General features: G+C 42.0%; 4 protein-coding genes and 1 pseudogene across 32 annotated transcripts; 3 read left to right on the top strand and 2 right to left on the bottom strand.

Annotated features, from left to right (window-relative positions):
• Positions 1 to 313782: 313782 nt before the first annotated feature.
• On the top strand, positions 313783 to 490158 carry LNX1 (ligand of numb-protein X 1). Of its 4 annotated transcripts, XM_004764957.3 has the most exons (14): positions 313783 to 314144; positions 372013 to 372078; positions 372853 to 373038; positions 373172 to 373299; positions 388937 to 389422; positions 452989 to 453230; positions 453740 to 453892; positions 459042 to 459244; positions 461561 to 461932; positions 473720 to 473854; positions 479820 to 479997; positions 481557 to 481785; positions 488997 to 489155; positions 489536 to 490158. In XM_004764957.3, the coding sequence occupies exons 5-14, from the start codon at positions 389031 to 389033 to the stop codon at positions 489669 to 489671; spliced, it is 2199 nt and encodes a 732-aa protein (XP_004765014.1). In that variant the 5' UTR covers positions 313783 to 314144; positions 372013 to 372078; positions 372853 to 373038; positions 373172 to 373299; positions 388937 to 389030; the 3' UTR covers positions 489672 to 490158. The 4 variants fall into 4 exon arrangements, with proteins under 4 accessions (XP_004765014.1, XP_004765016.1, XP_044935683.1 ...); XM_004764959.3 differs by lacking the exons at positions 372013 to 372078; positions 372853 to 373038; XM_045079748.1 differs by lacking the exons at positions 313783 to 314144; positions 372013 to 372078 and having other exon boundaries at positions 372639 to 373038.
• A 777-nt stretch (positions 490159 to 490935) lies between these two features.
• FIP1L1 (factor interacting with PAPOLA and CPSF1) lies at positions 490936 to 566304 on the bottom strand. Of its 26 annotated transcripts, none has more exons than XM_013062685.2 (19): positions 565985 to 566303; positions 564779 to 564823; positions 564636 to 564675; positions 558860 to 558917; positions 557644 to 557747; positions 551377 to 551441; positions 550549 to 550656; positions 549908 to 550038; positions 549546 to 549614; positions 540103 to 540212; positions 533630 to 533737; positions 524220 to 524313; positions 522411 to 522567; positions 509381 to 509407; positions 507317 to 507371; positions 505838 to 505893; positions 498603 to 498816; positions 491838 to 491975; positions 490936 to 491241 (listed from the first exon to the last, which is right to left on the bottom strand). In XM_013062685.2, exons 1-19 carry the CDS (start codon positions 566067 to 566069, stop codon positions 491094 to 491096), a joined length of 1812 nt encoding a protein of 603 aa, XP_012918139.1. In that variant the 5' UTR covers positions 566070 to 566303; the 3' UTR covers positions 490936 to 491093. The 26 variants fall into 26 exon arrangements, with proteins under 26 accessions (XP_012918139.1, XP_044935684.1, XP_044935689.1 ...); XM_045079749.1 differs by having other exon boundaries at positions 540103 to 540206; XM_045079754.1 differs by lacking the exon at positions 533630 to 533737 and having other exon boundaries at positions 540103 to 540206; positions 565985 to 566304.
• LOC106007086 lies at positions 555513 to 555800 on the top strand (annotated as a pseudogene).
• A 5925-nt stretch (positions 566305 to 572229) lies between the features above and the next one.
• On the top strand, positions 572230 to 1007492 carry SCFD2 (sec1 family domain containing 2). The gene is made up of 9 exons (XM_004764956.3): positions 572230 to 573204; positions 591462 to 591630; positions 648604 to 648731; positions 674207 to 674382; positions 765416 to 765665; positions 972451 to 972596; positions 983591 to 983725; positions 995451 to 995570; positions 1005989 to 1007492. Exons 1-9 carry the CDS (start codon positions 572370 to 572372, stop codon positions 1006079 to 1006081), a joined length of 2052 nt encoding a protein of 683 aa, XP_004765013.1. The 5' UTR covers positions 572230 to 572369; the 3' UTR covers positions 1006082 to 1007492.
• A 6874-nt stretch (positions 1007493 to 1014366) lies between these two features.
• RASL11B (RAS like family 11 member B) lies at positions 1014367 to 1019049 on the bottom strand. Its single transcript, XM_004764955.2, has 4 exons — positions 1018683 to 1019049; positions 1017973 to 1018029; positions 1016673 to 1016749; positions 1014367 to 1015877 (listed from the first exon to the last, which is right to left on the bottom strand). Exons 1-4 carry the CDS (start codon positions 1018825 to 1018827, stop codon positions 1015407 to 1015409), a joined length of 750 nt encoding a protein of 249 aa, XP_004765012.1. The 5' UTR covers positions 1018828 to 1019049; the 3' UTR covers positions 1014367 to 1015406.
• Between the last annotated feature and the right edge of the window lie 61482 nt (positions 1019050 to 1080531).

Here is a 1080531-nt window from a genome sequence, read left to right as displayed (position 1 = left end):
TGTGTTTGTGAATGAATTTTTTCCTTGAATCATCTCAATATTGTAGTTTTAAAAGAATTGATTCCTTATTTTCTGAATTCCTGTTCTTTCATTCACTTCTTTTTTTCATTCTGACGAGAAAAATATGAGAGTTCTCAGAAGTGTATTCAGTTTCCTTTTTCACAAATGGAGACCTAAGCAAAAATACCATTACCGCTGTCAGGCATTACTATCTTAGAACCCAGCACAGAAAGCCTTAAAAAGATAGCCCAACCTTTTGTACCTACAGTCTCAGATATTGTTAGGTAGCCATTCAATTTTCTTTGCATTGTGTGTGAGATGAATATTTCTTGAGACTTTTTTGTTTGCTTTACTAAAGAAATCAAGGAAGAAAAAAAAAAAACCTCAAAAAACAAAACAAACAAAAAACACCCTGTAACTCATGTGAAGCATGCAGGGTGTTGTAATTTCAGTTTGCAAAGTGGTGTGATACAATGTTGCTGAGCCAAAAGCACACGATAGATTTAATGTAGCCAATTGTGTACTTTTGAAAAAAAGAGTAACTGTTCCCTGTGAGTTAATTTTGGATTTTTTCAAAATCTCTCTTTTAGGCTTTGTGCTGGATTCTTCCAGACAAATGCGTATTCCATGTGGGCCACTGTTCTGCTAAATGCTCTCAGTTCTCCTTTTGCAATCAAGATTATGTTGCTAAGGAGATTTTGCTTTTATTGGTGCCATTGATTTGTGTTAATACGTTTTGAATACCTCTCCGTATTCTTCCGTAGACAAGGCCAAAAGAAAAACTTCCCCGAGTTTCCCAATTTACATTACAAATGGAGCGGTGGTGTAATGAAGCCGATATAAAGTGGGCAGTTGAAAGGGAACTAAAGAAGGGCACTCAAGTGAGAAATGAAGAAATGTGCCGAGTGTAGTCTGTGGGCTGCCTTCGGTCCAGCTGCAGGAACTGGCTCTGGCCAGAGGTAGAGTGAGTGAGCACCTCCCTCTGCAAAGACCACCCACTTTTTGGAGCTCAGGCTGCATACCATAGATTACCTCATTGACTAATACAGGGCCCTTAAAAAAGTGAAAAACTCTTTCTCAGCTGGCAAAGACATGGTTCTCTCTTACCGCCCCCCCCATCCTCTTTTTGAATTCTTCTAGCACTGTACTTTTTATACCTTACGACCTTGCGTTGTCCCTTAAAGGAGGCCCTGTGGATGAACCAGTTCTTTGGTGGTGAGGATTAGTGCACTCAAATTTCCTTGCTGGTGTGTCACTGGGTGCTAAGGATGTTAACTGGAGTGTCAAGTTGAAGGTTTTAGTTCTATGCTCCTTACTTGGTATCCCATTCTAGACTTTGAAGACTCCCTTTACTATAAAGTTCAAATATCCTGTCTGAGCAGAAGGAATTTGACATGTCTTGAACCAGTGAAGGGATTTGCTTAGTGGCAGTACCTCGAAGGTACTAAGGAGTACCTTTGTGGCCCAACCATACAAACGCTTTGAGCAGTCTGCAGTATTCTGACAGTCTGCGATTAATGTGTATGGCTTCACTCTGTTTTGTTTTTTAATCAGCACGAATACTGCACTGATATAACTGGAAGAAATTTTAGACATTCTAAATAAGAAATGTCAAAAATAATATGGAACCTCTGAAGAAAAATTGCTATCCAAGTCTGAACAGATTTAAAATTGATCACTAGAGAGGTATCTCAAGTGTTAAAAGGACAAGCCTGCATTATTTGGAGACAAGGAATGACTGTTTCTCTCAAAACAGTTAATTAATTACATCAGTAAAAACTCTAATAGTTCTTTAATGTTGAATGATCTAGACAAGAAGCATAAATTCCAAAGGCATTCTGCTACCAGTGGGAAATATGAAATTTATAAAGAACATCAGAAAAGGAAATCCTTAATTTCTGTATTTATGGTACCTTTTCATTAGATGGTTTTCCCAAAAGATGCTTGTCAACTACTGTGCTCCATAGATAAAATCTCAATTTCCAGACCACATCTGGTAAGAATTTTTGTCTTACATTCCAAAGTCTTGGTAAACCCATATTTCTGGGTGGTTTTTTTTTCCCCTGTAATATTTTTAAAGCTTTTAAAATTAATTATCTATAGCTTAAAGGCTAAAGTCAAAAAGTATAGGAATGAATTTGTATCTTTTTTTTTTAAGATTTTATTTATTTATTTGACAGAGAGAGATCACAAGTAGGCAGAGAGGCAGGCAGACCCAGGGTGGGGGGGGGGTGGGGGGGAGAGATGCAGGCCCCCTGCTGAGCAGAGAACCCGATGCGGGACTCGATCCTAGGACCCTGGGATCATGACCTGAGCTGAGGGCAGGGGCTTAACCCGCTGAGCCACCCAGGCGCCCCAGAATGAATTTGTATCTTCAGCCTGGCATATCTGTTTTTTGCAATGGTTTCTTTATAAATGCTATGATTTTTTCATGCCATAATACTAAAATTGAGAATTTGTAAGAATGAGGAAAATAGATAAGAATTAATTATAGGTAAAAGTTAGTGAGAAGTGAGAAACACAATTATTTTTGTATTATATACTGAGAGCTTTTCTTTTTCCCCCCAAAGTGGTATTAATCCATTGAAAGTGACTTTTACATTACTTTAAACTTTAGGATTCCTACACTTGGACACCCTGACCTGAAGAGGTAGGCAAACCTGCTCTGTTCATGTAAGCAAAAAATAAGTAGTGTAGTTTTACTTTGAGCATCCAGAATGGACTAAAAACTTTTGTGAAATTATTATATAACTAAAATTTAACAAAAGTATTCTAAGTTTTATAAACTGATAAGCCAGCTCTCATTCAAAGTTCATCTTCTGTGTAAAATACATTACTACCTGCTGGAAGGTAGTTTTGTAACAGAATGTAAGTGTAAGAGATCAACCCCTCTGCCTTGATTGACTAGTATTTGTTCTGTATACTGCTTAGGGCAAAGATGAGATAGCTTATTTATAAATGCTTCGCATGCTTGTAAATACTATCAAAATCGTCAGCATTGAGGCTAGAAAGAGCTTTAAGAAAGGCTGTATATAGAAAAGCACTATCTTCTTTTCCAGTTCTGTCAGTAATGGGTCTTGCTCTTTAGCCATACCGCACATCCATTGTTTAAAAATGTGGGATTTCAGAGCTGGAAGAAACCCTAAAGGTGTCCTATGGGAATATGCATTAGAATCAACTGGGGAGTGTTTCTGTTTTTTCAAATATACATGACTATACGCCCACCCCCCCACCCATTGGAACTGGGAGGAGAGGAAAGAACATGTGTTTTGAAAAACGTTCTCAATTATGATAAGATACCTTCCCTTCCCATTCTAACCTCTTATACACGCCTAGATGGTTAGTGACAGTAGCAGGACTAAAACCCCAGTCATGCAATCTCTCGATCTCTCGTTCACAAATGTGGGTGGGGTCTTTCCTGCAAAAAATGTTATAAATAGAGTTTTTTTGCAAACTTAGCGATTAAAAAAAAAAAGTCCTAAAAGTAATTATTTGAAATCCAGAAAGCATTATCAAGATTGGTTTTGTGTAACTGAAAGACTATCACCCAAAGCGAATTTTTGGGCCAAAAAAAAATCCCCCAAATTTCTTATCTCCAGGAGTGAGGAAATCTTAGCTCTGTCTACTGCCTAACCTGAGAACTGTGACTTAAACGTTTAATTATTTATTGCTGGTCCGTGTGAAAACATTCAGAATGGCTGGCAGCCTACCAGGCCCTGAGTTAAACATTCTACAGCCTGACTAGACTGCTGGGTAGCCAACTTCACATCAAATTAAACACATTCTCTTCATGATAAATAGCTTGGAACCCAAAAACTTGATTTTGTTACAAAAAATGCTAGGGGTGTGTTGTTTTCTAAATTAAAATTATTTTATGTTTTACTGTCACCACTCTGATTGTGATTGTCAAGTGTATTTTCTTTGGTGGTGGTGAGATGGAAGAGAAATGGACAATGAGGGACTTTCGGTACTAATAAAATAAAAAAAGGACTCCAACAAGGTTGGACACAATGTAGCTTAGAGATGAACATTCATGAATTTTGTATTGAAAAAATTTACATTTCATTAACATTTTAAATTACAAAGGCAGGTCTACAAATACCGATTTGTATGTGTGTGTTCTCATTGCATTTTCCAAGCAAACAGTGAATAATGTAAGGCTAACTTAACTATATCCTGTTTCCTTACCATTAATTTCCCTTTTTATTTAAAAGCGTGAGCTAACTGTAATGTGTAGCAACATTAATTTCAGCGAACCCGACTTTACATTTTCTATAGATCTGTGCGCATAAACTGCACGTAATGTTCCCTTACATAACAAATGCTTGGGGATAATGAAGTGTAGTCTGCGCACCATTGCTCAGCTATGTGGCAAACCAATTCTCCATAGACTTGCCACTCTAGTTCTGCCTCCGCATGGATAGCAAGTCTTGATAATGAATGACAATATAAAAATGGAATGTTTGACAGTTAATATTCACTAGAGATCAGAATTATTCAACTTCAGTTTGTCATTCTTTTAAACATGTTATACTTTGGGAAGTTCTGTGAAGTTACAAGGAATTTGAAAGGGTCGTGGAGGAAATAGTGGCTGGCTGATGTAATGAATGGAAATGTTGGAACTAAAAACTCTACGCTCAAGGAGCTGGCCGCCCAGCAGGCTGCCAGTTGAGGGTAATTGACAGGCAGGTGCCTGAGAAATGACAGGAAAGACCCGAAGTTTAGTTATTGGCATCAGTAATAATGGCATTATGGCTCTAGACTGTGATTGCAGAAGAAAATTGTGTATCATATGAATTTCAAGTGTGTTCACCATTCAATTGCAGGAAGTTAGAGGGTCTAAAATGGTTTTTACTGATTGAAAGCCCTTTAACCAGAATCTCTCATTTAAGAACTTGTTCTTGCATAGTTTGAAAATTTAACACTTTAAAGTATCAGTTTTAGATATATCTTTGATAAGACTATAAACTTTAAAAATCACAGAATTTTAAATACTTTTATGAATGTGCTTTTCCTTCGAATGCCTGGAGCACTGTCAGAAACTTAAATTAGTTTGGAGTTCTCTTCTTGAAGAAGCGGCCATCAGTGAAGATACAGCATTTTGATGTTGTAGGATTACTAACTCTGACAGTTGTCTTAACTCTGTTCTCCCAGCAGTGTGTAGCCCCTATCCGTGTGCTTCGAATGTGTTATAATTGAATGCCATATTTCCAGACATAAATGGGTGAACACGAAGAATTTCTTGGTTATCTCTGTGGTTCCTCCATTAAACTACTCTGATTTACGTATCACAGTTGCATTCTTGGGATGAATTTGTATTAACACCACAAATGAAATTCATTAAATCAATCAAAATCCTCTGGAGAATGTTTTTCATTAAGAAGATGAAATACAGGAGCTGCCAATGTTGAAATCTAGAAGTTTAAATAGTATGTTAGAATGTATTCCAAGTATGCCTTTGGGTGAAGTCTAAAATTGATTGGGGGAATATTGAAATAGTTTAAAATAGAAGGAATAAAAAATGATTCTTGCTTTTAAATAATTCAGAGTGTTGACCAGAGATGGTAGTAGTTTTGCCTTGGAATAACAATTTAGATTTCAGAATTTTATTTTAGATTTCAGAGTTTTATTTTCATGTTTGTTTTGACAAAATGCTTATTTTGTTTTCTTCAACATGAAAAGGCTTAAGCCTTTGAACTTTTTGAAACTGCCAGATCTAATTGTTGAAGTCTTGAAAGCAAATCCAAGGGAATGTCAAAAATAATTCAAGTAAGGTAGAATTTACTATCACAGCAAATCCATCTACTCACAAAATTGCCTTTCAAAGGTATCTTTTTCTCAAAAACAAAAGAGGGAAACATTTTACAAGTTTATTATTGCCATTCTAATGCCAGGTCAACTGTGTTTTCTTTGATTCCAATTTTAACAGTTTAAAATAGATGATAACTGAATCTGTTTTCTTAAAGCAAAGGAGTCCAGCTCAGTATGTTAAATCTACTATTAAATGCAGCCCTGGTAGTAGACTTTTCTTCATAGGATTGTCTATTACACTTACGCAGGTGAAATAAGTTGTTTCAGTTATCTCATACTATCTATATGACTTTGTTACTTCCAACAACTATAAATTCAGCTTTAAGAGATACCTCCTCCTCCTTTTTTTTGGCATCAGTTCAAAGTTCAGAAGGCACGAAAGAAGTTGCTATTTTTCATTCTCTTCAGTTTGCTTCCATAGAGTAATCCTTGTATTGTGAAACTTCTTTTGTTTTTGTTATTAGTATTTCCTTTCCTGCTAGTTACTGAAGAGATTTGTTATTACAGTGTCCCCAAATCATGTAAACTGTGGCCTGGAATAGCAGATGAAGGCTTCCTTAAAAAAAAAAAAAAAAAGTATTGAGGGGCACCTGAGTGGCTCAGTTGGTTAAGCATCTGGCTTCATTTCAGATCATGATCCCAGGGTCCTGGGATTGAGCCCTGAGTCCTACTCCCTTCCCAGCTGGGAGTCTGCTGCTCCCTCTCCCCAGTCCCTTCCTTCCACTTGTGCGCTCACTCACTCTCTCAAATAAAATCTTGGGTTTTTTTTTTTTTTAATGCATTAAAAAAGTGTATTAAAGGGTACTTCTAAGAGATGACACTGATGTAACCTAAAGACCTGTTAAGCTTCCCTTTCTGAGTGAGATAAAAAAATCCAGTTGAGTTATCTTCCAATCCACCAGTAGATCTTAGGAGAGTAGTCTGAAAACCAGTTGCCCCTCATTGGGCTAATGCACAGTTTACTAAATGATTAATGTAGATTTGCAGGTAAGAGAGCTAGAAATATGTTACTAATGAAATTGAGTTATTCTTCTTAATACACCTGGGTGGCTCAGAGGGTTAAGCCTCTGCCTTTGGCTCAGGTCATGATCTCAGGGTCCTGGGATTGAGTCCGCATCATCAGGCTTTCTGCTCTGCTTCCCCCTCCTCTCTCTGCCTGCTGCTCTGTCTGCTTGTGATCTCTCTCTCTCAAATAAAATCTTTAAAAAAAAAAAATTGGTTTGGTGAAGAAAGGGTTCAAACAATGTATGAAGCTGGCCCATTCCCAGATATTGTGCCAAGGGCAAAGGTTATTAAAGGAAATACCATCTCTGCTTCTGAAGAGTTGAGTCCAGCGAAGAAAGCCGTGTCACGTGATGCGGTAACAGCCAGGGGAATTACACGGCCTGGCCGGGCTGCAAAAGAGCAATACATCTCGTATTGAGTGGGAAGTTAAGTGAGGTCCGCAGCAGAGAGAGTAAAGGTGATTTTGAAGGATCAGTTGAAACTTAACAGACATGCGCAGAGACGGTTATGAATACGGTGCATTAAAAAACCAAGAGGTTCTGAGAAATAAGGGAACAAATAGTTGACATAGAGGTCAGAGGTGGGGGGATGGGCACAATCCGTGAAGGGAAGTGGGAGGTCCAGGCTTCCAGTCAAGAAACAAGTCACTGGGATGGGAGGTCCAGCACAGAAAATAAAGTCAGTGGTATTGTAGTAGCACTGTAGGGTGACAGACGGGAGCTGCGCTTGCTCCTTGCTGCTATGTTCATAGCATCACAGAGTTGTGAGATCACTAAGCTGTACAGTTGGAACTAATGCAACATTGTGTCAACTACAGACATACAAACACACGCACACACTGCCAACCACAAAAATGGGTTCTCCATGATGGAAAATAGGGGGAAATGGTCTGGTATATAGTAATTAGATGTGAAATTAATAGATTATGAGGAAGCATCAAGAGAAGGCTAGGAAAGGAAGAAGAGACGTGTATCGTGCTGAAATTTAAACTACAATCAGAAGCTACTGAAGGGTTTTTGGAAAAGGAATGGACCTGAGCAATCTGTCATTGATAATGCTCCTTCTGACCCTGAAATCATCCCAAATAAGCTCCGTTGTTATTCCTTAGTTTAGTAACTCATTATTCTAGCAGTAAGACCAAATAATAGGTAAGAGAGAAGGAATGGAGGTGTAGAGAAATGGTTTTGCCCTTTAACGGAAAGACTAGCATTCTAACAATTTTGGATCAAAGAATTTCTGGAATCAAACCTGGAATCTAACTCTGACATCACCTTCTAGCTGTGTGACCTTGAGGATGTTACCTAACAGCTCTGTGTCTCGTGTAAAATGAATTTTTGAGACCACCTGTTTCAAGAAAGAGCTCTGAGGATTAAAGAACATAATACATGTGTTCCCCTGGCAATGCCACCCAACCCAAAACCACCAGGATGAGTAGGAGTTGAACAAAATGGGGGTTGTTGCTTGTTGAAACCAGAGCACACACAATGGGGAATCAGTGAGGGTATTTCAATCAGACAGCACTGAAAGGACTTGAATAGGATTTGGACTCAGGTAATTTGGAAGAGGTCAAGGAAGCAACAGTTTGCTCTGGATTTAGATTCCCTCAGGAAGTGGGGTGATATTATGATTGGATCTTGTTTAGAAGGAGGGAAGAATGAAGCAAAGTTAAAGCGGGAACAGGTTAAAAAGCAGCAGTGACCAGTAGTAGGGGAGAGAGGGGAGTGTTTGGAATTTGTGCTTTGCACTGTGGCTTTTTGTCCATCCTTAGACAAAATTATGAAGAGTGCTTATCTGTTGTCTCATTTCATCAGGGTCACGGATGCCTAATAGTGGTGTTCTGTGAGATTCAGTTTATGTTCAGCAGGAGAACATCAAGGTCTCGCCGATAGTAACAAGCCAGCCCCCACATGCCAGGGGCTGTTTTTGCCTTTTTCATCACTTAGCACGATGCCTGGCCTAAAGTTTAAGCTTAAAAAATATTTCTTAAGGAACTGTAACATTGAGCCCAACTCTCAAAAAAATGCATTCTGAATCTAGCAGAGTAGACAGTGTGGTCTATTTTTGGAATCCATATAACAGTGTTTTCCAACTCTGTTGACCTCTTTTATGTGAATAGACTTTTCTTGTGTTTTAGATTTTTATTTTGAGTTAGTATTTTTTCATACTCAGGAAGAATAAATCAGAATGTTAAACTTCTGATTCTTTGAACATTTTCACAAAAGTTTAACTGAAAGTTTAAGAAATCGAATTCCAACATCTCTATTTTGTATAACACTTTATAGTGTTTATTATGACTGAACTTAAATATGAAGTGTAGTTATTTGTATGATTTCTGTGTTCCCAGATATGCCTTCAGAGCATCCCCCTGTTTGCCTTGTTATTTTTTCTCTAGCACTTGGTACAGTGCCTGGCACAGACTGAGTGTCGAAGAAATGGTCGTTGAGTCACTGGAGGAGGAAAAGAAACTGTGCTTGGAAAGTGGAACTGAAACTAACATGCATTGAGTGGTTATTCATCGCCAGGTGCGATTTTACACACTTGACAAAAGTTATAATGAAAACCTGGACATAAAGGATCATTTCTCTATTTCTGCCAAGGACACTGAAGAAACTTGCTCTTCTAGGAAATGATTAAGCTCGATTTCAGATCTGTGTTATTCATCAAACATTTAATAAACACCCGTATTGCATAGGGGATTCAACTTATCAGAGCCCGTCATTAGCATCTGCTGCTTTGTAATTACAGCAGCTCCTTCATCTGCTCTCCCTCTGTCTTAGTCACCCTGGAGTCTCAGTGTGTTTTAAACATAGCTGTCCCCGACTGCCGACACCTAGCAGCTGAATGCGGCTGGAGAAGAACCTACAACCCGTGCTAATTTCATTTTTAGCTCATTCCCACAAATGTCAAATCGTCAGCCACCGGGAGTTGTGACTCTGCTTCAAACGTAACCTGTGTTCTCTTGCTGTCCAAAATTTCTTTGCCATACCTTCACGTCCCTCTGAAGTGTCCGGCACTGGCCGCCTCTCACGACCAGATCTTTTCATCAGTGTACACGCATTCACATCCTCCTCCCATGTTTAAACAAAACGAAATCCTCCCCGGACCTCATACCCCTTTCTGGCGCGTCTCTCATCTGTCACAAAATGCCTCTCAGAAGCTTGCTCCCATCGCAGCTGACGTCCGCAGACCCTAATAAGGTTTTGGAGCTCTCCCCTCTCCTAGGTTACCCACCCCACTGTGCCCAGTCAGCGGTTGGTTCTGTCACTCTGGGGCAGGGACTCAGCCGAGCATTCCATCCTCTCTGCGCTGTCCTTTCCTGCCTCCTGACCTCGCGCTCTTCCAGTTACTGGATCTAAAGTTGATCCTTCAGCTCCGGCTCCTGCCCTTACTCCCCAGACGCTGGAAGGCTTGGAGGAGGCTTCAGGTCCAGGACTTGGCTCGTGCCCTTCTTTTTTCACGCCCGCTCTCCTCTAATCCGTGGTTTCGGTGCAAGTTCATATGGCCAGCTCTGACCTGGCCACTGAGCTGGAAGTGGAGACAGCCACATGCCAGTTTCACACGTCTCTGCTTGAATAACAAAACAGGCATTTCACATGTGAAATGACCAACGCAGGACTCTTGGTCTTCTCCCTGTGAAACTATCCTTTCTCAGTCTTCTTCCACAGTCAGTGTGTGGCTTCTCCTTTCACTCCTATATCTGAGACAAGAATGCAGGAGTGGTTTTCCCCCTCAGTTCCCCTACTCCCCTTACACCCCCTTGGAAATACATCCTCCCTACTTGAATCTCTCTCCATATCGTTGTTTTCACTTTTATCCAATTACCTTCTGTCCATTACCTTCTGTCAGTTCTTAGGGGAATCACTGCCCTTAACCTGTTTCCCCAATTCCTCTGTAAGCTGTTCCTTGCCTACATTTCACCTTCACTTCCTCCTTCCCAGCGCCTGGTCTCACCTACTCCAGTTTGAATACCTGGTCTTGTCTTTTCTTTCTTAAGATTTTATTTATTTTTATTTGATAGAGATCACAAGTAGTCAGAGAGGCAGGCAGGGAGAGAGGAGGAAGCAGGCTCCCTGCTGAGCAGAGAGCCCGATGCGGGACTCAATCCCAGGACCTTGAGATCATGACCGATGCGGGACTCAATCCCAGGACCTTGAGATCATGACCAGAGCCCAAGGCAGGGGCTTTAACCCACTGAGCTACCCAGGTACCTGGTCTTTTCTGGTTATTCAAAACGGCAAATTTTAGTTCTCCTCAGGGGTCCTTTATTCCTGTTGCCTTTGCCTGGAATGACTTTTTTCTTCTTATTCTCATCAATCTTATTTATATTTTTGTCATTTGGTATGTCTCCCATTAGATTTTCAGCCCCATGAAATTGAGGACGTTGGCCAATTTAAATCCCAGCACTACATTCCCAGCACCAAGAATATTGCCTGACCCATGATAAGTCCTCGAGAAATATTTGTCAAGTGAATAAGTAAATTTTGTAGCCATATTTGTTTTAATATATGGCTGGCATTACCTGGCAACTTTGACCCTAGGAAATGTCCTTCGTTTCTCCCACGGTTCTGTGTGTCCACTGAGAAGCTTGGCCACTCCTAACCAGCCACTGTTAAGAAATTACAGTCTCCGAGGGTGCTTGGGTGGCTCAGTGGGTTAAAGCCTCTGCCTTCAGCTCAGGTCATGATCTCAGGGTCCTGGGATCGAGCCCCACATCGGGCTCTCTGCTCAGCGGGGAGCCTGCCTCCCCGCCTCTCTCTGCCTGTCGCTCTGCGTACTTGTGATCTCCGTCTGTCAAATAAATAAACAAAATCTTAAAAAAAAGAAAAAGAAAAAGAAAAAGAAATTACAGTCTCCAGACCCCTTCAGAATGAAAAGAAGGGCAGTGGGACCTTTGAACAGACATCTGTGAGGGAACTCATCAGTAGATTATAAATGTAGGCCAAAACGAAAAATAGAGACACTGTCATAAAAATCTCTCACACATTCAAGTATTGAGCTTGACCCTTGATTTCAATAAAGTAGTGTACTTCCCGGATGGGGCTGATAAAAGGTAATAGTATTATGGGATGGGAAGAGAGATAGACAAAGGCCAGAGTCTACTTTGAAAAAAATATGTAAATCTCTGGCAGGTCATGACTTTAGACCACACACAGTTCGTCCTAAGAGAAAAAAACACAGGAAAGAAAAAAACAGCATCAACATTTCTATCCTTTTTGTGTTCGCTGGAAATAGAGTTTTGAAGGTAGTCCGGAGAGTGCAATGCTCTTTTCCAACCACAGACTATTCTTTCCTGGAATTATCGAAGGGTTTTTGTTTGGTTGTTTTTTTTTGTTTTGTTTTTGTTTGTTTGTTTGTTTTTTTCATTTTTCAAGTGAGTGTAACAATGAAACTTCGTCTTCATTAATCCAAATTTATGTCGTAATGTGAGAATGTGTGTGTGCTGAGTAACTTGACTAGGCGTTTACAAGTGGAAAGCGGAGTCTGATGACCAGTATTACATATTTACCTCATCTCTTTTCTCTTCTGCAGAACTTGTTTTCAAATGTGGAAACTCATCTGTATCCTAAGATAGTTAATGTTAGAAAATAGGGAGCATGCGGGCTCCATTAAAGTTTCGCAGCTCAGAATTAAGGTTTGTCTCAGGGTAATCTGTGACCATCCTCACTTTGACATTTGAGTTTTACTAGATTTCTGCTTCCTTACCTGTAGAAGGGGATGGTGTTCTAGTCATTCTTGTTAGGGTATGAAGCAAATGGTACCAAGGCAGGTTAGAAAAACTTTAAACACTGGCCATTTGCAATTGGTCTACTCCCTTGATTGTTACCTGCATGCAAATGATGTTGAAAAGGAATTTTACTGTGCGTTCAAAGAACGTTTTTGCCAAATAGTTTAGAAGTCAGGGTCATGCCAGAATAAAAAAAAAAAAAAAAGAGGGACAGATATTAACAATTAGTCATGAGATTTTAATTGAAACGGAACTTTTTTTCTTTAAATAACTACCTAAGATAAAATCTGTTTTTCTTCTTTTCTCTGTTGCCCATTAGTAATGATTAGAATATACCAAAGGGAGATTTAAAATAATCCTGAGTGTCATTATTACCTATCACTGTAGTTCATGAGTGGAGTTAGCACAATTTACCAAGTCCTACTCTCTAAATGATGCCTCCAGTCCGAGTTGTGTGGGACCTGTTCTACCTGGTGCCCGAGCTGTGGCCAGCTGAGCTGTTGCACATCATCTTTATTGGAAGCTAATTGGGCAAGTTCTGGTCCTTATTTTGTACTCAGTCTGGCAAACACAGCCCCTAGGACACTTAATAGCGTCATTGTCCATCAGTCTGTCAGAGTGACTGCCTTCAGGGCTGTCTGCTACGTGCTATGTCCACTGGGCACTGCAAGAGCCACCAAAGAACAGAGGCCATTTATGGCTCTGTTGAGGGTAAATTGAATTCAGAGGAATGGCTCAGGGAGGAGGGCATAGCATAGCATGGAAAAGCTTGAAACATTCTCCCTTTCAGTAATGGGGGGAAAAAAAAAGAGCCCATGGTATCAAAGCTTTCCCCCAAAGGAATGATGCACAATGAATGATAATACACCAGTCTGAAGAGTGGATTTTGAGGGGTAAGGGAACCCCCAGCCCCGTACTTCTTTTTCAAGTAACAAGTTGCACGGCCTTGCTGGATGTGAGGAACGCGGGAAAGAGTCGGGGCTTGAAGGAGATGTTGACCTACTTCACTTCTTTCGCTGCAATTTTAAATGGAACAGATAGGATGGAACAAATGAGCCAAATCAAACTTTTTTTTCCTGTTTTTGCAATGAGGCAGGTATACATTAAAAACAACAACAACAACAAAACCTGGAGTTCTTGAAAACAAGGAAACATTAGGAGGAAATGAGGCAGGGAGAATGTAAGAGAAAGGGGGCGACATCTTTTTCTTTAGGGTAATTCCCCTTTTTCCTGGAAATGCAGACTATGCAGGCAAGGCTGTGTGACTCGGGGTCCACGGCTCATGACGGACATGCAAGACGCAGAGGAGCCTGGAAAGTCAGGAAAGCCACGGAGGTCAATCCTGTAGATTCTGAACACTTCCATCTTGCCGGCAGTCCGCGGCGACCCTCCTCTCTGAAAGCCTCCACTAAGGGCACAGAGAGAGCAAAGGGGAAGGGGGGGGCTTCCTTGAATATCTGCTTGTGGCATTGTCTTCAGCTCACCAAAAGAACTCTGAACCAGGCATCCTATTAGAAGCGAGAACAAGTATCTATTGTTTGGGCTTAAATAGCTCTAAGTGTTTCTTCTAGAGATAATTAATTTAATTAACATAGTCCCTGAAGCCAAACTGAGCCTCATCTTGAGCTCTACACAGATTCCTTCCGAATTCCAGCACAAGGCTATTCAGAATGAGCAACTGATGGACCCTGTAACTTTGTAGACCCATCGGGCCCCGCCCCCGCCCCCCTGCCCCGGCAGACTTGCCTCCTTGACTCTGCTGCGGATGGAGGCCTTAGGACAGGGGTGAGACCAGGGGGCTCTTCCTGGGCTGAGGAGAGCGCCATTAGCTCTGATAGATTTAAAGGAAACATCATCTTTCATCTGTGGATTGAGTTCCAAAAAAGGACAATGGCATTTCTTCCTTCCTGGTGGGTTAGAGAGAAATTTGGTCTACTGATTGCCTCCCCATCGCCAGTGCTCAGCAGGACAGCCTCAATAAATCCACGCTGAATGAGTGAATACATACATGAGTGAAAACCAGTCTCTTTGGTTGGCTTTTTGGCCTGTTGTCTTCCGGAGTATGGAAGGAAATTGAGTAGCATTTGATCTTAGATTGAAAACTACCAACTGTCATTTGTCCCAAGGGGACATAAGATGGTGGCTCTGGATGGTGGTTTATCTATGGTAGAAGTAAATTCAACACGTATTGCAAGCTCCGAGGCAGGCACAATGGAGGAAGGCCACATGGTAGGGCCATTTGGGAGTCAGACTATGGAGTCAGAAAGACTGGGTTCTTCGCTGTCTCCCCTTTCTTGTGGTGTGACCGTGGGCACCTTTCTAAAACCTCTCTCAGCCTGTATCTCTAAAATAAGGATAATATAAAACCTCGCTCCTAAGGTTATTGTGAAGTTTAAGTACAATGCCATTTTCATTCAACATGTTCTGAACACCTACTGTGTGCCAGACATTGTTGTAGGTGTTTGGGATACATCGGGGAATGGAATGATGCCGCTTGGCTTTGTGATGCTTATAGTCTAGCAAGGGTAGAGGGGAGGGGAGCGAACAACACACCAGCCACACAATCAAATCAATATATGCTCTGTTGGCGTTCTATGTGCCAACAGGAGGGCAGGGTAAGAGTCCCAAAGGGGATCTGTGAGGTGAGAATAAGTTGCAGTTCTATGTAGTGTAGACAGAGGCAGACAGGGTAAGCCTCATTGAAAAGGTGATGCTTGGGCAAAGTTTTGAAGTTAGTGAGGGAGTGAACCGTGCAGATATCAGGAGACAAAATGTTCCAGGCAGACGCAAAGGCCAGTACAAAGGCCAGAGGGCAGGAGTATGCCAGGCATGTTGGAGAGCCAAGAGCAAAGGAGCTAGCGTGGCTGGGAGGGGGAGAAGTGACTGCAGAGCAGGCAGGACCTTTGGGCTAGCGCCCAGCACCCACAGCGAAATGGGGAGCCTGTCTCACCCTTATTTTGAAGGCTCGCCCATGGCGGGTGGAGGAGGGGAAACAGGCTTGTGCGCGGACGCCCAGCTGTGTAATGATCTGGTGAGTGAACATTGCTGATGCGCGAAGGAGGAGAGATCGTTGCCAGAAGGATGTGCTTGAGGAGCGCGAGGGATCCGCTCTGGGTGGGTGCACAGGGATCTGGGCCAACAGGTGAAGGGCAGAGAGGTGGGTGCGGATGCCGGCAGTGGGTCGATATGGGGGCGGGAGTCCGTGGACATCTGGGGCTGGCTCGCTCGAATTTCTTAGAGAACGAGGAAGCCCAGTGAGCGGCCGAGAGGTGGTGGGGCGAAGAGAGTATGAACTCGCCGAGGAGAGCAGGAGAGTGAGTGGACTTCGGGAACATACTGTGACACGGCAGGCAACCTGAAGGGCCCACGTAAGGGTTAATGATCACGAACTCAAAATGAGGCCAGTCAGCACAGTTGGAGGTTTTCGCTAGACACAGTCAACCGTTCTGATATAGGCAGAGGCTTGTGGTTTTGCTAAGCAAGAGTGACAAGGCGAGAGGGGCAAGGGGTTTCAGGGGTTCTGAAGTGAGTCATTACAGCATGGTAGTTGAAGAATTTAAGCTGGCTGAGGAGAGAAGACAGGGCCGCCAGTAAAAAGGGGAGAAGGATCCACTCCATTGATTGGAGGAATTGGGGTACTAGAAAGTGAGCTGAAAAGACAGGAGGTGGGGTCAAGCTTGGACAATCTGTCAAATTAAAATGATGAAAATGCATCTAAAATCTTAGGACTCTATCTGCTGCAAAGCAGATGCCCAAAACTTGATAGCTGTTGTTAAGAGTTTATAATAACTTATCCAAAACCTTTGAGACCAGATATGTTTAATCATCCAGAATTCTCCAGATTGTAGAAAGGCTGTGCATTTTTTTTTTAAAGATTCCATTTATTTATTTGACAGAGATCACAAGTAGGCAGAGAAGCAGGCAGAGAGAGAGGAGGAAGCAGACTCCCCCCCGAGCAGAGAGCCCGACACGGGGCTCCATCCCAGAACCTTGGGATCACAACCTGAGCCGAAGACAGAGGCCTTAACCCACTGAGCCACCCAGGTGCCCCAAGGCTGTGCATTTTACATCTCCACTGAAGTGTTAGAAAGCTTTCTGTAATCAAACACATTGGTATTCCTTCAGTGAAATATATGAGTATTTGTATTCAGTGGGATAAATAGCCTCATGTTAGCTTAGGCCAGGTTTTGCTACTTAATAAGTTTTGGCATTAAGGGGCGCCTGGGTGGCTGGGTCTGTTCAGCAACCCGTTCTCGGTTTCAATTTATGTCATTAACTCAGGGTGGTGAGATTGAGCCTGACATTGTGCTCTGCACTCAGCACGGAGTCTGCATGGTTCTCCCCTTCTCCCTCTGCCCCCACTTCTTAACTAAATAAAGAAAATCTTTTTTTAAAAAAGCTTTTGTTAGTGAAAATAAACTTTTGGGACTTCACCAAAATCAAAGGCTTCTGCACAGCAAAGGAAACAGTCAAAAAAACAAAGAGGCAACCCACGGAATGGGAGAAGATATTTGCAAATGACAGTAGAGACAAAAGGTTGATATCCAGGACCTATAATGAACTCCTCAAACTCAACACACACGAAACAGGCAAACATATCAAAAAATGGGCAGAAGATATGAACAGACACTTCTCCAATCAAGACATACAAATGGCTATCAGACACATGAAAAAATGTTCATCAATATTAGCCCTCAGGGAGATTCAAATTAAAACCACATTGAGATATCACCTTACACCAGTTAGAATGGCCAAAATTAACAAAACAGGAAACAACATGTGTTGGAGAGGATGTGGAGAAAGGGGAACTCTCTTACACTGTTGGTGGGAATGCAAGTTGGTGCAGCCTCTTTGGAGAACAGTGTGGAGATTCCTCAAGAAATTAAAAATAGAACTTCCCTCAAGCTTAAAAAAAAAATAAAAATAAAAATAGAACTTCCCTATGACCCTACAATTGCACTCCTGGGTATTTACCCCAAAGATACAGATGTCATGAAAAGAAGGGCCATCTGTACCCCAATGTTTATAGCAGCAATGGCCACGGTCGCCAAACTATGGAAAGAACCAAGATGCCCTTCAACGGACGAATGGATAAGGAAGATGTGGTCCATATACACTATGGAGTATGATGCCTCCATCAGAAAGGATGAATACCCAACTTTTGTAGCAACATGGACGGGACTGGAAGAGATTATGCTGAGTGAAATAAATCAAGCAGAGAGAGTCAATTATCATATGGTTTCACTTATTTGTGGAGCATAACAAATATCATGGAGGACAAGGGGTGTTAGAGAAGAGAAGGGAGTTGGGGTAAATTGGAAGGGAAGGTGAATCATGAGAGCCTATGGACTCTGAAAAACAATCTGAGGGGTTTGAAGTGGCGTGGGGGTGGGAGGTTGGGGTACCAGGTGGTGGGTATTATAGAGGGCATGGATTGCATGGAGCACTGGGTGTGGTGAAAAAATAATGAATACTGATTTTCTGAAAATAAATTTAAAAATTAAAAAAAAAAAGCTTTTGTTTTTAAGGGCCTTTGAGATTTCAGACAAGAGAAAGTGAACCTGTAGTGCTGTTTTACTAAGAGTTGTTACTAAAAGTTGTGAATTTAGGGGAAACCATTTCATTTCTCTAGACATTAGTTCTTTCAGTGGGAAAAGAGGACTTTGAGTCTGAAAAATTTCTAAGCAACTCTCTAGCTCGATATTTTATGATGTTTTGATACCCTTTGCCGGATATTTAAAAAAATTGTCTTACTAATAAATTGTCCATAAGACAATTAGATAAAGAGGCTGGGCACAAGTTTTATGTTAATAAATAAATATATATCAGTTGGTTACTATAGTCCTGCTTATACGGTTCCTATCAGAAGAATTCGGAAACTCTCCTTTCCATAATGCAAGGCTATGAAAAATGTAAGTCAGGAACAGGCAATCCAGCATCTATCAAGTTTGGTGAAACCTCATTAGTCAGATAAACTAGAGAAGGTCAGGCTGAATTCATACAAAGTTTTAATAAGAGTACTTATGAAATGCTGCACTGTATAATTAAATTCAAGTTCATTTTATAAGAGCTAAGCATTTCCCCATAGATGTTAAGCCACGGCTTGCTTTGATGACTAGATGAGGCTGATTTTTAATTGAATGCATAGCATCATTTGCATATAGTGTACTTCACAAAATGCTGAAAGAAAAAAAAAATGTGCCCTTGAAGTAGATGAAGTACATTCTCTGCTTGCAGGGCCTCTACTCATTAGCTTAGCAAATTCTTCCTTTGTAGGTGCAGCCAAGGTAAATGTCAGAGCCGCATTGTCCAATTATCAGGCGCTCCCTGGGGAAGCATTCCAAGATGGAATTCGCTTTCTAGAAGTAAGCACGCACCGCAAAGAATGGAGCAACACTCCAAATGCCAAGAAATAGAATGTTCTGCATTTCTTTCCTTTCTGTAAATAGTTCTTTTCTATAAATAACGATAATGTATACCTGTTTTAAACTGAAGAGTCCCCAGGGACCGGCTCAAGTGTGTTTGCAGCCCAGATGCTGCTTCGAGTCTCTCCGTGTATCCAACTGCATTGGACTTGGACTTGAGTTTGAGTCAACGGTGTCTGTGACCTTCTCCTACACAATGGCTTTCCTCCTTCAGGATGCTCGTACCACCCTCTCCTTACTTTTTGTTTAGCTCAGTTGCTGCTCGTTCTCTAATACTTGGCTTGGGGTGATAACTGCTTTGGGCCATCCTTCCTGCCCCCCCCCACCAGCCCCATCCCCGAGAAATAGGGTGGGTGTCCTTCTTACATGCTCCTGTGGGTACAGGAGAGGTTCCTTCTCCTAGTGTGGATCTACTTTATGCCCAAGTGCCTGTGTCTGTCTCTCTCCAGGCTCGACTCTCTTGGTTTCAGCTCAGGTCGTGAGATCGAGCCCGACATCCGGCTCTGTACTCAAGTGTGGAGTCTGCTTAACACTCTTTCTCCCTCTCCCTCTGTCCCTAGCACTTCCACCCAGATGCTCTCTCTCTCCAAATAAATACATAAATCTTGAAGAAAAAAAAAAAAAAAGCTTTAATCCTATTCTGCTTTTCTAGAGGAAAAGAAAAGAACTAGATCCCTGGCTGGAGAAAGAAGTTAAGAATTATGTTTCCTGTGGTGCCTGGGGGTGGCTCAGTGGGTTAAAGCCTCTGCCTTCGGCTCAGGTCATGATTCCAGGGTCCTGGGATCAAGCCCCGTATTGGGCTCTTTGCTCTGCAGGGAGCCTGCTTCCTCCCCTCTCTCTCTCTGCTGCCTCTCTGCCTACTTGTGATCTCTCTCTCTCTCTCTCTCTCTCTGTCAAATAAATAAAATCTTTAAAAAAAAAAAAAAAAGAATTACATACTGTGCCCGGCAGGGGCATGAATGTTGATATCGGAGGAAGATGGCGATGTTCTTGCAACTGATCAGTCCCGAGGGAGACGAGGTCCTTCGTCTGGTCAGAGAGATAGCATTTGTCCTAGGAGGCCTCAGCAGGTAAAAGAGGAAAAGATAAAGATTCAAATTCTAAGGCATTCATTCAATAATATAACAAATATTTTCCAAATATTTTCGATGCCAAACATCGCGTAGTAGTACTAAGGGGACCCAAGATATCCCCTTCCGGGGGGCCTTTACTTCCAAAGCAAAGACTTCAGGGACTCAACAACTACCTGGCCTTATTTATGGGGTCACCGGTGTACATCCTTGATTTTTATTAAGAAAGGGGTTGATCTGCCCATGAACACATTGTTTTGTTTTTAAGAGTTTTTCTTTATTCATCTGGGAGACAGAGCACCAAGGGGGCAGGGGCGGAGGGAGAGGGAGAAGCAGACTCCCCGCTGAGCAGGGAGACCCACTCTGGGCTCGATCTTGGACCCTGTGTGCGTGATCATGTCCTGAGCTGAAGGCAGATGCTTAAGCAACTGAGCCCTCAGGTATCCCTGATGCACACACTTTGAAAGACACATCACTGCTCTACATACAGTAGCTAAACACCATCTCCACTCTGACATTGCCAACGCCCCGTTTACTCCTAGACTCCCGCCACTGGATCACAATGAAATTGCATCAGACAGCATTCTTTGTAAAGCCCGTGGCTTCAGCTAGTTCCAAGGACTGTCTGGTGACTAGAGAAAAGCAGTGTCCTTGTAAAATGTTGTTTGCATAGGGGGTCTGGGTCCCCGGAAGAGGATGTTCTGGGGTACCCCACCTAGAGCCTTTCACATCCTGTGTGCAACAGGTGCTCGCTAAATACTTGTACTACTGAACGAAGGCTGTGCAAACGGAATCTCTTTTTTCCATTCTCTCTTTTACATTATTCCCTGGGTCGGGCAGGATGAGTTCATAGCAGCACCTAACTCCACATTCCTCTGTGTGAGGACTGCAGGCGGTGGGCAAGTGCCCAGCCGAGGCTCTCCCTTTGGCTGGAGAGTCTACCCGCTCCCCCTGCCCCGCAGCTGTGGCCTTTATTCCTGGGAATGGTGGAGCTGGGCCCCAGTAGCCGGGATCTTTGCTACTCAAGCATCCCCAGGCCACAGTGTCAGCAATCGCCCAGAGAGCAGAATCTCAGCTCCTATCCCAGGGCACCAGACCAGAGCCTGCATTTTTAAAAATCCTCATGCTTTTTCTTTTTTTGCTTTGAGGAGAGTTGACACAGTGTTACCTGAGTTTCATACATTGTCCTCTGCTTGCCACTCCCGGGACTCCTAGCCAGGGTCTTGTCCTGTTGCATCCCTGGGACAGTATCTCTGCTGTGTTCTGTGTGCTGGGCCTAATCCTCAGAGGATTTTTAAGCTGACACAGATTTAAGAAACACTGGCCTAGGGGCACCTGGGTGGCTCAGTGGGTTAAAGCCTCTGCCTCCGGCTCAGGTCATGATCCCAGGGTCCAGGGATCGAGCCCCACATTGGCTCTCTGCTCAGCAGGGAGCCTGCTTCCCTTCCTCTCTCTGCCTGCCTCTCTGCCTACTTGTGATCTCTGTCTGTCAAATAAATAAATAAAATCTTTAAAAAAAAAAAAAAAAACAGAAAGAAACACTGGCCTAGAACGTCAAAGGATGACCCGACCTCAAACCTCACGTGAAGATTACCAGGAAGAGAGCTCAAAGAAGAGCGGAAGGCACAGTGTTGAAGGGGACTGGAAACCAGAGAGAAGGTAAGGAAGGCAGTCCGTCCACGACACGAAAACCGGTAGTGACATGTGGATTATACTAGGCCCGAGGGGGGACTCAGAATAAGCAGGACCAAGACCTGCCGTGGCGCACCAAGTTAAGGTTTGGTGGGTCCTGACTTTGGGCCCAGAAGGGGTTTAGACTCCAACATCCTTGGAACTCAAATCTTGACTCACTTTCCTACTGTCATGTAACAAACGACCGCGTGTGTTTTCGTGGCTTAAAAGAGCAGCTCTGTATTTCCTCATTGAGGCTGGGCTCAGTCGGGGTGGCTCATCTTGGGCCCACGAGGTGCTGGCTGGGCTCACTCACAGCCGGCAGATCCAGGGGGGTGTCCCAGTTGGCCTTGCTGGCCTCCTGGGTCTATTCACTGGAACAACCAGGACAACTGGCCTCCCTCTCCGTGAAGTCTCTCATCCTCAAGGAGGGGAGGTGGATTTTGTTCACCAGGAAGCTGTGGTCTAAAATGGCTGGAGCAGAAGCTTCAAGAATCCTGAGGTCAATGCTTGGAAGTCACTTCTTCTTCTTCTTCTTCTTCTTCTTCTTCTTCTTCTTCTCCTTCTCCTTCTCCTTCTTCTTCTTAGATTTTATTTATTTATTTGAGAGATAGAGAGAAAATGAGAGCAAGAGTATGAGAAGAGGGATAGTCAGAGGGAGAAACAGACTCTCCACCGAGCAGGGAACCTGAGCCAAAGGCAGTCGCTTAACCAATGGAGCCACCCAGGTGCCCTTGGAAGTCACTTCTGCTACATTCTATCAGTAGGTAGAATGATACATCCTGCTATTATTCTATCTTGTTAGTCACAAGGCCGCCTGGTAGAATGAACTTCAAAGAGTGTCCCGATGAGCTACCAGATGGTCCTGCACCAGCTCTCTGACCCAGGGCAAGTTACTATAACTTCTGAGCCTCAGAGTCCTCATCCCTTAAAATGTACGTAATGACACCTTTTTCATAGGATGATATTGTGTGAGAGAAAGAGCTCTTGTGACTGGATGTAATTAGCACACAGTAAACGATGACTTGTTATTAATACATAGCTGAAGTCTGTGTCCTCCCTCTATGAAGCCTTCTTTCCAACTCCACATAGTGAGTACTTTTAAGGTGACTAAAGTATGAGATTTTTACTGGCAGGTTTGAAAAGGGGTAAAGACATAGGGTATGTGTGTGTTGTCTATGTGTGTCTGTGTGTGTCTATGTGTGTGTGAAAGGAAACAGAGAATAAACTGAGGACTGCTGACTGACAAGAGAGAAGGATTTAGTGAGGGGAAACTGGACGTTTCCGTGCATAATTTCTAGAAATTGGGGGCCAGATGGACTATTCTGTGGAAATGCCATCAATTATCAAACTCCGTGGGCAAGGTGTAGTCTGAAGACCAAACAGCACTAGGACGACCAGTGGTTGTTAGACATGAAGGGTCGTGGACCTCAGCCCAGATCTCCTGCCTCAGAATCTGCAGGTGAACAGGGTTCTAGGTCATCATCACCCACACGCTCAGGTTTAAGAGGCAGTGCTTTAACAAGAGCCACTTTTCACCTGTCTTGGTTTGCTGTGGCTGACCTTGGGTGGAGCCCTGGGGGAACAAAGGGACAATTTCTGCTTGAGCTGGGCCTAATGAAGAGAGGAAGAGCCCACGTTGACCTTCCTGCGTCTCGCGAGATGAGGTGGCTCACGTGAGGGGAAACACTCCCGTGTGGGGCCACCACTTTGGTCAAGTTGTCAGGAGAGCCAGTTGAAGGCAAGGGAGATGGGGAGAATTTTATAGAAATGTCATTTAGATATTTATAAGAGTCACGGCCTGGTCAGACTGGAAGAATAAGAGAAACATTCAGAATAGAATCAGGCATAAATCAGTTACTCTAGGCAATAAAGTGATACACAAATGGACAGGATCTGGAGTGCAGGTATACCAGGGAATATCTCTTTTTACTTTATTTATTTTGAAAAAAAATATTTATTTCATTTTATTTTTTAGAGAGAGAGAGTGCACGAGCAGTGGCGTGGGGAGGCAGAGGTAGACAGAGTGAGAGACTCATAGGCAGGCTCCATGCCCAGCATAGGGTCCAATGTGGGGCTTGATCTCACGACCCTGAGGTCATGACCTGAGTCGAAATCAAAAGTCGGACGCTTAACCAACCCAGCTACCCAGGAACCTCAGGTCATGGATGTTACATCTTGAAATTGGGAGAGACCAACACCCTCTAAAGGGCATGGACTTGGGAGTTGCTTTTGCTTCGGTAATCATAACAAGAGTGCGCTATGTTGTTGGCCATTGCACTGGGAGAATAAAATCACAGGCCTTGACCAGAGAGCAGAGGGAGAGGGAAAGAGAGAGATCTCAAGCACACTCCCTGCTGAGCTCGGCGCTGACAGGGCAAAGTCTCCTGAGCTGACATCATGACCTGAGCCAAAACCCACAGTCAGATGCCCAACTGACTGAGCCAACCAGCGCCCCCCTTTGGTGGAATTTTTAATGCTGTTGAGGTTTAGAGTTAACTAGACACATGGTGAACTTGATCAGGTCTATAGAGTTATGATTTTTGTGGAAGTTCAGAAAGAGGGTTTTTTTTTGTTGTTTGTTTGTTTTTGCAGAGAGTTTAATAATCTTAAGTGTGATGTGCGTTGTTTGGTATTTCAAGTATTTGCAAAGGAGGATTTGGCCTGTTAGAGAATTGCAATCCCAACTGAAAGAGTGTAATTTCTAACTGTTAGTTGAAATGTGTAAAGAGACCTTTAGAAACCATTCTGGAATGCTTAAGAGAACTCGAGATTCACTTTGATTGTATTTTGCTAGAGTCATATAAGCCCTTGAGAACATTTTGCTTGTTAGAAGCATTTGGAGTGCTAAAAATCATTCACTATATTAAATAGAGAGTAGAGCTTGAATTTCTGATAGAATTTAATTAATCGAGTTTATAAATGAGACTCCTCAGTTTCTGTAACTTTAGTTAACAGAGTTTAAATCCCCTTGAAACTGACGGTTAAATTTTTCTCCATTTATAAATAGAATCATTAGGTTTTTACACTGAACTTTATGGTCTAAGGAAAACTAGGTTTCAGAATTAGTTAAAATTTGTTCCTCTAATAAATTTCATATTATTTGCAAACTCAAGGTATCTGTAAATAGTCTTCATTATGCTCTAAAGCTATTAAGAACAACAAAAGCTCATGTTGACATAATTCAAAACTGTCACCAGGACATGGTGAATTTAGACATTTTTAAAGCCAAGGGCATTTTTTTGTGGGAGTGTTTTGTTTTTTGTTTGTTAGTGTGTTTGTTTTTTGGACAGTGTGGAACACTCCTCTTGCACCAAGACTTTCAAAGGTAGAACCTTCTGGTTCCCTGGGGAAATACTTCCACATGCCATCTGTAGGTAACTGGCTAACTGACCACACAAATGGCCTCAAGGGCAGTTCCTTCACAGTCCCTGGCACCACCAAGCATTTCCCCAAATCCCCCTCTGCTTCACGCCCAGAAACCCATGACAGGCAGAAGAGGAAAGCCACCCAATGAGCCAAAGTCTTCCATGGCTTCTGCTGGTTTGCACGTTAATTAGAGTCACACAATTTGCTTACTTGCCCTCTCAAAACACCCAGAGCTCAAGGATATATTCCAAATTGCAAATGGTTTAGAAAACTGTTTTCCTCTGTTGGCTCTTCTGAGGACTTGGGGGGGGGGGAAGGAAATTAAAAATAGCATCAACCTTTCCTATAGAAATGACTTTACCCCTGAGGGTTCCATGAATCAAGCTGCCCTAACAATGGGGTTCCCTTGAAACGGGTCTCCCCAAGCCCCATTGGGTGCTTCTGTGGACAAGCCTGCACCTTTCCCCACCTTTGTGAAGAATTCAAGCAAAGGAGAGGAGGCAGCTCGGAGGAACAAGGTATTTTTCCTCAACACAGAAAGGTCAAAGGTAAGCTTCTCCAGCTTCAGCGGCTTCAGCTTCAGGTTCTAAATGGGTGGTGCAGAATCTTTGTTACTTAGTTATGTAACTTTATGTAACAATAGGTCTTTATCTAATGTTATCGCTATATCCCCTCTGCCCTCCTTCCTGACCCTGTCCTAGTGCCTCCTCCAGGACCTTTTCAAGCGGCAGAATACTGTATTTGCTGTGTTCTTATTTCTTTTCCCCCCACCCCAGAACACCTCAGAGCCAAGTTTATGTTTTATTTCCCTTTGTGGCTCCTTCCAGAGCAATCTGCACATTCAGAGTGCTCGCAAACTGTGTAAGCGAACAAATGAATAAGCTATAATATGGCCCTAATTACATTTGAAGTGTTTACCGAGAGAAATATGGAAGAGTTGTTTTCTCAGTTTGTTTCAAAGTTCTGGCTTTTTTTTTTTTCCTACTTTAAATTTTAAGTATAGGATTAACCCTAACTTCATGGTGATAGAGCATTATTAAATGTGGGCATGTTTTATAGGTATGGTTTACTTTTGATTATCTGCACGGGGGGAGAAAGAATCATAGAATGTAGCCACAATAGGCCTCAGATTATGTAGTTGGCTAATAATAATAATAATAATATCTATTATTAAGCAGTTACTGTATGCGATGGTGTATGAAGTATTTATATGCATTGTCTCATTTAATGATTGAAACAGCACTAAAAGGAGGTTTTACTGTTCTCACTTCACTGACCGAAGAACCATTTCCTAGAGGTTGCATAACTTGCCCTGGGTGGCAAAGATCATTCAGATACTTTGATCACAGCACATTTATTTTTCCAATACATTTTATTTAGGAGTTCAAGCTAAAATGGAAATCATCTTCTATTTTTAGAAAAGAGAAATTGATGATGACCAGAAGTGAATCAGAAGTCGTTGAAGCCGGCAGGAGAGTAAATAGAGCTTCAGGTTAGGCATCCGATCTTTTAAAGAGTATCACTGGGGGCAGCACACTGTTCTGGCTACGTGAACAGAGGAGGGAAGCTCGAATGTGACTCAGCGTATGACTCTGCCTTTCAAAGAGCCAGGAAGCCAATAGTGGGGACATCCTGATTCCCAACAGCAGCAATACAGGGTGAGCGGGTTGAGCCACGAGAAAAGAACAGATGAAATGCCAAGGTTGCCGTGAATGGAGACATTACTGGCGGCCGGAGGCATCCGGGGACCTCGGAGAAAGGAGCACATAAGGGAGCCTTGAAGGATGTGGATTCTGGTTTGGAGGTGATGGGGGCGGAGGGACACAGGGGCGCCCTCCAGTGGACAGAAGAGCGCAAGCAGTGGCAAGCATGAAACCAGGCCTCGAGCCCTTCAGAGGCCCTTCCCAGAGCCCAGGGTGGGGGATGGTGGTGGTGGTGGTGGTGGTCGTACCAGTGCCCAGCCGGCAGCCGCCCCTGTGTTCCCCATTACCACCCTCTTTTTCCTCTCGCCCTTCGCTGCCGCCCTGCCTCTCGCTCATACGCAGGTTCAGGGTGAGACAAAAGTCCTCCCGTCATCCTGCATCACCGCGTGGGTCTCTCTTTCCTACCCCAGTCTCTACCAAGGCTCTCTGTAGTCCGCAGGCTCTCGGGCTCCGCTCCTCTCCAGGCTGGATGCAGCCTTGACGTTGTCCACTCCAGGAACGTGAGGCCTGTCTGGCAGGTGGCACTGTTGTTAATGTCCTTCCTGAAAAATGGACTCTCCACCGGCTTCTGGAGTATCGGTCTTCTTTGCTGTCTCTTCTTTCTGGCTTTAAAGACTGGCGGCTTAATCCATTAGAGCTGCCGTAGAAGAAACACCAGAGACCGGGCGGTTTTAACGACAGACGTTTCTTTCTTGCAGTTCTGGAGGCTGGGAAGTCTCCAGACTGAGTCTCCACCAGATTCTGGTGGACTCAGAGTCTGGTGAAGGTTTTCTTCTTGGTGCATGGATGGCTGTCGCCCCGTCCTTGTATGGCAAAATTGGGGAGGGAGCGCTTGGCCTTGGGGTTGGGGAGTGTTTTCTTCCCTAAGGTTCTCCTGACCTGATCACCTCCCAAAGGCCCCTCCTCCCGCCTCATAAAACCATCACACTGGGGGCCCCTGGGTGGCTCAGTGGGTTAAAGCCTCTGCTTTCGGCTCAGGTCATGATTCCAGGGTCCTGGGATGGAGCCCTGCATTGGGCTGTCTGCTAGGCAGGGAGCCTGCTTCCCCCTTTCTCTCTGCCTGCCTCTCTGCCTACTTGTGATCTCTCTCTGTCAAATAAATAAATAAAATCTTAAAAAAACCCACACACATCACATTGGAGATAAGCATTTCAGCATATGAATTTGGGGGCAAGGTTAGGGGTAGACCAAACATTCAGTCCATAATGAGTGGTATTCTTTTACCTTGGTTTTGTTTATTTTTTATTTATTTATTTTTAAGACTTTATTTACTTATCTGCCAGGGAGAGAGAGATGGTGAGAGAGGGAACACAAGCGGGGGGAGCAGAAGAAGCAGGCTTCCCGCTGAGGAGGGATGTGAGACTCGATCCCAGAGCCAAAGCCAGACACTTAACCGACTGAGCCACCCAGGCACCCACCTCTTGTATGTTTTTTTTTTTTTTTAAGATTTTTATTTATTTATTTGACAGATCACAAGTAGGCAGAGAGGTAGGCAGAGAGAGAAAGCAGGCTCCTCGCTGAGCAGAGAGCCCAATGCAGGACTGGATTTCAGGACTCTGAGATCACGACTGGAGTTGAAGGTAGAGGCTCAACCCACTGAGCCACCCAGGCACCCCTTGTGTGTTCTTTTGATGGTTGTCTCCATCTACCTCCTTGTCCCTCAGGAGGACCTAAACATGCCTGAGGCCTCCAGGCAGAGTGGGTGCTCTCAGACTGCGAGGAGCAGGGTCTGTGTTGGGCACACTCTTGTTTATATCAAGGGTTGGCACAGAGAGCCCCTAGGAAATGCCAGCAGAGGCACCAAGAGTTAACACCCTCAGGTCTCTTCCCTAATCCTCCAAGCCACAAGCCTCCAGGACGCATTTGCTTTTCTATTCATTCCAAGATTCCCCCACAAGGATAGGTTTCATGGGATCTAAGACTCACTTTTTCCTCCTGCTAGATTCCTCCCCGGGGCTTGGCATGAGGGAAGTGAGAGTTCACTCCTGGTGGGAACAAGGAGGCTATTTAGGGCCTCCCGCCCTCCTTCGGCAGCCTCTTCAGACTCGGGATCTCTCCTGTGCCAGGGCTCAAGGAGCTGGCTCCTCTACCGCTCCCCGCCCCCCACCCACGCCCAGGCATTAGAAAGGGAAGCTGGGAAGCCAGTTACTGACTTTCTTTGAAATGTCATGCCTGTAGCCTGTAGATGATCTGCCACCTTGCAAAGAGATCGCTCTTGTTACACAACATCATTCATGATCCGTGGCCTTCGGGGGGGACTAAACCATAATCGATCTTCCATTTTTCAGAACGCTTTTGACTTGCAGCGTAAAATAGCAAATTTACAACACGACGGAAGCCAAATCAAAGATGAGTATGATTAAATGAAAACTGCCACCGATTAATTTAATCTAGGCTAAAAACTGCTAAATGGTGACTAATGCTTATCATAATTACGATGACATTAAGGCGCCTTTTCGGGTTGTTTTTGTTTCTTGGTAAGTGGGATTTAAAGAACCTACCCCACGAAGAGGAGAAATCTAGCTGCGTGACGGCCAGGTGCAAGAATTCTGTTTGTGTGGCAGGACCGGCACTGCTAATCCCTCACTCGTTTTCTGTTTGGCAGCTAAACATTTCCTGGTGTGCCCCTGTAATAACAGGCAGCTGTCCTGTCAGCTCCGCTGAAAAATGAGATAATAAGGCAGGCAAATGATGTTCGTTATATCCCGGATCCACCACTTCCTGCAGTTTGCTTCTCAGATGCTTTAAGGAACAAGGATCTCTGCAGTTTTTGCACTGTTTCTTCTTCTAAAAAAAGTTTGTGCAAATTCTTGGTGAATGTCATTTTCCTCTGGGACACTGGGTGGAAAAAGAGGCAGCCTGCTTCATTGCTCCGGGACAGAAGGCTTCCAGAAAGCCTGTGAATGGGGGTCTGTGGATGGAAATCCCGCCTCAGAAGCCAGCATAGGTGATCGGAGCTGTAACAGTGTCTGGAGGCGGGGGCTTGGGTCCTCAAGAAGATGACCACTGGGGACCTTTCTGTCACACCGCTGAGATAACCGGTCCTTTCAGAAGTGGCAGTGAGAGGCAGAGCTGTCCTACTGCTCTCGAAAAAGGCTCCCCAGGGGCCTTCAGGCACAGAAAATTGCAACTGGATGGGTAGGATCGGCTCACCGTGGGGAGCCCAGGCGGTGTCCCATGTGTGAGCTTTGAGGTGTCCTGGAGGTGTCTCCCCGACCACGTCTGACAGAATAAGGAAGTTGAGACTCTAGCCCAGAGGGCAGAGCTGGAACTCAAACCCGGGCTTTCTGATAGCCCGTCTGGCAGGGGTGCCTTTTCCTGAGATGAGGGAGTGTTTCTTGACGTTCTTGACAATCCGTGCTGACCAGAGATAGAGTGAAAATTCTATTAATAATGCAGAAAGTTGGGGCGCCTGGGTGGCTCAGTGGGTTAAGCCGTTGTCTTCGGCTCGGGTTATGATCTCAGAGTCCGGGGATTCAGCCCCTCATTGGACTCTCTGCTCAGCGGGGAGCCTGCTTCCTCCTCTCTCTCTGCCTACCTCTGTTGCCTGCTTGTGATCTCTGTCTGTCAAATAAATAAATAAAATCTTTAAAAGAAAAAAAAAACAATGCAGAAAGTTGATGTTCAGAGAATGTATATTTTAGGACATGGGTTTTCTGGGTCTTGCTCCGTCATCATTCATTCATTCATTTTTTAAAAAAGATTTTATCTAAAATCTTTTTTATTTAAAGACAGACAGACAGACAGAGATCACAGTAGGCAGAGAGGCAGGCAGAGAGAGAGGGGGAAGCAGGCTCCCCGCGGAGAAGAGAGCCCGATGCGGGGCTCGATCCCAGGACCCCAAGATCATGACCTGAGCCGAAGGCAGAGGCTTTAACCCACTGAGCCACCCAGGTGCCCCCATTCATTCATTTTTGCATTCATTCACGGCTCACTCACAGGGTAGGGATGAGAGAGGCAGACCGGCCTTGCTGATCTGCCACCCACGGTGGTGTGTTTCAGGGGGTGGTGATAGCCAGAGAGACACATTCCAGACATCCTGGACGCGGGTTGTGTGTTCACGTCGGAGGGAGGGCCAACGGCTGAATCAATCAGTAGTGAGCACCTGGGACACAGCCCGGGAGAACAATACGTGTCAATTTATTCCACGTGTACAGACTCTGTCCCAGGGGAGAAGGATCCTACTTCTTGGACAAAATTAGATTCTACTTGTGCTGCCCTTTACTGGAATTTGCCTTGTGGGGACTGCCCGGCGGCTGGGAACAGAGGGTGGCTGCTGGGCAGGCTTTGTCTTGTGGGGCTTGGGGGAATGGGAATGGGGGAATGGGGCAGGACGGGCCCTGGTTGTGAACCGCTTCCACTGGGCCCTGGTTGTGAACCGCTTCCACTGGGAGGCGCCCTCTGGGGAAGGGAGGAATTCCTCAGGTGGCCGAAGGAGTTCTGCTGGTTCCCAGATGGTACTTTGTGTTCCCTGCCCTGTGTCTGAGAGTCTGTGGTCAAGGTAGGGTCTCTGCGATGGAGAACCTGTTGAAATTTGCTGCACGGCTGACCCACCGTTCCTGACAGAGAAAAGCACCCTTTTATTCATTTGAAAGTACTTCTCTCGAGCCTCCTTTCCTCCCCCAGTGTTTTCCTTTTCCATTCCTATTCTTAGGAAGGAATTATATATCCGATAGTTATTGCACGCGCATGTGTTCGACGGCTTTACAAGTATTAACTCACAGAATCCTCTTAACAGCACAAGGAAGTGTTTCTACTGTTGTCCTTGTTATACAGATGAGCAGACTGAGGCCGAGAGGGCTTGAATGACTTTCCAAGGTCACACCAGTGGTGACTGGAAGGAATCGTGGTTCAAATCGAGGAAGTCTGGCTTCAAAGTTTCTTTCTATAACTCTTCTAGGAGTAGATGATGGAATCATCCAAAAACTTCTAGAAATGTGCTGTCCGATACAGGAACCACTAGCCGCAAGTCGCTATTTAAATTAGCATCTAAATTGATTAAAATTAAATACACTTTTATTTCCTCAGTAGCACTAGCCACATGTCAGGAGCTCACCAGCCACTGGAGTGGACGCCATATTGGACAGCACAGATGGAGAACATTTCCATCATGGCCGAAAGTGCTGATAGAAGGCGCTGCTCTAGAAAATTCCCTGACTTTCTGTAATTTTGTTCTGCTTAACAAAGACCAAGGGCAATAGCAAAAGCAAAGGTCATCTGTTAAATGTGTAGTAAGTGAAATGTAACTTTTGAAGATTTTTCATGTAATACTCATAGGCTGAAAAAAATGTCTTCTTGGAAAGCGATTCTAATTCAAGTGAAAAAGAAATTGAAAAAACTGGAATATGTTATTGTTAAAATGTGTGTGTGTGTGTGTGTGTGTGCGCGCGCGCACGTGCGCACACACACACACACACACACACACACAAAGAAACACCTGGGAAGGACGCACCACACTTTGTGGAGGGTGGTTATATTTCTTGCAAGGTAGGGAGGGGATGATGTGTGGGTAGGTTGGGGTAGATTCCCTTTTATAGTTTTATTTAAAAAAAAATTTTTTTTACAACGTGTATTACTTGCTTTGATGATGGAAAAGATTTCTAGAAAAAAATTCACTGAATGAAGAAAAAAGAGAAGGAAAGGGCTTTGTAAAATATTCTGATTTGATGTTGGGACAATGGGGTCTCCATGGTCAGAATTTTGAAAGTGCCATCGCACCCTGAGGACATTCGCCTTTTGAGAGAAGAGAAATTCTACAGCCAAACATGGAGACTATGAGTGGAGAACGTTAGGTTTGGGGACTGAGCAGAACCCAGGAGAGAACAGGAGTTCCTTCCTCACGCCTGGGACCCCAGTGCATGGCCCCCTGCCCTGTTCTCTAGAACCCAGCTGCAGCTTTGGAGCCCTGTGACCATCCAGAGCACCCTCGGTCACAGGACCCTCCAGCTTGTCCTCGGAAGTGCGGAGCAGAGAGGATGAACGCCATGTTGGGAGCAGAGCACGCAGAGAGGAGGTGTGGGGGGAAGGCCCCAGTGCTGCTTCAGACGTAGCCAGCAGACCCCGCGACGTGCAGTCAGGACCTGCACTGCCCCTTGGCCACCCCACCCTTGTCATCCCTTCAAGACACTGAGCAGCCCCCCGCAGGACAGGAACCGCTCTCACCTGCTCAACCGAGCACCACCTCCCTCACCCTCCCCTGCACTTAGCCCCTTATCCTTTCTGTGGGCTTTTCTCTCTTTCCACAATGAAGAAAGCCCAACCCTTCTCCTCCCCACACAGATTTTGAACATCTGCTAAACATAGCTGCAAATCAATTTAAAAAAGAAAAGAAAGAAGGACTGAAATGTGCCTGGCGGTCACTTCTCTTCAGCCTGCGCCTGCTGGCTTTGGGAGGGAGCCCGGGCGTGGCCTCGCTCCTGGTGGACCAGGCCCTTCGTGGCTGCGCGGGCGCTGCTGCCTCCCCGAGGAGCGGCTGCTGGGCTCTTTGTGTCACAGCAACGGCCACATGACACTCCTCAGAAAGGCCCCTGGGAGGTCGAGGCTGCGTCACACAAGCAGGCCGTCCCCGAACAGAGAGTGGGGCGCCGTCGTGTGGGCAGAGGTCTGAGAACAGGAGCCTGAGCTACTAGGTCCTGAGGGCTCCCTGGTGGCCGAGGAAGCTGTCCCCTCTCCTCCCCCACCCGTGCGGGCAGGCTGCCCAAGTGGTCAGGGAGGGGAAGGCCGGGGGGCCCGGTCAGTGGCGCGTTCTTTCAACGAGCAGCGCACTTGTGGTTTATGGCTTCTGTCGAGGGATTGAAAGGTCTGAGGTTCAAACCCTCAGGGCCTCCAGGGAAAAGAAAAGGACTCTTGTTAAGAAAACATTCCTAGCAGCTCATCTCGAAGGATGCTTTGCTGAGGCCCCAACTCTTGACCTTTGTGTGAGAAAGCGTGTCACTAAGTAGAAAACTGGAAGGCGTCTGACCCCCGGGGCCCCCAGTTACAAATTCCTCCCTGGACTCAGCCACACAGGCTGCTCAGCCGGGAGCGGCTGAGGCTCGGGAGGAGGAGGCCCTCGAGGGAGGCCTGAGGGAAGCCAGGCCCAGAGGGCGTCTGCCTCGGGGGAGGCTGCACTGAGAGGCCTTCCAGTGCTTTTCTCTGAGAAATTGTGTGTCCAGGATGTGGCGTTGAGAATATGGGGCATTTAAGAGCAGTGAACGATGATAAGAAGTCTCCTTTTTTATTCCACGAATTTAAATGCAAAGACAAGACATTCACCACAACTTTACAGAGAAATACAGTGAGAAGAGACTCCGTGTCACCTTGAAATGCCTTTCCCTCCAGGAAAGCAAACCTTTTGCCAACATTGGAGCTCCTCCAATCCTCACAATACACTTAAACGATCTTGGAAAGTGAATTACCTACTATCACTGCTTAAAATTAAACACAGGATCCCCGCCTTAGGCTGTAAGCACTAAGGATGGAGAACCTTCGCCAGACGTCTGGGTTAACAGCAGTCTGCATGTATTCTCGCCGGTATTATCAGGTTCCAGTTCTAGTCAGGAAGATTCTGGAAGGGTAGAGACAGCACAGACTAAGGAAGGGCCAAAGCAACATTTCCCTCTGTTGGCGGCTGAACCAAACCCTTTCCAATCTGCTAGAGTCAGAGGAAGGACTCCCCTGTGAACCCTCAGTTCACCCAGCTCTGCCCCAGACCAAACTTGCTGCTTAGGACTCCATGGAGAAGCTCAGCATGAATGCTTTTTAGTGAAATAATTCATTATTTAGGAGACCCATTTCAGAGTTTTATATTCATCAGGTATCTGTGCAGGGGGAAGAAATCCCCTTAAGCTTTAGGACAGTTGAAGAAAATTTCAGGTAGAATTACTACAGATCTGCTTTTTTTTCTCTTAGTTTCTGGAACATCATATCCCTAAAGGGGCTATCAAATTCAAGGCCATGTCCATACAAAGGTTAGGAAGTGTAAAGATCTAGAAAAATGTTTGTGCACACTTTCATTGTAAGTCTTTGCAAGAATCATGCAGGAGGCCTCTGTGGGCAGTTCCCAGACATAGTGTTAAGGTGAGGAAGTGTTTGGAGGGAGACCCGGTACTAAGGGCAGCCCATTCTAATTCCGGGTAGTTATGCCTTATAAAATCACCGCAAGCGATGCTTAGCGATTACTGTGGCTCCTGGGGAAATGCAGGGTTAGCTTCCTCCAAGCTTCTGGTCCCAACTTCTTCATCCGTCCATCAATACACAACCTTGCAGCAGGTGTGTTTCCATTTAAGGACACCTTACTCGGCACAGTGTTGATTCCCTCACCTTGGACCCATGGCCAACAGCGCCAAACTCATGCCTGAAGGAAGCTTCTCTAACACACGTGTTTTCTCTCTAAAGCACATGGCAGCCCACTTGCACGTAGGGCCACGAGGCAGCACGTCATTGACACCACGTTTGGGGCCATTCAACAGTGAAATCACCAACAGGAAGCCCACGAAACAGGGAACTACGGAGACCAGGACGAGGACAGGTGTTTTCAGTCTGAGAGCTGAAACAGGAAGGCAGAGAGGGTCATTCAGCCTCTGCTGAAAGGAACGTGTTTGCTGAGTGGTTCAAGATTTTCTCCACCCGGTGCATCCGGGAGTGACCACAAAATTCCTGGTTTGGGGGTCACCAGTGAATTTTAGCAGGTGGACAAACTCATGAGTACAGAACCGGTGAAAAACGCAGGTTGGCTGTTTGTCCTTCAGGCTGAGATTTCATCAACCTGGTTCTCACCCCACCGTCTTCCCCTCATGTTCTAAATTCATCGTCGGCTACTTTGCCTAGAAAAAGGCGACAGCCTCCGGGAAGGGAAACAGATTGTTATTTTAGTCATTTGTATCTTATGAATTTGTTTGTCAGCTTCCTTGCCGGGAAGGACCTGAGAGCAAATTGAAAGGGCGGTGTTCAGGGAGTTGATGGGGTTAGAGGGGCTGGGTCAGAACCCTGAGCATGCGCAGAGCAACTGTGAAGGAGCGTGGCCTGATGTGAGAGAGGGGTTCACCCTCCCCGAAGGACGGGAGACCCCAGAAGCCCATCCTTCCACGGCCAGAGGACGCCCCACACTGTTGACAATTTGCCAGAATTCAACTGCACCTAGTTTTGTCTCCTGTCAGCCAGAAGCATTCTCCCCAAATGCAGCTGGTTTGCTCGTTTATGAAAACATTTCCTGCTTATCACTGGGCCTGGAAACGTCTGTTCGGAGACAGCATGTGCTCCCCCTGACCCCTGAGGGCTTCCCGAATTCAGGTCAGTCAGAGCTTCCCCACCGCGCAGGGCGCTGGCTCAGTTGGGTCTGTGCAAGCAAGTGAAAGCGGGGCTGAGCCTCCCCGCTGCTCCCCACCCCGGCTCACAACATGGACCCTGAGTCCTTTGTCCTCACTGGTGAGGCCGGACTGCCTTCTTCAGCCTGGCTTGGACCGCAGCTTTCCGGAACAGTCGACTCCTCCGCCTCGGGGCTAGACTTCTTGGCTTCCATCCCTGACTTGTGATTGACCTCTGCCCTCAGAATTCTCCGTGGTCCTGTCCTGATTTTCCAGTTTCCTGACCTTTTGCTTGGCTTTGCAACCCTCAGCTTGTCGTCTTGGCAGCTTCCTCACGAAGCTAAGTCCTGCTGGTGTTACACCCTCCCCGTCTTCAGTGTGGGGCTCTGAAGATTCAAGTCCCTCTCTGGGGAGGGGGGGGTCTGGTTTCCAGGCCCACCACCGAGCATTCTGCCACCTGGGTTAGACCCAGGAAGAGCCAAGACGTGGGCACTAGAAATCACCTTGCCGGAGGCCGGTGTGGAATTGCCTGCCGGTGACCTGCTCGAGGAGGCAGTCTGAGTCTCAGGTGTTTCACCTTCTTCTGGGCTGATGAGTGTCAGAGGCAGGCCCCTGGCCAGGGCGGCCTCCGCCATTAAAATATGGCGCCTGGCGAGTTGCCAAGAAAAGTTGCCTCGTGAGACTAAGCGGAATGCCCAAAGAGGAGGTCAACAGCATTGGTTGCTAGCAAAAGTCGTTCGTTTAGGTGTGCAGCCTGATTCGCTCCCTCCTGTACCCTGCTCGCTCACTGGTCATGTAAGCGTATATAAGTGTGTAGACTTGCGGAAATAAAGAGAGAGAAGATGCATCTGAACTGGGGCTTCTTGTCATCCTTGCGCGTCGAGGGCGATAAATGGCGCCGAAACCCGGGAACTAAATAAAGAAAACTTGCAGGTAATCCACAGGAAAGCGGGGAGTAAAGTTCCGCAGGTAAGCGGGGTCATTAGCCACGTTCAAAAGTGGGAATTCTGCGGTAAAGCGGGGAGTAAAGGTCGACTGAAGTATATGCGTGTAAAAGGTTAATGTGCTAGTTAGTGTCTTTAACGTCCGCATCTGTTGTCTGTGTGTTCATAATGGGATCTGAAGTATCTAAAGTGCGGTTGGAAGGGTCTTTAAAAGACCTGCTGAAAGCCAATGGAACTCCACTAAAAGCAAAAACTGCTCGGGCCTTTTTGAATACAGTGGAAAAGGCGGCTCCATGGTTCCTAGATGAAGGCTTGCTAAACATACCTCAATGGGACCACTTAGGGGAGGATTTGAAGAAACAAGATAATAAAAGGCCTTTGCCACCCGGGACCCTGGCAATATGGACCTTAGTCCGAGGATGCCTGGTGGGGCCAAAACCCAAATGTGAATCAGCTCTACAAGAGGGAGCAGAGGCATTGGAGGAAGTGAAAGAGGAGCGGTCTTCTCGTGCCTCAGAGGGGGGTAGTTCTAGTGAAGAGGAAGAAGAAATGTCAGGGGAGGAGTTAGACCGTAAAATGCACTCCAAGTTTGAACAGTTGAAATTGTTGACTCCAGTGACGCCTAGTGCCCCTCCGCCGTATAATCCTATGGCGTGCCAAGGAGCTTGTAGCTGCTGCACCACATGTGGTAGTGGCAGGGTTTCGAGCTGGAGAGATCATGACCTGGCCTCTGCCTTTCCGGTTTTAGAGGACCAAAACAACCAGCGGTATCATCAGCCTCTTGATTTTAAACTAGTTAAGCAATTAAAGGAAGCAGTCATGCAGTATGGCCCTCAGGCAGCCTTTACGGTATCTTTGTTGGAGACCATAGCGGGAATGAACTTAGTCCCTGAAGACTGGGGTAACCTAGCCCGCGCAACCTTGTCGGGAGGGCAATATCTAGTATGGAAAACAGCCTGGCAAGAATACTCACAGGACACTGCCCTCCGTAATGCAGCAGCTGGAAATCCTCAGTGGGACCTAGAAATGTTAATGGGAATAGGACCGTACATGGGAAAGCAGGCCCAAATACAATACAACCCTGCGGTGTATCTGCAAATAGCCGCGGCGGCCACTAAAGCATGGAAGACAATTCAAGGCAGTGGGAATTTACAGGGTCAGCTGTCTAAGGTAATACAAGAACCAAATGAAGCATATGCTGATTTTGTACCGAGGCTGATGCAAACAGCTGGTCGAATATTTGGGGAGGTAGAGGCAGCCATGCCATTGATAAAACAGCTGGCTTATGAGCAAGCTAATAAATGGTGTAAAGAAGCCATCAGACCCTGGAAAAGCAAAGACTTGAGTACATATATTAAAGTTTGCAGGGATATCAACGACAGCATTATTCAAGGGCAGGTTATGGCTGCAGCTATCACTCAAGGTTTACAAGGATTTCAGGGAGCTCAACAATATAAACATAGGGGTGCTCCTGGAGTTTGCTATTACTGCAAGGAGCCAGGGCACCTTAAGCGTGAGTGCCCCGAGAGAAAGGTGTCTTATCAAGAGCCTAGAAAACCAGGTATCTGCCCAAGATGTGGGAAGGGTGCCCACTGGGCATATGAATGTCGCTCAATAAGGGATCTACAAGGAAACTCTCTGCCTCCAAGAGAGTCAAAAAAACGGGAAGGGGGGCCCCACACCCCAGGGCCCTCAAATGTATGGGGTGCTCCAACAGGTGGCTTGCTCGCATTATCTGCCGACGAGCCAAGGCGAGCCACAACAGGAAGTGCAGGATTGGACATCCGTGCCACCACCAGACTCATATTGACTCCAGAGATGGGGACCCAGGTAGTCGAATCAGATTTTAAGGGCCCATTACCTGAGGACACCGTGGGCCTCTTGCTAGGACGGAGCTCCACGGCGTTATCAGGACTCACTGTTCACCCCGGAGTTATAGATGCTGATTATAAAGGAACGGTGAAAATCCTGGTATCCTCCCCACATGGAATTACAGCTATTAGTCCAGGTGATAAGATAGCTCAAATCCTGGTATTGCCTAGTTGTCACAAGCTTTTTGGGAGCCATGAGGTTACGCGGGGACAGAAGGGGGTTCGGTTCATCTGGGGCTCCTCTAGCATGCATTACGCTAAGCATGGAAAATAGACCCCTTTACTCTCTTTGGATAAGAGACAAGAAATTCACGGGCTTATTGGACACTGGAGCAGATGGCAGTATCATCAATGAAGCTGATTGGCCTAAGGATTGGCCTGTGCAGAAGGCTGATCAAACACTTCGAGGATTAGGGATTGCTCAGAGCCCCATGTGCAGTGCAGCTACACTGCCATGGGAGGATGATGAAGGCCACCATGGACTTGTGCAGCCATATGTCCTTAAGATTCCCATTTCATTGTGGGGACGGGATGTCTTGGCCCAAATGAACCTGAAGTTGACTACAGAATTATTCTATATTGAGGAAGCTCAAGCCTTAATGACTAAGTCTGGTTATCCTGGAACGGGGAGCCTAGGAAAACACCTGCAGGGCACCCCTGAACCTATTCCCTTGACTAATTACTTCTCTCAAAGAATAGGTGGGCCGGGGCTGGGTTTTTCTTAGGGGACACTGAACCTCTAAAAATTCAATGGAAAAACAGTAAACCCGTGTGGGTTCCTCAGTGGCCCCTGCCTAAAGAAAAATGCGAAGCTGCCCACACGTTAGTAAAAGAGCAACTTGCCGCCGGGCATATTCGGCCCTCCACATCACCATGGAATACGCCTATTTTTGTGATTAAGAAGAAGTCGGGGAAATGGCGATTGTTACATGACTTATGAGCGGTTAATGAAAAGATGGTGGCCATGGGAGCAGTACAGCTGGGGCTGCCTTTAGTCTCAGCCCTGCCCTCTGGTTGGCCCTCTGTGGTAATCGATATTAAAGACTGTTTCTTTTCCATCCCATGGCACCCCGAGGACACCCAATGTTTCGCTTTCACAGGACCTACCATTAATCATTCTAGTCCGGATATGAGTGGGTGGTATTGCCTCAGGGCATGGCCAACAGCCCTACAATGTGCCAATTATATGTGGACCAAGCCCTGAAGGAGGTTAGAATACAATTTCCCCCGCTCATTGTGTATCATTATATGGATGATATTCTGCTGTGCTTCCTTTTCAAACATTTTGAGAAATTCGGATTACACATAGCACCAGAAGAGGTCCAAATGACGCCCATTAAAGAGTATTTGGGAACTAGGTTAGAGAATACTAAAGTCAGACCTTTAAAGATAACCCTGCGGAGGGATCACCTAAACACGTTAAATGATTTTCAAAAATTGTTAGGAGGTATCAATTGGATCAGGCCCTATCTAAAACTCACTGATCAGGAATTGTCACCCTTATTTGAGACACTTGAAGGAGACCCTAACCTCCCCTCTCCTCGTCAGTTGACTGAGGGGGCAAAATCAGCCATCAATCTGACCCAGAAAAGGCTAGAAGCTGCTCAGATAGACAGAATTGACTATTCCAAACCTTTGCTATTTTGTGTCCTTGCCGAAAAACGAGCTCCCACTGCAGTTTTTTGGCAATCTGGCCCCATACCATGGGTTAGTTTGGCCCACTCTCCAGGGAAGGTTTTGCCTTGGTACCCAAGTGCCGTTGCACAAATTATACTTAAAAGGAATTAAACTTAGTATAGCAGCGTTTGGTAAACAACCAGATACTATAGTAACACCATATACACAGGAACAAATAAAGTGCCTAGCAGCCTGTGATGATGACTGGGCCATTTTGATAACTATAACGTGCGCTCAATTTGATAACCACTACCCATCACATCCATGGCTACAGTTCAGTCTATCCAATCCAATCATATTCCCTAGGATCACTCACCATAAACCCCCAGTAATGTAAGGCTTATATTCACTGATGGATCTAAGCAAGGAGTAGGAGCTATAGTTACCAAAGAAGAGAGTTGGACCTTCCTGTTTCAAAGCTGCTCTCCCCAAGAAACCGAGCTGCTCACAGTGATAAAAGCATTTCAGATGTTTCATCAAGAACCCTTCAACCTTTTATCAGATAGTAGATATGTGGTGCAAGCTGTTTCTATCATTGAAAATGTGGGTTCTATTAATGCCAGGTCTACTATCTCTAAGGCATTACAAGAAATCCAAACATTAGTTTGGGACAGGAAGGCTCCATTTCATATTGGCCACATAAGAGCTCATACAACCTTACCAGGCCCCCTGACAAAAGGTAATCGGTTAGCAGACTCCTTAATCAGAGGAGAATTTGTCTTTGCCATTGAGGACCCGGTGCAATAGGCGAGACATTATCATAAACTGTTCCATGTGAATGCTTTAACTCTTCGCCTCATATTTAACATAACAAAAGCACAGGCAAGGGACATAGTTGTCTCCTGCAGAAATTGCGTGACCTTATACCTGCACCGTCCTTGGGGGTTAATCCTAAGGGTTTATTACCTAATCATATATGGCAAATGGATGTCCCTCATGTTTCAGAATTTGGAAAGTTAAGATATGTTCATGTCTCTGTAGATACCTGCTATGGAATAATTTTCACCTCAGTGCATACGGGGGCGGGGGGGGGGGGAATCCAGAGATGTTATCACCCATTGCCTACAGGCTTTCGCGGCATGGGGAAAGCCACGCCAGTTAAAGACAGATAATGGTCCAGCCTACACCTCACAACCCTTTAGGGCCTTCCTACAACAACTTGACATTCACTTGATACATGGAATACCCTATAACCCACAAGGACAGAGTGTTGTGGAGCGTGCACATCTTACAATAAAAAATGCGCTTTATAAACAAAAAGGGGGAATAGGGGACACCTTCAGGTCCCCTAAAGATAAGCTCAACACCATTCTCTTTATTTTGAATTTTTTAACGTTGGACAAAACGGGTAAATCAGCTGCAGACAGGCATGCAAGTGATGCTGCTGCTCCCCCTAAGCCTTTAGTACTTTGGAAGGACATCCTCACAGGAAAGTGGAATGGACCAGATCCAGTGTTAGTATGGAGTAGGGGGTCTGTATGTGTTTTTCCACAGGAAAAGGAGACTCCAATTTGGATCCCAGAGTGGCTGGTGCGTGCAGCCTTGCCTCCGAACACCAGTCATGATGCTGAAGATGCTCATGATAACTCTGGGGATGCTACACCTCCTGCGGCATACTCAAGCCAGAGAGCTGTGGGCAGTGGTTAAAGCATGGTTATATCCTTTACCAGTGACTAACTCTTCTCTCATATTCCCTCCTCTCCCTTTGATGCATGCCAGGTCTGTAACTTGCTAGGAGCATGTACTGATATCTCAGCAGTGTCCATATGTTGAATTGCACTAAGAATTGCTGTCTTCCCCAGTGCTGGAATGTCATGGCCTTCAAGCTGGCTGTGATTATGCGTATCCCTACCCATGTTCCTGTCCCAGTTTCCATTCCAGAGGACAAGTTACCGGTGGTGCTACCCAGAAAGAAGAGAGATTTTGGTATCACAGCCGCCGTTGTGACAGCACTGGCTATATCTACAGCAGTTGCCACGGCAGCAGCAGTCTCGCTTGCTGCAACGATACCCACTGCAGAAGCTGTGAACTCCCTTGCAGAAGGAACGGCGGCTGCCCGTCAAACACAGATCAATGCACATCTGCAAGCAGGAATCCTGATAGTCAACCAGAGAGTGGATTTGGTTCAAGAACAAGTGGACATATTGGGGGCCCTATTGGGACTGGGATGTATAGCACCCTTCCTGGCAATTTGTGTAACTCCCATAGCCTATACTAATATGAGAGACTTACAGAATGTCTCCCGACAGCTCTCCCAATACTTGCGGGGGAATTAGTCCACAGAATTCCAAAACTACACTCAGCACCTGCTACTAGGCATAACAAGAATAAATAACACCAGAGTTGAGCTTGCAACCCTCCCAGAGATAATCAAAACATTGCAAGATGCGTTAACCTTTATGAACAATGGGCTAGCGTAATTGGTCTGATGATAATCCTCGTAGTGGGCTTGATTCTGCTAGTAAGGAAACTGCAAATTTGGAGGGAACAGCAACATAGGCAACAGCAAGCCATGGTGCAGGCCTTGTTAGCCATCAAGGCTGGAACATCCCCCCAAGTGTGGCTAAGTATGCTGGATCGGTAGTCAACGACGGGTAAGATTGGTGGGGGAAATATACCAACCTAAGACAGGACGCAGATCATTGATATCTGCCGTCTGATGACGGGTAAGGATATTCCCCGCCACTGACAACCTAAGACAGGCACGATCCCTGCCATAAAAGAAAAAAGGGGGAGATGTCGGGGGCAGGCCCCTGGCCAGGGCGGCCTCCGCCATTAAAAGATGGCACCTGGCAAGTTGCCAAGAAAAGTTGCCTCATGAGACTAAGCGGAATGCCCAAGGAGGAGGTAAACAGCATTGGTTGCTAGCAAAAGTTGTTCGTTTAGGTGCGCAGCCTGATTCGCTCCCTCCTGTACCCTGCTCGCTGACTGGTCATGTAAACGTATATAAGTGTGTAGACGTGCGGAAATAAAGAGAAGATGCATCTGAAGTGGGGCTTCTTGTCGTTCTTGCGGGTGGAGGGCGATAGATGAGAATCGTGGAATGGGAGAGCCAGAAGTGATGCTGTACTCCTTCGTGTCAAAGATACAACAACAACACAAAAACAACAGAACCTGCGCCACGAACCCACTCAGAGTGTGCAGCCTTTAAAGGGCACGGATGGGACTAGAAGGCACATCATGGATCCAAATTCATCAGATGATGTGGCTTCTCTGATTTAGCAAAAGGGGGCACAGGAGAAAGGGAAGGTTAATTATAAGTCTTATAATGATCCCAGTTCAAGTGCAGATAATAGAAATTACTTTAGGTGGTTTAAGAAGGGATTTTGGTGCACCTGGGTGGCTCAGTCGTTGAGCATCTGCCTTTGGCTCAGGTCATGATCTCAGGATCCTGGGATCGAGCACCGCATCAGGCTTCCTGCTTTGGGGGAAACCTGCTTCTCCCTCTCCCTCTGCCACTCCCCCTCACACATGCTCGCTCTCTCTCAAATGAATAAGTGAGCAGGAGAGCACTGTAGAAGTGGCCCACGGAAGGAAATGACATCTCTACCTCAATCTGGAGATTCAGGAAGTTGCTGTCCCAACCCAACATGGGGGGCGGGACCCCCTGTCCTGACTGCGATCTGGGGATTAGGAAGCCCTGCCTACAGGCAAAAGAGCTGCAAGGATCTGCAAAATACAGCCTCGCATCCTGCTTCTCTCCCTGCCTGACTCCATTTCAAAATCCAGCCTCTGGGCAGCACAACTGTTGGATGAAAGCAAAGTCAAATCCAGAATCTTGGGAGCGAGACTGGGACCTGGGGACTTGAGTCTCACTGGCTCTGTGAACAGGAGAGAGGGTACTGGGTGAGCTAATCCTCAGAGCTCCCACCCCACCACACCTCCCTTTCCTCAGCTGTAAGATGGGAATCATGATTTTCCCGAATTCGTAGGGCTGTTATAAGTGATGACTAGGCTACAGTGTAAGCAAAACACGTATTCCTGCTCAATAAGTAGTAGTTATTATTTTACAGCTTTAGCCACGGGGCACCTGGCGGGCTCGGTCAGTAGAGCACAGACCTCTTGCTCTCCGGGTTGTGAGTTCAAGCTCCAGGATGGAGATTACTTGAAATAAATAGAGATTACTTTAAATAAATAAATAAAAGTACCTTAAAAAATATAAAATTTTAGCCAGGAACCTCATGTAGGTTTAACAGTCTGCTTATCTGGAACTATTTTCAGTTCCGTTTCCTGTATACTCAACCTAGACATTTAATCTTCAGCCTTGTCAAATTCTGGGGTGTGGTTAACTCTGTAAAATTGTTTCACTAAAAAAACCAGAGCTTTCTAAAGTAGGGCTTCAATTATTTTTTTTTCTTTTTTCTTTCTTTCTTCCTTTCTTTCTTGTAGGCTCCATACCCAGCATGGAGCCAGACGAGGGGCTTGAACTCATGGCCCTGAGATCAAGACCCTGGCTGAGATTAGGAGTTGGACACTCAACTGACTGAGGTACCCAGGCACCCCAGTAGGGTTTCAATCATTAAAAATTGAAATACATTTTAGAAATAGTCTTATCCTCCATTTTACAGTGGGGAAGCGGTCAGAGAAGAGGACTTGCCCCAAATGAAACCATCAACTAGACTCAAAGTCTGACCTAGAACTAGTCTCATGCTTTCCCCCATACAAATAACTTAAAAGAGAGCTGATGAGGGTTGAATCTTCAATTTTGCCAAATTTTACCAAAAAATGAAGGGAGTTCCAATTTCTTTTTAATCCAGTCTGCTTTGTAAATACTTACAGATTGGGGAGGAAAGCCTCTCATTACTGTAAAGGAAAAAACAATGAGATGATAAAGGCTGTCTCAAACAGCTGTTGACGTTCTATAAAAAAGTGCAGTATCGGAGGCACTCTTCTTAAGAAAAGGGACAAGGACTAGAGGGATTATGCTAAGTGAAATAAGTCAATCAGAGAAAGACAATTATCGCAGGATCTCACTGATAGGAGGAATTTGAGAAACAAGACAGAGGATCCTAGGGGCAGGGAGGGAAAAATGAAACAAGATGAAACCAGAGAGGGAGATAAACCGTAAGAGACTCTCAGTCTCAGGAAACAAACTGAGGGTCGCTAGAATGGAAGGGCGGTGGGAGGGATGGGGTGGCTGAGTAATGGACACTGGGGAGGGCATGTGCTATGGTGAGTGCTGTGAATTGTGTAAGACTGATGATTCACAGACCTGTACCCCTGAAACAAATAATACATTATAGGTTAATAAGAAAAAAAAAAGGGAAAAGATGGAGATAACTCGTTGAAATATGATGTAATAGACATCGCCAAAATAATTTAACATTGTTCTGGAAATCCTAGCTAACTCATTGAGTAAGAAAACAAAACAAAACCAAAAAGTGGAGTGCGACCGTCAGTAGGAAACAAACTGTCATTATTTGCAAATTTCTAGTACTATGTATACCCCATAACTGTCTGCCAAGAACACACAAAGGAATCCATTGAAAAACTATGGTATGAAATATGATAAGAATAGTGAAACGGCCAGTTACCAAACATGTATTTAAAAAATTAGCTTCTTCCTTTTATATCGGTAAGAATGAATTAGCAATTATAGTACAAAAATAAAGTCCTATTCTTAAGATCAACACAAATCATAAATTACCCAGACATAAGAAGCAGTGTGCCATACCGACAAGAAGGAAAATAGATATTTTATGAAGGGCCTTGTTGGAGGTTTGAATAAATGAAAAACAGACTTCGTCCCTAGAGGGAAAAACTCATAATGCAAAGATGTCAATTCTCTCCAAAGTAATAAATTCCTTTAATGCATCTCCAATAAAAGTCCAAAAAAGGAGTCTGCAGGGATTTAGACAAGATGATTCTAAAATTCACCTGGAAGAACGAATAAGTGAAAACCCACAAAACAATATGGCATTTTTCTTGTGGGTAGATACAAATTAAGTTAAAGTTTTAAAATATGGACTGAAGGCTTCATGTCAAGTTCATGTTAGTGGTTCCCTCTAGGTGGGAGGAAGGGGAGTGGGCCAGGGACCTTGAAACAATCTGCTACATTTTATACCTTTTCTTAAGACACATGTCTGAAGCAACTATGCTAAAATATGTGTATATATATATACATATTTTATATAAAATAAAAATATTTTAAAAAATCTTAAAAAATTTTAAAAAATCTTAAAATATATATGTGTATATACATATTTTAAGATTTTATTTTTATAATATATATTATATATATATATTTTAAGATTTTATTTATTTATTTGACAGAGATCTTAAGTAGGCAGAGAGGCAGGCAGAGAGAGAGAGAGGGAAGCAGGCTCCCTGCTGAGCCGAGAGCCCGATGCGGGGCTCGATTCCAGGACCCTGAGATCATGACCTTAGCTGAATACAGAGGCTTAACCCACTGAGCCACCCAGGCGCCCCAGCTATGCTAAAATATTAATCTTCATTGGTAGTATGTGTTAGGTGCTGTTGTATTACTTCCTGCAATTTTCTGTTTTCATTTTATTTTTTTTCTAAAAAAACACAAAAAACAAAACAAAACAAAAAACCCCAAAAAACAAAGAATGAAGGAGATATAGAGTGTGCACTGTAAGATATTTTAAATTCTCAATAATTAAAAAGTATAGTTTTGGGGGGTCTGGATATCTCAGTGGGTTAAGCCTCTGCGTTTGGCTCAGGTCATGATCCCAGGGCACTGAAATCCAGTCCTGTTTTGGGCTTCCTCCTCAGTGGGGAGCCTGCTTCTCCCTCTCCCTCTGCTGCTCCCCCTGCTTGTGCTCACTGTCTCCTTCTCTCTCTGTGTCAAACAAATAAACAAATACATGAATAAATCTTAAAAAAAAAAGAAAGGGTATTTATCCACAGGAAAGTCAATGACACTGAAAAGAAACAGATTTAAGGGAGAAGGTGTCCCAAATCAGTGAGGGGACCAACAGACATTCTTGGTGATGTTCAAACCGTTGTTCATCAGATTTGTTGTTCAGAGAGTTTGGGAAAAAGTAAAAAACTGAGGAGGGCCTGGCTGTCTAAGTCAGTAGAGTATGTGACTCTTGACCTCGGGGTTGTGAGTTTGAGCCCCATTTGGGGTAGAAAGATTACTCAAAAATGAAATCTTAAAGAAAAAAAGTAAAAGTAAAAAATGAAACTATAACAGAGCAAGAAGAAAATGCCATTGTCTATTTATCTGATTTCAGGATACAGAAGGTCAAAATCTCCTCCTTGTGACTTTTTCCCTCCCCTGGGCCTTTGCACAAGCTGTTTCCTATGCATGGAAACCTCTTTTCCTCTTCACTCTTTTTTTTTTTTTTTTTAAGATTTTATTTATTTATTTGACAGAGAAAAAGAGAGAGAGCACAAGCAGGGGGAGTGGGAGAGGGAGAAGCAGGCTTCCTGCTGAGCAAGGAGCCTTGTGTGGGGCTTGATCCCAGGACCCTGGGATTGTGACCTGAGACAAAGGCAGACACAACCAATTGCACCACCCAGGCGCCCCTCTTCTCTTCACTCTTGCACCTGTTGCCCAGAGAGCCTGCCCTGTCCTCCCTCATGGGCTGACACCCTGCATTACGGCTCTCTTGGCACCATGAACTTCACCTTTATGTCATTGCTGCTTTTGCAATTTTGCCTTTGTTTGTGTGACTGACAAATGGTTTGTCTCCCAGTAGAAAGCCAGCTTCATGAAGATACGCTGTGCCTGTTTTGCTGGTTCAAAAGTGGAATGCTTGGGCGCTGGGTGGCTCAGTGGGTTAAAGTCTCTGCCTTCAGCTCAGGTCATGATCCCAGGGTTCTGGGATCGAGTCCCGATGTGGGTTAAAGCCTCTGCCTTCAGCTCAGGTCATGATCCCAGGGTTCTGGGATCGAGTCCCACATCGGGCTCTCCACTCAGTGGGGAGCCTGCTTCCTCCTCTCTCTCTCTGCCTGCCTCTCTGCCTACTTGTGATCTCTGTCTGTCAAATAAATAAATAAAGTCTTTTTAAAAAAAAAGTGGAATGCTTAGCCTGCTGTGTGTGACACTGTAGGGGTGTGATAATATTTGCTAAATGAGTGAATGAATGAGTTGGAGCCCAGAAAAACTCTTTTCTTCCTGCTGGTGTTCCTGCATGCCATACACATGAAGATCTTTGTAATCTGTCATTTTGGGCCCCACACCTTTCACATGTTGAGAGTGTTGGCGGTCTTGCTGACTCGTGGGGCTGCATGTTGGGGACAAGGAGTAGACAACTTTTTGGATTTACCTTTATAGCCATCAGATTCTAGACCCCACAACCTCCAGAGCCACTGAAAAGCCAATTTTGCACTAACACATAGAAGAGGGAATCAGCTCCTCGGTGGTACTGGGAACTTGCTACTGGGTTTGTCTTTCTTCCCCAGTGAGTCCTTCCTACTGGTGGGGGTGTCGTCTCTGGAGATGGCAAAATTAAAGTCTCACAAGCTGAGAGGACGACAGTGTCTCTCCAGATGGACCTCCCTGGGCTTTGGGACCGCAGCCAGAATCCCAGATCTGGCCATTCAGTCTCATAACTGTCTTTCCTGTGGAAGTGACCAGAAGTCCTGCTCTCCAGCTTCCGCCTGTGTGTGGTCTCCCTAGGTTTTTAATCTTTTTGGCAAACACATGCAGAAATACAGTTTTGAGACGAGCTGATGACTCACAATCACATGTTCACACTGGAGTCTATACGGGAGCCGAGCACATGATTGATGTTCACGGAGGGGCAGCCACTTGAGAAGAGCTGCGGAGGGAAGTCTCAGGTCAGTGCGCGTCTGCCTGGGCGGGGCTGCATTGTCAGGGCTCCAGAAGGAAGTACAAGTCCTTCATGAGGTGGTTCTCTCTGACTTGCACAGTCACTTGACCAACTCCGTGTCTTTCATCCCACCGTGCCTCAGCCCGTGTTAAGGCTGTGGGTCTTGAACTATGGTCTCTAGATTGAGTCACACAGTCACACAACTGCCCTACTCTTCTTCTTCTTCTTCTTCTTTTTTAAATAGATAGCACTTCAGCATTAAAGATTTTTTTTTTAAAAGAGTTTATTTATTTATTTGACAGAGAGAAATCACAAGTAGGCAGAGAAGCAGGCAGAGAGAGATGGGGGAAACAGGCTCCCCACCAAGCAGAAAGTCTGATGTGGGGCTCGATCCCAGGACCCTGAAATCATGACCTGAGCTGAAGGCAGAGGCTTAACGCACTGAGCCACCCAGGCTCCCCTGCTCTACTCTTTTTAAGACCCATGGTTGTCCCCCCAATCCATGATTTCACTCTCTGTGGTCTCAGGTCTCAGTTACCTGTAGTCAACCGTGGTCCAAAGCAGACGCTCCTCCTTCTGACTTGTCAGCAGAAGGTAAGTAGTAGCCGAATGCTACATCATCACAGCTTTCTTCAACTCGTCACATAAGCATTGTATCATTTAATGTCATCACTAGAAGAAAAATCGAGAGAGGGGGAGAGATGGACCACATTTACATAACTTTTATGACACTTCATTGTTATAATTGTCTATTTGATTAGTAGGTATTGTTAATCTTTTACTGTGGCTAATCAATTATTATTATTATTATTTTTAAATATTTTATTTATTTATTTGACAGAGATCACTAGCAGGCAGAGAGGCAGGCAGAGAGAGAGGGGGAAGCAGGCTCCCTGCTGAGCAGAGAGCCCGATTCGGGGCTGGATCCCAGGACCCTGAGATCATGACCTGAGCTGAAGGCAGAGGCTTAACCCACTGAGCCACCCAGGCGCCCCTACTGTGACTAATTTATAAATTAAGCTTTATTCATGGTATGTGTGCATAGGGAAAAACAGTCCACATAGGGTTAAGGGACTGTCTGTGGGTTCAGGCATCCACTAGGGTCTTGGAAGGAATCTCCTGCACATAAGAGGAGGCTACTGTATGTGGCCGCTTTTGAGGCCCAAATGTATCGAAGCTTTGAGGCTTCATAGGTTTTCTTCATGTTTTATTTTTTTAAAAGATTTTATTTATTTATTTGACAGACGAAGATCACAAGTAGGCAGAGAGGCAGACAGAGAGAGAGGAAGGGAGGCAGGTTCCCTGCTGAGCAGAGAGCCCGATGCAGGGCTGGATCCTGGGATCCTGAAATCATGACCTGAGCTGAAGGCAGAAGCTTTAACCCATTGAACTACCCAGGTGCCCCGGTTTTCTTTTAAATCAAGGATTTAAAAATACATAATTATTTTCATTTTTTAAAGGGGGTCTCACAATTTTTTGAGGTACATAAAGGCTGTTTGCTAACAGCAAAAAGTACCAGGAGTCAGTGATCTAGATGCCATGACTTAAGTGACTGAACCTTCTTTCCCACCACCTGTCATCATTAATGAATCAGAGGCAATTCCTGCAGGAAGAGACCACCCACCAGCCTTGAGGTGGGGTAACCAACAAGAACCACCATTACTGAATGCTTACCATGCATCAGGCGCGGGGCTGTGCGCAAACTATCCTGGTTAATCTTCATGACAATGCTGTGAGGGGTTAGTGTTCCTTCTACAGAGGGAAATGTGAGGATGGAGTTACTTGCCCAAGGTCAAGCTGTTAGTAGTTGATGGGTCTGAGATACTATACCTCTATCACATTTCTTTTTCTTTTAATTAACGTATATTATTTGTTTCAGAGATACAGGTCTGTGGTTCATCAGTCTTACACAAGTCATAGCACTCACCATAGCACATACCCTCCCTAATGTCCATCACGCAGCCACCCTCTCCCTCCCACCTCCTTCCCCTCCAGGAACCCTCAGTTTATTTCCTGAGATTGAGAGTCTTTTATGGTTTGTCTCCCTCTCTGGTTTCATCTTGTTTCATTGTCCTCTCCCTTCCTCTAGCATCCTCTGTCTTGTTTCTCAAATTCCTCAGATCAGTGAGATCACATGATAATTGTCTTTCTCTGATTGAGTTATTTCACTTAGCATAATACACTCTAGTTCCATCCACGTCTTTGCAAATGGCAAGACTGCTTTTCTTTTGAGGGATGCATAGTATTCCATTGTGTATATATACTACATCTTCTTTATCCATTCATGTGTTGATGGACATCTAGGTTCTTTCCATAGCTTGGCTATTGTGGACATTGCTGGTATCAACATTGGGGTGAACGTGACCCTTCAGATCACTACATTTGTATCTTTGGGGTAAATATCCAGTAGTGCAATTGCTGGGTTGTAGGGTAGCTTTATTTTCAACTTTTTTCAGGAACCTCCGTACTGTTTTCTAACTGTCCCATTTCATTGGGACTGCAGGCACTGTGCTTGCCACTAGGGACTTGCAAGCTTGGAAGTGGACTTGGTAAACCAAACAATATGCCCATTTTCATCTTGAATAAGAATGGCTCAGGACCCAGGAGGAGCAGACATTTCAGTTGGAGTCTGAAGGTAGAGAAAAAGCCAATGTCTGGTTCAAAGACCATCAGGCGGAAGGTCTTGTGTGAGAGTCAGCCTTTCTCTTCTATTCAGGCCTTGAACTGATACAAGAAAATCTGCATTTTGATCTCACATGTGTGCTTATTAGGGCTGATCACCAGATATATTGTTTCTGCTTTTGGGACACATAGTAAGACCATAATTCTTGGTTCTCCCCTCCCCCTCAGGGTTGGTTGGGGCCATGTGACCAGCTCAAGGTCAAGCTTTAAATGCTGTTTTGAGTCCCTCCAGAGCTCTCTCCCCCTCTCCCACCATTCCAGATAGAAGGTGCTTCATCATCTGTCTTCCAAGAGAACTCATGGCAGATATGTAGCCCTGTCATGAACATAAAGTATAAGCAAGAGACAGATCGGTGCCATTTAAACCCCTGGAATCTTGGGGGTTTATTTGTTATTGCAAAATAACATTGACTGTCCTGCCTGTCTATGCATACTCTTTGGGGAGGGTGCCTGGGAGTTTGCTTTTCAGAAAGCCTCCTAGTCCCCCTGGGGAGAGCCACTGTGTGTGCATGGAAACTCTCTGCCCATTCCATGTCATTTTCTGAGAGTTCTTATGGAGACAGTCTATCTGACTCTGGTTTTCAAATGGCCAATTCAAAGTCAGGATCTTGCAAAAAAAGCTTTGGACCACCAGTTTTAAGGAACAAGTTCCGTGAAACATTTGAGATTGTTCTAGAAAATCCAACCTCACCTAATCCAGAGTGACATGTACTCACATGGCTGCTGCAACTAGATACCAAAAAGAAAAAAAAAAAATCGAATCTGGAAACATCTCTGAACAGTTATTAAATAGCATCTAATCCCTAATGGAGAATTCATTTTCATTTAATAACAAGTTATTGTGAAGTATAATGAAAAATAGAGTGGCATGCAAAATAAGCTGGCCTCTGTTGTCATTGACATGGTGCCAGTTTCTTGGGTGCAGTGTTACACTACTATCCATCTTCATAAAGCACTCCTTGGAAAGCATTATTGAACAGCAGGAAGGATCAGTGGATGACAGCTTCATTAGTCATGACTAGGTAATTCTGGCCAATTTCTCCTGGGAATTATTAACACATTCCTAAACACCCCTTGGTTAATGGCATCCAAAGAAGAAAAGGAGGAGATTGGTTGTAAGATCTTGGATTTTGTCCAAATCCAGCTACAAGTGACCCTACGAAGGTCACAGAGCAGTCTCTCTTCCCTCAGAGCTCTCTGGAATGCTTCTGGGAAATGGGACCTTCCTAGCCCGTAGGGAGGAGACCTGAAAACTCTTGCCCATTGCTAAAGACCTAGTGGAGAGAAAATACTGGAATGCCATCTGCTTGGTAGGCAAATTTAAGCAGTCTCATTTGGTAAATGGATAGATTAACCCCAAGTTTATTCTTGTCTCTGGCTAAAAAAGTAGGAGCTCCAAGGGGGTGTCTTTGTGACCCCGGTAACTACACAATAAAGACCAGAATCCAACAGGTTCCTGTGATTCCTGGCAGCCAGGTATCCCACATTTGCCAAAGATTACCTAATCTCCCCAGAGCTTGATCACTTAGCCTGGAGGCTTGAGAGACAATGTGGTCTGCCAGTCTAGATTTCCCATGTTTTCCTGACTTCTCTAGTGACACTGCCTTTTCAGTTGCCTGGTGAGTCAGCTGGGTGGGGTTCTGAGCAGTCTTAGCAGAAGAGTGGTTTACTCTGCTGGTGGACAGTTTTACCTCTGGGTGAAAACTTTGGGATGATGGCGTTTCTCAAGCTCTCTGGCTGCTTCATGGTGTAGCACAAGGGCTTACAGATTGGGAGGAGATCAGAGCTCACACTTTTGCCTTGCCCTTTACTCCCTGTGAGAGCTTGGGCAACTTAATTACCCCCCCCCTCCCGCCTTAGGCTTAGTTTCCTCATCTGCCAAATAGGGGTGATGATATCTATCTCATAGGATTTGTGAGGATTAATCAATGCAATTAGGTAAAGCATTTGCCGGAATGCCTTGGTAAATATGTCTTCCATTACTTGTGTAGCGGTCAGCTATGTCCTGCTTAAAAACAAAACCAGAAATAATCAGAAAATGAAAACCAGTATGAGTTATTCATATTATCCTGCCTACTACCCCCAAGTAAATCTTAAGTTCTTATTTTCATTTACTTTGGGAAAAGAAAAGCAGTGGTGGCCAAAAGATCATGACTAATATCTGTCAGTCATCAGACCCTTGTTGAATTTTTACAACATCTCCATTGTTGTCCTCTTTACCAGATGAGAAAACTGAGGTGTAGAAAAGTAAGTTGCCCAGGCAGTAAGTTTTGGAGCTGGGTTTGGAAACAGGATCATCTGCCTGCAGACACCGCATCCTACACCATCACCACTGTGGTCATGAGTCTTCGTTGAGGAGGATTGAATCTAGTACAGAACTCCTATTTCAACAGCAAACTTCCTAAGATCACGCACGTGTTTATAAATTGCTCTCCTGCGAGGTACCCCCTGCGACTCTCTGCAGAGCTGAAGCCAATCCATACTCAAGCTCTGGATCCTTCGGGAGCTTTCCCTGGATCCCTTCTCTTTGCTCTCTCAGCAGTGCTGGCCTGGGCCTTTCCACCACCCACTCAGAGCCCCATTCATTCATTAATGGCTCCTGAGAAGATTAGTGCAAGAGACAAGCAGAGAGAACAGCAAGTCAAAGAAGAGAAAGAACTGAAGTGTGGTCACAGTCTCAAGGTGGATTTTATTTTTAAGTATTCGGTATCATAAAGCCTAACCGTTTATTATCTGAACTTCCCCCCAACACCCCTGCTGCCTCTGGCTTTTCTGGAAGAGAGGGATTTTTCACCAGCTGGTTTTGTAGCAATGACAGTTGTTGACATTCAATGGATAAGTTTAAATATCTTCTTGTGTTTTCTTTAAAATCGAGTTAAGAGGGGCGCCTGGGTGGCTCAGTGGTTTGGGCTGCTGCCTTCGGCTCGGGTCATGATCTCAGGGTCCTGGGATCGAACCCTGCATTGGGGTCTCTGCTCCGCAGGAAGCCTGCTTCCCTCTCTCTCTCTCTCTCTCTGCCTGCCTCTCTGCCTACTTGTGATCTCTGTCTGTCAAATAAATAGATAAAATCTTTAAAAAAAATAATAAAAAAAATAAAATCGAGTTAAGAGTATCTTTTGGTTTTGGTTTGGCAACATTCGGAGGCTGTTCCAATGAACTATTTTCTGTAAAAAAAAAAAAAAGTTAAAAATTTTAAATCCAACTAGAATTTAGTACCAATTATGATCAGTTTGGTAAATACTTATCAAGTGCTTCCTACTTGCCTGGTACTGTGCCTGGCCATGGGTATAGGAATGAATAAAAGATCTCCTCTGCCTTGTAGAGCCTCTGATCTGGGGGTGCTCCTGGGACTTTGTGGGGAACCTGTTGGAGAATCTGCTGGAGAGTCTGTTGGAAGTCACCTGCCTGGGCGCCACTCTGGGACAGCCTGACTCAGCAGGTGATCCTAACCCATCCCAATGTCCAAGACACACTGGTTGAGAGCAGGTATCATTTGTACTAATCACAAATCCCAGCTTTAGAGAATTAAGGTCTTGAGGGATCCAGAGACCCCTCAGCTACCCTCTGTCCACATTTGTCTCCTCAAAGTCCAGGCAGGATGAGCCTGGCTAGAGACAGATCTGTTTCCTATCACGGCTGGCAGAAGTGCTGAGGATTTCTGTCAAAAATTCTGGAAGCCCAGGATTAGCCCCAGGTCACTAGGGGCTAGGAAACATCTTAATTTTAGAGTTTTTAAAATCAGAAAAATATGATTGCAAAAAGAACCTTTTCATTTTTTTTCCTCTCTTGCCTCCTGATTTGCATAAGAATGAGACAGGACTTGTCTTCTTAAATTAGCCTTTTACATTTCTTGGGAAATGCCAAATCTAAGTTTATAAGGGATCTGATAACTCAGAATACATTCTTGTGATTCTAAAGCAGCAAAGTGCCAATGGAGAAATAGTGCCTAAATTCCAGCTGTTTCCCGGTCCATGGCTTCAGATTTCTAGAAACTGTTTATCTGATAATATTCTTGTTCCAACTTATTTTTTTCTTTCCCTTTCTGAAAGAAGACAAAAGCCACGATTCAAATAACCGGCTGGCTCTTCATTTCTAAGGGACTTGGGTGAAGTCACCGTGCTGAATTTCACTTTATACAATTAAATTGGGCCAATCTGAAAAACAAGAGCAAGGTTGTGCAACAGCAGAGGTTCGCGGGTGTCGGGATGACGGGAACCGTTTTTACAGAGTCCTGAGTCATGTATGGAGAAGCTGCTGGGTGATGCCTTCACGCCGTGCTTGGACTTACCTGTTTCAACCAGCCATGCTGAGCGCGGACGGTGAGCCCTTCCCTTAGCGCAGCGGCATAAATGTTGTTTTCCTCCACAGAACACCAGCTTCTCGAGGGAGGATACAGATTATGTACTTTTCTTTTCTCCCCAGAAGAGAGGGGCAAGGGTGGGTGGGAAGCGACTAGAGGAGAGGGTGTGAGGTGTTAGAGACATGGACTGAGCCCTCCAGGTTAATGCCGTGTGCTTTTATTTAGCTCGATGCAGACATAGCTCTGTGCAGCTGTCTGGAGAGCTGGGCGTGGACCTAGAGGTACAGAAGAATGTAATACAGAAGGGTGGGAGTGAGCATCACAAAGGGAAGGCAAGAATTATTCAATAAATGGTTTTGTAGACAAAGATTAAAATGAGGGAAAAAGCACTTTGGATTCATACTTTGAACCACATCTTGAGATGAATTTAACCTGACCCTCATTAATTGTTCGTTCCTTAAGCTTCTCTCTTTCCATGGGTGCCAGTGTTCAGAATCACACACAGCCCCACGATGAACTAATGGGTCGGGGGCATGGCTCCCTTATTACCAGGGGACAAGCCCCAGGGCCACGGCACTGAGGCTGACCCGGGAACGAACCCAGCTGACTTCTCCAGTTGATGTGATATTTGGGTAAAGGACACATTGCAAATCTGCTAGACATCAATTTATGGGAGACCAAAAGAGGGTCATCACATTTGTGATCTGAAAGGAAAGGGGGAATTTGGGGACACTAAGCTACTGTGTTTCTGTAACTTCTAAGAGAGTACCAGGCATAGAGTGGATGCTGAGTAAATGTCTGTAGATTACACGACCCTTGTGTCTTGGTGCTTTACTGGGCAGACTGAAGTACTGATCTTTGTGGCAGTGATTGCCTGAGCTCAGACCTCCTTTAAGAATAAAGAATCTTCACACCCTAGGTCTTCCTGGGAGCATTTCTTCCGTATTCTAGAGTAGAAGAGCACAATGGAGGCTTCAGGGCAGCATATGACCATGGTTAAACATCAACTCTCAGGGGAGGGTTGGGGGTGGACCTTCCTTCCTCACCCTGGTTGATCAGGCTTTTGCCAGGGTTTGCTTTCCGTGTCCACCCAGAGAACTTTGTTTCCAGCCAGGTCCCCACTTGCCCCTGGAGCGTAAGCCCAGCGTCCCTGGATCCCTGTGTTGGAGCGAGGTGAATGGTGGACACATGTGTGTCAAATGCCTGAAGCTTTGGTCCTTCCTGGCTTGCGAGTCTTTATTTGTGGGTTGGAACAGGGAGAGGGAGCTGAAGAGAAAGCTCATTCTCATTCTTTAGCGATGTGTAAATATATTGCCATTGGCTCTTAGGGCGTAGCTCTAAGCCAGTAATGAAAAAATGTTTTAGCTGGTGTGGGAGCACATTTGCATCCACATATATGCATACATGTCTACTTTTGGCAGACGGCAGAAGCTGCTGGATGAGGTGCTTCCTATCCCTCTGGCTAGGGAATCCGACCTCCTACATGACGTTTTCTTGACAACTCTGGTCTACGCTGATTTATCCATGATCTCAGCCCTTGTCGCAATTATTGTCTTCACCATAGTCAGGGCAGACTTTCTGTAAAGCAAAAGAAGCTTCAGGACTTGTTGGTTGTAAGGGCAACTGCCGATGGTGTGGTCCTTGCCATGGTCACATGCTTGGCTGAAGTTGCAAAAATAAGATATTTTAACTGCAGGAGGCTAAGGATATGGTCTCCTCCTCTGGGCTTCCCCCTCCATCAGTATTTCCCTGAGGAGTCTGGGTCAGTGTAAATGTCTGTGGACGAACCCTGAGCATCTGGGGGACTCTAGCTAAGGAGAAGTTGAGTTGGAGATTCATTCGTTTTGGGTTCAATGGATCTATTCGGATGGTTTGCCCTTACTTCTGTGTTAGCCATACCAGGGTAAGAATGACTTCTGGGAATATTCCTGATGGCTTCGGAGCATACCCGACGGGCGTCATGGGATCATCACATTATACTGCAATATAAATGGGTCCCACTCCGCCCGACACTGGAAGTGTGTGGGTAGTGAGACGAAAAAAAGTCAAAATGTGCAGAAACAGAAGCTAGTCTATAAAATATTCTTTTAATCCCCAGATGCACAAAATTAGAAGTGGCATATTTGGGTCTCATTGATGACTAGTCAAGACAGAAGCTACCTTCTGGAAAACCACAATACCTATGCAATCAGCATGCCCTGTACCACCATGCTTTTAAGATGAGAAATTGATGCAAAATAGAATTGACCAGAGTTCTTATGTCAGTAGGTCACAAAATCATAGCAAGATGTTGAACTGCGAGGTAGCAATTTTATGCATGGTAAATTGCATTTTGATGCCTCCCAACGTATTGGCGTAGTCTCAGCAGCTGAGACAGCTTGGCCTGCTGACGCCTGGCAATTACAGAAAAAATAACATTCAGAAAGTAATGTAAAAATCACAGCAGTAAAATCACAGCAAAGCAACCTAAGTGCTCCTGTGATAAAACTCCCACACACATTCACCCATAAGTTACTGTACATAGTTTAAGGGTAATTTGATTAAACAATTATGGGACTCCATCCGAAAGAATGACATTTTAAGAGGGATTTAAATTACCTTCTCGTCTCTCCATGAAAATGATATTTATAAAATTGTTGTCGTGTGACGAGATGATTATACAAAGGGTATGCAACCAAAAAAGAAGAAAACCAGGAGAAGGAGTCCAATAGAGGTATAGGATGGAATTTTTTCATAGTTTTGTTATGTTTGTGCTGTTTGTTGGCTTCTAAAGATTTTTGTAATTTGTTGTGGCTTCTTTTTTTCATTTGAAATACCTGAATCTGCCCTTAAGCCACAGTTGAACAACTATGCCTGGCTCTTTGGGAGCCTGGGGGAAGAGTTTAGGGCTTACAATAGCATCCGACATGCTGTACTCATGCTATGTATACTTATTAAATTATTGATTTTAAATATTATTTATTCATTTAAGAGAGAGAGAGTAAGTGAGAGCATGAGGGGGGTGGTCAGAGGGAGAGGGAGAACTAGGCTTCCTACTGAGCAGGGAGCCCCACTGTGATGCAGGACAGGATCCCAGGACCCCAGGATCAATACCTTGAGCCAAAGGCAGGCGCTTAACTGACTGAACCACCCAGGATACCCCCCACCCCAAATTATAGAATTTTAAAAGTAACCATAATAGCTTATGCATGAGAAAATAACTTTGACAATACAGAGCTCCGTGTCAAAAGTAAATAACTTGGGGGGGGGGGTCCTGGGTGGCTTAGTGGGTTAAGCCTCTGCCTTCAGCTCAGGTCATGATTCCAGGGTCCTGGGATCCAGCCCCACATCAGGCTCTCTGCTCAGCGGGGAGCCTGTTTCCCTTTCTCTCTCTGCCTGCTTCTCTGCCTACTTGTGATCTCTGTCAAATAAATAAATAAAATCTTAAAAAAAAAAAAAAGTAAATAACAGGCTCCCCCAAGACCTCTGTTGCCCAGGGCTAACTGATACTAATTTGACATCCCTCTTCAAATGCCTTTTTCTTGAGCCAGTTCCCGGTGATGAAGTATGAGCTTTGGAGCAAGCTGCCTAGGTCTGACTCCCACCTCTGCCCCTGTGACTTTGGGAAAATTGCAAATCTCTCAGTGTCTCATCTGTAAAGGGAGGGTCTCACTGTATTGTACCTGAATCTCAGTGGAGCTGGCGGGGGCGGGTGGGGGGCAGTTTAGAACTTAGAACTGCATCTGATGTCCTGTACTCATTATATGGAGAACGAATATATACCATTTTATTTCAGTTATTTCATGTGCCCTAGTGTGTTACTCTCCCTTCCCAGTAAGACTGTAAGCTTGCTGAGTTTGGGTGCTAAGAGAAAACAGCTTTCACAGTTTCTCCCGTCAGAAATGTGAGGACGTGAGCGCCCTCTAGCTGCCGTATGTGTGTTTCCACCCACCCCGCCGGCGCAGTTGAGCTGATGTGGCTATTCTGGTTCAATCAACGTTTATTAGGCAAGTCAGAAGTGGAGGGCAGCTGAGGTGTATCAGAAATTCAGATTCAACACATCAGAAGACACCCCTGAGAAGCTACAGATGTCAGAAATAGAGATACCTTCTGAAAGGGGATGGGATGGTGTCCATGGGAAAATAGGATAGTGTTGGGTTGATAGAAAGCCTCCAAGAGCCGAGTCAATGCTGTCCCTGCATTCCTTTGAAACAACAGCCAGAAGTGCTGCTAAAATGGTCTTGGACGAAGGGCTGCTGATAGTGGAGAAAAGGGAGCTGATCGCCCCAAGATAGCACAGCACCATAATTACCTACAAGAGGAGCTGGAAAAAAAAAAAAAAAGAAAAAAAAAAAGAAAAAGACAAGATAATAAAAGATCAAAGAAGGAAGAGATTTTTTTCAAGGGAGATTATTTGGGTGTACACCTTATTATCTTAAAAGATTCTCCTTAAGAAACAAATACAGATAGAGTAATCAGTCCCAGGCTGTGGAATGAAATACACAATAGTTACCCAAAACGCCCCCTGAACTCACAGTCTGATATTGAGTGAAAAAAGCTCATTTCAGAAGATTATGAACCCAATTTTGTTAAAAAAAATTTCTAAGTGCCCAAGACAAGAAAAAGAATGAAAAATAGTAAAATATAAACTATTTACTTGGGAGAATGGAATTATGAGAAAAGCTTTTGTTCCTTTGTGCTTTTATGGAATCCTTCCCCCTCCCCATTATAACAAATATGTATCATTTCTATAATTAAAAAAATACCTGTTTATGGGGCGCCTGGTAGCTCAGTCAGTTAAGCCTCTGCCTTTGGTGCAGGTCATGGGCTCAGGCTCCTACTCTCTGCTCAGCAGGGAGCCTGCTTTCCTTCCTCTCTCTCTGCCTGCCTCTCTGCCTACTTGTGATCTCTGTCTGTCAAATAAATAAAAATCTTTAAAAAAAATAAAATGAACAAATTTTAAATCCGATTTAAGTTTTTATCTAGCAGATTGGCAAAGAACAAAAAGAGTGATACCTATTATTGGGTAAGATGTGGGTAAATATATATTTCGTACATTGCTGGTGAAAACATAAATTATCATGAATTTTTTTTGAGAACAATTTGGCAAAAAACTTTCAAATTTATAATAAGCATTTGATTCATCGATTTCCTACAGAATTTCCTATACAAATTCTTGAACAAATACCCAAAGGTATTTGTAAAAAGATGTGTATCATTTGGTTTGTTAGAGGAAAAAAAAAAAAAAAAAAACCAAAACTAAAAGTTTAGCTTTATCTCCAGTGTCTAGCCTGTTATTCAGTACATAACTGGTGCATAATAAATATTTGCTGGCTGGCTCATAGGGTTAAGCCTCTGCCTTCAACTCAGGTCATGATCTCAGGTCATGGGATAGAGCCCCACATCGGGCTCTCTGCTCAGCTGGGAGCCTGCTTCCTCCTCTCTCTCTGCCTGCCTCTGATCTATCAAATAAATAAATAAATAACATCTTAAAAAAAATATTTGCTGAATAGTTTCACCAGTTTTTTATATGTTGAACAGAAAGAGATACTAACTGGAGAAATATCTGAAAGAGGAAAAAAGACCAGGGGTAAAGTGGCAGATTTGTCTGTATTTTATCCATCTGTCCATCTGACGTGACTATTAGAAGAATATTCAAGCTCTTCATCGTAGTTGTTACTGAGGATGGGAGGGAATACTGGGCACTAGTTATATCTGTTTCATGCACTACTGTTTTCTTTGAATTTTTTTTACAAATATGTGCTACTTTTGTAATAAAAAAAATTCTTTCATAAAGAGAAAAGAGGTACTACATCAGGTCTTGTAAAGCTTTCCTACCAACAACCCCTTTCCCCACCAGAATATTTACCTAATTACATCAACTGTCTTTAATCTCCTCACCTGGAGTCTATTTTCCTTTTCCTTCTGTTTAGCTCAGACTCTTGGTCTGGACACAGCTTCATCAGTCCCCGAAGCTTCGAAGCTTCGTTGCCACGGAATAAAGAGCTGTGCCCAGCCCCCACTCTTAAGAGAAAGTGTGGTAATGTGCCCCACCTCACTGGGGTCAAAGGGCAGGTGTTTGTGGCTTTCCTTCCCTCCTCCCCCCTGGTGCAGCAGCGCCCCCATGGGTCCAGGCAGAGATCCACAGCCAAGACCTTGTGGGTTAGAGTGACCCCGAGGGCTGACTTTGATAACCACCCTGGGGCCATCAAGTGGAGAGGGTTTGCAGCTGGGGTGGGTGCTGGGGAGGGCCCAGTGGGGAGGGTCATCTGGCCCTGGCGGAACACGGTCTTGGTCTGGCTTCCCCCTTTCCGCCCATGTGCTGTGCTGGCCTGAGGGCCCCCTGTTGGCCTGTACCCCTCGGGGTTCTCATCCCAGGACATCAGGTCTCAGCAGAGGCTGGCCCGCCTTCCCTCAACGTCCCCGAAGGCTGGGACTTTCCACACCTAACTCAGGTACCGCAGGCTTTTTGTTGTTTCTCTAGCCCATTCATTCATCCGGTTGTTGTTAGAAATAATTCCTTGGAGGCTCAGAAACCCGCATGCCTGTAAAATAACAAACCACCTCCGATTAATTTATCAGGGGGACTTGCCAGCTGGTTCTGTTCCTAGCCCTGCGACTTAGATAAATCAAGCAGCCCCTCTGGGTCTGTACCTACCCCCTCTGTTGGTAATGGTGGTAACCATGGCGGTGTAGGTCAGGCTCCCAAGAAGGGAAGCCTGAGGCGTGGATCCTTGTGTAAGTGAATTTGGGGGGTGGCCTCCGGAGAAGGGGGTGTGGAAGCAGGACAGGGAGACAGAATATGCTTCGTTGGATTCCTACTCGGTCCGCTCCTATGGGGAGCTCTGGAGTGGAGATGGCCCCTTGAAGCCTCTCCTGCCTTAAGGTAGGGCACAGGTCTTCGGGCGCCGTGTCAGGTGTTGCTGAAGAGTCCTGGAAGGGCAGCTCAGACACGGGGTACCCACAGGGGGACCGTCTAGGTCAGGCTGCTCCCTTTGGTATAGGCACGCATTCAAAGAAAGGAGACAGGGTGGGCCATTCATAGCTGGCTTTAGTGGCAGTGAGGTAGGGGTGGGGTGGGTGGAGCACGTGCAGGGCTGGACGTTCATGCGGGGCACTGCAAGATAGCGGTAAACTCTGATGTGGCTGGAGCACTCACTGTGTGCCCGGCATTATCCGGAGCCCCTTATAGACATGACATTTGATGCTCACGGCTGCCCTGTGAAATCCGTATTTCATTCTATTATCTGCATTTTGTGGATCAAGACACTGAGTCACAGAGAGGTTAAGTAACTTACCCAAGGCCACACAGTAAGAAGGAGAACTGGGTTGGGAAAAACGGTCTCTAGTCTTTCTGTGACCCTGTAGAAGAGTAACTTTAGTTACAGTTTGAGACCAGTGTCATGTATTTGCTTAGTTAGTTATCCATTTGACATTTACCAGGTGCCCCCCACATACCAGGAATTACAAAAATTAGCTCAGCCCCTCTCCAGCCCTTCAGGAACTTACCCTATTGGGAGAAATGCTGAGTGCACGTCCATCAGAGGGGACTGAACAGCGAGTGCCCCAGGAAAGGGAGGTACAGAAGGCCAAGGGCAGCAAGCACCTTGCTCTGCTCTAGGGCAGTAGGAAAGGCAGCAAGGAATAGGGGCGCCCCCAGCATGGTCTGGAAGGATCGGCAGACATTAAATCTGGAAGGAAGGGGATGGGCGTTCTTGGCAGTGGGAACACCACAGACAAAGGCCAGGGGCGACGAAGGTGTGGGGTGGCAGGTAGAGGGTGACAAGTGTCCGGAGACAGGGGGCCTGCAGGGTTAGCGGAGGCAGAGGAGGGAGGCCCCACAGCGTCCATCAGACTGCACCGGCCCCCAGGCCAGCCTGTGGTCTCTCTTCTACTCGAACCGGCAGCCGGTTCAGTGGCGGTGGCAATGGGTGGCTGCCTCATCCTCAACGTCTCAGGACCTGGAGACGGGATGAGCAGACGCTGCACCTGCCCTCAGTTCAGCCCGGGGCGGGCAAGCTCTCTGAGTCACGTGCAGCCTGGAAAATCACCGTGAGCAAGGTCCACAGGTTACATTCCAGAGAGGGTGGTTCCGGGGACCTCTCTGCGCCTGGCTCGATATGAAAACCGAAGTGTATAATCACAAAAGGCATTATGGTACAGATCCACTGTCACATGCCTCTGTCTAGCAACCCATCGTGGATACTCCTTTAAAAACACACACAAAACAAACCAAGGAGCACAATGCATTGCTTTTATCTCTGCTCATCCCGTAGAAAGTGTAATGGTGATCTCGGCAGGTCTAGCGCCCTCCCGCCTTTATCAAAGCGTTCCCCGGCTGCTAGATAACCACCTCTGGGGAAGCTGGGAGTGGAGGCCAAGCCAGGGACGTTCACGGTTCTCTCCCTGTGAACCGGGTCATGTCCTGGTGATCCAACTCTGGGCCAAGGGAAAACATTTCCAAGAACTAGGACACCTCCTTTCTTTCATCATGAAAGGGTTGACACAATGTGTTAAATTTTCAGAGGGGTGTCTGTCCCTATAGTTACTAAGAACCACTGAGAAAGCAGGAGATTTTATTAGCTTACTATCATGTCTTCAGTGCCTTATACACTTCCTGGCAAACAGTGGGTGCCTAATAAATGTTTATTTCTCCTTTTGAAAATAGGAGCTTTTGTTTTTCCCAATGTCTCTTTCTGATGATTATACGTAACCGCTGGATGAATCCCAGCATCTCAGGGTTTTACAAGATCACCTAAGATTTTCAGTTTTTTTTTTTTTTTTATTTTTAGGCACAAGTTTTTTTTTTTAATTTTTAAAAATTGTGTTATGTTAGTCACCATAACCGTAGGTGTAAATTGTAATAGTTAGCATTTCCTGAGCATCTATGATGTGTCAAGCTCTTGCTAAAGCTATACTAATAGCAATTATTAGCGATTAATAGCAACTAATTAGCAATTAGCAATTATGAAGTTATACCTAATCCTTATATAAACTACTCTTCCAAGTACCTGACATATAACATATAACAGCTCATTTAACCCTTACACCCTTACAAGAACTCTCTGTAGTATTTACCCAGGAGAACAATGAGGCTGTAAGGGTTGTATCACTTTCCCAAGGTAACTTAACCTGGGACTCTAACCTTTGATTCCACATCTGTAGTGTGGAAGGGAACTGCTAGGCTTGTCTTGGGTCCAGCTCACTCCCTGGGGGCAGGTTCCTAGAGTATGGTGTGCTGTGGAGAGGGGTCTTCAAGTGTGGGGGCACATATGGAAATGCACACCCCTTAGCCATCCTGGTACCACTGGAGTCATTATTCTGGTTCCAGAAGGCAGAATAGCACCTTGGATCATTTCCTGGGATGGCCTGTCTTACGGCCTCAAGCCTCTTTGTGTTTCCTTTTTGGGGTGACTACGTAACAAAGCTTCTCCGTAGATTACTGGGAGCAGATAAACACGGTGGACAAGATGCGGGCTGAAACTGCCTCGTGCCTTTCTCAGAGAAGAAAAACCGTGTCTAGAGCACTTGCCTTCCCTTCAGTGGGATCGCCTTTGTGCTCCTGAGGGAGCTTCTCTCTAGATTTGAACAATGGTGTCGGCTGCAGGGGTGGGGTAGGTCTTTTGAGAGGTCAGTGGCAGGAAGTCCTCAGTGAGACTTACGGTTTCTAGGAGTTGGTTGAAATAATCTCTCCTGTCCTCCCGACACGTCATGCTATGTACAGACTCTAGGCAACCCACAGGCAAGGGCTGAGGCAGGCTCCAGCTGCTCCCCTCTCTCCACTCCCCTGCCCTATCCCTGCAGCCTAGGTATCCAGAACTTGTTTATAAAGGACCTGGGTGTTGAGCCCTGCCTGGAATTTCCTTCTTGGTTAGCTTTCTTTTCACCTCACACCATTAAATGTTTATCTTTGAACTTTACTTCTTCAGCATTTTTGCAAAATCATGTAAACCCTTTTAGGTGAGTTGCCCATTGATGCTTAGCTGTGTTTGTGTGAAAGTTTGCAAAATTTGAGAGGCTGGGAGAATTTACAAAGTTCCAGTGAAAGCTAATACGGCTTTGAGCGCTTGGTGGTTTCCCCATAATCATTCAGTGATTGATTGAATGAAGGAATGGATAGCGTAATGAATTGATTGAGCCATTGCAAGGGTTGAAGTATGAGTCGAATATCGCAGAATCAATGCTTTTCCTAATAGCGAGGGTTAAAATGGTTGTGTAAAAAGGGGTGAGGCAAAGGGACTAATCAGGGCAAACTCTTAGGTTTGGGGCCTGAGCTCCTTGGGAGTGACGTCATCTTTTCCAGAGAACAGGGCAGACTGCGGGAGGAATGGATTTGGGGCACAGAAATCAAGAGTTGTGTTTTCAGAGTTTTGTAACCTCGGTACTACTAACCTTTGGGTCCAGATAATTCTTGGTCATGGGGGCCCTCCTGTGCATAGTAGGCTGTCTAGCAGTCTGTCTGGCTTCCACCCACTAGCTGCCTATTAACACATCCCCTCCCCCAGAAATATCTTGGGCCAAGGCTCAATGTCCCCAGGGGTGCAAAACGTTCCTGGCTGGGAAGCAGTGGATTAAAGTGAATGAATGACTTGTGAGGTCACCATGGCTGGGAGGGGTGTCTGGGACACAGGGAGAAGCCCAAGAGAGGCATAAATTGTAGCAGATGAGATTTATAGTAGATGCTGAGAAGAACTCTCTGTCAGATGATAAGATCCTGAAATGTATGGCTTTTGGTCTCAGAAATAATAGGGGAAAGGACCAAGAGCTGACTGGACACCCTGTGGATTGGAAGGAATGCGGACTCTGGAGCCGGATGGGTCTGGCTCAAACCAGCTTCAGGCACTTAGGGCCACTTAGCAACTCTGGGTGTATCCTTACCCGTCAAAGGGGGCTAACAGCGCCTGCCTCCTGTAGTGGAAAAGAAGATTCGAGGTCTATTTAGAGTTGTGTGTAGGAGATCCCTAGCCCAGTGCCTGGCATACGGTAGGGCACTTGGAAATAGTAGTGATTGCTGTGACTTCTTTCTGCTGGGTTGTACGTTGGTGTCTTCTCCCCGGGCTTGCCAGCTGATGGTAGGCCACTGAGAGCCTTTTGGAACCTGTCATCCTGACCAGAATCTGTGCATACCTTCCTGTGGCAGTGCTTGGAACACAAAATGCAATTATCTAGAAAACAATTCCCAGTTACACAGTCACAGAAGAGGTTAGAACGACACTGTGGATATTTTTATATTTCAGCCCACCCCGTTCCTGGCAGAGAATGCTCCATGTGTGTATTTAACAGCTACTTAGGTAGGCTTCTAGAAGGTTCTAGAAACAAACCTTCTGTATGGAAATGATTCCTTTATTATCTTTTATATTTTTAACACAAGGGACACGTGATGTAGCAAGCCCTCTGGCGGCTGTCTCCTAGAGCAGCCACTGTTCACGGGCAAATTTTGCATTTGCATTCAGGGCAGCTGGTTAAGTAACAAGTTGTAGGGTCGCTTTGCACCAAGGAGAAAATCAGGACACAGAGAGACAGATGCATGCCCAAAGTCACACAGCTGATGCGTAGCTGAGTGGGGATTTAAACCTAGATATTCTGCTCTCATAGCCTGAAACTTTAACCACTATGCCATGTGGCTAACTCAAAGTTTGAAGGGGACCTGTCTGGAGACCTTAATGATACCTTGAGGACCATTTTGTCATTTATTATACGCTGGTCCACATTCCCAATTATGTTTTTTTCCACATATATCTGTTGGCATTCCATTTCATTTTGATCCCATTTTGCTTTTTTTCCCCCAAGGACTATTTTATACTCATATTTAATATTATATTTAAAACATCAGGCACAAGAGAACCCTTCAAAAGAAAAAGCCCTGTGAGTTTCTGAAGAAAATGCTTATGCAGTGCTCTTTATCTCATGCAGCTGAATATAATTTCCCCCCCAGATGTGACTTCAGTAACTTGGTAAACTAATCCTTAGCGAATGGAAACCAGTAGGAACACCACCAAGATCTGAGCTAACCAAGAGGACCCACAAACCTGGACAGTTGATAAATTTGTAGACAGTCTCTTTGGCCTCTTTGATCTCCACCAACCACCTCCTTAATAAACCTGACTGAGGATAATGCAGTTGGGTCATTTGCATATTCAAATTTTCTAGCCTTCTCTTCCTGGGTGTGAATGAGTGAGACAGCTGAGGGACCAGAAGGACTCAGTGGGGTTGATCCATTTCTGGAGCAAACATGGAGGACTGAGTCAATCTTGTTGGCTCTTGAGTGGAGGCTCTTGGCTGAGTGTCCCTCCTGGCTGCAGCCCAAGCCCAGAAGGAAGTCTGTACCAATTGGGTCCATGGCTGATTTGGGATGTTTGGAGCCTAAATGGAGACACATTGAGCTGGCTTCCCCTAAGGCCTTTTAACAACTTTGTGGACTAGAGCTTCTTGATTTTTCAAAAGGAAATGCCACTCCCCAGGCACGGTTCCAAGAGAAGAATCTGCTAGCCTTGTGATTTTAGGGCTCATCTCCCTGAAATTCTGTTCTGGTTGGGAGGAGGTGTGGATGGAGTCCCTGCTCATCTCTAGGCATACCTCAGCCCTTCTGCATTCCCCAAAGTCACCAGTACTTGCTTCTTTCTACACATTGGTCTTTCCCTTTCTTCAGGGGTCTCAGAGAAAATGGTGGCTGAGGACTTGGGTTATGGCACCAAGAAAGGGTCTCCAGGGATCTTCTGTCTTTTCTGTCCTCCCCACCCCCACTGCTATAAACAAACTGGCATTGAATTGTCAACAGCCCTGACCCTGGCTGGGGGCTGGGCCCCCTGGAACCAGGCCTCCTTACTCTCCTAAGGTGGCCAAAGTCTCCCCACGGGAGGTGCTAACAAGCTTTGAAGAGGAAACAAACAGGAGAAATTCAAAAAGTGCAGAAACTGTCAAAGTGAATTTTTTTTTTTTTTAAAGCCTCCCACTGGAGCTTATCTCTGGTGTTCACTAAGAGCTGTTAGACTTTTTAAATGCTGAAATCATTAGTCCTATTATTGTGTCATTCTGCCACACTCGCGTTCATTCTTGCTTCTCTACCCGCCCACCAGTCACTTCATGCCTCCCCACAAGCTGAGTTCCACCACCTTCAGGTCTTCTGAACCGGAAGGTGGTGGAACGGAACCCCCTAAAATGCGCTCTTCTTTTAAAATATGTTTACATTCAAGTCACTCAGGTGCTCTGTAACTTAGTCAAAGATGTCAGACATTTTAAGGAAGAAGGATAGAGATGTTGATAATCGGGCCTTTGGTCTAGTGTTCTGAGGTATTTTTCTAATGCTTCACTCAGCCCCTGCCCGTTCCCCCATCTTAACCTTTTGCCACGGTTCTCAGATGTTCCCCGAGCCAAGGAGCTCAGTCGTACCACAGGACAAAAGTAGCAGGAGCCGAGAGGTTCGAGACTTTGAGTTTTTCTGGTATTAAGTTGGGATCTTAGAGATCCCAGAGCCTTTCTGCTCTGACCTTTTCTTTGCCCCAGTGGTTCTCCCCTTTGGCACTCCCCTGTCTGGCCATCTGTTCTCTCCCGTCCACACCTGACTTTAGGGAGTGGAGGGCCCAGTGGTTCAGGAGAACCAAGGCTTGCGAGTCAATCAGACTCTGGCTTCAAATCTAATGTCCGTGTGACCTTGACCAGGTGTCCTTACCCTCTCTAGACTCAGTTTTCTCATGGGAATAATAGTACCAGTATCTAATTTATAGGGTTTTTGTAAGGGCTACATGAACAAATTTATGCACGTGCTTTTTGTTTTTTCAAAAAGAATTGAGATGGGGGTGCGTGGGTGGCTCAGTTGGTTAAGCGTCAGACTCAATTTCTGCTTGGTTCATGATCTCAAGGTTGTGAGATCAAGTCCCATGTCGGGCTTCCCATGTAAGATTTCTCTCCCTCTCCTCCTTCCCCTCCCCGCCTCCCTATCCTTCTCTGAAAAAAAAAAAAAAAATTTAGATGAAATTTACATAGTATAAAATTAGCCATTTAAAGTGAATAATTCAGTGATATTTAGTGCATTCACAGTGTTGTGCAACCACTAACTTTATCTATATTTGAAAACATTTTCCTCACTCCAAAATAAAATTCCACACTCACTGAGCAGTCACTTGTCCTAGTCCCTGGCAACCACCAATATGCTTTCTATCTCTGTGGATTTACAGAGCTTTCCTATAAGTGGAATGGTACAACGTCTGGCCTCTTCCGTTCAGCATGCTGTTTTTTGAGGTTCATTCATGCTGAGGCATGGATCCTGACTCCATCTGTTTTATGGCTGAATGATATTCCACTGTATATATCCAGCAGAATTTGTTTATTCCTTTGTTCACAGACATTTGGGTTGTTTCTACATTTGGCTCTTTAAAATAGTGCTATTGTGGGGGCACCTGGGTGGCTCAGTAGGTTAAAGCCTCTGCCTTTGACTCAGGTCATGATTTCTGGGTCCTGGGATAGAGCCCTATGTCCGGCTCTCTGCTCAGCAGTGAGTCTGCTTCCCTTCCTCTCTCTCTGCCTGCCTCTCTGCCTACTTGTGATCTCTGTCAAATAAATAAATAAGATCCTAAAAAAAAATAGTGCTATTAGGAATATTTGTGTGTATGTGCCTTCTTTAGAATGTAGTAAGTATTTAATAAATACCAAAGAAACAAAATGTTGATGACCAGAAGATTTCTGGCCTTCCCAGGATCCCACACAGAGGTGACTCACAGCTTTATCTTTCATGAATGACAGGGCTTTTTGAATCTGTGCTCATCTAAGACCTAATCTGTCTTCACTGACACAGTACAAGTGAGGAGGAGTTTGAGAGAAACATGCTGGGTCTTGTTCAGGTTCGGCTGAATGACTTGTTGGGCTGGATGACCTAAACAGGCCAGTGCAAGGCTCATGTTTCTAAGGCGCTAGAACAATCAGAATCCCACTAAACCTCACTAACCCTTAGAATCTCATCAAGCCTCAGTTTTCTTTACTGTAAAATGGGGTGACAGAGGAAATGCCCGATTGTCCTGGTTTACCTGGGAAGCTAGTCATCAGTCCCGGATAGGACCTTGGACATGGACTGCCTCTTTCTTCCTTCCTACTGAAAACGAGTAAATATCAAAACACTAATTTCCTGATGAAAGAAAGATAATGTCATGCCCTTTAATTTACATAGCATATCATTTCTGAGCTTCTAATAATGTGCCAGGGACTGTTCTAGGCTCTGGGGACACAACAGAGAACAAAACAGACAAAACACTTGTCCTAATTAAGTTTATATTCACGTGGGAGGGAACAGATAATATGTAAATAAAATAAATTAAAAAGATGTTAGTCTGTTAGAATGTAGTAAGATCTCTGGGAGAAAATAATGCTGGCGAGAGGGGAAGGGTCTCTTGGCAAGAGAGGGAAGAGTGGTTTTGTGGTTTTTTCGAAGAGTGGTGTGGCTGGGACTGATTTCCTCGAGAAGGTGATATTTGGCCAAAGAGTTGAAGGAGGCGAAGGGAGAGGCAAGTGAATGTCTGGGGATGAGCAGGCCATACTGAGAGAATGGCAAGGACACAGATCCTGAGGCAGAAGGAAGACTGGAGGTATTGAGACATGGCAAGATGGCCGCCAGTGAGCAAGCAGGAGCCCTTTTGGGGGAAGTCAGAGAGGGAGTGGGAGCCAGGTGGTGTAGGGTCAGGCAGTAGGGACTTTGGCCATTGGATGGAGAGAGCTGGCAGGGCTTGTAGAAGGGGTGGCAAAGACTAGCTGAGGCTCTCCAGCTCATCTGCAGGAAAGCCAAGTCTTTACAATGGCTGCCAATAGCTACCATTACATAGAAATGGGAACTTGTGTTCCAACCCCAGCCCACCCAAACATGTCCCTCCCTTCCCATGTCCCATCTTTTTCATCCCAGTGGGTGATGTCACCACCTGCCTAGCTGCTCGAGGCACACATTTCGGACTTCTATCATGATTATGCTCATTCTCATACATCTTTGTCCATCTGTCAGGAAGTTTCGTCAATCCTACCTCCCAAAGAGATCCCAAACGTGACCAGTTCTCTGTCTCACTGCTGCCAGCCTTGTCCACGTCACCAGCCCTCTGACTTGGTGTCCTCCACTGAAATCCCCTCAGTCCCCCGGCCACAGAGCAGCCAGAGGGGTCATTTCAAAATGCGAATCTGACCCTCCCTGCTTACAGACCTCTAGCAGCTCCCAAACACACTCAGAGAAATGGAAACTCCTACTGTAGCCTACAAGGACATCTGTCCAGCCACGCTACCCTTCTGACATCATCTGCATATGCAGTTGCGCTAGCCACTGACCTTCATCCCTTATCAGGGCCCCTGCATCAGCACTTGCCTTTGCCCTCTATATAACGTGCTTTTCTCCCAGTTTCTGTGTCATTCTGGTTCCAGCTTCAGTGTCACTAGGGTTTCCAAGGTCACATTGTCTAAAGTAGGCTTCCTTCCTCAACCAACCTATTACCCTTTATTAAATATCCCCTTTTATGGTCTTTATAGCACTCAATTCTCTTAGAATTCATCTTATTTATTAGACATAGTGATTTATTTGTTTATAAGGCATGTAAGCTCCTTGAAAGTTAGGACCCTATCTGTCTGGTCCATTATGGCTCCTGTTATGGGCCAGACCCTGGGGATACGGCCGTGAGCAACAGTAAAAATGTTCTGTCATGTAACTTGTATTCCAGTGAAGGGAAGCAGAGCATAAAATAAATAAAATGATAAAAGACAGAGTATGCTGGATGGTGGTAGGTGCTTTGGAGGTTATATAACAGGGATGGGGAGTGAGGGGGTGCTCGTGGGAGGAGTATCCCGATTTTAGATGTGGAAGTAGATAAAGAGCCCACTGAAAGATGTTATGAGAGCAGAGACCAGAATGAAGTGAGGGAGCAAGACAGAGAATATAGAGGGAATGAGACTCCCAGACTGTGGGGACAGAAAGTACTGAAGGTCTGAGACAGAAGCCTGCTTGGGGGTGTTCAGAGAACATCAAGTGCAGTTGGCTCAGAGAGGGTGAGGAGATGGGTGATACATGAAGTGAGCAGTGATGTGACCACTTAGGGGAGACTGTAAGTAACACCGCAGGGTACAATTGTGCAGGTTGTTTACTGCGCAAGGATGCCGGACCTCACTAAGCCTTGTGCCCTGATGCAAAGCTACTATCTCTGCCTGGAGGAAGGAGAATGTTTAGGGCCAGCAACCAGCTTTCTTTTTAATAACTATGGCTTATTCCATAAGACTTAGACACTCATTGTAGGATTTGGTGCAGAGGAATGACATAATCTGACTTAGGCCTTGGAGACTGTGCTAAAAATAGACTCAATAGCAAAACACACACACACACACACACACACACACACACACACACACACCAGTTCAATTACAAAATGGGCAGAAGATCAGAATAGACATTTTTCTAAAGAAAACATCCAGATGGCCAACAGGCACATGAACAGATGTTCAACATCATTAATCATCAGGGAAATGCAAATCAGAACCACAATGATATGTACCTCAAACCTGGTAGAATGAATGGCTAGTATCAAAAAGACAAGAAATTACAAGTGTTGGTGAAGATGTGGAGAAAAGGAAGCCCTCATACCCTGTTGGTGGGAATGCAAACTGGTGTGGCCACTATGAAAAACAGTATGGAGGCTCCTTGAAAACTTAAAAATAGAACTATCCTATGACCCAGGAATTCTATTTCTGGCGATTTATGCAGAGAAAACAAAAGCACGAACTTGCAAAGATATATTCACTCCCATGTGTACTGCAGCACTATTTACAATAGCCAAGATATGGAAACAGATGAAGTTACCATTGATGGATAAAGAAGGAGTGTGTGTGTGTGTATGTGTGTGTGTGTATGTTGTGTGTGTGTGCATACGTCCGCACACACGCACACGCATGTGCTTGCAATGGAGTATTACTCAGTTAGGAAAAAGAAGGAAATCCTGTCTTTTGCAACAACATGGATAAACTTGGAGGGTATAAATGCTAAGTCAAATAAGTCAGAGAAAGACAAATACTGTATGAGCTCTCTTATGTGTGGCATCTTAGAAAAACAAAAACCAAAAAACAAATAAACCAAAAATGAGCTCGTACAGAGAACAAACAAATAAACAAAAAAAATGAGCTCTGATACAGAGAACAGATTGGGGTTGCCAGAAGTGGGGATGAGGATGGGAGAGATGGGTAACGGGGATCAAAACATATACAAAAAGTTGGCCTAATTCTCCATTTTGCCTGTGTAGACACAGCCTTGATATTCTATCCCCACGAGTGTGTTTCCATCTGGAAATAGGTTGGTCAAAGGTCCCTGGCAAGGTGGGGACTGGAAAAAGAAGATAAAGGGAGAAACAGAAAAATTTCCCTCAGTGAGAGGGAAAATGAACAAACAAACAGAATGAAATCCATTGAAGACAGCAGCATTCAACTTAAGCGATGTGATTTTTGGGGCACACAAACCGTGGAGCTCAAGATCTGGGTGGACGTGATCTAGTCCAGTGCATGCTTGGGTGCTGAAGAGCGTGTGAAATGTAGATTCTCAAGGAATGAGAAAGCTGAGGGATAGGACAGAAAGCTTAATACAGAGAAGAATCAGTCCTACAGACTGAAAATTTGCATGTATGCAGCTGAGTTGGAAGTCTAAAAAAATAAAAAGATACCTAACCTCATTATTAATCCTCGATAAGCAAATTAAGGCCATAATGAACTATTGGTTCATATCCACCAGATTAGCAGAAATTTTAAAGTCGAATAATAAAACCATGTGGAAGGGTTGCCTGGGTGGCTCAGTGGGCTAGTGTCTGCCTTCGGCTTAGGTCATGATCCCAGGATCCTGGGAGGGAGCCCCACATCGGGCTCCCTGCTCAATGGGGAGCCTGCTTCCCCCTCTCCTGCTCACCCTGCTGTGCTCTCTACTTGTCAAATAAATAAATAAAATCTTAAAAAAAACAACACGTGGCGCCACCTACACAGCTGAATATGCTCATACATCCCAATAATTTAGCTCCGGTCAGTCTACACCTCAGATAAAAATACACCGCGGAAGTGGAAGTGAATAAACTACGAGTTCCCACCATAATGTGGTTGCATCATAAAAGAAGAAGGGGAAAAAAAGAAAAGACAGAAGAGGGCTTCCGAGCAGGGAGACCGAATAGAAGCTTTAGCAAAGGAGGGTGACTTGCCCCCTTTGACAGAGTTAACATCCGGGTACCCATCTAGAGGAGGGCAGCCTGGTCCAGCACTTGGCTCTCACGAGGCTGGCTCAGACTTTTCTGGAACCCTGTGGTAGCACCTTGCAGCCCCCTTGTGAAAGACCATCTATGAAACTTGGCCTGTTGTGTAACACTCCAAGTCACTGTTCGTGGAGCACCTGCCATGTGCCGCATGAACACTGTGCACATTCCCATCCCTTATGCCTCATGTGATGAGTCTTACAAGGAACCTGTGATGCAGAGCCCAGGAACTTGCCCCAGGTTGCACCATGGGTGATGGACGCCTCGGGGATGGAAAACACTGATCCTACCCAGGCCTGGACCTTCACTGCCTCGTGATTCACTGCCCTCACTGGAAGGCACCCTAGGGGAGGAGGAAGAAACTTTTCAGCTCTGCTCTGAGCTGTTGTTAGTCAAGCTGCAAAGAACAAGTCTCCCCCCAACACTTGATATGAATCTCTCCCAGGCCTTTGCTCTCTTGGGCTCCAGAGAAGCTGGCCAGACAGGCGGCTGATGAAGAGACGAGGCTATTTTTAAGAAGAACGTACCATCATTTCCTTCGGTAAGTCAGTTGCTTCTGGTAAACAGTGACCCTACTGTCACCTAACAGGGCAGGACTGTGTCTTTTCATCTAAAGCCTCATAGGATGCTGACTCAATTACTATTTGCTAAACAGATGAATGGAAATCACAAAGCTAGCAGAGAATTGGATTGAAGCCTGGGGAGGGGAGAGAGCCAGAGCCTCACCCTTGGGGCTGATCCCAATACACAAAGTTTCTGTAGAACCTGACCTTTCATCTTCTGGGGGCTGGGGAGATTGGGGAGAAGGCGAGAAAGGAGCAGGACACAGGTAGCTCTCAGGGAAAATTCTTAATACAAGAGAGGGGACTAATGAGGCCTTTTGCTTTCTTTTCATCAAATTATCTGCTGTTGGGGTTTTTTGAGAATTCTGAGTGGGAGCTCCTTTAAGGCCTATAGTGCTGAGGGGGGTGGGGGAGGAGACAGATCTTTTAGGGCCTCAGTTTTCTCCCTGGGAAAGTGTAAGGGTACGGCCCTCCTGGTCTAGGAGTGCTCCCAGCTCTGTCATCTTCCTCAAGCTCCATGATAACCGATGTGCAGTGTTCTCCATTGCCCCTATTCTGCAGAGGTGGTGCTGAGGCACAGAGAGGGTAACGCCTGTCCAGGGTCACACAGCTATTGAGTAGTAGAACAGAGACTTGACTCCACTCGGTCTGTTATCTTAACATTGATTTCTACCAGCCTTGTTGTGGGGTTCCAGGGGGCTGCCCACCACAAAATTGCATTCCCATCCGTTTTTGCAGTAATAGTGCCTTCACTGGTCTTCCCACTTTCTGTCTCACCCCCCTCTCTATACCCCACCACCCCGAATCTGCCTGGCTTCTCCATGTCAGAATTTTTAGATTTCCTGGGGCACCTGGGTGGTTCAGTCGTTAAGCGCCTGCCTTTGGCTCAGGTCATGATCCCAGGGTCCTGAGATCCAGCCCCACAATGGGCTCCCTGCTCATCGGAGAGCCTGCTTCTCCCTTTCCCTCTGCCTGCCTTTCTGCCTACGTGTGCTCTCTCCATATCCCCGGGGGTCAAGTTAAAAAAAATTTTTTTTTTTTCCTAAAAGTAGCTCCAGTCATGGTCTTGCTTGCTTCAAAAATGGTTTCCTCTTACTGCTTTTGGAATCCACTCCCCTGGCTGATGAGCTGAAGCTCTCCACAATGTGGCTTTAACCAACTTTTCCAGCCTTTTCTTCTATCTCCTCCCTTGGCATGTGTAAGCCACGGGCCAGTGGCTCCTCTTGAACTGGGCCCACACTCTTCTCCATCTTGGCCTTGACTCAGGCCTGAGCTTCTCTTCCTGGGCTGTCTTGCCAGCTGTCGAAACTTAGCTGTTTTTCCATGCGAGTCTCTCCCTTATGAAGCTTCACTTCCGCTCCCCACTCTAGATGAATACAATCTGTCCTTCTGCTCTTTGTTGGTATTCTTCTCAGTGGACTCCATTCTGCCTTATATCAAGGTTATTTGTCACCTTGTATGATTTTTCTTGATGCTCAGTCCCTTAAAGCCTCGAACCCAGGTCCTCCTCACCTTTAAGGGTTTCACAAGAGCCTTATATGGAGCAGGAGGTTAGAAACGTGTAGAAAGAAAGAGGGAATTAACTTGGAATTAAAGACTCCTTCCCTTGCAAGAGAAGCCTGTAGGTTTCCCTCATTAAGAATAGGTAGAGGGCGCCTGGGTGGCTCAGTGTGGTTAAAGCCCCTGCCTTTAGCTCAGGTCATGATCCCAGGGTCAGAGCCCTTATCTGGCTCTCTGCTTGGCAGGGAGCCTGCTCCCTCCCCACCTCTCTCTGCCTACTCTCTGCCTACGTGTGATCTCTGTCTGTGAAATAAATAAATAAAATCTTAAAAAAAAAAGAATAGGTAGATTCCATTGGCTTGCGTCTCAGGTTGTATGGAATCCTTTATTGGCTAAAGTGACACGTGTGTAGAAACCCTTCCCAAAGAATGCGCATCAAGTCTGGCTCAATGTGCCAATGTCCTGGGCAGTCCCCAAGAGTCCTTTGCTGGGGCCTCGATGTTTTGCGCAGAAGGCGTCCCTGGATCTTATTTTGAAATGACTGAAAATTCTCTTAGTACCTCCAAGAGGAAAATCTGACTCCCCTTTCCCCCAGGCTGATAGATAATAAAATCTGAGCACAAAGAGAAGTGAAAGATAAGTGTACAAACCTGCTCTTTGTCTGCAAAATGAAGGGTTTGAACCCAGCGAGCTCTCTGATACGTTATATATAGTTTGAAAAAAAAAAAAGTGTATCTTTCTTTATATTCTTTGAGAAGTTTGGTCAATCTGGCTAAACACTGGAACGCCCAAATCGCCATTGGCCAGGCTTTCGTAGAGGGGGGAAGAAAAGCGACTTTTACACACACACATTGCTTATTTTGTGGTGACCGCCGAGAGCTCAGTATCTCATCTCTTCCCCCATTTCCTGTGTTATGAAATGCTGGGCATAGTTTTCCCTTGGCTCAGTGGCGTTTTGATAAAGACCTCGGAGCTGGGATGAAAGGCGCAGTGAACACTGCCCTCTTTTGTCCGCACTGGGTTCCTGCCGGTTCTCCCCGCCGGGCCTGCGTCCGGCAGACAGTTTCAAAATCCTGCTAAGGAAACCTTAGTTTGGAATTTCGGTGCATTTGTTCTCCACGTGCCTCCAAACAATTTCAGCAGCGTGGAGCATCCTTACTTTGGGTCACAAACAATTTACCTGAGGCTGCCACTTTGCAGCAGCAACCATTTAATGATGGTGGTTCCAGGCTGACCCCCCAAAAGTAGGTGAAAAGCAGAAAAGAGGCCCTATTGTCTGAGCTTTCCCTGCTCCTTTGCATTACCAGGAAGCTAAAGATAACCACCGGCAGAAAGCAACTGTCAGCAGGAATGGGGCAAGATTCCCTTTCCTGGCTGAGTAAGCCCTCACTGGAAAGAGAAGCCTTTTGTCCCAGCAGCTTGAGAACGTCTCAAATCAATTGGTTATGACGTTCTTGTGTGTTGTGTGATATACGAAGGAAAGGACTTGGGGAAGCGAATATAGTCTCACAGCGTTTGAATAGACTCAAAGCAGTACTGGCTAGGGGAGGGCATTTCTGTTTTTGGGACAACTTACATTTTTTTTATAGGCATAACTAGAAATTAAAAATGAGTATGACCTCCTTTCCTGGTAGACCCGAATGACACTTGGCATGACTTTCCTTCCTGTGAAAGTATGTTTGTGTTTGGAGGGGCTGCAGGGAGCATGGGAAGGGGTGAAGAGGCAGTTCGGGGGCAGGTGGAGGGTACATTACCTAGGAAGGCAGTGTCTTCCAGCCTCTGGGCCCCAGTGCAAATTATTTAATTTGGAAGGAAAGCTGTAAAAATCGTAGTGATGAGGCTTCCGTGCATCAATAAATCATCGTGCGTTTTTGCCTCTGCCGTGCACTCAAGCAAGCATCTCAGCCCATGACACCGGTAAAGCTGTGTTATGATTGGAAAGGGGGACGTGTAATAGTTGATTCTAATTCAAGGAAATAGAATTTGGAGTCCTTATCACATCGTTTTGTTCCTGAACTTTCGCTCGAGTTACAGCAACTTTGTGTCCTTTATATCCAAGGATGGTTCTGGGGGTTGATATTCAGCTCCTTTCGGCTCCTAAAGGAACTTGTACATTTTAGACTGTGTGCTTTGATGGGTAGCTTGGAAAACACAGTCTGATAAAGTCATAATCAGCACAAATGGAGCTGTCAGGGAATGGGGCCCAGAGAACTTTTTCCATCCCGACTACTCTTTGCAAAGCTCTGCAAAGAGGCTATTGCAAATTTCTCTCTCATCCAGCCAGGAATACTGCCTTTGTAAAATGAATGTCAAGACTCTTCTGATCCATGACATCCTCGCCCCCATGCTAGTTCTCCAAGTTATCAGGGGTAAAGTAAATTTAAGAGTTAGAAAATATCCATCAAAGAACAAAGTCAGGAAGCTGATCTGTTTCTGTTTTTTCTTTCTGCTAAGTGCCTTGATGGCACATTTGCATTGGCTTATGCTTCTGGGTCCAGAAGAGCCAGAAGAAAGTGGAGAATTTTCAGCCAGGTGCTGGTCCAAGAGCTCCATCTCTGTGATGGCTTCCATTCAGATACACGGAGGGGAAATCTGACACTCAGGGCTCTGTCTGTCGTTAGTACCTTTCTTGTATAGAGCTGCACAGTAGCCTGGTTAGGAATAGTTACTGTGTTGAAATATTTTGCAAGTACTGATACCAAAAGGTTTTATTCTGAAACAATTGTTCTCTAATACAGAAAACAAAAAGAAACCTATTATAGAAAATTCTACAGTCCCTAGGGATTGATGGTAGCACACATCATTTCAATGACTTACTTCAGAGAAAAGCAACTTTATAGGCTTTCCGGAAAAAATTATGAAGTCTCAGTCCTCGCCTCCAACACAGGCAGGCCAGCGGGAAGGAGATGTCTGTTTATTAACAAGAAAGTGTGCATTTGCTTGGAAAGCTAAGGGACTCTTCTTTTTATAATAGCCTCCTAAGTTCATTTGCAACGTGAAACAAATATGAAGACTCCTTTTTTGCATTGATCTAGTACTCTACTTGTCAAAGATCTTTCTCACGGTCCGTTCATTTGGCAGTAGAGATGAGCCTGGGGACTCAGGTTAGGAGAGGAGCCAGCCTAGGGTGTTAGTTTAGGAAGCAAACTGGAAACAGAAAGGAAAGAATGTTATTTTCCCTCACTGGAGTAACAGGCTGGTGTTTGGCAAACTGTCCAGGGAGGGATTCAAGCAAAGAGCAAGCAGGGTGACGGGCTTCTCTCTCTTCTTTTCATCCCCACACTTCTCTGACCACAGTTTGCACACATTTGCATCACCAGCAGCTTCAGCAGGGCCAGCCGGCCACAGGCTTGCTAAGAGTGTCCCCAGGGCTGCGTCTCCCCACTGCTTCTCGGAAGTGCGGCTATAGACCAGGGAGTTACCGCATTTCCCCTATTAAAGCCGCCCTAAAAAAAAAATGGAATCAGTGGGGTTGGCTGCAAGCCACTACTATGTGTTGGCACTGAATGTACCACACTTCCAGGTCTTGCTCAGTAGTCCAAAATAATACAGGGCAAGCAAGTTGGTGTCTGTTAAGTGCCACGACTGTTTAGTTGGCTTTTACCATGGGAACATGGAATCAGTTTCTTTAGAGCTATTCTAGGAATCCCTCCTAGCCCTGAGGTCCCAGTGTTCAAGGGCATTTTTCACAGACTGGCTTAAGCTTTTGCAGCATTAAATAAATAAATGAAAGCACAAAGCTGCTAATGTCTGGAAGACAGCAGGTCCTTCTCTGCAGCAGGGGAAGGGGGTACACAGTGCACAGAGCCTCTCTGAACCCTTAGAGATGAGCTTCCCATCTGACAAAACAGATTGGCTGGTTTGACTTTGAACTTAAGGGAGACAGAAACAAAAGGGAGGGCCAGGGACTCTTTTGCTAACTAAGGAGGCCTCTTTATAAGGGTATTAGTCCTTGATTTTTCAGAGCCTTTCCATGAGACAGTGTGTCTGAGAGTATTTTATAAACCACAGAGTCCTTCATAAAGCAACCATGAAGGCAATTACTACGTTGATGCATTTCTAACCTCATCAGGGCATGAGTACTGAGAGCATCAGGTGAGAGTGGACAGAAGCATGAAAGAGACAAGGAGTCCCTTCTAGGTACACAAGATGGCACGTTCATTTTCAGGGATCTCATTCTATAGCATGAAGATATTGCAGTAGCTTAGAATACAGAGACAGGGACCCATGCAAAATGATAGCAGATAAAAGAGGGGACCTTAATGTGTTAGATGCTCTCCCATCCAGTTCTTGTTACTCTATACATCCTCCCTTCTTGACCCTGCTTTGGAGTGGGAAAACGTAGCCCTGCTCCGCCAGGGGGTACCTGGCAGCTCCCCTGCCATGTGAATGTGCAGGCTTACCCTATATTCTCAGGGTTAAGAAGTTGGGCCAAGGAAGGGTGGCCCATTGCAGCTCACAGGAGGAGGCAGCTATGGTGTCCGAGGCTGCCTGTCCCTCATCGGTCATTAAGCCTGTCACCAGCTGCTAAGATCTAAAGCCGAGAGGAGGGATGTTATGACACAATAAAACGTACAAGCCAATAAAGGCATCCTTGCTGATTGGTCATGCTCTTGGGTATCCTGCCTGGCCGTAGCTCGTTTTTATCACCCAGGCTCATGGCGGGCCTCCGCTCACGGAGCTTGTCTACAACAAAGGCTCATTAGTTCCAGACAGAAGCATTGCCCCTGGGACAGCCTCTAACCTCTCTTGAGCAAGAAGCCGGAGGGAGAAACAGCCCTAACAGTGACCAGAACAACAAGACAATTTAAGATGGGACACTCCTAGCAACACTTTCCTCTGGGGAGAGCTGGTCTGGGGTGAGTTGGATGCTGGTTCCTGGGAAGGAGTATTTTACGTTGGCATTGGTGGTTGCTGGAGAGACGATGCTGAACATTCTCTGGGGGCCCCTGTATTGATGAAAAACTCAAGCCCCATTTGGAGGGACTGTAGGGCTTGGAAGGTGTGGGTCTCCCATGCCCCAGCCTCTCTGTGGAAATGACCTGCATACCTGGAAGAGAGAGGTGCTGCTCCTGTCAGGGTCTTCATTACTACGTGAAGAAAACCTGTGGTATTGTGGTGCGTTATAATTTAAGGAAAACTTCCATGTACCCCTCAGAAGAGGATTCCACACCTCCTCTCAAGGTAGGTATTCCCCCTTATCAGCCACAAACGTGACCTTAAAGCACAAAGCCCCATTTCTTGTCCAACCATGACCCTCTACACAGATGCGCAATCTTGAGTCAAACATGGCAGAGAATACCATGGCTCGAGAAAGTTAAGTGACTTGCTTCTTCTGGGCGGAAGGGACAGCTAATGTAAAGATTCTCAGGGCAGGGACACCTGGGTGGCTCAGTCAGTTGAGGGTCTGACTCCTGGCTTGGGCTCAGGTCGTGGTCTTCGGGTCTGGAGATAGACCCCCAGGTGGAGCCCTACCTCGAGCCCTGAGCCTGGTGTCGGGCTCACTCTCAGCACTGAGTCTGCTTGTCCCTCTTCCTCTCCCTCTGCTCCTCCCCCTGCTCTGTCTCTCTCTCTCTCCATAGGTAAATGAATAAAATCTTTAAAAAAAAAGAAAAAAAAGATCCTGAGGTTGGACCAGGCACAGTCTGGGGGCCCTATTCTAAGGATGACTCAGTCAAGGTGCCTGACATTGGCCCTTCTCATGGCTGCTGCTTCTCTCCATGGCGATCGCTCTGACGCGCCATCATAACTCTGTCCCATTCTTCTGAATTAGTTTCTCCAGAACACTTATCACCCTCAAATTCTACATTGGCTTCCTTGTCATTTCCTGGCAGCTGAAGAGTCAGTTCCATGAAAGTGAGGACCTTGGCTGTGTTACCTCCACCATGGTATGGTATTTGCCGCACCTGAGACAAGGCTGGGAGACGCCTTTATTCAGGTGCACATTCCAGACTCCTCATCTGAAGCCCACGGGGTCCAAGTGTTTTGGAAATCCAGAATTTTTGGACTTGAGGAGGGTCACGGGACGCATATCATTAAGTTATGCAATACCCCCCAAGAGTCTGGGGGAGCATCGTATAATCAGACACATTTGCATATCTGCAGTGAAACATGCAGAATCTATAAATATTCATGCTAAGGGAGATGAATAAAGGTTTTTAAAGAGCCTCAGATCTGTTCAGGTCAGAAGTCCATGTCAAATGAGGTTGCTGTCCACATAGAGAAAATCTTTTGGTTTTCAGAGGTTTTTGGAGCTTGGAATTGCAGATAAAGGATTGTCGATGTGCATTCCATTAGTATATTTTGGATGCATAAATTAGCAAATAGGATCATGCAGGCATGGTGGCAGGGCCGGCTCTAGAGCAATGGGGTGAAACAGATAGGATCTCGTCCTTCTCAGACCTGCTAGGAAAACAGGCAGTTAAGCCATGCACCATACCACTCGGGAGAGCAAACCTCTGGTTTTTACAGTCATCAAAGGAAGAAGCTAATTAACCCTTCCCTTTCTCCCGCACATGGATCACATCTCAGATCCTAGCAAAATCAGTCATGGACTTTGGGAATCTGATCTTCAAGTGTAGTCCTTAGGGCAATAATGGAACCAGAGGTAGGAGAGGGAGTTTTACCCCCAGATGCCATTGTTTCTCTGTCCCATCTCCCCAGTAGGTCACAGTGTCAACCCTTCTGACGGCTAGACCTCCTCTAGAGACCACGAATGCCAGGTAGAAATGCCAACCTAGCTAGGGGTGTGGTCGAACACTTTCTGGTCAGGGAAAGGCATGTGGAACTCCTGGGATGTCAGTAGCATTTGTCCCAGAGGCGGGAAGCTGATTTCCCGATTCCACGGTGCTAAAGTCATCCGTCTCATAAGCAAAGGACTGTTGGTCTCTCTCTCTTTGATGGTCTTCAGAGAAGCCCTCCTCCCCTCCCTCATTCTTTTCCCTCCTCCCAACAAGTGCTTGCTGAACACCTGCTCTGTGCTTGGCCCGTCCTAGATACAATGGTAATCTGGCTAAACTTCAAGCATGTAGAATACAGGAAAAGACCATCACTGATGCAACCGCCCCTTCCAAAAAAGAAAACGTTTGCCAAGTGACTTTGTATTGCAGTGATCTGAGAGACTAGGAGGCACAGCAGCTAGGAGACTTCAGCCCTGACCCGAAGCCAGTTCTGCCTCTTTCCAGCAAGTTTCCAAACTTGAATTGACAAAGCCTGCTTCTTCATCTGAAAATATAGGTTACAACCCGGCTTCATAGGACTGTGTGAGGATGAGACTGGAAAGATCACACATAGGAAAATGACCAGCACTGTGTCAGACACCTAATCAGTTTGTATCTGATTCTCTGGGTGTCGGCTCTGTCAGGTTGTGCCCTGAGGGCTGTGGATACCTAAATGAGCCAGACACACTCCCTGTCTTCCAGAATCTGTTAAGAACCTGTGCTGATTAGATATCCTACATATTTAAAATGGAGTTGGAATTCAGGTAGACCGATGTTTTCTCTTAAAAAAAAATTAATGTTGTCGTGATTATCATAAACGAAATCCATGCTCATTAGAAAGAAGAGGAAGAACATAGGAGTAGAAAAGCACAGTGGTTTTGCATTCACGTTGAATTCACTCAGCAAATATTTGCCGAGGACCTCCTGTGAACCGGGGCTGTTCCAGGTGCAGGGGACACGAGAGTGGAAAACCAGACAAGACCTCTGCTCTCATGATGCTTTCATTCTGGTGGGAAGAGAGACATAAACAAATAAGATAATTCCTGGCAGTGATAAGTGCCCTAAAGAAAGAGGGTGATACGTGTAACAGGAGGGGGTGGGGTTGAGTATCAGAGAAAGAGACCACAGGGAGGTGATAATGGCGTGGAGAGGAGAATAACAAGGAACCAGCATGTGAAGGTTGGGAGAAGCGTCCTTAGCCGTTAGCCAACGTGAGCTTTTCCAGTGGTTTCTCAGTCCAAACACCCAGCTGTTTCTCATCTAGCCCCCGAGGAAAATGACGTAGAGAACACTGTTTGGCCCAAGATTTATAATTTAACCTTTCTAGTTCCAGAGCCAGTCCTTCCACTAGCAAGGAAACCCCTTTAACTCTTTAGTGCTTGTGCTCTTTAGAACGTAAAGATTCCTTTCAGAGAGGATCAGAAGGGTTTGGGCTCTCTACCGTAACGGAGATAACGATTTATACCAATCGGAACAGGACACGAAAGCCCCAGGAAACGATCTGTCTCCAGACTTGGCATCTGCCAGGATCTTTTCCAAATGTTATGCTCACGGCTGGTCTCTGGAGAGATTGGGCCACGTCCAGCAGAACGCGGTCCGCTCTGTGTAAAGATAAAGTTGAAGGGTGTCCTCGAATATATTGAGATTTATGAAAAGTCTGATCCCGAATGCCTCCCCTGAGACAAGAGGGTGTCCACTCCAAGGGAGTTTTTGCCTAGACAGATGGTCATTCTTTATTTTGGCTGTCCGGGCAGTTCTCAGTCCGTGTAAGTTAATTTCTTTCAGCAAAAGTCATTTGTTTATTCCATGTATGAAGAAGTGTGATTAAACTTTCATACCTTTTTGCAGGAGTTTTCAAAAAATCCTTTGCTTATAAAGTGTCTCCATCTTAGAATCTAAATGGATGGCCACGATAGCTGAAAGCACTCGAAGGTGGATTGAACTTCGGAATATAATATTTAAGGTGGTTATTCTACTGATAAGTAGAAATGGTTATTAAAAATAGGTAGAAAACATATCTCTTCATCTTAATGGGGGCAGATATAGCTCTACCTTCAAGGAAGGAGATGTAGTTAGAGAGGAAATCGCACACCCCACCACTTATATTAATTTATGGCAAAAGCAATATTAAAGGGGCACCTGGGTGACCTAGTCGGTTAAGCATCTGCTTTCAGGGGGCACCTGGTGACTCAGCTGTTAAGCCTCTGCCATCGGCTCAGGTCATGATCCCAGGGTCCTGGGATTGAACCCTACATCAGGCTCCCTGCTCAGTGGGGAGTCTGCTTCTCCCTTTCCCACTCCCCCTGCTTGAGTTCCGTCTCTCTCTCTGTCTCTCTCTCTCTCTTTCTCTGTCAAATAAATAAATAAAATCTTAAACAAACCAAAAAGCATCTGCCTTTGGCTCAGGCCATGGTCTCAGGGTCCAGGGATTGAGTCCCACACGGGGCTCCCTCCTCAGTGTAGAGACTCTTCTCCCTCTCCCTCTGCTCCTCCCCCAACTCGTGCTCACTCTCTCTTTCTCAAATGAATAAATAAAGTCTTTAAAAAGGGGGGCCTGGGTGGCTCAGTTGGTTAAACAGCTGCCTTCAGCTCAGGTCATAATCCCGAAGTCCCAGGATCGAGTCCCACATAGGGTTCCCAGCTCCACGGGGAGTCTGCTTCTCCCTCTGACCTTTTCCTCTCTCATTCTCTCTCTCACTGTCTCTCTCCCAAATAAGTAAATAAAGTCTTAAAAAAAAAAGTCTTAAGCTACCCTATGACCCAGGAATTGCACTACTGGGTATACCCTAAAGATACAAACGTGCTCCGAAGGGGCACGTGCACCCGAATGTTTATAGCAGCAATGTCCACAATAGCCAAATTTTGGAAAGAACCTAGATGTCCATTAATAAATGAATGGATAAAGAAGATGTGGTATATATACACGATGGAATACTATGCAGCCATCAAAAGAAAAGAAATCTTGCCATTTGCAACGACACGGATGGAACTAGAGCGTATCATGCTTAGTGAAATAAGTCAATCGGAGAAAGACAACTATCATATGATCTCCCTGATATGAGGAAGTGGTGATGCAATGTGGGGGGCTTGGGGGGTAAGAAAAGAATAAATGAAAGAAGGTGGGATTGGGAGGGAGACAAACCATAAAAGACTCAATCTCAAAAAACAGACTGAGGGTTGCTGGGGGGAGGGGGGACGAGAGGGGGGGTGGGGGTATGGACATTGGGGAGGGTATGTGCTATGATGAGTGCTGTGAAGTGTGTAAACCTGGTGATTCACAGACCTGATATAAAGACCTGGGGATAAAAATACATTATATGTTTATTAAAAAAATAAATTTAATTTAAAAAAATCTTAAAAAAAGCAATTTTAAAACAAAATCCCACACAAGGATTGCTGACAATATGATCATGTCATCAAAATGGTTTCATGTAACTGTATTATCTCTATCATGTCATCTTGATACACACTTAATAGGCCCATCTTTGCAGAAATATTATAGACAGAATTTTAAAATAACAAACACATTCATTTAGTACTACTATGTGCCAGGCCTTGTCCTAAGCCCTATAAAAACACTAATTCATTTCATTCTTGCCGTAGCAGCCCTCTGAGATGATATGATTCCCATATCAACTTAACGTGAGGAAACTGGAGTATTTTCCATTGTCTAGTTTATATTTCGGCTTTGGGCTATAATATTTTTCTCAAACTTTCATTTCACTTAATCTTTTCCCCCTTTAACCTCTTCTTCTTTTCTCCTCATATTATGTCCATTTTTCCTCAGCTTGTTTTTCTCCTCTAATAAATACACTGTGGACATTTTTCTACATCAATAGACGTGGACCTATCTCATTCTTTTTGAAATGCTGTCTAATATTCCATAGCATAGGTATTGTGCATGTATCCTACCTACTAGGTAAGTTTATTTCTAGAGGCTGGATTTCTGGAGTAGAAATGCTATCTGAGAGAAAATATATGTTTAAATGATGAGTTGCCACCAGATTAATTTTCTAAGTGGTGCAACCCTTCAAGTTCCTGCCAATACCATGTGCCTCCTCATACCGTTGTGAGCAGTGGGTAGAGCCTCCCTTCAGGTGTTTTTTTTTTTTTTTTAATAATTTTTAATTTTGTAATCAACATATAATGTATTATTAGCCCCAGGGGTACAGGTCTCTGAATCACCAGGTTTACGCACTTTGATATTCAAATAGCTTAGGTCTCTGAATCACCAGGTTTACGCACTTTGATATTCAAATAGCTTAGGTGATGTTGAAAAGAAAATGGAAACTGCTTGTTCACTGTTAAAGACTATAGTTTTCTAATTTGCTGTTGGTTTTATCACGGGTGTCAATGGAAGGCTTGACCCAGACACCCCAAGTGAAGTTTTTTAAAAGAAAATTTAGGGGCTCCTGGGTGGCACAGTCGGTTAAGTGTCCCACTCTTGGCTTTGGCTCAGGTGGTGACCTCAGGGTCTTGAGATTGCGACCGCACCCCCACCCACCAACAGCCACTAGCTCAGCAGAAAGTCTGCTTAGAGATTCTCTTTCTCTCCCTCTGCCCCTGCCTACTCTCTCTCTTTCTCTAAATACATAAATAAAATATTTAAAAGAAAATTCAGTAAGGAAGAAACAGGATTTCGAGAGAGCATAAGAGTGTATTGCTTATGCCTTCAATCTGACAAGTTGTTGAAATACACGCAGACATCAATATCTTGTGTATTGGACTTCCTATACCAGGTTTTGGAAAGAGAGGTGGATATATATATATATACACACATATTTTTTTTAAGATTTTATTTATTTATTTGACAGAGACAGAAAGAGAGAGTGTAAAGTAGGCAGAGTGGCAGGCAGAGGGAGGGGGGAAGCAGGCTCCCCACTGAGCAAGGAGCCTGATGCAGGGCTCGATCCCAGGACCCAGGGACCATGACCTGATCTGAAGGCAGACACCCAACAACTAGCCCCAGGTGCAACCAGGTGCTTCCAAACAGAGGAATATTAGTGAGCCAATCACTTTAATCTGTAAAGCACTCAGTTTGATGATAGGATGGGAAACTATTTTCACCACTCCCTCAGTGGGTCTTATCTTTGCTTACATCCCTGTTCATGGGCATTTTTGCTAAATTCTCGCTGCCAAGTATGTGTTAAGAGTGTGGCCTCTAGAGTTAGACAGAGAGAACTGGGTTCAAATCCCAGCTCTGCCTTTTCCTGTGTGATTTTTATGTTATTTAACTTCTGTGTGCTTCTGTTTTCCCAAATGTAAATGGGATAACAGTAGGATTTTACAAGGTTGTTTTGATGATTTAAATGAGGTAGTTTTTATAAAGTGCTTAGAATGTGCCTTAAAAATTAGTGTACACTAATGGTACAATAGGAAACTTTTCTGATATTGAGTTAGAATCTTTTTTTCAATGATAAAAATTAAATGATGTAGTAAATCCAGATAGAAATCATCTTAAAACTAAATTCTATAAGGAGTTATAGTTTACAAAATTCTTTATAGCATAGTTTGGTGATTAAAATAGAGGGTCCTAGAGATTTGGACCCAAGTTTCAATTTTTTTCAGTTATAAGTTAAGTAAATTGAGCAACTTATTTCATTAAAAAAAAAAAAAAGATTTTATTTGTGGGCGCCTAGGTGGCTCAGTTGGTTAAGCCACTGCCTTCTGCTCAGGTTGTGATCCCAGAGTCCTGGGATCCAATCCTGCCTTGGGCTCCCAGCTCTGCTTCCCCCTCTGACCTTCTCTCCTCTCATCCTCTCTCTCACTCTATCTCTCAAATAAATAAATAAAATAAAATAAAATAAAATAAAGATTTGTTTGAGAGAGAGAGAGCACAATTAGGGGGAGCAGCAGATGGGGAGGGAAAAGCAGACTCCCTCCTGAGCAGAAAGCCCCAGGCGGGACTCAATCCCAGGACCCTGGGATCATGACCAGAGAGGAAGGCAGACGTTTAACCGACTGAGCCACCCAGGCGCCTCTACTTCATTGTTTATAATGTTAAGAGTTGATTTGAACAAAAATTGATTCGAATAAGGCAGTGCCAAACCAGAAGCCCAAATTACTTGATCTTTTAAAGCCTCCATTTGTCTGTAAAATAGGGTTTGCATTGTTACCTACTTCATCGAGTTGTTTTGGGAATAAAATGAGATAATGTAGAAAAAGGGTTTGGCACAAAATAAAAACTTAATAGATGGTAGCTCTTACCATTATTTGGTTTATGTGCTTTGGCGTTAGAATTCTGACTGTAGTTGTTCAGCACCGTGCATTGAAGCATGGCGATTACATCCTACTCCTCCTGAAGGGGCTCTTCCATTCAAGAACCTGATAAAGCTGGCAAAGTTGCGCTAAAAATCTGAAATTTAGAAGATGCACCCTTCTCCATTTACCCCTCACAAGGGAAAAAAATGACCCTCCAAAAATCCAGTTCTGGGCCAGCCTGGATTCATCTGTCCACTTTGGGGACACACGGGTAGACCCCAGATGGTAACATTAGGACGGCTCCATCTAGAGTACCTGGTGGTTGGTCGGTTAAGCCTCTGCCTTCTGCTCGGGTCATGATGTCAGGGTCCTGGGATCGAGTCCCACATCGGGCTCTCTGCTCAGCGGGGAGCCTGCTTCTCCCTCTCCTTCTGCTATTCTCCTGCTCACTGTCTCTCTCAAATCAAAGAAATAAAACCTTGGGACACCTGGGTGGCTCAGTTGGTTAAGCTCCTGCCTTTGGTTCAGGTCATGATCCCAGGGTCCTGGGATCGAGTCCCATATTGGGCTCCTTGCTCAGCGGGGAGCCTGCTTCTCTCTCTGCCTCTGCCTGCCACTCTGCGTGCTTGTGCTCACTCTCTCGCTCTCTCTGACAAATGAAATCTTAAAAAGAAAGAAAGAAAGAAAGAAGACCTTAAAAAAAAAAAAAAGGATGGCTCTCTCTTAATATCAGGGCTTCCAGTACTCAGGATAGAAAGTTCTTAGGCTTTGATTTTACATTTGTTGAGAAGACAGACTTTAAGAACTAAGTTTTAATCAATGTTTCATTTGGAAGGCTTGGTTTCCCTGGCTCTGCTCTACTCGGGGCTGTCTTATGGCCACGGCAGCTGAAAGGAAATGGCTGCTGTTACCACAGCTGTCGCTCTGCCCTCGCTGACTTGTTTTGTGTCTTCGCATTCTTAAGCCACTCACCTCTGCCGAGATAATTTTAGAATTGCATTTTTGGTGGGCTCTGGTATGGGAAAGGGCATTTCAATCTCTCCTGAGTGGAAAAATCCATTTTCTGTGGGAGTCGAAATACTGTCCCTCTTGGGTGGCCTCTGACACTTCCAAGAAGCACAAGCATCCATCCTAACCTTGTCCTCACTCCTGTACCACCGTTGTTTCTGCCTCATCACTGACTGTTTAATCTCCAGTGCGTGGAAGCTTTTCATGCCGATTGTGGGAAACTCGAAACAATGCAAGGAAAACAGAGGTAAAGAAATCATTCTCCAAAGACAACATCGATCACATTTCAGTGTATTGTCTTCCAGTCCCCCAAGGTGCTTTTTTCCCCCTTTATTATTATTTTTTAATATGGAGTAGAGAGCAAACTGTTTACATACTTTCCTTATTGATTCTTTTTTGCTGGTTATTATAATAAGCATTCCCCCATGATTTGTGGCATTCTTTGTAGTTATAGCCAAAATGACCTTTACTGGGTTTTTACATATTACAAGAAAAAACATGTTACTTATTAATCGGAAAGCGCAGATAAACTTAAATAAAAACCCATTAAGAGCATGCATAATCCCACTGCTCAGAGACAATCTCTGCTAATATTTTGGTACCTTTCCCTCTATATTTAGATGACCCATGTTATAGATCTGCATAGAGAACCTATTCTATGGATCATTTTTAACCTGGGTTATTCACTCAAAAAGACTTTGGGTCATCTTTTTTTTTTTTTTTTTTGTGGGGGAGTCATCTTTTTAAAGAATTTTATTTATTTATTTGACAGACAGAGATCCCAAGTAGGCAGAGAGGCAGGCAGAGAGGGAGGAGGAAGCAGGCTCCCTGCTTGAGCAGAGAGTCCGATGCGGGACTTGATCCCAGGACCCTGAGATCATGACCTGAGCTGAAGGCAAAGGCTTTAACCCACGGAGCCACCCAGGCACCCCTTAAATTAAGACTTAAAGTTGTGGGTTTGGGTGAAATGGGTAAAGGTGGTCAAAAGGCATAAACTTCAAATTACAAAGTAAATAAGTTCTGGGGTTATAACGTACAGGGTGGGACTATAGTTAATAATATTCTATTCAAGTTCTCAAGACAAGAAAAAAATCTGTAACTCTGTCTGGTCATGGATGGAAACTAGACTTACTGCAGTGATCATTTGTCAGTACACACAAATATCAGATCATTATGTCATAAACCTGAAACAATGTATCAGTTATATCTCAGTAGAGAAAAGAGATGTACGATTCTATGAATGTTTGCACGGAATTCCAACTTACGTATGATTCTTTCATTCAAACATTTTCTTCTCATTGAACATTTACTCTTATTGTTGGACTTAGTTTTAAATTATTGCCCAATGGGCCAATGTTTCATGCTGCTAGCCACTGTGTCTTCCTGTCTCTTCCACAAGCCTTGAGTGCCTAGATGGCAGAGAGAATCCCCAAGCCAGCTTATCATCCAGCTTGCTGCCTTGCGCCCGTCATATGGTCAGTGCTATAAATATCGGGACGGGATGAGTGAATTCTTACTGAGCTCAGATGACCTGTACCCAACATACAGAGCTGATGAAATACAGAACAGAAAGGTTGCTGGCCTTGGGGGAGCTGTAGTCCTGGGGTTGGGATGAAAGTTTGTTGGTCTCTTCTACCTCCGTTAGAGTTTTCTCCAGGACCTGCAGTTTAGCTCATATTTATTTTTGAATTGCGGACCTCTAGGTGTTACTTGCATTTCTCATTATTTGGGGAAAGTAAGCACTTTGGAAGAGGTGATGTAAGACGTCGTAGGAGAAAGAACTCTGGATTTGCAATACATAGACCTGGTTTTGGTCCCTTGTTCAGCCTCTCAGCTTTGCAATCATGGGAAATTCACACAACCTTCCAAGCTTTGGTATCCTTCATCGTCAAGTGGGAAAATGGAAATAATACACAGTCTTCCTCTGTATACAGGGTTATTGTGATAGACGTGAGAAGGGCTGGGTGGGTACGGGAAAGGGGTGAGGTAAGAAGGTAGGCCCTTTGGCTTCACAGTCACAAAGATACACCCATGTATCTGTACACATATCAACGAAATACAATTGCATTGCATTGATGGCTTTTGTGTATGTGTGTTAAAAGTCGTAGTTTGCTGAGTATACATGTTTTCACTGACCCGTGATTTTTAGAACTTTCTTTGGGTCTGACTTTTCTCCACTCTGAGTGTGCTGGCAACCTTGGTCGAAGGAAGTGGCCGAGGTCTCCTGACTTGTGGGAAACCCTCCTTGCTCGCCAAGTCACCTCATAAACTACACACAACTCTGAGAATGTTGGAAACAGGATTGGAAGGGGAAAGAGCAGGGCTGTTCTTTGGTGGAGAGGGTGATGAAGGAGAGAAAGTTGGAGAGCAGACAGGAGTTTCTGGGGAATTGGTCCTTCCCCCACATTCCCGCTGCCCCTGGCAGCACCTGCCCCAAGAATCCTCCAGCTGGAAACAGAGTCAGTGAAGTGAGAGCAATGAAGAAAAACTCATTTTAAATGTTGCCTTTCTTTCCTCAGAGAAACAGACACTTCTCAGTTTTTAGGAGAAACGGAGACATTCAGAGTCAGGGTTTTGAGCAGAAAGCCCAAAGGCACTTACATGCTACTCCAGGGAGCCCATCAAGGTGCTCATTGTAAGGGTAACCCTGTTACTGGGTTCCAGGGGGCCCACTGCAATGGGCTCAAGGTCTGTGGTTTCCCTTGTGACTTTCTTTCTAAAACCTGTATAGGTCATCATTTATTACAGAGGGCAGTTTGAATCACAAAGCCCATCAAGTCCTTCCCATTCCAGGTTTAATTGTGCAATCGGAAAGGAAGTTACCTCCCGATTGAATAAGGCAAAACCGAGCATTTTAGCATTATCTGGTGTTTTATAACCGGCTCGAGTTAATTATTCTTCCCTTTCACTTATGGAAAGGGAGTCCAAGCTGCCTCACCTTTGGAATTTTCCAGGGTAGTCTTGATTTGGAATCCTCTACCAGAGGCTCTCTCACGGACACTCCTGGTTCTGATGACTGTTTCTGGAGATTTGCTGGTGACTGCTGGGTCTCATTTGTGTGGGAAGTGAGACCAGTCCACCTGAGTCTCTATCCTGAGGGGACAGTCTGTCTCATCATCTAGATCACTGTTCACGATTCTCAAACCTGCTACAAAGGAGGAGAGCCCAGAACTCACGATTCTCTTTGCAGAAATTCACCTGAACTGCTGCTCCATTTTATGGCACAGTTTGAACTAGAAGTGCTTTTAATGTGATGATTGCTTCTATGAACACTGGGGTACAGATGGCCCTTCTTTTCACTGCATCCATATCTTTGGGGTAAATACCCAGTAGTGCAATTGTCGGGTCATAGGGAAGCTCTGTTTTTAATTTTTTGAGGATAGCCAAACTGTAGAAAGAGCCAAGATTCTCTTCAACAGAAAAATGGATAAAGAAGATATGGTCCATATACACAATGGAATATTACGCAGCCATCAGAAAGGACGAATACCCAACTTTATATCGACATCGATGGGACTGGAGGAGATTATGCTGAGTGAAATAAGCCAAGCAGAGAAAGTCAGTTGTCATATGGTTTCACTTACTTGTGGAGCATAAGGAATAACACCGAGGACATTAGGAGAAGGAAGGGAAAAGTGAAGGGGGGAAAACTGGGTGGGAGGGAGACATACCATGAGAGGCTGTGGACTCTGAAAAACAATCTGAGGGCTTTAGAAGGGAGGAAGGAGGGGTATGGGTGATCCTGGTGATGGGTATTAAGGAGGGCATGTATTACATGGGGCACTGATGTTATATGCAAACAATGAGTCATAGAACACTATATCGGAAACAAATGATGTACTGTATGGTGACTAATATAACATAATAAAAAAAGTGCTTTTAATGATGATAACTGTGGCTTTCATAGAGAATGTTTTATCTAAAAATAAAGCACATGTATGGACTTCACGATACATTAATACAAATAGTTTGAGCCGCTTGGCCCGCTCTTTTCACTCTTCCCAGGGTCATCCAGGGCCTCCTCACTGGCCGGTTCTCTGGGCTAAGCTTCCTGAAATCATGTAATAAGCAGCAGTGGACATAGATGCTAACTTACTCCCTAAGTACCTTCTTTTCGTAACTCCCAGTCCACCAGCTCTCCCCCTACTTCACCAGCTGCCCTTGCTGGGGATCCCCAGTCTGCTCTCCCAGGGGAGTGTGGGAAGGCTGTGGCCCAGGGAAATGTGCCTCCTTCCCAGAAAACAGCCATGTTTGCTCTCCCCGCCCTCTGTGCTTCCCTCCCCCACCCCTCCTCTTTCCTCCACTTCCCAGGGCTCTGAGACTAGAGAGTGTCTGAGCAACTCTTCTCCAGCCCCGAGGGCCCGCTGTAGGCAGAGTGGTTACAGGTGGGTCTGGCTTCCACCTCCATGAATCCATTCCCTTACTGGCTTCCTCAGCCACCTCACCTGTAGGGCGGCCATGACACTTGTGCCAGCCTCACTGGCCTGTGGGGTATACTAAACCCTCCAAGGCCATGGTTCTCTAAGAGGAATGATTCTGTGTCCCAGGGGACATATGGCAACCTCTAGAGACATTTTTGGGGGGACAGCATGAGTGGGGTGGAGAGGTTGCCCCTGGTGTGTCGTGGGCAGAGGCCAGAGAGTGATCTTGCCGGGCAGTTCAGTAGAGCTGAGGCTGAGGAATCCTGGTGGAAGGCACGAATGCGCTCAGCTTGAGGTGTGAGGAAGGTCATTGTTGTTGTGGTTGCCGTTACTCTTGGTGCAGCTGCTCCCCTGTCAGAGCTAGGAACGTTCTTTCCATTGCTCTCAGAAAGAGCATTTATTTTAGCCTTTCCATCTGTATTGCAAGAACACGACTCAGTAGCACAAACATGGGTGGAAAAATGGCATGTTGAACAACACGGCTGGATGAAATGAGAAAAGAGAGAAAATTGGCTACATGTCTCAATCAAACACTAACGGGGGAAAACGGTATGTTATCAAAATAACAATACTTTTTACATATGACCAGTAATCATCCCTGCCAGTGAGGCGTGTTATGCTCCCTTTGGAGATGAGGAAGCCGACATTCTCAGCAGTTGGATGACTTGGCCCAGTGGAATGTTCTGGTGAGTGATGGATCTGGGCTATGAACCCAGGTATTTTGACTCCACGAACTTTCCAGCAGACGGCTGCCTATCCCCTGCCTGCACCCCTCTCACACCCCCCTTGCCCCCCGGGTTAACCAGGCTTGACGATGTTCTGGAATCAGACCAGATAAAGCATATTTAGGTAATAAGTTTGACAATATGGAAAGGGCACGAGGACATCAAAAGACAGTCGTTACCTTGAGATGATCTGTGTTTATTTGGAAATTTTTATTTTTGAAAAAGTTGTAATAGACTTAAAAAAAAAAAAGAGGTCTATGCAGAGACCCATGTCACAGTAACTTCCAATCCTGGTGCCCATCTAAGACTCTTAAAGTCAAGAATAAATGAAAACCAAATGTGATTTTGATCTAATTAAGGAGCTGGACTGGTGGTTCTTTGCTTTGTGAAAACACTGTCGTAAACTGGGAGTGATCTTCCGACCTCCGCTCTGTCCACCACCCCCAACACACGCGTGTGCGCACACATGCGCGTGCGCACACACACACACACACACACACAGATATCTTCATAATGTTTTGTTCTTTCTGAGTCCATTTCTCAGATATCTCTTTTTTCCCTCCGCGTCTGAAACAGGTTAGCATCTGACTGGAGATAAGTGGTTCCAGCACTTCCATTAGGGGAGAGACTACTGGGTGGGTGGAGGAAGCAAAGAGAAAGTTTAGCAAGACAAAAAGCCACAATTCTGAAGTGCACTAGTATTTCTCATCAGAAACAGTCTTCTTTCTTTCTTTCTTTTTCTTTTCTTTAATTTCTTTTAGAGGGAGAACAGCCAAGTGGTGAGTTACAGAGAAGTGCCTCAGACGCTGGGCCCTCTGTACCGTTTCCCCAAACGAAGACAGTCGTGTGAGCAGTAACATCTGGATGGGGTCAAGCCCGCTTTGAAACCCGAACATACAATAACAGCGCTTATTTAAACATTGTTTGTGTTTGAATAATGGCAAGAGTTAGAGCCCGCGAGGGACTTTATTTTTCAGGCGTTTGGACGTGGGCATAGAGAATGTCTGACAGGGTGAAGGCATCTGGAGTCGAGTGTGGGGGCTTTGCAGGGGGACATGAGACACAGTGGGTTCGAGCAACTCATTTATAGTCATGTTGGATTTTGGTGAAGTTTCTCTTTTCTTCTGTATTCAGCAGCTTTAAAGCATAAAATCCCTTAAAAAAAAAAAAAGAGGCAGAGGAACCCATGGAGAAGTATGTGTAGGTGAGGATTTGTGGCTTTGGTGGCCGAGGGGCTGAGAAGGCTGGAGATGGGCTCTGTGGCCGGCACTGACCATGGGCGTTGATGAGGTGAGGCCTTCCAGAGCCTGGGAGTCTGTGGGGCCCACACAGAATCCTTTAGCTTGCTTCGTGTTCTAGTCATTCTCCCCATCTTTTTTTTTTTTTTTTTTAAGATTTTATTTATTTATCAGAGAGAGAGGGCGAGAGAGCAAGCACAGGCAGACAGAATGGCAGGCAGAGGCAGAGGGAGAAGCAGGCTCCCTGCGGAGCAAGGAGCCCGATGCGGGACTTGATCCCAGGACGCCGGGACCATGACCTGAGCCGAAGGCAGCTGCTCAACCAACTGAGCCACCCAGGCGTCCCTCATTCTCCCCATCTTTTGCCAGGGTTACAGGCTTTGAAAGCCGCTGTGTGACCATAACAGACCTTCTTCTCTCCCTCCCCCAGAGCACCAACCCCTCACTAGGTTGGGCTGCACCCATGTCCCCCTTTCAGTCACTAGCGGCCTTGGTCCAAAGGGCCACCCCAAATACTCATACTGGGAATCCCCAGACTTTCTTCCCACCCATACCTGCACCCAACTGGCCACTTGTTTTTGTGTTGCTCCTACTTGTTTGTATCGTTTTGAAGGTAGGCCACAGAAGGTGGTTGACCAGAGCCAGATTTGGGAGTCAGATTGCGGTTCTCCGCTCATTAGCTCTGGGACTACGGGCAGGTCATCTAACTTCCTTGGTGCCGTGGACTGAATGGTTGTGTCCCCTACCATTCTTATGTTGAAACCCAATCTTCAATGTGATAGTATCGGGAGGTGGGGCCTTTGGGAGGTGATGAGGTCATGGGGGGAGAGTCCTCGTGATGAGATTAGTGCCCTTATTAAAGACACCCAATGGGGCCCTCTCCATCTCTTCCACCCTATGAGGACACAGCGAGAAGATGGCTTTCTATGCAGCAGGAAGTGGCCCTCACTAGACACCAAACCTGCTGGCAACTTGATCTCAGACTTCCCTGCCTCCAGAACTGGGAGAAATACATTTCTGTTGATTATGAGCCACCCAGTCTATGATAGTCTGTTAATTGCAGCTGGAACGAAGATACCTGGACTTCAATTTCTCATCTGGGTCAGGCACATCATTGACAAATGCTTAATAAATATTTGTCAGGCGAATTGCTGTCTCTTAGAATCGCTGGCAGAACTGTATTAAAGAATGTAACACAGCACAATACCAGGCATATGGTCCCAGTCCAATAGTTGCTACTGTCACATAATATACAATGTATGATAACCATGTAATACAGGTTATAAAAGAATAATATTTGCTTATATAATAATAGTAAGATTTAATACATGTATATACGGTCTTACTGCATAACAGATCCTATTCCAAGTGCTTTATTAGGTAATTTATTCCTTTCAACAACATGAAGTAGGTGCTATTATCATCCCTATTTTACGAATAAGAAAACTGAGGCACGAGAGGTTCAGTGAGTTGTCCGAGGTCTCACAGTTGGTCAGTGGCACAGGTGTGATTTGAACGAGGCCGTCTGGGCCAGAGGCTCCACTCTTCTGTCAGGCAGGCTGTGTTTTTCAGAAGCGAGGGGTGGCTGGCACGAAGATCTAACTGTCGAGGGGCAAGAGGTCCATCCCAGACATCCCAGGGGCTCATAGGTGAGTTGGGCAGACAAGACACAGAAAGACAACTTGATTTAGGGAGCAGTTTCAGATGCTCCCCCACGGATTCCAAGTTCAGCCACATATGTGATTGTATAAGAATGAGCGTTTTATTAATGGTTCTCAAATCTTCATGTGCATTCATGATAACCGAGGGTCTTGTTAAAATGCAGATGTGAGATAGTGAGTCTGGATTGAAACCTAAGTTTTTTTTTTAATTGTGATATAATTAACCTACCATAAAATTCACCATTTTAAAGTGTACAATTCAGTGATTTTTAATAAATTCATAAGGTTGTGCAACCGTCATCATCATCTAATTTCAGGACATCTTCATCACCCCAAAAAGAAACACCGTGACCAGTGGCAGTCATTCCTTGATTTCCCTCCCCCTGATCGAACAAACTCTAGTGTACTTTCTGTCTCTATGGATTTGTCTATGTTGGGCATTTCATATAAACTGGATAGTCCAATACATGACCTTTTGTGACAGCTTTCTTTCACTAGGCATGATGTTCTCCAGGCTCATGAATATTCTGGCATTTATCAATACACCATTTCCCTTTTCCCTCCCTTTTTGAATTTTTAAAATTTTAATTCCAGTGTCATTAGCATAGTGCTATATTACTTTCAAGTGTACAATATAGTATCTCAGCACTTCCATACATCACCCTGTGCTCGTCATGACAAGCCTTCCTTAGTCCCCATCACGTGTTTCACCCATCCCCTCACCCACCTCTCCTCTGGTAACCATCAGCTTGTTCTCTATAGTTAAGAGTCTGTTTCTTGGTTTGTTGTTTTTTTTTTTCTTTGTTCATTTATTTTTTTCCTTAAATTCCACACATGAAATCCTGTGGTATTTGCCTTTCTTTGAATGACTTATTTTGCTTAGATTTTACTCTCAAGCTCCATCCATGTTGTTGCAAATGACAAGATTTCATTCCTTTTTATGACTGAATAATATTCCACTCTCCATACATCACACCTTTATTATCCATTCATCTATTGATGGGCACTTGGGCTGCTTCCATAATTTGGCTGTTGTAAATAATGCTGCTATAAACATAGGGGACATATATCCTTTCAAATTAGTGTTTTGGTATTTTGGGGGTCAATACCCAGTAATGTGATCATTGGTTTGTAGGTAGTTCTATTTCTTTTTAAAGATTCATTTATTTATTTGAGAGAGAGCAAGAGAGAGAGCAGAAGAGCTTAGGGTGAGGAGCCGAGGGAGAGGGAGAAGCAGACACCCTGCTGAGCCCAGTGTCGTGTCCGGTGCAGGGCTGGATTCCACAAATCTGAGATCATGACCTGAGCTGAAACCAAGAGTCAGATGCTTAACTGACTGAGACACCCAGGCACACCAGTAGTTCTATTTTTAAATTTTTGAGGAATCTCCGTGATGTTTTCCATCATGTCTATACCAGTCTGCATTCCCACCAGCAGTGCACAAGGGTTCCTTGTTCACATCATCACGGATATCTGTTGTTTCTTGCATTGTGGAGGTTAGCCATTCTGATCAGTATAAGGTGACATCTCGTAGTTTTGATTTGTATTTTCCTGAAGCACGGCATTTCTTTTGATATCTGATTCCACTGTATGAATATGCCACGTTGGTGAACAAATGGGTTACTTCCACTTTTTGACTGTTATAAATAATGTTGATATGAACCATTGTGTATGAGTTTTTGTGTGGACATGTGTTTCTGATTCTGGTGGATACATACCTAGGAGTAGAATTGCTGAACCATATGGTAATTCTATGTTAGACTTTTTTGAGGAATTACCAAACTGGTTTTCAAAATTGCTGCACTATTTTACATTCCCACCAAATGTATGAGAGTTCCAGTTTCTCTGCATTCTTGTCAACTCTTGTTATTGTCTGATTTTTTTATTATAACCATCCTAGTGGGTGTGAGATGGTATTTCATTGTGTTTTTTACTTGCATTTCCCTAATGACTAATGATGTTGAGAATCTTTTCATGTATTAATTTGGTCATTAATATATGTTCTTTAGGGAATTGTCTATTCAAATCCTTGGCACATTTTATTTTATTTTTAAAGATTTTATTTATTTATTTGAGAGAGAGAGCGAGAGCATGAGTGTGGGGAGAGGTAAGGGGGGAGAAGCAGTCTCCCCACTGAGCAGGGAGCCTGATGTAGGGATAGATCCCAGGACTCTGAGATCATGACCTGAGCAGAAGGCAGACACTTAACTGACTGAGCCCCCAGGCGCCCTAATCCTTGACACGTTTTAAATGCATTTTTAAAAAGTAATTTCTGTACTCAATTGGAGTTCAAACTCATGACCCCTAGATCAAGGGTTGCATGTTCTCCCAACTGAGCCAGCCAGGCACCCCTCCTTTTAAAATGGGTGCTCTTTTTATTGTTGAGCTCTGTTTATATATTCTGGATACTAGATTTTTTTTTATCAGGTATATGATTTACAAATATTTCCTCTCATTTTAGAGGCTGTCTTTTCACCTTTTTTGATCATACTCTTTGATGTCTAAACTTGATGATGACCAATTTATCTGTTTTTCGTTTTGTATTTCATGCTTGTGGTGTAATATCTAAAAAACCATTGCCTAGGTCACAAAAATTTTTCATTTTTAAAAATCCTCAGACTGGAAGCACCTGACTGGCTCAGCTGGTTAAGTGACTACCTTCAGCTCAGATTCCAGGGTCCTGGGATTGAGTACTGCATTGGGCTCCTTGCTCAGTGGGGTTTCTGCTTCTGTTCCACACCTCCCTGTTCATGCTCTCTCTCTCTCTCTCTCTCATAAAAATAAATAAATAAATAAAGAAATAAAAATAAAGAAATAAAATCTTAAAAAAATCACAGTAATTCCAATGCTGCTTGTTCAAAATAGTTTGGGTAACAAGAAGCTAAAGCATTTCTTTTTCTTTCCAAAGACCTGATGGAATTGAAGCCACTGCTCTCTTTTGGATGGCTTAGGGGATCAAACTGGAGTTCCAGCCTGAATCAAACTGGCGTTTTTCTTAATCTATCAGGGCTCTCCCACAGGGCTCCAGGTGGGGCTGGAATCATGGCAGTGGGCTGCCTTCTCTTTTAGTTGAAAGTTCTGAACTCAAGAATATGGATCAGTTAAAATCCAGTTCTGTAAACTCTAGGTAAACAATGCTTTTGCTGTGCTGGAATTTAGTTGTTGAAAGTGTAGCTTAAATGAGTTAGCCTTTGTTTGTAGCGCTGAGCAAAGAGAAACTTCTGTCCTAGAAGCTTTGGCTGTAATGAGATTTGAGACCTAAATGGTAGGCAGCACTTCCAAACAAATCACAGAGCATATGAACAATATAGTTGTGTGATTCTCCCCGCAAGCTCGGTTTCAGAATAAAATACTCCCTCTAATGATAGGTTTATTAGCAGAAAGTTTAGTCTGGTCTCCTCTCCTTTGTTTTTTTGTGTGTGTTTGTTCTTTACATTTGGTTGATGGTTTAACCAAACCACCACTTTCAGATCCAGAGCTTCAAAAATTATCCTGGGTTATCGATGTCTTTTTTTTTTTCCTGAACAATGATCTTTCTTCCTCTCGACCATTTCCTTTCATAGATTAAGTGAAGGTGATCCCCACTGCTTGCACATACTCTGGAAAGCCATCCTCAAGGAGGTCATTGGCTAAGGGCTCAGCCAGCCTGGCCACTGGACAGGAAATGTTGGCTGTGGACACTCTGGGTGAGCAGAGGAGTTAGTGGGTAATATTTTCCTGGCAAAGTCAGAATGAGTCCAGCCCTAGGGGGTGGAAAATATCACAAGGTCTCTTCCCCTGCCCCACCAACCTGGCCTTCTGTCCATTGTCCTGAGCCATTTCTCAACAACCCTCTCCATTTATCCTTCTCTGAACTACTTCTTCTTGGAATGTGTGTGATGTTCACTGTTTAGTAAAGAAGTGTGAATGGGATTCATGTATTCATCAGTCATGCATTTGCTCCTTCTTACATATTTATTGAACCCCTACTATGTACAGGTCTCTGTGCTTGTCACTGGAGGGATTACAAATACTGTCTTTGCCCTCACAACATTTGTAGTCTGATGGAGAGAGCTATTCTAATTCATTAGTCCAGCAAAGGTTTACTGAGCATCAGGCACTGTTCTAGGTGTTGTGGCTAAAGCAGCGACAAGAACAGGCCAGGCTTCTGCCCTCATCGTGCTTACATGTACCGCCAAGAGCTAGCTTTAACATAGGGTGGTTCAGTTAAAGAAGGATCTGCTGTCCTCATTCTCCATTCACTCACTCATTCACTTAACCATTTCGCAAGTAGTTACCAAACTCCTACTGTACACCAGTCCCCCTGTGGACTTCTGTGGAGTCAAGAAAGACCAGGTCCTTTCTCACTTGGTACTTACAGTCTAGTGGGGGAATTCACCATGAATCAAGTAATTATCATAACAAGCCTGTACTTACAAACTGAGAAAATTATTTGAAGAACACCTAAAACAGAACTGTCCTTGCCTGATGCTCTTCCAGGAACTTACTGGCTCAGCACACTCAGCTGAATTCCAACCACCAGCATCGGCACCCCTTCCCTTCACATCCCCAGCAAACTTTATCCAAAGACTTTCTGGGTTTGTTGGACACAGAAAAATTACTATTACTTAACTTGTAGGGTTAAGGAATTAGTGACTTTCCCAGTTACCTAGTCCCAACTCCTCCATGCCAAAGGTTCATAGCTTTCCCTCTTTTGTTGACTATTTTGATAGAAAATTCCTGAAGTAATATATACTTTTCTGCTTTTAAGAACAGTATATGTTGAGTGTAATTTAATCATAGCTCAAAGAGTAGGCTAATATTAATGGAAAGGCTTCCATCCAATATTTTAGTACCAATTGTCTTTACCTGAGTTGATTATTGATTTGGGAGTTGCTAAAAAGTGATTTTCTAATTTTATTATTCTTTCTATATTTGCTGGCTGCCATTCTTTTATAAAGAAGAGTCCCATCATGTATGCTCCTCTCTCCTTATATTCTCTTTCTTTACCTCTCTTTTTTAGTGTTACTGTGGATTCATGGATTATTTTCCTTATTCTATCCATTGCCATTATTATTTCTTTTCTTTTTTTTTTTTAAAGATTTTATTTATTTATCAGAGAGAGAGGGGGAGAGAGCGAGCACAGGCAGACAGAATGGCAGGCAGAGGCAGAGGGAGAAGCAGGCTCCCCGCCGAGCAAGGAGCCTGATGTGGGACTCGATCCCAGGACGCTGGGATCATGACCTGAGCCGAAGGCAGCCGCTTAACCAACTGAGCCACCCAGGCGTCCCATTGCCATTATTATTTCTTTTCATGCACAACTTGTCCTGAATTTGGCCAGGGAGAACCTATTTTAAATCAATTCTTGTATTCTTTCTTAAAAAGAAATAGTTTTATTATGGTATAACTGAAATTCAGTAAATTGCACATATTCAAAGTGTACAATTTGATAAGTTTTGACGTATGTATATACCTATAAAATTATCATCACAATCAAGATGATAAACATATCCATCCCTCCCTAAAGTTCCCTTGTGTTCCTTTGCAATTCCTCCCCACTCTTGCAGATTTCCTTCTTTCCCCAGGCCCTCAGGGAAATATAGATCTGTTTTCTTTTACAATAAAGTAGGTTGCATATTTTTGAACGTGATCTAAATGGAATCATATAGTATGCACTCTTATTTTGTCTGTTTTTTTTTCCACTCAGCATAATTATTTTCAAGTCTTCTTAAATTGTAGAGTATGTTTATAGCTTATTCCTTTTTATTGTTGGACAGTATTTCAGCAATAGTTTTTCAATGGCTCACCACAAGTTATTCACCTATGGATGGACATTTGTTTTCAATTTTGGACTTTTAAAAATGAAACTGCTATGAATGGTCATGTTTGTCTTTGTGGGACATATGCAATCCTTCCTTTCTCTTGGTAATTATGTAGGCGTGGAATGGCTGTAGCTTATGCTAAGTATATGGGTAACATTTTAAGAAACTGCCAACTATTTTGCAAAGTGGTTATACCATTTCACATCTTCCAATGGCATATGAGAATTCCTTTTCCTCCACATCCTTATGAACACTTGATACAGCCAGTTTTTAAAATTTTAGTCATTCTAATAGATTTGCCGTTGCATCTCATAATGATTTTAATTTGCACTTCCCTTATACACACACACACACACACACACACACACACATCTATATATATATAGAGATAGAGAGAAGTATCTGATCAAATGTTTTTCTCTTTTTAAAGTTGGATTGTGCATAGCTCGATTTTAGAATTGCTAAGAATTCTGTGTGCCTCTTGTTCCCCCAGCCCCATTTTGAATATGAAGGTATACAGCACATATCCTTGCCTGTTTTGATGTTATATGTTGGGAGATGGCGGCAACTAACTTGTCTCTTTAGTTCACAGTACAGATAGAAAAGAATGGTACCCAAGGAGTCACACCAAAGAAGCCTTGGCTCCACCAACCTGAATGTGATTTAAATGATAAGATCCTAGATTTTAAGCTAATTTCATAATGGGATAAAACATGGTGGTCTTGAGAAGAGGGAATGAGTATATTTGGCTAGTTGAAGGGATATAAACTGTTGTGTTCCAAAATGGCCACACAACAAGATCTGTTGTCCTTCTTACTGTGTAATGCTGACATTCCTCCTTCCATCAACAGTGTCTACGTTCCATTCCCCTGGGTCTAGGCAGGTCTGTGACCATAGGGAAAATGACACTATAGGTTTAAAGGCAATATAGCTTTCACCTAATATTTTTGGACACTCTTGGAAACCAGCCTTCAACGTATGAGGAAGTTAAAGTACATGGAGATGCTACAGTTGGTGTTCTGGGCAACACCCCATATCACCCAGCCTTTGAGATAACACCAGACAACATTTGACTGAAACTATGTAAGAAAACTGCTCTTGTCCTTTTTTTCTTTCTGTTTAGTCATATATTCATTAGCTTTTTAGTCAAGTTTCCCTTGATAAAGTCCTACTTATCTTAGTTGAACTAAGAATAGTTTTCATATATCAGCATATAGAGAAAAGAGAGATCAGTGGCTTTATTGGTGGTAGACAGATAGGTAGCGGCAGCAGGAACCAATCACCATAGAGCCCAGATAAAACACGGACCTGAGACAGAGTGTAGCCATCTATAAGGACTAGGTATATAAACAATGGTCCCGATCCACAAGTCATTTCATCACAGAAGTATCTAAGTTCAAGAACAGGCAATACAGAGGCACTTGGGTGGTTCAATTGACAATACATTTCTGAACATGGAATTCTGTTTGAAGTGACTTTGACTTTTGGGGTGCCTGGGTGGCTCAGTCAGTTAAGCCTTCGACTCTTGGTTTTGGGTCAGGTTATGATCTTGGAGTTGTGAGACTGAGCCCTGCATCTGGCTCAACATGGAGTCTGCTTAAGATTCTCTTTCTTCCTCCCCCCTCCCCTGCTCACACAATCTCACTCTCTAAAATAAAATAGATAAAATCTTTAAAGTGATTTTCAATAGAAAGTTGAAAATGCATGGGTATGAAAAGTATGTTGGGGGTGCCTGGGTGGCTCAGTGGATTAAGCCGCTGCCTTCGGCTCAGGTCATGATCTTAGTGTCCTGGGATCAAGACCCGCATCGGGCTCTCTGCTCAGCAGGGAGCATGCTTCCTCCTCTCTCTCTACCTACTTGTGATTTCTCTCTCTCTCTCTGTCAAATAAATAAATAAATAAAATCTTTAAAAAAAAAAAGAAAAGTATGTTGGCTCAATTATAATACAATTATCTCTCTGCAACTTCTCTGGAAATCTATACATTTATGAAAAGAACTAATTCCTGATTAAGGTATCGAAAGTTGTATTTTCTTTGTTTTGCTTTGAGGACAAATGACTTCCCTAAGCTTAAAAATGTAAAGCAAAAATAGCAATTAAAGCTTCATTGAATGCAAAAAAAAAAAGTTGAATTGTTTCTTATTATTGATTTTTGTATGGTTTTTCGTATAAGAAAAGTCTTGCCTTCACAATAGGAAATAATTAGTCCTAGAATGAGTACTTTCTGCCACCAATTAACTAATCTAAAAAGCAAGAGCCCCAAAGATCGAACTCTTTCGAAGTGATGTAACTGTGCTCCAGAACAAAGCTTAAGATATACATAGGAATATAAGAGAATTCAGCAACCAACAAGGTAAAATTTGCAATGTCTGGAGTCATTCCATAAAATTACTAGCATGCAAAGAAGGAGAAAAATATCACCCATAATGGAGAGAAACAAGTTAGTCAATTGCAATTGATCCAGAACTAACACAGATGTTAGAATGAACAGATCACAATACTAAAATAGTAATTATAACCTTAAAAATATGTTCAAAAGTTAAGAAGAGACGTGAATAGGAAAAATCCCTATAGAATATTTAGAAATGAAAGCTACAATGTATGATAAAATTCACTGGGGTAAACAGCAGATTTGATATTGCCGAAAAAAATATTTGTGAACTTGAAGACACAGTAATAGAAACTACTGACAGTGAAATACTAAAAGATAAAAAAAATTAAAAAAATAAAAGAAACATCAGTGAGCTGTGGGAAAGATTTAAGTGGCTTAATATATATGTAATTGGAGTCCCCAGATGATACAGGGAGGGGAAAAAAAAGGTATTTGAAGAAATAATGGCTGAAGGATTTCCAGATTTGATGACAGCAATGAACCCACAGAGCCAAGAAACTCAATAAACCTCAAACACATGAAACATGATGAAAACTACATCAAAGGACATCAGAATCTAATTAGTTAAAAACAGCCATAAAAAATGTATTAAAAATAGCCAGAGGGAAAAAAAAAAGAAATGTACTAAGGAGCAAAGGTAAAAATGACAGCAAATATCTTATTGGAAACAATACTACAGAGAAAACAATGAAACAATATCTTTAAATTACTGAAAAGAAGAAAAGAAAACCCTGTCAAATAAAAATAGTACTACCCTACAATCCAGCAATTACACTACTAGGTATTGATCCTTAGGATACAAAAATACTGATTTGAAGTGGCACATGCACCCTAATGTTTATAGCAGCATTATCAACATAACCAAATTATGAAAAGAGCCCAAACGTCCATTGACAGATGAATAGATAAAGAAGAGTTGGTATATATAAACAATGGACTATTACTCAGTTATCAAAAAGAATGAAATATTGCCATTTGCAACAAACATGGATGGAGCTAGAATGTATTATGCTAAGTTAAATAAGGCAGAGAGAGACAAATATTGTATGATTTCACTCATATGTGGAATTTAAGAAACAAAACAGATGAACATAGGGGAAAGGAAAAAACAACTGTAAACATCTCTTAACTATAGAGAACAAATTGAGGGTTGATGGAGGGAGGTGAGTGGGGAATGGGCTAAATGAGTGATGGGTGTTAAAGAGGGAACTAGTTGTGATCAGCACTGGATGTTATATGTAAGTGACGAATCACTGAATGCTATACCTGAAACCAATTTCACCATATGTGTTAACTAACTAGAATTTAAATAAGAATGTAGAAAAATGAAGCAAACAACAGAGATATTTATTTTTTAAACATTTTAACTAATTTACCTTATAGAACACATATATAGAACACAAAATACAACTTCAAAATTCTTTGTTTTCTCAACAAGATCCTAGCCAACAGGATCCAACAGCACATTAAAAAGATTATCCACCATGATCAGGTGGGATTCATCCCTGGGCTATAAGGATGGTTCTTTGTTTTCAAATATACAATGAACCTTTACCAAAATTGACCATATCTAGACCAGTAAGACAGGTCTCAATTTCAAAGAATAGAAATCCTATAGAGTACATTCTCTTTGTGCAGTGCAATTAAACTATAAGTTCAATATCAGAAAAAAACAGATATATTTAAATCCAGCCATATCAGTAATCACATTAAATGTAAATGATTTAAATATTCTAATTAGAAGGCAAGAGGAAAAATAAACAGGACCCAACTATATGCTGACTACAAAAAAGGCCTTTTAAATATGAAGAAAAAATAGATTAAAAGTAAAAAAAAAAGAAAAAGACATACCTTATTAACACTAATTAAAAGAAAGCTAGGATAGTTTTATTAATAGATAACAGATTTCAGAACAAAGAATATTTCCAGTGATAAGTCTATTGATAAACTGATAAAGGATTCAATTCGTCAATAGGACATAACGATTCTAAATGTTTATTCACCTAATAACATAGCTTTGAAATACATGATGCAGGAAGCCAGAGTGGAATTTTGAAATAATTAATCTTGTCCAACTGCTTTCTCTCTCTATAATCCTCCCCTCCCTCCCTTCTTGCCTTCTTCTTTATTTCTCATCTTCCTTCTTCTTCTCCTCCTCCTCCTTATTTCACAAATGAAGAAACCATGTCCAGAGGTAAAGTAATTGCAGAGGTACACATCCAGTGAGAAGCAGAGCTGGGTCTAAGACTCAAATCGTCACACTTCTTATCTAGGACCTTTCCTTCTTCACTGCACTTTACTGAGGTTGAACAAACATTGTTCTTGAAAGAGAAGTATACAGAAGAGTATACAACCCTTAAACTGAAGGTATTAATGGTTCATAAATAATCAGACCACTAGATACAAAACAGAATTGTGACCCAGCCACTGTTCCTCATTTTTTGCTGGTTGACTGGCATCAGCCAGCAGAGAAGCCAAACAAAAGGTTGAAAAGAAAATTGGAGAAACTCCTGTCTTGTGGATTGAGAATTGTTCATTGAATTCCTGCTTTTAGGAGAAGACTGGGAACCCTGGGATAGGAATCCTTTTTAGCAGTCATCATATCTTTCTGGCACAAGGTGGGTAAGACCACTTAAGTACAGGACTTTTTTAACATGAATATGCTAGTGGTTGCCATAGGCTGCCTCCTGCCTGTGCTGTCAACATGTCCAATGGCCCTGTTCTGCCAACAGGCCCAGGAATTCACATGGAAATCAATTACTAGCTGAGCAAGAGCTATGGGAGATGTTGAGTGCTGACCCATGCACTGGGATGAAGGCAATCAAATACAGGGTCATCTGAGGTCAAGCCCATGGCTTTGGATAGCCATTTGTCATGTAGAATTGGGCAGAGAACCATAAACACAAGAGACAGTGAGTGAAGCTAACTAATTATACACAACTGTGACCATAGCTTGGGTTGCTCAGACAGGGCAAGGCAGAGGCAGTTAGAATGCAAAAGTATATTTGAAAACATAACCTCTCCCAGCCAGAAATGGTGGAGTCAGCACTGTAAAGGCATGAGTAGGAGTTAGAGCAGACGTCTCCAATTTGAAGACCATGGAACATGGGTTTGGAGAGGAGTAGAGGGTAATTTCAAGGTTCCCGGGCAATTAAACCAATGAGAGCTGCATTATGTCAGCTTAGGGTAACTACCAAGACAGGCAGAATAAAAAACAGAAGTTTCTAAAAATGCTTCTCCACTGAACAGTAACTCTGGGGCACTATAATCCAGAGCTTCATGGAAAAGAGGTTGTCAGCCAGACAGTCCATCAGATTGGCTTATCTACCTCATTTATTATTATAAAGGGGGGATAAAAAGAAAAAAAAAATCTAACAACAGTACACCAGAAAGAAGGCATATAGACTTTGGAGTTAAACAGATCTGAGTTCAAATCCCTTTTCAACCACTAGAAACTATGTGACTAGATCAAATTAACCAATTTTTCTGAGCCTCAATTTCCTCAACTGTCAGAGGAGGATGATTATATATACCTCATAGGATTGTTGTAAGGCCTAGGAATACTATGTGCATGTATATAAGGTCCTTCATATGTAGCAGGAGTTGGTAAAATGGTCTTCCCCCTTCTCATTACCACACAGATGATTTTGGGCAAGCTGTCTTCTTTTTCCTTTGCCTTTAGTTTAGTTTAGTTTTGTCTCAGAGTGGAAAAACTAGGATCATAATCCTGGTTACTAGACCAGAATCCTCTTTCCACTATGGAGTATATAATGTTGCCTTTCCCTCCACTGAGATGGTAAAAGTGGCTTCAGTTCTTGCTGTTTATGAGATTAAGTGTGAAGTTGCCAAGGCCAGGTTTCTGCATTATACACATGCCTAGCTAGTTCCTCCCTAAACTATGTACCTATCCTCTGTTTGATTAGAAGAAACTTAAGTGGCCACAACTAAATACATTTAATTTAATATCTATAAAAAGCAATAATAAGTCAATGAGGCAATTGCAACTCAACTGATTGATTTCACAATCAATGCACATACATTATATTTGATTTTGGTAGTTGGTGTAGGAGCAGTTAAAGATGTTTACAAAGGAATTCTGTGGAACCATGGTAATTACCCTGCTTATAATCCCATAGGACCCCATTGAATATTATTTCCCAAACAACAAACATAAAAACAACTCTCAAGGCAAACCCATACTCCAGAGTAAGAGATAAAATCATCCCCTTCTCCACCCTTTACTACCCCTCCATGGCTGAGCCCTGCTGTTCCTATGGTTGAACACCTCTAATCCCTGCCCTATGACTTCCGATATATGTTTGTTTCTGATTTCACCATGTTTACCTCATCCCAATTCCTCTCTGTCACCTACCTTGATGGTTTGCGGTTGGCACTCCTGTCCCCCCGACTGCTCAAGAAGAGCTAAACTTCTGGTACGAGCATGAAGGCAGAAGAAAACCCAAGGTGTCAGCTCAAAGTCTGTCAGGCAAGAGGAATTCCCTCTTATTCAGGAGATGGTCAGTCTTTTTTAAAACCTTCAACTGATTAGATGAAACCCAGCCATATTAGCATGTAGCTGCACACCAGCAGACTCTAAGCCAAGGGTGGATAATGGTCCAGCAAGACTAGAGAAAAAAACAGAGATATCAGTCAAGATATAGTTTGATTGGGAGAACTTACAAAAAGGGAATCCAGGAACAGCCAACTGGACAAAGCATCTGCTCCTGGGATCTACATGCAGCAAACTCTTATAGTGTAGCAACTTAGCCTGGCAACTATCTGTAGCACTTCTCTTCCTTACGCAGCCAGCATTTCAAGGAATCAAGGCCTGCCCTTTGGACATTCTTCATTACCAGGGAAACATTCCAAGTTGGCTGCTCCTAGAGTACCCAACCTTGAACACTGAACAACACAGTCTTCTACATATTCTATTTAGTAGGAATTTGGGGGGGGGGGATGGTGTCTCTACATTCTCAAGATAGCAATTAACAGTACATTCAGGGTGTGCTTGCACAAACTAGCTACCTCGCATGTACCGTACAGTTAGGGAGGGCAGTCTGCTTTTTTCAGATTCTGGATTTAAATGTTAAACTCCTCCAAAAACACCCTCATTGGAGTCTAGTTTAAGATGGCAACACAGGAAGATCCTTTCCCCACATATATGCTGAGTCCATGGTTACCTGTGGAACAATTTTCTCTTTAAAAAAACAAAAAACAAAACCCTAAAGACCGGCTGAGTGACGACTATACATTAGGTGAACAAGAAGAAAACCATACTGAGGTGGGTAGGAAAGGCTGGGACATACTTTCACTGTAAACTCTACACCTGGGGTAGTATCTCATAACTGAGAAGGAATTTGGTCCTGTAGCCTCTCTGAGAAGTGAGGGGTTCAGACCCCACATCGAGCATCCCAACTTTTAGAATGTACACTTAGATAAGCTTCTGAAACATCTGGCTTTTAGAAAACCTTTAGGACTCATATCCTGAAGCCCACAGGACTCTAGAAATCCGAGAAGTTGATCTTGAAGGGCTTATGAAATCAGAGTTGCCCACCCCAGACCAAGCTTAGAGGCAGCAATCATGCCCAGACTTAAAGAGAAGGAGACTAACCTTCTTAAAGCATCAGTTTGAGGGATAGGCATTTAACTTAACACATACATCTAGGAATCTGCCTGATCACTCTCCAGGGATAGAGACTTAGGGGTGGGGTTCTATCTTTTCACTTTCTTTGCCATGCTCCAGAGCACTGGTGTTTCTTGGCAGGGAGAGTTTGTATGTATCTGGTGTCCTAATTCTTGTAGCTGCTGGTGAGGAGACACCTCTTGATCATCTGGTCCTAGGGAGCAGAAGAGCTTGTGCTCCTGGTTACATGGGATTGTAATAATCAGTGTTACCCAGAAAGGAGCTTATGGGATTTTTTGCACCCGGTGTCAAGGGACATCACTATATCACCTGGCTCTGTTGGCAAGTGGGGTTTATGCTTGTGGGTCCAAGGATTGTAACGAATGAAGAAAGAGTTCTTTTTTTTTTTAATAAAAATTTTTTAAAAAATTTAAATTCAATTAATTAACATATAGTGTATTAGTAGTTTCAGAGGTAGTGTTCAGTGATTCATCAGTCTTATATAACATTGTGTTCATTACATCACATGCCCTCCTTAATGCCCATCACCCAGTTACTCCATCCCTCCACCCTCCTCCTCTCCAGAAACCCTAGTTTGTTTCCTATGATTAAGAGTCTCTTATGGTTTGTCTCCCTCTCTGCTTTGGTCTTGTTTTATTTTTCCCTCCTTTCACCTATGATCCTGTTTTGTTTCTTAAATTCCACATATGAGTGAGATCATATGATAATTGTCTTTCTCTGATTGACTTATTTTGCTTAGCCTGATATATTTAAGTTCCATCCACATCATTGCAAATGGCAAGATTTAAAAAAAAAAATTATGTATTTTTTTGACACAGAGAGAGAGTGACAGTGAGAGACGGAACATAGCAGGGGAAGTGGGAGAGCAAGAAGCAGGCTTCCTGCTGATCAGGGAGCCTGATGCGGAGTTCGATCCCAGGGCCCTGGGATCATGACCTGAGCTGAAGGCAGACACTTAACGACTGAGCCACCCAGGTGCCCCACAAGATTTTTTCTTGATGGCTGAGTAGTATTCCATTGTATATGCATGCCACATCTTCTTTGTCCATTCATCTGTTGATAGAAAGCTGGTCTCTTTCCATAGATTGGCTATTATGGACATTGCTGCCATAAACATGGGGTGCAGGTGCCCCTTTCGTTCACTACATTTGTATCTTTGGGGTAGATACCTAGTAGTGCAATTACTGGGTTGTAGGGTAGCTCTATTTTCAACTTTTTGAGGAACCTCCATACTGTTTTCCAGAGTGGCTGCACCAGTAGCATTACCACCACCAACAGTATAAGAGGGTTCCCTGGAAGAGTTCTTAAATAGCTATAACACTTAGGGCACAGCAAGAAACAACAGGCTCAGGCACTCAGCCTTTCTATGAAGGGAACTTATTAGGTAATCATTTGCCCAGGGGATGCCCCTGATCACCTGCCTCTAGTGTTCGGGGGGTGGGGTGGAGCGTGCATTTCTGGGCCCTACAGGCCTGTGGCAATCAAAGAGATGGTTCTTGGCAGGTAACTAGCGTCGGGACCCTTTGCAGTCAGTCTTTCTGTGAAGAAGCCCTCTTTGTTTCTTCTGGAGCATCAGCCTGAGGAGCAGGCTTTGGGTTTGGCATACATTTAGTGGCCTGTGAAGCTTCTCTCAAGGAGGCTGTGGATGCCATCTTGGCACACTCCCTCTGTTTTGTTGTAACTTGCTGGTATCATCCAGAAGAGAGCTTATACACTATCTGGAGCCCCAATTTCTGCAGCTGCCACTCAGAAGACATGTCCAGATGGTTAGCTCTGGTAGCCGGTAGGCTTATTCCTACAGTCCTATAGGACTGTATTTATTTGCATACTTTAAAAAGCTGATGCCTGAGGGTCTGGCTTTCAGTCAGTCTGAATCTAAATGCCGAGATCCTCCCTTTTGGGACACTGACAGGTCTTGGCACATCCTCAACCACTGGGAGCCATTTAAAATATAATAGGCTGCTGGATAAGCACAGAGGTTTGAGAGACAGCCAAGAACTGAGGCAGAGTTGAATAAGGGTCATCTCCTACATGAGGCCACACCTTCCACACTGGGAGAATTCATTGTTTCATCTACTGTATAGAAGCCAACACAGAGGCAAGCAAAATGAAGAACAAAGATGTTCCAAATGAAAGAATATGATAAAACCTCAGGAAAAAAAAAAAACTTGATGAAACAGAGATAGATAATTTACCAGATAAAGAGTTCAAAGTAATTGTTGTAAAGATGCTCATTGATCTCAGAAGAAGAGTGGATGATTATAGAGAGGATTTCAAAAAAGAAATAGAAAATACAAGAAAGTACCAAGTAGAAGTCACAAAGCTGAAGAATACAGTAGTTGAACTAAAAATACACACTACAGAATTTCAGCAGCAGACTAGATGAGCAGAAGAAAGGATCAGTCAACTTGAAGACAAGGCAGTGGAATTCAATCAATTAGATAGGCAAAAAGAAAAAAAAGATGAAGAAAAGTGAAGAGCACTATAGGACAACATGAAATGGACTAACATTTACATCATGGGGCTCCCAAAAGGAGAGGAGAGAGAAAAGAAGAAGAAATCTTACTTGAAGAAGTAATGGCTAAAAACATTCCTTAGCCTAAGGAAGGAAGCAGACATCCAGATCCAGGAATCCCAGAGAGTTCCAAATAAGAGGAATGCAAAGAGACTCACACCAAGACACAGTATAATTAAAACATCAAAAGTTAAAGATAAGGAAAGAATATAAAAATCAGCAAAAACAATTTGCTACATACAAGGGAACTCCCATAAGACTACCAGTGGACTTTTCAGCAGGAACTTTGCAGACCAGAAGAGAGTAGCATGATATCTTCAAAGTGCTGAAAAAAAAAAAAAAAAAAAAACCCTTTCAACCAAGAATATTCCACCTGGCAAAGTTACTACTCAGAAGTGAAGACAAGGTAAAAAGTTTTCCAGACAAGTGAAAGCTAAAGGAGTTCATCACCACTAAACCAGCCTTATAATAAATGTGAAAGGGACTTCTTTAAGCTATAAAGAAAAGGTGCTAATTAGTAATAAGAACACATATGAAAGAATAAATCTCATAGAAAAAATAAATAAATGGTAAAGGCAGTGAATTAATCACTTATAAAGCTAGAATGAAGTTTAAAAGATAAAAATAGTAAAAATAATTGATTTGAATAATTAGTTAAGGGATACACAAGATAAAAAAGATATAGAATATAACATCAAAAACATGAAACATGCTGGGGTGCCTGGGTGGCTCAGTCAGTTAAGCGTAGGAATCTTGGTTTCAGCTCAGGTCATGATCTCAGGGTTGTGAGATTGAGCCCCATGTTGGCTCCATGCTCAGTGGGGAGTCTGCTTGACATTCTCTCTCCCTTTCCTTCCCCCTGCTCATGTGAGCCAGCTATCTCTCTCAAATAAATAAATAAAATCTTGAAAGAAAAACGACCTTGACATTTATTTTATTTGTTGTATTTTTTTAAAAGATTTATTTATTTATTTGACAGAGACATCACAAGTAGGTAGCGAGGCAGGCGGGGAGAGAGAGAGAGAAGAGGAAGCAGGCTCCCTGCTGAGCAGAGAGCCCAATGCGGGACTCGATCCCAGGACCCCAGATCATGACCTGAGCCAAAGGCAGAGGCTTAACCCACTGAGCCACCCAGGTGTCCCCTACCTTGACATTAAAAAAAAAAAACAAACAAACAACATACAGTGGGAAGATAAGAATAATAATGCTGAGTTATATAATAGGATTAAACTTAAGTTGTTACCAAGTTAAAATAGATTATCACAGATACAAGTTGTTATATTCAAGCCTCATGGTAACTACGAAACAAAAAACTTATAGTAAATACATAAAAGATAAAGAGAAAGGAATCTAAGCAGATCACTAAAGAAAGTCATCAAACCACAAAGGAAGAGAGCCAGAGAAGAAAGGACCAGAGAGGAACTACAAAACTCTCAGAAAACAATTTAAAAAGGGCAATAAGCACATACCTCTCAATAATTATTTACATGTAATTTAAACACATAGAGTGGCTGATTGGATTAAAAACCAACCAAACAAATAAAAACAAAGCCCATCTATTTGCTACCTACAAGAGACTCACTTTGAATGTAAAGACACATTCAGACTTCAGTGAAGGGATGGAGGAAGCTATTTCAAGCAAATGAAAACAACAACAACAACAACAAGCTGCAATAATTCTGCTTATGCCAGACAAAACAGACTTTAAACAAAGACCATAATAAGAGACAAAGTAGGGTGTTACATAATGATAAAAGGATAATCAAATTATGTAACATTTGTAAATATTTATGCACTCAACATAGGAGTACCTAAATATGTAAAGCAAATATTAACAGATCTAAGGGGAGAAATACAGTAATAAAGGACTTTAGTAGAAGTATATATAGAAATATAGTAATAGAAGACCTCACTTACATCCATGGGTAGATTTACAGAAAGTAAATAAGGAAAACATTGGACTTAAATGATATGTTAACACAGATGGACTTAACAGATATTTATAGTCATTTCATCCAAAAGCAACAGAATACATTTTCTTCTCAAGTGCATATGGAACATTCTCCAGGACAGATCATATGTTAAACCACAAAACAAGTCTTGATACTTGAAATAATCTCAAGCATCTTTTTGGACCACAGTGGTATGAAACTAGAAATAATTACACAAAGAAAATTGGAAAACTCACAAATATGTGGAGACTAAACAACATGTTACTAAATAACCAAGTGTCTAAAGAAGAGATCAAAAGAGAAATTTAAAAAATACCTTGAGACAAATAAAAATAGAAATGCAACATTCCAACATTTATGGGATGCAACAAAAGCAGTTCTAAGAGGAAAGTTTATAGTGATAAATGCCTATATTAAGAAATAAGAAAAGTCTTAAGCAACCTAACTTTATATCTCAAGGAACTAGAAAAAGAACAAAGTTAGAAAGAAGGAAGGAAATAACAAAGATTAGAATATAAAGTAAAGAAAAAACACACAAAAGAAATAGATACCAAAAGGACAGAAGAATGAAAACAATGAAACTAAGACCTAATTATTTGAAAAGATAAACATAATTGATAAGCTTTTACCAGACTCAGCAAGAAAAAAAGAGAGGACTCAAAATCAGAAATGAAAGAGGAAATGTTACAGCTGATACCACGGAACTACAAAGGATCAAAAGAGACCATTTTAAACAATTATATGCTAAAAACTGAAAAACCTAGAAGAAATGGAATTCCTAGAAACATACAGTCTACCAAGACTGAATTGTGATGCAATAGGAAAACCAAAGACTGATTACTGGTAAGGAGATTGAATCAGTGATCATAAATCTCCTCCAAAATAAGTCTGGGCCTAGACGGCTTCACTGGTGAATTCTACCAAACATTCAAAGAAGAATTAAACCCATCCTTCTTGGGGTCTGGGTGGCTTAACTGGCTTAGTCTGACTCTTGATTTCAGCTCAGATCATGATCTCAGGGTCATGAGACTGAGCTCTGCTCAATATTCTCTCTCTCTCCCCCTCTCCTGTCCCTTCCTCACCTCTTTAAAAATTTTTTGAAAAATTTTAAAAAAAAGTCCTTCTCAAACACTTACAAAAAATAGAAGAGGAAGAAACTCTTCCAAACTTGTTTTATGAAGTCAGCATAACTCTGATGACAAAACCAGACAGAGACACCACAAAAAAGAAAATTACTGGCCAATATCCCTGATGAACATAGATGCAAAAATACAAAATATAGCAAATTGAAATCAAAATGCATTGAAAAGATTATAAACCATGACCAAGTGGGATTTATTCCAGAGATGCAAGAATGATTCAACATTCACAAGTCAGTCAATGTGATACTCCACATTTACAAAATGAAAGATAAACATCATATGGTCATTTCAGTAGATGCAGAAAAAGCATCTGACAAAATTCAACATCCGTTTATGATAAAAACTAAAAACATATATAAGGGCACATATCTCAATATAATAAAAGTCATGTATGATAAGCCCACAGCTAGCCTCATACTGAATGGTGAAAAGCTGAAAGCTTTCTCTCTAAGATCAGAAAAAGAGAAGGATGTCCAGTCTCACACTTTTATTCAATGTAATATTGATAGCTACAGCAATTAGGCAAATAACAAAACAAAAAACAAAAACAAAACAAAACCTCCAGACATCCCAATTGGAAAGGAAGAAGTAAAATTGTCACTACTTATAATGACATAATATAAATAGAAAACCATAAAGACTACAAAAAAAAACCAAACAAACCCTGTTAGAACTAATAAATGAAATCAGTTAAGTTACAGGATACAAAATCAATACACAAAAGTTTATGCCTTTATACAAATTATCAGAAGGATAAATTAAGAAAACAATTCTATTTACAATTAAATAAAAAAGACTAAACTACCTAAGAATAAATTTAACCAAGGAGGTAAAAAAACCCTGTATATTAAACTCTATAAAACATATGAAAGAAATTGAAGAAGACACAAATAAATGCAGAGATATTTCATGCTCATGGATTGGAAGAATATTCTACCCAAAGCAATCTACAGATTCAATGTAATCCCCATCAAAATTTCTATGGCATTTTTCATGGAAATAAAAATAAAACATCCTAAAATTTATACAGAACCATAAAAGACCTTGAATAGTCAAAGAACAAAGCTAGAGACATCATGCACCCTGATTTCAAGCTAGATTATAAAGCTTTAGGGATTTAAACAGTATGATATTGGCATAAAAACAGATACATAGATCAGTGGAACAGAAAGGAGAACCTAGAAATGAACCCGCATATATAATTAATTTAGGGGAATAGAGCCAGGGGTATACAATGAAGAAAAGATAGTCTCCTCAATAAATGGTGTTGGAAAAATTGGACCGCTACATGCAAAATAATGAAACCGGCTCATTGTCTTACGCCATGCCCCGAGATTAACTCAAAATGCATTAAAGAGGGAGGAGTCAAGATGGCGGAGAAGTAGCAAGCTGAGACTGCTCCAGCTAGCCGGAGATCAGCTAGATAGCTTATCTAAAGATTGCAAACACCTGAGAATCCATCGGCAGATCGAAGAGAAGAAGAACAGCAATTCTGGAAACAGAAAAACAACCACTTTCTGAAAGGTAGGACCGGCGGAGAAGTGAATCCAAAGCGACGGGAAGATAGACCCCAGGGGGAGGGGCCGGCTCCCGGCAAGCGGCAGAGCAACCGCGCACAAAATCAGGACTTTTAAAAGTCTGTTCCGCTGAGGGACATCGCTCCAGAGGCTCAACCGGGGCGAAGCCCACGCGGGGTCAGCGTGGCCTCAGGTCCCGCAGGGTCACAGAAGGATCGGGGGTGTCTGAGTGTCGCAGAGCTTGCGGGTATTGGAACGGGAAAGCCGGCTACAGAGACAGAGCCGACAGTAAGCTCGCAGCTCCGTGTTACCTTGAACCGGTCGCAGGCTCGGTGAGCTCGGAGCGCGGCCGGAGGTCAGGCAGACGGGAGTAACTGGGCGCTGTTCTCTGAGGGCGCACTGAGGAGTGGGGCCCTGGGCTCTCGGCTCCTCCGGGCCGGAGACCAGGAGGCCGCCATTTGTATTCCCGTCCTCTGGAACTCTACGGAAAGCGCTCAGGGAACAAAAGCTCCTGAAAGCAAACCCGAGCGGATTACTCACCACGGCCCCGGGTAAGGGCGGTGCAATTCCGCCTGGGGCAAAGACACTTGAGAATCACTACAACAGGCCCCTCCCCCAGAAGATCAACAAGAAATCCAGCCGAGACCAAGTTCACCTACCAAGGAGTGCGGTTTCAATACCAAGGAGAGCAGCAGAATTCCAGAGGAGGAGAAAGCCAAGCACGGAACTCATGGCTTTTTTCCTGTGATTTTTTTTAGTCTTGCAGTTAATTTAATTTTTTCTTTTTCATTTTTTTTTTTTCTCGCCTTCGGGTAAAATTTTTTTTTTAACTGTTACCTTTTTCTTTTTTAACGATTTTTTACTAGTTTATCTAATATATATATATATATATTTTTTACATTTTTCTTAGGTGTTTTCTTTTTTAAAAAATATTCTTTTCTTTTCTTTTTTCTTTTTTCTTTCTTCCTTTTTGAACCTCTTTTTATCCCCTTTCTCCCCACTCACGATTTTGGATCTCTTCTAATTTGGTTAAAGCATATTTTCCTGGGGTTGTTGCCACCCTTTTAGTATTTTACTTGCCCCTTCATTTACTCTTATCTGGACAAAATGACAAGACGTAAAAATTCAACACAAAAAAAAGAACAAGAGGCAGTACCGAAGGCTAGGGACCTAATCAATACAGACATCGGTAATATGTCAGATCTAGAGTTCAGAATGACAATTCTCAAGGTTCTAGCCGGGCTCGAAAAAGGCATGGAAGATATTAGAGAAACCCTCTCGAGAGATATAAAAGCCCTTTCTGGAGAAATAAAAGAACTAAAATCTAACCAAGGTGAAATCAAAAAAGCTATTAATGAGGTGCAATCAAAAATGGAGGCTCTAACTGCTAGGATAAATGAGGCAGAAGAAAGAATTAGTGATATAGAAGACCAAATGACAGAGAATAAAGAAGCTGAGCAAAAGAGGGACAAACAGCTACTGGACCACGAGGGGAGAATTCGAGAGATAAGTGACACCCTAAGACGAAACAACATTAGAATAATTGGGATTCCAGAAGAAGAAGAAAGTGAGAGGGGAGCAGAAGGTATACTGGAGAGAATTATTGGGGAGAATTTCCCCAATATGGCAAAGGGAACGAGCATCAAAATTCAGGAGGTTCAGAGAATGCCCCTCAAAATCAATAAGAATAGGCCCACACCCCGTCACCTAATAGTAAAATTTACAAGTCTCAATGACAAAGAGAAAATCCTGAAAGCAGCCCGGGAAAAGAAGTCTGTAACATACAATGGTAAAAATATTAGATTGGCAGCTGACTTATCCACAGAGACCTGGCAGGCCAGAAAGAGCTGGCATGATATTTTCAGAGCACTAAACGAGAAAAACATGCAGCCAAGAATACTATATCCAGCTAGGCTATCATTGAAAATAGAAGGAGAGATTAAAAGCTTCCAGGACAAACAACAACTGAAAGAATTTGCAAATACCAAACCAGCTCTACAGGAAATATTGAAAGGGGTCCTCTAAGCAAAGAGAGAGCCTACAAGTGGTAGATCAGAAAGGAACAGAGACCATATACAGTAACAGTCACCTTACAGGCAATACAATGGCACTAAATTCATATCTCTCAATAGTTACCCTGAATGTGAATGGGCTAAATGCCCCTGTCAAAAGACACAGGGTATCAGAATGGATAAAAAAACAAAACCCATCTATATGTTGCCTCCAAGAAACACATTTTAAGCCCGAAGACACCTCCAGATTTAAAGTGAGGGGGTGGAAAAGAATTTACCATGCTAATGGACATCAGAAGAAAGCAGGAGTGGCAATCCTTATATCAGATCAATTAGATTTTAAGCCAAAGACTATAATAAGAGATGAGGAAGGACACTATATCATACTCAAAGGGTCTGTCCAACAAGAAGATTTAACAATTTTAAATATCTATGCCCCCAACATGGGAGCAGCCAACTATATAAACCAATTAATAACAAAATCAAAGAAACACATCAACAATCATACAATAATAGTAGGGGACTTTAACACTCCCCTCACTGAAATGGACAGGTCATCCAAGCAAAAGATCAGCAAGGAAATAAAGGCCTTAAATGACACACTGGACCAGATGGACATCACAGATATATTCAGAATATTTCATCCCAAAGCAACAGAATACACATTCTTCCCTAGTGCACATGGAACATTCTCCAGAATAGATCACATCCTCGGTCCTAAATCAGGACTCAACCGGTATCAAAAGACTGGGATCATTCCCTGCATATTTTCAGACCACAATGCTCTAAAGCTAGAACTCAACCACAAAAGGAAGTTTGGAAAGAACCCAAATACATGGAGACTAAACAGTATCCTTCTAAAGAATGAATGGGTCAACCGGGAAAATTAAAGAAGAATTGAAAAAAATCATGGAAACAAATGATAATGAAAATACAACGGTTCAAAAAATCTGTGGGACACAACAAAGGCAGTCCTGAGAGGAAAATATATAGCGGTACAAGCCTTTCTCAAGAAACAAGAAAGGTCTCAGGTACACAACCTAACCCTACACCTAAAGGAGCTGGAGAAAGAACAAGAAAGAAAAACCCTAAGCCCAGCAGGAGAAGAGAAATCATAAAGATCAGAGCAGAAATCAATGAAATAGAAACCAAAAAAACAAATAGAACAAATCAACGAAACTAGGAGCTGGTTCTTTGAAAGAATTAATAAAATTGATAAACCCCTGGCCCGACTTATCAAAAAGAAAAGAGAAAGGACCCAAATAAATAAAATCATGAATGAAAGAGGAGAGATCACAACTAACACCAAAGAAATACAAACTATTATAAGAACATACTATGAGCAACTCTACGGCAATAAATTTGACAATCTGGAAGAAATGGATGCATTCCTAGAAACATATAAACTACCACAACTGAGCCAGGAAGAAATAGAAAGCCTGAACAGACCCATAACCAGTAAGGAGATTGAAACAGTCATTAAAAATCTCCAAACAAACAAAAGCCCAGGGCCAGACGGCTTCCCGGGGGAATTCTACCAAACATTTAAAGAAGAACTAATTCCTATTCTCCTGAAACTGTTCCAAAAAATAGAAATGGAAGGAAGGAAAACTTCCAAACTCATTTTATGAGGCCAGCATCACCTTGATCCCCAAACCAGACAAGGATCCCACCAAAAAAGAGAGCTATAGACCGATATCCTTGATGAACACAGATGCGAAAAATACTCAACAAAATACTAGCCAATAGGATTCAACAGTACATTAAAAGGATTATTCACCACGACCAAGTGGGATTTATTCCAGGGCTGCAAGGTTGGTTCAACATCCGCAAATCAGTCAATGTGATACAACACATCAATAAAAGAAAGAACAAGAACCATATGATACTCTCAATAGATGCTGAAAAAGCATTTGACAAAGTACAACATCCCTTCCTGATCAAAACTCTTCAAAGTGTAGGGATAGAGGGCACATACCTCAATATCATCAAAGCCATCTATGAAAAACCCACCGCAAATATCATTCTCAATGGAGAAAAACTGAAAGCTTTTCCGCTAAGGTCAGGAACACGGCAGGGATGTCCATTATCACCACTGCTATTCAACATAGTACTAGAGGTCCTAGCCTCAGCAATCAGACAACAAAAGGAAATTAAAGGCATCCAAATCGGCAAAGAAGAAGTCAAATTATCACTCTTCGCAGATGATATGATACTATATGTGGAAAACCCAAAAGACTCCACTCCAAAACTGCTAGAACTTATACAGGAATTCAGTAAAGTGTCAGGATATAAAATCAATGCACAGAAATCAGTTGCATTTCTCTACACCAACAGCAAGACAGAAGAAAGAGATATTAAGGAGTCAATCCCATTTACAATTGCATCCAAAACCATAAGATACCTAGGAATAAACCTAACCAAAGAGACACAGAATCTATACTCAGAAAACTATATAAGTACTCATGAAAGAAATTGAGGAAGACACAAAAGAAATGGAAAAATGTTCCATGCTCCTGGATTGGAAGAATAAATATTGTGAAAATGTCTATGCTACCTAAAGCAATCTACACATTTAATGCAATTCCTATCAAAGTACCATCCATCTTTTTCAAAGAAATGGAACAAATAATGCTAAAATTTATATGGAACCAGAAAAGACCTCGAATAGCCAAAGGGATATTGAAAAAGAAAGCCAACGTTGGTGGCATCACAATTCCGGACTTCAGGCTCTATTACAAAGCTGTCATCATCAAGACAGCATGGTACTGGCACAAAAACAGACACATAGATCAATGGAACAGAATAGAGAGCCCAGAAATAGACCCTCAAATCTATGGTCAACTAATCTTCGACAAAGCAGGAAAGAATGTCCAATGGAAAAAAGACAGCCTTTTCAATAAATGGTGCTGGGAAAATTGGACAGCCACATGCAGAAAAATGAAATTGGACCATTCCCTTACACCACACACAAAAATAGACTCAAAATGGATGAAGGACCTCAATGTACGAAAGGAATCCATCAAAATCCTTGAGGAGAACACGGGCAGCAACCTCTTCGACCTCTGCCGCAGCAACATCTTCCTAGGAACAACACAAAAGGCAAGGGAAGCAAGGGAAAAAATGAACTACTGGGATTTCATCAAGATCAAAAGCTTTTGCACAGCAAAGGAAACAATTAACAAAATCAAAAGACAACTGACAGAATGGGAGAAGATATTTGCAAACGACATATCAGATAAAGGACTAGTGTCCAGAATCTATAAAGAACTTAGCAAACTCAACACCCAAAGAACAAATAATCCAATCAAGAAATGGGCAGAGGACATGAACAGACATTTCTGCAAAGAAGACATCCAGATGGCCAACAGACACATGAAAAAGTGCTCCATATCACTCGGCATCAGGGAAATACAAATCAAAACCACAATGAGGGACGCCTGGGTGGCTCAGTTGGTTAAGCAGCTGCCTTCGGCTCAGGCCATGATCCCAGCGTCCTGGGATCGAGTCCCACATCGGGCTCCTTGCTCCGCAGGGAGCCTGCTTCTCCCTCTGACTCTTCCTTCCACTCTGTCTACCTGTGCTCACTCTCACTCACTCTCTCTCTGACAAATAAATAAATAAAATCTTAAAAAAAAAAAAAAAAACCACAATGAGATATCACCTCACACCAGTCAGAATGGCTAAAATCAACAAGTCAGGAAATGACAGATGCTGGCGAGGATGCGGAGAAAGGGGAACCCTCCTACACTGTTGGTGGGAATGCAAGCTGGTGCAGCCACTCTGGAAAACAGCATGGAGGTTCCTCAAAATGTTGAAAATAGAACTGCCCTATGACCCAGCAATTGCACTATTGGGTATTTACCCTAAAGATACAAACGTAGTGATCCAAAGGGGCACATGCACCCGAATGTTTATAGCAGCAATGTCCACAATAGCCAAACTATGGAAAGAACCTAGATGTCCATCAACAGATGAATGGATCAAGAAGATGTGGTATATATACACAATGGAATACTATGCAGCCATCAAAAGAAATGAAATCTTGCCATTTGCAACAACGTGGATGGAACTAGAGCGTATCATGCTTAGCGAAATAAGTCAAGCAGAGAAAGACAACTATCATATGATCTCCCTGATATGAGGAAGTGGTGATGCAACATGAGGGCTTAAGTGGGTAGGAGAAGAATCAATGAAACAAGATGGGATTGGGAGGGAGACAAACCATAAGTGACTCTTAATCTCACAAAACAAACTGAGGGTTGCCGGGGGGAGGGGGTTTGGGAGAAGGGGGTGGGATTATGGACATTGGGGAGGGTATGTGCTTTGGTGAGTGCTGTGAAGTGTGTAAACCTGGTGATTCACAGACCTGTACCCCTGGGGATAAAAATATATGTTTATAAAAAATAAAAAATTAAAAAAAAATGCATTAAAGACTTGAACATAAGACCTGAAACCATAAAACTCCTAGAGAAAAACATAGGCTATAAGCTCTTTGACAATGGTCTTGGCATGGCATTTTGAACCTGACTCCAGAGGCAAGGGCAGTGGAAGCAAAAATAAGCGAGTGGGACTACATGAAACTAAAAATCTGCACAGCAAAGGAAATCATCAGCAAAATGAAAAGGCAATCTACTGAATGGAAGAATATAATTGCAAATCATATATCTGATAAAGGAAAAATATCCAAAATATTGAAAGAATTCATACAAATCTATGGCAAACAACAAACAAACAAAAACCAATCGGATTAAAAAATAGGCAGAAGGTCAGAATAGACATTTTTGGAAGAAGATATACAGATGGCTAACTGCAACATGAAAAGATTCTCAATACCATTAACTATCTGAGAGTTCTAATCGAAACTACAATGAAGTATCATTTCATACATGTGAAAATGGCTTCTATCAAGAAAAGTAGTAATAATAAGTGTTGGCACAGATGTGGAGAAAAGTGAAGCCTTGCTCATTATTGATGGGAATGTGAATTGGTGAAGCCACCGTGGAAAACAGTATGGAGGTTCTTCAAAATTAAAAATAGAACTACCATATGATCCCGCAGTTCCACTTTTAGCGATTTATCTGAAGAAAATGAAAACGCTTATTTGAAAAGATACGCACACTCTTACTATCATAGCAGCATTATTTACAGAGGCAAGACATGGAAACAACCTAAGTGTCCCTGGGTGAACGAATGGATAAAGAAGATTTGGTATATGTACACGCACACACACATTCAGTGTAATATTATTCAGCCTTACAAAATCTCAGCCTTGCTATTTGTTGACAACATGGATGGGTCTTGAGGGCATTATGCTAAGTGAAATAAGTCAGAGAAAAACAAATACCATATAATTTCACACACACACAAACTGAGCTCATAGATACAGGGAATAGATGGGTGGTCATTAGAGGGGGGCGGGGGAGGGAAAATGGGTGGATTGTTTTTGTTTAAATAAATTGAATTTAAAAACCAGAAACAACATCAGAAAAAACACCTTCACAGAAACACCCATAACAATGTTTAACCAAATACCTGGGCATCTCATGACCAAGGCGAATTGGGACTTAAAATTAACCGTCACAGATATGTATGGTACTACCTGGTCTGGTAATTTTAGTTAATACAAGAAAGTGCCAGGCAAATGGTGAGCAGAAAATACATCCTTTGAAGTCAGTTGGATTTCCAGTCAAATTCAGCTGTGCCTCTCGTTACCCCATCAGTCTTTGATGTCTCACTAATAAAATGCGGATCATATGCAGTTCTAAGTTTAGCTGAGATGATATATGTAAAGCCTCCAGTAAATAAACAGGAAATGCTTAACAAGGGGTGGCTATTATGATTAATAATAATTAATTAATAATAATTAATAATAATAATGTGTGATGATAGTAATAACGTCAGATATGTGATCTTTAGCTTATCAGTTGTGCTTTCTCCCTTATGCAGTTTTCTTTGGCTTTCGATCAGCACAATCTCATAGCAAGCCCAACTTTCCATTTCCAAATACACTGCTTAGTTTCTCAAAGTGCAGGAGATTGGATCTCTTTCTAGCTACTGTCCTTGGTTGAAAGACAGGGACATTTAATCCACTACAGGCACAATATGTAGGGCTTATGAGATTTTCAAAGGCCAGTAAAAATTTTGTTTTGAGAATTCCCTTTCCAAAATATAAAAAGAAAGCTACAAAATTTTAATTAAAATGTTTAATTAAGTATCTGTTAAAAGTAATTGTGGGGCGCCTGGGTGGTGCAGTCCATTAAGCGTCTGATTTGTGGTTTCAGCTCAGGTCAAGATCTCAAGGTCATGAGATCAAACCCTGACTTGAGCTCCATGCTCAGTGTGGAGTCTGCTTAGGACTTTTTCTCCTTCTCCCTTGGCCCTTCCCTGCTGAACTCATTCACTTGCTCTCTCTCTGTCTCTCTTTAAAATAAATACATAAGTCTTAAAAAAAAAAATAATCGCATGTCAACTTGTCAACAGCAACTCAATCCATCTATTATTATGTGGAAATTCTCTTTGATTGTGGATGTGGAGACAGTTTAGGATGTCGTTTTGTTTATGGGGTGGGACCTTCAAGAGTAAGAATGCTTAGGGTCTGTGAAGGTCTTAAAATAATCCTACAAAAGACTGGGGGATGTGGGTTGGAATGTGAAGGGGAGAGCAAATGGAAGAGGCTTTAGGAGAGGAATATGGGAAGAACTGGACGCTGATCAGGTGTGTGTGGCATAGCCTGTGAAGCTGCGGAGAGCCTGGAAATTGAATGGTCCAATGGACCATTGGATAAAGGGGGAGTCAGGGAGGCCCTCTGGTGGTCCTATCACTGTCAGAGCCCCCGCTTCAGCATTGAAGTTATTGGAGAGAAAGATTCTCTGCCTGAGAAGAATTTAGCAAGTGGGGCAGGGAAAACCATCCGATGGAGAAGCAAAAAGTAACTGCTGGCAGCTCAAACCCCAATGTGTTTAACTAGGAAGGAGCAATTCCATTGGAGCTGAATTGCCACGAGCAATTCTAGTGTTAGTCATCACTTGTCCTCTCAGACCACCACTGATGGTTCCTTTTTGTGTTCCCTTTCTCTAGGCTCTTATGCTACAATCCATCTTCTTTGAGCAGTGGGCTCAATGGGTGAGCCTTATCCTCCTCTTTTCAGACAAAATAAATAAGGGTCAATTGATATAACTGACCCCAAACAACCATGACACAAGGGCCCTGTTTGCTGATTTCCTTTGATCCTTTCTTCAGTGTCAAATGGTGTGTGGTGAGCCCATACTTGTTATTGAGAGTTTGGGTTTTTTTTGGAGGATTTCCTCTCCAGGCTAGACCACCTCAGGCTCCCAGCATTTTCTTAAGGGAAACATTTATGATTTTATTTAATAAACCCTTGTATATAGGGTTATATATAGCTTATATATAAGCTTAAAAGATGCCAAACATGGTTCTAGGTACAAGTATCAAACTATTTTATCCTACTCTGTGAGACAGGCACCTATACTGTTATGGTCTTCATTTTACAGAGAGGTAAAAGCAGGACAGAGAGGTTAGGTAAATTTTCCAAGGTCACCCTGCTTACAAGAGGCAGAGCAAAGCTCTGAGCCCAGCAGTCCCTTAGCCATGTGCTCTCGCTGGCCCATTTCTATCACTGTGGCTTTCCTCAATTCTCCTAACATTGTGGAATTTAAAATTACTCATGACACTCCAACGATGATTTTGCCTATACTAGATATGGGGGAGAGTCATCACTGACCCCAGTTTGTTCTCATATTCTAGTAGCAGCTTTGATTTAAATCTTGGATTTGACTTAAACTCCTTTCTTTCCCATATTTCCCTGTCCAGAGGCCCCACAGTTTCCTCAGGCTGTGTCAGAAAACCTGGAGGAGCAAAGAGGGTGGGGCGGCATGAGGAGAAGGTTGACACCACCAAGAATAGCAAGATGTGGGAGAAACCCATCCCTGTCTATGAGCCCAGAACTTAGGGAGATGCGTTGGTATTTGCATTTGTTTTTTGTTTATTTATAAGCAGTGAAAATGGACTCTGGTTAAGACAAAAGAAAAAGAAAAAAGGAAAAGAAAAAGGAAAGATATCAGAAGGATTCTAGGTGGTTCAAAGAATCAAGAAAGGTTGACTGATTTGGCGAATTAGGTCTCAGGAAGGACTGGAATGAGGGTAGCTTGGAAGATTTCAGTAGCAGGATTCATGAATTTTTTTTAAAGGTCCTTCTAAGAAATATAGTCTCTTTAGACTTTTCCTATCCATGTGCCACTCCAGTAAAGATTTCATTCCTAGCAAAGAGAAGCTGAATGGAATAGGGCCATTCCCACGGAAGGCTGTTGTTCGGGCTGTGGGTACAGTACACGAGTGAAGGAATGGAGAGCTCCCCAGAGGGCAGTCAGGAAGGAGGAACAAATACTGGGCAGGCAAAACCAGCAGCAGTCCACTGAGTGCCCCATATCCTCCATGGTTGAGCCCCGCTGTCCCTATGGTTGGACACCTCTAATCCCTATCCTACGATCTCCCACATATGTCTGTTTCTGATTTCACCGTGTTTATCTCATCCCAATTCCTCTCTGTCAACCTACCTTGATGGTTTGTGGTTGGTGCTCCTGTCCCTCCCACTGCTCACTGCGTACCATCACCTCAGCCATAGTGCCATGGTAGGAGTGCTGTGCCCAGATTTCATTTCTCTTCTTGTGTTTGTGCCTAGGGATCATTTCCAATTTTTTCCCCAAAGATTTTATGTATTTATTTGACAGAGAGAGATCACAAGTAGGCAGAGGGGTGGGCAGAGAGAGAGGGGGAAGCAGGCTCCACTCTGAGCAGAGATCCCGATGTGGGGCTCAATCCCAGGACCCTGAGATCATGACCCGAGCTGAAGGCAGAGGCTTAACCCACTGAGCCACCCAGGCGCCCTGATCATTACCATTTTTATTCTATTATCATTAACACTGGTTGACAATTTCACCCATGTTTTCTCATCTCATCTCAAAACCCCAATGAAGTTGGCCCAGTAGATACTATTCTCACCATCTCATAGATGAACAAACTAGGGCCTAGACAGACTGGCTGGCTCTGTCACAAAGCAATTAAGGAGCAGGCTACTCTACTAATATCTAGGATTTCCAATTCTGTGATTCTGAATGGCTTCCCACTTCTTCAACTGTTATGGTTTCCATGTTGCTATTCATCTCCCCAGAAGGGTGTCTGTGATTAATTTAATGAACATCCTCTTATTTTTGAGTAAGGAAAGAGAATGAGCAAGAAAAAGAAATGGCAAAGAGCAGGAGACTGTTTCCCCTGCTGAACATTTCTGCTGATGAAACAAGAATGTTACACATTCACATTTATGTGATCAGGGTAACCAGGTTTTTCTTCCACATGCCACATTCATTTTTTTTTTTAATCCCTTGAAAAATCAGTCACAATTCCCTCAGAAGGTGAATAAGATCCAGCTCTCATTTTGGCTTTCCCTCAGCTGACATCCCTGGCTACATCATATTTCCTTCAACCTTGGTAGGAAAGTCCCCTCGCCATTTAGATCCCTGTCAACGCTCATGGAAAACTAACATGCATGACAAATAGGTTGCTACTATCAGTCTTGTCAAACCTCAGTCCCCGTTGAGTAGACTCACATGTGCTGGTTTTCCAAGACTCGCTTAGCAGATGCAGCAGGGTGTCTGGGAGGCTGGTGGTCTGGCTGAAATGGGTGTTCAGCCATCCTTCATGCTACCAGAGATTATCCCAGAGAGTCCTCTGGTGCCGAAGTCCTGGGGGTGGTGACCGCCTCCAGCCTCCCTCTGAATTAAATTACTTTGGGACACATCTGTGAATTCACTTATTCATTCACAAGATATTTATTAAGGGCCAACTGTGTGCCAGGTGCTGTTCTGGGGGACAGAGCGGACAATTCAAATGTCCAGATCTCATTTAATATCAAGTGTCTCCTGATGGATATGCATGTGTGGGATGTGCGTGCCTGTGCCTAAGGATATGCAGAGGGGCTGCTGGGTCTCCAGGTAGAAGTTACAGGCCCACCTGCTTTCATCATCCAGAAGCCAAGATAGATGAGTAATGTCAAGGGTTAGCTATCAGCAGAACAAGATACCTCAAAACTGAGTGGCTTCAAGCAAGTGCTTAATAGTAGAATCTGGGTTGGACTTGGTGGGTCACTTTCTCCTCTGGCCTCACCTGGGCTCATTCATGTGGCTAGCCTCAGTTCCTGGTTCAGCTGGGTTTGCCCAGTCTGGAAGGCCCTCCCTGTCTGGGGAGATTGTGGGTTGCTTCGGTTGTCCTCCTCTGGGCCTTTCCAGTGGCCCCGACTGGTTTGTTCTCAGGACAGCCTTGTGGTTCTCAGCAGCCAGAGACAATAGTCTTCCCTGTGCAAGCACTTTTCAAGCTTCAGCTGGTGTTTCCATTTGCCACTGTCCCATTGACTGAAGTGAGTCACCCATGCAAGACTAGAGTCCTGGGAGTGCAGAAGAAAATGGTGACAGGGCATGGATATCCTGGGGCCATTACTGCAGAGACCTACGAGGTATCACAGGGTAGGAAGGGCCTGCTGTGCCTTCACCTAGACACCTGCCTCTCCCACAGGGAGCAACCACTGCCCGCTCCGCTCTCCCACAGGGAATGTAGGTCTGGGATAGCCAGGTCTCTGGAAATCCATTCTTATTATCTTAGCTTGACTGGGAGATGATTGACAGTGTGTAAGTTTAAGGTGTACAGTGTGATCATTTAATATACATATATATTACAAAATGATTCCCCAAATAAGGTTTGTTAACACATTAATTTCCTCACATACTTATTATTATTATTATTTTTTGTGGTAAGAATATTGAGGATCTTTAAAAAAAAAAAAAGAATATTGAGGATCTATTCTCCTAGCACTTTTCAAGTACATAATACAATATTGTTAATTATAGTCATTATGCTGAATGTTAGAACCCCAGAATATAACTCATAACTGGGCATTTATATATCCTTTGACAAACATTTTCCCATTTCCCCCTACCCCCAGCTACCACCATTCCATCTGTTTCTTTGTTTGGCTTTTTGTTGTTGTTGTTAGATTCCACATAAAAGTGAAATCATGCAATATTTGTCCTTCTCCGACTATTTCACTTAGCATCATGTCCTCAAGTGCCATCCATGTTGTCTCAAAGGACAGGATTTCATTTTTAGATCATCTGAACTTTAAGGAGAAGCCAGAAATCCAGAGTTGTATCTACATTCTTCTATTTAAAATATTGTCAGTTAATTTTCAGTTAGAATTTTACCATCCTTTGTGGCCAAACCACAATCCTCTACAATCTTTTACAATCCTCTGTGGGCTGAATTTGACTCATTAAGCCTCCAGTCTCTGACCTCTGTCAGTAAGAATGGGAAACCATGTTGGAAGGTGCATTGGTTCTCAAACATTTGGAGTTTTCAAAGAGTAAAAGGGAAAAAACTACAAAGAGTTCAGAGAAGACAATCAGTTTTTATTTCTGCCAACTAAGGATTTTTTTTTAAAGCTACTATCATCTGTCATTCTCTAAAAGATTTAAACATCCAGAAGTAGTTAACATGAACTCAGAATAAATGCACAGCTTTTCAGTTATGAAAGAATTCTACACCAACACATTCTCTTTATTTCTTCAATTCTAACCACATCTTTATCATCTATGAACAAACTTGAAATCAAGTTTGCCAGGACTCGCTGACTTTCAGAGTCTTTCTCAAGATCATTTTCCATGGAGTTCTGGTGGTGTTGAGTCTTATTTGCTATTCCTCTTTCAAATATGTCAGGCTAGGCCAGTGCAGTCTGCCTTGTTTTACATGGCTATTAATCATATACAATTGAAATTTTCTTTCTCTAACTTTGAGACAAGGCTTCATGCCCACGGTGATCCAAACTTTGTGTTAAGCATACCTGTCCCCTACTCTGCACTTACTCCTTATTTTGTCGGACCTCTATGGGAGTAAGCAGCATTAGAGTGGCACCAAACCCAGATATAGTCAGAGGCATATTTAAATGTATAGCTCTTGGTGCAGCTAGGTAATAAAAGGGCTACCACTCTTCTTTCTGTTGGTGACCTCCTTATACAGTCTTGCCCTGTTCCAGCAGGTGACTGGATGCTTTCCTTACCTGTGCTCACCTTGAACACTGATGTTCCTGGTCCTCACTTAACAATTGGATTGACTTCCCTTGATTCCTAAACTGTGGCACGAGAACCTTAATCTGATTTGGATCCTTCATGCTCCTGATTTTGCTTCCTCTGTTCCCCATAGAAAGAAGGGAGAAAAGTAGTACAAAGACTTTAGGGTTAGATAAACCTTTTATTTTTATGTTAGGTTAGTCACCATACAGACATCATTAGTTTTTTTTTTTTAATTAATTTACTTATTTTCAGCATAACAGTATTCATTATTTTTTCACCACACCCAGTGCTCCATGCAATCTGTGCCCTCTATAATACCCACCACCTGGTACCCCAACCTCCCACCCCCCCGCCACTTCAAACCCCTCAGATTGTTTTTCAGAGTCCACAGTCTCTCATGATTCACCTCCCCTTCCAGTTTACCCCAACTCCCTTCTCCTCTCTGACTCCCCATGTCTTCCATGCTATTTGTTATGCTCCACAAATAAATGAAACCATATGATAACTGACTCTCTCTGCTTGACTTATTTCACTCAGCATAATCTCTTCCAGTCCCGTCCATGTTGCTACAAGTTGGGTATTCATCCTTTCTGATGGAGGCATAATACTCCATAGTGTACATGGACCACATTTTCCTTATCCATTCATCTGTTGAAGGGCATCTTGGTTCTTTCCATAGTTTGGTGACCATGGCCATTGCTGCTATAAACATTGGGGTACAGGTGGCCCTTCTTTTCACAACATCTGTATCTTTGGGGTAAATACCCAGGAGTGCAATGGCAGGGTCATAGGGAAGTTCTATTTTTAATTTCTTGAGGAATCTCCACACTGTTCTCCAAAGAGGCTGCACCAACTTGCATTCCCACCAACAGTGTAAGAGGGTTCCCCTTTCTCCACATCCCCTCCAACACATGTTGTTTCCTGTCTTGCTAATTTTGGCCATTCTAACTGGTGTAAGGTGATATCTCACTGTGGTTTTAATTTGAATCTCCCTGATGGCTAGTGATGATGAACATTTCTTCATGTGTCTGATAGCCATTTGTATGTTTTCATTGGAGAAGTGTCTGTTCATATCTTCTGCCCATTTTTTGATATGATTGCCTGTTTTGTGTGTGTTGAGTTTGAGGAGTTCATTATAGATCCTGGATATCAACCTTTTGTATGTACTGTCATTTGCAAGTATCTTCTTGGGTTGCCTCTTTGTTTTGTTGACTGTTTCCTTTGCTGTGCAGAAGCTTTTGATTTTGATGAAGAGGACATCATTAGTTTTTGATGTAGTGTTCAAAGATTTATTGTTTGCATGTAACACCCATTGCTTCATGCAATACATGCCTTCCTTAATACCATCACCAGGCTCATCCATTCCCCCACCCACCTTCCTTCTTAAACCCCATTTGTTTCCTGGAGTCCATAGTCTCTCATAGTTCATCTCCCATTCCTATGTCCCCCCGTTCATTTTTCCCTTCCTTCTCCTAATGTCCTCCATGCTATTTCCTATGTTCCACCAATAAATGAAGCCATATGATAATTAACTTTCTCTGCTTGACTTATTTCACTCAGCATAATCTCCTCCAGTCCCATCCATGTTGATGTAAAAGTTGCATATTCATCCTTTCTGATGGCTACGTAATATTCTATTGTGTATATCTTTATCCATTGATCTGTTGAAGGGCATCTTGGTTCCTTCCACTGTTTGACTATTGTGGACATTGCTTCTATGACCACTGGGGTGCATATGGCGCTTCTTTTCACTACATCTGTATCTTTCGGGTCAATACCCAGTAGTGCAATTGCTGGGTCATAGGGTAGCTCTATTTTTGATTTTTTTGAGGAACCTCCATACTCTTTTCCAAAGTGGCTGCACCAACAGCCACTTTGTTGCATTTCCACCAACAGTGTAAGAGGGTTCCCCTTTCTCCACAACTTCTCAAACGTTTGTTGTTTCTTGTCTTGTCCATTTTTGCCATTCTAACTAGTATAAGGTGGTATCTTATTGTGGTTTTGATTTGAATTTCTCTGGTGGCTAATGATAATGAACATTTTTTTCAGGTGTCTGCTAGCCATTTGTATGTCTTCTTTGGAGAAGTGTCTATTCATGTCTTCTGCCCATTTTTTAACTTGATTATTTATTTATTGGGTGTTGAGTTTGAGAAGTTCTTTATAGATCGTGGATATCAGCCCTTTGTCTGTAGTGTCATTTGCAAATATCTTTTCCCATTCTGTGGGTTGCCTCTTTGTTTTGGTGATTGTTTCCTTTGCTGTGCAGGAGCTTTTTATCCTGATGAAGTCCCAAAAGCTTGTTTTCACTTTTTGTTTCCCTTGCCTTTGGATATGTGTCTTGAAAGAAATTGCTGTGGCTAATGTTGAACACTCATGAAAGAAATGGAAGACACAAAAAGGTGGAAAGACATTCCAAGTTCATGGATTGGAAGGAAAACATTGTTAAAATGTCTATCCTGCCGAGAGCAATCTATACTTTCAATGCCATCCCGATCAAAATATCGATGGCATTTTTAAAAGTGCTGGAACAAACAATCCAAAAATTTGTATGGAACCAGAAAAGACTCTGAGTCATCAAGGAAATGTTGAAAAAGAAAAACAAAATTGGGGACATCATGATGCCTGATTTCAATCTTTATTACAAAACTGTGATCACCAAGATAGCATGGTACTGGCACAGAAACAGACACATAGATCAATGAAACAGAATGGAGAACCCAGATATGGACCCACAGCTCTATGGTCAAGTAATCTTCAACAAAGCAGGAAAAAATATCGACTGGAAAAAAGAAAGTCTCTTCAATAAATGGTGCTGGGAAAACTGAACAGCTATATGCTAAGAATAAAAGTTGACAATTCTCTTACACCATACACAAAGAGAAACTCTAAATGGATGAAAGACCTCAATGTGAGACAGGGTTAGATAAACTTGGGCTCAGTTGCTGCTTACTAGCTCTGTGCCATTGACAGAATTGATTAGTTTTTCTGGACTTTGGTTTCCTCATTTGTACAATGGGTGTGACAATGCCTGTCACATAGCATTGTCATGAAGATTAAATGTGATGTCATTTTTTTCCTGTTATAAAGTGATTTTGTTAAATTGATTTACACATACTGTAGGTCAAACAATACTTTCTGAAGATAACATTCATGGATTTTCAAGCTTGACATAAAGTTAATAGCTCTAAAACGTGAACTTTAGTGTGGTAGAATAATTAAAGTATGTAGAAGTATAAAACTCTAGAACTAACTGAATTATGTTATTATGGAAAGAGCCTGGCACAGTGCTTGATTTGGAGTAGGCACTTAATGAGTCCAACAAGTATCTATTCACTATTCAACTTTTGCTACCCTCTAGGTAGCATTCTAGCAATAGGGATGAGGCAGGGAATAAAACACATCTTCCTATTTACATCAAAGTTATTTTCTATAGCAAGTATTTATAACTAAGTGGTGCTCACTGTCTAGACAGCAGGCAGGTAAATGAACAAAAGATGTCAGATTTGAAGTACTCTAAAGCGAATATATCAGGGGAGATGAGAGAAAGAGATTGAGATGATGGGGGGGTGCCCTCCAGGAAGGATACTCAGCAAAGTTCTCACAGAGGAGGAGATCATTGGCCAAGACCTAGTTAACAAGAAGGAGCCAGACATGTGGGGATGTGAAAGAGGAACTTTCTGAGCAGAGGAGTCAGCAAATACAAAGTCCCTATGGACACATGTGAGCCCAGCTGGGTGTGGGTAAGAGGCCAGTGTGACTGCTGTGAAGGGGAGACAAGGGAGATGAGGTAGGGAAGCAGACAGTGTGTTTTGCAGGCCAGAGTAAGGTGTTCAGAATTTATTTGAAGCATGGTATTATTTTTTCTTTCTGCCCTTCCTTCTGAATGCAACATCAGCTGGGGGTGTCAGCCCCAGACAAAATCCTGATTCTAGTTTCCTCTGTCTCAGTGGGAAGGGCCTAAGGATCTTTCCCTGATATAGCCCAGATGCATTTTATTCCTAACTGTTGAGACTCATTTTCTCTGAGAAACCCATCTGCCTCACTTGAACTTGTCCTGATCACTACCTTATTTCCTGTACCTTGTCTTTGGACTTCCAGATTTTCATGTAGGTTTTGCATATTTATGATGTTCTCTGAGCCCTTACATACTGACTTCATCTCTCCAGCTAAATGTAAGGCCTTTCAAACAGAAATATTACTCCTTTTATTTCTTTGATAACCCTCCATTGCCTACTATCATGTTTAGTTGCTGAGCAGATGAAAGCTCTCATCTTTCCACTCAAGCTAAAATAACCACTCCTACCTCAATGTTAATACCACCTTCCTGTTTTATGTTCTTTAGAGCTTTATCACTACCTATATTTGTCTGGTTTATTTATTGACTGTCTGCCCCAACAAGAATGTAAGTGTCAAGAGAACAAGGACCTCACCCATCTTTTCACTGAGACTAGAGCAGTTGCCTGCCCAGAGGAACAGCTCAATGAATGAATGAATCTGCACCCAAGACTTGGTCTCCAGTGGATAACATTAGCTAAGTTAGAACCATTGGTCAGGTGAGCCTAACTTCATCATGCAGGGAAGAAACTCTGCTCTGGAAAGTTATTTTATGCTTTTCCCTGGGCTCTAATTCTTGGAACTCAAGACTATGGTGGCGGGGTGGGTGGGGATGTTCTGTCAAAGGCATGTTGCATTGGGTCAATGGCAAAATCATTAGTGTCCTGTTGTGTCCCTGTAGTCTTTCTCTTGATACTCAATCTAGAGGTGGGAAGTTTTAGAGGAGTAGAAGCAGCTGCCCTATGTTATACATGTTCCCTGAAGCCGTGACTTCGTTTGTTTAATTCATTTCAACCAACTCCCCTTTAATTGACCATTTACAAACTCCTGGGACAATAGCAATGACCTGGGGGTTTAAGAGGAAAATAATGGTGTGTCGATGAGGGAGTCTGTTCCCTGAGCTCTGACACCCCACTCTGCCTCCCCCATTGGCTCAGGGAAGATGTGGTTTATATTAGTGACCTGGAGAAAGTTCATGCCCTCTGGGAAAAGTATGTCCATGAAATGGCAGGGTGATTAATGGTTTATTTACAGCACTGACATCCAGCCTGTCAGGACCCTTCAGTGGTCTTTGATGTAAAACATACCGAGAGGCCTTGGGTCGTCCTTATCTCCTCAGAGGAGAGAAATCAGAAATGAAGAATGGTGGGCCAAGGCTCTGAATGCTGGGCTTCAGGGGTCTGAATGGTGAAAACAGACAGGGGCCAGGAATGGGGGTGGGCAGCACTCAGCAGGATGCTCCGGTGTCTTTCTCCAGGCGCTCATTTTTCCTTTTCTTTCTTGTATCTTCTTCTTCCTTGGGCATCCCCATGTCAACTCAGATCCCTCAAGTCACACAAGATAATGATTTCACAAATTACGCATGAATGTTCCCAGGAGTCATGTCATGGATGTTTGTATTTCTAAGGGTGGGTGGGTGGGCAATGGCTATGCCTCAGTATGAAACCATTAATGATCATTTAAAGCTCTTTGGCCTCTGGTTGAAGAAGCCATGTTTCTTTAAGAGAACAAAAGATCCCAAGATGATTCCCAGTTGCCCAGGGTAGAGGACAGAGTTTGCAAAGCCTACAAGCTGAATCCAGCCCACAGCTGTATTTTGTTTGGCTGCAGAGAGCTGAAAAACTTTTTAAATAGCTGCCAACATTTAACAATAAGATTTCAATTTCACATGAAAATTTGGATTTTTGCATTCTCCTGAAAGACTGGAGGTCTGGAAACACTGGGTTTGTATTCCCTCACAGCAAAAGGGGCTAAAGGTGAAGAGAGGTAGCTCCCCTGAATTAAGGCAAGCTCTCCTTTCATTGTCTTCTCAAATGTACTGTGTGTCCATTGTCATTTATCATTATGCTTGAAGTTCTGTTTCATTTATTCCTAGCCCACTTTATGCATGTTTTGAGTGAGTTATTTAGTCCAAATTTTTTTATTTCCATTGTTTTCATCAGTAGGTATAGACACCAGAAATACCCTAATAAGGTATTGCAATATTTACAAGAGAGAGTGCAAATAAAGAGTTTAGCATAGTGTCTGGCATATAAAACATGTTCAGCATTGTTCAGACATAAAAAAAGAATGAGATCTTGTCATTCACGACAACAGGAATGGACCCAGAAGGTATTATGCTAAGTGAAATAAGTCAGACAGAGAAAGAAAAATATTGTATGATTTAATTTATATGTGGACTCTGAACAAACAGAGAGACATAGATTCATAAATGTGGAGAACAAATTGGTAGTTGCTAGAGGGAAGGGAGATGGGGGGATGGGCAAAATAGGTGAAAGAGGTACCGTTTCTAGTTATAAAAAAATAAGTCATGGGGATGAAAAGTACAGTGTAGGGAATACAGTCAATATGTTAAGCTTTATATGATGACAGATAATAACTACATTTACAGTGGTAAGCATTTCACAATGTATATAATTGCCAAATCACTATGTTGTTGACTTAAAACTAGTAGAATATTGTATGTCAACTATACCTCAATTAAAAATAAATAACTGGGGCTGGTAATAAGCCCAGCCATTTATAATTTGAATAAATTTGGCCTCAAATAAAATAAAACAGTTCAGCAAGTGGTGCTGATTATCTTACTGTAGACATGACTTTAGGTTTTCCACTCAATAAAATCCCTCTGGTGGTCCTTTATTGGTTTTGAAGCTAAATTATTCAAATCAATGCTTTAAAAAATGTTTTGTCTTACTTTATCTATGAAGACCTCTCTGAGGTCAAAAGTATTTTAAAGCAGTCTAGATTTGGAGTTTTAAAGAATTATTTGAGAACACTGCCTGCAAACAATCCACTTTCTGAGGAGAGAATTATCACTTCAAGGTAAACTGGTATTAAGTTAACCAGAAATTCATCTGGCCAGCAATGAAAAGATACAAGAGAAGAAAGAAATATCCCACAAAAAAAGGATATGAGGATATTCTACAGCAGCTCTCTGCCTGCCATTTCTATATTCTCCTGTGGAAAAAGTGAGGCAAAGGAGAGCAGCAGTTGGTCTAGTGAGTCATGTGACACATGAGTCATATGTGTCACCCATAACACGACACATGTGGCTTCAAATACTTGACTTCTAGTGACTTTCTGTTCGCCTTCCTTATTTTGTAATTCTTCCTATGATTCTTCTCAGGCTATTACCTACAGCATGGGAATCTGGAGCAATGGTGCTTGGTTTGATGTACAGTTACAAGTAATCCTGTTTATGGCCATGAAACCATCATACTTAGATGTAGGGGACAGGTTTGTTCATTTGAAATTAGGTACACTAAGGAGATTACCAACTCTTTTTTTTTAATTTAAAGAAATTTATTAAAATGTGTACACTTTTATTTGCATATTAATAGCATTTAACTACTCTATGATGGTGCCAAATAATGCTTTTATTTTATTTTAATTTAATTTATTTATTTTCAGCATAACAGTATTCATTATTTTTTCACCACACCCAGTGCTCCATGCAATCCGTGCCCTCTATAATACCCACCACCTGGTACCTCAACCTCCCACCCCTCCGCCACTTCAAACCCCTCAGATTGTTTTTCAGAGTCCATAGTCTCTCATGATTACCAACTCTTAGTTATTGTTCCTACATTATTTTATGAATAGAAAGATCTATATTTCTGGATAAGTTTGTCCAAGTTGTTTTCCATCATGGCTAATTTGCATGCTTTTGGCTACAAGTAACAGAGAGATGGAGGTATTTTGTTATCTCCCTCATCAATATGTCTGGTATGGGTTTCGTTCTTTCCTATCAACAGGGGCTCAAGTTTTTGCTGATGGTCAAGCTACATTTCCCAGTGGCACTCATAGGAGAAACCTAGAATAAGACTTCAGAAATAGAAAAAGAATACTCTAACACTAAAACTCTATTTTATGTTATAGATAAAGTCCCATGTTGAGAAGTAGCTGGTGTTCTATGGATGAACTCCACTGGGGTCTTATTTAAGTGTTGTTTGTTGGTGATTTTTGTTTGTTTGTTTGTTTTTGTTTTTTCTTGCCACAGGTGGGAGAAGAAAAAACATGTTGAGAATTTATTGATATCCATCAGTCTAAGGAAGGGACTATCCATGAGCTTGCATGTTATGGCGGACATCATCTGAGATTTTTGGCTGCAATGGCAGTGGGATGGCGACTGGATAAGCAAGGAATGCAATAACATGTTTCTGTTGGGTGATTTCAGGCTGTTTTAGCTGGAGCAGTAGCTGGCACATGGTGCCAGACACCTTCCTGGGAAGGGCTCCTGGGGGTGTGTCAGAAGCTCCTTAGCAGCTAGTATAGCACTTGCATTCCGAGCAGCAATTGGAGAAGATACGAAGCAAATTCCCAGATAGAGATGGTACTATGGGGGAATAGTAGGTAAGGATATAGGCCGGAATTTCTCACTCTGTATAGCTGTATCAAGTCCCCTGGGCAAATTTCTGAATGCTGGTCATCAGCCTTACATTTTAAGGTGCATGGTCTGAGAATATGCATTTTAATCAAGATCTTCTAGGGAATTTGAAGGCCTAGAACTGAAAAGGCAATATGAACTGTACAGCTAAGACTCCAGAGGTTGGTAAATTCAGAGAAGTGAACTGATTATTCATTAGATTTAACCCTAGGAGGATGTGGCATGTCTGGGCTCAGGCTGAAGGTGAAGATTTCAGGTTTGTACCTTCAGAGGGCTGCATCCTTTAGAAGAGAACTGAAGGGATGCCTGGGTGGCTCAGTTGGAAAAGCTGCTGCCTTTGGCTCAGGTCATGATCCCAGTGTCTTGGGATTGAGTCTCACATCTGGCTCCATGTTCCGTGGGGAGCCTGCTTCTCCCTCTGCCTCTGTCTGCCACTCTGCCTGCCTGTTCTCTCTCTGTCTTTCTGACAAATAAATAAATAAAATCTTTTTTAAAAATTAAAAAAAAAGATTTAGAAGAGAATTGAAGGCCTCAAGCACATGACCAACTTTTCCCTTGGGACTTTTGTATCATTTGAGGATTGAACTGGAGAGACCATAGATATAGACAGTAAGCCTTTGAAAATCAGAGAATTTGTCTATCATGCAAGGCAAAAGTTAGTGTTGAGGACCTATCAGGGAGAGGGCCTATGTATAATACATCTGGTCTGCAATCTTTAAGATCAGGGGAAAACAAATAGCATATTAAGATCATGAGGGCTGAAACAGAACTGTGCTATAACATCACATCTATTGGCTCAAGTAGATATAGTAGGGAATACCCTCTCTAAATGAAGTCCAGTCATCATCTGGAGCCTCTGCAGTTTTTTATATGCAATGTCCTTCATTAAAAAAAATCACTAGTCATGCTAAAGACAGGATAACAAGAATAAAAACCAAGTGATAAGACAGATCATAGAAATGGGCCAACATTGGAGTTAGCTAACAAGAACTTTAACATAACTATGACTAACATAACATAATAAAAAATGTATTACTTCTAAAAAACTATAACTACTATATTTAAGAAAATAAAGGAAAAGGTAGAGAAACTATATGATGAAAGAAAATTTCACTAACTAATAGGAATTACAGGAAAGAATCAAATCCAAGTCTAGTACCAAATCAGAATACCTGAAATTAAGAGCTCATTAGCTAAATGCAACAGCAGATTAGGTACTGTAGGATATAGGATTAATGAACTAGAAAACATATTGACTGAAATTAACCAAACTGAGGCACAGAGAGGAAAAAAGAACGAGACTGACATAAAGATCATTGAGATATATGGGGCATATTGTGATTGGAGTCCTAGTAGAAGAGGAGAGAGAAATAATAGGACAAAAGAATATTTGAAGAGATAATGGCTTAGAATATTTCCAAAATTGAGAAAAGATACTTACCTACAGATTCAAGAAGTTTTTGCAAACCCTAAGCAAAATTAATACAAAGAAAACCCATCTAGATTGATCATAGTAAGACTGTTGAAAATTAAAAACAAAAAGAAAAATATCAAAAGGAGCTTGGAAAAAACCACATACTATCTGCAAAGGAGCAAATATTAGCCCGATAACTGACTTTAAGTTGATGAAAAAACATCTTTAAAGCGCTGGAAGAAAATACTGTCAACCTGGAATTCTATACTTGGTGAAAATATTCTTCAAAAATCACAGGAAAAAAAGATACTTTAGATTAAAACAGAAAAGAAAGGATTTATTGCCAGAAAACCCTCAGTAAGATTCTGAAAAGAATTTTTGAGACAGTTGGAAAGTGATTGCAGAGGAAAACCCAGAACTGTAAAAATAAAGAACAACCAAAATGTTGCTATACAAATGTGGATAAATATAAATGAATATTGACTGAATATTAATCATGTAATATATGTATAGAATTAAAATGCAGGACAATGTTAATGTAAAATTTGGGAAGGATGTAAATGGAGTTAAAAGTTTTCTAAAGTTTTAGTGATATATGGGAAATGATAAAAACAGTAATTTGTTATAATAAGTTAATAAAGCACTATTTTTAAAAAAAAGATTTTATTTATTTATTTGACAGACAGAGATAACAAGGAGGCAGAGAGGCAGGCAGAGAGAGAGGAGGAAGCAGGCTCCCTGCGGAGCAGAAAGCCCGATGTGGGGCTTGATCCCAGGACCCTGGGATTGTGACCCAAGCCGAAGGCAAAGGCTCTAATCCACTGAGCCACCCAGATGCCCTTTAGGAAGCACTTTTAACCTGTAGGTAAACACTAAATTAGTAGTAAAACATGTGTAAAAGAAAAATGAAATAATAAATAATTGATTAATCAAAAGAAGGCAGAAAAAGAGAGAAAAAGGGACTGTGGGTTGCATATGAACTAAATGGTAAGATGGTAGTAAAACCCTCACTATAGCATTAACTACACTAAATATAAATGGACTCAATTAAATGATAGCATTTTGTTTTATTATTTATTATTATTATTATGTTCAGTTGACCAGCATAGAGCACATCATTAGTTGTTGAGGTAGCTTTCAATGATTCTTCAGTTGTGTTTAACACGCAGTACTCATCACCACAGGTACCCTCCTTAATACCCATCTCTCAGTTACCCCATACCCAAATCCTCCTCCCTTCTGTAACACTCAGTTTTTTTTTTTTTTTTTTTTTTTTTTTGTAACACTCAGTTTTGTTCCCAGAGTCAAGAGTCTCTCATGGTTTGAAATGATATCATTTTAGTAGTCAGATGGCAGACAGTGATATTGCAGGTTGGAAGATAGTGATCCATGTATTGCAGTGGGAAACACATTTGTTACTACTGTGTCTGAGCTCATGCAGCAAGAAGACCAAAAAGCTGTCAGCCCTGTAAATTTAGAAAAAAGTTTGGAAGATAGAATGTTAATAGTGTGTGTTGGTTTTGACTGGCTGCGTTTATCAAATTACCAGAAGGAAGAGATGAGTTCAGATAAGGATTTCTTGATTTGAAAGCATAAGTAAAAAGTAATCTAAGGAGTCCAGTGTTTGTGTATTGAAAGATTGAAAAAGCCATCTGTTTTTAGATGCCAAACAGTAGGAAGTAAGATGGAGAAAGCCTTTCCAGAAGCAATGGTTCATTAAGATTCAGATTTATAGCAAGGATCAAATTAGGTGTATGGCTTTTCTATACAATCTGGATGGCCCAATGTTGATTGCCATTGAATTAGGAGAAAGTTATGAGGACAAGAGAGCAAAGAAATATATCAGGCTTGAGAATTATATCTAAAAACTCACATGCAACTGACTGGAAGCGGATAGGTGGGAAACATACTATAGTTTAGAGGAAATTTTATTATCAAAGAAATATGGAGAAAAAAATCATGAAACTATCTTGTAAAAGCCTTTTCTTGTTTGAAGCTTGAAACAATATTTATGACTGCCAACTTGAAACTTCAGGAACAAATTTGATAGCTGGGAACCTCCTAGAAGGGCATACTTTCCAATACCTACTTCAGATATAGCCCAGGAGGTCACGATGGACAAGGAAGTATGTCCCAGAAGGTAGATCCATGAGTCATGGAGAATAATAGACCTCTAATGTTCATCTAAAACAGCAAAATCAGAATCTAATCAAGAAAACTTTCCTATTTCTAGACTAGAGATTTTCATAGTACTTGTCCAGCAAAATTCTATCATTGCTAGGTTATAATTATGCTGAGTATCCTCCATGCTTCTTACTTGAGAATGGGAGTTTTTATTGTGGTTTTTCTTTCCTCCTCACTGCATAGGGTGTGTGTGTGTGTGTGTCCAGGTGATTGGATCACAAGAAGTCACATGTGGGTATGACCAATAGGAAAGAATCTGCATCTCTTGGAGGTCCTAGACTCTGAAGTGATTGGATGGGACTCCAGGTTTTCTCCCTTGGGAAGCCAAAATGTGGTTGATGTGGAAAGACAAGAAAAACGGATATTTGGTCACTAAAGTGTTAGACAGTGGCCAAGAATAGTATGTGATCACCAAAACCTGAGCCCACACCCAGACCCTTTGCTCAGTTTCCCTTGCAGTAACTTGAGGTCAAATGTCTGAGTTCTGTGGGTAAAGGGCCTTGTGCCACTTCTAGTCCTGGAAACCTCCTATATGATCTTCCATGTTTTTTCTTCATCCAACTGGATGTCAATGTCCAAGGTGACTTTGGAAAACATTGGTTAAAGGTAGGGCCTCCAACAACCAAGGTCTCTGAATGACTTCATGGAGCCCCCTCATAGCCTCATTCTCAGATGATTGGCCTTTATAAACTTCCACTGTATTAAGTCACAAGATTTTCAAGTTTTATCAGTTTCAGTAGCATTATATATACATATATACATATAATCATCTCTAAATCAGTTTTCTCTACAACTCATCTACTGTTTGTTTTTTTTTTTTTTTTAACATCCTTTAACTTGTAATACACACCAGTGGTACAAAGAACAGAGTGAGCTTTGACAGGTGGGCAACTGATAGTAGAGAACAAAGTACATTACCTTGCTGGAATTTGACCAACCCAGAGAACTGAAAAGGGTAAAGCATATGGTCATGGATTACTCTAGAGCCATTGGGTGGAGAGTCATTTTATAACCCCCTACTGCCTTAATACTTTTCATAATCCCAGTTATTGAAGTGGTGGCAAGTGTTGTGGAGAGAGTATCCCCTTAATATTCAAAAGCTTTATTCTGCAATGGATATGCTTACAACATGTCCCTCTTAGGGCAGTTTTCTGAAATAGGGTCAACATATTTTTCCAAAAGCACAAATCCTGGAAATGTCTGACTAACTCTAGCATCATGTCTTTAAGGGGGTAAAATAGTTGTACTATCTGGCCCCAGGAATGCGGGCCTTCTAATTTCAAGTAATTTATCTCCTAGGGGTGTTTTTGTGTGTCTTTGTGTTTTTCTTGGTCAACTATACAGTCATCTCATTCTGCAGCCAGAAGCAATTTGTATCTCTGAAACCATCCAGCTTACAAGGTTTGCTTTCCAACCAGGAAGGGCGTTGCGGTGAACGGTCCTGTGTGACACAGACTGATTCATGATTGCATTAGGGAAACAGCTTCTTGTCATCCTAGTAGAATATGAATTTGGCAGCCGGGGAAGACTGCAGTTTACAAAAAGAACACTGGAGAATAAGGATGTTGTTGGGGCTGCGTGTGACCATGTGTGTCTGTCTTTTATTATGCAATGAGACTCAAAAATCTCAGTGAGATTCTCAGAGCCGTAGAACATGCATGCTTTGTCATGAAAACAGGAAGCCGGTTTTCTGGCAAGGCTGAGTATAGGCCCAATTAAACTGTGATGAGGAGGAATCATAAGCTAACTAGTTGTCTTTTTCAAACATAGAAGAGCAGGCCACAGGAGGTTGTACTTTACTTTTGTCAATTAGAGGGAACCCCCTACCCCCTGGGGCCCCATGTTTGGGGAAGATAACTTCAAACAACTGTGTAGTTGGATTTGTAGTGTGCCATTCACCCAAATGATCCAGAATCAAGAACTTGAGATTTGGGGATCTAGTGCTAGAATCTTACTGTTCTGTTTTGCAATGAGGCTGAGACTGAGCCACTGGCTGACTAATTCATTCACTCAACATGTACTTATTGAACAGCTGCCATGGTAGAGTTTCTGAGCTAGGCCCTGGGAATGAGAACTATAGAGAGTTTCTGTCTCTGTGGAGGTTACTGTCCAGTGGGGGATACAGATCAATAGACAGACTTGGTTATAGTGGAGTATAGGGAATGTTCTGAAGTGGGTAATAGCATGGCTCAGAGAGGCCAGAGCAGGGTCAGCCAACCCAGCTTTGTGAAAGGGTCAGGGAAGTGTTCTTGGAAGAAATGATGTCTAGACTGTGACATGAGCAATGAGAGAGAATCAGCTGGGCGTGGGGCAGTGGTCAGGGTCAGGGAGAATTTGGTGAGGGAAGGGGGAGTCTAGAGAGTTTTAGGCAGAGGGGCTCACAGGAAGTATATAGAGTGGGTAGTGGGAGACAGTGACAAGTGACTGGACTCTAACATGTGAGGAAGGAAAATTAAAATCTGAGTGAAGACGAAAGTCAGGTCTCACTGAGTCTCCTGGAACATTCTAGAAGAGGTTGGACTTTATTTCAAGAGAGAGATGGGAGCTGTTGAACAAGGCTACATTAGTTTGCATTCTTAATTAGTCCTGTTTTTGCTGAGTAAAGAGAAAGAGGGAGGTAAGGATAAACCAGGGAGCCTCACGAAATCCACACAGTAGTGAGATTGGTGGTAGCACTTCCAATGGAAGAGCCTCTGGGCTTACAGATTCTCAGGACCTGTTTGTTGGCATGGCTTTCTTCTCACCTCTGCCACGTGCCAGTTTTGTCCCACTTCTGACAGTCTCCAGAAATCTCACTTCTCTCAAGGGTCTGCGCTAACAAGGTGGAGATGAGAAGTAGGTACCACAGAGTGATAGACAATCCTAGATCCTTCACTTGGTTTGGGAACGTGAACAGGCACACATGTGAGTCTGCACACACGCACACTCCTCCACATCGACATGTGCACTTTTTTAAGAACAGCTCTCTGAGCCCAATCGCTATCTGAGGAACTGCACATAGTCCACATAACCATCTGATGAGTTTGGACATATGCATATCCATGTGAAATTGTTACCAGTCAGGTAATAGACATCTATCACCTCTGCACGTTTTCTTGGTGCTTCTTTGGTTTTGTTTGTTTACCTGCTTTGTTGTGGTGGTAAAACACTTAACACGAGATCTACTCTCTTAACCTATGTTGAGGTGCACAATGCAATATTGGTAAATGCAGGCACGGTGCTGGACAGCACACACCTAGAACGCTATCGCCTCATGTAACGGAAACTTTACATGCTTTGAACAGCAGCCCTTCATCTCCCCTCCCGGGCCCTGGCGACCACCATTCTCCTCTCTGTCTCTGGGAGTCCTATTGTTCTAGATACATAGAAGTGGAATCATGCTGTATCTTTCCTCCTGTGTCTGGCTTAGTTCTATTAGCACATTGGCCTTGAGGTTCATCTGTGTTCTCACAAGAAGACTATTTCCTTATGTTTAAGCCTGCATTTACTTTTCTATTATTGTGTAATCACTCCAAAGCCATCATGGGACAAGGCTTAGGAGTAGGGTTTTCCATGCCAGCACCAGGGAAAGGGAGAGGGGTTGTGACGAAATGGGAAAATGGGTGTTGCCAACTATTTCCTGGCACATTCACTTGGTACCCATGAACTTCGGGAGTCATAGCATTCTTTAATGTCAAACGGTGTTTCCCGGACTACCTTACGTGGAACCCTAAGTTCTCAGGCTTTCAGGAGACAATGTCGAAAAAGGGGATCCCATGTTAAGCCATGCTAGGTAGCATAAGGTGAAGTTATTTCTTTTTAATAAATAGTTAAGTCCTTTCTTTACAAAGAAATTTAAGGCACATTGAATACACTAACGTGCATTATGACTCAAAGAAAAGACCACAATTTGCAACATGTTTGAAACTGTTCTCTGGAGGTTCTCCCAGCCTACTTGTCCACCGAAATCTTTTTATTTCTTTGTGGAGTTTCCTGCAGCATGGGGCTAATTGCAAGTGGTTAAGGGAGGGGACTTTGTATCTCCAAGGCCAGAAGTGACTTGGGGACAGGGTGGTCCCAGGGGCCCAGGAGCTTGTGATTTGCCCATGCATCTGTGACAGAAACATAATGTGGCCAACACACTAGCAGCCATTGGTTTCTTCTTTCCAGGAGAGACAGTTTGTCGGTTTGCTGAATTCTCCAGGGGAACATTCACAGAGTGAAGTAACAGGACCCGAGGAACAGCCATTCCTTTGTAAAAACAAACACAGGCGCCCCTGCGTCAGCAAACCCCACGGAGAGCAACTTGCTCAATATTTTAAATAGATTTTAAAGGAGGATTTGGGGTCTTAAACTTGACATTGGGAAGAAAAAAAATAATCTGTGTTAAGAAAGAACATATGTGAGACAAATGTTGAGCAGCTGAAAATCACAGATAATTTTGACACATTTAAATTTTAATTTCAATTGAAAAATGATTTAGAAAACTGTCTTTTCAAAAGCTCCCCTCCCCTGCCACCAAAAAAAACCCAACCAACCAAACAAACAAAAAAACCTGTTGAAAAAGACAAGCAGCTCTCTGTGACATCTGCCTAATGGCGTGAAGTTTTCAAAACAAGAAAAGTGTGAGAGAATTCCCGAGACACATTTGTTGATAGATCCTAAATAGAAATAAACCAGATCTGTAGGATTTTCCTGAACGGTACGTTCGTTCTCAGACTATTCTTGCCCATCCACGTAATTTTCGCCAGTTCTTTGTATCATTGGAAAGGTGACTCAGAGTGAACAGGTAAACATGACTTAAGAATCATATTAATAGCAGCAACACCCACCAACAGAAAAGTTTCAACTGTTTACATCCGAAGATCACCCCCAAATCTACTTTGAACCATTGATCCAGCCTTTCAAAAATTGTAAGAGAACAAGTTGAATGCAGGGAGGGTAAAGCAAAAAGATAAAGCCTGGATCTTAACCAGAAGAGGACTTTTATTTTTTTCCCCAGTAGGCTATACGCCAAGTGATTTCCACAATAACTTTTATTAATCTCACAACAGCTCTGAAAGGTTCACATTATTGCCAATTCACTAACAACTAAATTGAGTTCAGAGAAGTTAAGAAACTTTCCCAAGTCTTATTATGTAGTTACTGTAGTATTGAATTCATATATTTTTAAAAGATTTTATTTATTCATTTGACAGAGACAGAGATCACAAGTAGGCAGAGAAGCAGGCAAAGAGAGAGGAGGAAGCAGTTTCTCTGCTCAGCAGGGAGCCCGCTGTGGGGCTCAATCCCAGGACTCTGGGATCATGACCTGAGCCGAAGGCAGAGGCTTTAATCCACTGAGCCACCCAAATGCCCCTTGAATTCATATTTTATCCCCGATACATCAGGCAATGAATGCCTGGCCTTTACCCAGGGTTCCCACTTCCAATGGCAAAGTTATTCCTACCTAAAAAATTTTAATTTGAAAGTTAATGGTCTTGGACAATCAAGGAACGTTCTGCTTTTATTTTTTTAATTTTAATTTCTTTCATTTTTAAAATATTTAAATTCAATTAACTAACATATAAAGTATTACTGGTTTCAGAGGTAGAGGTCAGTGATTCGTTGGTCTTATATAACAGCCCGTGCTCATTATATCATGTGCGCTCCTTAATGCCCATCTCCCAGTCACCCCAACCCACCAACCCGTTCTGTTATTTTTAAACTATGCTGAATCCCAGGGTGAAAGCAGTGAAACTAGGAATGAAATAATTTCTGTATATCTATTCATTTTATTTGGCACACACTTAACCCAGCTTTTACCTGGCTCGGGTTTAAGCACTTTCCAAATGTGTACCTTCTAATAACCCTACAAAATAGGTACAATCTCCTTTTTACAGAAAAATGAACAAGGTAAGTAACTTGCTCAGGGTTACTGGGTGGACAAATGGCAGTGCAGAGTCCAAATCCAGGCTGTCAGGCTCCAGAGTCCATGTTTTGAATTTCACTGGTAGATTGTTTCTTTGGAGTACTTGAGGTGTAAGGAAATGCCACCTTGGATGCTGGGGCAGATGTGCAGGTTTACAATGCCTTTACTTGCCTACTGTGAGATGCACTTGAGGCCAAAGCAAAATTTCAAAGCTTTCTTGAATACTCCCAGGTCACAGAATATGAGGCCTGGGTGTCTGAATCTTATGTGGATCTCTTGACCCCGCAAAACCTGCATGTCCTCTTCTCAGGGGTGGTCTAATTTCACTGGCCATGGTGAATCAAATCTCTCCCACTTCCCATTTTGGTAGACAGTAGATGGAGGGTCTGTGTCGCCTCCAGCATCAGGACCGTCTTATTGGCTGAGTAACAATGACCACACTTTGCGCTACTCCATCATTTATAGTGCTTAGCCATATTATGCACTAAGATGTGCCCCCCAACCCAGATTAAGAGTAAGCCTCATCACTAACACACACACACACACACACACACACGTGCACATGCACACAGCTGAGTCAGGATCCATATGAATAAACATCCGTGCAGAGGCCCTGATGAGGTGCTGTGCTGGGGATAAGGACTGAGAACCCTCCCAGAAATGGTTTTAGCAGAGTCAAGGCTGCAACTGGCCCTACAAATAATTATGGCCTTGGGAAATAAGGAGGGTGATGGTAGAATACAGCACAGTGCTTTTGACTAGCAGTCTACCGATGGACAAAGTACTTCATGTTAGTGTATTCCCACTGAATTCCTTTTCCTCTGTCTAGGCCAAAGCATAAAGAATTTTTTCCCCTTTACTTTGAAAGATAAGTTATACAAACTATGAAGGAAAAGATAGGGAAAAATATAGATGCAGTTCTCTTTAAATCATGAAGTAGATGCTTCTGTTTTCTTTGGCTGACCATTTTCTTTTATGTAAAAAAACATGATAAAAACTTCCTTTCATTTGCTTCTATTTTCAATTGGTCTACCAACTTTATAAAAATTTCCATTTGTGGGGCGCCTGAGTGGCTCAGTGGGTTAAAGCCTCTGCCTTCAGCTCAGGTCATGATCCCAGGGTCTTGGGATCAAGCCCCGCATCGGGCTCTCTGCTTGGCAGGGGGCCTGCTTCTCTTCCTCTCTCTCTGCCTGCCTCTCTGCCTACTTGTGATCTCTCTGTCGAATAAATAAATAAAATATTTTAAAAAAATTTCCATTTGTTTCTTTTAATCATTTTCCCCTCAGAAAGGTCTAAGGCACGGGATCTAAATTGCTCAGTTCAATTGGTTCTTAAAAGACACGTGAAGTCTTTGGGGAAAAAATATTTTCAAATGGAATATTTAATCTAGGGAGTATCATTTAAAATATGCCTCCTTATGGTCCAAACCTAACAGGTATTATTAGATCGACATAGGTCCGGATTTTTCCAACCGAAACACTAGAAAGCTTAATCCTGTGGTCTGAGCATTGAAACCCATTCTGTTTTTGGAAAGTCAGTTTCTGGAATGTCCTGGGCATCTGCAAACAAGAGTGCTTGCCTGCGAGGTATGTTGAAGTTTTGCTCAAGAAGAGAATGACCACAATGCTAAGAATCATAACTGACCCTCAGCATTTCCAGATGTGGAACCAAGTGTCAGCATAAATTTCCCCAGATGTGTTTCGAGTCTGGGCTTGGCTAGCTGTGTTGCCCGGAACACACATGGAGAGGGCGCAGAGGTAGTGATTGACCTTTCGTGGGAAAGGGCTTTATCTGAGTGCCACCCAGCATATATCTTCTGTGAAAGCCAGCTCTGAAGAGGCAAAACCAACCCATGGTGTTGATTGCTTTGAAAGATCATAACCACTCCCAGTCCCAGAATGAGAAATACCAAGAAACTGAGAAGGGACACCCAAGAGAGAGGGATCCATCCCTCACTCATGAAGCCTAATCTTTGTTTCAAGACACTTTGTTTCTTTGATTTGCTTTCTTCACTAGTGCGTTACTCTACACATTTTCGTGTGTATACGTGGTCATATAATCCTTATAATCACAATTTAAATTGTTGATAATATTCCCTCTCAGAGGTATCTTATTACTTAATTCATCATTCCTCTGCTATTGGAAATAGAGCACCTTCTAATTGTTTAACACAATTAATGACCTGTAATTTGCATTTCCGTGGATATGGTTGACTTCAGGCCATTTTATGGTGTTTTCTTTTTTCCGGAGTGTCTCTTTTACTGGGATCTACATGCATCATTGGTATGCAAACCCTGTAAACTCTTTAGTCACACCATCACTTGGAAATCCATTAACAAGCAAGCCAAAAAAAAAAAAAAACCCAAAAAACAAAACCCAAAAAACCCAACTAAGAAAATGTCCATTCAATGAAATCTGAATACAAATCTGTAGTGAGATCTATGCAAACCTTTAAAAATCAAAGTAACTTTTTAAAATGCAAAAGTGGAAAAACCATACTAATATAATCATTCCACAGCCACATATACCAGAACAATACTCTTGTGTTATTTTTGCCTAACCCTTCTGCATTTGTAGGGGTAAAACAGCAGAGCAAAACTTAAAAGTGCTTACTTAGTACCAAGTTATTTTAATAAGAGTGACATAATAACTCACTGAACCCTTGAAAGAAAGCTATGAGAAAGCCACTATTATTTTCCTACTTTGCAAGTGAGGGAATTGAGCATCTGAGAGGTTAAATAAGCTTCCCAGGATCACAGCTCCAGGTGATGGTATTGGAATATGAGTCCAGGCCATTGGGCTCTGGAATTTATGCTCTTAACCACTCTGCTTCCTCCTGTTCTAGAAAGCACACACAAGTTGTCTGTATTTGGCTTTTTTCAGTAACATTATATCACATACAAACTTCCCATTTATATGTGGTTATAGACTTTATAACAACCATTTGAATTATTGCATAATATTTCCTAATTATTTTCCATAATAATTCAACTAACCATTCCTCCACTCTTAGAAATCGAAATCCTCTAATTGTTTAAAATTATTTATAATCTGTAATAAGTTATTTTATGAACATCACTGTTTTTATAATTTCCTTGGTATAGAGTCCCATAAATGGCATTTCCAAGTCAAAGGGTAAACATTTTTGTGACTCTTTTTAAAAAATTTAAATTCAATTAATTAACATGTAGTGTATTTTAGTTTCAGTGATTTACCCGTTGTATATAAGATCTGGTACTCATGACATCATGTGTCCTCAACACCCCTCACCCAGTTGCCCCCCCCGCCCCCCCGAAACCCATTTTTGTGATTCCCAATACATATTTCAAGAATGATTTCCAGGGGCACCTGGCTGGCTCAGTCGGTAGAGCGTGTGACTTTTGATCTCGAAGTTATAAATTTGAGCCCTGTGTTGGGTGTAGAAATTACTTAAAAAGAAAATCTTATTTTTGCTTTTGTTTCCTTTGCCTTTGGAGACATATCTTGAAAGAAGTTGCTGTGGCTGATATCGAAGAGTTTACTGTCTATGTTCTCCTCTAAGATTCTGATGGATTCCTGTTGAGGTCTTTTATCCATTTTGAGTTTATCTTTGTTTACGGTGTAAGAGAATGGTCTTTCATTCTTCTACATATAGCTGTCCAGTTTTCCCAGCACCATTTATTGAAGAGACTGTCTTTTTTCCACTGTATATTTTTTCCTGTTTTGTCGAAGATTAATTGACCATAGAGTTGAGGGTCCATATTTGGGCTCTCTACTCTGTTCCATTGATCTATGTGTCCGTTTTTATGCCAGTACCATGCTGTCTTGGCGATCACAGCTTTGTAATAAAGCTTGAAATCAGATAACGTGATGCCCCCAGTTTTATTTTTGTTTTTCAACATTTCCTTAGCAATTCGGGGTCTCTTCTGATTCCATACAAATTTTTGGATAATTTGCTCCAGCTCTTTGAAGAATACCGGTGGAATTTTGATCGGAATGGCATTAAAAGTATAGATTGCTCTAGGCAGTATAGACATTTTAACAATGTTTATTCTTCCGATCCAAGAGCATGGAATGGTCTTCCATCTTTTTGTGTCTTCTTCAATTTCTTTCATGAGTGTTCTGTAGTTCCTCAAGTACAGATCCTTTACCTCTTTGGTTAGGTTTATTCCTAGGTATCTTATGGTTCTTGGTGCTATAGTAAATGGAATTGATTCTCTAACTTCCCTTTCTGTATTTTCATTGTTAGTGTATAAGAAAGCCACTGATTTCTGCACTTTGACTTTGTATCCTGCCACGTTGCTGAATTGCTATATGAGTTCTAGTAGTTTGGGGGTGGAGTCTTTTGGGTTTTCCATATAAAGAATCATGTAATCTGCGAATAGAGAGAGTTTGACTTCTTCATTGCCAATTTGGATACCTTCTATTTCTCTTTGTTGTCTGATTGCTGTTGCTAGGACTTCTAATACTATGTTGAACAAGAGTGGTGAAAGTGGGCATCCTTGTCTTGTTCCTGATCTCAACGGGAAGGCTGCAAGCTTTTTCCCATTGAGGATGATATTTTCTGTGGGTCTTCCATAGATAAATTTGATGAAGTTCAGGAATGTTCCCTCTGTTCCTAAAGTTTGAAGCGTTTTAATCAGGAATGGATGCTGGATTTTGTCGAATGCTTTTTTCTGCATCAATTGAGAGGACCATGTGGTTCTTCTCTCTTCTCTTATTAATTTGTTGTATCACATTGATTGATTTGTGAATGTTGAACCATCCTTGTAGCCCAGGGATGAATCCCACCTGGTCATGGTGGATAAACTTTTTAATGTGCTGTTGGATCCTGTTTGCAAGATATGTCTCCAAAGGCAAAGGAAACAAAAGCGAAAATAAACTTTTGGGACTTCATCAAAATCAAAAGCTTCTGCACAGCAAAGGAAACAGTCAAAAAAACAAAGAGGCAACCCACGGAATGGGAGAAGATATTTGCAAATGACAGTACAGACAAAAGGTTGATATCCAGCATCTATAATGAACTCCTCAAACTCAACACGCACAAAACAGGCAATCATATCAAAAAAATGGGCAGAAGATATGAACAGACACTTCTCCAATGAAGACATACAAATGGCTATCAGACACATGAAAAAATGTTCATCATCACTAGCCATCAGGGAGATTCAAATTAAAACCACAGTGAGATATCACCTTACACCAGTTAGAATGGCCAAAATTAGCAAGACAGGAAACAACATGTGTTGGAGAGGATGTGGAGAAAGGGGAACCCTCTTCCACTGTTGTTGGGAATGCAAGTTGGTGCAGCCTCTTTGGAGAACAGTGTGGAGATTCCTCAAGAAATTAAAAATAGAACTTCCCTATGACTCTGCCATTGCACTCCTGGGTATTTACCCCAAAGATACAGATGTTGTGAAAAGAAGGGCCATCTGTACCCCAATGTTTATAGCAGCAATGGCCACGGTTGCCAAACTATGGAAAGAACCAAGATGCCCTTCAACGGACGAATGGATAAGGAAAATGTGGTCCATATATACTATGGAGTATTATGCCTCCATCAGAAAGGATGAATACCCAACTTTTGTAGCAACATGGACGGGACTCGAAGAGATTATGCTGAGTGAAATAAGTCAAGCAGAGAGAGTCAATTATCATATGGTTTCACTTATTTGTGGAGCATAACAAATAGCATGGAGGACATGGGGAGTTAGAGAGGAGAAGGGAGTTGGGGTAAATTGGAAGGGGAGGTGAATCATGAGAGACTATGGACTCTGAAAAACAATCTGAGGGTTTTGAAGGGGTGGGGGGGTGAGAGGTTGGGGTACCAGGTGGTGGGTATTATAGAGGGCACAGATTGCATGGAGCACTGGGTGTGGTGAAAAAATAATGAATACTGTTATGCTGAAAATAAATAAATTAATTAAAAAAAAGAAAAAAAAAGAAAATCTTAAAAAAAATGATTTCCAAAAGAGTCTTTCCAATTTACACCACCAACATGACTATATGAGAATACCAAATTCTTTGAAACTCAATTGCATTTATAAATTGTATTTATAAATTAATTAGGTTAAAAATGATCCCTTTTAATGTTAACTTTCATTTATTTGATTACCAGTAGTATGAAAGGTGGTCTATTTGGTTTTTTAAAACCAAGTTTATTGAGGTATAATTTATATACAGTAACATTCATCATTTTTAAGTATATGGTTTTGGCAAATGCTTATGGTCCTGTAACCATCACCTTAGTCAAGATATAAAATATTTGCTTTACCCTACAAAGTTCTCTTTGTAGTCAATCTCCTCCCAATTTCCCCAACCCCTGCATTCTCAAATATGTTTTCTGTTCCTACATTTTTTCTTTTTCCAGAATGTCATATAAATGGAGTCACATAATATGTATGATTCACTTGTGTCTGACTTATATCACTTAGCATCATTATCTTGAGATTTAGCTGTGTTGTTGCTTGTGTCAGTGTCAGTGTCAGTTCCTTCTTGCAGAGTGCTACTCTATTGTACAAATGTGCTATAATTTGTTTATCCATTTGCCAGTTTGACATTTGAGTTTTGACATTTGACGTTTAATATTTGAGTTGTTTCCTTTTTGGACAATTATGAATAAGGTGGTTATAAATATTTGCAAAAAGGTTTTTATGTGAACTCTCACCTTCTTTTCAGCAATTTTGTCCATCTAATTGTCTTTACTGGTATTTTAGGCATTTGGTATCTTTTTTTTTTATCAGCTCCACATTGAAAAAAATGTTTTAACTCTTTCTCAAACATGCTTTCCACACTTGTCTATCCTAGTCTTTAGAATTGTTTTTTTAAACTATAGATGTAAATTCTAAAATGCAAAGAAACCTGTCAACCTCTTCCCTTGTTATTTATTCTATTATCCTTCTATGCTTAGAAAATGACACTTATGTCAGAATTGTGATATTACATTTTCTTCATTGATAGATGGTTTGAGTTTTTTAAAGATTTTATTTATTTATTTGACAGAGATCACAAGTAGGCAGAGAGAGAGAGAGAGAGAGAGAGGAAGAATGTTCCCCACTGAGCAGAGAGCCTGATGCCGGGCTCGATCCCAGGACCCCGAGATCATGACCTGAGCCAAAGGCAGAGGCTTTAACCCACTAAGCCACCCAGGCACCCCTCGATGGTTTGAATTTTTACACTGAATTTCTAAGCCACTTGGAGTTGATTTTGATTCACAAGGTAAAATCTTTCATGTTTAGCTACTGTGTGATACTATTTGTAAATATGGTCCTTTCACAGAATCCTATAAAGGGCAGTAAGTAAGGTTGGTCTGTGCAGAAGACATTAGTCAACACCCATGTGTTCTTTGAAGCTTTGAGATAGAATTAGAATAGGATGCAGTTTCAGAGGAGTTAAGATGATGTATTAGGGTTCTCCAGAGAAAGAGAACCAATGGGACATATCAATATATACTGGGTATATATGATTTATTATAAAGAATTGGCTCACATGATTATGAAGGCTGGGAAGATCTACCTTCTGCTTTCAGGAAGCTGAAACGCAGGAAAGCTGGTGGTGTAGCTCCAATCTGAGTTTGAAGATCTGAAAACCAGGTGTAGGTCCCAGTCTAGAAGAGTAGGAGACCAGATCCCCAGCTCAAGGAGTCAGGCAGAGAGCATATCCTCCCTCCTCCACTTTTTCCTTCTATTCAGGCCCTCCAAAAATAGATGATGCCCACCCACACTGGGGAGGGCAATCCACTTTACTCAGTCTGCTGATTCAAATATTAGTCTCAAAAGGGAACACCCTCACAGAATCACCCAGAAATGATGTTTAACCAAATCACTGGGCCCCTGTGACCCCAGGGTGGTTAGCACAAAATGAACCATCACAGACAGGTACTTAAGGTAGAAGGATAATTCAGAGTAAGTATTTGTTTGTTATCAGTAGTTATAGTTTCTGTGGTCCCAGAATTAATGGCAGCACCAGGAGGGCTGGAATGTTGATTTGGAATTTTAGGACTTATCAAAATCATGTACTAACTGGGCTGATGCCCATCAGCCCATATCAGAAATAACCAGGCCAAATCTGCCATGGATAGCCTTTGCCCAATCTTCTGAACATGATCACAGTCAACCAAAAAGTCAATTTAGAAAAATTCACTGTCTCAGCTTACATCTTCAGCCACTGGCATTCTTTCTGCCCTTTGTCCAGACTCCCAGAGAAAGGAAGTTGAGGAGGCAGAGTAGGCTGTAGCTTGACTTGCCCACTTAGCTGCTTGAGGGGGGAAAAAGCGGGAGCAAGAGAAGGAGTGAAAAATGGTGAACCAGCAGTGTCTGCTAGTTAGCATGTCCTATTCAGTGTCTTGGTCTGTCTCCAATCCTGTTAGCAAAAAGCCCTTGTTTGGAGGGAGGATGGGAAAGAAGTGAACAGAGAGATGGGGAGAAGGGAATGAAGATCTCTCCTTTTGCGTGGTTGGCACTTGGGTATTCTCAACATAAGATCCCCGTGGTCTGGTACTCTCTTCTAAGACACTTCTTCGTTAGGGCTCAGGAGTCAGACAGGTTCAATTCCTAGATCTACCACTTATTATTAAGATTGTTAAGTTTGCAAATATATTTCTGTGTATATATATTGTTGACTGATAAAAAGAAACACTATGAATCACTGAAAGAGGGAGAATTGCTGCTCTCCTTAGAATTAATGTGGAAGTGACCTCATCAATAGTGATCAAACCCTGAGGAGAAGAAGATCCCATCCTCATAATGCCAGCTGACATCCAGTGGCTCGCTATTGTATGCTGATACTGCGAGAACGTGTCACGACCTCTTCACTACAGCTCTGTAAGGGACACAATTACTAATTTTACTAATAACTAAGTTGAGGTTCAAGGAACATAGATAATTTCCCTAATAACCCTACATAGGTCTGTAATAAAGGAGTTGGGATTTGAATCTAATCCCTCAGATTCTAGAACATAAATTCTAACCTTGACACTTGCACTTCATAACACTAGTGGGGGCTACTAGGTGATTTTACCTCTCTTTCCTGGTACTTTTGCTTCCAATGCTAACCCTTGGAGGGTCTGTGTTTTGTTTTAGCAGGGTGGTCATTTCCCTAACAGCCCCCAAATCTCCATGAATATGCATGTTCTCTGTACAGGTCCTGAAACACTTATTTCCCTCCCATTTTCTCAATCATGTGATGTATTATTTGCACTTACTCTTTATAAAGGAAACCAGTCCAGGGGCAGAGAGGAAAGGGCTTTTGCAGGACTAACCCTTACATGGTTTTGCAAGGCAGGTCCCAGAGGTGCTTCCAAGGTACCACTATCATAGGTTGGTGTCTCCCCTGCGACCTTGAATCCCACGCTAAGAAACTTTCTTGACCCCATTTAGTGTTTGCACAAAGTGAAGGGCATATTCCTTTCTCTAGGAAATCTAACAACTTTCTCTTGCCCAGGCTGGCTTGACATGGGAGGGGTATTTAAGTGGGATGCTCCAAAAGTAGCCTGGAGTGAAAGAGATGGTATTTGACACCTTTGATCTCTTGTCAGATTAGGGCAGTGGGATGACCACCATCAGAGGGTAGAAACTTAAATGTGGGTGGATGGAGGAGATTAGGGAGTTTGCATGGAGGTTGGTGGGGTTACTTGAGGGGAAGGAGGAGACTGGACCCCTCAGGTGTCATTTGGTAATTTACTGTTGGTTGTGGAATCCACTGGCCATCAATCTTAATGAGCTGCCCTGGTCACAGAGGTCATGTGTAAGCTCCTTGACCAGAGCTCTTCATTTGTTCTCTGTGTGTGAAGGCTGGCAGTCTGTTGGTTTTCTCTTATTTCTGCTCTTGCTTGACCAACGACTCCCTTCTACTTGGGGTAGAAAGATTCCAAGGCAGGCAGAGGTCTGGGGCTACTGGTTTATATCAGCATCTGATGTCTGCATTGAGTAATCCATGGTTACCACCTCTCATGAGAAGTATAATAGATTTAGAAATCCGTGGGACTATGCCTATATTTCCATCTTTGCTGTGGTTGCCTCCCTTAAAGGTAGAGATAACTTAAGCCAAAAGAAATCTAGACTCAAAGTGTAGAAAGTAGGGGAGTTCACCATGTCAGTGAATCTTCTAGTACTTCTCCAGTTCATCCAGTGGATTTTCTTTTGGTTAGATATATAAATTCTTATATACAAAACTATTATGTAGAGTTATATATCTAAATTCATATGTACACACTTGTGTATGTGTACATCTATATGTGTATATATGAATTTTAAGCCAGTGGTCTTATTTAAATTGAAAAACTTGGTCATCTAGGCAGTTTTCTTCTCCCCTGAGTATTCTCTAGTGATGCACAGTTGGACATGAACGTCCCCCAGTGGTAGTAACTCATTTACCACCTTTGGGGTAACTTCCTTGGCCACCTCCTGGGAAAACAAAAAAAGGTACCTCCAAAAACCAGGGTTGAGGTTAGCATCCATTCTTTTTTTTTGTTTTGTTTTAAAGATTTTATTTATTTACTTGGCAGATAGAGATCACAAGTAGGCAGAGAGAGAGGAGGAAGCAGGCTCCCTGCTGAGCAAAGAGCCCGACGTGGGGCTCAATCCCAGGACCCTGGGATCATGACCCGAGCCGAAGGCAGAGGCTTTAATGCATGGAGCCACCCAGGCGCCCCAGCATCCATTCTTTATGTATAGCTCCCTTTGGAGCTATTGTCATGACAATCAGCATGGCTTAACATGTGTAGACCATCTAACCCAGTGTGAGAGAGATGTAGACTAGACCCACAGCCTCCATGTTCAGTACTTAGTAAGGATACTAAGTACTTACTGAACAGGATGAGCCTCCAGAAAACCTGGGCAAGAGAGTGAGGATATTGGAAAGAGAGAACATGGCAGCCTTGGTGTGTTGTCTGCAGTTGTGAGATTTGTGAGCCTGTGTGAAAAACTACTTTGGAGACTCGCACAGTGGGTGGAGAGGATAAGGACTCTTGTTCTGAAAAGAAGCAAATGGGAATTCTTACTTTGGCATTAATATCTGTGTGACCACATGTGAGTTCACAAGTTGCTGAAGCCCCAGATAGTCCAGGCTCTTCTCAATTTCCTCCCAACTAGCAAGCTCCAGGTCTGACCCTGCAGCCAGGGTGTTTTTCGTCCTTATGCTTCATCACTCTACTTGCACCGTTTGGCCCATAGTCAGCTTTTTCTCTCAGCAGCTAAGCTCCCTTGAGAAAAATGTTTTCCTCAGCCTGGGCTCCCAGCCAGTACCTGATCAAAACTTGCCCTCCTCACAGCATTTTATTCCAAAATCTAGTCAGTGTCCTCTGATACCTGTCCCTGGAGGCATTTACATTTTAAATGCAGTTTTGAAAATCAAAATTATACTGCCCATCTTTTAAAATTGCATGCATCTATAAGGCATTCAGAATATATAGCAGACTCTCCCCACCTGTTTATCCCTCCTCTAAATCTCCCACTTTCAATGCCCTTTGTCTTTCTGATGAACTTTACCTTCGTGTCCTTAACATGGTCCTGCTACTTCTGGAATTTTCAGTGTTAAGCATGATCTATTGACTTTCTTTCTTTTTTCTTAAGATTTTATTTATTTATTTGACACACACAGAGAAATCACAAGTATGTAGAGAGGCAGGCAGAGAGAGAGAGCTGAGCAGAGAACCCAATGCGGGACTTGATCCCAGGACCCTGAGATCATGACCTGAGCCGAAGGCAGAGGCTTAACCCACTGAGCCACCCAGGCACCCGATCTATTGACTTTCACTGTGGAAGATGACCAGAGCGCTTCATTTGCTCATTTGTCCCTCTTTCCAATCCCCCTGTACTGTGGCACACATATGCTTTTTTTGTCCCCTGCCTTCCCAGTATATAATTTTGATAAGATTGATTGTAGCACATTTGATGACTGTGTAAATCCTATTTACATGCATGTTGTGAATGGTTATTTTCCTAGCACAAATTTTTGTGGTCCTTAAAGTTAATAATGGTTTTGTGTTTACATTTGCCTGGTTTCCTGTGCCATCATTACCACTATATTCCTCAACTCTCCCCACATTGTGTAACTCAGTATCTTCATACCCCTTAGATAGTCTATCAATTTTGTATGCTGTGAAGGGATTTCTCTTGGAGCCTGACTGGTAGGCCTGTTCATGACTGTCATTTTAGATCTGCCTTCATCATTTCCCTGCATATTCTCTTTAACTCTCCTTTTTTTTGGGCCTCGTATGTCCTGCATTCTATGTCTGCCTCTTCCTTGACTGCCTTCTTTATTTTGGTGAAACATTTCTAAGAAAGATGTGAACGATATAGCATTTTTAAGACCTTGAATTCTGAAAATGTCTTGGATTTCTTTCCTTCCATTTATCTTGGATACTCAACATCAAGTCCTATGTTGGAAAATATTTTCCTTCAGCATCTTTAAGGAACTGCTCTACTGTCTTCTTGCTTTCAGTGTTGAGAAAACGGATGCCATTCTGGTTCTTGATCCTTTATATGAAGACTGCTTTCTGTCTCTGCTTTTGGGATCCTTTCTTTGTCTCCTATCATTTAAGATTGGGTTTCCTAGAAAGAGAGATTGAGGCAGGGTTTTGAGTACATGTGATTAATTGGGGGATTAATCTCATGAGAAGGTAAATGAGGGAAGGAAATGGGGAAAGAGCTAAGGACATGGTCTCTCCTGGAGTCTAGCTTTGGCCTGATACGTGGAGCACAAGTTATACCACAGACTCAGTCTTCCTTTTGAGACAAGGTTATTGACCTTTCAAACCTTCTAGTCAATCACTGGTTGTGAGCTCTTCTATGCAGAAGCTGGAGAGGTTGGTGAAGGTCCCAGGAGATAGAGCTGCCATTTGGCTGAGGGCAGTTCCTCAGAGGAGGAGGCTAGGAGCCCTGAGGAACCAATACTCAAAGCTCTTAGATGTGCTAGCCTGGTACAGGTATTGAACAAGGGATGAACAATGTATTCTAGACATATGTCCTGAAGGTCTCAATGACTGTCTTTCACTCTAGAAACACATACTTCAGTTCTGGGGAATTTTCTTCAGTTATTTTGCCCATAACATCATCTTTTCTGGAACTCTTTTTATTAAGATGTTGGAGTTTCTGAAATTGTTCTTTGATATCTTCTTACCTGTCCTCTCCTATTTCCTTTGTTTTCTTCAATTTGTTCTTCATTTATCTTCTTTTCTTTTCTTTCTTCTTTTTTTCTTTCCATTATCTTACTAATTTCTGAGATCTCATCTTAATTTTTTTTAAGATTTCATTTATTTGGCAGAGAGAGAGATAGACAGCAAGAGAGGGAACACAAGCAGAGGGAATGGGAGTAGGAGAAGCAGGCTTCCTGCTGAACAGAGAGCCTGATGTGGGATTCAATCCCAAGACCCCAGGATTATGACCTGAGCCCAAAGCAGATGCTTAACTACTGAGACCCCCAGGTGCCCCTGAGAGCTCATCTTTAAATCATCTCTTGATTCTGTTTCATATTCTTGTTTTGTTGTAATATTTTCTTTTTCCAAAGATATTAATAATCATTTTTTTCCTCAGTTTTTTTTTCTTTGCATTTGTAGTCTCTGTCTCCAAGTTGTTTTCCTTATCATTCCTCCCCACTGCCAATCTTTTATAATTGAGGTGTTCCAATACTATATCTGTTTAGCTGTATGTTCATACTTAAAAGTAGGACACTCAAAAGCTGGCTGGAAATTCTGGGTCATTGAGGTTACCAGTTGTCAACTGGATTAGCCATTTTCTGAGGAACCGAAAGATCTTTAGGGGAGTTGATCAGATTCCATACAGAAGGCTCTGCTAATCTGCATGAAGAATGTAAACCTGATTTCCAGTGTTCTATGAGCCAAGTAGGGGGAGACAAATTATTGAGTTTCAACATTCAGGACATGTTCATGTGATATATATATATATAAATATAAATATATATATATATTTATATTTATATATATATATATTTTTTTCTTTCACATCCTCTCCACCCTCAACTGTGGTTGGTATCTTTCTGTCCAGAGACTATGACTTACCTTTTCCAAATACCAACTCTCAATCTTCTTTCAGGGTTGGGGATAGCTGGTCATCTGGCTGCATGGGATAGGGGAAAGTATACAGAGGGTCTAATTGCCTCTTAAACAGCCTTTCCTTCAATACCACTTGTTTTAGCCTCAACTATCCTCCAACTTCTAGAAGTGACTGATGCCTTTAATTCCTAAGACTTTTGTGGATTCTTCATTATAAATTGTGTCTCCGCTTCTTTCTTTTTTTTTAAATTTATTTTTAATTTATTTTCAGCATAATAGTATTCATTATTTTTGCACCACACCCAGTGCTCCATGCAATCTGTGCCCTCTATAATACCCACCACCTGGTACCTCAACCTCCCACCCCCCGCCACTTCAAAACCCTCAGATTGTTTTTCAGAGTCCATAGTCTCTCATGGTTCACCCCCCTTTCCAATTTCCCCAAACTCCCTTCTCCTCTCTAACTCCCCATGTCCTCCATGCTATTTGTTATGCTCCACAAATAAGTGAAACCATATGATAATTGACTCTCTCTGCTTGACTTATTTCACTCAGCATCATCTCTTCCAGTCCCGTCCATGTTGCTACAAAAGTTGCGTATTCATCCTTTCTGATGGAGGCATAATACTCCATAGTGTATATGGACCACATCTTCCTTATCTATTCGTCTGTTGAAGGGCATCTTGGTTCTTTCCACAGTTTGATGATTGTGGCCATTGCCGCTATGAACATTGGGGTACAGGTGGCCCTTCTTTTCACTGCATCTGTATCTTTGGGGCAAATACCCAGTAGTGCAATGGCAGGGTCATAGGGAAGTTCTATTTTTAATTTCTTGAGGAATCTCCACACTGTTCTCCAAAGAGGCTGCACCAACTTGCATTCCCACCAACAGTGGAAGAGGGTTCCCCTTTCTCCACATCCCCTCCAACACATGTTGTTTCCTGTCTTGTTAATTTTGGCCATTCTAGCTGGTGTAAGGTGATATCTCAATGTGGTTTTAATTTGAATCTCCCTGATGGCGAGTGATGATGAACATTTTTTCATGTGTCTGATAGCCATTTGTATGTCTTCATTGGAGAAGTGTCTGTTCATATCTTCTGCCCATTTTTGGATATGATTGTTTGTTTTGTATGTGTTGAGTTTGAGGAGTTCTTTATAGATCCTGGATATCGATCTTTTGTCTATACTATCATTTGTAAATATCTTCTCCCATTCCGTGGGTTGCCTCTTTGTTTTCTTGACTGTTTCCTTTGCTGTACAGAAGCTTTTGATTTTGATGAAGTCCCAAAAGTTTATTTTGGCTTTTGTTTCCTTTGCTTTTGGAGACATATCTTGAAAGAAGTTGCTGTGGCCGATATCGAAGAGTTTACTGCCTATGTTCTCCTCTAGGATTCTGATGGATTCCTGTCTCACATTGAGGTCTTTATTCCATTTTGAGTTTATCTTTGTGTACGGTGTAAAAGAATGGTCGAGTTTCATTCTTCTACATATAGCTGTCCAGTTTTCCCAGAACCATTTATTGAAGAGACTGTCTTTTTTTCACTGTATATTTTTTCCCGTTTTGTCAAAGATTATTTGACCATAGAGTTCTTTCTTTCAGGATTTATCATTCTTGAGTGTACTAATCAGAAACTACTCATGCATCTGCTTTTTAACTTCCAAAATTTCGTTTCTACTGTATCCTCTCTGGAATTCTTTGTCTTTATGTACTTATACTTTTTTCATCCTTTTACTGTTATTTAAGTGGAATGTCAGGAGGGAGTAGACATTAAGGGATACTTTATATTCAACATCACTAATTGAAATCCCCAACAGGATTTTATAATCTTTCTGTCAAGGGAAAGAAATTTCCCAGGGAATTTCTCTTCACTCCATATTATTTATCTTAATCACATTGAGCTTGTCTTCTTCATCAGGAGTGATTGTCCTCATAACACAAACCCTCTTTCTAGTATGTACTTCATGTCAGGGGCATAATAATAATTTACTTTTTGCTAAATATTTATGCCACATTGTATGTCCAACATTATGCTAGATACTCAATGGGGAAAAAACACATTCATAGTACAACAGAGGGTTGTTCTAACATGTTAAGGAAGCAATAATCCATTCTGACGTTCTGCAACAAAATATTTTTGAAAGGGCATATTCAGAACTCCAAATTAACATTTCACTAATTCACATGCTTAATTTAAGTTCCCTCAAGCTACAAACACTTTGTGAGAGATGGTGTTTTGACCATATGCTCCTAAGGTCAGCATCAGAAACAGTCGTGGTGAAATGCAAAGCTACTTCCCCTTCTTCATCTCCTCATTCCCCACTCCTGAAGATCATGAAAAGGCCAGTGCTTATAATTAGGAGAAAGAAACTTCTAAATTTGAGAACCACAGAGAAATAATCTCTTAGCATACACTGTTGGTGCTCTACTCACACTGCCTTGGCACTCACTTCTATTCACCCAAAGATGTTTGCTGTGAACATCTGGAACTCTATTCCTATAGAGTTTTTACCTGATTGTAGGATCAAGCTCAGCTTGTGCACAGGCCAGAAATACCAGAGTTAATACCCTTGAGAATCACCCTTGAATCAGTGGCAGACTGTGGAGAGGCAGATTTCCCAGCTTTCTAGTCCCTCCTAGTTAGTTGGGGTAATGCTGAGGCATATTCTACATTATCTTGCAGAACGCCCCAGCAGGATTCAATTCTAGTTGTCCACCCTGGTAACTGGCTCAGATATGCATCCTTCATTTCTTCCTTCCCTGTCTTGTTCTACTTCTCCACTTCCCTACAAGTGCTTCCTATGGTCACCCCATAAATCAAATATTTGCACTCGAGTTTTTGCCCCTGTTGAAACCCAGACCAGATATTCCCTAAAGAATAATATATCTCAGAGAGAGGTCATACTCTTACTCTGAACTTTATGCAAGCAGAATTAACTCAAGAGATATACAAGGAGAATGTAACCCCAGGCACACAGAACATTAGAATAATTCAAGAGCCAACGGCTTACACAGTTCCATATATCGAAGCTGGAAAGGGTTCATATGGTAATTTAGTTCAACTTCCCACTTATAACTGGAACCTCTCATTCTAAAGGTCTCTGGCCAGTGACTATTCAAATACTGCAAAACACAACAGACCATATAAAGAAACCCAACCCTTCATGTTTAAGTACCTTCCTTGGGTTGACTGTGGTAGACTCTAGAAAAGAAGGAAGGTAACAAGAGATATCCAAAAAGCATGGGTAGTTATTGGGAGAGAGCAATTTAGACTATCATCCACAAGAATACCAGTAAAACCCACCTTGGATCAACATGCTCAAGCCAATAAGCCAAACATTAAACCGCACTGTTTCTTTGGCTCTGAATTTCCAAAGATTTTCTTTTTCAGTGTCTAAGCCGTCCTGCTTTTCCCTAAATAGAAATTTTCCTTCTCTCTCCCTCCCTCCCATTCTCTGTTTGAATGAACATATCTTGACAGCCACACCGTGGACCCTCTTGACACTCAGTAGATGGTAAACAGTTTTCACAGCACATGTCCTCTCCTGGTCACATAAACCTCATTAGAGACTCCTTATCACAGAGTCACACCCCCTGGATCAACAAAGAAAGGCTAAGAAGTAGTGTGGATACACAACTTAGTGCCAAAAACAGGAGCTGCTTATGCCAAGTGCAGCAGCAAACCCCGTCTTCCAGGGAGGATGCGTTCTAGCTGGGCCGTTTGCCAGTCTTCTCCTCCTCTCCTCCCCCAACACAGCAACACTTTCAGAACTGAAGGAATACTGACATGCAAGTTACTAGACAGAAAGGAATCAACCAATCTAGGAAGTCCTTGAGGCCAGTGACAAGATTTCAGAAGCTGGGGACACACTGCAGTGGCGGTGTGAGTGTGAATGTCGGTAGCGTGAAGGGAAGAACATGTATTTGGGGATTTGTTAAGATGTAGACTTCAATCCCAAGTTATGTGAGCCTAGGACAATTACCCAATCTCTCTTAACCTTTGTTGCTTCAGTAAAATGGAAATAATACAGACATTTAAAAGATTCTTTTTGAGAGCAAACAAACACTTGAGTATGTTTAGTAAAATGTCAGGTTAGAAGGCAGCGTACCAATGTTAGTTATTATTGCCTCTTCTTGTGGCCAGACTGTATTAAGTAACAACAAAACTGTGCCCTACTGTTATGAGCAACCCAGCCTGAATTGGGTAACCTTAGTCAATACAAAACAGTGATTAGTTGTTGTTGTTGTTGTTTTTTAAAGTAGACTCCATGCTCAGTGGGGAGCCCACTATAGGGCTCAAACTTATGACCCAAGATCAAGACCTGAGCAGAGATCAAGAGACAGATGCTTAGCCAACTTGAACCACCTAGACGCTCCAACAGAGATCAGTTTTAATTAAAAAATATTAATAATTACTACTGTTAAGACCATGACTTATGGAAACTTACTGCATGTCAGGTACTATTGTGTGCTTTTCCTTATCATCTCATTGAATTCTTAAAATAGATGCATCACATGGGATATTATTCCTATTCTACAGGTAAGGAAACTAGGACTCAGAGAACTTAAAATTGCCTGTATGAAGAACACAATGACCATTTGGGGAAGCCAGGACTAACACTCAGTTCTGTCTGATCTAAAACCTGTCTTGGGAACTGTCAATTAATACTTAGTAAACCATAGTGATTGGGGTCAGTGGAGTGGGGGAGCTGGGGCACCCCCAAGGAGGATGGAGTTGAGTAGCTGGAGAAAGGCATCAACCAGGGGCAGCCTGGGAGACCAAACTTTGTCCTCTGATGGGGATAAATGAAGAGTTTGGCCTAGGAGTTGGTGGGAGTGTAATGAGTGCTTTCACCAGGGGTGTTCTGTTGAGGGGAAGAACATCATGAGATGTCTAGTGCAATTAACTGAAGACTCAACTCAAAGTAGCCTAGACAGAATGTACTTTATTGTCTCACTGAATACACAGTCCAGAGAGAAAATGTTTCCGATGTTAATTCAGCCATATGATGACATCATGCTGCTCTTCCATTGGCAGAACGTCATAGCCCCTCCCCCTCACTCCTGCCAGGTTTTGTGTGCTGGTTGCAAAAGTCCCTGACATGTCTTAGAGAAACTCTGTATCCATCAAAGAAGAGGGGTGTTTCCTTCTATAAGCCTGTCTTTTCTTATTATGAAGAAAAACCTTCCCAGAAGTCATGAGAAGAATGCTTCTCAGATTCCGTTTGTCAGACGGGTTATCTGATCATGTCCAAACCAGTCCTTGGAAAAGGAAAGAAATAACCATGCTTTGTTTAAATTAACCAATATTCAATACATTGTGGGACCAGAACCAGGATGAGGGTTTTCTTTCCCTGACCACATGGGGGGTGAGGGCACCTACACAAAATCAAGTCTCTACCAGCAAGGAAGAGTACGTGTGTGTGTGTGTGTGTGTGTGTGTGTGTGTAGGGGGGGCTGTGCATGTGCACATGCATACACGTGCAAGTGTGAGCTTTTGGAGAGCAAATGACAGGGTCAGCCACAAGCAGGCAGCTTGCAATGTTTCTCTGGAAAGCAATGAGAAGGGAGAGAACTTTTCTGGAATTACACCCATAAAAATTAGTTTGCACCCAAACCTCTAAGCCAGAGATCTCTCTTTTCTCCCTAAGCATTCTTATTTTTTTGTTGATCCCTTTTACCTGGAACACGGCCCGTGACCACCTGGCCTAAATCAGGCCTGGCTCAGTTGACCATCTTCCAGACCACTGAACTGTCTCTCACTACTTCCTATGGTTGATTCTAGAGCTCTTATTCTGAAGCTCTTTATTTTCTGATTTTTTTTTTTTTTTTGATACCAGAACTTTCCACCTACATTTTTAAAACAAGTATCTCCTGACACCATAGAATTCGGTTTAGGAAATGCTAATGTCAGCCCTTCAAAATATAATCTGAAGGAGAAACAAAACAACAAAGACCATCTCGGGGAAAGAGCAGCCCGTCCTAAGTATTTCCACATTTTTCATTCCTACCAGAAAAGCTCCTCTCTATCTCCCCTTAGATACCAGAGAAACAAAACCCTCCTTTGCTGCTTCTCCAGGGCACATCCCTGTGACCGTCCCCAGGCGACTTGGCTTCCTCGGTAGGCATGAAACACGACGGAGCCCATCTTCTCTCATCAGAACGGTGGTGAGGGTGGGAGGGTGGGCCTAATATTAAACAGAGCTGCATCTCGTCCTGAAATAAACAGTGGCAAGGAGCCCAGCAGTAAAGACATTAATAAGCTGCAGGTTTTCAGAAACTTGCCAGCGACCCTCAGCAACAGGAAGAGGATACTTAGAGCTGTCCTGCTAATTCTCAACCATGAGCCTTCTGCTCAGGTCTGAGGCTCAGGTCTGCTGAAACCACCAGCCTTGGAGCTGCCTCCGAGGGCACCCGGCTGAGAAGCTGCCGGAGATACCCAGGCATGCCGATGGGGGAAATCTCAAGATAACCTCTCCACTTGCAGGCACAGAGGGGGGTTATAAATGTCATTCCTTTTCTGGGAGATGTGGTATCTGACGCCATTAGACTTCTAGGAGGGCTAAAAACAAACAAACAGAAAATGAAAGGGCTTAGGATAATGGAGCGGGATCAGGGTTGCCACTTTAGCTGGGACCCATGCACCCTGCATTCCCGGCCCCAAGCGTGGCTGGGATTCAGGACTATGCTGCTGCATCGTGGAAGGGGCTGCAATAAGTCTGTGTGGCACAGCTGCGATCAGACCAGGCTTTGGGCTTCTCAAAGCTGAGAGCCTTTAGTTTTATGTGATAAGCTATTAGGAAGAATACAACCAGGAGAGTTAAAACAGATTGCTCACATGAAACCGAATGATAGTCAAGGCCTGGCAGATAGCCTAGTTAGTCCATCAGTATTTGATAACATAACATTCCCATCCAGTGGAAGCCTGAGGATCATGCCTTAGAATTCATGGCAATGAGAATCAGGCCTGGCAGTTAGAACTCTGAACGTTATCATTCAACAAGAATGGTCTGTGCTCAAAGACACAAAAGTTGTGTCTTCTTCAAAACCTACTTTATATTATTTAAAACCTTAACATCACCACAGACATGTATCAAGTCAAATAGTGATTTATTTTTTAAGGCTTTTATTTATTTATTTGACAGAGAGAGAGAGAGAGGGAACACAAGCAGGGGGAGTGGGAGAGGAAGAAGCAAGCTTCACGCAGAGCAGGGAACCTGATGCGGGGGTCAATCCCAGGACCCCGGGATCATGACCCGAGCCGAAGGCAGATGCTTAACAATTGAGCCACCCAGGTGCCGCAAGAGCACATGAGAGGTCACGGGCACTATCTGAGCAGATAGTGTGTCTGGGGTATGGCAGCCCACCTGTGGGTGGCAGGGTGGGAAGTAGCCTATGGAGGCTTCACAGAGAAGGAAGGATCTGGCTGGAGGAAGGGGGGAGAGACGGAGGAGCACGGCACAGTCACGTGTGCAAAGTCTGGTTTCACATTGGAGTTATTTACGCCCATACCTATCCACTTGTAATCACCTACCTGCAAATGGTTCTTCCTATGATCTTCTTTGTGTGCCTGCTTTAAAAGTTAATTATTTTTATTTTTAAGACAGCTTTGTTGAGTTACAATCGAAATGCAATAAATTGTACATGTTGAAAGTATATAATTTGATGTTTTGACAGACAAACACAACTCCAGAGTCAGCAGAGTGAGCGTATTCATCACCCCTAAAAAGGAGTAATCTTCTCTTCAAATAGGGAGCCAGAAATGTGGCTTCAAGACCTTCATTATACTTGGATTCTAAAAGCCAATTCTTCTCCTTCTCTGACATGAGGGCCCCTTCCTCTCCACCACAGAACATGGATTCCACATTTTAATAAGAATCAAAAGAGCCACTCTTCATGGAGGACATTTGGTAGCCTGGGGTTGTACTTATTTCTCTATTACCCAAGGACAATCCCAATGAGGTAGGTGTGAACCCTATTCCCATTTCGGAGACTGAGGCAGCAAACCTTAGGATATCAGTCATTTGCCCAGGGCTGACGGGTGGCAGGGCCACTACTGGATCTCAAGGGAGTCTACCTTTCAGGCATATACACGTGTACACATACTCTGTGACATTTGCAAACCATTTCTGGGGGTATAAAGATCCTTCCGTCTTGCACACAGGGAAGGAGGATATTGAGGATTGAGTTTATAATCATTGAATCCCGACCATGGGTAATACAGTGACCGCAGTATGGCTGATTCAGCTTTTGAAAGTTGGACAGTATCAAGTTACAGTCTCTGCACAGGACTTCCTGTGCTCCTCATTGCCACCAATCCTTGTTACCTTTTGTCTTTCTGGTAACAGCCATCCTGGGAGAGGAGAGATGATACCTCATTGTGGCTTTGATTTGCATTTCCCTGATGATGAATCTGCACTCCCATGGTCATTTCAGCATTATTCACAATGGCCAAGATGTTGAAATATGGAAACAACATAAATGTCTTTCAGTGGATGAATAAATAAATTAAAATGTGATAAGTGTATACACACATACACAATGGAATATTTTTCAGCTTTAAAAAAGAAGGAAATCCTTCCATTTGTGACGACATGGATGAACCTGGAGGGCATTATGCTAAGTGACATAAACCAGACTCAGAAAGACAAATACTGTATGATCTCACTTACATGTGGAATCTGAAAGTCAAATTCATAGACGCAGAGAGTACAGCGGTGGTTACTAGGGACTGGGGACTGTCAATTATACCTCCATAAAACTGGGGGAAGAAAGAGCGTAACTCCTTCCCTTCTGCTTCCTAAGAAAGAGCTTTGTGGTTCCGAGGGGCAGCATTGCTGTCCCTGCAATGCTACTATTCTGAAACTCGGGGAGGATCTTTCATAACCAACAGAAGAAGCCAGAAAGAAGAAAAGCTGGGCATCTTCCTTTCCCAGTCTCCCCTCCTGGCCTCCACCACACCCAGGAAGGAGGGCTCTGCTCCAATCGCTGCTGTATAAATGTCCTGTCAAGCTGTTTATACTCACAGTGCATTTTCTTGGCTTCCCCAGCTCTGTTAATTGCCCTCAGTTCAGGAACCTTTGAAGGGATGAAAGCCAGATTGCAGAAACACACCAGTGTTTATCGTGAGGGACTTTCCAGGGGATCCCTATAACAGAAAGGGGCAGGTCCTTTTCTTCAGAAGCCAAAGCTTTACTGCTTCAAGTCCAGGCCTGAGTCGTGCTCCTTCACCAGCTCCCTTTGAACTGGGGGCCTCTGATTTGTAGGAGATGGCTGATTCCTCCTCATAAGTTCTAGCCTCCAAACTTGTATGAAGCTACAGCTCATGATGCGAAATGCCTGTGCTGGGTGAATGGTTTTTTGATTGTGTGTTTCTGCATCACAATAACACATCCTCAAGCCCTTCCAGACAATGCTTCATGCATCCTCTGAATTCTAATCTCACCCCACTCCTCCTTCCCAGCAAAGCTCACTCCTGTGCACCTCTATTTCTTTGTTAACAAGAAATGCAGAGATCTGCAAATGTAAGTACTCAAAGAGGGTGTTGAAGAGTATGTATTTGCAAGGTACCATGTCAGAAGCACCCTTCTGTCAAGGAACATACCCCATGTGCAAGAATAACTAGAATATAAGAGAAAACAGGGAGAGTTCTCAAAAGAGACTCAACAAAATATGGGAGCTCAAGGGAGGATGAGAAGGCACCCTGTTATGGAGCAGCGGCGGGGATGTGTGAATTCACCGTGTCTCAGCTGTTTATCCTCAGGTAAGGTAAGGAAATCAGGGCTTGGAGAGAGGGAGTAACTTAATCAGGCTTCCACAGAATGTAAGCATTAGAGTAGGGATTTGGACTCTGGAAGCTTGGCCCTTAACTACAATGTCACACTGTTGAAGTGGTACTGAAGCTGGCCCCCTGGAAGATGAATGGGATCATGACTGGTGGAGCTGGGAACAAGCGTCCTAGTTGGGAGAACAGGAGGAAAGCAGTAAAAGAAATGTAGTAAGAAAATCATCAAAAACATCCCTAGGGAAATTCCTTCCTTCTTTTCTTCCTCCCTTCTTCCTTCCTTCCTTCCTTCCACAACTATTTGTTGCACACTGTGTACCAGGCATCGGGCAGCCTCTTAGGATTCATCAGGGTGCAAACAAAGATCCCTACATCCATGGAGCTCCTAGTCTAGCATGGGGAGACAGATGATAAAAGTGTAGTATGTTCTAAGTTACAGCAACAGAGAAACACAGCCTGGTAAGGAAGGCCTGGGAGTGAGGAGTAGGACGGAGACGGGTGGCAGGTAGCATAAGGTGCTGAGGGGTAGGCTCATCACTCACTGCTCCAACTCTCCCTTCTCCTTTCATCCATTTGTTTATCCATCTCTCACACCAGACTCAGAAACCATGAAATTCTTGAGGTAGTGTCTTAGGACAAATTCTTCCTGCTGCACTGACAATCTCAAGCTGCTGGAAGTATCTTTGAACCAGCCTGGGAAGTGCTGCAGCCTCAGAAGGTTGTGATCTGGGCACAGGGCTGAGCACAGTCGCTGATGTTTCCTGCTCTCCAAGCCAAGCAGGGCTTGCTGTCTTCCTGTTTACCACATCCCACTTTGCTCCCATCCACACAAGAGGGTCAACTACTAGGGCAAGGTTGGGTACAAGCCCTCTACGGGCTGTGCAGCCAATAGCTTTGTTCCAAAATGACCCTCCAGCTCAGAGAAGGCATCAAAGGAATGCAGAGTGTGACTCAGGAAGGGGAGTGTGGAATTCCACTGAAGAACTACAACCCATCCCCAGCACCCTGGCCTGGATTCTGCAGTAAACAACTCAGGCAGAGAGTAGCACATTGAGGGATATGCGGAGACAGACGCCGTCTCAGAGCGGAGACACTGCCTTAGAGCAGAGTGCCATTAGGGAACTGAAAATGAACCAATGCTCTTCCTAACAACTCAATAACAAGGATGCAGAGGAACTTGTTTCTGTTCTAGTCAAGCAGCATGTGAGTGCCTGGGGGGTAAGGCGAGACAGAAGAACCTCTTTAACCCTTTGTCACTTAGAGAGCATGCCACCACATTGGTGTATCACTCCACACACTAAAATATCTTCTCTTGACCTCCAACTAAGGAATGAATCAAATCACAGATGTATATCAATATGGTGGGGTCCTTGCATGGTTCTCTCTTGGGGAGTCCTGTTGACCCCACCCCAGGGATCGCCAACAAGCATTCATTATTTTTTCGGGGATTAGGACAGTACGCAATGATGTCATGAGCTGGTTGAGACCAGGTTAAGGTTAGGTATTGTAAACACAAAAAGCTGAGGGCCTTTCCCAGTCAGATATTTAATTTCAAAGACCTGAAGACCATTCCAACTGGTTTCAATGAAGAAATTAATAAGGGTAGAGAGGAAGGTGAGGACTTATTGCTGGAAGGCTACAGAAGCATCGCATACACTCAGGTGTGGGGGAGCCAGTCTTCAGGAGGGCCTGGAACAGGAAGCCACAAGCTGAGCCCATTCTGAAGACCTCTCTTTGCACACATGTGTCTCCCTTCTTTCTCTGCCCACTGGCTTTCTTGCTTCCTGGGTACCTGCGGGCGTACTCCTAATATCACATGGCATCCAGTTCTTGTGAAGCGCTGACCAGAGTCTCTGGATCCCAATTCTAAATGCTTATGGGGCAGGTTTGGCCCACCTTGGGTCAACTGTTTATACTTCCCTTAATTAGACAGAGCCAGGGAGGACCAGGATTATTTATTACAAAAATGGCACAGAAGTTCTTAGAAAGGAGAGGTGAAAATAGAAGTAGAAGAAGGACAATTTCCTGAGAAAGGGGTTTAGTTAGGCAGTTATTTCAGAATATGTGTACCGCAGGGTCCTCTCTAATTGGAGAAATGTCTCATAGGATGAAAAAAATTAGATGTTATTGATTAAATTACAAGTGTGGCTACTCTAAGGAGGACCCTACTTTAAAGAAGATGGTGTTTATTCCACTTGCCCATAGTGGTTGTAGCATAAATAGACCGACCATGAGAGGCAACTCCATGGTGTCAGGATCTAGAGAAGGCAGCCTCTCAAATGGTTCCTACTGATCCTTTCCTCCTGGTTGGTATGCCCTTGTGTAATCACATCCCCTTGAGTGTGGGCTGGATCCAGTGACTCCCAGTGCAGTCCAGTGACAAACAATACATGGCAGAAGGAGTGGGCTCTCAGTTTTGAGACTGGGATAAAAAGAACCACTTTCCATTTTGCTGGCTCTCCCTCTTTTGCTGACTCTGGGAGAGGCCAGCTTCCATGTTGTGAGCTGCCCTATGGAGAGGCCCAGACTAAGTGATGTCTTAGATCAATCCAGTTGAGGCCTGATGGCTGCCAATAAGCACATGAATAAACCTGGACGTGGGCTCCACCACAGTCGAGCTCAGATTCAGCAGCCCTGCCCAATACCTTGACTGCAGCCTTGTGAGAGCCCCTGAGACCAGAGGATGCTGTAAAGCCATGCCCAGATTTCTGACCCAGAGAAACTGGGAGCTCACAAATGTGTGTCATTTAAGTCACTATATTTTGGGATGAATTATTATAGACAAGCAGCTAACAGAGGTTTCTTCCGTCTTGTTTCTCTGTCATTTGGGGGTGTCACCCTCATTCATACTGTCCAAGGTGACTCAACAGCATGCTCATATCTCAGCTGGTAGGAAGGGGAAAGAGAATGGAAGGCATGCTTCTAATTTTTCAGGACCTAATTCAGAAGTGACCCCAATTGCTTGCACTCACATCTCATTGGCCAGAACTTAGCTGCATGGCTTAGCTACCAAGTAGGATGGAAGGGAAAATCAGGGATTCTATTACACTGGAAGAACAGGAGAATGGACTGGGGGATAATTAGCAGTCTACCACAGACACCAATGCCACGAGTCTTTATTGGCTTTGAGTATATGATGGGGTTATAGCTACATCTCTATGGTCCGTAGAGGCTGGGATATATATCATGATGAACCCAAAAAAGGTGAGAGATGGAAGCTAACCCCCATAGACCTGGCACGTTGCCTGCATGGAGGGTGACAGGTGCACGGGAGAGTTTGCTGAAGGGATTTACAAACTAGAAACCTAGGCCTTGTCTGTTATTTCTTCAGGGTCTCACCGCAATTGAGCAGCAGATCCATTATCAACCCAAGGGCTTCTGCCTCTCCATTCAGAGCTCCTTCTGCTTCTAAATGGCAACCTTAAAGTACTTATTTTGGGTAGGATTAAATGTGTGGTATGAAAATGAGGAGAGAATGACACACAGCAAAAGGCTCATGATCATCACTTGCAGACCTGGCATTTTTTTACTCCTCTGTCAAACCCAAATAGTTTAATTTCTAGTACCTAGTGAATATGATGCCAGCTCTTTCTATCACCATGATCTCATTGGTACCCTATCATCCATGGATGTGCAAAACATTTTCAGTTAATTGAATCCAGGTGAGAGGAGAAAAGGTTCATCTCTGCTATGATTTCCCACAAAGAAGTGACTATATAAGGGATGGTCTTGTGACTTTAATTTAAAAATGGTAGGATTTTCCTTTTAAAAGTATCATGCTAATGAAACCCTTTTTTTCTTGGAAGATTATCTCCACAGTAAAATAGAATATGGCACACAGAAAGCATCCAATAAAGGTTTGTTCCATGAAATCATAGGCTCAATTTCTTTCTAGTAATTACTGATGCATAGAAGACTTCTGTTACCTCCTGCCTCTCCCCGTATTTGTTTCCTCATTTTTCGTTTATAAACAGAACCCCTGGGTCTCACTGGGCACATTGGTGCCCGTCAGCAGACTGTATTATCTAGCATCACTTGTGGCTTGGTGACCACATTTGGGTCAATGACATGGAAGGAAGGGAGGTGCAAGATATCTGAGATGTGCTGACCATGGGGAATGGTGGCAGTGGCCTTTGCAGCAGCATGTTTAGATCTGGAAATGCAAGCCACGTATTGAGAAGGGAAGAGACTCCAAGTGCATGCATGAGCTCATGGACTAGAACCCTCTCTACCCAAGACCACCTGCTTCACTTGGGACATTTATATTAGAGAGAAATAAATTTCCATCTTATTTAAAACTTCTTACTTGGAGTCTCTTAGTTTTTAGCTTAAATAATACATAAGGAAGTGTATCATTATTAAGACTGAGACATTGTTTAACCAATGGCTTTTCCTTTCTTCTAAAACTGCATGTACACTTTAAAAATGTTTAGCCTCAAGTGTATAAAGCATTTTAAGACTTGGTGGTTAAAATCTCTCCAAGGTGGTCCCAAATTAGAGTAAAGGACCACTGACCACTCAGTACAGATCTGCTATTCTGCTTCTCCTTCCGTAGATAATGACATTGATTTTCCTCTATTAAGATACATTTCCACTTTGCCACATAGAGACTTTATCAGAAAATTAAGCTTACTTGTGGAGCATAAGGAATAACGTGGAGGACATTAGGAGAAGAAAAGGAAAAGTGAATTGGGGGAAATTGGAGGGGGGTGACGAAGTATGAGAGACTATGGACTCTGAGAAACAAACTGAAGGTTTTGGAGGGGAGGAGTGTAGGGGGATGGGTGAGCCTGGTGGTGGGTATGAAGGAGGGCACACACTGCATGGAGCACTGGGTGTGGTGCATAAACAACAAAAGTGAATCTCAAAACACTGAAAAAAATAAAATTAAGATGTTAAAAAAAATTAGGGTTCTATGACTACTCAATGTGTTCTGTGAAGAGTAGGTCTTTTAAAAAAGAAGGCACGATGATTATATTTTATGGAGTTTAGAGTGTAAGAAATTCCACTGAGGTGATGGAAATACTTATTATTTGAAAAGAACAAAATGTACATCCCTGAGGACATCGTGAACCCTCATGAAATGTCCACTAAAAGTAATGAAATAATGTAAAAATGGACACTTGCCCCAACTGACTATCCTGAGTTTTCAGTCTGGCATCTATTCCCAAATACAATGCTCTCCCCACCATTTTCTGTGTATTTGTCATGTGTTGACTTTTTATTTTATTTTATTTTATTTTTTTAATAAAAAATAAAAAATTATGTCATGTGTTGACTTTTTAAAAAGCTTTTTTTTTTTAATTTAAGTGTAGTTGAGGCACAATGTTACATTAGTTTCAGGTGTACAACATAGTGATTCCACTTCTCTACATTTTCCTGTGCTCACCACAAGTGCCTGCTACCCTCTGTCAGCATACATTGCTATTACAATATCACTGTGTTGACTTTTAATGACAAATTCTTGACATACAGTCTTGCTTTCTCTCTGAGGATCCAAGAAAGATCCTTGGCATTTGCTTCATCCTTTGCAGACCTGACTGGTGCCTACAACCATTGTAATGCGCCATCTTGGAATGGTGTAGCACCTCTCTGCCTTATGCTTATGAACAATATGCAAACAGAGTTGTGTGTGTGTTGCATAGAAGTATGCATAATTGAATGAACTGAACATCAAAAATTCTAACTATGTCAACCCTTTCTTCCTATTCTCTATCAGATTCTCTGAGGCTTGAATTGTTCTTCCTTTCCCATTGGGTGAAATCTCAGGTGGATCCAGTAGCCATTTTGGTTCATTTCAGATCTTAAAGTCCAGTCCCACCCAGCGTGGAAACTCTAAGGTCGTACCCAATGAGAACTTTTCCCCTCTTCCATCTCCAACCTGCCTTGGGCCAGGGACCTGCAGTGGAAAAGACGTGGTCATTTTTTTCTCCCTTCCTCACTGCACTTCTTCCTCCTTCTCTTCTACGTGTTGCTTTGTGCTCAGATTCAGGACAGATGGGATATGTGTGTTGGGTGAATTATGGGGTGACAGCAAAGTTGTCATTGTGGGTGAGCATTAAAGCCCTCTGTGGGCTGCATGCCCCATAGTCTCATCTTCCTCTGGGTTCCTTGGGGCCCTTGGCAGTGAAGATCTCATATCTGAGGTTCCTTTGGGGCAGTATCTCCTTTGGCTGCAATCGCTCTCTACCCCATTCTCTGGCTTCTGGTTGGTTCTCTGATGGGTTCATCCCATCAGAGAGGGGAGGACTTCTTGTGCAAATCCCTTCAGAGATGACCTATCCCCCAGCTTCTTTCTTAAGGGGGTCCACATTTGCCTTGGAAAACATGTATGCAAAGTTGCCCTCCCCAACCCAAACTCAGTGAGCTCTAGCCTTTCTCAGGCAAGGCTCTATTCCATGCTGCACTCACTTGCACACATCTTAGGTGGAACTATCAGCCTCTCCCAATTCCAGGGGACACACGTCATTTTCTCTAGTGGGTTGCTTTAAGTACCCCACAGTGGAGTCCTCATATGCCTTTTCTCTTCATGTTGAACAAGAGAAAGATCTGGCTTAGATCCACTAACCACAAAGTCTGGCTGAGGCTGGTCCCTTGGTTCACTTTTGACCTAGCCCAGACATGTCCATTAGAGTCATTTCCCTAAAGCCCTTCTTTCTGGTGATGGGCTGTCAGACGGGCAGTTGACAGCAGTCTTGTACCTAGCTGCATGGGGCCAGGGGTGGGGGCTGGACTCAGGGCACATTTGTCTCTTTAGCCAAAGTCCAATTCAGGTTGCATTTGAGAGGGGAGGGACTCGTGGTTAAGGGCCCAGTCTCTGGAGCCAGAGTCTGAGTTCTGGCTCCATCAGTCACTCATTGTATAACCTGGAACAAACACGATATGCATTAACCAATACACATTCCCATTGCCTTTCTGCTCAGTTAGGAGAATAATCCACAAAATGTTCAGAACAGGGCCTGGCACTTGTCCGCTGTGCTAATTAAGCAGGGGAGGGTTGAGTATCTCAGTTACGCCATGGTGCTGTGGTCCTGTGTTGGCAAAGATGCTAAGAGCCCAGCACAGCTGTGTGTGTGTTACGTGTTAAACTGGCTATAGACACTGACTGTGAACATACTACATCCCAATTGTGTCCTACAAAGACCCAGAAGCATTATTTTAGGCATCTTCAGCTGTCTCGGCTCAGGCTGCTACAACAAGATACCCAAACCTGGGTGGCTTATAAAGGTAATCATGCATGTAAAGGCACTTAGCACAGTACCCACCAAACAGAAACCTGAATTTGTGTTGGATATTAGCATGGTGAAAGTCACTAAGATGCCTACCATTGAAATTAGTGGTATAATGGTTTCAGGTAACGAGTCCATGATTTAGACCAGCAGTGCGTTAGAATCACCTGAAGGGCTGGTTAAGAGTACTGCTTCTTGTCTTGGGAGTTTCTGATTGAGTAGATCTAGTGTGGGGCCCTGAAATTTGCATTGTTAATGGATTTCCAGGTTAAGGGTGCTGCCGGGGACCTCAATTTGAGAACCATTTATTAGATGATATCCACCCTAGCCAGATCAACCTCTTTCTTATTTCTTGCAAGTGAAGTCAGGAGCACACAGAGTGGGCACCATAACCTTGACCTTAGGCATTGCTCTGAGTTTTTCAAAGACAAGGAATATATCCACCTGTAGACGTCTGCATGAAGAGCAGAAGCTCTAACATTGGAGAAAAAGAAATGCCAACTCCTAAACTTTGGAGAAGAGCAGGGGCCTCCACTCTACCCTTCCTCCCACTGACAGCCATATGTTCCCAAACAGGAAAGCTTGCACAGTTGTGCCGGAACTTCAAAGGAAGGTCTGTTTGCCAAATGTCTGCACGTGCTGAGCAGTCACAGAGCATCAGGGGCCACTGGAGTTGCTGTGTCCTGGGGACAATTGTCTTACCTTGGCAGTGTGGGGCACTAGTGTTCCTCTGCTCTCCTGAGTCCCTGGCGGGGCACTGCACTAAACAGAGCAAGTGCTGTGCTCCTCTTGTGCAACTTTGCAGTACAGCTGCGATGACTCAGGGGCACAGCAAGGCTGAATTGCATTTGAAGCACTTTGGGGGGCTCACAGACACATATTTTTGGAATGATTGTGGGGAAAAGCCCAGCTGGAGTGGTGCTGGGATTGCAGAGTAGTTCCTAGTCATTGTTGTGCCCACTGTCATTGTTCAGCCCCGGGGGTGGGGGCTGGGCAGGAGGAGGTAGCCGAGTTTTATGTGGGGCTGGCCTTCACTCGATTTAACCACTTTGCCCAATGGGCGGTCCGAAGGTGGTTGGCACCATGAGCGTCGGTGGAATGGAAATCTATGGGGTCCGCTTCTGATTGCATCTGGGACTGAACCCTTTGCTGGTGCTTCCTTTAACACACATGTAGACACTGGCTCTCTGAGCTCCCCTTCAGGGGACAGCAGGACTAGCTTCCTCGCTCACAGGTGTGAGACCTGTGCCGTCACCATGGGCTGCACGCTCAGAAATGTCCGTACCTGATTGTATGTTCTCTGATCACCATCTTGAAATTCTGAGCAATTTTTGAATGGGTCCTCAATTTTCATTTTGCATACAACCCTGCAAATTATGAAGCTGATTTTGGGGAGCCGTCTCAACCAGAAAGCAAGAAAAGAGGCATGGGGGAGGGGGTGGGACGAATTTCGATGACAGCAGCTACATCAAGTGAGCCTTCAGTTTTGTTCTCCTGAAACCCTGGGAACTGCTGGCAGGAAGTACTGCTCAGGTTCACTACTGATAAGTCAATCCACTCAACTCCCGTCTTCCTGGAAACTTCTTTGATGAAGTCTTACTGACTGTAAAGATTAGGATGGTGGGTAGAAGAAGGGAAAATTTTTTCTCCTATAGGGAACTCATTTCTCAACCAGCATGTGATGAAAGAAATCCGGCCACTCATTACATTCAGATGGAATTTCTCATGAGGTATCATCCTGTGGCGAGATCATTGCTTTTCTTTCTTTCTTTTTTTTTTTTAATAATTTTTTATTTTTTATAAACATATATTTTTATCCCCAGGGGTACAGGTCTGTGAATCACCAGGTTTACACACTTCACAGCACTCACCAAAGCACATACCCTCCCCAATGTCCATAATCCCACCCCCTTCTCCCAAACCCCCTCTCCTCAGCAACCCTCAGTTTGTTTTGTGAGATTGAGTCACTTATGGTTTGTCTCCCTCCCAATCCCATCTTGTTTCATTGATTCTTCTCCTACCCACTTAAGCCCTCATGTTGCATCACCACTTCCTCATATCAGGGAGATCATATGATAGTTGTCTTTCTCTGCTTGACTTATTTCGCTAAGCATGATATGCTCTAGTTCCATCCATGTTGTCGCAAATGGCAAGATTTCATTTCTTTTGATGGCTGCATAGTATTCCATTGTGTATATATACCACATCTTCTTGATCCATTCATCTGTTGATGGACATATAGGTTCTTTCCATAGTTTGGCTATTGTGGACATTGCTGCTATAAACATTCGGGTGCACGTGCCCCTTTGGATCACTACGTTTGTATCTTTAGGGTAAATACCCAATAGTACAATTGCTGGGTCATAGGGCAGTTCTATTTTCAACATTTTGAGGAACCTCCATGCTGTTTTCCAGAGTGGGATGCAGAGAAAGGGGAACCCTCCTACACTGTTGGTGGGAGATCATTGCTTTTCTAGAGCACTGGCCCTCCCTCATACCTCATCCCCACCCAGCACTTGGCCTATGGTAGGCACCCTCATAATTATTATTGATGGCGATAGTACTGATGGTGAATGCAAGTTTCATCTTTGCCTCCTCTGGATTCCCACAAAGCTAGGGCCACCTATCACCTGGAAGGATCCCTCCTAGTGAAACTGCAACTGCTTACTCTCCAAATTGCTTTCTTCAATACAGACAGGAAGTCAACCCTAAGTAAAACAAACCAGTCCCCCAAAGATATCAATAAGGGATCAAATATTTTTACTCATTCAGCAGTCATTCTTTTCTCTTTTGCTACTTCACTCTGATTATTTTGCAGTAAATCACACCTTCCCCTAGTTCATCAATGGAGTTACATCTGGCTACCTCTGGTTCCAAAGGAAGACACATGATGTCATAATGATTCTTGTGAAGAGCCACATATCCCAGTATGTACCAAGTCTCTGTCGGTTGTTTGCTGGGTTGGCAGTAAAAAGTCTGGAGCTGCTGGTTCTTATCTTGTCCGCCACAATGGATAAGCCCGCTAGAGAGTGAAGTCAGTACAAAGGAAAGCAAGCAAAGGATTTTAGGAACAACTCTGAGCACCTGAAGGTGCCTGAAGATGTATCTTCTGGACCTTTCCACCGCACAAACCAACACATGGCTGGTGTTGTTTCAACTAGTTTGAGCTTGGTGTCTTTCACTTGCAACTGATAGAGTCCTGAGGGATAGAATACAGTCTTGGAAGTGTGACCCACAGCATCACAAGCAAGTGAGATTGATCAGAGTTGAGCAAAGCTCAGGATTCACCCAGCTAGGCGCGTGCGCGCGCACACACACAGTATTCTAGACCTGGGGACCAGACTTCATTAGTAGTTATTGAGGCACTTCTAAAGCAAAGAAGTTTGACAAATGAATACAGCTATTCAGTATACCTGTGTATGCCAAGAGAGTCCTAATCGCATTATTTAAAATTGCTCGTATCGAGGACTGCCACAATGGCTACGGTTTTCTCTCTCCCTATTCCCACTAGTAACATTTTCAGTAGCTTCTTCCCAGGGATTGGGTAGAGGCATCTCCCTGAAGTCACTTCTTTTTGTCCGTTTGGCTGTGATGAGAAGGCAGAAGCCTAACTCTGGACAGCAGGAAATAATGCATCACTTTGAACATGTTGTCTTTTTATTATAAATATGGTGATATGGTTAGGTGGGACAGTTTCAAAGAGACAGGATATTACCTTAAACATTTACAAAGCTGTGGTGAAAAAGGTCTCCTTAAACTACCTTTTCAACCCATGGAGCTTACATAAATATTTGGTTGCTGGTGACAGGCCTAATAAATCTGTTTAGAATGTTGCAGCAATATTTACTTACAAAGTAAAAGCATAAGCCCACATTGGCCAATAATTTTAAGAAGGAGAGATGCTACTTTTGAGCACCTTGCATAAATATTTGCAAGACCTGTAAATCCAAGATAACCCTGCCTCTTCCCTGATGCTATTTACTGTTTCCTACCATGTTCCACCTCAGTGCCCCTTTTAAGTGTCTCTCAGTTCCGTTGGAAAGCTTGACGTTTACTGGAGATGTATTGGAAGACATCAGTTATTCTGGGCTATCATGGGGGAGTTCTTCAATTTCCCCATGGTCTAACATTCTGCATGATACATTCGGGCTAGGGGAAGAGGAGAATCTTGTGCCTCTAAACTCTGTGAACCAGAACATGAATATTTGGGGGAATAAATCTCATCATGTCTGACCAGGAACTAAAGAAGGCAATCTTTGTTTGTCCTTCTATGTTATAGGGATTCTAGAAAGTGCCTGAGACCAAATTATGAAGAATGGTGGCTCAGCAGAGCACCGTCTGCCCTGGAGAAATCAAGATGGTAACCTAAATTTTTTTTTTTATTAACATAATGTGTTATTTGCTTCAGGTGTACAGATCTGTGAATCATCAGTCTTACACATTTTACAGCACTCACCATAGCACATACGCTCCCCAATGTCCATCACCCAGCCACCCTATCCTTCCCCCCCAAACCCCCCAAAACCCTCAGTTTGTTCATGAGATTAAGAGTCTCTTATGGTTTGTCTCCTTCCCTGGTCCCATTGTGTTTCATTTCTTCCCCCTCCTTGCTCATATGACCCCAGACCCTGACTCTCAAATTCCTCATATAAGAGATTATATGATAATTGTCTTTCTCTGATTGACTTATTTTGCTTAGCATAATACCCTCTAGTTCCATCCATGTCGTTGCAAATGGCAAGATTTCATTTCTTTTGATGGCTGTATAGTATTCCACTGTATATATGTACCACCTCTTCTTTATCCACTCATCTGTCAATGGACATCTGGGCTTTTTCCATAATTTGGCTATTGTGGACATTGCTGCTATAAACATTCAGGTGCACGTGCCCCTTTGGATCACCACATCTGTATCTTTGGGGTAAATAGCCAGTAGTGCAATTGCTGGGTCATAGGGTAGCTCTATTTTAAACTTTTTGAGGAACCTCCATACTGTTCTCCAGAGTGGCTGCACCAGCTTGCATCCCTACCAAAAGGGCAGGAGGTTTTCCCTTTCTCTACATCCTCGCTGACATCTGTTGTTGTGTTTTGAGCAAGGCTGTTGTATAAAATGCAGTCTACCATTCAGGAAAGAGAATGAGGGGCCATTTGACTTCTCTCTGGCTCTCTTCAGGAGCTGAGTTTTCCCCTGAATTTCAAGAGATGATTCCCCAAGGGGAAAGACACCAACAGTGGCTGACATCTTCTTATGAAGATCAAACAACACAATAACCTCTTGATTGCCCAATGTATCCCTGTACTGTTTCTTCATGGTTGAGTTTTTCAGAAACTTTAAGTGGTATTTCCTGTTTACTGAGTGGCAGAGAAACAAGCTGTAGAAAACTCATCCTAAGCACAAACACCAAAGAATCCTTAAGTATTTGATACTTGTATATTGCACTTATGTTATCACGTTTAATTTCCAGTGACTGCCAATAAGCACATGGTCACACTTTACAAGAAAAAAGAGGAATTAATTTATAAAAATAACATTTAAAAGTATCGTGTGAAATTGGCTTTTTTTTCTAGACTTCTAATGAGTCCTCCTGGTCTGAACATTCTAGAGGAAGGAGAACAAAAGAACTTTGCTTTGGTGTTTTTACATTATCTAGGGCTAGAAGGAAAGACTACAGGACGACTTTGATGTTCTGAGGAGGACGGGAGATTATTTGGTATTTATTCCTTTTTAGTATGTGAATTTATACCAGATGGTCCATTTAAAATAGACCCCATTTTAAACCATTTTGCATGAAGTGAAGTGGGTCCTTCCAGAAAGCCGTCATTTCCTCTCTGGCAGTGGCTAATGTGAGATCAGCCTCCTGGGAGTGACGAGGCTGCTGGTCTTGCTTCTGCTGCCAGCCTGCAGGAACTCATCTACTTCTGCCCTGCCACCAGTTAATGCCAGCCTGCCACAAGGAACTCTAGTAAGAAAAGTGCTGGCCAGTGACTGCCATGCAGGTCACAACATTTTCTCTCATCTTTGGGAATGGTAGATGTTAATTGAACTTTCTTAGTGGGTTTCCTTTATTGCTGGGAGAATTGGAAAAGGCTTCACAGAAGATTCAATGATTATGTTAGTCAGAAGGGCTACGTGCAGTGAGAAGCATCCACTGACAGGGCAGTAGACTCTTGGGGTCACAAAGTGAGCAGATTTATATGTTGGGAATTATTGAGTTTTCCAGTTGGACTCGAGTTGAAATCTGAAAGAACATAGTGCCTTTGAAGCATGCAAGATTTGAGGTGGCTGTGGTATAGGGGGAGTCTGGTCAGAGATGCGGGTTGAGAATGGAAAGTTGACAAGACAGGTGAGCCTAAAAGGAAATTTGAAACCAGATTGTGAAGTCCTTCTATGTTTTGTCTCTTCCAAGTGGTTTTCAACTCTGGCCTTTATACACTGGATAACTCATGAACATATTTAAGAATCATTATAGTTACATATTAGAAAGGTTAGTCTGTCTACAGTGTGGAGTAGAGTTATGAGAGGGAGAAGCTAGAAAAAAGATTTGTTAGGAATTTGTATTTATTTATGTATTTATTTATTTATTTTTCTCTCTCCCTCTCTTTCCCTTTTCTTTCTTTCTCTCTCTCTCTCTCATTCATGGAGCCCAACATGGGGCTTGAACTCATGACCCTGAGTTCAAGACCCGAGGTGAGATCAAGAATTGGGCAGTTAGCTGGCTAAACCACCCAGTCACCCAAGGACTTTATATTCTTAAATATCATTGGTCTCCTTAATTCATGAAGGCCATTCAGACTTTCTTTTTTATGATCAAACAATCCTAAATGCACACCTAATATCTTTGTGCTCTTAAACATTATGGGGAATGAGTTTAAGGAGTTTTCTTCATGGGAGGACATAGTGCAAGTGACTTCCAGAGCTCACTAAGGTCTTTATCCAAAGGTGAAAGACTAGGTCTTGACAGACTGAATAATTGTATCTTGATGAAACCATGTCATACGTGACCTGTCTGATACATTCCTAAACATAGGGAAGACAGTTAGATGCTGGATGGCCCAAAAGACTCCCTGTGTCCAATACAATTATTATCAATCACCGTGTTATAGTTCTTAAAGTAAAAAGATCTTTCAGAGGATTCGTTTCCTGTGGCTGCTATAACAAATACCTCAAAGTGCATGGCCTAAAATAGCAGAAATGTATTCTCTCTCAGTTTTGGAGAGAAACACAGAACCCAAGTCAAGGTGCCCACAGGGCCTCACTCTCTCTGAGACTCTAGGGAGCAGTCTGGTCTTTGCCTCCTCCAGCTTCTGGTGGCTGTGGGCTTACCTTGACTCATGTCTGCATCGCTGTGTCTCTGCCTTTGTGGTCACATGGCCTCTTCCTCTCTTTGCTGTCTTCTCCTCTGTGTGTCTCTTATAGGGACATTTGTCACTGGACTTAAAACCCATCATTCAAGATGTTCTCCTCTTAAAAGCCTTAATTATATCTTTAAGATCCTTTTCCAAATAGCAATATTCACAGCTTCTAGCAATTAGGATGTATATACATCTTTTGGGGGCCATGATTTAACCCAGTGCAGAAGACATCGGTTCATTCCCTCCTCCACGTGAGTTGGGACAGCAGCCCATTTCCACTCTTTGTTGGTGTTGTTTGGGGACTGACGGTGTGTCCCCACTGGACTGAGAAGGCTGATGCAGAGGGAAAGACACCTTTAGGGGTGGGAGGATGCAAGGGCACTGACCTCTCTTAAAGTATAAATCGCAATACTATGGAAACAATTTGGTACCACTTCTTTCTTTCTCTATTAAGGATGTGCTCAGTTACAGCCTGTTAACTCTAACTTGTTCATTTTAGAGTTTCCCTTTTAGCCCATATTACATGCTATCATGTTTCTCAGTGAGTTTGCATGTTGACCTTCACTTCCATATCATGAAATAAGGGCAAAAACAACTTATTCTTTTCTGTCTCCTCCCCTATAGCACCTGGAACAGTCCTGTACATGGTACAGAATTCCTCAAATTGGGGTGAAGCTTTGTTTATGGGTGGGACTCAGAGATGGTATCTGCCAGGTTGTTTCCAACAACTTTGTTTACCCAATTCAGTTGAAAACAAATCCACAAAAACCCTACACACAGATATTTACATCAGTTTTTTTTTATAATTGCCAATTCAGGTTTCCCTCACTCTCCGAAGGCAGTGCTCTTATGAAAGCTTTCAGAAGCTCAAATGGCATAAAGTGAAAATCAAGTATCATTAATTTTCATGGAAAATTTTTCATCATTCCCAGACACACAAAAATAACCTCTCTTGGTCTCTTCTGATACCTTAGGGCACATCTTGCTAATGGATGCACAGAATAAATGGAGATAAAGCCCAGGTGCTCACAGACAGAGTTCAAGGCTCTTGCGGCTTGACACTGAGATGCTGAGTATGGTCCCAGTACTAGGATGCAGAGTGTGGTCTTGGGGATCTTGGTGGAACCCCATTCATGGCTCAGGGTGCAGTTATCCCTAGATGGTCTCTCGCTGTAAAACAAATGCTGAACACTATTTTTACTTTTGGTCTTTTTTTTTTTTTTGGAAAAGTAAAAATTCTCCCCAGATTTCTTTCAGTTAGTGAAAACAGATACTAATGTAGGTCTTTGGGAAAGCAGAGGATACCTGCATTTGGTTATTTGACAGGCAGAGATCACAAGTAGGCAGAGAGGCAGGTAGAGAGAGGAGAGGAAGCAGGCTCCCCGCGGAGCAGAGAGCCCAATGTGGGGCTCGATCCTGGAACACTGAGATCATGACCTGAGCTGAAGGCAGAGGCTTTAACCCACTGAGCCACCCAGGCGCCCAATACCTGCATTTGGAAGGAGTCAAGATGTCTGTCCCTCCTGCATCAGGTAAATGGATACACAAACAGTCCTACAACCAGATGATGGAATATTATTATCCAGTCCTGAAAGAAATGAGCTATCAACCCACAAAAAGACATGGAGGAATCGTAAATGCATATTAGTAGGAAAGAAGCTAGTTTGAAAAGGCTAAATACTGTGTGATTCCAACTATATGACATTCTGGAAAAGATAAAACTATGGAGAGAGCAAAAAGATCAGGGGTTGCCAGATGGTGGGGAGGGAGGGGTGACTAGGTAGATGCATGGAATTTTTAGGGCAGTACAGCTATTATTATAGTGAATATGTCATTATACATGTGTTCAAATCCATGGAACGTTTAACTCCAACAATGAGCTCTAATGTACAATATGGATTTTGGTGACCAACACATATGTCATGTTGGCTCGAGGGATATTGATAATGGGGATGTATGAGGAGTAAATGGGGTAAATGGGAACTTTATACTTCCCCCTCAACTTTGCCATGAGACTTAAACTGCTCCAAAAAATGAAGCTCATACATTTTTTTTTAAATCAGCCATCTTGTTTTTCCATTCTAGAAAGGTTGGTGATTCATAAGTACAAGTCTCATTTTGGAAACTTTCTCTCAAGCAGATTTCTGCTATCTTATCTTTCCCCCCCTTGAGGATAAAACCCAAGTTTGATATTCAGACCATTAGATAAATAATATTTTTGGATACAAATTTAAGACTAATAAGCCATGGAACCAGCATTTCTTCTGAAATGGTAGTTCTGGACAACTGAGAATGCTGCTCATTTGGGAGTGTTTGTTGGATGGGAGAGGGTAATTTCATGGCCATCTCTCAAGGAGACCCCACAGAGGGAGGGAAATGCTTAGCCACGGGGTTTACAAAGAAGGCCGTGTTCTCCACCAGGGCTTCATTCCCCGGGCTGTAGAGCAAAGTCCTACAGCTTATTCTATGGTGACAAAACTTGAGTGTTTTGTATCCAAAAATGATGTCATACCCACCTAACCTTCGGTAAATCATGGGTTTGGTTACATTGGTTGAATTTCAAGACTAAGAGGAAAATTAGAGAATAAGTTGGTTCCTTTTGATCACACCCTGGCACACACAGACAGAAATCAAATAGAAAAGCCAGCTATCATCAAGTAGTGAAAATATTGGGACAAGCAATAGACAGTAAACAGTGAGGCATCACAAGGAAATTCTGCAAGGCTGAGTTAGCTACAGTCAGCCACCAAGTCTGCTGAATGATTACTGAGCACCTCCTTTCTCTGTTCTCTGCTAAGTATTCCAGTCCTCAGTGAGGTAGACTCAGGACTAAAGAGTCTTTGAGAACATCTGGGTGCTTGATGATAGCCTGACCTCTCATAGCCTGAGTGGCCTCAAATGGCCTCTGTGCTGTCAGGGACTGACGTGCCTGCCAATTCAAGGCCGCCCTAACCTAACAATTCTGATGAACACACACACACGCGTGCTTGCGCATACACACACACACGCAAAATAGACTTCCTCATCTTGTTCTTTAATGCTTAAAACTTTTCAGATGTGTTTCAGAGATAGAATCATAGAATCTTCACAATATAGGTAGAGTTAGAAAATGATTTAATAATAAATCACTTAATAGTTTATTCATCGTAAGTAGTAAGTGGATAATATTGTTCATTTACTTATAAGCCTTATCAGTACCAGCCACAGTGCTGGGGGCAGGGGCGGTGGGGACAAATCCGAGATGATCCTACACCCAGACACTCCCAGGCACCTGATGGGATGAAGTTCTAAGAACAATAACGTGAGGAGGCAGACAGTGTTTAATGCCCGAGAACAGCGCCAATGACAAGCAGCAGGGGCCCAGAGGGAGGAGTGGGGGATTCCTTCCAGCTGAGGCAGTGGAGGAAGTAATATCAGTGCTATAAGCAGTCCATTGGGGAGGCAAGGTTGGGTATGCAGACAGACAGATGGGAGGGCAGAGCATCCTAGGGGCCACTTGAACACCAGTTATGGTGGAGGAGACATGCCTGCCTTGTGAGTGTGAGGGAAGAGGGCCTGGGGAGGGTCTGAGGGAGAGAAGGCAGTCAGGACCGCCCCAGCCAGGTCAGGCCTAGAGAAGGGGTTGCCGGGAGTGGAGATGCCAACAATTCTTGCTTCCTGGAGACCTGAGGAGCAGAGAAAGTAGAGGAAAGTGGTGAAGAGGCAGACTTGGTGGGAAGGTTTCTTAAAACGATCTGTTTCTTTTCATTTCTGTCAGGAGAGTTTTGGCCCTGTGTGGAGGCCAAGGGAGAGAAGCGAGGGCAGAGGGAGGAGGAAGCCCTGAGTAGAGAACCGGGGGAGGGGGTAGGTGGCAGGAAGAGCCCTGGAAGACGCCGCCAGGAGCATCTAGAGCAGCTTTATTGAGCTGTCCAGCCCCGGGAGTGCTTCCACACACTGTGGCAGATGCGTTCTCACAACCGAATGCTACCCAGCAAGGCAAAAGTGGGAAGCTCGTATTTTAGGAACAGCATGGATGAGTCTCCCAGACACAACGCTGAGGGAAACTGCACCAGTGCAGACCCCAAAGAGCTCCTAGCGTATGACAGCATTTATGGGAAGTTCAGCATTAGGCATCGCTCCTCTGTGGTGAAAGCGGTCGGAAGAGCGGTTACCGGTGAGGAGGGCACCGGCGGGCAAGGACCACAAAGCAGCCCGTTGGGGGGTGGGGGGTGGCTGGAAATGTTCCACATCCTGACTGAGGCGGGGAGTGATAGCGCAGGTGTATGCCTATGTAAAAACTTACTGCACCCTACATGTAAGAGCTGGGCGTTTTATGTAATTTATTCCTTTAGAGAGACAGAGAGAGAGAGAGGAGAAGTTGGACGGAGCAAAGAGATAGATGAGAAGAAGACGGGAGCGGAGCAGGGGGAGGTGTCAGGAGGCGAGGCCTTTAGGGTAGAGTGAAGACGAACATCAGTATTGCTCTGACCCTCCCCCGTCCGGTCATGAGCAGAAGAAAGCTTCGCCTGGAACGGTGGGCAAGATGCGGATGGGAAGACAGGGATGGATTCTGCCAAGGAACAATCTACAGGAGCTGGTAACGGAGTGTGGAGCAGAGGGGCCATCCACATGTGAAGGGGTAAGCTAAGACGCTTCTGGGGCCCAGAACCTAGATGCGTGCCCGAGACACCGTTGTGTCCAGGAGACGGTCATTGACTAGCCTACCAGGGGCTCATCCCATTTCCAGAACGTGAGTACACGTCTAATTTGTGGCACTCGGTCTTGTGGCAGTATTTTTTAGCTGCTGGTTCTAGCTGACTTGCCAAGAACATCTGGCATATAAGCAAATAACAGATATCCTGGGGACTATTTCAGTTCCCATCAGCTCTCCATCTTATCCATGGTAAGACTGAATGAAACAAGGTTTGGGGTTTACAGTCTGTTCAATGCAGTCGCTCATGAGGGAGCTAGCGATATTGTGAATTACGGGTGCCAATCCTAGGAGTTCACAAAGTCCACACAACGAAGGCCTGTACCTCCCCGTACTGGTTGCAGCGGCCCAGGGCAGAAAGCAAAGGGAGGGAGATGCAGGAAGCCCATCATGGGCATCAAGCTTCGCCTCTCCCAGGCAGCATCAGAAGAGCTAGGGGAGCACAATGTACATGGCTGTGCTCTCCCACTGGCCTCATGTCCTTCCTGAGGCACTCTGAGCCCCAGTGGGAGTTCTTTTCCTACGTGATAGATAATGAGCTGCGGAAGTCTTGACCATCTAGGCAAGTTCAGGAAACGGGCTCTCAGGAATGCTGGGGGGCTGGAGGCAGAGACATTGCCCAGGGTCCACTGGGCACTGATCCTGTCTTGTCCCTGCAGATGAGGATGTGATCTCACTGCTGCTGAGTACAGGTCAGATCCTGGAGAGCCTGATGCTTGTAAACAGTTCCATAAATGCAAGTACACAGATTGTTAGCGTAAGTTCTTCCTGGGGTGGGATGAGCCTGAGGCTAAAGGGACAGTGCTTGAATGAGGCCTGGGATGCTTTCTCAGCTCTGGCAGAGTCCCCTCTGCAGAGCGCAGCCCGCAGCTGTGCATTGTAATGGAACCCAGGAGCAAAGGAGGAACCCCATCAAGATACATTGCACCTGCTTCTGCTCGGTGTGACCACTTCCCTTCCCTTATGCTCTGTCTCTTGGCTAAATAAACAGGACGGTAGCATGAACATACCCACGCAGCCTGTAGATGAGAGCCCTTCACTGAGACCTAACTCACTGAGCCAGTGCTGTAAGGCACTGGGACTGCATTATGGACTAAGGGGATGGGTGAGGCATGAGGGGATTGGGGTGCCGGGGTGGGGTGTCTCAGGGAACACCGCAAAGATGAGATGCACCACTGGGCTTCAAAATATGTATAGCCTAAAATACAGACAGCTTAAGGTGGGCCCAAAAGACACAAACATGAGATAACTCAAGGCCTAGTGGGTGATACAGAAAAGAGGTACCGAGAACTGAGGGGCAGGGAGAGAAAGGGACAGGAAAAGGGAGGGGAGAGAGTGGCCAGCAGGGGCAGCCTGAGAGGGAAGGCATCATGATGAGAGCTTAATCTGGGTCTTAGGGACACAGCTTAAATTTAGGATCAGCTGAGAGAAGGGAGAACGTTCCAGAAGAAAGAACTGGTGGGCACAAAGGCATGGAGTTGGGGAAGTAGACACAATGTTCAGGCACAGGGAAGGAACAGAGAAGAGCCATTGGGTGGCAACCGTGCCTGAGTGAGTCTACCTGCCACATATATGAAGCTGTAAGCTAAGTAGAAGGTGGGAAGATTAAGAAAATGTTCTGGAAGGAGTAGTAGACTATAACAGATTTGCTAACTTAGTACTGGATGGTTGGTGAACATAGCAGAAAGAAAGACAAGGCAGCCTGCTGCCATGCTCTCGTAGTCACTGTGTGACGCTCCACTTGAGCGTCTTCAACGCCTCCCAGCAGCCTGGCCATGCGAGCTAGCCGTCCTGGAGCCTGGCCTACAGACAGGCACATCTGGTTCAAATCCTGGCTCTGCCACTTTCCAGCCACAGGACGCTTAGCAAATTACTTGACCTCCCTGGGCCTTCGTTTTCTCATCCATAAATAAGAATCCCACAATAGTATGAACCTCAGAAGATTGTTGTAAGGTGTAATGAACCTGGAAAGAACCAAGTTCAGAGTCTGGCACATGGTGGGCACTCAGCAAATGTTAGTTTCTTTTCCTATTACTATAGTTCCTTTTCCTATTAGAGGAGCTGACAAGGTTCTCTGCACTTGCCACACGAGTGCTAAGACTTGCGTGATTCACAAAGACCCCATGGCAGAGAGCTCTGGTTGCCCGCCCAATAGCTCTTCTCTCCCTCCTCCTTACCGACTAACCTTTCATTTTATTCAGTGTAGCAGTGTGCCCAGATTAAACACACACACACCTGCATTTCCTACTTTCCCTTGAAGCTACGAGTTACCAGCTTCCGGCCAATGAGATGTCAGCATCGAGTGTACCTTCTATGAAGCTCTCTACGGGAGCTGACTCAACAAGCTCACACCACTCTGTCCTTCATATTTTTCCTCCTTCCTGCCTGAGATACAGATGTGATGGCCGAAGCTTCAGCAGCCTGGTTGAACCACGTGTCACTCTTAAGTATGGAAACTTTGGACTAAAGCTGGATGGAGAGATAAGGAACAGAAGGCTAGGTGGTGCTTGGGGCCCAGAAGATGATGTAACAGCACAATAGTCTTAAACTATCTCTTAGCTTTTCATTACATGATAAACATAAACCCCTACACTGTTTAAGTCACTGTGTCTGTGATACTCACCACTGATTGCAAATTGGAAATGGTGCATTTCCCTTGGACCAAAAAATGTGATTGGGCTAGAGCCAGCTGGGCTGATGCCAGAATTCTTAGGTAGGCAACCGGTTCCTTCCATGCCCTGGCTTCTTCCTTTTTCTCTCTCTCATGCCAGTTCCTGCAATGGGCTGAATAATGTGCTCAAAGAAAAAAAAAATATGTTCATGCCCTCCTCTCTAGAATCTGAGAAGGTCACCTTAGTGATGTAATTAAGTTAAGGATCTTGAGAGGAGATCATCCTGGATTCTCTGGGTGAGTTCTAAATCTAGTGCCAGGTGTCCCTCTGAGAGACACACAGAGGAGAAGACAGACAAGAGAGGAAGAGGGGATGTGACCACAGAGTCCGAGACACAGCGATGCGGCCATGAGTCAAGCTAAGCCCACAGCCAGCAGAAGCTGGAGGAGCAAAGACCAGTTGTTCCCTAGAGCCTCCAGAGAGAGTGTGGCCCTGCTGCCACCTGGACTTTGGGCTTCAAGGCTGTGAGAGAAGACATGTTTGCGGTTGTGAGCCTCCCAGCTTGTGGTGAATTGTCATAGAAGCCACAGGAAACTCATACAGACCCACCGGCACACGGCATCCCAGGATTGTTTGTGCGGTGTGGGGTGGGGGCCATGAATCCTTTGCAACCCTTCAATTCTCCTTGACCCAAATACTATGTTGTCAACAGACACTCGCAGGCCAGGCTATTCGCCCGTCCTAAGGGAGAAAAAAGCAGGCCTACCCCATTGACATTCCCTGCATATTCCCTTTCACGGACTCTATAAACAGCTGTATTCCAGTGGCAGCAGCAATCCGACCATACACAGAAGACTAAAGCCACTTGGAGCCATCTGGAGGACATAGCCAGACCCTCTTTGCTCTGAAATGTCTCTGAGTTTAGAAATCTAAACACATATTCTAGCTTGTCAAACTTCCTGAAGGACTGGGATGTATTACATGGTTGCAAAACGCAGCTCAATGACTATACTGCCTGTGTCTATTTCCACCTCCACCCCCGGACCCGTGTTAGGAGAGGAAGGAAGCAGGCTGGAGAAGACTGGGCTGGAGGATGGGAAACAGAAGGGCAGAGAAACACGGGGAAGCGCGCCCAAGACTGAAGAACCTTTCAAGGGGCTCTGGAAAGAAAAGCGGTCGCGCTAGCTTTCTCAGAACTGGAAAGCAACGCACGGTGGTGGTTGCATGTTGCGGTCAGTCATGAATCTGAGTCCAGGTTCTTCCCCTAGCCAGCTGTGTATCCTGGACCAGTTCAATCTGTTCAAGATTTGTTTTACTTATCCACAAAAGTGGCAGGTAACTACGCCTACTTCTTTGAGTTTCTAGGGGGATTACGTAGAATAAATGCAAGAAAAATATTTTGGAAGTATCTGGTGCATGGGAAGAGCATGGTGTTCATAGAAACAAGGCTTACTTTTCTACAGAATCCTTGACTATATAAGCACGAGGCCTTTCAGTCTTAGAAACCCATCAGTAGGGACGCCTGAGTGGCTCAGTCAGTTAAGTGTCTACCTTCGGCTCAGGTCATGATCTCAGGATCGTGGGATCGAGCCCCACATCAGGCTCTCTGCTCAGCGGGGAGCCTGCTTCTACCTTTCCCTCTTCCCTTCTTGGCTGCTCATGCTCTCTCTCTTTCATGAGTAAATACAAATTCTTAAAAAACAAACAAACCCATCAACAATACATCCGTTTCCTTTGGAAAAGTTGTTCAATCCCAAACTTTCAAGACTTCTGTTTGTATCTTTTTTGTTTGTTTGTTTGCTTTTAGACAGAGCTGGCCCAAGCCTCATACCATAAAATTCCTCCCTTCCCTTCCTCTGGCCTACAGTTCCACTGTAAGAGCTTTACTCCTCCAGAATCCAGAGGGGTCAGAAATCTACCTGGTGAGAACCAGAGAGTAAATATCATAGGTGACACGTGGTCTCTGTCATGTATCCGTCTTTTAAAAATTTTTTAACTTGAGAGGACTCTGGAGGCTGGATTTGGCCCAGGACCAGGGTTTGCCAACTGCTGCCAGATGATGGCATAAAGAAACCTGGAGTTCATCTGGTTAGATTGCCGATCTGCATAAATGGGGCTTTGGGAGGTATCAAACAGGGAAGGGGGCCCATTGCCCTCTCTCTCTCTCTCTGTGTCAGGAGAAAAGGAGAGGACAATGGTGGCCACAGAGGGAAGGGACCCATCCCAGAGACTAGCTGGCTGATGGATGTAATGTAGACAGGAGGATGGGGTCACGTCTACACTGCCTGATCCTGCCCAGGGCCAGACTGTTTCTGACTATTCGGCCATCAGTGACGAACAGGTGAGAACCTGTTCGTGAGAACCAGACTAACATCTGTGCTTCAATATGGCTTTCATCCCATTCCTCAGAAATGCTGTCATTTTTCAGAAGTCCAACCCAGGAAGACACTCAGAAGTTAAAATGCTTAAAGCCCAATTTCATTAATAATTCACTCCTGTTGATATGTTCTCCTCATCTCGTAAGTTTTCATTCCAAGCAGCAGAAGACAGGCCTATACTTTGGACTCTGACAGCAACAAAGAAACTGTCTGGATGATAAAATGAGCTCATAAACGTGAACCCCAGGGACAGCAGACTTCCATCTGCATTTGGTAGAAAACGGGCTGGTGAAGGTACTGGCTACTGAGACAGGTTTGAACAGATACAGGTTCACAGAAAAGAAAAGAAGAATGCTAGACATTGATGAAATTGAGCCTGGAAGGAGTGTAAGCTATTCTCTGATCAAGAGAAATGGTGCTAGATCAAATTTTCTTTATCCAAAATTTTGAAAAGAAAAAAAATTATAAACACGGTCCACAGAATTTGGAATGATAGTTTTTAAAAAGATTTTATGTATTTATTTGACAGGCAGAGATCACAAGCAGGCAAAGAGGCAGGCAGAGAGTGTGTGTGTGTGTGGTGCGGGGGAAGCAGACTCCTCACTGAGCAGAGAGCCTGACTCGGGGCTCAATCCCAGGACCCTGAGGTCATGATCTGAGCTAAAGGCAGAGGCTTAACCCAATGGGCCACTCAGGCACCCCTGGAATGATAATTCTTAATGGTTCCCACTCAGGTGTATATTTCAAAGGAGTCTTTGTTTCCCAATCAGAATTCCCTCGTTCCCTGGGTTTCTTTATTCCCAATGTATTCCCAATGTATTTGTCACGTTTCTCCAGAGCAAGAGAGCCAAGAGAATATGGGGTGTGTGTGTGTGTGTGTGTGAGAGAGAGAGAGGGAGAGAGAGAAATAGATTTATTTTAAGGAATTGGCACACAGAATTGTAGGGGCTGGCAAATCCAAAATCTGTAAGGTAGCACGCAGGCTAGAAACCCAGGGAAGTGTTCAATTTGTAGTTCAAGTCCACAGACAGTCTGCAGGCAGAATTCCCCCTTCCTTGGGAAACTTCAGTCTTTCTTTTTCTTTTTCTTTTTTTTAACTAATTTATTTATTTTCAGAAAAACAGTATTCATTATTTTTTCACCACACCCAGTGCTCCATGTTAGCCATCGGGATGAGGCCTACAGGCACGATGGAGGGCGATCCGTTTTACTTTACTTTTCACTGATTTAAATGTTAATCTCTTCTAAAAATATCTTCACAGCAGCATATATATAGACTGGCGTTTGACCAAAGGGCTGAGTACAGTAGCTTAGCCACACTGACACGTAAAATTAGCCGTCCTACTTTTCTCTTTGGACTCCCCAAATTAGCCACAGGTACGGGATAATCCAATTGGGACCGTGTCGTCTGTTGTTATGTGGGCTGAGAAAAGGGACAAGAATAGATATTATCCCCAAGTGGTAGATTCTATCCATTGGATGCCTTTGGCTGTAAGCGATGCAAAATTGGACAGATAATAGCTCAGATGAAGAGTTTATTTTTCTGTCATATCCAGAAACCCAGCGGTGCCATAAGGAACACATATTCTTTCTGACCTTTGTTTTGCTACCTTAAATGTGTTGGAATCTTCCCCCTCATGCGCATTGTTTCATGTTAGCTCAGATAGCACACAAGCATTCAGGGCACAGGAAAAGTGGGGCAGAGGGGAGGAGGGGTGGTATGGGCTGTGGCTTTCCCCTTTGTTACAAAAGCAGAACTTTTCCAGAAACTTCCTCAGCAGCCTTCCACTTGTTTCAACAGACCGACCCCTCGAGGGGCAAGAGAGGCTGGAAAAGCAAGTCCTTCCTAGGGCTGGACACATTGCCATTCCAAATAGAACTAGGATTCTGTTAGCAAGAAAAAAAGAGAAGACCTGACAATCTCCAGTGATTTTTATCTGGATTTGAGAAGTGTTTCTTTAGTTATGCATTTAGTCATTCATTCAATAAACACATCTTCTTTATGGTAGATTTGAGACGCCCTGTTGAATACAACAGTGTACTTGCTTTTAAGAAAAGTCTGTGCCAGTTTCCAGAAATAAACCACTTTTTATGAGAGAGATGTGTGGGAGAGGGATACCTAATTCACTATTCAGGAAGAAGTGGGAGGAAGCATTGGGACAGCTTCAAAGAGAGGGTGATGGTAGGGCAAAGGCTTAAAGGATGATGAAGAGTTGACCTTGGGGACGGGCAGGGAGAGGGACGGCAGAAGCCAAGGCCTGCGGCGGGCGAGCAGGTGCTGTGAATCAGTCTGTGTCTTCCCCAGAAAACAGACACGTCTTTGGATTTATACGACAGAAGGAATCGAAAGCAGGGGATGGCTCTATGACAGAGAGAGATGCTGAGAGTCGAACATGGGCTGATGAGGCAATGCAGAAAGTGCCGTCAACAGAAAGCCAGTGTCGCCACTGCTAGAGGGATAAAGAAGGGTTGGAACCCTGAGAGCTAGAACTTCTGCAGAAGACACATGCTTCCTGCTTTAGAAGCCACCAAGGCAGCAAGGAAGGAAACACCCGGCCTTCTCCCCTCTTCCTAGCCTCCATGATTTTACCAGTGCCTCTCAGGGACTCAACCCAATGAGCGGGGCCTCTGAAACAAGGCCGCAGCCTGCAAGGGTCACTCAGGATGGGTAAAAACAGAGCAGGGAAGGGATGAGGCTGGATTCCGGACCAGTAATGCCTTTCGGGTAACTGCGAGTATCACTCATGGGCAGTAATGACCGCCAACATTTATAAGCATTTGTGAGATGCTGGACAGTGTGCTGATGTTCTACATGCATTGCCCTGTTGCAGTAGATCAGGGATGGAAAGAGGAATGGCAGGACATGGGGCTGCAAGATGGAATTTCAAGCAAGGCTTACCTCCCAAAAAGTATTTATGCCACTCCCAGAGTTTTCGACTTACTTCTGAAAGCACTGGGGAAACAATGAGAGACTGGAAGCAGAGAAATTATATAACTTGCCTTGTATTTCTCAAAGATCATTCTATGACTCTGTCTGAAGTTCTGAGCATTGCTAATTCACCAACGTAAATAATGGAGATACGACCCAGGCTGCTTGGGAGTGTGACCAGCTTCTTGTCCCGTCTTCTCTGTGCCTCTGCTTGGAGCAGACAGCATCACTTCTGAACACTTGTGTCATCTGTTGACATACTAGGATTTTCGTTTACTTTAGCTCAGCAACACTGGAGCAGTAAAACCTTTTTAAAGCAAAATATTTATTGCTAATCTATACAATAGTTACAATAGTTAATGTATTAACATATTACTCACCTCATTAACACACTTCCAGAGGAATCTAGATCCTAGCAATGGTTTAGAGATAGTCTTGCTCTACTTCCTAGTCCCTTAGGGAATACGTGGTCCTTCTGATTTGGTTTTCAACTTCTAAATAAATCAGTGTCCTCTGTCATTGGGTGTGGAGGTGGCATTTAGAGACAGAAACTCAGAGTAACTTGAAGTGTTGACATAATGTTACCACAGAGCTAAGCCTTACAGCCTCAGAAGATACATTCAGAGCTTCTCTCTTCCAACAACCTCTTTCACAGATGAGAAAAGCGAGCCCACACAAACAAAAGAACTAGCCCAAGGATGTGAAAGTCTTTAGAGGAGGTAGGGCTACAACCCAGACTCCCAGACCAATAATCCTTTCACACTCGACTTCATTGCCACGGGGTGTAGAGCTAATTAAGAAGATGCCGTGGTTTTTGGTTTTTGGTTTTGTTTTGTTTTTGATTATTGAGAAAAGTGCTCAGGTGACAAAAATATCATTTCACACAGACGTAAGCAGAAAAGGGGGGTTCGTTGGTTCAGGAAACAATTTAGGGGGGATTCCAACTTCAGGCCTTCAGGGTCCGTCTAGGGACTCACTGCAGTAGTTAGGACTCAGTCCCCTTCTGTTTCTTGGGTCTGCTTTCCTCTGAGCAGGCAAGGTTTCATTCAGACAGGCTTCTCCCGTGATAGGACAAGGTGGCGACCAAGGTTCAGGCTCACGTCTGCTCAGCATCACGAGTAGAAAGAACGCAGCTCTTTCTCATTAATATCAAAGCAGTCTAGGCATTGAATTTTACTGGTCAGCTTGAGTCATGTGCCTGTCCTTGAACCAAACATCGCAACCGAAGGAAATGGGACACTCTGATTGGCTAGGTCTGACTCCGATGCCCACATATCATCAGGGAATGGACTCAGCTCTCCCACTGTCCAATTACATATTTGGAGAGTGAAAGCAGTGAGATTCCTCAAAGGAAAAACAAAGTTCCATCAACCGAAAAGGAGAGAACGGGTAAGGCTGGGTAGGCACAAAACTGGGCTATACTCTAGACACTGGGACTAGGTCAAACAACAGAGTGGATTTCTAGATAATATGGGTTAGATTTTCCTGCCGGCCTGTTGGATATTACCCCTCACCGTAAAATGAATTTCTCCTGTGCAAAAGTACATGTGACCACCATGAAATTCAGAGAAGCCAATTACTTCGCCGGCTTTGAGTCTGTGGTTTTATAAGAGTTTTGAAGAATATTTAAGGTCACTCTGAGTACAGGACCATGCCACCCCATCGTGTCCCACCCCAAGGGACTGATAACTTTTCTTTCTGGGCCATTCTCTGGGAAACACTCTCTTAACAAGGAGGATCTCTTCTTGGCTCTGCATAAGAGGCAATTGTTCCAACTAGTTGAGCAAACTGAGTATTTAACAAGTAAGATGCTCAGGGGTGAGGAAGGAGCTTGAGGTAAGGTGAATGTATCTGCTCAGAACTCTCCCCAAAGAAACAGGATTCCAAATGAACCTGAGAACTCAAACAAAGAAGCAGCATGCCTTTGGGTATCCTTGTGTATTGAGGGCTTCAATGGACTTTTCATCCTCTATGATAAATGAGCAAAACCAAGCCAATGCCAGTAAACAAAAATATATAAGATTTTATTCCACTAATATATAAATCTTATCAATCTATTCACTGCCTCTGTTCTTTTTCATAAAAAATGCATAAAGCATAGCCTTGGGGTTTGATGAAACTCATCTAAAAGGCACCATCTTTCCTGAGAGAGCAGAGATCAATGGAGAACTTTGTCAGCATGATCCCCAGGCAGAAATCTTTTTTCTTCTTTTTAAATCTGAACAAAACCTTCTTTGGGTATATGGAAAACACTATTAAAAAGTTAAAGTGCAAATGACAAACTTCGAGGAAATATATAACTTGTATTAAAATGTGATAAAGAATATCTTTTACAGGGGTACCTGGGTGGCTCAGTGGGTTAAAGCCTCTGCCTTCAGCTCAGGTCATGATCCCAGGGTCCTGGGATTGAGCCCCGCATTGGGCTCTCTACTCAGTGGGGAGTCTGCCTCCTCCTCTCTCTCTGCCTACCTCTCTGCCTACTTGTGATCTCTCTCTGTCAAATAAATAAATAAAATCTTTAAAAAAAGAATATTTTTTACATATAAAAGGTTCTTATGATAACAAGATGAATATCACAATAGAAAAATGAGCTAAGGGGTGAATAGCAAGTTAGTAAAAGAAAAACAAATGGAAAATACCTAAATGAAAAATAATTCATCTTACTATTAATGAAAGAGACGAAACAGCTGGACACAGTTGCCCTGGTCCTAGAGGTTAGTGTCTCTCTGAACCTGAGACCGGCCAAGCCCAGAAGCTCATAGGAGGCAACAGAGGGTAGATGCCTTCAATAAACCATCATTTCAAGTCTACTGAAAACATAAAACAAGAGTACCATCTTTTTTACATTACCAGATTAGCTGAATATTGACACTACCCAGAGGTAGCCACAGGTGTAACAGATGGGCAAGAAGATTGATAAAACGTGGCACAGGGTAGGTGCTGGGAAGGTTGCAATTTGACAACAACCATTCTAAGAAGGCACAGAACAGACACAGCATTGAATTGACATGTCTAGGAATTTATCCTAAGGAAATAAATCAGGAATCTGCACAAAGATTTAGCTTCAGGTCATTTATAATAACAAAATACTGGAAACAACCAAGCTGTGGAATACTGGGGAATTCAGTAAACGTATGAGGACACAATAATTGTAGGTATTGCTAAGTGGGAGGAGTGAGCAAGTTATAAAAAGCGAGGTAGTGTAATCTTTCCCTTGGTTCCATCAAGGTTCTGAAGAATACTTGAGAAAATGTTAACAGCAGTTTTCTTTTTTGCTCATCTGTACTTTAGTCTTAAATGAACACAAATGAAAATTCTAATTTCAAATTATATTACATTTCAAATTATTATTTCTTTCTCTAAACTGCTTGTTTAATAGGGACCATGGGGCGCCTGGGTGGCTCAGTGGGTTAAGCCGCTGCCTTCGGCTCAGGTCATGATCTCAGGGTCCTGGGATCGAGTCCCACATCGGGTTCTCTGCTCAGCAGGGAGCCTGCTTCCTCCTCTCTCTCTCTGTCCGCCTCTCTGCCTATTTGTGATCTCTGTCTGTCAAATAAATAAATAAAATCTTTTTTAAAAAAATAGGGACCTTTCCTTAGGCACCCTCCTCGCTGCTGAGAGAGGCACAGAAACTTCTGCTTCCTTCCTGGGGTGGCCCTACAAATCCCTTAGGAAGATAGAAGAAAATGCCTATTTACTCTGCCCAGAGAGGCTTCTGATTTGGGTGTTCATGGTGGGATATTCATGCCTGGGTCCCCCTGGATTTGAGGGAGCCCCTAGATCAGTAATAAACAAGTCTGGCCAACACAGAAGGCTTTTGAACTTTACGCCTAGACAAGCAAGTCCAAGGCTTAGCTAAGACTTGTGCACCATGCCAATGTGAAGGAGAGGGGCCTTTTCACATATACTCGGGTGACTTTTTCTTTTATTTTGGAAATATAATGTCTCTTGAATTCCCCACTGCCTTTGCACACACATATCTATCAGCTTTTCCCAAAGAAGAAAAATGGAAGGAGAGACAAAGGGAATTCAGTTGGTTCAACTTGTCTCCAGATCCTATCTTGTGTATATTTTAAGTCTGCTGCTTCCTATCTCCTTCTGGATTCTAAAACCCCTTGATAAGATTCCCCTTTGGTATCTCTATGCTTTTCAGGGAAAGAGGCTCAGAGCTGGTCAGACCCTTTCATCTCTGGCTGATAAAGCTCTGTGTTTATTTAGATCCAGCCATATTGAATCCATTTCAACAATTACATATTACCACCCCCTGACCCTGAACAATGGATGCTCTCTTTCCCCCTCCCCTTAGGCCCACTCCTGGACTTCCAAGGAATGTAAGAGAAGAGAATCAGAGCTCTGGGATGGAATGGTAGGAAAAGAATTTCTAAGGTCCAGGAGTGAAATGAATCGGCGTGCAGTATTTTCAAATGTTGATGCTCTTCCCGGCTCCTCCCCCACGCCATCTCATCTCATTTGGTTTTGTTTCATTTTTCAGCGTAGACCCCTCATTGTTCTGATCCCGTCTCATCTGGATGGAATTGCAATGTTCTCCTCTCCCACCTGATGGATAATTTCCTGCGTGCACTTTGCAGGACAATCTGGTGAACACTCCTTCCTCCTGCTGAGCCAAAATGTTTCATAATTCTTCAGTCTTTCCCAAGAGGATCTAGCTCCAAAGCTGCAGTGACTCAGAGAGGATGAATGTTTCCTCTGGTCTTATCTTTTTTTTTTTTTTTTTTTAAGTTTCTTAGTACATGTCTTGAGTTCTACCTGGGACTGTTGGGTCTTGTGGGTTGAGTCCTGCTTCAGAACTCGGGGGACGACATCTTCATGGCCATCCACCTCACTGGTGACTTTTTCAGTGACTCCAAAAAGGCCAGGGGGAGGCAATGTACTTTCTTTCCCATCTGTTTATAATAAGACCTCAGAAAGCCCCATCAGGCTGGATAAGCCTAGTTCATGGAGTGCTTAGAAATCCCCCAAGGATAACCCATTCTCCCCCAAAGTCTTTTCATAGTTAGCAGACCTGTAGCTAGGAAGCAGATACTCCACATAATGGGGTAACCTGTTCCTTTCCTGGCTCTAAAAGTCAGTTTGTAATGGAGTTGTCCCAACTCCAGCTTCTAAGTTCCCATATGCATTAAAATCTTTGCTTCTAATGGTAAGTAAATAATGTTTTTCTTTACCTTGGGAAAAACAGGGACACACTTTAGAAGTAAGGAAGAGACATCCAAACTCCATAGGGAATCTCTGGGGGTGATCTCTGATGGTATTTCTCTTGATTGTGGTGATGGCTTCCCAAACATATGTATATGTATATGTATATGTATATGTATATGTATATGTATTTATCAAAGCTGACCCTTTTCTTTTTAATTTTTATTTTTAGAGAAAGAGAGAAAGGGTGTGTGCAAGGGGTGGAGGACAGAGGGAGAGAATTTTTTTTTTTTTTTTTTGAGAGAGACTCTTAAGCAGGCTCCCTGCTCGGCATGGAGCTTGACGTGGGGCTCGATCTTAAACCCTGAGGTCATGATCTGAACTGAAATCTAGAGTCCAATGCTTCACGAACTGAGTCACCAAACACCCCATCAAAGTTCACAGTTCAAATGTGTGTAGTTCATCATGTGTCAATTATGCATCCAACATTCTCCATTTCTGGGGCCGAGTCTGCTACATTGCCTTGCACAGTTACTGGTAAAGAGGTGTCTGTTAAGAACAAACTCCACGAGGAAATAAGGTGAGCACAGGCAAAACCCTTTAAAGTGGCCCAGTGCCTCACTTCATCCAACTATCTTGCCTGCTTTCAGAACCTAGGAGAAAAAAAAAAAAAAAACCAAAACCAAAACCAAGATTCTATTTCTGGAAAGAGTTTGAAGGGTAAGATGCCATTGGAAGGAAGAAAAAGCGGTGAAGTTCTACCAGAAATTATTTAGGACAAAGCTGGATACAGGAGACAGCTGGGAATCCACTCTTAAACAACCTTTAACATTTCTAGCCATAGCTAAGGTGATCTTAATTGTTATCATATGGCTAACTTCTCACCCTTCTCGTCGACTGTGATTTCGGCAGTATTTATTGGTCATTTTTAAGGCTAATGTTTCAAACAAGGCTCTGTGGATCAGAACAGGAAGCATGAGGCAGGAAAAGAAAAGAATCAACTGTCATCTAAATGGTGAGAAATTGCCTTTTCTCTTTCACTGTCGAAAGTACATTGATTTTGCTCATTTACTTGGATCAAATGTTAAAACTGTTCTTCAGCAGAGGAAAAACAAACAAACAACCTTGTTTGTAGACAGGGAGCAGACCAAGGGGGCACAGACCAGCAAGGCACTCAGAGTGACTTTTCAAGAGTGACACTGGCTAATACTCACTGGGAGGGTGATCAACAGCAGTGCTTGGCTCTACCACCCCGTGATGGTTTTCTCTTTCCATGGTGAGGGTGCACGAGAGGGGTCATGGGTTGTAAAGCAAGTCCATTTTCCATCTGATGATGGCCAGGTTTGTTTGTTTGCAATGGTTTATACATTGCAAACAATGTATTTGTTTGCAATACATTGTTGCAAACAATGTGTCGATTGCAATACATTGCTTTATATGTATATATATATATATATATATACACACGTATATATATATACACGTATATATATATATATATACATATATACGTAAATGAGCAAAAATCAATGCCTTATACATGACATTTTTACCTAAACCTCACACTTTGAAATAGGTGTATCGTTTCCACTTGATAGAAGGGTATCCTAAAGCACAGATATGTGAAGCAAGCTGCGTCACATAATTCTAATAGCAATGTGAATGTTATTACTAAACCCAACAAGTGCCTGTATAGCATTTATTATGAGCCAGGGACGACTGGTTGTTTTACATATATTATCATATTTATCCTCCCAATGACCTTAGGAGCTATTGAATATTGCTATGTCCACTAAAGATAAGGAAACTGAAGTAAGTGTCCAAAGTTACACATTTGATAAGGGGCACTGTGTTTTATTGAATACAACATTGTGCATCTTTCTAGTGTGTTATAGGCACTCAATGAAGTGTGTGTGTGTGTGTGTGTGTGTGTCCGTGAGTTTTTGTAGATGTCATTGGGACAGTAGGTTCTGGCAATATAATAAAGTTATTCTATTTCTAACCTGACTCCCCTTTTTTAGCTCAAATGATTAAGGCTGGATTGGTTTTAACTCTGCTCTAGGTTTATGTCCTGCTGGAGACAGAGAATGACACATAGGACACTGTAGCCAGTTTCCACTGATAGTTTCCAACTCCCTTTGGGGAACATGCCTACTCCCACTCCTGGTGGTTCTAGGAGGGTTGCTAATCACAGCGCTCACGCTTTGACCACAGAAGTGAGCATATGTTCTATGCCTGGTCAGTCTGAAACCTCTCCAGGGGCTACAGTGACAGTGGGTCCAGCATTAAACATCTCACTGAACAAGAACTACTGAGGGTCCTTCCTGGGGATTGTATGTTTATATGCTTAGAGAACAAATCTCTGCTTTCCTCTGGAAATTTTCACGAGAAGTGGTTATGCTTGAAGCTGTGCAAGGCCATGTTTCTCTTCACACCGTCCCTGCCCAAGGTGGAGGTTCAACCATAATGAGAGGAACTGAGGCCCAAATACAGCAAAAGCAGAGATTGGCCATGGGGACAGAAAAGGACAGAGGAAGAAAGCGGGGGCAAATGACATCATCTGAGTCTTAGGTTTTCAGGCCCTCTTGACTTCTGCCTTTCCTAGTTATGTGAACAAATAAATTTCCTCTATTATGTAGGGTGGTTTTATTCAAGTTTTTTGCATTTGTCAGCTTACAAATACTGACATATACAGGAATCTTCTTCACCTTCTGCCCCTCCCCCCAACTCACGAGCACGGGAGAATGCGGGATCCCTCTTCCGCAAAAATAAATACGTAAAATAAAAAAAAAATACTGGCACATACATGAAATAGTCCTTTTCCTTTTTCTTAAAATGATAAAATTATATCCACTAAAATTTACTTTTAATAATAGTATGCATCATACTTATGAGTGAAAATAATTGTGATTATATACTCATAGTGAGAATATTATTCTATGTATTTTTTAAAGATTTTATTTATTTATTTATTTGTCAGAGAGAGAGAGAGAGAGAGATAAAAAGTACAAGCAGAGGGAGTAGTAGGCAGAGGGAGAGGGAGAAGCAGGTTCCCTGCTGAGCAAGTAGCCTGATAGGAGACTCCATCCCAGAACCCTGAGATCATGACCATGAGCTATAGACAGATGTTTAACTGACCGAGCCACCCAGCTATCTCTGTTCTATGTATTTTTAAATAAGCCGTACTGTGGAATATGGTGTCAGTAGAGAGGAAAGTAGGAATTAAAAAAATCAGCATTATAGTCCCTATTGTAATCAAAACAGAACCAGAAGAACAGAGAGGTAACTTGCACATGACTAGTGAAATCCACTAGGTCTGAGGATAAAAATACACCCCTTATTAAAGATGGCTCCCTTGGGCAACCCAAAACATTAAGCAGGATTGGTAAAAACGTGGTCAGCATTCTAGAATTTCCCTTTAAATCAGAATGCATTTGAGTGTTTTCTTATAAAGTCTATCCTATCAAATAGATTTTAAAGACTAAGGGCTCTGGGGCAGGGAAGTTCCCATAGAGTTCTGTTCACCCCCATATGTTTTCTTTGGCTCCCTAATACCTGACAGTACACCTCTGGAGAGTCAAACTTTTGGATTAAGCATTCTGTCTTTCTCTGATTTGGCTTCACCATTCAGAAGCTGTGTGCCTTTATCTCTGTTTACTGGACTTCTCTCTTTCTGTACTTCATTACCCCATGCACCCCATGTAAATGGGGATAATGGTAATACCAACCCGGGAGGTTTGTCGTGGGATTAAAGAAGATAACACTCAGAGGGCTCTTCACATGGTGCCTGGCACATAGGATGTGCGCAGTAAATGTCAGCTGTTATCCCGAGAGGGCGGAATCCTGGTTTTGTGCGAAGAGCACTGAGAAACCAGCCCGGAGTCCTGACACTGAGGCTGCTTCTCCGAACGCCATCTGAGGGGCATTGACTAAGAGTGATTTGATTTCCTCACCTGACAAAGGGCAGCACTCGTGCCCACCATGCCAAGTTCCCAGTGGTGCCAAGCCCGAGATGAGTGTGGTGAGGATCAGATGAGCTGATAGTGACGAAAAAGAGGCTTGGAACGAGTCCGTGGACTTGACAAATAATCAGCACTAGTATGGGAAGGGAGTTCCTTCATTCAACTGCTTTTTACCAAACATTTACTGCATGCAAGGACCAAACTTCAGTTCTATGTTCAAGGAGGTAGGGAATCCTACTTTGTGAGGGAAGGAATTCAGAAGAGGGCACGGAAGCCAGATAAAATTAGGGGAAAAATTAGAAATGGCAGATGAGGGTAAGACCAACCTCACCTTCCTGGCGTTTTTGCAACAGGCTAATTCCACACATTATTTTCTGGACCTTTTCTCAGGGTGGCCAACCCAGAGTCTGCCAGGAAGCACTGTAGTCTTCAAGGCAGTCCCCACGGAAGGTAAGTTGGGCACGAGTTTCTAAACAGGTGGGGAGAGAGGCCATTCCCACACGTCGTGCCCATGGCTTGGAATTAATGCAAGTCACTCCCCGAGGGGCAGGACGTACATATATTTAATTACGGCAAAATACATGTGACATAAATGTACCATCTTAATCACTTTTAAATGTACAGTTCGGTGGTGTTAAGCACATTCATTACGCTGTACTAGCATCACCACCTTCTAGCTCCAGAACTCTTTCCATCGTAGAACTGAGACTCTGTGCCCACCAAAAACACTCACTCCCTGTTCCCCTCTCCCAACCCTGGCCACAGGCATTCTCCTCATGAGCTCTATGATTTTGACTACTCTAAGTTCTTCACACAGAGATAATCACATAGTTGTCTTTTTGTGACTGGCTTATTCCTCACACAGCTTTTTTTTTTTTTTTTTTTTTTTTTTTTTTTTTTAAAGATCTAAAATCATTGTCCCTAGAAATTTGGGATTTGCCTCCCCCCCCCCCTTTTTAAACATGTCCCATGCCCCTAATTTGTGCCGGGTTCTCTTCTTCTAGATTTTAATGCACCCAGGCCTCAGTAAAATGCCAGAAGGTGCCACTCTGTTTCTTATGGCTTCTAATCAAAGCAGCGGTGTCTGGTTCCTTGAATTTCACCTTTTTGGGGGATGCTCTCCATTTCCCTCTACTCTTCACATAAACAAGGCCTTCAGGGGGATGGGGGTGGGCGGTGTGTGAGCCGTGTGGTCCCTTGGACACTTGAGTCCAAGGGGTTTAATGGAAGCTTCTGAAGTCTGCAAAGAAGTATGGGAAACAACGGCTGCTCATCCCCTCCGAGCCTCCATTAATAATGAGATGTGCGTTTGTTGTAAAATAAACAAACTCTGAAACGGAAACATTACAAGGAGGGCCCTGAGAGAGGCGTACCGGTGCAGGGAGGTACAGAATCTCGGGGCCAACTGACAGAGGTGTGTTGCCCGTTGCCTTAGGAACAGACCTCCGCTCCCCAAACCTAGGAAGAACATGGGGTCTGTGTGACCTCATCAGCTACATCTGGATTCCCTACTTGTACTCTCAGCTAAGCAAAGCCCACCTCCTTTGTACAGCTGACTCTTTTTTTTTTTTTTTAAGATTTTATTTATTTATTTGACAGACAGAGATCACAAGTAGGCAAAGAGGAAGGCGGGGTGGGGGGGAAGCGGGCTCCCTGTTGAACAGAGAGCTCGATGTGGGGCTCGATCCCAGGACCCTGAGATCATGACCTGAGCTGAAGGCAGAGGATTTAACCCACTGAGCCACCCAGGTGCCCCTACCATACCTTATTTATTTATTTATTTTTTTATTTGACAGACAGAAGTCACAAGCAGGCAGAGAGGCAGGCAGAGAGAGAGGAGGAAGCAGGCTCCCGGCTGAGCAGAGAGCCCGATGCGGGGCTCGATCCCAGGACCCTGGGATCACGACCTGAGCTGAAGGCAGAGGCTTTAACCCACTGAGCCACCCAGGCGCCCCCCATACCTTATTTAATTGTCACAATAAACTCATGGTTTGGAGAGTTCATCTCAGTTTTATAGAGCAGGAAACTGAGGTACGCAGATGCAAAGTAATGTGGCCAATATTACAGAGCTGCTGAGGGGAGAGTTGGAGTCCAGCTCCGTGAAGTCTGATTCCAGAAGCGTTGCTCTGAACCATTCACTACTCTGGCTCCCTGATGGACTTGGGTGGCCTAGAAACTGCTGAACTGAGAGGTGCCATAGGGACTTACAGTCTCCATCTCTTATTTTCTCCTACGTCCACGAGGCCTGTTGTCTGACCATTACAGTTGTTTCTTAGGCATTTTGTTTTCCCAAAGGTTCCTGTTAAAATGCATGTGTGTTGCTATGCAGAACATTCAGTTGTGTTTAATAAGTTAAAAAGACTCAGCAGAGAGAGGGAAGGCAGGACAGCACATTTTGACAAAGCGAGAAGTAGTAAGAGATCCTAATCCTAGAATTCTATGGAATAAGAGTAGTCTGGGGGTCCTATCCAAACTCCCATCCATTTTTCTTTAACATCCATCTTTAACAGATATTTATTGAAGGACTGTGATAGTCTACACATCACGCCAGAAGCTGGAATACAATGTTGAGCTGGAGCAGAAATAGACCAAGCTGTTCTGAGAGTGGAGTCTAGAAGGGGCAAAGCAAAATTTGAACTGTGATGAGATCTGGGAGAGAGGACAAAATACTATGAGAACAGATAACATAAGGCTGGACTAGAATGATCTGAGGGCACTGTGTGTTTGGAGGGGAGGGGGGAAGAGACGCCAAAAGAGGCAGGGAAGGGGCTCAGCGTGGCAATATTCAGCGTGATCTCCAAGTTAATGCCCCCTTGACATTTGGTGATGGACAAGTACATACGTGTGCAAACAGCTCTAGCTCTGTGAGGAAGTTATTATCGTCATACAGTGTGCTGTCATTCAGAGGAAAAGAAATAATGACCAAGCATGCAATCAGCCTTGACTCTCTTCTCTCTAACTTGATGGCTGAGGCACTTTAATAACTTTAACTTTAGTTGCATCATAGAGAAAATGATAAGGCCAAACACTGTCTCTAATCTCTCTGGAGAGTCTGTGTGGCGATGGCAGGAGCCCAGAGGGGTGCCTCCTCTGTCTGTCTTCCACTTTCTTGGAGTCTCTGTGGAACATGAGTGATATGGGAGGCATCTGAGGGGCAACATGGCAGCAAAGGCAGTTAGGCCCCGGGAGTCCACGATGAGGGAAAGGGAGAGCAGAGAGGATTTCCTTCACTCTGTTCTTGGAGGGAGGAGAATCAGACAGAAAAGTCTCAACACTTTGTATATTACAGTCTGAAAGCTGGGCTCATTTCATGGGGATCGAATCAACTCATTTTGGAAACATCCCGCTAGACAGGATTTGCTTGGCAAATTCATAAAATAAAGAGTGCCATTCAAGCTATTTCTAAGAGCACATGTTTCAAGCAGTCATTTATCTGCTACTACTGTTACTAATAATAACAACAGGTAACATTCATAGAGCATTTACTATGTGCTAATTGCTTCACGTTTATTTTCTCATTTACTTCTCACATTAATTCTGAGAAAGAGATACTGCACTATTATCCCCATTTTACAGATGAGGAAACAGAGGTCTGGAGATGTTATGGGACTTGCTCCAGGTCTCACCACTGTCAGTGGTACAGCCAAGGTTGAAATTGAGGTCTGCTCATCACAAAGTCCGTGCTCTTAAACACTTCTCTCTATTCCCTCCTGATATCCAAATATTTACGAACCTCTTACTTCTTCATTAAGAAAGGCAGGTCTCTAAAGACTATAAGCCCAGTGTTGCTAGATTTTACAATTGAATAACATTTTCAAAATATTTGGGCATTTGACAAAGGGATGTCAAATATTTGCTTTGCTAAATAAGTGATTTCTTTTTTTAAAGCCTCTTTCATTGTTTCATTAGAGAAAGAATAATATAAAAATCAAAAAAATTAAGAATTAACTAATCTCAGAATTTAGAGGCTAAGTAAATTTAACCCCACGAACAAATCACTGCATGGTTCTCGCTTATTCCATTTTGTTCCAAATCAGTGAGAACAGGGACCCCCACCCAGCTGACTGGCACCAGTGTGAGAACAGATACTGTGAGTAGCTATCTAGATACTAGCACTTTATTAACAACACATTAAATTTGAATCTAGCTTGGATAAAAAATAGGATGGTGTTTCTTACAATCTTTTGGAACTCAGACTTCCCACTAACTTTATCTGGCTTCTATCCTTTTCCACCACACAATTAGTCTGAATATTTGAGGTTTCCTTATTGTCTCCAGTAAGGTTCTTAGAGACAAGGTCAAATTAAGGGTAAGACTCACAGGTCAAAGTATCCTGTTTGGAGCCATATAAATGTGTCTTTAAATAATTCTTTGAAATCACTGTGTTACTGAAGTTATTTGGTTTTCAAACCAAATAGGTGACTGAGCCATGGGTTCCAACCAAAGACCATTATTTGAAAGATGACGAATGATTTTAAAATGATAATCCATCATTGTACAAATGGACAAAGAATTCACTGCAACTTAAGGAAGGCAAGGCTCTAATCAGTGTTTGGGTGGGTCTGATTTGTTTGGGGCCAGTGACCTTGTCCTGCTCTGGCATTTTTTCAGACTTTTTTTTGACCATTCAACAATCACAGTTCTTAGTTTATGAGTCCCAGGTCATCTTGAGGGCAACGTCTCCTTTTCCTGGGGGTCTGTATGAAAATCCAACCATGTAAGCTGAGCGCCATCATCTTTCTATTCCCTTCTTTGACACTTCAGGGACAATCTGTCAAAAGTGTGTGAAACATCTTAACATCTTCTTTTTTAAATAAAGTAAAGCTCACTGTGAGGAAAGACTACTCAGTGAGTTAATTAATGTTAAAAATAAAATACTGTACCCAATACTCATAAGATCAGTGAGAATATCATCAGTCTTAAACCAAGACTCCACACCCTCAAGTCACTCATATAGTTCAAATGGTATAGACAGTTATTCAAATATTTCTGGATTTTGACCTTTCATTTCCCTCTCAGTTTTCACAGTGATTGAGAAGACAAATAAAAAGAAAGATAGGGCTTTGAGATTTTTAGTAAAAAATATTCCATTAGTATAGCCTAGTGGCTATGGACTTCTGGTGATAGACATTCCTGAATCCCCATGTGGGTTCTGCCACACTTGGACAACTTAACCTCTATAAGTCTCAGTTTCCACTTGGATAAAAAAGGAATGCAGCAAAACACTATATGTAGAGCTCCTAGCACTATGGCTCATGCATGATAAAAGTTCAGAAAAATGTGATAGAGACCATCTGAGCTCACCAAATACTCTATCTGCTCCCCTATATCTCCCAACTTTCCTCACTTATTAGTTGGAACAAATGGACCTTGAACATTTGTGTCCTATTGGGTTGAGGTCGTGAAAAGCTGATGTGCATCCTCTCTGTGTTTCCCCCCATCATAGTGATCGTGAACATTCTATGTTGAGATGGTAGTGTCACAGGACAGAGGGATCCTGGATCCTGTGTCTCCTGGAGGAGAACTTCTGCTGAGCCACATCAAATTTTCTTGTAAAGACACATCAAACTTTTTCCTACAAATGCCCTGAGGTTTTAAGGATTGTCTGTGTGGTAGCTTATGTTAATTAGCAGAACACAGCTAGTTACTGAGATACAAATGCACTTTCATTCAAATCATCAAACCTCCTTACTTCTACTGTGAGACCATGTTCATGGAGCTACCTCATTCCTTTTTGTAGGAAATTCAGGGACACCTTTCTAGCTCATGAATAATTTTTCTCCTGACTCCTAGGAGGAGAAGCTCATTCGGAGATATGACTTCCAACCATCCAGTTTCAAGTCACTGGGAGAATCTGCTTACCTGAAGGCTGTGAGTTTGCTCTGTGGCCTGCCGGGATTTCCAACTTCTTTGCTCAGAATATTTCTACTCACTATAAGCATATATAATTTTCCATGGTCACATGTATTATTATTATTTTTTTTAGCTTAAATAATAAGTTTAAAACCTGAATGAAAACTGGGATATGAATTTCCTATACCTGTTATAACAAAGTACCACAGACTGGGTGACTTAACAAAAATTTGTTTTCTCACAGTTGTGGAGGCTGGAAGTCCAAGATCAAGGTGTCGTAGGGTTGGTTTCTCCTGAGGCCTCTATCCGCGGCTTCAAAAGGAAGGTCTCTAAAGACCATGAGCCCAGTGTTGCTAGATTTTACAGATGAATAACATTTTTAAAATATTTGGGCAATGGCGCAAATTTGGCCACTTTCTCCTTGGGTCTTTACATGGCCGTCCCTCTGTATGTGTCTGTGTCCGAAATTCCTCTTCTTTTAACACTAATCATGTTGGATTAGGGATCATTCTAATGACTTTATTTTAATTAATTACCTCTTTAGAGACCCTCTCTTGAAATACAGTCACATTTTGGGGTACTAGGGGTTAGGACTGCAACATATTAATTCGGGGGGAACATAATTCAGCCCATCACACTGGGCAACCAAGATATCAATAAGAGAAGAAGCCAGTACACTGGAGTCCCTTGACTTCTGGCCTCACTGCATGCCTCTGAGACAAAGGGCTTTGAAGAGCATGTGGTGGGCCACAGTGTGGCAAGATTACTGGGACCAACCTCAAGGCAGTAGCGGTCAATCTACATGCTTCTTCATGTAGCCACTTTGAATGATCTCAGCATTGATCATTGATCTATCTAGAGCCAGCTCAAAGAATATATTGGGTAAAATATTACGTAAGATAGAAACATGAGTGTGCCTGGGTGGCTCAGTTGGTTGAGCAACTGTCTTCACCTTGGGTCATGATCCTGGAGTCGGGGGATTGAGTCCACATCAGGCTCCCTGCTCAGCAGGGGATCTGCTTCTCCCTTTGACCTTCTCCCTCTCATGCTGTCTCTCTCTCTTATTCTCTCTCTCTCGGATAAATAAATATTTATATCTATGCAGATATATATACATAAATATAAATAAATATCTCTCTCAGATAAATAAATAAAATCTTTAAAAAAAAAGATAGAAACATGAGGGGAGCTTTTCAATGGTTTCTCTTCCCCAAGTTAACCAACAATACTGGAAGATACAAAAGCAAGAGGATATTCAGTTTCCAATTTGTTATTTAGCTTTTGTGACTTTGTTTAGTTTGTGTTTATCAGTCGGCTGGAACTGGAAAGCTGGATCCGCCGATTTACTGAGTTAGTGTGAGTGGAGAGGCAGGTTAGCATGCCTTACTCTGGGGCCCACGGCCAGTCCTGCAAATAAATAAGGCTTGGGCCATCATCTTTTCTAATTAATTTAATTTTCTAATTAATTTTCCTCTTAAATTGGTTTTGCTGTAATTTTTGAACATGTAAAAGACTGATTTGGGGTTTCATATGTACTTTAGGGTCGTTCCACTGTTTCAAACTCATACATAAGTGTAAAAACATAAAAGGAAGTTCAATCGAGACTATTTGAGCAGGGAGACGTGATTAATTACTGGCCTTTTTAAGGCAAGCCACTACACCAAGTCGAGTAATAAATTAATAATGCCTCAGATCATGAGTTAATGAAGATGGCTTGCCTAAAAGGCAGATGAGAGTTTGTAAAGTCCTGTGCAGGCAAAATGTTTCAGACAGCCCTTAGGAGATAAAACAATTGCGAATAACATTCACCATGACAGCCCCCGCGTATTACTGTAAGAAATTTAACAAATCAATCTCAGATCCCAGAGCTAATTTCAGTTTGGTTGATAAAGAAGACTATTTCTTTTGACCTGCAGAGACTTTGGGCAGGGATGCCGGGGGTGGAGGGGCTAGTTCGTGGTGATGTTGGGGAGATGGTGGGGAAGAGTTCCAACAAAAACCTTCACGATCTGGCCTAACATACCAAATGTTCACTGATGTCCCAGAAGTCTGCAAATGAGCATCATGGGAAATAAAGCAGGTAGGAGTCTGTCAGGCTAGGAAGTCGGTCATGGCAAAGAGGTCAGTGGCTGTCCTTCCAGTGGGAGAGGGGGGCCATCTCCAGGCTCCATCTCGCTGACTCCTCCCCAACCCCCCATCCCCCCTGCCCCAGAGCATCCATTCTGTGCATCCCGCCCCCCTCCCAGGCATCCAGCCCTGGTCCAAGAGGCCCCTCTCTGAGACAGGTGGCTGGGTCAGCAAGGCTGCGGAGAGCCTGCGGCCAACCCAGAGGAGACCAGTTTCAATCATTAAATCTGCCCCTTTCCCTGAATGCACCTGCATTTGGCACCAAAGGAAAAAAAAATCCTGTTCTGATGGGGGAGGGGGAGCCCAGATGCCATCCCTTTCTTACTGCCGCTCACTGCCTGAGGTTGATTTGTGCTCCTCACAAACTCTTAACCTTTCTGCGCCCTGTCACTCATCTGCTTGTTATGAGGTTTAATGAGGTAATATTTATAAAATGCATAGCACATGCCTGGCACATGGTAAGGGCTATAGAGGATTTTCTTAAAGAAGTCAGAGACTGATAAAATCTGCCGGTAGGGCGCCTGGGTGGCTCAGTGGGTTAAGACTCTGCCTTCGGCTCAGGTCATGATCTCAGGGTCCTGGGATCGAGTCCCGCATCGGGCTCTCTGCTCAGCGGGGAGCCTGCTTCCCTCTCTCTGTCTACTTGTGATCTCTCTCTGTCAAATAAATAAATAAAATCTTAAAAAAAAAAATCTACTTCACTTAAAAAAAAAAAATCTGCCGGTAGTGCTATGGAGTGAGCTCACTCAAGGCCCTCACAAGTCCTGGATGAAGGCCATTCAAGATCTGTTCTTTCTGTTCTGGACAGCATTAGCCCTGGGACACATCTCTCTTGAATCCCCATAGTCAGGCCTTTCTTTGGGGAGGGGCATGCACGGAAGCTTGGGGAGTTGGGGGAGTGGCTGGAACAGAGCTTCTGGGAGGACCCAGACCACACCTGACCTACTTCTTCCAGGCCCATTTGGAGGACCCTGTAAGGAGCGACCACAGGGCCTTTGAAAGCCAGACAGAGGGTGTGGCAGAAATGTCAGGATGGGGGACAAATGGGACACACCCATCAGGAGGCTGAGTCAGAGCCTCCCTGCCCCTGTTCTTATCACTCCTCCACTCCCGCCCTCCACCCGCCTCCACCTGCATCTTCATAATGGTATGCAAAGAGCCTTGTAACCTGGTGAATTAGGGAAGGTGAGCCAGGGAGAGGACCAGAAGGAAGGTGGGGACCAGAGATGCTCGGCACCCACTCTTCCTCCGCTGCTCAACAAGACTGAGGTCCTGTGTTCTAACCCCATTCTCCAGCTGAGGAGATGGAAGCTTTACACTGGTGAAGTGACTTAGTCAATAAGCCCAGCCAGTAAATTGGGGGTGGGGGAGGGGGCTGTGTTAGTACTGGCTAAGCACCTCAGTGCTGAAGTCACTGTCTCAATATCATTGCTCACATCCTGCCCTGGGGGGAGAAAACTGGGCTGTTGGCAAAAAGGGACCAAGTCCTTATTACTGGGAGAAATAGAAAAAAGTCAATCTCTGATCTCAGAGCTGACTCCAGATTAGATTAGAGAGACTGTTCCCTTTGACCCACACGGTGTTTGGGCTGCGGGGACAGTGTCATGCTTCCGACAAAATCCAACAAAATCCGTAGTGGTCAAGGCCAACGTACCAGGCACGCACAGGTGGCCAGAGTCCGTGACGAGCACTGCAGAAAGCAAAGTAGGTTTGGCTGGGGGTAGGTTCAGCAGCAGGGGTCTGCTGCCTGGCTCCCAGCGGGGACCGGGGGCTGGCTGGGGTCTGTCGGTGCTCGGGGACAGCGGCAACCAGCTCATCCAGTCTCAGACTGGTCGCTGAGGAAAACAGGCTCGAAGTGCCTGGCGGGGAGCACTGTGCTCAGGGTCGGGTGTGTGGATTTGAGTTCTGACCGCCTTCCACATATCCTGCGTGTGTGGCAAGTCACGTCACCTACAGGACCTCTGTTTCTTCCCTGGGAGACTGAGAACCGGAGAGGGCTTCCCAGCTGTTTGTAGCTGTCTACCTCTTTGTTCAGCCCCAAGCTTAAGTGGAAGCTCCAGGAGCTGAACCCTCAGGTTGACGTGGCTTTCTCTCCATGGCCTGTCCGACCTGAGGGACCTCTTCAGAGAGCACAGCTTAAATGCCACAGTTTAAAGCAGTGCTTCTTGGGGCACCTGGGTGGCTCAATGGGTTAAGCCTCTGCCTTTTGGCTCAGGTCATGATCTCTGGGTCCTGGGATCGAGCCCCGCATCGGGCTATCTGCTCAGCAGGGAGCCTGCTTCCTCCCCACGCCTGCCTTCTCTCTGCCTACTTGTGATCTCTCTGTCAAATAAATAAATAAAATCTTAAAAAAATAATAATAAGGCAGTGCTTCTCACATTTTCATGTGCATTAGCATCACCTGGATCTTGTTAAAATGGATTCTGATTCACAAGTTCCGGAGGGGGGAGGGTGGGGCGTGGAGAGTGTGGAGGGTTGGGTGGGTGGGAGCTGATTATCAGTATTTGGGTCAGTCCCCCAGGGTGAGCTGCTATGTTTGGTCAATGAACCATACTTCGAGAAGTGAGATGCTCTGTTTAGCTCTAAAAGCCGACACACATGCTTTCGACCCCTGACTCGGTGCACATCACTACCTGGGGTCCCCTCCAGTGATGGTTCTCGATGGAGTGGGGGAGATACCAAACACAACTTGCTGTGTCTGTCTGTCTGTCTGTCTGTCTCTATAGAAATTGTATGGGCCCTTTTGGACCTCCCAGTGAGTAAGCACAGAATTGGTAGAAGCTCAGAAAGTGCTAGATGTTCTGGGAAGTATGGGGCTGCCCCACATGGTGATGAATTGGCCAGTATTCTGCATAGCTTTTTCTTATGTAAGCTCTGCAGCTAACAAAACCCTTGTTCCCTCTTCTTGAACTTGTTATTTTGGAAAATATTTGCCCGTACAGAAAAGATGCAAGAATAGTCCAAGGAGCACAGAGTCCCTTTCACCTGTATTCTCCAAGTGGCAATATTTTGGCACATTTGCCATATTATTTTCTCTGTCTTCCATACTTCTGTGCTCTTAGGACATCCTCTTAAGGCTTTTTTTTTTTTTTAATTATTTTTGTTTCTTACTGCATGTAATTATCTGTTTATAATTCTTCTTTTGTGTTAGACTAGGAATTTCTCAGGACAAGATGGTGTTTTATCTCTACTTTAGCAGAACCCAAAGAAAAATTGACACCTATTAGGTATGTAATAAATACCAGATCAGCTGAACTGAAACATTCTAGCAAATGGGTCTCACTGCCTTCCATTGTTCCCAGCCTCCGTATTTCTGAAATAAGAATCCTTTTGGGGTTGCTTTTTCCCACTTGTCTTTAGGAACTAGAAGTTATCCTTGAGGTCCCCCTGCGCCTTTAAAAGGTCATCTTCTGGGTGTGTCTCTGTCGACTGCAAGGCCAGAAGCGAAGAGAGCTTGTCTCCTATTTCTGCCTACTGTGACCCTAGCTCATTGGGGGAACCTGGGCTTTTCTGTCCATACTGTGACTGGGAACTGAAAGGACCCTGTATTTTCACTTGCCTTTCCTCTGCCCTTGTCTGAAGTCCACTTGGGATGACTTTTCTATGGATGTCTGGTCCAAGTTTGCCAGAATGTCTAATTTCTCTATTAGATCCCACTGTATGTCCCACTGGGGACTTCCCCACCAGCACCAACTCCAATGACACTGACAGGTGATGTTTTTCTGTTTCTCAGGTCATTACCAGTGAAACAGTTGTAAACACTGGCTAACCACCACCACCCCACCCCCCTCCCCGCCCCGGGGGCTTCTGCTGAACATTTTCCTTCCCTTCCTTGGAGCCTTAGGCTGGAGGCAACACTATTTATCACTTCTTTGGCTGAAAATTGTGCAGGAAGATGGATTTCATTTCCAGAAAATGGAATACAAATGAAAGGGCATCTTCTCTCTCCCTTTCTCTCCTTCTGTCTCCCTTCTTCTTCCCCCTCCCCCTCCATTTTCCTTTCTCTCTCTCCCTCCCCTTCTCTCAACATTTCTTCTGTGTCTCCCCAGATTAGTGCTTAAGTGCCCGAACTCTGGAGCTAGGTGCCCTGGGTTTGGATCCTTGTTCCTTCACCGAAGGGCTATATGATCTTGGGGGAGAAATGTCACCCTTTTATACTCAATTCCCTCATCTCACAAGTGCTGATAATTATGCTACACCTAACCTGGTGGGATTGTTTGGAGTAGTAAAGGTAGCATGGAAGGGGTTTAAGTATATGCAGTACTTAAACCAGCAAGTACACCAAGGTTTAAGTGCCAGGGGGTTAAGGGTTCTCTTACTGCCATTTCTACTCCCATCACCATGGACACCACCACCACCATGGACACTACCCTGGCTTACCATCACTGAGCATATACCATTTTGTTTTTTTTTAAGATTTAATTTATTCATTTGTCAGAGAGAGAGAGAGAGAGAGAGAGCACACAAGCAAGGGGGAGCAACAGGCAGACTGAGAAGCAGGCTCCCTGCTGAGCAGGGAGCTGAGTGCGGGGCTCAGTTGTAGGACCCTGGGATCATGATCTGAGATGAAGGCAGACGCTTAACCCACTGAGCCACCCAGGCTCATACTGTTGTTGTTGTTGTTGTTGTTTTTAAAGTACATACTGTTTTTTGTGTGTTTTTTTTTTAAGATTTAATTTATTTAAATTTATTTATTTATTTATTTATTTATTTATTATTTATTATTTATTATTAAATTTATTTAAATTTAAGGATTGGGGGGAGGGGCAGAGAGAGAGGAAGAGAGAGTCGCAAGCACACCCCTCACTGAGAGAGGAGCCAAACATGGGGCTCCATCTCACAACCCTGAGATCATGATCTAAGCAGAAATCAAGAGTCAAGGGCTTCACTGAGTGAACCACCCAGGAGCCCTGAGCATAGACTGTTTATTACTTGCCTGCTGTTTGCTGTACTAAACTCCAAAAACCTTAGTCCTTTTCATCCCCATTACAGCCTTAAGAGATAGTTGAAAAGCTAAGTTTTTAAGCGCTCTGTGTCAGGCTCTTTCACGCATTCTGTATACCTATTTTATTACTTTATTTTCACAACAAGCCTGTATGGTAGCTTCCACCGAAGTCCCACTGACACAGAGTAGAAGACTAAGTGTCTTTCCCAAGTCACCCCAGTTATATGTGGAGGAATTGAGATTGGAATTCAGGTTTGTCTAAACCTGTGATTCTCAAACACTAGTAGGCATCACATCACCTGGGGGGGCTTATTAAAACAGATTCCTGGGCCCCACACGACCTACACCCAGCAAGTCTCTGATTCTGGGTGAGTCTGGGTGGGGTCTAAGAATTAGCATTTCTAGTAAATTTCCAGGTGATGACAACACTGCCAGTCTGCGGTCATATTTTGAAGTCCCCTATTAGTGGTGGCACTGGTTTATCCTTAGAAGGCTTAATTCTTTAGCTGATGTCTTGAATTTTGCCAAAAACTCTTAAGTAAAGTCATATTTTTTAATCAGCAGAATAGAGGGAACATTTTGCATTCATCACTCCACTGATAATGTTCCAGGGGACTTCAGCTCAAAATCTTACTTAAGAGCTAGTGGTTTCAAGCTAGTGCTCAAGGAAACAGACTCTCACCTACATCCCATGCTCTGGGTAGGCTCCTCTCCCTCTTTAGGTGTGTGTTATTTTATTAGTTGCTGTCTTTTCCCACAAAGATTTTTTTTTTTTTTTCAGAGATTTCCCTGCAAACAAATCATGAGTCTGAGCACTAGAGATGTTGATGTTGTAGATTTCAAGTGGTGATACGTGGAGAGGCAGAGGAGACAATCAGGCATCAGACTGGTAAAGGGGATGTGACAGGTAATTTTATGAGTTGATTTGATGGGGTCCTGGGACACTCAGATTTAATGTTATTTTTGGGTGTATTTGTGAGTGTTTCTGGATGAGATTAACATTTGAATTGGTGGACTCTTGGCCTCCCCAGTGTGAGTGAGTGTCATCCAATCCATTGAGGACCCAAATAAATAAGAGGTATAGAAAGAAAAAAACCTCACCCCTCTTCTCCTTGCCAAGCTGCTTGAATGGGACATATCTCACCTTCTTTAGCCATTAGACACAGATTTATAGTTTTTGAGTCATACCACCAGCTTTCCAGGATCTCCAGCTTGCAGATAATCATAGGATATCTCAGCCTCTCTGCTCACACGAGCCAATGCCTCATAGTCACTCTCTTTTTCTACACCCACCCCCCATACATCCACGCACACATGCTTGAGTGCAGTGAGGAGCTCCTTGCCAGTGGGAAAGAGATGTCAATCATGGCATCCAGTGGCTAAGATGACTGGTGAAGAATGATCTGTAGCGAGGCACGTTGGATGGGTCCTCCTAGGAGCAGTAGAGCATTTAGAGAAAGCAAATGACGAGCTAAGGTCTCTCAAGCCATGCTCTGAGAACCAGAAGGTTGCTACGGCAGACCTGAGAAAATGGTTTGTTCATTGTAGTCACAGACTCACCTTGCTGAACATCAAACACAAAACGTGATTGGGAGGGTTGCAAAATTACAAGGTCATTTGAATTCACAGCCTTCCCAAGTTTCTCATGTAAAAGAGAGTTGATTGAGAAGGAAAGAGATGCTGAACCATGAAGGGAGGTGTGACACTCTCAATGTGGCCAAGTCACTCTGGGCCTACCCTGCCACTGGGCATGTGTTCCTCCTGTGTCTAAGCAGACTAGACTTTCTTTGATTGAAAACCCCGTGGTGACTTCACCCAAAACAGAAGCCTTGCAAGGGGCACTCCTTCTCTTCCAGACACACCGCAGCTTCCCTTTTTTGCTACTAGACCAATAACTAAGGTCAAATCTCAACATGCGCCAGGGCCAGAAACACCTGAGGAGGATGTAGCTAATACACTTACATTGTAAGATTTTACTTAGATATAATGGCTGAAGCATAAAGAATGTGTGTGGGAGTGGATTTTGTAAAATATAATACTACGTCTTTTCTTTGGAGCATAATCAAGAGTACTTTTTTAAAAAAACAAACATTTTATGAAAGATTTATGGGGAGATTAGCCTCCATAGAAACTGAAAACATGTCATAAAGCCACAGTATTTGAAGCAGAATGATGTTAATACATGAATGAACAGAACAATCAGTTGAATGGAGTCCAGAGAAATACCTACGTATGAATAGTAATTTGATTTATGGAAACAGTGTTATTTCATAGAAATTGTCAAAGAACAAATCAACCAACCAATCAGTCAATTAGTGTTCAGACAAGAGACTAGTGATGGGGGGGTGGGGGGAATGAGAGGAGAAAGGGAGAGAAAGAGGAACTGAGTCCCTACACCATTCCTTGACTAAAGGAAATTCCATTTTGGTCTATTATTTGTAACATATAAGAAAATCCATAAAAATTTTAGAGTAAAGGTAGAATAATATCCCCTTGGAGTAGCGAGGATCCTTTCAAGCATGACATAAGACCCAGGAGGTATAAAGAATAGGTTTATAAATGTGGCCACACACAGATTTTAAACAGCAATACACACAAAGCCAAGAGACAAACAACAAACTGGAAAATATAACAGCTCCCCATTTTGCAGACTGAGATTCACTTGTTGGATTTACAAAGAACTTCTGTAATTCAATAAGAAAAAAAGGTGAAAGCCAAACAGGAAAAGAAAAATGAAAAAAAAAAATAAAAAACCTGAGCATTTCACACTCAAATAAATACAAAAAACTATCCACAAGGCAAATGGGTATCTAACTGTACTCAGAATTCAAGAATATAGGTGAACACGATGCAAAAAAACAGCTCAAAGACCGATGAGACCCAGTGTTGATGAAGGTATAGATGAAGGGGAACTCGTCAACGCTCTTGGTGGAAATACAAATTGATTCAGTTTCTGAAAGTGTAACTAGTGAAAGCTATCAAAATTTAATATGTATATGCCCTTTGACCCAACTCTAAAATATTTAGGAGAGAGACACTCACACAGGTGCACAAGATTCTTAACACAGGCTTGTATTAGTGAGGAGAATGCTGGAAACAGTCCAAATGCCCATTAGAGAGCTGGTCAAATAAATCATGATCCATCAAATGATAAAACACTGCAGGGCCATTTAAAACAATGAGGTAGACCTATAAGCATTGACGCAGAAAGACCTGCATAATATATTATTAAGCAAAAAAAAAAAAAAAAAAAAAGCTAATTACCAAACCAGGTGCCAAACCATTGTATAATCTCACTTATTTAAAAAAAAAAAAGTACATATATGCATAGAAAAAATCTGGAAGACACGCTGAAAATTGTGAACAGTTTTGACCTGTGGAGAATGAGACGGGGAGGCTGCGCCTGACAAGGAGCAAGAGATTTTCCCATTTTATTTCATACAGTTGTCATTTTAGTGAACATATACCAATTTTGTATTTGAAAAACACATTCCTTTCTCTTCTCCCTCTCTCCTTTTTTATTTTATTTATTCATTTATTAGATCTTATTTATTTGACAGAGAGAGAGAAAGAGAGATCAGAAGTACACAGAGCAGCAGGCAGAGAGAGAGAGGGGAAAGCAGGCTCCCCGCTGAGCAAAGAGCCCAATGCGAGACTCCATCCCAGGACCCTGAGATCATGACCTGAGCCTAAGGCAGAACCTTAACCCACTGAGCTACCCAGGCACCCCTCCCCCTTTTTTAAAAAAGCATCTTCCTCTCCCTTTCTTCCTTGGTGCTCTCCTGCTTCATGGAAGCTTTTTCTCCAACATTTCGGCTGACACCTGGAACAATCACACCCAAGCTCCATGTGGGTAGAAACCTCTGGGAAGGCACCAACTGGGCTGGGCGGTGGGAGACCTGGGTCCTTCTCCTGGGTTCTGCCTGAGCCTGATAGTGTGACCTCAGGTAACTCCTGTAAGCTCTTAGAGCATCTTAGAGTTTCTTTTGGAGATGAGGCTGGAGGGAAGACTTCTTCTAAGGTCTATGTCATATCAAGGGCCTGAGCAATGACCTTCTCCAGCCCGGCAGGTTGCCAACCCCTCCCTTGTCTCTGGCGGACCCCTCTCCTGCCTTATATGGGAAGCTCGCAGCCCTCTGATTCCCCAGCGACCACCTTTCACACGTAGGTGCTGCTGACACTGACGGGCAACAGAGGGCTTTTATTCCTGCTCACATCAGCTCTATTTTGGGGTTGCTATCAGCCATTTCACATCTCAGACTTGCCTTTGTTATCTAAATGGCCTATTTGGGCAGAAGGCGGGTAGGGGGGTAGGGACAGACGCCTGAGCCATCAAGGAGCAACTGTCTTTGTCTGGGTTTGAAGAGAGTTTCTCTGAACAATGCTGCCACTCCAGCACCCGGTTGGCTCCTCCATTGAGCCTGGAGATCCTGGAGGTTGGATCACCCGTATGTGGAAGGACATAACATGCCAAGCCTAACATGCCAGGGACAACTCCGTAAACATGACCTTGGGCTTGTGCGTGCATGACTGTCTCTCATGGGGCACTCCCTCTGTGCCTGTGGGTGCTTTCCATAGGATCTCCCACGGACTCCCAACTGCCCTAGGAGTCCGTGTGGGTAACCCCATTTCACAGATGAGGAAGACTGAGACTCAGAGAGACAAAGTAATTGGTAGACACATTTGTAAGAGACCAGTGTTTTAAGAACTTGAGTCAAAGGATAGACCCCAAAACTGTCTCCATCTAGATCCAGACCATCTTTTGGTTTGCTTTTGGCAAGAACATAGCAGGTTACCCAAAACACTCTCGTGAACAGGGGAGGAAAAGGAAATTCCTTACTGGTCTTTTCTCAATTCTTCCCCCACCCTCGCCGCCCCCAATCACCACCAAAATATGATTATTTCCATTCTCTTTCGTCACCAGATATTTGTTTAAATAAATAAAAACCTTATGGCCAGCAGTATCTGCCAAGTCGTGGTGGCTGGGTGGCAGTGGGGGGAAGCTACACTGAGGAGAAGGGGTGCAGAGCAAATTGTTTCTGTGTCACTTAAAATATAGTCTGTGCCTCTGTCAGCGGCTTGCACAGAGCTCTGAATCAGTGCCTTGACTCGGGCACATTTTGGAGGAGAATCAACGTTTCCTGAAATGTGGGCAAGGAAGCAACTTTATTGGAGTTCGTTTCTTGGTGGCAAATTCCACCTTATCTCAAGTAGCTCCATTCCTAAAACTATAAGCATATGTCCTATGATGATTGAAAATAAATTTGTTGGGATAACACACTGCCATGGTGGGGGACAGCGGGCAAAACAGGAAACCACTGACGTGTTTTCATGCTTCTTCCGGAGACAAATTACTTCGCCATTTTCACTAGCAGCAACCACAGAAGTTAGTGTTTTATTTTCTGGATCTATAAAACCTAATTGGTGCCCATATGTCAGATTAATATTTCTTCCAGCTCTTTTTATACTCTGCTGCAAGTTTAGCATGGGAGGGCGGGAGCAAGAATACTTGCGTTCTCTGGAGAACCAGATGACTTCTCCCCAAGATGCCCAGACTCCACCTATGAACTGTTTGGATATTACCTTTAATTTTCTTGGCTCCTCTCTTAGTCCCTTTCTCACAAGGAAAACCCCACCCAGCTCTTTGCATTTTCCCCATAACGGGAAAGTCCTAAACTGCTTTTTTTTTTTTTTTTTTTTTTTTTTTTTTTTTTATGAACCTAGAGATTATTCTAGAGCCCCCGTAGCGAGTTTGGTAATATTCCAGAAGAAGATATGCATAAGCTTTTCAAGGGGACACAAGAACCTGCTTCATCATTATTGAATGTGAAGGACCTTTTGGGAGGACACAGTATTTGTCTGTTTTTCTCACTTCACATCCCCATCGTCTGTGACAAGTCCAGGAACATTCTTGGTGTTTCGATAAACATTTGTGAATCAAGAAATAAATTATAGAGGACATCAGCACTTGTCACCTCTTCGCATTCATTCCTTACGTTCTGCTAAGAGCGCACGGACGCTTCTCGGGAGAGCCTTCTATTTCCCACTGCCCATGCACCTGGCTCAGGTAGAGCTGAACTATCTCCAGCTCCATGGGTGGGTCCAGGTCCCTGGCCTGAACCATAGTTCACAGTGATTGGTTCAGATGGGCACATGATCCAATGAGGGTCCAATGAGAGTCCGTCTGAGGCTTTTATGGGAAGTCTGGGGATAAGGAGTCCCCCCCCCCACCCCCACCCCCAGCTGTAACTGCTATCTCTAAGGATAACGTGAGTCAGGAGCTTTCAGCCTTCATTTCACAGAGAGGTCCTGCCTGAGAGTTAACCCAATAGAGAGAAAAGCAGAGCCAATAGATAGAGAAAGATTAACTTCTATGAACATTGTTTAACCTGGATCTAACTATACCTGGGGCCCAATCTCCTCGAGGTATAAACCACACGACCCAGTAAATTCCCTTAAGTCAACTGAGTTTCTAGAAATCTAATATTAAGATAAAATAAAAGAACTGAATTAAGGAAAAGTCAATGATTTAACCATCCTGGCAACTATGGTTTCTACTAGAATGGGTTTGTACTTGACTAACACCAGTCAAGGATCAGTCTGCTATTTTTAAGAGACCCCCACCCCAAACACAGCGACTTAAACAACATACGTTTTTTTTTCTCCCATGCAGGAGGCTGGAGGGCAGTACAGGGCTGTAACTGTGGCTTAACTAGGGTTCTGTCTTGTTACTTTGTCACCCTCAAACTGTGGCCTCATGCTCTTATGGTCCCAGACAGCCTTTGAGCTCCTGTCATCATGCGTCTTCTTGCAAATAGGTAGAGGAAAGGAGGAAGAGATAAAAATGTATGTCTCTCTAAAGGCATCATCAGCTGGGAGAAAGGCGCAGGTGGGTGGATCAGAATTAGAGTTGAAAATAATCCCTCTCTCCCTTTCTCTGTTCCTCCCTCCCTCCTTCCTTCTCCCCTCCCTCGTTCTTTCCATCTTTCCTTCTTTCCCTCACTGAGCACTGTGTACCAGTACTGTGTTGAGTGCTGGGGAATACAACGTCGAATGAGACAGACTCAGTTTTCAACTTCCTGGAGCTTGTGCTTCTGAGTCATTTATTAAAAATGATAGAAGTTCAATTTTAGGTGGTGGTAGCTCTCAGAGTGATCTAGGGTTTCATTTTTATAAGGTCAAGAAAGCCCAGTCAGCCCCAACTTCCCAAAACCCCAAGACTTGCAGTCTTATCCCAAGTCCACTAACCCAAGATGAGATCTGCTACCTTTATGTTCATTTTGAGTAAGATCAGTCACATGGGCATATTATTTTTCTCCACCATGTGTGGCATGTATAAACGGTTGATCTTTAATATGCTCTTACAGACTTTGTCTCTTTTCAAGGGAATTTCAGGCGATTGCAGAAAGATGAAAAAGATACTTCTTTATCTATAAGATGGAGATGTTAATGTTCCCTGCTTCTTAGATGGATTGCGAAAATTAAATGAGTTAATACATGTAAAGTGCTTAGTAAGTAAAGATGCTATTTCTAAAATCATGTTAATTACATTTTCTGATCAAAGAACTTCTTTCTCTTTCTAATCCTGTTTGGGTCCGCTGGTAGAGAAACTGGACTTTTAAAAAATTTTTATTATTTTTTTTTACAATGAATGTATATTGCTTTTATGTTTGACAATTTAATATTCAAGAAGGATGACTTCTTACATTTGCAAAATAAGACATGCTTATTACAAAGTAGTTAATTAGACAGGGGAAAATGTATATTTTTAATACCTCCAAATGATTGTCATTGGGTAAATGATATTTCACAATTTTCTAAATAGATGATTCAGAGATCATTTCTGTAGTTTGTTTCAATGTTTTTGGCTTCAGTTTCAAAATATGTAAAATCCGTTCTTTAACACTCATGGAATGTGCTGATTTCTGTAATTGACATTCATAGAGACAAGGTGGGCTGACCGGGCTTCATTTCTCTGTGATTCTGCCCTCTGTGGGTGGGGGTGTAAGTCTCAGGCTGGCTTTACTGGTGATAAAACCATCTGTCACCGCAGCAGGCTGCGCACCTTACCCCCACCAAGTCCAAAGGGAGAGAGGGAGCCTCCTGTGGTCAGCATTCTCTTCAAGCTAGGAAGCCTCTTTCTGCAGAAATCCCTGGTAAAACTTTCTTCCCTCTAGTGGCAGGAATATCCCAGAGTGTGCTTGTCTTTGCCCCAAGTTACGCGGGATGAGGAGAACTGGGATTATCCCACGACCAATCCACACCCCCCTGCACGCGCTCTGGGGCTGGGTACTGAGTTCCTCGGAGCCCACAGCTGGCCTGCCAGAGAGATGGGTTGTCTGAATGAAAATCCAAGTCCTGTGTGGAAGGAAAAAGAGGAGGAAGGGGAACGTAGCCTAAAGACAAACTGAAAGAGAAGCAAACAAAGGCAGATCTATTTTTTACAAAAATATGAGTATATTACACACGCTGTCTTAAAATAAAATAATAGATGTAATATCGCTCGAATTTAGCCTTAGAAAAGTAAAGCTAAAGTGAAACAATGAATTGCTGCCCTTTAACGAAAGGGCAAGAGATATTATTTCCTTCTCAGTTCCTCTTGGGGAAAGAAGGTTAAGAAAAGCAATGAAAAATGTTAAGAGGTTGGAGTCATTATTTTTTTAGCCATAGGTTTCCATTTCAGGCAGTATTGAATGACTCACAGATATGAAAGATGAGTAAGTCTTCAGACACGTGCTTCCCCCCATCCCCCTGCCCCTCACCTCCCAATGTTGGCTCTGTTACCATGTGTACAATATCCCAGTTGGTATTATGCACATTCTGTTGTAGAAATTCCACTGCCACGAGCGCTTAGTATCACTGGTTCTATGTTCAAATGAATTGTATTTTCATGACAAATCCTTTCCACCCCAGCCTGTCCTTCCTCAAACACTTTATTTTGACTCATCTCTAAATTGACGGCTACATCACTAAATAATTTCTTCAAAGAAGACCCATGGGTGCGTATTCTCCGAGTTCCTTCATGTGTCGCGAGGTATATGGTTGTGGACTTCTGCTGGAACTTATCTCAGACGGATGAGATTGTCTTGAGTTACAATTTTCCTTGGAAATTCCAGATGGCACTTCATTATATTCTGGCATTGAAGATAGATTATCAAAGACAGAGGCCAATCTAATTGACTTCCCTTACTTTTTATGTCTGTATGCCAAAAGAATTTTCTTTTTCTTTTAAATAAAGATTTTATTTATTTATTTGACAGAGAGAGATCACAAGTAGGCAGAGAGGCAGGCAGAGAGAGAGAGAGAAGCAGGCTCCCTGCTGAGCAGAGAGCCCGATGCGGGGCTTGATCCCAAGACCCTGGGATCATGACTTAAGCTGGAAGGCAGTGGCTTAACCCACTAAGCCACCCAGGAGCCCCTGAATTTTCTTTTTCTTAAGTCCTTGAAGTTCAGCAAGTTAAGAAAGCTATGTCATTCATATCTATTTTCTTCATTTGTGCTTTCAATTTTTTTTTTCATTCATCAGAGCAATTTTCTCATTTCATCTCTTTGTATATTTAGTCTGTCCTATTTGTGGATTCTCTGCTTGAGGGACAATGAGGCTTGAATGGTTTATGCTTTTATGTGTTCATTATGTTTATCTCAAGTGTTTTTGTCTGAATCTGTAATTTTATTTTGAGCTGTGTCTATTTAGTTTTTTTGTTGTTGTTATTTTTATTTATTTACAAGTTCCATGGTAATGTTTTTGTTTTTTAATTGTTTAATTGTTTCACTGGAGCTAAAATCTCCTCCCCACCCCCCACCTCGATCATTCTCTTGTTGTATCATTTTCTCTCTGGGCCCCCCTATGTTTAATTCAAAGTCTTATTCACCTGTTCTCTAACTCAGAATACTCAGGGGGAAATGATACACTCTGCTAGTTTGCTTCTTAGATTTGGAGCTTATGATGAAAATTCTTAAGATTTTTAATAATGCAAGTTTCTAGGGTGAACACAGAGTTAGAAGCTACACTGAAAATCTCCCCTTTCTTTCTTGTCCTTCAGTTTTTGCAGGGCAAGACATTAGGTTGGCCACATGACCTTGTTTTGCGTGCTGCTGCTGGTTTTCTTTTTTTTTGCTGTTTTTCATTATTTCTGTTCATATTTTAGATGTGGAGGGAGGAGGATCTCTATTTTGTTTTCATTCTCTTCATCTTCCTTCAAAAGTCTCCATTGTTGATATTTATGCTCACTCTAAAGTCAGAAAAAGTCATTCCCATTTAAAAAAAAATCAATGAGATTGTGAGGTTTGTTAAAAACTTTGAAGTAGTATGCAAATGTTATCTTTAACAGGTGAGATCACAGAATCTTAATGTTGGCATAGACCTAGGGTCTTGTGTTTTAATCCCACACCCCATGCAGATGCCCGCCAGCAGCCTTCCTGGTGATGGCTTCCCTTGCGTTCTGTGAGGGGACTTACTTTTGGCTTTCGCTGAGGATGGGAAGTTCTCAGAATTAGTAATTATCTCCATGTCTTCAAGTGAGGTGTGCTTTCCTGAACTTCAGCCTCTAGCTTCTAGCTCTGTTATATTTAGCAGGGGAGCACCCTGGACGGGATTTGAAGTTGTGACAATGTAGAGATACCAGCATATGGAAAAGAAAAAGTAGCAATGAAAAGATTTATGTGCTTACAGGGGAACAACACGGACAGAAAATGCGTGTGCATTATTTTCTGTTTGTACCCCAAAATACAGCAGAAAAATGCCAGATGAACTTTGTAGCAAATTTTTATCTGGATTTAACTGAAACCTGCAAAATGTTGGGCCAAGTTCATGGAGAGTTGCTCCTACCACCTTAAAAGAAAAGAAAAAAGCAAAGAAAAGGAGAGTTGCTGTCTCTGGCCTCTCTTGGTTTTCTCTGCCCCTCAGGCTGCTGACTGAGCCCGTGCTGAGTGAGAAGCACGCTTCCCAGCGCTCAGTCCGCTTCTCAGGAGGAAACAATGGAGGACCGCTTCCTAATTGACACACTTCTACGTGGCCGTGCCAAACTACCCGTTTGAAAAGTTGTTTGGGTGAGTGACTGTTCCTGTAGCCAACTGTTGTAAAAATACCTAAAGAAAAACCTTCCGACGATGCCGATTCTAGTCTAGGGCAGAAATGCATTTCTATTTTACACCCTTGCTTGCATTTTCAACAGCTTCAGTTTCCCTGGAGAAAGCTTAGGAGTTTATGGTGGTCTGTTGTTCTCCTTTTGAGAGTAACTGTTCCTCAGGAATTTGCATGGCACTTCCCTCCTGATGACTTAGGGGTTAGATGAGAAGCAGATGGAGGTGCGGGGCCGGGGCTGGGGGCATGTAGAGACCCAAGTGGCAAAGGTCAGGAGACCTCTGGCTCTCTCCGGCCTCATCCCTGCCTGCATGAAGGCAGACAGGCTTTGCTCTTTCTTCCCACAGCCTCTGTAATGACGGGTGACATCTCTGGGACTGGAGAAGCCCCAGAGACCCTTCTGTGGAGTTTCATTTTTAGATCAGTGTACGCAAACTGGGGAATCCTCATCCAATTTCACATTTTCAAAGAGCATTTCTTTCTTACTTTTTTTTTTTTAAGATTTTATTTATTTATTTGGTAGCGATCCAAGTAGGCAGAGAGGCAGGCAGAGAGAGAGGGGAGGGGCAGGCTCCCCGCTGAGCAGAGAGTCCGACGTGGGGCTCGATCCCAGGACCCTGGGATCATGACCAGAGCCGAAGGCAGAGGCTTTAACCCACTGAGCCACCGAGGTCCCCCTCAAAAAGCATTTCTTACCATCTTCTTTTCTTTTCTTTTTTTTCCCCGAGCACTGGGTCAGATTCTCTTTAGTTACAAAAGTGATGACCTTGGGCTTTTTCCACATCCTTCTTCCCCTCCTTATTTCTGGGAAGGGGCAGGTCTCTCCGATGAGCTCTTGTCCCTCCATCACTGACCTCATGGGTGAGAGCTCAGAGAAGACGGATGTCTCTCCCAGCACAGGAGCTCTCCCTTAACCTAACAGAGGCTCACCTTCCCTTGCTGGAGAGGATGCTATGTGCCAGGCCCTTGGCTCCCAGTAGGTCACTGAATGCTCTTAGCAACCTCTCGAAGAAGGTTCTATCTTATTCCTCCTTCACGTGCTGGGACATGAAGGTGCAGAAAGGTTAAACGACATGCTCAAGGTTACTCATCTTAGAAGGAGAACTCAGATTTAAATCTAGACTGTCTGATTCTAGAGCTCGTCCTCTTCAGCCCAACACAAGGCTTCTGCTCTACTCCTGAGTAGAAGAGGTCTACGCATGAAGCCCGTTGCCAGCGGCTTTGCTCTTCTCTCTGGTAACTCACTCAGGAGATCCCCTCCAGGAAACCTCTGGTGAGCACCTCCCCAGGTGCTATTCGAGGTGATCAAAGTGGCAGAGGAGGGTATTTGCTGGTGGCCTACGCCACTGGCATGGTCTCACACAGGCTCACAGGCCTAGTGGGATTTCATTTCCTGCAAGGTGTTGGATTGCGTTACATAAAACCCTCCTGCTATGAAACACCTGGAAAGGCAGTATAAAATAGAGCTAGCATCCCTTTAAATGTCCAACTGGGCTCAAAAGAAAGGAAAGGAAATCCCAGGAACCAAAAATGAAATGGAAACTAAAAACCAGAGTAGAGTCTGCATGCTAAACCTGGGGCTGCCTGGGGGGTATTTGATGATCTCAGAAACCAGGGAGCTCAGGATTTAATGGTTACTCCAGGACAGAGGGAAAAATTGATAGCCCACATAAAGCTGCTACCCTTAGTAGAAGGGTAAAGAGAAAAAAGACCCCCAAAAGACCAAAGGAAATGACAGGCATGCTTGCATTTCTTGGAGCGAGTTTTGGCAAGGTGGAGGGAGGTGAGGATTTGAAACCCTGGGCCTGCCCTCACTAGCTTTGGGGCTCAAAGGTGTTCTTGCTGTATGGTGCTGGGGACCTCTGCATGTTAGGTTGCCATAGAAACAGTTCTTAGATGCTCCCAAAGTTCTGGGCAAAAGCCGAGGTGCTCACTGGAGAGACACCCCCAAACCTGGAGCTCCAGGATTCCCGAGGATCAGACATCACTTAAGATGAATTCGCAATCCAAGATTTTAAAAACCTCAAACACATGAACCCAAGCCAGCAGGCATATGAATAGAAGATGTAAATCTTTCCAAAACTCAGATCTCAGATACAGACTATAAAATAAGAAACTCTGAAGTGATTAAAGGTAAGAAGGGAGGAACGAGAGCAAAAAGAAACCATCAAAAAGACCAGCAAGCAGATTGTGTTACATAAAAATTTGAGAAATGGACAGAGTTACAAACTCAAGGGCTCCAGAGAAAAATCAGTGGAGCCCTCCATCCAGCTCTGTCTGACATCGGAGACAGGCATGAGAAAACTGCCCGCAAGGCCGTGCAGGAAAATGAGCTGGTCCCAGCAAGGCTGTCTGGGGTCTTTTACCAGAAGTGATGGACAGAAATGGTTCTTTTTGTAGTGGAGCTGCTATGCTGGCAAATGCTTTCTGTAAAGAGCCAGGTAATAATTATTTTGGTTTTGTCAGCTCTGCCATATGCGTCTGTCATATAGATTTCTTTGCATTTTTTACAGCCCTTTAAGAATGTAAAAGCTTTCCTTAGCTCACAGGCCATACAAAAGCCGGCATCGGGCGGGACTTGGCCGAGGGACTAGAGTCGTGGACCCCCGTCCTCAGCCATAAATCTGGAGCTGCTTGTGGGCATTTTCCATTGCACAGGGAAAGGCTGCCTGAGCGTGAAATTGCTCAGAAGAAGTCCTCGCCAGGAGGAGAGACAGAACCCAGATACCCAGATTCTCGATGACATGTTTTAGTATCTGGACCCACCATGCACAAAGATCCAGCCCAGAAATTTTTAGTTACGTGAACCAATAAACGTTCCTTTTTAAAAAGTCTGTTTGCCTTGGTGTGGGGCCACTTAGAAACAAAAGAACAACATGAAAGGAAAATCACATTTAGCAATGCCCTTGAAGCTCACTTTAAAACCATCCCTAACTCCTTTTGTGTGTGATAATCTCCCTGCCCTCCTATTATCTACATTGCAAGCACTTTTGTTCAGGAATGACTTAAAACCAAATGAGTGCAATAGTGTTTTATAATCAGTTGCTGTGTGGAGGGAGAAGGCAATTAGCGTTTTTGTGTGTGTGTGTTGAGCACTGTACTGAGTATTTTAGGAATTGGTTTGCTGAAGAGACACAACAGCTCATTTTATAAGTGAGAAAACTAGCCTCAGAGGGGAAGTCACTAGCCCAACGCCACACTTCGAAAGCGACAGGCTTATTGCTTGGACCTAAGACTATTCGGCTCCAAAGTCTGTGCTCTGTTACAATCCCACATTGCAAATGTCCTAGATCAGGGGTCAGCAAACTTTTTCTGTAGAGAGCCAGATAGTAAATATTTTCAGCTTTGTGGGCTGTAGTCTGTCAAAACAACATTGAATGCAGAGGGAGAGCAGCTGGAGATGCTACGGAAATGAAGGGGCGTGGCTGTCCCTTAAATATTATTTACAAAAACAGGTGATTGGGCAGGATTTGGCCTTGGGGGCTATAGATTATTGACCCCTGTGTTAAATGAAGCTTTTCTCCCAGCAAATCAGCCTGTCTGCAAGGAGCTCTTCCTCTCCAACACGACCCAGAAGTTCCCCAGGCTTCATGCACTATTGCCTTCAGAAATTTCATTAAAATGTCCACTTGGATGACCTCAGTTATTGCTCTGGAATTTATCATTTACTATCTCTTAAAAATATAAGTGATCTTTTCACGTTTCTGCCCTGAATCCCAGACTTGATTGGGTGCTCTGTGAGAGTGGGGGTGGTTCATTCATTCTCCAGACACAGAGTCAGGGACTATCGTCTCTGAGTCAGATCCTGCCCATTGGCAAACTAGGGCCTGGGGGCCTCTCCTGCCCCCTCCCCAGTTCTTATAAATAAAGTTTTATTGAAACATAGCCCAACTCATTCATTTATGTATCAGCTGCTTTTGTGCCACAGTGGCTGAAGTGAGTAATTATGGCAGAAATCCTATGGCCTAGAAAGCCAAAATTATTTGCCATACAGACCTTTCCAGAAAAGGTTTGCCAGCACTTTCTCTAGACCGAAGTTATTATTTCCTTAACTGTTGTCGGAGGTTTTTCTTAAGAGGGTACTGCCTTTGCTGGGGAAAATACATTGTTAAGACTTTGGGGTTGGAAAATGGCCAATATATAGGTATTTGAAGGAGCCCAAGCAGAAGGAAAAAGAGGTACCATTCTATGTGAGAAAATGAGAGGGTTTGGGGGTTTTGGTTCCTTAAAAAAATAAATAAATAAAATTGGAGGGTGAAGCAGAGTGGGTGGCAGGAAAAGACTGGAGAGAGGGGCTGGGAAATGTTTGAGAAGTGGGAATGTACTGGTCCTGGGGTTGGGGTGAGGGTAAACAGCAGGGTCGCTGGAAGATCTAATACATGGTTTTGAGGTTTTTGCCCTGTTGTATGCCACGTCACCCCTCTCTGTGATCATTTGGTCTTCAGTAAGATGCCTTATTTACATGGTTATGGGGTTGCTTTGTGGGTGGGGCAAGGAGAAGAGAGAAGCTGTATGTTGTATGGAGGCTGATGTCAGAGCAGAATTGAAGACATAACTATGAGACATACAGCAGAGTGATTCTGACAAAGTCAGGACATAAAAAGAGAATTAACCATAAGACTGTAAGAATCATCTTCCCAGATGGGGAGAATCCTGAGGAAGTGCTTTAGGTTTCCCTAATCTATAGGATCAGGACTTGAATCAATCTGACCTAGAATTTAGGGACCAGAAGACCCAAGCAGATAGCTTAGTTAGACACTTACTCAACAAGTGTCTTCTTGCTTCCAGGAGCTCACCCTCTGGGAAAAGCCTCAGAAACAAATGTGTAGTACGTGCTCAGATAGAAAGATGCTGTGAACCTATGAAGGACAAAGTGATTTACATTGCCAGCAGTATCAGGGAGGACTTCCTATAAGAAGTGACATTCTAGCCAGATCTTGAGGGATGAGAAGGAATTAATCACTCAGACTGGAGAAGGGAGAATCTTCCACCTAAGTAAAGAGGAGATGCACAAATGAGAGTCAGGAAAAAGCATGTCAAGAAATAGGAAATTTATGGGCACCTGGATGGCTCAGTGGGTTAAGCCTCAGCCTTCGACTCAGGTCACGATCTCGGGGTCCAGGGATCGAGTCCTGCATCAGGCTCTCTGCTCAGCGGGGAGCCTGCTTCCCCCTCTCTCTCTGCCTGCCTCTCTGCCTACTTGTGATCTCTGTTTGTCAAATAAATAAAATCTTAAAAAAAAAAAAAAAGAAATAGGAAATTTCCTGTGAGAGAAAGTGAGGAGGGCAGAGGGCATGGGGGGTGGGTCAGAGCCAGCTAATTCCGTCTACTTCTTTTTTTCCCGCATAGTGTCTGTTACACAGGAAAGTGTTCAGGGGGCTCGGCTAGCTCCATGGCAAGAGCATGTGACTCTTGATCTCAGGGTTGTAAATTTCAGCCCTGCATTGGGTGTACAGATTACTTAAAGATAAAATCTTTGAAACAAAAAACAAAATCAAGGAAGGTACTCTATAAAATTTGTTCTCAGATGCATTCACATCTATTACTGAATAAGAATTGGGATTCGATGGGGTGCCCCTTTCCTATCTTGTTGCTCTCCTGAGTGATTAATATTCAGCGGTTTTAGAACTGGGCTGCTTACTGGGAACGTGTGTCTTGGGTGAACATCATGGTTTCCCCTCCCGGATTGCACAGTTTGTTTTCTCTTTGTCAGTGACAGCACCTTCACTTTGGAAACTCCTCCTCCTTACAAACCACACAGAGATGTTCTAGACTATAGAAGAGAGTCTTTTGAACTCTAAATCAGCAGTAGACCTTGGGTTTGATATTAAAATCATTTAAACACACATACAAATGAGGAAACCCGATATAGGATGTATGGCCTCTGTCAAAAAAAAAAAAAAAAAAAAAACCCCAATGCACTACCTATCTTTGGGATTCAGGAAAGGGCTGAGGCATTTATCTGTCCATTGTATCCATTGCTACCATCTGTGGTTCCATCTTCTGGGGGAGGCAGAGTTGTAAATGAGGTTTTTGGTGAGCACTTAGGCAGGTAGAGACAGAGAGACAAAGAGGGCAAAACCAGTTTTCATTATGAGGGCTCATCATTTTAATAGTCTCCATTTCCTTCTCTTCCAATCCCTAACCCTGTCTCCCAACCCTAATACTCCCCTACCATGGCTATCTCTCTCTAAGGACACCCATGCTAGCTCCATATTGCTAGATCCATTGGATATTTTAATCCCACATCACATAATCCAGCATTGGCCCAGGGTGCCACAACTCTGCTCACTATCTCTCTTGACTCATCTCCCATCCAATGCTCTTCAGCAGACTTCCTCCCACCAGGTCCTGCAGTCTTCCAAAGGCTCCTTCAGAGGTTACCTGTGACATAAACAGTGCTACATTAATGAGTGTTTTTCGGTTCTCATCTTTCTTCATCTTTCACCAATGTATCACTCCTTCCATTTTGAGACTCTCTTCCTTGGCTTTCCAATGCAATCCCTACCTGATTGGATCCTAGGTCTTTGGACAAGCTCCTCTATCTCTTTGGTAGGCTCAGCTTTTTCGGTCTGAGTATTAAGTGTCAGCTTCCTAAGACTTGGCCATGAGCTCTATACTCTTCTTGTATCCTACCTCCCTCAGCATTTAGCAACCATAACCACACCCAGAGTTTCAACAGCTGATATTTCTGATAATTTTCAAATTTATTTCCTCATCCCAGAGTACTTTTCTGACCTCCGAACCCATATATCTAACCTCTTAGTTGACATCTTAAGTCAAATGTCTCAAATATCTTCAAAATCAACAATGTCAAACTAGACGCCAAGGCCTGGTTCTAAGTATTTTATTTTTCAGGGAATGATAGTACTATTCATTTCTTACATGAACCAGCAATCAAAGAGTCACATTTGAAACCTTCTCCTTTCTTTGCCTTTACTATCTTTTCATTATACTGTCAAATCCTGACATTCTCATGTGCTGAGAATCTCTCAGATCTATTCAGTTCTTTTTACATTTCTGCCAATTCCCAAGCCCAAGCTTCCATCATGCCTTGCTTAGACTACTGAAGTAGCCTCCTATCTTTTTTTCTCTCTCACTGTTCCAAACCTAGCCACCAGAGACATATAATGTCTCATTTAATCAGACATATAACTTCTCAGTCCTGTTGAGTTCTCTCCAACCTGGTTTCCTTCCAGAGTATGGAAGCTTTGGGCACTTTGGGATATGTCCAGAGCTCCATGATTCCTAAAGCACTAGGACTTTGTAGGCGTTCAGAGAAGTTACTGCCAACAAATGTGTAGGAGTCTTCACAAGGAATGGTGTTTGACTTTGAAAGATGTTTGAGCTCCTTTCATGTGGATATGAGAGAAGGTCATTTGAAGGAGTCAAACCATGACTATAAACAGGGAGGTGACAAAATACAAGTATTGATTCATCGAACAATTAACTATTGAACATTCCTTATGAGCTAGGCACTATAGTGGGTGCTGGGAATCAACTGATAAGCAAAACATGGAGTTTACAGAACAAGGAGCAGACAGAACAAGAAGAGAACAGTTTTAATAGTGAGTTAGAGCTAGACCATGGAAGGGTCTCGAAGAGAAGACAAGGCATTTCTGTTTTCACTCTTTCAGCCAAGATTCATAAACTCAAATGCTTTCAGGAGATAGTCAGAAAGTGTAAATCGGGGAAGTGGTCTGGGTATGGTCTGGGAAGAAGCAAGAGGAAGAGCCAGGATTGGGGCAAACTGGAAATCTCAAACGCTGTCCAAAGCAAGGAATGATTACTCAACCACAGCTAATCATTGCTATTCAGGGGATGTGGGCCCAGAACCTCTGCTATCAAAGGAAGGAAATGCGGGATTTTAGAAAGAATTTTGGTTTGTTAAACTTTGGTTGTCTGGTGTCCATCTCCCAGCCACCCTCTCCCACCCAACAACCTTCAGTTTGTTTCCTGAGATTAAGAGTCTCTTATGGTTTGTCTCCCCCCCCATCCCATCTTGTTTCCTTTTATCTTTCCCTAACCCCCACGACCCTTCATCCTGACTCTCAAATTCCTCGTATCAGAGAGATCATATGATAATTGTCTTTCTCTGATTGACTTATTTGGCTTGGCATAATACCCTCTAGTTCCATATGTCATTGCAAATGGTAAGATATCGTTTCTTTGATGGCTGCATAGTATTCCATTGTATATACATACTACCTCTTCTTTATCCATTCATCTGTTGATGGACATCTAGATTCTTTCCATAGTTTGGCTATTGTGGACATTGCTGCTATAAACCTTCGGGTGCACACACCCCTTCAGATCACTACATTTGTATCTTTAGCGTAAATACCCAGTAGTCTTATTGCTGGATCATAGGGTAGCTCTATTTTCAGCTTTTTGAGGAACCTCCATACTGCAGGAATAGTTTTTTGTTTTTTTTTTAGGAGTAGTTTTTTTAAAAGGAGTATGCCTTTTTGTCCTTTCTTCCTTCCACCTTTAAAAAAAAAAAAAGATTTTTATTTATTTATTTGAGAGAGGAAGAGAGAGCACAGATGGTGGGTGGGTGGGGCAAAGCGAGAGGGGAGTTGCAGACTCCTGCTCAGCACAGGCCTGGATGTGGGGGGTCGGTGCTGAACGTGGGGCTCGATTGAGATCATGACCCAAAAGCCAAAGTCAGATGCTTGGCTGACAGAGTGACCCAGCGCCCCTTCCTTTCACCTTTTATCTTTCTGGCACATGGTCATGATGATGGTTGACACCCCAGCAGCCATCCAAAGCCAGGGTCAAGGATGATGATAGAGAATAAAGATGCAACAACTAGGGCGCCAAATAGCCACAGAGCCACCATCTCAGCCTGGGCTTGTCTACCTCAGGATTTCTGCTTGAAGGAAAAAGAAGTTTCCTGTGACTACTCTGCTTTGTATTGTAGTCATTCCTAATTCCGACTGAGAAAGCAGCTAATTGAACTAGAGAGCAGGAGGGTAGTAGGGGCGTGGGTTTGGGTATAAAGTGTCGGAAAGACGGGAGTGGCAGGAAGCTAGCCACACCCTGGAAAGAGCAGGTGTGTAGGTGTGTAGGACCTGTTGGGTGCTCCCGGTGATTTAGAACTGTGAGAAATAAATTTCTGTTGTTTAAAACACTTTAACAAGCCCTCTATAAAGATTCTGTTCTATGACTGTTTTAAAGATGGGAAAACTTCGGCACAGACAGACTGAATCGATTATCAAGGTCTTGCAGCTAGTAAGTGGCAGAACCTTGGGCTGTCCAAACGGCCTGCTCCAGGGCCCATACCGGTCACCTCCATGGTGTGCCACCTCACCCGCAGGGGGTCTGTTCCTGCCTTTGCTGCCCGGGCAGCTCTTCCCACTCTCCCTCTATATGTTGCCTTCTAGCCACACTGCTTCCTCTTGCTCTTGAAAATTCCAAATCCCTTCTTGCCTCAACTCGAGGCTTCTGTCCTAACTAAACTCTGCCTAGAAGATTCTTCCCTCTGACTGTTGTACAACTAGCTTCTTCTCCTAATTCTGCTCTCAGTTCAAATATCATCTCTCCCAAGAGGCCTTTGTGTCAGTCATTGTGTTGCAAAGCATGTTCCCTGTAGGAGATTAGGCCTATGTCTACATTCTCAGACATTTATGGCTGGTTCTTTTTTTTTTTTTTCTTTTTTAAGATTTTATTTATTTATTTGACAGACAGAGATCACAAGTAGGCAGAGAGGCAGGCAGAGAGAGAGGGGGAAGCAGGCTCCCTGCTGAGCAGAGAGCCTGATTCGGGGCTCAAATCCAGGACCCTGGGATCATGACCAGAGCCAAAGGCAGAGGCTTAACCCACTGAGCCACCCAGGCACCCCTATGGCTGTGTTTCTACATTTAAGCTAAATCAAATGGTCTATTGAAAGAAAAAACAAATCCAAAAACCTGGAACTTGAGTTTCAGTCACACATGTCCTCAAGGAACTCTCAACTAATGGAGAGACACACAAGAAAATCCATGTATAAAGTCCATTATGCAAATAGTTGAGAGTGAAAATATACAAGTCTTTTTTTTTTTTGCTGGACATATGACCACCCAAAACAATGACCCCATTTCCCAATCTCTTTTGCAGCTAATGTGGCCATGTGACAGATTTATGTGAGACCTAACTGGCAGTTCCTAAGTGGAACTTCTTGGAAGGGGCTGTCAAGAGAAGGGCACAACTGTCTTTGGTCCTTCTTCCTTTTCGTGGGCTAAAATGTGGAGCTGAGAGCTGGATTCCAAGCCGCCATCTTGGCCAGTGCCATGGAAGCTACATGATCAAGAAAGCAGAATAGTATCGTTGGAAGACCTTGGGTTTGGAATAATTGGAAAAACACACCTGCTTTGGATAGTTTATACCACGGTTATTTTTAGTTTTCTGTCACTCGCAACCAAATATAGTCCTGGTCCAGGGAGTTTTGTATGCTAAACGAGGCTGGAATGATACAGCCAAAACAGTGAAGTCATTATAAGGAATATTAGGAAATTTGAACTTCTTCCTGAAGCAATGGAAATTGAGTGTTTCTAATAGTAGATGGATAAGATTGGATTCATAATTTTTGAAGAATTACTCTTTGGAGTAATCCATCCAAAGGATGTTACTTTGGAGTAACATCCTCGGAAAGCATGGACCAGAGGGGAGAAGACAAGAGTCAGGGATGCCAAGTATAGGAGGCTGTTGTAAGTTTCACAATGAAATGATAAATTTCTGAACCACAGTAACATATATAGCATTAGAGAAGATAGATCGCCAGCAAAAAGAAGGCATAGAACCTTCAGAACTCAATGTATGGATGGGCTGAGGGAGGGGAAGGAAGCACCTTCCTCACTTTCAGGTTTCTGCCTTAGGTAACATCATCACTCAGCATTGGAAGGCAACAGAAGGAGCTGTTTACAGGGCTGCAAAAGAGAGACCAGCCCCAAAGGAATGGAAAGTAGGCAGTTGCAGATTCTGGAAACGGAGTGTAAACCCAGTTTTAAGATTGCCAGCTCATCTGTCAAGATTTTTGGCAGTCAAAAACCTACACCAAACAGATTTGATTCAAATTTTGAATTTAGACCACACCCATGCTGCTTATCCACAGGCCGTTTATTTAACCTCCGGGACCTCCAGTTCCCTTGTTTATAAAATGGACACGATCACAAAGACCTCACTGGATTTTGTGAAGAACAAGTGAAATCCCCAGTAGAGTCCCCAGTCTATATGTGGTCACTGTTTTTACTTCCTGCCTGTTAAATATTCGGGTCATTCATGTGGGAGCATTTTTCCTTCCCCCATGTTATCATGTTCCTCCCACATTCATGGGTCCATGAGACGGTATTTGGAGGTACAGGTTTTTTGTTTTTTGTTTTTTTTAAAGATTGTATTTATTTGACAGAGAGAGAGAGAGCACAAGTAGGCAGAGCAGCATGCAGAGGGAGAGGGAGAGGCGGGCTTTCCACTGAGCAGGGAGCCCGATGTGGACCTCAATCCTAGGACCCTGGGACCATGACCTGAGGCAAAGGCAGCCGCTTAACAGACTGAGCCACCCTGGCACCCCAGAGGTGGAGTTTTGAAGGTAGTTAGGTTCTGATGGAATTGTGAGGGTCAAGTCTCCACGATGGGATTAATGCCCTTATGAGAAGGGAAGCAGACTTGAGCACAGTGCACGCTCTCTCTCTCTCCACCCCTCTCCATCTTGTGGCAATACAATGAGAACATGGCCATCTGCAAACCAGGAAGAGGGCTCCCACCAGGAACCCAGTTGGCTGGCACCTTGGACTTGGACTTCCCAGTCTCCAGAACTGTGAAAATTTTCTGTTGTTTAAACCACGCTTAAAATGTTATTTAAGTTTATCATGTTTTGTTACAGTAGCCTGAGATGACTACCATACCATATTTAGAGTCTTTTTCTTTTTTAAAGATTTTATTTATTTATTTGACAGATAGATCACAAGTAGGCAGAGAGGCAGGCAGAGAGAGAGAGAGAGGGCGAAGCAGGCTCCCCTCTGAGCAAAGAGCCCAATGTGGGGCTCGATCCCAGGACCCTGGGATCATGACCTGAACTGAAGGCAGAGGCTTAACCCACTGAGCCACCCAGAAGCCCCTGTATTTAGAGTCTTAAAGTTTGTTAGTATATAGCACAGAGTGGGGGACTTTCATTTCAACAAAGTCTCAATACACAGTACAAAGGGAATAAAAGAGCCCACTGTGTCCATGCTAGTCCAAGAAGAACCTATTTAAGTTTATCCTCACTCGATTCTCTTCCTGCCCTGAGATCTCTCTCTGCTTCTCCCACTGGCTGTATAAACTTCCCTCTAGAAGTTTTGGAAAAAGATTTAAAACATTAAATGTCCCTGATAGATTTTGGTAGATTTCTTAATGCCTTACTGTAGTATAAAAAATAATTCCTGGGGCACCTGGGTGGCTCAGTCTTTAAGCATCTGCCTTTGGCTCAGGTCATGATCCCAGGGTCCTAGGATCGAGGCCCACATCGGGCTCTCTGCTCAGCAGGAAGCCTGCTTCTCCATCTCCCTCTCCCCCTGCTTGTGTTCCCTCTCTTGTTATGTCTCTCTCTATCAAATAAATATATAAGTAATCTTTAAAATAAATTTAAAAAAATAAAAAATAATTCCTTTTCCTTTGGAAACTTTTTTTCTTTTTGAAGGAATCTCACTTGACATTAAGGAAACAAAAAATAAAAAAATAAAAAATAAAAAGCAGCAGGACATATATAATATTAACCAGCTATAAATCTGGAAGAAATTCAAAAACTAGACAGAAGTCTTTGATTTTTAAAGCATATTTAATCATCTTTTAAAGCAAAATGAAAGACCACAAATTTATTCAGACATTCCAAACAGTAAAGAAATAATTTTTTATCAAAATCTTGTAACCTTACTTATGCCAAAAGAAAATTGTCCCTAAGCAGCGCTGACAGCCCTGTCTGAGGCATAAATCTGAAAACACTGCGTATTTTTAAAATTATACTTTGGAAGCATTGAATGTACTCAATGAAATTCCAGAATTAATCCACTCCAGTTTTGCAATTGGCACTGACTCATCCAAAACTCCTCCCCTCTTTCCTTTTAGCAAAGTCTGTCCTTCCCCCCACCCATCCAGCACACAACCACACACACACACACGCACACACACACACATTTACAGTAAGAACCAATGACTATAATACATCAAAATATTTACAGTTAACCCAATAGACTTTCATTTCTGCTTCCTGCCTCTGTTTTTCCATCCCAGATGGATGGAAAAAAAAATCTAATTTATCACCTGGACTATCTCCCAGATGAACTGAGCCGCAGAGATTCTCCCAACCTAAGGTGCTAGGTTGGCTCTTTGTGCCCATAAATCCAGACAGCTCAGCAGTCTCTCACGGAAGGCTAAGACAACGGTGTGTTCCTGATTACCCCAAATGCCCAAATTGCAGTGGGTTGGCATTTATTGTGCAGTCATCAGAGGACAATGATTTTCCTGGAAAGAGACTCGGTCTTCCGGTGAGATGACCTGTTCATTTTACTTCCGGCGCTAAAGAGGTAGGGAGAGTTCCTGAAACAAATCGGCTTCAAAGTCCATGGTTTCAGCCCGTAACAGTTCTTTTTAAAAAGTTTTGCTATTTTTGAGATCCAATTTACATCCTTAAAATTCACCCCTTTAAAGTGTACAGTCCAGTGGACGTTAGTATAGTCACACATTTCCACAACCATCACTACTATTTCCAGAACATTTTGTTACCCCAAAGAGACCCCTTACCCACCAACAGTTAATCCCGATTCCTCCAACCCCTCAGCTTTACTTTCTGTTTCTGTAGATTTACCTGTGCTTGACTTTGCGAGTACACGGCATCGTGCAACATGTGGCCTATTGTGTCTGGTTTCTTTCACTTAATACTCTTTTAAGATTCCGGATGAGAGTTTTTGAGGGTAATTTGAATTTCTCTTCTGATATTTGGTGTGTTTCTGTGTTGAAGTGCTTTACATTCATGATCTCACTTCATCTTTGCAACAGTGGAATGAGGCATGTGCAATTATATCCACTCACAGATGAGGAATGGGGGCTTGTTGAGAAGCCAAGTAACTTGTCCAAGGTCAGACAGCTAATAAGCCATACATCAGGGTTTCAATCCACAGCCATTTGATTCCAAAGCCAGTGATCTTAACCTCCAGGCTCCGCTGCCAGAGTCCTTATGGATGAGTTCTGATATTGCTGCCCCATCCAGTCTCTTAAATAGGAAAAAGTACATCGTGAAGACGTTTTAACAGTAAGATACTTCTCTAAGGGCTGGACTTGGGCGAGATAGGTCCGTGAAATGCAGGATAGCTCATCCGTGAGCTGAGTCGCAGTGAGTGCTGGCTGGACATGTCGGGCTCCAGGAATCCCTGGGTCTTCGAGGAGGGTGACCCCAGAAGTTCCAACATACCAGATGGGCAAATAGGTTGGGGTGTCTGGCTGAAGCTTGGAATGCCACTAACGTCCCTTTTAGGGTCTCTAATTGGTGGGCTAATAAATCAGAATATTCACCAATGGAAACTGGTCTTCTTGCTGAATCTGGGAGAAACATAAAAGAAGAATCATCTTGCCTATCGCTGTGTCTCCCTAGCAAGTTTCAACCCTAAGAATCTAGGGATGAGATTCACTTATTTCTGAAGACTCCAAAAAGTGCCAAAACATCCAAACTGCAATCTGTCTAAGGCTATAGATTTCCCCGTTTTCCCCCAGAAGAAATGACATAGATTGTGGCTGAAATCCATGGTCCAACCTTCAACTTCATTTCAAATGTTTCACCTCTGAACCCGATATTTCAAGAAGCCAAATGGTCAGGAGTTCGCAGGCTCATTTCCCCTGGTTTCGAGAGACCTCGCTATCCACAGACTGTGATGCAGTTTAGAGGTGGCTGGATGGGCTAGGAAGCCAAAGAGAGGTTCTGAGTAATTCCTCCCTGAAATACCGGAGCCTGGATCCATCCTGGATGCAGGTGCAGAGGAAATGGTCTTTGGATGATGAGGAATGATTAGGCACATGGTTAAAATGAAGCCAGCCAAGCTTAAATGCTCAGATCTTCATCCTGCTTCCATTTCAGGCTTGAGTTGAATTTTTTCAAGGTAAGAAGAGAACATTGTTCTCCCCCTCATTGCAGAAGGGATGGGCTGTCCTTCTGCCTGGCTTCTACTCTGTTTCTGCCGTTTCTGTCAGCAGGAGCCTTCACCTCAGACCAAGCCGAGTCCTCTCTGATGTTACACCGGAGAGAGTTTCTGTAGCTCTGCATGCAGACAAAAGCACATCTGAAACCTTGTGCTGCCAATTCCCAGGTGCAAGACAAATGAACCTCCCCCAGCCTTGTTAAATGGGAATATTAATGCCAAGCTCTCAGGGCTGTTAGAAAGATGCAATGAGATAAAATACAGGAAGCACTCAGCAGAGCGTTGGACACCTAGCGAGTCCCAATAAACGCAGGCTATTGTTTTCATAAACGTCTCTGCAATATTTGGATGCACATCCCAGGGAGCTATTACTCGTTTTTTTTTTTGTTTTTGTTTTTGTTTTTTTTTCAGCCTGCTGAGCCCGTGTGTCGCTGAGAGAGGCTGGAAGGGAATGTGAGCTAGCTCTCCTAGCATTGAGCCCTGTGTCTCAAAGGAAAAGCTTGGAGGCTTAGAAATTGACATGTTTTTGTCTTTGGCTCATTGGGGGATCTCCTCCTCTTGGCGGAGCACTGGATTAGAGATTGGGTCCAAGGCAGAAGTCCAAAGAATGGCCCATAAGCTGGCCAGAGGGGAAGGCCTCATTTTAGAGAGGGGGAGTGGGGTAAGGGTGGATCTAGGCCAGGGAGTAAGATGGGGGTGGGGGACTGCCTTGGCCACAGCTAGCCAAAGGCCTCCTGGGAGTCAGTTAGGAAGAGGGTCCTCTTCTCCCAAACAAGCCAGCCCTCAGCAGGACCCATGGCTTGGTGGAAGTATTGGGGGAAGTGGAGGGGTGCTGGGGGTGGAACCCAAGCTGCATTTCAATCCCCCAACCTCCCCACTCGTGGCCTCTAATGCATGCCCAAGCAGGACTCAGACTTCATGGACCTAAGCACTGGCCCCGGGCTGGGGGTGGGTGCCGGTGTCTGGGTACGGACCAAGCATCTAGAACAGGCAAGGGAAGAGCAGGCAGGCGGGTATCTGTGGAGGCGGGGAGAGGAAGAAGGCGGGATCTCAGCAGAGCATTTCTCTCCTTTGCCTTCTTCGGGAAGTGGCACAGCAGGTTGGGGGAGTCCTCGGAAACAAGCAGGATGAAGGCTGGGCTGGGAAGGGGGCAGAAACAGGTTCCCAGGGAGGGAGAGGCCGGGCGCACTGAGAACTTGACAAAGCCTTGGCCGGCGTTGGGGGTGGGGATGGAATTCAGGGTCTGGAGCAGGTGTTGCCCATCAGAGGGTCTTTACGCCCACCAAACCTGGGTGGATGGGGAAAAGGCATGACCTTGGGCGGTGGGCCGCTCCCTCCAGGCGCCGCGGGTCCTGGAGCTGCCCGCTGCAGGCCGTCTGCGGACCACACTCCCCACAGCGGAGGGGCAAGCAGTCCCATCGCAGTAGGACGCCGTCTTACGTGTGTGTCTTTTAAAGACATTTTTCAGAGTAGGTGCTGTCGATTCACTAACGCCGAGCTCGTGGAGCACGGAGCTATCGCGTGCACCTGAAGGAAGCTGACCTAAAGCAGGGCTTTTCCATGTAAGGCCCCGGGGGTCGTCTTCCAGCGCCATGCCCGGGACCGTTTTTAACAGCAAGTAAGCAAAAAGCACAAAAATGCCAAAAATGTGGCACTAAGCAGAGCACGGAAAAGACGCTTGTTGTTAAGTTTGGAAGCTGAAGAAAGACGGCGGAGCCGCCACCGTGTTCAACCTCCGACCCGAACGAACGAGTGCTGCCGGGTGACCCCAATTTGTTTTCGCTCCCCACGTCCTCACATGACCCCGACTCACTGCAAAAGCCCTGTGAGTATCGGCTTGGGGGTGGCAGGTGCATTTTAGCAAGGAGGCAAGTTCCCAAATTCAGAACCCGTGAATACTGAGGAAATCATGGTTTCATGGGGCAGGATGTATTTTTTTCTAGCAGAGGTTAATTTTAATACATGACTGTTAAATTGCGATGGTTGGTCTTTATGGCTCCCCAGATCACCTCAGCACCCCCAGGGGTGCACAGACCTCAGGGGTGGGTGATCATTGGAGGCTGGCTTTTGTGGACGTCAGGGGTGTGCTATGTGGATGGTTGGGCCTAACCAGATTGTAGGACACCCCCCCCCCCCCCCCCCCCCCCCCCCCCCCACCCACCACCGCTCTCCTTGGGTTTCTGCTGGAATCATTCATTTGTTCCAGGATCACTGGGCTCCGAGAGACTTCTCTTCCCTATTCCACTCAGCATAGGCTATGTTTATCCTTCACTTACTAATAAAGAAACAGCTCGTGTTTAATGTGGATTGATCCAAAAAAGAGAATTCAGCAACTTTCCAAATCCGCCAACTTCTTCCTGTGTGGTTAAATGTTCCCATATTGGATGAACATGGAGACAGGAAATGACAAATGATTTGGATATTACCCTGAAAGCGAGTTGTTCGCTTAAAAAAAAATCTTAATAAAAGTTTTCTCCAATTTATTTTTCATGACTTTGTGGAAAGCAAGAATAATTTCCATGAAAAAGCTGGTTTTTAGGCAAAAGCACCGTGTAATCTTAAAGCACACTGTAAATCAGTTTTAAGTGCTACCTGACATTTGTATTTTGAGATGTCCAGGGTTGAAAACATGGCAAAGATTTTTTGAGGGAACAATAATCACAAGGACGCAAATTGATTTCCTTCAGTGGAGGGTCCCTGAAAAGCCCATGAGCTTTTAAATTCGCCTCCAACCTCTCTGTTAGGATGTGATCTGACTATATTTTCCTGTAATTTGTAGACATTAGCAGAATTTTTTAATAGATAAAGCTAGATATCTGTTCGTTGAAAGTGGAGATGATTTAAATCAAACCAAAGACCATATGCATAAACTTTATTCACATTTAAATTATGTTCAGTGTTCAGGAATCTGTGTTCTGTTTTCTTCTCCTTTGTTGTGTCCCCTTTATCCCCCACAAACACATTTAAAAAAAAATTCCAGCTTTATTGAGGTATAATTGACAAAATTCTGAGATATTTATTTATTTTTAAAAGATTTTATTTATTTGACAGACCGAGATCATGAGCAGGCAGAGTCAGGCAGAGAGAGAGGGGAGGAAGCAGGCTCCCTGGTGAGCAGAGAGCCCGACTCGGGGCTCGATCCCAGGACCCTGAGATCATGACCTGAGCCGAAGGCAGAGGCTTTAACTCACTGAGCCACGCAGGTGCCCCAATTCTGAGATTTTTAAAGCATAATATTTAAAGTGTATTTCAAGGTAATGAAATTATCTAGTCAACCTAGTCAACACATCCATCACCTCACAGATTTATGTTTTGGTGTGTGCGTGAGAACATTTAAATTCTACTCTAATAGCCAGTTTCAATTATACCATACAGTGCTGTCAACTAGAGTCACCGTGTTTTACACCAGATCCTCAAACCTTATTCATTTTAAAGCTGAAAATTTGTACCCTTCTTCCAATCTCTTACTATTTCCCCCACCAGCCCCTGGCAACCTCTTTTTTGTTCTGTTTCTATGAGTTTGACTTTTCTTTCTTTCTTTCTTTTTAAAGATTTCATTTATTTATTTGATACACAGAGAGAGAGACAGATAACAAGTAAGCAGAGAGGCAGAGAGAGAGAGGAGGAAGCAGGCTCCCAGCTGAGCAGAGAGGCCAATTCGAGGCTCGATTCCAGAACTCCGAGATCATGACCTAAGCGAAAGGCAGAGGTTTAACCCACTGAGCCACCCAGGCACCCGACTTTTCTTTTTAGATTCTGCATGTACATGATAACATGTAGCAATACCGTATCTGTCTTTCTCTGTCTGGCTTATTTCACTTAGCATAGTGCTGTCAAAGTCCATCCATATTATTTAAGTAGCAGAATTTTCTCCATTCTCATAGCTGATTATATTCCTGTGTGTGTGTGTGTGTGTGTGTGTGTGTGTAAACCATCTCATCTTTATTCTTTCAGACATTGATGGACACAGTTGTTTCCATATCTTGGCTATTGTGCCTAAGGCTGCAATGAACATGGTGGGGGTAGATAGGTCTTCGATGTCCCGTTTTCACTTCCTTTGGATATATACCCAGAACTAGAATTCCAGGATCCTATGATAATCCTATTTTAAAATTTTTGAGGAACCTCTACATTGTTTCCACAGTGGCTGCGCCATTTTATCTTCCCACCAATGATGCATGAACATTGCCTTTTCCCCACATCTTCCCCAACACTTGTTATCTCTTTCTTTTTGATGATGGCCATTCCGGCAGGTGTGAAGTGGCGTCTCATTGTGGATTTGATTTAAATTTCCCTGATGATTCCTAAAGTTGAGCGCTGTTTCATGTGTCTGTTGGCCTTCTGTACGTCTTCCTTGGAAAAATGTCTGATTGGTTCCTCCTTCAATGTTTTATGGGATTTGTTGTTGTCGCTTTTGAATTGTATGAGTTCTATATATTTGGGGTATTAATCCAGTATCAGATAAATGATGTGCAAATATTTTTTTTTCTCATTTGACAGGTTGCCTTTTCATTTCACTGTGCAGAAACATTTTAGTTTGATGTGGTCCCACTTGTTTAGTTTTGCTGTTGTTGTCTTTGTTTTGGGTTTTAAATTAAAAAAAAAATCATCAGTTAAGACCAACATCAAGGATATTAGCCTCTATGTTTTCTTTTAGGAGTTTCATGGTTTCAGATTTTACACTGAATTCTTTAATCCACTCTGAACTGATTTTTGTGTATGGTGTAAGATAGGGGTCCAGTTGTATACTTCCACATATTGCTCTCAGGTTTTCTAACACCATTAATTGAAGAGACTGTCTTTTCCCCACTGTTTATTACTGGTTTATTGTAAATTAATTGACCCCATATGGCTGGGTTTGTTTCTGAGCTCTCTACCTTGTTCTGTTGTCCTTCGGATGGGGATTAATGTCCATGTTTGGGTTTCATTTGTAATGTTCCCCCACTTAATTACTTTGGGAGAGGGAAAGAGAAGTTGCTATAAATATAACATAATTGATAGTCCAACTCACCAGCTCTCCTCACCAGAAGGGACCCTCCTGCTCTGACTGTGGATTCCAGATGAAGGGACAGTCTCAGGTCCCAGCACTTGATCATCCCCAGAGTCTTCCAGGATAATTCTGCTTCCCCTGGCTTTGACAGCACCTGGCTTCACTCTCTGGTTTTATCTTGTGACGGTGATGGTCATTTCAGGCTTCACAGAATACACATTCTGATGTACATTTCACCTGCTTTGTTCTCTAAACCATGACAACCACCAACGCCCCCGTGCCCCCACCTGGCTATGGAACAGAACACTGCTGTGTTGCAGACAGGTGACCAGTGTGTGACCCTCAGACATCATGATGGTCACATGGCCTCCTGGAGTGGTTGGAGCCTCCTGAAGGTCTGGCTTGAATAGCCTCACCCATAGTCTAATACAGAGTGTAAGAATCCTCTCTCTGTGCATCATGACGTGAAAACTCTGGGGAGACCTATTCTGGACCAAGGGTCATCATATCCTCGGGGACCTTGAGGGGTCCGTTAGTACTTATATCCTCAGGCACGTTTGCTTGGCTCTCTGGTACCTGGTGACCGGTCCCCAGCACAACTGGCCCATCTCTAGACTTCAGACTTGTTTTTTCCTGAGGCAGTGACTGACTAAGTGCTCACCCAGTTCACTCTCGGGACAGCTTGGATGAAGACCACATTTCTCAGGCCTCTTTCACCTGGGTGGGGTGTAAGACCAGTCCTTGGTGGTGGAATGTCAGTGGAAATGGTGTGTCACTTCTGGGTCAAGTCCACTAAGAGCCATGTGTCTTCTTCCCACTTTGCTCCTGTCTTGTCTCCCGAAGTGTCCTTGGACACTGTATGCACTGGAGACGGCAGCTAGATCCCAAATGACCACATGCTGTCCAGTCATCCCACAGCCTCTGAAATGAACTCTGATATGACTGAGAAATAAAGGTTTTGTGTCAAACCTTCAGACTTCATTCAGATTTATCGATTATAACAATTAGCATTATTTATGGTAATCAGTACAATTTCTTTGTCATAGACGTTCATGATGTTATGAGCTATGTACCCCCCCCACCTCCCAAATTTATGTGTTGAAGTCCCAAACCCCAGTACCTCAGACTATAACCATGTTTGAAGGTTAAGGTCTTTAAAAAGGTGACTCAGGTTAAAATGGGCCCTAATCTAACAGGACATGTGTTCTTTTACGAGGAGCAATACACGAGGGGTATTGTCCACAAAAGGATGACTGTGTAGAGATGGCCACAGGGTGGTCCTCTGCCAACCAAGGCAAGAGGTCTCTGAGGAGGCCAACCCTGCCAACACCTTGATCTTGGACTTGCAATTTCCAGAATTATGACACAATACATTTTTTAATTGTGTTTTTTATTTTTTTAAAGATTTTATTTATTTGACAGAGAAAGAGAGTGAGCATAAGCAGGGGGAGTGGCAGGCAGAGGGGGAGGGAGAAGCAGGCTCCCCGCTGAGTGGGGAGCCCAATGCGGGGCTCAATCCCAGGACCCTGGTATCATGACCTGAGCCCAAGGCAGACACCTAATGACGGAGCCACCCAGGTGCCCCTATTTTTTAAAAAATTATTTTTATTTTAAGTAAATTTCTGTTTGTTGTAAACCACCCAGTCTGTAGTATTTTGTTATGACAGCCCTAGCAAACCAACACACATGGTCACATCTTCTCATCTAGAGCCCTCCTGTATTACCCAGCTTCCTTCTTAGTTCCCCAAAGATTTGTTTGTACTTTGACCCTGTGAGCAACCGTGAGTCCTCAAAGATGCCAGGTTCCCCAGCTTTGTCTCTGCCACAAGTGTCCTTCATGACCTGCAGTCAATTTTGGTAATTCTCATGTGAATCCAAATCCACACGTATCCAAATATCACTTTTGCGCGATAATTCCCACACTTCCCAGTCATCTTGGTCGCAGAGGTTTCTCTAAAAGTCTTCACCAAGCACTGCCACGGATTTGAATTTAGCCTCCTCCCAGGCCCCGCAGGGAGTGAGGTGGGTCGGGTGAACACAAGCTCCAAACATTTTTGCAAGATTCTCCCACTACCACATCGCTCGCTTCTCAGCCTCTGCCCTCAAAGCCTGTCAGTAATAAAACTGCTACATTATAGGTTCTCTGACAAATATGTCTCTGGAGACTGTGGGCATGAGTAGCTCTGCCTGGTGTCTGAGCCCAGGATGAGCAGAACTGTGCCTCTCCCTTACCACGCTGGAACCAGGCCGGGTCTGCCCATGCGATCTACAAGCCTGTCTGATTGTGGCAACTGTCATGTTGAGCCAGAGCCACGTTCTGCTGATGGAAGCAAGATGCTAGCCCCCAGGTAGCCCAGAAAATGCAAGATACCACCTTGCAAAAGTTTTGTTCTGATTCCAAGCTTCCGAATAGGTGACCACTCCACGGATAGATGGAGTTTCCAAAGGATACCGGAGGCCACCTGCTTGGCTAATGGCAAATATTTTACTCTTGAGCTTGGAGAATTTGTTTAACACAGCTCCCTCTACTGGGCTGTTAGCAGCTCTGGAGTTTTCAGTGTCCTAAAACAAGGAGAAAAGAATCCACCCAGCCACCAGCTGAAAAACCGGCTGATAGAATCCAGAAGGAACCCGCACTGTCTGAAGTGAGAATACTGAGGGAGCATCCGTGGGACCCTCTGGGATTCTGCCCGTCCTTTCGCAGTGGTCAGCCACTTGGATCCTTCTCTGCATTTTAGTACCTTGTCATCTGAGAAAGAAGGGGCCGTGATTCTGACTGGCCTTCTAAGGAGCAAGGGATAATATGGTTACAGCATTTTCTTCTAGGGACAAGTAGGATCCCAAGTTCAGTTCCACAGGAAGGAGACAAGCAGGAGGAATGACAGGGCAAAGGTGTTCCAGAAAGGCAGGCCAGAACACATTCACAAAAGCAGCCCTTCCAGAACAAAGACAGACCAAAGGGAAAGCAGGCAGCTAGGCTGAGAGTCTCATCTGGGACCTCAGCAGGAGCTAAGGGCTTGGACAGAAGGCTGTGTATGACCGCTGCAGAACTACCACATACTCGTAACGAAGGACAGTCCGGATTTCATCCTGTGTGCGCTGCTTCTTCGTCTCTGGCTGCAGATATAGCTCGACAGGAAGCTGTAAAGCAGGGGGTGAGGTGGTGAAAATCCCGGAAAAAAGCCTCCCCTTTCTGCAGAGCTCAGGGTCATCCTGGCCCCGGGTTGGCACATGGAGGGACGAGTACCCTCTACTGGGCCACCGTGACGAGCCCACCCGGTCGCACACCTCTTTCTGTCTACATCTGAGTATCAGTTGTCCATTTTAGAGTTTGAGGGAATTTAATAAATAGCCCCTTTCTTTCCTGTCCCAGGAGTCAGGCAGACGGAGGTCAACATGATATTAGTAATAGAAGCTGGGCTGGAGCGTGTGGCTTTACGTATGTAAGCCAAGCAGACTTTCCAATTTCTCCTCCCGTGCCGAACTTACTCACCCGACTACAAACAGCACCTTCCCGGCAAAGGCCTGCTTCTCTAAAGTTTATGGCACGGAGGAGCAGAACGGAAGGGTCCTTACCAGGAAATGACTGAGTCACGCTGTCACTGAACTCAGTGATCTGAACTCAGTGATCAGATAAGTCATCCTGTCTCCCCTGGGGAGACGATTATAGGGCGGCCAGAGCCCAGGGCTGGTATTCCAGTGAGGGTCTCCCCAGGGAGAGAGCCATTGAGAGAAAGAAAGAAGTGTCCCCCACCACTCGGCTCTGGAAGCCTTTATTAATCCTTACCCACCTTCCCTCTGGGCAGGCCCCCCGGCACACTTGGGCACGCTCACGCACACTGCCAGGACCTCCCACAAGGGAGTCAGGAGGTCCTACCCCCCTGGGGGCGTGTCTTTGAAGCTTGTGGTTCCCTCTATGAATTCCCTTATCATGCTGTACCACAATTATTTTTCTTTTCATCTCCTGCTTTCAAGCTTGAACTCCCAAAAGGCCGGACCATGTTGCATTATTTCTCAGTGCATCTCTGTGTCCCTAGTGCTTCGTACATAATAGATACTCAAGAAAATGCTTCTGGGGTGGATGGATGGATTTAAAAAAATGAACAATGAATAAAATTGTGGGAGTGCGGAGATGGAGAGGTTTTTTTTTCTAGAAATAAATTAAGGCTCTGACTTGGTCCATGCACGAGGCTGCCTTAGGCCTGGGGGTTATCTTAAGCAACCCAGTAACCGACCAGCCTCACAGAGGCCACCGGAGTGAAGGGAATTGGGTCGGAACCAAATTCCGCAGGGTTGTAGGTTCACTCCCACAGGACTTCCACAGCCTGGCTCAGGGCGCCTCAGCCCGAGTGCAGACCTCTCCGGTCCGGTTTCCCTCAACTCTCCATTCGGCCTCCTACCCTAACTTCCCACCGTCACTCCTCTAGACTGTAGGCCTTCTAGATTCTGGCTGGAGACCTGGTTTGGGGATCTCCAACCTGGGAAAGTATAACACTCTCTCGAGACTGCAGACTTAATAAACGAAGAGCTAAATATTCACCTATTACATAGCATACTTTTTGGGGGGTGGGTCAGGTCTAGACTTAAATAGCATCTGGTCTGGAAAATACTGGTTGGAGAAGAATTGATCCATATCTTCTGTTTAATTACATCAATAACAGGCGTAACACCTTAGACTTTGAAGGGAGGAAGACAGTGGAAAAGAGGTTTTATAAGACAGACTTTTTTTCCTGGGATGTGTGATGTAGACGGCAAGATAAGACAGGGGCCAGTGTTCGCCTCTGCCACGTCTTTGACTGGTCCTCTGACTTCTCTAGGCTGTAGTTTACTGTTGTGTAATCTGGAGATATTACTTGTATCCCGCCCATAGGACTGTTCAAGGGGAATTAGATAAAATAGAACATAAAATGCTTAGCATGCTATCAGGCACATAGTAAATTTTTAACATAAATATTTTTCTAAATTGTACATGTTGTTTGTTATTTTTAGGAGTCAAGATTCTGGGGTAGTGCAGGCCGCCGGAGGTGGGGAGGGCATGGGGGTAGATTATAATAGGTTTTTCCGGGGCCTGTGGCTTGGGGGGGGGGGGGGACAAACCAGGCAGGGTGGCTCCGTCAGTGTCACAGATCTGTGAACCTCCAGATGTTCGTAAGTGGAATGGATTTCTGCAAAAGGAAGACGAGGTATAAATGGGGGTCAAGGAAACTCACAGGGCCTCACAGAAAGAGCTAGAAGAGGGTTGTTCCATCACCAAATCCAGCTCAAAAAGAAACCCTGACAGAGGAAACTTGTGCTCCCTCCAGGGAAGCTGGCTCTCGGGATCTCACTCAAACTCCATCTTACACAGAGTAAGAGAGAAAGAGACAGCCAGCCGGACCCTCTCATGCCTCCTTCTGGGGCGCCTTGCTGCCCTCAAAACCTGCTTCCTGCCTGGCTGGTGAGAGAAGACGTGTCCTTTGGCCCCTGAGCCATCAAGAGGTCCTAGAGGGAGCCCTTGTGCGTGGCCTGTCAGGGAAAGTGAGGCCTAGGGGGAGAGTCCCGGGGACACAGCCACGTGGGGTTCACAGGTATGGTCAAGAGGGACGCAGCTCCCGACCCCCAGGAGGGTCGGTGGGGTGGCAGAGAATCTGGAGTAGGGGCATGAACGGAGTGGGGGTTGGGGGCGGGGAAAGCCTGTGGGCTAGTTTAGGCCAGGCCCAGAACTGGAGTCAATGGAGGTTTTGTTTATGTAACATGTGCACAAGGCCCTTTGGAGAAAATAACCCCGGGTCTGCAAGCCAGGCTGCAGCGAGCAGGGGTGCGGCTGCGAGCTTCCTGTTGTTCTTGGCCAGGCTGTCCAGCTGTTTGCTCGGCTCCTCTCTCCCAGCCCTTGGCTTCCGTGCTGCCTGCGCCTTCCAGTGTCTTGGGCTCCCTCCCTACAGGGCAGCGCAGTGGGATTGCTCTCCAGAGGCCAGAGGCGGTGGTGATGCAGGCTCTGAGCCCAGAGGATCGCCCCCCCCCCCGCTCCCCCACCCCTCAGGGCATCCTTTGTGCACACTCCCCTAGCTGAGTGGGTTTGCTTACAGACCTCCAGGTTAGGGAAAGGCACAGGACCTGACGTGCACTGGGCATGGGTCTGAATCCAGGGTGACCATTTGATCGTCGCTTGGCCTAGGGCAACTTGCAAAATTCCTGGAGTTGTTGATGATGTGCAAACACGGATACAAATACACGAGAGATGAAGAATGCGTGTCCATTCCCCTCACACCAGGCTTGCTCCAAGGTGTGAAGACTATATGGTTACCTTTTTGAAACACAGATTCCCTTGATGCTATGGTGTTAATGTTTGTGTCCCTTCAAAATTCCTGTGTTGAAATCCTCCCCCCTAAAGGTGAGGGTACGGGAAGATGGGGCCTTTGGGAGGGGCGTCAGTCAGAGGGAGGGGGCAGCGCTTATGAGTGAAATTAGTGCCCTTGCACAGGAGGCTCCTGGGAGATCCTGGCCTCTTTGCTATGTGAGGACGTGGCTGAAGAGGGCCCTGGCGGGACCAGGTCTTAGGCTTCCAGTCCCCAGAACTGTGAGAATTGCTCTTGTTGTCTCTTCTCATGGGAGCTCTAGTTCTACCAAGTCAGGGCTCCACCCTTATGAACTCATTTAACCTTAATGACTTCAGTAAAGGCTCTATCTCCAAATGTAGCCACATTGGAGGTTAGGGCTTTAAACCTAGGAATTTGGGGGAATGCTGTTCAGTCCATGGCACGACTACCACACCCTGGCTTGTAACTACTATTTCACTTATCATACCTCAGAACCAGAAGCAACCCAAACATCCACTGGCAAAAAAAATGGGTAAGCAATCTTTAGTATGTTACTATAATGGAATACTATACTGCACTGAAAAGATTGGGCTCCTTATACATAAGACCCCTTCCTAGCATTCCTCTGAGCAAGTCATGCATGAAGCAAAACAACAAAGCATCTTGGAACTTGGGGCTCCCGATCTCTGCCTGGTCTTTTCCAAAAAGTTGGTTCATTCAGACCAAGTTTAGTGATCCCCTCATGTTTGAAAGCAAAATTGCAAGTCTTTCAGGACTTTGCTTAAACACAGACAATCCTCCCACTTTGGGGTAGTGATGGAGACCCCAGCTCACAGCCTGAGTGGTTTCCAGCAGAGTCTTATTAATATGAAACATAGTTTTCTTGGGGGAAAAATTGACTTTGAATTTGGATTTTCTGTTGTTTTCATTGAAGAACACTAAGTTAGCCAGTTGGCTAAGGGAAAAACAGTTGTTTCAAATTAGTTGTAATTTTGCATTAATCCAATGTTGGCTTAACAGGTTTTGCCCAAGATGTTTTTCTATACATAGGATGTCTCCCTAAGTCCTAGAAAGATTGTGGTAGATTTCCACATCCATTATTATTTGGCCTTGTGTTTCATAAAATAGCAGAGTAAGTTTATTTTTAACAGTTGTGCTGCCAGTTTGGGTTAAACTAATAGGTAAAAGGGTTTTTACAAAAATTATCTCTTTTTAGGCAAGGAGTCTTAATTCACTCAAATAATAGATTTTCATTCAGGCAGTTAGGACCTGAGGTCTGAGATAACAAACCACACAGCTCATAATTCTGTAAAAAGCAGGGGCTCCCAGAGGTTTTTTGGTTTTGTTTTGTTTTGCCTTAAAAAAAAAAAAAGATTTATTTATTTGAGAGAGAGTGAGAGCAAGCAGTGGGGAAGAGCAGAAAGAGAGTGAGAGAGAGTATTTTTTTTAAAGATTTTATTTATTTATTTGACACAGAGAGAGAGAGAGATCACAAGTAGGCAGAGAGGCGGGGGGGGGGGAGCAGGCTCTCTGCTGAGCAGAGAGCCCGATGTGAGGCTCTATCCCAGGACCCTGAGATCATGACCTGAGCCAAAGGCAGAGGCTTTAACCTGCTAAGCCACCCAGGCACCCCGAGAGAAAGTCTTTTTAAAAAAAGATTTTATTTATCTATTTGAGAGAGAGAAAAAATAAACAAACAAACAAACCAGCACAAGCAGGAGGAGTAGCAGAGGGTGAGGAGAAGCAGACTGCCTCCCTCCCAGAGCAGGAAGCAGGATGTTGGGCTCGATCCTGGGACTCTGGGATCATGACCCAAGCCAAAGAGGTGCACACTTAACCGACTGAGCCACGCAGTCTCTCCTGAGAGAGAGGGAGGGAGAGAGAGAGAATCTTAAGCAGCCTCCACGCTGAGCACAGAGGCCAACATGGGGCTCAATCCCATGACCCCGAGATCATGAGCTGAGCCAAAACCAAGAGTCAGATGCTCAACCGTCTGTACCACCCAGGTGCCCTGTTCCTGGAGGTTTCATTCTGGTTTCTGTGAATCTAGTTTTTACCCAAAGGTCTTGCTTGCCTGATGTCCCAATTTGCCTCTGCCTTTTTTGTACTAGAAGGACATTAAAATGGACAAAAGCAGAAAGGCCAATGAAGAGAAGAGTAAGAGTCACATGTTAACATCAGAGAGACCCAGATTTGAGTTCCTGTATCCGCCCTGCCAGGCAGCTTACTTAACCTTTCCAAGTCTAAGTTTCATCATTCATAAAGCGGGGATGATAATGCCTTCCTCTGAACACTGATAAGACTTGGGAAATAATATCTATGGGGCGCCTGAAACATCGTAGTTTATTCATTCAAAAAAATTTTTTTTGCATGAACTATTTATTGACCATGGATCAGAAACTTTAACAGTGGGAACAGAACGGTGAACACAATGATCTCTGCCCTCCCAGAGCTCAAAGTCGTTCGGTAAATCACCATTATTCCAACTGGCACATGAAAAGACGCTCAATATCATGAATCGTCAAGGAAATGCACATCAAAGCCATAATGAGATATCAACGCACGCCTGTTGGTAAGAATGTGCAGAAACTGGGACTCCTGTACACCGTTGGTAGGAAGGTAAACTGATGCAGCCACTACAGAAGATAGTGTGGCAGGTGCTCCGAAAATTAACAGTAGAACGACCTCATGAACGAGCAAACTCATTTTTGGGCATTCATTCAGAAGTGTTGGAATCAGGGTCTTGGAGATTTATTTGTACTCCCATATCCACTGCAGCATTAGTGACAATAGCCAAAATGTGGAAAAATCCAAATATTCATTGATGGAGGAGTAGGTAAAGAAAATGTGCTTTATACATGCGATAGAATATTATTGAGGCTTAAAAAAGAAGTTAGTCCTACAGTATGCGACAACGTGGATGAACCTTGAGGACACGACACTAAGTGAAATAAGCCAGCCACAGAAGGACAGATACCATATGATATCGTGAACATGAAGAATCGGAGATCAGAGTAGTCACACTCATAAAGAGAGGAGAATGATTGCCAGGGATTGAGGAGAGGTAGAAACAGGGAGTTGCTATTTAATAAATATAAAATTTCACTTACTCCAAGATAAATAAGTTGTGGAGATTTACTACACAACAAGGTACCCACAGTTAACAATACTGTACGGTACATTTGAAAATTGTTAATGGGGTAAATCTCCTCCTGAGGGTTCCTACCACAATGAAAAAAGAAAAAAAAAGAGAGAAATGTGGATTGTAGTAATGTGTGCATAACTTTGTAAATTTAAATCTATTAAAATTCATTGCATTTTATGGTATGGAATGGATAGCTCGATAAAGCTGTTCTCAAGAATACGGCTTGTGGAATATTATTCAGTGTTAAAAAGAAATGGAGCTGTCAAGCCATGCAAACATAGGGAGGAAACGTAAGCATATGTGGCTAAGTGAAAAAAAGCCAATCTGAAAGGCTACATACACCTATCTGATTTCAATGATACGACATTCTAGAAAAGGCAAAAGATGGTGGTTGCCAGCGGTGCGACAGAGAGTAGGGATAAATAAAGAAGCCTCGGGGATTCCTAGGGCAGTGAAACTACTCTGTATGAGAATGGTGGGCATGTGCCATTCTACATCTGTCAAAACCCCCAGAATTACAACACCGAGAGTGAGCTCTACAGTAAACGATAAACTTTGGGCAATTATGACCTATCCGTGTAGGCTCATCCTTGGGACACATGTACCGGTCTGGTGAGTGACATTGGTAACTGGGGAGTTCTGCCTGTGCGGAGGCAGGACGTACAGGGGAAATCTCTGTACCTTCCTCTCAATTCTAGTCAACCTGGAATTACTATGAAAAATGAGATCTTAAAAAAAACTCAAGGACCTCATCTCTTTCAAGTCTGTTACGTGTCGCTGTTCCCCTCGTAAACTTCCTTTGCCTGTTCCCATTTTTCCCCTTATGATCACCTTGTGATACACTATATAATTTATTTTCCATATCTAATCTACGTTGTGCGATTTTTTCCCCACACTTTAACATACAGGAAATGGGGAAGCATTTTGTGATGGATCGCAATTAATAGGATTCTTTCTACCTCTAAGGGTGCGGGGAATCATGGGGCATCTTCTCTGGTAGCTATCTTAGGGATGATAAGCTACAGTGTTATGTTATTGTCTCTTGTCTGTTTCCCCCTCTAAACGCCGGCTCCGGGAGGGTAGGAGTCTTTATTTTGTTTGTCGCCATATTTTAAGTGCCTAGAATGGTACCTGGTATGGAGCCGGTCCTCCGTGAACATTTGTTGAATGAGTGAATGAATGTGTTGGGCCTGCTAGTAATAAACTGATAAAACAAAGAAGCTGAAATTAAAAGACAAGATAAGTTATTAGAACAACCTAGTTTCATTATTTCTTCACTGTTCCATCCCCAGACACTGGGAAAAGAGCTTAGTTAAGAAGAATTTTAGCGGGCCACCGGGGCTCATTCTCCAGGGTAATAAGAGAGGCCCACAGAGACTTTGGGGAGGGTTGCTATGATTGGCTCAGTCCCAGAACCTTCTGTGCAAACTGTCTCTTCACCAAAGCACTAATTGATGACATTCTCTGGAGATGTTAAGAGAAGCTCAGACTTACAGAAAAAGTGGGTAGAAGATCCCCTACTTCTCGTCCCTGCTTGGTCCATTAATCCCTTTTCCACACTCCCCAGTGGGCCAGGAATCACCTGTCCCCAAAGCAGCCTGGGTCTTTTTGTTCTCTTTGCCAATCTTTGCATTGGCCCTCATGAGCAGTGACCTAGAGCCCCCTGAATTGGGCCTGGGGGTGGGTGGTTTCCTGACCACTTGGAGAGGCTGCTGGGCATTCATTATTGCTGGCCTGGGGGCATGACTTACACCGGGCCTGGGCATGTGTGCCTGGGAATAGTTAATTTCCTTGTTAGACTGAGCCCGTGCTCTGGTTCACATTAGCTGACGTTTACCGATGCTGTCACAGGCTGCCTCTTTGTTTCCCATCAGTTTCAAGGGACAGATCTTATATTGTCCCTTCTCTTGCCAGCCCTTGGGAAGGGATTGAAGGGTCAGGGAGCTGAGGAAACCCATTTGGGGGACGAGTAAACTTCCCATAGAATGGGAAGCAGCTTTTTCTCTCTGGACAACTCATTCATTAGGCACAGGACCTGGGGCCCATAATCCTTTTCAGGGCCCACAAAATGTTTTCATTATTTTTAAAACCAGAAAGAAGAAAATGGATTAAAAGTGCTTTTATTTTTAATAATAAAAAAATTATGAATGGATATTGAAAAAAAAAGCGCTTTTATTTTTATCTTACAGCATAAAATAAACCCCCAGGAAATTCTAAGGTCTAGGAATATCAATTGTATTTTGCCTAAACTAACAAATGAAGAAAATGTTATAGTATTTACGGCGATACCAAAAATAGTGTTTAATTGGGTTATTCTACAAGAAAGAGGCCCACAAAAATCATATTGCCACCCTGCCTATTACCAGACTAGAAAAATAATCTTGTCATTCACGAGCATTCTGGCAGATGAGGAATATTCGAGCTGTGGCACATGAGCCAGGGGAATTTTGAAGGAAACAGGCAGGCTAGGAAAAACATTGCTTGAGTGCCATTCTAGGGTAGGCTTGGCACTGGACGTTTTTGGTACATTTTCTCTCAGAGTGGGAGGCCTTCCCACTCTGGAAAGTCAAATAATCACCCAATTTTGCAGTGAGCTTAAGTCACTACTCACGACTGGCCCCCAATGTCTCACTGTGTCTTTCCCTTTCTTAAAGAAATTAATTCACATATTCATAAATCCTTCTCAATTAGCATGTCTAAATATTGTTCTGGTATCTTTTTTTAAAAGCCTTTTCCCTTTCTGATCTTTTAATTAGAACCGGGAAGAGGGGCTTTGACAGCCAGAGGCGTAACTGAGATTCCGAACAAGCATTGGCTATATTCTGAGATGCAGCTAGGTTCTGGGGGTTCTTGATGACCTGGGGAAGTCTGCCTTGAGACCGTATAGTTTTTATGTTTTTTTTTTTTAATGAAACATGTTTAAAATGCCAAAACATAATTTAAAAAACAATTTCACAATCAGATTTCGGTTGTGTTGGCTCCCATGCAAACACCCACGCTGTCTTCAAAATGTGGCTTTTTGGGCATTTCATTAGGAAAAACAGAAAACAAAACTTGCCCACTGGAAACAAAATCCTCAAATTCTGGCCCTGGAGAACAAACAGTGGTGACTTCAGAAGCTCTCTTTTCTTGATTGGACAACTTGGTTCATTCGTTTATTCCATACCTTTGAGGGCCTGCTGTGTTGTGTGTTGGGCACTGTTCTAGCAGCTGGGGATTAAAGCAAACGTGGGAGCCAGTCCCAGCTCTCAAGTCACTCCCAGTCTAGTGGAGATAACTTTTCTGGGCCAAGATACCACAGCCTCTCGTTCAGACAGTTCCAGAGGCCTCCTAACTGGTCTCCAGGCATCCAGCCTTGTCCTCTGTTCTGCACGTACCAGACAGAGGAATCCCTTCAGACACATGTCAGATGATGCTCTGTGGGGAGCACTCTGTTGCTTCTCTCTGACCTATCTTCTCCTTCTCTTCTCGTTGGGGATAGTGTTGTGAACATACTGGATTTCTTGCTTTTTCTAAAGCAGGTCAAGCTCACTGCCATGTTCATGGCTCTTCACTTGCTATTCTGTGGGCTGGGAACACTCATCCACCAGAGGTCCACATGGCTCACTCCCCCATCAAGCCTTTATTCAGATGTCATTTCAGTGATGATCCCCTACCCCCAGTTGTCCCATTTGAGATTGCAACCTCCATTCACCTCTTCCCAGAATTATTTTATTCCATTGCACTTCCCATAATCTAACCATACTGTGTGTTTTACTTACTTTGTCTGTCTTCCCTTTGCTCCTTAACAGCAAGTATTTTGTCTGACTTATGCCCAACTACATCCCTAGTCCTTGGAATAATGCCTAGCATGTAGTAGTTGCTCATTACGAATTAGTTTATTTTTTGACAAAATGAGACATTCATGGAAAGCAAAAAAAAACAAATGCTACATAGGAATGTTGTTTTGAAAGCACTAAGGAAAATCCTATCTGTACATAGAAATCAGAAGACTCATTCAAAGAGTAAGCTTCATCTCAAAGGATAACTAGCACGTCCCCAGGTGAAGAAAAAGGGATGGTACTCAAGCAGATGGGATAATGTAACAAAAAGAATGTGCCTATTTGGCAACTGCAAGTAGATTTGATACAACAGGAGCCTAAGATGCATAAGGTAACGGTGCTGGCATGAAATAAAGTTGAGAATATGAACCAACTCCAGCTCATGTCCAGCTAAGGACTGTTGACTTCCCTGTTAGGATGATGGGAGCTATTGAAGGCTATTAAACAGAAGAGAGATAGGATTAGATTTATTTATGTATTTATGTATTTATTATTTTATTTATATTTGAGAGAAAACACAAGTTGGGGGGGATGGGCAGAAGGATAAACAACCTCCCTGTTCTGCAGAGAGCCCAGACATGGAGATCGACCCCAGGACCCTGGGATCATGACCTGAGCCAAAGGCAGCTGCTTAACCGACTGAGCCACCTGGGATTTATATTTTCAAAAGACGTCTCAGGGAGTCCTATGGGGAAAGAACTGGGGGAAAGCTGGGAAAAAGGGCTTCAGAGGTTGCTTCAGCATAACTGCTGAAGATGCCTGGGCCGTGCGCAGTGACTGGGTGCGGCAAAAAGAGGGATTTAAGAGATATATCAAGTAGATATTTACAAATATCTTCTCCCATTCTGCCGGTTGCCTTTTAGTTTTGTCGGTTGTTTCCTTTGCTGTGCAGAAGCTTTTTCTCTTGATGAAGTCCCCAGTAGCTCATTTTTGTTTTTGTTTCCATTCCTCTGGAGACGTGTCTAGCGAGAAGTTGCTGCAGCCTAGGTCAAAGAGGTTGCTGCCTGTGTTCTCCTCTACGATTTTGATGGATTCCTGTCTCACTTTTACGTCTTTCTTCTGTTTTGAGTTTATTTTTGTGTATGGTATAAAAAAGTGGTCCAGTTTCATTCTTCTGCATGTGGCTGTCCAATTTTTCCAACACCTTTTGTTAAAGAAATTTTTTTTCCACTGGACATTCTTTTTTTTTTTTAAAGATTTTATTTATTTATTTGACAGAGAGAGAGAGATCACAAGTGGTCAGAGAGGCAGGCAGAGAGAGAGGGGGAAGCAGACTCCCCGCTGAGCAGAGAGCCTGATGTGGGGCTCGATCCCAGGACCCTGAGATCACGACCTGAGCCGAAGGCAGAGGCTTAACCCACTGAGCTGCCCAGGTGCCCTCAATTGGTCATTCTTTCCTGCTTTGTGGAATCAGTTGACCATAGAGTTGAGGGTTCATTTTGGGGTTCTCTATTCTGTTCCATTGATCTGTGTGTCTGTTTTTATGCCAGTACCATAGTGTCTTGATGACGACAGCTTTGTAATGGAGCCTGAAGTCTGGAATTGTGATCCCTCTAGTTTGTTTTCTTTTTCAACATTCCTTTGGCTATTCAAGGTCTTTTCTGGTTCCATACAAATTTTAGGATTTTTTTATTCCAGCTCTGAAAAATGCTGTTGGTATTTTGATAGGAACTGCATTGAATGTGTAGTTTGCTTTGAGTAGCATAGACAGTTTAACAATATTTGATCTTTCCATCCATGAGCATGGAATGTTTTTCCATTTCTTTGTGTCATCTTTAATTTCTTTTTTTAAGTGTTCTATAGTTTTCAGAGTACAGATCCTTTAGCTTTTTGGTTAGGTTTATTCCTAGGGATCTTATGGGTTTTGGTGCAATTGTAAATGGGATCAATTCCTTGATTTCACTTTCTTCTGCTTCATTGTTGGTATGTAGAAATGCAACTGACTTCTGTGTATTGATTTTATATCTTGTGACTTTGCTGAATTTCTATTTTAGTTCTAGCAATTTTAAGGGCTAGTATCCAAAATTTATAAAAAATTTATCAAACTCAATACCCAAAAAACCAAATAACTCAGTCAAGAAGTAGGCAGAAGACACGAACGGACATTTCCCCAAAGAAGACATATAAATGGCCAACAGACATATGAGAAAATGCTCAGTGTTATTCAGCATCAGGAAAATACAAATCAAAACCGCAATGAGATACCACCTCACACTGGTCAGAATGGCTAAGATTAAGCAACTCAGGAAACAAAAGATATTGACTAGGATGCAGAAAAAGGAGAGCCCTCTTATGCTGTTGGTGGGAATGCAAACTGGTGCAGTTGCTCTAGAAAACTGTATAGAGCTTCCTTAAAAAAGTTAGAACTACCCTATAACCCAGAAATTGTACTGCTATTTATTCAAAGGTTATAAACATAGTGATTCAAAGGGATACATGCACCCCAGTGTTTATAGCAGCAATGTCCACAATAGCCAAAATACGGGAAGAGCACAGATGTCCACTGACAGATGAATGGATAATGAAGATGTCACACACACACACACACACACACACACAAATACGTGTGTGTGTGTGTGTGTGTGTGTGTGAATAATGGAATATTGCTCAGCCATCAAAAAGAACGAAGTCTTGCCATTTGCAACAATATGGATGGAACTAGAGGGTATTATGCTAAACAAATTAAGTCAATCAGGAAAAGACAAATACCATATGATCTCGCTTATATGTGGAATTTAAGAAACAAAACAGATGAACACATGGGAAGGGAGAAAAAATAAAATAAGATAAAACCAGAGAGGGAGGCAAACCATAAGAGATGCTGAACTCTAGGAGTCTGAAAGTTGCTGGAGGGGAAGTGGGGGGGCAATTCAGAAAATTGGGTGATGGGCATTAAGGGGAGCACTTGATGTAATGAGCACTGGGTGTTATATGAACTGATGAATCACTAAATTCTACCCCTGAAACTAATACTGCAGTATATGTTAACTACATTGAATTAAATAAAGAATTAAAAGAAGAGAGATAACAAGTAGCAGATTCTAGAGGACTTAGCAACCTGCAGTCAAGAATGAGAGGGGGCCTGGCTTGAGCAGAGAGGGACTAGAATGACTCCCCCAAGTGCCTTTTGGGCAACTGAGGTAAATACGTAAGTTCATTCAACAAATATTTATTAAGAACCTGTTATGTCCCGGGCATGAATCTAGGCACTGGGAACAGGGCTTTGAGCAAAACAGAGAAAGTCCAAGTGGAAGAGACTGCAAGTAAACAAAGAGTATAATTTCAGATTGTAATAAGCCTTATGACAAAACATAAAGCGTGGTGAAAAGGTGGGGCACGATGTTAATTTTTTGCAGGAGTGAGTCAGGGGACAACTCCCTGAACAGGTGATGTTAGAACCCAGCAAAGCTATGTAAAGACTCAGAGGGAAAGATACCCTCTGGCAGAGGGAATAATGAGCATAAAGAAGCTGTGACTGAAACAAGGGATGCTTGTTTGGCAAACAAGGAGAAGGTCACTGTGGCTGAAGGTCAGGAAGTTAATTAATGGAACAAGGGGAAGGGGAGGCAGGGACTAGATTCTTATAGCTTCTCCCATGATGGTGAGTGTGGATTTCATCCAAAGTGTGGTAGAAAGCCATGGGATGGCTTTGAGCAATGGGGGAGACAGTTTGGCCATTGCTGATGTTGTCATTGAAATCATTGTGGTTGCAGAGTATAGAATGAATTTCAGAGATGCAAGAATGAGAGCAGTAGTTTGAGCAACAAACAAAAACAAACAATGGTGGGAAGCCGGGTTGCGGCAGTGAAAGTGTTGAGAAGTAGAAGTAGATAGCCTCTTGTTCTGTTTGAGGGTAGAAAAAAATCGGGATTTCCTGATGGAAATCAAGAATCACTCCTAGGTTGTTGTTGTTGTTGTTGTTCTTCTTCTTCTTCTTCTTCTTTTAAGATTTTATCAATTTATTTGACAGGCAGAGATCACAAGTAGGCAGAGAGGCAGGCAGAGAGAGAGAGGAGGGGAAGCAGGCTCCCTGCTGAGCAGAGAGCCTGATGTGGGGCTCGATCCCAGGACCCTGAGATCATGACCTGAGCTGAAGGCAGAGGCTTTAACCTACTAAGCCACCCAGGCGTCCCACTTCCAGGTTCTTAACCTGAGGAAATATGTGAATATAGCGCCTTTACTGAGGTTGAGAAACGTCGGGCAGGATTAGGTTTTAAGGCAATTGAGGAGGGAATCAAAGGTTTTGTTTCAGGCATATTTCACTTAGAAAGCCTATTCAATATCTAAGGGGACATATGGGAAGACAGCTAGATATATAGGTCTAGAGCTCATAGGGAAGTTTTAGATTGAGATAAATGGATAAAAATTTCAAGGTGTTTGATGTCATGACTTTGAATGAGATCAGCACCCCAGGGAGCTGAATGTCGCTAGGAAAGAGAAGGTGGTCCGGGGTTGATCCTTGTTCACTCAAGATAATAGTGGCTGAGTGGAGGAGGAGGAGTAGCCAATGAAAGAGAAAGAAATATTGGTGAGATATATTTGAGAGGATGGCATTCCAAATGCCAACTGAAGAAATTGTTTTAAGAAGGAGTGATCTGTCCAGTGCTGCTGAGAATTCTCCTAAGTTGAGACCTGAGAACTGACTGTATTGGACACAGCAAGATGGAGATCATTGGCAACCTTGACAAGGGTTGTTTTGGCAAAAGTCACACAAGGAGACTGGGAAGTGAGAAGGGGCGCATAAGGACTATAGATGACTCTTACAAGAATCTTTGCTTTACAAGGATATGGAGAGATGAAATAAGAGCTGGACAGGAGACCAAGGGGATTTATTTTGTTTTGTTTCTGTGGCATATTTATGTACAGATGAAAAATATTCAACAGAGAAAGGAAAGCTAACAATATAGGAGAGACAGAGAGAGGTGAATTGTAGGAGTGGAGCCCTTGTCTAGGCAGGAGGGATGAAATACAGTGTGCAAGTGGAGGGGGTGGTCTTACGAACAGGTTCATCCCACCTGCTAGAAGAGGAGGAATGGAAGAACATAAGGGCACAGGGGTTTGGTCTTCCCAGGAGTCCTCTCTAGCCATTTTTATGTTCTCAGGAAAATACTCATCTGAGAGTGAGGAAGTGGGAGGAATGTTGGAATTTTGAGAAGCCACAAGGTTAGGAGAGTAAGTTGGATGGCAGATGTAATAGAACTGCCAGACCATGCTGAGTGCTCACCTAAGATATTTTTATCTTTTTCTTTAAATTTTATCCACCTTTATTGAGTTATAACTGGCCTTTAATATTGTAAACGTTCAAGGTGTACAATGGGTTGATTTGATATACTCATCTACTGTGAAGTGATTATCCAGTAGTGTTAGTTAACACCACCATCATATCATATAATTACCATTTCTTTATTGTGTTGAGAGCATCTATGAGCTACTCTCTTAGCAACTTGCAAGTATATGACAGAATTGTTAACTATAGTTACCAAGCTATGCAATGGATTGCCAGAACTTACTCATCTTGTGGATGGAAGTTTGTACTCTTTGATGGACATTTCCCTATGTCCCCCACCCCCAGCACTGGCAACCACCATCCTACTCTCTGTTTCTTTTCTTTCCTTTTTTTAAGGAAACATTTTATGATGTGACTTGTAAACTCATGGTTCCAAATTACCTCCAAAACCTTTATTGTCAACATCAACAATAAATTAAGTGGATGATGTAACAAGACAACTATGGGGAAGGGCGACTTAAACTAGATACATTTCAGTTTCCTTAAAAAAAAAAAGATTGTTATTCCATACTCACATGGCCCTATATACCTTCCTACTCTTTTTCCATTTCAGACCATCTTCTACAAATTGCAGAGTATGCAAAATTAAGAGCCAAAAGATACTGACAAGTGTTTTTTTTTTTAATTTTTTAATTTAAATTCAATTAGCCAACATATAGTACATAATTCATTTCAGATGTAGAGTTCAGTAATTCATCAGTCACATCTAACACCCAATGCTCATCATACTCTCACCGCCAAGAGCTCTCCAGAGGTTTGCACTCTTTTTATGAGTTTAGCTCTTTTCGGTAAGTGAGACCATCCAGCATTTGTCTTTCTCTGACTTATCTCACTTAGCACAGTGCCCTCGAGATCCATCCATGTTGTTGCAAATGGCGGCATTTCCTTCTTTCTCATGGCTGAATAGCATGGTGCTTAATTTATAAGTGTGATCAGACAGCCTGGTTTTGTGTTTAACTTCAGCCAGTTTAGCCACAGGAGGGCAAGTGTGAAGTAGGCAAAGATGAGCAAATGGAGTTGCTTTGGGAGGCGGGGAAACGTGTTGCAGGGTAGGAAAACAGAGAGCTCAGCTTGGCATGTGCTCAGTTTCAAATATCTAAGAAGAGACAGGTAGAGGGTAGATGGAGATGAGGAGTCATGCTGTAAATAAAGGTTTGGGAATCACTCACTGATATTTGCACATAGTGTGTCCTGTGCGACAGACAAACTTACGGTGTGTAGCTCATAGTTTTCCTCAGAGGGGGATACACAGCTCAGAGATGTGCAAGACGATCCTTGAGTATGTGGGCGAGAAATACTTCAACTGCCACTTACATCTTTCTTATGCTCTTTAATATCCGTCTTATTACAGGTGTCTTATTAATTTTATAATATGTTAATATAGTAGCACATATATTATTACATACCAAGTGTGTATATGTTTATTATTTATTTACTGATGGAGATGCTTGATGGAAAACATTTGGAAACGACTAGCCCCGTGTGAGATAGCAGAGAAAGAGAGATGGTATTTAAGAACCCATAATGCTGACTCTATTGAGGATGTGTATTTGGAGTTAGGAGAGTTTTCTGAAGGGCACAGCCCCTGAGTTATCCCATCCTGTGTTGGGAGTGAAAATTCCTACGTGATGAGCCTTCTATAAATGGGACAGGATGAGAACGTCAAGGAGAGCTTTCTCATGATTGTGCTGTTGAGAAACAGAACAAGCTTCCATTTGGCAGAGGCAAGGCTAGGCTGCTAGGCAGGCTGTGGACAAGCGTGGTCCTTGTAGGACCCCTCTGATTTGACAGAGAAGCTCGAACCGCACAACCCTCAAGTGAGTTGGAACTGCCAGCATTAATGGGTGTACAAAGAATGAGCTGTGAAGCTGGAATTATAATAATCTCTTTATGCAAGGAGCTGGAGAGAGGAAGGGTGAATCATAGCCTTGCAGCTACAAAGAGAGGGGTGACGGTCTGCCCGGATTGTAACACAGGGAGAGCTGGAGAATGTGTCAGCATTTCCAGCTCACATAGTGGGAGAGAGTGCCTGAGGAGCAGATGTGAGCATTTTGGTTTCTGTGGTTGGTATTTTCCTATAGTGGAGACGAGTGACTCACAGGGTCCCCACAGGCTGATGAAAATCATGCTAGAGAGGCAGCTCAGGGTAGTGGAAAGCTACTCCCTGTATCATTAGCACCAGTGTTTTCAGGTGAGGACTCCAAAGCTCAGAGAGGCTAAGTCAGTAGCTCAGAGTCACCCAGCTGATAAGTGGAGGAGCTGTGATTCAAAGACAGCTTGATCTCACTGAAAATCCCATGTTTTCTATATGATTTCACTCATGTGGAATTTAAGAAAGAAAACAAATGAGCAAAGGGAACAAAAAGAGAGAGAGAGAAAAGCCAAGAGACAGACCCTTAACTCTAGAGAACAAACTGTTGGTTACCAGAGGGCAGGTGGGTGGGGGATGGGTGAAATAGGCATAGCGGATTAAGGTGTGCGCTTGTCGTGACGAGCACTGGGTGATGTATGGAAGTGTTGAATCATTGTGTTGTATACCTGCAACTACTATAACACTGTATTTAACTAATTGGCATTAAAATGGAAACTTAATTTAAAAATCCAATATTTAGTCCTTTATGTAGTAAATTGAAGAAATGATTTAGGGAAAATGCAAAGGGCCACAGGTGGTCAAAGAACAAGAATGCATTTCCGAGGATACAGGTAGGCTGCCGTAACAAAGAGAATCAAGAATTACCAAAACCAATCATTGGTTTAAACGAGGTGGACATATTTCTGTCTCTCACATAGTGGTCTGTGCGTAGGCCATGGATGTGACAGCTCCATTCTGTTGGGGACCAGAATCCTTCCAGCTCTTGGCTCTGCCGTCACTGATAATGTTGCCTTTATCGCCACCATTGGAGATGGCATCACTTCTCACACCCGCCCTGGGTCTGTGTTTCCTGCAGTAGGAAGCGGGGGAGGGAGAAGGGAGCCCCCAGACCCTCTAGGTGTGACCCATCATTGCACTCTGTTCACAGACCCTTACCCGGCACGGATCACATGGCCACACTGAGTCATGAGGGGAGCTGGGGAATGTCTTCCTTCCAGGGAGCCATGTGGCTAGCTAAAACTTATTTCTAAAAGAAGAAAAGTGGGAATGGATATTGAGAGGCAACCCACAGCCTCTGGCATTGAAAATTACAACCATTAGAACAAGAAAAAAATGCACAGAGAGGCAAGATTTAGGCTGTACTAAAGCAAAGTTGGGGAGGGCAGTCAAGGCACAGAAAACAGTCTGGGCAAGGGCAGAACAGACGGGCCTCTTCTAGAGAAGAGCTTGGAGCCATTCGGCTGAAGTGTCTAGGAATGCACACGAAGGAAGTCTAAAAGACAAGATCAAAAATTTTTGTAGTGTGAATAGAGTAAGACAAGGTAGAAAGTGGGCTGGGGCAGTGGAAAACTACTGGATTGGGTTCAGGGGGCCCAGCCACAAGCCCCAGTTCTGCCATTAAGCAGAAACTGCGTAGTGGTTAAGAGTTTGGCTCTGGAGTCATGGTCCCTGCTTTCCTGTCTCAGCTCCAACACTTCCTAGCCATGCAGGAAAGCCAGATAATATTCCCTGTGCACGTGCCTGGCACGTGATGAGTATTAACTTAGCCAGTCCCTCAAGGAAAACTTCTCTTAGCTAAATGTAAAGCTTCCGTAGTTAAATGGGTTGGTTTCCAAAGATGTGTTTAGCCTTAAAATTCTCTGACTCTCTGAGTATGATACAAATGTTTCAAGCTGGCTGAAGAAATCTGAAAGTATTTTAGAACGGCTTTCTTTCCATTAGCTAACGTATTGCTCTATGATTTTGTTAAATTCACCTCTATTCCCCCAGACCAAATTATAATGATTTGTCTATTAAAGAAAAAGGGAAGGGTGCCTGGGTGGTTCAGCCGGTTAAGCATCCAACACTTGATTTTGGTTCAGGTCACGGTCTCCTGGTTGTAAGATAGAGCCCCATGTGGGGCTCTGCACTGGGCCATGGAGCCAGCTTAAGATTCATTCTCTCTCTCTCTCACTCTGTCTCAACCCCCTCCCTCTCTCTCTAAAACAAAAAAAATAAAAGAAGGAAAGAAAAGGAGAATTATATTCAAACTCTATGTTACTTAGTGCAAAAAAAAAAAAAAAGATGCTGGCTTAGGGCACTGAGGTAATACAGCTACATGCTTCTGTCTTCTTAGAAAAGGGGTGGAGACTCTATGCAACCCATGTGCTTTCTGGGTCAAATGGGGAATCAGGTTCTTTCTCATGTCTTTTTTTTTTTTTTAAGATTTTTATTTATTTGTCAGAGAGAGAGAGAGGGAGCCAGCCCAAGCAGGAGGAGTGGCAAGCATAGGGAGAAGCAGGCTCCCTGCTGAGCAAGGAGCCCCCTGCAGGACCCAGTGCCAGGCCCCAGGGATCATGACCTGGGCCGAAGGTAGACACCTAACCAACTGAGCCACCCTGGCATTTCATTTCTCATATTCTTTTAAGGAGGCTACTACAGAGAGCTCTAGGTCCAAATGCAGCTCCTAGACAGATTTTCTGCTTCCTGAAACATTACTGGGGATGCTTGGATCCTAGGTTTGAGAGAACAGGGCTCCGGTAGCTACAGGGATGGATACAAGGGGCCTGAGCCACAGATCTGAGAGGGTTCAGTCCATGCAATGGGTTAAATTTTGTCTCCGATCCCAAATCCATGTCTTTAAGTACCTCAGAATGTGACTTTGGTTGGAGACAGGGTCTTTACAGAGGTGATCAAGTTAAAATGCAGCCATCAACACAGCCTTTCATCCAATTCACCTAGGTCCTTCTAGAAAGGGGAAATTTGGAGGCAGACACACATGCAGGGAGGGGCCAGGGTAATGAACCAGAAGATCTCCAGAAACAGCTAGAGAAACTAAGAGATGCATGGAACACAGCCGGCAGGACCCAGACCTGCCAGTGCCTGGATCTCAGCCTTCCAGCATCCCGGTTCTGGACGCTGGGAGGCAACTCATCTCGGTGACTGAGGCCGCCCAGTCGCTGGTATATTTGTTACTTCCGCCCCAGCAGACTGATGCCCTCCGCATCACACAGATGAAACGACCAGCGCTTAGAAACAATGAACGTTTGCTGGATAAGAACATCCATGCACGGAGATGCCATTTTGAATGAATGAACGACCTATCGCCTGCTCTCTCCAGGAATTCTCCCTCCGATATCAGCTGCACAGGTCACACCCTACTGGAGAACAAAAGAGGGGAGAGAGGGGCCCAAGAACAGGAGGAGGAATCCGCCAGCAACAACCTGCAGATCCAGAAATTCTCCCCAGGCTGCAGTGTCCAGGTCTTGGCCAGACCTGCTACGTTAGGGGCACTTTACCTGGGAGGGGTGAAACATGACCATTTATTGTTATTATTTGTTATTAGAGTTAAGAACTTATTCATGTCTAGAGATTGACTTGGTTTTTAAAAATCAGCAAAATCGTTTAGAAGGTTCGAGAACCTGGGGTAACCTCTGGTGTGTATTTTCTGAGCAGTTTTCCACTTCATTGTGGAAGACATCCGAGTTTCTGGGGAAATAGAATCCATATGTCTCTGGTCCATTTATCCTGAAAACTCCAGGAAAACTTGCTTTGTAAGCAGCACGTGAGGGAGAAGAAATGCTGGAGAGCTGTCAACCCATGCTCCTCCAACCAGTTGATTTCCTTTTGCCAGCTTCACTCGCGATGTCCTTGGATTCTGTCCTAACCTGTTTCTCAACCGACCAGAGCAGTTCACCAGTGACTTTTCTGGTGGTTTCTGTTTCAGAGCACAGACATCTGCCAGTCCCCAGACACTCCTGGAATGAGGCTTCCATGGGTTGCACAGCCCCAGACACTGGCCATGCTGCCATTGCCTTACTCCCCCTCAACCCCTCTCTGGACTCATCTCTTCATGGAAGAGGGTAGGTTGTTTCTTTTAGAGTTTGGGGTATATAAAAAAAATCATGTAAAACCTGTGCTTACACCTGAGAGCTAAACAAGGTAAGAACTTGCTCAGTTTTATTAGGAACAAAATGTTGGTCTCACGCAGGTCAGAATAGGAGAGTTTCATAATAAATGTGTATGTGTCTCTGGTTCAGAGAAGCGTGATGCTTCTCTGTTCTAGAAAAATTCCAGAATGTATGAGCCATATGGGACTGAGCCCCTTCTGCTCAATGCTGCTTACAACTGGCCTCTTTAAGATTTGTTTAAGTCCATTGTTTATTGCTGTACATAGATAGGTAACTTCATAAACTCAAAAAATACATTATTATTAAGCAGCAAGAAAAAAAATAAAGGAGAACTTGTCCTCGAAAACATTCTGGTAGAAGATATAAAAGGGAGAGAACAGTTAATGCTAGGGACAGGAAATCTATCAGTTTTGGGAAAAGAAGTTGAAGACATAAATTATGGAGCTGGCTGACAGCTACATCTCTGGGCTGTCAGTCACAGACGAGTGACCTCACACCACTTAAAGAGGCACTGATCACTACAGTCTTAGATCTCAGTCTTTTTTTATTTTTATTTTCTTTAAAGATTTTATTTATTTATTTGACAGAGAGAAATCACAAGTAGATGGAGAGGCAGGCAGAGAGAGAGAGAGAGAGAGAGAGGGAAGCAGGCTCTCCGCTGAGCAGAGAGCCCGATGCGGGACTCGATCCCAGGACTCTGAGATCATGACCTGAGCTGAAGGCAGTGGCTTAACCCACTGAGCCACCCAGGCGCCCTCAGTCTTTTTTTAAAAAAAATTAACGTATAATGTATTATTTGCCCCAGGGGTACAGATCTGTGAATCATCAGGCTTACACATTTCACAGTACTCACCATAGCACATACTCTCCCCAGTGTCCGTAACTCAGCCACCTATCCCTCTCCTCCCCACCCCACAACAACCCTCAGTTTTTTTTGTGAGATTAAGAGTTTCTTATGGTTTGTCTTCCTCTGGATCCCATCTTGTTTCATCCTCTGCCCAATGACCACCACCACCCCCCGCCCTGCCTCTCAAATTCCTCATATCAAAGAGATCTTATGAGAATTTTCTTTCTCTGATTGACTTATTTTGCTCAGCATAATACCCTCTAGTTCTATCCATGTTGTTGCCAATGGCAAGATTTTGTTTCTTTTGATGGCTGCATAGTATTCCATTATATATATATACCACATCTTCTTTATCCATTCATCTGTTGATGGGCTTCTAGGTTCTTTCCATTGTTTGCCTATTGCGGACACTGTGGCTATAAACATTCCAGCACATATGCCCCTTTGGATCATTACATTTGTAATTAGATCTTCTCAGTCTTAACTTCTCCATCATTTACTCACCTGAACCACAGGTTCCCCAACCGAGAAGTGAAATCACAGTAAATAAGCACTCTCTGTTCTGATTCATGGAGGGGAAGAACAGTTTCAGTTAGTAGAAGTGGTAAAGTCCATGTTTTTTCATTGTGTTAAATGCCCTCCTTAATCCCCATCATCTGTTTCCCCCATCCTCTCACACACCTCCTTTCTGGCAACCATTAGTGTATTCTCTATAGTTAAAAGTCTGTTTCTTGATTTCTCTCTCTCTCTCTCTCTCTCTTTTTTCCTTTGTTATTTGTTTTGTTTTTTAGGTGCCATATATGAGTTAAAGCCTATAGCATTTGTCTTTCTCTGACGGATTTATTTCACTTAGCATTATACCCTGTAGATCCATCCATATTGTTGTAAATGGCAAGATTTTCTTCTTCTTTTTTTTTTTTTTTACGGCTGAATTACATTCTATTGTGTATATATACACCACATCTTCTTTATCCATTCATCTGTCGATGGGCATTTAGATGCCTTCCATACTTTGGCTATTATAAATAATGCTACAATAAATATATGGGGGCATATATCTATTTGAATTAGTGTTTTTGCGGGGTTTTTTTTGTTAAATACCCAGTATTGCAACTACTGGATTGTAGGATAATTACATTTTCAACTTTTTGAGGAATCTCTATATTGTTTTCCACAGTGGCTGCACCAGTTTGCATTCCCACTAATAATGCAAGGGGGTTCCTTTTTCTCTAGACTCCTGCCAATACCTGTTGTTTCTTGTGTTTTTCATTTAACCATTCTGACAGGTGTGAGGTGGTACTTCACTGTGGTTTTGAATTGCATTTCCCTGACGATGAGTGATGATGATCATCTTTTCATCTATCTGTTGGCCATCTGTACATCTTCTTCAGTGAAATGTCTGTTCAGATTCCCTGCCCATTTTTAAATTGCATTATTTGTTTTTTGGATATTAAGTTGTATCAGTTCTTTATATATTTTGGATACTAACCCTTTATCAGATATGTCAGTTGCAAATATCTTCTCCTGTTCTGTAGGTTGTCTTTTAGTTTTGTTGATTGTTTCCTTTGCTGTACAGAAGCTTTTTATGTTGATGTAGTCCCAACAGTTTATTTTTGCTTTTGTTTCCCTTGCTTCAGGAGACATAACTTAAAAACTGTTGCTATAGCCAGAGTCAGAGAGATTACTCCCTGCGCTCTCTTCTAGGATTTTTACGGTTTCAGGACTCACATTTAAGTCTTTAATCCATTTTGAGTTTACTTTTGTGTATGGAAAAAGAAAGTGGTCCATTTTCTTTTGCATGTGGCGGTCCCGTTTTCCCAATACCATTTGTTGAAGAGACTGTCCTTTTCCCATTGTATATTCATTCCTCCTTTGTTAAAGATTAATTGACCATTAAATTGTGGATTTATTTCTGGGTTTTCTATTCTATTCCGTTGATATGTCTATTTTTAACTGGACACCATACTGTTTTAATTACTACCACTTTGTAATATAACTTGAAATCTGGAATTGTGATGCTTTCAGATTTGTTTTTCTTTTTCAAGGTTGCTTTGGCTATTCAAGGTCTTTTGTGGTTCCATGCAAGTTTTAAGATTTTTTGTTCTAGTTCTGTGAAAAATATTGTTGGTATTTTGATAGAGATTGCATTAAATGTGTAGATTGCTTTGGGTAGTATAGACATTTAATAGTATTTGTTCTTCCAATCCAGGAACATAGAATGTCTTTCTATTTCTTTGCATCATCTTGAATTTCTCTAATCAGTATTTCATAGTTCACAGCATAGGTCTTTTACCTCTTGGGTTAAGTTTATGCCTAGATATTTTATTGTTTTGGTGCAATTGTAAATGGGATTTTTTTCTTTTCTTTTTTTTTTTAAATTTGATTTTAACTTTTATTAATGGCAATTATAGTATTGGAAATCCATGCTTGACTGTAATTGCAGATTTTTCAATGGGGCCAAACATCACAAGAATCCTGAACCGTTTTTTACTTTTTATTTTTATTTTATTTTTAAAAATTTTTATTTAAATTCAAATGTAGTTAACATATTGTGTATTATTAATTTCAGAGCTAGACTTTAGTGATTCATCAGTTGCATATAACACCCAGTGTTCATTACATCACGTGCCTTCCTTAATGCCCATCCCCCAGTTACCCCATCCCCCACCCACCTCCCCTCCAGCAACCCTCAGTTTGTTTCCTAGAGTTAAGAGTCCCTTTTGGATTGCCTCCCTCTCTGTTTTTATCTAATTTATTTCAAAAGTGTTCTATAGTTTTACAGATTATATAATTGTATATAGTTTGTAATTATTATCAATTAATTCGTTCATGTCTGTTATTAACTATTTTATGTATTTGGGTACTCCATGTTAGGTACATAAATGTTTACAGTCAATAAACCCTCTCCGTTCTGATTCATGCAAGGGAAGACCAATTTGAGTTAGTAAAAGTACTGAAATGCATTTTTTAACCTCACGTACTAGTGTTGAATTAATTCACATTGCTCATTGCACAATGCGTTTTTATAATTGGTCCTTGGGAGATTCTTTCAATTCTTTTCTTTCCTTCTTTCCATTTTTCCTTCTTTCTTCTTATCTCCCTTCAACACCAGCATCCATTCTAATATGTTTAATATGTATTTTGTGTGTATGAGTGCTTACAAATGAGTCATGTGGTCTTAGGAAACTACACTCTACTTTTTGCGTACTGTGCTGTGTTCTAGACCTTACGATTCATAACTGCAGCATGGAGTCATCAACTGTGGCAGTGGTGGATGTGCAGAGCTCCCTCAACATTCCTATCCATAATATGCTGCTGCCATGAATTCACTTATTCAGCAAATATTTATATAAGCAACTACTACCTTCTAGGTATGGCCTTGGGTACCTAGAATGTGTCAGAAGACAACAAGGTAAAAATTCTGCCTACTTTGGTGTTAGTAATCTGGCAGAGAAAGACAGAAAATAAACAATAAGATAATAAATAAGTAAGTTACGTAGCATATTAGAAGATGAGATATGGATTAAGAAGGAAGCCAGGGTTAGCAAGATTAGCCTTGTGGGGAGAGGAGCAGAGGCAATTTACATAGGTTGTTGAGGTAGTGATTTGAGCAAAGACTTGAAGGAGTCAAGGGGATGATCATGCAGATAACTTGGGTTGGGGGAGAGATTCAAGGAGAGGGAACTGCCACTGCAAAGACTTAAGGCTAATACATGCCTGGCATGTTCAAAGCACAGCAAGCAGTCCAAAGTGACTGGAGCAGAAGGGAGAAGGCAGTAGGAAATGAAGACATATCATGCAAGGCCTTGGAGGGCATTTTAAGGACTTTGATTTTTATTTTAGGTATAGAGCCTTTGGAGACATTTGGGCAAACAAGTGCCATGATCTGATTTAAGGCTTCAAAAGATCACCTTGGATGGCACATTGAGAAAAGACTGTATGCCAAGCAAGAGCAAAAGCAGGGATTCTGGTTAGCTTTTGTAGTAATATGAGTGAGAACTTATGATAGACAAAACCAAAGTGGAAACAGTAAAGATGGTGAGAGGTGGTCAGATTTGGGACAAATTTTAAACCTAAAACTGATGCAGTTCCTCAAAATTCTGCTTTTACTTAGAATGTAGAAAACCACAAGAGTACATCGTTCCCATGCTAACAATGAGAAAAATCTGGATAATCTATAAGGTTATAAGTTTTCATAAGTTCATCAGAGAGCTGAGGTCTCAAGGCAACCAAAGAAATGGAGCTCAAAAAAAGCGACAAGATTCTCCCAGGAGAAAGGAGATACACAGGTTGTTTTGCTTTTGGCAAGGCCCAGAGAGAAGAGGTTGATGACAAAGAAGTAAGAAGAAGCAAGCTAAAATTTTAGCAAATTTGTAAAGACCTAGTATGTGCTGATGGAGCAGTATAGTTTGACAGCAAGCTACAGACACAAGGGGAGTTCTTACTCTCAATCTCTTCTCCTTGGGCCTCTCACAGGTCTTCACAAAGATTAGGGGCAGAGTGAAAGACCAGAAAGAGCACCCCTCAGTGGCTCAGATTTGTAAGAGATATTAAGACGTTATTGTAGAACAGGCAAAAATCACTGCCAACCTTTCTGTTATATGATGCAAAGTCTTAAACTGCTGGGGAAATGCAGTACAAATATCTTACCCCCTGAGCTCCTGGGAGAGAGATAAAAAGAAAACCCCTGTGACTTTGGATGGGTTTATAAGCCTTCTGCTTGCCTGCCCTGCAGTCCCACGTTGAAGGAACCAGGCCAAAATCCATTTCTTCTGGAGGAAGGATAGAGGCAAAAGCCACCTCTCCTGGAGGAGGAGCAAGAAAACGTTTAGGGTGCCCAGCTCTTGTACCAGGATAGAGCAGAGGTCTGCTCCTCCTGCAGCAGGGACAGAAACATGTCTCTTGCTGGACCAGTCACACCATTTGTAGCCGTGAGAGGTGGGAGGAGGTGGAAAAGCAAGAATCTGAAAGGCCCAACTCTTAAGGTTAAGTGCATCATCCCTGCCTAAAACTGAAGCTGGGCCAGGAGAACTGAAAAGCCCCTTCTGCTCCCCAATCAGGACCAAGCAACAAGCACCAATAATCTACTGTAGGAGGAGGAACAGGGACAGGGAAGGAGAGCCCTTGGTGGTGTCAGCATGCAGGGACAGCTGAAATCAGAAGGTGGAGCAGAAACACAGACACAATTATTCTAGAATTCGAGGCCCTCCACTAAGCAAAATGTAGACAGCGTTCTGTCAGAGGAGTTTGAAGTCTGCAGTGCACTGAAGGTAATGAAAGTGATAATGGAACTCAACCTAGCTTGGCTACCAGGTAGATTGACTTAGTTCCCCCACACTACTGGCTGGACAGAGGAAGAGCCATGCCCATTTCTGGGAGAGAATATCACTTACCTCAGTTACTACTGTTCTTCAAGCACAATGCCCGGCAACCCCTGAAAAATAACAAGACACGAAAAAGGAAGGGGGAAAAAAAGACCCACGGTTTTTTAAAATTTTGCTTTCCCCAGTTTTATTGGGATACAATTGACATATAACCTTGTATAAAGTACACAACATAATGATTTAAAAATGTATAGATTATGAAATAACTACATAGCTCTTAACATCTGTCTTGTCACAGATTTTTTTTCTTATGAGAACTTTTAAGATTTACTCTCTTAGCAACTTTCAAATATAAAAGACAGTATTGTTAACTATAATCAGCCTTCTGTACATCACATCCTCAGCCCTTATTAATCTTATAACTGGAAGTTTGTACCTTTTAGCCACCTTCATCTACTTCTCCCATCCCTTCATCCTCTGCCTCTGGCAACCAATCGGTTCTCTAGTTCTATGAGACCCATTGTTGAAAGATAAAGGAATCCACAGAAGCAGCTCAGAGATGCTGAAATACCACAAAGTTAAAGACACTAGTGGAAAACTTGGACCATGCATGAACAGATGGGAATTGACCATTCACAGGCAAGGGGGAATGGAATTAGGATGACTCTTTGAACAGTTTCAGGTCGTGAGGAGGGTTTCTATATTCTGTAAGTGTGAATAGCCCTTCCTGTAAACTGAAAATATCAAGGTTATGCTATCAAGGAAGAGTGAGGAAATGATCAGGATGTAGGCAATCAGCAGCAACAATGCAAAGGCACTTACAGGGCAAAGAAATCACTACTTTTTACAGGACACCTAAGACCTAAGGCAAACTATATGCTTTCACAGCCTTCAAGGAGTCTGTGTGTTTGCATGTGTGTGTTTGTGTATGTGTTTGTGTGCATGTGTAGGTTAGGGTTTTGTAAGTAGGGATGGTCGCAGTGATACCAAAGCCAAGAATTACTTTTTTTCCTGGACTGAATCACACTTCATTATATAGCAGATATCTCTTCCCACTCCAGGAAGAAATAGCAGTGGAAGAAAAAAACAAAAAGGGAATAAAGTCAAGCAGAAATGCTGGATGGGGAAAGGATCAGGATAAATAGCTAGAAGAAAAACACATGGACTGAAAATACAGTAAAAATGAAGAAAAGGGAAAAAGACAACAGAATTGAAAACAACTTCAGTATCATCATAAGCTGTGTCAGTTAAGATTACATTACTGCAAACAACTGAAGACTTGAGTGTAGTGGCTTAGACAATGAATTGTTTGTTTTTTTCTCATGTAACAGTTGCTAACATAGGTTCAGCAGCTCAGTAATGTTAGGTCTGACATCTTTACCACTGCAAGATAGTTGCCAAAGCTCCAGCCATCACATCTGAGTTTCAGGCAGAAAGAAGATGGAAGATGGTGGGGTAATGCCAGCTGTCTCTGTACTGCAGTTCTAGAACCATCTCTCCTCCTCAGCCTACTTACGTCATTGGTCAGCTAGTCACATGGTCACCACTAGTGGCCGGGGAATGTGGGAAAGCAAGTTTTGTCTTGGTCCATTTCCTCTGCAAACAAAATCCGGGTTCTGTTAGCAAGGAAGAAAAGAATATGCGATATTATACAGACGATACCGACAGTCTCTCTATGAGTATTCATTGTGACCGTGTATGCAGAAGAAGCTAATATGACATCTGGCACATACTACATGCTCAATAATTGTATGGTAGGTTTTTTTTTTTTTTTTTTAAGCTGGAGAAAGGGAACTTTTTTGAGATGGAAGGATGGAAGCTGGCCTGTATTTCAGAGGTCAGGTTCCCACACTACAAGACGGACAAATTGAAAGTTTATACTTGATTTCATGAATCCTTAATATACTCAGCAAAGACACTGCCCTCCATTTTAAGAGTAGTATTAACATTTTAAGAGTACTGTATCAACAGTGAGGGGGGGGAGGCTGTCCTTCTAGCCTTAGCGGGTGGGATGGTTATTGTAAACTGAGAAGAAAGAAATCGGGCCAGATACAGAGAAATAGCAAATGTAGCAGGAAATAAGCCATCGCAGAGGTAGCCACAATTCTGAAGAGGACTTTTGAGAGGTAGAAGACAAAGAGCATACGGAGTCTGTAAGTGTGTTGTATATACAGACATGTGCACTGTGTAAATAGCTCACAGGCTGTCAGCCAGTCTTCAGAATCATGATATAGGAGAAGTTTCCATACGCCAAAACAAATGATCTCAACATATCCCTTCTATCTGCTTTGCAAAGTTATTTCAAGAACATTAACTTTGCTGCTTTTAAGAAATTCTAGGGATAAGTTTTAAGGACTGTGAATGCACAGTCTAACCAAAGAGAGGAACTGATTTAAGCTCTGAGCTCTTTAAAATAATAACCCACCAGTGTACCAAATTTATGTTCCCCATAAAACCATTTTTATAATAATAAATTCTTGTTCTGACATTTCTGATGGCAACTGTTGCAGAATATCATTTTCATCTCTCTGCCTTCATCTCTCTGTACCTTCTTTGAGGGTGCCGGAGACAATCAGTCAGAAGTCTCACAGGTACAATGAGTACCTGTCCTTTTTTGCTTAATCCCCACTGCCACCTCCTTTTGTATCTAATGGAAAGTGGCAGAGCAGGGCGGCTACTAAGAAGTACCGGAGTATCCCAGTAGGAATAGCAGTTTGCAGAACAACCATTTAGTGGAGATCGTCTTGGTTCAAATAATTGTCTTCAATCAATATTCAGTTAAGGGGCCCCCGGGAGGTTCAGTTGGTTAAGCGTCCAACTCTTGAATTCCAGTCATGATCTCAGGGTCGTGAGATCAAGTCCTGCGTCAGGCTCCAAGCTCACAGGGGGAGTCTGCTTGAGAGTCTCCCCCGTCCCTCTGCCCCTGCCCATTCTCCTTCTTAAAAAATAAATAAATAACTAAATAAATACATACCTTTAGGGATTATAATCAGGTTGTGAGACAAAAGAATACATTTTTTTCACCATGAATGACATTTTTTTTAAAGATTTTATTTATTTATTTATTTATTTGACAAACAGAGATCACAAGTAGGCAGAGAGGCAAGCAGAGAGAGAGAGGAAGCAGGCTCCACGCCAAGCAGAGAGCCCAATGCAGGACTCGATCCCAGGACTCTGAGATCATGACCTGAGCCGAACATAGAGGCTTAACCCACTGAGCCACCCAGGTGCCCTATGAATGACTTTTCAACTGACACAACCATACAGCTATGTTAAACATTATAACTAATTACAATCATGCAATATAGGAATGTTTCTCTTGGACTATCAATCCCTCTTTATTTTCTCACAGTTTTGGAAGCTGGAAGTCCAAGATTAAGGTGCCAGGATGTTGATTTCTCTTGAGGACTTTCCTCCTGAGTTGCAGATAACTGCCTTCTCACTGTGACCTCACATAAACGTAGTTCTGTGTATAACTGCCCTTGGCATCTCCTCTTCTTTTAAGGACACCAGTCCTCTTGGATTAAGGCCCCATCCTATGACCTCACTTTACCTTAATTACCTCCTTGAAGGCCTTATCTTCAAATATGGGCACACTGGGACTTAAGGCTTCAACATATGAACTTGAGGAGGACAGAATTCAGGCTGCAACATGGCCCAAGATAGCTGCTCTAGCTCCCACCTTAATACCCATATTCCAGCCAAAGGGTGGAGGGAAATAAAAGGGAGGACACAATTCGTCCCTTGAAGACATGGCGAGAAAGCTATCCACATCACTTCCACTCAGACTCCACCAGCCAGATCCTAGTCACATGGCCACACCCAACTGCGAAGCAGGCTGGAAAATCGATTCTTTAATGGAACTCCCATGTGCCTGGTTTTAATTTCTATTCTGAAGGGGGAGAAGAGAGGTTAGGAGACAACGAGCAGTGTCAGCCCTTGTTAGAAATGTCTTGTTGCCTCATATAATCATATAAGTTTCTCCATTTTGTGGTGCCCTCTCTCTCTGAACACTTCTCTTTTGTATCTCAGTTTCCCCTCAGGACTGTTGATGCCCCCCAGTGAAACCTGAGAGGAGCACAGTGCACCCTTAGAGCAGAAGGCTTCTTTACGGCATCCATTGGAAACTTGGATGCATTGTTATATCAAAGGATTCCTTTTCCCTCAGGGATAAGGAGATAAAAATGGGAGTGGGAAGAGGGGAGGCAACTAGTCATGTGAGGACAGTTAAGGGAAAATGAAGGGTCAAGGGAGAGAACTGAAGTGGGAACATTAGAACACTTTGTCTGCTTGTGGGAGTGATAATGCTTTAACTTATTTTTAAATATCTCTAATAAGAGCAGACCTTTTGTGGGGGAGAGGACCTTAAGAGCCATTTGACTTCCCACATTATTTTGCTCTGACCAACAAATGGATCTTGCCTCCTGCTTCATGTCTTTTGAAAGTGGAATGCCTCCTTCCGTTAGCATTTTTAATCTGGTTCCTCCAAAATTGTGCAATTTCCTGCAATTTCTCCTAGGGTAATCCAGCCAAGTTATGTTTGGGGGACTCTCCCCTGTTGCTTGAAGGTTTCCCAAAAACCTTCCATTAGTCTCCTACTCTTCCACACCCTTGCGGGAACACTTTGTTCTGGCACTCACGGGAGAACAGCTTTTAAAAAGTGCATCTTGTTACCTTGGCCCCATTTCAATCAGAAAGTATTTACTGAGTGCCGTCTTTGCTCCAGTGCCATTCTAGATCCTATAGAATATAGACAGAACTGACTCTGATGTCTGGAAAGTTCGTCATAGATAACCGCTCATTTTCCACATGAGGACACAGAGGGCCAGATAATGAACAACTTTCCCCCAGGGTCATGAGGCTGTTTGGAAAAATAACCTACCAAATCTTGCCATTTCCTGTTCTCATTAGAATTTACACTTTGATTGGGAAGATGAAGGGAAAACATATGGACTAATATGGCGCCTCCTCTGACCCTTGCATCGTGTGTTCAGAATGTTATGCAAATTGTATTATACCTCAGAGGACTTAATAAGATTACTCTGTGAGAATTCCACCAAAAATATTTTAGACATATGAATTAAATTATGCAGAACAGCTCCTCCCCTCCTGGTCCCTATATGGGTGAGCTAATCATCCAAATTCTAGACCTATAAAGTGAAGGGCCAGATCCTGGAAATGAGGGCACTGCTACTTTGCAGGGACTCTTGGAGAACCATCCACCAGATATCTAGGGCTCTCTCTTCCTGTTGGCCTTATTTAAACTTCTCTGTGTAGCTCATTTTATCTTCATAAGAATCCCGTGAGGTACATATCACTGTCGGCACTGGACGGTTGAAAACATCCAAGCTTCAAGAGGACAACCCAGGGCAGGAATCTGGCCTGATTGCAGAAAGACCATGATGGAATTATGTTTTATTGGTCCTTCTTCCTATCCTCAGAGTACTAGACTACATCACGCTCCCTTCTTTGTAGAGCTTCCCAAAGCAGAATGGTATAAGTGTAGGAGGCAGGGGCATTTAGGTGGACAAGATGAACTTGGTGGAGAGTGTTGGCCCTCACAGCTGATGGCTCTGTGCAGCTTGGAGGCCTGTGCTCCTTCCTATACAAGAAGAAAAGCTCTTTAGGGATGAGCAGGACAGAATGGACCTGGGTCCTCTGGGAGGAAGCACGGGCTAGGAGAGACTGTGGGGATTATATGGGGATGGAGAGAAGGGAGAGGCAGATTAGAGAAAGTGCTCAGAACAGGTGCCCACCTTGTTCGCTGTTCGGCCTGAAATGGGATTTCAGGGGAAACACAACATTTTGTTCCCTTGTCTAATTGCTTTCTTGATGGAAATGGGTTTTGCCATCACAGCCTCCCTGATGCTGCTAGACTTAGAATGGAGTAATATATTTGTGTATACTTGCAGGAAAAAAATGTCTGAAATAATACTCACCAAAAAAGTTACCAGTTGTGATCTTTGGGTGGAAGGGTTAGGTGATTTTTATTTCTCCTTTCTCCTTTCTGTCTTCTAAAAAATAACTAAAATTAGTTTTTAATCAGAAAAAAATGAGATTTCCCCCTGCCCCACATTTCACTGTCATTTGGGAAACAAAGAAACTAGCACATGTAGCCACTAACTCCAAATATGAATGCAGCCTCAAGCATGCTTGGAAATTTCAAAGGGACCCTATTTGCAAAATAATATCCTCTGGCTACACAAACAAGTTGAGAAGACATAGAATAAAATAAGATTCACACCCAGTTTTGAATTGGAGAGTGCATCTGTGTTATACCAGTCACAGATCATACCCTTCCTGGTTCCAAGAACAGGCTGTGTGATATCACATGTTTCCATGAAGTAGCACCTTCAAACTTCACAGCTATTTGCTCACTGCCCTTAAGGCAAAGGTTGCTGTTTACAACTTATTACGATTACCCAGGATCTAGTAGGAGAAGCTTACAAAACAAATGGGGAAACTGAGTGAGGTTTTTCTACATTGGAATCTAAGAAGAAAGATGATGTCCCCTCCACAGTGACTATCAGGAAGCAGACAAGAATCAAAGTAGACAAGAATCAAAATACCCTCCCTGAGTATTCTAGAGTGAGGCCAACTAAATGTTGGCCTGGGGTACTGATGCAGGCTGGGGATTTCCTTCTTTGGAGGCTTCTTAGCAATTAATATATGAACATCTAACAAGATTTGTGTACATGATCATCCTCATAAAGGCACAGAAATTGACTCCATGGATCCTAACCTATGATTATGAAGAGTTCATATTTTCCTTTGTTCCAAAAGGCAAACAACTGGTGAACAAACCAATTCTTCCTCTCCATTCTCACTTCCAGTGAGTATGGCAGTTCCAAAATTTATCACCTGTATCTAAAGGTTCTAGTTTTCAGGGCCCGAGTTATAAATGGGTCAGGGTTGGATCACTGAAAAGGAGCTCAGGAAGAGGGAGCAGGGGGACATGGGTCAGATACCTTCCATTTGGGGGAATTGGATCTTCTTTCAGGAAGGCTTACTTTCTGTAGACCTGCGCTGTCTGATATGGTAGCCACCAACCATGTGTGGCTGTGTAAATCTCAGTAAGTTAAATTAGGTATGGAAGTCTCCAGAGAATTCATGGACACAAACGGAGTCCTGAGTCCAGGACCATCTGCTACCTTTCATTTTTTTGAGATGTTCGAGAATGGGAACAGACGTATTAGTCACCTCAAGAACATGTGGCAGTGGATTTCCTTTTAAAATAGTTTATTTTCTGTTCATGCATGGAAAAAAGCTCAGAAGAATACATAGCAAATGACTAACAGTGAGCCTAAGTCAGTGGGAGGGAGAACTCTCCCTCTACAACCGAGACAGAAGGGCCACAGGCAGAAGGGGCAGGCAGAGGGGTGGGGAAGGAAAGGCCAAGAGGTTTTCAATTGTTCCTTTATCCACTTCTGGGTTGTTGAGATTTTTTTTCTTTGCTGAGGATGCTTTCATTTTTAATGTGAGGAAAGTTAATAAAGAGACTTAAAAATCAGGGGGTGGGATTATGGACATTGGGGAGGGTATGTGATTTGGTGAGTGCTGTGAAGTGTGTAAACCTGGTGATTCACGGACCTGGGGATAAAAATATATGTATATAAAAAATATATGTTTATAAAAAATAAAAAAATAAAAAAAAAAAAAAAAAAAAAATCAATAAGCAAGCAAAAAAACACATGGATCCAAAATTGTAGCCAATCTCATTTTTCTTCTCTAAGAACAAAGATTATAAAGAATAACAAACAAATGTTTGGGAGGAAATGTTATCCGCTTCCACCTGCCATATGTTTGGCCTGGTCCAGAGTGGCTGGCGTGGCACTTGTTTACCCATAATGTTTGCGTGACTTTGGTTGGCTTTTGTCCTGAGCTCTATGATTCTAAAATTAGCACAGGGCTAGCTGGGAACTTTCCCTTTCCTCATCCTCAAATGCTGGAGGACAGAGATTTGAGTTCTTTGCTTTGTCTGGTGACTTCCCCTGCATTCAAAGACTAATGCTTAGTTTTATTTAGAAGTCAAAATCACTGAGATGATGATTTTTTTTAAATCACTAAGGTCAATAGACATTGCAATGGTCTACCCTGTGAGTTTTTGCTTGTACATTTTGCTGCATAGAAGTACTTAACACTACCTTCTAGCAATATGACAAAAGGTTTTATCATTCTTTTGGTCAGCTGGTCTATTTTCTTTTTTCTTTTTTTTTTTTTTAATTTTTTTTTATTTAAAGGAAATCCATGGTGTCTTTAAGCTCAGAAAGATGTTTTGAAATGTTTTCTCAACTAGGTGTCAACTCCCATTTGCATTTAGCTTTGGATGAATTATAATGTTCCATACACATTAGCTGGGAAATTTAGATTTATTTATTAGTAAAAAGACTTTGATGGTGAAGGATGGATAAATAGATAGAGAGAGTATGCCTATATTATATGTATAAAACATGTCATATGCATCAAAAGGGAAGAAAGGGAGAGGTTATGGGGAAAGGTGGAAAGAGCCTCAGATATCAGGATTATAGTGGAAAACCTGTGAAGGGAATGCTGCAGGGAAGGAACATTGGGTAGGAAGAGCTTTATCCTATGGTGCAGCTTTGAGAACATCTCTGCCATGTCAATGGGGAGTCTTTGAGCAAAGACAACCCCTCAGGAAGTCCCAGCTCTAGTACTCTGCCCCCCCCCCACTCAGTCATCAGAAGGGAGCAGCCCAGTGGAGCATGGCCCAGATGTGAATGTCTCACAGATTTTCTTTTTCTTCTTTTTAATTTTTTAAAAGACTTTATTTATTTATTTGACAGAGATCACAAGTAGGCAGAGAGGCAGGCAGAGAGAGAGGAGGAAGCAGGCTCCCTACTGAGCAGAGAGCCCGATGCAGGGCTCGATCCCAGGACCCTGGGATCATGACCTGAATTGAAGGCAAAGGCTTTAACCCACTGAGCCACCCAGGCACCCCCAGGGAAGATTTTCTTGAGGGAGATCTGAGTGGTGCGAGGTATTAGTCTGCTAGGGCCATTGTAACAAATACTACAATCTGGTTGGCTTGCACAACAGAAATTTATTTCCTACTGGTTCTGGAGGCTGGAAGTTCAAGATCAAGGTGTCAGCAGGATTGGTTTCCTCTGAGAGTTATGAGGGAAGGATCCATTGCTGGCCTTTTCCCTTGGCTTATAATGGCATTCTTCTCCAATTTCTCACATCATCTTCCTTTTGTATGTGTCTGTGTCCATGCTTCCTTTTTTAATAAGGACACTAGCTTTATTGGATTAGAGCCCATATTGGATAGTGACATCATTTTAACTTGGTGGCCTCTGTAAAGATCCCATTTCCAAATACACAGGCACTGAAGGTCAGCATGTGAATTTGGGGGAGGAAGCAATGCAGTCTGTAACAGGCACCCGTATGGCCTCCCCAGTCCATCCCTCACCCACGGAGGTCGACTTTTCCGACTGGTTCAGGCAGCATTTCCTCCACAGTTCTCATTGGCCTCTCTTCATGAGGAGAAACTTAGAAGAGGGAAAGAGGGAAGTTAGCAGGACTAAATAAAGCTCATTGGTCTGCAGTGAGTTTCAGGGCTGCCAGAGATACACTGCCTCTCCCTCCATCACCTTCCTTTCCAAACTTCCCCTCTCCCACTGCCAACAACAATCCCCTCAGCACGTCTTGGTGGCTTACCTGGAAGGGTGAAATTGGACAGTTCAGTATAACCTGAAGTATAATCTGAAGCAAAAACTTTTTTTGTTCTCCACCAAAACTGCTTTCAAGATTTCATTTCCTTGAATTACATCCTTTTGTGCAACATCAAGAACAAGGATCTGGTTTTCCACTGAGGACACACAGAAATTGGAGCCTTTTGAATTTTGCAACTTTCAAACTATAGCTAGGTGACCATTTCTTTCTTTCTTTCTTTCTTTCTTTCTTTCTTTCTTTTTTTTTTTTTAGCATAACAGTATTCCTTGTTTTTGCACCACACCCAGTGCTCCATGCAATCCGTGCCCTCTATAATACCCACCACCTGGTTCCCCCAACCTCCAACCCCTCGCCCCTTCAAAACCCTCAGATTGTTTTTCAGAGTCCATAGTCTCTCGTGGTTCACCTCCCCCTTCCAATTTCCCCCAACTCCCTTCTCCTCTCCAACTCCCCTTGTCCTCCATACTATTTGTTATGCTCCACAAATAAGTGAAACCATGTGATAATTGACTCTCTCTGCTTGACTTATTTCACTCAGCATAATCTCTTCCAGTCCCGTCCATGTTGCTACAAAAGTTGGGTATTCATCTTTTCCGATGGAGGTATAATACTACATAGTATATATGGACCATATCTTCCTTATCCATTCATCTGTTGAAGGGCATCTTGGTTCTTTCCACACTTTGGTGACCGTGGCCATTGTTGCTATAAACATTGGGGTACAGATAGTCCTTCTTTTCACTCCATCTGTATCTTTGGGGTAAATACCCAGTAGTGCAATTGCAGGGTCATAGGGAAGTTCTATTTTTAATTTCTTGAGGAATCTCCACACTGTTCTCCAAAGTAGTTGCACCAACTTGCATTCCCACCAACAGTGTAAGAGGGTTCCCCTTTCTCCACATCCCCTCCAACACATGTTGTTTCCTGTCTTGCTAATTTTGGCCATTCTAACTGGTGTAAGGTGATATATCAATGTAGTTTTACTTGATGGCTAGTGATGATGAACATTTCTTCATGTGTCTGATAGCCATTTGTATGTCTTCATTAGAAAAGTATCTGTTCATATCTTCTGCCCATTTTTTGATATGATTATCTGTTTTGTATGTGTTGAGTTTGAGGAGTTCTTTATAGATCCTGGATATCAACCTTTTGTCTGTACTGTCATTTGCAAATATCTTCTCCCATTCCGTGGGTTGCCTCTTTGTTTTCTTGACTGTTTCCTTTGCTGTACAGAAGCTTTTGATTTTGATGAAGTCCCAAAAGTTTATTTTCGCTTTTGTTTCCTTTGCCTTTGGAGACATATCTTGAAAGAAGTTTCTGTGGCTGATATCGAAGAGATTACTGCCTATGTTCTCCTCTGGGATTCTGATGGATTCCTGTCTCACGTTGAGGTTTTTATTCCATTTTGAGTTTATCTTTGTGTCCGGTGTAAGAGAATGGTTGAGTTTCATTCTTCTACATATAGCTGTCCAGTTTTCCCAGGACCATTTATTAAATAAACTGTCTTTTTTCCCATTTCTTGGTGAATGATGATATACATTTTGAAAACTAGTCATGGCAAAAGGTCAGGGTAGACTATAAGTTTTCTAATCCACAGGGGCATCCAAGTGGGAGCCCTTCCAGTTCATATTTCTAATTCCCCCTTATTTCAACAATTAGTACTAGGGCCTTTGCACACAACCAGTGAAGTTGGAGAGCACTTTTTAAAACCAGGGTCCCCATTACTTAAAAAGGTAAATTAGCTTTTGTGTTTTTCTTTTAATATGAGTCATTTAAAAAGGATGAAACGTGTTATTAATATTGAATGTTATTAAAAACCATGTTTGCTGTAAGAGTAGAATCAAGCAGGAGTTTGATTATTATATATGGAACTGGTGCTCTGGATTCTTCTTTTAGGATTTCTCAGTCCTGTTTAAAATACAATTCCAACGTACTCAGGTTACAAATAATTAAATTCTCTGAGAGGGGTTGTAGCACAGTAATTTTTTAGTTGCATTGCTTTCAGCTACAAGTAACAGAATACCTCCATTAAAAGTGGTTTGAAGCAGAAAAGAATTTAGTAATCTCACAAAATGAGAATTTGAGAGGTAAGCAGACAAGGCCAGGGTTGGATCAGCCAACCAACAGCATCATCAAGGGTATAGGTTCTCTCTACTTTTCAACTCTCTACTTCACCATCTTCAGTGTTGGCTGCATCAGTACAAAAAGGCAGCTCATTTATCCCCTACATTTAGGCAACACATTTATAGGAAACACATTTACACCCCAAAATATCTAGGACAGAGGCGGGGGGAGAGAGTTTACTTTCCACAATCTTCTTTTAAAAGCAGGAAAAGCCTTCCCCAAAGGTCTCCCAGTTGACTTTTTCTAAGGTCCCATCGGCCCACAATGGGTAATGTGTTCTACCTGCAAGGGAAGCTGGGAAGGGAATATGTCTTCAGCATCTTCCAGGAAGGATAAATGAGGCAGAAGAAGGAATTAGCGATGTAGAAGACCAAATGACAGAGAATAAAGAAGCTGAGCAAAAGAGGGACAAACAGCTACTGGACCACGAGGGGAGAATTCAAGAGATAAGTGACACCATAAGACGAAACAACATTAGAATAATTGGGATTCCAGAAGAAGAAGAAAGAGAGAAGGGCCTAGAAGGTATATTTGAGAGAATTATGGGAGAGAATTTCCCTAATGTGGCAAAGGGAACAAGCATCAAAATCCAGGAGGCGCAGAGAACCCCCCTCAAAATCAACAAGAATAGGTCCACAACTCATCACCTAATAGTAAAATTTACAAGCCTTAGTGACAAAGAGATAATCCTGAAAGCAGCCTGGGAAAAGAAGTCTGTAACATACAATGATAAAAATATTAGATTGGCAGCAGACTTATCCACAGAGACCTGGCAGGCCAGAAAGATCTGGCATGATATATTCACAGCACTAAATGAGAAAAACATGCAGCCAAGAATACTATATCCAGGTAGGCTATCATTGAAAATAAAAGGAGAGATAAAAACCTTCCAGGACAAACAAAAACTGAAATAATTTGCAAACACCAAACCAGCTCTACAGGAAATATTGAAAGGGGTCCTCTAAGCAAAGAGAGAGCCTAAAAGTAGTAAATCAGAAAGGAACAGAGACAATATACAGTAGCAGCCACCTTACAAGCAATACAATGGCACTAAATTCATATCTCTCAATACTTACCCTGAATGTTAATGGGCTGAATGCCCCAATAAAAAGACACAGGGTATCAGAATGGATAAAAAAACAAAACCCATCTATATGTTGCCTACAAGAAACTCATTTCAGACCCGAAGGCACCTCCAGATTTAAAGTGAGGGGGTGGAAAACAATTTACCATGCTAATGGACATCAGAAGAAAGCAGAGGTGGCAATCCTTATATCAGATCAATTAGATTTTAAGCCAAAGACTATAATAAGAGATGAGGAAGAACACTATATCATACTCAAAGGATCTGTCCAATAAGAAGATCTAACAATTTTAAATATCTATGCCCCCAACGTGGGAGCAGCCAACTATATAAACCAATTAATAACAAAGAAACACATCAACAATAATACAATCATAGTAGGGGACTTTAACCCTCCCCTCACTGAAATGGACAGATCATCCAAGCAAAAGATCAACAAGGAAATAAAGGCCTTAAATGACACACTGGACCAGATGGACATCACAGATATATTCAGAACATTTCATCCCGAAGCAACAGAATACACATTCTTCTCTGGTGCAAATGGAACATTCTCCAGAATAGATCACATCCTTGGTCCTAAGTCAGGTCTCAACTGGTATCAAAAGATTGGGATCATTCCCTGCATATTTTCAGACCACAATGCTCTGAAGCTAGAACTTAATCACAAGAGGAAATTTGGAAAGAACCCAAATACATGGAGACTAAACAGCATACTACTAAAGAATGAATGGGTCAACCAGGAAATTAAAGAAGAATTGAAAAAATTCATGGAAACAAATGATAATGAAAACACAATGGTTCAAAATCTGTGGGATACAGCAAAGGCAGTCCTGAGAGGAAAATATATACCAGTACAAGCCTTTCTCAAGAAACAAGAAAGGTCTCAACTACACAACCTAACCCTATACCTAAAGGAGCTGGAGAAAGAACAAGAAATAAACTCTGTACCCAGCAGGAGAAGAGAAATCATAAAAATCAGAGCAGAAATCAATGAAATAGAAACAAACAAACAAAAAGCAATAGAACAAATCAATGAAACTAGGAGCTGATTCTTTGAAAGAATTAATAAGATTGATAAACCCCTGGCCAGACTTATCAAAAAGAAAGGAGAAACGACCCAAATAAATAAAATCATGAATGAAAGAGGAGAGATCACAACTAACACCAAAAAAATACAAAAAATTATAAGAATGTACTATGAGCAACTCTACACAAACAAATTTGACAATCTGGAAGAAATGGATGCATTCCTAGAGACATATAAACTACCGTAACTGAACCAGGAAGAAATAGAAAGCCTGAACAGACCCATAACCAGTAAGGAGATTGAAACAGTCATCAAAAATCTCCAAACAAACAAAAGCCCAGGGCCAGATGGCTTCCTGGGGGAATTCTACCAAACGTTTAAAGAAGAACTAATTCCTATTCTCCTGAAACTGTTCCAAAAAATAGAAATGGAAGGAAAACTTCCACACTCATTTTATGACGCCAGCATCACCTTGATCCCAAAACCAGACAAGGATCCCTTCAAAAAAGAGAACTCCAGACCAATATCTTTGATGAACACAGCTGCGAAAATTCTCACCAAAATACTAGCCAATAGGATTCAATAGTACATTAAAAGGATTATTCACCACGACCAAGAGGGATTTATTCCAGGGCTGCAAGGTTGGTTCAACATCCTCAAATCAATCAACGTGATACAACACATTAATAAAAGAAAGAACAAGAACCATATGATACTCTCAATAGATGCTGAAAAAGCATTTGACAAAGTGCAGCTCCCTTCCTGATCAAAACTCTTCAAAGTGTAGGGATAGAGGGCACATACCTCAATATCATCAAAGCCATCTATGAAAAACCCACTGCAAGTATCATTCTCAACGGAGAAAAACTGAAAGCTTTTCTGCTAAGGTCAGGAATGCAGCAGGGATGTCCATTATCACCACTGCTATTCAACATAGTACTAGAAGTCCTAGCCTCAGCAATCAGACAACAAAAGGAAATTAAAGGCATCCAAATCGGCAGAGAAGAAGTCAAACTATCACTCTTTGCAGATGATATGATACTATATATGGAAAACCCAAAAGACTCCACTCCAAAACTGCTAGAACTTATACAGGAATTCAGTAAAGTGTCAGGATATAAAACCAATGCACAGAAATCAGTTGCATTTCTCTACACCAACAATAAGGCAGAAGAAAGAGAAATTAAAGAGTCCATTTCATTTACAACTGCACCCAAAACTATAAGATACCTAGGAATAAACCTAACCAAGGAGGCTAAGAATCTATACTCAGAAAACTATAAAGTACTCATGAAAGAAATTGAGGTAGACACAAAGAAATGGAAAAATTTTCCATGCTCCTGGATTGGAAGAACAAATATTGTGAAAATGTCTATGCTACCTAAAGCAAGCTACACATTTAATGCAATCCCTATCAAAATACCATCCATTTTTTTTCAAAGAAATAGAACAAATAACCCTAATATTTATATGGAACCAGAAAAGACCTCGAATAGCCAAAGGAATATTGAAAAAGAAAGCCAACGTTGGTGGCATCACAATTCTGGAATTCAAGCTCTATTGCAAAGCTGCCATCATCAAGAAAGCATGGTACTGGCACAAAAAAAAGACACATGGATCAATGGAACAGAATAGAGAGCCCCAAAATAGACCCTCAACTCTATAGTTAACTAATCTTCAACAAAGCAGGAAAGAGTGTCCAGTGGAAAAAAGACAGCCTCTTCAACAAATGGTGTTGGGAAAACTGGACAGCCACATGCATAAAAATGAAACTGGACCATTTCCTTACACCACACACAAAAATAGACTCAAAATGGATGAAGGACCTCAATGTGAGAAAGGAATCCATCAAAATCCTTGAGGAGAACACAGGCAGCAACCTCTTTGACCTCAGCTGCAGCAACATCTTCCTAGGAACATCGCCAAAGGCAAGGGAAGCAAGGACAAAAATGAACTTTTGGGATTTCATCAAGATCAAAAGCTTTTGCACAGCAAAGGAAACAGTTAACAAAACCAAAAGACAACTGACAGAATGAAGAAGATATTTGCAAACGACATATCAGATAAAGGGGAGTGTCCAAAATCTATAAAGAACTTAGCAAACTCAACACCCAAAGAACAAATAATCCAATCAAGAAATGGGCAGAGGTCATGAACAAACATTTCTGCAAAGAAGACATCCAGATGGCCAACAGACACATGAAAAAGTGCTCCACATCACTCGGCATCAGGGAAATACACATCAAAATCACAATGAGATATCACCTTATACCAGTCAGAATGGCTAAAATTAACAAGTCAGGAAATGACAGATGCTGGCCAGGATGCGGAGAAAGGGGAACCCTCCTACACTATTTGTGGGAATGCAAGCCGGTGCAACCACTCTGGAAAACAGCTTGGAGGTTCCTCAAAATGTTGAAAATAGAGATACCCTATGACCCAGCAATTGCACTACTGGATATTTACCCTAAAGATACAAATGTAGTGATCCGAAGGGGCACGTGCACCCGAATGTTTATAGCAGCAATGTCTACAATAGTCAAACTATGGAAAGAACCTAGATGTCCATCAACAGATGAATGGATAAAGAAGATGTGGTATATATACACAACGGAATACGATGCAGCCATCAAAAGAAATGAAATCTTGCCATTTGTGACGACGTGAATGGAACTAGAGCGTATCATGCTTAGCGAAATAAGTCAAGCAGAGAAAGACAACTATCATATGATCTTTCTGATATGAGGAAGTGGAGATGCAACATGGGGGGTTAAGGGGGTAGGAGAAGAATCAATGAAACAAGATGAGATTGGGAGGGAGACAAACCATAAGTGACTCTTAATCTCACAAAACAAACTGAGGGTTGCTGGGGAGAGGGGGTTTGGGAGAGAGGGGTGGAGTTATGGACATTGGGGAGGGTATGTGCTATGGTGAGTGCTGTGAAGTGTGTAAACCTGGCGATTCACAGACCTGTACCCCTGGGTACAAAAATACATTATATGTTTATAAAAAAAACAAAAGAAATGTCATATTATATTCCTTTGTCTGTTCTCAGTACAGCTTGAGAGAAAGTACTGGTTCCACATGGTTCTGTATCTTAGCTCTGTGTCCTAATCCCTTGGCTTTGAATTTAAACAACTTTAGAATAGGGCATGAATTAGCTATTAGGCCTGTCCTTTAAAATTTGTTACACTGTTAGTGGCATGGAAATTGGCACAACCATTCTAAAGTACCGTTTGGCCCATCAAAAATTTAAGCACATAATTTCCTTGACCCAGCCATTCCCCTTCTATGAAGGTAAGCAGTAAATAAAGTTCATAAAGTATTGTATGCATTAGCAAAAATGTTTTCAACAACCCGAATGTCCACTAATAGTATGTTAAATCATGATGGCATTTCTATGTTATGAAATTTCCCTATTGGAACAGTTTAAAACAGGAGGCAGTTGGGGCACCTGGGTGTCTCAGCAGGTTAGAGCCTCTGCCTTCAGCTCAGGTGGTGATCCCAGGGTCCTGGGATCAAGCCCCGAATCAGGCTCTCTGCTCAGCAGGGAGCCTGCTTCCCTTCCTCTCTCTCTGCCTGCCTCTCTGCCTACTTGTGATCTCTGTCTGTCAAATAAATAAAATCTTTTAAAAAATAATAAAATAAAATAAAACAGGAGGCAGGTCTGTGCCTACTTAGATGAACGGATGTCTATAATATATTCTTGAATTCACAAATGAGAAAATATAGACCTGCTTATCATCTTGTATCAGTTTCCTATTGCTGCATAACAAACCATCCCAAAAGCTTTAGTGCCTTCAAACAGCAACCATTTATTTGTTCATGATTTGGTTTGGCAGTTTGTGCTGGGCTCCATGGGGACAACTCATCTTTGCTGTATGTCAAGTGCTGGCTGGACTCACTTGTACATCTGAAGCAGAAACAAGGGTGCCGGGGCCAGCCAGGTGCTGTCCCCTCACCCTCAAGGAAGTCTAGTGCAGGCTGTTCACACAGCAGTGACATTCCAACAGGGTGACACCCAAAAAGGCAAATCTTGTGGCTGTGGCTCGGCATCCCAACGAACTCATTTCTCTCACTTTCTATTTGTCAAAACAAATTGTGACGCTAGGTCAGAATCAAGGAGTGCGGGGATCGACTCCTCCTCTTAATGGCATTTCCTGGTTCATAAACATCCTCCAGAATGCCCCCCCCAACCATCGTTCTCACTTCCTGGGGTTCATGCCTGTGTGGAGTCCATTTTGAGCCTTGGTTGCTCTCCAGTGTGCGGTGGTGTGTGACTTCTGAGGCCAGATTGTGGGTGTGTCATCTTCTGCTCTCTCTCAGACCTCTCCCTGTGGGGCAAGTGTGCCATTCTCTGAGGAAACCCAAGCAGCATATGGAGAGTCCACATGAAGAGGAACAGAGGCCTCCTGCCGAAAGCCGGCATCAATATGCTATTTTGGGAGTGAGCAACCTTGAGAGTGGGCCCTCCAGCCCCAGGCAAATCTTCAAATGACTGCAGCCCCAGCAAGTCTCCGGCTGCAACCTCGTGACAGCCCCCAACATCCCCAGAACCACTCAGTCAATCTGGTCCCTCTTTCCTGATGTTTAGAAAGTGAGAACGAAGAAATTATTCATGTTATTTTAAGCCACTAAGTTTTAGTGATTTGTTATGTAACATTAGATAATGAATAAGAGAAGCAAATAACTTACGGCCTATGTGTACACACATACACAGACAACACCCTCACACACCCATACAGATCTCTCTCGAAGTTTGTGTATATAGATATATTGATTATCCCTTGAGATCAGGAATGTGTGTGTGTGTGTGTCTGTGTGTGTGTGTGTGTGTGTGTGTGTGTGCTGTTGATGATGAGGGCCAAAGGACAGGCAAACTTAACACTTATTACTCAAGGCCCTTTTCTTTTTGTAGTTGTTTGAGTTTTTTTCACACAGAATGTTGGCTTCAGTAATTTTTTCTTTAATTTCAAAGCATTTTTATGCACACATGTGTATGAGCAACTAGGGTGAAGGAGGGCACCGATCCGTTTGAGAGCATTCAGAGGCCATCTGGCATGACTGCTCTCTCTGGATGTTTAAGGTCTGGTAGCTGCACAACATGACCCCAGACACGAGTTCAGACCTGGGGTACCGAGACGAATGCACTCCAACAAAGTGGAGCATAGAGACTCCAGTAATAAAGAGACTACAGGGGCACCTGGGTGGCTCAGTGGGTTAAACCTCCACCTTTGGCTCAGGTCATGATCTCAGGGTCCTGGGATTGAGCCCCACATCGGCTTTCTGCTCAGCAAGTAGCCTGCTTCTCATTCTCTCTCTGCCTGCTTCTCTGTCTACTTGTGATCTCTCTCTCTGTGTCAAATAAATAAGTAAAATCTTAAAAAAAAAAAAAAAACTACATTGAGATTTAAGCATCCGTGTTCCTTCTAAATGAGATTTTCCCAAAAAGACAACATCCAACCTAGTCAGTGGAATGCAATTAGTATGTACAGATGGATCTAGTTTAGAACACAGAGAATCTGTTTGAAAAAACAAACATGAAATAAAGTCCAGCTGTCTGGACCAGTTTAGAGAAATCCGCATTTCAAAACAAATGCTCCTATATGTTTTCCGATCGCTTTTTCATTTGCAGTGTGGTTTGAAAAATCAAACACCCCAATCAGTTAGTGCACCTAACCAGCCCTTTTCAAAGTCAGGAATCTAAAGGCTTTTGTCCCCTGAAAATAGACGTGAAATGTTATAGAATCTTGGGATTTTCCCCAATGTCGAAGATAAGTCCTTAAATTTCCTCCTGGATTGTAAGAAATCGAGCACACCTCACATTGTTATTTCCACTCCTAATATTTATTATTGCTATTTTCATTTATTTATTAAGTGTTGACAGTATCCGCAGGGCTGGAAACAAAATCCTTGAGGAGACTGGAGTCCTTGCCTAGTCAAGACAATTTGGTTTTCTTCTTCCGGACAGTTCTAGAATATACAATATTTAGTCTTGTGGCATTTCAGAGTCCTTGAAAGAGATAGTTTCACCTCAAAGGGAAATATCCCTGATTTCAAAAACACCATCAAATAAAGAAATAGATATAAGATGATATCTTCCTAATCCCTGGGGATCATAAACAGATTGCTCAGAATTTCTAATATGTGTGATTTAGTGGAAGAGTCAGAAGTTACGTGTTTTCCCAACTCTGATTGAAAACTCACAGACACTGCAAATGGAATTTTATTTTTCTTGATGTAACAACTCTTTTTGTTTATCCTGACAGCTTCTAGTCCAACCTCTGTCCCCAAGTCCCCCTCAAGACAGTAATCTGGGGCACCTCATGTGTATAAATGTGAAAAGACAGCATTTCCCAGAGATTGCAAACTAATTTTTCGTAGGAAGCAGTTAAGAAGGACCACAGCCTCTGCCAAGTAATTTGGAATTTATAGTGCGCAGGTTTGGGAGCTGGACATCTGATCTGTCTGCCCAGCTCCAAGACTCACTCTGCGTCCTTCCATGAGGCCTATCCCCTTCCATGATGTGATGGCTATTGTTGAGCAAAGCCTTGCAAAACTATTTATGAATGTCATAAGTGTAGAAGAGAGATCCTAGATAGGGAGATAGGGAGGCGTGGTTGTGTATTCGATTGGGTTGACTCAAGGGCAAAGCCACTTAATGTAAAATTCCTAAGGGAGTTGGCCTAGGTTTTGCTGAAAACTCTAGGATGTAGAAAGACTGGTTTTGTAGACAAAGGAGAATGCTTGACTTACACACTTTCCCATTCCAGTGCAAGTTTTGTTTCCACATGCATTTTATGCCCAGGTCTAGAAAAGTTGTTTATAAAAGGAGCAGACTTAAGTAAGGCACAAATTGCTGATGCTGGGGGGGAAATGGCTGTCCCCTTCTCCTTGAGGACAGAAATAAAGAGCCAAAAGGAGATCTTATTACCCTATCTACCTTCCGAGAAGCTAGACCGAGAAGAGGGCAGAACTTCATGCTGCCTCCCCTGAACGGTGAGGGCCGAGACAGTCCCACTCCTCCAACCCGAGCCAGGGAGAGGGAAGAAAGTGAGGCAGGAAAGCAGAGACCTGAGTCAGCTGGCCCCGCACACCCATATGGCCTGCCTAAAGCAGGGTAACTAGATGCTACATGGGCAGCCCCTCCATTTATCCAGATCTCACCAAACAAAACCCAAGAGGCAAAGGGAAAGAGGCCCTTGTTTTCAAAGCAACAGCTGGACCCCTTGAATAAGGAGGCCCTGGGAAAGACATACTCTCCTGTCTCACCGATCAGATTGGTCATTGCTCCTCCCTCTGGGGAGGGGGAAGACAGGAGCTGGGGAGCCACCTGGAGGCGCCATATTGCTCCTTTCTGGGAATGAATGGGAAATTCCTTCCAAAATATGGACAGGAGCATAAATGTTTCCTGGCTCTGCCTCAACACAAATAAATATAACCCCTGGCTGAATAAATTCTCTCATAGGCATTCCCACTGTTGTCCAACGGATGCTCACCAGGACCTAAGAGGAGAAGTCAGGGAAGCTGTGGCTGGTGATGAGTCACCATACATTTGAATTCATATAAAACACAAAACGGGCAACTCTCACTTAGAAAGTTTTTGTTCCGAGAAAGATTTTCTGTTGTTTCCTTTGTTTGGTTTGTTGGTTGTTAGAATTCAGAGCACGTTTCCCCCCATAAACTGATGTTCTAAATCTTTTTTTTTTTAAGATTTTATTTCTTTATTAGGGAGAAAGAGGGAGAGAGAACAGAGGCAGAGGGAGAGGGAGAAGCAGACTCCCCGCTGAGCAGGGAGCCGGATGCCGGGCTCCATCCCAGGCCCCTGGGATCACGACCTGAGTCGAAGGCTGACGCTTAACTGATTGAGCCATCCAGGTGTCCCAAAATATGAGCATTTTTAAAGGTATCTCTACAGTACCGCTTCATCGAAAACAAAAGAAAATTTGTGGCCAATTTCAGAAGTTATTTCCATCCAGGAGCTCCCTGATGTTCTAAATCTGAACAGCATTTGGTTTCCCAAAGCTGGCCCCCAAACGTTTTTGTAACAGAACAGTTTCCACTCTGTCCTCTGTTTCCATGGGAAATGAATTACAAAATCTAACACAGGAAGCGAGATACACATTAGTCCTGGGTCCACCACCATCTGCCACCCCACGTCCCCTGCCCGCTTCCCAGGGCTGTGGACCCACTGTCCCAGAAGCACTAGGAAGGGCGTCCATGAAAGGGAGGATCCTGTTAGAGGCTCTAGAACCACAGTTATTTGCTCGTTATCTGTACACAGGAAAGCTGTATCTGCTTCTGAAAAGAACAAGCAAGGGTTGCTCAGTAGCTATTTAAGAAACTCTTCCTTAGGTGATCTGAATTGAGAAAAAAACCTTTTTTTGAGAAAAAAAATTTTTTAATGTATTTTGCATTAGGTTTTTATCTTAATTCTAGTATAGCTAACATACAGTGTTCTATTCCTTTCAGGTGCACAATCTAGTGACATTTCTAGACATTAGTCAGTGCCCGCCAATAAGTGTCCTCGTAATCCCCAGCCCCCTATTTCACCCTTCCCCTCCCACCCCCTCTGGTGACTGTCTGTCTGTTCTCTAGAATTAAGGGAGAAAATATTTTCTTAGTCAATCACTCGTTGCTTCATTCAGCTGGACGTGTAGCTGCAAACAACACAGACACATTTGCTGCTTTCATGGAAGGAAACGGAGTTGTAGGTGAATGGGTGGGTATAAGAAGGTAAGTAATACACCGCCAAGAAAATGGTGTGTGTACATGTGTGTGCACACGCGCGTGCATGTATTGGAGGTTTCACTTAAGAACGGACACTTGAGGGGCGCCTGGGTGGCTCAGTGGGTTAAAGCCTCTGCCTTCAACTCAGGTCGTGATCCCAGGGTCCTGGCCTGGTCCTTGGGCTCTCTGCCCGGCAGGGAGCCTGCTTCCTCCTCTCTCTCTCTCTCTCTGCTGCCTCTCTGCCTACTTGTGATCTCTGTCTGTCAAATTGATAAATAAAATCTTTAAAGAGGGGCGCCTGGGTGGCTCAGGCCTTTGGCTCAGGTCATGATCTCAGGGTCCTGGGATCGAGCCCCACATCAGGCTCTTTGCTCAGCAGGGAGCCTGTTTCTCCCTCTCTCTCTGCTGCCTCTCTGCCTACTTATGATCTCTGTCTGTAATAAAAAAAAAAAAAAAAAATCAGGTACTCCACGGACAGGCATCCTGCGAATGAACGATGGGTGACCAGGCATGCGCATGTGTGTGCAGACCCCTCTTCCTATAACATGTGCTGTGATATATGTCCTTTCCTCTAAAAAAAAAAAAAATCTTTAAAGAAAAAAAAAAAAAAACAGACCCTTGAGCTGAGCTATGAAGGATTGAGAAAGAGGCTGGAAGAGAGAGGGAGTTGGCATGGATATTATTTTGGAGGGAAGGGGTGGCAGGGGAAGTCTGTAGGTCAGTCTGAGCCAGTCCAGAAACAACATAGCTGTGAGGTGGAGAAAATCTTGGAATGTTCAAGAAACTGACAGCATGCTAGTGTGACTGGAGTGTGCCAAAGAAGGGGTATCTTGGGGTCACACTAGAGAGGTGAACAGAGACGAGATGTGCCAAATCCAGCTGGCCAGGGCAAAGATTCTGTATTTCCCCCCTCAGTACACGGAAAAGCCTTGAGGCCTTTAGGTAGGCTAATGGCATAATCTGAATTAGATTTTTCAAAGTCACTGCCAGTTGTTTGCTGAGAGGAGGGAAAGGAAAATGGCCAATTCCCTAATTGTTCAGAGAAGCCATTTTCTCCCTCCAGTTAACGATAACTCCACATTCAGCCTGACCATCTTGTAAAAGCGAAATAGGCCTGAGGGAAAGGTAGCTCGCATTCTGACTTCTTTGCCACAGGATACTGAAAAAGTTCCTCTCCAATTTACATTTCTCAGATGTTCTATCTCTCCCTCCAAACGCACTAAAAAGGAAGACATTTTGTCTGTGAATAACTGGATGGGTCACTTCTTGGGGACACTCTAAAAATGGGCCATTTTCCTCACGTGGTGCAGTTATGTTTGCCTTCTGATGACGATCAGGATTCTAACCGCATCTGGACATTTCTGCTGAGTTGGATCCTGTCACTCTGCTGGAATGTCCCACACCAAATGGAAAGGCCACTAAAGCCATGGGGTTTGAGCAGACCCAGGGCTCCGTACTGTGAGCTGCCAGAGAGTGAGTCATTCTGGCTTTGGAAAGGGCACATTTGTAAAGCTAAGTTAATATGTCCTGTTTTTCATCCATGACTTCTCTCCATCTCCAGTTTGAAACAGTGAGCTCTCTTGGTTACATGACCATGCAAAAAAAAAAAAAAAAAATGGTTTGGCGTAATGTGTGTTTATTGTTAATCCCAAAACAGACTTAACTATTGGAAGTCATTCAGTCAGCGCTGACCCAGATGCTCACAGGAGAGGAAGGTGAAATAAAAATCTGTCCACTTCACCTCTCAGAATGGAAAGCCCCAAAGCTTCTCATAGTCCCCAAATCGCTTGTCTTTATTCCCTGGTGGGAAAAAGCTGGCAAGCAGATGGGGAACATGAAAACCTCTCTTACATCAGCTCCTTTCCAACATTCTGATTTGTTTGTTTGTTTGTTTGTTTCATATGATAAGGTTAAAAAGGCCCATTGGACTGGTATAAATTGCCTTTCCTCATCAAAGAACTCCAAGATCAGAGTTTATAAACATATCTGGCACATGTTTAGTTGTAAACCACTGGGAAAGATGCAGGAAACAGTATCTAAAATCAAGGCCCAGTCCCTTTCCAGTTTTCTTTATTACCATAACTCTAATAAATAAATCTTTCGTCTTTGCTGAGAACGAAAAGCTGACCAACCTCGAGTGCCAAGGCCTACGTGGCCCCAGGGCAAAACAGCCCAAAGCTCCACCCAACCAAATCCAAGGGTAAAAAGGTTGAACAATGGCCCTGATGTCGCAACTCCTATATTTACAAGAACGGACAACTTGGACCCCGCTGGGAGGCATCTCCTTGTCTCCTAATTAACGGTTTTAATTTCCTCTGACCTGTGGCCAGCTGCCCCGGTTAACTGCCATGGCACAGGACAGCTAAATGCTAACAACTGGAAGTAAAGAGGAGGCCAAGAAAACCAAACCATGTTGTGGTGTGACCTGAGGACCGGGAACAGGTGTGCTGGTTTTTTTCTCACCAAGCAGAAGGTTCCAGGCTGTGAACTTTTTGTCATTCATCCCTTGGAGTATGGATTAAAAGAAGTTCGTAACTGTTAGGCCCCTCAAATCAAAAGGACAAGCTCACAGTCAGACCATGATCAAAGCATGCAAAGGGACCAAGAGATTTGTAGGACACTTCCTTGTTGGTGAATCGGAATCCCAGTGAAGAGCCAAGGCTATATCAGCCGGCAGACTGTGGATGAGAGAAGAGAGGGTGCCCAGCCCATGTGTGTTCTACATACGGATTATATAAAGATGGCACCAAACTCTCAGCCCCGGGGAGAGACCACTTATCTAACCAATGCTATGCTCCATGTTTCTGTTTAGAATTCCATCCCCAGGGCTAAGGGTTTAATCAAACAAGCTCATCACCAGAGATGTCAGTCCACAGAAGGGCTCAAGTGGATGGGTAGGAAAAATGAGACCCAGAAAAACATGCTTCTGGAAAGGCAATTTTTATATTTATAACTATTTGGAGCACTTTGCTCTCTAATCCTCAGTTTCTTCATCTCTAAAATGGGAATGATAACTGTAGGATTATGTTGATAATTAAATAGTGCAGGTCAGCTCATTAGCACAGGACCCAGCTCACGGTAAGGCCTCTATAGATGTTAACAAAGATGCTGCGGCCATCACCGTTGACCATGATGTTCAAGAATAAGTAGAGGAAATCTTTATTTAAACAATTTTCCTGAACCTTTAGAGTTAGAGATTTGAACTGGTATCAGCCATAAACTTGCTCATTTTTTTCTTCTTTGTCTACAAACATTAGTCAGTGTTCAGTTATAAGAGACACTGCCTATAGAAATCTTTGAAAGTTTTGGCAAGGCACTGAAACAGGTCAGGAGTTCTTGATTTGTCTGATAGCAATTTCAGCACCTGATTCTCTGCATAAGTAAAAATAAAAAGATGCCCAGGGTTCTGCAGCCTGTCTGGGCAGTAGCCCCTGCCTATTTAGGAACTGGTCCCAGCATGATGATGTCCCAGGCCTAGTGATGACCCAAAGGCGCCGTGACCCCGTGTTTACTTCCTTGTTGATTTCCCTTCTCTGGCTCCGAGCTCATTTTCCCATTGCCTGCAGGAAAACAACATCCAGGGGTGCGGAAGGACTGACTTGGCAGGCTTAAAGGTGAACAAAAGGATCCTGGCTTTAGTGAGAGCAGAAGGAAGTTCAAGGGGGCCTGGGTCGCATCCAGACCAGAACAGATTTGTCACTGATGCTAATGAGTGCCGCTCCGTGGGGCGCTGCTCTCCTTGGAAGTTCCTCAGAGGCTGATCTCAGGTTTATGGATCAGCATGATGCAAAGCCTTGAAAAGGGGGCAGGAGGTGAGCTGATCAACTCCAAGGCTGAATGGTTTGCATGCATGTCTAGAAGAGGAGACACAGGAAAGAGTGAGAGAATTTCCCTGGGCTACTACTGAGTCAGAAAAGCTCAGCTCCCAAAGGGACTGTTTCCTGAGGCCTCACACTACTGGGAACGGATTCACAATGCAGCAAAGGTAAGAGGCCTGGTTCTTCGGACCAGGTAGCATCTTGTGCAATTTGAGAAACCTTGCTTCTGACTATCCCAGCCCAGTCTCACACCCCTAGCCCTACCCCACCCATCCACCCACCTACACACACAAGCACATACACACACACACCCCCAAATTGTTGAAGAGAAGCTAGAAGACAGAAATGCCTAGTTTTGTCTTTTTCAAGACACTCCAGAAGGACCCTCAGGATGCTTACACTTTTAATGTCTGATCTCTTTTTCTTTTTCTTTTCTTTCTTCTTCTTCTTCTTCTTCTTTTTTTTTTTTTTTCTGTACTAGTCCTCATGAGAAACTTCTTCCTTCACTTGCAGAAATAATACTGCTTTTTTATTTTATTTTTTTCCTGGCCAAACAGGACAGTAAAAACATAAACAACCCCACTACTGGTGACTGGATATATATAACATTATTCTTCATCAGTATTCAGAATGCATTCACATATTTTGTTTCATTTCTACAGTAGAAATAGGCATTGCCATTGCAATTGGACTCATGAAGAGACTTAGGTCCAGAGAAATTTGATTTGCCTGATAGCATGTGGGTAGGTAAGTAATAGAGAGAACATCTTATCTCTATTCCTGCCTCTTTACAGTAGAATGGTGACTCTACCTTTAAAAAAAATTGATTGACTGATTGATCGACTGATTTAGAGTGCATGAGCAGGGGGCAGAGGGAGAAGGAGAGAATCCTCCCTGCTGAGTGCAGAGCCAGACTCGGGGTTCAATCTCAGGAGTCCGAGATCACAACCCGAGCTGGAATCAAGAGTTGGACGCCCAACTGACTGAGCCACCCAGGTGCCCTGGTGAGTCTACTTTTTAAACCAAATACCAGACTGTATTCTCTGCCACATATTCTGGCAAATGATCTGATGAAACGATAGGATTTTAAAAATTGGAGCTCTCTGAGAAAATCCAGGGATAGATAGCATACCCAGTATCATATACCGCCTTGTTATTTATCACTTTTTACATCCATTCCTGGGCAGTAAATCCAGTTCAGCAAATGTTGGTAAACTACATCCTTGCTGCCAGCTCAAGGTCACAGGGGAGGGCATGGTGCAAACTACGTGCCCAAGGAATACAGTGTGGGGGCCAAGGGTGGAGTTTGTATGTGAGAAGACTCCACAGGACATGAGTTTCACACTTGGACTTGGCATAAAGGTGGGGGCTTTGACTGAGGGAGAGCCTTTCAGATTGGTATAATCCCTCACAGTAGGGATTTGCTCAGGGAACATTTACAGCAAGATGGCACCAACAGAGCAGGAGGTGAAGGGCACATTCTGGGAATTAGACTTGAATCCTTGTTTTGCTATCTACTCACTCTGTGCCATGGGATAATTCAGTTAACCCATGTGACCTCAGTTTTGTGATAGGTGAAATGGGAATAATGGTAATACCTAGTTCATGGAGTTGTCTTAAGGTTTAAATGAGATAATACATATAAAGCCTTTGCTGGCACATAGTAAGGGCTCAATAAATAATATTGTAATTATCCTATGCCTGATTCCATGGGAGATGCCAGGAATGTGGATAAGAGGAGCTCTACTCTCAATTTGATCAAACATTGTGAGTTAGTTGTGTGCAACCAACTATCTTCAGGGCAGTAAGTGTTCTGGGACCGTGGATGGAAGGATCTGTGAGGTTTTGGGGTGGTGTTCTGGGAAGCTTGTTGGGGGAGGCAGGAAGAGGTTTCATAGTAGAGGCCCTGTGCATACAGAGGTAGCCAAAGATAGTGAAAAGAGCTACATGGATGTGATTTTGAATCCCAGCTTCGTCTTTCAACTACATACAAAGCATTGTCTTCATGTGCTAGGGATGCTGTAACAAAACACCATAGCCTAGGTCACTCACACACAGCAAATTTATTTCCTCACAGTTCAGGAGGCTGGGGGTCTGAGATCAAGGTGTTGGTAGGCGTGGTTCCTTTTAGACCACTCCCCTTGGCTTGCAGATGGCCATCTTCTTGCTGGGTCTTCATGTGGTCACCCTCCTGGTCTCTCCCTGTGTGTGTGCAAATTTCCTCTGCCTGTAAGGACACCTGTCAGACTGGATTAGGCCCCACCCTAACAGCCTTATTTTAGCTTAAAAACTTCTAAAGGCTCTATCGGCAAATGCAGTCAGGGTCTGAGATGCTGGGGATTGGGATTTCAACATGTGAATTTTGGAGGACACAATTCAACCCATAGCAATGATCAAGTTACTAAACCTCTCTGATTCTGTCTTACCTCATCTATCAAATAGGGGCAGTACTTATCAAGGACAACCATTGTGAAGGTTATAAACAGGACACATAAAAGGATACATATCCTAGTCTCAGGCCCACAGGAAGTGCCCGACAGGCTATGGTTGTCATTATTAGCACTTTGTGCCAAACCTCAAATGACTGTGGAGTCCCGTGCACAATCCAAGTTCCAGATAAACACTGAAGAACTGATCGTTAGTTATCCCATGGACATTTTAAGAGGACAAAGGAGCCCTCAGTGTTTCTACTTCTTGATTCTGGCAGATGAGCCTACCATAAAATAGGTCAAATGCTGGTGTGACCAACTCTACAGATGTCTCTGTTTATTCAGGAATCTCTCTGTTCTTCACTAAGTAAGCAGAATGAGAACACTTCTTTCTGCACCTCGCCAGAGAACCAACATGTCAGACAGACCCCGATCCTGCTTCTGGAGCAGCTACTCTAATCTCTATCCACCCAAAGCAGCCTCTGGGTGCCCATGCTCTGGAAAGTTTGGAAAGCACTGTAATTCCAATCTAACACGTTCATTACAGTAGGTATGGATACAGATACAGATGTTGAATAGATGTATGTATGTATCTAGGAAAACCTCAGACTTCTAGAAAAGTCTCAGATACAGTACAGTATGAAGAATTTTGCCCTGTATTTTTTCTAAATCCTTTGAGAGTAAGCTGTAAAAACAATGTCTTTTCTTCCCCCATGTACTTTAGTGTGTGCTTTCTCCTTTTTTTTTTTTAATATTTATTTATTTGACAGAGATCACAAGTAGGCAGAGAGGCAGGCAGAGAGATACGGGGAAGCAGGCTCCCCGCTGAGCAGAAAGCCCAATGTGGGGCTCCATCCCAGGACCCTGAGACATGACCTGAGCCAAAGGCAGAGGCTTAACCCACTGAGCCACCCAGGCGCCCCAGTGTGTGCTTTCTATACACAAGGACCTTCTCCCACATAACCACAAAGTTAGGAAATCAATGTTGAGACATTCCTATCATCTAATCCTCAGACCCCAGTAAGTTTTCGTCAGTTGTCATTTTCCTTAATAATTTTTTGAAAAGATTATTTATTTGGGAGAGAGAGAGCATGCACACCAGCATGAGCAGGGGAAGGGGCAGAGGGAGAGGAAGAGAATCTTGAGAAGACTCCATGTGGAGCATAGAGCCCAGTGTAGGGCTTCATCCCATGACCCATGAGATCAAAACCTGAGCTGAAACCAAGAGCTGGACGCCCAACCGACTGAGCCACCCGGGTGCTCCCATCAGTTGCCACTTAATCCTCAGACCAACTGTTTTCAGAATCAAGCATTGTATTTAGCTATCACCATCTTCTTTGTTCTAAGAGCAAGCCTTCTTCAAGATTTCCTTCACTTTCATGACCTTGGCACTTTATAAAAATGCAGGCCAGTTATTCTGCAGAATGTTCCTCAATCTGGGTTTGTCAGAGTCTCCTTATGCTTTGATACATTTTACAATCTTGGCAAACAACATCACAGAAATGATGCTATGTTCCTCTCGTCACATCCTATCAGGAGGCAGGTGATTTTAAACTTCACTGAGATTACTTTATGAGAGTCAGGTCTGTTGGGGCTCTCCACCGTAAAGTTACTCTTCTTTCCTTTTTAATTCTTATGTGTTCTGCAGAGTACTTGAAGTTACATAAGTGTCTCGTTCTTTTTTTTTTTTTTTTTTAAGATTTTATTTATTTATTTATTTATTTATTTGACAGACAGAGATCACAGGTAGGCAGAGAAGCAGGCAGAGAGAGAGGAGGAAGCAGTCTCCCCATGGAGTAGAGAGCCCGATGTGGGGCTCGATCCCAGGACTCTGGGATTGTGACCTGAGCCGAAGGCAGAGGCCTCAACCCACTGAGCCACCCAGGCACCCCACGTGTCCCGTTCTTAATCCAACGTTCCCTGTGCCCTTCTGACATGTTCCCATCATTCTCCCTGGTACAATGAGATGTTCCAGCCTTAAAATCAGCAATTGCTCCTAGGAGCTCTAGTTCCTTTTAGAAGAGATTTAGAATCCGAAGTTCGACTGCTAGATGTGTTTGTTGTGAATTAGAATATTGCTGTTCTCAGACTCTCTCAGTGGACAGAGCTAGGACCCATGTGTGTGTTTCTGTATTGGTCTATATATACTGAAATTTGTAAATTCACGTGGCTGCTTCCAATTCTAATCCAGCACCACTGGATTTATGCTGGTTTTCTCCCTTTCACGATGTGTAAGTCTCTTCTATAAAACTGGCCTGAGCTGGCTCCCATCACCCTTATACATTGATTGATCAGTCCGCTTGCTATCAGTCCAACTGCTATCTTGACCTCTGCCCCTCCCGCTCCCCCTTCCCCATGTAGCTGCCCTCTTGCTTGGATTCTGATGTTCTGTGCTAGGCTGGCCTCCGCAAGGATACTTCCTCTTCTCACCCAGACTCTGGCACCTGTAATAGGCAGCCCTTCTAGGTGCTACACCTCACCCTGTTTAGGCTCTGACACCCTGTCCGAGCTGCCATATCTCCTCCACCCCCTGCATGAGTGACTACCTTACTTGGCCCCATAGCATAGTTTGAAAGACTAAATTATTTAGGAGCACAAAGGAAGGGAAAGAAGACATTTATTCACTTAGACATTTTTGAGAAACTCAGAAGTCACTCTGTGACCTGTGACACACATTAGCGCACATATATTTGTTTTTCCTCTTTGACTTGTGGGGAGCAGAGCAGCCTCCATTATGCAGATTGGGCCCATGTCTCCATTATCAGGCCCAAGAGACTAAGGTTCACACCACTCATTCTATTCCATTTCTGTTTGGGCAATCACGGCTCCTTTTCCTAGTGTGTATTGTAGTATTGTACTACTTACTACTACTTACTACTCTAAGCCCAGTCTAGACTCTTCCTCATTTATTTCCTCAAAACCAAATCTTTAAACACTTTCTAGGTACCAGGGGCTTGACTATGGAGCTTTGAACCCTGTGTCCACCTTCAAGAAACACTCAGTCCACTGTGGAAGAAGACAAGAGTCAGACAGTTACATTCCCATGTGACTAAGTGCAGGGTTAGCTGTCTCAACAGCCTGCCGGGGGAGGGCAACCAACAGGGCAGCAGAGAGCAGATCCCAAGGGGAATCCTGATGGGCAGAGTCAGCAAGGTGAGGAGGGCTAGTGGGAGGCACAGGGAGTCCTGCATAAAGGGCCAGAGGCAAGGGCAGGACTGGAAACGCAGGTGCAGGCTGGCGGAGGGAGCTCCCTCAGCATGACCTGTATAGCTGGATTTTAGACTAGAGGACAGGAGGCTCTGGAGCCAGGTTTTCTGGGTTCACACTCTGGCTCTGCCACTTATTAGCTGTGTGATCTTAGGCAAGTTACTTCTTTAGTTGTCTTGACTGTAAAACTAGAGATTAGAGTAGTACTTACCTCATGAAGCTGGGGTAATTGTTGAATTAGTTCTTTTATATAGTACATAGGAAAATGCATAGTGTATATGAAGCATCTAACAGATATTAGATGTTATTTTTATTTCTCGATGGGTAGGTTAAAAGGAGGTTAAGGCACTGGCAAAGCAGAGGTGCTAAAAAACATTGTTAATTGAAACAGATAAATTTAAAAGAATGGGTTTGAGCATTTCAACAGGAACTCTGAAGTCCAGATAAAAACCCAAATTTTGGTGCACTTCTATAAGCTTATTTTATGGCTTACTGTTGTTTTCTTTTGACATATTTTGGGGGATGGTAGTCCACTGGAATCTTTTCATTGTTTTGGTCTCTGAAGTTCCTAGAATGACAAAAGAGACACTCTGTGGAGACCTCTGTTCTATCTCTTTCCCAGTCACAGAGATCCATGAGGAATGGCCATTATACATACTCGTTGAGTCCTGGGACAATAGGATTGGTTATGATTGTTCTGACACAGATCATCTTAAAATTCAATTATTGCCAAAGCACTTCTCTACCCTGATTTCTCACAGTCTGAGAGTGGGGGCATTCTTGAAAACCATCCTACAGTCTTTTTGAAATAGGACTTGGCAGTCTTTCAGCAGTGGCCTTCTAGCCCCTTGCCATTGGAGCTGTGGGGCAGTCCTCCTTTCCCACAGCCACATCCCCCGGAAGGCAGGGGAACCAGAAACCGAAGCTCAAATGTGCACATGGTGCATCAAAATTAAAAACTTTGATGCATTAGACATAATCTAGTTGCAACCATATATCTGATAAGGGACTTATATCTAAAATATATAAAGAACTCCTACAACTCAACAGTCAAAGACAAACAACCCAATTTTAAAATGAGCAAAATAGACATTTCTCCAAGGAAGATACACAAATGGCAAGTAAGCATGTGAAATAAGCTCAGTGTCACTAATCATTAGGGAAATGCAGATCAAAACCACAATGAAATACTACCTCATACCCATTAGGGTGGCTGCTATCAAAATATATTTAAAAAGCCAAACCCACAAAATAACTTTTCTTTTTTTTTCTTTTATTTATTTTTAGCATAACAGTATTCATTATTCTTGTACCACACCCAGTGCTCCATGCAATCCGTGCCCTCTCTAATACCCACCATCTGGTTCCCCCAATCTCCCACCCCCCCGCTGCTTCAAACCCCTCAGATTGTTTTTCGGAGTCCATAGTCTCTCATGGTTCACCTCCCCTTCCAATTTCCCCCAGCTCTCTTCTCTCTAACTCCCCTTGTCCTCCATGCTATTTGTTATGCTCCGCAAATAAGTGAAACCATATGATAATTGACTCTCTCTGCTTGGCTTATTTCACTCAGCATAATCTCTTCCAGTCCCATCCATGTTGCTACAAAAGTTGGGTATTCATCCTTTCTGATGGAGGCATAACACTCCATAGTGTATATGGACCACATCTTCCTTATCCATTCGTCCGTTGAAAGGCAGCTTGATTCTTTCCACAGTTTGGTGACCATGGCCATTGCTGCTATAAACATTGGGGTACAGATGGCCCTTCTTTTCACAACATCTGTATCTTTGGGGTAAATACCCAGTAGTGCAATGACAGGATCATAGGGAAGCTCTAGTTTTAATTTCTTGAGGAATCTCCACACTGTTCTCCAAAGTGGCTGCACCAACTTGCATTCCCACCAACAGTGTAAGAGGGTTCCCCTTTCTCCACATGCCCTCCAACACATGCTGTTTCCTGTCTTGCTAATTTTGGCCATTCTAACTGGTGTAAGGTGGTATCTCAATGTGGTTTTACTTTGAATCTCCCTGATGGCTAGTGATGATGAACATTTTTTTCATGTGTCTGATAGCATATTCTCACATCACAATGCTTTGAAACTGGAGCTCAATCACAAGGAAAAGTTCAGAAGGAACTCAAACACCTGGAAGCTAAAAACCACCTTGCTTAAGAATGCTTCGACCAACCAGGAGATCAAAGAAGAACTGAAACAATTCATGGAAACCAATGAGAATGAAGACACTTGGGTCCAAAACCTATGGGATACAGCAAAAGCGGTCCTAAGGGGGAAATACATAGCCATCTAAGCCTCCCTCAAAAAAACTGAAAAATACAGAACACACCAGTTGTCTCTACACCTTAAAGAACTGGAGAATCAACAACAAATCAAACCAACTCCACACATAAGAAGGGAAATCATCAAGATTAGAACTGAGATCAATGAGGTAGAAACCAGAGATACAGTAGAACGTATCAATGAAACTAGAAGCTGGTTTTTTGAAAGAATCAATAAGATTGATAAACCATTGGCCACACTAATCCAAATGAAAAGAGAGAAAGCCCAAATTAATAAAATTATGAATGAAAAGGGAGAGATCACAACTAACACCAAGGAAGTAGAAACAATCATCCAAAGTTATTATCAACAGTTATATGCCAATAAGCTAAGCAACCTAGATGAAATGGATGCATTCCTGGAAAACTATAAACTCCCAAAATTGAACCAGGAAGAAATTGACAACCTGAATAGACCGATATCTAGTAATGAGATGGAAGTAGTGATCAAAAACCTCTCAAAAAACAAGAGTCCAGGACCTGATGGATTCCCTGGGGAATTCTACCATACTTTCAAAGAAGAAATAATACCTATTCTCCTGAAGCTCTTTCAAAAATTGAAGCAGAAGGAAAAATTCCAGACTCTTTCTATGAAGCCAGCATTACCCTGATCCCCAAACCAGGCAAAGACCCTACCAAAAAGGAGAATTTCAGAACAATATATCACTGATGAATATGGATGCTAAGATTCTCAACTAGATCCTAGCAAACAGGATCCAACAGCACATTAACAAGATTATCCACCATGACCAGGTGGGATTCATCCCTGGGCTACAAGGATGGTTCAACATTAGCAAATCAATCAATGTGATAGAACAAATTAATATGAGAAGAGAGAAGAACCACATGGTCCTCTCAATTGATGCAGAAAAATCATTTGACAAAATTCAGCATCCATTCAAAGTATAGGGATAGAGGGAACATTCCTGAACTTCATCAAATCTATCTAGATTTGATCCACAGCAAATACCATCCTCAATGGGAAAAAGCTTTCAGCCTTCCCGTTGAGATCAGGAACACGACAAGGATGCCCACTCTCACCACTCTTGTTCAACATAGTATTAGAAGTCCTAGCAACAGCAATCAGACAACAAAAAGAAATAAAAGGTGTCCAAATTGGCTATGAAGAAGTCAAACTCTCTCTCTTCACAGATGACATGATTCTTTATATGGAAAACCCAAAAGACTCCACCCCCAAACTACTAGAACTCATATAGCAATTCAGCAACGTGGCAGGATACAAAGTCAATGTGCAGAAATCAGTGGCTTTCTTATACACTAACAATGAAAATACAGAAAGGGAAACTAGAGAATCGATTCCATTTACTATAGCACCAAGAACCATAAGATACCTGGGAATAAACCTAACCAAAGAGGTAAAGGATCTGTACTCAAGGAACTACAGAACACTCATGAAAGAAATTGAAGAAGACACAAAAAGATGGAAGACCATTCCATGCTCTTGGATTGGAAGAATAAACATTGTTAAGATGTCTATACTGCCCAGAGCAATCTATACTTTTAATGCCATTCCGATCAAAATTCCACCAGTATTCTTCAAAATAACTTATCTTGCTAAGAACCCCTATGCACCATTGGCAGACATGCAGAATGGTGCAGCTGCTAGGGAAAACAATATGGAAGTTCCTCAAAAAATTAAAAATAGAACTACCCTATGATCCAGCAATTCCACTCCTGGGCGCTTACCCCAAAGAATTAAAAGTGGGGATTCAAATAGATATATATACACCCACAGTCATAGCAGCTTTATTCACAACAGCAACAGGATGGAAGAAACTCAAAAGTGCATGGACAGATAAACATAGGGGAAGGGAAGGAAAAAGAAAATAAGATAAAAACAGAGAGGGAGACAAACCAAAAGAGACTCTTAACTCTAGGAAACAAGGTAGGTGGGGAGAATCAGGTAACTGGGTAACAGGCATTAAGGAGGCCATGTGATGAAATGAGCACTGGGTGTTATATGTGACTGGTGAATCACTGAGCTCTATTCTCAAAACTAACAATACACTAAAATAGTAAATTTTCTGTTGTGGGTACTGACCACAGTTAGAAATAATAATAATAACTAAGAAATGCCAACCAAACTGGGCTTTATTGCTTTAGCAAGGCGATTCTAGAAAAAAAAAAAATGGTTAGGAGAACCATAGAAAGAAAATAATTCTATAATTTATAAAGAAATTTTCCACCTCTTAGGGTTCCCTAAGACATGTCAGAGACCTAAACTTCAATACTCAAATTTTATTTTAAAGAACTTCTCTGGGAAAAGAGGTAAGAAAATAAATCTTAGTCAGAACTTGGTTAAATTCAAAGACCTGCTGAGATAGTCTCTGCATTATCACAACCTACTGGTCTTCCTGTGACATAAAGTGATCACCTCCTAAAACAAATAAGAACAGCATCATTTTGAAGATACAGATGTGAAATAGGCACTATTCAATATGTTGACTGTTCAATCATGTGTGCACGGCTTAAACATTTAAAGCTGTAGTTCTCGGCTGGGGGCAGGTGAGCCACAGGTGCTACTTGAGAGAGTTTTGAAAGACGTCCATCCTGATGTGTCTTGTGCTGGTTCCTACTGTACCAAAAGGTACAGAAACAGACCCAGCGTGAGGCTGAATCTGAATTTGAGGTCATAGCTTGTGTCGGGTGAAACATCTGCCTAACCTCTGGGTCTGGGTCACCAAGAAGAGAGGAAGTAGAGCAAACAGGGCATTTCCTCCCTCTTTCCTGAATACCTGACCAGGAGGCCAGCTCTGCCTCCCTGGGTCCTGTCTTTTATTGCTTCCTCCACTTCTAATCTTACAGGCTCACTTCCCCTCTGTGGGGACTTAATTTCCTCACACGTAAAATTGGAACAATAATGAGATACTGACAGGCAACAGGGCTTTGTAAGCCATAAAAAGGATGTGTGTTTTGTTTATTTGTATACTACTTCATCCTATAAAGAAACTATGGGGCTGATAAGCAGATAATCAGAAGTAGAACAGTATCCCATGCTAGCCTGTTTCTGGCCAGCATGGTGTTTTTAGTTTTTCACATTAGCCACCAGAATCAAAAAATCAGATGATTTCATACAAAAATCTAAATTTCAAATTCCGTTAAAATATAGGAGCATCTGGCCACATGGGTCCCATGTTTATCTACTAATTCACTCACTTAGCCAATGCGGGCAGACTGGGTGAGAATTTTGTGTCAGGCAATCTTCTGGGTGCTGGGACATAGAGGTGAGGCAGGCTATAATTAAGTAAACAGATAAATAATTACAGAAAGTGATAAATGCTACCAATAAAGTAGGCCAGAGGATAGAGATTGAGAGCAGGCTAAAGGAACAGTGCTATTTTAGTAGAGTGGCCAGAGAACTTTTCCAGTTTGCCGCAGTCCACACCATGTCCTATAGCCCTACTCACTTCAGTTATTTACTGCTGCCTGCTTGACAACTGGAGGCATCAGAGGTTGTAAGCTCTGCAGTAAAATGATGGAAAATATAATCAAGAATTCAAATTAGGAACAGGGAAAATATAAATAAAACAAGAATGACAAGAGCAGAAGAAATAGGAACCAAGTATGGATGTCACGAGAGCTTACATGAGTGGTAGAGTAGAGCATTTAACTCCAGGCTTCCTGGGACTCAGAGCCAAGGCAGATATGTCCAATGGCAGCATTCTCAGTTTTTGGAAAGACAGAAATAAAGCCTTTCGTTTATGAGTACAGACCTTTCATCACCTGAACTTGGAGTAGAAATTGATCACATTTGGCTTTCTAAAGGGAACTCGTGGTGATAAAGTAATCAATGGTCTCACCAACACAGGCACAGATGCATTTTCCACTATGTCAGTCTTTCATTCAAAAGACCATGACGAGACACCAACATAAGTACTAGAGATGAAAAAGTCCTGCTGTTTTCTTTTCTTTTCCCCTAGTGTCCATAGATTATGGATGAGGACATAGCTCATCTAAACTAAACTCAGTGAAGGTCAAGATAATGCCACGCAGACCCCTTGTTCCTGCTAATCTCAACGTAGAGTAGTCAACAGAATAGACAGAAGGCCTATCACTCAAACTATCTTCCTTCCATAAATCTGTCTTCTCTCAGCTGGTTATTAAAACAGAGTAGAATTAACTGCTGTTTGTGACATTGCCCAGTGACAGCCATCCTTATTGCTAAAAGGCAATTTCTGTGGCCTTTGGATCTTTTGATGTAACTGGGTAAATGTCCTACCCTTTTCTGCAATAGTCCAGTGCAGGAAATGTGGATGGTTATACACACTGACTCCTTAATGAGGAGAACAGCCCACCTGAGGGAAGGAAATTCCTACATCCTTCATCCTTGGCACAAGAAGATTCTGCCACATTCCTGGGCTAGCGGGAGATCGGGCCTGTCTTCTAGAATTTTCCTAGGGAGGTTTTTCTTGGCTTTAGTGTCCAGAGTGTTGTAGAGTTCCCTTGCCCAAGAAGCCCAAAGGCTTCTTAATTTGGGTTAGCTCCACTGTGAATTCCCAAACACAGAGCGTATCTATACTTCTAAATGTGCCTCTGGCCCCAAGAGGAAGCACACTGGCAAAAATGCAGCCAAGCCAAATTTTCTGTCCTTATATTTTGGCCCATATGCTGCCCAGCTGAGTCCTTATCACCTGAATTCTCTCTTGGCTGACTGGTGATTTTGTGGGCTCACTCTCCTGTACTTGGCAAGAATCGAGGCATTGTCTGAGGGCCAGAACCAAAACATTGCTTCTCTCTCACTCTTTTTGAAAACCGAGAAGAGCATTTTGACTGCCGGTTGTAATCCTTACCCAGACTTCCTCCCCTCCGTTACCACACCTCTCTGTAACTCGGACTAAATATCCCCTTTCAGCCAACCTTACAGAACTGGTTCTCTGGGTTTGCAACAATGACCTTCCAGAAACACCCTGAGTCCAGTCTGGCACCAGCCTCATAGTCTCTGCTTGGCCATCTGGCAATGACGCCCTTCTGGTGCTAAAGTAACCAACTCTATCTGAGATGTTATCCAAGTCACTTGAGGTGGAGTCCTGCTCCGTCTTGGAATGGGACAGCCCTCGAGTTCCCCAGGACTTGCCATGAGAGTCCCAACTAGTGCTGTGTTTTCCGACAAAGCACATAATGTATGTTTCTTTCCATGGGCTGTAAACAAATACGTAGGTATATATCGACACACATTCACCAATACCTTCATATATAACACACTGTTTTAACGTAAATCCCTTTTTATTCATTTCTTTCATCACTAAACCAAAATAAAAAACACAGTGAGTTCAACATATCCATCCAGCTTTGTTTCTGAGGGGCAAGGACTGTTGTTAAGGCTTTTCAAGTAAAGGTCTTTCCATAGACTAACAAAACTTGGTCACCAACTGGCACTGAGTGGCTAGGAAACACACCAGGCAAGGTGCTTTGTGTTCAGCAGGGGCTCCGTTCATGAAATAATAATCACAGCCACTCACTGGGGTCTTCTCCTGTGCCAAACCCTATGTGGCTTGGCTTATCTTGTTTCATAATTCGAAAAAGTACTCTATGGTGACTAACATAACATAATAAATAATAATAATAATTTAAACAAAAAAAAAACAAACAAAAATACTAAGGTTATTTGGTTTTTTAGAGGCTTAGAGAGATTAAGTAACTTGCCCAGCGTCACTGAGCAGCAGGACTGGGTTGGAAAGCATGTCTGCGATCCTCCAGAGCTCTGGGAGGGAGAAGGGATGAGGAGGAAGACTGGGAGGGCAGGAGGGCCTTGGGCAGCCAGCTCTTCACATCCCCTCAAGCTTCTGGACTCCTTTACATCATTACTGCAGTGCTCATCTGCTTAATGAACAAAGAACCTCTCTTTCAAAGCCTGTGACAATCCTATCCCCTGTTTCTTCTGGTCAACACCTGGTTAAATCATCAAGACCAGGGGTTCTCAGCCTCACCAACACTGGCATTTGGGGCTGGATATTTCTTGGCTGTGGGGAGCCATCTTGTGTCTTGTCTTGTGAAGCATCCCTGCCTTTAACCCACCAGATGCCAGTTTTCATACTCAAAGTATCAAAGTTTTGAGTATCAAAACTCAAAGTTTTGATACTCAAAGATGTCTCTAGATGATGTCGGGCGTCCACCAGAGGGCAAAATGGCCCCATATGGAGAGCCACTGCACTGGATATGACCAGAGGTGAAAGGAGACTGAAGTCACACAGAAGTGATGGTGAACAAGCCCAGGGAGGCGAGAGCTTCTGTGTGCATGTCTGGAGGACTCTGGGATCCTTCGAGTGAAGCTAACCCTTTTCATAGTTACAGCACCAATAGGACTCGAACAAAGTGGAAAAGGCCAAGGCTCCACCCACCCCAAAGGAAGCCTCAGGCCCCACAGGCTCTCAGGTGGGTGGAGCAAGGGGTCCTTCCAAAGGGCCCTAAAGGACCATAATCAACCTTCCCCATGCCACCACTGTGGCAAAAAAATTTGTGTATATCTGGGAAATGGTCCTTTTTTATACAGTCATCTCAATAGCACACATTTGACCCCAAGCATAAATAGTTAGAGGAACCAGGCTACGTGTGACTTCAAGGGTATACGGAATACATCAGAAACGTCCCAAGCTGGTGCGGGTCTCTCGTGGTCTATCACAAGATGGCCAATGGCCAGGAAAGCCCTTTGTCTCGGGCCCCATATTGGGCCTCAAATTAAAAATCTTGACATCATTTCCAATGTTATATACATGTTGAATTTTTTGCATTTGGTTAAAAGCACCAATGTGTTCAACATATACATTTAAAATATATCATGCTTTTCATATGTCTCTTTTGAAATTTCTTTCATGTTTAACATCCCAAGAGCCTCCAGAAGTGGATGTGGTCTCAGCCTGTCTGGACTTCTGGCAAGGCCTGCTTTCATCATTATAATGGCACATATGGAGTGTTATCTCCAGGGGCTAGAAGGCCCTGGGTGCCCAAATCATTCCCCACATGCTCTGATTAGTGCTGAAAATCTCATTGAACTTTTTTTCTTTTTTCAGTGTCTTACATTCCAGGATAATTCTTGAAATAAAAAATATCCCTGGGAGAAATAGTTCACTGATTTCCCCAAACTCAATCATGAGAAAATAGACGAGCCAATTTATGAAAGGCTCAAAAGATATGAACAGTCACTTCGCCAAAAGAAGACACACAGATAACAAGTAAACACATGGAAATGATGCTCAACCTCATTAGTCATTAGGAAAAAGCAAATTGAAACCAGAATGAGATATCATCACATATCCATTAGAATGGCTAAACTGAGAAAGACTGACCGTACCAAATGTGAGTAAGGATATGGAGGAATTGGAACTGCTGGTGAGAAGGCCAAATGGTACAACCAGTTTGGAGAACACTTTGGCAGCTTCATAAAAAATGTGCACCTACTATATGATCCAGCATTGTACCCTTGAACATTTACCCAAGAGACAAGAAAGACTATATCCATACAAAGACTTGCACACAGATATTACTAGTTTTATTTGTAATCATCCAGAACTAGCAACAACCCAATGCCCTCAACAGGTGAATGAAAGTAGGACATTCATTCAGTGGAACACTATTGAGCAGTAACAAGAAATGAACTGTTGATACATGTTGAATATTCACTCAACACAAATGAATCTCAAAATTCTTTATGCTGAGTGGACAAAGCCGAACAAAACAGAATACATCCTATCTGATTCCACTTACACAGAATTCTAGAAAATGCAAATAACCGATGGTTACAGAAAGCAGATCAAGGTTTGCCTGGGGGTGGTAGTGGAGGGGAAAGGGGAAGGAGAGATGACTGATGTGCATTAGGAACCCGCTGGGCGTGACAGACATGTTCATTATCTCCCTGGTGGTGGTGATTGGATGGCCTCATCCAGATGCCAAAGTCGATCAGATTGTCCACATGGAACATGTGGCATAGGAAGGAACTCTGGAGCTAGGATGCCATGAGGAGGAGAGAGGCAGGGTCCTTCAGGAGACCCACTGGGGTGACTTCCCCATTGTCCTCTCACCAGACTGAGCACAGAGGTTGTAGACATTGCCTGGGTCGTGTTACTGGAGTCAAGTGTGAGAAACTCATAAAAAAAATGCAGCAACTCATGGGTGGGGGAGAGCCCTGCCTCGGCACCCCTCAAACAACCTGAAGGCCCCCTTCATTTGGATGAGGCCTCTTAGGGCCAGAAAAGATTAGGTCAAAGCACACTGGACAGATTTTCATGGCAAAATCCCTTCTTAGAGAGGAGAGAAAAGAGAACGCCTCCCCACCCAGAGCAGAGAAAGTGACTGAGTGGCTTGGATCCCCTCCAGCATATTCAGGCCAAAAAACTGAGCAGTATCCCAGCGTTCACTGAGGAAATCAAATGCGCGCACACACACACACACACACACACACACAGCACTAGAGCGAACTGCTCCGAGGCTGGGGTCCGCAGGTGCAGGCTCCAGTGAGAGCAGCCGGCTTTCCAATACCTTTTCATCCCAAACAACGGCTGGCCCTCAGCCCCCGCCAGGGACTGAGGAAGGCCCCCGGAAGGACGGCCGCCCAGAACCGGGAAAACAAAGACTGTCCGAATAAAGGCAGCTCATGGGAGTCGAACCTGAAACCCCAGCTTCAATTTTAAAACCTCCTGTGAGAATTAGCCACTGCACAATTTTGTGGAAAATCGGCCGCTGGCCACAAGGCAACAAACTGCCTTCCAAGACCCTCCACTCGACTTCCTGCTTAAGTGAGCTCTGGGAGTTCTCCCTTGGTGACCAGGGAAGCTCAGTATTTCCATAATGGCACAGTCTTGTTGGCTGTTTGCGCTGTTGACAGCAGTTCCCCCTACGCGGATACGTTTTTCAAGATTACAGATGTAGGGTGGTCCTTCCATAACGGGTGACTCTTTATCATTTATAGCCCATCAAGGCATTCAGCAATAGACTTGGGCCCTCATTTTTAGCAAAGAGGTGTGTGTCTGATGTGCTTGTCAGTGCTCTGTCCTCCGCAGAAAAACGCTAAGATCACAGCCTCATTTTCTCCAACCCCCACCATCCTGCTCCTCCTCTTCCTCGCCCTCCTCATGTTTTTTTACTGAATTATTTTTAAAGAGAAATCTAGAAAGTTCAGGAAGCCTATACAGAGTTCTGTGCTTCCTCTATAATCAAGCCTTCTTATTCCACAGCCAAGGAAGCACTCCAAAGAAGGAAGTCTCGGCAGGCATCGCCTCCCCGTGCTGCCTTCTGGGCTGCTACGACCACCAGGCTCTGTTTGGGGCTGCTTCTTCCCCTTCCTGAGAGTCTGTATTGTTTTTAATACAAATCTCCAAAGAAGATTTGTCAACCATTAGAAAAGAAGTGTCAACCATTAGAAAAGTTAACAAAAGAATGTTTAAAAACCTATAATCCTACCATGTCATACTACCATTCTGGGTTTCCCTCCAGATCTTGCCATTGGGCATACTTTTTTGTTTACTTCCTGTGTGTGTGTGTGTATTTATATATATGTGTGTATTGTGTGTGTGTATGTATTTATACAGTCTATACACGAGTAGATGTATTTGCAAATTCAAGAATCCAAGAATAGTGAGAGTGACTGTACCGCCACTATATGAATGCCAGATACTGTGAAGACAGAAGGTGGTTGGTCACTCATCGTTCCCTTGGGAAAATAATTGTCACTCCTTGTTAAAAATGCTACCACAATGGCTGCCAGCTAGCGTGACAGATCCTTTCCTTCTAAAGTGGCACGTTCAGGAGTACCCCGTAGGAACCTTCTGTCTTGCTTCCAAGATCATCTTCGGAACCATAGGTGTGTTTGTGTGGAGCCCATTCAGGCTGAAGTCAGGAGGTCTGAGTTTGAGTGGGGCTTCAGGCTTCGAGGTCAGCAGCCTGACCTCGAGCAAGGCATGCGTTCCCTCATCTATGCAAGGGAAAGTCCATAGTTCATCAGGTCCAAGACACTCATTCTTCCGCGTCTTAACATATCTCAGATGGTCTCTTTGTTTTATCAGTGATGACGTGTTATGGTTTAATTGGCAGCTTTCTGTTTTCTTTCTGGGTGGTACATCAAAGAAAGGTGCACATGCCACCCTTTGGTTGCCGTCTGAGAAATGATGAAATACAGCAATAACAGTACCTTCTTCCTGGTTTTATGGGGATTGAGCAATGCTTAGTCAAGTTGAGCATTGACTGAACTCAATCAATGCTCGAGTGTGGCAGGCTTGTTGTGAAAAAGCTTGTGTGACAGGACATGCATGGGGCCATCAATTCCAAATTCAGGAATGATTATCACGCCTTACTCCTGGAATCGATTAGTCTTCTTACTTCTACAGTTCCTCAGGAAATTTCATAAAAGGTGTACCATGACTCCTACGACTCAGATTATATTTTTCATGCACTGATGGTACAGACATCTTGGTTTAGGGTGTCATTAATTTTTTTTTTTTTGCTGTTGGAAAGAGCTTCCAAAAAGAGTTTGAGAATTACTGCTTTGAGGACAGCAAAACCCAAGTTTCATGGGGGCTAGAGCAGTCCTTGTTCTATATTTACAAGGTTGCAGCTGTGAGGGTTCAGAGATCCAATTATTGGGATTCTCTTATTTGCAGCATGAGGTTCCTTGACAATACGAGTGGGGCTTCCTCTCACTTAACTGCTTTTGCATATGTTGTGTCCTCGCAGTAGTGAAAGTGAAAACATCGAGGCAATCATTCAATCCTAAATTATTAATATAACCCAAGCTTCTTCTGTCTGAGTCATCCACATTATCATTCCAATTGCTCTTTTTTGGTGGTGGTGGGGGGAAGGTTATGAAAGATTTTGTGTACAAGAGAAAACTTAGGGACACCTACGTGGCTCAGTTGGTTAAGCAGCTGCCTTCGGCTCAGGTCATGATCCCAGCGTCCTGAGATCGAGTCCCACATCGGGCTCCTTGCTTGGCGGGGAGCCTGCTTCTCCCTCTGCCTCTGCCTGCCATTCTGTCTGCCTGTGCTCGCTCTCTCCCCCCTCTCTCTCTGATAAATGAATAAAATCTTTAAAAAAAAAAGAGAGAAAACTTATAATACCTTCACTTCAAACAGAGGCTTTAAATACTGATTTTGACCACGTTTCTTCGTATATATTTATTTGTTCCTTAATGCAAAGGGCCAATATTAAATCCAAGAAATAGCTCTGGAGTCTGAATAAGGACATGAGATGGGAATAGCTAGCTAATCAGCCATATAAGGCCACCTATATGCCCACCTTGCTGAGAGCAAAATATGGAGGTTGCTTTACCTGCTGTCTTGCTGTCAAATTAGTAGCAGAGTAAGTGAATAAATGGGAGAGGGGAGAAAGCTGGGATTCATTAGTCTGCTTCTAGGTGCCATTTTGGTAGGTGCTTGTGTCTAAGTGTTTCAACACACCTACATATAGGCATTATCCTTTCTGTTTTCCTGTTATCCAGCACGAGGTGAAATAATTCATTTAAGGGCCCAAGAGTAAGGAACAGAATCACCTTCACACCCAAGTCCTACCTTCAAGCCCTGCTCATTATAAATCTCAGAGGCAAGGGGGAACCAGTCAGTGTCTCCGAGATGCTGTTACAATCGCTCTGCCATCCGCTTTTCCTGTGATCTTTGAGAGGAATTTCAAACTGGTCTGCTTTATTCACACCCTTCCTTGTCTTCTTACCATGGTGACAGGTATTAAACAGGTACTTGCTAATATTTTTTTTTTTTGGACAATAAAGTTTTGTTTTCTCCCAAACCAGGCAAGGATACCTCCCTTCTGCTCCAACATGCCTCCTCCCTTACAGAAATAAAAAGAGAGAAAAGAGAAGAGGTCATAGATGTGTAGTCTCAATGAGATTAGTCTTTGATTTCCATTCTGAATAGCAGGTATTGTCCTCAGTAATTATTGCTTTTGGGGTGCTGGCCAATAACGATTAACATCTCCTTTTCTTAAATGTCACACTGGAACACAGAGATTTTAATGGACCTGCCCAAACTCATCCAGAAATTAGCACTGGAGCCAGAAGTGGGGCCGAATACTCAAGTTCCAATGCTGGCCCACACTGCTGTCTTATGCACACTTAGTAAATATTGACAGCGTTTAAATGTCTTCCCAGTCACAGTTAGGACAAGAAGTACATACATATGCATGTAAAACAGAAGTGAGGAAATGTGAACTTGAATGAAATGGACACAACTCCCCTGAGAGTTAAAGTGCTAGACTAAAACTGGGAGACCCAAGACTTAAGACTTGTACTTTGTTTTTTCAGTCTCTTGGTTGTTCTCTAATGTTCCGCGTAGAGAGTATAACCCAGACTAAAGGACCTACAGTCTGTGCCACTTAGAAATGCACTGGTGAGAGAGTACGGGGACGACACTCACCGTGATGATTTTCCCAAGGTTGTGATGCTCTGAAACACTGTGTAGGAAAAGCCTGTTACAAGAAGGCTTGTTTTTAATGCATTGGACAGAATACTGGTCAAATCATGCCCTTACTTCCCAATAGATATGTTTTATATTAAATCATCTATAACATCTGTTGAGATATTGTTTCTTTTTCTCTTTATGATAATATTGTAATAATTACAATATATGTACACTGAATGGACTCAATCTATTCTAATCACACATATTCTTTACTATAAGATATTGAGGAAGGAAAGCACTTGCACTTATTTAAGTGAAAATTTGTATTTCTTAATCAAGTAAATTCTCTTAAACGCGGTAGTGAGTTCCGTAAAATAACCCCAACTCAAACTTACTAGAGAAAAAGAGGGATCTCGTTGACTCACAAAAAGGAGACATCCAGAGTGGGCATCCAGCTCAAACAATGTCAGCACCCTGTTGCTCTCCCCACAGCTGCCTCTGCACTCCCCGTCTACATAGCGTAGTGCCAGCATTCTCTCCTCCCCAACCCCAAGTGACAAGAAGAGATGGATGGCAGGTCTCGAACTAAATACTTGTTTTCAGAACAGGGGAGGGGGCTACCTTTCTGCCCCAACTCCAATCCCAAAATTGCTGGAGAAAGAGTCTGATTGACCTGATGAATCAGCCACCCTCTTGGACCAATCCCTGTGACCAAAGAAGAGTGGACTACAGCCAACGAGGCTGGGTCCTGTGTCCACCCTTCCTGAAGTGTGTAATAGTGAATCGATTAAGCAATGAAAGGCTAGGACCAGGAGTGAAGAAGGAGCCCCCCAGAGGGAAGGACATACCAATGCCAGAAGAAGGATGGAAAAATGAACTGGGCAGACAAAAAAGTATTAATTAGTTCAGCCTGTTCCATGAGGCTTATGGTAATAATTATTATTATAAAAATCCAGTTGACCAGCTAATAGTGGGTGCACAAGACTAATAAATGACTTTCAGATTTCCCACCATCTTCAGTGTAGACTGTTATCGTGACACACATGATTTACAATATACTCCATGCCTTACTGAGTTGATTTGCAATTGTATCAGTGTTATTAGCAAGAATATTAACAACAAAATACATTGTTCTCAATCAGTTTCTGCATAGGGTTCTAGTGTTTCCCAAATAATATATTATGAATTGTAGGAGGTCCCGTGTGAAGGAGCTGACACATATTTTGCTGTATAACCTTTCTGGTGATGGAGAAACTGGGCCCTAAGGAGGTTATGCAATCTCCCCAAAGTCCCACCACCAGTTTGTGGCTGAGCCAGCAAACTCTCGTCTTATGTCCCAACTGCAAGGATCAGCTCCCTTCTGGTCCACCATTTGGCCCAGAGGAGGAAGATTGATGGTGATGAGGGCTCTTATGTCAAGCACTAGTGTGATTGGTTTTTAATGGTCTTTATTTTCATCTTAGAAGGAAAAGAACATATCCTTCTCTGGTTAAATACTATTTCAGGAAAAACCACAAAGCAGCCCCCTGGGTCCTGTTTACAAAACTAAGCCCAGCCTAACTCTGCTGAGCTGGCAAAAACTGATAAACTCACTTCAGCTTCCCTGGCTATGGTCCATAGAACAAGGATCCATATTTCTCGATATTGCCATGTATCTTTCTTCATTTGTCGTGGCTGGGGAAAGAGAAAAGTGCTGCAAAAAATAAGAGGTGCAGACCCTGGGAAAAGGAGATTGTAAAAGAAAGATATAAAAAGGGAGAAAGAGAAAAAGGAAAGACTAAGAAAACCATATGCATGGGTGACCAAAGAGGATAGTACAGAACCAAGTTTGGAGGAAGGTGGTGCCAAAGTTCCAGGAGGGAAGGGAAGCTGACATTACCAAATCCCTACTATGTGCCAGGGACATTCACATCCACTCTCCTGTACTTAATGCTGTAATTGTGACCTCCTTGCAAGCAACGTATGGCCATCCTGTGGTCTATAGAGAAGGAAACAGGATCATAGTGTCTAGGTAACTTGTTGGATTCATGCAACTAAGAAGTGATGAAGTTGGGGCTGAAACCAGACATATCTGACCCCCAAGGTGAGATTCTTTCCACCCCTTTCTCCCCATCATCCATATACTATCTAATCACTAATAGGACAGGTTAATTAATTTATTTATTTATTTTAATTAATTTTCTTGGGACAGGTTAATCTGGATGCAGAGCCTGAGATAAGGATTCTTGTATAAAGAGTTTCCTGAGGAAGTGTTCTCAGGAGGAGAGGAGTGAGGGAAGTGGGAAAGGACAGGGAAAAACTCTAAGTAAAGATATAATTCAATTAGTCTAGCTTTAGCTGATCCACCAGGGAACATAAATTGCCTTTCAGAATTCATCCTACCCTGAGACAAAGGAGTCAGACTTTCGCACCTGTGCCAATTAGTCATTATCTGTGGCCATCCCTCTTGGTCAGGGGGGATGTGAGAGAGGTAACATCTCAGGGAAATGACTGTTTACAAGAAGATGGGTCTCTGGAGAAGGAGGTGGCTGTATCTTAGCAGCTTTGTTTGTAGCAGTTGGAGGATGGGTAGATGAGCACAGGGAAGGTGATCTGCACTAGGTAAGAGCATCTTTTCTGCATTCTAGCAGTCTCTTGACTGTGCAAGGGAAGGGAGAAGGGGAGTCCAGAAAAGAAGTAGCTACTGCCCCCTTGGTCACTGAAGAGCCCATTCTGAGTGCCATGTCAGCTCTGAAGGCCTGGCCACTGTGTTAGCTGATCTCTCAGCCAATCTGCAGGCAGCAGACCTCACCCTAGGGTAGTTTCTGTGATATGTGGCCCCATCTGCCCCTAAACCATACTGCTCCTTTCGATGGGTCCCTTACTCCCTTCTAAACCAAAATTCAATGGTTTCAAAGAATCAGAGGACCTGGGGTCTTTGACTTGCCCTTACCACATTCATATATTTATCATTAATTCTCTCTCCACTCTCCTGTTCGCTCTTCTTTCTCAAGCAGATTTTATTTTAAAATTTCTAACATGTAACTGCAGAATCTCACTAAGCCAAGGATTCCCAAGGACTTTTAAAATTACATATACCAATGCCTAGTCTCCCTCTGCCTCCACAGAGATTCTAAATCTATTAACCTGGGATTTCTTTTAAGTCCCTGAGTGATTCTAATTGCAGGATTGAGAATCACTATAGCAGTCATTTGTCAGTCACTTTGGGCCTATATATTAGAATCACCTAGAACATTAAAAAAAAATACCCATGCTCAAATCCTATCCCCCAGAAATTCTGATTTGATGGGTCATAAGTGGGGGTCTGACATTGGGTTTTTTTACTCCCCAGATGTTTTCATGTGCAGCCAAGGAGGCTTGGGGATTTTTAAAAATTGATCCCTGGAGACACGTCAGAATAGGGAAATTTGGAACTGTGTTAGGATCAGAGTACTAACAAGAGGACAAGGAGCTTCCATGGACAAGTAGCAGCAGAGGTGGAAAAAGAGATTCTCTCTATTACTTTGACATGGAAGAGCCAGGGTGATCATATTTCCCATTAAATATAAATGGATCAAGATTTTTCAGGAATGTTTTTGTTTCTTCAGGTGTTCCTCAGCAGCTCTCTGTTGGAGATTTACTAAGAGGCTCCTCCCAAAACTGGAGGGTGGAAAGAAGATAACTGTACCAGGGATTAAACCCAGAATTAATTTTCCCAGTTAAGACAGCTCAGGCATCATCCCACTACACTCCTGATCCTTCCCTTCACCAGGTACATAGGTCCCACGAGTACCAGTGAATGAGTATCACTGAAATTAATTACATGAGTACATGAGTACCACTGAAATTAATTATTTCCCCATAGTTGCACTCCTTGCATTCTTGGCCTGCTGCCTTTCTCCCCTCACATCTCTCTCTCACATACATACACACATACATGCGTGTGCACACACAAACACAATTCCCTACCCCTGTGGTTGGGAACCTCAACCCTTTGGGCTGCACCTCTAGCCCAATATTAAGTAATAAGTGTAATAAGTAGACCTTATTACAAAGTTCTCATATTTCCCCTTGATGGCTCACCTGGACTGGTTTGCCCAAAGTCTGTGGCTAGGAGGGCCCTGACCCATCCTAGTGGTTGGTTCCCATACCTTGTCCTTATGCCCCCTTCTAAAATCTAAAAGCTGATCCAGTTGATTCTTGGTATTACTGGCAATTATGTCCTATAAAGTCACTGCAACACTAAATTAGCAAACACTGAACCACTGCTCCTCTGGAAAATATAGGGTTAGTTTCCTGTTAGCTTCTGGTCACATTTTCAGCCAACAATCAATAAAAAGCCTTGTTTCATGTTTCAGACATGTTATTTAATATATATTATTGATTAATTAACATTGGGCTCACAGCAAATGCACTATCACTCATGCCAGAACAAAGCTTATCTGAGAAACCTATGTTCTTTATAAGACACACAACAGCTTCCTGTACTAAGGGACACTAGACAGCACTTCACAATGCTTAGGGACCTGTTTAGACAGCAGAATTACCAACAGAAAGCACAAAAACTATGGCACTTAAATAGACCATGAAAAGTCTGCTTGTCGAGCTGAAACAGGAAGGAAGACATAGCTGAGCATGTGCATGAAAGAGTATGCAGGTACCACAAATATGGAGTTTGGGTCACAAGTAAATACTAGCGGGTAGGGAAATTCACAATGGTGAAATCCACAAATAACGAGGATTGATCGTATAAGCATCCAGTTCTGAGTGACAAGATGTTTTGATGTCTTGCTATTAATTCAAAAGCCTCTATTTTAAGCTGGTGCTCCCAAAATACTATATTGTTGAAGTACAGTGTTGTTAGCTCCTCTTTTTTAAACCAAATAACTATTTTCATAGGAAAATATTCATGTTTCCAAAGATATTTGAAGATTTTTTGGTTTGTTTTATTTCCTGGACCAGTGGAACCTAACAGACAACATGAGACAAGGTGCACTGTGTAGATTCTGGCTTTTCAGTTGAACAGTATTTTGGAAGAACGAGAAAAACAGATGTATTTGTGGTCTTAGTGTGGGATATATAAAGAGGATTTTTGTCCTTTTTTTTCAAAAATGGCATCATGCATTTAAAAAGTAAGGTGTGCCCATAATGTAAAACTAAACAAAAAGCTCTATCCAAGCCAGGGGTGTAGCCTCAGGGTTGTCTAGCTGAGATCATTGGGAAGAGGCAAAGACTAAGTACTACCACTCAGATCACCCCACAGATTGAGCAAACATGGAGAATGGGTGTCTTTTTTCCCAGCTCCCAGGTATGATCCTGTCTTTTACCTACTGTCTAGCTTTATTGTGACATCCCTAAGGCAAATCACTTTGTCGCTGGTTCAGAGTAGCTGTGGGTAGGGCTACAGCCCATGTGCTTACAACCAGACTTTATCTTTGACAGCACACTTTCTTTCCAGGTCTTAGAGGGAGCCCATGCTTTGGCACTTCCTGAGACATTTTTGAAAGGATGGGCCAAAGCAAGGGCAGAAGGAGCCAGAGTGAGCTCTCAGCACCGAAACTGCTAGAGTTAGCATGAATTTCATCTTTTTCTTGGTGGGGAAAACCTTGTAGTCATTATTCTGGCTTCTGCTAGGATAGTTTCTTGTCCTATTTCTGTTTGTGGATGTACCAAGGGAAGGTTAGAGGCAAGAAGAATGGACCTTGGCCCAGTCTCCCATTTCAGGTACTCCCCATAGTCAGCCCAAACAAATGTACTCTACCTGAGTGCTTGCCATATGGACACAACTTCCAGAAAAGTCTTCTTATTGCCCCATTCTTCCTGTTATGTGGCTGCCTTCAAGATTTGCCTAACAAGAAGTCCTGGAGATGATCCTATTTCCAGTGAGTTTAATTTTTCCTTCCACTTGGAAACTTGAAGAGGTGCTGAAGAACACCTTCAAGTTGGAGAGCTGTCAACTAATCGCTGCGATCTGTCTTCACTGCTTCCTAAATGCAGTTTTCCTCAGAGACTTGTAGAGTCAGGATCATGTAAACCACAGAGCCGTTGACCAGAGCAGTCCCACTGAACACCCATCCTGGCATCATCAAACGGAAAGTGGAGGAAGGGGACTGGCTCATGAAGAGGGTACAGGACTTCTCAACGAAGCACCTTCAGATCATTGAGAGAAGCAGCTGTGGCAACAGAGCCGTAACAGGTTCTGGTTCATTTCAGAGCATGAAATTTGAACAGATTGTGGCAGCCATCTTCAGAGATGCGTGAACTCAAGACTGACCTCACCATAAGCACATATAAAGAAGAGAAAAAAATTACTTCACTTCCATGAATTCCTTCAACAATTATTTGACTTTTTTAATTTGAATTTTATTTTCTTCAGCATGGGGGGGATTTAGTTTGGGATTATTTCATTCATTAGAGTCAAGGGGCATCAATTCAAAGCAGGAAATCTTGTTTTATGTGATTGTTACTTTCAACAGAAGTGTTCACTATTTGAAGGAATTCCCATGGAAAGGCTAATGTGAGAGTCAACCCAAGTTATCTAGGAGAGAATTAAACTTTTTTTTTTCTGGTAACATCAAGGACCACAGTAAGAGAATCAAGAAGATGGGAAACTCCTAGGTAATCAAAAACTCCAATCTGTCTTCACAGCATTCAGGGTATCCTTATTACCCTAGCAAAGTTTTCCTCCTCCCTGAAGACATCCCTGGCCTGTGATACAAAGGCCGGGTGCAAAGCTTAAACTGTCCAAGGCCAAAGTCCTCTTAAAACCCAGTGTGTGCCTGTGGGGCAAATGTAGCTGATTTGAAGGGCTCCTGTTGGAGTTTGTGGTGCTCCTACCCACCACTCCTGTTCAACCAAACTGGCCTTGTATCCTTGGCTGATCTTTTTATAGTGTTTCTTTGTCGAAGACGTCTGAAGAATGAAGATTCAGTCTGCCAGACTACTTGCTGCACTTCTAGCTTCACTTTCCATTTCAGACTCTTGGCAAAGAAGGGCATATGATATGTTTTTCATTAGATTTCAAAAGTAGAATTAATACTCAAGTCTTTGGCTTTTATGATTGTAAAGCTCTTTTCTGAAGCCCTTAAGAAACCTCAGAGCTTTCTTTGGATCACAAATGAGCTGAAGAAGAGCTTGTCTCCATTCTTTGGTTTGCCTATTTTTGAGGAGAAGAATGTAAAGAAAAGACTTTTAACTGAGAAGAGATATAGTTCTCTCTATTGGCTAGCTCCCAGTTTTGTTCACATGGCTTCTGGTGCCTTTCCGATCTGGTTTCTACAGCAAAGTTGGGGGATCTTTTCAAAATGTTGCTGTGCCCAGCACCTAATACTGTCCCTAGCTTGAAGCATGTTCCACAAAGGGTGAATAAATGAATAAGGAAGTGAATACTAGCTTTCAGGTAGCTAATTTCTACTTATTTTTTATACGCTTTATTGAGAGCACCTGGGTGGCTCAGTTGGTTAAGCGACTGCCTTCAGCTCAGGTCATGATCCTGGAGTCTGGGAATAGAGTCCCATATCAGGCTCCCTGCTTGGCAGGGAGTCTGCTTCTCCCTTTGACCCTCCCCCTTCTCATGCTCTCTCTTTCACACTCTCTCTCAAATAAATAAAATGTTTTTTTTTTAAAGCTTTATTGAGTTATAATTCACATGCCATAACACTCACCTTCTAAAATGTGTAATTCAATGGGTTTTAACATATTTACAAGGTTGTGCAACCATCACCACCACCAAATTGCAGAACATCTTCACCACCCCAATGAGCCAGTTGAAGTCCCTCTATACTGCCTTCTCTGCTCAGCCCCTGAAAACTACTAAACTGTTCTTCTATCTCTAAGGATGTGCCTATTCTGGACATATCTTTTAAATGGATCATATGATATGTGGCCTTTTGTGTCACACATCTTTCACTTAGCATTGTGTTTTCAAGGTTCATCCATTTTGTAGCATGGATCAGTACTTCATCCTTTTTTATTGGCAAATAATATTCCGTTTTGTGGATATACACTGCACTGTTTATCCATTCATCAATTCATGAAAATTTGAGCTATTTCCATTTTTTGGCTATTAATTAGAATGCTGCTATGAACATCTGTGCAAAGTTTTATGTAGACATATATTTTCAGTTCTCTTGGGGATACATATACCCAGAAGCAGAATTGCTAAGTCATATGGTAACTCTATTTCACATTTTGAGGAACTGCCAAACTAAAAAATGGCTGCACTATTTTATAAACTCGGTAATCTATAAGGGTTCCAATTTCTCTATATCCTCACCAACATTTTGCTTGTTAGTTTGCTTGATTGTTTTTTGTATTTATTTGTTTGTTTATTTTTAAGATCTTTATTTATTTGAGAGAGAGAGAGAGTGTGTGTGAGTATGCACATGCACATGCATGAATTGGGGGAGGGACAGAGAGAGAAGCAGACTCCCCACTGAGCAGGGAGCCTGATGCAGGGCTCCATCCAAGGACCCCGAGCCAAAGGCAGATGCCTAACTGACTGAGCCACCCAAGCACCCCTATTTATTTTTTCTTACCATATATAAGTGTACAGTTCAGTTGCATTAAGTACATCAACTAGCCATGCAACCAAGACATCAACTAGTTGCGCAACCATCACCACTATCCCTGTCTGGAATATTTTCATCTCCCCAAACAGAAATTCTTTACTCATTAAATGATACTTCCCATTCCTCCCTCCCTCAGCCCCTGGAAACCACTATTCTACATTCTACCTCTATGATTTTGACTCCTCTAGAGACCTCACAGTCTCATAAGTAGAACCACACAGGATTTGTTTTTTTGTGACTGGCTTATTTCACTTATGTTTTCATGGTTTATCCATGTTATAGTATGTGTCAGCCTGTCCTTCCTTTTCAGGGGTGAGTAATATTCCATTACACAGCTATACAACATTTTGTTTATCCATTCATCCACTGATGGACACTTGGGTTGTTCCTACCTTTTGGTGATTGTGAATAATGCTGCTATGAACATGGGTGTACAAATAACTGTTTGAGTCCCTGATTTCAATTCTTTTAAAAATACACGCAGAAGTGGATTTCCTGGATTCTATGGTAATTTGATGTTTAATCTTTTGGAGACACTGCTGTGTTCCATCAGCTGCTGTGCCCATCAGCAATGCACAAAGGTTCTTGCCACATCTTAGGCAGTACTAGTTACTTTCTGGTTTTATTTTTTTTTAAATAATAACCATCTTAATTGATGTGAAGTGATATCTCATTATGGACCAACATTTGTATTGTATTTTTTATTTTAGCTACCCTAGTGGGTGTGAAGTGGTTTATCATAGTTTTGATTTGAATTTCTCTAACAATAATGTTGAACCTCTTTTCATGTGCTGGTGACCATTTATATATTTTCTTTAAAGAAATTTCTATTCAAATAATTTGCCCAGTTTTTAGTTGGTTTGCTAGTCTTTTTGTTGTCAAGTTATAAGAATTCCTTATATATTCTGAATACAAGTCCCCCATCTAATATGTGATTTACCAACATTTGTCTCACATGGGTGTCTTTTCATTTTCCTGATGGTGTCCTGCAAAGCACAAAAGTTTTTTTTTTTTAAAGATTTTATTTATTTTATTTGACAGACAGAGATCACAAGTAGGCAGAGAGGCAGGCAGAAAGAGAGAGGAGGAAGCAGGCTCCCTGCTGAGCAGAGACCCTCCCCGCCCCGATGCGGGGCTCGATTACAGGAGCCTGGGATCACGACCCGAGCCGAAGGCAGAGGCTTCAACCCACTGAGCCACCCAGGCGCCCCAAGCACAAAAGTTTTTAATTTTGATGAAGACCAATTAATTTTTTTTCTTTTGTTGCTTTTACTTTTGATGTCATTTCTAAGGAACTATTGCTCGATTCAAGGTCTTGAGAATTGACTGTTACATTTTCTTTAAGAGTTTTTATAGTTTCTTTTTCTTGCATTTAGGCCAATGATCCTTTTTAATTGAATTATAATTAATATAGAACAGTACTTTAATTTTAGGTATATAACATATGATTTGATATGTGTATATATTGCATAATGATTACCAGAATAAGTTTCATTAACATTTATCACCACTCATAGTTACAACTTTTTTTCTTGTGATGAGTGCTTTTAAGACCTACTCTTAGCAACTTCCAAGTATACAATAAAGTATTATTAATTATAGTCATACCAATGATCCATTTTCAGTTTTTATATATGCTATGCCTATAATTTTTTAAAAATTAGCCTAAAAATACATTGCTCTTTCTAAAAACAATTGAATATATTCATTATTCTGCAAAAGAAGGCTGTTGCTGCCGTGTTGGGCAGTTTCCTTAACTAAAGTTATTTTCTTATGATTTCTTTAAAAATATACAAGAATTTTATATGTAAAAAATGTTCTGGTCTTTAGCCATATATACATTGCATTTAGTATTTAACCAACCATGGAATAAATTGTGTCTAATGTGCACATGCATCTCTCAAAGAAGTGGATGGTCTGCAGGGTCAAATGCTGCAGAAATGTCAAGGTGAAGGACAACTAAGAAAACCCTTTGGGCTTGGTGGTTAGCAATTTTAAGCACCCAGAGCAGACTTGGAGGGTGGCAGGAGGAGTGTAGTCACAGCTCAGAGGCTATTTGTTATGGAAAAAAGAGAAATAGGTTAATCATTAAAAGGTACAAAAGAGGAACAAATTACCCAATATAAGGGAAGCTGAGCATGTGTGCATTGAGAAGAGAGAACATAGGGAGAGCCTGGAGGAGCCAAGAAAAGGAGAAACTGAACCAGTTCTCCAAGGTGAGCAGAAAGGATGACATTAAGAGCCCAGGTTACCCAAGGAACTTGGAAATCAGAAAAACCCATATTCCTTTGAGGAATGATTACCTATATAGAGATCTTTCAATGCAAGATTGTAGTTGAAACTAAAAGAAGTTCAAAACCTAGAACTTGAGCCCCAGGTGCAGGTAGACTGGGATTTAAATCCCCGCCTTGCTTCTCGAGAGCTGTGCGACCTTCGGCAAGCTATTTGACTCATCTGTCCTTCACCATCCTTTTCTATAAAGTGGCAACAGTAACAGACCCGCCTCATCAGTTGTCTGAGTGAGGATTATATGAGAACTACCTATAAATGTCTTGGTAGTTATAAATTCTCAGTAGCTCTAACAAAAATAAAACACATCCAGAGTCCTACAACCGAGAACTCAGTTAAAACTACATTGTGTTCCACCATAACCCTTTTCGTACCACTTTTCCACAATGCTCTTGACAAATACCTGAGAAACAAGATACGGTTTGTGTAAGAATGGTTTGGGACTCCTCTTCTTCATGTTACGTGGGGTTAAATCTCTTTCCCCTCCCATCCTCTGGTGTAACTGAGATGAAGTTACCATGGATTTTGGTCCAGTCACTCACACTGGTTGACTTGGACGTACATATGAGGTACACAGTCCTATGTCCTCTATCTAGGATAACAGATCCCTGAGGATGACATCAGCACACTATTTTGAAATCTCCAGCTCTGAGCTAGGATAAGTGATTAAAGCTCCTGATGACTGAATATCTCCATAAAATATTGTCCTAATCTGCAGGTCATAAAAAGGCAAGCTCTTACGCAACAGATATTAGGCAAAACTCATTAACACTCCCCTCCCAAAGAATAACATTTTACATCGAAGAGGGACAAAATTGTGAAAGAACATGCTACTGACTTCGGTTTCAAGCTCTGTGACACAGACAACGATGAGCCATCTTCCTGGCGACAGATGTGTCAGCCTCACTGCCTTACTCTAGTCTCCCCAGCAATGCTGGATTTTCCCCAGTAAATACAAGAAACTACGACTATGGTATCTCGTTTTCCTCAGAATATTTTTTCATTTACACTTAAACCTTTTCCCTCTCATGAGCTTCCTTTTTTGTTTTCTTTACTGTATCCTGTTGTAATAAGAGGATTTTGTTTTTACATCGATTTGGAAAACTTCCTTCCTGGCATTCAGATTCTCGCCTCAGATGTCAGACAGAGAGATAATGGTCCATTGCTGGCCCTGGGGAAGGGGATGACGGAGAAACAAGGAGAGCTGTAGTCTCCACAGGCTGGTCAGGTTGACATACTTCATGCATGAGAGGGGCCCAGTGTGCACCAACAGTGCTTTACTGTTCACTCTCACGACACCGGGGCATTAACATGCAAGGCTAGTGTTTTGAAAATTGTCAGTATTTTCTAATCGATGCACTCTTTGAAATGTCAATGGGTTTTCTAAGGAACTTAACCACTCAGAACAAGGTTAGATTTATTACAGATGCCAATTTTTGTGATCAAAATCCGCTCTTCCTGGGTTACGACATACCTACCTCTTTCTGAAGCAGATTACATTCAGTAGCTGCCTTCTCGTGGAAAACTAAATAGGCCATAAACAACATTTTAAAAAATATCTAGGGAAAGAGGAGAAACATGTAACTGAGTGGAACTTGCCTGTAAAAGAGATTTTGAAAACATTATTACCCTCTAGAGCCCTGTTTGACTGAAATCCCAATTTATAAAACTTGCCTACATACCCACAAATAGTAGAATTCTAGTGCTTAAAAAGATCTATGGCAGGGTTGGGGGGAGACCTATGGGATGGCTTTGTCCAACTCCCTCATTTATTAATGAGGAGGCAGAGCCCAGGGAGGTGAAACATGAGATCCAAAGCAAGGTAGCAAGAAATGGATTCAGCACCCAGCTCCTAACCCAGTGCCCATCATTTCAGTTCATGTCCCTGCCTCAGTCTTCTGAGGTGGGATCTGGGAAAGAAAAAGATAATGAGAAATCACAATGGAAACCTTTTAAATGTAGAAACTAGGTTTCCTTTTTAAGCACTGGCCACTTCCCCACCTCCTCTTCCCTAGCTTTGTCTGATTCTCTCCAACCCCAGCGAGCCTCCCAACTGATGAGAATTGTGTGATGTGGTATCTACCCTGAGTAATTGGCCCGTCTCCTTCCGCGTGATGTTGTCTCAGATGAACATCGACTGAACATCCGTGATATGCAAGGCAGCAAGTAGGTCCTGAATCCCTGAAAATTATATAGAAAAATAAAACAGTCTCGCTGTCCTTGAGACGTTAACAAAGTAGTCCTTAAAACCAATAGGGCACTAAACAACCCATAGCCAGCGTGCTGGCTTGAAAGGGTCCCAACTTCTCTAGGGGGCAGTGAAGGCAAGGAGGGAAGGGCATTCTGGGCAGAGAGAATACAATTTGACAGTCTGGGAGAACTGCTAGGTCCTTCACAGTAGCTGAAGCTCATGGTTCTGAAATTTTAATATGCATACAAGCCACTAGAGCTCCTGTTAAGATACAAATTCTGATTCTGCAGGTCAGGAGTGAGCTCTGAAATTCTGCATTGCTAGGGAGCTCCCCAGTGATGTCCATGTATTCGGTGGCCCCCCGTTGAGTAGCAAGGAGCTAGAGAGAAGAGGAAGGTAAGGTCATAAGCAGGAGCTGGTTAATAAAATGTTTTGAAGGTCATGCTATCAAATTTGGATTCTTTCCAAAAAATAACAGGAGTAACAAATATACTTGGATAACTTGAAGAGGACGTTGGCTTTCTAAGTTTGCTGGAAGCTTGGAAGTCATTTCCACCAGACAGCTTTCTCCCCATCTCTGGGTGGAGCATCACATGCATGTCTTAACTGAGAGCCTTGTCGCACTGTAAGGTAATGCTGATTCCCCCAAATGTCAAATTCACTTGAAGCACTGGAAGGACAGTTACTTTTTACGTCTTTGTCAGCATTGAATCCGCAAACTGCATGCACCCAACACCTACCCTGTATCTGACCTATGGCAGTTTTTCCATGAATTTCGGTCCCATGATGTGTTTGCTCTAGATTAGTGATTTTCAAATAAAGGCATGTGTCAGAATTGCCTGGACAGATTTTGAGGCAGATTTCTGGATCCCACTCCCAGAGTTTGTGATTCACTAAGTCTGGGATGGAGACGGAGAGAGTTGATAATTCTAATGTGCTCACAGGTGACACAGATGCTGCCAACCTGGGGACCACACCTTGAGAACCACTGGTTTAGGGTAGATCATTGACTACTTCCTACCAAATGGTGTTAACAAATAAGATAAAGTAAGGTAATGACTAAAAACCTGCCACCAAAGTTGTAGAATCATGGGCAAATGAGTTAACTTCTCCAGGCCTCAGAGTGCACATTTGTGATGGAGGTGATGATGGTGCCTGCCTACTAGGGCCAACGTGAGGGTTCACACTGAGCAAATATGTAGAAAACACTCAGTGGATGTAATGAGCACTGGGTGTTACATACAATGGATGAATCACTGAAACTAATAATACACTATGTTATATTAATTAATTGAATTTAAATAAAATGTAAAAAAAGAAAGAAAACACTCAGGAATTGCAAATATGTATTAAATGTTCCTGCTAAAGGAACTCCTCTCACTTGCTGATGGCACAGAGAGAAGAAAACAGCTTCTTAACCAAGCCACAATGTGTTAATCTTTACAGGGAAACATGGCAAATGTAAACTTAATCCCTAATCTTTTAAGTCTGTAGGAACATTCCAGCCCCTGTTGCATTTTTGTTACCACAGTTTTTATATTTTCTTTATTGGTAAAAACATTAGCTGACTCCTGGGTTTGTTAAAAAGTTTTGCACTGCACACCCCTTGGGAAGGCTATAACCAAAAAGACAACGATAGCAAATGCTGGAGAGATTGGAAACTTCGTGTATTGCTGGTGGGAATGTAAAATGCTGCAGCCACTTGAGAAAGCAGTTGGGCAGTTCCTTAAAAAAGGTTAAACATGGAGTTACCAGCTGACCTGGCAATCCCACTTCCAGGTGGGATCCCCAAAAGAACCAAAAACGTGTGTTCTTACAAAAACTTTTGCATGAATGTTCACAGCAGCCCTGCTCATAGTAGCCAAAATGTGGAAAGAACCCAAAGCCACATCGGTTGGTGAATAGCTAAACCAACTTGGTATCTATCCGCACAATGGAATAACACACATGCTATGACATGGCTGAAACTTGAAAACATTTTGCTGAGTGGAAGTTGTCTGATACAAAGGCCACATATTATATGATTCCATTTATATGAAATGTCCAAAATAGGCAAATCCATAGGGACAGTGCTTAAAAAGATCTGTGGTGGGGTTTGGGCAGGTTAGATGTTGCCAGGGCTGGGGAAAGGAGATACTAGAGAGTGACTGATGGAGATACAGGATTTCTCTGGGGATGATGACATGGTCCAGAATTAGATAGTAGTGACAATTATATAGTCTTGTGAATACACTAAACATTACTAAACTGTATGTACACTTTAAAAGTTTCATACTATGAATTTCATAGTATGTAAATGATCTCAATGTTAAACAAAATTTAAGGGCACTTGGGTGGCTGAGTGGGTTGAGCCTCTGCCTTCGGCTCAGGTCATGGTTTCAGGGTCCTGGGATCGAGGCCTGTATCAGACTCAGCAGGGAGCCTGCTTCCCCATCTCTCTCTGCCTGCCTCTCTGTTTACTTGTGATCTCTCTGCATCAAATAAATAAATCTTTAAAAAAAAATTTAAGACACTAGAATCCTACTTGGTTAGAATATCATTTTCATTTTAGAGTTGCACAATGTAATGGCAGCCAATAGGCACATGTGGCTCTTGAGCTCTTGAAATGCGGTTAGTCCAAAGTGAGCTATGCTGTAAGTAAAAATACAGACTAGAATTTGAAGACTTAGTTGAAAAAAAAAAAGAAGAATATATATTACCTAGATACATTCTTGATATTGAGGTGATACTATTTGGGAAATATATATAGTTAAATAAAATATAATGTTAAAATGAACTTACCTATTTATCATTACTTTTTAAAATGTGGCCACTAGAAAACTGTAAATTCTGCTGAGGCTCATGTTGTCTATCTAACAGTCAGCTCTGCCTTCGAGGTCACCCACAGCAGGTTGGTGTCTTTGCAGAGGCCCATATAAGTGTTTGCATCTGGAAGTTAGTGAATCTGAGGCTGGTCCTTTCCTTCGTGAACATAAAGGGCTTTGTACCCAGGGCTTGATTAGCTCTGTTTCATTAGAATGACTCAACACATGTAAACAGGGCAATTCAATGGGTGCTTCCAGTTTTTGTTCTTTGAGTAGAAGGCCACCTGCAAAAACAGAGCCTTGTTATCTCAAATAGCAAGGTTCTGGGTCATTATTATTTTAGAAAGTACTTTTTGTGTCTCTTGCTAATGAACTACACAGCAAGTCATCTGAAAAAGGAATTTTTAAGATATTTCTTTCCTGCTCAGGGTGACTTTTTTCCGAGACTCAAGTTCTGTCTCAAAATATTCTTAGCCTTGACATGCATTTCTGGATTTAACTGAAAATGGGTCATAGGAATTCTCCTGGAAGGGAAATTGTTTCTAAATGCACTGAATGCAAGGGTTTATTTTGTAGATGCAATAGTTAAGGGCAAATTATGTAAATAGGGTAGGAATGTCCACCAGTGAGGAAGTTAACTAGGTTGATTGCTTTTTTTAAAAAAAATCACAATATCTTTTTATTATGAAAACAATGTATGTTATTTTGAAAAATCTCAGAAATACCAAAAAAACAGAAATAAATAACCACACTCTTAATCTCACAGCTGGAGATAATCATTGTTAATATACAAAATCTATCCTTCCATTGGAAGAAAGGTCTTGATAAGTCAAAATCATTCTACATAGAGAAGACTAGAGCAAATACTGTTGTTGACTGTTGGATGACAAAGAGTAGGACACTTATTTTTCAACCAATTAAAAATAATTCCATTGGCACTCTAAATTTTCAGAAGAAAAATCCAGTCTGCATAAGTTTAGTATACAATATCCCTGTGTTATTATTTAGTGGCTGGGCTGGATATAATCCTTCAGCCCTTACTTCCATAAAACAAGAAAGATATTTACATTACACACATAGAAGATGTGGGTGGGCATATCTCTATACATTTTTTTTTCTATTCGCCAGCAAGGTTGTATAAAAATATTTACTGCTTTCCTATAGGTTCACTTGCGTGCTGTAGTATCCACGTCATGAGGCAGAAGGATGGATTATTCACTGGAGTTTTTATGGACCCACATTCAAGTGTTTCCCCAGCTGTGTTTACAGCTTTGGGTTTCTAAGCCTCTTGAGAAGTAATCAGTTTTGATTATCTTAAATCCCAAAGTAAATTTTCTTTTTTGGAGATTATTCTAGTTGTTAACACAGGTTAGTCTGGCCCTATTCAACCATCTTTTAGTGCTATGACATCCAAAAAGAAAGCTGTGGTTTTGCTTCGAGGAGAGAGGACGATTTGAAATATGAATCAGATCCTTCCTGGTAAGAGGCAAAGTCTCAGAACTCCTTTGCGCTCTCTTTCTCTTTCTTTCTCTTTTTTTAAATCTTGTCCTACTCTTTGGTCATTTCATTGAATAAGTCTGGTCTCTTTAGCACAAGTCCCTTTAGAGCCAAGATTCTTATATGATGTTTTTTATTAGTTCATAGTTTTATAACTTTCCATGTACAAACACAGACATATATTACGCTCTCAGTAATATTTGTTTCTTGACTAATGAGAAGAACATGAGATATTTAAAAGCTTGGGAGATTATAACTTATAGGTGATTTCTTGTTAGGTAACTTTTATAAGTGACTGTGTTTAATACTCCTTCATTTAAACCTTAAGTATTCCTTAGCTGTAACTATACATTTAGCCACATTTAGAGCCAGAGTGTTTGTTAAGAGTGAAGGCTCTGCGTTTTAGCTGTTAGCTTGGGCAGATCAATGAACACATTTGTGCCTCAGTTTCCTTATGGAGAAGATAACTAACCAATTGACTAAATTAGTTAATTCATGGAAAGTGAATGGCATAATGACTGGCGTATTGATAAGGTCAGTAGATGTTAGCTGCTGCTCCAGCCCACCCCCCACTTCCTGTGATTAATATATCTACAACCACTACCTTCTTGACCAATTTACCCAGTCTTCCACCCACTGGTCAGATACTCTCTACTTTCATGCTGGGATCTTTGAGAACTATTATTTGGAAAAGTAAGGCAACAGAGGGACATCTGCAGAGCTGGCCAGGTAAGACAAACCAACCAGCCATTTGTTTTGTGACAAATGAAATGAAAGCAGCAACAGGTGTCCCATGAGACCCTTAATTTGGTCAGCATATGCTGACCTCCCACTGGCCATACCGTGCTGTCCTGACTGCAGGGTCCTGAAGAGGAGACGTAAGATCCAGTGCCTGTCTTTTCCGTCTTGTCTCTTGAGAAGTTTCTTGAGTGTGTAGTACTTAGGAATTACTTGTGTCCATATAGGGAATGCGTTTTCCTAGATTTCTAGGAGGGAAGAAAAAAAAAAGAAAAGAAAAGAAAAGGGCCCTCACTATACATCGAATGCTAGAAAAGAGAAAGGATAGATACTGAATTAAAGTGCCCAAGCTTCTATATTCATCAACTATTGCTAGATGATGAACCACTTCAAAACCCAGTGACTGAAACAACCACCATTTATTACTTCTCATATTCCTGGGGGTTGACTGATCCATTCCTCTGCAGGCTTTGTCTGGGATCACTAATGAGACTGTCCTTAGCTGGAAGGGCCAAGATAGCCTCACTCACGTGTGTGGGAGTTGGTGCTGGATATTGGCAAGAGCCTCTTTTCTTCCCCAAAACTCTCCTTCTCCAGTAGGCTGGCCTGAGCTCCTTTGCAGCATGGCCATCTCAATGTTCCAAGAGAGCAAGAGGGAAAGCTGCAAAGCCTCTCAATGCCTAGGCTCTGGGACTCCCACAGAGTCTGGGGCCAGCACAGGCAAGTTCACAGGGGGTGGAGAAATGGCCCCAACTTCAAGCTGGGAGAAGTATATCACATTGCACAGCATCAGTTAACTACTGCTGAATTTTAAAGAAGAATAATAATAATATAGATTATAACAATGATTTTTAAATTTCTCCATAATTCATCGGAGGCCATCATCATAGTAATCTTACCACAACCCATTTACCACTCTTTAAGTTGTGGCCATTTCTGTGTAGTTGCATGTTGACCTCCTGTTTCTCCCTGCAGTTAATCAGTTTGAAGTATCATGACAAAATTGGTCAGTGATTTGAGGAAACAGGAGAACTTCATTTCTGTCTCACTCTCAGAGTCCAAAACAGATGAATGAATTTAGGAATGGCTCCCAAAGTCAACTTGGGATAAGATGAAGAGAGTACATGTTTTAGTAGAGAAAAGGAGCCAGATTCTGAGGCGGGGACACACCCCTAGAGTCCTCCCTGCACCTGGGGCATCCTTTGAAGTGAAGGAAATTGCTCTACCACAAGGAGGCTCAAAGAGGCTGACAGATGTGAGGGTGGAATGTAAAACTAGTAAACATTTTATAAACACAAGGAGACAAGGGACTCATGAACAGTAAACAGCATGGGCTGACGGAAGCTATCTCAAGTTAGTTGTTGGCTTCTTGTGTGTGTCTTACTTCATATTGGATCCTGAGGAAGTTCACAATTTAGACAAGTCTATAATTCTAAGATGTATGACCTGAAGGATTGGCCATTTTCCCAGGTACCCGTGGTGGAACCCTTCGCCTTCTGCCCAGAATTGTGTGATCCCCTTTACCTAGAAAGGTTAACCCAGCAGTCAAGAGAGGAAATATGGACAAGAAAGAATAGAGGTAGAAACTCCAAAGGATATCCATTTCTAGAAGATTGTTGGAGACTTTCTGAGTGCTACTTCTGAGACAAAATAGTACATGATAGTAGGGGAAGTCTTAGAATTAAATATGGAAATCCCAGAATCAGAAACTCTTGCCTGGAGAATGTGTTGGTGCAGGAATATTAGTGGAATCGCAGATTTTCCTGGACAGGAAGAAGTTATCTGCGAGGCAGAGTCCCTCAAATGGGCCAGGTATCTGCACAGCACACATGTAACATTTTCACAAATACACGTGTGTGATTCAGTTCACGCATTGGTACAGGTGTGTGGTCATGTTTGGGTGGTCTTTTAGTTTTCTGCTTATTGGCTTGACACCTCCTTTTCTATTCCACACATACCAATTCCCAACCCACCCGCCTACCCAGATAACCCATAGTAATAGTCTAATATGTATCTTTCCTATTTTTACCAATGGCTATATAATAATATACCCGTGGACACACACACATACAAGTGCTATCTGATCATTGTTTATTTTACAAATCTAGAGCCACAGTACACATAGTACACATTTTTCCCCTGCATTGTGCTTTACTCGGTCAACAACACCTTCTAAAGTTCTTCCTGTCAACCAGTTCTTCCTGTCAACAGCTCTGAATTATTCTGCTTAATGTCTGCATGGTTCCATCATATGGCTACTCCACAGTTAGTTTTATCATTCCCCTATTCCTAGAAACACATTGTAGCTTTTACAAATAATTTGAAGAAAGAAAAAAAAAAAACCCTCACCCTCCAAAAGATACCTTTATATGAACCTTTCTGGCCCAGTGACTTCATTTCTCCTTGAGAGGTTCTTAGGAAAAGGACGGCTGGCCTGAAGAGTATATGTATTGTAAATTTTAATACAGATCACCATACTGCTTCCCCAAGAGGTTATATCATCTCTTTAATTAATTTTTTTAAAGGGAGTAGGCAGAGGGGCAGAGGGAGAGGGAGAGAGAGAATCTCAAGCAGGCTCCATGGCCAACACAGAGCCCAATGCAGGCCTTGATCCCACAACCCCAAGATCACAACCTAAGCTGAAATCAGGAGTAGGGCGCTGAACTGACTGAGCCACCCAGGTGCCCTGGCTATATGATTTCTCACTCTATTCACACTGCATGAAAGACTCCCTTTCCTATACCCCTGCCAGTAATAAGTGTTACAGATCTTTTAAATTTTAGACAATCTGACTTCTCATTTTAGTTTACTTTGCAGTCCCTTCCCTTGTGATGAATTAGAGGCTATTTGCATGTTTCTTGGCATTTGGATTTGCTTTTCTGAGTATTACTCATTCATATGCTTTACCTGTTTTCCTATTGGTTTGTTCTTGTTTCACTTGTCAAATTCTAATCTTTGTGTATTATAAAAATTAAATATATTATCTGCATTATATATATATTTCTTCAAAACTGTTACAGTCAATGATATTTTATACTTTTGACTTAATAATTATAATTATTATAATTAAATACATCTGTCTTTTCTCTTATAGCTTTTGACTTCTCAGTTTTCATCAGAAAATTTTTCCTGCTCAATATAGTATGCATAATCTACTAGATTTTCTTGCAAGAGTTTTGATTTATCTTTATATTTTTCATTTGTATTTTTGTACCATATCGTTGGATCTGCCCTAAAATTAGGACCCAATAAATTTCTGGTTTGAGCATACTGGCTTCATAGAGGGTTTAATTAACTGAAGTCCCCTGTCCCATCTCTATTTTTCCAAAATTACTTATTTTGTCTTTGGTATTTATTTTTCTCTAGAAACTTTATAATCACTTTACCCAATTACCAAAAACAAACACAAAAAATATCCCATTGTTGAAATCTGGGGGAATTTTTACGGCATTGAGTCTTCTCATCCAAGAATTTGGTACATCTTTCCATTTCTTCATTTCTCCTCTTACATATTTTAGTATGATTTTGTTGTTTATTTCTCTCTTTTTTGGGTATATCTATTACTAAATATTTCACAAGGGTTTCTTTTTCTTTTGTTTTAAATGGATTTCTTCCATTCCTATTCTTATTGCCAGAATAAAGAAAAGTTACTGATGTTTTGTTTCGTTTGTAGTTTTGGTCCCATCTACTTTACCAAATTCTCTTCTTAATTCTGGGAGATTTTTTACTAGATTCCTTTGGGTTTTCTAGGTTTACAGTCATGTCATCTGTAAAAAAAATAGATACTTTTTCCTTTTCTTTTCCAATGTTTATTCCAGTTTTAAAATTTGCTGCCATAAAATTTCATATTATATGCTCTTTTAATACTTGTAATAATTTTAATCTGTTCTTTCTATTTCCCAAACTTTTATAATTTTGCTTTTTAAAAAACCAAGCTTATTTAGTAAATGTATACATTTTTAATATAACAAGATTTCGAATTTATTTACATATTTACTTTTTTCTTTCTACTTCATTAATTTAAGATTTTAACTTTATTAATTACTTGGTTTTTGTTATAATTTCTTAGAATGTGGCTTTACTTTCTTTATCTCTTATCTTCATTCTTTCACAGGGACAACATTTTGACTAAAAAATTTTTATACAATCTTCTAGAGCTGTAGAGTGTACAATAAAGTTCCCTTTTTTGTGGCTTTCAAGATTGTCAGTGATTTCTCTTTGATTTCTTTAAGCCAATTGTCATATAAGTGTTTCTTAATTTCTAAGCAGTCAAGTTTTCGGTCATTTTTAAATATTTCTTTTCTTAGTAAATTAGGATCAGACCACACAACCTATAACATTTTTACTCTTTGAATTTGCTGAAGTTTTCTTTGTAGCCAGGTTTAAGTGTTTATAAATGTTTCACAGACATACAAAAGTTTTCTGTTTCAGGAATGTAGGGTTTTGCCCTAAGATAGTGTTGGGAGGCAGCATGGCATAGAGTTTAGAGAAAGCAAAGACTTTAGAGAATATTTTTCTACTTTCTAATCTTCACTTTACCATATGACTGTGAGCATATCTGTAAGATATGAATGATAATGGTGTCTACTTCATAGAGTTCTTTTGAGGATTACATTATTTAATATTTGTAAAGTATTTAGAATAGAAATTAGCACATAGGAAATGCTATGTTACTTGTTATAGAAATAAAAATAATCAATTCATCTATGTCCTTACTGCTTTCTTTCTGCAGAATTGTCCAATACAGTCCAAAGAGATATCAAGTTAATATAAACTTTTTGGTGCTTTTGAGGATGGCTTGTGAGTTAAAACAGTATTCTGGTGCTATTTTCTTTTTAATTAAATTTTAAATTATTAAAGTGATAAATTTTTAAATATTTCCTTAACTTTTTAAAACTATATTTTAAAATATTTTTTTAATTTTTATTTTTTAAATTTCTTTTCACTGTTCCAGAATTCATTGTTTATGCACCACACCCAGTGCTCCATGCAATACATGCTGTATATATTCTCTAAAAAAATTTTTTTTGAACTTTTAAAGATTTCATTTATTTATTTATTTATTTGAGAGAGAGCAAGAGAGCTGGGGGTGGTGTGTTGGCAGAGGGAGAGAGAATCTGAAGTAGACTCAGCATTGAGCCTAGAGCCCAAGCAGGGCTTGATCCCAGGACCTTATGATCATGACGTGAGCCAAAACCAAAGTATGAACATTTAACCAACTGTGCCACCCAGGTGCCCCTAACTATATACTTTCAAATTGCATGTTTTTGGATTTTTCTTATCCTCACTGATTTTTTGTTTTACACTTGAACACACTTAAATAAAAAATTTTGCCCTTTTATAAACTTGGACCCAATCTCATTCTTCCTTAACTAAGTTTCCTTTTCTCCCACATAGCACATAAATAACCATTCTGATTAAACTTTAGAATGCTAAATTTTCTTCAGGGTAATTTGGGCAAGGAAAAATAGCCTGTGAAATCAGATTGGATTTGACATGTGTACTCCCAAAATTGTGTTAAATTTGTTCTTCCACAGTCCATTTATTTTTACCATTTCCAGTGCCTTTTTAAAACAAACAAACAAAAAGTGTAAATCCAAGTTTCTGTCTCATATTCCTTCTCCCTAAAGAAATTCCTTTAAGAGTTCTTGTGGTTCCTGTCTATTGGTAATGAATTATTTCAATCATTGATTATCTGAAAAAGTCTAATTTCCCTTCATTTGAAAGGATTTTCATTGAGTATAGAAATTTGGTTTTACAGAATTTCCTTTTCAGTATTTGAAAGGTGTTCCTCCATACCCTTTGGCTTTCATAGTTTCTGTTGAGAAGTCTGCTGACTTTCTCATCCTCCCTCCACAGATCTGAACCATTAGGAAGGCTTTCTCTCATCTTCCACCCTGCCCCAATCTTTCTCATGAGCGCCTGCTGTGATTCTGTGATTGAATGTGAATTCTCCTTTTATCTGCTACTCCCAGGATTTCTATGCTTTCATGATAGTCCAAGCTTGACTTTAGAAATTCTTTACAAATTTTAGCAGGAGGTTTCTTACCTGATTTTATGGAAAAATCTGCCTTACTTTCATACTCTGCTTCATATTAACTAGTATTCATATTTCTCCTTGGAGGTATCTATTTTTTCTTGGATTTCAGGCTAGTTGGTTGCCCTACAACCTCAGCCCTTTAATGGACCCCAGAAAAGTTGTAACTGTGAGATTATTCTGCTTTTGCTTTTTCTTAGGTTGTGAGTGATGCTCTTCCCAGATTTTAACATTTTAAGAGAAATCCATTTACTGAAATTTTAAGATTAATTGACAAATATTACTTAATGCATAAATCTAGTAAAAATGCAGTTCCTTCTTATGGCACTTTTATAACTTAATTTATTAAATTTCCTTAAAACCTGCACCATAAGTTATGTGCTATAAAGGTAATATATTAAATATATCGTATATATTGGGGCACCTGGGTGGCTCAATGGGTTAAGCCTTTGCCTTTGGTTCAGGTCATGATCCAGGGTCCTGGGATCAAATCTCACATCTGGGCTCTCTGTGGAACAGATATCATAAGAGAGGGAAGCTGGGGGTGTGGGGAAGCAGGCTCCCTGCTGAGCAGAGAGCCTGACATGCAGCTCGATCCCAAGACCCCGGGATCATGACCTGAGCTGAAGGCAGATGCTTCCCTTTTTTATGATCTCTGTCAAATAAATAAATAAAATATTAAAAATAAATAAATCACATATATTATATGTAGTATAAAGGTGATATATTAAAATTTCTTCTTAGTTATGCAAAATATCTGTTGAAGATAGCTACCATACCACAATTCCCATCCCATATGATTTCAGTGTAAGCTCACTACTTTCCATCAAGAGTTAGAAACTATTTTTCCATCCCTTTAAATTTGGGTGGGCCTTGTGACTCCTTCTAGCACTAGAATATTTAATATATATATTTAATATGTAATTGTGTTATATTTGTTGACTTCCACAGTCCATTTATTTTTGCCATTTCCAGTGCCTTTTTTTTTTTTAAACATGTAAATCCAAGTTTCTGTCTCATATTCCTTCTCCCTAAAGAAATTCCTTTAAGAGTTCTTGTGGTTCCTGTCTATTGGTAATAAATGCTTTCAATCATTGATTATCTGAATATGAGAGGAGTTATGCTAATCAATTTTTGGGCATAGCCCTTAACTCTTTTCAGTTTCCACTTCACTAGGTTAATGGAACTCCCAAGTCTTGCAGTGCTTTTACAGTCCAGGTTTCCTGGATTCTCCCTTAACACTCTGATGAGTCATGCAAACCATCCAAGGGTTGAGAGGAGGGAGAAGTTGTTTTAACACTTGTTTAAAGTCAACTCATCTTTTTTGTTATTTGGTTCTATTCTCAATTATTTTAATATTCTGTCAACAAATCTTACTAGATCATTAAATTACCTCTCATTAATTTTGCATATCCTTTTTGGTCTGATTTTGTGGCCACAATTCCAAAGTCATTCTGGTGATGACATCCCGAAGATACCCACCAGAATTATATATTTTTCAAAATCAAGTTGTTGTTCTATTTCTAACAGTGTTTGTTTTATATAGTTAGATGTCTGATATTTGATGCATACTTTGGTATTTAGTGCAAACTAGCTTAGGACTGTGATATCCTCCTTATAAAATGTCTTTTTTTTTTTTTTGCCTTGCTTAATGATTTTAGATTTCAATACCATTTTTGCTGATGTTAATATACTATTTCCGACCTTTTCATCTCTGCAGTTGCCTCTTTTCCTGCCCTTATTTCATCACATTGATAGAATTTAGTTGAATTTTGTGTTTGAAAGCCTTTGCTATTTACTTATTCAGCAAATATTTACTGAGCACCTTACTATGGCCTAGACTCTTTTAGACATTGGTGTATAAAACAAAGATCCCTGCCCTCAAGGAAGTCTATGGGAGTAGAAAGAAAATAAACCATATGCACAATAAATAAACAATTTACAAAGCACTTTGGAAGTCCTAAATGCCATGGAATAAAATAAAAGAGCACAGTATAAAGGATTGGGAATGCAGCAGAGAGGTTTGTAACTATAAATAGAGTCATCCTTCTAGGTCTTGTTGAGAAGGAGATATTTGAGTAAAAATTAAAGGAGGGAAGGGTCTGGCCATGTGGACATCTGGAGGAAGAGTATTCTAGGCAGAAAGAATAGCCAATACCAAGTTGTAAGATAGAGGTATGCTTGGTCTGTACAAGGGAAAGCAAGGAAGCCAGTGTGGCTGGAGTAGGGTAAAAGGGGAAAGTAGTAGATTAGGACTGAGAATCATCATGGATCAGACAATAGGGACATCATTGGTAACTTGGCTGAGTCTGCACAGCTCTGAAAAAATGGGAAGGAAATGCCATGTTCTTCATTCAGAATGTTGGTGGACATACTTCATCCTATTTTTTCTCTCCAATTTGCTTATTATGGATTTGATTTTTTTTTTACTTTTCCTTTTTCCTGATTTTCAAAAGTTTGAACATTCTTAAAGGCAGGATATCTCCAGTCTGAATTTCTTGTGTTTTCTGGTCTCTAGCCTAACCTCATTTCTGTCTTTGCCTGCCACAAGAAGAGGGAGGGAATTTTAGCCTTTCTTTCCTGCAGGCCCTGGGTACAGAAGAAGGAAGAGGGCTGTGTGTAACTTTGGATCGCTGTGACAGTCTGGGAAGGAAACAGATCTCATGGTTGTATCAGGTCATCAAAAACAGCTTCCTGGGGTCCCTGGGTGGCTCAGTGGGTTAAGCCTCTGCCTTCTGCTCAGGTCATGATCTCAGGGTCCTGGTATCAAGCCCTGCATCGGGCTCTCTGCTCAGCGGGGAGCCTGCTTCTCCCCAACCCCGCCACTGCCTGCCTCTCTGCCTGCTTGTGATCTCTGTCTCTCAAATAAATAAATAAAAATCTTAAAAAAATAAATAAAAAAACCCGCTTCCTAAAGGAGCCATTCCAAAGGTGACATAGAGATAGTGCTTCCAGTGCTAGTAAGAGTATGTGTTTTAGTGGGAGGATGGTGTCATTACCACAAAGGAGAATAGAAGCAATGACTAGAACACTGAGAAAGAGTTTGTACCCTCTGTTGGAAAACTAGTCACTTTATTAATCTAGAAGGGGAGTTAATTTTTATTTTTACTTTAAAGATTTATTTATTTCTTTCTTAGAGAGAGAGAGAGAGACAGAGAGACAAAGAAAGACCAGGGGGAAGGGCAAACGGAGATAGAGAGAGTAAATCTCAAACAGAGACCCTGCTGACCATAGAGCCCCCTCCCTACCCAAGAAGTTCAACCCCACCCAAGACACGAACACATATCCTTAGTCTAGGGGAATTTACTTTCTATTTCATTATATGAAAAACAAGTCACTCTATCTCAGTCTTTGGACTGATAGTCATAATTCACTTTTGGTTACAAAAAAAAAAACAAACAAATCTAGCTAGTCTAAGTGTATTCCAGATATCAGATGTTTTTCGGAGATCTAGTTAAACTTGGCCTGAACCCCAATACCACTGCCTGTGAGAATTCAGTCCTCACCAATCTCTGTGAACTCTTGGGTCACTTTCTCTTGCTTCTTCCTGCCTCCACACTCCCATATTGGCATGGGCTCTGCTAGTTCTGCCTCTTGTCTACCAGGCTTGTAAGTCTAGAAATTTCACCAGTTTTCCCTCATTAGTTCAGCATTTTGTGAGTGTAAAAACTTAAATGACCAGTCACTTTTCATGGCCTCAGTTCATTTTTTTGTCAAATATTTTCCTATTTAAGGAAGGGATACTGTGCTTATGATAAAAGAATAAATAAAGAGTGCACCAGCTGTAGTTGCTAGTAGATTTTTAGTGAGCCAATAGAAAAGAGTAATATACATTCCTTCCCAGGAAGAACAGAATAAAAACTAGCAGCCCATGGACAACTCTGAATGGACATACCATAAATCTGATAAACCACTCTCCAACAAATTCAGAGAACAACAAATGAGTTTTCGCAGTTCCCTTTGTTTCTCAACCACCACCATCTATATGAATTGTTAATATGTATGACAGTCCTATGTTGCAGTGAAAAGGCCATCAGAAAACAATTTTCCATTTGTGAAACCATTGCCAAATATTCCAGGCAGTATGATAGCCCATGTAACTAGAGTTCATTTTCAAAATATTAAAAATCAGTACACCACAGGCATCAACCAATAATAGACCAGACCAGTCAGACAAGGTGTCAGGAGTAAATACCTGGTACAGCCACATGATGGACACCAGCTGAGTATCTCCCTTACCTATAACCTAATAGCAACTTTGGAAATTCACATCATTTTGTGACCAAATGTTTCTTTTCTCTTTCCCTTTCCGAACTGAACCTTGTTTATCATGCATTCATTCAACAAAGACATCATTATACTTCTTCATGTGCTCTCCCAACCTTTCTCCAGCTCCCATTTCATTATCACCCACATAGGTATTATACCTAATAAAGTCTTGCATGTTTCATCATATCTTGGCATCTGTTTCTCTCAGTGTCCAGACAAACTCCCTCATGGCTGTATCAGAATCACAGACAGCAGAACTCACTTGTTACATTTGGATTTACCCCTGGATCACTTCCGAAGTTAATTTCATTTCCATAACTTTTGGCATGTGCTTTGGCAGAACCTGATTTTTATTTCTCATTCTGTCCCTCTTTCCATCGACTACTAGAATCTTAAGACTTCCTGATGAGGATCCACTTTTGCTTTTCTATGAAATCTCATGTGATCATTTCCAGGGGAGGAAGATGGTACTAACAGAAGCTAGCCATTTAAGCAAGGGTAAAGAGGGTAGGTGGTGTACAGATTCTATAGAATGGGGAGATTTGTGGGAGAGGAGATAGGGTACGGGGAGAAAGAATGGCAATCTGTTTAAAGAGTTTGGCTTTGAGATGACTGACTTTTGGGTCTGACTCGTCAGTGACTCCTGGTGTGTGGTTCATGGTTCCTTTATCCTGGAGAAGATAACTTGCTACATTGAAATGAGTTAAGGTAGACCAGAAACATCACAGAGCTTCTTTCAACTTCAAGTTCAAATCAGTTGGTGCATGCAGCAGGCCCTAGGGGCAGGGATGAGGAAGGTACACCCTAGCACCACAGTTATCCCTCTGCCAAAATTTCGCAGCTACATGACATTGAAGAATGAGCCTCTCACGGTACACCTGGCTTGCTGCCACACTCACACTGTAGTCAGAGCTGCAAGTTCAATGGGCAGATGGAACATGAACAGTGTTGATCCAGGTGCAGCCAAGTCACCTAGAAGGACTGGCCACCCTGGAGAGATACCTTAGTGAGAGTCATCTAACCTGGGGGTGTGAGTATGCCTGTGACAGGACATGTCAAAGCTGCACTTCTAGTCCACCTCCTGGGGCAACTCAGAGAAAGTGGGATTGGGCAGGAAGGGTGGCCTCTCTTCTTGCCAAACGGACCGCACCACTTCAGGGGGACAACCTGAACCAGAAGAACCAGCCTGGCCACCCTGAGGTGATGGCCAGCACTGATACTGACAAAGCCTCAAATTAAGACAGTACAAACAAGGAACTTGGACATCTAGGGCCTCTATTAACCCAGATTTGTTAATAACACAGCTCCTGGCTCTTAACTCTCCATAAATTCTCAGTGAACTGGGCTGAATGGATTTGAATGTGAAATGCAGACCTCTTCTCAGACATTCTCACATCCAAGGGGGAATGATTTCCTGCTCTCTACCTATACTCTGGCCCCTCGGCTGCAGCTGAAGTCAACAGTTCCAACTCAGGATTAGTTGAGCTACTCAGTAATGGGGGACTCCACAAAAGGTCCATGACCATAACAACCCCACGTTCCCATAATTGTCAAAGGACAGTAGGTTAAAGTATTCATTACTCTGTGATTATCTGAACTTCAGACTGGAAGTGCGGCTTTCAAGCTGACTTTGGGAGGAGATGGCAGCTCCCGCTGCAGAGTTCCCAGAACTGGACATGGGGAAGACTTCCCTCCTCATCAACCAAGCCCAGGTCCACTGCTCCACCTCATTATGGCTTCATGACCACCAAGAAGTCTACCCTTTTTTACTGCAGTCACCTTGTCATGGGGGTGTGACAGGGAGCCATGGAAATCAGCTCTAAGAAAGGCCTGAAAAGGCACCCAGCCAGGTTCATCATCCAAGTTGAAAAGGAGCATCTTCAAGCTGCTCATGATTCGAGAAAAGTCAAATGAACTTTCCTTTGCTGAGACTCTGTTAGTCAGAATCTGACCAAGAGGCCATCTCCTCATGAATGGTGAGTGGTGTTCATGATATTCTCTTTCTTATATTCTTTGACTTAAGAGAACTAAAGGACAGGCTTCTTGGCAATGATCTCCATTTTTGAGGACCTGCTCTTTCTTGGACAGAAGTGGAAGTTCGTTAGGAAGGAAAATATTTCCCCACCCCAAAAGTTGGTTTCCTCTGTGTTTATCACACCTGACAAGGCCAGCAAGATGACTCCCCTCTTGATTTCGCTTTTCCACTCCATCTCACTGGGGCATTTTGTGTGTGTGTGTGTGTGTGTGTATATGTAAGTCTTTATGTTACTAGTTATTATGAATTTTCAACTCCCTCAGGAAAAAGTTTGAAGAGGTCAGTCTCTTGGGCCTGGACTCTATAAGGCAGCAGAAAAGACAGCAAATATATTGGAGGGTTGTGGTGAGGAGATGGTAATTTTTTCTCCACTTAGGACTGATGGCACAAAAAACAGAATAAGATTACACCAGAGGCTTAAAAACTTTATGAAGTTTGAGGTGGGGATCTTTAAGAATGGCTTACAGAAGTAGACTGACTCCACCTTAAAGGAATTTCAATCCTACAGATACAAATATCTACAGATATTTCTGTCACCTGCAGAGAATAGGTCTTTTTCAGATTCTTCCCAAGGTGCCAGCAGTTCTGACTGTGGTCATGAAACTCTGAGACCATATATGAGAAGTAATTAGTCTTTCTACCTTCTCAGAGAACCCACCCCTACCATATGAAGACTGTAAAGCTGTAAAAGGCCAGATTCTCTGGGGTGACACATTTAGATTCTAGAAGCAGGTTAAGATCCTGTTCTTGGGGGCCCTCTACATAGCTAAGGGCCCGGATAAGGCTGTGTGGGCACCTGGGAAGATGATGAGCCCTAAAATCAAGAAGAACTACACTCCAATATTGGCTCTGCCATTTACTAGCTGGGCAAAGTCGGGCAAGTGCTTTTTAACAACTTGGAGCCTTCAAACAAGAAGAAACAAGCCCATTCCCTCCTTCATGCAATTGCACCTGTGGCCACTCCTCTATTATGACAATTTCCACCTTTGATTGTTTAATCATTGGTCTTAAACTCCACTTGTCCTTTGACTATGAGTTCCTGAAAATAGTTTCTTCTTATCCTTGTCATCGACTCGTATGTTAGTGGTATTTAATAAATTTGTTGAATAAGCGAGTGAAAGAATGAATGAGTGAATAATGAATCTAGACTGTGGTAGGACTACTATAACACTTCAGTGGGTTAAAATCTGTTCCCTTTCCGAAGTCAACAGGCCTAGACTGCTGCGAGAAGGAAGGGCATCCTCAAGATTTAACTTGATGTGAGTTTCTCCATCTACCCCCCAACCCACTCCACCGCCTCCCTTTGTTTTATATTCATCTTTAGTTCTTTTAACTAATCTTTATCACAGGGATTGGGCTAAGTTCCCTCCCAGCCCTGGCTGAGTCCTGAGGGTCTATGAAAAGCCGTGTTCCTTACCTGGCTGTCTAGAGAGGAGACGATCTTTTAAAAGTGGCAATCCGTGAAACACTTGCTGAAGTAGTGTGGCCAGCATGGGACAGGCACAGACCTTGGGTAGGTCACAGAAGGTTCTGTAAAGAAGATGGCATTTGAGCTGAGCCCTGTGGGTGGAGAAGGAGTTTCCCAGACTGAGGGAGGAGTTTACCTGAGTCTCAGGTCTGGCTGTAATCAGCTGGGCATGTCAGACAAGTTACATCACCTCTCAGAGACAGTTTCTTCATCTGTTAAGTAGAGTTAGTTCCTAGGATTTCTGCCAGGATCTGGTAAGAGAACACAGATAAAGTGCATATCGTCAATCCAGGCAATGGTAAATGCACAATAAATATTGGGGTATCACCTGGGTAAAAGCCTGGAAGTGAGAGATGCAGATTACTAGGGGAACCACAAACAGGATTTGGGATAGCTAAGGAGAACCGTGGTAAACAGTACCTCTCCCCCATCTGGGTTTGGGATAATTTGAGAAAATTCAAAAGAGTAATTATGGAGGCAAAAATACCACCTTCTAGAGGTGCCTGGCTCAGTGGGTTAAAGCCTTTGCCTTCGGCTCAGGTCATGATCCCAGGGTCCTGAGATTGAGCCCCGCATCGGGCTCTCTGCTCAACAGGGAGCCTGCTTCCTCCTCTCTCTCTCTCTCTCTGTCTCTCTGCCTACTTGTGATCTCTGTCAAATAAATAAATAAATAAAATCTTTAGAAAAAAACCCACCTTTTAAATGGTGATTCTAACCTGGAGACCAGCACCTGGAACAAGGGAAAACAGAACTTGAAGATCCCAGGACAGAGCAGACCTGGCAGTGGCAGTTTCTCAAAAGGAAGCATGCCCAGAGAGGACTCAGAGCATGGCATGGCACAGGGAAAGTCCGGCTCACTCCCAAGACAGGAAAGGGAGGCGCAAAAGTGAGCTTACCTGGCTTTTCTTTCCCATTTCCCCAGTCAGGGACTCCCAGAGTTGGAGTGTGGAGCTGGCCGGGGTTTGCTTTGGAAACCACTTTCCTGTGGAAATGGGGGTGGGAGGCATTACTCCTCTCTGACACAGGGTGACTTGGGCAAGGTGGAAGGTGGATGGTGTTCTGTGGATGAGAAAGATAAGATGTTGATGAGTTTTGATGGGCAAGCAGAGACCAGATCCTGAAACGCCTGGGGCGTCAGTCAAGGAGAATGAACTGAAGGCGGGGGTGACCACCGAGAGGGAAGGAAGAGACCCTAACCAGGAGTACCAAGGAGAGCGACGAGTACAGCAGGCACCGTAGGACATCCCTAAATAGTGGTGCCAGGCTTCAGGCTTATGGGAAGAAAGAAGGCTAGCCCCATGGTCCCACCAGGTCAGTAGGAAATTGAAGATGCTGGTACAGAAATGGAATCTGGGCTAGATAAGCTGGAAGTGAAAAACGGTACAGAGCAGATATCCGTGGGCCCCCTCCAGGCACCAGGGACCACCATCAGTGCAGAGAAGAAGGCAAAGATTGAGGAAGGGAGTGAAAACCTGAATGATTGAGAATACAGCAGAGAACAACATTCTCAGATTTTCTGAAATGGAAAATTTGGAGGTGATAAGAAGATCCAAGGGGTGGCCCTAAGAACCGGCAGTGTACGAGCACCTGGGTGATTCAAATGGTTAAGCTTCTGCCTTCAGCTCAGGTCATGATCTCCAGGTCCTGGGATCAAGCCCCAGATCTGGCTCCCTGCTCAGGGAGCAGTCTGCTTCTCCCTCTCTCTCTCCTCCCCCCTGCTTATACTCTCTCTCTCAAATGAATCAATAAAATCTTTAAAAAGAAGAAGAAGAAGAGGAAGAAGAAGAAGAAGAAGAAGAACTGGCAGCTTAAGAGGAGCAAATGTAAATGTCCTCATAGTTGAGGAGGTCAAGGATGCTTGAGGGGTCATCTACAAGGACATGGAAGCCCTTAGAACGAGGCCAAAGTTAACAAGGAGAAGAGATATTTTATATCTTTGATATATGGCATTGGGTCAATCAATATAACTGTAAAAGAAGGAACCAATAAAGAAACAAAGACATGACAACCATCACCAAAACATAGTGACAACCATCACCAAAACATAGACTAACCCATTTGGTTTACACAGGAATGGAGTCATAGAAACATAAAGATACTTACAGGTATGGAATATAGGCCTTGTGATAATTACAGAGACCGCAACAACGAAGTCCTTCTGTGTATGTGTGCTAGAGCAGAGAGGGTACTGGCCACAAATGTAGACCAAGTTCACAAACTAGGTGCCAAGTCCAATAGCTGAGGTACTCTCTCCTCCCCAAAAAGCACACAAAGTAGAAACTGTCTGCTCCTAAACTGTAGATCCATAAAATGTTCTAGAAGCTCATCTGCACAGCAGGCAATACCCAGGCCATGAGTTTCTTGAGAGAACCACATTCTCCTCCACATACACAGAACCAGACAACATCTATCACAGCTGCTGATCGCTGTGATTATTACTATTATTTTCTATAATTGCCTTTGTAGGATCTGCTTATTTGCTTCATGCTAAGCACTTGTAATTAGCCAATGAAAGATTTGGGGTTAAGCTAGTTAAAAAAAAAAAAAAAAACCTGAGGCCAAGATGATGGAATGTATACAGCCAATTCCATCTCATAACACCAGGTACTTGCAGCCAAAGTGGCTTTTTCTTGAGATGTGTATATTAAAATCACATGGACTGTGTTTTGTTGTGGCATTTAGTCATCTGAGACAACTCTACAAATATGCCATAAAAAAAAAAAAAGAAGCAAACAGGGGCAAAGTAATTCTGAGGAATCACGAGGCATGCTCTTAGCAATAGGTTCATTGCCAGGAGGAATCCTTGAGAATGCCAACCTTCATTGTGTTGATCGAGAAGGAAAGAGCTTTGAAACCAGACCTTCTTTCCCCACTTAGATTTCCCTGTCAGGATACATAAAAGAATTCAAGCTAATCAAAAAGCCCAAGTGAGCTGGCTGGTTAACTAGGACAGGCCCAACCTTGAGTTCAGAGAGATTTCTAATGCATTCCACCTGTCCCTCCAGACGACCGTATTTATAGGATATAAGGACTGCAGAGGAGGCGTGTCTCTGAAGATCATAAGGTAGCCAAAATGGCATCTCCTAGAGATTTACCTCCGCACTGAAGACATGGTCATTCTTTATTTTTCCTGGAGAAGTGTACTCTTGATCCCCTTTTTCGGTTCCACACCCATCTCCCTCCCACACCTCTCCTCTGGCAACCACCTGTTTGTTCCCTGTACTTAAGGGTGGATTTTTCAGTTGGTTTCTTAAAACGTTGTCACTCTTAATAAATTACTCCATGCTCAAGATGTTGAATTTCTTTCTTCCTTTTTTCCTCCAATTAAAAAAGCTGCTTATTCATCTTGAGAGTAGTAGCCAGTAACACAGTAAAGACCCGAAGCAGTCAGTCCTTGAGGGTCTTCAGAATTTGGTCCCACCTTACCTGTCCAAACTGAGCATGCCATGGATCTTCTTCCCTGGCCTCCCTCTGCTCGCCCACCACCACTTCCTCCTCAACACACACAGGCTGCAATAATCCCTGCCCCCATCTACACTGCCACCACGTCTGGAACTGTGTGCCCTTCCCACCATCTTGCCAATCCATCAGACTTCTCCATGAAGTCTTCCCCGATGGCACCAGCCAACACCACTCTGTTCCTTTCCCGATTATCCCTCCACCTTCTGTGAAACAAGACCTAGAAGTTACACCGTCTTTGGACTTTCATCTTGACGATTCTGAGGTTACCTCTCAGCTAAAGGGTGCCATGGTGGTTCAGCAAGGACTAGTGGGTCCCCTGTCTGGTGTGTAGGGGGAAGAATGGAACATTGTGCGTGTAGGTATTTGCCAAGCCAGGCTCAACCACCCATCATGGTTGTGGTTCGTACTGGAACTTAACTTTACATGGTCTCATATTATCCAGTTGTAGGTAGTTCTGTGTTCTTAAGGCTGTCCTGATGAGATGTTCCGATTTTAAAGGTATAGACTGTTGGATTTTTACAGAGAAATCACCCTAGAAGATACTATTGAGATTTACAATTGATCATTCTGATGAGGCCCCTCAAGTTGATCTTCCATTCCTGGGGTGGGTTTGACAGGTTTCCAAACGGTGATGTCAAGTAATGCATTCAGAGTGTGTTTCCTCATAACTATATGCATAAATACGTGCATCTGTTATATATGCCTATATTTGCATATGTATATATGTTCTGTACACATATAGTCTACGTAGAAACCAGATTAATAACTCATTTGCAGCTGAAGACACTTCTTCCCAGAAACTTACACACACCCCCAGGGCTACTTCCACAAGATACTTCCTTCTGAATAGAGGAGGGGTTAGAAATTTAGTTAGTGTCCAAGAGGTTGCCTGGTGAGCATAAAATCAGAAACTCTCCTCCCTTTCTTTCCACTGGCTAAAACTGCTCTGGGCCAGCTACTTGCTGGCTGGGCTGCCCTTAAGTTCTCAGCCTTCCTATGCCTTGGATTTCCCAGCTTTAAATGCAAATAGTACCTAACATCTAGGACTGTTGTAAAATGTGCTTAGAACTGTAAGTAGCCCCCAGTAAGCACTTATTCGATGTCAGCTTTTTATGCTTATTACTTAAATCTCTTCACCAATCGTTTAGAAATATCATTTCCTTCATAATGTCACAGCCCTAATGGAATAAAGAAGCCCATATTGATTTTTTTTTAACCTTTAGAGATTGTTCTAAATCTAGGTATAGCAAGATGCACCTCACTGAGGATGGCTGATTGTGTAAAATGTATCTACTTTTTTCTCTTTCTCTTCATTTAATACAACCACACCAGGGAGCAAATTCCCCTCCTGCCTCAACTCTTGTTCTTAATTTTTATTCATCAGGCCATCCTTACAGAAGGCCAAGTGTTTGTGAATCCAGCAAGTAAAGCCCATAGCCAGGAGGCCTTTGGATAAAGCATCATGCACTGTCACTTCCTACAAGCTCTCCCCTGGCCCCCCAAAACACATAGCTCCCCCATCAAAAAAACAAAAACAAACTCAAAAACACACAGAAAAAATCTGTCTGTGATTCCATTCTCTCTGGGGACAGACTTGGAGGCCCTAGAAAAACGTAAGGCATGATTGACACACAGGGAAGGCAGGTAGACCCAAGAGTGTCAGAGGTTGAGCCTTCTAGATGATTCATCAGGTTGGTGGCTCGCCCTGCCCTTCTCAGGGCGCAGGGGACACCCTATCCAAGTGAAGAAGAAGCCTGTGTTTTGCTTTTGTTTCTCAGTTGAGAATAAGCTGAGGGACTGGTACTTTTCCTGAATGACCCGCATGGAAAAGGGTTTGCCTCTTCTTGTTAACACTGAAGGAGAGGCCACACCAACCTTAGTTTCTGTTGGAGAAAAATATGCATGGGAGTTTTTTGTTTTGTTTTGTTTTGTTTTTAAAGATTTTCATTCTCTTCACAGTGCACCCGGGTCCCAGGTGGGGAAGGTGGTGTGCCATCTGGGATAGCTGGGGGAGAGGAGCCCGCTCTCCTCCTGGTGAAGTATGCAGAGTCCGCCCTGCTCCTTCTTCCCTCCCTGGTGGTTTCACAAGGTCTTGGATGATTGGCTGAGCCCAAAGTTGAGGCCAAGAGAACAGAATCAAGACTTCCTTCCTTTCCTCTTCTGCCCCTCCCCCTCTCACTGATTCCTCTTCCTCCACCCCTCCCCCAGCCAAGCCACTAACCTACTCACCCAACGACCGACCATAACCCACCGAAGCAGTACAATGTTCGAACCCATGGAACCAAAGGGTTTCTGGTATCAGGAGAAGAGGGACACAGAATAAGGCAGTGGGGAATAGGAATTTCTACTTTTTTTTTTTCCTTCAAGGGGAATAAAAAGTCTCTCTGGACCAGCAGACCATCTCCTGGGAGGGAGAAGCCACAATTTCCCCAGGTAGCACATTCCAGAGAATGAATGAATGGTCGGGAGATGCTGGGGGTGGGGGGGGGGGTAGAGGTGGGGGCAGAAATACAATTTCATTTAATACAATGCAGGCAGTTGTTTACAATAGTCTGAAAGATGCCAAAGGGCTTAACAGTCAGTCATTATAGCTCCCAGCTGGTGCAGTGCGCGGGCAGAGCTGAGCTTGGCGTTCCTGTCAGCCTGCTGGCAGAGCTGAAGCAACACCGTGACTTGCCCAGGGTCACACAGCACGCTTGGGACAGAAATAATTCTGACTCCTTCTTCCTGGCTGTAATTCAGCAGACAAAGCCACCTTATTACTGTACCATCATTCAAATCTGAATCATTTAAATGGCTGCTAATTGCAGGCTTAGAGGGAACTGTCAGCTCCATGTGACTAACAGCCCAGGAAGCCGCCGTAGGAAAGACCCAAGTTTTACAAACTCCTGAATATGGAATTAAAACGCTGTCCTCCCGCCGGTGTGGGAGGAGGAGAAAAAGCATTTGAAAACCCCCGACCTTGAAACTGCCAACCAGTAGCCTGTTTAGATTTTTTTTTTTTTTTAATGAATTTGAAGTGTCACCTCCAGTTTTTAATATCGGAACAGAGAAGCACTGGATTCAAAGGGATGCTATTCAGAACAGCTTTTGAGGGCAATTCTCAAATGTTTTCCAAGCGGTCGAGGGATCTTCACACTCTTCTTTCTTACGCCCATCAACACACTGTCTCTGTGTTTAAATTTCCTTTTGAACTCTTTTTTATAGGTAGCTATTTGGGAAGGGGGAGAGAGGAAGGGGCCGCGGAAGCCACCATGCTTGTAAATTCAGATCTGTCCACGGGGTTGGGCACGTGCTGTGCTCAGGAAAGAAAGTAAATTCCAGTGGGCCAATTGCTCTAACTGATTCATCTGTCTGCACAGAGACGCCACCTACCTGCTCCCAGGTATTCAGGTAAATGACAGGTGGGCGGGACCTATACTGACTGTTTCAATAGCTAAAGGCCCAGCAATGTTTTATCTGTGAGGCTCCCGTGATGTCACACGTTTCCTGCTCTCGACCAACCAATGCCCTCCTCCTTCCTTAGGCACCTGTGCACCAAGGTTGAGCCTGGTCACTGCTCCGGGAGCCCCAGGAACTGCCAGATTCACCCACAAGGCATGGGAACTTCGGGGCTGCGGCTGCCTTGAGTGCCCGGGACACGCACTGGAAAAGGTGAGTTGAAACCCTTCATTTTTCTCTTTTGGCATTTAGACCCCTGGCCCCTGAGGGATCTCTCTGAATGAGGAAATTGAACGAAAAAATAAAAGCTGAATGACTTAGCCCGGGTGTTTGTCCCACAGGGAGAAGCTCTTTTGAGAGGGAAGAGCAGAGAGATGCCTTTGACATTTGGGTTGTACAGGAAAATTCTCCCAGGCCAGATATTTAATCCTTTTTGTTTCTCTTAATCATTAAGCCAGGCTCTGCTTGTCTGGAAGTTGATCTGATTTTTTTTTTTTTTTTTTTTTTTTTTTTAACCCTGGAGTGGAGTGCAGTGGAGGCTTTTTTGAAACTGAACTCAAAGACTCAGACCTGTTCAGCCCGTTTTAAGGGAGGGTTGGGAGGCCAGGGCCGAATGAATTCAGAGTTGCCTTATTTTTGCCTCATTTGCCTTATTTGGCCTTACTTCTCTGCGTTTGTCGCACCAGAGGCAATTTCCATCTGAACCTGTGAGATGACCTTACATGTGGCCACCCCCCCCCCCGCCCCCGCCACCCCTGCCAGAAGTCCGGTGCTCAGACGACTACCTTCTGCTGCCCTTCTCAGAGGCCAACACTCATTTTCCTCCCTCTTTCTTCTCTAAAAAAGTCTACTGGGTTTTATTTTTTCTTTGTTGACGTTCTTAAAAAACCACTTTGCAGTCCGGATTAGAGCTGTTTACATCCAGACCTGGACTGGCTGCCTGCTGACCTTTGGTTAAAGTAAAGATTATTTCCTCCATGCTTAACAAGAATGAATGTAACTTCAGGTCGGATTTTTAACATTTTTTTTTTTTTTCAATTCTTCCACCTTTCTTTTTCTCTTTTAATAGCAAATCTACCGAAAAGACTGTTCTGCCAGGACTTTTTTTTTTTTTTTTTTTTTTTTTTTTAGTAATTTTACCTCTAGGATCCATTTTTGTTTTCTTAATCCTGATCTGCCAGCCTGTCTTACTTCTGTTCTTGACAGCCCAAGAGCCACACTCTGCAGCCAGCACTGTCCTTAGAGAAAGGAAAATAAACCCAGTCCCCTGCCGGGATGAGCTGGAAACTGTAGAGGGAGAAATGAACCAGCCAGGGAACATTTCATTCTGGATTCATCAGTGACTTTTCTGAGATCTGTTTGCAAAGATCTTTGCAAAGGAATAAGCTGTTGGGAGTTACACTCATTTTCATTCCCCTGGAAATTCAAGGCGCTTGTCAACTCTCCAGAAGGAAAAATGGAAATAAGCTGAGCAAAGTTTGGTCTCAGACCCTTGCTTCTCACCACTGAGAATCTGCCTGGGGCCTTGTTGCCAATTTCTCTCTCCCTCCTTGGAAGCTCATAATGTTCTCGCACTGACTTTTGTCTGTTCTACTCCCCCCACTCCTCCACCCCAGTGCTGTATTTGGATGGTGGCTGCAAGGTTGTCGCTTAGCAGTATTCTCACTTGATTCAGAGCTTTGTCAGCAGAAGAAAAGAAAGGGTCTCCTCCATCCTGACTGTTTCTGGAGAGGACCGTGTCTTTAAAGTCACAGACCTCTCCACGAGACGCATTCCTCTGGATTACCATGGACTGTTAGCTCTTTGCACAGCAGTGATGTTACGATTAAATACCTTTCATCACTGTATGTCAAGGTCCTTCCCCACTAAAGGAACACAGCTCAGGATGCTATGCCTCCAGATAGAAGAAAGGAAAGAAAATATGGAGGCTGGAATCCAGAGTCAGGTTATCTAGAAGGCACTTGGTCTCTTGGATAATTTACACACAAGTATTGTCCAGAGGGGTGAAGGACCCACAGCGGCTTCCTGCCTGTAGTAATCCCATCTCTTGGTTCAAGTGGCGATAGGTCTGACTGGAAAACACACTGTGTCTTCCATGCATACTCATGAGCAGGTTACTGGACTTCTCAGAACGTCCGTTTCTTCGTCAGTAAAACAGGAGACGAGCCTTATGATTGAAGTGCTCATGAGAAGCACATGGGGTAACACGCGGAGGGTGTCGAGTGACCAGTGACTGGCGCTACAGGGGACCAAATAGAGGTGCGGGCCATTCTTGAAGGAATTTTCCTGGGTGCCCGACAGAGGTAGTCTGACCTTACCAAGATAAAAGATCTGCGGTTGCCATCATTAGGAACCCTGATAGCTCTTGTTATGGTATTAATTGTACATAATTAACTCCGATGTTAACAGTTCAGAGAAAGAAAATAGGCAGGAGGCAGGAGAACGCTTAAACTGCGTCACACGAGCCAGGCCAGTCGGTCTCTGCCAGCTCCCGAACGTGCTTAGGAGCTGCTGTCCTCCTGCCTTTCCCACGGCAAAGCTCTCACACCCCAACAGACACACCGAATGTGGTCCTCCGCAGGCCTGCCGGGAAAATGTTCCTGTTGTCGTCGGCTGTAATCTGACTTGGCAGGCGACCTTTTCTGCTTTCAACCATGCTCTCTCTCCTGGGCAGGGTGGGTGCTGGGTTTCCTCCAATCTTGCAGGTAAACACCCTTAGCCACAACCTGGTGATCTGCCATGCCAAGTCACCAGGACGAGAGGGAGGTGGCTAGTTGGGAGCCTGCCCTGCACTGGGGAAGGGGGCTTGTAGCTCCCTTGGAGATGATCGCCTCAGTTCTGGAATATCCCATGCCATTGAAGGACCTTGAGGCATGGCAGGAGAGCAGAGATGTTCCCAGGCTCCTCTAAGTCTCACCCTATCCTGAAAAGCTAAGGCAAGTTTTCATCATTCACCAGCTGATTGAGGACAAGGGTTCATAACCTCAACCCTACTCCTGGTATGCTTAGAGGGTCCTGGAGAGGAACCTCAGCCTCCCTGCCCAGCAGTGTCCATGTTTATTTACCTTCTGTTAGCATCAGATTGCCGGGGTTCCAAAGCCAGCGCTCTCTTATGTTAACAGTGTGACCTGTGATGGTGATTGGACCCCCTTACCCCAGCTATAAAACAGGCTCGTTATGAGGAAGAAATGAGCGCGGTGTCCAAAGTGCTTAGACTACTACCTGACACAATGTGAGCTCTTGCTACTATTATTTTTCTAAAGGAAGTTGGAATGTGACAGATCTGGGTTCGAGACCCGATTCCACAACATAATGGACATAAGCCGCTTCATGCCTCTCGGTCGCACATAGCCTCATCTGGAAAATGGAATACTTTCCAAAGCCAGTGCTGTGGTAAGGATCAAACAGGAGATGGTTTCGTGCGAAGTGCCTGGTCCATGATAGAGTAGGGGCTCAATCAGTTAACCCTCGTTGGATTAGTACAGGCATAGCTTTTGGTACACGCAGTACATACGTGACTGGATTGCAGTTTGCAAATACTGCATTTTTTTTTTTTACAAGTGGAAGAGTTGTGGCAAGCCTCCCTCTAGCACGTCCATCAGTGCCATTTTCCCAACAGCATTTGTTCCTTTGTGTCGCCATGTCACATTTTGGTAATTCTCACCGTATTTCAAACTTTTCATTACCATTACACGTGTTATGGTGACGTGTGCCCAGTGATTGCGACTCACTAGAAGCTCAGATGATGGTTAACATTTTTTAGCAAGAAAGGATTTTTAAATTAAAGTCCACACATCGCTTTTTTAGATGTAATGCGATGCCATGTGTAATAGACTATGATAGAGTTTAAACTTATATACGCACTGGGAAACCAAAACATTCCCTTGACTGGCTTTATTATGCTATCTGTTTTGTTGTGAACTCGCCTTATTGTGGTGGCCTGGAACTGAACCCCATCTGTCTCTGAGGTGAGCCTGTAGAGGAAACAATGATTATTTCGGTTAAAGTCCGCCTTCTCAGGTCATGCTACAGTTTGGACATAGCAATGTTGGAAAGAGTAGTCAGCAGAGGGCCAAAGACTCTTTGAGAATAACAGATTTCCCAAAAGGCCCCCAAAGGTTTAGACAGAAAGCCCGTTAACATGGATGATCTTGTTTATCTTGGAGCTCCAGGGTAGGGTAGCTGCCCATCGAAAGGCCTGGTCTTCTGCAGACCTGTGGTGGGAGGATTCCATGAGGTCCATAAACAGTGGGTTCTCCCAGAGCAGCGATTCCCAGCTCCCTGGCTTCCAGAGTCTCCCTTTTGGATGTGAATTCCACAGTTGAGTGGTGAAAAGAGGTTCTGCTGCTGGGATTCTGACCACTTGAAAGGCCATTCTTATAAGACGCTGCCAAGAGAGGACTCACGAGGGTGGCTCTGATATGTGTCCTCCTCATCACTTCAGCATTCATGGACCTCCTGCAGGTGACACATAACTATTCCTGATATTTATGGGTTGGCACCACGCAGACTCGCTTTTATGTGGGTGGCATATTTCTGGTCCTCTGACAATGCCTCCAAGCTATCAAGGGCTTTTCAAAACTATTTTCAAGGAAGACTACATCTCTCTTTTTGGGTTCATGGGATTTGGCCATCTGTGATCCCCAAAGAATAAGGGTTAACATGAAAACCAGACATGTTGTTAAGTACAGAAACTGCTCTTAACTGAAATGAGAAACCAAGAATGTCAATTGCCTCCTGTAAACCCCTTACCCTCACCATGTCCTCTTACCTCCTTTTGTTCTAAGTGAACAAAGACACCACAGTGACCTATTGCTTAGTTACATGGAGACGCCTCTCAGATCAATATAAGAAAGAACTTTCTAAGAATGAGAGCGGTCCAAAAATCCAGTAGGTTGCCTTTTTTGGGGTACTGACTCCCCTGACACTGAAGGTTATTTTTTCTTGGTATGTTTGGAATATTTGTTTATTTGCTGTGTTTACATGTGCCTAGTATGTATTGAAAAATGAATGAGTGAATGCCAGAGAGAATTTGTGTTTCCTTAATGACACATGTATTCATCTATAAAATGGGGGTTATATTGATCTCATAGCAATAGTCTCGAGATTAAACGAGAAAATACACGTAGAGTACCCAGCACTGTGTCTTGCTTACTTAAATAGTAATTATTATTATGTTTTATTTTCTACCATATTCTAAAAAGGAGAAGGAAAGGGGCACCTGGGTGGCTCAGTGGGTTAAAGCTTCTGTCTTCCGCTCAGGTCATGGTCCCAGGGACCTGGGATTAAGCCCCACATTAGGCTCTCTACTCGTTAGGGAGCCTGCTTCCCCCTCTCTCTCTGCCTGCCTCTCTGCCTGCTTGTGATCTCTGTCAAATAAAATAAAATCTTAAAAAAAAAAAAAAAGGAGGAAGAAGAGATTCCTGCCTCAGGTAGGGAGTAGACAAAATGACTTCTGAATTTGAGATTTACAGTTTTTACGAGAATCTCTTCATTTCTATTCTTTTCATCCCTGCCCTTCTTCCTCTGCCTTTCTGAAGGAACCTCTTCCCCTTGCTGTTGGGAACCATGCTCTTTGACGGGGTAAATTGACTCTACCCTAGTATAACCCTTGCAGTAGGTTCTGGCCCAATTCACAGGGCACGTTGTTGTTATTGGTGGTGGTGTTTTTTACATCACTCGTTTGTGCCTTGGAATGTGTGGATTTAAATTCCACCATTATTTTCCAGTGACTCTTATTTGCTTCTTGTGTTTGATGCATTTGTCACAGGCACACAAAAGGCTTCACCAACAGCAGAGTGGAAAACTCTCCAAGAATTTTCTTTAATAGCCTCTTGGCACAGAGCATGGCAACAGCACATGTATGATGGTGAGGTGTAAATATGTCATTGCCATCTGGGAGATGATTTGCATAACTTGCCTATGACTGCTTTTGGCAGTCACGTGGCCGTCTTTGAATAGAACGCTGCGCGGTTAGGTTCCTACGTACTCACATTAATACATGAGTCACCTAGTGTTTTCAAACTTCTCGTTCAGTATCCTTGTTAGATGTGCCTTGTGCTCTACAATACACACACACACACTCAGCTGGTGTCTCTGTAGTCTTTTTCCCCTGGGGGCGCTAGCAAACTTGGCTTACCAGTCATCGTGGAAACATCTGCGTTCTAACTTTGTAATGGATTAAAAAAAAATTATTACATTTTTTTTTTTACAAGGGGAGCACTGCCTCCATAAGAATGGAGCAGTCTAAGTGGCTGTCATTCCCAACCTACTTTCCATATCCCTAAACCATGGAGGGAAGTGTTGGTGTGGATTCCTGGGGATGTTTTCCCCCATTCTAGGGGGGGAACACCCCAGGAAATACAGAGCTTTCTCTGTTAGTTTCCTCAGGCCGCCATAACAGATCACCATAAGCCTGGTGGCTTAAACCAACAAAAGTTATTCTCTCACACTTCTGAGGCCAGAAGTTTGAAATCAAGGTGTTAGCATGACCTCGCTTTCTCAAAAGGCTCCAGGAGAATCCTTCCTTGCCTCTTCCCACTTCTGATGCCTCCTGGAATTTGTTACCTTGTGGGGTTCCTATCACCTTCTCCTACGTGGGTGTGTTCTCTTCTTCTGTGTCTAATGAAGACACTTGTCATAGTATTTGAGGTAAATTAGATAATCCAAGATGATCTCAAGATCCGTAACTCAATTCATCTTCAAGGGCCTTTTTTTTTTTTTTTCTGATAAGGTTCTGGGGATTAGGACAGGGCAAGATGTTTTAGGAAGCCAACATTCCACCTGCTACACACCCACACACCCCACCTGACATTCATAGACATAGGCTCTCCCACTACTTATATAGAATGATTCTTTGTCCTTGCAGAGGCTGAAATATTGGTCAAAAAATAGGTAAAGAGAGTTTATAATAGGTAGCCTTCACCTCTACCATGTATTTCTTTTTTTTTTTCCATCATGTATTTCTGTGTTCAAGGCAAAATAGTGTTTTATGATCAAAAGATCTGCTGAGTTTTTTCAGTCAATAGTGTAATGTATCTGCGAAATCAAATCAGTAAAGGCCATCTTATGTTGCTTTAAATACAAGTAGTACCTTGGTTAAGGAAGCAACCCCTCCACTGAACCATCTGACCACAACTAGGTAGATGTCCACTTCTGGGTGCCATGTTTTCAAAGGGACCTCATCAAACTAGAGAACATCCTGGGTGGACCCTTTACTACCACCTCAACTATCAAGGAAGACAACTGGAAGAACCAGAGACAAAAAGAAAGACAAGAGAGAAACCACCAATTCCCTCATTAATGGGGGGTGGGGCTTGCCATGTTTTGAGGGAGTGAATGTGATCTATGTCACATTGAAACGTCCAAGTAACAAAAAGAAAGCATTTAGCTGTAGGAAAACAGCTCCCCATCATTGTAGGTGTTCCAAGCAGAGGCTGGTAGACCATCCTATAGGGCTTTTTTAAGGAGGATTCTTGTTCTTGGGGAGAATCTAAGATTCTTACCCAACTCAAAGTCCTATGATTTCTTAAATAATTTTAAAATCCTCATGTACAGGTCATCAAACACCAATATGTCTATTTCTCTTCCTTGACTAGGGGATTTGCTCAGGCTCTTCCCCTATCTTAATTTCTTCCCACTTGTCCAAACACCCTTAATCTTTGATGATCTGCCCTGAAACCCTACTATTCCACGAGCTGTCCTAACCATTCTGGGTCACATTATACTGTTTTCTTACCTCTTTTCCTCCACAACTTGTCTCTGTCTCCTGTGGGGGGGCAGGGGGTGGTACACAGATCATACTCCTTGCCATACTCATTGTGTATTTTTTTTTTTTTTGCAGTGCTTTAACATTTTTTTCTGTAAGTAAGCTCCTTTTTCTAATTAGACTTAAACTTACTGAAGATAAAATTGAATTCCTTATGGGAGGTCCCACAGAATTCAAGACCAAGGCCAGGCATGGCATAGGTGATCAATGAATATATATAGAATTAAAATATAGCAGAAACAATATTGAGAATTCAAATATCTTCCTTCACCTTGTCTTTCCCTCTATAAAATTTGGTTATCTGTTTAAAAAAAAAAAAAGCATTTCGTGAATATGTTTTTCAGCCTTGGGTAGAAGAACGTCAGCCTGCTTTTCCATGCCTCTCCTCTGACTTTAGCTCTTCCCAAGATCCTAGGCCAAGTATTTGCATGAACAGAGTCCTTGGTCAAGCCAAAATAGTCTGTCTTCATTCTTGTTGTTGGCAGGGGGTCAGCTCCATTCCATCATGTTGATGGACCAGGAGATGGAAAGACTTTTTTTTTTCTGGGACAGAGTTCTTACAAACAAACCCAGGTAGGAAAAGGGGCTCCATGATACCGAGGTGAGAGGCAGTAAATCTTCAGTCAAGAGAGGCAAAGCTCCTCTCCAAGCAGCTTGTAAAAGATCTTCCCGGGGCTACTAAAGCTTGTATCTGATCCACTTGCCCCCTGGGACTCTTTACACATGAACACTTCTCTTGGGGTTCTGGACCCCAGACATTGTCTCCTCTCAGTTTGAGTCTCCTTTAATTTCTTGAAGATATTTTGACGTCTTTAAAGACCATTTAGATTTATTTTTTCTGTCCCTTCTAATGTAGACAACACTATGCAGGCTGGTGTCACTCGAAGATGCAAGGAGTGAATTGCTTGCTCTCTCTTGGAGATCATGGATTTTGATAAGAAGTAGGATCAGACCTAACCCTGACCTTTGCAACAGTCCACCTGCCTTCTTTGTGTTCTCGCTCCTTTTTCTGGAAATGTATATGGTGCCCCTGCTCCCTCAGCCCCCACTTCAACCCCTCTTGGTTCAAAGACAGTTTTTAGCCCAGGTGTGACCATTTCTATTCAGGCCCCTAAAGCATTTAATTCCTCCCTATTACTGATGTGTCTAGAAGCTAAGGAAGAGCCCCCAGAGCATTTGTTCACCCTCTTATGTCCCTTAGTTCACAGTTGGTATTTCTTAAAAATTGATGGTACCTTATTGATACCTCCAAGTTTCACACAGTCTTTCTATAATTTAAAATGTAATTATAAATCTACTTTGTTTGCTAGACAGAGATAGAGCTTGCGCTAACTTTGGCAATCACTCCCCCTCACCCCCACCAATAATCTAATTTAGGAGTTCCAGGCAGGGTCATGGCAGGCCGTGGTTCGACAAACATGCCAGCTGATAATTATTTTGGAAAGAGAAATGAGGCCACCGATGTGATGAATTTCCCAGCACTCTTCCCATTCGATTCCTGCATGAGCGTATTTCTGGTCTTCACGGTCCGGGATGGTGTTCCGGACTGACTAGGATCTCTGCACTAAGGTGTGGCCTCCATGACCAGTTTGAACCCTGTCCTGCAATCCTTCTGCCCTGCATAGCTTCATCCAAAGTTCAAAGCATCCCCAATGATTAAAAACAAAGCAAAACAAAACAAAAAAAAACAAAAAACAAAAACAAAAAACCCTCCAGCTCTGTTCTTGAAGCTGAAAGTTTCCTCGGAAATCCTCTAGCATAGGGGTTCTTAGTCATTATGGGTTTGTGTAAAACACTGGGGTTGGTGGAAGGGATTAGGAGATTTTGAACAACATTAAGCACATCAGCAGAACCCAGGAAGCAGCCCCATCACAGGAGGGCAGAACCTCACACTGTTTACAGGGTCACAGAGTCCCTGCTGGAGAGGATGCTTGTCACTTAACACACACTCTCAAAACAAGGCTCTTTTGGGATTCAATCATCTGGTGATCATTTCGGGGCCTGGCTTAGATGTCACTTCTTCCCTCTCATGGGAAGCAAATTCTTCCTCCAACTACAAGCCCTTTGGTGAAAGGCTCACCTGGGGGGGGGGGGCAGGTGTCTAGGACACCTCCTTAGACACTTTTTTCCCAGTCCTTGTGCAGCTTTTTTCTTGGTCTTTTTCCTTTCCTTTTCCTTTCCCTGTCTTTTCTCTTCTTTCCTTTCCTTTTCTCTTCTTTTCTTTCCTTTTCTCTTCTTTTTCTTTTTTTCTTTTTTTTGAGGCATGTCCAGAGCTGTGGGACTTCCAGTTCCTGTCACTGGCCTTCCATCCACTGCCATGGCCTCACTTCTTTAACTTTTTCATTTTCATTTATTGGGGGTGTCAGTGAGTGTTCATGGAGGTTTGCCCTCTGGATGAAACCGTGATCTCTGACTTGCCATGCTTTTAAATGGTTTGCATTTCTCTTAGCTCCTGTTCAGGTTGTCAGTACATTTGAGAACAAGATGTATCAAAATATAAGCACGCTCGCAGACAAATGGGAAAGTCCAGAGCCCCAAATACCACTCATTCTTGGGATCGGGATATGCTGCGGATTCCGATACTCAAGTGTTTAGCCAGTGAGGAATTTCTGTTTAAATAAATCCACCTAATTCCGCTAAGTATCTTTGCATTTTCTAAACTGTGTTCCCAGCCGCTGCTTTTCCACTTTATTGCCCTGGATTTTGTTTTCCCCTCTGGGCTCAGGAATTGCTGATAGCTTTCTCCAGGCCTCAGGGCAGTGTCTGGCTCAGAGCAGGCCAGGACTACAGTGACCGCAGTGGCCCGAGAAAGCAGACGCCGTCCTAGGCTCTGTGCACAGTTAGTCTGTTTCATGCTGTCCTGGAGTTTTGGGGTTCATTTTACCCGTACACTGTAGGAGGGACCCTGAACCATGAGGGAGTTTCTGGAAGAGAGTGGTCAGCCTCACAGAGTCTAGGGAAACTAGAAGGAATGCCAGAAAGGCTAAGGCTGCTGGACCTGGAGGGGTGGGTGTGGGAAATGGGGTGTCGTCCAGTAATTAAGGGACTTCAGAAATTTGACATATTCTTTTGTTTTGTTGTGTGTTGAGTGTTACATGTTCTAAACAGCTCCTAGGAGAAATACTGGCACCCATGGAGGAAATAGATGAGTTCTAGAGAAGCAAATTTTTGTTTCATCTGCAGACTGTTCCTCCTAGAAGTTCGAGCTCTCCAATGCAGGACGATCTATTTTAGAAGGTAGGAAAGGGCTGTTTCATGTAGGAACCTTCTCTCAAGGTCCCTTTCAACACAAAGAGCCTATGACTATCAATGTTTCATCTTTGTCAAGGTCAAAGTCCAATGCAGTACACTGCCTTTGACTGAGAGGATGAATTCTTTTTAATAATATGACATCCCATCACTGTTGTTGTAAAGCTGTGACTCATACAGCCATTCAGGAGGAGCCGTGGAGTCAAGTCTTGTCCTTTCAGGACGAGGAAAATGTGAAATTGTCAGTGCAGCCTGCCACATGACGTATTTCTCCATTGTCTCTCCAGCACAGTGTATTATTTTCTCTCGGGTTACCATTTTCTGCAAAGCCAGGGTGCATTTAAAGGAGAATTAGCAGGACGCCATCACACCAGGGACCCCATTGTTCTGGTAGGTTCTGTCATGCAGACATTTTCCCCTCTCCCAAACAGTTTATATCCCCAAAGCTGTTCTTAAGACTATTTTTTTTAACATGCGGGTGACAAGATACAAATGACCTCTCATGAGCTCACAGACAGTGCTGGCTCACGTTGGCTCTGGAATGTGGCTTTGTTGTCTGCCAGAGATGTTCAGAATTTGTAAGTTAGGTGGAAGAAGCTTCTGTACAAATTCTAGGTGTGACCATACCCCAGCGAGAAAAGAAGCAGGGATGGGGAGTTTTACTTTTCCGGGCACTTCTCACCACTATGCTGGTGGACTCCACGTACCTCTCAAAGTCTCCCTGGGCTTCTGCTGCACCTCTAATCACTGGAGAGATGGAAAAGATCATTCCTAAACCACATGAGGGTTCTACGAAGGAAGGGCACGATTTTCACCCCCCTGCCCCATACACACACCCAAGGAGAGGGTTGACTTCCTTTCTCTTTCTCCAAACTGCGGGAAAGCCAGATTGCAGCTCTGTCCCCTCACCTCAGCCAGGGCCAGAAGTGCTGAGGACCTGTGCACTCAGGGACGTGAATGACTCCAAGGTGACAGGCCATCTCACTTACTTTTAGAAGAAAAAATAGCTTACCTTTAAGCCATAATGATTTTAGATAATTTCTTATCAGTTCAGCAAGGCACATACATGTCTTAAAAACACGATACGTCATATGTGTTTAGGAGATGCAAACTGGAAAGAAGACACCTCAAATTATATTAATCATATATATTTTTAAAAGATTTTATTTATTTAATTGACAGAGAGATAGAGAGCACAAGTAAGCAGAGTGGCAGGCAGAGGGAGAGAGAGGAGCAGGCTCTCTGCAGCAGGGAGCCTGAAGTGGGGCTCGATCCCAGGACCCTGGGATCATGACCTGAGCCGAAGGCAGAGGCTTTAATCCACTGAGCCACCCAGGCGCCCCTATTAATCATATTTTTTAAAGTCTACCTACTTCTTTCTTTAGAGCCCGTGCGGCTTTTTTTTTTTTTTTTTCCCAATTCTCTCATAATTTGTGTCTATTCATTTAGGCTTTATTTAGTCTAAAACAATGTTGGAAAATATATACAGGAGTATTTACGTTAATATTATGTCAGGAATCTGGTTCAGAATCACATGCACAAGCACCGGGGAAGTCCAATTTCCCTTCACAAAACAAAAAAGGAAAGAAAAAAGAATTGGGATTGGAGCTAGAACCCGCTGTCTTTGCTTGTCCGTTCCATCCATTTGGTCTCGGGCATTCCAGAGGTCAGTAAAGGCGAAGGATACTTTTAATCAGAGCCTTGGAAAAAAATCTGTTAGCAGTGAGCCTGAAAAGATTTTATTTTATTTTTTTTTAAAGATTTTATTTATTTATTTGACAGAGAGAGATCACAAGTAGGCAGAGAGGCAGGCAGAGAGAGAGAGGGAAGCAGGCTCCCTGCTGAGCAGAGAGCCCGACGTGGGGCTCGATCCCAGGACCCTGAGATCATGACCCGAGCCGAAGGCAGCGGCCTAACCCACTGAGCCACCCAGGCGCCCCCCTGCAAAGATTTTAAACCTCATTTCCTGGGGCTCTTATAGTCGACCAGTTACATTCCGACCAGTCGTGATGCAGAAAGGTGCTGGGACACAGCACAGCGAAACGGTTAGGAACAGAAGCTGAAGTCATCATCACTTCTTGGTTTGTTTCTTTTCTGGTGAAACTGGCAAGTTAATTCCAAGTCACACTTCAACTTCTTCATCAGTTAAATGAAAACAAACAAAACCCAGCAACCCCCCGGGGGATCTGCATGGATTAAAGAACAGGGTCTAGACAAGGCCCCCAGGACAGCGCCAGGCACATGGTAAATGCTCAGAAACTGTTAGAAAGCAAAGAAAAAAAGATTTTCCCAAAAGCTGGCCACCCAGAACAAAGGAAAACCCTCTGCATAATTAGCATAGAATCCTAGAACTCTGTTGCTGAAAGGGACTTTATGGAATCGGTCTGGTGGCTTGCCTTTTTTTCTTTTTTTAAACTAGAGTTCTTCCAACAGGAAAGTATAAGGAAACTGATGTGTCAGAGACATAAAAATGGAGTTGCAACTGGGTGGGGTGGGCACAGCTCTGCCCAAAATGCCTTCCCATCTTCCTTCCCCTGGAAGATCCTGAGGCATCTGGCATGTTCCAGAACACCATCCGCAAAACCAAAAATCTGGTCCAGCTCCATCATTTCACCCATAAGACCCAGAAATGTGAAGTTGACTTTTTGGGGGCACAACCAGAGTTGCAACTGCGTTCCTGTCGCTTCCCAGTACAGCACAACGAGAAAGAATGGACAGGACCCAGACACGTGGGAGCGTTGGACCGAACTCTTGTCAGAGTTCCAAATGTGTGCACTTTTTTCCCCTGTAGTGGACGATCATCTTTTGGGTGGCCCATTTCCGTTTTCTTGTTGACTTTTGGACTGTTTTTCATGCCACTTAAAGCATTTCCTTTGTGGTTCCAGGACCTTCTATCAGCCTTGAGGACACATAGCAGCTGTGTATGTTTCCATGAAATTTGACTAGAGAACAACTTCACCCCGTTCTGCACTCTCTACCTTAGCCTTCTGTGGTCTCTTTCGATGCCAAATAAAATGCTGTGATTTCTGAATGTTTTCGCATTCGGGACATTTTTCTTCAACCCCTTGAACCAGAGTGTTCTTTCAGGCGTACTTTAAGTCCAGAAGCGTAAACACGAAGTTGACCCAGCGAGAGCCTGAAATCAATGTCTTTTCTTTTTAAGATAAGGCTGCACTCCTACAAACAACCTTGGACTTCATCTGATAGAGAAAAAAGATGGAATTTGGTTTAGGGATGCCCTGGCATCTCCAAATGCAGCGGGTTTCCTGTTAGGTTCTTCATGTGTCTTTATGTTCTGGAGGAATGTCTAATGTCTTTTTGTTTACTTTCCAAAATGAAGAAAGCCAAGGGGGCAGTGGATGAGAGAGGGTGCAGGATTTTTAATCCTCATGACAGTCCACCTAGAGTCACATAGTGCACGCTTCTGTCCGCACTGGTCACGCGGGCTGCCAGGTACCTGTGCTCATGCCTGCCTCCCCTGCACTGGGGACTCCATGAGAGCAAGGGCATGTTCTTGAAAGCTTCCCTGAAGGTCTCCTCCACACCCAGTTTACTGCCTAGCTCAGAGCTGGTGCTCAAAACATATTTATTGAATGATTCCAAGACGCTTCTAGTTATTAATCAGGAATGTTAAAATCTCTGTTATTTGGACTCCTATCCCAAAGGAAAATGCATAGTGTGATAGTATTACACTAGTTTTAAATATGTGTGTGTGTGTGTGCGCGCGCGCACGTATTATTAAAAGAAAGCAAAAAAGGCCAGTTATAGAAACTATAGCTTTCAGTTTCTAGCTCAATGGAGCTAGATGGGAGAACAGATAAATTCGGTAACAAATGCATGTAAAAATGGTAGCTGATAACTGCCTGAGCACTTACTGTACTCCAGAAACGACTGTAAGAGCTCTATGTCTCATATCTCATTTCATCCTCACAGCAACCCTAGGAGGTAGGCTGTTACCATGTTTCTCCCACAGATATGGATTAAATCACTGGCCCACAGCAGTGGTGGGATTTGAACCTGGGCAGTGAGGGCCCAGAGCCCACGTAACCACTAAGTGACTGACTGAGTGGATGAAGTGCATACGGAAGCGATCATTCCCTCAGCACATCGAAAATACAACGGACCCGGCAGCTCTCATTTCTTCTCAGATGATTTGGTTGAAGGCTCTTATGTCCTACATTTTCTGAGTTTTAGAGAAAGTTGGGAAGAAAGATAAGAAAAAGTTACTAGCTTATTAACTGTTTTTCTTCTTGTCCCAATCTGACAGAGCATTTTATTTTTTTAAAAGATTTTATTTATTTGAGAGAGAGAGAGAGAGAGCACGTGCAGGGGGAGTGGTAGACAGTGGGAGAGGGAGAAGCAGGCTTCCCAGTGAGCAGGGAGCCTGATGCAGGTCTCGATCCCAGGACCCTGGGATCATGACCTGAGCTGAGGGCAGTGGCTTAACCAACTGAGCCACCCAGGTGTCCCCTGACAGAGCATTTTCTGAATCACTGGTCTAACTGAATTTTATTAACCATTTATATTTCTTAGGGCACACTTCTTTTGAGTTTCTCTGAGCATTTCCCACATAGTACCCAATGGGTTTTCCCACCCTAAAGTGAGGGTGGTAAAGGTAAACATTATCACCACTAGGATGGATAGTAAACTGAGGCATAAGGAGGCAAGGTCCCTTGCCCAAGGTCATGTCAGTCACCAGGGTGGGCAGTGAGCCCTGGCCTTCTGAATCACAGCTTGGTTCCCTGCCCGCTGGTGGCAGAATTTCACGTCCATCGCAAGGCAAGTCTTCAGGTGGCCATGAAAACGAAGATGAGCTGTCTTGTTCTCTTTCAGGTCTGTGGATGGCTCCTGGAAGATCTTGACTTTCTCCTGAGGACACCCTGTTTTCCTGGGTCAGTTCCCTGTCGGAGCATCTCCCCAGCAGACCATGAGCCAGCCAGACCCCTCCTGTCACCCAGATCCCAGCCCTGTACCCCTGTGTGCGGTCTGTGGCCAAGCCCACTCCCCTGAGGAAAACCACTTCTACACCTACACCGAAGATGTGGACGATGACCTCATATGCCACATCTGCCTGCAAGCTTTGCTGGACCCTCTGGACACACCCTGTGGTCACACGTATTGCACCGCGTGCCTCACCAACTTCCTGGTGGAGAAGGACTTCTGCCCCGTGGACCGCAAGCCGCTGGTGCTGCAGCATTGCAAGCGCTCCAGCATCCTTGTCAACAAGCTCGTCAATAAGCTACTGGTGACCTGCCCATTCTCAGACCACTGCACCGAGGTCCTGCAGCGCTGCGACCTGGAGCAGCACTTTCAGACAAGGTAGGGTCTCCTCGTGGGCCTGCCCCGCACAGCTCCATCCTCTCTAGGTGGGACAGCTGGGCTCGTCTGCCCCCTGGAGCAGTGCTATCCTTGGGGATGAGGGCTCTGCGACATGCCTTCTTCTCTGCAGCTGGTAAACGCAAAGGGAACTTTCTAGGTGTGGATTCCTAGGGTTCAGTGTGAGAACACAGCATGAGATAGAGCTGTGGTGTGTGTAGGGATGAGGCGGAGTGGGTTATTTTATGGCGGTAACATACACATAACATAAAATTTGCCACTCGAACCATTTTAAGAGTACAGTTGAGCCCCCTTAAGTCCATTCCCATTGTCATGCAGCCGTTACCACCATCCTTTCTCCAGAACTTTCTTCACCTTCTGGAATTGAAACCATACCTATCAAGCCAAAACTCGTCATTCCCTCCTGTCTGGCCCCTGGTAACCACCATGCTACTTTCTGCTTCTATGAACTTGACTGCTCTAGGAACCTAACAGAAGAGGAATCGTACCATATCTGTCCTTGTATGACTGGCTTATTTCATATGTGTGCATTCTGAAATGTCAGCAATCCTGGAAAGATCTGATGAGGGTCTTTCCCTGGGGCTCATGGTCCCCAGAAGATTTCCTGTCAGGCATTGCTTATCTTTTCTTCAGAAAAAAGAAGTCTCCCGATTTGATTCATGATTATTAAAATGTCCTCTGTATGGGAATTGACAAAGCCCAACTCTTCTTTGAGGAGATGCGAGGTATTGTCAACCAAGTTTTCAATGGAGAAATGTAGACAAGTGTTGTCTTCCAGGGACTTTTCTGCTAGGTTTTTGGGCAAGGTACACAGAGGGGGCAGAGGGATGGTGTGACCACCCCTGCTGGTGGCCAGCACCATGCCCTGCACCTGTCTGCCCCTTATGTTGTCCACTTACATCATCATGTTCCTGGGCATCCTCAGTGGATGATCTCTGGACAGCCCTGATCTCATTGCCCATGAGACATTCTCTTAGAACATTCAAGGTGCGTAAGAGAGGGTGAACAGTAATACCATAATTATTCATAAGAGGAAATGTGGAAACTAGTGTTTACCTTGGTTCCTGTCATGACAAGGGCAAGAGGTAGGTGCAGGTATTTTTTTCTAAAGGTCACATACCTTACGTTGTGAATCTGAGTCTTTGTTTGTTAGGACAGGCAGATTCTCTGACATGGGAGTTTGCATCCAGGCCAGTGGCCAGCTGTAAGGCGTAGCACTTATTATCCATGCTAATTATGTCCGTGAACTTACTTTTCGCCCCCAGGATATTGAATGAAAGGCATCTAACTCAAGTTTGTGGGTTGCCTCTGACTCTCTGTTGTTGGCATCTAAACTAGGGTACCTCTCTTCTCATTGCCCAGAAGGAGGTCTGGCCAGAGGATAAGGGGGTGAGGGAGTCCCTTTGTGACCTTTGCTGGAAGTTTGGCCCAGCATGGGGAGGCACTCTCTACAGGAAAGTAGGTCTGGGGCAGGTCAAAGGACTAAGGCAGGGGCCTCACTGGCTAGGGAGGTGAGGAGCGGTGGAGGACAAAGGCCCTGGTAGAGCTCCCTGTACCCAACACAGTCCCTGCTCCCAACATTTGAATCCTCTACCTTTGTTATGGGAGCTGTATGAGTTTCCCATTGTTGCTGTAGCAAGTGATCACAACTCAGGGATTGCAAACCACATACATGGGTTATTTTATAGTTGAGAGGGTTAGAAGTCCCATCAAGGCTTTGGGAGGGCTGATTCCCTCTGGCTCTAGGATAGAATTCCCTTCTTTTCCTTACTGCGCTCCTGGAGGCTGCCTGCCTTCCCTGGCTTGTGGCCTCATTCCCCATCTTCAAAGCCAGCAGCATACAATCTTCCAGTCTCTGCCTGTCTGTCTGTCTGTCTCTGTCTCTAGGTCTCTCTCTTTCTGTTTGTCAATCTCTTTGCTTCTCTCTATCTCTTGCTCTCTCTCTCTCTCTCTCTCTTTTTTTTTTAAAGATTTTATTTATTTATTTGACAGAGAGAGATCACAAGTAGGCAGAGAGGCAGGCAGAGAGAGGAAGGGAAGCAGGCCCCCTGCTGAACAGAGAGCCCGATGTGGGACTTGATCCCAGGACCCTGAGATCATGACCTGAGCCGAAGGCAGCGGCTTAACCCACTGAGCCAACCAGGCACCCCTCTTTTTTTTTTTTTTTTTTTTGGAAAAGATTTTATTTATTATTTGAGAGAGAGAGCACGAGTTGGGTAAGAGGGAGATGCAGACTCCATACCTAGCAGGGAGCCCAACATGGGGCTGGATCCCGAGACTCTGGGATCATGACCTGAGCTGAAGGAAGATGCCCAACCAACTTTTTGTTTGTCTCTGTCTCTCTCTCATTCTCTCATCTCTGTTTCCATCATCATATCTCTCTCTGTGATTCTGGCCTTCCTGCCGCACACTTGGTAATTACATTGGACCCAGATGGATAATCTATATCATTTCCTCATCTGAAGATCCTTGATTTAGTCATATCTGCAAAGTCCCTTTTGCCCAGTAAGGTGACATGTCCACAGGCTCTTGGGATTAGGAGGTGGCCATCTGTTGGGGCAGGCATTGTTCTGCCTGCTACAGGAGCTCCACAGGGGAGGGATGAGAGAAGGGAGAGCAAAGGAAAGAAATGGGAGTGGTCTCTGGAGACAATGTGAACACAGCGGCTCCTCCTCATCTCCTCATCAAGAACTGATTGAAGCCCAGATTACCAAAAACTAGGGATAAGATGGCATATGGATCGGAGGGCAAGTTCGCAACAGAAGTGGTGCAGAAAAAGGGCCAGGAAGAAGCAGTTGGGGTCCTCGGGGGTCTCCAAGAGAGAGAGGACACTGGCTCCCTCAGCTGCCCAGAGTGGGAAGGTCATTCACCCACCCACACAGGCGCTATGGCCCACACACCTCAAGGAAGCCCAGGGAAAAGTCTGGATGAATCCTCAGCTGATAATGATATGCACAATTGAAAAACAGCAGTGAGGAAAGAACCCAAAACTAATTGAAATCACCTCTTCACACCGAGGCCTCAGAGTTTTTCACAGGCACCCAGCAGCAGCTCCCTGTGGAGGGGAAAACTCCCACGTAAGGGAGCTGTGGGCCTCAACACCCGCTCTTGGTCTGCCCCACACATCAGCTTCCTAAGTAGGTTGAAACCAACATTTCCAAAAATATGTTGTATATATTAGTCATCAAATGCTTAATATACCCTCTCCTCCCTTCTGCCCTGTGGGCATTTGATTGGCAACAATTCGAAACTTGGAGCTCATCCAGGACCTGACTCTGGAGCCCTGTTAGGTGTTTGGGCCAACAACTGGGCCAGTGGACCATCTCTTTCCCTATCCCTCAGAATGGGTATGAATATTAAATTCTTGGGACTCTGGAGTCCCTTTAACTGGGAACCACCAAGAGGTAAGCAGGAAGCAAGTATTTTCCTTACGTTTCTATAAGAGACCTTCAGGTTGGTAGCCACAAGTACCAGAGCATGGTCATGCATTTGTACTAGAAGATAGCTTTCTCTGTAAATTTTGCATCTCAGTTTCAGAATTTAAAATGGAATGGATTTTTAAAAATATTATTGGCTTGTGGCATTGGAATGAATAGAAACTGGGCAGGCTCAGGGTTGATCTAGCAAAGAGACTTAAATACCATTCCGGTTGAAGATGACCGTGTGACCTATGTGCATCCACACGCTCTTCCAGTGGGTCCCAGCACCCGAACAGTCCTAGACTTCCTGGGGAACTGCAGACATAGCTTTCTCCACCTGTAGAATGGGAACTTATTTCAGTTGAGTTCTTTGAATACAAAGCTCTTCAGAAGTGAATCACATTCAGAATGTTGTCATTGTCCCTCTAGGTAAGATGTGGTAGAGAACCAACTTTCGCCTCCGCTGAGTTCTCTGTTTATGACTCGTCCATAGGTCCATGCTCAGCCTAACCTTTCACTTGACCCCAAGAGGCAGGCAGCATCACATCTTTAAACAAATGGTGCCTGTTTTCTCCAGAATTCATGTCGTTTGTAAACATTGTTGTAAACATTGTTATCTGGCCACTTGAGACCCTGAGTTGAATGTAAATCCTTAGGACAACTATTCCTGACTTCAGATGAGAGGGTTCTTCCAGGAGAGTAAGCCTGAGCACATGAGCTAATGTTTAGAATCTTCTGGCTACTTCCATTGATCTCTGTCCTCTTAGATGCCTGTGGACTCCCATCGCATGGGTCTCCTGCAAAGAACTCCCATGCGGGTGATAGGCTTGTTGAGTCCAGAGACAGACAGCCTTCTTATCCAAAGGTCATTGCCAGGAGACATGGCAGAGCTTCTCTAGGGGCCAGTCCCATGCATCTCTCTTGGCCCAGAGCAGGGAGAGGATGTGTGGGAGGAAAGCCTTCACTTCCTTGCTCCTCAGTGGGAGCTGCCTGAAGCTCAAGGCTACATGAGTCTTGTGTAATAGCATCATGACATATGTAATATTTAATAAGGATCTACAATAGGCCCGGCCCAGAACGAAAGAAGCATCTATACATGCCATGATTTCTACCCCTGAGGAAATGACATTTGAAGTGGAGAAGTTGACATCTTACGCACATTGAATTGTTTCATAAGATAAGTCCCTTTGCCCTTCAGTTTCTATTTTATGGAAGATAATAACTAGGGGAGATAATAAAGCTGACACTTAAGCTACACTTGAGCAGGAATAAAGAGTTCATGGTTTGGTGTTCTGAAAACAGCCCTGAATGAAAATGTGTATAATTGGCCCAAGATACACCTGACTGAAGGCTCCTTGGGTTTGGTTTGGTTTGGTTTGGTTTGGTTTGGTTTGGTTTCATTTAATTAACTTCACTCCCCAAGTCCTGGGAGTTTCTTCTCCAAAAACCTGCCCCAGACCTTTCTTGACCTGAACTCCCAGGAGGTTGCCCCTTTCGTTAGTGTGTTCTGTACAACACAGACTCAGTAACCACCTGTAGTGTAGGGAGAATTCTGCTGCCAGAGGAAAGGTCTAGGGGAGCATTGCCCTCTAGAAAGAAGGGGAGGTTACAAGTCTTGTTGGTCACATTAGCCAGGCTCCACATTTCCCCATAACTGTGTTTTGACATACATTCTTCAAGTGACATTCCAATCCTGAACCCAACTCTTTCCTGGTTCCTAGCTGGCTGAGAGCTTCTCTTGGCACTCTCCTGGGCACAGAAGAAATGAGGCAGTTGTCCTGCCTTGCCTTCTCGGAGAACCTTTGAATTTCTATCATGCTCCAAGGAATTTGTTAAAGAAACAACATTCTTTGGGGCACTCATGCCCTGAAATCTTCCATACCCTTTTCCTTTCTTCATGGACATTTGTTATCCATCTGTATGAATGCTTGACCCCTGCCCTGGCTCTTGGCCCATTTGAAGTCCTGAAGTCCTTTTGTTTTGTTTTGTTTTGTTTTGCTAATTTGCTTCTGATCAAGAAAGATTTGTCCAAAGTTGACTCGTGAACCAAGTTGAATTCTAGTTCCTTCAACAAATACTTATTGAGCATCTACTGTGTTCTAGGCACTGTGGGGAGGATACAGTGCAGAACAAGATCAGTAGAACTCCTGCCTTCAAGGAGTTCCCTGTTTAGTGAAAAGAGACAAGAAAACAGGAGGTTATGGATGATATCTGAGATGACATTTAAGGTTAGATAGAAGTTAGGCAAAGTGTACAAGGTTTAGGGTTAGGGCAATTTACTGGCAATGTTGCTACAGAATACTGCCATTTGAAGGTGGGATTCTATCCCCAGGGAATTGTATTAGGATTACTTCTAATGGAAGATATTAGAAAATTCAAATTATATTGGTTTAATTTTGCGAAAGTTTCGTTTTTCTTATATAACAGAATGTATAGGGGTAGGAAGTCCATGACTAGTATGATGTTATCATGATGCCATCAGGAGGAACCCAGGCTCTTTCTGCTTTGCAGATTAGCTTTCATCCTCAATTTTGTCACCTATTGGTCCCAAAATGGCTGGTCAAACTCCAGCATCATATCTAAGTTCCAGGCAGAAATAAGTTCCGGGTAGGAAGAACTGGCAGGAAGAGCAAATCAACACTGTGCAAATTGAGACTTTTGCTTTAAAAACTTTCTGGGAGGCCTTACCCACTAATTCCTGCTTCTACCTCATTGTCCAGTATTGTGTTATATGACCTCCCATCTGTGAGAGAGGCTAAGGCGCATTACCACCGTGAACTAAACCTAGTTTCTGTTCAAAAGAAGAAGAGAAGATCAGATCTTGGGTGGGTAACCCACAGTTTTTGCAGGAGTGACATAAGCAGCAACAACAAAACAATTCCTTCATTTTCATGTTGCACTCATATCCCTTAACGAATTTAATGCAAGGAGGTAAAAGGACAAGCATCCTTCTTTTGTCATCGAGACATGGAGAGGCACTCTGACATACCCAACATTATCAGAAATACAATCTAGCACACTGTGAAACTCACAGCCTTTTTTTAGACACCATGCTCTTCCTGAGCCATGATCTATCCAGCAGATCCTGGACTCTGGAGAAGAGCATGTCCCAGGACTCCATGAAACTCCATACTCAGGAAAAGGCTGTAACATTTCACGTCCCGAACAGCACAGGAGGAAAGAAGAGAAAAACAAAGCCTCCTGGAGATTGGCGCTGAGCTCCCGGCTGGGCTCATTCACTGTTGCGAGTGGTTATTATTCATTATTATCATTAATAATAACAATTTTTATAACTAGAGCTGACACTCATTGAGCCTTATGCTTTTAATAGGCATCATCTCTTTCCACCTTCCTAACAATGCTGTAAGCGCTATTAGTATATTCTTTTTCTCACAGAGGAAGAGACAGCGGTTCAGAGAGGTTAAACAACATGCCCAGCATCACACAGCTAGTACGCGGGAGACCTAGGCTAGGGGTCAAAGTCATCTGACTCCAGCAGCTAAATACCCAACCTCACTTCCTTCGTACTGTTCCTTCGCTGTACTTCCTGTTCACCCGCCCTGACTCACTCTTACATACCAGGCTTACAGGGAATGGAATTTAAATGAGAGCCTCAACGAGACTGTAAATGAATACATGTCATGCTTTATCAGGATGGCTTATCTCTGACCAAAATAGAGGCAGTTAAACCCGGACGTTCTGAGGTTCTACTGTGCTTACGCTCTTTCAGCCCTGCTTCAGGTAAACGCACGGCTCTGAGGCCAAATTCCTGTCTGCTGCTGCTCACCACAGCGGGTCTCACCTCACTGACTTCTCCCTGGTCTTCGACCCGGCCAGTCGAGTTTGCTGGAATTGCTTGGGTGTGTTAGCCGAACTATCCCTTTAAGCCATTTCTGTTAAGATTGAGGCCTTGAGCCACAAAGACCCAAATGGATCCTAGCCCTCTTTTTGTTTAAAAAAAAAAAAAAAGATGTTACTTATTTGTCTGTCAGATGGAGAGAGAGTGCACAAGCAGGGGGAGCAGGGCACAGAAGGAGAAGCAGGCTCCCCGCTGAGTAAGGAGCCAATGTGGGACCCAATCCCAGGACCCTGGGATCATGACCTGAGCCAGAGGCAGATGCTTAACTGACTGAGCCACCCAGGTGTCCCAGATTCTAGTGCTCTTGAAGATGGGGGAGAAGGCGGGGAGTCCCGGGAGCTTCTGGGGTATCACAGAGCTTAGGCATGCAAAGAAATCCTAATGGGACAAAGACTGAGTGTCTCCATAAAGGGAGTTGTCTTTTCTCAATTAGAAATGCATAACAGAGGCTGCAGATCTGTGTCTAACGGGTCAGGCATGAAGGGAGCTCCACTTCAGAGAGGAGGCACCTACCTTCGGGGGATTACATGGACTACCCAGCCTCCTACAGCTGGTACCAGAGCTTAGTTCAGCCTCTCAGGGGAGGAAGAGGAACAGAGAGACTTCTCTTCATGTAGAACCGGAACCGGAACCTGAACCTGGTTCCGGCAGAAGTCCAGGTGTGTCTATCACGGCTCTCCGCTATTCTCAAAGAGAGCGACTCAGCCATAACCTTGTAAAGGGCCAGTTGTCCAAGTGAAAAGAGAAGCTGTCACTTCTCTTAAGGGCTGCCAGTGTCGTCAGGACAGGGACAGGTAAAACATCCTAAAGGCATGTTCTAAATATACACTCGGGGACAGAGTCGGTTCGTGTTTAACCCTCCTCTGTCTCAAAATCTGGAGACTCACTTCAAGCTCTGATCTCCAGGCTGTGTGCCAGGATGCTAATTTCTTACAGTGTCTTCCTCTAGCAAAGCAGGGGACAGCTTTTGATGCTTTGCCTAGCCACACTGTGGGGTGTGAACGTGTCATGCCCGTGCCCTCTCCCCACGCAGCTCAGCTTCCAGTCCATCTGCTCCCGGCCGGTGATGTCAATGTACCAGCTGCTTCCCAAGAACCAGTCGGCATCCTGCAGGAGGGGCAGGTCCCTTTCCCGGGCATCAGCCTGCTTGCTCTCAGCCGAGCCCTCTTGCCAACCATGGTGGGTCCCTCGGGGCTCCTGTCTCCCCATCTGAGAAGCAGAGGGCACAACCCTCTTCCAGGCCTGTGATTTTTCAGCGTGGCTCCATCCCAGGGTTCCACATACCATGCCTACTCTCTGCTGACTGTGGGGAGATGGCCAGGCTTGTATCAGGGAACTGAGCTGGGCTGGGCCCCTACAGCTGACAGAGTGAAGGTGGCCGGGAAGAAAGCAGCCTCCTGGTCGGAAAAATGAAGGCGCTTCTGCTGCTGGTCCTGCCCTGGCTCAGCCCTGCCAACTACATTGACAATGTGGGCAACCTGCATTTCCTGTGCTCAGAACTGTGAGTCCCGCGATCACGCTGCCTGCCTGTGTGTGTGTGTCGGGTGTGTTGGGGGTAGAACTGGACTCCGTTCCCTGGCTGGTATGTCTGTTTATAGGAATCAGTCCCACATGAGCTAGATGCACTTAACAAAGCACCCAGCCAGCCAGCAGTCTCAAGCGGCATGCTTAGGTCTGTAACTTACCAAAGGAAAAAAAACCAAAAAAACAAAAAAAAACAAACCACCATCTTATGGATGCCTTGCTTTCCCAGCGAGGCATTTTCTTCCTGCTTCTGTGCCAATGCTGCATTTTGTTTGGTTTGTTGTTTTTTTTGTTTTGTTTTTTGGTACCCGACTTTTTCTCAATAAATGTGTCTTCTCTCCCTTCCATAAATAGAACCGAAGAGCAATTAAGAACCAGGCTTGCAGACACAGATCTGCAGCCTCTGTCGTGCATTTCTAGTTGAGAGAAGACAACTCCCTTTATGGAGACATTCAGTCTTCGTACCTGAAAACACGGACAGCATCAGCACAGCAGAGCGATCGCCCTGTGTGTAAAAAATAAATAAATAAGTAATAGACGTCCACTGGAGTTTGGGGTTTGACCATTTGCAAACGTATGGGCGAGCCGAAAAAACTGCACAGCGAGCCCCCACATCCTATCACGTCGGTCGTGCGATGACTGCTTTGCCACGTTTGCTTCGGAGAGTCTTTTATTCAGGTGGTTGGAGTAAATGGCAGTCACAACCTTTTGCCCCCAAATACTTCACTGTGCCTCTTGAAGAAATACAGACATTTTCCTACATGACCGATGTCCATTTTATAAGAGGAAATTACTCACACACCCAAACTCGACCGTGATGTTTTTCTGACTCCTTTTGTTAGTGAGCCTGACAAGAGGATTGCCGGTGAATGTGAACCATTTCTGGCCAAGGGCTGAGATGTGAAACCATTTCTGACCAAGGGCTGAGATTTCCTAGGGGCTGCTGTAGTGGTGACTGCATGTTTGGTAGGTTAAAGCAGAGCTGTGAAAAGCTCAGGATGAGGTTGACCTGCTCAGATAGAGGTAACCCACCCCCGCCCCCGCCCCTGAGTGTGTGGTGATAACCAGGACCTCTTTTGTAATTAGCCAGACTAGCCAATGTGTATAGCATAGTAGATGCTCAATAAATTCTTGATAAACAGAGGAGAGAATAAAGGAGTTAGGTCCTTGGAGACACACGATTCCTTCTGAAGACCCTGCACTTCAGGATTAGCTGGTTCCATCTTTTTGGACTGTAACCCCAGTCCTCAGATAAGAAGGCTCAAAGGCGAAGTATGTAGGTTGAGCCCGAACAGTGAACATCTTTGGGGTAATAATGGCATATGGAAGCTTTTCTAGAGAAATATACAAGGGCAAGCTCCTTGGGATTGTGGCAAGTCTCCTTCTTCTCCTTTGATGGTGTCTCTGAAGTCAGGTGCCACAGCGCCCCTCCTCAGTACCCTCGTCCCCACCTGTTGTCCTTCTTGGCCACTGCATTCCTTTCCTATGGACTGCTGTAGTGGTGACTGCATGTTTGGTAGGTTAAAGCAGCAGAAATCTTTTCTCTCTCAGTTCTGGAAGCCAGGGCCTTGAAATCAAGATGCGGGCAGGGCCCCACTCCCCAAGAAATCTGTCAGGGAGAATCTTCCCATTTCTGGTGGCTGCAGGCACATCTTGGCTCCTGGCCGCATTGCTCTAATCTCTGCTTTCGTCACCATATGACCTCCCACTTATGTCCTTTCCAATTCTGTCTTTTCCTCTGCTTATAAGGACACTTGGCATTGGATTTAGGGTCTACCTGCATCATCCAGGATGATTTCCTCTTAAGATGTTTAACTGAATTACATCTTTTTCTAAGTAAGGTCATGTTTACAAGCTCCAGGTGGACATCTTTTGGGGACCCACCACTCAACTCACTGTAGGCGCTCCTGAGCCTCTCCATTAAGTTACTTACAGTTTTACAGCCTCATTAAAGGAAGGCTCTTCACACTGGCCTATCAGGTTTCTTTGCTACAAGTACGTGAATGGAGGCAACTTTTATGTTGAGTGACTGGACCCAAGCAGGCCATTCTTTCCAAGATGTGATGCAATCCAAGAAGCCTAATGCCAGGAAATTGCCAGAATGGTGTTCCCAGACTAATTTGCCAGAACTTTCTGGAAGCTTCCAGTCACTGGGCATGACTGATGAAAGAATTCTGTGTAACTATTACCTGAAGCTACTAGTGTGATAATGAACTACTCGGTAAATTAATGACACGTTTCAGGTACTATGGTGGTGTTTGAGAAATGCAGACGGTAAAAAAATTGGTATGGTACCAATCCTCAAGAAGCTGACAATCCAACTGAGAAGATGAAATTTATATAGTTCAGAAATATTAGCAGTGAGCCAAGGCATAAGGGGAAATAATACATTATATGTTAATTAAAAGTAATTTAAAAAGAAAAGTAGGGTAGGCAAGAGGTTGAGAGGAAGTGGAGTTTGCCCATTTCCATGAAATTGGTCAGGGAAAGCTTCTAGGGAAGTTGGAAGTTTGAGCTGGATTTTGAAGTCATTAGGGAAAAAGTAGGCAGAATCACAGACGGGAAGAGAAAGCACTTCAGGCAGGGTAAAGGCCAATCACAGAGGTTGCCAAGTGGCTGTGGTTGTCACCAAAGCTTTGAGAAACGACTGCTGGATCCCTTCACTGTTCTTGGAAGCTAGGGCCATGGGATGATGGCTGCATGTTCCTGAGTTGAAGAGATACTTCTCTCACTACCCTAGACCACTGGGATCTTGAAAGCATGCAGAGCTGTGTCACTGGAAAGGGCTAGGAAGCCACACTTCCTCCTGCCCACCCTCCCTTCGTCTGAGCTTTGGCACCTTGGCCTTGGGTGAGGTTGTCCTGTGTCCGCCATGCTCCCAGCTACAGAGACCTTCCTGGATTTTCCTTCCTCTTTAAGGCAAAGGTTCTCTCAGTCTGGGTCCTGTTCCTCAGAGCCCAGCTGGAAAATTGGAACTAACCCCATAAAAAGTGTCAGTTATATGGGTTAGCCTGGGGCCACAAACCCAAATGCATATAGGAACCAGGAAGGAGTTCTTTAAGTATGTGAATCATTCAGGTGTAAGACAAAAGGAACTGGTGAGGCCTCTGAACAACAGCAGTGTGTGTGTGCGTGTGTGTAATTCAAATGTTTTTAGATATTACATATAGTTGAATATATATTATTATATATGTATATGATCTGCATGATACATATTATAGAAGATATGTATAGTGTCTAAAAGCATTCAAATTCAATTTAAAACAGCTGCAACACTCCAGCAGATCACTTCTGTCTGCCCAGCTGGGCCTCAGAGTCAACCGTTTATGACCATGGGCATCTCGAACTTTAAACACATCCATGACCACCTGGTGCCTTGACACAGATAGTGAATTCCACAGAAGCTGAAAACCAGAGCATTTGATGTGGAATCCCAGCCCCTAGGTTAGAGGCAGGGCATCTAGGATTGCTCTCAGGGCCCACAGAACCCCATGACCATGAAGTGCCATGCTCTCTTCCCCCATGTACCCTCACCCCCTCCCTTCTACAAACTCTCTGAATTTCCTAGACCCCAAAGTGAATGTAGAAAATGGACCCTAGTCTCATAAGCATGAGCATGGGTAGGGCCTTTTCATCCTGGGCTGCGCTACACCTGGGGAGACTTACAGGTGAAGTCTTGAGAGCAGTGTGGGTTCTGAGGACTCCTCAGGTGAGAACTGAGGGCTGGGTTTGTTTTTCTCAATGCAGATATTTGGGCTCTAAAAGCTGCTAAATCAAAAGCATTTGGCAGGGGGCATCTGTTTCCCTTCTGAAGCTCCCAGATGATCCTTATGGGCCCACCATCTTCATGCTCACCAAGCTCCCCAGGTGATTCTTTTGGGCCCTGCCACAAGAGAACTCTTAGCTCTAGCTTACATATTCGCTCGCCCTGACTTCCCCCACAGAGAACAAGCCCTCCACTCTCAGGTCTGCTCTGTCTCCTCAGTGGTCCCTGTCCTCTACCTGGTGAGTCCTGAGGGAGAGCCTGGGGGATGTTCCCTTCTGCACACCCAACTTCTACACCCTTTGTGCTTCCATGAAACTGGGAGACAGGAATTTGGCTCCTGGCTATTTGCTACATATACTGCAAGGTCTTCTGAAGAAGACCCTGGTTTGGTTTCTGTGGAAGGGAGCTTGTTGATCCTGCTCATAAGGATTCGAGCCAGCCTGGTCTCTGGCATTGCAGAAAGCAATGGCTTTGATCTCCTGTGTCTTGGGTAATGTCTCTCTGTGTACTTTGTTGAGTAAAAACCTGGGGAAAACCTGGTCTGGTCGCTAGTGAGATGCGTTCTATGGTACACACCCAACTCTCAAGAGCCATTTACAGAAAACTGAAAAGTTTTGTCCTCTCTCCCCGCCCCCATTACCATTTTTAGCTCCTGTCATGCTCCCAGCACTTCTCACTTCCACTTCCTGTGTGGCTGGGTGCTGCGTTCACGCCCGTGGTGGAAGTCTGAATGCGTCCTGGGTCCCGCTTTGCAAAGCACAAAACTGCCCTTTGCTTTAGAGCTACAGGTGGCCAGAAGACAGGGAGGCACAGTCACTGCAGGATGGCCAGTCTGCGAAGCCAATGCCACTGCCATTGTGACTCCTCGGGAAGTCAGCAAATGGATGTCATTATAGTCTGTAGCCAAATATTTTCGGTTTGTAAGTGGCCTATCTGTGAACAGTGTTTGTGGCAGTATCTGGAGGGAGAAACTCCACTCTGACCCCTGTAGAGACAGCAGTTCCAAGCAGGGAAGGTTTATTCCCCCTGGAATTCTGTGTGCGGGGAAATTAAGATGAGTGACTCCAATTTCATAATTGGAACCATTGAGGGCTACGGACAGATGAGGTCTCCTGGAGGAGCTGCCAAGAGCAGCAGGAGCTCTGTGACAGCCTTGTGTGTGTCCTCCCTGGGAGGTGGGGTAGGGCCCAGGCTTCAGAGATGCAGAACACCCACTGAGTGTCTTAGGTCCAAGGACTCCCAACCACCCACCGTCTCCATAGTGGAACTTTCTCCAACCAACCTGCAAAAAAACACTTTCTGACAAACTGTACCACCTTCCTGCAGCAAAAACCTTCACTTTGGGGCTTGCAGGCCAAAGAGCATCTTAAATCACTCCTAGCTCGACATTCCAGGCACTCCAGTGAGGATCACTGGCCTTTGTGTTGCGTGGCACTCATTTGGCCCTAGTCCAGCTTCTCGGGTTCCCATTCTCTAGGTCAAGGCTCTGCAGCAGCATAGGCCCTAGTAACTTCTCTACTCCCTGCTGACTTCAGCTAGCCGTGGGCTGGGTATTGGGTCCTGAGCCACATAGCCTGGGAGAACACCATCTTCAAAAGCTTTGTACCACGTGGATCTCTACATGAGGTTGGTCCAGATGGTTGCATTTGGGCTCTGTCTGGCATGACAGAGGAGGGGAGGGAGCATAGTGGTATTACCTCAGCCCCCATTTCCTCTGCCCTTCACTGTGTTAACTACTCCCAACACTTCCCAAGTGTAAACCAACAGGTTGAGCTTTATGGATTTGCCAGTAAACACTTTCCAATTTGGGTCTCCAAGAATTTGCTTCTTTCTCATCAAAACAGAGGAGGAAAAAAAAAGTTGCTGATCTCTGGATTTTTCTTGTCCTATGTTTTGAGAATCTGAAGTCAAGTTTGGATTAGACCTGGAAGGAAGGAGGTAGAGTTTACAGAGGAAATGGGGTGAGGTGGAGAAATCCTTCTCCAAAGGAGAGGAACACGCTCCAATTTGGGGGACCAGAGCCAGGGCCCATTTGGGTTCAGTGACTCTCTTAATGTCTTTCGAGCATTGCAGTTTAGCACATGTTTCATAGAGCATTTGTCCTTAAATCTACAAACGTGTATATTTGGAAGGAAATTGAAGCCGCATGTTCCCGGTTCATCTGTACTTAACTCATCAAAATGTTGCTTCACAATCATTCTTTGATGTCCAAATTTCACAGGGATCTAACTTAATGGTTTTATTTATTTATTTATCTATTTATCTATTTATTCATTCCATTAGGAATCAGCAAGTTCTCCTTTGCAATCAGAAAAGCAACTCCAGTGCCAAATCATTCCCTTTCTGGTCTAAAATGCAAACTCTGGGAGTTTCAAGATCCCACCCAAATGCTTAACCAATCACATTTGCCTTTCTTTGGGTCACATGACTCAGGTGCATGACTGACACAGTGAAGGTTTCTTTCACGGCAGGACTCCCTCACTGATTGCTTCATGTTTGGTTGATTTTATTTTCTTTTTAACTTCTTAAAATGAAAATCTCAATGCACACGTAGAAAAGTATAATAAATCCCCATGTACCCTGTCTCCCATCTTAAATAACAATTCATGGATGTCTTGTTTCATCTAGATCCTTGAGTTGTTTTCAAGGAAATCTCAAACCTCGTATTTGATTGGTAGACTTTTCAGTTTTTATCTCTAAAGGGTAAAGATTCTTAACCATACCACTACTATCACACCATAAACAATTAATTATAATTCCTTAATATCAAATATCCAGTCAGTTCAAATGTTCCCCATTTGTCTATCTTTTCTTCTTACAGATTGTTTGATTCATGAGCTAAATAAGGTCTACACTTTGCAGTTGGTTGCCATATTTCTTAATTATACCTTCTCTCTACCCCCCCCCCCCCCCCGCCACCATCAATGCAAAATAAAAAGGAATTCTTGAGGTAAATTTTGAGGAATATAGCTTTGGCAAACTCCAACTACTAGGCTAGTAGCTGGAAAAAGAGAAAAAATAATTATATTAATTTACTACCAAGTTGAGGGAAATGTAAAGGCAAGATCCAAAACAATCTTATGAATATACCCAGAATGAGTGGGGTTTGTTTGATCTTGTCATCCAAAGCTTTGACGGGAACTTAAAGAGAATGGGGTGATAGTCTTCTCCTGAAGGTGATAGTCTCCCAACAGACCCATATCAATAAGGAAATTGGTCCATATGCCTATCCAATGTATAACTATCTGCTTACACCTGTATTACTATATTCTACCCATTAGAAAACCTAGCACAAATACCGGAAAAGGACAAAGTCTACATTAAGAGTTCTGTTGCCTCCTCCCCATATTCCTCACGGGTGCCTGCACTTTGGAGACTACCACAGAGTTAACGGACTCTCAGGACTCCTCTTGCACTGGAACACTGCCCCTTCAAAGTAAACAGTAGATTTCCCACTGCCTGTCTGTGGGATTGGCCTTGGAAGGCATAGGGCAGGAAATGGCCCATTTTTGTGGGCCAAAGAACCAGACATCTTTCCTTAGTCATTCGCCCCCACCTTCTTTGGACCATCACTTCTTCATGTGACCCAAGTGGACCCTACTCTCCCAGTTTCCTCTACTCAACCGTTCCTATTTTCATAAACCTCCCTCACTGGAAGGAACCCAGGTTGTGAAACCTGAAGGATTTAGAGTTTGAGGAGTCCTCTTTTTAAGACACAAACATGAATTCATACTTGCCAGGTCCCCAGGCAAATCCTTGGAAGGCTCCTGCATGCCTCGAGGCATAATCATCAGTCTTACAGTAACCCCCTCTGTGTGAGCAATGACCTACAGTCTGTGTGTCCCCCACCTTCCCCTCACTACCTCTCTATTTCTGTGTAGAGACAGCCCTGGGAATCCTGCTGCCTACTTCTTTTGTGTTTTAACTCTTGCATATCCAAAGCTAAGAAGAGTTTTCCAATTCCCCATGGGCACCTGTGGTGCCTTCTCCATCCTCTTCATTAGCATTCCTACCTAGAGTAAGAGAAGGGAAAGCCAGGGCCCCAAGACAATGACTAAGTCCCTTTGTCATCCCAAGGACCATAATGGCCCACCACTGTGAAAGCTGGTGATGAAAGAAGTTGATGGCTAAAGCACATGCTCTAGAGTCAGACTGACTCAGGTTCCTATTTGGTCTCCACCAGCTGGGCAACCTTGGGCAAATTACTTAGCCTCTCTGAGCTTTTCTCCTCTATAAATGGGGATAACAACACCTACCTCACAGGTTGTGGCAAGTGCTGAATGAGATTATGTAAAGCACATAATACAGTTCCTGGTACACGGCAAACCCTTTAAGTATAGGTTTTAATAATAGCAATAAATACAAGAATATATTTCATCAATTCTAAAATGTTAATATCTCTGAAAGTCAGTTGTGTCTTATCAGTGACACTATACAACGATAAGGGGCAGTATTTTTCTTTCTTGATAATCTGTAAAATAATGGCACATCCTACAATAGTTGGGAGTCTTTGCTGTCATGAAATTTGACCATAAAGCTCCATCCACAATGAGCACAGGTGGGCTGAAATCAAGAAAAAGGAATTGCTGAAACCATACAGTCCCTTTTTTCTTCCCTCCCTCACTGAAGAGGCAGGTAAGTGGCTGAGATGAGAGAGTGTGCCCAGTATCTCAGAGTGAAGCCCAGAGAGGACAGAGCCATTTGTCAGTGGGCAAGGACCACTCCTCCCATGTGGCTCCACTCCCATGGGTGACTCCTTTCCCACACCCCCTTCTCTCCCCAGAGTCTCCCTCAGCCACTTAGCTCTCTTCCTTGTTACCATCACACTGAAACTCCTACTTCCTTGCTCTTTCCTATCCATCTTTCCCCTTCCCCAATTTGTAGAGGAAGTCCTGATCCAGCATGTTACTTGGCTGGTGGAATCTGTAGCCCATAACCATCCTTTTTTAGAGCCAAAGGAGGCCATGGAGTTGATCTGGTCCAATCTTCCCATTTATATAGAAGAAATTGAGGCACCATAATTTACCCAAAAGATTCAGCCCTGTCAGCACCAAACTATGTGACCTCAAACACATCATGACACTTTTGGGGGGAAAACGCATTCATTATTTTAATGTAGCCTCAGGAAACCATAAAGCTGGAGCTGGTTATTAAAATTTTTAACAGCTTCGGGCAAAGCAAGGACATAGATGTGCAACTGACCCATCTCCTGTTAGGAACTGAGTGTCCTCTGAGGGGATCTGAGCAGATGTGCATGCTCAGAATGTTCTCTCAGGAATTCCTTAACCCATTTGCAAAAACTGGGGCCCTTTGACAGCAATAAGGCTTCCCATTTGATCATGACATTCCAAGGGTTTCATGTACAACGGATAGCAGCAGAGCAGCAGGGCTGAACCCAATCATGAGACACTTATAAGCTTCAGCTTCTAGTAATTAAAAATATAGCCTCTGAAGCCACTCAGATCTGAGTCCAAATGCTGGTGCATCACTCACCAGCTATATAACCCTGGAGGGATTAATTCACCCCAGTGGGGCCAGAAGTTCCCCATCCTTCAGTCAGAGCTCTTAATGGTAGCACCTACTTCATGGGGTAAGAATGAGATACATGCATGAGACACTTAGTGGACACCTGGAATATCGTAAGTGTGCTGCAAACGTCAGCTGTGGTAATGGTGTATAAATGACCTTCCTTGAACCTTACAGCAAACGCAGTGAATCCCCATCTTCCTGATGAGAGAGCTAAGAGTCCTAGAGGTTGGGAAAGCTCCCCTAGATGAGCCAGGCAGCCTGGAATACAGGCATCCTGATTCTAGGATGTGGACTTCCCCGCACTCTCCCCCGCCTCGCCCCGCCCACCACATCTCCCTTTGTTGCTGTGAAGATGGCATTACTGGGTTGGGTGTCAAGTTGCTGTAGGTCTTTATAATTGACTAGGGCCAGGTTGGGGGACCGCAATGGATTCTGAACTAGAAAAGCAAATTCCTTTATAGATGAAATTTTTCTAGGCAAAATATTTCTGTAGGTTCTCTGGCCAGTTAAAATTGTGCTGAAGATGGATTCTTCCAGCAGGTATCCTTGTTTTTTTTTTCCACTGAAATAAACATAAGAGGGCTCAGCCAAAATAACCCTCTTTGGTCTCATGAGCTTCTTGATTAATGAGGAGACTATCAGAGGGATTCTGTTGTGAATGCATCTGCAATAGCCCTTTTCTCCAAAATGCTGCAGTTTTTGTAGAAAAACATCTGGGGGACCATCAGAAGCCCAAGCCCCTTCCCCCATGACACAAATCCTGTGAGGATCTGAGGGGTCATCAGGCGGGTGCAGGTCATGTAGCTTGGCGATCGTGAGTGTGGACTCCAGAGCCATCTAGTAAGCTCTGTACTTACTAGATGCAGGCCTTCGGGCAGCCGCCTTAACATCTCCAAGCTCAGCCTTGTGCTGTTTGTAAGGGCTACATGAGCTCCGGCATATACAGCCTACATACCACGCCTGCGCATGAGTATTAGAGACCTATGGTAGCTACTTTTGCTTCCCCCTTTGCTGCTCTACAAGCCAACTCCTTTTCTCTGTTCCCCTCATACTTTTTCTCTGTATAAAAGAGACCAGTGTGGTATCAGGCAGTGGTGGTAGTGGTGTCTGATTACTCACTGAAGGCTCTTTCCAGAGGTTATCCTCCCTTTTGGCCGCCTCTGGTTCTACTCGGGACAGCAGCCCAGCCTCATCAGAGAATTCTAGTTCCTTTAACATCACAAAAGAATGATTAAACACCTGAGAGATGCTGACTTTTCATAAAAAGCCCCCAAACACTTCTGACCTGCTTCAGAGAATTTAAAACTCTAAATGGCAGCTAGACAAGAATGGTGTGTCTAGCGCTCAAAAGTAGAACAGAGGAGGGTCAATGGGAAAAAGAAAAGAGTGTTTGAACTTCAGCTTTGTTTCTCCAATGACAAAATAACCAGACTACTTAGGTTATTCTGTGAGCAATGTGGTCAATTTGGTTTTTCTTTTCAATTCCTCATCAGTTCCTTAGTATCGTTAAGAAAGCAGCAGGGTGACAAGTAACTTTTCAGTTGGTTTCTTTGTATGGATATCCATACCCTATTACTTTCTTGGTGTGGTGGATGGGGTTGGATTGAGACACAAAGGAGTCCAGTGGCTTGGTTCTCCTTCAGATTCCTTGTCTACTATTTAACAAAGACAGGGCATTTCTATTCATAAAATCAGTACCTTACAGAAGCATATTGACCGCTTTGTTCAGTAGAGGTAAATCAATGTTCTGAAAAAAATCTAGATCTAGCAAGATCTCTCACACTTCTTAAAATTCTTCTCCTCTAAGTGCTTTGTTTTTCCAAACTAGGCAACCTGCCGGTAGATGAATTAGTAAAAACAAAGCACTCATTCCTGGGAGGTAATAATTTAATATCATGTATTTATCAAGCACCTGTAAAACCTCAGACATGTTCTAGGGCTCTGAAAACCCTGCACTAAACATATGTTCCAACAAGAGGGCAGTAAACAAACATCTGTCACATCAGATGGAAATAAGAGGTATGAAGTTGGACAGTGTCTCCCGACCCTGGCTTAATTATATAAGAAGGCCTCTGAGAAAGTGAGGTCTGCCCAGAAACCTGAAGGGAGGGAAGGCTGTGAGTGCATCTGGTATGGAAGTCTGACGTTGGAGTTGGGCTGACCTGTTTGCACACCCTAGGTCTGACACTGTCTTGGTCCACGTCTTCTGATGTGGCCTCTCTCCTCCATTGTCTCATCTGTAGAGTGTGAATGAGGATTCCTACACCCCAGGATTCCCATGGGAAAGGAGCCAGTTTCTGGGCAGGCTTGGTGAAGGGAAGCTCCTGCTACTTGGCTGGATTATTATTGAAAGAGGTTGGGTAGAACTTTCACCTGGTTAAACATCCCTCTGGGTCACATGCTCCCAATGTAGTTCTAAATGAGTCTCTGGCCAATGGCCTCCCTCTCCACACAATGCCTCCTGCCCTTGTTCTACTGTGAGTTCATGTTTACTTTCCTCATCTCTAATTTGTGTCTCCTTCTGGCTTTCTCCAGCCTGTTCATACCTGGTTTTGGTGGATTCTGTTTGTAGGTGTACCTGTCTGACCTGGTTTTCTCCTTTCCTCCCATCTCCAGTCTTCCGTGGTACTCCCCCACCTGCATGTCCTCTATAAGTTTCATGGCACCCTGTCCTGGGTCTTCCATCAGGTCAGTGAGTCAGGGTATAACATGTAGGCAGAGTAAGAGCCCCTTCTGAAACACCTTTCCATGACTGGGCTTAATACCTCATTTACTTGGGATTTCCATCCATTTTCAAGCCTCCATTTTGAATCTTTGGACCAGTAGAAACTCTTTCCTAAGACTCAGCACACATTCGGCTCAACGCTCTCCTCCCCATTCCTTTACATTCTTAACTACCACAAGAGCAGACTTAAAGTCTTCAAGATATCCATGAACTTGCCCATGGTACTTTAAATGCAGATTGTTCTTGGTATTCTGACCCTTTTACATTTCGCTCCCCTAATATTTATTCCACAACTAACATCTGCATGTGTCCTATGCTAATTTCTCACTACCCTTTGTTTTCCTTCTATATCACTATCACATGCTGTTGGTCTTTTTCCAATCTTCTGACATCTCCCTGTGTGCAAGGTAATTTTTCAGAAATAATTATTCATCTTTACTGCACCATTGTTCAGTAAGCACGTTAGTCAAATTCCCTTATCCCCCGAGGATGCGTGTCCTCTGGAGCAGCTGATTTATGTACATGTGTGCTTGCCAAATAGTCCTGTTTCTAGTTTTTTTTGTCCGAACTGATCCATGTGAGTTTATAACTCTCAATTTCACTTATTTATGCTTACATTTTTAAAGGAGTTTAGCATTTCATGCCTTAACATTTTTATTTCGCTGTTGGCCTCTTTTAAAAACCTAGCAGATCTGTGTTCTTTTAAGCTTCTTGGCCTGATCTTTAGGACTCAGGATGAGCTTACAGATTCTAAAGCTATTGCTAAGTGCTAAGTTCTTCTCTTTCAACTTGTATATTTTTTTCTCTGAGCTGAATTGATGCAGTCTATTGTCTGGGCATCTTACTCTTAAGTATTCAGGACGGTTTGGTGCCCTTAAGTCTTGGACATGACTAAATAGGTGTTCACTTTTTCCATTTGATCTAGAGACTGGAATTAAAGAATTATGAACTATAAATTTCAGGGGAAAAAGAACAATGGAATATGCTGATCTGTTTTTTAGAAACCACCAAGTCGCTCAACCTCCCAAAGTGTAGAACTTTCCATTCTGTGAATAGCTTGGCACTAATTATTCACGTTTTTCCCCCAGGAAATAATTTTATTCAACCCAACCTATCTTTGTAAGATAACCTTGCCAAATCAACATGATTTTAGAGAGCATTTTTCTGAATTCGTTCTGTTGTTATCTGTATCCTGACTTGGGTTGATCCCTCCACCCACCCGCTAGAGAATCCTGAAGTCCCAGCACACATTCCTGCCATTTATTTTTAGAATAAAACCCAACGCCCTTACTTCACTAAAGACAAATGTTTGACCCCAAAAAGCAAGGACACGTAAATCTGCAACCACTCTCTGCCCATGACTACTCCAACAGAAATCTCTGTTTATAATGCAATAACCCTTACTCTTAACAAGCTTTACAAGCAATAACCCTCATTCTTAACAAACTTTACAAGCTGGTGTGCCCCTTGGCTTTGAAGTTGGTATCAAAATACATTCACGTGAAGCCCCATTGTCATTTAGAGCTCTTAACAAGAACCATGTAGTTGCGGTGCCAATTTTATTTTAGTCAAATGACATTAGACTTGTATTGGTTAGTGACCTGAGCAAAAATAGCGGGGGCATCTTAAAACTAAATTTCCAGTCTTAACCACGTGGCCAGGTGAACCTTTGTCATGGATGCCCCACGCAAGAATGGCAGAAGTTAAATACTATTGGCACTCATTACAAAGAGGGAGCAGCTTGCAGTGTGGCCTACCCCCACAGCTTACAAGACTCTGTTGTTGCTGTTTTCTGAAAGCCTACTTTTAATCTTAAAACCTGTCGTGAGCAGTGTTTTTGATAGCATCATTTTAAGTAACAGGAGACCGGGTATTTGGTGACTTATGTTTACTCTGAAGAGCTCAGAGCAGAAGTTAAACCAGCTGGAAAGGAATCACTTTCTACAAGTGAAAGAATGTTTGTGTGACTCCTGTACAACAAGAAGAGAAATTCTAAAGTTCTCAAATCTTAGGACCCATTGGAAGAGGAGGGACTAGGAAACATTGGAGTATTTTGTCAGCCCAGACTACTCAGTAGGTAAATACCCATATACTCTACCCCTATCTCCAGAGGAGAAAACGACTTCCCTACTTGTTGAGATTCTGCAGGATTAGAGGACCAGAAGGGTGGAAATATGGCTGGGGACTTTCTGGGAAGGGAACAATGGACATGTCTCTAGTCTAGACCTGGCCTCAGGCATCTGGCAGCTCCCCTTGGTGGAGGGCTCTTGCGGTCCTGTTGGTGCCAGAGGGAGCCCTTGGTTTTTGTAAAGCACCAAGAGCTCCTTTGATTGAGTAGGATGGTGATAGGGCTGGTCAGATACTAGTTAGGAAATCTACCTTATTTAAAGTGTGGTATAAAAAAAAGAACCTTCAAGGCCGATTCAGTCCTTGGCCTGACCCCACTTTCCGTGGGACCGAGTTGATTTAGTCCCCTTTCTGGAACCCCCTCAACCACTTGGCTGTCCTGGACTTGGCCAGGTAGAACTGTCTGTGCACAATTGTTAATGGGCTGTTTGGCTTTGCTCTCCCTGATTACTTCCAGAAGTTGCAGAACATCTTGTCCCTGTTGAGGGTCTTCAGTTACCTTTCTTCCCCCTCCTTCCCACTCTACCCCAAAAGGGCCCCTGTGTCCGTGCATTCATGTTCCGCCTCTCCTGGCTATGAAAGTAACGAGACTGGACACTAATGGCTGCTGCATTTTAAATTTGTGTGTAGCGTCCCCAGTGAGCTGCACACCTGCGAGTTTGAAGGCTCTTTCAATCACAGCCTTTGAATCCCAGATGCACCACGTAAGACACGGGTGATGTGGGGGAGAGCTTTTAACCAAACACATGCCGGTATACTAGGCTTAAGCCATCTGGCATAGCAAGCAGATTGATGGACTTTTCTAAAATGGAAGACTTACTCAGATGGATTGGACCTGAGCTGCAATTTAGTGGTATTCCCGAGATGAATTCTAATTGGTTCAGAAAAGAAGCGTAGGGGGTTCTGATCTCTTACTCCCAGCTCCAGGTATATGTGTGCTTCCTCGCTGCATTTCCCTGGAGTTGGTAGGAGCCCCCCCAAACAGCAGAACTATAAGGAAAAGCCGTTGTAGGTAACAAGAGACAGGGCTAGCAGAAGTGTTTTCCTGTCGGTGCTGATCTTCTTGGTCCTTAGGCTTAAAGACAAGGTCGCACTCATCCCAGTGGTTTTGTGGGCAGTCTAGTAGAAAGGGATACAGATACAACACAGGCACAGTGGTGTCCCACCCACGGGCGATCCAGACACTCACCCTTCAGGCTTGTGTGTTAAGTACGGCCTCTTACTATGTGTTCTTTGTGTCAGGTTTGGAAATGTGTTCTTGATGGGATTTTTGCGGTAGTGGGGAGGGGGGTTGGTGTTTTGGGAGATATTTATATTTAGCCAATAGCTGATTGAAACCAATTGCTATGCAAATTTCTTTACGTACTTCACATTCCAAGTGAGAGTCACGGAGAGAAGCAGTTCCTAACAGCAGCCAAGACCCACCCAGCCTTAGGAGACTCCATCTCAGCAGGTCATGGACTTCCCCACACCATCATCCAGAAAGAAGGAACTGGATGGACCAGATTGTACCTTTAAAGAGGAAGAAAGAGTGCTGCTCATAGGAAGCTTTCTCCCCACCAACACTGCCAAAAGACCTCTTCCTTGGCCCTGTGAGAGAGTGGGGTTCTAGCCCCTGTTGGATGGGGGAGTAACCCAGGGTTGTCCACCGGTACGGGCTCAGGCAGTACTGAGAGGCTCCTGAGTCTGACGGCAGAGCCAGTGTTTGGCACAACGTGTGAGGTTAGAGTAAATAGAGGGAGAGGTTGGGAGAACCTTAAAGGAACCTAAAAAGGGGCCACATTCCCATGCTTTGTAACTGTTCACCGTGTGCATGTCTTTGCACATGCGTATGTGCAGCTACTGCTACCTGTTGAGGGAGACCCTGCAGCCTGCCTCCCTTCTCCACCCAGGAAAAAGGCTGGACAGAAGGAGGACTAGAACTCCACCCTCGGACGAAAGATTCAGTGCATTAAGAAAGGGTGGACCTCAGGCTATTGTACACATAGGACTTCAAGAGTGGTGGTTACCATTTTAAAGCCTTTACAAGCATATTCCCAATTCCTGCATGGTTTGCACAGTGTTGAGCTCCAATCCAAAGCACTGGGGTATTCATGCAAGTTGGCTGCCTTTAAGAAAATCATACACCTTTTTTCACCTGTTTGTGTTTTTTTAAAGATTTTATTTATTTATTTGACAGGCAGAGATCACAAGTAGGTGGAGAGGCAGGCAGAGAGAGAGGAGGAAGCAGGCTCCCTGCTGAGTGGAGAGCCCGATGCGGGGCTCAATCCCAGGACCCTGGGATCATGACCTGAGCTGAAGGCAGAGGCTTTAACCCACTGAGCCACCCAGGCGTCCCCTTTTTTCACCTGTTTTAAGGCCAGTCTCCTTTGACAGGAAAGTCTCTATACTTTCCCCATCACCGTCTTAAAATGCAAAGAAAATAAGCCTGGAGGTGAGTTTCTTCATCTAATGGCTTGCCAGGATAATGACTGGCTTGGCTATGAATAAAGCAGTAAAAAGAAAGGCGGAGTTTCCTAGGAAATGGTCACCACTAAAACCACGTCGGAGATAGTGTATTTGGCTACCATCAGTGAAAGGAACCATGCTGGCATGGGAGCCATCATTGTGTCAATGCTATTCCTATCCTAGTGTAATAAATGCAATTTACCACACTGTTGGTGATGGTGGTTTTTAACCAAGTCAAAATAACGTCCGGCGTAGAAGCAAGAAGGGGAAGAGAACCAGCTACTTTATATATGAACAAAGGAGTGATTTCTCATGAGCACCTTGTGCTCCATATAATCAAAGGCTCTTGAGGGTCATTTCAAGCATTCATTCAAGGAATCTGTCCCATCAGTGTCTGCAGAACTCTTCATAAATAATGTGGTGAGACTGGGAATGGAGTGGCTGAGAGTAACCCAGAGTTGGTAGATCAGTACTGCTGAACAAGTTTTTATAAGGCACGTTTGTAGGATATGCCGTACCACCAAAGGCATAGGAGAACAGGGAAACCTGAGGTCAGGAGTTGCTTGTGGTCAGGGCACCATGCCACTCAGTAGCATTTCTAGACACTTTACTATGACCGTTTTTGGGCTTGTCTTCCACAGAAGGAGTTCCTCAGGGGACACATTTTGTGGCTATTTTCTCTGTGTGGTCTCTGGGGCCCTCTCTTCCCCTTCAAGACCCCATGCCCTTCAGCCCCTGACTTCCATGGCCACTGAGAGGAGGAAAAGGTAAAGTTCGGGTCTTCCTTTGCCAGGCCGACTGTGCTACCCAGAAGGCCATGCGCTAAATAAACAAAATCCTGCTCTCTCCTCTTGACTGGCCCTCTTCGTATCTAGGGAGCATATGTGCTTAATAACAGAGTCTTTGGGCGAGAATGTCCCTGCTGTTCTTCTGTCACCCCAGAAGGCAATCCTTGAGCTCCCCTGATGGGATCTTCCAACCCAAAAAGAAGAGAACATCCGTGTAGCAGGTTCCCAGAGGGGGAAAGCTTTGGAGCAGAGGATGCCTGGCAGCAACTTCCAGGGCAGCCTGGAGCCTTCCCTGAGGGGAGGCTAGACCGGCACCCCCAAGGTTGACTCCAGTGCCTTTGCATGAACGATATGAGTGCTTTCAAGAATTCTGTTTATTCTGTCTCCTGTGGTTGGAACTTCCTCCCTAAATGGTCTTATTGGGGATGTTAGTCCCCCAACTGGCATGAAGAGAATTTTCTATGGGGACCATCAGAGAGCTGTGCTCTGGAAAGAGCAGGCCCTTCTGCAGAGATCTTTATGGAAAGCAAAGGTTTTGTTTAAAAAGAAGGCTGGTGGCCATCTGGCTGTTCCAAGGGCCTCTCGTCTGTGAGTTTCCTGGGACTTTCAGAGATTGGAGCTGATGGCCTGGTGTTAGCAGATGCTTTCTTGAAGGGGACAGTGATAGTGTTCAAGGGATTCCTATTCTTTATCCCTTTCATAAGCCATTTGTTGCACAGTTACTTCTAGCAATAACCTTGCCTTTGTTTCGCTCCGGAAGCCCTTTCTCGCAGGTGGGGGCGTCCGCTCCTGCCTTGTCTCTGTCCTCCGAGAGCAGCAGCGCTCTTTATCTCCTGTTTAGCAAAAAAGAACAACTGAGACAGAGAGTGGTATCCAGTCTCCCCCAGCGAAGGCTGCACTGGGTCCCCCTAAACATTCCTGGAGAGAGAGAGACAGAGAGAGATCCAGCACCAGGATGTTGCTAGGACAGGACAAAGAGCAGGAACACCCGGAGGCTGGGACAACTGACCTTAAGATCTCTCTTAAAACTCCAGGCCTTCATTCTGGTCCAACCCCAAGAAAAATGAAGTGCAGAAATGCTGGCTTGCCCGCGGTTTGGTTCAAACGTATGACAAATGTGGGGCATTTCAGCCTCACGTTTAACCCTTGCTCTCAGTTTACATGACAATTAGGAGTTCATTCACCTCGCTTTACACTCTCGCCCGGCTTATATGTTTACGGGGGCGGCGAAACATCAGAGCAGCCGAAACTAAACAACGAGCTTCGAGCTAAAATAATTTATACTAAAAAAAAAAAAAAAAATTGAAAACTAAATATTATCCCAACCCCTGTCTGTTTCTGTGTGCGTTATCCAGAGAGTTGCGGGTGTAGAATGTGGGATGGAGCCCGTGTCTGAGCTCAAGCTCGAGTCACAGAATTTTAAGACGATTAGGGGCCTTCAAGATGGGCCCGTTGAAACCTCTGGCTGTGTAGAGGAGAAGTCCCCCTGCAGAATTAAGAGGTTTATGTCGGAGAACTCAGTGAGCTGGGACAGGAAAAGGACAGGTGGCATATTTTAATTTCTGACCCAGTTTTCTGCAAATGACAGAATGCTGTTGCCCATAAAGCATTCCCTACCTCGTGCCCACAGCACTTCCTTGCTTGGACAGAGTAGAGAAATTCTTGACTAGTGCCTGTGGAGTTTAACTTACTGGAAGAATGTGGGAGAAGGCTGAAAGCTCTGTGAGCTTGGGGCATGGGCAGCGAGTTGGCGGTAACCTAGTACCACAGACTAAGGGGAGTAAATAACAGAAATGTATTTCCTCACAGTTGGGGGCTAGAAGTCCATGATCAAGGTGTAGGCAAGCTTGGTTTCTGCTCAGGGTTAGGAGGGAAGGATTTATTCCAGGTTTCTCTTCTTGGCTTTCAGATGGCCGTCTCCTTTCTGGAGCTTCACCCAGTCTTCTCTTTGTCCCCTCCTGTGTCCTAAGTTTCCCTTCTTATGAAGACACCAGTCAAATTGGATTAGAGACACCTGACTGACCTCCTGTAACTTGCTCTCTTTAAAGGCCCTATCTCCACAGAGTCATACTCTGAGGTGCTGAGGGTTAGGAGTTTTATATGAATTTGGGGGCTGGGGGGGACACAATTTAGCCCCCCCATAAGGTATGTGTGCTTGCACATTTTTGTGCAAAATAGAAAATGAGAGCAACAGATGGGGAGACAGAGAACATGAACGCTGACAAGAGTCCCTCAGAGGCGAGCTGAGGAGGCTCTAATCCTTTCATGCCAAGATGTTGGCAGGAGGTTGGAGAAAGAAGAAGAAATGAGAATGGAGAAGAAGCTGCAGCTTCCCGCTGGCCAGGCCACTGGACCCTCAGAACTTCCTGTCATCGTCTGACAGGGCCTGCTGTTTTGAGCTCGGTGCTGTCTGTCTTCCAAGAGAGCAGGCTTTGTGTGAGCCAGTGTGTTTGGTCTGAAACTAGACTGCCCAGGAGTCCACTCCAGAAGCAGAGGGGTCTCAAAGGGCTAACTGCGCCGTCTGTCCGTCATGGTAGCCACTAGCCTCATGAGGCTGCTAAGCCCTTGAGACATGCCACTTCTAGATCACCATGTGCCACACACAAGAGACGCACAGTAGATTTCAAGGACAGGATTAAAAAAAAGAACGTAAACCATCTCAACTTTTGCTTAGGGGTGGAATTGGTAATATTTTTATCTACTGGGTTAAATAAAGCATATTAAAATATACTTGCTTTTAAAATTTTGCCTTATATAGTATGCTTGGTTAGTAGAAAGCTGTACTTAGGTGGCTTTCCAGTTCCGATGGGGCAGCTGTATGCTCAAAACCATGCATGGAAAAACTGGGGTGGAATTAGGATTGCACTAGTTTGAAAGGTTAGAGGGGCACTTGGATGGCTCAATCATTAAGCATCTGCCTTTGGCTCAGGTCCTGGGATGGAGCCCCACATCAGGCTCGCTGATCAGCGGGAGGCCGTCTTCTCCCTCTCTCACTCCTCCACTTGTGTTCCCTCCTCACTGTCTCTATCAAATAAATAATGTCTAAAAAAAAGAAAGAAAGAAACTATACGAATATGTGTATATATAGGTGTATACATGGTTTTCTATCTTGCATTTATATAATATTCATAATCCTGTTTCTCTTTTATTCTTCTTTACAAATATGATCTTCGACATATAGGGTAGCATTTTTTAACGTACACAGAGAGAATAGTAGAATAACCCTCCTGGATGCATCTCCCAATTTTAACAATTACATTTTATAGTTTTACTCCCATCTCCAACCTCTCCTCCCCCTCCCTTTTTTTGCTGGAATATTTTAAAATAAATTATAGACATTATGTAATTTTACCCCAGTACCTCCACAGTATCACGTAATACTGTGTATAGTATCACATAATACAGTATCACATAATACTGTGCAGCTCATGAAAAATATTTTGTGGAGCTATTGGAGTACCTCTGTATTTCTGGCCTATCGTAATTGATGAAAATATTCTCTAAACATAGGGACATTTTTCTTCAATGTAAATTTTCAAATTTTCTCTATCCTAGGTAATCTGTAATGAATATTTTTTAACATAAATCTTTTTGAGGCGGAATTTTTAGATTTGGAATTTCTTATTCAAAGTAGATTCTTTAAAAATATTGGACACAAGAGCCAAATTGCTTTCTAAAACATGCACACCCTTGTCTTTTATCTCCATGTTTCACTGTAAACACATCTACCAGCACTGGGTGCAATCTCTTATTTGCCAACATCAAATACTATCTCATGTTCTTTTTTTTTTTCTTCAAAGATTTTACTCATTTACTTGACAGAGAGAGAGGTAGAGAGCAAGAGCACAAGCAGGGGGAGTGGCAGGCAGGGGAAGAAGCAGGTTTCCTGCTGAGCAGAGAGCCCAATATAGGGCTCGATCCAAGGACCCCAGAATCTTGACCAAGCCAAAGGCAGGTGCTTAACCAACTGAGATACCCAGGCATCCCTCAATGTGGTTTCTTTTCTTTTCTTTTAAGATTTTATTTATTTCTTTGACAGACAGAGATCACAAGCAGGCAGAGAGGCAGGCAGAAAGGGGGAGAGAGGGAAGCAGGCTAACTGCCGAGCAGAGAGCCTGATGTGGGACTCGATCCCAGGACCCTGGGATCATGACCTGAGCCGAAGGCAGAGGCTTTAACCCACTGAGCCACGCAGGTGCCCCTCGATGTTGTTTCTTTAATTGTAATGTTTTTCTTCTTTTACTACAGCAGAGGCTTAACAAATTTTTCTTATGTTTCATTTGCCATGTACATTTCAATATTTCTTAGCCCTTTTTGGTGGAATTTTTGGTGATTTTACTATACTCTCTCTATATTAAAGATATCCTTTGATTATATATGTTGCAATTAATCTATTAGTTTTTGTATTTATCCTTTGAGTCATGTTTACAAATACAAAGAAAGACAATAGTAAAAAAAACAGATGGAAAATAGAACACAAATATTTATAGCTTGTTCTAACACAACCATTGTTAATTGTTTTGCATGAGAAAACAGACGTTTTGGCGTGATTCTAATAAGCTTCAAATATTTGTTGACAGAGTGTTTAATTTTTACTTGTTTAAACACATCTGTCTTTACCTTTCCCATTTCTTTGTGGTGGAGAAAGTTCTTCGTATCGAGATCTGAGAAGCATTTGCATCGTCTTCTGGGCTTTGTGGTGTTTCTCACAGCCCTGTGTTAACATCTTTCCCTCTACCCGGCCTTGAATGAGGGTCTGGATGGCATCTGTCCATTACTCTTGGCTCTGGTGGCCGTCCACTTGGCAGCAAGGCGGAGGCTCCCTGAGAGGCACCGATCCCGAGGCAGTTCCACCGAGGGCCATCCCGCCAGATAGTAAGGTATGTCTGCAAGGATGCTCAGTTTGTGCTCTGGTGGGAACCTGTGCAACGGCCACCCCAGACCTCTAGCACCCTGGCAGCCCACCACGTACTCAGGCCTGTCAAATACCAGCTTGCTCTGTCCCCCAGCTCGCCCTGCAACCATCTCTGCCTGGAGCTTCGTGCTCTACTGAGTGGACAGTCCCTCCCAGGATGCAAAGTGCCATTGTCCCTTCTCCCTTGTGTCCTGGAAATCACAATCTCCATGAAGATGTAGAAATACATGAATATGATAACAGCAGCTCGTTTGCCTGAAAATTTAGCAGCCGCGGTACTCTACCCTCTGCGTGGGATAATCTCTCTAGGCGTCTGTAGCAGAGTGGCTGGCCCTTCCCTCCTCCAAGCAGGAGGTTATGCGGGTAACCATAAGCAGGCGGTCCAGTTAGCCTGGGTTTAGTTTATGTTGGCCAGTTACCTCGTCTCACTGGTTGCTGTGGAAGCTGTACTTGCTTTCTCAATATTCTGGATCTCCTCCCTGGGTGAGTTCAGGTCACTGATCGATGGGCCCTGCCATTGTCAAAGGGAAAATGTGCTGAACAGACACTACCAGTTAGGCAACAACATTTGCATTCTAAGGAATTTTAGGAGTCAGAATGGAAAGACAGTTGAACATGGTACCAAGTTTTGATAAACTTAGAAAATGTAAGACTTTATTCCCAGGACCTGGTGCATCGTGGGCTCAAAATGAGTATTTCCTGGGGAAATAAGTGAATGAAAGGAAAAGTCAACTATATTCGAGCATAAGCCTCAGTTAACTGCTGGTGGAATCTTGCGGGCTGGCTCTCGTAATGGGATTAGAATCCCTCTGCTTCCTCTCTTTGTCATTGGGGAAGATACTAACGCCATCAGTAAGGCGGGAGCTTTTGCAAGGATTCTGTTTTCAGAGTCTGGTAGCTGACAGCGCTGGGGCGCCCCCTTCCCCTGCTGGGGCTCCCTGTAGCACCATATATGGTCCATGTACCCTGGGGCTGTACCCACTGATCCAGTGAGGAACCAGAACTTGTGCTTCCTGAGAGAAGGGAACGATGCTGATGGACACAAAAACACAGGATATGTACAGAAGAGTCCAAGCACTTCCTATGTATAATGAAGTGGTGAAAAGGGAGTGTGCTTATAAGACGGAGCCAAGAAATGCTCTGCAGCTAAGAAACTTTCTAACAATCGAGCCAGCACCAAACTTGTGGAAATGGATTCCGGGCATGGGGAATTCACGCAGAACCATCAAAAAGATGGTGAAGCCATCAGACAGTGAGTCCCACAGCAAAGTAGGAAAACACATTTAAGTAGAAAATTATTCCCAGGAATTATTATTCTCCTGAAAGAGAAGACAATGACAGGATAAGTAAATAAGCCATCTTTCTAAGTCCGATTATTTGTACCACGAACCTGGGAATTAGCTAGTGTGTTGAACATACAGAACTAAAACTATATCCATGCACCAAAATTCGAGCTCAGTTTATAAAGATGGGATCAAGTTGACCTTGGTGCTGAGAATATAGAACTGGATTTTTTAAAATTCCCAGTGATATATTTCAGTTAAAGCTAATGTCTAAAAACACAACCTTGGATTTTTGTGGGGGGAGGGGCAGGAAGGGGCAGGAAGGGGCGTCAGGTCAGGGAAAGAAGAGTCTGAAACCTCATTTGACCCAGCATGTATTTGGCTCTAATTCTTGCATTCCCTACCCCTATTTAGATTTTTTTTCTTTTCTTTTCTTTCTTTTTTTTTTTAGTTGACCTACAATATTAGTTTCAGGTGTACTACATAGTTTCAACATACATATACATTATGAATTGATTACCATGATAAATTTAGCTTACACTTGACAGCATACAGAGTAGTTACAATATTACTTCTCTATGTTGCACATTATATCTGCATGAATTATTTACTTCATAATTGGAATTATATACCTTTTAATCCCCTTCCCCTAGTATGCCCATCCCCCCACTCTCCTCCCCACTATCAACCACCACATTGTTCTCTGGATCTATAAGTCTATTTTTGGTTTTGTTCATTTTTTTTTAGATTTCATGTATAAATAAAATCGTAGGTTATTTGTCTTCTTTTCGCTTCACTTAACATAGTATTCTCTAGGTCCGTTCATGTTGATGAAATGGCAGGGTTTCCCCCATTTTTATGGCTGAGTAATATTCCCTTGTATACATACATAGATATACCACATCTTCTTTATCCATTCACGGACTCTTAGAGTGCTTTTGTATCTTGACTGTTGTAAATAACGTTGCATGAACATAGGGTGCATACAAATTTTTTGAACTAGTCTTTTTGTTTTGTTCAGATAAATACCTAGAAATGGAATTGCTGGATCACATGGTAGTTCTAGTTTTAATTTTTGGAAGAAGGTCCATGTTTTTCATTGCGACTGCACCATTTTGCATTCCTACCAACAGTACATGTGGGTTCCCTTTTCTCTGTATCCTCAGTAACACTTGTTTCTTCTGTTTTTTATAATAGCCATTCTGACAGGTATGAGGTGATATTTTGTCGTGGTTTTGACTTGTGTTTTCCTGATGATGAGTGAATTGACCATCTTCTCATGTGTCAGTTGGCCATCTGTATGTCTTCTTCGGAGAAATGTGCATTCGGGTCCTCTGCCCCCTCGTTGTTTTATTAAAGACTGCTTTTATTCATTGGAGGGGAAGAGACGCATGAGAGCACATGGCGGGGAGTGGGGAGAGAATATTCCAATCCAGAATTCTTCTAATCCATGAGCACAGATGATCTTTATATTTATTTGCGTCTTCTTCTATTTCTTTCATCAATGTCTTAGAGTTTTCACAGTACAGTTCTCTTACCTCTTTGGTTAAATTTATTCCCAGGTATTTTATTCTTTTTAATGCAATTATAAATGGTATTGTTTTCTTAATTTATCTGATAGTTCATTATCAGTGTATAAAAATGCAATGGAATTATGTATATTAATTTTGATTCCTGGAACTTTACTGAATTCTTTGATTAGTTCTAATAGTTTCTGGGTGGAATCTTTAGAGTTTTTTATATATAGTATCATATCATCTACACATAGTGACAGCTTCCCTTCTGCCCAATTCAGATGCCTTTGTTTGTTGTCTGATTGCTTTGCCTAGGATTTTCAATACTATTTTGAATAAAAGTGGTGAGAGGAGGTATACTTTTCTTATTCCTGATCTTTGAGGAAAAATATTCAGCTTTTCACCATTGAGTATGATGTTGACTATGGGCTGGTCCTATATGACCTTTGTTATATTGAGGTATCTTACTTCTATATCCACTTTGTTGAGAGTTGTTTTCATAAATGGATTTTGAACTTTATCAGATGCTTTTTCTATATCTAATGAGATTATGTAATTGTCATCCTTTTTTCTTATTTTTAATGTGTATCATATTGACTTTTTTGTGGATATTGAACTATCCTTACATCCCTGGAATAATCACTCTTGATCATAATGTATGATCCTTCTAATATATTCTTGAATTTGGTTTGCTTATGTTTTGTAAAAGATTTTTGCATCTCTATTCATCAGGGATACTGACTTTTAATTTTCTGGTTTTTTTTCATGTCTTTGTCTGGTTTTGGTATCAAGGTAATGCTGGCTTTGTAGAGTAAGTTTGGAAGCATCCCTTCCTCTTTGATTTTTGGAATAGTTTGAGAAGAATTGGGTATTAACTCTTTTTTAAATATTTGGTAAATTTCACCTACGAAGCTCTATGATCCTGGACTTTTGTTTGGGAGTTTGATTACTGATGTAATTTCATTAATTGTAATCTGTCCAGATTTTCTATTTCTTCCTGATTTATTCTGGGAAAACTGTTATTTCTTACAATCCTTTGCATGTCTGTGGTATCAATTCTAATTTCTTCCCTCTTATATTTAATTTTACTTATTTAAGCCTTTTTTTTTTTTTTCCTTCCATGAGTCTGCCTAAAGGTTTATCAAAATTATCTTTTCAAAGAAGCAGCTCTTAGGCTCATTGATCTTTTCTGTTTTCCTTTGAATCTCTATTTTTTTTAAAAGATTTTATTTATTTATTTGACAGAAAAAGATCACAAGTAGGCAGAGGCAGGCAGAGAGAGAGAGAGAGAAGGGAGCAGGCTCCCTGTTGAGCAGGGAGCCCGATGTGAGGCTCAATCCCATGATGCTGGGATCATGACCCAAGCCGAAGGCAGATGCCTTAACCCACTGAGCCACCCAGGCACCTCTGAATCTCTATTTCTGCTCTGATCTTTATCCTCTTCTAACTTTTGTCTTTGCTCCTTTTCTAGCTCCTCTAGGTGTAAGATTAGACTGTTTGAGGTCTTTCTAGTTTCCTTTAGCAGGAGTATCACTATAAACTTCTCTCTTAGAATATTTTTGCTGTGTCCCATAGATTTTGGAACACTTTCATCTATCTCCATTTTTTTTTTTTAATTTCTTCTTTGATTTCTTCATTTACCCAATGGTTGTTTAGTAGCATGTTTAGCCTCCATGTGTTGGGGGATTTTTTTCCAGTTTTATATGCATAAGCGATTTCTAGTTTTATACTGTTGAGTTGGGCAAAGATGTTTGATATAATTTCAGTCTTCTTAAATTTATTGAGACTTGTTTTGTGGCCGAACATGTGATCTATCCTAGAGGATGTTCTAATGTGCACCTGAGAAGAATGTGTATTCTGCTGTTTTTAGATAGAATGCTCCGTGTAACTATTAAGTCCATCTGGTCTAATGTGTTAAAGGCCAGTGTTTCCTTATTTATTTGCTATCTAGGTGATCCCTCCATTGATATAGGGGAGTGTTATTTTTAGTATTATTATTAATTATTAAACTATTATATTACTCTCAATTCTCCTTTTATATCTGTTAATATTTGCTTTATGTATTTAGGTGCCCCTATGCTGGGTATTACAATTATAAAGTCCTTTGGTTGGATTGATCCCTTTATCGTCATGCAATGCCTTTGTCTCTTATTGCAGTCTTTGTTTTAAAGTCTATTTCTTCTGGGGGGCACCTGACTATCTCAGTAGGCAGAACATGTAATCCTTGGTCCAAAGGTTATGAGTTCAAGCCCCATGTTTGGTAAAGAGCCTACTAAAATAAATAAATAGTCTATTTTGTCTGATACAAGTGTTGCTAACCTCATTCTTTGGAGTTTTGGTTTTGGGGTTTTTTGTCTTTTTTTTTTCTTTTTTCTTTTTTTTTTTTTTTTTTTGCTTTGCTTCCATTTGCATGGAATATCTTTCTCCATCCCTTTACTTTCAGTCTGTATGTGAATCTCTTGTAAGAAGCATATAGGTGGATCTTGGTTTTTTATCCATTCAGTTACCCTATGTCTGTGGATTGGAACATTTAGTCCATTTATATTTAAAGTGATTATTGCTAGGTAAGTATTTATTGCCATTTTGTTTACTGCTTTCTGGTGTGTTTGTAGTTCTTTGCTGTTCCTTTTTTCTTCTCTTTTTCTCTTCCCTTGTGACTTAGTGACTTTCCTCAGTGTTATGTTTGTATTCTTTTCTCTTTATTTTTCTCTGTATCTGTTCTAAGTATTTGTTTTGGTTACCATAAAATTCGTATATAATGTCCCTTGTATTTAACTGTTTATTTTAAGTTGATGGGTGTTTAAGTTCAAATGCATTCTAAAAGCATTATATTTTTACTACACCCCCCACAAACTGTTTCTGATGCCATATTTTACATCTTATTTTGTGTATACCTTGACTAATTATTGTAGGCCTAGACGATTTACCACTTTTGTCTCTAAACTTCATACTAGTTATGTAAATGATTGATCTACTACCTTTACCATATGTTTACTTTTGCCAGTAAATTTTTTTCATAATTTTCTTATTTCTACTTGTGTCCTGTTCTTTTCCACTTATAAAAGTCCCATTAGCATTTCTTATAGGCCAATATAGTGATGAACTCCTTTGTCTTTTACCTGTCTGGGTAACTTGCTGTGTCCTTCAGTTTTGAGTAATAAACTTGCTGGATAGAATATTCATCATTGTAAGTTTTTTTTCCTTTTCGCACTTTAAATACATTGTACCACTCTCTTCTGGTCTGTAAAGTTTCTGCTAAAAGTCAGCCAAGTCTTTTGGGGGTTCCCTTGTATATAACTGGTTTTTCTGTTGCTTCAAGATTCTCTGTAACTGGTAACACTTGGATTATAGTGTATTTGGTGTGAGTCTTTTGGGGTTTCTCTTATTTGGTAGACTCTGTGCTCCCAGATGTAGATGTCTGTTTCCTTCACCAGGTTAGGGAAGTTTTCAGTCATTTCTTCAAATGGGTTTTCTGTTCCTTTCCTTCCCTCTCTCTCTCTTCTCTTTCTGAGACCTAATGTCTCAGAAATATTAGTATGCTTGATGTTGTCCCAGTGGTCCTTTAGACTATTTTTAAATTTTTTTTCTTTTTTGGTTTTGACTATATGAATTATATTCATTACTACTGTCTTCCAGACCACCAATCCATTCTTCATCCATTCTTCGTCATCTAATCTGTTGTTGATTTCCTCTAGCATATTTTTTATTTCAGTGATTGCATTCTTCAGCTCTGATTTTTTTTTTTTTTTACATTTTCTATCTTCCTGTTGAAGTTCTGGCTATATTTATCTATTACAGTCCTGAGTTCAGAGAACATTTTATATGACCATTACTTTGAACTCTTTATCTAGTAGATTGCTTATCTCTGTTGTTTTGTTCTGTTAGGAGGTGTTATCTTGTTCTTTCATTTGGAACATATGCTTCTGTCTCCTCATTTTACTGAACTGTGTTTCCAGTATTAGCTAGATCAGTTACATCTCCCAGTCTTGAAGAGGTGGCTTTCTGTAGGAAGTGTCCTGTGGGGCCCAGTAGTGCAAACCCTCCTAGCCATCCAAGCCAGGTGTTCCCAGGGTATCCCCTGCGCCTGCTGTGTGCACTCTTCTGATGTGCTCTGGCCACAACTGTTACATGTGCACTAGTGAGCTGGGCTGGCCCCCAGCCCATCTGGCTGAGAGTCCCAGCTATGATTGCTGCAGGCATGCTGGTAGGCAGGGCAACAGCTGGCTCTGAGTCTGGCTGTGACCATTGTAGGTGCTCAAGTGATGGGGAGCTGTCCCCCATCCTCTCTACCCCTGGAAAGGGCTACTTGGAGGGGGCTCCAGTGATGGCTGAGGCTGCATGCAGTTAGGGTGGGGTGAGGATCACTCAGGAGGGGCTCTGGCTGGGGCAGGTGTGTTGGGCAGGATGGGTTCTCAGAGAGACACTAGGGTAGGGCAGGTGGTGCTACCACAGTAGACAAAGGGCATCAGAAATGGCCCTGCCAGTGCCAGGCCAGCTAGGTAGAAGGGAAGTAAATTTAAAAAAAAAAAAAAAGTGATGTCCACCAGCCCTTCACTCCCCAGAGAATGTTCCAATATTCCCTAATATTGGTCAGTGAATTTCCATCACAGGAGCTTTTCAAACTGCTGCCTCTGTGCTGGGACTGGAGCCAGTGAGATTGTACATGTGCCCTTCAAAATCAGAGTCTCTGTTTCCTACTGACTACTGGCTCTTTCAGACTGAAGCACCACCAGTTTCTGAAGCCAAACATTATGGGGTCTCATCTTCTCAGGGTGGGGATTCCAGCATGGGGCCCAGACTCTTCACTCCTCAGGGAAAGCCTGTATGGTTTGGCATTACCACCCCCCATCTCTGCTATGTGGGTCACTGGGTTGGGGCATGGTCCTCACTAGACTGTCTCTCTCCGCCTACAAGTCTCAGGGTGGTGTTTTCTTTATATCCTTAGTTGTGTACGATCTTTTCTGTTAGTCCTTGGGCCATTCTCAAAGAGAGTTGCTTCCAATGTTGTTATAGTTGTGGTTTGTCAGAGGAGGTGAGCCCACCATCTTTCTTCTCTCCCAGCTGGATCCTGCCTGTGGCTAGGTTTCATTTTCTATTACTTTAGAATGGTGAGTGTCTAGCTTATGAAAAGGAATTTACTCTGGATTTTAATTCATTCTACAAATATTGTGAGCTTTCTATGGGGCCAGCTGCCGGGGAGGTAAAGATTTTAATCCACACACTCTACCATTAAGATGCTCATAACTTAACTGGGGCAACTGAGGAATTTCCAGCTGGAAAGTGCCAGAGGTTACAAAGGCTTATAAGAAAAGAATAATTTTATCCTGGGGTTTAAGAAAGCCTTTTAAGAAATGACCCTTAAGCCAGGTCTTAAACTCAGAGTAGGGTTTTGTTGGGCAGAGAAAGAGGGGAAAAGAGAATTTCAAGCAGACACTAGAGCAGACAGAAAGGCAGTGGGTTGGTTGCAACTCCCGTCCAGAGCAGACAGTGTTTGTCAAAGTCTGGGGGTCAGTTTATATTGTATCTTTACCTGCTGCTTTACTTTTAGGATTTAAAAGTAGTCATTGTAGTATGAAGTTGCAACTTTTGGTTTCCCCACTTAGTGCCAGGAATTGGTGGGTTGATTGGTTGGTAATTCCGACACAAGAATTCAGGCAAATGGAAGTCATTCACAAGTAGCCATTGTGTGTTTTTTACATAGTAACCAGTACTCCTCATTTTACATCAACATTTATAAATTCCCCAAACTGCATTTCTGATGTAAACATGAGGATGAACACTTAAGAATGTGTCCAGTAATTAGGTTTTTTGTTTGTTCATATTACCATTGATTAGAAGAGGTTTCTTGTCCAACAGGACTTAAATTATACAGGAATCTTTTAAATTTTTTGCTTCCTAAAAAGTCCCCAAACATACTATAATGCTTTTCCTTGAGGCAACTTCCAAACAAATGATCTGTATTTTTTTAAATCAAATGTCAATAGCCAAGCAATTATTTTGATTAAACAATAATTAGATGCTGGCAGTTTACAACGTCCAATTTGCAAATTACCCCTTTACCCATTTTCTTAAATGACAGGGTACACGCTAACCCTGATCAGGTGGTATTTCCTAAAAATGTGACTGAGTGAACAAAGAACTTCATTATTTTAACCATCAGCTCAAATTACCATTGTCTTCCCCAGACACACCCCTTTCAGGGCATGCTGAGTACTTTCCCTGAGAGGGAGGAGCTCTCAGCCACAGGATGATAGCATTGCCTACCACGTTTCTATTTATTTATTTATTTATTTATTTATTTATTTTCAGCATGACAGAATTCACTGTTTATGCACCACACCCAGTGCTCCATGCAATGCGTGCCCTCCCCAATACCCACCACCTGGTTCCCCCAACCTCCCACCCCCGCCCCTTCAAAACCCTCAGGTGGTTTTTCAGCATCCACAGTCTCTCATGGTTCATCTACCCCTTCCAATTTCCCTCAATTCCCCTCTCCTTTCCATCTCCCCATTCCTCCATGTTATTTGTTATGCTCCACAAATAAGTGAAATTATATGATAATTGACTCTCTTTGCTTGACTTATTTCACTCAGCATAATCTCTTCCAGTCCCACCCATATTGATACAAAAGTTGGGTATTCATCCTTTCTGATGGAGGCATAATACTCCATAGTGTATATGGACCACATCTTCCTTATCCATTCGTCCGTTGAAGGGCATCTTGGTTCTTTCCACAGTTTGGCGACCATGGCCATTGCTGCTATGAACATTGGGGTACAGATGGCCTTTCTTTTCACTCCATCTGTATCTTTGGGGTAAATACCCAGTAGTGCAATTGCAGGGTCATAGGGAAGCTCTATTTTTAATTTCTTGAGGAATCTCCACACTGTTCTCCAAAGAGGCTGCACCAACTTGCATTCCCACCAACAGTATAAGAGGGTTCCCCTTTCTCCACATCCTCTCCAACACACATTGTTTCCTGTCTTGCTAATTTTGGCCATTCTAACTGGTGTAAGGTGATATCTCAATGTGGTTTTACTTTGAATCTCCCTGATGGCTAGTGATGATGAACATTTTTTCATATGTCTGATAGCCATTTGTATGCCTTCATTGGGCCTACCTTGTTTGTGATTCAGGAACCTTCCTCATTCTGTCTACCATTAAGAAGTTTCAAATGCTTAAGCTGTCTCTATTTGCTAGCCTAACTGGATCTTTCCCTCCCCATAGTGGTGATGGCTAGTGAACTTTGACTGAGGATCAGAAATAATTCTGTGATATTTCTGAGGTCAGATTAGAGCTGAAGGTGCAAGAAACCAGCATCTTTTTGGCGGGCTGCATAAGCTAGTTTAGGCTGAACGCATGGAACTGCAAAAACAAGAGATTCAAAAGTTCAGTTTGAATCTTCTTGGTTTACCAGCTTTATGGTTTTGGGCAAGAGACAGAGTCTTTTATTTGTTTTCTTAAATGTGTGACAAAGGGACTGTAGCCCGCACTGAGTGGCTTTGGGAGTTCTAAACGAGAGTTAAAGAAGAGTGAGGGCATGTGAAGGCCTTGTGACTGCAGACAGCTATAAAATGTAGATTACTATTTGTGCAACACATGCATGCTTTCTGGAAGCTCCCAAATCCAGCACAAATTCCCACCTGTACACTCTGAGTTCCTCCACATGAGACCTTCAGATCATGTGTAAATTAGAAGAAAGCACCCCCTTGACAAGTGGACAGGTTTCTTTTTCTTTTTTTCTTTCCTTTCTCCTTCCTTCCTTCCTTTCTCTCTCTCTCTCTCTCTCTCTCTTCCTCCCTCTGTCCCCCTCCCTCCCTTTCTTCCCCAAAGAAAGGTCCCCTTCCTATTGGCAGATGCATCCTCTCTTAGCATTTGGCTGGAAAAGCAGAGCACTAGCTGAATGTCAGCCCCCTGAAACCATCAGTTGGCCCCCTTTGTGCAGGAGCTAAACTGTCGGACTATGTTTATTTCCCCCTAAACCTTATAATCTCAGACATGCAATTAGCTTTATGGGAATTGGATGGGTTCTAGAAGTAAGATTTCCTACTAGAAAGACATGGGCTTAAAGTCAGACACGTTTTAAGTCATCTGCCATTTACTAATTGTGTTAGAATGAAGGACTTCAAGGAAAAGCATCTTGGTGGTCTTGTTATGTGAGTGACTTACCATCTCTAGATCTGTTTATGTATCTGTACAATGAAGAGCAGCAACTCTATCATCCCAAGTTGGTGGTATTTAATTGTGGGATACCACATCTGAAAGGGTAGTACAGAACTCAGTAAGTTCATTTCCTCGAGTGCCACTTCTGCCACCTCCAAACCTGGCTCTTTGGTTTTCCCTGGTACAGGAAACCTCACTCTTCATAACTAGTTCTTCAAATTACAATTTCAACAAGATAATGACTTTAGCACTAACAAGGTCCAAGGAAAGCCTTGTTGACTATAACTTCAAAATGGGGGGAGGGGCGGGAAACAGTTTAAAAAACCATAAGACTTTCCTATCAAACCATGTCATCTAAAAACAAATCAACACTACTAACATTAAGAGAGTAGACATCAGCTAAATCTTCTGGTTTTTGGTGGAAAAAAGGCCCTTATCCAAAAACATCAGTTTTATATAATCCAACTGATGGTCAATTTAAGAATAGGCTGGCCAGCCGGATTATAATTAAGTTAATAGATAAAGCTGTCCTCTGAAAATCAGTTCTCAGTATCCTACTTTTCAAAACCCTCTATAATAATTAACCAAATCCTCTATCATTGACAGGCAGATAGGAGAATGGGGGAAACTGTGAACGGAGCCGTCATAGGGTATTTCGGGACAGTTGGCAGAATAAAGAGAGCTACTGATTGTTTTAAGGGTCTGAGGATATACCTGAATCCATAGTGATTTTTATAATGTATTTGGGTCTATCTTTACTCGAAGAGGCCAAAAATAAACTTCCAATTTCACTTATAAAACGGAAAATTGATGGTCTCCTTCTAGTAATCCACTGACTGATTTTATGAGACGTATAATTTATATTTGAAAACTCACTATACACAGCTTGAGATAATTTTCAAAGTTCAAAACATAATGGTCTTTTTTCAATTTAATTTATTTTATTTTTTAATTTAAAAAAATGTTTTATTGTGTTGTTAGTTACCATACAATACATCATTAATTTTTGATTCATTGTTTCTGCACCACACCCAGTGCTCCAAGCAATACGTGCCCTCCTTAATACCCACCACCAGGCTCACCCAACCCCCCATCTCCCTCCCCTCCAAAACCCTCAGCTTGTATCTCAGAGTCCATAGTCTCTCATAGTCATCTTTCTCTGTACCAATACTGAAACATAAACCAATGCTCAGCTAGGTATTTCCTTGGAAGTTTTCTAGAGGGTCCTGTTGTTCAATCCAGATGGAGGCTTACTTGATTATTTATCTGTATTTATATTATGGTAAACAATTCACAAATGAAATACTTAGCATCTTAATACAAATGTAATATTTTAGAACCGCGTAGATCTAAAGGATGTTAGCCCCAGAGTCCATCATATGAAGATGTGGGTCTTTGCCCTTTGTGATAATGCTCTGGAGCTTTACTTCCCGGTCTCTTGTTTCTATTTTTGGCAGGATAAGAGCTTGATTTGAACAACCTGAAGTCTACATTGCTCTAATAATTGTAGGGACTATGTTCATTCCCTTGGGAATAATTGGACAGATTAAAATGTTTGACCCCAGTGATTTCAGTGTGGTTCTCTGGTGATAGATTTTAGTCATGAATAGTTTGAGTGATAAATTGGATGGTTGGCAAGTGGCCAAAGTTTAAGTTTCACTTTTTTTTTTTCCTATTCCCTTTCTTGGTTTTCTCTTCCCTAGGGACTGTTGAATTTCTAGAGAAGTAAAATGAATAAGAATCAAATGGAATGAAACCTAAAAGGCAACCTTAGAGCCTGCAAGTGATAGAGAGTAGGAGCCAGAGCCAGGCTCCGGATTCAGCCAGGGTAATAGGAGTCAAAACTAAACAGTGACGTTTGGAAGGGTCAATAGTAAAGACAGAGCCTTTAACATTCAGTCAAACCCTAAACTGAGTTGAAAATCATTAAGAGCACGTGGTGGGCAAGTAGTAATTTAAGACATTGACCCACATCAAGGATCTTGGGGGGGCTGAGGGAGAAGCAGGTGTGGAAATGGATGTTGATTTTAATAACGCCCCTTTACTTTATTCCAATTTTTTGTATAAGCCAAAATTTATTCATCTAGCTTTATTGAAGATACTTTTCATAAACATTCATGGTATTTCAGGCAAGACATAATCAGAGAATCATGAACAGTATACAGATTTCAAACCTCCTTCTTCAATGAACCAACAAAATCAGAAAGTATAAAACCCAGGGAATAGGGTGTTTGTTTCTATTTTTGGCAGGATAAGAGCTTGATTTGAACAACCTGAAGTCTACATTGCTCTAATAATTGTAGGGACTATGTTCATTCCCTTGGGAATAATTGGACAGATTAAAATGTTTGACCCCAGTGATTTCAGTGTGGTGGTAATTGGAATCAAGAATTTAATTATTGAGGGGCTCCTGGGTGGCTCAGTTGTTAAGTGTCTGCCTTCATCTCAGGTCATGGTCTTAGGGTCCTGGGATCGAGCCCCCCCTTCAGGCTTCCTGCTCTGTGGGGAGCCTGCTTCTCCCTCTCCCACATCCCTGCTTGTGTTCTCTCTCACTCACTCTCGCTCTGTCAAATAAATGGATAGAATCATTTTCAAAAGAAGAATTTAATCATTGAAATATTCCTGCAGCATCATTGACATGTTCATTAAGAGCCTCCTATATACCAAACGCTCAGCGTGCGCCCAGTAGGAATTTATCATTTTAAGCACAGACTTAGAGCTAAAAGAGAATCCAGTAGGTTCTATTTAAAGATTTTAACCAGTTAAGGTAATAGGGAAAAAAAAAAAAACAACCTTTAATATGGTTTATTATTGGCCATAGGAAACCATCACTGTGTTTACTGAGGCAGTATTTCGATTTACCCCTTGACCTATATATGAGTTTTGGGACTATTTTGTGATCATGTTGGCTGCCCTTTGATGGGTTGTTTGCCTGGTTATATCTTCATTATAGCATGCCGGTAAACAAATCTAAGAATTCAGTTGCTAACATTTTAGATGAAATGGATTCATGCAGCACATTAAAGCCTCCCACACGCATGCTGTGGAAGATCTGGATAAGTGGATACTGTCTAGTGGAAGAAATGACAATGAGTCTTAATTTCTCCCCTTATGCAAGTCCAAATGATTTCCACAGAGAAAGAAACCTTATTCCACCTCTTTCCCTTGGGGATTGGGATAACCAGGTTCTACTACCCCAGACTTTATTCCTGACCGTTCTCTGCGCAGCATTTAAGGAAGGATGGGGAAGATGACTAGCTACCCTGAAAGCAAAGACACCTGGCCACCCAGACATCAACAATGAAATGATTTCAAGAACTTACAAGGCAATGATTGGTCTGTGGGCAGATTGTGCAAAGCAGATTGTGTAATTTGTCCAATTAAAATTTGTGAGATGGAAAGGATTAGGATAGTTCTCATCCATGACCTCAATTTGGGATTGCCTTGGGGAGCTTTATGAAAACTCCAGTGTTTAATAGACTGACCCCAGAGATTCTGATTTAATTGGTCTGGAGTACCTACTAGGCTGGATCTTAAAAACCTTCCCAGGGACGCCTGGGTGGCTCAGTTGGTTAAGCGGCTGCCTTCGGCTCAGGTCATGATCCCAGTGTCCTGGAATCGAGTCCCACATCGGGCTCCTTGCTTGGCAGGGAGCCTGCTTCTCCCTCTGCCTCTGCCTGCCACTCTGTCTGCCTGTGCTTGCTCTCGCTTCTCTCTCTATGACAAATAAATAAAAAATAAAAAATCTTTAAAAAAAAAAAAAAAACCTTCCCAGGTCATTCTATTTTTCAACAAGACAAGTGAGAACCACTGGATAGTGTAACAAGCATGTTGATACACTGATAGCAGTGTTATTTAACAATATATCTCAAAAAACTTAAAAATATATATTTACTTGGTCTAATTATAGAAAAACAACACAAAACTGAAATATATGTGTCTACATGCCTCTGCATTGAAAAGAAGTTGGACGGGTAAATAGATTTGTATGGCTTTTCTTTGGGGATAGAGGTTTTATAGGTTATTTTCATTTTTCTCTATTTTCAAAAATTTCTTTCCTGAACCTATTGTTTTTCAAATTTAAGAAGATCATTTATACTGGACTCTAATAAAACACAGAAACATTTCCCTGAATACATCACGTCCTCACCCCTATATGCAAGACATGGTCTTGGGGAGTTTTGATCTAGTCCAAAACACACGCCAATGCCCATCAGCACTCCAGGTCCGTATGTGGCAAACACCAAGCTCTTAGGGTAAATAAGCGCAGCTCATACTGTCCTTGTTTGTCTGTCAATCTTTCTTCTGTGCTAGATGCTAAGAGGGAAGAGTCTTGGGGCACCTAGCCTTGTGCCTTACATTTGGTGGACTGAAGCCATCACTCAAATATTTGTGGAATGAATGAGAGAAGAAAGATTCTTCTGACACTTCCAGGGAGAAAATGGGGTTGGGGCAGGACGTGAGTGAATGAGCTGAATTTGTCTGGATGGCGACCACTCCACGTGAGGAGCCAACTTGGACAAAAACCTGGGGTGGAGGCGGGCATGGCGTGAACAGGGACAGTTGGTAGACCTGCTCAACAGCAGAGAGCCCTGTCTGAAGCAGCAGCTGTGCCAAACCACAGGACTGAGGCAGAGGGACAGGCAGAAGGTGGCCTAGTGAGAGAGACGGAGAAAGAAGAGGCTTCCAGGGATCCAAGAAATAAATAACAGGGTCCCTCACTTTTCCTGTGCATAGAAGCATCCGCTCCATTTGCATAACACGATTTGGGGGAAAGGAAATACGATTCACAGAAGAGGAAAGTGGTTTCCTTTTAATATAGGGAAAGGGAAGAGGAGGCTCCTTTAGCAAATAGAAATGGGCTGGCAAAATAGGATTTTTGTTTGTTTCGCAGAAAGATTTGACATAGGAGAGTCCAATATCTTTGCATGATACGCGCTCGCACAGAGTGAGGAAGGGCGCGCGTTCTCACCATCTGGCAAGTATTTTGTCCAGGAGGGCTACTGACACCCAGCTCAGAAAGGGCCTGGAGAAAGTCCAGCTTTTCATAGTTATCCTAAGAGCTGGAATGGAATGCACGTTGAGGAATGAAGGAAATGCTTTAAAATGTTTTCGGGGAATGATTTCTACTCAAATGCCGCACCGCTGTCCTCCACGCCCACCTCCGTGCCGAGGTGTCCCCTCTGGACGTGCCCTGGGGCTGTGTAGACATTCGAGAAAAGACTCCTCCTGAGTGGATGGAGAGCTTGGCTGCTTTCAAAGCCAGCAGCCAACCTCCCTGGGCAGCCCTCGGAGATTTAAAAACCCTCACCACCACGAAATCCGCCCTTTCCCAGTTCCCCTAAAAACATTTCCTAGTCATTCCTGAAATAGAAAATACAGTTGATCCATAGCCTGGTTTCCCGAAAATGAGAAGCTAAACGTGGGTTATTTCCCAGTGTTTTAAAGGTAAAGATGACCATTCTGAATGGAACCAAGAATTGCAGAGACCAAATGCTCACCAGAAAGACCACCTCTCCCTCTCCCACCCCCGCCGCCGCCACCACCACCCCACACACACACCCTAAATCCATGGACAGTGGACGGAAAACTCAAATCATCTGTGGCATGAGAATTGTCTGCACTCCCTCCCCCGGAGTGTCCGGGCAAAACACTCCGTGACCCCGAAGATGCTGGAGCCTCAGGGAATGGATAAACTATTCTGACGTCTCTGTGAAGAATGGACCTGGCATCTGGACCGTGCCCGAGCCCTCAGCCATCCCTCATGAACCACTGTCAACTCCACATCTGGTTGCGGCTTTAGTCTCCTCAGCTGTCACCCCAGGGAGCAGCACTGGTATTTATCAGGCCCTCCTGGCTATCAGCTAGGCTCTTCCTAACTAAACAGTGGAGTCGATTCCTCTAGTCACTGGAAGCTTTGGAATTCCAAGCGGTTTGGACCTGCAAGACGCAGTGCCAAGTTTGAGGGCGGCCCCTCTGGACACCCTCCTGGGAGCGTGTGGTGTGAGCACATGCTCGGAGGCACCTGAAACCACCGCAGCCCCACCCAGCTTGTTTCTGTCATTGTTCCACTGTGGCAGAAGTCTATGAAAGGGACAAAGCCTGAGTAGGAGGAGTACCGTGGTGAAGGGCAACTTATTTGGAGTCAGAACTGTGTTCTGACTTTCTACATTTTACAGTCTATCTTTGCTGCTTCCATGGCGGCCAGCACATTCTGGTCTACCTGCAAACTGACCTGGAAATCCCTTTGGTCACCTGGGTGGCTCAGTTGGTTAAGCGTCTGACTCTTGATTTCAGCTCAGGTCATGATCTCAGGGTCGTGGGACCGAGCCCTGCAGTGGGCTCTGTATTCAGCAAGAAGTCTGCTTGTGCCTCTCCCTCAGCAACTCCCCTTGCTCTCCTGATCCTCATTCTCTCACTCTCAGATAAATCTTTAAAAAAAAACCTGGAAATCCTTCCTTCCAGGACCCCAGTCAGTCCTAGGCAAACTGGGATGTTTGGTTACCTTGGATGTCAACTGTGTAACCCTGGGCGTATGACCTTTTGTATTAAGTTTCCCCATCTGCACAACAGCGATAATATTATCTACCTCATTATGTTGGTGGGAGGATTCAATGAAAGAGGGTAAAGTGCTTAGACATGCCTGACCCATGTTAAGGACCATGTGTGTGTGTATTATAAGATAACTTGCCAGTGATGTGGTTTTAATTGACAATGACATCCCAGATTGAGGAAGTATGTTTGACTCTCAGCTCCTTTGCTTACGGCTCTGTCATCTTAGATACATTACTTAACTTCTCTCAACCTCGTGTGTCCCCATTTGTAAAGTGGGAATACTGGAATGTGCTGGGGCAATATTTGGTCCGACACACTGTAACACCATGGCTGGTAACAAAGGCTGAGCACAGAACAAAGGACAGCTCAGGTGGTTACTGTTATGACTTGCTGTCAACAGGACAGACCATGTATCCCCAGCCAGTGTGGGACCGCTGGGTCTGAGTCTTTTCTCACCCTGATCGAATAGAATCCCCTTATCCATCCCAAGGATCCATCCCAAGACCTGGAGGAGATGCCTGAAACTTCAGATAGTACCAAACCCTCTATTATTGGTACATACATACCCATGATACAGTTTAATTTATAAATTAGGCACAATAAGATATTAACAACTAATAATACGCTAGAATAATTATGATGATATACGGCAGTTTGCGTGAATGATCTCTCTCAAAATGTTATTATATGGTACTCAGCCTTGTTCCTCTTGTGACCAGGACGACAGAATGCCATGTGACAAGTGGGGTGAAGGACACAGCATGATGTAGCATGAGGCTACTACTGGCCTTCTAACTGTACATCAGAAGGAGAATCATCTGCTTCCCAGTGGTTGTTGAGCAACTAACAAACTGAGACAGTAGTTAAGAGGAGGAAACTGAAAATCCCGGTTTCCACCCAAATGCTATATATTTATACTATATATATGAATATGAATGCCTCGACTAAGGGGCCCCCTCTAGAAGATGATGCCCATATACCCTGAAAGGATCATTTTAAGCCTCTGCCTCTTAGGATGCTTGGGGGCACACCTATTCTTGGAGATAACTAGGGTATGGCAGAAAGGAAGAACGGCAGGGAGACAGTAAGTTTAAAGGCATTTGGGGTACATTGTATCTGCCTCTCCCCACCACCGACCCAACAACATGCTCTACAGACACGGCCCTAATGATGTGGCAAAAGTGAAGGTATGGACAACAGAAAGATCACTGCTCATGTCTGTCAGCTGCAAGCCTAACTATGCCAACGGCCCCACTAGGCAGATCCTGCTATTGGCATTCCTAAGTGCTACTGGCACTGCTCAGTAGCGGATAGTGGACCATATCTGTAGAAAAGTATTTGAGGCTTTATGGGTTTCCTGGGTGGCTCAGTTGGTTAAGCATCTAGCTCTTGATTTTAGCTCAGGTCATGAGCTCAGGGTCATAGGATCGAGTCCTTCGTCAGGCTCCATGGTCAGCGGAGAGTCCGCTTGAGATTCTCTCTCTCCCTCTGCCTCTGTCTTCTCCCCAATGCCCACACTCTCTCCTCTCTCTAAAATAAACAAATCTTAAAAATATATAAGGTTATAAATAACCTGCTTCTAAGGTTCTTTGCTTCCCCCTCCCCTGCCTCCTACATTGCAATCAGCTCCAAATCCTCAGTGACCAGGGTGTATGGTATCTTATGGTGCAAAGGTGCATCCCTCCGTTAAAAGTCATGAGTTCAAATCTCCATGCCTCTACTTATCAGCTGTGTGACTTTTGGAAAGTTAACCTCTCTGTGCCTTAATTTCTCACTAACCAGTGGTGATAGGGATCTTCCTCACTGAATGGCCATGAAGACTGAATGGGTTAAGCTGTGTAAAGCATGCAGAATAGCACCTGGTGTGTAGTTAAGTATACTATCCGTGTTGGTTGTAATTATGTTATTAACTCACAAGTTGAGGTTTGAACGATAAAAAGATGTAGCCACAGATTATTTTAAGACCTAACTCTGTACACAAATAGAAAAACATAGAAAAGGACAGCCATTCACATGAGGTTAAAGAATATCTACTTCTACCTTGCCTCCCACAAAATAGTGACGTCCCGCAGAGTCTGGCCAAGTCTTTCTGTTTGTGTGCACAGCAGTGGGTGATCTGTCCCATAGATCACCATAGGAAGAGATCAGCGTCTTGGGTAAACCGAGTCAAGTGTGCTTGCTTAGGTTGTCCATCAGACCCATCTTTTTCCTGAGCCGATTCTACCTTAAGATCACCCTGCATGTCTCCCCACTTCACCGTGCCTGAGTCAAGAGGCTGGCGTTCCAGCTGCCCAAAGCTTGGCCTGGGTTCCCCTGTTGCTTTCCAGTGTGTTTTTAATTTGCCCTTTCTGGTACTCATTAACAAGTGAGGCAGGGGTGGTTGGAATTGCTGGGGACATTTTCCCTGGTGGTTTGGAGGCAGAAGAAAGGGACTAATGAGAGGAAGGAGTATGTGGTCGGTGGTGATGTAAGAAGTCCATCGGCTCCCCAGGGGGAGAGCCTTTCAGGCTCAAGTACATAGTCCGGGTCTAAACGAATTCCCAGAGGGTGGGCTTGACCAACTGATGACCTCTCTTACTTATTAACTGATGTTTACTTCACTTGTGACTACACAAAAGTGCTAATGACTGTTTTCACGTATGGTTTCGAGTAGCTTCGTGAGCGACCATGTAATTCGATCCCAGGGAACAGGGGTTTTAACTTAGAGGAGGAGAAAAAGCAATCCAGACAAGGAGAAATGACTTTACCTAACATTCTTCCACCGGAGAGATTACTGGAGAAAAGGCAGGTATAGTGAGTGAATTCTAGAAACTACCCGATCTGAACTCAGGAAGTTCCCTAAGGAGATCCTGTGCTGCGACCAGGCTGCCTGAGAGGCAGACGAATGAATCCTCTTAATAGGAGTGGTATTGCTGTCACTTGAGTCTTATCCAAGTAACATGATCAGGATTAATTTGCAAGGGTGGGTCCTGCTCGAGGGTGGGCTCAGGGAGCTCAAATGGGACTATTTGGGGAAGATGATGATTGATGCATTTATTTTTATCTTAAACACAAGAATTTCTAGTGCTGTGCATTAAAAGGATCATGAAATACTAGTCATCATGTATTTAAAATATATAGCCTGCCTTCTTCGAAAAAAAGAATCCAGGCAGCCTGCAACAAATAAAACACATCTGGGCCAGCACAATTAAAAGTATAAACATAAAGCATCTAATAAAAGGAGCAAGGAAAAACACAGCACAGGGCATTATGCTAAGTGAAGTCAGTTAAAGACAAATACCATATGATCTCATTTAAATGTGGAGTATTTAAAAAAAAAAGGAAAAAAAGAGTTCCTTAGGGTGCTTGGGTGGCTCCGTGGGTTAAAGCCTCTGCCTTCAGCTCAGGTCATGATCCCAGGGTCCTGGGATGGAGCCCCACATCAGGATCTCTGCTCAGCAGAAAGCCTGCTTTCTCTTCTCTCTCTGCCTGCCTCTCTGCCTATTTGTGATCTCTGTCTGTCAAATAAATAAATAAATCTTAAAAAAAAAAGAGAGAGAGAGAGAGTTCCTAGATACAGAAAACGGACTGATGGTTGTCAGGAGGGGGATGAGTGTGTGAAATGGGTGAAGGGCATAAAAAGGTACACATGTCCAGTTATATAATAAACCATGGAGATGAACGCACAGCATGGTACTACAGTTAATAACACTGTATGTCATATTTGCAAGTTGCTCAGAGTAACTCTTAAAAGTTCTCATACAAGGAAAACATCACTGTGTGTAGGTGACGGGCGTTAAGTAGACTTACTTTGATCATTTTGTAATATATACAAATATCAGATCACACTGTCTACCTGAAACTAACAATGTCATATATCAATTATACCTCAATAAAATCCATCAGAAGAAGACAGCACGATTAAAAGTATAAACAGAAAGCATTTAGTAAAAGGAATAAGAGAAAGAAGTGTTTCCCAAATCTCTCAGGCTGCCGATGTACTCACGTGCATGAGTGCTGTCAGCACAGCGTTAAGAATGTCACCGTGAGGGCGCCTGGGTGGCTCAGTGGGTTAAGCCGCTGCCTTCGGCTCGGGTCATGATCTCAGGGTCCTGGGATCGAGTCCCGCATCCGGCTCTCTGCTCAGCAGGGAGCCTGCTTCCTCCTCTCTCTCTCTGCCTTCCTCTCTGCCTACTTGTGATCTTTCTCTTTCAAATAAATAAAAATAAAAAATCTTAAAAAAAAAAAAAAGAATGTCACCGTGAGCAAGACAAGCTGGACTTTTAATCACATGGAAGCTATGTTCTTTTTGGGGGGAGACACGTATTTGCAAGGGAAGCAAGTAAACATACAAATTAATTTCCAAAGACGTGAAGGGCCAGGAAGGGAAATCAGGAGCCCGTGAGAGAGGAGGTCCATTTTAGATGGACAATCAGAGTCTCTGAGGGGAACTTGAACCTTCCACTCTCCACTGCATCCCTCCGGCTCCCTCCTGTTCTCTCCAGTGTCAGCATCTGATTTCTCAGTGCCCAATTATCTCCTGCCCCCACGGGCATGGCTCAATCCTGCTGAACCTCAGAAGTGGATTAGCCACTGGTAGTCAGGTGTCTTGGGTTTATCCCAGCATCTGTCCTCTTTGGTCTTACTTCAGGGCTTTTTCTTTTTTTTTTCCCCCACCGCATCAATGTCACTTGGGACAAGTCCATCCCAATTCCATTATCAGGACTGAGCCCAATAATGCTGGTACCTGCCATGGACTTGAATCCCTGGGATCATCGAATCTAACATTCATATCTAGACTGCCAGACCAACGTCCTTCATTTTTCTAGACTCAGCTCCAGTGTCCTGTCCTCTGGGAGGCCTCCTCTGGTTACCTCCAAGCAGAGCGAGCAGCCCCTTCCTCTGATCTCTCAACACTTGGCTCGTGTCTCCTCTTTCAGATAATGTGGCCTGGTGGTTCTTTGTTTTCATGTTCATCTCCTTGAGTGCATTCACTGCTTAGGGTGGTTTCTTTCTTTGCCTCCATAGTGTCTAACATCATGCCTGTTATACAACCACTACACTAATTACTGCTCATCACTCCTATATTCCAGGTGCTGTTAAGCACTTTGCATGAATTTTTAAACCTTTGGGTAAACATTCTTGTGCCCATTTTATATCGGGAAATGAGGCTCATTTCCCGATATAAATTCCGATATAATTCCTCAGGGATTAAGGAATTTGTTCAAAGTCACAGAGCGGGGAAGGTGGCAGACTTAGGATTCCTACCCAGATGTTTTAGACTTGAAAGCCTGTGCTTTTCCCACTTTACTGTGTAAAAGTCTTTCTCAGGAAGCATTCCATAAGTCTGTATTAAATGAAAAACCAAGTATTTTAAGGTTACTTGCCCTGCTCTACCAACATAATCCATCAAAAGAAGATGTATGGTAACTATTACTTAGTTTTACCATGTGTATACTAGTTTTGGAACCCAGATCAAATAAAATCCTGTTGGATATCGAGGAGGGATTTAAAAAATGAGTTACTAGGGAAGTATGTGCAAAGAGGAGAAGGAATCAAAAAAGGTCTTCCCTCTTCTATCTCATTTTTCTCCTCTAGAGTTGGAGTGAGGGAAATTAGAAGAAACATCATGAGCTTGATGAGGGTAAGAAAGGAGACTGGCATCCTATCACAATCATAATTACGTTGCCGGAACCATGGGGTTGAATCTGTCCATTCCGTGTTTGGTAATTTCAATAAAGTGAACACCAGAAGGGTGACTGTCTTAGTTCAACTCAACAAATGTTGACTGAATGCCTCCCCTAGCAAAGGTACATGCTGTTCACACCCTCTCAGAGGCACGGGGTAAGTAAGACATTGTCCCTTTATAGACCCTGGAGCAAGACTTGCCCAGGGCTAACGGATTGGCTGGGGCAGAACTAATGTGCCTTGAAGGTAGGCAGGGAGTGATATGGGAATCTGCAAGCTGACTTCCCGCAGCACCAATATGAGCCCCAACGAGGAAGTCATCATGCTCCTAGAATGATCACATTTCCCAGTTTGGTCTATTGACTAAAGTATGAAACCAGACTCTTCCCAGCCTCCCTTTGGAGCTTGCGTGCTGTAGAGAAAAAATAAGCAGAACAGAGGGAGTGGGGATAAGATATGCCAGGGGGACAAAAAGTTGCTTTGAGTAAGGTGGTCAGGGAAGGTGGATTTTAATCACAGACCTGAAGATGAGGGAGCAGACCCCATGGAAACCCGGAATGAGTGTTCTAGACGGGGCAACAGCAGACTGCAAAGCCCCCCAAAGCAGGGATATGCTGGCCCCTGTGAGAACCAGCAGGAGGTACATGAGTGAGGGGTGGGGATGAAGGCAGAAGTAATGGGACCAAGGACACAGGACCTAGTGAGCCACTGTGAGTACCGTAAGCTCTATGGAGAATGGATGGGGAAGGGAGACAAGTGTAAAAGCAGGGAAGCCTCTTTGGAAGCTATTGTGATAATCCAGGCATTGATGATGGTCGCCCGGACCAGGATGGTGGCCGTGGAAGTGATGAGAAGTAGTTGGAGTCTGGATATATCTTCTTGGTTGTATTTGGAGTGGTGAGAGAAAGAAAGGAATTGGGGATGACTCTGAGGTTTCTGGCCTGAACAACAGGAAGGATGTAAGGGGCTGTTCAATAAAGCTGGGAAGATGTGGGAAGAGCTGGTTTGGCAGGGAAGCTTAGGGTGTTTGCATATGTTAAGTTCAAGGTGCCTATGAAATGTGGAAGTGACGATATGAAGGAAGCAGGTTGATCTATGAGCCTGCAGTGCAGGAAAGTTCCGGGCGGGAGGCCAGGCCATGGGAGGGAAGAAAGCACGGACCCCCACAGCCTGGATTCCAATCCCAGCTCTCCTCTGTGAATACAGACAAGGCTTTCTTTCCCCACATCCTCATCCGTGAAGTGAAGGTGACGTTGTGACTATTTCAGGACAATTGGGATGGTTCAAGAAGACCACATATGCAGAGCATAACACAGTACATGGTAGGTCAATAGGTAATAGAGGTGTTCTTTCCAACCCCCTTCTGGGTTGCCAGACCCTGTGTGGAGCCCACGATCCATACAGATAGGGCAAAGTCTGGAATGTCAGTTCGAGGAATTGGGAGTATCTGGTAAACAGATACTTATATTTCCCAATATTTCTACAGGAAATTTTTGAGTAAATTGTGTTGGGAGGTTAGGATGGATGGGATGGGGACACACATGTCTGAGAACCAGTCTCAGTCTGTGGGGTCCCCAGCTCCTTGATAAAGCTCTCTCGGAGCCTGAAGCACTATAGGTTCCTGAGAATCTCAATGGCCTGTCCCCCTGTTGCCTCATCCAAGGACACAAATGAGAGCCTGTTGCTATCTCATGGTGACCTTGTCTCTTGCAGCAGTCCCCTGGCCTGGCCCCAAGGTCCCTGAGCGAAGTTTGAGTGATTCTTTCTGTTCAGTGGAGTAGCTGAAGCCTAACAGCCAGCCATTGGCAAAGAAACTCACCCCCCTCCAGAACCCCCGATCTTGATTCTCTTTGCCTGAAAGAGCAAATACATCCATTAGGGTTGAATGGCTCCCTTTCTCATTATGTAATAGCTTAGGGCAAGTAATTAGCTCTCTTAGCAGTGAAAGACAAACAGCTGAGAATTCAGGCTCCTGCTCTGACTTCTTTGATCAGAAATAGGGCTGGGTAGAAAATCCCAAATAAAATATTAAAATGCGAGTAGAACTTATGAGTACATTTAACAAGGTTGCAGGACACAAGGTTAACTTAAAAAAAAAAATCGATTGCATGTCTGACTACTTGCAAAGAACAAATGGAAATTGACATTCAAATAGGTCATAGACAGTCATGTTTTCTGTGAATAGAAAGAGTTAGTTCTCCCTTTCCAGTCATATTCTGTTTACTACTTTTTCTTGCCAAAGTGCCCTGGTAAGAACCTCTAGTGCAATACTGAAAAGGAACAGTGAGAAAGGATATCTTTGTCTTGTTCCTGACTTCAGTGAAAAAGCATGCACCTTTCAACATTAAAGATGTGGTTAGCTGTGGATGTTTTATAGATATTCTCAAGTTGAAAATTTAGGATTTAGGATTTAGGATTCCTACCCAGATGTTTTAGACTTGAAAGCCTGTCCTTTTCCCACTTTACTGTGTAGTCTTTCTCAGGAAGCATTCCTTAAGTCTGTATTAAATGAAAAACCAAGTATTTTAATGAATATTGAACTTTATTACATTATATTTGTACTTATAAAAAGACAGGGCTGGGGTAGATCATAAAAGAGAACCCCCTTTTGGAGCCATCTCCCCATGCATGAATGCACACACCCTCACTCAAATGGGGACAGAAGGAGATTGGGGAAAGAGTAAAAGAAGGGTACCATTGCCTCAAAGGGGACTGAGAAGAGAGAAATGGATCAGACCTACTCACATTGGCAGGGTTGGTTGGTTTGTTTCAATTCCCACAGGTAGAAATTGTTATCCCTTGAGATAGATCGGGCTCACAGATGTGTTTTTTTGGCCCATGCCATGGGTTTTAAAATGTTGAATCTGTTGTTAACTTTTAAAAATCAAGAGGCTGCATATTAGAAACTAGATTTCAGCTTATAAAGTTTTCATTCCAGTGACACTAGTGTTTTTTTTTTTTTCTTGAGGTTTATCTGACATATAACTATATCAACGATTAGTTTCAGGTACACAACATAATGATTTGATATTGTAAAATGATCAGCACAGGAAGTCTAGTTAACATCATCGATTGCATAGTTACAAATTTTTATATTGGGGAGAAATTTTAAGGTTTACTTTCCTACCAACTTTTTTTTTTCTTTTTTTGAAGTCTTGGGTTTTTCCCCCCTTTATTTTTAAAAAAATTTTTAAAATATATAATGTATTGTTTGCTTCAGGAGTACAGGCCTGTGATTCATCAGTCTTACGCAATTCACAGCACTCACCATAGCACATACCCTCCCCAGTGTCCATCACCCAGCCACCCCATCCCTCCCACGTTCCTCCTCTCCAGCAACCCTCAGTTTGTTTCCTGAAATTAAGAATCCCTTATGGTTTGTCTTCCTCCCCCATCCTACCAATGTTCAACTATGCAATACAGTATTATTAGCTATAGTCACCATGCTATACATTATTATATCCCTATGACTTTTTAATTTTATAACTGATGTTTGTAACTTTTTGATTTCCTTTACCCATTGTATCTACCCCCATATTCTCTCTGGCAACCCCCAATGTGTTCCTATCAGCCTGGGACTTTTTGTCTTGTTTTTGCTACTAGGATTTTGGATTCCACACATAATGAGATCAGATGGAATTCGTCTTTTTCTGACTTAGCCCAATGCTCTCAAGGTCCACCCACGTTGTCACAAATGGCAAGATTTACTTCTTTTTTATGGCTCAATAATATTTTATCTTGTAGATAGCACATTTTCTTTATCCATTCCTTTATTGATGGACACTTAAATTGCTTCCATTTCTTGGCTTGTGTAAATAATGGGCCAGTAAACATGGGGAGCAGATGTTTTTTGGAATTGGTGTTTTTGTTTTGTTCAGATAAAGACCTAGACATGAACTGCGGGGTCACATGGTATTTCTGTTTTTAGGTTTTTTTTTGAGGAACCTCCATACTGTTTCCCAGAGTGGCTGCATCAATTTATGTTCCCACGAGCAGCACACAGGGGTTCCGTTTTTCCCATATCTTCACCAATACTGTCTTCAGTAACAGCCATTCTAACTGGTGATATCTCAAGGATATCTCACTGTGGTTTTCATTTGCACTTCCCTGACAGTTAGAGATGTTGAGCATAGTTTCATGGACCTCTTGGTCATCCATATATGCCTATTTTCAATCTGATTGTTTCTGCTATTATATGAATTCTTTGTGTATTTTGGATATGAACCCTTTATCAGATATATGATTTGTAAATATTTTCTTCCGCTTTGTAGTCTGCCTTTTCATTTCAGTGATGGTGCTGGACAGAAGCTTGTTAGTTTCATGTGACCCCCACGTGTTGATTTTTGCCTTTCTTGTCTTTGCTTTCAGTGTCAGGTCCAAAAAGTGATCACCAACATTGATGGCAAGGAGCTTACTGCTTGTATTTTCTTCTAGGAGTTGTAGGGTTGCAGGTCTTTAATCCATTTTCAGCTAATTTTTGGATATGGTGGGAAACAGTGCTCAAAGTTCATTCTTTTGCATGTGGATGTCCGGTTTATTGCACCATTTATTGAAGACTGCCCTTGTCCTATTGCATATTCTTGCCACTTTTGTCATAAATTGATTGATCATATATGAAAAAAAATGGGTTTATTTCTGGACTCTATTCTGTTCCATAAACCCATATGCCTGTTTTTATGCCAAGACTATAATGTTTTGATTTCTATGGCTTTGTAAAATAGTTTGAAATGAGACAATGCCTATAGCTTGGTTCTTTCTCAAGATAACTTTGGCTATTGGAAGTCTCTTATGGTTTCATACAAATTTTAGGTTATTCTATTTCTGTGAAAAATAACATTGGAAGTTTGATAGGGATTGCCTTGAATCTGAATTGCTGTAGGCACTATGGACTCTTCAATAATACCAGTTCTTCTAATCCATGAGCACAGGATATCTTTCCGTTTATTTGTACCATCTCTAATTTCTTTTGTCAATGTCTTCCAGTTTTCAGTGTACAGATCTTTCACCTCTTTGGTTAAATTTATTCTAAGGTATTTTATTTCTTTTGATGCAATTATAAGTGGAATTGCTTTCTTAATTATCAGAGATTGTTAGTATATAGAAACACAACAGATCTTTGTATATTGATTTTATATCCTGCAACCTTACTGAATTCATTGATTGGTTCTAACAGTCTTTTGGTGGGATCTTTAGGGCTTTCTGTAATATCGTGTCATTTGCAAATAGTGACAAGTGTACTTCTTCCTGTCCAGTCTGGATGCATTTGATTTCTTTTTCTTACCTAATTGCTCTTGGGCTGGTCTTCTGGAGACAATGACCAGTGAAGGCCTGTAGCAGCTGCTGGGCCTTGAAATGGAGCAGCTCACCTCACCATGGTCCCCACCTGGCCTCCTCATCCTCGCTTCCTCACTTCACTAGCATATGAGCTTCTAAAACTTGGTTTAAAGTAGGATCAGACGAGGCAAATAATGAACTCAGTATGAAGGACAGACTTGATGTTTACCTAGTTCAGAAGTGAACAAAGAGAGAAAGAATGTGAGGGAAGTTAGATCAAAGGGAGGTTGTGTGGTTAGCCAGACTATTATGATGAGGTATTGAGGCTCTTTCTTACAGACAATGTATACTCTTCTATCCGAAGTGGTTAAGGTCACTGTCAAAAGGGAGCCCTCCACTGCAATACAGCTCATGCTTCCTGGTTGGCTGAATTCAGCCGGACACCTCATCAGAGCCTCTGTGAATTATGTTGGGGTCTATCATGCTTCAGCTCAACTCTGTTAGTAGCAAACTCATCGACTCAGGAATTTTTGCAAGAAAGGGGTTCATTTTCTCTTCTTGCTCCCCATTCCCTTACAAAAAAAAAAAGAGAGGACAAAAATGCCATGGCACATCCGTTGTCCACTTCTATATTAAGACTGATTTGTTTCTGCTAACCTTGATAGAGGAGCTCAGGATCCCAACACTATTATTACAAAAAAAAAATTCATTTTCAGAGTTGCTTTGTTGAACAGATGGTATACCAAAGTGCATAGTTTGGTTGAAAAATGGGTTTTTTATGTTCCTTGTGTTCGTCATTCAAGTTCGTGGCCATCACCACCTGAGAGTACTTAGTGCTAGGGATAACTAAAAGGGAGAATAAATCCTGCTTGCTTTGAACACAGCCCAGGGTTCACTGTATGTTCCTGTACTGGCCAATGCTAATCAGCTCTTCCCCACTCCTCCCCTCTTTTGTGCTTATAAATCAAGAGGCCTCAGTATTAGTCACCACAAAAGAGATAATTAGTGAGTACAAGCTGCTACCTTCATAGATCATTCCGTGCCTTGGATTCAAGCTAAGCCAAGAAACTGGAGCAGGCAACATCACACAATTATGAGTTGCTTTAGCAGAACATTGTTTTATATAAGGCGTACGATTCTGAATGTTTAAATCTAGCTTCTGTACCCCCTGGCCGTTGTAAGGATAGATATGATAAAAGGCCAAAGGGAAGGTTACTTAACCACTTTATAAGGTTTTTCCTTTCCTAGACAAAAAACAAAAAAAAACCACAAAAAACAAACAACAACAAAAAAAGTGACTCTGGAACCCCAAGAACTTGGATCAACAATGGTTTCTTAATGGCATGGTCTTCAGAGTCTGGTATTTTAAATACCTTAATCCTCCACATAGATACGGCAGCAAATAAGATGTCCCTTTGTTCCACCGAGATATGCTATATCCTCCCAGGAAGCTATGGCTTGTGCCCTTACCAGCCATTTGTCCAACTGGAAAATTCATTTCCTGCTCTGGCAGGGCACATGGTCAAGGGCATTGCTTCCCCAAGAAAAGAAAGCCTGTTTCCAGTCCAACTAAATAGTCCAGGAACTTCCTTCCCATGCGTTGCTAACCAAATATTGCTGGCTTGTGTGGAAGTGTTCCACTCATGTATTTATGACTTTGGAGCTGTTCAAACGCATGCTGGCTTTTATTTTTTCCATCACACAGCGGTTCTTCCAATTTTTTAGTTTCCCGTATCAACCACTTCGCTATTTTTAAGCAGAACAATTTCAAGCCAAAGTAGCTAATCAGAACAGTAAACCCTTACCAATTCAAGCCAGCAGCTTGAATTCTTTCAGTGAGGGAAAGACTAGCATTAACAACGGGAGGCCAGTTTTCATCTTCTATAAGCTAAGGGTATAGGGTTGTATAATCAAAGTCCTTTTCTACTAATATTAAAACCACATCTCATCAAATCTAAGATGCCATTGATCATACAACACATATTTTATGTGCCAACCATTTTAAATATTGCCACTGGTTACATTATTCCAAAACACCTTTAAAGATTTCCCTGAAATGTGTGGACTGGTCGCATCAGACTCCTACGGATTTGAAATCCATTTAGACAAATTTGGTGACCTCTCCTGCCCTCTAGTTGTATTGTTTGGCATGAAATAGTCCAGTCCAGTCCAATGATCTCAGTAATGAAATATAACACTGCTTTTTATCTCCTTGGGGGCATCTTCCTTTCTAAGCAAATAAAGCATTTGCTCGTCTCTTTGCAAGAAAATATGGAATTGCTGTCCTCCTCCTAACAATGAATATTCGCTTCATCAACCTCAAACTTACATCCCCCTCCTCTGTTTTTGAGGCTTTTAATATATACAGTAACTTTTCACTCCAGTGCTGAATCATAATGTAAACCTTTTTCTAAGACATTGAACGGCAATGAAATTCCATGGCATAGTATCAAGAATGGACACAACTCAATGGAAGTTACAAGATGGCCCCAGTGACTGTGTTTGTCCTGCCCAGATAATGCCATCTGCATCATGATGGCAGCTTGACAGTAGAAGCTGCCTGACTCCCTCCACCACCCGTGCATTCTCATCTCAGAGATGTTAAGAGTGTGAACAAACCAGCATCCCAGAAATAGAAGTATCTACAGTCTCCTGTTGACTTACTGTATCTCTGGCAGGGTACTAAAAATCCTGACTTAATATCCACCTGAACTCACAGCAGGCCCAATTGTATGTGTAGGTTAGAAAGTTTAACCAGGTTAACAAAATTAGTCCCAGACTACACAGGCCAATCAGAGTGAGGAATCTGATCCAGACAATAAACCATCCTGCCCACCAGCTCTGGGTTTCTACAGACCATGTAAATTGGGTGCATATCAACTGTGGATGGCTGTTGGATTCCTTTTACTTTCAAGAATGTGAAGCATCTCTCTAAATAGACGTTCAGAGGGTTATTTAAAATAGCTGAACCACATAAGATTTTCTATAATGAATTGATAAAAATAATTATTATCCATTATAAGCAAATGGCCATTTGTTAAAGGGGCTCACCCCCATGATTTCTGCCTTCACAACAACTGTGGGTGCTGCTGGGGCCATCCGCAGCTGCTTGCTGCAGTACGAGATCATCAACTCTTCACCACCTTCTGACCAAAACCCTACCTAAGAGCTGAAATGACTCTCTCAGTGACACATAGACAGTCACAGCAAAATATGGACCTAGATCAGCTTATACCTTGGCCTCTTGGCCCTTGGATCTGCTCCTGAACATGGAGAGTGAATGGTTATTTAAAAATTATGGTTTTCTTTTTATAGACCATGAATGTAGTTTTACTTTCCCAATGTTAGAAGACATGACAATGAATGGGACTTCAGTGCACAGGAGTCCCGGGCCCCTGGTTCCAGCCGGCAGCCCAGAGGTGAAGCATGGAAGCCAGCAAGCTTGCCTCTAGAGAATGCCGACACTAGGTAGCCCGTGTGCCTTTGTGGTCATGGCGGTTCTGTCTCCACAGACAGTTAAATATGGAATCTGAGAGGAGCTTTGTATCTATGTTCAGTGCTTTGGGAACCAAACCCAAAAGAAAGGACTGAGTGTTACTAAGGGCTCTTGTGGTCAAAATAAACACCAACAAGAGGGAGTTACCAAGTCCAAACAGTTGAGAACTGCCTGTCTCAAGCTCTAATCTTATAGACACCACGAGGACTGTATAAATTTGCATGCCAGAGGCCAGTGGAGAGAGCGCTTTAAGAGAATGCAGAAAGCATTGTTTTTTAATTGTTTCCCCGAATCACTAAATCATTTAGTTAGTGAGTGTATGTTGAGCACCTACATGGAATAGGGGGAGGGCGGGACTTGGAGCAAACAATCCCGTTCCCAGTGCAGCAAGCATGAGTACTTGAAGAAGCTGGGCTGAACAATGAGCAAAGCCAAAGCCTTTTCTGACCTCCCACTGTTGTTTTTTGTTTGTTTGTTTGTTTGTTTGTTTTAACAGCTGTAAAGGTGCTTCCCACTATGGCCTGACCAAAGATAAGAAGAGGCGCTCTCAAGATGGCTGCCCAGACGGCTGTGTGAGCCTCACATCAACAGCGCTCTCCCCAGAAGTCTCTGAAGCTGCCACCGTCTCCTTGGTGACCAATGAGCCTGGCTTAGACAACCCTGCCTATGTGTCCACAACGGAGGATGGTCAGCCAGCAGACATCCCACTGGACTCTGGCCGGAGCAACCGAATGAGGGGTGAGTCAAGTAGGTGGTTGTCTGGGAATGGGCTTCTTGCCTTGAGATTGCCCTCTGTGGAATATTTACTGTAGAAAGTTCTAGAAAATTTTTTTTTAAAGGGGAAATCATTCTGGTAGTTTCGGCAGCCATCCAATATCCAATTGTACAAAGTGAAATGAAACCACAAGTACCTCAGATCATTAAAAATGTGTAATCGAACTTGGTGGATGGGGCCAAGTTGGGTCTGATGATTCACCACCCCATAGTGTCAGCACCTTCCCATCCATGCTGCTCAAGAAAAGTGCTGCTACCTTCAGTCCAGCCCAGCAAGAAAGAAAAGCAAGTTTTTAAACCATATATATTTCATTGTAGAAAATGGAGACAGAACAGAGAAGCAAATCTCATCATCCTATCTCCAAGAAGTAATCACTACTCCTGTGTTATTGTATTTATCTGACCAGACATGCACATACAGAGGATTTCTGTGAATGTGCATCTACTATTTCTTCCTTCTCTCTTGTCCTCAGCACGGCCCTTTGAGCGATCAACTATCAGAAGCAGGTCTTTTAAAAAAATAAACCGAGCCTTGAGTGTTCTTCGAAGGACTAAGAGTGGGAGTGCTGTTGCCAACCAAGCTGACCAGGGCAGAGAAGATTCTGAAGACACCACTGCCCCTGAAGGTAGGCGACCTCCCCATGAGTATGGACATGAGCTGGGCTTCCAGGATGACCTCAGGAGCGATGACAACCAGACCACCATCCACTTTCTGAGACACCTCTCTTCACAAGGGCATAAAATATTTTTTACCTTGATCAGCCTACTCGTTACACAAGTAACTAAAGGCAGAAATTATTGTTCTCTTTCCACAGAGGTTGAGCAAATAGGTTTTGGAGCCCTTACTTTCAGGTGTTAGCTTAACACAGTAAGAGATAATAATAATTAAGTGAAAAGTGTTTAGAACATGGCTGGCATGCAGTAAATGCTATGTAAGTATTTCTTTCTTCGTACGACTATGCATAATGTATGGTTCTGAGTGTGCTTCTCATGCATTAACTTATTTAATGCTCACAATGAACGTATGGCTACTATTATTATCCCTCTTTTACAGATAAGAACATCGAGGCCCAGGGAGATTACTTAGCTTTGCCCCAAATTACCTTGCCTGACTTTGAATTCCAGTAATGTGGCTCTAAAACCTGGGCTCTGTTGGATCTTAGATCTTATGTGTTTATAAATGCAGCTGGGAAATACCGTTTTTAAAAATTCTGTTATGTTAGTCACCATACAGTACATTGTTAGTTTTTCATGTAGTGTTCCATGATTCATTGTTTATGTATAACATCAGTGCTCCATGCAATCCATGCCCTCCTTAATACCCACCACCAGGATCATCCATCCCCCCATCCCCCTCCCCTCCAAAACCCTCAGAGTCCACAGACTCTCATGCTTCATCTCTTGCTCCAGTCCCCCCCCACTTCCACTTTCCTTCTCCTAATGTCCTCCATGTTGTTCCTTATGCTCCACAAGCAAGTGAAACCATATGATAATTGACTCTCTCTGCTTGACTTATTTCACTCAGCATAATCTCTTCCAGTCCCATCCATGTTGATGCAAAAGTTGGATATTCATCCTTTCTGATGGCTGTGTAATATTCCATTGTGTATATATTCCATTCATCTGTTGAAGGGCATCTCAGCTCTTTCCACAATTGGCAACTGTGGACATTGCCGCTATGAACATTGGGGTACACAGACCCCTTCTTTTCACTACATCTGCATCTTCTTATCTTATGTTAGAACTTCAGAGCAGTAACAATAGCTTTTAAAAAAATGGAGCTTTCTTGTGTTCCAGGTAGTTTTTGTCCTAAGCCATTTAGATGTCACAATGCTAAGGGATAGGGATGACGATGATTCTCATTTTATAGCTGAAGAAAGGGGACCCAGAGAGTAACTTGGCCAAAGTCATCTAGCTAGAAAATGACAGACCTAGGACTTTAGCTCAGGTTTTCCAGCTCCAGAGCCCACTCTGGTAACCACTGGGTTAAGCGCCCTCCCCCCCTAGGGGTTTGAGAGGTAGATCCCAAACCACTGTCTTTATCATGCCTTCAGAGACTCCATGAGCAGTCCTTGAAAATCCCCCTTGCTTACTTGTCACTGCTCTTCCCTGCTCACGCATACACACACTACATGCCCTCACCACTCTGAGCTCATTACAGTCCTGTGAATACTGTCTCTCTGTCTCTCTCCCTTCCAGGCTGTTGTTCAGCTTTCACTCCCACACCCCTTCAGCCACCATTCTCATTCCTCCTTCCAGGAGCCACATAGGTTTGGCCTCCTCCTAGAAGCCCTCCCTGACTCCCTCAGTCCTCTTACCTTTGTGCTCTCGAAGCCCCTGCATCTTTAGTATAGCAGGTGTCACTTTTCACTGTCACTGCCTCTGTAAGAGCAGAGGTTCTTTTGTGAGTCTGTATCCTCAAGGTGAAGCATCATATCTGGTAGATACAGTTGTTCCCTAAATGTGCCGTGAACATGGGATTACAACTTCCTTTCTGCCAGTCCTTCCTCTCATGAAAGGGTCCTGAATTCTCCATGTAAAGCTTGCTTTTGCCCGCATAAGATTTATTTGCCTGTTTCTTCCAGAAACCTTTTTAGTAAGAGATGACTGTGTGGAAATTACTGGCCTAGGCTTTATAATTTTATATAAAGATGATCAAATCCAGTTCCTGGCTTCAAGAGGCTCATTCATGACTAAAGGAAAATAAAATACCATGAAGACTGAGCTATAAATAAATGGCAGTGGCAGCCCCAGGGAAAGGAGCATCACTTCCCAGCAGGAAGTGTAACCCGTGTCTGTGGGGCGGCTTAGGACCTGGGGGGGCACTGGGATCTTGACTCTGTTAGAAAGTAATGGGAGATGAGGCTAAAGCTAGATTAGAAGGGTCCTGGACGGCATCTGGGAGTCTTCACTCAGGGTTTTGCAGAGTGTTACTGCAGGATCCATGCTATGTTCCAGAAAGATGGCCGCTGTGTTAGGTGTGCAGGTGGCTTAGAGTGGGAGGGAATGGATTTCTCCAGATGCTCCAGGAAGCTGTGACTCCAGAATGGGATGAGGTGTTAAGACCTGGCAAGGCTGGTCATGATGGTCTTTTCAGGATTTGTGAGGCAACGAAGCTTTCAAAAATGGCCAAGTCTCATTACTTCAGCGGCCTCTGGTTGGTCCCATGAACTCCCATGGCATAGTTTATCCATCCTTTTTACAAGGATGGATATCCTCTTTACAAGGATAAAGAGGCTCCACTGTTGATTGGCTGTGTGACCCTGGCCAGGTTACTTAACTTCTCTGAGCTCCAACATTCTGTCCTCTAAGAAGCAGGGATAATAAGAATCTACTTCATAGGGTTGTTTTAAGAACTAAACCCCAAAAATACACATGCAAGTGGCTAGCTCAATGCCTGGCACATAACAAACACTCAGTAAATAAGATCTTATCCTTAGTCCTTTGGTGAGGACACAATATTGAACAACTCTGTTTTATTCCAGACCAGTGCAAGTTTGGCAGCTGAAAAAAAAAAGTTTTTTAGATTTATTTATTTATCTGAGAGAGAGAGAGATTGTGTGTGTGTGTGTGTGTGTGTGTGTGTGTGTTGCACTGGAGGAAGAGGGAGAGGAGGAAAGAGAATCCCAAGGAGACTCCCTGCTGAGCACAGAGCCTGCCTCAGGGCTCCATCCCACAACCGCGAGATCACAACTACAACCCAAACCAAAAGTGGGCTGCCCAACTGACAGAGCCCCCAAAGCACCCCCAAAATTTAACTCTTCAAGGTCACTACGGTCTCTTTGGTGTGGTTCTAGTTAACATTGCATACCAGTGCAACTGGGTGTGGCCTTTCAGACTGTCAAATCAAATGCCCTGAGTAGCTTTGGTTTGGGAGGATGGTTATTGTCAATCTGTTGGTGGGGGAGGGGGTAGACAGGCAGAGGGAGGGGAGCAAGAACCAGCAGCTTTGATTATATCTAAATCTTTCTTTGTTCAAAGTGATTTTTTTTTTAAAGTCACCATTCCCAGTCATGGGACCTGTTCCAACAAATGCTTATGGTAAGGCCTACTTAATGCAATCAAAGTAGTTTAAACATTAATTGAACTCAATCACCCAACTGCTGTTCGCACCAGGAACTGACAGATTAAGGCAGCTGCCCACAGCCTCACAGCAAAGCCAATCGCTTACGTTAAATTACATCCCAGTGGAGGTTAAGGACCCACATTTGCAAGGGCTCGGGCTTCCTCTGGCTGCTAAATTGCTTTGTTTATCATGTTCTGCAATACTTTGAAGTAATTTTAATTCTTTCTGTATTGTTCCTGGAGAGTTGAGCCGTTCTTAATGAACTCATAGTTCATTAGGGAAAATGGACTAAGGTCATGGGTTTTGAAAACAGAGCGCGTTAGGCAGAGCCAGACCTGCAGTTTTCCTCTTCCCAGATGACTTAATGAAGAGAGAATCTTAGGGCAAAGGCAGCTGTCAGCAGCTACAGGAGACGAAAGCATCTCCGCCCTCCACATCCACACTCAAGCAAGCGAGAGGGCGGGAGCTGCTGTTCCCACCCAACTAGGTGTAGCTTGCCTGGCCTGTCCTGGCGTCCCTTCTGCACACTTCTACTCAGACGGAGGCAGAGGATGGCTCCAGCCGGCATTGCTGGCTTATAGGTGACTAGGGCAAGTCCCCTGTGGGACTTTTGTGAATCCCTGGTTTCAGAGAAACCCAGCGAAGGTGACAGGATGGCAGGTCACCTGGAGTCCCAGGCTGTGAGTGGCCCTGAGAGCAGTCTTACTTTGCAACCCAGCCAATCCTGTCCCTTCCCCACTCTAAGCTCAAAGCACCTCGCATGTAACAGAAAGCCACTCAACAGTCCCTGTCGCTATCAAACTGCACAACTGAGAAAGCTCTTCTGCATGTGGGCACAGGGGTAGGGTGGGGGCTGGTGGGGAAGGGACCCGTGAAAGAGTTCATGTGCAAAGAAGAGTCTCCAGTTAAAAGGTAAAGTCTGAGACACCCACCTAGACCCCCGGATCTCCTGTGAGCTCTGAAGTTAGCAATGCGGCCAGATCCGGGAGAAGCTTCTGGAAGCCACCACCTCTCCTTGGTCACCAAGCAGGCTGTGTGACTTCCCTTTATTGACAACAGTGTCTGGGAGAGAGGCCTGGGAATTCCCTAAGCCTGAAAAAGCAGGGACTTCCAGGGAGAAATCTTCAAAATGGCCTGAGAAGGTAGAAGGGCAGGTTTGTTCGGTTTTGTTCTCGATAAGTAGGTGCTGGAACTGTAGTCTCTTCCATAACGACCCTTCGTTCTCCTTCACTGCTCTACCCTCAGGAGGCTTGGGCTGACCTGACACTTGTGGTCTGTGCGCACAGCCACAGGACAGTCAGAAATGATGTCTTCAAAGATCTCAGAGTCCAGAAGTGAATGTGGATGATAACAGAAGGCTCAGTGCTGGGAGCAATGGAAGCTTTGGCAGTGGGGGGGGGGGGGGGGGGGGGGGGGGGGGGGGATTGAGATGTTTAGACAGAGCAGGGAGAGAGAGGAATCAGGGTAGAGTTTAATTGAAAGGGATCATTTCATGCAAGTCTTGAAGGAAAAATTGGGTCTAGGCCTAGAATGAAAAACATTCCAGGCAGAGAAACTGATGCTGGCACAGAGGCAGGAAAATGGAAAACATGTACGCGGAACGATGAATAGTTTAGTTTGGCTGAAGTCAAAGCTTGGCAAGGAGAAGAATGGCTGGAAATGTCCATTGGGCGGGTGTCTTAAATAAACACTGTCTTTGTCCATTTTAGTCTTTCCAAGGTTGTATCACCTGATTCCAGATGGTGAAATTACTAGCGTCAAGATCAATCGAGTGGATCCTAACGAAAGCCTCTCCATTAGACTTGTGGGAGGCAGCGAAACCCCGCTGGTCCACATCATTATCCAGCACATTTACCGTGACGGAGTGATTGCCAGGGATGGACGGCTACTGCCAGGGGACATCATCCTGAAGGTAGACGCCGTCGCTGTGGGGTCACGAAAACGGGCTTAATAAAATCCTCTTCAGAGCCAGTCAGTGGATGGATGGAGGAAATGCTAAATAAATGTGAAGCGGTCCCTTTCCATAGTTACTACGGCGGGAGGACTCTTCGTCAGAGACTTGTGATTTAATTGAGATAGGTCTTTGCCCCCTTTCTGTCTGTCTTGGTCTTCCGGTCTCTCCCTCTTTGTGTAGAAGAGTATCTCTGTCTTGGTATCATTTTCTCTGCCCTCCCGTCCAGCTCCCGCCCGCCCTCCTCTCTCCTCCTCCTGCTTCTCTCTCTCTCCCCTTCTTTCTACCCCCTCCTCCTACTTTAAGTAACAATAACGTAAAATAATAGAAAACCGGAGCATAGATCTTCTTATGCTGTTTTTAGAACAGATTAATGGAACATTCTGTATTTTACCTAGTCAGCCCAATTCATACACCCCTCCAGAGTAAACGTCCAGTGGCTTAAGGGCCCTCTGTGAGAGAAACCAAAAAGTCATCCCAAGTTCTTCCCACCAAGCCACGGACGTAACGGGGCAGGCGGGTTGGTGGAACAGCACGCCTTGGGCATTTCTGTCCTCTGAGGCTTGGGTGCCAAGAAGGCCATTGGGGCAGAATTTTGAGGAGCAGAGAAAAGAAGAATGGAGAATTGTTGATCAGACAGAAGTCAGACATGTGACGAGTGTGGCAAGAAATCCCTCCCTGGCCCTACGTTCTCTGTCTAATGCCCAGAGGAGAGCTTCATCCCGTTCCTTCTGAGTGGTTGAGGGGCCGGCTCCTGACGCATCATGTGCTCTTTCTCTGACAAAGAAATTCTTCTTCTTTTTTTTTTTTTTTTGGAATAAGAGGAGAAAGAATTTAAAGCAGTTGTCCTAACCATCCTGAAACTCCCACTGGCCTCCGAGGTGGAGTATAAGGCAGGGCCTGTTGAGCTCCAGAGAGCATCCACGGCGGCCCCAGTGACACTCTGCGTGGCTTCCCCTCCAGAGGGAAGGAGCTGTCCTGCTCGGGAGGGTTGCATAATAAGCCATTTTGATTGTTTGGGCCTTCTAGTGGCCCTTGCAGACAAAGGGCTACTAGGACAGTCTAGCAAACACCCCTGGCCTTCTCCGGGCCTGGGTGCAATGGGAGAAACCAGACACAAGGATCAGTGACAGAGCAGAACGGGGCTGTGAGCTCCCCTGGGTGTGGACAAGGGCGGTCAGCTGCTCTGTGCACGAGAGCCTCCACCCTTCCTTGGCAGGTGGCAGAAGCCCAGGATGGTGGGCTGCAGGAAGACCTCTTTAAATTTCACCCTGAGCCGCATTTAGCAATTGGCTGCAAGTACAGGTACAAGAAATCCTACCCAACCATAGAAATCCAAGCAGATTGTCTCTCCTCTATGGAGCCCCTGTCCTTCGACCCTGCGCAGAGTATGGTGTTGCTGTGAAATCGCTTTCTTGCAAAGCAGTGACTGTCACTAGGGTCTGTAAGCCTCCCGGCTGGGTAATGAAAACCAGAAAGCCCCCTGCGGCATCAGCTCCGCCGATAATTAATGAGGCACAAATGAGCGGGCTGAGCTTGAGGACCTTTAAGTAGGCTAAAGGGATCCAGCCTTGCAGTCAGAGAGCCTAGAAACTCATTCACACCAGTTTGTTTGAAAATATGCAAAAAATTTTTTTTCCCTTTGTTGAGACCATGGGCAAAAGACGTCAGAGGCAGCAATTGCCTTGAAAAAACCACATACGTGCACGCGTGCGCACATGCACGTGTGCGCACGCTGTACTGGGCCCTGGAAATTGCGGGATGGATGACCCGGGGAGTAAAACTCATCTGGGGACTATTGGAAGGATGCTGTCAGCTCATCTTAATCTCAACAGCAGTTTAATGCAATCATGTGAACTTAAATGGGACATTTTCTTCTTTTGCCTTTTCCTACCTTTTCTTCCTTTTTTCTACTCCCCGCCCACCCCCACCCCCACCCCCCTTCTGCTGAACACTGATTTTGGCAAGCACCAGGAGTGGGGGCTAGGACTGTGGAAATAAATCTGGGAGCCTATGCAGGGACAGGTTGAAGAGAGACGCCATCTGCGGGGAGAGCTGCGCGGGCAGTGCGGGTAACCAAAGGAAAGCGGGGCTAGAAGGCCTGTCGGGAGGTGGGGTTACCTGGAGATGGGGACAGAGGAGGTGACAGACCAGAGCAGTGTTTAAGGAAGAGTGCTGCTGATGCTGTGGGCTTGGACCTTCTGGGAAGGGTTGTGGCGGGCGGAGCTGGCTGATTGGCTCTAGCTTCCGGCGCCCCCCAACCCCCGCCCCACCCAGGTCAACGGGATGGACATCAGCAACGTACCTCACAACTACGCGCTGCGCCTCCTGCGGCAGCCGTGCCAGGTGCTGCGCCTCACTGTGCTGCGGGAGCAGAAGTTCCAGAGCAGGAGCGGCGGACAGGCGCTGGACGCCTACGGGGCCCGCAATGACAGTTTCCAGGTGATTCTCAACAAAAGCAGCCCCGAGGAGCAGCTTGGAATAAAACTGGTGCGCAGGGTGGATGAGCCTGGGGTGTTCATCTTCAACGTGTTGAACGGTGGTGTGGCAGACCGACACGGTCAGCTGGAGGAGAACGATCGCGTGTTAGCCATCAACGGACACGACCTTCGGTACGGCAGCCCAGAAAGCGCAGCTCAGCTGATCCAGGTGAGTTCCGGGTCATTGCCAAGATGTTGGCTAGAAACTGCGGGTGTGAGTGGGATGCTCGTTACCCTGACCTACCGGCCCTGTTACTACCATGTATGACATGCGGTGGCTCCCCTTCCGGGAGCCAAAATTGAAGGAGCAGGTAAGAGCATTACTCGAGCAAATGATGTATCTCAAGGTCGTGGACATTCCCTAAATGTTGCCATGCAATCTGACGGCCTCTAGACCCTCAGGGTTATATGATGCAACCTGACCACGTTAAAATCACTTAAGATCTGCAGAGCTGTGTCATGCCTATACCCAGTGTGTTATTTGCAGACCCAGGGGTCATTCAGATGCATTCTGGACATATCCTAGACATCCAGATATACTAACTCCCATAAGAAGCTGTGCCCTCTACCTTCCAGGAATCCTGTGGACAGAGACCACTATGGGATTGGCTAAGGCTAAGCGGCGTCTCCATGGCTGAGTTCAGCCTCCTCAGAAAGCCCATGGGAACTCAAATATGAATCTAGAACAAGGCCCCTAAAAAGAGAGGGATACAAATTATGTTCCCAATAGCCTGACATTGGTTCATATTAATTCACGTTCCTGACTGGCATAGAATCATCAAGCCTTAGCATGTATCTTGTTGCCTTTGGCTGGGTCACCATGTTTTTCTGGGGCTCAGTGAGCTGCCATCTTTATTCTTAGAAGGACAGTCTTTGTTATTCACTTCATTTAGCCAAGATGTATTAAGTTTCTGCTGCTCACCTCACCATGTGTCGGGTATAGAGAACACAGAGATGATGGCCTCTTGGCTCTTCTCTCAAAGGAGCCCACAATCTAGTACAGGGGATGTACTTTCTGTAAGTAATTGCCATATGGTGTGCTAGCATTCTAATGGAGAAATTAAGTACAGTGTTGTTTCAAATGAAGGAGAAATTTTTGCTTGCATGGGCTTAGGAAGTCTTTACAGAGAAGATCTTGACTGGGACTTTGAGGAATCAGTAGAAGTTCCCTAGGTAGACAAGGCAGGGAGGGCCATTTTAAGGGGACACACCATAAAAGAACATTTCCCTGAAAGCTGGTTAGGGAAAGCATTAACACCTGGAGCCTGGTGTATATTAAGAAAAAGCAGCCATAGACAAAGCCAGATTGGGAGGGACCAGATCCTATGGAGTTTTATGAGCCATGCTAAGTTCAGACTTTATCCTCAAGGCCGTGCGGTGTCCTCAAGACCAAGGGAGTCACATATTTCTAGATCTCTCCCAAAGTGGCAGAGAGCTGATAGGAGAGGGGCCAGATTTGAGGCCTAATCTCACAAAGCATTTGCGAATTACCTGGCAAGTTGCATCAGCTTGCTCTCAGTGACTCAAGTGTTCATGCTTCAAGAGGAGACAGCAAGTCAGCGGTGGTTGACTGAAATTGTACCAAGTTCCACAGAGGACGATAATCAGAACACAGAGCCTGCTTTCTAGAACCTGATCACCTAAGCGCAGGCAAGTCTCCCTGCCCTGGGTTCCAGCCATGGGGTTCTTCCAGGTGTGGGCAACTCTTCACTGTCACGTGTGCGGTATCTTCTCCCTCTTCTTCAGGGAGAACCTAGTAGTGTGTGATCCTGTCCTTTTACGGGTGGACAGCCTGACGTAAAGAGTACAAGGGGACTTACCCTACTTCCTCTGTCTCCCAGGATAGGAAGCACCTGTGGTATCTTGCCCCTGAGCTGTGGCCGTTGGTGGTGTCCTGCTTTCAAGGAGTTCTGAATGTGGTGGATGTTTAACTGAGTAACGGGCCCTGAGGCCATAGTCTGTAGAGCAGGTGGAAAAAAGGGTCAGAGTTACAGTAGGCACTTCCCCTCCGGAGTTCGTGCAGTTTATTTCCAAGTCCTTATGCCCAGCTTCAACTTCTTCTCTGAGCTACACACCGACATGACCAACTGCTGACTTGGTATCTCCACGTGGATATTTAAAAGGCATCTCAGGGCGCCTGGGTGGCTCAGTGGGTTACGGCTCAGGTCATGATCTCAGGGTCCTGGGATCGAGTCCCACGTGGGGTGCTCTGCTCAGCCGGGAGCCTGCTTCCTCCTCTCTCTCTGCCTGCCTCTTGGCCTACTTGTGATCTCTGTCTGTCAAATAAATAAATAATCTTTAAAAGGCATCTCAAATTTAATGTCTAAAACCAAATCCTTGACTTCTGCTTCCTCCTTGTCAAACCTGTTCTTTCCTCAGCCTTTTCCAGTCTCTTGAAATGGCACCATTTGCCCAGTGATTTGGGCCAAATTTCTTACTCTCTTCAATATACTCTCATTGTAATCCATTTCTCACTACCTCCATGGCCTCCCTCAGCCATGCTACAGACGGCCCTGGGGCTCTGTGGGCGACCTCCCAGCTGGCCTCCTGGCCTCTACCCTGATTCTCTACCTCTGCGCTCTGCACGGCAGTTAGACGGCCATTTGCCAAGTCAGTCCCATTGTGTCGCTCTTCTGTTCAGCTCCCTGATGCTTCCTAAGACACTCAGAGTAAAATTTCCAAATCTTAATAGTAGCCTTCAGAGCCATATGTAATTTGGACTTTAGTTACCTTTCAAGCTTGATTTCTTTTTTGTTTGTTTGTTTGTTTGTTTGTTTTTTAAATTTTTAAAATTTATTTTCAGCGTAACCGAATTCATTGTTTTTGCACCACACCCAGTGCTCCATGCAATCCGTGTCTAGCTTGATTTCTTAAGCAAAGTAGAGGATTTCTAGTATTCCTACCCTTGCCTTCCCATGCTCAGTCACGTCGCCTTCTTGCTACTGCTTCTCAAGAATTACAAGACCTTTTTCACCTCAAGGCTGATGTTCTCACATCCTTCTGACTGGAAGAGTGTTCCAAATGTCTTTCTCACTGCCACGCTTCCTTCCGGTCTCCTCAGTTCTCACCTCAGAGAGGCTTTCACTGACAATGCCACTTAAAATAGCTTCTCTCACCACCCCAGCTCTCTATCTTTTATTTAATCTGCTTTATTTTTTCCTCCCAACTAATTACTTTATTTCCAGTTGGCCTAGTATGGAATAATACAGTAGAGTATTGTGTCTCAAGCACTTAGAGAAATGCCTGGCAAGAATGGACACTCGATAAATATTTGCTGAACGAATACATTGAGTCAAGTTATAAAAATGTCAATATACAAAAGATAGCATTTATACATGAATTCCATCTCTTAGGGATTTTTCATCACGCCATTTACCAAAGAACAAACACCAGTTCTACTTTCACACGCCATTTGTCCCCAAGATGGAATTTCTACATCTTTTCCTCTCAAATTTGTTCAGTTCTTACTGGTTGAGCACCTTCTAGGTGCCGACAGGCGTGCAGTACACAGGTAAACGAGACTGACACGGTTCTTAGCCTTGTGGAGCTTGGAATATATTCCTGTCCCTGATCTCAGATGCCGTGAAGTTGGCATTTAGCAGATGATTTTAGCCTGTGTGTGTCAACGGTGAGAAAAGAAAATAGACAACGTTTATGGAAACATGAAGCTGCGGAACAAAATCCTTTTTCTCATCATGAGCAAACTTAACTGTAAGCATGATTGTCCTCCCTACCCCCTACACCCCCACTTTGGAACTAGACTTTTAGGCCATCATCAGTTTTCTTTCTCATGTTGTGTTTGTCAACTCCCTCTGTAGGTCAGTCCGAGCAGCTCACGTTCTAGAGCTTATCTGCCAACTACTTCGCAATAGGCACAAGAAAAACTCCCTTACTCATGCCATTTGGAAAAATTTTGATTACATGTGGCATTCTTCTTTTGTAGATTAATAACAGAAGAGGGAAAATTTCATCCCTGGGAAAGTAAATTTATGAAGTAAAATCTTGCCTAGCAGCAAGACTTCCTAAGAGTCTTCTGCTTATTAAACAAAGCCAACGTGCTTTAGAAGCAGGGGAAAAGAGAAAAAAAAAATTCTTTTAAAGGCTTGGGCAAAGCTTGTTGGAAAAGGAGTGGAAAAAGTAGAGTTCTGGGAAAATCCAGTTAAGCAATCTCAAGAGCGGATTTTATTTATGTGATACTTGAAACATACACCAGGCTGGGGGAATTAAACTTAATACCCTTCAAACGTGGAGACTCAAGTTACCAACCAATCCTTGGCTGCCTGGCCTTCGTGTATCTCCTCCATGAATCATACTTGCCTTAGAAAGAAATTCCCAGACAACATGTCCTTCTGGGCATGTTTTCTCCCACAGTACCACACTTTTGCCTTTTTCTCCATTATTTCAGGGAAAAGTTATTACAGAGAAGCCGCAACTGTTTTAAATTTGACCAATTTACATATGTAGAGTCCTAACCCCCACTTACTCAGCAGTCCCGGGTGTCATAGCCCAGGAGTGAGTCGGACTCCTCTAGGAGGAGAAGCCCAAGGAGACAGAAGCTTCAAATATAGAGTAACTGACTCCAATAAACTTGGCACAACTTTATTTTTCTCCATTGTCAATTTCTTAATTTTTTAAAAAAGATTTTATTTATTTATTTGACAAAGAGAGATCACAAGTAGGCAGAAAGGCAGGCAGGGGAGGGGGGCAGGATGCAGGCTCCCTGCTGAGCAGAGAGCCTGACTCGGGACTAGATCCTAGGACGCTGGGATCATGACCTGAGCTGAAGGCACAGGCTCAACCCACTGAGCCACCCAGGCTCAGCCCCTAATTTCTTAATTTTTTGACCACCATGTCTAGAATCCTTGTTGGAGGGACACCTGGATGGCTCAGGGGTTAATCATCTGCCTTTGGCTCAGATCATGATCTCAGGGTCCTAGGATAAGTCCTGTGTTGGGCTCCTTTCTCACTGGGAAGCCTGCTTCTCCCTCTGCCTGCCTCTCTCTCTCTCTCTCACACAATTAAAAAAAAAAAAAAAAGATTGCATCTCTGCCCACTTACCAGTGTGGGAATGATTTATGCTGACAAAACTATGCCTATTCTGAGATGCTCTCCTCTGTCTGCAATTCTGGGGCAGTGAGTTCAAATGTATTTGGGAGTTCAAATACAGACAATTAAGAAATGAAGAAAGTAATTTTGGATTTCAAATTTGAGTCTCCTTCCTGTGGGTTTTTTTTTTTTTTTTCCCTAGGCAACTCCCAGACTTGAGGCAGAAGCTTAAAAAAAAAAAAAAAAATTCAAAGTCGTTTGTAGAGGGAATGATAACTTGTAGGTTTTCATTAATACTTACATAGGTGTGAATTTTTGTTTCCTTTGCATAAATTAATATTTAAGTGAGAAGTTATTTTATCAAAGAACAACCGACAACCAGGCTCTTCAAACTTTTCAAAAGGACATGAGCAGCCTCTAGACAGAGCCAGAAAGTAAATAATGAAGGACTTGTATTACCTACATGTGTTCTGAGTACGTGATTCTAGCTTTTGAGTTCTGCACAACTGAAAAAAAGACAGAACTTTTGTCCCTTAGAGCCAGTAAGAACGGCCAGCGAAACAAGACCTGATAGATCAATGTGCTTTTTCCATATCAGTGCTGCTAATACAGAGTCAAATTCCCATGTAAACCCATTTTCTTAACATGGCATCGTAATAAATTTAATACAAAGGCTAAAGAATACATGAAAGTAAAAACTGTCTCCTTGAGCTGAATTCTTAAAGTCCAGGTGATTTTTATACAGGGCTCTACATTTCACACACTCATGATAAAGCTGGCTTGGTAAATTGTACAGCTTTTTGGCTTCAAAATTTGTGAGTGAATCCCATGCACAGTTCCACACGGCAAATATTCGGAAATCTACTTTTTTTTTTAATATTAAGGAATCTTGAGGCTTTGCTGCCTTTCCTCCAACTCAAAATATCCCTGCATATGCATTTTTTTTTAACACCACGGACCAGAATCAACCCCAAGAGTAGCTTCTAGATACCCTAAAAGAAACGATGTTTGAGGCAAAGGACTTGGGTCATTCTGATAACTTGGCAATCAACAGCCAAGAGAATTCCAGAACTAAATTCTTATTTTGACCTTGTCATTGACCTCTATGTGACCCTGTGTACATCAGACTGTCATCATTAACATCGTAGCCCTTAAAAGATGTGCTTCTGGGGCGCCTGGGTGGCTCAGTGGGTTAAAGCCTCTGCCTTCGGCTCAGGTCATGATCTCAGGGTCCTGGGATCAAGCCCCACATCGGGCTCTCTGTTTAGCAGGGAGCCTGCATCCCCTCCCTCTCTCTGCCTGCCTCTCTGCCTACTTGTGATCTCTCTCTGTCAAATAAATAAATAAAATTAAAAAATAAAAATAAAAGATGTGCTTCTGGGAGCAGAAGGAGGAGTATGAAGCTACAGGCAAGAGGGAAAGTAACCCAGATTTCGGTCTCTGATCTTTTCCTACCCTGATCAAATCCTAAGGTCCAATTCATCACTTTTCCTCAAAGTTTCCTTTTCCCTTGGCCGGTCTCTGGCTGCTCTTCACTGCCTTTCCGGCAGGCGATTTTCTTGCATTCTTTTAAGAATGCGCCAGGTGCTATGCTGAGAACTAATGTTTCAACGGTGACCAGATCAGTGTGCCCCAGGTTTACCTGCTCCAAGCTCATTTTCTAGAAACTCTCTGCTTACAGTGCACCGTTAGCTTGTTCTGGGGTTCTGTTTCCCCCAAGTTTTGGCTCAGTGAGAGGTATTTTTCTCAATTTCTCTTGCTCGCTGGAAGAGAGGGGTAGGGCAAGGACTTGGTCTCTGAACCTCATTGTGTGGTATGTTGCCAGGTCAACAAATGACTGCTGACTTGGGTATTTTTCTAGTCTATCACCCGGGGATGGTTCTGATGCCTCCTGTGGTCCATATGGGCGTGTAGGGTCTATGCATCATGCATGATCCCAGAGCTAGGCTGTGCTGATGTAAAGGTGTTCCCTAGGTGAGGTCCTGGGAGCCTCCCTGTCATCTTTTAATTAGACATTAATAATGAAGACTGACATCTATGGAGCTCTTGGCTTCACAGAGCTTATCCCCTATGAACGTATGACATGGCAAAATGGGAACCCCATCACTGAGGTCTTGGGTACAGCTGGTCCATTAACTCCGTATTGGGTCCAACCCTACACACACATACCCTGCTCAACTTGATTAGAGGGAGTCCAGAGTTTATCAAGCTTTTGAGATGACTTGAAAACATATGAAATATTAAAGAAAGTAGAAATAGTTGACCTGGAAAGAAGAAGAGTTAATGGAGAACAGTGAGTCTTATCTTCAAATAAGATTGTCCCATGGAAATTGATTTGGGGCTTCCCAAGAGGGTATGACTGGAGCCAATGGGCAAGCAAGATAACGGCACATTGAGCTCAGCCTAAGGACAAACTTTCTAATTAGTGCAAAGAATGGCCCACAATGCCTTGGGACACAGTGAGTTCACGGTCATCAGAGGCACAGAAGCATGAGCCATGTGACAACATGGCAAGGATTTTGCAGGGAAACTGAAGCATGGGTACCAGAGAGAATGTTGGATTAGATGATGTCTGACATCTCTTCCATATATGTGGCTTTTTAATGATGTGGAACCAGTGGTCCCCAATTTCCCAGGGCATTGTGAGCTCAAGATAGATGAACTGACAAAGATACTTGAGTGGTTGATGGAAGAGAAGCTAAGATGGGGCAACCCCGAACAGTATAGGGGAAAAAAAGTCCCTACGACTGTACATTGAAAATCAAAGCTAGACTATCTGACTCTGGGACCCTGGGAAAATAAATGAGTAGGGAATGTAGATGCAGGGTGAATTATTTTTAAAGAAATGCTCACTAAAACCTCTGTTGGCAGAACGCTAAGGAAAGACAAGCTGATGTCACTGTAAATGCAATTGTAGCTCTCCGATGTCTCAGTAATGAGGCCTCCCAGTCAAACGTGGGTTGCCTGTGGACCCACACTGGTGTTATAATGGTTGTGTATTTATGGTCTCCCTGCTCTGAGCAATAGTCTGGATGCCTACCAGCTTGGAATTTCCCTGTTTCAGGTTTAGAATGTTAAAAACTGTTTTATTTAAGCACATGCACATGTATGTATTTTTTTGTTTTGGTTTTTTTGGTTTGTTTGGTTTTTTTTTTTAAGACTTTTTTAAAAATTTATTTGATAGTCAGAGATCACAAGTAGGCAGAGAGGCAGGCAGAGAGAGAGAGGAAGGGAAGCAGGCTCCCTGCCAGGCAGAGAGCCCGATGTGGGGCTTGATCCCAGAACACTGGGATCATGACCTGAGCTGAAGGCAGAGGCTTTAGCCCACTGAGCCACCCAGGTGCCCCCATATGTATGTTTTTAAAGCAGCAAATGCTATAATGCATGTGGTTTGACTCAGTCCTCCTTCACGGTGGAGAGGTGGAGCCCTGGGCTTGGTGGAAGGGTCACGTCTTCAAGTACAGGCACACTGTCACCTCTTAGTCTTCACCTCTTAGTACAGGCACACTGTTCACCATTGCATGTCCCCACACAGTGCTAGGATAGTAGAAAGAGGCCCTCTGTTCCAGTGTACAACTCTGCAAAATGCCTCTCCTGCCTTATGTGGTGGCATCTTTGTTTTCCATTTCTCTGCTCTGTGAAGTTTCTGATCTGTGTGGTATCCTGACCTGCTATCAGCCACAGTGGCTTTCATAGGGAGAAGAGCCATTCCCAGGCTGAACATGACCGTGACTGCCCCAGGACACTTGCTTTGCAAGGCGTCAGCATAGCGCTTTCAGACTCCTCCTTCCAGTTAGAGAGGTGGATTTTGTTCTTTGTAAATGGGCTACATCTAGATGAGGCCTCTGCTTATTCCCATCATATAAACATTATTGGCTGTCTTGAGTCACCTCTCAAAAGAACAGAGAAAAATAGTCCCGACATCATCCCCCCAAAAGACAAGCCTTATTATGGTCAATGCTACTCAGTTTTCACCCTTTGGTTTTGTCTGAATAATTAGATTTTTTCCTATTTCCGTGGCTGGAAGTACGTGGTTCCACCCTGGAGACCCTTACCATGAATAGCGTATATCTCTTCCACAGCTCCTGACAGTCCCTGAAGTAGGACAAATGGAGGACAGGAGCTGTGTCTGTAGGGCTCCTTGTGAAGTGCCTGGCCCAGAGCAGCCCATGTCAGCTGGGGGTACAGAACCACTCCCAACAATCTAAGGTCCCCAGAGGAGAACACGGAGGCCAGCAGAAGCGCATCCCTTAACCTACAGAAGGGAGAGAGGGAATTTAACACTTGAGCTCTTGGAAGAAGAAGGCAAAGCAGGTGTAGCAGTTGGCCTGTGAATCTGGTAACGACCACGTCCAGAGTTTGCCTCAAAAATTGAGGATGTTTAAGGAAGAGAGAAGAGAGGAAATTTTACCCAAAAAAGATTGTCCTCTAGCCTTTGTCTGCTACTCAAGATAGCCACAGTTGTTTAACACTCCTTTGGCCCAAATCCAGTGTTCCAAGAGATGCAAGGGAGAGGCTATCCTACCCCTTGTCTTGTAGCGGGCTCTTCCTCCAAGTGTGGTGTTGAAGCTGATGGCTCCACTGCGCCCATCTTTCTGGCACATAACGATGGGGCACGCCATAGAAAAGTTTGTCTCCCCCTCACCTCCCTTCTCACGCCAGATTCACAGCCAAGAAAGGACAAGCTTGCTGATGCGAAGGGCTGTTGCCCAACACTGACTCGAGCTGCTCCGGAGGGCTAAAGCCAGTACAAACACATTAGCCTGTTTTCCATCTGACAACTTCAAACACCAGGAAAGAAAGTGAATCCCACAGAGTCTCCCTCGGAGCAGTTCCCTCAGAGTAAGGTGGCTGGTTACAAGCCACAGACCCAGCCTTGAGGAGAACTCATTTCCAAGGAAACTGATCCAGGGTTATTTACTGGAGCATTGATCCTGCCAACAACTTACTACCAAAGTCGGCATCTGAAAATCCGGTGAGAAATTTGTGTTTAAAAATGTGAATTAAACAACTCTCGCAAGCTGCTCTGTGGCATTCTGAATTTTGTCTGGCAAGCCGATTCGATGTGTAAGTCTCAGATTTTCCTCAGTTCTTATGAGGGGCCTAGGTCACATGATGGCCCCTGAGCCAAATGAATGGGGTACCTACTCAGGCCAGAGATAAACCCCCCTGCTGAGATCCTTCAAAACATTGGAGTTTCCCTGAAGATAAGGAGCACATTTGGGCTCAGGAGTTGGGAGTTTTGACTGGGGTGTTTGCCACTTATCTCTTACTCATTTTTTTTTTTTTCAAGAAAGTTCCTAGCGATAACCTCATTAGGATAAGTAAGGCTTACAGTATAAAGAAAATAACATTATTATGAAATACTGCTCTAAGAATTGAGTTTCGTTGGCTCCTACCATAGTTCTTCATGTCCACTTGCTTCATTATTGTTTCCTGAGCCTGTCATTTTTGTTCTTTGCAAGCTCTGTGGGTGATAAGAGGCACTAAGGAATTCAAGATAGGGGAACAGCCAAGGGAAGGTATGTAAATGACGAATGGGTAGACCAACAAGAGGGCTGACTGGGCTTTACATGAAGGAACATGAGTAAAGGACTAGAACTTGCTTTTTGGGCCCTGTTCAGTAGGAGTTTTGTGAATACGGAGTGACAGAGACGAGTCCACTCGACTAGCCCACTGCCCACCAACAGACACTCTTAATGCTCCTTAGAGGTTGTTTTTAAAATGTCATCTGATTTATGGCTACCCAGTTCATGAACCCTAAGTTTCAAGAAAGCTCTGAAAAGAAATGTTTGCTAATATTAGCATGCAAATTCTTGAAGGTTTGGGCTGGCTATTGTTGGACAGCCGTGGGGATCTGATTTCATTGGTGCGGCTATGATTGCTTAAGACTTTAAAAACAAAATCATCCTTCATGACCTGATTTTTCCGTGGTCTGATAGCCAGACCTGTAAAGGAAGAAAGGCAGGCAGGTCAGTGACCGTCTCTGCTGCTGGGATGAGAGGTCAGGGCGTGGGATGAAGAGAGGAACCCTAGAAACTTACTCCTTTCTTCTCCACCTTGTCCCCAAATCAAGTCTTTCTTGGGGAACTTTCGAATCAACTCTGGGCCCTTAGGGAGCTTGGTTGATGTACATTTCACAGGGCTAAGGTCTCCTCTGTCTGCTTCAGTAGTCAGCAGTTCTGGAAAAATGAGAAATGCTCTCGAACAGACATGACATTCGTCTGTGGCGGAAAGCCAATTTGTAAATTTATGGTGTGGAGTGGACCTCCCCAGTAAGCAATATATTTGCTGTTTGGAATGTTCTGTGCAAGCGTCAATGAATATAGCAGAGAAGAAGAGAAGTCAGAATTGGTGATGGTCACAAAAATATAAAGGATCAAGGCAAAGGCCTTGAATCAGGCTGTATTGGAACCTATGACGTCATCCCTGTATCTCTCAAGCGTTCATCCTTCCCCATGCCTCCGTGTCTAGCACTGTAGATGCAGGATTTCTCTTCTGGTGGTGGTAGAGTGGCTGCCACAACTCTGGTCCTTTTCCTATACTATTTGCCTTTGGTCTGGGTTTTAGGCTTCACACTGTATGCTCTGTACTATCTGAAAAGTCCTTCAGATGTGGCTTGCGCACCATGAACCATGACTTAAAAATAACAACGTTTGATGAGGTCTGTTGCCTGTCAAACCTTTCCTAGTTTTTCCCCTTGAAACGGGTTTTACTCCCTGATGTAAAGATACAGGAAATAATTCTCATGTTCTTGCCAAATTACGAAACGGGGACTGCTGTGAGAAATACTAGACACCATTTTTTTCCCGTAAAAGTGGACTCCGACTTGCATCTTGCTGAGCCCCTGGTGCCGAACGTGTTGGCTGGAAGCTCTGAGAGTGGCTAATGTCTGTGTCTCCTCTCCCAGGCCAGTGAAAGGCGTGTCCACCTCGTCGTGTCCCGCCAGGTTCGGCTGCAGAGTCCTGACATCATTCAGGATAATGGCTGGAACAGCAACCACAGCCGGTCCCCAGGGCCAGGGGACAGGAGCAGCATTCCCAAGGTGAGCCCCAGCTGGCGTGTGTCTGTTCCTCCTGCAGGAAGCGATTTCTTGGGAAGGCTGAACACTTTACCATTTCTAAGTGTAACCTCTGGACTTCATCACTTGAACACTGTTTGACTTGTCCTGTAAAACAGAAAGCCTAAAGTCCCATCCTCGGGACCTGGTGAGATAACAGGTGTCTCCCATCCAAGCAAGAGGGAAGAAGGTACAGGAGAGTTTTGAAACCTGATCTTGCAGACTTCACAGGGAGACATAGTTTCAAGTCAAAGCCAAATAGATGTCATGTTTTTCCCACAGTCATTTTACTTAAGGGCCGTTTTCATTCATTTTGAAATGAAACAGGATTTGCTTGGCTTTTGACTTTTGAAGTGCCCAGTCTGCATGAAGATGAAAGTATTTTATTAAAAGTCAAATTATTTACTATAATTACATATTATATTTCATATAAATTGAATTATTTTAATTAAAAATTAAAATAAATTCTGCTAACTTTAGTATGTTTGTTTTTGCAGAAGAACCCAGGAAGATAATATAAACACTTCAAGTTCATGTAACATTAGGGTGTGGTGGGGAATGGGGCAATCAGAAAACAGATGCCCTATCTTAACAGCACTTAAATTCAGAAATAACATCAAATAATGTGGATTAAGAAGAATGTATCTATAGATTGAATGCATCTTCAGGCTGGCAATTTGTAGCCTCTCTTTCAATGAGGTGACTTAGCCCAGTTTGTACTTCTGTCTTTGTCTTCTATTAGAGGCAATGCCATAATCTCACCATTGGATGGCTATGTAAAGCAACACAGACCTTGCTTAGCCCAAAATCAGAGTCCCAAAGCCTTGGTTGGCATCCTACTGTGATGGCAATGAGTTTCTAGCCAGTTCTCCTAAGATCTGATTCCATTAAATCACTTATAACTAAAAAAAAAAAAAAAAAAACCAAAAACAAAAAACCTATAGGTAGCCCATTCATCTTGCAAGAGGGATTAAGGAATGCCTATCATAACAATCAGAACACATCAGGCTGAGTTTCAGTTTGGAATAACTCGCAAGTTTGGGTTTTTGAGTAATGGATGCAGAAACAAGACTCAAAATCTTGATTTTGAAACATGCCATTAATGACACAGCCTAGAAGCCCACACCCCCACCCCTTTCCCCAGCCAGCTAGCCAGCCATGTCCCATGAATCCATAAATTTCAGTCTTATTTACAGTAAGCAATCTAGACAGAGCAGGCAACTCCTGCTAAAACATTTTTAGGATAAGGACGCCCAGGTGTCTTTGACTAGTAAATACCATTAGTGTGTTTAAATTAAACTAATGGTATTTATTAATGGAAAACTAGTTTATTAGCTTAATCTAATTAACTAATTATAGTTGGATTAACTAGACCATACTGTATTCTAGCTCATTAAACCACTAAGCATGAGGCTTCTGTCAGCACTGTGGGTCTACAATCCCTTCCACCCAACCACCAAGAATCATGGAAAACAGCCGGAATGAGCTGTTCAAGTTTTTGCTGCAGGCTCTGTCATGTATTGAATTCCTGGAAAACATACAGAACAAACTGGCCTGGTGGGAAATTGTAACATTTTCTTTTTAACTTATGGTTCTGTCTGCCTTCTGAGATGCCCTCAAACACACACACACACACACACACACACACACACACACACAGGGCCTATTTAAAATAAAACGAAGACATGTGGCTCTTTGATGATTTAGATTTTTATGATCCTACTAAGCTTTGTTTTATCTAGGAAACAACATGGCTTTTTGAAAGTAGGACTAGCTTAAATGAGTCAGAGAAATACCAAAGAAGGCAAACCAAGACTTACACAGAAAAGTTTGTAGCCAACTGAAAAGTTAAAAGACAAACAGGCATCAAATGTAGGTATGTGGCTACCTCTGTGGGCAAGGAAAGGGAAAGTGACCAGAGAGAAATCCCAGGAAGACGTCAACTAGAATGGAAACTGTATTTCTGATGCTGGGTTATAAGGTACAAGGGTAGGTCATTATGTTCATCTTTATACTTTTTAAAAAAATGAATCTAAAAGGTTTTATTTTAAAAATCCCAATATTCTATGAAGTATATATTTTTATAGCTAAGTGATAAGAAGACTGGTGTTCTTATGAAGACATGATGTTTTTGAATCCACTTGAATTAGTTCATACTAAATTGTGTTTTTGAACATTAGGGAACATCCTGAGCTCTCTGAAGGAGGGAAGGGGGCTTGGGAGAAAACCCAGATGGAAAAGAAAATCTCTTTCATATTTAACTCTCTTTCTGACCAGAGTCAGGCCACTCAGCGTGGGGGGAAGGGTTCATGGTGGTACTTGGGCTTTCCATTGCTAACATGGGTCTCTCTGGTGGGGAAGGCAGACAGCTGTCAGAAACACAAGACAATGATGGATATGTTTCCTTTTTGGGGTATGTTTCCAGTCTTTTGTGTGGATCCCTCAGGTGCTTGAAACCTCTCCTTGCTCAGCACAGCAAGGCTGCTGGGTAAAGCCCTGAACAAGTGTGCAAGAAGACTCCACTCTCCAGGAACTCACATATACAAGCAGAACTATTCAATCTGTGCAGCCAGGAGCATGTAGGTTTCAGCCTCCGAGTCTTATTTGTCATGTATTTTATTTGGCAGAATTGGGTTGAGTTCTGTGGTCAAGGAGATAAACTGTTCCTGGAAAATTGAGGAACCAGTCCTTTCATGTATTTTTCTGACAGTTGTCTGAAAATTGATAGGTTAATTTTTATCACGTGTTTAAACATGACCTCCCAAAGCAGTGTGGTGGGAGATCACAGATTTAGTCAGATATCTGGGGTTTCAGTTGCCAATCCCACCTCCTGCCCACTGCCCTCCCCGCCACCCCCTCCACTGCTGTCCCGGCCAGCTGGGGTTCACTGATCAGTTTCATTTTAATGTTGAGTCTCAGTTTTTCTGTCTGGGCACATTTAAGTAGATAATGAATATTTCTTTCCCTTTCCTCAAGGAATATGTGGCCAAATTGTGCATTATTCAAGGAATATTTACTCACAACAAAATAATTAGAGACCCACTTATTTTTATTAACTGGTGTAGTGGGTGAGAAGCTATTTCTGGAATATTTCATAAGATATGTGATTTTGCTACTTTCAGATGAATTCACTGACACATTTTTTTAAAACAGATTTTTGGGGGGGGTTTTGGTCTTTTTTTTTTTTTAAGATTTTATTTATTTATTTGACAGAGATCACAAATAGAGAAGCCAGCAGAGAGAGAGGGGAAAACAGGCTCCCTGCTAAGCAGAGAGCCTGATGTGGGGCTCGATCCCAGGACCCTGAGATCATGACCTGAGCCAAAGGCAGAGGCTTAACCCACTGAGCCACCCAGGCGCCCCACTGACACATTTTTTTAAACAAAGTATTCTCAGATCAAAGGTCTTTCTTTGGTCACAGGAGTGCCCTACGTGGGCATTCTTCCCCAGTTTGTAAATGAAGCTGGGGGAGCATTGAGTGATGATGGTATTATACCATCTCCAATGATATTACTGTTAGAGATCTGAATAACAATAACGTGTGTTTAAATAGCCAGTTGAATTATTGGAATCTTCCTCTGGACAAATATTGTAAATATTGATAAAAACCAATATTGGCAGATGTGGAAATCAGCATGTTCACAATGTATTGGTGAGATTATACGTGATCAAACTATTTCATATGTATCGAAATGTAAAATGCCCAGGCCCTTTGATTTAGCAATTGTACTTTTAGGACATTAGCCCAAGGAAATATTTACACAAGTGCATGAGATATGTGTCTAAGGATGTTCACAGTGACACTGTTTAATTTTGTAGGAGACTTATAAACAACCAAAATGGTCATCAGCGGGGGGATAGGACAGAGCCACGTGAAGAAGTACTAGGCAGCTGCTCAAGAATGCAAAAGACCATGTGTGCATGCGCGCATGCACATGTGTGCGTGCATGTGTGTGTGTGCATATATATATTTTTTAATGGGAAAAGGTGTCTGTGTTTTCCAGAGGATTCCATACTGTGTTTTAGACATCACCGTGGGAGCTATCCCTCCAATATCCCTGGCTTCCATGTGGAAATAATGGAAGAAAACAAAACTCTTCTTTGTGAGGATCAGGAGTAAATGCTTTATGAACATCCTCAGGAACGAGTCGGAGGAACAGAGCAGCCAGTAGGAGTCCCTAGTTTAGAACTTTGCCCGGCATTGGGGGCATTTCAGACCTGCCTGCATCTTCAAGTAGGGCTCTTCTGAGAGATGTCTGTGATTATAGGTGGAGACCTGCCGGATCTAATTGCTCTGTGGAAGAAAAAAATCACATACTGAGAACAGACCTGGAGAGCACCTCCAGAACGACTCTGGAGTGCTAGGACCACTGTGTTCATACTGTTAGTTATTTGTCTTATTTGGAAACTTTGCCCCGAAGAAGATCTCATTTCAGTTTATAATTCACTTCTGATAAAGAGTCTCTTCGAGGTTCTGGGGTTTACAGAGACATACAATGGAGACCTTACAAATACTAATTGTAACATTTGCCTTGGCCATAATAATTTGCAATTCCTGATTCAGTATTCCGTTACTACCAAAAACAATTTGTGGCAACTTGTAATTTAACCATCCATTTATTTGACAAACAGAGTTACCATCCTTAATGTGCTAAATGCTGTGTCTGGTGCTAGGGATATAATAGTAACAGGCTATTACTGGATACAATAAGGCCATTAAAACAGGCATGGGTACTTTGATACCATAGAAAATCACGAGATATAAATGAACAAAAAGCCTAGGCTTATCTTCATAACGAAGTATTAAAAATGGACTCTTGTGCATGCAGACAATAGTTCTCTATGATGTTAACCATCAACTTTACAAAAGTTTAATTATCATGCTTGATCTGTCTGGCCCCCACCTCCATGCCCATAAAGACACTTGCTTGTTTCCAGAGTGTCTTCATGAAAATGCAAATATTAATACAAATTCCCCTCCCCCTTTTAAAACAAAAGGTAGTATACTTACACTTTGTTTTGTACTCTGCTTTTGATTTAATCTTCTTTCTTTCGATACAACTGTAAGCTGTGTTTTGAGCTATGGACTTTTCTGAGGTCTGATCAAGTATTACAAATATTTATTTGCAGTGCATGTTCCCACTTATACCCCGAGGTCACACAATCAGGGAGAATACATTTTTAGAAAATTATATGTTGATCTGTATTCATTGATAAACAGTGCCTTTGACTGTCTTATTGCTTCAAGATAATACTGTGGGTAGCTTTGAATGTTTTTTGTTTAAAGCTGTTGAACCAAAATCAGAGTTCTCTTACTTGCTTTTCAAAAGTTGGTCCTCAGTATATGCTATACAATGTGTATAGTATATTTTTATGTAATAAAATCAAATGGTAGAACTGCATATTACTTAAAAATGCTGAAGTAAGAGGGAAGATGCTAATTGGAGGGAACCCAGTTAGTAGAGTGTTTTTTAGAGTGGAACATCTACAAAATCCATTATTTTTCTTTAGGGAGTTCTATTATAGAACTCCCCACCTAAATTAAACTGAAACTATTTATTTAAAATATGGTTACTTTTTTTTTAACTTAGAAAAAAAAATCCTGATACTCATGAATGACAAGACTTTTATGATACTACTATCAGGAATAAATGAGTCACCTGAAAAATTTAGGGTGCAGTTCACTTTGCGTGTTTACTGTTTCTCCAGTGATCTCCAACCTGTTCCTCTTCCATTTTTTCCATTCCCGTTTGGAATGTAAACTTTCTCGGAATCAGCCTATAGAATTTGAGATAATGCCACTCTGCTGAGGGTAGGAGGCAAAGCGAGGGTTTTCTCTGCAAGGACTATTGTCATATATTTATCCGACTTGGGTAGTTTTTGTATGTAGGAAACGCAAGCCCTCTTGTGAGCCGACGTGCTATGTTTGTTTTTCTGTCTGTGCCTTTAGCCCCTCCATCCTGTGGTCACTTGCCACGAGAAGGTGGTAAGTGTCCGAAAAGACCCCAGCGAATCTCTCGGCATGACCGTGGCAGGCGGGGCGTCACATAGGGAATGGGATTTGCCTATCTACGTCATCAGTGTTGAGCCCGGGGGAGTCATAAGCAGAGATGGAAGAATAAAAACAGGTAAAAGGACACCTCAGGTACTGGGGCAGAGGGGGGTTAAAATGAGTTAGTGGCTTGCTGGGTCAGGTCACTGCTTCCAGAATTAAGGAGAGGATGAGAGGCTGAGCTGCCCAGAACCTCTGTTACCCACTGACCGTGACTGGTTTGAGTCTAGCGGCTGGACTGGGTTTTACCCCTTAGTTTGTGTGGGTTGGTGTGGGCCGCTTGGCTTGCTAATAAGGCAAGTACCTGCAAATATGCCAAGTAATGGGGAAACTCTACAGTTCAACTAAATAGCATAATTTGGCTTCCTTCTTTCTAAGTGGTTCTTGGCGGGATTGGTCCTGTGAGGAACCTATTCATGAATTGTTCCAGTGTATGGATTGGATGAGAGAAATGCTTTCATAGAGTTTGAGTCAATGACTGTTCAGTGAAAGTACCCTGGTAAGAAGATTCCATTAATCTTATGTGTCCCGGGCTACTCTGAATGAAGGAAGGGGATGTCACATATGTGTCCTTAATGATATTGTCAATTTCCATGAAGGGTGAGTTCAGATGGTTGAGCAGCTCTGGCATGTAAGGGCTCAGATACAAGAGAGGAATGTGACGTTTCCAAAGTACAGTTGCTCAGCATGAAGAGCCATGGGGAGGGGAGGGGTAGCACGGGGAAGGATTTCTTTGGCCAACCTAACAGTGCATCTTCTGGGGTCAGGCAGGACTGCAAGCCTTTCCCGCATGTCTCTTCCTATCTTTTTACTCTTGCTATGGCTATTTTGTGTGAAAAAGAGGATATTCAGTGGAGGCAGAAAATCAGGAGAGAGATAAGAGAATAGAAATTGGAGGTAGGAGAGGTATGTTTGCGACTGTCTTGTTCTTCCTTTTCATCCCAGCCCCTGGGTGGGGAAGGATGAGGGCCACCAAGAAGTGACGTGTTTGTGAGAGAATGCAAGCAGAGGATTGGGTAGTAGGGTGTGTGTAGATGGCCTTGCACAAACTATGTGCTTGCCCAATGGTAGGAGTACCATCTTTGCAGTGAACCACAATGGTAACTCCTTTTTCCTTCTTCAAGGGTGTAGTTCTAGCTCATTTTTCTTAACTGCTACAGACTCCTCTGCCAGCCACTTTCAGGGGTAGTCTCTTACTCGCTCATGCAATCCTTATTTCTTGGTTAACTACCATATGCCAGGATCCATGCAGGCACTGGGAGTTTTTGCCAAATGCCCTCCCTTTGTGCTGAAAACAAGAAACAAGACATGAAGAAAGAGGTTTTCTTTGATTAAATAGTAAACAAGGCTAATTTATCTTTCTTCTTTCCTTTTTTTTTTTTTTTTTTTAAGGCAAGAGCCAAACACTAATGGGTATGCTTTAGAAACCTCCAAACAAAACTTACCTTGAAACATGCACCTGCTCATCATTTGCTATCCAAGAACTTGGCCTCATGTCAGTGCGGGAGGCTAACGACAAGCCCCCTTGCCCTGCTCACTTTCCCACATCCCACTCCATCTCTGCCCCTTGGCGCTTTTATGGAAGTTTCTGTTTGCACTCTCACTAAGGACGGCTTCTGCTTGTTTGGCCGCTAGGTGACATTTTGTTAAATGTGAACGGGATCGAGCTAACAGAAGTCAGCCGGAGCGAGGCGGTTGCATTACTGAAAAGCACATCCTCCTCGGTGGTTCTTAAAGCTTTGGAAGTCAAAGAACGTGAGCCCCAGGAAGCCTGCAGCAGCCCAGCAGCTCTGGACTCCAACCACAACATGGCGCCCGCCAGAGACTGGTCCCCATCCTGGGTCATGTGGCTGGAATTACCACGGTGAGTCCCAACGTGACCTGCTTGGAGATGTGTGGGAGGAAACACCCTCTTAGAGCACTCTTTTATTCTCTTGGGCTGATTCCTGGCACTAGCATCTTCGTGAACCCCAGGTTGGATTGTAAGACTATTTGAAATAATTCCGTCTTCTCTTCTGTAACTGAAAATTCATGCAGAAAGCCCAGGGCAGAGTGAAAGCCTAGACATGGAAGCTTTGTGATGCACTCAGGTTGAGGACCTTGGAGCTGGCCTGCATGGTTGTGTCATGCAGTAGAGAGAGCTCAGTGGACAGGGAGAGAAAGCTAGAATCCAGCCTTCTGGAACCCACTGTGCAACCAGGGGAAGGATTACCTTTCCCTAATTCGCTAGTGGCGAGCCTCAGAACTTGCATGGAGGTAACCCTTCATTGGTTGGTAAAACCAACCCTTCATTGGTTTTACCTCTTAAGCATTTGTGGGACCCTGACTGAACAAATTGCAGAAGCACATTTTGCCTATACCTAGATGTTTGAGCATGACTGAGGTATGTCTCAGACTCTCTCTCCCTAGTTCCAACTCTTTTAAAGTTCTTTTTTCTTTTTTTTAAGATTTTTAAAATTTATTTATTTGACAAGTAGGCAGAGAGGCAGGCAGAGAGAGAAGTGGAAGCAAGCTCCCTGCTGAGCAGAGACTGATGCAGGGTCGATCCCAGGACCCTGAGATCATGACCTGAGCTGAAGGCAGAGGCTTAACCCACTGAGCCACCCAGGCACCCCTCTTGTAAAGTTCTTATGTAAAACTTGAGTGAGATGTTAACTAGAGCTTTATGGTGAAGGCATTAAATTGTGTCAGACATTTCAGGAAAATGTTTAAGAGAAGACTTACTAAATGGCTAAAGACAGAAGTTAAATATTCAGAGGACAGATAAGTCAGGGTTTGCATACCTGCATCAGAGCATAAATTCTTGGCCTTCAAAGGATTGCCTTACAAATTCCAAAAGCATGATTTAAATGTAAGGTATTAGAGTCACTGAAGATGAAGCACCGTAGGATTAAATGAATGAAGGTAGGATGTTTGGTTTTCGTGCATTTTTCCTGAGGGTGGAGATAGGATGATCTCTCTGTATTCCTTTTTCTTTTTTTTTTAATTTTAAAGGAGGTTTTAAAAAACATCCCTGTCTCAAATACACTGACCTAGATTCCTTTCTGAGCCTTTCCTAGTTGATAACTTATTTTTTAAAAAAGTATTTTTTAAATAGTTGAAAATTGAACACTGGGGCTATTTGAAAACCTTCAAGCTTTTGAGAATGGAGTCTGAGAGGAAGAAGAGGCTGTTACTTTAACATTAAAAAAAAAATCTTTCTGAAACCAGCATCTATGAAAGTAGATCATTTTTTTGAAAAAATTTTTTGTGCTTGAAAGCTGTTCTTCATGAGTTCAGAGTTCCTCACCGTGCATTCATGTGAGACAGGACAAATACGAGATGCTTTTTACTCCAAGTACAGCCACGTGAATGGCTTCCTCTCCCTCTACTCTTTGTCACTTGGCCTGAGGCAGCAGTTCTCCGCTCTTGCCAGAAGGATAGTCTGGATTGGGTTCCCTTCCTCTGAAAGAAGTAGACAGGAAGTGTGAAATGATGCCAACACAGACAACACTGGCGTTCAGTCACCCTGGCGGCCCCTGGTCTGCTCGTGGTGATATCATCACAGTAGAATCTAAAGGCACCAAAGCGGAGATCTACCCTCCCAGACCCACTCAACAGAGGTAATCACAGTTACCAATTCCTTGTGCGTGTTTGCAGGGAAAGCCTATGTCAGGGGTTGGCAGACTTTTTCTGGAAAGGGCCGGAGTTGAGGGTTTGAGGGTCACGCTCTGTGTTGCCAGTACTCAGTTCTGCGTAGTGTGAAAGTAGCCGTCAGTATGCACATGAACGGGCTTGGCTGTTGGGTCCCAAAGACAGGAGGTGGGTTGGGCTGTAGTTTGCTGGCTCCTGGTCTAGGTGTCTGTGTACACAAGCACACACAGTTGTAGTGCACACACTCTGTGTACCATGTTTTGTTTTTTTTTTAAGAAAGATTTTATTACTCATTTGCCAGAGAGAGAGAGCACAAGCAGGGGGAGCGTCAGGCAGCTGGAGAAGCAGGCTCCCAACTGAGCAAGGAGATCCATGTGGGACTTGATCCCAAATGAGCCACCCAAGCGTCCCAGAGATTTTTGTTTTTTTTGTTTCAACTCTTAAGAATATACTCTGGGTATCCTTTCACATGAGTACATATCCATGTTGTTCTCTATATATCTATGTTCTCTTCTGTGGCTGATAGTGTTCTGTTGCACAGCTGTACTGTGATTATTGAACAGGTTCCTTTGGGCAGTGAACATTTCAGTTGTTTTCCATTTCTGCTTTCACAAACAATGCTGCAGTAAGAATTCATCAGGAACATACCAGGTAGCCATTGTGCTAGTGTGGGGTCCACTTGCTATAGAGCTGGTTACAGAAACCACAGGGCATCTGCCTGGCCATGGGACAGGCTGCCTGGGTATAAAAGTATTGGATCACACTCTTGGGTACAGGGTAGGTTTCACATCACTGTGAGCGAGCATTGAGTGGCGGAGTGGACAGATGGGAGACCCATCTCTTCCTCTGTATGCATGGCTTGTCCTTTTCACGTGATTATCAGATGACTGATATTTTGGGTTCTCCTAGGGAGGGTTCTCCTAGGGAGCCTAGATATGTATTTATCTTTTAGGTTTCACGTCTTATGTTTTCTGTTAAGTCCTTTTCAACTGTGTATTTCCTGTGCTTCCTTCGGTTACTGTGGCCTGCCCTGCATATTCCTTACTGTAGCTTATCCTTTCTGGTTTCTATGTTCATTTTGGTGGTGCTTTTATCCTTTCCTTCCCTCTCTTTCCTCTGTCAGCTCATTTCCTCTCGTGTCTCACGTCTTCCTGGAAATCTTACATCTCTTCATGGATCTCAGATTTACAGAGGAATTGCTTCAGCAGTATTTTAAATTCACAGTAATGTGGTTGGTTATAAATTTCATTTTCTATGGTAGCGTTTTGTTTCTGTGGCAGCATTTTTCTGGGGAGTGGTTTTTGTGTTACTGCTTTTGCTCTTACTTTTCCTCTTTTCTGTTTTCCTGTGTGTCTGCCTGCTAGTTCTTTTTAAATCACCAACTTAGGTAAGTTTTTCCTGGACGGGCTGTTGGCTGAAGGTTCATAAGGGGAAGGAACCAGGGCCACCTTCCAAGTGGTAGCAGTGTCTCTTTAGGACACGGGGTTGTGCTGCCTCACTGCTCTCAGCCCAAGTTCAGCAGTCCACGTCTCTCCCTTCCACCCGGGCTGCTCCTTGGGCGTACAGGTTATCTGTTTTTCTCGTGGCCTCACACGTGCCCTTCTTCTCTGTCAGAGTGGGCCCAGGGAAGCTCTGCCAATAGCCAGCCTGCGTGTTTCCTGGTGTTTGGCTGTGGAGTGGGTGTTTTGGCCGTCTGAGTGGGCTGCTCCCTGCAGACCCCCAGCGGGGGACAGACTGGCTTCCGCCTTCCCCCTCATCCTCTCCCTTCTGCAGTCAGTTCTCCCTCGTCTGTAGTGACCCAGTTTTGTTTCAGCTGGCGTTTGCATTTCTGTTTCCGTGTCTCCTAGTTGCCGTTAGAGTAATATTTAAAAGCAGAAGAGGAAACATAATTTTCACTCTGACATTTTGAAACCAGAAGTATGTTCACCCTGGCATCTTTCAGACATCCTTCATACTCCATTATACTCCTTTATCAGGCTCTTAGCTAGTTCCAGGATGTGAGCACCTAGTCATAACACTGCTACAATTTTTATGGATGGGGATATCTACTCACATCTCTAATCTTGACTATAGAGAGCTTCAAAGACCCCAGTTTCTCCCCAGTTGACGCAGTACCATTGGCTTAAATGTCTCAAGTCATTTGGCATGACTGATATCCCAAGAATTTCAGGCCATTTGTCATACCGAGCAAGTTATTTGTCTGAACTGCTATAGACTGAGGCTAAAAATAGACATTTTTTTTAAATTCACAAGGGCATTTCCAAGTTATCTGTTTACTCCAAAACATCTTCCCCTTACAATTTAACAGATTTTGAGGAAACCTATTTGCCATAAAGTATGATTCAGTCTGTTACCCAAGACTGTCTACCAATGAAGGAAAATGGCATGTCAGCAGGTCTAGAAATAGGAAATCCTTTTCTAGGACATTGTAATCATGCCCTCAGGTACAGTCCAACACACAGAATGAAGAATCGTGAAGAAGATAATCATACACTGAACCAGCAGCTGCCTGTTCTGAAACAGTGGGTGTCAGGTAGCAGGAGTAGCAGAGAGAGTAAAAGTGGGCTATACAGGACAGTGCAAATATCCCTCACCCTTCTCAGTGGTGTTTGTGTGCCAGGAGTGACCCCTGGGCAGCAGCTCCAGATGGGGGCTCTAAGCTATCCCAGTGGTCGATGCCATTCAACTGAAGGGAGATGCAGAAATCACTGAAGACCTTCTGCTTATCTTCTATTGGCTTTCAGGCCCAAACTCCACATCTGGAAGTCTTTCAGAACATGCTCTCATCAGATAGAGGAGAAATGAGCTAATATGTATTACTCTTATGCAGGCAGAGGGTGCTCTGGGAACCCAGACAAGACTTTGGAGTGAATTAGTGAAAAGAGTGGCAATTTTTTTTTTTTTTTTTTTTACAAACCTCTTTAATGTTTGGCTTGAACAAAAGATACCAGGACTCTCACATCTACTTCTACATTCAGTCTGTTGCCAGATCACCTATCATGTGTCCTCTGAGCTGAAATCCTTATAAGAAAATGAGATTTTTTTTAACAAAGGCAAATGTCTCACTATTCTGATAAAAGTATTTTTGACCTCTAGACTCCCTGAAAGGCATGTACATGGGAACCACACTTTGGTGTGGTGTAGGGGCTCAGTGAAATTTTGAGGTCTCTGAGATCAGGGGAATCCTTAAAGGAGACTGAGCAGGAATAGCCAGTGAAACAGAAAAATATACAACTTCTTGAGCAACCCAAGACTTCACCGTAGTCCCTAACGTGGAGTTGATTTTTGAAGTAACCGTAGTTTTCTCATTGGGAGAAATTACTAAACTCCTTGCTATTCTTTAAACTATGCCAACTCTTCTTCAATGAGGCCTAAATTTAGAGAATGAGTTCAGAAAAGGAAAAAAAGCTCACATTGAGAATTTAAAGTCACTTAATATTTCAACAGTAAACCCTGAACATCATTGATCAAAGCCAGGCTCCACATTTCCCAATGGGGAATGAAGTAATTCAACTTGAGAAACAAATGCCAGTACCCATATGTTCCAGCTAACCAAGGTCTGACTGTGAAAAAATTTAACAAACTGAGTTCTTGCTGCTACAGTGAAGTTGAAATACGCCTCACAAAGGAAGGAAAGTACTTAATGAAAAAAATACTAGTAATACTGCCAGCCACTTGAATGCACGGTACAGACGGCATGGTTTTTGTCTGCTCTGTTTACTAATCTCCCAGGTGCCTACAGTATGGTACACTCAATAAACGTCTACTGAAAGATGATCCAAGCAGACAGATACTTTCTCTCCAGCATCAAAACAAGAATCTAGGAAAATAGACAATAATTCCTGATTTAATGTTAGGTTGAAAATTTTATACTGGACATAAATTTTAGATGCAGTGGTTTATTTATAGCTTATCCACATGAAATAAAATAATAAGAATCAATGTAAGGTCTAAAGTGATACTTAATGGAAAAGAGAAAAAACACCCAGTGGTCAAAGGAATAAGAAATACTTGTTTCAAGTATTGTCCTATGTACCCATTTATGTTTTAAGGAATCATGGCTAGGAAGTGTTAAGATAGCGATTTGCTCATGACGTTGGGTAAGAATCACCCAACTCTTCATGTCCTTGCCCTCAAATATTGAGCACAGGACTGAATGTAATGCTCTGTAATTTGGAGAACTGCCAATCACCTGCTTTGTATCTGAGCAGTGGGTGAACCATTACATAAATGTGCTATTTGACATACCACAGCTCCTACAGGAGAAACTTAACTATTGATTGACATCAAGTCTGTGAAATACAGCTGATGAATATTTTACAATCAAAATATAGTTTTTATTTAATGAAAATCATTCTTCAACTATCAGTGAAAGAAATGGATTATTGTAAATTATATGTGACAAGAGATACAAAACAAAATTGAGTTTTACCCCTACATTCTAATTTCAAGTTGAAACCAGCAACACTAGAAAAAGTCACATTATACGAATCAACAAGTCTGGTTAACAAATGTTAATGACCAACTTCATCACTTAACAAAACCTTTCACAAGAGACGTTTTATTGGTTTTTCAAAAAGCAGTTAGTATTTTAAAGTACAGATTATAAACAGAACAATCATATTTTGATTTTTACCAATACGAAAATGCTAATTTTCTTTCAAACCAGTTATTGTACTGGGAGATTTTAGTCAAATCCAGTTCCCGAAAACACTAGCTGTCACAATCGTAACACAGTTTACACTTGGCCTGCACCTATCTTAACTGTTCCAGCTGCCACCGGATATTAACAGTTTCTTCCATCTAGTCTATTTTAGGTGAGGATTCTACTCCAAGAATACCTGTGGCCTCTCCTCCTCCCAGTCTTTCTATAACTTCCTATTCAGTTTACTATTTTTTTCCTCCATTATGACTTATTCTTACAATCTTTATTCAATTTCCATTCACTTTATGCCTGCATGCTTCTCTATAACCTATAAAACATGTAGGACTACATTTAAAGCATTATTTTTCAAAAGTCAGAACTTTGGCAAATGCATTCATTATTAGGGTTAGGTTTAAGTGTTTTTTCACTGAGATTAATCATTTAGAGGATTTTTGCCTTCATTAAAATTATATTCACAACTAAATAAAAATAGAATATTGCTAAGTATGCTTGAATTTGGTTCATCAGTAAGGACTTAGGCCTATCCAATTTGTTTCATAGAAACAGAACACAATAGTATTTTTTTAAAAGGGCGTATAGCAATGGAAAACAATTCAACTAGAAAAAGGCCGCCAACAGCACACAGGTCACTGGGCTTTGACAATTTTGAGTGAAACCCATCCAGTGCTATTTAGCCTGAAAAAAATGTCAATAAAGAGAATTGGAGATGAATCATAATTATTCCCTAAGAGTTCAACTTAAGTGTGAAGATCTATTGCTTACACATTCTATTTCAGGTACCTGTATAACTGTAAAGATGTTATATTACGAAGAAACACAGCTGGAAGTCTGGGCTTCTGCATTGTAGGAGGTTATGAAGAATATAATGGGAACAAACCGTTTTTTATTAAGTCTATTGTTGAAGGAACACCAGCATACAAAGATGGAAGAATTAGGTAATAATAACTAGTTATTACCAATATTTTGTTTCATATATGCAAAAGGTTGGGCCCTTAGAAATAATGCATGTACTATAAACCTTGTTTTATTGGTTAAAAAGAAAATGTACATAGCATTCAATTTCTAAAAATTCCTTGGTCCCGTACAGCAACTTCCTGTGCTTTTAGCATCCCTTCTAACAGAAGCTGACTGGAGAGTTTGCAAAATTTGAGGGGGTGGGGGGTGGGGAGGAGAAAGCCTTAATTAGATATTCCTAATTAGAATTTTTTGTAATTAAAATTGACAGTCGGAGCAAAAACTAGGACCACCAAATACACTTGCACTGATTTCGGCTATGAATCAAAATGTTAATCATGTGTTGTTTTATGTTTTTTAGATGTGGTGACATTCTTCTGGCTGTCAATGGTAGAAGTACATCAGGAATGATACATGCTTGCTTGGCAAGGATGCTGAAAGAGCTTAAGGGAAAGATCACTCTTACTATTGTTTCTTGGCCGGGCACTTTTTTATAGAATCAATGATGGGTCATAGGAAAACAGAAAACTACAGATAAGCTATGTTGAAACAATGTATTTATCTTGTCAATTTTTTTATTTAAAGGATACACTGTAAAAATGTAAACTAATGTCAGGAAAAATATGATCTAATGAAAGCCAATTACACCTCAGAAAATGTAATTCTCAAAACATAATTCTTATCAAGTTTTTATTCAGTGTGGAGGATTTCTCACTACTCCACAACTTTATTTTTCTATTCATTAAAAAGCTCTTAAACAGCTGAGATCATTTGTTATTCCCCCACTGAATTCGAATCCTACAATTAAAAATTTGGTACATGCTGAGGTCTGTAAAGGGTATATTATGGGCATTAAAAAAAAAAATTTACAGCCAGAAGATTTTAAAAGTACACTGCTGAAAAATGTTCATCAAATGAGAAATATTTTTCAAATTATAGCTGTCTTTTAGTATGTGATATTAAATTCATTTTTATTTATCACTATTTAAAGGATCCTAGTAATTCTTTCAAAACCATGTTATTACGATCACCGACAAATACATCCCAAGGCTTATCCCTAAAAATGCTCACAGAATTATGAACTTGTATTCTTCGATCTAATGGGAAATGACTAATCTAAAGCTCTTGTCTTTTCATTCACAATTAGCTAGTAACTATATCAAACTCCACATGCTGCTCAACCAATGAGCTTTGGAAAAAGCATCAAGAAAGGCCAAACCAGCTTGACCCCATCTCACAGACAGCCATGAGGCAATTCAAATCTGTGTCACAGTGACAAGGCTTTGTCTTGTGCCTGCTACAAGAAACTACCCTCAGGGCAAGTTACTTCACAGACACCAGCCAAATGCCTTTATATTTTATTTATTTTTAGAATACAAAAGTTGCCTGTTTAGTTATACCATGAAACCAAATTGAGGACGCTGAAAACCTATCAAAAAGTTGTGATATCAAAACTGTATACGTGTTCTTTAATATGCTAAGTAAGCAAGAATGCCAGAGCAGTACTGGCAAAATACTTCAAATCTCAACTCAGAGGTGCTTTTTGCAGCACAACCTCTTGAGACTGGTATTTGATTAACTCCAGAAAACTATGGCCAAGGTGCAACCTTGACCTTTATCAGCTCCCATGTATGTACATAGCTCTTTAAAATTCCCTGCTGAGTGACTCATTCACATTACTTTCTTGGATATAAAGTCATTGCTGTCTTTTTTATTTTTTTAATTTATTTTTTTAAATATTACAAGACAAAGATTCTTAACTTAACATGAAAAATTCACTCTTTTATTTTGAGAAAAAAGTTAACTTTTCATACTAACAGAACAAGATTAAAGGTAAATTTCTTAAACATTATCCAGAAAAATAACAAGATCTATGGTACATTTCTGGCCATAATATACACACAAGGCCAGAGCCGTGCCTATTCGGCCGGTGCGGCTTCGGTGCTCTCTTGTTCAGGGGCGGGCTCACTGCCAGCTTCTTTTCCTTCTTTGCTTCTCTTAGATTTTTTGTGCTTGTGTCTCCTGTGACTGTCTCCTTCTTCACTTTCATGGCGACGTCTACTGTTACTGAAGAAAAAAAAAAGGTTTGTTCTTACTGTTTAAGTATACACATAGTGACAAAAATCAACCCACTGTGTGGGTATGAAGTAATCCATTCTTTTTCTCAAACACATTTAGAGGAGTAACCAGCTTTTTATGTGACTTTTATATGGAGATGGTATTTACATTACAGGCTCACCTTCACTGATAGTATCCTAGCTTCTCAGAGCCCATAGACTTTATTCTGAAAAACTACTATAAATTAGAAACTGAAGCACTAAATCAGAACAGAAAGTACTTTCTAGGGTTGATTTTAGGCAAACAATAGGCATATAATCTGACTATGAGGTCCTGAATTTTGTTTGATTAAGTATTAGTATTACTGGTTCATATGCTAAATAAAGCCCTCTCCCAGTAAGATAAGCAGTCCGAGTACTAACTGTGGTCTTGTTAGATTTAAAACTCTTTGTTGAGCCTCTAAGGAACCAATTATTTCAGCACATTATTCTTAATCTTCCAATTAGGAACACATATGCACTACTAATTATTTGGAAATGTTTTTACTTTCTGAGGTCCAATCAATTTCTCCCAGCTTCAAAGGGATTCACTATAAAAGAGCAAACCTTCGAGAGGACTTGTGTCTGGTTTCCTCTTTCTCTCTGTGTCGTCTTTCTCTGTGTCGTTCTTCTTTCTCTCGACTTGCTCTGTGGCGCTCGTAGCCTCTTTCCGCATATTCTCTGTATCTGTATCGTTCTTCGTCACTGAAATTGGAATAAAACCTCTTTATGACAATCGGACTGTTAATTCTAATGACTTCAAACTACAAGTGATGTAATCTGAGTCCAAACCAGAAGCCTAAGCCTCCGTATTATCAGCATCTTATACAGAATAGGCGCAAGTAAGTATTTGTTGAATTGAGAGGAAAACAATGCCATTCCCAAATTAGTACACATCTAATATAACACATAATTACATGTTAAAGGTACAGCTTTGTTTTGTGCTTTCACAGTTACTGAGTAGAAATTTTACATAACAAATTTTTTTTCCCTTCAAGAACTGGGAGCTGTAACAGATTTAAATGTTAGCTTCATTTTCTTTCATTCCTTTTAAAATTAAAAGCATGTTTATATATCTCAGACTTCTAACCAAAATTCTTTTAGAATCTTTGTGTGCCCAAGATTTTATAAATAATAAAAATATCTGGTTCACAACGGCTATGTAGTAGAGAGCAGATGAAGATGCTTAAGTTTTTCAATCACATGAAGAGTATATTGTGCATCCAAGAAGAGGTAGAGACATTAACAGAGGGACAGCAAAGCAACTTCTACAATATCCACACGAAACACAGGCAGAACACTACCCGCGGACTTACAGTCTGACGTCCCAATTACTTATTACTACAGCTATGTGTGTGTGTGTCTGTGATGGGGGGATTCACATGGCTGAGAGCAGCAAGTACACACACCCAGGTTGTACCTCCAATTTCCTGATTTTGGGTAGAATGAATTGGTTAAACTGGGACTGATGACTAGAGTTAGAATTTTTTTTTAACCTCCCTAGACTTGTCCTCATTTTGTGTCTCCTCACTTATATTCTGCTCCCCATCTTTCTCTCAATCTTTCAATTTTTTTTTGGGGGGGGTGGTTCAGCACAGAAGTCAACACTTTCTACAACCTATTATCAGTAACTCCCTTAGAATAAAAATATTTTAGAGCACTCTGTACTAAAGAGCTTTGGTTTCTAGAAATGTTTAATATAAATTAAGTCCGTAATCTGCAAGACACATCAAGCTGTTAAGGCATATGAGTAAAAGTACTGGACAAAGAATGCGGTGAAAGTACAAGCCATATAAAAGAAAAAGCTTAATTATGGTCTCCTAGCAAAAGTAATAATTCAGTAGTGCTACACCTAACAACTACTGCTGACCAAGTTCTTGCCTGAAATACATTCTACATTCAACAAATTTTAAAGTATACCCATGTATATATACGTGTGTGTGTGTATCTGTGTAAATACACGGTTTTCTAACCACAAATGCATACTTTTGCATTTGGACACTGGAAGCATGTCCCCTGAAATGCAGTATGTTAGGACAGGCAGCAGAGTAGACCAGGCATCACATCCTGATTCTGTTAGTGACCTGGGGTAAACTACTTAACCTTTCTGAACCTCAGCTTTCTCATCTGTAAAACTGGCAGCCATCATTTTCAAGGTTGTCGGGGAACTGGCAGTAACATTTCTAAAGTGCTTAGTACCATAGGAGGCCCTCATAAGTGGCAGCTAATACACAGGCTCCCCAGCTTCAGTCAAGTGAATGCTAAACTTTTTTTGGAAGCAGAACCTTTTTGTAAAGGTGACTAACTCTATAATAATGTTTCTGAAGTAGAATTACCATGACAAATGAATATTATCGTGAATAGTATCCTTTTAAAAAAAAGAACACGAGGCCCTCTTTGTAACAGATTTACAAATTGGATTTACCTAAAGATAACTAAGGCTATTTTATTATCTCAACTGGTCATTTGTATCTCTCTTTTCCCTCTCAACTTAACACCAATTCTTCTTAAATGTGAGGCCTTTAAGATTCCGAAGACAGCCCTATGATGACGGCCATGCGTGAAGGGTGATAAAACATTCGGCCTTGTACACAGAACACGAAGGCCCGTCCTTCCACCGCCTTCTGATCGCAGCTGCGGCACAAAGGCTTCTCTGGGCCTGGCAATCATTACAGCTCATCTCAAACACCCTACAGTGACCGCCCTTCTTTCTGGCCCACACTTAACAGCCTAAAAACCAGATGTTGAAACAGGTCTATGATTTTAAAAACAATGACCCTATAATTTGTAACACAACACATATGATATGCCATATTGCAAAATGTCAGTCTTTAGGAAAAATGGCCCTCACTTACAGTTCACTGGGATTTCCCAGAGAACACTATTCCTGGGATAATTCCTAACAACACAAAATTCCTCTACCTTTTGCCTCCTAGGCCTTGAACTTTTAGTCAGACTTACGTAAACACGGATTCTTGATGCCCTACAGCTTAGCAATCTGGAAATCAAATATTTTTAATCATTAACACTTGTAGTTTCCATAAAAATTAAGTAGCACTTGTGTATGTGTGTGTTTGAAGCTGAAGAATTAGAGAACTTAGCTTCAAATATTCCACAAATATTATATTATTTATGAACACTAGCAAAGCATTTCATTTTAGTCTTCTTTCCTATCAAGTTTACATTCAGCACTTTGTGAACATGTATATTCTAGAAATAGCCATGCTATCTCAAGTACTTCATTTGAACTACATTAGAAACGATTCAACTTTCTGAAAGTAATGCTCCTGAACAGAATCATGCACTATGTGGCTAAAGTTACCAGCACACACCCCACCACACAAACATAACACTATATGCATACACACACACTTATGTATATATCCTATCTTTACTTATTTATAATCAATAAAATTTTATCAGGTGCCTTTAATGTATGTCACTATTAGCAGCTATAGGAAGGAAAAACATTAATAAATCCTATTGTTTCTTATGGCACTTTTTTTTTTTTTAGGTAAAGTTTCAAACTACTAACCAGTCCTAGTCACCTTGATAATAATATATGCTTATATCGGTAATAACAGTGTATGATCATTTCTGTATCCTCAGCACACAGCTCTGCACCTGGTACATAACAAGGATCAGAAAATGTCAGTTACATGAATGAATGAACTGCCTCCCCCAACCCATAAGAAATAAACCACATAGAGAGTAGTAAAGATAATGAAAAGTAACAGAATTTTTAAGCTACCTAATTTCAAGACTGGAAAGAAAATATTTTAAGTAGTATCTCAACCACCTTTTCAGTTGACAGAATGGCTCTCTACCACTGTCTTCATTTCTCTATGTGTCCATTTCCTCATGTGGTAAGTTAAAATTTAGATAATCCCTACAGACCTTTTTGGATTAAGAAGTCTGTAATTGCATGATCACATCTAACAAAACAAATGCTGCCTGAATCACGTACATGCTCACATCCGGAACTGATATATTATTCATCTCATCTAGCAAAATCAGAACAGTCTAAGTACATTTCTTTATCTCATCCATTAAAAAAGCTGCTATAAAAACGTTCTGATGCATTTCACTGTACACTGTGATGGTACGAAGACTGATATGTTAGCGAGATGCCAAAATTATTGCTTTGATAGTCATACAGGTTGATTTTCAGTGATTTCACAACCTGTCTTTCTAAGCCAAGTTTTAGTCAACAACTTTCAAAACTGTTTCTTCTCTACTATATTCATCTTCCTCCCCTGTGATGTGTTAAGTCATTTTATTCACTGCATGCCAGGAGTTAACGTACAAAGTGCTAAGACTACAGAATGGGAGATGGTGATCAATGCCCTTCACAGGTTTGCTAAAAAACACAGGCTTTAAAGAAGATACATTACTGGGCGCCTGGGTGGCTCAGTGGGTTAAGCCGCTGCCTTCGGCTCAGGTCATGATCTCAGGGTCCTGGGATCGAGTCCCGCATCGGGCTCTCTGCTCAGCAGGGAGCCTGCTTCCTCCTCTCTCTGCCTACTTGTGATCTCTCTCTGTCAAATAAATAAATAAAATCTTAAAAAAAAAAGATACATTACTTAGGGAGCATGTGAAGGAAATAATTCAACCTTCTTTTGGGTTCAGAAGAGCTCACAAAAGACAGACATGAGCTGGACCCTGAAGAATGACATTTGTGAAGCAGAGAGGAGAGGAACAACATGAACAAGGAAGTATGAAATGACAAGGAATTTTCAAAAGAGCAACCATCTGAGCACAGCTAAAACATGGGGTATACTGGCTTGAGAGAGAACTGGGGTTAACGTGCAGAAAGATGTAGGCTCGGCGGGGAGCCTGCTTGGGATTTTCTCCCTCTGCCCCTCCCACTCTCTCACTTTAAAATAAATAAATAAATGTTTTTTAAAATGTAGGAGGATGTAGTGACCTGAACTTGTGGATCATAAGAAGAATTCTGAATCATTCTCTAGGCCAGCAGTACATGCCAGTACCACAGAAGTATATGAATTCTTTCCAGTAGCACAAGAAATTTTAGGGAATTAACTTCCAGATCCACAACTTCTATATTCTTTCTTAAATCTAAACTGCTTAATGATACACCAGTACCTTCACCAATTTTACTATGATACATTGACTTGGGGTGTGAAAAACATCCTGGCATTAAAAATACCTAATTTAAAATATTAATGTCAGATCTATTTCATTGAAGTAACAATAAAGCTTTATAAGGCTTTAGGTCTTCCTATCTTACATGCTTTTCTGTCAAGGATAAACTACAGAGTAAGAAACGGGAGTATTCGGTATTCTAGGATGTTCTAACTTCAGATATTAAAAGTAGTGTAACAATTCTCCTTGACCTAGTTCAAACAAACAAACAAAAAAAACCTACACAAGTCCCTTTGAAGGAAAGCAAATCGAAGTGGTAAGGGGCAGCACCTCATATTCATATACATGAACAGAAAGACAAAGTCAGACTTCTCTGATAAAAATGGATAGCTGTCAGGCTCAACAAGAGCTGTCTCTTACCAGCTAAGTTATATGGTAGCTATTTTCCATAAATGGAATGGGGAAAAACTGCAATTCATGACAATACTTAATACATAAAAAGATGTTTCATTTTTTAAGGACTTTTTGCAAAGATGTATTAAAATGAACAATCCTTTCTGAGCATATTCAGTTAAATAAAATGCATCTAAAAGAACAGTAACAAGTTAGAAGTCTTTAGACAAGTCTTGGTAAAGCCCTTCTGGTGTTCTTCCATGGAACTGAGAAAACTAGATTTTAAGACCTGAAGGTAGTGGGTTGAACTGTATGCCCCTAAGGAAGATCTGCTCAAGCCCTAACCCCCACATCTGTGAATGTGACTTCGTTGTGGACACAGGGTCTCCGCAGCTATAGCTACAAGGAGGTCAGACTGGATTTGGCTGCACCCTAGTCTAATGACCGGAGTCCCTCTAAACTGAGGGAAATTTGGACACGGACACAGAGGGAGGATGCAGTATGAAGACACACACAGACAGGGGTGATGCATCTATGAATCAAGCAACACCAAGGGTTGCTAACCGCCATGAGAAGCTATGAGAAGGGCATGGAAAAGACTACCTGCCAGAGCCGAGGAGACGGAACCGCGGAGAGGAAATGCCTGCGGCTCCAGGCTGCCGGTGTGTGGTGCTTGCTTATGGCGGCCCTAGGAAGCAGTCACGCCGAGTAATAAATACTTATATAAAGCAGGTTTCCAATTCTCTGCTTTCAAAAAACTTGAGTCATGGCTGACAGGGCTGTTAACTATGTAATTCTGGCATATCCCTGAATCTAAAGGTATTCAAATAATTAAATGACAGAGGCACAACAAAATTCCATCAAACTTCATTGAAGTATTGTATGTGAACAAGGTTTCTCAGTGTTTACATACTATATACTTTTTTAGAAGAAATGTAATTAATGGCAAAGTCTGTTTTTTCCTAACAATAGTAATATTCACTAATGGACACAAAAATTAATTGGGGAAGGTGGAAGGTCCTTCATAACATTAAGGGATATAGTTCCACTAAATCATTTTCAGAAGTTGCATTATCTTCATATGTAAAAATAAGTGATAATTAAAATCAGCGGAAAAAATTTAAAATACTTAATCTTACATTCATAAGTTTTTTTAGACATTTAAACTTACCACAGGTATGCTGCAGGAAAGATGGATAGAATGAGCAACTAAAAAAAATACTGTTCTTATTTAAGAACAAAAATACTTACGGTAGAAAAAATGTAAGGGAAATGGCTCAGAAATAATTCAAGCACAGAGAAATGTAAAATTTCTGACTGTTAAAAGAGAGCCTATTATATGCATTTTTAAAAGAATGGATGATGATGTTTAGCAAGTCACTATAATGTTCTTAATCTACTGGATATGTTTAAAAGAGTGATGATTTTATTTTAAAACTGTAATGTTTATAATAAATGGGAAATTATATCTCCATTGCCAACTTATTGAACTTAAGATCAAAAATTTCAGATGGAAAGATAAAAATATTTTCAAATTCTTTTAAGGAAGAAATAAACAAATTGAAGACTGTTGCTTTACATGATGGAAAGCCTCTATCAGTTAAATAAATAAGCCTTGACACTTTTAAAATGGTTATCTCCTGAGATTTTATTCAGGACGGTATTATCTCAGTAAAATTTTTTGAAGAAAAATAAAAAATTAAATGGTTATCTCCTAGGAACTACTCTTAGAGCAATCCTTCCCTACCTGAACTGGATAGTCCAACCTTGCACCAAATATAAACTCTCTGCACATGAAACACAGGTGTACAAATTCCCGCACACTCAACAAACCTGTTAAAAACACTTGGTGTAGGACTGTGATCACGCTCCCGCTCTCTCTCTCTGGTGCGTTCTCTTTCTCTGTCTCGATCACGGTCTCGTTCCCGATCTCTGTCTCGGTCTCTATCTCGATCTTTCTCTCTTCTTGAATAATAGTCCCACTGCTTGCTGGTATCCACAAGACTAGGCCATGAAGGAGCAGAACCAGGAAGGTGGGGAAAGGCAACTAAAGAAAACAACAATTAAAAACAAAAGTTATGGCACTTAAAAAAAAAAGACAAAAAAAAAAAAACCCCTACTTTTCAGGACAAAACTCTCATCATAATTGCTTCATTAGATTATAACATAAACCAGTTTTATAAATAGAAAAGATAAGTAACATATGGTGAATACCCACAGTCTGGGGTAATATCCAGAAACAAACCTTAAAGACCTAATATATACTCTTCATTTGTCAAGATGAGCAGGAACCAGAATTAGATACACCACACATTTTCCAACCAAAAACATAAACCAGACATCTTCAAAGTGTTGAGAGTAAGTAGTGGCCAACCTAGAAATGTGTCCTCAACAAAATTAAATCTCAAGAGCAAGACTAAAGAGCATTTTTAATAGACTTGACTGAAAGAACTTCTATGAGATATGCCTAATACATTCCAAGAGTAATCATTAAAATAACAGACACAGAATGTACCATTTCAAAACAATATAAGGAAAAACAGAATTTTAAAAATCACCTAAAAAAATTCAGTTCAAAAAGACTTGGAAAAGGTAAGGGTTAGAGGGGACAAGTTTGATTAGTTCAATAAGCACAGTAATTCAAGAGACTCAATTCACCAGTTAAATAATAGTTTACTGATTCGTACTTTTAAAAAATGTAAACAACAAAATAACCCTCTAACTATATTCTAAGTATGAGACATATAAACACACAAAATGGCTGAAAGTAAAAGGAAGTTCGGAGGAACAGAAAACACCAATTCCCTCCATCTCCATAGAAGCAGCTTGACTGATGACAAAACAGACCCACACTGAAAGGACAGAAGGACTGAGGACAGGGAATGGAAGATGCAACTCACCAAGCAGATAGAACAAACGAAACTTCCAGGCTTTAATTTTTAGAGAGTAAAAACTAACATGAATACAGAAAAAAACAGAAAAATCTACCATAATCATGGAAGATTAATATACTCTCAATTATTGCCACTTGAAGCAAACAAAAAAAAATTCACTACAGATATAGAAGATTTGAGCAAAACACTTTCAACAGGGTTGATTTAATGGACATAACATAGAATACTGCCCATAACAGTTAAATAATAATCACTCTTCTCAAGCACATATGAAACACAAAAATATATTACATACTTTTATACAATAAGTATAACAGGCACCAAATCTCCATACGTGTCAAATTAAAGACACATTTCTAAAAACCCGGGGGCCAAAAAATAATAAGTTTTAAATCATTTAGGAATAAACATAAAAATATAACATATCAAAAGGGTAGAGATGCAATCTGTTCTGGAGAGAAATTTAATCTTAAAAATACTACATTAGAAAAGATGGAAAATTAATGAGCTAAAGCTTTCAAAACTTAAGAACCTGGGCACAAACAGAATAATCCAACAGAAAGGAGATAATGAAGATAAAAGTAGAAGTAAACAGAAAAGAACCATACAATAAGAAAAAGTTGAAAGATTAGACAAATAAAGCATAACAATATTCTGACAAGATTAAGAAAAAAAAGAGGCCACATAAACAATCAGAACCAAAAGGAAACCCTAACTACAGATGTTGCGGAGATGAAAGAATACAGATAATATACTTTATACCAATGCTTTTAAAAACTTGGCTGAAACCGACTAATTTCAAATAATCAATCAGTAACTTACCAAGAAGTGATTCAAGAATGAAAAGAAATCTTGACTACTCCCCTATGAAAGACACTCATCAGTAATTTAAAACCTTCCCAAAGACTAGATGCTTTTTACAGGTGAGTTTTGCTAATTTATAAGGTACACACCATTCTAATATTATATGAACTTCAAAGAATAGAAAAAAAAATTATTCTCTAACTTATCCCACGTGGCTTATATAACATTAATACCAAAACCAGTAAATGTGCCACATTCACAGATTAGAGAAGAAAAACAGTATGATTATCTCAGAAAGCATTTGATAAAACTCAATATCCATTCACAGTTTAAAAGCTCTTGGAAATTTTCCTTGATCTAGAACTTTCCCTGATCTAGAACTCGACCAATCACCAAACAGTAAAAGCCTAGTAATAAAATGTAAAAGAATTTTCTTTAAAAAGAAAAAAAGAAAAAAGAAAAAAAAGGAGTTTTTTGATTAGCATATATACTCTATGTATAAATAAAACAAAAACTAATCCTAATTCTAAATACAAGTAAATACAAACAGAACAGGAAGTTCAAATGAATATATCACCTAACACAGCAACAAAAACATTAGGTATGAATGACTAAATCTAAGCAAAGATATGCAAGAAATGCTTGGAGATAATTACAGTACTTAACTGAAATATATTAAAGAACATTTCCATAACTGAAGAGAGTCCCTGTTCATAGATGGACTCAATGCTCTAAGATATGGTTTCCATATGAACTGATCTAAGCTTCAAAGCCATTCCAATATGATTTAGTTAGAGCAAGGACTCTGGAGCCAGGCTGAATGGTTTCAACCCCTCATTCTGCCACTTAGTGTGTGATATTGGGAAAACTACTGAATTTGGCCATTCTTCAGCTACTCACGGAATAATAACAGTATACCTACTTTATAAGGCTATCAGGACTATATGAGTTAATAGTGTTTTGTCTAAAGTAAGCAAATATAAATGTAAGTTATTAATCAAAATTCCAATACAGTTTTTCATGGAACTTCCAAAGTTGATTTTAGAATGGGTATATAAGAGCAATGGCCCAAGAATACTTCTGAAGCTAAATAGATAGATTTTGCTGAACCAGATAAGATTTATTATAAAATTCATAATTAAAATCGTGTGGCATTATTTCGTACAGTTAAACTTCAACAAATAATAGTAATAGTAATAATAATAATAATAATAGTCTAGGAAACCATGAGTCAGACTCGGGCATACTCAGAACCCTGTTCATGAATGGCTAGGACATTGTAGATCCCTCAGAAAGGACAGACTATTCAACAGATGATACTGCGATGATTATATCTTTACTTCATAACACAGGCAAAGATGAATTCCAGATGGCTTAACACATGAAAAACAATATTTGAAAACACTTTGGGGGGAAAAAACTTGAGATGGATAAAGTCATAGTCAAATACGAACCCAATTAAAATGTAGTATGACTTTACGTGGCTGATGAAGTACAAGAAAAAAAATGGTATTTTAAATTTATTTGTTCTAGGGATCTTCTCCTTTCCAGGGCTCAAGTGTTAGAATTGTCTCTATAGTATACAGTAGTTACATAGTCACAATAACATAAATATGGCTATTGTTTAGCTTTTAGAATAAAAAAGTTATCAGGGCACAGATAGTTTTGGTTACAAGACAGATAAAAACTTTTTTTTCTTTAGAGATTTTATTTATTTATGGGGGGTGAAGGAGGGAGCAAGGGGAGGAGCAGAGTGAGAGGGACAAGCAGACTCGGTGCTAAGAGCAAAGACTGACATGGGGATCGTTCTCAGGGCCCTGAGATCAAGACCTACGTAGAAACCAAGAGTCAGATCTTAACAAACTGAGTCATCCAGGTGTCCCAAATATAAATGTTTCTAAGCAGAAGTATGGCTGACCAAAGCTGGTCAGCTTAGAGGCGAAGGCTTAGAAATTTGTACCATAATAATAATAGATACTGACAGTGAAGGCTTAGAAATTTGCACAGTAATAGATACTGACAGTACATGAAACCAAGGGCATGTATATTAAAAAAAAGGGGGGGGGGAGGAAAAAAGGGAGGAACAAAAATAGTGATATAAAATCATTGCTAGGGAAAAGAGAGGGGTAGTGATGGTAAGCATGCCAAATACACATCTATCAGAAGAGGGGGATAAAAGATGGCAACCATAGTTACATAAATCAAGAAACAGGGTGACAAGCTTATGGAAGAATGCCAATGCAGACCATAAGAAGAACTAAAAGCCATCAAACATGCTTTTCTCTTCAGTTCTTCGATAATTCTACAAAGATTACTTTTTAACTAGGTCTCATTTTATAAGCACCATCTTAATATGCACATCAAGAAAAATCAGTATTTCCATCTACAATTATGTCATAGTGTTTGAGGGTACATTTCAAAATTCTTAAATAAATTAACAAAGATAAAACAGAATTACTAACAAAGAGGAAGCTGTATCTATAACCTTTTTTTCTTCAAAAAATTTTTTTTAAAGATTTTATTTATTTATTTGACAGAGAGAGCAAGAGCTCATGCATACATAAGCAGGAGGAATGGCAGAGGGAGAAGCAGATGCTTAACTGACTTAGCTACCCAGGCATCCCCAAAATTTTTAAAAATTGAATTCAATTTTTTTAACTGAAATATATTTGACACATAATATTGTGAAAGTTTAAGGTGTGCAACATGTTTACTTGTTCATTTGTAAACAATTAATAATTATAATTATATTATTATAATACAATTGCCATTGTAATGATAGTTAGCACCTCTATCAAGTCATATAATTATTACTTCTTTTTTGTGGTGGGAATAATTAAGTTCAATTATTCAAGATACTTTAAAAAAATCATATAAGCAGGTGTCATGGTACTTAAATATTCCTTATATATGATAGAAATTGTATTGACCTCATTTTTTTTCAGTGCAGAAGAATTATTTTTATTTAAATTCAATTAATTAACTATAATGCATTATCAGTTTCAGAGGCAGAGGTGATTCCTCAGTCTTCTATAGTAGGCAGTGCTCATTATATCACATGCCCTCCTTAATGTCCATCATTCCACAGTTTTGTTTGATTAGGATGAAGAAAATTCCTAACTTTCTTCTCATTAATTCTTGCAATATGTTTTATAATTGTTATTACTAAAGAATTCCTTCATTTAAAAAAAATGTTTCTCTCTGAGAGAGTTGGGGTTGGTAAAGAGTGAGCAGAAAACTTACTGATCAAAATTTACTTTGAGAAAAGAATGCTTAATTAATATTTAGAAAAAATGAAATCTTCCACAAGGAAGCTGTAGGTAATCTGAAAAACGAAGTCTTATTCTTTCTGATAGGGGATATTTGTTCATGTGTATTCAAACAAATACAGAAGGAATCTCATGACAAAGCAGAAAATAACAAGTGACATAAAAAAGGTAAAAATAAAATTTTAAATAATTTAACAATGCTTACTTACATATTATATTTTACTGTACTGAGCACTTTAGGCTCAAACTTTATTTTACAGAGAGGGAAAATGATTTAGGTTAACTTATCCCAAGTTGCTAGGATAATATAGACCAAGGACACACCCCCAGGTAATGGCAGGGCCTATGCTACACTGCCTCAGAGTGCAGAAAAGAAAGAGAACTTGGGGGCGCCTGGGTGGCTCAGTGGGTTAAAGCCTCTGCCTTCGGCTCAGGTCATGATCCCAGGGTCCTGGGATCGAGCCCCACATCGGGTTCTCTGCTCAGCGGAGAGCCTGCTTCCTCCTCTCTCTCTGCCTATTTGTGATCTCTGTCAAATAAATAAATTAAAAAAAAAAAAAAAAGAAAGAAAGAGAACTTGGGAGCTTGTTGGAGATGGGGAGGTATAATCACAAAAATAACAGCTAATATTTGGGTGTTTATTAAATGGCAGGTCTAAGGTGTTTTAATGTAGTCTCACTGAACCTCAACTTTATGAGGAAGAATTATGCTACTAAAGACCTATGAAAGTGACATAAATAATGAGAGGGAAAAGCAAGTTTCTAACCCAAGGAGCAAGACTTTCTGGAAGCCCAGCAATAATGAATAAACAAACAACCAATCAAATAATAAAAGATTGCTATAATCATTGAAATGAGTCAACCGACCACCTTTTGATGTAAATGAATGGCATATATGTAGTTGGAATAAGGCAGGTCTGAGGGACAGTACCACACCCCAAGAGAGAAGCCTCGAAGGAAAATGGAAGGATACAACTGGCACTTGAGCTGCCACCAAGATCTAGAACTCCTGGTGTGTAAATGCCATTGGAGTCATTCAGTGTTCTCCATCCCCAGTGGTACTACCTGAATATAAGACACCATCGTTTCTTCCTCTGGATTATTCCAACAGCTTCTTGCTCTCCAACTAAATCAAGCATTTATGCCAGTCCTATCTTGCTACCCACCCTACAAATCCATAATTTCCTCACAGTAAGCAGCCAGAATGGACTTTTTTCAACTGTAAGTCTAGCAATTTCATAGCTCAGCATTGAACTAAATGGCTCCTCACAGCCCTCTGAATAAGGTTGAAAATCTAAATAGCATGGCTCCAACACCCTGCATAATCTCCTGTGTCATCTCTAAGCATTCATCATGCAACTCTACACTCCAGTCACACCACATTTCCTTCAGTTCATAAAACCTACCAGGTTCTCTCTTACCCCTGTGTCTCGGGAGATGATCTGAACCTTAAATCACATCATCTACCTCTTCACTCCTTCTGGAGTGGGAGACCCCTCCACTATGCTCCCATGACACCTTCTCCTGCCACCTCACTGGCTATTCCTCACTGGTCTATAAATTTGATAAGGGCAAACTTAGGTTTAGTTTACAGTACTCCTAAAACCTAGTACAATGCATAGCATTTTTTTAAATGAATAAATGATCAAGAGATCTAACCAGAAAGTGGTAACAGAAGCCCTTAGAATGGATTATGTTGTAAAGAGTGAACAGGAAAGAGGACCTGGCCAAATGATCTACAAACAAAACAAAAGAGAGAGGGCAAAGAGGAGGACAATGTTAGCTGGATGCCATGACTCAAGAAACAAAAAAGATTCTGAACAAAGACTAAGTTTGTTGACAAATCTTAAATCCTTTTAGGAAAAGGCAAGGTAAAACTATCCTTGCTGTACAATCATTTCTTAATTTTTAGAAGTACAGTTAATAAAAAATAAAAAATTATTCTGTTAAGTAACCTTGAATGTAAGACCTAGTTATTCAATTAGTATTTTTAATTGCTCCGTGAGATAGTATTTTAAAAGATGGAAGTATGTTTTGATTGCTTTTAAAAATACTGAAGTACTGGTTCAAATTGAATCTGGGCAACTAAAAATAATACTTACCATTGCCATATGGAAAAGCACGTGCAGAACGACTATCATAACCAGAGGAATGTCCACTGTTGAAGAAAAATATATTTTTATGTGTTGTGAATAAGTTCTAAATTTTAACAGTTTGGTACAAATGCAAAACATCAAGGCAGAATTATGACTTTTACTTAACCATCATATAATGATAAAACTTAATTGTGTAATTTTATTTTTTAATAAAAAACAGGCTTTTAACCTCAAAACATATTAAACCTAATACTCACTTAAAAGAAAAACATAGCTTGCTAGTACTATTTAATGTGAATAATCCAATCAATTCAGCTTGACTCCCAAGATAACAGAAACTTTGAGGCTAATATAGTACTTGAGATTTCACCAAAAGTTAGTCTTAAAAAATGATTTTAATAATTCAGAAATTCAGCCCCACTGACAGGATAAACAAATAATACTTTTTAACATTCTGATTGAGAAAAAAATATTAAATTTAACAAAGACCTAATAAAATGAAATCCTTATACTCTCACAATTAAAACTGTTGTGAGTTGTATCATTTCCTTTTTGAAAATTCTGCATGGTTTGATCCCATTGATATAATGTTCTCACAACTTTTCTATTAATATAATTTGGATCACTTTCTCAGAAATACATTATTTTCATAAAAGTTCACTTGTTACTTAAAAGGAAACAGTACTGGTCCCATTTTTTTTTTTTCTTTTAGTGAATTCCATTTGCCAAGAATTGTGCTGATGTGTTATATTCACCAGCTGTTTTAATCTTCACAACTTTATTAATCCCATCTGGTAAAAGGAAACTGAGTCTCAAAGAGTAGTTATGAACCTTCCCTAGCAATACAAAGCTAGGGAATTATGAAGCCAAAATTCGAGCCAAATCTGAGCCAAAGCTCTATGTTGTTAAACACTATACTGCCATCTGTGAGGTAAATACTCCTTAGTACATACAGCATTACAACTAATATAAACCAAAAATGCGGGGTATAAAAAAGAAGGTTACTGCCATGCAGAATGGATCCAAGCTTCCTTTGTGGAAGTTAAGTTACATAGAGCCGGGCCATAGGAGTAAGGCACCTTTATTATGGTTCCTGATTATAACTGTCCCTCCTTAATCCTAAAACAGACATTATTATTCATGATTACCAGTCATCCTTTTGGGTATCCCTCAAAAATTACTATAGCCAAGTTTTTACCAATCTTTTTTACCAATCTAGAGGCTTCTTTAATCAGGGTGTCAAATCAAAGCAAGATATTTCAAAATACCATCATTTGTTTTCTCTATCCTGTTTTGTTACCGAACTTTTAAGTTCAACATCTTATAGAAAAGTAACTACCATAGATCTAGACTCATGACTGAAAAGACAGGTACTACTTAATGTTTACAAAATTAAATCTTTGAAAATACTACCAAGATATGGATTTGGCTTTTCTGGCAAAAGTCTACCAATGATAAAGTTTTACCCTATTCATACTGATTTACCTTTCTATTGTTGGTATAAGAGATGGAGGTGGAGCGCCTGGTGGAGGAGGAAAACCTGAAACATTAATCATAAGATAAAAAAAAAGTTAACAGAATGTACTTTTAATGTCAAGTGTAAAACAAAGTTGCTGCATATCACTAAATTTCTCTGGGGACATAATGTGCTTCTCTATGTTATAATGGACAGAAAAAAATGGAGCTTAAACTTAATAATAGATTTTCTGAGCAATAAAACTTTAAATGAACAATCTGGTCTAACACACAGAGCACAAACTGGGAGTCAGGACACCCGGTCTTATTTTCAGCACCACACACAGCCCATTTTGTGAGTATGAGAAAGTTAATCTCAATGCCTTACCTTATCCATATACAAAACGGTAGTAGTATTGCCAACAGATATGTTATACTTGAAATACTTTTGAAGAAAAGCAAATAAAATAGCATTTACCTCTTTCAAAAAATATTTTGTGTTTTAGATGTGTAGAAATTTCCTTACGATATATAATTATAAATAAAATCTTACCAGTAAATATATAAATGCTTAAGGCTGAGAATATCCCTCATAAAATATGTTTTAAATAGCACAACCCTAAAGAACTATTTTACAAAGAAGGGCATATAATATAGTTTTTGTTAGTTTGGAGAAAATAATTTGCACCTTTATATCATGAAGTCTGTATTCTCAATAATTCATAATACCTAAATGAAAGAACACAGAATATGGCTAAAAGGGACCTTAACAGTTTATCTACTCTGCACTTTCAAATTCAGAAAGGCAATAAAGCATCCCAACATAAGACTTTAAGATTCAACTTAAAAAACTTAGGATACCAATTCCTTCCCAAGTTTTAACAACCCTCACTATTAGGAAATGAGTTAAATTCTGGAATTTAGATCTCTCACACTACAATTCATAGGCTGTCCTCAATGAGAACCAGAAGCAATCCATTATCATATTCTCTATCGCCCTCTGCATACTTGAAAACACTTCTACTAGCCTCCTCCTTTAGTATTCTATGTAAAAATGAATCCCAGTTCTCTAAACCCTTCTCAAAGTCCATTTAAATCACTTTTTGGAACTGCTACAAGTTGTTTCAAATTCACCATGCTTATCTTCACTATACCCAATTTCAAGATCTGTAACTCCTCTATTAAGCATCTCAGAGCTATGAAGTTAAGCAATGACCACAATCCTGTCTTAAACAGCTTTTCAACCACATTTCCTTTTAAACTAGACACACCAATGGTTCTTTTATGACTTGTCCTGATAAGCCTTTTTCAGCCACATTGATACACAATCAAGCGACTTACTATTCCACAACTAAATACGTGTACTGTCCCATGCTACCTAAACTCCCCTATTTCTCTTTATCAAGGCCATTTTTGAATTCAGACAAACCCTTCCAAGCATGGTCAACTCTCCTTTTCTTTGGCTCTGGATACTGAATTCAATAACAAATACACTTGCTATCATATTTGCATCACACTCTAAAACACTGAAAAAGTGGGGAAAACCACCCTTGGTCCCACATAAACTATTGATCACACCATTACAACAATCAACAATTTCACCACTCTAAGAACCACCATCTGACTGACCAGTTGTCTGTCTATCTAACTGTACAGTTCAGAATATATTTTCTCACAATACTGAGTTTTGCCAGCAGGGTTAAAAAAAAAAATCAGAAACCATGATAAAGTCTCGATAAATGATCTTTCTCTTCTTTTGCAGTTGCTTTATCATATAAAAAAATTCACTGGTCTGAAAAAAAACTTTTTCATAAAAGTCTTATTTTATATTCCATACTGTTTTCTTGAACAAATTGATACGGTGAGAATTTTCTCAGAATCGCTGTTTCTACAGAAATGGGTAAGACAAGTATAAGAAAACTAAGTATCTTAATCAAAACTGGAATGAAGCAAAGGCAGAGCTGAAAATAGGACCTTGAAACCCCAATAGCCTATTCCATAGTCTAACCATATCGACACTGTCCCTCCTGTAACTCTAAGCTTGAAATTTCATGTTTATTAACAATGATGGAGAAAACATGAAAAAAGTTTTACCTGGAGGTGGTACAGTTATTGGAATACCTAAAAAACAAGTGATGAAATTTAATATAGTAATTGGATTTTATAACCTGTTATGTATTTATGCCATCACCAAAAAAAAAAAAAAAAAACCAAAAACCAAAAACCTTTGAAAATAAAACCCCTCGCCTCATTTTCCTGGCTTATTCACTCAAAAGAAGCATTCTGTTTTCTTGCAGAGGACCAACAATTCCAGTATAACATCCGACTTCCTGATGAAAACCCAGTCTAACAACTTGGTAACAAGATTTCCCCTACTAGGTATAATCACAAACAAAGTTAGACATCAGTTGAAAAAGCACACTTGTGCATTTTTAGTGCACAAATATCAAACTCCATGAAATTAACACTAAGTCTGATAATCAACAACTGATCTTATTTAATATTTTAATCGAGAAATTATCAATGGGATCTTTATACTGAAGGTAATACAAGGTAACTCTGAAGATGATGACTTTTCACTTTAGTAACTAAATTTTGTGGGACATTCAAATGCTGATTTGGGTCATTTCACTATTGTTGACAGGACTAGAGGAAAGGCTATTATTTGCTCTAATTTGTGGGAGTGGAAAAGGGGGATAGAGCCTATTCATATATACATACACCCCCAGGGCACATTAAATGTGGACAATTTATCTATAGGAGTCAGTGAAATACTAATTTGAGCGACTCTCGTTCATTTGCACACATTATAAACTTTAAGAAATATACTATGTGTAAATAACATTCTCAATTTACATTGGTCAAATGTGCCCTTAAACCCTAATGTAAAAGTTATGTGACATACAAATTCATTTTGTTTGAAGAAAAATGACATTTCTAAGTAGGAAAATAGAAAAAAAGTTTTTTTCATAAAAAATTTTATACCATAACTTCAACGTAGAATTTTTTAACTGATCCTATCTTAAAAACTGCATCAAAATTAGTCCAAAAGAGGGGAAAAAAAGTCAAATTCATTAATTAAATGCATGGGAAAAAATAAGGAAAACAATTACTTTCAAATGTTTTGTCAATGGAAACATCTGTTAATAATTTGGAATTTTCCTATGCATGTTTTACCAGAATAAGAGGTTTATATAAAAAAAAATCTTAAGGCAGCCAGTGGCTTTAAAATGGAAAATGAAACACCTGATTTAACCACCCACCCATACAATAAAAGGATATGCTAAACTTACAATACCAACAATACTGAAAACGATATGTAAAAGACATGTAAAGCCATTATTTTCCAAAAATCATTAGACCTCCAAATGTCTACTAACTCAATCTATACTTAATGGCAATTATCTTCCATCCTGAAGTTACCTTGCTGTTTCCTAAATTACTGAACTAAAAGAATCCAGCAAACAATACAAGCTACCAAGATCCCAGACACCATACTAAATGGGAAAAGAAAGGCAGAGCATATTGAACTTTCTTAATATCTACTATTAAGTAATTTTCTTTAAAACAGTAAAAAGTCTTTTAGAGCACTGTTTAACTTCACTATGTGACCTAGTTTTTAAAATACATTTTTGTTTGTTTTTTATATGTATAGTAGTCCCTTCTTAGTCATGCTTTCCACAGTTTCAGTTATCTGCAGTCAACCACATTCTGGAAGCAGGTGATCCTCCTCCTTATGTACTGCCAGGTCAACAGTAGCCTAATGCTATGTATGTCAGTGCCTATGCCATTCACCTCATTTAATCTCAGGACATAGGCATTTTATAAACTCATGTCATCATAAGAAAGGTGAGCACAGTACAACTGAGATATTTTCAGAGAGAGAAGGAGAGATCACATTCAAAAAACTTTTATTACAGTATATTGTTATAATTGTTCTATTTTATTATTGTTAATCCCTTACTGTGTCGAATTTATAAATTAAGTTTTATCATAGGTTATGTATGAAGAGGAAAAAAACATAGCATATATAAGGTTCAATGCTATCTACCATTTCAGGTACTCACTGGGGTTCCTGGGACATAGACCTTGCAGATAAAGGCGGGGGGGTGGGGTGGGGAACTGTATAAGCTAACTGTATGAAATTCAGCAAACCACTCTATAATCCTAATAAACTACTTAAATGAACACATGAGCAACATATATCACTCTAACTAAAATGCACTACAGCTCACTAAAATGTGAATTCATGCAAAATAACTAAGAAATTACTAGTCAGGCCTCTCAAAATTTAGTCTTCAAAAACCTATAATCTGTCAAATTTTCAGAAAACAAAGATAAAAAGACTTATAACCAAATTATTAAATATGCCCTGAAGGTTGTTAAAGTTAGTCTGCTTTTAATTTTAATCTCACTACAACAGTATTATAGGACAGGTTTTTAAAAAATCAACTGGAAAGAATTCACAAAAAGAAAATTCATGTTATATGTAAAGATGTCATTCTAGTCACTATCTACTCATCACAAGATTAGCGTGAGAACTAAAAAAGGCCCTTCTTGTGAGGGCTGTATTTCATCTAAGATATTTCAATGCAAATCTTTATTAGTAAATGTTCACTGAACAAGAGCCACGAAGTTGACGAAACACAATACAAATCAATTCTGTAGTATTATCAGATGTACTTTCAAAATGCAATATGGAAGTTTAGCATGTGACAGTGTTGGTTCAATGTAATTCTTATTCAAAACTTACGATTTAGTATTTGACTTTTGTTAGCAAAAGAAAAACACCACAAGGAAAAAGAAAATTGGTCTCAAAAATTCCTGTCCTCACTCTCAACACTCCCACCTTTCTGAGCAACACACGTGCTGCCTAACCAACAGGCTGAAATGACACGAGGGAAGTACTGTGTTTCACTGTTTCCTTTATCTGTAAAAGGAGTAGGACAAAAATGTTGATTTCCCTGGAAAGCTTTGCATAACAGTAATAAGAGTAAGATTTCTAGTACTGTAGGCCAAAGCTTTTGGAAAAGTAAGATTCAAGTTCTAACAGGACTGGATAAATTATTGGTTTTGAAACTTTAGTGACCATCAGAAGCACCTGGAGTTGGTTAAAACACAGACTGCTGGGTCTGCTGAATTTCTGATTCAGTAGGTTTGGAATGGGGTCTGAGAATCTGCATTCCTAACAAGGAGATGCAGATGTTGCTGAGCAGCGACCATACTTCGAGAATCAATAAATCAGATCCTAAACCTCTCTACAGATTGCACTGCTTAACAGCTCAATATTCAATACACATAAATTCCATTTCAATTTTTCATGAAACGAACAAAGCATGTGACACCCTTAAGTAAAATAATTGAGCTATATGATAGCCTATGCTAACTATCTGGCATCCTTGAAAGAATCAGATTGACTTTTTCCAGTAATGCACACTCTTCAGGGGAAAGCATGTAGTGCTGGTGGTGGTGGGGGGACCTGAAATTCTATTTGGGAACTAAAGGAACTGAAGCAAAGAAATAGAAAGGCAGCAGCCCTGTGATATTTTTGTTCTTGTTTTTGTTTTAAAGATTTTATTTATTTTACAGACAGAGATTACAAGTAGACAGAGAGGCAGGCAGAGAGAGGAAGGGAAGCAGGCTCCCTGCTGAGCAGAGAGCCCCGACACAGGGCTCCATCTCAGGACCCAGAGATCATGACCTGAGCTGAAGGCAGAGACTTTAACCCACTGAGCCACCCAGGCGCCCCATACTTTTTGAAAGGTATTTAACTATATTTTTAAAATTTGCACAAATTAATAGAGGCTCTGCAGTCAACAACAACAACAAATAAAAATTGTGTATAAACTCATTCTCAATGCAGCCCATCATTGTTTTTCTAAGGCAGAAAAGAGTTTATATATGCTAGGGTAGCCTCTGATACGGCCTTTAAGGATCCCTGATAGCAGATATTTAAGCTTTTTTTCCCCAAAGATTTTACTCATTTATTTGACAGGGAGAGACATAGTGAGAGAGGGAACACAAGCAGGGGGAGTGAGAGAGGGGGAAGCAGGCTTCCTGCCAAGCAGGAATCCTGATGAGGGGCTCAATCCCAGGACCCTGGGATCATGACCTGAGCGGAAGGCAGACGCTTAATGACTGAGCCACCCAGGTGCCCCTATTTATGCCTTTTTATACCTTTGGTATTTATACCCTCCCCCTGAGTATGGGCTGCATATAATGACTTATTTCTAACAAACAAAATCCAGCAAAATGATGGGATGTCACTTCTGTGACTAGACTAAAGACAGTGGCTTCTATTTTGCTGGAATCCTCTACGGTTTTCTTGGCATGCATGCTTTCCTGAAGCAAGCTGCCATGTAGGAGAAGAAGTGAATCCTGATTGTAACAAAGAGGTGGATAATCTTGAAAAAGAGTATTTCCTCAGTGAGGCCTTTGAGATGACCATCCCAAAGTCTGTGGCAGACTGAAGCAGAGGACCCAGCTAAGCCTTCCCCACATTCCTAACTCATGAAAACTGTTCAATAAATATATCTTGTTTTAAGTCACTACGTTCTGGAGTGATTTGTTACTCCGCAACAACTAACAAATATGTGTTAATAACTACCTATCATTTCTTTATTAAGTTCAAGTGAAAGAAAACATGGCAGAATTATGCAAATTATGCTTCCAATTTCTCACTAGTAACTTCTAAATTTCATCAGCACATTTATTATGTCACAAATCTAAGCTTGCTCATTTTAATCCTAACTGATTTCTACTTCTAAGTCAAGCCTGTAAGTAAATTCTGCACAAAGAAATTGAGTACATAAAGTCAAGGTTTATAAAAATCTTTAAATATTACCTTCCAGTGCTCGCTTCGGCAGCACAAATACTAAATATTATCTTCCACTACATGCTTTTCTGTGCATCAATCTTACACATACACACACAGAGTCTAACATCTGCCCTTTAAAAATAACAGCCTATTTTGAGTTTACTGAGAATACTGATAGGCTACTGGGTTTTTTTTAATATTAAAAAAAAGAGAGAGAGAGAAGATAAGTACAGTTCTTAAAAACCTCAAGGAATTCAGGACACCTGAGTGACTCAGTTGGTTAAGCAGCTGCCTTTGGCTCAGGTCACAATCCGGGGGGTCCTGGGATCAAGTCCCACATCAGGCTCCTTGCTCAGCAGGGAGCCTGCTTCTCCCCTTGCTTGTATACACGCTCACTCTCTCTCTCTCCCCCTCTCTGCGACAAACAAATAAATAAAACCTTAGAAAAATTTTTTTCAAGGCAATTCTTTTTTAAAGGTACTTCTGGAAAATCTATTTTTGGCAAAAAGCTTCAGTTAATAAGCAGATTTGCTGAGTAAGACCAAAAATCTTATAGAACTATAAAAATTAGCTTAATAAATATTATATTCGTAAATTAACTTCTCAAAATTGTACTTTCTCAAGCGTGCGGATAATATTCATCCAGAATAGTCCAAGCTTCTGCCAAAGCAGCAGTTCTTAAAGTGTCACCTGGAGATTCCAGGCAGTCCCTAAGATCCTTTTAAGGAATCTGCAAGGTTAAAACTACTTTCATAAAAATACTAAGATGTTATTTGCTATTTTCATGCTCATTCTCTTACAAGTGTCCAATAAAGTATTCTAGAGGCTACATGACATGTAAAATGACAAAAGATTTAATGCAGAAACAAAACGGGAGAATCCATTTTTTTTTCTATTAAGCCACACAGTTATATATATATAAAAAAAAAAGTTTGTCAAAGTGTAAAACAAGAACACTCTTTACACTACATGTTAATGCTAATATGTAATGGGTTTATTATGAGTATTTTTTACATAACATGTTAACCTCACAGCTTTCTAATACAAAAAATATACGTACTATGCATAAATAAAAGCTCTTTGGGAGACTGCAGTAATTTCTTTTTAGTGTATAAAGTGCTCTCTGACCAAAAAGTTTAAGAGCCACTGTACTGGAACTAGACTGCTAACAGAAAACTAATCTACAATGTAGGCTTTAGAGGAATTGCAAAAAGACTACAGATGTGAGCTGCCTTTCTCCCTAACCCCATGTGTGTCACTGCTACAACCCCAAATCATCAAGATATTTAAGGAATGAACACAATTTTTAAGTGCATATAATTCAAAGTACTACATGACTAGTGAGACAATAATGTACTTGGTAATAGTTTTTAGGAATAAATTTAGGAATTCCTTCTAAAATGCAGAATTGCACCCATTTTAAGCTCTAGATAAACAGCTAAACCCTATATCCACCTTTAAAAGCAGGAATCATTGTTCTCTGTGGTCTGCACTAATTGGACTATTTAGTATCTCAGTAAGGCAAAGAGCCTTCCTCAACTTAATGGAATCCTGAGCTAGATTTTAACTGTTCTGAAGATTTACAGAACCATAGCCACATGAGCCTTGATTTTTATTAGTATAACAAGAAATGAGCTAAAATAAATTTAGTCTTCTCTCTTTTAATAAACTCTATTATTAAAAATGAAGATAAAATAGGATGATACTAAGAAAATTAATATTTGAAAATCTAAAGTTAAGGTTTATATTTAGTTTGTACATAGTTAAAAAAAATAGTTTACAAACATTAAATTACTTTAAAAAACAAGATAAGCCAGACACAGGACAAACACTGTAATGGTTTCACTTACATGAAGTACCTACAATAGGCAAATTCACAGAGAAAGAAAGAATAGAGGCCATGGGAGCTGGGGGATGGGGTAAAGGTTACTGTTTACGAAGTACAATTTCATTATGCATAATGAAAAAGTTTTAGGTATACATCATAGTGGTGGTTATACAACTTTGTCAATGTATTTAATGCCAATGAACTGGAGACTTACTGATAGTTAGAATAATTAAGTATTATGTATATTTTTACCACATAAAAGAGTACCATAAAATCAACTGCACTATAACACGAATCTTTTAATTTTACAATTCTTCTTCCAATAAACAAGTATATCACAACTGGTTTATTCAGTAAACAGACTTAACACAAATCAGGCAAACAGCAAAATCTCAGCTAACTGGATTAAAAAAAAAAAAAATCTGGTTCCTGCTCTTTACAGGCTCCATAAACTTCTCTACCCAGAAATATAGATGCGCGCACTTCAATATGAGGGGAAAAGTTAAAAGGAAAAAACCAAACAAGTTTTAACAGACACGTTTTTGGGGTGAATATACACATGATGCCATGATTCAATTCAAAACAGTTAACAAAACAGGCTTTTGGACAAAACCACCTGCTAGTTCTGCTATTTCCTAGCTACTGCTTAAACTCGTTTGAGTCCTGGTTTCTCTTCTGTAAAATCAGAATAAAATCTATTTCAGTTGTTGTCAAGGAGCATACTGCATTAATACATGAAATGTGCTCAGAACAGTACCTTTAATAATAAATAAGCATTCAATAAATATTAGCTGCTATTAGCTACTACAAGTGACCCTTGAACAACAGGCTTTGAACTGCACAGATCCAATTATACATAAAATTTTTTTTTTAAGATTTTAAAATTTATTCATGAGAGAGAGAGAGAAAGAAAGAGGCAGAGAGAGCACAGCAGGGGGAGAGGCAGAGGGAAAGGGTGAGGCAGACTCCCCGCTGAGCCAGGAGCCTGACATGGGGCTCCAACCCAAGACCTGGAGATCATGACCTGAGCTGACGGTAGACACTTAACCATCTGAGCCGCCCAGGCGCCCCATATGTTGATTTTCTTATAGTACAGACCTATAAATGCATTTTTTCTTCTTTATGATATTTTCTTTACTCTGCCTACCTTTATTATAAGAATACTGGCTTTTATAATAAGGCTATAAAACAGCCTTACTGTAAATACAGAGAAAGTCTTGAATGGTCTGGAGAGGAGACCAAACCAGCCACCATATTCCCTTAAGCCAAAGGCTAATCCAGAGCAAGGCTCTTATAACCCTCCTCAATAACATAAAAACATAAAAATAACATAACATAAAAAATATGTGTTAACTGACTGTTTGTTATTAGTAAAGCTTCCAGTCAACAATGGGCTATCAGTAATGTAGATTTTTGACCGGGGTTGGTGGCCCAAGGTCAGTTAAATTTCTACTATTACTCTACTATTACACTGAAAGCATGAAGCCCCAAATAGGGGTGTAGCAGATCATTTCTGTATTTGTCTCATCATATACAGGCCTATAGCCTTGAAAGCATATGCATTTGAAACATATTTTAATGTTTAAATTCTCAAAGGATTTTTTTCCTTTTTGCATTTAGTATTTCTCAAGAAAGCAAAAAGGAAAGGTTTCTCTAAGAAAAATGGAGTACTTCTTAAGGCAAACTTATAAAAAGACTCCTCAACCACAGCTTTCTTTTATTAGCGGCTTATGATTCTAACGGTGATCTAAATCACAGTGACCTCTATAGAATATATTGTAATCACGTGGTTCTGTGGTAAATGGTCACTGAAAATATGGCTTTAATCTCAAGGCCTATAGTCCATGGTTAAGCACCTATGTAGCCATACTGTTATGGAAAAACTCAGAACCACTCTGATAAGTGTCTGGGTGACTGTACCAACTGTCAATCTAAAAGTCTCTCTGGTGTTATGGATACAGATATATGTCACCTCAATCAGCTATCCAACTTAGGGAACGCCAAGTATACAAAAGATCTTTGTGACTAGCATTGTTGGGAAACATTGACGGAAATGCAAACCACCTTCTCTCCCAACAGCTCACAATCTAGTAAAAGTAAGGAGTAATTCAGATAGTCTCAATCTCCAGATACTTGGGTTTTTGTATGAATTGGTGTCTCCCTGCCACCAGCAAATATACCACAGTTAGATACTGCTTTTAAACCAGCATCAAAATTCATTTCAATCAGTATCCTTATATGTTGACAGAACAGCATGACAGAATAAGCAATCAAAGGAAATGTGGATAGGTATTTAAAATATGGAAAGCATGTAATTGAAAATTAACATTACCGGCATACCTCATTTTATTGTGCCCTCTTTACTGTGTTCCGTAGTTACTGTGTTTTTAACAAACTGAAGGTTTGTGGCAACACTATTTCAGCAAGTCCACTGGAGTCATTTCCCAGAAGGGTTTGTAATATCATGTCTTTGTGTCACATTTAAGGTAATTGTCACAGTATTTCAAACTTTTATACTATTTTATTTGTTATGGTGCTTTCTGATCAGTAATCTTTTGACGGTACTACTGTAACTGTTTTGGGACATCACAAACTCTTATCATATATAAGATGGCAATCAACATTATGTTGTTTGTATTCTGACTGCTTGACTAATTGGCCATTGTCTTATCTCTTTCCTTCTCCAGAGACACAGTAACAAAATTAGGCCAGTTAATAACCCTACACTGGCCTCTAAGTATTCAAGTGAAAGAAGAGTCACACATCTCTCTCTTTAAATCAAAAGCTAGAAATGACTAAGTTTAGGGAGGAAGGTATGTCAAAAGCAGACTGGCTGAAAGCTAGGCCTCTTGTAACATACAGTCAAATTGTAATGCAAAAGAAAAGTTCTTGAAGGAAATTAAAAGTGCTACTCCAATGAACACACAACTGTTAAGAAAGCAAAACAGCCTTACTGTAAATACAGAGAAAGTCTTGAATGGTCTGGAGAGGAGACCAAACCAGCCACCATATTCCCTTAAGCCAAAGGCTAATCCAGAGCAAGGCTCTTATATCCCTCCTCAATTCTATGAAGGCTGACAGAGGTGAGTTGGCTGTAGAAAAATAGTGTGAGGCTGGTGCATGAGGTCTGAGGCAAGAAGCCATCTCCAGAACACAAAGTGCAGGGTGAAGCAGCACGTGCTCATGGACAAGGGGCAGCAAGTTCCCCAGAAGACCCAGCTAAGGGAATTCATAAAGGCGGCCACACTAAACAGCAGATTTTCATGGAGACAAAACAGCCTTCTGTTGGAAGGAGATGCCATTGCGGACTTTCACAGCTGGAAAGAAGTCAAGGCCTGGCTTCAAAGTTTCAAAGGAGAGAGGCTGACTCTCTGGTGAGGGGCTAATGCAGCTGGTGACTTTAAGCTCAAGCAAATGCTCACCATTCTGAAAGTCCTAGGGCCCTTAAGAATTAACCTAACTCCACTCTGCCTGTGCTGTAGAAATGGAACAACAAAGCCTGACGACAGCACATCTGTTGACAACATGGTTTACTGAACATTTCAAGCCCACCGATGAGTCTACTGCTCAGAAAAAAGGATTCCTTTCCAAATATTACTGCCCATCCACAGTGCACCCGGTCACCTAAGAACTCTCTCTCTGTTGAGACATACAGTAATAGATTAATGTTTTCATGCCTCATAACAAAATATCCATTCTGCAACCCATGGATCAAGGACTCATTTAGACTTTCAAGTCTTACTACTGAAGAAAAACATTTCATAGGACTACAGCTGCCACAGACAGAGTGATTCCTCTGATGGATCTGGGCAAAGTAAGTTGAAAACCTTCTGGAAAGGATTCATCATCTTCATCATTCGAGATGCCCTTAAGAACATTCATGATTCATGGAGAAAGATCCAAATAGCCACATGAACAGGAGTTTGGAAGAAGTGGATTCCAAACCTCATGGAGGACTTTAGGGGTTCCAGACTTCAGCAGAGGAAGGAAGTGCAGGTGTGGTGGAAATAACAAGAGAACTAGAATGAGAAGTGGAGCCTGAAGACGGGACTGCACTGTTGCAGGCTCATGATAAAACTAGAACAGATGATGGGTTGCCTTTCCTGGGTGAGTAAAAAAAAAGTGGTTTCTTGACATGGAACCTACTCCTGGTAAAGATGCGGTGAAGACTGTTGAAATGGCCAAAGAAGGATTCAGAATATTACCTAAACTTAGTTGAAAAAACAGCAGCAGAGTTTGGAAGGACTGACTTCAATTCAGAAGGAGTGTCTACTGTGAGTAAAATATTATCAAACCGCATCACTGCTACAGAGAAACCAACTGTTCATTAAAGGAAGAGTCAATGGTTGTGGCAAACTTCACTGTTGTCTTATAAGAAATTGCCACCCCAACCCTCAGCAACCACCACCCTGATCAGTCAGCAGTCACCAACATCAAGGCAAGGCCCTAACATCAGCAAAAAGGTTATGACTCACTTAAAGCTCAGAGGGTGGTTAGCATTTTTCAGCAACAAAGTTCTTTTTAATTAATGTATTGTTTTTTAGACATAATGCTACTGCACCAATCAGCAGACTACAGAAGAGTATGAACATAACTTTTATATGCACCGAGAAACCAAAATTTCATTTTGATTCTTTTTATTGTGGTGGTGTAGGACTGTAAGATCTCCGAAGTAAGCCTGTAAATAAATAACTTAAAAAAAAAAATAAGGAGTGTTACTCTACAGTATAATGCCATAGAGAATCGGAACATTATTAAAAGATATTATCTTTATAAACAGAAGTTATATGGCAAAGAAATGGAGTAGTCTTGTCATTTTGGAAGAAAGCGTGCTTCTAAATAATGCCAGCACCTATAAGCAATATCCTACAGAGCGTCTAAATATTCTTATACCAAAAATGTCTTTATTTTTTCACCATTTTCATACCTTCTCTCTCTCACTCATATCACTTACTCTCTCATAACAGCTAGTGCTGACTATATAAACTGTTAGCAATCTGGGGATATACTACGCTAGCTAGCAATAAAAAATTATTTTTAATCACCTTTAATACCTAGTAAAGTTAAAATAAGATTACCAAGCAATCCAGCATAACACTATTATCAAATACATTGATTATCTTTTAGTGTCATTAGATCAAATATGTTCAGAATTAACTATTTCTACATTTTATCATGTTCAGTAGACAAAGGACTCGTTTATGAATCACTAAGTTTTCATTCCATACCCTTTTCCTTTGGTTAGTTCTCATCATATGGAAGACCCAAGAGTCATGGGTCCAATTACAACTTCTGAAATGGTTTATGCTCCAGAATAATAAACTCGTTAAATTTTAGAAATAAAGTTGTCTGGAGTAAGCACCTTCAAATTATTCAGTCTTCTCTTTCCTCTGTTTCTGAGACAACGCAGTCTCTAAAACCAGTCGTTTTTCATAATAATTCTTATCCATTTTAAAGATAAAATTGACAATGGAAGAGAATCAAAGGTGCTGTGGCTGTGGGGCCAATGCAACAGTTGACATTTAGAGACCAAGGATGAAGACTAGAAGAAGACTACTCAGACCCCTTGTTTGCCTAGGTACTCTGATCATAACTGGCACCTTAAAACAAGCATGGCTCTCTCAAAATGACTATGTGGACATGGCTCTGCAGTATGAACTGATTTTACTAAAAGAAAGCAAATTTTAGCATTTCTCACATGTGTAGTTATAATTAAAAGCAGGAGATAGTTTTTATCATTTACTATTGGCATTTTCTGTAGGAGGAAAGTAGTTACTATCTCAATCAGCCTTGTTAGTTTCATTAAAAACTGATGAAAGGGAATAAATACTGGAAGCTTACTGGGAATAATGTAACAAAGGCCAATGGATATAAGGTTGAAAAAGTAAAATTTAGGGTTTACTTGTGAATTTTTCTAGTGCCGCCAATAAAATAATAAATAATCAAAAGTGGCTCAAAATACGAAAGAAATTTCTCTGTCTTGTTTAAAAGCAGTTAAGTACCAGGTACCTGGCACCCCGAAGCAATCTCCTAAAAGGAAATCAGTATACAAAGATGAATAGACTGAGATTTTCACTTCACAGGATATATTTTTTTTCACTTCACAGGATATATATTTTTTAAACCTACTCCAATTCTAACTAAAACTTTTTTCAAAACAAGTTAACATGGTTTATAATTCAATATGGATTTATACATAAAATTTGCAACTTTAGTGATCACAATCATACTCTTAGATCACAATTTTAGTATCTATCCTTCTCTATTTTAGTGTATTCTCTTTGCTATGCTGAAATAGCACATATAGATCTGTTTCACTGTGAATCTATTGAAGATTTAACATAGTAAATTTCCTATCAATTTTAATGCAGTATAATCAATAAAGATTTTTCATATATTTTAATTGTTAGAATTAAAAATAAAAGAAACACTCATGATTTTCTTTTTCCCCCAAATCAGATGTCTTATTTACTATTTACCTGGTGGTGGAATCAGAGGTGGAGCAGTGCTGACAGTTGGAGGAGGTGGAAGAAATGGAGGAGGTGGAAGGTGGGTGGGAGGAGCTCCTGGGGGGAAAAATGGAGGTGGTTTGCTAAAATTGTTGTCTACTTCAGTAGCAGATCTTTCAGAAAGGACCTAAAATTAAGCATAGTTAATTTAAAAAGTGAGTGAGTGTTCTAAGATTAAAAACTCAGTAAATTCATTTTATTTAAGAAATAAAGTAAAAAGCTTTATTCATAGACACATATTTGGGGAGGCAGAAGTAATTTTTTCCATGTGTGTGCTACATGTTTGTATATACAGATGTGAGTATACATGCACTCACACTTTTTAAAATGTCCATATACAAAGCCTAGAAAAAAATTGACTGAATCATTACTCAAAAGAAGAACTAAAAACATTCTAAACAAGAGTACTTCTAAATTTAACCACTTTATAAATATAATGAGTATTACCTTTGTTACCCAACCAAGCGACAGTACTCAAATTAAGTCAATGTAATCATTAGTTACAAATACCAGCGTTAGGAAATAAACATGGATGCGGAGATAAATATCCACTGTACTAGGGCTTCTTATCATCAGATTGCACGCATTAACCAGGTGCAAGTAAACAGGCAGCCAGATATGTAAGTAACTTTTTCATGTGAATCTTGTAACTTTAAGAACAAGAGTTTATACTTGAAAAGTAAATACTGATCTGTATAAACAGGTAAGGGGCAGGTAGCAAATCTACAGGAGTGACGCACAGAAATCTGGATTTTTAAGGTTCCCTGAGGGATTCTGATGTGCAAACACATTTGGGAAACAGAAGAAATGGGCAACATAATGTTGTGCATTTAATTTCTATTTCTACAATCTTTGTGGGCTAAAGGTTATCATTTAAACATATAATCCCTCTTTTCATTAATTTTTCCTGCATTTAAATACAATAATTTCTGTAATGCTTATGCTGATAAGCTATTTTTCAAAGTAGGGAACAGAATTATTTTAAGAAATCATGGCATTTTAATGGTGGGGGAAAGAAAAGAGGACTATCTTCCAGTTTAGAAATGTTTACCCTTAAACATGCTAAAAAGAGGATGAATTTACTAAAAGTAATGAGAATCAAAACACTTTGAAATTTTTTTAAGGTACTCAGGAAAAGGTAATAATAAAAAACAGTAATGATCAAACTAACAGCTGAAAGTCTCAGTCACTAAAATTCTAACTTGAATCTAAGTTACTAGTATCACCTTCATTCTTTCCCTTGAAAACAAAGGAAATCTACTTCCCCCCCCAAAATTACAGGTTAAGCTATGGTATATCCACAAAATGAAACTATCATGAAGGAATTTTCAGTATTTTTAAAGATATGGGCAATGCAAATGATAATTTAAAAAAAAGATACACAAAAAGTAATCATAAAGTATATCCTAATCTTGTCTGGTGACAAAGAAGAGATGTACCAGAGTGTTAAAAGTGGTTATCTTTATATGCTAGAATTATTGGCAGTTTTACTGTCTTCTTTACATGCTTCCCATATTTTCCCTTTTTTTGGTCCAATTAACCTACATATTGTGTTTATAGCAAAGGAAAAGAAATCTTACCAAAGATCCAAAGGCAATAAATTTTAATGGGAATAGCTTTTATAATAAAAGGGTAATTAGCTCCATATTTTAAATTTCTTGGCAGTACCTAAAATACCGAACATATAGCATAGCACTAGAAATGTATATGGAATAAAGTAAATCAGAATATGGATATACTCCTTCAGTTTAAAAATTAGTAATTTTTAAAATACAAAACCTGTATGTTGCTGTTTTCATTTGCCCGTCGCCTTCCTTCAACTCGGCTAATTGTTATAGTTTGACCAATAACATCAATTGCCCCAGGTAATCTCCTGTAACACAGAAATTAAATCAATTTAGTTTCACTTAATTAGATGTTTGAAAAATAACACAAATATTAGGTGAGAAATGAAATTTAAGACCTTTTGCAATGTACTTTAAAATAAAACCAGATCACAAAACACACTTGAAAAAAAAAACTTCACTAAAGTTAGATCTCATTACTTTGTACTGTCATTAAAAACTAAGCTTTATTAATAAGCTGGAACCAATGTATCCAAAGATGATAATGTTAACGTATTTTCATAGGTTTTCTTTTAAATTTACTATTTTTTAATAGTCTCCAACTAAATTTATCTTTGTGAAATTCTATCAGGTAGCAAATGCAAAGTGAATGGAAATCACATGTTTTGGCTCTATAATTATACAACATATTATAGTTCTAGTACAGAAACTCCCAACTAAAATTCTCCCAAAAGACCTGAAAAGAAATAATGCTCATTTTGATACACACTGTATTTTTCTTAGTGATTTATTCCAACCATTAGAAAGCATAAAAGGGATCCAATATTCCATTTCTGATAACCTGCCTTTAAATAGAAACCTTTAAATATTTAAATGCCTGCCCCACTCCAATTGTATTTATAATCAATTAAAGTTTAAGTATATGAGTAGATGGAAAAATAGTCTATCACAAAATAATGCTGCAAATTGCATTAGGAGAGGCCAGTAAGTTAAATTTTAAAAAATACTGTTAAGTCAGTAGTTAAGGATTTTATTAAAGTATATATGCTTAACAATATCCAGAAGTCACTTGAAGGAAGAAGCATGAAAAATGGATGCAAATTAGATCAATTTGTCTTCATTTCTGTTTTAGTTCTGAACAGTTCTGACTTTAAAAACTTTAAACCAAAGTACCATGGTTCCTTCCATCGTCACCACAGATAGGTTTTTACAACAACTAGTAACAGTGACTATTTGTAGAATGTCTACACATTATACCTAAACCTCACAATAAGCCTTCACTTAACAAACTACTGTATACTTGCTAGAGATGTTAAAGCTAGGGCTCACAGTGATGTCACTGACATCAGTAATAATTAAATGGCAAAACTAACTTTGAAATCTTAATCCTTCTGATTCCAAAGCCTTCCCTTGAGCTATGTATGCTCCCTCCTTGCAAGATAACTGGTTTTTAGACATTTGAGACTTCTGAAAATCAAGAACTGGTGGAAGTCTGCCTCAAGTGAACCTTGAAAAGCCTCATAAATAATTTAATGCTCACAAAAACAAAATGAAGACATCCCTATAAGAGTATATAATAGCATTTGAAATGTCTTAAACTACACAGTTCATTCCTACTTATCACCCTGCTCACTTTCAACTTCTGTTCTATATCATTCTAATAGAATTTTTTTTAAAAGTTCACGTTTTTCTGATTTTATGCCCATGTCACGGACTTCCCAGATTTCCTCATGAACTCAAAGAGAAAAAGTGATTTTTAACTTATACCCTTCGATATAGGTGGAAACTATCCTAACAGTCACACATGAGAAAAATCCAAATACCTCAGACATAAAACAAATATAGCTCCAATTTTTCCCCTAAAATTTAGAAGATTAATAGCTATGACCACTGTAACTTCATATCAAAACCAATGCCATCAACTCTTGGATGTCCACACACATCTCTGATTCCAACATCCTGACAGATATAGGTGTATATCCTGAGGCCACAATTTCCCTCATCTTTTATTGCTACCTAGACTTCATTATAAAAATCTTTACCTCTACTATTTCCTTTTCCTTTCTCTTCCTGATTGCTGCATTCTCCCCCTCTCCATCTTTTAAAATGTATTCCCCTCAAGAACAAATTCTCACAAATATATCTGGGTTTGCAATTTCTCTAAATTGGTAAAGTAGCAAAACTTAAATCCAGATCTAACAGTCTAACGTCTGTGTCCAAATGAAAGATTTCTGAAGACCTCTGCTTTCAAATATTCTGGGACACATGAGAGTACTCATTCCTTAAAGTTTATTTTAAGGAAGTCTAATTTTTCAGCTTTAAATGAATTAATCACTGAAGATTCAAAGTGGTAAATAATAAGCTTCTAAAAATATACACATGGAAAATCAGCCTTAAAAAAATGTGCACCAGTAGAAGGAGTCCAGAAAACTGCAATTTCTTACATTTCCACAATAATAACATCTCTTTGTCCAGGGATTTTTACCACACAAAAGGATTTACCTTAAATTAATCAGAAATGTGAACTTTGCCATTTTGTTCAGAAATATTTTAGGACAAGATACATAAGCATATACCAAAGTAACAAAAAATACATAATATTTAACAGAGATGAGTAACAATCTGTGTTATTCTGATGCCACATAATGAAAAATGATGTTGAGCCATATTATTCTGAAAATTTTTAATGAACCACTTTTTATTTCAATGCATAAAAATATTTAGTGGAGCTTCACTATGAGGATCTACTGCACCTTGAGTTTCCACATAGGACAAGTTTACCTGGACTTGCTTATTACACATTTTTTCAATAAGGCAGATAGCTAATGTAGTTATCAAGATTGTCCTCTCTATATCGAACAATAACAAGCTAAAGAGAGACAGAAACTAACCACAATGGATATCTGAAGTCTCACTAATCTACAGGCTTAATACAGGCGGTGGATTCCACAAGAGCCTCTACCTTTCATGAATATAAAAATATCTCTGAAATTATAATGGAATTAAATTAAAAGGACATACTTTGGTGATTCTGATGTAAGTTGCTTACAAAGATACAACAAAAACTTTAAAAGTGACAAAATTAGGGCCAAGGGAAGACAAAGAATTAGCTATTAATCTTTTGTCCCAAATTTATCTCTGAGCTTCTCATTTTTTTTTTTAACAGCCAAACTAAAGGACACTATTAATAACAAGTCTTTTAATGTGTGTGTAAGATAAAAACAAAGCATTAGCTCTAAAGATGGCATTTCCTGGTAATAATAGCCAGTGTTTACTGAGCACATATTATGTGCTAGGAAAGCACTGTTCCAAGCACTTTATATAAATTCATTCTTCATGACCTTATGAAGTAGCAACTATCATTCCCATTTTACAGATGAAAATAAAGAGAAAAGAATTTCTCCTGAGTCCAGGTTAAGATAAAATATAAAAGAGTAAAATAGTTTTCAAACACTTCTGATCCCAAAATATAGTAATTGAAGAAACACATTTTGCACAGCAATCCAGTGCCCACATATAAAAAAACTGAGTTTCATGAAACAATACTCACTTACACTTATTATAAAGGAAAGAGTAACATTAAAATCAAACATGATTTATTAGTATTAAACATCACACCAAAAAAGCAAAACAATACAAAACCACGAAATATCTGGTGGTTAAGATCATGAAACTAATTTCTTACCCATCACTAATGGACTGCCATCTTACACTATGAAAAACACTGAAATAGGGACAAAGTCTCCAATACTATTACAATGAAAACATAAGTGAATTTCAGAGAGCTGTTTCTCGAAATGCTCAATACTGGGTGAAGCATAACAATGCACAATTCAATAAAAGCAATTTAATCAGGTGGAACAAAACGATGTTTTCCGAGTACATGCCCTCTTGAATAAGACTTGCTCTAAGGATTTAACTGTACTTTCTTTTCTTTTCTTTTTTTTTAAGATTTTATTTATTTTTGAGAGAGAGCATGAGTTGGGGAAGAGGTAGAGGGAAAAGCAGACTCCCCAATGAGCAGGGAGCCCCACTCAAGACTCAATCCCAGGACTCTGAGATCATGCCCTGAGCCGAAGGCAGATACTTAACCAACTGAGCCACCCAGACACACAGATTTAACTGTACTTTTGAGCAAGAAACCTTAACTAGCATACATGGGATGCTGAGGGAGCAGGAAATTCCTCAACTTAAATATATGCATGTGTATAAATGTATTTTTCAGGCAGAAGAGTTTGCAGCAAATTTTCAAAGGGTTACTGCTTCAAAGTTCAGAACCACTATTATAAAAGAATGAATAAATCACATATCCTTGAAAAAAATCTATGAATTTTTTTCCCTCATAGCAGAGCTCCTAATAAGAACCATGCACTAACAGCAATAGTTCAAGGATTCATTCTCTAGGGAAAAAACCTAGATGGGACTATTAAATATTCCCAAGTGAAGACAGATCCAGGAGTATCACTGTCTAACTCGGGTCATACAGCTAAATAGATGCTGGTAACAATTCTCCATGGAAACTGGTGCAACATCTTTTAAGCTACCTTAGCAAAGAGGTAGGCCTTGAAACACATGTAGAATGGATTTAGCCACATAAGATGGGGAGGGAGTACATTTTAAATGGAGGAAAGAAGATGAGCAGAGAAAGTATGTAAGGAAAATAGTATGTGTAGGATTTCAATTTCCAGTTTGATAAATATACTATCTACCTACCAGTCTGCAACAGAACAGCACGATACACCTTTGATACTGGCTACCAACCAAAAGCAGCAGAAAATATAAATCAAATGAGACTCACACAAAATGAGACTCTATAAGGTTGTAAAATGCTATGCAAACATCAGTTCCACCCAACTAAATCTTTCATTTTTACCTCACATTCCAATGTGGTCACTAAACCTTTGATTAATAACCAATTAATAATCTTTATGCCAAGCCAGAATCCTATCTCTCAATCAGTGGTTCTCAGTGCTTCCTACACATCAGAATTATCTAAGGGCTTTTTAAAACTCCCAATGTCCCCCAATGTCCAGAGTGGACTATTTCGCAGAGACTATTTAATTCAGTCTCTAGGGCCTAAGCATCCACAATTTTTTAAAGCTCCCAGGTAATTCCAATACATAGCCAAAGTTGAGGACTACGACTAGAGGTATGCCCAAGAAAGACAGTTAATATTGTATTTTCTTCTAAAAACATTTAAAGTAGTTGATAAAAATTAAAACTTAACTCCTTAATTCTCAATAAATATAAAAGTCATACCTACCAAGGCCCGATAATTAAGGTAAGGCTGTCCTTCGTTGCATATATATTATACTGATATTTTGAGTTTTGTGGAGTCACATAGTACTGCCTCTATACTTTTTCTTTTAACTTCAAAAGCACAAGAATAATTTTCCTACAATATATAGTTTATAAAGAAATCTTAATGTATTCTATTTTTAGAAATACTAAAATCCTTGAGGATTTATCAAAGGATAAATCCTTTAGGATCTAAATCCTTGAGGATTTCTAAATCTGTGAGAATGAATCAAAAATGCTATCTTAAAAAATAATGTATGTACAAAATAAAAATCACAGAATTTAAAACTGCTTTCAGAGTATGTCATGTATTGTCTATCACTACTACCATTAAAGAGACTGTGGTGGGAGCAGAGATCCCAAGGGAACTAACACTTATTAGGTACCCTGCAATAGGTGCTTCTGCAGCCATAGAAGCCATTTAATCCATGAGTACTTGGTTTAAGTCCAATTAGTTTCATTTTCACAGATAACAGAAAAAGGCTCATTTGTGAAGTAAAGTGCCAGTACCAAGATTCAGGCTCAGGTCTAACTCCAAAGTCTACATCTACAAAATGTTTCTGATGCTAACTTCTGGGGTTTCTGATGCTAACTTCTGAATTTTTAAAATGTTGTTACTTTTATAAAATGTCCTAAAAACAAACACAAAACCCTGAAGGTTTAAAGGTGATCTACGCTAAAATTGGGCTCATTAACATGTTCATTAGAGAAGCCAAATTTACTCACTTTTGTGCAGAGCTTGAAATAAAGGTTTACTTGCCATATTTATGTTTAATTTCATTTTTTACATTTGGAAAAGATATCACTGTACAGAGAATCTTTTAAAATAAAGGCCTTCAAATGTCCAACCATGTAAATTCTTACAAGGTACGTAATACCGCATGCTCAGTCATAAGTGCTCAAATGACATGAAGGTACATGTACACCTTTTCAGTATATTATTTCATCAAGACATAAGTTGTACTGCAAGAACAAGTGAAGAAGCCAATCTGAGACTGAATGTCCACTTAACATCCAGTTTTACTGTACGTTTTACGTCTGTTATAAGAAATACAAAAGCAGGTTTAAATATTTTAGTGATTCTACATTAAGCAATTTTTACTGTTCCTTTCAAGAGTCTCAGTTAAAAAAGCATTAATATTAAAAAACAAGACATTGTTAATAAGACAATTATTAGTAAGACAACCTATAATTTGAAACTACCTGACAAAATCTGATATTATAAAATGGAAACAGAACACACAAATAAACTGCACATTAGGATAAGATTACAGCAGTCATCAATATTGCTAATTACAATTTTCTGTGTTCATTAAAACTGCTTTATTCTTCTTACTAATTGGCTTAATGTCACAAATCTGAATTTATAAAACAAACTCATACCAATAACATGTCCTTGCTATATACATCTAGTTAGCTTGAAGAGTGCTATTAACCAAAGTTGGAGGAAGACCACATTACATAAATTAATAGGAACACACATGAGATAAGAAGTCTGAGTCTCCAAATAAGCTATAGGATCGCAACCACTGTTTAATTGCTCTTTACAAAGAGATATAAGCCATGTTTCAAAAATATCCCTACATTTCTCAGTATGTTAACTATAGGAGCCAGCATCTCAGTTTTTATTAAGGGTGTGTGTCCACATATATACATACACATACACCACCCAAAAGGAGAATAGCTTTTACTTAAATTTTTCTTCTTTTGAATTTTTCAAAAGCACAAAATACATACTGAAAATAGTGTTAAATTTCTACTATGTACATTCCCTGAGACTAATCACAAAGTCAGAATGGGAGCTTTCTGTATTTCCAAAGCACCTTTTTTAAGGGGTAGGGAGTGGGGGGAGTAATAGTATCAACTTTGACATGTATCATTTTCAGTTATAAGAACTAATACCTTCTCTGTAAACTAATTATCTTACTTCAAGAAATAAACTATTGTATCGAAAGCACAACTATTTTAAGTAAAAAATTGTCTAATGATTGATATAAAAAGAAATTTCAGATATTGAAACAGTGGCAAAAGAAAATATACATAAAGTTTTAAATTGTATTAAAAATTAGTGATTTAAGGGGCGCCTGGGTGGCTCAGTGGGTTAAGCCGCTGCCTTCGACTCAGGTCATGATCCCAGGGTCCTGGAATCGAGTCCCGCATCCGGCTTTCTGTTCAGCAGGGGGCCTGCTTCCCTTCCTCTCTCTCTGCCTGCCTCTCTGCCTACTTGTGATCTCTCTCTGTCAAATAAATAAATAAAATCTTAAAAAAAAAAATTAGTGATTTAAGTATTTCTATGCCTTTGCTTATGAAAATCAACCTGCTTTACCTGCAGGTACTAAAAGGCAGAAAGCCAGGAATTCTAACCCTGACTTTTTGCCTCTATCAGCCACAAATCTGGGCAAATTCTCTACTTTCTCAGATCTCCTCTTCCATGTATAACAGGGAATAGGCAGAAAATAAAGAATTTCATGATTAAAAGGGCCTTCCTGATAACACAGTCCAGCCTATCATGTTAAAAATGTAGAAAAAGAGGCCCAGAGATTTTAGGAAACTATCTTAAATTCACACAGGCACAAAACCAAACTTAATGTTCAAATCCAGGACTTGTGCCATGAAACTGCTGTAAGTTTAAGAAGGTAGTTATTTTTTATCTACAGAATGGCTACTGATTCATCTCCACAATAGAACAAAGAAAATGAAAGCTCTTATCGTCTGGCCCTTTGGGGATCAATAAACAGGCTGTTCAGAACTGCTGGCCTGGTTAAATGTAAATCTGAGTTTCTCTATGCACTTATGTTGTAATAACTAAGTTAAATAATATACAGAAATTATATTATTAGCACTCATGTTAAACTCTGGGGTTTCACAGAAATATTAAATGGGAAATGTGAACTATTAAATGTGGAAAGATTCACATTCACTCTCCACACTTATCAGATCTAACTATTTAAAATAACTCTTGAAATTTCTACTGGTACTTCAAGAATTTTAGTTTTAAAAACTAAGATCAATATCACGTAATACTACGAAAAATATCAATGGGTATACTTTTAAAATGTAAGATATGCAAATTTTCATTCTATACCCTGTTAAAGCACACATGCCATGGAAACTATTCTAGGAATATAATAATATATTTCTCTCTGCACAATTACTATACTTCTAGTTTGGATATTCTTTAGAAAGTCAAGATATTTTTGACTTTGAGATGAATAGCCACTTTTGAGAATGACTAAGCTTATTCTCTCCTAACAAGAGATTCTATCAGAGTCAAGCGGACTAAAATTCTGACTATTCACGGAGAACATATAATAAAGACCCCAAAGAAAAGGAAATATAAGAAAATAAAATTCTGATAGTGTTTCCTCTCTTTGCTTTTCTTTTAGTTGTTAGGATCAAAGGTATCTGATCATAACATACATACCTATATGGAAAATATTTAAAAGAACATTAATATAGCATAAACCTGCCCAGGAAGAAAGCTTAAAATGCTATAATGAACACAAACAAAATACCACTTCCATACCATCATTGTTTAAAACTTTAAATGGCAAACTAGGGAGGTGAGTAAGTCTGCATTTCCAAGTCAAGCAAACTGTTAACTGCTCAGACTCATTATTATTATTATTATTATTATTATTATTTGCAATGTACTATTATATCTAACACATCTGCTTCTCACTACATCCCTTGGGGCAGAAATTATTATTCCCATGTTATAGGCTCAGAGAGTATATAGTTCCCATCCAAGGCTGCATACTTCCTAACTCTAAGATTTAGAACACAAACCAGAATTCTGCAGAGGGGTATCAGGAGTAAAAGCACAGTAACAACAAAGGTGATGGTACCTCCCAAGACAGCTGGCAGACTCAATGAAATGGCTGCTTTACGCACTGTAGTTATTATAAAACATTTGGAAAGATTCAGTGCAGTTCAATTTTACAGGTTCTAAATACCAGTTCAGAAGGCTAAATTTTATTCAGTAAATAATGAGAAACACCCAGGGATTTAATAGGGTGTGATATGAGAAAGAAGAATTAAATCTGCAGTAGTAGGGAGAAAAAAACACTTACTGAGGTACCATTAGCATGGTTCCATGCAATTTATAATGCAGTATAAAAAGCCAGAGAGATGACAAGCAAGGAGTGAGGTGACAGGGCCTGACTCCTGATTTTTTTAAAACCCTCAATTTCTATAACGAAAAAGCATAATTGAGGGGGTAAAAATATGGTACAATCTAATCAAGAATTATTATCTTATTACTAGACAAAACAAAACTGATGATCTAAACATCAGGGCATAGCCAATGTTTAAAAACAGCCTTACCTTAGGTCAGGTGATTCGGCCCTCCCATACCGGTCCTGCCACTTTCCAACGCTGGAATTGGCTTTTCTGGAGGCAGTACTTGTCTGAGACTGAGAAGAGGTGCTGTTTCTGGTGAGATAAATTTTCTATGTTTTTTCTTACATATTGTTGTCTCTGACCCCCCTTGTTCTATCTTTTTTTTCTTTCCTTTGACATGCTTTGTCTAAAGTCCTTTAGCATGTTCCTATTGTAGCACTCTGTCCAAGGCTCTGTGGTACTAAAACTGCTAATAGGTATTTAAATATAAATGTGCTATCAACATTTTATTAACTCTAGAATATTTTTAGAAATATTTTTCAAAATAATATGATGTCAAAATGCAAAATAAGAACCAAGGGCTTGTCAGGTTATAATATATTTATCAAGAAATAACTTTCTGTGCTTTTATGAACAACATTAACTTCTGTGGTTCCACAAAACCTTACTCAAAACTTTGGTTTTTCTTTCCCTATGTTCTTTCAATAACAGGTACAAATAGTGTACCAGATAACAGTAACACTCTGATGTGTTTTATAAAAACCTACAGTTTATATATTTCATAAAAATTCCATTTCAAAATAATTCAAAATAAAAATTGAAAGTTAATTTTACCCATAATGACATATTCCATAAAAAGTTCAGGATTTACACTCTTGCCAGTCCTTTAAAGGACTCGTAAGACACTCTTTTAAGGAAAAATTTTCTATAGGAAAAATATGTATGTTTATGTATCTGCTTATTTACGTAAAAAGAAACACAGGAAGAATAAATCAGAAACTAGATGAAATGAAGTTAATTATTAACAGGAGTGAAAGAAATTGGCGAAAGTGACAAATCTGAGTATGCCTGGAACTCCTTATATATGCAAAAAATAAATCAATAAAATGGAGGAAAAGAAAAGCTGAATACAAACAGAAACAATGGATCAAATTATACTTTAAATGATTAATACAACCACTCTGAAGGAAATTTTAACTATATACCCTCAGCCTGGAAAAAAAAAAAAAAGAAAAAGAAAAAAAGAATTCCAAAGAAATCTTGAAATCTACTTAATAGATTTGGTTTTTATAAAGGCAGGTGAAGTCCTAATCTACTCTGTCTGTATTTTAGGATTAAAGTAAGAACAAACAATGAAGCTGGTGGGAACTAGGTTCTCAATGCAGTAAAACAGTAAAAGCTGCAAGATGGAAAAAACGAAAGGGAAGTAGAAACCTGTGGTGTGAAATAAAAGACACATGATGACTGCATGATTAAAATTATACATTATTTATTCTCCCAGCTGAAAAAGTCTAGAAACCATGACACTCCAGCACCAATGAGCATACCTGGTGCCAACACCTTGGTTTCTAATCATCATTTCCCACTAAAAGGCATTAAGGTGCTTTCAAGAAATGGTTGTTTCCAGGGAGGGGGCAGAGAAAGCACAAGATAAACCTGGAACATCTGGTAAAGCTAGAAAGTAAAAAAATCCTCAAAAAAAAAAAAAAAAAAGAAAAGATGGGTAAAAATCAAAAGGTCACAGGAACCACTCTGAAGAGTCTGCGACAGCAAGTCTGGACTAATTGGAGCTTCAATATGAATTACAGTATACGTAAGCTTACATATACAGCTTACATATACAAATAAATCATACAAACACATTCTCTCACACATAAAATAAAAACTAGTGAGTCTAGTTGATAAGTAAGTGGAGGTGGGAAAGCTCATTTTTAAAGGAGAATGTCAACTAATAAATATAAGAAAAATAATATTTAGATAATCACTATTTTACAGCCATTACAGTATAATGGGAGAAAGCAAAACTCATCAATGGATACTAGAATTTGGGGGAAGTTTAAAAAGAAATAGGATAGATACATCTCCTCACAGATTATTACTAAATACAAAGAGCAAAAATAGTAACTTTGCAGTGCAGAATCCCAAAGAACACCATCACAACGAAATGATTAAAGCTCTCATCACTAATAATGGGGCAAAATGACATCATGTACCTCCAGGCTGATGCACTGAGGACATAACATCCCTTATGCGGTTTCCTGCCTAAAAAGCAAAACCTGAATCCAATAAAGAGGAAACATCAGGCAAACTCAGACTCAAGGATGATTTACAAAACAACTGGACTGTACTCATCAAAATCTAATCAACAAATACAAAGAAGGTCTGAGAAACTGCCTCAGATTAAAGAATAAAGAGAAAAAAGACTTAATTATAGTGGATGATCCTGGACTGAATCTTAAATCAAGATAAGAACTTCCATGAAAGACATTATTGAAATAATTAGCTAAATTTATGGTTTGCATATTAATATACTGGCTCATTATTAGATTTTCTCACTTTGATAACTATGTCCTAGGATTACATAACAGAGTGTGCTTGTTCTTACATTCTGAAGTATTTAGAGGTTGATGGGGTATGATGTTCAAAATTAATAAGTGGTTCAAAAAGGAAAATATTTTGGGAAAATTATAAAGCAAGTATGGCCAAATGTTAACAAGTGGAGAACTGGATGAACAATAAGTGAGTGTTCAGCTTGTGAAAATTTATCAAGCTGGACTTCTTGACATACACGAAAACTTTTAAAGATTAAGCAAAACATTCTGATATATTAAATATTAACAATTTACGTAAGTATGCCATTTTGCTGGGCAATACAGAATGTTAGAAACCTAGCATTTCTACCTATTAAGTACAAAGAACCAATAAAAACAGTTCTGTGCAAACATACCAACAGTCACCTACACATTAATAAGGCAATCTAAGATTTTTAACAAAGGTAATACAGTGGTAAGGTCAGTAGTATAGCTCATTACTATTTGTTGTATAGTCTCTATTGTGTCTTAAGTGACATTCCTGTTTTCTCCCTAAAGTCAAAAAATTTCACTTTAACGCATGTCTCTCAAATACAAAGACTAAAACAGAAAAAAACACATATATTTATTTAGGGAAATGCTTCACAATGAACCCAGAAAACGACTTTCCTAATGAGCAATGAGTACTGTTCTGTGTATCAAAAAGTGACAATACTGACATGTTAGGTATGTTTCTATATAGGTTGTGGTGGCAATTACCCACTTTTTTGGCACTGGTGATAGAAGTGTTAACGTTTCTATCATTTCTTTACTTCCTTTTTACTGTCTCCTGGCTTCTAGTAATCTCCATCTCTCCTTTAATCCACAGTCATCCATCATTTTAATCACTTCCAGGCCCCTCTCACCTTTCTTGCCCCTTTGTCATATTTGCCTGGTATAAATGTAACCTCTGTTAAATCCAGCTCTAGCTTATCTTCATGAACATATGAACACCTGACAAGGGCGAGAGAAACACACCCAAGCAAGCTGACTGGTGTCATTTTAAACCCACAGCCATTAACGTCCAGAAAAGGTGGTAATATACTGTTTCCCTCTCTGTGTCAATTTTTCACTCTACTAATTCATTTCCATCAATATAAAAAAATGCTGTAATATTTCCCATGTTGGAGGGAAAAAAAAAAAGACTTCTCTTGGTGGTACATTTCCCTCCACGTGGTGCCTAGCAATCCTACTTCTTTCCCCTGGTTCACTCACACACCTCTAAATGACTATTTCAGAATTTCTCTTCTCTCCTCAAATATTCAACACCCACTTCCACACGTCCTCATGTTCACCAATAAGTCTGTATCCTTTGTGCTGGGAAAAACTGAGGCCAAGAGAAGAGAGGTTTCAGTTGCTTCCAGCAGTATTCTCTTACCCATCACCCTTCACCATGTCCCGTCTTCTCTCCTGTTACTATGAGTGAACCATTCATCTCCTTCTTAAAACTAACCCCACAGCCTTGCATATTACATCCTGTCCCTCTGACTTTCTTAAAGACATTGTTCTCACAACTGTTCTTTCTTCCTTCTTGAATTATCAATACACCCTGTAGTAATTCATTCTCCTAAATCTATAAACATACTGTAATTTCTAACATTTTAGAAAAAACATCCCCTGATCCCACATTTCCCTTCAGATACTATTTCTTTGCTCCCTCAAAAGAAAAAAAAATCCTCAAAAAAGTTGTCCATATGTTCTTATTCTAATTCCTTTCCTTCCATTCTCTCTTGAATTCATTCCAAAAAGTCTTTTTTTCAAACTTCACCTTATCCCACTAAAAATGATCCTGGTTAGGATCACCAGCAACCTTTACATTTTAAAATCCAACTCAGGGCACCTGGATGGTTCAGTCAGCAGAGCATATGACTATTGATCTTAGGGTTATGAGTTCAAGCCCCATGTTGGGTACAGAAATTACTTTAAAAAAAATCTTAAAAATAAGTAAATAAATCTAAAAGTCATTCTCAGATCTCTTCTTCTTACCTATCAGTATTATCTGATAGTTAACTGTTCCTCTACTTCGAAATACATCTTTTTAAAGACCTACACTGGGTGTTCTTCCTATGTCAGTAGTCATTCTTTTCTATGGATCTCCTCCTTCTCTTCATCCTTATTTTTCTGACCTTGAAGGAAGCACCCGAAGGCTCTGTCCCTCTTGCCACTTCTCTATCACTACTTATCTCCTTAATAATCGAATTCACTTCTACTACTTCATTTAAATACTACTTAAACACTGATCAGTCCCAAATTTCTATCCCCAGCCCATACCTTTCTGCTCAACTCCAGATCCATATATCCCCTTCCTATGCAAATTTTCCACTTATAGGTCTGACAGACATCTCAATTTCACTATGTCCTAAACCAAATTCTTGGTCTTTTCCGCCCTGAAAAGCCCTCCTCCTGCAGTCTCTTCTCTCTCAGATGTAAAAGATCCTCACCATCTGCACCAGAAGCACTTTGGTCCAAGTGATCTCTTGCCTAAGGTAACTGTTACAACCTCCTAACTGGTCTCCCAGTTTCTCCCTCACCTCTCTGCAGTCTGATTTTAATAAAGCAATCAAGACTTTAAAAACCTACGGTAGATTATTTCATTCCTCTACATAGACTGACAGTGACACCCTTTTATTTCACTTACAAGAAAAGCCAAATTCCTTATATGGTACAATGCCCTATATAACCTGGCCTAAGGGTTTTGTTTTGTTTTGTTTTTGTTTTTTTAAAACAAAAACCAAAAAACAAACAAAAAAGGAGGGGGCAGGCAAAATTAAAGAAAAGCTGCTACTGATTTTTAAATAGTTTAATTAGCAAACATCTATAGAGTATTATCTATGTACGTACTACTGTTATAAAATATTTCACATAAATTAAATCATTTAACATACATAACTACCCTGTGAGGGATGGATGATTATTACTACATTTTACAGATCAGGAAATGAAAGAAGATGATTTGGGGATGTGCTCAAGGACACACAGCTAGTATGTAACATAGCCAGAACTGCAACCCCAGAAGTCTAGTTCCAGAGTCGAAGCTCTTCACTTCATTCTATACTGCAGAACATGATAAACTGAATGAATGAAAGTAACCTCTTTATACAAAAAAAAAAAAAAAAAAAAAGACTACATATTAAAAGGATCAGTATTCCTCCACTATCATATCTTCTTAGCCAAACATTTGATGAGGTTTCATTTAGTTTAAATAATATATGGAGATGACCATGACTAGTCATTGTTAGGATGGGAAGAGACAGTCAAAAATCCAAGATGACTTTGTGACATTTAATTCTGGCTGAAAGTTTCAAGAATCTTCATCTTAGGGCTAAACCGTACGTTCCTATACTGTCTCTTCCTGCATTTGTATATTATGAAATATTATCCTTTACAGCAATTCAAAATTGCGGAATAAGAAAACTATAAAATAAACTTAAGCAAATACCACAAAAGGTAAATGATCTGGCTGAGAACTAGTAACAGTTGGGTTACTGACTTGTTTCTGGCCCAGAGGAATAATTGATAAAGTCATCTTTATCTAACTCAAAATTAATCTGCTAACATCCAACTTCCCTACTTTTAGCTTACCCTTTACCATTTTCCTAATAACAGGCTAACCATTTGCCAGCACATCTGCCTCTTAAAATTGGTACCTTGTGGAACTCAAAGTTAGGTATTATCAAAACCAAAGAAAGAAAAGAAAATGGTTTTAATCTGAAAGATTGCCCAGGCTCAAATCTATACAATCTTTTATTAAAGTTAGTAAAATATATTAAATTCAATAGATCTAGACTTAGAAAGTCCAATAATTCTTAATGTAAGAATAATAATAAGCACAGAAAACAGTAAGATTGTTGTCATCACCATCTCTCCTAAATGTAAGATTATCTTTTTGATATACATGTAACTATATACCATGCTTCATTTATTGCTTACCTAGATTTTTTTTAATGGGAAGGCACCCAGAAGAGTTTTTCACAGAGAATTCATTTTGTATTAAAACAACATGGAATGTTCCGTTTTTTTTGCAGAACATTAAGCACTTTTATAGCACTAATACAAGATGAAGGTACCAATGCCTTCAGTAATAGGAGTTATAATTGTCTAACTAACCTGCTTGGTGGGAGTCCAGTCTTGAACAAAGAAGGAGGAGAAGTAAACTCAGCTTTTGTAGATGGAAGTGCTGCTTCCTTCTCTGAATTTCCAGTTCTTCCCTGCTGTACCTTAAAAAAAAGGGTTATTAGCTTATTTAATAGAACACTCAAACATACTATACTAAACATGTTAAAATAAATTTGTAACATCTGATTTGAATTTAAACATGAAGAAAGTTTTGTTGCTGAATATTAAATAAAATTACCCTATTTTAGAACAGCACTAGGCGAAAGGCACCAAAGATGGATTAGGGGATCAAAATGTTCCCAACTATTAAGAAAGTTCATACTAATAATGTCACTTAAAAGTCCAATAAGCTATAACTCTTTAGTCCTTTCATAAATTCCCTTAAATTATCACAGCTAAGTCCAAGATACTTGGTTATGACTCCATGTTTCGGAGTTCAAGAAAGGCCTTGAAGAATTTTCCCCTTTTATGTTTGCTACTATTCAAAAAAAACTACCAATAGCCATTTTAGCCATTCAGACCATTTTCTACTCAGACTGTGATTTGCTGATTTGCTCCAACATGAATATCAATAATCTATTCCTGTGCTTCCATACATTCCCCCCTCATTATGAACAGTACCACCGTCCTGTCCGTAAGTACATCTAGAAGCTTGAAGGTAGTAATCGGTCTCCTTAATAACCTCTTTGCCCTCTTCATATTCACCTTCAAACAGTTATCTACTTACTCTATATTTTCTCCCAGGTTTAGCCAGCCTTTCTGCTCCTAGCAGAGCTTTTCAGAATGGTCCAGTCCTACTCCTTTACACTGGTGAAATTATTCTTTGTGCCCTTTGCTTTTATACTCACCTTCTGATTTTAAATCATCATTAATTTATTAAATTTAAGCTAAGTTGCCCAGCACTTGAATAATATCACACCATATCACCATATTTTACGTCCTACTTATATTCTACTGTTCAATCTAAATTCAGGAACATTCTCTTTCATCATAAGGCAAAGGCCAAGAAAATCTCAGACACCTTGACTCTGTTACATTCAAATCACTGACTGAATTCCAGAAACCATCTACTTCTCACATAATCACTGTGAGAGAAAAATAATATATTTGAGCCAGTAAAGTCAGATCTCTCATTAGTACTGCTGAACCCAATCCCTAATGGAGTCTTCATATAATTAAGGCTCCAAATTGACATTTTAGATAGAGCACTACTCCTTAAAAAAAATTCACTTAAAAGGCCCAGATCCCAGTGAGGGAAAACAGAGGATTAGCACTAAGAAAATGAGGATAGACGGTAAGAAATAGATCTGATAAACACTTGAAAGGTAAATTGACAGAACGTGATGACAGGGAAAATAAACATGGTTCACTCATCGAACATTAAATATTAATAGAAGCTGAGACTAGAGAGAGAAATACAACAAAATCTCAGACCATGCGACAAGACACACCAACTATCAGAGCAATACAATAAATGCTAGGAAGAAAAGTAACTGTGGGATAAAAGATGCTACGAGAACACAGAAAAAGAAATGCAATATTCTTCCTGCAAATGTCTGGAATATTGAGAGTTGACAGTACGATCTCAACTGTGCTGAGCTTCAGTAGTTTATATCCAATGTCTTACGTACCTAATAAGCAAGTCAACCTTACCGTGGCCTAAACAAAGCTACTGATTTTCCACAGATGATCCCTCAAACTGATCCTATCCAAGTCTTCCCCATAAGTAAAGAGCACCATCATCTACTAAACTGCTTAAGGAAAAAAAAAAAAAAAAAGAAATCCCAACAATTATCCAACAGATGACTATCCTACATCAACTTTATATCCACACTGAAAACCCAGGTTATATCTACTACCACTTCTAAACTGTTCTGCTAAATTTTTGGCTTTAGTGTTACCTCTGGAAAACCCATCCTCTGTATATAGCCAAGCAATCTTAGTAAAAGTGTAAATCAACTCATGTCTCTCCCCTGCTCAAAATTCCCCAATGGCTTCCTAATGCAAACAGAATAAAACCTTTTTTCTGATAAAAAATTTATCATGGCCTACAAGTATTTACACTGAATTAAGTCTTCATATAATTAAGGCTCAAAATTTTTTTTATTCAAATCTGTATCCCAAGTACCTAAAATCAGTGCCAGGCATGCAATAATTGCTCAATATATATATTTTATTTGATTGAATTTGGGACTCAGCTTAAATGTCACATCAAAGTCTTTCATAGGATTTAAGATAAGAGTTTAAAGCTATATAATTTTTTGGCCCAGTTATCTAATTAATGACTACTTTTCCTCTTAGTTCAGGAAAACTAAGATTACAAAGTCGAGGGCTATAATGCTCACCTCCTCTCCCTACTTAAGCCTGAGATGCTTCCTGGCATAGTCAACACTCAATTAAAAACTGGGAAGGGGAAAGGGAGAAGAGCTGAGGAAGAGAAGCATAAGGAGGAAAAGAGAGAGAGAAGAGAGCACAAATGAAAAGTTATTTTTAATAGGGGGAAAGCAAGAAAATCCATCAGGAAAACACAGCACAATTTTAAACGTATAATTTCTTTTCTCCTTAATTTTTTTGTAAAATCTAATTATGAAAATCTCGCCATTTTAGCAACTCTCCTAATCAACTTGCATTCACTTGTCTTCAGATGTTAACACTCAGAATTACAGACTCAAAACCTGTTTAACCAGAATGAGACTTTTTTTTTTTAAACATAATCTAGAATTTTGAGAAGTAACTATAAGGTACCACAACCGATTTTTTTTTTTTAAACATTTTATTTATTTGTCAGAGAGAGCATGAGCACAAGCAGGAGGAGCAGCAGGTAGAGGGAGAGGGAGAAGCAGGCTCTCTGATGAACAGTGAGCCCGATGTGTGGCTCAGTCCTAGGACCCCAGCATCATATCCTGAGCCAAAGGCAGACACTTAATCGACTGAGCCACCAAGGTGCCCCACCATGACAGATTTCCTAAAAGCAAAATCATGTCAGGTCTTACATAACCAAACAAAAGCTGAATGAAGTTTGTAACCTTGAGAAACTAAATATTTACCCAACTTATGCTACCAATGGTACCAAAACTTAGTTTGTGAAATTTCCTTTAGCTGCCCTTCATAGCATTATTTATAAAAGGTTAACCTTACAAACAAAATAATGCCTAAAAAGAAATTTAAGTGTGGTACACCCAAATAATACATTAGGCAACTACTTAAAATGTTATTTATCAAAAAACTTTAATAAGCTAGGAAAACATTTGCCACATAATGTTAAGGTAAGAAAAGGAAAAGTAGCAAACCACATAAATTATTATTTTGTTTCAACCCACAAAAACAAAAAGACTGACAAAGCAATAAAATTTGGGACTCTGAAAGCATATTAAAAAACAGTAACTTATTGAGCAAACCAAAGAACCTGAATCGCAAGTCAGCAACAAGAAAACAAAGATACTATTATTTTCATGGCAGGACCCCAAAAGGTTCAGGAATTGACAACTCTAGTTACCAGAACATTTGAATCACCCAAGTATAAACTCTCTAAGCAGGCCACTGGAATCTATTCCCTGAAAAATCAAATCGCCGCAAAAAGAAAAAACAAAGTAACCCAATGACACGGACACGTGGAACTGTTAAAAGCTCAGCTCTACAATAAAAACCGTATCAAATTTCATTTATATTCAGAGTTTCCAATCACCTTTTTAGAGGCCCATTCCCCTATGGCCAAGGATCAACAAACATTCAAGGAGAGTCAGTCAGAAGCCAAAACAACAAACAGACTATGCAAGAAAATAAAATTGAAACGAAATGAACAATCTATCATTAATAAAAATATCTTCTGAGAGACTGATGAGAAAAAAAAAATACTCCAATACTGCATGCATGAACAATAGGATGCTACTGTTAAATACCAAAGAAAAACCTTCTTGGATATTCACAATATAACCACAGAAATGAAAAAATGAATAGAAGAGTTTTAAGGCCGAAGGAATCTCCCAGACAACAGAAGACAAACAGGTAGAAAATATGACAGAAAAGAAAATTGAAGGACTAGCATAAGAGATCCAATATGTGAATTGGAGGTCCAAAAGACATTAAAAAGCAGAGAAAAAGTAAAAACATTACAGAGGAAAATCCCCCAGAAATGGGAGGATATGTGCTCCCAGACTAAGAGAGTATAAGTGAATGCTTGGTACAATAGATAATAGACCAAGACACACGGTTGTGAAATTTCAAAACATAGTGACAAAGCTTCTACTCATCCACGGGGGAAAACAAAATCATCTATGCATTTGTGTTCAAATATAGACATAAAAATATTTTCACAGAAGGTTGTGGGTCAATTTTTTTCTTACACGTTACCCCTTCCCACTAGTCACTCTTTCCTTGCCCCTCCCTCCAAATTATATAATTACACAATTGTTTTTGCATCCAAATAGGTGATTTTTATTTTTAAACCTATTAAACTGCATCTCCTTTCATTTCACTAAAAACAAAAACAAAAACAAAACAAAACAAAAAACCCCTTATTTCTATTTAAGTATATAGAAAACTATTGGGATGTCAAAATGTACACAATCATTGAGGCATTATAGTAAACACACAGGGGTTCATTTTTATTATTTTATCTACTGGTTAGTATGTTTGAAAATTTACTTAACAAAAAGTAAAAAAAAAAAAAGGTTATTTTAGAGAGGCTGGTAGGTGGCTTGTCTCTCAGTTGATTAAGGAGTTTAAAAAGTATACTTGGAGCAGACATGACAAGAACTTAAATCACAACTCTTCAATCTATTCCTTTTTCCATTAAATAGCTTAAGATGGGTTCCTCATTCCTTTCATCCCCACAGTGCTGCAACAGCTCTTTATCTGGTTTTACTTCCCTTTCTCTTCCTTATATTCTAAAGCCTACCCTTCTAAAGAGCACTTGTCAGTTTTCTAAAAATCAAGTCTGCTCAGGCCTAGCCTTCTACTCAAGAACTTTCAAATGGCTTCCTATGGCCGATACAAATGTCTATAGGCTAGTTTAGGGTTAAAGTCTTTCCCATCATGGCCCCACATCTACCATTTCCAGGCTTCTCTCCTCTAGTATCTCTCATCTGTCCCAACTCTCCTTTCCTGCTATCTGGTTTTGTTCATATTGCTCCTTCTACCTCTTTTCTACTAATGAAAACTCAGTCTTTCAGTTAGCATGTCTGAATCCTTCTGGACTCTGCACATTAGGATAACCTACTTTATCTTCTGAACTCCCTACTGCACTTTAGTAACAGCACTAACAATTCTCAAAATATAACATGACTAGTTCCTATATATACATCACTCAGATCGTGAGCTCCCTGAATACAGAGATCCTGGTCTTACTACAGAATCTGGTACAGTGCTGTGCACATTAGAGGTGCTCAGACATAACAGGAAAATTGGGAAAGTCCTTTTCCTTCTGTCTGTCTCACCAACCCTAGTAATTGTAATTCAAACAATGGATTGGTAGATAAGATCTTAGACGATTTTACACCTTACACCGATGCCAGAATAATATTACTTAAAAGCCACATCCAGAATTATGTTACTTATTCAGTACAAATAGGTAATAACTCCTCCAACTTGTCCTTGTTTCTAAGGCTTTCTAGTACTGAACCCTGCAAAGTCACCTCTCTTCTACTCCTTTCCAAAAGAACTCTTCTGATAAGGGTAATTTCAATTTTTTTAAATTCATGGAGATATTTTATTTTATTTTTTTTTAAGATTTTATTTATTTATTTGACAGACAGAGATCACAAGTAGGCAGAGAGGCAGGCAGAGAGAGAGGAGGAAGCAGGCTCCCCGCTGAGCAGAGAGCCAGATGCGGGGCTCGATCCCAGGACCCTGGGATCATGACCTGAGCCAAAGGCAGAGGTTTTAACCCACTGAGGCAACCAGGCGCCCCCATGGAGATATTTTAAAGATTTATTTATTTATCAGACTGAGAGCATGTGTGTGCGAGCACAAGCAGAGGGAGCAAGGGGAGCAGCAGGCAGAAGGAGAAACAGGCTCCTCCCTAAGCAGGGAGCCCAATTCGGGGCTTGATTCCAGGACCCTGGGATCACGACCTGAACTGAAGGCAGAAGCTTACCTGACTGAGCCACCCAAGCATCCCGATAAGGCTAATTTCTTAAACACTCTCATCTACTATCTACTCAATTAAGTTGAGTTTCTTTCTTTGCCCAAGCTACTTCCTAATCCAGAATACTTTTTCTTCTGTTCTCCATACTCAAGATTCTGATTAAAATGGCATATGCTTCTCTAGTAACCCATCTTTAGACTCTTATTTATTTTATTTACTTAATGTAACAGAGAGAGCAGGGGGAGTGGCAGGCAGGCACAGGGAGGAGAAGCAGGCTCCCTGCTGAGCAGGGAGCCCCACACGGAGCTCGATCCCAGGACCCTGGGATCATGACCTGAGCCAAAGGCAGCAGCTCAACCAACTGAGCCACCCAGGTGCCCCCAACTTTAGACTTCTAAAAAAATTCAGAAATAGAAAGGAAGCTATATATGACACTCAAAGTTATTTCTAATCCCAGAGTAATTCTTTTGCCTTTTTTAAATTTTAAAATCAATTAACATAATTATTAGTTTCAGAGGTAGAGGTCAGTGATTAATCACTCCTATACAATGCCCAGTGTTCATTACATCACATGACCTCCTTAAAGTCCGTCACCCAGTTACCCTATCCCCCACCCACTCCCCTCCAGCAACCCTGTTTCCTATAATTAAGTCTCTTATGGTTTGCCTCCCTCTGATTTTGCCTTGTTATATTTTTCTCCCCCTTCCCCTAGGATCCTGTTTTGTTTCTTAAATTCCAAGAATGAAATCGTAAACTGTCTTTCTCTGACATGGTCAGCACAATATCCTCTAATCCCATCCACACTACTGCAGATGGCAAGATTTCATTTCGACGGCCGAGTAATATTCCACTGTATACATATTCACCTTCACCTCTTCTTTATCCAGTCATCTGTCAACAGACATCTGGGCTCTTTCCACAGTTTGGCTATTGTGGGTACTGCTGCATAAACATTGGGGTACAGGTGCCCCTTCAGATCACTACATTCCTATCTTTGGGATAAATAACCAATAGTGCAGTTGCTGGGTCACAGGGTAGCCCTATTTTCAACTTCTTAGGAACCTCCATACTGTTTTCCAGAGTGGCTGCACCAGCTTGCATTCCCGCCAACAGTGCACAAGGGTTCCCGTTTCTCCACATCCCTGTCAACATCTTTCGTTTCCTCACATGTTCATTTTAGCCATTCTGACCAGTGTAAGGTGGTATCTCGTTGTGGGTTTGATTTGTATTTCTCCAAGGGTAATTTCTCATCACTCAATTCTCCAATTTCTGTAGCATTTTGTCTAAAATAAACATCTTGGTACCTAATACTACCTAAGAAATTTACCTCTGCATATTTGGGATACCCATTACATTCTTAAAATATTTTTTGTATCTCCAGAGTTGCAGGATAGATACTAAGAGACAACTCGGACCTTTTTAAAGAATAATAGCCCTAGAGAAATTTGAACAAGGAAATTTTAAGGTAACAGAAACCTGTCTGAAATTTAATGTCAACGGCAACCTGAAAATGCCAAGCACTCCCATACAACCAGTAGTTGCAGATTTTGAGCAACATCAATAAAATATATCCTACAGATCACAATATACATAAAAAGTCTGAGCCTCACACATTATTAAAATATACACCCTAGGGGCATGTGGGTGACTCAGTCGGTTAAGCGTCCAATTCATGATTTTAGTTCAGCTCATGATCTCATCAGTCAGGAGGTTAAGCGCCCCGACCCAGTCGGGCTCCCAGCTCAGCAGGGAATCTGCTTGAGGTTTCCCTCCTTTATTCCCCCCTGCCCCGACTCATATATACTCTCTCAAATAAATATTAAAAAAATACACACCCTCTTTCCAAATCAATATTTGTAACAGATGAGTAATATTTAATGTGCATTATCAAGGCAAGAAAAAGCATTAGAATATATCCATTAAATTCAAATCCTTATTCATTCAAAACCAAATAAATGAGAATGGAACAATAACCTCCTCTCATATAGCCAAAAGAAACTTCAAAATAATTTTGATACACAGTATGCATATAAAAAATGCGCTCATGGCGACCACTTTCAGTAAGAGACCAGCCCCTGGGAGTTTTTTATTCTTTAGTTTCAGAAGTCGACCGCAAAAAATACACAGAACCTGGCAGCTTACAAGGTCATCTTGTTTTCATTTGTTAGAAGAAATAAGAAGGGCCACTGCAAATGAACTATTCATTAAGAAGACAACTTTTCTACCTATTTGTTGTAATCCAGTGTAACAATGTATTTACTCCTTAAATAAGGAGACAGCACCAAAAAGCACCTGACGACCATTTAAAATAAAACAGACATCATTAAACACTTTCAAAAGATTGACAGCAGAACAAGAACCAAATACTTACCCAAAGTAGGATGCAAATTAAAATTAAATTCTCTACCCACAACTGTGTCCAGCAGAGCGGCTACATCTGCGGCTATAGCACACGTATTGCATAAGGCAGTATTGCGGTGGACAGGGCTGCAGTCCCAAAAGGGTCACAGGAAAAGTGCCTGCCCGCAGAAGTTCCCTGAGTACATAACCCAATCTAAAAGCCACTCCCAGTCTTCATTCCAGTGTCGTTCAATACAAGAATTAAGAACTAAGAAGTAATAAGGTAAAGGAAAAGAGTACACAATCAGGTTTTGAGAAAAGTTTGCAGGTTGCAGTGTATTGCAGAAGTATGAAAATATGACATTACTCTTTGGATTGGGCCTGTGATCTATGGGATGGAGAAGCCAGAAGTCAGACTTGATTTCCAAGTGAAATTATCAACCTGCAAGCCCCTATAAAGCCTAATTCTTTTAAGCTACGAATTTTAAAAATCAATGGCTTTATCCTCTTCTGTTGAGTCTTTCTTAGAGACTCCTAAAAATGCATAAGCTTTTTGAGACATCTTAAACTCTAAGACACATTGCACCAATGATTTTAGTGTCATACAGATAATAAGCAGTATGCCATCTTCTTTACCACTTTTTTAAAAGAAAATTGAGAAAAATAAATCTCCAGTTCTGGTAGAATGATAGCACAATCTATAATGAGAGCTTAGCCTATTGGTGTGAACATGTCCTACAAACAAACATAGACTATAATTTAAAATAAAATTACAACATATAGCAAGAATAGTTTTACTTGGCATTTGTTAGTATAATAGGCTATAAATTCACATGCTTGCAAAAGTGGAGATAAAACAACAATCAGCAAATTTGTAAGTCACCAGGAAGCTGAAGGTTTGGAAAAAAGGTAGCTATTTCCACTTTAATCTGATCCTTTGAGTAGTGGTACGGGAGCAGACTCAAGAACAAAAAATGAGAGCAACCAAGGATAATTTACTAAAATTCACCTTAAAAAGATTGAATCTGCCATCTTGGATCTCTGCACCTGGTGTAACTTCCATAGTACAGTCTTCGGCCTAAGTTAAATAACATATTCCCCATTAAGATACCACATAATTTTTAATTGATAGGCCATATAAAGAAAAACTAGCTGTGGCTAGTCTGTGACTTGAAACTAAGAACATCAGATAATCATTAATATGAAATTGAAAGGGAAGGAAGGGCAAAAAACAAACATGGTAAACAGAATGAAAATTTTAAACTATCTTAGAGCATTTAACCACCTTAACAGGGAAAAAGTGATTTATCTGGGGAGTAAAATTTGGGACTGTAGAAAAGCCTGGGGTATTCTGGAATATTTACTAATTACCGTAATTTTATTTGTAGTAGAGGTAACTGGTATAACTTCAAGTCCCATTCGTATCCTCTTTTGTTTTTCACAGTAAGCTTTCCAGGTATCTTCATTAAACCCATAATTAAAATAATCAGAAAGATCAGCACCTAAAGATAAAGCACAGTGTTAGTGTACAAATATGTCAATCCTATTTTTATGCAGTATATAAAAGAAACTATAATATAAATTTAGTGTTCTATCAGTTTTATCACCCCTTCTAATTTTTCCCACTTACTGTCATAAAGGAATGGTACTATAAAAATTTTTGATCAAAAGTATTTCCTTCAAGCCAGAGTACTATGCTAAGCAAAGTAAGTCAGAGAAAGACAAACACCATATGACTGCACTCATGTGGAATTTAAGAAACAAAACAAACGAACATAGGGGGTAAAAAAATATTTCCTTTAGAAACGGCATTACAATAAAAACAATATTCAAATCCACTTTAGTATGATACAGTAAGATTTAATTATACAGGCCATTCTTATTCCTCATCTACTTAAAACAAGAAAATTACATTAAAAATAATATTCTAAATGGGTGCTAAAAAAAAACTTTTCTAATGACTATCTGTACTAAAAATCTTTTCAAACAGATACAATCCACAATAATCTTACCTGGTTTACGCCATGGTTTATCTTCAAAGGAATCCAAATCTACCTCCAAGAGTGGAACTCCATTAATGCTTCCAGGTGCATCAAGGTCCACCCCTTTGACTTTTGTCCCTATTTTATAAAATTACAAAATGGTGAAGGAGCTGTTATTAGCAAAAAGCTGAGAGATATCACAGAAAAGGGAAACCATTAACTCCTTTTTACTACCGATAGCACTAAATACAGCAAAGGTTCCAAACAACGCATTAGAGTTATTTTTAACATAAATAAAAGGTGAGATCAAACTTTATGAAGCAGCTGAAAAATTAACTGGACTGAGAGTTTAGGTGCTAGCTGCTTATAAGGAATTCCTGTACCAACAGGAAGTTGCTAACTTCCATGTTTTAAATCACTTTTTTGTACAGCCTGTGAGCTTAGTCTTTACCTTTTCAAAGGGTTGTAAAACAAACAAGAAAGCCAAGCATGTGATTGGAATCCTGTGACCCACACAGCCTAAAATATTACAGAAAATGTGTCCAGGGGTACCTGGTTGGCTCAGCCAGTTAAGCATCTGCTCTCAGCTCAGGTCATGATCCTAGGGTCGTGAGATCGAGCCTCACAATAAGCCCCCGGCTCAGCAGGGGCTTCTGCTTCTCCCTCTCTCTCTGTGTGCTCATACATGTGCTCTCTATTTCTAGTAAATAAATAAAATCTTAAAAAAAAAATTTGCCCGTCTCTGTCATGTATGGTCAAAACCACTTGTTTTCACAGAGCTTTAAGAATTCTACCTATTTATGACCTTCATAATGTGCCTTATTTTCCTATTTATACAGTTACAAATACAAGTTTTACCTGTAGTTCCATAAACTCTTCCCCCTGTTTTGATGTTAAGATTTACAGGTGCTGTACCGTAACTCCTAAAAACAAAATAAAAATTATACTGAGAAACTTAAAACAGCAATATATTCAATGCGTACAAATAAATTATACACCCACATAGTAACTACATGAATTAACAATGACTCACACATTTCGGAAAACGTTCTAAACTAATTAAAAATTATATTTTTTAAAAGTCTACCATTTTTTCCATCTAAAAAACCTACCTGCTATGAAGTCAGTATCTCACCCTACCAAACTTTGTTTAAGAAATTTGGCTAAGAGGAAAAAAGTCTATATACCTTGTCTTCATTTTCTCACCTCCTAGTTATTCAATATGCAGCAATCCTGCAATAAAGAAATTTCTCCATCTTGTTTCCAAGTCCAGTGACCTCCCTGTAATCCTCCCTGCACTGGTTACTATTGATAAATCCCTCTTTCTAATACCCATAGGGTATTTTTACCCATAAAAATGAATTCATTTATATTAAATCTAAAAATAAATCTAGGGTGATAAAGTAGAAAAGTGTTTGGAAGTAGTCTGTGGTTAATGACTAAAGAAATAAGAAAGAAATTCCTAGAATGCTAGTAAAGTCCCGTATTTTGATCTGGGTGGTTATATGAATGTACACATATGAAAAAATTATTGAGCTATACTTTTTTTTTTTTAAGATTTTATTTATTTATTTGACAGAGAGAAATCACAAGTAGACTGAGAGGCAGGCAGAGAGAGAGAGAGAGAAGGAAGCAGGCTCCCTGCTGAGCAGAGAGCCCGATGCGGGACTCGATCCCAGGACCCTGAGATCATGACCTGAGCCGAAGGCAGCGGCTTAACCCACTGAGCCACCCAGGAGCCCCTGAGCTATACTTTTTTAATGTAATATAATATACACATGACAAAGGAAAAAAAATAGAAAATCTGAAGTCAGACCCAGGTTCAAATACAAGTTTTGTCAATTACTACTTGTATAACCCTGGCTAAGTCACTTAAGACCTCATGGATTTTGTATAAATTTTCTGTAACATGGGTTTACATACAGTTCTCTACCTCTGCATACAATGCATTCTCGTATATGAAGAGGAAAATCAAATACACTAACCGAAACAGACTAAAACATAATAAGACCTCAATGTTTTCAATGATATATTTCTCACATTATATTCATGTTATTTAATTTACTTCTTTATTCTCACAAGTTCAGGTAATTGGACTTGTAAAGATTCACTATTTCTGATCTGCCTAATAATTTCCACTTTTTATCTACAATGTACTAAAATTATGAGACTTAAGTTATTCACTTCCATGAGCACCATCATTTTTCAGTTTTCTGCTTAAAAATGATATATAAAAAGTGAAAAATAAATGTAATAAAATATTCAAATAATTGTAGAAAGCTCCACTGCTATAAATGCAGAAACTATGAAATAACCCAAATTAAACTGTCACTGTCAGGTAGTACTACCATACAATCCTGAGGTGTTTAAATCATTTCAAGGACATTAATTCATCAGTAAATGCTTAAATACAAAGAATGCATCAGGCATAGTTCTAGGCTAAGGAATGAGAATGACGAACTGAGCAAATATAGCTCCTGTTCCACAATGCTTACACTTCAACAATCTAAATCCAGCACAGCAAAAGCACTTTGGGGTTATCTATATCTGAGTTCTAGCTGTTTAAAAGTCAAATGTATAGGGGCGCCTGGGTGGCTCAGTCAAGGTTAAGTGTCTGTCTTCAGCTCAGGTCATGATCTCAGGGTCCTGGGATTGAGCCCTGGGTAGGGCTCCCTGCTCAGAGGAAAGTCTGCTTTCCCCTCTCCCTCTCTCCCTCCCCCTGCTTGCTCTTGCTCTCTCTGAAATAATAAAATTAAATTTTTTTTTTTAAAAAGCCAAATGTACAAAAATTAAGTAGTCTCTAAATGGTCCTCTTACAGAATTGCTAAGGATAAAACAAAATAATATTCATAAAAGTCTTAATGATAAGTTTAATAAATGAACCTCTTGATTCCCACCCAGCTATTTTCCCTTCTATGTTTTGCCTTTAAAACCCCACTTTTCAGGGCACCTGCGCGGCTCAGTCAGCTAAGTGTCCGACTCTGTGATTTCAGCTCAGGTCATGAATCTCACATGAGTTCAACCCATGAAGGGCTCCATACTCAGTGCAGCCTCCCCCCTCCCCCTCTGCTGCTCCTCCCCCTGCTCTCTCATTCTCTGTCTCTAATAAATAAATAAAATGTAAAAAAATAACACCATCACTTTTCTTTTTTAAAACAACTAAGGCTGGGACGCCTGGGTGGCTCAGTTGGTTAAGCAGCTGCCTTCGGCTCAGGTCATGATCCCAGCGTCATGGGATCGAGTCCCACATCGGGCTCCTTGCTCCGCAGGGAGCTTGCTTCTTCCTCTGACTGCCTGCCTGTGCTCGCTCGCGCTCCCTCGCTCTCTGACAAATAAATAAATAAAATCTTAAAACAAAACAAAACAACTAAGGCTTTGGTATTCATGTGTATAAAGAAGCTTAGCTGTTTGGAAAATTGCACTTAAGCTGATCTGATGCCTTCCATCAGACCCCCATGAGGTCTCAGGATTCTCTAGGTGCCAGACCTTACATATTTGGGTTTTTAAGAAACTTCAAAATAAATGCATCAAAAAAATGTATTTTAACCTACTCCTTCTACATTACCCATACATGCTAATATACTTTTAGGGACTCAATTAACTGCTCTACAAAGCTCTAAGTCATTGAGTCCTTTATTTCACTCTGCATCCACAACCAGTCACCCATGTTACCGCTGTTATGCACTCCAATGCGTCATTTTCCATCCATCCCTATACTGCTGCCACAGGCTTAGTCTGGCTTATCATCTCATGCGGACAATTCAAATGTATCTACTGCTCCAAGTTATCTTTTCAAATAAACTAACCTACTTAAAAACCTTTAAAGGTACTAACTCCCTCAAGTGGTTCCAATCACCTTTTCCCATCTTCCATATTCTCCAGCCCTGTAGTCTCTCTAAGCCAATGCTTCAACTACAGGTCAGGAGTGTCCTCTGCTAAATCATCAGTCCTCTTCCTCCTGACTCAAGAATTATTCAAAGTTCATACACTATCTCTTCTAGGACCTTTTCCTAAACAGGTGTAGGCTTTTAGCAACTCTCCTCTCAAAGTTTTCAATTCACTATTCTATTTCTGTTTCAGCACTTAAACCTCACTGGAATTATTTGCTCACATGTCTATCTTCCTCACTACTTCTAGTAAATAAGGACTTTATTACTTTTCATAGTCTCATCATCAACTAATGTAGTGCCAACAAACATTTTTAAGTGTTTAGCAAAGGAGGAATCCCAAAGGTAAGAAACCACTTTTCTGTGCAAGCTTACAGATAAAATGAACTTTGTAACAAAAGTATGTTGCCTGAAAAAAAATGCTATTTTGTACTTTCTGACTGCTAAACCCATTTAGTATCGCTCCTGGAATATAATTTGCTCTTTAAATTTGCTTCTGAAAATTCTGTGCAAAAAGTTGAATATTCATCAAATTTTATTTTCTCATAGACTCTTCCAGTTTTCAAGAGATATATCTTGAAATATCAAGGTTAAGTTTTACACCCTTCAGAAAGACCTGTAAGTTACTCTGAAATGCAAAAAGAAAAAAATAAAATAAAAAGTAGATCAACTGAAGGGTAGAAGCATGGACAGAGATACATACATTTACACGTATACACCCAGCAAAATGTGAATTGTGTAATCTAAATGATGGGTAAGATGGGTGTTCACACAATTCTTTCAACTTTCTTAGATAATCTGAAATTTTTCATGTTGAAATACTGAGGAAAAGCTGTTTAGTCAACAAACATTTACTGAATATTTACTATATGTAAAGCACTTTGAGGAAAAGGGAAATACATAAACAATGGTTTCTACTCAAGGACTTTGGTGTCTAAAGTGATAAACATGAACCAACATAACTACATTTCATGAATCTGGAAATTGCTGTAAGAAATAAAGTTCAGGACTGCGGTGGCTGCAGGGATGACCAGAAACTACTAAACACCTATAGAAGTAAAGTAGAATTTCATAAAAACCTAATGGTGGCTGTGAAGGCCCTGATGCCATGAATGTCAATTGATCTCTTTGGATGGTCAAGAATTTATTGTACAAAGAGAACATACTCTAACATCCAGAACAATAAAAGCCATGTTGAGCGGCCCAGGTCAGTTTGCTGAGAACAAACTAATGAAGTCAATTTTAGAGAGATCTCTTCACATGTGCTATCGAAAGTATGCGTGTATTTTACCTACAAGGTTCACTACACTAACCACTCCAGAGATTCCTGAATTCCCAGCTGCACCTAAAATTGCAATGAAACTGCTAATGGCTGCAAACTTCCTAGATTGGTAAATAATAAAATTGTAACAAACTATTAGCTTTTCTCAGTTAAAAAAAAAAAAAAAGAAGGAAAAAAAAATTAAGTTCAGAAAATGTACCACGGGAGTCTATGTACATTCAATATTTAAATGTAATTTCTACCAAAAATTTGGTCATATTAATAAAATAAACACTATTTGCTTTAACTGTTAAATAAAATTATTTGTATTTGGGACACCTGGGTGGCTCAGCGGGTTAAGCCTCTGCCTTCGGCTCAGGTGATCTTAGGGTCCTGGGATCGAGTCCTGCATCAGGCTCTCTGAAGGCTTTCCCTTCTCTCTCTGCCTGCCTCTCTGCCTACTTGTGATCTCTCTCTGTCAAATAAATTAAAATAAAATCTTTAAAAAATAAACAAATAAAAATAAAATTTGTATTTGCAACTACAGAAGAGTATTTACTACATACACATGACTACAGTGTTCCTTTTGCATAATGCAGATGGCAAAGGCCTATTAACATAAAGGTCTACTGTCATTATATGTAAGCCCAACATTAAGTTTTTAAGCGGACATGAGAATACTGAGAGTTATCTACCCCTAACATTACTGTCTCTTCTCAACCCTGATCTCTAGAGTTATAAAATTATAGAGTCCTTACTATAGTGTGAAATGGACCATGAGAATAACTGAGTTACCTTTAAGCTCCTAAAATAACTTTTGAAAAAAAAATAGCTTTCGTATAGAAATAAAATATTCAAAAATATTTATCTATATATTGCTTGCTTCCAGATAAGGCTGTATAATGAATTATAGTGCAACTGATGAAAAGTTTGTGCTCCCAATGCACAAGCACTGTATTATGTATCTAACCTGATAAACCACAAAAAGCACTCTTATTCTGCCACCATAACAAAATCACATTCGGTACTTTAATATATTTCCTTCTAGCCTTTCTCTAAAATTCTTCATGTGCTCAATGATCTAATGACAGTTGATTCACTAGATTCAGTTTTACAGACCATAAAACTTAAGACAACGTATTATCTTAAAATGCCAACAGAATAATTAACTTCAAAAACACACTATGAAGAGCAAAAATAAAAAAACTTTTGATACTGTTTTAATTGGACAAAAAAATTTTAAAAACCTAAACTCAGTTTTGGATAATATAATGGAAGCACAATATAGATGAAATCTGTAATTTAAAGTTTTCTAACTCTAACTAAAGAATTGGACTCCTCAATTTATGAAAACATCTTGATTTCAGAAATCAAAAACAGCTGCTTCCATGGCATTTTATCTAATAAACTATCTTTAAGAAAGAAATATTTTCATGGTGAAATTCCTTTTTGTCATGAGACAGAACTGAAACAACACTACTGATTTCAGGTGTACAACATAATGATCTGATATATGTATACTCTGAAAAATGATTACAGTTACTTATCACCCATCACCACACTGTTCTGTATTTTTTCTTGTGATGAGAACTTTTAAGATCTACTCTTCCAGAAACTCACAGTGAAATTTTAAGACTTCTTGCACATCATGGTAAGATGGAAATATGTAAAAACAATGGAATCAACCACCACTGGTTTGATATAAGCATGCTACCCTTGATTTAGGCACACAACTGTTAGTTAAAAATAACTTACCACCCTGATGACTCAGTCAGTGGAGTATCCAATTCTTGGTTTCAGCTCAGGTCACGATCTCAGGGTCATAAGGTTGAGCCCCATGTAGGGCTCCACACTCAGCAGGGAGTCTCCTTGAGATTGTCTCCCCCTCTCTCTGCCCCTCCCGCCTATATGCGTGCACATTCTCTCTCTCTCGCTCTCTCAAATAAATAAATCTTAAAACAAAACAAAACAACTTACCCATACTGTGGTGCGCCCGTTTTAATGTCTCCTATAGTGACATGAACATCATCCTCATCATCATCACTGTCACTATCACTATCATCTTCAGTCTCGGTCACTTTCTATACCAACATAAACAATTATAAAATACATTCAATAATTCATCTCAACATCTAATATGAGTAACTGAAAAAGTAACCATTTTGTGTTTTTTGAAGTACAGTTTTAGAGAAAAATTATAATTTCATAGCACTGTTACCTCATGTGTAACTGTTATACATGATAAACAGGGATAAGAATGTAAAGTAAAATCTTTTCTTAGCATCATCTTTTTGTAAATAACACCTCACGTATTTTTTCCTATGATTTACAACTGCTTCTCTGAAAAAAAAAATCTAAGGCATTGTACTAAGATATTTAGAACATAAATTATAAAAAGTAAGTATCTGAGGAATTTTTATCAAGAATATGAAGAGGAAAACAATTAACTTTAAGAGTCATGGTTAAAAGACACCAAACAGTTAAGGAGCTATTCAGTTATTCTTGTCATTCATTTACAGTAAGAAGAGTCCCTGGATGCAAATGATTGAGGAACTACTTTGTTTCTATGAGCATAAAGTGGGACCATTTACAAAGGCTTTGTTTTGGCTCTAAAAGGCAATTTTGTGGTTAGTCGCAGAATAGTAAACAAAAAAGTAGGTCACCTAGGCCAACTATTTTTTTGTATACAAGTTCAAGCCTGCAGAATAATGATTTCCTTCCTTTCATAGGATCAGAATGTTAAAATATTCGCAAAACCAATAATACGTGTTTACCCCCCCAAACAACACTTTTAACAGGCATGACTGAAGTTAGAGAATATCACATATTTATGTAAAAACATATTGTTCCAAAATTATGACAATCAAATTTAGGCTGTGGGACTTTAATGTTTTCCTTGAAAATGAGGTTCACTATGATCTCTTTAGTTGAGCTACAATCACTCAGTTCCTTGATAGCAGTCAGCTTCAAGCCTTCACACATGCTCCACTTAGTTCATGGAAAGTCTCTTTCCACTACTGCCTCTCAGCACTTTGCTTTTGATGGCACCAGATGAGATGAAATATAAGAGCAGTCCAGATCACGCCGGACACTGAAAGTCATGTTCAATTTGTGGCTTTCTTCCTAAGTGAAGGGGAAACTACTATAAAGACTTTAAACAGAGAAGTAACTAAATTTTAAAGCCTTATGTTACCGGTTTCGGCACGCCATTTTCAGCAGTTTCGTCTTCAATTCCAGATGGAGGATTAGCACTACAAACAACAGAAATAAGCGCACAAGTCTGGTATTACTTTCCAGAAGTACAGACAGAGTATACTAGTATTTTTTAAAAGCTCTGATAGTTTACTAAAATTACTGTCTCCACTGGAAAAGAAAAAGGATGGCAAAAACTTTGTGTGCTATTCTGCTATTCCTACTGCTTTGCATAACACCCATATTGAACATTCAAAGTAGAATAGAACTGCCAAATGATGTCAAATTGCAAATCTGACAATGGTCTATAATTCAAGTTTTCTTATTATTTTAAAAATATGCATCACACTTCATTTTATTTAGCCTAACAATTGGATATACGTTATTTCATAAAAGACACATTTTAAGATTTAAAAGAAGTTTATCTTCACATAAGACTGCCATTTGATGCCAATTAGTAGCTCCAGGCCTAATTTTGATGCATTAAAAAACAAATTACTTTTTGAAGGCCAATCAATACCTGAATTTGCCATATTAAAGCAAAACTGATATAAAATAATAAACCCCTCTTTTCTCATGAGACTCAAGCATATGGTCATTAATTACCAAATAAAACTTGTAGTACTGTTGTGTAACTGGATTCTTATATTTTAATAAGTATGATTTCTATAGTGGCAACTAGCCATTAACCTCACTTTCTAGTAAAAAAAACCCAAGGACAAAGCAACTAACTCATATTTAGTAGGTTTTCTACGAAAAACCTCCAGATCTTTATATAGTTCAAACATCTTTTCATTAGGTTTCTGCTTATCTCTTCTACACCCTACTTTGTGCCAAGCAGTTTTTATATACATGAATTTAATCCCTACATGGTATTTTACAATACAATCCTCATGTAAAGCAAAAATGAAGGATTAAAAACTGAAAATTTAATTGGGCGCCTGGGTGGTTCAGTTGATGAAGCAACTGCCTTCAGCCCAAGTCATGATCCTGAAATCCTAGGATCAAGTGCCACAATGGCTCCCTGCTCCGCAAGGAGTCTGCTTCTCCTTCTGACCCTCTGCCCGTCATGCTCTCTCTCAAATAAAATCTTTAAAAGCAAAAACAAAAAAAACCTTAATATGTACTTATTAAAAAAAAACCTGAAAATTTAAATGCTATTTTACTTGTGATACTTCTTGACCCAAGAACACAAATATACAACTATAATTCTTTAGTAAACTTAGCCCCTGCTTAATTAAGTTTCTAGGTAGCCAGAAACAAGTTCAGTTTGCCACAAAACAGTATATTTAGCCAAAACTTGGACAAATAAAACATGACAAAATTGGAGACAATGGTTGCAATGGTTAAGATGTTTTAACAATGAACCAGACACCAAAAAGCTGGGGAGAACTCTCATAGCAAGGACTCTTCTCAGTTAGGGCAAGGTGATGATGCACCAAGCTAAATACTAGAACACAGGTTTGGTGAACATGCCTTCCCCAGTACTTTCTAAGTTTTAATTCCCTATCACCATTAAAATGCTAGAAACAAAAAATTATAAGCTTTCCCTAGAAAAATTAAGTTTTATGGGTTGAAATTTTCCATAGGATAAGATAAACTTATAAGCTCTTCAAATAAAATTTTAGTAAAAAATACAAAGACATTTGACAGTAATACTCAGAGAAGATAGAAGACTTCCCTCTAATACATTTAAACAAGCTGAATATAGAAAAATTAAACAATGTGCAATCAGAAAGTAAGCTTTAAGAATTACAACCAAGAACTTATACCAACAAAATGAAGGGAATAGATTAGCTCACAAAAAAACTGCATTTAACATTGATTCTTGAACAATTTAAAAAACAGGGTATGAAAAAATTGTAACGACTTTTATAACTATAAGCTACACAAATTACAACTTTGTGGGTAAGAATAGGGTTAGGAACTGGGTTGGATACACAGATTTTAATGATAAAATTTCACAAGATAGCAATGAGTGAAAAAAACTTCCAAATTTGGGGATATATTTAAGTGAAGAAGAATCCCTTTCAGCATCCCTTATGTTAATTCTATTTCCATGTCTCACATCTTCCCTCCATTTACTTTTTTAAAAATGCAGACATACCTCACGTTGCCATGCTTTGCTCTATTATACTTCCCAGCGAAGTTTTTCAAATTGAAGTTTGTGATAACAGCATATCACCTATCAGTGCCATTTTTCCAATAGTGTTTGCTCACTTTGTGTCTCTGTCACATTTTGGTAATTCTTGCAATATTTCAAACTTTTTCAATATTGTATTTGTTACGGCGATCTGCTTGATGTTACTATTGTACTTATTCTGGTAGCTATGAATCGCAACCATTTAAGATGGTGAACTTAATCACTAAATACTGTGTGTGTACTGACTGCTCTACTGACCAACCATCACCTGTCTGTCTCCCTCTTCTCAGGCTCCCTAGTCCCTGAAGCACAATATTGAAATTAGTTCAATTTATAACACTCTAAGGGTCTAAGAGTTCAAGGGTAAGAGTCCACATGCCTCTCACTTTAAGTTTAGGGAGGAAGGCATGTCGAAGGCTGGCACCAGTTGGCAAATGTGTAAATGCAGAGAAAAGTTCTTAGAGAAGATTAAAAGTGCTAAACTATAGCGAACACGTCAATGGCAAGAAAGTAAAAACACCTTACTGCTAATACAGATAAAGTCTGAGTGGTCTGGAGAGAAGAGTGAATCAGCCCCCATATTACATTCCCTTAGGCCAAAGGCTAATCCAGAGCAAGGCCCTTATAATCCTCTTCAATTCTATGAAGGCTGACAGAGGTGAGTTAGCCTTAGAAAAATAGTGTGAAGCCATTAGAGGCTGATGCACGAGGTCTGAGGAAAGAAGCCATGTCCAGAACACAAAGTGCAGGGTGAAGCAGCACGTGCTGATGGAGAAGCTGTAGTAAGTTCCCCAGAAAACCCAGCTAAGGGAATTCATAAAGGTGGCCACACTAAACAGCAGATTTTCATGGAGACAAAACAGCCTTCTGTTGGAAGCAGATGCCATTGCAGACTTCCACAGCTGGAAAGAAGTCAAGGCCTGGCTTCAAAGTTTCAAAGGAGAGGCTGACTCTCTGGTGAGGGGCTAATGCAGCTGGTGACTTTAAGCTCAAGCAAATGCTCACCATTCTGAAAGTCCTAGGGCCCTTAAGAATTAACCTAACTCCACTCTGCCTGTGCTGTAGAAATGGAACAACAAAGCCTGACGACAGCACATCTGTTGACAACATGGTTTACTGAACATTTCAAGCCCACCGATGAGTCTACTGCTCAGAAAAAAGGATTCCTTTCCAAATATTACTGCCCATCCACAATGCACCCGGTCACCTAAGAGCTCTCTCTCTGTTGAGACATACAGTAATAGATTAATGTTTTCATGCCTCATAACAAAATATCCATTCTGCAACCCATGGATCAAGGACTCATTTAGACTTTCAAGTCTTACTACTGAAGAAAAACATTTCATAGGACTACAGCTGCCACAGACAGAGTGATTCCTCTGATGGATCTGGGCAAAGTAAGTTGAAAACCTTCTGGAAAGGATTCATCATCTTCATCATTCGAGATGCCCTTAAGAACATTCATGATTCATGGAGAAAGATCCAAATAACCACATGAACAGGAGTTTGGAAGAAGTGGATTCCAAACCTCATGGAGGACTTTAGGGGTTCCAGACTTCAGCAGAGGAAGGAAGTGCAGGTGTGGTGGAAATAACAAGAGAACTAGAATGAGAAGTGGAGCCTGAAGACGGGACTGCACTGTTGCAGGCTCATGATAAAACTAGAACAGATGATGGGTTGCCTCTCCTGGGTGAGCAAAAAAAAAAAAGTGGTTTCTTGATATGGAACCTACTCTTGGTAAAGATGCGGTGAAGACTGTTGAAATGGCCAAAAAAGGATTCAGAATATTACCTAAACTTAGTTGAAAAAACAGCAGCAGAGTTTGGGAGGACTAACTTCATTTCGGAAGGAGGGTCTACTGTGAGTAAAATGCTATCAAACAGCATCACTGCTATAGAGAAATCAACTGTTCATAAAAGGAAGAGTCAATGAATGTGGCAAACTTCACTGTTGTCTTATAAGAAATTGCCACCCCAACCTTCAGCAACAACCACCCTGATCATCGGCAGTGTTCAATTTCAAAGCAAGACCCTGTAATCAGCAAAAACAGGACTTGCTGAAAGTTCAGACAATGGTTAGGATTTTTTTTTAGTGTGAAAATACTTTTTAATTAAGGTATATACATTGTTTTGTCAACATAATACTATCACACTTAAGAGATTCCACTATAAAAACTTTGATATGCACCTGGAAACCAACTCATTTGACTCACTTTATTGCTGTGGAACTGATCCCACAGTATCTCTCAGATATACCCCTACCAGCTTTGATGTAGATTTCATATACCACAAAACCCGCCAATTTGAAACATTCAACTGAATGGCTTTTCACATTTATAGAATATACAGAATAGTGCAACCATTACAAGTGCCTAACTTCAGGACATTTTCATCACCTGAATAAGAAACCTTGTATGTATCAGTAATCACTCCCCATTTTCCCGTGACCTCAGTCCTGGCAACCACTCTGTCTCTACAGATTTACCTGTTCTGTATATTTATTGTAATTAAACCATACAATATTCAGTTCTTTGGAACTGGCTTCTTCAGCTTAGCATAATGTTTTCAAGGTTCACACATTGTAACAGATATCAATACTTCATTTCTTTTTTACTGCCACATAGTATTCCATGATATGGATATACCATATTTTATCTATCCATTCAACATTTGATGGACTTTTATTTCCATTTTTTTGGCTATGATAAACCATGCTGCTAGGAATATTCATGTATAAGTTTTTCTATGAATATGTATCAATTTTCCAAGGCATATCTGTAGAAGTGAAATTCCTGGGTCATATAGTAACTATGTTTAACCTTCTGACTGTTTTCTAAAACAGCTGCACCTTTTCCCAATTCTACCATCAGTGTATGAGAGTTCTAACTTCTGCATATCTTCACCAAACACCTGTTACTTTCTTTTTGATGGTAGCCATCCTATTCTGATGGATGCAGAGTCATACTTCCTCTACTTACTAAACCCAAATATTCTTTTTAAAAGATCTTTTTTTAACCACCCCTTCCCCATTAGGTGACATTAAGTCATTGATAGTAGATTTCATGAGTAATATCAGCATATCCCTGTACTCGTCTGTGTGAGTTGTTCTGAAATCTAGATGTTTTATGCTGTTTACATGTTCTGTAAATGAAACTCCAATCTTTCTAGCAGTCTAACAAAAGGAATCAATCTTGTAACACATTCATTAATTCCACTTTGAATTTAAATACAAAATGTTGACATTATTACCAAAGTGCACTACCACCTTACTAATAAATTGCAAAAAGTTATTTAAAGGATTCTTTTAACCAAAAAATTTTTTTTGAAATTTTTTTATTAGTCTAATGGTTATGTTGATACTCCACTACTATGCTCACTTAAGAGTACAAAGTTACTTAATAGTGAAGAGTGTTCAAACCCTTACTTCAAAAACTCTGTCCCCTAAGCTACTCGCAAATAAACAGAACTGATTAGGTCCTGAAATAGAAATCAACTCTAAAGGATTCAATGTCTTTGAACCTTCAGTCAATATGCTGTATTCAAGCTAATGATTACAATGAAATAATTCTGACAATTTGTTGAAGAACCACTGTATCATACAATCTGTATAAATATCAACAACAAATTCCACTAACCTGGCATTTTCTTCTTCTGGCCTTTCAACTTCATTTTCATCTACCAAAAAAAATACATAAATAAATAAATAAAATTAACAAACAAACCACTATTAAAGAAACCAGTATTATGAAAATCTGAAGTGATCATCACAAGCACTAACCTAGGTCCTTTGCCAAATCACTGTGCACATGCACGTCCCATGGGCCTATAAGCACATCCAAAGTTAGATCACCTTATAATGACTTAACAAAATATGTCTTTTATGAAAAAAAAAATCAGACTTTACTTGTATAAAATTAAGCTTAATTTAAGAGGCATCAACTATTTCTAGATCTTTGTTAAGGAAACCCTACACATTTACATTTCAAAGAACATGACTAATGTTAAATCTTTCCACCAAAAGTAATGAATTTTACAAGTCTGTCAAAATCAAAGTTTGTCAAAGTCACAGCATCAAGGAGCTGCATGATGCCCAAACGTGCACATTTACTACACTAAAGAATATACATTTTAGGCAAGGAACACATGTTAACTTTCAAATCTTCTTATCATTAACAGACAAGAAGAGACTGTGACTTAATGAAAAGTTAAAAACCAGATATCAAGTCCCTTTCAAGAGGGAAGTACAAAGTGCCCTGAACTTATTTTGGGGAAAAAAAGATACATACGAAATAACTGAAAACTCTAAGGCTTAAGGGACATGAAATACTTTTAATGATGTGGGTTAAAGAGCACTCTCTTAAAAATGAAAAACTTCACCTTAATACAGGAGACATTCGGGGTTTTCTTTATGGGCCATAATGTATTCCATCTCTTTCTCTCTCTCTCTTAATTATTTATTTTTAAAGCACGACTTTCAGACAAGGAGGTACCCTTGCAGGTGCATTCCATACAAACTGACCATCAAGAAACAAGACGTTAGTTTTACAGCATCAACTTTATTTAGCTATTATTACAGAAAGACTGTTTCTGATAGAAAGGGACCGGGAGGGCATCCTACAGCCAAGGGGCAAGTAGAGACACACCAACCGAGCTCAGAATGGAGGTAAACAGTAGGGGAAAGAGCGCGGAGACCGGGCGGCCGGGAAGCCCTCGCGGGGAGGAGGGCGAGGCGGGGGCCCGGCCCCGCGCCCACCCCGACCGCCCCCGGGTGACTGCGCGGTGGGGGCGCGGGCTGCGCGGAAGGGGAGGCCGAGGGGAGGCCGGGGAACGCGCACGCCTCGCTCGGCCTAAGTCAGGCCGGAGGAGGCTCCGTACGAGAGGCCCCGGCGGCGGCGTGAGGGGCCCGGGACGCCGGCCGTTTGCGGGCCGCGAGGGAAGGCCTGAGAGAACCCGGGAGTGAGAGAAGGGACAGGAAGTTCCGTACCGCCATAGAGCCACTCTTCCTCCTCATCCCCTCCGGTCCCGCCGCTCAGCTCCGACACTAGGCGCTCGACCTCGCCGGCCGACATGGCCGCCCCGAGCACAACTTAAAGGCGGCGATCAACAGCCCCCTCCAACCCCTTCCCAGCCTCGCTGCCCAGGGGCGCGAGAGGGGCGCGAACCCGCCGACGAGCGAACGAAGAAAGCGCGAGACTCAAATCCCAGGAAGGCGGCCGCGGCGCTGGAGGCTGCAAACAAGACGGCTCCAGCGGCGCTCCGCCTGCGCACGCGCAGGAGCAGCCAAGCGCCGCGGCGTCTTTAGGAGGCTTCGCTTCCGCGGCGCCGTCCACCTGGGCCCGGTTGCGCTTGCGCGCTGTAGTTGGCTCCGCCCCCGTGGAAGCCCGCTTTGCCTTTTTAGCGTGGTTTTCTCCCGTGGCGGCGTCCTGAGTCGGCAAGGGTTCCCCTCCCCCAACCTTTCCTCTAATAATCCTATTGCCTTTGCTGGCCAGTGCACCATTGTTTCCTCATCCCCCTGATGCTTTCTTTCTCTTCTCAACTGTTTTTCTGTTTTTTAATCTTATGAAAGCTCTTGTTTTCGTTCTTCATGGGTTGTGTCTGCCTTAATACAGAATTGTTACCTTATCGCTCCGGTTTCTTATTAGAGAAAGCATAATTCGTGCCTACTTTGTTGAAAATTCAATTGTAAGGGCAAACGAAAGTCATGCTAATGAAAAGTGCATTCTCTTTGGTAAAATAAAACATTACAGTTAAGGTCGAAGACCCCCTCATCCACTACCCTCCCTTGCAGAAGTATCCCTTGTTGGCTGTTTGGTGTGAATCCTCAGATAATCTATACATTTACTTTATGTGCTTTTGGTGGAAGAACTTGAGATTAAAGAGTCTTAAAGGGTACAATACTGTATATCATTCTGCGGATTGCTTTTTTTTTTTTAACAGTGTTTTGGAGAGCCTTTCCATGTTAATATATTTAAACTATATTCATTTTTAAATGCTTCTCAATATTCCTATAGCATGGCTATCACAAAATGAATATGGTTATTTCCCTAGTGATGTACATTTAGATTGCTTTCAACTTTTCACTTTAACCAAAAAACCAAAACACTACAATGAATAACCTTGTAAATGACTTCTTGCAGGTCTGTACAAGTATTTCTCCAAGACCATAAAGTTTGTGCAGTTTTTATTTTAGTAGATAATGCCACATTTTCAGGCTACTTTTGAACACATTTTTCAGGGAGAAGACGATAGATGGGTCAACATTGGTGTTCTAGTTCTTAACTGCGACTACCTAGTTGCATGACCTCAGGTAATTAACTTCTCTTTGCTTCACTTTTCTCATCCTTAAAATGGAAAAGCTGAATTTGATGATCTCTAAAGTTTCTTTTGGTCCAAAAGTTTTCAAACAGGACTCTCACTTTTCAACAGAGAGAAATTCATTCTAATTTACAAATCAATCAATGGGTTTACTTGCTGTCCAGTCACTAAATATTGTTCTTCATATAACAATTATTGAATATCTGCTGTTTAAGAACCCAGAAAGTAAAGATAGGAGTAAAGCATAGTCCTTGCCCCTGAAGAGCTCTCACTTTATTGAGAAAGTCCGAAGGGTCTTAATTCACTCCCCTATAAGAGTAAAAGGTGGATATGCTTTAATAGAAACACAAAGGAAATGTTTACATCCCAAAAATGGCACATCATCTCCCATTATTTAAACAAATCCTGTGGTTTTAATCCCCCACCCACCCACTACCACCTTCCTTTGAAGATTCAATTGCTAGGCCCAGTCTCACTTACCTGATTAGGATAATCCTTTACGTAGTTCGAAACTCTAATAAGGTATGGCCAACATTGTGAAATCTTTCCTGAATTCCATTTTATCTCCTTCCATTTCTTTGTTCTATAAATATTTATGAAGAGTCTACCATGTGCCAGGGGCTCTTCTAAGCTATGTAGATTCAGCAGTGAGTAAATCAAAGTCCTTCCTCTTGTGAAGCTTTCACTCTAATGAGGAAAGGCAGAAAATAAACATATACATGTACAGCATGCCAAGCTGTGATAAGGATTATAAATAAGAGTAGGATGGGGGACCTAGGAAAGAATGATAAATAGGGATTAGGTGCAATTTCATATCAAGAGGTCAGGGGAAAACTATTCTAATAAGGTGATCTAAGGGTAGAGAGCTAAATGGAGAAAAGAAGTAAGCCATTGTAGATTTCTAGGTGAAGCCCTATCAGACAGAAAGAATAGGAAGTGCAGAGGCCCTAAGGCAGAAACATACTTGGTACATTCAAGGAACCCCAAATGAACTGAGGTGGAAGAAGTGAGAAAGAGGATATAAGAGAGGTCAGCGTGATTGGAAGGTGGGTAGGGTAGTATACTCTTTAACACCCTGTTGCTTCTATGGCCTGTGCCCATCACATCCTCTAGTGATTATTTGACCATGTATCTGTTTCCCTAGGACTTTTCACTAGATGAAGTCCTCTTTCAAACAGGGCATCTTCTTATATGTCACTTATTTGTGATATGGTACCTAACACGCAGTAGATCTTGGCATGTACTGACAGTAATGGAATGAAGATTTCACATTCTGCTCCACAGTATCATAACGCAAGCTCATAGTCCTGTCTATTTCTTAATGCATGAGTCTATAATGAACTTTGGTGGTTTCGCGGAAGAGACAATTGCCTTCTGCTGAGAATCATCTTGCTCCATTCAGCTGCCCAAAATAAGCTTGTCTTTCAAGGCTCTACTTAAACGGAAGAGTTGATGAATATTTACTGAAGCATCAGAATCACCTTTATGGTGGAGGTAGCATTGCAGCTAAGCTTTGAAAATAAAGATTTTCACAAGCAGAGAAGCCCATAAATCACTAATAACCACTCTGAAAAGGCCTCTTCCTTCCTTGCTTTTAAACTGAGTTCTTTGCCTGGATAAACTTCCTTAGTTAAAAATGTCTTTTTCTCTCTATTCACCAGGGAAGAATTCAAAGATAGATAGTTTGAAGATATTATATAAACTTATGAACTTATCAAACAATATTCCATAGATTCTGACTGTATTTATTTGTTTTCCATTTTATCAGTGTGTGTGTGTGTGTGTGTGTGTGTACACGCACGCGCGTGCGGTTTGTTGGTTCTCAGCCAAAAAAAAAAAAAAAGGCAGAAGCGCCTGTGTGGCTCAGTTGTTAAGCCTCTGCTTTAGGCTCAGGTCACAATCCCAGGGTCCTGGGATGGAGCCCTGCACTGGGCTCTCTGCTCAGTGGGGTACCTGCTTCTCTCTCCCACTCCCCAGGCTTGTGTTCCCTCTCTTGCTGTGTCTCTCTCTGTCAAATGAGCAAACAAAATCTTAAAAAAAAAAAAAAAAAGACAAAACCAAAAACAAGGCATCAATGTTAATGTATCTATCTCCGGGAAGTACCGAAAGGGGTTGCTTAATAGGTGATGATTAAAATGATGGCAAGACGTGTACATCAAATAAAAGTGCCTTGCTCAGTGGCTAATAGATAGTGAGTACTCATAAATGTGTTTTGTATGAATGTGGCATTTGGCCCAACTATGTTCTTTCTTGACAACTTTAGTTATGCCACTTAAATCTCAATGTTCTTCAGTTTCTTCATCAGTAAATTGATATGTTAAAATAACATATTACACCTGCTTCCTGGAAGGATAACAAAGCTAAATGAGGTTTCAAATGTCAAAGCATTTAACATATTAGAGGCAAAATGGTGCTATGCTATGGTTTAGGCCTTTCATCCATTGAATGACCTGAATGTAGAGTTTTCCTTCCTTTCTAGATACTTCAACGGGGAATTAAGCCCCAATTATCCATCTTCCTCTACATTCTGATATATTTTAATACAAAATCTTATATTCCTAGTTCATTCTAGAAAATTGTGTCATCTACTTGCATGTATACTATCACATAAACTGCACTTTCTTTAAGGGTGAGAACAAATTTATTCCTGTAGTCACCAGATAAGTGCTCAAGTAAATCCTTAAGCCAAATATTGAATGTGAAGGACTTAGAAATTAGGTGAAGGGAGATGTGCTTGATTTTATGAGGAATAGGAAATAATTGTTATTAATTTTGAGCAAAGAAGTACATATCACATTGGAATAAGGTAAATCTGATTATCTTAAGCAAGCAATTTCAGCAGAAATCCATTTGACCCCACCATAATGTCTGACTGCAAGGAATGGGTTTTTCCTGGATTCTCTTCTCTCTTCTCTCTAACCTGTCTGCCAGAGTCATTTCATCCAGTCCCGTGACTTTTTTTTTTTAAAGATTAATTTATTTATTTGGGAGAGAGAGAGAGAGAGAGAGAAGGAGCACATGAGCAGAGGGAGGGACCAGCAGAGAAGGAGAGAATCTCAGGCAGACTCCCTACTGTGCATGTATCCTGACACAGTCTCCTCATGGGGCTCCATCTTAAGACCCTGAGATCAGTGGGGTAACTAGGTGGCTCAGTGGGTTAAAGCCTCTGCCTTTGGCTCAGGTCATGATCCCAGGGTCCTGGGATCAAGCCCCACATTGGGCTGTCTGCTCAGCAGGGAACCTGCTTCATCCACCCACCCCCTGCTGTTCTTCCTGCTTGTGATCTCTGTCTGTCAAATAAATAAATACAATCTTTAAAAAAAAAAAAAAGATCCTGAGATCACAACCTGAGCTGAAATCAAGAGCTGGGTGCTTAAGAGACTGTACCAGCCAAACACCCCTAATCCCATGACTTTTAATACCACCTATGTGATATGTGTCATTGACAGTCAATGACTCCCAGCTTTCCATCTGCAGTCTCAACTTTTCCTTGCGCTTACTCCAATGCTTCACTGACGCCTCCCTTGGATATTTAATAGGCATGGGAAATTTATCCCCAAACAGAACTTGTGAACTGACCTCTCAAACCTGTCCTTTCCCCCTCCCACACTCCCTCTTAGTATCAATTACCATCATCCAACATTGTTCCAGCCAAAACCCAAAGAGTGACCCTTGATTCCTCTCTTTCCTTTTTGAGTCCTTCTCACACCTAAGAAAGCCTACTAGCCAGGCTCATAGTTCTTCTCCCTATAAAATATATCCCAAATCTGTCTAATTCCTTCCATTTCTACTGCCTCACTGCCTTTCAAGTAACACAAACATTTCAGTGGCTTCCTGTTACACATAAAGTAAAACTCAGACTTCCTACCATGTGACCTATGAGTCCCTTCATGATCTGGTAGCCCTGGGGTTCCATGTGGCCTGGTTTCACTGGTCACGCAATACACAACATTCCAGGGTCTTCCACATCTCCTCATTCTTAGTCACTCTTTGTCAACACTTTTAGTATCATTCCCTCACATTCTCTGTGCTTATTCCCTCCCGGTGTCTTCAGGCCTACATCCCAACTCTACATTTACCTCTTGGTGCCTAATACACGTCTAATATTCTCAATATTTTTAGCAGAAGGATGTCTTTACTCATTTACTGAAGCTGAAATCTAACTTCCTTCCAAGGGCAGCTACCAGATGCCCACCATTTCCCTTCACCCTATTCTACTGTAGAGCTGGGAGGCAGCATTGTCACATCCCTGGTTCATGTGGGCCACCCCTGAACCATTATGGTTCCACTTTCCAGGCCAGCTTAGTTCATTAGAAAACTGAATCGGAGGGAGAACATATGTAGACCGGGAAATGACAGGGGATCATTGCTCTTGTCCAGTTGAGTGATGATGGTAGAGTAAGCCATTGACTTGGCAAGGACGGATGGGCCTAAGGGGCTGGAGTCTAGGATTTCTGAAATAGATCGAGGTCTGGTGCCAATGAGATGAGGGGAGATGGAGAAAATGAAAACGAGATCAGCCGGTTTTTCATGAGATTTGAGCGCTATAACGCACGAGACAGCCATCTATAAACTACGAAACATTACACATCACTTGGTTGTTTTTATCTTCTCTGGCGTTTTTTAGTTTAGATGGGCAAAGCCACTTTTAGAGATCCAAGGAAAATGTCAAATTTCAGATTAGCTTTTATCATTCCCGAGATTTTTCAAGATGCAGGGAAAGATAATCCGAGCACAGGAAGAGGAAAAAAAACCACACACGCGCACACAAACGAACAGCAGTTGAGCTATTCACAGACCTTTCCTCCCAGACCCGAGCCCCGGAGCCCCGCCCACTTCTTCCCAGCCCCACAGTCCTTCCGCGGTTCTCCTCCCTAGCCAATCACGCTCCGTCTACGTCATCAACATGCGCTGCCGACACCGGACAAGTCAGAGGCAGCACCACGTGTACTGTGTTGACTGTCAAAGCGTCAAGGAACCCAATTCCCGGAAGCTGTGAGTTCTAAAAGAAGTTCCTGTACTCGAGTGCTCCCAGTCTGCGAACCCCCCCAATCATGAGCGCCCCGGGAGTGCTCTCCTTTACCCAGCAAGGTTGGGAGCAGGTGCTGGCCAAAATGAAACGGGCTCTGGTCTATCTGGACGCCCCCTGCGCGGAGAGCCTGCACTGGGGCTGCGGCTCCACGCGGCTTCTGGAGGCGGTGGGAGGTCCTGCGTGTCACCTGCGGGAGTTCGAGCCCGCAGCTGTCGGTGGTGGAGCCGAGCAGCCCAAGGCGGTGTTTGTGCTGAGCTGCCTGCTGAAAGGCCGGACGGTGGAGACCCTGCGGGATATCATCTGTCGCAGTCATTTCCAGTATTGTGTGGTGGTCACAGCGGTGAACCACGCCGTCCACCTCACCGCTAATCACGTGCCGGCGGCTGCTGCGGCGGAGCTGGAAGGGCAGCCGGTGTTCGAGCAACTGGAGGAGAAACTGTGCGAGTGGATGGGCAATATGAACTACACCGCCGAGGTGCTGCACGTCCCGTTGTTGCTCGCACCTGTTGCTCCCCACCTTGCCTTGACTCCAGCCTTTGCTTCCCTTTTTCCACTGCTACCCCAGGATGTGCATCTCCTTAACAGTGCCCGACCAGACAAGAGGAGGCTAGGAAGCCTGAGTGAGGTGGATGCCACCGTCCTGCCGCCTGAGCTGCTTCTGCAGATCAGGTGCCTGGTGTCAGGCCTCAGTTCTTTGTGTGAGCATTTAGGGGTGCGGGAGGAGTGTTTTGCTGTAGGTTCCCTCAGTCGTATCATCGCTGCAGATCTGGCTAATTATGGCCCTGCCAAGAACAGGAGGAAGACTGCCGCAGGCAGGGCATCCGTGGTCTTTGTGGACAGAACTCTGGATCTAACGGGTAAGTGAGATTGCTATGGGTCTTCCTAACCACTCTCCAAGGTTCTGGGACTTTCACTGATTCAGCATATATTTTATTGACACTAACTATATGAGGATACTGAGATGAATTAGATGGACACAGTCTCTGATCTCACAGAGTTTGTCATGTAGAGGGGAATACAGACAAGCAAATTTGCAATTAGAGTCAGTTCGTTAAATCCTGTAGTGGGTAAATCCATCTTGAACATGCGCTGTTTTGTTAAACAACTACATCTAGCCAAAGGTATTGGAGAAATTATGCTGACACTGAAGAGAACTGCACACCTGGGAAATTTTTAGAAATGTTCAGATGGCAGTATTCACAGTAATCCTTTAAAATGGGGCTCTAATTTGTTGGAGAGATGTTGACATATGAACCAGTGGAAGGAAAACTGTACAACAATACATGGAATTATCATAGACAGTTCAGTTTTAGGCTTCTTTGAAAGAGGTTAATAAATGGACTTGAAGTATTACCAGAAACTGAGATTAAATACTATTGTAGAAAATATTTTCAAGGGTTCATTGATTTATTCTTAGCTGCCATTCTATTGAAGATTAGGTAGATCATCTCATATTTTAATAATGTATCATTTATATGCATAGAGAACAAACATAACCCTTAAGATAGATGAAGAAAAAACACTTTCTGATAGTGACATATGCATATTTTCAAAGGTCAATTTTATTATTCTTTAATCAGGTAGATATAATGCTGCTAGGTGTGTAGCCTGGCCACGCCTAACTTCAGGGAGAATGATCAGGAAACTGACATAGGTAATCATTCTCTTTACTAGGTCAGGGAAAAAAATAGAATGAAGTTATAAAACCCACATAGCTGTATTTGAGTTTTTGACCTTATATGATTAATTTTCAGATCATAAAATAGAAAGTAAGCAAAGTGCTAATACCGTGGTGTAAGCTTAATTATGTGACTGGAAAAACAGGTGTCTAGTCTGTCATTGTGATTTAAGTATAAGTAAAAATTGTAACATACCAGAACTCTTGGAGGATTAAAAATTGCTTGAGTAGTTTATGCTTGCTGAATTTTTGAGTGTGTGGTATATACTACTTATACTTCTATTTTTTATATACTTCTACTTTATTTTCCAAATATGATATTGTTTAAAAATTAATCAAGGTCACATAGTGTTGTGCCCTATGACTTCAGTTAGGCAGACATTAAAGTTCAGGTCCTCCAGCATCATGGTAACAGCTCTCTAAAGTCTTAGGCATGACTTCTTTGTATATGACTCTTGAAAGTATAAGTCATCAGAAAAATTTCATATCTTCCCATCACTGAATTACCAGCCTTTGTACATCTGTACCCACACTTTTTCTTTCCTTGCTTTGTTTTAAAAAGGGATATACAGTCCCTGCTATATCTAATGCCAACTTCTTCACCTTTGCAGACTAGGTGTTCCTTGCCCTTTTCACTTCTCTCACAGATTTACCTCTGTCATATACCCTCCTCCCCTGTTCCTAGATCATCATTTGAAAAAAATATTTTTTACTGGATTTTCCTGGTCAGCATACAAACGGAATGTAACATCTCCTTCCTTAACACCTCATGCTCCTCCAGCTTGTTTTATTTTTTGCTCCATTTTATAGCAAACTTGAAAGAGTTGTCTCTATTTGCTGTCTCTGCCATCATCTGCTCCAATTTTCCCCCGCCCCACTTCAGTTAGGATTCCTCCTCTGCAGTACTTCCCAGCAATTTCCTCTGTCAAGATCATGAATGACCATCATATTGCCAAGTCCAGTGTTCAGTTAGCAGGATTCATTTTGCTCAGGCTCAAAGCAGCATCTGACACAGCAGGGTATAGGATGCAAAGAGTTAAAAAAATAATATTAAAAGATGCACAAAAGATATACAGATACACAGTTTCTTGTGTAACCCCATCAGAATGTAAATCTGACATGTTATTTGTTCGCTCACAGCCCTCCCACAGCCTTCCATCACACCTACTATCAAATCCAGATTCCTTACCATTGTTTTCAAGGCCATACGTGACCTGCCTGTATGTAGCATTCCTACCTCGTCTCCCACTCATCTCCCCTCACACATTACTTTCCCACCACACTGTCCACCTGGCCGTCCCTCAACATGCCAATATGTCCCAGCCTCTGAGCCTTTGGAGTTTTTCTGCAGCTCACCTTGGAATGTTCTTCCTTCAGCTTTCTCTATGGCTTTCTCGTTCACTTCCTTTGAATCTCTGCTCAGATTTCTGCTTCTCAGACCAGCCTTCCCTGACCACCTTCTTTAGCTACTCTGTAACCCTGGTTGGGATTAGTTTGTTCCTGTGGTCCTAGTAACATATAAATCAAAGTCTTTTTAATGGATACCTTTTGAATAACCACTCAAACTATCTTCAAGATGAAAAGATTAATAATTCATTTTTGTCAAAGATGTTTCAAAGTGGTATTATCATCCCATGTTGATAATATTCAGGGCTGATGTTCAGTTGGTACATAGCTTTATTGTAAAGCCTGTTTTTCAAACATTTAAATTCTTCTGTATTAGTGAGTAAAGAGAACTCCTCTTTCTTGGGACTACAAGTCGCCCAATACTGTTGCCTGGTGGAGAAGAGTGCTAGGGCCCCAGAGAGTACTGGGGTGGACACAGCTGGTCTTCCAGAGCTGTTGAGGGTGCTGAGGCAGCAAGGGTGGGTCGTGATAGTTGTGGAGATGCAGCACTTGCCCTTTGCTCCAATGTGGCCCCAAACTGAGTCAGGTGGTAGGTAGGTGGTTTGGTGGCCTTAATTGTGGCCATGGGTTCTCTCCGTCCTTGGTCCAGATTCTGGTGTCCAGGAACACACCTGATCACCATGCTCAATTTTTTTTCTGATCTGTCTTGAATGTAACAAGCCTAAGGAGCTGGCGAGTCATAACAATGAATTTAATGGAGGAACTGTTACAAGAGTTTGGTGTGGATTCTTTTTTTTTTTTTTTAAGATTTTATTTATTTATTTGACAGAGACAGTCCTAGCGAGTGAGAGAGAACAAGCAGGGGGAGTGGGAGAGAGAGAAGCAGGCTTCCTATCGAGCAGGGAGCCTGGTGTGGGGCTCGATCCCTGGGCCCTGGGATAATGACCTCAGCTAAAGGCAGATGCTTAACATCTAAGCCATCCAGGTGCCCCATTGGTGTAGATTCTTACCTCAAACTGTGACTTAGATTAGTGCATTGTTTAGCCGGTAATAACTGCAGCATACAAAAGATTACACCACCAATTTCTAAAAATGAAAAGCTGATTTGGAAATTATTGGAATGATTTGAATGGTCTGAATTTCAACTTGACAGCAGTTTTAATATAGAGATCAAAAAGAAATACATTTTTAGGTTTTGATTTAGGTGTGAATATCAATAAACACATTATTTTATTTAGTTTATTAATGTTAAATATTTTGGATACATCCTTGATAATTTACCATTAGCAGATTTATATGCTGATATATCTTCTTAGATGTAAAATTAGCACTATGAAAAATAACCTCCAACAATTCATAAGTATCCAACATTCTTAACATCCTCCTACAGTACAGATAAACTTCTTTCTCATCTTTTTGTCATCATCTTTGTAGGAAGTAATATTAATTTGTCTAATATTTGGTTTATTTTTTTCAGCAAACATTTATTGGAGGCTTGCTGTATGCCAAGTATTGTTTCAGATCTAGGGAAACAAGATAGACAATTTCCTTGCTCTCCTGAAGCAGTTGATAAGCTCTCAGCACTTAAAAACATAGAAAGTTTGTTGTAATTATTTGAGAAGTAAATGGTTGCTGATGTCTGTGGCTTAGTTTTACCATGTGTAGACCACCCAGAAGCTTCTCTCTCTGAAGACAGAGTACGTTAGGCATGTTTGCGTAGGGGATTTAAGTACAACATTCTATGGACTGTTCTGGCTTCTGATTTGTTTCAGAAGAGAATTAAAAGGTAGATGTGATTTATGAATCTCTGAAAGGTTTGAGTCTGGTTTCCTTTCCATTCTCTTTTGGCTCTTAGGATCGACTAGAGTGCTTCAAGTCCAAAATAAAAAGGTAGGAGGCGGCAGTAACTCTGGGAATTAAATTTCTTCTCCTGGTTCAGTTCTTCTGAATTTTAGTTCTGTGTAAACTTTTAAGTTAATTCAATTAAAGTGTGCTGTGAAATGTGTAAGCCGATGATTCACAGACCTGTACCCCAGGACAAATAATACACTATATGTTAATAAGAAAAAAGATTTACTTCCGATACAAAGGGTCACTCCTATTCCTGGGATTATGATACACTGATGCATTTATATTTGCTTTAAGATGTTTATATTATTTGTTAAAGTATTGAAATTTGAGACTATTAATACTAAATGTTTGAGAGAACGTTACTTTTCTCACACTCTACCTATCTAAGCTCTTTTAATTTTCAGTGGTTCTTTGAAGTATTACACATTTTTTTACATTTTACAGATGAGGAAACAGAGAAATTGAGGAGTTAAGTAACTTGCCCAAGATCACACAGCTAGTAAGTGGCAGTTAGGATTTGAAACTTGGCAGAGTACTCCAGAGCTTATGCTCAGAACCCATCTTATATAAATTACTACTGAGAAATGTTTGAGAAGCCTTGTCTTAAATAGCACAGATGCTGCTGGTAGGGTGTCCAGAAGCTAGCAGCTTCACAGACTAAACACAGTAGTTGGGCCCTGGTGCTGCTGTGGTGTTCAGAAAAATGACTTATTCTTCCCCCAATTTGATTTTCCACAAAATACAAAGTAATTAATTAATATCTTCATTTTAGAGTTCAGTGGATACTGTTTAAAGTAAACATTAAGTGTGAGACATGATTTAGAAGCCCTTTAAGACTCTTATTAGATCGCTGGTAGTAGATCCAGGCCAGTATAATAATTTCAAGTCCTGACTTAGTAACTTAGTTGTTGTTCAGTCTTCGTTGAGCCTTTTGAGGGTTTGCTCATTTGTGAACAAAATAGTGACCTTCAAGTGCTGTTGTAAGGATATGAAATCATTCCTTCATTCCTTCATTCATTCAACATAGAACTAATACAGTGGGTAAGATTAAAAAGTGATAGGGTTTCCATTCTGGATAGCATAGTAGGTGAAGGCCTTTCTGTGGACGTGACATTTGAGCAGAGATGGAAAAAAAAAGAGGAAGCAGGCCGTATAGTTGTCTTGGTGCAGACCATAGAGACCCAGCAGCAGGTGCAAAGGATCTGAGGTGGGAATATGTTTGACATGTTTGAGGAACAATAGGAGGCCAGCATGGGTCCCTTCAGCTTCCCCTGGGAGGAGATGAAGTTAGAGCTATAGGCAGAGGCAGTGCACTGTAGGGCCAAGTAAGAACTTATGTATAAGCCAAAGTACGATAGGCAGCTTGGGGAGTCTGGAGTTGTGATGTGACATGATCAGACTTATGTTATATGGGATCATACATGGACGGAGTGAGGGGATTGAGGTAGATCCTGATAGTAGCTGCTACTACTATCTAGGTTGTGTAATAGGCATGAGTGGTTACTTATGGTAGGCTTAGCTCTGCCCCTTTCTAGTCGTAAGTCCTTGGTCAAGTGCCTGCTTTAAATCAGTTTCCCAATCTGTGAAATCAAGATACCCATTCACAGGGTTGTTGAGGGGGTAACATAAGTTAACACATCTAGCTTCTAAAACAGTGTCTGGTGTGTAACGGGCACTGGGAAATGTTTCTTACTTTTATTAATTAATGACATGCATTTAAAATTAAAATTATCATAGGGTTTCATTTATGTGTGGAACATAAGGAATAGCATAGAGGACATGAGGAGGAGGAAGGGAAAAATGAAGGTGGGGGAATCAGAGCAGGCGATGAACCATGAGAAACTGTGGACTCTGGAAGCCAACTTTCAGAGGGGAGGGAAATGGGGGATGGCTGAGCCCGGTGGTGGGTATTAAGGAGGGCTCATATTGCAATGAGCATGGGTATTATTTACAAACAATGAATCATGGAACACTACATCAAAAACTAATGAAGTACTGTGTGGTGACTAACATAACATAATAAAAAAATAAAATTACTTAAGTTTTATTACTTCAAATGCATGTTTTCTCCCTAAGTATAAGACTAAGAGCATAAATATGAGAATGATTTGCCATACATGTAACCCGCAAGAATTCTCTTACATGACCTCTTCCTGCCACTAAAGGAAATGAGAGTTGGTTAGAGTGAAACATTTGTCAGGAACTATATTCTGTCATACCTAGAGAAAAAAAAAGCAGAATAAGTGAGATTCCTCCTATGTGATCTTATAAGATCACTACAATTTTGGTTACTTAGGAAAGTGCGAAGAATTGTATGGGTGATACCTATTGATTTTGTAAATGTTTTTGAGCAACTTTGATATGCCCGTTCTGTGATAGGTGATAGTGACATAAAACCTCACTATTCAGTATGTCCTAGGGACTGGAAGTGTTAGCTCAGCTGAAGCTGATTAAAAATACAGAGTCTCAGGACTCACCAGAGACTTATGAATCAGAATCTGTATTTTAACAACATCTTTAGGTGATTTGCGTGTACAATAACATGTGAGAAGTGCTGATGGAAAGAGCAGTCAAGGCTCTTGTCCACGAGGACCTCAGATTCAAATGAAGCAGCACAAAGCGCAGCAAATGATATGTGCCCTCATAGGGTTTAGGTACAAAATTCTCCTTGAAAGGGTGGCCATTTCTACACCAGTGGTTCTCAACCTGGCTTCACATTAGAACCATCCCAGAAAGTCTGATTCTTAAAAATGGGTCTGGGCAGATGCTGGAATCAGCATTCTTTTTAAAGCTCCCCACATGTGCAAAGATGTAAGAAAGAGCATACGTTGTTCTGAGAATTCTTTTTAGATCATTTTTTAAAAAGATTTTATTTTATTTATTTGATAGTGTGTGTGAGAGAGAGAAAGCATGAGAAGGAGAAGGGTCAGAAGGAGTAGCAGTCTCCTTGCTGAGCAGGGAATCTGATGTGGGACCTGATCCTGGGACTCTAGGATCATGTCCTGAGCCAAAGGCAGTCGCTTACCCAACTGAGCTACCCAGGCACTCCTAGATCATTTTTTTTAAATTAGGGCTTACCGTGAATGAGGGTTGGGTTGCATGAAGGAGTGGTAAGAGATGAGGAAGCCTGATGGGGATGCTGAGGAAGGAGGTTGGGGCCGTGTTCCAAAATCCTTGAATTTCATGCTTAGTGAGGAGTCTTAACAAATTTTTAGGCAGGCAAAGTACATGAACACATTTCCTGTTGAATGAGTTCTCTGGTGGACAGTGTGGTGCATAGATGTATTGATTCCAAAGTGGGACCCGAGAAATGAGTCAGTCACTGGTGGGATGGATTTTTGTTGTTGTTATTGTAGTTTTGCTTCCTTTTGTTCCCTCCAGTCCAGTTTATTAAAGCATAATTTACATCCAGTAATATTCATCATTTTTAGTGCATACTTTTGTCAAACAACATACAGCTGTGAAGCAAACACCCACAGTCGAGACTTTGTGAAGATTGATTAGAAGTGAGAGATGTAATATCTAAGTGAGAGATGATAGAGTTTAAATTGAGTCAATAATAGAAAGAATCAAGAAAGGAGTAGTTGAGTACTTATGTAAGAGAATTAACTGATATAATGGTAGAGGGTTAAGAGAAGACATGCCAAGTTTTCTACCTTGGGCAATTTCAGAATCTATGTCCTGTGATGGGGAAGGTAGGAGTAGATTCAAGTTAGGAGCAATATAATGAATGTTATGTGGTTCTCTTATCTAAAATTTCTGTGTAGGAAAAGGTGTTTATTGAGCAAACTCATATATTTAGTGTCTTATGATTATTCTACCCCAGCACACCTTCACCCCCTGGTAAATGGCATTCTTTTTTTTTTTTTTTTTTAAAGATTTTATTTATTCATTTGACAGAGAGAGACCACAAGTAGGCAGAGAGGCAGGCAGAGAGAGAGAGGAGGAAGCAGGCTCCCTGCTGAGCAGAGAGCCCGATGCGGGACTCGATCCCAGGACCCTGAGATCGTGACCCGAGCCGAAGGCAGTGGCGTAACCCACTGAGCCACCCAGGCGCCCCGGTAAATGGCATTCTTAAGCATGCATTTGTCTAGTATGCAATATCTGATATACACCCTTTGTACTAGATTTAACTGATGTGAGGCAGCCATAGGTGATTTTTAAAATAGTAGTGTTAATAGTACTAGTAAGAGTAGTGTTAGAGATCTAATAACTAACACTCCTTTCCGCATCCAGAGTCTGAATCAATTGAATATGAGATAAAAAATTTTGTCAGGTGGAGCCCAAAATACTTGATATATTATGGATACAGTGAACATTAAGGATTGTGGCTTACTACTATGGACAAGTGAGCTTCTTGATACCGAATCCTGGAGTTGAAAGGTTTACCCACACAGCAGGAAGACTGAACCAGAGCAAGTCTTTTTCCCTCTTCCCAAGGGCAGAATCTATTTTAGGAAAAATAAGTAGAGAAGAAGCTGATAGTCCAGGGAAAAAGTGATTGATTGAAGGAGATAAAGCAATTTCAGGAGTTCTATACTAATTGTTGTCCATCTATGTAGAAGGGAACATTAGGAATAATAAATATCCTGTTCTTACAAGATAGAAATATAATCAAATATTGAAACATCTCAAGCTAGTGAAAGACAGTCACAGATACTTGAGAAGGAATAGTGGGGAATCAGAAAGGAAGTGATGTTTTGAATATACTAATTCTAGGAGTCCAGTAGCTCTATGACAATGCAAAGAGAATATGCACAACCCCAAAATACTGTAGAAACCTAGAAATGTAGACAATGCTATAGTTGCATTTCTGTCTTTTTAGCCATACTACAGTGTGACTAAGCTCTTGTGAGGGCTCCTACATTCTTTTGTCTTTACAAGTCTTTTTAAAAAAATATTTTATTTTCTTATTTGAGAGAGTGAGAGAGAGAGAGGAAGAGAGTACAGAGGGAGAAGCAGACTCCCCACTGAGTGGAGAACCTGATTGGGGGCTCTATCCCAGGATTCTGGGATCATGACCTGAGTGGAAGGCCGATGCTTAGCTGACTGAGCCACCAGGGCGCCCCTCTTTTCAAGTTTTTATTTAAATTCTAGTGAGTGGCCATATATGGTAAAATTGGCTGCAGGTATAGAATATAGTGATTCGTCACTTATGTATAATTCCCAGTGGTCATTGCAACAAGTGCCCTTAATCCCTATCATCCATTTACCCCATCCTCTTTCTCCCTCCCTCCATCAACCTTCAGTTTAGTGCCCATGGTTGAGTCTCTTATGGTTGTCTTCCCTCTTCTCTTTTTCCCTTCATCTAAATTCAACTGTTTGTTTTTTAAATTCTGTGTATGAGTGAAATCTTATAGTATTTGTCTTTCTCTGACTTATTTCACTTAGTGTGATACACTGTAGCTCCATCCACATCATTGCTTGATCCCAGTACCCTAGGATCATAATCCCAGCCGAAGGCAGACATTCAACAGACTGAGCCACCCAGGTGCCCCTTCCCTCTTTGGTTAGGTTTATTCCTGGATATTTTATGGGTTTTGGTGCAATTGTAAATGGGATTGATCCATTGATTTCTCTTTCTGGTGTTTCATTATTTGTGTGTAGAAATACAGCAGGTTTCTGTACATTGATTTTGTGTCCTGCAACTTTGCTGAATTCATGTACTAGGTTTAGCATTTTTTTGTAAAGTCTTTTGGGTTTTCTCTGTAGAGTATCATGTCATTTGCAAATAGTCAAGTTTCATTTCTTCCTTGCTGATTTGGATGCTGTTTATCTCTTTTTGTTGTCTGATTGGTGAGGCTAGAACTTCCAGTACTATGTTAAGTAACAGTGGTGAGAATGTGGTGAGAATCGTCATCCCTGTCTTGTTCCTGACTGTAGAGAGAAATCTCTAGTTTTTCCCCATTGAGGAGGATATTGGCTGTGGGTCTTTTATATATGGTCTTTATGATGCTGAGGTAAGTTCCTTCTGTCCCTATTTGTTGAGGGTTCTTATCAAGAATGGATGCTGTATTTTGTTAGATGCTTTTCCTGCATCTATTAAGAGGATCATATGGTTCTTTTCCTTTCTTTTATTAATGTGGTATATCATGTTGATTGATTTGTAGATATTGAACCACCCCTGCAACCCAGGAATAAATCCTACTTGATCATGCTAAATAAATCTTTTAATGTACTGTTGGACTTGATTTGCTACTATGTTGTTGAGAATTCTTATATCCTTGTTCAATAGGGATATTGGCCTGTAACTGTCCTGTTTAGTGGGGCCTTTGTCTGGTTTTGGAATCAAGGTAATGCTGGCCTCACAGTATGTGTTTGGAAGCTTTTCTTCCATTTCTGTTTTTTGGAACAGTTTGAGAAGAATAGGTATTAACTCTTCTTTAAATGTCTGATAGAATTCCCATGGGAAGCCATCTGGCCCTACACTTTTGTTTGTTGGAAGATTTTTGACTGATACAATTCTTTGCTGCCTATGGGTCTGTTCAAATGATCTATTTCTTCCTGTTTCAGTTTTGGCAGTTTGTATGTTTCTGGGAACTTATCTGTTTCTTTCAGGTTGCTGAGATTATTTGTTGGTAGATAATTATTCATAATATCCTCCTATAATTGTTTGTATTTCTGTGCTGTTGGTTTTGATCTCTCCTCTTTCATTCATGATTTTATTTTTTTGGGTGCTTTCTCTTTTCTTTATGGTAATTCTGGCTGGGGGTTTATCAATTTTATTAATTCTTCCAAAGAATCATCTCTTGGTTTCATTGATCTGTTCACTGTTGTTTTTTGTTTGTTTCTATATTGCTTGTTTCTGCTCTACTCTTTATTATTTCTCTTCTGTTGCTGCTTTTAGCCTTTATTTGTTTTTCCTTTCCTAGCTCCTTTAGGTGTAAGGTTAGGTTCTGTCTTTGAGACTTTTCTTCCTTCTTGAGGTAGGCCTGAATTGCTGTATATTTCTCTCGTAGGACTGCCTTTGCTGTATCCTAAGTCTTTTGGGCTGTCATGTTTTCATTTTCATTTGTTTGCATGTATTTTGTTTTTTAAGATTTTATTTATTTATTTGTCAGAGAAAGAGAGAGCAAGCGAGAGTGAGCGAGTGAGCTCAGGCAGACAGATTAGCAGGCAGAGGGAGAAGCAGGCTCCCTGCCGAGCAAAGAGCCCGAAGTGGGACTCGATCTCAGGACGCTGGGATCATGACCCGAGCCGAAGGCAGTGTGGCTTAACTGCTGAGCCACCCAGGCATCCCTGCTTGCATGTATTTTTAAATTTCTTCTTTGATATCCTGGTTAACCCATTCATTCTTTAGTAGGATGTTCTTTAACTCCAGGTACTTGCAGTCTTTCCAAATTTTGTGTGTGTGTGTGTGTGTGTTGTTTGACTTCAAATTTCTCAGTGTTGTGGTCTAAAAATATGCATGGTATTATCTCAGTCTTTTTGTACTTGTTGAGGCCTGATTTGTGACCCAGTATGTGATCTATTCTGGACCATGTTCCATGTACACTCAAGAAGATTGTGTATTCTGCTGCTTTAGGGTGGAAAGTTCTGTATGTATCTGTTAAGTCCATCTGGTCCAGTGCGTCATTCAGGGCCCTGGACCAGATGTTTCCCTTTTGATCTTCTGCTTAGATGATCTGTTCATTGCTGTAAGTGGAATGTTAAAGTCCCTTACTATTCTTGTATTATTACCACCAGGTTACTTTATGTTTGTTATTTATTGATTTGTATATTTGGGCACTTCCAAATTGGGGGTATAAATATTTACAATTGTTAGATCTTGTTGGATAGACCCTTTAATTATGATACAAGAGAGGAAAGAGGGCACTGTAACAGTCTTTGTCTCAAAATCTAGTTTGTCTGATATTAGTATGGCTACTCTGGCTTTCTTTTGATGCCCATTAGCATGATAGATGGTTCTCCATCTCCTAACTTACAATCTACAGGTGTCTTTAAGTCTAAAATAAGCCTCTTGTAGGCAGTATATGGATGGGTCTTTTTTAAAAATCCATTCTGATACCCTATGTCTTTTGATTGGAGCAATTAGTCCACTTAAATTCAGAGTGATTATTGGTAATATGTATTTAGTGCCATTGTGTTACCTGTAAAGTTGATGTTTCTGGTGATGTTCTTTTTTCCTTTTTCTAGTCTTTGTTGCTTTTGGTCTTTATTTCCCACTCAAAGACTACCCTTTAATATTTCTTGCAGGATTACAAACTCCTTTAGTTTTTGTTTGTCTGGGAAACTGTCTTTCCTTCTATTCTGAATGACACCCTTGCTGGATAGAGTATTATTGGCTACACATCTTTTTCCATTCAGTGCATTTGAATATCTCATGTCACTGTCTTCTGGCCTGCCAAGTTTCTGTGGAGAGATCCGGTGTGAGTCTGCTTCAGAGTCCCTTGTAGGTTAAGGATATTTTCCCCTTACTGCTTTCAGGATTCTTCCTTGCCTGTGTATTTTGTAAATTTTAATATGATATGTCTTGGTGTTGGCTGGCTGTTGTTGAATTTTTTGGGAGTTCTCTGTGCCTCTTGGACTTTGGTGTCTGTTTCCTTCTGCAGATTAGGGACATTTTCAGCTATAATTTGCTCAAATTAACCTTCTGCCCCTTTTCCCTCTTTTCTTCTTCTGGGACTCTTATGATGTGAATGTAGTTGCTGAGTTCCCAAAGACTATATTCATAATCCAGTACTTTTTCTTTCCCTTTTCTTGACAGCTTCATTATATTCCATAATGTTATCTTCTATATCACTGATTCATTCCTCTGCTTCATTCATCCTTGTTGTCATTATATCTAGTCGGTTTTGCATCTTAGTTATAGCATTTTTTAATTTCAACCTGACTAGTTTTTATTTCTTTTATTTCTAAGGGATTCTCTAGTGTCTCTTCTATGGTTTTCTCAAGGCCAGTTACCATACTTAAGATTGGTGTTTTAAAATCTGGTTCACGCATATTTTTTACATCTGTTTTAATTAGATCATTCACGTGATTGCACAGGGGTTCAGAATTTATGATAAAGTGCAGCAAAAAGAACTCTTCTTGTTCTTTTTTTAAGGGGTGAATTTCTCCATCTTATTTTTTCTAGGTCACTGTTTTGTGTGTGTTTTAGGAAAGCCTGTTATACCTGCTCCCGAGAGTAATGGCTATATTAAGAGGAGGTCCTATACTGTCCAGGGCCTGGTGCTTTGGGTAGTGTTTTAAATGTGCACTCTGCTGTTGTGTTTGACTGCTCTTTCCCTCAGGTCAGTCCTCTGCAATTTCTCCTTGCTTGCAGTGGGCAGTGTTTGGACCTTGTTCTGTGTGTGGCATTTTAACTAGGTGTGCTTTGGTCTGCTTGTTAAAATAAGCCTGGTCCTACTTCCACTAGAGCTGAATTTTTGTAGCACTCTATGATCAGTGGACTTGGTGTGTGTGAGCAGTTTCTGCTGGCCTTCTGGGGAGGGTGTCCTGTGCTGGTTCTCAGGCTGACTTGCCCCAGTAAAAATGCACCTGCAGAGCCCAGGGGCTGGGGCTTGGTGTGAGTGGCTCCAGCCTCCTCGAAGGGGCACTGTGTTGCTCATGAGGTCTGTAAGTGCTGGTGGGTTGGGGTCGGGGGTGGGGGAATGGTGATGCACAGCTCTTTCATCCCCAGAGCAGGAAGTTCATGCCTGCCGCTGTTCAGAAAGCCCTCACAGAAGAGCGAACAATCCCCACTCATGTCCTCATATTCTTTCAGATCCCTGACTTCACCCTGCCTGTGTCTGAGCTGTCTCCCTGCTAGTCAGCGGAGTACTCCTGTGTTTTAGCTCAGTTATGCGGCTGGGTTTCAACACTCCAAATTTTAGAGACCCACTGTGCTATGGACCCATGCTGTTCCTCTGTGGGAGGGTCTTGCTGTGCTGCAGCTGGTGCCAGTTGGTCCAGAAAAAGTATTCATGTGATTGCACAGGGGTTCAGAATTTATGATAAAGTGCAGCAAAAAGTCGGCACCAAGCTTTGCTGTTTTCAGTAGGTGTTTCTGTTCCTATGCTAATGAACCAGGCAGCATGTTGGCACCCGTCATCTCTTTTGTCTCCTGAGAAGCCGTGCCACCCCTCCCAGATCCACTCCAAAAAGGGGAACTGTATCTTCCAGTGCGATCCAGGGGATCCTCAGACCACACTCTCTGCTCCTGGGCCTCTGCCCTCCTTCCCCATAGGAGCACTGATGTCCATAAGGGTCTACCTGGCAGTGGCACGGATTTCTAAAACTTCAGACTTTGGGCTCCACTGCTTGTAAAAACTTGCAGTAATCAGCTGCTGTAGTTTTCCCAGTCAGTGGATTTGGGAAGTGTTTCTTTTGGCAATCCCCTGCTCTGTGCTTTCTGTTTCTCCATCTCTCTCTCTCTCTCTGAGATCAAGGCTCCCTCCCTCCGCAGCACCCACGATTCTTTTCTCCCCAGAATCACATTTTTGCAGCTCTTACCTTCTATGTTGTGGCTTCTTTTCTCCCTCTAGTCCGCAGTTTGTTCTCTCAGCATTCCAATATATTTTTTGGGTGTTTGGAATATTTTGATATTTATCTAGCTATGTTTGAGGGACAAGGCAATCACAGGGTCCCCTACTGCTCTGCCATCTTAACCCATATTCCTTTTTTCCATATATGTATGTGTGTGTGTGTGTATATGTATATATATATATATAGTTTTATTTTAATATCAGTATAGTTAACATATGGTATTAATGAGGGCTTCTAAATTCTTGCTTCTCACTTTATTCTATGTGAGAAGAGGCAAGTGAAGATGTTGCCTGCCTTATGATACTGATACTAGCATATACATTCACATATGATCCACAAAGTAATGCGGAATTGGTACTTTTCTCATGCTGTTAGCTAAACAAGTTTAGCCCTTGAAGCAGTTGCCTTAGGATTTCAAATCTTGAGGTTCAGAGATATTTAGGTGTCATTTGACCAACTCTGAGTTTTTAACTTGGTAAAATGGGACCACATTTATGGAAGTCATCTCAGATTACAGAAGGAACTAGTGGAAGATGGGACCGCTAGGACCCGCATCTCCAATTTCTTTTTCCTACGCTCCCTTGGAAAAGATGGCATTGGAAAATAAACCATTCTCTGACCATACTAAATTACATTGCTGTTGGCTAAAATAACAATTTTGGCTAACTTCTGATCTTAAGCTTTTCAAATAATATTTTAAAATTTCTGTAATAAAGGAAAAATTAAGTTCTCTGAAAATCTAAATGTGATACAAATTTCAGCATTTTATTCATTTCATAAAAGAATCTGAAGCTACTGTTACATTGAGGGGCCTCAAATTCTTAGTCTATGTTTGAGTCATATAAATGGCAGTAATTAAATTTATAAAATAAATATTGAACCCTCAAAATCCAGAGATGAGAGAAACTGTATTTAGAAGAGCAGGACACTTAGTTGAAAGTCCATATCTGCTTTATCTGTCGTTATCAAACCTGTTAGATATACATACCCTTTTGACTAAATCTAAGAAGTTGAATGATTGTATTCATATAAATTTGGCATTTTGTTAATTCTCTCTCTTTCTAATATAATATTAGAAACAGTTCTTGATAGAATGTTAATTATTTTTCCAATTAGATAAGTGTCATGTACTCCTTCTAGAAAATATTGAGAAACAATGAAGTTTGTGTAGAGTTTATGTCAACCAAAATAATCCTACTATCCAAAGATAAACCTTGTTAAAATGTTGGGATATTTGTGTATGTGTATGTATAACATATTTTTTATTCTTATTACAATAAAAATGTATTTTCATCATAGCATGTTTAGAGACTATAAATAATTAGAAGAAAGTGAAAATCACAATATAAAAACTGCTTCAATAAATATACCATGATTCAAAAAAATTTTTGCCCTACCTTTGAACTTTTAAGATATTAGTATATAATATTTTAAGGATATGAATGATACTTTGGTTCTGCAGAAATAACTATGAGGTTTAAGCCATAATGAAAAATAAGTATGCTATGTTTTGACTTCTTGGGAGAGTTTCAGGAGGACTGGATTAGTTAACAGTTCGTAGAGGGTTTAATGAACTAGCTTAGAAAGGACCCCTCCCTGACTTTGGCATAGGGGGAGGAGTGAAAAGCAGCAAGACTTTAGGAGTTAAAGAAGTTAGGGAAGAATGGTAGCATTTATAGACCACTTGTGTGTACCATGTGTCAAAAAATAGCAGTCGAAAACTAAGAATAACTTGAAGCAGCTATTCTTTGGGCACCAAGTTCAAAGAAACATTATTTTAGTGATGAGTGGATATTTATGAAATTTTTTAGTGAGTCATAAGGGAACTGGTGGAGAGAGAAATTCATGATGCTATGAGGTAATCCCAGTATCTCCATTCCAGGCTGAAGAGTATAATTCACTTAGGGACTTCTGACCCCCATTTGGATCTCAGGACACTTAGAGTCACTAGGCTTTTATTCAGCAAGGATTTAAAGAGCACAACCATAAACCATACATAGCAGAAATAAGATGTGGTTCCTTCCAAGCCTAACAAATGAATGATTGACTAGTGGTACATGAACTCTTTCATCTTCACCATAGGAGGTAATCTTAAAGATTTTATTTATTTATTTGACAGAGAGAAACACAGTGAGAGAGGGAACACAGGGGGAGTGGGAGAGGGAGAAGCACACTTCCCACTGAGCAGGGAGCTCAATGCAGGGCGTGATCCTGGGACTCTGGGATCAGGACCTGAGCTGAAGGTAGACGCTTAATGACTGAGCCACCAGGATGCCCCTAGAAGTCATCTTAGGTGCACTCATGTTGTCTCTGTCTTTTTTTTTGGTAATTAATTTTTAAAGATTTTATTTATTTATTTTTGTGTGAGAGACTGAGCACAAGGAGAGGGATGGGCAATGGGGGAGAGCAGAGCTAGAGAAGCAGACTTTCGACTGAGCAGGGATCCTGATGTGGGACTCGATTTCAGGACCCTGGGATCATGACCTGAACTGAAGGCAGGCACTTAACCAACTGAGCCATCCAGGTGCCCTTGTTGGCTCTGTCTTAAGTCACTTTAATAGGTCTGATTTTTGTTGTTGTTAATAGTGTGGTTTTGGCAGTTTCTGCCTTTTGAGTTTGCATTCTTGCGCTGTAACTTACAAAGTTACCTAATACTGAGCAAGTTACTTAAAATGAATCATCTATTCTATAAATGAGCATAATAATACCCATCTATTAGAGTTCTTGTAAGAATTAAGTGGATAATAAATATGCAGTATGAAACTTAATACCTGCTTCATCATAGGCTTTCAATGTTAGCTCCGGTGATGAAGATCATGGTGGTGGCGACAGTGATTCCTTGGAGTCTGATTTGGTGTTTTGTCCCTAGTTCTGTCCAATTAATATAACATGGCAAAAACAACATAGATAGAGATAGACATCAGGAAACAAAAGGTTGATTGATTTGGAGTGGGTGGGATCAAAACAAGATGTGCCAAGTCCCACCCATTGTTGGAAGGAGGTCTCCTGAGCAATGTTGTTTTTTGGAAAGATAACTTGGTTTCATGGAAAAAATATTACACAATGTCATAAGTCTTGAATTTCAGCTTGAGGTTCTAAGTCATTTGTTATTAGAAGAGTTAATACATGTGAAGTACCTAGAACAGTGCCTGGTACACAGAAAGTACTCTAAATGTTTCTGTCATTCATTCATTTAGTTTACCCATAATCTAAAAAATATTTAGTGAGAGCCTGCTAGCTGCCAAGTTGCCTGCTAGACATGCTGGGTTCAGGGTGAACTAGATAAACAGTTGCCATTTTGAAGATAGGATTCTAGCAGAGGGAAGGTCTGCTATTATTGGTCAAGTCTCTAAGCCCTTCTGGGCCTTAATGTCTTCATCAGTAAAATAAAGTTCGGCTGCCAAATCTTACAACAATATCTTCCAATGACACTATTTTCCTGGCTGAATATATGCTGATTACTTATTTATTTATTGAATGTTTATTGATACCTACCATATGTAGACCCTGTGCTAGGTGCTAGGAATATAGTAGTAACCAGAGCGCAGAGCAGACACAGCATCTGCCCTCATGGAACATTTAGTCCAACGCACAAGGCACAGGTTGATTGGTTAGTGTTACAGAGGGGAAAACGCTAGGCTTATGTTATTGGTTTATGTGACAGAAACAAAATATATATATTAATCTTGATAGAAGATCCATTATAAAACATTAATCCAGGTTTTTACCCTCCCATTTTGTGAGTTTATATTGTCTTGTCTTCTTAAACAGGAGCCACTGGACATCATGGAGACAACTTGGTAGAAAAGATCATCTCAGTTCTGCCCCAGCTTCCAGGCCACACCAATGATGTGATGGTTAACATGGTGGAGCTTACGGCACTCCAGAATGAGGAGAAAAATCAGAGTATGGTTGCACCAGGCTGTCTTGCACAATCCAAGTAAGATATACAGGTCTTTTTCCTTCTTTCGTCCTTCTCCCTCTTCTCTTTTCTATTTCCCTGAGGCCACCTGTTTCTGTAAGAGGGAAACAATGACGAGTTGGCCTGGTTGAAAAATTCACAGTGGATGACATTTAGGAAAACTCATTTTCCCCCCCAACTTTGAAATAACCCATGCCGATTAAACCACAATAAACCTAAAAGTATGGATTGTCATTTATAGAGATATCATTTAGATGTAATATTAGTTTGTTCTGAGAATCAGTTAGGTGAGTCAGTTTATACATCTCCATTTCTCAGATGGTTTCACATGGAATTGAATCCAGGTTTACTCAGTTTCTTTTTCCCAGTGGTCTTTTTCACACAAAGCTATGAACCATCGCCATCGTTCTACATGTAAAGAATATGCTCTGGGACATCAAGGAGAGGAGTTTTTATTTCTGTGGGTATTTTTCACATGCTTAGAAATCAGATAAAGAAGATGGATTACTTCATGTTATGCAGAGTTTCAAAAATAGAAGAACATTTTTCCAGAAACATGGCAATAAAAAGCTTACAATAGTCACCTCCTCTACTCTGTCCTTCATCAATAACTCTTATGAGAAAAAAAAAGTATTAGAAGGTGAAAAAGTATCTGAGATCTGTTTCCCTTATCTCTCTGTTTTTAAACAAAACAGGGTATTTTGCATTATAGTTTCAAATCTTAAAAGTAGCAAATACATTAGGAATTTCCTATCATATCTGGAATTAGTTTTCAGCTCTTAAATTTTTCAGCTTTTTAAAAAATTCATTGATTTATTTATTTTTTAGGCAGTTCATGACATTTATTGGGTGCCTGGGGTGTATGGGCCAGTGTGGGATGAAAATGGAAAGTTCTGCACCCTGTCTTTTTTGTAGACTTCTGTACACAAGAAAAGCACAGGCCATGGGCTCATTTTGGTAGTCCATATACTAAAACATAGGCCTATGGGCTTGAAGCTATACAAACCCGGAAGCAATTGTGATTGGAGATGTTTGTAGCTGTTTAGAGGGCCAGTCAGATGTTACTTATCAAGGACTTAACTGTGAGCCTTCTTTGGACTAAGTAATATGAAGGACATAAAATAATAGAAAGTATCATTTTTGCCTTCAGGCACTACTTTTCTTATTGGGTAGTCCTTTTTACACACCGGTTCAATCAAAACACAATAGAAATTACATAAAGTCAAGACCCAGGTGTCTGTTACAGATTATAAATCCTACAGGATCAGGTCCACTGGGTCTTTGTAGATCAATGTGGGCCTTGTGGAAGTAGTGATGCTTGACTTAATTATATCTTGAAGAATTCAGAGCAAGAGAAGGGCTAATGTGACCATAGGTATGGAAACAGGAATGGTCAGGGCTAGATAGGATGGGGTGTGAGGAAGAAAGACCACCTCACCAAATCCCCAGTGTCATCAGCAGTAATGTTTTTCAGGACTAACTGGGTACTAAGTGAATTTCCAGGCATTTTACATTTGGGGAGTCATTTAAATTTTATGATAACCTAATGAGGTAAGTGTTGTTTTCCCCTCGTTTTACCAGTAAGGAAACTGAGGCAAAGAGACCTTAAGTAATATAGTTAGCAGGAGGTGGGTCTAGAATTTGAGCCCAGAAGGTTTGGCCTCAGAGCTACGCTCTTAAACTTCTATGCTATCTCCTTAGGGCCGAGAGAGGAGCTGGGCTCATGAATAGATTTAAAGAGACAGTGAGAGACAAAAATGAAGTTACTTGATGATTTAATTTTGAGAGTCCTATTCACTCAACATAGCAGTTACACTGGCAATACAGATCAATTTTGGCTAATTTCAGCAAAAATAGGAATTTATTAAAGAGATTGGATAGCTGACACAATCAAAGGAAGGACTTTTTTTTTCTTTTAAAGGAAGGACTCTTAATCAGATTTTGGAAAGGTCAACGCAGTTCCAGGGTCTAGAATTTAGGAAAAACCTCTTTAAGGCCTTGAGATCAGAGAGATTGAATTTTAACTCTTTTTGGTCATGAGGCATTCTGTTTAAGCTTCAGATTCTAAGGGAAAATGTGAGATTGGCCTCACTTAGGCTTTGTGCCCACACTCTGCCCAGTGGTGACTGGGAGCAGTTCATACTGGTTGAGAATTGTGCCAGGATTGTATGGCCTGGTGAAGGGGTAGCTCTTCAAATGAAAGTGGAAACATTTATCCAAAGAAGGGGAAAGGCTGCTGAGCAGGCGGAAGCAGTAGATGCCCTTTAATAATAATAGTGCATGCTTATATAGGATTTACTGTGAAACAGGCATTGTTCTCATCACTTTATATATTGTGACTGGTTTAATTCCCCCAACCTCTCTGTGAGGTGGGTTCTATTACCATCCCCTTTTATAGATGAAGAAGGAGATTGAATGACATGCCTAAGATGGCACATACAGTCAGAAGTGGTGGGACCTGTATTTGAACCCCAGTAGTTTATCTCTAAAGTCAGTGCTTACCATTACTCTATGCTGACTCCTCAGAAGTCTAAGAAAATTACAAAAAAACAAGTGAGCACCCCAGAGAAGTTTTCAAGAAGAGAGAAGATTTGAATCCAGTGTCAATGAGTGGGACCAAGCAAATTCTGACAAGTGTAGTAGGACCAATGTAAAGAATCTCTTAGATCTACGAGTTGATTGTGATTATGGTCAATTTATTTAATCTTGATTCCCCAGCATTCATTCTACCCCAAGCTTAGTCTAAGGCTTGAGCCAAACCAGCCTTAGAATCCCATTTCCCTTGTCAGTTATGGCTTTAGAAATGGGGAGGTGATAAGAGAAGAAGTCTTCCTAGGGCTTCTTGATCAGGTTTCTTTGCTTCTGAAGAGAGACTCAAGAAAGATATGTGCTCTCCCCTCTTCCTCCCCTAAACCTCCCCCAATTCTCAGGACTCTAAGTCCTGAAAGTGCTGAGGGATTCTGCTTACAACCTGAAATTGAAGCTGACACATGAAGGTGGCATGGCCACAGGCGTCACAGAGGAGAGCAGTGATGGGATACTGTGCCTGGCCCCCATATTATGTAGGAGAGAATGCTTCCTTATTGTTTAAGCCAAATCGAGTTTCTGTTTTCTATTACTCGCAACCAAAATCTTCCTAACTGATACATTTTCTGTACCTCTTTATTTCATCTATAAAATGAGGGCATTGGCCTCATTTAAAAACCAAGAGCCCTCTAAGGCTCTTGGTTTTTAAAATAAAAAAAAAATTTCATATATTAATTAACCCCACCCCCCAGTCTTTATTTCCATTGGGTGCCTTTTCCTCTCATTTGATTCTGAATGGGTATTATCGTAAAATATGAGTTTTGAGAACCATCCAAGTAAAAGGGCATGGTCATAAATGTCAAAGGCAAGGATGAGTTCTAGAAGGATCTGAATAAAAAAAACTTTTCATGAGAGCAGATTTGGTGAAGTAGAAGGACTAGGAGTCAGTCTGCAGAAGGTAGAGAGAGAGGTAGTGAGAAAGTGACAAATAAAGGTTTAAAGCAATAAAGAGAAAAATTAGGTAGTTTCTTGACAATTGCTTGGAATACTGAGATAATTGTACTGATCAATTTCAATTCCAAAAGAGGAATTGAAATGAATTACAGCTTTTGTAGTATAAACTCTAATCCCATCAAGATAATCACAACCATTACTACCTCCTACACCACCCCCCTAAAACTTCTCAGGGAAACGAGCATGAGGATAAAAAAATTAGCGCTAAAATGAAAACAGATGGGTGCTTGGCAATAAACAATCTGCCTGCATGGGATAATCTTTAGAAAGCAGATCTCTAACTATGATATAATCCTTGATAATCAAAATTTACTAATATAATTTTATAAAAGGCTGTGTATAATCCTAGCGATTAAAGTTACTGCCAATGCAAATGAGAAATTGATAACTTTAGATGAATTATATGATTTGGCTTTCCAGTCCTTGTCCATTGGTCCCTGGATTACATGGAGTCTTTTGTTCAAGAAGGAGGCAGAATCCTTTCTGTTCTTACGTGTTCCTTCTGTTGAAATTAGTTTCTATTCTCTGCCCTAACTCCACTCTGTCTAACCTGTTACTTGTTCAGTTCCTCAAGTAGCGATCAGGTGATTGCCCAGGTGCCTTTGCTACTTCCGGCTTGCTGCCCCAGACTCTAGGCAAACCCATGACCCACGTCGCTGCTCGTTCTGCCTGGTCCATTATCCACTTCTCCCAAAGCTCCCCATATGCCTTCAGGTCTTTCTTCCATCTTAGCACCTCTAGCATTTCACATTTCCCTTCTGTTTTACTGTTTTGCTCCATAGCACTGTCTAATATACTTATCTATGTTGTATTTTTTAAAAAATATTTTATTTATTTGAGAGAGACAGATACAGTGAAAGGGATCATGAACAGGAAGGAGGGGGAGAAGTGGACTCCGTGCTGAGCAGGGAGCCTGATGTGAGGCTCGATCCCAGGACCCTGAGATCATGACCTGAGCTGAAGGCAGATGCTTAACTTAAGCTGAGCCATCAGGTGCCCCTATGTTGTATTTTTGTGTCTTCCTTTCCTAGAGGGCTATAGAGAAACTCCCTGCTAGGAAGTTCCCTCAGAGGAAGAAGATTTGTCCGTTTTGTTCACTGTAATGTACCCAGTGCCTAGAACAATTACCTGGCACTCAAAGGATATTTGTTGAAGTGATAAGGGCAGGATCCCTGTGTCGAATGAAGATGCTGAATTAAGAGAGTATGAAGCCAAATCTGAGCATAGGAGAGATTAGTTTGGAGATGTCTAGATTCTAATTTTTGTATATATTAAATGCTCTCATTGTGTTAGCAAAACATAGAAAAATTGGCCAAGCAATACTTACTTGTGGGATTCTTTCTTGGATGTATTCTGCACACATATAGAATAACCTATTACATTCAGTCATCACTAATTTGTAATTGCAAATCAGTTCTATAAATTGTGTTATGCATGTGATGGAACTTCAAATATCTATTGAAATAGAAAGAAGAATAAAGAAGTTGTTTGGATACTGATAAGCAGTGAGCTTGACGTATTTCAAATGAAAAAAGTGAGGTATAACATGCCTATTTGTACAAAAGGGTGAAATATACATATTTGCTTCTAAATGCACTGGAAAAAAATATATAAATGGAAAAATATATAAGAAACTGGTGATGTTGGCTTCCTCTGTAGAGGAATGCTGCAGTCTGGGGGCACACTGAGAAGTTAGTGAAATGAGTAAAGACAGAGGGAGGAGCCACATATCCTACTCCATATACCAGTTTCTGTGCTTTGAATTTTCAATCCTGCGAATGTAGGGATTATGGACATTGGGGAGGGTATGTGCTTTGGTGAGTGTTGTGAAGTGTGTAAACCTGGTGATTCACAGACCTGTACTCCTGGGGATAAAAATATATGTTTATAAAAAATAAAAAATTAAAAAAAAAATAGAAACTAGATTTAAATAAAACCACTATTTTTTTCTTAAGCTAACTTAAGATGGGATTCTATGCTTCAAGGAAGGAAAGTAGCTGTCTTTTATTTTGGAACCTCTGCAATGCTTAACTTCTTAAAATGCCAAAACCTGGGGCGCCTGGGTGGTTCAGTTAACTGCCTTCGGCTCAGGTCGTGATCCCAGGGTACTGAGAGGGAGCACTGCCTTCTCTCTCTCCCTCTGCCTGCTGCTCTCCCTGCTAGTGCTAGCTTTCTCTATCAAATAAATAAAATCTTTAAAACAAAAAAGCCAAAATGCAGCACTGTAATTATTTGTTACATGTTCTGTCTTCCCTACTATATTGTAAATTCCTTGAAGGTAGTCACTGTGCCTGGAACTCTTAAGAGGTGTTAATAAATTGAATAAAAAAATGAATAAATGATTGAGTAAGTCTTGATAATAGATTGAGACCATGTTTAAAAATGAGAAGCCTTATCTACTTCACTTGACTTAAGTAGCTTTCTAGCATTGCTACTTGGGATCTATCTAATCTATCTTATTTCTTCCTTTAAGTTTCTTCTTTGTACTTCAAATTTACCTCATTGTCTAGGTGAGTAAGAACAAGGAAGGTAACACTGAGTGCCTGAATTTTGTTAGGCATTATGCTAGGTATTTTAAAGTATGTTATTTCACTTAATTCTTTAACAAAACTTCAACTAAGTGAATTTTAAAGAGCTATTTTCTTTTTTTTTTAATTAATTTTTTTATTTTTTATAAACATATATTTTTATCCCCAGGGGTACAGGTCTGAATCACCAGGTTTACACACTTCGCAGCACTCACCAAAGCACATACCCTCTCCAATGTCCATAATCCCACCCCCTTCTCCCAAACCCCCTCCCCACAGCAACCCTCAGTTTGTTTTGTGAGATTAAGAGTCACTTATGGTTTGTCTCCCTCCCAATCCCAACTTGTTTCATTTATTCTTCTCCTACCCCCTTAACCCCCCATGTTGCATCTCCACTTCCTCATATCAGAAAGATCGTATGATAGTTGTCTTTCTCTGCTTGACTTATTTCGCTAAGCATGATGCGCTCTAGTTCCATCCATGTTGTCGCAAATGGCAAGATTTCATTTCTTTTGATGGCTGCATAATATTCCATTGTGTATATATACCACATCTTCTTGATCCATTCATCTGTTGATGGACATCTAGATTCTTTCCATAGTTTGGCTATCAAAGTACCATCCATCTTTTTCAAAGAAATGGAACAAATAATGCTAAAATTTATATGGAACCAGAAAAGACCTCGAATAGCCAAAGGGATATTGAAAAAGAAAGCCAACGTTGGCGGCATCACAATTCTGGACTTCAAGCTCTATTACAAAGCTGTCATCATCAAGACAGCATGGTACTGGCACAAAAACAGACACATAGATCAATGGAACAGAATAGAGAGCCCAGAAATAGACCCTCAATTCTATGGTCAACTAATCTTTGACAAAGCAGGAAAGAATGTCCAATGGAAAAAAGACAGCCTCTTCAATAAATGGTGCTGGGAAAATTGGACAGCCACATGCAGAAAAATGAAATTGGACCATTTCCTTACACCACACACAAAAATAGACTCAAAATGGATGAAGGACCTCAATGTGTGAAAGGAATCCATCAAAATCCTTGAGGAGAACACAGGCAGCAACCTCTTTGACCTCTGCCGCAGCAACATCTTCCTAGGAACAACACAAAAGGCAAGGGAAGCAAGGGAAAAAATGACCTATTGGGATTTCATCAAGATCAAAAGCTTTTGCACAGCAAAGGAAACAGTTAACAAAATCAAAAGACAACTGACAGAATGGGAGAAGATATTTGCAAAGGACATATCAGATAAAGGACTAGTGTCCAGAATCTATAAAGAATTTAGCAAACTCAACACCCAAAGAACAAATAATCCAATCAAGAAATGGGCGGAGGACATGAACAGACATTTCTGTAAAGAGCTATTTTCTAAGAGGGAGAAGGGCAGAGGGAGAGGGTGTGTGAGAAAGAATCTTAAGGTGCTTCCACATCCTGCACAAAACCTGATGCGGGGCTCGATCTTACAGCCCCCATGATCATTAGATTATGACGTGAGCTGAAATCAGGAGCTGGACTCTATTTTTTTTTTTTAAGATTTTGTTTACTTATTTATTTAACAGACAGAGATCACAAGTAGGCAGAGAGGCAGGCAGAGAGAGAGAGGGGTGAAGCAGGCTCCCTGCTGAGCAGAGAGCCCAATGTGGGGCTCCATCCTGGGAACCTGGGATCATGACCTGAGCTGAAGGCAGAGGCCCAACCCACTGAGCCACCCAGGTGCCTCAGGAGCTGGACTCTTAACCAATTAAGCCCCCTAGGCACCCACTAAAAAACTATTGATTTTATTAATGGATTCATGAATCTGGCGGCATCCTCTCTAGCAAGTGGAGGGGAGCTCCAAAGGGCTATAGAAAAGGAAAGGTTTTAAAAGGTAGAGAGGGAGTGGTAAAAAGGAAATTATTAGCAAAGAATCCATTGTTTTAGGCAAGGTTACTCTCCTAAGGGGAACAGAAGGGGTCTGCCAGTATTTCCTAGTACTCACTAGGAAATTTTCATGTTGACTGATTAAAGGTTACATTTCTGAGGGGCTGGAACTGCAATTAAGTTCCGTATTAAGTCTTGATTTACCGATTTAAGGCCTTAACCTAAGTGATGCCATTTTGGGCCTGTAGTTTTTCTTTTAACAATCCTAAAAGCAGCTCTAAAAGCACAAGGTGGATATTATTCTTTTCTTTATTTCAGTAGAAGTTTTGAGAAGGAGACTTAAGTAATTTGCCCTAAGCCAAACTGTCCCTAAGTGATCGAATTAGGTCATTTAACAAAATTATTTTTTAATTCTAGGGCACATTTCTTTTCCACTGTATCATGACTCTGATAGATGCTTACTTGAGTAAATGTATAAATAAACCAAAAATTCAGAAACATTGGGTATCCTAGTTTATGAAAAGCAATACTTTAAATCCAGTTTTCTTGTTAGTTTTTATTTGGGAGGTGGGGGTGTTTTTTTCCTATACTATTTAGCAATGAAATAAATGGAGTAGATCTTATGGAAAAGAGATAAATGCCACAGTGGTTTCAACCTAAACAATGATGAGCCAGTTTGTTGTTAACTTTCACAAAGTCGGGTAACGTGATAATGGCTTTTATCAAAGTCATTAACTAGACCCTTGAAGTCAAACATTGTTAAATCACCTCTTACTAGACATACATTTTTCTACCCTTTCCTTGGTTTCCAAGTAGCAATTACATATTACAATTAGAGACAACATTTTCAGAGGGAAAAAAGGTAATTTTTCTTAGAGCCAGAGGTACTAGTCTGATTTTAAATTTACCTGCAGATAGAATGACTGAACTTGTATGTGAACATTATGCAAAGTTTATTTAATGTAGAGTTTGAGGTGGAAAGCCAGCACGCAAGAGGGTGTCACATAGCTATGCTATCACATAGCAGTTTGTGAATGACCTTGGCATAGGTACAGACTATGGGCATTTCCTCAGCTTGTACCAAAAAATAAACAATATTAAAAAAAAAAGCAAACAGAACTATTTGGGATGTCTGGCTGGCTCAGTCCATAGAGAATCTGACTCTAGATGTTAGTGTTGTGAATTCAAGCCCCACATTGGGCATGGAGGCTACTTTAAAAACAAAGAAATAGCCTACCCCCCACCCCCCACAAACAGAAGAAGCTATTCAAGTAAACACTGCAGATTGAGTAGGAGGAAGACCCACCTATTCTTAGCTTACAGTTTGCTATATTTAACTTTTTTGGGGAATTCTAAAGATCATATGGTCTCAGTTACAGATTTAGAAAAAAGAATCAATGAATAATTTGTGGATGATGGGGGTGAAATAAAGCAGGGTTCTTTTCTGAAAATGAGGGGATAAATGTATCTTCTATGAAATAAATAATAAGCCAGAGACAGTTAAGTTCTAGTTCTTGATACAGAACTATGTTTGTTATATTTTTTAGAATTCCTTTTTAATGTGTATTTAAAAAAAGAAGATTTGAAGGTAGAAATTCTTTTTCTATCATTGCTTACATATTGTAACTCTGTCATGGTATCTGTTAGCTAAGGAATGTACAAGCAATCCCCAGAATCTTTTCCATATTGAAAAATTTAAAGTGGCTTGTGGTCTCTGTGTTTTGAGAACACTGAACTCTGGGTCATTGTGGCTTTGGGATCCATAATTTATATGGAAACTATGGCTCCTTTAGAAAAAGCTAAGAATTCTCTGAAGGCAGCTGAAACCGAGAAGGAGGAATAGAAAGACTCATTATATTTGAGTGACAAATTCCTGATTAGGTTGATGTTTACTGCCAAGCAAAAGTCAACAGGTCCAAACATCTAACTCCTCATGAGTTAGCCAACCACAGCCTTTATTAGGGCTTCTAAATCTTAGGTTATGTAGACTAGAGTGTATTCAGTAGCATGGCAGGACTTTCCCACACTTCTGGCTACAGCTTCTCTCCTCTATTGTGGGCTGGTGTTCTTGCACAAGGGCCCCTTTCTTTTCTTTTTCTTTTGCCTTCTGAGAACCAGGTCACACTGGGATTGTGACTGGTGGTAGGGTGGCTGGGATCAATAGGGTAGGGGTAGATGCCCTTCTTCCAGGAAAAAGAAAATAAGAATGGGATGGTTTTAGCAATAAAGAAGGCATTTTGGGGGTCCAAGTTAGGAGAGGTCTGAAATCCAGGAAGCTCATTTGGGTGAAAATTCAGGAAGTTCATCGTGGATGAAAATATGGAAGTGAATCCTCCAAGCATGTTAATGTATGTTGTAATTTACTTATTCATGAATAAGTGAATATTCAATACTCATGAATAAATATGATAAATATTCATGAATATTTATTCATCGCCTACTGTATGACAGGCACTTGATGAAGACAAGATCTCTGCCATCATGGAATTTTTTTCTAATGGGGGAAAGAGAACAAACAGATACATAAGTGGATATAGTGTAGCCAGGGATAACTGCTGTGAAGCAAATAAAGCAATGTAAGAAAATCAAGAGTGACTAAGGATCTGGGGTGGTTCGTAGGTATATGGAGGGGATAGAAAAGGTCTTTTAAACAGAGACTTCAGGGAAGTAAATTATAAGCCTTGTGGATATCTGGGTCTAGAACATTCCATCCTAAGGAAAGGACTACTTGTTCAAAGATAACTTTTGATGTTAATTTGCTTCCCCCAATAGCTAATTTTTTCCTGTACTTATGTTCCATCTGCATATTCTCTCTTTTTTTTGACAAGTAACCAAGTACTCTATTTTCCTCTCTATATTTCTATATAGCCTATCATAGTACATATACTAGTATAATTAATTCAAAGATATACTTCTTTTTTCTTTTCAGGTTTTTACTTAAATTCCAGTTAGTTGGGACACTGGGTGGCTCAGTTAGTTAAGCATCTGCCTTTGGCTCAGGCCATGATCCCGGGGTCTGGGGATCGAGTCCCACATTGGACTCCTTGCTCCATGGGGAGCCTCCTTCTCTCCCTCTGCCTGCTGTTCCCCCTGCTTATGCTTTCTCAGTCTCCCTGCTAGACAATTGAAGAAATAAAGTCTTAAGAAAATAAATTCCAATTTATTAACATACAGCATAATATTAATTTCAGGTGTAGAATTTAGTGATTCATCACTTACATAAACCACCCAGAGCTCATCACAATAACTTCTCTCCTTACAACCCATCACCTATATAACCCATCCCCCAATCTCCCCTCTAGCAACCCTCAGTTTGTTCTCTATAGTTAAAAGTCTGTTTCTTCAGTTGTCTCTCTCTCTCTCTCTCCCCCCCATATTAATTTGTTTTGTTTCTTAAATTCCACATGAATGAAATAATATGGTATCTGTTTTTCTCTGACTAAATTATTTCACTTAGCATAATACTCTCTAGCTCCGTCCACATCATTGCAAATGGTGAGATCTTGTTCTTTTTGATGGCTGAGTAATATTCCATTGTGTGTGACTATGTGTGTGTGTGTGTGTATCTTCACATCTTCTTTATCCATTTATCAGTTCATCAGTTGATGGACATTTGGGCTCTTATAATAATTGCTATTGTAGATAATGCTGTTAAAGCATCAGGGTACTTGTATCCCTTTGAATTAGTGTTTTTGTATCCTTTGGGTAAATACCTAGTAGTGCAATTGCTGGATCATAGGGTAGCTCTATTTTTAACTTTTTGAGGAACCTCCTTACTATTTTACAGAGTGGCTGCACCAGTTTGCATTCCCACCAGTAGTGCAAGAGGGTTCCCCTTTCTTCACATCCTCACCAGCACTTGCTATTTCTTGTGTTGTTAGTTTTACCCATTCTGACTGGTGTGAGGTGGTATCTCATTGTAGTTTTGATTTGTATTTCTGTGATGATAAGTGATGTTGAACAAATTTTCATTGTCTGTTAGCCAACTGTATGTCTTTTTTGGAAAAATATCTGTTCATGTCTTTTGCCCATTTTTAAACTGGATTATTTGGTTTTTGGTTGTTGAATTTGATAAATTCTTTATATATTTAGGATTCTAACCCTTTATCAGATATGTCATTTGCAAATATGTTCTCCCATACTGCAGGTTACCTTTTAGTTTTGTTGATTATTTCTTTTACTATGCAGAAGTTTCTATCTTGATGAAGCCGATGTCATTTGCAAATATCTTCTCCCATTCTGTAGGTTACCTTTTAGTTTTGTTGATTGTTTCTTTTACTATGCAGAAATTTCTATTTTGATGAAGTCCCAGTAGTTCATTTTTGTTTTTGTTTCCCTTGTCTCAGGAGACATACCTAGTAAGAACTTAATATGGCAGATGTCAAAGAGGTTGCTGCTTGTGTTCTTCTCTAGGATCTTAATGGTTTCCTGTCTTACATTTAGGTCTTTAGTCCATTTTGAATTTATTTTTGTATGTGGTATGAGAAAGTGGTCCAGTTTCATTCTTCTGCACGTGGCTGTCCAATTTTCCCAACACCACTTGTTGAAGAGACTATCTTTTTTCCATTGCATATTCTTTCCTGTCTTATTGATTATTTGACCATAGAGTTGTAGGTTTATTTCTGGATTTTCTGTTCTGTTCCATTGATCTGTGTGTCTGTTTTTAAGCCAGTACCATATTGTCTTGATCACTATAGCTTCCTAAAATAGTCCCCAGGTTTGTTCTTTTTAAGATTTCTTTGCCTATTCAGGGTCTTTTCTGGTTCCATGCAAATTTTAGGATTATTTATTCTAACTGAACAATGCTGAAAAATGCTGGTGGTGTTTTGATAGGGATTGCATTAAGTGTGTAGGTTGCGGCAGCTCTTTCTGCCCATTAGTCCTATCCATATGCTTTAATAAAACCACTTCTTGCACCAAAATAAAATAAAGTGAAAGTATAGATTGTTTTGAGTAGTATAGATATTTTATAAACATTTTAATCATATTTCTTCTTCCAATTCATGAGCATGGAATGTTTTTCCATTTCTTTGTGTCATCTTCACTTTCTTTCATTAGTGTTTTAGTTCTCAGAATACAGATCTTTTTTCTCTTTGGTTAGGTTTATTCCTAGGTATCTAATGGTTCTTGGTGCAATTATAAATGGCATTGCTCCCTTGATTTCTCTTTCTGCTTCTTCATTATTGGTGTGTAGAAATGTGACAGATTTCTCTGTTTATTTTGTATCCTATGACTTTTCTCAATTCATGTATCAATTCTAAAATTTTTTGGTGGATCGTTTTGGGTCTTCTATATAAAATATCATCTCATCTGCAAATAGTGGAAGCTTGACTTCTTCTTCGCTGTTTTGGATGCCTTTTATTTCTTTTTTGTTGTCTGATTGGTGAGGCTAGGACTTCCAGTACTATGTTAAATAATAGTGGTGAGAGTGGGCATCCCTATCTTGTTCCTGACCATAGAGGAAAAGCTCTCAGCTTTTCCCCATTGAGGATGATAGTAGCTGTGTGTTTTTCATATATAGCCTTTATTATGTTGAGGTATGTTCTGTGTATCCCTATTTTGTTGAGGGTTTTTATCAAGAATGGATGTTGTATTTTGTCAAATGCTTTTTCTGCATCTATTGAAAGGATCACGTGGTGCTTATCCTTTGTTTTATTAATGTGATATGTCATGTTGATTGATTAGTGAATATTGAACCACCCTTGTAGCCCAGGAATTAATCTCCCTTGATTGTAGTGAATGATTTTTTAAAAATTATTGTTGGATTCAATTTGTTAGCAGTCTGTTGAATTTCTTTATTCATGTTCATCAAGGATATTGGCCTATAATTCTCTTTTTTAGTGGAGTTTTTGTCTGGTTTTGTAATCAGGGTAATGCTGGCCTCATAGAATGAGTTTGGAAGCTTTCATTTCTATTTTTTGTAACAGTTTGAGAAGAGTAGGTGTTAACTTTTCTTTAAATGTTTCATAGAATTCATCTGTGAAACCACCTGGCCTTGGACATTTGTTCGTTGGGAGATTTTTGATTACTGATTCAATTTCTTTGCTGGTTATTGGTATGTTCAAGTTTTCTATTTCTTCCTGTGTCAGTTTTTCAGTGGCTTATGTTTCTAGGAATTTATTCATTTCTTCCAGGTTGTCCAATTTGTTGGTATATATGCCTTTGCATAATATTTACTTACAAGAGTTTGTATTTTTATGGTGTTGGTTATTATTTCTTCTCTCTCATTTGTGACTTTATTTGTTTGGGTCTTTTCTCTCTTGTTTTTGATAGGGGGAATCATTTATTAATTTTATTATTTTTTTCAAAAGACAAGCCAGTTCCTGGTTTCATGGATCTGTTCTATTGTGTTTTTTTGTTTTTTTTTCTTTTGTTTTTTAGTTTCTATATCATTTATTTCTGCTCTAATCTTTATTATTTCCTTTCTTCTGCTGGTTTTAAGCTTTGTTTGCGGTTCTTTTTCTAGCTCTTTTAGTTGTAAGGTTAAGTTGTTTGAGATTTTTCTCATTTCTTGAGGTAGACCTGTATTGTTATGTACTTCCTTATTAGGGCTGCTTTTGCTGCATCCTAAAGGTTTGGTCTGTTGTATTTTCATTTTCATATGTTTTCATGTTTGTGTTTTAATTTCTTCCCTGATTTCCTTGTCAACCCATTCATTCTTTGGTAGCGTGTTGTTTAACCTCCATGAATTTGTGGTCTTTAACAATTTATTTTTTTGGGGGGTTTACTTTGTTTCATAGCATTGTGATCAGAAAGTACACATACAAGTGAATTGTGGGAAACTGGAAGGGGGGATATGAAGCATGAGAGACTGTGGACTCTGAGAAACAAACTGAGGGTTTTGGAGGGGAAGCGATGGGGGGATGGGTGAGCCTGGTGGTCAGTATTAAAGAGAGCACGTATTGCATGGAGCACTAGCTGTGGTGCATAAACAGTGAATCTTGGAACACTGAAAAAACAAAATTAAGATGTTAAAAGAAAATAAAATCCTAATGAGACTGGAAAAAAAAAAAGGAAGTATGTATGGTATGATGTCAATCTTTTTGTGCAAGTGGAAGCCTAATCTAGTATGTGATCTATTCTGGAGAATGTCCCATGTGTGCCTAAAAAGAATGTGTATTCCGCTGCTTTAGGATGAAATGTTCTGTGTATATTTGTTAATTACACCTGGTCCAGTGTGTCATTCAAAGCCATTGTTTCCTTGTTGATCTTCTGTTTAGATGATCTGCCATTGCTGTAAGTGGATTATTAAAGTCCTCTACTATTATCGTGTTGTTATCAATGAATTTCTTTATATTTGTTATTCTTTTTTTTTTATGTATTTGGGTGTTCCCATGGTGGGAGCGTAAATATTACTATTGTTACATATTCTTGTTGGACAATACCCTTTATTATGATATAATGTGCATTTTCATCTCTTGTTTACAGTCTTTAGTTTAGTATCTACTTTGTCGAGTTTAAGTATAGCTACTTTGGCTTTTGACATCCATTTGCCTGATAAATGTTCTTCTATCCCCTCTTTTTCACTATGCAGGTGTCTTTAGGTCTAAAATGATCTCTTGTAGGCAGCATAAAGATGGGTCTTATTTTTTGTATCCATTCTGACACCCTTGTCTTTTGATTGGAGTGTTAATTCCATTTACATTCAGAATAATTTTTTTTAAAAAGATTTTATTTATTTATTTGACAGAGAGAAATCACAAGTAGATGGAGAGGCAGGCAGAGAGAGAGAGAGAGGGAAGCAGGCTTCCTGCTGAGCAGAGAGCCCGATGCGGGACTCGATCCCAGGACGCTGAGATCATGACCTGAGCTGAAGGCAGCGGCTTAACCCACTGAGCCACATTCAGAATAATTATTGATAGATATGTATTGAGTGCCATTTTATCATATGTATGTCATGGTTTCTGGAGATTTTCTCTGTTTCTTTCTATCCTTCGTTGCTTTTGGTCTTTATTTCCCACTCAAAAAGTAGCCTTTATTATTTCCTGTAGGTCTGGTTTAATGGTCATAAACTCCTTTAGTTTTTGTTTGTCTGGAAAGTTCTTTATCTCTCCTCCTATTTTGAATGACAACCTTGCTGGATAGAGTTTTCTTAGGTACATATTTTTCTGTTCAGCACTGTAAAAATATCATGCCACTCTCTTCTGGCTTGCGAAGTTTCTGTGGAGAGTTTTGCCGCTAGTCTTATGGGTCTTCCCTTGTAAATTAGGGACTTCTTTTGTCTTGCTGTTTTTAGGATTTGTTTTCTTTATCACCATATTTTGCAAATTTCATTACAATATGTCTTGGTGTTTGGCTGCTTTTGTTGATTTTGATGGTTGTTCTCTGTGTCTCCTGGATCTGGATGTTGGTTTCCTTCCCCAAATTAGGGAGGCTTTCAGCTATATATTTCCTCAATTTTCTGCCCCCTTTTCTCTCTCTTCTTCTTTTGGGACTCCTATGATACAAACGTTATTACATTTGATGGAGTCATTGGGTTCCCTAAGTCTATCTGGTGTCCTATAATTCTTTCTCTCTTTTTTTAGCTTCAGTATTTTCCACAATTCTGTCTTCTTTATCATTTATTCATTCCTGTGCTTCTTTCATCCTTGTTGTCATTATATCAGTCTGTTTTGAATCTCAGTTACTGCATTTTTCAATTCTGTTTTTAAACTTTTATCTCTGTAGTAAAGGCCTTCCTGAGCCTTCCATGCTTTTCTCAAGTCCAATGAGTATCCTTATGATTGTTGTTTTAAATTTTCAAGCAGGCATATTCCTTATATCTGTTTCAATTAGATCTCTAGCTGTGACCTGATCTTTTTCTTTCATTTTGGATGAATTCCTCTGCCTTGGTGTTTTGTCTAAGTCTGTCTTCCACTCTGTGTTAGAAAGGTTGTCATGTTTCCTGCTCCTAAGAATAATGGCTTTATTAAAAAGAGATCTTCTTCTTATAAAGATAGTCTGGGGCCTGGCACTTCAGGTAGTGTCTACGGTGTGTGCTGCTTGTTCTCTCCTGTTGTGTTTTGGCTGCTCTCTCCTTCAGGCCAGCTGTCTGCAGAGGCTCTTCTTGCATGCAGTGGGCAGTGTTTGGACCTTGGCCAGAGTGTGGCAAGATTTACCTAGGTGTGCTCTGCTCTGCTTGTTAAATGGGACCTGATTCTGCTTCCACTAGAGTAGAAGCCTTGCAGAACTGGTCAGAAGGTATGGTTTGGACAAGGGTTTCTGCTGGTCCTCTAGGGAATGGGCCTGCTGTGCTGGTTCTTAGGCACACTTGCCCAAGAAAAGCAGTACCAGCAGAGTGTGGGGGTGGGGTGGGGTGGGACTTAGTGTGAACAAGTTAGGCAACTAGTCTTGGCACAGTGCTGTTTACTGAAGTTAGTTTATGCTCCGGAGTGGGGGCAGGAAATTGTGCCAGCAGCTCCTTTTTCCCCAGAAAGGGGTCTCTGTGCTTGCTCCTCTCCGGGAAACACTCCCAAAAGAGCAGATAATCTCTCCCCTATGTGTCCCCCAGGCGTTTTCCACCATTTTTGTCTGTCTATAGGTCGCTTGCCTGCCTTCTCTCTAGGAGCAGCTTAGTGCCTTCTGGACTCTGTCTCAGCCAAACCTGTTGACTTTTAAAACGCTGAACTTTAGGGACCTGGTATAGTAGGGAGCTGTGCTGGACTTCTGATGGAGGGCTTCAGTACACTAGGACTGATACAGATTTGACTGAGAAGGACAGTCATGCCAGAGTGCAGGGGTGTGGAACTTGGAGCAAGCAGGTTAGGGAGCCAGTGTTGGGCCCGAGATGCCCTCAAGCAGGTATCTCTGTGCCTGTGCTGAAGGGCAGGCAAGGGAAATGGTGCCCACCAGCTCTTTTGTCCCTGAAGAGGCATCTCTGTGAAACCCACCTCTCACAGATGCTTTCCAAGAAAAGCAAACAGTCTCTCCCTGTGTGCTTTAGGTAATCCTCAGATGGTACCATCTGTACCCGGGTGGCTTGCATGCCTTCTCTCCAGGAGTAGGGGAGTACACTCAGAGCTCTACTTGTGTTCCACGGAAAAGACTTGCCTACGGCCTACAGTCCTCCTACTGTCCCACCATCTTAGCTTCCCTCCCATCTGCATATCCTCTTAAAGATGATGTATGAAGTTCAGTTTATCAGGATTTCCTCTTATAGATTGTGCTTATGGTGTCAGGTTTAAGAGCTCTATCTAACCTTAGATTCTGAGGATTATCTGATTTTTTTGTAGAAGTTTTATACTTTTATGTTTTACATTTAAGTCTATGATTAACTTTTTGGACATTCTTTACTCAAGTAAAATTAACATACAGTGTTATTTTAGTTTCAGATGTACAATATAATGATTCCAACAATTCTGTACATTACTTGGTACTCATTATGATAAGTATATTCTTAATTCCCTTCACTGACTTCACCCATCCCTCCACGTACTCCCCTTCAGTTACCTCCAGTTTGTTTTCTTATATTTGAGTCTAGTTTTCTCTCTCTCTCTCTTTTTTTTTGTTGATTTTGTTTTTTAAATTCCACATGTGAATGAAATCTTGCAGTATTTGTCTTTCTCTTACTGACTTATTTCACCTAGCATTATAGTTTGTACGTTCATCTATGTTGTTGCAAAGGGGAAGATTTATTCTTTCTTATGGCTGAGTAGTATTTTTATTTTTAAATCCTTAAAAATTTTTATTTTTTTTCTTTCCAAATTTTTACTTAAATTCCAGTTAGTTAATATACAGTGTATGTATTAGTTTCAGGTGTAGATTTTAGTGATTCAACACTTACATAGAATACCCAGTGCTCATCACAAGTACCCTCCTTAATCTCCATAATCTATTTAATACCCACCTTCCTTCCAGGGACCCTCAGTTTGTTCTCTGTACTTAAGAGTCTGTTTCTTGGCTTGTGTCTCTCTCTCTTTTTTCTTTTTTCTTTTTTTTTTTTAATCCCTGATGTTCATTTATTTTCTTCAATTCCACACATGAGTGAAATCATACGGTGTTTGTCTTTCTCTGACAATGCTTGGCATAATGCTCTCTAGCTCCATCCACATCGTTGCAAATAGCAAGATTTCATTCTTTTCGATGGCTGAGTAATATTTCATTATATATATATACACACCACATCTCCTTTATCTGTCAGTAAACAGGTGTTGGGCTCTTCCATACCCTGGGATATTATTGAAAATGCTGCTATAAACACTGGAGACAGGTTTTAAATAAATAATTTTCCTCTATTAAAGGGTAAAAAACATTTTGCAAAGCTTTCTTTAATTGATGTCAATTGAGTATCCACATGAAGTTATAATATTTATCCAAAAGTGGGGGTAGAGCTCAGGGGTAGAGCATTCGATTGCAGAAGTGAATACAATACATGAGCATAGTTTCTTAGTCATTCCCAAAATTCTGACCACAGTTAGAGGCCAGACTCTATTCTTGGCAAATACCAGGAGAAAAAAGACCCGGCTGAGTAATATTCTGTTGTACATATATACCACATCTTCTTATCCACTTACCTATTGATGGAAACTTCCTTCCGTAACTTGATTACTATAATAATGCAGCAGTAAACATAAGGGCACATGTGTCTTTTTGAATTAATGTTTCTATTTTATTTGGGTGAATACCCAGTATCAGAATTACTGGATCATATGGCAATCCTATTTTTAAATTTTGGAGGAGTGTCCATACTGTTTTCTCTAGTGGCTTCACCACTTGGCATTCCCGCAACAGTGCATGAGGTTTCCTGTTTCTCCACATCTTTGCCAATACTTGTTACTTTTTGTGGCTTTGATTTTAGCCATTCTGACAGGTGTAAGGTGGTATCTCATTGTGGTTTTGATTTGGATTTCACTAATGATTAGTGATAAAGAGCATCTTCTCATGTGTCTGTTAGCCATCTCTATGTCTTCTTTGGGAAAATGTCTATTCATGTCCTCTGCCCATATTTTAATTGGATTATTTCTATGCTGTTGAGTTGTATAAGTTCTTTATATATTTTGGATATTAATCCCTGACTAGATATGTCATTTGCAAGTTTCTTCTCCTATTTAATAGGTTGACTTTTCGTTTTGTTGATGGCTTCCTTCACTACATAAAAGCTTTTTATTTTGTTGTAGTCCCATTAGTTTAATTTTGCTTTTGTTTCCCTTGCCAAAGGAGACATATCTAGAAAAATGTTTCTTTGGCTGATGTCAAAGTGATTACTGCCTGTGGTTTCTTCCAGGAATTTTATTGTTTTAGGTCTCACATTTAGGTCTTTAATTCATTTTGAGTTTATTTTTGTATATGGTATAAGAAAGTGTTCCAATTTTTACTTTTGCATGTAACTGTCCAGTTTTCCCAACACCATTTGTTGAAGAGATTGTCTTTTTCCCATTGTATATACTTGCTTCCTTTGTTGTAGGTTAATTGACCACAAGATTGTGGTTTACTTTTGGGTTCTCTATTTTGTTCTATTGATGTCTGTGTCTATTTTTATGCCATTACCATGCTGTTTTGATTATTACAACTTTGTAGTACATCTGGAAATCTGGGATTGTGGTACTTCTTTGTTCATTTTTTTTCAAGATTGCTTTGGCTATTCAGGATCTTTTGTAATTTCATACACATTTTAGGATTATTTGTTCTAGCTGTGTGAAAAATGCTGTTGTTATTTTGATAGGGATTGCATTATATCTGTAGATTGCTTTGGGTAATGTGGACATTTTAGTAATATTAATTCTCCTAAATCATGAACATAGAGTATCTTTCCATTTGTTTGTGTTTTCAATTTCTTTAATCAGTGTTTTTTTCTATAAACAAATTTATTTAATAGCAATAATATTATTATTTTAAGTAAGTTCTGTGCCCACTGTGGGGCTCGAACTTAAAACCTTGAGATCAAGAGTTGCATCCTCTACTGACTGAGCCAGCCAGGTACCCTTCATCAGTGTTTTATAGTTTTGAGGGTACAGGTTTTTCACCTCCTTGGTTAAGTTTATTCCCAGTTTTTTTTATTTTGTTGCAGTTGGCAATGGGATTGTTTTCTAAGATCTTTCTGTTACTTTATTATTAGTGTACAGAAAGGGAACTGATGTCTATACATTAATTTTGTATCCATACTGAATTCATTCATCAGTTCTAGTAGTTTTTTTGTGGATTCTTTAGGGTTTTCTATGTAGAGTATCATGTCATCTGCAAATAGTGAAAGTTTTGCTTCTTCTTTGCTGATTTTGGATGCCTTCTCTTTTTGTTGTCTGATTGCTGAGGCTAGAACTATCAGTACGATGTTGAATAAATGTGCTAGGAATAGACATCCTTGTCTTGTTCCTGATTTAAGGGGAAAAGCTCCCAGTTTTTCCCATTGGGTATGGTGTTAGCTGTAAGCTTTTCATATGTGGCCTTTCTTATTTTGAGGTATGTTTCCTCTAAACCTACTTTGTTGAAGGTTTTTGTCATAAATGGATGTTGTATTTTATCAGATACTTTTTCGCATATATTGAAATGATCATCTGGTTTTTATCCTTTCTCTTGTTAATGTGATATATCACATTGATTTGTGAATATTGAACCGCCCTTCCATCCCTGGTATCAATCCTACTTGATCATGGTGAAGAATTTTTTTTTAACATATTGTTGAATTCTGTTTGCTAATGTTTTGTTGGGCATTTTTGTATCAGTGTTCATCAGAGATATTGGCTTGTAGTTTTCTTGTAGTGTCTTTATCTGGTTTTGGAATCAGGGTATGCTGGCCTTGAAGAATGGCTTTGGAATCTTTCCATACTCTTCTTTTTTGGGGGGAGAATAGTTTGAAAAGAACAGGTATTATTTCTTTAAATGTTTGGACAGATTCAACTGTAGAGCCATCTGGCCTTGGACTTTGTATTTTGAGTTTTTTGATTATTGATTCAATTTCATTGCTAGTAACTGATCTGTTCAAATTTTCTATTTCTTCTTGATTCTGTTTTGGGAGATTATATGTTTCTAGGAATTTATCCATTTTTTTTAGTTTGTTCAATTTTTTGGCCCTATAATTTTCCTTTATAGAAGAATTTTAATCTTTTGTATTTATGTGGTGTCAGTTATTTTCCCTCCTTTTTCACTTCTGATATTTTTTTGAATCCTCTGTCTTTTTTTTTTTTTTTAATGAATTTGGCTAAAGATTCATGAAACTTGATCTTTTTAAAGAACGACCTCCTAGTTTTGATGATCTGTTCTACTGTATTTTTAGTCCCTATTTCATTTATTTCTGCTGTAATCTATTTCTTTCCTTCTATTAGCTTTGGGCTTTGTTTGTTCTTTTTCAAGCTCCTTTAGGTATAGAGTTTGGTTGGTTGAGTTTTTTTCCTGCTTCTGGAGGTAGGCCTGAATTGCTGTAATCTTCCCTAATAGAACAGCTTTTGTTGAATCCCAAAGATTTTGAATCATTATGTTTTATTTTTCTTGTGTCTCCATGTATTTTTTTGATATCTTTCATTTCTGGGTTGACTCACTCAGTGTTTAGTAGCATGTTATTTAACCTTCATGTATTTGTGTTCTTTCAATTTTTTCTTATGACAGAGTTCTAGTTTTATACTGTTGTGGTCATAAAAGGTGCATGATATAATTTCAGTCTTTTTGGATTTGTTGACACTTATTTTATGGCATTACATCTGGTCTGTTCTGTCAAATGTTCCATGTGCACTTGGAAAGAATGTGTAATTCACTGTTTTCTGATGGAATGTTCTGAATATACCTTTTGGATCCATCTGGTTCAATGTGTCATTCAGAGCTACTGTTTTCTTGTAGATTTCTGTCTGGATGATCTATCCATTGATGTAAGTGGGAGTGCTAAAGTTCCCTATTATTATTGTATACTATCAGTTTCTATCTTTATACCTGTTAATAATTTATGTATTTGGGTGCTTCCATGTTGGGTACATATATATTTATAATTGTTATGTTTTCTTGTTGGATTGTACCCTTTATGATTTGTAGTGTGTTTCTTTGCCTCTTGTTACAGTCTTTGTTTTAAAGTCTGTTTTGTCTAAGTATTGCTACCTCAGCTTTTTTTTGCTTCCATTTGCATGATAAATATTTTTGTATTGCTTTACTTTCAATCTCCCTTTGTCTTTAGGGCTGAAAGGAGTTTACTCAAGGCAGCAAATGGATGGGTCTTGCTTTTTAATCCATTCAGATACTGTTATGTCCTGATGATTGGGTGTTTAGGCTGTTTATATTCAAAGTAATTATTGGTATGTATTTACTTATTACCATTTTGTTTTGTTTTGTTTTTAATTTTATGTAGATTCCACACCCAACATGGGGTCTTACACTCATGACCCTCAGTTGGGAGTTGCTTGCTCTATTGACTGAGTCAGCCAGGCACTCCCTTATTGCCATTTTGATACCTGTTATATGGTGATTTTTATAGTTCTTCTCTCTTCCTTTATTCTTTTGCTATCTTCTTTTATGGTTTGATAGCTTTCTTTAGTGATGGGCTTGGATTCTTTTCTCTTTATTTTGTGCTTATCTGTTTCTGGTTTTTGATTTGTGGTTACCATCAGGTTTATACATAACATCTTACACATAGTCTGTATTAGGGTGGTGTTTACTTACATTTGAACCCATTCTAAAAGCACAAAATTTTTATTCCCTCTTCCCCATGTTTTATGAGTAAGATATCATATTTTACATCCTTTTATTTAGTGAATCCCTTGAGTGATTTTTATTGATATAATTGATTTTATTACTTTTATGGTTTAACATCTGTACTGTTTTCATAAGTGATTAATCTACTACTTTCATTATGTTTGTATAGACCTGTGAAAATTTTTTTTCCTTTCTTAATTTTCTTACTCCTGTTTATGGCCTTTCTACTCAAAGAATTCTCTTTAATGTTTTTTGTAAAGGTAGTTTAGTAGTAGTGAATTCCTTTAGCTTTTGTATGTCTGGGAAACTTTATCCTATTCTGAATGATAGCCTTGCTGGATAAAGTATTCTTGGTTGTAAGATTTTTCATTTTGGCACTTTGACTATTTCATGCCACTTTCTTCTGGCCTGCAAAGTTTCTGTTGAAAAATCAGCCTACAGCCTTACAGAGTTTTCCTTGTATGTAACTATTTTCTTTTCTCTTGCTGCTTTGAAAAATTCTCTCTTTAAAAAAAAAAAAAAGAACAAATAAAATCTTCTCTTTGTCACAACTCTTTCCATTTTAATTATGTGTCTTGGTGAGTTGATTTTATTGGGATCTTTCTATGCCTGCTGGAATTGGATGTCTATGTCTTCTGATTTGAGAATTTTTAAGTTATTATTTCTCAAAGTCAGTGTTCTTCCTTTTCTTTCTCTTCTCTTTCTGTGATCCTTATAATGCAAATGTTACTATGCTTGATAATGTCACTGAGTTCCCTTACCTGTTTTCATTTTGTATTTTTTTCTTTTTGTCCTTCTGCTTGATTACTTTCCACTACTTTGTCTTTTAGTTTGCTGATCCATGCCTCTATCTCCTTTAGTGTACTATTTATTCTCTCTAGTGTATTTTTAATTTTAGTTATTGAGTTCCTCAACTCTCATTGGTTCTTTTTTACATTTTATATTTCTTTGTTGAAGATCTCTCTCTGAATGTCCACTTTTTCTCAAGTCTACTAAGTATCTTTGTGACCATTTCTATGAATTCTCTATCAGGCATCTTACTTACCTTGTTTCATTTATCTCTTTTCCTGTTTTGTTTTGTTTTTTTCCTGTTCTTTCATTGGGGATGTATTCCTCTATTTCCTAATTTTGTGTAACTCTCTGTGTCTATTCCTATGTGTCAGGAAAGTTAGCAGCATCTCCTGATCTTGAAAGTAGTGCCTAGCGCAATGTCTTCTGTTCACCAGAACATGGTACATCAGAGATCTCGCCTATGTGTTTGTGTGTTGTATGCACCCACTTTTGTGGTTGAGCCATATTTGCTTTCAGTCCAGTTAGCTAGAATGGCCCTCTTTGCCCATTGTGGGCAGGATTTGGTCTCTGTGCTGTCAAGGGGAATGTCTGGGGTTGCTTTAAACTTGCCAGAACTTCAATTACATGAAACTACAGGATTTTCTCCCTGGATTGTCCCTTGGAAGGCTTATATTGGTTGGCAGAGCCAGCAGACATATAAGTGTGCTTCTAGTCTGTTAAGGTTGCAGTGACCCCAAACTGCATGGTATTCTCTTTGTGCTACACCCTGTGAGGTTTCTGTTCATAGGTATGGCCAGCAGTCAGATCAGATGTCTGTCCCCAGTCCATTATTGAGCTGCAGTTGAACTGGTGTATGTGGTTTTCTTCCCCTCTTCCCTGGGGAAGAGTCAAATTGGAGTGGTGCTGGCCATTCTGGGGCTGCTTACAAAATGCAACATTTCAGGTGCTGCTTTGGAGGAACTCCTGGAGAGTGGGTTGAATTGGATGGAGCAGATGCACAGGAGAATTCCAGGGAAAGTGTACAGTGTTAGCAAGAATATTCATGCTGGTTCTTGTAGGTGTCCAGGTATGTAGGCTGCGGGGAGAAATGGCACCTGCCATCTCTTTTATTCTTGAAGAAGTCCCCCAGAAATCCCTACCCCTCCTGCATACATTCTGAGATTAGTAAATAAATCTTCCCAAGTACCCCAGGTACCCCAGGTACAGCAAATGATTTGCTTCTTTTTAATGCTTTTATTCTACATAAATTACTACCATAGGCTAATGTTTAAAAAGCAAATAAATTGGACAGATGCAGGACAAAAATCTGTTCACCCAACTATAAAAGGTGATTTTTTAAAAAATTACAATAAGTGCAGAAGTGTTTGATGCATGCAGTAGCCTTAAATGAAAAAGCATTGATTCCCACTGTTAAAAAAAAAAAAAAGAAAAGAAACACAGAGAAACCCACACATCTTACTGCACTCCACCTTAAAATGTATCATATTTGGATTTGTTTTATACAGCACAGAATTCCAAGAGTCAAAATGAAATAAAGCGGGTATTTTAAAGATTTTAAGAGCCGTTATCAAAAATAAACTGTTGCTTCTATGCTTTATCTCAGTGGGGTTGTTTGTTATGCTGTCTTTTTAAGGGTTGGGACTCAGTTTCCTGTAGCCATCTGGTTCTCCTAGAGTCAAGTTCACTGATTTTTGAAGTTCCCAGCTCCACTGATTATAAAGACTCATGATATTAACTCTGTCTGATTTTCAAAATGTTATAGAGACTCATTTTCCAAATGCATGACTTGGGGTATGGAGTGATAGGTTTGGTATCTGTTCCTCTTCTTTTTTTGTGCTTGTCTTGTCTCTGCCATCTGTTGTTAATCTTTTTTTTTTTTTCCAGTGTTCCAAGATTCATTGTTTATGCACCACACCCAGTGCTCCATGCAATACGTGCCCTCCTTAATACCTTACCACCAGGCTCACCCAACCCCTCAGCCCCTCCAAAATTTTGTTTTTTTCTCGGAGACCACAATCTCTCGTGGTTTGTCTCCCTTTTGATTTCCCCCAACTTACTTCTCCTCTCCATTTCCCAGTGTACTCCATGTTATTCCTTATGCTCCACAGGTAAATGAAACCATACGATAATTGACTCTCTCTGCTTGACTTATTTCAACTCAGCATAATCTCTTCCAGTCCTGTCCATGTTGATATAAAAGTTGGGTATTCATTATTTCTGATGGAGGCATAGTACTCCATTGTATATATGGACCATAACTTTATCCATTTATAGTGAAAAGAAGGGCCACCTCTACCCCAATGTTCATAGCAGCAATGGCCACAGTTGCCAAACTGTGGAAAAAGCCAAAAAGCCATCTGTGGTTAGTCCACCTGGTTAGTTTCGTTCCTAACTAGGACTCTGCTTTTTTGGTTTTTCTTTTTTAAACCATTTTTTCGATGTGGCCTTCTCCCTGTGTTTGACTGAGGAGAGTCTGTTCTGCCAGTTTTGCTTTGTTTTCTAGTTAGTTACACTGATGTGACTGTTATCCAGGTGTATTGATGGGATGAGTGAGCTTAGGAATCTCCTGGCCATCTTCCTCCTATCAAGTCTGTGATTAGTGTGAGTTAATTTTTTTTTTTTTTATAAAGTATGAATGGATTGAGGTTTTTTCTTTTGTTTCGCCTTTTTGTTTATTTCTTTCTGGCCTATACATGTCCAGTTGTTGTAGTACCATTTATTTTCTCTCCATTGAATCACTTTTAGCACCTTAGACAAAAATCAGTTGAGCACATTTCCTTGGACCTATTTCTGGGTTCTCTATTTTGTTCCATTGATCTGTATATCTATCCCTTTATCAATACCACACAGTCTGATAAATATAGCTATACAATAAGTCTCAAAGTCAGGTACACTGATTCCTCTTATTTTAACTTCTTTTTCAAAATTATTTTTGCTACTTTAGTTCCTTTGCCTTCTGTATAAAATTTAGAATAATCTTATCTATGTTTGTAAAAATACTGGATTTTGATAGAAATTACATTAAGCTAATAATAATTTGGGGACAATAGACATCTTTGCTACACTGAGTCTTACACCAGTGAACTCAGTGTGTTACTCCATTTAGATTGTCTTTATTTTTCATCAGTCTTTTATACTTTTCAGCATTAAAGCCTTCTGAATGTTTTGTTAGATTTATATTAAATATTTCTTTTTTGAGTGATTGTACTGTATGATTATAATTTTATATCTATGTCCACATATTTTTGATATATAGAGAATTCATTGATTTTTGTAGTGCATCTTAAATCCTTAAACTTTGCTAAATTTACTCTTTGGTTCTAGGCATTTTTCTGGTAGAGTCCTTTGAATTTTTTTGTGTAGGTAATCATGACATCTGCAGATAGGGATAGTTTTATTTATTCCTTCATGATGTTTTATTTCCTTTTGAACATTTTTGCTCTGGCTAGTACTTCCAACATTATTTGAAATAAGAATGGTGAAAACAGATATCCTAGCCTTGTTCTCAAACTTAGGGTGAAGATATTCAGTCTTTCACTATTAAGTGTAATGCTCTCTGTATTTTTTTCTTTTTTTCTTTTTGAAGGTGCTCTTTATCCACTAAGGAGGTGTCTCTATCTATTTTCTCTGAAAGTTTTTTTTTTTTAATCATGAATGGGTGTTGAATCTTTTAGAAGGTTTTTCTGCATCAGTTTGATATAATTATGTAATTTTTGCTTTTTAACCTGTCAGTATGCTGGATTACATTGATGGAATATTTTTTTTTTAGTTTCTTTTTTCTTTAAATTTTTATTTAAATTCCATTAGTTAACATTAGTGTAATATTAGTTTAAAGTATAGAATTTAGTTATTCAGCACTTAGATACAACACCCAGTGCTCATCACAAGTGCACTCTTTAATCTCCATTGCCTATTTATCCCATCCCCTCACCCACTGCTCCTCTGCTAACCATAAGTTTATTCTTTACAGTTAAGAGTCTGTTTCTTAGTTTGCCTCTCTCTCTCTTCTTTTCCCTATATTTGTTCATTTTGTTTCTTAAATTCCACATACGAGTGAAGTCATATGGTATTTGTTTTTCTCTGACTGAGTTACTTTGCTTAGCATCTTTCTCTCCAGCTCCATCCATTGTCAATGCAAATGGCAAGATCTCATTCTTTTATGGCTTAGTAATATTACATTGTATACATATATCACATCTTCTTTATCCATTCATCAGTAAGTGCACCAATGGCTCTTTCCATAACTTGGCTATTTTTGATAATGTTTCCATAAACATCAGGATACATGTGTTCCTTCAAATTAGTATTTTTGTATTTTTTGGGTAAATACCTAGCAGTGCAATTGCTGGATTATAGGGTGGTTCTAGTTTTAACTTTTTGAGGAAACTCCATACTGTTTTTTTATATTGATGGGTTTTCAAATATTAAATCAGCTTCACATTCCTGCAGTAAACTCCACTTGGTCACAGTGTATAAGTCTTTTTACTTATTATTGAATTCCATTTGCTAGTATTTTATGTATAGTGTTCTAATATTGCTCATATTTTGTTAGAGATTTTTGCATCTGTAATTATGAGGGATATTGGTCAAAAGGATTATTTTTTTGCACTTTCTGATTTTTGTATCAGGGTGATACTAGCTTCATAAAATTATTTGAGAAATGTTCCCTCCTCTTTTAGTTTCTGGAGGAAATTTGTGTAGTGATGATATTAATTCTTAAATCTTTGGTAGAATTCTCTAATGGAATAATCTGGGACTAGAGGTTTTTATTTTGGTGGTTTTAAATTACAAATTTAACTTATATAGTTATAAGACTATTCACATTATCTATTTCATATTGGGGTGAATGGTGATAATGTTTTTTAAAGGAATTGGTCTATTCATCTAAAGTATAAAATTTATATATATAGAATTTTTCCTAATGTTCCCTTATTGCCCTTTTGATGTATGTAGATTCTGTTCTTACATTTTGTTTCATTCCACACATTAGTAATTTATGTGTTCTTTTTTCTTTATTAATCTTGCTAGAATTTGTCAATTTATTGACATTTCTCAAGGAAATGGTTGTTTCACTGATTTTATATATTGTGTTTCGATTTCAATTTCATTGCTTTATACTCTTTATTATTTCCTTTCTTCTGCTTGTTTTGAATTTATTTTGCCCTTCTTTCACTAGGTTATTGAGGTGGAAGCTTAGATTGTTGGCTTGAGATTTTCATACTAAATATTTCTAAACACTAAAGGTATGCATTTAGTGCTATAAAATTTCCTCTCAGTAGTGCTTTAGTTGTGTTCCACAAATTTTGATATGCCATTTTTTTTGTATTCAGTCTATTTTATGATATATCTTCATAGACTTTTTTTTGACTGATGGATTATTTAGATTATTTTGTATGTTTTTAAAAATTTCCAAAACTTTGGAGATTTTCCCATTATATTTTTATTGTTGATTTTTGAGGATCCCCCCCCCCCATTGTGGGTTTCAACTACTTAATTTGTTGAGGTTTGCTTTCTGGCTTAGGATATGGTCTGTATATAGGCTTCATGGGCACTTGAAAATAAAGTGTATAATGCTATTGTTGGGTGCAGTGTTCTATAAATGTTGATTATATCCTTTTGATGGGTGATGTTGAATTCTTATGTTTTTTTCTGATTTTGTCTAGTTTTTCTATCAATTGTTCAGAGAAGGGTGAAGAAATGTATTGAACAGCTATAATTGTGAATTTGTCTATTTTTCCTTTCAGTTCTATCAGTTTTTATTTCTCAGCTCTTTTGTTTAGTGCATAAACTTTAGGACTGCTCTGTCTTTGTGCATTTATCATTTTTTTCATTATAATATATTATATAATGTCCTTCTCTGCCTCAGGTAATTTTCTTTGCTCTGAAGTATACTTTATCTGATATTAATATATCTACTCTTGCTTTCCTTTGATTAATGTTTGAATGATATATCATTATACTTTTTTAAGCTTTCTATAGCTTATGTAATATAAACTTGTAATATAATTTGTAACTTGTAATATAATATACTTGTAATATAATTTGTAATTATATTACAACTTATAATATAATTCTGTTTGAAGTTAATTTGTTATAGAAAGCATATGGCTGATCCATGGTTTTAAATGTACTCTGTGAACTTCTGTCTTTAATTGGTATCTTTTGACCATTTACATTTAATGGAATTATTGATTTGTTAGAGCTTGAATTTACCATTTTCATTTTTTTCTGTTTGTTATCTCTATTTTTCATTTCTTTATTTCTTTTATTCAGTCTTCCTGTCAGTTATTTGAACTTTTTTCCCCCCACAGAATTCCATGTGATTTATCTGCATTCCTTTTTTTTTTTTTTTAAGATTTTATTTATTTATTTGACAGAGAGAGGTCACGTAGCAGAGAGGCAGGCAGAGAGAGAGAGGAGGAAGCGGGCTCCAGAGCAAGCAGAGAGCCCGATGTGGGGATTGATCCCAGGACCCTGGGACCATGACCTGAGCCCAAGGTGGAGGCTTTAGCCCACTGAGCCACCCAGGCACCCCATCTGCATTACTTTTGATCATATCTTTTTGTATGTTTTTTTCAAGTGGTTGTATTAATTTTTTCATTTTCTGTATACATAGCTTACCAGGGCACTGATGTTGTTATTTTACCTGTTTTAAATGAAGTGTAGAATGCTTGCCTCCCATTACTTCCCTTTACCTTTCCACACTTATGATTCATATTTTTTTTAAAAAAAGTATTTTATTTATTTATTGGATGGACTGAGATCACAAGTAGGCAGAGAGGCAGACAGAGAGGGTGGGTGGGAAGTAGGCTCCCTGCTGAGCAGAGAGCCTGATGCAGGGCTCGATCCCAGGACCCTGAGGTCACAACCTGAGCCGAAGGCAGAGCCTTGACCCACTGAGCCACCCAGGTGCCCCATTATAATCATCTTTTAAAAAAGACTTTATTTACTTATTTGAGAGAGAGAGAGAGAGAGCAAGCAGGGGCAGTAACAGAGGGAGAAGGAGAAGCAGGCTCTTTGCTGAGCAGGGAGCCTAATGTGGGCCTCGATCCCAGGACCCTGGGCCTAACATAGATGCTTCACTGACTGAGCCACCCAGGCACCCCTCCACACTTATAAAATCATCTTAAACATTTCCTTATATACACTTAGAACTACATCAGACAGTGTTAAATTTTTGTTTCTACCATCAAACCTAGCGTGGAAAACTCAAGACAGGAAGGAATGTTTGCTATAGTTATCTCTATTTTTGCTTACTGTGTTCATTCCTCCTTCCTGATGTTTCAAGATTTTTTCCATTTAGAGAATATCCTTTTGCCATTCTTTTAGGATACTAATTTTGCCCAGGATAAAAAACTTTTAGTTTTCACTTGTCTGAGAAGATTTTTATTTCCCCTCACAGTTGAATGATATTTTCATTGGATACAGTATTCTGGGTAGATGGTTCTTTTCTTTCAATACTTGAAAATGATGCTACTTTCTTCTGGCCTCCCTGGTTCCTAATGAGAAATCCATGATCATTTGAATTGTTTTTCCTCTGAAACTAAGGCACCATTTCTCTTGTACAGCTTTCAATGTGTTGCCTTTGTTTTTATTCTTTAAAATTTTAATTACAGTGTGTCCTGGTATGGATTTCCTTGGGATTATCTTGTTTGGGTTCACTCAGCTTATTTATCTGTAGGTTTATGTCTTTTGCTATTTGGGAATTTTTCAGCCATTATTTCTTTTACTACCTTGTTAGCCCCATCCACTTTCTTCTCTTCTGGGATACCAGTGATAGGTGTATGAGTTTTCTATTGCTGCTGTAGCAGATTATCATACATACGCTTAGTGGTTTAAAAACAACATGATTTTATTCTCCAGTGTTCTGGAGGTCAGAAGTCTAGAATCAGCCTTACATGCCTAAAATCAAGGTCTTGGCAGGGCTGGTTCAGGTATTTTCTGTTTCTTGCCACTTGCATCTCCAATGATGTGCCTGTAGCCACATCATTCTAATCTTAACTTCCATTCTCACATTGCCTTTTCTTCTGACACTGACTCCTCTTGTGTCCTCTTAAAATGATGATTGTGACTACATTGGGCCCACCTGAATAGATTTTTGGAGCAAAATTTATGAAATTGTGAAATGCACAAATGGAATCATATAGTATAAACTCCTTCATGTCAGGCTTCATTCATTAAGCATAATGATTTTAAGATTCACCACATTATTTTATCCCTTTCTAATGCTGAGTAGTATTACTCCATTACATTAATATATCACAGTTTGCTTAGCTGTTTTACTGGTGATGGAAACCTTGTCTGTTTTCAGTTTTTTACTATTGTGAATAAAATTACTGTGCACATCATCAAACAAGTGTTTTGGGGAAGATATATTGTCATTCCTGTCAGTGGAATTTTTGGGTTATTCTTTCATTTCAGTAGAATTGCTATGTCTAAAGTTGGTAGCTACTTAGAGTTAGTAGATACTTAGTTTAACAATGAATCTTGGAACACTGAATAAATAAAATAAAGTTTAAATTTAAAAAAAAACCCTACTAGATGGTTTTCTAAAGTGGTTGCACTATTTTCCTCTTTCTCCGACAATGTGTATGATTTCTGGTTGACCCACATTCTTGCTAACAGTTGGTATTATCCATTGATATGGACTGAATTGTGTCGACACCCCAAATTCATGTGTTTCTTTTCAAACCCCTAGTACTTCAAAATGTGCCTTTATTTGGAGATAAGGCATTTATGTATGTAATTAAGTTAAAGTGAGTCCCTTAGGGTAGGCCTTAATCCAATAAGAGGATTAATCTTACAAAAGGAAAAGATTAGGACTCTGTCCCCCAAAGATACCAGGAGATAATATATTATTTTGGGGTTTGAAGTGATATCTCATTGTGCTTTGCATTTACATTTCCCTGATGACTAAAAATACCAAGCACTTTTTTGTGTACGTATTATATAGAGAAATTGGAACCCTCATACATTGATGATAGGAATATAAAATCATGTGGCAACTGTGACAAACAGTTTGGGAGTTCCTCAAAAAGTTAAACATAGACTAACATTTGACTTAGCAGTTCCATAACAATTACATGCCTGCATAGCCACTGACCCTTGAACAAGGTGGGAGTTAGGGCCACTGACTTGTGCAGTTGGAAATCTGTGTGTAACTTTTGATTCTCCCAAAACTTAACTACTAATAGCCTACTATTAATCAGAAGCCTAACTGATAACATACACAGTAGATTAACACTATTTTGTATCTGTATTATACACTATATTCTTACAGTAAAGTAAGCTAGAGAAAATCATAAGGAAGTTACTAAGAAAATCATAAGGAAGAGAAAATACATTTATAGTACTATATAAATTTATTGAAAAAAATAAGTCCTTGTATATATGATTGGATTGAGTGTTAAGAGATGCTATATCTGTTTTCTCTTTGCCTCAACAGCTGGCAATGTTAAGCCTGGATCCTAGGGTGGAGATGAGGCAGAGCTTAGTAAACCTGAAACACGAGTGGTAAATACATCTTTGTTGTTGTAAATCACTGAGGTTTTTTGGAGCCATTTATTACTACAAGATAACCTAGCATATCTTGATTAATATATCAGATGATAAAATCCCAGAGTGTAAAATTTCAGGTGACTTTTAATTTCCTTTTATTTTGATGTATTCAAATTTTTTTAAAATATCACATAGACTTTATACATTCCAGAAAAAAACATATTTTTATTGTGAAAAAAATATTTAAAAAATTGAAAAATAGTCAGGGGCAGTATTTATTGTTAGTAATCTTCCATAAATTGTTAATGATATCCTTACGGATAAAAATGAACTTATAGAGAGTAGGAATATTATTTTATGGATTGAATGTATTCCCCTCACCACTTCTAAGTTGTTTTTTTTTTTTAAGATTATTTATTTATCAGAGACAGAGAACACAATCAGGCAAAGTGGCAGGCAGAGAAAGATGGAGAAGCAGGCTTCCTGCTGAGCGAGGAGCACAATGTGGGATTGGATCCCAGGACCATGGGATAATGACCTGAGCTGAAGGGAGCCACTTAAGCGACTGAGCCACCCAGACATCCCAACACTTCTAAGTTTTTAATTATGATTATCTCTATTTATAATTCCAAATTGTTTTCTTCATAGTAATATCACCTTAAAATACTTGGAGTTTTTCTTTTAAGTTTATTTGTTTATTTAAGTAATATCTAACACACAACATGGGACTTGAAACTCACAACTCCAATATCAAGAGTAGCAGATTCTTTCAAATGACCCATCCAGGTGCCTCTAGAACATTTAGTTTTCTTAATGACTCAGTTTATCAAGTATTTTCCAATACTTTGATGTAGCTAGGCAAGGTCTTCTCTAACGTTTTGCCCATTTTCATAACTGATTATTAAATTATACTTTTTGTACTCTTGGGCAGAAACATTGACCTCAAAGTTTAGATCTCTCTATATTTTTTCACAACTTAAATATTTTGCTTTTCTACTGTTGAAGAGTAAAGAATACTATAGAAAGGTTAGTGTGAAAAAAAAAAGGTTAGTGTGCATTAGGGATTAGCTGCTTTACATGTGCACTTAATATAAATCACCCAAACAATCCTTAAGTTAGTATCATTATTTTTATGTTAGAAAAGAAAAAATTGAGGCTCAAAAAAGTTAGTTACCTTGAAGGTTATAGAACAAGTAAGAGTACTCTGTATTTGAGCCCAGAACTCATCTTTTTAAATTTTACATTAAAAGCTGTCTCTGTATTTTTACTTTACTTACAGAAAGCTGACACATTCTATGTAGAATAATATCACGTTCTTTTTCTGCCAGGATTATACTTTTTTATCCTGCTGGGACCTTTTCATTAAGTAATACTGTATAACTACTTCAATTATAGGTTTTCCAATATTAGAATTAAATTTGGATAATTGCTTTATTAACCATATTAATGGTGGGATGAGAAAAAGGATTTTCTGAAGGCAGCCAAAATCTGTTCACACCCAGCACTAGTCTGTGACTAAATTTCTCCTTTGCTCTGAGGAGCACGATGTCCGTTCTGATGGTTTTTCCAATCCACAGTTTGGCTTTGTTTATAATTTAGGATTTTCGTTGTTTTAAGGATTCCCATGCTTTAAAAAGTGTTAGGTGTGGGGCGCCTGGGTGGCTCAGTGGGTTAAGCCTCTCCCTTCAGCTCAGGTCATGATCTCAGGGTCCTGGAATGGAGCCCTGCATTGGGCTCTCTGCTCAGCAGTGAGCCTGCTTCCTCCTCTCTCTGCCTGCCTCTCTGCCTACTTGTGCTCTCTCTCTCCCTCTTTGTCAAATAAGTAAATAAAATCATAAAAAAAAAAATGTTAGGTGTCACATGGAAGAAGCCACAGGTCCTCACAACCTACATTTGATACAAAGATTACTCTTGAGCATTTTGAATTTAAATTGTTTCAGCAGCTCCCAGCATAATTTTTAACTTAGGAAGAGGGTTGTGAGCATTTAGGTACTTGGTATTTTTCTCCTTGCATTTTCTCCTTGCAATTACTTAGAACAGTGTTAATTAACTTTGTTAATTGGAGAGCACCATATTCACATACTGAACTTTTTAAAATGCGCTTGACATCCTTCTTTAAACTGATTGATACCTTCTTACATTTTTTTCAAATAATTTCAAACATCCAAAAAAGTAGCAAGAATAGTAAAAGAAACATTTTTCTTCCTTGAACGAGTTGAGAATAATTTGCCTATGCACATCATTTCCAAATACTTTAGCATTTATATCTTTCAAAGGGTTATTCTCCAATGTATTACAATCATGAAATTAACACTGGTAAGCTACTACTATCTGATACACAAGTTTTCCACTTATCTCCATATCCTATACAAAAACAAAGGGATTTTGGTTAGAATCGCATGTTACAATTATTTGCGATGTCTCTTTTGTCTCTTTTAATCTATGCAGTTCCTCCATCTTTCCTTGACATTTATGACCTTAATACTTTTGAAGAGTACAGGCCAGTTATCTTGTAGAAAGCCCCTCAGTTCAGATCTACCTCTTGTTTCCTCATGATTAGATTCAGATTATACATTTTTGGCAAGAATATCAAACCAGTGATGGTGTGTTCTCTTCATTGCATCCTATCAGGTGGCACACAATTTAACCTTGTCCATTCATGATGATAGTTTTATCACTTGATTCAAGGAAACATTTTGAGATTATGTAAATATGCTTTTCTTCATCAAACTTTAACCCAATGACTTTAGCATTTATTTGTATTTCTTGGCTGAATTATTTCCATGATGGCTCTTCCTTTTGGGATATGTTCCAGACACCTATGCTTGTAATCCCTTCATTTTGAAGGGAGTCCTAGATTCCTTCCTTCTTTTCTAACAGGGTAATTTTGGCTGCCAAAATCTAGAAGAAAACCTGGAGATTCCTTTTTACTCTGTTCCTTGGGTGTGGAGCTTTGTGAAGCGGTTCCCAGATTTTTGGATTTCATGGAACAAGAAATTAAGCAACCTAGAGCTTCCTACTTTTTATTAGTCAAGTGAGGTCCTCTAGTTTTGCCATACAATAAACATGCACACACATGCACACAGATTATTCATCCTACAATATTGAAAACACTTTAAGTCAAATAATTTAGCTTTATGAGAACCTATTTCATCCTTTTAAGTAAAAATAATGTGCTTGCTGTGCAAATGCAACTTTATTATTTTTTTTAATTTTTATTATCAGCATAACAGTATTCCTATTTTTTTTTAAGATTTTATTTATTTATTTGACAGAGAGAGATCACAGTAGACAGAGAGGCAGACAGAGAGAGAGAGGGAAGCAGGCTCCCTGCTGAGCAGAGAGCACGATGCAGGACTTGATCCCAGGACCCTGAGATCGTGACCTGAGCGGAAGGCAGCGGCTTAATGCACTGAGCCACCCAGGCGCCCGTATTCCTTGTTTTTGCACCACACCCAGTGCTCTATGCAATCTGTGCCCTCTCTAATAACCACCACTCCCCCAACCTCCCACCCCCCGCCTCTTCAAAGCCCTCAGATTGTTTTTCAGAGTCCGTAGTCTCTCATGGTTCACCTCCCCTTCCAATTTCCCCTAACTCCCTTCTCCTCTCTAACTCTCCTTGTCCTCCATGCTATTTGTTATGCTCCACAAGTAAGTGAAACCATATGATAATTGACTCTCTCTGCTTGACTTATTTCACTCAGCATAATCTCTTCCAGTCCCGTCCATGTTGCTACAAAAGTTGGGTATTCATCCTTTCTGATGGAGGCACAATACTCCATAGTGTATATGGACCACATCTTCCTTATCCATTCGTCCACTGAAGGGCATCTTGGTTCTTTCCACAGTTTGGCGACCGTGGCCATTGCTGCTATAAACATTGGGGTACAGATGGCCCTTCTTTTCACGACATCTGTATCTTTGGGGTAAATACCAAGTAGTACAATTGCAGGGTCACAGGGAAGTTCTATTTTTAATTTCTTGAGGAATCTCCACACTGTTCTCCAAAGAAGCTGCACCAAGTTGCATTCCCACCAACAGTGTAAGAGGGTTCCCCTTTTTCTACATCCTCTCCAACACATGTTGTTTCCTGTCTTGCTAATTTTGGCCATTCTAACTGGTGTAAGGTGGTATCTCAATGTGGTTTTAATTTGAATCTCCCTGATGGCTAGTGATGATGAACATTTTTTCATGTGTCTGATAGCCATTTGTATGTCTTCATTGGAGAAGTGTCTGTTCATATCTTCTGCCCATTTTTTTGATATGATTATCTGTTTTGTGTGTGTTGAGTTTGAGGTGTTCTTTATAGATCCCAGATATCAACCTTTTGTCTGTACTGTCATTTGCAAATATCTTCTCCCATTCCTTGAGCTGCCTCTTTGTTTTCTTGACTGTTTCCTTTGCTGTGCAGAAGCTTTTGATTTTGATGAAGTCCCAAAAGTTTATTTTTGCTTTTGCAACTTTAAAATAAGAACTCTTTTCTACTCCTAAACAAATGGCAACCATTAAACCCCTCCTATGAAAAGAACTATTCTATGTACTGTTCTCCTCAGAGTTACATCCCTATTAACACTTCAGCACTGTTCTGTATTTCTAAGGTGTCAAGGGAGATGGGAATTACATGGGAGTTAAGATGGTAAATAGTACAAGCTACATAAATTCCCATCCCTCCAGACCCACAACTCAAAACCAGTGAAGAATAAAATATGATTATAGTAATACTAATGGATCAAGTTTTCCCAATTTATTGTCTTTGAAACTTCATACCTGTGTATGTATAGATAAAATGGTGTTGCTCATGGTGGATAGAGTAATAAATTCTAGAATCACTGTATAATAATAGAATAAAAGGTTATGCAGATTTTGAAATGACCCTTCTTCATGGAGTAGAGTGAGGGAAGGGATAAAGTGACCAGATGAGTTTCCTTCTAAGAGCGTCTATGAAACTGTCACTAACTCTTTATCTTAGAGTTTCTTGCCATATGAACTAATCTTTAGCTTTCCAAGTCTTGAATTCAAGCCAAAACACACAAATGTGGTCTAGCTCAAGGTAGAGTTCCCTAGTTGAGCCAAGTGCTGGCCTTGGACTGTCGTGGAAGTAACCCTTCAGGAACTTGAAATATATCCTCAGAGTTAGAAAAATGTGCATAGAGGGGATATGTGTTTGGTTGTTAAATAATCTAATTATGTTAGTAATTTAAAATCCTCATAGTGAGGGGTACCTGGGTGGCTCAGTTGGTTAAGCATCCAACTCTTGATTTAGGCTCAGGTCATGATCTCGGGTGGTGGCATTGAACCCTCTGTGGGGTGCATACAGTGCAGAGTCTTCTTGAGGTTCTCTCTCTCTCCCTTTGCCCCTCTCCCCACTTGCTCTCTCTCTCATGCTCTCTCTCACTTAAATAAATAAATAAGTAAAATCTTTTAGTCTTTTCTGGAAACAACATGGGTTGGAGGGGATGTGGAGAAAGGGGAATTCTCTTCCACTGTTGGTGGGAATGCAACTTGGTGCAGCTTCTTTGGAGAACAGTGTGGAGATTCCTCAAGAAATTAAAAATAGAACTTCCCTATGACCCTGCCATTGCACTACTGGGTATTTACCCCAAAGATACAGATGTCGTGAAAAGAAGGGCCATCTGTACCCCAATGTTTATAGCAGCAATGGCCACGGTCGCCAAACTGTGGAAAGAACCAAGATGCCCTTCAGTGGATGAATGGATAAGGAAGATGTGGTCCATATACACTATGGAGTATTATGCCTCCATCAGAAAGGATGAATACCCAACTTTTGTAGCAACGTGGACGGCACTGAAAGAGATTATGCTGAGTGAAATAAGTCAAGCAGAGAGAGTCAATTATCATATGGTTTCACTTATTTGTGGAGCATAACAAATAGCATGGAGGACAAGGGGAGTTAGAGAAGAGAAGGGAGTTGGGGGAAATTGGAAGGGGAGGTGAACCCTGAGAGTCTATGGACTCTGAAAAACAATCTGAGGGCTTTGAAGAGGCGGGGGGTGGGAGGTCAGAGTACTAGGTGGTGGGTATTAGAGAGGGCACGGATTGCACGGAGCACTGGTTGTGGTGCAAAAACAAGGAATACTGTTATGCTGAAAATAAATTAAAAAAATAAAAGTACTGTACCCTGTCACAAAAAAGAAAAAAAAGTCTTTTCTGTGATTTATTGTTTGGTATAGAGAAATTTTGAGTAAGTTCGTGCTTTATTATTGCTGAACGAAAAATGAAAATCACTTTCCTGTAGTATGAGATACATGATATCTATGAGACTTGAGGGGCAGATACCAGTGACTTGCTCCAAATGTGAGCTCCATCAGGGCTCATGTTCTTTCCATCCTACTCTGCTTTGCCCTGCAAATGTACTGCAAGGTGATACTTGAGTTAAGCATTTTTGAAGTGATCTTATCTTTTTCAGTAATATGTTTGGTAATTATGAGAATATTCTTTAACAAAACTAACAGCAGATACAAAGACTCATTAAAGCAATGTCCTCCTTTCAGTTAAACCATGAGAGACTGTTTTCTGTTGATTTGATTTTGTGTGTGTGTGTGTGTGTGTGTGTGTGTGTGTGTTCTTCAGCAGACCTTCTGTTCAGTGTTTATTTTCTAGTCACTATTGTGCCCTAGCTGCTTTTCCACCAAGACCTCATGACATTGAACAAGGTACTTAATGTTTCATAGTCTCAGTTTCCTTCTCTATAAAAGTGAAACATACTGGGTAATTTCTAAGAAACATTTGATTCAAATTCCTTTTCCTTTACAATTTCCATGTGCTGTGTTCAGAAAATAAAGTTCAGAGTAAGAATTACATGAGGATAGTGGCTTTATGTCTGTTTTGTTCACTATTGTATCCTGTTACCTAAGAATAGAGCCTGTGCCTAGCAGGAACTCTTAATTGTTAAAAAATGGATGAAACCCAACATAAGAGCCTCTAAGAAGAAGAAATGGATGAATTATCTTTCCATCAAAATTATATTTTATCTTCACACTTTGAAACCATTATAGTTTTAGAGTCCAGTTGGGGATTATTTTTATGACTGGGGATATATATATATTCTTATTCAGTAGTATACATAGTAGTACATCTGATTCTAACCCTCCCCTGGTAAAAATCCTTTAATGGCTCTCCATTGCTCTCTGGGTAAAGACTACAATTTTTAATTTGTTTTAGAAGGCCTTCGTAGATCTTCTCCCTGGTAATTTTTGACTTCATCTTTATCTTTTCCTCTTTCTTCCTTCCCTTTCCTTCCTTCCTATATGCTCGCACTCTTGTCTGCAGCTACTACACTAGACTTCTTTCATGTCATCAAACTAATGCTGTCCCACCTTTTGGTCATTCTACATCTTAGTCTTTCTTTTGCCCCACCCCCATTTTTATCTTTGCATTCAGCGTTAGTACTTTTATTTCCTAAATTAGCTCATAGTGTATTATCTTTAAATTATTAGTTTAATGTCTACTTCTCCAACCAGATTTAGGAAGCTTGTTAAGAGAAGGTCTGTGTCTGACTTGTTCATCCTTGTCCACTGTTGCACCTCTAGTGCCTGGCATGATCTGTGGCCCATGGGGTGTTGGTGGTCTGAGTTGGTGGTCTGCCATCCATGGGCCATGCTGACATTCTGATAAAGCCAGAATGCTTCTGTTCTTAACACCCTTTGACCTCTTCCAAGTCATGAAAACAAATTTTCTTTAATAACACGTAATTCGAGTTGGTGACTAGTGTTATAAATAAATAAGGCAGGTGGGATTTGGAATAAGAAGGGCCATATTAGCAGTGTACCTGGCTGGCTCATTCAGTGGAGCAGGCAACTCTTGATCTCGGAGTTGTGAGTTCGAGCCTCATATTGGATGTGGAGATTACTTAAAGATAAAACCTTAAAAAAACAAAGGACTACATTAGCCAGAGTGGTCAAGGAGTGAACCCTTGAGTGATACCTAGAACAGAACTAGCAATTGATAGGTGTTTAATAAATGTCTTTTGAAAGAGTGAGACCTTATTAGTAAACATCTGGAAGAAGAAGGTTGTAGGCAAAGGAATAGCAAATACAAAGGCCTGAGTTGAGATTACATTTTGACCCATTCAAAAGGCTGAAATCGGGCCAGTATTACTGAAGCCTAATGGATGAAGCTGAGAAGGTAAGAGATGAAGTTGTACATAAATAATGAATTTGGATTTTAGTGTAATTGTAATGGGAAGCGTGGAAGGGTTTTGAGGGGGAGAAATGATATGATCTGATAGTTTTAGGAAATCTCTCTAGTTCAAGCCATCCTCAGTTCTTGCTTGGACTATGTAGTAGCCTCTCATCCAGAACTGAGATCTGTTCTCTACAGTGAGTGATCTTTTTAATGCAAATGTGATCAGGTCAGTCTGTTGCTGAGGACCCTTCAGTTTCCCTGGAAGAAAGTCAACAGTCCTAATGTGGATTACCAGGCCTTGGGTAGGATTTGCCATAAGCTGAAGACAGTGACATATAAGATCTTTATGCTCCATTCATACGTCTCATTTTCTTGAAAAGGTCTCAAATTCTCTTCCCATTCAGTTTTCCCTTCCTTCCCCTGTGGTCCTCCACACTAGTCCTTATGTTCCACATATGAGTGAAACCATATGATAATTGTCTTTCTCTGCTTGACTAATTTCACTTAGCATAATCCCCTCCAGTTCCATCCATGTCGATGCAAATGGTAGGTATTCATCTTTTCTGATGGTTGAGTAATATTCCATTGTATATATGAACCACATCTTCTTTATCCATTCGTCTGTTGAAGGGCATCTCTTGTTCTTTAACTAGCCAACTCCTACTCCTCTTTTGGGGCTTTTTATCACATTCTCAGCCGCCCTCTGCCTACCATCTACACACCCCGACCTGGTTAGGTGCTGTACTCTCTTAGAGCTCCCACTCTCTGCTTTGTCTCCTCTGTAGGAGCATGCTCAGTTCCAGATTCCCTGCTAGATTGCTAGCTTCATGAGGGCAGGGCCCTGGAGGCCCACTAGCAGCTGTGGTTGGCCCACAAGAAGGGCTTCTATTCTGAAAGGAAGAATGGGGAAAGGGCTACTTTCCAGTGCCAAGGGTCTATTTCATATATCTTTCTGTGTTTAACTGTTTTCTCTTCTACTGAGATGAAGGTTAATGGACAGTTTTGTTAAATATGAGGTAATTGTTTAGAAAAGTAGTCAAGAGGAAAGATGACTGTTGAAAGCTCTGTGAATAACTTAATGAGCAAACCTACCTTCAGAGCTCATCAAGCTCACCACTGGTGGAAGCTGTTATTTCCTGCTGTGGAGAACTATGACTCAGACTGCTCTTTGTTTAAACTTACTTGATAATGTTTTGTGGTTGTTATAGCTGTTATCATTTACTTTCTGTTGGAATATTGTGACTATCACTGCAAGTCCTGTGACTGAGCATAACTTCCGTGCACTCCATGAAGAAGCCATTTCTCTGCTTTTAGTCACAAGACAATGGTGCGCATTCACGTTTCATCCTCAGTCTCTTAATTGCATGCCTTCCACTTGACTGAGGTAGCACTGTGATTCAACATTCAGCCATCTCTTAAAAATTAATGCTGTCCTCTTAATATTTTATTTGGTGATGAATATTTCCTGTTGGGTTCTAGCAGACTGCATTTGACATTTTATACATGCCAAACCAAGGCAGCTTCTAAGATTTCATTTACAGTTGAGTAATTCTGGTGAATAAAGAGCCAGGAATTAACTGAAAGGAGCATATCTTCATGTACAGAAGTTTCCTGACATTCAGAAAAGCTAATCTAGCAGATTATTATTATGTATATCTTGTTGGCTTACAGTCTTCTGCAAACATGACAAATAGTTTAATTTTTAAGATAATGTAAGATGACAAGATAATCAGTTTATCAAAAAAGAGCATGCATTTTGTAACATTTTATGTAGTTACTGACAATATTGAAACTAATTAAATTTCATAGTAATAAGACAGATCTTTTCATAGGACAAATATCTTGCCTTATATTGTATATTTCAAGGAATCTATTGAAAAAAAAGTGTTTCCAAGTACCTAAAATGAAATAAAATTTTTCTGATTGGAAAACTTAGCTTTAAAAACAGAGAAAAGGTTAGAAATTGTTTAATAAATTCTACAAGCTATTGGGAATATTCTTTTATTAACTATTATTATCACTGGATTTGGGAGAAAGAAAAGGGTTTTAATAAAAGAAATAAGAGGATGGAATATTCACTCATCTTTTACTTGAGTGTCACAGAGTTAATCAAATTGATATTTGTGGGGGAACTTGGGTGGCTTAGTTGGTTAAGCGGCCAACTCTGGATTTTGCCTCAGGTCACGATCTCAGGGTCCTAGGATGGAGCCCCATGTGGGGCTCCACACTCAGTGGGGAGTCCACTTGAGGATTTTTCTCCCTCTCCCTCTGCCCCTTCCCCTCCCCTCTCTTTCTCTCTCTCTTTCTCTTTCTCTCTCTCTCTCTCTCTCACACACACACACATATACTCTTTCTCAATCTCTCTCAAATAAATAAATCTTTTTTTTTTTAAATGATACTTTAAAAAGAAATGAACTTGGAGCACCAGGGCATAATGGAAACCATATAGATAATAACTTGTTAGAAATCTAAGGGATCTCAGAAATTAGCATTCTAGTTCAAGCCTTTTATTTTACAGAATAGTGTACTGACATGGTTAGTAAGTGGATTTTGAGTTCACAGGGACCGGGGTTCAAATCTGCACTTATTTGTTATGTGATTTGGGCAAGTTATTTCATCTCTTTAAGAATCAGCTTTCTTATGAAATGAGGCAGTGATACTTATTCTGGTGGGTTACTATTCAATGAGATAATATAGTCATATTGCCTATGATATAGTGAGTTCTCAACAAATGAAAATAATAAGAAAGATTAATTTAATTACACAAGGTCTCAGAAGCAGCCCATAGCCCTTTGAGTGGTGGCCCAAAACTCTAAACCTTGCCTCCTTTCTTATTTACAATGGATGTGTTAGGCAAGTGGCTTCATTTTGTCTTTTTACAGTGGTCAAATAGCTAGAAGCCATTTATCCGAATGTTTTTCCCAAGGATATAATGAACAGAAGATAAGAGCATAGATTACAAGTACTATGTTAAGGAAATTTAGACTTTAGTTTTTTTGCCTTTTCAGTTATATAAATGATATTTATGCTGAAAGATTTAAAACTGAGCAAAGCCATGGTGGGAAACATTTAAAGAAAGCTAAATAAAATTGGAAAATGACTGCAGTTGTGTAGCAAAATGGCTGTCAATGGCTAGGAGTGGCCTACAAGGGGAATATTATAATATATATTTTTTTAATTTAAAATTTTTTAAATATTTCAATTTAATTAATTAAATTATTAGTTTCTGAGGTAGAGTTTATTGATTAATTGGTCTTTTAAAAATTATTTTTATTTTTATTTCAATTCAGTTAACATATAATGTATTATTGATTTTAGTATTAGAGGTCAGTGATTCATCAGTCTTATATAATACCCAGTGCTCATTACATCACGTACCCTCCTTAATGCCCAACACCCAGTTACCACATCTCTCTACCCCTCTTCCCTCCAGCAACCCTCAATTTGTTTCCTATGCTTAAGAGTCTCTTATGGTTTGTTTCCCTCTCTGATTTGTCTTGCTTTATTTTTTTCTCTCTTCCCCTATGATCTTCTGTTTTGTTTCTTACATTGCCCATATCAGCAAGCTCATGTGATAATTGTCTTTCTCCGATTGACTTATTTTGCTTAGCATAGCACCCTCTAGTTCCAACCACGTCTTTGCAAATGGCAAGATTTCATTTTTTAAAAAAGATTTTATTTATTTATTTAAGACAGAGAAAGAGAGATCATGAGCAGGGGTAGGGACAGAAGCAGGCTCTCTGCTCAGCAGGGAGCTGCACAGGGGGCTTGATTGCAGGACCCTGGGATCATGCCCTGAGCTGAAGGTAGACACTTAACCAACTGAGCCACCCTGGCTCCTCCAAGATTTCATTGATTTTTGATGGCTGAATAGTATTCCCTGGTGTGTGTGTGTGTGTGTATGCACATATCATATACATTCCACATTTTCTTTATCATTCATCTGTTGAAGGACATCTGGGCTCTTCCCATAGTTTGACTATATTGGACATTGCGGCTATGAACCTTGGGATGCAGGTTCCCCTTCAAATCACTACATGAGTATCTTTGGGGTAAATCCCCAGTAGTACAATAGCTGGGCCATAGGGTAGCTCTATTTTCAACCATATGAGGAACCTCCATACTGTTTTCCAGAGTGACTGCATCAGTTTGCATTCCCACCAACCATGTAAGAAGTTTCCCCTTTCTCCACATCCTCAACAACATCTGTTTTTTCCTGAGTGGTTAATTTTAGCCATTCTGACCAGTGTGAGGTGGTATCTTATTGTGATTTTGGTTTTTATTTCCCTAATGCCATATGAAGTTGAGCACTTTTTCATGTGTCTGTTGGCCATTTGTATATCTTCTTTGGAGAAATGTCTGTTCATGTCTTCTTCCCATTTTTTGACTGGATTATTTGTTCTTTGGGTGTTGAGTTTGATAAGTTCTTTATAGATTTTGGATACTAGCTCTTTATCTGATATGTCATTTGCAAATATCTTCTCTCATTCTTTTAGTTGTCTTTTGGTTTCGCTCACTGTTTCCTTTGCTGTGCAAAAGCTTTTTATCTTGATGAAGTCCTAATAGTTCATTTTTGCCTTTATTTCCCATGCCTTTGGCAAGAAGTTGCTGTGGCTGATATGGAAGAGGTTGCTGCCTGCCTTCTCCTCTAGGATTTTGAGGGATCACTGTCTCACATTTAGGTCTTTAATCCATTTTGAGTCTGTTTTTGTGTATGGTGTGAGGATATGGCCTAGTTTCATTCTTCTGCATGTTGCTGTCCAATTTTCCAAACACCGTTTGTTGAAGAGACTGTCTTTTTTCCATTGGATAGTCATTCCTGCTTTATCAAAGATTAGCTGACTGTAGAGTTGAGGGTCTATTTCTGGGTTTTCTATTTTATTCCATTGATCTATGTGTCTGTTTCTGAGTCAGTACCATATTGTCTTGATGATTAGAGCTTCAAGTCCGGAATTGTGATGCCTCCCACTTTGGTTTTCTTTTTCAACATTCCTTTGGCTATTCAGGGTCTTTGCTGGTTCCATACAAATTTTAGGATTATTTGTTCCAGCTCTCTGAAAAAAGTTGATAGTATTTTGATAGGGATTGCATTGAGTGTATAAATTGCTCTAGGTAGCATAGACATTGTAATAACATTTGTTCTTAAAATGCATGAGCATAGAATATTTTTCCATTTCTTTGTGTCTTTCTCAGTTTCTTTCATGAGTATTCTATAGTTTCCTGAGTATAGTGCCTTTGCCTCTTTGGTTATGTTTATGCCTAGGTATCTTATGTTTTTTGGTGCTATTTTAAATGGGATAGACTCCCCAATTTCTCTTTCTTCTGTCTCATTGTTAGTGCATAGAAATTCAACTGATTTCTGTGCATTGATTTTATATCCTGTCACTTTGCTGAATTCCTGTATGAGATCTAGCAATTTTTTAGTGAAGTCTTTTGGGTTTTCCACATAAAGTATCATATCACCTGCAGAGTGAGAGTTTGACTTCTTCTTTGCCAATTTGGATGCCTTTTATTTCTTTTTGTTGTCTGATTGCTGCGACCAGGGCTTCTAGTACTGTGTTGAACAGCGGTGGTGATAGTGGATATGCCTGCCATGTTTCTGACTTAAGGGGAAAAACTAAAAGTTTTCTGTGGGCTTTTTGTATATGGCTTTTATGATATTGAGTGAGGTCTGTTCCCTCCATCCCTACACTATAAAGAGTTTTAGCGAGAAAGGATGCTACTTTGTCAAAGGCTTTTTCTGCATCTATTGAGAAGATCTTATGGTTCTTGTCCTTTCTTTTAATGATGTGGTTTATCACACTGATTGATTTGTAGATGTTGAACCACTCTTATAGCCCAGGAACAAATCCCATTTGTTTGTGGTGAATCCTTTTAATGTACTTTTGGGTCCTATTGACTAGTATCTTGGTGAGAATTTTTACATACATGTTCTTCAGGGATATTGGTCTGTAATTTTTCTTTTTAATGTGGTCTTTGGTTTTGGGATCAAGGTAATTATGGCCTCAAAGAAAGGTTAGAAGGTTTTCCTTCCATTTCTATTTTTTGAAACAGCTTCAGAGGAATAGGTATCTTTGAATGTTTGGTAGAATTCCCCTGGTAAGCCATCTGCCTTGAACTATCTTTGTTGGGAGATTTTTGATTAGTGTTTTAATTTCCTTGCTGGTTATGGGTCTGTTCAGGTTTTGTTTCTTCCTGTTTTGGTTTTGGTAGCTTTTACATTTCTAGGAATGCATTCATTTCTTACTGACTGCCTAATTTCTTGGCATGTAGTTGCTCATAATAGGTTCTTAAAATTGTTTGTATTTCTTTGGTGTTGGTTGTGATCACTCCTCTTTCATTCATGATTTTATTTCTTTGGGTCCTTTCTCTTTTCTTTTTGGTAAATCCGGCCAGGGGTTTGTTGATCTTATTAATTCTTTTTTTTTTTAATAAATTAATTTATTTATTTTCAGAAAAACAGTATTCATTATTTTTTCACCACACCCAGTGCTCCATGCAATCAGTGCCCTCCATAATACCCACCACCCGGTACCCCAACCTCCCAGCCCCCTGCCACTTCAAACCCCTCAGATTGTTTTTTGGAGTCCATAGTCTCTCATGGTTCACCTCCCCTTCCAATTTCTCTCAACTCCATTCTCCTTTCTAACACCCCTTGTTCTCCATGCAATTTGTTATGCTCCATAAATAAGTGAGATGATATGATAATTGACTCTCTCTGCTTGACTTATTTCACTCAGCATAATCTCTTCCAGTCCCATCCATGTTGCTACAAAAGTTGGGTATTCGTCCTTTCTGATGGAGGCATAATAATCCATAGTGTATATGGACCATATCTTCCTTATCCATTCGACCTCAACGTGAGACAGGAATCCATCAGAATCCTAGAGGAGAACATAGGCAGTAATCTCTTCGATATCAGCCACAGCAACTTCTTTTAAGATATGTCTCCAAAGGCAAAGGAAACAAAAGCGAAAATAAACTTTTGGGACTTCATCAAAATCAAAAGCTTCTGCACAGCAAAGGAAACAGTCAAAAAAACAAAGAGGCAACCCACGGAATGGGAGAAGATATTTGCAAATGACAGTACAGACAAAAGGCTGATATCCAGGATCTATAATGAACTCCTCAAACTCAACACACACGAAACTGGCAAACATATCAAAAAATGGGAAGAAGATATGAACAGACACTTCTACAATCAAGACATACAAATGGTTATCAGACACATGAAAAAATGTTCATCCTCACTAGCCCTCAGGGAGATTCAAAGTAAAACCACATTGAGATATCACCTTACACCAGTTAGAATGGCCAAAATTAACAAAACAGGGAACAACATGTGTTGGAGAGGATGTGGAGAAAGGGGAACCCTCTTCCACTGTTGGTGGGAATGCAAGTTGGTGCAGCCTCTTTGGAGAACAGTGTGGATATTCCTCAAGAAATTAAAAATAGAACTTCCCTATGACCCTGCAATTGCACTCCTGGGTATTTACCCCAAAGATACAGATGTTGTGAAAAGAAGGGCCATCTGTACCCCAATGTTTATAGCAGCAATGACCACGGTCGCCAAACTATGGAAAGAACCAAGATGCCCTTCAACAGACGAATGGATAAGGAAGATCTTATTAATTCTTACAAAGAACCAGCTCCTGGTGTCATTGATCTACTGTTCTTTTAGTTTTTATTTCACTGATTTCTGTGCTAATCTTTACTAATTCTCTTCTCTTCTGCATTTAGGCTTCATTTGCTGTTCTTTCTCCAGCTTTTTAACATGTAAGGTTAGGTTGTGTATTTGAAATCTTTCTTATTTCTTGATAAAGGCTCACATTGCTATATAATTCCCTCTTAGGACTGCCTTTGCTGCCTCCCAAAGGGTTTAAACAGTTGTGTTTTCATTTTAACTTGTTTCCAAGAATTTTTAAAATTCTTCTTTTATTGCCTGGTTGACCTGTTCATTTCTTAGTAGGATGCTTTTTAACCTCTATGTATTTGAGTTCTTTCCAAATTTCCTCATGTGATTGAGTTCAAGTGTCAAAGCATTGTGGTCTGAAAGTATACAGGGAATGATCCTAATCTTTGGTACTGGTTGAGACCTGACCTAGTATGTGATCTGTTCTGAGAATGTTCCATGTGCATTCAAAAAGAATGTGTATTCTATTGCTTTAGGATGGAAGGCTCTGAATATATCTTTGAAGTCCATCTGGCTCATTGTTTCCTTGTTAATCTTCTGCTTATATATCCATTGCTGTAGGTAGAATGTTATAGTCCCCTACTATTATTATGTTATTATTAATGTGTTTCTTTAGTTTTGTTGTTAATTGGTTCATATAATTGACTGCTCCCATGTTACGGGTATAAATACGTGCAATTGCTATTGTTAGATCTTTCTGTTGGACAGACCCTTTAAGTATGATATAGTGTCCTTCTTCACCTCTTTTGAAGTCTTTGGTTTAAAATCTAATTTGTCTGATATAAAGATTGCCAACCCCACTTCCTTTTGATGTCCATTAGCATGGTAAATGGTTTTCCACCCCCCCATTTTCAATCTGGAGGTGTCTTTGGGTCTAAAATGACTCTCTTGCAGACAGCATATTGATGAGTCTTGTTTTTTTTTATCCAATCTGATACCCTGTGTCTTGTGATTGGGGCATTTAGCCCATTTATATTCAGAGTAACTGTCGAAAGATATGCTCCTGCTCCAGTTTATCTCCTAATATATGGCCTCAGCTTCACTTCTCTGCACCTCCGTCTTTGCACAAAAGAGTCGATTTTCTATTTGTAGAATTGTAGTGATTCCTTTCGTAGATCTCTGGTTGAGTGCACAGGTGTTCAGAGTGATTTGATAGCTCTCTAGCGGAATTCTAAGGACCAGATGAAACTAGGGTCCCTTATTCCTCCACCATCTTCCCCTTTCTCTTACAATATTGCTTAAAACAAAAAGTGCCAAATCCTGAGAGCAAGCTTTTCCTGTTTCATGAGGTCATATGGATCTACTTCACTTTTCACTCTATTCCATTCTATCTTATGTGAGGCTTACATATAAACTTACAAGGAGAATTGAGGATATATTAAGGATTATTAAAGAAAACCAATATGAAGACTTTAAAATTACTGACATTCTATGTACTCAATTCTCTTTGACGATTTGCATAACATAGGCATGACAAGGTTTAGTAGAAAGATAACAAGCTCAGAAGCTAGTTGTCTGGGTGGGGGTGAGTCCTGGTTTTGTCACTTACAGGTTAAGTGTATTTACATAAGTCACTTGGATTCTCTGAGGTTCTTTAAATTGGTCAGCGATCATGGCTTAGCTCATGCGAAGGTCAAATGAGACATACATTGTTTTGTAGATTCCTAAGTGCTAATAGAAAGGTAGTGGTGGTATTTAAAAGTATTTTTAAATATTATATTTTATTTATGTTTCAGAAGTCTGTCTTAAGTTAACCATGAAAGAAAGCAACAAACTGTTTTGGGGTGGGTCTGGTGATTAAAAGATGTTGCCCAGCTTTTCCTGAATTTAAGACAGTAGACTAAGCTAGATGAGGTAGGTTAACAGTCAAGCGCAAAGGGTTTAGATTAGGTATGAGTAGGATCTAATAGCAGTTTGATTTGTTTGCAGCTGTAGTGTTTTTCTCAGGCATTTTATAAAGTTTTCTTTAGGTGCCTTCAAAAACCAAAACCAGATTTTCATGTTTGTGTTGGGTGAGGTAGTGTCCTGCTGAAGATATAAAGATGATTCATTTACTACCACCTTTAATGTTCACTTCTACCCCAGAAATCATACATGCACTTTGTAAATCAGTCTGGAAATATTTATGGAATCTGAACTCCTCCTATAAGTAGCAATCCTAGTTTTAAAATATCCTGTTGTGTGCAGTCTGCAGAATTTCAATATAATTCATGAGGCAAGAAGCTGGCACAGAAGTCATTGCATAAAACCTTCCTTAATTTAGCCATTCTGACAGGTGTAAGGTGGTATCTTATCATAGTTTTGATTTGTATTTGCCTGATGATGAGTGATGTTAAGCCTCTTTTCATGTGTCTTTTGGCCATCCATATGTCTTCCTTGGAAAAATATCTATTCATGTTTTCTGCCTGTTTTAAAACTAGATTATTTCTTTAAAAAATTTTTGCTTACTATAGCTGTAAGTCTTGAAGTAATCTATAGAAAAGGTTCCTATTTTATTTATGAAAATCAAAATTCTTTATCTCAGGATGTCATATACCCGAGGATTGCTTGAGTTGGAGTTTTTAGTGTGTGTTTCATGAATTGTGTGTTATGTATTGTAACCTTTTCATATTAGAAAATGAAGCTACAGGCGGTGTTTATCCATACATGTATGCAAATAGATGGAAAAGACAATTTTATTTTTAAAAAAGCTTTCTTCTATATCTCATGAGAAAATTCTGACCTTTTTTTTTTGTTTTTTTCTTATCACTTCCACTGCTGCTGCTACTGGTACATTTATTGAACACTTAATATGTGGAGGCATTGTTCTAGGTGCTCTGGTTATATTAGTACCTTCTTATAATAATCTGCTGACTGGGTACTATTACCATCCCCAAGTTAACATAGGAGGACACATGTACAGATAAATTGAGTAACTCTCCTGGGCTAATGCACAGAACCAGACCCTTTTTTGTTTGGTTCTAGAACGCATGCTTCTACAGAACTGCCTACCACTAGTCTATTACACTGGCTCTGTGGTGATAGTACTCTGTGTATTGTTTATTCATCGTCAGGAAAACAGAATATTTGCACAGTTGGAAAGGATAAAGTATTGCATTAAATGGACTAGTATGATTATCATGTGGGTTTAATTAACTTCTCTTGACTTACAACATTTGACACCAGGAATTGATTTCATGTGAAACTTCAGTGGTATGAAATGCCTATTGGATCAATTTTTATGAGTATATTAGAGAAAGGCAGTGATTAACTCCACACTCAACTCATATGCTGATGTAAGAATTCAGTGTGTATTAGAATGGCCAAAATTAGCAAGACAGGAAACAACCTGTGTTGGAGGGGATGTGGAGAAAGGGGAACCCTCTTACACTGTTGGTGGGAATGCAAGTTGGTGCAGCCACTTTGGAGAACAGTGTGGAGATTCCTCAAGAAATTAAAAATAGAACTTCCCTATGACCCTGCCATTGCACTACTGGGTATTTACCCCAAAGATACAGATGTAGTGAAAAGAAGGGCCATCTGTACCCCAATGTTTATAGCAGCAATGGCCACAGTTGCCAAACTGTGGAAAGAACCAAGATGCCCTCCAACAGATGAATGGATAAGGAAGATGTGGTCCATATACACTATGGAGTATTGTGCCTCCATCAGAAAGGATGAATACCCAACTCTTGTAGCAACATGGATGGGACTGGAAGAGATTATACTGAGTGAAATAAGTCAAGCAGAGAGAGTCAATTATCCTATGGTTTCACTTATTTGTGGAGCATAACAAATAGCATGGAGGACAAGGGGAGATGGAAAGGAGAAGGGAGTTGAGGGAAATTGGAAGGGGAGGTGAACCATGAGAGACTATGGACTTTGAAAAACAATCTGAGGGTTTTGAAGGGGCGGTGGGTTGGAGGTTAGGGGAACCAGGTGGTGGGTATTAGAGAGGGCACTGATTGCATGGAGCACTGGGCGTGGTGCAAAAACAATGAATATTGTTATGCTGAAAATTTAAAAAAAAAAAATTCAGTTTGTAAACCATCACACACCAATGAAAGAGTGACTTGGAGCAGAAGTGGGTGCAGGACACAGCAGAGCTGCCAGTGAGTACAATTTAATCCTCTTCAGTGCCAGTCACTCAGAGAGCTAGAATTAGTTCCTGCATTTAAACTTGGTAAGCCTAAAATGACCAAGTATGATGTGGGTAACAGTTTGGTGTGGTTAGGAAACTGTTTTATTCAGAAAGAAACATTAGAAACTATCACACTATCTAGATAATCAAATTTGTTTATATCAGCAAAACAGTTTTCAGGGAAGCATGACCTCACTCTGTATCAGTATTAGAGATCATGGGAAACTTATGTATTTCTTGTAAAAATGTTTCAACAGAGAAGAGCCAGAGACTACGAGCCCCACGTGACTTTAATAGGTATGAACAAATTAGGATTGTATGAAAAAAATGCTCAGTGTCATTAAGTGAAGTTCCTGAATATATTACAAACCCTTGAACACATTGAATTTTAAGACAATATCGTAGTGATAGGCCCAACCATCACAACAAACACATCAGCTTACATTTATTATGAATCAGGAGGTGCATTACCAGATTTAACCCTTACATCAGTCATCTGAGGTCATCCCTGTCGTGCCCTCTGTCTCACAGATGAAAAGATGGAGGAAAACAGAGTTAGTTACATGCACAAGGTGAAACAGCAAGCACGCTTTATTCATTCACTTATTCAGTATTTACTGAATATATCTACCATGGGGCCTGGCACTGTTCTAGGGAGTGGGGACTTAGCAACAAGTAAAACTAAACCCCTACGTTCCTTGAAGGACCTTACCTTCTGAGAAGGAGATAGATAACAAACAGATAAACATGGAAAGATATGCTCGGCCAGATGGTAATAAAGATTATGTAGAACAGTGAGCCCCAGGAAGGGGGAGGAGTGCCAGGGTAAGGTGCCAGGTTAGGCTGTCGTCACTTCCTTATACAAGATAGTAAGGGGGACCTCTCTGATGAGGCGACATTTCGCAGACACTTTGTAAAGGAAGAGCATTCCTGGCAAAGGAGGAGAAGGGGTCCCTGTGGAAGATCAGAGAGGCTGTGTAGATGTTAGGGGTAAAGGGAAGAATGGTCAAAGTTTGAATGCAGATTTTTTTCTCCTCCCAAATCCCACATTTTAACCACTATGCTAATCCCATGGGGCAACCACAGTATTACATAACCCACTGTGATTTTAGAGACACTCTGTATTAGCAAAATGCATACTCTCATAGAAAAGAGGAGGGCAGTGAGGTTCTACTCTAGAAGTTGTGTGTCGAGTTGAAGATACATGAGAAATCTGTGTGATATGGGGAGAGGTGCTTTGGGAGAACACACACAAGGAACAATTGTGCACTGTAGCTGGGGAACCTGGAAGTATACCTCCCCCACTCAGAATACTTTAGTGTTTCTCTATTGCCTTCAGAGTTTTGGGGACGTTATATAGTCTTCCCAAAGCCCCATAGGATATAGAGCTCATTTTGAATGGTGATAAAGACTGTTTTCATTACTGCTAAGCTGTGCAGCTCTTTTCAGAATGTGAAATCTGTTGCACACTCCTTGGCTTCCTGTCACCTGCGGAATGATAAGCCTTGGCAGGGAATGCAGGACTGCATGTAGAGTAGCTCCTTCCTCCCCCTTTTCCCTGACTTCTCCTGCCCTCTCCCCTGCATCCGGGCGTGGAGTAAACAGTACTCTTAAGTGCCATGTATGTGGGACTTTGTATTGCAACAAAATGTCTGAAATGTCCTTCTCCCTCTTGTTTTCTTGTTTTGTGATGAAGCTTTTATATCCTCCTTGAAGACTGGACCATTTTCCTTCCCAGACCGAGTAACAACTTTTTGCCATGGCTGCTTTTCAGAGCTTACATATCTCTGTACTTGCTCATCATTTCCAGTGGAAATCATTCTTTGAGTCCCGGTCCTCTTCGCCAGGATTAGAGCCCTTGCTCTGTGCTACCAGGAAAATCTTTGCAAGCATGGACCTGCTTCTTATCACATTTTGGGGGGGGGAGATTAATTTTTCAGCCTCATTTTGAGCTTGTGCCTCATTTTGATCTATGTTGCAACCACTGAGATGAGCACTTGGCTCATAATAGTTTACCGGCTCATTTAAATTAAACTTAGAATATTGGATGCTGAGTTATAATGATGACAGTTTTGATCAGAGCAAAACAAGTAGAGTATATTGAGCAGTGATGATAGTTCAATCAGAAAAAATAAATGGTCATAAAAACAGTACTAATTAATGAAAGATTATTGTGTGCCAGATATTAAACTCAGTGCTGGAACCCATCATTCCATTATTCTAAATGAAATTCACACTTGAAAGCTACACCTCATTAGGTATAAATTTAAAGTTAAATTAATGTCATATTATATATAACTTTTTAAAACTAACCCCTCAAAAATGCATTCATTTTCAAACTATTCCTCACTGGATAGTAGGAGATGTTAATGGGGCTTTAAGTGGAGGGAAAATGTCCTCAGAAAAGGACAGACGTCATCTTTGTTTTTTTATACTCAGTTTTTAAAGCGTTGCTACAAACGTGTGTACTTGGCTACATGAGAGATCTTCCGGAAAGAACACTGTAGTCTTTTATAATTTGGGCATGGCGTGGTGGGTGAGACAGAGGGCTGTTGGAAAAGTGAGCCCAGATGAGACCGTGCATAATGCATTGCTTCGTGCTGGATCAACGGTTAATTGTAAAGTCTTCCGAAGTGCCAGCCTTATAACCTAAGGCCCAAAGTGGGCTACTTAAGGCCACAGTCACTTAGCCCAATTCCTGACTTTCATTCAGTACAAAACCCATTCATTAGGAAGTCTATTGAGTAGTTTTGGAACAGGAATTCTCATTGCTGATTGCTTTGTGTTTCCCTGATAAGTATGCTATGTCAAACGGATATGCTTACAATCACTGACAAATCATTTTTAGACAGGTTTTTAATTTTGTCTTACAAACCATTTATATGTTCCTCGAGCAATGTTGAATTATACTCTGAAATATTTTTGAATGCAAGTCTCCAAACACTTTATCATACACTTTTCTCACACTTGTCATAGCACAGTGTAGCTTCCCCCCCACACACCCCCAAAAGGGGCGGTTGATTTTATTATCTCCTTAATTTCTTCAGTATTTTGTGCTGAGTAAAGTGGATTAGATATTCTTCATTTAATCCAAATCCTATCAGTAGGAAAGGCTATATTAGTGCTCAGAAAGGATATTTAAGAAATTATTTTGCTTTTGACTCTTCTCATCATCCAGTAGACATTTATTCTAAAGCTCTTTTGTGGTTTTATTGCAGTGACACAGCTGCCAGAGCTCTGTGGGAAGCCTTACTGAGCACCAGGCACAAAGAGGCAGTGATGGAAGTCCGGAGACATCTAGTGGAAGCATCAAGCAGAGAAAACCTGCCAATCAAGATGAGTATGGGTAAGCACATCCACCGCTAGCTAGGACAGACAGTGACCATGGGCTCTGAGGACGTTGATTTGAGCTTCTCTGAACTGTGGGCCAGGCTACGCAGCATGTAACTCAGTGAAAGTATCGAAGCCATTTGTACACTGTTGAAAGAGTGGGCAAGGAGTAGGGACACAGGGGTCGGCTATGACCCCATTTTTTAGACCCAGCTAACTCACTCACTGCCTCTCTCCCTCCCACCCTCTTCCCCTCCCTGCCACCCCCCTCTCCCCTCCCTCCCTTCTTCTCTTCCTTCCTTCCTTCCTTCCTTCCTCTTTCTTTTCACAGGTCTAGATACACATTTATAACAAGTGTGTTTCCTGTATGGAGTTCCTTATCCATGAGCATGGTAAAACAAGAGCAGATTCGTATTGTGAATCAAGAAAAGTAGGACTGCACAAATGTTTTGTGATAAGGTTAATTTATATTGCAGTTCAATGATGCAGCCTAATGATGCTCTCTCATGGACCATGAATCCATTTTTATTGCTCAGTATAGGACTCTTGAAAGATCAACACACTTTACTTTCTAGAGAATTTTTTTAAAAATACCAAAGCCAGGGGCATCTGGGTGATTCAGTGGGTTAAAGCCTCTGCCTTTGGCTCAGTTCATGATCCCTGGTACTGGATTGAGCCCCACATCGGGCTCTCTGCTCAGCGGGGAGCCTGCTTCCTCCTCTCTCTCTGCCTGCCTCTCTGCCTACTTGTGATCTCTGTCTGTCAAATAAATAAATAAAATAAAAATAAAAGAAAAAATATCAAAGCCAGAAATAAATTGTTCAAAAACAGACAGGTAACCCCATGAATTCAAATTTAAATGTTTGAGTTTTCTATTGACCAAAGGGTGGGAAAAAAACCTCAGATGAAATGATTTGCATTCTCCCCAAACTCCAGACATGGGGAGAGAAAAAAAAAAAAAAGGGAAAGATACAGACAATTGTTAGCAAACTTTGGTTCCAAGAAGGACTGAAAACATTGGCCCAAATCACACTTTCCCCATGTGCCAACTATAATTTGGTAAAAGCTTAGCAGTGCGGCTCCTTGTTTCTGCTTCATATCACTAGTCAGAATTTCTGGCATGTCTCATTTTTATATACCAACAAATATATCACTGTGAACAGTAAGGAAAAGATCTGGAGCTTAAGCATAATGAAACCTTGGTATTTGAAAATTCCTTATCACATAGTTTATCATAAAAAAATCATGCTCTTGTCTCTTAGATGGCTGGAATGCTTTTTTCTAGCACCATTTAAAACTATGAAATATGCTTTAAACTATGTACTATTCTCCCACCCCCCACTATAAATTCTACTGAGGTATAAATTTTTCTGTGATAGAGGCTTTTTATACTTTTGAGACATTAAATAGAAATTTTAATTCGAGATTGAGGATTCTCTTGTATTTAAATTGATTGAGAGGGACTCCATGATTCCAACCTCAGATTTTAAATATAAAATTTATCAGTACAAGGTAAACTCATGTTAAGACATTATGAACACCAGTAGAAAGACACATCAGTCTGTGAAAGGAGAAAAGTTTAATTGCTAAAACAAAGAAAAAAATTCATTTTATCATTTCATGTATAAACACATGCCATCTTTCCAAGAGCTTGTTATTAAATTGTCAGTTAGCTAAATAAATGTGTTCCAGAAAAGTGATTTTTAAAACCCTGTAAACTGAATTGATTTTTTTCCTACTGGCTTTCAAGATGAAAAATGTATCCCAAAAGTACAAAAGAAATAGACTCTGAGAACCCATTCATTTGGCTCCAAGATGTCCAATTACAGAAGAAATGGGTAGAAGATGCCTGTCTCAGTTTCTACATTTTACACAGAATCTGTCTCTCTGGAGTCCTTCTGTGGCTGGAGAATCTTTACAGTTTGTCCTCTTGCTGTCTGCAGAATCGACATACTTCCCAGAGTTTAATGGGTGGCGGGAAGATCACATTGGAGCTGAAGGAAAACAGAATCTATGACATCATTCTTTCTTTTGCAGCCAGATTTCTTGGCAAAGCGTTCTACGCTTGATTCCTCTGTTTCTTCATTATTTTCTTGCGTATTAGTCTAGTGCAGCCTGACTTCTGACACTTTGTAACAGAAAAGTCTCCGAGATCATTAAATATAAGTTCGTTTTCCTCCGTCCTCAACCTTCTTGACTTCTTTGCAACATTCACTTCTAGACTCGCCGCGGCCTTGTGCTTGTGCATGTGATGGGTAAAAAGCCAGCTACGTCTGGTTCTGTCACCGAAGAGCCGAACCTCAATTTCCCTGTCCATAAAAGTAGGGCAAATACCTATTTCCTGGAATATTGAAGGAGAAAGAAAGCTTTGAGCAGAGTGAGGGTTCTGACTGAAGCGGACTGGGGTTGGTGTGGGAGTCTGGGAGAGGGAGTCTACATGGGAAACCAGATTAAAAGGAGGTAGTTTGATGAGAGGGGAATCAAAGCAAATAAACTGATTTTGATGATTTTCCCCTGTCCTTCTGGGAAGGGAAATATGCTTACTCACTCTTTCCAATTCACGTGTCCTTTTCTGGTCTTTATGCTGAGTATCTCCTTGTTGATAATACATTCTCTCTTTATGCAAAATTCTACGTAGTTTTCCCATTTTCAGCTTAGTTACCATTGCATTCTGTTACCTTGTTCCTGACTCTGTTCACCCCCGAAATCATCTTGCTCGTATTTGGAATTTACAAGCTTCTGTGGTCACTTTTGGAGAAAAATCTCTTGAGCTAATTTCCAAACAATAATCTGGTCCACTACATTGAGACATTAATTTACTCTCCAACTGCTGGGGGCTATAGTGTCTACTGCATACACTCACTATTACATGGGATGAGCTCTTTCAACCATTTGTGAAGAGACAAGCCTCTCCCACCTTTACCATTACCACTGCCTCTAGTTTGGAGCCAAAAAGCCCCAGTTTGTTAATGTCTCTCCCGAAATGTGACATCCAGAGTGGAAGAACGATGTCTTGGTCTTCACCTCTTTTTGGATACTATACTTCTCCTAATGAAGCTCCAAATGAGATTAGTAAATGTTGCTTGCCACCAATGCTTCTATCATTTCCTCCTTTACCACTTCATACTACTGGCTTTAAAAAACAGCAATAGGGGTGCCTGGGTGGCTCAGTGGGTTAAAGCCTCTGCCTTTGGCTCAGGTCATGATCCCGGGGTCCTGGGATCAAGCCCCGCATTGGGCTCACTGCTTAGCAGGGAGCCTGCTTCCCTTCCTCTCTCTCTGCCTGCCTCTCTACCTACTTATGAACTGTCAAATAAATAAATCTTAAAAAAAATAAAAAAGTAAAAAACACGAATAAATCTAAGCACTTTACCATTTTACTCAATCTATACTTTTTCAGCCTCATTGAGGATACTATGCTTCCTTTCCTGGTGCTAGAGTTCATCCAGTTCTGATTGGATAACAACTACGTTTTAATCACATTGATATCTTTCACCTTCATTTTGGAGAATTTTTTCTGGGACTAATGGGAGCACGTGTGCATACACATCTGTGTGTGTGTGTGCGCGCGTGTGTGTGTGTGCGTGTGTGTGTATGTTGTTGAAATGAGTGGAGGAGATTGTCAAACTGCCAAAAGGATAGGTTAAAACCCAATAAAATCCACGTACCATGTGATATAGGGTAGTTTATAAAAGATGAGAAAATCTGGGTACATAGGACACATACACTGATTATTAACTCTCACACTTCCTTGTCTTCATATAGAAGCTGTTCCCACAATTTGAGGAATGGGGAAAGGAACCGATTTTTACTTTAACATAGTTTTTATGCAATTTGTTTCATGCAAGCCTTTCAATAATCTTTTGAATTTGGTACTTTTTTTTTTACTCCCATTTCACAGACAAGGAAAACTGAGGCCCCAGAACGTGCCGTTTCTTTTCCAGGATTCCCATGCCAGTAGCGAAGTTACTATCTCTCCACTCGCACCTCACTCTTTGGCTCGGTAACGTTGGGACTCTGCAGACCACCGCTGTGCTCTTCCAGCTGACTCCCTGCTCAAGGGAGACGGCAAGGCGGGCAGGGAAGGAGCCACGTGCCCCTTCCTCTCTGCTTCCCGTGGCCTTTCCTTCTGCTTGTCAGGGTCAGACTGGCACTACGGTTGGCAGGCGCTGTGCAGTTCCGCCCCCATGTGAGGGAGCAGCTTCGTGGGCCTGCCCCCGCAGGGGTGTCCGCGCAGCCAGGGAGGGCTCCCTTTTCAGACATCTGAGAGTCAGCCACACTTTCCTGTGATTCTCAGTTTTAATATCCAACCTCTGCCCTTTGTTTCCTCAGTGCAGTGGTGGTACCTGCTTCCGATGGTTGCCGCAGCCCCCATCCCTTGGAGCTTTCTTTACCCTTTCGGTGATGCAGTTCAGTTTTTCATGCTACATTTTCTCTGTTTGGATAACTGCGGTGTGTTCTGCCTGTCTGCACCCAGACTCATACGGTCTTACAGCAAGTAAGCCGGGATACAAACCTGGGTCTGTGGACTTCTATACCAGGCATCTTTCTAGATAGAGGAATCAAACTACTGACACACAGAGGTGACTGTGGCATTCCTGCACTTAGAGCCCTTGGGTGTGTCCCCACTGCCTCAAGAGAGTGTCCAAACTCCTGGGCATGATGATTTTAAACTTCCTCTGCCCTCTGGCTGGATGTTTCCCTGATCCTTTCCCAATGCCCTCCCTCCCTTCTCCCGAGATCCCAGCAAAAACTCCCACAAAGCCAGATCTTTCTGGTCTTTGCCTGAAATACTCCCATTTGATTGTCTCAGCAGATCCACTGCCCTGTTCTGTACCTGTGCTTCTGGAGACTAACCATTTCGGACTGCCTCAACAGGCTTCCCTGTCCTTGACCTCTCAGGCAGAGTCTGCCAATGGGAGGCAGGGGCAGGGGTTTTAGAGGGTGAAAGGAGAGTGTCCTTAGGGTATCATTTACCTGTCTTCTACCTTTTCAGGCTGCAATTGATTGCATCCTTCTACTAGGCCCTTGTTGATTTACTTAGGCTGCTTTCTTGTAAAAAGTCCCATCATTAAGCTTGCCTTCTTTTCCTCCTTTGAATGTGCCATCTCTTTCCTGCCAAGACCTTGACTAATATACCACTCACTTTCAAGTGCGCACGCCTTGCGCGCGCGCACACACACACACACACACACACACAATCTTTCTTGTCAAAGCCCATCTTATTTTTCAGGATCTAATGCAAAAGTCACTCTCTCTGGGAAACCATATCTAATCTCCCTCTGCTCTTCTGCCCTTCCTCAGCAGGCTGAATTGATTGCTCTAGCTTCTGAGGACCCACACCTCTTTATCCTGTAGCATTTACTACAGTGCATTGTAGTTAAATCTGTGCTAATCTGAAATCTTGCTACATAGTGTCCATATCAAATTCTTCCCTGGCTGTTAAATTTGGTGCATAGAGGATGGCTTAGTGCTTCTGAATGGATTGCTTAATGAGTGTGGGTGGGTAATAGAGGGACAATGACTATTTCCACTTTCACTCACATGCATTAATATTTGTATTTACAAAATTCCTGTTTGGAACTGTTCCTCTTGATGTGTGTGTAGCATCCAATCCTGTCTTCTCCCTGCCGAGCAGGGCGCCTTATGCAGGGCTTGATCCCAGGATCCTGAGAACATGAACCCAGCCAAAGTCAGACACTTAATTGACTGAGCCACTCAGCTGCTCGCCTTGGTCCTTTTCCCTTGGTCTTCATGACACTCTGCTCTTCTGATTATCTTCCTCTTTTTTTTTTTTTTAATTAGTTTTAGGGGTAGAGATTAGTGATTCATCCATTGCATATAATACCCAGTGCTCATACATCAAACGCCCTCCTTAATGACCATCAACCAGTTATTGCTTTTCCCTACCCACCTTCCCTCTAGCAACCCTCAGTTTATTTCCTAGAGCTCAGCACCTCTTATGGTTTGCCTCCTTTTTAATTTTTATCTTACTTTATTTTTCCTTCCCTTCCCCTATGTTCATCTGTTCTGTTATTTAAATTCCACATATGAGTGAAATCATATGGTATTTCTTTCAGTATTATACCCTCTGGTTCTATCTGTGTTGTTACAAATAGCACGATTTCAATTTTTGGTGGCTGAGTAATATTCCATTGTGTGTGTGTGCATCACATCTTCTTTATCCATTTCATCCATTCATCTGTCAGTGGACATCTGGACTCTTTCCATGTTTTCGTTACTGTGCCCACTGCTGCTGTAAACATTCGGGTGCACATGCCCCTTCAGATCACTACATTTGTATCTTTATGGTAAATACCCAGTACTGCAATTGCTGGGTCATAGGGTAGCTCTGTTTTTAACCTTTTTTTTTTTTTTAAATATCTTATTCATTTATTTTGACAGACAGAGATCACAAGTAGGCAGAGAGGCAGGCAGAGAGAGAGGAAGGGAAGCAGGCTCCCCACCGAGCAGAGTCCGATGCAGGACTTGATCCCAGGAAGCTGGGATCATGACCTGAGCCGAAAGCAGAGGCTTTAACCCACGGAGCCCCCCAGGCGCCCATCTTTTTAACTTTTTGAGGAACCTCCATGCTGTTTTCCAGAGTGGCTGCACCACCTTGCGTTCCCACCAGCACTGTAAGAGGGTTCCCCTTTCTCTGTATCCCTGCCAATATCTGTTGTTTCCTGACTTACTAATTTTAGCCATTCTGACCGGTATGAGGTGGTATCTCATTGTGTTTTGTTTGTTTATTTGTTTTAGTTTCAGAGGTAGAATTTAGTGATTCATCAGCTGCGTATGACACCCAGTGCTCTTTACATCACGTGCCCTCCTTAATGCCCATCCCCCAGTTAATTCATCCCCCAACCCCCTCCAGCAACCCTCAGTTTGTTTCCTAGAGTTAATCTTATGGTTTGTCTCCCTCTCTGTTTTTATCTTCTTTTATTTTTTGTTTCCTTCTCCTATGTTCATCTGTTTCTTAAATTCCACATATGTGTGAAATCGTATGATAATTTTCTCTGATTGACTTCTTTCACATAGTATAATACCCTCTAGTTCCATCCATGTCATTGTGAATGGTAAGATTTCATTTTTTTAGATGGTTAAGTTGTATATATATACACCACATATCCTTTATCCATTTATCTGGCAATGGGCTGTCTGGGCTCTTTCCATAGTTTGGCTAATGTGGACGTTGCTGCTATAAATATTGGGGTGCAGGTGCCCCTTTGGATCCCAATGTTTGTATCCTTTGGGTAAATACCAGCAATTGCACTGCTAGGTATTTATCATTGTGGTTTTGATTTGCATTTCTCTGATGCTGAGTGATGTGGAGCACTTTTTCATGTGTCTGTTGGCCATTTGGATGTCTTTTGGAGAAATGTCTGTTCGTGTATTCTGCCCATTTCTTGATTGGATTATTTGTTCTTTGGGTGTTGAGTTTGACAAGTTCTTTAGAGACTGGATACAGCCCTTTATTTGATATGTCTGTCATTTGCAAATATCCTCTTCCATTCCAAAGGTTGCCTTTTGGTTTTGTTGGCTGTTTTCTTTGCTGTGTAAAAGATTTTATCTTGATGAAGTCCCAATAGTTCATTTTTCCTTTTGTTTCTCTTGTCTTTAGAGACATATCTGGTAGCAATTTGCTACAGCTGATGTCAAAGAGGTTGCTGCTTGCCTTCTTCTCTAGGATTTTGAGGGATCACTGTCTTACATTTAGGTCTTTCATCCATTTTGAGTCTGTTTTTGTGTATAGTGTAAGGAAATGGTCCAGTTTCATTTTTCTGCATGTGGCTGTCCAATTTTCCCAACACATTTGTTGAAGAGATTGTCTTTTTTCCATTGGATAGTCATTCCTGCTTTGTCAAAAATTAGTTGACTATAGAGTTGAAGGTCCAATTCTGGATCTCTATTATGTTCCATTGATCTATGTGTCTGTTTCTGTGCCAGTACCATACTGTCTTGATGATTACTGCTTTGTAATAGAGCTTGAAGTTCGGAATTGTGATGCCACCAGCTTTTTTTTTTTTCTTTTTTCTTTTTCAACATTCCTTTGCCTATTCATGGTCTTTTCTGGTTCTATACAAATTTTAGGATTGTTTATTCCAGGTCTGTGAAATATGTTGATGGTATTTTGATAGGGATTGCATTAAATGTGTATATTGCTTTGGGTAGCATAGACATTTTATCAATATTTGTTCTCCCAATCCATGAGCATAGAACATTTTTCTATTTTTTAATACCTTCCTTAATTTCTTTCATGAGTGATCTGTAGTTTTCAGAGTAGAGATCTTTTACCTTTTTGGTTAGGTTTATTTGTATTTCCTATGGTTTTGGTGCAATCGTAAGTGGGATCGATTTCTTGATTACTTTTTCTTTTGTCTCATTGTTAGTGTATAGAAGCCCAGCTGACTTTCATTCATTAATTTTATATCCTGCCACTTTGCTGAATTCCTGTATGAGTTCTTTCAGTTTTTGGGTAGAGTCTTTTGGGTTTTCCACATAGAATGTCATGTCCTCTACAAAGAGTGGTGGAAGTTTGACTTTGTCTTTGCTGATGTGGATGCCTTTTTTTTTTTTTTACCCCCCTGGCTGATTGATGAGGCTAGGACTTCACTACTATGTTGAACAAGAGTGGTGAGAGTGGACATCTCTGTTGTATTCCTGACCTGAGGGGAAAAGCTCTCAATTTTCCCCCATTGAGAATGGTATTTGCTGTGGGTTTTTCATATATGGCTTTTATGATTTTTATGATATTGAGGTATGTTCCTTCTATTCCTACACTGCAGATAGTTTTTTATCAAGAAAGAATGTTGTATTTTTTTCAGATGCGTTTTCAGCATCTGTTGAGAGGATCATATGGTTCTTGTCCTTTCTTTTAATAATGTGATATATCACATTGACTGATTTGTGAAAATTGAACCACCCATCACCCATGCAGCCCAGGAATAAATCCCACTTGGTTGTGGTGAATAATCCTTTAAGTGTACTCTTAGATCCTATTAGCTAGTATCTTGGTGAGACTTTTTGCATCCGTGTTCATCAGTGATATTTGTGTGTAATTCTCCTTTTAGGTGGGGTCTTTGGTTTTGGGATCAAGATAATGCTAGCCTCATAGAGAATTAGGGAGTTTTCTTTCCATTTCTATTTTTTGAAACAGTTTCAGGGGAATAGGTATTAATTCTTCTTTAATGTTTGGTAGTACTCTACTGGGAGGCTATCCCTGATTATCTTCTTTTTTCCTGATAGTTGTTTTATGCTTTCTGTTCCTTACTTCTACCTTCCAAGATGACTGTAGATATTTTTGTATCCCTTGTTGTACCTTATGCATATGTACTCCGTTAATGATTGCTGCTGATCTTAAAGCCTACTTCTATCCCTCCCTCCCCTGCAAAAAAACTGAAATACACAGTCTCCTGGCTTTATCTTACCTAACACTTTCTCCAGCGTATCTCTTATCCCCTCCCATGCTCTCTAATGGACAGCATCTTATGTTCTTGTTGGTACTGTTTTTTGTTCATATTGCTATTGCAGTAGTTACTAGCAGACCCTGAGTAGTTGGGACTGAGAACTCTTGCCTATGCTTCTTGGTATTATCCATATCTAACAGAAGATCTTGAACTTACTCTATATCCAGTAAATGTTTGTGAAGTTAGTAAGTACATTTTGAATTAATACTCTCAGTTGGTATTTGTTATATACTTGTTTAATGGATTGTTTTTTCTATCATTCTCTTGTGGAATCCAAGGGTGACATTGATTATGAACAATGGTTCTCAAACTTTTTGGTCTTAGAACCCCTTTACATTCTTAAAAATTATTGAGGACCCCATAAGCTTTGTTTATATGGATTATATCTATTGATTCATTGGTAGGTAAATAATATTACATTAGAAATTCAAGCAGGAATAATTTTTAAAGATATTTATTTATTAATATAAAAATGTGGTAAACCTATTGCATGTGAACATGAGTAATGTTTTTATGAAAAATAACTCATTCCTAAAACAAAATAATGTAGACTAGCACTGTTTTACATTTTTGTGCACCTCTAATGTCTGGTTTAATAGAAGCCAGCTGTTTTCTTTTATTTGCTTCTTCATAATCTGTTATGGTGTAGTATTTTGGATCAAGTTTATAAAAATAAATGGCCTCGGAAAGATATATAGTTGGAAAAGGGAGGACTATTTTAATACCTTTTCAGAAAATTGAAGATATTCTTCTTTGATACTGCACCAGCTTTGCAAGAGGCAATTACTTATATTTAATTACATTGTGGAATATAAAATCATAACATTGGATTTTCCATACCATGTTACATAAAAAGCCATTGGTCTCTTATGTTTTAAATGGGTCTTTTAAAAGATAAACTCTAAATAGATGAAAGACCTAAATGTGAAACAGGAATCTACCAAAATCCTAGAGGAGAACATAGGCAGTAAACTCTTTGACATTGGCCACAGCAACTTCTTTCAAGACACATCTCCAAAGGCAAGGGCAACAAAAGTGAAAATGAACTTTTGGAACTTCATCAAGATAAAAAGCTTCTGCATATAAAGAATAGCATGGAGGACATTAGGGGGAGACAAAAATGAAGGGGGAGTAATTGGAGTGGGAGACAAACCATGAGAGACTATGGACTCTGGGAAACAACTGAGGGTTTTATAAGGGAGAGGGGTGAGGGGATGGGTGAGCCTGGTGATGGGTATTAAGGAGGGTATGGATTGCATGGAGCACTGGGTGTTATATGCAAACAATGAATCATGGAACACTACATCAAAAACTACTGATATACTGTATGGTGATTAACATAACCCAATTAAAAAATGAAAAACAGCTTCTGCTCAGCAAAGGAAACAGTCAACAAAACAAAGAGGCAAACCACGGAATGGGAGAAGATATTTACAAATGACACTACAAAGGGCTGGTATGTAAAATCTATAAAGAACTTCTCAAACTCAATACCCAAAAAACAAATAATCAAGTCAAAAATGGGCAGAAGACATGGACACTTCTCCAAAGAAGACATACAAATGGCTAACAGATGCATGAAAAAATGTTCAACAACATTAGCCATCAAGGAAATTCATATCAAAACCACATTGAGATACAACCTTACACCAGTTAGAGTGGCAAAAACTGACAGGGCAAGAAACAACAAATGTTGGAGAGGATGTGGAGAAAAGGGAACCCTCTTACACTGTTGGTGGGAATGCAAGTTGGTACAGCCACTTTGGAAAATAGTATGGAGGTTCCTCAAAAAGTTAAAAATAGAGCTACCCTATGACCCAGCAATTGCACTACTAGGTATTTACCTGAAAGATATAGATGTAGTGAAAATGAAGGGGCACATGCACCCCAATGTTCAAGGCAGCAATGTCCACAATAGCCAAACTGTGGAAGGAGTCAAGATACCCTTCAAAAGATGAATGGATAAAGAAGATGTGGTCCATATATACAATGGAATATTACTCAGCCATCATGGATACCCATCCTTTGCATCGACATGGATGGAACTGGAGGAGACTATGCTAAATGAAATAAGTCAGACAGAGAAAGCAGTTATCAGATGGTTTCCCTTATATGTGGAATGTAAGGTATTGCATGGAGGGCATTAGGAGAAGGAAGGAGAAAATGAAGGTGGAGGAAATCAGAGCGGGAGATGAACCATGAGGGACAAGGGGCTCCAGGAAACAAACGGAGGATTTCAGAGGGGAGCGGGGTGGAAGGATGGGTTAGCCCCATGACTGGCATTAAGGAAGGCATGGACTGCATGGAACATTGGGTGTTATATGCAAACAGTGAATCACGGAACACTACATCAAAAACTGGTGATGTACTGTATGTTGACTAACATAACTAACTAAAATAAATAAATGGATCTTTTATACACACATTATTTATACCATATGCATTAGTCACTTGGAAAATATTGGTTCTCTAAATTATGCTGATCTTCTGGATGTTGACACATATTATATTAAAAAACCATATATGTTGCTATCCCAATTAAATAATTAGAAAATATTTAGTTATTTGGAATGTAAGGATATAGGGGCAGATATAAGCTTTCCAAAATTAAAATTTTCACATGAAAACTTACTTCTGTTCTTGACAAATCATTGTCCTTGAAGTAACAAGCCCACTTCATTCTTTTTTCTTTTTTTGGAAAATGTATAAAGAATCAGAGTTTTTCATTTGTCTTTCCCAGTAAAAATTGTGTGCCATGAAAACAGGGGTTAGTTCAGTTCATAGCTCAATAATTGCCTCAGTGCTTTTCCTCAAGCCAATCATTATACTTCAGTTTGTATCAGAAGCGCTTTTTGTATTTTTCCCATTTCTTTACGCAGGATATTGATGTTTTCTTAAGGGTTGAGATTTGATAAAATTAACAACATTTGGGGTGCCTGGGTGGCTCAGTGGATTAAAGCCTCTGCCTTCAGCTCAGATCATGATCCCAGGGTCTTGGGATCGAGCCCCACATCGGGCTCTCTGCTCAGCAGGGAGACTGCTTCCCTCTCTCTCTCTGCTTGCCTCTCTGCCTACTTGTGATCTCTGTCTGTCAAATAAATAAACAAAACCTTAAAGAAAAAAATGAACAACATTTATAGTTTCATCAAGATCATTCCGAAGTGAAACTGACTACTTGTATAATTCAGCACCACTGCCTGTATTGGTATGATGGCCCCAACCCCTTTACCCACCAGTGTTTTTGTACCGGGGGTAAACAAGAGTAGCAAGAGTAACTTTTCAGAGTTACTTTGCAGAGTAAGAAAATCCAGTAACATCTTAGTACTATTATGAAAATAACTTTGGCTTTTTTGACCACTTGATAGTGTCTCAGGAGCCCAGAGGCCTGTGGAACATCTTTGAGAACCATCATTTAAAAGAACTCCACATTCCCTGGGGTATAAGATTGACACAATTTCCTAGAGATTGTTGGAATTATAGTTGGGTGTCGAAGTAGAAGGGGAGAAAGCTCACTGGCATTTTTTTTTTTCTAGATATTATTCAGATCTACAGCTAATAGTCATTTTTGTTCATTTGAAAGATATTTATTATCTGCATATATTATATATTAAGTCCTTATAGGGAATAAGAAATGTATAAAATATTATTTTGTCTTCAAAGTCATTTAACTTTTCTGAATCTGTTTCTCCATGTGTAAAATGGGGGGGTTAGCAGATTATCTGGTAATCTGATAATTAGATGAGGTGATTTATGTGAAACATAGTGTTTATGAAATACAGGGTGTTCTGTATAAGAAGGGTATAGTATGATGGAATTATTTATCATCTCCTGGGCAGGCAAGACACATTGTAAACATAATGACCAATGGTCTCGCAACTGCATATGAAGACTACTCTACCACATGTTGGGGTAGAATTATTCTGTCTAAAGGATTTGTTCCCTGATCATCTCAGTTGGAAAATGTGTGGCTAGAGTACAGATTTCCAGAAGTGAAAATAGAGATTAGGGATTTAGTTACCTGGTGATTATGTTGAAACCTAAGTAGTGAATTTCTAAAGGAAACATAAGGTCGATCAACTAGAGAGAGAAGGTACAATGGTTGAGAAAAAGGGCTGAGGCCAGAGTCCTAAAGAATATCTCTATTTAGGGATATGAAGATAGGGAATATACAGAAACATAAAGAGTTTCCTTTGAATTAATAATTAATAATGCCTGAATGCTTTAAGGCCACTAAACAAATGCCTTCCCCTTGAACTCTATCACTTAAAACAGACCTCAAATTGTTTCCACTTCTCTGTTTTCCTCATCTGCAAAATGGGAATCCAAGTTTCTAACATCCCTTCTTCAAGGATCTGCTCTCTGGCCCTCTCTTTTCAACTTAAATTGGTGCATCTTTTTCTCTTCTTTTTTCCTCATCCATCTCTTCCTTTTCCTCTTCTTCCTTTTTATGTTTTCTCAACATAAAAGGTATTTTCAACATGAGACTATGGGCTAGGAGTTTAAAAACCCAAGAGAATGATATGGTGAGAAGGTCTGTGGCTACAGGGTGGGATTTATTTACCTAGAGGCTCCTCTAAGAGCAGAAATTCTTTTCCGGGTCAGAGTGGTCCCACCGAGGAAATGTGCCTTTCCCGGCAGCCTTGGATACTGCCTTCCAGATAACAGAGGTAATCTATCTCTTCCCTTCCCTGCTTTCTCTTGAGTTTATGAATGTTGATTCAGTGTTTAAGTTAGCCTCGGGAAGGCTACATTTCCAAGGAAAACCAAACCATAAATGCTTCTGGTGATTTTATATTTCAGTGTTTTATATAACTTTCAGAGAGAGCGGTTTATTTTCTATTTGTGACCCATGGTCCCTCAGCAGTTATACTTCATTCCAAGCTATTCTGAAAACATATTTTACAATAAACTTCTGAATTTTGGAAACATTTGAATTGATTTGTATAATTAAAATGCTATTTTCACATTAGTTTCTTACTCTTCATAATGCTGTAAAGCTCAAAATTTGTGTAACAAGAAACATACACAATTTAAAGGAAATCCCAGGAAACCTTCATATATATGGTAGTATAAAAATGGACATCAATTCCCAGCTGTACTTTGTCCAGGTTTCACAATACAGATGGCTGTATATCCTGTCCTTCAGTCCCTACCGGAGAAGATTCATAACATTTTCCTTCTTCCTCCTTTAATAACTTGTTTCAGCATCTTTAGTCATTGCCATCATGAAGTTTGTTTCTCATTCTGACTTAAATCTCTCCACCTGCATGTTAACCATATTTCTTTGCCCTTTGACCTCAGTAGAGGTGGGAAGCAAGCAGTTATTATCACTTTTCTATTTCTTTAATCTGTTGAAAGACAATGCTTCATCCATTGTACAAATCTGTTTATTTTACCTGAGATAAACGATTTAATTTCGGAATAAAGAGGTTAAAAAGTAACACTAGTGGGCACCTGGTCCTTAGTGGCTTAAGCCTTTGCCTTCAGCTCAGGTCATGATCCCAGGGTCCTGGGATCGAGGCCTGCATCGGGCTCTCTGCTCAGCGGGGAGCCTGCTTCCCCCTCACTCTCTCTCTGCCTGCCTCTTTGCCTACTTGTGATCTCTCTCTGTGAAATAAATGAATAAAATCTTTAAAAAATATATATTAAAAAATAATACTAGCACATGCTTCTAGAAAATTCAAATCACAATGTACATAAAATAAAATATCTTCCCTCCCCTCCATCTTGCTCTTCAACATAGTCTTTGTTCCTAAATTAATACCTTGTTTTCCAGGCCTTTTTCTACGTAACTAGGTAAGAAGTAAGTAAGTAAATACGTAAAAACAGTATGAGAACAATGAAACAAAGATGCATAGTATCATATGGCAATGTATTTTCCACTGTGATTCTTTTCTCTCATTTTTATTAGTGTTTTGGCTACCAAACATAAAATACCAGAAGGAAACTTAGTGATACAGACATTGCTTATATACTTTCAAAATTATATTAAATTGTTAAATTTAATCAAATTTAAAATGTGTGAAAATATTGACACAACCATGGAAAACTGTTTGACATTATCAACTAAAGTGAAGCATATACTCACCCAGCAAACATGTGGGCATATAACCGCTAGAAATGAGTGCTAGTGTTCACCAAAAGGCATATAATAGAGTGTTCATAGCATCATTATCTATAATGGCCCCAAACTGTAGAATCTAAGTATCCTTTAAGGCAGAATAGATGAAGAAACTTCTATGGTAATACAGAGCAATAAAGCATGGTTAGGAAAAAGAAAAAAAGATTGAGATTCTGGATAATGTTGAAAAAAAGCTAGACACGAAAGAGTACATATGTATAACTTCACTTATATGAGGCTCAAAACAGAGAAAAAAATGGTCTTTGGTAGTAGAGCTAGAAGTAATGGTCTACCTTTGTGGGATTACCGGCTGGGTAAGTATACGTATACCAAGGAGTCTCCTAGGGTATTGGATATATTCCATATGTTGATCTGGATGGGGGTTACATGGATAGATACATATGTAAAAAGTAGTTGAACTATGCACTTACTATTTGTATACTTTGCTTTGTATTATGCTCCTCACTTTCTACCTCCGTCATACCTGAGGCTCCTGAGTCTGGAGTTGCTGGTTCCTTCTGGGGACATGGCTTCCTCCACCATACTGCCTTTTCATGTATTCTAGACCAAGCCTTTTTGGGTGGCTGGGGATGGGAGGATTATTTTTATTTGTTTTCCTCCATCCTTTAGTACTCTTCTTTTCCTCTTTTATCTTCCAGGCATTTATACTTTAGTTAAAATTTTTTTAATATGATAAAAATGACAGTAGTATTACTATATTAAAAAAGAGTTCACTTATAATTACTTGAATATTCTCATTTCTGCTTTTCTCAGTTGTAAATAAGTATAACTAAGCACCATTGTGTCTCCCAATGGAAAATTTCATTCAGGTTTTATTCCAACATGTAGATTTATAGCAGTATATCTTTTTCATAACTGAGGAAATTTGGATATGGTCTTTTTCTTGGTGTGATGAAAATGTTCTCAAATTGTATGGTGGTGATAATTATACAACTCTGTAAATAGACTATAAACCACTCAATTACATAATTTAAGGATGAACTTTATGGTATGTACCAAAACAAAATTCACCCAAAGTTTAAACATAAATTGAGAAACTCTCCTATAATGTAGAAGAAAACAGGACATTGAAATATGATAGAAAAGATAAAATATAAAGAGAACCAATCCAGGATATCCAAGAACTATATTAGAAGTTTCAGAAAGAAAGAGAAAGCAGAGAATAAGAAATTAGCAAAGGACGGGGGTGCCTGGGTGGCTCAGAGGGTTGGGCCTCTGCCTTCGGCTCAGGTCATGATCCCAGGGTCCTGGGATCGAGCCCCACGTCAGGCTCTCTGCTCAGAGGGGAGCCTGCTTCCTCCTCTCTCTCTGCCTGCCTCTCTGCCTACTTGTGATCTCTGTCTGTCAAATAAATAAATAAAATCTTAAAAAAAAAAAAAAGAAATTCGCAAAGAACGAATGTGAGACTTTCCCAGATGTGAAGGACATAGTCAAATTGAATAGGCCTACTGAGATGAAATTGGAAAGAATAAAAAGACCTCTAAATTAGACATGATCACTATGAGTCCTTAGAGTACAAGAGAGTAAGATCCTAAAGGTCCCAAGATGGAAAAAAGAAGCTCACCTACAAAGGAACAGGAATGAGACTAGCACACACTGTTTATCAGCAACCCTGAAAACCAGAGGACAGTGAATAATACATTATCAGCCACCTAGAATTCCAGACTCCAATAAACTACCATGAAGCTTTGAGGGTAAGAAAATGCCTTTTCAGGGATACAAAAACTGCTTTCTTCACAGTTCCTTTTCTGAGGTTACATAAGAATGTCCAGCAAGAAAAGGCAGTATACCAAGAAAGACAAATCAGGGATTTAATGAAACTGTTCCAACAGAGGAGAGCAATAAAAGGAGTTCCAGGCTGCTGGCTATGCAGAAAGGCCTAGGACAAAATTTGCCCATATTAGAATGGGAGAGTGAAAGGTTTGGCAGTATTCAGAGAGGGGAAAAGCTCCCAGACTCCAAAGACAGGACACTGTATTTGAGGTTAGAATACTCTAACTCCCCATGTCCTCCATGTTAAAGCTTTGGTTAAGGTAGATAATGCAAAGGAAGGGCAGGGGTAGGAAGGAAAGAAGGAAAAGAAAGGAAAGGGAAGGAAAGAAAGAGGGAGGGAGGAAGGAAGGAAATACACCACAGAGCATTCTAGGAGCAAAGTATTATATGCATAAGGAAGTGTAATCATAGCGCATAATTTGCTTCTGTCATTAATAGTTATATAGTTTACAATGATGTAGGCTTTATTGATTGATTTTGAACTTTTTTTTTTTTGATGAAACCATGGAAAAAGCACATAATACTAAATTATGGTTACAGAACAAAATATAAATGCCAGTCATCATGGCAAGGGAAAAATAAAAGTACAAATGATTTGCAAGATGAAAGGGGGAGATAAAAAGTAAGGGGGATGTGTAAGGGGGGCTATGATTCTCTTCTTAGAACATGAAAGGCCGTAGGATACCATCTGTATTTGACAGACCAAAAAAGAAAGTTTTAGTATATAATGTAGGTAACAAAGATAACCAACAGATGGGGCAAAATGTTTGAAATCTCTTGTCTGCTTATAGACTATCTCACAATCTCTTTGTTGTGTGTTCCTATCCCTTTTTATTTTTTCTGTCATTCTGATGGAGTAAAGAGTGGATATACACTATGTGCTTGGTCTACTCTCCGAGCCTTTTGTGGTTTTGTTTTGTTTTAAGATTTTATTTATTCATTTAGAATAAATGAATATTTATTTATTCATTTATTTATTCAAAGAGGGAGCACAGAGGGAGAGTGAGAGGGAGAAGCAGACTCCCCAGGGAACAGGGAGCCCAGTGTGGCTCAATCCCAGGACCCTGAGATCATGACCTGAGCCGAAGGCAGATGCTTAATCGACTGAACCACCCACCCACCCAAGCACCCCTAAGCCTTTTGTATGCTATTCACAAAACTCCTAAACCCTCTTTCATGCACAAGATTCTGGCTGTCTTATGTCAACTCTTGAATTACACTCGAAATTTTCTCTGGTGACACTGCCAAAGACTCAAAAGCTTAACTTTAGTAAAAGTTGTCACCTTTGATATATATATTGTTGTGCGTATTTTTGCTATAATGTGTATAAATCCCTGGAAAAGTTGTTTTGCAAAATCACATACTAGGACAAAAAAAAAAAAATACCATTAGCAGAGGCCCATTCAAACATCTTTGCAGATCAATAATCAGAGAACTGACAAAACCAGTAAGAATCTTGATAAGATACCAGCACAATTAAAAAGATATGCTAAATTTCTAGAAATAAATGTTACAGCTTATACAGGACGTTATGTGAACAAAAGCATTGAAAGTAGCTCACTGGACTGGGATGTGAAGAGGAGTGGAGGCTTATTAGTTGCACTAAAGATCAGGGAGAATCAAACAGGAAGCACTTCCAAGACAGGCCCCGTGGCCAGGCGGAGCCAAGAGGAAGAGCTAGAGACACATGGGCACTGCCTGTGGTGCTTGGTTCCTCTCGTGGCTTGTGGTGTTCAGCTGTGTTTGTTTACTTTGTGTTCAGCTGCTGTTATTAGGTGGCACAAAATGTTGAAGTAATGAGAAAAAAAGCAATATATGAACAGATGTGACTTTTGTGTAATACTGAAATTATTCTGTTTCCCAATTGTGTATGAACAAATAAACCAGAGTTTCAGCAGGACCTCTTATATTTAAATATTTTAATGTCCTGCATCCTTATTATATTAGAAAAGTGATTGACAAAGAGACAAATGAAATGCTGATTTCTGGGAATGCAAGATTTGAAACACCTAAGTTTGTTTATCCAATTTGGGTTTTCATGAAAATGATGAATAAAAAACGTGCAATGACAGTTTTTATTATTTCTCATGCCAAGAGGTTTTAAAAATTTTTAGTAGCTAAATACGCTATTTTAGACAAAATTTCTGGTGGTGGTGGTTTTCTACCATTACGACAGTTTTATGATTAAATCAAACCTGACATTGACAGAATATTCTTTATTTTAAGCATATCAACAAAGAATCATGTATGTGTAGATATGTGTAGATATTTTAAATATATTTTAACAAATATATTTAATATTCTATATATTTTAATATATTTTAACAAAACAGGTTGAGAAAATTATAATTTATCAAGTGTATGAGGTTAATGGAAAAAATAGGATCCATGATGCATTTGAATTCAGTTGAATTCTTTATCATAAGGATCACAAATATTAAAATGTTAAATCCTTTTATTTTCCAAATGTATTCACTTTCCCTCAAGAGATAATTATATTTTAATGAGGATTTAAAATATAATAGAGAATTGATGGTTGATAGAGTTTTATGTTTTTCTCTTAGCTAAATCTAAGTAAGAAGCCTATTTCTCTTTCTTAAAAACTCTCAAAAAATAAAAAAAAAGCCCAATAGCTTTTCTTACTTGAAAACGATTTCTCGGATTTTAGATCATCATCTTTCAGGAAGTTGCTATATGTTATGTAGTCTTTTTCTTTTGGAGAATAATTGTTGAAAATATTTTAGAAAATACCTTTAATAGGAAAAGAGCGAAAACAAAAGAAATACCCTTTCATATAAGCAATAGAATGCCATGCTGAGGTTAGTTCCACAATAAAAGCCGCACTCATCTGTATGTGTGGCCAGGGATGGTGATCTGGAGAAAGGAAGCAAGAACTGAGATAGTGGTAGATGACAATTCTTTGCTTACTCCCTACAAATCTTATTTGGAGAGGAATCTGGAAAACCATGAGTTAGGATAGTTTCAGTCTACTAGCGTGCCAGAAGCGGAACAAATGACACAAAATTTGTGTCATTTCTCTGGGTAGCTCCCTAAGGGGTTTGGTTCCACCAATGAATAAATTTCCTATTTCTACACTAAACTCATCCTTTGGGATGAGTTTTAATCTCATCTCCTGCAGTCTTGATATCAACTAACTTTTGTTTTTATGGCTTTAAAAATTGTGTTACAAGGCCTTCTGAATGGACATCTTAAAATCACCATGTAAGTCTGCACGAAACGCTTTTGTGATTGTTTTGTGATGTAAGTATGTCCTCCTATTACTTTTTCAGCACCTGCTTCTGGTTGCTTGCTATTTTGGTCAGCTTTCTCGGGTCATCAGTCTCACTGTAGCATTTTGGTAGTCAGTTAGTTGATTTCCATTTGTTTCATGTAAGGTTGTGACTAAGTTTCCAGTTTTGAAAATTGCACTAGCCTGTATTTTTTTTTTTTTTTTTTGAAGGCCAAGCAAAGCTTTATTTCGAGCCAAGCATCGAGAATCAAACTAACTGGCCAGGGCCGTCTCTTGCAAAGAGGTGACCTCTCTCTGCTAAAAGACTAGCTTTTAAGGGCAAAGGCCATGTGATTGTGCCTGGCCATGCACAGGTGACCAATGAGACTGTAACACATAGAGAAAACTGCACAGTCATGCGAGGTCACAAATAAGTGACCAATTGAATTACAATTTACCCTAGTAGATATTTGAACTAGCCTATCACCTTGGTCAGAATTGGTACCCAAAAGGCGCCCAAAGGGTGGGGCCCATTCAATCAGTGGGGGCACATACTGTCTCCTAGCTACCAAGGAATATAGCCTGTATTTTAAAGCACCACATGATGTACTTTTTTACTGAATTCCAAGTAGCATGCTAATGGAGTATCAAGACATACCTAATGACGTGTTACTAGCATTTGTGTGTAAGAAAAAACTATATAGAGGGGAACAGAATAGGGCAGCAAATGCAAATAGCTACTAAGTTCACAATGTAGTGTGTTGTTGCATTTCCAGTTACCAAGTTCTCTATACTCCTTTGTTCCTTTGGATCACACGCCTTACCTGGGCAGGCAGCATTACGTAAATATGATGACTAGAGGCCGAGCTAGGAAATGCTAACTGGATAAAAAGTTCAACTCTGTTTTTGAATCAAAGAAACTCTTATCTTTGAATTGAACATAGAGTTGTTATAATAGAAATCTAAACAGACCTTCTGATGACTTTCTCTGATGATTTTCACTTCTTTTTTTAAAATTTATTTATTTGACAGACAGAGATCACAAGTAGGCAAAGAGGCAGGCAGAGAGAGAGGAGGAAGCAGGCTCCCCGCTGAGCAGAGAGCCCGATGAGGAGCTTGATCCCAGGACCTTGAGATCATGAACCAAGCCAAAGGCAGAGGCTCAACCCACTGAGCCACCCAGGCACCCATGATTTTCATTTCTTGTGGTCTTTCTAAACAACAATTAAATTGCAAATGGGTTGTATGTATTTTGAGCTTAATTCTGCCTCCCTAGTTAAGTAGACAGGGTTGGAGCGTTTGGCAGTTTTTTGTTTTTTTGTTTGTTTGTTTTTTTTAAGATTTTATTTATTTATTTGTCAGAGAGCGAGCGAGCGAGAGCGAGCACAGGCAGACAGAGTGGAAGGCAGAGTCAGAGGGAGAAGCAGGCTCCCTGCGGAGCAAGGAGCCCGATGTGGGACTCGATCCCAGGATGCTGGGATCATGACCTGAGCCGAAGGCAGCTGCTTAACCAACTGAGCCACCCAGGCGTCCCGAGTTTGACAGTTTTGAATCTTAAAGGGCCTTTCATGCTTCCAAGACATTTTGTGTTTTTCCTTAGCAGTATTACTGCAATCATGATTAAGTAATTTTTTGTATAATTGTTTAATGAATATCTCTCTTTATAGACTAAGCTCTACATGTCCAGGAACGAAATTGCCACCACCAGCAGTACAATGTGTAAACAAGTACATGGAGGTCATGTCAATCGTGAATTGAACCCATATCATGTGAAAATTTTTTTCACGTATTTAGTGTTAATATTAAATAGGCGTTAGAAGATGTCATTGTGTAAACATGTTATCATCTGCACAAAAGGCCTCCACCCCTAATGAGAATGATATGTAATAGACTGAATTCATTAGAAGGGCATCAAGGAGATATATTTGTCTTCTGTATTTGTTCACTGTGAGGACAGAGAGTTTTGTCTGATTTGTTCACGGGTTTATTTCTAACAGCAAGAACAGTGTCTGTCATAAAAATACATGTTGAATCAATGACCTAATAAAAGTAATGGCACAATTTAATAACAAGAAAGTAAACAACTGGGTGCCTGGGTGGCTCAGTGGGTTAAGCCTCTGCCTTCAGCTCAGGTCATGATCTCAGGGTCCTAGGATTGAGTCCCGAATCTGGCTCTTTGCTCAATGGGGAGCCTGCTTCCCCACTTCTCTCTCTCTGCCTGCCTCTCTGCCTACTTGTGATCTCTCTGTGTAAAATAAATAAATAGAATTTTTTAAAAAAGAAAGTAAACAACCTAATAAAAAATGGGAAAATATTTGAACAGACACCTCACCAAAAAACATATAGCATGGCACATAAGCACATACAAAGATGGCCAGCATTACTCATCATTAGAAAAATACAAATTAAAGCCACAGTGAGATATTTCTACCCATGTCTTAGAATGACTAAAATAAAAATAAGTGGTAGTAGCAAGTGCTGGTGAGGACGTGAAGTACTAGAACTCTCATAGGTTGCTGGCGGGACAGGCTGCTTTGGAAATCAGTTTGTCAGTTTCTTACACAGTTAAACATACATTTAGCATATGACCCAGTAATCCCAGGTCTAGAAATTTACCCAAGAAAAATGAAACCATTTGTTCACACACACATACTCCCATGAAAACCTGAACCTGGATATTTGTGAAGAATTTATTCATAATTTCTAAGAATTGGAAATAGTCCAAATGATCACTAACTGGTGAATGGATAAATGAATGGCTAGGTAAACTATGGCATATTTATACAATGGAGTATGATTCAGCAAGAAAAGGGAGCATACTATTAATACAGGCAACAGCACAAATAGCAAATGCTTTAAGCTAAAGTGAAAGAAGCCAGAGTCAAAAGGCTCCAGACTATGTAATTCAACTTATAGAACATTCTGGAAAAGCTCAACTATGGGACAAAGATCAGATAAACACAGAGAAGTGCTCATCAGGGCTGGGGTGGAGAAGGAGAATTGACTGCAAAGAGGGGAAGCTCTTTGGAATGATGGAAATGTTTGGTCCCTTGACTGTGACGGTGCTTACCCAACTACATGCATTTGTCACAGCTATACGCCAAAGAAGGGTGGATTTTCCTGTATGTCAATTACACATTAATAAACCTGACTCAAAACCAGACAAAGAAGAAGGTGATGAGGCTCTTCTCTGTCAGTAGTTAAGCCAGTAGGTCAGTAGCTTGCCGCCTTGAGTTTCAGGAATGAACTCAGACTTTATCACGGAACCAAAGAAATGAGTGAGACTTGCTTCACCACTTATCATCCGACTACTCTTCTTTTTGTTGCAGGCTTATAAGTTTCTTGTGGTGAGGTCTTTAGTTTTTGTGTATTGTGGTCAAAAACGGTTTATTAAGATACCTGGTATTTAGCGTTATGAAAGACACTGAATTCCCAGTGCCTCAGGGGGCTCTCACAGGTGGAGCCCATGCCTTGCTTGCCACCGCATAGAGTTGCTATGATCATCAGAAGATGGCTTGCTTGCGCCATGTGAACTGTAAGGTGCTCAACAAATATAGGGGATTTCATTGCCAAATATTAAACCTAGATGTAATAAGCAAACTTGGATTTCAGGCATTGGAGAGCAACCCACAAGCATAGTGTGGATAAGCTGTGTAGGAAAGATTTACCTGACTCGCATCTATGTTTGGCCCCGTTGCGGCCTCCCTGTCCGACGGAGAGACTCTGGTGTTCTGGAGTTTTGTCCATAGCAGCCATGAATGGCAGGAATGCAGTTTGACACACTGGACAATGCAAAGTGACTCACTTAAAGGACTGCCATAGGCAGTCCTTGGACTTAAAGGTTCTACAGAGTGAACCTTCAACAGGTGTTTTGCTTTTCTGTACTATGTCTAGTCTTTTATGAGATGGGGCTCTTGTTTTAGTCTAGGTGACCATTGGGGCACGTGTGCTGTATAGCTCATGCCTGCATTTTCTTCTGATGCCTCATCTCCCAGTGTTTTTGCCACCCCAGTTCTCCATAGATTTTTATTTCATACAACAGCCAGCTTTGATCGTCATGAATTTTGTCATGAACCCATTGATCTCAGTGGTGAGGTTTGAGCCACAGTCGTAACAGACTTCTCTTCTTACTTTCTAAACATACACACACCATTAGAAATTTTGCCTTTTTGCTTTTTAAATCAGTATGCACTCTTCTTGGGGAGCCACTCCATGTTGAGCTCACCAGATACTTATAGGATGACTTTGAGAACTTACTTGTGGGCATTGCACAATTATAAAATAAGTTCTTCTAGTAATATGGCCTTGGCCAGATCACTTAATATCTGTTTCTTTCCTTGTGTGTGTGAGTGTGTGTGTGTGTGTGTTTAATTTATTAATTTTTATTTATTTAATTTTAAAGATTTATTCATTTATATTTAGAGTGAAAGAGAGCATGAGTAGGGGGACAAAGGGAGTGAGGGTATCATGTATTCTCCTTGCTGAGCGTGGAGCTTCAGGCGGGATCTTATGACCCTGAGATCATGACCTGAAGTGAAACCAAGAGTCAGACACTTAACCAACTGTGTGCCTCCCAGGTGCCCCAGTTTGTTTGTTTTTTTAAGTGGGCTCCATGAACATACACCCCTGAGATCAAGACGGGAGCTGAGATCAAGAGTCGGATGCTTAACTGACTGAGCCACTCAGGCTCTTTCTTTACCTGTGAAAGGCAGGAAATAGCTTCACATTTGCTCCTGTCACCATGTTGTTGTAAGAATCACAATAGCTTAAGAAAGCTTACAGCCAACTCTGAAATTCTGTGCCAATATGAAGCAGTAATGTTATTAATGGCATTCTTGTCATGAGTTTACTACTGATAGATTATTATGTTTCTCCAGGGAGAGTCACTCCAGGACAGCTCATGTCCTATATTCAGCTCTTCAAGAACAACCTCCAAGCTTTAGTGAATCACTGTGGGCTCCTACAGCTTGGACTAGCCACAGTTCAAACTCTGAAACACCCGCAGACTGCTAAGTGGGACAACTTTCTGGCTTTTGAAAGACTCCTCCTCCAGGTATGTTGCTGTGGGAGATTCATGGGATATTAATAATTAAAATGGTCGCTTCCGGTGGGGGGGATCTTTGATATTTTTTGTAGTCTTAGTAGTAAGTCTTATAGTTGACATATACTCTATATCATATTCTCTAAGAGCCTCCAAATTAAAATTACAGTAGAAAATTTCCATACCTATGTTTTTTTGTTTTTTGTTTTGTTTTGTTTTGTTTTTGGACAGTGACATCTTTGGCATCTCACTCACTATCAAGAATCTTTTTTGAGCATTTGACCAATCTCTTTTCAACTTTATACCATTTGGACCTTTCTTGACCGTCATGGTATCTTTCTTCCATCTTTGCTACTCTCCTTGCTGACTATTACTACTATTTACATTTCTTCTGACACTAGCTAGTCTCTAATCCTCAAACGACATATAGCACGTGGCTTAAAATGATGCTTAATAAAAGATGGAGGAAGACAAATTACACTTGTGAATGTAGTGAATTTGAAGTGATTTGTATGGGATGAGGACCTTTTCATCCCATACAATGAGGACCTTGATGAAATATTTTCATGGAAAACTTAAAAATCCCTCTCCTTCTGCCCCTCCCTCTACTTGTGCTGTTTCTTTCTCTCTCACATGAAAAAATAAAAGCTTAAAAAAAAAACAAAAATTAAAAAGCATTTCAAACTGAGATAAAATAATATGACATATCTATTTGTACTCTCCACACTGACTCAATATAATTTATCCATTTTTAATATTTATTTTATATCCTTTCTCATTAAAGAAATAAAAGTAGAAATAAGGTTGAAACATCTCTGATACTTATACCCTTCCTTGCTCTGGTTCTCCTTTTTCCTTTCCCAGAGGTAATCACAAACATGATTCCTTGCTTCTGTATTTTTATTAAATACTTCCTTATTCATAAATAATATAGACTATTGTGCTCTGGGTTTTACTTTTTATGTAAGTAATATTGTACTATAATCCTAAACAACCTGTGTTTTCCTCTCAACATTCTATTTTATTTTATTTTTTTAAGATTTTATTTATATTATATTATACAGAGAGAGAGATCACAAGTAAGCAGAGAGGCAGGCAGAGAGGGAGGGGGAAGCCGGCTCTCTGCTGAGCAGAGAGCCTGATGCAGGGCTTGATCCCAGGACCCTGAGATCATGACCCGAGCCGAAGGCAGAGGCTTAACCCACTGAGCCACCAAGGCGCACCTCAACATTCTATTTTAAAGATAATTCAAGTTGACATATATAGATCTAGTTCATTTATTTAAACTATGCCATACTATTTGATTGTATGTGTGTGTGTGGAGAGGGAGAGAGAGGAAAAAAAAGAAGAAGAAAAAAGAAGAAAGAATGTGGTGAATATCCTAGACCATGTGTTTTGCTGTACATGTGAAAGAGTTTCTCTAGGACACATATCGTGGAAAGGATGTTAGATTATTGACCATGCATATTGTTGAATTTACTAAATATTAATAAAGTGATCACCAACGAGGTGGACCTAGTCGACCCTTCTGCTAGGCATGGATGACATTTTGTTTCCCCACATAGTGTCAGGACTCAGTCTTATCAAATTAGAACATTTTTTAATAGTGGGTCTGTTAGTAATGGTGGGTCTATTATTAGTCATGGGTCTATTATTAATAGTGCTATTTCTTTATATAAGTTTGCAATTCTTTGACTACTGATGAAGTTGAGCATCTTTTATAGTATATATGGACGCCTCAGTTTTCCTCTTCTGTCAATTGCTCATTCTTATACTGTGCCCATTTTTATCTGTTGGGTAACAGAAGCACTGTCTTATGTCATGCAAATACTTCTCTGAGGCTGTGGTGTGTCTTTCAACTTTAATGCCAGTATATTATACAAAAGTTTAAAAATTTGATGTAGTCTAGCTGATTAATGTTATCATTTATGATTTGTGCTTATTTATATTTTACATTAGAAATCTATTTCTACTCCTAATTTCAAAACATATTGTTCTATATTTTCTGCTAAATATTAACTTTTGACATTTGACATCTTAATCCACATGGAATTTATTTTTGTTTATGGTGTTATTCAGATCTAGCTTTCTTTTCTTCTGTATGGATAGTCTAGTCTCCCCACATTATTTATGGAATACTCCACTGTATCATAAGTTACTTATCTAAGAGTCATTTTCCTCTTTCTCATGTTGGCAGAACACCAGTTTTGTTTCAGTGTCTACTCCTTTCTCAAATGATTCAAGCAAATCCTGATTGCTCTCAGAGTACGCTGGCATTGTCATTTCCCTACCTAATGATTAGTTTAGCAGTTCAAGCCAAACACAGGCAAAGGGTAGTTTGCTAGAAGTATTTCTAGGAAAGATTTTCTTTTGCCTTGACAGAATATACATAATGAAGAAACAATGTCCTTTTTCTGCTTCTTGATGTACATTTACGACATGAGCATTTTGTGATAATGAAGGGAACTCACTGAGATCCTGAGGAAGATAGATGGAACCTGGATCTTTGATGACTTTGAACCCTAGTTCAAATATCTTATTTTGTGACATAATAATTTTTCTTCTCATTGTTTGAGCCACTTAAAAAATGTTGGTTTTCTCGGGGTACTAGGGTGGCTCAGTGGGTTAAGCATCTGCCTTTGGCTCACTTCATGGTCCCAGGGTCCTGGGATCGAGTCCTTCATTGGTCTCCCTGCTCAGCAGGGAGCCTGTTTCTCCCTTACAGTCGTGTTCTCTCTCTCTCTCATTCAAATAAATAAATAAGATCTTTTTTAAAAAAATGGTGGTTTTTTTGTTGTTGTTGTTATTTGGAGCCAAAAGATATTCATCTTTTTCCTACTGATATGTAAAATACTAAAATACCACATAACAGTGGGTTTATTTCTCAGTTTCTAGTCAGTGCCAGTGGCCAGTTCATCTACCACAGAATTAATACCACAGTGTTTTAAAGTCAACATGTCCAGTTTTACGCTTTTCTTTATAAGAGGGGATTATTAGATTTATTTGTGAATAGATTTTAATACCATTGTGAACTGAATTCAGTTTTCTGACTCTCTGTTGCTGGCATTTAGGGATACTCTTCACTTCTGCCTGGTGATCACATGTCCATCAACTTCGCATTGACATTTGTGTTTGTCTCTTCCTTTCTACACTTTCTTGATACCACTTTCATTTTTAGTGCTCTGGCCAGATACTTGGACACTGTTCAAAAGAGGCAGTGAAAACAGGCTTCTTCATCTTATTCCTGACTTGAAAGAATGTTCTAAAATTTTACCATGAAATAGTATGTGCTGTTTTTTTCTAATTGGGCTGAGAAAGTTCCTTCCTAAACCTAGTTTACTGAGTCATTTTGTTTTTGTTGTTTTTTTTTTTATCTTGCACGAGTGTGAATTTCATTTCTAAATTCATTATGAATTTTTTTAGATGACTATGTCAGGTTTTTTCTACCTTAATTGTTAGTATGGTGAATTTATAATTTTTTATTTTTTTTCAATGTTCCAAGATTCATTGTTTATGCACCACACCCACTGCTCCATGCAATATGTGCCCTCCCTAATACCCACCACCAGGATCACCTAACCCCCTACCCCCCTCCCCTCCAAAACCCTCAGTTTGTTTCTCAGAGTCCACAATCTCTCATGCTTCGTCTCCCCCTCCAATTTCCCACAATCCACTTTTCCTTTCTTTCTCTTAATGTCCTCCATGTTATTCCTTATGTTCCACAAATAAATGAAACCGTATGATAATTGACTTTCTCTGCTTGACTTATTTCACTCAGCATAATCTCCTCCAGTCCCATCCATGTTGATTCAAAAGTTGGGTATTCATCCTTTCTGATGGCTGAGTAATATTCCATTGTTTATATGGACCATATCTTCTTTATCCATTTGTCCATTGAAGGGCATCTTGGCTCTTCCCACAGTTTGGTGACTGTCGCCATTGCTGCTATTAACACTGGGGTTCAGATGACCCTTCTTTTCACTACGTCTGTATCTTTGGGGTAAATACTCAGTAGTGCAATTGCAGGGTTATAGGGTAGCTCTATTTTTAATTTCTTAAGGAACCTCCACACTGTTTCCCAAAGTGGCTGCACCAACTTGATTTCCTACCAACAGTGTAAGAGGGTTCCCCTTTATCCACATCCTCTCCAACACTTGTTGTTTACTGTTTACTTTTGTTTATTTTGGCCATTCTAACTGGTATAAGGTGGTATCTCAGTGTGGTTTTGATTTGAATCTCCCTGATGGCTAATGATGAACATTTTTTCACTGTCTGTTAGCCATTCATATGTCTTCTTTGGAGAATTGTCTGTTCATGTCTTCTGCCCATTTTTTGATGTGATTATCTGTTTTTTTTGGGTGTTGAGTTTGAGGAGTTATTTATAATTTTTTTAAAGATTTTTATTTATTCACCTGACAGAGAGATAGAGAGCACAAGTAGGCAGAATGGCAGGCAGAGAGAGAGGAAGAAGCAGGCTCTCTGCTGAACAGGGAGCCCGATGTGGGGCTCGATCCCAGAACCCTGGATCATGACCTGAGCCCAAGGCAGAGGCCCAATCGACTGAGCCACCCAGGTGCCCCTATTTATAATTTTTTAATGTTAAATAATTATTATTGCATTCCTGGATAAGTTCAGCGTGGTCTTACACACCCACAGGCACACACATACACACAGCTGGATTTAGTTTGCTAATACTTTACTTAGCTATTTTCATTTATGCTCATAGGTGAGATTAACATATAATTTTTCTTTATTGTGCTGCTGACAAATGTTATGGTAGTTTTTTAAAATCAGGGTGAGTTTCATTTTTGTATTTTCTGGAGCTGTTTATCTAAGAAAGGAATCACAGTTGCTCAGCAGTGAAATATCTCTAAGGAATCATGTCAACATAGCTTTGTTTTTGTTAGATTTAGATTTTTATTGCCAATTTAATTATTTAAATGTTTCTAGACCTATTTAATTCTTCTGTTTCCTCTTGAGATTATTTTGGTAGTTTATATTAGCTTAAATCAGCTATTCATTTTTATTTTCAAATTTATTGGCATAAATTTATTCATAGAATTTTCATAAGAATTTAAATCTCCTTTGATACATAGTTGTGTCCCATTTTTAAATGCCTAATATTTTTATTGTGCTCACTTTGGTCTTATTTTGGTCAGTATTAGCAGAATTTTATGAATCATTCTAAAGTTGAGCTATCTATCTCTGCATCTGTCGATCTCCTCTGTACCTCTGCCTGTACCTGTTAAAGGCCAGGAATTCATACAAATGCCCCAATTCTAACCGAATACCACAAGGTTACTGTAGTGTTCTCCCTTTCTGTATTTGTAGCTTCCCTGTCTGACAGTGAAGAACCTGTGTCCCATGACCCTCAACATACTTAATGATGTGATAAATTTCCCCACATGTAACCAATCTTCCATTGGCGGTGCCTCCCCTCTCATGCCCTCTGCACCTCACCTGGGCTCTGTCTTCCTGCTGCCGGCCATGGCACCATTTCCTTTCACATGCAGGCAGCCCTCCTGAAACCCTCAGATAGATGCCCTTCTCATGTTACTTGAGCTCTGCCATCGTGCACTGTGCTACCCCTGCCTCGCCCTCATACATGGGTGCTCTTCTCACTCTCTGAGGCTCCATGACCCCCCAGCAGGCCCCACTGCTGCTCCCCTGACACTCATGCCTCCTCGCTCTGCAGGCTCTGATCCTCCTACAATACTGCCGTGGCGACTCCCCTATTTAGATGCTGTCACCTCCCTGCTCAGGCTGACAGGGTCTTGGGGATATTCTTCTCCTCCAACCTCTGATGAATGCTTCTCTCACCTCCTTTGATTCTGACAACTCATATGGGCCTGCTGCTTCATTTTTCCCCACATCCTGTGTCCCCCCCCCTTCCCACCATCACCTCCTCATGGCACAGGGGCCTTGATAGACTTTTTGACCATATTCCCCCATTCCCATCCACTTTGCTCAGGTTCTTATACCTTGCACTGGGGCCTCACTGCTTCCAGCTTCCACGTGGATGTCCTCTCTATCCTCTTGAGGTTCCAGCATTGCTGGGCTCTGCCACCCATCATGTAAAGATGCCTTCCTTACCCTCCTTTGGTGGTGACAGCCTGCACTGGGGCTTCCACCCCACCCATGGAAACCCTTTTCATTCCTTTGGGCTCTGATAACCTGCTCTAGGCCTCTTCTCCAACTCCTTTCCTCCTCACTGCCCTACCACACAGACAAAGCCCTCACCCTTTGTTTCCCCCAGCTCCAAAATCTAACAAAAGTGTTTCAAAATAAGGCAGAGCAGCATTCTCTCAGGAATAATAATCTTTCAACTCAATAGAGGTTTCTGAAGAAACTTGACACAGTTTTAATTCTAACCCATCTTATATTTATAATTAATTTTTAGAATCCTGGTCCATATTAGACTGCCTCAGATGTGACCACAAGACTTGGTGTGGTTCTTTCAGCAAATAGAAAGGAATAAAAACACTGGGAAAAAGAAGTAAGCATTTAAAATGCCAAAACCCTACTTTTATCGTAATTGCACATTGCCTAGGCAAGCCATGTGTTCTCGGTCATTTCTGGGTCCTTGCGAGTTAGTGCTTTAGCGTAGGCAAACTTGCCGACGGGCCATCTCCACTGCTCCTCGTTTACAGCCATGCTTACTTTATATAGTTTACGCTTAGCCATTAGTGTAACAGGTCCTAATATTCGGTGAGCTGTTCCTTTTATGGATTTCGGTTTGAAAGTAGAACATCTAAGTCTATTTTGAACATGAGGGTGACTCCTAGCTTTTCCCAAAGACCTTGAGAGCCACCTAGATGCAAATCTCAGCCAGCATGGAGAGTTGTTTATTTCTTTGGTGTCTCATTTCCACCACTCTCTACCAGGCCACTGTCACCAGGACCTCAATGTTGACTTTATAACTAACATTATAGACAATCTTGGTTAAGAAAAAGAAATTGGTCCTGGAAATCTATAATCAAACACAGGTCCCGCCTTTCCGCTACACTACCATCTCTCAGTTCGGTGGTTTTGGCAATTTTGTGACAAATCAGCAACAGATCCTAGTACAATTCAAAAGACTTATGTTTGGCTGAGGCTTCCGAAAATGACAGAAAGAGAGTGTTATTTTCTCAAAAGGGAAATTATTTTGAGTGTTGTTGGGACAAATCTAATATTTATCAGCAGTGAATGTGCTTTTCAAAACCAAAGGAGATAAAATATCCTCGCAAATCCTTTTCCTTTCCCTTATCTCCAGGGTCCAAAATCACAGGCTGTGTTTTAGGTGTTTGGTACATGTGTGCTCATTAAGAGAGAATTGTTTCTGTTTCAAGTTTAAAATGTAGAAAAGAGCAAATTTAACCTGAACATGGATACAGTTTTGATGCTATTAATGAATGTATTCACTTATAAGAGTAGCTTTGCTTTTTTTTTTTTTAAATCCAAGTATGGATTTACTTAATTTGGATGGTAGCCTACAAAAAATTTTCATAGTATAGCAAGAAAGTTTGATTTAGTCACCTCATCTAATTAGGATTAAGTTGCTTACCTCCTGGTGTTTGTTATTGTTAGGACTGAATAAAATTATGTATGTCCATCACTAAGTGGAGTGTTTGGCATGGAGTAAGTGCTCAGTAAATAATAGTTGTTATTTCTTCTTTCAGTTGAACCAGAAATATTACAAATGCCAATTTATTTTATGTGAGCAATGCCTTTAACATACTCTCACCTAGACTTTGTATTTCTAACTTAAAATTTGTTCAGGAAAAATGAGGTTTTTACTTAGAAAAATGTTGCTGACTTTTTGTATTTACTGTTCAATAGCGGTTCACAGCATCTTTCTTTATAAGTCTAGATGTAAGTCCAATAGTTTCTATAATGCATATCTTTATCCTTTTTTATTAAGTTCAATTAGCCAACTCAGAGTACATCATTAGTATCTGATGTAGTCTTCAATAATGCATTAGTTGCATATAACGCCCATGTCTACAATGCAAACCTGATGTTTTCATGGTAACTGTCACAAAGAAAAACTTTATTGACCGTTATTTATCATGGCTATGGAACAGTAGCAAACTCTGTATAGAAGAGGGAACTGGGTTTATACTACCTAAAAACCGGCCTTTTACATATGTGTTATCTATCTCCAGTTAGTTCTTTAGGCATAATTTTTATTTACAAGTTAAAAAATCCAACTTGGAAAGTGATTTTTAAATACAAATGAGTTGCAAAGCCATTCAAGATAACCCAGGTACATGTTGCTTAGTTTTAAATTCTACCTGCCTTTGCAATGAAAAATAAGCATGCTACTACACTAATTGTCAAAGAAATTTTTAATGGATAGAGTGAGTTCTTTTTATGATGTACTAAATTTCAGAATATCTCTGCTACAACAAATCAGATTTCCCTAAGTAAGTAAGTGTCTGCCTGTGCTGTAACACATTGGGGGTTTACCTTCCCAGTCCTTCAGAGCTTGCATGTTGTCCCCAGCCTTGTGGCCTCATTTCAGTTCCATGCCTGACCTCACCCACACCATGGGAGGTCCTGTTTTGTTACGATTTTTCACTTGCAAAAGTATTGGTGACATCATGTAACTAAAGAGTGAGTAAGAGGCAGAAAAAGATGATCCCCAAAGTCAGACCTGAGTGTCATTTATAGATTATAGATTTTTCATAGGGTTTTTCCTGAGGAGGAAAATTATGGACCATGTTTAAAAGAAAACTTCTTATTTCTTTTAATACTACTCTCAACATTTCTGGCACCAAACGTGTAGAGATTTTCCTACACCAATCAGTTCTCAACTCCAGACTGCAATTAGGTGTCCTACATTTCAGTCATGATACTAACTACATGGGGCCAGGGCAGACCCCCTGGGGTACAGGGTGGGTCCCACTAGACTGCCCCCCCCACTTCAAATACCAATTGCAAGTCTAGACTTCTCATACTTCTGATCAACCAGTTATATATTGGGTCTTCCATGACCCCCTCCTTGGGTTTGATAATTTGCTATAGTGGCTCAGATAACCCAGGGATACATTTATTTAAGTATACCAGTTTATTTTAAAGGATATTACAAAGGATAAAGATGAAATTCAGATTAAGAGGTATCTAGGATGAGGTCTGGAAGGCTTTTTAGTGCAGGAGATTCTGTCCCCCTGCGGTTAGGATGTGCCACCCTCCCAGCACATGGGTGTGTTTACCAACCCCAAAGCTGTGTACTTGAGGGATTTTTATGGAGGCTTCATTGCATAGGCATGATTGATTGACTCAGTCTCTAGCCCCTCCCCCTTTCCCTGAAGGATGGGGATGAGGTTGAAAGTTCCAAGCTTCTACTCACAGCTTGGTCTTTCTGGTTACCAGTCCCTGGGAGCTATCTAGGAATCCACCAAGAGTTACCTCATTAAAACAAAAGATGCTCCTATCACCCAGAAAATTCCAATGGATTTAGGAGGTCCATGTACCAGGATCCAGGGTCAAAGATCAAATATGAGAACAAAGGATGCTCCTAGCATTTCTATTGCTCAGGAAAATACAAGGATTTAGAAGCTTTATGCCAGGAACAGGGGGAAGAGACTAAAAGCATGTTTTGTATGATGTCACAGTGATTTTCACAGTAATTATCATATGGTTTCACAGTATCACATCAAAAATGACAACAGAGGCAAGTATTAGAAAGCATCAAGTTTCCCCCACTCCCAATTTCCATGAGGAAGGGCTTTTCCTAGGCATGCTCTTAGTCTGTTTCTGACCCTTTACAGCCTCTTGGGAAGAGGGGTAGTTTTTCTGGTCGGCAAATTTTAGATGATTGAACGGGCTCAACTCTGCCTTTCCTCTTCTCGAGAGGGGCTCTGCCCATGGAGAGCACTGTGGTACTCTGCTCTTTCAGGACCAGAATCTCCCAGTCCTCTTACTCTTTAGAGCCCACTGGCAGGCAAGGAGCAGGTGCTGTACCCTGGGTCTTCATGGGAGGCTCACCTTGTAAGAGCTTGCCTCTGACCTGGAGAAAAAGCCTGCCTGGTTCTGGAGCTCCAAAGGAACGAGGCAACTTGACTAACAGACCTAACGTTTTACCACCCAGACTGGCCTTTATCATTAATAATAGTGATGTTTGGACTTAGTAAATCAGCCTTTACTAAGATCTGCTTTATTTCCCAATTTGTTCAGAAACATGGTTGGGAAGGGGGGTGCTGGGTTTCTTGGTGGCCCCCTTGGAGAGCCCTACTGTAATCAGCAGTTGTTTTGAATGAAATGTCTTCAGTATTTTTGGAGAAGAGTTAGATGGGGATTTATCAGTTACCTCTTTGGACATTTGTATTAAGCAGTTGTTACAAAGAGAGGTAGGAGGGAGATGTGACATAATACAGAAGACAATTTTCTTTTTTGACAACTAGTTTGAAAATAGCAAAGGTAATTTTCCATCCTGAAAACAAATGGGACAGACTTGGTCAGAAGAATACTACAATTTCTCATGGATTCTAAGATGTCCATTTTTTTCACATTTTAGTATTTCTGAAATTGGAATGCATCCTGAAATTCATGGTATTTCTTAGTTTAGTGGCAGTATTCTGTTTCTTGCTGGAAGCATATAAAATAATGGTGTGTGTTATCATCAGGGGTATCTTTAAGTCAAAAAAAGGGGCTTTGAAGGTAGGAAGTAGATGGAAAATCCCCCAGCCCTTAGGTCTGACTTGGTGTCTTCCTGACTGCCATATTGCCCGCGGTTTAAATAGTGTCATTAGAGAGGTAGTTTGCCTTTGCTGGCTGTGAGTATGACAAAAGGTTGGTTCCTTGGGGTATTCATTTCACTTTAGCACCTTTTGTAAGTTGAGGAGGTAATTTTTTTTCATCAACTCTGTACCTAGTGAACTATGCTGTGAATACATCAGAACTATTTAAGTGACACTGAACTTTTGCCTAGTCTGCTTGAGGATCAGGGGTAGATGCTTTGGGGATGACCTCTAGGGCTGGCACTATGAGGTCTTAGGTTAAGGTTTTTCTCAGTGGATTCTTGATAGCTCAACAATGTGTTGACTTAACTTGGGTCTCCATAGTGAAATATAACTTGTATAATATTTTAAATGTAAAAACAGTGCCTTTAAATTATTAAAAATCACGACAGATTATCTTAGTTAAAATAAACCCATGATTAGTATCTTCAAGCAATACTAATGTACAAACTTTCATTATTGAATTTACTTATTACCTGTTTTATACGTAACTCATTTTGATTAAAAACACCTGAGACATTTTATTCACAACTGCTGATCATTCATTTCGAACCAAAATTTAGTAAGAACAAGAGACCTGAAATTAGTTAACTTTGTTTAAGAGATATAAACACTAAGAAGCACTATTTAAAACAGGTGAAAAAAATAACTTCCAAATACAAAGGTTGCATGGTCTCTCAACGCTCCTAACCATTGGTTTTGTTTATCCTCCTTTCTTTGTAAATCGCTCCAAGGCCTCTTCTCACGGGGTTGGAGTGCTCCAGCTCTTAGGTATTAACTTCAATATCAAGTCCAACATCTCCTCTTCTCAGGCACACCCGCAGGCACACGCGAACACGTGCACGTGTCCACACACACATTCCTGCTCTTCCATGCATAATAGGCTCAAGTAAAGAAAATCAGAGCTGAAGCAACTTTGATTCTGATAAATGGGGAATCTTGAGGCTTTAAAATATTAAGGTGTTTTTTCCCCCAGCTTTTGTCACGGCTGACCCAGATCAAAACTTAACTGCCATCTCCTCAGGGAAGCCAAGCCTTCCCTAAGTAGCCTCGTGTGTTACTTTGTTTTAATTTTGCTTCTCCTTCCCTGACAATTTTTGTTTACACATTCAGTGTCTCCCTTGCTAGACTGTAAGATAAGTGATCTGATCTTTGTTGACCTTGTTTGCGCGTATGTTCCAGAATGTACACTCCTCGTTTTCATGCTTGCCATAGCAGGCTTAACTGCCTGCCTGTGGAACTTTGAGAAGTTTGTTATAAATATGGAGTTCACTTGCCACAAATCAGCACCTGAATATGCATGAAGACTTAAGAGCTTTACTAAAGTCAAAAATGATGCCTTATATGGACAGACATAAGACAGAGGCTTCTTTAGTTAACACCTGTTCTGACTTCTTACAGAGCACATAGCCCCCAAAATAATAAATATACTTCCCAGTCACCTTTGCAGCTAGGTTCTAGTGAATGAGACACCAGAAGTGATACGGGCCACCTTCAGGCTGTGCACGGAAAGGGGAGGTACACGCCTTTTACCCTTTTCTCCCACGTGCTGAAATCAGCCAGGATGGCCGTCTTGGGTCATGAGAGGAAGCTGTGTGTTGGAGATGTTTGAGTGAATAATGGAAGGACCATGGCTGGTTTGCTGAAGATGCTGTAAAAACCTTACCAGCCCTGGATCACCTACCTGGACTTTATGTAACTGAGAAATACATTCCTATCTTGCCGAAGCCACTATACTTTGGGGTCTTTGTGACCCTCCCTAAACTACATTCTGATTAACATGGACACCTTTCGCTGCCGTTTTCATCACAGCAGTTTGTTCTGTGAGCCTCGTCATTCCGGTCATTTTATGACCTCATGAGAATGTAGTCAAAGTAATGAATTGTCTCGATGCCTGTCCTCTTAAATATCACCAGATTCTGGAGTATTTGGAAGTAGTCTATGAGATTTAGCTCATTTTAATGCTACCACAAATTGTTAGAGTTTTAAAAATACCTGAGCAAGTTTGCTAAAAAAGTCCCAGATGAAAGACACTTGGAATTAGAGAGATCTGAATAGACCAACATGTTGGGGTCCCCCAGGGACTCAGATGATTAGACTCTTTTATTAATTGTCAAGACCTCCCCCTCCTTTTCCCTCACAATTCAGAACACCTGGTGAGACAGCGTACTAGAGTAAGCTTTTCTGGTTCTCAGAAATATAAATCATCTCTTCATCACTTTCTGTCTTTTCCCAGAGAAGCCCCTGCCTTCTAGTTCTCTGCCAAGAGAGGTTTCGCTTCTGAATGGTGGAGGGAAAATCAGCCAAAAAGCCTCTTTCAAAAGAAAATATTCTGTTCATTCCATGTAACACATGCTATCTGAGCACATGCTATCTGCTGGACACAACCGGACCATTTGTGGTTTCTTGGATGCACACACAGTTTATTTTGTGCTGTGGGTTACCTATCACATGTGCATGAGTCCCGTTTGTGCCATTTTCAAGTATCTGGGACCAGATAGGATTTTCTGGGCTGGTCTGAGTCCCTGAGTACTGCACTTACATTGTTGCCTTTATGAAAAAAGTAAGTCCTAGATTCTCATCAACCAATTTATAAATAAACTTTTGGAACTGCTGATTCAGATTTGAGCCCCATATGGCAGAGGTTGGTCAAGTTATGAATTTGACTGTGGTCTTACAGCTCGTGGGTATTGGAGCCAGGGTGAGACCTAGATGTGTCTGATTGAAGCCATGCCCTTCACTACTCTGTAGAGCTGGAATATTTGTCCTGGGGCAAAACGGCAAGATGAATAGCCCCTCTGTCTCACATTCCATTTACTCTTGTTCTCAGGCATTTGGGTAAAATAAAAAAGTTTTCAAAACATAGTAGGGCCTACATAGCCCATTAACTAAATGTTTGGTTTATATGCATTTATTTGATAACTTCATCTGTGAGTACTGAGATCATTAAAATGATCCTTGTCCACTAATTTATTTTTCCTTGATCTGTAAGTTTGGAAACCAGGTTAGATTTTCATCTTGAATTTTACTCCCCAGCAAACCTTTTGTTGAAATGTCAGGAGACTTGTACATTTCTCCTTAAGGATACATTGTCCTTCTTACTGTCACAAAACAAACTGAGGGTGACCGGGGGGAGGGGGGTAGGGACAGGGTGGTGGGGTTATGGACATTGGGGAGGGTATGTGCTATGGTGAGTGCTGTGAAGTGTGTAAACCTGGCGATTCACAGACCTGTACCCCTGGGGCTAATAATACATCATATATATATATATATAAAGGATACATTGTCTTCATTTCACTTTTCTCTTGCAGGATATTTTATTTTGATGTCATTCTTCTCCTCTATCACCTTAAAGTATTGCATTTTTGAATAATAAAGAAGACAAATGGAAAACAGAAAAAAAGAACCCCACCCATGAATTTCTTGTTTGTTTGTCTAGGGACGGCACATCGCCAGGTTTTGGAGTTAAGTGAATTTGTGCCAACCATCTGATTAGAAAGCGAGAGTTGAATATATAGGCTAAGTAAACGATCGCTTTTAAACTGGGCTTGCCTTACAAGTAATGATATCATATGTTATTCCAGCTGGAAGCCAGAGTTAGTAATCAGGCAAAGTAAGCTTAAGGCTAACAATTTTGGTTCTTAGCGTTTTGTGGGTCTACCAAAAATGTTTCAAATATAGATTTATGCCAGTGGCCAAAGGCACATCTGGGTGGGTCTTTGGTAAAAAACAAGAGCTACAACCATTCTGGTTTGCTTGACCAAAAGCGACATAATAATGATCTGTGCTTCCCTATGCCGACAGCCTTCTGTCCCGAGCCACTCCCTCTCTCTGTACTACGCTGTAGTACCCTAGTGGTTGCTGGGAGGTTTTTTTTTTTTTTTTCTTTTTAAACATCTGGGCTCCTAAGAATGGAAGGAAATAACACTGTTTAATTGATTTTTTTTTTTTTTTTGTAATGTTAGTTAGCCTTAGAGAAGCCAAGTCTTGTTTATGTTCACTCACAGGAAATCTTGGGTATAACTTAAAGGCAGGTCTTTCTTTCTTTTTTTTTTTTTTTTTTTAAAGATTTTATTTATTTGACACAGAGAGAGAAATCACAAGCAGGCAGAGAGGCAGGCAGAGAAAGGAGGAAGCAGGCTCCCCGTGGAGCAGAGAGCCCAACGCGGGGGCTCAATCCCAGGACCCTGGGATCATGCCCCGAGCCGAAGGCAGAGGCCCCAACCCACTGAGCCACCCAGGCGCCCCAAGGGCAGGTCTTTCTGAAGGCTGAGGTTGGCTGAGTATTTACATGACCTTACTTACCACTTCACTTCTCTTTTTTTTTTTTAAGACTTTTTTTTTTTTTTTTAATTTATTTGACAGAGGGAGAGAGACAGTAAGATCAGGAACACAACCAGGGGGTGTGGGATAGGGAAAGCAGGCTTCCCACCAAGCAGGGAGCCCAATGTGGGGCTCGATCCCAGGAGGATCATGGCCTGAGCCAAAGGCAGATGTTAATAACTAAGCCACCGAGGCTCCCCCCACTCTACTTCTGACCTAAGGATTCTGAGAGTGCTAGAGGTTAGCTTGATATTAGTGGGTACCTGATATTAGACAGTATTAGACAGTAGGCTTGGGTCTGGGTATGGATTTCTCTCTTAGCTCTTTCTTTCTTTCTTTCTTTCTTTTTTTTTTTGGCCAGAGGCTGCTAATCCTCAAAAGTAAGAGAAATAGAGGAGGGTATGTGCTATGGTGATTGCTGCGAATTGTGTAAGACTGATGAATCACAGACGTGTACCCCTGAAACAAATAATACATTATATGTTAATAAAAAAAAATCCATACTCCCCAGAGCCATCTATACATCAGTGCCATCCCAATCAAAATTCCAATAGCATTTTCTACAGAAATTAAAAACAAAAACCTAAAGCTCATAGAGATCCACAGAAGGCCCCAAATAGCAAAAGTGAGTCTGAGAAAGAATAAAACTGGAGGCATCACACATCTTGATTTCAAACTAGATGACACAGCTACAGTAATCAAAACGGTATGGTACTGGCATAAAAATAAACACATAAATCAGCAGAACAGAACAGAAATAAACCTCCAAATATAAGGTCAAAAAAAAAAAAGGAAGTAAGAGAAATAATTGTTCAGAATCTGAGGTTTTTTTGAGCGAGAGGCATTGTGAGGATTTGGCCAACCTAAGCACCTTGAATATCAGTGCCCTTGTATCCCCCTCTGTTCCTCCCGTCCCTTACTTCTGAATGAAGGTACTCAAAGCAGGTGTGATGGTGCTGAATGGAAGCTGATTGGTCTGCCTGTCTCATTTTCTCCAGAATGTGTTAGCACTGGAAGTGATGAATGTTGAGTGAGGGATGTCGCATGGTCCAAATATCCTACAGTCACACATTCCTTAGGGGTATATGGGTCTCTTCAGCACACTTTCCTCAGTGTTCTCCAACAGGGACAGTGCTAGCTTCTAATTTGCAGAATAGTGTCACAGTGTTATTTTACAAACAGTATGGAAATATTTCTCCTAGAGTAATTTATGTCATTTTGTGTCTGTGCAGGAAAAAAAATCTGCAGCTAGTCAATTTGACACTGGTCATACCCTATGTTGTTGGTAGGAATATTTTCTGAACACATGCAGACATAGTGTTCTTATTTTTTTCAATACCTTGATTTTGAGCTCTTAAAAAAGGAACAAATGAGCAAAACAGAATTGTGAAAAAGTCTATTTCAAGGGAAATATTTGTTAAAAATTGATAAATTACCACCCTCCCACATGGAGCTGTTTCTATTATAATCCACTCATGGGATTTTGTTTTTTAAATCTTTATTGTGGTTTGACAACAGTACAGAAGGTTCCTTTTTTGTACTTAGTCCATGTGAAGTTGGTATAGTTTTTTCTTTTTCTCAGTGATGGTTTTGTTTTGTTTAGTGCTGCTGTTTTATTTGTTTGATATATTACCAGTGTTGGAAGTTTGTTTTTCTTGTTCCATTTTGGATTCATAATTTTTAACTAGAAAAAATGAGATAAAATTGGAAAAATTTGGGTTTGGCATTCCTGGTTATTAACTCTACTGAAAAATATAGAATTTTTGTTCTTCTTTTTTTTTTTCCCTTAAATTTTATTTATTTCTCTGACAAGAGAGTGAGATCACAAGTAGGCAGATAGGCAGGCAGAGAGAGTGGGGGAAGCAGGCTCCCCACCGAGTGCAGAGCCTGATGCGGGACTCAATCCCAGGAACCTGAGATCATGACCTGAGCTGAAGGCAGAGGCTTAACCCACTGAGCCACCCAGGCACCCCTCTTCTTCTTTTTTTACTTTGTATTCTTTCACTTTAGTTTTGATAGAAAAACAAAATATAAAACATTACAGAAGTTACACATGTAGGGCATATTAAGGTGGTTTGGTAGTAAAGAAAAATATATACCTCTGTTATATATACATATATATAGTATCGTTAGGTTTTTTGGGTTTTTTTGTTTGTTTTGTTTTGTTTTTTAGGTAACTTTTGTTTGATGGATTTGTTTTCTTTTCTCCTATTGAGATTTTTTAAAAGATCATAGTCTAAATGAGAAAGAGGTATATTAACAGTAACCCCATAAATATAACACTGGGTGTGGTACCTAAACAATGAATCTTGGAACACTGGAAAAATAAAATAAGATTTAAAAAAATATAACTCTTTAGAGGAGAGCTTCCCATTTAAATATGATAAATACACTAACCAAGGCACATGTCGTGAGCACACTTTACTGACTAGAATAGTTCCTAGTGGCACTGACCAGATTGAAATTCTTCTTACAAGTAATTAGTATACTGAATAGGAAATAGACTAATTCAGTGTGTTCCTTCTGAGCATGACAAAAGAATAGAGTAAAAAAAAAAAAACAAAAAAGGGAAAATACAGATCAAAGTTTAGAAGCAAATATTTTGTTTTTGTAAGAGTATTAGTGAAAGTCTCTAAATGGGGATTATTTCTTACGCAGTCCCAATGTAAAAAGCCGTCCTTCCAGCCAACAAATATTTATTGAGCATCTACCAGACACCACACACCATTCTTTGGCACTGAGGCTGCATGAGTAAATGAGAAAAGGAAGGTCTCTGCTATTGCGGAGTTGACATTACATAGTGAGTAGAGAAGCTCTAGATAGTTACATGATAAGGACCATAGTCAGCACAAATTTTGAGCAACTGTTGGGTGTGAAACAGCTAATTAATTATTAAAAAGCGCTTTTCAACTGATAGAGGATGTACGTCTTACCATGTGAATGGTTTCTTTTTTAGTGTGCCATAGCCCTGCACCCATGCATCTGTGATAATGTGTCAGTTGTAGCATGGCTTTCCATTCTGTGTGTCTGTCTCCCTGTGCCACAGCCGCTCCCCACACTGACAGAACAGCATCTGATCATTTATTTATCCGTGCTTTCCCTTCACTTGGAATGTTCCTAACATACAGGAAACACACAGTGCACATTAGTTCAGTGAATGTGTAGTATCTTATGGTTAGTGAGGTATTTTCATCTGGTTTATCTCAACTTAATTTCTGCCACACCCAAAAAAGGGAATAATTTCATGGCAAAAGCATAAAAAAAGGAAAAGTTTAAGAGTTTAAATGATTATTTATGGTCAGGAGGAATATATGTGTGTTTTTATGCACCTATGAGACAATCATGGGTCATAGGTAAACCTACTCTAAGAACATGAATTTGACCTCAGACTTCCCTTATTGTGAAAGGTCATAGAAGAGGGTATACCTGATCATGTCTGTAACTTGGTTTTCATCTTGTCAAATCTATGAATGCCACCAAAAACTTTTATCATCTTTCCGTTGCACCCCCAACATTTACTGAGTGATCTTATGGGAACTTATTTACTCATTAAGCCTTAGTTTCCTCATCTGTAAATTAGAGGAGGTAATAATAGCAAGCTTAGTAAGCCTTCAGAATATAAAAACTTATGTAAAAGACCTGCCCTTTGCCAATCACATAGAAAACACAATAGCCATTATTATTACCTTTATAATTTTTATATAGGATATTAATAAATCAAATCCCTATAAAAGGCAAACAAAATAGAATATTGCCATAAAGGCATTGATACACATGGCATGTGAAGAATCCATTCATGTGGATAAGAAAAACATAATTGTCCAACAAAAATGGTGAAAAAAATGTGTCCTGTCATTTTAAAGATGAAGAAATAACAGTGCCTAATAAGATATTAAAAAATGAGTACTTTTCCTAGTAACAAAAAAACGTAAGCTCAAACTACATTGAGAAGCAATTTACCACTTCAAGTTAGCAAGGCTTGACAAATGATAATTTAATGTTGGGCATAGCTTAATGGTGTGGTCATCAAGAAACACTACTTTTGGGAGAATGAATTTTGTCATGGCATTTTGGCAGTATATGACAAGACTCTTGAAAAGGTTTACACTTTTCCTGGTAATGACTATTTTTAATGAGGTCAGGAAATGTCAATCCTGTAATGTTGGTAGAAAAAGTTTATTTATGTGGGTATGAAAAACAAAACTGCATTTATAGTGTGAACGCAGCTCTGTTACATAACAAGAAAAAAAGATTCAGAGTAAAGGGATGTTAGGTACTTAGACAAGATTAGGGGGAAAAAAGTGGGAAAATATATGAAAATGTTTATCTTTGTTTTCTCTGAGTAGTGGGTTTTCCAGTTATCTATTGCTGCACAGAAACTTAACTGAAAACTTAGTGACTAGGTTGTAATTTTGTGTGGCAGGAATTCAAGCAGGGCTCAGCTGAGTGGTTCTTCAGCTCTAGATGGGAGGTGACTTGGTACCATTTGGCTGGAAGAGTGGCTGATCTAAAGGACCCAAGATGGAGCCAGTCACGTGTCTGGGCACTGTAGCATAGAGGGGGGACAATGGGCTCAGTTACAGTGTCTACGCATGGCCTCTCCAGCATGGCAGTCTCAGAGGCAGAGGCTCAGATATCCCAAAGTGTTCCAGAGGAACTGGTGGATGCCGCAAGACTTCTTATTCTTAGAACCTAGCCTCAGAAGTCCTGGAGCATCACTTCTACTGACCAGCTGGGAAACAACAGGGAAAAAATTGGACTCCACTTCTCAAGGGCAGGAGAAACAAATAATCTGTAGCCATCTTTAATCAGCCTCAGTTGAATTGAGTGATTTTTATTTTATATGTTTCTGCAAAGGTATGCAGATGCATTATTCTTTGTACATTTATAAGAACTCTTTATATATAAACCTTGAATTAGATAGCTTGCATCAAGTACTTAACATGGTGTCTGGCATAAATAGAGCCCTGTATAAATGCCCCCCTGCCATCAGTATTATCTTTATTCATTTCTTATTAAAATAGAAATGTATTGGTGGGTTTATTTGCAGGGGTTTGCTCAAAAAGGCATTAAAGAGGCACAGTTTTGCCTGGATAAGCCAAACAAGGTTTCATAAGCAGTTGATAATTGAACTATGTTTTGGAAGGTGAAATGGAGTTTACCAAGTAGAAAAGGGTAGGAAAGGCTCTGAAAGTAGTGGGAGCTGCCTACTCAAAGACGGGGAGTTCTGATAATGAATGGCAGGGTTCAGATAGGAGATGCACCTTTGTGGGAAATGGGCTGAAGCTTGGGGAGTAAGGATTAAATTCAAGAGTTACTCCAGGGGGCATCTGGGTGGCTCAGTGGGTTAAAGCCTCTGCCTTCGGCTCTGGTCATGTTCCCAGGGTCCTGGGATCGAGCCCCGCATCGGGCTCTCTGCTCAGCAGGGAGCCTGCTTTCCTCTCTCTCTCTCTCTCTCTGCCTGCCTCTCTGCCTACTTGTGATCTCTATCAAATAGATAAATAAAATCTTAAAAAAAAAAAAAAAGAGTTACTCCAGGGACACCTGGGTAGCTCAGTTGGTTAAGCCACTGCTTTTGGCTCAGGTCATGATCCCAGGGTCCTGGGATTGAGTCCCAAATGGGGCTCCTTGCTTAACAGGGAGCCTGCTTCTCCCTCTACCTGCTCTGCCTGCCACTCCTCCTGCTTGTGCTCTCTCTCTCTCACTCTGACAAATAAATAAATAAATAAATAAAATCTTTTTTTTAAGTTACTCCAGAAACAGTATATACAGGTCTTAGTGACTGATGAGCTGTAACAATTCCTTGAGAGTTCCAGCAAGTAAAATTTATCTGTTCCTGACTCAGTTTCCTTTCTTTTAACTTCAACATGAATTGTATGTGAAAAGGACAAAATTCAGACCAACTGATAAACTACAGATGGATCAATTTCCTTTCAAGCCCAAAAAATAAAGAGTTGGAGAAAATGACCAGCCACGCTCTATCTCTAAGTTTAAAACAAAGTGGTTTATATGGATCCTTGTTCAAAAAGTCAATAGAACCAAACATTTGCCCATGATCTCAGAACGGTTGCTCCTGCCCGTCGAGCCATTAGCTCCATTCTTATTGTCCCAGGGCTGTCACGTTCATGTGCCATATGGCCTCCACATCTGGTGACCAGTCAAGGCTCTTCTGGGGGAAAAATAAATTTCCTTCAAGGTACTTTATAAATACATTTCTGTAGAATCTGCTACTGCCCACATCTGCAAATATCTGGGTCCCAAATCAAATGCATAAAGCTGAAGTTTTATTACTTTTCCAAGATAACAGTAATTAAATAAGACACAATACAAATTAGGGCTTTAAACTGTTTGGCACCAGTTCTTTTCTTCCAGTGTATTACTTGTGTTGATATCCCTTTGATGTTTTGACATATCTCTGAAATCACGATTAAATATGGTAACCAGAACTAGTACTGACTTATTGTACTGGGCAAGTCATTCGGAATCAATATTATAGGGGGAAAAATATGCTATTTGGAATAGCTCTTCTACTTTTAATGAATTTAATTTGTGTTGATGTTCAAGTCTTTTTTTCTTCCTCCAGGCCTGTCATTAAAGTACTTATCTCAACAAGTTATAAGCCAAATAAAAACTTTAAATAAAAAAGTAAGTTCAAGCTATTATTAACAAATGTTTATCACTCAATATGTTAAAAATTCATTTTAGACAGATTTCCTCTGTCCCATGGATTAAAAATTGACAATTAAGCTTTTTGGCAACCACTCATTTCTTCACTCAAAGCTTCAAGAAGAATGTTGGAGCACATACATGTGCAGTTCTGTGTTAGTGACACAATCCGGATTCTGTGTTTCAACACAGAGGTTTTTCTTCTCTTCTTAACTCATTGAGTCATTGGTGCTTCTCTCACTGTTTGAGAACATGATTAAAAATTTGTACCATTTTTCCTGTGTTAAAGAAACAAAGCAGGGAAGGATATAATCCACATATGATGGTAGTATAGGAACCGATTTTCAAAGTGTTAACTGATGTTGTGAAAAGCTGTTTTAGTAATAAGCCTAATGGGAAAACAATGTGGTCAGGATACCCGGTGAAACTGAAATTTGACTCTTTCAAAGTAACATCAGGTACCGGGAACAAAGGAACACAATGAGCAGAATCAGTCCCGTGTGTTGTTAAACACAGTGTTTTGTTTTGTTCCTTTGCTGCGTCTTCAAGCCTTTCATGGTGTGGCTGGTGTTCAGGGACTGGAAGTGTCGCCAGCTGCGGGAGAGCTGCTGGGTTCTCCCTCTTCCTTAGTCAGCTCCTAACCAACATCTTCCAGCAATAGTAGTCATGTTCTGCCTTCCTCTAATCTGTCTCCTGGCAACGCCATTTTAATCTTAACTTAATTTTTCTTTTCTAGCACAATAGTCTTGATTTGAAGTTCACATGAGTAATGAGAAATAAGAAAAAAGTAAACAACAATCCATGCAATCATATTCTAAAACTTATATTAAAAATTGGGGACAATGTCCATTAGGTGGAATACATATCGTAAGTCACCATTGGAGATGTAGTCAGAGACAGAGAGGCATAAACATTCCACACTGTGGTGGTATTGTTGAGAACAGATAGCTACTAGGAAGGTCTTTTTAATTTCCTAACACTTGGATTGGGTGGGGCTTTCATTTAATTTTGTAATTTTAATTTTGTAATTTAATTCATTTAATTTTATAATTTTAATTACAAGGCAACGTCTTGAAAAAACCAAGAATGCGTAGGATTAATTTTGTCTCCACCGCCAAAGACCTGAATCAGAAGACCTAATTTTCAGTCTTTAAAATTCTTTGCTTCTCACCTTCTTCATCAGTCAAATGGGAATATTTTCTTCTCTCCCTTTCTTGAGCAGAGTCTGTGACAGTCGGTACTACCTCACTCTCAAGTCTCCAGGGAGAGTTGCTTGATCTTTCTAAGCCCCCCATCCCTTTTTTCCTTTGTGTAACTGGGGTTACTTTGTGGTGGTTCTGGGCATTAGAAATAATGTATACATTGTACTGTGCACAGTGCCTTGCAGCTTATGGATGCTGAAAAGATACATTTGACCATTGTAGTTACTACTATTACTTTTGCTATCCTGCTGCTGTTACTAATACTAGGGTTACCTTCTTCTTTGCCAGTCCTTTATCAATACTGATACTTTCTTATGCTTAAGCTAAGCACCAGTCTATGGCTGAGATTCATTTCTACCACTTCTGGCATTCAAAGTTTTGTTTTGCTTATTGAAAGGAAAGCGAAGTTAAGCTTTTTCAAATATCCCTGCATGTAATTTAAATTAGGCTTTCAAAAAATTTTTTATCTCAGTAAAGCGTATTTATTTTCTTAGAGAGATTTGCCCTAGACTCTCAACAGCAGAAACAGTCAGAGCTGGTTGGAGTCTTTGGGACTCTTTTTTTATGTGAAGGCCTGAAGCTAACCTTTGAATCATCAAAGATATTAAATTATGGTTAGTTAGATGTTACTACTAACTGCTTGATTGTATCGAATGCTATAAACCTATACATATGTGTACATTTATATAGTCTTGGGATAATTCAGTACCACGTTTAATATAAGAAATTCTTTGCATTTTTGATAAATGATTACAATATATTAACACATGGACACACAGAAAGTACTCAGTTACTTATGTCCACAAATAATTATTGGCAACTGTACTTAATAATACTGTGTTGCATATTTGAAAGTTGCTAAGGGAATAAAGTTTAAGTTTTCATCATAAGAACAAAAACTTTTTAACTATGTATGGTGGCAGATGTTAATTGGACTTATGGTGGTCATCATTTTACAATACATACAAATTTCAAATCAGTATGTCATACACCTGAAACTAATGTATGTTAATTACACTTCAATAAAGAAACCAAATAATTAATACATATCTACTGTATGACTAGTAGTCTTGTTGCGTGTGGTAGGAATAGAAGACTGAATATTGCAAAGTCCCTGCCTTCATAGAATTTACCTTCAAGTGAAGAAGACAGAGTAAACAAATATATGAGGCATGTCTGGGTAGTAGCCTAAATGATGATGAGCTTAGAACTGATCAGCTTGTCTAAAAGCATCTGTTCCGTTGATCAGTGCCTTTGCTGTAGTGGCTCCTAAATAATCTGAGTATCACTGTTGGTGATAAGTGCGATGACAAAAACGAAATCTGGGTCATGGGGATAGTAAATGGCGGGAGGGGTGGGAGAGCTGCCATGTACTGTGTGGTCAAGGTTGGCCGTTTTTGAACGATTTTGTTTATTTATTTGAGAAAGAGAGGAATAGCATGAGTGAACATATGAGGAGGGCAGTGGGGGAGGGAAAGAATCTTCAAGCAGACTCCACAGACTCCACCTTGAGTACAGAGCTCGACAGGGGGCTCAATCTCACTACCCTGAGATCGTGACCTGAGCTGAATCCAAGAGTTGAGATTTACCCGACTAAGAGGGTTGGACATTTCTAAAGATGTGACATTTGAATGGAGACTTGAGTGAAGAGAAGGAGTGAATCTTGTATCATCTAGGAGTGTTCTAGGCAGAGGCAGAGGAAAGGACCAAAACCCTGAGGTAGGTTGAATGCCACTGCTGGGGTGTGAGGGTCAGGTAGTAGGGGGCAAGAGCTCAGAGAGCTGTGGTGGGGAGGGTGGTGGGCAGAGCTTGAGGCCTTGTAAGCCCTGGCACTGACCATTATTATTATCATTTGGTATTTTGATCTTAGTATGTCTTATAATAATGTTAAGCATTGAAAAAAAACATACAGTACTTTTAGTTGAATGGATGGGAAAATTTTAAGTACGTTTTGAAGCAGAATTCCACTGGTATTCTTATATGCTGCATTATTTGGTCACACCTCTTAATTTTTGAATTTTCTTTTTGCTTGAACGAGCATGCAGTTTTTGTGTATGAGCTCTTCTTAAGAGTTGTGACAAAAGAGATTTTTTTACGGGCATGACTGAAAGTGGGTTGACTCAGGAGGAGACCCTGCTCATTCTGTTTTTCATTTCAGCCTTCTCTTTATATCAAAAGTCATGTGTGGGGGGTGGGAGGTCGGGGGAACCAGGTGGTGGATATTAGAGAGGGCACGGATTGCATGGAGCACTGCGTGCAGTGCAAAAATAATGAATACTGTTATGCTGAAAATAAATAAAAGGAAAAAAAAGTCATGTCCCTAAAGAGAAATGAATGAAGTCAGAGACTTTTAACATTTTTAAATTAAAATCCAATGAAGATTTTGGAGTTTTTGTTTTGGCATTCTGCATCTCCAAGAGGAGTTTTCCACCCATACATCTGTATCAATAAAATATAAAAGGATAGTGATCTTAAGTCCTTTACACATTTATGCTAGAGACTATTATATCTAAAGTCTTGATATGCATTTGGACTGTCTTTATGCATTAAACTTTGTAAAAAAGTAGTGATTTTTACACAAAGACAACTAATTCTTGTGTAATCATCATTACTAGAAAGTATTTATATGTACCATATGTGTTTACACACACTTCATTTATCATTATTATGGAAGTGTTTCAGTATTTTAATAAGTGGAATAGCCATACTGATACATACAAGTTGAATATTTTCTTTGGCCCACTGTCTACCTGCACCCAGTTATGGGTAGAATTTTTTTTTTTGTATTAACTATATTTGCTAGCAAGATAGAAAAAGTAGAATATGCTGGTTAAGAAAATTAGTGGTGTAGTCATTGCGAATGAGTTAAGGTTCACTTGTGAAGCAGAATTTGAATGGTACAATTGGTTTCCTTTTAAAAACTGGCATCATTTCAAGAGAACAAGTGTTCCCATGTAGCAGTTGTATAAAAATAACTTCTCTAAAACCCCATGTGTTATATGAACCATTCTCTATGTACCTTAATGAATATTAGTCTTTTGTCTATAATTCACCTCCTCTCCCTCACCTCAACACGCTCTGTCCCTCCCTCCTCATCTCCTTAATATTTTATTATGCTCTTCTCTGTTAACGTGCAAATAGCTTTATGCTTTCTTTTGATTTGGATACTCTCTTGAGCCTGTTGCAGACTGTTCTTTTTGCTTTGCTGGTTTGGGAAGTGAGGTGGGCAAATAAGTTGCTGGCAAGGGAATTTCTTGCATTATGGCTACTTGGGTGCACCGACACACCAACCTAAATATTCTTCCCACATTTTGAATTTTTAAAAAAATTTTTAAAGATTTTATTTATTTATTTGACAGAGAGAGAGATCACAAGTAGGCAGAGAGGCAAGCAGAGAGAGAGGGGGAAGTAGGCAATCCAGCAAGCAGAGAGCCTGATGTGGGGCTCGATCCTAGGACCCTGAGATCATGACCTGAGCCGAAGGCAGAGGCTTTAACCCACTGAGCCACCCAGGTACCCTGCTTCCCATGTTTTGTATTGCCTTGTCTCCTTCAAGTCTTAGTCTTTTTTAAGCTATGATATGTGGTTGACTTTACCAACTTTGGGGGAGGAAGGGAGTATTTGGTTTTGTGGGAAGGAGCATGTCTTCCCAACAGTAAATTCTGTTGAGTTCTGGAAACTTCATCCTGGCAGGAGGAATGGAGATGCCATGCCTGATACTTTTAAATTCAGCTGAAGGAAATTCATCTTGAGAGTATAGCACCCATCCAATATTACCATGGAACAGAAGGAGGAAAGGAAAATTGTGGGCAAAGTAACCATAGAAAGTAAAAAATACCCTCATTAAGCCTAAAGTTCAAACCCCTTAGTTGGCAGTTTTGAATTTTTTTTTTAAGATTTTATTTATTTATTTGACAGACAGAGACCACAAGTAGGCAGAGAGGCAGAGGGAGAGGGGGAAGCAGGCTCCCTGCTGAGCAGAGAGCCTGATGTGGGGCTCGATCCCAGGACCCTGAGATCATGACCTGAGCTGAAGGCAGAGGCTTAACCCACTGAGCCACCCAGGTACCCCAGGCAGTTTTGATTTTTTTAAGCATGTGCTTTAAACCAGTGGATCTCAAACTTTTTGGTCATAGGACACTTTCACATTCTTGAACATATTATGGCCCCACAGAGCTTTTGTTTATATAAGTTATGTCTGTTAATATTAGTCATCTTAGAAATTAAGCCTGCAAAATTATAAAAATACTTAATTTGTTAAAAATAACAAAATAAATTAATTGCATGTTAATATGAATAATACATTTTTTAATGAAAAAAAGTTCAAAACAAACATCTAGTGAGAAGAGTGGTATTGTTTCACATCTCATGAATCTCTTTAAAATGTCTGGCTTACTAGGAGACAGCTGGACTCTCCTATCTGCTTCTGCATTCAATCTGTTGTCATGTCACACATTACATAGCTTCTGGAAAACTTCACTGTATGCTCCTGAGAGAATGTGAGTGAAAAAAGGCAAATGATGTCTCAGTATTATTATGAAAATAATTTTGACCTGTGGATCCCTTGAAAAAGTTCCCTAGGGGTCTCTTGACCACAGTTGGAGAACTGCTGGCCTAAATACATCTTTCCTGTCACACTCTTGTGTCAACCCCCATGTAGCCTTTTAGTATAATACTTCAGCCTGTTCTTCTCTCTACCCCAACCCATTCATTTTCCTGGCTCCCCACAGATTAAAAACAGAACCTAAAGCATTAAGTAAGTCCACCTACTACAGACGAGTATCATAGAAGTGTTCAACTCAAGGTATTAAGAAAATAACAGGAGGGTTAATTGAGAATGAGTGAACCCACTTTCTGAAAATAAAACTGTAGTTGAAGTCTTATCCATGGTACAGACCCTGACGATAATTGAGAAGGTTAATTGAAAAAGTGGTTCAAAATGGAGTCATATACACATATCAACATTTCTTTTCACATATATAATATATCCATTGATCCAATCTTTTGATGTAGTGCCAGGTCTCTTCTTGAGTAAGGATTTGCTGATTGGAGTTCTCTTTTCTTTTCTTTTTTTTCTTTTTTGCATAAATCACATTCAAGATGCATCATCTTCTATTTCCAATTTTGTGTTTTTAAAAAAAATGCAGTCAAAACTTAAAGCCAACTTCAAAGGGATCCATCGGCTTTATGAGCACTCGTCTGTCACTTCTCTACAATGTAGTTTCTTAAGTACAGAGACTATTTTCTCATCTTCTTCCTACTCTTAATACAGTGCCTGACAATAGTAGATACTGAATGGGTATTAGTTGAGAACATAGTGAGGCACGCATCCATGAATGAATGAAGTAGTAGAGAAATGTCTGTTCATGACTTCTGCCCATTTTTTAGTTGGGTTATTTGGGTTTGGGGTCTTGAGTTTTGTAAGTTCTTTATATATTTTGGATACTAGCCTTTTTGGAACATCTTCACCTCCTCATCACAACCACTTTCCTCATTTATGTGGATGTAAGTTCACCCTCACTAAGATCCTCTGGCAGTTTAAATGGAATCTCTTGAATGGCGGCATTGTCACATTCTTAAGTTAGATATTTCTTCTGTAATGACGTTTGCACTCTGTTTGAATTTCACCCCTAGTATTACCACTTTTTATTTGCTGTATTTTGGGGGAGCTAGTTTCTGTTTTTCATTTTTGTAAAATGTCCTGTGAGTTAATCACTGGGAGACAAGGAGGCATCATAACTACATACTTTGTTGTCTGTGTGTGAACTGAATGACAGGTATGCAGTGACCAATCACTGACAGACATTGAAAGAAGTGATTTGATTGGTCGTTGGTCATGATGCACATCTGTTATTTATGTAGTGATTTCTGGACTGAGGAGCTAACAGTGAAATTTGTACTCTGTACAGTTACAGTTAATATGCCAAGGAAACTGAAATTTGAGCTGTATTTTGGGGAACTGCTGTTAATAATTAGTGTTAATGATGCCTAGATAAATATTGTTCACAGGTGAGCCTTATATTATAATTATGTGTACTTTTTGTGTTCTCGAGTTAATAAATAACTATTTTTTTATTAAGTTTTATTTGTACTTATTACTAATTCTTGCACATCTTTCAGTACTTTTTTGGGGGGTTCTATAATTTTCCATCAGATTAATCATATCAGAGTGATGGTTTTAAGCAGTGTTTTTTTTTTTTTTAAACCTTCATTTTCTTTCTTGCTATGCCCAGTTCTCACCCTGGGTATCATCACTCTTTGCTGTCCTCATTTTAATTTTATTTGTTTTTTTCCTGGAATGTAGTCACTTTTTCTTTGATCTCTTCTCTTTATCTCTCCTGGTTTACTTCCTTCATTTAGTAGAACACAACCTCTAGTATTTTGTCACGTAAAAAAGATGGTTCAGTGGCAATGGCATGTTGATGACAGCCTTCACCATGCTTGTCTCCTGAGTCATACCACTCTAATCTGGGTGGCTTGTCATATATGGCTTAGTGCATGGTTGTGATCTTAAGTTCTTTCAATACCATCAGCAGATTGCCTTTTCTTTTTCTCTCTTTTGAATCTCTTAATATTTTTCTGTATCCCATGCCTTCCTCTCTTCCCTACCCCCACCCTGTTTTGTAGAGTACATAGTCTAGTAACTTTCTGAGAAAGAGGACATGAGGTATATCTCTTCCGACCTTGGATAGCTGAAAATGCCTGTGTGTTACCCTCCTATTATATTGCTAATTTGACTAGATGTAGAATCCCAGCTTAGAAATCATTTTCTTTTGGAATTTTGAAGGTATTGCTCTATTTTCTTGTCGCTGGTATTGCTTTTGAGATATTTGAGACTATTTTGATTCCTAATTTATTGTAACTCTTTTTTTCCTCTATGGAAATGTACACGGTCTTATCTTTATTAGTAGTACTCTGAAACTTCACAGTTGTGTGTTATTTATTTTGCCTGGTATTCTGCTTTGCTATCCTTCAGCTCTGGGTAGTTTTCATGTTTTTTGTTCCCGTTTTTTGTTTGTATATGTTTTGGTGATTCCATTTCTCCATTTTTTCCATGTTTTCTTCCTGGTATTCCTATCATTTGGATGTTGACCCTCCTTAACTAGTCTTCTCATTTTTAAGTATTTTTCCCTTGTTTTCTCTTTCTTGTGTTTGTTTTCTTTTTTGCTTTTCTGGGAGATAGCCTCAACTTTATCTTCCACACTTTTTATTGCATTTTTATACATTTTTGCTATCATATTTTTAATTTCAAAAGTTCTTCATGTGCTTATATGTGTAAATATGTGTATTCTGTATGTTATTATTTTAAAAAATAGCATTTTGTTCTTGCTTTATGGATACAATATATTCTCCCTGCATCGTTTTTCCATGATGCCTTTTTAAAAATGTTTTTGTTTTTATTTTTTTCCTCCATGTTCTATGTTAGAAGCTTTTTTCAGATGTTGGGTAATTCCTAGTTAAAGAACTAAGAGTAGCATAAACAGTGAATCCTGGAACACTGAAAACATAAAATGAAATAAAAAAAGAAAAGTAGATATCTAAAAGGCTGATTGGATATGCTGAACCTAAGGTGGGTTTGTAGATTTGAGGTTTACTATAGGTAATCAGATGAACTGTTTGCTGGTGAACCATCAGAATCAGTAGTGGGTCTTTTGTCTTGAGCTAGAGGAAGTCCCCCAAAGAGCATCCTTCCAATTTCTTGCATAAAATGGATAAGGTCTGGATGAGAGCCATGTAGGAGAAGGGATGTACCTTAGCCTACTTGGAAGGCTTTAACAAAATGCCACATACTAGGAATCTTAAAAACAATAAAAGTTTGTTTCTCATAATTCTGAAGGCTGGGAAGTCCAAGATCAGAGTGTCAGCATTGTTATATTCTGGTGAAAGTTTTCTTCCTGGTTCATAGACAGCATGTCTTGTCTATGTCTGCACACAGTAGGAAGGGTTAGGGATGTTTCTGGAGCACTAATCCCATATGCCAAGCCTTACCCTCATGACTTAAGCATCTCCTAAGGGTCTTACCTCCTAGTATCATCATCATTGGAGGTTAGAATCTCAATATAAGAGATTTGGAGGTACATAAACATTCAGACCATAGCCAGTGGGTAGTGTCAGCATCCAGCTTTTGGTGTATATTTGCTTAATTCCCAGGTTTTGCCACTCATTCCCCAGACCATGACTCTCTGTTTTGCTCACTCACAGAATAAACTCTCATCTGCAGCCAAGGTAAGGGTGGAGTAGTTGTTAAATGATGTGGAGTGTTGGAGAGGACTTAAGTATCTAACTACTTCTCAAATAATTTCAACCCACTTATTATAAATGTACCCCAGTTTCCTCCCAAGTTCAGAGGAACATTTTGCTGCTATTTCCTGGGTCTTTTGTGGTTTCTGTGGTATAAATAAGGTTGCTTCTCTACTTTTCCTCCAGTTAAGATTGGGCTTTCTTAGTTTCTCCTATGTCCCTTAACACTTAAGCATCGACTTTCAAGCTTCCAAAATTTGTTGCTATTATTTCTTCAGCTTTCTTTGTATTTGTGTGTTTGTTTATTTAAAAAGAAAAAACAAACTTTTTTCCTGTTTTCTTTTTTGGAAAGTTTTAGTAGGGTTTTGGGAAAAGCATATTTACATGTATATGTTTAATCTGCCATCTTAATTCTAAATTCCTAAATCTTCAATTTCTACTCCTCAATCTAAGAAGAGTCAAATACAGACCAAACAACATTTTCTTTTAAAAAAATCCATGTTTCTATTATTTATAAATTATATTATCAACTGTATTTTCTAGCAAATACTCAAACTTTACTAAATTTTTAATTTTTGATTTTGAGATTGGATTTATATGTCTCTGATGAATATCAGGAAAATGTGCACAGAGATGAATGATTGAAGTGAATTCACTGAGTATGTGTTTGTGTGTGTGTGTGATGACATTAAGTTTATTAGAAGCTATAAATGTCATAGTATAGGTTAAATTTTTGCCCTTATGACAAAATATACTTTTATCTTACATTTATCCCTCACTAGTAAACGTATAGTCAGAACTTGATCTGAACACATTTTGCTGAAACCAGAGACTCTATTTTATGGAGGAAAATTTATTTCAGTTGTTAGCAGAGCACTAATTCTATCTTTCCAAGCTATCTTATCCTAACTTTCTGAACAGGAGGACCCCCCCCCCATCTTCTTTCCACATATACCTTGCTAGAGAAAAAGCTTTCACTTTAGAGACAAAACTCTGTAATCAGTCACAGAGAGAGAGAGACAGTGCTTACATTTTCCTTTCAAATATTATTATGGGATTCTGTGGTAATTCTTTTCATTTGTAATCCACTCCAAGAGTTCAAAGTTTTCAAGATTCATGTTTATAACACTTCTTATGTGGGGTGGTTCAAGCTGGTGGTATAGGGAGAGCCTGAACTTGCCTCTTCCCATAGACACACCAAATCTACAGCTTCCTATGGAATAGTTCCCTCTGAAAAAGACCTGAAAACTAGCTGAACATCTGTACCACAACAAAGGATAAAAAGACCACACTGAGATGAGTAACAGAGGCAGAGACATGGTCTTGCCAAAAGCCCCTGGTGTGACAGCCGACAATTAGGAGGAATCTCACAATACAGACCTTCTTCCTGAGAAACAAGGGGTTCATGCCCCACCTCAGTCACCCCAACCCTTGGGACTTGCACTGACTTGTGCTGGAGAGATGAGCCAAAAAGTGTGTCACTTTGAAAACCAAAGGGATTTACAACCAGGAGCCCCAAAGGGCTATAGGGAACATAGAAGTTCTCTTCTTAAAGAACTTAGGCACACACTCACTCGCCCTGGGACCCAATGCAAAAGCAGCAGTTTGGAAAACACTTAGGCTATGAAGGAGATTAATTTGCTGGAAAACCAGGGGCTACTTGGGTCTCTTTCAGGGAACACAGGCACTGGTGGGTGCCAGTTTTGCATAGTACCTTGCTAGCACTGGTAGGTGTGTGCAGTCACAGCACTCTCCAGCTTTCCCACTAAACCTGGGGACATAGCATCTCTATATTGTTGTACTGCCCCCTTGCTGAAAGCATTTGGTGTGCCCCAGCCTTGCATTCTCTTTCTGCCTTGCTAAGTCAGAGGGCACATCCATCCCTGAACTTTCCTGCCACTTTGCCAAAGCTGGCAGGTGTGTGCAATCCAAACAGAAGATACCCTTTTATCTCCTGGCTCTGATGGCCAGAGGGGCTTGTGTTTCTAGCCCTACAGGCCTGAAACATTTGGAAAAACAGTTCTTGGCAGGTCACTATCCAGATAGCAGACTGAAAAATACCCTTCGGTCTTCCAGTAAAAAAGCCCATTTACTTGTCATGGTGCTTCAGTCTGAGGGGCATGCTTCAGGTTTACCACACATCTAGAGGCTATGGAAGTACTCTCAGGTAGCATAGACTGGGGATGCCATCTTTGTGCTCTCCCTTGGCCTTGCTGCTGCTCACTGAAACTTCTCCAAAAAGAGCTTATAAACTTGTTTGAAGCCCTCATTTTTGCAACTGTTACTCAGGGGACATCTCCAGATTGCCAGGTCTGGAGGCCCATGGATGTTAGGCCTCTAACCTACACATAGTATGAATAGGGTTATTTTTTATAGTCCCAGAGGATTGTGTATATATTTATATTTTAAAGCTTTTGGCTGAAGATTTGACTTCCAATGAGTCTGAAACTAGGTGCTGACTGAGATCCCTTTCTTTGGAACACTTATAGGTCCTGGCACACGCTCTACATTTGGGACCTATCAAGAATGAATCAGGTTATTTGGAGAATTACAAAGTTTAAAAGACAAGTCCAGAGCTAGGACAAGGTTGAATGATAACTTTCCTGTATACAGGTCCTCTCCTACAGGACTGGGAGAGGTAAATATTATGTATAATACACAGAAACAAAGAGTGAGGCAAAATGAGGAAAAAAGAATATGTTCCAAATGAAAAAAAAAAAAGTACAAGAACAAGATAAAACCCCAGGGGGGAAAAAAAAAACTTAATGAAATGGAGATAAGTAATTTACCTGATAAAGAGTGCAAATTAATGGTCATAAAGATGCTTACCAAACTCAGGGGAGAAATGGATGAACACAGTGAGAACTTCAACTAAGAGAAAGAACATGTTAAAAAGTACCAAACAGAAGTCACAGAGGAGAAGAATAAAATAACTGAAATGAAAAAATGCATTAGAAGGATTCAATAGCAGACTCAGTGAAGGAGAAGAAAAGATCAGTGGTGTGGAAGACATGGCAGTAGAACTCACCAAAACAAATCAACAACAAGAAAAAGAATTTTAAAAAGTGAAGATAGATTAAAGAGCCTATGCAACATCAAGCAGAATATCATTTACATTGTAAGGATTACAGAAGGAGAAGAGAGAGAAAGGGGCAGAAAAGTTATTTGAAGAAATAGTGTCTGAAAACTTCCCTAACATGGGGAAGGAAACAGATATCCAATTCCAGGAAACTCAGAGATGTCTAAATAAGATGAATCCAAAGAGACCCATACAAGACACATTATAATTAAAATGTCAAATATTAAAGAAAAAGAATTTTTTTTTTTTTTTTAGAAAGAGAGAGAGAGAGAACAAGCAGGGGGCAGGGCAGAGGGAAAGGGGGAGAGAGAGAATCTTAGGTAGGTTCCACACCCTGCACAGAACCTGACATGGGGCTTTGATTTCATGACCCTGAGATCATGACTTGAGGCAAGAGTTGGACACTTAACTGACTGTGCCACCCAGGCACCCCCAAGAAAAAGAATCTAAAAGCAGCAAGAGAAAAACAACTTGTTACATGTAAGGGAGCCCTCATAAGACTATCAGTTGATTTTCAGCAGAAACCTTATAGGCCATAAGAGAGTGGCATGATATATTCAAAGTGCTAAAAGTAAGAACCTTCCAATCAAGTATACTCTACCAAACAAAATTATCATTCAGAATTAAGGAAGAGAGGAAGAGTTTTCCGGACAAAGGAAAGATAAAGGGGTTGATCACCATTAAACCAGCCTTACAAGAAATGTTAAGGGGCCTCTTCAAGCTTAAAAGAAAAGCACTAACTAGCAATGAGAAAATATATGAAAGTAAAAGTCTCACTAGTAAAGGTAAATATGGAAAAAAGGTAGTGGATTATTTATAAGGCTAGTATAAAAATTAAAAGAGTACAAAAAGAACTATAGCTATGATAATTAGTTAAGGATCACACAAAATATGAAAAATGTGATATCAAAAACATAAAATCTGGGCGGGGGTATGGGAGGGAGAATAAAACTGTAGAGTTTTTGGATGCATACAAGCTTAACTTGATATCAATTTTATATATATATATATATGTGTGTGTGTGTGTGTGTGTGTGTGTGTGTACTAGAAAAAGATGTTCCATGTAAATGGAAGCTAGAAGAAGCTGAGATAGCTATACTTATACCAAACAAAATAGACTTTAAAAGGAAAAGGCCATAATAAAGGACATAGATGAACATTACATAATGATCAAAGTCAAGTTCAGGAAGAAAGATGCACGATTTGTAATTGTGCACCCAACGTAGAAGCACCTAAATATGTAAGCAAATATTAAAAAACCTAAAGAGAGCAAATAACAGCAACACAACAATAGTAGAATACTTTAATTCCCCATTTACATTAAATAATAGATAAACCCAGACAGAAAATTAATAAAGAAATATCAGCCTTAATAGAAATTTAGGCCAGATGGACTTAATAGATATAGAGAGTATTCCATTCCAAAAGAACAGAATACACATTCTTCTCACGTACACATGAACATTCCTGAGGACAGATCATGTGTTAGGCCATAAAACAAGTCTCAATAAAATTAAGAAGATTGAACTTATAACAAGGATCCTTACAATCAAAATAGTATGACATCAGAAATCAATTACAAGAAAAGAACTGGATAATCACAAATATGTGAACATTAAATAACATGCTACTAAAAACCAACGAAGGTCAGTGAAGGTTTTTTTAAAAACCTACTAAAAAACCAACGAAGGTCAGCGAAAAATCAAAAAAGAAATTAAAAATACCTTGAGGCAAATGAAAATGGAAATATAGCATACAATGGGAAATGCTAAAAGTCTATGGGATATAGCAAAAGCAGTTCTAAGAAACAAGTGTTTAAGCCTACCTCAACGAACAAGAAAAACCTCAGATAAAGCAATCTAACCTTACAGCTAAAGGAACTAGAAAAAGAACAAACAAAGCCCCAAATTAGTTGAGGGAAGGAAATAATAAAGATCAGTATGGAAATAGATTAAAGAGAGACCAACAGGACAGTAAAAAAGGTCAATGAAATTAAGAGCTGTTTCTCTGAAAAAATAAACAACTTTTACTAGACTCAATAAGAAAAAAAGAGAGAAGGCTCAGGTAAATAGAATTGGAAATGAAAGTTGGTTACAACTCATACCACAGAAATACAAAGGATCTTAAGAGACCATGATGAACAATCGTACACCAAAAATTAGTCTAGAAGTAATGGATATATTCCTAGAAGCATACAGTCTCTCAAGACTAAATCATAAATAGAAAATCTGAATAGACCGTTTACAAGTAAGGAGATTGAATCACTTATATGTGGAATCCAAAAAACAAAACAAATGAACAAGCAACAAAAGTCATAGGTAAGAGAGAACAGATTGGTGTTTCAGACAAAAGGGGGCTGGGGAGGAGACTGGCAAAATGGGTGAAGTTAAGTCAAGAGATACAAACTTCCATTTATAAATAAGTCATGGGAATGTAATGTGCACCATGGTGACTGTTGTCAATAATTGCATATTTGAAAGTTGCTAGGAGTAAATCTTAAAAGTTCTTTTTTTTTAAGATTTTTAAAATTTATTTGACAGACGGAGATCGCAAGCAGGCAGAGAGGCAGGCAGAGAGAGAGGAGGTAGCAGGCTCCCTGTTGAGCAGAGAGCCTGATGTGGGGCTCCATCCCAGGACCCTGGGATCATGACCTGAGCCAAAGGCAGAAGCCTTAACCCACTGAGCCACCCAGGCACCCCAAATCTCAAGAGTTCTTATAAGAAGAATATTTTATAACATATGTGTATGTATATGTATATATATGTATATATGTGTATATATATTTTTGTATGTGTATGTATATATAAATACTTTTTACATCCTACAACAAATATGTTGTTGAGGGTGAGTATGGAGTTGGAGAAGTGGAAAGAGGAACAGGAGAAATTGCTGGTAGGAATTAGATGAACCTTTATTACAATGAATCTAGAGTTGACACAGTTTTTTATATCCTGGTTTAAAGGTTTTACATGCAGAATAGTCACCCACTCATACAAAGAAATATTACACAACTATAAATTGTATTTCTAATTTTGACCAACAATCTCAGTTCTATAGGCTGAATTGTGTCCCCCTAAAATTTATATGTTAGAACCCCCAGTGTGATGGTATTTGGAGAGGGGCATTTGGGAGATAATTCACTTTAGATGAGATCGTGGGGGTGGATCTCAGGATGGGATTAGTGCCCTTATAAGAAGAGAAAACAGAGGGCATGCTTGCTTTCTGTCTGCCATGTGAAGTCACAATGAGAGGGCAGCCACATGCAAGCCAGGAACAGAGTCCTCACCAAAACTCAACTATGCTGGCACTCTGATCTTGAATGTCCAACCTTCAGAATTGTGAGAAAATAATTTCTTTTGTTTAAATGATCTAGTCTATGGTATTTTATTATAGCAGCCCAGGGTGATAATACACCGGAAAATTCTGTAATTAGTTGTATGGGAGATACCTGGCTTCAACTCATTCCTACTCCAGATATATAGCTGGGGATGTTTTCTAACACGAACCAATTCTATATTTTTTTCCTTATTATTTTTTTTTATGTTCAGTTAGTCAGCATGTTGTACATCATAAGTTTTTGGTGTAGTGTTCAACCATTCATTAGTTGAATGTAACACCCTGTGCTCATCACAACACATGCCCTCCTTAATACCACACACAAATTGGCTGTTCAGTAATTCAGACGAGATCGGGCGCGTTCAGGGTGGTATGGCCGGGGACTCAGTAATTCAGTTCATTACTGACACTATCTGGGGTTACCAGCAGATCCCCCAAGTTACAGGGGCTCAGTCCTACAGACCGCCCTCACTTTGGATGCTACTTTCAAGTTTCACGCCAACCGTACTTCTGACCGACTAGATCAGAGTTCCCATGTCCCCCTTTCAGGTTCAGTAATTTGCTAGACTGGCTTACAGAACTTAGTGTCAGTGAGAAAAACATTGTGTCTTGCTTGGCACCAATGCAATAAACAATTAGAGATGGGCTCCCAAAGTGAAAGCAAAAGCTTTATTAAGGACAGTAGACTCTCAAGGTTGGAACCTGGGCAGATCCAGAGGTTGCAACTGCTGGAGGCTACAGGGGTCCTTTCCTTTTATGTGAGCAGGGTCTTGTGTCATGGACAGAGTGGTTATTGAAGGTGGCTACTTCTAATCATTTGGGAGACTGCTCCCACAGCTTGGGAGAGGGAATTTTTGACTGTACAAGGTTGGTACCAGAACCATCATGACAGCCTTCCTCTATTGGTGCAGGTGGGAAGGAACTATAACCACAATGCAAATGCATTATAATGAGTCTAGGGGTATCCGGAGTCAGAGGTAGATGAGGAGAGAACCCATGCCCTGCAGCTATAGCTCTTGGTCTGTTAGCCCTATGGTCTTAGAAGCCACGAAGTCAGGATTTTATGCCCTTAAGCTTCCAATAGTGTAACCTCCTTATCAGAATCCTTGGCTCCAGCTCAGGTCTAGCTAACTGCCTACTCTATCATTCCCTATTCACGGACTTGGGACTCTAATCATTTAGGTCAAGGGATGAAGTTCAAGTTCCACAGGGTGTTCCTTCCACTGCCCTAACACTGGGAAAACCCTTTTTTTACTTTTACCAATTTATTATGAAGGATACAACTCAGGAACAGCCAAGTGGAAGAGCTGAGCAGGGAAAGCATGGGGGTGTGGGAGGACACAGAGCTGCTATGTCCTCTCCAGTGCACCAACCTTCCAGCAAGTGTATCTGTTCACCAACCTAGACACCCATCAAATCATCAAACCTTATTGTTGAAGAATTTTTGTAGAACTCATTCTCTGGCCCTCTCCCCTTCCTTTCGGCCTGGAGGTGGGGCAGAAAGTTTCAACCCTCTTATCCCTTGGTCTTTCTGATGACCAGCCCCATTCTGAGACTATCTAAGCGCCCTACCTACATCACCTCATTAATATAAACTCAGGCATAACCCCTGCAAAGGAGCTTGTTCTGAATAGCAAAAGATATTTTTGTCACTCAGAAAATTCCTAGGGTTGTAGAAGCTTGGTACCAGGAATCTGGGACAGAGACCAAATACAATTCTTTATTGTACTTCACATTTCAAAGGTCATATGTTTGTGGGTCAGCTCCTCAGTCATTCATCAGGTATGTGAAGAAGGAAAGGAGACAAAAAAAAACTAGTAAGCCACTGTGGTGTGTCAGGGTGCTTTTTGACTATAGGTGACAGAGAAATGGCTTAAATAATAAGGAAAATATGCTAGTAGGGCAAAAATGCAGTGCCCTCCTCTGCCACAATTGCCAGCATTTAGAGGTAAAATAAATGCTCTCCTTTGGAGGAACTGAGTGGGTACATCAGCTCTGCTACAGAAGAACTTTGGCCCCTGCATACTGCTTAAAACAAGTTCGGCAGTGATATTTTTTGGCTGATGAGAAACTAATTAGAAGATGGGACCATTTTACGTGCTCTTGAAATGACCAAGAGTTTCAACAGATGTTTTGGGGAAATGCATACCTGGTGCTCTTCCATTAGCCAATTACTTTGTTGTAACTGTCACAGGATCTTTCGTACAACAATTATGAAGAATTATGTCCCAACTGGCAACTCAAATGTACATTGTTTAGCTCAATTGGAGGGAAATTTGGTGGTAATTATAGGCTCAGTTTTTCTGTTAAGTCTTGAAAGGAAACTATCAGAACAGTTGAGAAGACTTTGATGAAAAGGCAGAGACAGACCACATTCTCCGGGAAGCTTACCTAGTAGTCTTGTAGAATCATACACATACACACACACACTCTCTCTCTCTCTTTCTCTCACTCCCACACTCCCTCACACACACACACATTCTCTCTCTCACACTCACAGACAGACACACTTTCTGGCAATATAAAACCAAAAAAACCCCAACTCCAAAACAATTTAAACAGAAATGATAGAGAAAGAGTAAGGAATAAGCTACAATATAACCTGAAGTACCAAAATGTAGAATTTATAGCACTTTTTAAAACATTTATAGCATTTAAACATTGCGTGAGTTCTTGATGTCCTCTTATGATTTCTCAACAGTGTTTTGCTTTTTAGGATCTCTTTTTGTTTACTTAAACATTAGCTTATATTACATAAAGGAATAGTTTTAAAATTGAATTTTTCAGTAGAATTACTAGTTTGGAAAAAAATTCTTATTGGAATCCATAGCACCTCACTCTCTTAAAACAAGCAAACAAACAAACCTGAGTTGCAATTAAAAAACAAAAGTGTAAGCACTTGTTAAGACTGTGTGAGGCTTGATTCTTTTAAAGTCAAATAATTAGTTTTTATTTAGTGATGTTAAGGCTTTCCAGTATTAAAGTTTTTTTTCCAGTATTAAAATTTTAATCTAATTTACAGGATTTAGAGAATGTCATACAGATTATCATTATGCACAGTTAAAAAAAAAATCCCATTATGTATCTATAGGCTTTTTTCTTGGAAGCTGGTGAAGAATTTGCTTTTTCCCTCGCAAACTCCCAAAGCCTTGTAAGTCATTGGAAGCCAAGCATTCAGTACAAACAGTTTCAGTTTCCATATTTCCTATCAGTCCAGCCAACAGCCATCCTAGGCAAATGGAAAGAAAAAGTTTATTTCTGGAAAATGTGAATACATTCTTATACTTGTAAATATTTTCTTATCCCATATTTCTTATATTAACATCAATTAGCATGGGTCACATTGACTTGTGTTTATAAGTCTCTGTCATTTTAGACCAAGATGAAATATTCATTCATTTTTTTTTTTACCGTCTCCCAATGTGATATTATATTTAAAATAAAGAACATCTGGATATTTGCAATTGGAGAAGTCTTCATGCTTTTGAAATATGACATTCAATAAATAGTTCTCCTTTCACTGTTAAGTAGCAATCAGCACGTCTCAGACATTTGGGTAGGTTTTTTATAAAAAGCATTTGCTTTTTGTATCATTTAAAGCATTTTAGTATTATATTTAAAGCATTTTAGTATTATAGTTAGGTGATGCAAAAGCAAGTTGGATTTCAGGGGGGGAAATCTAGAAGTTTGTAATACATTAGGAAATTATGCCAACATGGTTCAACCTTAATGAAGAATAATTGTCTTTTTTCTCTCTCTGGTTAGGCCTCCAGTGGGTCTAGTGTGAGCGTGGTGTGACAATACTGCCCCCTACTGTAAGATTTTGCCTGGCCCTGCCAAAGGAACATAAAGGGAAAAATAGGAGAATCCAACAAGAGTCTGGGACGAGTATATCTTATTACATTTGGCATTTTAAAAGTGTATTCTGATGAATAGTTCAGGCCCTTTAAATGCAGGAATCTAGGGTAATAGTACAATCTATACTTCTGTTTCTCAGTTTGTTTTCTTTTGAATTAATGTCATTGCCACTCTGTTCCTTTGAGTTAAACAGAGGAAACTTCCCTCCCCTGACATACTTTGAGATGATGGATCTTATTCGGGTTTTGTGAGTGTGTTTTTGTTTTAATTAGTGCTGGTTTCAAGGAATTTTGCTTCTTTGAAAAAAACACACAGGGTATCTTTGAGGCCACATAAAGAATGATGCTTTTGTCCCTCTTCAGTGTAGCTTTGGTATTTTTAATAATAGGAACAAGTCTTGTGGTAAAGTATATCAACTCAACAAATCATATCTTGGAATTCATCCAGTCTTAAATCTAACTGTCTGTAAACAACTTTGTATTCTTTTCTGTTGAGCAAATCTACAAATTCATGTGAACAAGACTTTGGCATAAAGAAGATACAGACTCCCTCTATTTTTTTTTTTTTTTTGAGTTGAAATCTTTTTCTCTTTTTTATGGGTATTGCTTAAACAAAATGATTTTGATGACATTTCTTTTGCCCATGCGTATTTTCTGACATTAAAAAACAAATCAAAAACCACTTATCATATGAATCATTGTTAAAGTCAGCAGTAATCCGCTGTGTAAAATCTCCCTGTAAAGACGCAGAGGCTGGGGGCTTAAACCTGGAGCACATTAAATTAGTTCCAGTCTCTCGCGAATGGGCTTTGCCTGGCGTGCTTAGGCAGGCAAAACGGAAACAGGCAGTTTATAACAAGAAGTCTGCTTTAAAAACCGTGGGGTTCATTGGAGAAAGATTTATATCCCCCACTTATATAAACATTACAAATGTGGACTGCAAGAGGAGGGAAACCTTTATCGAAATCTCTTGAAGAGCTTTTTCATTGTGAGTAAAATGGACAGCTTGCACTGTTGTTTGAAGATATGCCAGCATTTCGACAATCATCTTTTTCACTGCTTTGCCTGATTAAAATGTAGCATTGTGAAGACTAACCAGACCACCTACTTTTAATTTATTTTCATGACGAGACCATGTTGGCATCAAAAGTAGAGCCAACAAACTCTCTGCCAAGGGAGAAAATTGTCATTTCAGGATTAAAAAAAAAGAAAAAGACAATATAATTATCTAAAGTGCTGGGGTAAGGGGAATCTTAATGTCAGTTTATATCATCTCCTGATTCAAAATGATTTTTATATATAAACTCTATCTTAGATATCATGTTATCTTTAGGATTATAATAGAATACAGATGAGGCTTGAAATATTTGTTCTAATAAAATGAGAATGCCTGCAAGGAAAGATTACCATTTGAGATTAGAGTAGCTATTTATTTGATATTTCACATATGGTGATTTTAGGTCCATGAGCTAAATTTTTGTTTTCCTCTCACTTGTTTTTCAACCTCATTTTTAATATCTTGTAAATTGCCATAGACGTGTACTTTCCTTTGCCCCAAATATGCCAAACACTTACTAAGACTAAATTATCTTTTTTTCTTTAGACTTGTTAGTGATAGCTACTATTTGACTGGTCTTTGTCACAATCCAGGTTGTTCTGAATCTGTTTTTCATAGGATTCTTTAGTCTGACTGAAAGATGGCACTTGCGTTTTTAGCATTCTCAGCTGGTTCCCAGCATGAGGTTATTTCAAGTGCATCTTAAGAATCAGGACTGATTGTAAGAGGTGACATGATGAAAGCAAAGCCAGAACATGCAGGAAAGCAGGGCTTCACATCTCAGGGAGCTCTGACCAGGAAGGCCAGAAGGGGCTCTTTGCCCACCAGGACTATTAGCTGTGACTGCAATCAGAGATAAAGGCAGATTTCTGAAAAGGAAGAACATTTGTTTGACTTCACCAGGTGTGCAGAAATGGGAGATGTGATTAGGTCCAACATGAAATTAGCTCTCTGGCTAACAATGACAATAACAATAATAATAACATAATTAAGAATAATGTTAGTGGGTCTGGTTTGTTAAGCTCTTATTATACGCTATACACCATACTAAATGCTTTATGTGTATCATTATTTTTTATCTTGGCAACCACTTGATTTCCTTTTGGTTCTGTTCGTTTGTTTTTTGCAATAACTTGATTTCTTAAATGAGGAATCCAGGTCACAGAGGCTTGGGGCACATGCTTTGGGCACAAAATTGGTCATTGAAACCAGGCATTCTGACCTAGAGCCATGCTCTTAGCCCTTTACCATGAATTTTTCTTGTTTTTAAGGGTACTTGGGATTTCCATACTTTATCTTTAACTTTTAATCCTTTTAATGCCAAACCTTGTCCAGTTTAGATGCATGGACTTTTTATCAGCAGCTGTATCTGTCCCCAGAGCCGTAGTACTCAGATCAGTGCCCCTGAGCATGACGACAGACTCTTTGGTGTTACGACCTGGGATGGAGGCAAAAGGATCCAGGATAATTTGTGCTCAAGGCTGTCAGATAGTGATGAGAACTCTGGTCAAGGGAGCCTGGTGCTCTGTATGCAGGATTATGATAAAGGATGATTCTTCCTAATCTGTAGCCAGTCCGTGATCTATCCTTCCAACAATGAAGTCATTTTAACTCTGTAATATTTTCTAGTGTTAGTTAGAATTCTACTATGGAAGTCCCTTAATTTCAAGGATAAATTGACCTGAAGTTAAAGGCAATATTCATAATCACCTAAAACTACTACTTCCTTGGTTAAGTAAAATTTTGTTGGCAGGTTTTTTTATTATTTATTTTTTATTTTCAGCATAATAGTATTCATTATTTTTGCACCACACCCAGTGCTCCATGCAATCCGTGCCCTCTCTAATACCCACCACCTGGTACCCCGACCTCCCACCCCCCGCCCCTTCAAATCCCTCAGATTATTTTTCAGAGTCCATAGTCTCTCATGGTTCACCTCCCCTTCCAATTTCCCCCAACTCCCTTTGTTGGCAGTTTTAACTTAAATACCTCTGTAATATGAAGGACAGAATATATATGTTATTAGAATGGATTTTCATAACGAATAGCAACCAATCCCCAAATGTAAGGCACAAATACATCACACAATAACATGTAATTTTAGGTTCTAAAGAGGTTGTGATAGGTAATAGTGAATTTCTTCTTTATTTTATGTTATTAGAGTAAGGCATTGACCTAGAGAAAGAAAAACCCAAAAGTCATAGCTAACATAATGGTAGTAGTAGTGAGATAAAGAAGAGGAAGAAAATCCTACGCTTGCTAGGATGTTTACCTAAGAGGTAAGGATACACAGACTATAACTAATGAAAGGAGATACAGAATTGTAGCTATTACATTTATAGTATTTAAAATGAAGAAGGTGATCAGTAAAAAACCAAAGTTGTAATATAAAGGGATGGTGTCTATATGTGTGGGGCTGTATATGTGGGTGTGGGTAGGGATACCAGTGAGCTAAATTCTAGTCCGCCATAGTAGGAAGCCAATAGATGATGTCAAAAAGCAGATTTATAAAAGAAGTGGTATTCTTATAACTCATTATTAAATTATTTGATAATAATCCCCAGATAAACTGAAGCCAAAAATCAACCCAGTGTGGTTTGCTCTGAAAAGCAGGAGCCAGTTTGGGTTGGGGGTGGATGGGTGGTGTGTGAGGCAGAAGACTGTTGCTTCCTGTTGCAAACCCATCTGTAGTATTTGAACCATGTTCATGTTTTACTTTAGTAAGAATAAACACGTTTTTAAGACACTAGTGGGAGAAACAAAAGAACACTCAAGGTTCTGCTTTAAAAAGAAAAAGAAGAAGAAAAATCTCTTCACGTACCCCATTGTTCATTCCTTTTCCCCCTTCTAAGCAGGGATCTGAAAAATTCAGTAGAATACAGCACAGGAGTAACTGTTCTTGGTTTTGTTTAGTCTCAAGAGTTCCCTTTGTTGGTAAGGTGAAGGTTTCCAGAGAAGACATTTTTCAAAACTGTTTGGTTAATTAGGCCAGCTTTTTTGATGACTAAATAAACCTGACCAATGACCTGTGGACCATTTGATTAATTTTGGTTCCAAATTACTGAGGTCCATAGATTTAAGTGATGGATGTAGTGCCATGATGCCTCAAGGACTTCCTAGATTATCTTTGCCTTTTCGTTACTGTTACCGGAATGTACTTATATTCTGTAGGTCTGTTTCTTTGTAACAGATAATCACAGTAACCTTGACTGTCTGGAATCTTAAAGCTGGTTAACCACTTATGAAATCCTGCTACGGTCTCTTTGGAGGTGGTTGGTAATCCCAGCTCATTATATACTTTTTCGTATCAGCATTTGTCTTAGTTTCCTTTGCTGACTATTTTTGCTCATTTCTTACCATCATCTTTCCTAGATAAACCTTTTTTAAAATCATATATATTGTTCCTGAAAACCTTATTTGGCTGAACTTGTTTGACCTTAAACTTATCTTTAGTTCTCAGGAAATTTAGTCATTTCCCAGTTTAGCAATCTGACAAGTTAGATGTTATTTATGCTTATAGGCTTTTAAAATAAGGAGATGGTTTTCAGGGTGTATGTGTGTATGTATGTGTGTGTAAACAAACAAACAAATAAATATGTGTGTATGTGTGTGTGTGTATATATATTTCCTGAGTATGTTGTTTTAGGCTTAATGATTTCTTTTTTTAACCATTAACCATAAATAGAAAATAAACCTTTCTCAGTGTACCATCCTTAAAGATTCCCATAAGTTACGTTGTTTTATAATATTTTTAAAATGTACTCTCCTATCCAAAGATTAACATTTACTATATGGTGACACCCTTTTTCTGTAGAGCACTTTTACATCCTTATCCCGTTTATTATCACAGCAACCCTGCGATGTAGGCAGGGGAGGACTCATCATCCCCATCTCATAGGCCAGGAGAGGAGAAGGTGAGTGACTTGCATGCAGTGCCACAGTGTGTGGTAGAACAACAATTCAGCGCTCCGAACTTGACTTATGTTACACTGCGACAGGATTTCAATCTAGTGCAGGAGCCAAGGATTTAATGAAGTAAGCAGCAGAAGGCAGCAATCAGGGCTCATGCTTAAGAGCTATAAGGAGTTGTGTTGGGCTGTGCAGAGCAGGGCTTTCAAGCTCACCAGGAGCCAGGCAGCTCATATAAACAAGGTGTAAGATGATGGGGAGTTTCAGGGACAGTAGTGATGCTGACAGCAGGTGCCCAGAGCGGGCAATGGCTCTTTAGATCTTCCTTTTATTCAGCAGTTTCTCCTCTGTAGGGCTTAAACTTGCAGGTTTTTAAGAGAAGTTAGAAAGTTTGGATTTTTTTATGGGAAATTTCCCAATTTTCAAACACCCTTCTTGCTAAACAAAATATTTGACTCTCAGGCCTACTTTGGACCCCTCACCTAAGTGTTTAGGCACTTCAGGGAGCCAGTGCTGAGGCTCCTTCAGGGGCTGAGCTCACCCTTCCTTGCACCAGGGATCATCTTGCTTGGGGAGGAGACCATGAAAAGGGTGTGCTTGGGACAGAAGAGGTCACAGGTTGTGGACCTGGGACCTTTTTGCCTCCAGAAAAGCCCTTTCTAAGTGGTATTTTCCCAATTTCCCTATGGAAAATCTTTTTGGAGTGACAAAGCGTAAGCCTATTGTTTCCTAGATATTTATTTATTTCTGTTAAAAGGCCACACAGCAATGGTCATTTTTTATGTATCTCAGAAAAAATAATTCATTAATATTTGCACACTTTATTTTTCTGCTAGTAAATACTGGTCAACTTTATATTTAATATTGTCCTAAATCCAAAACAAAGTAAATGCAAACCTTATACTTTTTGGTTATCAGCAAGTTTTTCTGTGATAACATAGTTTTGTTCTTAAATAATTTTATGTGTCTATTTTTGCTATGTTGGGGACCTTTTTATAGCAACTCTGGTTTTAAAAATATTTATAGCAACTCTCCGATCTCAACTTCTGGAAGAGTTCACAGGCATAACCTGTTATGGTTTATTGGATTGGAAAATATTCATATTTGATTTAATTTGAATCAGAGAACTTAATAATCCAGTTGTGATTATATTGGTTCATATGTCTTCACTCATTTATTTAGTACAGATTATTTCTCTGGCATTGGGAGTTGAACAGAGAACAAAAAACAAAACAAAACAAAACAAAAAACAAAAAAAACAGATCTCTGTTCTCCTGGAGTTTATCTTATAGCTTGGAGAGAGAGATGATAAAGAAAATAAAGAAGTTAAACATGTAGTGCATTAAAAGGTCAAATGCTACGTAATAGGAAATATCAGTGGTGGAGAAGTTTATAACTGTAAATAGAATGTTCAAGAAGGCCTCACTGAGAAGGTGACATTCGAGCAAAGAACAAAGAGAGTAAAGGGGTAAGCCATGTAGATCATCTGCAGGCAGAGATTACAGCAAAAGCAAAGGTCCTGAGGTGAGAGGTGCAGAGGTGCCAGCTGTTTTCAAAGAAGAACAAGGAGGTCTGTCTGGCTAGAGCAAAGCAGGCACGGGGAGGAGATGAGATCAGACAGAGTCTGTAGGATCTTACAGGCCATGATAAGGGATAAGCACCCGCAAGCACACACAAGGGATAACCGCCCGTGCCGCGCGCGCACACACACACACACACACAATCATCTGTCTTCACTAAAATTTCAGAGCTCTTTCCCTTGTTGATTAAATGGAAAAAGCCAGTGATTAGGGGTTATTTTCCATTATTAAGGTATTCTGTGCCTATTGGACATTGAGCTAAAGAGAAGATGAAGAAATTGGTTGGCTATATTAGGAGCAATTCAGATTAATTCAGCATTGGAATATAACTCCAGAATCTCTAGTTTTCCATATAGAATTAGACCCCTTGTGTGTATTTTCATATCATGTTGCTGATACCTTTATTATAGCATTCGTTTTATTGGTTATATTAAAAATAAGTCCCTGAAGAATTATTTAATTTGCATAGTCATTTTCCAGCAAATATTTATTGAGTAATATTATATGCCAGGCACTGGACTAGGCTTTGGGGTAAGAAGTAGTGTGCACTTAAGGATATAGCCTACATTCTAGTGACAGATTCTAGCACAATGAAGTTACACAGATGTGCTTGGAGGTAGCATAGAATAATCTTCTCTGGTCTACTTTTTTGTGATTCCAAAAGGAATTTAGGTAGCATTGTGGACCAAATGTTTAGGTCCTTCCTGCCTCCATTCATATGATAAAGACCTAAAATGCTCAAGGTGATAGCACTTAGAGATGGGGCCTCTTGGAGGTGATTAGGCTTGGATGAGATCATGATGGTAATACCTTCCTTATGGGATTAGTGCCCTTACCATAGGAGACCTCCTATGCACCATGTGAGAACACAGCAAGAACACCTCAATGCGCCATGTGAGAACACAGCAAGAAGCCAGAAAAGTTGGCAAGTCAGGAAGAGGACCCTACTGTAACCGGACTGTGTTAGCAACCTGACCTTAGACTTCCAGCCTCTGGAACTGCGAGAAATAAATGTCTGCTGTTGAGACCAGCCAGCCCATGGTATTTTGTTAAAGCAGACCCAGCTAAAATATGTAGATAACCATGCAACCTTTCACCTTATTTATTTATTTATTTATTTTAAAGACTTTATTTATTTGACAGACAGATCACAAGTAGGCAGAGAGGCAGGCAGAGAGAAAGGAGGAAGCAGGCTCCCCGCTGAGCAGAGAGCCCAACTTGGACCCTGAGATCATGACCTAAGCCAAAGGCAGAGGTTTAACCCACTGAGACACCCAGGCGCCCTCACCGTATTTATTGTCTCCTTTTGGTTTCATGTGACGGAAATTTAAATCAAATGGTGATGAATGGTTTCAGTCATGGCTGGCTCTAGCTTTTTAAAAAATAGTTTATCAGGAGACTATTTCTCTTTCTTGGTTCTTCTCCTTTCATTATTAAGGTTTAGGTAGATTCTTCCCAAATGATAGCGAAGATGTTGCCAACAGCAATAGGCTTATAGCCTCTCCATATGGAACTAAAGAAGAAACAATGCACATCCTCTCCAGGAACTTAAAGAAAATTTTCAAGACTGATGATCTTTGCCCCCAAAAAACATGACTTGGGCCAGTAGCTGCTGAGTATTTGTTCTATGTAGGGGGATGAACATATTTCATGACCGTTCATGGGTTACCCTTCAGTTCCTAAAGTTAGCAAATAAGGTCAAGTCCACCCCATGAACCAACATGTGAGCAGTAGCTCCTCAAAGGAAAACTGGATGTTGCTAACCAGACAAGGGGGGTGGATGCTCAGCAAGAAAAAACAAGTGACCGTGTCTGGGGTTAGGCCTTGGATAGCAATTTAAGCAGTTATTCACTTAGCCCTATTTTTTGTTTTTAAATAATTTTGTGTTTAGTATTTACTGGCTGAAGTGAAGAAACTTCAGTTGAATCTATTCTCTCATTGGTTTTAAAGATTCACAAGTCAATAGTCTGCTTTCAACTCTGTAATACTGTGGCTATACTGTTAACTCCTGGGATCTTTGTTCAGTAATAGTTGTGAGAATTAATCAATGTACCATCTAGAAACACAGCGCTGGGCCTGCTCCCTCTTTTCCATGGCAGGCGGAGAAGTGGGGTAGAAATGTTTGTGTTCAGACTGGCTTCATTATGAGGTTGGACCTTTCTTAGATTTATTAGGAAGTTGGAAAGCCATTAAACACACGCACACACACCATTTTTGAAGCATGAGGACTTTCTCTTATTGCCGATTACAAACTGGTTGAACAGATTTTTTTTTCCCCTTAACTGTGACCAAGCATTTGAATCGTCAGCCAAGAGGTCCCTTTAAATTTGCAGCAAGCAATGAGTTATAGCATAGATAAACACACACTGGAAGTGTTTCTAGAATTATAACCATACAGATCACTAAATCTTCCATAATTAATGTTTGTTTTTGTTTTTTCTTTTTGCTGCTGAGTAAGCATGAGATTAAGGTTTTAGCTTTATCCCGTACTGCTTAGTTTTGTTTTGTTTTTGTCCCCCCCAATGCTGTTCAACCATTAAGCATATGATGCTCCTTTGAGTTGCTTTGGTATTTAATTAAACTTCTCCACTGAGCTCCTTGAATCGCCAGCACAGCCATAGAACCCGAGGACTGATGCTCTTTATTGAACGCCTCTTCTGAGAGCACAGTGCAGCTGCCATTGAGGATATGTTCTAGAGTCAGGGTATCCTGAACAACGGGGCAGGACTGTCTCCTTCTGTTTAATTTTTTCTGTTGGAAAAAAACAATTTTTATTATTTTCTTAATTACAAAAATATATTATCATAAAAATCAGAGTATGTTGCAGCTTCCCAAAGTCATGTATAATTTAATTATCTAGAGATAAGCAATGTTAGCATTTTGTACATTTCCTTTCAGATCTTTTTACTCTATTACTGTTGCTTTTTACTGAAAATGGAATTATGTAATCATGTTCTGTCATTTGTATTTTTCATTCATGGCACTAAATATTTTCCATGAGATCACAGTATTCACCATGTTGTAAAGGTATTGTAATTTACTAATCATTCTTGTTGGTGAATCACTAGGTTATGTCCCGTTTTTCACTCTTATAGACAAAATTTATGTTAATGTATTTGTGCACAATGACTATTTCCTTGGTATAAATACCTAGATTTTCTAGGTCAAAAGTTTTGTACACTTTATGGCTTTTGTAGCATCTGGACAATACCCTCCAGGATTGTGCTAATTTAAGCTCCCCACAAAGCTCTATAACTTGCCATTGCTCTATACATACATCAGTATTGCTGATTTAGTGTGCAAGATTTTTATTTAATTTTAACAAGCACCTTCTAGCCAATTGAGGCAAAAATTTCTTTATGTTTGCTCATTTCATTGTCTATATTCATATTTTGTGAAATGTTGAATTATACTCTCCAATTTTCTATTGGGTTTTCATCTTCTTGTCAGTTTGTCAGTGTTCTTCATATATTTATGATATCCATCTTTTTTCATCCTATTTGTTATTTGATATTTATTTATTTATTTGTATTTTAAAGAATACAATGACTGTTTTTTATGCAATCAAGTCTATCTTTTCCTCCTTTGTCTTGTTTTTCAACATTTATGGAAGATGCAATATCAGACATTATTGTAAGAACTCTAGTCATTATCTCATTTGATCCAATCCACAAGTTGTATGAGTCGAGTATTATTATTATCACCCCCATTTTACAGTAAAGAAATTGACTCCACAGTGGCAGTTGGGACTGGATCCATGTAATCTGACTCCAAGCTGGCTCTCTTGACCATTGATCTAATTCTTTCTTCCTTGATTTTGGTCTTGGTGTCATGTTTAGAAATGCCTCTACTTCTCAAGATTACATAAACAGTCACCTGTATTTTCTTTCAGTATAATTGTGGTTTATTATTTACCTATTATCTAATTTAAATGCTTTTATCCCTTAATCCCTAGGTTTCTTTTGTTCTCTCATCTGCAGACACAGAGAATGACTGCTTATTGCTTTCTTATTCAGGTTCTCTTTGTTTTTAAAGCTACTGCTAAATTCCTTTCTCCTTCCTTCTCCTCTTAATGCCAGTGTTAGTTCAATAAACATTTGCTGGGCATGTATTTTGTTCTAGAATCTCTTAGACAAGTTATGGATAAAAAAATCGGTAAGACAGAATATACCTTTCCAGAGCTTGTGATGTAATGATAAGAAGGAGAAACTTACATAAAGAACTTTAAGGTAACCCAGTGATGGGTATTAAGGAGGCCATATGACACATGCTGAGCACTGGGTGTTATACGTAACTAATGAATCATTGAACACTACATCAAAAACTAATAATGTCTTATATGTTGGCTAACTGAACATTATAATTAAAAAACTATGATAAGTCTTATAAAAGAGAGACAAAATATTGGGAGGGAGAGAGGTAGAAAATAATTTGAATTGGTGAAGAAAGAAGGAGTAATTAAGGAAGGACTTGTGAGGAAGTGAAATTTAAATCAGACCTTGAAGGATGGGAAAGATTCAGACTATACCACGAGGCTGATCATAGAACCATTTCATAGGGCTGTTGTAAAGATCAAATGGATTAATATATGTAAAGTATGTAGAACAGTGTCTAGCAGGCAATTAGAGCTGAGTCAGTGTTGAGCATATAGTCTTCATGATCACCCCTGGAGCAAAACCTTGGAAAATGCTGATAGTAGAATAAGCCCTATCTTCTGGATGTCTATTTATATATCAGAATATCCCTCTTGATTTTTTTGTGTTAGTAGTTGCTGGTTTGTATGGTTCATGGTTTTCTGCCATGCTTTCTCAAAGCTGTTCATGTTGCATTTGGAGGAGGGCAGGCTGTTTCTAAAGAAAAATGAATTTAATTAACTTGGCGCCAGTATTACTAACTTTTATATATCATGCTTTTGTTACAAATTAACCATAGACTTCTGTTTAATTTAAGAGTCTGATAGTCTCACTTAAAGATGATAATCACAATTTGAGTATCTTCAAACAGTTGTGTGTGTGTGTGTGTGTGTGTGTGTGCGCGCACACACGTTATTTATATTACTCTTAGTAGCTAATACAATAGCTTAAAATAATACACTGGAATAATTCAAGTGTAAGTCAGACAGTGAATAGCGCTTTGAAAAACTGAGTTTGATGCCATTGCTTTTGGGTCACTTGGGTACTTGGGGGACTCTCCTGATTGGAGGTCACCCCTTGCCAGGAAGCAAGGAAGCTCCATCAGAGGTTAGGAAGCAGGAAGCTCTAATCTCAGAATGCCATCTTGGGAACAGTACTGTGTAGCAATCTGAACCCTGGGACCAGAACTAGCCCAAAGAGATAATGACTGCTAAGCCCATCTCTATCTCACCTGGAGAACAGAAGTCAGTCCTTATGACTTGAGGACAAGCTGTAGGCAGAAGTTCAATGCAGATGGACCAAGGGCTAGTTGCAGTTCTTAATGATCTTTAATGTTTATGGAGCACTTGAGCGGGACCCAATGAAAACCCCAACCATATCCCTTCTTCTCTTCTTTCTATCCATGCTCTCATCACTCCCTTCCTCACTGGAATTGACATTGTCCAAGATGTGGATTTGGGGAGAAAAACACAGAACTATCACTAGCCCATCATGGTACTTTTATAGGAGTAAGAAAAGTTCTTCCTCAAGACACTCTACTGCTTCTGTTAGAAAATTGTCATAATCAATATACAAATCTATGATGTTTATGATTTGAATTGTGGTGCCTTCGGAGTATAGTGTACGACCATGTGGTACTACTCTTAAAGTAAAGCCTGCATGTTAGGAAAGAAGGGAGGAAAATGATAAAGGCCATTTGAAGATAGTTTCATCCTTGTGGTCTTTTTATCTTACCATATAACCTTACCTCCTCTCTTCTCCAGTAGAAGCAGAGTTGGCATTCTGAACTGCAAAGTTCTTTGTTACACACAGCTGCCTTGGGCACTAAAGGATATTAAGTGCCGCTGGCCCCCTTTTCCGCTTCCTACACTAGATGCCTGCTCTGTTCCCCTGTTACTGTGTCAGCCCAAAACACCCACTTCTGTTTCCAGATGCCCCTAGAGGGAGATTCAGGTTGAGAACCTCTACCGTGGCCTCATAGTATTAACCTTCATTCTCCAGGATGCCGTGTATAAAAGCTTACCCTTCTTGTCACCCACTCTGTGAATATTTCCAGTTTTCTGTCTAGAAAGAAGAGATCCTCCACTCTGTGCTCCCATGTAGCACCTTATATTGACATCTTTTAGGGCAAATAGCATACTACATTGGGGTTGGGGTTGGGGTCCTATCTTTGTCCCCCCATTAGACTTTGAACTATATGAGGTTGGGGATAATGTTGTCATTTTGGTATCCATAGAGTCTTAGCACAATCCCTGCATCTTCTTGGGAAGGTTTTCCTCCCCTTTCTCTATCAGGCCAACCAAAATTGTTAAATCTCAAAAACTTATTTTGATTTATGAAAGCATTTTGCTTAATGAAGTACCTCTTGGAATCAACCAAATAAAGGCATAATGTATTATAACTTGAAGTATTTGGGAATTGCTTCTTTAGTATATGTAAATGTTAGTATATGTTAGTTTTCTATTTAGTATATGCTAGTTTCCTATTCAGACCAGGATTTTCAGGTCTGCTGGATTATTGGTGCTAGTATAAAACAACATTATTCTAGGTCAAAGTTGCCATGGTTCTCTGCCACTTCATGGAACAAGATAAGATGTTTTGTGATATGGTTCCTGTATAAGTGACTCGTCTTAAACTTAATTTTGCAAAGGATTCTCATTTCCAGAGAATTTTATCACTATCCATACTTCCCTTTGTGTTGAGAGTTCCACTGAGTCAGCCCCTGGGGCCTGAAGTAAGTGGAGAATATTTTTCTGTCTTCTCACTCTGTGATGTGTGAGACTCAATTAACTATGGGTAATGCTCCCTGGCTTTGGTTTGGGGAGGGCATTTTTATATTTCATTTGATTTGTCTTAAATGCTTTTTTTTTTTTTTTCCTAGCAAGACACAGGTCAAATTCATCACAATAAATCCCTCTGTAAAAAGAATGCTTGCTTATCCAGAAAGTTAATTTCTTTTAGCTGCTATAAAGATTGTTTCATGGATGGCCAGGGTATCTTCAAGTAAGAAAAAAGTTCCCAAGCTTCTGCAAGGACCCATGATAACAAACAAAGGCAGTTCTTTCTGCTTAGCACTATTGCCATTTGACAAGAAACAAATAATAAATATACAAGTAAGGCATTGATGACTTGACTTCTCTGGTGCCCAGGTTTGCTTGGGGGTACTGCACCAGCCATCTGGGAAAGTCTTTAGACACATGGGGCAGACAGTAGTTCAGTTAGTTAAGATATGCCTTAGGTTGCTATAATAAAAGAATTTAAAGTACAGTAGGTAAGATAGAAATTTCATTCATTCTCATGTAAAAATCCCTATCAATGTTCAAGGGCTAGTAAAGCAGCTTCTTGATGTTGGGGGCCCAGACACCCTCAATTTGGTTGTTTTGCTGCACATACTTTCATTTCGCGGTCTCACATAGCTGCTCCAACTCTTGCAAGCGTTTCCTTATTCCCCAGATCAAAAATACGGATAGAGAGAAAGTGATGAGTACAATATGATTCCTTTAAAATTGTGACCCATCTGTCACCACAGCTCAACATCGCACTTGTCAGACCTTAGTTGCTTGGCCATACCTAGTTGCAAGGGAGGCTTGGAAATGTAGTCTTTTTTCTGGGTGGCTCTGTGCCAGGCTAAAGAGGTGGTCATGTAACCAAATGAAGAGGAAATTGAATACTGAGGCACAAAAAACAAGGTCTGCTCAAATGGTTCTTGCTATTAACTATAGTACTGAAAGTCAGTGAAATGAATTACTTATTCAATGAAACATTTCTTTGGCGTAGAACTCTTTTTGTAGCTCATTCCATAATATTTTTTAAAATTTCATAATCTTTGAAAGGTATTTGTTACATCAGGTAATGCTGATGGAATTAGCCACGTCATGATCTTTGCTAGATCAACTGTGCTAGCTCAGATTATCTGCTGTGTGTGTCAGTGTTGTGTGAATGGGAAGCCAGAAGCAGGCAGCCGGCCATACTCTCGGGCCACTTGTGGCTGCAGAAATGGAAGAACTTTGTTCTTATAGGTGCTGTCTTCTCCCTACTCAGTAGTCTTCCTCATCCTAATAACCCAAATGTAAGGGAGATGGAAGACTTCAAGAGCCCCAGAGTTTGGGTACATTCTTATTATAATTCTATTAAATGTTGGTTTTCACTTCTTAAGATTTTATTTTGTTTTGTTTTTGCTCAATTTACTTCTGACTTCCAAAAAGAAATCTTAATTCCCTCTGCCCTCTCTTAGTTCCCTGGGTCTCTCCTACAGATTTTGTGTGTTCTTTACTTTTTCTGAGAAACTTTACTTGATCTCCGGATTCTGGATTGAGTACCCCAAATGTCTTCAACCATAACACCAGGAATGCCATTTACTGTCTTCAGACCAACCCTCTGTATTGTAATTATCTGCTCCTATGTTATTATCCCCTGCTAGACGTTATGCAAGGGACGGAACTTGTTCATTTAGCAGTGTTTCTCCTCTGTCTAGCACACAGTGCCTAGACACATTTGTTTAAAGGTAAGCATGAATGGACAGAGAAAAGGAAGAAGAAGGAGGAAAAGCAAACAAAGAGGGAAGAAGAAATAGAAGAGGAGGAAATACATTTGATTTCATTTATGTTGACACGTTTGACTATAGTTTCTGTCTGATGCAACTGCTGGCAGCCTCCTCACAGAGCAGTCAAACCAGTCATCTGGAAGGCTTTGTCTGTCAGATGCCCACTCTCTTAGCATGATGGTCATTCCTTTCCCCCTATTCAGGCCCCTCCTCTAAGCTTATGGTAGGAAGCAGAGACAATATAGGGTGTGGGGGGAGTGAGAGCATTTCTGTGTGGGCTCACTGGCCTGCTGGCCAAGGTAAGAGTTTCATTTCCTCCCCAAGGCATCTCATCAGTTCATTCCCAGGGAGCTCCAGAAGGCTTAAGGAGTGTTTGAGTAATTCATGCAGTATTTCAATCATGTAGCATATTCTGCCATTTCACAAATATAAATTTCCTTTGGCTGTTACCTGTATCTTCAAGCATTCCTAATTTAAAATTCTACCGAGTATTCGCAGACTTAACAAAATATAATCTTTTTAAAATTTATTTTTCATTATGTTCAAGTAGCTAGTGTATATATATATATATAATTTATATATATTTTAATATATATATTAAATATTAAATTAAAAATTAAATATAGGTGAACCATGAGAGACTATGGACTCTGAAAAACAATCTGAGGGGTTTTAGGTGGTGGGGGGGTGGAGGTTGGAGGAACCAGGTGGTGGGTATTAGAGAGGGCATGGATTGCATGGAGCACTGGGTGTGATACAAAAACAATGAATATTGTTATGCTGAAAATAAATAAAAAATAAATTAAAAAAATAAAATATATTCTATTTATGCTTTAAGTTGCATACCTTTTTAAAAAAATACTTTATTTATTTATTTGACAGAGACAGATAGCAATGGAGAGAGTGAGAGAGAGCGAGAGTGGGGAGGAGAAGGAGAAGCAGGCTCCTCACTGAGCAGGTGGCCTGGGATGCAGGGCTCTATCCCAGAACCCTGGGATCATAAACTGAGGCAAAGGCAGATACTTAACCAACTGAGTCACCCAGACACACCGCAGACTTTTGAAAGTTTTTTGTATGTGTGCCTTTATTTCTAAATTGACTGAGTTATTTAATTTAAATCTAGACATTCAATGATACATTTTATTATAGTGCATTCCATTATTATCTACAGGATTGAGGGCTCTTTCTCAGTTTAGAATGCCTGCTCTGTAAAATAAAGTGAAAAGAATATAATTTGAATAGATAAGAATAATTGAAAGTGGGCTATTTTGTGGAGGGTAGAGAGCTATGCAGAACGGGATGTGTGGAAAAACCATTGCTGTGGTTATAAATTCACAGTCTTGGTTATGGATTCTTTTTTTTTTTAATCAACATATAATGTATTATTTGTACAGGGATACAGGTCTGTGATTCATCGGTCTTACACAATTCACAGTGCTCACCATAGCACATGCCCTCCCCAGTGTCCATAATCCCGCACTCCATCCCTCCCACTCGCCTCCCCTCCAGCAACCCTCAGGTCGTTTCCTGAGATTAAGAGTTTCCTTTTTTCTTTTTTTAAGATTTTCTTTATTTATTTGACAGATTTTATTTATTTATTTATTTGACAGAGAGATCACAAGTATGGAGAGAGGCAGGCAGAGAGGGAAGCAGGCTCCCTGCCGAGCAGAGATCCCAATGCGGGACTCGATCCCAGGACCCTGAGATCACGACCTGAGCCAAAGGCAGTGGCTTAACCCACTGAGCCACCCAGGCACCCAAGATTAAGAGTTTCTTATGGTTTGGCTCCCTCCCTGGTCATATCTTGTTTGATTTTCTCCTCCTTTGCCCCCATGACTCCCTGCCCTGCCTCTTAAATTCCTCATATCAGAGAGATCATATGGTAATTGTCTTTCTCTGGTTGACTTATTTCGCTTAGCACAATACCCTGTAGTTCCATCCATGTCATTGTAAATGGTAAGATATCGGGCATTTTGATGGCTGCATAGTATTCCATTGTATATATACACCACATCTTCTTTATCCATTCATCTGTTGATGGACATCTAGGATCTTTCCATAGTTTGTCTATTGTGGACATTGCTGCTATAAACTTTTAGGTGCACGTGCCCCTTCGGATCACTACATTTGTATCTTTAGGGTAAATATCCAGTAGTGCAATTGTTGAGTCATAGGGTAGGTCTATTTTCAACTTTTTGTGGAACCTCCATGCTGTTTTCCAGAGTGACTGCATCAGCTTGCATTCCCACCAACAGTGTAGGAGGGTTCCCCTTTCTGAGCTTTAGTGATGGATTCTTAATAAATAATTAAGGAAGCTGGGACTTTGTGTTGTGGGATTATAAATTTGGAACTAAGAACCTTGAAATCCTCTTGTGCAGTGCTCCCATTTTACAGATGAGGGGAGAGCCCAGGTCACACATTTAAAGTCACTAAAAGTGGTTGTCTTTCTTGCTTCTTATTTAAAACACTTATGGCCTGTAATCATGTGGCCTGATGAAATATTCCATGGGGGGCCAACTTAAAGATGCCGAACTCTTCTAAGTCACTGCTCTTTTTTCACTTTTAATCTTTTTCTATGGAATAAAACTCTTTAAAAAAATACACAAACTAATATTAAATATAATTCAGATTCATGGTAGTATTCCAGTCAACTTTGTAGTTAATTTCAATCTGCAATGAATGCTAAAGAAAATGGAATGATTTCATAAGAACATAGTTATCATATAACTCACTGAACTACTTGCAGATTAAACCAATTATTTAGTCTCACTTGACATGCAAGTGAAATTTTAAATTTAGTAAGATTTTGGGGGGTTACATTTGAATAATTTGGAAAATATTACAAATTTGTCTCTAGTGGATTTGCACATCTAATTTCTTCGTCCCTAAAAACAGGAAATTCAAAAATGCAAAGCAAGCTAAAATATATCACATTACATGGCCTTAAGAAATAAAATTTATTTCTGTACTAATAATATTTGCTTTTTACTTAAGCAGAAAATAGGTTAACTCTAAAAGTGACTTCAAGTTTTTGCTATGTGTTAGTTACCTTATGAGTTCCTGAATTTCAGTTCAAATTCCTGTGCAATTCTTTGGGGATAGCTAAATATACACAGCCATTGTTGGGGAAGAAAGTTTGCTTTGCAGTCAGCAGAATAGGCATCCCCAAAGGCAGTTGAAATTGGAGTGGAAGAGGAGACTTTTTCTAGTCAGTATGGTACAATGGTCTGTCACAAACATGCAAAAACAGTCCTCTGTGTTGCACAGCTTAGGCAGCAACATTTGCATGGATGATATGATCTTTATTACAAACAAAAACATTCCACGCCAGCTAGACTGAATAGAAGGCATTTCTCTTGACTGAGAACAGGGGTGATATGTGGGGGTAGGGACTCACTGTTTCATATTAGCAGATGTTTTTCACTTTGTGGCAAATTTATTGTTGTATTCTCCCACCCCAGAGTTTCAACAAAATGAAGAAATAAGCCAATTTCAGATTTCTTTACCGTGAATCTTGTTTCATTCTTCCTAGTGACTAATCATTTAATTGGAGTAGAGATGGAAAATAGAATTGATTTATTAAACCAGCATTTTCTAAACACTTCAGAATGTGCTTGGCAATGTGATAGGAGCTAAGTATGCAAAGATGACTGGTACTCAGGACTTTGACAATATTTTTATTCTACCATATCCAGCTTCTATTGTTGCCATTGAGACATCTGTAGTCACTGTGATATGGTTCCTTGGAATGTGATTCATTTTTCTTTGGCTGCTTTTCAGATGTATGGATGTGTGCAGGGGGGGTGCGGTGTGAGGTGTATTTATGCCCCTGTGTGTATTTTTTACAGTTTCATTACAATGTTATGGTGTACAATTTTGGATTTTTTCATTTGCCCTGCTTGGTATAGTCTATGTTTTCTGTGTCTGTGGATTTATGTATAATTTCTATAGATCTGGATAATTCTCATATATTATCTCTTGTAGTACAGATCTTCCTCAGCTTGGGCTAGAGTTATGCCCCAAGAAACCCATCATAAATTGAAAATACCATAAATCAAAATGTATTTTTATACACCTAACCTACCAAGCATCAGAGCCTACGCTAGTCTATCTATGTGTTGGAATAATTTAATTAGCCTCTAGTTGGGCAAAACCTTCTAACACAAAGCCAATTTTATAATAAAGTATTGACTATGCCACATAATTTATTGACTCTTACTGAAAGTAAAAAACAGAATGGCCGTGTGGGTACAGAGTGGTTGTAAGCGTATTGATTATTTACCCTTGTGATCGTGTGATCGACTGGGAGCTGCAGGGCACTACCCTTGCCCAGGATCACTGGAAAGTATTTTACCTCATGTCACTAGCCCAAGAAAAGATCACGAAGTTTCTCCTGAAGGGGCATGAATTTTACATGTTTGTAAAGTCAAAAAAAAAAAATATTAGTAAGTTGAGCCATCGTAATCTGGGGACTGTCTGTATTATCTCTTTTCTTTTTTTTTTTCTTTCATTCTAAGATTCCCCTTAAATATATCTTAGATTTTCTCATTTAATCTTCTTTTCATATTCTTTATCATATTTTTTGATAATATCTTCAGCTCAAACATCTGCTTTCATTATTTTTATCTTTAGTATTGAAGTCAGCATTTGAGTTTTTACTTTCAAATATTATGTTTTTCATATTTAAAAACTCAGTTTTAGTCTTTTTAAATTTTATTTTCATTTTTTTTAAGAGAGGGAGGGGGTAGAGTAGGACAGAGGAAGAGAGAGAAGACAGAGGAAGAGAGAGAATCCCAAGCATGCTGCATAATGCAGAGGGTATTCTGACAACCCTGCGATCATGACCTGAGCCAAAATCAAGAGTTGGATGCTTAACCAACTGAGCCATCCAGGTGCCCCTTATTCTTTTTTTTTAAATAAAAGACTTAAGGTTATTTTTGATAGTTTATTATTCCCATTTTCATTTTTTCATTTTGAATATTTTATGTATTATCAGTTTATATTCCTTAATTGCTAATTCCACTCTTGAAGTCACTGGGATCTGAGTCTGCTATAATGTATGTCTGCTGATTCATCCATTGTCTGCTTCTTTGTATGTTTTATAGTTTTTGGTTGTGAGCTCATATGTGGCAGGATAATCTTTTGTAACTCTGCAGGTATAAATGAGGGATATGTTCTTTCAGAGATAATATGGCTAGAGTCTTCCCCTAGAGCTATGTGTCACTGGGGATGCTACCAATCTATGACTGGTTTAGCTCACTTCAATGTCCTGAATTACTATAGAAGTTGCAGGTTCAACTCTCCCACTTGCAGTGTTCCCAAGGCCAAATATTTAGATTCCTACACAGAAGCCAATACTACCCTCAAGGCAACAGCAGCTTTCTCTTGGCCTGTTATCCAAAGTCTAGGTTCAGCTCACTGCTTGATTTGTGTTCTAGTGTTTTTGTCTGTATAGGTTTTCTTTGCTTTCTTATAAGCCAAGAATGAATTACAAAGAAAGTTTGTTATCATATATATGTGGTTTTATTGCATGTATGTATTATTGTAGCAAGGGGGTTTATCATAGTATTTAGCCTAATGTTACTCCAGGACACCAGAATATACCTCTGATTTTGGCCCACCAATAATCTGTATTGTTAAGAAAATAAAACAAATGACATAATTAATGCTGAGAAATTTGAATATTGTGACACTTTCATGTAAGTTAGAGATTAGCCCCATAGGAAGAAAGCACTCTTCTCTCCTCTTGATTTTGTTGGACAGTATAATCAGTGCAAAATCTTGGCCTTTGGCACTGTGTTTATACTAGGTTAACAGGTATTTTTACATGATTTTTAAGCAAAATAAACACCCAAATCAAGTGTTTTGGTTCACTTATAAGATTGCAGATATAAATTCACTCATGAAGTAACATTTAGAAATGCCTGGGAGCAACTGGCCAGCTGGATATCTTGAGATGAGACTGTTTCAGGGGTGGAATTTTTTCGACCTGTTATTTATACTTTGGTCATGTCAGTGTTCCTGCTGAATATTTGATTGATATTCTTTAATTTAGTTTTGCCTTTCCCATTATTCTTCAAGTTCTGCTGGACCAGTTACCATTAAATGATAACCTACACATAAATGAAACCTGGGTCTTGAACACTGGAGTCAAGTAGGGAAGTTGCGTACACGAATAATTATAGCGCAGTAAGATAAGCTCTGTACTGAAAGAGAATATGAAGTTATTATGAGCATTCATGGGAGGGAGCATCTATTCCTATGGTGCAGAGGATCTGACCGGCCTGGGAAGACTTCAGAGATGAGGACACATATAAGTTTTGGATATTAAAGAATAAGTAGGAATTACCAGGTAGAGAAGAAAGGGAGAAGGATGAGTTATTAGAAGTTGTTATTAGATAGAGTAGGTTAGAAAGGTTTGTCAGATGAAGAGGAAAAGATGCTTAAAGAGATGAATATAAAACATTTGTCTTCTTACAGGGAGTAAAAGCCATTGACTTAGTCTTTTTTTTTTTTTAAGGTTTTATTTATTTATTTGACAGATCACAAGTAGGCAGAGAGGCAGGCAGAGAGAGAGGGGGAAGCAGACTCCCTGCCGAGCAGGGAGCCCAACACGGGACTCCATCCCAGGACCCTGAGATCACGACCCGAGCTGGAGGCAGAGGCCTAACCCACTGAGCCACCCAGGTGCCCCATTGACTTAGTCTTTTACAAAAACATATCTCTTTTATTCCTCATGTTCATGCCCTACCTCCTTATCCTAAATGTCTCTAAATACTTCATCTTCTTATATGGACCTATATTATAAAGTATCCACTATGTAGAGATCCTTTCTTTGTGGGCATCTTTGATCTTACAGCATTTTCTGTTCCTTAGGATAGGATTTCTCATCCTTTCAGCATCTTCAAGCCAGAGCTTGATTTCTGACCGTCTTTGTTGTGAAGGCGCTTCACCTTGTTTCTTGTGTTGATATACCGCTGTTTGCAGCAGGAGTGGGGGAAAGACTTCGCTTCACCACAGGTTGCCATAATCCTTTTTCCCCTCATTTTTAGAAACTTTGCCTTTTTCAAGCTAAAGAATGACTTTATTTTTGTCTCAGATTATTTTCTTATAACTTCAAAAATTTTCTCTTTCCATTATGTCCTCTAAACGTTCATACCATTCTGTAGACCTTATCATAGAGGCTTGAAGGGGAAAATATATCAGCCATTACCAGTGCAAAATTAATAGTTTCTCTTCTTCAGGTGGTTTAGCTTGCTTCACAGATTGTTTTCTTTCTGCTAAGGCAAAGAAAGGTATTAGCACATTGGCTTCTAAGGCTTTACCAGTTTTACTTGCTATGAACGGTGCATCTCACACACTAGTGTTCATAGTAGCATCATTCACACTCGCCAAAAGGTGGAAACAACCCAAATGTCTATCAGCAGATGAACAGATTTTTAAATGTGATATATACATGTAATGAAAGATTACCCAGCCCCCAAAAGGAAGGAAATTCTGACATGTGCTACAGCATGGATGAACATGAAAGACTCCATGTTAAGTGAAATAAGCCAGACACAAAAGGACACATATTGTATGGTTTCACCTATGTGAGGTACGTAAAGTGTTAGATTCATAAAGACAAAGTAGAGTTGTGGTTTCCAGGGCTTGGGCCAGGGGAATGGAGAATTACTGTTTAAAGAGTATAGTTTCAGTTGGGGAAGATGGAAAAGTTCTGGAGATGAATAGTGGTGATCATTGCACAACAGTGTGACTGTACTTAATGTCTTGGAGCTGCACACTTAAAAATGTTAATTTCACGTCATGGATATTTTGTCACAATAAAGAAAAAGTACATCTGAGAAAAGGTGACTTGGAGAAAATCATTTTGTGTCAGGGGTCATAATTTCAGAGACTTCATTGATTCTGTCATTCATCAATTCAACAAATATTGAGTTCCTACTATGTATCACGTATGTTTTAGACACCAGGGACACAGTGAACAAAACAGACAGTAATCCTAGCCTCACTGAGCATTTTAGTGAGGTGAGTCAGACAGTAAACAAAGTAAATCAATATAAGAAAATGTAGTGAACATGTAGTAAAAAGTTCTGTGGAAAAATATAAAACTGAGAAGGATAGGGTGAGTTGTGACTAGGTGAGCACTATAAAAATTTGTCAGGTTCGTTCTCTCTGAGAAGTGGTATTTAAGACCCGAAACCAGAGTGTGGTCAGCCATATGAAGAGAAAAGTGGTCCAGGCAGAAAGAACAATGAGGACAGAGGTGCTGAGATGAACTTAGAGTAATAATAATAGATTTCATTTGCTGGGTACTAGTTTTATATAGTTTACTGTCAAGCTCTACAAGTAGGTCTTATTTTCCAGATGTGGTTATTGAAGTTCATGTAAGCTAACACACTTTGTACAAGTTTACTTAGTCAGCTTTTGGCAAAGTAGGAATTTGCAACTATGTCTGTCTAACTAAATATCTTTGTGTTCCTGCTTTTCCCTATAGCCTTCTATGGCACAAAGGTAACAATATTAATTGGGTGTCCCCAACGAATAAGTTCCTCTGCATATAAAAACATTTCCTTACAATATCATGTGGGCTCTTTTAATAATAGTTTGTGATAAGGATCATAAAAATTAAACAGACTTCTAGTTTCTGTTTTCACAAGTAAGGAACTCAGAAATTGCCACATTGACCTAACAAGTAAGAAGCTGAACAGACTGAAAAATTAACTCTTGGATCTACAAGAGAGGTGAGGACACAGGGCAAACTGTGTCCCTAAGATCAGAGAGACAGCAAGACAAATACAATGAGTCCCAGCTTCTCAGAGCAAAGACTCACAGTGGAAAATGCCACAAGAACCAGTCTAAGTAGGGAAACTTGAACTGTAATTGATGAATTGCTGGAGGCTTGGTGCAAACAACTCTGAGAGTTAAGAACTCCAGGGGGACCCAGTTTGTGGGGGAGGTGCCACAATATTGTGAGATTCACCTCCAGGTGAACTTGAACTTGACTCCATTCACACAGCAAATACAGGAGAAAAATCCCCTCAGGCTTCTGAGAGGGAAAAGGAACTATTTTGAAATATGCCAGAGCACTCTCTTCTTCTCAACAAGGCCTAACCTCAGGGGAAACTAGTTAACCAGAGCCTAACCTGCTGGGGTATCCTCAGAGCCTAACTGGCCTGGGAAAGTGAAAGATACAACTCCAGCCCACTTCAGCCATCCTGTCCCAACTTAGAAGGGAGGAAAAAACCTGAGAAACACTTGTGAAATTTACAGTTCAGAGGCACGGGCTTACTAAAACCCTGAGACCTAATCCTGGGATTATAGAACACTTTTCCAAACCCCACACCTCACTACCACATTACAAAAGGTCAATTTACAGCAGTTCCTTGTACCAAGTACTTCATATTGGCTATCAAAAAAATTACAAGGTATGCTAAAACTTAAAAAACACAATTTGAAGAGACAGAGCAAGCATCAGAATCAGACGTGGCAGGGTTGTTGGAATTATCAGATCAGGAATTTAAAACAACAATGATTAATATGCTAAGAGCTCTAATGGATTAAGTAGATAGCATACAAGAACAAATAGTGTAAGCAGAGAGATGGAAATTCTAAAATGCTAGAGATACAAAAATACAGTAATAAAAAGAAAGAATTCCTTTGATGGGCTTCTTAGTAGACTGGATGTGATTGAGGAAAGAATCCCTGAGCTAGAGATATATCAATAAAATCCTTGAAAAATGAAAAATGAAGAGAAAAAAGAATGAAAAAAAAAAAAACAAAAAACCACCTCACCAAAAAACCAGAAGAGAATATCCAAGGACTGTGGGATAACTACCAAAGGTAAAACATGTGTGCTATTGGAATATCAGTAGGAAATGAAAAAAAGAGAAGATCAAAAGAATATTGGAACATATTTCCCCCAAATTAATGTCTGACACCAAGCCACAGATCCAGGAAGCTCAGAGATCACCAAGAAGGATAAATGGGGAGGAAAAAAAACCTGGGCGTATCATTTTCAAATTATAGAAAATTGAAGATAAAGAAAATGAAATCCTGAAAGAAGCCAGAGGAGAAAAAAATACCTTACCTGCAGAGGAATAAAGATAAGAATTATATCCAAGTTTTCCTCAGAACTGACACAAACAAGAAGTGAGTGGAATGAAATATTTAAAGCATTGAGAAAAAGAGCCTATCAACCTAGAATTTGTAACTCTGTGAAATTTCCCTTCAAAAGTGAAGGAGAAGTAAAGATTTTTTCAAACAAAAACAGGGAATTTGTTATCTGTAGACTACCTTGCAAGAAATGATAATAGTTATTTAGCGAGAAGGAAAATAATAAAGGTCAGAAAGTCAGTTCCATAAAGAAAAGAAAAGTTTCAAAGAAGGAATAAGTTGAGGTAAAAGAAGAATTCTTATTTTTTTGTTTTTAATTGATGTAAGAAGCAACAGCTTTTTCAAAATAATAGTAGCAATATATTAAATTATATATGCATATGTATAATTAAGCTTATGGATGCTTATATATAAATGAGATGGATGATAGCAATAATACAAGTAATGGGAGGGTAAAAAAGAGGAATTTAGATTATTTTATTATTGTAAAGTACTCACACAACCTATGAAATGGTATAGTCCTACTTGAAAGTGGACTTGTATTAGTTGTAAACTTATATTGCAAATTCTAAGGCAGCCACTAAGAAAGTTTTTTTTTAAAGTTTTTTCTCTGCTAATAACAAAGAAAAATTGAATCATGTGAAATGTTGAATTAAAAGCACAAATGGCAGAAAAAGATTGGAAGACAAAATAGGAAAAAAGCAGAAAGTCATCAAGTAGAAGACAGTAATGAATATGGTAAATATTAGTCCAGCTGAATTAGCAATCACTTTGAATGTCAGTGGTCTCAGTGCACCAATGAAGAGAGGTTGTTGGAGTGAATCAAAAAGCATATGACTCTGTATATTGTTTATAAGGAGCCCAGTTTAAATATAAAGACCTATATAGATTAAAATAAGTGGGCAGGAAAAAATAGATCATGCTAACACTAATCAAAAGAAAGTAGCAATAATTATATTAACTTCTGACAAAGCAGAATTCAGAGTAAGGGACCTTATTAAGTATAAAAGTAATTATATCATGATAAGGGTGTCAGTTCTCCAAGAAAACATAATAGTTCTTAATGTGTATACACTAACAACAGGTCATTAAGCTACATAAGGCAAAACTGATAGAACTAGAAGGAGAAATATATGATTCTGCTATCATAGTTGGAGACTTCAACACCCTTCTCTCAGAAATGGGCAGATCCAGCTGGCAGAAAGTCAGTATATATGTATATAGCTGAACTCTACAGTACCATCAATCAACAGGATGTAATTGTCATCTGTAGACTACTTTATCCAAAAACAGCAAAAAACACATTTTCCCTAGCTTACATGGAAAATTCACACATGTAAGTGTTGACCGCAATCTGGGCCATAAATGTATCTTAATACCTTTAAAAGAATAGAAATCATATAATGTCTACTTTCAAACCACAGTGGAATGGAACTAGAAATCAATAATAGAAAGATAAATGGAAAATCCCCTAATACATGGAGAGGAAAGAACACACTTCTAAACAACACATGGGTTAAAGAAGAAATCTCAAGAGAAATTTAAAAGTAAAGCACAACTTATTAAAATTGGTGAGATGCAGCAAAAGCAGGGCTTAGAAGGAATTGACAGCATTGAAGGCATATACTAGAAAAGAAGAAATATCCAAGATCAGTAATCTAAGTTTCCATTTTAGGAAACTAGAAAAAGGAAAGCAAATTAAACCCAAAGTAAGCAGAAGAAAAGAAATAATAATGAGAGCAAAAACCAATGAAATTGGAAATAGAAAAGCGATAGAGAAAAATCGATGAAACAAAAGCTGATTCTTTGAAAAGATCATTAAAAGCAATAAGGCTGGGACGCCTGGGGTGGCTCAGTTGGTTGAACGACTGCCTTCGGCTCAGGTCATGATCCCGGAGTCCTGGGATCAGGTCCCACATCGGGCTCCCAGCTCCATGCGGAGTCTGCTTCTCTCTCTGACCTTCTCCTTGCTCATGCTCTCTCTCACTGTCTCTCTCTCAAATAAATAAATAAAATCTTAAAAAAAAAAAAGCAATAAGGCTATAGTCGGGCTAAGAAAAAGACATAGTATACAAATTACTAATATCAGAAACGAAAGGGGAGATATCACTGCAGATTCCATGGAAATTGAAAGAATAATAAAGGAATACTATGAAAAACTTTATGCCTGTAAATTTGATAATCTAGGTTGAAATAGACCAATTCCTTGAAAGATACAATCTGCCAAAATTCACACAATAAGAAATAGATGATCTGAATAGATCTATAACTGTGAAAGAAATTGAATCAGGGGCGCCTGGGTGGCTCAGTGGGTTAAAGCCTCTGCCTTCAACTCAGATCATGATCCCAGGGTCCTCTGCTCAGGGTTTCTCTGCTCAGCAGGGAGCCTGCTTCTCCCCACACCTTTGCCTGCCTCTCTGCCTACTTGTGATCTCTGTCTGTTAAATAAATAAATAAAATCTTAAAAAAAAAAAGAAATTGAATCAACAATTAATAACTTTCCAAAATAGGAAGCACCATACCTAGATGGGTTGACTGGTGAATTCTACCAAACCCTTAAGGAAGAAATTATACCAATTCTCTACAAATGCTTTCAGAGAATAGAAACAGAAGGAATATTTTCTAACTCATTCTATAAGGCTAGCAACACCCTAATACCAAAACCAGACAAAGATATTACAAGAAAACTACAGAACCATACCTCTTGGGAACATAGGTGCAAAATCCTCAACAAAATATTATCAGCAAATCTAATCCAAAAATGTATAGAAAGAGTGACACACCATGACCAAGTAGGATTTGTCCTAGATGTGCAACACTGATTCAACATTTGAAAATCAATTAATGAAATCCATCATATCCACAGATTGAAAAAGCAGAAAAATTATATGACCATATCAATAAATACAGAAAATCATTTGACAAAATCTAATACCTGTTCATGGAAAGAAAGAACGCTCAGTAAACTAGGAAAAGAGGGGAACTTTCTCAACTTGGTAAAGACTATTGACCAAAAATCCTATAAGTAACATCATATTTAATGGTGAGAAACTCAAGGCTTTCCCACAAAGATCAGGTATAAGGCAAAGATGTCCCCTCTCACTACTCCTTTTTAACATTGTGCCAAAAGTCTATTTCTTGTAATAAGGCAAGAAAAGAAATTTAAAGTATGTGGATTGAGAAGGAAGACACAAAACTGTCATTGTTTGCAGATAACATGATTGTCTATGTAGAAAATCAGATATAATTGACAAAACACTCCTGGAACTAATAAGCAATTATACCAAGGTTGCAAAATGCAAACTGAGTATAGAAAGGTCAATTGATTCATTGTATAGTAAAATTGATCTTGATGAAGTCCCAAAAGTTCATTTTTGCTTTTGTTCCCTTTGCCTTTGGAGACATGTCTTGAAAGAAATTGCTATGTCAGATGTCAAAGAGGTTACTGCCTATGTTCTTCTCTAGGATTTGATAGCTTCCTGCCTCACGTTGAGGTCTTTTATCCATTTCGAGTTTATCTTTGTCTATGGTGTAAGAGATTGGTCAAGTTTCATTCTTCTATACATAGCTGTCCAATTTTCCCATCACCATTTATTGAATAGACTGTCTTTTTTTCCACTGTATATTTTTTCCTGCTTTGTCAAAGATTAGTTGACCATAAAGTTGAGGGTCCATATCTGGGCTCTCTATTCTGTTCCACTGGTCTATGTGTGCTTTTGTACCACTAAAATGCTGTCTTGGTGATCACAGCTTCGTAGTAAAGCTTGAAATCAGGCAATGTGGTGACCCCAGTTTTGTTTTTTCTTTTTCAACATTTCCTTAGCAATTTGGGGTCTCTTCTGTTTCCATGCAAATTTTAGGATTGTTTGTTCCAGCACTTTGAAAAATGCTGGTGGAATTTTGATTGGGATGGCATTGAAAATGTAGATTTCTCTAGGCAAAATTGAACAAGTGGAGTTTGAAATTAAAAACACAATACTATTTACATTAGCACCCCCCAAAATGAAATATTTAGGGATAAATCCAATAAAATAGATATAAGATCTATATGAGGAAAACTATAAAACTCTGATGAACTAAATCAAGGAATAAAAACTCAATACTGATAAGATGTCAGCTTTTCCCAAATCAATCCATAGATTCAGGGCAATTCTAATCAAAATCCCAGGTAGTTATTTTATGGATATTAACAAACGATTCTAAAGTGTATGTGGAAAGGCCAAAAACAGAACAGCTAACACAATATTGAAGAACAAAGTCGGAAAACTGATGCTAACTGACTGCAAGTCTTAGTATAAAGCTACAATAATTAAGACGTGTGGTATTAGTGAAAAAATAGACAGATTAATGTAACAGAAGAGAGACCCCAGAAAAAGACCCCTATTAATATGATCTCTTGATCTTTGACAAAGAAACTATGGCAACACAGTAGAGCAAAGATAATTTTTTCAATGAGTGGTGCTGGAACAACTGGACAACCACACACCAAAGAAAGAAATAAATAAAAAGTCTAGATACGGACCTTAACACCTTTCACAAAAATCAGTATGAAATGGATCATAGGGGCACCAGGGTGGCTCAGTGGGTTAAGCCTCTGCCTTCAGCTCAGGTCATGATCCCAGGGTCCTGGGATCGAGCCCCACATAGGGCTCTTTGCTCAGCGGGGAGTCTGCTTCCCCCATTCTCTCTCTCTGCCTGCCTCTCTGCCTACTTGTGATCTCTGTCTGTCAAATAAATAAATAAAATCTTTAAAAAAATGGATCATAGATGTAAATGTAAACTGCAAATCTATAAAACTCCTAGGTGATGAAATGGGAGAACACCTAGGTGACTTTGGAATGGTGATGACATTTTAGATACAACAGCAAAAACACAATCCATGAAAGAAATAATTGATAAGCTATACTTAATTAAAATTGAGAAATTTTCTGTGAAAGTATCAAAAGAATCAAAAGACAAGCCACAGACTGGGAGAAAATATTTACAAAAGATACATCTGATGAAGGATTATTGTCCAAAACACATAAAGAACTCTTAAAACTCAGCAATATGAAAGTGGGCCAAAGACACTTCTCTAAATGATATACAGATGGCATATAAGCATATGAGAAGATGCTCTACACCAAATGTCATCAGGGAAATGAGAATTAAAATGATATTGAAATAGCATCATCTGTTAGAATGGCCAAAATCTGGAACAATGACAACACCAAATGCTGGTGAGGATGTGGGGCAATAGGTACTCTCTTACACATTGTTGGTGGGAATGGAAAATGGCACAGCCCTTTTTAAAACAGTTTAGCATTTTCCTAGAAAACTATCCCTGTTCTTGCCATGCCATCCAGAAATCATGTGACTTGGTATTTACCCAAAGAAGTTGAAAACTTACGTCCACACAAAAACCTGCACATGGATATTCATAGTAGTTTTATGTTCTTCAGTGGGTGAATGTATAAATAAGCCGTGGTACATCCAGACAATGGAATATTATTCAATGCTAAAAAGAGCCACCAAGCTGTGAAAAGACTTGGAGGAATCTTAAATGCATATTCCTATGTGAAAGAAGCGAGTCTGAAAAGACTGCCTATTATATGATTCCATTTATATGACATTGCAGAAAAGACAAAATTATGGAGACAATACAAAAAAAATCTTTGGTTGCCAGGGTAGGGAGTTGGGGGAGAGATGACTAGGTGGAGCATGATGGTTTTTAGGACAGTGAAAAAACTCTGTTTATCATACTGATGGATACATCTCATTATAGTTTTGTTCAAACCCATGGAATGTACAACACCAAAAGTGAACCCTAAGATAAACTATGGGCTTTGAATGATTATGATGTTCTCACATAGATTCATTCTTGGTAAAAGAAAGTACCACTCTGATAAGTGATGTTGGTAATGGAAGAGGCTATTCATGTTTGGGGGCAGGGGATATAGGGGAATTCTCTGTACTTTCTTCTCAATTTTGTTGTAAACCTAAAACTGCTCTTAAAAAATAGTCCTTACACTTACATCTGAGAAATTTTCTGTATGTCATAACACAATTAAAGATCCCCATTTTTAAAAAGTCCTTAAAAATCACATAAACATAAATATATGTTAAACATATTTATATAAACATATATATATATAAACATATATATATTTTATATAAAATATATATTTTAGAGAGGGGGGGGCAGGGGTGGGGAGGAGCAGAGGCAGAGAGTGAATCATAAGTAGGCTCCAGGCTCAGCACGGAGCCCGAGTTGGGGATTGATCTCATAACCCTGAGATTATGACCTGAGCCGAAATCAAGAATTGGCTGATGCTTAACCCAGCGAGTCACCCAGGTGCTGAGCCATGCTTTATTTTTTATGTTAAAATACATTCATTAGACAAGTCTCATTTGATTTGGGGATAAATTTGTATACTCAAATTATAATTATGATGATGATTATTATTTTGCCTATTTATCCTGGACCATGGTTGCAATCTCATGCTTACCAGGTTCCAAATCCCTGACTCTACATTAATTATTATATTCTGTGTCAATTTCCAATGGCTGCTATATAACAAAATAGCACAAAATTAGTGGCTTCAAACAACAAAGATTTATTATATTACAGTTTTGGGGGTTGAAAATGGGTCTTGAAGATCCAAAATGAAGGTGTTGGCAGAGCTGTGTTCTTTTTGAAGGTTCCAGGAAAAAAAACATTTCCCTGCCTTTTCCAGCTTTTAGAAGCTGCCTGCATTTCTTGGCTCATGGCCCCTTTCTCCATCTTGAAAGCACATCACTCCTAGTTTTGCTCCTCTTGTCCTATGTTTTCTCTAACTTTGACACTTTGGCTCCCTCTTGTAAGAACCCTTGTGATTACACTGGACGTACATGAATAATCCACAAATCCCCCTGTCTCAAGTTCCTCTTGTCCTGTAAGTTAACATACTCATAAATTCTGGGGACCAGAACCTGAACATCTTTGGGGGTCTATTGTCCTGTGGTCTGGATGCTCTTTCCTATTCTAGGCCATTTGCTCCATCTCTAAACCTTAGTTTCCTTGCCAGTAAAATAAAGATAATAGTATCTCACCATTAGGAATGAAATGAGATGTGAAAATGTATATTATATCTAGTTCAATAAGTGTTGAATCCCTGGTGTTGGTATTGAACTTGGAGACGGGGGAAAACACTAACACTAGAGCAGCACTATCCAATAAAATGTAGCATGAGCTACAGTGTAAGCCACATGTACTATTTCAAATTTGTCAGTAGCTATGTTGAAAGATAAAAGGAAATGAGTGAAATACTTTGAATAATATATTTTATTTTATCAAATATATCCAAAATATCCAAAATGTAATCATTTCAGTAAGATACAATGCAAATTGTCAATGAGTTATAGATTTTTTTTTTTTACAATAAGTCTTCAAAATATGGCATATGGCATGGAGAATGCAGCTCAACTTGGAATGGTCACATTTCAAGTATTCACCAGCCATGTGTGGCTAACAGTGCACATCTCATAGAACCATATTGGTCAGTGCACATCTCATAGAACCATTGTCATTTCCTTGGGTAACAAGTACTTCACAGCACTTGTCCAATACTAAGTCTTCCACTCAGAGTGTTCACAGGCAGATCTGACACTTTGAGTCCATGTAAAGGAGTTTATTCATTTACCTAACAAGCTTATTGACCACCTTTGCAGCAAATAATTAAGAAAATCTTAGCTAATGATAAAGGCTATGAATATAAGGTAGTGGCTTAAAGAGTGACTAGGGCTAAAAATGGTTATACTACTCCAGACAGCAAAGAAAGATGCTACTCCAGACAGCAAAGAGAGTTCTGATAAGTGGACAGCTGAGGTGAAACCTGAATGATGTGACATCAGTTCAATGAATTTCTACCATGAAAAGACCCCAAAAAGAGCATTTGGAGCACAAGGATTAACTCCAAGTGCAAAGGCCTCCTATACAGAATGGCATGGAATAATTGAGATGCTGAATGGTGATCAGTGTGGGCTGACAGAACTGAAGGAAGGGGGATAGAGTGGGGGTGGGGTGGGAGAGGAAGACTCCTTGATAAAACCAAAGACGGAGGCTGGTGATCACATAGGGCTGTGAAGGTCAGTGCAAGGCACGCGGACGTCATTGTGCCCCGCGGATCACTCGGACTAAAACTCCATCAGCTTTTGGATTCTTTTTCTTTTTCTTTCTTTTTTTTTTTTTTTAATCACTGCTTAGTGTTTGTTTTTCGTGGATTACATAAGCACAGGCAGAGATTTCTCCTTTCTTCAGGACTTTCTATCCCCCATATTTTATAAGTGTATGCTTGTAGTAACAGCACATCCACTCTCGGACAGCTGAGTGATACCAAGACCCTTCTCCTTGCCTACCTAGTTCTTTTTTGTGGCCTCTCTAATAACCTTTGCATTGTTTTCCTAGGAAACAGAGTTTACAGCAAAATTGACCTGGTAATTTCTTTAAAGGCGAAGGAGGTGGAATCTGAGAGCAACAAGAGTGAGGGAAAGGGAAAATGGGTCAAGGAAGGAAGTAAAGCAAATCCGAGGGGACCCATCACTGAGCTGGCTGTTGGCTCTTAAGAAACCCAGGTGATTGCTCGGTCGTGGGAGATAACTCTGAAAAGACTTTATGTAACACTATTGCAACCTGGAGTTTTTCCTAGGCAAGAAGTAGCTAAGAATTTACCTGTCGTCTTACCAGTCTTCCTGCCTTTCATTGGCCTTAAAGTTTATTATGAGGGGTGACACTACCCTTATTTTCCAGTGGCATTCTCAGGGTCCTCTAGGTGAACATGAGAAAAGCCAGAGCCTCCATGAGTCTAGTTGGTTAGACCTAGGCCTGGGGCTGGTGTGGCTTCCCCTGTAGTGGGTATGACAGAGCCATGCCAGTGTTGTCCCCAGGAAAGGCTAGAAGAGTTGGCAGTGTGGGGATGAGCCTGTGCAGCAGTGGCCTAGACCCTCCATTAAGCATGTGGCTGAGTCTCAGTGGGCAGCTGAATCTTTGGAGGTATATAAATATATCTGGTATACCAGGCCTTTTTCTAAAGAGAAGCATAGTTTTGGAGAGGAAGGTAATAGTCATAAATACAGTAGAGCAAATATAGACTACTTTATAGTTTATAAAGTGATCATCTCACTGTATTCCATGAAAGTCTGAAGTATGAGCTGCAAATCGGAGGTGAGGTATGTGGTATTATCCTCCTATCAAGAACTTAAGGCCCAGAAATGTCAAATGCCTCACTACAGTAAGGGGTAAGGTGAGGTTAAAATTACACCCTGTCATCTTGTGCTTTTAAGGAAGTAAGATGTTTACTTTCTGAACTATATTACTGCATTTTCAAAAGAGGAGGAAAAAATAGTATTATCTTTCAGTTAATTTCTGTTAAATGGGATTAGAGGAGCTCCAGAAAGGCTTTCTAGGACAAATTTCTACCTAACTACCACTGAACCCAAAATTTAACCATAGAGTCATCTGACTTCATCTCAGAATCTCTCTTCTTTTTTAAAATGCAGAATTCTCTTGGAAGAGTTTGTCCATTCAGTGATTCATTTCGTAGAGGAGGAGTATGTCATGGACTGGTGCTGGCAGGAGGCCAGTGAGTTCTGAAACTTGGTAGAGGCAAAGGAGTGGCAAAACAGAGAAAGGAGAGACTACTAAAGTCAAGTTTGCTGCCTTCATGATCGTGCTTTTGGGTCCCCACTCTGGCATTAGGCCTTCTTTGGAGTTTACGCAAACTTACCCTCCAGAGCAGAGAGTGTTCCAGAGCTGTTTCTGAGTAAGATGGTCCAGCCTGCTGAGATTCTGGCTGCGATGGGTCAAGGAGAGGGGGCCCTGGGACCTTGTCCCAGACCTACCAAGCTTGCACATTTCTGCAGGCAGGTCACGGATATCAGCAATGCAGCTTTGTTACTGAAGAGAATTTCCACGTTGCTGGTCACTCTTATAAGGGAGCTTGAAACCTTGGACAGCACAGCACCCTTCTTTTTCTTACTTCCTATCAAGTGATATGAAACATTTTGAAAGAGTACTTAAGATAACTGTTGTGGTTTTTACAGACCGTCTTTAGGCTGACCCTCTTTACTGATGCCTTCACCACCTTTCTCTTCCTCTTCCCCATTCGATAGGCTTTGCTTGGCTCTGTGGATCCTAAGAGTCAAATTCTATCCCAGGCTTGGAGGTGTAGTATCACATTCTGCATTAAGAGAGCTAAAATTTATATTTTCATCTTCTCATATATCCCCTAATTTGCCAAAACGTTACTCCTTTGCTGGAGTCAGCAAAATGACATCATTTCAGTTGTCTACTAAGAGTTGCGAAATTGTTGCTTAGCCAAAGTGAAAGGCAAGCAAGGAAGAAAAGGAAAAAAAAAAAAGATGGGTTTTTAGATGATATATACATTCTATGGAATATTTTGTTATTAGAGGCAGAATTTACTGAGAGCTCAAGCAAAGACTGGACACATTGAGTTGGTGCTGATTGGTGAAGCGTGAATATTTTTATATAAGCTTCAGAAAGCCCAGCGTTGACCTGTTTTTATTATTTTTATTGGCTCCCTTGATGATAGACAAACTGGCCTAACCTGGGGCCAACAGAGCCAGCAGGAAATTTAGGTCACGGATAGTTGCATTTTAAAAACTCCAGTTTTTAGAGGCTGCTCAATCATTATAATTGATTGATGATAACATGGCAAGGGGAGCTCTTAAATCACTAAAGGTGGCCCGCGAAGGACAAATGGCTGGAGATCCTGTTGGACGCACAGTTCCCAACTCCCGGTGGTGTTCTGCTCTGCTCTCTGAACGAGTAGTTTGTCCCTCGTTTCTTGCAACTTATGGCCCAGCTGGCCTGTTTACAGAAAACAGCCTCTTACACTTGGCAGTTCTTTTTGAAGCACAGTGTAACATCATTTCCCAGGAGATGGGGGGGGAAAACATTACACAAAAAGTTTATATCCCTCCTAAAACACATGTGTGTTTTAAACGGAACAGCCATTGAGAATTGTTCTTTTTGTCTTTCTCTGAAATCAAGGCCTTCGCTTTCCTTCTAGCCGAAGTTAAGTGTAAGTGAATTAGATGCTTTGATAACTCCTCTAAGCTTCTTAAATGATCCTGCTCTTGCTTTGGATAAATGCTAATCTGTAATAAGAACTCTAAGTAGATAGCTCTGTTCTTCCCAGGATACGGGAAATGTGGCCAAGTATAATGGCATTTTTAAAAGATTTTATTGAGGTAAAATATAATATAGAAAAGTACAGCTCAACGAATTTTTACTAACTGAAGACATCTGTGTAATCAGCACCCAGATCAAAAAACAGAGTATTACCAGCAACCGCGGAAGCCCCACTTTTGCTGCCACCCAGTTACTTCCTCCTTCCAATGGATGGGGACCTCTAAAAACATAGACTTGTTTTCCCTGGTTTTTGTATTTTGCATAAACAGGATCATCTGATATGTTCTTTTCCTATGGCATCTTTCATTCAATACTGTATTTGTGAGATTTAACCATATTATTGTTTTATGGGAGTATGGATCATTCTTTACAGTTGCTATGTAGTATTCCATTGTGTGACGACACCATAATTTTTCTCTAATAGTATTTTTAGTGGGAGAGAATGTTTGTAGAATCTGTTTTCACTGCCACTGAGGACTTCACCATTTTTCAGTGCCAAGGAATCATTTGTCCCATAGACACAGAATGCCAGCTACTTTCAAGTGCCCCTTACAGGGATAAATTTAGGAAAACACATTTATACTTTGAAGTTGGACTTCCTGGGCTACTTTACACTGGGTATTCTTTCTATTAACCCTTGCCCATACATTCTTCTTTCTCGTGTATCACTCATGCCATTATTTTGCTCACTCCAGAATCCTTCCATTCATTCTGGTCCCCGTTTTCACTGTCCCGGGCTTAGATATCCTGCTTTCTGAAATACTTACGTCTGTCCCATTCTCACATTTTCCTCCAAGCCTGTCCTCTCTTGTCATCTCCTTTGAATCACCTCCTTTTACTCTGAACCTCCAAAAACTTCCAAAGACCTCAGAATAATTCTAGATTCGTCTCTTCTCTCACACTCTGTATCCAGTCCATCAGCAAATTGTGCTGAATTTAGCTTCAAAGTATTTCCAAATTCAGCCAATATATACTGCCTGCAATGTGCCCACTGCAGACCAAGCCCCCTAGTTTCACGTGGGTTCCTGATTGCTTCCCAACTATCTCCCTGTATCTGCCCTTATCCCTCCATAGTCTGTTCTCTTCACCACACCCTGCATGATAGCCTTTTACAACATATATCTGACCATACCATTCCTTTGCCCCAAACCCCTTTCATCTGGGAAGGAAAGCACAAGTTCTAACAGTGGGCCATGGGGCCCAGAATCATCTGCATTCTTCTTTGCCTCATCTTAACGCCTTCCTGTTTCTCTCACATGGGGAACTGAGCCTGTTCAGACAACTTCCACATCATCAATCCACCACACTCTGCTGCTTCTCATCTGCAGCCCATGCCATAGCCCCAACCTACTGTCTTTAAATCTGCTGTTCCTGGAAACCATTTCTGCCATCTTTGATGACTTCAGCATCTGATTCCTTTTTGTGCCTGTCTCTAAAGTGCAGCCTCTTCTTTTCTTCACATAGTTGCAGACACACATAGAAAGCTATGCTGTTTGTACAGGATGTACTGGGTTAACAACTACATAGAACTTGGAGGCCACTTGCCCAGTTCTCTGTCTGCCCTAGGTCCTAGCCAGCTATCACTAGGGCTTGGAGTGGGAGGTAGACATGGCATGGTGACACCCTCATTGGGAAATTCTGCCTTAACATTTGTGGCTGGAATGACATGTCCCTCTACCAGAGGTGTTTAACCTCAAATAAGGTTCTGGAGCCTGTCGTGTACATCTTTGGGGGATTCTAAGGACTTGCAAGTCAGTAGATCACCTGTGACTTATCTCATCTACTGGGTTCCCTTGATGATTTGTTCTTAGTCAGAATCCTAGTATCATATTCTGTCTCAAGGGTCTGGATTTTCCTTCCCCGTAAACTCTGGATTCCCTCTGACCAGAAAGCACTGGAGAGGAAATGCGTAATAGCCAGATACAGGTTCTGGAGAAAGACAGTCCTGAGTCAGATCCTAGTTCAACAACTCACTAGCTGCTGTCCTTGATAAGTAACCTTTCTCATCTTCAATTTCTGCCTCTGAAATAATAATACCTGTTACAGGGTAATCAGGAAGATTAAATGAGATAATCTATAATTATATCTTTGTAAGTGTTCATTTCTCTTTTTCTGGTGTCAGCAGCTTCATTATAGAGGTAAGTATGTTTTTGATACTATGTTCAAAGGAGTGAATTAGGTACTGGAGATAGCTTTAAGAATAAGACATGGTTCTTGTCACCAGGAATTTTTCAGTCTGAGAAGGGAGCTAGACCTGAGTAATTCAATTCAGAGTGATAAAGCCATGGTGGGGGAAAATAGAGACTTTTCCAAGATCACATTGTGCATCACACAATATCATCACATGGTGCATTTAATGCATCTAGGGAAGCTCTGAGGAGATAACACTGAGGAGATAAAACCAGGTGGAGAATGGGGAAAAGAACATTCTAGGCAGAGGGATAAGCCCAGAGGCAAATGCAAGTAGTTGAGCAAAGCTGAACTATCACCCATAAGGAAATGATTTATGATGGATGAGGCTGAACAGTTATGTGGGCTTTGAAGGTCAAAACGAAACAAAACAAAACTGCACATGGCATATTAAAGGCTTTATCTTGAAGGCAGTAGACACCGTAAAGTAATTTTAGAGAGGTTAAATCTTTGGTTTAAAATGAGATAAATCATGGTTGGAGATAATGGTAGCTACAACTTAGGGCATCAAGGAAGGAACAGAGAAGAGGAGATGGAGATAGAAAATTATGAGGACTTAGTGCTGATTTGACGTGGCAGGGACAGGAGAGAGCTGCAGTAGAGCCCAGGGTTCCATGTTGGTCAGATGAAAGAAGAATGGTACCACAAAGCAGTGTAGGGTACACAGGATGAAGAGCAGATTTGGCAGTAGAACACTTCATTTCAGTTTTAGGTAAGTTGGATTAATTTTGCAGATGAGGGGCATTTAGGTGGTGCAGTCCGTTAACCATCTGACTCTTGGTTTCAGCTCAGGTTGTGATTTCAGGGTCATGAGATGGAGCCCCACGTCAGGCTCCACGTTTGACAAAGAGTCTGCTTACGACTCTATCTCCTCTCTCCCTCTGCCCCTCCCACTTGTGCTCTCTCCCTTTCTAAAATAAATAAATCCTGAAAAAATTTTCAGATGTGATATATAAATGGAGAAGTCCAATAGACATTTGACTCTCTGGGTAGGGAGCAAAGGAGAGACATTTGGCTAGAGATATGGGCTTATGAATTATATTAATTAGTATCCAGATTAGGAATCAACAAACATAGTGATCCAAAGAGGACATTTCACTTCCCATACACTCTCTAGCTGCCTGGAAATTGTTGGGTGGTCCTGTCCAGATGCCACTCAAATGTGATCCACTGGCCAGCAACACTGGTATCACTTGAGAACTTGAACAAAATCCAGAATCTTCAGGCTCTATCCCAAACCTAATTAATCAGTATCTGCATATAATAGGTAATCCACAGGCACAGAACATTTCGAGAAGCTCTGATTTAAACAAGCATGTTGCTCTACTTTCCTCTCAAAGAACGTAGTTGAAGCAAGCTTGTCACTGCTTTACCAGCATTTTAGCCATAAGAAGAGGAAAAAAGAGTAGAAAATAATGAGCTTTCTTTTTAGGATCTGTAGATATCCTTAAATCGATAATTATTGATATTTAGTGTATTAGAAATTAAAACAGAAAATTTTAAATTATTTCTAATTTCTTAAAAATAACAAATCTGTTACATGCTAGCATAAATATTTTTATGAAAAATAAGTATACTTCCAAAACAAAAAGGAGTAAGGCAGAATGGCATTGGCTTGTATTTTCACAAATCTCTTTAGTGTCTCACTGAGTAAAAAACAGCTGGATTCTCACGTTTGCCTCCTTGTTCAGTAAACCGCCATATGTTGTTTGGGTTGAAGTTTATGAAGAAAATCCAGTCTCAGGCGAATACATAGTTGGAGAAGAGAAGAATATTTTGACAGCCTTTTCAGATATTCTTTTTTGATACATACCAAGAATCTACAAGCAGTGATTTCTTAAGGGTGAATTGTAAATTGTGATGTGGAATCTGAAACCATATGAGTGAGCTGTTTATACTCTTTTATATTAAAATCTACTGGTCTACCTTGTATTTTGGATAGATCTTTTGTCTGTCCCTGATTTTCTTACATCATACATTGGTCATTTCCAAATATTGGTGCACTGAGTTATACAGATCTTCCAAATGTTGACATAATTCATTATGCAATTGAAAACAATCCCATTTTTAATGTCACCATTGATCTCATCAGAAAAATGTTTAAGTACAGAGCATCTGCCAGTGGCAGATACAAGTTTTCCAAAATTTGAATTTTTCCTTAAAAGCCAAAATTTTATCATTGTCAATAAATATGTTGGTTGTTTTTCTTGAAGGAACAAGATTACTTTGTTCATTTTTGAGAAAATGTTTGCCAAATACCTGAGTTTTAATAATGACAATTTCTCTGTCATTCTTTCAAGTAACGGTGGTTTTACATGACAGAAATAACTAGTACAGTTCACAATCCAAATAACTGCGTAGATATTTTTCCTTGAGATAACCATTGTGCTTTAGCATACAGGAGAAATGCTTTATGCATAGTTCCTGCTTTGTTACACAAAATGTTAAAGAGACACTTGTTTAAAGGTTGGGGTTTTATGAGATTAATAATTTTTACTGCTTCATCAATGGCATGCTTAATTGAAACTGCTTTTTTAAAAATTCTGCCAATGAATACATAGCATAGTGGTAAAGAGTACAGTGACCGTTAGCATAGTTTGGAACAATTCTCCTTGTTCTGTTAAGATACCAGCAACTTTACCCCCCCCCCCCATTATTTTTGCACTATCAGTACAAATGTCAACACAGTGAAAAAGGCGAAGAATGTCCTAGAATCATCATAAAAATAGTTTTGACATCTTGAAAAGCTAACTGGGATCTTGGATCTGTACACCACATTTTCCAAACCACTGTCTTAAAGGATTATTCTGAGGTGGGTGAATATTAGCTTTTTTTAAAATTAAATTTATTTATTTTCAGCATAACAGTATTTATTATTTTTTTCACCACACCTAGTGCTCCATGCAATCCGTGCCCTCTATAATACCCACCACCTGGTACCCCTACCTCCCACCCTCTCGCCACTTCAAACCCCTCAGATTGTTTCAGAGTCCATAGTCTCTCATGATTCATCTCCCCTTCCAATTTACCCCAACCCCCCTCTCCGCTCTAACTCCCCATGTCCTCCATGCTAATTGTTATGCTCCACAAATAAGTGAATATTAGCTTTTATGAGATCACGTGGTTTTAGATTGACTGTTCTAGAAAAATTTAAGTAACAAATTTAGATTCAGTGTGTCTATGTGCTTTCTCTTTTTGTGACACCCCTAAAGGCACTACCTTGTACCCTAGTGGGACAGATGGAGGTGACTACCATCCGAGGCACCTATTCAAGCTTGCTCTTGTTTGTTTGATTAGTCATTGGGCAAGTATTGAGAGAAGCCTACCATATACCAGGTTCTCTGTCTGGGCTTTGGGCTCTGAGGCAGAACTTGTCATGCCCTTCCTCACAAAACCACTTATATTAATTTCCTGTTGCTGTTGTAGCCAATCAAAATAAACCTAGAGGTAAAAACAATATAAGTTTACTCTTACAGCTCTATAGTCAGAATCTAACACCAGTCTCATGAGACAAAAATGGAAGAGGTTGGCAGGGTGCCTAGGTGGCTCAGTCGGTTAAGCATCTGCCTTTGGCTCAGGTCATGATGTCAGGGTCTTCAGATCGAGCTCCGCGTTCTTCTGATTCTCCCTTCACCTCCTTCCCTCCCCATAACTCATATGCTGGCTTGCTCTCTTTCTCTCTTTCAAATAAATAAGATCTTTTTAAAAAATGGAGATGTTGGTAGCACTGCATTTCTTTTTGGAGGCTCAGGGGAGCATCCATCTCCGCATCTTTTCTAGTCCAGAGGCCCCTGCGTTCCTTGGCTTGCAGCCCCTTTCCTTCCCCTTCAAAGCTGGCAGCTTCACATCTCCCTCTGACCACAGACAGTAAAGGTTCTCTGCTTCAGGGACTCGTGTGAGTAGACTGAATCCGCCCAGATCATGCCGGCTAATCTCCATCGCAAGGTCTATAACCTTAATCACCTTGGCAAAGTCCCTTTTGCCCTATTTGCTTATGACATGCTCTGGGGATTAGAGTGTGGGCCTTTTGGGGGGGGTCATGATTCTACCTACACACTCTCAGGAAGTGGGTGTTAAAATTTGCTGAAGGAATGAAGGAAGGATCTTCATCCGTTGGCCGTTTCTCGGAGCTGTGCCCCTCCCCGAGATGCTAGTCGATGGCGGAAGGCTCAGTTGAGGGACCTTCCCTTCTGGGACCCAGTGATCCTCTGCTGTCTCTCCAGAGTGGATGAGAACTTCCACTGAAGCACTTACTCACTGCATCTCCTCTACTGTTCACTCCCACCCCCACTCACCTGTAAGCTCCTGGATTTGTGTCTTGCCTTGTTCTTGGGATGCCTGGTGTACAGCACAGTGCCCGCACTTGGTATGTACACAGTAAGCATGTGTTGAAGAAGTCATGGGTGCATCAGTGAACGATTCTCACATCCCCCAAGTTCCATTTTTGCATTTTGCCTGTAGACGCCCGTCACCCAAAGAAGCAGAGTGACTTCAATCCGGGGACTCTAAAGCCTGTGACAGGTGTCAGTGCAAGGTGGGGGGGGGCAGTGATGTTTGGGGGCAGAAGGGCCTTCGGCACCTTGGGGTCCCTCACTGGCAGCATTCATGAGCCTGCAGCCCGTGACTGAGCTGGACTGCGGAAGAGCCCCGGAGACGGCTTCTCCTGCAGCCCAGAAGAGCGGCTTTGGATTTCACGGAGGGACTGCCGGCCGCATCCCAGAGGAGCAGGTGCGGAGCCAGCCCAGCCTGCTCTGCAGCCAGACGAATGTGGCCTGTTGGCTCCTCGGGCCCGTGGACATAGCCAGCACAGAGCCTGACTCTGACTTCGCAGAGGTGTTTTAATTCAGCCCCCACAAATGGCTTTTCTAAAGACAACATGCATTTTACAGAGAGCCTTTTGTATGGCCTTACTGGGGACTCATTCAAAAATAACAGGAGCTCCAGACTACAGAATTAAAAAAAAAAAAGTTCTGTCACTCTAGATGCAGTTCTGGTCTTCCACCTCCTACCAGTTGGCGCATTTGTATCAAAATGAATGAGAAACCTAATCCCTGGTACTTTATAAAGAAGCCCTTTTTTTTTTTTTTTTGCTCTGCGTGCGCTTTCTTAATGGCAGTGTTTAATAATGTTTATATTGCCTTTAACCTTTGACTCACTTTGCAGTGAAGTTCCCAGATGTGGTGTCACATCCAGTCCTGGCAGGCTGCCCCTCCCTCCTTTGAGACCATGAACTTCTTATTTCTAGAAGGTTTCTCATTCCCTGCCAGTCATCTTCATCTCCCCTACTGGGCAGGCTGGTGGTCCCTGGGGCTGTAGACCATATCAGTGATAGGCATTTGCATCGATCAGAGGCTATGCACCAGGACCACGCTCTGTGATTTATTTCTGTTATTAGATCCTGAGAACAACATTACAGAGTGAAAACTGTTGCTCTCCGGCCTCAAATGTAAGGTCAAAATCAACCCTCAGAAAAGAGGGTGTCCTTTTATGTTTGGGTCCTTACAAAGACTGCCCCATGGTGGGGATTACTGTATTTTAAACCACAAAGTAGTTTAACTAATCAGCCCAATATGAAAATGGGTGCCTGAGAGGCTGCTTAATATTTAGACATTTGTGGGATTTTGTCCATTTTGCAGGTGAGGAAACTGAGACTCAGAGAAGTTAATTTAAGTTGCCCAAGGTCACACAGCTCCTAAGTGCTACAGCCAGTTCCCAGGCATATAATTTTACTCCAATAACCTCATTATTATTCCTCCTGAGTTCTTTCTTTCAGCTTTAAAAAGGTTTTAATCTAGGGTCTCACCGATCTCTTCCTTCTTCTTCTTTTCTTCTTCTTCTTTTTTTTTTTCCTCTTCCTTCTTCTTGTTGAGAGTTCGTTCTTAGAGCAGAGAGTATCGGAAATGGATGTACCTCCAATCTGGAGTCATACTTTTACGAATAGTACTAGGAGGATCTAATTGGCCTTCTAAGCCAACGTGTGTAGGATTCCCTCTTGTTCGTCTGTGCCAGACAGTCTCCCTACCTCCCTTTGCCACTGATGGGAGGTTCATTGCTTCCCAAGCCAGTCCCTTACTTTGGTTCCTCTTTTTGAGGAACTCTTATACTCAGCTGAAATTGTCTTTCCTGGAATTTTCAGTCTGACAGAATTTTGAGTCTGGAGATCCAGAAGTACCTGAATTTGTCTCTTATTATCTTCCCTTCCCTCAACTTCCCTTTCTCTCTCTTCCCTGCCCCTCCTCTCCTCTTGCCAAAAAATGTTTCATTTTAGATTATTTTTAGATATGTAGAAAAGTTGTCAAGATAGTACAGAGAGTTCTGTATATCTCTCACCTTATTGTGAAAATCTTACAGTACTGTAGTATATTTGTCAAAGCTAAGAAGCCAATATTGGTACATTTCTATTGACTATAAACTCCGGACTTTATTCTGATTTCACTAGTCTCCCCCTCTCCGCCCCCTACCCCCTTGTTCTTTCTCTGTTCCAAGATATCATCCAGGATCCTATCATGTTTTGTCATTAGTCTCATCTGGTGTGTGATAGTTTTTCAGTCTTTCCCCATTTTTCATGACTTGACAGTTTTGAAGAGTACTAGTTAGCCGTTTTATAGAATGTTCCTTAATTAGGATTTATCTGTTGTTTGTTTTATTACAAAATTTTATTATTTTGTAATAAATATTACAAAAATTTATTATTAAAACTTTATTACACTCAGTTAGCCACTGCATATAGTACATCGTTAGTTTTTGAGGTAGTGTTCCATGATTCATTAGTCGCGTATAACCCCCAGTGCTCATCACAGCATGTGCCCTTCTTTTGTTGTGTGATTCTGGGTTTGGGAGAAAAATACCGCAAACGCAAAGTGCCATTCCCATCACATTATATTAGGGACACATGATATCATCTACCTTATCACTGGTGATGCTAACCTTGATCTTCTAAGGTACAATTCTCCTCCCTCCTCCTTCTAGACCCAGTTTTTTAGAAGCAAGTCATTACGTGCAGCCCACACTCCAGAGGTGGGGGGATTACCTCCTGGAGGGGGCGGTAACTACATAAGTTAATTTGGAATTCTGTAAGGAACATGTATCTCTTCTCTTCCATTTATCTATCTATCTATTATTATTTATGCAATAACTTATTTAGATCAGTATGGAACAAAGCATATTTTTGTACTCGGGGTTATAATCCATTGCTACTTTATTTTCTTACACAAATTGCTTCAGCTTTGGCCACTGGGAGGCTTTCCAGTTGTCTCCCATGTCCTTTTGACATGCCCCATCCCTTTGTTTTTTAAGGACTTCCTTACTTTCAGGCACAGCAAGATCTTCCAAGTTCTTCTTGTATTTTCACTGTGCATCCCTCGAATCAGCCATTTTTCCGGGGATCCCTGATTCCTGTTATTTGAGAATGACATTAGAAACCACAATCTGACCACTTGGTGTGCTCGCTGATAGCAGGGTGTCATTACTTATTGATTTTCTCGGTGGCAGAACTGGGAAATAGATGTATGTGTATCAGTCTATGTCACACATGTATCTATGATATTTCTGTGTCTACATTTGGTTCTTCAGTAAAGCTTGTCTTTTGAGCATTTATATTTTTCTGTGTAGCCAACAATGAAATGTGATTCACTGCTTGATATCACCAATATAATGTTTAAAAAAAAAAGGAGAAGAAAGTGAAAACAGATGTTCGCATAAATATGGCTGAAGAACTGAGCCATTTTGTAGTTGGATCATGCCATTTTAGAGATAAAGAGATCCTGAGAATTTATTGATATCCTACAAGGTTAAGGAGCTTCTTACTGATATAGTCAGGTTTGGAATCTGGGTATTTGAAATGGAGTCTTTTTATTTCCACCATATCTCATGTGTCTTTAAGACTGATCAGTATTCTTTGCTTTGTATTCAGCTCTATAATTAGCTTTTGGGAATATTTTAAGCAGATTAGAAAGTAATTTCATAAATTGATGTGCACAGGCATTACCTAGCTAACAGAAGTCTGCTAGAGTGTTACTGAGGGAGTTTGTTCTCCAGCAATAGATCTTAGATCAACGACTTGAAAATGATGCTCTCATGGCCAGATGTTAGTGGTTGAATCTTTTCAAGTGATTATGATGATTATTCTACCTTGTTTTACTTTGTATAACTACCTTTTAAAAAAAATCCTTTTGCTCTGGGAACAGAATCCTAAGGCTCTGATAGGATAGATACTTGAAGCATATACCTGCTTTTCAGAAATGGGATATAATGAAGCAATGAAGGAGTCTGCTTAATGTTATCCAAAATGTTGGTGATAGGGTAAAAAGGAAAAATGAAAGCTGTGGCGCCCACAGTGTCACTTCTAACGGGCTGGCCACACAGCTCCTTTATTTTAAATTGCTCTTGGCAGCTTGTAAAGCAGAAATTATGTGAATGTTTGTCTCCAGAAGCTCCTGAGGCTGTAGGACAGATCTAGGATGCCTTCAAAGGTTTCAACCATTTCCTTTGAGAAGTGGGTGTGTTTACACTGGGTTAATTGTGTCTTGTCACCATGGAACAGTAACATCTTCCTGTTCTTTTCCATCTGTATCTATTCATTCCAGAGACTTACCATTTTGTTTTTGTTTGGTGCATTGTGAACATCCAAGATTTTTAGTGGAAATAAATGGTAACAGCTGTTTTTCGTGTACCAAATAAAATAATAATGAACCTTAACCTTGAGATGATATGTCCAAATTTTTCCAGGTGTGGAACTGACTTGACTAGAAAAGTTCGTTTTGGGGTGGTCATCTCAATACAGAATCACATCCAGCTGCTTGCCATCAACTTCATTCAAAGAGAGCATTTCTATAGGCCATTTTTAAAATTCCAGTGCTCCCTTCTTAACCTGGCCTTTCCTCTTTAAAATAGTGTATTTTCATATACATAAGCATACACATACACTAGAATCCCATCTTCCTTCTTTCTTGCGTTATTCTTCTCCATCACCCATACCACCATCTGGTATTCTGTATATTTTACTTATTTAGCTTTTTAATTGTCTGTTTTGCCCAAGAGGAATGTAAACTCTATGACAGCAAGGGATGTGTTTTGTTCACTGCTGTATACCTCAACCCAGAATAATACCTGGAACATAGTAGATACTCAACAAACCCTTCTGAATGAATGACATGGACATTGCAAGTTGTGATCATTTGGCCACTGATTTTAATATAAATACAAATGGTTGAGTTTTATTTTGTAAGATTATTTTATAAGTGAAATAAAGCACATTATTTAAAATAGGGATTTATCTATTCACAAAAAATCTCAGAATTTTTACGAGATATAGTATAGTTACTTAGAAGCTATATGGTTACTCCAGAAATGCAATGCTGTTATTACGTGCAAGGAATTTTGAAATTCTCTGCTAAATATCACTGATGAAATTAGCGGAAGAGCTAAAAGGAAAAAAAAATGTTTTGTTTTAAAGTGAATTACCTTCAGACTCACCCAAAGATATCTTGAACCCTAAGTGACATTGCCCAGTTTGATCCCTTATTCTACTCACCAGGTTTAGCAGGAAATGACTGTTGATTGTTATAAAAAAAAAATCCTATGATTCTTGGGGTGCCTGGGTGCCTCATCAGTTAAGCAACTGCCTTCAGTTCAGGTCACAATCTCAGGGTCCTGGGATTGAGTCCCACATTGGTCTCCCTGCTCAGTGGAGACACTGTTTTTCCCTCTCTCTCTGATGCTCCTCCTGCTTGTGCTCTGTGTGTGTGTGTGTGTCAAATAAATAAATAAAATTGTTAAAAATAAAATAAAATTAAAAATCCTATGATTCGGTAATTGCACCCCTGGATATTTACACAAAGAATGCAGAAACACTAATTGAAAGGATATATGCATGCTTATGTTTATTGCAGCATTATTTACAATAGTTAAATTATGGAAACAGCCCAAGTGTCCATTAATAAATAATGAGTAAAGAAGTAGTATGTATATACAAGGGAGTATTACTCAGCCATAAAAAAGAATCAAATCTTGCCATTTGAAACAACATGGTTGGACCTAGAGAGTATAATCCTAAGTGAAATAATTCAGTCAGAGAAAGACAAAATGCCACATGATTTTACTCATATGTGGAATTTAAGAAACAAAACAAATGAACAAAGAAAGAAAAGAAACAAAACAAAAAACAGACACTTTACTATAGAGAACAGATGGTTACCAGAAGGGAGATGTGTCGGGTGATGGGTGAAATAGGTGAAGAGAATTAAGAGTACATTTCCCACGAGGGAAGAGTACCTTTCCCAGGAGCACCGAGTAATGTATAGAATTGTTGAATCACTATATTGTACTCCTGAAACTAATATAACCCTGTGTGCTAACTTTATTGGAATTAAAATAAGAAAAAAATGAAAAAAAAATAAACTTTGATTTTGGAATAAAAACAACTAATATTTGCCAATATAGAGAATATTTTAAAAAATACTGTAAAATTCAAGGTTAATTCCTCTGAAAGAATGTCAGCATTTGTTTGGATATATTTTTATTTTTAATCATATTTGCTTTAAAAATACATTTTTTATTTTGAATTGTAAAATTTTTGGTACCTAAAGTACTTAACACTTTTAAAACTGGTGGATTCTTCCTTGTATAACCAGTATGTAAGATAACATAAAAGGGCCTGTAACTTCCCTAGCTGTGTTAAGCTACATCATACTAATCAATCTGATGCCAAATTTCTTGGAGCATCCTCTACAGGACAAGAAACAGACAAATAAAAAGCAAATAAGCAGACAAATAAAAAGCAAATAAGTAGACAAATAAAAAGCAATCTAGTCAGTGAACATCACAAACCTGTTTGCAAGCCATCTTTGGACTGATACTGGGTACTAATTACATCTTTGTATAAGAATGACGTATTTTCATCTTCCCACCTTTTATTCCAGAGCATCGGGGAGTCAACAATGTCTGTTGTGTTAAATCAGCTGCTGCCCATGATTAAACCTTTGGACCAGAGGACCAATGACGACTACAGCCCAGAAGAGCTGTTGGTGCTCCTGATATATATTTATTCCGTCAGTGGAGAGTTCACAGTGGACAAAGACCTGGGGGAAGCTGAGGAAAATGTGAAGAAAGCACTGGCTCAGGTCTTCTGTGAAGAGTCTGAATTGTCACCTCTGCTACAAAAAATCACAGGTGAGTGTTTAATAAAAAATACAGGACATAAACATCACTGATACAGAAAAGCATTTAAAAATAAAGGCATTTTAGGAAGAGGATGAACCCATCCTCATTGGAGTTGTTTGGAATTTTATGAGGCCTGGTGAATGCTAGCCAGTCCTTAAGATTAGAGGTTTTCACTGCAGTATTTTTTTTTCCAGTTGTGGTGAAATTGTCTTTCTAATTGCCTGTCACAGCTCCTATTTTTAGAGCCTAGTTAAAATAGCAAGATTTTCACAGGGTGCAGTATCTTTAAGAAAAAAATAAAACGTGCAACCTATTCAAAGGGTTTCTGTTGACATATTTTCTTGGAGATTGTCATTTCAAACTTAACACACACACACACACACACACACACACCTGTTTCCCTAAGATGTTGTGCAATGTCATACAATCGAAAATTGCAATTTTCAGAAGTACTTTCATACTTTTTACTTCTCATATTTCATTTTGAATCTGCATTAATTGGTAGTATCCCAGATAATATCCAGATATCCCAGTAAAGGAGGCTGTGCTGAATCGGGAAAAATATATAGTTAAATATCATACACTGTAGCCATTTTTACTTTTTTTTCTAGTTCGATGTATTATCTCTTTTTTTTTAATTTATTTTTTATTTATTTTCAGCATAACAGTATTCATTATTTTTGCACCACACCCAGTGCTCCATGAAATCTGTGCCCTCTCTAATACCCACCACCTGGTACCCCGATCTCCCACCCCCCGCCCCTTCAAACCCCTCAGATTGTTTTTCAGAGTCCATAGTCTCTCATGGTTCACCTCCCCTTCCAATTTCCGCCAACTCCCTTCTCCTCTCCATCTCCCCTTGTCCTCCATGTTATTTGTTATGCTCCACAAATAAGTGAAACCATATGATAATTGACTCTCTCTGCTTGACTTAATATTGCCATTTTTACTTTTAGTAATAACTGTTATATAACTCATAGAGACACTCATTTGTGGGGTTATTTTTTTTAATCAAACTCAGTATGATTTCTGTATTGTATGAAGTCTGTTTCCATTAGGATGGATGGAGCCTGCGTCGGTTTAAGAGTGGAAATTGTTAAAGCTTACACACAAAACTGAAATAGTCTAAAAACATACCTATTTCCGTTCATTCATGAACGTGTGTGTGGGAGTATATGCAGACCTCTCCAGTCAGGAAGGCCCCACTGAGGCACATTATGTACTTCCCAACTCCTCCTCCTGTCACCTGTCGCGCCTCACTGAGGGGACCATTCTGAAAGAGGCTGTGTCCTGTCCTCTGCAGTGGCCCATGCATGGTGCTGGCCTTCATGCCCACGGCTGACCTTTCCTATGTTTGATTATGGAAAATGAAACCCTGACAAGGTGGAAACCGAAGGAAGTTTCCACAAAAATGAAATATTTCCTTGCTGAGCATTGACCCTCTTTGCCAACTTAAAATCTACTTAAGGAAAACTTGTGGAATTTGCTCGCATCTCATGAAGTTACAGCTCTGTGTGTGACTACGTGTGTTTGTTTCACTATAAATGAATATTGACTTAGAAAGGTTTAATACAGTTTATGCAGCACTCCAAACAGTAATTTGTTTCAAAGTCAATTTGAATGCCAGGAGAATTTAATTGGAAGTTATTCTTAAAATGCATAATTTCAGAAACAGACAACAAAGATGGTTTGTTTTAGCTCAGGTTCTTTGGATGGCTTTTCTGTAACGTTAGTGTGTTACTGTATTATTTTGGGAATTGAAGTCATGCTGAGAGAGTATTCATTTAATACTCGCTCAAGGTGTTTATTGACCAGGCATTTCACTCTTTATTACTTTCTCTATTTATGATTGCTTAGGATATTGCATTCTCTTCCTTTTAAATGTGATTTCATATTTAAAAACACTTCTGTACATTCATGTTGATGTAAGGAAATTAGTAAGTTTAGCAAATGAAGCATAAAAATAAGGATTTGTAGAAATGTTAGTATATTTAAAATTTTTAGAGACATCTTATTTTGTAATATGAAGTATACATTCCTACCTACATTAACTTTGGATGCACAGTTTAAATAGGGTGGGTAAGAGGCGCTACTTAAATGTGGTGTAAGAGTGGAATACCTATGTGTTGCTCCCCTTCTATGGACATTGAAAGGACTTTATTTCCAAAGATAGGCTTTTACTTGGTCACAGACATACCCCTACTAAGTACATTGGAAAGTCAAATGTTCTGAGAAGTACGGTTTGTGTTTACGATTAGCTGCAGAGATAACTGTTTATATCTCAGGACAAAAAGCACTAGGATGGTTTTGGGGTGGCAGTGACTCAATCTTGTAGAACAAGGTGGGCTATTCCATTATATACTGAAAGAATTGAATCGCCTTCCAAATTGCCTTCCAAATGCTTGGCCAATCGTGAACTAAATTAACCTGGCTTTACCGCAAACTTGGGCACAGTGTTGGGTTTACGTTATTCCAGTTTCTAGTCTTGGCTGACTTGTTACTGGGTGGCAGAATTTCTTTTATGGCGTGCGCACAATTTGGGGCTGATGAAATTTGGTTTCAAACTATTATTGAAAGCAAGCAATTAATCAGTAAACCTCCACTTTTTCTATTACGATTTTATTAATCTTAATAGAATCAAAAAAACAATACTTTTTTTCCTACTGAAAACTCAAGCATGTGATCATCACCCAAAAGTGAAAGGATCAGAATTTAGACCCAGGTGTTCTGGGTCTGGAGCCCAGGTCTTTAAACAAGAGATTCTAAACCTGCTACCAACTCACTTTCATCACCATTGCATTTATTATATTTTGTAACCAACGCTTGCTATGCTTACTGTTTTATGATATGCTTGCTCAGCCGTTCAATCATGTTCTTATGGGACACCTGGGTGGCTCAGTTGGTTAAGCAGCTGCCTTCGGCTCAGGTCATGATCCCAGCATCCTGGGATCGAGTCCCACATCGGGCTCCTTGCTCTGCGGGGAGCCTGCTTCTCCCTCTGACTCTGCCTTCCACTCTGTCTGCCTGTGCTTGCTCTCGCTCGCTCTCTCTCTGACCAAAAAAAAAAAAAAAATCAGTTCCAATCATGTTCTTATTTCACAGACAGTGAATTAACATTTGGTTAATACTGTTGGTACCACCTGTTCTTTTTACTCTGTCTGTAAATAGCTACTTATAGGTGTTTCCCCATGCCTTCCTATTTTCGTGCATGTATTCTGTTTCTGCATTGCTATTAAGAAATTAAAATAATATTTCTAATCATTGAAATCTGTTGGTTATCTAGCTTTTTAAAACAGGAATGGCAAACTAAAATTCTTATTTCAATAATATCTCTTGACAATAATTGCCCTATGTTTAAATTCATATTTTCTTTTTATATGTTAAATATGTAGTTTACTTTTGTCCATTTCTTTCATTTCTCCCTGTTCTTCTTCACTTTTATGGAAAGCACAATGAGAAATTGTAATGGGCAAAACATACCAAAACTTAAGCATGGTCAGTGGCAGCATACTTTTTCCCTTTTGATGGCTACTTTTAGGGAGAACGGTGGGCAATAACTCCCTTTTCTATTCACACAAAATAACAAGGGCTGGCTCCCTGGGTGTCAGGGATGGGAGTTGTAAAAAGAAAATTGGTACAGCCTAAAAATGTCATTTACTGTGCTTTCTCAATCTTGTTAGTTCAAAGAGATGATCGGTTTCTGTATATGTTAGTGTTTGCCTAGCTTTCACACGAGCAAACAAAGGAAAACCGTTTGAACTTTCTTCAGAGAATGAAGTCAAAATTCTAACTTTAAAGATCTGTGTAAACTTGGAACATCATCACACAGGGAGGTGTATCAGATAAAGGATAGAGCTTAGATGTAAAAATCCTTAATTCAAAAGTCCTGGCTCTGTCATTTCCGAGCAGTGTGTGTTAGCCTATCATCCATCTTCGAACCTTGATAGCAGACGTAAGTGCCATATTGACTGCTCAATGATTTTTCTAAAAAAAAAATGATGTAATATGTGCGCACTCATTTCCAATCCATATACAATGTAAATAAGTAATCTTCTGGGGCGCCTGGGTGGTTCAGTGGTTTAAGCCTCTGCTTTCAGCTCAGGTCGTGATCTCAGGGTCCTGGGATTGAGCCCTATATCAGGCTCTCTGCTCAGCGGGGAGCCTGCTTCCCCTTTCTCCTTCTGCCTGCCTCTCTTTGCCTATTTGTGATCTCTCTGTGTCAAATAAATAAACCAAAAAAATCTAAAAAAAAAACAACCAAAACAAGTAATCTTCTCCCATGAGTGTTGTTATTTTGAAAGCTAGCAGTTATGTAGGGCAGTACTTCCCAACCTTAATCACATTGTGACATGCACAATGTGTATGTCACATTGTGTATGTCACATACAAAGAGTATGCTTGCATAGTATACTCAGGTAAATGGACAGAAGTTTTTGGTCAGAAGCAACCAGCCCTGGGGCTTTGACCACTCCAAGCCCTACCTACCTAACCTGTGAGCTGAAGAGAAACAGCTGGGCACACATTTAACCTATTAGGACCAAATCAGTACGTGAAGGATATGTTGGTCAGAAGGTTCTGGAACCAGAGAAAAAGGGGGAAAAAAAAACTTGCATATTGTTTTTGACACCCAAAACTATTTTGGTACAATTTCCTTTTGGTAAGCAATTTTTGTGTTGCTTATTGATTTATGTCCTTGGATTTTTATAGTATCTTTAAAGGAAAGATCAATGGGGGCTCGATCTACTGAGTTTAGTGGAAAGCGAGGGAATGAGTGATTCAAACCAGCTAGGAAAAAAAAATCGATGGCTTAAGATAGAGGCATAATAATACCATGGAAACTGTACTTCTATTTATTACACTGTTATTCTTCTTCCTGTTGAATACTTGGGATTATCACTTATTGTACAATTGTGTAAGGATTACACCTAAATATATGTAGTGGGAAATTTACCAGATTAGCTTAGCAAATAGGGATTTATTTTTTTCTCAGCAGGAAGTTCAGGGACAGGCAGCAGAACTCATGTTCTTCCTGACTCCTTCCTTCCTTCCTTCGCTTTCTTTCTGGGTCTGTCATCATGGTCATGAGATGGTCACCCCTCCTTGATTTATTTTGTCCTTGCGTCAACAATAAAAGAAAATGGTTGAAGGTAAGAGGCATGTATTAACAGAGGCTGTCCTTTTTCATATTAAGGAATACAATAACATTTCTCCTGTCCTTCTTGTATCATTGGCTAGAACTGGGTTTCATGAACATCTCTGGCTCCTAGAGTATTTTTAACTGGGCATCTGTTTGTCATGACCAAAGTCAGTTCTGTTAGAAGGAAGAAGGTGAAATGGACAGTGAGTAAAAAAACAAAAAACAAAAAACAAAAAAACTTGTACTTGCTGCAGTTATCATTTTAGGTTTCCCTGGTAGGGAATGTTGTAAGGGAAGATAATATACTATGAGGTGGAGCAATGCCCAAGGTACTTTATTTTTTTTTATTTTTTTTTTTAATTTTTTATTTTTTATAAACATATATTTTTATCCCCAGGGGTACAGGTCTGTGAATCACCAGGTTTACACACTTCACAGCACTCACCAAATCACATACCCTCCCCAATGTCCATAATCCCACCCCCTTCTCCCAAACCCACTCCCCCCGGCAACCCTCAGTTTGTTTTGTGAGATTAAGAGTCACTTATGGTTTGTCTCCCTCCCAATCCCATCTTGTTTCATTTATTCTTCTTCTACCCACTTAAGCCTCCATGTTGCATCTCCACTTCCTCATATCAGGGAGATCATATGATAGTTGTCTTTCTCTGCTTGACTTATTTCGCTAAGCATGATACGCTCTAGTTCCATCCATGTTGTTGCAAATGGCAAGATTTCATTTCTTTTGATGGCTGCATAGTATTCCATTGTGTATATATACCACATCTTCTTGATCCATTCATCTGTTGATGGACATCTAGGTTCTTTCCATAGTTTGGCTATTGTGGACATTGCTGCTATAAACATTCGGGTGCATGTGCCCCTTTGGATCACTACATTTGTATCTTTAGGGTAAATACCCAATAGTGCAATTGCTGGGTCATAGGGCAGTTTTATTTTCAACATTTTGAGGAACCTCCATGCTGTTTTCCAGAGTGGCTGCACCAGCTTGCATTCCCACCAACAGTGTAGGAGGGTTCCCCTTTCTCCGCATCCTCGCCAGCATCTGTCATTTCCTGACTTGTTGATTTTAGCCATTCTGACTGGTGTGAGGTGATATCTCATTGTGGTTTTGATTTGTATTTCCCTGATGCCGAGTGATATGGAGCACTTTTTCATGTGTCTGTTGGCCATCTGGATGTCTTCTTTGCAGAAATGTCTGTTCATGTCTTCTGCCCATTTCTTGATTGGATTAGTCTGTTCTGCTGAGGGACATCGCTCCAGAGGCTAAACCGGGGCGAAGCCCACGCGGGGTCAGCGTGGCCTCAGGTCCCGCAGGATCACAGAAGGATCGGGGGTGTCTGAGTGTCGCAGAGCTTGCGGGTATTGGAACGGGAAAGCCGGCTACAGAGACAGAGCTGACAGTAAGCTCGCAGCTCCGTGTTACCTTGAACCAGTCGCAGGCTCGGTGAGCTCGGAGCGCGGCCGGAGGTCAGGCAGACGGGAGTAACTGGGCGCTGTTCTCTGAGGGCGCACTGAGGAGTGGGGCCCTGGGCTCTCGGCTCCTCCGGGCCGGAGACCAGGAGGCCGCCATTTGTATTCCCGTCCTCTGGAACTCTACGGAAAGCGCTCAGGGAACAAAAGCTCCTGAAAGCAAACCCGAGCGGATTACTCACCCCGGCCCCGGGTAAGGGCGGTGTAATTCCGCCTGGGGCAAAGACACTTGAGAATTACTACAACAGGCCCCTCCCCCAGAAGATCAACAAGAAATCCAGCCGAGACCAAGTTCACCTACCAAGGAGTGCGGTTTCAATACCAAGGAGAGCAGCAGAATTCCAGAGGAGGAGAAAGCCAAGCACGGAACTCATGGCTTTTTTCCTGTGATTTTTTTTAGTTTTGCAGTTAATTTAATTTTTTCTTTTTCATTTTTTTTTTTTCTCGCCTTCGGGTAAAATTTTTTTTTTAACTGTTACCTTTTTCTTTTTTAACGATTTTTTACTAGTTTATCTAATATATATATATATTATTTTTTACATTTTTCTTAGGTGTTTTCTTTTTTTAAAAATTCTTTTCTTTTCTTTTCTTTTTTTTTTCTTTTTCTTTTCTTTTTGTTTTTTTTTTTTTCTTTTTTCCTTTTTGAACCTCTTTTTATCCCCTTTCTCCCCACTCACGATTTTGGATCTCTTCTAATTAGGTTAAAGCATATTTTCCTGGGGTTGTTGCCACCCTTTTAGTATTTTACTTGCCCCTTCATTTACTCTTATCTGGACAAAATGACAAGACGTAAAAATTCAACACAAAAAAAAGAACAAGAGGCAGTACCGAAGGCTAGGGACCTAATCAATACAGACATCGGTAATATGTCAGATCTAGAGTTCAGAATGACAATTCTCAAGGTTCTAGCCGGGCTTGAAAAAGGCATGGAAGATATTAGAGAAACCCTCTCGAGAGATATAAAAGCCCTTTCTGGAGAAATAAAAGAACTAAAATTTAACCAAGGTGAAATCAAAAAAGCTATTAATGAGGTGCAATCAAAAATGGAGGCTCTAACTGCTAGGATAAATGAGGCAGAAGAAAGAATTAGTGATATAGAAGACCAAATGACAGAGAATAAAGAAGCTGAGCAAAAGAGGGACAAACAGCTACTGGACCACGAGGGGAGAATTCGAGAGATAAGTGACACCATAAGACGAAACAACATTAGAATAATTGGGATTCCAGAAGAAGAAGAAAGTGAGAGGGGAGCAGAAGGTATACTGGAGAGAATTATTGGGGAGAAGTTCCCCAATATGGCAAAGGGAACGAGCATCAAAATTCAGGAGGTTCAGAGAATGCCCCTCAAAATCAATAAGAATAGGCCCACACCCCGTCACCTAATAGTAAAATTTACAAGTCTCAATGACAAAGAGAAAATCCTGAAAGCAGCCCGGGAAAAGAAGTCTGTAACATACAATGGTAAAAATATTAGATTGGCAGCTGACTTATCCACAGAGACCTGGCAGGCCAGAAAGAGCTGGCATGATATTTTCAGAGCACTAAACGAGAAAAACATGCAGCCAAGAATACTATATCCAGCTAGGCTATCATTGAAAATAGAAGGAGAGATTAAAAGCTTCCAGGACAAACAACAACTGAAAGAATTTGCAAATACCAAACCAGCTCTACAGGAAATATTGAAAGGGGTCCTCTAAGCAAAGAGAGAGCCTACAAGTGGTAGATCAGAAAGGAACAGAGACCATATACAGTAACAGTCACCTTACAGGCAATACAATGGCACTAAATTCATATCTCTCAATAGTTACCCTGAATGTGAATGGGCTAAATGCCCCTGTCAAAAGACACAGGGTATCAGAATGGATAAAAAAAAAAAAACCATCTATATGTTGCCTCCAAGAAACACATTTTAAGCCCGAAGACACCTCCAGATTTAAAGTGAGGGGGTGGAAAAGAATTTTACCATGCTAATGGACATCAGAAGAAAGCAGGAGTGGCAATCCTTATATCAGATCAATTAGATTTTAAGCCAAAGACTATAATAAGAGATGAGGAAGGACACTATATCATACTCAAAGGGTCTGTCCAACAAGAAGATTTAACAATTTTAAATATCTATGCCCCCAATGTGGGAGCAGCCAACTATATAAACCAATTAATAACAAAATCAAAGAAACACATCAACAATAATACAATAATAGTAGGGGATTTTAACACTCCCCTCATTGAAATGGACAGGTCATCCAAGCAAAAGATCAGCAAGGACATAAAGGCCTTAAATGACACACTGGACCAGATGGACATCACAGATATATTCAGAATATTTCATCCCAAAGCAACAGAATACACATTCTTCTCTAGTGCACATGGAACATTCTCCAGAATAGATCACATCCTGGGTCCTAAATCAGGACTCAACCGGTATCAAAAGATTGGGATCATTCCCTGCATATTTTCAGACCACAATGCTCTAAAGCTAGAACTCAACCACAAAAGGAAGTTTGAAAAGAACCAAAACACATGGAGACTAAACAGTATCCTTCTAAAGAATGAGTTGCCCAAGGTACTTTAATCCACAGTTATAATACTGAAGTTTCTTTTACAGTATATACTGAAGTAATGTGCTATTGTGTGCTAGTATCACTGGACTTATATCACAAATATTCTCAACCTATCAATATCTGTTGAATATGTCTACATACCTGGCATTATGCCAAGCTCTTGAAGCACAAAACCCCTAGGGGCAGTGGTCGTGGAATATAAAGCTTCTCAGCACAGGATTAAGAGTTGTGTGATTGGGTTTAAGTTCTGACTCTAGATCTTAGTAGATACACCATCTTGAGTAAGTCATTTAAGTTTACTCTCTTGTGAAGATAGTATTTTTCTCTCTAGATATATAGCGGTGCCTCCTTTGCCATGTAAAATCTAGTACTTTTGTATAAAATAATGGCAGGATCCCTGTTCCTCTAACTGGAATGATCAGAACTTCACATTGATTTGGGTAAAATGCATACCTTGTCTTCATGATGGACCATGATTTTTTAAATCATCTTCAACTTTGTTCAAGTTTCATTTTAAGGGATCTTGTTTCCTAAGCTTTTTTGTTTTTTTTCCCCTCTATCCTTTCTCCCTTGTCTAATACCCTTTTTAAGATCAATCACGTATAACACATGAGCAAGGCAGGTCCACTGGGAAAGCACTGTTCTTAAGGACACTGGGAAGATAAACAGTCTGGTGAGCTTTCAGCTAGTTCCCTTGCATCCCCTAGAGGAAACCTAGCAGAGGAGGGTCTCTTCATCAACCCTGAATGAAGGAGCCGTTGAGAATTTGTCTTTCATTGGGCTGTGGAAGGGACATCACGGTACTTTCAGGTCCACTTCCCAAATGGAAAGCACTTTTGTGCCCTTATCCATAGTGAAACAAAGCCACATTCTACAGACAACAATAAAAATCTTGTCGCAATGATTTATGCAAGATTTCCTCTTTTGAAAAGCTCAGGTAAACATAGACCATATAAAATTATTATCGCTATTCACATCTGCCACTTTATTATAAACACTTTCATCTGTGTTACCACAAGGCATAGATATTTTATTATGTTAGTAGAGATATGTCTTTCAAACAAAGCATTTTTTATAGTTGGCCAAATACTTTTCCCAGCCTTATAGAAAGTCAGTCTTCTTAGTAAAATATGAAGTACTTCCAAACAGAAAATTGTGAAAGATGAGGAGCCAATAAGAAGTTCTCCCCTTATGCTTTCGTTACTGTATCACCTCTGCATTCTTTCCTCATCTCACAGGTTTGCCTTAGTAATTAATCAGATTTCAGACTGCATTTCTGTAGATTATTACTCCTGAGGGCACTATTCCAATTGAAAAACAGTTTTCAAAATTTCAAAACTCTTTCCCTTGAGAAGTTGTTCCTTAGACCTTAAGTATCCCTCCTGGCTTGGCAATGAGTAGGCTGTTGCTGTGGTAACTGAAAGACTGCTCCTAAAAACTCATTACCAACCTTCATGTTACCCACACTTGAATGTGAACTCTAGCTCATTACAGTAGGTGACAGTGTACCAAACCGTGATTATGGAATCCACCAACTCAGCTGGAGGAGTCCAGGAAGTAGGGTAAAATTTATTTTAGAAAGGATTCTACCTTATTTCTTGCTTCTGATTTATGGATTTTCGGTTCTTGTGGCATTCCAATATTGGACTTTTCATTAAGGAATATACCTCCATTTCTAATGTTTCAGATTTTTTTGTTTCAGGACGGCCAGAACAAAACAAAACAAAACCAACTTGAAGACTGTTGTTTTCCATTATGGTTTGCAATAGAGTTTCGTATAATAAGGTCTTTTTTTCCCCTTGATTTCTAAGATTTCTGCTGGAAACTCTGATGAAGAACATATGTCTGCCCTAAATCTCTCCCATGAGAAATGTTGGAACTGTTACATTTAGTTTTACTGTCCAACATATTAAAATAGTTAACCACAGCACATATTACAAAACAGCTATATCAAGTGAAGTTTAAAATGTTTATTTCATATTTAAAATATATCACAAGCTATGTAGAAAGATACTTAGACCTGCCTATTAAGGTAGCTAACTAGGTAAGCAATTTTGTTAACATATTAAGAGATCACTGCAAATAACTTTCTCAAGTACTTAATTTTTCCGTGTCACATCATAAAACAATCATTCTTAACTAAGACACTGGAACAGATATTCTTGCATTGGTATTTATGTGTGCACAAATGTGTAAGACATAATGTTCATATCACTGATTTTTGTGTCTGCACATGATATCAATAGTAACAATTGTTAATGTTACAGGTGGGGATTAATTGTTGCTGATTCTTAATAATTGCACAGTACATGAGGTGTAAATTTCTCAATCATGAAAAGAAGAAATAGAGTACATAGAATACAGGAATAGTTTTCTTGAACATGTAGCTATGGATGAAATAGGAGAGAGAGAGTGACATGGCTGAAAAAGGTGCATCTGGGGGGGGTGCTAATTTTTACTCCTAAATATGCTCACACCAAAAAGCTAGTATGAAGATTGAAAGACAAAAACAGTAAATATAAATGATAGTAAAAATAATGATCATAATGATTAGTTAAGAGATACTCAAGATAAAATAAGTTAAGGGATATTCAAGATGAAAAGATGTTAGATGTGATATTAAAAACATAAAATGGAAAAGGGAAGAGTAAAAATGTTTAAATAGGATTGAACTTAAGTTGTTATCAACTTAAAATAGACTGCTAAAGATATGAGTTGTTATATGCAAGCCTCTTGGTAACTGCAAAGTAAAATCTATAATAAATACATTAAAGATGATGAGAAAGGAATATAAACATACCTCTAACGGAGGAGAGTATGCTGAGTGAAATAAGTCAAGCAGAGAGAGTCAATTATCATATGGCTTCACTAACTTGGGGAGCATAAGGAATAACACGGAGGACATTAGAAGAAGGAAAGGAAAAGTGAATTGGGACAAATTGGAGGGGGAGGTGAAAGATGAGAGTCTGTGGATTCTGAGAAACAAACCAAGGGTTATAGAGGTGAGAGAGGTGGGGGAATGGGTAAGCCTGGTATTGGGTATTAAGGAAGGCACATATTGCATGGAGCACTGGGTGTGGTGCATAAACAATGAATCTTGGAACATGAAAAAAATAAAATAAGTTAAGATGTAAAAATAAAGAAAAGAAAGTCACCAAACAACAAAGGAAGACACTAACAGAAGATGAAAGGAACACAGAAGAGCTACAAAAATAGCCAACAAACATTAAACAAAATGGCAATAAGTAACACCTATCAACAAGTACTTTAGATGTAAATGGACTAAATTCTCCAATTAAAAGACATAGAGTGGCTGAATGAATTTTAAAAAAAATAACCCATCTATATTCTGCCTGCAAGAGACTCACTTTATTTTTTTTTAAATTATTTATTTATTTATTTGACAGAGAGAGAGAGAGAGATCACAAGTAGGCAGAGAGGCAGGCAGAGAGAGAGAGGAGGAAGCAGGCTCCCCACTGAGCAGAGAGCCCAATGAGGGACTCGATCCCAGTACCCTGGAATCATGACCTGAGCCGAAGGCAGTGGCTTAACCCACTGAGCCACCCAGGCGCCCAAGAGACTCACTTTATTTAATTTTTTTTTAAGATTTTATTTATTTATTTGACAGGCAGAGATCACAAGTAAGCAGAGAAGCAGGCAGAGAGAGAGAGAGGAGGAAGCAGGCTCCCTGCAGAGCACAGAGCCCAATGTGGGGCTCTATCCCAGGACCCCGGGATCATGACCTGAACCAAAGGCAGAGGCTTTAACCCACTGAGCCACCAAGGTGCCCCGAGACCCACTTTATATATATATATTTATATATATATTTTTTAAGATTTTATTTATTTATTTGACAGACAGATCACAAGTAGGCAGAGAGGCAGGCAGAGAGAGAGGAGGAAGCAGGCTCCCCGTGGAGCAGAGAGCCCGATGTGGGGCTCGATCCCAGGACCCTGGGATCATGACCTGAGCCGAAGGCAGAGGCTTTAACCCATTGAGCCACCCAGGCGCCCCCCGAGATTCACTTTAGATGTAAGGACACACACAGACTGGACATGAAGAGATGGAAAAAGATATTCTATGCAAATGGGAACTGAAAGAAAGTTGGAATTACTCTATTTACACCAAACAACATAGACTTAGAACAAACTTTAAAGACATGAAGATGGACTTACCTAATGATAAATAGATCAATCCAACAAGGGGATATAACATTTGTAAATATTTATGCACCTGACATAGATGCACCTAAATATATAAAGCAAATATTGACAGACCTAAATAGGGAGAAGTAGACAGCAAGACACTAGTAGAGAATTTTAATACTCTACTTACATCAACAGATTATCTAGACAGAAAATCAGTAATATCAGGGGCACTTGGGTTGCTCAGCCACTTAAGCATCTGCCTTCAGCTCAGGTCATGATCAAAGATCCTGAGATTGAGCCCTTGGTCAGGCTGCCTGCTCCATGGGGAACCCGCTTCTCCCTTTCCCTCTGCCTGCTGCTCCCCCTTCTTGATCTCTCTCTCTGTCAAGTAAATAAATAAAATATTTTTTAAAAAAGAAAATAATATCAGTATTAAGTGAAACTTTAGAACAGATGGACTTAACAGATATATACAGAACATTCCATCCAAAAGCAACAGAATACACATTCTTCTCAAGTGCATATGAAACACTTTTCAGTTAAGCCACAAAATAAGTCTTAATAAATTTAAGAGGACCAAATCATACCAAACATCTTTTCTAATCACAATGGTATGAAACAATGTATGACATCAATTACAAGAAGAAAACTAAAAAAACAAAAACAAAAACAAAACACAAATGAATAGAGATTAAACAACCTGCTACCAAACAACCAGTGAGTCAATGAAGAAATCAAGGGAGAAATTAAAAAAAAAAAAAAAACAGAGTAGAAATAAAAAAGAGAGACAAATAAAAATAATATAACATGTCAAAATTTATGGTATACAGCAAAAAGAGTTCTACAGGGGATGTTAATTATGATATATGCTTCAAGAAGTAAGAAGCATCTCAAACAACCTAATTTCACACCTCAAAGAACTGGAAAAAGAAGAACAAATGAAATCCAAAGTTAGTAGAAGAAGGGAAATTACAAAGATTAAAGATAGAGATTAAAAAGACATTAGAGAGGAACTTGTTCTTTGAAAAGATAAGCATTTGACAAGACTTTACCTAGACTCAAGAAAAAAAAAAAGAGGACTCAAATAAAATCAGAAATGATAGAGATGTTACAACTGATACTGTAGAAATACAAAGGATTATAAAACACTACTATGATACTACAGCCAAAAAATTGCCGAACCTAGAAGAAATGGATAAATTCCTAGAAACATACAATTTATCAAGACTGAATCATGATGAAATAGAAAATTACTAGACCAATTACTAGTAAGGAGATTGACTCGGTAGTCAAAAACCTCTCCCCTAACAGAAGTCTAGGACCAACTTCACTGTTGAATTCTACCAAACATTTAGAATTAATACCAATCCTTCTGAAACTCTTCCAAAAAAGTAGAAGTGGAAGGAACTCTTCAAAACCAATTTTTCAAGTATTACCCTGATACCAAAAGCAGACAAGGACAACACAAGAAAAGAAAATTAAAGGCCAATATCCCCAGTAAGCTTAGATGTAAAAATTCTCAACAAAAGGTTAGCAAACTGAATTCACAATACATTAAAAGGATCACATCATTTTCAGGTGAATTTATTCCAGGAATGCAAGGATGGTTCAACATCCACAAAGAGTCAAAGTGATATACTACATTAACAAAATGAAGGATAAAAATTGTTACCATCATCTCAATAGATGGAGAAAAAGTATTTGACAAAATTCAACTACCGTTTATGATAAAAATTCTCATAAAATGGGTGGAGAGGGAATGTAACTCAACATAATAAAGGCCATATATGACAAGTCTACAGCTAACATTATACTTAATAGTGAAAAGCTGAAAGCTTTCTTCTAAGATCAAGGATAAGACAAGGATGCCCACTTCACCACTTTCATTAAACATAATATTAGAAGTCTTAGCCAGAACAATTAGGTGAAAGAAAAGAAGGAAGGAAGGTAGGAACGAAGGGACTCTACCTCTGAAACTAATGATACACTATATGTTAATTAAATGAATGTAAATAAAATGAAATATTTTTCAATGGGACAAAAAAGAGCAGAAGATCTGAATAGATGTTTTTCCAAAGAAAACACGCAGATGGCCAATAGGTTCATGAAATAATGTTCAGCATCATTTATCATGTGGGAAATGCAAATCAAAACCATAATGAGATACCATCTCACACCTGTTGGGATTGGCTATCATAAAAAAGACAAGAAATAAAAATAGAGGGAATAAGAGAATTTTTATGCATTGTTGGTGGGTATGTAATGGGGCAGCCACTATGGAAAACAGTATGGAGTTTCCTCAAAAAATTGAAAATAGAACTATACTATGAACCAGCAATTCCACTTCTGGGAATTTACCCAAAGAAAATGAAAACACTGACTTGAAAAGGCATATGTATTATAAAGGCATATGTTCATTATAGCGTTATTCAGAAATGTGAGGCTATAGAAGCAACTTAAGTGTTCATTGGCAGATGAAAGGATAAAGACATTTGTGTGTATGTGCGCACACACACACACAAATGTCTTTATCCATACACACACACACACACACACACAAAGGAATATTATTCAGCTATAAAGGAATGAAATCTTGTCATTTGTGACAATGTGGATGGACATTATGCTAAGTGCAATAAGTAAGACAGAGAAAGACATACCATATGATCTCTCTTATATATGGAGCCTGAATAAACAAACACACATGCATAAAAAGCTTATAGATCTAGAGATTGATGTTTGCCAGAGGTGGGGTTAGGAGGTAGGAGGAATGGGTGAAGGGGTTAATAAATCACTTATGTTGCTTTGGACTCAGGATCCTCCTCATACAAATAGAGCCTTATTAGATGAATCTAAGTTCTCTTTTTCTCTACTATTCTATGGTTCTAGCTTTATATGCTTTTTATTTTTATCTGAATCCGTATACTCCCTTCCCTTCTCCTCAGTACCATTATGTCTTTTTCAGGATACAACTATCATCTCAGGGGGGCAGCAATGGAGTCACTGACTCAACTTCACCCTTTATAGGAATTGGCTACTCCCTGCAGCCCATCTCTGTTGTCTGAGATGCTGTTTACATCTCTCCAAAGATGCTCCCTTATCCCAGGCAAAAGTTGACCATGGCCTTCTCTCTGTGTCTACCCACTCATTCATGACAACAGATGCCAAGCGAACATTCTTAAACTTAATTTTATGTTTTAATATCTTTATAGTTTTTCTTCCACAATTCCAGTCAGACTTTCTCATTGTAGGAAAAGTGCAAATGGGAAGAACAGTGTAGAGCCACATATAAATTTCCCTTTATTGAGTACTGATGGAAAACATATTTTGCCATTTGTATTTACTCTTTTGTGAATTGCCTGTTCATAGTCTTTTCCTTTTTTCTCCTGTTATTCATTTTATTCTTAATGATTTAAAAATTAGAGCATTTGGATTATTAAGGTTATTAACACTTAGTCATATGTTTTGCTAATATCTTTTCATAGTCAGTATTTGCCTTTCATATTTCCCAGATGAAGCCCAGAGATAGACCTATATTTAGCGATCAGGACTCTGCATCTTCTAAGCTTCTCTGCCTTCAAAGTATTGGCCCCATTTTTTCAAATTACAATGGCCTCTGTGGACTTCTCATCCCTCCCAGCCATTCCTGGCTGATGTCATTCTAGAATAACAACCCAGGGGAAAAAAAGAGAGAGGGGGAGAGACAGGGACAGAGATTTTCTGATCAGTCTGGGAAACAAAGCTGACATTCAGCCAATGTTGCCAGGGGAATGGTGATTCCTCTGGCCATACTGAGTCATGTGGCCATTACTGTGTTGAGAAGCAGGAGGGAGGGAGGCAGGGGCAGGGATGTCGAGAAATGGATGTTGCACTGTGACTGACAATCCATCACTGCCTCTTAGAATGGGGTGGGGGGTGTTGGAGTGATTCTACAAAGGAAGGGATACTGATATCCATTCCTGACATACTAGTGTATGCATCTTGAGAAATTCACTAATAATCCAGTTTTGCATCTTTATAATTAGACAAATACAACTGTCTTGTCTTCCATCTCTTGAGTTTGATATTTTACCTGTAGTTGGGTCAATATGTCGTTGACAACTAAATAATGGCTTTGAAAGTAAGAATTGGTATACCTAAAAATAATTGTCCAAAATTTTCACTAGTGTCTTAGTATCAGAGCAACTGTCAACTAAAGTCATTCTTAGGACTAAAGCTGCTTTCACCATATGATTGCCCCTCAAAACTCAAGTACCAATAATTATGCCTATCATGCATCACTGTGTAATTACTTGTGATTCTTAGAATATAAGCTTTAGAAGGGCAGGAATTGCCATCTGGATGAATCAGAAAACCCCATTCATGTGAAATGTTCTTAAAATATCTATAAAAATATCTATAATTGAATTTTTTTTCTGATTACAGGAATCATTTGTTCATAGAATACTTCAAAGAGCTTTTGTACCTTAACAAACACAGAATAAAAAATTTTAAGCATCACCCATAAACCCACCACCCAGAGAAAACTACCGTTAGTATTTTTATGTATGTTTGGTGATCTATGGCTAAGTAGAAATTTAGATTCCAAATATGCTTCACAAGTAAAGGTATCAGGTCGGATTTTGTTTTAAATCTTTTGACAGTTTCTCTATTAAGGTCACAGTGCCTAGAATAAGGAAGGTGCAGGTATATTGTCAACATAAGGTTTTTTAAAACTAACATTACAAAGGAAGTTATTGAGAATATGATGCTGAATCCCTGCGCCAAGTCTTAGGAAACAGTGTCCCTCAAAAGTAAAATTACCTTTACTCACAATATAAAAGAAGACCCTGTAAGCCCAAAAGGAGGTTCTTGAGGACCTTGGGTAAAAAAAAAAAAAAAACCATAAAAATTTAGGTACAAGCAGTTCAGCCTAACGTTGCAGCAGAAGAAAATTAAAAAGAGACACAACTGGCTGCAGGCTTTGACTTATACTGGCTTATTATGTGGGAATAAAAGATTAATATTTTAAAAACCAGAGGGAGAACATATGTGTACAACCATGGTGATAGTGATTTGTATTTTGAAATTTAGTTTTAAATGTAACCAGGAATGTAATTCCCATAGAAGCCTGACTTCTTCTGCCTTCATGTGTTGCCTGTTTATTCTGTCTTTAGCACCTGGACTGAATTGGTCCCAAAAGGAATGGTAATTTTCACTGAAGTGTTTATACAATGAAACCCCCTTCTCCTTTTTTCCCTTTCATTTTAAACACGAGACATATGCCTGCACCTCTTCGTCAGGCTCTTGACTTGGTGCCAGCCCGACAGAGAGCCATCTGGAACAGGAAACTGATACGACACAGTGTTCATTTACAATTTACATTTTCTAACATGCAAATGGTTTGGGGTTTTAATTTTAGAAGCTGTGGTTTGGTCCAAATGATACTCTTAATATAATTGGGCTCTTTATTTCCTCATTTTTATTGTGGTAGTGAAGAAAAACAGTTAAATCTGGTTTGCTCTTTTCATACAGTACTGTAGCACTTGGGATTTCTTCCCTATACAGATCACCAACTTGCAAAGAGTTCAATCCTTGGCCAAGAAAAGTTTCTTCAGAGTTAAGATATGGTTGGAGACTTCCTAACTGGGAATGCAGACCTTTTCTGTCAAAGTATAGAGACAATGCATGAAGTAAACAATAATACTTTAGTTATAGTTCACAGTAGTTTTGATGTTTCTTTGATATATAAGTAGTGAAGCATAAGTTTTTGTCCATTTAAAAAGCTTCGAATGCTTTCTTAGAATGCTTAGGCTTTTGTTCCCAGAAACAGATTTCAAGGCACAAATTGATTCTATAATTGTATCTTTATTATTAAACTTTAATCTTTTACTCACCATCCACCTGCTTCCTTCCTCCCTCCTAATCTTGTACTTGTAGGAGAGAAATCAGAAAACTGGTCGCCTTGGGAGTCTGTACACTATATTCCTGATTATTTCATATTGTTCTCCTTGAGAATGCAGAAGCCCACACAAAATGACATCATCTGAGATGAAGATAGCCTTTTATTTTTTAAAAGGAAATTTAATGGCTTTTGACACTCGAGAGGTGCTAGTATTTCAGAGCAACAGCCCTTCCAGATATTAGAATGCAAGTGTTGAAGCCGTTATGTATCAGCACAGCCATCTACAGAGTTTAGAATAGAACAAAAGCCACCAGGATATATTTGTTGGAACTTTTTGGTAGGGTATGTGCAAATTAACATCAAAATATCAAATCCCTATTATTGCCTTATTGATAAAACCTTTGCAGATCTTTCTTTAACTAATCTATCCTTACATTTATTTTAAATTCAGATTCAACATGAAAAATCCATGATAAAAATCTGAGACTATCTGTGTGTGTGTGTGTGTGTGTGTGTGTGTGTGTTTTGATTGGCTTTCTTTTAAGGACATGGCTCTTGTTTTGTGATTTGGCAGTGAAAAAAGTCAGTATTTTGCTTTAAATACTAGAATAACGAAAAATGGACATGATTAGGCTGAAAAATATCTGGGTCATTACTCTCCAGGGTAGGGAGGAGCCAGAAATGATCACCAAATAGTGGCTACACCCACGATGTTTTCTGTGTCTGGACCAAAGAGACGCCCTCTGTGCTGGATTTTCCAGAGGAGTAGAATTGTCATTTTTCTGTGATCACCTTCTCACTCTAGAGGCTGTTTTATTCTTTCATCCCCTTTGTTCCAGCCACAGGCTTTTCAGTTCCTTAAATGCATTACAATCCCTCTAGATTTGAGATCCTTGCAAGAGCAGTTCTCTCCAACTAACTCACCACCCCAAGGCCACATGTAACGTCTTTGGAGCTTGGTTCAGACTGTAGAGTCTGGGGTCAGCCTTCTCTGACTCTCCATACTAGCCAAGCGCTCCTCTCCTCTCCTCCATCATGTGTCTAAAGTGGAGAGTTTGTTATGTATTTGTGTGATAATTTAATGAGTGTCCGCCTTCCCTCCCAGACAATAATCCGCATCGGTTTTGCTCACCATTGTATCTCGAGCACTGGGCATGCATGGGCGCACGTGCAAGGCTCTTGAGTATTTACTGAATGAATCAGGGAATAAGAAAGATGCTCTGACTCACTTGCAGTATTTTATCTGACCCTTTGCAACATGGCAAATGTGTTGCAGCTTTACCGGAAGAACTCCCCTTTGGAGAGTAGAAAAGTTGGGCTGAAGAAGAGAATGGAACATCCAAAGAAGCCCAGGACACAGAATTGAGAGTTCTGACATCCCATTGTTTGAAATATAGTGAAGGAAATATTTCACACTGTGAAAATGGATGCTCTCAGCCATTAATAAGGAACTGTTTTGTGTTTCAGTATCTTCACGCTACCAGATTTTAAAACATGGAGGGTTTTGGTTAAATTGTGGCTTTCCTCCATTTCTCTCTCTTTTTTTTTTTCATCTTTATCACTTGGCTCTTCTTCTTTTTCATTCCCTCATCTTGTGTTCCAGTCCAGCTCCTGATCACACCATTCAGGCACACCTGGGTTGCAAAATGTTTTTAACCTTAACTTTAAACCTCTGGGTCTCTGACAGGTCTTCTCCAACCTGAACATAAACTTCTGTGGCAGTTCTTGACCTGTGGAAGGAACCATGGGGAGCAGGAGAGCTTCCTCTCAACATGATGTTTCTTGGGAACTCCACTTTTTCTTCCACGAGCTTATGCTCTGTAGTCATGTGGGCAAATTATTTGTCCTACAACGTAAGGCAGCTTCAAAGGACCCATCAACAAAGGAAAGTATATTCCATATGCGCCATCACTTGAGAACCAGTAGGATGTAATCTAACATGGTCTGGCTCTTTAAATGGACAGTTCTTCCCATTTTACTCCCTTCTGTCTTCTTTCCTTTCTTCTTTTACCCAGCTATGAGAAGGAATGGCTGTGCTTCTGAGGGGTGCTAAGTATAAGAAGGGGACAGGGTAGGCAAGGTGTGTGTTGTACTGGGGTTTATTTTACACAGGGAGTATCTCTCTTCCATGCCACAGACACCCCTTAGTTTTGGCTTAACCTCTCCAGTTTTCCTTCAGACCCCCCTCAACATGCTTCCCTTCCCTTTACCCTCAACAGTAGGAATATCTGTGGAGGGTTCCCAGTTGTAGTCTCTCTTAGCTAACATTTCTCAGCACCTGTCTGCCAAACCCTCCCAAGGGGGATGGAATGGTTTTTCCAGAAATGTTTTCTAAAACAACTTGTTTTTCCTACAACCTCTGCACCCCCAGCCCCACCAGTAATCAGGACCTAAACCGTGGGAGTCCATCATAAAATCATCATTCCTAAATCACAGCATTATATTAGGTATTCATTGATAAGGAAAAGACTTAAGAGATATGATGGTTAATATAAAATGGAGGAGGAAATTTGCCCACAGCCCCATGTATCTGTTTGTCTCTTTATGTTTAATAACCTGAGGCCTCGCCATCAGGCATGTATACCCATTGATTGAACCTTGAACTTGCATCCTGGCTTCTGAGTTCAGCTTCTAAGTCTGAGTACCACCATTGGCTTTTTTTGTACTTACAGGGCAATGTGTGATAACTTTCTATTGCCTACAATGAATTGGAAAATTACAAAATGCTAATGAGGGAGAAGGAGAAAGGTTTTAGATGCAAGTAAACAATATGTTTAAGAACCCTTCCTTTTCTCTCTTCAGGGTTTAAGTAATTTTATTTCCATCTCACAATAAAGTATTTTCCAACTGTGCTATATTTTAGTACCATTTCCTATATATACAATACATCCCTGCCCCCATTCTTACCAGTAAATCTCCCACCTATTCTTTCATTTTTAATATTTTATTTATTTGAGACAGAGAGAGGATGGGGGGCAGGGACAGAGGGAGAGGAAGAAGCAGCTTCCCTGTTGAGCAGGGAGCCCAGGGGGCTCAGTCCCACCACCCTGAGATCAGAAGCTGAGCCAAAGGCAGACACCTAATGGGCTGAGCCACCCATGTGTCCCTCCCATCTCTTCTTTAAGGTGCAGCACATGATTGCCTTTCTTATTCCCCCTCTAATCATCCAAACCGCCATGACCCTTGCCCCTCACTGCTGGTTAGTGACACTCCGAGGACACTTTGATTTGTATTGCCTCATAGGGTTCATATTTGTACATGTGTGTTCCTCCTACCTGGTGATTTTGAATGAGTTACTGATTCTCTCTTTACCTCTCCTCCACTGCTCCATCTTTAAAATGGTGATATAAGAATGCCATCTCATGAGATTGCTTTTTATAGCTCTTAGCCATACATAGATACTGTTGCTTATTATCTCAGTTGCATTAAGCTCCTTTAGGGCAGCAACCACGTATTATTCACCCTTGCATTCTAGCTCCCATTTAAAATGGTGGTGCTGAGTGAAGAAAGGAATAAATACTGGGTTTTGACATTTCCACGCTGTCCACTTTCCTCTATTCCTACACTTGGTTCAGACTGAATGGAGACTACACTGACAGCTCACCCATTGATGTCTCGAACTGGTTCTGAGATGTATAGGTAGTGATAGAAGTATTTCATAAGGGTTCCTATTTTTGTAAAAATCTTACTTAAAAAATTCTATTTGCTGTATTGCAGAAAAATTTCTTTTCTATCGCTGATAAGCCAAAACTATAAACCATATATCGTCTTCTTGGCAGTAAATCTAGATATTCTTTCCCAAAGCCACTTTGTCTAGAAATTGACTCTTGTTTTTCTTTCACACATACATATTTGGAACTGAAATATCTTTTTTAACTTCATAAGAAAAAAAAAGTTTAACCAATGCCTAGTTACAATGAACTTCCTTTCTTACACTTCTTTTCTCTGAAGAAAACCTTATGGTTGGGTTATAATCACCTGATCCTCAGCTTTCCTTGACCCAGGCGGGTGTACTTGGATTATCAGACACCAGTGCATTTGCCTACATGAGAAAAAGAGGGCTGATAGAGTTGGTGTCTCTTTCTCAAATACTTGGTCCCATGTTCCAAGCACTCCAACCAGCACTAATAGGAATTAATGTTTGCTTTACACCAAAAATGTCTAGACACAGCACCAAAGCTATCTTGTGGGATGATCTAGCTAACTGGACTCACAGTCTACATAATACAGTAAGATGTTGGGCCCTCTAATAAGACAGAGCCCTACTCCAGCAATATTCCATTCCAATAGGTTTATCATTGAGACACACAGGCCTTTGGTCACCTCCTCACTGGGATAGAAATTCTTAGATTGTTGTTATCACAGATAGGCCTGTGAAGATCTATTTGAATTCTTCTCCAGAGTGGTTTCCAAGTACTCTTTGCAAACGAGCTGTGCTAGAATCACGTGAGTTGTTCAACATATGGTTTTTTAGGTCCTATGCCAGACCTACTGAATCAGAAAGTTAAGGGATCTGCTCTGAGGATCTGGATGGAACTGGAGCAGTGTGCTCTATCTGGAGCCTCTCCATCAGAGATGAGGAGGGGTTTTCCCTTGAGATATCATCCAGCTTAAGATGTCTAGGACCTCACCCTCTTCTCTGGAACACTTAACATGGTTTGGGGTCACCAAATTGGGTGGGAGTTGGCTACTTGGAGTGGGTCGGTTGCCATAGTCTTGGATATAAGCAAGCATCACTTCCTCAAGCCCTCAACTGGTGGGGTCTATCAGTGTGCATCACACAGCTATTGAGTAAAAGAGCTAGAATTCAGACCTATGCCCCTCTGGGGTGGGAGCAGACGTCTTTACGTCTGCCCCATGTTGCCTACTAGTTCCAGACTAGGCTGCTCCAGTCACTCCTCCCCACCTGTTTATTCTGTTTCTTTCTCATTGTTTACTGTGACATAGCTGTTCCATTTTATGGCTGAAGTTCTTGCCAGGATAGAGTTTGCACTGGGACTCTTTCTTCCTGTTTATGGTGAGTGAGCTGGAGCTTGTCAGCATGTCAGGGTTCCGAAATCACAGTCCAGGATTCTTTTTCCTGCACATTTTCTTATTGGCACCAAAGTAAGCACGTCTTGGGAACTTATTCCTTGGGTGATCCCATTAGGTCAGAACCTGGTTTAAATGGATAATATAATGTGATGATGGCAGCTGAAATATTTAAAACAGCAACACATTTTGGAAAAGAAGATAAGAAAAATGAGACCGACTTGGTAGCTACTTATATTAGTGTTCTTGATTAATGTCTGCTTTTAAAAGAATTTAAGTTGCTAATGCATCTCTAATCACAGTCCCAGTCACAGCCAGTTAGTTGTGTTTATGTAATATTACACAGTACACAGGCACGCCTGGCTGGAATGTCACTTTCTTTCATGAAGAGAGTCAAGATTACATTGCTCCTTCTCTCCATATCTTGTCTTTGCAGCCCACCATCCTGGTTGTGACCAGGTCACTGCCCAGCACTCGCTCAGCTCTGCCAGTAAGTCACAGTGGGCTCTTTTTGTGGACTTGGAAGGGACCCCCTAGGAACTACCCATGACAGCATTCTTCCCAGTCAGGCTGCTTCTTTCCTGCTACACCTCAGAAGCAAACTGGATGGCAGATTCATAACCAGCAAGCTGTTCTGTGGCACTGCTTTGTTTGGCCCGCTCAGTGTTTGTGAAATCTTTCAAATGAAGGCCAGATTAGAGCCCTAAAGAGACTTCACATTGCTGGAGATAAATACATATGTATATATTTATTTTTTAGTTTCTCTTTGAAATTATATTTTAGTTTCTCTTTGAAAAATGTAAAGAGTGACAGGACTTAGTTGGAACTGAGTCATGGCTGCCCCTTAGAAGGAGCCCGTGTTCTCCAGCTGCCCCTAGCATCCATCCCTCCCTTCGTTCTCTGGTATTACCTGCAGGCCCCCAGATGCAGGTCAGTTTGTGGCTTCCGCCTTACCATCACTGTCTTGTCCTTTCTCCACCTCCCTGTTAGCAGAACGGAAGAACAGCAGTTCTGATCCATTTGTGGATGGTTTGCTTATCATTGTGTCACTTTTTTTATGAACAGAAATCCAAGAAGCTCATATTTATGAGTGTCCTTAGAGGCCTAGAGACATATCAGGCACAAACTATGGCACATAGTAGCCCCTTAGTAAACATCTGTTGAATTATTGAATCTGTAACTACAAGCCACAGGTGCTTGGGGACTCGGGGTCATTTGTTTGGCTGGAAGAAGAGACATCATGGGGCAGCTTGGGGATATTAATGGCACTCCTTAAATACAAGCAAAGCTTGGATGACAGCTAGCAATTTTTCAGTTTCCATGAAATACAGGACTTTATTTTTATTTTGTGATGGAATACCTTGGCCACTTTATACTTAAGCTCTTTAGGGGACATTAAACTTTAGTGACCTTATAAAGTTTCAGTAAATTTTCTTTCTTCTCATCCAAGCAAAAAAGTCCTCTTGGGTTCAGTTGGGTCTGACAGTCTCCCTGACCTGATACTGCCTCTCTCCCAGTGCAGGCTATGAAGCAGGGACTGCATTCCACATCTCTCTTGTCTCTGTGCTCTAGTGACATTGGGAATTAACCGTGAATTCTTGTTTTGTTACTAACACACAGGCTCTGCCCTACCAGGCCAAATACACGTTTTTAATGCCACTGTCACAGTATTTTAGGACTAGGATTCCCAAAGATTGCCTGGGTTGTGAATCCTCATTATACTATTTTATTCATTGTGTGGCCCTACAAGGTATGTCATTTCTGTGTCTTAATTTTCTCATCTGCAAAATGGGTATCCTGGTAACACCTACATCATAGTATTATTAGAACAGTGTCTGGCCGATTATGGATGCTCAATAAAACGAGTTGCTGTTTTGGTGGTGGTAGGGAAAGTGGCAGTAATATCTGTCTTAAATTATAAGAATGTAGCCACTAAGAACTTTTGTATGATTTAGGTTTTTTTTTCATTCATTCATTCATTTATTTATTTATTTATTTATTTTCTTTTATTTTTCTTTTATTTATTTTCAGCATAACAGTATTCATTATTTTTGCACCATACCCAGTGCTCCGTGCAATCCGTGCCCTCTATAATACCCACCATCTGACTCCCCCAACCTCCCACACCCCACCCCTTCAAAACTCTCAGAGTTTTTCAGAGTCCTTAGTCTCTCATGGTTCACCTCCCCTTCTTAAATGCATTTAGTACTTCAAGAATTACAAAGTTATTTTGTTGCCATACTATAGAAGTATCAGATACCCCTCCCCTTAATGTACGATCAAGTTTGATTTGATAGAACAAGAACATTCCATCTACACACAGCTTTCCTGGTTATGCAAGACAGATGAGGCCTGTGTGAGGGAAGGTGATTATCTTCCCGTAGTCATCACTATTCTGTAAAACCCACCACTCTTTCAGCCCTCATTACTGGAGGAAAACAAGACTCTGTTTTCCCTCAGGAGCCCCTGTGGTAAAGGCCGTCTTTGGAATGTGCCGTGATGTCACTGCTGATTTGCCACAGGGATGTGGGTTTCATCTATGTTGTTGGAATACCTCCCTTTATCTACAGGGGATTACAGCACTCCTCAGGAGTTTGGAAAGTTCTGGAATGAAAGCATCTTTCAGGGGTAAGACATGCCTATCACAAAACTGGCAATCCTCTGAAGGTTAACAGTGTGTGTTAACCTTAAGGAACTATCTTTTTCTTAAGCCATCAAACCACAGGACTTTTAAACTGGCTTTATTCATTTCTCTCTCCCTCTTGTCTGCCCTCTTCCTTACTTTGGACAGAAAGTTGATTTCAGGAGGCAGTACAGTAAAGTAAATGTTCATGTTGGGCTTTTTTTTTTCCCCTACTTACTTAAAGATTCCTTTCAGGTCTACACCAAGAGGAAGTGAAATCTATCGGTTATATTTGGTTCCCAAAGTGGCTTTTGAAACCCAGGTGCTATGGATGCCACTTAAAAAAAAAAAAAAAGCCTTCCATTAGAAAAAAAAAAAAAAAGCAGATGTCTTGCAGATTATGAAAGGAAATAAATATGGTATGGTGATTCCAAGAGAGAGAAGGGAGGTGTGGAAGGAAGTTTTTGAGAGTCAGAACTGAGTGTTTCTGCCAATTAGGCCCGTGACCGTCTGTAGTTCTTATCTGTCAGTTTCTTCCTCTGTGAAGCTGGGACTCACAGATACCACCTTGACACAGTGTGGGGGGCACTCTGTAAGTAGTATGTGACCATCTGTCTTGCATGACCAGGAAAGCTGTGTGTAGATGAAATGTTCTTGTTCTATCAAATCAAACTTGATTGTACATTAAGGGGAGGGGTATCTGATACTTCTATAGTATGGCAACAAAATAACTTTGTAATTCAGAAATACTTGACTTAGCTCTCCCTTTGTGATCATATCTCATTTCGAATTTTAGGAATCACTCAGCCTCTTGATTTAATCAGTAACTACTCACAGATGGAGAAATGCAGTCATCTATATGACTAATGTTATTTACTTCTAATTCCTGGTAGATGTGAAGCTGCTTAGGCCAATCATTTCTTAAGTCATCACTTGTTTCCTAACTGCCTACGATATACCAGGTGGGAGTGGGTCCTGGGGACATAGTGGTGAACAAGAGAAAGCCCATGCCCTCAAAGAGCTTGTGTGTTAGCAACAACGTTGTTTTTTTCTCATACTTATGTCCTACTTATACAACATGGCACCTGGCATACAGCAAGTACTCAGTAAATGTGGGGGTTTTGGTGAATTGAGTGTGACTTACTGAAATGGAAGTCCAATGTACTCTTTCTGGAAATGTGTTTTTAAGAAAAAAAAAAATCCAAGATTTTTTCCATGACAGGGTTACCTTGTCTATATGTTATTGTTATTTATTAAAAATCTCCATCAGTCTGGTTAGGTGGCAAAAATTGATCTAGCTGATTATTGTCTTCTTGCTATTTGAAGAAGCTCTTCACTGTGATCCTCTTTCTGTAAAATTACCTGTGGTGTTTGTGGATGTAAGGAAATGCATAGAGGAGGTCTAACAGAAATACAGACCAAGGAGGCACATTAGCTCTTGAATGATACCAGACTTTGCAGAGCTTGACCAGAGCACTTTCTCTAATCTACACGAAACTCCTACTCTGCCTGCATACCAGCAGCACCCCCTTCTGCATTTACAAATATAGAACAAAGACAGTAGGCAGTGGGGTGGGAAGAAGGTAGCAGGGGAAGGAAGGCCTCTGTGGTGCTTGGCCTTGTATGCTTTCCGTTTGCTTAAAATCACCTTTCATCCCTGAGGTAATCGCTCTCCTCACTCTGCCTGATACAGATGAGAAGGCTCAGAGGCTAAAAACTTCCAAGGACACCCTGTGAGAGGTGGCAGAGGAAGGATTTGAGCCCAGGCTTGCCTACCTTGTCTGTGACAAGGCCACACGCCTTCTCTAGCTGATTGATATTCTTGCCTAAGTCTTGCTGAAGTCAAGACTCTTCCTCAAAGCTGCTCTGGGGTGGGTGAGATAGGTCACAGAATGTGGTAAGTTGGAGTGTGTTTTTGTATTCTCCTTTCCTTAGGCTGGGATGTGTAGACTCAAGTGCGGCCATCATGGCTTGGCTTGGAATTCCATGTTTTTGGTGCCAGGGTAGGTTTAGTGCCACTCCCTGTAGAAAATAAAAACTTCCCTCTCCTTGGTTGATATTTCAGGGTCTGTCAAGATAAGATGCAGAAATTTTATCTAGGTGCGACAAGAATTAATGCACCTTTGGTTTTCTTTCTCTAATAGAGTTTTCAACTTTTATTTCACACAGAATCTGAGCTATCTCTGAAAGGGTGGTGGCACCTAGGCGCTCTGGCGTTGCTTAAAAACCTGTTGGTATTTCCAACATCCACCTTCTACCATATCCATCAAAACCTAAAATTACTATCTGACTCTGTTGTTTGTTGAGAAGCATGTGGCTCGGGATGCTTCCATTTGTCAGTTATAGAAGAAAATCCAACTGAACTAAGCAAAAGAGGAGGTTTGTTATTTCACACAAACTAACAGTCCAAGGCCATCCTCCTTCAGGTACAGCTAGATCCAGAAACTTAAACTGTATCATTAGCACCCTGTCATTCCCTTCCTCTGCCAGTGTTCTTCACAAGCTTGGCAACTCCAGGCTTATATCCTCTATAATTGTTAGCTGTTCACCAAATATTTCCATCTTTCCTTCATCTGGGTACATAGTAAGATTATGCTGTTCTGTCCCCTGAAGTTAGATGTGCAATGTGATTTGCTTTGACCAGTAAAAAGTGAACATAAGAGGCATGTATAACTTCTGGACAGAATCTTTTAAGAATCATTGCATTATTCACTATGTCCCTTTCTCCCTACCATGGTGATTACTGAAGCATGTGTTGAGATGGGGCCTCCATCAGCTTAGGTCCCTAAGTGACTTCAGTGAGCAGGGCTCCTCTGTTAATCCATGATAGATGTGTGGGTGAGGGAGAAATTTAAAGTCACATTTTACTGACATAATCTAGCCTATCCTAACTAATATACATCCCATATATATATATATATATATATATATATATATATTCATATATAAGGAAAAGCAGAAGGTATTTCTATTCTGGTTTCTCAAATAAGAGTCTTAGCTACTTACTCTGAATAACTGTAATTAGGTGATGTATATCTCTGAATCAATCCTGTGGCCTAGAAATGCAGTGCTCTGAGAGCCCAGGCCAAGGCCTTATCTTTGCTCTTGAGTCAGAGAGACAGCCCACGCAGTGCTCATAAACAGAGTAAAAGATGAAGAGATATCATAAAATGGAAGATGATGATCTTGGGGTCCTGGGATTGAGCCCAGCCTAGGGCTCCATGCTCAGTGGAGAGTCTGCTTCTTCCTTCGCACCCCCCTGCCCCACTTGTGCTCTCTCTTTCTCTCTCTCTCTCAAATAAATAAATAGAATCTTCAAAAAAAAAAAAAAAAGGAAGATGAATGCTAGGTAGATCAAAAATAAGTATATCCTCGATGAGAAGTAATAAAAAAATTTCTCCAGCAAAATTTTCTTTTTATTCTAGAGCAGGCATCCCAATATCTGACCTTTAGAAGGCCAGTATCTCACAAGCCTGATGAAGAAGCTTTTGCAGTCTTCTTTATTTCCATACTATAAATAGATATATTAGGGAAAAATGTAAATTAGCCAGCCTAAAGTGGTAGAACCTGTCAGACTCATATCCAGGTGCCAAAATAAAATAAAAGATTTAAATATTAATGCAATTGCCATTCCTTTCCATAAGTTGCTCCCATAGTATCCCACAATTTCAGGATTTTTCCAGGTCTAGTGCAAGCACCACCAATGAGAGGATAGGTCTTGGGCTCTCTCTTGGTCTTTCTTTGGTTTCTTACAATGACTAATGATCTCTCTACCTCAACTGACACTCATTCATTCTGGACTCTGGAAGTCAAGTTGAAAGCAAATCTATACCACTTCCATGTATGTGGAAACTCCTAGCATGGACCTTGTGTAGAATAAAAAACAGATTCTTACTGTAGATTTCTTAAAATTTTAAGGATACCCTGTCCCAATCTTTACTTTTTAAAAAATTATGTGATGTTAGTCACCATGCAGCTTCATTAGTTTTTGATGTAGTGTTCCATGATTCATTGTTTGTATCTAACACCTAGTGTTTATTGCAATACATGCCTTCTTTAATACCCATCACCAGGCTCACCCATCTGCCCTCCTCCCTCCCTTCTGAGAACTTCAGTTTGTTTCCTGGAGTCCATAGTCTCTCATGGTCCAGCTTTCCCTTGATCCGCCCCCCTTCATTTTCCCTTTCCTTCTCCTAATGTCCTCGATGCTATTCCTTATGTTCCCAATATAAGTGAAACCATATGATAATTGTCTTTCTCTGCTTGACTTATTTCACTTAGCATAATCCCCTCCAGTTCTATCCATGTCAAGGCAAAAGATGGTTATTCATCCTTTCTGATGGCTGAGTAATATTCCTTTGTATATATGGACCACATATTCCTCATTAGTTTGTTGACGGGCTTCTTGGCTCCTTCCATCATTTGGCTATTATAGACATTGCTACTGTGAACATTCGCCCCTTCTTTTCACTACTTCTGTATCTTTGGGGTAAATGCCCAGTAGTGCAGTTGCATAGTGCAGTTTCTGGGTTATAGGATAGCTCTGGTTTTTTTTAAGAATTTTATTTATTTATTTGACAGACAGAGATCGCAAGTAGGCAGAGAGAGACAGAGAGGAGGACGCAGGCTCCCTGCTGAGCAGAGGGCCCGATGCAGGGCTCGATCCCCGGACCCTGAGATCATGACCTGAGCCGAAGGCAGAGGCTTTAACCCACTGAGCCACCCAGGCGCCCCATAGGGTAGCTCTATTTTTAACTTTCTGAGTTTTAACTATTTTCCAAAACGGCTGTACCAACTTGCATTCCCACCAACAGGGTAAGAGGGTTCCCGTTTCTCCACATCCTCTCCGACATTTGTTGTTTCCTGCCTTGTTAATTTTCGCCATTCTATCTGGTGTAACATAGTATCTTAATGTGGTCTTAATTTGCATTTTCCTGGTGGCTAACGATGTTGAACATTTTTTCATGTGTCTGTTAGTCATTCATATGTTTTCTTTGGAGAAGTGTTTGTTCATGTCTTCTGCCTATTTTTTTGACTTGATCATTTGTTTTTTGGTTGTTGAGTTTGAGTTCTTTATAGATCTTGGATACCAGCCCTTTATCTGTAGAGTTATTTGCAAATATCTTCTCCCATTCCATGGGCTGCCTCTTTGTTTTACTGACTGTTTCTTCTGCTGTGCAAAAGCTTTTTATCTTCATGAAGTCCCAAAATTTCATTTTCACTTTTGTTTCCATTGCCTTTGGAGACGTGTCTTGAAAGAAGTTGCTGTGGCTGATGTTGAAGAGGTTACTGTCTGTGTTCTCCTCCAGGATCCAATCTTTACTTTTTTGAGTTACTCTTACGTGTTTTCAGTTTTTCTTTTTCTTTATTTAAAAAAAAAAAAGTTTATTTATTTATTTGACAGAGAGAGAAGCAGCAAGAGAGTGAAAACAAGCAGGGGTAGTGGGTGAGGGAGAAGTAGGCTTCCTGTGTGTCAGGGAGCCTGATGCAGGGCTCGATCCCAGAATCCTGGGATCATGACTTTAGCCAAAAGCAGACATTTAATGACTGAGCCACCCAGGTGCTCCCAGTTTTTCTTTGAATGGCGTGCTTCTAAGTCTCCTCACTATACTGAATATTTTCTTCTTCTTGTGTTATAATTTGTCTATGTACCTGTTTTCCTTTTATTTTTTAATCTAGTCTATAATCTCTTCTAATTTAGTATGTTTAGCCCATTTCAATTTATTATAATTCTTGGAATGTTCACATATAGTCTACCCCTTTATTATTTGTTTTCTGTTTCTTCCTTGTATTTTTCATTTTACTGTTTTGCCTTCCCTTCCTTTTGGGTTTGAAAATTTTTAAAATTTTTTATTTTTTAATTTCTTTCAGTGTTCCAGAATTCATCACTAATGTACCACACCCAGTGCTCCACGCAATACGTGCCCTCCATAATACCCACCACCAAGCTTACCCAACCCTTCACCCCCCCTCCCTTCCAAAACCCTGTTTGTTTCTCAGAGTCCACAGTGTCTTATGCTTCATCTCCGCTTCCAATTTCCCCCAATTCCCTTCTCCTCACCATCTCCCCATGTCCTCCATGTTATTCCCTATGCTTCACAAACAAACAAAACCATATGATAATTGACTTTCTCTGCTTGACTGATTTCACTCAGCATAATCTCTTCCAGTCCCGTCCATGTTGATACAAAAGTTGGGTATTCATCCTTTCTGATGGAGGTGTAATACTCCATAGTGTATATGGACCATATCTTCTTTATCCATTCATCCGTTGAAGGGCATCTTGGTTCTTTCCACAGTTTGGCGACTGTAGTCATTGCTGCTATGAACATTAGGGTACAGATGGCCCTTCTTTTCACTACATCTGTATCTTAGGGGTAAATACTCAGCAGTGCAATTGCAGGATCATAGGGAAGCTCTATTTTTAATTTCTCAAGGAATCTGCACACTGTTTTCCAAAGTGGCTGCACCAACTTGCACTCCCACCAGCAGTGTAAGAGGGTTCCCCTTTCTTCACATCCTTTCCAACACATGATGTTTCCTGTCTTGCTGACTTTGGCCATTCTAATTGGTGTAAGGTGGTGTCTCAATGTGGTTTTGATTTGAATCTCCCTGATGGCTAGTGATGATGAACATTTTTTCATGTGTCTGTTAGCCATTTGTATGTCTTCATTGGAGAAGTGTCTGTTCATGTCTTCTGCCCATTTTTTGACGTGATTATCTGTTTTGTGTGTGTTGAGTTTGAGGCGTTCTTTATAGACCTTGGATATCAGCCCTTTGTTTATAGTGTCATTTGCAAATATCTTCTCCCACTCCATGTGTTGTCTCTTTGTTTTGTTGACGGTTTCCTTTGCTGTGCAGAAGCTTTTGATCTTGATGAAGTCCCAAAAGTTCATTTTCACTTTTGTTTCCTTTGCCTTTGGAGACATATCTTGAAAGAGGTTGCTGTGGCTGATGTCGAAGAGGTTACTGCCTATGTTCTTCTCTAGGATTCTGATGGATTCCTGGCTCACGTTGAGGTCTTTCATACATTTCAAGTTTATCTTTGTGTATGGTGTAAGGACCAAAAGACTCTGCCCGCAAACTACTAGAACTCATACAGCAATCCAGTAATGTGGCAGGATACAAAATCAATGTACAGAAATCAGTTGCTTGCTTATACGCTAACAATGAAAATACTGAAAAGGAAATTAGAGAATTGATTCCATTTACTATAGCACCGAGAACCATAAGATACCTGGGAATAAACCTAACCAAAGACATAAAGGATCTGTACTCATGAAACTACAGAACACTCATGAAAGAAATTGAAGAAGACACAAGAAGATGGAAGACCATTCCATACTCATGGATTGGAAGAATAAACATTGTTAAAATGTCTATACTGCCTAGAGCAATCTATACTTTCAATGCCATTCCGATCAAAATTCTACCAGCATTTCTCAAAGAGCTGGAGCAAACAATCCTAAAATTTGTATGGAATCAGAAGAGACCCTGAATTGCTAAGGAAATGTTTTAAGTTCATTGTCCAAGGTCACACAGCGAGTAATTGAGGAAGCCAGGATTCAGATCCCCAGGGAATTTTGGAGTTCAAATCTTAATTATTACACTAAGTTGTCTCTAACTAAATTGTTATAATTATGTAATAAAATAATGAAAACAAGAGGAAAAGAAGAAATAATAGATCATCATTATTCAACATTTTGTCTTTTTTTTCTATACTAATAATTGTATACACATTATCTCTTAATTTGTTCATCATTTTATTAAGAATTATGTTAGATACTATGCTAGGTGCTTGGGCCCCAAAAGTAGACAAGAAAACAGTTTCCTGCCCTAGTGGAGGTTATAGACTAGCAGGAAGAGGGTCATTAAACAAATGAATCCTGTATAATTATGTAATTGCAGTTGTGAAAAGTGTCACAGAGGAGATTGTTAGTGGGGAAAGCATTCTAGTGGAATTTCTTTTTTTTTTTAAGATTTTATTTTTTTTTACAGACAGAGATCACAAGTAGGCAGAGAGGCAGGCAGAGAGAGGGGAAGGGAAGCAGGCTCCCTGCTGAGCAGAGAGCCCCACTCGGGGCTCATACCTGAGCCGAAGGCAGAGGCTTTAACCCACCGAGCCACCCAGCTGCCCCTCTAGTGGGATTTCTAACAAATCTACCAATAAGGAAAAGATAGATTATTTTGAAATAGCAGACAGCCTCAAAATTTTAGTGGCAGAAAGCAATGAAGATTTATTTCTTGCTTATACTATATGTTCATCAGAGGTAGGCTGAAGGCTCTGTTCTTTGTCATTATTTTTGTCTGCCTCAATCCAAGACTAATAGGACATCCACCAACAATCACAAGGCCATTCTTAGAAGAAGAGGAAAATAGCATTGTGAACAGGGCTGGCTATTGAACCTTTAACCAAGAAATAACACAGCAGTTTCGGCTCATATTTCACTAGTCAGACTTGGTCACGGGTATGGGTGACTTCTAACTTATAGGAGCTAGGAGAAGCGCAGTCCTACCATGGATCTAGACGAAGAAAACTCCCAAATATTTGGGGAGCAGCACTAAGACCTACCAATCTGGTCTTGAGGTCAGGGAAATTTCCTTAGGCGATGATGTTTGGGTTGAATTCTGACGCAAAAGACAATGGGATTGGGGTTGGGAAGTCAATGGAAAGGCAAATGTGGCCAAAGTGATGAAAGCAAATGGGATTACACAAGGTCTTGGAAGCTAGTTTAAGAGCTTGGGGTTTTATGTGACCCTAAGAGCTATGGGAAGCCAGCATTTGGGTGCAGATAATAATCATATTTGTATTTTAGATGGGATCCCATGACTGGTGTGGAGAATGGATAGAATGAGAGGAGGTGAAAGATGAATAAGGATAAACCAGTGGAGAAGCTGCTGTCCTATGGGCTAGAGAAGATGGTAACTTGCTTTAGACAGTAGCAATTGACAGAAGTGTGTGGATTGGAGAAATAAGACTTCTAGATTAATGGGATAATCCTCCAAGATCCCCCAAGGAATCTATTATTATCTCTATTTTCTTTCTGAGGAAACTAAATATTGGAGAAATAACAAAACTTTGCCAGTGAGTGGCAAATCAAGAATTCAAATCTCTCCTGATTCTAAAACGTGTACTCTTAACCACAAGGTCATACTACTTCAGGGAAATATATTGACAACATTTTATGTCTTCAGAAAGAATGGGGGAGCCTGCAGTGCAAATTTTCAGGTTTCCCACTTGGCCCAGTGGAACTTGCAGACCCTTTAAGGGCAGATGCCAGGACTCTTAATGTTCTCTACTTACCTTATAGACTTGGGCTCCTGAGTCCTACTTGCTATGCAGTAAATCCCAGCTAGGTTTATTAAAGTGAAAATTTAGAATCTTATGTAAATGATTTCCTTTAAATTAAGGTACAGATTAAAGCTAAAGGTGTGATGTTTGGGAGTTGGTTAAGGTACCTTAGAGTTTTTAATACCTTTCCCTACCCCTCCCTTCTTCCATTCTGTTTTCCCTTTTTCTTTCTTTCATCATTAATGTGGTCCTCAGTCATTTTTTGAGTGACATTTATTGCAGGCCATACAGCAAAGTGATTCATAATGTGGACCCTAAGGTCCTTCTATAAAAACCCTTTCCCTGCCCTCCACTGACATCAGAATTCTAGACCTAGCTCAGTATCCACCAGTCCATGAAGCCTTTCAGCCTCTGTCAACCAGTTTTGAAAGACTTTCACTTGTAGTTATTTTAAGTACAATTATCTTAGGCTAACTCTCTACTGCTCTCTGTAGTCCATTCCCCTTGAGACTGAGGAGTTCATTCTTTATACTTCTTTCACTTTTCCAAATGTACTCATCACAGTGCTAAGTACACAGTTACTTCCTAATGCCCTTGAGAATAGAAGAATGAATCATGTTTCATCTGAATCTTTATATGGGCTTGACTTTTGAATATAAGCTATGAAACACAAGTGGTCTTAAAATGAAAGCAGTAATAGAATTTCATATAACACAAATCAGAAACCAAATGAATATATTTATATAATTTTTTATTTTTTTATTAACATATAATGTATTATTAACCCCAAGGGTACAGGTCTGTGAATCTCCAGGTTTACACACTTCACAGCACTCGCCATAGCACATACCCTCCCCAATGTCCATAACCCAACCACCCTCTCCCCACCCCCTTCCCCTCGGCAACCCTCAGTTTATTTTGTAAGATGAGGAGTCTCTTATGGTTTGTCTCCCTCCCGATCCCATCTTGTTCCAAAAGATTATATATATATATATTTTTTAATTTTTTATTTTTTATAAACATATATTTTTATCCCCAGGGGTACAGGTCTGTGAATCACCAGGTTTACACACTTCACAGCACTCACCTATCATATGATCTCCCTGATATGAGGAAGTGGTGATGCAAAAGATTATATTTAAATGTGAAAAACTTTAAGTGGTAAAATTATCAACATTGCCTAGTATCCTTTTGCTGTTCTGAGATTCCATCCAGGATACCATATTACATTTAATCATCATATCTCCTTAGGTTTCTCTTGGCTAGGACAATTTTTCAGACTCTCAATATTTTTGATGACCTTGACAGTCTTAAGTACTGCTGAGATATGTTGTAGTATGTACCTCAACTGGAATTTTTCTGACATTTTGCTGATGATTACACTGGCATTATGTGTTTTGAGGATAAAGACCACAAAGATTAAGTGCCATTTTCATCACATGGTTTCAAGGGTGCATACTATGAACATGATGTTGACCAGGTGGCTGAGAAAGTATTTGTCAGGATTCTCAACAGTAGTTACTCTTTTTCAACCCTTCACATACTGACGTCTTTGAAAAGAAGTCCTATATGCAGGAATGAGGAGTTAATACTCCACCTCCTTGAGAGCAAAGTATCTACAGAAATTACTTTAAATTCTTCTATACAAGAGATTTTTGTTTCTTCTCCATTTGTTAATTAATTAATTTATTTATATTGATATGTACTAATGAAATATTTTGTATTTGGGGCTATAATACAATTCTACTTCATTCTTTTGTTGCTCTGATTGTTCCAGTTTGGTCTTTGGAAGCTCTTACAGTCGGTTCCTTGATACACCCTTATGAGATTTGTTTCATTTTTTTGAGTTCTTCCTTACTTTCTGAAATCACAGGATTATCCAGACTCATCTTTATATTTTATGCCTTAGTCCCAGATTCAGCTATTTCTTCAAAGGCCCTAGTTCTTCTTACTGGAATAATATTAGAAATCAAGAGCCCTGGTTCTTTTCACTGGAATAATGTTGGATAAGCTCATTGCTACTGGGATGCCACTGGTCTTCTCAATTGACAGAGTAAGGAAATGTGTGAATGTGTACAAATCCATGTATATATATATATTTATAAATATTTCTATTATGAGACCATCGGTGTTCAGATTAAAATAAACATTAGTTTACATGGATGTCTCCAGCTCTAATCCATTACCACATGGATCATTCTAGCTCCATTCCCTTGTTTATCTGTACACTTCCACAGCAACAGTTAGAAACCTAGCTCCTAAGCATCCATTTATTTGTTTAGGTTCAGTTTATACACCTCTCCCTCCAACCAGAATGCTGCGTAAGTGAAGTTGTAACATTCTGAGGGTAGCATATCCAGAACCATCCTTCTTCTTTTGTGATGTTACCTTTGATCACCATGTCAAAGTATTGTCTGGCTTCTTCCTATAATATAATCACTATTTTTTTCTTTGCAGCTAATAAGCAGTATATGATTATTTACTTTGAGACCATGCAAATATTCTAGTCCACATAAGCTTTCACCTGTTGATTCTTGCCCAAACCAATCTTACAATGGTGGTTGTTAAAAGGATGATTTTCAAGACTACTGCTCATCCATTGACATCCATTAGGGAAAGAAACTCTCTTCTCCCATAGCTGTCTATGTATATATTTATTATCAGTGTGGATTTATGGATTCCTATTCAATTAAATATGTTGTAATTCACTGATTTTGGTGCTCAGTTGACTCAAATCTAGCAAATGTTAGCCTCTTCAAGCTGGCTCCCGTATGAATTTGACATACCCCATTATTTGTGGTCAACTTTCTTACTTTCTGACACAACAGATGTTCTAGGCTTATCTTACACCTTTCTTACTTCATCCCTGGAATCAGCCATTTTTCAAAATTCCCTGGTTCCTTTCAGTGGGGAGTGGTATAGAGAAGCCAGTCACTAAGTATACTCATGGTTACTGGGTGTCATTGCATACACACACACACAATATATATATATATAAATATATATAATTAAGTATATATAAATTTATATAAATAAAACAAATCACATAAGGGTATATCAAGGAATCGACTGTGTGTGTGTGTGTGTGTGTGTGTATCTATATATCTATATATACATATATATATGATATTTTATTTCACTTTTTCATAGTCAGAGCCTTGGCTCTCAGCAATGTCTCCATATGTATTCTATTTGCTTAATCCTACAGTACACAAAGTAGTTTGACAATTGCTATAGTCATACCACTATGAAAAAGACATCTACTAAAAATAGTTCAGGATTTACTTACAGTTCTTTTTTCCTAAACCCAGGGTATTTATCAAAGCTTGGTGTTCTAAAGTTACTTGGATCAGTTTTTCCCTAGCTTCTCCTCACTCGCATGTAGTTCTGTTATTCAGTTGGGATCATTTGTTTATTTCCTGTTTGTATTCTTTAATATAAATTCTTTAATAACTTTATGGTTATTTCCTATGCTTATTAATTTGATTGTGTTTTGAATATATGCAACATTAACATTTTTCCACATTTAAAATTATACAAAACCTTGTATTCAGAAATGTTACTCCTCCATCCCTTCCTCCCCTTTTTCCTCATGCCTCATTTATCCCTTTGTAGGCAAACAATTACATTGATTTCTGATTTATTTTTCCTGTGTTTCCTCTTGCAAAAATATATGGTTCCTTATTTCTCCCTTTTTCTTATTCAAAGGCAGCATCCTGTATGTACTCTTTTGTACAGTGCTTTATTTACTTAATAGTATAGCCTTGAAATTATTTACTTAATAATATAGCCTTCAAGTTCATAGAGAACTTTCTTGCTCTTTATTACATTTGCCTAGTATGTCTTTGTGTGAATGCACCATATTCTATCCAACCATATCCTGATTTTGGAAATTTAGGTAGTTTCCAATATTTCAGGGTCATATAGAGTGATGCAATGGAGAACCCTGTGTATGTGTTAGAGATACATTATGAGGGTAAATTCCGAATTGTGTCACTGTAGTCATGGTATCGCTGGCATGGAGACAGATGCATCTAGCTCTTTTAGGTATTACCAAACTCCCCTCCATAGGGGTAGTACCCTATGTCTTCCTGCCAGCCATGTTAGAGAGGGCCTGTTTGCCTTCATCCTCACAATAGGCAGTATTGTCAAGCTTTTGATTTTTGCTAATCTGATGAGTGAGAAATTGTATTTTAATATTATTTTAATATGCATTTCTCTTTTAAGTGAAGTTGAACATCTTATTCTATTTTAATGTCATTTATGTCTTATATGGGAATTTCTAACCCTTGTCTTTTACACATCCTTCTATAGTATTTTTGGATTCCTTTTTGACAATTTTTCCAAATTTCCTTATAAATTAGGGATGTTAATTCTTTATCTAAGAGATATTTGCACATATTTTCTAATTTTTTCTCATTTGATTTTTGCTTACAGTGTTTTTGCCATGCATTTTTTAAAAAATTTTTTGAAGATTTTTTAAACTCATTTGAGACAGAGAGAGAGAAAGCATAAGCATGGGGAGAAGCAGAGGGAGAGGGAGAAGCAGACTCCCCATTGAGCTGGGAGCCTAATGTGGGACTCAGTCCCAGGACCTAGAGATCATGACCTGAGCGGAAGACAGAGGCTTAACCATTTGAGCCACCCAGGTGCCCTGCCATCATTTTTTAAAGATGATCAAATATATCCTTTTTTTTTGAGCATTTGGATTTTTGAGTCATAGATACAAACCCTTTTTTTAAAACTTTTTTTATTTTTTATAAACATATATTTTTATCCCCAGGGGTACAGGTCTGTGAATCGCCAGGTTTACACACTTCACAGCACTCACCAAAGCACATACCCTCCCCAAGGTCCATAATCCCACCCTCTTCTCCCAAACCCCCTCCCCCCAGCAACCCTCAGTTTGTTTTGTGAAATTAAGAGTCACTTATGGTTTGTCTCCCTCCCAATCCTTTTTTAACCTTCAGTGGAATTACAGAGGAATTTACCCATTTGAAAATTGTGTAATTTTATTTTTTAAATATCTGGTCAGTTTGGAGTCTGTGCTTATGAATAGCATGAAGAATGGATCAAAATTTATCATTTCTCAAATGACTATGCAGTCGTCCTACAGCATATATAAAATTAAGGTGGGCTTATGATGTGATAAGCACTAGATGTTATATGCAACTAATAAATCATTGAACACTACATCAAAAACCAATGATGTGGAGCGCCTGGGTAGCCCAGTGGTTAAATCCTCTGCCTTCGGCTCAGGTCATGATCTCAGGGTCCTGGGATCGAGCCCCACATCAGGCTCTCTGCTCAGCGGGAAACCTGCTTCCTCCTCTCTCTCTGCCTGCCTCTCTGCCTACCTGTGATCTCTGCCTGTCAAATAAATAAATAAAATATTAAAAAAAAACAATGATGTACTGTATGTTCACTATTGAATTTAAATAAAAATGAAAATGAAATAAAATAAATTTTATTAATAATCTTTTTAAAATTCCACCTTTGTCCCCATTTATTGAGAAGCACCCATATCATATACAAATTTCTATCTGTGGTCAGGTCTCTTTCTGGACTTGCTATTCTGTTTCATTGTTCTATCTGTTCATCTTCCACCATCACTGTTTTAGTTATAAAGACTTTGTAGTAGGTTTTAATATTTTGTTCGGCTGTTCCTCTCCCACAGCTCTTCCTTTACATTGTTTTCCTTAGATAATTTTGTTATTTTTTTGTATGAACTTTAGTATTTAGTAAGCTCAATTTATTTATTTCCAGGAAAATAAAAAGTTAATTTTGGATTTTTATTGGGATTTCACAAAATTTAGAAATTGACTTAGCACAGGCATCTTTGATGGTACTGAGCTATCCTAACCAAGAACTGGCATATTTTCCCACTTACTTAAGTCTACAGTTGTGTTTTACAGCCGTGTTTGAGAACTTCATATAAGTTTTAAACTTTTTAAATTTTTTTCTAAGCTTTGTATCTTTTTCATTGTTATTATAAATGGATTTTCTCTACCATTATACCTTTTAACTTCAACCAATGTGTTTTAAAAGTCTGTTTAAAAGCACTGCTTAACACTTTTTTTTTCATTTTAAACAACTATCTCAGTACAGCCAGACTGTGTGCTAAAGAGCAAAGATAATTATTGCATGAGTAATTTCCTCTGTGTCAGCAAAAAAACTTAAAACTTTACACATGAGATGTGGACTAAACCCCCTGAAACCATCACCATCCAGAATTTAGAAGATCAGTTGTTATCAAAGAGAGAATATCATTCTGGGAGCTCTGTGAGTTGCGCTTTGGATTAGTACAACAGGAATGTTGTAACCATGATCCCCGCCTCCTCCCCAAAAAAGGAACTGGACCAGAGATCAGCACCAAGTCTTATTTAAACACCAGCATATGGATGTGCAGCTCTTGCACTGGGTTTTTGTACAGCAAACATAGGAGTGCTAGCACAGCCCCATGAAGCCATTCTGAGTTTCTGCAAGCTAGTCCTTTTTACAATGCACGACGGGTGGGTTGTGGGAAGTATTTTACCATGTAGAACACACTGGCAATCTCTTGCTTGTCCTGGGAGCTGCAGGGCTTCAGTGGGATCTTTGCTCCTGACATTTTTCTGTCTCCACTGAGGCATTTGAAGTCATGCCAGAAGTGGAACTCTGTCTTTCCAACACTTCATCTCACAGCTGTGGGTTTTCATGATTCATTCCACGACAGTGTTTGGAGGGGGGAGGGCAGTTGGAGATTATTTATGCTGGAGTTCTGAATGTTTGCATCGTCATGAGATTTTAATGGAAACTTACAAACCATTTTTTAAAAATTTTTTACCAATTACTTCCAACGTTGATATACTTTACACTCACTGGAAAACACAGATACTAGAAAATACTTAAAAGGAAAAAAAGGCACATTTTCAGGACCCAGAATAATGCTGAAATGAAAGCAGAAGTTCAATTTCTATAATCTCTTAGTGTTTGTGGAGTTTGGGCTGAGGCCATGTGTGATTCCATCGGAAACCTTGTGCGTCTGTCCACCTACACTGTTCATCTCTCATCCAAATCTGATTCTCACAGAATACCTTGTCAGAATGCCTATTGAAGCATCTTTTCAATGATAGCAATTTGTAATGTAGTCCTAATGACCTTTCAACACCTAATTTAATGAAGCCAATTAAATTTTGCTATCTAGCAGGGATAAACAGTGGCTCTTATGACCAGTGAAATAATTAGATTAAGAAACCATTTCTCAGGACACCTGGGTGGCTTAGTCAGTTAAGCGTTTGCCTTGGGCTCGGGTGGAGTCCCCGTGGTCGGGCTCCTTGCTCAGTGGGGAGCCTGCTTCTCCTTCTGCCTGCCATTCTGCCTACTTGTGCACTCTATCTCTGACAAATACCTAAATAAAATCTTTAAAAAAAAGAAAGAAACCATTTCTCTCTTTTCACATATACACACATACATGGGCATATGTTCATTTTTATGTATAATTTATTTAGTCTTTCACAAGTATGATGGAATTTCTGATCCTTAATAACCTTAGGGCCATCACCAGAAATGCTCGTCTTTTCAAAACATAATAAATAATAGTAATGGGTAATATTTGTTGTATACGTCTGTGCCAGGCACTATTCCAAACAATGTATTTATTCCTCAGAGGAGCCCTGTTAAGTTGTTGCTATTATCCTGCACTGAACAAATGAGGAAGCCGAGGCCAACTCACCCCGGTAGTAAGTGTTGGTAATTTACCTCTGGGGCTTTTAACTATCTCAGAAATAACCACTTAGCAGAAGTGAAGGTTAAGAGTTCTGGGTGTCAATCAGCAAAAAAAAAAAAAAAAGACCAAAGCCATGCAGCTCCCTACAAGGGTCTTTCATGGTCTGTCCTCCTTGTCTTCTCAACCTATCAGCAGTATCTCTTGCCCCTTTACCCCTCCCTTATTCCGCCGCACTAAATCAAGTACCCTGAGCCTGCTCCTGCCCAGGGCCTGGCTATTCCCTCCTCTTGTCCTCCCATACCCACTTGGCTTGCTCTGATTTCCTCCAGGAAGGCTTTCTGGCCATACTATAAAAAATAGCAATAACCGGGGCGCCTGGTTGGCTCAGTGGGTTAAACCGCTGCCTTCGGCTCAGCTCATGATCTCAGGGTCCTGGGATCGAGTCTTGCATCGGGCTCTCTACTCGGCGGGGAGCCTGCTTCCCTCTCTCTCTGTCAAATAAATAAATCTATTAAAAAAATAGCAATAACCCTCTCCCCCATGGGCCCTCTGCCTTTTTCTTTCCCTTGCACTCATCTGACAGGGTAGAGTTTTACTTTTACCATCCCTACCTTTTGTCAACCATTCACCTGTTCTCCATTTCTACAATTTTATCATTTTGAGAATGTTCTATAAATGGAATATAAATGGAATCATACAACCTTTTGAGATTGGCTTTTTTTTTTTTTTTTTTTTTTTTTTGCTTAAATGGCCTTGAGATCTAAGTTGTGGCATGTATCAATAGTTCATTCCATGTTGTTGCTGAGTAGTATTCTCTGGCATATATGTCTCACTGATGGATGGACAGATGGGTGGTTTCCATGTTAGAGCTATTATAAGTAAAGCTGTTATGAATATGCATGTACAGGTTTTCCTGTGGATGTCGATTTTCATTTCTCTAGGATCCATCCCTCCAAGTATCATTGTTGGGTTATATGGTTTACATGTAGATGGAGTTTTATTTTGTTTATTTATTTGCATGTGTGTGTATTTAGTTTTAAAATAAATTGTTGAACTGTTTCCCAGAGTGGCTGTGTACCATTTTACATTTCGACTAACAATGCAGGGTCATTTCCTTTTTAAGATGTAGAAAATACATGGAAACTTTTTATTAAGTATTGTATTATCATGTGTTTTATCAGACAAGTTGTAGTGTAAGTCCATCAAAAGCTGGGACTGTGGCATTCTGTGTACAGGCTTGTCGCCCAAAGCCTGGCATATTGCACACTGCAAATATTTGTTGAATGAAATGAAGCACAAATATGGGCTGCAATTTACACAGTAATTCACGTGGCAATTTCTAATTGAGCTTTTGATTCCCTAGGATTATTGTGCATTATAACATTCTGTCGTGCTTTTGAGGTCTCCTTTTCTGCCACACATACTAAGAACGTGGAGTCGTGTTGACTTTGATTTGAGGATTTATATTTCTTCAAATATTAAATCGTCAAGTTTTTTGATACTTGATATCCCTGTTTTATATAATGTAAATTTAAAAGTGCTTTTAAGAGAAAGCTATACATATTAGAATTGGGGAGAAGAAAGCATGACCTACTGTGTTTTAATAGTGAAGGTGCAACATTGCTACAATGGGTTACAAAGTCACAGACCCCACAGCCGGAACCTGCACTACATTTTTCCTCCCAGGAGTCCCCAGTCTGCTGTGCTCTATTGCAGGTTACCTAAGCAGTGTTTATGAAAGTTGTGGCCACCAGCCTCCAGAGGGACTTTCGGTGTTCTAGATTTGAACCGTTGAAGGTTGAACTAAACTGACATTAGACAGGACAATGAGTCAGAATTAGCTTTTTTTTTTTTTTTTAAAGATTTTATTTATTTATTTATTTGTGAGAGAGTGCGCCTTAGAGGGGAGAAGGTCAGAGGGAGAAGCAGACTCCCCATGGAGCTGGGAGCCTGATGTGGGACTCGATCCCGGGACTGAAGGATCATGACCTGAGCCGAAGGCAGACGTTCAACCAACTGAGCCACCCAAGTGCCCCAGAATTAACTTTTATTTAGCAGTCAGAGTTCTGTAGATCATCCTGGAGGACTGTGTTAATACAAGGTATTTTCCAGAGTCTGAATTACTGAAAGACCATCATAAATAACATATAGTTGAATAGTTTTTCAGGTTTTTTTTATAACCTCAACCTCTTGTTAATAATCACTTTGTAACTTACACATCTCCCCAGCATGGATTTACCAGATTTCTTCTTTCACCTCTTTTCCTCTTTTCCTAGGGCGCTAAGGGTGAATTCTTTATCCCTAATGAGAGATAGCACTTTTCCATCTTAGAAAAACTCAGCTTTACTCCCTCTCACAGGAGCTTCTCTTTATATCTCCTAACTCCCTCCTCTCTCCTTTCAACAACCATCAGAGACACAAAGGTCCCTTTTTGGAGTCTGTGGATTGCAACTCTACAAATCTTTTTTCTTTTCTTTCTTTTTTTTTTTTTTATTAAAGGTTTTTTATTTAATTGACAGAGAACACAAGGAGGCAGAGAGGCAGGCAGGGGTGGGGGGTAGGGGAGAAGCAGGCTCCCTGCTGAACAGAGAGCCCAATGCGGGGCTCGATCCAGGACCCTGGGATCATGACTTGAGCCAAAGGTAGAGGCTTTAACCCACTGAGCCACCCAGGTGCCCCGAAACTCTACAGATCTTGAGGCTTTCTTTCTCATCTGTAAATGACTGTAATGCTATCACATAGGGCATGATGGTATAATGATCGTATTGTATGATTGTATGATTGCCTGCCCAAATTAAGTGAACATAGCAAACTCTAAGACTGTGGTCTGAGAGTCACATGGAGAACCTGTGATGGAGGGAAGATTCAGAGGTTCAGTGGTGAGGCAGAATTGCTTCTGAGCCCCCGGTTCCTGGTTCTCAGCAAGTCTCTTAACCTAAACCTCTATTGTCTCATCTGTAAATGAGATAATGGGATTGCTGCGAAGGTCCAAGGAGATAATACATATGAGCTCTGAATACAATGCTTGGCACAGTTTCCTGCCTCATAAGTACTAACTTTGAGGTGTAAAGTCCATTAGGGTAGGGATCTATTCTGTTTTGTCTAGCTTTATCCCCAGCACCTCAGACAGTCCCCATAGTTAAGTTCTCCAGAAGTAAGTGCTGAATGAGTGAAGGAATGGTCATTAAAGACATTCTAGAATACCACTTCCGCTGTCAGTATTCTTCACTGCTCTAAGTGCAGACTGTGGTGTTCCCATGTAAGCTCATTTCTCTCTCTATCTGGACCAGACCATCCTTCCCTCTACCTTCTGTTAGCATACTTCACCAGCCCTGGCATTCTAAGACTACAGAGTGAATAAAACTGTGTCTGCCCTTAGGGAAATTCTGCCCTTATGAGGAAGCACAACTAAACAAACAAGCTGCTTTCTGAAAAGGTGTCCCCTCCTGGTTTCCTTCCATTCTTCGTCCTCTCTCTCTTGGCACTTTTAGTGAGGTGAGCATGTGCATTTTCTAAACATTGTTGTCATGTATGATTTGAGTCCAACAGAAAATCTAGCTGTTTATGGGGAGATGTTTGTTTTGGGTTTCTTATTTTTTGTTTTGTTGCCAAAATAGTTTTCACTTGTTATCCTCTTTTGACTAGCTTCCAGTAGAATTTCAGATACAAAGCAACAGATGGCTGGAAAGAGGGTTTCACAATGTCCCCTGGGCCTAGTGAAATCCCACTTGCCACCCAGGCACTGCAGTTTCTGACAAACCTTCAAAGCCTCTCCAACTTGTTTTCCATTGCAAAACTATCCAGTGCTTGGAAGTCGCCATAGTATATTTTGTTACTACCCTAGTGAAGTTTTGGCTATTGCTGCTCTCTGTAGAAGGAGCGAATATATCATACATATTGGCCCAGATGTCCTTAAAATTAGTTTCTGTTTACTGATTGAGAATGTTTTGAAATGTCACAGGGGAAATATGCTTGTATAACTCCACATCTTCAGAAATGATGCCAAGCAAAGATGTTGTGTGAATTAATAAAATTAGCATGTAGTCTAGATATAGACCCCAAAACATTTTAAAAATACAGAAATTCTACAAACAGGCCGTATAGAGATGGTCCTAACCTATCCACGGTCAAAGAGGTTGCTCAGATTCATTTTGATGTCTTGTCAAGCAATTTTGCCCTAACTTATATAGAATAACCTTTTTTTTTTTTTAATTTCCATGTTTCATGACAAAATGCATTTGGTGTCTTCTGACTATGCAGTCTTTAACTTGTCTACTTCACAGATACTGTTGTGTTTGTAACTACAGGATTAAACAGAAAAATAAATTAAACTAGAAACCTGATCACTGACAGATCTCTTAATTGAATAAATCAGCACAACTGGACCTAGTCCAAATTAAAAAATCATTTGCCTCAAATCAGGAAAGTGAAAAGACAGTCCACAGAATTGGAGAAAATGCTTGCAAATCATACATTTGATAATGGTAGAGAATTCTGGATATATAAAGAACTCTTACAATTCAATAATAAAAAAGAAAACCTATTCAAAATATGGGCAACGATTTTTAATAGACATTTCTGCGAAGAAGATGACCAGTAAGTATATAAAAAATGCTCAACTTCATTAGCTTTTAGGGAAGTGCAAATCAAACCATACTGAGACCCCAGTGCTCTTGTACTGAAAAAGCTACAATAGCAAATGCTGAGGATGTGGAGAAATTGGAATCTTTTATACCTTGCTGGTGGGAATGTAAAATGTCTCTTTGGAAAAGTTAAACATAAAGTTATCATTTGACCCAGAAATTCCACACTTATACCCAAAAGAATTGAGGGCATATGTTCATACCAACATTTGCATGTACCTTTTGTTAGTAATAACACTCATAATTGCCCCAAAGTAGAGCAACCCAAATGTTCATCAACTGATGATTGGTTTGACAAAATGTAAGGCATCCATGCAATGAAATAGAATTCAGTCCTGTAAATAGCTGAAGTACTTACATACACCATAACCTGGATAAATCCTGGAAACGCTGTGCTAAAAGAAAGAAGGCAAGCAGGAAGGGCCATATACTGTATGATTCTGTTTATAGGGAATAATTGGAATAGGCAAATCTTTAGAGATAGAAAATAGATTAGTGGTTGCCAGGGACTGGTGGAGTGGGGAAAAGGGAGGAGGGAAGGGGGGAGGGAGTGACTGCTAAGGAGTCTGGATTTCTTTATGGAGTGATGAAAATGGTCTGGAATATAGCGGAGACAATTGCATAAGCCTGTGAATATGCGAAACTCCAGTGGATTGCATGCTTCAAAATGGTGCATTTTATGACCTGTGAGCTAGGTCCCAACTTTTAAAAATTAGCTCGTTCCATTTCTATTTTTTGGAACAGTTTCAGGAGAATAGGAATTAGTTCTTCTTTAAATGTTTGGTAGAATTCCCCCGGGAAGCCGTCTGGCCCTGGGCTTTTGTTTGTTTGGAGATTTTTAATGACTGTTTCAATCTCCTTACTGGTTATGGGTCTGTTCAGGCTTTCTATTTCTTCCTGGTTCAGTTGTGGTAGTTTATATGTTTCTAGGAATGCATCCATTTCTTCCAGATTGTCAAATTTATTGCCGTAGAGTTGCTCATAGTATGTTCTTATAATAGTTTGTATTTCTTTGGTGTTAGTTGTGATCTCTCCTCTTTCATTCATTATTTTATTTATTTGGGTCCTTTCTCTTTTCTTTTTGATAAGTCGGGCCAGGGGTTTATCAATTTTATTAATTCTTTCAAAGAACCAGCTCCTAGTTTCGTTGATTTGTTCTATTGTTTTTTTGGTTTTTATTTCATTGATTTCTGCTCTGATCTTTATGATTTCTCTTCTCCTGCTGGGCTTAGGGTTTCTTTCTTGTTCTTTCTCCAGCTCCTTTAGATGTAGGGTTCGGTTGTGTACCTGAGACCTTTCTTGTTTCTTGAGAAAGGCTTGTACCGCTATATATTTTCCTCTCAGGACTGCCTTTGTTGTGTCCCACAGATTTTGAACCGTTGTATTTTCATTATCATTTGTTTCCATGATTTTTTTCAATTCTTCTTTAATTTCCCGGTTGACCCATTCATTCTTTAGAAGGATACTGTTTAGTCTCCATGTATTTGGGTTCTTTCCAAACTTCCTTTTGTGGTTGAGTTCTAGCTTTAGAGCATTGTGGTCTGAAAATATGCAGGGAATGATCCCAATCTTTTGATACCGGTTGAGTCCTGATTTAGGACCGAGGATGTGATCTATTCTGGAGAATGTTCCATGTGCACTAGAGAAGAATGTGTATTCTGTTGCTTTGGGATGAAATATTCTGAATATATCTGTGATGTCCATCTGGTCCAGTGTGTCATTTAAGGCCTTTATTTCCTTGCTGATCTTTTGCTTGGATGACCTGTCCATTTCAGTGAGGGGAGTGTTAAAGTCCCCTACTATCATTGTATTATTGTTGATGTGTTTCTTTGATTTTGTTATTAATTGGTTTATATAGTTGGCTGCTCCCACATTGGGGGCATAGATATTTAAAATTGTTAAATCTTCTTGTTGCTCCCAACTCATTTTATGAGGCCAGCATCACCTTGATCCCAAAACCAGACAAGGATCCCACCAAAAAAGAGAGCTATAGACCGATATCCTTGATGAACACAGATGCGAAAATACTCAACAAAATACTAGCCAATAGGATTCAACAGTACATTAAAAAGATTATTCACCACGACCAAGTGGGATTTATTCCAGGGCTGCAAGGTTGGTTCAACATCCGCAAATCAGTCAATGTGATACAACACATCAATAAAAGAAAGAACAAGAACCATATGATACTCTCAATAGATGCTGAAAAAGCATTTGACAAAGTACAACATCCCTTCCTGATCAAAACTCTTCAAAGTGTAGGGATAGAGGGCACATACCTCAATATCATCAAAGCTATCTATGAAAAACCCACCGCAAATATCATTCTCAGTGGAGAAAAACTGAAAGCTTTTCCGCTAAGGTCAGGAACACGGCAGGGATGTCCATTATCACCACTGCTATTCAACATCGTACTAGAGGTCCTAGCGTCAGCAATCAGACAACAAAAGGAAATTAAAGGCATCCAAATCGGCAAAGAAGAAGTCAAATTATCACTCTTCGCAGATGATATGATACTATATGTGGAAAAAACCCAAAAGACTCCACTCCAAAACTGCTAGAACTTATACAGGAATTCAGTAAAGTGTCAGGATATAAAATCAATGCACAGAAATCAGTTGCATTTCTCTACACCAACAGCAACAGCAAGACAGAAGAAAGAGATATTAAGGAGTCAATCCCATTTACAATTGCATCCAAAACCATAAGATACCTAGGAATAAACCTAACCAAAGAGACACAGAATCTATACTCAGAAAACTATAAAGTACTCATGAAAGAAATTGAGGAAGACACAAAGAAAAATGGAAAAATGTTCCATGCTCCTGGATTGGAAGAATAAATATTGTGAAAATGTCTATGCTACCTAAAGCAATCTACACATTTAATGCAATTCCTATCAAAGTACCATCCATCTTTTTCAAAGAAATGGAACAAATAATTCTAAAATTTATATGGAACCAGAAAAGACCTCGAATAGCCAAAGGGATATTGAAAAAGAAAGCCAACGTTGGTGGCATCACAATTCCGGACTTCAAGCTCTATTACAAAGCTGTCATCATCAAGACAACATGGTACTGGCACAAAAAACAGACACATAGATCAATGGAACAGAATAGAGAGCCCAGAAATAGACCCTCAAATCTATGGTCAACTAATCTTCGACAAAGCAGGAAAGAATGTCCAATGGAAAAAAGACAGCCTTTTCAATAAATGGTGCTGGGAAAATTGGACAGCCACATGCAGAAAAATGAAATTGGACCATTTCCTTACACCACACACAAAAAAATAGACTCAAAATGGATGAAGGACCTCAATGTACGAAAGGAATCCATCAAAATCCTTGAGGAGAACACGGGCAGCAACCTCTTCGACCTCTGCCGCAGCAATATCTTCCTAGGAACAACGCAAAAGGCAAGGGAAGCAAGGGAAAAAATGAACTACTGGGATTTCATCAAGATCAAAAGCTTTTGCACAGCAAAGGAAACAGTTAACAAAATCAAAAGACAACTGACAGAATGGGAGAAGATATTTGCAAACGACATATCAGATAAAGGACTAGTGTCCAGAATCTATAAAGAACTTAGCAAACTCAACACCCAAAGAACAAATAATCCAATCAAGAAATGGGCAGAAGACATGAACAGACATTTCTGCAAAGAAGACATCCAGATGGCGAACAGACACATGAAAAAGTGCTCCATATCACTCGGCATCAGGGAAATACAAATCAAAACCACAATGAGATATCACCTCACACCAGTCAGAATGGCTAAAATCAACAAGTCAGGAAATGACAGATGCTGGCGAGGATGCGGAGAAAGGGGAACCCTCCTACACTGTTGGTGGGAATGCAAGCTGGTGCAGCCACTCTGGAAAACAGCATGGAGGTTCCTCAAAATGTTGAAAATAGAACTGCCCTATGACCCAGCAATTGCACTATTGGGTATTTACCCTAAAGATACAAATGTAGTGATCCAAAGGGACACATGCACCCGAATGTTTATAGCAGCAATGTCCACAATAGCCAAACTATGGAAAGAACCTAGATGTCCATCAACAGATGAATGGATCAAGAAGATGTGGTATATATACACAATGGAATACTATGCAGCCATCAAAAGAAATGAAATCTTGCCATTTGCAACAACATGGATGGAACTAGAGCGTATCCTGCTTAGCGAAATAAGTCAAGCAGAGAAAGACAACTATCATATGATCTCCCTGATATGAGGAAGTGGTGATGCAACATGGAGGCTTAAGTGGGTAGAAGAAGAATAAATGAAACAAGATGGGATTGGGAGGGAGACAAACCATAAGTGACTCTTAATCTCACAAAACAAACTGAGGGTTGCCGGGGGGAGGGGGTTTGGGAGAAGGGGGTGGGATTATGGTCATTGGGGAGGGTATGTGCTTTGGTGAGTGCTGTGAAGTGTGTAAACCTGGTGATTCACAGACCTGTACCCCTGGGGATAAAAATATATGTTTATAAAAAATAAAAAATTAAAAAAAAAAATTAGCTCGGAAAACCTGTTAAAAATCACTTACTGAATTAAAAATCATCTTGATGTGAAAATACAGTCATCCAAGGTTCGATTTTCTCTTTGAAGTCTCATTAAAAAATTGTTTATGAAAACAAAGATCGCCCCCAGGATATAAAGGGTAGATTTTACAGAAATCATCTGAACTTTGTTAATCCACACACTAGGATAATTGCCTGAAATTCTGCCTTCAGTGTGGTCAAGGGTAGGCTTCAGCGTGTTTCACATTTACAGGGCACTAGGAGGTAGACTGCAGTTTGCAATACTAATTGAAAAAAGATAGTGAGTAGCCCCTGAAGCAGAAGCCCTCACGTACTTATTGTATGTCCTCTGTTCTAAAATGTCCATGTTTTTTTCAAGTGTTAACATCTTCGGGATGTATCTTCCAGTTAATGGTGTCTTGGATTTGATGAAAGATGACAGTTTTGGATTGTCTGTGTTTGCTTTTAATACCTCTCTAGAGTGGTTAGCCATACAAGATTAACTTTGCTCTTCCCTAAAGGCCCATTTATATTAAAATATCATTGCCAGAGCACCCCCAGTGGTATGTTTATTTTGAGGTTTTGAAACAAGGTTGTTGACATATCTCTTAATTACACAAAAGATAGTTCTCAGAGGTTAAATGAAAGCTTCCCACACCACCCTCGCTATCTTTTTGTATTACAAGTTCTAAGAATGATTTCCTCCTTTGTTTCTTCATGAACTTGAGAGGAGAAAGGCCTCTCAAGTTGCCCTGCCTTCTTATTCCCTTCTGTCACATTGGCCATATGAAGCAACTAAAAACTCTAATTAATAAGACATTTAAAAAATCCTATTTCTACATCTGATATTTGGATTTGAAACTTTGACAGTAAGGTCTTTGAAGTTTCTATGGTTGACCATAACAATCATTTATTAAAAATTGCTGTGACATATCCTAGTCAGATCATAATGTCCTACAATTGAAGATAGTTCAGCTTTTGCCCAGGTTATCTTCTCTAAGGCTTTTGGTTCCAGTGGGTTTTGAAGTCCTGAGTGGAGATGGGGAGGATATTGTTAATCCACAGGTTATGAAATGTTTATTTTACCCCTAAACACAAAGAGAACCTGGTAATTACAAATGGCGATACTTCTTAAAAATATGAACATGAGATGAAAACTCAGAGCATACTTAGCCTCAGAAGCAGTTGTCAAAGGGAGTAGAGGGGGAGGAGATATTTTCATTATTAGAACACTTGGTTCTGTGTGATAGGATCCTTTTACAAAGGCAAAGCTTTGCTGGCATTGCCTTTAAACAAATATATTAATCCTAACCATCTGTTTATATGTGTTATACAACAGGAATACCTAACTATTCCCATAGTGAAGAAAGGAATTTCTTCATGTATATATAAAAATGTATATTTATGCATATATATCTTCATGTGTGCTTTCTATATAGCATAGATATGTATCTATGTATGCCATGTAGCCATCAAATATCCTCTGGGGTCTTAGCTCAATGGTGATTTGTAATACAGAGAGTGACTTTCTCATGCTCTTGGTTGAGCATTTGAAATTGGATAGTAAGTCCAAGTTATAAAGCTCAATGTTGGGGGAGGAGAAACATTTATAAGAGCCTAATAATTGCTTTGCCAGGAACCATATAATAGTTATTACTGTGTGCTTTGGAATATTCTTTTCAGTGTGGATTCTTGTTAAAGAATCTTGGATGCGGGGCGCCTGGGTGGCTCGGAGGGTTAAAGCCTCTGCCTTCGGCTCAGGTCATGATCCCAGAGTCCTGGGATCGAGTCCCACATCGGGCTTTCTGCTCCGCAGGGAACCTGCTTTCTCCTCTCTCTCTGCCTGCCTCTCTGCCTACTTGTGATCTCTGTGTGTCAAATAAATAAATAAAATCTTAAAAAAAAAAATCTTGGGTGCTTGGGTGAGCAAGGTACTGGACAATCTCTCCTCTCTCATTTTCTTTCCAGCACTGTTCAAACCCCTCTTGGTGAAAGGGAAGTAGCTTTTAGAGCGAAAGGACAACCACAAGAAGTCAATAAACTCTCAGTTCTCTGTCTACCTAGCTACCTGCCTAGGCATTAGAGCCAATGATGGCACACGTGGCAGGATATCTTATGAAACACTCATTTCCGACCTAAAATAAGGCAGTGTTCTTGCCTGATTTATACCTCATTCTTTGTTCCATATTTACTCAGTGAGTAAAATAAAGCAACAGATTATAGCCACTTGAGAGACTGATTGATTTATTACATTGGGCAATATAACATTGTGGATAAGACCATGGACCGTAGAATCAGATCATATGCGTTCATATGGATTCTCCTGTTTCCTAGATATGTGACTTTGGGCAAGTTATTTAACCTCTTGGTACCTTGGGATTCTTATCAGTAAAGTATGTCTAGCAACAGCATATGCCATATAGCAGTGTCATATTATGAAGTTTCATTATATATGAAACCACTTAGAACATTACTAGCACACAGAGTAAATTGCTTCTTGATTTGCTATAGAAAATAGGACTTCTAATTTAGGCCTTATTGTTTAGAGAAGTACACAATATGGAGAATAAAAATAGAAACCTTACATTCCCACCAACAGTGTAAGAGGGTTCTCCTTTCTCCACATCCTCTCCAATACTTGTCTCCTGTCCTGTTAATTTTGGCCATTCTAACTCATGTAAGGTGGTATCTCAGTGTGGTTTTGATTTGAATTTCCCTGATGGCTAATGATGATGAACATTTTTTCATATGTCTGTTAGCCATTTGTATGTCTTCTTTGTAAAAGTGTCTGTTCATGTATATTCTACCCATTTTTTGACATGATTATCTGTTTTTTGGGTGTCGAGTTTGAGGAATTCTTTAGAGATCTTGGGTATTAGCCCTTTGTCTGTAGTGTTATTTGCGAATATCTTCTTCTATTCCATGATTTGCCTCTTAGTTTTGTTGACTGTTCCTTTGCTGTGCAGAAGCTTTGGATCTTGATGAAGTCCCAAAAGTTCATTTTTGCTTTTGTTTTCTTTGCCTTTGGAAATGTGTCTTGAAAGAAGTTGCTGTGGTCGATGTCAAAGAGATTAGTGCCTATGTTCTCCTCCAGGATTTTGATAGATTCCTGGCTCACGTTGAGAGGTCTTTCATCCATTTCAAGTTTATCTTTGTGTATGGTGTGAGAGAATGGTTGAATTTCATTCAGCCACTTTGGAATACAGTGTGTGGATTCCTTAAGAAATTAAAAATAGAGCCACCCTATGACCCTGCAATTGTAATACTGGGTATTTACCCCAAAGATACAGATGTAGTGAAAAGAAGGGCCATCTCTACCCCAATGTTTATAGCATCAATGGCCACAGTTGCCAAACTGTAAAGAGAGCCAAGATGCCCTTCAACAGACAAATGGATAAAGAAAATATGGTTCATATGTATAGTGGAATATTACGCAGCCATCAGAAAAGATGAATACCCAACTTTTGTATCAACATGGACAGGACTGGAGGATGTTATGCTGAGTGAAATAAGTCAAGCAGAGAGAGTCAATTATCATATGGTTTCGCTTATTGGTGGAGTATAAGGAATACATGGAGGACATGGGGAGATGGAGAGGAGAAAGGAGTTGGGGGAAATTGGATGAGGATATAAAGCATGAGATATTGTGGACTCTGAGAAACAAACTGAGGGATTTAGAGGGTAAAGGGACACTGGGTGAACCTGGTAGTGGGTATTATGAAGGGCATGTATTACATAGAGCACTGGGTGTGGTGCATAAACAATGAATTCTGGAACTCTGAAAAGAAAAAAATAAATAAAAATTTATAAAAAGGAGAGTTGACATACAATATTATATTAGCTTCGGGTGTACAGTATAGTCATTTGACAATTTATATGCATTATGAAATGCTTACCACGATAAGTGTAGTTACTTATATTATACAAAGTTAATACATTATTATTGACTATATTTGCTAAGCTGTACTTATTCTTAGGCTTATTTATTTTATAATTGGAAATTTGTACTTCTTAATTCCCTTCACCTATTTCACCCATATCCCCACTCCTTCCCTTCAGACAACCACCAGTTTGTTCTCTGTATTTATGACTCTATTCCTGTTTATGTTTGTTTGGTTTTTTAGATTCCACATTTAAGTAAAAACATATGGTATTTGGCATTTTTTGCCTGACATATTTCACTTAGCATAATACCTCCTAGGTTCATTCATGGTGTCACAAACGGCAAGATTTCTTTCTTTTTCATGGCTGAGTAATAGTCTGTGGGTGTGTGTGTGTGTGTACACACTACATCTTCTTTATCCATTCATTTATTGATGGACACTTAAGTTGCTTCCATATCTTGGCTATTGTAACTAATACTGAAATAAGCAAAGACTGAATGTATTTTTTTTTCAGATTTTTTGTTTTATTTTCTTCCAGTAAATACCCCTCAGTGGATATTTAGCTGATAATTCCAGTGGTAATGATAGTGATTTTACAATGTTCTTAAACATGCTGGTGCTTAACAGTGATCATGGTACATCTTTCATATACAATATTGGCCTGAAAAGAGAGACAAAGTATCACAAAGAAAATTGGTATATATTTTAGATGTAAACTAATAATGGCTGCCAATTATATAAACTTGTGTGAGTTATTTAATTATTCTATACCTCATTGTTGATAAAAGGTGATTGGCCTAGATGACTTTTGAGAAATAAATGTCACAAGTTCAGGAAAGATAAAATAAGCTTTAATAACATAGAGGTGATTGAGCATTTATCACTTAACATTAAATTTATCATTTAACAAGGATGTAAATATCACTGGAGTTTGCTATGATGTTTTTTCAGAAAATTTGTGGGTATGAGGAAGGGAGGAGTGCAAATTAGATCTTAAAATTTCATCTAAACTGTGAAACAAACACTTAAAGGAATCATATGAATAAGGTTTTAAAACCACTGATCTAACAGTGAAATAACTACATGTGGAAAAACTTATATTTTTATGTTATTTTTACCGTCATCTTGTGATATCTTAAAATTAAATGTGATCATACTCAGGGTCATTACCTGCATACATACCCAGATTTCCTCAGAAGAACAAAGGAAGGTTCTTTCTTACAGGAAGAAAATTGGGCTTAAGTTCCATGATGATTCCATTGGATGCTAGAGCAATATACCTCTTATGGCTGAATTGTATTCTTGGACCTTTTCTTGGCAAAGTTTGAGCAATATAGGAGTGCCTTCTGGTGCATTTAAATTAGGGCATTTACCAAGCCTATGTCTCCAGGTTCTACTCTGCTGCTGAAGGAAGAAATAATTTGTTCTTTAAAAAAAAAAAAAAAAGCAAATATGAAAAATAAACCCAATTGAATAACCCCAAATGTTCCAGCAGCCTGCTCTGGGCCAGCATAGAGAAGCATTGCTGAAGAGCCCTGTCTGTCAGCATTAAAAAGTTCATCAAATTTGATGAAGAATTATATTTAAATGCTTGGAGTTGGCAGGTCCTTTTTCCTCACAGCTTTTAAAATTACTTCTTTTGCCACTGATTGGTCCATCTACCTCATTTTCCTCCTACTATTTCACTAGCACCTCTGTCCCTGACAGTTATGAGGACCCACAGCCAGCCAGATATCAGCAGGCTCTCCTAGCCTGACAGCAGCTCTGGAAGGAGTCTGACCAGAGCAGGGTGCAGAGGCTTTGCATGAATAATACTGTATGCTCGTCAGTGGTTTGGGCCCTGGGAGGATGCTAACATGTTTCCATAGCAGATGGGTCAGCTCTTGCCTGCCATTCTGTCTTTTGAACTTCCTGTTCAAGGGTATGGTTTTCATCAACCCTGATGCTATAGAAAACACCTTCTTTATAGAACTGGATTTTTATTTATTTATTTATTTTAGCTAAAAGAAAATAACTGGATGTTTTTGGATATAAAAGTTTCTTTAGAAAAGATTAAAAGGGAGTGGAGTAAGCAGCCCAGATGTCTAAATGAAACATTGTAACTGTGATGGAAGGTTTTTTTTTTAATGTTGTTTTTTGTTTGCTTTGTTTTTTTTGTTTTTGTAATGCTGAAAATTAAGACTGAGAACAACCTTTTCCAGGCTCAGCTTTCATTAAATGCCATTAAGAAATTAAACTTTTTGCTACAAAACTGCTTTGCCTTACTTTTTTTTGTAAATAATCCCTGCACGTATATGTCATTTTGCCCTGCTCATGTCTACAAATCTTTTGGCAGGAAAAATAATGTCTTCACCTTTTCTTTTCAGCATCTTGATCTCATTTTCAGAGGGACAATCCAAGTGTGGTGTTCATAGGGTGAGCAGAATTTGGAATGCTTGGTATGCTAGCCTCATTCCAATGGTATTTACTGCTAGGGGCGAAACATGGCTCAGGTAAATTATAGGGACCAGCCTTATTAGACCCATAAAGTACGCTTTATCCAAGCAGTGGAAAGTGAAGAAATTTCAAAACTTTGTACATCTCCAGAGGGAAAAATAAGAGATCTCTGGGATATCCATGTAGTAGAAATATAAGTGTGTCCTACTTTAAGGAACTCTAATCTGTAAACATGGACACAGTAAAAGCATACAGAGTAGGTGGTGCATTTAAATTAGGGCATTTACCAAGCCTACATTTACACTCAGACTATTATTACTTGACAATGGGAACACATGGCAAACTGTTAAAGAGTCCCTAGAGACAGTTCCATGTGTAAATGTTTAAGGAATGGCCGTATGATACAGTAAGAAATGTGTAACACAATCAGAAAGAAATGTCTGATGTTGTTGTGGTTTTTGACAGAAGTCCCTCTAAAATTTTAAGTCCAAGTAAATCTGAAGGGAAAATATAACCCCATTAATTAAAATATGATTCACATGTAATTTTTGAAGCAAAGACAGATATCTGTCTATAGTAGTGCTCTGATGATCACCAGAAAATTCATCCTGATTTGCTGTGCCTGACCGACTGGCTTGAAAGGGACCCCATGGTACAGATCTGACATGAAACCATTAAGGAAGGCAATGGTATTGCCCTCAGGGGTGGATTTCTGTTGCTCTTGTGTTTGAATATTTAGTAGAAGGGATGAAAAGCCTAAGTTAAGTCCTGGGTAGGCATGCATCAAACCTGTCCTGTGCCATAGATACATACTAGGTGTTCTTGGATGCAAAACAGTGATGGAGAGTAGTTGTAGTAGGATTACTGCCAGTAAGAGAAGAAGCAAGAGTTGGTAGCAAGAAGCAAAAGCCCATCCAAACCAGATCACATGAAAAAGGGATTAATTATAAGGAAAGATGGGAAAGATGGGTTCCAACTTCAGGAAGTATAGCCAACCCTAAGATGAGCTAAAGCACCTTTGAGTGTTCAAGCTTATCCAGACATATAATTTGTCTTTGAGTTTTATACAACTGATTTTTTAAATTATACATGTAATATAAGATAATTAGAAATAATATTGACCTCTGCCATCCCCTTCCCCAAATTCTCACTGTTCCTGCAGTTATCAGTTTATCTTCCCATACCTTTATTACCGTGGTCTATGAACATTTATGTACAACATAGGCTTTGATGTGTTTTTATTTGTTTGTTGTGTTTTGTTTTACAAAATTTGGACTATGTATTTATTACTTTATTACCTAACATATCAAGGACATCTCCCAATAAATAGGATGGATCTAACTTATTCTTAAAAATAGCTGCAAAATATTCCATTGTCTATGTGTGAATGGGGATGTAAGTTTGATTTCCCTAATAGTGGCTTAAACTATCATAGAAACTTTTCTTCCAAATAACAGTTCAGAAGAGTAGTCAGAGTGGACAGCAGTTCTAGCATGTTAGGGAGCCAGGCTTCTTCTGATTCATTGCTCTGCCATTTCTGGATGTTCTCTTCATCCTCCTGCTTCCGGAAGGCTCACCAGCACATCACATTCTAGGCAGTTAGAAGGGGGACTGGGGCAGAAATGACAACCATTACCTTTATTTTCCTATGTCACAGCATTTAGTCACATGGCCTCAGCCTTCTCTTATTGACAGATACTCGTTATTTTTATCTGTTTTCTTGCCATCACAGACAATGCTTTATTAACATGCTTGTACATAAATGCTACTTACTTGCATTGTTATTTCCATAGGATAGGTCCTCCAAAGTAGAATTGCTATAATATGCCTTTTTATATATTATGAAATAAAACCCTTGAAGTAAATTTATAGTTGGATTCATATTTTAGTTGATAAAGATCTCTAACTCTTGATGACATTGTCTCATACTGAGCGATCCTATTTTGACAACGTCACCAGATTTGTTCAGCCATGTTTTGACAATTATTTGAATATTTTATTCTGTTTCATTATTTATAAATATTAATGAGCAATGAAAAAATGAAAGTTTTGTTGATAATGAGATTGCTGCTAGAATTTAATAGAATATGAAATTCTTGAGAATTGAGAAGTCTTTTTTTTCTGCTTTATTCCTGACACCTTAAAGAGTATGTGACATATAATAGGCTCTCAGTACATATTTGTTGAATGAATGAAAGCAATCAGTGAATAAATTGTCATTGAGGCAAATTGGAAATGATTAGGAGCACTAAAAATGGTAAATTTTAGGTTCAATTAGATACTATCCTTAATTGATTACCTGAGTGTTCATTTGTTAAAGAAAAAAAGAAAAGGAAAGGAAAGTAGAGAAAAGAAAAAAAAATACACAAAATGCCAGAAGGATGCTATTGAAGAAATGGTGGTTGAGAAGGCTCTGAATTATGGATTCACAGGTCACTTCAGTGTTTCAGTGCTGAAAGAAATTCACAGAATCATGATATGTTGATAGGGATGTGGTCCACTAAAGAATCTTCTGAAAAGAAAGGAATGTTGTTTAACTCTTTCATGACAAAATTTTAGAAAAGCTTAAGATTATGAAGTCTAGCATCACAAAATTCCCATCAACAAGTTCCAGGTCTCAATATTTTAAAAAAACCTTTTTCCTTAGTTTGTGACTGTTTTGCCCTTGAAATTATTTATTTTCAGAGGGTCAAGCACTATGTCTGTTTGGCTTACTGTGGTATCTTCGGCTTCTAGCCCAGTGCCTGGCATATAGTTGGTGCCTAATAAATGTCGAATGAATGCAAGAAAAAACACTTGGGAATTTAACTTACAATATTATGTTTAATGTTTTTATTGGTATTCTTTTGGTGGCAAGTGACAGAAACCCAACTCAGACCAACTACATGAAGAAGACGGTCTTGTTAGGAGACTCAGTCCAGTCAAAAACTACAGAAGACAGGGCAGCCTGGACATCTCAGAGACTAAAACTGGGGTTTGGATTACTGTCAGGACTCTCTTTCTCTCTCCCTCTCCATCTCTCTCTCATTCTTTGGTCTTGGTCTGTTACATGAGGTTTTCTTTAAATATCTGAGTCCGTGGACTTCTATTCTAGCAACTCCCCCCGCCAGAGAAGATATTTTGTCCCAGCAGCTCCACTTTTAAAGTTGTTTTGGGAGGGGCACCTGGATGGCTCAGCTAGTGAAGTATCTGACTTTTAATTTTAGCTCAGGTCATGATCACAGGGTGGTGAGATCGAGGCCCTATCGGGCTCTGAACTCAGCGTGGAGATTGTTAATTGTTAATTGCTGGAGATTCTCTCTCTATTCCTCTCCCTCTATCCTTCCTTCCCCTATCTTTTCTCCTGCCCCCCTGCCCCACCCCTGCTTGCATACACATGGTCTCTCTCTCTCTTTTTCTCACTAAAATAAATAAATAAATCTTTAAAAAAAAAAAACAGTAAAGTTGTTATGAGAGCCCTTGGATTGGTCTGCCTTAGGTTTTATACCATTGAGGAAGACACCTATTACCAGAAGAAAGAGGGGCAGTGGTATTAGGGAAGCATTGCATATTAAAGACTTTTTTTTTCAAAAAAAAAAAAAAGACTTTTTTTTTCTACTTTTTGTATTTTAAATAATCATATGCAAATTATATTACTATCTGGTACTAAAAATGTAGAAGCAATTTTAACAGAATTAATAGCTCTATGATGTCTAAAACTTTGTTTAGTTATATGAAAAGAATCAGCCTTTTAGAATATAACTCTTATGTTTAACTTCTATATTAAATAGAAGGATATCAAAAAAATCAAATATCAAATAGATACCAAAATAGAAGGATATCAAAAATCATAAGAGTGATTTTTTTGCAAGAGTAGGTGAGGCCTGTATATGTAATCTAGTCACTGAAACAGTGATAAGGATGTGGGGTTTGGAAATATTCTCCTTGGTTATAGTGTGTACTCTATTCTTAACTTTGAGCAGGAAACATACCCTGAGCCTTAGTTTTGTATTTATTCTTGCTTATAAATCAGTTTTGTAGGGTTTTGTTGTTTGTTTTTAAATCTATACACCAATGGAACTAAAAACAGTATTTCCTTCAGAGTATGACTGTGAACATCAAGAAGGATAATGGATGTGGAAAAAAATTGTTAATTGCAGGATACAAACATAAAGTGATTACCCTTGTATCAAATATGTTTTTTACTACTTATTGGCTAAAATCTTTTATATGAGTGTTTTATTAGGATTCTTATAATAAATTTAATCTTCACCAGTCAAAGAGACATGCATATACAAAGAATTACCAATACTTGAAACCACTTTTTAGGGTAATCTGAATTGTAGTCACTAATATTTTCTCCATTTATTTAGATGAGCATTGAATAATGTATAGAATTGCTAAATATCAATATGTTGTATCCCTGAAACTATAACATTATATGTCAATTACACTTTAATAAAAAAAAATTAAGCCTAAGTTTCCTATATCCCTCTAAATAAATGGAGAAAATAGTAGTGGAGATTTATATATACATTCTTAATTTGGGGTCCATGGAACTCTCACATCCCCAAAATTACATGCAAAGTTGCATGTGTTTACACCTATATCAGTAACAGAACACCATGTAGTTGTGGCTTAACAAAATATAAGCTTACTTCCTTCTCAAACATGCAAAAACTCCAGAGATAAGCCATGCTGGATAAGTGTAGCAGTTCCAAATCATTAGTGGCACAGGCTACTTTCCTCTTAACTCTTTTGCTTGACTAAGCCACTCCTCATAGTCCAATGTGACATCAGTAAAGAAACGGGGGAAGGAGTGGAGGAAGGTCACAGTCCCTACATTTAGGAATAGTTCCTTGAAGTTGAGCATGACACTTACACTTGTATCTCATTGACCAGAACTTGGTCACATGACCACATCTCACTAAAAGAGCAACCAAGATATATCATCTTTATTCTGAGGGTTCCATTAATAGGCAACAAAGGAGACTGATGAGAGACTCATGTGTATCTGCGATAGTATGGATATATACTTTATACTGGAAGAGAATCTCCAGCTTTCATCAGTATCAAAGAGATCTATTATAACGTACAAATACTAAAAAAGAGACAAAACACTGTTCCAGAGTGGAATCAGCCACTTCCGGGTAAGGGTAAACTTCTAGATAAGGGGATCGTCTAGATCATCTTCTCTATCTGTGTTGTGAGCAGGGAAGTATGAAATAGTCAATCAATAAGCATAGATTTGGTGCTGTTGCCTACGCATCACAGATAGCATTTCATAATGATGATTTTTTATTTTAATTTGCCCTCTTAAGTCAATCACTTTATATATCATAAGCCAGTCACTTCTTTTTCATAAATTCTGCTTATATTACTTAAAAGATTTTTAAACAATTTAAAATTTTATCTCTACTCTTCTTCTTTCATCATTTTGAATACTAATCAAGATCCTTTTTGAGAATTAATTGACTTGTTTTTCATAATTAATTTAATCTCAAATTAGTAAAATCTTTCTTAGCTTAATTGAATTTTTGCTTTTAATGCCTTTGCTTTGTACAAATCATTTAATCTTTTTATTTTTACCTCATTTTAAGTAGCACATGTTGAGCAACACATAAAATCTCAAAAATTCTGATTTAATTCATTTCAAAAGTAAACAACTGATAAAACCGACTCTAAGAAAATAAACAGTTTTTAGACATTTTAATAGTTTTATTTTTGTTTTTACTGTGCGTAGTCTTTGCTTATGCAGTCATTTGTAGCTATAAATGGCTGGGTTATTTATTTTAATTAATGTCTACTAAGAAGTTTCTCTCTTTAGAAACAAGTCAGATGTCAACATTAAGCACATGACCAGAAAAAGTCTTATGAGCTTAATCGTCAAAGTAAAAATATGTCAGGATTTTTAAAGGATTAAAAATAGTTAATTATACAGCTATAAAAACATCAGTCTTGACTGACACAGAAAGATGTACACTTATATTGCTAAAGTGGAATGGAAGCTTACAGAGCGAGTATGTCTAATATATTTTTTTTAAATATTTAAGCATCAGGGAGAAAACTGCTTCTAACAGTATATCCCAGCTATCTGACCATCTCATGACATCTGTCTTTGGATGATGGAATTAAAGGTGATTTTTAGCTTCTAGAGTATTCCTTTCCATATTGTATGGACTTTTATAATATCATTTTGCAATATTTTTATTTCGGGGGGGCAGGAACTAACTTAGCAAAATTTTCCAATTTTGGTGAAAAGCTAGTTATAATAAAATGAATAAACTAGTTATAATTTTTTTTTTATACCACAGAGCTCTCTCTTCAAAAAGTAAAATAGTCTCTTAGAAGGTAAAATTATATACCCATGACTTACTACTGCAATTTCAAAACATAGCATTTGGGAAATTTCCCAGGACATTTTATACATTGCTACTTCTATTGAAGAAGCTTCTTTGCATTGCCTGTGGTGGACCGATAAGCTGCCCTGAATTGCAATGAGATATGAAAATATAGTCACTCCGTGTGAATTAGAAACTCAGTCTCCTCAATATCCTTCCCTTCAGAGTCGCTGCCTCAATGTTAATGAGAATTCGTGTGTATTACTTATCTCAAGGTGTGAGATTAGCAGATGACTGCTGGGCAAATGAGTAAAGCTTTTGTGCACTGTGAAAGCAAGAATAAGCCAGCTATTTTAGCCTAAGCCCAGGCATTCCCTTCTCTGGATTCCCTAGCGGATCCTTCAGCTGAATCTGAGCCTTAAAAATAAAGCCACTTTCTATGCTTCTCTGTGCGGACTGAGAATCTTGCCAAAGCCTTCTATGAGGTATCTGTGAATTTACCCTGGGAGAACACCACACAGTGTCCTTGGCTTCCTGTCCTAAATGATCCACTCCAATGACACACTGTAATACTACTCAAGGTAGGGAGAATGAGCTGCCAAAACCTATTTATCACTTTGCTGGCCTTGAACCGTGCACATCCGTCCAAAGTTAAACAAGGGTTATAGGAAGAGCGTTTCTTCTCTCCTGCCTTGCCAACACTAGTATCTTGTATAAAGATTAAAATAAATTGTCTAGTGTTTCACTGCATTGGTTTTCCCACCCTACAAAGTGCCATTCTTTAAAGATGTATAAGAGAGTGAATTTGGGGAAATAGATGCTGGCCATTTCACAAATAAATACTGAATGTCCAAAACTAGGAGGCACTGGTAAAATAGATGATGGTTATTCATAAAATGGAATATTATGCTACCACTAAGAATAATGTTGAAGAATTTTTTAAAATTTTTAAAAATATTTTATTTATTTATTAGCACACGCAAGAGAGAGAACGTGAGCAGGAGGAGGGGCAGAGAGAGGCTCATGAGGCTTGATCCCAGGACCCTGAGAACATGACCTGAGCCAAAGGCAGACACTTAACTGACTGAGCCACCCAGGTGCCCCAGTGTTGAAGAACATTTAATAAAAGTGCCAGTGTGGCCAGGATATTCCATTGTATGGATATGTTTAACTTATCATATGTTTAACTAAAATACATAGAATATTATTCCAGTTTTTTAAATTAAAAATATGTACACAGGAAAATGTATAGAAAGATATACACCAATACACTTTTGTAATTACTATTGAGTGAAAGGATTATGTTTGAAATTTTCATTTCTTCTTCTTTTCTCCTTTCCTTCCTTCCTTCCTTCCTTCCTTCCTTCCTTCCTTCTGTCTTTCATCATTATTCAAATTATCAACTGTTGAAAGAAACTAAATAGCTGTTTAAAGTAAGTTAATTAGTGTTGATCCTTATCTAAAATAGAAACTTTGTCACTTAACATGAAACAATGGGGACAGATTTTAGAGCATTTTATTTCTGGCATTTAACTTTATAATTAAAAAAAGACACTCTGGAAACTGTAGGGGGGACAGGGGTGATACAGGAACTCTATACTTAGTCCTTGATTTTCCTCTAAAGCTTTCCTCTAAAACTTCTCTGAAAATAAAATGTATTCATTAAAATCCAAAAAATCCCCTTTATACTTGCACTACGTGGCCATCTTTTATTTTCTCACCTTCACAGGTTATGTCAATTAACACACGTCATGTTATTACTTGAGTTTTCACAAGCCATGGCCAGGTTCATGAGCAAGATGGTCCTAGCTGGAGTCTGGAAAGCAGTGAGGGCTTACTGAGCCCTTCAAAGACTGGTAGGCCCTGATACTGTGGCTTTCTCCTTCTAACTGACTCTTCCTGGCCTGTTAAACCTCAAACTCTCTAAGCCTCCTCCCCATTCTCATCAAAGATCAAAGCAGACTCTTTCTTCCCTGGATCAGTGTATGAGGTAATGATGACTCCTATCCTTGGCCCCATCACTGTTGGCTTTACTGAGAAATCAGTTCAGTGCACACAGGGGTTCCAAAAGGTTGCCACAGTGCCATTACAGCTCCTTTTTTGGTTATGACCCAGCCTCCGGAAAACCTCTACTGAAATGAAAGTATGAATACTGACTGTATTTGACCAAAAGCAAGGCGTGAGGTCCAGGATGAGTAGAGCATGTTTGAGATGAGTATTGGAGCAAGCAAGCCAAGATACATAGGACTGAGGATCTCCATCCTAGTCCTGTATATCTTGCTCCATGTTCCCTGTATCCTCATGCTATGGAGAGAAGCAAGAAGGAAACTGAATAACACTGATGTGGGGGGGATACCATTACCCTGCGCTTGGCTTGGAGTGGAACACTGGTCATGATTTTTACCTAAGTAGCCTGTAGTAATGACCTTACCAACTAATGGTAATTACTTCATCCCTTTCGCTTTCATCATTTCATAAGTACAACTTAGACATCTACTTTGCACCCAGCTCTGTGCTAGGTTCTGGGGCTAACATGGTGAGAACAAACATTTATGACCCCTTTCCCTTAATAGGCTTATAGTCTAAAGGAGGAGAACTGGTCAAATAACCACACATAAAAATGCGAAGCAGCAACTGTGACAAGCGATATGGAAGAGCGGTGCGTTTATTGGGGGAGGGGGCGGAGGGGGTGTATCTAGGAAGTCAGGCAAGACAGCCACAAGGAAGGAACACTTCAGCTGAGATCTGAAGGACGAGTTGAGTGAGCGCGAGGCAAGGAGAGTAGAAGGGTTTTCTAGAACGAACAGTATGTGCTAAAGCTCTACCTAACATTGTCCTGTAGTAGGGGACTACTAGAGTCCTGAGAAAAGCCTTCGATTTTTAATGTTCTGACTCCTGAACACCCCCAAGGGACTCATTCAGGTGCAAGTGAATGTTCTTCTAAACCTATGATAGTCATCTTTGGCGTTATGCTTCAGCTATAAAATTTGTTTTTACAGCTGCACTTTCTGGTACAGAATTTGAACACATATCATCAAACGGTCACAAGGAAAGCACACACGTACTGATTGTTCAGAGTCTGATTGCTAAATGGCCGCTGTCACCCACCAGTTATTTCATCACCTTGATAACCATAAAATAAGCAAAAAAAGGTCAGGCTCTCCAATTTAGGCTGTCTTAATAACATGAGTCTCATACACTTTTTAATTTTGCTGAACGCCGCAGCTTTAATTTTAAGTTCAAGTGAAGTTAGATTGAGCTTTGCCTGCAAGTTGTTTTCTTTTTAATTTTTTGATAAGGTAAAGAGTTTTGTCAAGCACTGTTTTCAATGCTCAAGTTTAGAGAACTTCAAAGACAATTAGTCCTGGTCAGAACATTCATCTGTGATTACTTTCATGGTGAAATGGTGGTATTAAATCTCCTGATGTTAAAGGAATGATTTTACTTCAAAGCACAGTTCCAGAATATTCTGTCTGGTCTTGCCACAAGTTCATGTTCCTTAAGGTTTTATTCTTCTAAGAGCTGTTCAATGAATACAGTAGCAAGAAAATGGATGGAAAACATATGGTGTTCTTGCTCAAGGGCTTGGTTGGTCATTTTCTTTCTTTAAACCTTCAGTCAGTAACCTTACCCATTTCCCCAGTGCATAGGATGGTACTGTGCCTATGTTAAAACTTTTGAAAAATGATAAAACATACAGTATGGTAATTGGAATGGCAACAAGAAGCATTATATATATTTAATTTTTGAGTCAGAAAGACACCCAACTCTGTCTTGATAAGATATGGTAACGGAAACCAAATGGAGAGAGAGAAAATTATTATAAAATATTTTAAGAGAAAATTTGGAACAGAATGGTAACAGTTTTGAATAATGTTGGCCTAAAAGATAGTATGACATAATTTGAAGTATGATGTTATTAATATAAATGCAGAATAACAGTTAATATCTTTAAATATGACTAAGTATAGCTGAAGAAAGATAATGAACTCTCTTAGATGACCCAGAATATTACTGATGGCTTGCTAGGACAGTTTCTCAGCAGGATTGCAAAGATTTTCCATTCTTTCTCCACTTATGACATCTGACTTATTATTTGTACTGTAAGTGTTCTTACAGTAGGAGTATTCATCTTCTTTCCAGACTTCCCTTTTTTATTTAGACCCAACTTTGTCTCTGTTATCCTTTTCCCCAGGTTACTTCCCTGATCTGTATCCTTGAATTAATTTATATATGGTATAAATATTCCCAGATCACTGGAGCCATATTGAATTTATCGTGCTAACTGGTGTAAGCAACCTATGACCACCACCAGTTACATGGCTGTCATTTTTTTTTGTTTGTTTTAAGGATTTTATTTATTTGAGAGAGACACAGAGAGAGAAAGTGTGCACGAGTGCAGGGCAGAGGGAAAGGGGAAGCCGGCTCCTTGGGGAGCCTGATGTTGGGACTGGATCCCAAGACCCTGGAATCATGACCTGAGCCAAAGGCAGACACTTAACTGACTGAGTCACCAAGGTGGCCCTGTCTTTGTTGTAATAATTATTTTACTGAGATGAGCTGCTGCTGGAAGTTTCTTGCCACTGCCATGACTAGAGTTCTTTTCTTTCCCTTCCTCTATACTTTTCCTTTTGCTCTTCCCCCCTGCCTTTTTTTTGCCTTCCATAACTATTGGGAAAACTAATTGGCTATTTTCTAAAAGAGAAACATGCTTACATAAGTAAGTTTCTAGAGACACTCATCCTAATGGAAAATTATAGATGACGCCCATGAATACATTAATAATATTCTAAATTATAAATCATAATTGAATGAGCACTTTCTATGTGCCAGGCACTAAGCTAACCACTTTACATAATTATCTAGTTGAACCTATGAAATCAGTTCCTTTTTTATGCCTACTTTTCAGATGAGGAAATTGAAGCTCAAGTAACAAGAAACTTGCCCAAGGTCTTATAAACAGTAAACAGTAGAGCTAGAATTCAAAACTCATAGGGGCATATTTTAATGCTGTGGTCGTTTCTTTTTCCACATAAATAATGTCACACTTCATTGCATTAATGTATCTTCTGAAAGTGACCTTATTCAATAACAGAGTCACCACCAACAATTACATTTCCACTGTGTCATGTCTGCTTTCAAAGATTTCAATGATTCAGGACTTTGTCCTGAATTGTCCTCAGAGTTTCCCGAGATTGGTATAGGAAGTAAATAATGTTGCCTATAGTTTTGAAGAGGAGGCATAAATGGACTCCATGATGTTTTTAAGACCTCTGCCCAAGTAATAAATCCCTCCCTCCATTTATATAATCTTTTTTTTTTAACTTAGCAATAGTATTATTATTATTATTTCAGTGTTCCAAGATTCATTGTTTATGCACCACACCCAGTGCGCCCTCCTTAATACCCACCACCCGGCTCCCCCAACCTCCCACCCCCCGCCCCTTCAAAACCCTCAGGTTGTTTTTCAGAGTCCAGAGTCTCTCATGCTTCTCCTCCCCTTCCAATTTCCCTCAACTCCCTTCTCCTCTCCTTCTCCCAATGTCCTCCGTGTTATTCCATTTATAATTTCTGAAAGTTCATTGTTATTACCAGGATATTGTTAGAAGTTTCTTTAATAACAGCTTTCCCATTGCATTCAAGTGTCTGATCAAAAAAGGATGTGGGAGGTATTGCCAAAGGAGGTAAACTAGAGATAACACTGATACTTTATATAAAAGAACAAACTTCTTTAGGAAGGAGGGAAGAGGGAGTATGTGATTGCAATTTGCCTCAACATTAGCCACAAATGGTAGAAGATTCAAGATAGACTGCTGATGCCTTGAGCTTAGCTAGAATAAAATTTTGATAAGCAGAGAATTTGCCACAGGCACCCTTGTCCAGGAACGAATTCTATTCATTTGGGGGTGGTCACAGAGGTTAATTTAATCAAGTAAATCTAATTTTAGTGATTTAGGAAGTCAGTTGGGAAGAAAAGACCTTGAATAAATTCTGAGCACCTTCATCAATTAACAGTGAATCTTATTTAAGTTATGTAGTGGTCTTTCCCTTGAGAGATAAGCAGTAAGGTCCTAGATTCAGACAGATTTGGATTTGAATCTTAATTTCCCTGTTTATTAGGCCTGAGATTTCAGGCAAATAATTTCACCTCTCAGAATTTTACGTTTTTTTTTTTAATATTTGAGGATAAGGATCATTAAATGGATTTATGAACATGAGATCAGGTCCCTCTCCTTTGTTTTCTTTTTATCTCTTCATAAAATGGGAATTATTTTAAATGTATAATTTTTAATACATTTTTAATACATTAATTAAAATGTATCCTTTTCTCTAAGGAACCGTGCCTCTCTTACTAGATCTGAAGAATTGTTATACTGGGGGATAAGTTGCATACAGATTAATTGCTCTGGGGCATTAATTGCTCTGGGGCATCTGGGCAGCTCAGTCATTAAGTGTCTGCCTTTGACTCAGGTCATGATTCCAGGGTCCTGGGATCCAGTCCTGCATCAGGCTCACTGCTCAGAGGGGGAAGCCTGCTTCTCCCTCTCCCACTCCCCCTGCTTGAGTTCCCTATTTCACTGTCTCTCTGTCAAGTAAATAAATAAAATCTTTTTTTTAAATTTTTTATTTTTTATAAACATGTATTTTTATCCCCAGGGGTACAGGTCTGTGAATTAGCACTCACGAAAGCACATACCCTCCCCAATGTCCATAACCCCACCCCCCCCTTCTCCCACCCCCCCTCCCCCCAGCAACCCTCAGTTTGTTTTGTAAGATTAAGAGTCTCTTATGGTTTGTCTCCCTCCCAATCCCATCTTGTTTCATTGATTCTTCTCCTACCCACTTAAGCCCCCATGTTGCATCACCACTTCCTCATATCAGGGAGATCATATGATAGTTGTCTTTCTCTGCTTGACTTATTTCACTAAGCATGAATCTTTGAGGAGAACACAGGCAGCAACCTCTTTGACCTCAGCCGCAGCAACATCTTCCTAGGAACATCGCCAAAGGCAAGGGAAGCAAGGGCAAAAATGAACTATTGGGATTTCATCAAGATCAAAAGCTTTTGCACAGCAAAGGAAACAGTTAACAAAATCAAAAGACAACTGACAGAATGGGAGAAGATATTTGCAAACGACATATCAGATAAAGGACTAGTGTCCAAAATCTATAAAGAACTTAGCAAACTCAACACCCAAAAAACAAATAATCCAATCAAGAAATGGGCAGAGGACATGAACAGACATTTCTGCAAAGAAGACATCCAGATGGCCAACAGACACATGAAAAAGTGCTCCATATCACTCGGCATCAGGGAAATACAAATCAAAACCACAATGAGATATCACCTCACACCAGTCAGAATGGCTAAAATCAACAAGTCAGGAAATGACAGATGCTGGCGAGGATGTGGAGAAAGGGGAACCCTCCTACACTGTTGGTGGGAATGCAAGCTGGTGCAGCCACTCTGGAAAACAGCATGGAGGATCCTCAAAATGTTGAAAATAGAACTGCCCTATGACCCAGCAATTGCACTACTGGGTATTTACCTTAAAGATACAAACGTAGTGATCCAAAGGGGCACGTGCACCCGAATGTTTATAGCAGCAATGTCCACAATAGCCAAACTATGGAAAGAACCTATATGTCCATCAACAGATGAATGGATCAAGAAGATGTGGTATATATACACAATGGAATACTATGCAGCCATCAAAAGAAATGAAATCTTGCCATTTGTGACAACATGGATGGAACTAGAGAATAAAATCTTTCAAAAAAAAAATAATAACTCTGGGTTTTTTTTAAATTAGGGCTTCTAATATAAAGATAGTGCAGTCTTATACTTTGAAAGTCATAAAATCAGTATTTATAAATAATGAATAAAGTCTAACAAAAACATTCCAAATACTATTTCCAGTTGTCAGAAGGTGAAATTTCTAATTCTCATTTTCTTATTATGAAGCATGTGTTAAGTGCCTAATAGTATATGCAGGACTTTGTCTCCATCTTTTAAGTATGAACATATATTTTCATAAGCAAAGCTTCCATTTTATCATCTTAATGTGAAAAGAACTAAGAATATTACCAGATGAATAGTTCTTTTTGGTAGGCCAAGCTCATTTCACATTTGTAATCGTGTTTTCATATCACCACACATCTGTTATACTATGTGTGTTCCGTGTGATGATGAGCAGTCTTGTTACTCCAGAGGTTAAGTTCCTGGAGTGAACTCAGAACCCAGGTTCCCTTGTGTCAAATCATGCATGTGATATTACATCACCTCTCACTTGAAGCAAAAACTTTCTTTCACTGTGTGTCACAGTTGAACCATAATTTTATCCTACTATTACATTTATATCATGGCAGGAGAAAAGCTGAAAAATTTGAACTTTTTAAAACATAGGTAAGGGCACACCAGAGTGGCTCTGTAGGTCAAGCATCTGCTTTTGGCTCAGGTCATGATCTCAGGTGCTGGGATGGAGCCCCATATAGGACTTCCTGCTCAGCGGGGAATGTGCTTCTCCCTCTCTGTCTCCCCTTTGCCCCTGCTCATGCTGTCTCTCAAATAAATAAATAAAATCTTAAAAAAAACAAATAGGAAGAGCTCTTGACTTTGGGTATAAATCAGAATACCATTCTTCTTGCTCCTCAGTTCCCCAATTGACTAGAAATAATATTTTTGCTACTAGATATGCATGTTATAATATGCAAAAAGTACCTACCATTCTTTGTTTGGTTCTCTCTGATAACTAGGATTTGAGTTTGAGCAGAAATTCAGAGGAAATTTTCCAAATCAGCTACAGTGTACAATAGAACTAAGTGGGCTGATGGACACCAAGATATCTTCCATGAGAGAAAAATTACTACTACTACTGCTACTACTACTACTACTACTGTCATTATTATGTCGTATGTCATATCTTATCATTACAATAATAATACTTATGTTTAAGTCGCCTAAATAGCATACCTCCCTGGACTAAAGGCTTATACCACATCTGGATATAATAACATCAGGCAGCTGGCTCTGTCACCCGTCTGTCCCCCTGTGGGTTTGGCAAAAGTGACTGATCGTTTCTCTCATATCCTTGTCTACTCGTATCACATTTCCTTTCCGAGTGCTGAGGAAGGGCTGAGTAAAACAATCAGATTTGCATAATGGAAATAGGGGGCCATATTGTCTTTATGAGAATGTTGTGTGACACACGTCCCCAGGGAAGAAGTCCTTAAAAACTGCCATCTGATCTCCCAGCCCTGAAGCACTTCACACATAGGGGTTATTTTCCAAATGAATAAATAACACAACCGCACTGAGCAGAAGTCTGCCCTAAAGGAGCCCACAACGTGAAGGCAACAGAAGGCAGAACCACGGCCTCTCATCCACATCCCATCACCCTCTTAAAAGCCTCGCTGGTGTGTATTTCCCACTACTTCATTTGTGCTTAAAATGCTGTCTAGTCTGCGAAGTGGAGGATTCCTCAGACAGGAGCGGACTGGTATGTCCTAGTGGTTTAGAGCAGGGGTTCTGCAAACAGACCACCCAGATCCGAATCCCAGCTCTCCCACGTACTGAAGCCCGACCTTGGACGAGTCATTCCACATATCGTCTTGAGGACTTGCTCAGAGAACAAGCAGAAAACACTTAGAAATGGGTCTGACAGAGAGAGCTCAAAAAATATTAGCCATGAGTATAGGCATAGCCGTGAGTATTGGCAGTACCAAAGTGTAGGAGCTCACCTTTGTGTTTTCCTCACTGGTGGCGATGTTCAGAAGTCGAGAAAAGGCCAAACATTTTATAAGGTTTTAGCACATTTAAAATAGAGGAGTGTCAGAAAAGGCCTATAAAAACTATGGCATGTTTTAAATATTGATATTTCTATTACAATCTATGAAGAAGCATTTGGTTAATGCTTTTAACCAAAAATATAAAGCAGTGTATTTTTGGTACCCACAAAGTAATTACGGGATAGGTTCTGAATTCATGGTTCAGGGTAGGTGTTATGACCTAATAAGACAGCGATTCTTGCACTTTATGGTCTTTTGGGACCTCTTTACTTTCTTAAAAATAATTCAGAAACCCTGAAGAGCTTCATTTCTGTAAGTTTTATCTATTAAAATTAAACTGGACAATAATAAACTCATTACCTATTAGCACATATCTTTACAAAAACTAACTGTATTTTCAATAACAAATAGTTAAAATATATATGTGTGTATATATTCATATAAAATAAGTGGCATTATTTTAAATTTTTGCAAATTTCTTTTGATGTCTTGCTCCATAAAGGGCAAGTGGATTCTCCTATCTCCTTTTGTGTTCAGTCTGTTGCATTATCATGTCAGGTAACCAGTGTATACTCATTAAGACAATGAAAATGGAAAAGACAAATAATGTATCATGCCACATATCCACATTCTGAAGCCCTTCATAGGTCAGAGGCTGTACCAAATGGCCATCTGAGTAGCCCTGTGACAGCTTTGGATGATACAGTGCACAGTCATTTTTTCGCAGAGGAAGTGAAATTATCTGGTCTTCTATTTCCTTATATTCTACCCTAACTGTACATTTTTTTAACTTAAAAAATTAAATTAATTAAAAAAATTTGGTCTTCATTAATTCACTAAGCAGGGCATATTGTCTTGGTCTAAGTATTATGAGAAAATATTGGGGGCTCATTTTTTAAAAAGATCTTGTTTATTTGAGAGTGAGAGAAATAGAGAGAGTAGGAGGGGCAGTCAGAGACGGAGAAGCAGACTCTCCACTGAGCAGGGAGCCCAATGAGGCTTGATCCCAAGACCCTGAGTTCATGACCTGAGCTGACGGCAGACGCTTAACTGACTGAGTCACCCAGGCGCCCTGGGAACTTATTTGAAATAATTATTTTTCTGCACCTCAGTGTCCCCATTTGTAAACAAATGAGAAAGTTGGACTAAATGAACCCAAGAATCCCTTTGGAGTGATATTCTGTTTTTCTCACTTCAAGTGAAAGATTACCATTCAAATGGAGGAAAGAGCTTGCTTTATGTGTCTCGTTACTATAGACGCAGGGATATCTTACTGCATACAACTTCAGCTTGTGAAACTGCGAGTGACCTTGCAAATTCTGAAGTGATCACACTTAGCCTTCTGCCATGCCAAGGAGTCTTGAATTAAGTTCTATTGCACTGAATTAGCTTTTGAAACTCGGCTATATGAAAAAAGGGGCTTGCGGATTACCCCTTCCCAGCCCATCAGGAGAAAGAAAAGAAGATTTTGCCAAAAGCCATTTGCAAACTGGAGGTGACTCAGTGGGGCTCTGCCTGGTTTATAAGTTAGTGTGTAAGTGATCAGGCAGGCCCTGAAGTCAGACACAAGCAGGACCCATGTAGACTCCCTCTCTGCCACTCAGTACTCACAGGGCCTCTGAGAGTTCCCATCTCTGACACTCCGTTTCCTCATCCCTAAAATGCCTACTTCAGGTGCTTGCCAATAAGATTGGGCGAGACAAGATACTGTGGTGCTAGGCCCATGGTCGTTCCAGATGGTGGCTCTGTTCTTTACTGGATTTCTTCATCTGTACAGTGGAGCTAATGACATCTCCTTTTCACAGCTGCGGGAGGATTTGTTTGTTTGTTTTTTAATTTTACTTATTTATTTGACAGAGAAATCACAAGTAGGCAGAGAAAGAGGGGGAAGCAGGCTCCCTGCTGAGCAGAAAGCCCCAAGTAGGGCTCAATCCCAGGACCCTGAGATCATGACCTGAGCCGGAGGCAGAGGCTTAATGCACTGAGCCACCCAGGCACCCCATGTGGGAGGATTTAACCAGCACAAGGCCTAGCATATAGTAAGAATTCAATCGATAATAATAATATATAATTTATTATCATATAGTATAAATTATGTAATGGATTTTCTATTTTATTTTTATATATATTTATTTCTATATAAAAAATATATATTTGTTTATAATATATCTATTATATATAATTAAAATTATATAAATTATATAAAAATTTCTGACTTATACAATATATAATAATTATATATTATTATTACTCTTATTTATGCAAGTAAATAAGAAACATCCGTTATACTATTGTGTACCATACAAAAGACATCTTACTCACCAGTTTGTGCGTGTGTTTGGGCAGACAAATCCCAGACTGGGGGTAGATGAGATCCCAGACGTGGACGGAGAGAAGGTGAAGCTGTAATATTAGCTGCGGGGTGGGCTAGTGGGCCCACCCCGCAAAGGGAGTTGAGGCCGGTTGTGGATTGAGTTTGGCTTCCTTGAGTGAAAGGAACATTTGAATTTCCTGTGTGTGCCCTGCCCCAAGCGCCTGCCTTCCCGTGTGCTGCTCTCTACCAGACACTACTCCCCCGCCACGTCCCCCCACGGACCTCCCCCCCACCTCCAAGGTACCTCACATCTCCGCTTTGCTCCATCTGCCTCCAAGTGAACGCTCAAGAAGATAACCTAGAAATTCGTTATAATGGCAAATAGTTTGCAGTTGTTGCCATGTGAATGATTTATTCAATGGTAGGCGATTGACATCTAGAGACATTGGGACTCTAGACGTTTTGCCAAAGCGCTACATCCTTTCACTCTATTCTGGAAATGTTAAAACGAGCGAACAAAAAAAGACCCACCAATTCAACGGATTGAACCAAGTCTTTCTCAGGTTTGCTTAGGGAATTCTGTTTTCATCCAATAAACTGTGTGTTTCTGTGGTAGCAATCTGGAAACTGGTGTCCTTTGTTCTAGGAAACCTTCTTATATTATTTCTTTGATACTTTTTTTTTTTTTTTTGGACCTCTTATTCACATATTGAACCCAGAATGAGTCTCGAAGGATGTTTTCCTCTGCTCTTTTCACTTCATTTCCCTTTCCCTTTTTTTCTAGGTGTAAGATGACTTCTGCTTTATCTTTCAACCCTCCTTTTGGTTTTTCAAATTCTTTCTGTTATCATTTTGATCTCATGAGAGCTCTTTCTCACTCTCTGAATGTTTTAAGGCATCCTGTTCTTAAGTTGATTCAGTTCTCTTCTCTCTAAAGATATTCCTTGTCATTTTGGTCATCCCCTGCATCATTTGTATATCCTCTGCATTTCTGGATTCTGTGTTTTTGATCTCTGTCTTTATGTCGGAAGCTTGTCTTAGGGGTCTGGTGACCTTAGTCAGCTTTAAGAGTGAGGCACTGAATGGATCTGTGCGTGGGTGGGGCCCCCGTAGCTAAGTAGCAGTATCTGGGGGCCTTTTCTCTCAGGTTGGTCCATTTCTCCAGAGAGGACTCTGCCAGCCCAAGGCCTCTTACGTCTGTAGTCTCAGGTTTACCTTTTTATATTTATATATATATATTTTTCCCCGTAGCAATTAAGGTATCTTTAATCATGTTATTGCTGTCGCAGGTGTCTTGAGGGATTATTTATACTCACCACTCACTTGAAATACAGCAGTTTGGGACCTACCACTAGATCTTACTATTTCATATGGTAAAAATTGGGGAATTGTATTTCAGTGTAATTAGTTTTCTTAGCAATCTTATATATTTTAGTTTATGCATTCAAAAACGTCAGTCTGCACATGATTCCATAGGCTTCCCCAGGCTGCTGGAGGTGTCCTTGACACACAGACCCAAGCAAATGGTCAAGAATGCCCTTTCACTCACCTCGCTGAAGGGTTTGGCCTTAGCACCAGCATTCCTGGAGCAGCTCACAGAAAGTGGGGTGAGCTGAGCATCACCCTCCGGTGAGAGCCTCACCCTTGGCTATGTTTGGTGCCCTGGGTTTGGGAGGCTCTCTGTTTCATTTCATCCAAGATTAACCGCCTTCTCCTTGGAGGCAAGGGACAGATCTGTCACCTAGCTGGGGTGGATCTGCGGAAGAAAGCTGATAGTCTAACCTTCCAACCCTCACCTCCACTACCACGTACCTCCACTCTGCACCTGCAGTGGCCCCTGGTACCCCAGCTGCAGAGGGGTCCTGAGGTGTTGTGGCCGAATGGCATGTCACTCAAAGGCTTTCTCGTCGTGTGCTTTTTGAACTTGCCTCCGGTTCAACCCCCGTCCTACTGGCTTGTCCTGATGGGTTCGTACCTTCTTTACTGCTTTCCTGTCAGTTTTGGAAGCTTGTAGCCGAGCCATATAAACTTGTATATTCGATGTTCCACATTTAACTGAAAGTTCTCAACAGCTGTTTCTTAATCAACTGATAGAGTGCAAGCTCAGAGATCCAAGCCGAAAGATTCCTGAAGGGCAGCACATGAGAGGCAATCTTGCGTTCCTTTCTGACGATAGTTTTGAACTTGGACTGCAAATCAGAATCACCTGAGGAATTTTAAAACTATTGGTGCCTGATCCCGCCTTGAGAGATTCTGATGTTGGACTAAGGTGTGGCCCGGGAATAAACATTTTTTAAAACTCTCCAGGTGACTATCATGTGCAGCCAGTCCACTGTTAGTTAATACAGGCTTTGGCCCTGAAATCCTGCAGATCTTTACAAAAGCCATTTTCCCTGGAACATTATGTGTATTTGAACTGAAGATACAGCTGTCTTTGTGATTATCTGACTGACTTGAATATTAAAAGCATACATTGTTTTTGTTTTACTAAATATAGGGGCAATTCATATATTTTCTTAAAATAAATGAATTTCCTCTATCGTCCAAAATTATGTGATGACATACTAAGATTACTTATAAAGAAAATAGGTCTCTATTATTTAAAATCTAATCTATTTAATAGCATGGAATACTAAAACTACCATCTCTGTCTTAGCATTGCTATTTAAAGTAGACTTAAGATCAATCGTACTTGTAACTAGATTTGTATTTAACTAAGCTAGTAATGAAGTCACCTGCCCATTGAATGGTCAGATTTCGTGTGATTGAATTAGTGGCCCTGGGCAGTTAGGTGCTGAAGGTAGGGAAGAAACGCCCTTTGCTTGAATTCCAGAGATGGTTGGCAGGGAATTCTGAGTGGCATCTCTATCCGCTAAGCTACCTCCACTCTGCACGCTGGGGTCAAGTTTCTGCTAGTCTCTGCACTGCCCCTCAGCTGCTCTTTATTACTGTTAATGACTTTCTGGCTGTACACACAGTGCTAGGTATATATGACATCATTTTTATGCTCTATTGGGAAACTAACAAGAGGCCCCTAGTACTGTCCCTCTCTGCCTTGAATGCCACATGCCTCGTCCCTGCTTGAACGAGCTTTCATTCTACTTTCATTTCTTCTACCCCTTCCTCACTGTGGTCCAATATAGGCGAGGATCTAGAGCTAAAAGAGACAGAGGGATGTATCGAAACATACATTATTAGTGGCTAATAAGAGTTCTTCACTAGAGCAGCTGAACAATTAGAAACACACTGTATATTGTGGGAGATCCTCTATCTAGAAGGGAGTTGTGCGAGTCCACACTACTTGTTAGTGTTCAAACTGCATTTCATGTGGGATTGTGCAATTTAACTGAACAAGATTCAGAAAAAAATATTAAATATCAGCTCTGTTGCCGTGGATAGAACAGAATCAGCACTTTTCTGTAAAATCTGCCCTTTTCCCTTTACTCAATCCAAAGCTGTCATTTCTCTGAGGGCCAAAAAATACATTTCATGTTAACATTTCAAGAGACGTCCGTGGGGTCCAGTCTAAACCATGGCTGAGTCTGAATGCTCGGGATTTGCCCTAAGAATGGACATCCCCTGGGCCCTCACCTGAGGTCATGAAATTGATTTAGTCTAGGCCCACTGGTTGTATTTTAATGTAGCTTAGCTATAAAAATACAAGGGCCCTTTGTGTAATACAGGCGGCGCATTGTTATTTTTCTAGGCCTGTCAATGTAAAAAATGTGTCTGTTTGCCTTCCCTTATGACCTGAAAAAAAAATTTTTTTTTAGCTATATTACAGAGTAGCAGGACACCCTGGAAATGTTGGTTTTGGAAGGTGCCTTGAAGAATAACACAAAAAATCTGGCAACATAATTCGATAAAGGTGCCAGGGACACACATGTTCATTTGGGGGTACTTTATATTACCCTTTCTTTTTAGTTAAGTACCAGGACTCGGAGTGAACCACATTAAGAGTCTCTAAGAGGCTGGTGGTTCTCCTGATGGTGATCTGGTCTGGCTGGAGAAGTCATTTTCACCGTAACCAGCCAAACAAAGGGGCACATGCTCCAATCCCCAGAACCCCAGGAAGCCACACTAAATATACTGTACCCACCATTTCCCTGAAATAAAGCAGCTGGCATTCGATTTGCTGGGGCATTTGGCTTTTTGTGACTTGTTGCAGGACCCATGTGTCTGACAGAAGATTCTGTTGAGTCCTGGTATTTTCTTTTCCCGTCTCTCTTTTTCTCTCTCACTTTTTTCTTTTTGGCATGGAGACATTGGTAGCCATTTCTGCAGATATGTCTTCTTGTGGGTTCTTCTAGGGTGGTTCTGTTTTATCCTAGTAGGTATTGAGATGAATACCTTATAGGAAATTTCCACCCAACTTCATATATGGTTTTGTAAGGGGCCTATTTTTAGGCTATTTTCCAGACCTCTGGGACTCCCAGGCATTCTTTCCCAACGGTTGGTCTCCAGCTGTGGACACCAGTATCTTGGACCATCAGCTTCCTGATGTGTAAAAAGGAGATGAGGAGCAGACCTTCAAGGTGTTGCTTCAAAGATTAAATAAGATAATGAATGCAAAGAGTCTAGTATATAGTAAGTGTTCAATAAATGTGGCATATGGTCATTAGGGATTATTGCTGCTATGACTCAATATCCTGACCTTAACCCATGCCCTACACCCACAAACACAAACCCCTTCATTGCCACTTCTCTCCCCTTAATCTGTTAAGTTCACTTTTTAATGTTGATTTGAACTAAAGGCCTCATTTTTGATGACCAGGCTATTCATTGTGATTTATGTCTCCACTCATCTGTGGCTTCTTCTACTCTGAAAGGCTTGTCCTTGTGTTTTTTGCTACCCATTAGATGGATGGCCATCTATTTTTCAATTCAAGTTCAACAGATACTTACCAGGGATCTTCTGTGTGACAGGCACCATGCCAGGAGGTAGGAACACAGAACTGATGAACACATGATTCTTGCCTTCAAGGAGCCTTCAATTTTAGTGGGTCAGTAGGCACGTAAAAAGTCAACTAAAAACAAAATGATAATTTGTCAGAAATTATAGGAGATCTGAAAAATATTCAGGGGGCCAAGGAGCAGATGCTCCCTACTTAGCCCCAGGAAAGCCAGAGAGAAGGGGGCAGCTATTTTCCGAGGACTAGCAGGGTACCAGGTAGACAGCCAGCTGACTCCTCTCTCAGCAAGGTAATAGCAAGGCAGAAGCCTGGCAGTGAGCAGCTGTGTTCCATTTAGGGAGTTTCAGGAGAACCATATAGAGCCCTGGGACTGAGACAAGAGCGTCTGGAGATGGCGGAGGGTGAGACAAGAAAGATATTTGTGTATCTACCCGATGAAAGTAGACCTGGTCCTAGAGAGGGTGGTAGAGCCCGGGTGGAGTTTTCAGCAGTCAGCTGCCTATCTTCTTCTTCATTCAGTCACCACTTACATACACGAGTATGCACGAGCTGGAAGTCTGTGGCCTAGTGAATTTTGCATGTGTGTACACTTGCGGGTACATACAGCATATCCTATAGCAGCCTTGTAGGTCTTTCCCTTGGTCCCCTGAGAGGTAACCACCATTCTGGCCTCGACCACCATTCGTTGGTTTGGCTGCCGCAGAGCTTTGTGTAACTGATTCACACAGTGTGCGCTCTTTTGTGTCTGGCTTCTCTTATTCGGCACTGTGTCCTTGAGAGCCATCCAGGCTGTTGCCCATAGTAGCTGCCTGTTCCTTTTTGAATGCTGTCTAGTGTTGCACTGTATGGAAATGCCTCCGCAGTCACTAGTGACTAGTGATTTTTTTCTGCAGCTGTCCGAAAATTACCTGAAAGGGGACCAACAATGAACTCCGTTCCCCTCTTCCATTTTTGCCCTTTTTACAAAATGGTCATTTACAAAAGTCTTGATTACCCATTGGCCTTTAAACTGGGGCTGTCCCACTATGCCATCCGAAGGACCAAGGATCTGTTAGTAGCTTGAACACGAAGACCTTGAACATATCAAATAACCATTGGCTCAAAGGTGGTCTAGTTCAAAAGGTAAGGTTCTTATTTTCTTTTTACTCTTTATTGCCTCCTATGACCTTCCACCTGTCCATTAACAACTGATTATTGAGAACTTACTATGTGCCAGACACTAGGACATGTGACAAGAAGTTTCTAATGAGCAAGCAGTTAAGATTCTGCCCTAATCTGGAGGTTTGAGAAGCCCTTTCTTAAAGAAGTGACAGTTTATCTGAGAACTGCAGGATAAGCAGGCATTAGCTAGGAGAAAGCAGGGGAACAGCATATGCAAAGGCCCAAGGTGGGAAGAAACCCTCAGAGTCCCAGAATCTAAGAGAAAGCTGGTATACTTGATGTGAAGAGAGAAGGGGGAAAGGGTGACAAACTTGGAATGGGAGATATAGACAGTGACCCAATCATGTGACAGCTTATGGTCCCTTAAGGGTCTTGGATTTTATTATAAAGGCAATGTAAAACTTTTGAAAGGATTTAAGAAGGTGAGTGATGTGAGCTCTGTTTTTGCATTTTTTAAATAATTAGATTCCCTGGGGCACTTTCATAGAAGAAAGGGGCCTACTGCCAAATATCTACCTGACCTGTATCTACCTGACCCATAGGTCCAGGCCCAATAGGAAAGTTAACTGTAACGGAGGGACCAGTCACTGTTCTTTGATGGCCTCATCTCATTTCCAACATGTTTAGAATGCTCTTCTGTATGTTTTTTCCTTCCTTGAATCCTACACTTCCCGGACTGCCTTCCTTTGACTTGGACATGAGGGGAAGTACTCAGAAGCACTAATTTTAAAGTCCTTGCTCTCCTCTTTAATTGAAATCGTCGTTCCAAGGTGGAAAGATCAGGATCCTAACTTTAGAGGGGAGAACACTCTGATACAACACTAGACCACTGCAGGGTCGTTCGCTCTCCTCTGTATCTAGACTGAGAAACAATTTAATGACACAAGCAATTGTATTCATCAGCATAATTAACCTTTGCCACTATAGTTTAAAAACAAACAAATAAGCCCAAAACCCATTCCCATGACTTATTCATTAGAGGACATTATCAGTGGTATTATAATAGCATTGTCTGACGACAAGTGGTAGCTATGCCTCCGGTGAGCAAACATAACATAGAAAGAAGCTAAACCACTGTGTTGCACACCTGAAGCTAATAAAACACTGTGTGTCAGTTGTATGCAAGTGAAACCAATTGTTAAAAAAATAAAAAAATAAAAAAAAGTAAAAACCCACGTCAAAGTGACATAAGCTTAGGACTCATTTTCTCACTCAGGCCTGGCCCAGTATAGTGGTGATAACCCTCATCCAAGAAGTAACTCAGAGACCTGGCCTCCTTCCCTAGATGCTTCCTCAGAGTCTCAGAGTCTTTAGCTTCCAGACACACTGCTGGGGAAAAGAATGTTCCAGAAGATGGCATGGGATGTGATGTTGCTAGTCCTGAAAGGGGCAACCCATCCTGTGTGCACACGTCCAACAGCCGGAGCATAGTCACAGGCCCCCAGAACCCAGCTAGCAGAAAGGGAGGCTGAGAAATGTCCCTGAGTGCCAGGAATACAAGATATAAGAAGTCAGCATCTAGCCATTCTGCTTCAGGGATATAAAATATGTTAAAATTTTGTTGCTTTTTGTAAATTCCATTTCTTTATCCTTTCAGTCACTAAGTCCCATGAGCACCGCCCTGTGCCAGGCTCTAGGAGTGCACTGGAGAGCAGGATGGCCAGTGGTTTCTGCTCCATGGGGCTAGCGGTTTAAACTAGAGACAGACAGAAATAAAACAATCACACGAATGGGTATTTAATTATAACACTGCAATGAGTGCTGTGATGGAAAATAGCCTGATGTCATGAGAGAGCACATACTGGAAGAGACGTGCCCTAGTCGATTAGAGTTTGGAGAGGGCCCCTTCATGGAGGAAGCAGGTAAGGGCCCACCTGGTGGATGACAGGAAGTGGAGAGAGAAAAGAATGGGCAGGTTTCGGAGGCAACAAGAAGGGGCGCTGGCAGTTCCAGGAACTGAAGGAGGCACGGCTGAACCCCAAAGAGAATGGGGAGATACGGACCAGATGATTTAGGGCCTTGTGGGCCATGAAAAGAAAACAGTTGGGGAAATAAAGCAGTAGGAAGCCACTGAAGGATTTTCAGCCTCAGAATAACATGATCGTATCTGCAGTTTATAAAACACCGGCCTCAGTGTGGAGAATGGACTGGAGTGAGGCCAGAGATGGTGTTGGCCATCAGGAGCATTATCTGTGTGGCTTTTTCCTGGTTTCTGTTCTTCCTTCAAGCCTCCCACCACTGCATGTAAAACTATCAGGCTCCAATGGGAAGGCTGTAATTTTCAGTTCCAGACATGGAGATGTTATCTGTATTATTGAAGTAGAATAATCTAATCCAATTCTGAGCTCTGTGTCATCTTGAAATATCCCTCATGGCCTCCAGCGTCTGGTTGAGTCAGTTAATCGTGTCAGCTATTTAGCCAGACTGTTGCTGACGAGGTTTGCCGCCACTTAATCTGAGCCTGGTAGAAAGCCGGGCTGGGGACTTCTCTGTCGGCCATTTTGAAAATGTCTGAGCAACACATCATTTCTCCAGTGTTACTGGGGCAAAGCTATCCCCCGTAAGATCTTGTTTCTCTTACCTACTCAGAGTTATTTTTAAGAATGAGATTCTTTCTGATTTCAAAGGTGAACATAGAAACATTATTAAAGACTGAGCTTTAAAGGAAAAAATTCCCTTGACCCCATCATATGACATTTTTACTTTCACGTATCACATGAGAATATTTGTGGGCTTGTGTGCACATATCAAAATATCTTCTGTTGTTTTTTTTTATTCTTTTTTTCTTTTTTAACCTCAGAACAGTGTCTTCTGGTCAATAGCAGAAGTAAATAAATACTTGTTGGCTGAATCAAAGGACATATGAATGAATAAGTAATTGAAGAAATTTTTTAAATGCTGAAAAGCTACGAGAAAAAAGTTAGAATGACCTAAAATAAACTCAACAACAACAACAAAAGAACCCATAATCCCTCCCCTGAAAAATAGATTTTGCTTGTGCATTTTTATGCAGTTTCATGGACCATTTCATATCCCGCTTTTCTAAAACATTTTAATGGCCTTTCTCCTAAACTCTTATATAATTTTCTGACGTGAGGTAGAGCAGATACCATTATCAGAAATTTGACAGAGATAAACTCAGACCCAGATTAGATGGCGGGGTGCAAGGGTACAGCCAGGCAAGGCCCCCTGATTCCAAATGACACATTCCTTCCACTCGCCATGCCCTGTGCCTCTCTGTTTACTCTTGTATGTCATCCTGTCATTTGGGAACAAAAGAGGGGGTGGCTAATGGCAGTGACACGTAGTGGTTTAGAGTAGCAGGAAGCCACACTGCCTGGATTTCAACCACAGTTCTTCTGCGTGAACTTGCACAAGGTACTTCACCTCTGGACACCTACCCCTTCAGGCTGTCCTAAGGATTAAAAAAGTGAACACAGGGTATAAAGAGTGCATGGCACATGGTGTATACACTATGTGAGTGTTTGTTATTATTACAACCAGTAATCTACGTCCAGGTCACTGTCCATTCCTCATCATCATCTACCTACATGGTGATAATGGGGTCAGCGCCTGGGTGGCTCAGTCTGTTAAGCATCTGCCTTTGGCCAAGGTCATGATCCTGGATTTCTGGGATTGAGCCCTGCTTCAGGGATTGAGCTCAGCACTCAGCAGGAAGTCTGCTTCTCCCTCTTCCTATGCCCCATCCTGTCCCCACCTCCCTCTGCCCTGGGGTCTCATGGGAGCTTCATGCGTGCGCATGCTCTCTCTCTCATATAAATAAAATCTTAAAAATACATATATATGTGTACCAGACAGAGTTCTATGGCATAAGATTTCTAATGGCAATGCTGGATAGACGTTCTTGAAAGCATGGATGTGTTTTTTGTCCTCACTGGTAAATTCCAGATTCACAAAGATTGAAATTTATCCCTTTCCACATGGAAATAAACCTGTGAAGTCTTTTGGGCTAAATAAGCTGAACTGGGATAAAAGCAGGTACTCTACTCCTTTGGGCTTATTCTCTGGGACATGTATTCTATTTTTTTTTTTTTTGTAAGTATGCTCTTTGCCCAATGTAGGACTTGAACTCACAGCCTCAAGATGAGGAGTTGCATGCTTTACTGTCTGAGCCAGCCAGGTGCCCCTGGGACATGTACTCTAATTTTCATTCACCTGTTCATCTGGTTCACTCTGCATGTTAAAGGTGGTCCCCAAGATTGTTATGATTGTTTATTTATTTATTTATTTATTTTAGATCAAGACAACACCACAAAAGTTAAAGTAAGCCACTGAGTTTTAATTAGACTGTTTAATTAGAATAATATCAAGCCACCTTGTCCCCAAAGCCCTGGGTCTTGTGCATTGGCTGCATGCCTGGCCCTCATTGAGTAATCAACAGCTAGTGTGTACACTTCCTTGAATGGGCCATTCAGAGCAGGTGGCCCATCAGGGCTGGACAAGCGAGCTGTCACATTTTCAGGATCAGATACCTGTAAAATAGTATTGATTTAAATCCAGGAGATTACCCATCTTGCCCATTTGAGACAAAATTTTAACCTCATTTATCTATGGAAACAAAATAGCAAAACATTCCACAAAGTCCTTGGGAAGAAATAAATGTCTCTCATGGCTTTTTTTTGGATATCAACAACCTAAGTAGAGCCCCAAAGTCTAAGGGTAGGGGAAGGTTTTAGTCATTCTGAATTTCAAAACTGTGAGAAGGTAGAAATGTCAATCCCCCCACCCTGGTGCGAGTATGTATACAAGTATAATGCGTGTGTGCATTGGGGATGTGCGTATGAATGTGAACAAATGAGGGGATAGGGTGAAGAGCAGATAGTTAGGGGGTTGGGAGGAAACATAACCTTTAAAGAAAATGCTTGGAAGAGAGCATTGTGTTTTTACTCTTCTGAGAATAACAGGGAAGAGGTGTAATGATACATTCATATTAGGTGGGTCTTACTTTGTAAAAAGCATGGGAAAATAAGCTCCACAGGAAACAGGAAATCTGGCTTTTTAAAAAATTCACTATCTTCAAGTCCTAGAGCAATTCTTTAAGTACAGTGGGCATTCAACAAATATTTGCTGAATATGCAATATGGCAAGAAATAAAAACTTGGGGAATAATTGCCATACATGTAATTACAGGCACACATTATATTGCTGAAGCAAGAGTGTCAGGTACCATTAAAACCAGAACTTTCTAATTCCTTTTAAAATATTATTTTGCAGCGGGGCGCCTGGGTGGCTCAGTGGTTAAGCTGCTGCCTTCGGCTCAGGTCATGATCTCAGGGTCCTGGGATCGAGTCCCGCATCGGGCTCTCTGCTCAGCAGGGAGCCTGCTTCCTCCTCTCTCTCTCTCTCTCTGCCTGCCTCTCTGCCTACTTGTGATTTCTCTCTGTCAAGTAAATAAATAAAATCTTTAAAAAAAAATATTATTTTGCAGGGGCACAGTCGGTTAAACATCTGACTCTTAGTTTGGAATCAGATTATGATCTCAGGGTCATGAGGTGGAGCCCTGCATCAAGCCCCACACTCAGCGGGGAGTCTGCCTGACATTCTCTCCCTCACCCACTCCCCCTCCTCACACTCATGCTCTCTCCCCTTCTCTCTCTCAAACAAGTAGATCTTTAAGACTAAAATGAAATACTATTTTCTCATTTATAAATTTTCTTATTTTCTTATTTAGAAATTTCCTAGATATTACAAGAAAATTGTATGCTCTTTAAAAAATGGTACATAATTTAGTATTATCTTTGCCACTGCTGAGTCTATTATTTATAAGGAATAAAAATTTATTCTGAGAAGATTTTTCAGTATGTATTTTTCAACCATAGAAGAGAAGTAAAAACTGAGTGGAAAATCTGGAGAGCTGGATTCTGGTCCTTGGATAGTTAAGTGACATCTCTGATCTTAAGTTTTCTCATCTTTATTGTTTTTATTTAATTAATTTATTTATGTAGGTGCAAAAAAGGTGATTTTATTAAAGCACAAAAAGAGCTGCTGTTTAGTTTTCTCATCTTTAAAACAGAGTGGTTAGCTAAATGATCTCTAGGAGACTTGCCAGCTCTACAAAGCTGTAATTTTTTTTAATCCATGGGTAGTCAGTAAATGTTTATATTTTAAGAAGTTAAAACAATGAGAAAATTAGTCTCAGAGGAGCATTTCAAGGCGTATTAGTTTTTCTTAGTTAATAGAAACTTAAGTTGAAATAACCATAGACTATTTTTTATTTTGAAAACTACCTAAATAATTAGTAGATAGATTAATTTGTTTACTCATTCAATAAGCATCTTTGACTACCTGTCCTGTGTATGCCAAGTATTACGTGCAGGTGCACAAAGAAAAAAATAACTTATTTGGCAGAATATGAGATATGTCCATGTATATGATGCAATCTAATTTTACAAGGAAATTTGGGGGAAAATAAAATTTTATGTATGTTTTATTATTCAGAGAGTGAACAAAGATATTATTTTATTCATACATGTTTATTTGCATAATATATGAAATTATAAGTTCTGGCCGTAGGGTAATACCTTACCATCCCTCGAAATTGTACTTCTAAAGCTCCATTATGTATCTAATAAATGTATCGGCCATGGAATGCTAGTACATAACAGACAAGGAAAACACAAATTGCACTGAGAAATGGAGTGCCCATATACTAATGGGGCTAGGAAAGCAGATACCAGTACCGCACCACAGTGAATACTAGGAACTAAAAAGCCACACTGTGAAACAAATACGAATGAATTCCAGGAAGGTGCATGCCGTCAAAGCAACAATATTAGTAAAATGTAATGCAAAGGAAAGAGTATCCTGCTGTAAACGTGGCGAAATGCCTCTCCAGGGAACCTGTTTGTGACACTCACCGCTCTACTCTGATGTACAGGGCACACCTTTGCCACCTCCTGCTACTGTCCACCAGCTTCAGATGGCAGACTTGCTAGTGAATTTTCTACTGCAGCAAATTTGGTTAGTTTTAGGAGCATAAGTTCATACTAGGTGGGCTCTAAGTTAATAGAGCTGATTCCAGACCCAAGGCAGGTTCTCCTCTGGGGGGAGTGGAGGTAGAAGTGGGTGTGGGGAAGCAGGTGGATGCAACTGATGTGGTGGCAAAAATGAAACCAAAACCTGGCCATAAGAAATATTCTGGCCTCCTAAAGGACTCCCCATCGAGGATGGGGTCAGAATTGCGCACATATAACGTGAAATATTGCTCACTCTAACCCTGGCTACACCAAGTCTGGGAGGGAACTTTGTAATGTTCAAAAGGAGGAGGAAGGAAGGGGAGAAGGGGGAAGGCAACTGAAGACCTACAAAATCGCAGCTTCGGCAGAGAGGGTATTTTGAACAATTCTTTTACTGAGGCTGACGATGGGACACATGAGCACCATGGTGAGGGATAAACTCAAATGGCCGGGCAGAAGTACTGGAAGAAGCTACTTGTGTGCCCTGCCAAGCAGAGGAGAAGCTGATGATGAATGTGATCACATTTGTGTCTGGGAAAAATTACTGTTGGGAAGGGCAAGCCTGGAAACAAAGCCCCTGTCAGGAGGATATTGGCCTAGTGATAAACAAGCCGTTGCTGTGAGACGGAGAAAAGATGACAGCTTCCAGAGGTACTGAAGGGGAAGGTCAACAGACTCTGCCATGAGTAGTTTAAAAAAAAAAAAAAAAGTCTGCATTAGACACCTAGGTGGCCAGATGCCCAACTAGGTGTTAAGAAGAAAAGAAAAGAGAAAGTAACCCAGTGTAGGAAGCACATAGTGGCTAAAATGGCTTTGGAATGACCGTAGAACATTTGTCTAACAGGGGTAATGGTATTGTCTCCAAACTGAGGTCTCCTTGCTCCTGCCTTTGCTCCTGTGTCATCTTTCCTTAGCACAGGAGCCAAAATTGTCTTTTAAAAACATAATTCAGACCATGTCATTCCTCTACAGAAAAGATCCTATACCTCACTAAGTAAAAGCCAGTCTCCACATAGCCTACAGGTCCCTGCTATGTTCCGCATGACCTCGCCTTCTAGTCTTATCTTGCTCACTTCTTTTTAGCTACATAGACCCCCATATTGTCCCTCAAAAGGACCAGGACTGCTTCTGCCTCAGGGTCTTTGCACTTGATGTTGTTCAGGACCATGTTGAAGCCAAAAATGGGAACTAGGGACTTTAGTAAGTCAAAGAGTGGCTCTTTGCCTTCCTTGTTTCAGGTCTTTGCTGGAATGGTCCTGCCCTATTTAAAATTATAAATGCCCCTCTCCTGGTTCTCACTATACCAAAAATTTTCATATTTAAATCTCCACTGTAAATAGCTTCCTGAAAGACAAAGCCATATGTAGAATTACTATTCATTCATTCATTCAACAAATACTAAGGATCTACCAAGTGCAGAGCACTGTTATAAGCACTGGAGATGCCACAGTGAGCAAAATCAATATCCATGCCCTGGTAGAGATACATTCTAACTGGGAGAGACAGACAATGAACAAGTTAGTATAATATATATTATCGTAGCATGGTACTTGCTATGTCACTTGCTCTACAAACCTGGTCTAGGACCAGGACGATAGGAAAAGGGACTTAAGTTCATATTTAGCAGGAGAAGGTGGTGACAGGAATGAGGGTGCTTGCAATTAGAGCTAAAATACTGAATGGTGAGGCTTGGGCTGGAGAAAAAAGTAAGCAAAGTCCTAGAAACCATGACCAAGTTTAAAAAAGAAAGAAAAATATATCATATTCCTTTTACCCACATGATTAAATATTTTCATTACTTGCTTCTAAAGGCTCAAAAATACCTGTACAGTTCTTACTTATTAACTTATTCAATTCAGAAAATACTTGTTGGGCACATACCACATGCTGGACACTGTCATAGTCTCCAGAGAAACCATGCTAGGCACATGATGGAATTACGGAGTTGGAAAAAGGACCTCAGTAATAAGTTAGCCTAAAATCACTCTATTTTTTTTAAGATTTTATTTATTTATTGGACAGATCACAAGTAGGCAGAGAGGCAGGCAGAGAGAGAGAGGAGGAAGTAGGCTCCCCACTGAGCAGAGAGCCCGATGCTTGGCTCGATCCCAGGACCCTGGGATCATGACCTTAGCCGAAGGCAGAGGCTTTAACCCACTGGGTCACCCACATGCCCCCAAATCACCCTATTTTTTAAATCACACAACCAAGCTCCAGAAATGTAAAGTGGCTTGACAAGTATTACCAAACCAGTCATGGCAAAGCCGGGATTCAAAACTGGGTCTTCAGACTCAAAATTCAGTGCTCATTCTCCAACATCATACTGTTCTCATTTCTTGAGATCAAAGCTCTTAAAGACATAAACTTGTCATTTTATGATGAAAATGATAGGGGAAATGATATTTTTTATATATACTTTTCAGCCTGCTTTTCAGGAACCTCCATAAAAAATAGTGCACAAGTACTCTAGAAATGAGAGATCTAATTGTTGAATATATTAGTTAAGAATTACGGTTATAAGTAATAGAAATCTACTTGAGCTAGCATACACAACATAAAGGAGAAGTCAGGAAGAATTTGTTATGGGTTGCTATAGTGACTGTTGTGATTTGGATTGTGTGTCTGCTCCTAACACTGACAATAAGGTCAAGACAAAGCTATATGGTAAAAAGAAAGCTTGGAAGGGGTTATGGGGTAGGAGTGGAGAGAGGAGTTCTCAGAAAACAGAAGAGTCCTTGTAAAGTGTGTAGAACCCCCAAAGATGTCTCTGTTGAATGGATCCTCCAGGAAATAGGTGCTGAGATAGAGTTAGAAGTGCAAGAGCCTTATGGGTAGGGGGTAATCACTTTAAAAGATAAAGAGAGGAGGGATGAAATAAATAATACATTATATGTTAATTTAAAAAAAGAATTCCCCAGGTTAAATGAAAAAAGAAATGAGCAAAGGGGGTTAAATGAGAGAAGCAAACCAAGAAATAGACTCTTAGGTGGTGGGTCAGGAGATGGACTAAAGAGTTGATAGGGACTAAGGAAGTCACTTACTGTGATGAGTGACTTGTGTTGGATGGAATGTTGAATCACTAAATTGTACACCTGAACTAATATTACACTACATATGAACTAACAAGAATTTAAATAAAAACTTAAAAAAAAAAAAAGGAAAAAAAGTCTAAAAAAAAAAAGAGAGAGAGAGAGAGAGAGAGAAGACTCTAGCAGGTTAGAATTCCACCAATGGCTTTAAAAATTTTTTTTAAATAATAATAATAAAATTGTTTGAAGTTTAAAAAAAAAAAAGAATTCCACCAATGGAATATCTGTTTCCCTTGGTTATTAGCAAGTTTTTGTGAATCAGAATAGTTAAATGTGTGGCTGTTGAATTCCTAGTATATGGATGCAAATCCAAGCTTTTGACATAAGGCAAGTTATCTAACTCTTCTGTGACTCTTTTTTTCTCATTTATAAACTAGGGAGAATAATATTACCTACTTCGGACACTGATTCCCAAGATGCAGTGAATTAAAATCTATAACATCTAGAACAATACCTAGGACCCAAGTAGTCAATAAGTGCTCATCACTACTACTGTCTTTATTACATTCCCACATTACTACTGAAGTAAAACATCTTTTCCAGATGCTTATTTCCATTTTTATTTCCTCCTCTATTAAATGTCATTTGTTCTGTGGGATTATTTGTATTATTGAGTGTTAAAGGCTTTTTATATATTATAGATATTCGTAATTGAGTGTTAGAATGGTACATATGGCTTTGCTTATGGTGTCTTCTTATACATAAGTTTGTATTATTTACCATTGTCAAGTTCATCATTCTTTTTTATGGATTTGATTTTTGTAGTCCTGCTCAGAAAACTGTTTTCTACTTCAGATTATAAAAATTTTTTCCCTTGGTTTTATAAAAAAAAAAAAGGAGGGAGCAGAAAGGAGCAGGGAAAGGAGCAGGGAAAAACGTTGCCTAGTATGTAGATCTGAAAACTGAAAGGAAAGAGAGGGAAGCAAGTCTAAGGAGGGAGAGCCTCAAACCATGATGCAGGTCTATCAAAGGTGAGACCAACCCACGGTAGTGTTTCAGAGCAAAGTTGCCTGTCAGAGGAGATTTCTAGAAGGAAATGGCCAGGCCCTAGATGATCATGCCTGCACCATTCTCAGTCATTGGCTGGTACTGCCCAAGAGGAATGTGCTTGGCCTTGGCTCAGACCAAGGAGGTTGTCAATGAGATAACAGAAGAGGGCTGCCCATTAATTGTACTGCTTGTAGCTCAAAGGGCAGTTCTTTCTTTAAGGGAGATCACAGTGGACCCCAGGGTAGTCACAGTGTCTGACATTAACTGTGATATGTTTTACTTACAAAATGCAGGAAGCATATAATCAGCATATCGATGTCAAAAAATAAGAGATTCCATACTTTAAAAATATATTTGGGGAAATTTGAATTTTTTAATTTAATTTTGGGGGGGTGCCAAAAGCTGTTTTAATTAAAGCATAGGGACAGGACCCATGGGCAGAAATACCATTCTTTAAAGGTTTTATTTACAAAGGGTATGTTTTATTTTCTTTTAATTTAATTAATATGAAAGTGCACAAATATTCTCTCAGTTACCACTTCAAAAATCTGGCCTGTGTCCTAACAAAGTTGTTTTTCTCTGCTGTGTATATTTATATATTCTGTATATATAAAAAGGGAACAGTATTAAAAGTGATATTGTTTTACCGATTGCTTTCTTTATTCAACAAGATAATATCTCTAGTATACTTTCACATCTTTCCTCTGCCCTAACCCCTGTGTTGTTATAGTTATCTAGGAATTTTCTTCCAGATAATTATCATTTTTTTCCACTTTATGTTTTCTTCAGTGTAATTAATTTTTATTTACGAATGCATGAAATTTCACACAATATGGTCAACAATTATTTAGAGTTTAAGCACGACTGGTTTCTTTTCTCAACACTATTTCTGATATGCCAAGTCACTCTCATTCATTTATATTTGTTAGTTGACAACCACCTAAGATCTCCAGCCTAATCAGATGCTTTAATTTTCTGCCATCTGTTTTCAGCCTCTTTTTGGCTTGAAGCCATCACTTTTCCTTCCCTCCTCACTGGTGTGGGCTTCATCTGATTTCCCCACAGGACCTTTCCTGGTTCCATCTGATCTGCTCTTGGCCTCAGAACCTTGAAGCAGAACTTTACAGAGATGTCTTCCTAGTGCCTTTCCCTCTCAGCCCTGTTTCTTTAATAGGAAGTCAGCTGATTAGTTTATAATAAAATTGGGTTTCTGTGGATAACTAAGCCCACTGCCATGGTCAAAAATGGTGAGGAGGTGTTTATTTTCAGAAGTAATGCCTGTGGCCCTGCAGTGAGGTCTAGGTGCTCTTTGGTTTCTCTGTCCCAAAGGACCGGATAAGTCCCAATACTTCCCAATACCACCCCAACCTTGCTCTAAGACAAACCAGAAATAGCATTTGGATAGCAATCATGTAGTCCTAAGAAGAGGCTGTAGGAAAATGCTCTAAGAAAAATGGTCAGCTCAGTTTGATTCTGGAGTTCCATTAGATTCCTGTGTTTGGAAATCTACTATCTGCATAAATGGGTGAAATTAGATAAAATGGTAATATTCAGCTGAAAAAAAAATTGGTCAGGAAGAAAATAAAGAGGTAACTACTTTGAATATGTTTTGCCCCCCTAAGAATGTTTTGTCTTAGACTAGAACTTTTCCATATATACTTTCCTGGACACATTGTTTTATTTATTTATTGTGATATTTAGCTCATGCCTTAAAAGTTCCAATCTCTAGGAAATTCAGTACATACTGCCGTTTTTTCTGTTGGAATGAGAACAACAAAGTACATAATGTGTTTAGCCCAGCTGAAAAGTTTCTTTGTTTTAATTGGATATCAGTATATAAGAAGATTAATAACAGACTTACTATGTCAACAAGATGTTTCTGGTTCCTTTTAACTATATATGTTCCAGTAGAAAGTTTATTGTTTGGAGGCCAACAGAATACTCCTAAAAATTCTCCAGTGTTTTCCTTCAAGTGTGACATTTCTGGAAAAGCATGATTAAGGTGAACGTATTTGGAGACTTTTCACTTCTTACTGATAAATACAACTTGAAGAGTGTCCATTCTGCATGTTTAGTTATGGATAAGGCTTTCCTCTTTAATGAGAACCATGTGGTAGCCAGCCTTCAAGATGGTGCCCAGTGATTCCCACTTCCCGGTATCCTTGTGTAGTCTTCTCCACATTGAGAAGGACAGACCTACGTAGCTAACAGGATGCTGTAGAAATGACAGAGTGTGATTTCCGAGGCTAGGCCATAAAAAAATATGATGACACCCACCTTGCTTTCCACTGGGGGAGAGGAAGGCAGCCATCACCTCATGAGGATAGTCAGTCATGAGGGAGGTCCTCAGCACCAATTTGCCAGCGATGTGAATATGCTGTCTTGGAAGCAGGATCTCTAGAACCAGAACTCCCCAGCTAAGCCACTCCTGAATCCTTGACCCCCAAAACTGTGCGATAAAAGATTTGTTATTATTTAAGTCTCTGAATGTTGAGGTAGTATATTAGAAATAGATGGCTAATATAGACAATATCAAAATCCTGACATGTGGAATTGAGCCATGGAAGTGTTGCCGCATGTTCTAAATCCATGTTTCAGCCTCACACATTATTGTGAGTCCCATTATTCCAAGCCTTTTGTTCCTTTTCTAACAACTGAATGAGGTTACTGCTATGTTCTCCTCTAGGATTCTGATGGATTCCTGTCTCACGTTGAAGTCTTTTATCCGTTTTGAGTTTATCTTTGTGTATGGTGTAAGAGAATGATCGAGTTTCATTCTTCTACATATAGCTTTCCAGTTTTCCCAGCACCATTTATTGAAGAGACTGTCTTTTTTCCACTGTATATTTTTTCCTATATTGTCAAAGATTATTTGACCATAGAGTTGAGGGTCCATATCTGGGCTCTCTGCTCTGTTCCACTGGTCTATGTGTCTGTTTTTATGCCAGTACCATGCTGTCTTGGTGATCACAGCTTTGTAGTAGAGCTTGAAATCAGGTAACGTGATGCCCCCAGTTTTATTTTTGTTTTTCAACATTTCCTTAGCGATTCGGGGTCTTTTCTGGTTCCATACAAATTTCTGGAATATTAGCTCTAGCTCTTTGAAGAATACCAGTGGAATTTTTAATGGAATGACATTAAAAGTATAGATTTCTCTAGGCAGTATAGACAATTTAACAATGTTTATTCTTCCAATCCAAGAGCATGGGATGGTCTTCCATCTTTTTGTGTCTTCTTCAATTCTTTCATGAGTGTTCTGTAGTTCCTCGAGTACAGTTCCTTTACCTCTTTGGTTAGGTTTATTCCCAGGTATCTTATGGTTCTTGGTGCTATGTAAATGGAATCGATTCTCTAATTTCCCTTTCTGTATTTTCATTGTTAGTGTATAAGAAAGCCACTGATTTCTGCACATTGACTTTGTATCCTGTCACGTTGCTGAATCACTGTATGAGTTCTAGTAGTTTGGGGGTGGAGTCTTTTGGGTTTTCCATATAAAGAATCATGTCATCTGCAAAGAGAGAGAGTTTGACTTCTTCATTGCCAATTTGGATACCTTTTATTTCTCAATTGATGCAGAAAAAGCATTTGACAAAATCCAGCATCCGTTCCTGATTAAAACGCTTCAAAGTGTAGGGATAGAGGGAACATTCCTGAACTTCATAAAATCTATCTATGAAAGACCCACAGCAAATATCATCCTCAATGGTAGAAAGCTTGCAGCCTTTCCGTTGAGATCAGAGACACGACAAGGATGCCCACTCTCACCACACTTGTTCAACATAGTATTAGAAGTCCTAACAACTGAATGAAAAAATAAGAGCATTCGTCGATTCTTTTAGGATTTCCTGCAGGTCCTGGGAATTCTTATCTATTATACCTGTGGGATGGGAAATCAATGAAACTGCATGAACTTCGCAGAAATGGTTTCTACTTCTTTGCAGCTTCAAGGCAGTGGTTTTCCTTTTGTTGGGTCGAGAGTAATACAGAACTTGTTACTGAGTTTTATTATTTTATAGAACCTTTCATATCATATAGTCTAGTGATTTCCCAATAGTTCTAGAAATGGAATTCTTTGCATTCCACATGAATTTTGCATGGAATCCTAAAATCTGAAACAGAATTGATTAGTGTCTTAATAGTACATTTTTATAATTTGAAACATAAATATACCACAAAAACTATCAGTAAGAGCAATGAGGACTTTAAGAATTTATAAGTTTAATATAAACTTAATATTATGCCTGTAATGAATTAAGGCATTTTGATAACTACAAAAAATTGAAATTGTGGATTATAGATGACAGTTGCAGTCTTCTGTCAGCTTTGGCAAACAGTTTGTTTATCTATCTTGTGTTAGTTATTATATTTAAAGCTAAATTATACTATGCTAATCAATGAATCCTGAAATTGCTGTGGCTTTTGGTAACAGAAGCTTATCTCACCCACCCACGTCAAAGTCTGACATGGTCATGCACCTTCCTTCTAATTAATGACTTAGGAACCCAAATACTGCCTTCTTGAGGCTCTGCCAACTTATACTTGATGCAGGCAAATGATGTATAAGGAGTGGGAAACAAGGGAGACAGAAAGTGAAGAAGGAACGCATATCCTTAACCATATTAGCTAAGAAATTACACAATAACCTTGACTAATTTGGGTCAGAATTAGTCATGTAGCCAACCTAACTCAAGGAAGGCTAGGAAATGTAGAAGAGCATATTCATACTGTTGAAAAGCAACAATTTCTGCTAAAATTGCAAAAATATTGCCAAAACATTGATACAAACAGGCAAGCAAATGATATATATAATATATACACACATACGTACTCTTCAACTAAACATTAGGACTAACTGTTATCTATGTGGTGCATACTGGTGCTTTGGAAGAATTCCAGTTAACATGTGGTACATGTAAGTATGCATCTTGGTTTTTCTGGACTTATTATATTTTAATGACATAAATCAGATACTTATGGACTCCTTGAAAACTGAAGCCTAGAAATGAGACTAACAGAACCAAGACAAGAAGTTGGTTTCTCAGTCTACCTTGTGCTTTTCCTCTGCTCTATCCCCATCAGCTCTCAAACACATTTATGCATTCAATGGCATCCTAAAATTAGTCATATATCTTGGCAAAAGCCAAGTTTGGTTTGATTGATGCAAATATGGAAGTCATAGAGTGTAAGGCCTTGTGCAATGTATCTTACCCAAAATTCTACAGAGATTACAAAGTCAAATGTTTGCTGGGACCAGACACGTAATGAAATGTGATCAGGAGCCCTGAGTCATGCCATGGGGACTGGGAGCTCTTGCTCAGCAATAGCTGATTGTGGCCATATGGGAATCAGAGTCTGGTGTTCTCAGATCTTGGCTGCAGTGGGAGAGGTGGGCATCTTTGTTGTTGTTGTTTTGTTGTTGTTGTTGTTGTTGTGTTTTGGAGAAGCCTTATACTATCTACATAGAAATAAATGTCTCTAATATCTGGTTGAGACCAGAACAGTGATTTTTTGTACTTCCAGATTTGAGTTGGAGAACTGATGGCCATTCTACTTCCATGGCATCTTAAAGAACTAGAGAAAATCCTCTAACAGTCCAACCAAGACCAATTAGGAAACCATGTCAAGGGTATCAATTTCCAAAGGGCCCAGAAGCCATCAGAAGCACTACACAGCTCTGCTGAGGAAAGTCTTAATTAGACCTATGAGACAGGGATTGACTCTATGTATACTTGAGACACATTTTTATCTTTCTGACATAGTCTGTTTGTCACTTAGCGTACCTTAGCAAAGTGAAGTGTTCTGTGCTCCATGCTGTTAAGTTGAAAGAAGACAAATACAGAAAGAAGGAAACTCTTGAGGGTGGTGGATGACAGAAATGAAGAGCTGGTAAGGCCAGCGAAATAGAGCAACACTATGGAATACTTGACAAGAATAAAATTTAAACATTCTGGCACCACCACGTCCAAATAATTTTATTTCCATGGAAATAGTGAAGCATGGTTTTTGAAGCAACTATTTGTGCATTTCTTCAGAGCTGTATAAAATCAACCCATGTATAAAGTGGCCTCTTCCATTTTCAAAGTCAGAGACAACATGTCTCATTCTCTTTGTTCCTCTCATCTTCACCCAATACTTACTACTGCAAAATGAAATTCTTATACTTCCCAAAGTGCTGGCGCAGGGTGCACAAGTTACTCACTTAGTTACTTACACCGACGTCTCATCTCCTGACCTAAATGCTGTTTTACTGTGCACAAGTGTTATAAATGGTAATGATTTAGGTGATGGTAATATATTCTGCATCGAATTAGCGTTAAAGTAACTTGATTCCATAGAAACTCTTGAAGTTTACCAAGTTGGGTGCAATGACTGTAAATACCTATTATGTATAAAAACATAGCTTAAGATCTACTAGGCTCAACAACACTTTTGTTCCCATTGTCATCAGTGAGAATGTCAGGCATTAGCAAAACTATTAGAGACAGCATAAGAGGCAGCGATGCTGAGGGTTCTAGAGACAAGCCTCTACTATTGGGGATCCCACAGATGGTTGCACAAGCCCTTGTAATTAGCATATTATTGACCCAATAATAGCTTCTTCTGAGAGACATGCTTTATATTCCAGCCCACCAGCTGGCATGGATATGCTGCTTAAGGATCACATAATAAAAGTCTTTATGAAAATGCACACAGCATATGTCTAGTAGCAGATTTATAGATGAAATAGCCCCCTGTGGTTCTCTCTCTCTCTTTTCACCAAATAAGGGAGATGAATAAATATTCCAAACCTGAGCAAATATTTAGGTGCAGCAAGGGTTTTATCTCCTTCGGTCATTCTCATATCAACAAGTTTAAAATCTTAACCTCTGTTTTCAAAATCAGCTCTCTTCATTCTTGGTAAAGATCCTTTACAAAGTTCATCAGCAAGATATGAGCCATTTAAAAAGCACGGTGTTTGTTGGCAATGCTAGAATGTGCAAGAAGTGTACATTGGAAGGACTTAATGTAGCTGTGGTTTGCAGAAAAGGCAGGAAACTCAAAGAACAGAGATATTTACCTTTGCACAATTTACAGCCTTTTACACTGGATCTTGGCCAAAAGGCCAAGAAGCAATACAATTTAGAGCATTTTTTTTTAAATTTCAGCCAAAGTAGTCAGAGCAAAGTATCTATACTAAACTATGTGCTTTCTGTTTTTCACACTAGCAAGCTTCCATAACTAAATGTTTTAAATCTCAAATTACTTTCTTTTTATTACATCACAGAAAATTAAATTTTGGTTTCACATTCTGAAATTGAGGTATGATTAGAGAAAAAGATATCAAATTCCGGTGTGGATTGTTTATAAAGGAAAACCCTAAAGATGATTTATCTAACTCTATACATTCATTCGATACTTTATTGATTCTAGAAAATTGATATTAGAGTAAAGCTTACTTCTCTCATAATACCCTTTGTGAGTCACACTGTCTGGTAGGTACATGTGCTTAGGACTGAAAGGTATATTAATTTATTTGATAACAGTAACTCAGCAAAAGAGTGCTCTTTTTTAAAAGATTTATTTATTTATTTTAGAGCGCACATGCACGTGAGCAGGAAGAGGGGCAGAGGGAGATGGAGAAAGAGAATCTCAAGCAGACTCCCTCCCAAGTGTTGAGCCTGATGTGGGGCTCAATCCCATTAACTCACAAGACCACGACCCCAGCCAAAATCACAAGTCAGACATTCAACCGACTGAGCCAGGCAGGTCCCCCAGCAAAGAGTGCTATTAATAGAAATAGGAAACCAAGGAAGAATCTAGTTCAAAAAGGAGTATATGTAGGATTTCAGGCCATGCTTACCCACTGTATCCTTGTTCTGTGTTCATGGCACTGTGCTATATGCTGGTGGAGGTGGTTTGTTAGTAAGGTGAGGTCACTGTCCTCTAACAGCCACATCAGGAAGATAAGCACAAGTGAACATATAATTGACAACTCAAGACAGAACGAGATTAAGCATCAAATACGTGATGCCAAGATAAATCTGGACAAGGTTCTGAGCAGAAAAGATAAGTGAAGGCCACATAGAGACAAGGGAAAGAGAAGTGGCTCTAGGATCAGATAGTCTTAAGAGAGAATCTTGTTTTCACCATTCTGTAACAACAACATGGTTTTAAGCCATTATCACAGAGTTCTGATTTCCTTGTCTATCAAATAGAGATCAGAATGCCTTCTTTCCAAGTTGTTATGATGACGAAATAGGTTAATGTATGGGAAGTGCATGATTGGTGCAGGAGGCACCCACTACATGGCAGCTGTTCTATGGTTATTGTGACCATAGAGGCAAGAGTAGGATAGTCAGTCCTCAGGCAAAAGATACGCTTTAACTCAAGGACAGTGAAGGATTTGCTTAGGACCTGCCATTTAAAGGCAGGAATTTAAAAAAAAAAAAAAAAAAAAAAAGGACAGGCATCAGTGAGAAGGCTTGTCTACTAGAAATGTGTCTTAAAAATGGGCTAAAGTCAGCTTGGAGTCAGATTACAGAGGGCCTTGAATGCCAGGAAGAGTAGTTCAGACTACATTTTATGGGCAGTTGGGAGCCACTGGAAAATATTGACCAAGGTAGTTGCTGGATGAAATTGATGTTTTAAGGCTCTTATTTTGATAGATCTAGTAATTAGATATGCAATCTGGGTGGGAACTGGGAGTCAAGAGCTAAGGGTGAGACAGAGGGAAAATGAATGTTTATTGAACATCTATGATATACTATGGTATATGCTTTAGACCATTGCCTATAAACAAATATCTGATCCCAAATGGATTCTTCTCTAAGGGAGAATCAATCAATTTCTCTTCCTCTTTAATGAAATGGAAGGTGAAAGCATAGATGAGCTTTTCGGAATTCTGAGGGGAATAGACAAGAGCAACCAAACTACCCTCTATATGGAATGAGAGAGAACAACGGTGCTCGTAGAAGGAAATTGCAGAATGCAAATTGTTTGAAGGAATATTTTTGTCAGTATTAAAATAGTATATATTTTTTTCTAATAACAACTGGTGTTTTCTATGCTCTCTTCCCCTATCCTTTTGTACTTTGAGTAAAAATCACAATAGAGAATTTTCAGAGGCTTCAGACATAAGGCATGATTTCTCCATTCAAATTCATATTCATTAAAACCACACTGTATTAAAATGGGAGCTATTTAAAACAAGCTCTTCTGTGAACATTTGAACATCTGTAAGGAAATATATAGGAGCCCAGTTATCAATCTGAAAAGTTGTATCCAAAAAAATCCAGTTGCCTTTATAGTTGAGGGTGATCCAAGGAAGGGTGACTCCATTTTGGCAGACTCCCTCATCAATGGAATTCTCTTCAGACTCACGAAAAGATTTGCCAGCCCTGGGTGGGCCAGGGGAAGCAAAGTTGGGAGTTGTGGGGAGCAACCACAACTGTACCTATACAGTCCTTTTACTGGAATCCAGTGAATTTATTGGGATAAATAGCTCGGTAAATCAGAAAGCAGGAATTTTTCTAGACTTGTATTCATTTTTCTTTTCAGAAGTATCTCTTCAACATGCTGTTTTTATTAAGGAAAATTCTGGGAACTGTGTGACTCTTAAAGAGTCAATTTGTGCTTCCAATTAACATTTTCAAAAAATATTGCACTGAAAGCTCAACAGCGGCCAACACTCTTAAAAATTTTTGCAGTACCGCCATTTTATTCTCGCTGAATGCAATCATAATAAAAACTTCCATATTCTGGCTTACATGGAAGTGGTACGTTCCAAGAAAATATCCAAGATCCCAGGGTTTGGTTGAACTGTGACACTCTGTTCATTGTCAGATTGTTCTCATGTTTATCATAGATTTTCTTGTCTTGCTTGGCCAGGGTGAGTTCTCTGGCCTGTAACAGATAGATGTGGTTTTAAAGCCATTAGACATTTTTCTGTGAAAAGACAACTTTATATCTGAGAGAACATTAAATGTTTAGAAGTCCTAAGGTTTGGAGACTGTGAAAACCTTTGATTTTCCATGCACCAGTGCTCATAGGATATGTCTCATATTGGTTTGCCTTTTTCATTTGGTTATATAAAAATGTTCTTTGAAACCTGGCAAACAGTTGCTGATTGACAACACAAATGCTAGCTCAAAGGGAACTTCCCACTCTAACCTTCAAATCTGACTCAAAATTCAGAGTAGAGCTTCCATTTCAAATACTGCTAAAACCTATTTTTAAGTGCCTGGCAGAAAACTCACTTAAATTCTGTGCTTTTATGGGAAAAAACATGAGTATCTTCAGCTCAAAACAACAGATTTTATATCTTTATAATTTTGCATTATGAAAAACATCTATTTGTTTAAAAACTCCATACATTACTATAATAAATGGAAATCAGAAAATGAAAGTCTTTTATCATCCAACTTTTCAAAATATCTTCCTCTTACTTTTTTGGGGACTATTTCTCGTATTTTCTTTTCTATTGAGTTACTAACATACACATGTATATATTCATTAAAATGGATTGAATTCACTATATGCCTATGCTTCTACAACTTACTTTTCTCTCTTACACATGTTTTCTTGCTATTATGTACAAAGCTATCTTATTTTTTAACAGAAATATTTTATTCCTTTGGGAAGTGGCCCATAATTTATTTGAACAATTCTCTGTTGATGGACATTTACATGAGATATTGCTAATTTACTTTCTAATTTACATACAGGACAATTCACTGTATGTGAAAGTGTATAAAGTTCTCCGAACTTTGACAAATGAATGCAGTCCTACCACAACAATGGAAATGCAGAGTTCATCACTTACACTTTCACTACACTGTTCCTTTGTGGTCAACCCCTTCCCCCACCACCAGCCCTCGGCAATCACCGAGCTATTTTCTGTTCCTATAAACTTAGTATTTCTAGAATAGCATAAAAATGGAATCATGCAGCATGTAGCCCTTTGAATATGGCTTCTTGCACTTAGCATAATGTGTCTGTATCTGTCAATGTACCTATAGTTCATTTTATTTTTATTGTTGAATAGTCTTCCGTCGTGTGGAGGTGCCAGTTCCTTTATCCCTTCAGCAGCTGAAGGACATTTGGGTTGTTTCCAGTTTTTGAAATTATGAAAAAAGCTACTATAAATATTCATGTATAGGTTTTTGTGTTGATGTAAGCTTTAATTTCATTTGGGTTAATGTCCAAGAGTGAGATTACTGGGTCACATGATAAGTGTATGTTTCACATTATAAGAAACTGCCAGATTGTTTCCAAAGTACCCATACCATTTTGCATTCCCACCAGCAATGTGTGAACCTTCTAGTTTTGCATACTCTCACCGGTATGTGGTATTGTCAGCTCTTTTGTTTTTTGAACCATTCCTATAGGTGTGTGGTGGTATCTCATTGTGGTCTGAATTTGCATTTCCCTAGTGATACTGGGTATCTTTTCATATACTAATTTGCCATTCATGTATCTTCTTAGATAAAGTGTCTGTTCAAATCTTTTCCCGTTTTCTCATTGGATTATTTTCTTATTGACTTGTAAGCATCTTTTGTATTTTCTGGATACAAGTTCTTTATCAGATGTGTTTTGCAAATATTTCTCCCAGATAATATTTGTCTTTGCAAGCTGTGTCTTTTTGCAAATCATAAACTTTACATTTTGATGATGTCCAATTTATCTTTTTTAAAATGGATTTTGACTTTGTTGTCATATCTAAATCTTGGCCTAACCTAAGACCTCAATGCTTTTCTCCTTTGTTTTCTTCCAAAAGTTTTATAGCTTTATGTCTTAAATTCAGATCTTTGATCCATGAAGAGTTGGTTTTCATATAAGAGGAAAGATTTGAGGTTCATCTTTTTACTTAAAAATGTCCAATAGTTTCAGCACCATTCATTGAAAAGATTAACCTTTGTCCATTGAACTGTCTTGCACATTTACCAAAATCAAGTGATCATATGTATGTGGTTATATTTTTAGACACTTTATTCTATTCCAAAGTTATGCATCTTAAAGGTCTGCCATATTGCTACTAAATCCATTCCGAGAAATGAAGCTACCAAATCCCATTTAGACTATGCATTTGTTTCTAGCTTAATGAAGTCAAAGTGAACACATCTTATAGTTAAACTCAGGTCATTAAATACTTGCATTGTTTAAGGCAGAGTTGGGCATGGGGGAGAATGAAGTTAAGGAGAAATAATGTGTGTATCCTTCGGTTTAAATATTTTTAGTAGGATTTTTCCAAAGATAAAGATTGGCGCTAAAATTTCCAGATTCTTCCTAATGGGAAAGGTGTGAAATTCCAAAGTGATTCCCCTTTATACTCAAACATACAAATGCACACACACATACACACCACACATCAGAAGAAAAATTTTATAGCTCAAAAACATTTGATATTTGTGTAAACTCAAAATAATAGAATCTTTTTATTACTAAAATTTGACTTTCTTGTATTGGCACAGAATAGTAGGAACGGACTTTTTTGTTTGTTTGTTTCAACCAACAGGATCCTAAAGCAAGGTATAAAATATCCATAACGTGCCTTTATCAATGAAATGGTTCAGAAAACACCCTCCTCCCGTTATCTCTCCGCTTTGTATTAATAGCTTACTATATTCTGGCCTCCTTGACCCTCAAAAGCCCAGAGGACTTTTCATCAAGCAAGTGAACCAACACTGTGGTAGAGAAACTTAAAAAAAAAAAAATTCTTTAGCAAATTTAAAAAGATCAGGCAGGCATTCCCTCTATATGCTTAACCCGTTAAATGCTTGACCAGGGAAAACTCAGAACTCTAAGGAAGATCTTTCTTCTTCTTTTTCCCTTCCATCCATATCAAATAGGTGGCACTGAGCCATGTCAGGAAGGAATATGACAGTTTCTTCCTGATCATTTAGTTGGACAGGGAATACATATCTTCAGAACATATAAGCAATATAGTACAATTCACAAAGGGTTCTACAAAACTTAGTTTTACCATGGTACACTGATATTTTCTTTTTTACGAATAAAATAAAATAGTGACCATCTTTGTCTAATTAACCCCCTCGAAACAAAGTCTAGAAATAATAATGGAATCTGAATTAGCACAAAAATTTACTTATTTTTCATTGAGGATACATATATTAATTACTCATACTCTTCTACAAATCCACAGATTTCCAAGTAAGGAATTTTAGAACTACCAAAGTGATGAATGCAAAAAGTACTTGGGATTATAGACATGGGCTGAGAGGTATCTCTCTAATCTCCTTATCCAAGCCTGTCAGGAAACCCATGCTGGCCAACCTCGCCCTTTTTTACCAAGGTCACTGCCAGGACACTACAGACCTGGACCAGTTCTTCCCTGTGAGTAACTGCACAAACAGTACCACAGACAGTCTTGAAGGAGAGTGTGGGCATGAATGATAGTGGAGCTGCCCCAAGGAGCCGACAAAGGCAGCCAGGAAGGTGGGAGAGGAACTGGATAGGCTGGTGATGTGTTTGCAGAGCTTTCAAGTTCGGAACTCTCCAGGCAAGCACGTCCATGGTTCTGTATGAGGCTGGCTCCCTTAGAGACAGGCCCACTCACGGCAGCTCTGGTCAATGGGAGCCCAAGAGCATCTATTATGTGGTTGTATACTGATTCTGTCGGTCCTTAGAGTGACAGTTAATAATGCTGCTGTTTCAAAAGAGTAAAGCATGCACATCTCGTTTGGTTAGAGTAGTTATAACTTCACACTTTTACTAGTAGGGAAAATCTGGAAGAGTTTAGTAACCATTTTCAACTTTGGAATTTGTCATTCTCCAGTCCCTGCTTCTTTTTTTTTTCTTTCTTCTTCTTCTTTTTTTTAATGGTTTAAGTCAGAAAGTTTGCATCTCATTAAGCTTCTTCTATTGCCACAGACCACACCCTATCTCAGTGACCTTGAAGAAACAATTGTCACTGCTCTGGTTGTCTGGAAGTTATGGAGTGGTTCAGACAACCGGAAGGATCTGGCTCCTAGAACGACTGCCTAAAAATTAGAGGTTAGGAAATAGCAATACGATGGCAAGCCAGTATGGATTTGTAGGATTCTCAATATAATTGCAACCTGGTATCCACCACCCACAGGAGAGCAGATGATTAATTCAGCCCTGCAGATGCCCATCTCCATGCATGGGCCCCAATACCCCTATTTCCCACTTAATGTATTACCACAAAACTGGGCTTGTGGCTTGGCCACAGTGCTGTTGAAGGACTGGTCAGGGAACTTAGAGATGGCATCTTTAGCTCCTGTTAAGGCATCTGTTTATCTAACAAGTATCTATTGAATGTCTACTATGTGCCAGGCATTGTGTGAGACATTGGAAACACAGTGTTAGCTCCCGCCCTAATGGAACTTCAGTTATACCTTGAATTGGGAGAATTAGGCAAATTTTCATCTTCTGTAAATGAACGACCTGGACTTCATGTTCTCGGAAGGTCCTTTACAACAAGAATATTCTATTCCTGAAAGCAGAGCATCCATAGTATCTCTTAGGGGAACTGAAATACAACTTAAGCAGTAGGGGAAAAACTCCTAGTCTAACAATTTTACACAAAGAATGGGGGGGAGGTGTTGTTTTAGTGGTGATAGCTTTGGGGGAAAATTTTATGGAGCTTTTCCTGAGAAGAAGAAAGAAGAAAATGAAAAACTTTAAAAGTTTATACCCTCCTTGTTAATTCAAGTAGGTGTTGAGAACATAATTCAGTCTAAGTAAAAAAATTTCTTGAAACTTTTAATATATAGAATTGTCCTTATGTAAATCAAATTCATTTTGCACTTATAGTTAACCGAGATGAGGTTTTGACAAACTGTTATTTAAAAATTAGTCCATGAACTCAATAATCATAGTCCATTGAGCAAATTCTGAGTCTCCTGGGAGAGGAGGCAGTACCACAAGCCACACTGGCCATCAGAGGGAAGTGAGAAGAAACAGTTCAAAGAGCTCACAGTGTCTAGTTTCTCCTGCAGGGACTGAGTAGCTTTTTAAAATTCTTTTTTTTTTTTTTTAATAGTTAAGTCTTTAGCATTTATAATGGAAATATGATGACCTTGACTATATCATGAGGGGGATGAGAGGCACGATAGCCCCATACAACATGCTGTGAAGGCTTTGGAAGTGCAAACTTGTGCTTTGTCTAAAACACTGAAGTTGGAAGGAGCTGTCTTCCTCCCAGAAGAGTGATCTCTACATTGTACTTCCTAGGCATTTGCTATCAGCAGCCAGAGAATATTCTGTTTTCTTTGATGTATTTCTGGGTTTGGAAGTATCAATGTCATTTGGCATCAATTAAACTAAAAAATGTTTGCTCGTGGATTAACAAAAATGTTTGCTCTAGTGTTGATTTTCTAATTTTGTTTTAAAATAGATAGCCCCATCTGTATCTCATCCAGGACAGCTTGGAAATAAAGATATTTTTAAGAGTATAAATGTGATTTGAGAATTTGAAAAACTTAGCGTGGTGTTTATATGAGCTAGTATAGATTCCTGTTTCAGAGGTGGCCACCCAGAAGGGCTAAGCCACCTTCCCCGCTATTCTACCCCCTTTCCCCTTTTCATTCCATTCCTCTGATTCCTAGCTATCATAATAGAAGCTTTCAGCAGAGCAAACACAGCAGGGCAGTGGAGATGCTCACAGGATAGCTCGATCACACATGCCCTTTTGGGCCACGAGCAGATGAGCTACAGTATAACCAGTGGACCCAATGTAGCAGATCCAGAGTCTAAGTGGATATTCTGAGAGGAGAAAAAACCCCACAATTGTGGAAGCTGTATTCATGCCTCTGGGTCACAAGGACTGCCTTCTTCAAACTTCTTGGGTTTGGGATAATCTGGGCCACTGTGTAACTATTAAAGTGGGGACAGAACAGAGACAGAGGGATACTGGAACCCTTCTGTGGTAACATAATTCCCCAGGTCAGCTAAGAGCCTTGCTTGGAGTCACCACAGGAAAGGGAGATGGCTGTAGGCATGAAAAATCACCTTGTGATGAAAATACTATCAGTGATTAGTGGGGAAAAATGGAATATTTTATTTTTATAACAAAATTTATAAAATTTTGACAGAAAGTAATTGTCCCAAATTGGTAGGAGATGGCCAGTCTTCAAAAGATGCAAACAAAGAGTTTATGAAGAACTGATGGTGTCCTAGCCCTACCATTTATTCATTTAAACTCTTAGACATCAAGTATCTATTAATTGGCTACTTTATGTCACTTTTCCTCAAACTTCCTCCCCTCCTCTGTCTTTTTCTGAGCTATAGTCTTCCAAGTCAGTCATGCTGGTTTTTTCAACAGGGCTTTAAATCTATTACCTGGAATATGCTGGGCAAAAACTTTTTGCTTTTTGGTTTTCATTGTGTGTTAGCCAGCTTGAGCTGAATAAGAAAAGAACTGAGCCAGCCATCACCACTCTAGAGAACTCTTCTGGTGCCAAAATTTAGCCCAGAGTCCTACATACTGGGGAGATTAATGAATCTTCAAATCTTCAGGTTTCCTTGTGAAGGTTAAGACTGGCCATTGTGGTCTTAGAAACACTGCCACAAGTATTTAAAGAAAGCAGACATCATGAAAACAGGAGGTTTCCATTGGTAGGTTGTTCCCACATGCCCAAGAGCAGGGCGGCTGCTGACTGTGGAGTTTACGTTCCAAGTCAGCCTCAGATTCATGGGGGGAACTGCATCTCTAGAGCTCTGACTTGTCGGCAGGGCTTCGCCCCATCACCTGCCGCCTTGCACCCAAACAGAGATGCTCTCCATGTTGGGGATGTGGTTTGCCCATGAGTGACTCACTTCACTTGACGAGACTGTGCCACAGCCAGGGGTGACAAAGCACACGCACTTTGAGTTCACACCCCTCAGTGTCGCTCTGGATCAGCACCTGGAGCTACATTTATTAACAGCATGCCAGAAGAGATCCAGAGTAGTTTCCAGAGAGACAGGCTATAAAAACAGTGATGAGGCCAGGGAAAAAGAGAAAGTAAGAGTCAAAAACAAAATGAAACAGAAGGTAAGATAAAGGAAATCATTGATATAATTATAAAACATCAGAGAAAAACCACAGGGCCCTGTATCATTGACCTTGGTCTAGATTTGGCTCAGGGTTCCTAGCAGCCAAAGAAAAGAGAGAACTCAGGTCAGTTAGAATTCGGACCAGGGGACTGAGGTCACAGCACTCCGCCCGCCCAGACTCCACTTTCTCAGCGAGGGCTGCGTCTTACAGATTCCCGCAACGGCCTGCGGCCACACCATCATTTTCAGGGCCAGGTTCACAGGGGTCTGTGATTCCTTCTCCGGAGAGTATGTTCTGGGAAGCTGGTGCCCTGACGTTCCCAAGGTACTGTTGGAGTCAGGAGTTCAGTGAGCTGGAGACACGCCTCAGGTTTCAATTTCTTATCTCAGCAATACTCATCTTTGGGGGAGACAGTTCAAATCCGAAAGAAGGACTGGGGGACCCCTGGGTGGCTTAGTCCGTGAAGCGTCTGCCTTTAGCTCAGTTTGAGTTCCCAGAGTCCTGGGTTCAAGCCCTGTGTAGGGCTCCTAGCTCAGCAGGGAACCTGCTTCTCCCTCCCTACCCACCCCCAATTTGTGTACTTGCCCTCTGTCTCTCTCTTCTGTCTCTCAAATAAATGGAAGGAAGGAAGGAAAGAAAATAGGGAAGTAAACTAGCTGTTTAAAATTAGATGGAGTATCACAGGAAAGGATTTTTCCTCCCTGGCATCTAATTCTACATTTAGGCCCATGTACCCATGAGTCTAAGTATTTACTGGGCTCTCTATGCACAGGGATCCCAAGAAGACACAACTACGTCACATGTACCATAATTAAATCAGTAGCCTACAATGTACTAAAGAAGTTTAATGTGTCTTTCTTTACCCTTTTGGGTATTACTAAGCTCTGCTTCATCTATAGATTTACCTGGCCCTGTTTTTCACTTATACAATCAATCATTCTTGCTCTGCAACTTCGTGCCAGGCAATGTGCCAGGATAAAGCAGAGTAAAAATATCAAAAGCTCCACACACAGACTTTATAATTATTATTTTGCTGTTGTTACTTAATGTTAAGAAGAACTTGACTCTTGCATTTTTTTCTAGCTGACCAATCGGTCTCTTAAGTATTATCTCATTTCTATTTTGATCTCTAAATTACCCTGTGAGATAGTTTGGCAGGAATGAATCCCCCCTTTAGAGATCAGGAAAAAGTTGAAACTTGCCTAAGTCACACAGAACTGGGATTCCTAATCAGTTCTCTCTGCTCCAACACCCAGCCTTTCTCAAATATACCATTCTCCCATTTAGGCATTTTCCCTTTGCTTTCTAACCTCCACTTTGCTGGATGGAAAAAAGATAAGCAGTTCTTTGTAACACTGGAGATGCAGACATGCCCATTTCTCAGAAAACCAAGCAGATTGGGAGAAATAATCAGAACACGGGGCTTCTTAGATTTGCTGGCTGATTTAATGTCCACCCCTAAGAACCTCAGAGGCCCTAGTCGGGTCAGCTCATGCATATTTTCAGAGCTGCCTATAGGTAAAGAAGACAGAAAGATCCTGGGTTCCTATTCCTTGTCACTATCAATTTCCAAAATTCAGGCCCCAGGAAGAGAAAATAGCATTTTTCAATGCTTGTTCCTTTTATATGCAACTCTGAATATTTAACTTGCATTTGACATCATTTTGCTTCCAACCTCCTTTCCCAACCTTCCAGAGAGAGTCTGTTTCCTACCCCCCAAACTTAAAGAACAAGGAATGACAGGAGAAGGGCTTCTGAGAGCACCACAAATCCCTTGACGACATCCCCAGTGGCGTTAACCATCATGCTCCGTGCTCCGTGGACCTGTGGCCCCACCTCATTTTTTTCGTTGGGATGCTGGCCCCCAGTCACGGGATTAGCACTGGCCCAGTAATGTTCTCCATCTGCCGGCTTGGCACCAGTCATCCCAGAATGTCACCTGGGTTCTGTCTTACGGTCTCTAGGGCCCAGACTGGAGGCACTACAGAATGATAACTGCCTTCTTCATCTGTCAGCGCTGTTTGCTCTTCGAGAACAAAACAAGATTTTGCTGAGGTATCTAAGAGAAATTTACTGGAAAGGAAAAATCTAGTCAAAAAGACCTGAAACACATTTCCCCACCATCTCTCTTCTTTTCCTCTCCCCCATATCTTCGAACTCTGACGGATCTCCAGTGTCACCTTCTCTGAGAAGCTGTTCCTAACACCCCCACCCCCACCCCCAAGTGGAGGACTTATTTCATCCTGCGTTGTGTCACCATTATTCATTTCTGTTTCTCTCTCTCCCACTGGACTGCGATCTCTTCAAAGGAGAACAGGCCCTGTATCCTTTAAAGCTCATACTATACAGTGTGTTTCCATTCAGGGAGTGATTTGGAAGTTTAGAAAAAAAAAATGAGTAATTTCTTTTAGTTTTCAACAAATCTGTAGGAATAAAATATGGTCAAAGTTGCCATTATAAAAAATGAATTAGTTAAAACCTTTTTCCCTTTTATTAAAAGTTAGGAATAGAAGTTCAGTGTTGTGGTTTAAATTTTTTTTAAAAACTTTATTTACTTATGAGAGAGTGTGAGAGAGCATGAGTGGGGGGGACATGACAGGGGGCAGGGAGGGACAGAGGGAGAGGGAGAAGCAGACTCCCCATCAAGCAGGGAGTCAGACACAGGACTTGAACCCAGGACCCCAGGATCATGACATGAGCCTAAGGCAAATGTTTAACTGACTGAGCTACCTGGACAGCCCAGATATCCTTTTAAAGACAAATTTTAAGAACAACTGAAAGTTTTTATTGTCGAAAACCAACAGGATATTTGAAAGTGTTCGATAGAGTTTAAAAAATTGATCTAACATGCTTGATAGGTCCATCAATTAAATGGCCCAATAAGTTCATGCTTGTGGCTCTAAAATGGGTTTCTCCTTTAACTGGAAGTTTCACATTGCTAGTATTCCATCATCTAAGTGATACAGATGTTAGCTGTGGTAGAAATTGTTCCTAAAACAATAGAAGGCTTTTTTTTTTTTTTAAAGATTTTATTTATTTGTCAGAGAGAGAGAGAGCACACACACACAAGCAGGGGGAGGGGCAGGCAGAGGCAAAGGGAGAAGCAGGTTCCCCGCTGAATAGGGAGCCTGATGGGACTGGATCCCAGGACCCTGAGATCATGACCCTAGCCAAAGGTAGATGCTTAAGCACCTGAACCCCCCAGGTGTCCCTAGAAAGCTTTTTCAATGTATCATGTTAATGGTGACTTCAAGTTTAGGGAAAGAAGATGGACACTGCAATTCTGGAAGGAGGAATGTCTGGGGCAACATTTCACCTCAAACATCAGCCAAACCTTCCATCCTAGCCAAAGACCCTCCACACCAACTTTTCATTGTTGAAAGCCGGAGACAAGTATTCAAGACCGGCCCTCACCTGAATACCTAGACGCCCAGGCTCTGTCGTCTTCAACACCTGCTGACGCTGGCCACGTCCAGGAGCTCTTCACGGCCCGGGCGTGGCAGCGGCCCTCACCTCTTGTGCCCAGGATGACGGGGAACAGCTCTCCCCCTCAGATCTGAATTCCTCTCTTTAGAAGCCTAGACCCTGGCATAGCGTAGTGAGGGAGGCAGGGAGATCCGAACACCAGAGCACTCTGGCCAGGAGTCACTAGGAGTTGGTAACCGACTGGGTGGGTAGTGACAGTTTCCTGACTTCCCCCTGTGTCTGTCCTCTGTGTCTTCAGGCTCTCTGAAAATTATTTCTAAAAAGTGACTGGACAGGGCTCTGGATAGCTCGTCTATTACTTAGTTCTGCATCAGTGACCCACTAACTCTAGAGAAGTGTAGTATAAGCTGGCTTTTCCCATCCCCTCTAGAGCATGCGCATGCTTAGTGGGACCATATCCTGATTTGAAAGGGAATATCACTTAATTAATGTGAATTAATGTTAGCAAGTACAGTTCTGTCACAAACACATTCAAGGCCTTTACAAGGAAGAAGAGTCATGAAATGACAGCCTAATTTAGTGTGTGGGCACCGGAAAAATGATCAGCTATTCAAAAATAGTTGTAAGAGAAAAGAAACGACCAGGACAAGCTGGTTGCTAATGGTTCTGGCGTGGGAGGAAAAACTGCCTTGCAGTTCTTGGCTCTGAGGTGGGGTCAGGCAGGTCAGTAGCCCAGCATTGACCTTTGTGTTTGGAATTTCTCATATTGACTCACCAGACTCTTATAATTTGGTCAGCCAAATGGCAGAAATGTAGACAGCAGCCTCTGTGCCTGAACTTTAAACCTCCCGAGTTGCTAGTCCTTTATGATAATCATTAGCATTGCTTGGGATCCAAAGCAGGGTACCCACCAAAGACCTAATGTTAATTTAATTAAATTAGTGAGTGACCACCAGAGAACCCACTAGGAAGAAGGGGGGCAGGCGGCTGATGGTGGAGCTCCCTACCTTTATATTTTATTCGTTTGGGAGCCTTTTGGAGGTGATTTGCTACAAGAGTGATGTGTCTGAAAGATCGAGCATGTCAGCAGCACGGACATGATCACAAGCTTTCTCAAGCGCCAGGGTTCTCCTGTCTCTTTAAATCCAAGTGGGATTTTTTACTCCTTATTTCTTCTCCTGGTGATGTCACTCGATTGTCAGTCCAATGGTATTTTTCACAAAATTAGGAAATATCTGTTTATGGTAGAAAACTATGAAGCCAAACATTTTAAATCGACTTTAATCCCATCACCAGAGATAATCACTGTAAATATTTTGGTAAGTTCCTTTCAATTCACAGGCATGTGTGTATATATAAATATGCATACATATACCTAAATAAAGCTTAAATACAAATTAACCTTAATATCAGGAGTACTTGCCAAGCTCTTTTCAAAAATTCCTCTTTAATAGTTGCATTATATTTTAAGAGCTACTATTATTTATTGAAGCATTTCCTATTTTTGGACACTTCAGTTGTTTCCAGATTTTGAACATCCTTGTGCATAAATCTTTGTCCCTTATCTTTGATTACTTCCTTAGGCTAAAGTCACAGAAATGGAATTACTAGGTCAAAGGGCACAATTCTTTTTAAGACTCCTGTGAACATGAGTCACACTGCACCCCAGGAAATTTGCCGCAGTTTATTTGTATCATCTGGGTATGAGAGAGTCTGTCTGACCAAAATCATTTCTGCATTGAGTAGCAGTCTTTACTCATCAAGTGAGAGCTGGAACATTCCATGGGACTGTCATATCTGTAGCTTTATAAGCGGCTCTGCTTACTAACTGGCCATCTTGCGTACATACCGTGAGAGGCTTTGCAAGCCTCAATATGGCTGCCACTAGGCTAAGCCTCTAAGAACAGACAGAGACAGTCTGAGCCACATCCAGCACAAGCACAAGCACTGCACAGTTCTTTTTTTTTTTTTAAGATTTTTTATTTATTAATATGACAGAGAGAGATCATAAGCAGACAGAGAGGCGGGCAGAGAGAGAGGAAAGGAAGCAGGCTCTCCACTGAGCAGAGAGCCCGATGTGGGGCTCGATCCCAGGACCCTGAGATCATGACCTGAGCCAAAGGCAGAGGCTTTAACCCATTGAGCCACCCAGGCACCCCAAATTGCACAGTTCTTAAAGAGCGAACTCAGGCTGGTAGGCGTTTTGTTATATCTCCTAAGCATCCTCTGGGAGGGTTGTGTCTGGCCTGCAGAGTCAATATGCTGGGACTCTTCCCCCAGAAATGTCTGTCTAGCAAAAAAGGAGACTAGAAGCGTGAAAACTACACTCCATGGGCCCAGTGGAGTTTTCCTGCTCACAAAGAATTGATTGACTGAATAGAAATCACTCTGACTTGAGTGATTCTGCCCACTCAGGATGAATTGGGGAGAAATCACCAGAAGGAAATTGGCCTCTGAAGTGTGAGAACATTGGATTACTGCCGTCAGGAACAATGCTTGTCAGGAGCGTTGCATTTTCGCCTGATTTTGCCTCTTATATTATTCGGAGCCCTGTCGGAGTGGAGTAAGATTTAGACCTACCTTTCTGTAGGTGCGCATGTCCTACTTACTTCCTTTTCCATTTTAGCCATCTATGAACAACAGAGCTATAATTGTTCATGTTCGTTTTTAAGGCTTGGTTCATTCTGTAACAATATCAGAATTTCACCAGTTTTTCCTTACATGCTTAACAGTGTCCTATAAGTCAATGAAGCCATTCAGTGAATGTGAGGGCCTGAATGAACCTCTTAGACTCCCTGGGATTAGAGCAGTGAATAAACCCAACCAGTCTCTGCCCGCATAGAGCTTGCATTCTGGTGTGGGAAGACGATAAGCAGATACAGAGCATGTCACATGCTGATTACAGCTTTGGAGAAAAGGAGAGCGGGGAAGGGGAGCAGGGAGGGCACAACTAGGATCGGGGCATGCCACTGTACAGGGGATGGTCAGGGGAGGCCTCTGTGGCCAGGAGACATTTGAGCAGACCTAAAGCAAACCGCCTTTTTGATACTGGAGGGGAGTGCCGTACCAGGTAGGGGAACTGGCAGGTGCAAAGGCCCTGAAGCAGCAGCTTGCTTGGTCCATTCCAGGCCCAAGAGCCAGAAGGCTGGAATGAGCGAGTGGGGGCGGGAGGCGAGAGGGCGGAGGGCAGAGCAAGGAGGGCCTACTCCGCCTTCCTAGAGACTTTGGCTTTGGCTCTGCATGAGCCAGAGGGTTTCAAGTGAAGTCACACGATTCGACTTCAGTTTTTGTTGGCAGCTGAGGTGGTTTATTCGCCGAAGCAGGAGGAAAGCCAGTGTTCTGTGGGCACAGGTGCGAGCCTGCAAGGTGGGAGGCGGGCACCCGCAGAAGGCCCCGCTGAGGGCTTGGGCGTCTCGGTCAAGTAGGAAGTCAGGCCGCCAGCCAGCGGCAGGGCTGAGGGAGGAAGCCCTGGTGGTTTGAGGAAAGGAGAGGGTTTGAAGTTACAGTTGGGGAGGGCGGAAGACTAAATGGAAAAATGGAGGAGGAATGAGAATTGATATGGCCGTGAGCACTATGATTATTAATAACTTGAGTAAAGGACCGGTTGTATAAATTTTTTTTTTTCGAAATTGTTTTCAAATTTTCCTTCAGCCAGCTGCCTCTCCAGCCTTCACCCTGTGGCCTTGGCCAATTGTCTTTGCTAATGAGGATGTGTTATAATGCTGAGAGTTTGGTAAGAAGAACTAACACTCTGGACTGATAGAGCTAGAAAGACCCTCAGAAGTCACGAAGTCCAAGCCCTTCATTTTGCCGAGAAAACCCACCAGCAAGATAAAGCGACCTGCTCAGGGCACAGAACTGACGTGCTTTGGAGCTGACCTCAAAACCTGTCTCCTGATTCCCAACACGGGACTCTTTATACTACAACACAATGCCCTGTGTTTTCCCCCAAAAATCAATTTTAAAAGAACTAAATCGTACCAATGTCAGGCACTTCCCACTCCTGATTGTGATGGACCCTAACTGGTTTACACAACATATCCTTATCGAACTAGTTTTTATCCATCCGCTCTCTCCTTGTTTCTGTTTGTTTGTTTGTTTTGTTTTGTTTTTAATGTGTGATTGAAATGTTTTCCACATTTATTTCCAGTGGGTGAAGTGTGGTCCATGTGGTCCCATTGCATAACCACCCGTACCCCTGGATAATCGCCTTCTTATTTTTAGAAAGCAGAAAATAGTCTATTGTGTTATAATTAGCCAATGGTGCCCACCCAAACATGGATATTATGCAAGAACCTTTGCTTCTTTTCTCTTTTAGGGAATGGGGATGGAAGCAGGAGGGTGGATAAGATTTTGATCATTTTTTAATGTCCTGAAATACCATCTTGGGAAAAGCTTGTGGTTTTTCAGGTTCCCTAAGACACTTCAAAAAAAAAAAAAAAAAAATCCACACAAACCCAATTTAAAACTAAATGTTTCAAAAAGTAACAAGTATATGTTTTCATTCAACAATCTTCTAATTAGAACCTCTTACTCATTTCTAACACAATTCATTTATTTTGTCTGGTTCAAAGAAAATTTAGAATACTCACTCATGGTTAAAGACCTCTGGAGTCTTTGCTAGACAAAAATTCTGTACAGTGAAGCACTAGAGTTTTGAAAATCCACATAAAGAGTTGAATACTTTTTAAAGACTCATGTTATCACAGTAGTATACAGTTTGTCCAATATTTCTGAAACTGTTTGACCCCCGAGAAATGAGAATGTTAGCTCAGGGCAGATGGGATTTTCTTGTTCTCTGCTCCTGTATGATCCAGGATGGTAACCAAAGAACTAAAATTTCAGCATTAATTTCCATGACAACTGACTGTAGTTATCACAAATATTGGATTATCGACTGGTCCTGTTTGCACAGGATCATCCAAAAGCAGCACCAAAGGGACTATTATCAGAGCTGCTTCCAGCCATTCGTCCTTCTCAAAAATGTTCTCCTTATCCCGAGAGCTTGGTTTTATTTCATAAGGGGTTTTGCTGTTGTTATTGTTTAATGTTTTCATTTTGTTTGTTATGTATTTAGTCCCCTCCTCCCCCAGGGATGACTGGGTGGGAAATGGTTATTTCTAGTAATAGAAGCCCCCTCTCCTAAGAAGCAGGGTCCGCCTTCATTTCATTCCTCCTGCACAAATAAGATTTATTTTGGCCGTGCAGTCGAAAGCATCTGTACTTGGTGCTAGGCGAGCGGGTGCCCTCCTAGCAGAGCTGCTGGTGCTCCTTGATGCTCCCTGAGCCCACGTTGCGCTCTGAAAGCCCCTCCTAGAGAAGGGAAAGACTGTGCAGTGGGATTGAAGAGCCCCCTCATTCTTTAGCCCAGAGTGCCTCCGTGTGGCCTCAATGCGTTACTACAGGAGGAAGATGAAAGACTCCAAACTGTTTACCGCTCGCTCTTCATTTCCCCACCTCCCCCAAACTTAATGCATTTTTAAAGGCAAATTGTATTTTAATGAGTGTATTATTTGATGAAGTAGACGGCAAAGCTTCTGAGAACACGCGGAGCCGCATTACCATCTTGGGAGATAAGGCAGTGTTAGTGAACACTCTGACTTGAGTTATTTTTCTAGTAGTGATGGAAAGCACGTGCTGATCTGTTTTCAAAGTCTTATCTGAACTGCCGGATGATTGACAACACGCGTTTGAGAGATTTAGCTTCTCCTGGGAAGCCTGCTCTGACTCTCCTGCTGGTTCCTTCAAAGGTTGGGTTAGTTGTAATTTTTTAAACTTACTTTTCGGCATCCCTTACTAGGTTCTGAATTCCCTCAAGGCGGAGCTGTTCTGTTCCCCACCTCTGTATTCCCAGGGCTCAGTACAGTGCCTGGCACATAGTAAACACCGAATGAATGATGGGTGTTTAAGGACCAACCATAGTGGATCAGAGCCATCAAATCCATAATCCTGGTCTGTGTCCTGACCATCCGAGTATATGGTTAGTCTTTATTACTGTGTTCTTCTGTACTTACTCTTTGAAAATTGCCTTAAATATAGTGAGTTTTCCTTAATGAAAAACCGAGGTAGCAAACAGTAGACCCTGTAATAATGCTGGACATTTTGACATAGTTCCTGTTCTCCCTCCCGAATTGCTGGCTTTGGGTTTGTTTTGCTAAATCATTAGCTTGTAATGTCTACTTTTTATTCAAAACATCTGCTACCCGGTATGGTACTAAACCAGTAAAATTTTCTAGCGGCTGCTATAGGCTCAAAGCAAAAAACCATGTCATGTACCCTAATGGCAGGGAGTGCTGAGTTATGCTAGTTTGCAGAGAACAGGTACCCCTAACCATTCTTTGATTGTCCACTTGCCATTTGCATTGAAACATGCTATGCAAGAAACACTTTTTTTCTTTTTTCTTTTTTTGGCACACTTCACTGTATTTTGAGAATTGAACTAGGTTCCACCAAACACAGGCATCATTCACAAACATTTGTTGATTTCCTACCCTGTGTTTGGCATTGCGCTAGGATTTCAGAGCCTGGGCTCCCTAGATCTCAAGGGAAGCCCTATTGCAGGGCGAGCCATGCTCCGATCGAACAATGTACACACAGAGAGCAGACTAGCACCGTGGGGAAAGTATTGTGTAGGAGGTGCTTGGTAAACGCTTGGATGGATTGAATTCAGGGCCTTTTAAAAGATAACTGGAAACACTGCTGTGTATTGTGATCTGAACAGAGAACAGAGTCTGGAATTACAGCGAAATAGGCAAATAAGGTTACATGCCACACTTGAAAACACACAACTTGGGTGAGGCAGTAAGGAACGCTCGGATTTGGGGTGTGGCTCTAACGTCTCTTTTTTGCCTCCCCACAAGTGTGGACCACTAGCATCGACTCTCCAAAAACTCTTGAGCCTTTCTTTTCTTTTTAAAGACTTTATTTATTTATTTGAGTGAGAGAGAGAGAGAGAGTGAGAGAGAGTATGAGAGGGGAGAAGGTCAGAGGGAGAAGCAGACTCCCCATGGAGCTGGGAGCCGGACACAGGACTCGATCCTGGGATTCCAGGATCATGACCTGAGCCGAAGGCAGTTGCTTAACCAACTGAGCCACCCAGGCAACCCTTTTCCAGGCTTTTTAAAATGTTGTTGTTTCTGCCCAGAAGAGTCGCTGCTACTGTTTTCAGAGCGACTCTCCCCTTCATCCTGGAGGATCCTCCTTTCTCTCACTGCGCTCTGTACTCCGGCCCCAGAGAGCCTACCCCACCATAACATAAACACATTCACCTGTTTACCTACCTGCCTCCTCGCGTGACCAGAGCCACGTGCGAAAGAGAGTGTGCCTTGCTTTTCTCCTACCACTTGTTAGGCCCAAGGCTTGATAAAGACATACTGATCCAAACAGTTGATTGGTGAATTCCCAATGGCTCTCCGGTGTTGGATCTCTGCATGTGACTTCAGAAGACCAAATGTTTTTTAGCTGACCCTTTTCATTTTATGCTGGAAAAAGAGATAAGCCCTTCTCGTATAGATGAGGGAAAAATAAAATCCCTCCTGCATAGAATCCACCCAGTAATCTCCTTTTCCTTCGGTGGTAAACAGGGGAAGTTGCTTAAAGGATCGGAAATTATGTGTTTGTTTGTTGTTTTTAAATAAAAAGGATTTACCCTTGAGCCTCTTTCCTCATCCATAAACAAGGGGTTGGGCCTGATGATCTCAGAGGACCTTCCAGCAAAAGTTGTTCTAGGAAGCCACACCATAAATACTAGAAAAACCATCTTCTTCCTGCCAAATAGCCACATAATGTTTATTAAGATTTTGTAGAGTACTCATGAGTAGTTTAGAAGAGACTTGCCCTCCGGTGGCTCCTATCTAGTACACAAGACCGAAGTGATTTTTGTTGACTAAATGAATGAGGAAAAAAAGACATATGGGACCAAAAAAAAAAAAAAAAGTAATAATTGTATGAGAAGTATACTTACTGTTGGTGGAGTTTTCAAGAAGGAAAGGGGGAATTGTATGCCAGGGCACAAGTGGACATTTATTGTGAAAACATGTCATTGAAACAGTTCCATTATTTATTTACATGGGAAATGGCCCATGAACCTACAGTGGAAAACCCTTATAATAAGGGAATTAGGCCATGAAACTAGCCTAGCTGTATTTATACACCAGTACTTGATAAATGTCGTGGACTAATGACTTGGTGAAGTGTCTTCTGAAATTTAGTTATATGGAGTCCCAGGAAGGTACCAGAAGGTGTGAAGGAAGAACAGTCTATTCTAAACACGTTTCTTTTCTAGTCTCTCTTGGATGGCTGTGTTTCTGGGGCTTCTAAGAGTCTCCAAGCACAGAGCCGCCAGCGTGTTTGTTGTCAGCGAAGCCGCCTTTTGGAACTGGTGCGGGAGCTCTGCAGAGTCTTTTCTACAGAACAGTCTGAGTGCGGTGCAGTTCAGTCTAGCTTGGGCCCCTTCCTGTCATAAATAAGATTACTTTCATTTCACTTGTGGAGTGTGCTAGTCCTCAGAGTAATGAATTTCCTCTGTGCCTTTGAGCACATAAACATGGTTTTCATTAGCTTTCTCTCTTTAAAACAGAAAAAAAAAAAAAAAAAGTAAGGGATAAGGAGGTAGAAGGAGGAGAGAGAATCTGAGCAAAATTAATAGATGTCAATTAACTCCATAAATGCAGATGAGTATTGTGCTGCCTGGCTGGAAACGTGCTCACGAGTAGACCAGAAAGGCACTAGTTCGTCCCTTCTGGAAAGCTACAAAAACAAAGTTGGTACAAATTTTGTCCTACACGAAGAAAGACACAAAGAGAGACAAAGAATATTCCTTTTTGACTCTTGTTTTAAGAATTGCCTCAAAAAGTCTATCAGAGTGGCCCCTGAGCCAGACAAATAGCCCTGGGTTGCTCTGGAATTATGGACCATGTCACGGAGGACGGCACACGTGGCCAGGCTTGTAGAGAAGTCTCTGCTTCTACCCACCCACCCCCAACTTTTGCTGTGTGTAGGTGTACACGCGTGTGTGTGCATGCATGTGCATGTATTTTAGACTAATAACTTATCCCGGTCTTTCCCAATTTCAGATTTGCCCCCTCGAGATTTATAAGTGATGCCATTCATAGCACTAAAAACCCAGGCGTTCATTTTTATGATCTGGAACCTCTTGTCAAGCGGTGACTCATAACACAGCTCCGCATTTCTCATGGTTGAAGGTGCATACTTGAGCCTGAAAGCTATTTAGGCTCCGTCGACCCTTTGACTTCCGCCAGGATCTTTTTTACTGTTGTTTTTGGAAATTCGGGGACAGAGAGTTGGGGCATATGGGAGTGTTCTCAAATCATCCAGGAGGAGTTAAATCATGAAGGGGGTTAAAAAAAAGTCTACAACTTGGGTGCCTGGGTGGCTCAGTGGGTTAAAGCCTCTGCCTTCAGCTCAGATCATGATCTCAGGGTCCTGGGATCGAGTCCTGTATCAGGCTCTCTGCTCAGCAGGGAGCCTGCTTCCCTCTCTCTCTCTGCCTACCACTCTAATTGTGATCTCTCTCTGTAAAATAAATAAATAAAATCTTTATTTAAAAAAAAAGTCTACAATTGGGTTTTCAAAGTTACTTATTCTGAATGGGAAATCCATAGATTTATTTTTTCAGAACCTCTTCTGTCTCTCCAAGTCAATGTCTATTTCAGCCCCCAATTCGTAGTCCATCATGTGCTTATTTATATCTCCAGAGAGGGAGAGAGGATAATGCCCGGAAAGCACCAAGGAGATTTAGGGTGCCTTTGACAATTCATGGTGGGTAAATTCAACTGAGATAAAGAAGCTTGATGCTTTTCATGGTGAGGGGTCTTTCAGCCCAGCATTGACCTCCTACATAGGTGTTTTCAGAACTGTTGAGAGCTACAGCTGGTTTCCATTCGAAATGGAAAGGGTGGAGTCCTGGAAGGAGCCAGTGCCTCTCCTAGGTGAAGGCTGCTTCCCTGAACGTGTACAACACACGACAAGGAACAAGTTAAAAACAAGTTTCCATTTCACCAAACTGTAGCACAGGAAATTATTTCTGGTTTGTTTTTGTTATGAACAGAGAGAGCATTGCACATTAAAATTCCCCATCGCTGTTTAATATTTGCTCGGTAGTGTGCTAGTCCCTGATCGGTCCTTTTCCCCCCTACATCATGTCAGCTCTGTCACTGTTTTCATTGGAAGTGTGAATTGAAACGTGGAAGATCTCTCAGGACGGTGAACCTCTGCAGCTGTGGAAGGCTGGGGCTAGTTACTGGTATTATTAAAGGAAGCTCAGTGACTTCTTTGGGGAAAAAGAGTTAAGACAGGGTGAAATTCATAAGGTACACAAAGATTTAGAACAAAGGTTCTATTATGAAAACAGCTCCGTAACAATGTCCTCATAGAAGTACGTACAGAATAGTAACGACTGCTCCGTGAATTGGCAAACGTAATATTTTGCTATCTTTGGGCCTTTTTTAGAGGGAAAAACAGAATCCAAATGTACAGTATAAAATTAGACATTTGTGCTGCTTTAGAACAGTTTGAATCGAATGCTTTTCTATTCTATTCTCGAGATACAAATGTCACCTTTAGTTTCTAAAGGGATTCTGAAGGGTTTGCCGCTAATGGCTTTATAGCCTTAATTCTCCTGGAAATTTTAAATTTTCATTATCTAAAGATGTGACTGGCGAGATCACCTCCTGCTGTGTGAGGATCTGAGGAATGTCTCAGAGTACAAAGGATGTGTTGGAGGGGCTGGATTTCAAGGAAGGAGAAAAAGAACAAAGGACACTGAGAACTTATGCTTGGCTACTGAGACCAATACCGTGCCTAAGATATTTCTTTTCCAGAGGGTTTCTTTGTTCATTTATTCCTTCCTTTATTGAATCATTTGTTCCTTTAAAATATGTTTATTGAGCATCTGCTCTGAGCCCAGAACCATGCTGGGTACTGGGAAGTCTAATTCAAAGGCAACTTGCCCACGACGACAGGGCTTTCGGCCAAGAATGTTCTGTTCTCATCGCTCTACTGTAAGAAGTAGCTGCACTCCCCAGTTCAGCCCTGACATTCAGCAGAACTCAGTGTGTCTGCGTCTAAAAGCACAAACCTGTGTGGTTTTTTTTAATTCAAGTGTAATTAACATACAGTGTCATAGTAGTTTCAAGTGTAAAATATAATGATCAACAATTCTATACCTTACTTAGTTAAAAGCATAAACCCGTTTGCTTGGCCGTTCTTTTCATTGCCAACATCTTTGCTATTTTGTAAAAGCCATTTGTTTTACAGCCTATCTTCCAGCTGGACATAAACCTTTGTCATATCTAGAAGAAGTAGTACAAGGCCGTAAAAAACAGCTTATAGAAAATATTTTTCATAGAAAATATTTTTAAGTCATTTAAAGAAAGTAATTGTAGACTCGGCATAATTCCGAAGTTAGCTGTCAGGGAGAAACATCAAGAAGATCCTGCAAAGCTGCAGACATGCAGTAAATGTGTTTCCTTTGGGGCCAGAGCAGAATAATAATTAGGGAAGAAACTTCTAAAATATCAACTCAGCAAAGTAAATGCAAGACTTTGGGGGAGCCAGCGATCATGTGGGAGCCTGGACACTGTGGGAGATCTGAGATAGGATGGATGATCTCTGGCCTAATCTAGGGCAGGAAATGAAACATAAGCCCTTGACTTAGAAGATGGTATGCTTCGAGCTATTAGTGCAGCTCCAGAACAAAGGGCTCCTGTAGGCCAGAGGGCCAAGGACATGTTGGGTCCTTGACAAAGTTACAGGAAACCATGCTGAACACATGGACAGAACCATCATGTGCTACTACCTGGAATGTGTACGATGTTTCTGACCTTGTTCCTCAAGAAAGATAGCTTAGGATGGGGCAGAGTTCTGAGAAATGCAATTAACATTAATAATTGCATAAAGGGGAGCAAGAGGTGATGGCAGAAGAGGATACATGCCTTATTAGGAAAAGACAAAACGGAGGAGCAGACTTTTTCCATCTAAGTGGAGGTGAGGTGAGTTATGGCTATAACAGAAGGCTACGTGCTAAGTCAACACTGCCTCTTAGTATTGCTACAACCAGAGAGCCAGTTAGTGGGGAAGCCTTGATCATGACAATTCCCTTCGCCGGTTTCTTCTTTTGTGATCCACACTCCCAGGTGTGTTCAGCAGCACACCTGTCCCGCAAGCTGCCTGCTGGAGGAAAGGTGTCCTTGCATCAGGTAAGCTTGCAAATCTCTGCATACCGTTTCTTCCTCCAGATTTGTCATTTGCATTTGCTATTAAAAGCTCTCAGAGGGTTGTCCTTAAGGAAGGAAAACCTATTTTTCATTTAGTGCCTACAGGGGCTTTTGAAAATGTGTTGGGAAGACTGGATTCCAAGATTTTGGAGGTCCCCAGAAGGCCTTTAGTCCCAACCAGAGGACGTACTGCCTGGAAGTGTGGAACTTGTTACTTCTTGAGTCCTTATAGAAAGAAGGTCATTTGTGAGGAGTAGGAGTTTATGGCCATTTATGGTCAATGACGGGTTTATCAAAGGTAATGGGGAGGCGAGGCTCACAAAGGAAAGGCACTATAGTCCACACCATGCTTTTCTGGAGCTGCTCCTGAGACTCAGGTCTCCACGTCGGGGCTTGGATTGTTCTAGCAGGACATAACACGAACCATTCCGTGAACAAGTACATAGAGCAGCTCATTGAGGTTTTGGCTGAATTGAGCAGGTAGTTCTGCGTGATTTTTTCTTTTTCTTTTTTTTAATTATAGACAATTGGGAAACACTACTCTGGGGCTTTTTGGCCAGTCAGTTTCCATTCTTTAAATATCGAGGTCATGTCCATGAAGACAGTATCATCTGCTTTCTATAACTTGTCCCCAAAAATCTGGCTAAGCATTCAAGTTCAACAGTTTTGTAGACATGTGTGTGTGTTTTCTCTTTCTCTAGAAACTTTTCACTATTTTGAAAAGTGATTTATACATGCTGCTTCCCATCTCCTGAACCGCTGGCCGACTTCCACTCCTCTCTCTCACTTCTCCCCCTCCCCAAGCACATGTGTATACCTGCAATGTCCTTCCAACACTGTAAAATGTTTTCCTGTTGTTTATTGGACTTTAGGGACAGCAAAAGAATATGACAGAAAAAGTATAAGGCTCAGGTAGCTTTCTTGTTCTCTAACACGTTTCAGCCTCTGTTTCTTTTGCTTCAGTTTCCCATTATACTTACTGTTCTCACTCTTCAGTCTGCTTTGTGTGGGGGTGGGGAAGGAGTTGGGGGAAGGTCAGCCCCTATGGCTTCTATGTGTGGGCTCCAGAGCCACTGGCTTCTGGTCAGCATCGGGTACTGAAGAAGCATCAGCTGGAGATTTTAGGAGGAGACGAGGTTTGGGTATCTTTCACCTCACCTCTAGCCAGGCCAGCTTACCATAACACACCTTTCTCGTGTTCTGGACCTGCTTCCTTCCCTTGCCTCATCAAGCCTGGGCCTGCCCCGTGCCCCCCACCCTTGTTGTGACTAGCCCTCGAGGCCACTCTACCTCCACGGGTTCATTTGCTCAAGCACCGCCCACATCTCTGTAACGCAACCCTTTATTAAACTCTCTTCACATTGCCCAGTGTGAGTGTTTCCTGCAGAGACCCTGCCTGAAACACCCACCTGCCTGTAACCTCCTCTGTCTTGTTGCTGGCCAGACAGGAGCACTGTCCAGTGGAGCCCACTTAGGTTCACCTTCAGGAAGCCTCCCCATCCCACATGAATCTCCTCTTGCGATGTCCCAGTTCTTACACTCTGCCCTACTTATAAGCACCTAAAAATGCTCTCTTGTATATTGACTTAAATGTACTAAGACTGATGCTCGTCTTGCTCAGAGGTGATCCTTCATGAGTGTGCAAGAAGGCCAGTTATGCTTAGGCAGTAACTTCCAGACACTGACAGGCAGGTTGTAGAGTTAGGAGGTGGGTGCTGTTATTATGTCCATTTTATAAATACAGATGCTGACACAGAGGAGTTTGCCAGCAGGCCCAGGACACACCCATAGTGAATTCTGAAGCTAAGATTTGAACCTCGATGGTCTAGCTCCAGAATCTGTGCTCTTAACATACCACTAGGCTACATTTGGCAGTGTTTAAAATTTTTTTTTGAATTTTCAGTTATCTAAAATTCAGATTTCCAGGCACCTGGCTCCCTCAGTGGGTAGGGTGTGTGATCTTTAATCTGAGGGTCATGAGTTTGAGCCCCCTATTGGGCATTGAGCCAACCTAAAATAAAAAAATAATAATAATAACAACAAATAAAATAAAATTCAGATTTCACTTTAACATCTGCATTTCTAGTGTCTCTTAAAAAAAAAAAAATGGACTGTCTTGCCCTTAGGACCGATCTGCCATTGCAAGAGTGGGCAAGGGATAAGTGGGAAGGACCCTGTTTGGGTAGGGCTCTCCACCCAGCCTGGTCCTGCATTTATATTCCTTCTCAATGACTGCATGAGAGCAATTTTTGTATGTGGGCTTTTGGAAACCACTTACATGCCCTTAGTCATTATCCCACACCAACTCCTGTTTCCCCAGGTAGAAAAGTTGGAGGAGGGTAGCATCTATATTTCAAGCTTCTCATATCACCTAGCACCTAGGTTGTACTTGATAAAAACCTGTGAATTGGAGAAAACAACTTGCTCAAGTTCACTAATTAGGTAAACAAGGTAATTCAGCAAGGACATGGCAGACATACTTGCACATGGATTGGGTCCAGTCCCTTAAGGCCAAACAAGTGAAGTCAGTCCCATTCCTCCAGCAGAGCTGCTGGTAGCAGGGTGGCTAGCACTGCTGACTAAAGACTGTGGAACTCACCTCTAGGCCAACGGGGTGAAGCTCTTGGGACAGAAAGCAGCCCCTCCTTGAGAGAGCTCTCGGGGAGGGGAGAGCAAGAAGGCAACAGGAGGTTTCAAAGAAGTTGAGAATATAGAGGATCTATTAGCACTAATGCTAAGGGACATGGGTTCCGGGAGGCACAGGGACTTGGAAGTTGCTCAGGGGGGAAACGGAGGCCAAGGAGAGATCTGCAGAGCTCCCGAGAGCAAGAGTGATGGGGAGTGCCTGGGAGCCTCAGGTGACAGATGTCACAAGGACTACAGGACATGCTGGGCTTAGTCCTGATCTCCAAAGCAGATTGTTGTGGTGAGACTGTGCATGTCGAAGGTGAGGCAGGTGCGGGGGAAGGGAAGGGTTTTGTCAGAAGCACACAGAGCTCTGGGCCCCTTTTTATTCCTCTTTCCTCCTGGAGTGGATAGTGGAGTACATGACACACAGAAGTGCTTATTCAGAGGCAGGAGTCACTATGGGGTAAGGCCTTGTGCAGGATGAGGCCTTCTACATTTGTGAATGCACACAAAATCTGGACGGTTTCAGTAGAATTTGGTTGTTAGTATAAAACACAGCTAAAAAGCTGGCTTCGGTCATGTGAAGAGTAGGGAAGTCTTATTTTTTTCAATGTGAAACTCTTCAGGTCTCTTCGATTGCAAGTTTTATTTATTACTTCTTATTAGAGTTTGACCTGTCCTTGTGGACCAAAGGACTTCAAGAAATAGATGCCAACTTTAAGACAATGAATCCTCTTTCCGAAGACAGGGGGCTGGTGTACTTAAAATGGTGTAACAGACATACCGGCCAATAAGGAAACCAAAGAGCCTAACGTGCTTGCAGCTGTCTCTTCATTTTGATGTACAAGGAGATGGGGGGGGGGGGCTCATGAACTCTTCCTCATGAGTAGGAAAAGCTGTAGGTGGTTGGGGACGCAGAGTTGGCTAAGACTGGGGTTCTTAGTCCTCACTGAGAGGGGTCAGATGCCTGATTTGAGCAGGCAAGCCAGGGACTTTCCCATCAGCAGAGGCAAACTGTGGGGGGTCACGCTTGTTCCCTCCCCTTGGGGCTTCATGGAAAAGTACAGAATTTGAAGATCTCTTCAACTTCTCTTGCTTTGGCCTCTATGGATTTGGGGAGTAGCATCATAATGAAAGTTAAGAGTAGAAATCCCCATCTCCCAAGAGCAGGGAGCTTTGGTGTAGGGGGGAGATACTTAAACCCTGAAAATACCCCCAACAGTGAGCAGTGTCCCAGATGTCGGGAAGAGGAGTCACCCTGAAAAGTTTCCAGGATGCCCCCAAAAGTTTAAGCAAGTGTGGAACCTTCTCATCACCATGCCTGCACTTTGGCCTTCCTGTCCCCAACCACACTTAGCATATGCCCAATGCCCTCAAATGCCAGCTCTACCCCTTACTAGTTAATTGTGTGACCTTGCACAAGTTACATGCCCTCTCTGTGCCTTAATCCCTCCATCTGTCAAAAGGAAACCTAAGAGTACCCATTTTGTAGAGCTGTTGTAGGGATTAAATGAATTAACACCTGGCATTTAATAAGAGCTATGATAAGTGTTAGTAATGGGACTTATTTGGATGACAAGGACAGTGGGGGTCTGGCTAGCCGCCAGGTCACCTGTAGGTAAGACATAACAAGGTTTAGCCTCATGCTTCTCTGTGAGCAGACCTTGGTAATTGAAGTCAGCTGACCTGGCCTCTGCACACGGCTTGTTTACCTCTCTTTCTGCACTCTCCAATCTTCTGGTTCTTGGGGAGCTGGGATACCCACTGGCTCGGACAGCTCTAGACCCGAGTGAGTCTGAATCAGACCCGAGAGGTCTCCATCACTGACCACGTATCGTGTGTATGTTGTTATTCCGTTTCCTTTTGTGGCTAAGGAATGGACACCTAAGTACTGCTTCTTTTTATAGAAGGCTCTGACTAGCATATTTGCTGATTAGAAGGGAGGCCTCACAGAACATTCATTTGGAAGAGCATAGTAATACTTAAGAACCAGGACTATTTCAGGCATTTACTGAAAACTGTATTTCCTAAAATAAGGAGGCCACGCTTCTGTTTACTTCCTCCTAATGAGAATTCCTCCCGAGTTTGAAAGCTGTTATTGTGCTCCCTCTCTCTCTCTCTGCCTGCATTTCAGCCCTCCCTGTCCGAAAGGCAGTTAACTAGTGCTGTCATTAAAGTAAGCGTTTAGCTTGGAAAAGAATTCTTTTCCACTCTCCCGTTAGAATTGTGGCAAGCCACCTTCGTTGACCAAATGTATGTCAAAACCTTTAATGTATTTCAAATCCCATTGCGGATGCCTCTGTCTTCTGGGAGGTATTTATTGTCCCCATCCTACTCTGTTAAGTCTTTCATCCTCTACACTGTTCCTATACTGGCTCATACCTTGATTGAGTGCTTACTGCCTTAACATGTAATGCCTATTAGATAGCACTGATTATATGCCAAGGCACAGTGCTAGATTCTAAAGATCTAGCCAAGATGGGATTCTAGAACGGTGCTATCTAATAGATCTCTTGGTGGTGATGGGAATGTTCTATGTCTGCACTCTCCGCTAAGGTAGCCACTTGACCCACGTGGCTATTGTGCCTTGATGTGTGACTAGTGCAACTGAGGAACTAAATGCATAAATAGTTACGTGTGACCAGTAACTACTCTGTTGGAGGCATGGCTCTAGATCATGAGCCTCATAAGAACAGAGATCTCTCTCTTCTGCTTGTCACTGTGCTCCCAGCACCAAGAACAATGCCTGGCATATGGTATGAAGGAAGGAGAGATGCGAGGGAGAGAGACAAGGTCTCTGACCTTGTAGAGCTCAAGGTACAGTAAGGACCTATTTGTTTAGAGATCTTGAAGTCCAGAAGGCAGGAATTATCTTATCTTTGCCTTCACTCTTAGACCCATTGTCTAGAACCATATGAAGGGCCATAGGAAGTGCTCAAGAAATGTAGGGTCAATTGAATCAGATGCTGAAAAATTGCACACCTGGCAATGGTGGTACTACCAATCATTGGAGTGGGTATTGCTAGTGAAAGGAGGAAAAGTTACATTGTCTGTCTAATAGGCAGTGTTGGTGCTGTCTGGTTTTGTATCCCCTCCAGACCTTCTAAGCCAGCAGGCAATCTGACTTTTCTGACAAGTCCTCCCCTTTGGTTCCCTGCTTGACTTGGCCATCCAGCTACATACCAATTAGACCATTACTGAGAGAAAGGGGGAGTCACTACTCGTTTTACTGCCCTCGAGCTTCACTATCTTCCCCTTAACCATGGGTTTCTCACTAATGGCCCTCTTTGGTGCCTGGCCCTGCTCTGATGTGCTTCCTTTGCCTTACCATACCATGCTGGCCTTCCTCTGCCTCTCCTTCCTTCCCTTCTTGGTAGCCAGACTGGCTGGCAGGTTAGACAGTAGTCTCATGAGCTGCAACACCACTTAATAGCAGGTAGCAGAAAGAACGCTAACTTCAGAGTTAGACCCCCTAGATTTAAGTATTAGCTTTACAGCCTACTACTTACATGAACTTGGGCCAGTTACAAAACTCTTAGACCGTCAGTTTCCTCATCTATAAAATGGCTTAATAATGCATTTCTCATAAATTGTCAAGTATCCAGCACACTGCTTGGTGCTCAGCAACTGTTAGCTCTCTTCCCTCTGAGAATAGACCTACATACAGCTGTTCCTCAACATAAAAATACATGGGAATTTAAAGCCAGTGGGGATGTTCACATTTTAATTACATTTCGCCCTTTTATTTTATCCTATATACCTTTTCCACTATTAAAAAAAGATTAAATTACCAAAAGAACAATCTAACTAGTTTACCCTTCATCTGGAAAACTGGTTTAGTTATTATAAGAAAGGTAAACCTGATCTAAGTGCAGGATGGTAGAAACTCCATTTACAAGTAAATAAGAGTCAAATTTTCATTGTCTTTCTCCATTGCAAATCAAGCAAACCATGTAATTAAGCCAAATAAACAGAGAAAGAGGATAAAACAATGGAAAAGCACTCAGTAAAAGGCAGGAAAGTAAATAATTAGGGTTAATTTCCATTCTGCTGTGTACTGTCTTGATTGTCTTGGTAGAAGGGTCAACAATTTACATAAATGATCGCTGTGGAGCTGCCCTTCGAGAGAGATACCTATGGTTCTCCACAGCTACCATGTGCTCCCTTCCCCCAAAAAGAGCAGGAACACCAAACAGCCCTTCAGCAAGCTCAGTCCTGAAGGAGGAAACCACACCATTGCAGTTAGCTCTGATTACTGTATTCCAAGATTATACTGGAGGAGTATCAAAAAATGCTAGTTGGTGGTGGTGGTGTTGGGTTTTGTTTTTGTTTTTTGTTTTTTCTTTTTTACAGTGAAGGCAGCCAATGTCATAACATTTAGTGCAACACCTGAGAATTAATGACTGCTGTGCTGGAAGAACTCTAGAGCCTTCCAGATCAATGCTGGATAGGCTCAATTCAAGTCTCAGTACTGCCATCAGTTAGCTGTGTGACCTAGAATAGGTTCTTGAAGCTTCGGTTTCTTTATCTGTCAACCGAGGAGGCAGGGAGTGTAGCTGTTCTACTATATAATGTCTCATGGGACACATATTTGTGATATTATACCATAGCTATGCAGTAGGTACAAATATGGTATAGATCACCTGAGGAAGCTTTTTTAAAAATATGTATAACTGACACAGGGTAGGTTATTAGACCACTTCAGCTTTTGGAATGAAATGCAGTTTAGGGGTTCCAGCCCACTTACAGACATAGGAAATAAGGAGATGAAGAATCTTCATCTTGGGATGGAGGATTCTTTTCATTTTTCCTTTTTTCCTTTTAGAATTTTAATGACATTACAAAGTTTATTTATATAATAAATATGTATGAAACTCCCTCTGTGGTCTAAGTAAGATGCTGAGCAGTGTAGAATTTAAGAAGATAAGACCATAGCCCTGTCCACCAGGGCACCAAGGCCAGAACAAGAGATGGACAAAGTGCCCTGGTACCCAGGACCACCTACCTCTTTCCTTGAAGTCAGCAATGGGTCTCCTCCTTGGAGGAGGTCCTTGATGATTGAGTGCAGTTGTCCAGGTGCACAGGGCATAAGGTTGTTGGAGGACAAGGCACGTTTGAGGCACTACATGTTGCTAAGCAGCATCATGGTCCGCACGCATGTGCACATGTATGTGTTCATGCACACATGTGCATGCATGTGTGCAAGAGAGAGAGAAAGGGATGGGAGGTGTGCCTGTCACAAAAGGCCTTATACATCAAAGCAAGGGCCTTATTCTGGAAGAGTTATAGAGCTGCTGAATGCTTACATAAGAGGACCAGCCTGATTGGATTCTTGGAGCCTCATTAAAAGTAGATCTTTTCTTTTTAGAATTTATGCACTTTGGCTTTTTGTGCCCACAGCCATACAACTTAAAGAGAAGTACTGCTTCTTTGGAGATAGGGCCTTGAATTCTTCTCTGTCACCCTGTGTGTGATTTTAGTAAATCTTAGAGATAATTGCCCCAATGCAGAAGCATCTCTCTTATATAAGACAATGAATGAAACTAAGATTCAATGTGCATATTTGATCTATTTTAACACATGAGCAGGGATATATCATTCAAGAAAGCAATGTTGAGTAGTTACTATGTGCATATACTGTGTTAGTAAAATAGCCCTACAATAACTAGGTGCCCTTCCCTAAGGGGACCATTCCTTCCCTCTGCTGGCATGAATCCACCAATGCAACTCCAAGGATGCAAATGGCCAGGACCAGGTTGACCTGGAAGACAGGGCAGAATTCTGGGTATCATAATGCTTGGTACTGGTACCATACCCTGGGATCTCCAGGACTCAGACTTTGATTTCCAGTACCCCCTGCCTGCTGTGCACAATCTAACCTGGCCTCTAAGCTGGCCCACAGTAGAACAGAGCTCACTCAGATGCCTCAGGGGCCACACAGGTAGTGTGGGGAGTCAGGAACAGTGTCCCATTTGGAGGGGTTGCCACTGCTCGGCTGTAGCCGATGGCCGCCAAGCCACAATTGGGCCCTATGTTGCAAGATCTAATTTCTCAAAAGAAGCTGGAAATCCCTATTTGTATATGAAATCTTTTGATTTTTTTTAAATATTGGAGGCAAAATCTATCTGTGACCCCTGATAGAACTCAAGTATTTATCACCTGACTGCCTAATAGGCTGTCCAGGTACAGACCTCTTCTGGCCTTTCCCGTCCTGCGCTCTCCTCATGCTGGAATTACAGGGGGCACCCTGTGAAAGCAGGTGCATTCAGAGGTCCCACCCCCTGAACACCCAGCATTCCTAGGATTCCCAGAGGCTCTGCTGGATCCAAGCATTGTGCTGGAGGCTTGCTGTGGAGCAAAAGAGCAAAGATGTGAAAAGCACAGTCCCTAAGGAACTCCTGCTTATGGAGGACACGCAGAGAAACAGACTGTGACATGCTGATCAAAGTCAGGTGTGTGGTGTCCTGGCAGTTCAGAGGCTGCTGTGTCCTCACCACCTGGAACAGCCCAGCAGAGACCAGAGAGGACAGTGAGGAATTCATCTCTGATACCTTTTCAGACTGCCCACAGTGACCTGACTGAGTCACACTGACCCATCAGCAGCAGATGGCCCTCAGATTATTTCAGAAAGGCACCGTTAACTCAGGAGTTCTAGAAGGAGACAGGAAGTATAAAGCTGAAGGTCAAAAGGATGAGAATATGTCATGGAGACTCTTCCCATTTTAGATGGCAGTAAAATAAATCAAGAGGCCTCACTTGTATTTCTGAAGACTTCTGTAAAATCAAGTTTTCTTTTGCTGTATGTGCAAGAGGCTTGGAGACAAAAGCTACCGGAATGTTACTTTGAGGCTCCCCTTTATCCCCCAAATGCCAAGTTCATCCTCACATGTCTACTGGAGGTTTTTGCTTAGGCTTCATGCAGTGAAAACCAGATGGGATGGACAAGGGGAATCCAGCCTAACACCTGGGGTGAGGGGGACAAATGAAAACATAGAAGCCAGCTGTCCTCAGCCAGATCAGTGCACAAAGTGAGACGTACTTTGCAGAGAGAAAAGGAGGCTTTTTCATTTTCCTGGCATCTGAGGAAGCCAGACTTTAAAAAATAGAATCCCTTTCGATGCTCTGTTGGTTTGCCTGCACTGCGAAATGTCAGTTCTCTTCTCAAGAGAAAGAATGGTACACGGTTTCCCACATAGCCCTCCCTGGCACTTGGGGCTTCCCCACAGGGAGTCAAAATCAGTGACTGGTGGTCTAGGTGGCACACCATGAATTAACAGTTGTATTTGCTTAGCCCAGTATCTATGGGAACAGTTGGTACAAACTCTGGTTAGGATCTTTCCAGTGGGTTCAGCTGTATTCAAAGTTTAATAAGACCTAGGGTCCGTGGAAGGCTTCCTGGAAGAAACAACATCAAAACTGAACTCAATGGGTATGTAGAAGTTAGCCAGATATAGAGGAGAAAAAAAGAATGTTCTGGGTAGTAGAAATAGCATAACAAAGTCCCTTTGAGGGGCAAAGCTCAATGCTGGCCATGGCTTGAATGCAGGTCAGAGAGTAGTGGGAGGTACTGAGTGGGTAAGCAAGGGGCAGACCGTGAAGAGTTCACCCTGACGCCTCCCACCTCCCTTTGAATAGGAACAGAGCACAAGTGCTAGTGCATGGTGAGGAGGTAGTAGGGGAAATGACCTCTTCCACATTAAAGCATCATGTCCCCCTGTTTTCAGGATCCAGGACCCAGAAGAATGTAGTGGGACTATCAGACACATAGCTATATATGAAGTCAGCTGTGTTGAATATAGAATGTAAGTCTTAGTTCTGTTTGTTTTTAGAAATACTTCATCAAGGTAGAAACCAAAGTGAAGAAAAATAATGGCCCTATCTCATGAAGAAACCTCCCACAATTCTTTCAGATGGGTGTCACCTCCCCCTAGCCGCCATTTTCTTAATGCTCTGCCTCTGGGCAGGAGGAACAGAATTATCCTGCAACTGGATGAGAATTGTTAAATAGAAAACAAACTAGTGAATTCATAATCTATTAATTTTGAGACTCTGGTAATTCTTCCTAATCATGGACTGGATTTTCCTTTGTTCTTTGAAATAAGGGATTCAAAACAAACAGTATCAACAAAGGTTGAGGGAAGGGGAAATTGAGATGCTTATTACATGTAGTCCTTGTCAACTCAGCTGGTCCCCAGGGATTTTACTTGCCCATGTTCTTGTCAACTTAGAAAGGTCTTCTGATGTTCTTGAAAGTAATAATCATTCAATTCTTTAAAATCAATCTGCTGATTATTATCCCTTTATTGTTAAATCAAGTTTCCATCCAAATTAAATTTCAGAGGAAAATTGTAGGAAGCATATGCATGATATGATTTACAGAAGAGGAAAAAGTACTTTTTGCCCTAGATGAGGATCTGTCCTCCAGACATCTTTTGTTCCAGCTCTATGACTCAGGGACAGTTAGGATGGGTTACAATGCCCAGAATGTGTTTTGGCTAAACAGTATTATTAACTTTCCATCACTATCATCATGATCATGATTAAGTTAGTATTCAAGGACATTTCAAATAGTATTTTAAAACAGATTAAATAGTGAATAATCAATTATATACTCAAGTAGTATTTTTTTTTTTTGAGATTTTATTCATTTGAGAGAGAGAGACATTGAGAGAGAGCATGAATCAGGGAGAAAGGCAGAGGAAGAGGGAGAAGCAGACACCCTGCTGAGCAGGGAGCCCAATATGGGGCTGGATCCCAGGACTTGGGGATCATGACCTGAGTCGAAGACAGACACTCAACAGACTGAGCCACCAAGGTGCCCCTCAAGTAATACTTTTAAAACATCCAGATTTTCAATTATTGTGGAATCAAAGATAAATGCACAGCACATTTGTGACCTCCTCACTCATGTCAATGATCTATGACATGATCATTGGTCATTTTGTGGGATCCATGGTCATTTTGTGGGATCCAGCCAGAAAGAGATTCCTGACTATGGAGAAAGGTGGTTCCCATCACATCAACCATTATTTCCTTGACTGAGGATGGAGTGGTAGGGCCCAGGAAAGTTGAGCTAGCTCTTTAAAAATGGCTGTTCCCTTTGATGTTCATGAATATGGGAATATGCATTTGAGAATGAAGGAGAGAGATTTAATCTATGATCGTGGAGAGCCTCCAGCAGCTGAGTGTGACTTCAGCCTAGAACTACAACTTTCTCATGATATAAAGTGCTCAGAGGGACACCCTGCTGATAAATTGATTCTTTCTTGAACTACAACTGGCCTTGCTGCCATTTTCCCATTGTTCGGTTAACATTTTGTAATGTTCTATCTTGGAAGTAGTAATCCTTTCTCTCTCCTGCAAGGGCAGAGGCCATGCCTGGCTGATTCCTCACGGCAGCCCCACAATGCCTGGCACCACAGGAGGCCCTGACTCGGTATCTGATGAATGATTGCTAAGACTTTACCTCTTCGGTGTTCAGTGCTTTCGGACGATGCCAGCCTTTGCTCATAACCATAGCTTTCTTTGTGCACGAGTCCCAGTTTCACTCCTGACTTAACAATGTGACCTGCTAGATAATCTCTCTGGATCCTAAACTGATTTATCCCTAAAATAAAGAAATTGGATTTCATCAACTCAGAAGTCCCTTGGGTTTATACCAATATTTTAGTGAGAGTTTAAAAGAGTTTACCAAGAGTTAAAAAGACCTAGAGTCTAATAAGGAAGAATTTATTTCTGATGATGTAATGTAAACATGTATTTATTGCTACTCTTTTTTAAGATTTTATTTATTTTAGAGAGAGAGAGTTTGAGTTGGGGGAGTAAGAGAGAGAGAGAGAGAGAGAGAGAATCTCATGCAGACTCCCCGCTGAGTGCGGAGCCCAACATGAGGCTCGATCCCACAACCCTGAGCTCATGACTTGAGCTGAAATCAAGAGTCAAACACTCAACTGACTGAGCTACCTGGGTGCCCCATTTATTGCTACTCTTGATTAATAGTCAAGCCAAGATAATTGCCTTGACTTTTAGGTACGTCTCACTTAAAAAGAGAATTTACTAGCATCCCAGATCTCAGAATCTGAGAGCTGCCAGGAATCCAGGCATAGAATATCCTCTAGGCAAAGGCATTCTTCTGAAAGAGTTGGACTTTGGCTGCAGTTTCTTATCTGACTATCTACAGTGGTGACCCTGTTATACTATATAGGAATCTCTGAGTCTCTTTCTGCTTAAGGCCAATTTCCTAGGAAAGAGAAGGGGTATCTTTTCCCCAGGCCAAAACCCTGGGCTTAGCCTTTTCTGCACTTCTCCATTCCCAAGGCCAGGAGGAAAACGAGAAAGTGACGTCAAAGAGTGTTTCTCTGAAAGCTATGGGGCTCTTGCCTGCGTGGTCCACTCCAGACCTCCTCCTGGTTCTGCTCCAGCGTGGGTCCCACAGAAGCAGGAGGCTTGTCTCCACACCTGCTCCTGGGAAAGACCAGAGAACCCACCACGAAAGGCTTTTTGTCTTTTTATTTTTTACCATGGAAAGTTCCAATTGCCCTTACCACCAGGGCCCACCTGTGTTTTCCCAAAGGTCTTTTATTCCTTGATCCCACTCCAGGGGGCCCCTGTCTTGAGGGTTGGGTGGGAGGCGGGGAACCCGGAGCTCTCTTCAAAAGCTCATCTGGAGCCAACAATAACAACCTGCTCTACACAAGCAAGAGCACAAGGGAAAAGTTCAGGAGTGTGCTCAGGGGAATCCGTCCTGAATGTCTCTGATGCTACAGCACAGAGAGGTCCTTGGTTTGGGGGAAGAAGGTCACAGTCCCCTGAGCCAAACCTAGCCAGTCCTTGGCCTGAAGTTACGCATGACCCCAAAGCAAGATAAAGTCAAACATTTGCAATGTCCCCAGTGGCACTGCTATTCTGATGTTTTAGACACACAAATGCAACCCTGTGCTGGTGCGGGGTTTTGAAAAGAGATCTGACTGTGCTTCCAAAAAGTAGCTTTTCTAGTAGAAGCTCTGGAATGCAGCCTTATCTTCCCCTTCTCTTGGGCCGATCCTTTGTCCTGGCCGCTGACCTTTCTCCTTCCTCACACGAGGCAGTTGCTTGATTGGGAAGAGTAACAGATGCAGACAGGCCTAATTTGTTCTTGGCAAGAACCATGATCTGCATTTCTGTGGGGTCAGGAGAATCATAAATAATTCATAGGGTTCTGGTTTTCTGAGCAGAGATGGGTCAAATTAGCCAGAATTTCATTTTGTTCTCCCCAAACCCCATCCACTCCTGCAGCCGTGGATCCCCTAAACCAGCATCTCCCCTTTTGTTCCTTGGAAGGGGAAGAGGGGAGAGCTCTCTCCAGACGAACATAAAACACATTGAGCTGGTATGTGAAGATGCTGTGATGCAGAAACTGGGACGTCTTGAAAGCCCAAACATAAAACAGCGTTTTTAAAAAGAGAAAATCGCTCCAATGTGTTTCCAGCATGGGCCGCACAGGAAATGGGAAGCAGGCCCCGGTACCCCTCAGGAGAGTCTTCTCTCATCGCTCTGTTGTCATCCACGCATCAGGGCCCCAAGACCTTTTTACTCCACCTCCAGGAGACAGTGGGTCCTAAGGAATGTCTGCGTGACCCTAGGGGCCCGGCGTTACCCTAGGAGCCTGGTGTCTCGTTTGCACCTCTGGCGGTGTGTCAGGGGGAGCCCGGCAGCAGTGGGAATCCTACTTTGGTCTACCCTTTCCACCTCGGGCTTCCGGTTGGTCCCTCTCCCCTCCGGCTCGCTCTTTCTGCCCGTTCCCTTGGAGATGGAGTCGAGAGAGAGATGTGCGTCCCTCAGAGAAGGCAGTACAGGGCAGCTTTCAACAAACGTTTCTTGGGAAAGACTGAAGGAGATGAAAGGTTTGGGAATTATCCATGACCTTTATTTCTCTTCCATTTTACTGAGACCAGGCATGAAGCTCATTACACAAGTGCTTCTCGAACAGCAGTGACTCCATCCTGCTTCTTGCTTTTAAGAAGCACCTAGAAGGGAGACACAGGAAACACAGTAGTCACTCTATGTGGCATCCCTTTGCTTCCTGTCTTACAATAGGGATTATTTAGGGCTAAGTTAACTCCTTCTCCAGCAACAGATGTTGGTAGGATCATTAAGGCGGTAGATATCTGTAAAGGTTTTTTAAATGTTGCTGACAGGATAAATATGTTTTCTGATAATATGCAGATCCTCCCATTCTTTACTAGTGTTAATGAGGTGAGTTCCTTTGCGTTGTCAACAGCGAGGGCAGAAAGGATGTCAATGTATGTGGCTCTGTAGAGTCTCACAAGCAGACAGGACTGGGGGGAGGGGCATGTGTGTGGGAAAGTGGGGTGGGGGAAGGGGGAGAGCTGTGGAGACAGAGCGCAGGCCTGGCCACCCAAGGCTCTGGGGGAGTGCGTGGCTGAGCCGTGTTTACTAGGTTCTCCAGCTGGGTTCCTGGGTCTCAGGGGCCACATCACCTCTAAGTTCCTCAATGAACACTGGGCCCTGCAGCCCATCCCCCACCTCTGCCAGGTAGGGACTCGGTTGCCAGAGAGTTTCATCACCTCATCCAAGGCAGGGTCAGAAGTAGAACCCAGTTCTCGGGCTCTGAGTCCCCTGTTCTTGCCACCCCCCACCATCATTGCAGGGTGGCCAGGGACAGTGTTAGATGGTGGTGAAATGCTAGGGCTTTGCCAAAAAGTGAAGTGGTAAGGCAATGTGAAGAGAAAGTAGGGATCCTCAGACTCTGATCACAGCCCATCCAAAATGTGTCCAGAATACCGGGCTTTCTGGTATATCCTGTGGTAATCCGCTGCCCCCTGGGTCCATTCAGGGGAGTCACTGCCTGAGGGGGCTCCCCCTGCCCGCTCCCCCAGGGTCCCAGGAGTGGCCTCTGAGACCGCCCACTCCAAACCCAGTTGTCTCGAGTTGGGCCAGTGTCAGGATAGGGAGACAGATTGGGGGATGGCGTGCAAGGCACATCGGTGCCCCCAGCTTCCCTCACCATGGCATGGCCAACCGACCCACAGTTTGGGCCACTTGTCATCTTTTTGACACCCCCACTTCTCTCCCAGACTTCCTTCTGTCCTCAGCTCTGTTTCTGACGGCATAGCTCTTTCTCAGTCAAGTACAAATCAGTCTAGGAATAATTTTAGTGTCAAGAAAAAAAAAAAAGTACTGTCTTCGTTTAAAAGAGCGTAGATTGTGTTTTCACCAAACAGCCCCCTGGGTCCCAGCCCTTTGCCGCTGTCCTTGTTCCTCTGGTATTCTGGAAGCAGTGATTTTGAGGAGAGAAACGGCATATGTGAAAAATTACATGGAGCCTGTAAACACACTTAAGGCCAAAACATAGAGCTGCTTTTAGACATTCATCCTACTGAGCCACTGAAAGTATTTGGATGATTTAGTCACAGCACGTAAATAAAAGATCTGATTAAGGGGAAAAAAATACGTAAGAAAAACACACACATACTTTTTAAGGCTGATTGGGGACAGACATGTACATTTTTTAAGTTTGTACCCTACCTCATTCCAAAAGGATTTAAGATAGCTTCGGGTCACGTGTTGGCAGGTAGAATGATCTGAACTCAATGTTTTAGTGCCAGCCTGATTTCCTGCCTGCACAAGGCTCCCATTTCCACAGCTATAACACCACCCCGGGTCCCAGAACCAAAGAGAATTACAGGTGCCTCCCTCACAGGGCAGCTGGGGGAGGGAGTGATGCCAAGTCACCTTGAGGCTGGTTCTGTTCAGATGTGGTGTGGTGATAAGGAGGTTCTTAGTCTGTCTCCAGAGCTCCGTTCCTCTTGCCCAACCTGATCCCAAGTCCTATCTCCAGGACAGTGTTGTTCACCAAAGCTGAGTCCTTCCTCAAAAACCTGTGTGATTTTCCTCATTCTCCAGGCTCCGGAATCTTTCATCCTCTCCCTAGTTGTCTTGGTGGTAGGGGTTCGATCTTGAGCCCTGATCCCCGAGGGTCTCCATTGAGTCCTAGTCTCTCTTCCTAAGGCAGCAGGGCAAGAATGTGGATTTGGAAATCAACAGATCTGGGGATAAATCTAGAGTCTACCTTTTGCTATCCTTACAACCTTGACAGCTTACCTAGCCTCAATTTCCATACTTCAAAACAGGAGGGATCATGATAGCCACCGTGGAGGTTTTTGTGGGGGTGAAATGAGAGAACACCTACAACACCTACAACAGAGCCTGACACATAAGAATTAGTGCGCGGCTGCCATTGCTATTAAGTCGGGTCTCCCCATGCATGGTGGACATCAGCCGCCAACCTCCTGAGCCCCCAGTATTGTCGGTAAACAAGCTTCCTGCAGATCTGCTCAGTCTGCCTGGATGCCCTCCCAGACCCCCTACTGAACCTTTCTCCTTCCTGCAGCCCACTCTCTGGCCCTCATCAGTCTGATGTCCTGATTCTGCACACCAGGGGCCTGCCTTGCTTGGCTTACCTGCAGGCACCTCTGCCTCATGGTCATGTGGGTGTGTCCTGCACCCCCACCCCCACCTCAGCCCTATTCTGATGGAAGGGGAGGACGACGTAATGCTTAAGAGTTAAAACAGTGGGCTTTTCCCTCAAGATCACTGTACGTCTCCCTTGTTGGAAAAATTCACGACTTATACCCTTGATTTTTTTCATTCATTTTGAAACCACCAGCCACAAGGGTGAGCAAGGTAGACATGGTGCCTGCCCTCAGTGTATTTACACTTTAGGAAGGGAATTGTCTCCAGGGCACAGAGTCTACATTTGTCAAAATGACAGGGTTCCTCCCCTTGCTCAAGGTGCTTCAGTCCTCTGAGCCTCATTTTTCTTCGTCTGAAAAATGGCATCATGAGAGTCTCTCCCTGTGGTTCGACAAGCAACCTCAGCTCACCCCTCTGCAGGACCCCATAAGATAGTACACAAACTGCACAACCTGTTTGCAGAGCCCTGAGTTAGACAATTCAGCTGAAGTAGTTAAAACGAGGCCAGGCCGGCACCTTGTAGGTGCACAAGAGCAAGTTCATTGTCATGGTAAAACAAGGCTGACAGAACACGTGGGGCCTGCGGCATGCGGGGATCCCTCCGTCTGTTGGCAGCAGCTTTGTCTGCTTAGACACATGTTTGTGGTCATCATGAAGACCGCTTTCTTATGAACTGTTGCCAGTTCCTTCTTCAGGAGCTGCTGAGAGGTAGGATGTTTCTCTTCCAAGGGGATAATACATGAGCGTGGTCAATTTTCCTGCTGCGGGGAACGACTGTCTGTGAGCCGTGTCAAGAGATTATCCGAGAGCACTGGGACGGATGATAGATTACTGGGAGGCTATTTATAAACGAAGCAGTAATGGGGAGACGTTGAAGGAGGTATGAAGGGTGCGGGGGAGGGACGGACGGGAGGCGACGCCGGAACGTTAACAGCGAGGGCAGCGGAGGAGTCAGAGAAGGAGAACAGGCCGCGAGGTGAACAGCTGGACCGGAAACAAAAAGCAGAGAGGGCAGGGCCGGGGCTCTGGGGGGTGGGGGGGAAGGAGCACACAGGGAAGGAGAGGTCATGGCCAACACCCAGAAAAGGCTGACGTTCGAAAAAACAAAATGCATCAGGCAGGTTGGGAAGAAGGTGGAATGACAGAAATGGAAATTCAGGGTGAAGATGATTCAGTGCGGAAACGGAAAACGCACATTAGATTATGTCTATGTTATATAAGCAAAGGAGCAAAAGTTTTGCCTGACAGAAATTGCTGAGCTCCTCTGAAGTCACTACTATAAACATTCCATGGTGGTTTGATCCACTCCCACACCATCTTTTTTTTTTTTTTTTTTTTGCATTATATTTGGAATGGACACACTAGGGAAACTTCTAGAGTGTCTTTATTATAAGTCAAACTTCTAAGTTATAGCATTTCAAATACAGAAGTAATAATACGATATGATGATTAATACCGTAAAGGAAGTTATAGTATGGATGAAAACAAAGCGAAAGTCATAGTGTTACTAAGACTATTTACATGACCAATCCTTCGTAGAATTGGTGGATAATGGCGTATCTGTCTCACATCATAATCCTTTCACTAAATGGATGGATGTAGTGTGGTTTTTATTTCAGCGAAAAAGATTAAAGGACTAACCAAATAATCCACAAGTCATTTGCAGAACTAGTTCCCTGGTCCATTCTTACAAGTCCTGCCGGCTCTGTTCATCCTTCAGAAGCAAAAGGTCAAGGGATTAGACACTCTCCGGTGAGAGTCCAGGCTCCCTGAAGTGTGAGCTTTATAAACTGGTCTCTTTGAGGTTTCATTTCCTCCTTCTGCAAAATGGAGCTACTATTACTTTTTCACCAGGATTATTGTAACAGCTAGAGATAAAATATATAAAGCATTTGGAGCAAGTAGATGGTCAACAAATTTTAGCTATTATTTTCATGCAACAGAAGATAGCAATATATATATCTTTAGAGTCAAGAAAAGGCATCATTGCATTAGCAAAAAGGGAGGGGGAATAGGGTAGCAAAATTAAATCAAGGAAGAGAAAAAATAATCACAAAAAAAAAGCATGTTGGTGTCAGTTTGTTAATGGCGAAGAGAAATAGATTCCTTTCTTGTCTCTGGGTCAGTGTGCCTAAATGGAAATCAGTACAGAAACGGAGTAAATTCAGCCACAGACTCCCTGAACTGCTATTAAAATGGAGGCTTGGCATCTCTCATACCATATTTTAATATGCACCTTAAGATAATGAGATAAGTGGAAAGCAAACTATAAGTGTGACACAGATAGAAGACTGGTTGTTTGGTGTTGGAAAACCTGGGAATCAGCAGCAGCCATACCCTCCTGGACGTGATGGTCTGAACTTGAATCCCTTCCAGAGCCCCAGGACACACAGGCCTCCTAGGTATGTTTGGAACTAGTACGCTGGATAGATGGGGCTCATCAGGTCCAATCATAAAGCAACCCATTCTGTTTCCCAGTGTTCCTTTATTCAGTAGGGGTCTAGTTATTCCCCTAGCCCTGCATGAACATTTGAGCAAGTTCATACCTTTTCTGGTCACCCTTAGGAAATGCAGTCTTAATGTAGTCACTGGTATGTCCAACCCCATGTAATAGTCACAGCTTCATGCCTGAGGTCACCTTAAGGCTTTTTCTCTCTCCCAGCTTCAAGGCTGCCTCTCTTCCCTCCTGCCAGGCTCCTCCTCCTCCCGCTTCTCCTTCTCCGCTCTCCCCGCCCCCCCCAGCTCCCCCATCTTCTTACTCTCCTCCTCCTCCTTTTCCTCCTTCTCCTTCCCCTGCACCCTGTCCCCCCTCCTCCCTTTCTCCTTCCTCTGCCCTTCCCAGAGCTGATAAACCAGCAGTTTCCACCCGCGGCAAGGTTAGAGTTCAGAGCCATAGGAGAGGAGTGAGGGTGAGAAAGTCCTCACCATCCTGACCCTGTAGAAAGCCAGCATGACGCTGTCTGGTCACGGTCCATGTCTCAACCTGCTTGTTCTCTCACATGCACTTTGGTGGGGTCTTTGGAGACCCCCACGTTGCTGGTGACTCCGTCTCTTTTTTCCTCTGTGTGTGGAAATGCCATTCTCGCTATTCCCATTGGCCAGTTTGATGAGAGGCAGTTAACTGCGTGGTGGCACTTATTTTTTGATTTTGATAAAAATAGGTAGCCATGAGCCCTCACCTCCTCAGTTCACAATATAGAAACCATGAAGGGTAATTCAGGTAAATGAAAAGAGAGAGGTAAGGAAATCTGAGCAGAAATACTACTGGTTGGAATTAGTTTGATGACAAACTTATCATTTATTCCAATTTATAGGAGGCTCTGATGATATTGGAAGATTGTCAGTCCCCAGTGGAATAAGTCCCCCCTTCTCAGATGGGATGCCCCACTGCCCCATGAGTTCTCTTTAAAGAGAAGTCCTGTAGAACAGCATGGGGAATATAGTCCATGGTGTCCATGGTATCGTAATAGCGTTGCGTGGTGACAGATGGCGGCCATGCCTGCGGTGAACATGGCCTTGAGGTGAATCACTATCACACCTGAAACCAATGTCAAGTTGTGTATCAACTTTACTTAAAACAACAACAACAAAAAAACAAAAACAAACAACAACAACAACAACAAAAAAAAAAACCATGGGGAAATGCTATAGAAACTTGTGCTCTGGGGATCTCAAGAAAAAGGAGAGCAAGATCTTGAAAAGGGTTGTCTTGAAGAGAACATTTGTGAAGAAAGGGATGGCCATTGGAAATGAGTTAGCTTATCTGTATTTTATGAAAACACATTCTAATATAATGAAGAGAGAAAGGGAGTGATGCACTCATTCATTTTAAAATCACTTCAAACTATTAGGAATTTGCATCTAAGTTATAAAGTATTATGTATCAAGCTCTAAATTCTCACCAAGTACTAGGTTGAGCCACAGGAAATTGTGATTTTATAATTTTTTTGGATGCTCAAATGTTGACAATTTCATCTGGTTCAGACTTTTTTTTTTTTTTTTTTAAGATTTTACTTATTTATTTGACAGAGAGAGAGCACAAGCAGGGAGAGTGGGAGAGGAAGAAAGAGGCTCTCTGTCAAGCAGGGAGCCCAATGCAGAACTTGATCCCAGGACCCGGGGATCATGACCAGAGCTGAAGGCAGTCCTTTAACCAACTGAGCCACCCAGGTGCCCTGGTTCAGACTTTTCTTAACCTCTCATCATTAATACTGAATTCTAACTTGTAGTTCAGAAATTGTAAAACTTAGATTAGGTACATCTCTAATCCCACAACCAGACGCTAAGCTTCTTGCAATGAGGAAGGGACACTTCCTTTTTTTGCATTCCCTGCCGTACCCAGCACGCAACACTTGCTGAGAGAATACTCCTTAAATCATATCACACACTCAGAGTCCTGCTTGGACTTGAGCCATCAAATTATTAGCCACCAAATGGCAAAATTCGTTCCAATCATTCCCTTGATGCACAAAGTGGAAGTTATAAAAGTTTAAAAAACCTTACATGGGATGGATCAGCAACTTCAAGAGAACCTAATCATTTTTTCCCTCTCAACTGCCCAGGGAAGGGAGAAGGACGGGAAGAGGCAGTATGTCCTCCAGGATGCAAAGAGGGTCACCTCTGGAGGGAAGAGATTGGGTGCAGCCTCTGGCCTCAGAAACCTAACCAATGGGGGGGGGGGGCAGCCAGAGCAAGCCAGCCTCCCTGTGCTCCTCTCCTGATGTCAGGCAGGGACAAGAACACAAGCAGAATGTCGGGAGGAGTCGTACGCCACTTCTGCCCACTCGGTGTCTAAGGAGATATTATTTCTTGGCGGTTGCTTCGGCATTTTTAAAAAAATCCCAGCCCCAGCAGGCTCTCTCTGGTGTCTTTCTGATCTGACTGGAAATTCCCAAGTGTGTTTATGGCTTTGTTCTAGAATGGGAGAACATAGTTGGAATTGCGCACTGTCATCTGTTGCATATTTGGCGAAAGTGCTTTTTTTTTTTTTAAAGATTTTATTCTTTTTTCTTTTTTTTTTTTTTTTGACAGAGATCACAAGTAGGCAGAGAAGTAGGCAGAGAGGAGGAAGCAGGCTCCCCACTGAGCAGAGAGCCTGATTCGGTGCTCCATCCCAGGACCCTGGGATCATGACCTAAGCCGAAGGCAGAGGCTTTAACCCACTAAGCCACCCAGGCACCCTGGCAAAAGTTTTTTAAAACCTAACTCGACACTAACCTGCTAACTAACTCTGACCTAGAATTTCAATCAGATATTTGGGTCTTCTAAAATCATAAAGTCTTCAAAAAAAAAAAAAAAAAGTCAAAACTCACTTGATGTTTGTGTTTTTACTGTTCTAGTGCAAAGCTATTTGCATCTGGCATTTTGAAATCTTCTAAAGGAAGTTTTTCAGACACTTCGGGGGTGTGATTTCTTAACAGACTGAAACTACCACGGTTTAAAAGGCATTCGATGCCACTCCAGAACACCCTCAAATTTATCAACACCAAAATCCCCAAAGTCACAAAGCCCATATTAGCATTTCATTATAAATGCCTTTGGGATCCTCTGTAACTTGAAAGTTTCTATTTTCGTATTTCAGATGAAGCGTAAGGTTTAATTAATAAAATATGGGGCTAAGTATCATGCCAAATGAAATAAATATTTATTGGAAATAACTAAAACAACTTTGCTGGAGTAGAAAGTCCTAAAACCATACTCAGAGGAATGCTGAATACATTCCTATGTCTTCACAAACACATGCTGAATATTACGTCCTGCTCTCCAGAGCTGGGTAGGAGCAGGGCAAGGATTACCCTAATGCGAGGAGGCAGTCACACAGTCGAACAATATTAAATAAGCATGTTATGATCAATACCCTTAAAACCCCAAGAGAAATTTTGAAACTCAAATTGTCTGAGGCTTAGCTGTATGGTTCCCAATTAACTGAGCAAGTTGTGTTTTTAAATACCCATGTCCTGCTGAAAATCCCCCATAGCTTTTTTTAAGAAGCTATAAAAAGTGTTTCTGGCGACAGAATTCACCTTAATAAGTTTCAGAAGGTTTTGATAGTTCATTCACACTTTGGCTTATAAATGAGGTAGGCAAGAAAGCAGAATCATTTTTCCCAACTTCTGCAGGGTTGGGAAGAGTACAAAATCCAGCTGCATTTCATTAAAGCAATTTTGGTAAGTCCAAGACAATGCATGAGGAAAAGAGGACTCGAAAGTCAGTCCTTGAACCCAGGGTGACCCATGGTACACGGTTCTCTGTGCCTCTCTCCCCCTATAGCAGAGGCTAGACCATGTAAAGCATCTGCTGACCTAAGGATTTATCACCGATGATTCCACAGCAAGGACTACTTAGACCTGTTCAGTCATTATAAGCAATTTCCCATTCATCTGTCCCATGATGGTCACTTTTAGTTCATATGGACCCTGACTTCAGAGCATCTTAAACCTTTGCAAGCTCTTTTATGAGGCTAGTCCCATTAGAAAGCATTTGATCCCAGTAACAATCACCTTGGGGCTCTTTTGTTTCCCTGATAAAGAATGAAAAGCAGTTGGGATTCTCCTACCAGTGTTTACAGGGTGCCCTTGACAACAGTGGCTTTGTGGCACAGTGTTGAGGTCATCATTTTATAAAGCACACCCAAAAGGTGCTCTTAGAGACAAGACAATAGTCAAATTCTTCAACTGGCCATGTCCCTGACTTTAATTTTGTACACGTTTCTTCCTTTTATTTCAGTATTACTATTAATATTTATCCTACACGGCTTCTGCCTCTCCCAAACTAAGAGTTTTACAAAAGAGCTTTGAAGTAACTTACCAACTGGGGTCAAGGTTACAATGTATTTCACTGGCTTCCTGTTTGGGGCCAGGTGAGGCAACAATGAGTAGGCCTAAGACCTGCTTTCCAAAGGCCCCTGATTTCCCTCGGTCATGCACCACAAGGCCCTCTAGCCACTTTGCAAAGCAGTGGTAAACTAATTACCTGTTTGCGCAGTCTGTGAACTAGGTGGCATCCCTACCAGGGGAGAGAGATTCTCTTAGGAATGCAGATGATGTTCAACAAAGGAGCCTAAATTCTCCAGGAGAGATGAGATCAGATGGACCATCAGTCTTAACAAGGGCCGATTAGCAGGCTAGTGTGCTAGGTGCATTTCTGAAGCAAATAGGATTGTTGTTTTTTTCCATGTTCCAAACACCAGAACCAAACCAGAGAAAAGGAGAGGATTTGGGACTCCATTTCCTCTTAATTTTCCCAGCAGAGGTCACCACTTCCACGATGTAGATGGGTTCCCAGGTGTTAGGCAGGTTAGTTCTATAAATTACACTGGACAAATTATTGAAAGGAGCCCTAGGTTTCAGGAACTGAGAACAGACCCTCTAGAAGCCACTTTGTCCCGTAGAGGAAAGAAAAATAGCAATTATTCAGAAAATGTAGGTCATTCAAGCAGTTTAATATAGATGTTGGTGTTTGAGATAAGTCTCTAGTAAACGAACACACTTTTTTGGAGCATTTGTGTGTGCACACTTACAACCATGATTTTAAAATTATTTTTGCTACTTTAAAATATGGCTTTTCTTCCATTTAGGGTATGTAACCCAAAAGAAGCGTCATAAATGTGATTTATTGCAAAATTCTGTTCTACTGTGATTTTAGTTGTATCGACCTTTGAAATTAATTCTGTAGGCATTGAAAATGACAAGTGTACATATTGAACATTGGAATTTAGTTTTATAGGATGTGATGCTCTTGATTTGATTTTATAGGCTGTGAAGCCCTTAAGTGGCTGGCCAGAGTTATCATGCCCTTTGGTTTCTTGTGAACTTCTTCCTTTTTTTTTTAATAAAGATTTTATTTGTTTATTTGATACAGAGAGAGATCACAAGTAGACAGAGAGGCAGGCAGAGAGAGGGGGGAAGCAGGCTCCCTCCTGAGCAGAGCCCAATTCGGGGCTTGATGCCAGGACCCTGAAATCATGACCTGAGCTGAAGGCAGAGGCTTAACCCACTGAGCCACCCAGGCGCCCCTCTTGTGAACTTCTGAGGACTCTCGTCTGGCAAGCATCCAGGATTTATGTGAAAGGCATTGAAAGAATACCTTGTATAGGTTGAACCATAACATTCTCAAAAGCCTTTACAGTAAAGCAAGGGATCAAGGGGTTCATACTGGAACTCAATAAAAATACCTGCTTTAAGAGAGAACAGGGAATCATGATCCTAAATAGTGCCCAGTGGAAATCCTTGAAAATGGATTGTCTAAAAAACATTTGTTGCCCCACATGGATCATTATTTTGACTATTTCTGGCATGTAAGTCTCCCTAAAATAAGCCGGGATGAAGTATAGGTAGAGAATAAAGGTTGCTGCTTCTGCCCCAGTGGACGTCTATGCGCGCAGTTAGCTGGTTGCTGAATCATTTTGAACAGTAGAGAGCAGTAGAGGAGTGTCGGAATGCATAGTTGGCCAAAAATCAAGATGCTGGAAAACAAACTAAAGGCCTGTTCTCTTAAAATGATGTGCAGTTTCTACTGACTGGGGAAGACATTTTTGAACTATGCTGTAAATGTGTCCATTTTCACAGAATGGGTAACGAACATCCAGATGGGAAGCTATCAAACAGGAATGCCAGTATCTATACTGAGAAGCTGCTGTTACAAGTTAAAGCTCTTGACTTTGGAAGAGTGGGAGATTTCGGTAACACGTTCTGTACAAGCTGCAGGTCATCCATCATTAACAACTCTAACCTAGAGCCAGTCTCAGACTAGTCATCTAGGAGAATCACCAAAGTCAATGTCGTTCCTGTGAATGCCAGTTTATACTAACCATTCACGACACTTGCATCAGTTCACCAATAAATGGGTCTGTCATTCACTACATGGTCAACAAGCCCATATACATTTACAATACAAATCTCTTTTCTCATTGGCCTTAGTAACCCCACTGGTGTGGTAGTCAAAATGCCTGTGATCAATATCACTGTGGCCAGGCTTCCTCTGTGCCAGGCACCATGCAATTCACCTCTGTTACCCTGTTTCCATTTCAAACCTGACTTTACTACTGATCCCAAACTGAATTCCTGGTGCTCGTCTCCGAAATAGAACCCCATCCACCCAAGCCAAGAACATAATGGTCACCCGGGCTCCTTCCTTCTTCCTTATCTCCCACAACAAGTCCTCTTGATTCCGATCCTAAAACATACTTCGCCCCCATTTCCGTCTTTCCAGCCCCACTGACACACCTTCACCTAGATCCCATCATCTCACACCTGCACCACAGCGAAAGCCTCCAGCTTCTCTTGATCCTTCAGGCAGAAGTCTGGTCTTTATACTAGAAAACACGGATCAGGTCCGAGTTATTTCCCTGTGCGAAAACCCCTGCAACTGCTGCCCGTTGAACTTGGACTGCGATCCAAACCCCTTCTGATGGCCCACCATGTCGTGACCATTCCCGCCCCCACTCCTGCCTCACGCCACACCCACTCCAAGATCTCTGACTCAGGCCCTTCCCACAGGCAGTTGCTTCGGCCTGAAGGCTCTGTGATTTGGGGAAGTCATCTAACCAGCCGGGCCTTGGTTTTTCTCTTCTGTAAGAGAAAGGGACCTCCCTGCTTCCTTTGAAAAGACTAAAGTTCTCCTGAGTTTATCTTTTAAGAAATTCTACCAAGCACCGATTCTGAAATGATACGAGAAGTTAGCCACATGCCCATTGGCAAATATTTTCCATGTACAATACAGAATATAAACGCTTTGAAATTGAGATGTATATGTTAACCAGCAACGTTTTCAATTAATAGAGGGATGTATATACCATGTAGAAACCTTAAAGCTTAAATTACAGTGGGATAGGAGACTTAATCCTTAGAAAGTAAATTCACTGCTCTCTTACTAGGTTAGGTTCTGTCTGAACACACCAGTCACATGTGGGGATGTATCTAACTGGCATTCCAACCATCCTTTATTGAGAATACATTTTCAAGGTTCTCAAGGTTTATGTTATTCTCATCAGTAGGGCAGTATTGTCAGGTTTCCAGTTTCCTATTGTCGGGCACTGAAACCAGAATTTGGGGCCATATTTCCTACCAACCGAGCCCACCCCACCCCAGGTCAATCCAGTTCTGTAAGCTTCGTTGAGCTCCCGTAAGATACCAGCCACCTGCTAAGATCCAGGCTGCAACAAGGAAATCTAGGGCTGAGCCTTCGGGAGGCCTCCCGGTGCAGCACGCAGCCCCAGATGCAAACAGGTCAGATTGGAGGGCTGTAGTCTTTGGGGCAATGAAGTGCTCTTCTCAGTGTGGAGGGAGCAGTGGGAGGGACCAGTTATATTTGCTTGTCAAAGAAGAAAACAGCGTTCCAGGAAAGGGAGGTGGGGAGGCAGCAAACAGGACTGCAGCAGCAATGTCCTTCGGGGGAACAGGCAGGGCTCAAGAGGGTCTCTGGCCAGAGATGCAGCTGGAGAGAGAGGCAGGCAGTATGGTGTAAAGAAGCTGGTACGACCCATATGCTCTTAGTAAGGTTTGAACTGCATCCTGACGTGCTACTAATAATAACCACATTAGGTAACCTATGGAGAGCTCACAAAGTGCCACTTTACCTGAAACAACTCACCTAATAGTTTGTAGCTGTGATGGGGGCCATCTCTGCAGCCCTGCTGGGCACCACTGTCGAGCAAAGGAGACTTAACATTGCGTGACCCTGTACAAACCCCTCAATCCATCGAACTCAGCTTTGTCATCTGTAAAATGGGGATAACCGGTTTGTTTCGAGAGCTAACCAAGTGAAGAAATGTGAAAGGTTTAGTGAGCCGGGGGGGGCACCTGCTATCATGACTGTCTTGGGGGGGGGCAGAGAGTCCTAATCCATTTTTAAGATCAGATTAAGAAATGGAACAACTTAACCATATTTGCATGTGCAGGATGTCCAACCAGGCAGGCGGGTCGGGGGTGGGAGTGGAGAGAGGCCATATCACCAGCTCCAGGGGACTCCCGCCTTTCCCTTTGCAGTCAGAATGTGCCCCTCGGGGGCCAGCCAAGGGCTCTGAGAAGAACAAGACAGGAAGTAATCCAGAGACAAAGAAAGCTGCAGTCGGGGGAGGGGAGGGGTATCAGGGTGGTGGATGGAGTAGGTGGGGACAGTCAGGAAGTACGGGTGGTCTTGATCAAGGCCAAGGGAAGACACAGCCTTCAGGGATCAACTCACATCAGTGCCTCTTTCTGAATCTGTGTCTCCAACTTTCCAAAAGGCAAAATAAACCTGATTTTGGACTAGCCACATTTTCCCTATTAAGTGTGGCTCTCCCACTCAGGAGTATAAAGGACTGGGATTGACTGTGGGCTCAGTATCACCTCCCAGGGAGGCGCCATGCCCAGACACATGGCGGGATCTGTGATTTGCTGTTGTAGCAATCTTCTGTCTAGCAAGACTCACCGTGCTCTTTCTGAATTAATGATTTCGATCACTGAACGTACCTGATTTTCAGTAAAGCGAGGTACATAGAGCAGAGAAGCCTCTCAGCAGTTGTGGGAAAGTTCTTCATTTTGCTAATGTGTGTTTAAACGTACCTCATCACAGGGTGGGGGAGAGTGGAGTTTTAGGGACAAAGAAGAAGAAAAATCTGCCTGTGTATCCTTTTGTAAAGACCACCTCAGAACATCCTGAAAATGTTCTATCATCCTCCACCCCCTACTTCACCCCCAGCCCCTGCCTCTGGCAACCCTGCTCTGGGTCTAATATTCACATGTGCAGGCTGGGGGATGGGGGGGTTGCCAGCTCCCAGAGCAGACAGGTGGAGGGTGCAGGGGGCTTTCCTGTGCCCCCTGTTGGGTCCCAAAATAGCTTTCCTACTTTACCTGACTGTTAACTATTTCCAAAGAAAAACAGAGAGAGCTTAATAGCTTACGTCTAGCTTAAATGCATTTTTTGATGGATTTTATTTTTACCCCTGCTTGACCCAAGTGTGATACCTCTCAGATATGCCCCATTTTATGGGTAAGCTTCTTCACTCCTGGGGGGCCAGAACCAGAGTGCTATCACCACCTTGATACTCTTCTGGGGTCCCCTCTCTAAAGCACACATTCGAGCTGAGACCGATGTCATCCTGCTTACCCTTTATCCTCTGCTCCTTCCTTTTGTTTGTTCATTTTAAAGCAAAATATTCCCTTGTATTTTTAAAAAGTTACTCATAATAAACATCCAATAATTAGGACAAAAAATCTAAAAGCAAACTTGAGAAAAACAAACCATCTATACAATTTGATACTTCTACAATTACAATAATAATAATAATAATAGCTACCATTTACTGAGTCCTAGTCCTATCTAAATGCCATGCTACGTACATTATACGCATTGCTGTGTTTAATCCTCACGACTACCACGGAAGACATGTTACTTCTGGAGCACACTGGAGGAGCCTGGGCTATTTCAAATAACCTGACTCCCAGACGCTGAATGGAGTGTTTGTTGGCAATGCCCAGAAGCCTGAGAGTCAGGGAAACGCCAGGGAGCACAGCGGCCGGCCATCCAGGGGCCCACGAGTACACTCCCTGGTTCCATGTTGCCTTGGCCTGAATCTTGGTGGTTTCTGGAGCCGACCGCGGTGAGTGCCCTCTTGGCCTTGAGGCTCGCGGTTCCATTTCCTCCTCAGGACGGAGAACTGTGTGCTTGACCCTGCCGCCCTCTCCACAGTGCTTCTTTCACGCCTTCAGGTCGTCTCTACGGGTCCCCACTGGCACTTTCTATGGCTTGGATGGACTGCAGTGAGCAGAACCGGTTTCATGTGGGCTCTGTTCTGTGCGTCTTAACTCTATCAGGCACAGACAGAAAATAAACAAGTGAAGACGAAAGAAATCCCCTGCATCTGACTTTGAAATCAAACCCCGTTCCATCTCCTACATGACTGCAGGCTTCTGATCAACCACACTCCAAAAACCCTTCAGGGGCTTCTCCTCATCTGTAATAGGCAATCTGTTTCTCCTTCGTAGGCTGTCAGAATTCGCCGGGATAACCATGGCCTCAGTGTGCCTTACTCGCAAGCCCGAATCGTGAGGAAGGCTGTGTCAGTCTAATTCTCCCCATCAAATTCCTCTCCATTGTATGTTCAGCCTCCCAGTAGCTGGTAGAGAAACTCGCCAGTCATACTGTCTTTATTCCCGATTTAAAGATCTGCTTCAGATCTTCATCTTTAACTGAGTGGACTAATCTAGAAGGAAACCTGATGCCCTCTTTTTAAATCTTTTCCTGCCAGATGCCTGAATCTTTCTTCTGGCCTGGGGTCTGACCCCTTGAGCTCAGTAGACCCCTGGGCACCGCCGCTACTATTATCCCCTGATGATACTGGATTGGCACTCTTCCCACAAGTTCTCACCTCCTCTCAGCCTTTGGAGGGGAAAGGGGTTTGAATGCCTCTCTACCTTTGGGTGGAATACGGTAGACTCTTAATATTCTTAGGAACTAATCCAAAGCCCTTAGCCAGTGTTCAGGTTCACAAACGATGCTATAATAGCACATAATTTCTCCCATCGAGTGCAGTTAAGTGGAAAGGGCCTCTTCAAAACCTTAATGATGCTCTAAATATTGTACCAAAATATTTGAATTTCTTCTAAGAATTGTCGGATGCATACAACTCACGCCTCTCTCCACCTCCAGCAGCAGTACAAGGAGTTAATTCCCATGTGGCAGTTGCCCCAAGTAAGATTTGCCTCCCCAAGGGACTTTCCGCTACTGCAGGCAGAGTAAAAACAGCCGGAGGATACTAGGTACGGACTCAGCGCTCACTGTGTGCGCGGCTCCATGCTCTGAGCCTTACAGATGTAGCTCTTAATTTCCCGACAACTTGCAAGTTGCATGTGATTATTTTCCCCATTTCTCAGATGAGAAAACTAAAGCACAGAGGGGTTGAGTAACTCCCCCAAGGTTCCCCAGCTCGTAAGTAGTGGAACAAGGACACAGATCCCGGCTGCCTGTCCCCAGAGTTAACGCCCAAATCTCCAGGCTGTCATCTTTCCCAGCATGAACAAGGAATAAAGCTAGGATGAGCTGTAGGTCTGAGTACTTGGCTGGGCCCCCTTACTGTGAGTGGAGCCCCCGTACCTGCCACTGGTACATGGCATTCGAATCCCTGACTCCGCCAAGTGGTACATTGTCGCACGTCTTAGGCATTTGTGTTCCTAGGAAGGTGAGCTTCTTCAGGGTCAAGGGCGCACTTCCTCTCTGGCTCATCAAGTTTTGTGTTTCTAGTGTGTGGCAGCCCCCTTCCCCTCCCCCAGACTTTTCCAGCTTTCAGGAGGAGGTTAAGCTGTGGGAGGGAGATCTGGGTTCGGAGTCAATATTTCTGATTCCAGAGAAGGCTGGAGGGAAGGAAGCAACAATTTCCTATGACTTAAAAGGAGGAAATAATTTCTTACCTGTCTCTGGAAGACAAGGGAAGTGCCTCCCTGTAACAAATTCCCTTTATTGAAGCTGCTGGATCAGTGTTACTTAATTTAATAACAATAACACCCCTCAGCAGAAGAGCTGAAATTTATTCCCAGGGCTTTCTTTCACAAAGTCTTTTGCTCTAAATTCAAATGTGTATGAGAATAGAATCTTAAGAAAGCAGCGATTGTTTCTTTCATAATTCTTGAGCTTTCTATCCTTTTTACAAGTGAAAGGAAAAAGAAACTGTATTAAAGAAGATGGTCCCTTTTAGAAATACGAACAAAGATTTTCATTTTTGCGTGTCGTCTTCCGTTCCAGGCTCAGAGTATTTATGTGTTTCCATGATGTCCCTGCAGCTCACAGTAGTAGAATAACTCCAGTAACACACCTCTGGAAACTCAGAGGCTTAACAGGACTCAGAGTCCCATCTCACTCCCTCTGCATCTCTAACTCAGGTCAGCAGAGGGCTCTGCTCGTCACAGTCACTCTGGCGCCCACGGGCAGGAGGAAGACACACACTTCCACCATCGCTGAGACAGGGGAAGGAGAAGCAGCAGATTACAGACAGGCCCTTCACACTCTGTAAGGAAGCACCCCCTGTTGCCTCAGCTCCTTCCCACCAGCCAAAGAAGTCCCATAGCCAGCACAACTTCCGGGAGGATGGGCTTATACATAGGCTGTGTGCCTGGAAGGACGGGAAATGGAATGTTCGAGAACAGCCCTCATGAACTCTGTAACTGTGTTATATTCTACCATGAGCTATCATTTACCAAGCCACTTTTCTGCCATTAAATAGTGAGGCCAGAAGCAATGAATTTGTATGATTTTGGAATATGTATTTGAATATGTTCTATGGTACCACCCCCGAGTGAGATCCCTTGTACGTGTGCACACTCATACCCCCCGCAACACACACACAGGCACCCAGACACACACGTGGCAGGCTACCGACCCCCACACCAGCAACATCCTCCCCACCACTTTCCCGTCATGTTTGCAGCAAGAGAAATATAAATCAGAGGTCCTGTCATACCCACTCTCCTGCTGCTGGGTTCTTGACCACCTCTGTGCAGACTTCCTCCTTGATGGTAAAGAATTTATAACAGTATCAATCTTCCATGCCAGCCAGCTGCACAAATACTGAGCACACACACGTGCATACACTCACATATGCACACATCTGATCACCTGTTTGCCCTGAGGCCACAAATTGAAAGATGAGACACTCAATGCTTAGCTCAGCCATACACCCAAACGTGCCTGCATGTTCTGATTTGTTCCCACTGACACACAGGTCATTGTCATAAGTACCTTGTCTCCTCCCTGCCGCAGCCTTGGACTCTGTGCCTTTTCCTAAGAATGTCTCTTGGACCTAGCATTTAAAATGTCCTTTGCAGCTGAATGACAGCAGGCTGTACCTTCAGCCTCAGCATAGTGCTGGGGAATACAGTAGTCACGTCCAAAGGAGAACAGAGATGACTTGAGATGTGAAACGGGGGCCCAGGGAAGCTTGTGCGGCCCCTCGCAGGTTGTGCCATTCCCCAGTGATAAAGTGTGGTCCATGAATCCGGGTCACGGGACCACTGTGGCTTTGGAATCGAATTACTGTGTATTCTGATCTTTTAGATGATAAAGTAAATGTCGGTTGGACACTAGAGCTACCTGCCCTGTAGCTGAATACTTATGTTTAATGAAAAAATTAGTTACTGCGAGGAACTGGCTAAGGTTCCTTCGGGATTGGAAGCAACTCAGCACCGGTGAGAGTCAGATAGGGAAGGGGAGGGGACAGAGCAGCGCAGAGCATGAGGGGACAGGGGGCCTCAGCAGCTCAGACCAAGCTCAGGAAACAGTGGTCAGGCTGGCCAACAGGGCAACAGAGAGTCCAAGAAAAGCCAGCAAGTGCTGTAGTGTGATGAGGACATGAGTCCCTCTGGGGGCGGAGCAGGGGTACAGAGAACCAAATCACTTCCCCAAGGAAGGAAAGCTGGGATTGGCAGCAAGTAAACGACAGTAGTGGATGTTTGGGGCTGCCTAGCTTCTAATTCTGGGGCTGTCATTTGTTACCTGTATCTCTTTGGCAAGTTACTTAATCTCCCTATGCTTATTTCCTAATCTGTAGAATGGGACTAATAATAATACCTACCTCAGGGGGGATATTGTGAAGATTCGACAAAAGAATATGTGTATCTTATTATTATACATATTGTATACATATGTTATATGTATATAATCTTATACATATTATATGGTATAGATTGTGTATATTGCTTAGAATAAGAGCTGAAGCATAATAAGTACTTTAAAAATGTTAGTTTTCAGGGTACCTGGGTGGCTCAGTCCGTTAAGCATCTGCCTTTGGCTCAGGTTGTGATCTCAGGATCCTGGGATCGAGCCCCACTTCAGGCTCCCAGCTCGGCAGGGAGTCTGCTTCTCCTTCCCTCCTCTCCCTCTGTGATCTTTCTCACTCTCTCTCTCTCTCTCTCTCAAAGAAATAAATAAAATCTTTGAAAGATAGAAAGAAAAAAGGGAAGAGAGAAATTCATTTTCACAGGGGTTCTTAGAATAAGAGCCGAAGCATAGTAAATGCTTTAAAATGTTCGTTCTCACAGGGGTTCTTGGGCCCCAAATGCTAAATAGATTTTAGGACAAAGTCCCAGAAATAGAGGCAAGCTGGGGTTCCTTGTAGAAGAAGGCCAAGTCCACACACGAGAATCAGGAGGTAGATAAGCCAAGGTAGAAAGAGGTAGAATGTGCAGGAACATCTTTTTGAAGATGGTTGACAATGGAGATGATGGGCAACATAGACTAGTCTTGAAGGCATTATGCTGAGTGAAATGAACCAGTCACAAAAGTACAAATACAGGATGATCGCACTTATATGACGAATCTAGCACAGTCAGATTCATAGAGATGGAAAGTAGAAGGGTAATTGTCAAGGTGGAGGGGAGAATGGAGAGCTATTGTTTAATGGGCACAGAGTTTCAGTTTCTCAAGATGGTAAGAGTTCTGGAGATGGATAGAGGTGAGAGTTGCACAACAATGGGAATGGGATATACTTAATGCCACTCAACTGTTCACTTTAAAAATGGCTAAGATGGTAAATTATACATTACGCGTATTTTATCACATTTTTTGAAAACTAAGGAAGTTTGCATAAAATATGGACTTTAGTAATGATAATGTATCAATTTCGGCTCGTGAATAGCAACAACTCTGTCCTACTAAAAGTAAGATGTCAGTACGAGGGGAAACTGGGTTTGAGGGGTATATGACAAATCTCTGTACTATCTTCATAATTTTTTGGCAACTCTAAAACCGTTCTATAAAATTAAGTTTGTTTTCAACAAATAGCTATAAAAGACAGGAAGAACCAGATAAAGAGCTGCTTTGGCTAGAGTAAGAGATAACTGAGATTACTGGAATGATCATTATGAGTCTAAAAACAGATTGTAAGTGTGGTTTTGAAGGTACTGTGGTGAGAAGGAAAAGTACCTAATATGGGAAGATCACTCACAGCGTCCGCTGGACAGATGACCATGACAATGACCAGGAAGGGATTCAGGTCATCAAATGGACTTGTGCTCACACCAAGCCCCCTTTGCACATATGTAGAGAAAAGCTATATGAAGACATATCTAATCAGTTGAGCAGGTTTCAAATTCCAAAAAAGGAAGGCCACTAAACCCGTGTTCTTGGACATTTCTGTAAAGCAAAACAACAAGCGGACAATTAGGAACGCACAGAATGGTGGGGAGCAGAGCATGAGGCATTGGTCCCAGGGTTCAGAGGGTCAGATGGGTTTAAATAAGGTAAAGTATGTAAGCATGGCGGGACTGAACTGTCAAGTGTTGGTAGTGGGAATTAGATGTCATTTAAAAAATAAGATTTACTGTCTTAAATTCTTGTCTCTAGAAGTTCCTAAAAAGTCTTTATGAATCAGATCCAAATTCACCACATTTTTAGCACGCATGCGGCTCTGTACTTGGCATGTTTACCCGTGTTGTTTTAATGATCTTAACTAGTAGCGTTATTACTGTAGAGTGTTATATGAACAAAACTAGAATCAAATCATTCCAATAATAAGTGACGAAAGAAGGAATCAAACCAGGATCTGCCCACCAAAACTATGAACGAATGAATTGTGAGTTTCCAAGCTCCTTCTGTAACATGGTCAAACCAAATGAAATCAAACCATGTATGGTGGTGAGGGGCTTGCCTAGAGGCCCGATGCAGCCCCCAACATTCTGGCGACAGGAGGAGGGGCAGGAGGCAGCACCAAAGAGCAGAAGGGGGCCTAGAAGAGCCCTTTTTACAGATCACGTGCCTGCTCCACCCCTAATGGTGCCGGGGGCCGGAATGTCAGCAACATTGGCATCATCTTGAACCACTGGACATGTACTGATTCTGACCCGTCGACGTGGGAAGAGGGTGAGGAAGCTGTATAGGGTACCAAGATGCGTGTCATGGTGCAGGCAGAAGGATGGGGAAATGACGGGGGCCTCGTGTGATGGGGACAGAATGAAGGGAACGTACACGCAGCAGGAGGAAAATGAGCCTTGGGGCAGGGGTACCAGAAGGACCCAAGAGCCCGGGATTGAGCCATCAGGAAATAATGTCTTTGCTATAAATGCGGATCAGTAATATGCTGTGAAAATGTCAACATTAGACCCCTCATATTTTTTTCCTTCTATAGTCCATGTCATTGATTGGGATACTTTTAATGTGGCCCCCAGAAAAGGGAAGATATGCAGCAGGAGACAAGAATAGTGCAGAAAGGTGAGCATGAAACCTAGTCTTCTCCAGCTTGGCCTCTGCCACTCATGATGGTGATGGCACATAGGAGGTTGCAAGGATGTTGGTTGCAACATAGTATAAATGGCATTAATACTGGGGTGTGTGTGTGTGTGTGTGTGTGTGTGTGTGTGTATCTTCATGCAACCTCAGTTACTATGTGCGATTTTTTTAAAATGCATCTATTTACTACCATATATTTTGCCTTTGAGGTCAAGAATCATGTCGTTAATGTCATCTTTGTAAGTACTAGCACTTCTCTGAGGCTTTTTCCATTATAGGACAGAATCTGAATTGATACAGTGCTCTAAATTAGAGATTGAGTTCACCTGGTGTTATTCTAGTGTGCTCAAGCACTCATCCTAGACCATCCTGTTTCATGCTGGCCCATCATTAGAAGCCAGGGAAGGCTGGCCACCAACTACAGGAGTCCCCTCTTCCCTGCAGTTTTGCCTCCATAGTTCCAGTTACCCACAGGGAACTGCGGTGCAGAAGCAGATGACCCATCGTCAGAAGGTCAATAATAGCCTGACACTGTGTCACAGCGCCTACATTATTCACCTCGCTTCATCTCATCCCATAGACACATTATCACCTCCCATCATCCCAAGAGGAGGAAGGGTGAGTACAATAAGATATTTTGAGAGAGAGAGAGACAACATTCACACAGCTTTTTTACAGTATGTTGTTATAATTGTTCTATTATTAGTTTTTGTTGTAATTTCTTACTATGCCTAATTTATAAATTAAACTTTATCATAGGGGTGTGTGTGTGTGTGTGTGTGTGTGTGTGTGAAAACATAGTACCTGTAGGGTTTGACACTATTCATGGTTTTAGGCATCCACTGGGGATCTTGGAACAGATTCCCTGTGGATAAAGGGGATAACTATACATCAGATAGGAGTTGGGAGTGAAAGATTCAAGGACCCCTCCTGACTCTGAGCCCATTTTTCTGTGACCCCTAAGTCTTCCAAGGTCAACATTCTCTTTGCAATATGTAGTACTTGAGTACTTCATCTTCACATTGCAAACCAGTATTGTTTAGCATGAACCATTCAATTGATGACATGAAAACTCAAGCAACTCAGTTGAAACTCTTCTAGAATGTGCCTGGGAACACAGACGGAGATAAGCAGGGTGCTTTAGGGACCACTGGAAAAGCCTTTGTTTTAGGAAAGTGTAAGGTTCCTCTTAGTATAGCAAAATGTCTTTCTTTAATATTTTGGAAATGTTAGTCACTTCTAATGACTTAGCTCGATCAAATCCAACCTGATGATACATACATCCCCATCCTTCTACTAACTTCCTGTGCCTTCAACCAGTCCTGAACTTAAATTTAAAAAGGGAAAGAAAAAATCCTGACCTAGTTTTTGAATCTTTACATGATGCATAGATAAAAATAATTTCTCTGCACTAATTAACTGAGAAGGCTTGGAACCCAACAGTTTGGAAGCTTTCCATTTCTAAATTTGGTACCCAGAACATTGCTAAGTGGTTTGCTTTAGGGAAAGATGTGTTAGTTTTAAATAACCTGTCGTTGAGCTTTTTAATGGAAATAATTCAATAAAATCTTTGTATTATTCTTTCTCCCAATTAATCACAAGAGAATAATGTAATTTGGGAAAAACAAATGTATGACTAATCCTTCACTCCAACGTCTAATTTTTCTTAAGCTGCTTTTGATTTCCATGTATTAAATTAACTAATCAGATAACTACATAACATGGGACTTTAAAGTTCTGCAGTTATTGATTCTTCTCTTGTCCAACTTATAAAATCAGAAAGCAACATCTTCTCCTGACCACCACCTCTGCTCTTATCAAAAGCCTATCTGGTGAAGGGTGGAGCTAAGTCTGAGAGAGAAACAGACAGCTGCTCATTGGGTTTACAGAAAAGACACCTGTCTCCAAGAAGACCCTTTTCCCCTTTCCCTAAGAAAACCAAATACACCGTCATGGCCAGAATTTGAGTTCATCTGATGGACAGACTTTTGAACATAGTGGAGTTTGTAACTGTACCTTAGATGCTTTTTATCTGAAGGAACAGATAAGGATAAGGAACAAATGGGGAGTGGGGAGCGGATCGAATCACAAAAATGAAATGTCAAGTCAAGATCATGGGTACTCTCAGAAAGACAGAGTGCCTTTTGGAGCCTGGCTCCAAGAAACGAGGAAGAGAAGGCAGTTCAAGGACCTTCTAGCAAATTCTCAATGCAAAAGAATTAAGTGGATATAAACATTTTTAAAGCAATGGGATGAGTGACCCCAAATATTCCTGCTGCTCCTCTGACCTTATGTTGCATCAGAAGAGAACAACAATAGCAGGCATAATGCTGACGGAGAGAAATGGTTTCTTTTTTCAATCCAGAAAGCAGATGAACTCATATGATCTCAGTAGTAACTTCTCTTGTAATTTTTCTTCTTGATCTGTGACCAGGGCATTTCTGATAATAAGTTGCAAACTGAGGAAGATACATTTGTTTTTTTTAAGGGAGGGTAACTAAAATGCTTCAGCAGCCAATGGCATGCTTTTGGAGTTTTAAACTTGGCCAAACCCATGTTTGTTTGTAACTTCTTGATTTAAACAAAGGCAAAGTGTGTGTGTGTGTGTGTCTGTGTGTTTGTGTGTGTGCATGCACATGCACACACAGGGTTCTGGAAGAGGAGGAAGGAAATCAATGAGCTTGTATATAAACAAGTCCCTTTTATGTAATTTTGAGGCCTGGGCCCTGCTTTTTCTTCTGTCTCCTTTTGGGATCTCATCTAAGCTTGGGACTTCCTTGCTATGTCCTCCATGGAGATAATGAATTTGGAAACGGAATGTTCACAATGACCATGATAGTAAAATATTGGATAGTCTGTCCTGGGTAAAAGGGATTAGGCTTCATTTCTGGGGTGGCCCAATTCCAGCATCCGGGAAGCCAGCCTGGGGAAAGAGCAAGTCTCCCACCACTGATTATAGGAGAGAGAAGAGGAGGCAAGAATATACAACTTTTGCCTCCTTTCTGACTCTGTCTCATGGTCATGCCGGGTCCCCTCACCTGTCTTCATCAGTCCCAACACAGCCGTCATTTTAACATGTTACTTAAAAAAGAAGCAATAGGCAGGATGAAGGCCACTGTTTGAGAGGATGGCCCAGGAACGTGATCTCTGCCATGTGACTCACCAGCCCAGTGTGTTCTGAGCTGCGTCACCTTCAGGCGGAAATACTCCAGTTTGTGGATTGAATCTATGAGGAAGTTCTTTTCAGCTCACTAAAAGGAATTGTTTAATGTTAAAGCCACTTGGCAACAAAGCTGATGGCCTTTTATGATGGCCTTTGATGCCAGGCATAAAAAGTGTTTAAGGGAAATGAACAGCTGTCAAAATTTCCTGCTTTGGGTCAGAGCATATGCTAGGGACCCTCTGAGGTCATTAAGAACTGTGAGTTTCCCTCACTGCTGCATCGGCCCTTGCAGCCCTGACCTCGCTCCTGGAATCAGGGACCTGTAGAATTGTCCGTGACTTCGCAGCCTACCTTATCCAACCCCATACAGAGAGGTTAAGGGAGTACCATGTCCCCCCTTGAGCTCTTGTCCCACCCCTTTGAATGCTGCCCCCTTAAGTCTCAGGGGGAGAATTCATCCCCCCCTTTCAAACCAGCTCCACCCCTGCTTTCCATCCATGGAACCTCATCCACCCAGCTCAGAGGTGCAGACGCACAATCTGCCTTCTTCTTCCTTTACCACCCACCACCCGCGAGTCACCAAAGCGACTGTCCTTCTATGGTGTCATTCCAGGCCTCCTTCCCTCATCCCACCAGCACCTGCGGTTTCTCCCCCAGCCTGGCAATCATGGCATTGGCCACATCCCTGATTCCAGTCGTACCCGCTCTGAGCCATGCCACAGACTATGCCCAGCTACTACCATCTACACACAAGCTCAAGGTTGGAAGAAGCCAGAGGATCCATCTTGTTCTGCTGCCTCTCTCTTGCATGATCTGTCGCTGAGACATTCCCTCTTTCTCAGCCTTCCCTTTCTTAGAGGTCCCCAGTGTCTTATCTTGCCTGTAGGCCATGAAGTTCTCATGCCTTAGCTTTCTGTTCATGCCTCCCTTCCCATCTCCAGACAAGTCTGCCTGTAATTCAGCCTTCCCGCTGGTGTTTCACCAACACCAGCCGGTGAAGCTGGTCTCCCCAGTCTTCCAAGAACCTCCTTACACACTTCTGCCTCCGAGTGACTAATGACAGGTAATCAACCATAGCTGCTTTAAAAAACAAAAACAGTATCAGCTTACCTTATGTAAATGGTCCAGAGATAGAGCTGGTTTCCTCAATCTTTGTCCTCAAGAGTCTGGCTCTATCTTTGTTCGGCTTTCCTCCTGGTTGATTTCACTCCCAGGTCACCCCCTCCAGCTAGTAGTAAAATGACCACCAGCAGCTCCAGGATTATGTCCCCTGAGCAAACAATCATGGGGAAAGGAGAGCTTCTCTTCACCCCTGATTCCTTTACCCGTGGTTCCTTAGATCCAGTCCAGTCTCTCTGGACTGACCTGGATCATGTACCCATTCTGAAGCCTCAGAGGGGCCAGGTGCCTAGGGTTCTTTGATTAGCAAGTTCAAATTCAGTCCCACCTGACTTGTAAGAGCTAAGGGTAAATTTGAAGAAAATCAGGGTGCTAAAAAAAAAAAAAAAAGAAAAAAAAAAAAAAAAAATCAGGGTGCTATTATCCAAAAAAGTAGGAATAGAGACTGTAGTCCTTCCTGCTCCGCAAAACACCCTTGCACACTCTCAGCTTCTCCTCCCCGACCCAGCCCAGGTACTACTTCTACCACTTTGTAACCAGCCTCTGTGCTATGACTCCTGAACTCCTACCATACTTGCTTTCTGGAGCATTCTAAGTCTCTATAAGGTGCTAAGGTCCTGGAAGGCTAAGACCCCATCTTATGCATCTTTACACCATAGTTTTCTTCATTGCACTTAGGACCTTGCTTTGTACAATTGATGCGTAAAAGATTTTTGTTGTGCTGGAGACTTGGGCTAATATTATTGGGCGTGTGTGCATATGCATGTGTGTGTCAGAAAGTGGGCCGAGGTGCATGGGAAAAGCAGATGTGCATCTCCATGGAAACGTCTCGGCAGGCAGCCCCCAGGCCTGGTGGCCACATGGTTTTGTGGGTGTTTGGTGATCTTGGAAGCCAGAGTGGAGACCTCCGCTGAGGGGATTTGCTGCGTCTCCACAGTAAGATGGTGACGTGACAAGGTGAGGTGAATGCAGGCCGGGTTGTCACTCTGACCTCCGTTCCAGCAGCGAAGGACAAAAATAAATAGACCAAAAGGCAAATCGGGGGAAAGAATGAGGACAAAGGGGTAAGAGAGGCATTTTTAAGGGAAACAAGGATATAAATTAGGAGGAAAAGTCAAGACCATGGTCAAAGGTGACAAGACCTCCTTGTTCTCAGTGAAAATAAGGCCTATTTGTTCTTACACTCTTTGCTTACAGCCCAGTTTTACCTGTTTTCTTCTGTGTGCATGATCTGAGTGTGTCTGTGTTTCGATTTAGCCATGTCTGTCTCTGTCTCCGTCTCTCTTCCTCCCCTCTCATTTACTGTCAGTGTTCTCTGGTCCAGTGACCCTATCCTCAGTAACTAGCTCCATATGTTTAATGACTTCTATTTGTAAAATAACTTAATTAACTAAGGTCATGTCATCTTGTTCTTGCATTCCTTCTAAATGGGAGGAATTTGTTTGGTATGGTTTAAGCATTTCAGAGAATGGAAAATTTGTCCGTGTCATATATGAAACAAGATCTTGTGTTGGGTAAAGCTGATCTAAAGAAGATGTTCAGGATATTTGGGGGTTAGCTTTGGGTCTTGAAGAGTCTCTAACAAAGGGAAAGGATGGGCCATTGTAATAGAGCTGGTGGGGACTTTGGAATCCTAAACCCGGGGTTCTCGGGCTTTCGCATGCTTCAGAATCATCTGGGGTTCTTGTTCAACAGATAGATGCCAGGGCCTTACCCCCAGGAATTCTGATTTTGTAGATCTGGGGTGGAACCAGGGGTCTGCATTTCAGCAGGTCTGCCAGGTGATCGCCCAGACTGGACCATACACCACACTTTGGGAAATACTGACCCAGGCTGAACTCCTGCTTTTAGGCATGAATAGACTTCAGCCAGTAGTTGTGAAGTGACCTGCTGGCTGTCACACACCATTACAGCCTTGTCCCCTGTCCCTCTCAGTTCCTTACTCAGGAAAGCAGGAGGAGGGGGAGTGTCTATTTCCAAGGGTTACTGGGAGGATTACATATGCTAATACACGTAAGGCACTTGGTGCAACACCTAATCAGTCATAAGTTCAGGTTAATGCTTAAGTATGACAATCAGCTTGTTGTTATTTATGGTACATGATTTCCCTGCTTCAACTGCATTTAGCAGTCAAGCTTGCCAAAAGCCACAAGGGCCCTTCAGGATGGACTGCCAAGGAGTCCCTGGGGAACAGGAAAGGATCTCCAGAGCTGCACAGAGTCACTTTAGCTCTGGCCCGGGTCGTCCCGCAGTTCTGACCCTGGGTGACGGACAGAGGACTCAACTGTCTCCAAGTTAAGGCCGCCTGCCTGCGAGCTTTTCCTCTGTCCTGGGGCAGCTGTTGAGGAAGGGGGTCCATCTTAGATACAGAGATTTTGGATCAGGTGGGGAGCGGACGGAAGTCAGTTGCTGAGGTGAGGGTGAAACACCAGTGAAAGAAAGGTCAGTAAAGAGAACTTCTGAGGCACATAAAAAAAAGCCACTGCGTTATAGAATGTTAGTCCTGAGAGGGACCTCTGCAAGCATCTCGCCCAGCCCCCTTCCCGCCTCAATTAGTAAGTGGGAAAAGGACCTGGTTCAAGACACAGCTGGGATAAGAACCCAGTTAATTCCCTTCCTGCCCAGAAAGAAACAAACATGTCGTACCTGCCTTATAATCCTAACAAAAGGGCCTCACAGCCCCGCCACGGTTTAATATGTAAGCCCAAGTTCATGACCTTGTAATAAAGACCAGGGTGAGGTGTCCGCACATGGGTGTATTTTCTAATTGCTCTCAGGGTGTCATTGCTTTGCTTCCCCACCTTGGGGAGCAAAAATAGCCCTTTTTAGTCTAAAGGGTCAATTTGGATGCACTAGGAGAAAATGGGCCTTTTTTCCCCCTTTGTGTCTGACTTTATTTCACATGTACAAAGAACCTGTGTTTCGGGGAGTGCCTGGAGATGGCGACTGGAATCCTAACAATGACGTTTACTGTTCGGCCGCACAAGGAGGCCATCTGTCAGGTTTCACGGGGCTCTCTTAAAACCAGCAACGACCAGCCCGTTCATAAAAAGCGGCCCACGCTGAGTCCCCCTTGGGCTGGCTACCTTCGACCGATATTCACAAGTGAGCACGCCAGTCTAAGCCTGATCTGATGCAAGCCTGTACCTCTTACAGCCTGGGTGTCCATCTCCTCCTGGGACTGCGCCTGGAAGTCTCCTCTCTGGGGACACAATCAGACGAGGACTGGGTCAAGGATGTCCTCTCGAGGAGGATGCCTTGGCTGCTCTCTCCACCCGTGGCCTTCTCTCTTTTGCTCCGCCTGCATCGTGAGGCTGCGGGAGGGATGTGACAAAGCCTCGCCAGCGTGTTCGGGCAGCAGGGGCCGTTGGAGCCACTCGGCACGGGGCCCCCTGGCCTTTGCAATGGGCCAGCAGAGATTTGTGAAAACCTGTAAACTTCCCCGTCAGGAAGACCCGCTGCTGTGCTCAGCAGCCAAGAGCCGGCAGCAGCAGCCCACGCTGGGTTTTTTTAAACCCAGGCCCCAGACTGCAGCTCTCCTGCTGATCCTTTCCGTGTTGGTCTCAGAGTGGCAGATGGTGACAGTTCTCCAGATGTTGCAGCGTTCATGTTCATCTGATGTTTGTACGGCGCGCCCACGTTATTTCTGTCGCTGGAATCGTGTAGCCTGAGTGCGTGGACCCAGGTGGCCCGCTTTCCCGGGCTGGAGATCGTTATTGGGGTGGGCTCTGCACTGGGCAGGGTTTGGGGGGGGTGCTGAGCCTGGACGGGGCCCCTCACGTTTTCCCACCCTCCTGCCTATGATGCTGCATCCCGCTCCTTGCGAAGGGTGACATTTGCCCTTGAGTCCCCGAATAGTTTCTGAAATTGGGGGCTATTTCTGGCCCTCACGCCCTTCTCCCCCCGCGTATCTGACTTTAGTCTCCCAGACCGTGTGAGTTCCCCAGAACAGGGAGGGTCTGAATTATGAAGAAGTGTTCATTCTGACCTCCTAGCCAATTTGTTTACTTTCATTTATTTTTTAAATATTTATTTATATGTCAGAGAGAAAGAGTGAGCACAAGCAGACGGGGGACGGGGGTAGGAGGCAGAAGGAGACACAGGCTCTCTGCTGAGCAAGAGGCCTGATTCAGGATTCGATCCCAGGATCCTAGGCTCATGACCTGAGCTGCAGGCAGCTGCTTAACCCACTGAGCCACCCAGGCATCCCCTCGCCCCTTTTTTGCTTTTAAGTAAATAAATACCCACCATGCAGAGCTCAAACTCATGACCCTGAGACCAAGAACTGTATGCTCTACTGACTCAGCCAGCCAGGCGCCCCTTCTCCAAGCCAGTTTTGCTAGGATTTCTGCAACTGCCTCCCCTCTGCAGGCCGCTGCTCTAGCTGCGCACCCCAGAGCGGCTCCCCACAGGACTGCAGAGACCTGAAGGCCCAGGGCTGCCAGATCCCTGGGTGGACATGGGTGACTGCTCCCCTCCAGTGCTCCTGGGAACCCTGCCTGAAGAACTGCTCTTCCTCTCCCGCTGTTGCTTGGGGGGGTGGGGGGCGGTCTATCACACCACTTCACTCCGCTGGCCAAGCCCGCTGGATAGCTTGTCTAGGAGTTCAGTCACTGAAATGAGAGGATGAGCTCACCTTCTTAGTCGTGAAGCTGGGAGGATGTGCTTGTGACAGCTTCTGGCAGCCACGTTGTCGTGTTTCATAGAGGATGCCGGTGTGCAGGGGGAAGCAGCTGACCATCAGAGAGAAGAGACGGGGGCAGAAAGGGCACAGGGGCTCCAGGACCTGGTTTCGCTGTCCCAGGACCCAGCTGGCCACCTTCCTTCCTTTGGCTTGGTTCCCTGAGTCAATACATTCCCCTCTTGGCCATGATAGAGCTATGTTGGATTTCTGTCACTTGCGACCAAGAGTTCTAATTACTCTTGGCCCCTTGGTCTCTGTTAAAACATCACTCCAACCTCCTCTGGCTCCTCAGCAGCATTGCCCCTTCTTAATCTCCAAGGGAAGGAGCTTTTCCTTCTAGACACGGCAGATGATTCTGACCTGCTCTTGGGGAGACAGCCACTGTTTCCAGAGATGATAGTTCTTTGAGCTTCTAAAGGTAATCCTGGGCTTTAGACTTAGAGCTCTGGCTATGGAGAAGTGTATTTCAAGACCCCTCACATGATGTCTTAGAGACCCCGAGGCCAGGAAGGAGATCGGGACCCCCTACAACCTTCACCTTACCAACAAATCTACAGTCCCCAGAGCATGGCTGACCATAGCAGCAAGTGCCAAGCTATTGTGGGACACCAGGCTGATCTACTCATTTATCTTCCATCCTTGGAAAGTGTTCCCATGGCCACATAGCTGCCTTTCCTTGAATACAGCATCCTGTTTCAGGCAATATAAAGAATATTTTTCTCAGCCCCAAATCCTTATAGTGGACCACTGCCTTTGTCCCAAAGTACTGTCATGGAAAAAGCATATGGTTTTCTACTTCTGTGTATGTAAGTGTATTATGTTTCCTGTTCCAAAGCTTGAGGTAGATGCTGTTGCCAGTCTTTTCGGAAGTACCCTACAAGGTTATGGCAAGCCAAGACTGATTCTCAAATGGCATTTAGAGGAAGACTAAGAGCAGGGGCTCTGGAGTCCAACTGCCTTGGTGGGCCCCCAGCTCTGTCACCTACCAGTGGCCCCTTCAGCAAATCACTTCACCCTTCTGTGGCTCAGTTCCCACATATAAAAAATGGGGATAATAATAGCATCTGTTTTATGGGACCGTGGTGAAGAGCAAATGTTCTAATGTCAAAGGGCTTAGCATAAGTTATACCCCACAGTAATCACCCAAAAATAGTAGCAGTAATAGTAATACTTTCACATGGAGCCCGTGGGACTGCTTTCTTATATGATGACCCTATATTCTGTTTCTGGGAATGGACTTGGCAAAACTGGCAGAAAGCAGACCAGTGGGATGTAGGAAGAGAAAGATGCTGTCATGATCTCTTGCTTGTGTTGAAACCCACCCCCCTAAGCCCTCCTGTCCAGTTCAAGTGCAAGGGGGAAAATCCCGGAACGCCAGCTGCCAACTGTGGAAAGCCTGGCCGGCTCTCTGCTCCCTGCTTCCTCCTCAACAGGGCTGCCTCTGTGGGAGAGAGGACGGAAGGTGAACCTCGAGGGTGGGAGCAAAGTAGCCGGCAGCTGGAGGAGGAAGGCTCCAGAAGAGGCTACAGCGTGGGAGAAGGCGTGACGTCAGGAGCAGGAGGGGTGGGCGAAGAGGGTGGGCTGAGATTCTCTTTTGTGGATCAAAAGGAGCTGGGGAGAAAAGCAGCAGATGAGAAAGGAGTGTGCGACCCAGCAGAGAGGAGCTGGCCCCTCAGGGGAGGAGAGAGTCCCTCCATGTCTCTTTTATGGCCCTAAAAAAAAAAAAAAAAAATCCCTCCTCTTCCCACTTCTTAGTCAGATACGTGCATCTGCAAAGCCACCCGCCTCTTGAGTTAATGTTTGTGCTTAAAGGACATGATTAGGTCCTGGACTTAATTTATGCGTTTCTTTGATGCAGCTGTGTAAGCCGCGGTTATTTTATTTACATTTCTTCAGACTCTTCTTTTATGATTTTTTGCTGGACTGCTTGTTCCTTTCTTCTTTTTTCTCTTTCTTCTTTCTTTTTTGCTGCTTTTCTGAGCTTTGGATTTGTTTGCCCATATGTATCAGGTTGAAATGGATGAGACTGCTGATTTCCCTCCCATATTTGGCCTACAGAACAGCAGTTTCATATGGTTCAACTGAATTCTTTGAAGTTTAGGTTCTAAGTAAGTTTCCGGAGGAGCAGGACCAGAGTCCCCAGCACTGGGTACCCTCATTGAAGTATATAGCCTGATGTGACAGAAAGCTGGTTAGATGTCAAAGATTGGACATGAGACTAGCTCCCAGTGGACAGTGACATTTGTGTGTTCGTGCTCAAAATCCTCCCATCAACCCCAAGGCATGGGTACCTGAAACATCCCCCTCTACATCTGGGAGGCAGAGGCAAAGAGAAGTAAGGGGACTTGCCCACAGTGACACAGACAGTAGGCGGCAGAATGGGGATTCGAACCTAGACTTCCTGGCTAGGAGTCACTGATCTTAACCACCACACTAAGGAACTTTTGACCAGTCAGTAGGCAGCCATGCTTGTCTGGCCATTGCTGAAAAATGCTATTTTTATGATGCATCAAATTTTCCTGCCCAGCCTTTTCAGTTTGCAGAATTTCCTGGTAATGCTGATGGCTTAAAGTCCTTTTTCTGCATTAACACTAATATAAATCCATTAGTAATCCATTAGATGCAGATTTTGTTTTTTTCTGGTATTTTACCACCACCTCCCACATCCTATTTCGTATCTTCACCTACACAGCCCCTGAGACTTCAGAGAGCCTTTCCGTATTTGGTCTCTCATTCACCCCCTCATGTCCCATGCCCCCGTCTCCCAGAGGAGGAAACTGATGCCCTGACGGTGGAGAGGACCTCCCCGGGGTCACACACGTGACTCACCTCTGCAGACGGGCATTGGCCGTGATTCCTGCTGAGGCTGTCCCCAGAACTCACTTGGTATTGTTGAGGACATGTGAGAAACGCACCCCCTGCCCCATTCACTGCTTAGGACTGCGTGGGTTTGATGAGACAATCAGCCCTCCCTGAGCTACTATTTGTTTATTTTTAGAAAGATCAGAGGTATTTATACCTGGCAGGATTGGCAGCCAACACTGTCAGGAACTTCTCTATGTAGTAGACATTCTAGAATGTTCCCTTCTTCCTTTGTGCTCTAGTCTGGCCGCCCTGATACTGAAGACACAGTCTGTAAACCGACACCAGATCTATAGGGTATAAAACAAACCAACTTAGATGCACACTGTCTCCTACTCTGGTGTTGTAAACTATTATTATGAAATGACTGTTCTTAGAGCTTTTCATTTGCCAGAGGGGAAAAGTGTAATAATAACTCCTTCGGGGATGCTTGTAAGGGTTGAAGGAGAGGGTGGGTGGAGCTCAGGGTCTGGCACTTTCGGAGCACTCAGCTGACGTAGCTGTTGTCATTGTCGGTGTGATTTGTCATGGTGCTCTTTTTCCAACAGGCCTGTAGAGTCAGCCTAATCAGCGGGGTACGATGCCAGTGCTGGGGGACCCTATAAAGTTGTCGACACTCTTCTGCTATTCTGTGGCTCCCACACCAGAGACTTCTACTAGACGTCAGTATTCCAGCTGTCATTGTCTCATGGGTTCCCTGCCATCCGATGACTTTCCCAGGGAATAGTTAGGTCCCATGAAGATTTCTGTTCTCATCTGGGAAAAAGTAGGGGAGAACGTAAGTAGCATTCTAGGGAATGAAAGGATTATCATTTTCTTGAATGGACCTGTTTCCAACATGCGTCCCCTTGTCACTGACAGATTGTAGAGTCACACCCCTTCTGCGCCGCACTGCATCATGGGTTACACAGCAGGAAAAGAAGCTTCTGTGAGCCGTCTGCTGGCAGCTCCCTCATGCTCAGTCACTTAGATGGTGCCCAGATGTGCCGACGACTCACTTCAAACACTGGTTTCAGATGAACGGGTGCAGTAAGGATGGAAATATTTTCAAGTCTACGAGGCTTTTCAGGGAGGGGAAGGAGAAGATAAACTTCATTCCAGAGTAAAATTAAAGTGGCCTTTTTTGCTGATTTTCTCTGTGTCTCTCCCTGGGTTGTTCCCCTTCAAAGGTACCAGTCCTGAAGCTAGTGGCCTCCAGGGGGCTGCAGCAGGAGAGCAGCTACCTTTAGTTTGCCACCGCCCCCCTCCCCAGAGACCCCTGACTGTGCTGTGTTACCCAATGGGCCCCACAAGGGACTGCCTGGGATTAGGGGGTGGGAGGGGGGAGGGGAAGGAGCAGCTCCTGGCCTTTGCCCGGACAGGGAGACGAAGAAGGTGGAGATGTGGCTTCCCTACCTTCCCCGGTTTTCTGCCCCCCGCTCAGGCTTTTTTCTACCAACATGGCCCCTGAAGCCGGGTCCACGTCCTCTCCCTATGTACAAATGTCACACGGCTGCCTGTCACTCCACCATCTCTTTCAGGATGTTGTTCTTAAAATCCCAGTCCCCCTGAGAGCAGAGCACCTTGTTTTCCGAACAGCCGCAGAATGTTTTCATAACCCAGCTCCCCCTTCTCATCATCATCCTGAGCACCAAGTCAGGACAGTCTGCTTTGCTGTAGGAACAAAATAGCCCCAAAGTTCAGAGAGTGAGTTCAGTTGGGAACCTCTTGCTCATGTCGCAAGCTCACCATGGCTTGGTGGGGTCGCTGTCCCGCGCATCTTCTCAAAGACTTGGACTGACGAAGGCTCAGAGATCTTGAAGCTTCTCCACCAGGAGGAAGAGGCCTGGTGGACATGATGGCGAGGAGAGAGAACGTCTGAGCTACAGAGGCATGTAAGCTCTTGGAGTGTCCCTTGGTAGGGTTATTGTCAAAACCCAGCCATGTGGTCCCTCCTAGTGGCGAAGGGGCTGGAAAGTGAGGAGGATATCCGTATGCAGACAATGGCTCTGCCACAGTCCATCCCCCCAATTTTCCAGACTACTGAATCGATTAGAGCTTTCTGATCACAGTTTAGTTTTCCTACCGGTACTGGTTGGAGAGAGAGGCGCTGTCAGGTTGCAAAGATGTCCCCGTCTCAGATTAGCAAGCTCTCCTCAGTGCTCCTAAACCACTTAGTATGTGGTTCCATTGCAGCCCTCGGCACATGCCTGTGTCTCCATCTCTGCCCCTCCCCGCCCCACCCACTCCTAGCTAAACTGCCAAATCTTGACAGCAGAAAACAGGTGTTTGGGGTTTAAAGGAAGAAAGAAAAAGCATTGCTGGTATTCAGCCCAGTACCTGGTTGTATGGTGGGTCAGGGAGAGAAGGAGGAAGGGAAGGAAGGAAGTCGAGTCACCTCCTAGAATGGGTTAGTCATAAACTAGACTCATCTCTTCTGGGCTGATTTTTACCAAGGTAGTGGGCACCAATCTTGGGATAAATGTTTAGTTATATAATACATGCAACTTCAAAATTTTTTCTCCAACTTTTAATTTGTACACTGTGCTCCCATGCCCCTCGTGGTGGAAACTTACTGTCTGGCAATTCCAGCCAGTCTTCCCCATGGCCATGTCTAAGTCCTGGGGACCTAGGCGATGAGGAGCTGGTGCCTGTTGGACAGGTACCATCTGTCCCTGAAGGCTTCCCGGCAACATCCTTCACCCCAAGTGCATCTCCACGGTCAGTCCACAAGACCGTGGCAGGTGCTGTTCAGGAGCTTTCTGCTGTCCTTGAGCGAGGGCCCGAGGAACTCTGAGAGTCTCTTGGTGGCTTCTTCTATAGCTCTGCACCTCTGGGCCACATATAGGCTGGGCCACAGAGCACTCTGTGACCTCATCTGACACATGACACAGCCATCTTTGTTCTGGATCTTCTGCTTTCTTGGGCTGCATTCAAGGGATGAAACACACATGCCCTTTGTTCTCTAAACCTACAAATGCATCCAAGGGTTCTCTCGCTCTTTCCCAGGATATCCCTGACCTAGGGACCTCTCTCTGGTCTTGGGAGCTAGAAGCCTACTTCTGCCTCTTTCAGTTCCTGAGTATCCTCTGGCCTTTGAGAACTGAACACCTAGCTGATTGACAGGAGGTGGGTTGTAGGGTCAAAAGAACTGTGATTTCATGCAAGGATATGAAATCCATTAATATTTTAAAATATTACCTTGCCACACTAATGTCACTCTTGGGGAATGCACTTCTTATATCCCCATATGTAATCTAGGGGTGTCTTCAATCTTGTCCCCATACCCTGTCCACTGGTGACTGCTAGCCTCTGGGTATACACATGTGTCTGTTGAGGCCCTCAGTCCACACCCGTGGCAGAGAAGACTCATGGTCAACTTCACATAGCGCGTTTGAGATTCACCCTGCAATGCTAGGCTTCACCTGCCCAGCGGGAGACTCCCCTGCCACACAAGCTAGACTTCCCTCTGCTCTCCCAGACTCAGCACCATGGTTTGAAGACATCTCTGCCCATTCTTACATTTTGGCACAGATCTGGCATATTGAGGCCCTAAATCAAAGGACAAAAGATTTGTACTTGCAATGTTTCCATGGGATACGGAGGTCTGGTCCTTATGGTTTGCCCATGTATCCCTGCATCTTCTAAGAAGTGGGAAATGCGAAGATGTCCGAGAGGGTCCCAACAGTCTGCCCTTCCAATGGCGGATCAGGGGAGAAATATTTCTCTGTGCTTCTCAGCCATCTTTTAGGAGAAACTCCATCTGCCTGGAACCCCGAGGGAAGGCAGCCCATCATGAAAAGAGTCTGAGAACACCTGTTGGTTAAGTCAAAGAGAGAAGTCATAGGTCTCAGACATCAAAAGGGAAAGTGGCTGATTTGGGAAGCAGCTGACAATGCAGGTGGTGGTTAGAGACGGAGACAGTGTTCCGTAAGGAGCAGCCGTGTGCACTTCCAGTTTCCCGGGCTCTTGAGCCCAGAGTTTCATAATGCACATATTGGAAAAGATCCCGCTGTGAAAATACCAACATATAACTGCAAGTGTTAAATATAAACATGTGTGTGTGTATAGTGAACTAGTGTTCTGAGGGTATTTCAGTGGCCTGTAAGAGCTCTTCATGAGAATGTGGAGCCCCAAGGTCATGTGCCTTTGCCTCAGGTCCCATGGGGAGTTGTTGGCTCAGCAACATTGAGCAAAGTCCAGTCTTTTTTGGCTGCTTGTCCTGAATTTCTCCTCCAGAAGCCTTTATGCTCAGAATTTTAACTAAGCCTGATGATGCAAGAGAATCTTTTTAAGCCGAATCTTAAAATACCTGTTTTTAATAAATTGGTATTAAAAATGCCTTGTAGCAAGAAGAAAATAGAAGACAGGAAGTGGGAGAAAAAGAATATACATTACAACTCTGGAAATAGGCACGCAGAAGGAATCAACCCGCCCATTGTTTGAATCCAGCCTGTCCACCCCCAGGAAGCTTAAACACACTGGCAGGATAAAGAATGGAGCTCCCATTGTCTCTTATTGGGTGCTTGGGCTGGTGGGGTCCTGACTTCCCTCTGGGGTCCTAACTTCCTCCATGTAAGCAGGAGTTGGAAAGGCTGATGCTATTTCTGTGCGGGAGCTGTTGGTTACAATGAGGAGACCTGGCACGTGTGGGGCACTCATGCTGACTCACCTGTGTGTGCATCGGTCTAGGGTAAGCTGGAAGCTAGTGGAAGGCACTAGCTCATTGGCATCGTCAAGGTCACATCAAGGTCACTCTACTTAAAGCTCTCTGCCAGAGAGGAAACAGATGGAGAGTTAAAGAAGCTGTGCAAAGTTCCACAGTGAGGCCAGGTCCTCTGACTCCAAAAGGCCCCCGTTTCCTCGGTGGCACTGCAGCTGTCTCTGTCATAGCTTCGGTCTTTTAGGGACGATCATGCCACATGAGGGTGCCAGGGAGGCTGGAGCCGAGAGCGGGGAGAGAGCACCTGCTGCATTCAGGTTGATACCCTCTGATCTCTCCGGCGTGCATACAGCACCGCACAGTGGCTTCCCGGATGGACTGGCCCGCACCAGGCTTCTCAGTCTCTCGGTCTCCGTGCACTGATTCTGCGGAAAATTGCATATGCGGGCATGTTGTTCACGGTTCACACGCGTTCCTTCCATGATGTGCCTGTCTGGATTCTTTGCCTATGTTCCTACGTGGTTGTTTGCCTTTTCCCTGTTGATTTTCTTATTGATTTCTTCATTTGTCTCTGCAATCCTTTGTTGGTTTTCTATGTTACAAATATCATTGACTAGCTTTAGGCTTGTCTTTTCACCTTGTTTTTATAGTATCTTTCAATTTTTCTAAAAATTTAAAAATTTGGTTTTTTCACATTTAGGTCTTTAATGCCTTGGGATTTTTTCCCCCATACAATTAACACTAAGGATCAAATTTTATATTGATTACATCCAAACACCACTTTGAATAGTTCATTCATTCCCCACTAGATTTCAGCATCACGTGTGCCAGGTATCAAGCATCTGTACCTATGTGGGATTATTAATGGCTCTCTTTTCTGTTTCATTTCTCTGTCTCTCCCTATGTGGGGGTCACACTGTCTAAATCACTATTTGTGCATAATGAGCCTTGTTAGTCTTCAAATTTGTCTTGGTTCTCTCAACACTTTGCTCTCCCATAGTAGTTTTAGAAACAAATTATTAAATTTCTCTCTCTCTCTCTCTCTCTCACACACACACACACACGATTTTCATTGGAAGTATACTGAATTCCTAGATTAATTTGGAGAGAAGTGATCTTTTTACAGTCCTAATCCTTCCTGAAACTTGAATTTGACCTGCCGCAAGTCCACGAAGGCCAGAGCTCTTTCTGAATAATGAAACGATGCCTGGTTTCTGTCTGGCAGTTGCCCTGTAAATGGAGAGTCCCTGCCAAATGGCCATCCTTGCCTAAACTTTTGGTGCATTACAACAGATATTTTTCTCCATGGTGAGCAAAAGTAGGAAATGCTTAACCTAGTGCGATTTGCCAATATTTTTTTTTAAAGATTTTATTTATTTATTTGACAGAAAGAGAGATCACAAATAGGCAGAGAGGCAGGCAGAGAGAGAGAGGGGGAAGCAGGCTCCCCGCCGAGCAGAGAGCCTGATGTGGGGCTCGATTTCAGGACCCTGAGATCATGACTTGAGCCAAAGGCAGAGGCTTAACCCACTGAGCCACCCAGGAGCCCCTGCCAAGACTTTTTTCTAGCCAAGTGATCGAGTTTATGTAATTAGGGGAAGAGAGCACAGAGGAGCAGTGCAGGGGGCTATGTGATCGCTGGATCCCCATGGTGGTTCGCAGGAAAGCTCTCACATACACCAGAGCACAGTGAACAGGCCTCACAGGCTGCAAACTCTGCCCAGGAGACAGAGATTCAGAACAGAACGCTGGGAAACAAGAAGAGTGTCTTCAAGCCTGCTGAGTTTCACATGTCCCAGCCAATTTCTTTCCAAAGATTATTACCCTTTTTCCTCTGATGAGTACTGTCCTGTTCCTCCCAGCCTTCCTGCCATAAATACCTAAGACACAAAGAAAAACAGTCTGAATTCTGGAAAGGAGAAATGCCAAGCCTCTATTCTGGAAAGCTCTCATACTGTTGCATGGAGATTTTTTAAAGGATGAGAGCCCATTTCTTTTTATCTTAAGATGTTCACAAAAATCAAATAAGTAGCTGTATTATGTGAAACTACGGAAATGCATGTACTATTTCTAACGGGGGGATAAAACCTGATAGCTCGTGATTTTCATCCTAGTCCCCTGTCGCAGTAAATCATTTGTCGTTCCAAATACCATGAGAATTGTAATACTGCCTTCTCTTTGTTCAAGAAGGAATAACAAATTTGAGGATTGGACATCAAACGTTTTTTAGGAGAAGCAAGGGGGAGGCAGATATTCCCAACCATTTTTGAGTTGGGATACTGCAGTCTTTGCTAACTTGAAACCTGGCATTCCCTATCCTTCTGAAAGTACTCAATAGAATATATTTATTTTTCAAAGATTTTATTTATTTATTTTAAAGAGAGAGAGAAGGAATCTCAGACAGACTCCCCACTGAACACAGAGCCCAAAGCGGGGCTCGATCCCAGGACCCTGAGATCATGACCTGAGCCGAAATCAAGAGTTGGCTGCCAAACCGACTGAGCCACCCAGGCACCCCGGAATGTATTTATTTTTAAAATGGAAAATTTTAAAATAATTTGCTATGAGATTGTGAGGGTGTTTTTTGGAATCCTTCTGAGATAACGTGTGGTATCCACGGGTGATCATAACTGCTTTGGAAATTGTGTTTTATACCAAGAAGGAAAATATACCCAGCTGACCCTCAGAACCCACTGCGACTCTTAAAGTGAAGCTCCTGAGGCCCCCTCCAGGACATTCTGCAGTGCAGGCATTGGTGACAATTTTCTGTGCCTTTGAAGCAAGCCTCTTAGTCTCCCAACTCCTTACAAGTAACATATTCCATTTTTCCACTATAATTAATCATTACAAATCACAGGCTTTTATTTGCTTTTAAAATCCAGTTAATTCAACCGTACAAGAAGAATAAGACAAAATATGTTTGATGCATAAATCCCAAAGTCATTCTTCTTTCTTGAGAAGAGAGAAAAGAATATTACAATTCTCACGAGTCTTTCTATAAGTGGAAGTTTGGAGAAAAAAAAAGAGAGAGAGAGAGAGAGAAAGAGAGTTAAATTTAAAGTCAGTAAAGAAATCACTCCATTTGAAACCCATACAGTCATAGGTTTCTTGGAAAGTCTACCTAGGAATATGTGATTACCGAAGCCTGGAAGGCTGTGTTCTGGTGGGAGCTGTGGTTTTCTGTTGATAAAGAATTCTGTCCACTTGGTTTTGTTTATTGGTGATGGTGTATTTGGATTTGAGATTTTTGCCCTTGACTTTAGCAGAAACACAGCTCATTTTCTCACGGATTAACACTAAGAACTGAGGGAAAAAGAAACATTTGTGAAAAGCTCAGCGTTACATCCTGTATTTATCTCCATGACAAGGATCCAAGATGATTTTGCTAAGTTTCAAATATATGTGTTGCAGAGGGTGGAGTGGGAAGAGGACTTAAGTAAGAAAATCTCAAGTGGGGTCTCAGGCTATAGAAATAAGGAGGCAACCAGATTTTTCTGGGCTAAGCCTTTAGTTCTCTAAGGAAAAATAAGCTAAATGTAACCAAATAACATCCATAACACGTAGTATAATCTATGAATCAGTCTCACTGAACAATAGAGATTAAAGTACAAGTTCTTGATGACCCTTTTTCCTAATTCCACTCATCTTTCCACCAGTAGCCCTTGACATCAGCTTGGATACAATCTTCTACACCCTTTTTTCTAAGTATTCACATACAAGTGTATGCACAGTGTATAGGCCGTTAGAGTACATGCACTAGTATAGCGTACATACTGTTCTACGACTTTCTCTTTCCACCTAATCTGTCTTAGAGTTCTTTCTGGGTCACCACATCTACATCTTCCTCATTCGCTTTTTAATGGCTGTACAATATTCTATGTTATTAATTTACTCACAATCCACAGGTGTGTGTATTCAATAATTGTTTCTAATTATTGACAGTTATAGTCTCAAGCATAATGACCACGCTTCTCCCTGCTCCTTTGTACCCAAATGAGATTATCTCTAGAGTAGCTTCCTAAAAGTAGTCAGTAGGCCAAAAGGCCTGCATATTTGTAATTTTTGTAGGTGTCCCTATATTGTCCTCCAAAATGACTTTACTAATTTTCATTTCCACAAACCCTGCCCGTTACCATCAATGCCTGATTTTATCAAGCTTTAAAATGTTTGGGATTCATGGTGAAGGAAAAAAAAATTATATTGTATTTTGACTTAATGAGATTTAGTATTTAATGCTTTGTAAGTATTGTCACATTAATAAATTTACATACACACCCAGAGGAATTCTTTGCCTATATGCTCGCGTTTAGCTTCACTGTGAATATGTCTTGGTAGAGTCTGAGGTCAGTACTCACTCCAGAGCCCACTTTGAAGACAGAAAGTACCTGCTATGGAAACCAGCTTCATGTTAGATGCTTGGAATAAGGGGTGACCATTCCATGATGAGAGGGGAGAAAACAGTGGCCTCCAGGAAAAAAATCCTCCTGCTGATGTAAACTGATGCCTGGAAATTTCTTTAGGAAAATAGGTTCCTTTAGCACTGACCCTTTGGAGAACAGAAAGGAGTTGGTTTGTAATATGAGAGCACTGGGTGGTGGCCATGGTCCCTTTCAGCTCTGAAGCTCTGTGACTCTTCTCTGAGACTGGCCAGCTGCTGGGGATAAGCAGAGCCTTGAGGGATTGGGATTCAAGAGGGAGGAGGCTGTCGACAATGTCTACAGCTCGGGCAGATGCAAAGTTTGATGACCTTTGGGTCACTCGAAGACACAGACTAACTGCAGGGAGGGACATCAGCAGGAGAACATCTTTCCCTGCCCACTCTTGGACCAGGAGGTTCCCTCCCTTCCTATAGCTCTGCTCAGAGGGATGTACGTGACCCAGAACTAGATGACAACACGCAGTGCATCAACAAGACTGTATCTTGAGGGAGCCAAAATCGCTCTTCCTGATGTCAGTTACAACGCGTGAGAAGTGAGGCCAGAAAATTATGTCACGGAGAGCAAAATTTAGTTGAGAAATGTGTCATTAGAACAACAGATCTAGGGAATTGGACTTTCTTTTACCAAAGAGTCATAGCATCTGTTTCTTTCCAGGGCAGCAGGGTTCTCTGGTGCGACTCTGGAAGCCAGGAAGAATGCAGGTTTTTGTTATTCATTTTGTTTTATGGTCTCTTCCTTCAGAGTTGAACCCGATTGGTCAAGGTTCTCCTCTTAAATTCCAGATCTTTGTGGCATGAGAGGGTGCTTAGCATTTTGAAGACATGGTTTTTATAAAGCAGGATTGTCTTCAATGCCGCCCCCCACTGGCCTTCTGGGTGTTGTGTTCTGTAATACCGTTGCTACATAGAAATCTTTTTAAAACAAGATAAATAGTAATATATCATTTGTATGACTAAAGAAAGAAAAGAATTCTCAGTCTGGGTCTCCGTTGACATAAAATAAGTATTGAGTGGTCTTATGCTGAATTATATTAATCCAGATGCAACTGAAAGAGACAGGGCATGTTTAAAATGGCAAATGTTATCTGTCCCTCAATAATGTCCTCTCGGAATATTTTTAGTGCGCAGTATCTTTGTCAGTTTCTAGGGTTTATCTGCTGAAAAACTCTCTGCATCATGACCTCTTAACATCCTGGAGCTTTTATGTTTAAGCTCTCATTTCATCATATTGTTTAGTAAATAAAATGTCCTCGGTTGGCTAAAAATAAAGGTGTACCATGTGTCTGAAGTCACCCCTCCCTTGTGGTTCTATTTTAGGCACAAGAAAGGGTTGGCAAGATCGAGGAAGCTGAGGTGGGTCAGACAGAGCCATTGTGTTGTGAGCCCAGGTCCCTCTTCACCCCAGCCCTATTACCCTAGCTTTGGGCCAGTGGATAAAAACAAAGCCTATCTTCCAAGGGGATTTTTTAAAAAAAGAAAACCGTGAGTGACTAGCCTGGTTTCTTTGGTGTCAGATATTTAGAATTCAGCACATTCCATCTGAAACGTGCGAGGTCAGTGCCAGAAAAGCTGGGGTGGCCCCTTGCCTTCTCATGTCAGGCGCCGCCATCTTAAATCATGGATCTACTCCCACCCCTTTGTTTTGTTTTAATTATTTTTTACCCTTTTTGAAGATTTTCTTTAGTAGCAGCAGGCTACCTTCAAATCCGAATAATGCCAAATTCCCCTCTGTTTCATGCTTTTCTTTTTTGGCTTCCCCCTTGCCCCATGGTAGATTTAGATAGGCGGTATCTTCAGCTACCCATAAGCTACCTTACATGGGCGCATCTCCTTCCCATGAGTAGTAGTCTCCTATCAAAATGCTGAGGAGAGCTACAATATTTCCAAGGCCAAACCACTGGCCCACCTGTTCGGAGCACGAGTGAACAGAGTGAAATGCTCTCCCTCTGTCCCCTAACCCTCCCTTCCCTACCACTCACCCTGAGGCATCGCTCACTGAGGACCCCCTGAAGACATTACCAATAGCCAGCTGCCTTTCGGCTTCGGGCTCTGTTTCAATATATTCCCTTCAGTCTATTCCCTCATTCACTGCTCTCCACAACCCTCTGCAGGAGGCGCTATGATTGCCCATGTTTGATTGATGAAGCCCAGAGAAGTTAGGTCACCTGTCCAGGCCCACGCTGCTAGTGCCGAGCAGAACCAGGAATCACACCAGGCTTCCTGGCTCTGGAGGGCATGCGCCCACCGGCCACACGCTCCCACTTCTCCTAATTCAGCGAATCTAGCCAAGAGGACCCTCTCTCTCCACATCAGCTCCCAGTACCTCTCAGACAGGGTCAGCACTGGGATCCGAACTCCTGCCTTCTTCCAACTAGCACACACTTGCCAGCCTCTCCATCAGGCTCCGTGGGCCCGCCTCGCCCCCCTGCCCCAGAGGGAGATAGCTCAGAAGCCAGCCTTCTTGCAAATCTTCTGCAACATCTTCTCTTCGATTTCCTTTTTCTTTGGCTGCCAACCTTCTACCATCTAGAATCAATACTTTAACCCTTCACCTCCACTTCCTGTGTGGTCTAGTCCTTCCACACAGACACACTAAAAAATACTTGCTGTCATATATGATTTTCATCAAACTCTGCCCCGCCCCCAGAGAACCCGCTGTAGCTTCTCTTAGTCTGTAGTGTTAACATGGCCTCCTAGCCTTCACCATCCAGTGGGTGACTTATTCTCGTGATGTGACTTTCTGAATCTCCCTCATCGCTTCTAGGGCAGTTCATCAGGTTAAGCCAGGCAGGCTGTCTCGGATAGAGCCATTTACTCAACAAGCATTTGGTGTGTGCCTTCTCTGTGCCAGATAAATAGACCAGTGTGAGTGCCTGACTTCCAGAAGCTCCACGTCCAATGATGGAAGCAGTTGGGTTCAGCACAATGGGATAACATTCTGATAGAGCAGTTCTGGGAGCTTGGAGCTATAAGGTGGGTTGTTTTTTGGACCCCTCTTCCAGCTTCCTTTGCTGGATTTTTCTGTCTAGTAGAGGCTGGAAAACTAGTAGCTTAGCTCCCAGTAGCTTAGATGCTCTCCCACAGAGGCTCTGCCATGTGCTTCTTTGTTGCATTCATGGCACGTATTCTATTCTAACATTTGTTATGGGTCTGTTTGTTTATTGTCTGTCTCCTTAACCAGAATGAAAGAACCCTCCACAAAGCAGGAGTGCGTGCTTATAGATGTATCTCCTAGAAACTATACCAGTACATAATAAGCACTTGATAAATACATATTTAATTTTGGTCAGCAGCAAGTGGCTCTCTGGATTTGTGCCAAGAAGGGGTGCGAGGCTACCTCCCTCTTCTGCAGGGGAAAAAAAGCCAGGAGGTGGAAATGTCCTTTCTGGGCTTGGAGAGAGGTTCTCAGCACCCAGGCTGTAAAATAGATTCCCCAGCAGTCCAGAGCCTGGGAGGAATCAAGGGAGATTGCATGGGCAAGGTGACATCCGAGCCAGGACATCAAAGAAAAGATGAGTTAACCAGGAGAAGGATCCAGAAGGACATTTCTAACAGAGTTAGTGGATGCCTGAAGTTCCACGAGAATGTGCCTATCCTTACCCATGTACTCTTTCTACCATGTAAAATGCCCTTTCCTTCCGAATTTTCTAGAAGTTTGTTTTCTTCTCCTTCGTCTTCTGTTCTACAACAAGAAGCCTCTTGCCCATTGCCTCAGGACAGGCTGCCCCCCCACCCCGTCTGAGCCCTCAGAGATCATGAGTCTTGGGGACACTAGGGCGCCCTTCTGAAATGTAAACTCCCAGGAGCAGAGCACCGTGTTTCCTCTTCTTTCAGCTCCATGCCTCCTGGCAACGGCAGCCCATCTCCACATTGTAAGAGCCCCCAGGTTCTCTTTGCTCTCCTAATCGGTGCATGAACCCTTCTAGAGCTGGATTTCTAAGTTGCCCAAAGACAGGGACCATTCCGGTAACTTCCACAGGAGGGTTCACTTCGCTCCCAAGGTCCCATGGGCATGGACTGTGGCCTCGCTGTCTCTACCTTGACGCACATCCACCCAGGAGAGCCCGTGAGGTCTTCATTTCCAAAAGGGAGAGAACACCTTCCAAAGCTCCAAATTCAGACCTGCGTTGCTGGGGTGGTCAGGAGGAGCCTGAGACGTGCCGAGGTCTGTTCCTGATTGTCAGGTGCCTCTGACTTGTTGGTGCTCAGTGGCCTTTCAGTTTCCTTAAAGGCCTTTTCACCTCTAGGGCTTCTGTTCATTCTGTCAGGTGCCCGATCAACAGGGGCAGGGAGACCGTTGCCTGCCAGGCATGGTCCCAGGTCTGATGACTATGACTGCATGTTGTAGGGGAGCCAACTGCCCTCAGTCCGCCTGAGCCGGGCTGCCAGCCGCCCCCGGGAATGTGTGTTGCCTGTTCAGGTTTGAATTCCTGAGCCAGCTGGTGGGGGCTGTGGCTACCAGCAAGGCAGAGCGGGATGCTTTGATGTCGTCAACTGGTGACAGTGCCAGCCATAGTTGCGTGTGCCAGTGCAAGGGATATGGCATGTTCTTACCAAGTGTGTGCCAATGCAGGCAGGACTAGAATTACGTGAATGACGCTTCTCTATTTGGCCGTTATTCCTCATTTTCTTTTCCTTCTCTACGGTTTCCCTCCCCCAATTTATTCTTCCTTCCATGACTTCAAGTGTCCCCCCCACAGACCCCACCCATCTTCACCCTAGCCAAATGGCTCTTGTTACTCACACTGAAACTGCCCTTCGACCCATCTGTAGCCCACACTACACTGTGAGCACTCCGGGGGCAGAGACCAGAGCGATCTTACTCATTCCGAGGCTCCTGCTCCAGTGCCCGGCACATAGTAGGTACACATGCTATGTGCGTTTGGTGAATGATTGAATGCCTTGCCCACCTAGTGTTCCAATGCATGGCTTTTTTTTTTTTTAATTGAAGTGTAATTAACATACAGTGTTCTGTTAGTTTCATGTGTGCGATGTAATGATTCAGCAACTCTGTACATTATTCAGTGCTCATCAAGATGAACTCTTGGGGTGCCTGGGTGGCTCAGTCAGCTGAGTGTCCAACTCTTGATTTCAGCTCAGGTCAGGATCTCTGGGTGGTGAGATCAAGCCCCACGCATGTTAGACTCCACACTGGGCATGGAGCCTACTTCACATGCTCTCTCTCCCTCTCCCTCTGCCCCTCCCCACCTCTCTAAAAAGAAGAGAAAAGAGAAATATACTCTTAATCCCTCTTACCTATTTTACCCATCCCCCAACCCATCTCCACTCTGGCAACCACCGGTTTGTTTTCTATATTTAAAGAGTCTGGGATTTTTGTTTGTCTCTTTTTTCTTTGTTCATTTATTTTGTTACTTAAATTCCACATATGAGTGAAATCATGGGGTATTTATCTTTCTCTGACTGACTTAATTCACTTGTCATTATTCTCTCTAGGTCTTGCAAATAGCAAGATTTCATTCTTTTTTTTATGGCTAATAATATTCCAGGGGGTGTGTGTGTGTGTTGTATGTGCATATTGTGTGTATGTGTTGAGTGTGTGGTGTGTGTGTGATGTGTGTGTGTTGTGTATATCACCTCTTCTTTATACACTCATCATGGATGGACACTTGGGCTGCCTCCAAATCTTGGCTATTCTTAAGTAGTACGACAATAAAGATAGGGGCATATATATCTTTTTAAATTAGCATTTTGCCTTTTTGGGTAAATACTAAGTAGTGAAAATACTGTATCATATGGTAATTCTATTTTTAATTATTTGAGGAACCTCCATACTGTTTTCCACAGTGGCTCTACCAGCTTGCATTCCCACCAATAGTGCACGAGGGTTCCTGTTTCTCCACATCCTCACCAACACTTGTTATTTCTTGTGCTTTTTTATTTTAGACATTCTTAGGGTGATATAGTTGTATATGCTTTTTATAGACAGTGTAACATAATCACACCATTCAAACAGACTTGAATTTGAAAACTCACCTCTGTCACTTTCTAGCCATATAACCTTGGCTAAGTCCCTTCTCTCTCTGACCCTCAATCTCCACGCCTGCAAAATGAAGGCAATGCCTATTCTCAGTGTGGCCAAGAGAATTGTCATGGTAACATGGAAATATCTGAACTATAATAATGGTCAGTGTTTGATTTCATTTCCCTTCTAATTGGCTATATAAATTCTTTATGCATTTTCTTCTTTTTCACCCCAAATTTGGAGGGCTGGTATTTGAACCAGGTTGAGCTAGTTCAAGCAACAATGGTTAGATTCTTCTCTGGGCTTTGTGTCCACTGCAGGTGTGTGGGGGCTCTGCCCAACCGCCAAAGACCTCCTCCTGATACAGCCCTCCTGGATCACTGAGGAAGGGGAAGTAGTAAATCACATAGTGACTTCTGAAGGCTTCTGTGTGGAAATGGCAGATGTTACTGCCACTCATATTCTCCTGCCCAAAGTGAAACCCATGCTCCCGTCTCACTGAGGAAAGCACGTAATCCCACCACATGCCAGGCAGAGGAGAACTCGCATGTCATTGAACATCCATGACGACCCCCTAACTATCTAAGATGAGTTGACTTCAAAGGACAATGAAATCTGAAGTTACTTTGACCTAGGTTGAGAGTAAGAACTTTTGAGCAAATGAGTAAAATCAGTACGATTGTCATGGCGACGGTAAGGCCTTCTTGAGAGAACACACTAGTCTCAGGATATCACGTGTTCAGTACGAGGAGGGGCAGTGAGTTGCAATCAGTCTTAAATACTCATCGGGACCGAGAGGACGCTCTCTGCTTGTTGTAGATGACCAATCGGCCCTAGCATCACTATGCACTTGTACGTAATAAAAGTACATTTCTTTCCAAATAACTTGGAATGTAAACTTGTCGTAATTCAAACTGAGTTTTTTCCTACTTATTTACTTAACTTTGGGCTATTTTACCATGTTTATACCATACTTTTTATCATAATTGCTCAGTTGTTTATTGATTGCTTGCTATGGTAAAAATGCCATATTGAAGAGTCTGTGCTCTGGGTCCGAACCGTGAGGGGCCAAGTTAGGGTTCCGCCATTGGCTTGTGGCGTTGGGCAAGTGACTCAACTCTCTGTGCCTTATTTTTCTCATCTGTGAACTGGGGAAGATGATAGCACATACCTCATAGAATAATTCTGAGGATTAAATCAATTAATACATAGAATACTCAGACTAGCATTTGATATACATAGTAAGTACTTGATAAATGTTAACTGTCATCCTCATTTTTAGGCACAGTAAAATGCAAAGGAAGTTCAGTGAAGCCAGAACTTTCTATGCTTTGTTTGCTGCTGTATTAGCCCATGCTTGGAACAGTCACATATCAGACGCCCAGGAAATCTTCACTGACTGAATCAATGAACTGACTCTACTCTCATGACACGGAAAAGCCAGCCTAACCCTTGATTCCTTTCTTGGATAATAAGAGAACTCCCTTTTCTATTCTTTTTTTAAAGATTTTATTTATTTATTTGACAGAGATCACAAGTGGGCAGAGAGGCAGGTAGACAGAGAGAGAGGAAGCAGGCTCCCCGCTGAGCAGAGAGGCCGGTGCGGGACTCGATCCCAGGACCCTGGGATCATAACCCGAGCCAAAGGCAGAGGCTTTAATCCACTGAGCCACCCAGGCTTCCTGAGAACTCCCTTCTCTTAAGACTCTCTTGACCACACCAGGCCCTGACCTCACGGAGGGTTTGACCTGCCCCTTCACTTGCCAGCGCACTCAAACGCATGTGGCAGAAGCGAACCTTGAGTCAATAGCTCTTACCTCTATTTTCTTTCTGAGCGCTTACCTCTAAAGACATGTTATGATCTGTTGACTTGTGTATTTACTTAAATATCATGTTTCCCCCATTGAAATGTAGGCTCTGTGAGAACAGACACTGAGTCTGAAGTACCTAGCAAGTAGTTAGCACCCAGTATCTATTGACAGGAAGGGAGGAAAGGGAAGGGAACAGAAGGGAAGAAGTAGGGAGGGAAAGAGGGAGAAGAAAACAAACCAAAGGGGAATACACTTATATGTATTTATAAATGTTGATAAAGTGCTTTAAGAAACACCAAAAGTACACCTAGTACAGGCGGGGAGATCAGAAAAGCCTTCTTTGAGGAGATGCTGTTTGAAGCTGAGACCTAAATAGGGTAAAGACCAGAGCAGGGGTAAGTAGGAGAATGTGCGGAGACCCTGAGCTTGAGGTCTGCTGGGGCACGAGAAGGCCAGAGGAGCTGGGACCCCACGGACAAGGGGGCTGGGGAGGCACAGGCCCAATCATAGTTACATAACAGGTGACGGCTCTCCTGAGGCTAGTTTGGAGCAAAGCAGGTTTGAAGAAGGGGGCCGGGTGGCCATGAAGAAGATTCAGGAAAGCAGAACCAGTCTGCCAGGAAGGCACCTGCCTCGTGTACTTCTGAGACCACGAGGTTCTTTCCCATTGCCTCTCTGTTGGCTACTCACCAAACAAGCCTTCCTCAAGCCATCACAGCTTCCATTCCATCATCTGAACAATGAACACGACAACACCTACTCTGCTTGTTGTCAGCACAGTCCCCAGCACCTGGGAACCACCTCATTGCCACGGGGATCCCTAAATGTCCTGTATGCAGTGCTCAGTACAGGTGCTGTGGTGGGGAGGAGAAGGAAGAGAGGACCACATCTCTGAGTCACACAGGAGCATCTTAGGGAAGGACATGTGCTCCCGAGCCCCATGAGAAGAGTGTCCACAGTGTACCCGCGAGTGCCACCAGTCCAGGGCACTGTGTCCAAAGGGCGCACGTGCCCCACAGGTGGTCTGCAAAAGGAATTCAGAGCGATGTGGATGAACAATTTTTTTCATGGTTATGTATTTTCTGATGCATGTTAAAGTAAGTAAATATTCATACATCAGATCAGATCAGCTTACTTTGTCATTTAATAAATAAATAAGTTGATATAAAGTTAACTCACAAGTAGGATGCCTAGGTGGTTCAGTAAGTTAAGCACCTGACTCTTGATTTCAGCTGAGGTCATGATCTCGGGGTCAGATGGAGCCCACTGGGGCTCTGGACTCAGCAGGGAGTCTGCTTAAGGATTCTCTCTCTCTCTCTGCCTCTGCCCCATGTTTCTTGAGCATTCTGCCTTCCGCAAAGCCTGGCACAGTCACACAGTCTTCTCTGCTGCTCCTTCCAGGCTCTCTCAAACATCAGTGTGACCTGAACCCTCCGTTTCAGGAGGCAGGGCTCTGCCTGTCAGCTTGCCTGAGTTCTCTGTCTGTGTTTCTGGGGTCCACCCAAATACGGTGCTCATCCCCCTTTTCCCACATGCCACGGCCCTACTGGCAGCCCTGTCTGGACTTTGTCCCATCGCTGAATCAGGCATAGCTAACCCACAGTCTAATCCATGCCACCTCTGAAAGAAAGTACAGAGAAGTGATAGATCAGGGGCCTCATTTAGAGGGAGCTTAAATTTCAGGCGTGGGGATGCTGGCTCGGTTCAATGGAGATTTACAGCGGCAGGTGCAGGGGAAGCTGAGACTGAGGCCGAGAGGGATTTTGTGTGTTGCGGGAGGGGAGAGATGGGGGCCCATCTGATCTGTCTGCTACTGGAAGAAAAACAAACTCCATTTGCTCTGCTAGTCTCTGAAGAAACAAAAGGGATGAAAGAAACTTTAGGCCAATAAGCTTCCCTTTTATTCTTCCTTTTTTCTCAAATAGATCAGAAAATGATCCCGTATTATTAACCACCTAGCCTTCCCTTAAAATATAAATTAAAAGAACACTGCTGTTTCTCCATACTAAGAAATCTCATGATAACAAGCTCGGTGAGGCTGGAGCTCAAGAAACATAACAGAAAAGACAAGACTGAGGCTTTCTTAAAAACCCCTCTGAATGACGATGAGAACAAGAGGCAAGATAGTCATTTGAAAAGCTTTTAAATGTGCCATGATTTTGACTTTCCATTTCATCCTCTCCTACAAACGGACAATTAGCCGTAGCACAGGTTTGTATAATGGGCAAGCAAGCCAAACCCTGAGTGATTTATTCCTCGTGACGTGGAGAAGGAGCATTTCCCAGTGACATGCTACAGCCAGAAATGACGCCACATTATTCCCACACTGTCAGTTTTATTAGCATTCCTAAAACAAAGTACAGCCTTCTCTCTTAAAAATGCTTCATGGGCAATGGACCTCTGATACTGTTTTAAAACCAGCAACTAGGGGCGCCTGGGTGGCTCAGTGAATTAAGCCGCTGCCTTCGGCTCAGGTCATGATCTCAGGGTCCTGGGATCGAGCCCCGCATCGGGCTCTCTGCTCAGCGGGGAGCCTGCTTCCTCCTCTCTCTCTGCCTGCCTCTCTGCCTGCTTGTGATCTCTCTCTGTCAAATAAATAAATAAAATCTAAAAAAAATAAAATAAAATAAAAATAAAACCAGCAACTAGACTGGACCTGGGCTAAGATTCAGAAAGAGGCAGAAATAGTGCAGGGCACCGTTGTCTGCCAGCACTTCCTTCTTGGCCTGCACCTCCAGGAAGCCTTCCAGGTCATCAGCTGCCTCTGCATGAGGTAGAACAGAGCAGCCCCTCCCACCAACACATACACATCTCTGCACCAAAGCATAGGGAGGGACAGACTGTGGAGGGTAACAAGGGACAGGGCTGGCTACAAGTGGCGGCCCATCCAGAATGCTTCGTGTTCAGCCTGGAGTGGGGCTTGGAGTGACCATCCACGGAAGGAGCCTCTGGGCCTCTCTTCTCCTTTCTTTCGGAAATGTCAGATTGGCCCCTTCGTTCGAAACTAGGCACTTCCCTGCAAAATTAAAATCATGGCAGTCTTTTCCCAATGCAAAGAAAAATAAACAAAGCAGATCAAATTTTCCCCACCATAAGTTGATATTCCTGTGCTTTCTTACCGTTGTTGCTGCTTCAGCGTCATAGCTCTCAAAGAGAACAAACAAGAGGCAAGCAAATATTTAGCCCAAAGATGCAGGTGTAGTGAAAAGAAGGGCCATATGCACGTTCCTAGCAGCAAGGGCCATAATCGCCAAACTGTGGAAAGAGCCGAGATGCCCTTCAGCAGATGAATGGTTGAGAAGATGTGGTCCATATACACTATGGAGTATTACGCCTCCATCAGAAAGGATGAGTACCTAGCTTTTGCATCAACATGAACGGGACTGGAAGAGATTATGCTGAGTGAAATAAGTCAAGCAGAAAAAGTCAATTATCATATGGTTTCACTTACTTGTGGAGCATAAGGAATAACATGGAGGACATTAGAAGGGGGGAATCAGTGGGGGAGATGAACCATGACGGACTGTGGACTCTGAGAAACCAACTGAGGGTTTCAGAGGGGAGGGGTTGGGGAGATGGGTTGGCCTGGTCGTGGGTATTAAGGAGGGCACATACCACATGGAGCGCTGCGTGTTATACGTAAACAATGAATCTTGGAACACTACATCAAAAAAAAAAAAAAAAAAAAAAAAGAGGCAAGCAGATATTAACGTAAAAACTGCCAACTGTGCTTAACTCATGAGTATGCTTTGATGACACCTTTGCATACAAATACTGTAGCCGCATTTTCTTCCTGGTTCAAAAAATGAAGTCAACTGTAGTCCTTTGTCACAGTGTCCTATAAAGTACGCCATGGCTCCCAGGTGCTCTGTGCTACCTGACTACTTCTAAAAACGACCACATGCAAATTGTAATCTCTCGTCCCCTTTGGGGGTCCAGCAAGCCATTTTGAGTCATTCCAAACCACCATCAATGTCAACACATTGAAAGGGGACTTGAAGTTGATATGGCAAGTTTACCATTCAGTAGAACAGATTCAGGAGAATAAAACCAATGCGCCTGTTGGGAGACACTTGCCGTGAGATATGGTGTTTGAGAACTTGCCTGTGATCACAGTCAGGAGCCTGTGTGCTACCCTCCTTAGGAACGGGAAGGTTTGTGTACACGAGCTCTGGTGTAAGTGACTGTGTGGGCATCCAGTTCTCGCAACAGGTTTCACTCCCAGGAAAGGAGCCCAAAGACAAAATGCTATGAGAGAGATCTGATTTTCCAGCGCTGATAAGCCAGATCATAGGAGATTATATAACTGATCAGAAAATTGATGCCTGCCTTTTAGAGGAATAGCCCTCACGCATTAGGTATTTCCGTTACTCTGAACGCTTAATTTCAGGGCCCGTTGTCCAAGGTGACCAGGCTCCATTTAGTAGGATCCCATATTACCAGCACATGAAACTGTGTCATTTAATATAACGAAGCACCACCACCGTTTTTGCAAAGTCCTTCGCGCCTCCCTTACGGAACCACACCATCTTAAGATGGAGAAACTGAGTAGAGCTTGGGCAGTCAGGAAAGCTGCCTCGGAGAGAATTTTTTTTTTCAGAGTCATCTTAGAAGGAATGTTTCAAAATAGCAGGGGCTGTGTCTTCATTTCAGCCAGGACCAGGCATTGTCTGTCTGCTGCCTCCTTGGTCCTTCCTGCAGCGGCAAGGGCTCCTTGTCCCACGGCCTGCATCCTGCTCTCTGGGCCTCACTGCCAACTTGACCTTGCACGCTGCCATTAAAAATGCAAGTTCCAAAGCGTCTTCCGGACAGTTCTTCTTCCGGCAGGCCTCCCCACTGCGTGCTTTCTCAGGAGACAGCCTCCGTGCTCAGACTAGAATCCTGGCCAGTCACATCCTCTCCTGACTGTACAAGTCCTTCCCGGTCTGCGACACAGCCCAGACCTGCCTGAGGATCAAAGATCGCAGCTGTCACTTCTTCCTCCTGTCAACGGTTTTAGAAAACCCAATTTGCTGGAGGCTGGAAAAGTCGTACAACTGGTTTTTGTTTTGTTAGAGTTTTTTAAATGATGGCGGATCCATTTAAGAGATTGTCTGATAGATGGTATAAAGTATAATTATATAATAACCCCATGGACCCACCCCCTGCTTACTCACCTACCCCCCGGCCCCCCGCCACCCCCCTTGGAAGTCACCCCTTCTCCAAAGTTTGTATTTATCATTCTTGGCCTTTTTTAAAAAAACAGTTTTGTCTCCTCTGGGTATAGCTCTAAACCATGTGGAGCAAGCCTTGCTTGTTCAATTCAAGAATTTATGGAGCCCTTTGAGGCGGCTCTTCTCAAGTAGCCTTTTTGGGACTTAAGCCACTTACACGTGCAGCCTGCAATTCCTCAAGACCGTCAGGGAGCTCTTTGTTTGAAATTTCTCCCACAGCTCGTTTTGCAGCTCCTCAGGAATCAGTGCTGCCTGTCCCTTTATGGCCCGTTTGGCCTGATTTGGCGCCCTTTCTTCCTGTCACCTCTCCATTGCCCCTGCCCCTTTAGGAACTATGTGGTGGGGCCTGCTGTGGGCCAGGCACTGTGCTAGACCTCAGCGGTAGACCAGGAAGAGCCCGTGCCCCCAGCCTCTTCTCCTTTCCTCCTGTGCCATGTGAGTGGTCACGGGCTAGAAGATTCCAGGCCCTCGAGCAGGATTTAATGAACAGAGAGACCATGGAGCAGCATGGGGCTGGGAGCTCAAGCAGAGGCTTCTAGAAAGACTTCCAGAAAGTGGGCAGCTTCCATGGGCACTGTCCTGGGCCCTCTGTGGCCTCACGTGGATATTTCTGACTCCAGATTTCTTTGGGAAGCCAGACTGCCCAAACTCTCTTCCAAGCATCGTTGTGCCGTTAGCTCCACCCTAGCTAAGGAGGCCCTACCTTGTGGTGTGGATCCAGGACTCTGCCATGAAAGAGGAAATCAGCCCTGTAGGTGTTGGGATCTGACAACCCAGCTCGTGATTTTTTTTATAGTAGAAGAACCTGAAAGTCCCACAGGGTCATCAAGCATGAGATTGTTGACGTAGACACGTGCCTGTATATAAACATGGAACCTCAGAAATATGTTTATACATGTCCTTTTTTGATTCATAGTTGATGTAAATACAATGAATACAAATAATGAATGTATAATTCATGTATTCACGACCAGCTTCCACCTGATCCATTCACCAGAATGACTGACGTTCTCCACTCCCTCTATAAAATACAGGCCTAATGCCAACGCCCTGACCCCTCGTGGCTCTAGGGCGATCTCCACGTGCCGGTCACATCCCCTCCTCCTGGCCACCTATGTGATTCCCAAGAGTCATCAGCCCGCTAATGCCAGGTGTGCTTGTTACTAAGTTTCGTGCTTTAATTAAATGTTCCTACATTCTGATGAAATATGAATTCAAAAAGAAAATAATTTCGGTAAAAGCCAAGTGGAATGCTTTTGAAAGACTCCGTCAAGATGGGTCACTTTAAAAACCCTATGGATTAGGTGTGAACAGGACGACTGTAGAAGACTGCAGAAGATTGAAGGGGAAAAGTTAAAATCTAGAAGAATTCTGTGCTCAGATTGTGTGACAGATGTCTTTAACTTCTCGTTCTACTGAAATGGACTCAAGTTGGAAATTGTACGTGGTATGTCATGGGTTTTTCTTTTTTTTTTTTAATTTTATTTATTTATTTGACAGACAGAGATCACAAGTAGGCATAGAGGCAGGCAGAGAGAGAGGAGGAAGCAGGCTCCCTGCTGAGCAGAGAGCCCGATGTGGGGCTCGATCCCAGGACCCTGAGATCATGACCTGAGCTGAAGGCAGGGGCTTCAACCCACTGAGCCACCCAGGTGCCGCTGTCATGGGTTTTTCTGAGGACAGAACTCTATTCAGAATAGCAGATAATACAGAGAAGACTTTGACCTTTCCTTGAAGATTAATGAATACAGAGATATTTATGATTTCATTTTAAACAAAATTATATATGCATATATATGACTATATAACAGATAATGTAAATTATGTGTGTGAGAGAGATTGATTTTTCGTGATCCCTCTCTTTGAAGGACTCACAGTCCTATGGGTCACCTATGGGTCCCTAGCACGTTTGAAAAAGAGACTTCTAGTTGCTCTTACACACTTACTAGAATGCCCCACTCCAGGGTAGTTTATATACAGTAAACCAACCTCCCTGAAAGATTTCAGATGTGACGGTATTCGCTAAGGCTTATTTGTTTTTTTATTTTGTTTGGTTTTGTTTTCATTTGCCAAACGTATTGAGAGCCATGAGAAAAGAGCCTGGTTTAAAAACAATGGTTTGGAGAGAGAGGCAAGGGCAGTGTCAGACTGCTGGATGGATGAGGGAGGGCATGACCTCCCAGAGCCCCATCCTTTCTGGCCAGTCACACTCCCAGCTGACCTTTTCTCTCACTGCCCCGGGAGCCCACAGAGCGGGGACCCCTGCTCCGAGGCTCTGCTGAGCGGTGGGGGGCCAGGGATGCAAGCTGGGCAGCGGCCTGATGTTCCCAAACTCTCAGGGCCCGCAGAGGGATGCGGAGACTAGCCTTGGATAACGTGGGTCCAGATGAGAAAAGGGCCTCTTGACGAGGCTCAAATCTTTTTGACTCTGGCTCTTCCCAGTCAGATGCGAGGGGCCTAGCTAGCGGGATAATAGAGCTGAATGGGGAAACATTTCAAATCCTATTCTAGCCACACACACACACACACACACGCCATACATCCAGCCACACAATTGATGGGCTTCTGTTTAAATGTGTGTGTGTGTGCACAGACATGTGCACGTGCATGTGCGTGTGCATGCACGTGTGTGTGCTCACATGTGTGTTTCGGAAGGCCTGAGGCCTCCAGTGAGGGCTGCTTCAGCTCCAGTCCAGACAAAGCCCTTGAACACAGCAGCCTCCTTAGAGGAGACGCTTTCTTTTCCTTAGTCCCCAAGGAATAAAACCAAACTAATGGAAAAACAGATTCTTTTGAAAAGGTTCCTGGAGCACAGGATTCCAGCCTGCTCCCCGAGAAAGCAAACCGCAGCAGAGAGCTAGGCAGAGGGGAGTAGGGAGGGCAGCAGCGTCCCAGCCATCCCGGGAGGAGGGTTAGCTGGTCAGCCTTGCTCCGTTTTCTCTCCGTCGTGGCTGGAGATGTGGGTCCCTGCCGTGTACAGAGCCACAGAAACCACTGTTCTCTCTCTCCCTGCTGAAGTTAAGGGACTTCAGTAAGTGGAGACGGGAGAAGGGAACAGAGGAGGGGGGAGGCACGGACACAAGAGCCCTATTTTGTTGCTCTGAGAAGTAACTGGACCCCTGCCCGAGAGCTCCCCAAGCCCTCCAGAGAAAGAACTGGCAGGGGTATGAGTCATTCCCCATTTCAGAAGAACACAGGGGGGCCCTGGGGGACCAGGGGCCTCCCTTATCAAGAGGTAGCAACTGAAGTTCACAGATCATGCTTGGCGAAGGGCTAGGATCGGCTTCTGCTTCATTATCTATTTAACTAAGTGGATTAAATGAGAATTGACTGGAATTGTACACTTTGAGTCCCCTTACAAAACACTGTTATCTCATAAGCTGGCTTAATGGAACAGGCTGTCAGGGGCTTATTAGAGGTAACTGAATACAGCGCCTTACAGAGCAAAGATCCGAAGGAGGGTAAACAGCCGGACTGGGAGACCTCACACCTTCTGTGGCTACAAAAGACAAGCCTGGGGCATGACTGCAAACTGCAATGTTAACATCCACCTGGAGGGCCAGGCCGAGAAGAAAGGCCTTTGCTAACCACTCTGGTTTAAAAGCATTTCTTCGATGTTAAGGCTGAATTAAGAATTTCATTGATCTTTGATATATGTGGCCTCAGCACATGTGAAAGGCAATGGACTAGAGAGGCTAACAGGACCGTCTTTGGAGTTAGACTGCAAGGCTTTGACCTTCAGCGTTGCTACTTATTAGCTGAGTGGCCCCTGTGTTGCTAACCTTCGCGAGGGCTCAGTTTCCCCGTCTGTAAAGTGGGAATGCTGTCAGTAGCTACCTCATTGTGTTTCTGTGGAGATTCAATAAGCGAAGATGTACAAACTGCTAGCATAGCACCGGGCACGCAGATGGCATAGGGAGCGCTCCGTGATTCTGGAGACTTCTCTTGTCCCAGAAAAAATCATCTCATTTCAGAGCTTTGGTGCTCATATCATCTTTAGGTATTGATTCTAGCACAAATCCAGAGTGGGCTGCATGCCCAGAGGAGACTTGGGATGGCGGGTGGCAGTGGACATGGAGGAGCTCAGGTCTGTGATCAGCGGGACATTTGGAACCCTGACGTGGCCTGCAATGGTGATGTGATCTTGCACAAGTCATTTATCTTCTCTGATTCACATTTCTAAAGAGTGTGTGTGTGTGTGTGTGTGTGTGTGTGAGAAACTTTCATTATAGGTTTTGGGTAAGTGAGTATAAATTCTGCTTGGTGAGGACTGATAGAAATATGAAGGAGGCTCAGAGACCAGCCTGGTGTCGCAGAAACATGGACATTGTGGAACACTTGGCTTGAGGACACCAGACACGTTGGGAAGAGTTGATGCTTTGGAAGCAGCTCGTGTGCAGTTTATTTGGACAACGAGGAGAATTGACTATTTTTCAGGGAAGCTTTACTTTATTTGTACATTGAGGACTTTTTATTTTCCTTCCAACAATGTGATAGCCTTATTTTTCTGTTGGGTTCCTTGGAGTTTAATTTACCAGTAATCTGTAAATGTTCCTATCATACAATCTATTCCACAGTGGACCTAACTCTCTGCAATTACACATTAATTTCAATGTACAGTCCCCAACTTCCACGAATTATCTGTAAATTTCAGTAATCTATAATCCAGTAGACAATTCTATTCCACTCAGCCTATTAGATGAACATTATGTTACTCTCCAAAAAATTGAAATAGACCATATGAAAGATTGGATGAATCTTTCCATTAGCTAGAAAATGAATTACTTTGGGGCACCTGGGTGGCTCAGTGCGTTAAGCCTCTGCCTTCGGCTTGGGTCATGATCTCAGGGTCCTGGGATGGAGTCCTGCATGGGGCTCTCTGCTTGGCAGGGAGCCTGCTTCCTCCTCTCTCTCTGCCTGCCTCTCTGCCTACTTGTGATCTCTCTCTGTCAAATAAATAAATAAAATATTTTTTTTAAAAAAAGAAAAAAAGAAAGAAAGAAAGAAAGAAAATGAATTACTTTAAATAAAAAATTTAGCCGAGGGGCACCTGGGTGGCTGCGAAGGTTAGGCAGCTGACTCTGGATTTCTGGGCAGGGTCCTGAGATCGAGCCCCACCTCCCGTCCATGCTCAGCAGGGAGTCTGCCTGAGAGTCTCTCTTCCTCTCCCTTTGTCCCTCCTCCTGCTCAAGCTATCTCTCTCTCTCTCAAATAAGTCTTTAAGGGAAAAAAAGATTTCCTCTCTCCCTCTGCTCCAACTCCCCCACACTGCTTATGTGCTCTCTCTCTCTCAGAAAAAAAAAAAAAAATTAGCCTTCTAGCTGAATTGTGTTTTAGAGAAATTGAAACATTTGTGTGGTATTAGAACAAGTGACCATCTTCATTTTTCCTGCCTTTTTTTTTTTACTTGAAAATCTGGTACAGAATGTCCAACACAACACTTAGATACAATTGATATGATTTCCAATATTTTAAATGGCTCAGGCTGAGAGTTTAGGGGAAGAAGCTACATGAATGAGTGAGAATCCAGAACCTTCCAGGGTTTCTCCTGGTTGCTTATTGACTAAAGCACTAGTTGGTCTGTCTCCGCTAGGGCCGTGATGCTAAGGGTAAGCAGGGTGTGGCATCAGCACATACCCTGTACCTTTGGATCTTAACGCTTTTTGGTTATGAGCCTCTGTAAGAATCAGGAGGTGGTTATGGACATGTTTCTCAGAAACTGACACTTTCTCCTTTCCACAAAGCTTGACATAGAGTTCTCAGGAGATCACATGAGCTCCTGACGTCCCTCCACGCCTCCCCTCCCCCTCTCCACAGTTCACTGAACATGGAGGCTTCGTTTCACTGTGCTTGACCACACTGATGTTTTTTTTTTTTTTTTCTTAATGTCACAAGTTGGACCTTTCTGGAAACCAGGAGTTAAAGACCAATCAGAGAACTTTTAGGATACAAAAATAAATATATATACTGGTCTTCGTCCCCAGTTCCTGGCATACAACTATTAGAGGATCTCCAGGGTGATAAGAATGTCTTCTATGCTAGTGGGATGACTAAGGGCTTGGGGCTCCTAACAGCTTCAGGGTGGGGGGCTTTTTTGCCAGAAAAACAAGAGCATGTGTGTAGAGAATTGGGAGTTTTCATCCCCATCCCCCCAACCTCCAGGAAAGAGAGAGGGGCTAGAAATTGGATCAATCACCAGCGGCCAGTAATTTAATCAATCATGCCTATGGAATGAAACTGCCATAAAAACTCTTAAACAGTAGGATCGGAAGAGCTTCTGGGTTAGTGAACACATCAAGGTGCTGGAAAGGTAGAGTGCCTGAAGGGGGCTCCTTCCCCCTGATATTGCACTGTGCATCTGTTCCATTTGGCTTTTCCTGAGTTGTATCCCTTGCAATGAACTGGCAACAGTAGGTAAAGTTTTCTGGTAGAGTAGGTGGTTTCCTGAGTTCTGTGAGCTGTTCTAGCAAAGTATTAAACCTGAGGAAGGGGTCATGGGAACCCTCAGAGGGTAGGTGATCTGTCGGGAGTGCAGGTGGCCATCTGGGACCTGCAACTGACATCTGAAATGGACCTGAACCTTTAAACTGTGGGGTCTACACTAATGCTGTGTAGTTAGTGTCCCAAGTGAACTGAATTGTTGGACGTCCGGGAGGTGCCTGGAGAATTAGACAATCGACTGACTGGTGTGGGGACATTCACACATTCATGTCAGATGTATTGGAGGTAAAGACAGCTCAGCATTTTGCCCTCCCTTAAAGAGTAATTACAGATGATGATCCACAGTCATTAAGAGTACAAGTTCAAGTACTCACATGCCACCTGGCTGTGAGTCAGGCGCCTTTGAATGTTCCTATATACGTTAGATACGCTCCATTTTAGTTTTACCTTGTTTGGATCTACCTCTGCTTCCTAAAAGCCATTTCTCCCTGTCAAAATCAACAAACATCTCCTCACTTCGCATCCACTAGGATCAATCAAGAAGGGTAACAATGAGCGTTGTTGAGGATGTGGAAAAATCACAACCGTCTTACACTGCTGGTAGAGGGCCAAATGGTGGGGTCATGTTGGAAAACAGCCAGGCAGTTCCTCAGAAGGCTAAACACAGAGTTGCCAACTCTATGGCAACAATCCTACTCCCAGATATTATCCGAGGGAAATGAATACGTATGTGTAGACAAAAATGTATAAAACTTAGCAGCCTTAGTTGGAATAGCCAAAATGTGAAAATGCATTCAACTGAGGAACACGTCTATAAAATGTGGTATATCCATACAGTGAATATTAGCGATAAAAAGAAACGAAGCAGTGATGTATACTACAACTTGGATGAGACTTGAAAACATTATGTTAAATTAAAGAAGTCAGTCCCAAAAGATCGTAGGTCTTATAGGACATTTATATGAAATGTCCAGAAATGGGAGATCCGTAGAGACAGAAAGCAGATTAGTAGTGCCAGGGACCAGGAGGAGAGTGGAAAAGGGGAGTGACAGTTCACAAGTATGGAGGTTCTTATTGAGGTGATTAAAAAATATTTTGAAATGAAGTTGTGGTCATGATGGTCATACAACTATGTGAATAGACTAACAGCTATTGGGTTGTATACTTTAATTTTATGGCATTTAATTTGTATGGTATATGAATTATAGCTCAACAAAGCTGTTCCCCCCAATAATTATAGACTCCCAAAGAAGGATCCAGGTCATGTGTGTTTGAACGCCTTGGAAGTCCTGGTGTCCAGTGAGAGGGATTTGGGTGCAAGTACTGTATTTGGAAATATATTTCAGGAAGTGTAGTCAGGAAGTAGGGAAGTGAGACAGGGAAGGAAAGCCAATAGAGGGTCATTAATGAGTGAGTTATCATTGTGGGGCTCCATCCTTCTGGGACTGAGCAAAGGCCCTGAAGACCACAATTCAGAATTGTCTCACCAGGGAATGAGAAAGCTGGGTTGTTCCAATGAATGCCGACTTCCTAGGACTTCCAGTCTGCCCCACACAAAGGCCAAGCATGCTTCTACAACCAGAAGAAGCCCACAGACAAGAAAAGAGACAGAGACAGGAACACAGAGGCAAATAGATAGTCAGGCAGCTACTTGAGGTCAGAAGCAGAGTACACAAGAACTGTTCCCCAAACCTACGGTGATGTCCAGGGTGAATGAGCACATCTGGGCAGAGCATTGCCAGCCTCTGCTCACGGGGGTGTCTCCTAACCACTCTGTACCTTGCTTCCTGCATCCCCAAAATGGGGGAAATGATAGCTCCTATCTCATAAGGGTGCTATGCAGATGAATGTGTTAACGTATCTGAGTATTTGAGACCACCCAAAACCTCATCTTGAATCTGTTTTTTTTTGAAACTTCTGACTTATCCATAATCATTTCTCTTCTGAATGGGCTTCTAACAAGATAGAGAATAAATCCAGCTATTATAAGTGTCAAAGAAAAATAGAATCATTGCTGAGAACAGTCTTCATATTAGGCCCTCTTTGTGTGTTCCCAACTTTGAATGGCTGCATTTTGAAAGGCTCGCAAATGCTTTGAGAGCGCATTAGGCAGACACCCGTCCCAGCAAGATCTGTCCCCGGCACAGCTCTAGCATCTCTCAGTCTTGCTCTTGTATTTTCTGGGAACTGTTGGTGGGATTCAAGTAAGAGGGGTTCATCACAGCACTGTCTGGTACTTTTCTTGGTGTCTCTTCCTATTTTCCCAAAGCTAAGTTCTGAGGATACTAGACCTGGGGAGCTTTCGTTCTGTGAAGCTTCTATAGTGTGGGCATTGAAGCCAGTGGCCACCATCCCAGAAAATTCTGAGTTCTCCTTCTGTCAAAAGCATTTACACTTGGTATGTTCCATCGCTCGTGGAGGATTAAAACCACCCAGTTGGGGAACAGCCAGGGGTAAAATAGGGTGAAAAGGAAAATCCAACTGTGTTACCTCAAGCTCAAGCCTCCATGATTAAAACTTAATTTAAAGATGTGTTCACCCAAGAAAATCTCTCTGGATTGTTTCAGGCTGTGACTCTTCAATGACGCTGACATTTCAGAAATCCAAAATTGCTGCAGATAAGCTCTTTGCCTCGCTTCAGGATATCGCCGGAGCTCGGAATCTCATGAAACAGTTTAAGTCTGTATATGCTCCTGGAAATCATACCCACCAGGCAAGTACATACGCCTGAAAGTAACCATCGAATCTGTGTTGTATTTTTAGGATTCAGGGACTGCCAAATGAAATTTCCATCTTAGCCTCTCTAAAACGAGGGATTTGTTCTAGATGAACACCAAGTCCCCTGCCAGTTCAGAGTTCTGGGTTCCTCTGGATGTGAAAGCCTCTTGGTTCATGTGCACTTACAGGCTTGATGCACTGGAATGGGGGCCAGCCATTTCTCTGTAGCTGTCTCATACGCAAGTCCATTTACTTCGTTGGGCCCTAGTTGCTATGGGTGCAGGCCAGGGGCTGGCCTTCTGTGATTCCCAAGCTTCTAGATCTTAGTGCTCCCTAAACATTCTGAAAAATTAGAACAAGATGACCTCATCATGCTATGGCAAGGAAAAAAGAAGTTCGTGACAGCAAAACCTTTGTTATTTAAAATTTCCCCACCACTTCCTAAGGGCAGTGGGGGAACTTTTAGAAAGGTATTTTGAACAGTGAGTATGACAATAGTATGGGAATCCAAGATTATAAGCTCGGTGAGGGAGGGGCCCCAGAGGGACCCAAAAGGAAGCTTAAGGAGTGAAGAAAGGCTGGAATCATGGAGGCTGGGCAGTCTCTGTTGGACAAGGATGGAGACACAGCTAAGGTTCCTGGTGGCCGAAGATAGCTATGAAGGAAGAACAGATGTTTCTGGTGGGAAAGATCATTAGGGGAGTGTGCCAGCGTCTTCTCCTTCATGTCCCCCATGAGATCTCAACAAAATCCACTCTGTTTGCTACAGCTGCTTGAGGTGCTGAATGTGCTGTTGGTGGAGACTCCGCTATAGCAAGGGGTTCAGCTTTAGGATGCTGACCTTTTAAGGTGGGCATATAGACAAGAGCTAAGGTTATCTGCGAGAGTAGCCTAGCCAAATCCAGACTCTTCCTCCCATATATTCCTATAGTAGCCGATACCTTGAAGGGTGCCCCCCGATTGGGCTTGTCCTTTGATCCTCACAAGAAGTAAGCCAGGGAAGCATTATTACCCCGAGATCCAGGAAGGCCACGTGACTTGCCACAGACGCACGGGTGGCCAGGACCAGATGCCAGGTTTTGGCTGCCATTACGAAACCACCTCCCCACTACACCATGGAGCTCATGGAGGCTCTAGAAGTACTGATTGATGGTGCTGATGGGCATCGGAAATCACCCACCAACATATGAAAGACCTTGGAAACTGGCTCTCAACTTAGTAATGTCAATTCCCATCCTTTGTTCAATGACCTGAGAAACTACCACCACAAAATACAGATAAAGTCACTCAGATCATTCATCGTATGTAGTCTAGTTGTTTAAAAAAAATCACCAGTCTTAAATACAGGAGTAGGGACTAGTTCTAGAAGACAGAGAACTGGTGATTTATGATGATATTTAGACCAAAGAATGTCAAGAAGCAAGCGGCTGCTATAGTTGGCAAAGTGCAAACAAACCACCAATTAATAAGGTCTTTTCAGTTTTACAATCATCATTGTGACTAATTTAGCCAAATTTGCACAAACATGCATTAGCCATAAATCTTGGGCATGATAAGGACAGTGATAAATTTTCTAGACTTTATCTCTGTGCTGCCAACACTGCCATTTCTCCAGACTGAGAACCCTGTCCTGCAGCCATTGCCTTTGGAAAATGAACTTTCCTTTGTCACATATACTCTCCTACAGTGAGTCAATGACATCGACCCTTTCACTGAAAATCCTAAATGTCAATGAGTGGGAAGTAGGGGCAAGGTAGGGAGTTATGTGTGTATCTTAAAGTGATTTAGTAAATAATGATCTACGACCATTAAAATGAATGAGGCAAATCCAAGTGCACTTAGCAGAACTGTATGGGAATCCTTGGCTCAGGCTCTGCTTCTTGGAGAGCTCAGACTAAAACAGAGGTTTATGATCCATTAGGTGGGGGGATAAAACATTCTGTCAAGCATGTGACATGCAATACATGTGTTTTTATCATATTTCAGAGGATTTGGGGGTATGCAAGGTATGTACAATGAGAAAAAGGCAAATGTCGAGACTAGATTCAGAGTCCAGCTGTGTCTAGTTTTGAAGGTGGGCCTTGACTGGGCAGCCCTCCTCCCAACGTGGTCCTCATCCCCGAGGCTCCCGTAGGGGCGGGCAGGGAAAGGAGGGGAGTGTGTTTTCTATGTTGCTCCATGCAGTTTCTACACAGCATCTAGTTGAGATGTTCTGGGCTCACTGGATACCCAGGAAGGCACTAGACCTGGCCCAGCCCCAGATTCCTATTCCAGCTCTGACCAGTGCTACGAATTCAGGCTCTCTCCCCTGGATCCCGGGGCCCCTACCTGCCCCGTGCTCCCTCCTAGCTCCCCTCTCTCCTACTCCGGAGCTCAAGCTGCCTCCCAGAACCACTCCTGTTGCACCTGCTCGCATCTGAGGCATCTCTTCTTTGACCTCTGTCCTTTAGCCCTTTGGGAAAGTGTATCAGCCACAGCCCAAAAAGCAGACATCACTTTCTTCATTTCAAGGAGAACATGATTTCATACAAGAAGTCATGTTCGTATAAAGTCTCTGGGAGAGCTGGAAGAGGGGGGTCCAGACTGCATCTCCAGAAATGATCCCAGAAGATCACTGCACACCTGGCTCTCCAAGGAAACCAGCCCTGCTGCAGCCAGGAGAGTGGGCATGGTGGGGATCGTGAGCTCTTGATGCAAGCTCTTGACTTGCAGAGAAGACTACCAAAGCTGGGCATGGCATCCACGTTTGTTCACCGTGGGGTTTCTGCAGAGCCTTGCTCAGTGCGTGCTTCCTAGGGGGTGGCTGGATAGGTGAATGGATGGATGGATGGACAGATGGACTGTGATTCTTACCCACTATGGCATTTCTAATGCTCTTAATTCTTAGTGAGATGGAATTTAACAACAACATGGGTTCACAGCTGAGCACAGAAGCACTGAGTTCAAAGGTCCAGAGCCCTATCTACTGTGTGACCTTAAGCAGGTGACTTCACCTCTCTGTGCCTAGTTCCTCCACTGCACAAAGGAGTGAATAATAACCATACCTCTCAGAAAGGTGCTCAGATGATTAAGTGAGTTCATACATGCAAAGCTCTTAGGATAGGAGCCGACAAAGACCACACTATGTAAGCTTTTGCTGCAACAGTTGCAGTCAAGGACAAAATGGGCCTCTTTTTTGTGCTCTTTTGTAGCATTTCACCTTTTCCTTGACTAGGGGATGGGCCCCATCGAAGGGGAGTCATTCTCAAGCCACTGCACTGTTAGCTGCTCTGGATAGTAAGGGCTTACTGCTGACGCCCGTTGGTCTGGAAAGTTTGTATTTGTTCCTGGACTGTGTTGAGTGGAAAGCTAAGCCCCCAGTTTTGCCTGTGCAGCAAGTCTTATGCTTTTGTTTCTTACTGCGAATGTTCTAGTTTAACGGGAGGCTTAACCTCCTCCCTAAACGTTTGATGTGCCGCTCATCCTCAGCTGGGGCATCAGGAGGCCATTAGGCCCATGTCTCAGGGCGAAGAACTTCTGGGCCCTTTCAGACAAAATACTGTCTGACTTCTCGCATGACTTGCTTTGGCAGAAGCCTCCAAGTGCTGTGCTGGGCTTGCTGGGGGAAGTTTTCCACGGATGCCTACTGTCTTCTGGGCCTCTGGCTGGCAGAACAAGAGTATTTAGAGCCAGGGGTGCCCGAGGAGGCCTAATTCATCTGGTGCCTGGTGAATTATGGCTCTCGAACAGTCTGCAGGCACAGTCTCTTTGTCAGTGATCCTCGCTGTTCTTTTCCAAGTGCTAAGCTCGCTTCTTCCTCTTCCTCCTGATTCTGTCTTCCTCACTCCAGACCTGCTAGTACCCCTTTGGAAAGAAGCAACACAAAATGGGACAAAACTGGGGGTCAGGAGACTTGGCTCTGTCCTGTACCCCACTTCTAACTGCCTATGTGAACTCAAGCAAATTAGTAAATAGCTTTGGGCTTAGGTTTTTGCCCTTTTTTTTTTTTTTCATTGAAGTTGAAGAGACTACACTCAAAATTTTACAAAGTAATCTGCTTCTGGTTTGAAGGAAGGATGGATGGGTGGATAGATGGATGAACAGATAGGCAAATGAACCACTTTTTAATCTGCAGAGCAAACTATTTCCTTTAAGAAGATGAAAGGGGGAAAAAAAATCAGTGATAGTAAAGCCAAAAATAAAAATAAATGAGCCATGGAACAACCAAAGCTCTCAGCAGTTTTGAACAGATGTTTTTCTATACCGTCATAGACTGAGACAAAATGAACCCTCTCTCTACAAGAGTATTCGAACCAATTTTGTGGGAAAGGGAGAAGCACCTAGGATGGAGAGGGCCCATGGCCACACCAACACCAGTCAGCAAAGCCAAGGGCAGCAGGGGATATAGCTGTGGCAACAACTCAGGTTTTCTTGCAAACCGATTATCTTGGGCCATATTACAGGTGCACCAAATTCAGGAAGATGTTGGAGTTTAGACTCGTTTCTAGAAATTTTCTCTTGACTCATGTATAATATCAGAAACTATTATCCTCAGTACCTGTGTTCAAGACCTAGAATCAGGTCAATAAAAGAATCTTCTAGACCTAATCACATATCTACCACAAGAGTAACCAGAGACATAAACACAAATATTTTAATCTTCATATTTTGATTTACTGTAGAATTTTTAAAAGTCCAGTTTGTTCTGGAAGAGATACTGGCCATTTAAAGGAAAAGGAGAAAGCTTTGGTATAAGATCAGGTTTTTTGAAACTTCAATTTTTTCACATTTAATGCCAATCTAGGGATCTCATTAGGCTCTACCAAACTTTCTGGCTATCCTCATAAGGCTGTCATAAAGGGCCACATTATGATTTTCATAGTCCTACTCACTTTTGCCTTTATGGACCTCTTCCTCTATTAGAAAAAATACTAAAAATTATATGGTACAATTACATTGGTACAGAGACAATATTCTATATCAAAACATTATCTTTGCTCTAAAAGTTCGTTTGTTTCCTTCTGATTTTAAACTAGTACATTTCCACGGACCCCTAAAAGTCTTGTGGGCTCTAGGCACTGTGCCTTCTGTGCCTAATGGGTTAGTCAGCTATGGGGTCAAAGCCCCACTTGGCACCAGTCTTCCCAGGACAGGAGCATAGCTAGCCATGAGGGGGTCGCATGCGTGTTTCTTCCCTGGAGTGGTCCTTGTCACCCAGGAGCTACCCAGTTTGGTCCCAAGATAACAGCTCCGAAGTGAAGGAACTAGACTCACATCTAGAGAGGTTTGGGGGCAGGAGTCTCCTGGCTTAAAAATTTCATATCCTCTAGGAGCCAGTTTCTCTGCAACAAGTCTGTGGACATAGCTCCCAGTGTTCCTCCAAGGAACATGCCCAGTTATACAAGAGTCATCGCGCCCAGAGAAGCCCAGAGCTCTGGCTTTCTGGCCAATGTTTCAAGCTCTCTCCAATCTAATGCAATTTACTAAGCAGGGGTCAATTTTATCATAAGCCATCTTGCCTGGCTACAGTTTGACATTCTTCTCTTATCAGGTTACCATGGAAACCGAGCTAGAAAGTTAACCAAAGGTCAAATTCTTATGCAGAAGAGGGGGGAAAGGGCTTAATAATCCTTTGCCTATAACAGGCAACTTGCCAGTTAAAGAAATAATCATATTAATGTTACAGTACAGACTTTACTGTGTGTCTGTGTCAGAGACAATGTTCCCTGAAGTCCATTTCCCTTTCCTCCTGGGCACAGTTTGACCACAATTTCCAGATTCCCTTGTGAGTAAATGTAGGTTTGTGACTAATTCCGGCCAATGAACAATGGGTAGAAGTGATACAGATCGTTTTCAGGCTGAGCGCATAAAATCTGTCTGGAAATCCTCCATGCTTGCTCTCGTGCACCTGCTGATGAGACACAGAGCTCCCATGTGGGATTCCGGTCCCTAGGGAATGGGGCACCAATGGACAGAAGGAACCTGGGTACCTGTACAGTTGTGTAGGGCAGAGACCCCCTAGTGTCAGCATACCCCAAATGTGATATAAGCGAGAAATAAATGACCAGCAAGAACAGGAAAGAATGAATTTGTTGGTGTTTTTCATTCCTCTCCAACCCACCCCCAAAGGTGTACTGACAGAGAATGTTAGATTAGGAAAATTAAATGACTCTGCCTAACTCTCTTAATGTTGGAGGAAAGCATACAACTGATACCCCCTCTCCCCCCCCAGCCGTCCCTAACATGGGGGAGAACTTTGAGTAGAGCACCAGGGGAAGACATCTCTCCCCTATCACCACCTTCTATGTGGTCCTTTGCCAAGAGGTGAGTGGCTTCTGGTTAAATAGAAAATTCCATGACAGTCAGAGGTTTCTCATCTAAGAAGCCATTGCTGAAGCCCGGCATTCCAATCGGATTTCAGTCACATGATTTGGGACCAACCTCCGTGGCTGAGAGGAAGGAGCCAAAGGTTCTTGTCATGAAAATCCCTCATTGGAAAAACTAAGAAATGTGTTTGGGAAGAGGTCATGAGGCCAGTACTGCTTTTATGCCTGAGAAAGTCTTTCTCAAGTTGTGCTCTTTAAATCGACAATGTTAGTCCGTTGTTCTGTGCTTAGCTGTTTTAGTAAAGGATTAGAGGTTTTCTATATATATAAGTGGGAAAACCTATCAATGTCCCTTTGGTAAAGTATATGGTTTAGTGTGCTTTTGGTTACAAGTGAAAACAAAAAATGCAAGAAAAAAAGCTCAGACTGGCTTAAACCAGGAAGGTAATTCATTGGATTCTGTGACTTCTAAGTCTAGAGAAGGGAGGGTGTCCAGTGGTGAGGAGCCCTTGCTGGGGTGATGCTGGTGGGAACAGCGAATTGAATGGGGAAGAGCATGATCTCTCACTTCCTGCCGCCACTCTCCCTCTAGTGCCCCCTGGTGGCAGGCTACCCGGCCTAGCGTCTCGGAGCTAAGTACAGAAGACAGCGTGTGGAGTTGAGAGACAACAGCTTAATCACCATCACATCTCTGGAGCAGATGATTTTTCCACATTGCTGTCAAATGAAAAGATAATCCGAGAGAATGCAGCCAAAAAATCTAAGAAATGAGTATCACGGAGCTAGGTCAGGCAGTTAATGAATGAGAGCAATTATGTTATTGTTCTGGATTATGTGATGGGTTTGTTATCTGTTACTTTCTGTAGGGAAGTTGTGATTTCTTTCCTCACTCTCAGTAAATGTAACCTCCATACTTGAGAAAAATAAAAATAAAAAGGATTTACAACCTTCCCCAGTGGCATACAAGGATCGCAAAATCCCAAGAATGAAGGTAGTAAGGGACTAGGCCTTGCAAATCTCTGCTCACCCCCACGGGGGACCCCAGCTCAGTGGGTATTTTGAACTGGGTGCTTCGTTGTCCAGAGCTTCGCAAAAAGTGGAGCAGGGGAGAGGACAGGCTCCCCAGCCCCTGCACTTCCTTCTTTCCCTTGACCCCTCCCCCGAGGCTGCGCTGGAGAGAAGCATCACCCCCAGCCCACTGCCCCCTGCACGGAGGAGTGACTGAGTCTAGCATTTTAGCTGGATGATAGACTTTTCCTGTGGCTGAGCTCCTTCTCCCATCACAACTCTTCCTCTTGGCAGGAAGCACATCCTTTGGAGAGCAACAACCTGATTGTGTTTGTTGTAGGTTAGGGAACATACTCTCCCCTCTCTTAATCATGACAGCCTACATGTATTTCTCTGGGGTTCCACTTCAAGTTATTCTAGATATCTGCATACAGGCTAATACATTAAATAAATGTAAGCTCCTGGAAGGAAGACACGGCCCTTTACTTACTTACTTACTTACTCACTTATTTAACATAACTCCTTGGCCAGGAGAGAGCCCAGCGTGGGGTGTGAACTCACGACCCTTGAGATCAAGACCTGAGCTGAGCTAGAGAATTGGAGAACTCCCTGAGCCACCCAGCACCCCAGTTTCTTTATCTTCCCTTTGTACTTTGTATCAGAATTTCGTTCAGTTGCAAGTCACAAAGATCTGAGAGCTAACGGCTTAAACAGGAGGGTTAGAAAGGGAAAGAGCAGCCTTTTCTCTTTTGAAAAAGGAGCATTTTCGAGTCCCACTACTCTTCTGCTTACATCCCATTGTCCAGAACTTTGTTACTTTGTTACCGGGCTGTACCAGGCTGCAAGGACCAAGGAAAAAGTCAATGAGTGTCGTGGAAATGCTGATAAGGGAGCAGAATTTTGGTCAAAGGACTTCTCTTTGGAGAACAGTTTAAAGTTTACATTGAGAGTCAATGTCCAGAAAGGCTGAGATAACAGAAGGGCTCTCGAGACAGTTTACTTAGAGACGATGATATGCAAAATTCAGAGGCCGTTCCACAGCCCCATTTTTCTTTAACATAGAAAATATTTATTGGATCCTATTAAGATTCCAGAAGTATACCTGTGAACTTTAGAACATTTGGCCAAAGAAAAAATAATGTCCCCTACTCCCAGAACCTATCTAGACATAGCCCTAATTAACATTCTGGAGGGCTTTACTTCAGTCTCTTCCGTGCATAAATAATTTGTTAATTTTTAACAAGTAAAAAAAAAAATGAAATAAACAAACAAACAAAAAACACCATTCTTGCTGTTTGCAGTGGTGTTTTAACTGTTTTTGGAAAAGCGATATATTAAAATGCACCCCCCCAACTGCCCCCCCCCCCTTTTCCCTCGCCCTGCTCTCCACTCCGGGATCACTGCTCCTGGCAGTCTCTGTAAATCCCATCACAATTAATCTTCTGTACATTTCAGCAGATACAAGCTTCCAAATCCCCTGGAACACATTTTACATAAATGCCAGCCCAACACACGCTCTGTTCTCACCTTGCCGTTTCCACCCACACTTTATTCTGCTTTTTGCCAGATCAACCCCAGAGCTTCTCCCTTAGCTTCCGTGCCATTTCTTCCTGTGGCCGTGACCCATTTATTCCCCAGCTGCTTCTGATGGGCACTTGTTGCTTCCAGTCTCCTGCTATTACAAACAATGGCAGTGGCCTTTTATAGGTCTCATTTGCATATGTTAACATATTGATAGGATAAATTGCTAGAGGCGGAACTGCCACATCAAATGCACTTGTAATATTGATAGGAGCTGCCCAGTTGCTCTCCACGCTGATTGTAACAATTTGCACGCCCACCAGCAAATCTATGAGGGTCTTAAAATCCATCTTAATACAGCTTTAGAATGGGGAAGGTTGAATCATAGTTTGCTTTTTTTTTCTTCTGTCTTAATGGTATTCCTGCTCAGTGCTCTACCTTTCATGAGTATTTACCTGTGAGATCCCTGGGTGTACAGGGGTCTGGAGTCGGTTGGACTAATGAACATGAAGGCTGTACCTGTCGGCTGAACAGTTCCTACTTCTCCCTGCATTTTATCCCTGATAGAGGCACTGACATTCTAGATGAATGATAGTGTTTTCCTAAGATTTTATTTTTAAGCGATCTTTACACACAACTTGGGGCTCTAACCTACAACCCAAGATCAAGAGCCATGCGCTCTACTGACTGAGATAGCCATGTGCCCCTAAATAATTGTTTCTTATTTTGATGGTTTGACCCTGCTTTTTCCTAAAATATTTTAAGGAAGAAAGTTGGAATAAAGGGAAAATAATAGTAAAAAAAATGACTATAAGGAAAGCAAGGTGAAGCCAGAGATGAAGTCAGTTCATCCAACGGCCTCAGCATTTTCACTTAATCCGTGTACCAGTCATAGGTCTGGATGATGGTCTCTTGCTCTTAATTCTAGAACTTGCTAGGGTCAGGTCACAGATTTGGCCAAGGCCAAGAGCCAAAGAGTTCAAAACATCTGGCTCCATGGGAATCTGGCTCTTCCAAGGCAGTAATAATCACCCGAGTGCGTGGAGAGGATACAGTGTTTCTTCTCTCAGCGTTCGTGCTCCAGCGTTCGTGCTCCAAATTCACATGCCCTGCGGGACTGGAGAGCGGAGACAGAGCAGGTCTGGGAGGAGGGCGGTCAGCTGGTGCGAAGGGAAAAACAGAGGATGAGGAAGAGCTTGGTAGGAAGAAGAACAAGGCACGAGGAGTGGAGGACATGCCCAGAAAGTGCCCTGGTCCAAAACAGAAATATCGTGAGGACAGGCAGAGATGCACCACTGATCAGACTGTAGGCGCCGTAGCAAATCAACATCAACTTCACTCTGCTGGAATTCTTTCGTACCACATGGCCTGCTTTTTCTAAGCCCTGACCTTGGCCACATTCCTGTTTGGCATCATGGCTTTGTTTTCTGGCCAAGTCCTACTTGGAGTTGAGCTCTATAGAGGAAGAAGGGATTGCGTTAGGCTTGGATCGTGGCAATACATCATATGAAAACACGCCAGTTCCTAGCAGAGGGGAGCATAACCCTAAGAATGTTCAGGAAAATTGGAGACCATCTTCATGTCTGTGTCAAATGACAATACTTTGCTTTCCCGTATTCTTCATATATAAAATTGTCACTTTATTTTCTTTTTTTTAAGATTATTTATTTATTTATTTACTTGACAGAGAGAGAGCGAGAGATCACAAGTAGGCAGAGAGGCAGGCAGAGAGAGGGGGGAAGCAGGCTCCCTGCAGAACAGAGAACCCCAGGTGAGGCTCCATCTCAGGACCCTGAGATCATGGCCTGAGCCAAAGGCAGAGGGTTAACCCACTGAGCCACCCAGGTGCCCCAAAATTGTCACTTTAAACCCAGATTTTAAAAAAGTAGTCCTACTAGGATTACAGCTCTGACAAGAGATACTTGCTAGTAGAAGGGGAGAAGAATAAAAAATGGCATTAGGGTATTAGGTTGAAATTTACCCAAAAAAACCCCCAGTGTTGTTATAGTTGCCTTTTCATACACACAAAGTCATAGCCATTGCTCAGTTTCCAAAATAAACGTGTTTTGCTTCATTTGGTGCAGATAAAGCTATCATCTCTCCAGACAAACCAAACAAACCCTTTAATTTATAACACAGTATTTTGTCTTTCCAGGCATCCTACAAGCCATTGTTGAAGCAGGTTGTGGAAGAAATATTTAATCCTGAGAGGCCAGACCCAGTGGATATTGAACACATGTCTTCAGGCCTCACTGACCTCCTTAAAACTGGATTCAGCATGTTTATGAAGGTAAAGTAATCCTGATTGTCTGGCTTGCTGTCTTTGCTGGGCATGAAAATGCTGCCACCAGTTCACCCTGAGGAAGACCATATAGGACAACCTCTGGTGTTTGGGCTCTTCTGAAATCAGGTGCCATCTTTATTTAACTAGGGTCATAAGCAGCCTGACCTTCCAGCCTTAGCCAGCTTCTTTTGACCTAAGCGCTATGGTGTTTTTTCAGTGGATACATGAGGATACGAGCCCCCTAGGATAACACGAATGAGAACGTTTCTCCTCCTTGGCTCACATTTCACCTAATCCGTCTGCTAGTCACAGGTCTTGATGATGGTCTTTTGCTCTTAATTCTAGAACTTCTGTAGAGTAGTGAATGACTCAGTCCCATGACTCGCATCACCCCCAAATCCATTCAAAACACTTTCGTTTTCGCCTCGTGGACTCCCAGTTGCCAATGGCTAGACTTTCTCTGGCTAATATCAAGGAGAGGTCAAAATGACTGAACAGCCTTTGCCATGGGGATGAAAAAGGAGGAAAAGTACACAAATGAGATCTATTTTTAACTCACTATAAAGTTTCTAAATTTAAAAGGATCTAAACAAGATTACAGGCTGGCCTCCTAGTCTATGCCAGGATTTCAGTCGTAATAACTCTTGGAAATAACAGAATGTTTTGCCTACTTCAAAGCGTCTTTGAAATCATGGATTAATCTACAGAGAAGATCTGGCCTTTCAGAGTTCAATAAATGCATATGCCAGGAAAACTGGTCCACTCGAACAGCCAGAGGACAGAAACCAGACAATGAGACTCTAGACAAAGCAGTTAAGTGGGCTGGAGGGGCTGCCCGGGTCTCCTTCCTGCTGCCTCCGATTAGCACTGCCTATTACTCCATGTGCCAGATGGATTTTCCCCGTATTTATTTACTTATTTATTTACTTATTTTTAAAGATTTTATTTATTTATTTGACACAGAGAGAGAGATCACAAGTAGGCAGAGAAGCAGGCAGAGAGAGAGTGGGGGGAAGCAGGCTCCCTGCTGAGCAGAGAGCCCGATGTGGGGCTCCATCCCAGGACCCTGGGATCATGACCTGAGCCGAAGGCAGAGGCTTTAACCTACTGAGCCACCCAGGTGCCCTACATATTTATTTTTAGTATATAATGTATTACAGATCAGCTTCTTAAAAGTGTGTGGGGACTCCTCTGTAGAATGTAAGCCTAAGGTTGTCCAGTAGCCCTTCACGATGGCTAGTTTGTGTAGAAACTTCCAGACTAGACATGGTCTCCAAACCCTTCTCCACTTGAGTACCCTCTTCCTTCCCTCATGAGCTTGGACTTCGCCCTGACAAGAGGCTAAAATGACAAGTGTGGGCTTCCAGGACCCAAGCAGGGAGATCTGAGGCCAGTTCCACAGGCCCCATGTGCTTCCCCAGTCAGGCCACTGCCTCTGTGGTTGGCTAGGGGCACAGTGAAGGTTCCAGCCTGTCTGCTCTCTGCTCACCAGACGCATTTGCAGTCAGCGGAGACACACAGTGCAGGCAAGACCCTCTGTCTCGCTCTTGGCCAGCGGTGTCCTGCAGAGACAACTGTTTCTTCTTAGCAAATGGGTCCTGTGACCAAATTGGCTGAAACAAAAAATTATATTGCTTCTGAGGGCACAGTGCCTTTCCTATGCTCCTGGACTTTGCAAGTATCAGGTCAATATGGAGCCTCCCTTGTGGGAGACGATCGGCTTGCGTTTTCCATTACTGTTTCATGAACCGTGACACATCACATTTTTAAATTCCCCTTTTACGCTCTGCAGAGTGTTTTCTGCAGCTCTGTCTCTGACAAGAAGCTTTACTGTCCTAAGGAGGATTTTTGCCTAGGAAGATGCTTGGGGCCATCCTGGGCTGCTGTGTCTCTCTGACTTCCTATCCCTGGGGTTGGGACTCATGAAGAAATGCTCTGGCCCCTTGAGACTGATCTCAAAGGGAAGTTCCCAAGTAATGCATTTCAGAAAAAGGAAGAATTTGTATTTTCCCAGCAGCTGTCGGAATCCGCTCCTCAGCCCCCAGCTGCCAGGCTGTGCTCTCAGTTGCCAGGGGATGTCATCAGTCTGCAGGGGCTGGGAAGAATCTTGGCGGGCTGGGCACAAAACCCTCCCCACCCCGCCACCCCAACGGAGAGGAGTTTTGTTCTGTTGCTACATGGGCTTCCATGGCTGACTCTTCCCACGACACCGTGGAACTTGAAAAGAAACATTACCTCTGGCTCGTGCATTCAGGGCTTGAACAAAACAAATGGGATAAAATGTAGAGAAGAACGGTCAGTAGGGCCTTGAGGACTAACTGCGATTTCCCAAGGAGCTCTGTCTTTGAGATGGAGGGAAGCCATCAGGAAAGAGTGTGTTGTACTCTGCTCTAAGACCCGTGGAGAGAAGAGCTTGCAAGATGTGTGTTTAAACAAGAGTCTCTGCCTCAAACCAAAACTCTGTGCGAGAGAAGTCAAGGCCACTGCAGTTTGCCCTGACTGAAGTCCGAACCTCCTCTGCGTCCTACCGCAACTTGTTACCATCTCCTTCCTGCATTGCTTTCATGTGCTTTCCTCCATAAAGGCTGTCCAGAGAACTCCCCTGTTCTGTTCTGGTTATCTCTTGCTGCGTAAGAAGCCATCCCAAAACACTGACTTAACGTACTATTGGTCACTGATTTCATTCATGAATCTGGACTCCGGGCAGAGCTCAACAGAGCGCGATTCACCTTCAAGATGGCACCGATGCGTACCAGCAGGTTGATGCTGCCCATCAGCTGGTAGCCCAGCCTGGCCCGTGAGCAAAGGGACGAGGTTCCTTTCTGTCACCCTGCGCTTCCTTCACAACATGACAGCTGTGGTCAAGGGCAAGCGTCCTCACAGAGAGCCAGATAGAAACCTCAGAAGTCATGTGGCGTCCCATCCACAGTGCTCTGTTGGTCGAGGCAGTTACACGTACGCAGCTGGGTTCAAGGAGAGGGGACACACTCTTCTCCTCTTGGAAAGGGAGCAGGAACATGAGGAGCAGAAATTATTGTCATGGCCACTTTTGGAAAACACAGTCTGCACTAGGACCGAATATGCCCTTGACTGTCCAGCCTGACAGGACAGCATGTGGCAGATTCTGAGAGTTTTCCCTCCAGGCTAGAGGATAGAAAATTCTCTGGTGCTCTTGACATTGGTTTCAAAATAAGTGCTCCCAGAAAAGCTCTGATAACGAGACACCTGCCTGTTCGCCATAATTTTTTTTTTAGTAATATAATCTCAAAACCAATCAACAACCTACCAACCAAACAAAACCTTCCTGCGTGATAAGACACGACAGGACTTTCCTCTGCTGGGTTCACTATGTCAGGCCCTAGAAGGTAAAGCAGACAAGCTGGGGAGAAGAGCGAGTGTGCCCACAAGACCATTCTTCGGATGGTTCTGAGACAGTGTTCCGCGTCAGCTACGTACACTCGTCAAACAGAGGATAGACTTGTGGTTACCCACATAAAGCTGTGGGCTTCAAAGGGCAATTCCTGGAGGAAGGCGGGGGGACTATCAAACTGGGGAGAGACAGCTTTGGCAGAGCCTGACATTCTTCAAACAACCAAGCATTTCTCCAAGATGCTTGTGCACAGAGCACCTTGATCTCCTTACGGGAAAGCTTGATAGTGATCTAATAAATAAATCGAAACATACCTTACCCCTCGTGCTTCAACGTTAATTTAATTTAAAACTAGCATGTCTAATAGGCAGCACTTTTAAAAATGCATTTCTGGAATTTGTGGTTTGGATTTCAGTCTCCTGAAAATAATAGACTTTATATCTACTCCATGTGTTTGGCCCCCAACTTGTTTTGACTAAAGGACATGATTTGCCAAGATGTTTTCTCTGCTGGAATTGGCATGAGGAGGGCAGGTTTTATCTAATGAAATTGCGTGAGGCCCTTTTACCTCCTTTTATCTATGTTTTTTAAGAAGGTTTTTGTTGTTGTTGTTCCATTTCCTATGTGGCCATGCTTAATTGGAAAATATTAAAAGATTTAGGAAAAAGACTCAAAGAAGACCCGGTGCTCACCTCTGGGCCCTTTTCTGAATTGAGATGAGAGCTCCGTCGCCTTGGGCCCGCAAGGGCAGATGGAAAAGCTGCTCGGCAGGCCCTGAGAAGCTGGTAGTGAAAAGAGATCAGAATTGAAACTCTTCCAGCTGCAATGAAGATACCAACAAAATGCACGACTTCATCATTTCTTATGAATCCATTTGTGGCGAAGACCGAAGAGGGTCTTGGGAAGCTCGGGGCAGCCGTGTGGTGGGCCTCAGGGAGGATGGGGACTGAGACCTGGAAAAGCCATCAGGAATCCAGACAGTTCTCTGGGACTCGCTCTGGCCTGCAGAAGATGGAAAGCACCAGGGCCGACATAGCACGGGTGCTCGCTAAGTATTCGTTGAGTGAATGGCTGGGTCATGATGCCATGGCCCTTGGCTTTTCTTAAGAGCTCAGCTTTGGGGCACCTGGGGGGCTCAGTTGGTTAAGTGTCTGCCTTCAGCTCAAGACATGGTCTCAGGGTCTGGGGATCGAGCCTCATGTCGGCCTCCCTGCTCTGTGGAGAGTCTGCTTCTCCCTCCTGCTGCTCATGTATGCAGTCTTTCTCTGTCTCTCTCTGTCTCTCTCTCTCTCAAATGAATAAATAAAATCTTGAAAAAAAGAAAAATAAGAGCTCAGCTTTGACTGAGCCTCATCTCTCTTAGGTCAAATGTGTTGATTCCCCGGGAAGGATCTGGAATTGGCCCAACTGAAGTCTGCCGCCCTCTCCCAAAGCAGTCAGCTATGGCTGACGGGCAACCATATAGCTGCTGGGTGTACACCCCACAACCATGGGGGTAAAGGAGACTGTTCATGTGTGGGACGGAAGTGCCTGCAGGAGGGGGTGAAGGCTACCAGGGAGATGAAGAGCAAAAATAATGAGCCTCAGGTGACATTGGTCGCCAGGTCCTTGGACTGTAAGAGCTGGATGTGCCTGTGGGTCATCTCGTCCAGCTCATCCTTGTTTACATAAGCAAATAAGACAGAGAGATGGACTGTTGGTGTAGCTGTTACACTTAGTGGCATTTCTGACGAGAAGTGAACAGTTCGGCATTTGGTGTCTCCTGATTAACTCACCGCACGTCCTGGAATTCCTGTTCACGACACTATTTATCCTCATGGTTTCCATCTCCTTCTTCTTAACTGTGCTTCCTCCTATGAGGTGAGGTTACTTTGTGTCTACCACCAGCTAAATATGACCCATCAGTTCTAGTGAGATGGGGTCTCATAATTGGAATCATTAAACCGAAGCAAAAACTTGGTTTGGGCAGTCAACGAACTTCGTCTGCCTGTGAGCAATTATCCAGAGCCTCTTCTGTGTGCTCGCACCTGTTGTGGGCAGGGAAGACATGGGGACAAACCAGATAGCCCACCTGCCCTGGCCCAGCTCACCTTGTGTGGCCTGCGGGTGATGGACAGGAAAATGGAGGACCGCAGGGAGGAGAGAGAAGTGGTGTGCCAGACGGAACGCGAGGGCACAAGGGAGGGGGAGTCAGACCGGGAGTCAAAGAGAACCTCCCAGAAGAGTGGAGTGCCATCAGTGCCGTGGGAGTTAGAAACAAAGCGACCCATGCTGCGGTTCCCGGTGGCCAGAGCTGAGGGTGGATACGGGGAATGGAAAAATGTGAAGACAAAGAGGGAGGCAAAAGCCAGATCAGGACGGCTAGAGGTGTGAATTTTGCCAGAACACTGAGGTGCCATTGAATGGTTGTTAGGAATCTATAATAAGTTTATAGGTTACAAAGGTGACTCCAGCAGCGAGTGTAGGGGGGACGTGTGGCCAGACCCTCATTGGGCTGCAGAGGGATGGTGGGCAGATGAGGATTTCCAGAGCTCAAGCAGGATAGGGGGTGTGAGGGCAGGGGTGCCATGCTGGCAGGTTCCCCAGGACAGGGTGTTGCTAAGATGAGAAGACACCACTGGGGTCGTTGGCCTGGTGTGGGGTGACTGCAGGGGCGATGTTAACATTCTCTCTGACGGAGAAGCGGAATGGAGAGCAAGAGGACTCGCATTTGAGAGTTTCGCTTTGCAGCCCCACAGGGCCTGGGCTGATGGGAGCAATCTGGGGCCATGGGGGCAGGTGAGCCATGGTCCGTGGGCAGGGCCTAGGTCACCAGGAAGGGCGTCTGGAAGAAGAGCAGGGGCAGAGGCCTGAGCAGTCAGGGACACAGCCTGTCACGGAGCAGGTCAAGCAAGCCGAGCCCTCTAAGGGAGACTCCAGGGGCGCAGGAGAGAAACTGAGGGAGTGGGGGAAGTTTCCAGAAAGAGGAAGGCACCCACTGCAGCAGCTGTGGCAGGGAGGTCAAGCTGAACAACGGAGTGTTGCTGCCCGTGTGGAGACCGTCTGCGACGTGATTCGGTGAGGAAGTTTCCAGCAGGAACCTGCTAAATGGTCAAGGCTGCTAAGGAATGAGAAGCTCGGCCTTGAGAGAGGAAAGCTAGCAAGAACGCTTTAGGTTTGGAGATCTGATTATAAATGGGGAGCTGTGGAAGGCGCTTCGTTCTGCAGTGAGAGAAACTTGGATTTTAGTCTTCACCGTCCAGCTCACTGAGACTGGGAACGACTTACTCAGCCCTTCAAGCCTCCCTGTGTCGAGCTGTAAAACAGAGCTTCTACCCACTTCGCAGATTCTCCGTGTCACATCGTGTCCCGCTCGCCCCATGCCCTGCTTTCTTTTCCTGCAGAGCCCTTCCCAGCTTCCTTCCTCACCGGAGTGCTGGGTACTTCCTCATCCTCTGTTTGCCTAGAAATAGAAATTCTGCACCAGCCGCTGGTCTGGTCCGCTCGTGGCCACATCCTGACATCCCTGAGGCCTGGAGCCTCGTGGGGCCCTGTAGTTGTTGCTCACTAAGTGTTTGTTGAGTGGACGGATAACTGAGTTTGCAGCACAGTGTTGGGCAGCGGTGGTGGCCGCGCTCGGGAGAAAAGCCATTGCCAAACCCATCTTCAGAGTTGGCACCCCTCTCCTCAGGGCTGAGTGCCCTTTAAGGCCAAAGTTCCTGTCGCACTCGCCCCCTTCTCGAAGGCTCCGCCATTGTTGGAGCATGGGGGCCTAACCCTTGCTGGGGCTGGGGGCCAAGGAGTCACACGTGCAGAGAAGCCGAGTGGAGGAGAATCAGCAGCAGGATTCCCAGGACTCCTGGAGGGAAGCGGAGGAAACCCCCGCTCACCGAAACCAATTGGGACTGCAAGAGCTCTCAGGGCCCACAGCTGCAGAGAAAGTGCCCGAAGCCTGGACCTGCATAGGCTCGGGTATATGGATGGTGGAGGGAAACTGTTTTCTCTGACCAGAACCCACGTCCGAAATCTCAGCCAGCAAAGGCTCAGAAAATGAAAGAACAGGGAGTCTCACCCGCTTTATTAATCTGCGCATTGGCGACAGCTTACATCTGCCCTCTTCCTTGTCCCTTACACCGGGAACACGCTGCAGTGTGGGCCTGACTATAAGGAATGTGTTATGCTGATGGAAAAGACTTCCAAAGACTCCGCCTCCCAATAGCCTGCCCACTGGGCTTGTTCTACAAGGAAAGTCTGGTATCGAAAAGTAAATCTAAACAGAAACCAAAACATTAATGGGACCTTTTTATGTGTCCCAAACCCAGTGTTCGCTCAACTCGTTGGCCCCGGGGCATTGTCCTTTGTTGTTACAGTTCTTTGTCTCCCTTTCATCTTTCCATCCATCCTTCCAAGGTTCTGGCAGCGGACTCCGGAGCCCAGACTGTCTTATGGAAAGCATATGTCTTCGGAACATACTGTCCCACTTGACATTCTGGAGCCAGTTGTGTTTCTTTCCAGGATCAAGTGAGAATCAGTTATTTGCGGGGCTGGAAGGAACCTCAGGTTAGCTTCCCAGCCAGGAAACATCACACTTGAAGCGAAGAAAGCGTTTCTTAAAGATCTCTAAGAGAAGAAGGAAACCTCCGGTGAGCCGGCTGGTCTTCCTCATTCGTCCATGCGTTTATTTTATTCATGCGACCTTTGTGGGAAGTTTACCATGAGCATGGTCTGTGCTCCAAGCCCGAAACCCCAAATCCCAAGAGAAATATAATCCAGCCTTCCCCTCCAGGAGCTTGCAGTCCAACTTGACAAGGCCAGGAGGGGTGCGGTCGGATTCAGGTCATGGGGCAGGAGTCGAGAGACAGGGAGAGGATGGTTTTCAAAGAGGAGATGGTTTTCTCAGAGGAGAGGATGCTTTTCAAAGAGTAAAAGAGAAGGAGGTACAGAAGAGAAGGGGGGATCTTTAAATACCGAATAACGTAGGGGCTCGGACAGAGACCAAAGCATACCGGTATGGTCCCAGTCAATGCCTGGGGGCCCCAGATCTTCCCTGCTGCCATGGAGAGTTTCCAGGGCTTAGAGACAAGTGGAGAAAGCAAAGTACAATGTCGACTTTCAGAAGTCAAGGCGGTAGTTAGCCTTGGTGAGGTTGTGACAGGAGAGTGAGGCACAAGAGGGACTGTAGGGAACCGGCTTTCCGTGTCTGGATGGCTTTGTTTATTTTGTGGAAGCAAATCAAACCGGACACTGTGATAAATGCAATTTTCAGTGCAAATGTTCAATCAGGCATCTTGTGTTTACCAAAATATCCAAAAAACCCCACACACCGTGCAGTCGGGTGTGGCTCAAATTCTCGTGACGGGTTCCAGCAAACTGCATGCGTGGAAGATGGAAATAAAGACACAAAGGAAAGCGACACTGAAAGGACCCTACGTGCTGAATGAGGGAGCTCGAACTTCAGCCTCAAGACTCGTGCAGAGAGCAAGCACGCGATGGAGCCGAGGGGCGTTTCAGAGCGTGGCCTCTGAAGTGCGGCCCCTCGAAGTGCAATTGAGTTACTTGGTGTAAACTTAAAACCCCCACCTGAGAAATGCAGCCATGATTGTATCTGCCCCCAAAAGCTATTTTGAGGATTGACTAAGATAATGCAAATGTTTAGTAGACTGCTCCCTAGGGTCAGCCATAAATGTTTGCATTTTAGAAAACTTCCTCGGGCAGGAAGGAGAACGGATGGGGGAACGGCCAGAACGGCACGAGGAGATGATCCAGAAGGCTGTGGCAGTAATCCAGGGAAGAGAGGATGAGAGCCTGACTGGAATAGGGACAATGGAAATCCAGGAGAGATCCACAGATTTGAGGGGATACAATGAAGAGGCTTGATCTGGGAAATGAAAGAGTCAAGTCCCTGGTGATTGTCAGGTGTCTGGCTCAGGGGCATGTGCTGACGGTGATGCTGTTAGGAAGTCAACATGAGGGGCACCTGGGTGGCTCCGTGGGTTAAGCCTCTGCCTTCGGCTCAGGTCATGATCTCAGGATCCTGGGATCGAGTCCCACATCGGGCTCTCTGCTCAGCAGGAGCCTGCTTCCCCCTCTCTCTCTGCCTGCCTCTCTGCCTACTTGTGATCTCTGTTTGTCAAATAAATAAATAAAATCTTAAAAAAAGAAAAAGAAAGAAAGAAAGCCAACATGAGGAAGAGACTTGGCAAGGTCGAACATCAGGTGTGGAGCCTGTTGAGTTTGAGGGTCCTGGGAGACACCCAGGTGGGCATGTCCACAGGAACTCAGTGGCGGCGTTCAAGCAGAGGACATAGATTTGGGAAGGATGTAAAAGCCTGTTGAAGGCGAATGAGTAGGTGAGCTCCTTCAGGGATGATGTATTGAGTGAGGAGAGTCACAGGCCAAAGACGGAGCCCAAAGTACCATGGACATTTAAAGGGGCAGACCAAGGAAAGGAACCTGTGGAGAAATTTGAGAAGAAAGGATCAGAAAAGGTAGAAGGAACCACCAACAGGGAATCTGTTAGAGTAGCCAAGCAGGGCGTCATCAACTGTGACAGTTGTCACAGAAATGACCCGTTCAGTGAAGACAAAGTAGTGTCCCTTGACTCCTACACATGGGGGCCACTGGGACTTCAGGGGAGTAATGGGACACAAGCGGGCTGGTCCTCGGGATGTATTACATGACTTGGAAGAAAGCAGCCAACAAATGCAATCCGGGGAAAGAAGAGCTACAGGGCAAGAAGCCGGGGGCAGGGGAGAGGAGTCAGTCTTTCCTGCAGATCAGAGTCTCCAGTATTCACCACCACCTGCTTTGGAAGAGGTTAGATCTCTCTCTCTCCCTCTCTCTTTCTCTCTCTTTCCTGTCTCCCTCCCTCTCCCTCCCTCCCTGTCTCTTTCCTTCTCTCCCTTCCTTTTTTCCATTTTGAGTTTCTTCTCCAGAAGCCAAAGAGTGACTTATGTAATGGAAACACTGAATGTATTCCCTTTTTAAGCATTTTTTAAAAAGATGTTGAGAAGTGGGTATATTCAGGCAAGGAAGCCGGAAGAACCCAGTTGGGAAAGGAGTTGGAGCAGGGGCAGGGGCAGGAGCAAGGGCCTCCTGTGGGTCTGCTGCCCAGCCTGCTCCTGCTCGGGGACTACCTGATGGGAAGGCCGTTTGGGAGTTAGCGTGAATGAGGGAGTACTGTCAATTTTCGGTGCAAATGTGGACCATTCCCCGCCTTTGTGGACCCTTCCTTTGCGGAGTCAAAAACTGGCCTGAGGGACGCCTGGGTGGCTCAGAGGGTTAAAGCCTCTGCCTTCGGCTCAGGTCATGATATCAGGGTCCTGGGATTGAGCCCCACATTGGGCTCTCTGCTCAGCTGAGAGCCTGCTTCCTCCTCTCTCTGTCTCTACCTGCCTCTCTGCCTACTTGTGATCTCTGTCAAATAAGTAAATAAAATAGTAAGGGAAAAAAAAAAAAAAAAAGCCTGGGCTGAGGCAGCCATGAGGGGAACTGGCATCATGCTTCCTGCCGTGACAAGCCATGGGCTCTGTCCTGGCCCTGCCCCCCACTCCCCCACTATGTGTGGGTCATTTTGCATTTCCTGAGGGGTTCTGTGGGTCATTTTCCTTCTGGTGTGTAAGACTTTGCCTTATTGGGGAAATCATGAGGCATCAGATGATTCTGCATGACATCCAGTGGGCCATCCTCAAAGGGTAGGCGCTCAGCTAAGGTTGTCTTGCAGAAGGTAAGAGCGTGAGGTTTGCGCTAGACAAGAAGCTCCCGGGGCGGGTGGTTGGCTCATGTGTCTCTTTACCTCTCCAGTGCCAGCTCCCCAGGGCTCTGACCATCCGTCCATTCCACAGATGTTTACTGAGCACCTGCTAGCTGCCAGAGATGGCACTAAATAAGCTGAGAGAGAATTCAGCAGTGAGCCAGATCCCCAGTTCTAGAAGAGGAGACAGCCGATAAGGAAAGAAACCAAAGGAACAAATCTGATAACCACAGGCTGTGGCAAGCTTTGACGGAAATCAGCAGAGCTCTGTAATGAGTAAGGGGCATGTTTGTGCTCAGACCTGAAGGCTACAAAGGAGGGAGTTAATAAGTTGCCCTCAGTTTTCTCTTCCTATTTAATAACTGCAATACCTTAACTTTTCCTTCAATAAAATATTCAAAAGGGTACAATAAGGTGATGTGGTATGGGTTTTCCTGGTCAGTGGGTTTAAAACCCACTAACACATCCTATCCTTAATGAATCACCATCTTTCTAAGGGTCGTGTATATCACCTGCACTGGGGGCGACAGCCCTGGGGTCCCCATGGAGGGACAAGGGAGAAGGTGCCCCGCTGTGCGGCACTCTGCCCCAACACCAGCCACTGGAGCCCATGGGGGTCTGTTTTGCAGGTGAGCCGGCCTCATCCCAGCGACCACCCTCTCCTGATCCTCTTCGTCGTGGGCGGGGTCACAGTCTCAGAAGCCAAGATGATCAAAGACCTCGTGCCGTCCCTGAAGCCAGGAACCCAGGTACGGAGGCCTCTGCGAACGGTGAAGGAGCGTCCTGAGGCACAAGCGGGGGGGGGGGGTGGCCAAGGGCCCTTCGTTCGGCTTCCCAGGGCCTCTCCCCAGGCTCCATCCCGCCTTCCCCCACCCACTCCTGCCCTGTCACATTCCCCCTCCAGCTGCCCCTGGGCCAGCTGTCCTCCTGCTGGGGACACAGGGAGGAGCTGTCCCTTACAGTCCACGCCTGCCTCTGGGCTTCAGGGGCGAAGCTGCTCTTGTCCCCAGTCCCGATTCCTGAAGGGCATTTCTTCTCTTGCTTTTAGTTACTCAAGAGTTGTTACTCAAGGCGCGTCGTCAATGCAGTGACAGATGTAGTCTCTCTCCTCTCTCGCCTCCTGGCTGTGCCCGCTCATTCTCCCTGGAAGTGGCCTACCTCTTGGTGATGGAGGTCTGTCTTTGAATCCTGCCTCTGTCACTCACTGGCCCGCTGATCTGGGAGAGCAAAGCCTTCCATGTTCTCATGGAGGGAACAGGGCTAGGGTAGCTGTGAGTCTTAGATCAGATAAGGGGAGGGAAGGTACTTAATACCGCGCCTGTCCCATAGCTCTCCATAAATGGTGGCTGCCCTTCGCATCAGCCATTTCTGGGCGGTCAGCTCCCTGCTCTGCCGGAGGGTTTTAGCTATTGGCCCGGGGCAGCAGGAACCCAAGGGGAGGGACTCTGAGAGAAGGAGAGCCCCTGCCTCTAGAAGTTCTAATCTGGCTGGGGGCACAGAGCCTGTAACTCAGTAAGACTTGAAGTCCTTACCTGCCTGGGCTCCCCCCCAAACAGGCCATGTGACAAGCACATGAGAGCAGGTGGTTTAAAGTGGGAGATGATCCCAAGAAGCAGAAGTGAGGGAATCCGAGAAGACAGACCATAGAGAGAGAAAAGCCAGAACAGAGTGCCTTATTGTAGGCAGCCAAGGCTCTGTCCTCTGGGGGCCCGAGGAGTCTGGAAGACATGCCTCCGAATTGTCCCGCTGTGAGACAGGGAGTCCAACTCTTGCCTCCCACCCCCATTTGAGACTTGCCGCTGGGAGCTTATCATCAGCTTTTGCAGGCAGCCGGGAGGCTTTCCGTAGCATGAAGAAAGCAAAAGGATGCAGGGGCCGTGTGTTGGGAGGAAACGCGGGCTCACGCAGGGGACTGTCCCCCAGAGCTGCATGGCCAGCAGAGGGGAGTCCGGCCCAGACATGGCACTGGGGGCACTGGTGCTCTGGCTCTCACCTGTACCCATGACTTTGCACGTCTGATTGGCCACCCCAGCGGGCCTCTGTCTCCATTTCGGCCACATCACTGCCGGAATCCAGACTCCGCCCTTGGCCGTGCCACCCTGGACTGTGTGCCCACCTGCTTCCTGTTCGCTGCCCGGTCTCCTCGAGCAGACGGAGATTCCGTAAGGGCAAAGGCTGGGGCTCCCCAAGCCTGAGCACATGGCAGAAGCTCCGGAAGCCTGGTCTGCGGGCCTGATTGGCTACAGAGCCGGCCAGACTGCGCGTGAGGCAGAGAAGGCCCGGGTCCTGTGGTCTCCAGACACCTAGCCGAGGAATGAACCTGAGCGTCTCGGCAGCTGCAGCAAGTCCTTGAACGAGGGAATGACCAGTCATCGGCTGTGACCGTTTCTGCTCTTACTTCCACCTGCCTTGACCACAACTGGTGAAATTTCTGACCAAGCGGTCAGTTCTGCCTCATCTAACACCCTTTCAGCCATGTCAAGGATCTGTTTAGCAAGCAGTTGCCTTTTTGAGCAAGACATTTTTTTTTTTTTTCAATCAGAAAGCACATTTCTCCCAACCCCTAACGAGGGGAACCAAATTCTCAGCGCTCCAAGAACAGTGCTGCGTTGTGCCACCCCAACAGACACGCTATCCCCACTCTAGAAGGATAAAAGGAAGCCGTTTTCAAAACCGAGTTGGACAATCCAGACCCAGAGTCTGCAGAGGCTTTGCTACGAGCCGGCCCTGGGCTCGGTCATCCGCAGAGGCAGCTGCTCAGAGAATTCAGGGCTGAAGGAGCCGCTGTGATTGCCGTGTGTCCGTGGTGCAAGAAGTTCCCCCGAGGAGCTAATGGCCCCAGCAGGACCCAGAGGCAGCAGGGAAGAACCTGGGAGGCGTTTCCGACCATAGCGCCCTTCATCTTCAAGGCCCTGAAAGGAGGGGATGACCCGGATGTTCGCTGGAGTGATGCCTGCAGAGGTGGGCTCCCTTCCTCAGACCTTAGCCCGCTCACACTGCCCTTGGTCCGCAGCTCCCTGGGCCCAAACCTGGGATGGAGCACCTGCCTGCCTTTAAACGTGCAGTGGAAATGGCGGCCTTGCTTCTCTAGCTGTCCGCAAAATGGCGGGCTTCCTGGTGCCATTGTCGGTTCAGACTTCGACGTCTCTGGAGAACACAGGGGACCTGACCGAAAGGCAGAGGTTCTACTGAGTCTGTGTACCCAGCAACCCCTCAACCAAGAAGCTGACTAGGATGTGACCGTCGATATGAACAGCGGGCATGTGTGTGCAAACACTCGTATTCTGTCTTGACTAGCCTGTCTACGTGGGAACACCCCCAGTGATGGGGGCTTGACCCCTCCCCCTGCAGCCTACCTGGGTCTTAGAGGGCCTTACTGTTAGGACTCTGTCCCCTAGATAAGTCCAAATCTGCCTCCTTAGAGCCTTGCCCATTAGCGCTGGTTCCAGCTCCCGGGCCCCAAGGAATTTACAGGCAAATCAGGCCTGTCCCTCAGCCGCATGTTCTTCCCTGGGTCTGCTCCTCTCCAAACCCAGGCTTTTAAGTCCCATGACGTATATATCTGAGAGTGACGGGGGTGGTGGCTGTCCTCAGCCCTGCTCTGTCTGTCCCTCTCATGCTCAGCTGGAACAGAGAGCCACGGTTCAGTGTGGACTGGTCAGCGCAGAGGCGGTTGGAGCCCGCTCCTCCCCATCTCCCCCATAGCCAACAAGGCCCAGGACACCATCTGAGGGATTCTTCCGGCTCATTTTTCACAGCTCTAGGAGTGTTGACATCAATGGAGTCTATAGCCTTTTGTCTCTAAGTTCCTCAGTCCTGCCAACAAGCCTTATACATCCTGAGGGGCTCCCGCTTGCCCTTATGCTTGCCCTCACCTCCACCAAGGAGGAATCTGCCATTTTGACTCAGGAAGGAGCACAGGGGCCAGCGGTGGTGGCGGGGGCCAGCAGGTCACAAGGACAGGAGAGGAGCCTCTACTGCCTCCCAAGAGTCAAATGCCTGCTTTTGGATCTTTTCTGCTTGCTCCTCTCCAAGCTCAGGACTTCAGGCTTTTTTATTATTTTATTCCCAGCAGTTCTGGAGGCCTGGGTGGTGCGGTTGGTTAAGCGGTTGATTCTTGCTTTCTGCTCAGGTCCTGATCTCAGGGTTGTGAGATCAAGCCCTGCGTCAGACTCTGTAAAGAGCTCGGAGTCTGCTTCAGACTCTCCCTCTCCCTCTGCCCCTCCCTTACCTCTCTAAAAATAAATTAAAAAAGAAAAAAAAAGACCCACCCAGCCCTTCAAATAGAGTCAGGATTGCTGGGTGTCATGGTTGTTCATTGAATGCTGAATACTGAACATCAGAAACTTTGCTTATTTATTATAGCATAAGATAAAAGTAGCTCTTCTGGAGAATTCACCAACCTATTGATTCATTCTTGACATTATGGGCCACTAAAACGAGCCTGACTTCTGTATCAATTCCTGTGAATCCACACCTCCTCTATATCTACATGAGTGCTTTGGGGACCCAAGTGCAGGAGCTACCATCACATCTACTACATGGGATTTGCTGATTATTCAGTGAATATTCGTTGAATATCTACTCTGTGCCAAGCGCCGTTCTTATGCTAAGGATAGGGTAGTGAGCGAGCCAGACTCGTGCCTGCTTTCGTGGAACTTACATTCTAATAGTGAATGACTGCTGTTAAGCACAAGAACTCCAGCCAGAGGAAAGGGTGCCAGGAACACTGACGGGGCCGTGGTGTGAATAAGTGGAGGGAGGCGTTCCCTCAGATGGCACAGGCCCCTCATGGAGAAGAATTTGAAAAGCATTCAGGGACCTGCTCTTCAAAGGAAACTCATAGAACCCACTTAAGGCCCATCCAGAAATGAATTCTCTTCCACAGAAGGTGACAAGGGTGGCATGAAACATGGACTCCAGAAACCACATCCACACCTGCTAGTGTCGTAGGACTGCTGTCGCACTCTAAAAGGGTGTGTTTCCTCCACATTCTGCCCCCGGTTGTGGTCAAGGTGCCCATGAGAAAAAGGGGGCAGCTGGAGATGGGCCTCTGTCCCAAGTACAAAAAAAGGGATCGAAGAGACGGCTCCCCCCACTGTACCCAAGCAGCCCCAACCGTGAGGCAGGAAGCTTCTGGAGTGCATGTGCCTGGCACCCGCCCCCATCTCCCTTGCTGCCTGTTGTGGGGCCCCATGCCCAGAAGGCACTGCAGGCCGAACTCTGTGGCTGGATGGGGGCCAAGAGGCCCGCAGAAGCCCGAGATTGTGGGAGGAGAGCAGCAGGGAGGGACGCTCCCAGAGGACACAGGGACAGGCTAGCTCAGGAAACAGAGGAAAGCACCGTGGACAAGTTGGCCTGCCGTCCACTGCTCTTCATGGCAGGCACATGTTCCCACCCACAGTTTCTAGCAGCTCTACGTTTCTGGAGCTGTATATGTAGTGAGAATGTAATAGAGAAAACAAAGTAGGGGCGCCTGGGTGGCTCAGTGGGTTAAAGCCTCTGCCTTCCGCTCAGGGCATGATCTCAGGGTCCTGGGATCGAGCCCCGCATCGGGCTCTCTACTCAAGAGGGAGCCTGCTTCCCCCTCTCTCTCTCTGCCTGCCTCTCTGCCTACTTGTGATCTCTGTCTGTAAATAAATAAATAAAATCTTAAAACAAACAAACAAACAAAAAACAAAGTAGACCAAGAATATGCTCATACACACGGTTTTGCTTGGGGCTCGGGATATTTAAATCCTGGCTCTAAAACCTGGCTCCAGGTTATTCTAAAATTGATTGAAAGGCCCAGGGAGAGGAGGCCAGTGATTTCCTTATTTTCTGTTTTCAGTCTGGATTTATTTTACTCTTTTTTCTTTTTACATGTATTTATTTACTTGAGAGAGAAAGAGTGAGCTGGGGAGGGGCAGAGGGAGAGGTAGACGAAGAGAATCTCAAGCAGATTCCACAGTGAGTGCAGAGCCCAACGTAGGGCTCAGTCTCACGACCCTGAGATCACGGCCTGAGTAGAAATTGAGAGTCGGACACTTAGCCCACGAAGCCACCCAGGCACCCCTCGATTTATTTTATTTGGAAGTTTCTTACTCTGAGGAAAACATCAAGGGGGTTTTAAACTTATCTTTGTTGCCTGAATTAGCTTAGAACCTTATCATCAGAACCCGAAACACCAGAGAAAACGCAGATCCAGGTACTGGACGGCGGTACACACGTTCCTAGAATCTCATCTCGTGCTGTCCTGCTCTCCTACGTGAGGACAGTGTGAGGTTTGCTTCTTCTTGCACCTCGAGTGACTTCTTACTACACAACCCCCCAAAGGGACAAAGGTGAGGCAATGATCCCAAGTGTCCCACTGACGGTTCTTCAGGAACCCCGGCAGCATAGTCCCCTGACCGCGGCGGCAGTGTGAAAGAAAGCAAGTCAGACAGTTCGCGATGAGTTTTCCAGAAAACTTGGTCACGTCCCTGTAATGAATTAATCCACTATCCCACGGCCTAATGACCCAAACCTTCTACATTTAACACACGTGTGAAAGCAGGGGTAGGCAGTGCCTTGAACACGCTCCGTGCTCCCAAAGCAGGTCACCAAGGGGAGGAGTGTGCCTCTCGGTGCCTGAAAATAGCTACTTTTACTGGGAAGAATCTCGCAAGTTTACAAGAAAAAAGGAGAAAACCCATTTTTATCCCCTGCTGCTTTCAGTTCACAATGTTAGAAATCAGATGGATCTGGAATCGAGATCCTGGACTGCCCTGCTTCCTCCAAGTTCGGCAGAAATAGAACAGCAAGATGCTGGCACCTGCAGATTACAGGGACGGCCCGCGGCGACCGGGCGTGGGGAGAACGCGAGGGGCTGGCCGCTGTCGGAGCCTGTCCCGGGCCGAGCCTGCACGAGCCTGCACGAGCCCCCGGGCCTGCTGACACGAGAGGCTCTGGGGAGCCCTGGGGAGCCGTGGGGAGCCCTGGGGAGCTGTGCCTCACCGACGGAAGTCTTCATCAGTGCCCTCGGCTGCCTGGACAAGAGCCAGTTTTCTAGAAGGAATTCGCTCATGCTAAATGTGCCTGCCACTGCACATTTGATGACTGTAAAATCATCTTAAATCTAACAGGCCAATCTCAGACTCTTTTAAACATTTCCTTTCTCATTTTTGACCACGTTTTTGTCCCCCATTTGGCTAGTTTTTTAGAGTATTTAGAACAATATTTATCAAACAATGAAGAAAGGCCTTGGTTGGGTGGGCTGAAAACCTCTGCAAATGCTCAGCTGAGTCTGAAGACGAAAAGATGCGTAAGATGGGGAAATTCTCAAGGACCCTCATCTCTAACAGCGTAAATGAAGCCTTAGCCCTCCCTGTGCTTCCCAGGAGGAAATTTAGACAAATCGTTGAACTGATTTGAAATAGTTTTCCCAGACCTATTTGAGCTATCTTTCATTAGAGCCTCCCGGTGTGAGAAACTCCCTGCTGACCATTGCTAAACTCACTGCCTCCTTCCTTGTTCTGTGTTCACTCATTTCATCATTCGCGGACTCACGATACCAAGGACCCTCTGTATTTCAGGCACTGGGCTCTAAGAAACAGTGGAAAGACTCAGGGAAGGCAGCAAGGAGTAGAGTGTGATACCGACAGCCATGGGAACACACTCCATCTTTGGGAAGGGTGGTCTTGGAAGGCTTCCTGGAGGTGGTGATACCTGAGCAGATTGTTGAAGGACCAGGAGGTCTTCAGGCAAAGAGTAGGGGGACTCATGTTCTGGGTAAAGAAGCATCCACACAAAGTTCCACCCGTGAAACTGCAGATAGTTGAGGGAGACCAGAGGGTGCCAACTGCTGGTGAAGGGGGTACGGTGGTGAGGGGGTGGGGTATGGAGTGCCGAACAGCCATCAGATTCTGAAGCTCTAGAATGTTCTCTCTGGAGGGTTGGGTTTACCAAAGGGGGGTGAGGAGGCAATCAGGATTTTAAGCTGATAAGTAATATAGTCTAATACAGTTAGATTTATACTTGGGGAAGATGCTCAGGCCACTCTACCTTCCCTGCACTGGCCCCAGGGCCTGCGGTGAGCCAGACAGAGGGAGCTCAAGAGGGGCCGGAAAGAGTCAAGGTGGGGACAATAATGAAGACCATCATATAGGTACACCTTTCTGCCCCTCGAGAGCCTGTCAGCTGCGCTAAATATTTTATATACATGTTCACGTGCAACCTTCGTATAAATCACGGCAGGTGGAGAGCATTATTCCCACTTTACAGATGAGGACAGTGAGGCCCAGCTAGGGTCTGACTTCTAAGTCTGTGCTCTTACCCGCCGCACCAATGGGCAACAGTCCTTGGTCTCAGCTTTCTGGCCTCCTCAGAGCCCCCAGCTCCCTCCACACACTCCCCTGGTTTCCCATCGGTTTCTTTTCAGCCCTCCCCACGCATGTCCTGGTCACCCCCTGGTTCAGCCCTCATACTTGATACCTGCCTGTTCATATCTGAGGGGCCCAGTCTTTGGATCGAGCTCAGGGGAGCTCATGGAAGCCACTGTGTCCTTCAGCCATGGCTGGCAGCCGAGCACACCGTCTGAGGGACGGATTCTTTCTCCTGGGTTTTCGCTGCTCTAGAAGTGTCATCATCAGCTGAGTCGACAGTATTTTCTCTCCAAGTTCCTCAGTCCTTCCAACAAGACTTACACATCCTGGGAGGCTCCTGCCCACCCTTATGCTTGCCCTTGCCTCAGCCAGAGGGGAATCTGCCATTTTGACTCAGGAAGGAGCACAAGGGCCAGCAGTGGTGGCGGGGGCCGGCAAGTCACATGAGGGCCGAGAGGGGCCTCTCCTGCCTCCCAAGAGTCAACTTCTGGAGAGTGTGCGATGGACTTCTGTTTCTCTGCACACATTTTTAAAAAACATCTGAATGAGGGTTTCTTACCTGGTGGCCTATGATTCCTAGTTGAACACAAACCTCATCTACAACTATCTTCAGAATCTCGTGTGTGTGAGCAGACATGTATTTTTCTAGAAAGTTCTTAGCTTTTATCCCATTCAAAAGGAGACCTGTGACCCAATCACAAAACCACGATAAAATAGCAGCTCACAACGGCTGAGTGCCTCCTGTGCTGGACACACTCAACTTTATGTACTCCTCGCCACAAGGCTACCAGCTCAGGCTATTGTTCTTCTTCTAGGACACGCAGACAATGGCTCCAAGGGATGTGGTTTTCCCGGGGGCGCGCAGCCATCTGCAGTGGAGCTGGGCCCTGCAGGGCTCCGACGGGAGTGCTGGCCTGGGTGCCCCCATTCTTAGCCGACCGTTATTAGCCGACCGTTAGGCTTGGCGAGGGAGACCCTCTGCGGAGCCACGTGTTCAAATGGTCTCTATGCCTCTAGCATTAGGGGATGCTAGCATTGACTTGATGCCCTCCAGCTCTCATCCCCTGGCGTCCAAGGACAACTGCAAGCGCAGATTGCAGTGTTTCTTTTCCTGCCAAAAATACAACTTGGCTGACATTAGGCATATATTGTTTTAGATCGTTCTCTTTCAAGAAACCATAAAATAGCTGCTTGCAAGGGCTGATTTTTGTTTGAAACAGGAAACTTTTTAATAGCCCTCACTTCTTTAACAAGAAGAAGAAAATTCTAAAATGCTTTCTTCTCTCTTTCCCCCCTCATCTCCGGCCCCATCTGTCTGTCCTCCGCAGTGGAGTGTGGACTCTTGTTTCTGACCCGTGAGCTGGGAGCTGGTGACATCATTGGCTTGGGTGCACCTGGAACAATGTCGCGGTGGGGGTGGTGGGGGGGGGGGGGGACAGAAGGAGGAGACAGGGAAGTGTGCAGTGTCAGCAAGTAAGTCCCGGGCAGTGCGGCTAGGTGAAGCTATCACCCTCTGCTTGGGTGCTGGGCTGTGGAGTTCTGGCTCTAGGACCTCCTTCTCCATTCCCAGAGTCCGCTCCTCACCCGGCCGCCTGTGCAAAACCTCACCAGCCCCCAGCCCTTACCCAGCACATCACAGATCTGAGGAGGGAGTTGTTCCACTGCTACAAAGAGAAATCTACCCCAGAGGAAGGGTCCAGATCAAAGGAAGCAGGAAGGGTCACCACAGTGACAGGCCAGAGAGGCCCAAAGGTCTCTGTGGACCAGAGGAGTAAAGCAGCCTTGCCCAGACCCCTTGACATGACCAAAGTGACGGGATAGGCACTTGGATGCTAGAGTCTCCTGCGTGTCCCTGGACACATTATTTAATCTTTCTGTACTTGATTTTCCTTGTCTGCAAAACAGAGATAATAAATGTGCCCATTTCATACGGTTGTAATGACGATTACATGGAATTTAAGTGAGATCATCTTCAGTGCGTGGCACATCACAGGAACCGATAAACGTTAGCCTATACCATCCTGATCCCATCATTGTTAGAGGTTGACTTGTGCCCTCCCTCCCAAAAAATGCTCAAGTCTGAATTCCTAGTGCCTGTGAATCTGACTTTATTGGAAATAGGTCTTTCTAGACAATCGAACTCAGATGAGGTCGTTAGGGTGACCTCTAATCTGATATGACTGTGTCCTTATAAAAAGGGGACATTTGGACAGAGAGACAGTCATGCAGAGACACAAGGAAACGGAAAGCATGAAACTGATTTTCCCTCACAACCAGGCCAACACCTTGATCTTGGGCTGGTGGCATTCAGAACTCTAAGATAATAAATTTCTCTTATTTAAGCCGCCTAGCTCTGGGTCCTAGGAAACTGGCACAGTCATCACCACCGTCACCCACAATGCCATGCACCCCTTTGGTGTGCCTTCTCTTGGCTCCCCGAAGGAGCAAAGGCTCCCTGGAGAAGAGAGAAACCTTCTCTCTAGCGAGGTCGAATGACGGGATCAAGGCTTCGGTATGATTGGATTCAGCTCTGCACCCACGTGGCGGCTGGGCACGGCCATTCCCAGTGCCAGCTGGCTGACGGTTCGGGAAGCAGAGCCCCGCTGTCCCACAGACCAGCCTTCCCCGCCTGTGTACCCTCCCTTCTACCCAGGACCCAGGGACCCAGCGGCATCCAAGCTGCCACCCTCTGCCTTTTCTCCCCAGTGCCCCCCTCCATGCCCTTCCCCCCGGAGAAACACATTGTGTTTTATTTCCCGTCCTCCCATAACCTGGGACCGGCTTCCCTAATTGTCTGTGGTGTGCTTGTCCCCTCCTGCTGGTAGGTCATCGTGCTGTCCACGCGACTCCTGAAGCCACTCAACATTCCTGAGCTGTTGTTTGCCACCGACCGGCTGCATCCAGACCTTGGCTTCTGAGCGGCTGCTAAGAGGACACCTGCCCGAGGTGGAAACACCTGTCCTGCTGCCCGCCGCCGTTCAAGACACACCTCCAGACCCCACGTCCTCTTGCTAATTGTGGTGAGGATGGAATTCTGGCCCAGAAGTCTTGAGAACCGTGTAGCAAAGTGCTTGACTTGGACTGCAAATGGGTCTTTAAAAAAAAATTGTATTTTTATTCATTTTTCTGAAGGTATCTCACTGTCTCTCAGTTGGCTTCATTCGACATAATTCCCATTTCTGCTTAACCCTCTGTTTGTGATCTTCCCGATTCACGCTACAAACTCCTGAATTCTACGTAAACGCCTGTTGGCAAGTGTTGGTAGCTTACAAGCTATTTGATCTGCAGTGGCTCAAGAAATTAGACGTGCTTTAGAATTATGAGTGTGAAGAAAGTTTGGTTTCCCTTAAGATTATGTAACTGGGGAGGGAACGTTGCAAATGGGACCTGAGAGCTTGCTGAAAAGGCAAGGAAGGGAGGGGTTAGCAGCTAGGGCCCTGCTGGGAGCCTGCCTGCCTCCTAACTGGGCCTGTCATTACAAAGGGCGGCATTGTCCCCTCGAGCTCACACGGCAGGGTCCCCAGTCTACGTGCAACAGTAGTGAGAGAGGTTGACTGGAGGGCTGCTTCTGCCCATAAAAGCTTTCCTCCCCTCCCAAAGGAAGGCCCCCCTTAAGGCATCTGGTCCAGGGAGTCTAGATGAGAACCTCAACCCCTGGGACTTTTATGAGTTACTGTTTCTATTGAAATAGAGAGCTCTCTTTTCGGTTTGTCTCACTTTTCCTTCTGGTCCTAGCAGAAAAACCTAGACCCAACTAGTGAAATTATTTAAGAACTCTGGCAAAAATGAACTGCTTGGTACCCACACATTTGTAGGTGTACGGTTCGTGGAAATTACTAGCCTCTCTAAAAGATGTGTGTAATGACAAGAGAAACCTGAAAAACCGATCTAGAGTGGATTAAACAGGTGGGGGAAGTAGAATGTAAATTAAAACTCTCATGTGTCTCGGATTTTAGTAAAATGTAAATTAGAACTCTCATGTGTCTCGGATTTTAGTTCTTGGATAAAATAATGTTATTTTAATGAAAAAACTGTGAAGTTCAAAATCATTCTGAGATGCAATCAAAGTAGGTTTTATAGACACCAAAGTCTTTCTTCTTCTCCTCTTCCCCCTCCTCCTCCTCCTTCCGTTCTTCTTCTTTTGTCCAGGTATGTTCCCACCAGTGGCACTGATAATAGAAACCCCATGTTTCTTTCATTCCCCTGATCTAGAAGTTCGAATCTGAGTCAGGGAGAAAATGGCGATAGCCTGAAAGAAATGCTAATTAAAGCAGAGATTTAATTATATTTTCTAAAAATAAAAAAAAAAAGAAGAAGAATACGCTGTTACTGTGTCAGTGTGTGCATTCTTTCATTTCCACGTATTGAGGGACACGTTCCGGGCACTCTGCTGGGTTCTGGCCAGGCCGGTGAGGGTGAGGGAACCAGACACGTCCCTGACTCTGGGGCTCTCGCAGACGGAGCAGCTCGGACTTCTGCAGGTCCTCTGGGCTGTGTGAGTATCTACTGAAGGTGAAGTCTTTTTTTTTTTTTTTAAAGATTTTTATTTATTTATTCGAGAGAGAGACAGCGAGAGAGAGCATGAGAGGCAAGAAGCAGACTCCCCAGAGCTAGGAGCCTGATGCGGGACTCGATCCTGAGACTTCAGGATCATGACCTGAGCTGAAGGCAGTTTCTTAACCAACTGAGCCACCCAGGCATCCCTCGAGGGAAAGTCTTATGCCACACGTCTGTATGCAAAGGCACCTAAAAACCAAGCTGTTACCAAGTAGTGACAAGGACACTTGTGACAACGAGTACAAGCGGGAAGGCTCAGAAGAGGAGAGTCCCGCTCTCAATCGAGCATCGTCAGAATGTTCTCCGCAGCAAACCTGTACATGGGTCACACTTTTGCAACTTTCATGTATTTTTTTTACAAGTTAATTTTGTCTTTTAGAACAGAACACCGCAAAGCTTCTAATCCGGAATTACCCAGGAAGGAGGTCCCTGACTGTAAATGTTGTCATCTAGCCGTGGCTGGGCCCCCGCAGGCGGTCTCTGTGTGCTGGGGGGAAAGGCCACGAGTCGGGCTTACAACCGCCTTCTTCCATCTCTGCGGCTGGGAGGGACTGAGCTGGGCGGGCAACCAAGGGGCAGAAGGCGCCGGACACAAGCGAAGGTTCATGGTGACTCAACTTCGTTTTGAGTAAGAAGGTAGGAGACGCGGGACAGAGCCCTGCTCTTGAATTAAAAGCAGGAGCATGGGGCGCCTGGGTGGCTCAGTGGGTTAAGCCGCTGCCTTCGGCTCAGGTCATGATCTCAGGGTCCTGGGATCGAGTCCCACATCGGGCTCTCTGCTCAGCAGGGAGCCTGCTTCCTCCTCTCTCTCTCTCTGCCTGCCTCTCTGCCTACTTGTGCTCTCTCTCTGTCAAATAAATAAATTAAAAAAAAAAAAAAAAGCAGGAGCATAATGGAAACGTGGTATAAATCCTACAAAGGGCCTTCAACAGATGGGGAAAAAGAAGGGACTCGGGAGGTGGCATGTTGGCCCCTTGACGGGGCCTCTGAAACCCTGTCTGGGGTTGCCTCCTTCTTGGGCTCAGGGCCCAGGAACAGGAGGGGCTGAGGATCGGATCACGCTCCTGAGCTCCTTCGAAGGTGTGAACGCACTCAAACCCAGCGTGGGGCTCCTCGAGCCTCAGTGGCTCCATCTGGAAAGCACGACTCACTCCCGCAAGGCACCTATGTCACGAGACATAGACGGCCACCGTCCCTGACACAGCAGCTGGCGCGTGATGCCAAGGGCTGTGGGGTCTGACCAGGATGCCAAGCAAGTCACCTCACAAAATGGTCAAGGCTCCACAGGAGAATAATGTCAAATGAAGAGAAAATCTAGAGGCATTTCCAGGGACCACAAGGAGAGGAGAAGATAGAGAAGGGGTAACTCCTCGGTCCCCCAGACTTCCAAGACAGTAGAGCCCGGAGGCCGAGCCAGCGGCCCTGCGTTCGCAGCCCGGGCTCTTCGACCCCACAGCGCGCTTCCCTGGTCTCAGGGGACCGTGAAATGGGACAGTCACAGGGCCTGCCTCACCGGGCTGCTGTGAGGACGCGAGAGGGCAAGAACATGGCACGTAAGGGCAAGCGGGCCAAGGGCACGTGAGAATCACCATGCTCGGTAGTAACCGTCTGATGACTGCTCCCGCAGGGCCTCATGTCCCTACGAGAAATTCCTCCACCAGAAACGCTGACTGCCGAGTGAAAAGTCCCCCACTAATGGGTCCGTGATTAAAGGAGCGAGACTGATACAAAGCGAAGGTCAAGCAAAGCTTTATTTTGCACCAAACATCAAGAATCAAACTGACCGCCAGAGCCATCTCTTGCAAAGAGGCGACGACCCTCTGCCTTACAGACTAGCTTTTAAGGGCAAAGGCCATGTGGTTGGGCCTGGCCACGCACAGGTGGCCAATGAGATTGTAACACAGAGAAAGCTGCACAGTCATGCGAGGTCATGCATAAGTGACCAATTGAATTACAATTTACCCTATAGTAGATATTTGAACCAGCCTATCACCTTGGTCAGAATTGGCGCCCGAAAGGCACCCACACTCCTTGGTAGCTAGGAAGACAGTATGTGTCCCCACTGATCGGATGTCTCCACCTAGTCTGACCCACCCTTGTATTTGGGCTCTGTTACCTGGGACTGGTTTCCCGGGCTTGCTTTTAAGTAAGTCCCCCGGGGCAGGGAGGGTGGGGGCAGGGTCAGTTTAAGTTTTACTGCATAAACAACAAAATGACTGTTTAATCCAAGATGGAATCGCTCTGGCTAAATAGGCCCTTCTACGGAGCAGCACGCGTGGCTTCTGAGACGGGCCTCCCGAGACGGACACCCTCGGCCACCACATGCAAGTGGTCTGAAGGCATTCGGGCTGCCTGGAGGTGGTGTGACAGGCGGAGCCGAGGAGCAGCACTGGTTTCCTCTCTGGGGCCTGGCTCGGAGAGTTTTCCACCTGAACGCTGGCTGGCCAGAGTCAAAACAAGCCCGCGGAAATGCACACCCTCCGCCAAGGACCTCACGGCCACTCGGTATAAACTCCGCGGACAGAGCTGTAGAGATGGTGCAGCGACCGACTCCTGCCTTTGCAAACTCTCCTCCTCAGGCCTGCTTCCCGCAAGCGCCGGGCCCAGCGGCCTGGAGGTGCTCGGGCGGGCCGATGGGAATGGCTCTGCTTACATCAGGCCCCGACCGTCGCAGTTTTTCCCAACAACAAAGAATCCCGTCAAGCTCCCCTCCAGACCACTATTATTTATTTTACCCCGGTTACCAGAAACAGAATCTCACCAACAGATAACCTGGTGTTACCAGCGCTGTCCACCGTTCCTGCTTGAGAAACATGAAGAGACTCCGTCTCTCTTTTGAGGGGATCTTTAAACACAAAAGCAGATGATGGAGAGTTTGGAGAAGGGAGGTGAGGTGGCTGGGATCTTGCCACAACCAGTAATAACCCTAGTCCTGTTCTCTTCCCCCCCAGAGCTAATGAGGATACTGAGAACTTTTTTTTTTTTTAAGATTTTATTTATTTATTTGACAGAGAGACATCACAAGTACGCAGAGAGAGGAGGAAGCAGGCCCCCTGCTGAGCAGAGAGCCCGATGCGGGACTCCATCCCAGGACCCTGAGACCATGACCTAAGCCGAAGGCAAGGGCTTAACCCACTGAGCCACCCAGGCGCCCGATAGTGAGAACTTTTCAGAAAACTTCTCACCTTAGATTTTAAGGGAGTGCAGAAAACAGGAGTTTTCCTGGTGTGTTTATTGTGATAAATAAAGCCATCTAACGCCTTGGAGGGCCATCCCGTCCCCCGAGGGTCCAGTGCTGACTTACAGAGGGAGACTCTGCAGGGCCGTCCCCATCCCCCCTCACCCCTGCAGAAGCAGGACCCGGGGTTACTCGGTTGTTCATCTGTAAGGGCTTCGCCCACAAGCTTGTTCACCAAACATATTTGTTTTCTCCCTCTTGGGGTGTAAAGCGAATGTCGAAATCTCCTGTGTCTCCAGAACAAGGGGCACACTGTGCACACGCCCAGCTTCCAAGCAGGCTGGAGCGGGCGGGAGCCTGGCGGGAAGGTGCCCCCACCCCTGCACACAGCGCAGCCCGGCAGGCTGCAGAGCACTCCGAATGGTTTTGATTTGCGGCGGGGAGGAAACTCGAAAGCCAGACACCAAGACAGACACGGATCCGGTTGTGGGGCTGACGGGCTGCAGGCTCAGCTGCCCCAACCCCCCCCCAACCCCCGCCCCCGCCTGCGTCTTTTATTACCGACCTGGGACTGGAGGCCCTTGAGCGAGGCTGATGGCAACAGCAGATGCTGCTGGCCCCGGGGCCTGGGGCCGGGGAGGAGCCACAAACCCAGGGCTGCCACCAAGGAGGAGGGAGGGAAGGGGTTGCGGGGGAAGGGCAGGCCCTGGAAGAGGACCCAGGGCCACTTGCTTGGAGGAGGGGAGCTGGGAAGCTGGGGCTGGATGCCCGGGAACTAGGCTGTGGCTTCGGACACTCCTGGGTGTGTGCTGGGGGCGGTGGTTTCCTGAATCTGCCTCTTAAGAGGTGGGTCAGCTCCCTAATTCATTGCAGCCTTCCTTCTCCCTGTCTGCAGGAAGAACTAAAAATGGACTGTGGGTTGGTGTGGAAAACACAATTATTTCAGATACCCCATAGAGCCAGACACAGGTTTCAATACACAGAATCAGTCCCTGTTTCTCCCTGCGTGGCCCTAAGCACAGGATGTGATCTGAGCCTCAGTGTTCTTGTCTTTAAAATGGGAGTGGTAGTATTCTCTTCCTTATAGGATTCTTCAAAAGATGAAAGGAGATCCTTCATCATCTGGCACATCATAAATGCTCAGTGAATTCGAATTCCTTTCCTTCCTCACCACACTCCCGGGCCTCCCATTCCTTCCACGGGTGGCAAAGGAGGCATTCCCCGACCGAGGCCAGAGAGGGCTGTTTCTCTGTACCATATGGTTGCAGTTCGGAAATTTTAAAATAAACACACAGGGATTAAGAAATACTAATAATGAAAAAGATGAGCAAAGGTAATGAAACACGAAGCTAAATTCGTGAGAAGAAAATATGGTAGATTCCAGAACTATAAATATTTAAGTTAGCCTGAAACACTGGACAGAACTGGGACCTGGGGCTTTCCAGCAAGGTCTCTCTCTCTCTCTCTGGCAGGCACACACACACACACACACACACACACACACACGCACACTCTCAGGTAACACTTTATACCCCTGGATGGACGAGAACTCTGAGACCCCCTACCCACCCAAACTTCTGAAGTGAAGTATGAGAGAGCGAGTGCCGCAGAGTGGAAAAGTGGGGCGCAGCCATGACGTTCTAGGAAGTGAGGAAGTGAAGCTCACATGGCAGGAGGGGAGGCCTGCCCAGAGGTCCGCAGGCTTGGAGAACAGATGGACTGGTGTGTGGCAGTCACTAATGGAGGTACAGCCCTGCTCAGCACCTTTCTGAGCTGAAGCCCCCAGGAAAACTCTGCATCTTCTTTAATTCCAGAACATGAGGAGAAGACCATTGTGGAGTACATAAAATTTAACCTCTTATTCACTGGACATCATTTATATAACCACACAGAAAAATAAAACTAAAACAGGGGCGCCCGGGTGGCTCAGTCAGTTAAGCCTCTCTGCCTTTGGCTCTGGTCATGATCTTAGAGTCCGGGGATTGAGTCCTACATTGGGCTCTCTGCTAGGCTGGGAGCCTGCTTCTCCCTCTGCCTCCTGCTCCCCCTGCTTGTGCTCTCTCTCTCTCTCTTTCTAACAAATAAATAAAGAAAAACTGGGGCACCTGGGTGGCTCAGTGGGTTAAAGCCTCTGCCTTGGCTCAGGTCATGATCTCAGGGTCCTGGGATCGAGCCCCGCATCAGGCTTTCTACTCAGCAGGGAGCCTGCTTCCCTGCGCTCTCTCTCTCTCTGCCTGCCTCTCTGCTTACTTGTAATCTCTGTCTGTCAAATAAATAAATAAAATCTTTAAAAAAAAAAAAAAACTAAAAACAAGCAAGAAGTAGTTGGAGAAACTTGTTAGTGCCTTTGAACTGAGACTTTTTTGAATTTCATGTGGATACCATTTTGCTCCCTGCCCCCCCCACACACACACACTCACACACAGACACACACACCCTTCTCAGAGGTTAGCTTAGGCATAAGCATAGAAAACTACCCTCCTTGTAAGGAAGGTTTGGGACATCACCAGAAGCCCTGTCAAGAACAGGCAGCCTATGTCCCCTGTGGTCAAAGAGTTGGAAGTCCGGCACTGGCCCACAGCGGCCCTCACTAGCCGGACATTCGGACTGCTGCCCTTGGTCCCGTGCCCCCGCGTATGCGGCAAGCGGTACCCTGTGTACGAAACATCAAGAAATAACACTGCGGTCAGAAGACCTTGATTCCTGTCCTTAGTGTGAACTTGAAAACCTCACTCTGAACTCAGAGCCTGTTCTCCTCCCCTGTAAGTGGCAGGATTTCCTCCCTCCTCTCCTTCCAGGGTTATCCCGAGGCCTAAAGGAGATCCAAGTGCACAAAAGCCCTCCTCTAAGGTGTCATTCTTTGCTCGTGATGATGGGTCTCATGTGGTCCGCGTGGAAGGATGCGGGAGGCCCGGCTGCTTTGAACACACCGTGCTACACGGGAGCGGCTCCTGAACGGCCCCCCATCAACAGCTCCCAGTGAGAATAGAGTCCACCTTTGGAAGGCCGCCTACCCCAAGAGGTGAGCCAATAAACCACATGGATGGAGAGAAGCAGCCATCTTGGACAGAAGCATTATCTTCAAGGCTCAGCTGAGAGAGGTCTTCACAGCAGAAGACGGAGAGCCAGACATCTGTCTTGGCTTTACCTGGAGGATCCTGAAGGGAATGGAGAGGAGAGGCACTACTCTTGAATATAAAGCAGCAAAGTAGGATTCACAGCGCTCACAGGCAGGAGCCCGAGGGGGGGGCTTTGACAAGCGAGTTAGCTCATTGGTAAGCCTGTCTCCTCACCTGTGAAAGGCGGACGAGAGAACACACCTCTTTGGTCTGCCCTGGGACTTACGAGGGAGCCTGAGGAAGGCATGGCGCCTAAAGCCGAGTGACCAAGATGTACTGGACGCCGAGCAACACTTCGTGTGAGGGACAGAATGCGAACACTTCAATGAAGACCAAGTCAGGCCTCTGCTCTTTTAAAATGAGGTTTATTGTACATAAAATAAATTAATTACAGTTTAAGCCAAATCACGAGTGGCTTTTTAAAGTGCATTGTCGGGGATTTGGTGGTGGCCCCTCTATCTGTTCGCCTGCGGTAGGACCGTGTTTTCATATTTAAGCCACGACTCGGCCAGGCCTAGGAAATGACCCAACGTCATCGCTGTGAGCCTTTTACACAAATCACACCAAAGTCAATGAACACGGCTTTTTCTTTTTTTCTTGTACCTGATGCAAGAGTTTAAAAAAAAAAAACAAAAACGATACCGTCTCACAATTACCCAAAGGCTGGGGCTCAAGGGTTTGAGAGGTCAACCGTTTAACACGTGCTGGACTAGACATAACCATCCGGGTCAGGAAGGGCGTTGCGCCTTCCTGTGGGCCCTACACGCTTACAGATGTCTGTCTGTCTACATCACATCTGGCCCATAAACCCCGCCCTTTTGGGGGGCAAGGGGGCAAGAAATTTCCTCCTTGTTCCTTAAAGAAAGCTGGGTATCCTTCAGGTTAGAAAGGCATTCTGTCACGACCGGTGTTCCGGAGATGCAAATCGGATGAGTAAGAGAAAAAGCAGTTCTTCTTCTGGGGGTGTGGGGGGGGGAGAAAAGGGAAAAGAAAGAAAGAGAAGAAACGGGACAGCCTTCGAGTGCCGACTCTGTGCTCTCGTGCCCGTCGGCCGCACACCCAGTCCGCCGCTGAAACAACCACTGACTGTCATTGACAAGGTCAGGAACAAACTCCAAAGTGATTCTGCCGCCCTCCCCATCTCGGAAGGAAAAGACACCCAGTCCGGGTCATGGTCTAAAGCGGCTCAGCAGGCTCGCTCTCAAGCCTCCGCGGTTCCGTCCCCTGCTCAGAACGCGGCTTTTCTGCAGCAGTTCCACGGGCCCTCCTGGCCCCTCGGCTCCGGCCCTTTCTGGAACCACGAACTCCTGCCAGCATTCAACGTTCCTGCCCCGGAAGGACCTCGGGCCCCCTTCCCGGGAAGACCAAACCCCCGCGGACAGCCCCGCTTCAGACGGAGGTGACTGTCCTCACTTTGGCCGAGAGGGCTTGCTTGAACCTCCTCTTCAGGTCCTGCATGTTGGGGGACTTGGGCCGGGGGATGAGGGAGGTGCGCCGCTTCTCCGGCGTGCTGCTGGGCTGCTGTTTGTGACTCACTTCCTTGCACAGCACGTGGAAGGCGTTGTAGACGTCGTTGTAGTTCTCGCTGACGGACACCTCGTAGAAGGAGCAGCCCAGCACGCCTGCCAGCTGCAGTCCCAGCTGGGGGTCCACCTGCTTGACGTGCAGCAGGTCCGCTTTGTTGGCCACGACCACCACCGGCAGCCGGCTGCCCAGGTGCAGCTGCTGGACGTGCTGGTGGAGCTGGCCGATGAGTTCGTAGCTCTTGTAGTCGGTGACCGAGAACACGATCACCACAGCATCGGCCCAGCGAATGCATCTGTTCAGCTGTTCGCCGCAGCTCAGGCCGTTCTCGTGGACCTGCAAGAGGTTGGGGGCGGGGGGTGAGGTGCACGCCGGGGTGGGGGCACGTGGAGAGCCCCTGGCTCTGCCACACCGCCAGGTCTAAGGGGCCCGCGGCAGTAATGCGGGGTCTCAGGCCATAAACCAGCTAGCTCCCCACATGCTTCGGCTTTCTGGACAGCATGTTGATCCAGCTGCATGGAGTTGGAATAAATAATAGTGCAGCTCCCCACACACCACTGGAAAATTGACCTGCAGAGAACTCCACGCGGAGAGACTTTGTAGTTGCACAAAATGGGAAATTAACTGGCTAGACAGTACGTCTGGGGCAGGGAAGATAGGAGCTGGAAGCATTTAAACCTGGATAACCGCCCAGTTCAAGAGGGAAAAAAAACACACAGACACCAGCAGGGCTCTTTTGTCTACAGAGGAACTTTCCACAATATTAAAGTGATCCCACGGACTTCAAGACTGTACCTAAATGGCTGGTTTTTCAGGGCCAAATACACGAAGGTAAAAACTGATCGTTTTAACTAAGGCAAGGCAACCGTGCCAATTCCGTGTGGGTTTGGTTTGGTCTCTCCTGCCGGGTAGAACCCTCCTACGATTTCTGTCCTCAGCCACATCCCCCAAAAGAAGCCCGGCAAAGACTGATCAATAGCCAAAGACAACCCAAGTGACAAGCAACGTGTACAAGCCTAGTCTTACCTCCCTCAAATTTCCCTCCTCTTCAGCAAAACGCGTTATTCTGAGAACAACTGAACAATTCCATAGCCGAGGAGGACTATAGTCACGAATCTCAGAGCTTCTTACCTGAACACCTGGAGTGTCTTGAACTTGAATAGCCAGGGTTTCACCTTCTATTTGCACTTGTCTGGTGTAGAGATTACCTATAAAGAGCGGGGGGGGCGGAATATATATATATATATATATATATATATATATACACATATACACATACATACACACTCACATACAGTTTTTCCTCCTTGTACAACTTTGAAAACATAGTGGGATTTTTTTTAAGTAGGAAAAAATATGCAACCTGAACCAATGCACACAAATAAGCTATAGTTTATTCTACTTAATGAGCATATTTCAGCTGCTTTTTTTTTTTTTTTTTAAACAACTGCAATTCGAACCCCAGATTAGGGCATTTATTAAAACCAAGGCACGGTTTGCAAGTTTGTGGAGACTGACTTAGCTCATTTTAAATGGATCTCCCATATTTAGAGTATTTCCTTGAAGTAAATTTTCTTGTTCAGCATGCATGGCCGTTTGTTTTAATTTAGTACTTCATTACTCTCTGACATCCACTTAGTCATTAGGTATTAACAACTTGGTAGGCAAATATTGCTAGTAAATACACAGCCAATGTCATCAGTTGGAATAAAAATGTGATACCATGTTAGCCAGATCTACATCAAAGCAAAAGACTGTCATGCCTTATCTCGGGATGGTTTATAGAGCACATTTCAAATAATCCCCTTAGGTACTAAATATGGCCTAAGGATTTAAGCAATTTGCTAACAGAGCATAGGTAGGAAGCCCTTAAGCCTCCCCGGTGGCCATCTTTAATCACAGAGATTGAAATAGTGTCTTCTCGTTTATTTGGGAGCTCCCCTCCTCAAATTCTACCATCTAGTTATTTTTGTCTTTGTTAAGAAAAGAGAACTTTAGGTTTACAACAGCTCTCCTTTGGCCTCTGCTTTAAAAGGTCACCTCTGAAAGGCGGCCAACAGAGAGGGAGAGGGGTGGGGGGAGGAGCTGACCATCTTTTTTTTTTTTTTTTTTTTATGACTTTTGCAGGAGTGTTTTGAAGGGAGAGGCTCTTGAGTACAAAGGGTGCTTCCAACTGGGGTCCCTATAGTTAAAACATACCAAGGAGAATACTTTCAGGCACTTGATAAAATGATGAATGGGCTAGGAATGGAATGAGGCCAGATGGCAGTTATGGGAACAGGGGAGCAGGGGAGGGGCAGGCAAAGTTGGAAGTGGCAGGATCCTGATGCTCAGACTGTCCTGTGAGGGAGGCTCCCTGGGAGAGCCTGGAAAATGGTTAAGGGCAGTACTGTGCTAGCTGAGCACACTCGTCCCAAACGCGCCCCCTCACCTGCATTTCTTTCATAGTCACCAATGAACCGCTTGGTGAGGAACCGGACCACCAGAGCTGTAGGGCAGAAAAGAGAAAGGAGAGAGAGTTAACTCTGGCATAAGAAGTGAAATCGGTGTCCACCCCACCCCCAGCCTGGGAAACCACTCCGGCAGAGAAAGCAAGCCGGGCAGCCACCAAGTCAAATTCCTACCCTGCAGCTCCTTGACCCTTCTTCCAGACACAACGGAGAGAGGGGTAGAAGGCGTCCAAGGCCTCGTGAATTATGGCTCTGTCCAGCTGGAAGGGTCATTTGGCTCACCCCCCTCCTCTGAGCCCGGCTGAGCCACACCTAAGGCTTCCAGGAGACAAAGGTCTTTCTGAACCTTAAAGACCTCCAGGAGGGGTTCCGTTCCCTAAGTGCCCCTTCTGTTCCAGGCACCGCCAGACAGACTCAAGAACCCCAAAGTTCTAATCCCAGTTGCCCCGGCGGTGCCCCGGAGGAGGCTTGGTCCTCCTGGGGTCCCCGTTTTCCTCATCTGTTGAAGAAGGGGCTTGGAGGCGATGCTGGCTCAGGCCCTCGCCGAGGGGCAGCGGATCAGTAGGAGGGCACGGGAGGCCAGCTGCCCTCCCGCCTCTCCCCCACGCCTCGCTCACACGCAGCCCCCAGCGAGGCCGTCCACGCCCAGCCCCAGGGACGGAGGCGTTCTGGCCCGAGGGCTAGGACTCACCGGTCTTGCCCACGCCGCTGGCCCCCACCACGGCGATCTTGACCAGGCGGCGGCCGGCCGCCCCCAGGCAGCAGTCGGCGGCGGCGGCGGCGCTGCCCGGCGCGGGGTACTCGGCGATGGTGCACATGTTCTGAATGAGGCGCATCGCCGCTCCGGCCCGGGGCTGCACCACGCGGGACGCTACCTGCGGGGCGGGACCACTGCTGGGCTGCGTGGGAGCGGGTGGGAGAACCCGGCCGGAGGGGTCCCCGGTTAAAAAAAAAAAAAAAAAAAAAAAGGCTCGGGAGCGCGGCTGCGTGGCAACCCGGACTAACAGGGGCTCGGGCTCGGACTCTGGCTCGGGACTGGGACTGCAGTCGGGCTGCGCGCGCGCTGTTTTCTCCGGGGCTGGCCCCGCCCCCTGCCCCCGCGGCCAATCCCGAGGCGCCCCGCGAAAGGCTCCGCCCCCGGCGCCGCTCGGCGCGCGCCGCGCCCCTGGGGGCACCCGGAGGCCGTGCGGGGCCCCGTGAGGCGCGGGGAAAGTGGGGCTGCCCGCCGGAGAGGGGCAGCGTGTGGGCGCGAGCCGAAAGCGCAGCCAGCGGCGGGCGCGGGTGCCGCCCGCTGAGCGGGCACGCGGCCGAGGCTGTGGCCGTGGGGTTGGGGGCGCCTCGGGTTCCCGGAAGCGGGGCTTCGGCCTTAAGGCGGGCGTGGGACCGGCGGCGGCGGCCGGGGCCTGGAGGGTGGGTGCCCTCGAGGTCGGGAGCGCGCGACCTGCTGCCCGGCTTACGCCCATCTCCTTCGTTGGGACTTGACTGCCGTGGCCTGAGTGCCCCCGATCGTAGATCTGGCTACGAAGGCCATCAGTGCCACAGACCCCATATCCACTGAGCTGTGACAACTCACTTTGGGGCAAAGTAGTGTCCCCCGTGTTCTAGACGCACGTCCTCGGCCTCCGGCGCGCGGGGCCGCAGACCGGTCAGCCTCCGACCAGCTCGCAGGGACGCGCAGGCCGGGTGGGTGTACTGCGCACTCCGGCGCATCACTAGTAATTATAGAACAAGCTTTCTCGCGCCTCACACACAGTCACACCTCCTCTGTGAGCTGTGAAAGGGCAAGAAAACAGTTACCCCGGCTGTCTCTGGGTGCCGACCGGCCTGGGAGTCAGGAACCGGGAAGGGTCCGCAGCACTCCGCTTCTGGTTCCAAGAAATGGCAAGACTCAGTGAAGTGACTTGATGCTGTGGGCTCGCACTCACAAAATCCCCAAATCCTGCCCCTTGGGGTCTCCTTAGGGAAAGGCTTCTGCGGCAGACCCCATCCAAGCAACGTTCTGTAGCTGGAACTGACTGCAGCGTGCGTCAGGGGACGCGGGCTAACCACTCCCCACGCCCCCATCCCAACCCCCCACACCCCCATCCCAACCCCCCACACCCCCATCCCAACCCCACCCTTCTAACTTGGGGCCCCCACGTGTTCCGGAGGCTTTTATCCTGGGGGGGGGAGGGGAATGGCAATCAATACTGTAAAGGCTGAAATATAAAAAGGTGAAATAAACCGATTCCCTTATCCATGCCTGTCAGGCATCTAGTTTGTCTCCCCCTGAGGCTGTGAACTTAACTGACCAAGTAACTGACAGAATTTATGAGGCTGACCCAGTTGCTACCCTGTTGCCTATCAATTTAGGTGTCTGTAGAAACTCAAGGGGGAGATAGTAGGGTTATCTCAAACTTTGTTTGAGACTTGGTAGCTAGCAACATAATTAGCAAGGCGCACAAACAACCTTGGCAATAAACATAAAAGGTTGACTTCTAGGAAGATCGCAAACATGAAATAAACTTAGCCACTTGAGTCAGAAGGAAAAAAAGAGCATTTCCAATAGGCACCATGTCTTTCTATGTGGGAACAATCAAACTAGAATTTTGTTCTTCCATAAAATCAAACTTAGCAAGACTGTAATTACAGGTAATCATGTTCTTTTAACCCTCCCCCCCCCAAAAGCCTGTAATTCCATGATGCTTACATAGTAAAATAATTTTGTAGTCGAAAGTTTTTAACTGCTTTGTACATACACACACACACACACACACACACACACACACTCATACACAGACATGACAACAGTTGTCAGGGCAATTTTGCTTGGAATCATTTTTGCTTCTGGAGCTTGATTTTCATGACCATGAGCCCGTACTAAGCCTATGATTTTTCTGTCTGAAAAATCACACACACAGGCTGAATTTGGCATTCCTATTTTAGGTCTAAATTATCTGGCTGTGCTTTAAAAAAAAAAAAAAAAAAAAAAAAACACAGAAAAGAAAGACACAAGAAAAAGTTGGAAAAAGTAAAGGGAGCTCTTCAAATTCAAAATACCTAGCAAATGGTCCACCTCCACCCACCTGCTTCCAGCGATCACACTGAGAGTTACCCCTTCTTGGAAATGCATAGAATTAAAAAGAAGAAGAAGGAGGAGGGGGCAGGGAGGGGAGGGAGAGAGGAGGAGGAGAGGGAGGAAGAAGGGGAGGAGCAGGAGTTAGGGGAGGAGGAGGAGGAGGGGGAGGAGGAGGTTGTTCTTAGTGAACCACCACAGACCTTGGAGGCTCACAGTTCTGTGGGATGACTGTGCTCTGCTGTGAGGTTCTCGCCTGGGGCTTCTTATGTTGGCTGGTGGCTTTGGAGGGAGTTGTCTGAAGGCTCAGATATCAACTGAGCCTTGATGGGCTGGACATCCAAGATGGCTTCTTCTTCGTCCACATGTCTGCCTTTCAGCTGGAATGGCTGGGACAGCTGCCACTAGCCAGAGTCTCTCTCAGTATCTGACTCCTCTCCGTGGTTAGGTCAGGCTCCCCCACAGCATGGTGGGCAGTTCCCCCTAGAGAGGATATTCTAGGACAGGAAGCAGCACCTCTGCTAACCTCTTAAGGCATGTGTATGGAAATGCGCGCAGCATCCCTTCTGCTATATTCCGTTGGTCAAGCAATCACAGACCCACCGAGATTAACAGTCAAGGCTCAGGGCCACAGATCCCACCCTGTGATGGCAATAGCGTGAAAGGATCTGTGGTCATCTCTAAGGCCCCACACTTTCATCTTGTAAATGAGAAAACATTTAGCTTAGCTTAAAAATTCCTCCTAGGTCACAGATGCTATAAGGGACGGGGCCCAAGTCTGAGAAGGATGAAGAACATAGAAAACAGCCAGGAGGTTCACAATGAGATGGTTTACCTGTGAACCGCTCTCTCTCCCTCTTTTGTTTTGTTGTTGTTGGTGGTGGTGGTGGTGGGGGTGGGGGTGTTTTTTTTTTTGTTTGGGGGGTTTTGTTTGTTTGTTTTTGTGGGTTTTTGTTGTTGTTGTTGTTGAGCTAAAAGAGATGAGGATGGGGATGGGGAACATGAGAAACTAGGAGAGGCAAAAAAAAGTATTTTGCCAAGTCCCGATTTTGTCTCAGCCCCTGGCGTTTCTGTCACTTCCTTTGATCTTTAGAGCTCATCTTTGATCTGCGAACTTCCGGAGACAATTCAGTTTCTGGAAGCTCTTAGGGTAACAGAAGAGAAGTTCAATGTTGAATGTCTGGGCCCGGGATATCACAGGCACTCTGCTAGGTCCTGGGTCTACACTGGCAAACAGGACAGACACAGTCTTCACCATTACATGTAGCATGGGAGACAGAAATGAATGAGCAATGTCAATACAGTGTGAGAAAACACTCTGATGGGGAAGCTCCAGGAGCCAGAGGATTACATGATAGATGGAAAAACCTGGATTGTAGGAGTCAAGGAAGACTGTGAAAACATTCAAGTGATTGAAAAGGTTGTGTATTGCTTACAGGCCTGCATGTTTGTAGAAAGGCAGAAATTACTCCCAGAGCTATAGAACTGGCCCACCCAGGGAGCTGTTCCCTCTTCCACTCTACCATCCCTCAAAACCCACAAAGTTAGAGACAGACCTGGCAGAAAAGTCCAGTATCTCCACAGTGGGCCCTACAGCAAAAAGCAACCAAGCCACAGAAAGATAGAGTTATCCCTGCTTCTGCTTTGCAAATCTGAGTGCATCTAGTTAATGCGATTATGTATCCGTTACCCTAACTGCAAGGGAGTCTGGGAAACGTTTTTCGCTTTCTAGTCTCCACAGAAAGGCTAGAAAGGAAGCTGTGAGCCCAACAGTTCCTCTCTACTTGTCCAGTACCTGAAGAACGTGTAAGCCCAGGAAAGGAGAGATCAGACTCCACCAGACATTTAATTTTCAACTACAAAAGAATATAATGAAGTTTTCAGTTGACTGCTTTAAGACCACTATTTAAGAGCACTATTTTCCTGGCTTCTGTGGAATGTGTTGACACCCAGCTCTGCTTTTTAGAACTGTTTGCCTCTCGTCTGGTACAGGAATTGTCTATTAATTTCACTTACATAGATCCGTTTCCACTCTTTAATAAGAACCCCAACAGTCCCTTCGATACATCCCCTCCCCCGCTCTCATGTGGCTCAGGTAATGTTAATGGGGGGATACCGGTCCCTAACTACCAGTAAGCCCCTGGGATTCACTCAGGGCTGGCCCAGGGAAATTCTTCCTTGAGAGTTTTGTTGGCAAAAAGGATGCCTCATTTGCTCTATCGTTAATAGAGTAAGCGTGGAGCTCAGGGAGCCATGGTGTGGCAGCCCCGTGGGGGTGTCTGCTTCAGAATGACGCCAACCCAGAAGAAAGCCGAGGTGCGAGGCAGAGAGGCCCAGGTCCCCGATGGCATCTCTTCCAGCCCTGCGTGAAGCCGCGCCTGAAAATCCAAACTTACCCCTTGAAATTCCCAGTCACAAGAGTCAACACGGTCATTTTTGCGATTGAGCTGGTTTGAGTGGGATCTCTGTCACTTGCACTGAACAAACCCGCACACATCCTGTTTGTGTGGAGTCCTGGGCTCTGCCCCGGCCGCAATGAAAGTGACCCGCTAGCGTCAGCATCAACGCTCATTCTGAACTCCGAGGCTCAGCCATTCCTCCTGCACCGAAGGCTGTGGCTGTCCAGCTGCTCCTTCCTTTTCATTCCACCTGTGCGGCTGCCCGGTCAGCGCCATCCTGCAGTCAACGGAAACACACACACGACTGAAAAGGACGGGAGTCCATCCAGGCAGTGGAACAGGCAGCGCTAGAAAGAAAGGAGCTATCGTGACATGAAAAGACATGGAAGACCTTACATGCATATTAGTAAGTGGAACAGGCCCATCTGAAAAGGCTGCATTCTGTATCTTCTGACCATATGGCATTGTGGAAAAGGCAAAACCAAGGAGACACGAAGAAGATCAGTGGTCCTCCGGGGGGGGGGGGGAGAGACGCGATGGCGGGATGATCAGGCGGGGCACTGAAGGTTTCTAAGGCACGTGACTACTCTGTGGGTTACTGCGACAGCGGGTGCAGGGCACTGTGCGTCTGTCCAAACTCACAGAACGAGCACCACAAGTGAACCATATTATAAACTTTGGGTGCTAGTCATGTGTCAATACAGGTCAAAATAAACAAATATAACACTCTGGGGGCTGTGTGGGGGTTGGATACTGATGGTGGGAAAGCCACACCCCTGTGAGGGCAGGAGCTCTATTTGGGAAACCTGCGCCTTCTGCTCAGTTTTGCTGGGAATCTAAAACTGTACATATATAAAATAGAGCATCTAGTCCAACTCCCTCTTACAATATTCCTGCGAAGAGCCTGCCCAACAGAGCCTGCCCAACCCGCTCAGGAATGCTCACAGTGTCGGAGACTCCCGCCATTCACAGGGACACATTTACGTTGATTTGGTATCTTTTCTCCTATCACTTTCTAGCAGGAAGACAGATGTTGACTCCCTCAGGATCCCTCCCCACATCTGGCCCACTGCTCCTTTGCCCCTTGTGATGGTTTGGGAAGGACTAAAAGACCGGTAAGGGAAAAGGAAAGGTGACTGCCCGCAGCACGGACTTGTAAAGGAACAGCACACGGAGGACACGTGTCCTGCCACTGTGCTGAGGATGACTAGTGCTTTCAGCATTCACTTTTAAACATTAAAAAGAACTGGATTCAAGGGGGGGGGGGATTCATTTTACTTATTTTTTAAAGGTTTTGTTTCTATTTATTTGTTGGAAAGAGAGAGAGAGCACAAGTAGAGGGAGAGGCAGGAAGAGGGAGAAGCAGGTTCCTCGCGGAACAGGGAGCACGATGCGGGACTCCATCCCAGAATCCTGGGATCACGACCTGAGCTGAAAGCAGAGGCTTAACTGACTGAACAAACACCCAAGCATTTCTGGAGAAAATTAATTTTAAACTGCTCGTTTCCTGAGAAATCTCAAGAGTACGAAAAAAGGAATAATAGAACTATCTGTGTAACGTGAGGTTTTCATCCAGTGGCTCTCTGCAGTGTATGTTAGATGTCTGAGACATAGAGCTACATGGTGGGGGTTTGATGGCTTTTTTTTTTTTTTTAATTGTTAACTTTTGTTTTAGTAGAAGCTGTAACTGAAAGACACTGAAAGAATCACTAGCTTCCAAAGACAAAGTTGGAGGGGAGGCCAGTTGGAACTCAATTAAATCAAAAGGATACGCACATACACACACACACCTCTTGCCGTTACAAAGATCACCTATTGACTAGAACACTTTAACTTTGACAAAAGTCAGATCTGTAAGTTCCCGGAATGGGCCTTGCCTCCCCCTCCCACATACTTGGTTGGTTTCTATGGTAGCAAACGGCTGCATTTCCCCTTTCCACACTCAGGAAAAAAGAGGCACCAGCCTTCTCCAGTTCTGTCCCCACGCTTCTCTATCAGATTTTCTCTCTCTTGCTCTGGAAGGTTTCTTCCACCTTCTGTCTTGTTTTCAATGCACTATATAAACCGAAGGTAAAAGAAAAGGTGAAAATAATTCTTTTCCATTCAGGGCAAAACCTGATTTTTTTCTTCTCCTCTCAGTGACTCAAGCCCTCACAACCCAAGTCATTTTTCTGGGAATAGAGATGATGAATTTGATAAACAATTTGATGAGCAGAACTCAGAATAAATTCAAGTTTTAAACAATACTTGGAACGACAAATGAATTTCCACTGTATTTTCACTGAGAGGAGGAAAGCTCACGGTGCTCGTTGTCCCCAAGAACAGGGAACAACATTAGGAACTGACATTACTGTCTTATTAATAAAGCCATTGTCAGGGGCTCCCTCGGTTAAATGGAAAGTCTAAAAAACATTGCAACCTGATAGTGGTAATGTTCTTGTAGGTAATTCCTTCTTCTTCTCTCCAGTGGGAAGACTCCTTCAAGCATGGCCATCCGCCCTTGCCCTTCCTCACTCATTGTGCAGAGCACAAAGGAACATAACAGAGAAATAAATATCAGGCTTGGTTCCCCAGGAATGAGTGCTCTTGGGACACACGACCAGGTACTGTGATCAGGAAATATGCCCAAGCAAAAAGGTTCAGAAAGAATCAGACAATTGAGCCAATTGTTTGACAGAAGCTTGGGTTTCAAATTCCTAAGTAGATTGGACACACCTAATATTTGCCCTCTAACTTCCCGTAGGGGGTGCCTTAAAGGTCACCAAAGACACTCTAGGCATGCTTATTTGTCTATGCACAGAGGGCAAAGCATCTCCCCACAGCCTTGATTCCTTAGCGTAATATACAAAACTAAAAGGAGATCAAAATTCTTCATATCCACCTGTGTTATGGGGAAAGTACAAGTTTCACTTCCCTCCATTCCTCAAACCCCCTGGACAGTGGAGCTAAGAGCGATTAAGGCAAAGTCGCTGATTCTCATTGCTTTATTTAGCTTTCAAAAACTGCTGTCACCATCAAATTCTTCCTGAGCTCTAATTAGCACCACTGTATCAGGCCGGTCAGTATCACAGACCACCATGTGAATTACAGAAGTGAAGCCCTAGTGAGCAGAAAAGTATGTAAGTTACTCTATTCGTGAAAATACAAATGGTGATGTGCGCATTTCTTAAAGGAAGATGAAATTCAGCCGCCCCCAAAACACTTTACCATTCTAATTGCAGTCCAGGAAAGTTTAGGATTTTCAACACAATATCTACATTGTTAATGCAGTTGCCTTTCGATTAAAAAAGAAAATGAAGAGCAGATGAGAAAAATTTGATGGGACGGCTTTTAGGAAATGACTCATGGACTTGCTTGATGTAACAGGGTTTCTATATAAAGAAACAACTTCACCCCAGAATAGAAGCTACACACAGCAGAATGTAGCCGGTGGAAGAAATGTACATGCCAGGCACGAGGAACGTGCAGATCGGTATGCAGGGGCATCTCTGCTGGGGACGTCACACGGGGCTCATTAATGATTCATTTGGAATGTAAAGCTGTCCCGTCCAGGACCTTAAGTTTTTCAAGATAGGAACACCCCCCCCTCCCGTGCAGTTTGAGATATTTTGTAACTGGCTTGAAAAGCAAATAACAACAAAAATGTATCATTTTTTTTTCTTTTGCACAGACTGTATACCCCCATGCTAGCTGGTAAATATATTTAGCTCAAGGGTAAATGAATTCTAACAGATGTTGTGACATACGATATGTTAATATCCAACGAGATCAGACATATGAAAATGCCCTGTAAATTACACAGCTTGGATATCTTCGGTATGAGAATGAAGGGATCTATTCCTCCAGCTTGGATTGTCCCTTAATCAGTTAGGGGCAGTCACGTATTTTTAACTCTGTCCAGTCCTTTCCCAAATTCTTCCTTCTCTGGGCCTAGATGAGGAGATTGGCTGGAAAGACCGAGCTGGAGCCTTCCTGGTGTTCATTTGCCAAAACACACGAGAGAGCCAAGAGCCGGGGGGCGGGGCCCTGCTTCTGGCAGTCCGCAGGCAAGAGATGGAATGATCTCTTTCAGACGGGCTCTGGCACAGGGGTATCAAGCCGCTCGCTGCCAGGCCCAGCGACCCGTGGATGAATCTTCAAGCCCATTGTGTTCTTCACCATCGGACACGTTGCATGATTTGTTGCTTTACTCTCCATCTCTCCGCACTAGAGTGTAAGCTCCGTGAGAGGAGAGATTTTGTTTTCTTCTCTGCTCTGGCTCCAGAACCTAGAGAAATCCTCAGCACAGAGTGCATAATAGCATCTTCCAGATGTTTGTGAAAAGAATGAATGAATGAATGAATGAATGTGTGCGTTTCCTGTGCTTTGAGAACGGGGCAGCGGCAAGAGCCTGAGGAAGCTGGAAGTGTGGAAGGGAAGGACCTGGGGACCTGAAGGCTGGGGTGGAGAACACAGAAGTGGGGCGGGATCTTTGGCTGTTCGGGGCACCAGCTCGCTGTTGCCTCACCCCTTCCACGGATGCTGGGAGACCGACCAAGAGGCTGGGTTTGCAGTCCTACATGATTTTGAGCTGCAGGTGGAAGGAGTGCTGCTGACGGCCGGCTCTGGTATCAGGGGAGTAGAATTAGGCCAACGGCCCAGGATGGGGATAGGACTAGGAAGCCGCAGAGCGGGAGTGGGGAAGGCTTGGAGAGAACGAAACAGGTGGGTTACATGCACTAAAGATGCTTTGGAGAAGCAAAGCTCTAGCTGAAATGATGGGGCAGGAACATGGAGCATGCTTGAGGTACCTGCACTCTCTCTAGGGACATAGAAGAGAAAGGGGGCGGTGTCTCGGAGAGCCGAGGGGGTGACTTCATCCAGGATTTGGGGGAATGGCTGATCCTGGAATCTAAGTGGGAAGGGGATCAAGGATGTCCGTGGAGAGTCCGCCTGGTTGGAGAGCTCTGGGAAACCTTCCTGAAGCTTCCTGTGGCCAGCACCACGCTCATAATAAGCAACCTGGGGCTGCACCCCGCACTCGAAGACCGGCTGTGAGTGGACAAACAGGCTGTACTGGAAGCTCACAGGGCTGATGCTATGATTTTTTTCCAGCCCTGTATTCTCTGCATCTAACAAGTACCTGGCAGATCCCAGCTGTCGATAAGTAGATGGTGAATAAAATAAATGAACAGAGCAGATTCCATGTGTGAACCGGCAGATGTGGTTTTCTATGGTTCACTGTCTCATGTGGGTCCTCTCCTGGCCCTTAGCGGACTTGCACCCCCCCCCCACAATGATAATCAATATTGATTAAGCACAGAGCGTGTCCCAGGCACTGGTCCTAGTGCTCCATACGTACTGACTCATTTCATCAACAGTGCCATCCCCACTCACAGAGGTGGAGCCAGACCCAGGAAAGGAGGCGGTTTGCTCGAGACGACACAGGTGGGAAGAGGGAAAGGGAGCATTTGAACCCAGACAGTCTGGCTCCAGAGCCCCGCCGCTCCCAACCCGCTGCCCACTTCTCAGTCGGCTCTACTGTCCAGCTACTGGGGGCAAAGCCTCCACTGTCCTCAGCCTTCAGTGCACCTTTTCGTCTTATAGGCGGAGGAGGTTTGTCCTTGGAATGGAATGTGTGAAATGCAAGAATGAAGAGGGCCGCAGGTTGCTGTGGGTGGGGAGGCTGTGGTCCCCAGCTGTGCGTGGAGGGGGTGGGCAGGGGGGTTTTGGGCGGGGTGGGGGACAGGTAGGGCTCTAGTGGCTAAAAGAGGCTCTGTAAACCACCTGTGAGGGTAAGAGCCTTTCCCCCCAGGGCCATGCGGATCACAGCTACAGGACCGTGATCTGACCAGGATGTCACCTACATGGATTTGGGGTCAGAGTACGGGAAGTTCAGGACCAGTCACCCGGGAAAGCAATGGCAAAACCAAGCCGGTCCGCTTATTCCCAGTGGGGGAGGAGGAACGAGTCTCCCTTCTTGCACTTCACGTAAGCATCCCATCCAGCCGCCTCTTCGTGTTGTCCAGAAGTCTCAAGGCCTGAAAAAGAAATCACTCAGGATTGAATCTGTGGGGTTAGGGTTTAATTGAATTCCACCCATAAACAAACTACTCTGCAAAGTGCTTTGGAAAGAAAAAAAAAGGAACGTGGCATTGGTCTATGGCTCGGTGTTTTGCTTTTCTACCCTCTGTCTATTACATAACACCAGCTCCATTGAGAGCCGGGATAATGCTTCACAATAGGCCTGACGCGGTGACCAGCAGCACATTTGCTGAACACTGGAGGCTGGTGACAGACGCCGCAGCCCCACTTGCGCACGTAATCATCCACAAAGCCTTCGGCTGCTTCCTCTGCTCGGCCCATGTGACCGTTATGTATGGGGACCGGTTCCAGCAGGGGTTTGGAGGAGAAGATTCTATTTCCGTCGTGGACAGAAAGTTCATCCTACTCCCCTGGCAAACGTAGGTACCTTCAGTTGTCCTCATCCACGTGATGCCGAAAACGTTGAAAAAGTTGCTGCTTTTGCAAATACTACTACTACTAATAATAATAATAATAAGATAGTATTTCACTTTGAAGTAGGGTTAGTCGAGTTGATTTGTTTAATCGCCACATGTGGGGGAGGCCACGGGAAGGTCGCTGGAATAATTTGACGGGATCCCTGCCTCCTCCAAGGAATGTCTAGTCTAGTTAGGAAGGCGAGATCTGCAGAAGGAGGAACAGATGGTAAATTGTGATGCGTTAGAATCGTGCCAAATTGTACTCCAGGAGAGAGAGGGACATCCACGGGGCTGGAGTGGCCTTGGGGGCTCCTGGGAGAAGCTGGGAGTCAAAGTGGACCTTGAAGGGGAAGTAGTGGTGGACGAGAGAGAGCATTTGGTGGAGGAATTAACGTGGTGTTGGGTGAGGGCAGAAGAGGCCACGCTGACGGATGAACTGGGTGAGGTTGGGCTGAGAGCTCAGACAGGGGAGGGGGATCTCACAGGTTATGGAAGGTTATGGATTAGGAAGCTGGAAAGCAGAGCATTGACACTCGAGTCTTTGTACTTGGCACTTGGTACTTGGTACTTGGTAGGACCCAAACTCAATGGGAAACCCCAAGTTTCCTCAGGGGCCAGCTCCCCCCTCTGGAGCCCACGGGCAAGACTGGTACACTCCAGGAGCCTGATCAAGCCAAAAGTTTTGAGGGACCAAAGGAATTAAGAAAAGAAACATTAAAAAAAGAAAGAAAAGAAACATTATGACCAGGATAATGTCAGAAATGGGAAAAATACAGTGATTGACTTGAATCCTAGTCCATTTCTGACACGTGTTTTCGCCCGAGAAACAAAGAAGTTAACACGACTGAGCCTGGTGCCTTGATGTTCCAGGGGCAGGCGTCCTGGCAGGATCAAGCAGGAGTAAAAGGTGGGAGAGAGGAGGAGGACAGGGGCCACAAATCTGGGGAAGGACCACGGTGAGGGCCAGGAACCTGAAAAATGAGCTGCTGAAGCAGAACTTGCCCAGAAGCTGGAATAAGCCGTGAAATTGCTTACACGGTAAGCAGTCAGATACGGGAACAGAATGATTCCAGATGCTGATACCATGTCGCCACTCTTTACAAACAGAACGTGAAGGCAGGCTGGTGAGAAGGAAAGTCCTGGGTATCCACATAGGGAGGCCAAAGCTTCGCCAGCCAGGGTTTCTTTCCTTGGTTCAGTCATTCATCCTTCTAGCCGTTAACACAATAGATTAAGAGCTGTTGCTCCGTTGCCCAATCCTAGGGGGTCCCTTTCACATTGTTTCCTATAGAAATGGCACCCCGTGGGCCACCCTGAAGAGGAGCCTGGAATGGTGGTGACTCAGGCGCTATGCTCCGGGATGGCGGGATGGCACGCCTACTGTGTGCCTGGCCAAGCCAACCCACCGAGGTCGGAGGTCCGGAGGGTGCGGAAGGACAGACGAGCGTGACACGGATGCCCGAGGCCCCCTGTCCAATCCTGCCAGGCCTCAGGACTGGGCTGACTCTCACTGTCTTTCCCCTGAGAAGAGATGCTAAGAAAGCCGAAGGCAGAGAGGTGCCCGAGCAAGAGGTGAAAATTGAAGAGTATTTATAGACAGATGCCAGATGTATAAACTCTCCTCGGCAGAGCCTCCAACCGGGCAGCTTCCTTCCCCGACATCAGCATGTGTACAAACAGGATGGCCCCCCCAGCCCCCGGAGACAGGCCAGATGCCCATAGATGGCTCGACTCTCCAGCCTGTGCCGTGGAACAGATCAGTTTTCTGACGGCCTCTGGAAGGCTGCGGGTGGAGAATCCTTTCCAACCCGTGAAGACACCATCTCTCTGCCTCATTCAACACTTAGTTGACGGAGAAAGGTGAAGTCGGTAAAAAGTAGGGACCACCTTGTCCTAGTTTCTGCACAGCTTCAACTTTGCCTTCCCGTTGGCTGCCTGATTGACGGAGCACGAGCTAACGGTCACGAGCCGGGCACCCAGGGGGCACAGGGATGCTTTCAGGAAGGCGATATGAATGTCACGTGGACGGCTAATCCAGTAGTAAACGGGCCTCAGTGTCACAGCAGATGTCTAATTGCTTGAAACCATGAAAAGAGATTTCTACAGAAAGCCTGAGTCAGCAAAGCAACAGAGAGCCTGAGTGGTTTCCACAGCGAGCCTCTGCTCACAGCTGTCTCTTACTCAAGCCGAAATCCCTTGGGTCACTGTTGGAGACCAGGTTGGTCACAGTGTCAGCCTTTGGTGCTGAGGAATAAGCCTGCTGTTAGCTAAGCAAGCAGGACTGGTCTCAGCCAGGAGCAGGAGTGGCAAAGCGGCTGGAGTGGTTTTCATTTTATCTAGGGAGGCTAGGAAAAGAATCTATCTTTGCAAATTAGTCAGGATACTTCCCGCAGAAAAAAAAATGACAGAAACTTAAATCCAACCCGTTAAGGGATCTAAATGGAATTTCTGGGCTTGTGTAATTGAAAAATCCAAAGGTAGATGGGGTGATTTCAAACATGGCTGGATTTATAGGCTGCGACAGCATCCGTGGGCCCCAGGTCTCTGGTCCGCATCTCTCTTGCCTGTCTGCCTCCCTGGGCAGGCTCTGGCCAAGGGTTTGTCCCTGGCAGCTCCAGGCTTCTGTCCGCCATCCAGCTAGTAACTCTCAGCCAAGCGAGAAGACCTCTTTCCCAGGAACCGCAGCAAAACTTCCAGAATGGAGTCTATTTGGCCTTCCTCGGGTTACGTGCCCAAAGTCGATCATCTTGGCCAAGAGGATAGAAAATGCTGTTTGACCAGGTCTAGATCACCTGCCAGCCCTGGAACATTGTGGGGAGGGTCAGCCCCACCAAACCGCTCGCACCAGCAGGAGCGAGAACACTCCTGGTCATACGGGGTGAGGCGGACGTCCAGGCAGGTCAAAGAGCAGATCGCCAATGTATCTTCTCCTCCGTGTATAAATGAGTAATCTCTTCTGGGGTCTTGACTCATAGGGGGGCCCAGTTCACGAGGCTGAAATAGAACGAGGCCTGCCCAGGCCAGAATATGCTGCCCTCCACCCCCACCGCCACCGGAGTCATCAGGGAGCTTTCTGCGTCTCCTTGCTTGCATTCAGCTCTGTCTCTCTGAAAGACAGAAAGATGGAATTAGTTGGCATTTCTCATGGCTGGTCCACGTGCCCTGGGCAATCAAAACCACACCGGGCAGGGAGAGAGTAGAGAGGTTTACACTTCTAGATCTAAGCTCCCCCTTTACCCCCGGAGGCCCCAGGCCATCTCTGCTTAGTCTAAGAAATTACTGTAGACACTTTACCCCAAAGAGCGGTGAGAATGTGAACACTGGAAATTATGAGAAAGTACTTGATGGTTTATTAGTAAGAACAACAATAGCTACCATTGGCTGAGCCCCTACTCTGTGTCAGACAGTACGTACAGGAATTATAATCTTGCCATTTGCAGGTAGAAAACTGAGCAGCCACAGGCAGCCTGTGGAAACCAGGAGAGCTAGGATTTGAACCCAGGTCTTTTTATCCCAAAGCCTGTATTCCCTCCACCATGTTCAATGATGTCTATAGAAGATGCTGTAAAGTTGCCCTTAGACACCGTCTTCTTTCCCGGCTGTCCTTTCTTCCTGACCAACAAGATCCTATTTTGTTCTGAATAGAAATGTGCCCAGCCTGAAAGAGTGCATCATGATTCATCCACACCAACCAAAGCTATCTCATTCCCTCCGTCAGATACTTCCTTTCTCAGGCTCCCTTGCCACAAAGAATGGCCAATGAGAGACAACAGGAAGTCTTCTAAGAGCACTTTTGGGAAACTCCTTCCAGCTAGGTAAAAGAAATACAGGTTTGCTTCCTGCCCCCTCCCACTCCATTATTTTCTGCTCGAGACATTGATGTGATGACAAAATGCTTGGAGCTGTGGCAACCATCTTGTGACCAGAAGGCAGCAAGCACAGGATAAAAAGTTAACTCAGTGGCAATGAGTTAACCAGGAGTGATATTGAAAATATCTGTGGACCTTATAGCGCCACACTGATGGCCGTCAGCCCTGACTCAAGGGCAGTCTCCCTGTCACTTCTCCTGCCCTCTGCTCTTGCCAGGACTTGTTTCACGGTATGAATTAAAATCTCTTGCCCCCACTCTAGCTACCTCTACTGCCTGGAGCCTCCAGAGCCAATCTGGTCATGTGGTATACCGGAAGAAAGCTTACCACAACCATAAGAGCCAGGGTTTCTGCCTCTAATATCCCAGGCCTTTCCTGGGGGGGGGGGGACAAAAACGTGTGGAAGATTAATTGTAACTGCCAGAGACATGGTAGCCTCTACCGTCTCCATCATTTCCACATCCACTCCCCAACTCTATCTAGTCTCCTCCACAGCTGTCATACAAACCACCATCGCTACTGAAACAAGCACGGGGCGATGTGTGGAAGTGCTGAATCCCTGTATCGTACACCCAAACCAAATAGTACCCTGTATGTTAACTGTACTGGAATTTAAATAAAAACTTAAAAATATAAAATTAAGCACATAATAAAAACAGAATCAAAACCATAACTACTGAAGCTTTTGCCTATCCGTAAAGCAGGTTCCATCAACACTAGATCTCAAACACCACTGAAGAGTCCCCCCCGCCGCCTTGGGCTTGTTGGAGCATTGGCCATCCCTCAGACGGGGCCCCCATCACCTCACAGCTGGGGGACTTCCGTGGCCATTCGCAGCGTGGCCCTTGTGAATAATCCTTGGATTGGCAGAACTGTGATCACTGAAGGTTACCAGACCTGTGCGTCTCTCTCATGACTTTAATTACTTTGATCGTTTCTCACTGCTCAAAATAAACTCAAGAGAGGGGTTCTTCAGTGTCTTCCTTGACCTTTGGGGCAGGTCAATGGGCCTTTGAGAGTCTTCTCCTGAGACAGGCCTCTTTGGCCCACCCAGTTCTGTCCATCCATCTCTGTGCACGCGTGCCTGCTTTTACTTCTTCCACACTGGTGCTGCGGCAAATGCAATGTCCCTGGGGTGCTTGGTGTTTGCTTATTCTGAAACCTCACAGCTGATGACTGTTCCCTACTGCTCGTGATGGCTCCTCCAGATCCCATTCATCAGCACCTACTTCAGGTCTCCAGTAAGGAGCCTCTGTACCCCCGTGACTTTATCACGACCACAGATAGAGTAGACCTCACCATGACCCTTCTTTGGGGGTTTCCATGACAGAAAGGATCTCAAAACCCCGATTTCAAAACTCGCTTATTTTATGAACCATGTCAATGGACTGGTGAGAGACATCTTTCATTCTTTAACGACAACCACACACTATTCCATTTCTTAGGAAGCTCAGATCTGAGATTCGGGGTTCACCGAAGGCGTGAACTTTTCCTGAATATTCTGGTGTAACTATCTCACATCGTCCTCGCTAAGCCTTTGTTCTCTAATCCTTGCTTTAATCAGTTCACTGTTTCAATGCATCTTGTTCTTTTTTAATTTTCTATACATCAATCTAAATTCCCAACATAAATGAGGAACTGAAGGAATAGGAGGAAATATCTACAAATCTTGAAGAAAGAAACATACACAAAACTCCACCCACACACTCATGTTTAGGCTGTGGGAACTGAGCGATCGCTCATGTCCGTAGTTAAGAGTGTCGATAAGGTTGAGGTGAGGTTGGTAAGTCAAAGGGCCTGGAAGAGCTCCATGCCTGCCCTTCTCCTGGAGCCGTTCTCTTCTGATTGCTCATTCTTGCAGTGAGGCGGGGGGCGAGGCCATCGCCTGAGAGTGAGAACAGGGAAGGAGGCATGGGGGAACGGAGGAGAAGGTGTGAGTCATGGGGCAGCTGCGGGAGGTCCTAGCAACACCTTCTGGCATGACTGAGCAGACTCAGGGCTGACTTGAGGTTGGCGGTCAAGAACATACAGTGAAAGTAACTCGCGTGCCTGAGGGGTTTTCTCCAGCCTTGTGCATCGGCCTGTGCACAGAGAATAGGATTTCAGTAGGGTTCCTGTTTTGTTTAGTTTTGTTTTTAAAGATTTTATTTATTTATTTCACAGACAGAAATCACAAGTAGGCAGAGAGGCAGGCAGAGAGAGAGGAAGGGAAGCAGGCTCCCCGCCAAGCATAGAGCCCGACGAGGGGCTTGATCCCAGGACCCCGGGACCACGACCTGAACTGAAGGCAGAGGCCCTAACCCACTGAGCCACCCAGGCACCCCTAGGGTTCCTGTTTTGACGGGAAAGGACAGTGAAAAGAGAGATGGAAAGGGGCCGAGCAGTTTTACAAGAAGTCCCTGAAAACGTGGACTGTGGATGCTCAGCTAGAGATGAAGGGAATGAGAGAAGGAGGTACGTGGGGGCAGTAAACTGGGTCCAGACTCTACGGAGTCTTCTACCCCCACAGGCTGAAGAACAGTTTGAGTTGAGCTGTTTGAGGAAGGGAGCAGAAAAAGTAGGAGGTGGCCAGGCGGGGGAGAAGGGGCCTTGAAATGAGGATGAAGGAGGAGGTGCCATTGTTGGTCACGACCAGATTACCATAAAATGCAGTGTCCGGGGTCAAAAAATGCAGGCAAAAGACACAACACTCTCCTCTTTCCTTCAATCACCTTAACCCGACCCAAGGCCTGAAGCCCCAAAGGCACTGTCCTTCCATTTCCCAGTAAAGGGATCCAGTTCAGCCATGAACTGGAATCTTTTCTCCCTGTAGCTGATCTTCCACACCTCCCTTCTCTCCTCCCCATCCCTGCTAGGGACCTCGCAGCTGCAGCCGGACTCCAGGGGAACCCCATCTCCATTAAGGCCACAGGACGGGGCTCAGGGTGAGGAGGAGCTCCGGGGGGGCCAGCTGGTCCCTGCGGAAACGGAAGGTCAGTGTCAGAACACGGGGAGGGGTCAGGAGCCAGAAGGAGGTACAAGACGAAGGGGGCGCCGGGTCTGCTCGGCTTGAGGGGGGTGCTTCGGGCCGTGACTCCCTCCTGTCCCTTAGGCTGCGGTGCGCCCGAGTCTGAGCGGTGGTGAAAGCTGGTTGGGGTCAAGCCGTGCTGGCTGTAAAGGTTGGGGCAGGTGAGGCACTGGGTTCATAAGCAGGACTCCAGAGCCGGAAAGAAACTTCACGGAGCAGCCATTACGGTTAGACGTGGCTACACTGAATTCTTGAGGTGAACATCTCAGGGGGTCTCCACCGGACGGTCACGGTCACGCCATACTGGCCAGGGTCCTGGGGTCATCTGCCACCCACCACCTTACCTGCGGCTTCTGTCCTACTGATGTGGCTGATTCCTGAGGCTCGGTTTCTCCCTCTAAAGATAGGACTCGTAGCAGTCTCCGCTCCACGAGGCTCACGAGTGGGCAGACAAGACACGGTAAAACGTGCGCCGCGCCAGGGCCGGTGCCATAAATCTTAGCTGTGCTTCTTCCCTTCGTTTACTTACACTAGCGCCGTGCCGTGTATGTAGTTGGAGCTCGGTAACTATAAAACTCAATATGGTTTTGTGGGACTGATCGTTAATTGCGGTCACGGGCATCGTGGACTTCATGCAGGACTCGTGAGCCGTGTCCCGAGCCTCTCCATGGACGCAGCATCCGGGAGGAGCCTGCTTTGCCCGACCGTCCCGATTTGTGGGTGACCCGATTTCTGGGTGACCGTTGTCTGAACGGAACCGGCCTCGGGGAGCAATTGTCCAGGGGCGGCTGAGGGCGGGAGCGGCCCGCATCTGCCCTGCAGAGCCCAAGGCCAGCCGCTCCAGCCAGACCAGACGCTGCTAATGGCTTTTGTTGGTCTGCCAAGTTCCCCCGACAGGCCTCCTCTGGGAAAGGAGCAGACAGGAGGCCGGACTGAGTCCTGGGGAAGACGAGGCATGCCGGGGGGGGGGGGGTCTGGGGTCTGGGGAAGGAGTGCAAGGAGATGGCCCCTGGAGGTACCTGCTCTCGGAGGCTCTGCATCGGCCCCCTGCTCTGCATCGTACCCTTGGCTCCTCCAGGCGTGTGCAAGCCTCTCTATAGACGGCCTGCCCTTCCCTTCCCCCTGAATCACAAAAGGATTGTGGTGAGGAAGCTCGCAGAAGTCAGCCCCAGCCCAGTAATATGAAAACCATATGAAACCGTGGCGGGGGCCCCCTCCAGCCTAATGGGCTTTTCCAGACGGCCAGAGCCCACAGACATTGGCCCTTTGTGAGGCCGGGGGCCCTGGCTCCCTCGATCTCGCTCTGCAAAGACATAATTTAAAAAGGAAAGAGAAACCAGAGAGGCTGCCAGACTCCTTTCCCTCATCTCTGTGCCTTCCAAGGGCTTCGCCGCGGAGTGACGTCAGGGGCTTTAAAGGAGCGCCGTGTATGGGCCCTGAGCTGCCGGCCAGGCTCAGCCCAGGTGGTTCTCGCCCCCTACCAGGTCCTTGTGCTACCCCTTCCAACCCAGGACTCTGAGAGACAGTCAACTGGAGGGACACAGTCGAGACAGGCGGGGTGGCCAACCGGGGCTCAGACGTCGAGCTTCCATTGTTCAGAGCCTCAGAGTCCCAGACGACCTCTCAGTGACTCAGACACATTTACCACCATTCACAATGTTGCCTCCAGGCTTCGCTTTTAGAAAAAGATGTTTCCCATTCCAGAGAGAAATTGAGACATAATTTTGTCTTTCGATCTTATTAATCCTTGGGCAATACTCTAACATGCCAATTGTTATTTATACCTGAAGTTCCTGCGTCGCAAAGCCCGTTGGGATGGAAGAGAGACTGTCTCTTAGAACCATCATTATGCGGTGCTAAAATTAAATGTTCTTTCAGAGCAACGGGGAGAAAAAAACACAATTAAATCAGAAAGTGAGATAAACGGCTGTGTAAGTTGAATGGCTTGTGCTTCAGATTCTGAAAGACCAGACACACAGGCTTGATGGGCAAATACATAGGCAGACTGTAATCTGTCTGTAATCTGCAGCTATTTCTACATCCAAATATATCTTCTTGGGATGGTGTCTTGAAAATAGCTTAAAATTATTTTAAAGCTTGACGAACTTGCAGAAGACTGACAAGCCCCAGGTGTCCTGAATTTCTTTCTTATGGATTCCCGGGGGCCGCCACCTGGGAAGGAGCCTGCTGCCCGGACCATTTGGAGGCACACAAGGATCTGCTTCCATTTCTTCATGCAAAGATTCATGGGGGCCCCTGGGTGGTTCTGTCGGTTGAGCATCTGACTCTTGATTTTGGCCTGGGTCATGGTCTTGGGGCTGTGGGACTGGACTCTCCACTGGGCTCTAAGTTCAGCGGAGAGTCTGCTTGAGAATTCTCTCCCTCTGCCCCTCCCCCTTCTCACACTCTCTCTAAAATAAATAGATAAATCTTAAAAAAAAAAAAAAGATTCATGAAGGAGTCTCATGCTTAACTGGGAAGAGGGAAGGAAAGGAGCAGCCAGGAGCCAACACAGTCAAAATACAGGAGGTAGAACAACCCAGATGTCCCCCAGCAGGAGCTCCATTAAAGGAAGCCCTGCATAGCGGACAAAGGGGCACTATTCCGCAGTTAAGAAGGAGCTAGATCTGCAAGGATTAACAAAGAACCATCTTTAGATTGTTTTTCCATTTATATTACATCTTTCCGGTATGTGTGTGTGTTTTTTTTTGTTTGTTTGTTTTATTTTTTTGAGCGAGAAAGAGAGTACATGCATTAGAGCAGGGATAGGGGCAGAGGGAGAGAGAGAGAAAAACTCTCCAACAGTCTCTGCACTGAGCACAGAGCCTAGCTGGGTAGTTCAGTCTCACAACCCTGAGACCAAGACCTGAGCAAAACCGAGACTCGGATGCTTAACTGACTGAGCCACCCAGGTGCCCCCTTTTGTACGTTTTTCTTAAAGTACACACCAATATATAAGATCTATGTTTTTTTAATTGGAAGATGTCCATATCTATAGCTTTCTCTTTCTCCATTTGTGCATTTCTAGATTAATATCTATACACCTACACGAGCTTTGACTATTTCTGGATTGATCGCTAACGAGCTGGTAACGATGGTTGTTTCTAGAGAGAGAAACTAGAAGCCTGCAGATAAGAGGTCAAAAAAATTTGCTTTCGCTATATACCCACTTATAATATTTGAACTGTAAAGCTTTTCAAAAATACTTTTTCCATCTCTCACATGGATTTGGCACATATTATGTACAAGGTACTATTCTAAGCACTTCACATGTATAAACTCATTTGATTGTCACTCTACCCTAAGAGATAGGAACCATTATTATGACCATTTTACAGATGAGGAGACATGTACAGCAAGGTTCTACCTCTAGTATGTGGTAGAGCTATCATCTGACCCCAAGTAGAGGCTCCAAATGTCATAGGTACCATAATTACCAAAGTACCGCTTTCTTTTTTCTTTTAAAGATTTTATTTATTGGGGGCCCTGGGTGGCTCAGTGGGTTAAAGCCTCTGCCTTCAGCTCAGGTCATGATCCCAGGGTCCTGGGATCGAGCTTCACATCGGGCTCTCTGCTCAGCAGGGAGCCTGCTTCCCTTTCTCTGCCTGCCTCTCCGCCTACTTGTGATCTCTGTCTGTCAAATAAATTAAATCTTTTAAATAAATAAATAAAGATTTTATTTATTAACTTCTTTGTCAGAGACAGAGACAGAGGGAGAGAGCCCAAGCAGGGGGAGTGGCAGGCAGAGGGAGAAGCAGGCTCCCTGCTGAGCAAGGAGCCCAATGCGGAACTTGATCCCAAAGGCAGACTCTTAACTGACTGAGCCAACGTACTGCTTTTAAAACCTAGTCAAGACACTCCCTCTGTAAGTGTCAGCCGGACTTGTTGCAGCCATGTCTGACCTTGAGGGTGAGGTCAGCCCTGGTCATGACCACCAGGTCCAGTTCCCACCAGGGAAGGGCTGGGTAGGTCTAGGAAGGAGGTGTGGGTGAAAAGGACTGTGAACCCAGTGCCCAGGTTCCCCCGCCCCTCTGGGAAGCAGCCGGGGATTCATTCTCTGGACAGCCCTTGATCCCCATTATCCTTTCTCTAATTTAAAAATAAATAAATGAGGTTTTGCGTTAAGCCTCCATGGTGTTAGGATACGAAGAGAAAGAAGTGAGAGGAGAGCCCCTCGGGGTCTCCCGTGGTTGGATGGAAGCTGAAACCCACCACGGGCGTCGGTTCCCCACTGCGTTTCAGAAGCACATCGTGTCCTCTAACGGGGTCCGGGTCCGGGCCCCTGGGGGAATGGCACTTTCCCCCAAGTCACCGCAGCGCTGAACGGAGCTGGGCCGGCGGGCTCTCTGGCCGCAAACCCCACAGAACTCTACTTACACTCAAAGCAATACTAATTGCCTTGTTAACAGAGCTCCTCTCGAGGGAATGCCGTGTAAGCTGAGGAGTATCAGAGCGTGATTTCAGCAGAACTGAGCTGATCCAAAGACTGATAGCATTTCCAGCAACCGCGTCTCAGAAGGCCCAGAGAGCAAATAAAGAACATTTTCATGGGACTGTCAGGAGGATATGACTTGTCAAGGCAGATTTGCAAACAGGAAAGGGGGCAGGGACCGTTCGTGTCTAGACATCTGATTAGGGGGAAATTGTAGGATTATGAGGAGTGTGGAGTTTTCTGGCTGCTCTTCCTGAGAAGGTCAGGCTTTCTGTGCAAAGGGCTGGATGAGAGAAACATTTGTCTGTGGGAGAAAATGCTGACTGGTCCTCACCCTCCCTTGGGCTCCAGCAGCCGATTCGATACAAAGAGAATGCATGAGTAGATTTAAATCTATGGCTTGGGGTGGGTCAGCTTGGGGAGGGGGGCGGTCTGGGGCTCCGAGATGAAGACAGTCGGCACCGGAATTTCACCCTGCAGTAACAGGCTGCCTTACGGCCCCCCACCAGCCCAGGATACCACAGGCACCACAGCCAGGCAGGCTGACGGCCATGGATCATGGGTGGGCAATAATTCTTGCTGGCGTAGTGATGAAGCCAGGTGACCTTGGGGTGTGTGTGGAATGATCACATGAGCTTGGGTAATGGGGGCAACTCTGGAGGTGATGGGTGGGTTCTAAAAAGAACGGACCCAGAAGTGCCTGGGTGGCTCAGTCGGTTGAACATCTGACTCTTGGTTTCAGCTCAGGTCATGATCTCAGGGTTGTGAGCTCAAGCCCCAGGTCAGGCATGGGGAGTCTGCTGAAAATTCAATCTCCCTCTACCCCTCCCGCTCTGGAGCACTCTCTTTCTCTAAAGTAAATAGTCTGTCCTATCTGGAATTTTACCTTTCCCCACACTTCATCTCCCCAGTGACTAAAAGGCACAAAATGATGTCTCCCTTGCCTCAAGATGAGGACAGTTCTGCAGTGTTGTATGGGTATTTCTGAGTCTCTTATGGATCAGACCTAAGACCACATTCTTACTTGACTTTTTCCCATTCACTACCTATTTCTTTCATTCCATTTCATTTGAGAGAGGTCTCCCTCCAAAAAAAAAAAAAGCACCCTGTCTGCACCAAATCCCTCTCTCAGGCTCTGCTCTGGAGAGATAACATCAAAGTTTTTTTGTTTTTCTTTCTTCTTAGTGCTCACCTCACATTCTATCCATGTAACTTCACTGTCTGTCTCACTAACTGTCAGACCAGGAGAGCAGTCACTGTGTCTGCTTTGTTCACTGTGACGTCCTCAGGAGCCAAAGCAGCACTTGGTGTATAGTTGTAGCTGGTGCTCAGTAAATAAGAGCTGAAAGAATGAGTGAGTCCTCATTCCTCCGCGTGTCTGAGACTTGCACAAATCCTGAGCTTGTTGATCATACTGGGGTCCTGGACTCCTAACTGTTGCCCACAAACTTGGCCCAGTTTCTCAACTGTTTTCTCTAGCCTTGTAAAGATGGCTTCTGATCCCAGCGGTCTAGTCTTCCCCATCTGGGTGATTTCCCAGGATCCCAGATCCTTGCTTGTTTGTCCAAAGCCATTGACAGTTCGTCTTGCGACTGATGACCTCCCTCTCACAGTCTACCTGCTCCTGTCTCGGTCAAATGATAAGCAAGAGAATTCTATCCATCTGCATCCAGGTGTGATTTGAAAACTAAATGGATGAGGAAAGTAAGAGATGGAAGGCATGCAAGCAGGGTTGTTCTTCTTCGTTGGGGTGAGCGATCAGAATGTGTGATAGAGATGGAAATGACCAAGGGCAAGGGGGAAAGCTCCCTTTTTTGGGGGGCTGTCACCGTGCCAAACCAAGCTGAGAGCCATTGCCTAGCTCATTCTACAGGTTCATTTGGGCACAACTTCACAGAGGGAGCTGGGGGTGCGTTCCAGCAAGTTGGCTCTGCCATCAGCCCAGAGGGATGGCAAGGCTGACGCTGTGGAATCAGGCATCCAGGTGGGGCTCAGATCAGGAAGGTTCTGCACTGTTGACCAGTCAATGACCTAGTTACTGCGCTGGGCTTGGTTTCTGGTCAGTGTATGTTCTTTGGTTTCAATAACAGCAAATGCTCAATACTGCTGCTCATGAGGATATTCCTGGCTCTCCATTGCCCGGGGGCAAGTGAGGAAGGGGCTACAACTTCCCACCCAGGGCCGCACCTGTGCATGAGGGCAACTCTCCAGAGAAACAGGACACCTGGGAGCCATTGGCAGCTGATGTTTGCAGCGGCATGGGGTGGGTGACGGGCTAGGAGAAGAATCTGGGTGAGGTAACAGTGGCATCTACCTTGGGGGGGGCAGACAAAGTGTGGGGGAAGATAAAATTCCAGATAGGACAGACAGGGAGAGCTCACCGAGAAAGGACCCAAAGGAAGTGAGGGAGCTGGTTGTGTGGCCAAGGCAGGGAGGGGAGAGATTCAGGCAGAGGAGAGAGTTTCAGTCAGTGCAAGGGCTCTGGGGTGCTGGTGGCCCCAAGGTGCTGAAGGAGAAGCCAGGAGGTTGGAGCAGAGCAGCGTTGGGGGATGGGAGCGAAGATGAGGTCTGCCATGTCATGGGGAAGAGGCGGCAAACGGAAGGGGTACTTGTGGGTCCTGGAAAGGGCTATGGCTCCCTTCTGAAGGTGAAGTAGCCACTAGAAATTTCTGAGCAGAGGATTGCCATAAACCCACTTGCATTTTAACCAGCTCATTCTGACTAACATGTTGAGAGTAGACAGAAGAGGCCAAGATGGAAGCTCGAAGGCCAATCAGGAGGTCACGCAATAATCCAAGTGAGAGACGAGAGGGACGTGGGCAAAGGCAGTGGCAGTGAGGGTGGTGAGAGCAGTCAGACTCTGGAGACAGTTGAACCAATAGGGTTTTCTGAGAGTCTGATGGTCAGTCATGAGGAGCGAGGAGGCAAGGGAGGCTCCAAGGTCTTCAGCCTGAAATATTGAGAGATGGTTTCCAAGGACTGCGACGGGGAAGCTGTGGGTGAAGGATTTGCAGGGGGATGGTTGGAAGTTCTGTTTGGGCCTGTTGAGTTCCTGGTGTCCACTGCACACCCAAGTCCAGACGCGAGTGAATGACGGTTGGGCATCAATGTGGGAGTCAGAAGCAAAAAGATGGTGCTGAAGCAAGAGCAGCAGAGCTCCAGACACAGGAGCGCATCCCTCTTGGCCCAGACCACGTCTCCTTCCGGGTCCCCGGAGTGCCTACCTGTGGTGATGTCACAAGGTGTGTCACTGACCCTCAGAAGCCCCCCCCATCCTTGGAGCATCAGAAAGTGTTTCCGAATCACACATACGGAGATGTTCAGAGATGAATGACACTTCTACACAATTCTTACATTTTCAAGACAGAGAAAGGAGAAGGTTGACGGTGGAGACCAGGTTTTGTAAATGAGTCCCCAAGGACCTGCTCTCAGTCAAGCTGCACACACAGCCCTCTAGAGCCTTTCCAACAGAATCCTGTCTGTAAAAATACCGCGCCAGCCTTGAATCAGTGCACCTGTCGCTGGAAGTGTCACCTGTTCCCAGGTGCAGATACTCAAAGGTCATCCACTCATACCACCCTTGGGAAATGTTACTTGCCCAGCCGCCCGTCAAAGCCCCCTTTTCCTGGGAGGAAGATGAGGACAGAGCAGGGACAGAGAACGCAGAGGATTCCTTGTGGCCATCACCCTGGCTGTCCCCTGGCACCATGCGGACTGCAGCCTGGAACCTCTCCCTTCTGGCCACACGCAGATGGAAACATGCCGCTGCCAGAAGACACTAAAGGAAAGAAGTTCCTTTTCCAAACTTACTCTAATTTGGAAACCACAGCACCTGTGCTGCGGTGGAGAGAACACTGGCCCGAACGGCCTCCCGCTGGGGGGGGGGGCTGCCATGACCCAGCCAGAGGGCTCTGGGAGCGGGCTCAACTTGTATCCTGGCCCCCTCACCCATGACACGGGAATCTGAATGTTCTGTGCCATTGCTCTGAGGATTAAAGAAACAAGAAGAACATCACAAAAGGAGGTGTTGTTTTATTGTGTCATGTTAACAACCTAGCCCTTAGCTATTATTACTGCTGCCCACTTCATCTCGAACTGACTTTGTGCCAAACTGCTCTGTGATTCTTTTCTCCAAGCCCTGGGCTCCTACCCTCCGGGATGCTCCAGGGTCCCACAGCACCCCCCTTCCAGGGTCTGAGACGGCGCAAGCCTGCAGTGACCCATTCGGGTGGGCCAGCGGCTGACCTGCTGCATATGGGGGATGGGAAGGCACTCTCACAAGGCCAGGGACTTGGGAACTGGCACATCTCCCACCTCTTGCTCTCTCTCCCTTTCTCGCTGGAAGAAGGGTACCTTCTGCATTTCCCCCACGTCCGCCTTGCAGCCCGGATCCCTGGAAGAGCTGTACAAAGTGCTCTGAACATCCTATCCTGTGCTGGTTTCTGTCTATAATTTCAAGAAAGCAATCACATCTTACAGTTTCTTCAAGGAAACAGGCTCCGCAGTCAACGAAAAGGCTCAGGCTTCTGAGAGTTTCTGTGTACAACATTTTAGGGTCTTGTTCACGGTTTAATTTCCCCGCCCCGCAACTTGGCTCCCCAGTCTCCTATTGCAAGCAGACACATTACCTGAGATTGGGCGTAGCTTGCCAGGTTAGGAGGGACTCGCTCATGGACAGCCACAGAACTACTGGGTGCCTAGGGCTGTGCCAACATGGGAAGAAGGAGGAGGAGGAAGAAGAGCTCTGGGCTAAGGGCCAGGAGCAAACCCAACTGAGGCAGACAGCAATCTAGGCAAGGTAACCATCTGGCCCCTGACTAAGTTAGAAATAGTATTTGGCTTCCAGTATCAGAGACCTGACCGGAACACCTTCAGCAAGAGGTTTATTCCACTCTCACTTGACAGACTCAACAGCTTGTATAGTGGATCCAAAACGCATTAGAACCCAAGCTCCTTGTAGCTTTCTGCTTCACTGTCCTAGTACATAGCTTTTATCCTTCAAGGTTGCCTCATGATCCAACAAGGCTGCAGGGAGCTCCAGCCATTACATTCGCATTCCAGGCAGCAGGAAGGAGGAACCAAGGAACGGCAAGAAGAGAATGCACACTCTCTACTTTTTACAGAGCCTTCCCAGAAGTCCCATACAGCCACTCTGCTCAATGGTCGGCTCAGCGGCCAGCCACATGGCCGCTCCTGACTGCAGAGGAGACCATGCTACACATGAAGACACTGAGGGAAGGACGAGGACTGTTAGTAGCAGCTCAGCCTCCAGTTTCCTGTTCTGAGCAATTCTTCTCTGGCCCCAAACTTGCACACCCACCTAGGAAAAAAAAAACACATCGTGACGCATCCGTTACTTGTAACTCAAATATCCCCTAGAGAATGTCAAAAGATTGTTTCCAACCCTGTTAGACTATACTCTCCTCCAGAGGAATCTAGTAAATTGAGTTTGATCCACGTTGTTACATTTCCAAGAATAGTTTAGCTTAACAGCAATGTTGCAACTCTCTTCGAAAACCAGTGACCTAAGTGACTTGCCAGATGCACTCAGAAGTCAGATGTAGGTGTTAGTCTTAGCAATGGCACTGTCTGTCCAGACCCTTTGTTCATTCGCCGAATATGTGTTGAACATCAAACCTTCCCGAGACTTTTTGCTAAGTCTTGTGGACCCAAGAATCAACACATGCGATACCACTTCCCTCACAGTGCTCACAGTCTAGTGGGGCTTCTAGAAAATTCACGGACACCTATGATGTATGGTGGGGATGTGCTGAGGCTCCAAGTGTGAGGCTTCCAGTGGGTTCACTGACAGCGTCCTTGACCCAACCTGGGAGTGTCACAGAAGCTTCCACAGAAGTGACCTCCCAGTCGAGAGCCAGAGGTCAGAGTTTTTTCCAAGTGTGAATAATAAGGAAGTCACAAGATCAGAGGATAGAAGAGCCTTCTAACTAGAATCCAGAGAATGAATTGGAAAGGGGCCAGTGTAGAGGCAGGGAGAGCTGTGACGAGTCTCTAGTTTCATCCAGGAGAGCAGAAGAGAAGCAGGGACAGCTGCATGGAGAGCAGGGGAGACCCACTCTGGACGTAGCATCAAGAGAACTTGGGGACTGGCTGAGGAGAGGACCAGCTGGAGATAGGAGGAGGGATTCAAACACAGTGGTGGGTTTCCGGCGTCAGAAACTCCAGACACAGGGGCCAGGCCAGGACCTGTGGCCAAAACCCGCACTATGGAGGGCCAGCTGCAGTGCCAGGAGCCCAGTCTGCAGAGCCCGCCTTCCCCATGCCCTTCCGTGGGAACAGCTGCCCCTGCCCCAGCAGCGGAGTGTGCCTTCCACAGGACTGACCAGAACCAGACGCCTGCATGACCCTGAGAGAAGCCCAGAGCTGTCTGGGCAGGGAAATCTGGGGTGCTGGAAAGTAAGCATGGTTCAGGGGTTAGCATGGGCTTTGGGTGTGTTCTTGTGGGAAAGGGCCCAGCCAGAAGACAGTGGGAGGGAAGGGCTCCAGGCGTCCCTAGGATGGGAGCCCAGGACAGTCCTAGGGCAGCACCGCAGGGAATGAGTTGAGTGCGGGGAGATCCTGGGCTGAGCTCTGGACAGGCTGCGCTTGAAGAACCCGTGGAAATGACCAGAGGCCGTCCGAGAGGTAGCTGTCATTCTGGGTCACAGAAAAGACTGAGATTCACAAGAAAGTCTTGTCCCTTGGCCCTAGGTGTCATGTGTATAAAACAGGACAGAGCTAGGCTGTGTGATGGGTCCCTGAGCCACCTCTCTGTCCCCACATTCTCTGTGCCTAAATTCCCAGACCTCACCGCCTCACCCCAGGGCCAGCGCCCCATGTGCGGGCAAAGCATGAGGAAGTCTGTCCCGGGGCCCGGCCCTAGCCCGATTCACCAAATTCTCGTAATCAGTTTAGTTACAGGACAAAATTCAGATCAGAGTGAGGATTAGCCGAGGAAGTTTGCGAGGCTGCTTTGAACTTCACAGATGAAAGCCCCCCACCCCATTCACACAAAGCAATCCCGAGGTCTTAACCATGACGTAGACATATTGCTACCTCCCGGCCCCACTGCAGGGGCCCCCCAGCTGGGGGATGGGTTGGCATCTCCGACCGCCTTCCCCCCATGGCATTCCACCCGGGGCTCCCAGAGGGCGGGAAATGGATTCTGTCCTCAGCCTGCTGCTCCTGGAATTGCAAGCATTCGATGAGCCGACCCCCCCCAGGTCTGCCTTCTCTGAGATTCCAGAGCATGGCCCAGACTTGGGGGGGGGTGCGGGGGGGCAGCCACTTCCCCACCACCACCTCCCCAGCTCCCTGGGAGCTCAGAGCAGAGGGAGAGAAGACGGGGCAGAGGCGGGAGGGCCAGCAGCCCTCCTCCTCCTCGGCTCCGCTGCTCACAGGTTATTGTTCCCAGACGGAGACTGTCAAACCCTGTCAGGCTCAGATACACTCTGAGAGCCCCACATCCGCATTCCTGGAATGTGTAACCGCCGGCTTCACCTCCAGCGGCCCCCAATTCAATAACATGTCAAGTTCCTTCAGTCTCACCAGCGCTAAAACGCTCTCACCTCCTCCCAGGCTTTGCATTCGGGGCACGCGGGCCCTGTGGCTGTCTAAATATTTAAGCGGGGCTAAGGGGCGCCCTATTTCCTCGGAATAAATTCTACTGGGTCGTCTCAGCCCCGGGGGGCTTCCCCTGTTAGTGCCCGCTTCGTGGCGAGCTGGGAAAGCCAAGGGCCACCTGCTGGGCTTGTTGGGCTTTCGGAAGAATGATCACCAATGCTGTCCCCAGAGGTGGGGGGGGGGCGCATGTTGTCAGGCTGTGGTGCTTGGGGGAAGGAGCGGGGCCATTTGGCTCGTTAGTTGGGGATCTGGCTGCTGCAGTGACAAAGGCTCTGACAAGGTCTGCTACGCCCTTCACTCCCCATTCAACACACCCCATCTGTCATGACCCACTACCCCGGGCCTGGCATTGCCTTGAAGCTGTGATGCTCCTTCCACACCGGCAGACCCTGTCCTCCGTGAGAATATTCTCTGACTCATCTGGTTCAAACTACATCGAATCTGCAGGCCCCAAGGTTCCTGGGGGACAGATGAGGGCACCCGGGGCCCAGGGATGCCACGTAACCTGTTCAGGATCACACAGCAATTGGTGATAAAACTGGGTCTATGATCCCAGACCTTTGACTCTCTATCCATTATGGGTTGAATCGTGTCCCCCAGAAGGTGTGCTGATGTCCTAAGCCCTGGCACCTATGAATATGACCTTATTTGGAAATAGAATCTTTGCTGATGCAATCAAGTTGAAATGAGGTCTTTAGGGTGGGCCCTAATTCCGCCTGACTGGTTCCCTATAAGAGGAGGGAAATGCAGACCCAGCCACACACAGAGGGAAGATGGCCCTGTGAAGAGGAGACAGAGATCAGAGGTGAGCAGTCACAGGCCAAGGGACACCAGCTTGAAGTTACCCCAAGCCGGAAGGGGCAGGGAAGGGTCCGCCTGGGAGGCCTGGAGACAGGAGAGCCCCACCAGCACCTCGATTTCACACTTCCAAACTCCAGGACTCTGACAGGATACATTCCTGTTGCCTTAAGTCACCCAGTTTATGGCACACTGTCCTAGCAGTCGCAGGAGAGAAACACACCATCCAGTCACATTTCTGATACAAGAACGGGGTGACATTCTGCGTGAAAATGTCCTTCCCTGGAAGCTAGTGAGAGAAGGCTCAATGATGGGCTTGGGACTTCAGAATGCCTGGCAGGTCACCTGTCACATGTAAGGCCTCTTTGGGGAGGACCCCAGACTCTGCCTTCTCTTATCCCGAGGCATGCCCTCCATCAAGGCCCAATGATATGGGCTCCTTATCTATGTTTACACTTTATGAGTTGATGTAAAATCAGAGGGACTTTCCTTCTAAAGCCTGCTCTAGGCTGCCCAACATATAACATGGATCATTTGCATTTAAGTGGCTTACCCATCTGAGGAATTTCAAGGCACTTACCAAACTCTGTGACCCACAGGGAGTGGGTCTCTGGGGTTAGAGATTTCTGGTTTACATCTGCCCTCTGACCTCACCCTGCCCCAGTGACTCCATTAAACTGAGTCATTTAGTTCAGTGGATTCAGTGAAGATAAGGGCCAGTGTAGAAAATACTGTGGTTCAGGCTTAGGACTGACTGTGGCTTGTGGGTTTGGGCAAATGGATGCTTTGCAATTAACCTGAATGTTTATCCTAGTTCTCAAGAGATGGAGATTATGAGCTGACAATTTCCTGAGAATCCACTGGCCAGCTCCTTGAGTCTCTGATGATAACTGCTCACAAGGCATCAGCTGGAGGTTTGCATCCAAGGATGGCTGTCTTCATGCCCTAAAACCCAACAAAACTGATTCAAGAGAACCCTTCAGCCTGCTGCCTTCCACTAACCTCAGATATTGGCTGAGGTTGGTTACTCAAACCCAAGTCTCCTGGTTGCATAACTTTGGGAGTGACTGTCCCAATAAACATGTCCCATTGAATTGCCTCGCTGCTCTCCACTGAAGCTTCTTGTTTACTATGGAATTCCTAGGAATCTAAACATGTCAAGGGACCGTTCTCCCTGCCCCTCAAGGCACACGTTGAACTAAGTGGAACCATACCTTTGCTTTCGTCCCAAACCAACAGGTGGAACCAATTTAAAACCACACGATCATGCAATGCGTGATCCCCCTGTGTGTTTCAGTGTTTCTCCCAAGAAGGACATAATGTTCTTGCTTGAGTTTTTTTTTATCTACGAAAGACAAGCACCACACTCTAAGGGCAATTGGCCTAAACAATTGGCCACTGCTTAAATCAATTATGGTACCCCTGGGCAACCACGGAAAGTCATGGTTTGGAAGAAAATTTAATGACATGGGAAAATGTTTATGGTCTTCTATTAAAGTGAAAAAAGCTGCATACAGAACAGAATGTACCGTATGAAAACAATTATGTAAAAATTACGTATATATTCATAGAAAATCTGAAAGGCTGTGCTCCAAAATGTAGACATTGATGATCTACTCAGGGCTGTGAAAGGGAAATGGCCTGGTTCTGCCAGGCACAAGTGCAGCCTCTGGAGAGAACACGCCGTGGCTGACATCTTGGCACAGCGCTGTGCCTCCTGGGAAGGTCCATCTTTTTCTAATCCTGCATGGCACCAAACTTACTGGCATGAGCTCCAGGGATTATAGGTGAGCCTGAATTTCCTTCTCTGTGCTTTTTCATGTTTTGCAAAAGCTCTTCCATGAGGATGTGCTGCTTTTGTGCCAAGTTAAAAAAAAAAAAGATATAGAATACAACCTATTTTTAAAAGGTAATTGGTGGAAATATGAACACAGACTGCATATTTGATGATATTAAGGAATTATATTTACATAAGCTAGTAATATTGTTGTTACACTTTTGGAAGACTCATTAGCTTTCAGAGATGCAAATTGAAATGTATGTAGATGAAATGATATGATGTCTGGATTTACTTCAACATAATATGAGAAGGAGTTAAGTGGGTAGGAGCAGAGCATTAAAAAAGGTCATGAATTATTCATTGTTAAAGCTGAGTGATAGGTACATGGGGGATTGTAATACTATTCCTTTTTGGCATAAGTTTTAAATTACCATAATACAAAGTTAAAATAAAAACAGAAACTGGTTTAGGTCATGTGGCTGAAACTGACCTGAATTTTTCCTTATCTTTGTTTGATAGAATTGTGCAGACCTGCAGACTTCCAGCGTGTGTCTTCCCACATGGGGGCGGGGGTATGGTGGCTTGTGAGGGTATGATGCCATGAGACCAAGAAGGAAAGCAACAGGATGCCTGCCACCCACCCACTTCTGCCAAAACCGCCAGGATTTGGCAGAGTGGTGACATTTTCACCATCACAGCTGAAGATAAGCAAGTAGATTCCATTAACTGGATTGTGAGCGACTTCACAATAGCCATCCCATGTCTAACAGGCTTAATTACACAAAGATGGGTAACCAACAAGACTTCGTCTCCACTGAGATAAAATAAAAAGGGAAAGGATTCATTTACAGCGGAAGAAACTGGACTTAGCTGCATGGAAAAACCAAGTACAAGTAAGAAAATGTTAAATATCCATGGGTTATGTGTGATCTAAGAATTCTTTCAGCTGTCATAAATACATTTGTCATTAGTTACCAAGTAGTCAGCAGTTGGTCTTGGGGTTGGTTCTACAGCCAATGATGATATCAAGAAACCAGGTGCCTTATTCCTGGTTTGTGTCTTTGTTTTGTCTTTTTTAAGAGACTTTTGTTTTTTTTTTTTAACTGTGAACATGTTGTCTCATGGTTACAAGATGGCTGCAGGACCTCCAGATCATCACAGTGTCATGGGACCATGTCCAACAGCAAGGAGCTGGCAAGGAGGGTTGGGGGCGGCATAAGTCTTCTGTCCAGCTCTTTCTCCCTTCCCTTCTTTCCTTCCTTCCTTCTCTCCTTCCTTTTTTTTTTTCTTTCACTCTCTCCTTCCTCCCTCCCTCTCTCCCTCTCTTTCTCTCCTTTCTTTCTTTCCTTCCTTCCTTCCCAGAAAGGAAAACTCTTGCCCAAAAACCCTTCAGCACACTTGCCTATGTATCTTACTAGATGGTATTTTGTTGCCTGGTCCTTCCAGCGGCAAGGGGATGAGGAGAATGAGTTACTGGCTCTTTAAGACACAAGAAAGTTGAAAAGAATTAGAGCGGCTTCTGTGCAACCCACCAACTGCCTACTTGCACTTGGAGAAAGCAGCCACCATGTGGAGAACTCAAGATCGTTCTGTTGGAGGGAGAGGACACCCCAGGAGAAATGGTAGCTTCCATGGGTACAGAAGAGAGCTGTACACCGTATCTTTCCTCATTACTGAAGAGGGTTTTTTTATTTTTTTATTTGACAGATCAGAAGTAGGCAGAGAGGCAAGGCAGAGAGAGAGAGGAGGAAGCAGGCTCCCTGCTAAGCAGAGAGCCTGATGTGGGACTCGATCCCAGGACCCTGAGATCATGACCTGAGCTAAAGGCAGAGGCTTAACCCACTGAGCCACCCAGGTGCCCAATGAAGAGGTTTTTACTCATTCTAGGAAAACTGAACCATGGCAGAAAATTACCTATAATGACATTATCTGAAGAAATGCACTGATAACATTTTAGTGTCAGGAGTAGCTTTTACTGGAGGTAGATCTCCTTTATTGGGTACCTGAGGCCAAGCAGAGGCAGAGAAGATCCTCAACCAAGGCCTTCCAAGATTTGGGAGTCAAAGTACAAGGCTCTGTCTTGATCTCTTACATTCTCAGGAACAAAGAGAAGACCTCAAAGAGTTTATTAGTTATGTATTGCTGCACAATGACCCAGAACTTAGTTACCTACGACAAGTCCTCATTATTGCTGGTGATGCTGTAGGTCAGGAGTCTGGGCAGAGCTCACCAACTAGACTCTTTTTCCTGTGGTGGTAGCTAGTTCATTCCTGCAGCTGCATTCAGCAGACGGTGCATCTGCCCTGGAAGGTCCAAAATGGCGCCACCCAGATGTTTGGGACCTCAGTGCTGCCTATCAGCTGGGATGCCTTGGCTGGTCCTCCAGGGCCAATTTCTCCAGGAAACCTCTCCCTCCAGCAGAATAGCCTCGAGTTCCCTGCATGATGGTTGCTTTCCCCAAGTGAAAGCCGAAGCTAAAAGCATCTTAAGGCTTGGCCTTGGAAGTTCTAGATATTGTTTTCACTGTGTTCTAATTGGCTGGAGCATGTTACCAAGTGCAGTCCAGATTCCAAAGGAGGGAAAGAGCAGGCTAGATGGGAGATACTATTGTAGTGGTCTTGGAAACAAGTTGCCACATATGGCAGAAGATTTGCTCAAGATTGAAGAAATTTAAACACACACAAACACAAGCAAACCCACAAATACACTAATTCACAGCTGAAAACCGTTTCACCTTTGGCAGCTGTTTGCATCAACTGTGATACTCTATAATCCTTTTCAAATAAGAGCTTTGGGGTTTGTTGAGGAATCTCTGTCCTTCTGTCATCATCAACCATTGATGAGAGTATAGTGCTTAATAACACCAAACTTGGTGGAGCCAGATTCCCAGATTCACCCAGCTCCCCCACATTTAGTCCTGCGGTTTGGGGTAAGTTTATCTTTGCCCTGTGTGTAAATTGGGGTTAATGCTGCTTCACCTCCACAGTGGTCGTGAGGACTACATGAGTGAACATGTAGATACTTAGACCAGTGCCTGCACAAAGTGAAGACATTATATGCGTTCCTATTATTATATCCATTTACATCAATTGCAGAGCTCCCTCTTCGTGGTGGCAATGAACCTGGTTTTATATGTGCAGTGAAATCTGTTTTTGAAGAAGTAGCTGACACATTTTCTCAACCTGGATTTTCAATTACGAATGATCAGTATCTCCTCTTTGCTACACACTGCACCCTCCCCAACCGCATTCAGCACAACCGATCACTCTCTTTTTTTTATTTACCTGCTCCTCTCTTGGCAGCCATGAACTCACCTGGTTTTCCTGCTGTGCCTCTGATCTCTTTTACATTCTTATTGCTCCTTCTCCTTTCCCTCGCCTCTAAATACTGGCGCTCCTGGGCTCTTCTCTTCTCACTCTGAACTTTCTCCCAGAGCATATCCACTTCTGTGTCTTTAGGTATCATCATCTAATATACTGGATTCTACTGATGTATCTCAGCCAAAACTCTCCTGAGCACTCAAATGTAATGCCACAGGAGCATCTCTCTTTTGAGATCACAGAGATATCTCCAACCCCACATCTGTAAAGTGAGCCTCTACCCAAGTCGGTAACCCCGATCCCTGTTGTTTTTCCAGTCTTCCCCATCTTGGTAAGGGACACTTACATATACTCTGTTGTTAAAACCAGAAACATGGCGGCCACTCTTGACATCTCCCTCTTCCTCCCCTTCCAAATCTAATCCATTACCAAGTTCTGTCAAGTTTTTTAGACTAACCCATATAAAATTGCCAAGTTTATAAGTAAAAAACAACCAAATATTGAAATTTTCATTGAGTTCACACTCATACTTCCAAAATCTCTCTCAAACGTGTTCACTTTTTCCCTCTCCACTGACATCCCACCCACTAGGCTACCATGGACCACTGCAAACACGCTCCAGCTATTTAACTTTTTTTCCTCCCTACCCAGACCAGACCACTTTTCATGCATGACCAATATCATCTTTTGAATGTGCCCTGAATCATGGCACTCCCTTGCATAAAAACTCTTCAATGTCCTCTCCAGAACCATTGCATATGACGCCCTCCCTTACCCTCCACCATCCACCCAGCCTTCCTTCTGTTCCTCATGTTCACCTAGCACATTCTTCCTGAGGCCTGGCATGGAGCCTCCCCTTGCCTGAAGTCCTCTCCCCATCACTCCTGTCCTGGAGTTTTCCTAGTCATCCTTCTCTGACTCTTCCTTGGGAAAGACCTGCCTTGACCCCCACTCTTCCGAAAGTAGGTCTCCCTTCTTCTCTTTTGCAGCAAGATGCCTGTTGTTTTCTTCCATGCCATTTATCGCAAATTATCATTATACACTTATTAGTGTGTTTATTGGTTTCAAGTCTATATTTCCCACTTCAGTTAATCTTCATGACCTACAGAACATGCGTCTATTTTCTTGACCATTACATATGTACCATCTCAGATACAGGAGGGCTCGATAAATAGTTGTTGAACAAATGAATGAATGAGCCTGGGTTCAAAGCCTGAGTGTCAAGACACTGCTCTTCTGGAGAATCATGTTCCCTAGTAGATCCTTCAGACCACATTTCCTCATGTGAGTCACTAATATCTTTCCTATAATCTTTTTTTTTTCTTCCACTCCCTTTTGTTCCTCCAAATTAAAGGAGACACTGCCTTTGTTAAATTTCCATCTTTTTTTTTAATATAGTGGTAAGAATGGACATAATTTCCAGTTCATTCTGTGACTTCATTCCACTGGAGTCTAACTTTATAGTGTTACATTTTACATTTACATTTATGACCATTTGGGGTTTATTCTCGTATAAGCCATGAGGGTTAGATTGATTTTCACTTTATTTTTATTTTTGAGTGACATATAGATGTCCAATTGTCCAAACCACATTTGCCGAAAGACTATCGTTTCTCTACTAAATTAGTTTTGCAAAAAACCAATTGACCATATTGGTGCAGGTCTAGTTCTAGACTTTCTATTCTACTCTAATGATCTATGTGTCCATCACTTTAGAAAGAGACACATTGCTAATTGCTTCACTGCTTTGATGATTATAGACTTTAGAATAAGTGTTAAAGTTATGTTGTATGATTCCTCCAAATTTATTCTTTTTTTTCCAAAATTGTTTTATTTTATTCCTTCACTTTTCCACATAATGTCTAAAATCAGCATATGTATATATGTGTGTGTGTGTGTGTGTGTGTGTGTGTACTTAAATTCAATTAGGGTTTTGATTGGAATGGCATTAAATCAATCTGGGGAAAATTGACATCTTTCCAGTTGGAAAGCCTTCCAACCCATGAACATGTTGGAAGGCTTTCCAATTGTTAGGTCCTCTTTGATTTCTTTTTCAACCATTAGTGTTCATCATACAAATCCTATATATGTCTTGTTAGATTTTTAACTAAGTATTTAATTTGGGAGGTAATTATGACAAGTGTTATATGTTTTAAATTTTGGTTTTCAGTTGTTTATTGTTAGTGTATAGAAATACAATTGAAGTTTGGTGTATTCCTCAATCTTACCAAACTCACTTCTGAGTTTTTGAATTTAAAAAAAAAAAAATCAAATTCTTTGGATTTTCATGTAATCTGCAAACAGGGATTGTTTTCTTTCTTCCTTTCGAATCTCAATTTCTTCATTTCTTTTTTTTGCCTTAGTGTACTGGATAGGACTTCCAGTGTGCTGCTGAACAAGAATATAGAGGTTAGGGGTGGGGAGGAGAGAACATAGAGGTTGAAAAACTTTGCCTTTTTCTCAGTCCTGAGAGGAAAGTATTCAGCCTTTCAGCATGAACTATGGTGCTAGCTGTAGTTTCTTTGTAGATGTCCTTTAATAGTCTGAAGAATCTTCTTTCTATTCCTTTATTGTGCTTGTAAGGCTGTGTGAAGGGACAGAAAGACTATGGGCTTCGAGGCAGAGGAGACTGGCTCTGGGGTTCGGATTGACCACTCTCTCGTTATGCAATGGTATGTGGGGAGTGCAGAGTCTTCCATCCATGGAGCTAAGGGAGTGAAACCTTCCTCATGAGGGCCTCGTGAAGAGCAGCTGAGATTGCATACCTGAAGATCCTGCCGCATATTAGTCATGTAAAAGATGCTCAATAGTTGTGTTTTTATGGTTAATTCCACATGCACCATTATTCCAAAGGTTTGTTTTCCAACACCCTAAGGGGCCCTGCATCCTCTGTCCGCCTCCTCTGGTTTCTCTGTTACTTCTTTATCCTTGTCTCTCCTACTCCTTTCCCCTTCACCCTTCCTGCTTCAGCCACACTGGCCTCCATGTCACTCCCCACACCAGGCACCCTCCCCTGATAATGGGCCATTCCCTGTGTCCAAACAGTTTTCCCCGTCAGTATTCACACAGCTGATTTCCTATCTCCTTTAAGACTTCCTCAAATGCCACTTCTCCATGAAAACCACTCTGACCATCTATGTCCATTTCCTAGGACTACACATTACCATGATCTGGGTGGTTTAAAAACAACAGACATCTATTTTCTAATAGTGTTGGGGGCCAGAAGTCCAAAGTCAAGGTGTTGACAGGTCCACACTTCCACCACAGGCTGTAGGGAAGAATCCTTCCTTGTGCCTTCCAGCTTGGAGTGGCTGTAAGCGTTCCTTGGCTTAGGGCTGTCAACTTCTGCTTGCGAACTTTTTATCCATTTGTGTGTCTCATACCTTCCTCTGCATTTTCTCTTCTAAGCACATCTGTCATTGGATTTATGGTCCACCTGAATAATTCAGGATGATCTTATCTCAGGACCTGTGATAGTTAATTTTTTGCATCAACTTGATTAGGGATGCTAATCCAGTTGATTAGGGATGCTCAGGGATGATCAGAGAGCTGGTAAAACATAATTTCTGGGCATGTTGATGAAGGTGTTTCTGGAAGAGAGTAGCATTTGTATTGATAGACTGAATAAAACAAAGGGCCCTCCCCAACACCGGTGGGCATCATCCAATCCACTGAAAGCCCAAATAGAACAAAAATGCAGAGAAAGGGCAGATTTGCTTTTTCTCTGCTTGAGCTGAGACATCTGTCTTCTGCCCTTGAACTTTGGTGCTTCTGGAGCTTGGGTTTCTAGATTCACATCAGGATTTACACCATTAGCCCCTTGACTCTCAGGCCTTTGGACTTAGACTGAATTATACCACCATCTTTCCTAGTTCTCCAGCTTTCGGATAGAGATCATGGAATTTCTTGGTCAATTCCTACAATAAATCTCTTATCTATCTATCTATCTATCTATCTATCTATCTATGCATCCGTCCATCCATCCATCCATCCATCCATCCTACTGACTCCGTTTCTCTGGAGAATCCTAATACAAGATCCTTAACTGAATTATATCTGCAAAGACCCCTTTACCAAATATAGTCACTTTCACAAATTCCAGAGGTTGGAATTCAGACATACCTCTTGGGGGACCATTATTCAACCCACTATCCCACTCTACTTAATAACTGCAAAATTATGTGTGTGGACACACGTGGTCCTTCTGATGCCCCTTACTGTTCTTATTTTGAAACCTAATGTACTATATCATTTGCTTATGAATAAGTTTATTGTTATTTTCCTCTCCCATTAGAATGTAATCTCCCACTGGAATATAAATTTTGTTCATTGATAAAACACTTGATCATTATATTAATAGTTCATTGATGTAACATCACTAGAGGTAATATTCTAGAGCGATCACTAGATCACTCTGGTGATGCTTGGCATATAGATGCTCACTAAACTCTTACTGAATGAATGAATGAATGAATGCCACATGTTATGGGAAACGAGTGGCCCAACTAGCTACTGGCATACAAGCAGAAGTCAATAAACACCTGCTGAATGAATGTCCCTAGGAGGACCCTGGGAGATCCTAACTGAAGAAACAGAGTTATTCTCTTCCAAGGTTTACTTATCTAGTTTTTAATTCTTTTTTTTTTCCATCATCAGATTTCCAAATCCTGAGCTGCCCCATTTAGGAGCAGTGATTCTCCATGGGTGACTCAGTGTTACATAGTTCCTGAGCTGGCTGAGCTGAAAATTACACCCCCCAAATCAGAAAAGGTTATCCTTCCAGAGAATAAATTCTGGTCTCTTAATAAGATGTAATTAATCACACCGATGAGCATATTGACCAAAAATAGTTTCCAAAGAACAACTTAATGCTGGATAATTATAAATCAGAGGGTTTGATGACTCCAAGATGCTGCTAGTGGAGGCATTGATGACCCAAGTGGAGCAAATCATATATTCCAGGGGAAGCTAGAGATGGGAGTGTGGTCTGTGCCTGGTTTCTAGATTGCTGCTACCCCCTTGGCAGCCCACTCATGCTCACCCTCATTGACCTCTATGAGCTGCTCCAGGATATACTCATTTCTTTATTTCATGAAATAATGACCCTTAAGATGAAAATTAATTAATTAATTAAATGACTGGCTGCCAAGAATACAGTTTGGGAGCAGGGGTGTTTGGTTGCATTATCTTATTTTAATTTGCTTTGGTTGTTTTCACCTTCTATAAATTTCACTGCACAACAGGAGACTTTATTTTTTTTAAAGATTTTATTTATTTACTAGAGAGAAAGAGTGAGAAAGCACAAGGTGGGGGGAGCAGAGGCAGAGGGAGAAACAGACTCTCCGCTGGGCAGGGAGCCTGACGTGGGGCTCAATCCCAGGACCCTGAGATCATGATCTGAGCTGAAGGCAGCTACTTAACTGACTGAGCCACCCAGGCAACAAATGAAGACTGTAAATAAAAGTTTCTTTCCCTCTTCCACTGTTGGTGGGAATGCAAGTTGGTGCAGCCACTTTGGAGAACAGTGCAGAAATTCAAGAAATTAAAAATAGAACTTCCCTATGACCCTGCCATTGCACTACTGGGTATTTACCCCAAAGATACAGATGTCGTGAAAAGAAGGGCCATATGTACCCCAATGTTTATAGCAGCAATGGCCACGGTCGCCAAACTGTGGAAAGAACCAAGATGCCCTTCAACGGACAAATGGATAAGGAAGATGTGGTCCATATACACTATGGAGTATTATGCCTCCATCAGAAAGAATGAATACCCAACTTTTGTAGCCACATGGATGGGACTTGAAGAGATTATGCTGAGTGAAATAAGTCAAGCAGAGATTGTCAATTATCATATGGTTTCACTTATTTGTAGAGCATAACAAACAGTATGGAGGATATGGGGAGATAGAGAGGAGAAGAGAGTTTGGGGAAATTGGAAGGGGAGGTGAACCATGAGCGACTATGGACTCTGAAGAACAATCTGAGGGTTTTCTGATGGAGGCATAACACTCCATAGTGTATATGGACCACATCTTCCTTATCCATTCATCCGTTGAAGGGCATCTTGGTTCTTTCCACAGTTTGGAGACCGTGGCCTGCCACAAGTGAGCGCTGTGTACAGCCAGGGGACAGTGTTGTGGGCTCCTCAGTCCTTAGAGCTAGGCGAGGAAGCAGTAAACAAATAACCATGCAATAAAATCTATATTTCCGCAGTGAAAAGCTGTCAGGGAAAAGAACAAGGGAAAAGGAAAAGAATAAAAGGAGTTTGATCAAGGAATGTTTCTTTAAAATTGGAGCACATAGACTGAGACCCCAGGGGTGAGTAGGAGTTATCCAGGTGAGTAACATTCCAAGCAGAAAGAGCTACATGGGAGAAATAAGAGTGGGGTTAAAGTGTAGGGATACCTCCTTACACCAGTTAGAATGGCAGAGATGAACAAGGCAGGAAACAACATGCATTGGAGAGGATGTGGAGAGAGGGGGAAACCTCTTACACTGTTGGTGGGAATGTAAGTTGGTGCAGCCACTTTGGAAAACAGTGTGGAGATTCCTCAAGAAATTTAAAATAGAGCTTCCCTATGACCCTGCAATTGCACTACTGGGTATTTACCCCAAAGTTACAGATGTAGTGAAAAGAAGGGCCATCTGTACCCCAATGTTCATAGCAGCAATGGCCACAGTTGCCAAACTGTGGAAAGAGCCGAGACGCCCTTCAACGGATGAATGGGTAAGGAAGATGTGGTCCATATACACTATGGAGAATCATGCCTCCATCCAAAAGGATGAATACCCAACTTTTGTAGCAACATGGACGGGACTGGAGGAGATTATGCTGCAGAGAGAGTCAAGTATCGTATGGTTTCACTTACTTGTGGAGCATAACAAATAACATGGAGGACATGAGGAGATAGAGAGGAGAAGGTAGTCCAAGGAAATCGGAGGGGGAGACAAACCATGAGAGACCGTGGACTCTAAGAAACAAACTGAGGGTTTTGGAGGGGAAGGGAGTACGGGCTGGGTGAGCCTGGTGGTGGGTATTAAGGAGGGCACGGATTACATGGAGCACTGGGTGTGGCGCATAAACATGAATCTTGGAACACTGCATCAGACGCTAATGATGTATTTTATGGTGACTAACGTAACACAATTTTTAAAATTAAAAAAAAAAAAGTGTAGGGAGGAAGAGGAAGATGCGTGCAAAATGAGGTCAAAGAGGTTAACCAGGAATGGGTCATGTAGGGCCTGGCAGCCCTCACTGAGTAATCTGGGATTTTGTTTCTTGGTACAAAAGGAAGAGACTTGTTTTGTTTATGTTAGGTTCAGCTACAGTGATGGAAATCCAAAATAACACTCTATTAAATGAGGCAAAAATGTATCTTTCTCTCACACGTACCAAGATTTATATAATCTGCCAGAGGCGAGGGTGCCTATCCACAGTTTCAGGGACTAGCACCTTCTATCTTCCATCTGCCAACCTCAGAACACAGTTTATCCTTAAACCTCAGGGTTCAAGATGGCTGCTTGAACTCCAGCCATCACATCCACATGGCAGTGTGGAAAGGAGGAAGGAAGAGATGTTTTCCCCCTTTTCAGGATATGCATCATTTCCACCAACACTCCCTGGCCAGAACTGAACCACTTAATCAAGTGACCAGACTTGTCTGCTAGGGAGACTAGTGCACAGAATGTGTCTATGTGCATAGTTAAAAACTGGATACTTTATTGTAAAGGCAGACAGGGAGAATGGATGAACACCAGTCTCTGCTATGCCAAGACCTCTTATAAAATAGGACACTGGTTTCATTGTCAGGGGTCCCAGGTTCTACAGGGCTCCTCCAACACACACAACTGTTCTCTGGTGACCTTGAGAATTCCTTTAACTTCTCTGGGCCTTTGATTCTTCATCTGCAAAGGGAGGTTATCCTGCCTGTCCCATAAAAGTGTTACGTTAACTAGCAAGGCTGTAATAATAAAAGGGCTTAGCAGGGATAGAAGTAAGCAGTTTTAGGGAGGATGTTCATTTTATCTAATCTGTAAACTATTTAAAGATTGGGAAATAAACAAACCTCTCTCTTTCCTATGTTCATCCTGTAACCTGGCAACCAGCAAGAAGTCCTTAAGTGCACAGAACTAGGCTGATGTCATCAGCTTCCTCAGAAATGCCAAAGTTAACCTGACTGGCTGGCTCCCTGAGCAGATGGCAGTCGCAAAGCCCTTGGTCACAGAGCTCAGGTTCCTGAAACAAATGACCAGAATATGGTTTCCAGTAAAGCTGGATGTGTTCATTCAAAAAAAAAAAAAAAAAAAAAAAAAAAAAAAAAAAAACAGGCTGGATGTGTTTACATGTCACAAAGAAGCAGGATTTTGAATGAATTGGTCTCTCAAATCTGGATTAGAAGCAAAGTGGAGACAGACCTAGAGTCCATTTGTCCTTGTGCTGAAAAGCTCCCTCCACCAAATAATATAATCAGATTAGCTATTGTTTGTGAACTGCCTGTAAGCTAAGCAGCAGACTCTGGGCTAAGCTCTTTAAATAATTATCTCATTCAACACTCAACAGTCCAAAGAGGCGGGTGCCAGTCACCCCTCTGTTTTCCAGATGAGGAACTTGGGGTCTCAGAGGCCACAGTTATGTCAAGCTAACCACGCGATCTGTCCCAAGACATCTGGCTCTGTAACCCTTGAATGTAAACCATTGACGACCCTTTCTCCAACTGCCTGAAGTCTCAAGACGCCTCACGTCCAACTTGGCACACGGGCCTTACAGGCCCGCTGTGTGCCAGGCTCTGCACTGGGTCCTGCTGTTGCAGAGACGAAAATGATACAGTCCTAGTTCACAAGGAGTTTGCAAGCTGGTGAAGAGGTACAGTGTTGCTGGGTCCGCTGAGTGGTTGCCTCATGCATGGGAGGAGAGCCTAACCCACCCTGGAGGCCATGCCAGAAGCAGTCAGGGAAGGCTTCCTGGAGGAGGCAACATCTGAACTCTGTGTGAAATACCCTTGAACGTGTCTGAGGTAGTATATATCACACACACGCACGCATGCGTGTACACACACACACACACACACACACACACACATTACTGCTTTAGAATTACTCCCTTTTATCCATCAGTTTGATCCTCCTAATGTGTTCACAAACAGAGCTGCCGTCACCATTAGTAAGGATGGCTGGGTGGGCTTTCCTGAACTTCAGCCCACCTATTTTATGGCTCAGGGATTTCATTTTAGGTTCCAGCAGATTTTAGAGCAAAAGGCAGCCTCACATAAGAATTCAGAGGCTGACAGAGGCCTGGCCCACACCTGCCCCTGCCACCCCCCTGTCTGGAGAGCTGGGCCCCTGGCGTGATCCAGGTCAACCTTTCTTCTCCCCACACTTCCTTACCACGGGCCAGTTCTGACCTTCTTTCTCATCTTTTATCCCCACGATCATTGTTTCCATGGAGAACATTTCATTCTGTTGAAAAACACAAGCCTTGAGTCAGAAAATAATAATAATAATAAAGCATGTGTTCAATGAAAATATGCTTTTCTGAGGGTCCTCATGTGGAAGGGTCCAGGTCCTGCAACCGCCCATCTGAATAGTCTTTCTCTCTCAATCTCTCTCTCTCTTTTTTTTCTCACAGGGTAAGAAAAGTGAAAAGCCCGGGATTCCAGCCCATTACAAGAGAGTGAGATCCAGAAAGGGTGACGCAGGAACAGTGGAGACAGCCTGGGTTCCTGGCCTTGCCCCCTGAGAGGTGTGCTCTTCTGGATAATCAGTCAGTACTTACTAGAACTGGGGCCTGGCACAGAACTTGCCAGTGGGTGGCAGGGGTCCATGGCCGCAAAGAAGGAGTGTGGCAAGGGGACTTGCTGGGAAGCTGCACTTCACATTCAGGCAAACCATCTCTGGTCACTGTCCAAGATGGCAGCCGGGCCGTGATGAGGAAGGAGCTAAAGGTTAAAGCTAAAGGAAGCTAAAGGCTTCCTTCCAGGTTAGAAAAAAGACAAGATCCAGGGAGAGAGGGAGGAAAAGAATGAATGGACAAAAGGGAGAGAAAGAGAAAGAAAAGTTAAGAACCAGGGTTTCTTTCTTTCTTTTTTCTTTTCTTTTTTTGAAGAGCTTATTTATTTATTTGACAGACAGCGATCACAAGTAGGCAGAGAGGCAGGCAGAGAGAGATGGGGATGCTGAGCAGAGAGCCCAATGCGGGGCTCGATCCCAGGACCCTGGGACCATGACCTGAGCTGAAGGCAGAGGCTTAACCCACTGAGCCACCCAGGTGCCCCAGCACCAAGGTTTCTAAAACCAGCTTCTGTCAGAAATTCTTGTCACCATTTGTTAAAGGTCTAAAAGCCCCATTTCATGAAAAATTGTCAACATTTACCATTAAGACTAGAACTCCTCTGTGCCACGATGGAGTGAATTGAAGCATTTCAGTCTTGGAGAAAAGCAAAATTGATTTTAAATCCTCATGCTACTGCTTCTTTGCCAAGTGACCTAGCATAAGCCTATTTCCTCCAGAGTGAAATGGGTATGAAAATCCCTCGTGGAGGTGACAATGCCTGGGCAGGCCGGGACCCTGGTGGGCCTTTCCTTCTCTTGCAGGATTAGAAAACCTGATGGCCTGGCCAGACTGCTCCCTACAAGGCAGGTCTCCGAGGAAGGCAGCTCTAGCTGCTAAAGGCAGGTGGGGCAGGGGGAGGGGGGTGGCTGTTGGGAGGGCATAGTGAGGGTGTTAGACCACCATCAGGCTTCCAGCTGGCCGGCTCTGGCCGGGCATTTCATTGATGATCCCTGGTGCACTGGGTTCTCACATATTAATTACTTTTCTTATCCCTGTGCACAGCCTTGTGATACTCTGGAAAACAATGTACTTCTCCGCACATTTATATCCAGAGCTCTACAGCTACTGTCCCGTTTTGGCTTTTTGTATGTTTGTTTTTTGTTTTGTTGTTGTTGTTGTTGTTTAAGTAATCTCTATGCCCAACATGGTGCTCAAACTCATGACCTCAAAATCAAGAGTCACATGCTCTACTGAACGAGCCAGCCAGACATTTCTGTCCCCAGTTTTTAAGTTGATGGCACTTACGTTCCTTCTTCAGTAGCTGTCCCCTTCTCTTGGGTTATGTCGACCTGGGCTGAGCTCACTCTCTTGAGTAGGGATTTGGCTCATGTTCAAGTTCTCAGAACCGAGCCCAGTTTGCTGTAGGGGCTGTGTGACTACGTGTGTGTGCGCACGCGCACATGTGTGTGTGTGTGTGTGTACATGTGTGCAGGAATGGATATGTGTGTGTGTGTGTGTGTGTGTGTGTGTGTTCCCACCCAGTATGGCACCTTCTGTCAGCTCTGCCTTTCTAATCCCAGCCTCTCTTTTAATAAGTTCATCCCCAATCCTTTGAAACATTTCATCTTGAAACCCACAAGAATGTTAAGATTCTAGCTGGGCTTCAGGAATTATATATTTGAAAAGTCACTTCAAATTGCATAAGCATTAATCTGGGAACATTATCCTTTTTGAATCTTTCAAGTTGTTTCACAAGCAAATCTAAAAGTGTCCTTCTGTCTCTCTGTTTAGCAAGTTAATTAACCATTCTAGCATTGTCCTTATTTTTGATGCTAAGACACCCCCACAGTACTTCCTTGCATGATGATTTCTGACAGCTCCTGATATAGTTTGCAACTAGAAAAAAAAAATGATATTCTCCAAGATAGACTTCAAAGAATACGATTCTCCAGGAATGGAGTTAAAAGAGAAACTTACCTACGTAGCAATTGCTTTGGAATGCACTTTAGTACAGTAATTTCTTAATGTGATGACACAGTCTGAATATGTTTTCTTTGCAGGGTTCTTGAAACAACTTAGCAAGGTACTTTGTGCTGTGGAATGAGATACTTCTCACCAAGTCAAGAGATCCAAGCCCTCCAAAGAGAAATAGAACATAAAGCCTATTTGGGGGGATAGCTCCAAATGAGAAGAAAAGCTAACCCTTACTAAAACCAGGAAAATCCAGTGTCCTTAAATGAAGTGGTACACCTCTTACACTGTTGGTGGGAATGCAAGTTGGTGCAGCCACTTTGGAAAGCAGTGTGGAGATTCCTCAAGAAATTAAAAATAGAACTTCCCTATGACCCTGCAATTGCACTACTGGGTATTTGCCCCAAAGATACAGATGTAGTGAAGAGAAGGGCCATCTGTATCCCAATGTTCGTAGCAGCAATGGCCACAGTCACCAAACTGTGGAAAGAATCAAGATGCCCTTCAATGGACTAATGGATAAGGAAGATGTGGTCCGTATATACTATGGAGTATTATGCCTCCATCAGAAAGGATGAATACCTCACTTTTGTATCAACATGGATGGGACTGGAAGAGATTATGTTGAGTGAAATAAGTCAAGCAGAGAGAGTCAATTATCATGTGGTTTCACTTACTTGTGGAGCATAAGGAATAACACAGAGGACATGGGGAGATGGAGAGAAGTGAGTCGGGGGAAACTGGGGGGGAGACAAACCATGAGAGACTATGGACTCTAAGAAACAAACTGAGGGTTTTGGAGGGGAGAGGAGTGTGGGATGGGTGAGCCTGTTGGTGGGTATTGTGGGGGGCACATATTGCATAGAGCACTGGGTATGGTGCATAAACAATGAATGTTGGAACACTGGAAAAGTTAAATTTAAAAAAATAAATGAAGCGGTTCCATACAGTCTAGATGAAGATATTAAAATGCAGTGAAAACACTTTACTCTTGGATATATGAAATACAATTGTCGACTTAGAACCCACTCAGTGTTTCACGGAGACCTCATCTGCATTTCAGCTATTCAGGTATGTTTCATTTTGTCATAAAATTTACTAATGTATCATAAAAATTGAAGGGCACGTTTTAATATTGAGGGAGAGTTTCCTTTTATATAAAAAATAACTGTTTTCCTATTTTAAAAAGTTACACACACAGACATACAAAGTTACACAGAGGGGTGCCTCGGTGGCTCAGTGGGTTAAGCCTCTACCTTTGGTTCAGACCCTGATCTCAGGGTCCTGGGATTGAGCCCCACATGGGGCTCTTTGCTCAGCAGAAAGCCTGCTGCCCCTTCTCTCTCTGCCTCTCTCCCTACTTGTGATTTCTGTCTGTGAAATAAATAAATAAATAAATAATCTTTAAAAATTAAAAGAAAAGAAAAAGAAGTTACACAGAAAAGCCCAGAGAAGATAAAAATCACCATAGTCACACCTTTAGGGAGAATCACTATTAACTTTCTGGTCAATCCTTCCAGCCAATTTCTCTGCATAAATAAAGTAGTTTTTAAAAATTGAGCCATCATCGTGTGTCTACAATTGTGGGTCCTGGCATGTTGTCCTTGTGGCTCCTTCTGAATGTATGCTGGGGAGGTTTCTCCATGTCCTCATATGCTCTTCCATCAGCACTGGCTACACAGTCTTCCACTGAATGAATATACCCCGGTTTTTTAACCATCAGCTCCCCGCAATACGTCCCCTGGACCAACAATGGCATAGAAAGGTCTTTGGACGTATCTGGGATCCGTTCTCTGGAAAACGAGGTATGAATATTTGGAACACTCTTCCTATATAAGGCTGAGTTACCCTGCAGGAAAGCTGCACGAGTTCATACGCACCCCGGGAATGTACGAGAACAGTGGGGAAGTTGGACGTGCGGACTCTGGGTTCACAGTGTGCCTGGGCCGCCCTCCAGTCATGGGATACTCCTCAGACTAAGGAAAACGGAGGAGATAAATGTAAGTCATGTGGCCATTTTGAGGATTAAACGAGATAAAGAGCTCAGACCCGCAAACAGCAGTTCATGACCATTAGCCAGATTCTTGCACGTGTGATTCCCGTCTCTCAGCAAACACTTCCGAGTGTCCTCTGGCTGCGGGGCTCCGTTCCCGGCCCTGGGGATGCGCAAACAGATGAAGATCGCGGTCCTCTCCGAGTTCCCGGTCTGGTCCGGGGAGGGAGGAGAGAAAGAATGAACAGCATAAAAACGAGCAGATGTACTAGAAAAGTCATTGTACGGTGTATTGGAAGGCAGTGAGCATGGTATGGGGGGGACAAAGCAGAGCCCAGTAAGGATTTCCAGGAATTCAGAGGGCTCGGGCTGGAATTTTAAAGAAGCGTTATCAGAACAGACGCCGGTGAGAAGGTGACAGTTGAGCAAAGACTTGAAGGGGCCCTCGGGTTAGCCCAGCCCATAACGGGAGAGCGGCTCAAAGCCGGAGCACGCCTGGAGGCTCCGATCCAAGCAAGGGGCAGCGTGGGTGGCACCAAGTGCTTCAAGGGGAGGACAGGAGACGGTGACATGAGCGAGGTGGGGGTCGGGAAACAGAGCGGGGGGGGGGGAGACTTTTTCTCTGTGGAGCGAGGAGCCATCGCAGAGTTCTGAGCAGGGGAGTGACATGATGTCTCACATTTGGTAGAAATCACTCTGGCTGCCATGTGACTGGTCATAGTGACTCTGACCAGGGTAGGAGGAGCAAAGGTGACTAAAGTGGTCTGATTCTAGACATGTTGGGGAAGTCACACCAGTAGGATTTCCCGTGGGATGTGACTTGAGTGTGGGGTAGGAGAGAACAGGAGTCAAGGATTCAGTCCATGGCTTTGACCCGAGCTCTTGGAGGTTGGAGTTAACTTTGATTGAGAGGAGGGAAGATCAGGAGTTGAGTTTGACAGGTGCTAAGTTTGAGGAGTGTCCCAGACACCCACGTGGAAATACTGAGGGGGCAGCAGGCTGGATGGCCGTCTGGGCTTCGGGCAGGAGCGCTACCAGGAAGATGTCCATTCGGGAGTCATCCACATATGCATGGGGATTTTAAAACCACAAGATTAAATAAAGTCTCCAAGGGTATCTATTTAGATAGAAAAGAGAAAAGGGTCAAGGACTGACCCCTGTGGGGGGGGGGTCCAATTTTAAAAGATGAGAAAAAGAGAGAAAACCAGCAAAGGGGACAGAGAAGAGGCAAGCAGCAAGGTAGGCAGAAAACTGGGTCAGTCCGACACCTTGGAAGCCCCGTGCAAGAAAGAGGAGCAAGAAAGAAGGAGAGATCCCGCGTGTCAACAGCCACGGAGGGATCACGTTAGCACAAGGACTGAGGGGCACCCTGGGTGACTCAAGTGGGTTAAGCATCGGCTTTCAGCCCAGATCGTGATCCCAGAGTCCTGGGATCGAGTCCCGCATCAGAGGGGAGGCTGCCTCTCCCTCCCTCTCTGCCTGCTGTTTCCCCTGCTTGTGCGCACCCACTCTCTCTGTGTGTCATATACATAAATAAAACTTTAACGCAAGGACTGAGAACCTGTGGGTTCGCATGCAGTCAGCAGCTTGGCCCGTGGAGAGCTGACTTGATGCAGTGGGTAGAACAAAAAGCTTGATGAGAGGAGGCTTAAGAAAAACGGGGAGACGACTTGGAGACAGTGACTACAGACAAATCTTGGAGGAGTTCGGCTCTAAAATAAACGTGACGGCAGCTGGTTGAGGAAATAGAAGGAAAAGAAGGTGGTGTGTGTGTGTGAGTGTGTGTGTGTATGTGAGTGTGTGTGTATGTGTGTTTCAGAATGGGAAAGATAATGTGTGCAAGTTAACGGAAAGGGTCCTGAAAAGGGAGAGGAAAACTTTCTGATGTAGGAGAGAGAACTGCTGGCCAACATTTCGAGTAGGCAAGAGGGAATGGAACTCAGATTGGCGCATAGGAAATTTACCTGCACTAAGACAGGGCTTTGGGCTCTGGTGAGTGGTAAAGGGCATCTGTGAATATTTTCTCCCTGTTGCCACACTTTCTCATGTACCTATTGAGCATCTACGAGACGTCTGACACTAGGCTGTTCATTAGGTCGTTGTAGGTTCTGATAATAATTGACATGCCTTCCCCTCTCCAGAGCGCTCAGGAATGATTAGAGGACGTACAGGGTTTCAGATGACAAGGGTAATGATGCCCATAGAAGCCTGAAGGATAAGCATCTCCCACAGCCCTCCCCGACTACAGGGGCCCTTCCTGGGGTCAAGAATTTGAAGCAGTTACCCTATTATCCATTACCGATAAAACCTCCTGCTAAAAATAGTCGTGCTAAAAATAAAAAGTCCCAGCCCTTATCTGAAGTTTGTCAGCTTAGCAGCCAACATCGACATCGACATATTTGGACACATCTGGACAGATACTTAGCTATTGGGAAACCTCGGAAACCCTGGCATCATTTGGCATTTGCGAAGGTTTTACTCCCTATCTAGGTATTTGGGTTTGGGGTAGACACAGCCAGGCAGTGTGAATCATCCACCTGAAATCAAGCCTCTGTCCACAAAGGGCTGATTCCATCCTTGTGGAAGCCCTTACTAGGGGAAGAACACAGCAATCGTGGAACGACGGGAAACAAGATGTCATCGCCATTAGACCTCGACATTACCCCTAAATAAACACTCCCTTCTGTTTAGGGTCAACTCTTTCACCAAATCTTCATTTTGGTTTCAATTCTCATTCTAGGCAACTCAACTATTTGGATTACTCCTGTTAACTCAAGAAGTTACATCTTCCCCTCATCTTCTTTCGAACGTTTGATGAATTCTTTTTTTTTTTTTTAAGATTTTATTTATTTATCTGACAGATAGACATCACAAGTAGATAGAAAGGCAATTAGAGAGAGAGAGAAAGGAGGAAGCAGGCTCCCTGCCGAGCAGAGCCTCCCACCCCGATGTGGGGCTCGATCCCAGGACTCTGGGACCATGACCTGAGCCTAAGGCAGCGGCTTTAACCCACTGAGCCACCCAGGCACCCCAAACGTTTGATAAATTCTTAAACGCATTAAAACCCTTCCACACTGCGGCCGACAGACATTATTCAGGGTCTTATCAAGCCTCATGGTTAAGTCAGCTTTGCCTTTATTGTCTTTGGATTATGTTACTGCAATTCATTTTGGGCTGCTGGATAAGATGCTACAGCGTAACTGACTGGAAATGAAATCCAACGTACTGTTCAGCTTTCCAAAAAAACCCCATGATTCTCTGTAGTCGATTAGGTACTAAATTCAGCTTCCTGTATTTATTCAAGGTGTCATGATAAAAGATAGGCACATCTTTGATCTGTTTTTCTGTATGCCCTTAATAACACTTTGCGATCTGTTGTCCGTGTTTATACTTACTTATTATGTATGAAATGCCCTTCGAATCAAGGTAAAGTGAAATTCTCAGTAGCTGGTTTCAGATTCTTTGATACCTCTTCAACCCGCTGGTGTATTAATAACTCAAGGATGTTTCAATGACTTTCTATACACGGTCTAATGTTCAGAGGCAGCTAGTCAATCCGCTGCCTTCTTACTCCTTCCTCTATGGTTCCTACAGTATCCTTTATATGATGTGAGTTTTGAGAGTTAAAAATTGGTGAGGACAGCGGCGCCTAGGTGGCTCAGTCAGTTAAGTGGCTAGTTCTTGGTTCTGGCTCAGATCAGGATCTCGGGGTTTGGGGATCAAGCTGTGCTGGGAGTGGAGCCTGTTCAGGATTCTTTCACTCCTTCTCTCTCTGACGCTCCCCATTCATGCTCCCTCTCTCTTGCTCTCTCTCTTTAAAAAAAAAAAAAAAACAAAAACCAAAACCTAAATTTTAAAAAATCTGTGAGGCAGCTCAATGCCATAAGTATATCTTTGAATCCCAGAAATGTTTTATTTTTCATCATGCATGTGTAAAAGGAAGAGAGTAAAATTATAATCATTGGTGAATATGTATAACTCATCTTAGATAGGGTAACTCTATTACTTGAATTAGGTAGGATGTTGTAACAAATAAACCCCAAATTCCTGTGACATAGCAAAACAGAACTTTATTTCTTGCTCGTGTAGCAGTTCAGTATAGCTATCGGGTTCAACCAGTAGCTGTTCGTCCCTATGGTCATTCAAGGACCTGGACTCCCTCCAACTTGGGGGTTCAATAGCCCCTGTTAATTTGGAGTCCTCTGACCCTAGTACCAGATGGTGGAGGGGAGAATGAAAAATCCCCTTTCTTTCTTTCTTTCTTTTTTTTTTTTTTAAGATTTCATTTATTTATTTGACAGACAGAGATCACATGTAGGCAGAGAGGCAGACAGAGAGAGGAGGAAGCAGGCTCCCTGACAAGCAGAGAGCCCGATGCGGGGCTCGATCCCAGGACCCTGGGATCATGACGTGAGCCAAAGGCAGAGGCTTAACCCACTGAGCCACCCCCTTTCTTAAAAGTCCCAATTTAGAAGTGACACGCCACTCTGTTCACACCCCATTGGTGAGAATTAGCCATAGGTCCTGATCTGGATGCAAAGGAGGCTGGGAAATGTAGTTCCCTGTGGGGAGCTGTGTCCAGTTCCTAAGCTAAGGAAATGGGTAACAGGAGTGTTAGCCAGCCATCTCTGCCATGCTCGTGTAATGTAATTACATTGAAAAGTATATTCTGTAAAGACTCCTACTATTAACATTTGGAATACAGTTAACAAATCCTATACATCCTGTTCTATTAACCAGATTTTTTTCATTAACGATATATTGAATCATACATCAGTCATCATACATACATCATACATCACGTATTTTAGATGTACTTCATTTGTGGGAACAGAACATGGTTACAGGAGCAGCCAAAGCATTTTCTGGTGTGTCTGTTTGGTAGCTAACATCACAAAGACAGAGACCAGCATGACCCTGTATAATGGAGAGGGTGCGCTCAGGCTTTTGGGGTCAAGTGCTTATATTTGCTAGCTTGTAATGATGAGGAAGCGCTTTCCTTAATCTGTAAAATGGGGCTAGGCACTTTGGTTTTTCTATCTGTCAAATGAGAACAGTAACCTTTTTTGTTAGGTTTCTGTAAGGGTTAGCAAAATAATTTACATAAGGCACTCAAATACCAAAATGGACGATGACTACATTTTTTAACTATGATAAATGACTTTGTAAGATGTGTAAGATTTTCACTGAGATACAGTTGACATAACAGTATATTACTTCTATTAGTTTCAGATGCCCAATGTGATGACTTGATATTTACATAAACTGTGAAATGATTACCCCAGTAAGTCCACACCACACATAGTTACAATTCTTTTCCTTGTGATAAGAACTTCAATCATCTACTTTCATAGTGACTTCCAAATATAACACAGTATTATTCATTAGAGTCACCATGCTTATGGTACAGCCTGGGGACTTACAACCGGAAGCTTCCTGCCCCCCAACACCACCTCTGCCAACCACCGATCTGTTTGCTGTTTCTGTGATTTGTAGGTTTTATAAGAAAACTTTTATATTGTCAGCAATGTATGGCCTTGCGAGATGAGCCAGCAAGTAAAGCAAATTAGAGACGGTATATGCCTCACCTGGGGACCTTGATGCTGATTCAGCAGTTTTCAAGAGAGACCATGAATCTGAATTTTTAGCAATTCCCCTAGGGTGCTTCATACTGCCCTTGGGACCAAAATTGAGAAACGCTGATATACTGGCTCTGTCTAGACAGCCAAAAGGAGGCCAGCAAATTTCTAAGAGTAAAAAAGCAGAAAATAAGATAAATAAATGAATGATGGCAGAGTCATAAGAGAAGCAGGAGGTAAGAGGAACATTTAGAGCAGTAACGCAAGAGGCAATCTGAGTGAGACAAATTCTCGTCGTACGGGATCCTCCCAAGCATCGTAGACATTTTGCACCCCCATTCCTCACCTGCCAAATATCAATAGTATCTCCACAATTAATGTGATCCTGATAAACGCCCCACACTTTCCCAAATATCTATTACGGGAGCACACCCACCCGCGGCTGAGGACCACTGATCTAGTTCAAAAGTGTCCCCTTTTCAGATGAGGATGGTGAAGTGACTTGCTTATGGTCACACAGCCAATGGGAGGCGTGCTGAGAGTAAACTAAGTATTCTCCAGGTTGAGGGTTTCTTTCCACCCTGTGGCCATCTCAGTTTAAAATGCTTTTAGGGGTGCCTGGGTGGCTCAGTGGGTTAAAGCCTCTGCCTTCGGCTTGGGTGATGATCTCATGATCGCATCGGGCTCTCTGCTCAGCGGGGAGCCTGCTTCCCCCCCACCCCCTGCCCCCTGCTTGTCTCTATGCCTACTTGTGATCTCTGTCAAACAAATAAATAAAATCTTTTTAAAAAATGCTTTTAACTACAAGTCAGAAAGTCCTATCTCATCTTGCTAAGATCACAGGGAAATAGATTAGCACACTTCCTGGAAAGTCTAGTGGTAAAACCCATTCAGGATTATCTGACTTCAATGGCTGTGATGCCGTCTGCTTGTGGCTTAACCGCCTTTGCCTACCTCTGTGTCAGCTTCATCCTCAGCCTGTGACAAGAGCTGGCCAGTTCCCCTGGGCAAGAAGAAATAGACTCAATAGTCACAAGTCAATGACCCAAGCCCAAAGAGGGGGTCGATCAAGTGTAGCCTATCTGCTGGGTTTCATCCTGCCAAACAGAATATTGAACACACTCAAAGAGCAATGTCTAGAAACCAGAAAGTAATTAAAAATAACTGTATAAATAACTAATGAATAACTGTAATAATAACTAATGAATCCTTGTAATAATAACTAATGAATCCTTGAACAGCACATCAAAAACTAATGATGTTGGCTAATTGAACATAATAATAACATAATAATAATGATACTAATACTAATACTAATAATAGTAATTGTAGTCACTAGTTGTATGATCAAAGGCCAGTACAGGAATCTGAGTCAGATACCAGAGCAACACTTCCTTATCGTCTCAGGGCTCCTCCTCGTATATATTTTTACACTGCTTCAGAATCTTGATGTTTCTCCCTTTCCTGGAAGCTTTATTCTCTTTTCTCTTGCCTCCCCTGTCTCCTGCTCTGTCACTCATACACAGTCTCTCAATGTCAAATGCCAAAGACCCAGAAATCAGCAAACCAAGACAGGATTCACCTCCAAGGTGGGGGTGGAGAAGTTGAGCGGACAAAGACAAAATCATGCCATAACAGAAGACACCCTACCAACAGACACTGCTATCTGTAGATATTTTATGCTATTTCTCATACCATTCTCTCTCTCTCTTTCGAGTCCTTGACTCTTTGCTGATTTGCTCCAGACTTAAAATCCTAGGCAGAAGAACCCCATTGGCTAAGCCTATTGCATATTCCCATGTCCTAGGTGCTAAAGGGGAGAGGAAAGGGTATGTTTGAGCATGTGAACTATTATGATGGAAGACAGGTCCTACCTTGGCCAAGATTCATACAATAGGGAATTCCCCAAACAGGAAGGTAGTTCCGATGCTGGGCAGGCATCTGAACATGGCAGTGGATGCATAGATGGATGGATGCATGGGTAGATGCGTGGATGGCTGCAAAGATGAATTTGGTGGTTCTGATGGGCCACGTACAGTTCCTCCCCTTTTCAATCCCCTGTTCTGTTCTCCTGAGGCTTCAAGGCACATTGGGACCTCCCCAGAGATTGGAGGAACATACTTTCACCTCCTTTTATGTATAAGTCAAAGAGAGAAGTTAAATTCGGGATAGGATACTATTTATAACAGAGAGCCAGAAGTTGTCTATGCCTTTGTTAATCTAACATGTAGAATCGTAGTAGTTATGTGTGTGAATAAATAGGCCCTCAGCTTCTCTACCAGGTCTCGTCTGTATCCTTTGATGAGTCGTGTCTGGCATCTTCAACCTTCTATGGCCTAAGGAAAGACATAAGCCAATATCACACCAAAAAAGCCTGAGCAAGTAGGGCATTTAGTACATTTAGGATAAGGCATATCCTTTAAGAAATGACAATTTTGCTCAAGATCCATATATCTGCAGTTTTGAGCCTATACTGAAATATTAGCCACCTTGGCTATGTAATTGCACTTAATCCTGACAACAGGTTAATATTCCCCTTCTGTTTAGGAGGAAGCTGGAGGGTATAGTTAGTTCTCTAGAGGGCACACAGCTAGTAAATAATAGAGCCAGGATTCCAAGCTGAGCCCATCCAGCTCCCTAACCTCCGCCTTGTCCAGTATAGCCAGCCGTCGGACTCACAGCCTAATTCTGTCCCACGCCAGCTGTACTAAAGCAAGTCCTTTCTTTGCCACTTTGATATACTCATCAGTAGTCAGTTAAACCGGTTTTTATGCAGACTTTCTTAATGGATATTAATGCTTCTGTTCTAGAACTAGCTTTCCCTCCAGAATCCCCAGGAACATTTCAAAGTCATGTTGAGCAATAACCAATTACATTTCCCTCAACAAATTTCTCACCCGGTCATAAAATTATGGATTAGGGTTGTTGCCTGCGTATGTTGGTGTTTCTGTGAGCCGTAGTGCAGGAAAACATCAAAGTTTTGTGGGTGACAAAGAATCACTTCTGATCTTCACTTCAAAGACAACCAAACAAAAAAAAAGTCTTCCCAGCAACACCTTTGAGGTTAACGTCAATCGGGTTTTTCTGCAACTTGTTGATACAAGTATGTGCATTATAATGAAGGAAGCGTGTTAGGAAACTATAAACCTCCTGTAAAATAGCCGTAAAAATACCTACAGGACACACACAATTTTTCCCTGATGTATTATAAGAGAATTTAGCAAATGGACACCTTTTGCCCCTTAGCCCTGATTCTCCCAAAACCAATATTAAACGGGTGTCAACAATGTTCCATCACAAAGGGACAGGGTACTCTCTCTAACCCAGGAATCTAGGCACCTGACATCTTCTGTACTGTAGGCAGTGTTCCTTCCCATCCTGCTCTTCTGAGTACGCATGCTGAGTTTCTCAAAGCCTTTGATCGGGGTCTGGGGCTTATTTGACATTCTCGATGCTACCTACACCTCTTCTGGAATAAGGCAACCTGAGGAAGGAAGCCTTGCTCCTGGCCCACTTCCCAGGCTGGTTGGATCCCTCCTGTTGGTGTCCCGCAGCGTCCAGGGCAACCCCGACCCCATGACTCCACAGCCTCATCTATGAGCTCTTAGGGAGCCAGGGCCCTGTTTGGATCATCTTTGTATCCCACACACATAGTCTGGCGCCCAAAACACAGTAAGTGGGTGTCCGGTGTTGTCCAATTAAGTACGGAGCACCCTTCACATGCACAGTTGAAAATGAGTGTCCTCAGGAGTCTAGGAAAGGTGAGAAAGAACAGTGGGGACCGGTCAGCCAGAACAAGGTTGTGCAGCGGGACTATGTGATATGGAAAAGTCCAGGGAGGGGCGCCTGGGTGGCTCAGTGGGTTAAAGCTTCTGCCTTCGGCTCAGGTCATGGTCTCAGGGTCCTGGGATGGAGCCCCACGTCGGGCTCTCTGCTTAGTGGGGAGCCTGCTTCCTCCTCCTCTCTGTCTCTCTGCCTGCCTCTCTGCCTACTTGTGATCTCTGTCAAATAAATAAATAAAATCTTAAAAAAAAAAAAAAAGAAAAAGAAAAGTCCAGGGAGACAAAGGAAGTACACTTAACTAGAAAAGAGTGCATTAGACACAGCTAAAGGTGACAGATGATAATACATTATGGGGGCTGGGCTAGAGCTTCAGGCCCGGAGGGCTGACATTATTTTCCATGTAATCAGTGTCCAGATGGACTCTATTCTCTCTAACTCTTCCCACGCAGAAGGGTTTGCCTGGGATTTTATATCTACTGATGATGTGTTTATGTGAGGTCCAGGCTAATGTGACAGCCCCCTCATTTGTAGGGCAAATGCCGAACAGCTTCCTCAGCTCTGCACATCTACAGCCTCCATGATGTGTCAGCCCTAACAGGAGCTTGATAACACCCCCAGCCTAGAAAGATCATCGGCGAGCAATCTCCGATGCTATTGGAATTGGACTGAGTGCATTATGAGACACCTTAGAATGGTTTTTAAACATTTCCAATCAAAATACCCTGAATTTAATAACTCATTAGTCAAAAAACATGTGTAGAGTTTCACCGACATGGTAGCTATTATGCTAAGTCGAAGGATAATAATCAGAGTCGTAATTAAAATAAGAGCAACCATGGTCAAATGTAAAAACCTTTCCCTTCCCATCCCTGGGCTTTCACAGCCACAGACGAATGTGAGCAAGAGAAAAAGACAGGAAATGTTTCATTTCCAGTTTCATCTCAAATCCAGCGCAGATTAAAAGGGCACATTCTCCTCTGAGTTACTGAAATGAGGTGAGAGTTGATTGGGAAGAATTTTTACGACTAGAGCTTGTTTTCATTTCTTCTTTAAAATTCATGCTGGAGCCCAGATAAAAAACACCAGTATCCACACAGCCAAAAGCACAAAGCAAATAGACGGTTTCAGTTGCAGAAAACAGAATTCACGCTAGCTCTCTGAAAGTCAGGCTCAGAGGCGTGGCGGTAGAGAGAGGCTGCCTCTCCCTGGCTCAGGTCCTTCTTCATCAATGAGAGATGCAGCTCCTTTGTTCCTGGGGAATTGTGAGGAAGGGAGCAGAGACAGCCAGGCACGTTCTCCACCCTGAAATACCTCAACCTGGGATCTATAGGAGTGGGGCTCGAACTCTTCCCACAATCCAGCTCGGTATTTTGAAGTAATTGATTTCATTCCTTGTCACTCTGACCTACATTTTTCCTTCCTTTCTTTTTTCTCTCTTTCTTTCTTTCTTCCTTTTTTCTTTCTTTCTTTCTTTCTTTCGATTTTATTTATAGGCAGAGAGAGATTTTATTTGTAGGCAGAGAGGCAGGCAGAGAGGCGGGGGAAGCAGGCTCCCTGCTGAGCAGAGAGCCCGATGTGGGGCTCAATCCCAGGACCCCAAGATCATGGCCTGAGCCGAAGGCAGAGGCTTTAACCCACTGAGCCACCCAGGGGCCCCTACATTTTGTCTTTTAAAAGCAAGTAAATCACATGTGTGTCTGACCTCATGGCTGCAGTGTGAACTGACCCCTCCCACAGCGTGTAGACCAGTAATGGTCACTGAGGATGGATACAGGAATCTTCTGACCAGGTGGAGCTCTGCAAAATCCCCAAGGGTAGGAGTGTTTTCTTACTTGTACCATCAACCCCAGGCCCACCGCGTCAGTACTGACATGGACGGAAAAATCTCAGAGTGGTCAGCAATCACTCTCAAGTATATTATCACAAACGTCTCCACCGGTAAACTCATGTGGATAGCACATCCTGACATGCCAACTTACTTTTTAAAAAAAGTTTTAAATTTAAATTCAATTAATTAACATACAATGTATTGTTTGCCTCGGGAATACACATCTGTGATTCATCAGTCTTATATAATTCCCAGTGCTGATTACAACACATACCCTCCCCAATGTCCATCACTCAGTCACCCCATCCCTCCCTCCTCCTCCCCTCCAGCAGCCCTCAGTTTGTTTCCTATGACTAAGAGTCTCTTATGGTTTGTCTCCCTCTCTGGTTTTGTCTTGTTTCATTTTTTCCTCTCTTCCCCTATGTTCCTCTGCCTTGTTTCCTTAAATTCCACATATGAGTGAGATCATATGATAATTGTCTTTCTCTGACTGACTTACTTCACTTAGGATAATACCCTTTAGTTCCATCCACGTCATTGCAAATGGCAAGATTTCATTTTTTGATGGCCAAGTAGTATTCCATTGTGTATATGTACCACCTCTTTATCCATTCATCTGTTGATGGACATCTGGGCTCTTTCCATAGTTTGGCTATTTTGGACATCGCTGCTATAAACATTGGGAATCAGGTGCCCCTTCAGATAACTACATTTGTATCTTTGGGGTAAATCTTCAGTAGTGCAATTGCTGAGTCATAGGATAGCTCTATTTTCAACTTCTTGAGGAACCTCCATACTGTTTTCCAGAGTGGCTGCTCCAGCTTGCATGACCACCAACAGTGTAGGAGGG

This window comes from Mustela putorius, unplaced genomic scaffold (genome assembly GCF_011764305.1).
Source record: "Mustela putorius furo isolate JIRA1106 unplaced genomic scaffold, ASM1176430v1.1 tig00000430_pilon_pilon_pilon, whole genome shotgun sequence".
NCBI classification, from domain to species: Eukaryota; Metazoa; Chordata; class Mammalia; order Carnivora; family Mustelidae; genus Mustela; species Mustela putorius.
The sequence above is the reverse complement of the archived record's forward strand: the minus strand, read 5'-3'. Positions and strand labels throughout refer to the sequence as shown.

Bases quoted from the DNA above. Each gene is read 5' to 3' on its own strand.
- LNX1 (XM_004764959.3), top strand. From the start codon at position 389,031: ATGAGCCAGCCAGACCCCTCCTGTCACCCAGATCCCAGCCCTGTACCC. The intron at 389,423-452,988 runs GTAGGGTCTCCT...TTGTTTTAACAG, and splicing joins GAGCAGCACTTTCAGACAAG to CTGTAAAGGTGCTTCCCACT. The intron at 473,855-479,819 runs GTGAGCCCCAGC...CTGTGCCTTTAG, and splicing joins ACAGGAGCAGCATTCCCAAG to CCCCTCCATCCTGTGGTCAC.
- FIP1L1 (XM_013062685.2), bottom strand. From the start codon at position 566,069: ATGTCGGCCGGCGAGGTCGAGCGCCTAGTGTCGGAGCTGAGCGGCGGG. The intron at 551,442-557,643 runs GTAAGTTGTTTT...TTTTGTTTTTAG, and splicing joins ACGGGCGCACCACAGTATGG to GAGTTACGGTACAGCACCTG. The intron at 522,568-524,219 runs GTTTTGTATTTT...GCTTAATTTTAG, and splicing joins ATGAAAACAGCAACATACAG to GTCCTTTCTGAAAGATCTGC.
- SCFD2 (XM_004764956.3), top strand. From the start codon at position 572,370: ATGAGCGCCCCGGGAGTGCTCTCCTTTACCCAGCAAGGTTGGGAGCAG. The intron at 765,666-972,450 runs GTGAGTGTTTAA...GGATTGTTTCAG, and splicing joins TCTGCTACAAAAAATCACAG to GCTGTGACTCTTCAATGACG. The intron at 972,597-983,590 runs GCAAGTACATAC...TTGTCTTTCCAG, and splicing joins CTGGAAATCATACCCACCAG to GCATCCTACAAGCCATTGTT.
- RASL11B (XM_004764955.2), bottom strand. From the start codon at position 1,018,827: ATGCGCCTCATTCAGAACATGTGCACCATCGCCGAGTACCCCGCGCCG. The intron at 1,018,030-1,018,682 runs GTGAGTCCTAGC...TCTGCCCTACAG, and splicing joins CAGCGGCGTGGGCAAGACCG to CTCTGGTGGTCCGGTTCCTC. The intron at 1,016,750-1,017,972 runs GTGAGGGGGCGC...CGCTCTTTATAG, and splicing joins TGACTATGAAAGAAATGCAG to GTAATCTCTACACCAGACAA.